Consider the following 1,066,824-nt stretch of genomic DNA (forward strand, 5'->3'; position numbering starts at 1 on the left):
ACGAAAGAATAAAATTGTAGATGCGCGCCTATAATATTCTTATCCAGAGTTAAATATCGATTTAATCACGTAATTTTCAACTTCACCGATCTTTCTATAATTAAGTAGACTGCAATGCATCCATGTTTGTACTGATCTAATGGCAATTAATTAATTGGGATTATATATTCACAGTAGCTTATCTGATGCATTACGTTGTCACACGTACCGACACTTGCAAGACAGTTATGTAATCTCATTGTTGCATTAACAATTCGATACAAGGAACTGTATTGAGATGTACATGTCGCAATTGAGATACAACTATGTAGTACATGGCATATACAGTTATGTACAGTTATATCTATATATTACCATCCATATTAATACATTTATGAATCATGCGCGCGGATCAGATTTTTTTGAATCTAATGACGCTAAGTACGTATTTATGTTCATTGAATAGGAGACAATAAAGCATTGTTTTATTCGATTTTAAGAAGCGGAAAGTACCGTGTAATCTTTCTGCCATGCCCGGCCGCTCGTTACGCAGCTGGCGATAGACATTAAGGGCACTAATGTACAATCTGAAAGAAAATCTTCTCTTTATATTGGATATTAAAACCTTACGGTCATTTAGAAATTTATATGTATATAGATTTTGCTAAAAATTATTTTGGAATTTTATGCTTGCAAATATGAACGATTGTTGTAAATATCCTTCGAACTATGCGAACATAGAATTCATAATACTAATGCGTTTATGAATCATTCATTTGATATTCGGAGTCATACAACTTCGGAATACTAACGGAAGTAAATCACGTATTAACTGAACGGTAATTGCATATGCGATTACTTGTGAATGTTGCGGCTGCGTAGAGATCATTAAACTCGATAATCCGGCTTTCACGCGCCGCCCTGAGTGCGAATAATCGCTGTGATTCAATCAGTGAGGTTTATTAGATATTAGCGCTCATTTACGTGGCTCAACAACGAATAATTTGCGTAAAATCATTATCGTTACATTGTTCATTATATCGGTATAACACCACGATGATTATGAGATTTTTCATCGTAAGGTTATCCTTTTATCCATTTTTATAGTTTTTTTCGTGTAAATCAAATCCTTTTCTTTATTCCTGTATTATATCTAGTCAAATTCAAAAAAGCTCGAAATTGCAGCCGCAACGTTTTTATAATTTCTTTGGTTCTTGTAGCCTTTTTACCTTTGATAGACTATTTTTTTTTTTTTTTTTTTAATTAAAATATGCGTTTTTCCGATTTGCCCGTTAACAAGCGTGTACGAGTTTCTTCTAACAAGTGAGCTTGAGAGAACTTACTACAATTTCCTATTAGCCCATATGGATTACTTTATTAGTTATCAAACTCCGTAGTTCCATATCTCGGCACATTTTCCGTGAATGTGCTTGAAACTTTCCTCGTGATAGCGAAGCTTAATCGACAGCTTACTTCGAGACCTCCGGTTATACCCGACAACCTGATTACCACAACAATACGGAACTTTGTACGCCGAGAGTACAACGGCGAAAATTAAGTGCAGCATCCCTTAGATCTTCTCGTCGATCGATCGCTTGAAGAACACTCGAACGGTTTTGCGTCATCGAACGAACAGGTGTAACAGAATTAGAAATCATAGCAATATATAAACGTCACCGAGATTTAATCGCCGGAACCCTTTCCGAAATGAAACTCTAGAACTCTTTGGGAAGGAGAGCCAGAATGCTATCAATTCTCAAAAGTGCGGTGTTAACATCGCAGAAGTGCAAAATCACTTTTTCCGTGAGATAAAACTCTTGAAAAATGGACACCGCAATCGCGCACCGCAAATAAGGCGAATCTTATTACCGTGTCGAAATGGAATCCGGATGAGTTACGGCTCGCTGTGATTCGCGCGCGCGAAATTCAGCGGATCGATTTGCAAAATACAGTTCGCCGCGCTTACGAATGCCATCGATGCGCACGCATATTTCAAGCGTTGACCGATTTCGCTTTCGACGATGACACAAATCAAGTACGTACGTCCGATTTATGAGTCGGGTTATGCAGAGAGGTTGTGCAGATCAGAGAGAGAAGGAAACGTGCTTCCTTTGCCGTTGTGCTGCAACGAAAATTAATTGCAACACGGAACGTAATTATTTCAACTTGGCGCTCTTTCGCTCCACAAAGGTTTAATTAACTACTAAGTTTTATTGTTTACAAGAATATTTTATATGAAACTCTGAAACTACAAATGTCATACATATGTTATATAAAATTTTTAAGAAATGTGTTCTTAACGTCATGGATTTAGCAATACGGTGTCTTTGAGCATTCGCCAACGAAAGTTAATCCGAGGCACATTTATCTGAATATCGATTTTCAATTCTCATGCTTCATCCTTGCTGGAAAAAGCGAGATTTTCGCGAACGTTCTGTGGTTTGTAAGAATCCAGCGGATCTCTTCCCAAATTGCTGGTGACATCTTTGCAAATAACATCGGGTTTGGGTCTGGTAGGGACGCTGATGACTTCAGTCAGCTGTATCGCCGTGGCGAGCCTCAGCGCCTAAAATCAACGATCGATTAGATATATATCATGGTTGTAAAGGACCGCAAAACGCTCATGTTGACGTGCACGCGAAGTGCATAGCCCGTAAATTCGTACGAACGGCGAGCGAGCGTCAACGTCGAGACGGACGTCCGGCATAATTGGATCAATCTGTGTGACGCAGCTTTGGTTCCAAGCCAATTTAATTGCCTGCGCTGTCACACACAGTCCGATCTCGCGCACGCTATTCCCGCGAAAATTGAAAATATCGCTCAAAGGTGCAATTTTGCCGCGCGTCGCCCGGTGGTCCTTTCAATCTTACACAAAGAGGATAGTTATCCCATTTACCTTCCGGCAGGTACGCGTCGCCCTATTAGCATGCAGAACAGACCATCTGCATTATCCTTGTTACTTCACTGTTAATATTTGAGTTTTGTACTCTTTAGAAAATGCATTCATATGTCTATACGGCGCGAATTTTGATTGTGAGCTCAAGAAAAAGTTTATTTTAATTTATCAGTTATTGTATCAAAATATTAAAATTTCGTATTTTAATCTTCTACACGGAGAAAATTTTATATCAAAAATTACCATGTACGGTAGTAGCCGCGGACCATGAAGGAATTATAAAAATTTTTACTATGTTGTTCACATGTGAAACATAGTGAAAATTTTCGGTCCGCAACTTCATGGTCCGCGGTTAATGCCGTACATAGTAATTTTTTATATAAAATTTTCTCCGTGTATTCATTAGTTGCTAAAAATTAATTTTTTCGAAAATGGGGTGCCAAATGTTTACAGAGGTGTTAAATGTTAATATTGTAAAGTTCTTTATTTTTTTCTTGATAATTACTTATATTTATATATCGTTAATTGAATTGAAGAAATTTTATTTGCATTAACTTAAATATTTAATTGTCAAAACAATTTTATTTATCATGGCCGATTTATAAAATTAATTTCTGATTGCTGTGGGGGAATCAGTTCGAGATATATGCTATGGGGCAATCAACAAATTAATGATAAACAAGATTATGTAAATAGACGGAAACGCATGATGTAATTGCATCCATTCCTTTGATTTCGTCCTAATTCTCTCTGTTTAACTGTCATGTTCGTATGCAGACAACTGCGTGTAACAATCAACGCGCAAATTCATCGCATGTCAATTAAATAATTGACGTTTCACGTGAAAACGCGGCTGAAATTAAAATGAACTGGAATGAAACGCTCAATACTGCGTGTTTTGAAACAGCAATAATATATTATTAAGATTCAATCTACGTTTAACTAAAATCACATTAGCTTGTTCCAATCTGTTTCGCAGCTAAAGCGAGCCTTTATTTTATCACAAACTATGAGAATTAAACATGCTGCATGGAAAGTTGCCATGTAGTTCTGTAGCTGACATCGGAAACTCACCGTTCAACGTTATTTAGGAAGTAACGGTTGGTACGAAACGTGCGTTTATACCGCATTCGCTTGTCACGAGCATCATGCCGTATTGTAATGTTACGTGTATATCGAAATAGACACAATGCAACATTTGCTACACATGATTGGCAAAGCCTGCATACTGCATCGGCCAAGCTCAAGCGCGTGCTGATTGTGCACATTGCATTTATATGCGCTATCGCGCTGCGATACAAGGACTGAATAAGATATGTACCAACCAATATGCTATTTTGAAGGACGTAACTTTAATTTACAAAGCTTTAAAATGCAATGGATGCATAAACAAGTTTCATTTGTTAACTTAATTGTCAGATCACATTATTTAAAATTCTAATATCATTCAATACTTGTCAACACCACTGTTTTTTTATCTGTGATTTTCATACAGATTGATTTTGCAATTCAAAGTTAATTTCATCGATGAGTAGTTTCGTCTGTTTTCCAGCATAGAGACAAAATCATTACTTTATCGGCATAGCGATATATTTCTGGTCTAGCGTTATCTCAGTTGCGTTGCATCCGTTTGCGGAAATTGTGAACAGCATCGACAGGAAGCGATCGAATACAGTCCGCTGTAATTCGATCTCGAGACAGCTCAATGCCGAAATGGTTCGACGCCAATTTAATTGGTCACGTCATTATGCGCCATCATCGCGACACCAAGCATGATACATCAAACGCGATTAAAAGAGCGTGAGAGAAAAGTTGTTTGAATCACAAATAGATCGCGTCGACAAAGGAATGAACATTCTATTTCTATCAGATTTGCGTATTATCTGCGATTTTGTTTGATTGACGTTATAATAGGATTGACGATTCTGTTTGCGTCACTTGTTTTGCTTTTCCAACAAATTGACCTTCTCATAGTGGATGTGAATATGGGTATTAATTAATTTCGATGTTTAATGGCAATATAACACGTGTTTAGAACTGTTCTGACCTATTGGAATGTATATCCGATTATCGTGGAAAGAGAAATACTACATATTTTGGCTCTTTATTCATACTGCGTATTGAATTATGAATTATGAATTATCTACGCGCGGAATTAATTAATGGTGCTTTTTAAATTTTCAACGATTTTATAATAAATGGAAATCTTAATTTTATTCTTCATTTTCCACGAGTCCATAATAAAGTGGAAATCATAATTTTATCTTTTATTTTTGTTCGCTTACAATATTTTTTAATTATAAGATCTATAGAATTTTAAATAATTTACTGATTGTTAATTAAAACAAATAGAAAGTGTTATAAATCAATATTATCTTTGTATGAATCTTATGCATATATTGTATTAGTTATCGTTTCAATACGTTTTTTTTTTTTTTACAAATGTTAGCATTTTAACTGTAAAAAATATATATAATGGTTATATATTGCACGCAATTTAGGTAAATTTTTATGTAAAAGGAGACTTACAATGGCCGCAGATTGCGTAAAAATGTCTATTGTTATGGCATACGTATCGCGCTTATCTTGCAAATGGTGACTAGTGCTGTGTGCCATTTTGTATTCATTAACTTAATTACATTTCATAAAAGAATGTGGAAGAGAGAGAATAGAGTTTAAACGGGAAATATTTCAAATTGGCGCAACCGGCATGCAAAAAGCATACACATATTGCAATATATGTATAAAGCAATTTCAATGGAAGATTAAAAGGTGGTGAAGTGATGCGTTATATTCCAAACGAATAGTATACAATATTTCTTTTTTATTGTTGAACAGTTTGAAAGTCTGAATGCTTTATTCTATTGCACAGGCGAGCCATTTTGAACCTTTCAATCTTACAATGCGCGAAATAATAAAAAAAGACAGGCAAACTTCTTTCATTCGTAACAGCTATCTGCTTTAAGTTTCATTCAGATATAATCAGAATTTTACGAAATTGCGGACGCTCAATCGTTAAGAATCTCATTATTTTTCAAGGCCGACCTTGCGGCCGACATCCTTTCGTGAATTCTGAAAATCACCTTTCCCCATGCATTGACGTTTCCTAATTTCCCCTGGGAATTCTACTAGGGGAAAACGTTTAAAGGTGAAAGGTGATAATGAGCTAACGAAAATTCAGGAAATGTCAGCCGCCATTCGCAGCGGATTACATGCCGCTGAACGTGCTACGTCGATTTTGCAATAGGAATTGCGTTTTACATGCCATTTGATTATTTCTATGCTACGCTGGAATCGCGGAAACGCGTTTCGTAGCTACGGTCTTTTGTTGACCTCGTAATACCGCATACCTACGTGCACGCTCGCCGCGGACTGGTATAGCAAAGAGCAGGAAAAACAACACGACAGTTCAAATCCCGTTACCTTTCGCCTGTCCCTGCGGGCGGAGTACAGCACCCAGATAATGTACGAGGCCATTATGACGGCGGGTATGCACACCCCAGCTATGGACCCCGTGGATGCACCCCGTAGAAGCAGATGGTGCAGCGCGAGCAGCATAACCGCGAGAGCAGTCCCGCCTGCGACGTATCTCCCAGTACGACTCCGTTCCTCCTACGACAACAAAAATATCGCATGCGCATCTTTAATGAACGCCTCGCCGTGGACGGACATTATCGCGCATTCGGTTTTTCTGTCGCAAAATGTAGCACAAGCTGCACAGATCGTTTTTATTCGTCGTGACGTATTTCGTTGTGGAAATAAAACTCCGGTGCAAAAATTGTACTGTCACTTTTAAACACAACTTGACCGAGGTAAATATTACACGCGAAATACGAATGCGAAAACGGTCAGTAGGCGATTATGAAAATGATTTCGCAGGAGATTGAACGCTGTTTCAAGCGTCACTTCATCCCTCTCTCTCTCTCATATTCGTCTAATACGGTTTCGTGCGATTTCTTTCCACTCTTCCGATTGGCAAATATCATACGAGCAATGCTGTAGAAGTTGAAAGGTTTCAATCAACCGCTCGGTGTTCGTATTTCAATTGAAAAATACCGTGAGTATTTTCGTGAGAAGGAACGGAAGATCGCCTGGAATAAACGCGTAGGTAGAAATCTATATCTCAAAAGAAAAAGAATATAACATTAATTTAGACGAATAAATTACACTTGAATTTATATAATATTTTATCAGCGAGGTTAATCATTAGACGCGCGTATCATATTGAGCGCTTGATTATTTGCCGGTAAACAATTAACGATGACTACCAAACGTGATAAGATCCGCGTTTCGATTTTAGCGCAGCTGTGCGAAACAAATTACGTGCGCCGCTTTGGACATGTTTAGCCCAGAATTCATTTATTTAACGTCGCCGGTTTTACGCGGGCAGCATCTGCGAGCGACAAGTGTGCGAAGGACAATCCGAAATAAGCGAGGCGCGAACATTAAATTCTGGCGTGCGATCACGTCGAAAGTGACAGATTCATTTCCATTACGCTCTCCTCGATGCGCAATTTCTCCTGTTTGCTCGCTTCACTTCCCACGCCCCTTCATGCGCGATGCGCTCTCGTGAACTAATTATGCAGCAATTTATATTTTGCCCGAATCTATCCTAGAGGTGTACAAACATTTTCGTGTCGTTATCATATTCAAATTCACCTTCCGCCGGACGCAGATATGTGTCGGATAATGGGCGGGATAATGTAAGCATTTTGCTTTCAAAGCGTGTAAGCAGAAACGATGTTATCGATGTACAGTAGCTATAGTGGAGGGACTGTATATGTGGCTGGAAATCTAAACGGTTCGCTTTCATGCGAAATCTGCTGCGCTTAATCATAGAATATCACGTTATCTCACAGATATTCCAATTATAGAGCTCCAATTGTAGGAGTCGCTACTGAAAATATTTTTTTGCAAAAGAAAAACATACTAACCGGTTGTGCGAGAGCATTAAGGATGTCCCTCGACGAAGTCTCTGTTCTAAGCGGCATGGCACTGACAGTGACATAAAGCTTCCTCTGTTAGCGATTTGAAGAGCACTTTGTCACAAGAATAATTCAGTTTGGTGGTACGTGGCACAATCTGCCAGCCATTCATAAGATGGTCTTTGGATGCTCTTCGCTGTCCCAACCGAACTTTTCTGCTCGATTAAATACCTCTAGTTACTATACATTAAGCGAAATGAAAAAGTGAGTTTTCAGAATTGTCCCGTTACTGTGAATTGGACTTTTAACTATAGTTTCAACTTAGTTTCAGGAATGCGAGACATGTTCTAGAAAGTTTCTTCTTTTCTTGAAAAGCACCAAATAAACGAATGTTTGAGATTCCACTGTAAAATTTATCGACATCGTTGTATTACAATGAACATTGCGCCAGCAATGCCAACAACGTTTAATTTAATATTACGTGAAAGAACACACAAAATATATCTAATTAAAAGAACAGCAATTTGCAACTCGTGGCAATGATATTATCGTAACTTTTCTCAATTAATTAATTATTTAATAATGAACTAATCAACAAAACAATATTAATTACGTTTATGGTAAAATAATATGTTAGTTATATTATATTACTTTTTCAATTTTATGCTAATTTTTTAATCGAATCGTTTGTTAAATATCGCGAGAAAATTAGCATGAAATTTTAACCGCATTAAATTTTGCGTATATATTTATTTACCAAATATTGATCGAGCTGCAGCGATTAATGTTTAATCGCTTTTTCTTTTTTTCCGTAATGTGATTACGTCGTTAAACAATTGTTACAGCCGAAGTTAACTCTCGGTACTTTTACGCTAATTGTGAGAGCCGCGGATACCAGAATTTTATTCGTGGATTTATGAACGTTGTTAGGAGAAAATTAAAGCGGCCGCGTTCGCGCAACGCGGCGAGTTTAAAGTCGCGATTAATTAAACGAAAAAGGAGCCACCGAAGAGTGGTCGCTTTTCGTCCGGAAAATATTCCGTGAGGTGCGCGTAACGTTCCTACAAATTCCGTAATTTGCAATTAACCTGAATAACGCGTAATAAAATTATTGCACGTTTTTACGGAAATTTCAAGCGTTCCGCGCTTGTCGATAAAGAGTTTGTCTTGCACTCGTACGATCAATGCATGTCGACGCGAAAGTTTTCACTTTTACACAAAATAAATTGGAAATAAATTGGAAAGCGAGCCGCGAGATAACTCGGTCGTTGTCACACAATCCGTGGTTTCCGATCGACTTTGCGGAAAGGCGTAGAAATAGAAAGCGCTTGCCCGCGCAGGATGGGTTTGTGTATCGTCGATCGCGGTTTCAAGAGCGGCGCAGCCCGCGCATTTACACCACCGGCACAATATAAGCCAGGCAAGCACGCTGGCATAATAAACAAAAAACACGATGAACCAATACACCTACACGAACGCGGGACCACGACGATCAAAGATAGCGTGCGCGCCGAGCAATTGAAAGGCATGCGGCTTTTGCCAAAATTAGATTATCCTTTCCTCAATGCTTCGTAAAATTTTCACTGATCTAAAAAACTACATTGTTTGCCAAATTGGCGATAAAAATACCGATTACGAATGCCTTTGAATTAAGGTGTATTAAAAATACGTGCTAAGTAAAATTAAACTTATAACTGAATTTTTAGCATAAATTCAAGAGAATTTTTAAACCTTTTATATGAAAAGCAACCAAAAAAGATTATTCAAATTTTGATAAGTAGCTGGACTATCTGCCGAAGCTTATTCAACGTAGACATTCGGAGGCACGATTCTTAAATTTCGATACAGCGATTTATTTGATCTTTGTAGAATTATTTTATCATATTGAAAATATTAGGAATTTATGTTAGGAATCCACATGTCAAGATTTTTGCAAACCTAATTTTTCGGATAGGTTTTCAGATGCTATAAAAACATTTTCCAAGAGAAAGGGATTCTTCCAGTTCGAATCGTTAATATTGAAGACGTGCGATGCCTCACACAGTCGATTGGTTCTTACCGTCTAAACCCTCTCTAAGGCTCACACAATCCTTCTGATTATGTGACTTTGTTTTCCCGTAGTTGCTTCCATTTCTTCCCCTTTGATCAAGAGCACAGCGGGTGAACGTCTTTAGGAGCGCTACGCCTATCTTTAGCCGCGCACGTAAAAGCGCGGGTCACGCCGGGCATACCGATGGTACCGTAATAGGAATAATTGAGGCGTAATCGATTCCGTTCACGTACATTCCGGTTTTCAATCAGACGGGGTCATTTGCCGAGGGAAAATAGTTCTCCCGGCACGTTACGTTATGTTATGTTTACGTACACACATAGGAAAACACGCGCACCGTCCCTGACCCTAATAGTTTTTACCTTTTTTTTTCAGTAAGTCACACACATACTAACATCTTGGAGTCGATATTTCTGATTCTGAAAATATGAAACTTTAACGTGCACGGCAAATATTGGTTTTATTAATAGAAACGAGAATTGTATTGATACATAAAATATATATAGGAGAGAGAGATAACCGTTTATATACAAACTTTTCTCATTATTTCTAAGTGCCTTGGAACTGAAGTCCATACCTACATTTTCTGAAATATTCCATACATGAAGCTAATTAACTCAGCGCTATATTAATTAGATAGTAAGAAGATATATTTGCATCGAAAACAAGTGTGTTTTTTTAAAAAAGCTAAAGTTTATATGTGACGTATATAATTTTGCGATAAAAACTGAAAGCATACATTTTCAATTCCGTCGTCAACTCTGAAAGTACACACAATAATTCTTAATACATATATATTTGACAAACAACCGGAATTATTGGAATTCGGATTAATGTAGATTTGGACAGTTAGCGCTGTACTCAATTAAAGGGTAAATTTTAATTAAAACTCGATTCTGCGCCAATTGTCCTCGGCAAAATCAAGATAAACGGAATATTCGCGCCGGAAACTGCAGGATATATGCAAATCTATATAAGAGACGTGATTCATACTTCCGACGTGACTCACAGTGAATATGAAGTTCGTATCTGTAATAAGATTGTACCGCAAGTTTCTCACATCTACATGATTGATTGCAAAGTTTCGCGTTAAAAATAGAGATTATCTTGCATTCCCGTCGAAATGCTTCACGAAAGGAAACAAAGGTGACTGATTAAACGCTAAAACGACATTACTATTAACGTCACGATCAAGCAACTTGGCAAATTTCGAATTCATAACTTAAGCAGCTCTGGTAATTGCCAGCGATTGCCACCGAGTTGACGTCCCCAGCTCGAACTTTACTATAATTTTCACACATACCGCGCGATTTCCGTGACATTTGTAGCTATGAAATTTCGAATTTTGTAACCATAATTTTCACACACATTTACCGCGTGATTTTCCACATTGATCATCTATTTATGTGCAAGATACGAAGAATCACGGACTAGTCTCATACTATTTGCCATTTGTTTATAAATTTTTGTAACAAATCTTGCAGATGATTTTTTTTTATATTGACATAAAAATAGTTTATAAATTATGAACGATCAAAAAGTAAAAGTAATGGAATTTTATTAAGTAAATTTCAGGTAGATATTTTTCTTTCAATTTCTCTTTCAAACGCGAGTCTTTCTGTTTAATAAGATTTTAATTTTTTAACTCCTTTTTAATTAGGAAAATATTTAAAATTGAAAAAGTTATAACACTATTATAAAATTAAAATTACACAGAAAGTAACAAATTAACAGATCTCGTTATTGCACGAACGTTGAACTATTGGCGTTGTACTTTTATGAGGTTTACAGATAAGTGAGACGATCGCATGTCGAAAACTTTTAATTACGCGGCTTACGTTCTCTTTGAGACAAGCACTTACTACGAGGACGGTGGATTAAAAACGTAATATCGACGATGCAATCTGGTTTTATATGAATCGTCTATTTTTGCGAAAGAAGCTATTAAAAGAAGGAAACTGGCAGAAATTGGTTCGCCAGGATTGTCTTCGCCCACGGAAGTACGCGCGCAGCACTCGAGTTATCTTCTCACGGATCTGCCGGACCGTAAACTGTGGGGGCGCGAGATAATCTTTTCTAGTCTGATAAGCATCAGAAGGTAAACGAAGCGTTTATTCATTTGCCAAAAATAAGCACGTACCCCGACCCACTTAGAACATTAAATCAAAGCTGCACCATTGTAAACGGCAAAACGTAAATTGCAGGAGAATGCTCGCTATAATATTGAAACAGCTTATCTCGGCATTGTTTCAAAGCGCACGGAATAAAGAGAAGCGGAAGATAAATTTGCGTGGCAAACTAATTAAATGCAAATTATATTATCAAAATGACTGAATCGATCATTTTAGACACGCAAATCAAGCTTCAATCGATTTTAATCGGTTTTGTTATCTTTTTTTCACAGCCTTATTTTGTTATCTGACGTATAACGAGAAATGTGTTCTTTGTGACGAAATAGCGATTGTCAAATGAAGTTAATAGAATTTTCCAATTGTCAATAGGTAATTTGAACAGCGTAATATATGTCAGAAATGGTAAAGCTGGCAAGATTTAATGATCCTTTCTACAATATCGAGACTGCTCGTCGGTTAATCAGATCGTGAATAATAGCTATGAAATTTCGTTTATCTCACGGTGGGCAATATACTCGCGAAATTGCAAGGCACATGCTTTTTGTCAGTTAACGGATCGTAAACCTGACATCGTTCCATGGCCATGGCGAAATTACTCTGCAAGCAGGATGTTGCTAAAGACGAAGTGCTAGATATATTCTGAAAATTCACCTACATACGTGATCAATGAGTGCAATCGTGAATGGACCAATTCTATGTTATGTCTCGTCCCATTTACATTGTTAGTATTTTTTTAATTAAAAAAATATAGTTTTTTTATTAAAAATTAGTATTACAAAATAGATAAATCTGTTTTTACCGCGTTTTAATAAAAAATAAATTTATAGTTGCAGAACATAATTTAGCTATAAATGCCAATTTTTTTTTTTTTTTTTTTTTACGAATTTTTGCTTTGAGAAACATTTACATTTTTCAATTTTTTGTTTTAATTTATAATAGATCTCATTCAAATGTGTGAGGTTTGAAAATCCGAATATGGTTTAAATATTTAACTTTTTATTCTTTTTAGAAATTTGAGATATATTAGCATTTTTTAATAGAGCATTTTTTAATGTTTTGATATGTGTAAAATATTCTATATAGAATAAATAACTTATTACACAGATAACCGTAAATATCGTACCTACTAATAATCGGTAACATCACACTCTACAAACGTGAAAGCTTACTGTAAGATAGCGGTATCTTTCAGAGCTACATCGTAGCTGCATTGTATATATCATCAGTCGATACCCGTCGGACTTAGTTTTCATTGCTTTATAAAATTCTAGTTTTGCGATAATCGGAATTAAACCACTCTCTATTATTCGTCAAATGTAATTACATATATATATATATATATATATAATATACATCAAATATTAGAACAAGACGTTTATTTGTGATTATTTGCAGTACGTCAACTGTATAATTTTAACATATTTACAAATTAAATGCTATTTGCATATATAAAAACAAAATTACACACCAAATATTGCTCTACTTAAATTGCGAATACAATAATGTTTGAAAATTAGTTATTACTGGAAATTTCTCAAATCATTACAAACGTTTCCGTTCCATCCGCACTCGTTAAATATCGTTCGATCAGCCAAGCCACTTTTTCCCACACGCGAACCACATCGAGAAATTCCAGGCCTTACTACAATTACCATATTCCGCGAACGATTATTCCCACGTGAAAAAAATGGATGCGTGAGTTGTACACACCCTGTAGTGAGATCATACTTGTATAAACCGTCAATTACCGTCTGGGAAATCATGCGACGCTATGAAAACTCGATATCCTTGAAAGAGACGCGACAGAAGCGACGTATGTCATTATTTTGACCGTTATAACGACGATAATTACTCTGTGTCTCGGTCGTCTCCTTTTCCTTATAACCTGATGAGAACGTCTACGATGACGAGGACGATGTGAAACCAATACGCGGCATGGATCAAAGACGACAGGATCAAAGCAGTGCCGACGTCATCGTTCGTTGATCGCATTCCCTTTCCGAGGGAGCTACTGAAAGGGAAAAACTTTAAGAGTAAATTTTCTTGCAAGGAAGTTCAACGTTATACTATGAATTCTGCATTTGGATATTTAAATATTGATTTGTGGAAAGCACGAAGATAAAGCCAAGATTTATTAATAAAATTCAAATAAACAACAACACGGAGAAAATTTTATATCAAAAATTATTATGCACGGCAGTAGCCGCGCATTATGAAGGAATTATAAAAATTTTTATTATGTTTCTCACATAATGATAGTATTTAAACTTATAATTCCTTTATGATCCGCGGCGGTAATTTTTGATACACAATTTTCTTCGTGAACCATTATCATGGTTCAGCGATTAATTATCTTTAAATATTACAACGACGTCAAAACTACACAGAATTTATAATTAATTATTTTTTTTATTCAAAGATCTAAATCCAATAATCTCTCAAAATTGCATAATTGCAATTATTATTTCTTCTTATTGCGTAGTTTTCCAAATATAGTGTGTTTATTTTCCTCTGTTTTAACATATAACTTTAATATTTACAAGAATTTCAAACTAGCTTGTAAGTATTACAATTCTCCGGCGAACTTGTTCATATCGCGTAAGCATTTTGGGAAAATTGATGTGCGGATATTATGCTGAAAAGATTACCGTGTAATTTTCATACTTCGCCGATTTGCAATCTGACCCCGAATACATCCAAGTAATCGCTCCGCTTGCAGCCGACCTTGCATGTTTGCGATTTATCAACACGAGGCACGAAATATTTCTCTCCACGCCAAGCTTTATACACTTGACTTTCTTTTTCTTCTTTTAAACTCTCACGAAGTGAAAAGAGTCGACGATGCGAGCTGTCGCCTCCTCTTTTCATGGCAAATATATACGTATGTTCGTACTGAAAACCGTCAACGAGCATCCATTCGGTGACTGCTTTTTCATTCTCGTAATAAAGAGATTAACGCGTCACTTCATCGCGAAAAAGCAACGAAGCGCGAGTATGTTGCGCGATTATACGTATGGTATTTTTCTTCAATATTTTTTGAATATTAAAAAATTACATATATGGAATAAAAATTATTAATAAATCTTTTATGTATAATGTTACGATTTTATAATGCCAGTTTGATAATCGCAAAAAGCAAATTCGGTGCAGCTATCGTGAAACTCAATAAATCATATTTTTAATCAATACGTAGCAATATTGCCAAGAGTATCGTTTCAGATACCATCGCTGCAAAAAAAAAAGTAATAGAGAACAATCTATAGAAGCTATTTCCCACAGCGAAAATATCACGCTGGAACGCGGGTACACAAAAAAGCATCCGTTTTGAAAAAGATTCATCCTCCCGTCATCGTTTGCGAAGGCGGTAAATCGAGCGCCGTCGCTTTACGTCATGCGGCGACGCCAGCCACGCGTGGCCCGCGATGTACTCCAATTTGTGGTGCATGAATGCCAGTTTATACCGACTCGTGGGACGTGAATTTACGGATGGCCTGATACGAGCGCGATGCTCTGCCTGAGTCTATTAGTCTTCCCACCCAAATTTTCGATATAAATCAGACGCATTCCAAAAGACGTCGGTGACAATGGAACAAGGACGCATATAGTGAGATATCCCTCCTTCCTCCCTCGTTATTGTTTTGCTGCCGCTGTGACGCGATGAATAGGACAGCCACGAATGAAGTTAATCCACATTCATAATCGGAGCGCACGCGCACACACACACACACACACGCATTCAGAACTACGCTGTGCGATATATGTATACGCGCGACCTTAAGGGATCGTACCCGTGAGCGATGCCATTCACGCGTTAATTCTCTCTTTCTTGTGCGCACTCCTCCCTTCTCTCGATATTTGAATACTACCGGAAGCTCTTTTGCACGTCCCGATTTTCTCATCTCAATGAAAGGAAGACCCTCGGTGAACTGCGCTCATCAGCCTCGATACATAAATGAAAAGAAACGAAAATTTTTCATAATTATCGCATATTTAATAAGTATATCATAACAAAATGTCAATAATTTAAATATGTTGTGTAGACGCGAAGCGGTTGGATGCATAAGATCGATAAAGTATGAGCCAATATATGTATGTATTGTATATAGAGATGTATATTATTGCTAACAAGGTGTTCCGGACTGGTAGCGAGCTCGATTTTCGATCTCTTTTATTTCTGCTTTTCCGAAGGGCTCGATGTGTCTTTTCGGGAGAGAGCGAGAGAGAGCGAGAGAGTCTCGTTTCTTCATATTTTATACAGCTCCGAGCATTATCACATCCCTACCCCCGAAACCAGAGCCAATTAGATACTATTATTCTTCAAAATCTGATTTGTTATGGCCCCGACGGCGGGGATCATCATTTTGCCGCTCGGTTACAACATAACAAATACATCGTTTCGAATCATCGCGATAGCGACAATTTCAACAAATATTATACCTCCGCTCAGAATATAATTGCGAATATAAAATACGGTAATTGAAATTATTGTTAACTAAATAATTATGATGTTCGTAAATTGAACTAAATAATTATGATGTTCGTAAAATAATATTAAAAAAAGCACTTTATTATGGCACCTGTTGGTTTTGTAGCTGATGCTGCACTATTAATTCAACATATGTTGAAAATACACGAAATTACATTTATTTCGACGAATAGATTGATAACAAAGACATCGCAATATAATGTTCTGCATACTCGACTAGCAACTCGGTTTACATTTTAAGAATGTTCTCTCAGGATGAACTCGGGCTTCTCGGATCGCTGCACTCAGCAGCCACATAAACATTTGCCTGCAGCTGCGGCTTATAATCCTTTCTTCGTAACAGTATCACGTATCGTATATGTTACTCTCTACTCGAATCTTCTCACCAGAAAATAATTTTCCGTTAGCAAACATGAACATTCTTTCAAAAAAAATTATAATTATAATAATGAGGAAGAAAAGTTCTTTTTCGAATATAATTCTTTTCCTCTCTGTGTAATTTAATAATATTCAGCAACATTATTTATATAAAATTTATAAATAGTTCTGTATGTTTAATATTAAATTATATTTTTCTGGCTGCGTCAATTAAAATGTTAAAAATTGAAATGTAAAATAAACATATGGCTTCTTGCACATGCCAACCTTTTCAATTATCGTACATACTTCCGTATGTACACAGGAAATAATTTCTCATCGGCCAGCGTAACAATCGCGCACGTTGTTCCAAAGATACGCCACTTTGCACAACCGTCGGCCGTCCGCTTTTAATTAACAGGTATCACACGCGAGACCGATTCCAATCTGCAGCGACTCGTGGCAGATATTCGAAACGGCCTTGTGCCACGGAGGGACAAACGCCGTCGTGTTCGTGTATCTGTGAACCGATTATGCTGTAGTCTGAATGGACGCGATAGCTATTCGCGTCTTGAACCGCTCTCTAAACTCGCTCAACTCTAATTGATCGAATTAGCAGGACGCTCGTTGAAATTGTATAATAAAAGAACTGTTCGCCGCTCATATTTCCATAAGCTTCGGGCTTCCTACAAAACGTTTTTATACAAGCTCATACGCATCATTATTTTCGTAAACGTTTTATCTCGATTGATCGATCGGAAAAAGGAAAAGTACACAGAATACAATCTAATGTAATCCATTATTTCGTGTATTTGATAGATGATACTCTGATAATTTTTCATAGATAATCTTTCTTTGTAATGCTTCTGTCTATTAGCTATTTCATTGCTTAACACATCACCGTTTCAATGACCAGAGAAAGAATAATGGTACATACGTTTGTTGTGTCATAGATACTGCATGTAATCTCAGTTTTATCGCTTGACGTGTAAGTGATATCGAATGCGGTGATAGATTGGAATAAACAAAACGAGAAATATTCTAAGGAAGATAGATCGAGCGGACCGATGACAGCTAGAATACTGTTTATTTTCTATCTACTGTTGATAGAGAGAGAAAAGTTTATATGGGGTCACGAAATAACGTATACATCCATACATGGGCGTGAGAGAGACAAAACGGAGAGACAGGAGAATATTGCGTAACTTGTAGTAAAGTGTCGGAGTCACGAAGCTTGATGGGACGCTAGAACCAAAAACGGCAGGACCTATCTCCGCTCATGACATTTAAACAATTTTCTCCCACGCGTACATCTGCATACTTATATAAGTGCAGGTTTTCGTAATATTTCTGTGGAACATCTTAGAAAACTTCGTAGGCGATAAATTACTGCCTCTCTCGAAAGACCAAGATAATATAGAAATTTATTTGATACTGTTCGTATCTGTGTTTTAAGTAAATACGCTTTCGAAGACTAAATTCTAGATTAAAAACTAGAAAGCTAAAGAAAAAATTCAATTTTGTAATCTTCTACAATTATTTACAATACTTTATAATCTATACTTCTATGATTTACAACTTAACATTGCGCTAAATACACATAGATTTATCTTACTTTAAAAAATATTACAAAATTTAAATAATCTTTAATTTTATTGTAATGTCACACGTTACATAATAAATAATTGTCATACTATTTGGATAGTGTGAGTGGCTAGAAACAATTAGAAGCCCCGTAATTCCTGAAAACGTCACTTCATTAATTCAGCTCTGTTATAAATATAGGATAGACAAATATTATTTTCGCAGCGTTTCGGTACATTGCTTCTAGAGTCCAATAAAATTGCGCCACTGCGCGGATTACTCATCGACAAATAACAGTGGGACGTAAAACTTCTAAGTACTAAAAGTTGCAATAAAAGTCATGCACACCCCGCGAGTTATTCTCCCTTCGACAATAGTGCACCCTTATACGAATCATATTTCCCGTAGTTCGTTTTATCGATCGTGAGAAAGTTCCGAACACTTTTTTACGCATGATAATATTTTGTTCGTAAAGTTAATAGAAAACGATATAATAATCTCAGAATACGGCGAAAAATTAGGCAATATTTTTATTAAGTTTTCATACACAATCTTACGGAAACATCGTCGTTGATTGGCGAAAAAATACATTACCAATTTCTCGTAATCATGAAGGCGCATCTGCTTGCCGTAGCGTCGTCGATCAACCGGAATCTAGCCGAGGGGTAAACCGCCCCACGAGGTTTTCGTATAGGCCCCATGACGCTCGAAGCGCGCATATTCGGAACATTATGCGAGGATATGTATCCCCGAAACTCCGTGAATTGGCGACGTAGCTCGTCCCACGAAATTGCATCAGTAATCCCCGAACGCCGCCAGCGGCATTTACATAAAAATAATTAAACCGTTTCTCTATAACGTACGACGTCGATACCCTCACTATTGTAAGATGAAAAATGATGGTGAAATCCATCGATCCTCTATAAATCATTGGAATTATTTACAAAGTCACAATTAGATTACTAAACGTGACATTCAAGAGTTAAAGTGAGGAGATTTTATTTAGATTAATTCAAGAATATTGTCGACAATAAGGCCAAACTTTAATTTAAACTTATTAATATTTACGGATTGCTTTTCACTAATTCGAAACGTAAATTAGAGCGATCAATCACTCTACAATCAACGAATATGCAAGATCATGACGTTACATCGTAGCCAAGGAAACTATCGATCATTACACGCTTACAATTGCGCCTACTCGAGTATCCAGCTACGCCGCATCGGCACAATTTATAATGTACACCGGGTATTTTTACGATGACAACTGATGAGTATCCACAATTGATTTTCAAAGCATTCAGATAAAGAAGCGCCGTATGACGTTTTATTTGGGCTCCCTCGGTCGTCATTAGGCCTAAAGTCCTATTACGGCTCGATTGAATACCCTCTCGGCTATATCATTGAGATGAAAGGCAGGAACAACAGTATAAAGGAAGCGTCCCTGACTAAGATTGGCTTCCCTTCAGTACGTGAGCCTCAAAAATGAAGAAGAGACTGCAGAAAAAGGCTAGATACATACATATTTTATACATCGCACTCTTAAACAAATATCATATAACATATAATCTTTGATAAAGAGTGTTTTCATTTTTTTGTAAAGCAAAATCTGTAAAAACAGATAGCACAAGAAGATATTTTAACATTATAAAATCAATAATGTGACTGAATTAACGAATTTCAGAACATAAATACGCAATAAAACTATTTTGTACTTAATACGCAAGCAAATTTTACGTCAGCAAAAATTTATTTTGAATAATCAAGTTTGAACAGAACTCTTGTTGAAGATTGATAAAATGTGGCACTATTTCTATCAAACTTTGCCATGGAAGAATTGGCTTTAGATACATCGAAGAAGGCGCATAACTGAAAGGAATGATGAGTTTGATACGATATCTAAGTTTTTTGTTTCGAAGGGTTTCCGAAGGAACTTTAAAACTGATTGTAAAAGAGATTGGAGAAATGGCGCGAGACAAGGAGGGAAAATGAAGATACCTTGGGGGAGAAATAACACGCTTGCGTAACTCCCTGGAAATCGGCGGGTTCGAGCACAGGCGGAATTGTTCACGCCGAAGTCCGTTCATTTCGGAAAAGACACCGGGGCTCTTGGGGTTTGGAATAGTGTAAGAGATTCGGGGCGCACCCCCTGTACACGCGTTTAACGTGCACGGTGGGGCACGCGAGAACATCCATCAAGACCAGCATGGTGCATCGCGAGCACGATACGCAGCTGCTGATCTCCGCTCTTCCGTGTCGGGCTCCGACACGCTCTCCGGGCAGGCTGGTTAGATTCGACGGGTGCAAGAGGGTAGATGTTTGCACGGGGATAAGGGTAACCTCGAAGACAAGAGACAAAGGAGCCTAGAAAGCTTAAACGATGCCCATTCGACTAAATCACATCATATTACGCAACTCAGCCGAAATTACGCGAGTAGTTTTACATTTAATATAAAATTTGTACACACAAAGTTTTTTAACAAGTTTTACAAAATTTTTTTTCTAAGTTTTTAATTTTTAACGTCCTTAATTTATCGCTTTTTTCGAATACACAAAATCGAAAATAAGTAATTGGAATATAATAAGTAAAACTTTTATCATTTTATCGTAAAATATTTTTTAATCTCAAAGATTATTTACAATACTTTTATATGTAGATAAAATATAATATTGAGTTGATTGGAAATTTTCTTCGGAATTTTTTATAAAAAGGAAAGGTAAACATTTGAAGAAACTTTCTGATCAGCCCATTATATTTGTTATTCTTATCTTCTGATCATTAAGCTTGCATAAGCTTTCGTTAATCAATTGTACGAATCTAGATTTTATAACGCTCACTGAGTAGATTTTGAAACAACTCAGTTGCAGGTGAACAATCTGATCAAAAACGAATCACAGATGCTTTTCTGTCACACAAATCAATATACATTTATGCACAGATTTCACAATACTTTTGCATTCTGCGGCGTATATAGCACCTTTCTTTTTATGCGCGTCTGCGGTTCAACGTGTTTCTCGCGGATATTTCAGCGCCAGTTTCGCAGCAACCGCGATCTTTGTCGGATACTTAAACTTTGATATTTCCATGAATTTTTTAGTACGCCATGAATAAGCGCAGAGCTCGTATCTATGTGAATATTTGTGCGCCGCGATTGCATATTCCAGCACCTCCCAACTATCGACATACGTAAACTAACTTTGCCGCAAGCTGTCGCGACGCGTTGTAACGCTGACGGTGACAATCGTACAATTAAATATGAAATCTGTAATATCGCGAAGCCTCATGTTTAGTCTTTGTTAATAATTTTTGAAAAATTAATGACTCACGATGACAATAATACAGTGTGATTATATGCACAAATAATCGGAAAATATGCGACCACATCAACTTATTACAAGCGGCTTTTCTCGATTACATCGCAACTTTCACGTTAAATACAGGAAGAGATATTTCGTACGCTTATATTATTATTTTTTACGATGAAAGATATTTCTTCACCATTTTAATCTATAGCGCAAAATAATAATTAGAGTGTAAGCCGTCGGTACGATAAAAGTGTGGCATTGCTTTCATCAGCGCGCGATAATTAGATGCAGAGAGCTTGAACGACACGCAGTCACGCGAAAACGCGTACATATGCACGTTGCTTCGTGTGCCTTACGCACAGCGTCTAATAATAATCTCATATCTGTTCATCATCTAAAGACTGAGGGTACACTGTGCACGTGTGTACACGTGTCTCTATAGATTGGTTCGATGCCGCCGCGATCGCAGATAAAGGCGGGAAGAATCGCGAAAGATTGTCATTCAACCCCATTTATTATTCTCCAACGTAGGATGTTCACAATGGTACTTTTCTCTTTTTTCTGTCCTTGTTTCGAATGTTTAGTAATTTTGATGCGATAATATTAGAATAGCAAATGATTCAGATATCACTATGACAGCATCGCGTAGCCTGTTTTTTTATTAACTATTTTTTCATATTTTTACAAAATCATGTTCTAAGCAATATTTTTGCCCTATTATCGGTTCAAATTAACTACGAGAAGACGATTTGTCATCGGATCGATGGCAAAGAGCGTATTCGGCCGCTCGCTATGATTCAAGCATCTCACAAAAACAACAATCTTTCCGAAACGAGAACTCTAGTAAAATAAATACGAAGACAGGAAAGTATTTTTGCAAAGCTATTTCTTCAAATAAGAATACACATAAATTGCTATAAAAATATTGAACTCTTAAAATTTATTCTATCACATAACTATTGCGATCATTTTGCTTCGCTGGAAAAAATATTAAGGCTAGCCTCATCGATTTTTTCATCGTAAGAAAAAAAGGGGGTAGGGCGCGAGAGAGAGAGAAGGAAATCGTATCGGCGTCATTTAATCGCGATAACGCGGAAATGAGGCAAGGCGCCAGTTTTACGCGCGCAATAATACATTGAATGACGGGGCAGTCTCGCAGGACAATCGTTCGTAGAGCTGTAGAGTGTCGAAATGCAATTCATCATGTTGCAGCCAGAACTCGGGAGCGAAAGAGTGGAGTAGGAAATGGCCGGGGTCGGGGGACGACGAGGGGCGAGGGGGGATGGGGAAACGGCTTTGGGGGTGTGACGGGCCCCGGGAGCCTCTCGGTGCCCTCGCACGCACTCGACGCATCAATCTTCTTCGCCAACAATGTTCGCGTAAATTACCCTCATCGATATCAAAGTGACGAGGGTGGCAGGCAGCGACGGCCGGCGGTGAAGCTTGCGGAAGAGACCGACCCTTATCTCGCGCGCGCGCTAGAAAATTGAGTTTACAGAGGGACCCTCGCGAAAACCCGTCCGCGAAAGAAAAAGGCTGTTTCCTCTTTCCCGTCGGCTGTCACTCGCACATGATGAACATTTCGTCACCTGTTCCGCGACGGCATTCGCCAGGGTTTTAGGGGCAGTAGAGATTCAAACCCTTTCGAACAACAGCGGGAAGTGTGAATGAGAAGTTACACACGTGTAATATGATTCGTAACTCGATAACAATTCATCAATTTGTTTTCTTTTCTTCCGAAATTTGTAGTTGCACAGCTCCGCGATAATTAGATTAGTCGCGTCTTGGATTAATTTCCATTTATGTACACGTGCACGCTTATTTATCGCATCAAACATGACACGTAATACCTGAGGCGTAAGGAAGTAGATAAGAATGTACAAAATAATGACGTGGAACGCGTTTGTGTCGAGTCTCGGTTTTGAAGTCGGGTTGTAAATTTAAATATTCGCCTCTGGTTAGTGACACTGATAGTGCTGTAAATTATTAGCATAGTAGCACGCTGCGAGCACGCCCGCGATGTGTACACGACGGAGTTTGTAATGCGGCTTTAAATTTTCTTCTGGCGTTTTCGGTAACTCGGAGGGAGAAAGGCTGCAATGTAGACGAGGGATTAGGCTGTAAAAGTTTCGACCGCATCAGCAGCGGCGTTAGCGCGCCAACGATAGCGAGTTTAATGTACCGTTATGATCTTTATGGCTGCCGTTTATAGGCCATTACGATTGAGTTTTCACGCTGAAACAGACTCACGCCGCTACGGAAAATCTATAGTATCCTCATCGTAACCGTCTTCATTCCGAACGATTGGGACGAGAATCGGCGCTGCCGAGGAAATTATTTTTTAAGTATCAAGTTCGCGCGTGACACTCGTCTTCACTCACGATGATCGCATTAAAGATTTTCTTCGACAACTTTGTTTTATGAAGAGAAAGAATAACTATTATGGAAATAAAAAAATTGCTTTTAAAATATTCGAGGTCGAAAGTCACTTTATAAATCATTTTCATTATTAATTTCTCATACTTTTTTCTTATATTAATTGAAATGGAATAGCTGAGAAACTTAATAAAAATCTACTATTTAAGTTATTGATATTTACATATAAATTAATGAACACCAGTCTTATATAAATAAGACAGCGTGCTTATTGAATTAACTGCAAAATTACATTATCGTGATATGTAATAAAAATAAAGAAGAACTTCAATTTTTACAGTTTTTTCGTGTAGCTGTGCCACCTTCCTTTCTCTGATATGCACCTATTTTAATCGAAAGAATGGCACCGCAGACTCGTCGAGATATTATCATTAATTGCGTGGCGTTTTAGTACATTACTGTGACTTTATCGGCGCGATCTGTCGCGATTAATACGATAGGGCAAATTGCGATTAGAAAAACGCGTTTGTCGTGTCGTAACGATCGGACGGCATGTCCGATATTGCGTTTAAATGCACGCGACAAAATGCACAATGCAGATAGAGCCCGTTGATAAAGCGACGAGTGCAAGTGCAGCTCGTACGGTTTCCGAGATCGCGGTGAGATTATCTTCAAACGGTGACGACGAATTGTTCTTTCATTAAAAAGAAGGGTGTTAATTCTTTTCTTAAGGAAAACGATTTTTCCGGCATTGTGACAAAACCGAAGATTCTTATTGTTTATGTCGTAAGAGCAACATTTTCTTTTTGATTTATAAGCATTGTACCAGTTCAAATATTTTATTCATACCACTTCTTTGAAGTCATTCTGTAGAAAACCAATATAATATCGGTAAAAGTTGAAGCAAAGTCATGCGGAGTCCTTTGTGATAATGTACAATGTTACCATTTCTGGCATAAAGAAAAGTATCAAACTAAGAAATGTAGGAAGGAAATGAGCCCATGCTGGTTGTTATTACAAATGTATTTGACTTGCATGATAATATCAACAAACGTTTCAACCTACATCTAAAATCTACAATTCGGACACGTTAATACATAATGTACTTGATTAGGAAAAAATCGCACGCAATTTTTATGACAAAGGCACACAGCGCAAAATAATTGAGGTTTACATGTTTAGTGATAAGCGTTGTTATAATAGTAGTTAGATTCTTTACAATCATAACACTATTATAACAATGCTTATCACTAAACATGTAAATCTCAATTATTTTGCGCTATCTCTTTGTCATAAAAATTGCGTGTATTAATATTTGACTTGTAAAATTGAAAACGTGTCTGAATTTTAGATTTTGTATTGCTCAACACTGAGGGAAAGCCTGATACAGGCTGAAACGTTTGTTGATATTATCTTGTAAGTCAAATACATTTATAATAATAACCAGCAGAGGTTCATTTATTCTCTACATTCTTAGTTTGATATACGATATATCAGAAGCCTTAATTAATAACTTTATATAAAGAAAAGTTTCTTACATATTTTTCGTGAAATAATAAAAAGATATAAAAATATTGGATCATCAACGATATGTATGTTTCATGCAAGTTAACAAATACAGAACGATATTTGTAATAACGATATTCTATAAAATTTATATATCACATGTTATGTCATGTATAACTATGTAACTGATACACATTGCATTTGATTACATTTTAAAATTCGAAACAAAAGCATCGCAAGGGAAACAATGTCAATAACATTAATATTCAATTTTCCACGAAGAGATTCAAGTGAAATTATTTTTATGCAATGTTATCGTGTTGCGTTTACAACTCGCACTGCAGTATTTTACATCTCAATTTTGCAGCCTTTCATTGAGCCAAATTACTCAAATTTGATTATCCTCCGCAATGCAATAGCTTGTCACATTATCATCGATCATGTGTGATTTTATAGATAGGTACATTTTATCTAGTTCCTTTTAACAATTGGTGATTATTCGGCAATTTTACAAGTTCGGCTTCCGGAAATGCAACCAAGCAACTTGGATCAAACTGTCTGGCTGTTCGTTCCCTCCGCGTTGGTTGACCGGTCTGTGTAGACAAGAGGATAGATAAAATCGGTATTACGTTTAGGGACACGCACGTGCAAACCTATTAACGAACGCATGCTCACGCATCCGAGCCGCTGGGCGCGTATATTACTCACACATAACACAACACACTCAGAAACACCGACGATCGCTGTGATTTACGTGCCGCCACGCTACTGCTACCTCGTTCCCATTCCCACATTTCGTACCATCCTATTAACTTTTGCAGCCGTACGTTACTATAAAATTTTGGAAAATGGTTTGCTTTCTGTTATATCTTCCGCGAACAGCGGAAATATTCAGGTTTTATCGAGGGAAAGAAATAATTTTTAGCGTGATTCAATAATATATCAGTTTTTTAGAATCGTATAATAATTATTATTAATAGAATTTTATAATAATAACATAAACATTGTAGCAATAGTACATTATTGTTTATTTTATTATTATAATTATCAAATAGTAACTTGTACATTTTTAAATAAAAATATTAGTTTCAGTTATATAACACTTCAGTATAACACTTTTAAGTGCCATGCCGTTCCAATTGCTTCTAAATATTTAATATTCTCGAAGCTTTAGGTTTATCTTGATTGTGATGAAAAAATTGAAGCTATACTCACTCCATTCTTAAATTTCGCAGCAATCTCAAGGTAGAGCAAGAAAGAGTTCACCTAGGTAGTTATCTTACGCGAACGCTTTTTTTAACGAGCATCTCGGTTAGATTGCACGGACGTTAACGATATTTTAATTGATAAAATTTTGCAGACGCCAGTAGATTCTAGTGGGGACACAAATTTCCAATTTTCGCTGTCGCGAGATGGCGAAAAAGTTTAATTGCCGGCGTCCCACCGACGCTGTTCGCGCGGAACTTTTTAAAGCATTTCCGGTCGACTTGGACGGCCGCTTTGCTGGTTCTTGCGAGGAAAGTTAAACGAAAAACTGTAGCATTCAGCGTAAGAAATGACGAAATTATTTTCGAAAATTATTTAGTAACAGTGCTAAATTTTTTTTTAGAGATTGATCAGAGATCGATGTCTATTCGGTGTTATGATTATTCGCGCTAATTTAAAAAAAAAATTAATCCATTCTTAAGAATCTCTAAAATATTTAATTCTAATTACGATTCATTCTATGAACAACAGAGATCATTTCTCACTCATTCAATACAAGTATATTGCATTTAATGAGCTTCCTATGAGATGTTACATCAAGCGTACTCGACTGTGCGTGTTTTACAGAGTAAATCATAATTATTGTTACCTTGAGTCTCAGCCACGTTATCGTCGTCGACCTTCGCGCGACTAAGAAGTTATCCGTTCTCTTCTCCGAAGAAGCAGGTCGTATCTGGTAAACCAGTCCAGGAAGTTTCATTTCAAATGTACAGCTCGGATGAGAGATTGATGTCATATCTTGATACTGTATCATCCGTTACGTGGAATGACGTTTGCTCTATCGATACCGATTGTCCACACAAACAAGAATATAGTTGTATATTTTCTCACAGATTCTCTCCACGCAGATACTTCTGAAAAATATCTTGCAGAATCTACGCTTAGTCATGCCGCAGTGCATATTTCAACTCACATTGATTTGCTCTCCGCGTGTTGTATATTTTCCACAGATATTTGCTCAATGCTCGTCACGAAAAACTTTCATACGATCATAAAAACTTTTTCTGCTTTTCTAAGTGTATGAAGAGAAATATTTGTATCTATTGATAATCAAAATATCTCATACTCGACGCACTAAAATAAATAAATAATTAGAAATATCTATGTTGCGAAGGATGGGCGTATTTGACTTTATCAGCTAATCACTCTTGATCAAAATTGATAAATGTTCGATAAGTGGACTTTTCTCTGTAAGAATTTTGAACATTGAGATAATGGAAACGTTGTCAAGTCCTCGATTCACACAACATTTGGCCACAGTACAACTCGCCGCCGCAAATGCGATAATATCACGCACGTTACCGTTGCACTTCCGATTATAGTGCGATAGTGGGGTAAAGGCACGTGGTCGCAACCCTCTTGGCGCGGAACGGCACCCGTCGACGAAGGTCGTCGCCGTTGTCGAAGAAAGAAGGAAATGCATGCGGTGGTTGAATAAGGCAGAGTAAGGGCGATAGCATTGCGCGCGGTTGCGCGCGCATACTCGAGTCACGCTGCCGGCGGTGGGTCGTAGTCGAGCCGCGTGGTCGGACTGCTTCAGTAACTCCGAAGCGTTGTAACGAGAAGGTTGTGTTCGACGAGCGTCTGATACACGCGACTTCTTTTTTTCGGCATCCGGTGAATCCTTCGGGATATTTCTATTCTATCTCGACTTCTGTCGCTTCTATTCACATCGCGAGATGACATCGTGATCAATCTATTTATCATACGTTTATTGTTGAGCGCGAGTTCGCAAACGTGTTAATGTAAACTTTGAATTATCGTTTCGTAATAATCCAACGTAGACTGTCTTTAAAAAAAAAGTGCGACGGGTGAAAATAAAGTCGCTGTGCACGGCAAATTCCGGAATCATGAGAGCGTTTCTTCGTTGCTTCGCGTTCGTCACGGCGACCGCGGTGCTCGTCGTGTCGGAACCGAATAACTTAACAAACTCACAGGTGACGATTCTCAAGTGCTGTAGATACGGTGAGGCGTTGCAACAATCAGACGACAATTCGGATGAGATACCGCATTGCCAACCAACCAAGACCGTTTGGAAGCCATTAATTTATTCGCGGAAATCGCAAGGTTTTGTCTTTATACTTGCCGAGTGGCGTATTCTTGACGGTCGAAGACCGGAATGTGACGATCAATCGGAGTTGATTTTTCTACCTTCTCGAGTAAGTGCTCCGGTCTTCCTAATGGAGGAGGACGGAGCCGCGATGCCGGACCCAAACAATCCCGACAAAATTTCCGCCAATCATTACTGTACTGATTCGAATGGGCTGCTTACATGTGAAAAAAAATCCATGGGCAATCATGCCGCCGCGACCATGAGACCGCGAGTACGACGATGCTGCGGCGAGAATGCCACTTTCAACCAACAGAGGTAAACTTCTCGCACAACTTTGTTAACACTTGTTCACGCGGTCCGAAACAACGCAAATCTTGAAAAATTAGGTTAGGTTAAAGTGGAGATAACTTTATAAGAATCAATTCTATCAAGATCGCTTATAAAATTAATTGTAGTTAATTTTAAAATGTTTTTAATAACATATTTAGAAGAAAGAATTCTTTATTCACCTTACAATTACTAATATTATTAATAGTAAGATTAAAAACATTTCGTATTTGGGTGTTACAAAATAAATACCCAACATTTTAGACAACGATTTGTTTCTTTGATGAAACAAAGCAAAGTTTTCTTCATATTTTGAAATCGAATCGCTGCTTAGCAGCAACTAGTTTATTTATTGGGCGTCTTTTGAGTGAAATGTATGTGACCTTGACGTTCACAGGCTCATAGCTTTCTGACTTCGTTCGAGTGTTGATATTGCATGAATCGATTATCTAGTAAATTCTAACGTTACTATTCAATAAAATTGCTCACTTGAATTAAATATAGATAAATATTTAATTCAAGTGTATAAATTAAGTATAAATTAAATTTAATGTAATATTTAAAAAAGCTTTCTAATCACGTTTTTATATCGTATATCGTGTAACCATAGAATGCAAAAGAAGAGTTTACTGTTTATTGATTTCACATTCTCACGTTAACGATAGGAAATTTATATTAACGCATGGAAAAAATCTTTTTTGTTACAGAAATGCATGCGAGCATTTGACGAAAGAGATCGTTGATGCTCCGCCGCTATTGCCAAACGCGTCATCTGTCGTCGAGATCATAACGGGTTTTCCTACTTGCCCGAAATCAGACAACTTCACGATTCTTGGGGATACGAAGGATGCTGTGTTGCAACCCGATGGCGGTCTGGAGATAAACGGGATTGCTTTACCTACCAGCCAGTTTTGCGTTGAGAGGATTAAAGAACTCAACCAGATCGCCAAGGTGTTTGCCTGTCCAGAGCACGCACCACAAAGGTTAGTACATTAAAGTTAAGATCTTGCATTGCGCTATTGTCGTTCTTGTTGCACTTCCTCCTGCGCGCAACGTGATCCGTAAACAAAGATAAAGAATTCTCGTGTGTATTAAGATAACATTAAGATATCTGGTATTCGACACAAAGTGTACTTACTATATAAAACGATAAGGGAAAAGAATGTTCAGACAACTAAGAAATTTTTTAGATAATTGAATCTCGCCTTTCCTAATTCTTTCTGTTGTTTCTTGTTGATATCTCGGATTTCTGTAACATATGTTCGAAATCCGAGATATTTTTTATGTGATAAGCGATTTTAATTCTAGTATATTTTCGCTACGTGTTTACTGTAATATTGTTTGTATTGTTTACGCATATGGTTATTGATTTGCCATACTATGTTACATATTATAATTATAAGGTTAATCTAACCTAACCTAACCTAACAATATTTGAAAGCAATATTCGAAATAAATATTTTATTGTTTAAATTGGAAAGAAAAGTACTATATTAAATATTTAGTTTGCTTTTACTAAAATATTTTAATATTTTCATATATTATTTTATCACATTTTTTTCTTAATTAGTAATAACAGTTTTTTATGTGATATTAATATATTTCAAAAGTGTGCCGTTTTAATCTAAAACTTTGACAGCAGTTGCATGTGTAAATTGCAGAAAATTGAATATTGATTCGTCAATGCAAAGTCGATTCTCTTGTTCTTGTTCGGTCTATCTTCATTTATTTGCCCAATGAAGAACAAAATTGAGCTTGGCCAGTTCCGGCGACCAAGTCGTTCGACCCACTTTAAAGCTCCGAGCACGATCCGACTTTTTGCCCCGTTAAATATTGCCTGCTCCGATCTGAATTTATCACACGGCTTAATTGCACGTTTGACAGTAGATAGCTGCGCAAACGATAAACGGCACCGTTTCTACGTCATCATTCTTGAGCACGCCACGGCGAGAAAAAGTCGGATCCTTGTCACTTTCACTCCTCTTTGCGAAGTATTTCTAGGTCACGTGTGTTCAATCCCACGTCATCCAAGATTCCTTTGAAACGTTTTCACAACTCGATGATGCGTTTCCGCACAGCAGAGCGATGAGTGATGAAAATGTTTTTTTTCCATATGTATTATGTAAGAAAAACGATATTGCGGAAATTAGCAATTTATTCTCAAAGTGCCGATATAATCGATAAAGTTCTGGTTTTTTCTTTTTCAAAGAAGTTTTTCTTCTAAAATAACGTTTGAAAAAGATTTCTTTTGCGATTAAATATAAAATAATAATTCGAAGATAATGGAATGTAAACATCACATAAAAGATGTTGATAATAATTTTTTTTATTTTATATTATGACAAATGTGATAATAGCATATTTTCAATAGTTAAAAACTCTATCCAAAATTCCTCTAAAAAAATGAAACCATCATGCATATTTAATATAAATATCGTCAGAAACTAATGATACACACAGATTTTTATATTGCATAGCATAATTCGACAAAATATTGCTAAAATGATTTGTGCGTTTATCGTGTACGTCTGTATACGTCGCGTAACATAAGATAGGGTTAGAATATCTCATTTGCTGAGACATGTGCATCGTGCTAAGGCTAAGGATGGATTGACGGGTAGACACGTAGGACATCGCTGATAGTAAGATCCGAGAGTTTCCATTCAGACGCAGTGTCATGTAATGTCGCGTGGTACATACAGAGCCAATTCCTATCTATATAGAATATATCATTACCGTAAGGTATGCAAATGAACACTACGTGTTTATTTCCCGGATTCGAAGTCGCGGTACGCGTCGACACGACGTTTGCGAAATTACAGGGAGAATTTATGGCAGTTTGCAAAAGTTTAATCACCGGTAGGTGTACAAAGTAATATCGGAAATGCGATTAACGCGCACATTTGCGCCATGTGCAGGATCAATTTTGTAGAAAGTCGCGTACGTACACGCGTGTGTTTCGTTCGTATTCTATTTGCGCTTTGTATGTACATACGGGCTGGTTGATCGTTGACATTCTGTTTCTCGTGAAAAATTTACTTGCGAACAGATTCGGCGAACGCCAATCAATGAAACAAAACACAGCCGAATACTACAGTCGCATACTGGGTTTTTGCATCACGAATGCGTTACGAAGACAGTTAGTGAATTATTGCGATTTTTCTCTCAGAACGGAATTACATCAATCTGAAACCAATTAAATATATGAAAGATATGTTGTTTATACGCCTGAAACGTCACGTAATTGAGCAAATTCTGCAATAAATTGTAACTTTTACAATTTCTTGAGCTTTATCTTTGCAATACGTAATTTTTAAAATGTTTTTGAATTAATACATGCGCAAGAAGTGTACTTATAATGTATTAAAATAAAAACATAAGAAAATGGGTAATTATATTTCTAAAAAAATAGGCATTTTTTTGCATTGAAAGCTGTAATCGGAATACAACCGCAATGATACTGATTTGTTAAAGAAAAGAAATAGCAATCCGAGATACAGATGTGTAAATTCTGGAGTTAAAATTTAATACAATATTATCGTAAATTTATTACAATTTAATGTTTTGCAGTTTGAAGATAAAAAATATTTTATTCAAAATTTATTAGAATAATATTTATTACGCGTAAACTTCTGTTTCACGAAGATTTCTACAGCTATAACGAAGTTAAAAATACTAGGCAGTCGTGGAAATATTTTCTGCCACTTTCACCCACACATACTATGCGTATGAGTAATACCTCGATGCAAATTGAAACTGTCACAAATGATTTTGACATCTATCCATTCTAAACGCGGTAGATTGAAAAGTCGTTAGTCGCAATAAAAAATTGTTTTACGCGGATCTTTCAGGAACCTTAATTAAAAGTGGACGTAACGATCGCCGATAACGCGGTATTATTTCCGTTATAAAGCGTCGATCGAATATCTGGCTCAGTGCCCACCGCTGGCAGTGAGCCAATCGGTCAATTGCCGATGTGACGCCGATAAAACTGCCCGAATTTAATTAATCCACCAGCGTGAGAAATAACTAATAGGGCCATAATTTGTCTTCCTCTTCTGCGGTTTCTTTTTACGGAAAATGTCGACGGTATCAGCGGAATTTACATATTAAATGGATAATCTTTCTTTTCATCGTTAAGTAAAGAAAAAACGATTTATAAACTAGGAAGTATAGTTTGTAGGAACTTATATGAAAGAAAACTTTATCACAGAAGTATAATAGAAAACTATCATTATATTTTTGTTAAATGTTATCGTTATCGCATGAGGTTGAGGTTGTAATAAATTAGGATCTGTGAAGTTAGCACGACATTTTATTAATATAAAAAAAAAAAACAATTACAGTTCCAGTAGCACTTTTCATAATTCTACAGTTATACAGTACTACAGTCTTTATAAAAATTACGGAACTTTTTATTATTTTTATAAGGAACTGTAGAACTATGAAAAGTGCTACTGGAACTGTAATTGTTTTTTTTTTATATTAATAGAATGTCGTGCTAATTTCACAAATCCAATAAATTATATGTGTGTTGTTTGGGTTTGGAGTTCGTCGTTAATTGTTACGTGAGCCTGAATTACGCGTTCATTTGGGTCTTCCATTAATATGTGAACGCATAATAAAGCATAATATCATAGCTACTCAAATTAAATAATCCTTCGTTATTTAATACCTGTATTGAATTATTTGCATTATATGTGTACAATAGTATATATGCTTTGTATTCGGTGGAACTTTATGAATAAATGTCTAAAATTAAAATTAAAAGATAGAATTTAAAAATTATAAGATAGGAAAATTATATCTTATTGATTACATATAAAATTTTGTAAAAATGATAAACAATACAATATTTAATAGGTATCAGAAAAACATTTAAAGAATATTTTGGATTGCTAGACTTTTATATAAACGTCAGATAAATTTAGGTAATGCTAACGTCAGTTCGTAAAGTACATTAAAAATAGCGTTTTAATCTAAATTTTCAGACCCGCGGTGCAAGCGACGGACATCAGATTTACCTTATACCCCTTGGGCTTCATCATTAGTGCCATCTTCCTGGCCGCCACCCTGGCGGCCGGTTGTCTGCTACCAGCCTCTCATCACGTTCTGCACTGGCGCTGCCAGACTCATCATGTCGCCTGCCTGATGATGGGCGATATACTCATGGCCATCATTCAACTTGCTGGGGATTCCCTTCATGGTGTAAGCTGCAAAGCACTCGGTGAGTCTCTCTGCTTATTATTACCTTGTTAATTTTTTCATCACCGTTTCTTGCGTCTCGAAAGCGTCCTCTGAAGGTTCTGAAAGCGATATAATTACGATAATTTCAAGTTTGAATGCTGGGTATGGAAAAATGAGAAATACAAAAGCAAACCTCTCACATTCACTACTTCTTTTGATATTAAATCATATATTAACCATGCAATTTATTGCACAACTTTTTGTGGATTTTATTCGAGAAGAAGCGTGTTGCAAAAGCAATATTTAGAATTGTGGTATAATTTTGAACATGAACTTTGCTCCTGTATTCGTGCATTGCGATTTTAAAAATTACACGTTACAAAAAATAATTAAATTGGAGATTACGTATCTTCTATGCAAAAATTTGAATTTATCGGAATTATTAAATTGCTGAAAAAAATTGCTGTTTTCAAGTTCTATCTTCATATGCCACATTTCAATTTTATCCGGCTGCTATAAAGCAATCCGCGATCTTTCAGAAGATAAGCGAGGGGCTGGGATGTTTGTTGTTGGAATTTTCCACGACAAACTACATTTAATAGCCGCGTAAACGGAAAAAACGGACGTTTTACTGTTTATCGATGCGTGACGATCAGCCAATTCGGTTCTTTTATTAACGCTCATCGGTATGAATTGGAAGCGATGCGACTCGGATTAAACGAAATTGAAAAACCAACATGATTTTCGCGATGAATGAGAGTCATATTAAAAAGTAACAAAGAGAGAAATGATTTCGGTGATCTCGTCAAATTCGAGGACTATGTAGATCGAGTAATTTATTTTTTTCCAATGATTTTATTTTCTATCATTTGTATATGAATATATTGATCTTTCTATAGATATATTAGAGCTTTACAAGGGATTGCCGATTATACGCACAATGTCAGCCAGTGCAATTGAATGCACAGATGGAATACGAATTCGGCCCACGATCGAGGCCGGCTTTATTTGCTGGCTCGTCTCCGAAACTCCGGGGGTAATTATTCGGATAATCGTCGTAATCCCTCGTAAAGCTCCGCTCCTCTCGGCTCGTTCCGATCGCGAGGATCGATTAGTGCGTACATCCGTGCAAGCCCAGCTTCTCCGCGTTGTAATGGCGCGCAGAGGCTCTCATTTGCATGAAGAATCGATTACACAGATTCCATCGGGCCCCAAAATGTTTTTCCTATCGTGATCTGCGTTTAACCATTTGTTTTTACAAATTGACGTGACTGACCGAGTAGCTCTTGTCTGAAGTCTCTTATTATCTCACACGTGTCTTCTTATCTTCTTAAGCGTACTAAAAAGGAAAATATAAATTTTTTAAAAGCATTTAAAAAAAATAAGTTTATAAGAATCGCATAGATTAAAAGTAAAATATTATCTGATATAAATATAAAAAATCAATAGTTTTAAGACTGGTGAATTATGAGAGAATAAGAGTTAAATGCACTTTAGAAAATAATGCTGATATAAAAATCGCAGTAAACTTGCGACAGTTACATATTTTCATCGTCGATCACTCACAAAAATTGCAGTCATCGTTAGGCCATTGTATGATATGTTATTTTTGGAATAAGTAGTCCACTGTGATCGCATAAAACAAAAATGGAAGTTTTTACAACTTCCGCTGAAGTAATTCCCAACTAAAACTAGTTGTGAGGCCATGGACCTTCTCGTTCCATGAAAACCGAAGAAAGGAGAAAGTGGAACGTAGCGGCGTGTTGACCTACAATCTCTTTCTATCTTTCGACATTTTCGGTTTTTCTCTTCTTGATTCAAAGAAGGAACGTAAATTCCTTCTGAAATATTTTAATTGCATATTAACTTTTTAATTTTCAATATGTTATATATTCTCAAACTTTCTGAATATGACATTTTATAGCAATTAATAATATAAAAACGTTCATTTATAACTCATTATCACAAAGAGTTAATTATACCGCAATTATTTCTAGCGTATAAAATTCTGTGATATAACGCAAGATTAAATTTATCGAATTATCGACATTCTGCTGATTCAATGATTCGCCAATCAGCTTTTTTGCTATCGGAATGAAACAACTATTTCCGGTTGGAATCGATTAAACTTACATGATCGCGTTTCTGTTATTGCGTTGTATTATATGAGAAATCATGCCCTCCTCCACAATTCTTGCGTACTCTAGCACATTTAATTCGCACACACACGCATTACGTGTCTCATTACGACGACGTGAATATAACAGTATTACGATGCGAAGTCACATTGCGTTGAAGATAGGAATTCCAACGTGCCATCCCGCGACGACGATAACGGTAACAGAAATTCATTTTATTGCGGAACAACGTTCCTTTGCGTTTATTGTTTCGCGGAAAGAGCGCGAGAAACCGCTCGCCGATGCGTTCACTCGCGTATCCAACAGCCTTCGACCGACAGAGGAATATCGAACGGAACACGGAATGCATCACGATGCAATTTTTGAAGCATGCTGAATTTTGTGGCACGATGAACCGGAGAGTTCATATTCGTGGCGTTCACCGCGATACGAATATGCGATAAATGCAAAATTTTTCGCGCGTTCAGTGGCATATTTCCTTCCATTTTTTTTTATTCATATAGTATCGAAGTAATCCGATCTGTGTAGTATTTAAATAATCCAAGATATTGAATTTTTGCGAGAGGGATATGCAAGAATTTTGTGTATTTCTCGTATAAATTATGTTGGGTAATACGGATAATAATATTGTGTCCGTAGAGGCCGGTGCGTTCAATATAATATAATAACGAATTAAATTGCAGATATCATATTTGAATTATTGAGTAGAGTGGAAAATTTTATGATACCATAAAATGGTGTCGATCGATCTTGGCGTTACCGCAGGAATAATGAAATATTTTATATTCTGCTTATAATACAACACGGTTTACAATTTTTGCTATTCTATTATCATTGAATAATTGAAATACAGTATACATATTTTAAACTTATATTTGACAAAATAATATACAACAGAACTAGTTATCTCTTTCTCTTATTAAATTTCAGATTTATATTAAACTCGATAATATTTATTGTTGCTATGTGGAAATTAAATGATCAGATTGCAGTTCACATAATATATTCTGCAGTAATTAATATTGAAAATAATCCAATAATCCACATATAACATTAAGCACTTTGCAAACTTGTTTCTCGATTGAGGTATCGAATAGTAGTGATCTTGTAAAACATGTTCAATTAATCGCATCGCAAACACGTTGCAACTCGCGTGGCCTTCGACAATGAACGCGATTACACGAACACGCTGTCGCAATTCTTTTCTAATTGAATCCATCTGCGATCGTATCTGTCGTATCTTGCCCAACGACCAACGCGATCGTGTACTACGCGATCGTGTATTACGCGTATCATCAATTTTGCTCTCTTCGACGATCCGCAAAGCGAGTAGGTAGCAGAATATAAGAGCCAAGTCTTGGCGCGCCTCTTTCGAATCCCCCCTTTTCCCCTGACCTTTCTCGCGGTGCAGTCTCCTCGGAAAACATCAAGGATGGAGACCCTCACCGTGACTTTGGCTTTGACCGAGAACTCTAATGTCGCTCAGACATTGGGCGTCCATTTAAGGAGAAAACGCGCTGCCGTAACGTCGTCTCGAATGGGGGAACGAGAGAGTAAATCAAAGCCTCGTTGCCTTTTCGAGACGTTGTGTACCATGTTATACGCCGATCTGAGAGACGGGACGTGAAAGCGGATTTTACTTGATTGGCAGGAAATTCCTGCTTTTGGGAAATCTACTATTCACGCAAGACCGTTCAGACGAAATAATATTACCGCACAGTAACTTACGGCAAATCTTATTTCACATTTTCTTTATCAAATCTTATAAAATAAGAGTGTTCTGCATAAATCATATATTATTAGTAATACATTTTTGAATTTTCTTATTTATTTTTTACAAAGCTTGGAAACTTTCTGCGAATCGATCAATTTTCTTATTTGTTTTTGTATTTTATTTAAATCTTATAATCTGTTGACATTATCATATTTTTTTCTTTTGTCGAATAATTTGAAACGACTTGCCGCGTTTTTATTCGCTGCATAAGGAAGCGATATCTATAATCTTCAACGAGCGACGACACCAAGGAAAGAAACTGTCGACGCGATATCGTCAGAATTAATGTCGGCAAAAAGCAACGCGCGCTTCCATGTCACGAAAAGTCACGAACTTTTGTCGTCTGGAACGGGATTTGTCGCGGTTAGAGACTTTCTTCGACTTTTCATCGAAGAAAAGATGTTTATGTCTGCCAGATACCGTTAGACAAATACGGAAACTTTTGTACGTTCTAGGAATTATAAAAAATCTTAAACTACACATTAAGCAGGAATTTATTTACAGGATCTCATAATCCTTGATGTACAAAATTCAGATATTTTTCACTGATTTTAACAAGTTTAAAATTTAGTTAGAAAGAGTTTTTTTTTTACATTTGAAAGACAGTTAAATCCTAATGATAGTCATAGCTTTCGATAAGCTCTCACCATCGTAGGCTCTGTATAGTGTAACGTTCTGCACCAGGCCACCCATTAACAATGAACCCTTTATGACTATTAACTGTTACGCTTTACGAAAAATGCTGACGCACAGAACAAACGCAAATAAACAAATTACTGTTTCGCGTTTTTTCAAGCATGACTGATAAACACACAAATGCTTCCAACTTGAAACGTTTAAAAAAATTTATACCTAAGATTCAGATATTATTATTAAAAAGCCGAAAATTTATTTCTAACTTAATAATAATTCGGAAAATAAATATGAAGAGGAAAATTATTCGTATCAATCGACGAGTGAGACTGATGTTTATTCATGCATGCGGTGGTTCTACTAAATTTTCCATTATCTCCGAAAACTTCGCACGTCGTGAGAGAAGCGCCAGGAATACCTAGAGACACCGTAATCTTTGCCCCACTTTATCTCACTGTGAGCCAGGGAGATATCTTTTACCTAATTCGAGAAAGTGCTGAAGGAATTTAGACCAACCGGAATTAGTGTCGACTATTAAGTTATTTTAACAGAATTAAAAATAAAATGATTTCTAGTTGTGCTTATCATACCAATGAATAAGTAAACGCTTCAACGAACGCGTAAAGTAAATTTGTTTCTATAAAAAATAATTGTGTACTTTGGTCGATTGTTTTAAGCTTTATCGTCAATCTGCAATATTGTGTATTTTATTTTGCATAAATCGTGTCGCGGAAGTTCTATAAATGACGAATGGCATAAAGAGCCGGTGTATTTTCTTGCCGAATGTGTTCGCTTATAAATAAGGGAAGAATCGCTCGTAAAAAGTCAATGAGCGTCATTCTTTGTCTCGTGTGCGAGCGTGCACTCTCCACTTATGCGAGTATTTATGCATACGTACACGCACGAGCGTGCACTCACGCGCCGCTTCAATACGGCAAGTCGTGCTTTGGTTGCCGATATCCATATGCGGCTAATGGCAACAGGCACAGCCAGAATCTCTTTTTGCGCGGCGGTCTGTATCGATAGCACAGTGCATTCACCTCTTTACTACGTTGGCTGTGTTTCAGTCGGAGATTTTTTCATTACTTACTCCTTACGGATCCCGCGAAACGCCAAGTTATTTGGTACACGATGTTTGCCTGTTGCACATGAAATGTCTCATTTCGAATATTTGAATTTTGCAAAAGGCTTTTTGTCCGCGATGTCGAGGGCATATTTGGCATATTTGATCTTAAATGTTTAATTTTGCTCATAAGGAAAATTTTCTGCAGAATCTCTTTGGAGAAAAATCAAAAATAGTAATTAAAATCAAAATTAAATGTATTTTAATATTTCTTGATATTAAAAACGTGAAATTAAAAAATATATTTTGCGTGCACAGTAATATATTCTGTGAAATTTTAATTCGTTACCATCTCATTTTCAAAATTGATATATTTACCTTACATTTTATATATTTAATTTTTAATAAAACATTATTAAATATTGTTTTTTTTTAACATTTTATTGTGAGATGCGCGTGCGTGTGCGTGATCATTATAGGAGCACATAAAGAGAAAATAATCTTAAAACATTTTAGCGCGTTTAATGGCGAAATTACACGGAATCAAGCTTGATGCTAGTTATCTTCGTATAAAAGGCCATTATAGTTATCGTTGCAATTCGAGACGTCGTTCTTGCATGCATCTTTATGAATGCCCTTTTCGGGGCGCCTCGTAAAGCTTCCCGTTTTTGCGCCGTCGTTCGCAAACTCGCGCGACGCTGCGACCGTTTTGTCTGGGTCTGCGCAACAAATCGCGGCACGCCGTTTTTATTTGCGGAGGACGCGCGCGGTGATTAAAGAGCGGCACGATAGTGGCAGGAAATAACCCCTTTGCAAAAAAAAGGACAAGTCCACCGTACGTGGTCCGTACGTGGGCGCAAAGTAATTACGTGAGAGACGCAATCTGGAATGCGTATGAGAATACACGCGCTTTTTATCGCGTTCCATGCAAGTTTTAGGCCGTGAAGCGATTAGTCCGATTAAATCAAGAGAGAGAATCGATGAAACTGGTTCAAAATGAAGAAAAGAGAGTACGGTAAAGAAATTGACTCGCTCGAATTGATTTAGAATGTTAACGAGTTAACAAAATCTCTAACCGCACTATTTGAACTCTTATTGTCGAAATATATAAAAATATTTTAATCCTAACGGAAACTACTTCGCAAAATATAAAACTCTCAAAGATAATACGAGAAGTATTTTATTCAGTTTTATTTCTTACTTTAATTTGACATATTGCTACTTTTATTGCATAAATGCATTTTGATTGAGATTGCAATTTGATCCGCCGTCGCGTAATTGGTCGCAAATTCGCGCATCACTTATCTCGAGATGAACGAATTGTGGCGTATCGAGCACATTTGCAGAACGACAAAGCGGTAATCAGATTGTCGATGGGGCACTACTTTCGCGACGAGACTTCATCGAGGAGCTGAGAGCTAGAAGAAAGAAGGGGGAGTCAAGGGTCCCCATGGCGCCATGGGACTCTATCGGAGTTTCCTCTCTTTCTTCTCCTTCTCTCTCATCATTGCGCCTCATTTCTTTCGGTTGTGACGAGATATGTCCCAGTCACGTAACCCTAAATTGCTCAATTATTTCCCAATCGTTGTCGCAATGGATCACGTTTGCAGCAGTCCCGAAAGCATTTGTATTGGCTTTCAAGTCTACTCCAGAGTCTCCAGACATTATCAGTCTGGCGCGCTCCCGGATCGAGCCGACCGGAAAATGCACGCGATTGCCTTTCTTGAAAAATCCCGCTCGAGAGGTATTGCGATATGAGCTTTGTTCCGCGGACTATTTCGTCTATCTCTTATTTGTGTTTATTAGTTCTTGTCAAAAGTTCGGAAAGAATGTATTGTTGTGCGAGATGGGTGTAGAACTTTGTACCAACTCTCTGCAATTTTTTATCTATCTTTTCTCTTGTTATTCGAGATTGCTGCGCTTCTAAATATATCTTAGATCTTTAATTAATACTAAACTAAATAATTCTACACTTTCAGATTGTCGTATATATGTATTGATATTTATATATTTCGCACAATTCGTCTAAAATAAGTAGTTTTGTGTAAGTAGTATCGAATCCGTGCAGTAAATCGCGAACACTTGGCGGAGAATTTTCCGGAGCGCGTGATTTAGAAACGAGCGTCAAGGAAGACATTATGCAGCGTGGCGTAACTTCATAGGACTGGTTTTCACGGTACGTTAGACCGAAATAGAAATAAATAACACAAGCAAGGGCGGCAGCGACAGCGACGATTACCGCCGCAAGCCCGTGCAATCAGTTTTTCCGGGTTTTCCGGCCGCTAGAACATAGCTGTCGTGGCGGAAAGGCAAAGTATACACAGTGCGCGGAGTAGACGGAAGAAGCACCTCCGGTCGTCGGAGGGAAGAATTATTTCTCTTCGTTCCATCGCTTCCTAACCTCGTTACAGAATGAAAAGAAAGCTCTCGTCGTCGCGCTGAAGTTCGACCGGCGACCGGAATCACACCGACGGACAAACACGCGATCGTTCCAGTCTCTCTTTTTTTTTCCGCCGTCCGCCGCGCGCGCCGTCCTCGTCCCGTAAAATGGGTTCGGAGGATGTGGCTCGGGAAAAACGCGGTTACACACCCTATTCTATGCGGCCCGTAACTTCTCTCTCCCGCGTATTTCCGATTCATCCCACCGTATGGCGAGATCGTCTAACGAAGCGTTTTCTCGCGTCGCCGTGGTGCGCCAACTAGATCGTATAAATCTATCGCGCCGCAGTATAGAAAAATTGATGGTCGCGCAGAAGTTTGCAGATTTATATGACTTATCGCTTCCGATAGTTATCGCTCCTCTCGTAAGCCATCTCGAAAATTATATTTACAGTACTTTTTTTTGCGCGTGTCGAAAATTCCATGTCTCTTCTTTCCGCGTCGAAAATATCAGATTTTGATTTTGCATTAAAACTTGATTTTCAAGTACATTTATAAAGCAAAGTTTTGATAATAACGTGTAAGCTTAATGCAAACGCGCTCTCCGTTCAATGATGAACGTCGTTAGGGCTTTGGGAGCGCCGTCCCGCTGAGAATCCAATATTCGAAAATTCAATATTGTACGGTTAAACCTATCTGCAGATTCTACGGAGTACGTAACGCGCGTGTTCCCGGATATTACCCGATATTAGAAAAAGCAGACTACGCCGAGGACTACGGGAACGACGCGGATCCGCGAACGTCGATTCCGCCCTTGCCTTGCGCCGCGACGCAAGAGTCGAAAACAGACGGCGTCTTGCCGTCTCTTCTGTCTCCGTCGTGCGCACGCACATCCTCTTTCGCATCTCCCCAATAACTTCGGAGGGATGATGAAGCGCCGGGAATCTGAGCGGAAAAACCGGCAGCCCGCTCGTCCTTTTTGCTGGATTTCCGGCGCACAAATATAGGCGCATACGCCGAACGTCTGTGAAAAAGAAATGATGAAAGCATGAAGCCACGTCCATGTACAGGGTGTTTGATAATTGTCGGCAGGATTAGGAAAGAGAAGTAATTTGTTATTGCGTAATAAATCTATTCACGGAATAAACTCTCTCCAGAGAAAAAACTCTCCCGTTAATGACTGCTTTTGTGGTTACAGCTCAATGCGCGCGCGTTTGGTTATGACTTTCAAACGGACATGCTATTCGTTTTGATCAATAAATAACGAAAATAAAACGAAATGTAAGCGCTATGCTTCGCGGAAGTAAAATCGCGGCCGCTTAGGTTTCCATTTTACCGTTAAAAGTAACAGGTAACAATATGACTCCTGCCTTAGTTCTCCATCTGTAGTTGACTAGTAAATAAGGGGACCGTTATTTTTATTTGCATTTCTAGATCATAGCACTTATTGCAATCCACAGTCTGCTGTGCTCTACATTATAGACTTTATATATTTTACTGTCATTAAAGAAACCGGTTATATATGATGCGCGCACATTAAACTTTGACCGCAGGAAATTTAGCTAAAAGCTTCTTTCAAAATAAAAAAAAAGAAAGAATATTATTGTAAACCAATTTGTTCTGTTAGAAAAATTTATAGCATTTCTCTGTTTGTACTTTTATTCAAACAAATCTCCAGATGAATGCAAAACTTTTTTCAATGCGAAAAACGTTTTAGTGGAAAATAAATTAGTGTAGCATTTGCATTGTTCTCCCGGAAACTCTTTCAATTATCAAACCACCCCATACATACGACGCTGGCCATTTGGAATGCGTCCATTTTTCCGGGACGAATCCCGGGTAGTTTCGCGGCGGAGTTTCCAGAAACTCGCGCTAAAACAACGAGAAGAAGCGTCGCGACGCCGTCTGGTATATCGCGGCGCGCGCTCGGACACGGACTAGACAATCGGTAACATCCATTCCCGGCCGCGTCGCTCTCTTGTTTCCCTCGTCTCGCGTACCATGAGCTCGCTCTTATTTCTAGTTGTTTGCGCGTGTTTATGTCGAGTTTTTTTCCCCCCGTTGTCCGTTCTTCGTATTTATCCTTGTTTGCCTGCTCCGCGGTACGCTGGACGTTGAGACATGGTAGCAAGAAGACGGAGACACTCGCTTCGAGGTTCTTCCTGCCGCGAACAAAAATCTACGAAAATAAGGTGGTCAAATTTTTGTGTTACGAAAGAGAACAGTAATGTATTTTGGATCTTTATTGTCCGAAATAACTTTTAATTTTCAAAAGAGGACATACAGTCGTACGTATAAAATGCAACAGCGCTTTACACAATATTTACCAGAATATCGTTAGACTTGGCGAGTTTTTCTTTTTACAAAAGCAGTTGTTCCAAATATTAATTGTGTCGTGTAGTTATGCGGAAGAGCCTAAGATTCGTGATAAATCTGCTTTTTATGATATGACATCTATCTTCGTTTTATTCCACTTTTTCGCAACGTCTACTCGAGTTACTTACCATCGTTACCTTAGCACTTTTCTTGCTGGCTAGAAACTGGAATCCCTCCTTGATGGACGTAAAATCGCGATGAAACGTAGGAAGGTGAAGAGAGCGCAAAGCTTATTCCTTCATGCGATTCCAAACGTTCTATCAATCATTTCGGAATCCCTGTCGGTCTTCAAGTTTCAAGCTTGCAGTATACTTTTTTAACGATCTACTTTCCGCAAGATCCAATCTTTAATCGACAGCTCTTACGTTCTCATATCTTGTTTCACTCTAATCGCCTTAATTTCCTCTCCTTTGAATGTTCGCACGCGATAATGGCTCCGAAGCTTACGATATCGAAATTTGCAAGAAGATTCTTATTACATAGATACTCATCAACAGCATTCGGTTATATTTGCAAGATATTAGTATTATGCTAGAAGAGTCATTATATAATTTTACAGTCTTCTTAATCGCGAGGAATACACAATAATTTACTATGTATTCTTATAACGACAGTCGTAAATTGTCGTTGCAGCAACGCAAAACATATACACGATTACGGTGATAATAAATTGGTAGACGACGACTTGAAGGAGTCGCTATAGTTTATTATTATTGCCGTGCTTATAGTAGTATTTCTTTGGTGGCCATTCATTGCGTGTAATTTACCTTAGTCACCCAGTAAGTTGATATCTTACAAAATGATATTTTGGGATCTGATTGATAGACCCGACCGCTCTCTCAGTTCGTTTATTTTCTTCCCTCAGTTGTGCTCTTAATTTTTCGAAGAAATGAGAGAATTTTCACGATTTAAATAGGTCACTTGTATACAGTGTCGTATATACTGATAAAATCTATTTCTAGCTTAAAATGACACATTCCCTCAATTTATATTTAAAAAGTTGTGAGAAGAGGAAGAGCCGCGCAGAGAGATACAGCGTTTTTTTATTTCGCGAAAGTGTTAAATGAAATAACACGGGCACATTTATGAGTTTAGTTTAAACTAAATTTAATGCAAGCGGAGAAAATTAGACAACTATATATACGGAAGAAATATAACCGGGCGAGCGAGCTATCTCGTCGCACACACGCGACTACTTAACTATTAAAGCACACGCGGATGAAATAACATGACGTTTACTTCCATTTCGAATGATTTGCAAACTTAATGAAATCCATCCGCCGAGCGTTGAAATACGGGATATACTAATATTAATAACATCTCATGACGTGCGCGCACGAGTTACAGCTGCACCCCCGGAAATGGAGCTCGCAGCGGCGGCACCATGGCTCGCGCGGACGCGAAACATTTTTCGCGGCAATATGTCCGATTAAACTCACATGGCAGCGTCGCGCAATAATTCACGTGGCCGCGTTCTCTCTCCTCCCACTGTCATTCCCGCTGTTTTTCCGCTCCTTTTTTCCCCGGCAGCGTTTTTAAGGCTCGCGGCGCGGCTAATAGGAAAAGATTGTGTCTCACTAGGGTGGCCCCCAACGCAGTTCTCGCGCTCGATTTGTCATGGTGACGTTACGCGAAGTCTCGCTATGAAGGGGAGCGCTTCTTCTCCTCGCATCGCTTCCCTTCGTCTGATCCCTTCCACGTAAGCCCATCTCATCCCGTGAAATTAAGGCGCGTTGCGGAGTTTTGTATTTCACGACCCACATTGCGATTAAGTACCGCCGCTGTGTGCTCGATAAATCCTCCCGTTCGGCGACGGCGACGACGACGACGACGACGACGACGACGACGACGACGACGACGACGACGACTTGCTCTGCCGCAGCGGCGACTCCACGTCGGAAAGCTCGGATCGCGAACGTATTTTCTCTCCGACTCGTCATAAATATTTATCGCGAATAAAAGGTAGAACATTCGCTGCAGGGAAAAAGAGCAAGGCATAACGTTACGTTTTACGAATGCAACGAAATTCTGCATCGACAGTGCTTATTGAGAAACTGAGATCGCATGGATTTTGTCGTATAAATAAATTAAAGAATTAATTATTTCTATTGCTTGTAATTTTTAAAATTAATAACAATAATGAAGCTAACATTTTAGCTAACGATACAAAATTAAATTGTTGCGTTTATTGTTAAAATACTTAATAATTATTATTTTCTTAATTAAAACATTATTGATTAATTAATCTTTAAGGCGTAATAAATAAATGAATCAAAGATTAGTTAACATTAAACATAAATTTTTTATTATACACATATGCTAATTGGAATCACGATCGTAGTTGAATCTTTCGAAAAAGTTTATGTCAGAATTTAATGTTTATTAAGTCATAAAATATTCTACAAACACGGTATCTTCTGTAATATAGTTCATACCTTGGAATTAATTTACAGAAACTAATTATCTTCATTCTTTTACGACTTCGGAAATAGGCAGCGACGTACGAGATTGCGAATTTAGAAAACAGGTTTTATAAATCCTGTTTCGCCGGCGCGAGACTCACCGAAATGAACGAACTGGTTCTTTACACGCGCGTAACTTTCGAAAGGAAGAGACATCTATCCCTCCCTTTTGAAGGGCCGAGCTCTTCAATTATCCGTCGCGCGACGGAGTGCAACAGCACAGTCGAGTCACAGAATGAAATTCCAATTCGTTGGGGTTCAACGCCGCGCTGCGTTCTCGAGCACCAGTCCGCACCTGTCTCTCTTTCTCCTCGTTACTCTCGTTACTCTCCGAGCGAAACCGGGAAATTCGAAATAAAAAAGGGACAGAAACCGCGCGGTGGACCCTTGGTAGAAATTTATTCACCGCGCCGGAACCGAAGTTAGCGACCTGCTAGACTACGGCGCGGCGCCCGTGCAGAGTATTACGCTATGAGAAATAGTATCGTCTCTGATCCGCCAGTAGTATCCCGTTTAATGCATATTCAGCGGCTGCGCGCGCGGGTAACCACCAGCGGAAAATCTAGGAGTGTGGAGTAAGCTCGGTAATTTCGTACTTTCACTTTGGCGCATACTTATCTATAATCTCTCTCTCTCTATCTCTCGGTGCCGCGGTCGGCAAACTGCCAGACTTATTGCGCGATAAGTCGCTTAAAACTGGACTCCGGTTACTCCATTAAAGTTAACCTGGTATAAACGTAAGATAATCTTTTACAGAAATTTTATAATTTCGCGTGACGGATTGTCGTGCAGCGGCTATCAATTTATCTAGTTTCATGATCGCTTGTTTACAAGCGGAGAAATATGATATCTCGAACACACATTGTAAAAAGCTTTCACAGACGATTTCGACAACTTTTATCTTGATTTAACCTTTTTGTTTTTCTACTTCTAAGAAGTTCTAAAAAGAGATAAAGAATCAATTAAAGTGAAGTGAAAGTTAGACGTTCGTAAGGATTGCAATCGAGGATGTTGAATCCTGTCGAAATTTGCGATTTTCAATTTGCAACATTAAACCTTAAATGATTATTTGTAATAATTAGATTAGAACGTTAGTAGTAGAATGATAGTAATGACGGATCATAAACGCAATTAATTAATATTCATTATTACTGATTGATTAATAATCACCATAATTAATATCAATATACATACGATATCTGGATTTGTGAAATACTCATTTCAGGGAGACAATTAATTATATCATAATTAATGTTTAATCGGTGAACATCAATTTGGCGGACTTTTTAATATTTATAAAATATTGTAATAACACGTGCTGAAACGATCGCAGAAATATGTATCTAAAAGCAGTAAAAGCACTTGAAGTCTAACTTTCAGCAGAATTTTAGCAATTCGAGAGTTCTCTCGCAACTCACATATCGCAGAAGTATTAACGAACAGTACAGAATACATCGCGCACAAACGCGCTTTGGCGGCGACGAACGAAAAGGCATGTGCGCGGTAGCGATCGATATTTAATATTTGTCCTCGCCGCGCGGCCAGCGCGGTTTTTCTCCCTTTTCGACGCGCAGTTCAAATTTACTTTGGAATTTCGCATAGCGATTTTATTACGAGGAAAGTTTACCCATGAGAGACACGGTGAGAAAGAGAGACAGAAAAACCCATTCTTTTCTTTCACGATTCCGCTTTCTTCCGCGAGCGAACCGTTGATGCTCGTAAGAAAATAGCGCCTTTATGCGGCGCGTAAAAGTGCGTGCGCACGCGCACATACAAGCCGAGAACGATCCAGGGCGGGCGGTTTTTATCGTTGAAAAGCGCGTCGGAACTCTTTCCTTGGCACGGGATCCAACCCGCGCACGATGAGGTTTTTCCTTTTTGCGGTCCGCGCTCGGATAACTCCTGGACTTTCCCTTTCTCTTCTTTATCTCTTCCCGCACTCTCGTCCTTCTTTTTCCTCTGCCCTCCTTGTTCTCTTCTTGCCGCTCTTCACGGTTTTCTCCACCTCGTTCTCTCTATCTCATCTCGCCCGATGCACTTCTCTGCGGCTTTATTTACGTGTTTTCGGCCGAGTACGAGTGTCCTCAAGTTGCCGCGAGAGCACTCGCCCGCGCACTTATCCTCCCGGCTCGTAAAGAAAGCCCCCGTTGAGAATCATTGCGCTTCTTGCTGGTTCGATGGGTGTATCCATCAGCGTAATGTTGAAAGTAATAGAATTACGCTGGATTTCCCTCTTCCTGTCACAGACGCATTTATGAAGATACTTTTGCGTTTACGAGGGACAGTTTAATCCCGTGGTTTTGAGAGAAATAAATTGGTAGCCAGGCATACCTCCGATTGGATTGATCCTTGCGGGTTTCTTGCCGAGTAAACCGGCCCGATTTTGATTACGATAAAAAGAATCCGGGGAAAACATCTGTTTTATTAATTAAAAGAGAAAAGACCAAATAATTTGGCATCAGTGGAAAAATGTACAAACTAATAGCGAAATGAAATTGTTGAGGTAAATTGTTGAACGAGAGAACGAGCGAAATAATTGCAGGATTCAAGTTGAATTATAAATGTATCATGCTGATATATAAAATTGCATTAATTACACACTGATACAAATGTATCACGATGATTAGCTCGATGCGCATTGTTTTGCCAGTTAATCGATACACGTATTACGCGTGATAATTTAAACGCACGCTCGTTTTGTAAATATTAAGCGCTCACAATAATCGCGGTGAAATATCGCTATTGTTTCGTAAATTCAATATAGTGTTCGCCCGAAGCTATATTCGCTCGCATAACCGGAAATATTTAATGGCTAGCAGTCGGGGAATTGGGCACTGTGCAGCGCGACCCAGGCGACCTGAAGCTTGAACGTCAAAGGCGGGAATCGCGTGTCAACGGCGAGGAAATTGAAATCCATAAAGTATAAACGACGGCCGGAGGTACGAGAATTTAACCGGGCATTTACCATTTCCCATCGCCACCTCATTATTTCCTTTTCGCGCGATTTCGTGCGTTCGCGAAAGTAGTTACGTGCCTGGAATGCGCCGCGGATGCTGTGCAATACCCGCAATCGTCTCGAAGACGAAAAAGAGATACGCCAGGTGTTGCCGTGTGCCGAAGCCTCGCGGCTATGGTAATACGCCATATGGTCTCCCCATTGACAGTGGCGTATCACGTTTCATTGTAACCACCGTCTATACGTTCTTTGTATCATTCTTCTCTGTGTCCCTTTACAACGCATTGACTGCTGAGCGAAATTTGTAACATGCTTTATTACGGCGTTCCCACTATAACGCAATATCTTTCTTCTCACGGATCCTTTGAATTGGATTCAGAATTGATCAAAAAGTAAATAAATGATGAAAGCATGTAGTTTATAAATACGCAATATTTTATATATATATATATATATTTTATTCGCGAATGGTGAATATTTATTATTTATTTCAAGCGCTATGCCAAATTGAATCGGAATTGAGCGTCACGAATCTATCGCATTTCCGCGAGATAGGAAAATGAAATTTGAAAAAAGATAAAGTTCGATAAATTTGTAACAACGCTCTTGCGATATGCGATATATATTTTGGAGTTTATTTCCACTATAGAATTTGCCGTTATGATGAGAACCATGTTTTTCGTTTTATATGTCGATCAAATCATAAGTATTGAAGCAAACGTATCGTACGCGCACTCCGAAGATGGTTTTACAAATGGTAAATGCAATCGCGCGAGTGTAGGCGTAAGCTTTTTCACGTCGATTGCTCTCTCATGGGAAGGCGTGGCTAACAGCATAGCAAACGCTCTTCTTTGCACAAAAAGAAAAATTCACAGGAAAGCTGGACATCTTTTGTACGGAAATGTGAAAAGTGCTATACGCTCGAAAGTGATTTTTTAACCACACAACTCTGTTAAGTATTCCAAAAACGTTTCTTTGATAAGAATATTTTATAAAACGCATCTTCGCGAAATACAATATCGCAACGATCTAGTTATTTAATATACTTTTTTATATTGTAATTTCCTCTGTTAAATATATCGTGTCTTCGGTTGAAACTTTGAGCCTCAGAATCCGTCTTGGACTGGTTCTGTGCCAGTGCAAAACTCATGCTCCGATGAATACGCGCCTCGAATATAATCGCTCCTCGGTTGTTGGAGTCCGCACGTCACATGGCGTCGTAAATATCACACGTACTGCCCCGCGTCGGATCGGTCGCATAAACGCTCGCATAACTGCCTCTAGGATTGTTATAACCGCGGTCGGCGCGGCGGCCTGAAAGTGCATGCGGTTGCTTGCTTGATCGATCGATCGAGAAAACAATAGCACTCGGCAAACGGCTTTAAATAGGCCCGCGGTCGCGATTCTGCTCCGCGATCCATGCCAGATTTGAGAAGATTGGATACACACAGATGAGATAAAATCACTTGACTTACCTTATTTGAGTATTTTAATGGAAAGTCTGCTGTTCATTCCTGATTGGCGAAGAACGATGCAATCCGATTAATCGAAAAACATGGAACATCTCGATTATCATCTTGATATCGCAAAGCACACAAATTTGCAGAAATGAATAGATGAAAAAAGTGATACACAGAATAAATGAAGAAAAGTTAGTCGAACATGTTGGTTATAGATTTTATATAAAAAACATAGATTTACGATACGAATAAATTTTTATGAATATTATGGAACAAAAATAGGAATTAACGTAGTAAATTTCATATATTTTGACGTATTAGGAAAAGATTAATGATATTAAAATAAATATTAATTATATACATACGAAAAATGAATCATTCGCAATTATATTATCCGCATACAAATCGTCTATAAATGAAAAGGTTTAATTATTTATCATTATTTGTGGATTGCTGCGTTTGTCACGATCAAAATTTCATGCTTTGTATGCGCGATAATCCTAATTAACGCAAGTTGACTTCGCGTGCAGCAACGTACATTTAATCCGAGTTATTGAATCGGATAGGGTTCGAGAGAACGTTTTAACGGTATCGTTACCAGACTTTTCCCGCGGACGCGGTTAACCGATCATGCCGAAAGCGCTTAACGCAGAATACAGAATTTTCCGGGATAGTGGTAGGCAGAAAAAAACGCGACCAAAAAAGCGCCCATGCCGCGGGTTACAAGCGGTCGATAAGCCAGAGTGCCGCTTTTCGAACGTTCCGAAACGGCACTAAGCGTGCTTCATTATAGTGCAGTACGAGCAAAATTGCGAGCTATCTTCGTTCCTTGATAATGCAGGAATGCGGTCGCTTCGAGGGTTTCAATGCGCTTTATCAAAAGAGTCTTCTCCAGAAAAAGACGTCAGTCATCGTGGTCCTGTGCCACTTTCGCAATCGAAGTATGCCAGATGACGGACGGATGAAATTACGCAGAACGTTTTAGGAGTCATGCAGTTTCTCTTGACGGTCACGGACTTTCTTTGATAAATCTAACGTCGACTCGACGCAAAATTATAGAATACAAATCGAATTTAAGGATATACTTCAAGTCGTGCTTTTTTTAATCACTTGGCGCATTTATCTCCCTCCGGTGAAAAGCTTAAACGTCTTCGGGGACATCACGTTATAACAGCAATTGCGCGGTGCTCGTGAAATTACGGTGTCGCGGAGAATGCGAGATAGGCATTGTTGCGGTCTGACATTGCACCGTGGTAGGCGACGTAAACTCCGAGTGCGGTGCGAAGATTAGCGTAAGTTTTCGCGGTGAGGTTTCGCGGCCGTTGTTCAGCTACACCGAAGCGATCTCAGGTTACGCGAACCGACCGCGTAAACTGGAACGCGCAACAAAGACCCGCGTGGCGGGAGAAGGCAGTGGAGAACTCCGGTTCTCGATAAGTAGAGCATGAAGCGAATGAGCGAAGCAGTCGAAGCAAGCAGGGAAAATCCAAACGTTGTGAATGCTGCATAAGAATATACGCTCGCGAGGCGGAATCGTATGCATAGCGAACGTATCGTGCTCGATCGCTTTGAGGGTCCGTTCTTGTTTACTTAGCCAAGCACTTCCGGCGAAATGATACTGCGCTGACTTTTTATTGCTTTCCAGAGTGGCAGACGAGCTAAGCATATACTATTTTCGCCAGCTTCTCACTGTTTGCGCTTCGCGTTTAACCATTTTGCATATTTAGCGTTAACTTTCACCACAATATCGGATATAGCTATTATTGTCTGAAAATAATTAATGTCGAATTTTTAGAAAGGCATTTTATTTTTATAATTTTATACTTTACATAAAAATTATTTTTTTTCTTATATTTCGAATGTAAGTTTTTGTGGACAAGTAATTCTTTATTTTTTACAAACATTTTACACTGCTCTTAATATTTATAAAGATTTAAAAGTAATCACTGATAATCAAGATTTACAAGATACTTGCAAATTGCGTTTGCAGTTTCACTCTATTAACTTATCACGCGTGACGTATTTATCAATGATGGAAAACAATCTCGTACGTTTAAACTAACATTTCTCGAGTTTAAATATTTATCTTCGTCGCGCACTGTAATGACGCTTCGCTTAATGATACTCACGCTCGACGGCTTAACGTTACGGTATAATCTGCGCTTCATATTAGCGACGCGTCATTCTTGTACGATGGTTCACGATGAGTAAGCTCGCGGCAAGCGGTTTTACATCCGTGTCGCGTGCTCGCGACGATCGCTCATACGGCGCGTACATTACACGAGCGATCACCCTTTCGCGTTGGCTATGTAAAAAAAAAGAACTCGAACACACTCGATACCCGCTTTGACAATCTCTCTTCACGATCTCATGCGCTTAGTTTGTTCGGTTCGCTAACCACACTCGCAATTAGCCGGATTGACCCGATTGTCCAAGAATCGATACGCGCAAGATTCACCGTACAATTAATGAAGACCTGCTTCTCGCGCCGGCCCGGAGACGATCAGTAATTTTGACGACAGACATTTACGGAGCAGTTTCACGCTTCTTGACGTGACGAATGGAAAACGCATCCATATTCATTATGTTAAATGCAAGTTTAACCGAATTACTGTATTCGTACGAGCCCGCACGGTGAAACTATTAATCAATTAAGCAATGGAAATATTTTAGTTAAAGTCTGTGATTTTCTCAATAGTTTAAATTGTAGTATAAATGTCTCGTCTATAACATAGAAGGATATAAAAACACATAACGGAAGATAAAAGAAACCATTTTACAAATATTCTACAATTTTTTTTGCTACTATTACTCTCGATACGATCACATTCTCTATATATCAACTGTATCAAAAGAATCGCTGCGCAGCAAATTCTATCAGTATTTTCTCTCTCACTGTTACACAAACCGTTTTTTCTCGTCTCGCGTTTTAAAATAAAAAAAAAAAAAAAAAACGGAAACTTTAGTAGAGCGTGATACTCGCTTTGACAATATTTTACAATCTGATGGTTGTAGCTTGCTAACATTGCAGTTGGTCGGCCGCGAACAGTATCGAATATCAACAAGAAGAGTTTAATCCACTGCATAAATTATATTTCTATACATTTTTTTTCTAATTGATTAACACAATTTTTTTTCCTTGTATAAATTTTTTATATGTCCATCATTATAAAATATGTTGTACGGCGGAAGCTCTTTTACCTACGTTTTTAATGATTTATTCAGGCGTGGTGAATTTTCAATTTCAAAGCACTGCCCCTCGTCGCGCGAGATATACGATCGTCCGTATAAAAAAAGAGGGAAAATTGAGGATCATGACTCGTGGTGCTCTTTTCTAATAAGAGTCCATTAGTCTCCAACGTCGCCTGACCACTTTGGAAAATTAATATCAGCCCGGTCCTGAGAGTTCCCCGATTAATGCGCGCACGCCTCTGGAAGACCCGTGCACTTAAAAAATATGCGAACGATATCCCCAATATCTTCCGGCTCTTTGAGTCCTTCAGGACTTGAAATTAACGGTTAATATATTCTCATCGCTAGATTTTCTCTTTTTCCCACCCCGATTTCTTTGACGCGTCATAATTCCCGTGAACACGAGAGAACACGCAAAAAAGGAAACCGTCGCTTATGCATCTCTCTTTTTTCCGCGAAAGCCGATAGTGCATTAAAATATTAGCAATACAAATTGCTTAATGAGAATGCATTTAAGTGTTAAGTAATTAATCTATATTGAAACAATTACCGTGAGGCATTTCGGGGGTGAGAATAGTTGAAGGGAGCGGCGGTTTAAAGTGTCCCCACTTAAGAAGCTTCGCCGGGCGCGACAGGATGGTAGAATTCTACGAGCAAGAATTCATCGTCGACATAATTTTTTTTCTCGGACCCTAACAAGCCCCGGATGGCGCTTTTCGTAAAGCTCCTTCGTTCTCGCGCACGTTCCGATGAAGTAGCATAATCCATCGCCGGAGAAAAATCTTTCTCGCTTCTTGTCGCAACGACGTTATCCGTCGAGGATTTACTTTCTTTTTTTTTTCATACGACGAGGTTTTTCCCGGGAAAAGCTCGGTCATGCATTTGCTAGTCTCGTATGTTTTCCGCTTAAAATGTTCGCTCTGAGGAAAAGCATATGGCACCGTTAGTAATATTCATGTTTGCGAGCGAATGCATCAGCGACCAGAGAGGTGGAAATGCCATTTCTGTATGGCGAAGTGTGCGATTTAAGTAAACATAAGATGGACGTAATTCACTCAAAACGAATTGTTTTTGATAATGTGCAGCGCGTGTCGTACACATGCTAGGCAGATGCAGTCCAGACTTTTGAGCCAAACCTGGAGAACGTGCGTTCTGAATTCGACGGGATATCGGCACTGATTTGGCAGCTGTCGAGCACGTTCGGCACTCGTCCAGCTGCCACGGTTAATTTCTCACTGCCTCCCCCTTCAGTTAGGTCTGCAATTACTCTTGGTTTGGCCCAGGTTGGTCTAATCGGTATACAATCTGCGATGCAAATTTACTGCAATCTCAACACAGCACGACTTCAAGTCCGGAAGTCAACTTCGAGCGTTGTGGTTATTGATTTTTATAATTGATGCCATTAAGGTGAAGAAATTCTGCAAGGTTACGATTGTTTTTGGCTCTTCTTAACATCTAAAATTCGAAAAAGAAGTTATATATGAACAAAGATTTTTTATTTTTTTCAAGAAGAAAATTAAATTTATCTGAGATTTGAGTGCTAAATTTTCTCTATAAGTTTTGGTTATATTTTAATTATATAAACTTATTTGATGCCAATGGCAAACGTAGCTTTGTCTAAAAATTTACACTTAGTTATTAAAGTACTAAATTTTATCTTCGAATCGCGAGTGAAATGTCAGCTATTATATTTTTTTACGTGTACTTAAATAATATAAAAGTATACGGTACACATCTCAGAGAAATAAGTCATTTGATCCGCATATGACAGTGGGCATGTTGTCAACTTGACAATCACCATAATCATACACGGGGAGTCCTTCCGTGGGGTCCCGTGAGAATGCGTTTATCGTCGTGCAAGGATTTCACGCCGGTGACCAAGAGGATTACTCGATATTCCGCGCGCGGCGAAAGATGTCCTCCCTCGCTTCCTCTCAAATCGACTGACTGCTGGGTCCCTTTCTCTTCGATCTCCCCCCCCTCCCCCTGTCCCTCAGGTCTGGCCTGTCGTCCGCGAAATCTCCGGAAGCCTGACTCGAATTTTTTATTAAATCCTCGCCTTTCCCGATAATGGCGGGCTCTCATCGTGTGTATCGAGATGAAATACGATTTTCGCCACTCGTGCATGCCGTGGACGAACCCTTCGCGCTCACTGGGGTTTATTTACTTTCAATCCTCCCGCCCCTCCCCCCATTTCGTGCCCCTTTGCATGCGTTCCAATTGGATGCTCATAGCTCGCGCCGTTGGCAGCCCTTCGTTGCGCTCTGTGCAAATCAGAAATGAAATTCTTTTGCCGTTCGGCCGCCACGTGCACAGGTGTACCGTTTTATTCTGCTATTTGAGCGCGATCGCATATATCGTATACGTTCGCGAGCGTTTGCGTACGATACAGCGGATGCATAGCCGGGATGACAAAGAGCGTATAATAACCCTTTATATTTCGAAACATTATGAACGTGCCCGAAATTATCTCTTAATAAAGCGCGTATAGCGCTGTGATAAATTTCATAGATATACACATTGTTCTATAACGACTTCATATTTGATTGTTCCTTTCAAGTGCGAATAGTTATGCTCATTTATTAACAAAAGTTCAAGATCGGAAGTTACACAAGAGACTGATAATAGACGCGAATGAAATTTTCGCCAACGGATAGTCAACTTCAAAGTGATGCAAAATTCACGTTCTCAATGCGTTCTGTAGGTAACTGTACTAACTCGGCGTAACTCAGCTTCTCTCATAGTAGACGGAATTTGATTTGACTCCTTTGATTCGATCCTCTGATCGCTGCACGAAGGGGTCAAGTTCGCTCCATAGGTTCGTCATTCGAGTATCCACTCTGGAAACGCTCGGGATTTTTATCGGAAACATTTCTCCGCGATACTCAGAATAACAGAGATAATCGAGTATCTCCCCCAGCGACTGATCTCCCCAATGCACACCCAACGCGCTCACGGCAGATCGAGCGTGGTTCTCTGTTTCACTCCATCTCTCTTTCCCTCTCTCGCGCGCGCGTACATCGTGCCTCTCTCACCTTGATTACTCACCTGGGGTTCACGGTGCAGGTATGCGTACCCGCATGTTTGCTCGAATAATTGGGCGGCTATACGCTATGCGCCGGAATAGTCTCCCGAGAGTAAAGTCCGCGTGGTGTGAGAGCTGCTTGAAATTCAATCTACCTACCTCCGCCGCGCGCGCAACCGATCACGCTTGATAAGGATCGACGCCGGCACGATTCGAGAATCAGCGGTCAAAATTGCTAGCGACCGAGTCGCGACGGGATTCATACGAGTTCGGCGCGATAAGCTCGACCCTTCAAGATCGATAACGCACGACGGTATCGCGCGACAGCTATACAGTATTAACCCTTCTAACTATTAATCCTTTATAGGGAATTGGTACTGCCACTTTAGCACTTTAGCGTGGCTGACGCGCGAGCAATAATGGAAGGAGCGTTAAGAGCGTTAAGTAAACTGGAAAATAATATATTTGATGATTTCATAAAGATATTGAAAGAATGATAAAATTTAATTTTTTTATTCTTTATAAAAAAAATGATATTTCTCCAATAATTTACGTTAATTGCATTTTTTACATTTTACTTTCTGCAATATTTAATTGCGATTTTATATAAAAAGATTTCAATCAAATCACGGTATTAAAGATAATGGTCTTTTCTTCTTCTTTCTCATTCTTTTTTCATTTTCACATGCCTTAATTACGTACTTTAATCACGTACCTTAATCAACGACCTGACTCGCACTCTTGCCTCAAGCACTCTTCGCTTTAAATTATAATAGCTAGGTGGCTGTACACCCCAACGCGTATACTGAGCGATCAATAGTTACCAAACGTTCCAATTAACTTTGATCTCGAGTGCGTGACGGGATCATATTGGTGTAAAAATCAGCAACAAAGAGCAATGGAACTTCTCGCAAGGATTCGTCTCCTTTCGCGAAACTCGTAAAAGAGTTTTAAACTCTGGCCGTTAAAGCGAACGAGCGGATTGGTTTTCGCAGTAAAGCCCCGAAGTGCTTCGCGATTCGCGTTCTTAGACGCAAGACCGGAGACTCTCGCCGGCGTCTTTCCACAGTATTACGACCGCTTATTTTCTCCCGTCAGCACGCGCTTTCCTCGTAGAAAATTTTCCCGTCCCGTTGCATTTCTGGGCGAAATACACCCTGAAAGGTTTGTTAACTTGGCGAAAAGTACGCCGCGCTGCCGAGAAGCGCCCGCGAACCGCCCTCAGAAGGTGCGGACGCAATTTTATTTGCTTTTCGAATCAAAGAAAACATCGAGATCCGCATTAAGATACAGCTTTGAATCTTTCATGCTGAGTTTAATCTTTATGAAGTAGCACTTTAGCGATTTTTTCTCGATGAGCGTTAATTACTGTGAAAGCGACAAAAATATTTTCTACGTTCGCTTTAGTGTTCGCCCACATCCGCCGTTCGATTGTAAATAAGTAAATATTACGGAGAAGCATTAATAGGCGCAACGTAGCCATCCAGCACGCACCGCGAACTACTCGGAAAGTTAACTGGAGAGGAGTGCACTTGCGCCTCGCTGCGTTCCGCTCCGACAATATTGCGCGTAACATTATTATTGTACGTCCTTGTAATTCGATTATAGCCGGACATAACCGATAATTTAGTCCCGATAATGGGGCACAGCGGATCCTATCGGCGCGACCGGCCCGCCCGTCCGCCGAAATGCTTTTCACGCGTACCTGTGTAAATATACTCGCTGCCGTGCCCGCCGCTGCCGCCATTTCGGTCCCCGTTTCTATATGTCCGCGCGTATTGTGCGCGCGGCGGCGGAAGCGGCTTTTCGGCCACCGCCGGGACAAAACAATGCGAAAGAAACGGCGGATGGCGCGTGCACCGCCCATACCGCACCGCCGCCGACAAAAAGTGTACGAAGTGGTTTTCAGCGCGCCGTGTATGCACGCGCGAGAGAGCGCGTATGTATACATGGCCCGGTCCCGCGCTGACGTCTGGCGTGTACGCCAGTAGTCTACGAAACCGTGTAAAATCGAAGCGGCCGTATACTGAAGCCGCGAGATACAAAAAAAAAAAAAAAAAAAAAAACGAGATGCGAAATCGATCGCGCGCGCGAAGAGAAATATTCGCGCGCGTTTCGCGCTACGCCGCGATGGACGCGGCGCGGCTATTTGCACTTTGTCGGGAAAAAATGTGGACCATTTGGGCGCACCGACTTTTTCTAAGCCGTCGACCGGCTAGCTAGTCATCTCCCATAAGTAAAATTTAATGCTGGTATTTTTAAATCTCTAAAAATATTTTATCTCCTATTTTTCTGGTGGAAAAAAGTTTGTTTAATCAAATGCTACTCACCACTTAAGCTCAGCAGGGAAGTAAATTAATTAATTATTTTATAGATAAATCGTTTCTGATTTACAGTTTCGCGAAAAGGTTCAACATTAATACTTTGTCACGACGCAGATTTGTTTTCTAAAACATCGTATTGCGCATCCATTTACTTCATATTACTGTTTATTTTATCTTTATCGGTTTACACGCACATCGACAAAGCGTTATGAAAAAATATAGCATATTCATTCTTGCGGCAACATCGCAAATTAAGATTTATAGGTGGCTACCGTTTTGGGCAAAGTAATATATTTCCCTGCAAACGTGTGTTTATTTTGGCGCGAATAGCTGACATATCAATATTTTAACTTCAATGCACCGTGTACAAAAGAAAATCAATGTACAAAAGAGAGTAAATAATAACCGTTTCTTTTGTATTAAATGTTTAATTGAAATACTTGCTACAAACAAATGTGTGTTTTAAGCATTTTTTTGCAAACTTAAGCAGCAAGGTATCATTATTTCGTAAATTTAATCATCTATTTTTTACAAAAAATACTACTAATTTGAATTTGTAATTTTTAAAATAACATTTGACAATAAACATTTCAAAATTTTGAAGTAAATATATATTTATAAAGCTGAAAGTAAATACAAAATAAATATCATCGGCATTTTACACGATGAGATAATTTGAAACCGTAATTTGAACGGTACCTTGCAAACCTTTTTATAATTTTATCAAGCTCCAACTACCACACCGGTCACAATTAGCGCGACAAGTGGCATCACGGATCACGCGGTAATGCCGAATGGAATAAATCAAGCGGGATTGTGGGACACGAACGGTCGGTGCGTCGGTGGCACGCAATCCGACGGCGACCCTGTTAATTATTGTGCCCAATTAGCCGCGGTTTCGGACGCTCGCTCTCACGTGTCCGTCAGAACGTGGAATGAACAAGCGATTCGGTTCTCCCGGTCGTGCCGCCAAAAACGAGCTCTCGCTCATCGAAAACGGTGTGTGCCAAGGTGCATCAGCACACTTCGCAAATGCACAGCAGCGGCATGTTACACCTGCAACAACAGTGAGCATGACAGCCCGCGGCGACGTATAATCGATAGCCGGGTCGCTGATGATTTCGATTACTGGATTGGCTAATGACTTTCAGGCTTGAACGAATTAACTGCGCTTCGCGAGAGCGACATGGACATGTCGTCGTGCAGCACGTCTGTTCCGAACGTTCGCACGATATTGCGAACATGCAGAACAAACTGCCTTCGCCTGTCGAATAGGAGTAAAAAATTACCGTCAACGAATTGCCATAATTCTCTCAAGGTGGAATGCTGCACGCGCTATATTACGTCACGAACATTTTTCCACTGGAAATAAAGATGTCATTATTAATTATTCGGGACGTGCGTAATCATCTGCGATAACATATGCGCTGAATCACTCAAAATGAAATTAAAGGATTTTTATTATTACATATCATATAATTGTATACTAGATTATTTATATTGGCAATTGAATAGAAGCAAATATTATTAAACATTTTTGAAACAAGTAATAACACATTGATTGAACATCATCACCAATTAGGACTAATATATTGTTAAAATTAGTTAAAAGTAATATTTTGAAATGCATTTAAATTGTCGGTAAATATCAAATGGCGTGCAATCAATTTTTTTATTGCAGACATCAATAAGGCTTTTAGCCGGTTCGCTATTGCGATAGAGTTTGACTATAGAAAGTGCACAACTTCTATTGACCTATTGAGTTTTCCTATTGAGTTTCACATGCATCCCTAATGAAGCCTTTTCACCGCTGGATAAAATTAGCTTTGATAGAATGTCAATTCGATGGAAAACGAGTAAATATTTAGAAAGTTAAATCTCTCGATGAAACGCTATAAAACTACGATATTAGAGGAATTTACTTAACTCGTCTGTGACGTTTATCAATTTTTCACGCTCTTTTCTGATTCACGTTTAAATTCGCATTTCATGCATATTTTTAATCGTTTATTTTTTAAATGCAATATCGAGAAAGCTGTATAAACTATAAGATGACGTCTAAGAGAGAGAAACTAGCTTTCCAACTCTTTAAATTTGAAGAATCAGCAAACCGTCACAACTACGGCGCGAGTTGCACGACGCAATTTGTGAAGTAATACCGTTTCACAAAATATTTCATCGAAATATATCATCGAAACGCCATTTCTCGTCTGCTGCTCCTCGCCACTTCGCGCGAAGTCGCGACATTTCTTTCGATATCGATCGCGCAGCGCGAAATAATATGCGTCCGTGGAACGCGGGCGCGGAGCATCTGGTAGGAAATCGAACGATCTCCAAAATTGAATGAAACCAAAGCGGAAATTGCGTGATCGCGCGAGCTTTCCCCGCGGGAGAGAGACAGGTCTGCCGGGACGTTTTTGCGGGCGCGCACGCACCGGGTGCCAACGAAGAGCTCCCTTGGGAATTCCCCGCACCCCTGGCGTCCGTCCTCCTCGTCCCGCCGGCCGATCGGCTATCCACCCGGATGAAACCATAGGGCCGGGGTTTCGGTTTGTATTCGGAGCATGTCCGCTGACCAAACGCGTCTCGCATTCTATCCGAAATAACGCACTCTCGGTCGAAGCGTTGTTCCGGAACGACTCCTGCTGCCCGCGCGGATGTGCGTACTTCGACCGCGGCGAACGATTATTACTTTTCCACTGGCCGAGTTTCCAGTCTCCCTCGCGGTGTAGTTTCACGCGGATTCGCGTTCCTCTGCACGCTTGCCCGGTTCGGACAGTTCAAAGAAGTTACTTTCCTTTTTATTTTGTATCGTGTTTCGTAGAATCTTACTCGCTTGTTGAAAGATAAATTTACATATCACGTAGAGATTATTTATTTGTACAATCTAATCTGCGATATTAATAGAGATCTGCAATAAAGATACATCGATCGATTTTCTCGATGACGCCTTTCTATCTTGCCGAATATATATAAAGAAAAATTATTAAAATATTTTAAACACATTTGAAATCAAGTACACACCAATTTGTTAGATGCCAGATTAGTTTAGTTTCGTTAGTTGTTTTAATTTTTTTCGAGTTTTCCAAACAGTTCTACATTTTATTGGTATGAATCGTTATAAAGTGAGGACCGAAGAGTGTTCAGTCATCCTCTAAAGTGCCTTTCTGTCTAATTTATCCGTCGAGGGATCTTAATCCCTCGCTCAAGGCATTCTTCCGGAAGAACTCCGGAACGTTGATATACGTAGCTGCCCTGGTCATTAAATTAAGAGATTTCCTACCTAAAGTGCCACCGTTTAGATGCTTTACAAGAGTTTCCAATGTTAGTTAATTGACTAAAAAAAAAGTGCACAACGGCTCTACGATAATATTGTCTGTATGATATTATCTACAGCTTGACAAATAGTCTTTTTGGACGTTAATTTACACTTGCGTGATTGTAAAGAACAAACTTTACGTCTCTCTGTTTACAAATATTTTGAATAACGACTTCTGTAATTTGCAATTTCACGAAAGCGTTAACACAGATATCTCGCGGCTATGTTGTCCATTAGACTGAGGAGACTTTCCATCTCGGTATTAATGTGAAACAGCTGCACGTCGGTACGTTGCGCTCAGCCTGCATAAAATTGACAAACGTTACGATTCCGCGCTTGCGAAACTACCAAGCGCCACTCGAACGATCGAGATTCACTGTCGGCGATTTCCTGATCGTTTTATTGCACGGCGTGCATGATTTACAGACGTTACACGCCTCTGCGAACAATCAACTATTATGCAGCGGCCGGGCTCGCTCCGGAGTGTACGATAATCTTCGAAATCCGGCCGACGCGACGCCGTTTTCCCGTTTTCTCGCTCGGAATTTCCGAGCGGGATTTTTCACGAAATGTAGAGACGAGAGAGCCGCTCGCCGATTAATAGCCTCGGTATATGCGTGTACAAGCGAGCAACATTGGAAAGCGGCTTAACCCTTGAGGACCCTCGACTTGGAGCGATCGACCGCCAACTCGATGTGTGTGTATGCACCCGCGCACTGGCGACGGGCGATGACGAGTATTCATACACGCGTATGAAAAGGAGGGAGAGGTCTGATGGTGCCACTCGTACATATCTCTGGAAAGCCGCTGGAATTCGTATTCCAGACTGGCGAAGCGTTATTATATCTCGCGCTCGATGCCACGAAAATTCCAACTTTTTGGGCCGCCTTTTGGCGGCGCGCCAAAACAATGGCTCTGGGACCCGCGCGGTTACGCTACGGCATTGTGAAATAGCGCGAGTGTCTCAATACATATTCTTTTCGCCCCGTTTTGCTCGTTCGCCACTCGTCTTCTTGTTCCGCCACCGCAGAATCTCTGCGCTACCCTCCGCCCGACACGGTATTTCCTAGTTCTATCGGTTGTTTTCGGAGTTGGCGATGTTCCTTGAAACTAACTTATCGTCCTGTTATAGAACTTCTATGGCTATTCTTAGCCAGACGGGTATATAAAAACGCGTGGTGTTTTCTCTCCCACGTCAACTGATACCCCGATGAAACCATCGATCACTCGTCACGCATCACTATATTTATCGCGTCAGGCGCTACACAAATGCACACAACATTTTTTTTATTATTATAAAACCAAAAATATTTAGAAATTTATAACATTGTAACAAAATATTTTTTAAAATTTCTTATCAGAATGATATTATAAAAGCGCTTGTCTTTGAAAAGTCTTAAATATAACGTAATTCATGTTATAAATTATAATTATAATGTAATCTCTCTCTCTCTCAATTTATAATTATAATTTATGACATAATTTGCAATTATAATTATATTACAATTTATATTGAAAATATTATAATTTGTATGTATCAGCAGTGCTGGAGAGAATTACATTACGAAATATCTACCCCACCAACATATTTAATCCTACCGCGGTAGTCGGGGATTAAGACACACTTGCCCGCAACGAATGTGTGCGCGGCAAAAAATTACACGGTATCCGCCAAAACCGCGACTGCTCCGCTGTCCCTTAATTTTCCCACCACGCCCCGTGAAAGCCGTGGGAAATGCCTCGCCAAGTTTCGTCCCCAAGCGCGGCAAGTTTCCGATATGAATTTTTTAGGACACTCGCTAATTGACGTCTCGGGAGTCGCTGTCGTTTGTTCGCCCTTCTTTTTCCGCAACAACGGGCCGCGTCGACGGGAACGTCCCGTTAATTCCCCGTAGGTCGCTGGAAGGGCCAGTCTACAACGGCGGCCGTCCGTTCGTCGCAATCTCCGCGCGCGGGGAAAAAGGAGAAGTATCGAAATTCTCGCTGTCCTGAAAATTAATTACGGAATGTCGGCCCGCTAGTCGGTGGGATGGGTGATTATTTCCCAGGTAATTCGTCACGCGGCCGTTTAGCGAGGGGGGGAATTGAGGCGGCCGGCGCGAGTCCGGGCTACTACTCCGAGTCGCCAGCCAACTCCGCCGACATCATTCGCCAGCAATTTCAGCAACACTCGAGACACATTGCGAGCCCTCGTAGTAGCGCACGATGCTCCGACGAGACGCCATATAAGTGGGGGTGCCTCGAGTGGCAACCAGAAATCTCTCTATTGTTTAGTCGATTTGTACTCGCATCCGTTCTCTCTATTTCTCTCTTTCTCTCCCTCCCTCTTCTCCATGCCGTCTCACTTTCTATGCTCTGATTAGCCTTCGTTCGTCATGTCCAAATATAACAATTTCGCCCGTTCGATTGCACTTGCGTGCACACGAACAACGCGAAAAGTCGAAAGCGACGACAGATGTTTTGACGAAGTAACAAACGACGGCGAACTGTAACGAAGTTGAAGATTTCACTCCGTTGATATATTAATTACTTCTACTTTATTAATTAATTTCGCTTTTTCATAGCAATATAAATTGCGAAATTACGTATCACGTATTACGTACTTTTTCTGTTGGCAGAAGTTAAACCTGATGTAATTATTATAAGTCATATAATATTATTATCATTATATGCGCTATGTATAAATTGTTGATCAAATTAAGAATCTCCGTTACTTGGCCCATATTCAGAACATTCTTAGCTCTCTGTGACGGTTCATATAAAGCAGACGTAGCTTGTGTGGCGCTAATGAAACCTCCGTGGTGAATCAGCTTTCGTGGTGCGTTTATATATATCCTGACTGTCCCTTCGTGTCGTTTTCGTGGAACACGAAAGCGCTTGTAAAGACCGCCCAGTACGAATTCGCGACACAATGCTCGACTCGACAGATCGGTCAGCGCAGTCGCCGACAATAAACTGGGTATTTTTATTTCCGCTCGGATGCCCGAAAAGCTGATCTTCACCCTGCACAATTCCGCGGGGAAGACTCTTACGATACGTGACGTAATCAAAACAGTAGGGAGCTGAAACGTACGATACGTTACCTAGAATTAGTTCGTGAAAAACGATACTTTACTTTTGCATTGTGAGAGGTAGTTTGTTTATTTAAAATTATTCAGAAACTTTTTAACTGTAAATTAATCCTTTACTTGTATTTAAAAATACTTTGTGTGTGTGTTTTTTTTTCAAATTTAAAGTTGTAGAAATAAATTTTGACCACTTATCGATTTTAATACTTTTCCACAGGTTACATAACAAAAATTTATCATAATAAAAAGTGTTATTTTTTCTTTACATTTAAGAGGCTGTCACATTTTAAATGAGCTGCTTTATAGATTAGCAGATTAGGCTTGCTGGCAAAAATAGGAAGTTTATTTTCCTTTCCCTTGTTTCGGAATGCCGTTTATCTCCGGAGATACTCTTTATTTTTATCTTTTTCGCGATTACCCTCGCAGAGGCAACCTCTCTGTAACTGTATCTCCGCCCGTAATCTTACGCTCGTTCCACGAAATTCTTCAGCGTTACGGTTCGTCGTCGTTTGTTATTTTCAAATAAAAAAGTTAGTTTTCACACAAGTCGATACTACTGTTATAGACATTTTTATTCGAGTTCAAAGAGACTGAACACTGACAGGAACCAAAATCACCTGACATTTGCATATCTCCATCTTGCGAACGACGATTGACTAACAATGCGGGATAGCTCACAAACGCTTCGAGCGGAAAAGCACGGCCCATCGCCACCTTTATTGTCCTGTTATCTTCGCGGCATTGTCGTAACGCGGGCGTTGCCTACGAGGGAAAACAAATGCCGTTCTCCTTGTAAATTAGGGCGAATCGAGGTGTGCAAATGCAGTAACGTCTCTGTGCAGAACTACTGTTTGTTTTCTCTACTGTTGCGCACCGTTCTGTATGTAAGCCAAAGCGCATTCCTTCGGGCGGTGCAACAGCGCGCGTTGCGTTTCACTGGCTGTAAAAATAACAACTACTTTGTTACCCGTTGGTTCTTGGCATAGAAAAAATAGGACAGACCAATTAAATCTTGCAAAATACATCACACGCAGTCGTATATATAACTTCTTGTACGAGTCCTTATTTGAGTGCTTATATATGATCGCTTATCGCAGTTTCGCAAAGTTTTTTACGATCTTTCTATTGGAAAGACGTAATATATTCACATGTACCAACGAGAAATTTTCAACAATTTTCGTGTTACGGCATTTGCGTCACACGATGTTTCTTAATGTGAATGAACGTTCCGATATTAGCATAAAGCTAATAGTGAAATGAAAATATTTTGCTTAGGGATTTCAGTTAGATTGTAACATTAAGTGTGAGTGTATAAGTAATATCTTATCACTTGAAATATAAAATAATTTTAGATATTGAAATATACGAAGTCTTATTTTTACGAATTAATTAATTATTAGATTAATTAATGTATTTATATACAGTCGACTGCTTGAGTAAAATTTCTTCTTGTTGATATATTATCATTATTTTTGTAAGTTGCGTGAAAATATGCTATTTTTCTGCGTGCTACTTATGTGCCATCGCGCGAATACATTATGTTCTGGACCGTAAAATTATAACTGTAATTATGCACGTTATTTTTCCGGCGTGTATACGCTTTCACGGTCGGCGAATAGTCACGTTTGCACTCGCCGCGTCGGATTTATGCCAGCCATGCATTTCCGAATCCAACGCACGCGATACGTCAGTTTTATTGCGTGCTTGATTAAATCGGTTTACGTATGGATGCTGTATTTAGCAACGATCCACGATCGCGCGATATTTCGAAACGGTAGTCATTCCGCCGGTCGCATTTTATACGCGACGTATCATGCAGCAGGTGGGGCAGCGATTGCGACCGGATCGATGATAATTATTAATGTTGTAACGAATCGCCCGCGCCGATATCGCGCGTCATAGATCATACGCACTGTATATTCTAAATTCGCCCCTCGTCTCATCCCTTTTTCGCTCGTTCACTCGCGTCTCGTTTCCCAAACCCCCGTTTTCGATGACTATTTATCAGCCTCTCATCTGTCGCCGCTGGTTTCTGACTCGGCAATTTGCTACAAAATTCCTCTTCGTTCTGGCGTAATAATTGCGTATCATAAATTAGAGAGGATCTCTTCTGAGTGCCAAAAACACAAAAAAAAAAACGGTGCAGTTTTCCAAAATTGAAGCAGAAAATCTTTAATCTATATTTGATGCAACTTTCAACACTTTTGTTTATTCATCGAATATGTATAATGCTTCGTATAGAGATATTATTTTCTAACTCTTTTTGTATTTTCAAGATTTAATACATAGATTTAGAAATTTAATAAGCAGGTTTGTTAAATTTATAGTATTTGTTGATTATTGTTGCAACATATTGCACAGATATATCATGGCTCACAAACCTCTGTATGTTTTTAAATTCATCGTTCTTCTCTTATTTTTTTCTCGTCCCGCGCGCATTTCCATCTCTGTACTCCATAAACTATTTATTAGTCTCTCATCTGTCGTCGCCGTCGCTTTCTGACCCGACAGTCCGACGTATAATTCCTCTTCGTTTTGATGGTTTTTGGCGCGACCGACACTACCGTTCGTTCGTACCGGCGTTACTCGTATGGAATTATCAGTGTTACACTGCGCTCTGGCGCAAAACTCACCGGCGGCGCCGCGTAAATCACGAGACGCCGCGTTCTCTCATCCACAAAAAGGTAGAGATATCCATCTTGCAGATAGCCATTTTAATCGATAAACAGTTTTCATTAATTTAGCAGAAATAATTGTGCTTTGTATGATTACGTATTTTTTTACAATTTTATAAACCGTGAAAATGTTAAATTAACCTTCGAACGATGGAGGTCTGAGATTTTAAACGAGATTTTATTTTGACGCGAAAAATTCTCACGGAAAATCGATCGGAGAAGAAAATTTTTTGATATTATATTTTTTTGCGGTGCACTTTTCGGGTGGATTTATGTTCAATTATCGTTGCAACAGTGTACTTTTACTGCGAGACATTTTCGCGGATTAATTGAATTCCATGAACTCTTGTCGCGCGGTTTTGTTTTCTCGTTGACCGATCGCTCGTCCCTCGAGAGACTGTCGCCAACTTTCGTAATTCATTAAGCGTGTAATGTTGCGCGCGGTCCTAGCGCAGGGCCGAAAGGGGCTACAACACACATCGAGTCTAATTCTAACCCCGTGTTAAATCAAGACGGTGTAATAAAGCCACTGTGATCCAATTACGACGAGCGACGGCGCCGTTTCGTGGTGTTTAACTTAAATGAGCGAAGCTAAGGCCGCGTGATACTGGCGGCGCATTAGTGTCACTTTTTCTCTTTTGTGCGTTAATATGAAGGGGAGGAGGAAACTTTTGTACAGGCTTTTTTATTGCGTTAGGATTTCTGAGGAGAATCACTCGATTGTACGGTGGTCTTTACTTTATTTCCAACAGCTGTGCTTATATTTATTATTGAAACACATGTGATAAAGGTTGATATAAATGTATGCTATATTTGAAATATTAATAATAATAATAATATTAAACTAATTTATACAATTTATCATTCTTGCATACTTTTAATAATTTTTCGGATAAAGTAAACACATTTTATTTTTCCAATTTTTATAAAATTCAAAATTTTAATTAATTTAAAATTGAATTTTTAATTGATAAATAAAAATTTAATTTTTTTTTAATTGGTAAATGAAATATTGTGAGGCAGATTCAATATCTTTGTCATCGAAGTCATTAAAAAAAAAATAACGCGAATGGCTGGGGCTTTGTATTGTACCGACATTTAATTATAAATGGACTTGCAAATGGAAATAAATATGTTTATTTTATATCACGTTACAAAGAACGCGCTGCAATAACGTTAGCACGCACGTGTTCGTGAGGGTGTCATCCCTCAGGGCAATTAGATGTACTCTGGGAAAGAAAAAGATAAACGATGGGTCAACCCGCGCAATCTAATTCCGACCCCATGCAAATCGAGGCACCCTTAACTGGCTGACGTTCCAACCCTTGACACTCACCCTTGGTGGCGTCATAGGGTCGTACATGTAACGCCACAGTACTACTTCCTTCGACTCTGTACAACGTGACTTAAATTAACCCCAGCTGTTTCGCGCCATCTCCACCTCTTCTCTCCTCGAATTTCTCCGTCTCACTCGCAATCTAAAAGCCAATTTTAACGAAAGGTCTTTCATCGTAAAACTCACGAGCTGGGGAATGAGCTTGGCCTGCAGGAAAAATTCAATTATGGTATAAACATTTGTTTAACTCAGAATTTTTAGAGACTGTTAAAAAAATAAATATATACTTAGCATTATAATTAAAGAAATTTTAGCATTTTGTTGAATAAATTTGAAGATTAGAATGATTATCAAATAATCAATAGCTGTTTAATGAAATATGAAAATTCATTTATTTAATAATAAAATTAATAATTATTTTATATAATTAATATTAACATTATTGTATATTAATTATTTTGTTATTGTGGATTTTTATTAACTTTGTATATTTTTCTATTCGCGCGACAGATTTTTTATTATAGAGTAAGCAACGGATATATTTTTTTCAAACTTTTTTCGACTTTTGTCCTGCACGCGTTACACTTCTCTATGAATAATACACTCTCGACACGAGACATAAAGAAGATTCTTCCGCAAGCGAATATCTTTTCATTCCGTCTCGACGTTTCCTCGGTTGAGAATTGCTAACATAAGATCGTCTTTTTATCAAGCTATGTCCTTCTTTCTGCATCGCTGTTCACGACTCATATAAATCATGATGAATGAGAAAACAAGCAGTGCGTCGTACTTCAAAACATCCGCTGGGCGATATTCCTGTTTCTCTCTCTCGTTCTCTCTCTCTCTCTCTCTCTCTCTCTCTCTCTCTCTCTCTCTCTTTCCCTCGACTCACGGTACTAATTCCAACAAAAGGACCTCTTCCGCATACGACGGGTTCTACCGGGCGTGGAAAATGGAAAACACACCGCGCAAACACGATCCACCCCCGCCGTCCGAAACACGTTGCTGGGTGGATTTTGCCGATGAAGGGTGGTGGCGGTGGTGGTGGTGGTCGTCGTGGGGTGAGACACCGGAACGATTCGCTCCTGCGAGCACTCTACCCGAGCCGGGTCGACGAGGGTGGATGATAGTGTGGCGATTCACGGATGAATGTCGCCCGAGTTATAATTGCAACGAGCCGTAATTAGTTTTGGAAATTTAATTATTTCCGGGCTACGCGATAAATGCCGCCGGCTGCCGTCCCGTACCGTAAAAGCCTCCTGGCGAAGAATTATTTGACGATTTCACCGCGTAACGTACGCGTTAATCTCACTTCGGGTGACTTCGCGCGCCGGAATGGGAGATCCTGTAATTGCAAATCGTTACTCTACGTTTCGTCGAATGGACACTGCGTTCTACTTAGCGACCGTTGGCGAAAGTAATTTCTCCGGGATTTAGTCAAATATAAATTTATTGTTTTTGCATGCGTGGGTAGACGCTCCAAGGCACGTGTTCTATTAAATAATTTCTCGGTACAACAAAATGGTTATTTTTTTAACATTTAAAAATATTACAATGCAAATTTACTGAACCATTGAATATATATTTATAATCTGTAGTCTATTTATAAAAATGTAATTGTAACCGTTGACAATCAAATCGATTCTCGTATGTATTTTAACTTTATCAATTATTTCCGTTGAATGCGTGAGTTTTTCGTTCGCATAAAATACTCAAGTCGTAAGTTTCGCTGCCTCGGGGCCGTAAATTACGCAACACATCTATTGGCCGATCTTTAAAATCGCGATTCTGCACCCATCGCCCGAAGGCGACTATCCTCTCCATTAGCGATATGAAGTTTTTCATTGCACATATGGCGCCGCGTCGATTACAAAGTAAAAGTTAATTGAACCTACGGCATGCATTCAGACATGTTTACACTGCGATTTATCTCTCTATCAGCAGCGTTTTTGCCATTCCGTTAGGATAATTGCGGCTGAATAGAGAGTTGATTAAGCGATAGATACGCGCGATGAGTCACTCGCAGCCACTATTCATATTTTTATACGCGTGAAGTTCTAATTGCACATTTATTCAAAGGTAATTCACCAGGCATAACGAAACGAATGCAAGAGACTTGGTTACAACGGTTTCTCATGCGTCATGGCATCATCGATCCTTGAGCCACGCATCGTAATTCACGCGCATTGCGAAATCAAAGATATCACCGTTGCCGATTGATGTCGTATATATCACAAAGAATTAAATAGCACCATTTCCTGTGAATTGCTTATAATGTGTACATTTATATATACAACTGGACAGCTGTGATTATATTGAAATTATAACGAAATTGTTAGATAAAATTCGCGTATTCTGGATATCCGTGAAAAGTGCGTTGATGTGTAATTAATGATGGGCGTTTATTTTTACCAAGCAAGTTTCAAAATTTTATCCCGCACAAAGTTAATAGAATTAAAATGTACGCTGCATTTTATTATAACCAATTTTATCGTGAATATTTTGAGTTTCGTGAAATGCGCTGAATGTGTAATTAAACTCTGAAAGATTAAACGTTTCGATTACTAAAGAGTAATGTAACGATCAATGATTGCCGTTGCGTTTGTTTTAATTACAACGTAAATTCCACGTTTTACGCACTCCACTGATGCTGATGACATACATTCAATTGCATATACGCCTGTGCTTATTGAAAATCAAGTACCTATTCGCAAAAGAATACTTGACAAAGTCTGAGCGGGAGCTTTCACGCACATTTGTTATTGTCACCATTATGCATTGCTGCCGATTACGGCATATTTTTAGAAATTAATGTCCTACGTTCATCGACGGTTTGCATTTTATTTTTATTTTATGCATGTTATTCCACGTTCTAAACGTGCGCGACGATGTTAAAAATTTATTAATACGCGAACCACGCAAATATTGAAATGATTTTTTATTTCTCTCGCCGTCGGTTCTCACTATCGCCATTTTTTTGTAATTTGGTGCATTTCTGCATTTTTATGTGACACAACATATACGACGTATTTTATAAACATGTATGATATATCATCAAAAACTGCACTATATATATATGATAAAAATAAAAATGAAATTTTTATTATTTATTAGGAAGAATAATTATAAAAAATAACAAGCTAATAATTTTTTTATTATAGCGAATAATTTTGATTTTTATCTAATTTATTATCTGCGCTTATCTAAATTGATTTTAATATAATTTGAGTTAGAAAAGTTACGCATTCAAATTTATAGGATATTATTAGTTATAATTATTGCTATCTATATTTTAGATTTTTTAAATTAAAAATTGGACAGGCGTCTCTTTGTGAAGTGTTTTCAGTTTACGCAGTAAAAATTAACGTCTATAACTTTCGTTCTTCATTTAGAAGCACAGATTTCTAAAGATGAATGCGGGCGACACTCTTACTGAAAAATTTATAGACACCACCACCCGCCGCACCCTCTTGGCGACTTTTCAAACAGATCTTCACAAAAGCTGTCTCTCTCCCCGGAGTTTTGTCTGGCCCTTTGCTTACGTGTCGCACCCTCGAAATTCACCCCCGTACCGTGGTTTATGAATCTTTTAAGAACGCATCGAGGTACAGAAAACCCGCGACGCGGTCTTTGTTCGGCGAGCTCGTTTACCCGTTACAAAGCGAATCCGTTTAGAGAGTCGGGCTAAATGATTAAAGAGAAATCGATAATTTTCTGCAGGATTTGCGGGCGTTGAAACGATATGAAATTTTGCAATAATTACAAACATTAATGCGGATAAAGTATTTTAATGCAAGAAAATTTCTCACAACAACAAATTAATACTTTTATCTCTGATTTTTGTATTTTTTTATGAATATTTGTTTAATGATTTGATAATTAGACTTAATTAAAAATATGATTAGACAAAAGTAAAAATTTAAGCGTCATGGAAAATTTATATTTTGATGGACATAACACATACACGATAATTAAAAATATCTGTATTGATCTATCAAACTTTATCAACATTTGTAATTACGAAGTAAAAAATTTCTTGACATTGTACAATACAATATTTTTACGGAAGAAAGTAAAGTTCTTAAAGCATTTACACAGCCATCTCTAACGAAACTTATCTCGTTATGTTTCAGCGATCATGGCGCACTTCTTCTTCCTGGCTGCTTTCTTCTGGCTGAACACGATGTGCTTCAACATCTGGTGGACATTCAGGTAAGTCGTAATTTATTTTCCGCCTCAGTTCCGTTTTTCTAGAAGATAAATGTGCTTTCAAATACAAATGAAACTGTGCGTTTATATACCGTGCATTTCATATGTATTTCTTGCATGTCGTTATCCGGCAAAAATACTCGTTACAAAGTCTGAGTTTTAAAAGATTGTTAAACAAGATGCGAAAAGAGATTCTCGACTTCGTATCGAATACCTTAAATTTCGAAACTGAGTGGCGTTTGGTTCCTGAAAGGATCATAAAATTGCGTCACTGCCCATCAAAGGTCCGTGGAATTTGTGGAATGCTGTTATATTTTGCTTATCGACGTTATCGATGAAATCTTGATAAAAAAAAATATCTCGAACCTGTACACGCGCATTCCAGTCGCCGATTTTGTTGCATAATAAAATACCGGTGTCGGTCGCTGCCGCGAAAGTAGATAGATTTATCACCGAGTAATAATCAAGCGTGGAAGTTACGCGTTGTATATGTAGTAACTTAAGTATCTAGTATATCTTATTCCTCAAAATAGCCTCGGGGAATGTTGAGTTATCGAGGAATCGAAACAAGTTTATTGAATCGCGATTGGAAGAATGGAAGATGCGAGGGAACGATTTATTACGCGTTTAATAAACGCTTAACGTATGGGTTTATTGATTCAGACCGGTCAAGCTAGTGTGGCTTAACTCCTAGGATAATAAAATATCTAATTATGCCAACGAATATCGATGCGCGCGAGATAATGGTGGAATAAACCCTAATTAACGCGTCGCCTCATTATGGCCCGAAATAATTATACAATGCGGATAAATCGTCCGTACGCAAGCAAACGATTATAATAATTGAGCTAAATTTCAGGCGAACTGTGCTCATTTCTTGCCCGCGGCCCATTGTCGCTAATTAAAGTCCACTCACCCATATGTAATTATAAAAAGTACTGGGTCGCGCGAGAGAACGTACAAATCACAAACGCATTTGCACCCTTGTTCATGATCACGTCGCACTCTTGCGTAATCGCTCGGATTGAAACATTATACGGATCACAGAATCGTTTTTGTAATTCAGTAAGACTCTTTGGCCAAAATATATTTTCCGAAACTTAATAAATAAATTCATTTTATTTAATAAACATTATTAGAAGTTTTTACTTCGATAATTACGTAATTTAAAAGTTGGTAAAGAGAATATTAGATATAAAAGTAGAGCGAAACTCGGTATACTTTTAGCAGAAATAATAATGATTTAAGAATTTTAAATATTTAAATCAACTTGAAACGAACTTTAAGTAAGAAAGTCTTCAGTAAGCAACGTTCCATCTCGTACGTTGTGACTCATGGCTGAAAGGTACACAAGAATCGTGGTCATTAAGAGGTAAACTGCCGTCATGGTGGACGCATTTCGCTCGTTGAGGAAAGCAAAGCATCAAGGTGAAAGATTGGATCAGGATCACTCGGTCGACTGGTTAATGCGATGCAACACGGTCACCATAACGGGTTTCTTCTTCACGTTCCCCTCGGTGCTCGCCTCGCATTCGCGGCTCCATTCTCTTCTCTTTTCTGTTTTCTTTCTCGTGACCCACCAGCTCACGCTTCCCGCTATATTTCTTCACGCGTTATTTTCATTGAATCCTCGATCGAGACCTATCCGCCGTCTGCATCTCGTCACGCGCAATTATCCACGCGCGCAGCTGGACATGTCGATTTATGACATCCCGATTCGTAATACACATATCGATTTCAGTTGCGCAAAGCCATAAATGCTACGTGCGGCGAAAGAAATATCTCATATGACTGACCCCTTATATTGATTTATGTTTCTCGTTACATATCCAAATTTAAGCTGATTAAAATTACACAAAATTTTATTTCCTACATTTTCACAAATTTACCGTAATTTCAGAAACCAATATATTATCTCCCCAAAACTAAAATATATAAAAAGATTTAATTACTTTAAGGGAATATTTGATCTTAAAAAAAAACTTTACAAAAGCATTCTATATATTAAAAACTAAATCTATTGAAATCCGACGTTTAGAGAATACATTCTCTCTCTACCTTCTATTTCCATCTTATTATTCAACAACGCAATAGGAAGATACAGCGTGTATGTTGAATAAAAGCATATCATTAGCAATTATTTAACAGATTTTCTCTGTGTATTTGAACCATGTGAACCTTGCCTCATAGATAAGATGTGCCACAAAGCACATGAAATACACTCTATTCTTGCATTTAATTATACTATGTAGTGGTTTCCACGTATTATAGCTTATATTTTTGAGTCTAAAAATAGCAAAACGTGTAAATGATCAAGAAACGCGTATTAATATAATACATTTTGTTCTTTAAGTTGTTCTCGTAATATCACGTTTCGAATTATCACGTCACGATGTATCTCGCTGCCTGCCTAACAAAGGTATGCGCGCAACAACGATACCAATAACGCTAACAAACCACGTAACCAATAGGATTGGCGACTTTTCGCGGCCCGACGGCGTTTTAGGTGGCTAAAAATATTTAAACGCGTGCGGTAAGCTGCGGTATAAACATTTTGCATCGACGGCCCTGACTTTTCATGACCAGCGCAGTTCGATGAACTTGCACTCTCGCGCCGTTCGCGGCACTTTTATCTCCGTTTTCGCGTCTCTGTTTTCGCACACACACGCCAAAACTGTCGGCGACACGTGCGCCCGCGTGTTGTATCCACTTGTTGAAGTGTCAGCGGCACGTTGCGCGTTCACGGTGCCTGCCTCGGTGTGCTTCGTGATTTTCGAGCTGGAAAATTATCCTGATGTCATTTGCGGCTGTGCGCGCGCCCGCGTACGCGCACGGTCGTTGCACTGACCACCACCGTTGCATTACCAATGATCTCTTTTTTTTACGGCCTGTCGACTTGCTCCTGTCGGCGATGTTCATCTATCGCTTCAACTCAGATTGCATTACGTCATGCGAGATATCGTTGTCCAACAAACCCACACTGCTAATTTGAATTCACAAATTCTGAATAAAAAAAACTCATGAATAAGTAAACGGATTTCGGCACAAATAACAATAGCTTTGTTTGCGTCAAGCCATTCTTTAAATTTAAATGAATCAAATAATAATCTATACAAAAATAAAAATATTTATTTCCAAGAGAGAATTGACGATTGATGAAAAATTAATTGCGCTACAATACGGCGCATGATAAAATTTTTAAAATATCTGTAAAAATTTCTCTGAAAAAACATTTTTTGAAATTTTATTTATATAACTGTAATAATTATTTAAAGTTTGTTAGAGTTGTTGTATGAACAAATACATTTTTTTCATTTAATTATAGTTAAGTAAAATAAAAATTTCAAGAACAAGAAGAAAGACATATTATATATCTGAATAATATTACTCTAATTTCCATATAAATCCATCTTTAATGAACACGTCCCATATTCGCTTAAACATCCGACGTTATCCGTCTATAAGTACGCTGTTGCATGGGATGTCGAACACGGTATATTGAATCCAGCCAACTGATTCCTACGTGTGTAATTTTCTTGCGCTGAGCTTCCGCGACGGAAGCAACCGGGCGTTCGACGCTTCCACCCGTCGTACCAATTAGTAGTACTTGCGACATTACGCCACCAATGAGAACCCAATGCCATCACCGTTACGTTTAATTACACGCGAAGACTGCTGCCGCGTTTTCCCGTATGTGGTTCTCTTACGAGCTCATACGCCTTCTCCTTCCTCTCTTTCTCTCTCTCTCTTTCTCTCTCACTCGCTTTGTCGATACGCGCTCTCGCGCCTCTATTTTCTGAGAAATTGTTCAATTATCTAACATCCAAGCAGCTTCCCACGGCCACTACAACCATTGGTGAGCACACGCTGCGCCGCGCCATGACCTCGGCGTGCATTTAGCGTTTCTTCTCTAAATGAATTTGCATTCCGGTAGCTGCTGGCATCTGCCTTCCGACCCGGATTTTTCACGACGATAGCCACTCTCTCGGGACAGGCTTTTGTCGTTTGTTCCCTGGTGAATATGTTCTACCGACACGCTTGTGTAACGCGAATGAATGCAGTACCCGCAGTAAACGCGCGGTACATTCTCCGCAATAGTATCAATCGCAAAAACATATGATTGGAGTAAAAAATTCTCACGGTTGGAAAGAATGAAGAAAGATTTATGAGCTACCGTTTATACGGGAAGAAATGGAAAAAAGAAACCATCTACAGTGACACCGGTCGAGGACCGACGTACAAACCATTCGGGTAAAATTGTCGTCTTGGAACTTTAGGCGATTGACGGAAACGACGCAGGAATTCGCCTTTAGCTGAATAATACAATCAATCATTGTCAGCAGCGAAGAAACTAATCTCAATGGCTCCCTTGCAAAACAATGGCCGATCCAGTCGGCGAAAAGCAAAACAAAGCCGGCGTGTATCGTCCTGCGAGAGGCGGTCAAGTGTTTTGCCGTGCGTGTGTATATACGTACTGTTCGTTAAGGTCTCTTCTGTTCTCCCGAGGACTACCTCATTAACTTCGTTTATCTCGTTCTCGATAGTCGGCCGCCTCGATTTCTCCAGCCGCGCGCAGCTAAGCATGTGCGTGACGCGAGTGGTTAAAATCTTGTGACGATGTAGCGTATATTTCCTGATAAACACTTTATACCGATAAAACCACTTTACACTGATAAAAAAAAATTATTATTTATATTATTTATATATTTATGTGTGTACATATAATTTGTACTTTAGAAATCTGCAATAACTCTGTTACATCAATCTCGTTACGATTACTTTTTGCAAGAAGTTATAGTGTATTTTTCATATAATAAGATATATCCGCTGATGCCTCATTTATCACCTTATTAACCGCAAAACGCTGGAATTAAGAAGATGCTTAATTTACTGAGAAAAGACTGTGATGAGATTATGATTAAGTGTACCAGTTTCAGTCTTATCACGTGGCGACTGCGTCTTAATGATGGCCGATTAAGCTTTTCTGCGCGCTCTTGAGAGCAATTCATTATCTATCTTTCCTTCATTCTCCAGCGTCGCCAGATTTTTTCGTCGAATCTTCTACTAATTTTGTTTTAAATTCCATATTGATGCTCTGCGACGAATTTCCTTTTCGTCAGATATCCTTCGAATTTTCGAAGCATGATTTACCTCTTCGCTGTCTTTTATTTTCCTTGGTCTTTTTATGATTCTCAGAAGAACCTGTCGGTTTCGTGGTCGATTAGTTATAAATAGATCAATTCTCGTCCATTGACGAGTCTGTTCGTACGTCGAAGTCGGCGCCAAGAGAACGTGACCCAAATCTTCAAAACTGGGCCTCCGTGAGTGAATGCTCGAATTTCGCAAAGCACAATGGTCTTCTTGTAACTGCAATATATCTGGTCCACCGGGAAACGGCCCTCCCTCACAGTCGATCACGTTCGCACGAGCTTATATTCCATGTAATTCGATCTTGTCGTGGATCTTTCTTTTTCTTATTGCACAAATAATTTCCCGCGAGAGCCACTTACAAAAATAAAATGCGAAAAATTTTGATTTGAAATAAGTATATATTTTAGCCAATTGTTCTTGTATACATATGCTCTCGTATACATATATGTATTGAGAAACTATTTTTAACAAATGCATATTTTCTGAACTGTAACATTTTCCATATTTGACTGAATTGTACATTATTGATTTATTGATTTTTAAGTGATTAGTAATTTAATAAAATAAAATAATAAGAATAATTTTTACGATAAATGAAAAGAAAAAAAGTGAAAAAAAGCTTCAAATATAAATACACGATATAATTGCATCGTGATTATGTAAATTGTATAATGTTAATAGAATAGAAATCATTTTATTATTCTACAAGCAAGCAAGTAGTTTTATTCACGGGCGCTTTTTACTCGCTATTACCGAGCATGCCAAATGTCACAATGCATTTTTCACGAGCGATCGCCGTCTTCGACAAGCGCTGTTGTTAAGCTCGGTATTTGAACTCCCTGGAGTCAGATACGAAAATCAACAAACCCAAGAGCGGACTCGCTTGTCTAGAATACACCTAACTTGGTCCGAGTATGGCGGGATGCTCGCGCGAGGTCCGTGGCCGGCGCAGTTGCAGGCAAATGCAGGAAGCATGGCAAACCGACGGCTACGACCGCAAACGCGACGGTCAGCGAGATATCTTGTTGCGAAGGCGGTGGTGGCCGCAGTCTCGAGGACCTCGACGAAGAAGTTCCTGCCAGGCCGGGTTTCGAAGTACGAAGTCGAGCGGTTAAGCTAATTTAGAGGGTCACGAAACGAGAGAAACCTCCCGCCCTGTCTCGAGTGCTATCGAACCCGGCGAGATCGGGCAATAAAGCGAAATCGCGCGTACAGGTATTCGATTCCGAACAACCGGGAATTATTCTACCGGATGTAACAAGGTCCAGACACGTATAAACGACGGCCTTTGCCCAATGGCGGCTTTTGTCCAGCCACCAATTTTCGAACGTTCGTAAGAGAAAATTAATGCAAAAAATAGACACAGCAATCATTTATTCCTCTAAATCGAAATTTTCTATACGAAATATTCAAATTTTTGCCGAGATTCATTGTTATCTCAGATTGAAAAATGTCAGAAAACTTTTGGAAAATAAATACACACACGATTACGTGAAATATCGGGTCAAGTGTAGACTGACAGGCGAGGATTAATTTTCCGTAGACCATGTTTTCAAGATGCGCGTTAAGAGTTTCTAGATTACTCATTACCGCACGTCCCACGCAACGGAAGTTTCGCGTTGCGCAAGGAGAGAGACTGCGCATCGTCTTTCTAGATCATAGCGGGTTAATGACTTCGATGTTCCTCTTCTTTTTTTTTTTCCTTCGCGGCGCCGCTCGTTACGCATTAGATAATGCATGCAAATTGCGTTAACGTAACGTGACTGCCAGTTCTAAAAGCCAGGGGGGACCTCGGCCACTTTGCTAGTCAACGACCCGCTCGTGTAAAGATAGACGAATCGCCGTTGCGCTCTGCTCCGATGCAGCTTCCATCCCGCAGCCTATTATGCGACTGTCGGGCTACGGTGGTGTCATGAATGTGGACCCACGAGACCGCTAGCAGCACAGCGAGTGAATCACGAGCGAGCTCTCGAATTCAGAACACGTGTCGCTGGTCTGCATACGTTTTTCTAAATTTTCAGAAATCCGGATATTTGAGTTCCCGCGCATTGTGATCTTCGGATTCAGATTCGATAAAGCCCCTCGACCGTTTCGACTAACCATATTCCAGAATTGGCGGAAAATGCATGCGCAGCGTTCTTGCGAAATTTAGAGTCCAGATTTTCTTAGTGAAAACGCCGAGAAGAATTATTATCTTTTATAAATTTTTTAATTTCAACGTTTCGATAAATCGCACTTGAACATTGCGAATTTACTTTTATCTCTCCAGCTTATTCGCAATATCACTGCTATTACTTTACTGAGAGATCCTCGATAATTTTAATAACTCTAATAATATACTGTAAAGTCAAATGATATTAATACGAAATAAAAATGCGAATTCTTCAAGACATAAATAATTAGTAGATAATTGAAACGTTTACTGCCAGCATTTCGCATTAAATCTTTACGTGTAGCTAAGTATTGAGATACTAGACCTACGCGGCTTCCAGCTTGCCTCGTTAGCTACCGTGCTGCACTCTTTCTCTCTCTTTATCTTGCGTGTATACATGATGAGTACCGACCCGCTCGGCCAGAACAGCTCGAATGAATCACGCGAAGCCTTTAAAACTCGCGCGCCATCGGGGTTCTCCTCGCGAGCATGATATCTCATCGTATCTTCGCTCCGCTTATTTTCGTCCTCCTTGCTACGTGCCGCATGAAAGATATTTTCCGCAAAATGAAGCAGACCCTATTTACCATGATCGACATCTCCCAGTGCGGATGATGAAATTCTCTGTACTGTAGTAATCGCGAACGTGTAGGGAGAACTGATGAAATGAATCCGCGGCCGCGTCCAGACACCGATTTCCTTCGAACCGGATCGGCTACATCTCGGGAGCGTAGCGGCTCCTTGTTCGAATCCGTGTTGCGACTACATAATGCGCCATTTGCATAACACAATTGCACGATAGTCATGCGGGGCGACGCCACCCCGCGCATCCATTCGACCTCGCGTGTTGTAATAATGCCCAAATAACAATGTATTATAATAATCACATTAAATTGCGGCAATGGCTCCGCTATTTCGAGATGCCCAGCAGGCAGAACCGCGTGTTTCGCATGGCGAGCTACTTCATGACATTTCTTTCCTTTTTCAAAGTTTACCGCTCATTTTCAGCATGTAAGTTATTTCCTTGAAATTTTAATAAAATAGCGCAATAATCGATTTAAAGAATCAAATCGCGAAATGTTGTTAAATAATTCGGAACAGTTCGCATTTATGTATACACTTTCCGCCTATTTTGTCTTAATGATTATTAATGCTCGCCGCGATCTAGCTACACGTTTATTTACATCGTGCCGGGTCTTTTGTTGAAAATGCATCCAGTTTCATAAATTATCGGCGCCCGTCACGGGCGGACTGCGAGAAATGTCTTCACGGACATTCGCGAGAACAAAAGTTACCTTGGCACGGATGTACCCTCAGACACCACTATATCAAGAACGCTTCTCGTGTACCGTGAACAGACCGAGTAAATCATGAACGGTCGTTAGAATTCAGAGCCTGATTCTCTTGAGACCGGAGCAGAGGGAATATCTTGGCGAGCGGTGCCAAAGATTCTCGCTGTAGTTCGTGTACTTCTTGTCGATACTTTCGCGATTTTTCTCTTTCTTTTGGTCGGCTTTTTTACCTTTATCTATATCTTTTTCCTTCCGTTTCGTGCTGTAACGAACTCTCTTCTTACAGTTTCACTGTCGCAATTTGGAAACGATAAATATTCTCACAACTATGAAATCTCTTTTAAATTATAAGAAATTTTTTTAAAGTATATTATTTATTTATTTAAGAAATTAATTTATCATTTTTTGATTTTAATGTATTTTTCTAATATCTGATAACGTAATTATCGATTAATGAAATATTCGTTGAAATAGAGACATGTCCATCAGTTTCATCGCATTATTACGATTTCGCAAGCTTTCGTTGCGCAATTCACAGGGCTTTCTCTTTTATATTCTTCTTGCGCCCTCCGATTATTATTCATTCGTTTATTTTTAAGAATACCCCGGCTTGTTAAACCGTCGCATAATCTCACGTTCCATCGTACTTTTCCGCGCTCTCGTAATCACGTTAAAATTCCCGCCGTGATCTCGACCCTTCGGATCCCCGTTTGCTTCGTTAGCATACGTTAAATTGCTGTTAATTAATATGGTAGCAATTATTTGGCGTTTCTCTCCGCCTTGTACATAGTCCGCGCAGATCAACAGAGCTAAATTTCTCTCGTCATTATCTCTCGCGCATTCTCCTCGTTATGTTACCACTATGTACCGAACGAACGCCACGCATGTGCGAACATGCGTTTGCTGCGAGGCTGGTGCCAAGTTACACGACAATCTTTCGTCGCGCATGGTTGTTTTCCATTTTGCCGCTTCGCGGTATTCCTATGACAATATTATGCAACGGAGACATATAAATTAGAACCACATGCGCGGACGCGTGGGTTACTCGTCCCGCGCAATGCGATAATAAATTGCAAACGCTTTTATGACTGGCATTTACCGCACGTGAGGCAATCAACAGCTACTAAAAGGAGCGATCGTTTCGACCCAAAAATACCCATGTAGATTTAGGTTTGCTATTCAACTTTGACGCGAGACTGCGCGAGTTCTAAAGTTCTAACTTTCGTGTATTTCTTTGCCCACTGACTCGCAGAAGGCCGCTTCTAAGAACATTAATTAAAGGTAACTGAGTTTTAACTGATTCTTTGTCTCTTTCGAGAAACAAAACAGGAGAGCAGCGGAGAATCCGTCAAATTTCAGTCGAGTTTAACTGACGTTTATGCTAACGGATCGTAACGGTAAGCGCGTAGTTATAAATAAACAAAATGAAACAAAGTCAATCTTGTTTCGCATCAAAGCCATGGAAAATTGTTTTATTAAAAAAGTTTTCGCGTCAAAGGTTATATCATAAACTGTAGATTCGCTTGTGTAATAATATTCACTTATCATTCGAAACGGAAGTTTGGCTTGCGCGGTGAAATGAAATTCGGGGAATATAAAATGTATGATCGAAGTTTAAGGGGAAATACGATAGGACAGCTTGAAGTTGTTTTCGCGGCGGTTTGTAAAGGGTGGATTTTGAATTCGCGTATTTATGAAGACGATCGCAGAACGAAATAAAACGTCAAGGTATTGCGCCGATGCACGAAACGACGGTAATGACCAACTCGACCGGCGGTTCTCTGACAGTGAACCCTCGGAAGCGTGACATTGTCAGGGATCGTATTGCATGATACGCTCATCTTCCGTGACCGCGGCTCGCAGTGATTGCACGCTTAGTCAGTCAGGCTTGGCTGAATTTAAATCGACACGGTGCAACGGCAGATACAGCAGACTACCTCAAACCATCGATTAAGCAATTTTTCAATCCGAAGCGTAATGAGATAATTTTTGCGAGTCTCTCGTCTTCTGCTCCGTTTACTGTAAAATGTATTTAAGTGATTAGCAAATTTATGTGCTGTTTCGTATTTTACAGTTTTACTTCGCAAGCAATATATATATATTTTTTTTTTATATTTTTGCTATCTTTTATTAAATGTTAAACTAAGAGTCTATATTTTAAACTAAAGATACGAATAAAATTGCACGTTTACTTATTTTATTATAGTTTATTATAGTTAAAAATCAAAGGAAATATATTACAAATTTGTCAACTAATATATCGCGAGATAAAAAAATATATTTTCAAAAACATCATTGAAGTATTGTGTGAATTATATATTTTGAGAAGCTTTTGAATTTATAAGAAACGTATTCATGCGCGTTTCGAATATCCGAAATTTTAGCTCACCTTTCCGTAAAACGAGATTGTTTTTGCGAGTCGGTCGAGCCACGCGCGATGCAGCGGACTCGCGGAATGACGCTAGTAACGAAGAAGGAAGCGAAAGGCAAGACAGAGACGGACGCGCGACGCAGAGTGTCGGGTAGAGTCGACGACCTCCATGGCCGCAGGTTGCACCTGCATCACCTGCAGCCGGTCGGACCCTACCTTCGCGCCTTCGCGGTGAGATCGGACCTTGGCGGAACCGTACAGCGATCCTCGGGCTTGATCCTCGTCGAGAAAAAGCCACCGCGGCAGAATCCGGTATGGAACATCGAGGATGCGTACCTATGAATGCGCCGCCGCGGCGTGAATGTACCGAGCGACGGCGTTGCGGCGTGAAATTCTCGAATTTGCAACTCGCGATTCTTTTGGTCTCTTTGGAATACACAAGAGGCAAGCGGTGCAGCCGTGCAAAGCAAAGAGTTCCTCGGGTATGCTCTTCGGGTTGTACGTTTTCCGGGCGAACGCGCGATAGGAGAATGCAACTCGAATTCCGGCATAGATAAGCGCCGTAGAATTTTCGTGATTTATGTAGGATGCACTAGTGCCGTTCCTTTCGTCAACAAACTGTTCAAGCAATTTGAAAACGAACATTTTCATTAATAAAAATTTGATACTATTTTCTAATATCATACTTTTATTTGAAAATCTTGAATGAAATTTTCGTCTATTTAATATTAATCGAAAGCTCAGATTTTGCTTTGTACGAATATTTCTGTTATTTATTCGAGTTTGATGAAGCTGGATTAATAGCTTTATATTTTTAATTTTTTATGAAATGAAAATTATTGTTGTCTCGATGTTCTCATTGAGAAAGAATCAGCTCCAATTTAGACAAAGAATACACGTGTAAAAGAAATTACCCAACTAATGCTCGTTTTGGAAGATTTTTTCGTATCTTAATAGGATAAAGTTCTGATATTGCAACATGTGCACTTTTGTATTTGCATGCTGCACGAAGAGAAAATGCAATGCAGCGCAAAACGCGTTATACATAAATTCGCAGCGCCTATTCGAAGAGTTCTTTCCTACTGTTCCGTATTTGAATGCGCAAGGAAAGGCTGTTCGTAGCCGAGCATCTGTAACATATAAGGCATAAAAACGTGCGACATAAAATTCTAAACTGAATTCACGTCAGCCATATACACAGGAAAGTATGTAGAAAATATTTGCAAAATATCTCTACCACAGAGTCGTACTATTGTAAGACATGCTTGCCTATTTTTGCGGAGAATACAATTTCTTGATTCTCAAACATAGCAAAATAGGCTAAATATATTGAATTTATTATAAAACAAATACCAATATTTAACCAGAATAACATCGTAATTTGAGATTTAAAAAGCGATACTGCAAATATAAATTGCTTATTTTTCTCTTTAATCGTGAAATCAAATGGAATACAATTTAAATGTAATAGAATTTTATTAACATATCAATGCAAACGTTGTGAAATAATTATATTTTAAATATTCCTCGCAAATGCCCTGTGATATGTTGGAATTATAACAACATCCATTGGATGTATTTTAAACTGCGGGAGGTAATATTTGCGCAGCGAAAACGTCATGTTACTTATGGCGGTTTCAAATGCGCGAAGGGGGAACGTCGTATGAAATTTTCGCGCAATGTGCATTTCTCTTCTCTGAATGTGAACGTGTGAAAAGAGGTCGTGTAACAGTACGACGCGAAAATCTCACACCTTTCGACTCGTCTTTCTTTTCCTTTGAAAAGCGCGGAAATACAAATCTGCGCGAATTTTGAAGACCGGTTTACCGCCTGCGAGAACGCCCTCAGACATTCAACATTTTGCCGCAGTTTACATCGCCAATGGTATTTTCGTACTTGAATTATTTCGTAATACTTTTATAAGGGCGTACGGCGCTAAATGTAGTTCGGAGTTATGTCAGTTTCTTATTGCCGTTGGCTCCGCGCCATCCAAATGGCTCCCGCGCTTCTCTCTGTTACGCTTATTAGAGTATATTGTCGAAAATACTTGTGGAGAAACCCGTCAGCGTATTTTTATTCACATTTCCACCGGGATTTATATCGTTTACATGGCCGCTGTAATGAAGCCGACGTCAAAAATATTGAAATAATTTTAATATTTGCGAGACGAACGATAATATATTAAATTTGTTATGAAAGAAATATTTCACAAAAATCACTTCGTAATTGCAGCTGAAAGTTTAAAAATTGCGACTGTAGAATACTGTGCAGATAATGATATATACGTTTAAGTTCGTTGTATTGTCTACGGTATTTCAACTCATTCGTGTCGATTACGTCGCGATAGGCGTCTGATTCGCCAGCGATACGACTAGCGTGAAACCAAAGCCGGTTATCGCTGTTGCTATAAAATAATTGCCCCTTCCGCGAAGCTAACGGTAATACGATTCTCATTCTCGAGAGTTCCACCGACATCGACCGCGATAGATTCTGTCGACCGAAAGACCAGTTCGGTAAGTACGCACTTACGATCGTAGCGGTTTTCATTGTACGCTCGAATAAACGCTGTTGTTGTCAGATTAATTAGCCTGTCCAGAGATGCGACGTCACGGAGATGATAACGGTGCGCCCGATTTTCTGCGCGAGACTAAACGGTAAATCTGTGTCTTTATATCTCAAAGACACGCTTTTCGGTCTTTGACTCTTCCCGCTTCCTGCATTTAATTGCATAGGGATGGTGAAAATAGCTTCTCATTCTCGAGAAACATGAAAAACGATGCAATAAAAGTTTTTTCCTTACAAATATTTACATCTTCCGAAAAAGTCGAGCGACACAACGAAGTTACGCGTGAAAATCGTTCGTCCGATCGTCGAAGCTGAAAATTCCAGCGTGCCTGGCACTTTCTTTCTCGCGAAGGCTGGTTAGCTGCGCGAGGTATTACACGCTTCGAGCAACGCACCGCCTAATTGTCCATCCATTGGAGCGAGGTCATCGCGATCTCACGTTAGTCGCTCTCCCATTTCCGCGGAGGAAATGAGAAAGGGCGCTGCGCACTTTCCAGGAGGCTTGAAACGGCGCGACCAGCCCCGGCCGATCGGGAAGATCGGCGGCGGCCGAGTTCACTACGTTAATTAACCTCGATAATTGGGTACGTGCCAGCCGAGGCACGAGCTATCTGTTAGGGAACTTTTTCACCTGCCTCTAATTTAAACTATAACATATCTCTATCCCATAAAGTCAGAACTAAACGTCATTTATCGTAAACGCTCGACTCTTTCGTTGCAATTTTAATTCTTGATCAAAGTTGAAGTGAGTTTCGCGATTGTAATGACGATGGGCGCAAACGGCGATAGAAATTTAGTCCATTTAAACATTCTTATTGTTAGTATGTTTAACGAATACACGAATGGTCACTTGAGAGCATGATACTTCTTACGATTCCCCTCGCGTAGAATTCTGAATATTCTCGATGTAATAACGAAGGTATGCTCGTCTCTTCTCGCTGCGCCGCGGAAAATTGTTGAAGGTCTCGTTCGAAGGGTTCAAAGCAACGGAATTTTCGCGAAGCACTTTCACGGAGGACGTACATTCCGTACACGTAGATGCACTTCGTATGCAAGTTTCGTCGCGGGTCGGACCGCCGCGGCGCGCCGTTAGTCTCTTTATTTCGAAAATTCCGCGTTCCTCGCCTCAGAATAATGGCTCGGTCGTTGCGACGATTCATCCGGACAATCTCCCTCGTTGCGGCGTACGAACTCGAGAAAAGTGCGTCCGTCCGCATCGCGCCGGTTGACGGCGAGAGAACGTCGGAATATTACATTCCTCATTAACGCATAACGAAACAGACTTTTAATTAAAGAAGACTCGCCGCGCAAAACTTCTTCCTTTAAAACTCTTTTCCTTAACACTTTATACAACTTTTTGTCCGTTAAAATCTTCCTCTGAACTGCAATTCATGCAGACTCGTAATCGAACAATTGTCATCGCGCTCGCTTCAGCTTCTGAAATTCATTAATTTTCTATAATAAGCAAATGTAATCGAATCGAGATAAAGCCATGCAATTAAAATCAGCCCGCAAAACATTTTAATAACGGCGCATTGAACTGTTTACAAGCAATTTCATATATTTGATTTCGCGTATACGACCGATTGAATCTTCGGATATAATTACAACAAAATTATTTATATTAGTTACAATATTAATGTATCAGGGCATATTATACGTAGTTATTGAAATCGATTCACAAGGAAATATCGTCGGGAAGATGTTCTTCAAAAGACACTACACGGGAATTGATTGAAGAATGAGATTGGGTGCTTTAATTGGCCGTTCCAGACGTCGCTGAAGCACGTCGTCGTTATCGTTTTCCGTCGTCGTCGTTGTCGTCGTCGATTGGTGTAATCGTTGACCCATTATCGTTCTCTATTAGATTAAAGGGTGTACAGCACACGCGATACTAATCAGAGGTGCTCAAAGCGGGAGATGACTACGCACAAGTAGCGGCCCTCGGAAAATCTCGCTTCGCAAGTGCTGTCACGATGGAAACGCGAGAGCCATTGTTTCGCAGAAAGCGGCATCGCCCTGTTTACCGCTGAGCGACGTTTGCTGCCGCCCCCGTTCCGAAATAATTGAATAATTCAGACTGCCTCGGGTCACATCGGTTCAGCAGTGCGTCAAGTAGCCATTCTAGAGGTTCTCTTTGAATGTTACACATGAATGTAAGAGAGAGGGAGAGAGAAAGGGAAATGTAAAGGTTTTAATTATTGTTTTTTATTCGCGTATAATATCTAAAATTTACATACAGATACAGTTTTTTTTACACAAAGTATCGATATTTTTATTATTTGTGCAAACAATACCGTAGTAATGCATTTCCATAATTTGTATTTGCTCGATTGCACGTTGTCGAGCGTTAAAAGCGCTGTCACGATCGTGTCAGATTCGGCATTTTCGGCGATCACTCTCGAGAGTAATAAGCCTTGAGTAAGCTGGCCACGATTGTCTCATCCCATAGCGATCTGTCAGCGGTTCTCGCTCCCGAAAGCGAATGCGTTTCACCTTTTGTGCGGAGAACGGCGGTCCTCGCCAGTCCGCGAGCGCTCAAATCAAATTTTCGCCGCTTAATGCGCCGTCAGATCTCGCCGCGCCAGCGCGTCGCGCGCTTCGGGAATCACGTCGACGTCCGTCAGGTCGGTTTATTGCATTTCCCGGCAAGGTTTCGTCTCGTTTTCACGGTTTGTTTCGTCTCCCCTTTGCGTTTCCACGTTGCGCGCGGCCCCCGCGATTTTCACGGCGCGTCGGCGACGTTTCTTCTTCGGCCGCTCTCGTCTGCCCCGTCCCGTCGTCGGCACGAGACGAGATATTCTCGCAACTTCTGACACTTCTCTCGACGGGGCTCGGCTCTCACAATATCCTCCTGTCCTTTGCCGCCGTCCCACTCTTTCCTTCCTACCCTTATTTCTTCTTTCCTTCCTTCCCTTCTTCCTCCTTTCGCTGCTCCTTTCTGTCGTGTCAACTTTGCTACAAAGAGTGTCTCTTCGCGATCTCTCTCTCGTCGAGCCGACTTTTTCCACCGCGCGCGTCGCGCTAAATCGAATCAATTTACCTGCACGCTTCACAAAAATTCACAGTCATAACTCCGTCATGAGAAGTCGCCCGTGGTTGATTTCTTACTTAAGACTTATAGGATTCAACATTAAAGATGCATGTGTTTATGTATACACTCTATATATTTTCATTTTATATACAAAATTATTTATTTCTTGCGCAATAATAAAAAATTAAATCTTTTGGATATAACTTTTTTCGGTCGTGATTAATTAAATAAATTACAAAACTTCAATTTTTTTCACCACAATAGATATTTTTACAGATTTAAAAATATATTTCCGTCTCTTAATTTAATATACAATATTGAAAAATTGATGACAAAAGCTGCGGTTTGTGAAGAATGAAACATTTATGTTAAAAAAAAAATAAATTTCAATTTCGTCAAAAAGTTTATTATTAACAATCGACATGATAGAAACTAGATATCCAGTACAGTTTACTGTAGAAATTTAATAAAACGTGAAATGTTATAGAGCGGCGTAGTTTTCAATGGCGTCAAATTAGATTTGCGATACACTTTTTGCTTCTTCATTCCTTTTTCCGCCATGTCGAATCCGACGTGGCATCACCCCTCGTGAACTTGAGCAGCCACCCTTCCTCGTTTCCCACCCACCGCCTCGAATCGAATCAACCCGCGCGGCTGACATCCGACGCCTCGATTTGAGTCTTTCCTCATACAGGAAATCTTCCAGCCACGAATGCGAGGTGTCCTCCACATCTCGCTGAGATGCGACTGGATCTCCTTACGTCGGTATAAGTATGTCGTATATATTCGGAAAGGAAAGATTTCTTCTGCCGATCAACATTGAAATACTGTAATGCCGTTTAGGCTTCAAGAGAGATCTTTTTAAATTCTGGAACTTCTTCATTCCGTATTAATGCATCACTTATCTTTATTTCCTTTTTTTTTTTAAATCGATTAGTAAATTGTAATAAAATATAATATTTTGATTAAAATCAAAATTTATCAGTTGTAAAGGTATGCAAGTTGATAAGTGTTTTTACATAATGTAATATGGAAAGACGCAAGACCTGCAAAATGTCTAATGTCTTGCGAAATTTATTCGGTGATTTTGCTCGGGATTGCGTCGAATTTTAGTAGAAACTGTGGGAAGGTCCTTCAATAAGCTCACCACGCCTTAAAAGCAAGTTAGCTCGCTTTGAGGCGACTTGATCGACGACGAAACGGTCTCTCGTTTATTTGAAATTAGGAGTTGTTCTTGCAAGGACCTTCTTTGTGGATATGAATGAAACTCAAAGGCGTTGCTCGAGCTCTTCGCGCGAGGGTTCGTGCCCTGATGAGCAAACATGCGGGATTATTAAACCGTCTATGCGCCGTGGCGATGTTTCATCTTTGATTGGTTTAACATAACGGAAACTTCCCTTCGGATATTACTCGCAATATTCCACACTCGTTCTTTATACGTGCACGTCGTACGTTGCGTGAGTGTAATAATTATCGAGCTTCGTTGCTGTAGTTGTATTCGATCGCACGAAAATGGCAACTTGGCTACGGAACGAATTTTAATGATATCGAAGAACTTTCTATGAAATAAATGATAGGAACATTTGAGAAAAGAAATACAATAAAATAATAAAATTAATCATAAATAACTAATAAATATAACACAAGTAAATTACAGTGTATAGAAAAGTGAAGAAAATTAAAAAATTAAATTTTTTAACAAATTGATTTAAATAATAAAAAATTACAAAACTTAGATCGTCATATTTTGATCTTCAAAAGTCATACGTGTGCGATTTTCGGTTGTCGCGGGATTATTCGGAAACCGATATGCCCATTTCGTTTCATTCCACATCGATGTCGCCGATGTCTGTTGCTCCTTTTGGAGCTTTCTGCTGGCGCGGTGCTACCAGAGCGAAGGATAATCTTCGTCGTATGTAGAAAGAGAGAGTTACAACGAGCGAGGAGGAATGTTATTCGCCGCGGGGGTCGCGCGACCGTTTTGCCGGGGCAGATTTATGTAGCAAATATTTGCAAGGCGAGCCGCCGCGCCGCCGGTTCCGCCCTTAATGGATTGGACGACTCGTGCGTCGTTGACTTCGTTTCTCATTTTTCGACGGCGCCATGTATCGCCGCGCGAACAGTCGTTCCAATTCTCCTGAAAGCCTCAGTTCCATCTCCGGATCGTGTCTTCGTCGATATCGTTCAGACAATAATTTAAAGCCCGGCTTTCGCGAAATCACGAAGTAGCAGCCGCCTGATGATATCGGATAGTCTGTCGTCGTGTAATTCGTCGTCGATCGAGAAACGATTTTCGTCGGTGATTCCTGGAAAAATTGTCCACGTTGCTATTTTAAACACATTCCGGAAGAATGCTCCGTTAGGTTTGGCTCGGTTTTTTGGATACGCGATAATTGGCAATCAGCGACGACCGACCGTTTTCAATTCGTCACCGGGCTCAGCGTACGCGCGTCCTCGGGCGGAAATTAATTCGGGCGCCGCATCGTCGCGATCAGGGCGAAAAGAACGAGGAGGAAATCAGTAAAACGGATGGACGACGACGCGCGTAATTACATTCGAAACAAATTCATCTCCGTCTCTCGAAAAATCACTCGTCTCCGGCTACCGCGCTCTCTCCGCGGGCCGCGCCGGCAATTACCCGCCGTTTCGCAGTTGTTACGGACATCGAACCGGCGCAACGCGGCACGGCACGGCATATATCGCACAACACCGAGAGACTTGTTAACCGGAAATTGAAGGTCGAGCCAGAGACAGCGACCGTTTGTGCCTGGCGGTGCGTCGAAAAAGAAGGGTCGGGATAAACGAGTTAAGTCGGGGCGACGCGGTAAGGGGCCAACCTCTGCCAGGCGCCGTGTCTGTCCAGATTGCGCGCCGAAGAAACGGAAGAAACGGAAGAAGGAAACGCGAATCACGCCACGATAATGCGTTTGGCGCGCCGACTCCTATTTAATTGCGCGTCGACTTGCATGGGCAACCCTTGTCAACTCGATCGTTCGGAATAAATTCGGAAGTTTTTGCATATTTCAAAACGTTGCGTTTGGCCCGTTTTATGGAAATCTTTCACGGAAATATTTCACGTCGGAGAAATTGTTATATTTTTATGAATTAAGCTCTTGCGATGTAAATGAATAGTGAGATTGCGCTCGGCGGACTTGAATAGGAATAAATTCAGAAAGAATAACGATTTGATTAAAACAATTAGCGCCGATTATGATTTAATTGACTCATGCTGCTCCTGCTAGCCATTTTGTTGATTGAAACAAATTTCTCGCAATCTTTTATCTTTTTTTAATTTAATGTATAATTCGCTCTCTGATAGCGTTTTTCGAAGTGCTCGCAAGAGTAAATTTTTGTTCTCCCTAAGCTGAGAATAATAAACGCGTATTACTGCTCTTTCTTGTCGCTGTTAATCCAATTTCAAGCGTGAAAGCTTTTTACCGAGACATGTTGCGCGGACGGACGCGAAAGTAAAAACGCTTCTCGAGCATTTGCTTCCTCGGCGATAATAATAAGCGTCACGTCGCAAGAAATAAATTCGCTTGAAACGCGTTGTATCATTACGACAAGACGAACGGTATTAGCCGGTCCTCTTCTCGGATAAACTAGCGTCTGTTCTGCCGGCGCGTAACGTGATTTTCGCAAGCTCAAACGTTTGTCTCCCCCGTCCGACAATCGTCAGTAATATCACTCGCGAAATGGAATCGCTTTTATGCGCGCCCACGCGGCTGCTAAATCCCTTCCACTCCCTCTCCCCCCCCTCTCTCTCTCTCTCTCTCTCTCTCTCTCTCTCTCTCTCGTTCTCTTAAAAAGAACTGTATAGTAATACGTGTACATGTAGTATCGTAAAAAACTAATTTGCACACGATGCATATTCCATTAAGCGACTCGAGAAGAAACCGGGGCTCTTTTTGTGCCGGCGCTTCTCTCACCGCGACGACATCGTCACGACAGTCCCGCTTCCCGTAATCTGATTTTGGACGAGAAGAAAAAAGACATCGTCGTCTCCACACATAACCACTTAGGGATGACGCGCGTGGCATTTCCCTAGGCTTCCCCCGCCGGGATACCTCGCGTGCCTCCCAATACGCATTCTTCATCGCCGTCCCGCACCGCCGCCGCGCATTCCGCTTAGTCGACCGATTAATTACGTGCCGCCGTGTCCCCCTTGCAGATTGCACGATTCGCTGACGCGGCGCGTAAATGCGAAAACTTCGGCCCGCCTCTTCGTCATTTCGCTCGATTCACTCGGTGCTTTAACGTTAGAGTTTATCGTGACAGGTTTGTAATAAACAGTTTAAATTGATAGCGAATTGTCGCGAAGAAGCAGACAGACAATATTATCAAATTAAACCGAATCTGCGAATTGCAATGCGAAATATTATTATAAAAGTTATCAGATCGGTAATTACGCTCGATATATCAGCATAGCGTTAACTGTAAAAGAACGGATCTCTTTCTGATATATATATTCCGGTAGTTTCGCGTGAAAGCATATATTAGTAGTAGTTACAGTGTAACCACACCACACACGGTTGAAAAAGTGAACGAGCAGGAACAACGACGCGCCTATGGCGCGTCCTCACGCGATACTTCGGCTCACCGCGGAATCTTGAGCAGGTGTTCTCTACGATCGCACGATATTGCTTATAAAAAAAAAAAAAAAAAAAAAAAGGTATGGATAGCGAATAGCGGGATCGAGCGTGTAAAAATGTTTTGCATTCGAAACATTGGCGAAATAAAAATCTTCATAATGCAAAAAACTCGACATATGCTGTTAACGTAGACAGTAGAAAATACATGTTGGATAAGTTGCAAAGCGTTGCCTTTACATCTGATGTATATGTTTTTCCTAAAAAAGATTAAACTGTCATCTGATAATAATCGATCATGAAAGATCGATGATATTTTGTCTTCTGACATCCAAGATGCATTGATGTGCACGGCGGGAAGATAATTCTCCGCCTTTCTCAATCACTTGCCGTCTTACTTTTTTCTTTCGCCATCTTCATAAATATATTAATAAGTTATTTTACAATAACACACTTACAGTAACATCGTAAAGTATTCATCGCAATCGATTCTGAGAAAGATAGTTCATCGAAATTATATATTCCGCATCCGCATGCAATTTACCACATCGGAGGCATCCGGGCGTCAAAAAAATTCGCATGGAATAAGGATTGCCTCGGTCCTTCTTCACGGCACTTTTCCAATATATCAAAACAATAGACTCTCCATAAAACAAACAGATTGGCGACCACCGGCGCGCTACGCCGGCTATCTCGCATTGGCGTTGAATTACAGGGTGTTCCAAGTAGGAACTATCTCACGTGCGACAAGTCGTAAGAAAACATACGGCGTGTTTGTACTTCGCGGAAGCAGAGATAGGCCTCAGAACCTTTGTTGACGAGGTATTCGTCCATCCGAGAATGCATGCCCGCGCGGTATAGTCGGTGTCGTCGCCGCCAGCGATTTTCCACGGCGATCGGAATAAACCGCAATAGCCGCGGCGGATTAATTACGTATCTTCCGTTATTAGATTAATGCTTGTGTACACCGGGAGTTGAGTTCGCTGTTTGTGTTCAATATTTACGTCGTTGTGCAATCGATCGATCCGCAATATAGCGATCTCGCGTTATATTGCGCCAGGATTACATCAATATTTACGCAAAACGTGAGACATCAGCGACGTTTTCAAAGAGGGAGAGAGATACGCGCCGTCCCGATATATTTCGTTTTATATCGCGACTCCACTGGCTTCCGCGTCGCCGTGCGCTCGTGTCGCATCTGGGGAACATCGGACATCACCGAAAACATTTAATTCGGAGATCTGCAATTGATTGCGCTTGCTGCCCGAGAGTGGTCCCTAACATTGCGCGCGAGAGTACTGTATCAATATTTACGCTACAGCCGCACGCCGCTTTCGTCATATTTTTCGCCGATGAATTACAATCGTTTCTCCACGTTTTTTTCACGAGCTTTCTTTATTCGTAATGTCGTCCAAAAGACATGTGATCGTGCGCACACAGTGAAAAAAATATTAAGAATAAGTAAATAGAAATTAGGAATAAAAATTATGAAATATTAAATATAATAGTAATGTGATGTGATAAAAGAAAGAAACTTTTTCGTTATTGTGATCACAAAGTATATAAAAAGGATGTAGATGCGTAATGGGATTGATTATTTATTTGCAAAATGCGTTTTTCTCAATGATGATTGTTTTAAAAAACATTGCCGTAACATATGTACATTTTGAACGGCGTTATATCATTCGTCACTGTGTTAAACAAAATTTAGAAAGTGCAGAAATAGTCCAGAAAGTGAGTCAAGTTTGTATAAGTATATCAAGAAAACGTGTTCAAGTGGCATAAACACATAACGCTATTCGGTCTATGCCATGAGACATTATTTTTAAAGCGATAGTCACTGGCATACCATGAAAAGCAGCGCCGGGAAAACGTACATACATTTACTCAGTGGCTTAAATAAACATACATGCGGCTAACTCGGTAGAATTTAGCTCTCAGCTATTTTTTAAGCAAAAAATATTGCAATACTAGGAACGTTTTAGAGTACAAAAATAACTAAGCACTTTAAAAAATTGCATAAAGTTTGCTACATGTTCTATTTTTAATTATTTAAAATTTTTATGAAAAACTATCCTTTGTCTTCCTCTTGATTTTGGTTTAGAAAGAAAGATATATTCCAAACTATTTCAAAGAATCTGATAAAGAAAAGGAAACTCACAATACACTTGTATATATATTTGTACGCTTCGATAGAGCCGCTAGAGAGGCTATCTCACGCGATATCGTTCTCTCCCGGAGCACATTTAATTCGAGAGATTCTAATCTCCATCGTGCAGCCGCGTGGATCATGCCATTTCGCGAGGATTACGTCAATATTTACACGGCGAGCGAGATTTCACCGGATTTTCCAACCGTCCCGATCCGATTCGGTTCCATGTAGATCTTTTCTCGTGACGGATCGCGGATTCTATCGTAACGGAAAGCTGTTAACTTCGAAAGAGATCGATCGCGTTTGTTACGGAATCGCATACCCGGTGCTCTCGCGAAACGGGGGGAAACGACGTCGTCTTTGCGCGACAGATCGTCGATATTATCGGGAAGAAGTATTGGAGCTATGAAAAGACGCGCGAGTTGCAGTTTTAACGACGAAACACGTCGGAAGTTTTAAGATTTGAATGATTTTCACTCTTGTTCCAAATTAGCTTATGAGTCAACTCCAGCTCTTTCGGAAGCCGTAAATCAAACGTGTTGTATCAGAGAGCCAGCAATTAGGTCCGCTGTCACTATCTGACTGTCCCATCGCTGCCTTATCTTTTCCAGTCTAATCTTTGTAGACCCTCTGGATTTTGGATTTTGCTCTTAAGCGTCAAATTAAGTATTAAAATAGAAATCTCTGGAAATAAGATCTTTATCGTACGATCTTCGATCGTGCAAGGTAATTCCTACTAAATACAAATTTTATTCTATCACGAACATGCAAATTTAAAAAAGCAACTTTTTACGATGTTTAAGAGAATCAATTTAAGAGAACCGTTATATATTTTTTGCTCCAGTTTGTTTTAAAATCTTTTGCTTTTTGTGCTTTTATTTTATTTTATTTTTTTTTTTATTCTTTTATATAAACCAAGATTTATCTTATCCAACTTCATAAATTTGCGTCAGTTTGGCAAGAAGATGAAAATTAAAATCTTGAAAAATACAATTAACAACGAACGTTTCCTTCTTGCGATGAACGAGGTCGGCTTACGCCGAGGTGCGTCGTTACGTCTGACATGAGCATACGAGACCGCGCACGTTATATCTACGATTACTAGTGATTCACCGGCCGAAGGCGGTGATTAACTGACGGTCCTTTTGATGTGGGATAAACAAACACTGGCTGGTTTGATCCGCCGCGACATATTGGCCCGGTTCGTAGCCGACTGCTAATAAACATACGCAGCGACTCCTTCCTTCCTTTTCCGCCAAAGGCCGGAATATCTACGCGTATGCGTTAATTAAACGTCATACGATCATGTGGAAATCGCTCGAGCGAGAATCGATCGATACCGCTGCGGCATTAATCGAATTCCGACGGTCTACCGTGCGTGACGTACGCGAGCTCGGTCTTCTGGCGTGCAGCAACATTGGCGCAAACTTAGGTGGGCTTCTATCTTGTTTCACGAACAGTAATTTATCACTCCTTTACAGATCGCGTTGACGAGACATTTGATTAGCACCATCTTAATCGTACATGCCCTTATCGTGTTTCCTTCCTCTTTTTAATTGTCACATTATAAAAAAGCTAACGGAATTATACGTCACACTATTGCTACATTACAGTAAAATAATAAATGTAATACCGTTATTGCACTTCATTGGAGAACATAAAAAATTGCATGATCTTTTTACAAATGCTAAACTTAATCAATACATTCAGGCGTTTTCTTATTAGTTCTTTTCTGAGATGGCGTAAAACGGCGCGAATTAACGTGATTCAATATTCGCTATATTTCGCACCGAGACAATTAACCTTCGGGGGGTAATTAACTTGCAGAAATTTCCAAACGTCTCTCTTCGAAAGAGAGATAAGGCGAGACGTGTCCGTGGTGACGGAATTAGACTGATGATTTATGGCAGCTTTCCTCTCGATCAGCGCGCACCTACGAATTAACGATCGCTCGTCGACGAACAGCCACCTCGGCCGTGCCTCTTATCCAATTATTCGACGGCCATTCATCGGACGTTGACGCTTTATCGAGCGAGAAAAATTTACAGGGCGTCGCGCGTTTTCACGGTACATTGGGGCACGGGGTTGAAAGCCTGAGTAGTAAAACATTCCCAGGTCGGGAAAGGTAGGACGGGGGTGGAAGGACGAAAGCGAATAATTACCCGACCGAAGACGGCGGCAACAGCGGGAAATTGCTCGGTCGTCGGGAAGAAAGCCGCCGCGACTTTAACTCATTTCATGAATGAACAAAAGCGGGCCCCGGGATCGGTCCCCTCCTTCCTCCCCCTCCTCCCCCTCCTCCACCCGCCCAACAGTAACTAGCAACCATCGTGTGTACATCCACAACGCGCCACGGGGTGGCTTTCCGACTCGACATTTAATTAATTCACCATATTTCCTTCATCGATCGAGCGCGCGACGGCAGTTAATTGCAATCTGGAATAGTTTATAATTAATGAGGGCATTAACTGTAGGCGAGAGAGACGCTCGCAGACAACCGGCGGGATACCCCCGGCGATTCTTTTGCGCTTAACATTTTGTCGTGCGCTTGATTAATGTTCGGCGATCAAGATGCGCCGAGGGGAGTTCTGTTTTTGACGGTGGACGCGATATTTGCTCGACGCCGCGTCGCGCTGTTAATTAATTATCGATACAGCGTTCCTCGCTTCTAACGGTACATTCTAAAATTGCATACTATATCTTACTCTAACGACACATGTTAATACAAAATTGCATAAGAAAATAATATTATCAATTTATTGTTGGCAATTGATTGTAATTTTGTTTCGGAAAAAAAAAGTGAAGAAATCTTTTACATTGAAATTTATTTATCGATTTTCATACAAATTAAAACGTAATGTAAATTATTTTAATTAATTTTAAGATTTTTTTTTTTTTTAATTTAAATTATCTATTAAATATTTAATTATACAGTATAAATTAAAGAATACATAAAGAATACCGCCTCTTGATGAAAATGCTTAGAAAAAAAACGCGTGAGCTGACCGCCGTTTACAAGTAAAGGTCAAAAAGCAACTTTGTCGCGGTGTTTAAAAGCCCTGTCACTCGACTGGCAATTACTCGCCTTAATTAGCGGCAAAGGCAGGGCGGGTAACCGCGTCGCGTGTCTTTCTCGTGAATATTCGTCTGGGGACGACCGCTTCTACAATTTGACGCCAGCTGCCAACCGGAAGCGGTCGCGAAGAGAGATAGAGAGAGTGAGTTTCTATAGTAAACAGTTACGCAGAACCCGTTAACAGGAAACGCGCCTGTCTATCGTGAAATTTGGGAACAATGTCCTGCGTTATGCTTCTCGTCACATCAACGCATGAAACTCTGAATCGGTTATGAGAGAGAATCAATTGAATCGCGATCGATAAACACTTTAGCACAAAAGACACCTGGCTGCAAATTATACAAAATTATGTAGAATAATCCAAAATTGTCGACTATTTAATCAATATACAAATAAAGGGATGAAATCAGATGTCAACGTGTGATACAAAAACCAAATTGACAATATTTGTTTAAAAACTTTCTAAAAATAGATAAAAAATAAATAGAAAAATAGGAGAAAAATTTTATATATCACAGAGCAAAGAATGAATTAAAAACGTAAAATATGAATATAAAAAATATCTTTCCAGAGCAACAGTCGAATATTTAATATTGTTAGATCTAAAATATTCTTATTTATCCGACCTAGCATTTAAAGAATAATTCTGTTAGTAGCCAAATGTTATTTATAAGCTTGTCATTGGTGAGAGATAAATTACGCGATTAAACGCGCGTATTTCCCGTTGTGCAACAAAATAAGTTTGAGTGAGCAAATTTGCCGTGACGCGCGCATTTCCGGGTGTCGCAGAGAGAAATGGAAACCGCGGCCAATTGCTTAATTGCGCCCGTGACGTTCCGTGTAATCAGGATGCCGTCGTTTGGACACATTTACGACGCACCTACGCTAATTCGCTCGACGACTCGTCACTACTCTCGTTGCTGCATTCCTTTTGATTCCTTTGCCTCGCGCGGGCACGAGTGAAAGATTACCCTGACGTTTTTCTACGAACAGCCAATTTGAAAAAATATCAACGACGCGACAAACGACCCGCACTGTCTGTAATTTACGGGGACGTCTTCACAAACGAGTCTGATGAAAGAAACAAGTCGGTTCTTCTCTTTCGTCTGTGTAGCAATATCTGCTACATACGCATATAGTTACGTTAACACAAAAGTTTATAATTTGTCGCTCTGTTTACGTAAATGTTCGCACGGTTATATTTTTATCCAAACAAATTTAAACGCCGTTTAATCCCGCTGAAACGATGTACATACTCCGATTAATTAACTCCGGCGAGTAATGAATCACACGCAAACATTTTAATCAGTTTTTACCGATAAAACTTCATTTTTATTAGCGAATTTGAAAATACATCTCCCTCTGTGTAACAGAGCAGCAAGAGGAGTTGTTCAAATAGCCACGGAACGATTGAACCACTGAGACGAAAATATTGCTCGTTGTTGATTTACATCGTCAACAGCAGTAAATAATATCTCTGACGAAGTTCGCATGCAACAGCAACCGTGCGTTAAAAGTCAAATATCCACGCCGGACTTTCGGTCCCGCGAAAATACAACGTTACGACTGACGGACATTTTTCATCCGTGGTATTCGCCGGCGCGGTCTGATTTTACGATAGCACGGCCGACTAGAATAGTATCCTCTTAGATTCTCCCGCGCGACGCGCGCGGGTATAAAATGACGACAATGTAAAGAATTCTTCGGAACGAAAGCGGCAGGACGAAGACACGGGCGAAGCGCGGGATATTTCACAAAGTGTGAATTTATTTCGGGAGACGCGGCGCGTCTCGCGAATCGCATTCTACGTGTATTTTTGGTTCGTCCATAAATGGAACATTGAGTGCTTCTGAAGAAAAGACAAGAGTGGCTTCATTCTTTAACTGTTCGCGCGGTGCTTTTGACAGAGATCATGTTCGATCGATGCACTCTTCATTCTTTATGCCTTTATTCTTGTTTCCAAATTGCGCAAACATGCAATTTGCTACTTGACCCATGCATTTTTATATTGTCGTTGATCGCGATTTTAAATTATACCGTCTAAGCTGTAAAAAATTATCTTGATAGCTACGTGATCATTTGTGAAATTGAGGTTTAAGTAATGGCCTCGTAAAAGCGCCACGTTAATTTGTTTCACGCGAGCAGTTTAAGATTAAATACTTTTGACACGCAAAACTTAGCAACTGTGTAGAAAGAAAGTTACATTTATCTTGCGTAATTAATCTCGCTTAATTTTTGTTTGAAAGTTCTGTATAATTCGAAAATAATTGTGTTTGGAAAAAAGACATTTTACACCAAAGAAACTCTGTAGGTATGAAAAATGGAAATCAGAGAAAAACTTTTTTACGATTTGGTTTTTTCGAGACAGTACAGAAACAAGTAGTTTTCACTTTCGTTTACTCATGCAATTTAGTTTTTTCAATAAAAAATAAAGAACACAATACTGACAATTTTATTTTAGATATCCGGTTGTCAAACGAGATCACTCGTTTGCCTGTTTGTCGATCCGTCAAATTTCTGAATGTCTATTTTTATTTCTTTTTACGCTCGACCGTAAAAATTTCCCCGGCTGCGCTTTGCACTTGATGTGCTTTTTTCTGCGAATCTCGATATTTTCACCGTTTCCATAACTGTTTTTTGTGTCGCGCACAAAGGGGTAACTCGTGCGGAAAAATATCTTGGAGACAAAGATAAGGCTTAAATGAGAACAAAGGGATTCCATTACCGGGCGCATCGAAGTATCCCATGACGCCGGCGCGGACGTCTCGTACTTGGATTAATAAATCTCAGTGGGCTAATCGATCGTCTGTGTGTCGCAATATCCTGCAGGATTCCTGCAGGCCAGCGTCAGTACCAATTTGCCAAAATCGGAACGACGTGTCGCGCAATCGGCAGGCCAATCGCTCGTTCGCTAATGGATTTATGATTTCAGTCATTGGCGAAAATGTCCGTTCTCGCTCGCTTCACCATGCGCCCATACACGTGGGTTATCGCGCACCTATCTACGCTTGTAACGCGCTAAATATGTCGGAAAATTTATTTCCGGAATGAAATGTAAATACATATCGTCACTAATGTATACTCTACGCTCGAGAACGATCGATATCACTCTACGTTTAAATGATTTATCAAGTCAAAACGAAACTAAAAGCTTTGATATTTCAATTATATAATCCTTTTTGAATCCGTGATGCGAATTACAATTTCAATCATTATATTATATATATATATATATGCTAATTTGTCTATGTTTCAAAAATATTTTTACCATTGAGTTGCAATCGATACGTATCTATTGCTTCATCATTTTCTCAACAATTAACCGTATGAGGGATTTTCGATCAATTAGAAGATGGGATATCTCTGCAGTTTTCGAGAAAGAAAAATCTGCTGAACGATTTTCCACTCGCAGATTAACAAAAGAAACCGGAAATGATAGATAACATGATTCTGTTGGCACCAGCCGTGACTTTTTGTCGAAACCAAGCTCGAGAAAACGAGCCAATATCTTGCGTCGACAGCTCGGACAGAATCGAGGCTGGGCCAATTGCCTCGACATCGGAAGTCGAAGGCTTTTTTACGCGAATCGCGGCTCTTCAAGTTTTGATAACGTGTCGCGGCTATACAAAAGGAATGACGGCGGTCAGCAGCACGTTTTCCGCGGAGTGAGATGGTCGCTGAAAAATCTGTTCGCGATTGACAGCATGAAAAGAAATATCGCAAGAAGAGAATTGAAAGTTATTGCTTCACTTTCATTTTCTCAAGCTATATTCTTTACATATTTATTTTCTATTATTCCGGAAGGAGAGACTTGACAAATTTCGGGCGAATTTGTATATCGCCGAGAATCTCGCAGATGTACTTCGCGGGAAGTGGCGAGACACGTCTGTTTATGCTTTATTTATAGTGAACTACGCGCGACCTTACGGCAAACCGGAGGTTGCGGGGGAAAGTTATGCAAACGATACCGCGGCTTGGTATGGCGTATACAACGCTTCCGCGCCCACACGCTCACGTATAATTCGCATCGCTCGGCCGATTCATGCGGAATTATGCAATTTGCACACGAGACGTATGGAAATACGCGTTTTCCGTGCGCAGGCACGAAATTGCAAACTCGTGTATTTCATTCTTCATCGTTCTTCGATGATTCAGCTGTCACGATCGGCCAGACGTTTGTTTCAATTGAATATATCCACCTACACCGAATTACAATAAAATGTAAATACAAAATGTAATTTCGCAGATAGACGCGAACCAGTGAAACATGACTCCGCTTTCACGTTTGTCATCCTTCGGGATAAACGCGCGTGACGCGCGCTTTCACTGTAAATAAATACGCTTATTTTTCACGATTAGCTCTAGTTACGCTCTTCAATCTTTGATATCGGGGCTTCCCTCCGCCGTTGCCGATAATTACATTTTTCTTCTCGAGAGCGAAACGCTTATTTCGCTGCAACGAGAGCACACTCGGCGCGGCTTTCCCGCAAACCGGTTGTATGACGTAAATCGATGAGATAAATAGATTGTGCGATTGTGCAAAGCCGCGATCGGGCAAAAAACTTGGATTGCCTATTGCTATGTGCGACTGCTTAAGAACTAGTGGAGTGTCTTCTCGAAGGTCGGTTATTGCTTTTCTAATAGCCACCTCGCGCGATACCGTGGACCGTAACTCGATACCTTCACGAAACCCCGCGCTGTAACGTCCGGCTTCTACGTCCGCCGTGCGTGGCTCAAACGAACGCCTGTGCGTATACGCGGGACGACACCGTCGGCGTCCCCCGTAATTCCTGTTGCGCGGCTTTCTATGAAACGGTAATTACGACCGCTGAAAGGCGTATCGATTTCGTCTCGCAGGAAGCCGGCAAAGTGCTACGGAATTGTGCGCGATATCTCAGCTCTCTGTTTTCAGCGGAAATGCTAGCGAGCGAAATTATAACCATCGTGCGGGGGGGGGGGGGGGCGCGATGATGAACAACCCGCGAATTACATTTAGCTCGAAAACGAGACGCAATGATGTTCAATTATCTGTACATCTATTACCCCGATGTCCAATTATCCGAACGTTCTATTACCTAAGCCGGAATAGGTATGATTACGAGTAATTTGTATTCAATTTTCTGCGCGATATAAAACCTTTCTGTGTCTCGTATTAAAACGACTGAATGGAGTTAAATCGTCAAACGCAATGAATCATAATTTGATAATCGCAAAAATACAAGCGGTAAGTCTGTTAAAATTTAAACGCACTTTTAATTATGCATACATGTGTCGTGTGTTTTATTAAAATCTAGTGCATATTTTACCAAATTTCGCTATTTATTTAATTAAACGCTGAAATAATATATCATAACGTTTTCGCGACTGAACTCGATGAACTGAAGTACCGCGAAACATAGCGAGATTGCTCGCCATGTATTCCGCGAAAAGTGATTTCGACGATAATACATTTCTCAACCGCCAAGAGAGTTGACCTTAGTCTCGAATACTCGGCAAAACCAAAAAGAATTTGCCATGACGTCAGGCGGCAGTAACGGCGGCAGGAATGCGATAGCCATTGCTGCTATTGGTAGGATGCCTACCTACCTGAAGAGACCGCAGTGCGGAGGATATGGGAATCCTTATGGCAAAGGCAGCTTGTATCTAGACGAAGCCGGTAGTTGATGGGGAATGCGACTTTTTATCGTACTCGAATCGACCTTTAAGGGGCAGTGTAATTTACAGCGTGCGCAACCGCACGCCAATGGGGCCCGCGGTAAGGAGTCACTCGGATTATTAATGCGCGCAATTATGCCTGAAAACGAGCATGTCATAGATTACAGACGATCGCGCCGCGCATAACGTATGCATGAACGTTCCTTTCATAATAGATAAAAAAACGCCGTCGTACGTGTCGTGTTAATAAAGCCGTGCATAATGTCGTAAAGGCGCGAGCGGCGAAGAAATAAACGTATAACTTGTCCGACTAATTGATTCAATACGGCCTTCGGCCGGCGTTCGGCCGGCGTTCGGCTTCGTTGTCGTTGGAAAAGCTCGCCGCAAGAAATCGCGATGGCTGCGCGTTTCTTGCGAGTGGCGTGGCTTCGTATAAACGGAGGTCGTCGACACGTAGCGCAGAACGAAAGAGAGAGAGAGAGAGAGCGAGTGAGAAGAACTTCGCGGCACCGGTTGCAGTCACAATTGGCGAGCTAAGAACCCCGTAGGATGACCGTTCGTTGATTATGGCCTTCGCGTGGGTCGTGTTTCTTTTCGCGTGGTGCATCGTACCGGCAAACTCCCCCGCCCGCCAGAGTAATGACGGCGCGGATGACGGCGATGCTCACGATTATTATTATTCTCCGCAGCATTGATGAAGTGCCCGCGTAGGGACCTAAATCGATTTCTATGCCCATATACCACCCCGATGCTTCCCATCAGTCGTTCCATTTTGCGTCAATATCGAGGAACGGATACTTCATTACGACAGACATTGACATTTTCTCACACGAAGAATAATTATAACTGTGGCTCCTCAAATAGAAGAGTTTTTAATGTATTCATATACGTGACTCTTAATATTATACGGCCATAATTATATGATTTATGATTTAATAACGCGCGCAACATTTGAAATGCAATTAGTAATGATATTCAATCGAATCGTGCATGCGACTAGACATCCGCCCACGCAGACAGGGTCAGCTTCGCTTCCTTCTCTCAATATCCGTTCTCGCAAAATATTCCAATTTCGATGAATAACTCGATTCGCCCAATCGGGTCCAAGCGACGGGGGGAGAGAGAGAGGGGGGGGGGAGGCGGAACGAGAGATCGCTCGGGCCGATTTCTGCGTGGCAAAAGGGGGCTTTTCCGGTGCGACGCACTCATGGGGTGGGATACGTCCGACAATATTTCGATTTTCATTTAGACATGACGCGCGACGACACTTCGGGCGAAACAGGCGTTTTAATTAAAGCCACCGTCCCCTCGCGGACCACCTCCCGATATTCAAATCAGTAATCCGCGTCGCGCATCTCGCGCCGCAACCTCCGACCGGTGGCGGCAGATGGCCGGACTTCGTCGTACCTCCGAGAAAAAGGTGTCTACCGGCTCGGCGTTCCAGATGCCCGCAAAATGCAGCTCTGTACGGGCCGACACCACACAACCGCAGAAAGTTGCGCGGCGTTAATCGCTAGAGGATTGCCGAGACGACGTGTAAGAAGTCGGACGGGGAGTCATCTTGTAGCAACGAGCACCCGGCAAAGTTCGATTCAACTTTCTTAATTCAGTTTGAGCCCTCTCTATTACGAAATAAACAAGATGCGCTTATTGCAACATTACGCGATAATAATAACATGTCAAATTTTTAATTTTACGAATATTAAAAGTTGTCAACAGTCGTTTTCGCAATGATTATACGTGACGACTCTTGAATAATATCCTATTTTTTTTTTAATTTAATAGTAATACGAACTTTAAAAATCGTTATCGCATAAAAGGTGTTCAAATATCCTTCCTATTTGGTTAACTGGATTTGGAACTCGGTAAAATATTTATTATTAAATAATTGCGCGAGAGCGAAGTCTGGAACATTCTATATGTATAAGCTATTCCGCTTAATCTACAAGAAACTTCGTCGTTCCTGAGGAAATAACGAGACACCGTAGGGAGGAATGGCGAAAATTGGATAATCCGTTGAAACATCATTTTCGCGTGTCAGACAAGAATGATTAAATCACATTTTGAATGGCGAAAAATATTTGACGGCTGTATCGTCGTAATTAAATGGCTCAGATCCCTCAGCGGGAGATAGCTCATAAATCACTCGACTAACGTCTGCGATTGACAGCATTTGTGTTGGACAGGTGGAGCGCGGACTTATGGCAATTGAATGGATAGTGTTGTGAAGGATTATGAATGATAGGATGTATGATATTTCATACAAATATCTTTCACCGATTATAATGGCCGGGAATTGACACATCGCGCCGGCGTTTAAAACGCCGAAATAAGAATGTCGGTCGAAATTGTTACATCATTCGTCAGATTATTTTCGTAACATCGCATATTATCCGACGTCTCTTCCCATTTAATATGCAATTCCCGAATTAGAGTTCACGCTGCGCGAAACAAAATGTTAACTGATAAAAGTTACACAGTTGCAAAAGTTAACTTGAGCGTTGCCCAAGAACGTGTTAAATTGCAAACTGCAAACTGCACAAGCGCGCTCCTCCTTAAAGCCAGGAACAGTACTTGGAAACAATCACGTTTTCAATCGTACAAGTCGGTCTAACTTCTGCGCGCAAACTTCATCCCTCGATGTAAGTAACTTCATCCGGACCGCCGGTGCCGCCTTGTAGGAGTAAATGAGCGAAAGAAGCGGGGCGGCTGGGGAGAACAATGGAAAAATCGCGAGTGCGCGCCGGAAAGGACCAACCGGCGCGCGGTGTGCGCGAGGCGAATGCCAAACGGCCGGGTAAGAATTTATCGGTGGAAGTTAATCGCGCGCACGGGACACGACGAAGGCGGGCCTTCTCGGAGGACTCGGAGGACATCGCCTCCACCACCTTCCCCGTATATTGGTATTGACCGTGGGTGAGAGTTATCCGCGTCTTCTTTGCTTGCCGCTCACATGTCGCCCACATGTTCAACTTCTTCCTGTGTCCGCCGGTCGGCCTTTTCCTACCTTCCTGCCGAGCGGCACGAACTTAATTTCGCTCGAGCGATCTTTCGGTGATCTTTATCGAGCCGGGCGATTTAGCTGACATTTTCGTCGAAGCCCGACTATCGTCTTGTGGGAAATCCTCTTAAAACGTCTGCTACGGCAATCCGGTTATATCTTTTTGCGCGCCGAAGAAACGAACTCCATTAGTCCGCGGAAGGAAGAGATGATTTATTGCGGGCGTTAAAAGCGAATTGCACGAAATATTTACAAGTAGAAATCTCGAAATAAATTATTGTATAAATATATAACGGATGTGTGTGAGAAAAAGGAATATTTTTATTAAATTTTCTCTAATGATAGTCTTTTAAAATTATCTCTTCAAATTGCTTTTTAAATAGCCATTTAACAGCCTTTTGCAATTTGCTATATTTGTTAATGAAACGATATTATAATTGACGTTTAATTTTGATTATTTTAATTCAAGAGGAAATAAATTCGATAAATGATCATGACGGCTGATCATTTACGGCATATCCAATTGTTTCGTACGCATGGCCGCCGTCGACCGACGACGTCACTTTCCATAATTAAATGACACGTCCGTTCGATTACTCGCTAATTCCATTACTCGCGACTAATTCGTTATTGCCTTTCGATTTCCGCTCACGCATCACCCACGTGCTCGATTTCTCGTATCTTCTCTTCCTTTCGCCTCCTCCGAGTACGTCGCTCGAGCTCCGTCGCGCAACTCCGACAACGATAGATTGCCTGCCAGGACGTTCGCTCTCAATAAATTTAATAATCCTGGCTTTCATCGGCAATTTTTATCCGCGCTGAAGAATCGATCTGTTTTGTCTTCTTACAAAAGAGCAGTCTTTGATAAATGGCCGCTGTAATATATTGCCGACGTTTTCAGTTATCCGTAGAATACGACTTTATTTAACAAACGACTAAATGTTGCAAACTAATATATCATTTCTTTTATTGTTTCATTGCGAAATTTGTTTATTCTAAATCTTCCAAGATCCCAATGTTTCTTTTGTTGCATCGTTGGATTTAAAGAATAGTACTTCTCTGAGAAAATAATAATAAAACCAGTTTGTTAGTGACTTTACGTATATTTTTATTAAATAATGTAAATTCGCTAATATTAAAAATAAAAGTTACTAGTACAATTCTAACATATTCGATAAAATTAGCCAACTAAATGCAATAATATGAAATTTTAATCAATTGCGTCAAACATTTAGATACGTATGTTTAAGAATAGGCATGTAAATATTTTTTCCGAAAAATGAGAACATTTAGAATATGAAGATTTTCAAGAGTTTTGTTCAAGAAAATAGCCTAGAAATTTTGCCATTGTCGAATTATAATAAGAACATTACGAACGTAGAAAAGGGAAATACATCATCCACTGCTTAAGTGCACCGCTTCCTTTTGCGCGTGCTTTTATTTTGTCTAGAAAAATAAGGAGAATAGAAATAACGTCTCGAAATAGTAAGCCGAGCGAGACGCGAAAGCGAGACGAAATGAGTTGCAAAAGCACCACGACGCCGAAATCCCCGACAAGTGCGCAATCGTATCAGGATTCTTTTTTTTCCGTCGCGTCGTCGATCGACTGATCAGTTACGTCTACCGCCTTTTCGGCGGTTTTTGGTTATTTTTAGGGACTTCGAGACGAGGAATGAGAGGAAGGGACAGTCTCGACTGATTTCCGCCTCGACTAGATAACGAATATAAGAGATCTTCTCAGAAGGACGCTTACTCGGAATCATCGTTTGACTGACGGTTTAAATGCGTCGTAACCATCGGCAAGAAAGTCGAAGTGCTCGCTGGAACTAATTGACTGGCGAAACGCGTAACGGGGTCGACCTAGCGAGCTTGCCACTAGTATTCATCGGTACTTCCTGCTGTTCCTCTTTGCAGCGGCTTTTTTCTCGAGTGTGTCTCGAGATTTCTTACTCCACGAGAAGTATTATTCTGGGAATACGATAATAAAGCCTGTTTACCAGTGAGTTTCTTGTAGTGCACACATTCTCGCGCGAAACTCTTGAAACTTATTTGTTTTCGTATCGCTATTTTTATATAGCGATTATAGAGAATCTGAGGAAAAGAATTCATTCTATCGTTGCGTCATCAAAAACTTCAAGTTGTAAACATTATTTATATATTTAGTTCCCCGAATTTCTCGCGTTTTTTGAGCAATGCAAGATTAATTTTATAAAATTTTTACGTGAATGTTTAAATAATATATTTTTTTAATATTGCAATTTCTCTTGAGAAATTTTCGAGAAAGTCAAGTCGATATTCCACTCTTCTCGCGGAATAAAAACAAATTAATTAAATAGCGTCAAATATTCAGATGCATATATGCGAGAATATAAAAATACATTCTATTCAAATAATAAGATTATTCAGAATACAGAAGTTTTTGAGAGTTTCGGGAAAATATCGTAGAAACTTACCGAAACCGACGTAGGATTATAACGAGAACGTCATGAATGCGTAACAAGGAGCTTTGGCAGTGGGTCTCGCGGCTTTATATATGGAGAATATAATTCCTTCGATAAATAATTCCTAACAGTCGCGATGCTTCGAAGAAACTCCTCTACAACAGCTGCGAGCAACCCGACCACCCCCAATCGGAGCAGAACGCCTTGGTCGGAGAAGTCGCTTCCTAAGCCGGATTCAGGCCTAATGGTTCGCGCAATTATTCCACTCTCCGAAGGGAGGCCGTTGCCGATCAGACACGACCGTCCCGACGCGGCGTGGCGCAGCGCGGCGCCGGTTTCTCATCCGGTCCGACGTTTCGCTAATGGCGAGCAAACTGCACTGCCAAAGTTGCGCATCCGCTAAATGTGGGGGCGGAGGAGCGCGCTCGTAATCTCTTTCCTCATGACGGACGCCGCTCGTAAAAGGCGAACCGCGAAACAGATCTGGATCGGAACGCTCTTCTTTCTTCGTTCGCGATACCACCGAGGTGGGTGATATGCATGTGGATCTCTAGATGATCCACAATGATTCGTGAATTTATCCAAGTAATTATATTTTTCTCTAAACGATAAATCTCTGTCATCGTTTTAATGTTTCCGAAAATTGCAATGTCTTGTGTCATTTTTTGATACTGAAAATATAAAATATTTGTTCACAAATATTTTTCATATGTTGATATTGATTTGTAATTTGCAAATAGCTCATCTGACTATATTTGATATTTGTATTTTAATCGTTTTAATGTTTTCAAATATTGCAATGCCTTGCATCGTATTTTGATACGTTACTGAAAATATAAAATATTTGTTCATAAATATTTTTCATATATTGATATTGATTTGTAATTTGCAAACAGCTCATCTGACTTTATTTGATATTTGCATTTTAAATTCTTAGCGGTTTGTTGACTTTCAAACTTTTTCGCGGCGAGCGTATGGCGCGCAGCAGGAATGCATCTCTCGGCCGAGAGATGCAAAGCGATAGGACAAGAAAATCGATATGCAGTGCCATCACAGCGTCGTTTATTGAAAGTCACTCGGGCTAATGTGTTTCTTCCATATATTTCTTATGGAGCGATTTGAATGCGCTTCGAATCGAATATGTTGAACGGTGCGTGTAGCCTGCAGCACGTTGCACTAAATTACTAAATTACTCTCTCGCTCGATTCTCTTTGATGGCATTGCAATCTCGAAGAGAGAGCGATTACTAAATACTTTTGAAACACTTTTCCATCTCCATCTCACGGCTCCGTTTAACTGAGCAATTTTTTTGCATGACTAAAATTATCCGTTTAACTTAAAATAGACTCTTCTCTCAAGAATGTTTGATCGATATTTATGAAATCCTTCAAACGGAAGACGTTTCCTCGTCACACTCAAACGAATCTCCCTGTAATTTCGCAATGCATTTTCGGGATCACAAACGGGTGTACCGACACGGCGCCATTTCGACTTCCGCCTCTCATCGTTTCGCGGTAGATGATTTGCAGCACGACGAAAGCGCTCGGCAAAAAGTGCGAGAAAAACAGCGGGAAGTCACCGACTAGATTCTGTTCTTTGCTTTATCGCTCGTAAAACTCGGTTCGCGCGGCGGCAGCGGCGTCGGCGGTCACAGATCGCATAAACCCCCGCTCCGACACTTTCCTCGACGGCGCTCGTAACTCTTCCCGATCTTCCTTAGACGCCCACGTGTTCCACCATCGGCGATGCAGCGCGGAAGCTCAACGGAGCGGAAGTCGAAACGGGCAAGTGCTCGTTAATATGCGGCTCTGATAAAGCAGCACACCCTTACATTAACTATCCTTACATCAAGTAAGTGAACAGCTTAAGGATGGTCTAAAGCAAAAGCGGGTATAATAGCTCGCTGGGAGACTACTCACGCGAGTGATTATACGGCTAGATTATTTTTTATGCTCCCGCTGTTTGACTGTGAAGAAATGGGGAACGCGGACGCTTTGTGTGCTGAATGGGAAAATTCATCATTTATATTCATAATTATAAGAGAGACTATCTTCACTCGAAGTAGCTCGTACATCTTAATTACAAGAACAAAAGATTAGTTCTATAAACTTGAACTGTAATTTTCATATTTTCGAAGAATTAACAAATGAATATATGCGAGGAACGTAAGATATTCCGTAGACGTTCTTCAGTAATTTGCTCCTGTCAGTTATCAGTCTAATTCAGGAGAAATGTTCCTATATAGACGCTGACCGCAGATCCGCAAGAGAGACGTGGCTCGATCGACTGGGTGTCGCAGGAGGGGCCCTTTGATGGGGTACCGTGCGCACCCGATGGGGCCATTCAACTCGGAAACCCACCCTTCGACCCGCCATTTACACCGACGGATAGTGTCGATGTAAATGACCATTAGACTGCCGCACTAACCCACAAAACCGACGTGCGCGCGCGCCTCTGATTGGTCGGAAACCGATTTTCCTCGACAATCATCGTCCGCGACGTCGTCGCCGTCGTGTCCGGAATGTCGCGCTAACGCGAAATCTATGACGCTTAGTCATGCTAATCGATCACACGCGTGGGCACAGCGTCGCGGCAGGTAATTCAATGTCGTGCGGCGATTTCCTGGAAAATCGGACGGAGAGCCCTTCTGAAACAATAGATAAAGAGCTGCTCTCATCCGTTGCAGTATTGCGGAAATTTATTAGGATTTACACGAGTCTTCGGGAATAACATCAAATTTATTGGGCCATTGTTCACCGGTATCTGCGCAATTCTCCAAGCTCGCCGCGCAGTTCTGAAAACTTTCTCCGTTCAAAACAGTCTCCAATCTTTTTATTAGCCTCTCTATTCTCTTTTCGCTTCAAACGAAAAGATAGTTGGTAGCTGTGAGAGAGATTTATAACTTTTATTGCGTTATAATACAACAAGGAAGGGTCAATTTTGTTCAAATTATTATATATAGAATCTCTCTACTTTTTTCCTTTTCCTTTAAAATATTTTGTTTTTTGTATCTTACGTCTAATATAATATTCTTTAAAATATTTTGTTTTTTGTATCTTACGTCTAATATCAGCACTCCATTAAAAATTAATTTGATAAATATATCGAGAATCGAATGTCGAGACAGCATTCCAATGGATTCTGTTAATGAAATCCATACCGCAATCCATGGTATCTGTAACACAGAACCTAAACAAGACTGAAATAATTATCCCTCTGGTCGGAAGCAGAGGATCCAGGTGAAACTATCGCGCGGTTAGAAACTCTGGACATTATATTCTCGTGATACGAGCGGGGAAACTCGGGATAAACTTGCAAAAAAAGGAGAGAGAAACAAGAGAATCCGCTACTCGCCCACTCCATTGGATTCTTATCCGGGAAACTTGCATCGCTTCTGAGAGTGAACAGACGCTAGACAGGCAATTCCGCGGAAAGAAAGCCGTTTTGGGACAATAATTCCGCGGTTGTGATCGAATTATACGCGAACAAACTACAACCGCCGACCACCGCCGGTTTCTGTCGTGCCACCCTTCTCGGCCTGCCCGAGTCTCTCTCTCTCTCTCTCTCTCTCTCTCTCTCTCTCTCTCTCTCTTCTTCTTCTCTTCTCCTCAACCCTCTGCCCATCCTCTTTCATCCGCTATAAACTCCGACGCGTCCGCAACTCCTCCCGGCCGCTCCCGCATTCTCCACTGTTCCGTATTTGCGGCCCTTCATTTGCAGATAACCACTCGTGGAACCACCGAACAATCAGCCGTGCCCCAGAGTACAACCTTTCGCTCGTTTCCTTCCTTCCTTCGTCCGTGCTGTCTTTTCTCACGCTTCCTTTCACCTTTTCGTCTTTCCGCTCTGCTTGTATCAACTGACACGCGGAACAAGATTCAAAAGAAACCCGGGAAAAGGCTAATTAGTAATATTGTCCAGTGGACATCGGGCTCCGTGAAAGAGAGCTTTTATGTAAAACACACATTTAAAATACACATTTCAAACCACACAAAAAATTAATTGTAAACTTGATAAAACTTGTCGAAGAGCTAAAAAATTATATATGATTATTAAAAATATATGGAAAGAAAAATATTACAAATCTGTATAGAAAGGGAGAGATATATATATATATCTTGCGGAACACATGGCCGGGTTCAGGATTAAACAGAACCTGTCTGTGTTGCGTGTCATTACCAGACACGCAGGAATAACGAGGGGTGTTACCATAGGATTAGATTCTGCTTCGCGTCCGCTTCCCACACTTTTTTAATGTAACACGGCTAATTACCTAGCATTTTTTGTTAGCCCTCTTGAATAGTAGATGAAAATAAAACGAGAAACTCGTATGAGAAATCCCGTGTAATTAGTAATATTTAAAGAAAATTAAATTTAATATCCTTTTTAAAAGTGCACTCTACATGTGTTAGTTTTCAAATAAAGTTAAAAATTAGATGGCTGTAACTAAATTTTTCAAAGTAATAAATATTTTACGTATGCTCCTTTTTAGAATGTAAAACGCATATGTTATTATTTTTAATTGCCACATGTGCAAATTGAAAAAAATGTCAAGCTCACGATTACTTGAAAAATTTCGTTACTTCACGAATTCATAAATCTCACAATTGCACTAGACGTTATCTATCACGCGAGAAAGACGCGAAATCGATGCGAATGATGCACTCAACGACTATGAATCTGAGATCGTAAAAAGCACGGTCATAAATCCGCGATTCCGCGTCCCTGCATTACGTGTATAGATCTATGCCAGTTGTCCGAACGATTTTGCATCTCTGATAAGAGAGCGGGAAGCCGTTGTTCTCGAAGATCGATGTTCCGACACGCGCCCCGAGACGAGAGAATGACACCGCATAAATTCTCACCCTCGTCCCGGATAACGCGGGATGACGTTTTAGATTCCCCCTCGAAAACCAGCTGTACTGGAATCGAGATCTCTCGATGAGCTATGTCTTTCATTTCCTTTCCCTCGAATTCGGAATTTGCAAAGGCGTCTCTCTATCCACCTGCTAAATAGACAAGAAAGGATCGCTCTGAGAAGTCTATCTACAATATTTTAGATTGCAACAAACGGTGACAGATTAATGACAGTCAATAGTCGACAGAAATAGCAATTTTAAATAATTTTTCATGATATAAAACAACCTAGCCGGTACGTTTATACTTTTATATATAAACAATTGTACGCAAAACTTTTCTTTTAACTGAATAACACTACTATTGTATTTTATCTCACGTCAAGACAGATTCAATTATAATTCGTGCTACTATATTGCGATAATATTTTCGAAGAGCATTGCAATGTTGACATCTCACATGGAACTGACAAAGCGTTTTGCACGTGACAGTACAAAGGATGATGTTCTCTGTTCTTCGGGTGTTAACGTTCCAGTAACAGGACCACCGTCGATCGAAGGAGGGGAGGTTCTCGCTCCGCTAACTCCCGGCGTTTGTTTTCCTTCTGGTCCCTCCTGTTTTTCCTCCATTAGCGACTTTACCGTCCCGCTGTATGCCTTCCGCACGGCCCTCCCTTGCACTTCGTCGTTTTCCTCGGTTACCCCACGTCAACAAACACCTGACAACTTCCCGTGACTATCATCGGAACGACTTCTCAAGTTGCCTCGTAGACATCGTGGCACCCCCTGTGGCTGCCTCCTCGATTTGCTCGCGTATAAAATCCGCATATCGAGTGCGGAATTGCCTCGTACGCCTTTCATAATACCGCGGCATATCAAGTAGTCTCTTTATTCCGATGGCTATCTACGTTTCCAAAGACGAGAAAGTAGCATGTGTTTTGCAATAGCTTCCCGGCAAGCTCCGATGCAAAACACTATCATATACACTTCAAAAGCGCCAGCCCGTCTAAACTCATCTTTTTTTTATAAAATGGCCTTTTTATATCAATATGTATTCTGATAGGGAATTTAATTTTCACTTTATTCTCGGCGTTTAAACCCAATCGATTTTTTTAAGCTTCGGAATAAATTATAAATTCTTTATTTATACACTTCGTATATTTATTTACTTCCATATATTATAAATTAAATTATTTTGCATTTTATATACTTCAAAGAAATGAAAAACGTGCTGGCAAACTTTAGAGAACACTGTATATATATATATATTAGAATTTTATACGTAGCTTTTTTATACAATCTAAAGTTAAATCGGAATTTCAAATTGCGTAGTAAGTCGGGCTATTATTGTAAACGATATTCTCAGAATTTTGGAATCCATGATTTTACGTGGGCGATAAAAATGTATACGTTCGGTCGGTGACATATGTTCCACAAATTCCACGGAATTTTTATTTTTAAAGCGTCCCACGCATTATCCGCTACGTCGCGATGATCGTGCGTATCGTCTTTTCTGTATTCGCAAAACACGTCGAGATTATAGAGCGACATGCCAGACTTCCTGTTTCATCTTCTGCAGCATTTCTGATTATGCAATGACATACCTCGAACCAGTTATGCCAAGGACGCATACCGCTCGAGTACGCCTCAGGTAACCCCCGCGATCATTAGATCGTATCTAAAGAAATGACGCCAATCCTTGTAAGTGAAAGGAGCGATCATCCTGGAATACCGGTTAAATCTTTATTTCGATTAGCGATGAATGTGTTGAGTGAATTTTTCCACACTGAGCTAGTTACTGCGACACTAAACATAAAGTTATATTGTTAGATACATATATATATATCGATAAATCTATTTCTGTTGATATGTTAAATTTATGCTATTTGTGGAGTTTGTCGCCGCGTGAGATTAACAAATAATGTACGAAATTTTAACAAGTATTTAACAAATATTTTTTGCAACTTTTTTGTGTGAACATTGTAAAAGAATATTTACATCTTATCTATGTGCTTCGTCCCTCTTCTATAATTAATTTTATGTGGGAGTTAAGTAATTCTTGCGATAATAATAATCAAGAAGAGAATTTGTCGATTACGCCAGAGATATATTCTTTGAAACGCGTACAACTCCAGGATTTGTTGCAACAGGCATGATTCGAAATCTCGATTATGTGCGTCCGTTTCGGATTGCGTTTCCGATATTTTTTGAATCTCCACCCACTCCACGTAACGGATTGTACGTGATTGTGATTCTTCGTGTTTCACGGAAGCTGCCATGATCGCGAAATAGACCCGGGCACGCCCTCTTCTTGTATCCTCGACTGTTGCCGAGACCCGTCGATTGATTCGAGGCGGTGCGAGCGAGAGAGAATGAGAAAGGGAACGGAAAAGGTGCCTAAAGCCACTTCTTGCCAAGCAAGAAAGTTCGCTGTTCGTGCCGCACGCGATAAGTGGTAACGACACGTGAGCCTCCACTGATAATCACCGTCATTCCGTGATGCTGCGATACAAGCTGCAACTTCGATTCGATCTCATCGCTCTGGACATTAAATAAGTTTTTTGAAGCTTTTCTTACAACATATCCGTTATGGGATAATTATAGATTGCATAATTCTTTTTAATAATCACGTACGAAAGATTTCTACATTAGATAGCCGACAATGTCGGCGAATTGAGATTGATATTACTGTAGTTATTTCTTATCGTTATTTATGAAGGATAAATTAATGCCTTTACAGTTTTTTTCTAATATGTGTACTTAATATGTGACCATGAAAATTATATCTCTCCCGGGAGTTATGCAATCTATTCTGCGTTCTATCCCCGCACTTATGAAGCACGTACCGCGTGGAATTCACCTACCAGACGTTATATATTTAAGAATATAAGGAATTCCACGCTTAGCGCTCAGCTCGCAGGTCTTTTCCTTCGACGTGGAAATTCTTAATACCTTCTTCCTGCTTCTCGAATTACTATCGCGGCTTGCCCGCAGTAGCGGCATTCAAGAGCGATCACATGGATGAGTGAATAGTAGAAGCTTCTGGAGGGGGGAGGGGGGAGGGGGGGAGAGGGGGGGTAAGGACAAGGAGAGGAGACGGCCGGGTATTCTGCAGCGACAATGGTAAACCCTCTATCATTATCATCCTTCCCGTCGCAGTAATCGACGTCTAATTCCGGAAGTGCGATATTGATTATCCGGAAACTGAGCGGCGCGCGATATATATCGAACAACAAGCGTGCGTACCTTCGCGGATGCATTTTCGCGGAGGACGGTTTCGGCCCGATGAATGCCGAGCACGAGAAGCATTCCATAATTGTCACGTTTACTGGTTATTGCTAATTAAGGCCGGTTTCCTAGATCTTTGTTCTCTTCATTGTGATCGATTTAATACGTTAATACTTCGTAGTATTTCATGCATTTGGCAATTACAGAAATGACTTTAAATCAACAAAGCAACAAGAGTATTCTTAATCTTTAAATTGTTCGCACCAGCTAAATGAACCTTAAATGCTCGTGCAGTATTTTCAAGATCCTACGATTAAAATCGTAATTACGCAAGTGAAAACACATCCATTACGACTATTTTTGTTAGTGTAATGTAATTTAGATTTAGGAAATTAATTGTTGCGAGGAAACGAGCTACAAATGTATATGGCACTAATAATTCACAATGAAAAATGATACACAAAATGAAATGAAAATGAAAAATGTGTTATTTCTGTGAATTATATTAAATAATTTTGCAAATTTGTTATTATATAATCAGGTTAGAATATCGTGAATTTATTATTATGTTATTTAATTTCTGCGAATTATATTATTTATTGCGAATTTAAAAGTAATGAGATTTAATAACGACGGCAAAATATTACGATCGAGAAATTAACTCAATTATTCTATAACGTTATTTTTAATTAACTCTTGCATTGAAGTGCATGAAATATGCAAAATTTACCTCACTACTTTGATCAATACTGTCATAACGTGACCTGGATCAAGAGATTGGATATGTTTACAAGGAATTTGCATAAATTTGCATGAATTACTCATGTGTATTAGGTAATTACTGCAAGTCGGCGTAATTTATAGTCCATTTGCCGGTACTGTTTCTCGATCTATGCTAGAATAAGACATACCGCCGGTATCACGGGGGCGTTGATAAATAGGTAGTTGATAAACGTATACAAGAATAGATCGATTGATGTTCGGATTAGGAGGACGCATAAACAGATCGGGGGGTGGGGGGGGATGATGGGGGAACAAAGGATAGACGGACGCTCGATCGACAGTGGATGAAGGGTGAAGGATCTGGCGAGTTGAACATTTTCGCGTCTCGACGAGAAGTTTCCGCGCGCTTAAGAGCTCTCGAAACTTTTCAATAAAGTGTAACTTACTTTCCATACGTCTCGAATGACAAAGTTCGTTCCGCCACTATCGTTTTTCCAAGGAATTTAGGGATGCTCGACGAGACACTCTCGAGTGTTGTCGATAATCATTTTTGATGTACCTTAAGCAAAGTTTCCAGCATATTCTGCTCTGTTTGTAATAAGATTCGGCCGCCAACACAGACGGCCCAACTGTGGATGCGAGTAAAATGCAAATTATTTGAATATGTTTATATTGTAGATAAAAACCAAAGAACGTCAAATCTTTCACATCTATTTAATCGAAGATCTAAAAATGAGTAAAATATTCGGTCAATAGAAAGTTTAAATATTGAATTGTTTTTTTAATAAAGTAGTTAATTTTATAATAGTTATTTCATTTTGCGATGTTTAAAATGAAAATATTCCGCTTTCAATCATAATCAGGATTTTTATTCATTATAATTATCTATCCATTTTACCTTCTCATAGTCACTTTCAGCACGCACTGATAAAGCGACGTGCTTAGCGATTATTTTCTGCGCTAACGTATTATGTCAACGTAATAAATAATATCTTTGTGTCCATCTTGTTTCCACGTAACGAGCTCTCCCGTTATACGTTCTCCACGTAGACACCGTCGGAGTTTGGCGCGTACCTCTAACGGTTGACACCGCCGCTAATTGCCGTCCGTATAATTACCATATCGGGGAGATAAATATAGAGCTCTTAGCTTCTACGGTCGCGAGACAGTACGCCGGCATTACGTCTGCGCCGTTTAGAGTCCCGGCGCTTGAAAAGATAGCGGGCGTGAGAGGAGGGAGGGGGATAAAATACGAGCTTCGAACACGAGAGCCGCGCGAGCGAAAATTCTAACGAACTAATCTACTTGTCAGCGATCTGCCTTGTTTGCGTATTCATAAATGTTTCGCTCCCTCGCGCTTCATCCTTGCGGCGATCTGTCTATCTAAAAGTGAGCTGCTCGAGAAGTGAAGAAGATTAAAGCACTTTCCAGTTGTGCACGTCAATCTGTGTAATATGCAAGGAACAGAAAAAATTTGCAAGTATTATTCACTGAATTTATAATAAAATTACACGATTATAACATCATTTTCATGTGACTTTACCACTTTAATCATCTTCTATTGTGTTGAGCTGACATATCGTGAAACCTCGCAATTACTGATGAGTTTAAAATAAATGAGACCTACGGCTGCGGCGAAGTATTCGCACTACAATAAACCGCACGACAGTGTTATTACGTCTTGGCTGTCGTCTGCTTCCGTATTACGAAGAGGAAGCAATACACGAGAGGGGGAAAAAAAAAGACCGTAATAAGACCCTCATATGGACTCCCCGCAATAGCTGTTACGGAGGATCAAAAGATTAACAATGGCTACCTGACGTCTATTTAATAACCGAGGACTTCGTTATCTCGGCTTTACGACCTCCATGCGTGCGCCCCAGGACTCTTTCGCCGACCAGGCACGAGATACAATTGCACAACGCCGGGCTCTCTGAAAGTACATCGTTTTCCGTCTAAATGAGGATGCATCTCTCCCAGGATTCATTATGTCGCAAGAGTAGAGCTTGTACCTCCGCCGCGCGCGCTCAACGATCTTCATGCGTATCGGGAGCAGGAAAGAAAGTTGGACGGGTAAATCCCCCTCGTCGCGGGACATGCATAATTACCTCTTCGCATCGGAGACCCCATTCTCGGTTAAACCGCCAACTCGCTCGCTCGCTCACGCACAAGCAACGCCCGGTTCGCAACGACGAACGCGCATCCACGCGTGCGTGCGGCCACCGCCGCCGCGCTCCCGCGACGAACCTAACAGTTCGCTAATTTCCTCGACCGCGACGATATTTAACGTCGTCCTCCCCTTCTTCCGCGAATCCTGTACCGGACTGGAATGCCTCCGGCTCCGTTTCCACCGGGAAAACCCGGGGGCCAGGGTGGAAAATTATCGTGGCGCCGCCGTGCCGACGTCGAAGCGAGACGTCGCGGTCTCCCGCGCGCGCGTTTCGCCGTTTCTCTTCCTCTACGCAGCTCTCTTTCGCACTTACAGAGATCAGCGACCGAAACTAAGCAGAAGAGCGAATAGGATGAGAAAGAGAGAGAGAGACAGAGGGAAGGACGACGCATACCGGCAGTGGACGCTTAATTAGCGACGCCGGAAATGAGGCGTAGGCACTACGAAATTAGTATCTTGAGATAACCACCCACCCATCCACCCGCCCATCCACCCGCCATTCCTCTCCTTCCCGGCGGAATGCACTCACGTAGATTTTCCGTACGTTAGATGTCTTCATTGCACCGAAACACGGCTGAGAAGGGAACAGCAACTTCCGCGAGTGCTCTGTGAAACTTAATCAAATAAGCTACCCGTGAACTATCATCACTTCCTTTCATCCCCGGTTGCTTTCATCAATCCGGATGCAATTTTTTCTTAACGGAAACTTAAATGAAAACTACCATCTTCCGCTGTTTATCTTTCAACATCTTCGTAATTGCATTTTAAATTAAGTTTCCACTCAAGTAATCGCTTATACTTTGAAACTATTAATGCGGGGTTGTTTTTTGTTGAGAAAAATCAACTGCAAAATATTCCTAGATAAAAGAAGCGGCATATCCGCGATACATGTAAATTTTTCATTTAAAATGCATTTCATAGAGAAATGCGCGTCACATAATAATACATTGTAATTATGAATTGTTATATGCGAGTTTGAATTAATATTCACAACGATACGTGAGACTATCATGATATCTTTCGGCATAATTACAAATCCTATTATTTATAATATTATATGATAACAACATCGCGCGGTTAACAAACGTAAATAAATACGATGCGTAATAATATCTAACGTTAATTATATTATTATAACGTTGCGCACAGATTTTTTTGTTACCTCTGAGCTGCAAAATTATCTGACGCGCAAAACCAAGACCGAATCCCCAAAAATTGTTCAAGTTTTTACTTTTCAACAGTACACTCGTTGCGACACGCACCTGCGTCCGGATTAACTTCAGCAAAAATTTATATAACGGGTTGATTCAGACTGGGTGTACAAAGAGAATATTTAAATGAAAATTTCTGTCTGCGCCAGCTCATATCGTCTAGTTACAAAGCTTTCGCTAATGTAACTGCATTTTTATCCTCTACGTGAATTGCGAATTATATAAAATTAAACCTACATTAAAAGAATTACGCTAACAAGAGGGCACATTATAAAATTTGTTTACTGTAGAGAAAAAAAGTGTGCTGTCCCTACAGAAAAAGAAAATAAATTGCAAAGCGCATATTCCTTAAATCTGAAGTACATTTTTAAGATATGTGCTATATTGTGTTTATTTATTTTTTAATGTATATTTTCAGCAAAACATGAATTACAGTTTTAAGAGAAAGTTGTGACGAGCGATTTAATTGTGAGCGTATTTTGTATTATACTTGATAACATTGCAGCACGATTTCAGTTTCAGATCGGTGCGATATTTAGTAAAAATTTATCTGCCTTTGAATTCATATTCTTTATCTATAATATGTATTTCAAGCTACTTTTCTTTTTCGTGTCTACTTTTTACGATACGCTATGTCGAGATAGGGTAGTTGAGATTTGCTACATTATACCGTTCATGGTAACGTTGCTATACCGATAGGATACGATTTACGAGTACACCCCTCAAAGTGCTAAGCCCCCACGTTCATCTCCCTGCCGAGTGTCGTTATAGCGACGTTAAACTAGCCAGACAATGACAAAGCTTTACGATTTAGTCGGTTAGGAGCGAACGCGTCCTATTATCACATTTATTTTAATAACAACGAAGATCGATCGATGGCGATGCGATAATACCAATATTATTTCCTACATTTACTGCTTCTTCGCAAAATAATTGTTATAGTCTATTATTATCTGTGTACCACTTTCTATTTTTTGTTCATCAAAAACGATCTCTCGAATGGCTCTCAGCCCTTCGTTCTTTACAAAAAAAAGGACGAAGAAAGAAAACATTTCACGGCCGTCCCGATATTTTATTTCTTATTGCTGTGCATTCTCCATGGAATTGTTGCACTAATCGAACCCTTGGCTTTTTTTTTGCTTTCAGGGATTTGAGACCGGTGAGCCTGGAGAAAGGTCAGGAGACTCTCAGACTGAGAGTTTACGCTTGTTACGCCTGGGGTGGGCCCCTCCTGGTTGCCGGGCTGGCGGCCCTCCTGGACCATCTCCCGCCTCAGCCGCAGTACACGTTCTTGAGGCCCCGCTTCGGCGAAAAGCAGTGCTGGTTCTACGGTAAGTTCCCGCTCCGGCTCCTCATCATTTCTGCACGAACTATCTCGCGGACATGTAAATTCACCCCCCGTCCGTCAGTGCTTCTTAGCTCTCGCCAAACTATTATGATCTCATCAAATTTGCATCTCTCGAGATGCTAAAAGATGACGGACACCGCGATATTTTGAAAACTCAACGAGAAAAAATAACATCGAGATCAAGAACGATAAAATTAGCGGTTTGGTTTTAGAAGAAACACGCGCAACACGATACCAAAATAAGCTCTCGACCTCTTTGCAACTGTACTCTTTAAAAAAAAGAACGAAATTGATTTATTTTATTTTTTTATTCATCAGATTTATTAGGTTAAAGGTTGTAGTTGTGTAAAAATACCAACTTCAATCAAATAAGATCAGTCTGAAATGTGTCACTTTTGCAAAGAACATTAGCTTACTCTGTAATTGATTAAAGAGCGTTGATGTGATTTCTATCACGATTTAGTAATGCGATGTGAAATGGCGTCGATGTATCCGTCTCTAAAACTAGTACGCGTCTCAATTAAATAGAGCAATATGTTTGTTATGTCCAGCGTAATGATGCAATTGGAACGAATTGCTTGTCGGACGAGCTAGATCATTGCTTTAATTAAACTTGGCAGCGGTGCGGCTGTAATCCGCAGACGACTCGCTCTCGTCAATACCGTCTATGATAATGTATTATAATACCGAAGCGCGCCATTCTTGCAATTCAAAACGATCGACCGGCCCAATGGGAATTATTTACAACCACGTCCGCGTAATTAATAACTGTAGTACAGTCGTTTCCCTTCAGACTGGATCTGCGCGACGGGGGAAGCCTTTATCGTTCTCGTTACCAATAAATGATGCAAGCACTTGCGAACCGAATAATCAATTATTTGCGCAACGATTATTATCAACGGCGAAATGCGCCCTGTCCTTGTAAATGAATTTATTTTCTTGCTGTACTATAATTAAAGTCGATAGTCAATATAGAAAGGCACGTAAGATTGCTTATCGAGCGATTTATTAAGATCATCTATCTTTAATCGTGATTAATATTAGCGTTCGTTTCGTTAGATGACTGCTGATCAAGTTAATTGCTGAATCTATCTCATCGAAAAGTATGCGCGGATCGAATCAAATATTAACGAAGCCAATTTCTTTTCAGCAAGAATTTTTCACTTTATAATTTTTTTACTTAAATATCTCAGCGCGCGTGTGCGCGCTTTGTTTTAAATTAAAGATTATTATTCAGCAGTAGTAAGATATCGATTTGACAGACAATAATACGTTGCGAGCAGACCGTTATCCGGCAATCTCTTGTGATCCGATTATTCCGCCAATTAATAGAACTGGTCATCCGCGCTCTCGGAGTGCCGATTAAATTGGTTTTGTTAATCGATCGGTCGTGTCGAATTAATTGCTAATGAAGTACCGTCGACCAATGCTGGCGCGACCGGCGTCAGAAAATAAAATGACGTCGTAGATGTAGCCGTTATTACGAACGCGTATTCACGGACGAACGGCTTGCCCTTAAAACGACTTAATTTATTTTTTTCTCTCACACTTTATTTTCGCTCTGATTACTACGCGAACAAATCGCACGGATGTTAATTGAATTGTACGAATGACGTTAACTCGACGGAGGATATTTAAAATGTTAGAAGTTACAAAAGAAGTCTTTACATTTCCAATAAAAAAAAGTCTTGCTGTGATTAAACCGGCTCTAAATTGCTAAATCAATTCGTAGGACGAAAAATTTGCTTAGGTATTCACACGTTTTCATGTACGCGTGTAAAGAATGCACGAAATATGGTCGTATTATACGGATGCAAGAACAGTACTTATTGATGCCTCATTAGTACAGTCGAGTGACAGTCACTCGACTCGCGCGAGAGGATTACACGCTCACTGACAATGAGATGTTCTGTACAAACCGTGCGTCGTCTCCCTACAATTCCCTTCCCCCTTCGAAAGCGGATACATAATTATCCGCGCGTACAAATAATCGTTTACAATAAGGGACAAAACAGCGGCCGCTGCATCGGCTTCCGCATGGCGGGGATACTTTCGTAAGAGGATTACGCGCCAGCCGAAATATTGTATTTAAGTATGACGTGGGGAGAGCGGCTGAATAAGAAGATCGATACACCCCGCGCCAAAGCGCCTTTAATATCTCGGATCCCCAATAACAACCAGCGCGGGCTGCGCCCGGGCGAATCTCTCGCACAGGCGTTCATCGCGAGCAGAGATAATAAGGTTCGACCGTCGTAAATGGCGGATCTTTATTCGGTATCTCGAGTCTCTCGGGCCGGCTACGGTTTGCGGGGCTATTTAACGACCCGCCCGCCGTAATCCACATCGTATAATCCGACGCGTACACTCCCGCGTCCTGAAACCCGTGTAGACGCGCGCCACAAGCCGCGCGCTTTGCCGGTGTATTAATTCCGCTTGCCCGCCACGTCAATTCATCCCGCGCGACCGCGCGCCGCTGATTAATACTTACCTTTTACATGCCGGATCCACCGCGGAATCCCACCCCTGTCGCAACCAGAGATTGCAATTACAAACAAACCGTGCGGCACGGTGTCTCCCCGCCACCGTCGTCCGTCAACTACAACCGCACGCGCGTGCGACGTGGCGCCAATGTTTTTCCCCGTCGGGGGGAAAAAAAGGAGGAAAACATCAAAGAGTTGACAGGGATAATAATTATCGGCGCCTTGCTTATACACACAACATGCATTGATAGTGTTTTGCAAAAGCCACCGCGAGATACGAACGGCCGCAAAGCGGTAATGATAAAACAAAATAATTTTCTCTGTAACATTTGAAAACATCGAAATGTATGATTATCCGCGGAAATGTATTAATGCTTGCAGGCACGCGGATTCAAATTAATTTGTACCATTCGTTATTTTGCTGTATTTTTAGAATTTTTTTTAATATTCAACTTTTTGATCTTCACAGAAATCTCGAAAACTATCAAATTTCACATTTTCACTGTTTTATATTTATTATTGAATTCAGATATTTTATTGTTCGAAATTTATAAAAATTTGACACTTGGCTGCGCAAGATTTCTCCAATTTCTTCCGCCGTGCAGTCCTTTCTACAAATATTACGTGGAAGATCAGTGACCCGGCCTGGCGCACACCTGGCAGATAGACCTGTTTAGGATAAATCGGGATAATAGCGCCTCATGGGAAGTTGTTCTCCTTGACACAATGCTTCTGCAGAGGAGACGAGGGGCGCCGTCCGCGCGACAAGCAGGCAACAAACCTTCCCCTTCACCGTCTCCCCGTATGGCACCCACACTACATACCCCATAACGGTGTAGGCCGAGACGATAGGGTAGGAAGATAAACCTGGCGCCAGGCAGTCCAACCCCATCGTGCGAAACGGCCAAAACCCTCGTTCCCCACCCAACTAATAGTACGGCCCGCACTAATAGGTATGCGTGTATACGCACTTTAATGTGTCTCAAGACTATCCGCCGTTTCATCGTTGCACTTATATTGCCTTTAAGACTTATATTTAGCGTCGTCGATATAATATGGTAATTTGCTACGGAATCGATAACGGAAGAGATAAGCGGAATATCCCGTCATTATTGCGCTGACGTTTAATATCAGATCTCTTTGAGTAATTTTAATTTATGTTTGTGACAAAAATATCTAGAGATATTTTGTGAGCAATTAACAATTACTCGATTGAAAAGAAAAGTATCGTTTTCCAGATGCTTTTTGCTATCAATATTATTTATGCAGTTCAACAATAAATGAAAAAAAAAATGTGTTGACGAGCTAAACATATTTAAATGTTTAAGTTATGCGCAATATCTCACGCAGGCTCTTCATGGGTGGCAATTTAAGTGGATTAGTAGAGAGCTAGGCGCGAGCGTAAAATATTATGAGAGGGTCGCATGCTGTTCAAGCGTTACGCACATCACTGATTTATGACAATGAAATCACTCCCACGAAATTAGAATAAATAGTAGAATATCCGGCGGAATATATTACGGCTATTCTTACTACTATTATCAATTTGATATACAACTATGTTGTCCGAGAATTCAGAATGACCCTGATAACCCGATGTCAGCCAGACAAAGTACGCCATGTAAAACCCGTGAAACTATCTCTTCGCGCTTCCTACACACACCTGAATGTTTATGAGGAAAGATACACGGACCGGCCTTTAAGACGCTTCTGTAGAGAACAATTTAACTTCGCGGTATAATAAATATTATTTGTTGCAAGAAATATAATTTTGAGGAAGAAGAATTTGCACGCTGCGATAGATCAGATTCTATCGCGAATGATTACGCGAAATAAAAAACGAATTGAAATAAGCGGAATGAATTCAAGGTATGCTGCACCATATAAATTAGATTATTCCACTGTTGTTCATGGAACGAATCAATCGACCGCACGTTATGTTAGTGCGATTATTGAGAGGGAGTTGGAGGAACGGGAATGCGGAAGAGGTATAATCGTACATAGCGGCGATTAGAATAATCGGAATGGTAATGAAATGCAGAGGGAATTATCGAATACTAAAGTGCCGCGAAAGCACCTTGTACAACCCTCGTCCCCAAATCGTTCTGAATCCCACTTTATTTATCACGCAATTTCGTTACTCAATTCAAAGTGGATGCGATGAATTGGTAATTCGAGTAACGCGCAAAGAACGTTCTTTACTGTACGCTGTGAATTGTTACATGCATATTTGTTCCCTGAGAAAAATCCATGCACATCTGTGCTGACGTAACTTCTTTCATTCGCTAAACGGAAGAAAAACGACGGTCTGCCGATTGTATTGGGCGACCCGGAAAACCGGGCGCGATTAAAAGCGCATCGTACACACGGTAAATCAAAGTTATGCGCAAAAGACGCGAAACAGCAAATAGGAAAAAAACCCAGGCGTGATGGAAGAAAAAAAAATGAGAGCGGCGACGTGGAGCTATGCGGCGCCGTTTCACGATTGATCTCGCGCGCCGTGCGTTTTCGACGACAGGCTAATCGGATTCGAGCGTGACGGAGCCGTAAAGTATCGAACGGCACGCGTGAACATAATTCATTTATGTTTGTTACGGGTTGCTATGGGAGTGAGATATAACTCGCGCGAAACAGCTATTGTTGGCGACCTGCCAAACCCAGCAAATATAGACGGCGATCTCTCGCCCGCAAGATTCGAAGCCGGTCCCGCCCGCGGTTTTATCTCCTTTTTTGCTCTCGTAACGCCCTTTATCTCCTCTTTTATGGTGCACCGTCGCGTATTCTTATGCTGCGCGACAGTCTTGAGCGAAATGCACAAGCTGGAAATATACATATATCCCGACTGCTTTTACGCGTAGATCGCCGAATCAAGGCGAGCGAATGTGACGTGGCCCGACGCTAAAATAAATCTTTCATTGGTTGTTAAAATTCCGACGGAGAGAAGATAAGTTCCTTCGTACGTGAACACGCGCAATATTCCAAATACTTTTGTTATCCGTATCTCTCTCATCTCTTCGGGAGACATGTGGAAAATAAATACACGAAAAATATCTAATAAATTATATCTTTTCCGGGAATACCTACAGAAGAAAACAGATTTTTCTATATATCTCATACTTGATTTTTCAACACAATTATTTTTTTATAAATAAATAATATTTGAAATCGTAAGTTTATAATTTCGCCACTGATATATCGAACTTTTATAAATATGCGCTGTGCGTATTGTGTGTTCATTTACGGGGTTTTATAAGGTATCTAAACTTTTATATCCGTTCTTATATTATTCTTTCCGGTATCGTTCGCGTAAGGTACGGCATGCCTGATGGAAAAACTTTGTCGGTGTCAGACAGCGTGTCCCGATCCCATTGCGGGACTGCCTTCGAAAAAGTTAGCGAATTTCGGCGTAGCGCCGCGACTGCGTACGGACATTGCATTTTGAGACGCGCTTGATGAGCAGCTACGAAAGAAGCCAAAAGAGGCTGGGAAGGAACCCCGGAATACAAGTTCGCTCCTCTGCATTCGTTTAATATTCCGCGCCTTCCCGACGGACATCGGGATGCAAGTTAGTTCGGTTATCCGAACAGGACCAACTACACGATGTTTCGAAAGTTTCGTGACGAGCCGCCAAAGTTTGACGTTGGACTCTCGCGGAAAGCGCTAGTTTCCCGTCCAGCGGGAGGTAAAAAGCGCGATTATTCCAGCCGGAAACAGACCTTTCCGACGTGCGCGAAGCACGAGAATAGCGTTGCGTAATAATTAAAGGTGAATTAATTATCCGTAACAACTGAAGCAAATTTTGATCAGATTAGAGAATTTAAGTCTTTCGCGAAGACGCGCTCACTTGATATCTTTGATGACATCTTGTGCAAAAAATTTTCTTAAATCCAATTACATTAATATTCACGCTTATGGAAAACATCTCTAATATATATATATATATATATATATATATTTCGATAGAATAATAAATAAAATAAAAGCGAATCGAGGACAAAAAGAGTGTACATTACGAATATTGATGGAACGTCAGAAAAATTCAGACATGCGATTAACTGCTTTGCGAGATAGACATAGCGGCTCCTGCAACGACCAGTGATGGCCGATAAAAAGTTACGAAGCTTGAGTAACGACTGTTCTGAACAACGCAAATCTGTATTTGGCCGTTCGGTTTGTCTGCAATTCGCTTCCAGCCTGTATCCGCACAATTTTCGCGTCTGTTTTTTCCTACGTTCGATGTAGGAATGCTCTGCTATTGTGTTTACATGATCGTGCATTGTTTGCGCATTTATTAGTTAGTCACGTGACACTGTGCGCGTTTTTTGTATTTACCTCATCTAAAAACGCTTCGATAAATACCCTACCGAAAATATTGGGTTTTTTTTTTATTATTGCATATTTCTCATTTGATTGGATAGTTAAACAGTTAAGCTGACGATGTGTTTGCCGGGCAATCCCTGTATGTATCATCGGATTCACATACCTCGCATTGTGCGTATTTTTAAAAATATGCGTCACATTGTTTTACGTGTACCATCTATTCATAGTTCGATATGAATTCTCGACAAAGCAATTTTGCCACACGATTTTATTTTCACTCTATAACAACGGATTGTCGAGATCTCTTCGCCTGATCAAATTAAAATCAATCGAGAACTATTCTAAAAAATGCATTCCGTATGTTTTCAAAATAGAAATTCAAAAAATTAATTTAATTTAATTTGGTCCTGGAAATTATTAGTTTCTCGCTATTAGATAGTAAATTATTATCTCTCCTGATCAATATTAATTGAGAGAAAAGAGACGTTTGTACGTATGACGCGCATGGACCAGAAGATTTATTTTTACAGACCGACATCACTTTGAAGTATTCTCTTAAATATCGAGCGCGAAATAACGAGGAGTTTCCAAACGCCGCTTAAATCACGAATATTACGAAACCGATTTAATCTCACGGGCGTGCCGAGACCCGTGACAAATACTCGCGCTCGAATTTCCGAGCGGTCCGCCTGAAAAATGTGAGGATATTACGAAAATATTGATGATCTCGCCATCTTTATATACCGTACAGCTTTCGAGGCAGGAATTTTCTCAGGCCGTTGCTCCGGCATTTTATTTCTGCCGCGGATCTATCGCATTGAAATCCGCTTCGAAAAATCGAGTCTTTCGGCCGTGACCGATCAATGGAACGCGCGCGGCGTGCGACTACGTCAAATTTCCTCGCAATCTCCGCCACTTTCGAGATACTCTCGAAAAATCTCAACTAGGTCAGTCACAATTTAATATCTGCGCGGAGGGTAAGTGGTGCATTACCGCATACGAAGCTTGCGCCGTAAGGCTTTTATTTATGGGTTTGTTTGCGGACGCACGGGTGCCCTGAAGCCGATAAGTGGCTACGGAGTCCTCGTGGAAGCCTGTTTCTGGCAGATTGCATCCGTAGTTATGGGGTCGTAGGAGTCGGAACCGGTTGGGGTTGCGAGGGGGTGAATCGCTCCGATAAAAGCGACTCGAGCGTAGAGAGTTTCTATCAAATTACTGCGAAGCCGATCGAAACAACGCCCTTCGCGTATGAATTCTATTGTAACTGTGGCTTAAAACTTTATGTAATTGTGTAAAAAATATTTCATATTTTTCAACTATACTAATAACTGTTATTAATTTAATAAAACATAAATAATATAATAAGAGATACATATTTCATTTTTCTATATACGTAATTGGAGAGAATGTGTGCATTGAAGCTGCTTCATACAAGAAATAAGTATAAATGTGATATTTTTAATGAATTCATTCGTATAAATAATGGTGATGGATTAATATAATAATTGAATTGCTAAATTTAAAAATAATTTATTTTCCGATATTACGTGTGCACCAAATATTGCGCATGAACGAAACATTACTATACCTTGTGTTTCATGGTATCTATATACATAAAATCACAATTTTATAAATTTATTTTTAAATGAAATTAATATCGAGTTAATATTGTACTTATTTTTTATATTCTCTCTTGTATATATATTGTAGTTGAAATTGAGACTTTCGCTGTAATTTGCACGAGAGAAAATAGCGTAAACGATGTTGCCGCGTACAACGGAAATGAATTTTGCGATCGTACGCATATATCTCAAATATCCGTGTTTAACGAACGATGAATGCCGGATATCTGTCTTGAACTTGAAACCGAGCGTGCACGCGTACACCAGCGCGTTGCATATACCAGGAATTCAGAGAGCCGCGCAACCTTGCACCAACGCGGAACCGGGAAACCGATCCGCGATTGGATAAGTACACGCCCCGCGTGATTTACCATAATTTCTGCTAAACACATACCGCCCTTTCCCGGGCGAATGCAATTTCGACGGAATCACGGCAGTCGCGTGATCGCTGGAATACCCTCCTTGCAGCCTACCGTGCGAAGTCTACCGTGCCCGATCGTATGCGTCATTCTTCTTCGTCTTCGAGTCGATAGAATCCTTATTTTCACTCCTAGAATATCGTGCACGAATTTATCATGTGAAATGAAATACGAATCCTGATAGTATCTTTATTATTTTGCGGGAAACATTTTTCTTCAAAGTAGCAAGATTTGCAATTGAATAAAAGAATGAGTTATTACGAAAGACAAAAGCGGCAATAAAAGACAAAGGATACGGTCGTTAGTATTATTACACTTCCGAAACTCGTTTTAAAATGTGCATGTGCATTATATGCATACTTTGAACAAAAAAATTCACACGAAAGTAAATATTCGCGAAAACTACCCCGAAACACTTTCATTTATGTTGCAAAGGATTGCATTCAAACACTCGCAAAAAAATTGCGTTATTATAATATCTCTATATTTGTTTTTAAGCATTTTCCGATTAAAAACATGGGCAAAAAAAGTTTGACCTCGCGGCTTTTGGGGTGAAGAATAATTACATCCCTATTGTAAACGGTGCGTTTGCTGCGAAAACGAAGAGAGCGAAAAATTTAATCGTTTTAGAGCGGGGTGGTACGTAAACAACACGCTATCCGCGCGAGACAAATGTGCAGTAGCGCTGCTGCAAAGTTATCGGCGCGCTATCGGATATTATTGGATAACAAAGTACGCCTCGCCCCATTGGTTATTATCGCTCGCGATCGCGATACGCGTTTTCGCGCGGCATCATAAATAATTAAGAATAAATGAGGGTAGCAACGCGTCGCATTCGGACGTCGTTTAAAAGCCGGGCTTCCGGACGACGTGACGCATTTCGCAGCTCGTATTTTCTTTTTCGCCTTTAATGCGCCGCGCGCCAATATGAACAAGAAAATAAACCGTCCGTGTCCGTCGGCAAGTCGACATCGAGCGATTTATTTGTCCGTCATAAATCGTCCATCTATTTCTGTTTGCGTGCATTACGAAAACTTGTCGTGTTTCCAAACGTGACTTTCCTTTCACAATCGCTAACAGATTTATCGCTAGATTAGTTTCAAATTTTGTAACAGCTCTGTAAAAACTACACAATTTTTTTTATTTTATTATAGCATACAAAATTTGATTTAAGTTTTTTGTGTCAAAAATAAAAAATGCACGATATATTAATATTTATATGTTCGGGAAAATAATAACAGTAGAAGACTTAAGATTAATAATGACGATCTCGACATCGGTATGTAAGATGTCTATCAACGCTGTATATCGAGGTCACTTCCGGTGCGTATCGCGAAGATTGCAAGCGTCTGCGTTTTCTGGCGGCAAGCGGCGTCCGTTTTGCAGACACCATGAATCGCACGTTCTCACCGCGATTGAATTAAGCATCATAAAATTAAACCTGCTAACTCAACTCAACTGATCGCATCGTTTATTATTGAACCCGTTTAAATAGCCGTCCGGATATCTGCCACGCTTTAAATTTGGAGTATCGACCTGGTCGTTCCGTTAAGGTCGTTCCGCGGACACTGTATGATTAATCCAGGTGCAAGGACCGTTTCCGTGCCGATGGATCGTTAGCGAGTCTAAAATAGATATCGGCGTTTGTTTCCTATGCGTGAGCATGGATTCTAAAACGTTGCATGTTCCGATCGCATAAACGCATAAACAAGCGTCTGCGTTTTCAATATTCGCAAAACTTCAGACTCAATTCCAATCGTTTCCAATTCAAAGGCTCGTGCGAAAATAATATACAGTACGTTATTATTATCACAAGTGATATTTTAAGAATATCTTGTTACAATATAAATACAAATTAGCAGTTATTTATTATAATCTACACAATGTTTAAATACAATTCTTGCTTTGTTAAAAACAGATTACGTTTGATTATTTGCGAGTTTTTAAATGTTTTCCGTTTTGTTTTGCAGGTGACATGGAAATCTTGGCTTACTTCTTCGGGCCAGTAGGAGTGCTTTTAGCTATAAATCTTTTATTCTTTGCCGTAACTGCCCGCGAATTGACATGTGGTCTCTGGAAAGGCGAATTCGTAAAAAGCACCACCGAGAGGTAAGTAAACATTCTCCCGGCGAGTTAAAAGAAAAAAGAACCAACAGGTATATATTTTCCTCGATCGTTTAGAGATAAACTTTAACGTTTCCATGGAAATAATTCGTAATGTTATAACTGTTTTAAACGAACATGATATTCATTTGCGTGTTCTATTCGCAAATAACGGATTTCATTAAAAACTGCGGAATAACAATGTTTTGTTTGCACGGATATTCACATTTGCTCTTTACATCAGGAAAAGCTTTTATACTGTAATAAATAGCTTTTTCTGCAACCAAGTTCATTTTATTTCTACATACATTGTGCGGTGGTAACAATGTTTTTGGTGCACTACGTTTTCCAGTCTGCACTTTCTTTCTCGTATTAAAGTATACATCGATATTATTAGCTACTACTATTAATTAGACTTATATTTTTATTAATAAGTTATAATAACGAAATGATGATTATTGCTCCAAACGTGTTGACAATAAAATAAGAAGATAATTTTGTCAAACTTTCGAATATACGAGTTAAAACAGAAACTGCAGCGAAAGCAGTGAGTTAACAGTGATAAGAAGTTTGCTAAATTTGGAAAGGAAATTTTGCATGTCTAATATTGTACAGAAACAGATTAATTTTATCACAGACATTTGTATGTTACATCTGAAAAGGGCAATTATATTAAATACATAAAGAGCTAACAATATAAATTTCTATTTGCAATCATATAAAACAATTTACTCGGTCAAGTGAGACGTATAATAACATTAATCAAAGTAATAACAGCGAACGGGAAACGCGTGTGCGTACAAGATGTCGAGATCAAAGAGATTTAATTATGTTCCGCGAGCAGTGTATCTTCGAATATCTGCCAAACACAACGCGAATATTCGATACTAGTCGGTGCACATCGATGGATTAACAAAGGATTGCTTTGCAGTCCGGTTAGTTTAGTCGAGGCGGCACTAACAGAACCAAACAGCTGATGATTCGCCCAAACTCTGCACAATGCCTCGATCGTTTGCCAATCTTGCAATGCGGCGGATATGGCTTTTCCCTCCGCGAAAAAAATAACGTTTATTTCTCCCTCGACAGCTTCCCGGTAGAAACAGATGGAGAGATTCGTAAATAGATGTCTCGCACTCGTCTCTCGGGATATCGGCCGCCCGATCTTTGTCTCGCGTAAATATTTACTGATTAAGATTTAGCGGATATTTTCTTCTCACGTTCTGCAGTTTCCGAGAAACGGCTTGTGAAAAGGATTGAGAAACCGCGATTCCCGTTCGTGAACTTGCTCGTGAGCTTGCGGGTCTGCTCATTTTCACGCTCGGCTGACTTGCTCGCTCTGCGAGCGCAAGTTAATCGATTCAATTGAAGAATCACATGTGTGGTCTATTGAAATCGAGGTGTCAACTTTGAACGCATTATTTGTGTATAAAGTAAAGTTTTGACATATTAGCTTCTTTTTAAATGGATATCTTTTTGCCTATAATATTTTTTCTGTAAAAAACTTTTCACGTAGAATCATGAAAACCTCTCGCATTGTTAAAATTTAAATGAGCAAAAGAGAATGCGGAAAATATTTAAAGAATGCGTACGCAGTCGAAACACGTTGTACGCTCGTTATATCGGTAACGTTAAACGTTGCTCGTTAGGACGCAAATGAGAAGAGAACATTTCGCAACTATCGCGAACGGGTCATTACGCGATCGTGCGTCGTTTTGATTATTTGCTTTTCGCAAAAAGATGTCGATAACGCGCACACTCGTGAATTGATGCCCTCCTCCCCCGCAATATTTCTGGGAATATTCCGGAATTGTGCCAACAGCCGCGTTTACAAGCCCATTTCCGACGCGCTTTGAAGCAACGATAATAAACGCGGCATTGCACGGCCACCACGAAACAGGAACGCCTGATCGTTTCGTGCGAAACGACACTTTCAGCCGGGAAACGAGCAGATTTTATTGGCTTTACCAAGACGCTCGATTCGTATTTTTTCGCGGGAATACGGGACTTTATTTTGGACACCGAAGGACGACGGCTGGGTTCGTTGAATATCAAGGATAACTGGTAGTGCGAAAACGATCGCGAAAGGATATGTAAAGTCATGCGAGCCGAGGAAAGTCTTTGGAATATCAGTGTTTATTTCAGCGTATTTTTATGTACTTTGATACGAACAACCGTTTATTGTAATATTATAAATTTTATTTTTTAACTTCGAGTAAACTTTAATATATTCTGAATTCTTAATTTAATTAAAGTTAACACTAAAAATTATAAACATTTTGGCGTTGAAATTGCAACAAAGCACGGTTTCGATTCTTTTCACGAGTATTTTTATCAAATTTAAATAAAAATCGCAATACATTGTACGCGAATCAGATAGTATGATACAGTTTTTCTCATTTAAAAATTGAACGTGTAAATGGATGACAACATAATAATTTTGCACAAAAATTCCGGCGCGTTAGGCAATCAAAATATTTTCCACTTTTTTCCACGACGAAAGGTGTTTAACACCCCGTAGTTTCCGATCATCTGTACGGCGGGCGAATTCTTTTTATAGAGTGCAGACTTCACGCAGGAGAAGGTTTATTTTATTACCTTCCAGCCGACTGATATCAGGCAATCGTTATTTTCCATTCGTTCGACGATCCGCTTACATCCTTCCGCTCTATTCGAGATTGATATTGACGATCCCAGTTCGCGATTTCGACGATGCTATTCGCCCGTCGTAATGTATGTACGCGAACACAATACGTGGCCATTGTGCTGGTAAAGAAAACGTAATCCCATATGTATAGATTTCACTTCGTTCTGAGTTTACTTTATACCTCCGATGCGGGTTTTGTTCATTATGTTCGTTCACGTGATTTCCGGAACATTTGGACGAGAATAAATTGCCTTACGAAACCTTTCAAACATCTGCCAATATTATATTTAAGATAACAATATTATTCTGATAAAAAGTAAATCTTTTGTTTTTCATCGATAAGATGCAATAAGTATATTATCAAAGTTGATTTAGTTTAACTAATATATACATCAAACTTAAATAATTAATTTACTGAAATATAAAAAAATGTTAATATTTTTCAAGAAATTTTCCACTTTATACATTTATTAGACGTAACAAGTAGATTAATAAAAATTCTCGCGGCAAAAGTTCTTTTTGTTATACGTGTCGAGAGCGCAATTATGGCGATATATTAGTTGAGTGAAAAGCTTTCGCGAAAAATCCTCTGACGTTTTAAAACGGCCCACGGCTATTCCCACGCGACCGGCCAAAGTTTCCCGCGGCGCAAATAACGTACGGACGTCACGTCCGATTTGACGGAGAAAGGAATAGCCGACTTGAATTATTCTCGGACCTGACAAAAGGTGACGATGGTGGCCGCAGGGGCATAAACGCGGTGAAACACTCGCAATAACCGTCGGGAGTGCAAGAGTGTCATCCGACGTGCGGATCCAGTTCGCAGCCTAATGTACTGTCGTACCTCACGCCACCTTTTTTCCCCAGTCGCGGTCGCGTAAAGTGGAGATCTGTGTTTCCTCGGTTTCGACTCGCAGCCGAGATAGCAGCGGATAGCGGATTCACCGCGCTAAAAAATATTTCATGCTGACGCTCGACCGCCCGCACGGAGAAAACGTGCGACAGTATTTCTGTGCGACGCGACCGCGCGAGAAAGGGAGAGAAAGAGTCGTATAAATATACTTATACAGCGCGCTCTTTTTATTTTTCTTTTTATTTTAGAGAGATACCTGCCCGCGTGCGTCCGCCGTGCCCGTAAGTTGCCACTTCTTGGCGTTTAAATTGTGAAAAGAAGGATTTTCACGTTATATCGTACCTTTATGTCTCCCCGTGATATGTGTTTCTTGGAAGAAAGTACCGAGAGTCGTTCAACTGCTCGCAGCCGAGATTTATAAGCGCGAATACATCTGTTAGCAAGACGCAACACACTTTTATATCGCGATTGCGGTTGATATACATCCCCCCATAACTTGTTCATATTTATTTGCCCATATTTATCTTCTTGCATTCATACTTGTATAATATTTCCATATATTTAATCCTTGTAAATTGCAAATTAAGCTGTTTGACAGCTCGAACATCGAATTACACCCGATATTTTATTAAACTATAAATATAATATATTATTAAATCCTATATATAGAAATACTATACAATATCTGACTTATAATATTGTAATAAACTTCAAATTTTTTCTTTATTTCTTGAAAATTTTATCATTGTAGAGAGTTAAAATTTTATCGAGTTACCGGAACGAAATATTGAATTTGTTGCAGCGTGCGAAAAATTAAAGCCCCTAATTGCAGCTGTGCTGCAACGGTTTCGGAAACCGTAAATATTTCCTCAATCCTTCAACATCCTCTTCATTAGCTTCTATTCTCCGACAGTAGGCACTGTGTATAGCGAATTATTATATATGTATTGGCTATAAAGCCAAGCGTTTACCGCGTGTTCAAAAATAGCATAAATATGTACTGCATGCCTTATAAATGATTAACTACGTACACGTCAAGAAACTTCTAAAGCCGCCTGACAACGAGTAAACAAGTACTTTCGCGATGTTTAAAATTTTATTCCGAGTCGTCGACCCCTTCTAGCCGGCATCAAGCCGTATTTGATATTTCCCAGTCATCCTCGCGGCCGCGCAAATTTCTCTCCGCCGTCTACTCGTGTCAATTAACTCCGTCGTCGAGTTCGCAGACCTTCCGCCATCCTCGCCACCCGCGAAGATTGACATTTATTTGCAACCACGAATAAACGCGCGTAAACGCTCACGACTGTCTATTTCAGATCGTTTTTCGTCGCGGTGTCTCTGCATCCGTCGCTTTCATCTTCCGAGTTTAGCACGGCCCTCTTGGTGCGACTCGTCCGATATCAATCATTTGTACCGTCGATTCGACACGATAATAAATGAGATCTACTCCTGTTCTTTTTCATTGAAGACTTAAATAAAGAAACATGGAATTACAAATAGAGATGTGTTTCATTGACGCGTAGCGTAGAATTTTACATCAATTATTCTCTTAACGGTTGATCGCATTCTTTGCATATTTGGAAAAATCGCACGAATTAAAATGAAAATCTACGTTTTAAATTACAGATTAATATTTCGTAAAATCGAAATACCACGGACTTAGAATTATTTTATCGGAACACGTCAATTTTTCCTTTTAAATAGTACAGTTGAACAAATATTTGTCGTCCGATATACGATAATACGATAAAGAACATAACTGCATTTAGAAAATAGATTTTATCGTATATATAGATATCGATGTGTAACGACTTCGCTATTCGGTTTTATTTGCTCGACGACAGAAATTGCGCTATAAAACAAAAAAAAAAAAAACGAAGAACGTATACTTCGTGATTGCTCGTGCGTTTCTCTTTCCTGTTTTCTCGATCCTTGATAATGGACATCTTCCTCCGCGTCCTTTGTGCCAAGGCCGTTGCCTCCTGAAATTCTCGCGTTTCTTTTCCGCGCTCTCTCGCACATTCCACTCTTCCCTTTCCTCGCATTGTCTCGCGTTACACACTCAGCCGGTCGCACTGAGTGGTGCAGCGAGATTCAATATTTACGGAGCTCCCGTGCGTGGACCATTCCGTCTCTCATTTGCTCGCACTTCACCTTCCTCCCGCAGGAATCATCTGGTCATTGTTGTTCGTCCTGCTCATAATATTGACCTCGCGATACCGTACTTTTCTGCTTCCACATATTCCAGCCTATACATCCCGCTTCCGGTCGTGCTTTGTCCAATGCGCGACAGCTGTCACGGTTGATTGTATCGCATTCATTCAGTAGCGCTTCGAAACCTTTTTCGTTTATTCATCGTCTGCTCGCGATTTTGCAAAATTTTCGTTCGGATGTATGACAGAGGTAATATTTCACGTAACACTTCCACGGATGAAAGCTTTGACAACAGGCGCGATATTACTTTGTTTGTAAAATAGAATTTCTCAACAGTTTCATATTATATCGCGAAGCGATTAGACGAATGTGTTTCGCAATTTTTTTATCATTATTCTGTGCTTGAATACGTGAAAAGATTTCTCAAGCAGCTATTTAAGCTAGTCAGAATGTATATATCCGAACAATACGTCCGTACACTTGGAAGCTACGTAATAACGGCAAAAAGATCAGATTAAGAAACAATTAAATCTTTTCATTGCTTATTTATGATTTAGATGAGAGTAATAAAACTGTAGCGCGTCGTAATTGAAACGACACACTACGCAAGTTTTATTATTTCTACTGGAATTTTTGTTTGCTAACACTTCTGTTTGCTTTTATGAAACCGACTTTGCTTATCACTGTTTTCAAATATCTTGATTTCTCTTTTTAAAATTTTTTTTTAATTCATATAAAACTGATTTTTTTCTCATCAAAAGGATTACTGCATAAATATTGTTTCACGGATTGTGTTTTGATAGTGCAGTTAGATTACAAAAATAACGTTAGAGTCATTAAATTATTTTCAACCTGACCATCGTCCTCATCTCTTTCCTCGCCACATCCTTCTTCCACTGTCGGCGTTATTTTCAGCCTATCGCGGCACTCGCGCATTTCCCCTTTGGAGTTCCTCTTCTGGTTTTGCACTCACGCGACCGAGTGAGACTGCACGCGGACCGTTCATAATAATTAGCAATGCCAACGAAAATAGAATTCTCGGTGCCGCGACCGACGGTGCGCGTCAGGATAATACCGGTCGGACGCCGGTTTACGTAGAGCGACATTATGATGCCCATAATTCTGCGATATGTTCCTATATTCGCCGCGCTGTTACGGGCTGCGAATATTCTGACGGCGCGCATTAATAATGCTTTGACTTCGAAGCCCCGCGATGGGACACGCATATATTATATGCGATGCAGAGCGCATCGAATCGATGCTACGCGAATGCATTCACTCGCGAGACTCGCCGACGCGCTCGCTCGACTGTCGGCTTAATAACGCTTAATAACGATCTAAGTGCGATTATCTGCATTTATTCCACGACGTTTCCGGCCGTGAAGAATTGCGGGGCTTCGTTAAAGGCCGAATACCTTTTATGCTTTTTTTATGAATATCAGATTAAGAGTATTTATTCGAATGCTAAAAATTAATGACCATGAATCATTATCAATTACAATTCTTGCAATCAATGTGCCATTGCGAATTTAATTTAATTTTTTTTAACATATTCTTTCCACGATTTTTATTTGTAAAATTGAAGGAAAATTGTGACTTTTATTAATATAACGTATGATTCTTCAAGGACAAACAAAGAAAGGTAATAAGAATCAGAGATACGCGGATGCTGAGAAGCGCAATAGATATTATAAATTAACGCACAAAGATGACAAACACGTTTCGGCCATAATTTTATGCCATATTGCTCTCTTTAGTTAAATAGAATATAAAGAAGGAAGGAAAAAGTTCAAGTTACACAGAATACTTGTAATTTTTACAATAATATGAATATAAAGTTAAGAATTTGTTGTCACATAATCGTATTTCGCGAACGGAACAGAAATTTCCAAAAGCCAATAACTTACATGCGAGGAGCATGATAGTTGTCTATTATTCGTAGTGAGACGAAGCGTGTCTCGCATATCAAATGAGCAATGTCAATTAATCGTGTAGCATTTACAACCATTACACACGTCACGTAAAGCACACGATTGTTTTATTGACCGTCGGGGAGTGTCCCGCGTGTTGCAGCGCGATAAATAATTTCTTGCAATATCGCATTTAATGCCACCAACACAACGATCGTGGCGTAAACAATAGCGAAATGTCATCCGCGCTATTACAATCAATTGCACTCATGATCTTTCGTGCTTGCGGCCTCTTCGGTTCACATATACGAGCTAATTGATAGCTTGGCTAAAATTACAGACGTGCCCTCTCCGCATGACACTCTATCATCATCATCATTTCATTTTCTATTATCATTATGTGAACGATCGCCATGAACGATGCACGATATTGCCTTCAAGGTTTTCGAAGATATAGCATCTCGCCGTTTTATTGATAGAATCGCTCTTTACGAATTGATGACTGTGTCAGAATTATTGGACCGAAGTATTGGACGGCGGCAATTTATCAATCGCGATTCTTTGCATTTCTCGCTTGAAAACAGCTCGGAAGTATTTCTCGCATTTGAGTTTTTCGTCTCTGTTTTTTGCTTTCAGGGCGACGCTCGGCCGCATATGCATGAAGCTGGTAATCGTGATGGGCATCACCTGGGTGGCTGACGTGCTTTCCTGGGCGGTCGGTGGGCCGCAATACATCTGGTACGTCACCGACTTGATAAACGCCTTTCAAGGAGTGCTGATCTTCGTGGCAGTCGGCTTTCAGCCGCAAGTCCGCGCGGCCGTGAAGAGATTCTTCAGCAGAAATCCGCAGATCAACGCCGGTCGTCAGGGTAACGGCCACAGCACCACCAGCCACGGCATGCCCAGCATGGGCGACAGCGTCACGCAGAATCCAAGCACCAAGACCGCGCCGTTGGAGACCATCTGTTAGGACGGTCCGTCGCGGTAAGAGTCACGTCGATCTTCGCACGACGAGTTTCGGCTGGTACAATCGTCACTCGCGAACGCGAAGCACGGCGAGCACGATGAAAGCCGCGTTCACCGACAAATAAGCGTGATAAGTGATTCGATCGCGACTCGAGCTCCTCAACTTAACGAGTCGTTAGAGCCGGCCCCGCCGAGAAGTCGGAAGCTCACGGCTGCAATTTGAGATTCGCGATCGAAGAAGATTCCTGCCGAGATTACACGGCGACGCGCGCCCGAAAGGGCCGTAACGAGTCCGCGGTAGTGGTTTCCACTCACTCCGGAGATCGCTCTCCGCGAGAATAGTGATTGCACTTCGCGTCGACGAGTTTTCCCGCCGTCGTAGTAAACCGTGCCGTGCGCGAGCATCTCCGCCGCGTTTACGCGACGGCGGACAGTTTTTTTACTCTTTCGCCAGCGAGATAACTCGCTCGTCGAGTCACACTTTATGCACGGTGTAGCTTCTGTCAACCGCCGATGCATCGAGGAATCATCGTAACGTGCAATTGACCGGAGAAAACGTTCACCGCGGAATCGATCCGACGAGAGAGGACATCTCCTCACAGGTCTGTTGACCTGTGAAGTTCGTGAGATCTCGCTGAAAACGCTTTCGTATTGACACTTGCCAGACAGTAAGCAAGTTCGCACAAGTTCCGCGAGACATCTGAAAAGCACACGAAAGTAATTAATATTTCTTTCCAACATATTGTAAACACATTTTAGATCTTCTTGCCATTGGAGTTCTCTCGTGAAAACCTAATCTTCCTTATTGCGATTATCGAATAGGAAAATAAAATCTCACGCATCCTGTAAACGTCGCGTTATTTTCTTAAAAAAATTGTTTTTGTATCCGCGCAACAAAATTAGATAAAACGGCACATTCGTAATTTCTTCCGCTTACTTTTGTGATTATATATTGCGCAAAATTACGCTTTTTTTTTTTTTTGAAAGATTCAAATAGCAAGAAAATCTAAAATGTGATTACGATGTGACTTTGAAAAACGTCTTGATTACTTTCGGTGTTTATCGAGTAATCGCGAACGGTGATTAACACTTCACTCGCGATCGTATCTCCGGTGAAATGCAACTAGAAAAACAGCGATCTATAATCTGAAACCTCGGTAAAGTTGGCAGTCTTGTTTAATCGAAGTGCACCATCTACAAACCATCAGATTGTACGAGCCGAGCGGCAACGCGTTTTGTCTTTGATTCTGAAAACTGGATGCACTCGCATTGACAAAGATAGATCGCGAAATTTCACCGACGAAAGAACACTGATTGTCTATTCCTGTTTTGGTACTACCGGAACACCACGCGATCCATCTTCTCTGACATAAGCAATTACTCACTGTACGCAATTAGCGGCGACTCTTTTGCTACGCGATATCTCGCGTTCATCTCGCGATAGAGCGTTTTTTGCAGAAACGGAAAAACGCGATATTGAAAATTAATTAAAAGGCGCAACCGGGAGGGCTTCGGATTATACTTTCGAATTATGCCGGATTTCGTATTATAATATATATATATATATATTTTTTCAGTTCATAAGCTCAACAATTTTACACTCGAGATGTGTCTAACAGACAAGACACTGTACAGATGTCTGTATACATCCGTGACGTATTTATCACAAGCACGACGCGAGAAGAAGTGCAGAACGTTTTGAACGACGGGTGTTAGACATCCAGACAAGACAAATGTCTGAACGACACTGCGAAGGCATCTAGAAGATGTTCCACTTTTTCGACGTCTTTTAATTGTCTTTTGGATTTGTTATTTATTTAGATTTTTCTTGTTATATTCCGGTAATACTTCTTTCAGAACTTCTAGTTCTAGAACTTCTTTGGTAATGTCTGCTTTTAGTAACAGTCAGTCTTTCATTTAAAACGTATTTGATTTTTTCGATTATCGCATCTTCATCAAACTGCACTTCGTGTTTTGTTGGATTACATTAACATCAATATTTTTGTTATCGTTAAGGATTATTGAACATTTTTGTGGACGGATAATCGCTCAGACGACACATAGTAAGTTTAATTGCAAACATTTTAATTTCTTTTCTTTTTTAATTTTATTAATTTCTAAACATCTGTGTTTTAGCTATTCGTAGGGTGATGTAACGTCCAATTAGGAGGACAAATATATCTTTCATTTATTTTCCCGAACGAGATATTGCTAATAATTTTCAATTTGTGTGATCACTTTGTCACAAATTAATATAATATGCAAACATGTTAGAAGAAATATATTCCGTATATCTTCCAAAAAAGGTTCATCCATGGTGTCGTATATCTTTCGATATATCTTTACACTAATCAATAATCCTTAACGGTCCAATAATATTTCAATAACGAATAATAAATGATGTTGCACATTTTATTGCCGCCAAGTACAATCTGAACTTAACTTTTCTTCCGAAATTCTCCATTTATCTGAAGAAAAATCGAGCGTTCAAAATTTACGTTCAGAATTGTGATTAGTGAATTCGTTCAGCGATTGCGAAAATGCGCTAAGCACATCCTCACGCGACTCCGAGTAAAATCGATCGATACAATCATAAATCAGAATTTAATAGTTGATATGTGGCTAACAGACAATGACGCGCACTCTTCGGACCTTGGTAACCGACAGAAACAATGCGTGATTTATGATCGAGGCGAGTTAATATTTTTCCTTCGGCGGACAACGATATTCATTGATATTAATAATATCGGCCCACGATGAGCGCAAGTATCTCCGCAAGATCAATCATTTCCAACAATAAAGACAATGGAGTGTCACTGCCGCGCTCGGAAATGAAAATTAGACGCTTCAAAATTACACGGTTTTGTATGATCGCATAATTGCGCAATTTCGCGGTTTCGTGAAACGATTTCACAAGAGCCACTTTGTGATAATGTAATCTAATCCTTTATATCGACAATTCGTCACGATTGCTGCGTAAATTATAATAGAAGATTTCGAAAATACAATTTTACAACCGCAACGGACATTGCGTTACATTTATTATGACGTAAGAGCGTAACAGCATTGACAGAATGTTTGACGAGAGCCCGGCACGCACTTTCTGTAAACTTAATGATAATTGGTCTCGAAAAATCGAGACCAAAAAAAAGCAAAAAGAGCTGCGTATCAAAGGATGATCGAGGTTCATCTTGAGTTTCCTCCCGAGTCCTCCCTCCTTCCTTATTCGTCGGATGTTATCGAATCTAGGAGCAATTGTTTTTCCGTTTCCTTTAACATAAATTTGCATTGACGTCGTTAGACGGTCCGGCAGGACGGCGCTATGCGGCCGGCATTAACATGTAACATTGTAACTTTGGAACAAAATTTATCACTGATCAGTCGGACCGTCCTGTTCGGCACCGAGCATGTAAAAAAGCTCTATTGCATTGCGCGCTGCGTGAACGGCATGTAAAAACGTTCCGCACGTTCGCGGTACATGCAATTTACCGGCATGTGCGTCGCTCCACGCGCACACCAATAATGCGTTTATGCAATTGTTGAAAAGTAAATAGTCCTTTTACACAATGTCGTTCCGTCCTGTGGTTTTTACATGAAAGGAATTAAGCGCGGCAATTTCATTTCGAGTTGAATTTCGGAAATATATTCTCACTGACTGTATGGTTTATTAGATTCTTGACGAAATGTAGTGTCGATTTTTTTTTTAGATCTCTCAAGGATTAAATAATTTTTATGGCACGTTATTGTATTTTTTTTATCTGAAAAAAATTTTATTTCAAAAAAATGTATTTCTAATAAAAGGCGCATATGTTTTAATATAAAAACGGTTTACTTTTTTTTTTTTTTTTTTTTTTTTTTTTGTAAATCTCTTGTTTAATTTACGACGAAGACATAAAATGTGGTCAGAAAGGACTCCTAGAAGAAAATTCCAAAGGAACTCTCGTTTACAAAATTATACTGCCAAAGATACTATATCAAGTATATAAGAGTAATCAGAATATATATCAACCGCAAAATAACTGCCACTTCGGAAACTTTTTTGAAATTTTACGAAAGTATTTCGATAGTCGCTCGATAGTACAACGAATCACGGATCGTCAACGTTTGCCGCACGAACGAACAAGTTCAACGCGACGAAACGTGTCCCGTTCGCAGAGGACAGTAAACATTCATTATTTACAAACGCGCTTGAAAAGAGCCAGACTCGGTTTGCGCGACTCTGAGACGTCGGTTTCGCACCGGACGAGGCTTTTGCTGCGAATCGCGCGTACACTAAATCATGCGTAGGTAGGTCAAGGCATATAATCGATGTCAACTCGTGACAATACACACTAGGAATTTAATGCCTTCTGAAATGCCTTCCAAATGTGGTATTCGACATACCGAATTGTATACAAAGAGGACCCGGACGACGAAGTCGACGATCTCGCCGGTTCCTTGCGCCGCGCCGGCGTGACTTCTCGCTTTTTTCCGCGCGAATTTAATCCTTTAACTGCGACACATAAGATCGCTTTCTCAAAATTTCTGATGAAATATTAGGTCCTTGAATAAGTTCTCGCTGTTTCTTAAAAGATGGCGTAGCGGCACTCTGTGCATGGAATTTCGTACGGAAACGCATCAGCTAAGTAGTACTATATGTAACCTCAAATTCTAGTAGATACAGTTTACCACAGTGTCAACCACGTGTTTAATTACCTATTGCGAAAATGTCTACTTTTGTGCCAAATAAAGTGTTTTTGCGGGGAATTTTATTGCACTGCTTTATTCAAAAGAAATCTGCAGCTGAAGCACACAGAATTCTTGTTGAAACATATGGTGACAATGCTCTGTCGAATACGACATGCAGAGACTGGTTTAGGCGCTTTAAAAATAATGACTTTGACCTTGAAGATAAAGAACGTTCTGGAGCACCGACAAAGTTTGAAGACGAAGAATTGGAGGCATTGCTTGATCTAGATCCATGTCAGACGCTAGTAGAGCTCGGGAAAACATTGCAAGTAGATGCGTCAACAGTTTCAAAACGTTTAAAAGCGTTAGGAATGATCCAAAAGCAAGGACATTGGGTGCCGTATGAGTTGAAGCCGAGAGACGTTGAACGACGTTTTCTCATGTGTGAATTGCTGCTTCAACGGCATAAAAGAAAAGGTTTTCTGCACCGTATCATCACTGGAGATGAAAAGTGGATACACTACGATAATCCTAAGCGTAGAAAATCGTGGGGTAAGCCCGGCCATGCATCAACATCGTCGGCAAAGCCGAATATCCATGGTTCGAAACTTCTGCTCTGCATTTGGTGGGATCAGCAGGGCGTAATTTATTATGAGCTGCTTAAACCTAATGAAACTATCACGGGAGCTCGCTATCGACTTCAGATGATGCGTTTGAGTCGAGCTCTAAAAGAAAAGCGGCCACTATACGGGCAGAGACACGACAAAGTCATTTTGTTACATGACAATGCTCGGCCACATGTGGCAAAACCAGTCAAAACTTACCTGGAAACGCTTCAATGGGAAGTTCTACCTCACCCGCTGTATTCACCGGACATAGCCCCCTCGGATTACCACTTGTTTCGGTCGATGGCGCATGGTTTGAGCGAGCAGCGCTTCCATTCTTTCGAAGAAACCGAAAAATGGGTCGATTCATGGATTGCGTCAAAAGATAAATCGTTTTTTCGACGGGGGATTCAATTACTGCCAGAAAGATGGGAGAAAGTGGTCTCTAATGATGGACAATACTTTGAGTAAAGTTATTGTAAGCCTTATATTTTAAATTAATGTTTTTTTTAACAAAAAAAACAGCGAGAACTTATTCAAGGTCCTAATAGAATTGCGATACTTTAATTGCGATACACCACCCAAATTTATTATTTCTACATTGATAAATATAAAAAAAAAACGATGTGAATTAATTGTCGAGAAATCTCCGTTCACTTCAGTCTTGCTCTTATTGCAAAATTATGAACAGAGGCGTATGTATATATAATACATATATAAATACAATATATGGTATTCGCGCAACTAAAGGTTTAGTAACTTTCCGTGACGATTTCCTCGCCGTTCCATTCGTCGCCCGAAATTATCGCCTGCATTTAACAGCGAGCTGTGCGGCGAGCTACTTGCAACGCGATGGATTCCATTTATGGGCGGAAAGAAATCGCAAATACCATTTGCAATGATTGTTTCGTTTGTGTCCGGACGAGATGTATCGCAGCACAAATATAATGAATAATATTCGTGGGAGCGTTTTGCATTGTTGTTACAACGGAGAGCATTTTCTTTCGCAAAAATACGATGCATGTAACGAAAAACAATGACGCTTCCCAATCGTACTGAATTGTGATTACCGTCGGAAACAAATATACGTAGGATTAGTTGTAATCAAATGTAGAACTATATGAAGAACCTCGCCCGAGTTTTCGAGCCTTCGTACGAGAAATTGGCGTTCAGTTCGTTCTCAACGCGTTTAGAAATTAGAGATTAGGGAGTCGTCGTTTATTTTTTCAAGTGCATCTAGAAAGAGACTGATAACGCGCACCCACATTATCCACGATCCGGATTAGTCGGGATTGCCTGATCTGAGTGAGAATATCTCGTTTTGAGAATATGGTCAATTTACGATACAAGTTCTTATGGAAAAATCATATTCATAACTTCTGAGTTGTAAGCTTCAACTTATTTAATTAAGCCATTAAATTATTAATAAAAATATTAAATTATAAGAGTGCTTAACATTGCAACAAGTTTTATTTTTTGTTTAATTTCAAGTTCAAACCTTCAATCTTTGATAAAATTTTTATTTTCGGCAAGCAACCGATGTGATTAATGTTGAATATAAAAAAATTGCGATAAATAATTTTTTTTTTCAATATTTTTTGATAAGAATCTAGGTAGACAAAACTTTCTCTTGTCTATTTAGAATATTATACCAGCGATAATATGCTTATGAAAAGGCGAGTTATTCGGTGAATCAGAATCAGGTCGTCCCGAAAACAACGTTAGTTCCTTTTTTTTAGTATATACGACTGCAAAATAACGTCGCTCCTCGGCTGACTTTTTCCTCGTGCATTTATCAAAGAATCTGCGCAAGTAATTAATCGCGTTCTCGCGGTAATACATTATAACAAATTGATTTCCCGCAATTGCGTTTCGGGAAAACTGGTTTGGGGAAATCGAGCAGCTGGGCCGGCGACGTTATTAAACTGTGTTAAAGTGTATGCGTGTGCATGTATGCCATCGCGGGAGGCGATTAATTAATCGCGTGACAGTGCGTGCGTGTGTAAATCCGCGTGTGTAATTAGCGTATTAACGAGCAGCAACGTTGTTAGAAGCGACGTAATCGCACCGAATAATCCATAACGAAAGAGTGACAGTTTTAACACATTTTGTCGCGCACAACGATCCGTCAGTTATAATATTGAACATCCGTTCTTCAGTTATGTCGCATTAACGCAATAGAATTTAAGGGACTGTTATTTATCGACATAGAAATATGTATTAATAATAAGACTGTCACTGTACATAACGGCATTCACAATAATTCACCTATCATTGCACTCTTGTAGATAACATTTTTAATTATTATTATTATTATTGTCACGCTGTACCATTGTTATTATTACTATTAACACTTACCTTTTTCTTATTATTATCACAATTAATATTATTATCGTTATCCGCGATTGTGACGCTTGTTTTAACCAAATTAAGCACCAAATTAACCAAATTAAGCGTGTCAAGGCTTAGTATAGCAGTAAATTACTGTAATATTATAGATTAGTTTTGTGCGAGAATATCGAGAAGTAAATATCGGAATCTGGTCAAAAAACAATGTTTCTATTGAAATTTTGAAAAAAGAGAAGCAACTATCTTCGTCTGTAACGGATATAATTTTTGCATATACGAGAATAATCGCAAAACTCTGAAGAACTTCTTCAATTCTTCAAAAATATAATTGGAGAATTAAACATGCCATTAAAAGGAAAAGAGCAACTTTATTAGTTTTGACTTAATATGTTAATTTTTTTGCACAAAATACAAAGGAAGCAACAAATGTTATTTATGTTTAATTGCGAAATGTGATCTTTAATTAGATTTTAAGTCTTAATTAGATCGGTCCATCGCATGGCGAATTTCATGCTTGTATATTAAATCCGTTCAAAGGGATACGACGATAGTTTCTCAAGTACTAAATTATGATAGTCGACGACGAGCTAAGGAAGTAGCCTTAAAGTAATTTATTCGAATAGATTATTGACGTAAAAATGTAACGATACCGATTAGATATAACATACACTGTAGCTTGCCAGTACGAATAGTGTTAAGGGATATCTTTCGAACTTTTTGCGAATCGATCTTTTGTATAAAAGAGGCTCCAAACGACAAATATGTATTGTCATTCGATACGAAGTATACAAAAGCCAATCGACAAAAAGAGAATATCGAAGGCTACGTATGCGCGTACAATACGACATGCAAGTTTATGCGTATTTGGCTGTAATTAATTTCGCTAAAGCGATGTTTGAGAATTCGTAAAGAGTGAAAGTTATCAGAAAGTTAAATAAATGTAACGAATGCATATTATATCGGTGACAATATAACTCTATTATTCGCAGACTAGATGTACCAAATTGTTTAATACATTTCGATGGTTTTATAATATTGCAAATGTATAAATAATTGCATATGTGCAAGTTTTTAGATTTATTTAACTTGTAAATCGGACGTTACATTTAATATAGACACATTTTCGTCGTTTTTTAAATCGGACGAAAACAAATTTCTACTCTGTACTTTGATACTCTTTTTTACATTTCACCACTTCGAAAGTGTTTCACTGCCAGAAAACAATATCAGACTTGAACACATCGCGAGCGCGATTTTTGCACTCGAGCGAAAATTTTGTTAAGTAAAATTGTACGCGACAAAAACTTTATGAGAAAACGGAGGCTATATACGTAGACAATAGTGTGTCAACCTCTCATATAACTTACTGTTAGCAGTAACTTCATTAATCACATACAGTATAAGTAGCTATTGTAATAGCGAGCGAAGAAACATTTACAAACGATCATACGCTGTCGCCGATCGTACACCATTCCTATATAATGTATCGTAACAGTATTTGCTATTGCACTAATGGTAGTAAAAAAGCTGTTAGTATAAAAATTGTGGTTTTATTAATCAACCGTCAACCTTTATTTTCCCTAATTAAATTCAGAATGGATAAATTTGGCACAAAGAACTGATTGCGATTTTCTTACCCTTGTTAATCTTTTTATTTTTTTGTTTCCTGTCTAAATAATTATATAACAGAGATATTATAATATTAATGGTAAAATATAAGGTTTCAGAAATCAGTATATTATATTTAAACACCTTTATTTAGTTGCATTTTATTAAAGCACAAATTCTTCCATATACGTACACATTTGTCTACAATTAAAGATTTAGCAGCAGTAAAGAATAATTTATAATAATTTATAGTAATTCTTATTCCTCATAACGTAATTTTTTACCCTGAAAAGTTTTATCATATTAGAACTATCACATTCAATCAACTTTTATTTAACATGAGACACGAAAATCCTTTCGATATAAAAGTCTTGAAAATGACTATATTGATTGAACGAGAGAACAAAAAAGAAAATTCCGATGATAATAACAATGTCGTAAGCTACATAAAGAGAACTTCCAGTATCTTCAAGCGAGGCGTCGCAGGATATCGTTAATATACGTAGAAGGATTTCTTACATCTTCTAACAAGCCTGGAAGAAAATATTCACTTTTAACATTTAGACAATTAAAAAATTTCATACAAAAATAAAAGTCAATAATTTGTAAGAAATTCAATTTAAGTAGAATTTGAAATATAACATTTAAATCTTTCAATATTTCTTGTGCGTTTACAAACTTACCAACAATATCGCAAAACTCTTCAAATGATGCGCACGGCAATAATTCATCGCGATATGACGAGAGCACGCGTTCCGAGGCTTTTAACATGGCTTCATCATTATGCCTGATATATTCAGCGAGAACCGAAGGCCACTGGTCGTCGGACAAAACATTTACTTTCTGTAAGTATAAAAAAAATATTTAAATAAATAATTATAGCCTTTCGATAAACATAGTTAAAAATGACTTGAATTTGCTTTTACCTTGAAGAAGTTTCCGTAAATACAATCCACTAGACCGAAGAAGATTAGAATGTTTTTGTAAACGGTATATTCCTTGGTGGTTGGTTCCATGATGGTCTTCGTAGTGGCTGAGGGAGACACGTAACGTTGATGTGCGAGAACGAGTAATCGATTGAGATGTGTAAGCCTATGCGACTTCCAACGAGCGGGCGTAAGCAAGAGCAGCGAAAGCGTGCACTGATACAATGGGCCCTCCGCTTCGTAACAACTGTCGAGCCACGCTGAGCCTGGAGGAACTTCTACATAGGTCATCAAAGCTTTGTCTTCTCTAGCTGCAGATCGTGTTCTGCAAGCAAACATTAATTGTGTCATTGTGTGTACGTTTTAATCTCCTACTTTCTTGTTTTGAATTTTGCAATTATCGATAATTCTCAGTACGTTATTAAAATGTACTTACGTATTAACGACATACAAAGCCATGTGTATTAAATACGGTATTATATGCATATTGGATTGGGGACCTCCACCGCCAGTGTCCTCGTGGAAACTCTTTTCTTGAGCGAATCGTAGAAGGAGCAGCTTCAAGTCGTGAATAGTCGACGAATAAGATATATCACGGTGACTAGTGCATTCTTGCAGATAGGTATTATGCCTGGCTAGACAGCTGGCGAAAGCGGATTCTGGAACCTGCGGACCCCATAACGGCAGCAATCCATTGCATTTCGTGTTTGCGTTTTGCAGCGCCGCGCTTTCCCATTCATCTCTAGCGCGAGCCAAACGCACGGCCGACATATGGCAATCTACGTGGACTACGTTGAAATGCGTGACGGTCGTGTAGCCTACGGTTTTTCGTTGTTTCGTCTCGAATTCTTCTACATTACAACGCTTCGTGAATGTGTAAACGCCTAGCACCTGTAGCAGATCGATGATAACGAATGAAATGGGTAAATAAGATAAATAAAATATGTAGAGACTTATTAAACCATCAATATTTTTGCCAACAAAAATCGATTTCAAATTTCTCGAAGAAAAATATTATTTATGTGCTACTAATTCAGAGACATTTTATATAAATAAAAATATATCTTCTTTTTTTTATTTTTTATAAGTAATAAAACAGATGAAGAATATTACCATGTTCGGTTTGAACTTATATCCCTCGCGACAGATAACGCAGATCAGTCCAGTCTCGTCGCCCAAGTCTTCCATCTGCTGAAGAATCGTTCCACTAGCAGTGACCTGGCCCTTATCGTTCGTCTGCATGCCAAGCGCGCCCAGCTGCCTCTCTCGCATCGCCATAGCTAAGCGTTTCTTCTCGCTGCGCGTGTGCTGGCGCGCTTCGTCAATAAGTTCAGCCACCCGCTTGTTGGTGCACAACGCTTCCAACAAGTTCTCCGCCAACGAGCCAACGTGCTCGTTCGAAGACACTTGCTCCAGTCTATGGATTATGCTAATAGTTACTTGCGAAACTGTCAACTGCAAAGGAATAAGAGAATGACACGTTACATTAATTAAAGAATCATATCATTATTAATAAAAAAGGATTGTGAAATAGAATTTACTGTCTGCATTACCTGAGTCGGCTCGTGATCGGTGGCCAACCCTGTGAGGAACCGTAGAATATACTTCAGAGCTGGTTTCGATATGAATTCCTTTAGTTCGTCGCTATCTGTGCGTAACAGCGTTGGCTTAACACACGGCGCGTGCACCTGCAACGACGCAAAAGCACGAGAAAAAGTTTAGCTAATTCTACGTAACACACTTTTACACTTATGAGTGTGCTTTACTTACAGTGATATACTCGAAGGCATCTTTCACTATACCCATACTAATGATATAATCCTTCAGCGTATTACCAATCGCATTGCGTTCGATGCCTTGAGTGAGCGTGCAGAAGAGCTCGAGCTTCTGCTCGTCTTCGGGCGTGTGCTCGAAATCGAACTTGTAAAAGTTCAATACAGGCTTGAAGTAATCGCACAAGAGGGCCATTTTCTCTTTGTTGCCGTAAGTCAGCGCTGCCAGAACCCTCGCGAGGTGGGCGAGCACGCTAGTACTTTGCCTGACTGCTGTGGACTGCGTGCACGATAGGAGTGCCTTAATGTGTTCCGGGCCACCCAGAGTGCGCGAAAACGCTTCGAAGGCGTTGAATGGCTGTGACGCTGCATTTGCCAATATTGTTTCCATAATCTGAAACCAATAAGAAGGGTTTAACGTTTGATATCGCAATATCGAGCAAAAGCAATTGCTTTGCAATAATACTTACATCCAATAATTGTTCAGTGACTTTTGCTTGAGAATTTTCAGATTCTGTAGCAAGACAACGTTGAAGAACATCCAGAAATACGGTGACTGCTCCCAATTCGGGTTTGCTCAGAACTTCTTGATTCTTCTTGACCTTCACGCACAATCTGAACAATTTCAATAGCACTTGAAGAAGGGGCCTTGCTCGATTCACGTCGATTATCGCCGCTAATCTGTCCAACATAACTTGAAGACCGCCGCAATCTGCTAGCACGTTTGCCATTTTGTAAACTTCTTCGTTGTTCACCTCCTGTTCGCTGCTAGCGTTCAATGTTTCCACAAATTCTTCGGTTGCGTCTCCAAGAAGGCCGCGCATACGATATATCACGCGCATGGCGTCGCATTCGCCGCCCTCTAGCACCCAAATCTTTTTATAAACCTAAAAAAAAAAAAAAAAATAGTTTAAGTAACTTAACGAAAATAATGCACGTTTTTAAAATTAATTAATGACCAAATAACTAATAAAATTAATTAGTTTTCTAAAAAATAGGCACATATATCCGTTTTATATTCATATAAATATCTTAATATAATGTTTATATGAAAAATTGTAGCGATTTTACCTCTTTAACTGGAAGATCCAGACTAATGATTTTGTTGTTAACGAGAAGCTCCATTCCATTATCGTCTTCTAGAAGTGCAACCAACTCACAATCCTGGCAAATCTTGTTTTTAACGTCTCTCATAAGTGGACCGAGTCCAGGTTCTAAACTGCTATAAGGATTTCCTAACATCCTCCCCTACAAAAATGTAAACCATAAAAATGAATAAAATGTAAAATACTGCGATGCATTGAAATTTTATATTTTAAACAAAAAAATAATTCGGAACGTTAATCAGCTAGTATATCTCTTAGGAAAATTTACTTTAGACTGGCCTAAAGTTTATTAAAATTTTGTTTAGTAACTTTAAAAATTTGAAAAGTTCTTTTAAGTAACTATAAAATTTTTCAAGTTTTGTTTAAGTTATTTCAGAGTTTTAAAAATATCCTTGAATTTTTGCTTCTTTAGTTACTGAAAACATAAAGTTCATGAAAAGTATCTAAAAGTTTATGTGAAGTAATTTAATGGTGGTGTTTAGTAACTTAAAGTTGGCGTAAAAGTAAGTAAAAGTTTGTGTAAAGTAACTTCAAGTAACTTCAAAGTTAAGTTTTGGTCCTTGCATTAACCTGCAGATTAATTGCAAATTCTTTTTCCTTGTTTATTACTTCTATATTACACATTTGTATTCACTAATATTAATACTGGGAAAATTTACTATATAAAACTTTTAAAAAATAATTTAAGAACACTTTTTCATTTGTTAAAGAAATTTTTAAAAGTTTTTGAAGAGTAAATCCTATGTTAAAGTGTTCAAATTTACTCTTCAAAACTTTTAAAAAGTTCTATAGTAAATAAAAAAGTTTTCTCAAGTTATTTTCTTTAAGTTTTAAAAAGTAAATTTTCCTAAGGGATGTCATGTTCTAGACTTGTGTAAAAATAACAGATGGAAGAAATGCTCACCTGCAAGAAATCTTCCTGCTGTGGATCCTTCTCGAGCGTCAAGAAAAATTCCCCAATGTCATTTTCCTCTGGATAGATAATCGAACATAATCTCTCAAATATGAATACCGGGGTACGAACGTCTTGAGGATTTTGCTTTTGTATCGTTTCCACGCAAATCGCCATGAATGCCTTCGTTTCCTCTTCAGTGCCTAATATGGCAAGATAGATATATTACAATCTAAATTGATTTAAAAAATGCTATAAAATATAAAAAGCTGTAAGATTACCAGAAGTCATTTCTTCTAAGAGTTCCAACAGCTTCTCTTGCGTATCATCGATCAGTCTGGTGCGTTGAACAACGAGTCTCCTGAGTGACAGGTAACCGTTTAGGACAGCGCCGACTAGTCGGCCCTTGTACTGCTGCTTGATATTTTCCTGTTCCAAGAAGGTCGCCAGAAGTTCCGTGAGCATTTTCAACGAGTATCCCTGAGCGAGGTCGCTAGTTAACGTGGTTTCTTCCAACCGATGTAATTCCTCTATTTCACGAGTTAAGAGATCCGCCAATAAAGTCATTACGCCGCGTACTGCCAGGAATTGTTTCCAAGGTGACTGCCTGATTAAGCTTTGATACAAAGTAAGGAACTCGGTGCTACTCTCGCCGGCGGAGCGCAGCTCCTCCAAATAGCACGTCAGCAAAACCAAAACCTCCTTCTTCCTCTCCGTGCCTTGGCACAGGCTCTCGATCATATTGCAAGCGACTTGCCGCGCCAGTCGGGAACTGGGATTGAAAAGGACTTCTTTCAACCAGGCACCGTCGGACAGCTTCAGCGGTTGAGCGCCTTGCTGCCTCATGCAACGTTGATGCCATCTGTGTCCGTATTTTTCCATTAGGTACAACATTCGAGCTTCGTCCTGAAATAAAAATAAATTATAAAACGTTAAGCGTCTTAATTTTCTAGGATACATATTTCGTAATCTTGTAATTAATAATTTATTTTAATTTGCTTGTTTATATTTCACGCTAACCTTTTTAAGAGACTTAGTCGAGGATGAGTCTGTCTTCTTAGCCGGCACGCGACGTAGCCATTCGGAATAGGAATGCTTGGGATCGCCGCTGATCCACTTGCTCACATCAATGCTGATGCCTTCCGGTGGTTGCACCGTCGCCAAAGACTCGATAGTTTTATCCTGAAATAGAAATCACATCGTGAAATTATATACATTACGAACGGGAAGAGTTACGATCGATTAAACACCCACTTTATTTTTCTTGGAAACTGGCTGATCCGGTTTAATAAGACCTTGCAAAATTTTCAGACACGGTAGGATGATGCTTTCCATTACAACGGGACTCTTTGACTCCTTGCAAGCCGTCAAAAACAGCTGCATGACGCATCGCAGTTTCTGTTCCCAGCACGAGTCCTCCTTTTGCACGAGCGCCGCGAGGAGCGCCATTTCGTGTCGCACAGCGACCGAGAGATCAGGGGTGGCGACACGTCCGCGAAGCGTCAGCGTGATTCGATTAGTCAGAAGCGAGCATATCTCTTTGGTCGACTGCGCGTTGTCCCTCGTGACCAGGCACAGCAGCTGTCGCACCTCCTCCTGCATCTGCACCGTGCCCTTTCGCAGATTGTGCTCCACGAGCTCTTGAATCAGTCCTTGTTTGCAGAGAACGTCTCTGGCTACGCTGTTCGTGGCCAGCGCGCGCAGCAACGTCAGACAGTGCTCCGTGGCGGCGGACGCGCAACCATAGCAGCGTCCGACCGGTGAGACTATCGCTTCGTCCTTCGTGACGTCGGTCGCGCTGGATGTGCTGTACGACAACTGCGAGCTGCTCTGACCCCGCTGGTTCCTGTCGTAGGCGACAAGCTCCCGGCGGCAGGCTAGAACGCGTTGAATAATCTTGCTGAGCTCCTCGAAGGACGTCTTGCACTCGCCGCAGTACCTCTGCGCGAGCAGCTGTATCGCTCTGTTCACCTGAGTGCTGCCGGACACCTGTATGCCGTCCTCCAATCCTCGGTCCAAGCGATGCTCGGATATCTTGATGAGAAGCATCTCCAGCGTCGGCTTGTTGGATATCAAGGTCTTGTACACCCTGTCCGCCTTCTCTAGAAGCGTATTGATGGTCGCCACGGTCTTCTTCCGATCGTCGTCGTTCTCGATGGGATCGACGGCGCAGCACGGTCGGCCGGTCAGAGTATAATCGAACTTGGCGTACTTGCAGAATCCGCAAGCGTGGCACAAGAACGGGTCCTTCTCGTCGTAGTTGATCGCCCGGCACTTGTGGCACTGGAACACGTTCTCGCCGCAATTCGCGCAAATGCCGGGATTCGCCGGCACGCTGGCGGAGCACCGCGGGCACTGCAGCGTCTCGGACGACGCCTGAATGTTCTCGTAAAAATCGGCGTACTCGATCATGAGGTTGCAGGCTACTATCGGCAGGGGGAATTCCATTTTCACCTCCGTCTGGCCCTGGGCGAGCGTGATCTTCTTCGCCTTGTGCCACATCGCCGGCTTGTTCTTCAATTCCACGACTGCCTGCACCGATCGATTGTTGTAATAGACGTTGATGGTGCGAACCATTTTCGTTCTCTTCAGATCGCCGATGCGTAGAGTGATGCGGCTGATGGTATGACTGCCGACCAGCTTCACGATCTGCGTAGTCGTCGTAAATTTGGAATCGACTTTGATCGACGACAGCTTGATCGTCGCCATTGGCACTTCTGGATTATTGCATACAAGACAGGGTTCGCTCTCCAAGTAATAGCCGTCCAATTCGACGAATTGCGCCAGATTTACGTAAAGATTCGCGTTAGGATGCCGCGCGAGCAATTGATTCTGAGCGTGCAGAACGGCGACTGCCTGCTCCATGTAAGTGTGCATCTTCTTTCCGGCATGCGGCGTTTTCAAACAGAAATAGCCAAGCAAATCGACAAACTGCGCTGCTTTCCTGCCATAAGCTGGCAGCAGAGGCCACAAACGCCATAGAAGATCCAGCAAGACTTCCTGATCGGTCGGTCCACAATTTCTGAAAGTTGAAATATACATTTTATATTTTATATCATATTTCATATTTTATATTCACATTTATTAATATTATTCTTACTTTGATTATTACGAATACTTTATTTTTACTTTATTTAATTAGCCCTTTCGATACAGAACAGTGCAATGAAGAAACACTCTGTGTGGCCGGAATAAAAATAGCAGTAACAAGCGCTGTGAGCGCATATATGCGCCAACAGGCCAAAATAATTTCTTTTCCTGAGCGCACATATGTGCCGACAGTACTCGAAAGATTAATTAATCTATTTAAAGAATAGAACGATTAATAACTCACTTGTAAATTGCAAGGATAAGAGAATGCGCTTGCCAACGAACGTTTGTATTATTCGTCTCAAGAAGGAAAGTCTGTATAAACTTCATCAACAACGTTGGATGCACTTGCTTCTGAATTTGCTCGACTAGAGTCAAACATTGGGCTTCTTCAAATTTGGCTTCCGTATCAGAATCCTCCGATTTTTCGCGTTCACGCCTTTCTTTCGTGCCAGTTGTTGATTTAGATTCCTGATTTAAAATTATATGAACATTAATATACATACAAATATATATATTTGTTAATATTAGAATTTTGCAATTCAATACATTGTTATATGTACCTTCGATTTAGTATCTTTAGTTTCTTTAGCTTTGTTGTTCGAGCAAATGGCACACTGCAGCAACTGCAACACCGTCGGGCTTACGCCTTCGTCTAAGAGCGTCGATATGGCAAAGAGATACGATAAGACGGTGTTCTGCTTTAAGCAAAACCGCTGCCAGTTTCCTGTACGACTGGTAGCAATTTCCACGCAGCACTTGAGATGCTCGATCAGTTCCACCAACGAATCATAAGGTAGATTGATGGAATGTGGACGTGCGTGCAGCGGATCGTATCCGCCGGTGGTACAACATTGCTGCACGGACTGGCAACAAGAGTTCAATAACTTAGCGAATTTAATTTACAGTATTATAAAACACAAACAGTAATATATTTTGTATAACTCACCTGAACGTGAGATATGAGGGCATGGAGATCCCGTAGTTGCCTGTACTTTTCCTTGTTGCCGCAAATGAAGAGTAGCAATTTGCGTACTTGTCGCCTGACGAACGGTGTTTGATACGACATCATGTACTCGCAAAGGTAGAAGTACCACGGCTGCAAAGATGAAGTAGAAACAATTTGTCATTCATTCTTCCAAATAAAAAAAAAAGCAACACGCTGCGAGAAAGCTAGTTACCTGTTCGAACGCAGGTTGGACCACGGTGCTTTCCGCGTATTTGTGCACCTGATACGGCAATCGTAGCACCATTTCCGTCAGCAATTGAGGATAGGGCTCGAATACATCGCCGGCATGGCCTTTGACGTATTGACGCAGGAAGAACGGTGACATATCCGGAGGCGATGTGGTGAGATGTTCCTTGAGTAATTGGCCGCCGATCATCGTGCCAGGCTCCTCTGTGCTGGTGCTAGTGAATAAAATATCTTATTTTAATATAATGAATTATAATGTGAAGTCAAGTTCACTTCGACACGCTGCAAACTTACGTTTTCCAATAGTCGAGTAAAGCCTGTAGCAGTGTCAGGCAATAATCGATGATGCCAGCTTTGCTCAAGATCGCAGCGGTGGTTTGCGACACAAAGTTTGGATTGTCCGAGGAAGTCTTCGTAGCATATTTCGAGCGAGACATAAGAACGCCTAGGAAAATAATAATGAATTAATGATAACACGTTTTGACACGTAATCGGAATAATAAAGATAATTATTCACTTACTTAGTAAACGCATAATAACCAGATGAACTTCCCTCTTATTGCTACGCTCGCATATGTTGTTCGTATCAGGCTTATCCATCTCCAGCTCTTTCACGAGCATTTGCAGCAAACGTTCCACGCAAGCTTTATCCCGTTCATCTTGCCCGTCAAGGTCAGCGGTTAACATTAACACAACCTAAAAGAAAATGGAAGCTTTAATATTTCCTCTGCTTATTTTTTCTAGCGTGGATTTGCATAAATAAGTACCTGCATAAATGGAATGGCAAGCACTCCACGAACGTTTATCAAATTGGGCACGAATTGTGTAAATCTGTCCAACAGTAAGAGCCGTATGGCATGTAATTTAACAGTAATTTCGCCAGTCGTGTCATTTTCCTGTTCAACGCCTTGTTCTTGTTCGGCGCCTTCTTCTTGCTCGGTGGTCTAATCATGGTGACAAACAATTTATAAATATAAAATGCACTTCTATCTTCTACTAATCGATATCACTGTTTCTAGTTTCCGAACTATACTTCTGAAATTCTGTTATCAGCTTTTTAGAAAAGAATCGATATGCATGCGTTAATAACATGTTTGAAATATATATGAAAATTTGCAGAGAAAGATATTATTAACGCATGCAATATGATTATTCAGTTATTGCCTTCTCGAAATAAAATCATGAATGATATCAGAGCAACAAACGAAATTGGCTCAATTTCGAGGCCTCAATGGAGTACAGTTTATGTCTAGCCAATTTATTTCAGCTTCTGTCATCTTCCTCAAAGTTCTATGCACATTTTCATTTAATCAAAATATTTCAGATATTTTATACACTTAAAGCCGGTATGAGTAAATTACGATCTGTACTCTATTCAAACTCCGACAATTAAAGGGATTCAACGAAGTCTTATAGCACGTTTGATAAAAATGTTTAATGAAATATCTGTTCAATTCTATGATATTTGATTTTTCGCAAATGTTCTTGTGGCAGTGTGGATTAAAGGCAACTTTTGAGAACGGAGGTCCAAGTCTCTAATGATTAATAATAAAATAAAAAATAAGAAAAAAAATTTGTAAAATTAATTTTTCATAAAATGTCATATTGAAGATGTATTTCATGAATCTTTTGAATATGGCACTTTTCTATGGCGATGAAATTATGCTAGTAAGAAGTAAACTCTATTTTCCAATTTTTTATAAAAAAAAAATATGCATGTTTTGCATGTACTATGATAGACGCATACAGCATGCGCAATTTCGATATATTTAATTTTGATCATTTCTCTGCAAGATTACCATTATTCTGCGATGATTTATGATGATGTGATCTCCAAATAAGAATTCAAACATATAAAGTTTTCAATAATACATATACATACATATAGATAATTTTCAAATCACTACTACATGTTATTCTTCCTACAGGAAATTTAAAATCTTTGTATGCATTACACATGCGAAAGGAGCTCATTAAATTTAAGCTCTCGGATTGGAGTTAGTTTCTAAAAAAAGAATGGACTATGAGAATCTTATAAACAATCAAGATTTTACGAAAAACTAAAGGAAATTGTGATAAATCAATTTCAAGATAACAATAACGAATAATACCGAATAAAGAAGAAGGAAAAAAATATTACATTACGAAAGGAAACAAGAACGACACACTGATAAATTGGAACGCGAGTATCGTATCCAGTCGCCGCCGCTGCTTCTCCTGCTTTTCATAATATACGTAAATCTGCTATGTAAACCTGTACTACAGAGTACACGGAACTTACAGTGAAAGTCGTGGGAACATCTAGAGTATTAGTTTCAGAGCGTGGCGCTTGATTGACTCCAATTCCAATCGGAGGCATAGCATTGTCAGGAGCATTGTCTCCGTATGCGGAGCTCCTGCCAGAAACATTATGCTCCCCTGTCATGCTGTCAACGGCGCTGCCTCCGCTATCGCTTCCACCGCTCTCGCTACCCTTGCTACCACCACTACCACCCTAACATAAAATGTGTCCCAAGCGTTACTACGATATGTGCAAGTACTAAGACTCTGTTGATCCACGTCCACATACTTTCGGTGAATAGTAGTGCCAAGGCAGACTATGCCAAGGTATACAACTCACTTGCTCGGCGGGTGATGTGCGAAGAGTGCTACCGTCAGTAGCGGCGGTTGAGCCCTCGTCGTCGGAACCGCCCGCGGAAGCAGTCGTGTCGGAATAATGTCCGCCTTCTTGGCCCTGGTTTACGAAAAAACATCAAAGCGTTGAAAAAAAAATCACAATCAAAAATATAAAATCTGAACGGTACATTTGTAAAGACGATAGACGCGAAAGAACATTACCTGAGCGGCGTTCGGGACTTGAACCAAGCCTTGCGTCGCTAAACTTTGCAAGCTTTGCAGCGCAGACCCGCTCAGATTTTGCAGACTCTGTATACCCTGCAGATTGGGGAAGCCTTGCTGGAATCCCTGTCGCAGCGCCTGCAGATCGGCGCCTCCCTCGTGATCCTGCAAGCTGAGAGCTATCGCGAGTTCCACCATCGCCTCGTCGTCGGCGTCGGGCGGGACGTCGAGCAGCTGCGGGAAATTGCCCGCGCCGAGCATAGCCGCCAACGGTTCCAGCGGATGATTCACCACTCTCGCGGCGGCTGAATTCTGATTGCCTTCGGCGCCGAGTATAGCCGCTACTCTGTCCACCGCTTCGACGGCTTCGATGTCGAACTGCTGCTCCACGTCGCGCTCCACCGTGTCTTGCGACGCCTGCGATGGAACCGACGCGGACTTTTCTTCGGTTTCGGCGACAACGCCTACTTACAAAAGTATCAATGTGATGATAACGAAAAACAACGATCGAGTATACAAATTCGATTCTGTTTCTTGTACCTGGAGTGCTGCAGTTCGGTGGACTCGGTATGTACACTCTTCTGCGTCTGTATCTTGGTCTAAGCACTCTGATCACCGCGTGCTTCGCGCTAAAACTAATGGTGGTGTCCGACGACAGCAACAATTGCAGATACAATTTAGCAGCTATCGGGGTGTTATTTTCCACGTCGCATATTGTGAAAGCGTGAATGATTTCCACGATGGCGTGAACCGTTCCCTCGGTGTGCGTCAGTCCTGGCACCACCACTGGAGCGAGCGCCATATTTTTTGGATAAGCCATGTGCAAGGACCACAGTATCTCCATCAGTTGGATGACCAAATGTTGATTTCCGTCCGTCTTCGCGCGCGAATGAGCCTCTAAGCGATCCTTCTCGAAAACGGGTACTAAAAATAAATTAAATTAGCGCTTTCACGCGTTTTTTTTTTTTTTTTTAATTCTTACGTTTAAAAATAATGCGACACATACCGGTGCCTTCGTCGATCGAATTGTTCGCATATTGTTCAGCAAACTTCGCAAGATTGTGCGGACGAGAAACAGCGATAGCACGAACGATAAGTACAAGTCTGTAAAAGTTTTCCGCGTCTATATCCGCAGGATCATTAGCCTCCCGCATCGCCTTCAGGGACTCAAGCACATGCGATAACAATGAATGATCCTGAAAAGCGCGCAGAAAAAAATGTAATAAATGTAATCATTGAAAATATAAACGTATAATTGATCGTTGTATACCTTGTGAAAATGATAAGCTTGCTTAGTAATGTGAAGAGCAGCCAGCAAAGCTGTCGTATGCATCTGCACTGACGGTGGCGTAGGTAATATTAACAATCGCGACGCGACGTCGATAGCCGTAGTCTTCAGCGAGGGTTTGTCATCGTTCGATGATAAGATGAACGAAGACTCCAGAACTTCAAGAATGCTGGATATCATTCTGTAAATTTAGAAAATTATTATTGTAATAAATACGTGTTAAATTCACTGATTAATTCATATTCATTAATACATATTAATTCACATTCATCACATATTAATTTTATGTAATTTAAATTGGTACAATTAGTGATGCAATGGTTTGTTAAAAAAAAAATAACTTCAATTCTTAATTAAATTATCATTAGAATTTGTTTCGCATACTGTCAATCAAGGATAAATCTTTTTCTTTTCCCGTAAAATTTGCATGATTTAATAAAATTACTGTAACACCAATTGTCAGATCTATCCTTTTACTTCATTTTTATGATAATAAAAATTACAATAAGTCCTTACCTTTCTATATTAATCGAACTATCCTTTGTCGTTCTGATACATAGATTAAAACATACTTTCTTTATAAAATAATTAACTTGCTATAATATTTCACATAAAAAAATTTTTTTTACATACTTATCAATTGAAGACAAGGGCGCGGGAGAAACAATAGTATTATCAGCTTCATTATTGATCGTCGTCACCGGCGCAGATGTTGGTTGACAAGATTGGATTTCTTCTATTTCTTCAGGCCATCCAAACGCGTCCTTAGTCTTACCATATCTTTGTAAAACAAACAAAATTTAACATGAATCTCTAAAAGATTATATAATACACAGTAGCATTACAATTATACTAACATTTTTATAGAATCAACCATAATAACGCCCTCTGGATCTTGAGACGGTCCGAAAGTGATCGTTAATTTTTTGTCAGCTTGAAGACTTTCCTCTCTCGTTAAAGGAATATCGAACCAACGACTTCTAGTCAACGTAGTCCGAATGCTCCTTCCAAATACCTGACACAGGGACAATAATTATTAACACAAATTGTGGAATTCAAGAACTTCATATATCGTATATAAATATTTCAACTCACTTCGACGTACAGAGGCGCCCTCTGAATATCCTGGTTGCCGAAGAGCACTCTTATTCCCGTCATCACCAAAATCGCGTCGTTGTTCGTGACTTCGACATTGAAGCCCATCGCTTTCGTGGAGACCACGTACATTCCGGTGGTGTTCAGGCGATGCTTGATCTGCGAGACATTGTAGATCTGCAGTAGATCGTTGCCGCCGAATTCCACGTCGTTCATCACCTGACAGTGCTCGAAGAAGTCAATGGGGAACGTGATGGAGCCCGACGGCTTTCCCATCTTGTTCGTCTTCTTCTTCCGCGTCGGCTTGATGCCGGCGGTGGTGCTGATCGGCTGCACGGTGGACGACATCCAGAATCCGGTTTGCTCCATGCCGGCCATGTAGATTCTCAGACTGCCGTCCTCGCACAACAATATCAGAGTCGTGCGGTGCTCGGCGTTCGAACTGGGATGCCGGATCGCGACCATGTCCATGATCTTCGCCTTCGCGGGCACAATCTTGATCTCCTGTATCATAATCGTGTCGGGTTTGATCATCAGTATCACGGGATTGTTGCTGGTCTGCAGGATCGAGCACACCAATCCGGGATGATTCGCCACCTCGCTCCATTGGCACAAAGGCTGCGGCTGGTTATTGTTGGATTTGTTCCCGTTCGTCTTGTTACTGGCGAGATTGATTTGGAACACCACAGTAATGTCGGAGTCCATGTGCTTCAGCGGCGCAATGAAGCTCTTGCCGCAGGCGTAACTGAAGAACAACAGCTGCAGAGCGTGGGAGTAGTAAATGGAGACTCCGCCACCGCCCACCTGACCGTTGTCCTTTATCTCCGGATGATAAACGTCCAAGGTGTTCGTAACGTAGAAAGCACCGTGCTTGGCTTGGCTCTCCTCGTCCATCACTTGGCTGTAAATATATCCGGCGGAGGACATGAGCAGCATGTGGAACGTGCCATCCTCCGCGTGCATGAAGGTGCAGTCTCTTATCTTTCCCGTCGGCACGAGGAAGTAGTACTGCGGGCTCAGCGCGTCCTTTCCCAGGTCGTAGATTTTCACGAAATCGGCGGTGACCAGCGCCAGCTGAGTCTGCGCGCCGGGAAGCCACAGCGCCTTGATGATGAAGTTTCCACTTTCGAGCTGGGGATGCAGGACCAGGTGATCCGACACTGTTCCCGAGCTGTTGAACGTAAGCACATGGCAATCCTTGAAACCGCAGACGGCCAGGAAGTCCTCGTTCCACTGATTTCCGGTGACGGAAAGAACGGTGAAGGGTACCGGAGCCGAGGCGAGTCTCGTCAGAGTCAACTTTCTCTTGGAGGAGTCTGCTTGCTTCAAGAGCGCGCTAAGCTGCAGCACCGTTATCTTTCCCTTTTCGTGTGAGACAGCCAGGTGCTGCCGTTTGCCGTGCGGAGACGACAGACAGCACATAGCGACACGTCGTATCATATGAGCGGACAGCAGCTGTCTGATCGTTTGACCCTGATCTCCCGAGTAATTCATCCTGACGTTTTCAAACGCGCCTTCTTGAGAGCCCAAGGTTGGCAGCATAAGCTGGTCCGTATGCTCAAACTTCTTGTCGAGTGTGTGCAAATGCTTGAGCGCCAACTGAGCTCGCGCGTGACAGCCGACTGGCGAGTAGCGCTGACAAGACGCGTTCACCGCAGGCACTAACGCACGCGTCAGATCCACCAGCGAAGACACCAATCCGCTCTTCCACAGCTCCGAGTATATCCAGTCCTTGGACGACTCGAGCTGCTTGACCAGATACGCTTGGCGCTGTGTGTCGCGTCCGCTCCTCTCGTGCTTGTCGTACAGATGCACGGGGCTGGATGCCCTTCGGCGCAGGCTGCTCGTAAGAAGCAGATTGCTTTCCGCGGGAGCGCCGACATTGTTGTACGGTATGTTACCGCCCACTTGATGCTCCGAGCTCTGCGGGCTACGCTTCGTCAACGCTTGACACGATCCGTCGTCTTTGGCGCCGCAATCGCAAAAGAAGTTGCCGTATTTAGCGTACGTGACGTCGTGGCCGCGATGACAGACTCGGGCGCACACTGTGCACACGCCGACGCCGTCGACCATGTTGCAGGTGTGACAGTGGTACCAGTGTTGATTCATAAACTCCTTCTGCGTGATCGTGAAGGTGCACAGCTTGTTGCAGAGGCTGTCCTCGTCCGAATCCTCGGCCGCGCTGTCGTCGTCCTCGTGCGGAATCTCGTCCACCCAGTCGCTGTCGTTCACATCGTTGCTCGGTAGAGCGCCCTCCCACGGCGGGCTGGTGGCCCGATCCTGCGACTGCGCCTGCTGCGGACAAATTGCGCCCACGATGTCGGCTATGTAGTTGAGCATGCAGCAACCCGCCTCGATGTACGGCGACGGCTTGTCGAAGGTCTGCGGATCCTTGTTCATAATCTGCTCCTTGCAAAGTTCCACCCACTCGATGGCGGCTCTGAACAGCAACGTGTGTCCTTTCTCCGATCCAGCGTCGGCCAGCGTGGACATTATGTGCATCAATTCCGAGAACCGATTCCCTTCGATGGTGGGAGAGAGAATGTGATACGCCAACGGTATGAGAGCCTGAAGTATGGTTATTGAGACGCTCGTACTGACGTTGCTTTTATCCTTCACTATGTAATTGGTGAGCGCGCGCAAGAAACGACTGTTCTCGTGGCTCGAATGCTGCTCGTCGTTATTAGTCGCGGGCTGATTGCTAGAACTATCGGAAATCGTCCACTGCGCCTGCTCGTTGTTGGACGCGTTATTTCTCTCATCTGGCTTCTGACTCTCTTCCGACGCGCCGGAGACAGTTACCAATGCGTTCGTAGTGCCGACTGTGTGCGTCGGTGCATTCGTTGCAGGAACATTCACCGGTACACTCGTTGCTCCTAATATAACGTGTCTCAGCCACGTTTGCAGCTTCTCGCTTTCGACATTGGCGAAGCTGGCCACCGAATTGCAAAGGCGATCCAGCGATCCGTCGCTCGATTTCTCGGCTGTTCTGAATAGTACGTTGAAAAAGTGCAAAATGTACGTGCTGAACTGCGGCGAAGCTTGAAGCGACGTTATGGACAGCAAAACGGACACGAGGCTGTGATTTGTGTCCGGTGCGAAGAACAAATCCAAAGCTTTGCATCCGAGAGGCTTCTCCAGCAGTCGCTCCCAATATTTTATGCACTGCTTCAAGATCTCCTCGTCGATAACAATGTTGATGGTTCCGTCCGCGTTGTCGGTGTACTCGATTATCAGATTGTAGGTGTGATTTAGCACAAACAGGTGCTCTCGCAAATGCCGCGCCTCATTGTCATTATCCTGGCCTAATAATTTGGCCAGAGTGTTCGTGGCCATCTCACGAAGATAATCAGTGCGTGCGTCCATCGACAACGCGATGAGAATGTCCACGGCCTGAGAATGCGTGTCGGATTGTTGTTCCGGGGCTGTCGCGGGCGTGATGTACTCCATCATAAACGAGACCAAGCAATACAGCAGGTTCTTCAGTGACGGATTGATAGAGAACGTCGGATGTTCCGACAAGGAACTGACATGGTAATTGACCGTGTTAAAAATGTAGCTCTCCGCCGGTATTATATCGTTCGCGTACGTGTTCCAAGGCACGGGAGCAAACACGATGCTCTTCCACTTATCCAGCGCGGACTTGATACAGCTTGGCAGGGACGAAACCAGCGACGATTCCGTGCCCCAATTTGCGCCCGCCATCGACAGGATGTTATCCAGAATCAGATAGTCCCGTATGCCGTATTTTCCATCTTCTTCGGTAGACTCAAACGTGTGATACAATATGTTGGATCGGCACGACAACAGAATCGCATCTGTCAGTGACAAGATGTGTGGCAGAATTTCGATTATCATTTTAGTCCTGTTATTCGAAGGCGCGGGATCTGTGTTCTGCGTGCTCTTGGAAGTTTCGATGTTCTCGGTGGGATTCTTCGATATGCTCTCATCCATGAGGACTTGTAATTTTCCCACAACTGCGGCTAGTATACATAAAGAACCAAGCTTTGGCAACGACGTTTTTAGCATTATCTCGTCGGTAACGTTGTACTCGGGTTTGAGCGAAACAATACAATTCTTTGCAAGAGTGACGTCGTATTTTAGAGAGTTCACGGTAGACGATACTGTCTTCAACAAATTTTCGGCGTATTGCGTGTACATTCCCTGCTTCACTAAACAATCCTTCATCCAGCCGGTGAAAGTTTTATACGCAGCTCTCGGTCCCCATATCAACGAATGCAGCAGCATAGGTCCAGCCGGTATCTCCTCGCCAAGAGCGAGCTTATTCATATACGGAGTCGAGGGGGGTAACATCAGCAACAACTCCCAACATATAGAGAAACAGTACTGAATTGCGCACAGTCCAGTGAAGGTAATCTTTTCCTTATTGTCAGCACCATTTTTTCTGTGCATATCAGTTTGATTGAGCACGTTTAGGATGTCAATCAGTGCGTCAACCAAGAGAGGATATTTCATTTTATCTGGCGTGCCCAAAATAAAGTTGCAGGCCTGTAGAACGTAACAAGTATGTTTTGTATTACGTGCTCTTCAAAAGATTGTTGTAGATAAAAAATAAACTCTTCAAGAAAAAGTTTTTCTATCTGTATAATATTAGATTTTTTATCATTAACAGTGCAATTTTCACTATATTTTCATTATATTTTCTGCGTAATTATGGATTTGTGTACGATACGTACCAATCCATCCAATTTCGGGGCGTCCTGATTATTAAAGTCTGTTCTCGATAAACTATAAAAACGTGGTTTCATTGAAAATTCATCCTGTGAACCATATTTACGATAATTATCTTCTATCTCTACCCATGGAGTAAAAGCCCTAGCAGTCTGTTTATTTCCGTCTTTTGTATCACATATTAAGCTTGTAGCGGAGAACAGATTCCACTCTACCTGTATAAATAGAGAGAACATGTATGTATAAACGTAATTACTACTGTTTTAATAATTGAAATAATGTAATACAATATTTTTAATATTGTAATAAATGTACAAGACGTTTACTACCACTCAGTTGACACTTTCATACTGGTGGCCCTGGTATCTTGCTATCTCAGTCATGCTGCTGAGAATTAATTTTACTTTAGCATTTAATAGATTGATGTCGATAAAAAATATTGCAGATAATAAATTAATAAAGTAAATGAGTTAAAATATTATATAATAATATTTTAACCTTCTACTATTTATTAATTTACATCGCAATACAAAATTACGACAATTAAAGATCTATAAAATGCATCTTAAAATTCATATTATATATAAATATACTGCGATATAAAAATACATAGCAAATGTGAATGTCTTACATGTTCAAGCAGTAACCGATGTGCGTCATATAGATGTTTCATCATATATTCGAGTAATAGTAACAATCGGGATAAATGCAACAGTTGAGAATCTTTCATGGGCGTTTTAACCGCTTCGCTGCAGCGCACTGCACCACTTCCTGTTACGAGTAATACAGACTTCTTCTGCATTAAATTTAAAGAATGAAATAAGAAAAGCACCAACTGCGCATGTTCTACGTTTAAATCTGCAAATGTAATTAGTAATTGATTATAATTAATTCATGTTCAAATAATATACATATTACATATATTTCAGAATTTAAGTGTATTAACAATTGTATATATCGATAAGTAAACAAATACAAAACAATAAACAAAAAAAAATTGCATATGTCGATAATTAACTGATAAGTTTGCTGTACTCTACCTTCATTCTCCGCTTCATACGTTGTTTGAGGATTGCATACATTCTCAACCATAGTTGTTACCAAACGATGCCATATGCTTATACACGCAGCTTCTCTTTCTGGCTGAGGTTTCAGTTGCAACACCTAATTACAAAAAAAATGTAATATATATTAATTATCTTGAAGATTGAAGATAAACTATCTTATAAAATTAATTTTTACACAATTACAATGCTATTAAAAAACCATAACGTACCTGTGCCAATACCCTGAGAGTTCGTGGATAAACTTGAAGAGGCCAAGTAGTTGAGCTGTTGCTTTCTGTGGACCAAGGACTCACTCCCAAATGTTGAAGTAAGGTATTTTGAAGAGATTCGCTTAGCGTATTCCACGCAAGCAAGTTGTGAGTATAACGACTTAAAGCTTGAGAAAATTCCGAATACATAGTACCCAGCGTAGCGCCGTAAAATGCGGAAATTGTGCCTAGAAGTGCAATTTTTCATAATATATTTTAATGCCAGCAAGACAAAATGTAATAAGCAAGAGAGGCATAAATTTTACATAAAATGCACAGTAATTACTTGAACTTACCTGTTTCTGTTCTAGCTGTTTCATGATCTAGATCTCTTATAATCGCTGCTAATATAATCATTTGTTGCTCGACCAAACCATTAACCACATATTCTCGAACATACGTACTCCTACTGCCAATTAAGTGCTTATTCATAAATTGGAATATTTTTGTTGCAAGCGAAATGTACTGTAAAGGAAAAAATCAATAATTAGCTTCTTCAAAATAATTTACGAGTTATGAATAAAGAAATAATTATATTTAAAAATATACTCCGTGAGGCTCCCGATTGTCTGGAACAATAGTGGTCGTGGCTGTACGTTCCGCACTTGCTTCATTATTCGTTTCTTTATTGGTATTTGTGGAAGTCTCATCTGATGGAGCAAGAGTTTCTTCAAACCATAATCCCAAAATGGGTTCGCTGTCCTCCTCTATCGACATAACAGTTTGTTCTATATATACAACGAATATACAGCGGTAAGTTAATATAGTTATCAGTATGTAAAAATCATTATGCAAGCACATTGAAGCTGCATCCAACTGTGCGCATGTAGCATATCACTATATATTTATATAAAATGCTTCAAAATTAATTCTCACGTGTCACGTATGGCAATGCACTACGATATTATATTACTTACTCCATTTTTTAAGCATTTTATAAAACTTTGAATGATGAAATAGCACCTATACATTTTTGCATTCTCACTACTAGCAGCATAATTTAACAAATTTTTAGCAGAAAAAAATCCATTTGCAACATTCCAACTACATTTTTCATAGCCAACTTGTTGAGTACTACAAATGCATATAGAGACAATATATTGAAAGAATACGCAATATTACCCTCATCAGTGGAATTCTCCGAACAACTCAAAAGATCTTCATAATATGTAGTAGAATCCGATTGACTTAACGCATCTCCTTCTAAAGGATGCTTTTGTACTCTTTTCAGTGTACAAGCCTGTTAACAAATAAAATGTATATGATTAATAAAATATGATTATCTATATCTTAAAACTAATATCGTAGTGCATGTAAAATAATGCAGTACCTTTCTGTAACTAATAGTAGCTAGATAAAACAACAAATGATTTAAGGGCACTGCTTGTAGGAACGTTACTGCTCTTTGCAGCGCTGTAGCAGTGGACAAGATGTCCAATGGCGCTGGTTCAGGAACTGCCACAACTAAATCGGTATTGGCTTCGATAGATACATCTTCGAGAAGCGCGCTCATCAAATTCAGTGCATGTGAAGCCAATGCCACTGACAATACACCAAATCCTTGTTGCCTAATTATATAAAAATATTTTTAATTTTTAAGTTAAATGTAAGATATTTTTAAATAAAATATAATTTTCTTAGGCAGTGAAAAGCCTAACAATAATAAAAGAAAATATAAGATAATATTAGAGAAAATTTCTGTAATCAAATCTTCAATTTAAAATAAAATATGAATACTGTATATAAAATATTTAATAATTACACTTTCATAAGATTCACACGTCCACTTCCATCACGAGCTTTGCTTGGTGACTTTCCTTTTTCTTCTTTTCCTTTATCTGCAGCACTGAAACTGCTCACAGTTAATTGCGCTTGCAATCCAGCGACTAGAAGCCATACTCCAATAAGTAAATGATTTTGCAGAATCTGAAATCAAGAAAACAGAGAATGTAATTATATAAAGATATAAGAACAAGATTTAAAAAATATTATAAACTAAAATAATATCATAAAGCTGATAAAATTGTGCAATATAAAGAAAGAATAAACAAGTTACTTACATGTCCTCCTGCGCGTGTGCTATTTTTGATAACATTCGATACTTGTCCGAATATTTCTAAACTCTTTTCCACAACTGCAATTGCTAAAGTATCATATTCTTCGTCGGTGGTTTTTGCATTCTGATTCGTTTGACTACTTGTTGTAGTATTTGTACTACATTTTGGTGAAACAGCATTTGTTATGCCAACTATACTTGATGCTGCTGCATTTGCAATTGAACAGTACAGACAAGACATAGTCAGCAGTGACAATTTTTCCAATTTCTCTGGTGTCAAAGGTTCAAGTATCGGAAGAGATATCACATTATGTACAATATTAATGTCACTAACAACAGAATGTAAACTGTGTCTTATTGTATGCGCTTCCGATGCATTTGCTGGCATGCTAAATCCTTTTTTGGATAAAAATACTTGGTATTTTCGCGTATAGCGTGACAAATGTGGAAGATTCAAACACATATCCAGTAAAATGTCACCTGCTCCCATATTCTGCAATGTGCTTATATTGTTTGCAACAAACATCATCTGCAATATAATAGATTTTTCAGTTTTGCTGATTTATTTGGCTTGAAGAGAGATACTTTAATTTGATTAATAATATTATAATTATATATGTAATAAAAAGATAATTTATAACAGAAAATATAATAGCAAGACACTTTACTTTGTTGGACACAAAAAATAAATATTTTATACACACAAACCTTAGAATCAGAATGTGTCTCGCCTGTAGAAGCATTTGTATTTTTGCTTCCCCCATCAATTGAACTTTCATTCGCAAGAATTGAGGATGATGAAAAGTCTTGCAATGGCATTGTCAATTGTTCAAGAATACTGGTGGATAAATCACAACGAGACCGCATAGATTCTTTTGCGGTCGGTTGAGAAGAAGGTTCCTTTTCTTTTCCACCCGATAAAACGGTTACATAAGGTGGTACTTTGGAATTATTTATTGTGGAAAGAAGAGCAACTTCCTCTGCAGATGTGAGCAAAGATTGTCCTGTGCATAATGCACGTATTGAGAGTAGTAATTGTTTTGTAGTCAAGACTGTTGACACAGTATCTCCAGGTTGTGTTTGATGTTGTGGTAGTTTGTCCACAAGATAAGCAAGCAGTACCTTGCATGCTTGACAAACAATAGGTATTTGACTTTTGACAACTGAAAAAAATGTTTTGTAAGACTTGGTGCAAAGTTGGCATATGTAAATAAGTTTATAGATAGAAAAATTCAAAGCACCTCAAAGTATTACATTATTTAAAAATTACAAGAATCATGTAAAGTAAAAAGAAAGAAAAAAATGGAGAAAGGCAACATTTATTCATGAACTTGAAGATAAAAGGTCCATCTTGTATATATATATATATATATACTATTTAAAGAATGTTTTGTATAGTCATCTACATACGAATGCGCGAGACTACTTACATGTATTCGCGCATCCACTAATGCAATCCGCTGACAAGGCAGCGACCGCCGTATAAAAGGTATCATATTGATCTTCGTGAGAGACGAATTTGTTTTCTCTGCAAGACAAGAAAAAAGAGGTGTATAATCAAATGTAATAAAATCAGAGAAATTCGATTCGTGATGAGAGGCATCCATTTCTATTCTGTCATCGGCAGCAACGTATTTTACATCATCAAGGAAAAGGTGATTTAACGAAAGTGTCCTATCGCGACAAGTCGCACTTACCTTTTAACAATGCTCTTAACGAGATCAATAACGTCATTTTTATTAAACGAGCGTGGCGATGTTGCTAATATTGGTTTCATAACTGAAGGCCACTCATCGTGACCACCACTCTTCGCCGCCATTTTCGATACTGAAGCAGAAACGCCAGATTTGAGACGCGAGCAGCATGAGGGAAGAAATACTGCACACATGCGCAAATCATGACATGTAAGCTCTGCGCTTCGGTCACTAGAAAAGAGACGTATTACTTCATCTCTTTTCTTACCGAATCGACGAAGGCAACATTATCACATCGCTCGCTTGGATGTATATACATTATTCATATATTATATATATAATAGATATAAGGACATCTAAAAACGATCTAAAAAAGACATCTTAAGAACGTCCTAAAAACGTCCTAAAAAGACATTTTTTAATTTTTCTAACGATTGGCATTCTAAATTTTGCAACAAAAAACTTTCTAAAAATTTTAAAAGAGACGTTTTAATTATTTAAGTATTTTACGAGCATCAGAACACTGATAAAAAGTAGCCCAGAAACATGTAGAAAAATTAATAGCGTTTTCGATTATACAGGATTTGAACGACCCAGGGTTGGTTAATGACGTCATTGCAACCTCTCCACCAATGAAAGACTTGCATTTATAGTAAAATAGTGATTGATCAACCCTGGGTCGTTCAAATCCTGTATAATCGAAAACGCTATAAGATTACCTGCTGGAACCGCCATTTTATCTGGGATTTTAATAGAATGTTAATAGGAGCACATGATAATATAAGAGCTCACTCATAATTAGTGCAGTACACTTACCATCTTGTATAGTTGTATGTTGTTTCAGCTGACCAAAAGATGGCACTGTTTCGAGTGAGCGCCTATGCCATCATGTGTTCCTGTTACAAATGCTCAAAATCCCGGCTAGAATGGTTCTTTCTGGTTCAGCTGTACTTTCTGTACTTTTTTTTTTATCTTTTTTCCTCCAACACAAAATCGTATGCCCATTTCATTTCAAGTGCAAGAGTTGTAATACGATGCGAGATAGAAACATACCGAATGACACCCTCCATCTCTATCTTTCGATAAGAGCTTGCAACAGCTGATATCGGTCGTCACCGATTTATACTTACTCACTGGATGTTAGTATAATGTAAAGCTTGTTTGTTCAATCATGTCATCGTGTAAATTTACTGCTATATTTTTAAAGAAGTGTTTACTGCAGAAAACGTTATTGCAGATAACATGACAAAAGAATGATAGTCGCGCCGCTAAAGAAAATTTTGTAGAAGAGTTCTCGTAGGTTATGTAAACGCCTTCATTTGCTGAGCCTCGTACACTAAAATGGATAAACACATGCATCTATGGAGAGGCGCCGACAAATTGTCTTTCACATTCGGTGACAAGCCGAACGGCATTATCTCCAAACTGGTCACCATCAAAGATCGCATTTTTGTAGCGACCACATCCAACAATTTGTACCATGGAGAAGTGTCATTGCAGGAGAACACCTGTCCTAAGCTCGTTCTCAAAAGGGCTCAATTCGATGTTATCGATGTAGCCGCTAATTCTGAACACTTGTTTATTGTAAATACTAAGGGACATGTTTTGAAAGTAAATCCTCAGGACATGGGTGTTATAGATACAATCGTTCTTAAAGAGGAAGTAAAATATTGCAGTCATGGGTAAATATATTAAAACATGTCTTGCATTCAAAAATTAGACAGACTTTCTCTTACATGTTGTATATAGTTTTTATTTTATGATCTAATTTGCTCTTCTCACATATTACAAGCATTTTTGTTAACAGATGAATAAATATATAGAATTTATCAAGTCAGTTTCATCATATGTCTTCAATTATTACTACTAAAGACAAATTATAATTTTTTTGCAGATATAAGGAAGAAAATGAAGTAGTGAAGATCAAATCCATAGCAGTTAGCGATCATTCAGCACTATTTGTTACGGAAAATGGACAGCTATGGGCTAGCGGTAATCAACCACAAATAGATATAAGTAGTACAGAACCAAAGAAAGTTAGATTTTTTGATGGACGGACAGTATCTGAGGTTGCCTGTGGTTTCAATTTTAATGTAGTTACTGTGAGGAAAGCCGCCAAATCCATAAAAGATGATACAGATAGTGAAAATGAGTTAGAGGAAGAAGTCTTTATTAATTCTTGTCCACAATGTTTGAACAATGTTATGTTGAGTCCTGGAAGTGTAACATCATCAGATACATGTCTTACTGGTCTTCATGCACAGCAGTTTAGTGATCGTTCTACAAATTCTATCAGTGCTTTGTCTACTGCCAGTAAAGAGCATATTCTTTTGCCAGAAATGGACAAGAAAGAACATCCTTCTGATATTGTTGAAAACGGTGGGGAATGTGTGAACAATTTAACAGATTCCGAAAAAGATGAGAAAAAGAATGTTATATTTATAAACACGGAAACCGCTCGACAATTTCTAACCAGACAACTGTCTTGGGTTTCATCTTACGGAAGTGCCAAAGAAGACATACCTATGGAGAGTGTTGATCGGTCAACAAGATTGATAAAGCAAAATGTATCAAATATGGCTAATTTAGTGTACGAAGGCGTTAAGAATGTAGGAGGCAAAGTTGTAACTCTGTCTAGACATATGAGTGGAAGTTCAGATATTAATGAATCTAAAGCTGATAGCAATGAAAACTTAGAAGAACAAGGAGACAGTTATACAAAAGGAACTGCGACTAGTTTGGCATTAAGTTTACGCTGTGAAGAGTTCCCTTGGTCTTCGAGTACCGGTTCCTCTGAACATGAATTATCCCAACAAGGTTTGAATGAAAGAATTAATACGTTATCTCGCACTGGAAGCAACATATTAGCGACAGAACTTTGGACATGGGGTGATGTACAGTATGGACAACTGGGAACGGGAGATATCATCAAACGACCAAGGCCAGTGTTAGTAGCAAAGCTTAGCCATACTGGGATCAGAAAGATATCTTGCGGTGTCTTCCATGTGCTTGCTTTAACACTGGACGGTAGAGTGTTTGCGTGGGGTCGTAATAATTTTAAACAGGTCACTTTGCACAGTACAATAGATCAAAGCGCTCCTCAGCTATTCACCACAAAATTATCTTCCAATGAAAGAGCTATCGATATGGCAGCTGGTAATTTCCACAGCTTAGTAATGATGCATCATGGTTTATATTTTATGGGACAATCGAGGTAAATAATTCAAGTAAAAATCTCTTTTCTTGAAAAGAATAATTTTATTTCTGTTTACTGATGAATGCATTATAATTTTAGTAAAGTTGGCGATATGTTTCAACTTGATATACAAACCAAGGAATCGAGTAGTCCGAGAGAGATTTTCAGTTCTGGGCAATACAGTTGTTGTTCTGTGATAAATGAGCCAGCAATAAATATGTCGGAGGATTTAATAAACGATCAAATCTTCCTTGAAGAAATGTTGATTGTTTATCAAAATCTAATCAAGCCGTTTCAGAAGAAAAGTGGTGCAACCCAAGAAGCTAATGCGTATGAAACACTGTGTCGCTGCTACGCGGAGCTGATGCACTTTAGTGTCTTAAATGTCATAAGTTTGTGGGATTATTTTAATCATATTGGAGAAGCATATGAAGTTGCAATTGTTGCCAATATAGAAGAATTTACTACTGTGTATAAATACTATTTAAATGCTATTTGCGATGTTATATCTCTCGGTGGTTTTATGCATATTGCAAAACTCATTGAAGTGCCACAAATAGTATCGAACTTATTTATGGATAGTTTAAAAGGTAGCGATGTAAAAAAGAATAACAATGAAATAGTTGTAACAACTGCATTACAGCATCCTTTATGTAAGCTAAACAGGTAATTTGCCGCACGTAGCATACATTTCAACAAAGATTTATTTTATTTATTTATAATCTTTTAAATAATATATACGTGTTATTGCAGATATAAAAATATGATTCATAGTTTAATAAAAAGCAATGGAACAAGAATGGGTGTTGAACGATTACAAGAAGCTCTTATAAAATGGGAGCAAGTACACGATGAGCAAGAAAAACGTCAAAAAGAGGCGGAAGCTACAAAATTGTTTTGGGAAAGTTCCGGCAAACTAGGAGACATATTGAGATCTCCTGATAGAAGGCTTATTAGAGAATCAAGAACGTACCCACTATCGATACTCAATTCTGGTAGATTTTCATCTCATTGGTTTATTTTATTGACGGATATTTTCATACATGTTACTGGCGCCACACATACAGTTCATCCACTTCGAACATTATGGGTAGAACCTCTGCCAGACTCGGAAAATGTACAGGTACAAAATTATATTTATATCTTCATCTATTTCATTGTATTTTATTTCTAACGAGAATTGATATATAGTAGCTAATAGAATTAAAAATAGATTTATTTAACTTTTAGAATGCTATATCAATTGTTGCACCAGAAGACAATTTTGTTTTGTACACACCTACACCTAGTGAACGAAATGAGTGGTTACATGCTCTGCAAAATACTATCAAGAATAGTTTGCAAAGAGTGATAGGAAATGTACCTCCATTAGCACGCTCAAGCTCGTTCTCATTCACGAAACATGCTGTTTTTAAGGATGCAAAGTACACTGGTTGGTAAAATGATAGTAAAATATATTTCACATTAAGAAGCGTTATGTATAGAAAAAATATTTACAATAAATCGTAAATTTGCAGGACGATGGCTAAATGGTAAACCACATGGTTCTGGAAAATTAGAGTGGTCAGACGGTCGTACATATGTAGGCCAATTTCATAAGGGTGTTATTCACGGCACTGGAAAAATGGAAATTCCAATGCAGGGTGTGTATGAAGGCCAGTGGAAGGACGGTCAGCAAAATGGATGTGGAACGATGAAGTGAGATTCAATTTTTGAACATGTCCTAAAGATTAAGTGTTTTATAAAACGAAACTTTTATATTTTTGCCGTATTTTTAATACTTATAAATACACAAAAATATTTTAGATACGTCAATGGAGATTTTTACGAAGGATACTTTAAGGATGGATTGCCTCATGGGCATGGCGTCAAGAAAGAAGGTCACTTTATGGCATCAGTTGCATCTGTTTATATTGGAGAATGGGCTGCCGGTGTTAAACAAGGTTACGGAATAATGGATGATATCATGACAGGTATAAATAATTAGCTTAAAAGCAAATTACCGCATGATAATTTGATATAAACTTTTCGATAGAATGATCACAATAAAACAAAGTTACATTTTTATAATTTAATATCACAGGTGAAAAATATCTCGGATCGTGGAGTAATGGTATGAAGCATGGAAATGGTTTGATTGTCACACTTGACGGTATTTATTATGAAGGTGCCTTTACACAAGACATCCTAACGGTAACTATACGTTTTAATATATTTTCTTAATATAAGAGATATTTTAAAAGAAATATAAATCATCGAAATAGTAATTGTTTTACGTTAATTTGTGTAATACATATAGTCTGCCTTATTTATTCAAGTATGAAAGAATAGAAACAATATTTTATCATTTGTCCATTAAAGGGTCACGGAGTAATGGTATTTGAGGACGGCACGCATTACGAAGGTGAATTCAAATCTGCAGGAATATTTTGTGGAAAAGGTACATTAACATTTCGAAGTGGCGACAGGCTAGAAGGCAATATGAACGGTGCATGGAACGAAGGCGTCAAAGTTATTGCCACATTGCATATGAATAAAGCCAGTGGAACTGTACAATCTATTTCAAAACCAGCGTAAATATTTCTTCACATTATTACAATATTAAATATTACTAATATTAAATAGTAAATTAATTATTAAGAGTTTATTATTATAGCCTTTTGTATCATTTGAACTAACGATTTTTATTAGATCTTTCGGAAAACTCTGTGTACCTCCCGATCAAAAATGGAAAGCCATATTCAAACAATGTTATCAACAACTTGGTGTGTCCGAATCGGTTACTAAAAGTTCCAGTGAAAAATCTACAGAAACACAAAGAGTGTGGCAAAATGTTGCTAGTATAATAACAAAATCCCATCAGAAGACATTGCAACGAAAAAAGCTTTCTACTAAGGCCTCAAATGCAAAAGAGAAAAATAATGAAACAATCGATCAGTTGGACAAGATTCCATGCTTTGGACGAGATAAACTCACCAGTCAAACTTATAACGAAATTCATAAGTATCTAGTGAAAGCTTTTGAAAGTCCACATCATCCATTAGGCACTCTTTTGACAGAAGTAGCTGCAGTATACACAGCTACGTACGGTGGAGTGAGAGTACATCCCCTATTACTTAGCCATGCAGTATCAGAGCTTCACAGTATTACTACAAGGATATATGAGATTGTTCTTCTTTTATTCCCGGCTCTACCACGTTGCGGCAAAGAATGTGTCCTTGAAACTGATGATAAAGAAGAAGAGTACGTATTGCAAAAGTTATAAAGACATCAAAACTGATATAATTAGCAATATTGCGCATCCAATTCTTTCTATCGATTTCTTCATAATAATTTCAGTGATAATAATAATAATAATAATAATAAACGATCCTATTATATTGCGTAATACATTACAAAGCAATCGTAGATTCTATTTATATAATTTTCGATATTAGTAAATTGCTAATGGCGCTTCAATTGGCTTCAATTGGCTGAAATCACGATAAAATTAGTTAATGAGTATATACTAATTTATTTTATTATAAATCACGTAAAAATATTTATTTTTAGACAAGTCATAAGTGCTGCCGCAATTCTTCATCCGATATTACTGCCACGTGTACATTCCGCACTTTTTGTATTATATGCCTTACATAATAAAAAAGAAGATGATGCATATTGGGAAAGATTAATGAAATGGAATAAGCAGCCTGACATAACTTTGATGGCCTTCCTTGAAATTGATCAGTAAGTAATAGATTTGTAATTAGTAGAATACATAAGTTATCATTTGGAGATTTGATTATAATGTTACAATAATTTGTATTTAATGCATTTGCACTCTTAACAAATTGTAGGAAATTCTGGAAAACTACAAACATAATAAATATCACAGATAACTCATTATCGTATCAACATGAACCTTACTTTAGCAATGCTATAGAAACTTTGCAGCAACTTAAAACAACTTTTTCACCTTTAGAAAAATTGTTGGTGGTTAGAAACACATTTGATCAAATGACACAAGTAAGGATATGTTAGCAACATTATTGATATTTCTATCTATAATAAATATATTGAAACAGATCATTTATATTTTCTCATTTTTGCACATGTTTATCAACAGGTAGTACAAAAACAACTAGGCTCTACATATTTATGGACGATGGACGAATTGTTTCCAGTGTTTAGTTTTGTTGTAGTGCGTGCTAGTGTGTTACAATTAGGGAGTGAAATACATTTTATTGAAGATTTCATGGAGTCGTATTTGCAAAATGGAGAGCTTGGTATTATGTTTACTACTCTTAAGGTCAGATATGATTATAAAAAATAAAACTTATAAAATTAAAACACAGAAAACAAAAACTAAGTAATAAACAAAATTAATTTTATTACAGGCATGTTACTACCAGATATTACAAGAAAAAACAAACATGGGCGATTGAAATCACAGATATATCTCAACAAATATATAGTACAATGAAATGATAAATATATATGGATAAATATATATATATATATATATATACGTTTAAATAACATCAAACTCATAAAAGACATCAGGATAAAAATAAATGCATGACAAAAAGGTATTATGTATTACAATAGACGAAAGTGATAAATTGCATTTATGATACATAACGTAGTCCTTAGCATCTTGATTATACAAAGCTGAAATATGAAATGAAATAAAAAATGGTATAACATAGTTCATTAAAAGTTTGTCAATGTAAAGAATATAAGTTTCTTCTTGAACGATATTTATCATTAGCAAATTTAATGTTTTGAAACTAAACATTTGCGCGTATGACACATGTAAAATATGAATTTCGATTATCTGTTGTCCAAGAATACTGCACATTTAAAAACCATATAAAGTGCATAGCTCAATATTGTGATAAAAAAGTTAAACGTTACCTTTTTCACATACCTGAATTAGAGATTAGCCATTAAAAAAGCAATTATTAATATTATTATTGTTATTAATCTTTTTATAATATTATGCGCTTTTATTATGTTAAATCTTATAGAAAAAATTATACAATATAATTTATTTTTTTAGTACTGATGGTAAAAGTTATAAATTTAAATAAATTTTGATGGTAGATCATGTCACACATTAACAAAATTACATTGGCAATCTATTCTGTTAAAAAGTAAAATACAAATAAAAAGCAAATTGTAAATTGAATTGTATTAGAATGTCGAATCATAAAAATGTTTGAAAAGCTTTTTAAGATTTAAACATGATTGTTATGCATAATTTATTTATAATTTTTATATATATATATTATTTTTAATTCCTTTTCATATAAGTTTTTAAGATTTATTTATTAATCATAATTTCAAACATATGTGTTATGATTAAATATAGAAATATGTTATATTTATTGTAAATGAGCACAATAAGAAAGAAAATTTGCTCCTTATTAAATAAGTGAACAAATTTTGTTTTTATTGTTGTTCATATAAAGAATATATGCATCTCGAAATATCAGAAATATATGCCAGATATTTGTTTGCTGACAAGTATCAACATGTGCATTTCATTGAAATATATGTATCTATAATACGTATTATAAGAGATAAGATAATATATACACATATGAATCAATTGATGTTAAAAAGTTAAATTGTAAGTTACGTAAAATTTACAGTAATACTAAATTTGTTTTATGTTATCTTAAATTGTTTCAAAACACATAAGTATTATTGCATAATTGTATGATAAAAAATTGAAATTTGGGTTTTGGTATTACTACTTAATATTATTGAAGAATACGCTATATATTTCTCCTTGTATATCTGCACTTTCATCATAGTTTTAATCCAGTTATATACATGTGATATTATTTCAAACGATATTTCTAACAACTAGCATGTACCTGAAACATATTCTTTATATTAATTCGGAAGGGTTCGCTCGTAATATTCACATATTCATATTAAGCTCGCATAATTTATCTATTTTTTCAAAGAATCAAGATTCCATTCTTTTATTTTATTTTATAAGTAATTATAAAATGTTTTATTAAGATTTTAATATATATATATAAAAACTCTTATCTATTTCTACAATTATGAACCCTACTGAATTAATATATTATGAATGTACAATAATTGTGTACCATATGCTACACAAATTTTATGGTATATTTAGTATCGCAAGCAAAACTGAGAAATCAAATTATTAGCATCAAATAATAGATCATCCAAATATTGCATCTTATATGTCTGCAGAACAATTAAAATATTTTGGATTGAAGTTGACTGTATTAGTTATAATTTTCAGAAAAGATTTATTTTTCTTGTATGACATATTAAAAATTCTATATATCCAGAAGTTGTACTACATGAAGTAGTTATTTATGTACTAGGAAAGATGTGTATGTAATGAAATTAATATGCCATATTAAAATTACGTGTAGCAAGTAAGATTAATGATCGAATATTGCAGATATGCTTATACTTTCTATTGTAAGGGAAGAAGGATAAAAAGAGTGACTAGTTCCAATTGTAAAATTTGCAATACAAATGCACAATATTATTAAAAATCCATTAAGAGAAAGCTTGTAACAGAATGATATGAAATTGTTTTCATAAAACACGTCGTAATTTTTAAGTGGCGTATTATGTACGAAGTTAAAATTACTTAGTTATTGCACTATTTATATAAAGAATAAAATCATGCGGATATAAAATAACAAAAACCTATATGTATTATTAATACATGTGCGTATATAAATCTATATAATTATATGACACAGTTAAAATTAAATTTACTTTTCATAGGTTTTTTGTAATACAAATTCTTTAACTGATAGTGTTTTATATATTATAGAATTTTAAATAATTAAAATAATATTTTATTATTTATAATGTAAACAAGAATTGTTATAATTCTTGATATATAATTGACAAATTGTATTAATATTACCAATTGTTTATTTATAATTATTATGAACAAATAAAAAAGATAAAGATAAATGGGAGCAGTACAATAAAAATAATTTACATATTTGCAAACATAAATGTAAAAAACAATGTAAAAATATATTCTGCTGTCATTAAAATGACTATATCTGGAATTCTAATTTTAAACGTGATATTCTTAATTATTTTCTTTTTTATCGATAATTTTTTCCAACTTCGACAATTTCTATTCTCCTAATTTGTTCAATAATTTTTCAATAATTACCACAAAAGTATTTAATCAACAATTCCACATTTTCCTACACCTTCTTGTTATGCACTTGAAAATGATGGACGGTCCGCTATATATTTCCGTCATTTTCAAGTGCATAAAGTGCACAAGGGTGTCCACGAAGAAAATGAGTGCTCTTACAAAAAGTTATGCAATTTTGTGATTTATAATCAAAATAAATATCGAACACAGATTTTAATTGTAAATAACAACATTTATACACCTAACAAGTTTTTTGGCACTTGAAATTTTGGAGCAGATAGAATAGTTTCACTCTGAGAATCATATTGCACAGAATATAACCTATACGTACTGTGTCAGGAATTCTATATATTAAACCATTTGTTATAATAAGGTAAGAAACTGTCTTTCGAAACGTAAATAATATTAAATAATTGTGCGTGCTTGAATTATTAAAGTAAATCTCACATATAACACTTCCAATAACATAATTTCTTTTACACAGAGATTTGTTTAATAAAAAGTCTACTTATATGCAAAAACCATGTCAAAACGTAAATTTGATGATATGGAAGGCACATCTCTTCAACAACAACCACTTAAAAATTCACTGGATTCGGATGAGGAGGACGATGAGATAAACGAAGATGCCTATAATGTGATGAATGAAGATGAATTTGAAGGTAGCTAAATTAATATATCATATTATTTAGATAAACTGATGTATTACATTCATTATTGTTATTGCATAGTTCTTATTTTACATAATATAATGATTTATTTATATCTGTCAAACAGGTACAGAAGATGGACCCTCAGCACCAGAAACAAATGTAGGATTTACAGCGTTTAATATGAAAGAAGAATTGGAAGAAGGTCACTTTGACAAAGATGGTCATTATCTTTGGAAAAAAGAGAAGCAAATAAGAGATAATTGGTTGGATAACATTGATTGGGTACAAGTTAGTAAGATAAACATAAATACAAATATAAAATTTTATCTTAAGGGAAAATAAATTAATTATATGAAGTATGTAAACCATTTATATAAAAATATGTTTCCATCTTTATAGAATTTTGTATTTTACAAAATTATGAAAATTATGTTATATTTCTAAACAATATTATTTGCCAATATATAAATCATTACCATATATACCTTTTACAGGTCAAACCTGGTTCTACAAGTAAAGAGAATGCCAAATCAAGTGAAGGCCATGGATTAGGAGATAGTGATAGTGACGATGAAGGAGATATTATGTTTGATCCCATTCCATTGTATAAACAGATTTTCGAATATCTTAAACCTGGTGAAAGTGTTTCTAAAGCACTATGCAGACTTGGTATATAAATCACTAATATAATAATTACTAATATATGCATATGCAAGCTATAAGACAAATAAATATGAATTATCCCATTCCAGGTAAAGGAAAAAAGAAATTAACCACAGCAGAAAGATGGAAAAGAAAAAAAGAAGAACCAAAAAAAGAAGAACCTAAAGAAGAAGATCCAAATTCTGCTAACATAATAAAATTAACAGAGCTAGCAAATGAATTACTAACACGTACTGGTAATATGGACATATATCAAGAAACCTATGAACACATAAAAAAGAAGGTAATAACGAATATGAAATTATATATAGGAAGTGGAGTTATAAAAAATTATATTTTGCAGATTGGACAAGGCGATAAACATGCACATCCTTCGAAACAAGAAGCAGAATTGGATATGTATGCTGATGATTTTGATGAAAAGGAAAAGGCGAAACTGGATGATACCGATAGTGGTGTGTAAATAGGATATTAATGACATATATCTTCACATTATGTCTATTTTGCATTTTTACATTATACATTATGAATTACATATACATACTCTATAGGTAAGGCAGCTGAAACAACCAGCGAAGACAAAACTGCGAGTTTAGAAGAAAGCGTAACATGGGATCTGAAATGGTCACAGAATGAAAATGCAGAAGTACACGGACCTTACAGTACTCAGCAAATGCAAGCGTGGGCAAAAGAAGGATATTTTAAAGTGGGCGCCTGGGTCAGAAGAACTGGACAACAGAATCAGTTTTATAATAGTGCTAGAGTAGATTTTGAACTCTATCTGTGACATCTCTATAGGACGCAAGGCGTGTGAATAAATAAATATGTATAAATATTGTCAGAATATTTTGTCAAACATCAAAACTTTATAGAAATAGCTTTCATTTCTTGTGTAAAATTTTTGCAAAGTGATATAAATAACGGAACACTTATATTTTATTGCACAATTATATATATAGATGTAGATGCACAAATGCATCTAATAGGTGGCTCAAGTTGTAAGTATTTTACGAATCTTTTAAGGAAACTCTATACCTCAGTTGTAAACAAAACATTTTTCTAATAAAATTTTGTCAAAACTTATGATATTAATTTTATTTTACATCTGGAAACGGGAACACAAAAAGAATAAAAAATATTCTCAATAAATTTGTATTATTAAAATAAAATTTAATTTCCATTTTATCGAATTTGCTAGATCAGTAAAATTATTATAAGATTAATAATATATAAATTTGATAGAATAAAAAATCTCATGTACAATTGTAAATAAATTGTGAAATGACAATTTTTTTTGTAAAATCCGGAAGGTTTAATTTTTGAAGTACGATATATGACAACAAAAAAAGTTTACTTACAATATTTATATAAAAATTCATTTCTCTACAACACGAGGTCTAAAATTTAATATTAGAAAATCATCATTTTGCTCACAAAGAACATACGAGATGTCATACAAATTTTTTCAGTACATTATAAAAGCATCTGGTGTGATACTTAAATCAAGAGAGCACTAAACTCATACTTCAGAGACTTCTCGCGCATTCCTATGGGAATGGGGACGTTAAGATTTATGGTCCGCGGAGCGTGGTATTTTTAAATGGGATTTTATCCCTAAAATAAATCTATTTGTATCGTACGATACAACCATGCAGACTAACTTTTATTTATCTAGAAGGGCGAGAGAATTCTTCCGCTTGATTCTTATATTTATTCTACGTATCACAAATAGGAAATGCTTTTTTTGAGCAAAAAACAAAATATATCGCTGGAAATAAAAAAATATAAGAAAAAACCTCTGAAAATATTCACATTTATTTATTATAAAATAAACTCACCCTTTTGCTTATCTTGTCCATTACGCAGATCTGTACGTAGATGCAGTAGTTTCTGACATTGTAAGAAATTGTACATTCTTATAATTAAAATGAAGGAGGGAATTACATATATTTCGGTTAACACATAGATAACGGGGATTGTGCGAGAGAATTGTAAAAAGGGAGTGATTGAGAGTATACGTCTAGATGGAAGACACGCACAATATTGTATCAATATATAGTGAGTTACAAATTGAAATTATAAATTTTTGTTGTGTAAGTGTCAGTAGATAATTGGCACATTTTTACTGAATATAATTTTATTAAACGTCTTGAACATTTTTATTAGCAATGTATGAAATTTTTATATGATTACTTAAAATATTACTTTAAGTATTTCGTGTACACGCAAAAATTGTTCAGACATGAACATTTGGGAGTATATGTGTGCATGCATATATATAGATTTGTATAAATTGCATATACAAGGTGTCTTGAACTTTGCATCCACGCTCCACTCAACTCTTTGATTGATCTCAAGTCAATTTTTTTGATTAAAATTATACTAGCTATCATTCTCGTTCCTTCATTATTCGATATCAAATAACTTTAAAGTTCTTAAAACTTAAAAAAACCTAATTTAATTTTTGATTAAAATTCTACTTTAGTAACATTCGTAAAAAGGTTCTAAACTTTTTAATTTTTAATTGTCCATAACTCAGAAGCCGTTGGAGCTTGAATATTTTCGTTAAAGAAGAATCGATTTCAAGATAATCACGGAATCTCATTACGTGGAGAATGGGCGCGGATTTAGAGGCACCCTATATATACACGTACATTTTCATAAGTATAAATTCGTAGCTCATCTTGAAAGGTCAGAAATGTTTCAAGCGGAGTGTTAAACGTAGAAGCCCAAAGTATCTCTCTCTATACTAGATTATAGTAAGAAGTATGAATCGACACTTTTTCTAGCTACATGAGTCGATCATAATTGAAAGTCTAAATATGACTACATTACTAAAAGTGCGGTGAGACACATGCAATGTACACCCATTGCTTCAAACTCAATATGTGCGTTTAATATATTTATTAACAATTACATGCTTTTTGATTTATAATTAAATTGTAGAAATTGTAGAAAATATATTCCTCTTCAAATTCACGATGCGCTTAAAGAGAATCTTTCTTGAGCAAAACACTTTTTGCGAAAAATGAATAATTCATCGTTATGTATTATCAAATAATAATTAAAAAGCCAGAAACATTGAAATAAAATGAAATAGAATTTATAACTGAAATGGTAGAAAAGATATTCCTCTTCAAATTCACGATGCTTAACAAGAACCTTTCTTGAGCAAAATACTTTTTACGCAAAATAAACTATTCATCATTATGTATTATCGGATAATAATAAAAAAAAGTCAAAAGCATTGAAGTGCAATGGAATGAATAAAACAATCGCTATTATTCTAAATAAAATAATGCAAGTACACATTGGAGCTTGAATAAATTCATACTGTATGATCTATAAAAAGAAGTGGAATATCGATGAATTTGAAAGCTCGTTTTTATACGAAAGAGATGAACAAATGCAAAAGAAGAAACCAATAAAATAAAATTGACTTTGATGGAGAAAAATTTCGCGTTTACTAAAATTAATGTAAATTGTACTATTTGTAAACATTAGACGCCGTGCTGAATTGTTTTTCCCTTCATTTTTACATATTTGCAAAAAGAAAACAATTTTTGAATTTCTCTATTAATCGAGAATGCGCGTTATGTCGTTTTAATTAAAAACGCGAGTTTGGACTGACATCATGAACAAGTTAATCAACGTTCTGTCGAAAACACAAATTGCTATCGTCGAAATCCGCAACAAAAAATATGAAAGTACACGAAGCAAAGTGGTGAAGGTACATTGCATTACATTCACGCGTATTCGACGAAACAAGTACTTTGGTCTTTTCCAAGCTGAAAGGACGCAGCAGCCGGAGAACACAGGGGACTTTCGGACGAGGGCGAAAATAGGGTAAGAACGACACATACGAGCGGACAAATTACATGCCGGTTTCATAAACGCACGCAAGGAAAAAGGCAAGAGCTACTCCGTTCGGCTTATCTCCATCGTAGCGTTTAGCGTGTGCAGCGCGCCTTATGTGGTATTGCCTTAGTCTAATCTTGAACGATCTGTTCGATTGCATGCGAGTTCGAGTCGCGCCAAGTGAATATTTCGGGTGCAATTGTATATTGTTATGAAACCGGCGCCGTAGGACTACACACACACACGCACACACACGGGGAAAACAAGTAAAACGGGCACTCACATATGGACGTTTACGCATGTGTGGGAACGTGATTTATCGGCGTCGGAATGGTTCAGATACTCCTTTTATTACTTTGTAGAGGCAACTCTCCTGCAGATTTATTTCTATATAAATCAAAAGCCACATATAATAATAAAGTTATTACAACGTTAAATGCACTACGCGTGTAGTAATTTATATTCGCCAAAATACAGAAATATTGTATTAACATTTTAATAACTCCGTTACCGCCGTCCTCGATTTATGCGCGAATAAATCCGCGGAGATGCTCCCTGCGAACCAAGAGAAGTGTCCCGACCATTCTGACGATGACTATACATTCGACATTACACGGGCTGTATGTACATACAAAAATAGCCGCCGAGCAGCAGCGGCACGCCTCAAACGCATCGAAGTCCCCGAAGTGAAGTTCGTAAAAGGGACACGGGGCTGAGAGAGACGAGGAAGAGGAAGGAAAGCGAGGAAGGACGTTTGCGAGGCGGCCTCCATCCCTCTTAGGGGACGCCGGCAACCCCTCTTACAATGAAGCCTCACTCCGCCTCACTCGTCTTCCTCTCCGCTCGTTCTCCGCGAGACGACGAGATGCACATAGCATGACTAACTACCATGACTAACGAGTCGGGCCAAGTGCCACCGAGAAATCTTGGCTAACCGAGCGAGCGAGCGAGGGTAGACGCGGCGAAATATTTTCAGATCTAATATTTCGCGCGGCGCAACGGGGGTGGTCCTCTCCCACTCTTCAATCCCTCAATTCATTATCTCTGTATGCCGACTGGATGGATGCACCGTGCGCGAAAGCGCCCAGATGTAATTAAAATCGTAAATAGTGCGAGTACAATGCGGGAAGTTGTTGTTAAAGATAGCAGTTGGTCGAAGTCGCGGTTGTTGCACCAAAGTCAACGTGTTTATGTAATTATGCGTCCTTTAGATTCCTCAAATCTCACATTTCCGACGGTGTGTGTATCTTCGCCGCTACGCGCCCGGAAAGTCTAAACTTTCGTCTGAGAAAGTTGAGATTTTATCCGCGACGATTACTCAGAGGTCGTGGTTTATAATCGTGACCTATACAAGTCTCGGAAATTCTCTACGGAATTAATGTAAATGGATGGCGACGGCGAGGATCTTAGTTGTAGCCTGAACGACGTAGATGTATCTTAGGTATTTGCTTACGATTTAAGTTTAATCACGCGATTTGAATGGCAGAGAGATATGGGGGTTGAGACAGAGCGGGAGAAATGGGCGGAGATGAACGCTTAATGTCGGTGATCAAAGTTGTAAATTGGATAGGATTTAATTCCCTCCTGTACCTATGCTCCAACAAAATGACAAGCAAACAAAGAGACACCATGTATATGCTTAATTAGAATTCTAACTTTCCCGAGCATCTCTTTGAATAATTATTTGAAAGAATATCTCGTAAAAGTTACATTCTTAATTGTTAAATATACGTGCAAATTTTCACTGTTTGCGAATTCTAAAGTTTTCAAATTTAAATAAAGCTTAAAAAGGGCGTGAGAGGACGCGGATGTCTATAGATCGCACATATATCTCGACAAATACAACGCTTGAAACCGATTGTGCGCCTTACAACTCGAATAAAACAGAAAGTCGAGAATTTATCGACTTCCTTTCTCTTTCTCTCGTTCCATTCGTGTTTCTCAATGGAGCCGTTGTGAAACTCCTCGCATAATCAAAGAAGAAAAGATAGCTGCCGACTTTCAAGTTAAACTGTGACGATCGATTGCGCATTCCGCGCTGAAACTTCCAAACTTAGCGAACCGGAGATGGACGACCCGTTTCAGCGGCTGCTGAAAGCAAGAAGACTCGTGACGCAGCTTGTAGGTCAGTGGACCGTACACGGGGAGCACGTTAATAGGGGATTTTCATTCAGCGTTCCCACCGGGCTTCTCGCTTCGGGGAAAATGAATTTTTCAGGACGCCAAGCAAACTGAAGGAGGCGTATCACTTACGGAGGGCTACGTAAGAGAACGCCAGTCCGGAATGTTTCGTCTAATCGCATTAAAGCTAAACCCCTTCACCGCTCTCGTAAATATAGCCTCGTTGATTTTCCTTTCTCTCTCTCTCTCTCTCTTTTTTTTTCATTTTTTTTACCTAGCTGAGTACTATCATTTTTTAAACGGCCATCCGGCCGTTCGGCGCGAATGAACGTTGATGCGAATTGATGGGAATTGCCGACTATCTGGGGAACTGTGAACGTTTCGCTGGGACGGCGGTTTCCATACATTTTTTATGAAATTATCCGCATATCGAACGACGACGCGAAACGAGAATTCTACATCTCGTTAGATGAACGTAATTGCGGTTCTTAAAGAAATTAACTCTCTAATTTTACACGTGTAAAACTTTCATCGCACATAATGAATATGTTCTCTTAATATTACAGCTGATAATATAATGTTACATCGATCTCCGTATTATCTCAACAGAATTGAAATCAACTTCGATCTCATTAATGTTTCATTATTAGATTGGCACGTGTATAAGCGAATTTCTTCGTTATGAATAATAATCGCTGACTTGCTATTAAAAAATTGACTGAAATAACATATATCTGACGTGGAAAATTCGAAAGAATACGAAATAGCTTTTTCTACTAGACACAGTTCGAAGTTGATCATTCTACGCTTCAAGCTCTCGTTTACTCAAGCAAACGCTGGCAAATTAAAAAAAAAAAAAAGAACGCCCTTAATCTCTCCCCCGATTTAAATTCTATCGTTTTGAAGTTCGAGCTGCGACCTGTAGTAGGAAAATGCGATTCAGTAACGAGACTTAATCTCCGGGTGTTGCAAACTACGACCCGAGAAGTTGCCTTACAAGCGGATCCAATTAGGAAGTTTTGCATATTCTGTTAGGTTTTCGTGGACGCGATGCGTTTCGAGGCGTGCGCTAAAAAACATACAAATAGGTTCTCAGGATCGTAATCGCGGATTCGCGTAACGACTTCCCGTCGTCGTGACTGCGGAGGATGCATGCATCGGTGCACGAATTTTTGCCGGTGTGCGAGAATCATTACGGCGAATCGCGAATACGAATCTGTTCGGTGATTCCCATAACGGAAACGTACGCACTTTATTCATACTGCATTAAGTATATTTTCGTATTCAAAACGTAACATCTTTCCAAACTTAACATCATTAAATTAATAAATAAATATATATTTATATTTTTGTATGTATTCGCTTATGCTTTGTATAAATGTGTCCTTTGTAGTCTCTAAATATATTCGGTGTAATGTGCTTACAGAGTAAAGGTCGTAACTATTATTGCTTCAATTTACAACACTTCGTACGTACGAGGGATCCTCCCTCGGTCGGTCGCAAAAGAGGGAAAAAATCGGATTCGCGACCTATAACGTAATTTGCTCCCTTAAGCGTGTTTTGTGTGGAGGAACGTGTTAACGCAATTTTCAACAAACAACTCATGGCTCTTTTATTAATAGAGCTCTTATTGCAAATTTTCAATATTCGAGTATTCGGTTATTCTTTCGTTTTAGATCGGGATAATAAAAAGTCAGATTATTTGGCATTTATCTTTCCTGAATTATTACAAATATGAATCACTGTTCGGAGCAGCTTTCGCGATCCAACAAATCATATATTTATATAGTTTGTTATTTATAATGTAAATTATCATTAATTTGTGTAAAAATATTCACATATTTAGACTAGAAAATTAGGATCTAAATTTCGAAAAATACTCACGGATGGATTTCGAAATAAAGTTCGAATTTCAATGAACAGCTATGCTCTCGAATACTCGGATATAGTAAGAGCCCCATTGATTAATCCTACAGCGGTTGACGTAGCCGACAATAGTTTAGTTGCAAACCTCGCGCCGGAGGCTCCTCAGCCTGGAACGGACTTTACGAAGAGTATTAATCTCTAGGTAGCTAGTAATCTCTAGAAGGACCTTTAATCGACTAACGCGACGCAGCTTTGATTTGATTTGTCACTACGTTTTCAAACGAATCCGACAAAATGAACGCTCGTCTGGCAAAACCGGGCCACTGCATTCGCACTGAGCCGGCGGATTTCAACTTGCAATCCTCGAAAATAAATACGGGTCCCAGTTTCTCTCACTCTCTTCACGACCCGGCCAGTGGTATAACGTACTCTTACGCTCCCGCACAATTTACATTCCGAGTCAGATTGTGTTCCCTCAGTGAGAATGCATCCTGGCTCTTTCTCTCTCTCTCTTTCTCTCTCTCTCTTTCTCTCACTTCCCTTTCTCTCCCTCTCTTTCTCACTCTCTAGCAGCGACGCAACTATCTCGGAAGACATTTCATTTTCACTCGTCCACGGTTGCTTCTGTTTGTCCTGGGGGGATAATTTCAGCGTGTCGCGTCACGAGGCGCGCTGTAACCTGCCGGTTTCTTACGAGCAAAACACTGCGCATTCGTTTTCGCTCGAGCAACAGAATTTCGGATAATCCGCTTTCCCGACGACGATGTTATCGACCATTTTCCCGCGCCAAATAGAAAGTTACGTCTACCCACATCGACGCGGCTCTTACGTCTTACGTCTTACATCTTACCGTGGTGCGCAAAACCGTACCGTTCGAAACGCGATGAACATCGCTCTTCTCCTCTCCTTCCCGTTCCTTCCCGTATCCATCGGATAAACATTACTATTGCTCAAACGTTTAGCACTTTAGTCGCGCGTGCACCCGTAGTCCTCCGTTGGTCCTCGTATGCGATGAGACGTAGCGCGCCCGATGATAGCGGCGGTGCCGGAACGACAATTCCGAGGGCAATTTCGTACAATTGCGTAAATTTCAACGGTCGAGAGCGGCAATTGAAGCTCTCTCGGTGCGGTGTAAATTTTTCCCTCTCGTCTCCGGCCATAATGCGCACCCTGGTCGATCCCCTTATCATATATACGTAGCGCAACGAGTATCTCGAGTATCAAGACACCGAGCGTCGAGGCAATAATCCCGAGACCTTTCGGACAATTAAGAGCCCGTGATACGGAGCGTTAGCGGCGTATTCGGTTTGCCTAACGACTAGACTGTCCCCGGATTCGCCTTGGACTCCCGCTGATCACCGCTACAGCTGGACCCACGACGCGTTACGATCCCCCTCACACAAAGACGACGTGCGGTTTCTCGGAGAGCGGCGGCGGGGGCGGCGGCGGCGGTGCCGGTTCGTAATCGTAATCGTACTCGTAATCGTAACCGTAGTCCAACCGCCGCAGGGCGTTCGACCGTGGGGTCGCGGCGGAAGGGCTGCGCGCGCGATAAAGCGATAGCACTTCCGGCGGTTCGTCGCGCAGATCAGTCACATCCGCCACCGCGTACATCCCTTCCTCCACCGGTGGCGATTGTTGCTTACCGCCGTACAACGGCGGTTCGTCGCAGCGTCCGGGCCGGGCGTATCGCGGCGTCTCGTAGATGTTCGTGTCCTGCGACTGTGGGCTTCGCTCGGACGCCGTCTTGCCGCGCGGCGTGTCGTACGAGATGTCCTCGTTGTTCCTGCCCAGCAGCCGGCGGCTGTACGACTCGGCGTTCTTATCGAGCCCGTTGTCGCCGCGACCGACGTAGACGAGGAACTCGGGACGATTCGGCGCGGCGTACGGAAGCGACTGTCTCTTCTTCTTCGCGCGGGTGAAATGCGCGAATAGGATGAGCACGATCACCGCCACCGCCAGGATGCTGATGGTGAACAACGCCAGGTGCAGCGGGCTCACGCGACACCGCAGCGAGCCCTCGGACAGCGTGATCAGCGCCTTGCCGGCAAACTCCTCGTCGCTGCAGATGATGTCGTGCGTGTCCAGCTCGAGGCGCGTCTCGTTTCGCCGCTCCTCCGCGCGGATCACGTTCCACAGCCAGTGCACCGAGCAGTTGCACACCAGAGGGTTGCCGCCGACTCGCAGGTAGGACAGCCCGTCGACGGGGAACTGCGTCGGCTGCAGAGTCGCTAGATTGCACCGACGCAGCGAGACCCACCTGAGGTACCGAGCACCGTAGAGAACCCGCGCCGGCAGCTCCCGCAATTCCCGATTGCCGTCCATCGAGATGCGCTCGAGGTTCACGTTGTCGGCGAACGCCCTCGCGTGGACGCTCGCGATCGTGCAGTCGTTCAGCTCCAAGTTCCTCAACTCGAAGAGATTGCGAAACGCCACGGCCTCCAGAGATCCGAGAGGATTCGTGCTTAGAATGAGACTCGTGAGAACGCTCAGCTTAGCCAGAGCGGCCGTAGGCACGGACGTCAGATTGTTCCCCGACAAATCCAGACGCAGGAGGTCCGGCAGGCGATCGAAGGCGACACCGGCGATACTCCTCACGACGTTGTTCGAGAGATTCAGGGAAATCAGCGACGGTAAGGATGGCAGGGAATCTCGAGCGAGCTCCAGCACCAGATTGTCCGACAAGTCGATGCGCTCCAGACTCGGCGCCAAAGCCAGATTGCTCGTCGGTATTTCCAGCAACGAGTTCTTGCTTAGGATCAGAGTCCGTATCTTGTGGAGGTTCCTCAGCAAACCGTCGGGCAGACTCGTGATCGAGTTGTCGCTCAGATTCAACACCTCCAATTCGCTGGTGTACTTGAACGCCTGCTCGTCCATCTGCGAGATGTTGTTGCCGGCCAGATTCAATTCCTTCAGGGACGTTAATCCGCGCAGCGCGTTCTTCGCCAGCGTGCGAATCGTGTTGTTGCTCACGTTCAGCGCGATCAGATTCTGTTGCAGACCGAAATTCTCGAGACCCAGCGTGTGGATGAGATTCGAGCTCAGATCGAGGCTCTCAAGATTCCCGTAGAAACTGAACGTGAGATGCACGCTGGCCACGCGATTGTTCGACAGATCCAAGTGGCGGATCTCCGGATTGAGTTGGATCGGCACGACATCGAGGCCGGCGTAGGCGCACGTGGCGCGTAGACTCTCGTCGTCGCATCGACATCGCGGCGGGCAAAGGCCACTAGCCACGACTGTCATCACGGCGGCCATCGCTATCGCGATCGGCAGCGTCGACGGCGACGGCCCACGTGATGCCATTCCATATGAACTCCTTCCGGACTGGAACTGCCCTTCAATAAAAGCAAATAGCAGAACGTTATCGTCGTATCGATCATCAAAGAAGGCAATCAATCGTGTGAAGGAAGTGCGAGGAAAATGTTCCGCTCGAATGACAACTGAAAGGCTTTAGGAGAGGAAGTGCGACTGGATGCGAGTGGAGACACGCAAATAAGTGCTGGAATTGAAATATCGTGAAAACCAAATAAAAATCTATTCCTGCAAACGTAAAATATTTTTCTGTTTAAACGTTTATATTATTTGTGCAAAAAATTTTTTAAATTGATGAAAAAAAACGCGCCTTGAATATTTCAAAAATTCTAAATATTTCAAAGATGTGTTGAATATAATTTATATAAATAAATCTTTCATTTATTTTTCAAACATAACACAGAACTTTAAAACTTCTCTAAATGTTTCACAGATGTTTGTAATTTTTGAATTATTAAGTAATATAAAAAATACCGGCTTACGATAACGTTTGTGATAAGTGAAAATTAATTTAATTAATTTAAAATTAGTCAATTTATGAGTCAAAAGAATATCATAACGAGATATTCGTTATATCGTACACTGCAACACAAATTTGTCGGAATATCGTGAACATTTACTATATATTTATAGAGTTACGTCTCTCTCTCAAAGCGCGACAGAAATTACTTCATCACACAGTTCCAATTATCTCTTTAATGACCGACAGTTTAATGATATTAACTGCATGTTAATTCTGCATTTCAAAATATGCTATCAGAATTCCTCTTCAACGGAGTGATGTAGCACTATCATTACAATTAATGAGGTCATGATAATGTGACATATTATTTGCACAAACTCTTCAAAGAAGGCAGATAAAAAAAAAGAGTACACTAAAGCGCACCACGATTTCAGTTATCTTCCGACAATTATTGATTACATTTATCCCATTGTGCTTCTTCATATGCGTAAACATTCTTTGCGCTTTATTCGACATACCGTGCACGATTATACGAACGATATCCCTGCGCCATGAAGCTCCGGTAAATGTTTCGAATAAAACCCGCCGTTAGCTGAAAGACCTTTGTGAGCCGGGTAACTCGCGAAAGCGTAACTACCTTTTACGTTCACCGGTTTGCTGCACAAGCTCGATGCAAGTTTATTTACGGACACCTGCACGCTCATTCGTGTTCAGATTTCGCGCTGCCTGCATCGCCGCTCCTCCCGGGATATGTCCGACATGGCGCAGTTTGTATGTCAACGTTTTTATGCCCACGAAGGGTAAATAACGTCACCCACTCGTGACAAAAAGGAACATGACAAACTGGCTTCGAAAGAGAAGTGGATATTAAATTTGCGTCTATGCCCGAATAAATTTACTGCGCGCGGTTAATTAAATTGCGACAAATTTCATCGTGCTCTCCGTTTCATCTGGCGATTTTGTGACATCTTTTTTTAGCATTTTCTGATGCGTGATATAATCGTTTGTCGCTAAAACAATTAGGTTGATTAGCACAGGTTGCGTGAAGCGTGCTCGCATATAAAATAAGAATTTTTTTTACACAAGTCTCTGATGATACTAATTAAAGAAAAACTGTCGCGCAGATTTAAGGTCAAGTGGGAACACATGATAACACATGGTGACATTCTTCATAACATTTTGCAATAATAAAATAGTAATTCATAAACAAATTATAAAATCGTTAAAATAATAATTACTTGCTTGATAAATACTGTGAGTTGTTTATAAAGTGATATCATAATATCATATCGTGATATCACGAGAAATTTTCACGATATCACATTTGCCTGAGTATTACATTATTTAAATTTATAAGCTTATATTTAAATTATATATTTCTTTTTCATACTTTTACTATCACCAACATTTCTTCTCATTACTTTACATCAACACGTATTTCTCTCATATTATCCTTAGGCGAAGAAATATAGCGAAACTACCTATAAAGCCTTCAAAGAAAGTTCGGGGTAACAAGAAAACGATACGTTTGCCAACGGCGCGTTTATTTCTTAGAGCACGGTGCATCCTTCCTTGTTAAATTTATCCGCAAAACAAGCAATTCGACAAGTTGCTGTTCGTATTTCACGTGAAAGCACCAGTGTACTCGGTCTATTGCGATAGAATTAAGACCTGAGAAATTTATTAGAGAAAGAGAGAGAAAGAGGAAGAGAGAGGGAGAGAGAGAGAGAAAGGCGACATGATAAACAATACTTGAGCCATTAATATTTCGTTCAAGCTGTAATAAAGATACTACGCTGTAAGAATTAGCGAATATTCACATTCTCTGCAACAATTTAGAAAATGTTACAATGAGAAATGGAGAAAATGCGGTAAATTCAGGAATAATACGTCTTTCATTTCGAAACATAACCGGTGAAAATTGAGCGAAATAATTTTTAAATAAATTCGCACGAAAATGAGCGCGCTTTCCATACAATACCTCTATACTTTATATCATCGCGATATTTCCCGAAAAATAGGGAATAAAGCGTGTTTGTAATCGACTTTGAAATTCCGATCTAATGCACGCATAACTCGGCCGTCGATTGAAAATCAATATTAGATTACCTCGTCAAATTAACCGCGAGTGCCTCATACAATGTATCAGCTCTGTAATCGGACACAAAAGCACCTTGTACGCGGAAAACACGGCTCATGGCGAGATACGTTGGAAACGTATTACACGATGCGAATGGACGAGCGAACAGTGCTGCAATCGTTACGTTAACCCGTGCCAGAACGCATAATCGAGAGACGCATGCACGGAGCACCGGGATATTACGCATTGCGCCAACGATAATTTCAATCCCGTGGCGAGATTTTTGCCAAGTTCTCTCCTCCGTGTCCAGAAATTCCCCAATATCCTCGTTTCAGTAAGTGCTTGCCGCGCCAGTAATTTTTCACGTCTCTTTTTCTGCACACTGCCGGGGAATAACAAATGGCGCTGATCTCACTGTCATGTATAATGCACAGATTTACAGCATCCCGCTATCTAACACAGCTATATGTCCAAAGCCCTGCCCTCCATCGCCAGAGCCGCGCCGTCGTGTTGGCAAAAAAATGCAACGGACGTTAACATCCGCGGCAAGTAATATCCCGTATGGCGGCGCGCGTCATTTTCTCCGGGAAATCGGGCGCCCGTTTTTTTTTCCTCTTCTTCTCTCCCTCTCTCTCTCTCTCTCTCTCTCTCCCTCTTTCTACCTCGTAACGGACGCGCCCCGGGATAGGGGTGTTTTTCGGCTGCCGGAATATCGCCGAGAGGAAGAAAGTTGTGAAGAGGGTGAAACGAGATCGGCACAAGATGGAGGGGAACGAGAGGAGGATGGAGAAAGTTGATTGCGCGGGGAAATTCGAGGATATCTTACCCCGCGGTAAAGCTGACATCGCTCTGATAAACAACGCTTGTCTACGACCGGATGATAAGAGTAAAGCCCGGGAATTAGCTCAAGTATCGCAACTTGGTATCTGGGTCAGCGGGAAGTTTTTATTTCGTTCTCTAGCAACTCGTTAAGGATTTACATTTACGAGACTAACTATAATCTAGTTTCGTACGTCGCGGGCTTTGCGTAAGCTTTAACGGACGATTAAGTATCCGAACGAAGCCATCATTTAACGATGGTGTATTTTCAGCGATAGCATATTTAATGCAATATGAAAGATCCGTAATTATTTTCGAAGTTACCGTAAACACCCATCAGTGACAGTAATCTTATTATGAAAAATAAAATAATCTTCGTAACATTAAAGTATTCTTTGTTATTAACAAAATCGATTATTAATCGAAGATCTGATTATATCTAGTTTATGCAAAACTAAAAATTTATATAATCTACTTTTAAGATTAAAGATTATAAATAACTATAGACAATTAAGATATTTGCAAGAGATCTTTTAGATAAATCACTATTTGTTATAGTTTCTTCGAAATGAAAAAATTCAATTATTTTAAATTATTGTAGTTTAATGATGTGCAGAGTTCATAACAGTTTATTTGAGCAAAGTTTTGCAATACGTATCATTACCATTGATATTTTATTACGCTGTAATTTATGCGCTACGTGATATTTTCGCGTAAAGAATTCATAAATAATATCGCAGCATAATTTACACAACGATTATGTGTTTATATCGAGCTTGCATTACACAATTATTACAGTTAAATTAAAAAATTCACATTATGATATATATTACACGATATTTTTCATCCGATAAAATTATGCGGAGAATAATCTCGGCTGAAAAATTAATATCACAGACAAGTTTAATCCTCGTTGAGCGCCGGTATTCTTAAGATAGCCAAGTTAGATTGCCCGTTTATTGGTTAAAGGGAACGTAAATAATAAATAAGACGATGCTTCCCCTCGTCGCGACAGACGATGAAATTTGCCCGGACATGCATAATACATGTGGAAATGGCATCGGGGCGTAGTAGCTAGGCCACGGTGACTTCTTCTTGTCTATAATAGAATCTGCGCCGTTCGCCCGATTCTACAGAACATAAAGCAAAGAAGTCGCAGATAACGTATAGCAGGCCGAGTCATTCAATTTGCAGAATTTCCCTTTCTTCTCTCTGGAACTCGTCTCCTCGCGATCTCCGAAACTGAACTAAAGATGAGCCAAAGTCATATCAAACTTGGCTAACCACCACGAACAGCCGAAGTGCAATCTCTCCAGCGAGGAACACGAACCACGCGCGAACTATAATTTTACGATTTACCGTATCGCTCTAATATGCTGCGCCGCGAAGGTAATTCCACGATAATGCGATTAATAATTTACGTAACTAAGATAATTTCTCATTGAACGCAGTTATCAGTTATCGTAAGTATTTCTCTTCGGGGGATTACTTTTTTTTAATCATACACAAAAAAGCAAAATAATTGTTATCTATTTGTTAAATTTATGATAAATTAAATTTAATAAGATATACGATATTATTAAAAAATATATTCTTAAATTACATTTTGACTTTTGTTTCATTATAAATACAACTATTTTTTTTTTTAACAAAACAAACAGCTATCCGTTCGTGAAAATGATTAACGAAGCTGGAAAGGATAAGTTCGAGAATATTAAAATGAAAAAAGCGAGCAAATATTTAATTAATAAAAACCGTAAAGAGCATATAAGCAGGATAATTAAATTTACATATATAACACGTCGATTGGGAGTATTTAAACAAATTAAGTCGCGCTTATTGTAATAAGATCCCTGAGGAATTTTTTCAATGCGGCAATTCAACATACCGTTATGTTCAGATTAAAAGCGGCGACATTGCCGGAGCCGCGTATAATTAATTTCATTGCAGCGGACAGGACGACATTGTGCACATGTCCGCCGCAACGAAGACACCACGATAAGAATTACCTGCCGTTATAAATATTCGGTGGAGCAGTAATTAAAACCGTACCCGCGGGTGCAGTAGCAGATCAAACGTTAATATCACCCCGACGTTCTACGCGCGAGGTATCTCGGAATTAAACCAAGCTACGCATTCTCTAAACGAATTGCATGAATCGCTGCATTGAAATGCTAATTCAATTAGTTCTTCGGGGTTAAAAACTTGACGATACCACATGTGCGCGGGCGCGGGCCGCTCCGTCGAAACGACTAATTGGATTAGCATATTAATGCGCGAAATCGGAAAATTCGTTAAGCCAAAAGTTTTGCTCGAGCCTCTCTCTCTCTCTCTCTCTCTCTCTCTCTTTCCCCGCCTTAATGAATAGCTCTCCTCCTTCCTCGGAACACAATACAGTTGCCGAGCATAAATTACACGGCGAATGGTGGGGGCTGGACCCGTATACACGCCTCCTGTTTAATTTATGCATTTCTTGACCCGTATCAGAACGGACCCGGTTTCCTACCTGTTGGTCCGCGTCTGGCCTGCCACCTGTTCGAAAGGGACTTTTTACTCGGAGAGGAACAAAAAGAAATGCCTATAGGCATTTACATTATTCTACAGCTGGTCATCGGCCGAGAAATCCTCGGCCCACTCGTTATATTCCCCCTTGGAGAAATGATGCTTTCGTATTTAACGCCGCTTAACAAGCCGGAAAGCCATCAATTTTCGAATTCGTGCGTATGCCCACCTTATCTCAATATAGCGTCCATCCGGGACAGCTGTTCGATCCGATCCGGTTTGTCGAAAAGATCGTGAAGATCGGCCGTCGACGATAACGGCCACTCAAGACAGCTGGCAATCAACGTCGAACCGAATGTCCCGAGCAGAGGAAGAAGTTTGTATCGATAGCCGAGATACCTGTCGATCAGCAGCGAGTATCACAAAACTTTCGTAAAACGATCAACAGGCGGGGCAGCCGTCCGTGAAATGTAACTCAGGCTCATCGAAAAGTCCCCCTCGCCTTCGAAACCGCCGCTCTTTCTTTTCCCTGCAGAAAATTTATGCAAATTGGAGAAAAGATTCGTTTTTCGCGTGCTTGAGCGAGGAGTCTTCAGCTAGAAAGAGCTAGAAACGAACGATCGGCGGACAAGTTATTTCCAGGGTACGTGGAGGATTAATGCGGTAGCCGCTAGTGTCCGGTTCGTATTTCCACTGAGGGGAATGGCACTCGATCGGTCATCGAGCACGTCGAAACGATTTTAACCCTCCCGGTCTTCCCGAGAACGCACTGAAGTCTGCGTATCCGCTCGAGTAAAATATTGCTTCACGCGGACGTCGTGGCGACATAGAAAGAAGAGAGAGAGAGAAAGAGAGAGGAAAACGAGGGCTCGAAGGGGAGTTGAGGGAGAGAAAGAGGCAGACTGAGAGGACTCACTCGGTCGGGTACAACCAAGGCACGAGGGAAACGAGTGGGAAAAAGCCCTCTGCAATTGCAATCCGGACAAATATCCGGAGCCGAGACGAACGACGAACGAACAAAGAGAAGAGAGGGACGGAGATAGGGGGAGAGAAAGAGAAGAAGCGCGCGTGAGGGAGAAAGAGAGAGGAAGAAGGGTAGGAGATGGTAAAAGGGTGGCGTAAGAGACGGGGGAAAGAGGAAGAAGGGAGAGAGAGAAAGAGAGAGTGAGAGAGAGAGAGACTCTAGTAGCGGAGAAATTGTTCGGGCTACTGCGAAACGAAACGAAACGAAACGCTTCTGCCGCTGCTCCTATATATATGCGGCAGTCGATAAACCGCGCCTGCGTAGCTCAAACACACAGAGGCTACCCCTTCGTAGTACGACGGAGGCTTAGGGGGCTGCCCGCACGCATACCTCCGCTCGACGCTCTCCGCGGGCGCGAGCGCAGGGGTGTGGATTAAAGATATTAAAGATACCCCAGACCGTTCCGCGTCCGTCCGTCCGTCTACGTGCTTCCGTCTCGGTTGTATGTAAACGAACGCTTCCGTCTCGGATCGTTCCTTTTTTTTTTTTTTTTTTTTTTTTTCCTTTCTCTCTTCCCTTCGTCATCCAGCAGGACGCGTTTTCGGCCGCGTCTCCTTTCATTCCCTCGTCTTCGCTTTCCTTTTTTTGTCATCCACCCGCGACATTTCCGTCGCACGAAAAAAGATTCGGATTTCTAAAGTTAAATCGTACGTATCGCCCGTTGCCACTGTGACCTCCGCTTTCGCGGAGTCGGGCTTAAAATACGCATCGGAGCTCTTAGAAACAGTGTCATTAGGGCTGAATGGCGCGGCGCGCATTGTTTCTACCGATGTTACATCTACGTTACACCCACGCCATCGAGATCGTTAGAGCTTCGACGTTACTCACTTTATCTCGCGCCGCTTTTACCGTGCTCGGTTCATCAGTTACACCTTCCTATTTCCTCCCCTCCGCCCTTTGCTTCTTTTTCTCAATGAATACTACGTGCTGCGCGGAATGCTCGGTTCGTTGCTATCGAAAAAAGTAGACAACGATCACGGGTGAAATTGCTCGGCGAGTTAAATGGCGCTTCTTGGCTGGACATGCGTTTGATCCGAATTTACAGAGACCAACTTACAAGTAGCATCGCGGGGAATGCGCAGGCAATATATAGCACGGCGCCGCTTCTCATTCCGCCTGATTCCGCCATCAAAGATATTGAAATGCCCTCGGACTCCGGGATCTCGTACGTACACACGTTGCTCTTTTCAATCGTGTCCGCGGACGAATACGTAGTCGCCGGCCATCGTCGTCGTCTTATTTCAGCATTCCTCGCTTTCAGCGACCGCGTTTCTCATAAAATCCCCCCAGGCTTCATAAAAATCGTCTACCGATAAATCACGAATGAAATTCTACGGACGCGTACCTATAGTGCACACGTGCACGCGGACCTGGCACTGATCCGCGAGCGATTCGTTCGGCGCGCACAGCTTTGAGCGTATTATGGTGGGCAGAGGGAATTAATCGCTTAAGTCTCTCACGGCACTGTCAACGCGGGGAGCCTCTGTGAATTTCATATCCACTGCGATGCTTTTGCATGCGACGGAGATATGAAAATAACTAGACCACACTTTCATTCGCACACACGCTTTCCGTCGTGTGCTACGTGTTTTTTTTCATTCACAAACCGGTGAAGGTTACGGATTACTTATGATATTTTAGTATTAATTTGTGAAAATTTACAGAAAATTAAACCCGCGACGAAAAAGTTGAATAATTTAATCTAATTAATCTTTCGTACAAATATGTTTTTACGTTCCGTTACACGCTTTGTTTGACATGCAAAAAAACAAACTGAAAACAGCTTATTTTCTGTTAAAAATTTTGTTTACTTACTGTAAGTATTCACAAATTAATCGGTCAGTGCGGCATAATCCAATTTATATATGTGTGTATGTGTGTGTGTGTTGCGGCCAACATGGAATTAACCTCAGACAAATCCAATACAATTCTCCACATGTTTATTACATATATATATATATATATATATATATATATATATATATATGTATGTATGTATGTATGTATATATAGTTATATATAGTTATATACATAGTTTACGGAATGTTACGCACCTTCTGACTAATTACAGATTCCTTGACAATATAAAGAAATGAAGTTTTCTTCATGGAAAATTCGATTAACGGGCAACCTTAATTTTTACTCTATTGACAGCATTAAAATCTCTTGATAATTAAATATCAAGTATAAATTTTGTTAAAAAAATATTTTTTAAATTAGCCAAACAATCGAGTCGTGTTCTTTACTTCCATCTCTCAATATTTAAAAATGTTTAATCTACTAGCACTAACTAGAATATACTTCTGTTAAAAAAGCAGCAAATTACAAGAAGTCACAAGATAATTTATAACTAAAAAAAAGAAAATATATGATTTCTGATGTATCTTTCAAAAGATACATAAATGTTGAACTATTGAAAAGATATCGAGAGCAAGTTGGTCGCTGTTGCTCGAATATATAGAGGAAAGTTCAATGTATAACGATAGTACTAATTTACGATACGTGAAATATCAACGTACTTCACATGTCAACGCCCGGGCTATGTATCCTCGCAATTCGCATCGATACCGCGCAGAAATGTCGGTCAGACATATTAAAATATCCCATCTGCTCGTTGCTGTTTCTCTCTTCTGTTCTGTACTGATAACTATCGGTTATTTCCTCCCGCTGTCTCTCATCCCGAGTTACCATTTATTTCAACTGCAAAAATAGTTAAATTCACTATTTCCATGTATTTTCTCGAATAATTTCGAAGAATTATTCCCTGATTGATTTTTATAACGTTAAAGATTTATTATAATTTGCAGTGTAGAGGAATAATTTTCAAACCGTCGTTTTTTTTTCTCTCTTTTTTTCTCACCTTTCGGAGCAAAATGTGCCGAGTATATACGTTCACGTCGTATATGCATGTTAATTTATTCACGTTTCTGGCGCGGCCATATTTAACAGCCAAGATAATGACGACGTCCAGCTTCGAACGAAAAGCACAGTGACGTAGTCGGGCTAACAATATTAAGCCTGTTTAGTCGTTCGTTCCAGTGCGACGACCAGCCACTTCCCTTCCTGTCCTTTCTCTGCCTCCGTTTCCGGTTTTCCAGAGAGTAACGACCTACTCCCGTGCTTCCAGCTTTTCCACGCAGGATTATGACATTACCTGACAAGGAGACGTCCCAGATCCAATTACGGCTGTATCGAGGCGAATAGACTCGCCAAAATAATAATCTCGGCGCTGTGTTCGAGCCTCGCCGGCGGCTTGTCATAAATATTGCACACGCACTCGTTCCAGCAAAACGCACATGTTAACATCCCCCAATTACATAATCCGGCTGCATAACAGCGATCGATCAAATCCAGATAATTAGCCCATTTCTTTTCCTCTTCCTGCAGGCTTTTCCTGTTTGTCGAAAACGCGGTTTTTCCATTCAGCGCGAGCTTCCTCCTTCTTACAATGGACGACACGTGAAAGGGAAGATTCGATGGCTCGAATGACAGCGCACCTTGAGCCAGCAGCTTGCGGTCACGGTAATCCGCAACGATTATTTCTCGCACCTCAGGCCGCAGTTCTCACGGTCTCCCCAACGATCCCCTAATGATCTTTTCATTTCCTTACACTCTCGCGTTTGAGCGTTGTGTACGTGTAACCGCGTGCGACTTAATTAACGACAATACCGTTGATTATATCGAGAAAGTTGCCGCGCGCGATTCGATCATTTCTGCCTTCAATTACGCCGGTGATGTTTGCCATTGTGCAGTAAGTAATCATATTGTTCCGGCGAAATATGTGCCGTAAACTCATTTGTTGTGGCTTCACTCAATTATTGCGACGGACGGCCGAGACAAAAGAAATCCTCTTCTCAAGTGAGTTTTCTGAACCGTGACCTGCCACCTAAGAGAGCGCGGGGAGGCAGCCCGTAAACAAAAGCGGCCGGCAAACAATGCCAGCTACAAGAGCAAACACGATATCCGCCCTTCACAGAGCGCCGTGCATAAAATTGAAGTGCAAGGTACAAGTTCAGCGGTAAAAGAGACCCTTCCCTCTTTCTCTCTCTCTCTCTCTCTTTCCCTCGACTCCGCAAAATTTAAGCCGCGAGGGGGATGTGTAGCTGTGGGAAGTAGCGCTGCGCGAGCCACCCCGGCGTTTAGCGTATGTGTACGTTTTATCCGGCAAGTTTCGCTATAAATCACCTCGTTTCGTCGGCTAAGTGTGAGCACGAGCGTCCGCGGGCCGAACTTCGTAACCAGATAAGTGGCTACTGAAGAATCTGTCGTGCTCTATAAACGGCATGTGTCTCGCCGGTCTCATTACAATAACATTGATAATTTAAAATCGTCGCGAGCAAGTTTTCTGGTTACAGAATAGACGAAATATTTCACGAGTGACGTTTAACAGAAAATGTCGCCGCGCTTGCACGAAAAAAAAAAATTCATACAAGTTTCAACCGGCTGGCTTATTTTAGCGGTAGCGCGAAATAAAGTCTGCTTTTCTCGTTGATACGCGAAATAGAAATAACAAATCGCAGATTAAATCTAATTTTCAATCTGTAGAAACTATTATTATTATTACCGACATTATTACTATCTCCGACACTCCCCGCAAGGGACCCGAATGCTCTTTGGGTGACACCTAAGTGACGCCGTCCTTTGTGCCATCCGACTAAATGAGTTAGTCCACCCAAAGGACACCCTTAATCTTCGTCTCAAATCTCATCTTATCATCACTGGAATAATAATTACTCGCGAGAATAATGGTGGTATAAGACGAATCGAATATTTGACAAATAACATTCGACATGAAATAACATTGTACAAAACACACACTAGCTTTAATAACCTCAACAGACTGGCAAGCTCATTTCAGCAATAGCACGACGCAAAATCTACTTTTTGCGCTACAAGAAACGCAAACGACAGAAGCCCAACCCTCCGTACTCATCGACCGACGCGTTAAGATATTACCCTCTTGCGTTATCAAAACACTTCTGCGCGAGTGCGAATGGCGCGCATGAAAAGTTATACAAATTCGATAAGACGCGATAGGCACTTTACGAGCGAAATGGAAAGCGCACTCCCGATATCGGGCCGATCTTCCCTCGCAATTCCGCGCGCTCTCGGCGCTTTACATTTCTAATGTTTTTTCAGAGAGCGAGAATCGGGGCGCAGAGCGGGCGCATCGGGGACGCGCGTTGGGAAGGACGGACTTTAAAGTAAGCGACGAAACAGCTGCAGCCACCTCGAAGGAACGATTCGATGGATAAAGCGGTTAGCCGGCTACTTCCCTCCGCTCCTTCCCGCCGCAAAACGGTGGGAGATGGGTATCTCTGAAAATAGGATTGGTGCGGCACGCATTGTGCCGAGGAGACAGTGCCTCTCCACTTTCGTCTTTCGCCTACCCTACTACTCCCCTCCCGTTGTATTTATAGCCTTCGCCTTTTCCTTCGCGCTCTTAATTCGACCGCTCGGTAGAATACGCTATTCTCCAAGCTGCGAGGAAAGTAATCCAGCGGGTATGCACGGGCGAGTGCGTCGGACCTGGCGTGCAGAGGAGGCGCCAGGTGTGTTCTGATTTATCACGACCGCTAGAAGTTGACTGGGGTGGAGCCGAGGATCGGGAAGGGAGCGGGGACTTGCTGCCGCTGCAAGTTTGGTGCCGCCTGCCGTGGATCTCTATCCGATCGCTCCGGTGGCTTATTAAAATTTCTGACGGTGCATCTCTCGACGCCCAACGGCGATGTCGATTTTGTATGCATGCATATAGTATCCGCAGTCGAGTTTTTTACGGCTTCGTTTATTACCGATGGACTTTCTCCCTCCCCCCCCCCCCCTCTCTCTCTCTCTCTCTCGCTCTTCTTTCCGGAGACACTCGCGTTGTAGGCGTCGAATGGATTGACAAACGCGTTGTACAAGCGAACTTGACTGGCAACACGCTGAGCTATAGCACTTTTGTACGGTGGGTCGATATACATACCATTTGTAATTCCCGTGTCATTCACGCTCCGGTAAGCTTTATGGGCCATTTTATTATTTGGAGAGTGGCTTTTGCCACTCTTTCTGTCTCTTCACCTCTCGCGCGGTTATTGTACGGCGGAAAAGCTCGAAACGGGAGAACATTCGACGTGGGGGGAGGAGAACCGCGTGCATAAGGGTTTAATATCTTTCCTGAATATCAGAATTTACGATTGGATTTGACATAAGCCCCGCGTAGCGAGTAAGCAAGATTTACAGTTTACTTAATGACTCGCACTCGCCGCGCGCACACGATCCAGATCGGCATGCTCGCCGTTTTTGTGAGGCTGCGAGTCTAACACGGTTCAGATGTTCCCACGCTAGGCAAGCAGGTGTTGTGGTGAAACCGACGATTAATTATCCGCATCCCATTTAATAGTACGGACGGGTCGATTAATCACGGTACGGCGACTGTTATAACCGATAAAAAGTTTCGTATCCCCGGCAATGCGATCCGAAACCTTTAAATTGATTTTTGATCGATTATTACTAGATACGCGCGAGTATTGCTGATAATGTAATGAGGAGAAAAAAAAATTTTAATTGGTGATAAAATTGGCTCGTGTCAAAGTATATATGTATATCGTTTTTACATTCTATTTATATAATATATATCCTAATTTTATTTGAAAAAAAATTATTCTTAATAAGTAATTTATTCTAATAACTAATAAAACACAGAAAAGAATAATTAAACTTTTTGAACTATTTAACAGTTACTATTCATATTGTCGATATGTATATATATTATCCATAATGTTTCATAAACAGCATTTCTATAATAATAAAACTTTAAAAGATTATATGTTACATTATTGTATAATGTATTTATAACATGTATATGCAATTTATATAGCTTAAAATCTTTTGTTTATTTGAATGTTACGTATTTTGAACGAAAACACAAATTACGCAGCAGCAGTATTTTTGCGACCACGACAATTGTTCGTTACTAAACTGAATAAGTTTCAATTATAAAAGTTTCAAATACATAAAAGCTCTTGAATGACGCACGCATCATTAAATGGAGAAACATTTTAGCGAAGTGAAATCCTACGAATCGGACGAAGCCGACTATTTTATGTGTAAGCAATTATGATATTAACCGCCGTATTTCTTTGTTTGCAAACTCTGAATCATTAAACAGCCCCTTGGAAAAGAAAAGAAAGCAACCCGAAGAAATTGCGTCAAAATTTAATACCGTCGAGAGACGTACGTGCTAACGCGTGCTTAATACTTGTTCCACGATATAAGCCGGCATTATTAAGTTTCGAGAATATTTCGGAGCGCTTTCCATCAGCTAGAAAAATAACCAGCATCCGTCGGAATGAGAAGGGTGCATTTCATTACGCGCTCATCCGACGACGTCGGCTCGAACTCTCATTGGGATTAGGAATATCCGCGGTGTACGGGAATTAATTATGAAGCCAAAGCCACCAACGAAGAAAGTACCGTAATTTATTTACTGCCGAAGACGTGGGAGATTTAATTTGTTTAACAACTCTCGGAATCACAAATCTCAATTATGCGCTCGTTATCGACTTTTACGGATGAGCCAGCCAACCCTATATCTAGCTTCGCAAAACTTTTCCTTCTCTACTCTTTTTTCAGCGGTAAGCTATGATATTCATAACATGCGTACATGTGCACGTTACTTTCTTCGTAATAAAACTGATAAGAATGTATATGAGTTAATATTATTAAGCATCAGAATTATTGAGCGATAAAATATTCCATTCAAATTTAGAAGAATAAGTGCTGGGAAAGAAAGGAGTATCTTGAAAAGCGGCTACCAACGATATACGAGATAATTCACAAAAGCTAGCAACGATATGCGAGATAATTTTATAAGTCTCTGTTTTCTAATTCGTTTCCGTCATTTTACATTGGAATAAAGGACAAGAATAGGGAAGTCTCGGGAATATTTAATAAAACCGACTCCCCTAAGAAAAAGCTAAATAGCTCTTCAAGAATAAGAGCACATAATAGCTTTAAAAGCTTACTTACAACTCCCACCGTTCCTACCATGCTGAACATTTAATGAAAGATTTATTTCATTGTACGTTTCGCAACCTCGCAAGTACATAAGTTTACCTCCGTAAATCAACGCAACGCGGAGTCTATAAAAGCATCGTGTAAACACGGGGGCGATTTAACGCGAGTCGATAAAGCCCTATTTTAAGGGCAACGCGCGCCAAAGAGAATGCATATTTAATCAGTCTACCGGACGCGATATCGTAAAACGGTGGCATAGCCGGTAAACAGCTGACCCGTGAGATTCCGTGAACCAGCAGCGTTGCCTCGTCGCAAGCCTCGAACTTCCAGCTGACTTATCGCACGGGTGCGCGTGTGACTCATGGTCGGCGTAATCATATATCGTATCGCGTCGTATTTAGGGGTGTTCGGGGAGGGTGAAGAGGGGGGGGGGGGTTAAGCGGATGGTCGGATACTTACACCGAGCGACGCGAGGTATCAGTGCGTTCCCTCGGATCTCTGCACATCGACTCGATCCGCCGTGAATTTTTCCACACACTCGCCGGTCACCCCGTCGTGATCCTCCGTGATCTGCGGGCACCGATGTTCTCGTTCAGTGATGGATATCCGCCGACGATCGGACGGCACACGCACGTTCCATAGCGCAGCCGGCTCAAACCGAATTAACGAGACTCTCCCGAATCACCGAATCGCCGATCCACGTGACTCGCCATGAATTGCACACTTGGAATTGCCGGGACGTGTCCAGCGTGTTTCGCTCGTATCCATCAATCGTGTGCGGTCACCTGGCTCCCGTGCAGCCCCCGGACTCGTACGTCGCGCGTGATAGTCGCGTGCGAAATGCGGAGTGGTGATGGACAAACCGCGGATGAAAAAGTTAAGGAGGCGCCTTCGTAAGCATAGGAAGACGTATGAGAGTAGGGTGGAGAAGACAGATGATAGGCGAGAAGAAAAGACAGACAGAGAGAGAGAGAGAGAGAGAGAGAAAGAGAAAGAGGAGGAGGAGAGAGGAGAAAAGAGAGACAAAACGGGAGAAGAGTTCGGTGAGAGGGTGAGAAAGAGAGAAAGAGAGAAAAGGAGAGAAAGAGAGGAAAAAACGAAAGAACGCGGTCGCTCCCAGAGATTTCGAACTGCACTGCAAACGGGGACCACAGTCCTTACTGAGCCGGAGTTTGACTACGTACTCGCGGCTGCGAGACTTTGGGGTCTGCGCAGTTGGTCACTCACCACCACCATCGCTACCATTTCCACCACCATACCGCCGCAGCCGCCGCCGCCGCCGGTGCCGCCGTCGTCGCCGCCGCCGCCGTCGTCATCGCCGCCACCACCACCGCTTTAACCCCAAACCTCCACCACGGCTCTACCCGATGCCAATCCTAACCTGCCTGTCTGCTCCACCCGGCAGCGCCCTAACTTCGCCCTAACGGAGAAAGCCTCGAGTCACGCGTGAGTCGTGATTCTTATTCATATTCGCGCGAAATTGCGTCTGACCGGGCGGGTCTACGAGGATTATTTCGCGGATTATACGGGCTATCGCGGATAGCGAGAGGGCTCGCGGGAGAGAGACTGAATAGGGTCGAGCGTTACCGGTATCGGCTTTACCGTAATAGCAATCGTAATTACCTCTCTCTTACGACGAGTATTCGCCCGGAAATGTTTGCCACTACCGACGGCATAATATTCCGGGGCGTAATGCCGCAGTGTCGTCGTAAGCGAGGTGCGCGTAAGGGGCGTTAGTAAAAAGCTTGTAATCGTACTCCGTCGTAAATTAATTAAAAATGGTCGGTTGTCCGCCCACTCGCATCCTATAATTACGTTGTTTAATTAATTAAGCGTGCGTACGAGTGCAAACGTCGGCAGTTGCGGCTTAGGCGCGATTGTCGCGGAAATAATAATTAAAAATTACGGCGCATAGATTCGGTTTAAAAATTCGTTTTACTTTTCACGTGCGACTGTAATTTTTAATTATTAAGCCTGACGCTAAGCTCTTTTTCGCGGCATCGCATCGTACGCGCAGCTTTTTAATCTAACCAGCGCGATGCGATAATGATCGCTTTAATTACAATGGGATAAACATCGATAAACATTTACGTTCGCATTAAATCTCTTAAAAATATATAATACGAAAAATTAAAATAAATCGAATTACACGTACAAACAGCACCATTACATATAGTATTACATATATTTAGAAACTTTCGTTAAACGATATGATGCAATACTTCTCCCTTCCATCTGCTTATATCTATTTTTATATTTTCCTTCCTCCATCGCCTGTTGTGACATAAATGTAATAACAGTTTTTGTCTCGCACAACGTGTGATATTTATATTACTTTCCTCGCGATTAAATAACACTTGAAACAAAGATTGCATTTATTGCGAAATTCTAATCAAATCTTTTCAATTTAGTTCGAATCTGATTTTTAAATTATTTTCACTATTCATTGCACCGGACTTCCGTCCGCATCAACGTATAAATTCCATAATTATTGCATCGCAGAGTAAACGACATGTACGAAACTTTTGTATTGCTGCTAAAGAAAATGTCTATATCAAGTCCACGACTAAAAAGTTTCCATCGGAACAAAAAGAATCTTGTCCGAAGTCACGCTGGCTAAAGTTCGTTGCTCCGTACATGTTGTCCCCGCACATTCTACGGATATTGGAGCCTTGCCAAAGTCATTCTCACATTATTCCGCGAGAATATAAGTCTCGAAAAATAGATGAGACTTGTATAGACAATATATCCGTAGTTTAAGAAATCATTGCGAATACTATGAAAATATTTCAAATATTTGTTTTAAATATCGTTAATAATATTTAATTTTTTATTTTCGCTGTACATTAGTGTAACTTTAGCAACGTTAATTTAAAAAATAGCAATTACGTAAATAAGTAAAAGATTTTGTAACTTATTGCTACTGTGAGCATTTTTCACATATTTTAAATATATAATAATACTTTATTATTTAATCCTTAATGTAAAGGATATATTTTTAATTCATTGATATCTTATTTCACAAATAATCTTTTAAATTCTTCATAAATAATGATCTCATCGCCATCTATTGCACACCTTTCTAACTAATATTTCCACTATCAATCGATAAAATAAGACGTTAAAAAATTGTATGAGACATTACTATAATTATAATTTTAAAAATGCTCTAAAATTTATTTTAATTTCCAAAATTTGTTTTTATATTTTATGACATTGATACATTAAAAGTGAAGTATATTAAGCCATGTTATGCAGGATACATGCTAAAATGTAACATATACGCGAATCTGTATGCTTATGTTTCAATAAACCAAGTGCATAGCAAAGATTTATTTCATACGAGCAAATACTGTAAAGAACTGATAAAAAAAACTTACATACAAAGTATTTATTGTGTTTAACGCGATATAAATCTTCTAATTGTATAATAAATTAATATTAAATTTTGATCTTGACGATGTACACGAGGATTACATTGAATATTCGTAGATGCATAAGTAGAGATTATCTGCGAGACGGTTCTAAGTCTTGACACGTACAGCGCATCGTGAATAAACATGATAAAATGAAAGCAAAACGATATACACGTGAAAAATGCGTCCGTACAATATTGCCGGATATAAAGTAGCATTAAGGCTATATGGTCGTATGTTTATAAAGATGTACACGTCTCGTCGAAATATTTAAATATGTTTTCCGATGCATGAACAAATCTCGCCAAATTTTTATCCCAATTTTATAAATATGTCAAATAACCGTAGATATAAATCATCGAATTATTATAAAAAATTATTATTCAAATCATTATTTGTTATTATTCGTAGCTATGTGCGCATTGCAAATATCAAAAATACACATTGTTTTATTCCGCACAAACGTATTATGTTTCATTAATGAAAAATTTTTCAAATCGATGGATAGGCATTTAAATCAGACAAGTGTATTAACGTTGAGAGACGAGAGAAAAACAGCAAAAATAAATAGTCAAGACTTTTAATCCGTTTTCTACTTATATGAAAGGTAATTTCTGTTCTGTCGAATGTATTTACGCGACTTACAGGTGGAAAATTAAATCTCATTAATCTCCGAAGCGTACATTCTCGACCGGTTGACTCCGGCGTCAGAATGCCCGACGTTACGTTCCATTAAATTTGAACCCTGCCGTTACTACCTTGATTCCCTCGGTATACGGCATTCGAAAAAAGATAAAAAGGACAAATCCGCGGCACGCTCCCAGCGAACGAGAGAGGGAAATTAATCCCGGGACGATAATTCAACGATGCGCTATCAGGAAAGCTAATGTCAATCGCAAAGTTAATCGATGCTCTTCTCATTCGTTGCGCCCGCTGATACGAATGGGGTTGGCAGGTCGTTGGTCCCAGTCAAGATCATGAGAGATCCCTATTCTACGGGTTTCGCAATACATACATTCGCGCTATGCGACACGCCTGACCTCCGCGATTGCCGATTCTGGTGAATGCAACAATTCTTCGAAACTGAACAGGACGTGTTGTACTCGCGCCGTTCAATCACGCACTGACTGCATGAACAAACATCGGGTAGACGTATACGAGAGAGTGACACATACCATATCCGACCCATATCGATTTCCCATTGTCCTCTTCAAATCTGAATACATACGTGGCAGAAACGACCCGGCACGAGCGCAAATGCGAGTACGAGTGCTTGTCAGCACAAACTGCAATTGTAGCTTAAAAAAGCATTGCGATAGTTTTATGATATGCAATGTGTTTGTCAGCAATCAAGGAATGAAGCTATTAGAGATATGATCTTGTAGACAGCTTATTCACTTAAAAATCTATGTGATAAATCTGTAAAAATTTGTTATATGTGAATGACGATGTGTTATAAAGTGCAAATAATGCAAGTCTTCTCTGATAAATTTTGTCTTAACTAAGCAAATTATTATATCAAGTACATTAAGGATTGCTCAACAGTTGCATCTTGTTGTATATGCAATGCATCTTTTATAACGCAACGCTTAGTCATAACAATCAACTGTCTGAAATAGCGACTTATTTGCTGATGAAGCATAATGCACTACTAAGCTTATCGTATACGCTTAGTATATCCCGATTAACATGCGCGCTTCTTATTTGATAAATGAAGAGTGAACGTCTTTGCAAACGCACATGAAAAATGATTTAGACGTAGTAGAAAAGATTCCCCAATGAAAATGCAAGTGTATAATATATACTCTACTCAGGAAATCAATCTCTAAAATATTCCACTGGATTATCCGTTTTCGCTCGAATGCACCTTACATACGCAAGCGTCAGTTAGCATAGCAAATTCATGTGATTTCTGCGTCAGTAAAAGAAAAACGTTCCACGAATACGGACGTATGCGAATGTGATGTGACGCTCTAACTCGTGAAACGCGTTTAATAAGAAGAGTAGTTTTACAGATTTACAAGTGATGCGTGAATCGTGAGTAGATATAAAGCCGTAATTCTTTTGCGCACTAATCTAGATATCAATCAATATTTCTGTTAAGTTAAAATTATATTTAAATAACAAATTTTTTACTGTATGTGAATATCTGAATTATCAATAATGACAATAATATCTGAATTATTAATAATGACGATAATACCTGAGCTATTAATAATGACAATAATAACGCGCAGTGTTCCATGCCATTCATAAAAAGTATATTAATGAAACATCGAGAATTAATCGCGTAATTAAATAACTTCTCAGAAAACAAGACAGAATAAAATTCTAGACATGACGAATCGTCATTATACATGTGACTGCGAGCACGATCAAAGATAAATCACAGGCATAAATGTTGTGATGTATGTGACGGCACGTTAGTTTTTCGATCGTTTATCGCGATTGTTTAATTCCTCGTTATTAAGAGATACGTCTTAATTTGAAACCTTGCCTTTAGCGTCATCTGTAAGCAACGTGTGCGTCGCAAAAGAAGAGTAACGCATGCGCGTATTTCTCTCTCTCTTCCTTTCGCCGTTTCGCTCATGTGTGTAGCCGGTATTAATCAATCACCTGTTTCATCGTGAACGTATTTTTTGCGAGCGGTCGACTAGTGCACGCGACATTTGATCTCACTTGGTTTTGATCTACTGTCAAAAGTGAGCAGAAAAACGTGAGTACGGTCCATATAATAATATATTTTGTTATTACTTGTTGGTATTAATGAGATGCAATGAGTGTGAATTACAAATGTAATTAATTCCAAATGATTTCGCAAATGCTTGCCTAAGCACAAAGTGATTCCTCTTCCACAACATTTACGTAATTAAAGATTGGAAATTTTTTATATAAATATCATTAAAAAATCGTAAAACATAGCATAGCATTATAAAATATAAAATGGTAATTTAGAATCACGGTCTATGAAATTAATTATATCTATTTATTATGTTAAGCGAATTACGTGTAACACTAAATCCAAGGCATGTATAAAGTCTGTTATTATCACGACACAGTCAGCGTTAACTGGTTTGTTAACACTGGTTTTGTAAACACTGTCATCTTTATGATAGTAGAAATGCAAACAAAATGTTTCATGCGAAAGGTGCACGCTTATCCGACAGCAGCGAACATCATTTATAATGTCCGCGTTGCGTGATTTTTCTTCAGTCGCCGAATCGCATGCACCGTGGCATAATTCAAGTGCAAAAGTCAAACTTGAAGATTTTTCCGTCTATATTCCAATTCACAAGATATATTTGAAGAGAATTAATGTCGCGTCGCGCAAGCGCACGTTTGGCAGTGTCTCTGTCCGTCTTGCGAGCTTTCCGAGCTTTCCGAGCTTCCTATCACGTCGAATTGTGCTCGTTTAGTAAGGGTATATTATCGAGCCGACGCATGCAGACAGCGGTAACAGTCGGCCAAGTGTAAAACTTCTCGCTCGGAAACATCGCATTTGCATCTCCACGGTAAGATAAATCTCTTTCCGTGATTATGTTTCTGATTGTCTCGTCGAGCAATCAGGAGGTTAGGGAGAACAATATCGCATGGGTTGCATCTAATACGCGATAGCCGGCGTTTAAAGGTAGCGAAATGTCTATATCAACGTGGCATTTAGTACGGCATTAGAGTTTTACTGTTGTGTTTTGTGAAATAACGATATTTTAATCTGCAAAGCTCTGCTTACGTGAGATATTTTTACATACGTGATCGCGAAACTCGTATCTCCGCGACTGAACATTCCTTCTCGAACATTCCTTCTCCAACCAATCATGCTCTGGAATGTCTCTCAAGATTTTTTTTTCAAAAATTAAATTAACAAAAATTATACAAAATATATGTAAATATGTATGACAGACAATTAATATAATTTCGGTAAACTCAATTTTTCATATTCTACTAATTGCATGTAGTTGTGCAACGAGAGGCCAGTTACTGTTTTTGGAATTTTTTATATTATGCTATAAGAGCATTTAAATTATATACTTTTATATTTTATATATTTTTTTAAATATACCAAAAAAATTTAACCACACGCATAAAAACTATATCTTTGAATTAGTTTTATATTATATAACTATGTCCAATTGTTGAATTGTCATTGTCACAAATCAAGGTTGAAATTACTTTTGTACGCTTCAACAGGGAGGTGCAGCTTCGTCGAATTTATACTAGTTGAAAAAAATAACGCATGCTCGTTTCATCGTTACTTTCATTATCTATTCTTTAGTCTAAATTTTTTAAAATTTTAATTTCAATTTCACTAAAAATATGTCACGAGACGAAAGTATGCTACCAAAAAGTTATGTCTTTAGATGTGTCAAAGCACATATAATATTTTTTGAAAGATTTATCAATGCAAAAATATATTTATATTAATATTTCTTTTCGCGACAACGCTATGTTAATATGAGTTAAAGCAAAATAAATGCACATAATTGCGATTTGAAAAAGGAGAATGGAATGAAACAACGTGAGTAAAGCCAACAGACCGCAAAAACGGTAGCCAAAAACCGTCGCATGCATACTACGTGGATGGAACTACCGAGGCACAGCGAGAGCGCGTCTCGATAGATTTTAACCCTGAGTTCACTCGGATATGATTTAATTTAACCGCGGCTCTGGGCAATCCGGTCGCTCAATTTATCTCCGTCCACCGACGTGCGCGCGCGAGTCGTCGCGACATCACTTCGTATCGTCCTCGTCGGTACCGTCGGTCTGCTAGATCTACCCCGGTCTCTTTGGTATGTAAAATTCTATGCTTTCAAAAGCATTTCGCTTGGTACCGCGGTTGCAAGTGTACGCCGATCCGATAAGAAAACCAGTGAATCAGCAAGTTATTTGCTTACGGTTTTAAATAAAAAATAATTATAAAACGCAGTGAATAAAAGGCAACGCACAGAAAAATATTTTTAATTTAGTTTTTTATCATATTTATCCGCATTGTTACTGCAAAATACGTGAGAAAAAGCTACGAATCAAAGTAACAGTCGATTAGAATCAATTGCTACTACAGCGTCCATTTAGAGCCCAGACAAAAGAATCGAATATATTGCATGTTTGAATTGTTCGAACAGTTTGAAGCAAAAGCATTTGAATTTCAAGCTTGGACGATTCGAACTGTTCAAAGCAATGATCGATTTGCAATGTCGATTCATAATATCTGAAAATTCCAATAGTTCGGACGTTCAGGAAAATTAAAGATTGAAAAATATTATGCATTGCAAATAGAAAATGTACAGCTTTTTATTCCTGCCTAACTGTGCAAATGTCAATATTACGGTGCCAATATTGTTATTTTTTTCATACTGAATATTTGTAAAATTTATTGGAAAATATTTAAAGCAAAAGTTTCGTATGAAATAATTTTAATAGATTCCGCTTATGGAAACAAAATAAAACATAACGTGTGTGCAAGAAAGTATTTAAAACGCATTCAACTACAACGACATTGAATAGATGCCTACAAACGATGTATAATATGATTTCGCAACGAGCATAAATGAGATAAGTATGTATTAGATGTAATATGCTGAAGGTAATTCAGCAAACAGTTCATTCAAACTGTCTCGAAAGATCCGAACTGCTCGACTACTCGAAATTTCCAAACACTAACTTAGAGCCATTGAAATATAAAAAAGTTCTAGCAATGATATATGTGCTGAAACAGATGTAAGAAAATGAAAAAAAAAAAAAAAAAAAAGAATTAAAATGAAAGAAAATAAAATAAAAATATAGTATCTTAAATATATATTCAAAATTATTGCTATACTGTTACAACAGAGAAATTTAAATTTTGCCTAACTTTTTAGACATTCTAATTTTTCAGATAATTTTTATCTCTTAAATATTGGTGTACTTTGGAATGGTCTCGTGCAAATAACTTGCTATTCGTTTCGCTGGCATACTGACTTGTTTTCGCGCGAGGGACAGATTACAGCCCACTAATATAATCCACTCGTACTCGTCGCCTTCACCGTCGCACATCGCTGCGCGTCGCGAGAGCGGCGAGATCCGGAGACCTCGGTGCTCTTTAATGAAATAGCCATTCTGTGTGTGGAGTGCGACGGAGTGCGCGAGCAATGAATGAGCTGTGCGTCACGAGCGTAATACGCGTATCATCGGCGTCGAAAGTTCAAAACACTTTTTATATCATAGATAAGCTTTGCGGATTTATTCCTATATCTAAAATTACAGAGATGTAAAGTTAATTATCAAAATTATTACAGATTAGTCATTTTTTAAATAAATAAGAACATTTAATATATATTTGAAACATTTTAATGACAATTATTTCCTTTGTAATTTATATAAAAATAAATCCAGAGTTTACCCGTGAAACAAACAGTATTTCAACAGCTATTTTGACGCAGACTATACGTAAGACGTCACGTTTGATGCACGGAGAATGAAATATGTGAGGAATACCTCGTGCAACCTTGTAGCCACCGTGTAGCAAAGTCATTTTTCACGGTCGTTACAAGAGAAATATAGGTGATGTGTCGGTCTCAGATGAAATGCATCTTCATCTATACGTCGATATCGTAAAGCGAGAATCTTTACGTAAGACAAGCGTTTTCGGTATTAATGTAGCTGCGTGATTAGCCATAGAAATGGTTTTATCATAATTTATTTTTCTCGTAATGTATAATTGGTACTTTTTCTGAAAATTTCTTTGCGAATTTTTCGCGGTTTATAATCTCTTTTCTCGACATTCAGTCATTGTTTTAAAAAGTTTAATGATAAGAAAAAATCCTAGATTTGGTGTTAATCTTTCAAATTCTCGAATGCACAGCTTAATTTTTCTTATGTTGTTTTAAATAAATGCTTAATGTGCATACAGCATATTAATCAAGGCGATTGAAAAATATTTTATTAAGTAATTTATATGTGCAAATTTCATATTTTTTTAAATTAATAAAAAAAAATGTTTTAAATGAAATTATTATAGTAAAGCAATACTACTAAAATGATCAAAACTCTGCAATATACGATAAAAGCATTTGTCAGAATGTAATCAACTAATTTAAAATTTTCCAGTACAGTTGAAAAAGTAAATACTGTACATTCGACAATGCTTTAATTAAATTCAATACTTTTACAGATAGGACCAGTCAACAATCGGAGGCAAAAGCCTCATGCATTTAATTAGAGTCACTTTTTTAAATTTATGAGATGTACGATATAAAAAAATTTTTGAACTTTTGAATTAACAATATTGTTCTTACCAATGTTATAAAACATTTTTGTAAACAACATACATTGTTATATAATATTAATTATAAACTTATATCAAAATGCGGAAAAATAAATGTATTTTTACTTTTTAATAAAAATTCGTATTTTAATTATATCTCATAAATTGCGTTATAACATGTATAACGCCAAACAATATGTAAAACTTCACATTTGCTAGATCTTAACGTTTAGTTCTTAAATGAAATCTTGCGCTATTTATATGCGCGGAAGTTTCTAAGAGTCAGAAATAATTAATACCTCCTACTTTTCCACTTCTATCGAAGAATATATATTATATATGCACAATGAAGTTTCGGCACAACGCAATTCGACATTCGCTAGTAAAGTGCATGAATTATCCATTTGCGCAAGTATCGCCTTTATAGAACATCCGCCAATTCGTATAATGATATTACGAAGCGTTCTTATGCAATGGCTAGTACAACTCGCAGAATAGAGACTTTGGCGCGCGAAATTGAATAAGCTCGACTCTCGAAACGACGATAAGACGATATAAGACCATTTCACTTCTCTCGGATCAATAAAAACAGCATTATATAAAATTGTATTCCCTGCCACTAAAAAGAATCCAGATATCTTTTATATATAATACACCTCAACAAAAGTTAAAAATGTATTTTTTATTTACGATTTATTTTAAAGTATATAGTGAATCATACATTTATATAATTTGATCGTCTTGATTATTTCTATATAATTTATTTTCTCGTTCAATTTACTTCTATTTAATTTACTTCCATTTTAATTATAATTTACTTCTATTTTAATTATAATTAAAATCGCCAAAGACCTTTTTTAACCGTGAAAATTGTACTAATGTAATTCTTTTATAATAAAAAAAACTGTCTGAGTTTCCAAAAAGAAAATAAATAATTAAATACATATAAAGAGACGTGATTCTTATTTTAACGCGAGACATTAAAATAAAACACCTAGAAACTTAAATATTATTTCTATTATATGAAAATAATATTTCGCAAAAATATTGCTGAGATAAAAACATTAAATCAAAATTACGAAATAAAATTGTGGCATAAAGCAATATTGTCGGACCATTGATTTAATTATGATCGAAATTATATTACGCAAAAATCGTACAATGCAGAATTTAATTTTAACCAGGGCATGCTCGAATAATAATCTTATTACTGAAATTATTCTCTTAAATGCATTTACCGGCAGAAATAACTAATAACAAAATAAATAATGCAATAAGTCAAAACAGTGACATCTACTTTGCTCATTTAAATGTAAATGATATTGATTTGACAAGCTTGTTCTGAGCGAAAACAACAGATTCTGTACATTAAATATCTAATGACGTATCCATGTCTCGTTATTATCTGAACAGAAAAATAAATGCGGAATCATCAAACGCATATGACGTGAGAAAGAAAGAAAGAGAGACAGCGAGATAATCGCGGTGAGAACGGAAAAGATATTCAACTCGTTCAATTCCATTGATTTAACAAATGCGTCCATCATCGCGTAAATTCCGCTTGGGGGACCTCCGAGGATTCGCCGCTTGAAACCCTGGTCAAAACGCTGTCGCATAAAGAAAGGCGACACTCTCTCGCGCAAAAAGCACCTAGCGGGTCTCGCCCGGAGTTTGAATGCAAATGACTTTATCCTCGATACGGCACTTTCTCGCACGGGTAGGAAAAGAGTTCAGGGGAAAAGACATTCGAAAACTAAAGAATCGTGGCGCCAAAGGCGAGGGCGATGCCGAGAAATATAGCGCGGGGTGGTTTGGCAGTTTCGAAGAGGCAAATGTACATCAGCGGTAATGGTGCTCGCGGGCGAAGGCAAGCTCCGTGACAAGGGGGTGGCTCTCCTCGCCGGTGCAACCGAGCGTGCAACGCGTACCATTCTGGCGGAAAGCCCTGTGCCGACTTCGACCGCGGTAGTTGTCTACCGGCCAAAGGCGTCGACGCGTTTCTTTGTAATGCACTCCGCCAGCATAAAAAGTTAGTCGAACGTGATTCGTCATCGCGATGAATAGAATCGTGCTTGTAATTTAACGGGTTTCAGTATGACTCTCGGCTTGAATTATTTGCAGTAATTTGGCGTAATAGAAGTAGGAAATATTTCCAGTTATACTGTCTAGTGAATTAAAATGGATTCTAACAAATGTGTATACATTTTTCTTTAACTGGAAAAACTTGTCATAAAACTTTGTCATTTACTTGCAGCTTTAAAACTTTATCAATCAAAATACATCGATCGGCAATTGTTTGTAATTTCGTACCTCTTTAAATCTTCGACACATTAACAAATGTTTTTTTATATCGTAATAAAAATCTCTGTATAAAAATGCAGAATAATCTCAATATTTAGTACAACATGCCACTGTGTACGGAAATTTGACTGTGATTGTTTTGTTTTATGGTTAATATAGATTACAATGTCCAAGATGACGACATTGCATTTGCTTGCGGTATTCTTCGCTACTACGGCGTTCGCTCTGAACGAGGAACTGCTGGAGCAGGAATGTCCCGTAGATTGCCACTGTCACTACTTTCGCATCAACTGGGTGACGGACTGCTCGGATAGCAACCTGACGACCATCCCATACAGCGAGCTCAGCCACGATGTCTATGTTTTAGACATGAATGATAATAATATCGCAAACTTCGACCCGTTTCCAAGCTCGATCAAGCTAAGGCGCCTCCAAATGGCGCACAACCAACTAACCGAGCTGACGTACGAGTCGTTCGCCGGATTAACGTACCTTTTGGATGCAGATTTCTCGTATAATGCCATTACACGGGTGGATCCTGAAGCGTTTCGGTAAGGCACTTCGATACCAATTATATTTGCCACAGTCATTAGTCTACTTTCAGACAAGGTGTGATATGGGTTTTGTCAATGATACGATTAATTCAACAGGGACAGTCCGGGTCTAATTACATTGGAACTCCAGCATAATCCTTTGAACGAGGTCGAGGAACATTTCCTGAATTGCCGCACGCTGCTCTACCTCGATCTGAATTCATGTGGCATCCGCCATCTCAACACACGCTTCTTTTACAACACGACGCATCTGAATAAGCTCGACCTGTCGTACAATCCTCTGCAAAGGATAGAACCGGGTCCCTTCGATCATCTGACAAACTTGGAATACCTCAAGCTGAACGGATGCAATTTAACCTATATATCTCCCGAGGCGTTTTCCCACCTAGAAAATCTGCGACAATTAGAGATAGCAGACAATGAATTGAAGACGTTAGATTGGAGGAGCGTTCTCACGCCGTTGGTGCGTCTGGAACATTTAGATATCCGCAACACCGACATCACCAATCTACCGGGTGACGCGTTCGCCAAGAACTTGTATCTCCGACAATTGGTCCTCGCGGACAACGAATTGTGGCATCTGGACGTCGAGGATACGCTTGGTCACAACTTGCATAGCCTACAATCACTGGACCTGTCGAATTGCAATTTGCATGACCGCCTATCCGAGGAAGCTTTCAGAAACGCGAGTAAGCTACGCGTACTCAATCTGAGCGGCAATCCGATGTTCGCCAGCGATCTAACTGCCGTTCTTCGCCATTTGCCGAAGCTTCACAAACTCTCGCTCAGCAATTGCAGCCTCCGAAGATTGCCAAATGCGTTCGATATATTCGAACACCTTGAAGAACTCGATATCTCCCATAATCCACTATCCGACGCGTTCGTCAGTCTTCTCAATCCGTTAAGATCTTTGGAGTATTTGGATATGTCTTATTGCGGCCTCGGTTATGTCGGAAATAACACCTTCGCGCAAATGACCTTTCTGAAGCAACTGATTCTTTCGGGCAACGAATTGCATACTCTCGAAGAAGGATTATTCGCGAATCTGACGCGTTTGGAAAGCTTAGAATTGAACAATTGCGACCTCAAGATGCCCGTCGATCCGAAGGTCTTCGGAGATCGTCAATCGACCGATATAATAGAACTGAAACTCAGTGGCAATCCGTTGATCGTGCCCGATGAAGGCTCGCTGCTTCCATTGCAATTATCCAATCTGGAGATTCTGGATCTCAGCAACTGCGGCGTCTCGCATTTGAACGAAAACTTATTTACCATGACGAACAATCTCACTCAATTGAATCTTTCCGGAAATTCCATTTCTGGCGTGGAGAATTTGAGCTCTTTGAAGAAACTGCGCGCGTTAGAGCATATAGATCTCAGTAACAACAATTTGCGCACGATCAATCCTAAGATATTCAAGTCGAATCCGCGTTTACTCTCGGTTAATCTCATGGGGAATCCATTTATCTGCAATTGCTCTATCACGGAGACTTGGGACTGGGCCGTACATGAGAAAGGTGATCTCAATGTACTCGTTGGCAGTCAACCGGCCAACTTTGAAGCCGGCTCCGCCAAGCGAAAGAAAAATCTCTCCTGCGCTTACGACGAGGAAACTTATCGAAGCATGATAGACGAGAATCAGGCAACCGCAAATCGCAAGCACTATCCCAGTCAATTCACACCCTCTCGCACTTGGGCCAAGTACGTTCGCGAGTCCAATTGTAATCGACGTTCATGATATGCGGTGACCAATTATCAACATCGGATGTTGAATGTTTACTACCATAAGGTACGTAGACAAGGGGATGAACTTTGAACAGGTTCCTCACTACCTATTATTATATCGTCATATCACACGAGCCATAAATAATAGCGATATCGCGAAATTTATATATCTGTGGCATTATTTTTGTAGTCATAGAATTAAGGCAAATCTAAAGTAGTTTATGTATCGTAAAAAGCATGTCTGCATCTCAAAATGTTACTATGTCAAATACTCGATTTTGTATATAAATATTCTTCTTTTTTGTATATAGTATTATAATAATCCGTATTTGTCGATCGCAAACTACGTCTTCGTATAACTAGATAAAAGTGTGCTTAGACCAGTGTTAGAATCATCTGCTGCCAATGATCGACATTAAATGGAAACAGTTAGAAAAAAATTCCAAAAATTAGAACAATCGTAATTAAAATAATTCATTACAGCTAAAGTTTTTTATGTATCTACACAAATGTCGCATATATTCATCGCTGAAACAGTCTTTCATGAAGAGTAAATCATCAAATAATTAAGTTAATTATTTCATATTTAAATCGTACAACTTGAAAAAATCTTGTGTTTTCATATCAGTAAAAACACGTAGTTAAATTGATTTTTCGTAAGAATTTTGTAGTACATTAATATTGTTTGTGCATTTAGTGGCTGGTCACATTGTAAGCATTACAAACTGATTGCAATTTCATGGATTATGACTGAATAAACAATAGAGATATGTTTAGTTAATAATTATTCAACAGATAAAGTTTGTAGTATGCGCATGTACCGACATAATCACGCAAACGTCCTGCAATTATGATCTATTTCAGATTATACAATTACACTGACTTGATTTAATGTAATTTCAATCAATTGTTTGAATTATTTAAATTTCTTGCTATTTTAGTTATGTTATATTGATGATATAATTATTAAAATATTTCCATTTTTCATAAACAATAAAATATATAAATAACATAAAATTTATGATATAGAAAGATATATCGGCGTGTAAAAATTCTAATTCAAGTAAAAAATATAATAAAATGTTATCATATTATTATATTGTGAACAAAATTAAACGATATTATTGCATGTTCATTATATGAAATTTTAAACAGTTGTATGTTTGATCGATTAAATAATTCTAAGCAATTCAATGATAAATTAAAACCACTAAAGAAGTCAGTTTTAAAAGGTACATGTTAGCTAGTTTTTATGAGTAACAATTACGCGCAGTTGCATGTTCACATGTACATACGAGTATATACATGAATACAATTACGCTATCGCATCTAATAGCGTGTGAGTACGTGGCCATGAACACTAAATGATCTCCCCTATTTGAACTTCACAATAGCTACGGAAAATGCTTGATTATCGTCGAAAACCGATGTAGTCGTACCTACCTACATTTGAGAAATACACGGAGAAAACTTTGTATCAAATTATTATGATCGGGCAGCAGCCGCGAATCATAAGAGGAATTATAAATTTAAGTACTATGGCTATTATGTGAAAAACATAGTAAAAATTTTCATAATTCCTTCATAGTCCGCGACTACTGCCGTACATAGTAATTTTTGATATAAAATTTTTCTCCTGTATATATACGAGAAAATACGATAGCTGCGTCTTTAATTTGCTGTTCAAACTACACATATCCCATGCCTTACTTATGTTAAATTAAACTCAGCTCGCATTATATAATTGTTCGTACGATTTCCAACTACGAGATATTATCGCAAGCAAACACTATAAAACTGATATAAAATAGATTTAATCATAAAATTACCTCGTGCATTTATAAAACTTGTGGACGGCTTTATATGTGCATTATTTGCATTATGATTTTGGAAAAGTATATTTCACTACAATGGTATAATTATGAAAGTTGTTTAAGACTCTATGAGGTGGGATCAATTGTGCTGTTAATATTTTGATAAAATTTAATAGATTACTTTTTATAGATACTGAATGAACTGATGAGTCTAGTGAAAAAGATTAATACTGCTTTAGTCTAATACATTTACATCTTTCTCAAAAAATTATGACAAGTATGTAAATTTATGATAAAACTTATCGAACTGTCAAGTTTGATTATTGCTAATATATATTTAGAAATATGACGTTACTGTGTAAACAGGAAAACCTCGTATTTGTAATGAAATCTATTATTCTTATTAGTTGATTTTAAAAATGCTTTTGATTGTTTATTCGAACTATAATAGTGTAGTATTTAAGTTGAACTATTCTGAAAGTATATAAAATTTCGAATTTTCTTAGCTTTACAATTTATCGAACTTTTTTGCAAAAGTTAACAATTTTATCTTATCACTATAAGTTCTTTCAACATGGCATTATATCCATTACAAAATAATAATTATGCATTTTTTATGGCAGTAATTATATAATTTTGCATTCAATGTCAAACAAAATTAGTTATCCGTATTATGCTAATCGAATGCCAAAATTGACGTTAACTTTGTGATATACAAGTTAAAATGTTGTATTCTTTTGCACATTATTTCTTTAATATAAACAATTTAATTTTAGTTAATCAATTCAACGCTTTTAGCAAATTAGACATTAAAATTCTACTTTAAATAGTTAGGATTAAAACCAAAGGAAGAAGAAAAAAGAGAAATATAGAACGTAAAGTAGGAAAAAACGCATCTCTCTCGCTTTCATATCCGATCGAGGTCATTCAACTTTTGTGTCGATGAAATAAAGATGTGATGAGGTTAAAGATTGTTCTCGTACTCGGATTATAACGCAGACGACAGCGTGCTAGTTCATTTTATTATAATTACAAAATGTAAAAGACTGTGTTTAATAAAGCTGTCGTTCTTCTTGGTATATGTGTCATCTTTCTCACTTTCACCGTCCACTTGCAATAAAACAGTTGATCTTTTTATACATAGGTCAATCAACTAGTACAGATAATTTAAATTGCGTCGATATAACTGCGATGCAGTTTTGAGATACTCATGCTAACAAAATATAATCTTTGTCGTCTTTATGGATATTTTTGATAAATATTATTAGTAAACAGATAATTTGATGTAGTATTGTGCAAGGATCCTTTCAAGATGCGATGTCTCTGAGCGCGCGAAATTCCGATAAGCTGATTGATAAACTTTAAACCTTTGCAATTCAAATATTATAGTAGCCTTGACATTTTTGTATTAAGATTTTCGTCTCCAAATGACCTCAGGAATCTGCCACTAACGGGTGATACGGTAAGTCTAGGACACTCTGTATATATAAATTTTAAACAATGTAAAGTATGAACACTGCATATAAATTATGCATAATTATTTCCAAGTGCCTGACATTTTGTGATCAAAAAGCTGCATCATAAAAAAGTTCTCTTAACAATTTCTTTTTAAACAATAATTATTTTCAATAATTATTTTTTAGAACAATTTAAAAACAAAAACAAAGTTTATGTCAAAGTAATCCCAATTTATGATAGCAAAAGCATTTTCCGATTCTAATAAAAAAAGCTACATTATAGCTTTAATCGACTTTAATTTTCAGTAATTCAATTTTAATGCCATCTACATAAGCCTTCCTATTTCTCCTAAAAAATACCCGTATTATTCACGTCACTGAGGTATCTTAACTAGCAGGTGGTGCTACCGCGCGCGCAATTGCAGCTACGGAAACTGCAGATATAAGAGTGATAGCGTAACATAGATCGTACGCATGACGATTTCAGTAATGTCGCGCGAATAACCACGCGATGCAGTAGTAAGTAGGCAGCGAGACGCCGTGATTATTCGTCATCGATCGCACATAGAATCGTCCTGACCTCGAGGGACGACCGCGACACGGGCGCAGTCGAGGAAAGCATGTATTGTCCTTAGTGAAACTACCAGTGCAAATATTACAGCGTGTGTGCATGTTTCACTCGTCTCGATCCGGCGTGCAAAGTTCACATTGTCATCAGAACCGTATTTATTTTTGTGAAATCATAAGTGCTTATAAATATTTTATAATTGCATAAATTTAAATGGAAATAAAAACTACAACAAGAAGATGCAAACAATAAGCATTTCTCAAATAATATACGTGTGTTTGATAAAATATTTATTGAGTTACAATATTATTTTCAATACAATATTGAACCAATAAATAATTCTGTGTTTTATAATTATTAACATCCATAAATCTATATATAAAACACAATTTTTAAATATTTCTCTCTTGCTTTTTTCTTCATTTCAAGAATTGTTAATTATCAATGTCAATTACATTAAAAAAAACAATTTTTTCTTCTTTTACTGTATTGATGTACGGATATATTGATATGGATTTACAATAGTATATGCTTGATTAAAATAAATAAAATGATAAAGTTTTATATAATTTTCTGTAATAATTTACTTGATTTTGCAATAATACAATTTATTGAATAATGCAAGAAAAGTTCTAGCTAGCACCGAGTGCATCTATAAGTAAATACAGCTCTGATGCGCTTAGTTACGTAATAGTCCGTAGCGTACTGTCATGCATGCGTAACGGCTATGCCGTACACGTGTGCTTTTAACGTGTACTTTCGTGATTTTGTGTGAGATGATCTGATTTGATTTTTTTTTGTCATGAATCATCATAAATTAAAATACATGAATATTATGTATATAAATAAACTTTTATAAAAACGATTATTCGCGTACTTGGTGTTTGAATAACTAATTGTAAGTAACAAACTACCGGAAATATGTCGCTAGTTATCGAATTGTTAAATTTTGTAATTATTATAATTATTGCTATTATTTAACTAATCCTTCTATCACTTTTCATTCTTCTCGCTTAATATGCTCATCTTATTCTGAATTTTATTATAAAAGCATGAAGTTGTTTATAAACAAAAATATAATAAATGTACCGCGATAAAACTTTCGCGCATTTCTTCGTTATTGTTCATTTATATTTAAAATATATAAAATACAAATATATGTTAGCTAGAATATGCGTTTTCCATATCTATATCATACCGAAACTCTCGATTTGTGTTTATTATTATTTATTATCTTATGTAAGTAGTAAATTTACTACTTTGCAGTGTCACAAAATAGCATTAAATTGTTTATCATTATAACCCATACACACGTGTCCTAGATAACAGTCAGAAAATCTACTATATGACTAACATTTTAAAACTGCATTAAAAGTTACGCAATGATACGTGTTCGAGAAGTTATACGTGCTTGAAAAAATTACAAACTAAAGAGGTAAGCTTGAATAATATAAATAATATAAATAGTGATTAGTGAATGTGCATAAAAATGCTGTAATAAAAAATTTTTTTTATCGAAGCATAAATTACATTACAATTTCTTTTACGCACGTATTGAGTACAATGCAGTTCTTTTTTTTGGAAAAGATTATAATTTTCAATCTCATGACAAAAAAGACTTTATATTTGATATCCTATAAAAAAAAATAAATTTGTGTAAATGTAACAAAAATCACCTCGTCATAAGAGAAAGTTATGCGTTATTGTCCCATGTATATCTAGAAATATTGCAGATAAGCAGTGTTATCAGAATAAGGAAATATTCTGCAAGAATTAAAAATAGTGCTAGCAAACGAGGATCAGAGGCTAAAACTGGTTGTTTGTTGCTTGTTTTTCTGCTTTATTTATTTCATGAACAAACGTTTCGGTCAATACATCTGATCATCTTCAGTGTGAATGATATTTACAATATGTATGATTACTTATGCTCCAACTTGTGGAAACATGATTTTAGATGTTATATTATGTCTTTTATAGTCAATCTTTGAGAATGTGGAACGAGATCGCACCTGGATGTTTTCCACGTGTTTTAATCGAATTGTTGCGACTGTCACTGCACGTGGAAAACATCAAGATGGGATCTCGTTCCACATTCTCAAAGATCGACTATAAAAGACGTAATTAATATAATATCTAAAATCATGCTTACACAAGTTGAAGCATAAGTAATCATACATATTGTAAATATCATTCACACTGAAGATGATCAGATGTATTGACCGAAACGTTTGTTCATGGAATAAAACAAAAAAAAACAAGCAATCAACAGCTAGCTTTAGCCTTTGATCCTTGTTTGTTAACTAAATTATTTTTTTATAAACGTTTTTTTAAATGCATCTTATTTTCTGCATTCAAAGAGATGACTATATTTTCTATTTAAACGAGAATAGAAAAAGTCAAGTAAAACAACAAAATTTAAATAAAAAATATTTAATATAAATTTATTATAAAAGAGATTAGTGTAAAATGCATTGTAATAAAATAAAATGCTTACTGAAACAAATTTTTTAATACCAGCATTTATCTTAAAAATTTCCCACCGAATACCGCTGCTGATAACACTTGATAACACTGCGCATGTGCGTTAGAGCGGACTTGTTCGCGCGTAGGTAATCACAAACCTAGGATGCCTTGTGCTATCTCGGCTCTGCTCTATTGGCACTGTTCGGCCGATTAGTCAGCCGGCCGGCCGTCCAATTATTCGTACGGCATGCGCGCGGCAGTGAGGCTTCTTTTGCCGGCTTTCGTTTACGACCATCGCTCATTAACTGCCGGTTATCTGCGAGCAAGGTCCACCAGCGCCTCGGTCTGAGCCGTCGTCAGTATAACTTGCCTACGCCAATTCTATCGAAGACCTCTATCTGATAATCACGCACGCAACAATGCTGCATCTCTTCGAAAATATTCTGTACATCCCAAAGCTGTATTATGGTGCACTGCTGGGCATTGGCTTCTGTATCTATTATCTCTGCGAGGTCGTTAAGGTGAGTAAAGATAGCAAAATGTACGTTAAAATCACTTGAACTTTTCGCGCCACTAATTACTAATCCTGTTCGGCAAAAGTTGTTACGTCACGAGATAAATTTCGAAAATAATCAGAACTTCCGGCTAATCGCGATAAGGAAATCGCGTCTATCAAGGAAGTTTGGATAATTTAGCGTATTTTAATGTTGTATGACACATAACTTTGCAATATAACGTTTATCAAAAAATTAACTATGCACATATCGCGCAAATTACGTATATCCGTTTTCCGGTGAACAAAAACTTCACCTTTAATTTAAATACAATTACCGTAATAAATTAAACATGAATGAGCAGCAAAGATACATAAATACATCGACTTTTATACCATCTTTGAGCGACAGTTAAATAATCAAAAATAATGCTGCATGTACATAGTGGTTTGATGAAATAATTATATGAGTGCATTGCTTCATTATCATAAAACATGGCAAAGTGACGTTCACTGTTTATGCGTCTTTGCATGGTATCGTAATTGCACACGGAAAAAAAAATTTTTACTATTGTAAATCATCGTCGTATATTGGATGTGACAGCAACAAATTTTCGCTATCATAACTAATTTTTCAGATTATTCAATATATTGGCAAAATTTGTTTTATTGGTAGAATAGACAAATTTTACTCATATTTATTCCAGCAATTTCTTTTCCGTGCAGGCACGTGTACATTTACGTCAAACATATTAACATTTTAAATTAAAATTTGAATAATCGCGAATCAAACTGATCGTATTTAAATGGCATTCATATATTTATTCAAAGTTATTCAAAATTTCTTATTCTTATTTTTCATATTCAAAAGTGTATTGGACAATGTATTGTCCGTGAACAAAGTGTTCACGGTTTCTTAATAAATAAGAATGCTAAACTTAGTATTTAAATTGTTGAAAAATGAAACAAGAAGTTGAAAGCACAATAAATTATACAATATTAAATTAATACATAAAAAACAGTTTTGTATTTTTTATTCAATAATCATGATACACAAATAGCTAAATACGATATGTTTGATCCGGAAGAATCACCAAAAATATAAGCAACATTAAATGTACGTACATAAAACTATTTTCCAAAGCGTGAGAATAATTACGTTTTGATAGAGTAAGATCCCTTGACATCGACACCAAACAACAGAAAGTTGTTTCGCACTTAATAATGCGTGAAGAATCGATGAATCTATCTACACGCAATAAATTCTAAAATGGGGTGACTTATCGTTATCCCTCATAAACGCGCGCGACGCATTCATTGACTAACGAGCTGGAGCAATACAGTTAAGTAGTGTCAGCTAACAGCAGCTTTTATATGCATCAACATTTATTTGCCCTGAATAGAGAACTAATCTTTACGCGAAATTAAATAATTTGCCTGTCCGTAAACTTGACGACTCGATTGTACGACATTACGTGGTCTGACAACGAAATTCGTGGACAAAACTTATTGAAATTGAAACAAAATTTATTTATTCAAATTAATATTACCGCAACACACACAACACACATAATAAAGAGATTTGATTCCACTTTTACTCTTACTTTTACTTAATATCATCTTCTTCAAAGAAAGATTTTTCATCTTACTCCAAGAAGTTCTTGAAATTCTCTTTGATTAAAGTACAGTCAATCACGATATCAGTTAAAAGCTTTTTAACATAACAAACATTTATATCGTTTGAAAACAACAGCGTCATTGTTTCTGTTATTGTATACTTTATTGCATCTCCAGTGTCTTCAAGTACAAAAAAGTTTGTCTGCGAATTTAATCGGTACGGACGAAAATAGACACTATCCGAATATGTTACAATGCTATTAGTTTTAGATAAAATTCAAAAAAAGTTCGGCGGGATTTCCGCGATATACGTTTGAACTGTCGCATGACTCTCCACAGGCGACATTAGTCACGAGGAGATATGCATTTATTAATCTGACCTTAAAACTCCGAGGCATTTCCCTGCACATAAAATACGTCAGCGAATGCGCGCATGCAGGTGAAGTAACAAGCGTGAAGCAGTTATTTAATTACATTAAAAAATAATGTAATTAAATTATAGACCGTGTAATTCTAATGAAAAGGTTGTGTTCTATGTATAACAAAATAAGTTTTATAAATATATTGAAACAGTGTAACTCGTGAATAGCAGAACATTTAATATGATCGTGATATTACTAACTGATGTAATTATAGTGCAGAATTAATATCAAAATTTTGTTTATATTAAATGCATACGTACGTATTGTATAAATTTGCTGTGAATGCTTCTTAATTTGTCATAAAAAATATTAAACAAAAACAAAATGACATCATGATATGCTTTGTATCAAATGCAAATATTTAAATACCAAGTTACTAAAATTCTGCGAATTTAATCGGTACGGACGAAAATAGACACTATCCGATTTTTATTAATTCGCGGATAAAAGTAAAGTCAACGGTCTTAGTACGAGATAAAAGCAAAGCACTTGTTTAAAGACATGAATGAAAAGCATTTTCTATATTCATGAATAATTTTTTGCCTTCTGTACGAAACAGTCATCTTGTACTTTGAAATATGATCGACTTCGTAATAACAAATAATCCGTTATCAAATAACTAGTAGAAATCATTACTTTTTTCTTCTATATTTAGAAATATTTCAATTTTAAACATAAATAAATATTTCAAGTATCTTCATTAATATTTCGCTAATAAATATTTCCTTCGATAAGTAAGAATAGAAGACTTTGGTTTACAAATATGACCCATTGAAACTCTCATTAATTACACCCTTTATATTAATGAAATCAATAACAAGTGATGCATTAATGAGAATTAATTGTATAATCATGACATTATAATTACATTGTAATGACACGTATACATCTATAATTAATATAATTCATCTGGCAGTTCATCACAAATAGCTTCAATAAATCATATGACGATCGCATATATCGATTAATAATTAATATTCATCAAAGTTAACTATTTATTAAATAGGATAATTCAGCCCTAATTAAGCAACTATATGCTGTTACTCATGGTACATCTCTCTTATGTGCTATTATGATTCCAGACACCTTTATTAGTTTGTGCCGATGGACCATTCCGCTTATTTTTGGAAGTAAATGTCCCGCTTGTACGAAATAAATTCTGGCCGACATTATGGTGCTTCGAATCGCGAGCACAAACTATTATGGCCAGCATCTTAAGATCTCGAATATGGCCACTTGTCGAATATCGCAGGTTAGTACTGAGATTAGAGAAAATAATAAATAAGGCAGCATTACTCATAGAAATTATGTAAGAGCTACTCTAAATTTGCAGTATCAAGTAACACTGTCTCTATATATTGTTATAATAATATCTCTATATTATTATTAAGGGAAATTTTAACTTTGTCCGACGGAGGCGAAGTGGCTTTAGATTGGGCCGAAAAAGATTGTTCCATTACTTCGCCGATCGTTATCATTTTACCTGGTCTTACGGGCGGTAGTCAAGCGGAATATATTAAGTGCCTAGTGTCAGCCGCGAAAAAATGTGGGATACGATGTATGATTTTCAACAATAGAGGTTTAGGCGGAATGACACTCAAGGTAGAGTTAAAAGCGCGGTTGTGTTAACTCACAAAAATATTCTAACAATTAAATTTACTTCAATTAAATTCACAGATTTATTTTGTTTTTATTATAGAATAATCTTTTTCACGGACAAAAAGTGGATATACAGTTATTTCTTAGTATGTCAAAGTTCAATAAATTAAGCTTCGAAGCTACAAACAATAACATTTTATTCTTTATTCAATTTTAAACTTTATTTTAATAAAATTTAATAATAAATGATTAGTAAAAATATTTGAATGTTATACGTCAAAAAGTTATTAAAAAAATAATGTTTAATCAAATTTTTGCTAAAAATCGATCAAAAATCAGTATATATCTACTATATATTTACTTTTTGTCAATTCGAAATTGTTTTCTGTATGACGAAAAATCTATTTATTTTGTAACTTTCAGACCCCGCGAACATATTGCGCTGCAAACTACGATGATTTAACTGAAGTTATAGAACACGTGAGAAAACTTTATCCTCATGTACTCCTGGGGGCAACTGGAATCTCTATGGGAGGGTAACGATCATATTTTCTAATGATAATTAAATTAAATCTCGTAGTAATACAAGAGTAAATCTCTATAATGCTTAGAAATGAATACTAATGTATGATATTTTCGCGCATTGTACATATTTTTCTTCTGCCACATGCAGGTTGATCCTAGGTAATTATTTAGCGCAAGAAGGCTTAGCAGCAAGAAATAAATTGAAAGCATGTCTTATTATTTCGGTGCCATGGAACGTGTTCGCTGCAACGAAGAACACCGAAGAAAATTACTTTAATCTAATGCTGAATAAGTATCTAGCCGGTAATCTATGTCGCACACTACAAAAATATAAAACCTCTGGCGTTAATTTCTTCAATGTGGATATCGACACAACTCTTAAGGTATATTTTTGTTAAATACAGATATATATGATTACTCAAAAAAAAAAAAAAAAAAAATTGCTGGCACAGCAAATTTACGTTGTGTAGTAGAATATGTATTATTATATGTACATCAAAAAATTTGTTACAGTCACTAAATTGATTGGCTGAAAATAATTTTGCTAAACTTGCAAATTATACTGCTATTATAACAAAGATTTTATCTTGCCATCAAAATTTATATTAGCAACAACACTTTCGGCAATAACAAATTTAAAAAATTTTTACAATATCATGCAAACATCGTACGTTTCTATCTTTCGTAAACGTATTATCGTTTTTATCAAAGTAAAATATTTTCGAAATCTAAAATTTTTTATGAAGACAAAAGTTAACTCTTGTGTTTCTCGATTTAGTTCTTATTTTTGCTGCTTTACGTAAAAAAAAAATTTTTTTGCTATCACAGCAAAATCGTTGAAAATCACATTGATTTGCAACCACAACAAAAAATGTATTTTTAACAAATGTTAGTGTAGTAAAATTATAGCTGCTAATAAAAAACATTTTGTTATAATTATGACACTATAATTTGCATGTTTAGCAAAATTACTTTTAACCAATAAAATTAATATTTGTAAGAAATTTTACTGTCCGTGTAATAAATAACATATTTTGCTACGACAACATAAAATTGCTGTGCTAGCAAATTTTTTTCCATGTACAGAATGTTACAAAAAAATATATTATACATTGATAAATTTCTTGACAAATAGACTTTAGAGTATCAAAATAATCAGTAATTAAAACAGATATTAATTAAATTAAAGATTATAATTAGTGATATATTTGTGACATGTAATTTAATATCATTTTCCTTGTAACTTTTTGATAGATAAATTTAAAATTTTTAATTAAATAAAATTAAATTAGATATCAGTTAAATTAAAGATTAATGATCGATATCTGATGATATTTGCGACATGATTTGATATCGTCTGATTATTGTCTAACCAATTGATAAGTAAATTTTACTCATGCTTGAATTACTATGTCTTACAGAGCCAAACAGTAAGAGAATTCGATTCTAATTTTACGACAAAACAATTTGGATACAATAACGTCGAAGAGTATTATCGAGATGCTTCGTTGAACGACAAATTGCATCTGATCGAAGTTCCAACATTGTGTCTTAGCGCCGCAGATGATCCATTCCAGCCAATACAAGGTGTGTATAATGTATAATGCGATAAAATTACCTATGATGGCATATTAATTTTAATATAATTTTTCAGCAATACCTCTGAAGGAAATAAGTAAAAGTAAAAACGTGGCTGTAGTGGTAACATCACGTGGCGGTCATATTGGTTTCCTAGAAGGCGTTTGGCCGATCAAAGACGAGCAATATATGGGCAAATTCTTCTCGCAATTTTTCGCGGGGATGTTCACTAGCGATTTCGACTAGCACAATGTTTAACGTAAACGTGAGAATCGAGAAACGGTATCGTAAACGTCAACGTTGACTGACTTACTATCATCTGGTATCAAGAGATACATGCTACGATATCGTTTAATTTTCTTCAAGTAGATTATCAAAGTCAGGCGAGAGAAATAATGCGGCGTGCCGCTTAACTGTTTGCGTTGAGCGCGACTGAACAATGACGAGAAATAATCAAAAAACAAGAAAAAAAGGAAACACGGAAAGAGAGAGAAAAATAATAGCAATTGTAATATTTACTCTAGTATAACAATTTCTTATCATTTTTATATGATACTGTAATGTAATACTTGGGATTAAATAGTTGGACATTAGATTCGAATGTCTACTTTGTACAAAACAATTATATAGAAAATGGATTATTGTTCACTCACATCTTAATAACACAATTGTATACTATTTATTTATACCTTAAAGACAATATCGAAACTTCAATATTTTTTTTTCTTCTCATTTTTCTTTTTCTCTCACTTCCCTCCTTACCCTGTTTTCTCATTACTTTACATTTGCCTAATCACCTCAGTTGAGAGACAACGACGAGTTAATCTTTGCATGTGTTTACGTTTCACAAAAGAGAAAAACTTAAGTGCATATTAAAATCCCTACCACATTTTTCTCTCTTCTAATAATCTTTGTAATAGCAACAAGACAGCAGATAATATTTTACATAATTACGCAAGTATAATATAATGGATAAATTCACTCACCGGTCGTTGTACTCTAGCTAAATACGCTTTTTCAGCTATACCTGAAAAAAATTAAACTATATTTTAATTTTTGTAAATTAACAAATATTTTGTGTATATTGATTATTACATATTATTTATTTCTATTTTTCTTAATAGTGCATGCACACAATAATTATTTAAAAATTTTAATAAATATTTAATGTTTTAATAAACATTTTAATAAAAATCTTTAAATATTTAACAAATTGTAATTCTATATGTTTGAATTGCTATAATTATGTATATATTTAAATTAAGAATAATTGCACTTACCAACTAGAGTATTGCAGTGTGCTCTATCCTTTGCAGATTCCTTCTTAGACTGCTTCGCATAATCTCCAATCGATGAATATTGGAAATCAGCATTATTGTCAAATGACAGTCGGTCACATTTTACTTTCACAGATTCACATCGCGAACTTTCACATACGAAACGCGAACACGAAATGAAATAAGCTTAAAACGCGTCCATGCATTTTATAATCTATTCAACGTTACTTATTTCAAAAGAACGAGACAAACAATAATTGTTTTCTTGGCGGCCATACGAAGGTCATGTTACATGATATATTAACTATTTGACAAAGTGAATAATTTTACTCAACAAACAAAATTTTTGAAATATTATATCTCATTAAAAAATATGAAAAAAGTCAAAAAATAAAGATTCCTTTATTTTTCGACTTTTTCTAGTATATCACAAATTGTTATGACATCAAAATTTTTGTACTCACGGGATTGTGAAGAATTCAATTTAAGGTACAGATTGACTTTCGCGTTCCCGCCATTAATCGCGAACACCCGCGGCAAGTAACACAACTTCCGTAATCGTCTGTTATTTTAATCGGCACTCCCGATACAAACTCGTTTTTTACTTTTCAATAAAATACTTGCTTTATTGAAGATCCACGCTCTGCGTTCCGAATCGAATATGATGAAGACACGCACAATTGATTCTTTACAGCTCCTTGTAGAGTTCACGTTGCACTTTCTGCACTCACAAAGAAATAAATATAAATAAACGTTATAGAGAAAAAGAAAAAAAGATATACAAAATTATATAAAAACCTTGCAGATAAGAACATCCGCATTTAAGTGTTATTGCTACATACATTTTATTTGAATAATCACATAGCAAATATGAGAGTGGAATATTCTAATACATATAGAACACACACAGCATAATACACATATAAATAAGATATAAAATATAATACCTGTTGAAAAGTTTTCTTGTGAAAGCACATATGTATAAAACACACGATATTATAATAATGATACATCAGTCACGATAAATTTCGGCTCCAGAACCACAACACTTCCCCCTCTTTCTTGTCTCGCGAAACAAGATAGAAAAGGAGACACACGTTGAGGCGCGATAGATTCTATAATCTATGCACACAGCAATTGATGAGAGACGATCAGTGTCTGTCTCCTTCTACTCCTTTTCCTCTTACTTCACAAGACAAGAAAGGGAAGCGCGTTGCGGCTCCGGAGCTGAAATTGACGATGCCTGATATACATATATACGCAATATTCAACGAGCTACATTCAAACGTCTGAAATTTCACAAAACACTCGCGACAATTTCTCGCGGCCGGACTCACGGCACAAAACAACGATGTTAACCGTGAACAGACGCGGCAAATAATACATTCCGGCGCTCTCCCGTAACTTTAATCGATACTTCCAACAAAAATTCACATTTGCAATGCACTTTTAGCAGATAAAATACGCGTGATCCACTTATAAATATCAATCGCAACGAAACGTTCTATTTGCAGAACGATGGCAATGCAGTGAAGTATGTTTTATTCACGCAATTACCACCATTCGAAATCTGCTTCGAGAATCGCAATATCAAAGGTTGGTATTACGAGTTCGAGATATTGAAGTGATCGAGATATCGAAGTCAAGATGTTTAAAAAGATTGTTCAAATAAAAAAAATTTCGTAACATGATAAAATCAAAATCTAATCTGGAAAGATTCCATATAATATATAATAATATAAAAACAATTTACTATAAATGCCTAAATACTGGATTTTGCTATTACGCAAATTATACTGCATGTTACAATTTAAGATTTAGAAGAAATTTTTTACGAAAAGAAATCTCGACGTATTAAATTAATTTAAAATATATCGAAAAATGTTTGTAATATTTCCATTACAGCAATAGTTAACGCAATTATCTCCGTTATATCGATAATTAATGAAATTAATTATAGTTTTTCATAAAAAGCTGCACTACTAATTGGTTTAATAATCTCTCCCTATCATTAACACAATATATAAATATATATATCCTTAATTATTACTGAATTAAAAAATAAAAAGATTTTTATTATTGAACTCTTGAGTTACTATGCAAAACTTACGTAAAACTTTATCCAATATTCTCAATGCTTTGCCTTTTTCGTATAATAAATAAAAAATTTGGTGATATTTCTGCACCGATATCGTTACATTGTACCACGTTTTGGTACAATTTAAATCTTTAATCTTCATAGAGTAAACAACAGGATAGATAAATCTGGGACTGGCTACTACGTGTTTTAAACACTATGTGTCTATGTTGCACCTTAAACAAACAAAAACTCAGTCGTAAATATTAGCATAAAAATATAAATTTCATCGTTTTTTTATTTGACAATAAAGACACATTATTATAAAAAAATTTGCAGTTTAAGCATATCAGATGAATTTGCAACAATACATTTCAATACATATAATAATCGCATATATATTTTTAGCGATATATTACCTTACAATTTCTTGATTTTTAAAAGATTTATGCAAAATATTGGATTTAAATTTTTCTTCAAGCATTAATTACAATTTAAATTCCAAACCCAAAGATTGTACAATAAACGATAAGATGTCGGTACTTTCTTCAATCTAAAATAAAATATTCTTCATTATGCATGGCATTTCTTAAGTTATATGTATGTAATGTTTTTAATATGGGTGTTGCTTTATGGATTGCAAGAGTACTTACCACTTTCATAGTGGGCTTTCCACCTCCATGACCTGCTTTAGTATCTATTCTTACAAATAAAGGATTTGTTTGCTTTGATACGTTTCCAAGTGTATGCTGAAGAGTTGCTATTAATTTAAGAGTGTGCAATGGTACAACTCGATCATCATGATCAGCAGTCAGAAGCAGCGTTGCAGGATATTGTACATCATCTGGTGGTACTCTTACATTATGCAAGGGTGAGTATTTCAACAGATTCTGAAAATGCTTGAGATCATCAGAGCTTCCGTAATCCGAAACCCAAGCAGAACCGATAGTAAATTTATGAAAACGTAACATATCCATAACGCTGCAATTACCAGAAACATTTTAATAACTTGTATACATATGTAAATAGTTATTATAATACAAATATATCAACTAACCCCACTTGAGCTATGGCTGCGCCAAATAAATCAGGTCTCTGATTTATGCATACAGCAACAGCCAGACCACCATTACTGCCACCTTGAATTGTCAACTTTGATGAAGTAGTATATCCGTTCTCCACAAGATATTTTGCTGCATACTGAAAATCATCGTATACATTTTGCCTATTGAAGAAGCGTCCTGCATTATGCCATTTTTCTCCATATTCACTATAAAAGAGTGTGCCTCGTTTTTCATACAAGTAAATACAAATAATACTTTATAATAACTTTCCCAGCATTGTGCTCTTACATACCCTCCTCCACGAACATTAGCAACAGCAAGTACTCCATTTAAATGTTGTATAAAAACAAGTCTTGTAACACTGAACGTAGGCTGAATGCTCGCGTTAAACCCACCATATCCGTAAAGTAAAGCTGGCATAGTTCCATCCAATATGGCATCCTAAATTAAAAACTTTTCTTGGTAACTTTTTACTTTTGATATTCATAAAATAAAAAAAAACAGAATAATTGCTAAATATCTCAAAATATTTTTTATTTCTAAATATTAAAGATTGCAATTGGCATTAATAATGAAATATATTTTATCAGAAATGTTTTAAAATAATATACGTACACTCTTTGTTACTATAAACATGGGGATTTTTGTACCATCCTTGCTTGTATAAAATATTTGACTAGTCTTATATAAACTTGCATCAAAACCCTTTACTTTAATTTCTCGTAATACCTGAAAACAACAATATTAATTACTCAATCTATAATAATTTTAAAAATATGCTATTGTAGATAAATATTGTAAAATAAATATTAACTCGTGGTTTCTCTTCTTTTTTCAAATCGATTGTATATATGATGCCAGGAGTTAGGAACGATGTAAATTGGTAGAATATTTCAGAATATTTTTTCTCTCCTGAGAATCCAACAACAGTGCCAAGATCAAGAGGGAATGTTTTAAGAATTTCACCAGATTTTAAACTATGAAGTTGTAAAATATTCTAAAAAAAATGTTATCATTAATATTCACAATTATAATCTTTATATTCTAAAAACATTATATATATATAAATTACCTTAACATCTTGTATATAACAAGCAACAAATTTATCTCCATCAACAGCAGTAGCCCAATCTAGTACATTCTCAGGATGTTCTGGCAATAGATCAACCCATTTGTCTTGTCCATAATCTAACAAATCTATAGCTATCAATTTGTAGTTAGATGCATTTTTATTTGTGCGGAACACAGCTTTGGTACCAACATTAGTCACATACTGAAAATACATGAAATTGTAATAATGTGGAAATATAGTAAATTTAAGAAAAAGAAATATTGACTACTAACTTCATAATCAGCTTCAAGTTTATCGACAACCTGCGTTAATGGCAAGTTGCTGCTTATACTCATTCCAGGTTTTAATGGCGTAAAATATACTAAATTATCTCTGCAGTCCTTCAGAGGAGTAACAATAAGCCAGTTGCCACAATCAGATACTTGTGCACCTCTGATAAAGCAAAAGTATGCTTATCAAATATACATATAAAAAATTTATTTTATATATATATATATAATTGTCTAAATAACATTTTATGATTAGTATTATAAAGAAATTTAAAGAATAAAATTGTAAAACTCACATCCTCCACAATGGTTCTTCGGGAAATTCAACAGCAACAACATCACCTGATTGTGGTGTACCAACAATGTGATAGCATAACTTTTGATTTTGATTACCTAATGTTTCTGAACCATCAGTTTTTCCTTGTTGATCTCGATATTGTCCGTAAAAAATTCCACGATTATCATGAGTCCATGCAATTGGTGAAAACTTTACTTTTTCCAAAATTTCCGAATATTTTTTACCTTCACAAATAAATAATTATAGTGATATTATATACTTAATAAGTATATGAATACTATATAAAAACACACATCTTAATAATTTTTGCATTATCACATACCAGTTTCTGCATTCAAAAAGTGGATAGTACTCCAATCGGAACCACTTTTAGATAATCCATATGCAAAAATGCTACCATCTTCGCTAAAACTACTACTAGTAATTGCAACAGTTCCATCTTCAGAAAGAGTATTAGGATCAAGAAATACTCTTGGTTCACTTTCAAGAGTATCTTGGACATAAAGAACACTGTAAATAAAGATTCATTAATTAAGAATTTACTTTTTAGATTATATACATATATTAGACATTGTACCTTTGGTTTTGTAAACCTGTATTTTTATAAAAGTAATATTTTCCACCATGTTTAGTAGGACAGGAGTATTTTGGAAAATCCCATAATTGCTTCAATCTTTCATGAATATTGTCGCGTGCTTTACATGCAGCTAAATAAGGCTTAGTAATGGCATTTTGCGCATCAACAAAGGCTTTTGTTTCTACTGAATCTGGGTCTTCCAACCATCTATAAGGATCTGCTATCTGTAAAAGAAAGTTTACCTTTTACATAATAATTATAAAATACACTTTTTTGTCAAATAACTTAAAAAAACTATAGCAGTAAAACTTTAATGTTTAATAACTTCAATTTTAATTTATATAGTAATACTTATAAGATAATATTTCTTTTTAAATATTTATATAATTCTTTGCACAAAAATATCAATATATTATTATATAAGCACAGTTAAATTTTTACTTTCTTAATTTAAATTTCTTTTACTATTTATGAAACATTTTTATCGTATTCTAACCTCTACGCCATGATAATTATCAACGACGCTTTCATCCCTGCGCGCCTCGGGATATTGTGTCTTCGTCATAATTTTCGATTGACTTGCACTCTTCTCTTGTACAGAATAATCGGCGGCCTAAATGCACAATAAAACTTTGTCTAATGATATTTACACACACGCAAAGTTCCGTTCTACATACGCCAATTGTCACCACAGACCAAACGCTGAATCACGTGACTCGAGTTGTCGCACCAATGTCAAATCAATTGTTAAAACAAAGTTTTAACAAATTCAAACAATCGTCGAAACAATACAGTGAAATGCAAAGAAACGACTGATTTCGTCAATCGGTTTCAGAGCAAGTTTATACAACTCGCTTTTACGAAGGTGTAGCATGTAGCACAGAAAGACGCCAGTCAGGATCACGTGACCGTCACGCACTCATGAAGGTAACTGCGGTGACAGGATTAGGATATATCCAGACGAACTTGGCGCATAAGGAAATAGGTTAGTTCGTAAAAAGATGCATAAGGAAATGGACAATTCAATTAGTTCAATTGATTTTTCGCTTGCTTTAATTAGTTTATATAATTCTTATGAACCAATTCATTTCCTTATGCATATGCATATGCACCTATGCAAATTTATCTGGATGTACCCTTATACGCGATTAAGAAATAACCTCTGACAACATATATGATAGGGCTTATCGTAAGTTCTCACAGGTGTGATTGTGGACGTGATGTAACGTGTCAGTTGTAAATCTTTGTGATTGTGAATCTTATCTATCTTCGCTTCACCGACGAGATTCTTGAATATTCCACGCCGCCAAAATCTCTTCAACGGACGTATCGTCATGTGCATCCTCTCGTCGTTCTTCGCCAAACACGGAAATGCTCCGAATACTTCCTGGGACAACGCGGCATAATTCAAGCGCTGTTATAACGCTAAATCTTTTCTTTCTTTTTTAAAGTCTGTAAGTACAACTATTTCATTTTAAATGTAAGAATATATATAATAATAATTGAAAGAAACGGATCTTCTTCGCACGAATGCTGTGTGTGTAATTCAGAAAAGTCCGCGATCAGATAAAGTTCTCTTTTTTTATCAATGTGCATATGTAAGTTTAATGTTATTACGCCCCGTGGGGGCGGAGGGGTGCGGGATATATCTCCTTATCAGTAGGCCTCAATTGCCCCCTCTTATAATAGACGATAATAATTGTCACGTGAACGAGACTTCACAGCGTTTCATGTTGCAAATACACGCAGTGTCGAGATATCAGTAGTACGTACAATATTATAAATAAATGAGAGAGAACGGAAATAAAAAGCGTCGAAAGGAGCATTCGTCCACTTGAACCTTGAAGTAACGCGATGATGATGATAACATTTTATGCTACTCGCTTGCGACATTATCATTATTGATTAAGTGGCATTTATGAGGAAATACTAATCTATATTTTATTTTATTTTATGCAGAACACGAGTTCCAACGCGAATGAGAATTAGAAACAATAAGCACAAGTCAGTATATAGTAACGTTTAACAATATAAGTTGTTATAAGTTAAATTAATTTAGTATTATTAATATTTAAGATACAAAGATGATCCAAATAGTGTAACAAGAGTTAAGAATCTAAATCAGATTATATTAAATGGTTGGGTCAGAATTTTAATTCTCTGTTGTGGACATTAACGGACGTTAGCTCTCTACTTGTCTATTGTGAGAAAATTATAGAATAATTTTTTTCAACATTCTAAAAATATTATGTCTTATTTTTCTATGAGAAATGATTTCTTCGTAATATCGTAATCAACAAATTCTTCGGTCCTCAACGACAGTTCACAGTGGTCAAGTCTGATTAACAGATTTGTTTATTTGACTGGATTTTCTAGTTATCTTTCTTCATTATTTAATTTTAAACATTTATTTTTTTTTTAAACATAGTAGCGTAAAAAATTTTACTCAATAATCTCTCGATTCGTATTAGCTCTGTCTCCCGAGTCTAACAAGTCAAGCAGAATTATTGCCAAAGTATGATCAAATTAAACAAACATCATTAAAAAGAAGGGGGCTTACTTATCTTCTTAATGTAGATAGGTAGAGAAAGATAAGAAGAAAAGAAGCAAAAAAAAAAACGAAATAAAGTACAACATAGAAACTGTTATCCATGATATTTCAGCCTTTTAAATATAAATGTTTAGACACTTAAATTTTTTAAATAAAATACAAGAATTTGCATCAGCCATAACGTTAACATGTAATATATAAAATAATACTAACTCTTCATTTATAGTGGAAAAGTCTCTTCTAACTGATAATGTAGAATGGGACAAAGTTGTTATTATTATTATTAATAAATAATTAATATTTAATTCCATAGTTAAAGATATATATTTTGAGAGAATGCTAGAATAAATAAGTGGAATATTTCAAAACAAATAGTCATAAAAGAGAATTAATATTTTAATTCAAATTAATTAGAGAACTGGGTTAATTGGACGAAGCAAAATCGTGTCAACGTTAAATATCAAAGTCCTATCAGACATCACCTGATCAATTAAGAGTCACACACTTTATCTGTTATTCGCTGACACATAAGGGAATACATAAAAAATAACGAAACGTTAAAAAAATAGCCTATCGTGTTTACTGCTCGTGCATGTTTATACATTTATAGATGTGCATATTAATAAAATCGACAGACATATGGCAAAGACGTTTGATGATGATTTAAAGTCGTTTCTTCGGCAACGGGGGGGCTCTTATCGCGATATTTACGTGCCTGAATCAAAATTCGGTCGTGCGGGGAAGAGTGGAGTAGAAGAGAGTGATTATATCACGCGCCGGTCAGCTGTACTTTGCGCCTCGAACTTAGATAACCTCTACAAGTATTAAATGAGATCCCCTCCTTGCTTATTCGCAAATGGACGGACATTAATGCGTCTTGTTCATATAAAATATAAGTCCGAAGACTCGGTTCATTTCATATTCGCGAGTAGTACGACTTACATCGATAATTCGCGTTCACGACGACGGCGGGAGAACTATTTGTGCGTCGTAATCAGCAGCACCACCGGCAAGCAGGGACGCAGCCAACAGAATCGTAAAGAGACCAATCGTTTATCTCGGAGACTACCTCGCGGCGGGTGAATTTAATTTTCGGTTCAAACTGTCAGCACACGGAGGAATGCAAAAGGACTGTCGAGATTGTTTGGGTATCCGGTACCGCATTAACTCCCTGGACCAAACGTGGAAGTGGTTGCACCAAACTATCGCTCTGCACGACTACCTTATTTCCATCACCGCGAGCGAGACCAACGTTTTCATGCGTTTTTTTCATTAAAGGCTATTCTTTAAAAGACTGAGTTAATCATCAAGGTCGATCTCGCAAGCGGCACAAAATAAAGGACCTTGTTCATTATAGATAAAAGACTGATATATATACACAAGAGTCCACGTCACGTTGACATTACACCAGGTAGTCGGCAGTTGATCAACCGCGTGACACCCAGGGAATTCTGCTCTTTCACACGCCACGCAATGCCTTTGTCCGCCAGACTGATCGCCGCTGTCAGGCGTTGTTCTCATAGCACTCAGCAAACTGCCAGGTACGCATCTACATATACTGACACGATCCAGAAGTCGGTATTTATATCGCAATCCACGGATGTGTTTGTCAATCTGGCACTGGAGCACTGGCTGTACCTGAACTTTGACTTTTCCAAACACCATGTATTACTTCTTTGGAGAAACAATCCCTGCGTAGTGTTCGGTCGTCATCAGAATCCCTGGCTGGAGTGCAATGTTCAAGCGGCTGAAAAAAGAGGCATTGTTCTGGCGCGTCGAAACAGTGGCGGCGGTACCGTTTATCACGACAATGGTAATCTAAATTTGACGTTCTTCACTCCAAAAGAGAGATATGATCGCAAGTACAATCTAAACATCATCACCAACGCTCTTTTCCGACAATGGAGCTTGAAGAGCGTGATCAACAAACGCGACGACATTCTAGTCAATGGAGATTGCAAAGTATCCTTTATATAACATAGAAAATCTATTCACAAAAATTTTTTTTCTAATTTATATGATAATTATCAAATATTTAATATAATCAATATGATCAATGTTATATAATATTCATTGAAACGTTTGAGTAGGAATAATGTAACAAGCATAAAACAAAAAATAGATTCTATCGCTATCTGTTGTGAAACCATATCTTGCCAGTTCTAAATTTGTTTTAGAATTAAAAATAGACTTCAAATATTGTGTGTCACACTTATATTATCATGTCTATGATATTGTACTAAAATCTTTTTATGTAATTTTCGAAAACCCATAAAAATCCATAAAACACATAAAAATATGTTTATCTTTATTTCTTTAACAATAATATGATATAGATATCTGGAACAGCTGCAAAGTTGGGACGACCAAATGCTTATCATCACTGTACGCTTTTGGTTAATGTGAATAAGGCCGATCTGAGTTCAGTTCTTGAAAAAAAAGAGGTAAAGTTTTCCTCGATATGCACACGCGTGTATATTTTTAAAAATAAATTATACGCACGTCATAAAATGATTGCATAACAGTACATCGTAACAGTATATCAATACAGTTAATTCTAAAAATGATGATTTCATAATTTATGTATAAATGTAGCATAAAAATAATAGATAAATGCATTTTCAGAATGATATAGTCACGAATGCAACGGCTTCTATACGTTCTTCAATAACGAATTTGTGTGACATGAACCGAGATATCCAAATAGATAAACTTTTATCGGCTATTGGCTGGGAATATCTACGTACAAAAGCTCTCACTCTTGAAGATGGTAGATACAATCAAGTTGAAAAACAGAAAGGGTTCAAGTTTATCAATCCTACTGAAGATTGGTTTCCTGGTATGTATTAAAAAACGCTTTTATTTGAAACATCAATTGAAAATAGAAATATGATTTATTTCAAAGCAATTTCAAGCCTTTTTATTTTCAAACTATCAATTTTATTTAATTATTGTTATAAAAATGAAATAATTGGAATTAGTAAAATAACAGATAATTAATATGTGTGAAATGATCTGATAATTGGTCTATAATATTTTTATAAATTAAAATTGCAGGAATTGATAAATTCACTAACGAGTTCCGTTCTTGGGATTGGAATTTTGGGAAAACGCCGAAATTTACAGTTTCTCGTACGCTGGATGTCCCTGCTCACGATGGTAAAACATATCGTTTGAATTTAACTTTGGAAATACAGAGTGGTATTGTACAAGAAATCAAAATGAGCTTGCCAGCTGGATTAGTATCGACCAACTTCGAGCAAGATGCGAGTGTGATTAGTAATCTTCGCGGCACGAGATACGACCATGAAGTAACAGAAAATATAATCGCTGCAATTGGTGGTAAAACCGTCGTATTGAACACGACTCAAAGCGTAGATGAAAGCAATATAAGGAGGCTTGATGAAGCTACGCTACAATGACCGAATATCTCCGGCCATCACAAATCTGCCGAAAGCTTTATTGTGTTTCAAATAATTATTATTATTACAACTAAATACGTTATTTGTATATATATTATATATACTATATATACATATGTATGTTGTATTACATGTATATAGTATTTTATACGTATGCGTGATATGATGTGTGAGAAAAATGTTAAAAAATATTTGTTACTCAATGGTTTACTATCGATCACTGTCGATGCACTGCTCTATTCATTTCATAAAAATATTAATAGAAAGCATGACTACAAGCTATTTATGTGCTTTCACATCATGTTACGTACTAACATACAGAAAATTTTAGACTATTAATATCTGTTTTTATACAATATTATATTTATAAATTAGATCTTTACACTAAACAAAATATAATAAAATACATTTTAACATTTACATATGTTAAAAAATGACATCGATATCATGCTACATATCGATTTCAAAGTAGCAGAATTGATTTGTAAAATAATTATTGGTTCTGTTATAATAAACATTTTATTTTTTATTCAAATTTAAAATTTCTTTCAGCATTGCATGTTACATAATTCCAATTGTGTGTGTGTGTGTGTATACTTTCTAAATAATAAGTTTAATTTTTTAATAAAATAACTTTCCAAATATTATATATATATATATATATATATATAGTTCCACCTACATGCACTATTTTATGTTAATAGCCAATATAATAATGTTATTTTAAATAAAGTATGTTATTTACTACACAGTAGAAGTATATAATATTTAAATTCTATTACAATTTAAAAAATAATTTGTATATTATGCAGTAACTTTAAATATTACTGTTCGACGGTTGTTAGGATTTCCATCTTATCAGCTGTCGAGTATAAATTACTCTGCCAGCCATAGAGTGCGCCATTGTACCAATAGAACAGTTAGTTTTTCATGGCGCGTCGATTCGGAAAGTAAAGCGTAAGCATTTTGTGATGGATTATTCGCGTATTTTGTCCATATTAAAGGTGCATAAGACATGAATGTTTGTCGGTGGTGCTGATTAAATTGATGAGCAATTTCCGGCACGTATTACTTGCCGCTACTGTTTACGATTAACGGCGTTTCGTCGATTGTCTGATGGCTGCGGACTGGGGAACAGGTTATAATTCTAATGAATACAGATTATGATCCTATACCGAAATGTAAAATAATCTCAACATTTACTCAAAGCATTTGTAATTTGAGAATATTGTTTAAAATATTGTTAATTAACAAAGCTTTTTATAAAACGTATAGAAAACATATCATTTTCGTTTAAAGTGGCAGTTAATAATTGAAGTATGAAGATGGCATTACTTCAATATCTCGATATTTAGGTTGCAAATTTCACAGCATAGGTTTGTCAGTCACAAAATGGATTCCTTCGCATTGATATCACTCCGCAAATATTCTTCGCGATTAATGCTGTTTAAAAGTGAATCACGCATATTTCATCCACCAGAAATGCATTGTGAGTGTGAATTGTCAAGAATGCCGATTAAAGAGCGACGGGCGATTGCCGCGGAAGACATGATCTGTCGCAGATTTTCATTATGTTTCGTCGATCAGTATCGCGAAATGACCGTTACAACCCGAATGAGTAAGCATATTTCATAGATGTGAGCGTGCATTGTCCTTTTGATTTGAAGTAGTATCTTGAAAGTTCTTTTGATTTGAAGTAGTATTTCGAAAGTTTATTTCGTTAAATATAAAATCATCTAGTTTTTCCTGGATAAAACATAGTTATTCTTGCGTTGTACCCGCGTCTGACGACCTTCACATAACCACCAAAACAATCGTCGTTCGTCTCGCTCATTCTGAGCGATGCTTCGCTGTGTTTATGTTTATAGTGTCGTGTGAACCGCGAATTGTTTATGGTTTCCGCATAAATGGGATAAAGTGAATTTTATCTCGATTTCGTGTATTTTGTATACGCGATGTGATAAATTCGTGTAATTTTCGCGTAAGTAAAGTGTGTGTGTGTTAATAAATATGAGTCTTCATGGATTTTTCGATGGAATCGATGCAGAGCAATTCAAGGCGGAACTTAACGAACTTCAATATCCTAGCTGGTGAGTATAATTATTTCAATGTTTTATATGCACACTTGTATATGTTTTATATGCATATTTAAATATATGCATAATTGTGACAACACATGCATATACAAAATTACAATTATTAATTGAAGTGATTAAAAATTTTTTCTCAATACATTTATTTATCAAAATTTTTAAATAATTATGCGCACAATTTACTGCATATAGTTATATTTTAATCAAAATAAACAAAATTAAATAGTACGTAGTAACCACTATGTACAAAGTAAGCTATTTTATAGTAATTAAAATATGTATTAATTTTTCCAGGTTCAGCTGAAAGCGTACTTAGCTAGGATACAACGACTGGTGAGTGAATTCATTTATTATACTTACATAGTGACACAAAAACTAATATAATCACTGCTCTTCTATTCCAATATTTATTGTGTAATTGCTAAAAGATCACGGTTTGACAATTTTTGTCTACGCGCACATAGTTTGCGTTCTGATAAATAAATTATAAAATATAAAGTTAGTTTAGCCTTTAGAAAAAGAAGACTTAATTTTTTATCTCATAGCATGAAGTCATGCTTTACATATCGCTCTCTCGTGAAGAGTTTACTCGTGAAGTATTTACAATATAGTACATGCGAGATACTGTCAATATCACACTTATCCGTGCATTAAATTCAAAATGATTGTAATTGATAATATCACAATGATAAATTGGACTAAAAACTTAAGTATATTGCGTACTAGTTGTAGCAATATTATTGTTTAAATTTGTCATATCCGATGGATTACGATAAAGTCCCGGTCGCTGCATAACCTCGCGATACGGCGGCGGTGGAGTATCAGGGCAAGATGTGATTTCATTGAAATCAACATCTTCAAATTGCCACAGATTCTGTAGTAACGAAACTCTTTGAATATCGTTTCGCTCGCGATATCTGCGACGACAAAGTATCTTTCTTGAAAGCCAAATATAACATATAAATATGCTGCACGCACTACCGAGTAAAAATCCAGTCGCGAAGAGGTAGTACGGCGATATAGCATTTAATATTTTGAAGCTTGTCTCGTTTCTCGTTGCATTAACGCAAGTACTTGTATTGTTGTATGCCGGTGAAGATACAAGAGTCTTTTTTGGCGTGTTTTTCTTTATGTTGGAAATTGAAGGCCGATGCTTCTCGTATTTTATACGTGGATTGTAGATAATCATTTTTTCAAATTTTTTCGGTTCTGCATTTTTCGGTTCTACGGAATTTGTTGTACATACTGCATCATATTGTATACTTTTTTGAGTTAGATACATTTGCAAGTCATGCATAAGTTTATCGCACAACCAGGGATTTCTGGAAAAAAAAAAAATTATAACAAATGTTTGCGCTTGTCAAATTATTCTTAAATTAATTTTGCATATATATAATAAAAATATTAAGTATTAAAATTCTTGAAAATATATAGTGTCCTAAAAACGTTTTAAATAGAACTTTAGAAATTTTTCTGGACTTCTTAAAAATGGATTAACTAAGACATTTTTGCAAACGTCTTAAAAACATGCGATATACAAAGATGAAATTTACGATATACAAAGATAAATTGAATATTATATTTATCATTTGTCTCACCCCTGTATTGATAATGTTCTTAATAATTTTGTTGATTCCAAGACAAAGCTTTCCAATTGAATCATTAAATTATTTGAAAGATCAAGGTTACGAAGATTTGGGAGTCCAATGAATGTATCCACCGGGACGTGGCCAATTTTACATGAGTCCAAAGTTAAATCCTAAATAAAATATTATTTTTATTAAATAAAAATATACGTTCCTACAAAAAAATAAATTATTTACTACTCATTAATCAAAGTAATAATGTTGACCAAAAAAAAAAAAATTTACAAGGGGCATAAAAATATGGCTTTTTCTATACAATTTTATTATAAATAAAATTTGATTAAGAATGCATATTATTAATATTAACGTTGAAATAATCGTTTTGTGATATTTTCTCAAAACATAATGCTTTATATAATATAAATATGCGATTATTTGGTACATTCAAGGTTTTTAATGGATATTTTTGTTATTACCGTGAGCCAAGGGCACTTCAATTTCGGCACGTGCGAATTGAAATTGTTTTTCGACAATCGGAGAATTCGCAAACTCTTTGCTGGCATAAAAATATCTGACAAGAGATAATAAAGATGATTTTGTGATAAATCCAAAACCTTCAATTCCGATAATCCGTTAAACGCATTTAGACCAATTTCGCTAATTGAATTCACAGAAAGATTGAGATATTTAAGATTCGACAACTCTGCGTCCTAAAATAAATAATAAATATTCTATTATGTCAAACAATTTTAAATAAGAAAATTATTTAATTTTTCAATTCACTCGATTTTATCTCATAAAAATAATTTACATTTGGATTCACTCGTTGCATTATTTTCAGTAAAATAAAAATAAAAATGAAAATGTTGAGAGCAAGTATCTCTCACTATATTATTACTCTCTATCAGATTTTAAATAGATTTTTCAACGGCAGTTTTGCTTAATAGTTTAAGATCCAAGTTTTTTAAATTAAATATTCAGATGTATCTTATTATTCAAGGTATTGAAGATAAAGGTTCATGCAAATTAAACTTTCAGAGTGTAAATAATAATAGCAATGACAGAGGACTTGAAAAGATTCGCTCGTGGCATTCACAATTAACCTATTGTTTCTGAGGTGTACAAACAAAGAGAAAAATATTATTTTATCTATCTGTACCCTTGAGGCATGATAGATCTGAAATCTAACGTAGGCGGATCCTTATTTAATTACATGTTGCGTGCATATACTCACCGCTAGCTCGTAATTATTTAAAACGGATATTGAGTTATTTGACAGATCTAGAGCTTGCGTAATGCTCGGCACACCTGTGTGAATGCTATAAAGATGGTGTCCGGTGCAGGAGGCGTGCTGCAATCCGTACCAAATATCACACACGCACAACGATCGGCAAACGTCGGAATGCACCGAAATGTCGGTTACAACTACATCGAGAACGAGAGCGATGAGCAAAGTTCTAACTACTTCGCGCGTCATGACGAACCGTTGTAAATGTAGAGAGTTAAATTCAACTATTTTCACCGATTGATGGATTACTGTCTAGTAATTTTGTGTCTGATACGCATTGTGCTTCATCTTCACAAGACACGAAACTGTCGTGTACTGGCGTAATCTTATCTCACCAACATAGCAACGTGTATGACGAAGCGTTGTATAGTATATTGAAGCGCATCATACCGCTAGCGTTATCCTGTTTGCACCTTTTCTGCTTAGGAATTATAGTTGTTGACCGTACCGTGACGAGAATAAAGAGGAAGGAGGGAGGATTATTGTTAATTATCCTATCGGGAAAGAGACGGCACTAATTAGAAATCACGGAAAGATAGAATATGTTCGGTTGAAAAGCAGAAAATATTTTTGTCACCGTAACGAGATTAAGATAATTACAAATTATGACAATTAAAGCTGTCTGCTTGCGCTTACTCTTTAGGAGATTTTCCGAATTTCCCACGCGTGTGATTATAGTATCGCAGCGTTCTCTATGTAATTTTATAAAATTGGCAGAACACGCTTGACGAACACGAACAATTACAAAGTGCTTCTCACAATCAGAAAAAGTACTTTACTGTAAATCAAAAGAAATAATCGCGATAAACTTGTACGGTTGCTAAAAAATATTCGTTCGATTCTACTAAAACATTAAAATAAGCAGACGAATCTACATTTTCAAGTCTATTATTTTTGCGAGGTTTTTCTAAAAAAATTGGATTATAAATAATTATATATCTGTATTTATTTATTGTAATATATATATTTTTTATTTTCTTTATTTTTAAAATTCAGGTTAAATTATTTTATAGTGTTTTTTGATTTCTTATTATAATTAATACTTATTACTCAAAAGAAGGCTAGTACATACACAGTTTTATGATGTAGAAGTTAGTTTAGTTTTATGATGTATATAAATGTATGAATCACTCATTTAACTGCAAATATTGCAAGGCTAACAAATCTGACATTAACCACAGTGATGCGTAGTCGTGTTGTTTGCCTAGAATTAGTGAATATATTTAGATAATGAATCGCGACGAATTAATGAAAGGGGTAAGAGTCATCAGGGGTTTGAGCAAACGACGCTCATTACTCTTTGGCGCTTCTTCCGTACTTGTAATGAGGGCCAGCGATTACCGAGCTGACCAGCGAGGCGCGTACATTGCGCAACGTCCACAGAAATAAATCTAGGATAGGCTGCTGAGAATGCGTGGACCGTTGCCTTCTATTTCGCCGGTTCGCTTCCTCTTATTCCCCCCCCTCCTCTTCCGCGTACCCCGCAACATCTTCCGGCCATTTTCAACGCGCGTCCTCCGCACCGCCATAACGATCATGTCACGGGAAAGCCGTAGCTTGGCGAGCAGCGTCGAGCGGCCGGATCGATCGACCAACGCGACAAAGGTCTCGAATTAACCCGGCATTAATAATCCGCGTCCTCGAGACGCCATGCCGCGTTCGACAGGCGAACATCTACCAGGCGTCCATCGCCGGGCGTCAAACGAGGAAAAGCCGCGTTACTACGCATCAGCCGCATGCGGCACATTAGCTCTCGCAGACTGTCCACTCCTTGGCGTTTCGTCACTGGCGCCCTCAGCTGACGCGCATCTTGGCGGCTTCACGTTGACGATCTACGCTGTACAATTCGAGCATTCTGCGTGTCTGCCCGGTCTACGTCGGCATCGATGAGGAATGACGCTAAACGCGACGCACGCTAGATTTCTGCGTCGCGACGAAACGATGGAATGTACGCGCGCCAATTTGCGCTTTGTACTTATTACGCGAAACAGGCTTTTGCAAATGTCTACCGTTGGTAGCACGCTTCGACGATCCCACGCGCAGACACTCCACTCGCCGTGCGTCATCACCGGGCGACTCAGCTGACGGAAAATGGCCGACCTGCACTGACAGCTGAAGCGGAAACCCGGATTCTCTCTGCAGAAACGCGATACGGAATGTAGCCGACATCGTTTCAACGCCCGATGCACGTATCGCCGATCTCTCGTAACAACGCTCTGCCGAAATACGGCGTATTTCACGAAAAATTCGATACAGTATGGTATGGGGGTATCGGTGGGAATGTCTAGCGAAGCGAGAAGCTTTGTCGAGCGGCCGGTCACTCGCGTCGTTTCGTCATCGGCGTTCTCAGCTGACGGCAAAACAACTGCCCGAGCGTATTTATCGTCAACAGCTGATTGCCGTCGCGACGAATCCGCTGAAAAACCACACGCACTCTCGTCTAACCATCGAGACTTATCGAGAAAAGCGATCATGAAGCATCTCGCGTCGAGTATTCGAGCAAGAGGTACGGCACGTAAAGTCGGCGTCGCCTCGCCGAAACGCCGGGAACGCCATGTACGCAAGCTCGTCGATGCGGGAGGGGGGATGCGGGGAAAAGGTCTTCTTGGCGAAAGAGGGGCGGAAACAGAGTGGAGCATCTCGCCGAGCAAGCGCTCTTTGCCCAGGCTTCTAGCCTGCGATTTTTTCCCGTTCCTCTCGTTGTCCGGGCGGTGGGCCAATCGGAGTAAGTAGGTCAGCGCGAGCAGCCAATCGGCGCTCGAGGCCGGGTCACGTGGGTTTGTTGTTATCTATCAGCTGTTTTTCCCGGACGGGCGGGCGGCCGGCCGGCGCAGTGAAAGCCGCTTTGGCAGTCTGTCCTCAGTCCCTCCCGGTCGCTCAGCTGTGCGTCACATGTCGGGTATCGCGAGTCCTTCTCCCGTACGGATTACTGCGAAACGTACGACTCTAACCCGGCCAGGCCGCCGTTCAGCCCCGGATTTCCGTCTATCATCGACGCACGTCATCAGTCCTGTATTATTATGCTGTCAGCCGTGTGCAAGCCAACGTATCACCACGAATCGATCACGAAGTGCCTCGAATATGCGGACGGCGTGACGAACGCGGGCGACGGTGCACGCCGCTTTGTTGATACGCTGAGTTCTGTGTTCAGGCCGCGGAGGCCGCCGCGTCTCTCCAGCGTCTAAAAAAAAAGATCGACGGAGTTACACCGCAAAAATTTAAACTGCCACCGCCGGCGGCTGGTATACGCCGGTGTGGTGATAGGTGCGTACGAAAAGCCGGTCGGGTACGATGACCCGAAGCGAGATGAAAGAGGGATAGAGCGGATTGAACGAGCGAGAGAGCGATAGAGCGACCCTTGGAATTTAATGCGGTGGAATGACGCCGTTTATCTGCATTCATCGATGTCCTTTCGGGGGTGAGTGTCTCAACGAATCGCCGAGTGTTATCGAGCACGCTACTTGAGCGCGCGTGTTTATTCTCGCACTTTGAATTACGAACTTTTGCGTCGCGTGCGCGCTGCTGCGTCTCCGGCGTGATTTAAACGTGACTGTGCATCCGTTTGCGTCGTGAATCCGCGCGTCTAACAGACTACGACCGCCAAATTGAACATTATCGGAACAGTGCGTCCGCGTGTATCGCGAGTGGACGAGAAGACGTGGAAAGGACCAAAGTGTATCGCGTGAATGTTTCGCATCTCGTGCCGCGCGTCCACCGAGTGCCGCGCGCAACGAGACTCCGGTGCGAGAAAAGACGACCGGCTAGGACGAGCGAGTGATCTTCCGCGCTGAACGCGGAGACAGGGATCTCTATCGATCTGCGCAACCACGCACGTACACACACACCCACACACGCACACACACACACATACACACATACAGCGAGCACACCGACCGTGCGATATCGCGTCATCGGCAGAAGCTGCGAATAATGTCGACGGGCAAGAGGCTGGCGAAGCGCAGCATAATCGGCACCAGGGTCTGCGCTCCCGGTGAGGACGGCAAGTATTACAGCGGCGCCATTTGCGCCGTCAAGACGCCGCAGACCGCCTCCGCCGAGTCGCCTGGTCAGAAGGGCATCACGGCAAAGACTCTCTACTCCGTACGCTTCGACCCCGTGCAGGGCTCGCCGAGTTCCAGCAACGAGTACGCCGATCACGATTTGATCGGTCCCGGCTTCCACTCCGTCACCAGCGCCCGACTGGTCCCCGGTCAGAAGGTGTATCTAACGTACAACGGTAGGGAGATTCACGCGGAGGTCACGGAACATCGCCAACATCTCGACGAGGTGGACGTGGTCATTGCCCCGAACGGACAGGAGGTGAGTCTGTGTTACATTGTGTTGTGAATGTGTATGTTTTGCGAACTCGCGATCGCCATGCGATCTCCATGCGGCGACACGTGTGAGTAGTGGGCAAAATTTATCGTTGATATTATTCGCGCAGTATTGTTACGCGTGGTAAATTTTAGGTGTAAAGAGAAATAATAGCGAAATTGTTTAAACATATGTGTAAGAATACAGTAATATTGATATGTTGTTTTCGAAATATTATCTTGCTTTTGAATTATTAAATCAACGATAAATATTGTTTATGAAACAGTTCAAGTAAATCCTCAATAGATGAATTTTATTAATTTCTAATGCCGGATTCCAAATCTAACATCGTTCGAGATATCCGGATCTTATCAATTTATTATCATATTATCACTTCTCGCTATAATTTATCTCTTTTTGAGATACTGTGTGATTTATGTAGTCATGTAAACAAGATTTATAAAAGAAAGCTGTCGATCGTAATATTCAATGTTTAAATTTTTATTTTTTTATTTTACATTAATTTTTTTATACTATGCACTTTAAAAAAACTTTATAGTATCCTGAGAATTTAATTATTTAAAGCAATATTGAAAAGCAAATTTATTTGCGCAATTTATTCGATAGAAAGTACTTGCAGTACTTTCCGAACTTTCCTAGCTTCAGGCGACGTGTATTCTTAAAACAGAAAGCATTTTTTCTCTGCGAATTATCTTCAATCAACGAAGAAAGTTTCGCTGATAGGAACATAAGTGATGAGATGATAGTATAAAAAACAAATTTTTAAATATTAGTCTTCATCATTCCGCTTTGAACTCACGGGTCATTTCCGCTTGCTCGATCAGATATATCCAAGTCAAATCGATTAATAAAACGTATCTCGAACTTCGAAAAGCGTAAAAAAACCGGTTTTTGATCTTTCTTATTTTATTTTAAAAAATGATAAGATTGGGAATTTATTGTGAATTTAAATGTTGGATGACTCATCTTGTATTTTTATTTATTCATGAAACGCTGTCGAAAGTAAAAGCTCGCAGCGCATGATGCGCAGCACTTTGGAGCCGGTTATAGACTATCAATGCGATTGGGGTATTCTTAGCGTCCAACGATTTAACGATCCTTAAAAAGATTAACGAATCGAAGGCGTAATATCGCGCGGGCAAACTATGCGGCGCATACGTGATATGGCGTCATTCCGGGTACGCTTGCCGGGTCTCGTCGTCGCATCGATGCAGGTTAACGCGCGTCAAAGCGAGCGAAGTACGCTTGCGCTCACGCTACCATTCGTACGCCGATGATTGTGCGAATGCTCGCTCTTCCAGAGCGGAGCAATACGCTCGTCCGATAACATCATCGACGATTCAAGTCACAGGATTCTGAGCGTGATCTGATTTCGTCAGATTCACGCTACGATTCCCCCTAATTTGACGATAAATTCGACGTTTCTATCGCGATACGCGCTGATGCTAGACGCGTCGGCCTTTCCGAGCAATCGTAGATAATTTGTTACTATGAGCTTATAAAACTACATATTCGAGTGAACGGGCTCGGCACCGGGCAACAAAATAAAGATACGCGAGCTGTTAAAAAGAAAGAGTCGTGAAACGTTCGGTCGGACCGACGAGGACGCCGATGTGCGCGTGTGTCGTTAATCAGAAAATTTAATTTTCGTGACCTCGTTCCTAAAGTGGACGATCGAGTGGCTGGCCCATTTACACGGTGCGCATGAGCGCGATGCTCTCCCCCTTGCGTTGACGGGATAGATGATAGTAGGAGGGAGGAAAGCTTCACCTCGCACGCGTTGCATCCCAATTCGAACGCGTTGGTACATGCCGAGCTTCGACACAGGAAAATTTAACCGCGCCTGCCTTAAATTGCCTTCTTTTTTTTTGCCACTTTTGATCGGCGAAAGACACTTGGCTTATCACGATTAGAAAATGACTAACGAGATGATAACTGGAGAAACCAATTTTTGAATAACTGAATCTTCATTAATTATTTCCGAATTCTCGGATTATCTAATTCTAATTTTTGAAAAATGTCAAAAGCTGATTTCAGGTTTTTTTCTCTTTAAATAGATTTTTTCCGATTTAAATTTTGATCAGATTTCTCGAAAATATAACACAAGTGTATTATCTTTTTTCGTAGTTGTTACTGATATTGATGAGTTTTTAATGTTAACTGAATCTTCGAAATACAAAGTTAATTTAGAATGCGTTACTGTCGCAGTTATTAAATCGATATTGAAGACGATAATACTAAATTAATAATCTCTCAGCATTGGATAGAGTAATATAAAGTGATTCAACTGTCGAGATTGTTTTTTAAAACAGTATTATATGCCAGCGCCCTATCAATATCGGTACGCCAAATACAGTAAATTTACGAAGCCGGGCCAAGGAACGTCTCGCTGCGGACCCGAGACGGTAAAATTGAAAGTCGATAAGCGGACGGGTTAACGAGTGGGTTAACAGAGGGAAACGCTCCTCGTGTCGTTGACGTCACACGATCCGTACATGATGCGCGATCCATCAATTTTCTCTCGGAGCCGGCTCGAATTACGGGCTATCCTGTCATATGCAATTTTTTTACACTCGCGGAAACGCAGTGCATGTAGTATGTCGCGATAAATATTATATAATACAAGAGATAAGTTGCCAATTAAAAAATGTATTCATTTCAAATGTCGGTACATTATTTTACACTACGTACTTACACAATATTTTTCAACAAGGAGTAACAATTTATTAAATGAATACATAGCAACATTAGTCCTGAATTTAATTTTGTAAGTTAATCCGCGGCAATCGTTTCTTAGGAAAATCGAGGAAATTATCCATTAACTGAACGAAATCCTCTTCTTAAGTGGGAAAAATCACCGATCTGAAACTTATATCCACATCGCTTACATCCACCTGACAGCGGGGTTTTATCCCTCAGGTAGTATGTATACTATCACGCTCGGTGAAGCGTGCCGGAGGAATACACGTAGCCGCGATACCGCTACGTGGGCGCGGTAAGATTCGTTATGAGAGGCACTGGCCGGCGGCGATTCCACACGCAACGTAAGCGTGAGCGAGGCGAGCGCGCGAGCAAGCAGCGCGGCTTTATGCGTGCGCGAAGCGGATACGGTAGTACTCGCCGGTGCACCGGCTACCGGGGCTGACCCCACGTGGAACGCATTAACGCAATATCTCTCTACCTCCGTTAGACAGCTCAGGCGTGACCGGCGCGCGGCTCCATTTCGCAGAAACTGCGGCGTGCCGTGGAAAAACGAACCGGATCTGTACTGTAGTTCGCCCCGCGCGTCCGGTTTTTCGCGACTTTATTGTGTAGACTCCCCCTTCATCCCCCTTCCGACTGTACGTAGCTCTTTTATACGCCGTGTCGCCGGCACGGTGCTGCTTCGGGAATCGCTCGACCAACTGCGGAGCGTCTATGATTTACGATCGAATTCCTACGATAAATGCGTAATATTTTGTAGCGTCAAGCAGAGCTGTTATTATCCGGTATCCGACCATGATTTTTGTCTCGGACGCGAGGGTAACGTTACATGAATCTCTTCGCAAAACCTTATAATTTTTCAAGATTATCGTGTTTCCGTATTCACGGATGATTTACATTACAATTTATATCGATTCCCTAGAAAACCGTAAGAGGTTTCATATCCTGGTTGTTGACCAACTCTTCGAGGTACCACTGATTGCGAGGCGCCGCAATTAATGACTCGATAGATTTTCGAAGCGTAGTAATGATCCTCCAAACGAATATCGAAACGCGTAAATGAATGCCATTTGTTTACGCATATAATATACATAGATAAGCAGAACACGTTTACGCGTGCGCACACATACGTGCGTGTGGTTGATTTTTAACGACGTCGAAGGTCGCTCAACCGTGAATCAGTAAATAGTGGAGGCTGTTTACTCGTTAATGCAAATAGGTGTAGGTGGTAATTTTCGAAGCTTCCGTAGGTTTCTATAAGTACTTTATTGCGAATTCCCGTAATAATTTTATGCGAGGCGCGGACATTTTCATACGCCTCTTTACGATGAAATGTTAATTAACCACCATTAACCTTTAACTGCTCGGCGGGAATCAAAGTGCATTAGTGTCCGCGTAATACTTTCCAAGTGTCGCGACTTAGGATTATTCGTAATTTCATAAATTACTACTTTTATGGTCAATTTTTGATATAATTAATTATCTATAAAATACAAGTTTTCGAAATTTATTAAAATGTAAAAATTACATGATTCTGTTATTAACATTATACTGATATAAAAGAAAAAATGAAAACCAGGAATAAAATATTCCTAGAGCGAGTGTACAAATTGTCGGGTTAATAATGCAAAATTGCAGGTTAATAATACAAATGACTGAGATAATAAGCAACGATATGTATATATGTATACGATGTTCATTCAAGCGTGAAACCGTGAAAAAATATAAATTTGCTACGGTGTTAAAATTTATATATAAGTAGAAAGGCATAAAAATTCAATAACATATTTTAATTATTAATTTTACATTAAACGTGATACAGAGATGTGAATAGAGATATGAATAGCGTACATTATATTATCACATAACTTCCACATCTCAGGAATGACAACAGTGTATCCGTGCCAAAAGATCTTGATGACAGCATCTTTAGTCGTTCGATCAATCATCACATTTCTACGCGAGACAGGTGCAAATCTCTTGGTATTCGTTAACTTATCAATCGCAAGCCGCTACTTGTTGACTTATCAATCACAACCTTGCAAGGTTGAGTCATTCAGATTGAGCACCGCTGAATCCTGCATTTCACTGTGATGAGAGAACTGCGCACGTAGATCGCAGTGGAAGTGCGTTTCACAGAGGCAGAAATACACACAATTTTTTCTAATTTTTGTGCTAAATTTACATCTCAAATAATTCTGAAGATATTAATTAAATTTATAATTAAGAGTTTAGCGAGAGAGAGAGAGATGAAAAACTTTCTACCGACAAAACTTTGTTTTGATTTTTAATTCAATCAACTGAATAAACCAAGTAACAGTAACATTAATTATGAGTCTTTTTGCCTGAAAAATAATTTAATAAGAATATAGATTTTTCCGATTTAAATAATCTGTTAAAAATCGAAGCACTAAGTTTTTGCGTTTTAAAACCATTTGTGAAATTTGCACTAATGAAGACATAATTCAAGTTATATCTGACACTGATTTCTTTGTCGATCTGATGTATTAATTACTTATTTATTTATTTTCTGCTTTCTAATTTTTCTTCGCATAAAAAATTAAATTGAACATTTTCACAAATCTACAGAATATAATATGAATTCAGAATCATGTATCAATGCAATTTCGCTGTCAAAAGAGTTTCCAAATCGATATCTGACGTTATTCCATTTGCAATATCAATATGTCCGTGTCAAATGCAACGGAATTTGCGATGCAGTGCCAATAAGCGTCTCGCGATTTTATCACCTCCCGAGGACGGCGATAAAAGCGGACACAGCGGTTGAGCATCGCTGCCACCGAGTGCATTTCACTGCGACGACGGGAAGATGGCGGAACTTCGCGAAACGCTACGCGATGGAAGTGCGTTTCGCGGAAAGTCGAGAGCGCGTTGTACAGCCGACCGACCGACCGACCGACCGACCGGCCGGCCTGCCTGCCGGCCGGCCGGCCGGCCGGCGCTATCTACGGCCGTACGCCACGGAAATATCCGACCTGTGGCCACGCATTCGAAATAATGGCCGCGTTTAACGGTGTCACTGGTCACCGGCACGATGTGATGCGACGGGCGTGAGCCGATTGAGTAAGAGATCCCGCGCGCGCACTTCTTGTGCGTGGATCCAAAGATAGACATCCCGGCACCGGCTGCCGCGCCGGCCGCGACCGAACCTGACTGGCCCCAATTATAATACACCCGCGTGTGTGTATAGCGGTGCGAGACGTAAACAATGCTGGAGCGCGTGCGGATCTTGCGACTGCCGGCTAAGTGTACACCACGTTGATGCATAAAGTCGAAGTACTGGAGTCAAAAAATTTGAATGGTTTTAGAACGCAAAAAAATTTTTTTTATTTTTAAATTTTGTTAATTGAATAGTACTTAATGATCTTCGCAGTTTCGTCGATTTATAATTTTTAACAACGATGTAAATTGATAGCTTTGAGAGTTTTTTTTTTATCAACGATTTATCTTTTGTAAAAAAAAAAGAGTATCTGCGAATAATATAGTGTCGTATATTAACGTAAATTATTAATCAACGCGATTACTATTAAATTGATCAATTTAATTAACTGTTCAAGTGTTCGCCTCACGCATCTGCCTCCGCGACATATGTGACGCCGCGCGGATGTTTCTCTGTATTTTTCTAATATAATCGCGTAATCAGGCCGCATTATTTGCGCCGCGGGCTAACGCTTCCGGCAAAATATGTCATCTTATCTTTCTGCCGGCGTGCCCCCCCCCTCCCCCCGTCCCGGTTTTAATATCTCCTTACTTTTCGCGCTGTGGCCTCGCTTATCCGCGGAAGCCGGCCTGTTAGATTCGCGCGTCGTTCGTGAGAGCCGGCCGACGTTCTGTTCATCCATCCAACAGCTGCCGACAGCCACAAGATGATATCCAGCGTATAATTCATCGCTCCAGTTGCTCTCGCCACGACGGCAGGTGGCCAATCCCTCTCGTTTTGCCAAGGTTATCACGAAGTTGGAAACTGAAAATCCATCACGTAGAGTTTCGCCCGTCGACGACCCGTCGTTTCGCACGGATCGAAAGTTTTCACGCGAAGCCCGTATCCGGTTTAGATCACGGCCGCTGTTTAGACTCGCGAGAAAGAAATATACTCATTGTCGATCGGAGAAAGTTTACTTCCAATCATATCTCTGATAAATCATTGAGATTTCTAGAACGTGCTTTGCGTTAGCCATAGAGGTGCCTGTATCTTCATAAAATGTGCGTAGATTTTTCTAGTTTATCGAGAGAGTTGAGTTGCCCAATGTTTAAAATGGCATCCGCGATGATTCGAGAGATTTCTCAGCTCTGAATTATGTCATACGTGCTCGCATCACTTGCTTGGTAAATAGGTTACGCAAGATGGCTCATGGATATCTACTCCGCACGCTATTAACTAGGCCGGCGTATGTGTACACGCGTTGTTCGCAAGTAACAGCGAGTCTAAGCGCGTGATAAACAGCGTGGGAGAAGTACATTAGAGTACAACTTGTAAGTCACGTTGTGCGCTCTAGGCGTCATACAACATGAACTAGATCGGCACTTTTCAAACATACTAAGATCATTTTAAATATAAAATTTAATTCTCGAGAAAAGTGTAAAGCTATTTTTCTTATTGTTATCAATTTGGTCAATTTGTCAGACGTGATTTCATTTTATGTTTGAGATTTGACACACGTCGAACGCTTAGCTGTCAATTTTATCGCTCGGCATTCTTTAATCTTAAAATAAATTTCCGCATATGACGCACTCCTCCGAAAAAAAGTACCTTGTAGAAAGTACAACGAACGAGTGTTAATAGCATCTAAACAGAATGTTGCTCTCTTTGGTTCGCATTTTCTTATCCACGTCGGCCATGCGTGCAGCCGCGGCGCGCGACTTTCTTTTTATTAATATAATCAGACACGCCTGTTGCTACGAGCTGAGTAAGCTGAGAAGTCGACGAACCCGACTTAGACGCCTTTAGGACTCTGTCGCACGAATTCGATTTCTAAATCTTTCTCTTTTAATTTCTTTGCCCGTCACGGTACGAATCAAGGATTTTCTTGCGACATCGCGAGCTTTCTCGCGATTATTTCGCGATACGCGAATTTTTTCGAGATTAATTCACGAGCGATCTATATAATGATTATACAAATCTTTTTATAAACAACTTTGCTATCTCTCTACTTGAATCTACTAAGAATTAATCTGCTGAAATATATTTGATGCACTTGAGAGCATAAATGTTAATTGAAGTGCTCGCCAATATAGATTACAATTTATTTTATTTTATTTTTATGGATTATGTTAGTGCACAGTTCTAAGTTATGTTTGTTGTTTCAATCTTATAGTCAAGTTTTTTCACTGCGACCACTTGCGAATTAACGATCGTATCAAAAAATATGTCTTGAGAATGCGAATGGCTGCACGAGTCTTAAATGCCATTCAGTCACTGTTAAAAAAGTCCTGATACAGCCAACGTACGTTTATGACGTAAGCATTGCGGAAGTTCATCCACTCGAGCTCGAACGAGCGTCACCGATATTCCCGATGCGGTTCAAACGAGCCGCCATAACTTGCCTGCGATATGATTCCGTATTACATCGAGCCGCGTATCGAAACCTGTTTATCCTCGATGAAGCGATTTTTCTTTCCTTTTTTCAAAACTCGAATAAGATAAGGCGAGTGACATAACGGCCGTCAAAGCCGCTGCAAGCGGTAGTTCACCTTTCTCTCGGCGAGCCAATTTGCGAGCTCGAATTCGAGTTTGAAAACAGCATTGGCAGTCGAGCGACCGGCCGGCCGGCCGGCCGGCCGATTGCTCGTAAATCCGATCGTAAGAACTCCGGTAATGCAACACTGCCTTCTCCTCGGGTCGCTGCCGGCCGGCCCCGAGAGTCGTTCCCTCCCTCCTTCCCTTGCCGCGATTCCGCTATCGCCATTGTTGGTGTCCGTGTCGCAATCATTAGCATGCCCGGGCACAATCACCTTGGATAGTGGAACGGCTTTTGTGACGGCGCGATGCATATGCAGCACGCGCGATCGCGCTCGCAAGGTCCGTCGCGAAACGCATTCGACGACGGTGCCAGCTGGGGCCGACGTGGCGGGGCCCCCCCTCAATAAGTTGCACTCCGTCGCTGTCGCAAAGTCGGGGATATTGCGAAATGGAACGCGCGCGTGTCGGTATGTTCTCCACCCGGGCATCGTCGTCGTCGTCGTCGTCCGTCGTCGTCGTCGTCGCCGTTCTGGAATTTCATCGTACGAAATAATCGTCGTTGACTCACCCACGCTCGCCACGCATGGCGGAATAAACGCGCGTCGAAACTCGTGTTATGATTCCACGTGAACGAAAACCTCATCGGCCGGGCGTCCGCCGGCAGTCTTTTTAGCTTGCCTAATCACGATCACGACATTCCGGAAGAATGCGCCGCGTTATTTATGCGAATTACGCATAATATTCAAATGTAAGACAATTGGATTCCACTGTATTTCCGGATTGAGTTTCGAATGCGGATGATAAGAACACGCTGCGTCGTCTAAAATACGATCGTAAACGTTTCGTAGCTATGAAGGCTTGTGATATGGTTTAGATATCGGCTGTAGGAAGTGGAATTTCGTGCTATAGTTCAGCGTATCTAAACTATTTTATTAGCTTCAACACTTATATGCACTTGATTGAAAACGAAACGGATACTTTTATGACAATCTATAAAACTAAATTTGCTCAACACATTTCATTTTCGTCAATCTCTCTCTCTCTCTCTCTCTCTCTCTTACGCAACAATTGCGAAAAGTCCTATACGTTTGCATGTAAAAAAAATGTTACATCATTGATTTATAAGAAGAAGTGAATCGTAATGTGAAACAGAATTAGTAAGATAAATTAATATTAAAAATTTGTGCAAAGAAAACTTGGAGGATTATAAAAGTTTACTTTAAAATACAGAAATTAAAATATAGTGCGTTTGTAACATCACTAATTTACTTTTCGTATTTTATAATTTAGTAATTATGTTTGTACAATGCACATATTTGAGGATTTGATGTAATTAGCGATGAGGAAGAACGTATTTCTACATGGAATAATACAATGCTTTCGGATTAAAATTTGCTTTGTAAAATCAGCTGATTCCTTGCGAAGCACGTACGTTTGCGCGCGCTTCCACCTGACGATAACTCGCTCGTAAACGAACGTCCCAGTGACGTAACGATGCAGTACGCGTCGTAAATTATGATCGATAATGTAACCTTGTGCGTGCAGAGGTAACACAGAGATGGAAAAGGGGAAGTGGAGGGAGCGCGGCATGCATCGTGTGGCTTCCGCGAGACTCCCCGTCAATCTCTCGCGGTCATTATTATTCCTTCCACTTAGCCGGCAAGGAAATCATCTTGCTGCGCAGCGATAATACGTGTCGCTTTAACCACGCGCACTTTTTTATTTTTTTTTACACCGAGCCGATCACGATTAGCAAGAAGCGGAGTCGAGATGCGCGCGGTGAGGCGAGTACCGTAGAGCGCGAAATTGATCGTCGGTTGAATTCTCTCTCGTTTTTGCGGCGCACAATAAGCCGCATTTGAGCATGCAGAAACGGTTATATCGCTGGTGCATGGCAATCGCAAATGAAGAAAATGAGTCAAATGCGCGATGAGTACCTAGCCGTCCGCAAATTACACGATTGATCGCTCAAGGGTGACACTTATCGATTTTCCAAGTATGAAATTTCATCTCTCGAACGACCAGCGACAAGCACCATTTTGCTTGTACTTTTTAATTCCTCGGACTGGTAGTCATGTGAATATTGAGCGCTCGGTGTAGGATTTGATGCGCAACGTATGATGGATTTCACGAAGAGAAATTTTCATCTGGAAATTCGTCTCGCGCGCGAAGGAACGGTAACTCGAGATGCTTCGCGGAAAAATCATTTTACGCGATGCCGATTCGTGTCAAAACAATATTGCATAAAACTCCATTGACTTTGCTCGACGCACGTCGGAGAGAAGCACACGCGTTACGCCGCATAGAACACGAGGACGCGAGGAAAAGTGGCGCGTATTCGCTACATCGAGGAGAGAAAAGCGAGGTCGGGCCTTTCTCAGAAAAGTGGGTCGAGAAGGTATCCGATTGTACACACGAACGCGCACGCCGCGCGTTCCACCCGGGGGACACTCGCGGGAGAGGCGTCGCCGGCAACGATGCCGGCCGGCCGCCACCGCGGCATCCTTGTCTAAAGCGCTTTCACACGTCATGGTTTTTCGTCGTGCCCGTAATCGGCTGATAAATCGCACGAGCAATTTAACCTTTTCGATATGTCAGTGTCGAAACGTCACGTATTCGCAATTGGCCGAGGCCTCAATTCGCTAATGTGTCAAGAACGGCTGACAACGTAGTAAAACGTCAGGTTTCGCACTATCATTGAATGCTACGCAGGATATCCTAGACCTAGTGAGTCACCTTTCACATAGATTCTTCGCGTAATGTAGAGTAAACAACTTTTTAAGATGCCGGCTGAGATCATAGCGAGTTTTCAATATTCAAATGTCTTTACAGTTGATTGTAAAATTACAAATTTGTTGAAGTGAATTAAAATACGTGAAATTAGGTAAAGAATAAAATTTTATCTTTCAATAGATCAGAAAATAAAGCTCCTTTTATGCCAAATAAATAATACTTGGAATAAAATTTCGGAAATGGCGTCTATAAATTCTACCGAAAAGATCATCAAGGAAAGAAGCTCGCGGTCAAGAATCGCGGATATCCACGATAGAAAACAATAAAAGATAGTAGTCGTACCAGGCGGTGAAAAATCATGACGCGTGAAAAAGTCTTTACTCCGCGCTGCGAGCGTGCTGTCGACGATCGACGAGGGAAAACAGCAGGCGAGATTTCACTGCCGCTTCGCACGAATCTCGGCCCCTTGTCCGTTGCCGTTCCTATCGATGTTCCGTCGTCGTTCCGAACTCATGCCGGATTATAGTCGCGAGCCGTCCACATCTCGGCGATGTGGGACAGACGACGATCGACCGTTTGGCCTTCCGCTTCATCGACCGAGCGATTTTACGCGGATGCGCGCGAAGAAATTGTAGGCCGGGAAAATAAGACGGAGACCGAGATTCGCTCACGCGGAGGAAGGATTGTGTTTGCGTGACGTTTTATTGGATGCTTATTGCGATCGGCCGATTTGACCGAGTTAAATGCGAGTGTGTCGAGAGTCCGCTTCGCGGAAAGAGGCGTGGTTCTTCGGCTATACGCGTGCTGAAGCGTGAATAACTGGCGCTTGTTGTTGTTCGGGCTAAACGGTGCGACGCCTCACCGGTGTACCGGCATTTGTTGTGACTGTTCGCGCGAGCGGTGTTAAAAAAAAAAAGATTTGTTTTTACGCCGATATATACGGATTTGCCGGCGACTGTTTATGCGTTTTGTCAGTGCGCGCACTGGTGTTAACGGCTGTAACGAACGAGGTGAAAACTATCATTTTCACGGTGTTATATCACGCACGCGAGCTGCATATCGACGCCGGTCACGAAACACGTCTTGGTTCCGCTCATCGTGCAGTAAAAGAAAAGAATATTTCGCTCGCGCGTTTTAAAGCCGGCCGCTCTGATGCATGTAATAATCCTCACGAAATCTTACGGATACCTATGATAATAACGCAAGAAGTAGGAAGTTTTTGTAATTACATGGCACTTACTGTTTTCTCGTAATATATACCGCACAATTCACCGCCGGTATCGATATCATTATCGTTTTCGCTTTTTACGCTACACTTCGTTAACTTTCGAATGCAAATGTGCATGTACATATGCATGAAATCGCGAGCTTCCCCGCTCGTTACAACAAGTATTACGTATTACGTGTGGAAATCTTTATCTTAACGCACTCTTTAGTTACCTCGTCGAGCTGTGGAATTAATGCGTTTTCAGCCTATCTTTATGTGAGGATTCACGCGTCCTTCTATTCACGGTTTTATATGTCCATCGATAGAACAGGACAGCTCCCCCTCTCTTTTTTTCCTCTTTCTATTCCCGGATATGCGTTGTGAGCTCGCACGGTAGACATTTAAACGTATTCATTTATCGCATTCCTATCCTAATCGCTCTTATGCAGAATGTCTTTATATCTTCATTTTTCGACAATTATTTGTATAATTTCGAAAAAGCAATTTTGCAAAATTATTTTTCTTACAAAAATGTATCAATGAGTTTATCTTAAAAAATAATGTGCGGATAAATACTTGAATTCTCTAGCTTCGAAAAATATAAACATCGTATTTTGATAGCGGTTTCAAACCGGTATCGCTTTCGTTCCGTTTCTCCGACTGTTCGATAAATCGAATCGAGTCACAGATGAGACGCGCGCAGCGATTAAAAAAGAATTCCGGTAAGGAGGGCGACGATAGAGTTTGGAAGAGGAGGGGCAGGGGAGGGGGAACGAGGTTCGGCGGGGAGGAAAGAACGAAAACAAACTTTCGCTGCGTACGACGAGGAGCTCCGGGCGCGGTTTATCCGCGAGTAAAGGCGCGTGTATAAAGAGACTCGAGTATCGCGTCGTCGCGTGATGGAGAGCGGCGCGAGACGACAGGGGGGGAGATCACGAGAGGGATTTAAAAGCGGGCCAGGAGAGGAGCGAAAGGCGGCCACGGTACGTCGTACTCTGTAACAGAAGAGGAGCGTGCGCCAGCCGTAGCGCGTGGTATTTTACGCAACGTCGGCTGTGATATAACGGCGAAGTATAGCTTTCGTCCTCTCTCTCTCTCCTCCTCCGCCTCCTCCCTCGCCGTCTCTCGCGCTCGCCTTCTCCGCTACGCCATACGCACTAGGGCGACGCAACGCGTACGTCAAAACGCGCGTTGAAGGTGCGCTAAAAACGGCCCCGCGTATGGCCCGACATAACGAGGACACGGAGCCATTCGCACATCCGAATCATCGACGATAAATATTGACCGACACGCACCCTCGTTCTTGTTACGTCGAAACTGACTCCTCCGATTGTTTGCCGCCATTGATTGTAATCCGCGAACTGGTTCACGCCGCGATAAAATGACGCGCCGTGTCGCTATCGATAGAGCGGGATCGATGAATACGATACGAGCAGGCGAATCCTGCGACACAGGAAGTACCCAAGCCGCGCAACGTACATCGCGCTCACTTTTCACGACACGTGTTGCTATGGATAAAATTCCAAGTGTATGACAATACAGCGATATCTTTCAATACCTCGCCGTAACGACAATTCGAGCGAGCGGCTCTTTAACGCCGACACGCCAAGGATTGCGGTATCGTGGGGAAAAAATATCGATATTTTCGACATATAAATACTTTCTTCTCGTCCTTAATACCGAGACATTATTCAAAGAGTGATGCGATAGTTTTCGCTCGATAGTCACGCCGCGAGTAGCCTGCATTTGCATTTTGCGGCCGCTGCATACCATTTCGCCTCGACAATGAGCCGCTGTAATAGCAGTTACGTCGGTGTTGCGAGCATAGCGATCTATCCGCGCATGGCGGCGGTTCTATAGAGTACGGGCGCGCGCGCGTTGAGACTCATGGCAATGGGTGAGTCGCGTTTACCCGGTTTCGCTGGACCCGGCCGAACCCAATGACCTAAATGATACGGCGAAGCGGGTCGCAGCCTAGATTCCGCCGCGGGGCCGGCCTTTTGCCGTCGCCGTCGCGCGCCGCGCGCCGCCCCGACAATGAGCAAACGTAGCGTATCTCGCGGCAGCGCCGCCGCAGCCCAGATTTTCACTTTCGCGCGGGAGTTGACACTCTCGTCTCGCGATAACGAAGTGTATCGAGAGCCGCGGATAGCCGTGGCACCCGTAGATCGCTAGCGCGTTAAGAAACTGGTTCTGCCGGGTTCTGACGAGGCAGCCGGTATATATCAACCGCTCGAAGCTTATTATTGCCACATTGCTATGTTGGAAAATGCATTTTAATAATTTACATAGAAAATCTCTCGTATGTTTATTCGATTGAATAATGTAAGCGGTCATTTCAATAAAATAGACATGATATTAAGTAGGAATAGATTTTTTATTCATCGAACGGTGCAGGATTCAAAAGAAAGTAGTATCATATGTATTGGTTGAGAGTTTGCGGATCAAGAAAATAATACAAGATTTTTACATTTCTTAGAGGTTTTTTTGTTTCGTTTTTTATTAATCCACAATCGCTAGATTCGACTAATCTTATTAAATTAGAATATATATTTTTTTTTAATTTTACGAGAAAGTGTCCTTGTTGTTCTACGTCATGTTACGTCTATTAAATTATTGTGATTACAAATTACCGGGAATAAGTGACGTAATGGGAAACGTGAGTATTTTAATGCGTACGTACCTGGTTGCAACAGAGCGAGGGCGACTCACAGACGTATCCGGTGCATCCGGTAGTAAAGAGCAGAGGATGAAACGCGCCCGTATAATCGGTATAACGATTACAAACACCGTCGGCTCGGTGACCGCTCGTTGCGTCATTACAAGACCAATAAAAGCGGCGATATGTAACGAGCGATCGCTACGATCTGGGCTACGGGGCGCGGCGTGGCGCGGCGCCTCGGCAGCCCAGATTTTCACTTTCGCGCGGGTGAACGTTGACACCCTCGGCGTCCTTCGATAGATATAGAACCGCATCGAGCTGCATTCTCCCAGAAACTCGCCCACACGCCGCGACGGGGGAGAAACATAATAATTACGTCGGCGATTGAACGTTTTTCCGTTGGTTAACATTGCGAACAAACGCGCGCCTGTACACGCTTTCGCCCTATGATTAAAAGCACCGCCGATAATTGCTCGACTATTACGTTATTATACGGGGTGATAAATTGCCACCGATAATTGTACGATCTGCTATAATATTCTTTCTTTACAATCGAACGGATTAAGGACGGGGACTGCGTTGCCCATTGCGGCCTTTGATAGCAACTGCCCCGTCGTCAATTTCATAATCATCGCGGCCGATGACGTCAACGGAGAGAAATTGTTCCGCGACGAAATTTCTTTGTGTCTTACGGTGAGACTATTACATGCTGTATTTTCCGCTTTTAGAGAGAGAATATTTATTCTACACAATATAGCATTTTGCATATTTTTAAAATAAAAATAAAAGAAATATTCTCGTTAAAAACATACAGCGAAGAGTCATAATAGAGTCGCAATAACGCTCGTCCAATATTTTATCTGTTTTAAAAACTTTAAAATAAAAATAACGCAGATGTATGATCGTTATTATTTATCTATTTTAAGGTACTTAAAAATACTTTGGTTGGCTTTAACAAAATAGGGAAAATTTGGTCGGGGAAAAATAGGGAAAATTTTAAGGTCGATTAGATTTACAATAATTTTGTTCTGAGATGAGATGTATTTTTATTATTGGAATCACTGCATCATGTTTTGAAACTATCACGATCACGGGTCACGTCCTATCGCGACCACGCTCTTACGGAAACGCACGCGTATTTTACTACTCGCGAAACGAGATTGAGGCAACGAGTCCGTGGAACGGCGCGTTCAGTTGCGTGTAGACTTTCCAGAAGATTACTAACTCCGTAATGACCTGTAATGATGCGTGGGAAAGCCCGTTACGTTCAGGATCGCCATTGTAACGTCGTGTTCCGCGAGCAACTACGAATAGTTGCTGTATAGCGTACACAGAAGGGGGAGGGGTGTGGATAGAAAGAGGGAGAGCCTCTCTTTCTCTGCCGCACGTGGACGCCATCCGTTGCACCATCGCTATATGGACTACCGTTATCGCCGCGATGTGACCTGCTTTTTGGACGCTTACATCCTCCCCATCTTCTTCCTCGTTGCCGTTCAACGAGTGAACGGCAACGCCCGGACAAGTTAGACGGAAATGAAGAACTCGCGGGAAAACGCGGCCAATTATTGAAATCGGCGGAAACGAATCTGCGCCCCAGAAAATCACTCACTCGCGGCGGGCCGGAATGCGGAAGTTGCTTATCGCGAAGAAGACGCACGAATAATTTTTATCCGAAACGCGAAGTGTCGCGAATTCCGCCGCTGAAGTGCCGCCGCTGCTTATCGCATTATGATCGGTAGATTTGAAATCATTCTGAGCGGTCCGAAACAGCGACGACGGAACGGAAAATTATGGATGTGCGTCGTCATGACGCACACTTGAGAATACAGCGTATTTGATTATCGGCTAACCCACGAAGGTCGCCACGTTACGTAATAACATCGTGCGTATGTGATATATAAATTAAATTATTCCACAAATAATTATGCATACGTATTGTGCCTCCCCGATGGCTTTCTGATAAGAGCGCTCAAGCGACGATCGTGACGGTTTCTGCGCGATGACGCGCATTCGCGTATTAAAAGACCGGTAGTGCAGAAAAACCGATGACGACAAATACACTAAGGTCACGGAATGAGGAATTATCAGTCGCGCGTCTGATTGACCAACTATCGTTCCGACTCACCTTGAACGAGACTGTGAAACGAACGTCGTGACATAGAAAAATCTCTTTTCACAATGTGCTGATAGCGAGCGTGAAATTCATTGATATCTTTAACGATATTTGCATCGGAATATTTCTGTTATTATTTTATGAAGGCTGCATTAGCTCGTTTACATTAGCTTACTTTTTTAGTCAGTAATATTCTAAAAATTTTTTATCAAAACTTTTAATTTTAATCTTACATTTGTTTAACACGTGTATGCGCTTTGCATTTATATTAATTTCTGCTACTCATTTTCCGCGGCGTAACAGTTAAGTTCACGTTCGCTGACAAAAGAAGCGAAAAAAATCTTGTGAAAATTTGGTTTCAATTTATTTGAAATTGAAAAGAGATTATCGTATTATCGCCAGTTGTTGGTTTCATGTAAATTGCCAGCATTTTTAATCGTGTATTTTTATCGGTAAAAACGTCACCGGTGCTTCTTTTTGTTAGCCGGTTTCTGCTTGTGCATGCATACATTATCGCTTAGACCAGCTGGCAATCGCTCGTGCCTTATTCAGCTATGGCGTTGTTCGCGGATGGAAAAGGGGGGATTCGCGGATTGAGAAGCGACATGACGTCATCGGTAGTAGTGCGACACAGTGACACCGATCGCCGGCTCTGCCGGGAAGAACGAAGCCGGCCGGTGTCGTCAGAACGGTTACCACTACTACCGTTTTCGTCGTTGTAATTGTCATTGGCAAAGAATAATGATGTAAATATACGAAGAGCCTCAGACTTTCACTTCTCCGAGTATCCGCTCTCCGCGGATCTTTTACTAGAGTCAGTCGCTCTCGCAATACATCGAGATACGTCGCGAAGATACGGACCTACCGGTGTGTTTATGAAATCACTCGTAGTCAACAGAACGTAGTTGGAAAGCAGCCGGTAGAAGCAGCAAAACACTGTAGACTGATTGAAACATTATGTTGCATTAATCCTTAATAAACACGGTTCCACAAAAGTGATAATAAAAGAGCAGGAAAATATCTGGAAATCGATATCGAGATTATTGCAAGATTAATTAGTTCGATAAGGAAGTACAATACGTTGCCTAATATATTTACCGCGGAACGCCAAATAACGATAAAAAACTGATTACTTGATGATTAAGTATCTTTAATTAATTTGTTGCAAATTTTTAATCTTACTCTCATTATCTCCATTTACCTTCGTTATCCTCATCGACACAGTACCTTAATCTTTTTCCATTTATAAATTACACCGTTTTTATATTAAACGTTATCGCGTGTAATGTTGCATTGGCATTTACATTCAAAATATTATTGGCTACAAAATGAGGAAAAATTTCAATAATGTTTGTCGCGATTGATATTCGCGCAAAACAAAGCGTCTGACATTTCTTTGTTCGTTATTCCGAGAACGTATTAGCAGGTTGATTTGCCATGAGCGATCTATACTCGACGAAGCATCGATCAAACGCATGCCTTATCTTCGCAAGATAAGACATTGTCGCGAATACGACGTCACAAGTTTCGCTGTACACGATATGACAATGACAAATATTTGAAAATGCAGAGAAATTGCATTTTTATATTTGACGCTGAGGTGCTTTTTCTCATTTAACACCCTCACGAATTTGCGCACACTTGTTGCAAAAAGTAATTTAAATTTGCATGGAAATTAATTTAAAAATTAGATTATTTCGTAACTTACATGATATTAATTAAAAAAAACTGGATAATATTAAAAAAAATTTAATGTGTCATAAATATTTACAAATTTTTGTAAAATTGAATTTTTAATTTACTATATATATTCTTTAATGTTGATAATTGGCCAACAATTATCCAGGTGCATATTTTTAATCGGAAACGTGAATAATTGTTTTTATTCTCGGCGAATGATTCTGCACGTTCAGCTCCCCTTTGTTTTAGATCTTATCTCGCGCAGGACGATCGATCTCTTGCGAGACATTGCACCATGGCATTGACATGTTATCGGACATGAATGTAACGATATACAGGTTTAGATGGCGGCGGGACGTAAGATAACGCATCTGATATCGTCATCCTTGGATGTGAATAAGAATGCGTCGAATTTTTCTTCGCGTCACTTCTCGTCACCAAGGACGAAAAACGGAAATCGAGAAATTGCTGACTCGGTCGTCGTCGATATGCGACGGGTTTAAAAATAAACTCGGTCAGGTAATTGCCCCGCGAGCACTGGTAACGAGAGATGCGAGTCTTCAATGTCAGACCGTTACGCCACACCGGGTTGTATAGATAAGAGTTCTATTCTCGCGGCAGGAAACGTACGATGCAAAAGGAAAAAACGGAGCGGGAACATTTGTTTATGCTTACGCGTATCGAGCGAGTATCACACTTTATCGATTTGTTAGATACAAATCGCGCAGCGTGCAGCCGGTAAACAGGAATGACGTTAATTCCGAGTATCTTATTGCCGCTCGCGGTTTCTTATTTTGCTTATGTCAAGTGCGTATCGGCGTTTCTAATGCCGCTCGGAGAGCGCGGATACGCATGTGGTATTTATTTAATCAACTGCATCCACGCGGATTGACTGCTTTATCCGCTACGGTTATAATATATCGATGAAATAAGTTTTTCATACATTATGAGACGTTTCTTTTTAACGCGAGTTGTCATTAATAAAAGGAGATAGGCGTATGTATTATTAAATATTTAATAATCGAAATAAAAAAATAAAGGCATAGTTATACATGATTATTTTCTTTTTTGCATAATTATTTTTTAATGAAAAAAATTTACGACATAGTAATCTGGTCTTTTTATATAAGAAAAGTGCTACAATAATGTAGTTGAACATAAAACATTTCCACGTGACATTTTGATTTCTCGGAGTGAAGAAAATGTGTATATAGCTTATATATTCATTTTCCATTTAACATTTTATAAATGCCGAAGTTATAAATTCTTTTGATAAACACTTATGTCATACAAACATTATCTCAAATGTTTCGTACGCATTTGTTTTCAGAGATTGTGCGTTCTTTTCCAAATTACATACGTCGTCAGATTTTTTTTATAACGGACAATATTCGCTGAAATGCGAATGTAAACTTGAGATAGTTTGAATAGTCATCCAGTCAAAGTCCCGTTTACTATCACTCTTGAGTAATGGACGCGTCGTTTATCGGGTAAATATTATTCCGCGTGTGTGATCTAAATCGGATAGAATGTGTATTTATTTGCTTTAAGATAAATGACTCCCCTTCCATCGCGCAAAAGGACCATATACTTTTTTGCGCACAATATGCTATACATGATAAATCGTAATTAGTGGCACGAGATCGCTGTATTAACATGTAAAAGTGTATCACCGGCGTTTACACATGCATATATACAAAATTTACTCGTTTATTAATGTTTTATTCATAAAAATATCTAATTTGACAAAATTTTGGAACATCAAAATTCCTAACTCTATGAACATTATAAATATCGATAAAAAAATAGGAGAAAAGTGTTCTGTGACTACTTTATTACGATCATGAATATAAAAACATCTCATGGTAAAAACTGAATTTTTGACGGTACATATTAATTTTTAATCGTTGTAGTGTCCAAACGAAAAATGTTATTGTTAAATTCGTCGCAACTGACGTCACTGAGTCACTTTCCAGGAATAATAGAGAGCATATGCTGAAGTCTGCGAAAGATAGACTTTGTTGAAAAGCAGTTAATCATCATGTTGTTGCAGTCTAGCAAAGTTATGAATACTTTATCATAATTCTGCATTCTTGTCTATTTTTTCTCGCTATAACAATGCGATGATTAATATTTTTTGCGGCATAGTTTCTTTGGAGATCTCTGTTTCATTTCTATTATCAATATACATCGTTCTCAATAGTCTCAATTTTTTCCCGTGTATTTAAGTCTTTCAAGGGGGAACAAAACTCATTCGAAAGTGATTAAAAAGTCCGCGACGAAATAATTCGCGGAAGAGAATTATGATGCAGCATATTGAGAGCAGCTTCTTTTTCTCTCTATCATCATTTGTGTTTGCCTCGCGTGGTGCCGCAAGAAAGAATGACGGCAAGATCTTGCCGCCTCTCGAGAAGAATCCTTGACGCAACCTCGTAACAAAGCTCCGCGGCTCGCCGGCTTTGTCCTTTCCCGCGATTGGCGGAATCCGCCGCCGGTCGCTCGTTTCTAGATTCTCGCATAGCCGCTTTCCGTAGCAGACACTCGTTACTCACGTTCAGGTGCAGCTGGCACGTGGAAACCCGATTACGCAGTTGCGCCAAGAGCGGGAATAAGCCGACGCAACGCGAGGTGAAGCGGCGTGGCGCGACGCGATGATGAGGATCGAGCCGATTCGACGGAACAAAGAAATCCTTGAGACTCGCGCGCAACGGAGATAGCAGATACAATTCGCGTTGTTCGTGCCCCCTTTAGATAAGCTGCCGGCGGCCTCTCGCAATCCGCGTGCGTTCGCCGGCAATTAGATGCAATTAGCTTTCTCGTTCGATCGTAGCGAGTTCGATTATTTTTCCGGAAAGCTTGTCGCGTGCGGTTGCGTCGTGCAATTTCACGAGCTCTCCGCTCTCGCTCGTGGAGAGCTATTGGCGCGGCAATTATCGCGGCGGTTTCAATTTCGTATTTACTGGGCGATATGAGTCGATGTGCGACCACTGTATTATTACAGATAAGTCGCCACGCGCGATAGTTATGGTTCCGACAATTTTAGAGCGTACGGAAATTCACGGGGAATGTTCAACGCGCACGTGATGGGGGAATTTCAAAAGCAGCCACGGCAAAAGCGACTCCTTAACCCACGTACTCTGTGAACTATGACGTAAAGTACGTTTCATCCTTGGATCTTGAAATACGTCGTCAGAAATTCTTGAAAGTCACTCGAGCACGTTAGCTGCAATTAACTGCTTTTGTATGTATCCTACTGTTTGCTGGAAAATATCTGAGGTAGATAAAAGTTGAGAAACCAAAATTCCATAAATCGACAATGTATATACCGGATATAACCTGAGATTATTTTCCTGGAAAAGGTTCTGGACGACTGAGATAAATCAGGGAAACATTCCAAACCTAATCTAAGTCTTTCACGTATTGAAATTTTTAACGTTATCTGTCTAAGATAACGAAATTTATGTAATATATATATTTCTTTTAAGAAAATAGGATAAATCGGGAGTTATGAATATTTCAAAACTGTAGCGCACAATTGATTTCAACAGTTAGCTAATCTTATCTTCCCGTCTACATTATAATCAGTGCTATGAGAGCAAAAAGACCGTTATCTCCCGGATAACTTTATCCAGCAATTGAACAATCATTAGAAATTCTTTGCTCCTGTGCGGTTTTCATTCTCGGCATAATACGGAAGCAAGACAAGTACATTGAGAAATACAAGACAATTACGTCGCGAGACGAGTACATTGAGAGTCACATTTTCGTTAATATTGTTGCGTTTCGTTCGAACGTTTCGTAACAAACGATAATTTAACGGCTAAGAGGTTGGCCGGTCAATCTAAAGCATTGTCGAAGAACAAAGGAAAACGTGACTTATCTGAAAAGATACCGTCACTAACGACAAGGTACACGTGCATCGACAGAACAACTGAATCATCGGCACTGGTCCGCTGCGACAGTGACATGGGTCCTTGGAACAGTAGTCCCTATTTGGACAATAGATAAACTGGTCTTTTAAACCAAGATTTTTCCGTGTTATGTCGAAAATAGAAAAATGGAATTTTATGTTGAAGCTAATCCTATTCATATTTTTGGCTCACAGACACAATTGCAAAAAAGTTGGCAAGTATGAATGACAATACGACAATAAAGATCGTATATCTTTATATATGACTGCATAACCGCGTCTTCCCTCGGTGATATAATAGTTGTTTTGCGAATGACTATTAGTTAAATGGATATGCACCTATTATCATTACAATGAAGGTAGTTAATGATGGAAAGTTCGATTTACGTAGTCATAAATTATGCGGTGATATATGTAGTGTCTGAATTTTATGAAATTTATCGCTAGTATCGCTCGAATAATGCAAGAAAGTCACTTTGAATTAGAAGTAGATAAAGAAACAGCACACCCAGTTGCATAATTACGAATTACATAATCGCAACGTATTATTCATATGAGAATTGTATGAGGTTCTTCGTAGCGAAAGTGGCTCGAAAGAAAATTTAAATGGATTGTTATTTTTAGCTGTCTTAATATAACAACAATGGACGAGAGAGAGAGAGAGAGAGAGATAGAGTTCAAGGTAAAACAAAAATAAAGTACAAAGCAAGACTGCTGTACAACCTTGAAGATGTTATGCAAGAAATGAAGCGTAAAACAGTATGAATGACGCCAGTTGCGCGAGCTTCGGTTGTACAGAAGAAAAGTTTTCATTGCTCCCGAGATCTGCAGCTCGTGGGCGATCGAAGCCGTGACGTCAGAGACGCTGTAATCCTTTCCTAACACGTCGTCACGATTCTCTCGCGGTGACCTACGGCTCTCTCCCCTTGCGCCCTGACGTCACTGCTCACGTCCGCCAACAAGGGAGATGAAATAAGTTTATAATAAAAGTAGAAGCTCTTTAATAAGTCGCGTAACAACCGCGCGGCGAATAAAGCGCGTATCCGCAAGTACGATACGCAGAGAATATCGCGCGCAGATTATATCTAAGAACAACGCTTCCCCAGAGGGAAGCGGCTTTTCTTAATAGACAAGGATCTGCGGTGTTTGTGAAATTCATCCTTTGTAAGCTTCCGAAGACGTGACGTCACGCGCAATTAGCTTTTCCCAATGCGTCGTCATAATTTTCTCACGATAACAGCAAGCGTAATTTGACATCGTGTGCGTGATGCCGACGAATGAGTTCTATTTATATTTCATAGAAGTATAAATGCTGGACTGCGTTTTACAAACTTAATATACGCAAGAAAACGTATTGATGAGGTATTAATGTGTAATATTAGGTCCTTGAATAAGTTCTCGCTGTTTCTTAAATGATGGCGTAGCGGCACTCTGTGCATGGAATTTCGTACGGAAACGCATCAGCTAAGTAGTACTATATGTAACCTCAAATTCTAGTAGATACAGTTTACCACAGTGTCAACCACGTGTTTAATTACCTATTGCGAAAATGTCTACTTTTGTGCCAAATAAAGTGTTTTTGCGGGGAATTTTATTGCACTGCTTTATTTAAAAGAAATCTGCAGCTGAAGCACACAGAATTCTTGTTGAAACATATGGTGACAATGCTCTGTCGAATACGACATGCAGAGACTGGTTTAGGCGCTTTAAAAATAATGACTTTGACCTTGAAGATAAAGAACGTTCTGGAGCACCGACAAAGTTTGAAGACGAAGAATTGGAGGCATTGCTTGATCTAGATCCATGTCAGACGCTAGTAGAGCTCGGGAAAACATTGCAAGTAGATGCGTCAACAGTTTCAAAACGTTTAAAAGCGTTAGGAATGATCCAAAAGCAAGGACATTGGGTGCCGTATGAGTTGAAGCCGAGAGACGTTGAACGACGTTTTCTCATGTGTGAATTGCTGCTTCAACGGCATAAAAGAAAAGGTTTTCTGCACCGTATCATCACTGGAGATGAAAAGTGGATACACTACGATAATCCTAAGCGTAGAAAATCGTGGGGTAAGCCCGGCCATGCATCAACATCGTCGGCAAAGCCGAATATCCATGGTTCGAAACTTCTGCTCTGCATTTGGTGGGATCAGCAGGGCGTAATTTATTATGAGCTGCTTAAACCTAATGAAACTATCACGGGAGCTCGCTATCGACTTCAGATGATGCGTTTGAGTCGAGCTCTAAAAGAAAAGCGGCCACTATACGAACAGAGACACGACAAAGTCATTTTGTTACATGACAATGCTCGGCCACATGTGGCAAAACCAGTCAAAACTTACCTGGAAACGCTTCAATGGGAAGTTCTACCTCACCCGCCGTATTCACCGGACATAGCCCCCTCGGATTACCACTTGTTTCGGTCGATGGCGCATGGTTTGAGCGAGCAGCGCTTCCATTCTTTCGAAGAAACCGAAAAATGGGTCGATTCATGGATTGCGTCAAAAGATGAATCGTTTTTTCGACGGGGGATTCAATTACTGCCAGAAATATGGGAGAAAGTGGTCTCTAATGATGGACAATACTTTGAGTAAAGTTATTGTAAGCCTTATATTTTAAATTAATGTTTTTTTTTAACAAAAAAAACAGCGAGAACTTATTCAAGGTCCTAATATTAAAAAGTAATTTCGAAATTATTTACATTGGCGTAGGAAAAACATCAATAATGCTGATTTTATTATAAAACAAAATAGCGGTATCGAATCAAAATACTGTTTATGGGTAACGAACTCTGTCACTATAAATATTTCTCGACACAATTTCGGTTGTCCTATAAATATATTTTTTACGGCAGCGAATTAATCTAACATAGCCCCAGAGACTGGCAAAAAGCGTATAATGTTTTTTGCAGACGTCTGAACGACCGTGACGAAGACATCACGCTGATAAAACATGAATGCTACGGTAATTTAAATAAAGTATGAGCGATTTTATAAAATATTTATATTTAAAATATTTTTAAAGCGCGTGCCTAATTATGTACGTAAGTAGTTGCACGCGTTTATGATGCATTTATATAAAATTCATGTTGCATTTTTTTCGTAATCTGTTATTATAAATAATGCTAAAACCCATTAAGGTGAATCACGAATTGGAGAATTGAAATTCTCGACTAGAGATTCGCATATTCAATTTATGGACCGTATCTGAGATATGAGAATTAGTAGAAATACCCGTTACATCTATTCTTCGTGTGCAATCAAAGGTTACGACGTTGAATGCCGTGAGGCTTTCCCAACGTTTCGGTATAATTTCTATGCATATATTAGATACCGTTCAAGCGTAGATATAAATCGTTCATTCAGAATAATCATAGTTCAGAAACATATTGAAAACACTTTGCTTAACGAGCGAAATCTAATTTACTATTTAATGAATATCAAATAAAAATAATAGAAATTTAAAAAAACGTTAATAACTCAAATTACTACTTGAAGTTCTCAAAGAAGTTTTCTATTACGCTCGATTAGTAAAAAATGTTAATTAATTTCTTTGCGAATCCAAATGATGATAGAATTATAAAATCACTTTGATGTAAATGAGCTTGCGTTTCTTTGTAACGAGTAAACCACTTTGAAAGAGAGAGAAAGAGAGAGTGACGTATTATATCGCATTTGCAAAACTGTCGATTTACGAGCGATCGCTTTCCCGTATCGCGATTGCGATTGCCTCTCAGACAATGCCATGACGTCAGAAACGCGGCGCGTCGGGAGGGATAAAGGCACGTGAAAAAAACGCATTACAAAGGAAATGTCACAACGCTCCTTATTCGCTGTAAATCGCGCACGGGCCGCCTAAGTGCGGTGTTCTGGCTCAACGAGATTCTCGAGTTGCGCGCAGCGAATTTTACCATGTCCCGTTACGCCGACCGAATCTCAGCGCATTCTTCGATTCGGGTCACGGCACCGTATACGTGGCCAATTTCTTGCTGACATTCTTAGATCACACTCGTTACGGAATGGCCAAATACCTCCTCGCGCGTAGCGTTCGAGCGTTTAAATGCACTCCGAACGACGAGCGGCCTTTGTCGGTTCTATGGCATCGAGCGAAGCATTTCGAGTGTTGCGAATAAACATCCGGAGCGTCGTTGTATATTTTCAGTTTGCCTGAAACCTATCTATGCTCAAAAAAAAGATAACTGTCATAACTGTGACTTTTTGTCATCACTTGTGCGTTACTAATCGCATCCTGTTAATACGAATGTTAAAGCATTGAGTTTCCGGTCGCTTTGCATTTAATTACGAGTAGCGTGAGGACGTACGTTTGAAAAATTAATACTTTCGCAAGCGCTCTTATTTGAATATTAATTACCATACGGCGAAAATGGGGTACCATGCGGAAACAAACGGCGAAGTAAATAGTCGAGTGTTCGTTTCTAATGTTCAATAACGCGTTGTTATAATAATTTTTCATAGAAATATGTTTTCTCGCGGCACAAAAGTCGTGCTCGATCTTTTCCACGATTTACTGCAGATATAGTTTTATCCCGTTGGGCTCGAATTTACAGTTATCATTGTTTTGATGGAATGCGGTATTTCTTTCCTGTTTCGCGTCCGTCGCAGGATCGTGACACGGCCAAACCCGGAAAGTCCTCGGCTGGTTTGCATAATGATTCGGTATCATGGTTTCTTGTGCGTGCAAATTCTTCCGCGATTAACTTTGCACGGTTTAATGCCATACGAGATGGAAAGGCGCATATGGTTACATTGCGACCACGCGTGCGTTGTCTGGTTTCGCAGGTGTTTCGATGAAACTCTTGTTAGATAAACACGATCAAACGTTCTCTCGAAAATGGTACGCCAAAAGAGAGAGAATACAGTGTCAAAGAATATGTACACATGTCGGATTTTGGAAGAAAACACGGTTTGAGAACGGAAATACGGTATCTGATTTATTCGATGTGGGATTCAAAATGTTTTTGAACTATTTATTCAATATTTTTCTAATATTTTGCATTAATTTTAATAATTATTTCAAAATATCATTTATAAGAATTTATTTGCAAAGTTCAAAATATAGATGAGTATTTCGAAATCTGCGTGCGAACAAATGGTGATAAAGTATAATTATTTATGACCATAGTCGGATATATGATGATGCAACGGGAATACTAGATTAATAATGACGAAAGGTAATAATGCCAAATATCCAGTCAGACAGGATGGATTATTTCGCTCAATCATCCGCCGTTTATTCGCGATGATCACAAACGCTATAATACTTCATAAATTCACGGATAAATTCAATAATTTAATTTCACGGCGTATATCTATCGAAAATCCTATTAATGCAAAGCTAAATGAATCGAGAAACCAAATATATCAATATATCAAACAACTATATCAGTTTTTCTTTTATATATTTTTTACATAACTGCTGTTTATAGCTTAACGCTGTATACAACAGAATGTTCAGTATTAAATGTATCGAATATTCTGCTGATATGAAATGTCATTATCATATTAGCTAAATAAAATTAAGACAATCATTTTAGAGTTGAATGGAATTTTAGAGTTAATTCAATTTAACCTGTTGAATGCTAATTAATTTCACTAGATCGTAATAAAAAATACATATATTTGAGTTGTGCAAAGCGGAACGAAAAATATGCTTTTAAAAATGGATTTATTATATTTTATTCTTGGAATTTTTTTAATGAGTTTTTAATTCTCACACTTTAAACGCGACAGTCGGATACAATATTAGTTGTCAATCGTCGAAGGCATATTCGGTACAATAGTATTCGCGACACGTTTTACTCGGCAGCCTCGCTGAATTTAATCTCGACGTATTTTGTTACTTAAGTAAATCCCGTTGCTCAAGCGAGGCGATTTTGTCGTTGCAACACGCTCGGTGCAGCGAAACTCTTCACCGTCGGGCAATCCGCTGTGCTTTAGGCGTACTTGTGAAATGAAGCAAATGCACTTTCACCCGGCATTGCGTTTCGCAACCTCCCACCCGGCCGGCGCGGCATCTCCAACCGCGCTGTCTCTCGGTCGTCGCCGAACGAAAGTAATTCCGTCGCGGGGAATGCCACAGCGGTAGCGTCCTAATTGTCGCACGACGGTGTTGGAATGGAATATATCGCCGACTTGTTACGCTTCTATCAGAGCGACGCTCAACACTTTCGACTTCATCGCTGCGCTACGCACGGACCGAGTCGCGTTATGCATCTCGGCTCTATGCTATGCACGGCTGCACTTTCATTGCGCATATGTTTATTCTAGTTTATATAGAAATTGTTTGCAGAAATCATTAAAATCCTTATGTAAACTAGAAATTTGAAACACAGATATTGAAATTAGCATTGTTTGGATTTTAATTTTTCGACATTCGTTAATGATTTCTATATATTTATTCGTGATAGTGAAAATGTAAATTGTATTTCGCCAAACAACTCGCCGAGCTCTTCGGAATCTCTGATTCTAGAAGTTAACATGTAGCGCCGCAGAGCTAACTGTTTTTCGCGGTTAAAAGTTCTCGCGGTTGAACGGCGAGTGACGTCATCGGGCTTCGCACCGTTATCTAACGCATGTGTTTCAGACATTTAACCGCGGGCCGTACAAACAACGCTACATGGACGGAAGTGTAGGAAGGAGGAAGCGCCGGCGGATGCATGAGTTTAGACGAGGAGCAAAGGTAAGGTCGTCGACTCGCGATTGGTCTTTCGCGGAGAAGATATAGACGTTATTGCCGCACGCGATATCAGGGAAACGAGCGAGCGGGTGGGCGGACGGACGTAGGAAAGAAATTCGAAAGTGGTCGGTGAAAGTGCTCGCACAGGCGCGTGGCTCGCGCAGTGTCAGTGAGCGTGGCAGCTCACACGAGTGGACTTCCTTCGCCTCCTCACCGTCATTCTTCATCTACCTGTCTCCGCTGCCTACTCGTCGTCTCGGATCAATTCACGCCGGACGACCTTTGTACTTTCCCTTTATCCCCCGACCTTTGAATCCGACCGTACAGGTGAGAGGGTTCAACCGGAAAAACGGCTCGGCAGCTTCAATGGCGAGCTCGCTCGTGGCGGTGGAAGGGGCGGGGGGTTACTATTTCAATCGCGTTAATTTCCCATTTTCTTTCCTCGCGATGGAAACCTCCGAAGGTGTTAGCCACGCTTTCGCACGATACGGCTCTGTAGCGCGGTTTTATTAGATGTGCCGGTAAGTCGCCGAGAATAATGCATTATCGTTAATAACGCAGAAGCGACGAGGAGAGATAAGAAGGGAAGAGTAGATCGTGAGTTATAAATCGGCGAGTAGCGGCGAAAACGCCAGTAAATGAATATCCAGCGAGAAGGGTACGATTACAAAAAGAGTCCCTTTCGTTTTACTTTATTTGCGCCGCCATTCCCGATCTTGCTCTTGATCAAACAGTATCAAATTCAGCTTCCGAGGTTTGAAACGCGAAAGTTGGACAAAGAACCGCTCCCGCCTCCTACGATTTCACATAGCGCGAACGTTGCGAACGCAGATAAGCCGAATATCGAATAACGTTTGTGACAGCTGCATATATTTTAACAGCTGATGACTGAGGAACGCATCGCAGCGCCGATAATACTACACATTAGTGGAGCACGTTGGCTCCGAAACGAAAAGCGAAACTTTCGCCTTTACCGCGCTTCGTCCAACTATCAATCGCTTTATTATTGCTACATTGTAATTGAAGCCTTTCGTCGCGAGTCAACCGCGGTGGCTCGCACACGAACGACAGCAGTCCGCCGGTCGCCCGGTTGTCGCGCGCGCGCGAGGGGAACATGCGTGACGTTTTGTTAGTACCGTATATTCGCATGCCGAATTCATTCACGCATGATTCCTAACTCGTTCCACCGGAGTTCAGGTACGCGCTATGACACCCACCGGCTACCGAGGTTAATTGAATATTCCCTCCCTCTCGCACCGTAAAACCTTCGATACGGTTACATGTCGGGAGGAACACACGGCGTAACGCTGCCGGTAATCCCGTGCCGCTAAACACGGGGAATTTCGCTATCGGAACGCCCGATTTCGTTTGTTGCAGCTGTATCGCTAATTAAATTCGATAACTCACGTGCGGCCGCACTCGTGACGCCACTTATCCGTGCTTCTAATGGTACACGAGAAAGTGAACGGGAACCTTACGGTCGATAATTAATTGCCAGGCAAATCTTTATCGCGCCAAATTAGTATACTGTCGTCACAGATGCCGCGTGATGGATATTTCAACGCAGAAATTAAAGCCGTCAGGGAATCCCATGTCGCATAACTCGCCGGTTCGTGGAAGCAATTAAGTAATGGAGTTACAGCGAGAGTATATAGCAAATATACATTTGCCACATAAATTACATGTCATAAATACATACTTCAAACACGAATCAAATAATTGTAATTAAAATTATTATTTATACTAAAGGTGTATTTCGATATCGGATATTATATCAAAAAATAAAAATACATAACGGTGTACAATCGTAAAGATTGCAAAGTGATGACACGCGTGATAAAGATCACAGAAAAGTGATTTATAATTTTCTATTTTACAAATTACAATTGTGTTTATCTTTAGATTTATGTAAGATTTTTTGATTAGATTTACGCGAGATAACTTTTACGTTGAATCTTTACTTGGGTTTTGAAATGCCTAAAAGATAATAAATCGAGAAATAAATATACGTAATTTCATTTAATTATTTTTCGTGTTTTGTGTAAATTTATTTCCGTAAAAGCAACGTGTTTTTTTTTCTCAATTGTGTGCAAAGATACCTGAGTATCGTCATCCTGTTAGTATCAGCGAAATCTGCAAAGAAGTACGCCGCTGAACAAATGGACGTATCGTGTATATGTGTGCGCTGAAGACATTCCTGCAATATATACTCTCGCGCCTCGTGCTCTTATAGAGATCGGAGCAGAAAAGCCAGGCGAGATTATTGCTCGGAGCCATCGGGAGCAGCCGTCCGTTTTCATTGGAATCTCGAGTTGGAATTTTCCGCAAAAACGTCGAGCACCGGCGAGTAGTATTCGATCCGAATCTAACCCGCAAGCATTAATGACACCCCGGTGGTGGTGTATCTGATTTGTCTAATGATTAGATCGCCGAGATACTACGGTGAATCGCGGGAGCCCCGTCGCTGGCCCCGGCTTGTCAGCAATCTGCGAGTGATCGCGGATAAAACCGCGGATCACACGGGCGCGAGTGTCGTCTACGCACACGGATGGAGACACGATATGTAATGTGAATATAATGACGACGTTGCCACGGGTTAACAGCCTGCCTCGTTGGCTTCGTTTCGTGATCGCCCGTGCGTATGTAGGCGCGTTTGTATAGGCGCATGACACGTACGACACGCATACACGTCGTGTGTCGAAATTCAATACTCGCGATACGGAACTGTCTCGAGCGTTTTTTGTCGAGCGCGAGATACTCCCCGAAAGATCGGCTCGCGCCAGCATGAAACGTGACTTTTACGGCTCCGACTGTGACACGCGCGTGATTCCTTTATACGTTACGCGAGATATTGTTTGTAATTTTTCACTTAACATTGGTACGATTGCAAGATCGCAGAACAAGAGTGGAATAAGTTCATAATTTATACAAGGTTTGATTTAACATATACGAGGTATATGTAAAGTAAACTGTCTGATGGAATTTACATTTGTTTTAAATAAGATTTATGATGTGTAAATTTCAATTTAATTATTTTTTATTTACAAGTGATTTTACACTTACAAATATATTGTATTATATAAAATACGACAACGTTTTACGCTGATCTAGCAGAGACAAGCGTGAAGAAAAACTTGTTTTCTAACGTAATAAAATAGTTTTAATGAATATTCTACTGACTTAACAATCGAGGTTGACATCTCGTCGACATTGGAAATACATTTCATTGCTCGATTTTACGACTTTGACTGAATCATATCCATATTATAAAAAATCACTGTTTGCGAAGCCGTCATCAACATTTTTTACAAACGGCCGATTTTCTCCGACTTACAAAAAAAATTCCATCAAGCATATTGAGCGATTGCAAAGTCGGTAAACACAAACTGTTAGCAATTTGCGTTACAAACAAGGCAATATCGAGTTGCAAAACATACCAGCGTATTAATGCATCGAAAAGAACGGGTTCTTAATCGAGAATAAAATTGCTCGTATTATTTAATATCGATAACGATCCATTTAACTGAACTTGTGCTTATTCAGCACTAATTTGCGTCGTTTATAAGTATCATTGTTTATAGTTTACAAGAATTATTTTTAACAAACGGACGTGCTCCGATTTTGCAATGAGAATTTATCGTAAAGCAACAAATCCAACGGGAAAGTTCTGTTGCAGCGTTTCATCCGGTGTGTGCTCCAGTTTGCGAGCACCCCGTATATCTTACACATGTAAGATCTGTGAAGGAGGTAACAAGCAACGGACCGTTTTCCTCGTAAACACTTGAGACCGGAACTCGCAATAACAAACCGCATAGTATGCATACACAGGAAAAATACCGCGCGTACCGCGTTCAAGGAAATTATCAAAAATTGTTATTCTGTTTTTTATTTCGCCGTGAGCGCAATTGTCCACGTACAAACGCTTATACGTGACATTTCAGTGTTGCATGACATATCTGCATTCCGTGGATATCGCGTATCAGATTGGCATCACACCGAAATAACCAACAATTTCGGAACATTTTTTTTTTTACAACAACGTTACGTCGACAAAAAGAGTGATGTCGGATACGTGGACGTAACCGCGAAATGGAACAATTGCTCTGTAATTCCGATAATGTCTAGCTCTCGCATTCGCGGTTTGAGTAATTATCCGGATGTAATTCGTTCGGCGATTAACTTTGCCGATCGCGAGGGAAAGTCCCGCGAGGGGCCGAGGAATATGTTCAAAATTTTGCACTTTCTCCGATGCTGCGCCGAATACCTCGGCGTGATTACGCGAGTACGTAAGGAATGCCTTTGGAAATTCAATTCCGAACTTTCGATGTACGGCTGAAATGTTACATGGGCGGATCGCGGTTATGAACAACGTTAGATGAAACATTCCACGCGAGGCTGTAGAAGGATGTTATATGCATTCATTGGCTCCGCGGGTGATGCATAAGCTTTGTATGGCGTTCATACGGTTTCTCACGTTGCAAGAAGGATTTATTCTGTTGTTTTATTTATCTCCCCATTTGTACAACTGACTCTACATTCAAAGCTGTGTGCTATTTTATATTAAAAATAATTTGCCAACTAGGTTAATTTAATAAATAAGTGTGTGTGGATGTATGTGATAGATAGTGTTTGTGCGCTTACAATTAGTATTATAACGTTCATATTTATTTTTCTGTATACTTTATATTCAAATAGTTTTTTTATTATCATTTTTTTTTTAATTCTAAAAAACTCTATTTACAAATATACATTAGAGGAAAATATGTATGAATTATAAATCATTGAAAAGGAATAAAAAGTCCTGTAATCTAAATTGGTTTCTCTGGTTTTTGTTACAGGGTACGATGAGCCTAACCAAACGCATCGACGAGATCAGGTTGCTCGAATCACGCAAGAGTGCCCGGCTGGCCGATCAGGATACGGATTTCGCCAGACTCGCCGATATGGCTGGCGATCGTAAACGGGCGTCCTCCCACTCTATCGACGTGCCACATGTGATGGCGTAAGTTCCTTTCCTTTTCCTATTACTGTCTCTTATCTAGGATGCTTTTATGCTGGGGCAGCAGATAAGGTCATGCGTAACTGCCACCGATCGACAATAAACTTGTACCCTCGCGAAGCGCAATCGCTTTTTTAAACGTCATTTGGAAGCAAAATGTAGTTTGCAAAGTGATATGGTCTCACTTTGACGATTATGCAAATTTTATATAACTTCTCGCATTCTAATCCGAAAATCTATTCCAACCTTTCATGCTGTACGTTCGAATTTTGCCCTCTGCACTATCTGTTGCATCTTGCTTACATCATACACATGTATGACGTCGCTGTTTGACAAACAAGAGAAATTTCGCCCCGAAATCATAAAAGTATTCTGAAAAGTATAAAAAAATAATGATATATGTTTGATCTAATTATTAACTGCACATATCCTTCATTATAATTCTAACACCTAATCCAATAATGTTATTGGACACAAATCTCTTAGATCGAAGTGCTGCCCTTGTATCCCAGTCCTTCCCGGTTTCCCAAGTATCGCAACATCGATCCAATATGTGAAAACATTCTCATGATATTGCATCACGATAGTGCATCCTTTAAAACCCCTTTTACCGATGTCGAAGACTCGAAACGATGTGAGTACGAGTTTCATTCAGCATATATCATTATTAGTTTCACCATATCATCGTTGTTTTTATGCAAAACCGATAAATGGCAGATAAAATAGTAAACAAATATATGAAACTCGGAGGTACTAACCGCGTATCAAAGGTCATTGCCATATGTAACATGCTGACAAGATGGTTTTTTTTTATGTTAGGCTGTTTTCTTTCATAGTATAATCGTTGGCAGATAGTGATCGATAAATATGGGTTTTGCTCACATATCCCTCACGTAAAATATACATATAGCCGTTCCAAAGATCGGCTGTATTCGATGCTAAAGATAAAAAGCTGTGAGCATCCGCATGCTCAGTATGAAACGAGAATGTAAGTGCGTCCGTTTGCGGGTTGTTAGACCGTGAACGCACCCTCGCCGGGCACCTGTCTCTCACCTTTATATCGCACGCAACTTCCCAGAATGTTTTGCGCCTCCCTTGTCCCGGTTGAATGTCAGCGAGTATTCGCTATATCAAAATATCGCGGCTACAAAAATAATCGATGCCCCGGCGTGTAGTTCGGTGAAAATTTCTAACGCGTCGTATAGCGTCCACATACATTTATGATTGCAGTTTCTTAAAAATTACAATCGCACGCTTTATATTATGCTACATTAATTTAAAAGAAATATTTTATGACACGAACGCAAAGTAATCTATCGGTGAATTCTGGCATGAAAAAAATAAACCGGATCGGCATTGCAATTTAATACTGTAACACGTCGCGGCATTTATGAATAAATGGACAAAACATAACTATTTCCACTGATATAATATTGTATACGCGTATACGTATCGCTGCTCGAATCGTTTTCACGTTTAAATAGAATCCATTCAAGCCGCCGTCAAAATCAGCATTGCAGAATTCGCATAAAAATTGCTAAATTGAAAAACAGCAAATTTCTCATTGCCGCCTACGCTTATGTGGCGAGAGGTTTCTCAACCCCGCGAGCTGTCTCGTGTCCGCGATCTCGCGATCCCCATCATTTGAGACGAAACTTTCTTATTATCTCTCTTTCCCTTTCTGGCTCTTTCTCTCTCTTTATTGCCGTTTCTTTGAAAAGGATAGAACGGTCGTAGTGCCGACTGGGCGACGAACTGGGAGGTTGACGACCTCCTCCACTTTTCGCTCAGTGTGAGTGAAGTTGTCTGAGCTCTGAAGATCCTTTCACACAAAGGACACACGCGGACATTCGTATAATATTCGCAGTCGGGACGCAATTACATACAGGTAAAAACGTCGACGTTTTTGGTGGAACGTATGTACACCTGGCCCTGGCACGACCTGCCCCACGTGAAAGGAAAGGTCACTGAAGAGAAATCGAATGCCTTTTGAAGTCCGATGGTATCGGCGATGAGACTGTATGCACACTCGAGCTACTGTTTAGCAAGACCTTGTATCTTGTCCAAGGTTTTAACGCCGAATCGATTTGTATAAGATGGATCGATTTTTGGATGTGACGCCTCGATAAAAAGTACAAAGCTGTTATAACTTAATTTAAATTTTAATTTAGATTTAATTATAACTATAATTGCAACTATAATTTTACAACTATAATTGAGATTTAATTTTAATTTAATTACTATTTTACAATATAAAATATAAGGCACTCTTGTAAAATATTCCTTCGATAAGCGCCCTCGATAAAATATTCCAATATTTTTGCAAATAGCGCATTATAACCACTTGTCTGATTTGTTCAAGTATGCACGGGCAATACGTCATCACCGGTATAAATTTACCCGAGTCTATTCGGGCAGTATTACTAGTTACAAAAAAACCTTACATTTTTTGAACTCTTGACAAAATAATCTGACAGGGAAGTGGTTAAAAAAACAACGGGCATTTTTAAGATATTTATTACACATGTATTGTGCCATTTTACTTAAAAGTGGCTTTTTATTGAGGCTGCTCGATTATAAACGCCAATAACAAACTAGTCCAGAGAGTCGGAATACCCGGTTCGCGTAAGACCTTTAAGTGACTTGCGCCAAGGTATTTCGCTGTTACGTAGAGGCTCCGCTTATTCTTTCTGCCTTTCACACGCAATCGTGCACGCCACATGGTGCAACGTGAGTACCTGCGCGTGCGGGTTTGCGATAATTGATGCCGGCAAATTGAGCAACGTAGCACTTTTTCCCCTCGTGACGTAATTTTCGTGCGCTCTCCGCGAAACGATAATCGACGCGACTCGCGATTTTTGTGCTTTTTTTTTTCGCCCGCGGACCGCGTTGTTTCTAACCGCCAACCCATAGGGAGAACAATCAACTTTGACGATAAACCGAGGGAAAATAGAGTTGCCAGCTTCGTGAAACGGCGGGATGTTCGTGTGGGCGCCGCGCGCGGCCCGATTTTACATCTACATTTTTCCTCGCGGAATACACTTTTAGCCTGGCTGCACACGTTACTCGCTCCCGTGCATTGATAAAAAGTAAAACGCGAACACGGGGACGCGAGATGGAGACCGCGATTGGCGAGTGCGTGCACGGATATACGGGAGCGAGCGAACGAACGAGCGAGCGAGCGGGCGGGCAGGCGGGAGCGCGCGGGGGGGAAGCACATCGGTGAGACGCGAGAGGAGAACGATAGCAGCCGCGAGCGCGAACGACGTGAATAGATGTGGGAGAGATGTGGATAATCCAAAATATAACTTCGCCGGCTGTGAATCCCCCGTGCCACGTCAACCGGTGCAGTGAGTCAGTAGGTTAGCTTACGTAATTTCGGACGGCGGTCTCCGCAACGGTGAGGAGGCGGCGGCCGACTTGGTTCGGAATTAGGTCGATCAATACCGCGGCTGGCTATATAGGTCAGGTGCACTACCACGCTCCACGTATGCGAGAGCGCTGTCCCTCCCTTCTTCCACCACCCTCCTGTTCACCCGCCGCCCCTCCCGACACCTAGCAACCCCCACGTGCCACCCATCCCGGCACACGAGCCACCCACCCGGTGCCGGGACAAAACCCACCACTCCCGCTTTCAACTCAAAACTCGGCCATTCCCTACTTTCGTTCTCTCGTACATCCCGCACCGCTTTACTCGCCCGCGGCACGTTAACGCGTTAATTGGCTCCAATCAACGATGAAGCTTGATTCCAGCTGGTACTCGCGAGAGATCGAATTGGGCGGTCGTTATCTCTGTCCCTAATGCCGCGGTATTCCCCTGGAATGCGTGTAGCTGTTTGTCTCTGCCGCGATACTGATCGAAGGAATGCGGAAGAGAAGGAATTGAATAAACCAGGGAATTCGTCTCGGAAATCGATCGGATAATCGCCATTATTTGCAACACACGCCTGCTATAAATAAATAGATTTCTCTAAACACTTTCAATTTTTTAAAAACGTCTCGGGCTAAATAATATTATTCTTAAATTACTCGAATAAGTCTCGGATTGATAGTAAAATTTACATTAATTAAAGTAAACTCGAATATTCGCGTAACGATAATAATTTCATGGAATATTTTGAGCTGTTCATCCTACACGCTAAAAGCGACTCTAAGAGGGAGCGAGAAATGCATGAGTCATATATGTGGCTTCGTGTGATGTATACTCGGTGCTAAGTCGTGTTAAACCATTTGCTCCGTGACCCACAGTAATCATCGAGGTATCGAGAAGCGGATGAAGGAAGCGTTTGCGAAACCTTTCGCTCCTGTTTCGCTCGCTTCTTATCTCGGCGCACGTTTGAACGATGAATTCGCAAACCGATCGCTCTAAATCCTCACGCTCGCCATATCAGGGACCTGACCTAGACCAACGGTGTTCTTCTCGAGCGTTGCATAGAGGTGCCACGAGGCCGTAGCTGGAAACATTAGAGGATCGCCCGTAACGGTCTCACAACCTAGACACACACTCGCCAAGGTCCCGCGCTACAAAATATGCCGGTGTGCGCGATCTTGACCTACACAGCGCGCGCGCAGACATGCAGATGTCATTTTAGTCATGCAGCGACCCCGTAAATCATGGTTTCCGATCGCGAGGCGACGGTAAAAATGCAGATTGTACGAGCGAATTATGCAAACTGCCGCGATTCGCATTTATTGTCAGGCAACGAGAAACGGCTCATAAATCCCGAAAGTTGGGACAATTAGCTTGACGCGCGACGGAAACTGGTACGCAGCGCGCCGCGGAGATTATTCAAAGGTGCATAAAGCGGTAAGGTGCGTAGTGCCGGTCTTATCGGCACTACACACGTTTCCACGCCGCTCTCCCCATTCATATTTCACCGTTTCGCTGTCGCGATGACGTCACCCATCGACCGGAGACAGGTGGACGCGCGACACCGGTTTCCGGTTTGCGGTACGCGTGCCGGCTTCCTTCACGCATCTAGGGATTTTATGAATAAAAGGTGGAATCGCGCGCGACGTCGCCGACGACGCCGCCGCCGCCGCCGCCGCCGTCGACGCCTTGCGGTGGCGGGATGTTCCGGGGTGTCGAGGCGGGGTGGTGATATGCGGTGGGCGGTTAAGGTGGCCAAACAAACTGTAGGTCGTGCCAGACTGGGGCCGCGGATCTAGGTCGATCGATACAGCTACGTACCTACCGGCGCGGAGTCGCACCGGATAAATGGGTCAGGTACACGAAGAGGAGAGGACGCGCGCTTCGTTTTCATCCCGTTCGTTCTCGTTACCTCCTACTTCGTCACACGGCCGTATACATGCCGTCTTGCATTTGCGCGGTCACGACATCGAACGGCTACTTGTTGAGGAAGTGGAAATACACGATGACGAAAGTTGATGAGGGAGAACGGGACAAAGAAGGAAAGCTCGGGGGGAGAAGAGAAAGAGGAAGAAAGAAATTTGCTTGAAACATTCGCGGTCCTCCTCTCCCGCATAGCGCTCGGTCAAGGGGTGGATCGCTGTCTAGTCGATGGCGAATCTGGGACAATGAAACGAGACCACTACACGTGTACTAATACAAATTGCAGCGTGGCATGCACATGTGCATCGTGCGCGCGTGGTAGTATGCAAGATGCGAAGACCTTGTCCGGGGAAAACTTTTCTTACGAGAGACCATCAGCGGATAAAGCAATCTCTTGTTTGCCGTTAAGTGAATCTGCTTAGGTACGAGGGAGTGCTTTCTAAGATGTTTACAATAATAGTATCTCTTGCTAGCTCTTGTTAGCGTATGTTTTCTTGATGACAAGCTTTTCGAGATAGACCTTGCTTAAATTAATATCAATGACGAAGGGTATCGGTGATCTTTTATTAGCTTTGAAAAAATAGTATTAGTGAAAGTTGTCGTTCGAATAAAATGGAGCGAATTATACGAATACCGATAAAATATGCTTTGGTTAATTTTACACATATATTCATTTGTTATCCAATATTTCTCTCTCTTTGATTATATTCAATCGAACTCCACATCGATAGCTGTAATCATTCCGCGTATTTTTAAATTGCCGCTTGACATTGAGCTGGTTATTATTAAATTATCAATACTTGATTCTGAAAAATTAATTAATAATTAATTAATAATAGAAATAATTTCCGAGGTCAATAATAATTATTATAATTTAATGTGAGCGATACTTTATGCGCATAGATATAAAAAAAAAAGAAAAAGAAATATAAAATGGAGAAAACTGTAAAAAAGAAGATTTTATGCACACGCATTTAATCGTTTATTGGTATTCTGTTTGTGCAAAAAAAGTAATATAGAAATGCGTTATCATTTCACGATAGAAATTCGCGTCCCGAATTTACTTCCGCGCGAGAGCGTCGCTAAATACACAGCGATCCCTGTGCGCCCTACGGCGAAAATGGGATTCTAGCACAAGGACGTCGGCAACGGGGCCGAGTCCTTCGAGCGTTCCCGTAACGTAAGCAGGGAATTGGGTCGCGGAGTGAGGTCGGCGAAGTTGAAATCAGGTTGTCCGGGTTGTCCTGCCGCGAAATCAGGCCGCTCGATACAGGCCAGCCGGTTGCCGCGTTCCCGTATCCAATGAGACTGACCCCCGCTGTACGGCTTCGTAACCCGGATACCGCCGGAAACTGGTTCACACCCCCATATACTCGTCGCTCGCCTCGATCCCAGGAAAATACCCCCGTCGCGCTCGTCCCCGCGCCGTGCTTTTCACTTCGGGAAGGTGTCCTTCTTGCGCACGCGAAGGATAAGGAGGGCGCGGATCTCTCGGGTCGCGTGCCCGCACGGTATTCGCACGGTCCCGCTGTATGCGCCCGCGGAGAAGAGACACACGTACACGCTGTGCTCGCTGGCTAGTAGAGGTAATGCGAGGTATCGTTCACGTGGATCTTATTGCTCGTGCCGACGTATCGCAATCTCGTGAAGCGATATCGTAATGTAGTTGTGTTTTTTACGCACACTGCTCGCACAAAGAACGATTCCGTTAGACGTCAGTTTAATTTTTCTCTCACTGTCGTTCTTCATAAAAGAACAATCGCTGATACTGTATATTATTAAAGAGAGATGGATGGATAATAACTCTGCATAATAAACTCTGCATGAATATGTGCGAGAAATTATAGAGGGAATATTTTAATTCATATTATTCGTTCAACTTTATTCCTCTTTTTACCAATACTATTTTTACTTATTTAAAGATAAAGGACAATTTATAGAATCTCCGTTAAATAAAGACACATTTTCAAGCCACATGGCGCTGGAGCGTGTTTTGATTTATTGCTTATCACGCAATTATACACATTTAAAGATTGATCTTTGCAATCCTTTGTGTCGTGATAAAACGGCCGTTTAATCGAGCGGACAAATGAAGTCACTATAAGCACTTCGTGCCGCAAGCATCGTATTGAAACAACATTAATCCTTATGTGAACGATACTTAATAGCACGAATGAGAGCCCGGCGCGTACATACGTATGCACGTACATGCATACATGCACGAGCTCCATCGGACCGTTGGATGGTAACCTAGTTTTGCGTGCGCTGAAACATTCAGCGACCCAGTTACCCCGCGGCGGGGATATCGCGCCGCGAATACGGATCAACAAGCTTCCCGACCTATATAACGTCCCGGATCCACGAGCTGCATTTCCGCGTGACGCGCGCTCGGCAGGTCGATCGTTCGCGCGTCACATCGAAAGTCGACAGCGCGCCGTCGCCGTCGTCGTCCCGGCGGAGCACGCACAGGAAACTTCGCCGTTGATTTTCCACACGAGAAATGACTGCGCGGTCGCTTCTCGAATTACTAGTTTTATCCAACTGCGTGAAATACAACTGGTTAAATACGAGAAAAGTTCCGCGCGTCTCTTTACGCCCACGAGCGTAACTTGGATGCGAGATTCGTGCTCGAACAGCCATTAAAAAGCTTTTTGCGTTATGTTACCGGTTATAGTTAGAAATAAATCGCACTCTGCGGCTAACGCAGCTTGCGCTCGTCCAGCGAAACAATCGCTCGAAGGAAAAAAAAAAAAAATATTGCCATCGGCGGATGTGCTCTTAACGATCCATACGACCGACCAACCGACCGGCCGGTCGCTCTATCGCGCCGCACACACACACGCGCTCGTCCTCCAACTGATCGCGTTGCGTAACGTTATGTCACGATGATAATGGTACCGTGTAACGTCAGCTTTGCAGGCGTGTGTACCACTTTACGATTTCCACCAACGAGCTCGATTGACTTGTCAGAAGGTGCGATACGTATCGGCGGCGGCGGCGGCGGTGCACGCGTGGCTGCATAGCGGATACGCTATACCATGAAGTCGTTCCCGCTAATGGCTTTATAGTTACCTCGGTTTCCAATCTCTACCTGTGCGTCAATATTTACGTGTCTGTCAGTGTTACGGTGATGCACATCACAGACGGCGATATCATTCAACAAAGGGATAGCTAGGGATAGATAGCGTGCTTTTGGATTTTCTAACAATAAGATTATCCAGCACGCCCAAGCTTTCTAGTAACCCAATCTCGGCACACGATAGAAAATTAGAAAAATAAATTTAAAAACCGTAATCATATACATTCGGAAACTATTTAATGGAGAAGGAAAGTAAATGAATCATAAATTAAATAAATTAGGAATTAACTTTTGACGAGGGAAATTATGTAACATATCCCATGAATTTGTGAATATCGGCTATTTCCGAACAAAAGGTTTCGATTGTCTAAATTGAAGAAAATATTATTTTTTTTATTATCGATTATCGGTGCAACGCAGAATCTATTCGCGTCTCAACGGTTCTCGTCGATTGCCGCGTTTATTATCGTACACCCAGTATACAACGGAACGCAAAGAACAGTTGCTCGCCAGTTGCCTAGTTGTGGGCACTCGTCAAGCGGTATTGTGTTTACTGCTCGACAATACAACCGGAGGAAAGGAAAGGAAAGGAAAGATTTCGGCCGAAACCGCCATTCTCACGGCCCAATTTTTTTCTGCCGCTTTCGTCGCCCGTAATTTGCACGCGATGCTCGAGGAGAGACATCGGAAGATTGCTGTCCACCTTGAGCACTTCGGCCGATTCGTTAATCCGATCCGTAAATGTACAAAACGGGCTTAATGACGAGTGAGAGGAGCCATAACGAGGCGCACACGCACACACGCGCAATTTACTTTCCTTCTCATTATTGTAAAATTCCACGAAATGCGGTCGCGGTCGAAAAGCTTCCGGTATACCGCGGCTATAAATCAGGACATATCTTGATCGAATTTGCATCAATTCTTTTCGGATAGTATTTAATTACTTGCATTTTGCATTAATGTAGATACGACATGCGAATGATATTAAGACATGATGTAATTAACGTTTTTTTGCTGCGTATTAGAATTGTTATTGCTTAATAATTGATATAACGTGGTAATGTGAACAATCAGTATTATGTAATACGGTGACGGTGTATATTCATGAAGAATCAGTGGGCGTGCATGCTGTTTTACATGCTAATTTTCAATGTCAGTTTGCATATCCAATGCTATATATCCATCGTATGTCTTTTTTTTATGATTTCGAGAAGGTTAGTCCTGCGATTTTATTGGAGTTTATTTAATCTCCTTTTCGTTTCTTTAATTCGCCTTTCAATTTTCAGATACGATAAATATTGCTCTCGGTATTTTCAGACTTCTGAAATGTGAAAAAAATGCATCAGTTATGATCAAAGCTGCATTGAAATACAGACATTTATTCGAACTCGAACGTATTGAATGCGTGTAGGATGCAAACAGAGAAGAGTAGGATTAAAGAGATAGATAAATCCGATCGGTAAGCAGCAATGGATGGGGAATGCTTGAATGAACGATAAACGACGCTTTATTTCTTGCTTCCAACGGATACTTGGAGACGAGGAGACGAATTACACGCCGCGCAAGAAGCATGTCCGGGTTTTTTTCCTTTTTTTTTCTTAATTATTGCCGTGCCGATTATCTCCGAGCTCAATCCCTCAATCCGTACCGGTATAATTCACGTACCGCGTAACGGTACAGCTTCGCCTCAAAAGTAAACGGTTTCGAGTCGTTTCCCTTCGCATCGAGCGGCCAATCTACGCAGTTGTTCTAATTAATGTCTTGAAATTGCTGCTTCCGCGGTAATCATAAGTCGATCGTAATCTCGCAATTAGCAACCAACGGGCGTACATATATCAAGTTTGCGGCGAGTTTAGAAAACCGTGAAAAGTAAAAAAAAAAATAAAAATACTGCTAGGACAGAATGTAAGAATCTTCTGGAGTTTCCAAAATTCAGAAAAATCCTGAATTTCTCTTTTTTATATGAATTGTATACGGGATGCCTCTGATTGATCGAACTTTCTTTTAAATACCGATTTCTTCGATTAGTTTCAAGTTGATTTTTTCTTAGCAATAACGTCAAAGAAGCTGTTAATTTTAAATATTATACGCGTGTATAACTAATTCTTATGTATTATAATTTTATAAAAAATAAGATTAAATTAAAATAAAATTGTAGTTATTTGCCTTCTTAAAGCACAGCTTCTGAAAAGTTTCTCATCTTCAGAATCGCCTTGTACTTATAAAATAATTGATCTGTTGATGTTTTTGTTAAGGAAAAACCGATTTCCAATTGCTGTTAGGAAAAATTGGCTTGATAGATCCGAGACACTCTATATATCGGCTCGAGTTGAGTTGAAGGAGTAACCTTCGCCTGCCTTCTCGTTCTAAGTGGCACGACACATGTAACGGTTGATACACGAGAAACGGGACAGCCGCGAAGTGTGTGCTTGGGTGTTGCTTTCGAAATGCCGGCTGATACGTGCGTCATTATGCCGGCCGACGCTCTGTGTTTCACTTTCGACTCTCGGTGCACCGCTCCGGAGCGTGGAACGGCTGGCTTAGCGGCGGCCTTGACTACGTCGTTTCACGCCCCCTCTTTTGTACTTTTTGTCCTTCGTATGATATATATTCGAGAGGGCCTACAACCTTCTCCTGGAGAGTTACTCCTAGTTACGCTCGATATTATCTCGAAAGCTGCACCACAGCGGCAACGTAAGACACACTTCTCCGTCTTTATGCGCTGCCTTTGTTTGAGAAAGGAACGATATTCTTGTCAGAATTAGCGAACATTCTGTTATATAAAACTTTCGATTATGTCAACAGCTTGGGTTAAATTTTCATAGAATTTGATAAAAATATTAAGATATTTCTTTCATTTGTTCTACGCTTTTACGCGTATGATTTTCTACGATGCAAATATTATTGAAGTGAGGAAACGGCTTGCACTTCTTTTCCGGTGAATTTATCTATTTTTGAAACATACTGTAATGCATTGTACGTCTGGCTTACTTTGTGTTTCCCGTGGATTTACGTTGACTATACATTTAGCTTGGTCACTTTATCTGGTCGGAGAGAGCACCTCATGATTGTAGAAGAAACGACAATGTCGTATAAGCACCTACAGACGTACGTACTCTACGTGCAGTATTAACGTGGAAATCTATAGACTTTCCTGGAAAAGCTACGATCAGCTATAGGTTTCCCGCGCCATCGAGTATTACTGTGAGACCAGCGCGGTCTCCGAGTGAAATGACACGACGTATCATTTCATGTGACTTCAAGAAAACTTTATTCGAGAAATGCGCATAACTTTGACATCGATTTTTTATGTTGTTCCGAATTCGACGAAGATTGATTGGTGGTAAAAGCATCGCTTCTCTTCGTAGAACAAGAGTTCCTAAAAATTATTCACGTTCATGTTGAAAGGTCAATTATCGAGAACCACCGGCTGTTTCTCAGAACATGCATTTCGCGAAAGAATTGGAAATATTCTTCTGAATTAATCGAGGTGAAATTGAAAATTGTAGCTGCTGCTGAGAAAGAGTTGCGCGAGTAAAAGCAATATTTGCATTACAATAAATTGCATTTGAACTAGAATAATGCTAAGTTTAATTTGATGTACATGTACATGATGTAGCGGTACTATAGTATGTCGTAATGTATATTTCAGATCCAGGAAACGACGGCCAAGCTCGAACAATGATTCCGAACGGATGTACAGCGGTTGGGGCGAGAGGGTACTCTGCGGACGTGAGGGTTGTCGCACCAACGAACGCGGTGATTGCATGGACGAATGCGCTGCCGCCCTGGTCCTTATGTCGCTCTCGTGCTCACCTCACAGTCCTCACAACCCCCCGCCACTTCACTGCCAATACAATTATGCTGGTATTATGCTCTGATATTTATACAAGTCGGAAGCCGGAAAAAATTACAATTTTTGCAGCTTTCTATCATTATCTATCAATCATCAAAGCATAATTTTTTTTATTAAAATATTTTATTATATTTTTACAATTTACTCGTAAAAACGATGCTGCGTAAATCGTCGAAGAATGAACTAAACTCACGCAGTGGTTTAAGCGGGCGGAAATAAATTGGAAAACATTCAATCTGCGACAGGTTCCTGGGGGAGTCGTGGAGGCGTAAGCGGCGGCATGGTCGCCGGTTCACCAGGAATCGGCGGCATGTCGAACAGCAGCAGCAGCAGCGGGGGTGCTTCCTGGGGGCGAAGCGCTACTCCCAGTCCTCCTCTTAGCGAAGAGGGTGTACCGACAGGGAGTCCCCCGTGTCCAGCGACGTCGCACCCCTCGCACAATCAACCGCACTACCCCTATAACGCGTCCGGCTCGTCGTCGAGCAGCACTCCGGGCTCGACCACGTTAGACGAGGGAATAGTACCCGACTACATTGAGGAGCAGCACCCACGTAAAAAGGTGAGTAACCTTTTCCGGTGTTCGTTCACCTCCTGCGAGTAAGGCGAGCGCGACGACGTCGAGCCGCGCGCTTTGGTCAATATTTCGCGTGTCGTACGACACGAGTTTATTGAACGTGCTAACAGACTGAGAATAATTTCTGGAATTCTCGGAAATTCATTGGAGGACCCCCTACAAGTGTTCCGTATACGACAGTCGATTTTAACACGTTGAATTTTTCGTATTTACTCGGCGACATCGTGAAGCATCCAGCGACTTCCGCCGCCACCTCTTTATCAACCGTGACCTTTGAAACTAGTTTCCAGAGTCGCGTGTTCGCGCTACTTCTAGCAGCTCTCGTCCTCGCCCGCCGTCTTTAAAAGTCTTCATTGACCTTAATCTCCGTGAATAATATACACTCTCGCGTATCAGCGCACGCCCAATTCAGCTTGCCAAGCCTCGGCGACGAAGACAAATGATTTTTATAAAAGTCGGCTTAACTAACATCAGCGACGCCGCGATCGTCGCTATATCTCGAGCGTGCATCATAGAGTTGTCGCTGCGCATTCCAAAAGCTATCGGCACTGTATCTATTCAAGTGTCGTAATTTTATGAATTTAACATTGAATGCTGATCTGCTCATCGGCTTTCTATATATGCAAACGACAAAGCAGTGAATCTTGACGTGCATTGATAAAAGCGTTTTTGTGCCTTCTCATTAGCGACATAAAGTATGACGTACCCTTGAAGCCTATGTATATTGAAATAACACGTCCTTCGCGATGAGAATACAAGTTCGCCGTGATAAAAATCGAATGGCCTTCGAGATGCCGCGTGTTTGTGTCTCCGTGATTAATTCTTTCCGCGTCCGCGTAGTAGTGTGTAGTAGCTTAATTAACGTCAACGAATACGATAAGTCTATTGCGTAAGATATCGGTGTGGCACACTAGGGTGAACCTTGCACGTTACACACGTGTGCATCGCTCGATCTGGATTAGATTGAATTCGCTTCCTGAGGATCGTTCGTATCTCTTATATACAGAACTGAGAAAACTCATGACTGCAATTTCAGTTTGAATTTACATTTTTATCTATAAACGCTAAAAAAAAATATATTTTGCGGCAATTGCATATAAATAAAAATTCCATTTTTGCGCGTGTATTCAATTGCATCAAAATTTAAGGTTCTCGAAAATTGCATAAATGTGTCGTTACATAATTTTCAAAAGCAGACTAGCGTAAAAAAAAAAGAAACGCTTTATATAAAAATCGCAAGCTTTTCGAGCGGTCAAAGCGATCGGATATATTGCACATTCTTAACTGACATTGACGCGTAACGCGTGCTGTTTTCGAGATGACGGTGAACTAGTTTTCTCTTTTCGAGTGGACGAGTCAGTGAAAACGAAGTCGCTTTCGATCGTTTCGTAATGTAACACGGCCGATTTCCATGCGATGTAGTGTAAGCAGTCAGGAAGAGAACGGAACGACGTGCGTAACATACCATTTTTGAAATTATAGCGCTTAGGCAATTGTTTTACAAAGTAAAATGTTAAGATATGCAACACATTAACGTTTATGTGATAATATTTCTATCAGAAAATTAATACAACTGATAAATTCTAGCAAAGGCGACTCTTATTTTAATTACTATTACATCATGCAAATGGTTTCGGAATAACAAGATTATTTCTTCATATCATAGAAAATAACTAATTTTTGTACTTTATTCTTAATATTTTTAATATATTGTAAATACGCATATTTTCTTAAAATCTCTGAGATTAACTAGATTATTCGAAAGAAGCAATCTGAAGACAGAAGGGAAAATGTCTCGGAATATTTTTATGCAACATATGGGTAGGATATTTTTGTCGTCATGAATCGGACAGATTTCGCACTATGCGCTGGCACAGGAGAGAAATATCGCAGATATACCGCGCTAGTTGTTGCGTGCTGGCAGTGACGGTGGTGCACGATGGCCCTGACCGGTCAGAGATGCAGGCGCGAAGATGCTCGCCGAGGCGGTCGGATTCGTCTTCGTTGTCGCGCGAGCCAAGCCCGCGCGCATGATGATGACATAAGCGCTCCGGCCGAGCCAAGGATGTAAACACGCGCGGCGATTTTTTGGTATTTCGTAAGACGGCTAACAAGCCGGACCTTGAGGTATTATCGCCCCGCGCTAATCTTAGGTACACGGCCCAAGCGCTCGCTGCTTTCGGCTTGCACGGAAAATCGTGGCGGCCGATGGTGTCGCGCTCCGGAAATAGCCGCTAAAAAGAGCGTGGCGGAAGGCCTAACCGACCAGATTTGCGCTAACCGCTTGTTTTCTGTCTTTCCAGATTCGAGCGAAAGTCAGCCAGGACCCGATCGAGACAGAACCAGGCGCTTGCGCGACTTTCGAAAGCGAACAGGTAAGCCCGATTTCCTTCACGCGTAATTGGAGAGAGACTCGCTTGCTGGAAATCTCGCAGATACCAAATTGCCGGTCCCTCCCTCTTAACCCCATCAGTATCAGGTTATTTTCTGCAGAAAAGTATGAACGAGAGTACTGGCTGGGTACTTTATATCTGCGATATCAAGTGTGTTATTTTTCAGTATTACAGTTTTCCAACTATAATGCGAAAAATTATTTCACAATAGAGAAACTATTGATTAGAGAGATTGGATGAAACATATTATTTATTTTTGAATTTTTATTTACATAATGATCAAATTTTTTGTATCAGTAACAGAAAGGCAAAGTATTTTTCACTTTTGTACTTTGAAACTATTTTCGATATTTTTAAAAAATCTGTAAGATTTGTTTCTATGTTACACTTGTTACCTGAATTGTAAAACTGCATAGAGATTTCAATGCGATAGTAAAGTTCCTTTTTCCTCCGAATTATTTTGCAAAAAGTAGCAATTATCGGTGCTTACGAAGCGGTGAAAAGGAAACGGGAAAATTTCGGTTGAAAAGAAGCGAAAAGCACTCGCAATCGGTATCATTCATACGGGTGAATACGAACACGTTCGTTATCGAAATCTCCCGTTGACAGAGTAAGCAATCTCTGCGTGTAAATGCGACCCGACTTTACTACTATCGCTACCACTACTATTACTACTACTACTACTACTCCTACTCTCTCTCTCTTTCTCACTTGGATCAATATTATTCGTAACCTAGTTTATCGAAGGTTCCTACTTTCACCGGTGCAAGCAACTAGCATTTAAAGTCATTCATCTCAAAGTCAATAATGTCATCAAACAATTGCGCGTCTTGACATTCACGATTCTTTCAACGGAAATCGTTGCGCATTAATCAGATCTGGCGTATAATTTACGAAGTCTAATGCACAACACGAATACATGCATACCTAAAATGACCAGATTGCCGAGGACATGTCCCCTTTTTGACGAGCGTCCTCCGAAGTTCTCGCGCATTTGTTCGCATTTTTGTCCTACTTAGTTTTATTTTCGTATTTACGGTGCACGATTGAAAAGTCAAATGTATATTCATAGTTTTGTTTTATTTAAACTCTAAATTGAATGCGAACTATTAACAATCCTCATTTCATCGTTAATGCGCGAGTAAAGGCATAAATAAAAGAAACTGTATAAGCATCGTAAACTTTGAATAACGAGCCTCACAATACACCTGGCGAGCAATTAGTGATAAAATAATTTCGCGGAACAATCTTGACAAGAGAAATTTAAAAAACTGTAAATGTCCTAGTTTTGTCTTCTCTTTAAAAATCGGGAGTGTCCCAGTTTTCTCCCATATTGTCGCGAGAGAAAGATGGCCAATTCCACCTGTGCTCGCGCGTATCGGCGCACCTGACCCAATTGACCGACTCGAGGATATCTCTGGGCAACAAGGCGACCAAGGTCGTCGGCGTCGTTCCCTAGATTCTCACAACGCCTAGCGCGCTCGTCATCGCGAAAGGTCACCCGATCGAGATAGGAAAGAGAGACGGTGCACCGTTCCCATATCGCGGCATCCATGAACGGCGAGCCCGATAGGCAGGGGAGGGACGGAGCGCGTGAGAGAGATGGAAGGGTAGCCAGGAAGTTCCAGCTGAGTAGTGTGTTACATCGTCGAACGACTGCGATAGAATGCTACACTTCCTTCCCCCCCTTCCTGCTTTTCCTCCCTCAGGCAGTTTCCCCACCCGTGTGTCCGACGCACGCGTGCATATATGCGCAGTGCTGTAGCAGCGCAAATAGATCGACAGGAGTATCGAGTGCATTTCGAGCGGGAGGAGATTTCCTTTGTCTCTGTCGTGTGCGATTATCACGTCGCATAAATAGCTGGTTCGAGAATTGATCGTCTCGATCGAATATGTCAATGGAATTATAAAACAAAATAATGCAAGCATATTTTTTTTAGACACAAAGATTTGCATATTTATGAAGTACACGATTAAAAGCATGTTCTGATAAAATTCGCGGACTCTTTCGAAGGACTCGGTTTTAACGATAAATTAGAATTCTCTTGCCGGTCATCAGTCGAGCACATCTTTATTAGATCTCGAATAAATCTCTCGGAAACGAAGATTGAAGTCGACGCAAATTAAATTCTATTAAAAGATCGTGCTGAAATATCTTCGTCGCGCATGGACCTAGATCTCTGAGCCACTTGGAAACCGGTGTTTTTCGATTGAATGTTACATGATAATTTCCGCAAAAACAACCTTAGTTTAAAATTATAATTTACATCTAAAAGGATGTTATATTATATCAATCCAACTAGACGATGCATAACAATTGTTCAAGTGTAGTAGTAGTAGTATCGACAGTATTGTCTTCTTTCATCAATATTTCTTCCAAATCTCAGCTAAACGATCAGAAAACGATAAGCGTATCGATTGCCAGCAAATCCATCGTTGATTTCCTAGATATTATGACATCAATGTTGGATCGAAGCGAATAGTTTCTAAATTGCACGGAGATCTACATGCCGTGACAAATTGCTGAAATTACCTTTTCTTATCCGTACCGCGTAACGAATCTAGGCTGAATCCTTAAAAAGTGAGGCTCGCAGCCGACGTGAGCCAAATTCCATTAAAACGCCGCGCACGCGCCGGAATATCCTCGCTCGTTGTACTGTATACCTGCACATGGACCTAGATCTCGGAGCGGCGCGCGCGAGGACCGGCGCCGTTGGTGCATCGCGTCGCAGTGCACACCAACGTGACGTCATCACGAACGGCACGTGCCCCTTCCCCTGCCCGCGCCCCCCGTTGCCCTCGAATGCGGCATTACTCGGCGGCGGAGGGAAGCGGGCCGGGGCAGAACGGGGGGCAACAACGACGGGGGCGGCGGCGCGGAGGTGCGGAGGTAGTTAAGGTCACCGTGGCCCTGACTGCACGCGCGCGAAATAATATCGGTGTGCAACCGTCGCTGGCGTGTGCGGGCGTGCATTTGCCCTGTATATGTGTGTATCTACATGTGTGCGTGTGTGTGTGTGTGTGAGAGAGAGAGAGAGAGAGAGTTGTATGCAACGCGCGCGGAGAACGCACGGAAGATTTATTTCTAGTTCCGCGTGCTGCCGCGTTTTCTAACCCAAGGCTTCGTCGGCTAGATACACGAGTCGCACGAGTGTCCCAATGGCGGACCTTGACCGTCTACTTCGATGTTCGGACGGTCGTCATACCGTCTGGTGATCGGTGCAGATCTGCGATACTGCGACGAAGTTACACGATTTTATATGCTCGTGATTCGGAGCGACAGCTTCTTCCCGACCGTTATGACACGCAATGTACCGTTCCGTGACGGTATTTCGTGCCAGATTATTTCAGTTCGGAATGAGCCCTTGCTGCTTTTACTAGAATTTAAAGAAGGAAACACATTCACTACGCCTGCAGGTTTAAATCGATTGTGAGAAACCATGTGCAAAACCGCTTGGTGGGTCTGCTTTTGAAAGGGAAAGTCTAAAAAGAGATGTTTGGAAATTTTGTTGAAACTATTAGCCTAAAAGTTTCCTAAAGGTGTGATTAATAGCAACACGATGACTATTCATTTGTCACCATTTGAACAGTTGTCCAGGGATGAGCGTGTCGAATGTGTCTCTTCCGGCTGAATCTTTCTTTACACATGTTTTCTTCCTTTAGAAATGTTTTCTCTTAATTTTCTTTAGCATTTCTATTCTTTCGTTACTTTTTAAGAAAATATTTCTATAGAGGATTTCCTACATAGCAATCTTTTTTAGAAAGGTTTCTTCCATAGAAATTTTCTCTAAATTAGTTCTTTTATTTATTTTATACATTATCTAGAAAGTTAAAAAAACTTTACCCTTGACGATTATTTGTCAAATATTTGTTTTCGTAGGATTACAAAGCGCGTTACAAAGCGCATTCAAATGGGACTTACCTGGCTTCCTTTGTGCTACAAATTTGGAAAATTTCACATCTTTGATCTTTCCGCATTCTATTGTCACTCGCATCATTTCAATATTTCAATTCTTGCCTAGCCTTACTGTATTTTTTCGCACTGCTTATATCTAAATTTACTTAAGTGTGAATTTTTATGTCACGTAACGCACAGTATCTGTCGATTGATCATGTAAATTGCGTATTCGCGAGGCGAGAAAGAAGAGTATGACGCATACAATTTGAACTTGAAAAGAGCGTCAGCGCGCAGTTTATCGGATGCATCGATTCAATGCCGATCGTGCCGGCATTTGCGTGCGCGCCCCGTGAGTTCTGGGCCGCCGGGTCGTATTCTGACATGTTCGTCCACCTTACGTAATACACGTTGCGTAAACTTGACGTTAGGCGTAACGCTCGCCATACATATTTCCGCGCGCCCGGCAACAACCACAGCTCGTGAAGGATCTGGCCTTACTGAGCGACGTAACCCTTCCGTATTATTTCTATGCTCTTTAAACGTTCGCCGGAACTGATAAACGCAAGGTTTCCGCACGTTTTCCGTGATTTTTGTCGCCTTTTGATAATTAAATATCAATTTTACAAATAATTGTATTTCTTTCAAAATAATTATTTCATTTGGCATAATTTAGAATTACAAGTCAACACATTTAATTAAATCGAACACATTAAATATGAAATCGAACGAAACACGACACAGTTATAAGAATTTATTTTGCACCGTCAACAAAAATAACAATAATGAAATAATCATCGATCGAACACACTTGCGAGCTGTTAAAATTTAAAAATGAGCAGATATATTTTTAAGTAATATGTTCCGATGCTCACTTATTTTTCAAAACAATCCTCGCTCTTTTGCGACATCACGCTTATACACAAACAAAATTTGCTGTTAATTGCAATTTAAAAAATGAATTGTAAAGTTGATTGAGAAATTTCATATACATTTTCAATAAATATCAAGAGTTTCTCAACGGACGCAAAATCGCGCATTAATAAAGATAGTTTGACAATCGACTCGGAAGTGTTAATAACAGCGAATTGTAATGGGAAACGCGATGATTACAGATATTCGTGCGCTGAGTTAGAAACAAATCTTTCGTGCATACTACTCGTGCGTGTATGTGTGTTGCACAGATTGCAGATATTATCTGCTGCGCGTGTTGCAGAGTCAGGGCCATCGTCTAGTAATTTTATTTCTGATGTAACGTATCACCATAGGATACCGACTAAACTAAGAAAACTTCGTTTACATATATATACACACGTAGCTTCTAAGTTTTATTTAAAAAAAATTGTTATTCTCGCATTTCACATTTCTCATTGTTAAAAAACAACATCATAATTCTTTCAATTCCCGACGAAGAACTCCCTCAAGAAAAATTTATCGCTTCACTCGAATTTACTACCATTTCCTCGCTATCAGCTGTACACATTTTTACGGCAAAATGTCAAATAGAATGATTCCAATGAGTTCGTATGATGTGCGTAAGCATCGCATGACATAAGTCAGAGACCATGACACTGACGTTATGTACATAGGAAATACGCGCCGTTGTCTTTCTTCTCTTCGTCCGCGTGTCGCCATTAATTCTCATCTATCTAAGCGCGTAATTGACTATTTTTTTTTTCTGAAAAAGATTACTTCGATTTTCCTTTAAATGTAATTGCTTGTATGAAAATTCTACGATACATTTAGCTTCATTCATTTGCAACGTGCGTTTAATGTATTATAGAAAATATTTTCAATTTTTTTAGCGTTTTAATGTGCTAAATTCGATTTGTCAGAAAATAGGAATAAATTTATCGTTAAAGTGTCAAGTTTCTGCTGGCATTGAATTTGGCACGTCTTGCAATTCCGGCTAGAAATACATTCCGCTGAAGATCAAGGTTGGAAATAAGAAGAAAAAAAATATGTGCATTAAGAAATCAACGTTGCGTATCGTATATTGTTCTTCGGAAGGCTATATCGCGTTGTTTTAAGAGTAGCCTCAGCGACTACCACTTCGGCGACCTTGTAAGGTTTGACGTGGCAGCTGTTGAATAACTGGAGAACGGCACCCTTCCCTCCATTCGAACTACGAGAACCTATCAGCACAAGAAACAGCTCGCCTGAGAAAGGACAGCCACTTTTCAATACGAACGAGTTTTCACTTAATCAATTCGGCAGACTCTATTAACCAATTCGTCAAGTCGTATATTATAATGAATATTAATATCGCATTCGTTACGCTTCCTTAACTCTCCATGGCTTAAACAGCTTCTAACAGCATATATTAGTTACGATAGTAGTTTCTTCTTGTACATTGATTTCAAAATATGCATGCATAAAACTTTAATCATTACTGAAGACGTAAAAATGAAATGAAATAAGATTTATCTTCCTTTATTTTCCTTGAGTTTTTCTCGATTATTAGTTTCAATTAATTTTTCCAATTTCCATGAGTGAAGTCGACATTCTTTCGTCAGAGGAAGTACAGTTGACACGGAAAGTTTAATCTCACGAAGATGAAGGGAAGCCGTCTACAAATTAGAACCATTCTTATTGTACCTGACAGTTCGCACGGGAGAAACTGTAATTGTGGCGTCATACATCGGAAGTTCTCGCCGATGAGATAATCCCGGGCGACCGTATGTCATGTGGCTCGCGTGCGCGAAACTTAGGAATTCCGCGCGCGACTTGGATTCCTACGGCGGAATGCCACGCTCGTGGTAGTAACGCAGGCGAAAATACAATCGACGGTTCGTCCGGGAAGCCGTTACTAGTCGTGCCGGTTAACATTTGTATCGAGCGCAAACACGTATAAATAGTTCACGGAGGTCATTAAGAGGGACGCACATTACTAGATAGGACGAAATTGTCATTCCGCCGGCGAACGCTTCGAACTCGCTGACGACGGAGGTATGTATATATAACTCGTCATATGCGTCATACCGAAGAGTTTCGCAAACGGGATTGACGGGCATCCGAACGATAATAAACTACTCGGCACGCGGTTGCTATGACGTTATAAGTGGATTGAAATCACTGGCAGCTTCTTTTCGTCAATACATAATGACGTGTTTCTGTTATTTTTGCCTCCTATGTGTGATGTCACAATTGAAGTACCGGAGTCTTAATATAGATAGGCAGAAAGAGATTATGTAATCTTCTAAATACTTTTTATCAAATTGCATTATAAGAGATATGCATACAATACGATATGATAACAATTGTTTGTGGCTTTCTACAACATTAGTATGCATAACGATCACAATGATAATATGTAATAATAAAATTCAACTATGAAAGTCAAATACAATTTAATTATCTTTTAACACTCAAATAATATTAGGACAAATCTGTGAAATATTAAATCAATCGCAAATAATATTGTAAAAAGAATTTTATGGTGTTAATCGCGTCGCAAATATCAGGCAAAAATAAAAATCTCTTTCCGTCGTTCGGCTTGTCAGCGGTAGCAGTAACATTGACACTAGAACATTCAATTATTTTAGCTTACGACGATGTGACGTCATGTCTGGAGCATTGAGCTCTTTATTACAGCCAATGTTGGACTCACTCGTTCTCCCTCTCCCTCCCCTCCCCCCTCCCCTCTCTCCTCTCCGTCTCTCTTTCTCTGTCGCGTTGTTAAAACTTTTCGGCTGGAAGGAGAGTCAAGGACGCGCGTTCGCGAATTTCAGCTGGTAACCAGGCACACCGTCCGGTGGGGATGAGATACCGTGCCGTGCCACACGGTATGTGCCGCTCATTGTCCTAGGTCCTGACTGCCTTTTTTTACGCACGTCGAATCGACGCGTCGTCGCGCCGCGCGGCAACACGAAGAGGACCGTCTTCCCTTATCGTGCGTGATCACGTAATATCGCGAGTCCCATATGCTTCGCAACGCACTCCGCTCGGGATTTGTTTCTGCTTCAACGAGAAATTGCATCGGGATCAATTTAATGAGCCGTCACGGTGTCAAGACCGCACAACTGTAAATAAGAAAATTGTTTTCGGAGGTTTTCGTTTGTGCCGTTTAATTGAAATGTAAAGTTATGCACCTTTGACGTGCAAATATCTTGACTCGCATGACATGCAAATCGTAAAAATCTATACAGTGAGCCTTTTTTTTTTTTTTTTTAACTTTTGCCTTTTCCATGCACAGCTGGATGTGGGCAGTCGACGGTGTTTCGTAACGCGCCCGATGACTCCCGTCATTTTAGCGCGGCATCCTGCTCCAATAATAGATGCTCGTGACAGCTAGCTCTATCGCAGTGCGACACTTATTTTAAATTCAAGGTGACGCGAATTTTATTGCGAGCACGGTGACACATCGATTATTTGGAAGTCTCATCACTCCCGATAATTATTCCCGACGAGACAGACGCGCGGTATCTTCACAATATCTCGCGGCTGGTGACTAAAATTAAACAGATTGCGCGTATCATGCGACGGCAAACGGCACGAAAGAAGAAAGAGCTTTTGTGTCGTTCGACCTGGAAAAAAAAAATAGCGTTTCGATACTCGACCGCGTATCGAGACGTGTTCTGCGCCCGCGCGAGTAACGTATCGACCGTCCCCCGCATGCTCCACCTTGACCTCCAGCTATGAAAGTATCTCGGGCAATTAAAGTGTTTAAGGGCTTTAGTAGAACCGGTCATCGAATAATCGATGCCGTCATAAAACGTCGGCGTGAGATTCTTGATGGCCAGACGACACATTTTGTGCGCGACGAGACAAACACCTATTGACCGTTTAATACCCCCGATAAATGGATAGCAACGTTATCGCGCGCCGATTATCGTATTTTCCTTCTTGTGGCGAATAAAATGTGCGCGACAACACATTTCGCTGTAGAAAGTGGATGTTCGAGTTTTTCTCTCTCCCGAATCAAGATACGAATCGCGCGACTAATCTCTGGGTAGACTCGTCAGCTGGCTGTAGGTTTTACATAAGCGTCGTTTCGACATCGGCGTAGACTGCAACTTTCTCTCGAATCGATCACGGGTCGGAAAGTCATCTATCTCCGCGCGATTCTCTAGTCCGCCAGTGAAACCGGCAACCCGTCATGATCGATGAAAGTACAATTGATAATGTGCAGCGTTACTTGATTTTCGAAGAATCGTATGAACGCCGCTCCAAACGCCTGCGGTGAATCTCGAAATTGATTATCTTGTTCGATCGAGTGCAGATTTTTATCGAATCTCTCGATTTTAAAGATCGCAATAAATCAGACAATTAAGAAGATATTCAGTTGACGTTACAGGTTATGTAAAAAGTCTGAGAAAGTTTCTGAAATTTTTTGGACCAATATTTTCTCTGATGGAATGAAAAAATTCTGATGTCCTGACGTTGTCGCATATTTTGTCCGTTGCTTTAATGCCGACGATAAAATATTCGTGGGAACCGATTTTCTGCATTTGCGTGGCTTTTTACGCTCTCAACGCCTTCAAACGTGTCGCGATCGAGACCGATAATAAGGGAATTGCGAATTGTTGTTCCTACGCGTGCGAAGTACGTAACTGTAAACTGGTCCTAACACACAGGCCGCGCCCACTTTGTTGCTCAACTTGAGTAAGTCGAGGAGAACCGGTGTATGCACGGCGCGGCAAGGCCGGCGTTGACAAAGCCGGCGAATCAATCGTTGTCATGCTCAAGCGGGTGCGCTCGCTCGCTCGCACTCCGCTCGTGCGTGCCCAGCTGATCCGCCGTGTCGCGCGAGAGCAGCAGCCGTTCACCGATCGAAGGTGAGAGGTAAAGGAAGAGAGAAATTAGAGAGAGAGGGGAAGGAGAAAAGTTTAATCCTGTGAAAGTCTTGCTGACAATCACGCAATGATTCGCACAAATAATTCTGCAAACTCTTATATATAATACAAGATCTGCATTGAGAGCCCACAAAAGTGAGTAGCAGAATTGTCAGAATTATGAAAAAATTATCGTTTTACTTTAAGCGAGAAAAAATTCGAGGAGAACGCGCCGTGAACAAGCAGAAATATGAAAAGAATCCTCGAAAACATGATTAAAATTATTATAAAGAAATGAACGTGAAATTGTGCGATAGATAAAATGAGGAAAATTATTTGAATCGATTGCATAATTCGCATCAGGATAAAAAACAAATCGCGTATATATATTAAACGAGATATTTGTTTCAATTCACTTCTTTTACGAGATAAGACCTTTTTCAAAGATTTGAACGCTCAAATCTGTGTAGATAACGAGTTTCAGTGATATGTTTACAATAAAAGATTTATGATAATAAATTGCGGTGCATAATAAGAGAAAAGGAGGCAGAGTAGGGGGTAGAGAAGGGAAAGTCCGATAATTCGCGATCAGCAAGGCATATAGTCCTGCCCTAGGGTAAGCTTATCCTTGGTAGCACCTCTCTCGTTTTGTACTGCCGACTGATACAACCGATTGGCCAATTGGGACTTGTATCCACCCACTCTTCCCCGGGTGAAGATTCGCGAAAGTAACGACCTTGACTTTGCCGTCACGGCACCGTACCGCCGATCTGACGAATCTAACGGTCGTCGGACACGTGAGCCCAATTCTATATTCCCGATTTCAATAGCGAGTACGCCGAGCGTAGCATCTCACAGTTAGCTGACACATGAATCGTGAGTGCAACAACGTTGAAGATAAACGACGAGAATAAATGGATATCGCGGACGAAATCACGTGAAGAGGGAATGGCGAAACAATTTGTTTTTGTTGCATTAATTAGCATGAATTTTGATAACGTCAAAAAAGTGCATATCATATAAATCTCTTCGCAATCGATTCAAGTTCGCGCCTCCGTGAAGAAGATTGTATAAGTGATAACGCTTGAAACGGTGTTTCTAATTGTAATTGCGACACGTTCCGTGGGAGTGTTGTTACTGTGTTTACCATGATAGCTAGAGAGATTAGTATGTCACAGAATAAATGAAGATTCCTCAGCGGATATTTTTGTAATAAAATTCGGAAGAGAGAGAGAGAGAGTTTCGTCTGTCACATTTAACGCGCTATCGCGATAAGATTGCGTCTAAATGCGAAATAAAATGCAAGTTTGTTTGAAATAAACATGTCTTTAAAATATTTGTCTGTTTTATTGTGACGTAAATACGCGTGTATGATGTGACGTAAATACGCATGTGAAGTATCACTGCATGTAGACATAAACACGTTAACACTCGCTATTAAGTAAATAACCGCACGAATTGACGTGTATAAAATCAACTGCTTTTATTTTCTCAAGTGCTGGAACTTCCTTCTGCCGTGTGAAGCCGAATTCAATTTCTCCTTGTGCAAAAATTTCAATGGCATGCAATAATTATAAAATTTTAGCCAGTCTTAAACATCGGTTTCTTGACGTCAGTTGCATTAATAGTTTGGCTCGCGATTACATCTGATTTCGGTATTCTTTTTATACGAATATCATAAGATCACAGACTTCGTAATGTGACAAAATGTTACTTTAATTATAGTGAAATATAAAAAATAAAATCTTGCGTATAAAAATCATGGACTTTTTAAAATAAATTTTTTTTATGTAGATTTCACTGTACTGAAAATTTAACAAAGTTTATGATATCGGTTGAAATTCAATACGTACGATATAGAAAGGAAAAGAAAATTTATTTGTGCGAAATTAGCGCGTGCGTGTCATGCAATACTATAATACCGGACCTATACTAATTTTTTACCGTGCAAGAATGAATGATAACCGGACGAGCCGAGAGTTCGCCGGCTATCGAGCACCGGTTCTTTTTTCGCAACAAAATTAGTCGCGTGACCTTGAGTCGGTTATTGAACCCTCCTTGCCCGATACGAGCGACGCGTCGAATCGGAACGCCCGTCGAGTTTGGAAATAACATAACGCGCGTTCGTCGTCTCGCCGATAAGTCGAGGACTCGAAATATTCCGTTTTCCTCACACAAACGTGTACACGATCGCTCTTGAAAAAATGTGACCTTATCCAACCGTATGCCGGCCGGTGTGACGAAAATCATTGAACGATAACTGCTTCGATCTATCATTCGGCGCGCGTTGAAAGCGCAACACGTGCCGCATCGCGATTCAGTATGATTACGAGTCAACTGTATAACTGTTAATTCTTAAGTATCGACATGTATTTTTCATAACATTAGTGCTGACACAGAGCACTCGCCTTCGCATTTTCAACTTCTTTCTTCTCGCTCGCACGCGTCAATAGCAAAATTATTTTTAATATCAAGGTATATGTAAGAAAGTATTTTGCTTATTTTATGCTTCTCATATTATAATAATCGATGTATTAATATTAAAATATTTAATTAATATTCAATGTAGCAAGAGAAACTGTTTGATATCTGTCCGTACTGGAAATGATGACAGTAATGGCTAATATATATCGTCGAGTCATTTCATCACGCGCAATTAAAATTTCATTGCCGCAACTCTCGCCGATACTTAAATCGCATTTTCAGCCCAAACGGTACTTGCTACCGGTTTTCGGCAGTAACTTCTCTCTCGCGTCGGGCGGAGAGACGAGGGAGGAAGAGGGCAGGATTCTGGTTTATTGTTTAACGAGGCCTGACCGCGCCGGTATTGAATACAGTATGCATAAACAGCGGTGTATCAGTTTTAAAAAAAGATATAATAAAAATGAACACACGTGAATTTTAAGTGTTCCGTGAAAATCTCCGCTTGTCATGGGATTTCCTTTTTTGGTGATCTCTCTCAACTAAATTAAATCGCGCGTTTGCGAATAAATGCGATAGAGATAATGCGATTTGGGTGCTTGCGTTCGCTGGTAGCCGTTTAATGCATATCGGCCGTAATACGAGCAGAGCCATTTTAATTGCCATTTACCCACGCATTGTGCAAAATACAATTAACGATACGTTCTGGGGAAACTCGTAACGCGCGTGAATATTATTCGGTGCGAACGCAAACGGTACCGAGTCACGCTTCTCATTTTTACAATTGTCACATGCAACGCATCTTTCTCTCGCGACTTTCTACCTTTCACCGCGTTTTCCCTGGTTTCAGAGTTTTCTGATATCCTCGCAAGATTCACAACTGCCGGGGACATTTAACAGAACACATACAAAGATTTTTGTTTAATATATTAAAGATAATTTAGTATCATATTCGTAGCATATGTGAAACTGTTAAAAGATACAAAAAAAAAAGGTGTGCGATTACACGGTAGCTTTTTGAGCAATCAATATGTGTAGTCTAGAAAAAAAAGTCAAGGTGCCTCGGTTCGCAAAGTGCATCGTCCTCGTTCGGCATCACTTCTCATTTTCTCCTATCGACTCTACGTATATATATCGGCCGTGAGCTCACTGAACGAGCGTCCTCCACCATTTCAACAAGACGCCAGCGGGGCCGGCGGCGTCCACGCTGCAAGCCGGCGACGTAAACAACAATCTGCGCAAGCGCTACGTTCCTCCCGCACCACCACTTTCTCAACAGTCGTTCGCACTGTCCTTTTCTCTCTTTCCCACTTTCAACTTCTTTCTTCTCGCTCGCACGCGTTTGTAGTTCGATTCTCTTGCTCGTGAGCATCGAGCAACCATCGCTTAGCAGCCTTCGCAGCGACGGCGCTGACCTTCATAAAATCCAACAGACAATGGCTGGTCGCGAGATCTAACGTACAAAACTTGCGCACGTTTGGAAATGTTCCTCGTACCGTGAGACAATCGCCGGAGAAAGTTATGCGGTTAATTAGGGTCCGCATCTATTCTTTCGCGAGCGAATATTTGCGCGCGTGAATTCGGGTTTATATGGAGATTACTCCTTTGTGGCTGCACGCAGCAACAATGTTGGCATTCACCGCTCGGTAGTTGCAACATCGCGATGGCTATGTCGCTGCTCACGCCGAAAGCCATTGAACGCTATTGTGCCTCGGGAAAGAGAAAGATAAAGAAGCACTCGAGCACGCACCGACGGATTGTAAATATCGATAAAAGCCGGAAACAGCGGACGATGCTATTTAATCGTACGTTTTTTCAATAAATGAAAAATACAAATATTGATTTCTCCAGCTACTGGCGAAAAAAAAAATCTTTGTCTTGGGGCGTAGGAAAAATTTGAGAAAAGTTGTTTGAACTTGAATCGGTTGTTTGAAGAATTTCTTAAATGTAGTAAATGATTTAAGTTCATATAATTGTAGAAGTATGAATTATTCAACATTATTACTAGAGTTTTATTTTTTTACACTTATGTCTCGAATATTTTATCAAAATCATAAAAGGCTATCAAGGCTATCAAAAATAAATATTTGAATCTATTAGAAAGGTAAGATAAGTGTGACATTTCTTATATCTGATTAATAGGAACAAATGTAAATAGTACACGTTAACGATAGATGCTGTCTAGATTGATAAGTAAAGTTTGCTATATTTCTCAATCTGAAAAGGATGAAAAGCAGCAAACTAGATGCGTCGAACATCCTGGAGAGTCTCATCGTGACTCACGGGTGCCTCTCCTCGTCCCTCTATGTGTTTGAAACGATTCTCCGTCTCTCTCTTCTGTGTCGACGACCTCGGTCCTTGTAAATTGCACCGAATCGCGTGCCGCGACGTGTCCCAGCTGAGTATGCTTTTTCCAGCTCGCAACTTTACGGCCGCATAGTTTGTCAGGAAAAAAAATTAGACTCGTTCGTTCTTACCGGCGTTCTTATAATTCACGTGACTCGCGCTCGCGACTACCGAAAACTTAAACAATTTCGCCGTTGTCCCGTGCCTGCGCACGCCGATTCTCGGAAAGTTCCCGCTGCGACATTCCCGAATATAATTGTATTCTGAAAACAAAGCATCCCGCGCTCGGAGATGAGTCTACTCGTGCGTTGGCAGCAGCGTGACGTATCGTTACGTCGTGATAAACTATCCCACACCACGTTCTCCCCGAAAGCCCTTGCACCGGTGTGCTCCACGACGACTATGTAGTCGCGCGACCGGTCTTTGTCGTACCTGCTGCATCACACGTGGCTGTTCTCCGCTCTCGCAGCGGTCAATCCCCTCTCCCTTCTTTTCTCTTTCTCGGCCAGATTCCTACCCTATCGTCCTCGCCTACGCGCGGCTATATTCTAAAATGTTCTGTCCCTTATTACCGCATTGTATCCCCGCTCGCCACCATCGCCGTCGCCGTCATCGTCGTCGTCGTCGTCGTCGTCGTCGTCGTCGTCGTCGTCGTCGTCATCGTCGCCGCCGCCACCGCCACCGCCGCTACGACGCGAAGGTCCCACAACAAACCCGTAGATTTTTCTCCCACCACCCCGTATAACCCCGTATACTCTCCGTGCGTGAGGCATGTTCGACGAAGCCGGTGTGTTCGAAGGGTCAACGCCCGACCCTCACCACACGCCACGGATCGACGCGCATCGTACGCGCCAACACATAGAAGTCTGGTTTGTTTTGGTTTCCCGGGCGTTACCCGGGCTCCCCACTTCTCTCTCTCCGGTGACTCCGGACTTCTCTCTCTCTCTCTCTCTCTCTTTCTCTCCCTCTTTCCTTCTTTCTCTCCCTTATTCCGTACGTTCGCGTTTTCTCCCTCTTCCTCACTTGCTGCGCAATATATCCCTATGTCCGTGAAACCCATCGCCGCGTGGAACGACGGCGTGGTCCCGAAATGGGGATTGACGGAGAGTCAGCGGTCCCAGTGACGTCAGGATGTATACACGGAACGGTACATGGAGAATGTCGTCATTTACAGACATAACAACTTTCAAAACTTGAATACAAATTTAGTTTCGCACAAATAACGATAAAAGATTTGCAAACTGGTGTCGTGATATTTACATCTCACACGAAGAATTTGCATCAGGCAAGAATTTTGCGCAACAAACAAATACATAATTCAAATTAATAATATAATTAGGTTTTTTTTATCGCATACAGCTCTCTGGAGTTGAAATAAAATTTCATATGTTTTATATATTTTCTTTTTTTTTTTGTTATCATAATGTGACATCACGTCTTCATTTCACATTCACTTCATTTCGTATTACATATATTAATACAAATTATACTATAGAGGAATGCAAATTTATTTTCGCTCAAATAGTATTTTATATTTAAATAAAAAACTCTGAATTAAAATTGGAAGAGCCGAGATATCCGTTCGCCGCGATACAAGCGGAGAAACGTTTGCATGTGAAAATCTCAGTAGCCGTGGGAAAGGTAGTGTGACGCAGAAAAATATAGTTCTGCCGCGTGTGCCTTTGTGCAACAGCCGGCAGCTCGATGCGAGCCGGCTAGTGCGGAGAAAGCGAGAGAGTGAAAAGCAGACTGTTGTAGCGTATAGTTTGGAATTGATTTTTGCGCCCACGCTCGGTCGTACGCGCGTAACATTCACCGGCGTGAATTCGCGATTCGCGAAACACGCCACGGCAGATCTGCACCGCGTGCAGGAACGGCCTTGGTAATTGACACTTCGCATGCTGCTGTAGGTGCGCGAATTGTGATTAGTCATCGATATAGCTGAACGATGGAAATAGAATCGCTGGCGAAATTCTTTCGTACGAATTCGCACGCGCGAACGACCTGAAATCCATTCATTCTAATAAGCTCCGGGGGCATTAACTTCCCGCGTATTCCCGCGAGAGAGAGAGAGAGAGAGAGAGAGAGAGATGAATCGCGAGATTCATCATTGGTCTCTTCGGTACAAAACGGTTTTAACAACGTATTCACGCGTCGCTTATCAAAGACCGTGGAACGACGTCCACGGGGACGTCTGATCGGGTACACGTGTGTAATTTTTGTTACGACGCTCGGACCTTCACGCATGGACACGTGGGTTACACGGTATACACACACACACACACGTGCACACGGAGAGAGAGAAAGAGAGAGAAAGAGAGAGAGAGACGGGTTCACGCGCGCGCGTGCCGTTGCGCAGCGCATAAAAGTAGTGGGTCGAGCGGGGGAAAGACGCGCGGTACTTCGCGTGAACAAGCGCTGGTAGGGTGGATGCCCGGTACGCGCGCTCCAACCGGCCAGGCCATGCGTGTGCATCCGCAACGGGCCGCGGCTATCTCTTCACCGCCGGCAACATCGTATCGCACGCGATGCGCCCACGAAACGCCGCTGCTCTACGTCGCTCCATGTCTCTCATCGCGCGCGTCGCGGCAACCCTGTGTGCGTCGGCTTACTCATCCCCGCGGCTTCGCAGAAGCGCCAATGACATCCGCGCGCACGCGAACTCGCGGGAGATGGTTCCGCCAGATTTACATCGCGCTCCTCCTACGTCTCGGGGAGGAAAAAAAATGATAGGGAACCGATTTCCTTTGTTACACGACACCCCTCGACGCGTCAAGGCACTTCCCAATCGAATTTTACAGTCGCGTGCTGTCTCCCGCGCGTGTCATATACGATGCATGTATAACGCGATGCGTCATGCAGGACGTTCCGCGCGCGCGACGATAATCCTTGCTTGAAGCTGAAATAATTTCTCCGCCAAATTGCATTTCGCAAGTTTGTGGGAAAATTAAATATCCCCATAACAATTCCTCCTCTTCGTCAAATGAAAATTAAAATCCAAGAAAACTTTATCGAGGAGCAAAATAGCTGGGAGGAAAGATTATGATTTCTCTTCAACAATCGTACGAAACGGACTTTATACAAAATTCACGTATAATTTAAGAAAAGAAACATTTTGCATCTTTTATAAGAAAATTCGCGCTCAATGTCCGCGGCGTCTGTAGCGTCTGCGAAGATGCTCACCAGGATGCATGGTGCCCTCTGGACTAATGCTGTCGGAATTACCGCGTCGTATCCTAAAGGTCGCGGGAGGGGGAGAGGATGGTAGGGGGAAGGATTGCTGCGAAGTTCTCCGGAGCACGCCAAAGCAACGCCGAGGCATGGCAAGGCAAAGGGAGAGCATTGCCTGCCGACCGGCATAGAAGGTCTGTGACCTCGGCAATGGCTGCGCCACGCCGTACGCCGGCACATACCCGGCGTGTACCGTTTCGGAAGTGATGTCACTGGATTACCTTAAACGAAATCCTTAAAATCGTCGAAGCGCTTCTTTCCTAAACGGTACATTATTCTCACGCGTGTCTTTTTTACACGCGCGTATCGACGGACGCGCGGATACTCATCTGCCCTTGCAGCATGCGCTCTCGATCGCTAATCTTTTGTCGCGTCACCCGGTATATCGCACGGTACAACACCGGTGTATCTCGCGGTGTACCGTTTCAGAGAGCTGATGTCACTACACTTAGCGAGGGCCCTTAAGCCCGCTGAAATGCCTCTTTCGAAATGACGATACTTGTACTTATCGCGCACTTATCGTCGTCCTTTTTGAACCTGCGTCAATACGCCCACGGATGGCTTATCAATCCACGCTATCGCGCGCGTTCTGGATCCGCTACGCCTGCCGTCGCCGGCGCCACCCGTTATGCCGCGTGAGAATCGAAAGAGGCGAGCGTAATAGCGCTTAAGCCGAGCCGCGCAAATTTCAGGGAAGCGATCGGTGCTACGCGGCTCGCGATTTCCGAGATCGCGCCTTAAGTGCAGTCGTTAAAGTCACTCGTAAATATTCATGCGCTCATTAGCTAGACCGAACGGCCGGCGACGTGCTATCGCGCGAATACATACTTAAAGAAATTATTTTCGCCGTAGACCGACGGGACTCATTAATCCGGAGTGCTTTGAAGGAACGTCCTCCGCTGCGGCGGCATTAACGAGAGACTATGATTGTCTTCTCAGATGAGACCGCGTTCTAAGATACTCTCGTGTTGCGTGCGCTCGCCGAGATGATCCGTAAGAACCTTTAACAAGTGATTAGCCATATCGGCTTACTTGTGTATCAAGTTACATCGATACTCCCGAGTTCATAAATTCAAGCGCAGATAGCAACCAATCTAATATTGGCGGACTCAATCTCTCCGTCACTTCATCGCTATAAATAAATATAGAAAACACTTTGTGTGTTTAAAATATTGAAATGCGGAGTCGACGAAATTGCATTGCTGCGAAACAGTGTGTTTCAATGAACCGTCTATACTTATTGTCAACAAATAATTTGCATTAAAGCTGATTTAATCGTGAATGCAGTCCGAATATGCAATTATGATACCTTAAACGGACAAAGCGGGTACAATCATCATTCTATCCGCGCCCGAGAACGCGAAGGATCCGGGTATCGTCTGTAATCGTCACGCGGGAGAACGTGATTATACAGGTGAGGACGCGAGTGGAACCTTTCTCGCGCGAAAATGCCAATCCTGCGCCGTCGTCGTCCTTCAGGCACACGATCATCGAGACCGCGTGGTCCGCGTGAGGGCTTGTATTCCTCGCTCTCCTGGATCAATATCACGTGACCGTATCATCGTGACCGGCGCGGCGCTTCCACCGCCGGCCGATGTAAACAAAGAAACGTGCGCGCGGCGAGGCCGCCGGCTGCCGCGCGCATCGATTTCCTCCTCGGCGGCTTGGCTTGGCGTGACTCCGACACAGGGCCGTCTTAAGATACCAAGGGTACTTGCAGAGTCTTAACATGACATCCACATTGTGAAGAGAAGGTTCTTTACCTTAAAAAAAAATTAAGACATAAAAGATACAGAAATATAACAACAAAAAAACCGTGACATTATGTGTGTTATAATACAATAGATATAAGATATATAATAACGCTAAAAAGGCTAGATCCTTCTAATTACGCAACAATAATATTAAAATAAAATATATGATAAGAATATAAACAATGTAGACTTTACTAATGAATAATGTTGAAATTTACAATTTCGATAAAATAAAGAACTTTATTTCGATAAAACAAATCGCGAGAAAAGGTCATGGATGGCGTTTTAAAGGACGAGCGACCGATGACTCTTGTCTTGTCCATTTAATCCGGGGCTAAGGCAGTCCTGCGTCAACGTGCGCCGTGCGCCCACGCGTGGATTGCATTACAGCGCGCCAATTGGTACAAGATGACGTAGAACAGGATGCCGCTAAAAATATAGCTCTCCGTCACCCTTTCCCTTTCGCCTTTTCACAGAATTACTATGCGAACCTGTTAGATCCGTCTATTTCATTCTTGTTGAGTCTCTCATTACATGCATGCATTTCTATCGATGGTCATCAACAAGTGTCATTTTTCTACTTGCAGGCAAATGCAGCAGTGGTCTTTAAGTGCAATTGGCCAGGCTGCTTGGAAATTAAAGCGACCGTTGCACTTATTGAGGAACATGTACGCCAGTTACATCTGGGGTAAGCTAATACTCTAGATATCAATACGGCTTGCGCACAAGACTCGTTGCACTATCGAGTTATGCTGTGAAGTCGTGATCGAACAGTCAGGTCAAACTGGTCTCAGCTGACGGGGAACGCAAAATATTTTTGTGCGCTGAAACATTGAAGTGGCGTTGTAACAGATTAATGATACAATATATATCTTCAAGTGTGTAATTCTTTACAGACTTGAAAATTAGTCTGATTTCAAAATTGTAACGCACTATTTTGACCTGCTGATGATGAATAGTAATAAAATATCCATACATATGTGTAAGTTTATTTTAATATAATATTTGCATGAATTAAGATACGTTAAAAAAAAAAGTTATTACAAGTACAGTCTTCTCGACGGTTTGATCTTTTCCGATCAACGAACTTTCCTGTACATAGTGAAATGTGAACCAAGATCGTATTTGTTTTATAGTCCAAAGAAGTCCAAGGAATGCGACAGCGAGGAGGACGATATGTCCGTTCACGAGGAGGAATTCTATTACCAAGAAGTTGCTGTGGATCACATGAGCTCGCCTCCCACAATGTCTCACCGGGATATGGCGAGACCGCCGCACGAGGATCCCGAGTATCAAAAGCAGCTTCGCCTCGAAGCGACTCCTGCCACGAGTAACTACATCGAGAATGTAATGGTCGGTGTCAGAGAACCGAGCACGTTTACGATCTCACAGTCGCCGGTAAGTAGCGTTGCACCGTAAACCGTATCAAAGATGAGATTCAATTAAATTCACTTCCTCTGTATTTCAGGGTACGCCCAACAAGCACATCAAACTATCCCCACGGCCATTGCAGGCGTGCCACCAACAGAACATGACGTCGTCCACGGGTAAACCGTCCTCTCCGCGGCGAACTCGCAGCGACGTTAAAAAGTGTCGCAAGATCTACGGTATGGATGCACGCGATCTCTGGTGCACTCAGTGCAGGTGGAAGAAGGCCTGCACCCGTTTCTGCAGCGAATAGGCCAAGCGTCCGCCCCGTTCGTACGTCCGTGGGCGGAAACCCTTGTCAAGTCGACCCCAGAGTTTGCCAATGCTACGTTGAACATTTAACACCAACTGCCAAATGCCAATTATCGACGAAACGGCTCCCACGTTCGGAGCGCGAGAGCGCGAAACCGCGAGAATAAAACTTGTCGCCGGTTGTAGCGAATGGGTTGCTGTATGGATTATTCCCGTCATGTATAACCTCTCATGAAAAAAAGCAACAAACAGAAAGCAAAATCTCATGAAAGCAGCGCATTACTTCCTCTTCTTTCCTGTCGTCATGCAAAACGATTATTCATACGCAGACGACAGACACGAGTTTCGAAAGGAAACGTTTTGTCCAATGACGATTGACTGGTGGTTCTAATATTTATGCATAATGCAACACTCTCCCCGGTCTGGTACTCACAGAGGAAGCTTATGATGGAAGAATGATTTCCGCTCGTGTTTTGCGCTTGGCAAACTCCGACCGGGTCCCTTGGCCGTAAACAAGGAACACTTCGATTAGTAGGTAGCGAATAATTGGGCGCGCGGAGCGAGGTGATCTTAGACTGTTGCATTCATCGTATTCACGGGTGAAAACGTGAAACACAGCCTCGCTCCCAATTCGCCTGACAAACAGAACCTTTTGGTTCGGCACGTACGCGATACGCATCTGCACTCGGAGCGAGCATGCATGCTCTTCGAGGTGCTGGTTCCCGAACCGTCTCTTAGGTCATTGCAATAGATCTTCCTTCTTCCGCCAGCGGAGCGCGAACGTGACGCGTTTTCGGTCAACGACGGAACGTTAAGGAGCGTTTACGTCCAACCCAGGGAACGCCGTCTGTCCGATCCCGGGGAACGAATGACCGAATCTAACCGGCGGAAGAAAGACCGGCCGATTGATGTTCAATGCTAAACGAACGTAGGCAAGTAAGTTGGAAAGTCTCGCGTGGAACAGAGCTGCTAAATGTGATATTGTATCTAAAATTTATCGGATCTATCGCGGATCGAGCGGGAGAGCGCAAAGGTAGACGAGGGCGCGAAGGAATAAGGAAACAAAAAAAAAGAGAGAGAAACCAAAATTTTATACACCAATTATACTGCCAGATAAATAATTCAAAAATTGTTGTTCAAGCCTCTCTCGCGCGTTAGAGAGGCATTATATGTTGCACGGCATGCGTCGCCGTATACCGGGCTTAGTCTTGTTAGCCTTCTGACGACCTAAGACCGTATTCGCCAACACGCGTGAATGGGGTAGGCTACGCAGTTGAATCGATCGATTTATTAGGATTTAGCGAAGGTCTCGCTCTAGATGACACACACGAATACACATACAACATATATATATGTATACATATATATATATATATATATATATATATATATATACACATTTCGTGCGCGAAAAGAACGATGACATCACATTTATATAGTCTACATCATTTCTTATACTCCTTTCTCGCTTTGGGCCATTCGCGAGACGATTTGAACCGATTATTACGAAATACCGATTATTTTGATCTCGATAATATTTCTAATGTAGTGATAATGAACGAACATTTGCAAATTTTATATGTTGACCGATTTCACGAAACAATCTTCACAGATAAGCGACGTGTTCAATGTCGCTTGAGAGTTCCTCGTTTCTCACTGCAGCTATATTGAATTATGACGTCAAAATAAAAAATATATATATGAATGAAAAAATTATATATATATATATATATTATTAAATTAATATATTTTTATATGAATTCATATATATGAATGAAAATTACATAATTCTTTTATATTATTCATAAAAATAAATCATGCACATAAATGTCGCAAATTCATATTGAACAAAATAGATATACGAAATATATTTGAAACTTTCTTTTTAGCCATCCTTTATTAGTAAATGAAGATATATTTTAATCTATATGTCTTATAATCCTTTATTGTTTTATGACAATTGATGGTTTATAGCTATCTTTTAACTCATAAATGTAAAAGAGAGCTAATCTACATTCATCAGGCATGAATGCTATGTGAAAAAATTTATTTATTTATTTTTATTTATGTTTATTTACATACGAGATAAAAAAATCAATACAAGTTTTTACTTCTGGCATCATAATCCAATATCACAGTAAGGGGCCAGGAGCCTTGAAATTTTAATGCAATAAATGACAGAAATGTTTTATATTTAATGGAAGAAAGTTGGTGAGACGTCGCAATGCATACAATATTTGATGTGGTCAAGAATATATTAAGAAGCGACACTCGCCAAAATATAATTACTTCCAATTTCCCAATCAATGTTCGTACTTTAGTATAATTGTATATTTAGTATAATTATCTTGTATATTAAGTCTCTTGTATATTACGTGTATTATCTTGTATAGTACGTCCCTCGTTTTATATAATTATTGAACTTAATGTACTAAGAATTAGTAATGTTGTTTATTGATAATAACGTCACGGGGTTTAGATTTTATTAGCATAATGAAACGTTAATTATTATCGACATAATGCGCTAATCAAGCTGATGATTCGAGAGTGACTTTAACTCAGAAAGAAATCAACAATTCCGTAAAGATATCAACTTACCATTCTAAGTTGTGTTCAAAACGAGAAATATCGCGTTGCCAGTATTTTCCGATTTTTTATCAATATAATTGTATCCATATCCTTTAAAAAGAAAAGCGCGATTGTCTTAAAAATTATCAATCGCTGCTTGACGTAATGTTGTCGTCGCACAGAACAGATTTGTTTCTTCCCTCATAAATTCGATGCTATACATCACAAGCTGTTACGGCTTATTGAATCGCGTAACTGAAACAGCAAAGTTTTAGAGTTTGTAAAGCAGCAGTACTCAAATGATAATTATAGTCATCCCATACCAATGAGTGCTGATCACATTCAATTTTATAGTATGATGTTCATAATAATACAGAGAGTCATTATCACGCATTTGCAAAATGAAACATACAAGTACAGATAGCATAGAAAGTAATTGCCGTCCATGTAGGTTCCTTCCTGCGATCAAAATTGTTACGCTCGTTTATGCCGACACAGTTTATCAAGGACAATATCTAAAACTACTAAAAAGTGATGCTGTCACTTAATACTTAGTTATTAACATGACATGATTCTTCTGTCGTGATTTCATTCTGTGCGGTCTGTACAATACACGTAACATTGAAAATTAAAAAAAGTGCGGCGGTAACATTGAAACATAATGCTGAAGAGAAATTATTACTAAAGTTTAACGTACAAGTCTTTCATTCAACACACTCTTTAAGATATCATTTTAATGACATTTTTTAAATTCTACATAGAAATTTTCTTGTAGAATAGTTTTCGAAATATCGATCTAATCTCTTAAACCTCGGCATTTTCGTATTTATTTTCATTCATGTCTTCGACATGTGCACTTGACGTCATATACGCCTTCACGTTTGATACTAGGTACTTTTGGGTTGAAATCATCATATCTAATGCATCACGACTCCAAATTGTATCTGACAATCTGGCAGCTGTGAGCATTTAAGAGTTAAATGTAGGATTAAAAAGTAGATAACAGATTATATAATAAATCAACCGATAAAAAAATAGTTTGGGATATTTTAAACAATAATCATGATGCACAAATATTTAGATACGATATGTTCAATCCAAAGATGCCTTGTCAGATATGAAAATATGTATAATGCCGAGTGTGCTGCATCGGGCGGATAAGAAAGTGTTGAAAACGAGAATCAGTCGCCAATTGGAAATTATTCACGAAATGACAAAGAACGCATTATATCGCCTCATACATTGCGGTAATAATACAGCCTTTTAGCTGATTGTTTAAACTTCCGACTCCATTAATGCGCGATGCGAAATCGTATCTGTCGTCATACACGTTGCAATAAATTTCCGATGGTCTTACAGAAATTCGTATGATTTATTGTTGATCCCACTGTGCATTGGCATGAGCCGACAGATCCCGTCTCACGACTCGAGTGTCGCGTTGAAGAGAATTTTGGCGATTAACATAACGTGGGATGGCACGTTCGCGAATGTAAACAAGTACAAGTTTAAATAACTGTGCCATTACGTATGCCAAATATTCTCTAATACCCTCATCGTAATTTAAAGAAAGAAAAAAAAAAAAAAAAAATCAGCGAGAAAGGAAGAATCTCCGCAAAAAAAAAGAAGGGAATTTTCCAAACGATGTGAGGGGGGGGAAAGAGCAAAGTTTAAACATTCGTAACGAAAGCTTTACAGACTTAAAGATACCTCAGGTTTATTTCACATACGAACATACCGCATACATCGTTGTCCTGTTCGAAGCGATCCGCCGATCGAGATGCAGTTTTTTTTGTATTGTTCCAACGCTCGATTGGCAAACGGCGGATGATTGTTGTCTATCCATCGCTTCGGTCGGGACGACCGACTGATGAAACACAGAAACAAAGTAATATGTATTCTCTTTGCGATGTTAATGTCAATATTACTTAGTCAAATCCGTTGCGACGAGTCGTTGCGACGGTTCGGGACGCTGTATAATAATAGAGAGTATATCGCATTTAATCGGCAGCCTGATTTTCGAGATCGCGCGTCGTGGTCGGAACTACCATGCAGCCTAAACTAGATATTCTCTCCGTTAGCGATCGGCAACCGCCGTCCGAGACTGGCATCGATCGTAGCTCTCGTACGGCGACGGCGTTGCTCACAAGATGTATCGCTGATTATCGCCGGCCCCGCACACGAACGGAAACCCTTTACGTTTACGCATCAGGAATACCGAAACCGTTTGAGTTCTGAACCCTCGCCTCTTTTCAAACCAGAGCCACTGCATACCGCGTATTCTCATTGCCGTACGCGCCGCATTGCTGTGTGTCCGCAATCACGTGGACTCCGCGATTCAGATCAATCATCGAATTTTCGATCGATTCGACCGGCGGGCCAGTCATTGCGAGCGATCACGGGTTCTTATCCCGTCAATTGGGGGGGGGGGGAGGGGTGGGGGGAAAGGAAATCCCTATCGAAATACGACGATCGTCCCACGGAGTTAATTTCGATACGGAGCTCTGTCCAGCACGTTCGCCGAGATACCGAAAGAAGGATTATGTTGCGGGTTTAAAGCTATAATGGCCGGGATTATTATACCAAAACGATCTCATATCGATTTAATGAAGTGTAATTTTCACCAGTATGTACGGCCGAGCCGTGCCACCTCCCGTTGTACCGAGCGGCAGCCGTCGCTGGTACCTCAGATTGTATCGTGAAGAAAATTGTTAATGACGCGAACGATAGAATCTGCGGTACGCGCGATAACGTGGTGTTTATAAAAAAAAAAAATAAGAAAGAAAAAGTGACTTTTTAAGATCCTAGCTCATTCGCTTAGACCACTACGCGCTCGGCCGACCGTACAACGCAAAGACATATTATTATTAATATTATATTATATATTATATATTATATATTATATTATATATGATTATATTATTATTATTATTATTATTAATTTTTATTAATTATTAATTATTATTGCATCCATCGTCGTCGTCATCTTCATCTTAACTCTTAACACAATTATTAGCGTCACTTGCAGTACGTTAAGTAATTGTTAAAGCGCGAAATCTTTATTAATATTATGTTAGGTGGACCGTTAATATTATCTCCCGCGTTAAAAAAGAGGTGTTTCAAGGTGGATCGCACGTTCGAAGTGATTCAAAAAAGAAAGAAACATCGAGCAGACCATGAGAGATCCGAACAATCTCGCTAGACGTGCAACCAGCGACTCTTATCATTCTTATATATCGCTACAAAAAAGAAGCTTCTATTTATCGATAATGCATATGGTTATAACGCTGTGGTTATGTCGCATTATTTGACACTCGATTATTCTAACGTATATGACTGAGAAAGAAAATTACGATGCAACGTTAATTACATTTGAGTGTAAATTTTATCGTTAAGACATCGTAATAAAGGTATCTAAGAAAACAGTATATCAAGTTATTGATTCATCTCACCGTATATTATATCTTTTTTTGTTTTTTTCTGTAAGACACACAGAATCATGTTCTCTCAAACGTGTAAGCGCATAAACTTTCTATGAAAATTGTGATATAAACGTATAATTTATAAATATATATGTACGTTACAAATTTAATGCTATTTTCATCTTTAAGAATACGTTCTATTTATTTGCACGCATTGTGTATTTGTTTTATTATTCCGCGAATAATGAAATTGAGATGTAAGCATTTGTAAATATATTTAGGCAAGAAAAACCGAAGAGCACAACGCTTGAGGGTCTTGCATACTAAATTGCGTATATATATATATCTATCTCTTCTAACGCTTTTATTTTTATAGATTGTAAAAAAATGACAAAATTATATCTTGGATTCATTGAATTTCTCGTAGATATACTACGACACTATCTCATAGACATAAAAATCTTCAATAACGTAAACATTCTAGAAATTATATGGTATTATAAGTCGCGTTTAATAATAAGTACTTCATGTTTTTTCGAATATGCGCTGTGAGCTCTCACAGTACTCTCTTGCTCAATGCATATACACGGCAGACTCGCATCTGCACGCAGATATCACCAAAAAGTAGTTCATATTCGTCGCCGGTCGGTACCTCGGTACTTATTATGCGATAATGAGACATAATCGCAGCTTCATTCTCGCCACATTAACTTTCACATTAAGTATCTGTACATAAACGTAGCGTCCGAATACTTGTTTACGCAAAGAGAGATATATTTCAGACACACGGACTGTAGTTGATTAAATCCGAGTGATTTCGATAGATTTGGTCCTGTACACGATATATTATTCCTGTACACGAAGTCTAATTGACGATATACGTTGAATCGGATTTACAGATATCGTACTTTCGTAAATGTTTCTATACGATTTATAAGAGGAAGCACAACAGGCGTAGAGAACGTTCGCTAATAAATGCATATCTTGCGGAATGTAGTCTCGCTATCGAATCAAATGTGCGTCTCAAGGTATACACACTTCGAACAACAGCAGCATAAACAACACACCGCGACCGTAGTTTTATAACAGAGATGCCTGTTGGATCACTATACTGCCGAATACTCTTTGTATTTTATCCGTTCGTCGAAGTTCTTCTTTGTTGAACTTTGTATTTGTAAAATCGCGCGGATTTACGTAGCGCGGCAACGAAATAACTCGCAGTAACAAAAAAAATGCCGACGATAGTAATAATATATACAAAAAATATATATATATACAATGCGCGGTAAACTCAGAACGAAGGATAAAATCGTGTTCGTGTATAGTGTCGAAAACGGATTCGTGTCGTGAATGCCGCGCGACACGGATTCGTGCGAAGGAATTTTAGAGAAGTTCTAAAATGACTGTCCTTATAGTTAGCCTGTTGTGACGAATAATAATCGTCGCTGCATATAAAAAAACATAGTAGCATCTTAACATGTTAACCGAATACATAGCGAATAGTAGGAAGAGTGTGCGCGCGCGAGCGTTTGCGCGATAAAAGATTGTATGCTGTAAATTGCCTTCTGCGGAAAAAAACTGGCATTTTGGTGCATAAAATTAAGCCGATAATGTAGCTATCACCGTAGCCGGTTGTAGAAGGCCGGGAAATCGCATAATTGCACCGCTATTACTGAATAGAAGACGTACAGCTAAATCCATGTATATAATGCAACGTAGTATTACGATTCACGATGTAAAAAGGTTGCGCAAGCTCCTTGAAAACCCCAAATTTGATATTTTTTCGCTGTACACGTATCGAGAGTACATGCATTGTGCAACAACGCGTGCAAATCATAGTTAGGATTGATCATGAGAAATTTGCAAAGTGCATACTATAAAATAGAATTCCTAATCATTTCAACAAAATTTTTAACTTTGATTTTTCTTTCTCGCTTTTCTTATGAAAGGTAAAATTATTTTCATCTTTTCTGTGTATTGCATTTTATAGCTTATTTTACAATAAGAAAAAATTAGAAAGATTATTGATTTGATTTATGTCACATATGAAATAAAACACATTTGATAAGTAGACAAAAATTTTTCTCATGTTACATAAATTGGGAATTGTATTTTGCAGTATAAATTTTCGTTAATTTCTTTTAATGCAGTTATTTTTTTGCGGAACATTTATGTCGCTGGTAGCACTTACGATCGTCCCTACTATGTATACTCGTATGTGACAATAGAATATTTGCCGCCGATGAACATTAAATTTTTTAATTGTCAACGAACGGTTTTACGATTAATTTTGCTGAGTTTCGAGATATTTTCGACGATAAGTATTTAAGATCTTTATGAACAAAACAAAAAGCTATTGCTTACGTTTCAGAGGTGGGTGAATATTCTGGGCTGGATAATGATTATACTTTTGTTTAAACAATAAAAGAATAATTTGTATTTTCCGGAGAATGTCCCTCTATCTATGCTAAGAATCATTATCGCCAAGCAACTTTTCGTAATAAAATCTATGCGAAGGTCAGTATGAGTATTTGAATTGGCTATTTCCTACATTAATGGTAATTTAAATTTGCGACGAGAAAGCGAAAACGATTCTCTTATGCGCATTGTTGCTAGTATCACTTTATGGAAATCCCCAATTATTTATTATGATTCTTGTACAAACATCATTAAAATGCGAAAATAAAATTGTTTATATAAAGAGTTTTTAAAACATCGTGAATCGTTGAACTTTCTCATGCACAAATAATTATTTTTAACAGAAGAAAAAAAATATAACAAGTATTTACTCTATTCTTTTAACACTTGAAATACAATAAGTATATTTTTTTTAATTTTGTGAAATTGTCAAAAAGATTATGAAAAAAAGAATAATCTCCCTATTTGAAGTCAATATACAACAATATAACTGAAAGATCCTTTTTGAAAAATAAACACGAGCTAATTTTGTACTCGTACATGCCGAATGTTCTATTCATATAGAATAGACACGCTTATCGTATAGAATAGCGCACAAAAATAATCGGGAAAGTAAGTTATAAAATATATTTTCCATAGCTCTAACTCGAAGTTTCGAAATAAAGACTAATAAACGGGAGACTTTCTCTGCTTCCAGTTTTATAGTTATTTTTAAGACTTTAGAAATCTCAAATAGGGGTTCTATTCAGAAGAGAGAAATTTACAGGTATTATTTTTAATTACCACATGAAATGTATTTGTCAACTCGTATTTGAGCCAAATGCATAAGAGAGTAAACAACGTGAGTGATCACGATGTTATTTAACACGTATTGAAAATCTACGTTTCCTTAAAAACGTTCTATCGCCGACCGATTATAAATTGATCACTTCACTTTGAATAAAATATTATTTACTTTAAACTTACGTGTAAGTATAGCGCATTATAATCATATTGTGAAAAATTTCGTCTTCTATGTTATTAAATTAATTACATTTATCAAGAACAAAATTTAGCTTCATAATCTTTTCTCTAAATTTGTTGAGTTCACGCTTCCTTATGCAAATATCGTTTTACACATCTGTACATGTGTCAATAATATAAATGTTCAAATAATACAAGATCTAAAAGCATAAATTTATATATGTAAATTTTTATTAAAGAATTATTATAGTGATGTTTTTCGTAAGATTTGCATTAAATTTCAACAATGCATTTAATTTCTAAACCATTATGTAAGCGGTACGATAGAGAAATCATGTTAAACAATGATAGTTTTATTTTTTATTAATTATATGACTGATAAAAATATCTTAACTTCGAAAATTTCATGAATATTGAAATGTAAAGCAATGATTAAAACAACCTATTGTAAGAATTCACTCTAAACTATCAAAGCGCTAATTGAATTATTATATAAGCCTTTTGAAATTATTGTTATATATAAATATATACATATATATATATATATATTTAAAATAAATCATGCTGTAGTAAACAATAGTAATTAATCGTTGGCGACGACGATGATGACAACGACGACAACGATAACAATGATGACAAAAATAATAACAAACGTATGATTAATATTATTAAACCTTATATTTTATTAATTATTATTATATGTACAAAATATACGCATGTAAAACTATATATCGTACGGTTATGTATAATGCTACATACGTATAGAATATATGTTATTACACTTTCTTCCTTATACTTATAACTTATTAATTTTATTTCCTATTTTGGATAATTTTAGATATTTTAATTGTATTTATTATTAAAAATGTATAATTTTATTTATATTTATAATTTTTATATTTACTGATATCTTGAACGTATTAAAAAATTATTAATAAAGGAGAAATAACATTTAACAATGTTACATATAATCATTAAATCATATTAGTATTTATTGGTAAGTTAAAAATTTTGACAAATTACTTTGATAAATTAATAACTTTTAATCTACAAACAAGATATATATATTTAAAATATATTTTCTACCGTTTTATCAAAATTTAAATTGAATTATATATCAATATATCGTGTAAAAATAATAGATTATGCTTTGAATTGGTATAATTGTACGAAAAAAGATGCACTATATTTATATAAGTTTGTATCGGCCTAAATTTAATTTTGATGAAATGGTGTATAAAATTTATATATCTATATTAGGCTAACCTCCGATCTCAGCGATCACATTCATTCTTTATTTGATTTAAATCCAACAGCATCATTCGCTCATAGCAAATATTTACGGAGTTTCCGCTCACAGCAACATGCATAAATATATTACATTGAAAAAATTGTGTTAAACTGAATGAACTGTTATATAAATAATTCCATAAAATTAAACTTCAATTAAAAATGACAGATGGTGATAGGTGTGCGGCCATTTTGGAGTCGACTCAGTGCTGGCAATTTAAAATAATAAAACTTTCCAAGTATATAAAGGCGCATTTTCAATGGCCGATTATAGGAATTCTTGTCATTTTTGGATTGCCTACAATGGGCCGACTCCAGAATGGCCGTTCCTGTCATTTTAAATTTGAGTTCAACTATATATAATTGTATTTACAAAAGCTTATGTAGATTTAACACGGTTTTTTTCAATGAATTATGTCTATACACGTTACTGTGAGCGGAAACCCTGTAAATATACGCCGTGGGAGAATGGTACTGTCGGATTTAGATCAAATCAAGAAGAATGAACGTGATCGTCGACGGAGGTTACGTCTAGAACAGGTTTACATATATTATACATTTTTATCTGCAAAACTGTAAATAAAGTTTAAGTCTGCAGTGCGTATCAAACTTCTTAGAGTCTATGTCAACGAATTAAATTATTGGTTTTGTTTGCAATAATTGGAATTAGTTATCTCACTTATACTTGATAATGTAAACATTAATCAAGTGATTTAAATTTGCTAAGTGACATGTGTTACAGGTTCGACAGCAGTCAAAGGAAATATCAAACCGATTGTTAGAACGTGCTAAAAAGATAGCAAAGGAAGAGCTTAGCAAATTAGAAAAAGATGGGAAGTCAGAACTTAAGCAGATGCACGATAGAAAGATTATGGAAATACAACAGAAATATCAAGAAGATTTAGAAGATATTGGTCAAGCTCATACCTCTGCTGCTTTGCAACCGGATGTTGATGCGATAATAGAAGAAGAGAGAAGGAAAGACAGAGCTGTGGCCTTAAAAAGAGGAAAGGATGCCGCAGAATGTTTAAAAGAAGCAAAACAGAAAGATAGTGCAGAAACCACCCATCAAGAAAGATTGCGTAAAGTACGAGAAGTGGAAAATATGAGAGCTGCGTTGATAGCTAAACTTCCTAAACCAACATCGCCTCAGAGAAGCAACACAACAGAAATAAATTCTTCTCAAGAAGATTCCAATGAAGAAATTGTTCATAAAACATTAACTCCAGAAAAAAAAAATAAAAATGTTTCAAAAAAGTCACCCAGAAGAACGAAGAAATCAAATGTAAAAGAGTACCAAAAAACACTATCACCTAAACCAGGCCCTTCAGGATTACAAAAGCAAGTTGCTGCGCAACTTAATAAAACTCCAAAAAAGAAAGACAAAGTTGATCGTATTGAACATATCATTGATAATACAGCTGATGAACAATTGCCACGAAGAACAATACCAATTAAAACACCGATTAAGGCTGACAAAGTAGGGAGATATAATCCAGAAGATTATACACAGGATACATCAGATAATATAAGCAGTATTAGTAGTAGTAGTTCTAGTTCAATTAGCGATGACTCGTCGTACTTTTCTGATGCTGCAGAGCAAATTACATTTAAAAGAACTCCAACAACAGCTTTGCCAAAGAGCAAAGTACGATTATACGACCACAATCTGCGTCAAAGAAACGTTTACGACGCGCCTCTTGGTATAGTTGAAAGAATTGACATTGGAAATGAGCCAAATGCGATAGAAGTAGCACAGACAGTGAAAAACGCAGAGAATATAAAGACACATATGTGCAAGGGTCGTAAATTAGCTGCACAGCGTCGTGGTGAAGATGCTCTTTTGCGGGAAAAAGTACGGAGAGATTATCAGACACTTATGCGAAATCTAAATCATCTTGCGCAGGAAGAACGTAAACTGAAAGCTAGTCAAATTCCATCCAATGCAGACGAAGATACGCAGATGCGATTATGCCAGAGAAAGAAATGCCAAGAAGAACATCAAAAGAGATTGAATCGTGCAGCTAAAAAAGTTTTGGATACAGAACGTATACCAAGCCAATACTCTCATCTGACGGAAAGAGTGATTACTTTACCAACGCAGAGGAAAGATAGGACATGCAATGTACCTCATTCCACATGGGAAGACCCCCATCTTCAAGAGGAAACAGATATTTGTCATACACAAGAGGATAAAGATAGCGAAATGTCGCGTGAAGAGCAAATATTGGATATGCTGAAAAAAGTCGAGAGACAAAAGAGATTGCTGCTGCAAGAGTTTGGTGCAAGCTTGCCAGATGATATATTTAATGCCAGTGTAAAGTCACTGTTTGAGGACAGAAGACCAGCTGAAACACCACAAGCTGCAGATACTGCCAAGCCTTTATCACCTGAGATTAAAGTCATAAATATGTCCGGTAGTGACGAGTCTGTGAAAAAGGATCGCAAAACGAAGAAACGAGATAAATCGCCCGTGAAAAAGATTGAGATTGCTGTACAGGCAGCACTGGACAAAACTAGTCCAGCGGAGAATAAGAGTGTACAAGTAGAATTACCTCAAGGAAATACAGATATGCCACATTCCACTACAGACACAACTTCACAGATACCTCATCCAATTGAACCAAAAATTACTATCATTACGCCAGAGACAGATAACAGTAGTAATGATTCATCGAGTTCTGAGATGAGTGGGATGATTATTGAAATCGACAAGAAAGAAGTGATTGTAACGCCTAAAAGAAAGACAAGTAGCGTAAGAGTGTCGAAACGACCATCGCCACGGATTTACCAAAAGATCCGTTCAAAGTCAGTTAGTTCTAAAGCGACGTCACCTATGAAGAGGTTCTCGAGATCTCAGCCAGGCTCTCGCTTAAGTAGTCCTCAGAAGAAGACAAAATGTCCGGATGCGCCGGATACAGCCGGAGAGAGAAGAAGAGTCGATATACACGTAAGCCAATCTGCATTCAACGATGAAACAGATCCATCCCAAGAAACGAGAGTATCGATAGATGCCAGTGCGGAAAGCTCGCAGACATATTCAGGCGTGAACGATCAAGATCAATCTGCAAGCAAACCATATCGGGTACGGACGCAAATGAAGAGATGGATTCGAATAAAGGACACGTCAGACACGTCGACATCATTCGCAAGCCCGCCACCGATGAAACCTAAATCAATGTTCGATGCTTTGACTAATGTTACACCGATCTTGGAGATGTTGGATGCCTCTAGGCCTGAGGAATTGAGAAGATTACGACAAGACATCAGTCCGGTTTCCACACCGGAGACTCCTTCGCCACGTACAATGATGATGCCATCGAACATTCCACACCGTGATAGGATTAGCAGAGTACTTAAATATAATTCGAATGATTGTCAAACCAATGACAGTGCTATGTTTTCGTCGACACGACAAGATCAATCTACATTAACGGAACCATCGGATATTTACCAGCAAGAATCTGCGACGTCGGAATATCTACCTATTTCACAACGGCCATCAGTATCGTCTAAAGTCTGCATATGCAAAAATCCCAAATGCAAATTGTTGCATACGAAACTCGATGATATTCATGATTATGCCGCAAAGAATTGTCCTGAAATATTGCAAAAGTACGAGGATTTACAGAATTTATGCACGGAAAGAATAGCATCTCTAACTGATCTCATCGAAAAAGTACGAACTGAACAGAAAGGTAAAGTATTATCAAAGAATTATTTAATATGTATAATTCTGATTTGGTTATCTACATTATAAAATTTTTGTATGCTTTGTATGTGAAGTTTAATTAATTATTCTAAATTCTCTTAAAATAACATTGATGATATGTACATGTATGTGTTAAAACATCATTTTTATGTGGCATAGAACAACATTACATATTTATTGCAGGTATGGATTTTTCTCTAATTGCTCCAAGCGACGAAACCAGCTTAATGCAATTATCTTCACGATTAATGCGTGACGACGAACAAGCAGTGCGCAGACTGATTGAGAGTATAGAAGCAATCCATGCCCAGCTTGCAAAAACTCTCCTTGAATCCCAAAGGTTTGTAGGGAGCGAAGCAGTCCCACAGGATGGATCTTCACGTGACGCGGAAGTCCAAGCGACCACTTCTACTCCCAGAAGTAAATTAGTAGATACAGTTACAGCACATGTACAGAAATCCGAAATAGTAAAAGGCAAAGCTAAGCCAAAGATTGTAAGTGATGAAAGAGTTAATATACAGCTTAATCGATTTAAAATGCAGCAAAAGCCTCAAGCAATGCCTGCAACAAGAACGTCAGAACGTAATTCTTGGCCGCCGTATACACTTCCTCTTCGCGAAGAGGAGATAATAGAAAAATTGTCGAAAGAGATTTTGGAACAAAGCAAAAGCCTGGACAAAGCAAGCAGCGCCTTTGTATCTTTAAAAGGAACTGATGAAATCTCTGCACAGCATAAAATGTCTCCTAAAGATATTAGTCTAAAAAAAAGCATCTCATTAGAACGCGAAACGGACAATAAAGCTACAAAAGAAATCGCTCCTATTCAAGAGGTAAATTGTACATTTTCAGTTATTGGATAAAAATATAAAAAAATATAGGAAAAGACATAATATTTCTACAAATTCGTTTATGTATATTATATTGAGACACAATTGTTATATATTATTTTTTATACGTATTTTCAGGTAACAAAAGAAAACGATTTCATTCCTATGTTAACTGGCATTCCCAAAACGCGCAACACTGTAACATCGATAGGTGCAAGGCCTAAACCTCCTATTACATTGCTAAATGGAATATACAGGTAAAATCAATGAAATAATTTTTTTATACAAGTGTTCGAATTACATTTTTATTTAAAATTTTTTTATATTTCACAAACTATGCTGATCATTGTATTTTATTTGAAATATAGGCCAGAATTAGAATCAGGGCATGAGTTATCAACGATAGTGGAATTTGATACAACGGATACAGTTAGTAAAAGCGTCAAGAGTCCGACAAAATCTAAGCCGTCCGTGCATGTGGCTCCATTACCCGTGCAACAGAATCAAAATTCTTTGCCGAAATTAATAGATCCGACATCTAACATAAAACGTTTTGACGAAAAGTATTTTTCTACGCAAAGTTCACAGGAAACCACAACTATCTGCAGTTCTCCTGAAAAGATAAAAAATACGGCCGATTGCCTCTCGGCAACAAAAACTGAAGCTGAGCGAGAGAGTACACTTGAAAAACACAACAAGCAATTACAATGTACACCGACACATGCTACAACTACAGAAGAACCTATTTCTCAAGCGAAAGATAAACTCGATTCTTCTATAAGTACCGATCTTAACAATCTGCATAAAGATGGTAAATACAAAACGACATCTACCAGTTTGTATAGTTTTTCCGGATTGTCTGGCATTTCCGAAATAGCGAGTTCTCCATCGTCAGATGTTCTGAAGAATGTTTCATCTCCGGAAGAAATGGAAACTGCTCTAAAAAAATTAGGTCTGGGCTGGGCCGTCACGACATTAAAGAAAACTCGAGAAGCAAGTGCTCTTAGTTCATCTTCAAATTCCGATGTTACACCGGTAAATACAGGTAGAAGAATGATTTCTCCCGGTAAGAAACATGATCCAAGCGCACTTCCTGAAATCAGTGACGTATCGTCGATATCGATTAAAGAAGCTAGCAAGAGTACTGAGCAAGCTGTGCTCTTAAAAGGAAGGACTTCTACGCCTAAATTTCATAATTCTAATTCTAACAGTGACGGATCCAGTACTATACATACATCTGGGAGCATTCAAGATGCAAGTGATAGTTTAACTGTACCTAATGTGTCACTTACAAAAACAAAATCTGATAATAAGCTATTACAAAATCCCTGACATAAAGTGTTTTTTATATATAATTTTATTATTTACTTATTACAGGTATATCATATGATATTTCTTATATTTGGGGTTTTACAGGGAATTAGTTATGAGATACGATATTTTCAATATGGGACCATTTTTGAATGTTAATATATAAATGACTTTTATCTTGTACAATAACGATTACAACGAAGAGTGTACTTATACTTTTGCTACAAGTATAAATTATATAAATAAGCGTAAGATAAGGAGGACTACATTCCTAAATAACATAAAAGTCTATAAGATGTGGAATAATTTGGATATCTTTAAATTTGTTATCTGGCTTGCACTAAACGAACAAGATAATGTATTGCAATCGATATTCTTAATATCTTATGACTGGACATAAGAAAATTTGGAAAAATTTCTTTTTTATTTTGTATTATTTTACTTGATATGAAATTGTTTGAAATCATAAAACTAAAATACTTACTAGTTCTATATTATGATTGCAAATGGATGAAATTGAAAAATGTTGAATTATGACTATCATGTTCAGATTAGCAAGATGTACTCTAATAATTTGAAACATGAGATTATCGATTTATTGTGTTAAGAGTATGAAATAAAGACTGAGAGCAATATTAAATGCATATGGCTTGTAAGAAATGTATTATTTGTAAAATAAGAAAGCTAGAGATAGACATTTAAAAAAACAGAAGATCTATATGAAGTATGTGCCTACAAATCTGCATTCTGATTTTATATATATATACTTTGTATTTTTTTTAAATATATATATATATATATGAATATTTATCTGGTTTTTTTTTCTATGAATTTAATAAAAAGATAAAAAACCGATATAATATTATATACATTTGATTAGATTTTAAAATGTATTAATTTGCATAAAATGAAAGATTTACAATAAATATAACAAATGATTTCTGTCATGTTTGGTATTTGACTAATAAAAAAGTAAAAAATATGCTTTATATGAAATATTTAATTAATATATAAAATAAATATATAAAAAATTGAGCATTTTATTTAAAAAACAAAGTATTTTAATCTAATCCACATGAGACATGGATTAGATTAAACCACTATAGTGGCGGTGTTTAACAAAGTACTAGAACATTAGAGACGTGATGGTGTATATTTGTTAAATATTATATTTTAAATATTTTAATTGCTTGAAATATTTATACTTATCTATAGTAAACTTTCATTTCTCAGATATCAATCATTTTTCTTCCCTCTTTGAATGTGGCGGTTAGTCTCGTCACATTTGCTCTCGACCAATCAGCAAAATGTCGGAAAATGTCCGGACCTTTACTTGATCTCTATCGCAAGAGTGAGTTATATATACAGAAGGCAAAGAGGCAATACTCACAGTGGCGACGATATACACGTTCATGATGTAAAGAGATATGCTTAAAATGTTGTACATCAGCGGTATACACTTTTATCCACGATTGCTTCGCGTTTTTCAATACATGGGCTTCACTCAGCACGCTTAACGTTTGTCGATTGAGAATCACCGAGCTAACATTAGACGACTAACATCAATTCGGATGTTGCAGAGTTTCATTCAGTGCCAAAGGTGAGGAATTTAATTCAGCGGGATACAAGCCAGGCTACAGGAGAGAAATCCATATTGACGGAAGAGAGCTGTATCCAATGTGCAACGCATCACGATCGTGCTTCGTCGGAACGCCAAACCTGATAATAATTAGCAGACTCGCCGAATCGTCTCACACGTAGCCGTCCGAGCACTCCGTTTAAGTGGATTTCTTATCCCGTATTTCATAGATATGTCGGCAAATTGAAAATTTACGGAACGGCATTTATCTGGAAGCGGATATTAAGCATCCTAAACAATGAATTTTGTTCTGGATTTACTGCATGTAGTTTTAGAATCATACGGTGAGTAAGCTATGGTTGCTGTTATTATTGTTTATTCAAGGCTCAGACGCACACAACCCTATAAAAATTATACTTGTCTTCCTAAGAATGGCTATCAATGACAGGATATCTGTTTTATAATATGCTATTGATTTGAATGGTTTATAATTTTTCAAGAATTTTTATAATTTATTTATATATTATTGCTTATAAATCAAACAGCAATCTTAAGATAGTTGTAATAGATAAGAAAAGATAGAGATAGAGAGCAATACATTATGAAATATATAGCTTTTGAAAAATTTGCTTTGAATTAAAAGCTATATATTTCTATAGCAAAAAATTGCTTCGAATTAAGACATGATATTTTTAGAAGCTTCTCAATTTAAATATTTGTCAATTCTTTTATTTTTTATTTACAATTTTGTTTATGTAATCATGATGTTTAAAGCGTCTTTATATAATTAAAGAATTTTTTTTAGAAAATTGTATTACTAGTAGATTTTCTTAATATTTTATTTTATATGCAGTAATTCTTTTTCTGTTTTTAATTATACAAGGAAAAGTAAAAGAAATATTTTTAATTGATTTGAGAATCAAAAAACTTCTTTTACTTTTTGATATTGCTTAGTAGTAGATATGATAGAGCAGTATTTTCTAGAATACATGAGTTCTTTAGAGCTTCTGTTCAACACATTGTTATTCAAAATTTCTGATATTGCAAGATTGATCTATCACATAAGCAGCTTAATAATAATGGAACACTGCTAGACATACGTATATTTGTATAATATTCTAATCCAGTTGATTCAATCCAATGAAAATCCATATTTCTTTTAACAAGTTGTGTGTTAAATTTAATTATTTCAGACTGAGAGTATATATGGAATCAAAATGGCACGCAGACGTAAAACCGAAGTAAAAGCATCTGAAAAAACATCCCATAAACATGTACCTGTACGCAAATCTAGTAGACAAATAGCTAAAAAGCAGTTGGAAGAGAAGAAAATAAATGGAGTCATTATACCAACAGTTTCTGAAGACTTAAAGCCCTTTGAAGACTCTACATCCACCAGTGAAGATAATATCCAAGTTGTTTCAAAGAAGAATCAAAAGTCTCAGAGGAAGAATAGCAAGCATAAAGGTACCTCTAGTAACAATGTAGTTGTAAATAGCGAGAATGCTGCATATAATGCTTCTCAATGTAAACGAGACGCCAGCGAAAGTGACAGTCAAGATACTGTAGATAATACAATTGACAAATCAGGAAAACTCAGCCCAGAGAATGTACAGCAGGCTGTTGTCCTTAATCCAAGCAATGAGTCTTTACCTGCATCCGCACCGATGTCATCCGAGGTAGAAATGTGGTCGGAGGATGTCGTAGAGGAAACAATAATCTGTGAAGAAATGGAAGTGGAGGAGAGTGTTGCAGACAATAGTTATTCCTTGGCGCAAGATAATGCTATGAATGAACAAATATCGCATGAATCTAATTTAGATGACAAGAATTTTACGGAAGTTACTGTGATACAAAATAAAAATGATACCGAATCCATGATAGTAGAATCTGAATCAGAGAACATTGCGAATAATAAATGTCGTGCTATTCCACAAAATGCTAATAGTGTACATAAACTGGAAAATTCCATATCAATTACACATACAGATAAATCAGTAACTTCTAGCAGTGGCAATTATAATACTACAGATTCTAATGCAGGTAAACCTTATATTAATAAAAAGAAAATAGTATTAGAAGATCGAAGTGGTAAAAAACAAAAGAATAACAAAACAATTTATGATAAAATAAAAAAGGAAATTTCAGAGTCAATATCTGATAAGATTTCCATGTGTTCTATCAAAGATCATTCTGGTTTTTCTAACAAGGAAGATAATTACAAGGAAGAAAATAAAGTTTTAGAAACAAAAACTGCGCGTGTAGATTCTGCAAAAGAAGACATTTTAAACAAAATAGATAATAAGTTGGCAGATATGCAGATAAGTGAATGTTCAAAGGAGATACAAAAGTTGGTGAATGATCTCTCTAGTATGGAAAGTATTGGCTCTCCGGTGCAACCTCCTTTAAATACAGAAAAACTGTCGCCAGTAGATATCGATGATGAAAGCAGTTCGTCGATATTAGATAAAATGGAGCAATTGCATCGTCCAAATCATTCTGTTGGTTCTCACGTTACAGAGATATTTTCAAAAATTGTAGAACCGAATAACATTATTAAAAATCAAGAACAAGATATTTCAAAATCCGATTCTTGTAACGATAAAATACAATATACCGATCGAGTTTCGTTAAAATCGAAAATCATACAGGACAAGAAATACACAAGTCAGCAAAAGAACATTGAACATTTAACAACTATTGACGAATATCAGGATAGTGAAAAAGATAATAAAGTCGACAATGAAGATCTTAAGTTATGTAGTAGCAGTGAAAATAGTAACGACACATTATTATCATTTACTAATTGTAAAGGACCAGAGTTTGATATAAAAGGTGTAACCAGTAACTCAAGTGATATTGATAAAAAAGGTGAATTCAGACCTCGTAGTGGAAGCACTGATACAACAGGTTCTGAAAGCGGTTCAAACAGTTCAGGCGTGAGACGAAGTAGCAGAATTCGATCTATAGGACTGATGAAACAGAGGTATAAAATCAAGTACTTTAATCTTGAAATGTAAAAAAATATATATTATAATAGATGGGATCGTGTTTTTAAGAATTTAAACAAATAATTTAGTTTAGAAAGAAATTATTTTCTAAAATAAGATAAAGCTCGTAACATGAAAAAAAAAATCTATTTATTTCTAGGTCTCGTGGACGTGTGGTTACCAAGCCTAACATAGATGTCTCAAAAGTAACTCTTCAGCAAGAGAAAGAAAAAGTAGTTAATAATATAAATTCTTTAGTTGTTCAAGAAGTAAAAGTAGAAAATGCTGAGACGCAAAGCGATAAAGAAAGTAATTCTAGTAAGATATCAACATTGCTTGATACATTAGCACCTTTAAGCGCTAATTATAATACTACAGGATATGATTCTGATTCTTCAAAACCGGTTAAAGTAAAATCCCGTTGGCGAAGATCCAGTGAGCTTGAAATGGGTGGTTCAAGTGCAGGATTCGGATCTGTCATTGCTCCCATTTCACTTGGATTATCTGTTACACCGACATCTGAATTAGGACGCAGTGCGACAGTGAATACGGGAGAATCTACATCATCAGAATCGAAATGTAACATTACTAGCACAAACGTAAAAACGGAAACAGAGCCGATTAAAGATGCAACAGTAGCATCTAATAACGTATCGACTGTTTCAAACGCAGTGCCGCTAATTCCGAAAACCATAGGAGCAAAGATTTCCTTGCCGATGCTTCTTGAAGCAGAGAATCGAGAAATGGAAGAAAGATTAAGTCAATTTGAGCATTTACGTGAAAATTTATATCTTACTGAAAGGTAATTAGGAATCAAGACATTAATATAATTTTATTTGCTGTACATGAATACTGCTTCTCGCAGTTGCATACATAATTATAATATTAAATATTTATAACATTTGTTGTGTGCCAGATATACGAATAAGGAAACTAAGAGAATGGTGTGTGACTGTTTTTTAACTGAAGATGATATTGAGAGAGGAGAACTTGGTTGTGGGGAAGATTGCCTTAATAGACTTCTCATGATAGAATGGTAAATAACTATTTTTAATAGAAATGTAATTTTTTTTTATAATTGGTATCTATATGTACTGCATGAAGAGATAAACGATAAAGCGATAATATTTCCATATTTATTACAGCGGACCTAGATGTGTAGTAGGTGGCAGATGTACAAATAAGAGATTTCAGAATTGTGAATATGCCAAATGTGAAGTGTTTCGTACGGAGAAGAAGGGTTTTGGATTACGCGCGGTTGTCGATATATTGCCGTGAGTGAAAGATTCCAAGTAAATAAAATATTGAAACTAAATGAAAAAAGATTTCTCACTTTCACGTCGTACTTACAGAGGCGAATTTATAATGGAGTATGTAGGTGAGGTCGTGGATCCGAAAGATTTTAGACGCCGTGCAAAAGAATATTCCAAAGATAAAAACAGACATTACTATTTTATGGCACTGAAATCTGATCAGATTATAGACGCAACTATGAAAGGGAATATATCGCGATTCATCAATCATAGCTGTGATCCAAATGCGGAAACGCAAAAAGTAAGTTTGTAAGAAATTAATAAAAATTATTTCTTGATTAAATTTTTACGATAACACGTATTTTATTAATGAATAAATTCTTTACAGTGGACTGTAAACGGAGAATTGCGAATAGGATTTTTTAACAAAAAGTTCATAGCTGCTGGAGACGAAATTACATTTGACTATCACTTTCAACGTTACGGGTATGTTTCTCAGTAATATATTTTTAATTTTTTTACATATTGTGTACATTGTATATATGTGTATCTCTGTTTTTACTTATGTGTATGCGATTTATTTATTAGCAAAGAAGCACAGAAATGTTACTGTGAAGCACCGAACTGTCGAGGTTGGATAGGTGAAACGCCTGAAGAAGAAAAAGAGAAGATTGAGAAGAAAGAGAAGCAAGAAAGCGAGAAAGATGTCAAGAAGAAGAAAGAAGAAAAGAAACCTGCTGATTATATGGAAGATGAGGATGTAAGTATCGTACAAGTTACAAGAATAATAAGGCTGTTAGGCAATAACTTTTTCATTACTTTGTCTTTTTATGTCTTTATTTTAGTTGGAGGAAGAAATAGACAAGTTGTGCTCAGCTGGTTTGAAAAATCGTGTGCACACGTTAACATTAAGTAGATTAATGGTTCGCAGCAGAGAATTAGAACACAGAACGCGCCTGTTACGTCTCATACAAAGTGGCGAACAGCCCTGCCGAAGATTGTTCTTGGATTATCATGGATTGCGCTTGGTTTGGAGTTATGTCATGGACATTTCTACAAATGAGTCCGAAGAAGCTCAACAGTTTCGTTTAGAAGTGTTAAAAACCCTAAGTACACTGCCAATACCGAACAAGACAATGTTGATGGATAGCAAAATATATGGTGTAATCGAAAGATGGGCGAAAAGATTATATCTTTCGCCGAATACCGATTCTCCGGAGGACGACCAGATTAAATCAAAGACGATTTGTGAAGAATCGAACAGTAACTTCGATAGCAATGATAAGAAAAGTCCTGATGAACGTCTGAATGACATTCCAGATAAGCGTAATAACAATATCGAAAGTTGCTTGGCAGTTAACGAAGTTAAATCAGAAAGCACGGAACAAAGTCTTATTCCCGATTTAGCTTCTAGTCTTCTTGTTGAATGGTCCAATCTGAAAGAAGTTTTCAGAATACCGAAGAAAGAAAGGATCGAGCAAATGAAGGAACATGAAAGAGAAGCAGGTTGGTTTCGTTTAACATAAAAGTATTAAAAAATAAAATTTCGTTTTATTTAATTTTTTTTTTTTTTAATTTTTGCCGCAGATCGAGGATATAGAGAAGAATTAGAAAAGGAAGAAAAGAGAAGCACATCGTATGATAGGTACGTAATGTATCATGTATTAGTAATGTGCAATGATAAATAAATTAAGTTAAATATTTCGATTTATCATTAATTGATTTCGTAAATTCTTAGACATAGATCTGATAGATACAGCCGAAGTGAGGTAGACAAACGTGGTGACAGGAGACGAGGACGAGAATCTCCAGAGGCTGAGCACAGCAGGACGAAGGATAAAAGAGTAGAAGAACGAAGCAGTCTAGTTCCCATACCACGAATGACAAAATACGAACGTAGACAATTATTCGCACTGAAAGTCGCGAAAGAAGAGGAAGAAAGGCAACGCCGTCAGCAACAAGAATCATGGCAAGAGCATGAGAATAGATGTTTGGCGTTGGGTATAGATCCTCACGCCACTGCCATGGTTGATCCCCAAACTGGCTATCCTATTTTTTACAATTCAACACTAGGCCAATGGCAACATTATTCCACTCAAGGTCCTATTTATTAATATTTCTGCAGAAGTGTTTGATTCTTAAAATAATTTCTACATATATTTATATCTTTTCACAGACGGGGGAGAAGTAACGCAACAATGCACCTCTGTATATGTAGGAGGCTCCCAATCTACCGCTATAGTAGGCCAGAGCTCTCACGTGCTGTCATCAACGATGACATCCGATATATCATCCGGAATTACAACTGGCATCCCTTCTGGTGTGCCATCAGTAGTTTATTCATTAAATCAAACGCCTGTGTTCAATCAGACATCTTCCTATTCCTTGGTATCACATCCGCAACCATATTCCGATGGGCAACTGTCTCTTCCAAATAGTTCAGTATCTGTTTTAGCGACATCCCTTTTGTATCAATTCAACAAACGCCTTACAATGATATAATTTGATCAAAAAATTTGCAGATCAACAATTTCCCAATCTCACGTCTGCGGAAAATGCTACGACGAATCGGCCACCGCAACCTGAAATTCCGCCAATAGATTTGCCACCGAAATGGAAGAGTGCAACGGATAGCAGAGGTAGAATATACTACTATCATGTAAAGGATAGAATATCGCAATGGCTACCTCCACCGCCCGACCATATCGGAGTGCAGCCAGATTCATCATCTAGCGAAGAATCTAGCGAAGAATCTAGTTCATCGAACGAGGATGACGAGGACATTGATGATGATCATAATGAAGATCAAAAGAATGATGATGTCGAGGCAAGTAGCGTTGTAACAGAAAGTCCTTCGAGCACATCTAAACCAAATATACCTAAAAAATTAAGTACTCCTTTGACTGGAAATACACTGCCAGTTCCTGAGTCTAAGAAGAGAAGAGTTGGACTGGTTCAAGAAAGAATTATTAGTGTAAGTATTATTTATTTATTTTATATCAACATTAATAAACAATTTCTAAAAGATAAATAATGAAAATGGCGATAAGAGCCGTTGCAGGATGTTCGTGCTAAATTTTTAATTTTTCTTAAAGAAATTAGTAAATTAGTCTACAAGAGACAGTTAAAATGTACACCGATCTCAATTCGAGATACTTAAAGTGTACGAAAATTTTAAAGTACATAGTTCTCATATATCGAGAAACTTTAATGTACGTATAGGAATTATTGTAAAGAAAGGAAGAGAGAAAAAATATCAGGGCGCGAGTGGCTAAGCCGGGAATTGAACCCGGGTCTTTCGCTTGCCGGGCGAATGTTCCGGCAAGCGAAAGACCCGGGTTCAATTCCCGGCTTAGCCACTCGCGCCCTGATATTTTTTCTCTCTTCCTTTCTTTACAATAATTCCTATACGTACATTAAAGTTTCTCGATATATGAGAACTATGTACTTTAAAATTTTCGTACACTTTAAGTATCTCGAATTGAGATCGGTGTACATTTTAACTGTCTCTTGTAGACTAATTTACTAATTTCTTTAAGAAAAATTAAAAATTTAGCACGAACATCCTGCAACGGCTCTTATCGCCATTTTCATTATTTATCGTTTGTTAAAACATTTGGAGCCTTCCATTATATGTGGTTTAAAGTTTTAATTTCTAAAAGGTTACAATAAAAAAATCTTGGAATTTTTCACAATATTATTTAATTTGTTAATGCAGATTATATGGATTTAATATAGATTGTTAATACAGTTAATTTAGAGTTAAAATTTGCATAACTTGTGCAAATCTGACAGTTTTTATCTATATTTGATACAATCTGTATATAATTGTTTATATTACAGCCACGTAGGGAAGAGGATCGTGTTGATCATAAGGTATATAAAGAAATAAAAGAGAAATTACGTCGACAGAAGGAAAGAGTAAAACTGAAAGACCATGCTGAGAAGCTAAGGAAGCACAGACGAAGTAATAAATCGAAGTCTCATTCGCGACATGGATTGAACAAGCTGCAACCAATATCAGCCGACATGTCTCCTACATCTGAAAGGAAGATTAAGGATACGTTTAGAATAAACATGGCTAATGTAATGGTTCATTTCTTAAATCCATATAGAAAAAATGACTGCAAGCAAGGCAGAATAACTAATACCGAAGATTTTAAGCATCTAGCTAGAAAGGTATGTTGAGTTTTTACCTTAACATAAATTATTGTAACTTATAATAGTGCTTTTCATGATTGCATATTCTTTTACAGTTGACACATTTTGTACTTGCGAAGGAGTTAAAGCATTGTAAAAGCGTAGATGAGTTACAATGTAATGAAAATGTTAAGTATAAAGCAAAAGACTTTGTACGTAAGTACATGAGCAAGTTTGGCGCAGTGTATCAGAAGGGTACAGACGAGGATTAGCTGTGTAATTTATAAAATAAAATTGTTATTTATTGCGCGAGTTCTTTACTTCAATTATTGTGAGATATATTTAGATAATGCTCGTATGTAGATACATTTCTAATTGTATTACTGTAAAATAGACAAGTTTGTATATGACGTTTACTGGGTTGCTGTTGTATGTGTGCGCGCTCTCTCTCTCTCTCTCTCTCTCTCCCCCCTGACATGAATAACATTTATAAAAATAAAATAAATTTTGCATTTATAAATTTTATTTTGTATTATCAGTATTTTATTTACATGATACAAAAATTAATTCTCTGATGTGTGACTTTCAAAATGGAAAAAAGCAATGTAAAGTTTTAAATAAAAAAATTCCATGTTTATAATATTAATTATTTATCAATTGCAGTCGTCAGTTTTTTAATTAGCATTGTCCAAACACTCAAAAAGTAATTCATTTTAATAATTTTTCTACAAGGAAATAAATATTTTGAAATTTGTGATTTGTATGTATTAACACTCAAAAATATTTTAATGAAAGATTTATAAATCTTTTAAGCATAGTTTAATTTACGCTCATTGTTGATTCATTTATTAATACATACATTATTCGGTTATACAATAATATTGTTAAATCTAATCTGTTTGGATAGATCATTACTATCATTATCATCAATATATTTTTCTTCTGAAAAAGGCTGCGAGACGCCAGATTTGAGACGCAAGAAGAAAGCAGCGTGAGAAAGGAAATACCGTACATGCGCAAGCCACATGCATGTGTGCGCAGCGCTTCGGCTAGTTTCAAACACTAGAAAAGAGCAGCATACTATTTCCACCTCCTTTCTTACGTCCATTTTAGCCGGGATTCTTCGCAATTGTAAAGGCTGATGGCAGAGAAAAACGTAAGTCGTGAAAGGCTATTGTGCGAATACGTTTCTCGATTTACGCTTTTCTCTGCCTTACCATGTGTCCATGACTACGACAGACATAAGTGCTTACGTCTCGTTCTCTGCCATCAGCCTAACAGGAACACATGATGATATAGGAGCCATAGGAGCTCACTCGGAGTAGTGCTGTCATCTTTTGGTTAGCTACAACAATTACTAACAACTGTACATGATGGTAAGTGTACCGACTGATCTAATCAAGAGTAAGCTCCTATATCATCATGTGCTCCTGTTAACTCCTTTTAATTTCTTGACCGACTGATCTAGTCAAGAGCAAACTCCTATATCATCATGTGTTCCTATTAACTCCTGTTAATTTCTTGAAATTCCGGCTAAAATGGACACGTGACGTCAGCGGGTCTTGGTTGTGTGCGTATGGAGTTCTTCGAGGCAAACTGGCAGTTCTAGTCGGAAACGTCTAAAGCATGGGTAGTTTATGATACACCAAGAAAAGAGTATATATCGTTTATTTGTGTCCAACAAAGATATTAATGTTAAATGCTTTAAGGTAAGCTCATTAAAATAATAGTATTTGTAAGTAATAATGTAACAATCATTTATTACTCATATAATATGTTATTTCATATGAGTTAAATGTGCACTCTACTTAGCTAACCTAAAAAAGATTCTAAACTTTACATATCCAAAGTTAATAAAGAAAATAAAACGTATTTTATTTTATTTAATGATTAATCTGCAATATGATTATATTACGTCAATTAAATGATTTATTCTACATTGTTCATTATTCTGTAATAAAAAATTGTAATCATGTTTTAATTATATATCTGTATAATGCTGATTTAATACTTAAATTGATCGACACTATATATACACGTTACATAAATGATATATATACATAATATACGTAGAGCATTTTATAAAATAATCTTTACAAACAGCAAAAATTGCAAATCTAATTAAAATAATTTAGAAAATAGGTACACAAATAAATAATTTTTTTATTATTTTAGAGGATTAGTTAAATGTATTTATCGTAAGGAACATTAATAATATAAATATTTCAGAAATATTTCTATAAAATATATTCCATTTTATATGCGCATAATGGATGTGTTAGAGCCAGAATTAATTTGGGTTGATGGACGATGCTATAGATTTTATGAAAGTAGTGTTTGGAAAAATACTCATACATCAGCCCCATATATGGAAGACAGAGAATCTGTTTGTTCAGAAGAAGAATCTGAAACTGATATAGAAATAACATTTAATGATACACGGTTACAACATAGCTTTTACGTACCCAAGTGAGAACTTTTTTTAAATACATTATTTTAACATAAGCATAGCTTATATTATATTATTCTTTATTGCAATATTTAGAATCTTCCACTCATATATAATTGGTGCAAAAGGTTTAGTACTTAAGAAATTGGAAAATGAGACAAACACAACTATAGAAGTACCAAGGAAGGGAAAAGATGGAAACATTGGTAAAAATAATATATTACATTATTAATAAAACATGGGAATAATATTATTAATAAAACATGGGAATAATATTATTTTAATTTTTAATGTTATTTGTAATTTCTGAATGTATATCTGTTGACAGTTATTACTGCACGGGATCGTAAAGCTATAATATCAGCAAGACATAGAATTAACTTGCTAGTAGAGACTTCGAGGAAAAAGATACGTTACACACATTTCTTATCGATTCCATTAAATAAAAAGGAAATAATTGATAAATTCAATTCTTTCAAAGATGATGTGTTGGAGAAATATGGCAAAACTGCATATAATATTGATGAATCACTTTTCCAAGATCCATCTAAATTGCATCTCACTATTGGAATGCTCAAATTGCTTGATATTAATGAGAAAACTCAAGCAATTGATGCTCTCAAGATTTGTAAAGAAGAAATTATAAAGTAAGATAATATTGACTTATATGAATAATAACAATATATAGTATATAATAAATTACAAAATTAAATTATATAATATATATTTTATAATTCACTACAAATATAATAATTGATGATTTATTTCTAATAATTTATATAGGATATTTTACTTATAAATCAGTCATTTTTAAAGAATTCTTAAATAATTACATAATCTATTGCAGTCCTATTCTTAAAGAAACTGACTCAATAAATATACAATTACAAGGAGTTGCATGTATGAATGATGATCCCACTGAGGTTAAAATTTTGTATGCACAAATCGCTCACAATGAAAAATTACAAGAGCTTGTTGATAAAGTTGCAAATTATTTTCTTCACATAGGTAAATGACATAATCATCAGTATTACTTCGGAGCTATTCTGAAAATATACAACAGCCATAGAACGTTAATATTGGGCACAGTATGACATATTTACTTCAGTTTTTTAGCAAAGGTTTTCTTTGGATAGTACTTCAAAAATAGATTGACTGTTTTGATAATATAATTTTTTCTTCTATGTAAAGTAAGATATTAAATGGAAAGAAATTTTTAAACATTTATAAGAAATTTTTTATTATGTCAAATGATTGAATAGCTCTGATGTATTTTATATTATATAGATTGAAATGTCTTTTTAGCACATATAATATTGTGCATTATCAAAATAACATCTATAATAATTTCTTAGTTATTATGTAGTTTTGTAAAATACACATTTTTATATATAAATATAAGTTATTTTAATGTCTCATACACTAATACATATTTTTTAATTTTAGGTTTAAAAGAAAATGAATATGAAAAAGTAAAATTGCATGCCACTCTAATGAATACATCATTCAAAAATGATTACCAAGCAAGATTTAAAGATAAATATAATGCAAGTGAAATTCTAAAAGTAATAAAACATTTTTATACATATAGTTTCAAAACCAGTAATATAACTAAATAATAGTAATAGAACTAAATAATTATTTTACATTTTAGGTTCACAAGGACACATTCTTTGGGGAAACAATATTAAATCAAATTGATATATCTGAACTTAACACTGCTACCAAAGGTAGTTACTATAAATCAATATGTAGCATTACTTTTTAAATGCAAAAAAACATAATAGTAACAATAATTTATTTTATTTATTGATGTATTTTTATCGCAAAAAAAGTTAGTTAAATGTATAATTTAACTATAGCAATCTTCTTATGTTACTATTTTATTCATATTTTTTATTTTTAATTAGATACAATAATGGGTATCTTGTGATTAAAGATATATAACTTGTAATATTAAATAGATTTAATAAACAAATTAAAAATGCATATTTTTATTATTTTTTATATTTATATTTTATTTTAACTCTGGTATCTAATCATGTTGATTTAGATTTATCCATTGGACACTTTTATTCACAAAAATAATCCAGAATTAATTTCAAATTGTAAATTTGTAACAATTGATAATAGAATTATCAAAATTTATAGTTGAGAATTAAATATAATTTATAAATTTTAGAAATTTGAGAGAAAATTTTAAAAATTGAAGTCCAGAAATTATTGTAAAAATTTATATGTAGAATGATGCTTATAAAAGATGATTGTCAAAATGTTATATAGAATTTTTTAATGTATTTTTAAATAAAAATTAAAAAAATTAGTTTTTTATATTAGAGGAAAAATAAAAAGTTACAAAATTAAATTGATATATTAATGAAGATTCCTGCATGAAAATATAATTAGATCTGTGTAAAGGAAAGAGTAAAAAAATTAATATTATATTTTTAATGAAAATTTTATAAGAAGAAAAAAAGATAAACTATATTAAAATTCCAATTTGTAATTTAATTATGGAGACATATAATGTAGAGATATTTTAATGTGGAAGATTATAAAATTGATAAATGATTTCTCCCGACCTGTTTTTCGTTGAGGAATATGAATTTTTAATTGACCGGAAAATCTTTCCTGAATATACTGCAATAATAGTAGGGCATCTTTTTAATTAATATTTGAATTGTTTACTAATTATGGATGTTTTGAGAACGCATGCGCATTAATAATAAGATAGTGTCACTATGTCAATAAAGTAGACGAATCAGAAGACACGATACTGGCCGAATTCTAATCCTACATTTTCTTTATCAAACGACTAACAAGCCTGTTTTCACCAGTTTTCATTTGTTTTTCCGAAACACTTAACCTCATTTCTGTTAATTTTGATTAAATATAATTAATATTTAGTTAAAACGTATCAAAGAGGTATAACATTTTTACATTTTATAAATAATGAATCGGTGGAAACGTATTATTTCTTATAGAAAGAGTAACAGATAATAAATAAACAAAGATATATTTTTAATTTGTAATTCTAAGAATAGAAGCCATGTGACCAATCTGAGATGTTTTATATCGTTTCATGTATGCTTAAATTATGAATATTGATGTTTATAAATGTGGAAAAAGTCAAGTTAGCACAATTTCTTTTTTAAATAAATAAAAGACATAACCTCTAAAACAAACGGTTTACATATTCATAAAGTAAATTCAACAAATTGAAGTATGGAAAGGTGATTTAAAAAAAATAAATTTATGCTTTAAGCTTAATATAGCATGCTCCGTTTAATATAATAATTTTTTAGTGCATATTATGTGTATTTTATACATATATTTATTTTAACATATATATATGTGTATAGCTAGCATTATAATATAACATTATATATTTCTAATTAAGTAGAATCATTTTTGCTTATTTATTATATTTTATTTAGCATTAATATTAATATTATTTTATTTAATATTAGCATAGCAAAAATGCATGGTGTCAGAAGAATATTAGTTTTCTGCACATTGATAACCATCTTGCCAACCATGCTTATAGCAATTCCTCTGTATCTACGGCATATTTTTTATGCAGATGTTGCATATGCTGTAACTGAATCTGATGTCATGGAGATCAACGATGGAATTTCAACAATATTTTGTTCAGTAAGAAAAAATATAATTTGATATTAAAGTTACTTAAAAATTTGATGTTACTTCCATGATTGCATACATATAAATATAATTCACACACCACAAATAATATAAAATTTTATATATTTATTAAACATGATAAGAATGCATGAATTAATATTGTTTATAACATTAAATAAAAGTGAATTGATGTAATATATTGTTCCCAATAATAATAATAATGTTTTATGTGAGCAGATTGTATGTGATAAAAAATTTATTTTACAGGAACATACTTTACAGATGAATAATACTTTTAATGCTTTTCAAACATCTCGGAAACCAGAAAGAACAACAAAACAGAAGCATATAAATTTAAAAAAGAGCATGAGTATAGCAGATGATTCATTAGAGTATTGGGGATTTTACTTACTTAAAGGTGCATCTGTATCACTCTCTGTATGTTCAAGGTAAGAAAATTAAAAAAACTAAAAAGTATTATTTGCAATAACAGAAAGATATAAAAGATGTATGTGTAATTTTATTTATTTAAGATTATAATATATTTATATACAAACTATTTATTTAGATTTGATGGAGCTTCTATCTTAGTGGTGAAAGGGGAAAGAAATTTACGTACTTGTGGTTTGTTGGAACATAATTTGAAAAAGGAACAAGTGCATGAAAATATGTTTTTACCAGGTGCAGACAAACAAGTTGAAGTAATATATGAATCAAATGCACAAGAAATAGATTCTAAGGAATCAAACACTAATGATCTTACGATCATAAACAATGCTAGTGATGTACATAAACCAATTATAAATGTAAGCCCCAGAAATTCTTCCAAAAGAAGTTTTGAAGTTCCTACAAATATAGATAACAGTACATGGGAATATACTACAGAGATTGAAAGAAAATTTAGAAAAGATTTAGAGGATCTGTATGAAACTGCAGCATCTTATGTTCACAAACATATAGGTGAACAAAGCGTGAAAAATTCTAGAAAATTGAGACATATTAAACGCAAGCTCAAAAATAGAACAATACGTAAATTAATAAAGTTAAAACGACAATTGAAATCATCTAGATCGATGGAGACTGAAGAAGATACTCAACAAAAAACAAAAGTCAAAGATAATGTACGTGTCAAAAGATCCATTAGAAACCGAGAACTCATAAAACCATCTTCCTTATTAGATCAGGGCATCAAACATGGTGGAAATACTGATAAAAACTTTACATCTATTTCTAATGAAGAATCATCCCTTTCCAGCTTTGAAACTGGTTTATTTAATTGCTATGATGGAACAATACTGTTAGCTCATGAATTTGAACCTTCTGATCAATGTACTAATACTTCCTATTTGCTCACCAAGAAGCACGTACAAGCAAACCACCATGTAGAAGAAGATGGTTACTATTATTATATTTTCTATAGCGACAACGACTTTGTGACCAACGATATTTATGCGATTTTTGATATACATAAGCCGACTTTCCAATATGTAAATGTGACTAAGGCATGTATTAATGAAACTAAATGCTCATTTTCTTTAAATATGTTATCAGCGGATAAAGTAATCGTCGAAATACCAACGAAGGATGGTATAGAGCATGATGAAAAAGATGACTTTAGCACTCTAATTTCTATTTGCCAGCCACGAATGGGCGCATACATGATTTTTCCAATTGCCATGCTATTCTTTATTCTTAGTTGCGCTTTCATGTGAATATAGAAAAGCCTATGGTTTTACTTATAGGTACCTGCGAAAATAAGTATATGCGAATTTTTAAAAGTACTGTTTAATTCTAAGTATATTTTAGCAAGTAACAAACTCAAAGTACAATTTAAGTACACATTTTAGTAAGTAATTAAGTACATATTGATTAAAGATTTGTATGAAAAACAAAGGAAGAAAGTTACATTAAGTTTTTGACTGGATAATTTGTTAACTTAAGGGATAGGACCTAAAATTATCATCTTTTTATTTACAAATTGGCCTATGGAATCAATTGTTTTGTCAATTAAAATATCGAGGCATTTGTATCAATTAACGATTGAAAATAGTTTATTATCAGAAAAGGGCATGGGTAATAAAATAAAATTGTTTATTTCAAGTTAATTTCAATTTTAATAGTTTTTATAACTAAGATTTGAAGATTAGTTATAAAAAATATGTATTAAAAATTGAAAAACCACAACAAATGCTTCTATAATTTTTTTTTGACGTCTTTTTTAGAAAATTTCCCAAATTGATTTAAGAAAAACTGACCGAAGAAAACATTCCATAATTCTGAACATACAATCTTATGAGATTGAAATGTATACTCAAACATTAGGTAAATTTAAAGTAAAATTGTAAAATTTTTTTTTAGAACGCTGCATATAGATGTAATTTTTATAAATATGCAAAGTGAAATACATTACTTTTTATAACATCAAGACGTAAATTTATGTTTGTATGTTTTTGTATTACCTATGAAGCAATAAATATATTTTTTAATGCTATATTGAATATATAATTGTAACGGAACAATTCTTGATATTATTTTATCATAATTTTTTTGAATGTACATTTAAAGTTTACATGCTAATTATTTGAATTTGCCACGATAAACCCCACTATAAAATCGCAAAGCGTTATGGGAAAACGTCATTTCCGTCATGCGCAGTAGCAGATGATGGAGAAAATACCTAAAAAGTCGTTATAACAGCAAAAAAAATCGTCATATGGTCACTAGCAGTCATTGCGCATCAAATAGCATTAGGGCAATGCAAGATTCTCAAAATACGCTATTGTACGCAGTTTCTACACGAAGGTCTTTAAAATTTCAACACACCGTTCGCAGCGCCACAGTGCGGCAATTGCAAGAATACTCCTCGTGACGCCATAGGCACTCTTCCTTTCCGCTCAACCTCGCGTGTTGAACATGTCGCATACAGCAGAACGAAGGTAAGTTCAACGGTTTTTTTCGGCTTAACCGTGTGCCGCGTTCGCGTTTTAGCGTACTATTGAATTTCCGTGATGTTGGCGCCGTTGCCGATCTTGCGTATCGCAAAAATCGTGGGCACGAGGATTAATATACGTCCGCGAAAAGTAGTGTGCCGCAAGCGGACGAATGCACGGAGACACGAGACTGACAACATGGCGTGCATTCGTTTTTGTCACATTGCTCTCACGAGATTAACGAGCAATTCGTGCTGCTTCGTCGGCTAACCGCTTAACCTCTCAACGATCCCGCGACACAGGTCATGCCGATTTATCGAAGTGAGCGTGCACGGTAATTCGACGCCGTGCAGCCCGACGCCGTTAGCGCTGGGTGAAGTTCTCTCTCTTTCTCTCTCTCTCTTTCTTGTCCGTGTGCCACTCGGCAGGCGAACACGTTTTTCTATCCGGCTTTAAAATTACGTAATAAAATATCGGTTTTTCGCGCGGTTTTCCTGCCGAAAAATCAATCACGTTGACCTATGACCCGACGCCTTCGCACATTGCGAATGCATCGCTCTTGGGCTCGCACAGCAACATGTCTTACATTCTCTCGGGCACGCTTCCGCGTGAGTCACTGTCAAAGTAGGTACCACGCGAATTCTCATGCCGTTTCGGAGCAAAATCGATTTTATTTCACGCAGATATAAATTTGTTATATATGATACTTACAAGTATAAAAATGGCCATTGCATTATAGCTAATGAAATTTTGATGTATACTTGATGAGATCGATTAAAAAAAAAAAAAAAATTCGGATTTCAAGGTCACCTGAATTTAAAGTGATTTGTCATCGTTTGATCGTCGATATCGATATTATCAGTTCTCTATTGGTGTAGAATACTTTACATACCATACATTTTTATCAAAATGCGTTGATAAATTTATTGTACGAGTTTCGATCGTTTTGAAATAAAGAAATGTAGTATATAATTTTTCTCTGCAGAATTCTATATTTGGGTTATTTAGCACTCTTCTCTTTTTTTCTTTTTATATTAACAGCGAACTATAGGATGTAATAAGAATCCTACGTGTGGTTATATTAAATGCTTTACAATTTATTTGAAAATTTGTAAGCCTAATATAATCAATAATTTTATTAGTCTTTAGGGTCATTAATATTTTGTCTATGTGTTTAAGAAATGATGATCAATGGCCAGGAGATTCAAAAAATGGTCCTAGTGAAAGTGAGCAACCCACATACGATGGACCTCCAGGAATGGACCCCGATGGCATCATTGAGTCCAACTGGGACCTTGTAAGTAAACAAATTGTTGTTTCTTAATTATAATGTATTTTAATGAAAAAGTTTATATTGTTAATTTTTTACGCTTAACAAAAGTAATATTTTATCTGTTATTCAAGGTTCAATAATTTAAATTAGTATTGTAAAGTACCCTATATTTGAATATTTAGATATTTAAAAATATTGTATATGCATAATATGTACATAAATCTATATATTTGTTACTTGTTTTCTAATTATTAAGTCGAAATAAACTGAATATCTGGATAATATTTGAAATTGCAAGCCATTTTAAATTGCAAGCCATTTTAAATTGAGAATATTTTAGTCTTTTTTTGAATGATCTAGTGAATAATATAAATTAATCAAATTATAAAAAATTTCATAAATTTAAAAAAATTATTTTTTGTGATTTGCTGTATACATATTATCTAGTGTTTCTTACTATATTGAAACTAAGTAGGTTCTCTACTTTTCCAATCTTTGTTCTTATTTTAATGGCATGTGTAAAGTACACAAGGTACATCCTGTTTTTTATTCCTTTTTTCATTCTAATATGATCTAGTCAGGTAAAAGTAACCTTACAGAAAAAGAGCGTTAAAGAATATAAAGATAAAAGAATAAAGGGATTCGATTGTAAATTTTACTTGAAAGATGGCGAATTATATTAGGACTCTATTGTATTCTCTATTGTATATGAAACTTTCTTTAAATTCTTATCTCAACAATCTTCATTTTTTGAATTACACAGTTTACAGGAATTGGTATAATATTTTTTATATTCTTTACAATATATCTCTTTGAGACATGTATTACATATTTTATAAAATTATTTTATGTAATTATCACACTGTTGTGGTAATATATTTTAGGAGCATTAAATTATATCAATATTATAATTTATTAAAATAGGTGGTGGAGAACTTCGATGAAATGAATTTAAAAGAAGAGTTATTGCGTGGTATATATGCTTACGGTTTCGAAAAACCTTCTGCGATTCAACAACGTGCCATCCTGCCTTGTATAAGGGGGCTCGATGTTATTGCTCAGGCCCAGTCAGGTAAGAAGTTTTAATGCAAATTTACAATTAATAATACAAATTTGTAAATACTTTATATAATATATTAATCATATTTTGTGTATTTTTGTCAATTTATAGGTACTGGTAAGACAGCAACATTTTCAATATCGATTCTGCAACAAATTGACACTAGTATTAAAGAGTGCCAGGCCTTGATCCTCGCACCAACTCGAGAGTTAGCTCAACAAGTAAGTGATGTTTGGTAGTGGCTTATTAGAAATATTTACTTCAATAAATGTTACATTTTATATTGAGGGAATGTTAAATTTTAATATGCTATTCTTATTTCTATTCAGATCCAGAAAGTGGTTATCGCTCTAGGGGATTTTATGCATGCGGAATGCCACGCGTGCATTGGTGGCACCAATGTACGTGAAGATATGCGAAAACTGGATCAGGGTGTTCACGTGGTTGTCGGCACACCTGGTAGAGTGTACGATATGATCAGTCGACGTGCTCTTCGTGCAAGTAGCATCAAACTGTTTGTGCTGGATGAAGCCGATGAAATGCTTTCTCGAGGATTTAAGGATCAAATCCATGATGTATTCAAACTCTTACCAAACGAAGTGCAGGTAAATACGAGAGATGTTTTTGAGCATTGTAGATTTCTGATTATAATTGCCGTCTAATAGATACTTTTATTTTAATTATCAGAAAGTATCTTTTATGGACAAGTCCACAAATCATACAAGATGAAAAAGTTGCAGTATACCTTATATAATATTCAAGTTAACAAATGTATTATAATATACAGGTGCGTCGTAATAGTGTCATTTTTTGACAGATGTATGTTATATGTTTGACATACGTTGTTTCCATCAAATGTATTCATTAAATTATGAATTATATGTTTTATCAAATTGTCTTTTGCCTGAAAGTAATAGTGATTAAAATGCAGTTAAAATAATAGCGATTAAAAGGCAATTATTATGACATAGCACTAATAATAAGCTAATGTTTTAAAAATTGATTAGTCACTTTTAATATTTCTGTGATAGCAATAATTACAATATCTGTTACAGCATGATGCCATTATGTTGCACACATGTATAGTTATTTATGGAAAACATCTCAGTAAACGCAATTTATTTCTTCCATCAATATTCATATAACGCTGATCATCACATTATCGTTAATAATTTGTTGCAAGAAACTTTAGTTACTTCATACTTCTAATGCTATTTCAAAATTATTTCTTTCAGGTTATATTACTATCTGCGACAATGCCCTCCGATGTATTGGACGTATCCAAATGCTTCATGCGGAATCCTATTCGCATTTTAGTAAAAAAAGAAGAGTTGACACTAGAGGGTATCAAGCAATTTTTTGTTTACGTTGAACGTGAAGATTGGAAACTGGAAACTCTTTGCGATTTATACGATACGTTGAGTATCACTCAGGCTGTTATTTTCTGCAATACGCGGCGTAAAGTCGACTGGTTAACAGAGAGCATGCATAAACGTGACTTCACTGTTTCGGCTATGCATGGAGATATGGAACAGAAAGAACGTGATCTTATCATGAGGCAATTCCGAACTGGATCTTCTAGAGTCTTGATTACTACTGATCTTCTGGCGCGTGGTATTGATGTACAGCAGGTCTCACTCGTCATTAATTATGATTTACCTTCAAATCGAGAAAATTATATCCACAGGTAAGATGTGTTTTATTTAATAGCCCGCTCTTAATCATAATATTGAAACTGTACAACTTGTAATTTATTTGGACCTTACAAATTTTTAACTTTTATGTTTTTATAACTTTTGTCAATTTAAAATAATCAGCTATAATTTAAATTAAATATTCTAACACAACGTTTATTTATCCCTTTAAATTTATACCACTGTTAACTTTTACGATGTACTGAAAAAATATTCATAACAATCTTTATGTAGTATGTAAAGAGACTGCTTTTAAATTTTTTATCCAGTAAAATTCTAAACTTTTATGAAATATATATGTAATTTACACATATGTACTTGTATACATTAAAAAATATGGATATTTAATACATGTTTTTTGTGTTACAGAATTGGTCGTGGTGGTCGTTTTGGTCGTAAGGGTGTTGCTATTAACTTCGTGACAGAGGAAGATAAACGAACCTTGAAAGATATCGAGCAATTCTATAACACTCACATCGATGAAATGCCAATGAATGTCGCTGATTTGATCTAAGTCCGACTGTTGGCTATAATCCATTATAATAAAAGAAATAATAAAAAGTAAGTGAAAGAAGCTCTCAGCTGATCGATCTCTCATGGTGTGTGAGTATAATATATATTGAGTGAGTTGGTGAACTATATCGCTTATGTAAACGCGATCTAAACCAAAATATTCCAACGTTTTTATATTCGTTTCGATTTATAATAGTAGGTTACGGAGATAGTTATCTGTTGCGCTGCAGGAGTTAATAGTACGACTATTATTAATATTAGTGTAATTATCACTACTGTTGCCGCTACCGATATTGCTGCTGCTGCTGCTGCTGCTGCTATTATTACTATTATTCCTATCGTTACGACTATTCATATTACTATAAATATTATACTATCATTGGTATTACTGGTACTAATTGGTATCAAGATTATTTTTTATTTTAACTTTTAACAATAGTGATATATTGTCACGATTAAAATATCACACTCCAGGGTGGTAAATATATAGAATTAAAGTACGAGAAACGCAGCTCGGCGCAGTTTGATTATAATTTACTCTTATTGGAATAGGTTAAAGGATTTATATTGCCAGAATGCGTCCATACTGTTATCCTGTCGCAAGTCCAATAATTGTCATAAAAATTTTGAAGTCTGTCTTAAGACTTCTTATTCCGCCTATTTTCCCTCAAGATATTTCTAACTGGATGATTAAGTCGATTGTGTTTAATAACTTATACTTCATGCTTCTATCACCGCGGTTACAATTTGTTTGTCTAGGCAGAGGTTTAGTTGGGTATTGGAAGGGATATTTTAATCACAAGCGTTGCCGAAGGAGATGTATATTCAGGCTTAGAACGATATGAATTTTTGTATATCCTAAATCCCAGGCGCACACACCTTCATACTAAATAAAGTGTTTGATCTTTTAAGAGAGTGTGGTCTTTGTTATTGTAATCTTTATTGTCTTTTTTATCAAATTTTATCCAATTTCACAATGAAAACCCTGTATGGACAAACTGTACGAGTGAAATTCTCGGACTGTGAAAGGCTCCGCGTTGGGAATAAGTTTTACGGTTTACATGCCGAAAAAGTTCTCACAGTTTTCTTTTATTTGTATTTGCAGGCAGTTTTGGACGGTCCAGATGGGCGGACATATTTTTGGAAATAAAGACCAGATTTCCTGATTCAAAATCGAAGTTTTGTAAATCGATTACCTTTCTAAACTCCTGCCTTTTATAGGCTTTAACGATATGTGTATTTTTTCTTTTTTTTATACTTTTACATTATTGGTAATAGACGATCAGCTTTTAGAAGATTTTTTTTCACCTGTAAATGAAAAATTTATTGCAAATATTCTTTGCCGCATATTCATAAGTTTTTGTGCACTTATCAATACTGGACATTGAATCGAAACATCTACATTGTGAGAACTTTTGTATCGTCTTTACAAAATAATTAAAAATATTGCGATATATCATACTCTATTGTCGTCATTAATCGTAAATTTGCAAAAATATTAGTAATAGTTTTCGAAAATTTGAACAAGTAGAATAAACTATGTGAGTGCTTCGAACATATTTTATAACTACCGATTTCCAAATGTACTGAAACACAAACTTCTTATTCGCGCATTTGAGATTTGGCTTATGCAAAATCCTATCGAATTTCCGAAAACTAGTTATTAAAAATTCTGTAAATATTATAAATGGATCTTGATGGACTGGACCATTGCGTGTCTACTGTATTTATATATTAGTATATAAATAATATTTATGACTGAAATGAAACATAAACATATACAATAAATGTGAATGTCCTTTATATTTGTAGTATCAATACCTTCAAATAATTTATTATTATTTAAATAAACTTGATTATAAAATATGAAAACTAATATTTAACATTACAAAGATGTGAATAGGAGTTCTGTAACTGAGAGTTTGTCATTTATTAAAATATAAGAAGAAAAATTGGTACAAATGTTGCTTAAAAATGGTAAAATATATGAACGCAGATGCATGAAATTATTTTTTTTAGTATTTTATATAATTATATAAAATTTTATATATATATATAAATTTATAGTGTCTAAATTTATAATATAATGGATTTTCAAATTATATGCACATGTACTTTAATTATATATAAAATTTATTATTTATTATCAATTATTTCTTTAAAGTTTTTTTAATGCTTCACGTTTTCAACGATTCAAAGGTTAGGCTAGTTTAGATTCTGTTTTTGTAAGGTTATGTTATTCACAACACGTGGGCACATAGATTTATTAGAGTTCTTTTAAAATATCACAAAAAAATAGTATTCATTTAGAAAGAAAACGACAGAAGTCGGAAAAGAGAACAGTTGCATAAAAGAAAATAAACGGTATTAGAGAATAAATAGATTATCAAACATTATGTCTAAACGTCCAGAACGTTTGGCACCACCTGAGGTGGTAAGTTTTAAACCTTTTTTAATTTGTTCTTCAAAGACTATAATTTCGAGGAATTTATAAATTATATTAATAAATCAATATCTAATTTTATGTTTTCTTTCTATTATAGTATTATAATGAAACGGAAGCTAAGAAATACACACAAAGGTATGTATTTACAAATTAAATGACATACGTACAGTTTTTAATAAAATTTATATATCTGCAGTTCTCGTATGATAGACATTCAAGTACAGATGTGTGAACGTGCTATCGAACTTCTTGTATTACCAGAGGATCAGAGTTGTCTACTTTTGGATATCGGTTGTGGATCAGGTCTCAGTGGCAGCGTATTGGAAGAACAGGGACATGTATGGATAGGTGTTGACATTTCTTCAGCCATGCTGGGTAAATATTTTAATATTTATAATAATTATGATGTACACAATATATTTACTGAATTATGTTTTGAGAATCTTTCTTTGTAACTCTATATACAAGTATATGTATAAAGTTATAGTTAATACATTATTTTTCAGAGGTGGCTGCAGAAAGAGAAACAGATGGTGACTTAATCTTAGGGGATATGGGTCAAGGATTACCATTTAGAGCTGGTGCATTTGATGGTGCTGTTAGTGTCTCTGCTCTGCAATGGTTGTGCTATGCAGATAAAGCTTCACACAATCCTACAAAACGTTTATATCGTTTCTTCTCATCATTGTTTGCATGCTTATCAAGAAGCGCCAGAGCAGTGTTACAATTTTATCCGGAAAACAGCGAACAAGTTGAATTAATTACTGCTCAAGCTATAAAAGCCGGCTTTTTTGGTGGTGTAGTAGTGGATTTCCCAAATAGTACAAAAGCGAAGAAAATGTTCTTAGTTTTAATGACTGGTGGAGCTGTTCCACTTCCAAAGGCATTAGGTACAGAGAGTGAAGATAGACAAACCGTGGCTAATTCAAGAAGGTTTGATTATTATATTTTTATGATGTATTTGTCTTTTAATTTGCATTTTGTATTTCTAATTTTGTCTTTAATTGTATTTTTATCTTACAAAAATAATTTTACGAATTTTCTATTACAGAGAATATATGAAAAAAGCCAGGGGTAAAACATTGAAGAAAAGCAGAGACTGGATTATAGAAAAGAAAGAAAGGCGACGGCGACAAGGAAAAGAAGTTAGAGATAATTCTAAATATACTGGACGAAAGAGATCTGGGCGATTTTGAGATATATTTATAAAATGTTATTTTCAAAATAATTTTGATTTAGTTATTATTTTAATTTTACAAATAAAATTTGTGAAGTAGAAAATTTAGTAATATTTAAAAATAAAACTTTTTCTTTCTAATAAAACATTTTGTAACTTTTTTAAAGAGAATATTAATAAAATATTAAAATTTGTAAATAATTATATTTAAATGCTTATGTAAAGCAAATTATTAACATTAATCTGTGCTTTGAATTCAAGATATTTGTAACATTTTAATTTTATTTTTGTAACATTATAGTAGAAACAATAGTCACAATAAATGAATATTTTATATTATTTAAGTAAATAACATAAATTGTGAAATATTCTTTTGCATTTCACTAGGTAATACTTTTTCTAACTCTTTGTGATCTAGCCATTGATATTTTAAATCACTAGTAATGTCTCCATCTACATATTTTGCCAAGAAATAAAATATCTTAGCACCGTAACTTCCTTGCTCATTAAGCTTCTTTGGATATTTATACTTATAGAATCCAATAGGTGCATTGCCATAAAATTTTACTGTTATTTTTGCACCACATGCATCTTGCAATACTCTCTCTGCTGTCTGTAAAAGTAAAAGATGATAACTTTTGTATCAATTTTTATTTTTGCATATGTACATACATATGTATAAAATTAATTATAGAAAAAACATACTTGTCTCATGGTTTCTCCTTCCTTTCGAATACCTTGGGGAGGTATCCAATAATTTGTATTACCTATTTTCTGTTGTATTAGTAAAAGTAAATTTTTGTCCAGTTTACGTTTTAAAGATGATGTTATATTTTCTTTATCAAATTCTAAAAATAATGCATACAAATAAATGATTTGTTGTGCTTTCAAACATTCTATAAGATTTTATCTTGAATTCAATTATTATATAAATTATTATATAAATATTATAATACTTGTACATACTTGTAATTGTTGGAGCAAATTTAAAACTGTCTAATTCTTCTTGACAACTATCTTCAAAGTCTTGCGCAGTTTGTATTAAAACGACATCTTCATCATCTACACTAATTGGCTTTTTTTTCTTCTCCTTTTCTACTCTCAATTCATGATCACACTTTAAACTATTTTCAAATTCAATTTTCTTTAAAATATTATGAAATTTTAATTCTATATCTTGCATTGGCTGTATTATAATTGGATGGCGTTCTAAACACACAGCACTGTATAAATCCCATTTTTTTACAGCTGTGACAGTACTAAATGTTTGAGTATTTTGGAGTTGAATCACATTAGGACATATTGCAATAATTTTTCTTTTTGTACCTGCAAAAATATACATTATTATAGCTTAAATTTTAGGTTAATAATCTAAATAGTAAATTACCAGTTTTTTTGAGATAACATTGCACAATATCTAAATATGATAAAAGAAAAATAATTACTTTTACCAATCAGTCTTAAATTATATGACTTTGACAGTGTCAAAACTTGTTTAAACATTTTGGATCAGTTATATCATAACCTATTAAAGAATTTTGTGATTCTTCGATATCTCGATCGTTTCAATATCTCGATTTATTTATTTCGATTTATGTCCAATATCTTATGGCATATCCGCAAGAAGATGCATAAGGAAATGGACCAATCCAATTTCTTATACAAGCTATGCAAGTTAGTCTGGATATACTCTTAGTATCAATCTTCAAGATTGCAATTTTTATAACACAAATTTCAAATAGTGCCGTTACTTCCGCGGCGTCCGCGCCTTTTTTACGCCGCCATGTTGTTATTATTATTCTTGCGGTAAGTTCTGGACACAAAACGCGAATGATAATCATATTTTATCCGTTAAAAATGCGTAGCAAGTACAAATTTTGCCGATCAAAGTGATGGGCGTTTGCTAAAATGTATTATTTAGTATAATCATTTACGATTAACAGCGGAGATTCTGTTATTTCCGAAGGTGAGGGTTCATGGATAACTTTTATTTGTTACTACTACATGAAACTAACAATAAGTAATGAATTTCAGATAATCATCAATTTTTCGATCGATGTAGATCAATCTAAGGTAGAATGGAATCTGTTTGCAGTGGAGAGAAATGCAATACTCTAGTTGGTCAGTATAATTGTTTATTATTTAAATATGTATAAATTGTGTAATAATACATACATACACAATTACAATTTGCATTTAATAAATATTTATTATGATGCTTGAAAGATATTTTCATTAAATATTTATTAAAACATTTATGAAATATGCAATGCAACATACTTTTAATAATTTTTAAATAATTTTTTATATGTAATTAATTTCACATATTATTCACACATATATCAACGCATATTAATTTCTTCAGATACAGCAGGAATATTTAGGTAGTTGGAGTACAATTGGTGAGTAAATTTATTTATTGTACTTGTATCACATGTACTAATGCATAATTAGACAAAATGCTAATGTCATCCATTGTCTTATTTGTCAATATTAACTGCATAATATGTTATTGGGAAGGTAATTAGAAATAAGACACATATGAAAAAAAGAAAGAGATTAAATGAAAGCAAAGAATAATTATTGCTTTAGAATGTTTAAGAATGTACTTCAATTTTTATCATTTGTTTGACTTGAGTATAATTAGATTTCTTATTTGTTATTTTTTTTCTTTTTTGTGCTATTTTATTATTATTTCACACTTGTTATAGCCAACAAGCGGCTAAGAAATAAAAATTATCATGTAATGCTCTTAATCAATTTATCATCAGAAATCGTGCATTTTTCATTTTTCTATTATACCGACGATTAATATTGATACACCGCGCCATCTTTTGGTTGTCATAAAACTTTGTATGTCGCGGTTGGGAACGTGAAGCGCGAATTCCGCTCCGTGATTAATCGCGTATTTCACTCGTTAAAAGTGCGAAACGAGTGCGAATTTGGAGGTGGTAATTAAAGTGATAGGCGATTACTGGAACATATTATTTTTACTCGGGATGTTCGCGATTAATGGTATTTCATCGATCACAGTCTGCGTACACTGGCGCGCGCGCGTACAACCAGTGTGAAATCAGTAAGTATGGATTCCGACATTTTTCTAGAATATCAAACGTTATACTTTTAGAGTAACATATTGAAAATTCGGGCAAAATGTATTGATATTGTACGTCCATTTCTACTTTTGCATGGCCGCCAAACAATTATTATTTGTCTCGTTGCTCCGAATGTGCATACATCAGTATCGAATAGATCATGAAATGTAAGATGATACGGTTAAAATTAAGTGCGCGAATGTGTTGTAGCACAAAGTGCATTTTATGTATTGAGGCAAAGTAATATGGCGACGTAAATTGTGATTGTCAAAAGTGAAATACATAGATCGACTTATATTAGTATCTTTTCTGCGCATAAATCATTTCACTATAGCTTAAATTGGAGGCTATTAATCTAAGAATGTAACTATTATTTTTTTAGGTTAATGTTGCTTAATTATAACTAGAAGAGGAAGAAATATTTCTTTTGTCGGATAAAATCTGAAAATCTTAAATTTTTAAATATAATTTACAACAAAATAAAAAAGATGTTATGCTATTTCATAAATATTAGAACATTTTATTTGTATTCGTCTTATGATTCAAATAAAATGTATTTATTAAGTTTTATATATACATATATATAAAATTATATGCAAGTTTTTTATCTTCTGCATTTTTATACACATTTTTAAATATTTTTTTTTTCTTTTTGATCAGTGTTTTACTAATTTTTTCACTGTTTTAATGAATTCTTAATTTTATTTTTAATACAGGAAATAGAGAGAATACAATGGAGCTGTATGAAACATACTTGTGTCAGAAACAGAATTGGTTTACACTGGAGAGTGTGCAAAATTAAGTGCGAATTTTCGACATTTACCAATTTTTGGCAATGATAGCACTAGGAATTTAAGAATCTGGAGCTGTTGGAGCAAACTACAATACTCTAGTTGGTAAGTGTAATTATTCATTCATTATTTAAATATATACATACACTATTCATATATCTGAATATATATTAAAATTTTTTAATAATTTCTAACACAATTTATTGTATTTAATTATATTTTAATTAATATGGAAACTAATATGGAAATTAAATAATACATAACAATTAAGATATATAAAAGAGTATGATAATTTCAATAAAATATATATTAATTTCAGGTACAGCTGATAGCGTGCTTGGCTAGAGTACAACAATCGGTGAGTGAATTATTTCTACAAAATTATACAAAATACTGATATTATTTGCTATTTTTTTACGCATCAATATTTGCTGTATAATTGCTAAAAATCGCGCCTTGGCAATATATTCTAATCTGGAATTTTTATTTTTAATCAATTTCAATTTCAAAATAATAAAATTTCTTTTTGCTTATCTTCACAAAAAATTTTAATTTTTAAATTAGTTATGCAATTTATTATTTTTGAATTATAAAAATATAAAATATGAAAAATATAAGTTATATGAATATATAATTATATTAAAAGCTATAAATTCAATCTGTACGAATCTATTTTTTATTTAATTTTTAAAATAAGTTTATGCAAAGTTTTATTTGCAAAAAAATTGCCAAAGTAAATTTTTTAGATATGAATTCATTGATGCAGCAAAAGAATTGTGTCTATTGATATAATTGTTCATACAAAATGATATAATTGATTCTATGATACATGTTTTATCGAACAGTTTGAAATAGATTGCAAATAGATTGAAATACTTAGAAAATATAAACTATCCATGATTATAATTTTTTTAAGAATAATTCGTATCACTCAATGTGATGTATTAAATTTGTATTTTGTATTACATGATCAAATTTGAGCAATATATTCTTGTCTGCAATTTTTTAAATTAATTTTGATTTCAAATCAATAATGAAATATAAAATCACTTTCTGCTTATTTTTATGATAAAAAAATTTTACTTTTTAAACCAATTAATATATTAATAATATAAATTATATGAATACATCAATAATTGAAATCAATTTTAAATACATGTATATTGAAAAGAAAAATTTATTAATACATAAAACAATGTATATGGAAACTGAAAATCTAAAGATATATAAATTTTAAACATATAATTGTCATCTATATATATATAATTTTTTGATATGTTAATGCCAAATTTTTGTGTAAAGAAATTGCCAAAGTTTATTTTCAGATAAGCAAGTTATTAAACAGTGTAATAAAACAGAATGTTTCTGTCGGGAGTGCCGTTTAAAGTAACGGGCGAGTGTCGCGGATGTTGTCGATTAATAGTGCTTTATAAGTAATTTTTTAAAATGAAAATTGTGAGTTGGTTTACATTCGGGAGTGTCGATTGAAGTAACGGGCGAGTGTCGCGGATTAAGTGCAAGTTTTCGATATTCATTAATTTTTGACAATAATGGCACTGATGCGGAGCAGTCTATGTATCTGCAGCTGTTGGAACAAACTGTAATACTCTAGTTGGTAAGTGTAATTATTTGTGCATTATTTAAATATACACTATTTATTATATTGTATATATATTAAAAATTTTTAAATAATTGTTAACATATTATTGCATTATATTTTAATCAAAGTGGAAATAATTAAATAATACATAATAATTAATATATGTAAAAAGTATATGATAATTGAATTAACGTATATGTATATTAATTTCAGGTACAGCTGACAGCGTGCTTGGCTAGGATATAACGACTGGTGAGTGAATTCATTATTTTTGCATAATTATACAAAGTACTGATGTCATTTGCTGTTCTTTTCTGCACCAATATTTATTGTATAATTGCTAAAAATTGCGCTTTGGCAATATATTCTTGCAATTTTTATTTTTAATCAATTTCTTTTTTAAATTAATAATAAAATATAAAATTACTTTCTGCTTATATCTTCACGATAAAAATTTTAATTTTTAAACAAGTTATGCAATTTATTCTTAAATCTTTACAAAATTATAAAATTTTAGAGATATATAAATTATATGAATATATGTACATCAATCATAGTAAAACCTATAAATTTAATCTGTATGAATCTATTTTTTATTCGATTTTTAAATAACTTTATACAAAGTTTTTTGCAAAAATATTGGCAAAGTATAGTTTTTTAGATATGCAATTCATTGGTGCAGCGAAAAAATCAAGTCTATTGATACAATTGCTTATACAGAAAAGATATTATTCGTTTCTATGATACACGTTTCATCGAATATTTATTTAAATAGAAAATAGATTGCAATATTTAGAAAGCATAAGCCATCCATGATTATGGGTTTTTTGTTTTATATGATCAAACCTGAGCAATATTAAAATAATTGCTCTGGATTTTATCGCTAATCTAAGATCTTTTAAAGATGATTGATAAAATGCATGTTATTGTTGAACAAATATCTTGAAATGAACTTAAGATTGTTTTATTAAACATACGCATATTTCAACAAAAGTTGAAATCAATTTTAATGTGATATTTATCAATTATTAATCTGGTTAACGATAAATAAGTCAAAGTTTGCATTTGCAAATAATTTCAAATTTAGTTAGATGAAGACGTTTAGGTAATATCTGGTTTTTCTAAGCAGTCTTCGGTTTATCAGAATTTCAGCGGTTATTTAGTGGAGAAGGTATTGTATTACATAAAAATTAGGTCGATTGAATTAGTTAGGATGACAATACATTCGGTCCTTTGAACTTTGATCATTTTTCTAACGCAACGAAGTGTAACGTAGAGCGACGCGAGCTCCGAGCAGGTGAATGAGTATGGGAGGGCACGAATGATGAACGTCGGGGGTACAGGAGACCGATAGAGTAGGATACGGGCGTCGGATGGTGTTGGATCTCTTGACGGGTGCATCGATGTCCACTGGCTCCCAAGGGAAATCCACTTCATGATGGGAATCCCATTATTTCCCGAGCGATATAAAAGTAGGTAGTCCAGTCGTCCACGTGCTGTCCAGTTGAGGCTATTCCGACGGCCGTCCTCCATCCTCCCGCCACATTGAGGCTCTCTTTTTCTCCGTTTCTCTCCTCCTTCTCTATTTTGTTGTCTGCCGCTACTTCCTCTCTCTTTCTCTCTCTCTCTCTCTCTCTCTCTCTCTCTCTCTCTCTCTCCTCTTCTCTCTTTTCATCCCGTTTCCTCTTACTTCCTCTTACACCGCTACCATTGTCTCCTCTCGTTCGCTTCTAGATCTCACTGTTCTCTGTCCATTCGCAATCCATTTGATTTCGAGCCTGTCTCTCGAAGGCGACGCCACTACCGAAGGACCATTTTTAGTTTAGATTAATACCATCTATTGCCTTTGAGATTCGGCTCCAGATACGCATAAACGAGTTTCCATCGATTTCGAGCCTTTCATAAAATGCTCGATGCGTGTATCGTGACGTTTGGGTCTGTAAATAAAATTAAAAACATTCTTCAAATCTGCATTTTATGTATTTGATTGTTTTTCCAAAGACTGTATAATTTTTTTTATCAATTCAACGATAAATATTTTACATCGGGCGGATTGTAGCGTAAATCATGGTCGAATCGTGGTATCAGAATACCGGTGTATAGACTCCGTGAAAATGATTCTTCAATATCGCCTCGATTCAATCGAGAGCGCGTTCGGCCGAGGCAATAGACGGAGGTTCCACGTTTCGGAGAACGGCTTGATAAAGAATTCCATCCCGGGACCCTGGAATGGTCGTGCAAGGTGCGGGCAGTATAAAATAAATATGTGAGACGCAGGGGGTGGCACTCCAGGAAAGATGGACGCCTGGAGAGGGCGTGTGAGTGCTTGGTAGTGGGGAAGAGTGGAGAATGGGCTAGGGTTGGGTGGACCGTGTGGAGATCGGGTGCAGGACTCGCGTGTGTGTTGCTGGGTAATTGATTTCTTTGATACCATCCGCGCCAAAGGAACATTGTAGATGCTTGCCTGCGTACGTATGTAGAGCCTCCGTAGGAAGGGGCGAACGCCTCACTCTCTTTCTCTCTCTCTCTCTCTCTCTCTCTCTCTCTCTCTCTCTCCCTCTTCTCTCCCTTTCTCTGCCATTCCTTCTCTCTTCGTTTCACCCTCGTAGGAGGCAACGGTGGGCGAAGAGAGGAGAATCCTCCCTTTAGGATATAGAACGTAAGAAGGGGGTAGAATTGAGGACGGCGGCGGATCTACCGTCCTTCGGATCGATGGATATCTCTGCGCCGGACAAGGCCCTCTACCCTCTACCCACCCTTCCATCTTCTCCGAGGATGACCAATAACAAACACCGTCGCTTCTCTCTCTCTAATGGAGTTTTTACCGATAAAAAATTCACTCCCTTTTCTCCTTTTTCTCGCGGACGGTTCCTACCCGTTTTCTCCGCTACTTCACTACCACTAGCGAACACCTACGCCCATTCGTCCGGCCGACGGACCACCATCACATTCTAACACCTTCCAAACGCTGCCTATGGAACGATGCTTTCTTCGCGACGTCTCCGAGTTACGACGTGGCCGTCGCATTTGACTGAGGATACTAAATGGAGTGAAACATCCGTTGCGGAAGAGATACTCCCGATATTCATGTTCCATACGCAGACGTATACGTTAAAGTAATGTTTAGTAAAAGCAATACATATATAGGCATTGACGAAAATATTCAATATTTTTCAACAAAATAAATCATGTGATCAATAGAATTAAATTTTTTAATCATAGACGATCGCATCTATCGCCATGAGTGTGGCATTAGACGCAATCATTTATAATTAAATAAATTTGATTCTATTGATCACATGATTTATTTTATTGAATTTATTATTACACGAATGAATCACGTGCTAAAAGGAATCTAAGCGCACAAGTGGTCCACGTTAGAAATAGAAACTAAGATATTTCCAGAAGCCCTACGATACATAGAAAACAGATGGCTGAAATGGTTTTGAGATTGCGGTTGTCGCCTTGTAAGATATGCAAAGTGACACACGGATGTTGAGAACTAGACAGTTTGTGGTCGTTGAACGGCGTCAGTGCGCGGGTTCGGTTGGCTTAGTTCGACCAACAGGGGCCGGGAATTCGAGCTCTATCGTGCTGACGGTATGTATCGATTGTTCTGCGATATAATGCTAGCCACGCACATATGAGACCATGCGGGTGCTTCGTGTCGAGTTTGTGCATCCGAATCTCCTTTACTGCTGTTGTATGTAGGTATTCTCGTAGGTATTTTATATAGCGAGAGGAAGGGGCGAATGAGATCTACTTAAACTGTGTAAAAACTTTTATGATATGATCTGTGCGAATTAAGGCACGCATAACTAATAAGAGATCAATTACAACTGTTGGGTTGTACATTCTTTTTATAATTAATATTTAATATGAGAGGAGAGGGGCTAGCAAATTAGAAATAGAACGTAGATCTAAGTAGGTAAACATTAGCTTTATAATTATAGTTTAAATGAAAATTTTCAAATTAAAATTGAAGTTCGACGAACTTGACTTTGATCATTTATCTTTTGAAATTTATTTCGTCACAATCTTCTTATTTTCAATGTTTAATTACTGGAAAGTAGATGCCTCGATATTTTCACGGAGGAAAGACAGACTTTAAATTGGTTTTAAAAGAAATATGCTATTGAAATATAATCTTGTAGAAATGAGATACTAGGTATTTAAATATTAATAATAGCACATGTTTTAATGTTAAAACGTAATATATAAAACATTAAAATTTATTTATTTATTTTTTATATTTAATATTTTTGAAATAATGTACATTTATTATTTATTAAATGATGAGAAATTGTAAATTAACTTTTTTTCGACACGATTATGCATTTATCATTAAAAAGAGATTATGGACAATATTTTTGGAAATTGTTTTATGGATTTCTATATAAATATATGGGTGTGTTTACGTAAATGCACGCATTTAAATAGTTTGCGAGTTAATTGCTAAAGCAATTGAAATAATCTATTCGTTAAAATATCAGGTATCGGAGATCAGGCGTAAATAATTAATCGTTGATACCACTTTTGTTCAAAAATAGCAAATGTTATTCAATTTAAGATATGCATCATTAATTTAAATATATATTTTACAGTTAAAGAATTTTATTACATCTTCTTAACACCTTTTGATTGATAAATTGAACAGTTTTCTCAGAATTTTATCAAAATCAAATAGTTTAATGATTAAAAAATGATTTAAAAAAAGAATGTACAACTTAGCGGCATTAAAAAAAAATAAAGATTATAGTGTTGCACAGTAAACGAAAGCATACGGCCGTTGTGTATGCATGTATGCATGTAAAAAAGATACGATCTGCTGGAATAAAACAATGGTCGATGGTACGCTAGGAAGCTCGTGAAGGCAATGCCGTCACTCGTATGAATAAAAGATCGACAAATGTGGTTGAAGAATTTTACCAAAGATTTTTTAATATATTTTTAACAAACTTATCTCATAATTTTTTTCAACGTTTCGTTAATTACAATATTCTAAAAGAAAAAAAAAATATAAGATGTAATATCATAAAAAATTAATACTGGTACGATTACATTGCACCCTAGATAAAGGCATATAACCGTCCACATATATAGGTATGCATGCAAAAAAGGTAGAACGCTAAAAACAAGAATAATACACGCGAGAGATAGTGAAACCGCTGTCATTCGTACGAATGCTCACCGAGATAAAAATGTTCCGTACTCAAAGAAAGTTGTGAAAAGTGATAAAAAATTTGATAAAATATCTTATTTCGACAAACTTATCTTATAACAATTAAAAGAAGGAAGAAATCCAAAATGCCATAAAATGTAGAAATTTATGCAATTATTGCATGCTAATGCATACGGTTGTCATTTGTGCATGCACATGTAAAAGGATAAAATCCTAAAATAAAACGGCGGTCGATGGTGCACGCGATGTAACTGGCGACCGCGATGCCGTCATTCGTACGGATGTCCAGCGAGACGAAGAAGGTCCACGCTCGAAGAAGGTCGACAAACGAGTAGCGTCGGCGCTGCCCTTGCAAGCTTCCTCGTGTATTGATCCTCATAATTCGGGCGGGGGTGGAGGGTGACCGGGGCGGCGGGGAGATGGCGGCAGAGCGGTTGGGGCTAGAAGGGGAAGCGGCAGTTGGCAGCGGAGAGGTGGCGGATAGGGGTGCTTCGAGCCCCACCTCACCAACCGAGAAACGTATGCGTCGAGGCACAGAACGCGGCTCGGGGGTGGCTGGAAGAACGGAAGAAAGGAAGGAGCGAAGGAGGCAGAGTAGGGCACACCCGCGACCAATAATAAACCGGCCGCGTTATGATAATGTTATATCATAGCGCTACGCGATATCAGTAGCGTTATGATTGGAGCCGCGGATCTCCCAATGGAATCGCGCGAGTGCGTCTTATTTATATTCATACGGGCTTCTCCTATCTTCGCGTTCCGTTTGCAATATCTCGATGTATCTACAGATGCAACTAGATTGACGAATAGAATATTTTGGAAAAAACAAATTAGATATTATATATTATTGATATATTTAATACAGACAAGAAACATATGGTAGTTTAAATATCGATTATAAACAATTCCATCGGTAAAGTTATGCATTTTCATAATTTCATATTTTTTTTAGTAAAGTCTGTATTATATTAGTTTTTTAGAAATGGCTGTCGCTTTTAAGTCCAACGTATCGTATTTCTTAAACTACTGATATAAAGTTTTCATCGAGAGCTATGTCAGTAGATATAAATAATTGAAGGCACAATCTTTCATTTATTATATACATCTATTAAGTGTTATTTAATATTGTTTATATAAATTTTGCTTACGGACAGATGTCTACGTTTTGCCTTGCACTGTTTTAATCAGAAGCAAGTACTGTTTCGCATTCTACGTTTTTCCATTTTGAGATCATGCGAAATGCGAAACGTTTTCACCGACACATTTGCCGTAATGCACAACCGGCATAGCGACTGTTTGTATATATATGTACATACCGTACCGTCCTGAGTTACTCTCCTTTACATCGATATTTCTTTCCCCGCGATAAAATTCAACCTTTCAGCCGACCAGTGTTTTACGGCCAATAGGAGGCCAGGAAGAGAATCGCCCGAATAGCGCAATACACGTAGGTATGGCGTTTTATTGGCGGTGGAAATGGGTTCGTATATAGCTTTCGGAGTATGGTATCGGAGGATATTGATCCTCGCGTCCGTCAAGCAGTCTGATGGTCTTCGAGTCTTCCCCGCTCCTGCGCTTCCCTCTCATCGTCGGTTTCTTTCGTTCCTGCGGCTCCTTGGGGACAAGAGAACTAGCCCTCTGGGAACCGGAACACCCCTGTTTGCGTAACACGATCATGTAGGAATTATGAATATCCTCGTCAAAATTATGTCTCGCTCATTTTCGTTTCATTTTTTTTTGCATTCTTATTTTTGATCGATTTTCTTGAAACGAGGTCAGCTTGTCGATAAATTAGATTTATCTCTATTGTACTGATGCAAACTAATCTAAGCATGTTGGATTTCGTTGAACGTTCCTTTTTGATATTCCATAACATGCCCGAAAAGTACCGCGAAAGGTACTTCTGTGTCATAGTATTGGTTGCATTACCGGGCAAATTTCCGATCCCTCCGGGAGAAACGTCCCGCCGGAACGTAGGGCGCGCGATGAGGAAAGAAGCGTTGGGTGGCGAAGAGTGGACAGTGGTCTGCAGACTGGCTCGGAAGATTTGCGCGCGCATTTCCTGCGCCCCACTATCTGTGGATGCCTTTTCGAGCCCACCTACACACGAGAGTCGTACCACTCCTCCGCGAGCACCACCGCGAGTAAGTTCTTGGCGCACCTCGAAGGGTGCTTCTCTGGCCTTTTTCGTCCCGTCGCTCTCTTCCACGGCGGAAAAATTCAATATTAATAACAAGGCGGAGTGAAGAAAAGTCCGCAATGCGCCAAAGGCGCGGCGGGCTCGGATCGCGCATCGCCATAAAGCCCTCGCGATCTCGTAAAGTGCGAGATCATAATGCCGACCAATGAGTAGACGAGGGCGTACGGTCCATGGGGTGAGGTCGATATGATGGATTTATGGATCTAATAAAAAGAGCTCGCGGGATTGGCCCTCGCGGAATATGACGGGCGGGGCTGGCAACAGAGACGGTACACCCCGTTGAATTCAGCCACAACCACCAGCGTCACCCACCCTCCCGTCGTCCTTTACCTCCTCATCCACCTACAATCTCCCTCGCGTTCCCCTGCAGCGACCACGAGAAGGGGAGAACGTCCTCTCTCGTCCTCCGCGATGTTGAGTGGGGATGCAATCTTGATGTATTTCACCTTCTCCTCGTCTCTCTCTCTTTCTCTCTCTCTCTCTCTCTCTCTCTCTCTCTCTCTCTCTCTCTCTCTCTGCTCCTTTAACTTTCTCTCGCTTTATGCTTCTCTCTTTCTCTTTCTTTCTCTCTCATTTTCGTCATTTCCTCATTTTCTTACTATCCTCTTCTCTCTCTTCCTCCGATTTCCCCTGAGTTGGATCTCGAAATCAGACGACGAAACAGGTGAGCCTGAGTATGCGGTAGAGTTATATTTACCCACCCGTAGAGAGTCCTTAGCACTTTGGGTCAGTTCTGTCTAATTTCAAGCGTCTCTTTACAAGGTTCACGAGCGGTTCACGAATGATGGCGGATGTTGTTCAATTTCGAAAGCTGTTGCAGACAATATATCGAATAAAGAAAGATAATATGTATTATCAAATTGTCTCTCTCATGATGATATTAAATGCTTGATTATTTTAGGAATTGCAATTCTTAATTGCAAAGTTAACGCTTGAAATATCAAAAATTTGACAATACATAAATTTTATGTTGAAATTATATTCAAAAGCTATTAATTTGTAACAAGTAACTATGTATGTTGTTTCTTTTTTATTTAAAAAATCTGAATTGCGGTATACTTGAGTAATTCTTCACAATTTTTTTTATATTCTAACAGGTGGATTTTGATAATACATTAAAACCGATAAATACATATTTCAGTTAAAGTATTAAAAAGTTTTACATAAATTTCAAGTAAAAGAATATTCCAGTAATTAATGTAATAACAATTAATTTGTAATTTGCATCTATGACTATTTAGAAAAAATAATTGGATATATCTCTAGTTTTTTGTTTCTTAAAATTGTTTACATTTAGTATATACTAAAATTGTGAAATATTAGACTTCTTAAATGGCACAAATGCGCCATTGATCCATGTTGTGCTATTGTGATGAATCCAATGACAAATAACATGATTTGGGTCTGATTAAAGTTCCGTCTTTCTGTGTTGAAAGTTGCGACTAGAGGTAACGGTGTCTCGCTGCGCTTATAGAAGCGCGTGTTCTCCTTTTTCACCCTTGTCTTCTCTTTCTATTTTGCTACGCCCGGAAGTTCCATCGCCGCGCTGAGAACGAGAGCCGAGAGTGTTGTATTGCAAACTTTCTCCTTCTTTATCAAATTTTATTGTTACCGGAAGCCGATAGCCACTCTGCATCGATGCTTTCTTTCTGTATTCCTCGATTCTTTAGCTCTTTTTTTAAGCATTCATACTATTTTTGCTGATTCCATAAATCATATTCTATTTGACGAAGAGGTGAAAAAATTTTCACTGCTAAAATAGAATTGATTGTATTTTAATCATTTTAAATTTGGTGAAATCAAATATGAAATTATTCTGTGAGGGGTACACGAATTGTGAGAAAATATGCTTTCTTTATTAGAACATAAAAGCAAAAGTCGATTTCATTTTGCTCTGATTTCATATCGATTGAAAGACAATATTTGAGTGAAGTTATAATATCTAATAATAGATCAAAATTATTTTCTTTTGTCGGATGTCAGAGACGTTTAATATACTTTGCTTTTTAGGAATAGAAAGAGGGATTTGGAGAGATAAATAATATCTCCTTTTGAGATACAAGAGCGGTAATTAATCTGTATAATATGCCGTAGTTGAGTCGCTCATCTGTTCAAGGAAGAGCTTTATCCCACTTGTGACGCAGACGAAGGAGAATCTATTATCGGTTTCGAGTATTAATAGTCGATGTTACTAAACGCGTATTTAATGTAGTAGACATAAGAAGCATTATCAAAGATTGGACATTTCAAAGAAGTAAAAACAAGATATTATGATACACTTCTTTGATATTTCAATGTTTTAATTTTAAAATATTAATACGTTATCAACAATATTTTAAATAACAATAGAAATTAAACATTTTGAAAAATTAGATATTTTGAGTACATTTCTGATAAATATTTCATGGCATTAAAACTGATCAATTGATTTGTTCGAATATGTATGGAAATTGTTAAAACTATTCTGCTTAGAAATGTCAAATCAATGATAACACGATGACATGATTCGTTTGTTAATTATTTTTGAAATAGAGACAAAGTATCGTGAAAGAAAATATCGCCAATATACAGATACTTTCGTCACATAGATGAAAAGAAAACAAGAATTTCAGCTTATTCACAAATTCTTACGCGTGTAATTCTTACGCAAATGAAAATAGTCGTAACGATATTTATCGCTAATAATTTTTGTTCAACGACTGAAGTGAAATCTCTAATAAAACCACCAGCTCTTGAAACTTTTCTGAAAGAGCGTTTCCAAAGCCAAAGCTTTGTGGCTCGGTGCAATGGCGCGGCCCCTCGTGTCGGTGTATTGCGCCAAGATAAATCTTTAAAAACGGTCGACGCTTACCAGGGGCGTCGGCGAGCATAAGTCAGCTCCTATCTGAAAATATATAGCAAACTCGCCGATTTAGAAGTAAACTGTTTACAGCGTGTTACTCCGCGCCGCGGGATATCCGGGGCATACTCATCCCGCACCTCCTCTTCCCTCTCGCCCCCACTGTGTGAACGTCGAGAAAAGGGTGAATTCCACGTGGCGCACAGAGGTGGAAATGAAGGTGGGAAAGGGGCAAAGAGGGTGGAGTAGGCGGAGGAGTGTGCCGTGAGGCATTTCAGTACGTTATCTAAACGCGTTGAGTTTTCGACTCGGGGTGAGCCGGGGAAGGTTCAGGTGGAAAGGAGCGGAATGGTAGGCGAGGGAGGAGGACGGGCAGGCGAGGGCGATCGCGGGCTCACTGGCATTGCTTAGCCGTTTATTCTTCATAGCAATGGTTTCGAGGGTTTCTCTCTGAGGGTGGTTGCGCGAAAAGGAGGAGGCAGCGGCGGGAGGGTGACGGAGTGGGGATGAGATCAAGATATAACCACGGAGAGAATTACTTTCAGGCTCCCGGCCGCATTATATCCACGCCGCTTCGGCGGCTGGGAAGGGAGGGTGGAAACTGGAGGAGGAGGCGGGGGTGGAGGAGGGTGGACCGGTTGGTTCACGGCGATAGAAGAGGCAGAAGCGGACGAGGGTTGTGGGGGGAGGTATAGCCGAGGAGCGGCTCTTTAATGGCCGGATCTCGGAAATTGTGCGCACATATATCTGCTGGCAGATTTATGAAAGTGCTTTTCTTCTGAAGTGGGGAAAGCTGCTGCTGCTGCTGCTGCTGCTGCTACTGCCGCCACCGCCGCTGCCACCGCCGCCACCGCCGCCGCCACCGCTGTTGCTACTGCGTTCTGTTGCCTCCACCGCCGCCGTCGCCAGCGCTGCTGCTGCTGCTGCTGTCGCTGTTATTGCTACTACTACTGGATTTGGGATAGGGCTGATGGTGATGGTGACGGCAATGTTGGTAGAGGAGAAGGCGGCGGCAGCCGGGGGATGGCAAAAGGAGAGGGGAAGTATACGCTTTACCCCAACCAGGGATCTTCGAGCCTCGCCTCGCCCTCTACTCTCCGAGCCACCTCACCTTTACCGATCGAGGGGAGTCTCGCGTTTTCTATCCTTCCCCCTTCGCTCGTCTCTCGCTCACTCACCTTCGATGCAAACTTTCCTTCTCATCCTTTCTTTCGCGATCTCTCCGTCTATCTCGCATTGGTGTAATTTTCCAGTGGGAGATTTATACGACGTTAAGATATGTGTTGTATACCTTACTACTACGCCGCGCCGCTTTTCGCCGCGGCCGCGCTGATTTATCGAAATATTTGCCGAACGATATCGCACCCGACCAGATTATTCTCGCGCCAATGCGAAGGTAGCTCTCTTTTCTAAAGGGAACCTTTATTTCAAGCTTTTCTCACACGCTGTTAATATTTTATGAATAATTTTCGTTATCACGCTATTGGTTCTTAAATCGGTCTTTATAAATTGTATATATTAAAGTTGACAAAATTTTGAACGATATAGCAATTTCATATCTTTATAGTTTTGTCATATTTTAATATACAATAACTTAATCTATAGAACTCTTTATCTTAAAGAAGCACTATACAAAATGAATGAATTATCATTCCGATAAATGTGAACGAGATATGAAAAAGAGAAAATTTCTATGCGATTATTTCACTTCCGGTATTTTACATTTTCTTTATCTCCATCGACTTGAAGTTTCCATATAACATGCAAAATATTGCCGTCGTGTAAATTTAACACAATTGAAAATACGACTCTGTTTCATTGAAGAGACAGCCGTTCTTGTCACTTTCCCTTTCATCGTCCTTTTATCGCCCTTTTTTTTCTCTCGAGCGCGTTTGACGCTCGATACGGATTAAAATCGCCGCCGAGCTTGTAAAGGGACGAAATTCGCGCGTGCCAGATCGCGAAACTAAAAATGGCAATCGCCATTTGATATCTATCCACACCCTACTACTTTCGGTTTGCTTTCTCTACCATCGTCTTTTGCCATTCCCTACCGACAGACTCACATTTTCCGTTCTTCTCGTTCACGCGACAGAGACGCAATCGTGCTCCTTGTCGGAATATATCACGGAGCTCAAGCTCGTATAAGTATAAAACAAAGCTCCCACTCCTCTCAGTTTCATCTCTATCGGCGCATAAACGGGGCCGCTTACGGAGAACGTGGCGCGGCGCAGCGCGCGCGCTTGGGGTGGCTTCCTTCGCTTGATTTCTCAACGCTGCGTATAAATTGATGCGCCGTATATATGGGAGGAGGGAAAAGCTCTCTTGCGGCGTTTCCCTTTTTAAACGGGCGATATTCCACGCGGGATGCGGCTGAACGCTCTCGTGGGCGACGTGGGGCCGATATTCAAGGTTGAAACAGATCGCACCGCAATTTCCGCATTTTACCTGCTTCTCTTCTCTCGTGTCGTGTTTTTGCTCTCAGTGGAAGATTCAATGCGCTCCATTAAGATTTTATATTTAATGGTGTTTACGCACACGTAGAATTTCTCTCAATTATAGATATATTATTTTCTATATTCCATACAAAATATTACAAAGGAATTAATTTATAATATTTTGCATAGATAGTAAAAGATATTTTTTATAAAAGGAAAGACAAGAAAAGAGAAACAAATGTTGAGAATTTTAATAGATTAGGATAATCGTCTGTTTGTTAATGTCAGAGTTAAAGTTTGTGATGTGCAACGAATCTATCGTCATAATTGTAGGCATTTACTTTCATGATCTTACAAAAATAAGTTGTAAAATTGTTGTTTTATTTAATTATTTATATATTTATACTATAAATTTATTTATTTTTAAAATAATAATAATTTGAAATTATTTTCGTGTACGCATCGTTATGTTACTTTATATCTTCGACGTGTCCTTTACTGAGTATTATGAAAAGTGTCATTTGTATAATGACTCTGCGACGAAGAGAAAGAAAAAAAGGATAAAGTGTTCGTTGAAGCATCAGAGAAACCGATCGTAGGCAGACGAACGGGCGGAACATCATCCGATGTTCTAGCGAGCGCAGAATTTAGCAGAGCAGAAGTAACGGCTGGCGTGGTTGTGACAGCAACCCTCTATCTCTTGGTTTAACCCCCTCGTCGCCCCTCTTTCTTCACCCCCTTCTCGAATACCCTCTTTGCTTCGACCTAACGTTTTCACCGCAATTCACCCCCTCATTGCTGCTCAAACGTCTTAAGCGTCCCGCTGTACTTGACGTTTGCAATCTTCTTGAACTCTCAGAAAATTATAATACGGAGAATTCTACACCGATTGCGATTAGACGTCTTCTCGTTCTTTTCTCTTTACAAGACGAAAAATAAGCGAAGTTAATGATAAGATTGTCACTTTTGTTACAAATCTCTATTTAAGCTATTCAAATAATTTTTCTGTTTAAGAGAATTATAGACATCTTTAGTGTACAATTTTTTTTTACAAAAGAAAACAATATCTTGCACATTTATATAACAAAACTAAGATTAAAAATGAAAAATTTTAAATTAATTAAAATTGATTGAAGAATTTCAATCTAAATTTATACATATTATTTGTATGAATATAAAAAGTAAATAAGTATATCAACGTTTGCAAGTTTAATATATAAAACGCAGTCTTGTAAGAGAATTTTCCTCACCGCGTATAGGTGGTACTATTTTTATGATACCGTTTATGAATGGGATAACCGGTGGAGTATTATTGGTCCCTCGATTCGAACCATTCTATAGGTTGGGGTTATCATATCTTTGGGATGATACGCCCTCGCTTCGTATGCTCCACCCCAAACAACAATAATTTAAGAGCACGAGGGGTAGCTACCATTGCGCTCAAGAAAAAAACTGAAAGATAAAAGCATGCGACTCTAACCGAGAAAGATTACTTTGTGGTATTATTTATAAATGCATTTAAAAAAAATATTTTTCACGATTTAGTTGTTACTCATTAATATCGTTAAAATAATAGAATAAACATAATTTTAATATGATTTAATTGAAGTTGATAATGCTTTATTTATTGCCGCGTTGATTATTATGTTATAAATTATTTATAATTGAGAAAAAAATTAGATTCAGAGTTAGCATACTCGTCGAGATTGAACGAAGACTTGCGGAGGATCAGAATCTTGACGTCACCAGAGAGAAATCTTTGGAAGTCTTGGAGGCCGCTAGGAATGCCAACCCTCCAGCCTCATTAACATCTTGCGTTTCCATCTCCCTCAACCTTGTCCTCCTAAGACCATCTTCATTGTAACAACTGACTTTAATATTTCTATATTCTATATATAGCTTTGTTCTATTCTATTTGTTCATCCATGATATAACTGGTTACGATATTGCGCGACAGTCTACGTTAGCAAAAGTTGAAAAAATGGATTCGTACAAACATACTCAACTCAAATTAGAAGAATTTTATCTTTACTCGTGTCATTTACGATAATTGATCTTTTTATTTTTTGATCTGTCAAAAATCTAATTCGATCTTTTTTATAATTAATATAATTTAATGATTTTTTGTGAAAATGTGTTTAAAATGTTGATTGCAAACGCAATTGAATCGAAAATTAAATGTAATGTGTGTGCCTACGGATGTGTACATGTCATGTATTATATAAATAGCAAGTTTAATTTATTGGGTATACGAGTTTTCGATAAAAAGTTTCCATTACGTTAGTTAAAAGATTGTAATAAGTGAATACGATTTTAGTATTGGAAGATTCATTCTTCATTATAAACGAAAAGAATTAAATATCCGCATTGTCTAAAAACAAATATTGAAGCAACGGAGACATGAATTTGAGATGCGGCAATAAAATTGTAGCTTATCACATTAGAGTTTCTGATGAGATTACAGTTGCTCTTATTTATTTTTAAAATTTCTGCAAATAAAACGGTTATTGTTGTGATTAAATCACTAAAATATGTATATATTTTATAAATACAGTAATGTATGAAATAATTATTAGCAAATGACAAAGAATCTCATTTTCCAGAGATGACTCTGGATCTAATTTTTTTCTCAATTATAAATAATTTATAATATAATATAATAATCAACGCGGCAATAAGTAAAGCATTATCAATTTTAAATAAATCATATTAAAATTATCTTTATTCTATTATTTTAACGATATTAATGAGTAACTAAATGTGCGGTTTTTCGTGAAGTTTATTATTAGCAACATGAATTTATTAGTTACCTGATATAATTTTGTTTGAAAAATCAACGGATAATAATATCTAATGTGTTAAAATATTATTTACAATATTATAAATATATACAAAAATTGAAAATATCTCAAAGCCAAATTTTACGAATTAATTAAATTGTGTTTGAACAGTTACGCATTAATTAATGCATTTATAAAAATTTAGACTACAGTTAGACAGATTTACTAGAAGTTTCTACCTTTTCTACACTATAACTTAAGTATTAAAATATAATACTATAAAAAATATTCCAACATAACGTTCCCAGAAAATAGAAAAAGACAAAGAACAAAATAGTTTTTTAAAATTTTTATGCACATTTAATAACATATCGAGGATTGAGACAAAAATTTATTTGATTTTATTTGATTTTAACGGATATTTTATCGCTAATCATTAATTATTGTTAACAATCTGTAAAAATGCATTTTTTACGCATTTGTCGATGGGCGCGCAAAGCGAAAGGCTATTCCGTGGGATCGAAGGAGTGCGGATGGTAGGCTGAATCGAGTGGAATGGAGCGAAGTGAGTGGAGTGGCGTGTTGGAACCAGAGCCGGGATGTTTACGTTGGGGAAATCTCACTAAAGAACGGTGGTGCGGGGCGGAAAACAGCTGGGCAAGAAACCAGCGTCTCATAACGAGGGACTTCTTCGTCTTCTTCTATTTTCCGGGGTGCGTTATCGAGGAAACACGGGGACGGGAGGACAGTAGCAGCGAAAGAAGGTGGCTGAGAGGAGTTCGAGGGACGGGGTAGCCCGACTGGCAATTATGCTACCGCTGTCCCCGGATAATATAAAGTGTCCCCTCGACCCATGCTGCCTTCTTTGTAATCTTGCATAATTTATTTCCCGCTATTGTTCCCGCCATCGAATTTTTGCTTCGCCTTGTCGAGGGAGAAGAGAGCAGCGTAACACGGCGGCGGCGGCGGTGGCGGCGCCGACTCGCGGTCCGCGTGACTCTACTTCGTCGAAGAAAATTCCGCAGTCGGAATTTTGTAGTCTCCTTGTTCTCGGCAATCCTCAAATTTATCGTGCGACGCTCTACAGAATTTCATTGCTACTTGTTATTCTCTTTTCCAACCTCTCGTTTTCTAAAAACGTACCTACGGTAGATTGCTTTCGTTTTATATGGCAGAAGTACATTTCGTGAATGATTATATATATATTGCAAGAATATATCGTTTTAACGTTGAGAATATATATTTGTGCAAAACGAGATTGAAAATGTCCTATCTATTTTTATTTCGTAAATCGTTCTTTTCTAATATCGTACGCGTGCAGCGTTATAGCGATAATAAATTATATCGCAATGCACGCAAGTTACGTTTCTACAATTATTTATTTTAGTATTAGGTGATAATTTTTCAAGGAAAAATTTTCTATTAATAAAAAGGAGTGTGTTAGATTTCTAATATCGCTGCGTTATCAATTACATTCGTACAATTGATTTATTTTTCTAGTGACGTCTTTGCGCGAAGGCGCAAAGGTTGCACGGTATCGAGGGCGGCTTGATCGGCGACGGTTAACCCGACTCGATCAGCCGGGCGAAAAATATCGAAAAGCGGTCGGTTTATACAGAGCAGTGGAGTAGACAATGCACACGAGGCGAGCGACCGGTCGCTATCCGCCTATTTGATGTTAGTACAACAGCGGCGCCGTGTTTGCGTTGAGGCCCATATTGATTGCCACCCCTGTCGCCACCCTCTCGGTGGTACAGCCACACCATATCGTGCGATACCACCCCCGAAGCGTACACCATAGGAGAGCGGCGGGCGGCTGCATACTCCACACGTATGTACGCTCCCAGACTGTGTCGACGCGGTACAGTTTGGCCAGCAGGTATACCGGCAACTAGTTACTACTACGTCACCGAGCGATATTAACAGCGACAGCATCGTTGTCAGCCGCAGCGCCGCTAGCCGAGATTAACATAAAGCTAACGTTGGTCCCTGCCTCTTACACTGCGGCAGGATAAACCGATTCTCATCAACGATCCAATGACCGCCCTCTTATCATCCGTTTATTTAACGCGCGTGACACGATTCGTTTGTCGCTCGTTTTTTTCTTACGGTTGATTTTTCAATCGAACGCAACAATATAATTTTGATTTCGAGTAATATAATCGAAATTTATTAAGATGAAAATATTTTATACTTGTAAATGTCAAAATTTTGCATATAATTTTGACATTATTTTTTGAAAAACATAAAAATACTTGTGCTATTTTAGAAATAAATTCAATTTTCTTTTCACACTACTTATTATATAAATATGAGCAAAGACTACATTTGATATATTTGATAAAAATAAAACTGTAAAAGAGTGCTAATCAGTTTTGTCCAAGTATGAAGCGGGAAAAATGACACGGCATATTAAGTAAGATATATAACAGCTGACAATTGAAGGGAGTTGAGACTCGGTGGTAATGGTAGTAATGTTCGCGGCAGCGGGGGTGGAAACGCGCGGCCTTCTCTCGTATCTTTTAATTATTTAGCTAAGCGGGATACGAGTTACGTTAGTTATAAATGCGCTTTCCTCTGCATGCTCGGGCAAGGTTTATGACCCTAAACCAGCTAAGTTGGGAACACCAGCGTTCGTCGTATAAACTGTAAAGGGATTTAACTTTCCTTTCAGTGCGCGAGCCCCGTTACCGGACTGGCATTTTCCCTCTTCCAGCCTGCAAAATTCTAGACCCTCCTCTATCGCACTAATCCTCCGTGTTAAATTACCTGTTATTTCCTCTATGCTAATATCCCATTAATAATTTTGCTCCTCGCATTTTGCGCAACCGGCTTTGTTTCTGAAAAATGTCGCGATTAAAGCCGAACGGCAAATTGATTTATCTATGCGTAGATAAAGAACATTTTAACGAACGAAGAGTTGTGAGAGACAATTCGGACTATCCGCCTGTTCCATTACAAAATGCGTTCTATTTTTTATAAATATTCTATTGAATTCACTATTCGCATTAGCGAGCTGTGAATACGAGCTGGTCTTTTATTTTAAAATTTATCAGACATATAATATTTACAAATCCAAAATGGATTTTCAGCGACTTGTTGTGAGAGTTAGAAACGAAATAATATATAATCATGATTATTATATCGAATTGCGCAAATAGCAGTAATATGTTGTGTAAATTCGTATCGAGGGGGGAGAATTAAGCATCTTACCGTTAATGGAAGTGCTATAATGCTCGAACGCTCTCTACAGCGAGCTTCTAGAAATCCACCCTCCTTCGAAGAAAATGATGCGTGGGTGACAAATCAGTCGATTGAGCCGCGATACCCTCAGCCGGACCGGGCAGCGGCGGTTGTAGCGTTGTCGAGCTGGCGTATGGTGGAGAGGAACCAAGGGGACAAAGAGGGAAGGGGGCAGGGGAGGGGGCGGAATGGCTGGATGGGTAGCATCGGATTCTATCTTCACGTATTGATCAACGCCTCGCCACCCTCCTACGGCCGAGGGGGGAAAGCCCCGATCGCCACCCCCGCAGCTGCCGGCCGCAGCTACGGCCACTGGACCGACTACTGGACTTGCTTGCGCGTGTGCGTGCCCATATAAATGTGCCTCATCTCCAGCGTTTCGGACTATAACCGTCAGCACACGCATGTTCATCCATTCGTCTGAATACTGAATGAACACTGTACGGCACTCGGGCACCTGTTATTTCGAGGCGTACATTGTGGGGAATTGATTGTTCTTCACGTATGACCGTTCACAATGAGTCTTGCCTAGTAATAGCAGTTTGACTTTTAAAAACTATGCCTACTATTCTTTTGTCGACAATAATAGTGTACCTTGGAATATTCAGGGATATATTGACTTCACACAATATTGCCGTATTGTTATCTGCAACATTCAGTTTTTCAATTGCTTTTTGGTCTCTTAATCATTTGTCGTTTAGATTAAATACATGAGTTATGAATTTATTCTTAAATAATATTGAGAAATATAACATTATATGGACATGCAATGGAAAGTTTATTTCGTATTTCGTATGTCGATTTTTGTTTATTTCGTATTTGTGAATAGATTGACATGAGAAAAGTTAGAAAAAATCTTGTTATTCGATTCAGTGGTACGATTTCTTTTCTACTACGATTTCCCTGATATTTCCGAGCAACGCTATGTAATCTAAATTTGATTAATTATTGCAGAATGCAATTTTACATTTTCTATTTAAGATTTTATTGGCTATATTTTTAAGATATAAATTACAAATTGATAATTACATTTTGAAAAATGTACATATTGAAATATTAATGGCAATGAGAGCTTTTGTGATAAATAACGTAAATATTCATGGAAACAAAATACATTTGTAATATCATCGCAGACGTTCGAATGTTTGTTCTCTTTTTTCGGAAGAATGACATATGCGACGATTACAAAGCAAGTCGGCGGTATAATATCGCGCTTTAGATAAAGGAAAAAGCACCGTCCACAAATGCTTGGTATTTCACAGCTCGCATTCATCACGTGTCGAAATATTGTGAAGGAGAATAGGAATGCGAGAAACAGAGAGACCAGACGCACCCTCTTACGTTTCTTAATTCCTCCGTGTCCTCAATAACTTGGCTGGTTATGGCGGCGTCGAAGGTGGGAGAGTCCGAGGAGGCCAGTGGCCGGTGCGGGTTATTGGATGGCCGCCTCGCACTTGTCACGAGCGTGTGGCCGTCAGAGGAGATGGGGTCGGGACCGGAGAGAAACAGAGACAGAGAGGGAGACTCGGGGAATCGGGGTGCTGGAGAGTGCTTGGAAGTTGGTGGATGCACGGGGGTGTGCGGCAGGGACGGGCGGGAAGTCGGAGGAGGATTTGGAGGGGCTGCGAGAAAGCATCATAGGCATTCCGTAAGACATACAGCCTTCTCCATGGACGCCCGAACGGAATAGAGGGGTGCTGGTCAGTGAGGGTTCTCTAGTTCTGCTAGTGACCACCGCGTCAATACATGGGGTCGCCGGAAAAAGGGGTTGCGCTTGCGCGAAGCCATACACATTCTGGCATACTTGCTGACCGGACAGTTTCACAAATCATCGGCGTGTTACTGACTACACATCTCTTTGTCGAACTTACCATAAGAGGAGACACGCCGATCGATCTATCGGGTAGAAGCGCGACAGATGTCGGGAAAGGTTTTAATGAATGCACGAGGAAAAGATAGGTCCGCCGAATGGCCGTAGCAATTCGGCGATAATGTCACAACGAGGAGTGTTGTATGATATAATACTTCTCAGATTTCTTGATTTTAGAATTTTTTTCATACAAAGAGATAGTTGTTATTTTTTTTATTTTTGTCAAATATGAACATTGCAAGAATATTTATTCACAGAAATATTTTCTATAAAGAATCTATCAGAGAAAGTAATTGAATAGCATTTTATTTCACTCAGTTATTAAATTCTTTGACATTTAATTTATTTTGTTGTATATTGGAAAGACTCTTGACAAAATTATTGTAAATAATTTCTCTCACTGTGAAAAATGTACAGTTGGTTTTAAAAGATTTTTAATATGTTAAATCTTTAACGCCAGTACGCACGTTAACCCATTTATTTGAATCGATCGATTCTTTTTATCTCCTCATCCATAAATGCAAGACAATGTAGTGGATAAGGACGCTATATTGCCGAGGTAATGTTTCTTCATTAGCGCCAAGCAATTTTCTTTATGGCAACAAATCTTGCGCCTTCGGCGACGGTATCTTTTTTTATATCTTGTCCACGACAGCCATCTTGTCCTTGGAATGAGTGATTCGTCTACTGCTTACGTCCTTTCAGTCTTTTTTCTTGTGTTTAGGATAGTATGTGATACGAACGAGCTTGTGTTTCCCTTCGCGCAAACATCTCCATTTTTCATCAATACCCTCACCATTTCTTACAGACTGCTTTGGGTCATTATCGCCCATGAAATTCTACTGTTGTTAACGAAAGTAGTGTATTACTTGTTGAATGATTTTGTTTCGTTTGTTATCCTTCTTTAGGACAATGTTAACATATTCATTCGAAAGATTTATTTAAATTGTCTTTGATTAATGAAGTGACCGAAAGCTTAGAAATATGTATATTGTAACATTATTGCATCACAAATATTAGAATTTATGAATATTGAAAATAATTTGTTTCATATTTATATTATTTTTATTTTTATATCAGCTGAAGTATTTATCTCAGCTGAATCAATGTTATGCAAATTCAAACGGGCACATGTGTTAATCGATTACACTCTTTTTGTACGTAACCAACGCATATAATTCAATTAAGCTTATTAGATTATATAAAGAAAACATTTCGAAGTTTTCTTGAATGACAATGGAAGGTCATGATGTACAAGAATAGACACAACTTAAAATTTATAACATAATTGTATCTGATTTTTTTCTGGCCGTTTTAGGTTCTTTTATTTATCTTCTTTATTTTGGCAGAGGAAATCGTTACGCTTAATGCTAATGCTGAGCAACCAAGTGGGTAAGGTAACATAATGAAGGTTCATGGAGCTTCTTCCTGCAGTCTTTTCGTGTCCGCCACCTTTCTTACCTTCGTCTAAGGTTGAGGTCTAATCGAATTATAGGTAGCAGTAGTACCTAGCCCTGCCTCGAGTCACCTTTAACCATTGAGCTGCGGCGTTCCGATACGAACGATCGTGCCGATAGCAATAATTGCTATAAATTTTCTTCCCGAAAAATATTCTCATTCATTACAAGTTTCAACATAAATTCTAATTTTATTTGTATAATTAACCGGGGAAGTTGTTACGGTCGGAGAGTTCGAGGCGCAGATGTTGACTAGTTCGTTTTCAGAGTGTGGCTGGCTCACATAGTTAAGAGGGTAGCACCCTGACTGATATTCCGTTCCCTTATGTCCAATATTAACTATATTTATACGCCTTGTTTTGGATTATTCCGGTACTCTATTCATTTTGATCGCATCCTCCGTTATTGCTCTATCGAGGACTCAGTCTTCACGCTGTATGTCTACTATCGTAATAAAACCGAAACGTCTAAGCATACAAATCTATTAATTACTTAATGATATTTAAGTACATACTTAAAAGTTTAATATATGCTTTTTAAGCACAAAGAGCTTATCGTGAAAAAAAATTTACAATAGATTATTATTAATTGAATAAGGCTTTTCTCTGCGACTATTCGACAGCGAATATGAACAATTTTACATAAGTGCAGTTTATTTTTGAAAAAAAATCACGGATCGTAAGTTGGCAAATTTCTTTACGTGACGTGACGGCCCCGCATTCTGCTGTTCTGACGTATATCGACCATGGTATTCGTGCCGAGGAGACAGAAGCGAGAAGCGCCTTCCTGTCGAGCTAATGTATTCAAATCGTATGCCTCCCGCCACTGCGCACCGTCGATATATTAAATGGAAAGATTGCAAATTTCCCGACATAAAGTGCCCGGCGTAAGACTAATGGTGCGGAGGGCCGAGGGTGCCGCGGAAGAGGGAAGGGTGCCATCGCCGGCGCTATCCGCGCGGCGCGCGGCGGGTGTTGGTTGCGCAGCATAAAAGAGCGTGCCGAGGGTAACGGAGGAGCGGGGCGGGATGAACCGGGTAAAAAGGACCGTCTCGTCGTGAGTGATTAGAGCCCCGCATGGCGCGCGCATAGAAAGCGAGAGTGTAACGGGGATGGCCCGTGGGGTCAATCTGAGGCTAATCAAATCATGCAGGTTCCGACCGAGTCGTAGCCGTCGTAGCTCGTCGTCGCCACGGGGGAGTCTACCGCGTTGATTCCGGGATCCCCGGCTCCCCACTTTCCTATATTGCCGCCGCCAACGTGCCGCTGGTATCCCCCGGCTGTCTGGCCTGGTGTGTACGAGCAGATTGCCCGGCCGCGCTTTATTAATTCCATCGACGGCGGGGTGTCAAATCGTGCCCGATCGCCGACCAAGTGACTAATAGGACGCGTCTGCCGTCTGCCGGCTAAGCGCGCGCCAGTAATCACGGCTGGTGCCGCTAATAGCCTTTTCGCAGCTTTAACTCTTTAAGTTCGTTCCGCGCGATCCATAACACGCAGCGGATTTTTATTGTTATTAAGCTTCTTATATTTCTAACACACAAGTCTGAGAAAAAATTTTATATACAGAAGTACAATTGTTTTACGAGTCAAACGGTCTCTCTATCGATTTTATTTTATTTATGAATAATGTTTATTTTTAATATACAGGCATGTGTTTAGAAAATGGTAAAGTAATATATTCTGAAATCTCTCGCAGTGTGAATATTTCAAAGTGCTTCCATTAGCGACGTATGTCGAATATCAGGACGCTTCGAGGATGCTATTAACTATTCATTAACTATCTGTAATGGTATTATCTTAGGTACTGCATCAAAAGATTAAATAATCGATGAAACTTAATGAAGCATCCAATCATGTGTTCGCAATAACGGTCTCGACATTTTATTTAAAGCATTGTATCTCGAGCGTTTTATTATTGAACATTCAACGAATTGGATTTAATACAACTTATCATGCCGCGCATATCCTCTTGCTCTGTATTCTTTTTAATGACATTAAAAATGTCCACTCCAAGCTCGCTGTGTAAACATTAAAAAAAACAAAAACTGAACCATCAAACACGAGGTTGTTCTTGATCGGTCTTGTTAAACTTTCAGAAAATTAACGAATCTGAGAGTTGCATATTTCAGAGACGCGCTTGTCCGCCGTGCACCGAATTTGCTTCATCGCCGTCCTCGCTAATGGACTTGTCACTGTATTTAACCAACCAGTCAATCTCACCTATCAGTCTGCAACGCTAATATTGAGACGGAGAGAGATGGTTGTAATCGGTTCTGATCAGCTCATCGTCGCATCGATCCGTTCGCGGATCGTTAGTGCCGCGAGACGCCGCATGAATCGGAAAAGATATTCGCACGGATCGGTCGGCGAATATATTCGCACGAAGCTGCGCGGGTTAGGGAACTGCGGAAGATAAGCAAAGCGCGGTGCGGTGTCGCATATTGATTGACGCGCCTGCTGCCGGATCAGGAGGCGAGCGAGGGCGGAGAAGAAGAAGAGGACGAGACGGAGAACCGGAGGCGGCGGCAGGAGAAGCGGCGGAAACGCGGGGGGAAGGTGTAATGAAGCACCGCGCAGACACACCGCCATGAATATTCATAATCTAATACCTGAACTGAACTGAACTGAGGCGGGACGAAGTCTCATCATCTAGGCCTTCTGCTATATTAGACATTATTGGCGGGGCGATTGTCGGAGTGAGGTAGACAGAACGATGCGCGCCTATGAAGTATCCTTACACCGACTTCGATTACTGCATTTAATCCTTTGTCGAACCTTGCCGCGCTTTGACGATATCTTAATATCGCGTTGGAGTTTTTTAATTAAGATCTAAGAATTTTAATTCGCAAGAAAGTCTAAGGATTCAGATATAGACAGTTTCAAAGCCCTCACAATGTTAATTTAAAATAAAATTTTTGATTATGGATTTGTTTTCCAGAAGAATGTTAAAATTATATTAATTATTAAATATTGAAAAGTTATTACAAATAATAGTTCCATTCAAAATCTTTTTTTCGTATGGATATAAATTGACTTTATCTAAAAACACATCATTAATATTATAATATGAAATATTATGCATTTATTACGCATTAATTTTTTTTACCATTTGATCATTTATTTCGTAATATAGTTGTATATTATATAATAATATATGTAATTAAAAATTATTTATGATCTTTATATATAAAGTTGATAAAATTATGCATAATATTTTATATAATAATTTTAAGATGTCTCATATTATGCTTTTCGAACTGTCTATATAATTTCAAGTAATTATGATCGCGCAATATTTGCAACAAGTATGCTAACAGACGAATTTAATTTTCATTGTTGTTAATGAAGCAAATTAAAACACGTATAACTTGGTATACATATCTCGAAAGTCGACATGATCTCCAAAGTTTCGAATTCTCTCGCTCAGGCTATTTGCATATGAAAAAGTTGTAAGCCGCGTTCCAGATTACTTCTTAAGCTTCGACAGTAGCTGACGGCGTAGCGGCGCGCTTCTCTGTCGAGTCAATATCCGCGCGATATTGCCATTTTATGATAATGTTATCAGCGCCCGGCTCCCGATGAGCTAGCGCGATACCAACACCGGCTTACGTGCGTGCGTGTACGCGTAACCGTCGCGCAGTGACATACGTGTATGTATGCTCCCGGCCCGGAGTTTCATCAAACCCGGGATTTAGTAATCTATCGAGATTTATGAACGGCGGTTCATCCCTCCACGTTTGCCCGCCACCCGCCACCCCCTCCCGCCGTTCCTACTGATTGTACCCATTTCCCCTTTCCACGCTCCGCGCGTCTCTTGCTCTTCCCTATGAAATGAACCTGCAGCTTTCTATCCTTTTGGATTTTTATCGTCCGCACACAGGGATTGAACCGCATCTTACCGAGGAGGTCGATTGAACTGGCTCTAAGTCGATCTGATTAGGATCTTTCGCTGATCGACACATGTTTTCTATTCGTCGATGATAGAATTTTCTCATTTTGCAAATTTTATTGCTGGCTTTATTATCGTTGAATATTATTAACATGGAACTCATAGTGTGGATTAAAATTATTGCATATTTTTTTAACGTTTATTTAACGCATAGACTGAAAAATTTTCGCGAATTAATTCTCAAAGAGATAAATAAATTATATTATTTTATTTAACTCATTTCAGTAAGATTTTAGCTTAATAGCGATTAAATCTGAGGCTTATCACTACAAAACTACGATAATTGATGTTTATCTTTAAATTTTCATTGAAAATTAACATTAAAAGTTTGTCATCAAATTTACAGCTAAAATTATTCTTAGAAAAAAATACTCAAGGAATAATTTTTATAATTGTACAACGAAACATCGTATAATCACAATGTCCACACTTTTTACTTATTATTTACTTTATGTCAACGCCATAATCCGTTTAGCATAGAACTGATTTAAAAAAGCAAGGAATCCTGCAGAAAAGGTCGCGTTTTTTTCCGCCGCGAGTAAACATAAATAGAGAATAAAGTTTGGACGGCATCGGGCTGCGTCTTCTGGCTTATAAAGTATTCGTAAAGGAGCGAATCGGGCGAGTCGCGGAACGATGGGGTTGAGCGGGGACCGATCGGGGCGGTTTTCGTAGGAGTACGAGAGACGCCGAGGGTTACTGAAGCAACGAGACGCGACAGGTCCTCGAAAAGGATGCCACGCTACGGCGGCAGAAGGCGCGACGAAGTGGTACGCTCGATGGGGATTTTAGTTTGTTCAAGTAAATTATATTCAGGATGGTAGACGTATATACATCCGTCTGCGTCCCTTCCGCGTCCCCCGCAACTTTCCTCACTGTCTCGCTTTTGCGCATTAGTCGTGACGCAAATTACAAGCTTCCGCGACGGCCGCCTCGCTGCTGAACCCCTCCCTCCCCCCCTCCAACCAGACATCCCTCTATCCGATCCGCTCGCTCGCTCACCATCCGCCTGGCAAATTCTCCTTGCCTATCATGAATTATTAATTAATTGTTTCAATTAACGGCGCAATTTATTATTCAACTCGCGACGACATCCGCATCGCGGTCGGCGCGTTGATTCCGAGCGCGCGCCATCGTGGACGAACAATCGCGCGCGCGGGTCGAGTGCAAATGCAAATTGGGGATACGTTTATTTGTTTGTCGGAATATAACGCGTATCTCTGTAGCAGCCCTACAGTTTAACATATTATGCGCGAGATAATTTTGTACCTCATAGATCACACACACATTTGTCTCTTTTTATTCATTCTTTTTGCACAAGAAAATGCACAAATTATATAATATTACCTTAGAAATTATTATTTTAAATGCACTTTATATTAGTCTTAAATACACTTGTATATTACATTTTATAACAAAGCAAATATTTTATGATTTTTTAATATCAATATATATATATAAATAGATGTTTAAAAATAAAGATAGTTTCGACTATATTAAAATAATAATATTTTGATATATGTGAAAATGAAAGAACGATGATTGATTCTAAAAGCAATTTGTATATCAAGAATGGAAACTGGAGAGTGATAATATTCTTGCAAAAAAAATGCGTTACCTGGTTGGTGGCGTCAGTTCAATCGTGAAATGAATATTTACCTTCGGCACCCTAATCCAACGAGTCAGCTATCTCTTGCTCGCTTATTAATGGGGATATCCCACCCCATCCACCCATACCTTCCTCCCTTTTCGCCTATTTACCGCTCAGCTCGGCAGACACGCAAACCGCAAACTTTGATAACCAAGCGGCCAATTTCCGGTTGCGGTTCGGCGATCGGTGGAGTACTCGACTCAACGGTGTGTTAAGCCTGATCCAGATTGACGTACGCTAATTCGTATGGTGGAAGACGCGTTCCTCGTCATCGTGAATACTGATTGATTGAATGCACACACTGATAGATATAATTGCAATTGTTTCGTTATGCAATTGTCATCGTATTTTGTACAATAATTAATGATATTTTATATTCAATTACTGATACAAAATAAGTTTGTTTCTGCTGCATATTACGTCATATTTAAAAATTTGTTTTATATATTAAACATATTTTTTATGTATGTCATAATATCTTTTATCATTTTTAACTTCTTTTTTATTAGAGTTATAACAAGAATGACTTTTATGTTTCTCTAAAACATTATTTTTTTATATATAAATAATGTATTTTTAAGATATAACTTATTTTGTAAACTTTGACAAAATTGAAAATATAGATATTTGTGTGTCTTCGTGTTTAAACTTTTATGGCTTTAATGTAAGGCCTCCTGCATATTAGGACAGTTGAGGCACAAGGTTCGCGTGACGGCTACCATCGGGTCGCTGATTGTTTGAACTAAGCAGTATGATGAGCGCCAACCTCGGTGTTACTGCTTGACGTGACGCCAACCATTACGTCGGAACTACTTAATTATAATATCGCCCAGAATTAAACTCTATCCGGCGCGAGCACGTACTTGTACCGCAATTATTGCCCACCTCTTGTTATTACACGCAAAAGCGAACGGGATTGGCTTTTCCAATCGCTTTGTTCTTACAATTAGTCATATCTATAGATAGCATAATACATGATTTGGTTCAGCCCAATATCCTTTTCAATAAACAGAATAAAAAATATAAAATAAAATATTTTATAAATATCTTACGTACAAAATATTTATTTTATATTAACCGAAAAAAATTAATTTATTAATATAAATATGTATATTATTTCAATATAAGTCATACAACAAGTCACACTACAAGTAATTTAAACTAAATTTTATTCTGTAAATGTCACATTCTGATTCTCGAAATGAATGACTCTTATCTACAAATCTGTGTGAAGAAAAAAAATTAACTCTGTTTATCAATTTAGTAAATTTCGAATATTTTGCGTACATTTTACACAAACATGATTTTACTTCATTTATACTTTTACTAAATAAATTTTTTTGTTTGTACAGGTTGAGTCATTGCTGCAATCGGGAAAACAATGGTTCTACACGAAAAAGTAAGTAAAAAATCTACAATGCAACTTTTTTATATTCTACTTATCCTCTGTAAGAATCTCGTCTTCAACAAATCAATTTTAAACAAAATAATTAACATACCTACTGCCATTCTTAAATTTGAAGAATTTTCAGTTATATTACGACATAAGTTATCCAACGCATTACAATAACGGATTTTGGCAACGACGATTTTAAATCCGCGTAACGCCACGTCGATGCTTATCTATCTCATTTTTATTTTGGTGGGAACAACTAATCCCACATTTTTTATGGTATGTTGTGGCTCGGGTGGAAGTTGGATCATCCATAGATAACAGGGTGACAGAGAGCATGAGAAAAATTAGCGATGTATGCGCGCTTGTAATCCCATTGAATAGCAGTAGGACGCAGCAAATGGTTGATCCACGTGACGGGAAACGTGTCGAGAATTATGGTACATCCCCGGTGTGCATTTCGACAATAGATCATTAAGTTGTATTAAGGATATATTATGACAAGACGACCGTTACAGAGGATAAGTAGATATCTCGCGTTTGCATGGTGGACTGCTCGTTTTTCCGCACCGTTACACCACTGCAGTGGTGTTAGAGCTTAGCCGTGATAAAGATTGACATATAATTAATCCACTATGGGCGATCTTTGCGGCGTGCGTCTTTACATTTTATACGATAAATCTCTATCGTTCAATGATGTTGTACATTTCCAAATTTAGGCAAAAGTTTCAACCTTCGAGAAAACTTCATGAATAAACGATTTACGTATTCCGCATATTCTTCGCGACAAAAATGTTCTCCGCGGGAGAACTAATTTTTTATCTCTTTGCGATGAATCGTCATGTTCGATTGACCATTTGAGCGCTCTAGGGGTGCATAGTCACCGGGGGATAACCGGCCACGCGTAAGGAAAAGGCGTATTATGTATATTAGGGGTGTCGACGATCAGATAGCCAGGGCATTTAATAATACTGTTCCTGTCAAAACATACAGTGAAACCAACTGAGGGTATAATGTAGATAAATTGCTCCATAGAGAGTGAATGAGGGAGAGGGACAAAGGGTGGAAAAGAGCGCGAAACGAAGAGAGAGGGGAGATATCGGGTGTGAGCATAGCCCCCTCTCTTCGACCCTCGCCTCGGCTATTACTTGTTACCATCCCGATTGCACAAGGGTTGTTTTAATATGAAGTCTATACTGAAGCTTTACACGTTATATATAAACAGCGCGCGATTCATTCCGATGATATCGCATTGTTATATTATATACAATGTTGGGTCATGCAAAAATCTTGAGAATATTGTAGTTTTGTGAATAAATTCTCAACAAACTTTTGAAGATAATAATATAATGTATTATTACATATTTATTATGCAATAAATAATATTGCAGTGCATTTTATGAGATTCTTGTTTGAACTATAACAGTTTGTGAATTTTCGGATCTTAAGTTATAATTCAAACAGTTTAGACTGTTCGAACATACCTTCAGCTCGAAAGGTCCAAACTATTTGATGTTCGATCTCAAGATCCGAACTTTCGAACTGCTCGACCATCTGAAATTTCAGAGCACTAGTTATATTTTGTTATAACATTAAATTTAATAAGTTTAATTTTTTTTATATTTTATTTTCTTTAAAATTTTTCCTTTTATTTTAATATTATAATTTTTCAATCTCTAAATAAAATTATAAGTATTATATCGAAATCATAAGAAATAAATCAATATAAAGAGTTTAAAATGTTTCAATATTTTTTAATAAAATTTAATCGATTACACTTATTGTAAAAAATTGAAGTCAGGATTGCTTGCATAACTCCAAATGGTTTAAAGTGGTCAGGCGATCACTAATAATGATGATTATTTAAATTGTATATATTATTTTTTTTACATTGATGATTTATGATACAAGATGGAATAGAAAAGTGTTAGCAATTACACAACGTTGTTATTGTTGTCACGTGACGAACCAATTCTTTCCAAGTTTTTCGAAATAGCACTGAAACATTGCATCGAGCTAGCGGCGTGACGTTAGTTTTGACCAAATATTTGTCGATGGAAATGGAACCTGCTCGGATAGCCGGTGCTATTGATTGATTTTTTATTTCGCACTAAAATCTAATCGCGCTCAATATTTTTTTTTAACATTCTCGTCTTTTTTAGTCTTCTTTCTTGTAATGGCTGGATGGTATGATAATCAATTGTTTTCGAAATACGTGGACCATGCATAAATTAGATAACTTATATTTAGTGTTCGTTAAAAAATGTATTTTTGTCTTCTCGATTTTTTATCCTATTTTCTTAAATAGCTTTTTAAAATGTAAGGATTATTTTGTACAAACTTGGCGCATATATATCCAACTTGTAAGGAATTCTGAAGGTTTATACGCGTTTCGTAACTCCGTAAGTCCGGAGTAGCCGAGCCGAATGTGTAATCAGGCCGCATAGCGTTAGTACAACTAATTAGTCGGGTACAATGCTTGGATAATATTATATTACTGCGGACTGGCGAAGAATGGATGTAGCTGTCGCGCCGGTTGAAGGCCGAACGGGGTCTCGTCGCCGCTGGAGATGAGCAGAATTGAGCTACTAAGTTATTCACGTCGCACTCTAGTCATGCTCGACGCGCCCGAGCAGACTGTTCTCCGCGAGAAAGCTTGCGCTAAGGCCAGATTGGCGGATAAGGGCGAATTGTCAACTCGTTAAAGCCAGTTTTCTTGCGGAAACACATTCTTCGTTTCTCGGTTTCCATTCGCGGTTACGAATCGCTTCATTAAATCTGTTCTATTGTTCCACGCGCTACTCCTGATTTCGAATTTATTTCTTAATCGGCGTATTTCTTAATTGACGATTATTCGTCAACTATTCTTACGTGTCTAAGATAGATCACTGACATTTTCTATTTGACGTTACGCTTCATCTTGCTGTTTGGTTATATAAAATTTCTTTAATGGTTAAACAAAATGATCAAATATAATTAGCGCATAATTGATCGAAGTAGAAGTCTATGCTTTATTAATGTTTTGAGAAAAAAAGATATAAATTGCATTGAATAATATATAAAGGAGTAGAGTGTCTCATCTCGTAATTATCGAGTCGTGATTTATCTCAATGTAGAGCGAAAAAAATACTTATTTTTATATATCTGTTAATACATTTTCCAAGATTATACATATATCGTTGAATCGAGCGTATTTCTCCGTCTTTTCCAATTTCGTTCTTAGAAATGGAGTTTCGATGGAGTTGATGAGGTTTCCTCTAGAAAATACACACTCGACGTGGGTATGCTGGGCGGCGGGGTTGCAAGGGTAGGAAGGGGGGACCGGTCTCAAAGTTTCTTTTTTTTTTTCTTCGCGGGGGAATGTATCTCGGGGGCAAGAGTGGTACGAGTCAAGGGGTTTGGTCAGCAGCAGAGATGGACCACGCGATTCTATTGGTCAGATGTGATGCGCATGAGCCGTGGGGGGTGAATGAGAAACGACGGCAACCTGCAATATAACCTGAAGAAAGACTCGATCGGAGTCAGGTCACGTAATGTTCCTCCACCTCTTCGGGCTCTACTTTATAACTTCTATTAATCCTTTCGCATCAGGGCTTAGGTTGTCCTAATGAAAAATCCCTTTCTCACGACTAAATACGACTATTGTTTCGCTTCTTTGTACGTATATCTTTGTATGTAGGGGTGAGAATGAAGATCTCCGTAGTTGTTTTACAAAGATTTATGTCCAATAAATCGCGACGCGTGACGATTTTTTTTTTAATTACTTTATATCGAACGGAGAAATGGTTACTGGTATTTCAATCGTCCGAAGAACTAATTAGTTTCGCTGATTAACAGTAATAATACCGCGGGATTACATTTCTTCAAAGAGTTGTCTTGAGACAACGCTGAGAGGTGGCGGATTAATTGGGTCAACGATTGCTTAATGCTAGGAATTGAAAATCCGGAGCGGGTAGAGGAAGGTGGGACCGACGTCCCCTTTCCGATCCATTCTCGTGGAAAATGAACAGAGAACTTGTAGCATGAACCATCGCCGCGACATCTGCGCTAATTTCACACCAAGTTGACTGCGTCCAGCGAGCTACCCATCTACCCGAACAGTCCGCAATTCTGATTGACTGCTTGCTTCGCCACGGTAGTCGCGCTAATAATCAGGCAAGAGTTGCCGCACGCAATGTCCATCCGGATTGGAAATCTCTGTTTCGAGCTATCGGCTTCACCGCAAAGCATTATTGCAATTCTGTTAAAATGATCAATCGTGAAGAGACGTGCAGGATTAATTATGTGGTAAGCACATATATTTTTATATTAACAGAGATAGTTTTGTTACTTGTGTTATAAATAATCATTGTATATATGAATTTTTTAATAATTTTTTCAATATTTCAATATTTTTGTGGCTGCTGCACAAATTGGTATAAATATTTGAGCTTTTGCCTTATTTGCTGCTTCAATAAATTTTAATAAGTAACACAAATAGTAAGGAAATTTGTCGATAACAATTGTCTGTTAAATTAGCTAACATCATGACTTCGTAATGCTTTCAAGTTAACAATTGTGATATTAATGTTTTAAAGTTATACTATTTTCTTTAAAATCAGATAACAATAAATACATTTTTGAAAAATATTCTATTTTACAAGATTTTGTTTCCGACAAAATTTCTGCAAATATTACATTTTAGTATTGTAACGTTATAATTTTATATTAAATTCAAAAGTGAAAGAGTTGATAATAAGAAAATATGCGATAAGAAATGTTATGTCGCGCCGAGATTAAATTTCGTTGTTCCGTCGCCTGTTATTTCCTGCAACATCAATTTTTGTGTCTGATCGCGGCAAGTCGTTTTTTGTCGTGAACGAATTCGAGGTGGAGGATACGTTTCTTTCGTTATTGAAGAAAACACCGACAGCGCTATAAGTTACCGGCGAATATAAGAAAGGGACGGATGGGGGGGTAAGGTGGCGGCGGAGTGGTACGTGCATCAAGGAGTTTGGGTCCTGACATATAATACAGAATCGACAGTCGATGGGTTCGTGAGTCTGACAGGGGGAGCAGGAGCGCGGGCGGCGGGACGACGAGGGGGGGCGGGGGAGGGGGGTAACAGGAGGATACGACGAGATGGCGCGGCGTAGAATCCGACGGGGGGTGGACGGGACGGGGGAAAGGGGGACGGCGGGGGGGGCTCTGGCCGGAGGAGGAGAGGGTGGTGGAACAGGAAGCCACCCCCTCGAGGTTCGCTCGTGCCGCGCAGCACAATATCGCGGCAACATAACTCTTCTCCCCTCGTTCATTCCCCGCAACCCAGCGGAACGGCAGAAACATCAACCCTCATCCTCCTCGCCGGGTTGCTTCTCCCCCGCCGTCCCTCCCCACGACCTACCCGCTCCTGCTCACCTCCCTCGCCGCCGCTCGCTCGCTATCCCCCGTGTCCTCACCCCGCCCTCGCCCTCACCCTCGGCCGGAGAGAGCGCCCGACCGCCTCTCTTGTCCTCTTCCTGCCCCAACTTCATCCCTCGGTCCCCTCCTCACACGTGCGCGCCAGGCTTCATCCAGCTACACCTCCGTCCCGCCCGCTTTGTTTCAATAATACTGTTTATATTGGAACGCGAAGCATTGATCTGTTTGCGCGGCGACCGCCTCGTGTCCATCGCGCTCGAAGATGGACATATCGTAACGTATGGGGTACGGCGCAGTTTCGTACTTCTCCGATGTTTTCGGTATGGGCCGTCTGAGTGGGCACTACAAGAAACAGATGCGTTTATGTTATCGGTAAATTTAATAGACGAAATATTAAATCGAATAAAAGTAATAATTTAATGATATATGTATATAAATTTTTCATGATATCATTATCTTTGGGAGACTTGCGTTTATTTCGCATTTTGACGCAAGCACAAGCTTGTATTTGAGATCGACAATATATAGTTGTAAACGAACAATCAAACGATGGGTAACAGTATAGGTAACGGGACTGTTTTCACATACAGTAGTTGAAGTTAAATATTGTGAACTCTCTGAAGTCGCAAATAACAATGAACGGCATTTATTGGAGTATTGTATTTACGCTTCAAGATGATAAAGTAATTTATTCATTCAACGAGTGCGCGTTATACTAAATTATTGAAAAGGTTACAGCACTAATATCTAGTATTTTTATTTTATTTATAGAAGATTTTGGAAAATGAATAAATGTTTTTTCTACGTAATATTAAAGTAATTTTTATCACACCAGTCATTTGATGAAATAAATCTTGATTATACCATGAAGTGCTACGTGCTAGGGTGTTTCTGACTCATCACGGAATTTCCTTTTAATGGAGATTAGAAATCAAATTAAGAAGAATAGTGATTACTTGAATGTTGTGGCAGTAACGATCTTTAAATAATTGTTAAATTAAAAGATTTTAATAATTAAGTCAGAAACTCTTTAACATATAAACAAGCATTTAATAAATTTTATTTTCTAGAGAATTGCAAGTTGAATTTATTTTAATGAAAAATCTGCTTTAACGGAAATGTTATTTTGGATAATGTTTTGGCTATACAAAATGGAAATATCGAATAATAAAGAAATAAAAATAAATAGTATTTTTATCGAAATAAATGACAAAATACAAAATTGTTATAAAATTCTAATAAAGTAATTCTTCTTCAGTAATTTTTTTTGAATTGTAGTTGTATTTTCTTAGAACAATGGCAGTTCGGCAAAGGAGCTGCGTCCGCCATTGCGCAAAAAGTCATCTGCTTTTGAGTCGGCGATATCATTTTTCTTGATCATGTCTGTTAGGGTACGTTGCTGAAGAATGAGTCGGAAGGATACTGAGGGTCGGACCCTCGATGCTGAGTCTTACATCTTCCCGACTCCGCCTTGGCTCCCACTTTGATCAACCTACAATCCCAAACACCCACTATTATGGACGATCAATTCAAAAAATGGACTCAATAATTCATTCTAGAAAACGATTACTATGGCATGATTATTGAACTTCTTCTCTCGAATATTTGAACGTTATTATCTCTTCTGAGATAAATCAATTTATTCCCTTGCGCAAGTTTCTTGATGAATAGGAAGGTATAATTAGCGAATGAATTCTTTCGATCAATAATCTAGAAATTTATATTATAAATTGTTTCAATTTTTATCAGATATCAACTTTAGCATTAGCTATTTAATTGTGAATTTTATTTCTCTAATATCAAGACAGCATTGAATGTCGACGTGACAGAAGCAAAAATTTAATAATGTTGGAGTATCTGCTAATGACAATAACGTCTGCTGGTGCTATTTCCATCTTGCTGCTGTCGACGTAAGACATTAAACGCTCGGAAATTTCGTAAGCTATTCACATTTCCTCAGGCAACTTTCATTGCCGAGGCGTAGCGGACTGTAACATGACGGTTTAAAGAGGGACTGTAACGAGGATGACCGCATTATTCAGGACGCGTTTGGAACAACATGGCAGCGGAAACCAAGGGGATGCTGTGGGAGGGGTAAGAAGGGGAGAGCAGCAATCTTCTTGGCGCGTCTCTCCCGTGCAGCCAACAATCCGCGTCGATAAATAAAGGATTGGCTGCTCCTCGGTCAATATTGATTTTTAAATTGACCGCCGAGCGAATCCGCGCCTTCCCGCTCTCTTTCTCTCTCGTGACACGGAAAGGGAGAGAGGGAGAGAGAAAGAGAGAGGAGGGGTGGGAAAATCCACCCTCAAACTCGCGCTCGTCTATGTGTTCGTCTACGTGTCCGCTTGCTCGTGTACGTGTGTGTAGATGTGTGTACGTGTGTCGTCGTGCCCGCGCTCGCGCTTACCTCCTCGCGGACGAGTGTGTACACATTCGGATAGAAATTCAGACCGCCACCGCACCGGTTGCCGGTATACATGGAATTTGATTATAAATAAATGCGAGCGGGGGTGAAGCCCGGAGCTAGAGCCCAACCAACCATCTCGCGCGGTGCATACGGGGATGGAAAGAGGGTAGAGAGGACCGGAAAGTGAAGGCGAGCGCGGAACGCGAGGGGGCGCGGGAGGTAGGGGGAGATCGGAGGGTGCAGCTAGGGTGGTGGTCCACTCCGTTGCATCCATAATGCAGAGACATGGTGTGTTTGCGTTCCCCTAAACATCCCTTGTGTGTTTTCGGATACTCTTGATGCCCGGTTTGTCTGCCAGAGTTTCTACTACGAAATTCCGTTATGTATATCCGCGCCGTCCACGGAGATTTGCTTTTGAATTTTCGAGGGCAGCTCTTTCGGCATGCACTATCGCATCCATGGTCGATGTGGTCGTGCCGCGAATGTCACGCCTCGAAAACTCTACAAAAGCGAAACAGGTTGAGTCAAATATGCAGATTTAGAGTAGCATCAAAAATGATGAATTGTGGGTCAAAGGGTGTTATGCGAATATTATTAAAAATGTAAGACAAGATAGTGTATCATCGATAATCACAGAAACAATTACGTGTTATGTTAATTAACAAATGCGTGACCACATATATTTCCGAATATTAATAAATATTGTATTTAGATTTTTAATCTAATCAATGCAAAAGAAAATATTAAAAAAACAATCATGACAGTCTTTTATAATTTCAAAACGTGATTGAAAGTTTGAGCAATGTCGCAAGAATGTACAATCTTATTATACATTATATTTAATATATTATATTACATTTATATATTTTTTACAAATTACAATTTTTAGTTGCATCAACTATTTATGTACATTTATTCAATTTTATTTATATATTTTAAAGAGAATCGGTAAGAAACTGTATAGTTCAAAAGACGACAGTTTTGAAATAACTTATATAAATTAGAAAGATATATAGTATATTTTAAAATTGAAAATAAAATTGCAACTGCTGCTGCTATTGCATGAGAATGTTTGGTTTAACGTGTCTATTGTAGTATTAATGAAATATATAGTGGCATGTATATATAGCCTAAAGGAGGGCAACCAGCTTATCGAGAATATTCACCGAGAGGCGTCGCAAAGGGGGATCGCACGCAGAGCGATTAAAGATTCTTTGATGTTCTCCTAAAATGTTCTCGCTGAAAGGCTAACGTGTCCCGAGCAATTTCTGCAGGTGAGGAGGTTCTAGATTCTCGCACGCAGGGGGTCGTACGCTTCATTTAATTGTGGGAATTCGAACTTTACGGGGAAACTTCTGAACCCGCTTAATAACTTGGGGAATCCTTATGTATGCCCTAATGTTGAGCTAGAATGGATAAATTGAAATCGCGGCACCGCATCGCCAAGCGAAATCAAATTATTGCGAAAATTCTTAATTGAAACTTGTACAACTTTTTTTATTTCTTTGAAAAAGTTTATCCACTCCAAGTTTTATTCAATTATAGTAGTTTAATAAAGAATGTTGAGCTATAAGGCCATGTATTGATACAATTTTTACAATAATTAAAAATTATTTTTATTTTATCTAACAGTATTTACGTTTTGTATTTATTATGTTATGTATTTAAGGATAAATATTGTTATTAATTGGCTAATTTTTTAATATATAACGACACTAAGATAGTGTACAAGTGTATAATTCAAAAACTTAATAATTTTTTGAATCAAATAGAAATACAATTATTAAATATCGAAAAATTGATTAATTATTAAATATTCCAATATAGGCTTTAAACATTTTGACATTTATTACGATAAAATTTGCGTTTAATTGTCCTAATGTATTCCGAATATGTATTTTGAAAGAAACGTATTTCGTCAAATTAAGCAAACGATGATCTTCATCTGAATGCTCAAGACTCGAAAACGTCTCGCGACGCTCAGACGAATCCCAAAGATGGATAACGCTGCATTGTTACTGGTTTTGCTGTGCCCCAGCTATGGGAAGACAAAGGCAGAGGTGGAAATGGTAGATGTAAGAGCAGATAGAATAGGAGGAATCCCCCTTGCGTGCGAGAGGAAAGGAGAGGACGATCGCGCGTGTGTGCATCACAGGGAGGAGGAATGGCAGAGTAGAGAGTAAAACGGGGAGCGAGAATGGCACGGGGTATACACGCTCGCACACACACGCGCGCACACACAGAGAAATTCATCCCTGAGAATCGAGGCTGTGTGTCCACTAGTATGGCGGCTGGCCGCTCAATGCACTCTCCACCCCCCGAGCTGACCGACGCCGGGCGTCGCGGCGGCCAGCCCCTACACGCCCGTTGCCATAGAAACGCGCTGTCATTAAAGCATCGCCTTATCATAACCGACGCGCGTCCTTTCTCTCTCTCTCCCTCCTCGGCCGCCATCTTTACACCCCCCTTGGGCTATCCCGTTGGGGAACCAGAGGCTGCTACAACCCACTCTCCGTTTCTCACCGCGTTTTCCTCCCTTCCTCGTTCGCTCTCGCTCTCTCCCTTCCTCTTCCCTCGCGCTCACTTCGCTTTCCCGGCAGCGGGCACGCTGTCCACGTTTCTCGTTCTGTCTTACTTGCTTGCGGGTAGCGGTCGCGTGCGTGATGACGGAGATGGTGGGGAAGGCGGAGAGCGGAAGTTGGACGGCGCGGCGGGTCCTTTCGCCCTTCGGGCGACGTTCTCGCGCTCGAACTATCGCCAGACCGCGAACTGCACGACTAGTTAGGTATATTCTAAATTGCGCTGGAGCAGGACACCTTAGCGGAGAAACGATCTTTCCGTTTTTATAGAAATTAACCCGCGTCACGATTCGCATGTATGAATTCAAATTATTCTAACGGGCTACAGACTTCCGTGGGAACTGAAATAAGAATATAGAAAATAGATGCATAATCAATAATTATTACCGAGATGAATATATACTTTATATTAGATGTGGCTTTTTCTTATTTCAGATATTTTTTACAAACGGTACATATATTTCACTTATAAAAATTTTTACTTATAGAAATTGATTTAAGAAAGAAAAAATCTGATAACAATATTAGTAGCTAACGAATACATGAAGGCAAACATGCCAATTATTTTATTGTTTCAGATAATCACGACGTACTTAATTTTGCTAGAACATTGTAAATTTATTTTGAGTATCATTAAAGAAATGAAATATTATCTCCTTGCTAAACACAATTACTATTTTTGTTATTTTGCATTGTTTCTTTTTTATGTAATATTTAAAATTATAAATCAAAAAAGATTTCAAACTGATAAAATCAATGATTAATGATCACTATCACTTTAATTCATAACGATATGATAGTTGAAAACTATTAATATGCTATATTCTTATTATTTTTAAAGTCTATAATTATTTGATTTTATACGTACATGTCATACATATAGAAAAAGATAAATATAGATTAGTATTCATGGAATATTTATTATATGAAATTGATAAATTCTTAAACTCACACATTTATTACCTGTATTTATCTTTTCGTATGCTTGGCAAATATTTCGGAAGGTATATTTATTTTATTCTGTTTCAATCATGATCGTGTACATGCCGAAGGTGTCTAAGTCAATCCTGGAGCATTGAACGATATGTACTAGGTCCGGGTCCAAGGGAGATCATTCTGTCGGAACTGCGAGGTCGCGTGTGCGGCGTTGAGCCGGAACTGGAGTGTATTTCTGTGTATCTCATTAATTTTATTCCATATAATACGGCATCTAGTACGGCGCCCTTGACACGGCGGCGCCGCTGATTAATGAAGTCAGCTTGCCATTTCAAAAGTGTATCCCTCCCGCGGAATTCGGGTTTGACGTGCAGCTTTTCTCAGAGAATCTTTGATTTATCGTTCCAATAACACGCGAATAATCGAAACTGGCGCGAGGCGCCGCGAACTTTGTGGAGGCATTAGGAATAATTAATTGTCGCTGAAGCCCTTAACGCGACGGTGCGGTGAGTCGAAACACGAAAGCGAGCGAAAGCAGGAAGCTTTTTAATGCTACCGAAGTATAATTCATTTCAGAAGATTTAATATTTAATATAATGGATATAGATGTAGACTTTTTTCATATTTCGAAGGTATCACACGTACGCAAATGCAAATTATGCCCGAATATGCACTCTTTCTTCTTTTCGCAAATCTTTATTAAATCAAATGTTTCATATTTTCTATGATTATTTTAATTTCAAACAATATTAAAAATGCCAACATCTGCATATAAAATAATAAGATTAATGATACTATATCAATATTATATTTTTGCTGATTAAATATTTATTATTTTAATTCTATAATTATTAACAGATATAGATTGGTTTGATTATTATTGAGATCTTTAAATCCCTTCGAACCATAGTGATTTCGATGATGTTACAGTGGGCTTAAACCGATAATCTGATTTGGCGGTAAAATTCTAAAGTGATTATTCTGCGAGACATGGTCGGCGTGTACGGTTTACGCGCGCGCGTGTGTCGGCGACGTGTCGGGACATATTTGTCCACGTGGCGATCTTACCCTTTATTCCCTACCCTCATCCTTCGCCGGTGTGACCCTACCGCTGGGTGACCCATCCCTCTTAACTCTCCTCTCTCCTCTACGACAGAGACTGGAGCCGGAGTGGGTCGCGAGTCACGGCCCTCTACGGAATAACGAGTCTCATTAATCCAATTAACCAGTAAATAATGGGATAGCATTTTCGTATTTACGAGAGAATACTTGGCCGGCCCTAATGGAGTTTTGAGCTGACTATCAATATATTCCTGCCGGCGCAGCGCGAGGGAGAACAAAGTACGGGTCACTCTCTCACTTAGTTAACCGAGCTTCGGAGCCGGGGAGGTTAGCGTCCCCGGACTGGGCTGGAGGACATCGATCTTGTTTCCTTCTTAGCTGAGGGAATCTGATTTTCAGAAGCATGTCTGATTATATTCTTGTGTCGCCACGTCGCCACAGATTTTTGTTAACAGAAAGAAAGAATCGATTCAATAGTTTAGTGAAGTATCTTCGTATCATTTAAATTGATATTTTCATATAAATATGAATTTTACTCTTATTGTTCTTTTACTTTTAAATTCTATTTTAAAGAAATGCGGAATGATGTTGAAACTTATTGCAATTTACGTGAAAGGTAAAATAAGTTCTACTTAAACTAGGTTTGAGAACTATGAATATTTGTTTCGCTACTCCGTTCGCAGACATTTAGAACGGCTACGTATAGCGACGTTCTATGTGTTGAGATACGCTTTCTACAACTTTTGCAATCGATCTCGCCATCCGCAAGAGTCGATACATAAATACTAGACTACCCGCTGTAGACACGGAACTTCTCGCGGAGCGGTTTGGGAATTCTCCGAATTGGTTGGACGATTTAAAAGCAGCTCTGATTATTACTTGTAATATATTTGCATACGAATTTTTCTACACGCACTAGTCTAATTTTTCTCGACTTATATCTTATATTTAAAGTGAAATCTATTTTAGATTATTTATATCTTGCGATAGAATTCAAGATAGAATTTTTTTTATAATTTCATGTGCATATAACGCAGGAAACATTTTTGATGAAACAGAAAATTCACTTGAAGCGGCACACAGACAGCGCGGAGTGTAAATTTTTAACTTTGCAGCGCGCAGTCGATTTAGTCTAAAGTTTACTGATAAAGTCGAACAGCGCGTTGCGAACAGTGGATACGCGATGCCGGCTTAATGAAAATTGTTTACACCCTTAATGGTAATCTTTGAGCAGAATTGCTTTCGCTCTTTCCCCGCCGCGTCCGCGGAAATTCTGGTACGTAGCTGATAGCGAGGGGTGTGAGAGGGGCGGCTGGATCGCGCGGAGCACATTCGGCGCACGTTTCTCCTTTAGATCTGGGGAGCGTTAAGGATATCTATTTGTGTCGCCCGCTAGGTGGAGGCAATAGAAATTACAGCGGACCACGTTCTGGGTTGGCTCATGATTTGCATATTCGTTTGAAACAATATCCTCGGGTGAGCGCGGTGGTAGGTCGTTTTAACGCGGCAGGAGCGCCAGCGGAGGGAGAATTTGTCGCCTTCCACAGGGACAGAAGAAGGGCGGGAGGTAAGGGAAACGGAGAAAGAGACATGGTAGTGGAATGAGGCAAGGTGGTGGCGGTATTCGACTGTTTCAATTAAAATAAGCATACGCCGCTAGCGAGCCAATACCGACCATCGCGTCTCTCTCACTCTCACTCTCTTTCTCTTTTTCTCTGAATTACCCATCAACACTTTCTTCCTCCCTCTTCAGAAGATCGAAAAAAGTTATCCCTCGTCCGGGTATATTACTCAGTGTCGTCGGGATCTGAATGCGAAAGCAGCCGTTGAAACTTGATGACATTAATACACGTTTCTTTGCGATCGATAACGCGATTTATTGGAAGACACGGGCGAGCGCCGCTTTTTTTTTCTCTCTTCTTTGCAGATCAAGGAAATAGATTAAGACAGAGTCGATATCGATTTTGAATAATTTGTTATCAACATGCTCGTGCAATTTTTCTATAATTTGAAATATATTTCAAGTAGTTGTTGGAATAAATAGTTTGATGGAATAAATGGATAAAAGGAAGATGAAAATAACGATAGCTCGGCTAATATTTTTAGACATCCGCATCTCTTCCATCTATTCTTGACGCTTACTTTTGCGCATCCTTTCCCGGGAGAACGTGTACATATAAGATACTTTAAATGGGAAATCGAAACGCTTCGCAGATAACTCTCCTCGGGTGAGAATGTATTCAAAATGGCTGCCGGGAGGGCGGGCGGGAGCGTTATGGATAGGAAGGAGATGGCGGTAAATCCCCTATGATGATACGAAACATATTCTACCTTTAAGAACCCGAAGGCCGCTCCCCTTGTCGGCTATAAAATAAACTTCATCGTTTTCATCCCTCCCTGGTCCTCCGAAACTTAACCGAAAATGGTGGATGCGGATGCGTGCGTCAACAGAACACTTCTATTTTGGTTGCAAGTCTGATTAAATTTTTATTTATTTACACTTGTCAATTATCAAGTTATATTAAAATTCGGAAAATTTATACAAATAAGTTGCGCAAACATGATAAAAATGAGGATATCTGATTAAAAATAAGTAAAAATTGAAGATATGTATTAAATAAAAATATGTGCAGTATAATTTGTGGTAAACATAAGTGTAATAATTTTGATGGTTTCTTTGTTACAGATAATATTACTGAAAGGACCTTATGACTTCTATCTTAGTCGTGTATTCAAATTTACATTATTTTGCTGTCAAGCTCCGCCGGTGCTATTATATGCGACAATAAAAAGCGATGAGACAACACAAAGGTAAGTAATAATATGTTCAGCTGTGAAGTATTTGAAAATGGTTATTGACAATGAGTGACATTCCTTTTTCTCCTTTTGTACTACTTTAACATTCTAGACCCGTTCGGATTTATCACATTTGTTAAACGTGTCTAATATCGTGCAACATTTCAACTCATAAAAGATGGTCTTTCCTTTGCTATAAATCAAGTCGGAATGTTAAATTATAATCTGTTTTTCCCGTTACTCCTTTTTTCTTTCTTATTTGTTCTTACTTCAAGATGCAAGATAGCTTATAATAATTATGATTAAAAAAAATGTATTTATTAAATCGTAGACGTATATGCAAATAAAATTAACCAATTTTACTTACTCTGGAGAATTTTTTGGTATTATCGAACAGTCTATAACAAAAAAATTTTTGAAATCTATTAATTAGTTAAATATTTATTAATAAATAATTCTACAATAATTAAGAAAGCAACAGATTTATGAGAAGATAGATGATGCACATATGCAGATTGCATCTACTTTTCACAGTCGTGTCCAGCACGATCAGAAAATACCTTTTCTCCTCACGGTATTACTCTCGTTCGCTTTTAGCGCTTCGTAGCAACGGTATCGTTGAGCCGCGTAAAGGATAATCCTCGATAACGATGTCGTACATTCCGAAAACGACGTCAAGGGGTGGATCGATATGTGTTTTACGTAAGGGTGACCATTCGTTTCATATTTGCTTTTGTTAGGAACGTCGCATTAGCGCGTCGACGGATATAACGTGCGAACTAATGCCGTCGTCGCGCACGTGCTAAGCGGGCATCGATGCGGGGCCGGAGATGTATCTGCCTATCCAGAAAATAATCCAGAGATAGGTATCTTCCCGTTGTCGCGTCTATAAATGACGAGGTAGTGTCATTTTAGGGTTGACAGGAGCGCGGAGTGCTCGGAGATTAAAGATTATTTACGAGATGACGATAACGTTTTTAACGATAACATCTAGCGATCGGTCCTGAAAGGGGAGAGACCCACCAACCGTTTTCACGACAGACCAAGCGAGAAATGCCGCTCGTCACGACGCATTCATTTGTCTATTGGCTGGTGCCTCTGACAGCCGTTCGGCTTCGATGTTAACGAAACGTTACAGCCGTCGACGGTGATAGTTTGTCATAACCGCAGCGCTTGCTGTAAGAAACACATTCCCCATATCTGGTTTCGCCAACATCCGTTAACTTCAACCGTAATTTGTTTTTAATTTTTTTTGGTTTTAGATTTGCGAAAAAAAATATTAACGAAAATTAAAATAAAAATTTACGTTAAAGAACAAGCATTTGGCAAACATTAATTTCATCGAAACCAAAATTTTTCATAGTTCTGAGAGTATTCTATATGGTTAATCTGTAAGATTGACATAAAGAATGCTCGCGCGCAATGTAATATCATCCCGTTGAGATTCCTTCACGCCACGGAGCATTGCTGACTCGGTCGAGGATGGGTAAGGGATTGGTGCGTTATGAAGCAGGGGAGGGCGCGAAAAGGGATGATGCATAGAGAGATGGTCGTAGGTCTCTCCTCTACGACGAGGGATGTTATTTACGGTATTTAGATAACCGGCTTACGCAGGGCCCTCACACTCCCCCGTTGGCCGTGATCCCGCGCCCGAGATAGCGCCGGCACGAGTGTCACCGGCAGCGCGCTGGCTGGCAACCTGCGAGAGCGAGGATCCGCGCGCATTCGACTTGTAGATTATTATAACGAGCATCGCGTTGCATTAGCATACGTATCTGTTCTGCCGGGAAACCCACGGCGGGCGGCTGCTGCTGTTGCTGCTGACGCAGTATTATACCGAGGAATTACTCCTCTCTTACTCACCCTAACTACGTCTTCGACCGCGGTGCCGCAGTCTTTGGTCTGTTTGTGCCGCGCCACTTACGTCTACAATCAGTTGTTCACCTGAGCATATATCGTGTTTCGGATTTTCCAGATTTGTTACGAAATAGTTGCGACTACTTTAATGGCAAATGTATATGGTATAATTTACAAGGTGATTTTATCGCTCGACAAATCAGATAGGAAGTTCAAAAATGTTTGCTTTTGTTTTTTACCAATAAGATAAAAAGATAAAGCTAATTTTGCAGGTGCAGCGTTTCAGCTTTTGTTTTGCTTAAATGTGTGCTGTGCGATCGAGAAGAATACTAAGCTTAGATACGATAATAAGTAGCGGAAGTCAATGTGAGAGTCTGATTTCGGGAAACGGCAAATTTTAGTCGATATTATCTAATTGATCACAGGGGAAGGATACGTCGTTCTGCTCTAACTTCACGGTCGGTCGCGCGTATCTTCCGGGAAGAGTAAATCCGACCGTATCTTTCTCGCGTGTTTGAAATAGATTTTGGAAAGTAGTATGAGAATTTTGATATTAATAAATTTTACTGAAAAAAAAATCGAAGATATTATCAAACCACAGAATTTTCATCATTATTATCACCATAAAGAATAAATATGTAAAAGTTAAATAACTACAATATTATCCTTTACCAGATTCAAGTATTTAAAATATCAAATCTGCGGGCGATAATAACATTCTGAACGACCAAAAAGTATAGCTTTTTAAAAATTAAACAATAAAAGAAAACAAGTAATCATTGTAACATGGCTTTCTCGAGAAAGAAAAAGGATAATAAACCTCAATAAAGCGTACCATCAATCGACATATGCCAGAATGCGTAAATCCGCCCTTGAGTGCACAAGCGGATACGTCGGGAGGAAAACATCGTAGACACGTACATACCGTTCTTTGTTTCCCCCTCGCGTGTTACTCTTTTGTTCATCCATTAGCCCCGATAGCGATGTCGAACGAAGCGAACGATCGCTCGAGCGCTCTCCGGCATGGTTGGCGGCGGCGCGACTCGGTGTGATCCGATAAACGGATAGATATCCGTCCGTCCGTCTAACCGGTACCACTATAATTAACGCTGACCTCTCGACGACCCACCGGCAATTTTAGTAAGCGAGCGATACGAAACGCAGACGATCATAATAATCGCGGGCAAATCTTTCGACTTGTCAATCAGCCGACTGACACACGATGGTGGGTTGTTGCCCACCGTGGGCTCCGGCCCCGGGTTTGCGTGTCTCGAAACGCGGCGTTGCATGCTAACTCTGCGAATGCTCAGCCATTAGCCGTGCTTTTCTTACTTCCTCGTTCGAGCCCGTCCGCGTGTACCCTCCTATCGTTGCATCCTTTTGGCGTGTAGTCCGTGGTCTCGATATTTACGGTAACACCGCGGAGTACACCACTTCGACGTTGTCCGAGCGCAGTCCAACGATAGCAGGTGGTTACGCGGCTAGTTTGATTTGTACACAATTGAGTGTAAGTCTGGGAAGTAAAATTTATGGGAAACATAAATTCAAAAAAAATATTTCTCGTTTTCAGAATTATTTGTAGATAAAAATTAGATTAATCGAATTAAATTTTTGTATAAAGACATATAACTTCAAATTTTGCTCTTTGTACAGATTAATATATTACTTATCGCTATGATAAGTTTCTCTCTCTTATTATTCTCTTTTGATTTCTATTTCTTTCTGATATGAAATATTTAAGTAATCAGACGACAGAAAGCGTTCGGCGCATGATTCAGCCAAATATTGCTTTGGTTCCGTTACGGTCCTTTGGAAAATTGGTGATTCGTCGAAATGGTTCGTGGGTGAAATCACAATTATCGGATCGTGGCACGACACGGATTCACATACGGCTACAATAGGATACTCGAGTGGGATACAATGTGTATGAGCTTTATTGTCCCCTTGAAAGCATCGGTCAGTTCGGTCCATCTGCTGACCCAGCGATAGTTGCTACACGTACTATTGTAGTCATCAATTGCATCGATTGCAACAAATTCCTAGTACATCCGATACGCTATTCGTCCAAAAACTTAAACGTAAACTCTGTAAATCTATTTTCTATCTACGTTTGTCTTTGCAATAAAAATCATCATGTCAAATATGAAAAATGTTATATTCTTAATAATCATGATTTCATAGCTTCACAATCTTGACTTTACGTTATGATGAAATATTGAAAAAAATTCTAATATAATTATAATTTATCGTGATAGTAGTATATTTACACGAGCTGTAGTGAAATAAAATCTGAATTCGAGCAATCGAGACGCTTAGGCGCGTGAAATCAGTCTCCATGATTAGAGAAGTCAATCAGCCTCCAGGGAGGATCATTAAATTGCAAATGCAAATGGTGAATGGTGTAGCGCAAGGAGGGTGCACCAAGTGGGCGCTAATATGCGCCAGATCCATTAATCATAACCCGGGGGATTCTGTGAGCAAGGATGTGCGTTCGCGCGTGTGTACGAGAATAGATGCGCTACGTCTGTGCAAGTATATGCAGTCTAAAACTGAAACAGGTTAACGTTAGACACTCCCAGTCGCACGTTGGGGGACATTCAGCATTGTTCGTGGCGCCGGGCTACCCTAAATATTAACAATGAGCGAACAGGGGTCAGTACAACCCTCGAAAACTTTCTCTAATTCCTCACCCCCGAACCCCATCTCCTTCTTGCCCTCTGACCCCGCACCCCGCCTCGCCACTCGTTTACAGCCTGAACTTTTCGCTGTAGCCGATACGAATCACGGAGCTGGAGTAGAATATCCATTCATGGGCCAATAGATTATAAAACAATGCTCGCACTCTTTAGTTATTTTTTCTGAAAGTATTGAAAATATAATTTTGAAATATTAAAAATATTGTAACAAAATATTACGTTTTTAATTAATAAATTGATATATAAATTTTATATAATTATATTAATGTTCACAAAATTAACTAATACTTGATTAATACATCCGGTGACAGTAATAATCTATGAACCGTTATTGTGCAATTTATTCTGATGCTCAGTTTCTCCGGTATGTTGGCATGTAAACGATCATAATAAAATTAATTATGTGCACAAACACTATACTGCTATAATAATTTATGTAAATGGCGAGGTAAATATATTGCCAAATATTTAGACACTGATAATGACGATTTTATTAAATTATAAAACAGACTTTGAATGATTAGAAAATGATTGTATATAATCTCTGCAAGAGATGTGCAATTCTTGCAGCATTGCATGCAATTCTTGCACATTTCTTGGTAGAGTAATGCAAATCACGCGGATAAAGTGAGCAACCGAGCAAGTCATCGTTAGGTGAGTGCTTAAACCGTAGCGATATGAAAGGCGACATCCCTAAATGGACCAGTTGTGAGAAGGCAATATGTACCGTTCACGTGGCACGCGATTGCGCTCACAATACGTTCCCATATACGGTGGTATACATGTGTTCTGGCCAGTGGTTCTTCTCCTTCCGTTCCGCACTACCTTTTCCGGCTGTCGTGGATACTGCATTCCTTATCCGATATACCTCTGTTCACGTAGACGAGTCTTACCTGTCCAAGAAAGAGAAATGTACATTGGCGATAAGCCGTCAGCTTATCCTTTGCGCGTACTTATATCGCAGGAATAACAGATTGATAACAGTGGCGATACTTATGCAACAATTATTTCGAGCTGTATGGATCATCTAAATGATTTCGAATGAACATTACTAATTATTTCACAAGATATATTGTTAGATTATTGAATTAATGCGTTGACAGTGTTTAAGTGATAATCTATCAAATGTAATATAGTAATGGCTACGGAGCCGTCGCAGTTGTTTGCGAAGAACCTTCTTATAGAATTTAATTTGTTTAATAATAGTGTTTAATAATTTAATAGTAATTGAAATGCCACATGGTTTTTGTTATTTGCATGAGCAAGTATGCATTTATTCATCGTCAATAGATACGTAAATATATATATATGAAATTTACATAAAGCTCATATACATTGGAAATTGAGATTGCGAATTGGAGATTAGAATTCGACCAATCTTAATCTTAGTCCACTTTGTCTTGATAAGTCGAATTCCAATCTCCAATTCGCAATCTTCAATCTCCAATGCATAGTGTGATACGGTTTAACGTTTATTGCTGCTCAACAATATTCCAATCGTACATTAGTCAAACATAAGAGACCGGATAATTCTTTAGTTGATAATATTAACAAAATATAAATTTCTTTTTTATCTCTTTGTTATGCATAAAATATTCTACAAATTTCGAAGTCTGATAAATATTTTTCATCCCGCGTAAGTTATCAAATTACTCTTAATATTGCTCTCTATACAGGCTATAATAATAAAGATAGAAAGATAAATCGATGCACACGAGCGCGAGCTTAATGAAAAGGAATCATATCTCCTCGAGGCGCAATTACACGACCGCTTGGCATCGCTCTTTATTGCGCGATAAAACGGCAAAGACGGTCATCGAGTGAAGTATCTGCGGCAGCTGTCGGCGCGACGAAATAATCGTAATAGAATTGTCAAAATGTAGTCGCGCGTTATTTTATGAGTGTGAATCGATGTGAATCGCGCCGGATGGGGGAGGACTTCTTTAGCGAGAGGCGCAACGGATCCGTGGAGAATCGTTTCCCCGGAGAATTACCGGGGTATTATATCGAACTGGCAGGACGGCGAGATAGGGGTCTGGTGCAAATGGAGTAGTCCGGCGGAATATGCTAGTGTCACGAGGATGCTTACTAATACCTCGGATTATACAGATATCTCTACGGTATATCTTATTCGCGCGATCGCTACGGCTCCTCGCACGTACATACGTAGGCTGCGTCTTTGGGAAATTACCATATCGCGATAAAAGTCAGCGCGAGGGTTATCGGCATTATTTCTGGCGTAGGAAAAATGTGGGTTCACGTTACAGCAGCAAGAAAAATATGGTTCATGTTACACCAGTTACAAGCGCGAGACTAAGATTTATTCTTTTTGTATCGTCCTCTGCTTTGGATACCGGCGTGTGTAAAGAGTCAGAAACACTATTTAAAAGATTGCAAATTATATACACGATTCCTCAGAACTGTCGTTGTTCTTTCCATCTTGCGAACTTTTTACAGATACTTCATTAAAATTTTTTAAATAAAAATTTAATTAGACATAAAAAATAACATGTACATATATTAGATATTCCTTGTGGTTACTGTATATATAAATTTGTCCTTGGACAAATCTACAATCTATTCGTTATTTATCTAAAACATTAATATAAAATTGGGGTACGAAATATGATTTATATGATCAAAGAGATAGACTGTCTTTTCACGTTTTTTGCGGTAGAGAGTTTTAAGGTGGAAGAGGGTCCACTGAATGCACACGCTTTATTATGTAGACCGATTTGAGAGGTATCGCACCGCTTTCTCGATTCGATTGGATCGGCCGATTCGCTCGGACGACGAATGTATATCGTGCCGTGTAGTACGATGCTGGGGGCAGAGAGAGGTCGGATTGTAGACGGTGGATGGGGTTACAGGGTTGCCAGATCGCGTAATGAAATATGCGTGACGAGAGGTCCCACGAGCCCCGGACTCGCTCCACTGTTACTCAGTTCAGCTCAGCCCGGCGCGGTTCAGTTCTGTTCAGGAAGGGTGGCACGTTATATTATTCAATTATGTCATTCGAGTTATACGCACGGGCCCGCGAAGGTGCGACGGGGACGGAGAGCAAATAGATCGAACGAACGAGGAGAGAGATAGAAAGACACCGCGTCCCCTTTCCTTCCGCCTACGAGCTGGCAACGCCGTATCCGTGAGTAAGTGCGGCGGTGCCTCCTGCTTTAAGGGCGCAGCCATTATGAAATTGTAGTTACTCGATTAATTTCACCCCGGGCGCGAATTATCATAAGATAATAGGCTCTCCCCCGGTTCGTTCGCTCGCGCGCGGAGCCAAGTTAGCGGTTCAATGAAATGTTTTATTGCCAATTACGGTGCGCCATTGGCGTCCTCTGTTGAAAGCACTTTGCTAATTATTCCGCATGGATAGGCCTTCCTTTAACTTATGTAAAAGATTTTAATTGCAATTAAAAAGAGTGTCGCGACGAGTCTTGATAACGTGTAACACGTTGATTTAGAAGCGTCGCGAGTATCCGTTTTGTTTCGCTATTGCTATAATGTGCGTTTTGAAGAGAACATTACCTCGTTGTGATTTATATCAATGATGACAAACGTTGCGTGTGTCTCAGGCGTTGATATCATTCGGCCGCGTGAGAGAAATTTCATTAGAATCACGCGAATATTCCGCAACGAGGTGCGATCGGCCGAGAGAAGACGGGGTAGCCAAAGGCAAAGATAATAAATCAGCGCGCAAGATTTCCCGTGCCGATGACAAACACAATAAGTCCCAATTTCGGTCATTTATATACGCTACGCCCGGGATAATATGACGGAGGATCCTTTGTGCACACACAAGGGGGGACACCACGCCGGGAGTACGGCGGACGCACATGAGTGACGTCACTTACAAGGACATAAATCAAAGCGACGGACGAAAGTCCCGGATACGACGGCAATGATGTTCCCCGGGGAACCGGCTAGCTCAAGTCCTCTTTTTGACTCACTCAAGGCGAATACGCGCGCGCTTCCATCCGACGTGCGCCAATTTCAAGCGTGCGAGTTTAAATCGCACGGTGCTGACAAAGTTTCAGATTGTCGTTTATTTCGCGATAAGTTTCTCTCGTAGGCGCTCGCAAATTTGTGCAAGAGCGATGGCAGAGAAAACTTTATGTTACCGTTGTAGAAACTATTTCGTGCAATGGCTGTAGATTATTATTATATATCGCGAGAAATAAACTTTTTTATTAAGAATGGGATAAGTGAGGCTAACTAAATGTTTATAAATAAATAAAATAGATACGCAAGCTGTAGAGCGATCGTTCGTTCCGATTAGTTGGCACGGATCACAACTACATTCGTTTCCCCACTGCAATGACCACGCGTTACTACGTTTCCGCTGGAGACGGGGATATTATGATGCTGAGCCCTGCTGCCTGTTTCCGGATAACGTTAACTTCTGGATCATTGATTTTATCGATCAATAATTTATTTTCTGGTAGAATAGCTTGACGTCCCGGTCATTATTTATGTGATTTTTCAGTTAATCGCTTTTAAAAATAGTTTTTACATAGCAAAATGTATTTTAATATGTCTTCTAATTAAATCAATGTTATTTCATTCAAACTTTTATATAAAAAAATACTTTTCGCATTTTTTTTTAACCAAACGCGTGGATTATTTTGTACAATTCACTGTTGCAATTGTTTCGCCGTTTTTGTCGAGCTATGTGAGAAACTAGAACGAATTGTTAGAAGACGCGGTTATCATCACGACGATCGCCCGACGAGGTGGGGATTAGCCCTTAAGTGAATCGTCAAATCGTTTCTGCCGCCCTTGGATTCGGTGCATGAACACATGTATCGCATGCTGTGCAAACAGATCGCGGGTGCACACCCTCTCTTCTCTCAGCCGTAAGCTGCATCTCCTTCTTTTCCTGTGGGACCCCTTTTTATTTTCGGTCTCTTTCACTCTCCCGCGTGCTTTTTGTCGTCTCGACTCTCTTTCCGATTCATCGTTTCACCTTCGTCACTTGTCCGGGGGAAGGGGAATAGAACCGTCGCGCTCTGTTTATCCAGCTGCCGTATTTAAATGTCCTTTTAACGCGCCGTAAAATTATATGCAAAAATCCTCATAAAATATGTAAGTCCCCTCTAATGCACCGGGAAATTGTCGCGTTATATCGCCGCGTCTATAGGATTATTATATCGCTCGACGTTTTCATCTTTCACCATCGATCGCTGGTAGCGAAAAAGGGTGTACGCTTTGGGTCCCGCGTGAAATTTAACGCATCCTCTTTATGCAACTTAATCTCGAATGACTTTTTCATTCTTCGTCACACTTTTCTTTTTTTATTATAGATATTATTCGCTTTTTTTAGTATAACAAGCAAAAAAAAGAAAGTAAAAGAGAAAAAAAGTATAAATAAAAATATAATATTTTAATTTGATTATAATTCGTTCAATAACGTAAAGCCATGATTTTCTCACACACATCTTTCTTCTTGTAATTCTCTCCGCATACAATAACGCTCACAAATATTTGATAAACTTTATTTTAACGAATAATCACGTAAGCAGAAATTAAGATAAGCAATAAGAAAATCATAAGTATTCTTTATTCGAGCTAAGAAGGTGCATAATCGTCGTATATTTGCATGGTAGCTACTAAGCTGACAGAGGCTAGGATGCAAAGCAATTTGTTGGTAGCAGCTAACAGGTTGTCAGGTATCGATGGGGGGGCCTAATGTCAGCGGGGGTTCCGCTGCCTAGCGGTAGCTGGTAAGACCAGCGGCGCTTACTCGTCGGCTCCCTGCGACTCCATATGTCATCCCTCTTTTTACCTTTTCATTTTCGCTTGTTTCATTGCACCATTTGAATGAAAAACACATTGGTATCGGCTTTTACCTCTTCTTCCACTTTGCATAAAATACTCAAGTTTATTTTATCATAACTCCACAAGTTTATAAGTATCGTTGCGCTCTTCAAGGTTAAATAATACGTAACTTTTAATCGAATACATAATTAATAAATTGCAAAGGAGACACATTGCTATTCGTCTGATTTTATCATACGAGACGCGCAAATCTGATCGGTATAATATAAATGTTTATTATAATGTAAATATGTAAATATACCAAAGAGAATAATAATATACGGCGCATTCAAAAAATAATATATGCGGGCGAGAGGAATGATTGGATTGAACGAATCCATGTCGCCGATGACGTCCGGTTTTTTTTAATTCCATTGTAATTCCAATATAAGAACGATGCCGCATGATATATTTATCACCAAACACCGGATACAGATCAATATTCATAAGGCAGTTCAGTACGAGTCGCGTCACGCTCATTGACTATGGCGGCCCGGCATTATTATTTTAATCAGTTCGTATAATGTCTCTGCAAATTACATAGTGGATACATTTAATGACCGGAAGAACTAACGCGGTGTGTCAGCAACGGATGAGAAATCACTATGAAACTGAAAAGAGGTCTTCTCATACTTTTATACGCGTATTACATAGTTCACTGTGTAAATGTTTTTTTAATCTATCACGTTTCAGTGGATCTACCTGATTCACTCTCCACATTACTCTGCGATTATATGTGTCGTTACATTTTGTTCAAAAATTACTGACTGGACATTTCTATATAATATGTTGAGCACCTACGAAAGCAAGCGTAATTGTCACATTTAATACTTAAAGCCGGCGGGGACTTTTCCAAGTAATCGATGTAATATTGTCAATAAGACGCCGCTATTTTTCACCATTTAAGTTAAAGTAAGCCCGCGCGCATCCACGACGATTTACGCTTTTATCAACGTTCACACACAAGAGCAGCGTTTAATTATCGACATATCACTGTCTGACCTAAGGCGGCGTTGTTAGGAATACCAACACCAAGCCGGGCACCCCTCCCTCTTGTTATTGATTGTTTCCTTGTTTATTGTATATATTAGATTTAATCGAAGTTCCGGTAGATCAGGTCAGAGGGGAGGCTGGGATGTAGTGGTGTGCGTCGGCGAGGCTGCAATAACTGTCAAACGGTTCCTCGTTTTTAAATCCCTCTTGTAAAGTAAAATGAGACAAGCCCAGCGGCTTCTGTCTCTCTCTTCCGCCCCGCTCTCTCATCCTCCCCTTTTCCCTTTCTCTCCTTCTTTCTCTCTCTCTCCTTTTGTCTTTTTCCATTTCTCTCTTTGTCCCTCCGTTTTTCCGTCCTTCATTCTGCTGAGGTCGGTAAAGCCAATCCCGTGCTGAGGGTTGCACAGCGTAGAATCATGGTGTACGAGGGTAAGCGAGCGGGGAGCAGGGGGAATCATCCACCCCGATTCTCTCTCGGCGTTCTCTATCTCTGATAACTCACGTCAATACAACGCTACAACCTTCCAAGAGCTGGAGGTGCTCCTGAAGATTTACCGTTTGACAGTTTTATTGGCCGATGTCGATTGGATTTCGAAATCATGTCGTACCTCGCGATCTCTGCGAGGTACGGATTATTGCGCCGGAATTAATATCGAATCGATATTTGAAATTTTTTCCCCATATTTACGGTTATGCAAATAATGTGATAAGAAAAACAAAAAAAGAATATCAAATATTATAAGTTTGAGATATGATAGAATTAAGACGCCGCGAATATTTTACATGAAAAACATCTTAAAGTGCGATAAATATTTATTTTCAATAATATTAATACAAGTTTAAGATATAAATAGCTCAATTATGTATTTTGTATGTATAGGTTCTTAAAAATCTCTATATGTCACGATGTTGCGATACATCGTGTATCATATTGTATTCCACGTACTTCCATGAACATCTGCTAAAGTCGTCTAATAATTTTTGAATGTTTCCTCAATTAACAACATAATGCGAATGCAAAGAAAAGCATATATGTAGAGAAGAAAAAAAATATTGCTTTTTGTTCGCGCTTTTTCAAGATTATTTTTATCTCTTTAATGACCATCCGGCTTCAAATGATTATCGGCTTACCTCGATCTCGAAGAACAGTCGTTACTGCAATTATTCGATTCGCGGTTACGAATACATTGAATGCTAAATAACCGATGCGCACACATGGCATGGCTCGCAGATACAGTGCGACGGGGACGCACGTGTGCGAAACACATAGGCTCATTTTTATTTAATAATTTATATTATGCGCGTGCACATAAATCGATGGATCAGTAAAGAAAGCCATGATATATGAGCTAATTTGACGTATCGCGGAGCTACCGATCGTACCGTCCATGTACGGCCGAATGACCGACTGTAAATTACTGGCACGTCGGCGTAAAAACATCGAGAGCCCTGACTCCCTTGACGGACGTGAACGTTCATCGTCGTCGAAGCCTCATCGACGCTCGAATCCCCATTAGCTGCCGTCCAATATAAACGTTGAATCGACTTTTCATGCGGCACATACTTCGGCGGCGCTTCGTAAGTCGAGAGACATCTTGGCTTGTGCCTCTCCGCAATTTTATGTGTCGCTTCGATAAGTCACGGATACTTAAATGTTCCCCGCATAAAAATCTACTATATGTGAGTGAAAAACCGCTATATTGGGATTATAAGTAAAGAATGTAATATAATTTTTGATTATGAATCGGTAGATTCCATTATTATTTTCACGCACGCATGTTTCATTTTACTTTTGTTCACATTAATTAGCATTTGTTCGATAGAAAAGACGGAAATTGACATTGTACATCATCAAGAAAATGTATTGATTTATATATTTTCAAAGATCTACAATGAGCCACACATTCTACCATAATAGTGTTTTTGCTGCTCCACCGGGTAGACCACCGCGGAGATGAAATCGTCTTTCCTTGTTCAACCTAGCGTCTTTCGTGTGCTTCTACTCTCTCGACAGCAGCGATTTGTTTAGTCTTTTTCGTGCAATTCTAACGCGGGCTTTCAGTAGAATTCAGGCCACCGTAGAAAGAAATTGTGTGACGAGGAGGCTTTCGTCAAAAAGCCAAATCTGACGTCGTCTGAATGATAGGAATCGCAATAAAATCAATACGATAGCCAAATAAAAGATACTAAAACGAGAAATTTTACCAGAATAGCCGTGTAACTGCAAGAAATTTATCATATTAACTTTTATTGGAACATCAATCTTTACATATAAAAATTTAGTCACGGTTTTTGTTATTTAAGTTATTTAAATTACTATTTAAGCTGTTATTTCAATATTGAATTCTATTGCAAACTTGCTACTCTAACAAATTATGTAAAATATTGCTATATACTTAAAAATAGATGTTTTATATAAAAGAGTTAAGAATTTTGTCTATATATCTTAGAAATCTGAAAGTTAATTAGATGACGCAGCAGCTGGATAATTATACTAATTTTCTATTCAATTAAGTAAATAAAAGATCGCGAATTCTTCATGTTGAATATTAAAATACGTGATATATAGATTTTCAGTCAAAAATAATATACAAAAAACTTGTATTCTTGTCATTTCATGCCGACTGATTCATACTTAAACTACGTATATTTTAGCAGTAAAATTTATGCCGCATTCTACAATATGGTGGCGTAATAAAAACTGTGGAACCCCGTAGATTACGTCTTTCAACAATGAACGTTTGTATAGGCTTCCAGCTGTTCGAATGTCCGAGCAGGAAAACAATGTGATTTCCACTTTGCCGGCTTAAACGCGCGCTCGAACGAGAACAGCACGACGACGCGAGCTGGAAGAACCACCCACGGAGCGACGGTGGAACGGGTGAAGATTTCTGTTGATCATCTCGATCGCGCCGGCTCGCCTTTATGTGCATATTATGTATTTATTATGGCTGCCTACCAGGAATCGCGCGACAAAACCATAGGAGCCTGGAGAATTTTTCCTTTTGCTCCTCCGCGGGACTCTTTGGAGACCGTTCCACATAACGTCCGAGAATCCTGCGGTCTCGGGCAGGGGGCTCATTAATTGACACCGTGATACTTGCCCCACCGGTCTTGGTGGTCCACTTGCCTTTAACGATACGCGCCAATTCCATCGATCGTTGTCGTCGATGATCGCGATTGGTTCATCTATCAAAAGAAAAAAAAAAGTTCCACGATTTATCAGTCTGATAAAATGGCTACAATTTCGCAGCTCAATTATACATTACGTTAAATTTTGTGCTTGGTAATAAGCATTTTGTGGTGACAAGATTATAACAAGTTGAATAATAATTAACGATGATAAAACGTTTTATGCGTTTTAGGATACAAAAATAAAAGTGTTGAAAACAAAACACATAGACATACAAATTTTTATACTTTATTTTGAAAGATTTGAAATCATTCTGATGTCTTAAATTTTTATTTTACTTCATACTTTTAGATTTTTTCTTCATTATTTTATTTTAATGCTGCTCCATTATTGGTTTAATTGTAACACAAAAGTAAATATTGAATTTTTTATGAATAATTATTATTTTCTAAAAGCTTCGAATCAGATTTATATGATTTTTTTGTTGAAAACCAAGTGTGTTATAATATATTCTTAAAATTTCACAGATTCTTCGCAGAACATTCTGCATATTAACATACGATTCACGTACTTGCTGTATCTCCAGTTTTGTGAACACAAGTAACCAGTTGGCACATTTAAGAATCGATTTTTTGAATTTTTATTGTCACGTACGGGCCTTTCTCCGCAAAATTCGACTCGACTGCGTATCACGTACAACCTATAGCTCGCATCATGCGCTTTCTGAGACTACTGTTCATTTATAGGGCAATCTGTAAGCTACGGGCGGATACGTTGACGGATGCTTCGTGACACCGTAGAACTGGGCCGGCGCTCATAACGCATTTACATTCCTTTCAATGTCGCGCCACGTTCAGCGGAGGCCACTTCTCGAATTGATATTCCTAACTTGAGTTCTTCGATTTATTGACCGTTTCCCTATAACGACCATCTATAATAATCTCATATATAAAATTTTAGACCAGATGCCATATGTAATTAAATATTTCGATTGACGATACGCGCAATCATGAAAAATATCTAAATATTATTAAAATTTTTAGAAACATATTCAAAACTTGTAAATAACATAATTGTAGGTAGCTCTTATTTTAAATGATAAAAATTTACGTCAATACCATCTTTCAAATACTCATTTATAGATTATAACAATTTATTATAAGAAAAAAATTTGTAATTATAAATTTTTTAAATACTAACGTGTCCAATTGTCATCAGCAAATATTGTCATTGTCAGCAAAATTTCAATATTTTAACTTGCACAGTCGTAACTATATCTCGCACAAGTAATGTAGTATACTATTTTAAAAAAAGCTATTTTTTTTTATTTCAAAGAAAAGTGTTTAATATTATGTAATGCACGCGTTACGAAGGAACGCGGACATCGAAGTACAGTAAATTTTCGTTGACAGTCTCGGAAAGAAAGTTTCCATAATTTTGTCGAGAAATAAAAAAGGTTGACTGATGACTGACGACGCGGATGACAAGTGAAACGCGTAAGTATTCAAAGATCGATCGAGACTCGACCTGGTTCCAGGAAGAGTGAAGCATGTACCAGCGGAATTGTCATTCTGCACGTATTCATAGTAATAATAAATTATAATTCTTTTTTTAAATAGGTGGACGGCATGTGGATACACCTAACGGAGCATCTTCCACGGAGTATCACGTGTGGGTAAGTGCCGGCCTCATATTTACGATTATAATGTCCGCATAGCATTATTTCGATCTGGGAAACGCGAACATGACGGAATGCCGACGAGCTATCATGCCGTCGCATAATAATACTTACATGCTCGTGATATTTCTACGATCTGATCGTGTAGATTGCTATTCGGATCAGATATGAATATGATTATAAAGCTTTCGCAGTGCGAACGGCAGAACGCACCGAGAAATTTTCGCGATGAAGATATAAAATAACATTAGACGCTGGCTCGCTTCTCTTTGGAATTCTTGTCTCTTAACACCGAATGCCGGAGATAAAATCGGCTCTTTACGGTGATTACGTTTCAAATATTTGTGCTCATACGTTAGTGTGATAAGTGTTCTCTGCAGAATTAAGGAAGGAACTTAGATTTTATAGCGGGATGAACGTTAAGTGCTGACAATATAATGTTTCATAAATCATTGGTTTCATGAAATATTAAATTAAAATAATTATTTATTGTGATTATAATATGATTCATTTTGCTTCGAAGAACAAAACTAAGCCTCTTTAGCAGTCGTAAGGTATCGTTATAAGTAGCCTTGTTCGCTGTCTAATTGTTATTTCTGAAGAAACGTACGATGCATTAGAACATGATCACGTACGTGATACGTCACTTTAGTGCGTGGTGTTCCGCATCGTGCGTGGGAACTGTCCAGGTCACACGTCTACGCACTGTGTGCGGAATTATTAAGTAACCTGAGGAAACATTAGTTTGCTTCGAACGATAGCACCCATGCAAGATTGCATGATTTATGATTTTCAATGTGAATTATCGTATGCAATATAATTTGCAAATTAGAAAGTTACGAAAAGAGAAAACTACATAAATTTGAAGAAAAAAATAGTCGAGTACTCGAAAAATATAACAGAAAAACTCAGTTGGGCGTGAAATATGTTTTAAAAAGTTGCAATAATTCATAGTTGAAAAAAAACATTAGAAAGTCGTGTTTTTTGTAGGAAAAATTTTCCAACTTTCTTCATGTTGCATAACTTCATGATTAAGTTATTACGTGGCTTCGAGGTAATGCTGGAATGCGTAAAATCTTGTTGGCTTATTCGCAAACGCTTCTTAAACAAGCTCATTTCTCCATCACTCTATAATTTTCTCTACACAATTTGTTGTCTTAGGCCGTATTGATAATAGATTTAGATATAAATGTTAAGAATTTTAACAATCTTGTTGATAATTTCGTTCTTTAGATTATCATTTTTATTTAATCCTTTTGCTACAGCGAAGGCAGCGCGCGTAGGGATTATTTTCCGTATTGTGGTTTAATGATACATTTGTTATAAGGATAATCTTCTTAACAATTCAAATTAGATAGTGTATGTTTATGTAAATAAATGTTTTAAGCAGTTTCGATTGCGCCGCTTCAAATTATGATCGTCGCCCTACAATCATGCAGATCTCCCAATCGTTAAGAGTAAGTTTATTCTCGAGTCCTGAGGGATCGTTTCCTGCATCACCGTCAACTCGGACGAAGAGGGCGGTGCGCGGGAGTTTTACACATAAATCTGGTCTACGTACGGGAGCGACTCCTCATGGGAGTTAGACCAGGATAGGATGGGAAAGGACTCGTGGAACTCTTCTCTTTAAAAGACCGTTGAGAATGTGAGAACCGAATGTCGTTCTTTTTAGTTTGCAAGAAAGCTTTGCCTTCTCCTTTTTTGCGCTTCGCCTCTTCTTTGAATTGAAATGATAGAGAATAAATCGCATGGACGTTGGTTAAGTTATCATATCAGTATTATATGATTTTGATAAATACATTTGGGATTGATTGACTAATTCATGTGATGCATCGAAATATAATTTAATTAATCAGTAAATTTAATTCAAATCAAAATTAACGTAATTAATTTATATTTTAATTTAATATACTTTTATATTAAAATATGATCAATATCGATCTGTATTTCATATCGATATGGGATCTGACTATTTAAGCGTTTATTATCAAAGCAAATAAAAGTTAATTTTATATATTTCTTTATGAATATACATAATTTGAAATAATAGCGAATGAGAAAAGAAAAATTTATATTGCATTTTCATAAAAAAATTAAGTCAATTCTACAGATAAATTTTTGGTTTTTTATATTATATTAGTATTTTTAATAATAGATTTAAATTAGAAATGAAAAGCTTTTGTTTGAATCACGAAATGCTAAGCTCACAAACTTTAGGATGGATAATTCTTAAACAGTGAAAACAGCCCTTTTATCGCGTCCCGCCGATCATAGATCGCATCTGATTGACGATTTAGGGAAAAACTTCTGCATTTCCCAGACGCCTTTTTTTGCACGAAACACGTAAAACCGTCAAAGAAGTCCTTGAACTCTCCGAGAGATGGCAGAGCATAGACATTGCTCGCAGCTTCGCAAAAGCCTACAAGTCTACTGTATTTTGCAACTATATTTTTTTCAATTCAACAATCCGCTTTAATCATGTAATTACTGACGAATACAGGATGCATCGCCCGATGCAATGATTACGCGTAATCTTGTAAATTCCTGTATAATCAGCTTGTCGTATATATCATGATGCAGTTCGAAATTTAAATCGTTTTGCAATACAATTAAATGTGATTAATCTATTGATTCATCTATTGTCCTTTTCACGTCAAGTTTATTTATTATTTTTTATAGTTTACGATGAATTTTTAATCAGTGTTTTTTATAGATAGCATTATTCTTGTGTGTAGAAAAGTATCATTTATTGTGCAATAGTGTAATTATCACTTGTGTTGTACTTCCTTGATATTATCCGCCGGAAGAACAGTGCTCTTTTACGATTACATGAAATAAAGCAGTGAACAAGAGTAGTGCTAATTTATGCACACACGATAAATGGCGTAGAAACGAAACTAACGTAGTGTTTGAAAATACGTGCTTCACTTGTTTTATCTATGTAAGAAGTTCCTTGTATCTTTATTTCTCTTTCTCTCTTGCTTCACGTACGTGCATTGACTCACACATTTTTTGCGCCTTTCTATTTATTTTCTTCGTCACTCGTGTGCCAGAATTAACCGGATTAATTGTAGCATTGAGAATAGCGATAGTAACGCAATGTAGAGTTACAAAGCTCATTTTGACGAATTAATTATTAGTTTTAATTGAAATGCCTAAGACGCGTTAACTAGACGCGCTAAAAGCACATTATGGCACAAAGGAATTTCATCGTGACTTGTATGAGACTAGTTCGTAATCGCATGGCGACGATAAATGTGTCTTCTATGGTACACGAATGCAGAAATATTCCCGAGCTATGTCGCGTAGTAGAGGAGGGAGGGAGTACGCCCTTATAAAGGCTCGTAGTGGTTACACAGATGATGCGCTCTAATAATTATAGCTTTGTTGCACGAGCGACTATCCGACGATGCAAGTTGAACGGCGGGACGAGACAGCCTAACGATTATCGATAATCACGCTGACATGCGGCTCGCGAAATGGGGAAACACGTCGAAATAATAGCGTATCTATAGTTTTCCCAGACGCGCGCACGGCACGGATGAGAAAGAAAAAGAGAGAAAAATGAGATGTTTCTCTTCTGCGAGCGAAGGCTGTGAATGACCAGATAAAAATAATACAGATCCGCAAACGCTGTGCCAGAAGGAAATAGATGGAACGTAAGAAGGTATTTGGCACGATCAGCGTGCATAAGAGTTGGCAGGCTATAGAATGAAATACGCGAATGAGAAAGTAGAAATTCGATCGGTCCACCATGCTCTTCTCATACTTTCTTACACTGCATTCGATGACATATAATATGATTCTCTTATCAGCGCGCAATTGACAGATTTACGGTTTTCTTTTTAAAGATGTCTCCAACACATTATTCTTTCTAGCGAAATACCATTACATCTAATATTAAAAGAAGAGAGATATAGGAGCTAATTAAATACATTTCTGAAATATATATTTTGTTTCTGATGCATTTTATAAAAGGACGATTGAAAGCTTTATGATCAAATTAGATATTTTAGTATAAACTGATAAGTATATTAATTGAAAGAAAAAAGTTAGGTGAGATTAAATTGAGAAACGAGGGAAAGATATTTTTGTGGACACAAATGATTGATTGACAATTCCTACCAACTTCGGTAAAGTATTTATGAACAAACGTAATTTATGAAATGTGGAATGTTTTTGATCAATGCGTGAACTTATTAATTTATCCGATTAATGATGAAATGTGGTGAGCGTACAATTTAAAAAATAAAATTATGTGTATAGCCCTTTTATAATTTTTAGCGTTATATAAAATATTATTAAAAATATAGATATTTCTCCAAAGGTTTGGTTGAAAAAGGAATGTATAGAAAAGAAGGATAATGCTTGTCGGGCGAGGGTCGACGGTCAGAGCGACGGCTAAAAAAACTACTGGTATGCACGCATGTAAAACGCACAACTCCGTCTCGCAAATTCTGTCCATGTTTGGTTTGGCGCGAAAGCCGCGAAAAACGGGGTAGGCGCGACGATTCGCGGCACATATCGCGGGCTCCGATTGGCTAATTGGGAAACCCAATAGTTCTAAATTAATCGGTATCATTAATAGCACGCGCAGTAACAGAACCGAAAAGAGAGAGGGTGCCAGCTAGAAAGAGTAAGGGATCGAAGCCCGAGAGAAGAAACATTTAAAAAGTCGACCCGGCATACCGACAGTCGCGCGCTGCGGCTCTCACTCTCTTTCGCCCTGTCTTTTTCTCTGTCTTTCTCTCTCTTTCCCGCTCGTCCTCTCACGTTTTCTCTTTCTTTCTCTTTCTCTTCGTCCGCCAGCTAAATTTATCCTAAACGATGGATGAACAATGGTTACATAAATAGAACAATATGCGTAGCAGCATGCGAGGAGAGAGAGACAGAGTGGAACTCGTTCAAAAGTCACAATCGCGTCCCTCGCTCCACTCCACCTTATTTCACGATGCTCCGAAAGCACCGTCTCACTTTCTTGTCTTTCGACGCCTCTTCTCGTCGCCGTTGCGCGTCGAAAAGGGGAACCCTAAGACCGCAGCTTTGCTGCTTTCGGAAGAGAGACGCGTGTTCCGATAGAGATTGCAATTCTATGTTTATCTGTTCCGTCCAGATTTTACCCACGTTTTAGTGTACAGGACATTCATTTTTTACATCTTTTCTTCGACTGCACATAATTGGTGTCACGATGATCAGGTTTAACCGATATCATCCATAATGCAGACGCGGTGTTGTAGATCGATGCGATTAAAGAGTTTCGCAGATTAGTGTAGATTAGCGAAAATAAATCTTTAAAACGGAATTTCAGTGGAAACTAGAAGAGCGAGACATGCAGCGAGTGTGCACGATGGTCATTTCCTATGCTTTAATCGATTAAGAAACGAAGTTGGGCAGCACTTATAATAATGATAAAGTGCCAATCGAGAAGAGGAAGATCCAATTTATTGCGCGCTTGCATTTTAAGTTTTAACGTAACACTCATTTCCATTAAGTGTAATGAAGTACAGAGCTCAAAGCGCCCATTAAATCCATTTTGGTGTTTGACGTTTTGCTCTGCCCTTGAACACGGTTTGTTTTAGCTGAGATCTACGCTCGCTTGTGTGGGATAAATAGTTTCGGTTTAAAGTGCTGAATACTAAGAAATTTCTTAAAAGATTCCGGACAAAAAATGAAAGCAATATCAACAAAAAAAAAAAAAAAAAAAAAAAAAAAATGGGAAGAAAACACATAATATTAATGCAACAAGAAGAATATTTCAGACATTAATTTATAAAAATTAAATGACTAAATTAAATGGATTTTCTCTCTTATATCAATTATGTTATCAATTACAATTAATAATGACTAAGTCAATTATGTATCACATTTGGGATCCACGGTCTCCTTCCTTATTACAGTGTAAAATATTAAAATATAATCAAATTTATTATCTATTTTTTATTAAAATTTCAATTTGAGTTTATAGCTTCTGTGTCACCAGAGCGTTCTTCTCGTACATTTTAATACCAGGGTAGGAAATATCCCGCGTCTTAAACTGTGAGACTAAAAATATGTGTCCCAGGTTAGGAGTTAAGATAAATCAGCGCGCGGAAGGGAATCGCAAGATCAATATCTAGTTTCGCTTATTGTCACGATTCCGACGGCGACAGGGAGTCCTTTCTAGCGGCAGAGAGGAAAAAAAATTGCACTGTCTGTCTCTCGATGCGTGTATGTATATCGAGAGACAGACGGGCGGACAGGCAGGCAGCGAGAGATGGCGCGCCGATGATCACATAAATCCGCGGCACGACGATAGACCCCGTGTGGGACGCGAGAGAAAGATAAAAGATGTATAAATACGTACCAGGGCGTGTTGTGATATTAATACAATCACGGATCATTCCCGAGTTAGCCGGCAGCCGTGCGCAGACACTAGATTGTCTGAATCGGGGTGAACGACTTTATATAGCATAGCCGAGAGATAGAGACGGAGGGAAAGAGCGTCGTACGTTCTTACTTGCCGCCTTGTTGTTCGGGTTTGCTTGTTCAGCTAGTGAATCAAAAGATCTCTAGGGGCATGCGTTCGCGGTTGTGCGTGTGCGAATGTGCGTACGCGACAGGATTCCGAGCAGAGCGAGGGATCGATGATGTGCGAGGAGCGGAAGCGCTGTTGCAACCATTCGCTTTTTATCCGTAATATTTTTGCACAGAGTATTCCAACATTATCGGATATTTTTCGAATAAAGTACGGCAAATCGCAATTAACATTGAGCGAGTGGAAAATCTGTTGGAAATATATTTAAAATCACTCGGAGGATAATGGCGATTAATTCAGAGATAAAGGCAAATGGTGCATTCAACAATTGCAGATGTAACTGCGCAAAAATTTTAATCACAAGATTGCGAGCATCACTAACGAGCCGCAAGCTGTTATCAATTTTTGTCGGGGGCTTTGCGTGAGATGCGTGTCCGTGAGACTATTAACGAAGAAAGCGGAGGGCCAAGCGTACTGCACGGCGTTCTAGTGCGCTTCGCGGAGCGGAAGTGATCTTCACTGTCTCTTTCCTACCACTTCAGCGTGTCCCTTTTCTCCCGCGTACCGGTTCCTGCCGTGCAATCGTGACTCTCTCCTCCTCTTGCCCCGCCGATGCTCCCACCCCCTCGGTAATCGGCAATCCGATCAACCGGAACCTCTCCAATCCACCGACCCAGACCACAAGTATCTCGCTCGAGACCGCTCCTTCGACTACCAATCATGCATTTACTCAAACGGCCCTAATCCCTCGAGGACTCTTCTTCAAGATTGTCACGTCATTTTCCTATTCGGAAAACTGATTGACCGCGTATATTCGTCGAGTATATTCAGCCGCCGGCAAATTTTCCCTTTCGTCCGATAGAATAAATTCGTGGAAAAAGTAGTTGTAAGATGCGAAATAATACATGGTCGAAAAGATTTGAAGCTTAGCCAATTTTCACTCGGGACATCTTTGAATGTCACATTATTTTTTTGTATGAAATAATATTCGAATGTCTCGTGATAAAAAGATTTTATGTGTAAAAGCAGATTTAAAAATATGATATTAATGTCGAGTCTCTTTTTCTTTCAAATGCCGATGATAAAGCATGGATAATTTCCATCTAGATAAATGACGGGGACCGAATTTTATCATTTCGAAATGTGTATTAAACGTGAACAAGGTTCCTAGTCCTGCGATATTTAACCGGCCACAAAAAGCGTATCAAAAACCTTTTGCACCGTGCAAATTCGACCTCTGAATAGTCAACTCGGTACATAAAACCCGCGATATTAAAACAGTTTTTCTCGTATCCGTTGTAACCGAAGCTTTACAGTGTGCATGAAGAGTAATAAAACGTAAAAAACGAAAGAACGCCGGCAGCAGTTCACACATCAACGCTCCAGATTTATATATCGACTCTGTCGTTCTCTCTCCCTCTCTCTGAACGCGCGAAGTGTTATGCGCGCGAGAACAATGGGATACAATACAGATGCCATCTGGCATATACGATGCAGCCAGTCGACGCAGTGGTGATGCGTATCGTTTTCCAAATTAGCATCATAATAGCGACGGTTGGTGTCGGCAGCAGGTAGCCGTCATTATTAAAATATTATGAACTTCTGATGCGTTGCGAGGACGAAGCGAGGACTTACGTCATACCGGAGCGATTTGGGTGACCAGCGGGCGGAGCGGGAGGGACCGGAAGTGAATAGCGTGGGTATTATAGCGCGAGGCGACAGGCTCCGTCGCACTTGTTCAATGCTGCACGATTCAATAACGCCGCTGCCTAATACACTTGTATATCCGTGGCAGTAACTTTATCTCTCCGCCTCGATATTACATGCCGGTATCGCAGGATTCCATTCACCGCCGACTTTGATTTCGGTATTGGCTTCGATAATCGAGGGCGACGCATCTCAGCCTAAATTGCTATTTGAAAAAACGAATCTGCGCTATCGATGCTGAGACGCACTTTAATTCATATATTTTTTTTCTCGTAGCTTCATATCTATATTTTGAAAGAAGTCGAGGTAGCATTTAAATCTTAAATTGCACGCCCTCGTTCCAAGTTCTACTTTCCGGTTAATATAACTGAACGGACGTTCACTGGACCATCAATGGCCGGCCGTGTGTGTCTAATCGGTTTTGGAACCGTCTTAACGGCTTGGCGCGAACAGCGCAGAACCGGATTGCAATGCGGTGAGGGAAACGGAGTAGTGGAAGAAAGGGAAGAAGAAGATGAAGAAGAAACGCGACGGAGGGAGAATCAACGCTCGATGAGGAATCGATGATGACTATGCGCATATCCGTTGTTCGGCGTCCTTGAAAAGGACCATTCCCACCTCCAGGTGTCGGTCACGGGTAATCCAACCTACTGGCTCGACGTAACGAGCGGATCGAAATCGCAAAAGAAGCCCATATTCGTGTCAAAACAGCCACCGGAATACGAACCCGACTCGTTTCTCCTCATCTTCCAGCAGCCTCCTCGCTCAGCCTCGTTCAGCAGTTACCAATGGCGCAATGAAGTAGTCATAGCGCAAAAAGGCAAAAGCGGCGATCTTGATGCGTAACAAAATTGCAGCACGCTGTTATTTATATTTGTCAGTCATTGAAGGCTGACCAAACGCGCGGTAGATTTTTCGCGATATTTTTTGCCCATTTTCGTCGAAACAAAAAAGCGATTTATGTACGTATTAATAATGATACACTGCGTCGACACTGCTTGCTTGAATTCACACGTCATTTATATACGTCGATTCGCTCGAATTGAGAGCCACTGCAGTTACAAGTAGCTCATAAGTGTTTCTACCAAATTAAATCCTATCCCGATGATGGAAAGAGTCCTGCGGATATGTTGGTGCACAACGACGCTGAATGGGACTGGCCAGCGCGTCAGGGACGCGCTGGAGAGCGCGGCGAGGTGTTGAGATTCCGGGAGCAAGAAATACAAGAATAACTGCGGAGAATGCTAAACGTACCGTGACTTATTGGAGGAGTGGAAAATGAGATTTGGACATTGAGAGTGTGAACGATGATCTCATTTCTGAGAATACAATGCACGTCCATCTCGCCGGGACTTTGAAGAGAGGTGGTCGCTCATCCCTCTCGCGTGAGCGTACTACACGCGACGTAAATTCTTACCTTTAAAAATTCTCAATGACACACACACACACACATACTATTAGCAATCATTTAATTATTCACTTATTATTTTAAAAGATTATCTGTACATATCGACGAGAAGAGATACATAATTTAATCGATGCTAATCACAAAAGAATTTTTTCTTATTAAAAAAAGGAAAAGAATTAAAATTCTGATTATGTAAAATACACGACTTTTAAGTATATTATGAAATTTTAAATTGTGGAAAGCCTTTTATTCTTTTTAGAAACGTTTTTATCGAAACGCTGACATTTAAGTTTTTTAAATATCATATACGGTTTTTGGCCGTTATATTATATTTAAAATTAAATAACGCAACATTATTCCTCGCATAAAATGAAATATAACAAACTTTTTTATACAAATAATACCAGTCATTGTTGGCTGTTATCCGTTGCACAACTTTTATGTAATATCGTCAGAAGTAGACGGGACGCGTCGCACAGGGAAGATGCAAAGCGAAGGTAGATCGAGGCAACATAGAGACCCGAGTGAAGTAAAGAGCCTAAACAAACATACTCGGCCTTTATTGCTACACCTCTTTGCCGCCTAACGTCCTGCTGCGTTTCACACACGGCATAATTTTATCTTACGTGCCAGCGCGTCGAGTGCTGTGTGTGCGCGCACAAAGAAGTCGTTCAATTCGATATTTTGAGCAGACGATTGAAAATTTAATGTTACTTGCCAAAGACTAGAGTTACTTTTATCGCACATATAAATAATAAATCGCTGCATTCGAAAAAGATTTCAAGTCAACAATGGAAAGTGTAAAACAAGATAAAGCAGAATTAGCAAACTTTAGGATTCGCTTAGTAAAACTAAATCAAAGAAGAGACCGCAGTACTATTGATTCTCATGCAAATCGCTGGGCGGTTTTGAGAACAGACGTGCGCGAACGATTATTTCGAGGACTGATCATCCCGTTAAATCCTGATTCGCTGTTGCCCAGAAGCACCGGGAAGTAATCAGAGCGATAGGGCAGTTAAATAGCATCGTAACCGCGACCGAATTGTTAACACGTGGAACACGCAACGTACATGTTGCTACGGGGCACAAAATCCGTTTGGTCGAATCTCCAAATCTGTATTACGCGCGTTTTCGAGATCGGTAGTGTTAGCGGCGCGCGGATATAATGCAAATGTCGGAAAATACCCGTTTTAACCTTAGAAAATCAACAGACTACGTTTATTAAACAATATCTGTGAATAAATCATAAATTATCATGATTAATCGTGATCAATATATTACGTAACAAAGTATTAAATAAATTCTGTTGCGCGTTCAAGTGTGATACTTGTATTATAAATAGTATAATACACGTGACGTTCATTTATTTAAAAAAAATATACTTTTGTTATATTAAAATGCAGTGTTTTATATAATTATAGGATGTTTTTATATAATGTACGAAGATACAATTACAAAGTGTCTTTTGTCCAGAGCAAAGCGAATGAGTAATAGGAAGGTGTGTAGTCGCTGCTCGTTTTGGACGACTTCACGGATGCAAACATAATTAGTTTGATTATTGCTGTTTGGATGTCGTGAAATGCAGAAAGCTATGTACGCTTCTTGTTTGTACTTGGCTAAATGTATTCCACTGCATCTGTAACGGTTCAACACAGAGAAATAGAGACGCAGAGACGCGGTTAAAGGGGACGAACGAGAGAGAGAGAGAAAGGGAGAGAGAGAGAGAGAGAGAGAGAAAGGGAGAGAGATAGCGTGCGCAATGCGCGAGCACGCGCTTGCAAGCTTTGTAAACGGTAGCGAGGTGCGCGAACGATCAATCGGCACCAGCGAATTGTAATAGTCGATTCTGATTAGATCTCTCATTGTTGACGTTATTCGATACTGCAGACTTGCCTCGTTGCGTCTAATTATTCTCGTATGTAGCGGCATTCCGGTTAACCAATCATTTTTGGTGTATAATTAAACTGTACTCTGGTTGTGGTACTTTGCAATGAATGTGCGTCCCTTCGAGTCAACTTCAAAGGGATAACTAATTTTTAACAAAATCGCACACAATGTAAGAACTGCACATATTTGTTTACAGCTATTATTCTTATTTATTATTTCTTGTTATTACTTTTATTCTTACATAATAGTTCACAATTTATATATAGTTTATTCTATGAAGCTTTTGCACCATAAATTATCGCATTACTTTTGCCTGAAAATTTTTAATTTAATTTAGAAAAAAATATGTTTGTATATATTTTCGACTCTCTTTCGCTTTCTCGTTTTTTCGTTTTCTTTCTCTCCTCTCTCTTTCCGCGCGCACAAATTCGAGTATCCCATGCATATCCTGTGAGCGTACAGTTTTCGCAAGGAATTCCCCTCCGGAAATCGCTAATCAATTACATTCTTTCTGGAAAAGTGGGTAGCGTCAATCAGTGAGTGTACTACGAAGGAGTGTACTATTCCATTCGGATGCCTAATAGTGCTTTATTGTAACAAAATGCCAAGATGACTGACAGGAACGATTAGTGATCCGCCAAGGGTACAATGATCGATCTTCGAGTATACTGAATCTGTCTAGAGTAAACCATTGACAGAGCTTCAATCAAGATATTGCCTTTATGCCGATTTTTTTATTCTCAATTGGCGGCAGATTTCGCAATTTTCTAAAAAAAAATTAAAATGATTTATTCATATAATATATTTTTACAAATGGCTAGTAACCAAATACTGCCGCTCACGTTTAATTGGAAATTTAAATTTTAATTGTGTTTATTGTGTTTATTACGGCTTACTTTATGGTTTATTTAAATCTTATTTTCGGCATCACTGTCTAGACAAATTACTTTGGCAGACTAATCTCTTAAAATTTTTAGGTATTTTTTTTTTTACTCAATAAATGAGGTTTGCTTATCTATTAACATGGAGTTATTTACAAAAGTCGCAACAATAAAAAAAAATAATTTAAATTTAATCTTGTGCATTAACTCTCAAACACTTTTGTTTATAAATTTCTTATATTTCTTTCTTAGTTTTTAAGTAAGAATCTTGTGTCCAACGTTGAAAAAACTTATCTCTCTTCTTCTAGTTTTGCTTACAGAGCTTTACTGCCGCGTTCGTGACATTTGCTATTTATTAAAATAATGAATCTTTAAACAATCTTTCATAATTTTAATTTATGAAAATAGTAGATAATCTTACGCGCGAATCTATGGAAACGGATGTTAAAATGGAGCATTGCAATAATCGTTTACGATCATTTTAAGTACCGCGGCAGCCCTTTTCCCGGTATCGTGTCTTTTTCAGCTTTTATAGAAACGCAAAGGCACGACCATGCACCAGCCGGAGCGAGAAAGGTGTAAAGCAAGCGAAGGTAGACAGATCTCGGCACTTATCGGTCTGCGAGATAGCCATTAACGAAACTAAAAGCCTCCCCATATATCTCACTCCAGCAACCCTCTCTCTCCTCTCACCACCAAACGTTCCAACCCCTCGCCTACGCCGACTCTCTCCCCCCCACACCCTCATTTCCCTTGCCTCCTCCATCCTTGAGGTAGACACATCACCGTTCGTTGTTTGTCCGAGGCTTTTGTTTTACTTGCTGATATATATTAGCCCTCTTCCCGACCGCCGCGGCGGAAAAAGAGTGAAGGAGGCAGAACCGTCCCCTCTTTTTCAGATCTCCCTTTTCACTTCGGGACGGTGCAGGTCACGCCGAACTTTTCTCATCACTCGTTGCGATTATGAATTACTTTTTCTCTTTTTAAACGTTTTTTTATGTCATGTAATTAGTTTTTTTTGCGTCACAAATAATAACGTTAATTATTAACGCCTGCGATGGCGCTTTACGTTACGTTTCGTACAAGTTAAAAAATTCTTACAGTTATTTATATATTGATTAATGTATTCTGCGCACATTCTCGTCTTTGACGTTCCCGGGTGTGTGAGAAAAGGTTCTACTGATTTCCATTCTTCGAAAAATAGTGTACATTCTGTCGAAATGTTTGGGGGAGGGCTTCGATGAGCTCCATGAAAGGAAAACAAATATCGAAAACCAATAAACGATAAGCTGCTAATTGGTAGTCGAGACGGCGTCGGGCGTACCGATGTGACCGCACCCGGCGGCCCATCGATTCGACGCTCGCCATAAACCTCATGTAATAATTTAACAATCTGTGAAGAATTGACGCCCTTTCTTCGGTCGGTGATGTAAGCAGGTAGACGACCGGGTTATTTCTGTTCTCTGACACCTATCTCCGGCACACCGTGCGTTTATTTATTCGACACTTCTATTCTATTCTATCTATATTGACTCTTAGCACGTATTTTTCACGTCCTGTATTTCATGTGTTGCTCGATATATTTCAAGTGAAATACGAAACACTTTTCTAAAAGAATATCAGTTGTAACAACTATATCCACATCTTTAATTTCGATATTTTTCGCATAATGTTTAGAAAAAATTCAGTATTGTGCAGTTTTTAATTTTACGGTTTCTAGAAAAGATTCTAAAAAGTCAGAATATCTTTGCCGATTGGAAATATTATTAAATTATGTTGCTACATTATTATTCTGACTGAATATATTTCATATTTACGAACATTATATTATAACTGTCATATTAAGTATAAATATTGAGTTTTGTTATATGTATTGTTATAAAATTTATTTTGAATGTTAGAAACTATAGAAAATTTTTCGTAAACTCAATTTAAAACTATTTTTTAGATTCTTATACATATAATTCCAATTTTTAATTACAACTATTCATCGCTATTAGCATCATTAAAAAGTATTTTTATTAATGACGAGTAAAAAAATGTCTATAAACAACATCGATGCGCTTGCTAAATTACGATGGCGCGATATCGCAGCGAATTCTTGGATCAACAGTGGTAGATGCACAGTGCAAGAACGCAAACTCGTAACAGCGGTACACGGCCGGACAGCGGGAGCGTGTGGCGTAACCCCGCTGATAACATCTCTAATCACACCGAGGCCGAACCAATCAGCGCTAATCCTGGCCTCGGTACTCATCCAGGAAGGTTCTATAGCTCGTAGCTCCGGGATAACCGCCCTCGCATCCCTTCACTCCTCCCCGATCCCTAGGAATCTCGTGAGCCTTGCGTATACAACATCACGTACAATTCACCATCGCACGCTATAGAGTTCGGTGCCTGCAGCTGTAGCATCATACACTGCGCCACCGATACCGACTATCGAAATTACATGTGTTTATGTACATTGCTTACGGACTGTTACACGATTTACGCGTTTCTCTTCCGTTTATGTTTCATGAAAGCCTTGTGGAAACCGCTCCGCCGATCGGAATTCATCTCGAATCAGAATTTATCGATGAGATGTTTCGTCGATTTCGGGAACAATAAAAGAATATTAGCAGATATATGTGCTTCTCATTATCACCTCCACTGTAAAGCTCAATTTTATCGTGCAAATACTTTGATCGCAGGGAAAGGAATCTATTTTGGAATGAGAATTTTTTTTCACTGAACCTTTTGCTCGATCATGCGTGTATCACTTCTGTGCCGCTGTTATCTGCGAGATTTATCAAACGTATAAAGTTAAATCATGTGTTGCACAAAGACATCATATTATACCCGATGATAAATGGAGTGGCAGAAACTTTTATTGATAAGAATCGTTGCCTGGCCCTCGTTCATAGCGACACGCACGGTTGCGACGATAGATCGAGTACCATTTCAATCATCCTCTTTGAAAACGATTTTCAAGTACCTCTTCACGGACATAGATAAAATTTCACGGAGGCACATGCTTTGCAGACTACTCGTTACATCAAATCGGCGCGGCATCGGCAGCGTATATAAAAGACACGGAACTTAATGAAATCTAGCTCGGACAGAGGCTGATTGTATCAGCACTCTCTTTTACGAAGTGAGCATAATCACGAATTGTAGAATTTTAATTTCGAACCACTCAATAATAATAGTGAGATCAAGGTTGCAATTAGCGAAATTAATTTTATCCTGCGAGCTTAAAATTTTGTGCGATAATTGAGATTCGTATTGTCTGATCTTAGATTCTTCAATCTAGCGTTTCCTAACACTTCGAACGGTCGCTAAAGTGTCATTGGCGACTGTGCAAATTCCCTCATCTACGCAACTGCGCCGTATTTACAACGTTATGTCCGAATTGATTTGTCAGAGGGACGGATGGGACCGAAGAGTGGCACCTAGGCAGGAGAGTGTATCGAAGGGTCGTCTCGGTTAAATCTTCTATACGATAGAAGTTCCAAAGGGAGTTGGCGGTAACGCACGGTCTGCGATTCCGGAGAGGACTTCAAAATCGAGCAACTTCCCCGGGGAATTCGGTCCTCAGTCGCCCCCCCCCCCTCCGCACTCTTCTTCCGCGACGCTCGCTGCTGCCGCAGGAGTTTGGCGGGCGAGCGTGTGGCCGAACATGTGGACGACTCATCATCATCAACGCGTGTTGCGATATTCCGAAATGTTACTGACCATCATACCGTGCGGGAAGACCCCACACAGCCGCGGCGTCCTTCCTTTTTGCTCTCATTAGACTCTCGCTCTTCGGTAGCTCCGCCAATCATTTCGTTTCGAGCCCGGCTGTGTCTACTAACTGAGCGTAGCCTAATTACGATGTCCGGAGGGTTCGATTCATCTTTGATGGAGCGGAGGCGGCCGCCGTTCTTACCCTTTCCTTGTACCACTATTATGTTGCGATAAATACTTACAGTTGGATAGGACTGCACGTTTCCGAACGCGTTCTGAGTCATCGCTCGGAGTACTATTCGACAACATTGTATATTTATTCGATATAATCTGATCGGTTAAATTAATTTATTTTATATATATTTGGTTATTAGATATTTTTACGATGATAAATATACACATTTTTCATAACATTATTAATTTATTAACAATAAACGGAAAATATAGAGACATATTTGGCGAAGAGCAAGCGATATCATTGATAAAAATAGCTTTATAACTACAATAAAAACGAGATAAAGTATTTCTGCACAAATAAAGTATTCGATTGGCCTAACGAGATGTTTAATGACCTTTCGTCTAAGAAATCGAAACAGAGGCGAGGCATACCAGGAGATCGTTTTATTCCCTCAACATATCGCTGTCGTTTGGCAGCGAAAGGCCATCTGGCGATTCTCTAACACCCACGAGCGTCTCATCGAAACCCTCGCGTGGTCTAATGATGTATAACGCCGCATTCGTTCGCGCTGACCATACTTACATTTACTCCGCTATATTCGTAAGCTGGGGTCAAGCGTACGGTATCGTTGACCCCGCGTACACTAGACCAGATCTCATTCGAACCCCGAAAATCGCCGACCCTCGCCCTTGATAATGCAATTATCGTTAGCGCTGGAGTTTAGAGCGTCACATATGTGCACTTAATGACATTTCATCGTATTCGTCGCATTTTCCCAGCGGCAAAAGTGCCCATTTTTCAGAAAAATCTCACATAGGGCAAGAAAGTCTCTCGATAATGATCGATTTATAATCTTTACACAATAATTTTAAATGAAATAGATTTAAAGTACAATCATACTTCGCATTGTACGCCGTATTTGACAAAATTTAGATGAATTTCTATATGTGACACAAAATATCGAAACTCTTGAGTTTATACTTTGCAATTTTGAAGCTCTAGGTAGCCCTAGTGGCCAAGCAAAAATAAATAATCATGATTTTTTTATGTGAAAGCACTCAGAATCGATTTCTGTGATATACACTTTTGGAAACATCCGCATACAAACCGCATCAATTTATCGTTTCCGAGTTTATATTTTTTTCTTAGCGAAGAAAGAATGCTTCACAGTAGACACAGTGAGTATTTATAAAACATTCCATCCGCATATATGTAAAATGATATTCGCATAGTAAAGTTGCGACTTGGCTTCTGCCTAGCGGTTGGTTTACTTTGAAAATCGCTCGGCCGCTCGGTTTTCAAGCTTCAACGACTTAAGTCATGTGGAATTAATGTCATTAAAAGCAACGATAGTACTCTCAGATTGGATTCATGGGAGTTGGCAATATGGAGTCGCGACAGAGATTCGTGGAATAAAACGGCGAGATGAGAGAGAAGCTTCAGCCACGACCACGTGTTTTTAATAATTGATAATCTACGTAGACGTGTGTGAGAACTTGATGTAGGTCCTGGAACTGTGGCATAATCGTGCCATTCTCTTTCATGGCCACGTCAAACATTACGCGCTGGATCGGTGCTACTGTACCAATGATGATCGGGATAATGCATTTCAAATTAATGAGAAAAATACGTTTGTCTTTCAATCGTGTCTTTGTAGTAGCTTTAATTAACTGCCAAATAAAATTCTAAAATATCACAATTTTATTAATTTTTAAACGTAAGTGAGTGAATAGTTATTTATTGCATTCTCTTAATTATATGAATAATTTCAGATTTGTAAGTAAAGTATGATTATATGCGTTTTTTATGATATGATATGTATTATTTTGCTTGCAATTAAAAATGTACGTAATTCCGATCATATTTTCAAAAATTTGAAGTCGAATAATTCTGCTCAGAGAGATTTTTAGAACTCAAAAATAATTATTTCTCTCAAAGTGTCATCCTAAAGAGATCCAAAGAAATTGAATCGTGGCCAGCGACAGAATAATCGAAAAAGGCTCATATAGTTTGAAAAGAATCCATCCACATATTTTGACAGCGATGAATGAACAATCTTATTTTTTTGTGAACAGAAATAGATGTTTTCGGAATAGTCTTACTTTTGAATTTCTCAGCAACGAGATGGTCGGGTAAAAGTTGCTAGATAGTACAATCGTGGTGAACGTAAACTCTTTTCAGAACTGCTTGTCGCTAGCGATCGTTTTAATAGAGAGAGATGGTCCATTGAGAGAGTTAAAATTGAGTCTCCACGGGAAATGGTCGCCGTTAATCTCTTTTTCGGAGCTTCTGTCATGGAATTAGATTTGTGTCGTACGAATAAGGTACGGGCGTGAAGTGGCGTACCAGCCTGATATGAACAGTTCCCGTACACGCGTACACGCACGCCGAATCACGCGTACCGACGAACGTGGACCGACCGGCACACGCGCATTCACGACGGGAGATGTCGGTGTACGGTTTATGTGTGCCCATGCGAGTTGACGGCGGAGAGGTAGATTTAGGGTGGTAGACGGAACTTCTCCGCAGCCATTAGCCGCGCGCTCGCAAAGCCTCTATAACACGATTCATACATTTTCCTAGAGAATGAAAAACAGTATAGGTTCGAAACACTAAATCCAATCCTGAAACAATGACGGCTGCGGCTGTCTGTTAAGTCGCCGATCCTCTTACGTGTCTACCGGTAGACACTTTTTTTTATATGCACTATTTTTTATTCTTTCTAGATTGATACCGTTCGTTATAACTTTTTTAATTAGATGAATTTCAAATCATTTGTCTGATATCGAGATAGTCGATAATTTGTTTGTGCCAGAAATATTAAGAATCATTTTTGAATGAAAGAAAAATAGAAGAAAGTCGTATGAGTTTTTCAGCGCAAAACTGAGATTCGATTAAAAGAATTATCTAATTGAATTAAGAACATAATCATAAATACAAGACTCTCCTAATCGAAATCCGGTTTCGTATCGTATTGTTTATCAGCATAATTCTAAAAGATACACGTGTATCTTATAAATATGTATTTTTCAACTCTTTTTGTTTCTTGGATATAATAAAAATTTTTATAAAATTCTTAAATATCAAAAATTATTCATACTTCATACTTTTTACAGAATAATTTATTTGTACAATAAAGTTGTAGACTTTAGAAATACTGATCGTTCAAAATTAATTCATTTTCAAAATTATCTGTACATGAAGATAGCATATTAAAAATGTTTCTTCCACCCAACATCGTCGCCGTGCGAGCAACACGTTCGCGACAATACTCGCATATTTGAGTGTACATACGCGGCAGTACGGGGAATTAATTCCGAACGTTTATATATCTGTCTGCCGCAGTTCCAAACATCCGAATCGAGCGTGCGCCGTGCAGCAGCCCTTTGTAGGGATAGATTGTAGTAGCAACGGGCAAGCTGTAACTGCACAACGGCTATAGCTCAACGAGGTGCACACGAAGATTTCAGGCCACTTTGCGTTCTTTCGCACACAGCTTCCGTCCTTTTCCGACGACGGGTACATAGGAGGAGACCTCGGGTAACGGCCGTTGCAGAGCAACGGAGAAAGCGCGAGTGTGAGAAATCGATGAATGCGATCGAGAGGTAGCCGCGAGAGGTAAAACAAAATCGCAGACAATTCCTTGGCCGCCTGTATTCCGCTTCGCTCGCTCGCTCGCTCGTTCTCTCTTTTTCTCCCTTTCTCTCTCTCTCTCTCTCTCTCTCTCTCGCGCGCGCTGTTTCTTCCTTTCGTTCTTTCTTTCCTTCTTCCACTCGCTAGCTCCATCGAGTAATGGAGGTGGATAAGCTGTAGGAGAAAACGACAGGGATTCTCTCGCTTTCTTTGTCTCTCTCTTTCTCCCGTTCTCACGTACACACGCTTGTATATAGATATATAGGTGGCTATACGTAGATATATTCCTATCCTTGCGCATCGCGAATCCCTCCATCTCCGCGCCTTCCCACTCACCCTCTCTCACGGATCCCTCTTCTCCCCCTAGCGTCTCTCTTTACGGATCCTGCCTTCGTTGGCTCCTAATTAAACATCCAGCTCGCTCGAATCCCAAGTCGACTGGGCCGTCGATGTTCCGATATTAGTGCCCCGCTCCGCCGTCGTTCGCCCTTCTCTCTCATCGTCATGCATCTACCCGCGCTTATTTTTATCTCGCACCTTTCTCCACCTCGCCGTAACCTCGTCCCTTGTTCCCAACCCCCTCCTGCCCCCGCATAATCTTTATTCGCGTAAGCCACACTGTACACCTTTTAAACAGATTTCGAGGGAGAGAAAAAAAAGGAATAAACCGAGAATTGAAAGCCACTAATCTAACTCATATCGTACGAGGGAATTCCAGCTTCTGAGTCGTGAAAGCAAAATGATAAAAGAACTATATCATTTATATTATCATTGATGAAAATTGTATTTTAAATTTTGCAATTAATCGCGAATTAAATAACTTGGAAGGATTATATTTATAACAAATCGTATGACAACTTGTATTTTTCATATTTTTTATAGCAATTACGTAAGACGAGCAAACAAAATCAAGCGCCAAATTACTTCTTATGTCAATTTTTCGATGTCGAGCGAAACTTGTCAAAGGATCAATATTATTCCCATGTTCTCTAAAATTCTATTTACTTTCCGTGTTATCTCGCGCTGCAACCCTCATCGGCGAAACGAAGCCTCCAATCTCCTCCAGTGGAGCCAAATGTGTCCGTAGTTACTACAATGCATACGTAAGATTCCTCGCCGTTCCTCCATCCGTTGCTGACTGCGTGCTACGCAGGCGAAATATTCGGTGCATTATCAACGGTGCGTTGACGGGAATATACGCGCGACAATGCAACGGCGCGTACTTCGTCTGTGGTATTCGAACGGCATACACGATGGGCAAAGGTAAAACCTCTGAGCTACCCTCGCTCGCGGAACTGTCCGTAGTCCGAATCGACGCTGACCGGGGTCACCAGCAACAGCCGTGCATTGCGCCAGCGATGGTAGTAGCAACGGCAGCAGCAGCAGCGGCGGTGGCGGCGGCGGCGGCGGCAGCAGCACACCGAGCATCTCAAACACGATCTTGTATTCCAAGCTGGCCGCGCTGCTGGCAGCGCCTACGAGCGAGAGAATAGTCATTAACTAAATAACGGCCTGATCCCTAGCATCCACGTTCTCTCTGTCCTCCTCTCCCCACGCCCCCTTCCACCCGTTCCTGCCCTCGGCCTTATCCACATGCCCGCTCCACGCCATCCCTCTGATCTCGCGAAGGAGAAAGGAACGAAGGCCGAAAGGAAAGGAGAAACACGATCCACCTAGTCAGCCAACCAGACAGGAAACCACCCACCATCGCCGAGCGGTCGCCCGCTCGCGAACGGCGGCTGGATGTTATCACCCGCCAAAACGTTTTACAGCCAATACGGCGCTTTTGCAGTTCTCGAATGACTTTTTTATTGAGCTCAAATCGATATACCCGCCATTCTTCGTTCCCGTCGCGCCACTGGCCGCAGCCGTTGTAGCGACAATTTCGCGATTGCGATCATTACAGTGCGTTAGTCGTGCTTAATGTTTCTTCGTGGTATTCAAAGAGTCTCGGTTATCTCGATGCAGTTTCGTGGATAATCAAATGCGAATTGAGAAAGATTGTATAATGTGGAATTATTTAAAGCGCTTAATTTGATGTAACGTTATTTTAATGGCAAGAGATATGAAACTTTCAGGCTAAATAATAAAAAAAAAAGATGATAAATTTTAAGCGGAATATTTTTCAAGTTTAAATATGTAATTAAATATTGTATTATTTTACAATAATACATTTATTTGCTTTTTCTTAGATCGTGTTTATAACAGCTTAAATTGCATATCTAGTCTCCAAAGCTTTGTTTCGCATTGAATATATTTTTAAACGTTAGCATTAGTTTAATCTACAAGCAAAATCATTTCATTTTGCTGTTCTTCTTTTCTGTCAAAATCCATTATATGGAGATACTTGTTCGTAAAACCAACCGGATGCCCATCGTAATGTCTCAAGAAAATGACAGTGCATGGTAAGCACGCATCTAATGCAGCGTCACATATGGCAATAGCTGGCTGAGTACTGCTCAGCGTTATACCTCTACGTGTCGTATGTCTACGAGCGCTAAGTCCTCCGGAGTAACGTGAGAAGTAACGTCGGACGTTGTCGGATGAGGACACGAGCGGGGTGGAGGAGCAGGGAAAAGGTGGCAGAAGATATGGCCGGGGAAGAAAATACTAACCGGCCGGCATAGCACAATGGCGAAGTCGCGCACGTTGACAATAAACACGTGCCAGTCATGTTTTTCTTCCATTTGCCTCCTCATAAATCCGACATAAAAGCCGGTAGATAAACAGTCAAAGTCTAGGCGCGCGGCGATTCCTCTTGCTTGAGGCTGAAAAAGACGAATTTCGCGTGCACATTCGATACGTACGATAAGGGGCTTTTTTTTTTACAATTAGAACAGCCTATTTATTTGCAATTGATTTTTGATAGGATATAGCAAATTTTCCGTCTCGAACAATTTGTTTCTTACTGAGACTGCATTTCGCGTCTATTACAAAGATCACGTCACGCGATTAATTTTCCTTTATAATTGCGTGCACATCGGAGGAGTCCGATTCTATCCACAGAGCGGCGAAACAAACAGCTCGCTGTTGAAAATCGGAGGTAAATCAGACAATTTCACGGCAGATAATCCAGGATGGATTCGCTCGTTTCGAATACATATACTCTGTGTACAAATGCGCACAGACACAAGTGTAGCGGGACGAGTCATTTGGGTGATGCAGACAGATCGAACGTTCTTCGACTAGTCAGACTTCGGAAGAGCATGAGAAAGAGGGGGAGGACGGGCGAAAGAGAGCGGAGGGAGAGAAAGTGCGAGCGGAATCGGTCCGCGTGGGGTAGACAAGAGCCGGGGGAATCGCGGGGTATTCCCGCAGTACGGATTCACGGAGCGTTATGATTTGTGCTCGCTTAGACTTCCGTCAATAATTTTACGGCAAATTTAACTCTAAACTTTCCGCCGGCGTGTTCCACCCCTCCTACCTGCCGCCTCCACCCCCTTCGGTAATTCTCGGAGGACGGTTCTCAACGCCCGCGCTGCACGCAAAAACTTCCGCTTCATCTGCCTCCTCGAAACGCTCCCCCGCATGTTCGTTCGCTTGGATAGCTAAGGTTTGATTGCTCTTAAGAATCTTGACTATTGTGCCAACTTTATATCCGATTAATTACTATTTTATTGTTGATCCAAACACAATTGGAAAATATATATATATATATATATAGCAATATCTCTCTCGTGGAATTAAGTAGGATTATTTATGTTACAATTAAAAGTTTGTAAATATATTTTGGAAGTGGTATGAAAATGTGTTTTTTGCTCATAAATGTTTTAAAAGTTGAAGTCAAGTTGTACATCATAGAAAGTAGATCGTGCACACTGTAATTTATAAAGATCGCGCTGTACATTGTATTAAATATTCTCGCGAGAATCGAAATGTCAAGAAGTATTATTAACGCTCAACATTATCGGAGTGTAAAATTAAATATTAATGAACGAGTGGTTGAAAACAAAATTGATTTGCAAAGTGAAGAATTAATTCTGCAGATCTTAGAACTAATTCATTCAAACTTGTCAAAAATTCTCAATGTATTTGTAGTCATATAGAAATAACTCATAATTAATAATAAAAATAATTGAAAAAACGTGAGTAACACATTTACATAATTCAAGAAAATAGAATCTTTGATCAATCAATAATGGATTGAAATGGAGCACGATTTAAAAAAATACATATTTTAAAGAAAAAAGATTTCTCTTCTTCATTAAAGTCAAAAGCAGTCAAAATATTGATTAATATCTTTTAGATGAGAATTGTTCTCTCACATACCGTGCCGTAGAAATGCACATATCATGCGAATAATTCGCAAATGAAGATGAGTCTTACGTCAGAAGCTGGTGTGTTTATATACATTCGAATCATACTTGAAATTTGGCAAATACTGTTCCGAGTACTACAGTCTGTGACAGGCACTACAAATTTAGCAATTTGATGAGAAAAGGAGGCAAAAGGGGAAAAAAAACAAGCGGAAGATCGACGGGCTAACTGAGAGAAGGACAGAACCGGCAATATAGCGAAGAAGAGATGGATCGACGAAGGGGAAGGGGGCTCCCCTCACCGCGAACCGCGCTCACGCCGATCGTGCTTCGTTGCTATAGATAGACGCACGCTACGCTGGTATGCGTCACGTACGAGGGCGATGAAGAACGACGATCCCGGCGCGGTTGTCTTCGGCAGCGCGACGCGCGATAGACGATGGCCGAAACAATTTCCACCAAGTGCGCCGATCCCGAATTGCCGGCTCGGCGGCTCGCCGCGCGAACGACGTCGATCATAAGAAAAGGAAAACAGACGGGAAAGAAAAAAAGAAGGACGGAAGGGAGGGAGTGAAGAAAGTGGCGTGGCACGAGCGAAATCGGGAGCAAGTCGCCGCCGTTGAACACGGGAGAGCGGCACGACGAAGGGACGCGGCAGGGCGGAGGGAGGAAGCGCGGTGACACTTAACTCTGTCTGAATCCGGCCACGTGCATTGTTCGCCGCTAATTTTAGTGCTCGCTGTCGCTTTGTCCAACGCTTCTATAGGCGGATCGAGGAGATTCGAATTGCTCTCTATATCTCGCTCTCCGTCTTCCTCCGCTCGACGCGTCTCTTTCCGCTTTCATCGAGACGCAATGGGAAAAAATGTCTGTCGACGAGATCGAAAGGATCTCGCGGTGGAAGTCTCGCGGTGGAAGTCTCGTCGAAGAAGTACGCCGTGATTTACACGCGCGGTGAAAGTTGCGGTGACGCGTGGCATTTATGGTAGTATTCTTTTTTTTTTTTTTCTTTAGCGCTGTAAAAGCAAGCACGTGCTAAAAGATCGCCTGCATTTGCAGATTCTAATTTAGAAATATTTCTTTGATGTGTTATTAATCTTACATTAATTACGCGATGTCTACAAGCTTAATATAACAGCCCCACCGGCGAGTTTCAACTGGCATTTGTCACTGAGAACTTGGTATTTTCATCACCCATTTATCCCTAAATGTGCCTGTCATCTCATGTTGACTTTGGACGCAATCTTTACGTTAAGCAAACAAAACTCATAATCAGACGTCTATATTTAGTTGTAAGCGTGCGGCGAGGAACAGACAAATGCTTGACAAATGGAGAATATTAATCACTGTCCACCAAAAGAAATTAAATAGATTATTAACATAGAACGATAATATTACATGGGAAAATATAAAATTTGGTAAATTATTACCGATGTCTCTCGAACTGTATCGAATTGCATTGTACTTGAGATTCGTTGAATCCAATATATCTTATACATCTCGCACATTAAGCACAAAGAGAATCCGTTCGGAATTACATCAAACGGTCAAGGAAGATAGAGAAGAATCACCCTTATACCCATCGATCTTTCCCCTCTGGCCTCTTTACACTTCTGTTGCACATTGTTTTTCATCGACTCGATAGGCAATCACATAAATAAGTCAGCGGCGAATGGGGCACCGGTGAGGCGACCGGGGCAATTTCGTATTCACGGTCTGCAGGGAAAACGGAGAACGGAGAGAAGCGCACAGAGAGCGCCGATCGCGGTGGCCCTATCAAACCATATTCAAACCCTCCCGGACAACGGAAATCTCCGCTGTCCGAGAATTCGACCGATAAAAAAAAATTCCCCTTCCCCCTCCCCCCGCGGTGAACTCGAGAGGGTGTCCGGGCGATGGAATAACCAGAAACGTGAATTATCGGCCTTCGTTACATATTCCTTTTTATGTGTCCTTTGCCATAAACGGGGAAAAAGGTGACGGTGGACCGGGGCGGTAGCAGCCGTGGGGTTACCTAGAAGCGGGAGACGGGGGGGGGGGAAACCGGCCGCGACGTTTTTGCATGGGCCGGGAGGCTCCCCCGAGGGTCATCACTCGCACTTCAGGGGCAGTCAGTGTCCAGTTGTCCCGGCAGCCCCGTGTCCACCCCATCGCCTCCGCCATTCGATCCGTTCGAGTCAGCCTGACAACTGATATTGCGTGATCTATGGCCTCGAGCATTGCACGCTTGGGACAAAACTGACCTGTTCTCGCGCTTCCTCCCTCTCGTACGTCGGCTTATCCGGCTGTACTTCTCACTCTCTCCCTCTCTCTCTTTCTCTTTCTCTCTCTCTTTTCACTCGAATCATTCGTTCTCTATCCCGCGCGAATTTTCTCCCCGTCGTTCTTACTCTCTGTCCTCCTTTCTTCCAAGTTTCCACCCTACGCGACGAAGGGTCGCAGTAGACCGTGTATATGCGCCGGCCCCCGGATGTGTGGGCGCGCTCGTGTATTTGAGGTGTGCAGCGACGAAAAAAGCAAGTAACAAAGTAATAGATGTCCCCCGGACCCTTTGCGAGACCGCAGTGTCCACTTCGTCAATAAAAAATCACGGTATAATAGAAAAAGAACTCGCGCAAACACCCCCTCCCGTCGTTTTAGGCCCCCTGAGATACGTCGTCCCCCGGAATCTGCGTGCGCCCGTGAAATATTTATAAGAGTATTTTGATGCAGCGAGATCGGCGTACGTGGCTTAGAAGCTTTGATTGAGGGATAGAATGGTTTCAGTAATGTCTTTCCATTCTTAATCTCGCAGAAATTTGATTGACTCGTAAAGCTTTGATTGCTCGGTAAAGCATTTTTAACGGCGTATCTGTACCGTCACAAACATACGATTTGTCCAAAAATTTTTCCGAAATTTTAAATGATAATTCATAATTAAAGAACATCCAGTGTTTGGAAAAAAATTCTATGTGAATAAAGAACTTAAATGTTAATATTTTAAATATGTAACAAACAGTCAGATAATTGTTTTTGATTTATCCATTATTAAAGATGAAACGGGCATTTTTGCAAATATAAAATTTTATTACGCAAACAACGCATTTGTTACACTTTTATAAATTTACTTGTTATAATTTTCTTTCTATTCTTTTTTGTTCTTTAAATTGAGTTGTTTATTCATATATTTTCATTACTCAATTTTTGATGGAAAAATTGTATGTCTCAAAATTTAATGAACTATTGATACAATTTCTGGAAAAAAAGGAGAAGACTCGTTTTTGTTTAAGAGTAGAAATGCGATAGTCGAGTTTGGCTTACAGTCGAAGAGTCGGGAGGCTATGTGAGCGGGCAGCGTACCGTAGGGAGCCACAGACTACGATATATCTTATTATATTACATACGATAGGTCAGCAATGAAAACTAAGTGCATATGAGAATCCATGGGGTTATAAGATTGTGAAAGACGGCGGAAAAAAACTAATTTCGTGTTTCGAAATCGAAAACATAAAATAGTTATTTTATATGATCGAAAGATCGTTTACTTCAGTTTTACTATTAATAAAAATATTTTAGTGCTTGAATTTAATACTTGTATCGTACAAATTTGATGATATTTATGGAATTTGTCTAGAAGTTTTTTTAGGCGGCACCCCAGTCTATAAATAAATTAATGAGTCATTAGGCAGGTTGTAGGACCAGTTCCGCAGGGCGGATGAAACGTTGAATTTTTCATGCGCGATAAGATCTCGGAGATGCGCTCTCATAAATGTCTTCACGAATTTAATGTAGTGGTAAGAGAGTGCCTGACGCATATATGTTTTCGCGTCAACGAAGTGTCGTCACCTTATGCGCGCTATGTGGCGGTGAATGTACCAAAATGCATTCTTGTCTTTATGAAAATTTTATGTGGCACCACAAAAGTCGTGAAGCGTACGCATAAATGGATAAAAATATACGAATAAACAAAGCACACGTAGACGCATATTAAAATACAAAATATATTTGCATTTCACAATTCTTCATTCTTCTTGAACGTAAACTTTGACCGGAAGTTTAATCTCATTCTCATAAACGATTTTATAAATAGAATCATCTACAAACTGTGAAACTTCGAAATCATTTCTGTTTCAAATATAAATATACATTACATCTGTATATAAATGCGCATAAATAAATGTAAATAATGAAATTCTAGTCAAAAGGATAAGCATATTAGTGATGAAATATTTTTCTAAAATGTTTAAATTTCGATAAATTAATGATAAAATAATATTTTTTAAATCAATTTTTAAAGATAGGTTTCGTATTCTGGATTGTCATTAGATACGTTAAATAACGTTATCACGCAAATCGCAATTTTCCTGCGGCATATTTATGTTCGATTAATCCAAAAGCAATATTGTTTCGTGGCGTCGCGATTTCCGGCTACAGCATTAGGGATCGTGGCGATAGCGGATGAGCGGAAGGGGGGGGGGGTGGCTAGGTTAATTGAAGTATTCCTTATCTAAAAACTGGTGATCCCATACAGCCGCGAGCTGGAAGACCTTTGATCCGTTAAGGTCTGCCCGGGCGTGATTGCAGGGCTCTTGTCTTCTCTTATAATTGATATTGGCTCAGCGGCGGTGGTGTAGTGGCGGTTGGCCCCGTCCAAGAGCCACCCTGGACTATAGGATTCAGAAGTAAGGGACCGAGGATGGGATAGGCGGGGTGGAAGGCCGGGGGGGGTGATTTCGATGGTCATGGAAAGGCGTACTTGGCGGAAGGGACGACGGGACCAGCCACCAGCAGCTCTAATCCCCGATGGCCCCGTCTTCGAGAATAGTTGGTAATCCTACGGGATAGTTGGAGATCACCGAGTTACACTGGACACACTTGAGCGCCGGGGGAGTCTGCTAGACCCTTTATTGGCAGACGCCGCTAAGGTGGATATCTAAAGAGAATTCGAACTTGAGGAACTCGATAGTTACACATCGGAGGAGTCGAACGCGAATTTCGAGCAAAGATGGATAAGAGCGCGGAGTGTAAGTCTGAGGAGGATGCCAGTTCGACGAAGGTGGAAACCGCTTAATGTTCCAAGTTCAAGCCGAATCTGACCCGAGACTTACAATCGTACAGTTAATGTGGAGAGCCTAAGGAATTAGGGGAAGTGATGGCATTGCGAAAGTGTGGCTTAATACAGATTACTGTAACACAATGCCGCATTGATTTTCATTAACAACAAATTGTCTAAATTATCATTATTGCGTCAGCTTATAAAAGTACAGATGCTCCGCAATTTTCTTTCATTAGAAATCTTTCGAAAAACATAATATTTTTTGCTTTTAAACCTGCAAAAATTAAAATTTTGCTACGTCAAAAATGCAAATAAATAATATCATTATTTTTAAAATCTTTGTATTAATTCTTTGTATTAAAATAATCACAATTACATGTTTCAAATAATAAAAGTCGGACTTTAAATTTATCAAAGAATGCATTGAAGGAAACGCGAATATCTCAAATATATGAAAATAATTATTACTGCTTACACTGCGTGTAAATGTGTATAACGCAATAATGATATTTGCAATCGTGCATCTTTCTGTTTGCGTTTATAAAATAAATTTTAACGTAAATTAAGCATTAAGCATTCAACCTTTGTCAGAATTTACTAGCTTTGTTTCCTTGGTTGTACGCCAAACCACAAATCAGATGCTATCAGGCTATTTAAAAGTCACAGTAAATAACTTGGCATTCTAAGTACAATGGAACGCTTAAGTATTGGTCTTAGAGCAATAGAACAGAGAACTTTTCATGATACTTCATGCCAGGAAACGGAATACTAAGTGCCCCGTCCGTGTCAGATATTGAACGCGGACAAGAATTCCCTTTTTTCATTTTACATCAACATATCCGGTGAGCAGCTTGAAAACACTCGGCGAATTGTCCAAAGGTAATTCATTTGCTTATCTATGAAGAAAAAAGAAAGGAGGTGGAAAAAGCAGTTTATTCTCTAGAACGCTCCTAACGTACAAAAAGTGGAGAATACGTATATGTACATTAATAAATAATAAATGCAGATTATAACAGAATTGTCAACGCTAATATCAATGCTATATATTTGATATTTAATATATTTAACTAAAAAGTTGACAAAATTGATGCATTTGAGAAGAAAGGATGAGAGAAAGAAGAAAGAGAGAGAGAAAGAAAGAGAAGAAGATAGAGAGAGAGAGAGAGAGAGAGAGAGAGAGAGAGAGAGAGAAACAAATTGATCAAGGGACTCCCGTGTCGAAGGTGGAAACTTGGTTAATGCGCCGTATATTACGGTAATAGTGACTCTAAGTAGGGATTACATATGCAACGCACTCGTCGCGTACCTTCACGTCACTGTAAACGGCATATTGCAGGCCGCAGACTCGGCTAAGCTCATCGTTTCTACGTGCCTCGCTCCCAGATAGTATAACAAATAGAGCACTGTCACCGATAATTGAGGAATTTGGAATTCAATATCCACCGATCGGCTGTGCCGTGGCGGTGACGCGTGTCCTGGGTAGTCAATTCACAGGCCTGCCATTTGCATTGTGATTCGTTAAGCCTTCACTATCGGCTATTGAGTGACCATCGACGCCGTGAGAGTATGACGAGTACCCGGTCTCGTATTGCAACCTCTCGTTTATTCTCACTGCAGACGAATCAATGTGACCAAAGGCGTCAACTACGGGCTCGTTCGAAAGCCCTGATAACCAATGAAATTTCTCTGCGGTGGGCCCAGCTCTTGCTCGAATTTCAAGTACTATTGATCTATTAATAACATTTCTACACGCTCGAAAAATTTGTTTTACCGCCGCACACGTATGTACGTGATCTACCGCGTAATGATTATAGAACATCGTTTGACTTCGTACGTTTAGACTCAATTTTAACTAAAAATTAATACAATAACCGAGTTAAATGCATTCATATTTTATATGTTTGAAAATTTCTATTTCAATATCGATATGATAAATAATAAGCACTTCTTTATTTGCGTCATACTTTCTCAAAATAATAGATTTTATTTTAAAAGCGTTGTGGCATATTTACTTATCATTATTATTCTATAACAGTAAATGAAATTAATATGTATACATTTTATAACTCCGATATAGCTGATGCGCAAGTATTTAATGTTTCATAAGAATAAACTTTGCATATATATACTTGCGATTTTCTTAACAAATAAATATATTTTAAAAGCTAAGTCAGAAATTGTAAAATTAATTTGAAAAAATAACGTGTCGATTTCGTCAATTGATAAAATTTTCGAACGGTTAGTTTTTAACGACCTTCCAGCATCCGACCATTTTTAAAAAGAACACTTCCTTATTCATCTGAACATTGAAATATTCATCTAATTCGCAATGATTACTCTCGAGTGCGCTGAAACGGCGTCATTTCCGGCTCCACGGTTCGTAAAGTTATGCCCGATGGAGAAGGGGGCTTTTCAATCGACATCCATAGCGCGCCAATCGACATGAATTTTGAAGCGTATCTGATAGCAGCACGCTGCTGCGTAAATATTTAATGAAACATCCTGGCCGCAATATGGGTCCCCGCACTCCACCAGAGGCACCATGAATCCCCGAATCCGACGGCGGTGGCTATACCGATGGACCGCCATTACGTTGATACATAACCCCGTATCTCTCTCTTCATATATTGATAGCGCGCGTGCATTATTGATGAGTCCGTTATATTTATGGCTCGTTTTAAAACTCGCCAATCATTTCTCGCGGCGGACGTTTCGCGTGGCGATCGATCGAGCATTGAACTGGCGTGTATAAAATTTTGAGTGTCAGCGCAAGATTTTAAAACGAGCGCGTCTGAATCCGATCATAGCGATTGCAGATATTATTTATGCAAGAGTGTGCTTCACATGACAACATGTAAAATTCGCGATTTTGTCTGCACAGAAATTTTACAAGTTGCTAAAGACTGTTGCATTGTAAAAGAACGACACTTTTTATAATTTCTATATACTCTCAAAAGCGTTTATGAAAAATAGTTTACCAAGAAGATCGCTTCGAGAATATTAGATGTATAAAGCAACGATATTCAGTGGCGCTTACGAGTTCGCACGCACAATCCCCTCCGGCATGTCCGGACAAAGCTGATTTTTATGTTCGAATCCTCTAGTCGAGACGTATATATGGGATACGTGGAGATTGAAGGGACACGCGTGAAAAGGGTGCGGAAGTAGGAACGATGTAAACGATACATGGCCCGCGGAAATATTCTCAGGAGGCCCGAAAATCGTAGCGCGGAATGTCTGCGATACGTTGTAAATGTTTATCAATGATAATGCCGTAAATTCATAATTTCACACCCTAGCGCCTAAATGCCGAAGTTATTTCGTTTGTTAATCAATATTATTATTTGAATCCTTATAAATTAATCGATTGCGGAACTTGCGTTACATAAAACACATACCAATTAGATGAATAAAGCGTATACTAACGATGTACGAAAAAAACCTTGATAGTGACGCTTCGTTTCTAATACGCTCGCATCGATTCTGAGAGGGAAACCTTGTATTCAGCACTACTACAAGCCAGTGACATCATATTGTGATCCCCCATACAGAGTTATACCATAACTGTCTGATATGCCTCTTTCTACTCTCTTTACGCACTTCGCCCCCATAAAGTTATGGACGAGTATCGACGTTGTCGTCATCGATCGATCAAATTTCAAGCGCTAACAGGTGTCATGAAGACTGCCTCGTGACAAGAACAAGTTTTTCTACTTTACCGTTTTTTTTCGACTTCTTTGCAATCGAGCATCTTATCGATCATCCCTAATACAAAACTTGCGAAACTGTTGCACCGTATTGGACTTGATATATCTCGCGCATAAATTTTTTTGAGTCTCTATCGTCGTGTTGATAATCCATATAAGTTCTTAAATTCTAAATTTTTTAATAAAAAATTAACAACAATAAAAAGGAGACACATCTTAATGGAAAATTGTCTTTGTGAAATATGATTAATAAACGTTTGTACGATTTAGATTTATTTTTGAAGAAATATTTAAATATAATGTTGTATTGTAATCTTTATACCCTCTCGTATTTGTCATACTTGTTTCGCTGAATGTCGTTTCATATATGTCGAGATACCATAATAATTTTTACAATACACGCCATTCAATGTCAACGTTGCAACGGGACAAAACACCCTTGTGGCATGGTATTATTTTCCCTCAAATCTCAGCTGACAGCGACAAAGGAGACTCTCGCGTTCTTATGCGTCCAACGTTACCCAAAAGCTACGCCACCCTTGCGTGCATACCGATCCTTTCAAATATAAGAAAAACATCTCGTGACAGAGCGACGGAGCGAAATATATCAAAAGTTTGCATATTTTTCTCTATATTTTATCGCGAAAATAAATAGCTAGCAAAATAAAATTAATTATTAATGTAATTTCTTTCTTTTTCGACCATTTCTTCTCATTTTCCTTTTTAGTCTGTATTCAGTTCAATAGATTTTGAATTAAAAATGATGTTTAAAATAATTTTATATTGATAGAAAAGGATTTTTCATTCAATAATCGTAAAATTCTATAAACGGTAGCTGAATTAAACTTGTAATTTGTAAAAGGTGGCATTTTATAGATATAAAATGATATTTCTTATACGTTCAATTTCTTATTGAGCTATATATTACGTTATATCTAGCTGCAAAATTTCATACATGAAATTGCATCGCAAGTTCACATAGAATCCTCTCGTGTTGTGTATACTTGGAAACAAGCATGATGGCATGTGAGCATATGTAACAATTGCATCGTGCATCGACTGGATTAGAATCTAAATTCGCCGTAATTCCTTGATTCTTCGATTGGAGAGGAATCGCAATGACTTTAGGCGTACTTTTCACCTCCAACCACAAACGGTATACTCATGCATTATGCATCTTACGATTCGGATTCGTGGTTTAAAGTGCAATTAAAGACAGTAGATTCTTTCACGGTGAAAAGCGTCTAATTGCAACGCACAACGAACGTACTATTCTTCTTACGAAATATACATGCCTTTCTTTCGCAAACGCTTTTACACCGTAAGATTTATATTTTTGACAAGAGCGCTGACTCATTGCATTTATAATTTAACGGGGTTGACGTTGGAGAAAAACGTTCACCTCGAACACAAAATATTTCACCATCGCGTTGTGGCGCAAGTATGGCTGACTTTAATGACCGCGCTTAAGGGATGAGATGTACGAACGGGTCATTTCGCGAGGACATTTATAAATGACAAACCGGGAGCAACACTATAACCGGTCGACTATACCCTGACTTGGCCGCCGCGCTGTTCCGGCTAAAGAGGATGTAGGGAGCTTCAAAGGGGGTGCTACAAGAACGGGAGGGTTGCCGTAGGTTGGATCTCGATCGGGAGGGAAACTCTGAGGATAGTGGTTTCAGACACACGCACACACACGTACACATCCGCGCGTACTCGTACACAGTTGCAATACACGGAGGGTCATGCACATTCGGAGGTTGCTTGGTAATGGCTTCGGTTTATTAATGACCGGTCAGCTGAGTTAGCAGCCAACGTGTATTCCACGCGAGGCGCTGCTCTAACTACACAAATACCGCGATACGTAGGTATACTCCACGTACACACAGCAGCGACCGCACAAAAGGTATACCCAGGAGCAACATCTACTTCTTGATATGCTTCGCTCGCGACGAAAAACTGCTTAAATCTCGAGTGTGAAAATACGCAGCTGTCTTTCTCGCTAATGACCTTCTTGAGTAAAACGTCAGGCATCATTAATTACTTATGCTAAGAATGCTACTAATGCACTGTTATAACTTGGTTCTGAATCGTTCTTATTTTATGAAATTTTATCCAGAAGAAGATGATACGAAAATATAGCGGATAAAGATTCCCATATAAAATTAGAACTAAATTTTTCAGTTGAAATTAATAACATCTACTGATTTCTTGAATTTCTTGAATACTCTTATAACTTGTGGCATAATATTGAATTAAAAGCACGTTTTTAATTTCGATGAATACATTACTTTTAGATGGAAAATGTATCGCTTTCATTTCCATGGAAAGAAAACAGAATTTTTACAACATAGAGATAATTGTTCTCGATAGATTAATAACTGTAAAAAGAGCATTCATGTTTTTTTTTATCAACTTATGTTATTTTCATCGAATTCTACTTATACATGTTCCAGTATAATAATATTATTTATATACTTATTCTGCTTTATGTTGCTAAAATTCGCAGCGGTACATACAATATATTCCGAAATTGTACCGTATCCTGCAATAATTGTATTCTACAAACGTATTCTGCAGACAGACCACCGTTATGACTTGGATAATAATATGCGTAACATACAATTTCAAAAAGCAGAGTAAAGCTGCAAGAGAAAGCAGCTCTACTTATTTTTTAGCTAGTCGTTCTTCTTCATCTGAAATATATCAATTTTTTTAAATTTGCTATTCACGATAGCGTGCATTTAAACGAATAAAATATTTCAGATTATTACAAATATATTTTAATTTTATTTATAACTCCATTAAATTTTTATAAAATATAATAAAATTATATAAATGCAAGTATTTTTGAGACTGTATGTATATCACATACGCACACAAACATGTAATATTTTACATCGATTGCCCGTGACAAATTACTTAAGCGTCGTAAGTAGTACTTAAAGAGATTAACGCATCAGGATGCGCGTAATGCTGGTGAAAGGTTTTACAAAGAAAATTGTCTGCGCGGATAACGACGACGAGATATGGCAACTTGATCAGCTCATGTATCGCGCATATTCATGGGACACGTCTTTCTAATGAAGCTGAAAACACTCTCTTGAAAGAGGGGAGATTTCTATCGAACGATAGGATTGATGTCGCCGTAAGAATTTAAGATGAATAACCTTGCATTGTGGCGGCACAATGACACCAGCGATCGTTCGCGAACGGAGCCTTACCGTTACGCTGCTCCTGCGCGTCCTGCATAGCAATTTCCATCTTCGTGTACGAGCGCGCTCTCATCAACGATTTGTGCGAACCGTCTTGGTCGCATATACTATTTCGCAATTTAAATTACTAACTGCTTTACATAACGCTATTGTGTACCGCTCACACGCAAGTCGGCCCGTGTTTCTCCCGTCATCTTTTTCGCCAGGAATATTTGGAAACAGATAGCTTCCTGCGAAAACAATTAACGCGACTGATGTAATTACTGATTAGCGACTGCAACTTATATATATAATTTCAATAATTCTGCATTATGTTTTTAAATATGTAATGAAAAATTTAGATATTTGTCGGTATAAATCGCGCTGATTTATGCTTTCAAATTGATGCAAGTCTAATTATTTATAGTAAGCAATTAATTACGATACATCGTACATTAATTTAAACATTTAATTACGATTATGTAGTAGTCAAATTTAGCAGATATCATGTTAAATCGGTGTGTCGTCAAAGAGGAAAACGCATAAAGCATATCTCATTTCAGTGGCAGTAATATTTCGCGACTCGGGCGACGGGATTAATTTTCGAGTTATTAAGCGTGACCGCAAAGTGGCATGCGTGAATGTCGTGCGCGATGCACGTTCGTCAGCTAGGATTCGCGTTTTAATTTGAATACGGTCGCAGACAGAGAGAAGCGCATGGGCTGGAATGAAAAGCGGAAGGAGCGTCGGACTGGGTATGCCGGAGACGCGCTGCCGCTTCTATTCGTCTATCTGCTAAATCACGTAGATATCTCCTCTTTCTCGGTATCCATCGTAAATATAGAAGTGGCGCCAGATACAGTAAATTTCGCAGCGCCGCGTCAGCATTGTTGAGGCTTAAAATGGAACGCGGGTGCGCGCTGAAAAAGATACGTCTGCAACCTGACAAAGCGACAGCAACGGTCTAAATGCTTGTTAACACGCGACGTTTATCTGCCAGGCACTCGCGAACCCCATAAACGCTACGTATTTGACAAAACGAAATTCGAAAATCATGCAACGTCACTATTTGCTCTGCGCGTTTTACGGTGAATGTGAAAGCGCGAAAACAAATCTACTAAATTAAAGTACGTGTTCATTAAAGCTCTCATTATGCAGACTGCAATATAATAGTTTATTTGAATTTACGCGCATTTGTAGCAACACACTCCCGCGTATTATTAGATTAAATATTTATTTTACTAGACGTTATATAGAAAATTGATATGGAATAATGCTCACGATAAATGAATTCTATTTTCGAAGAAATGCAGATTTTGAAGGATTAATTGCTCGAAATACCGATTAGATGCATTCGAGACGAATTAACATAAACATATGCGTTTTTGCGAGATTAATTCCAGAACTGGTTGGAGCGAACGCGAAGAACGTCAGACGAGACATAAATAAAGCGAAATTTAAGGGCTACAGAGGCAGGCAGGGAAGACAGGTACAATGCGGGAACGGGGCTGGATGGAGTGTATAATTACCGTTGTGCAAGTTAGCGTAGTTCTGTTCAGTTTGGTTCCAGTCTGCGAGCTTGAATTATAAGTTGCGAAGGAAGACACGAATTAGGCTCGAGACCTGTGCGTCGTCGTAGACACCCGGCGCGTCGCGTCGGGCGAATATAAACGTTCCTGGATAATCTCCGGATTAATTTCACCTGTCCTGTTAGAGTTCATGACTCTGACCGTGAGTTATCATCCAATTATCTCATCCAGATAAATTTTTCCGCCCGCCACAATGAGATAACTCGAACCTTGCCTGTTATTAACGATGTAAAAAGTACAAACAAAAGTCCGCGAGCAGAATGTAAAGTCAATACACAAGATACATTTCTTTGACCAACTTTTCTTTGGCAAAAATATCGAAGCATCAATAATTTACAAATTATAAATAATTGATAAAGAGTTTTTACAAAACTTCAGCATCTTTAATGGATAAGAAAATTAATATTACAGCTGATTTCAAGTGATCTTTAATGGAATTTTAATTTGAAGATTATTTACAAAAATAATATTAAAAGTTTTAAAGTTGCGACAAATGATGACCTCCTTCGACATTTTTGTCAAAGAAAAATTAAATTATTCAAATTATTCAATGAATCTGTTATTAAAAAGAGCATTTGATTTTTTAGACTCTATCTATCAGATGTAGACATTTTTTCTTTTTGCGATAAAAAAAAAGGAAATTTTCTACGATATATTTAAATAGTTTATAAAAGTTTAGATTTTTCATAAATATTGATTTGTGCTACTCTATCGAGTATATCTGAGAACTCTGTGAAAGAGCTGAAGAGATCCAAACCCTAAGTGACTAATTAATCGGCGATAGCCTTTCACCGTGGTGTTATTAATGCCTCTGAAACTAATACACGCGCGTTGGTAGACCATTAAAACGCCACAGGTGAATTTACAAGTCGCGACGCGCGATGTTTACGACGTTGTGCCCATGACGATACGCTAGGCTGGTGGTTCGAGACGTCCGGCCAGTCGGTCTGGGGCGTTGGCAACGATCCTGGTTACTTGTCGCACGTTCGTATGGTTGACACATTCGACCTGGGCCTGGAAGACAAGGCCGCAGTGCCAGCTTCCCTTTCCACACGCTTTTTCTTGCTGCGTACGCGAATTCAGTCGCGTTGACCCGTTTCTCGATTGATCGGTTCTGCCGTTGACGTTAATGCATAAATCGTGCGTTCATTAGAATTATTGGAAATTTGAAAACAATTTCGAAAATCTATTCATTACACGATTGTACATAATATTAAAATAAATTGAGAAGATAATAGTAGAAAAATATTTTGTCAGGTCGTTTGCCGTAAAATGATTATCAAATAATTACGTGTATGAGTTGTTTATTTTTAAAGCAACGACTGTTACACTTGCTATGTCGATTTTAATTATATATGGAAAATTAAATGTATACCATACTGAACATAAATGCTTTACAAATCAGTGCAAAATATTGCAGTAAGATGTGTAATATCGATAGAAATAATTTCTATCTACGTTGAATGAGCAAAGAATTTCATGGAATACAATTTTAAAGCGATTCTGCGATCCTAAAAAGTAAGAGCCTGTACAAATTAAACATTTAGTTTAATGAATCGTGAGGTGGCTTCAGCCTACTGCATTGTTCGGCTGGAAATCTTATCTCATTACGTTAAAGGAAGTCCGATCCGGTCGTGGGTCGCGCACAAGCACGGGGAATTGCCTGGCCGGTAACAGAGAGCGACATGTTAAACACATCGTGGCCAACTGGACATAAGCCATGTAAGTATGCACGCTACGTGGCTAAGAGCTGGAATGCTCGCACGCTCTGAGGAAAAGATAGAAACCTCAAGACGGGAACAAAGAGAGAAAAAGAGTGGAAGAAAGAGAGACGGTGGGGTGGGAGAGGAGACGGAGATCGAAATGCCGGGTAAAAAACTAGTGAAAGAGAAGCGCAAGTCTCTCTTTGCAAGGCAACAAAACTTAATGGAGAGAAAAAGTCAGTGAAAAACAAGACAAAACCGCGAAGCCTTGTTCGCTTGCGATCCGATTGAGCGCATTCTGGTGTGTGCTACGGATACTGCGAATAATTAATATCTATTAATAATATTAATTATAATAAGAATTTCGAGTATTTCATAGACATTTATTAACAGGAAAATATTAACCAATGTCGTTTTCTTCGATAACTGATAAATATAGTGATAGAAAAAATATATATTAATATAACATGATTCGTACGAATCTTTATATAAATATTAAAATTTCTAATTATCCTTATTATTGATTAAATGTCGCATGCGTTTAAAGAACTCGATTCTCAGAACATGGAAATAGCGCGGTGAGCCGAGCATCAATCATTCGATTGTCCACGTGAAAGAGTACGAATGACAAGTACGCAAGAAACGAATGCACGGAAAAAGACGGCACTCACTACACACACCTCCTACGATAGCCGTAGAGCCGCAGCGGGGACTTTCTGCCGGTCCGTGATGCATGATAGGTCTGCCGAGAATTTATGCCTGCGTCGTGCGCGCGGCGACGATCCATTTATTCGATATCAGAATATGGAAATATTACGCCGCTGATGTCTCGGGTTACTCCGTGAGACCTCTACTCACCTTGAATCCGTAATACTCCCATGGGTAAAGCCCGCATATCCACTCGCCGTCTCCCTCCTTGCATCCTTCATCTTCCTTCCTCGCGTTCCCTATCTTTCCCTTCCCCTTCCGCCGCTCCGCCCCGCGGCCGGGATATGCGCGTACCTCGTAATATTCGCTCTATCAACCGCGAACAAGTTTACGTTTGCAAACGGGAAGTGTCACTTTATAGTCCGTCGTGGAAACAACCTCTCAAAGTTCTCCCCAAAAGACATCAATAAGACGCCGGCAGCTCAGCTGGCATTCTCAGGGCGGGCTAACTCGCCCACCTATGCCTGCCGGATTTAGGAGGGATAGCCGAATACGATACGAAACTGATTTTCGGCAAGGCTCAAGAGGGGTGCTCAATCGACGGTGGTTTGCGGCAACCGAGAAATATCGAAAGTGTGCACTTCGCAGAATGCGGAATGAGGCCGGTCGGGATCGGGCATTACAAACGATTTGACCTAATCGGGCCGAGTGGAAATGCACGTGGTGGAGCTTTGCTGCTCGCGCGATATTTCCCTGTCGCGTCGCGGATATGCCGCTCTACGTGCACGTTAGCGGCGAGAGCGTCGACTTCGATCGGCCAGCTTCGATTTAACGAGGAGTCGACTCGATTTAAGCCGAGCCCAGCGCGAAACTCCTTAAAAGTCGACGTAACAAATCTTTCCTTATCACTTTTTTCTATCATTTAAATTCTAGAATTATGTAATATTATAATACCACGAGTGCTTGCTCTTGTTGCAATTAAAACGCACGTTATATAAGTAAGTTCTATTTCTTTCATTATATCAATTATTTTCGGAAAAGTTGAACCATAGAAATAATTATTTTGCATCAATTGCATTTACATTTCAAAACAATTTGTAGTTTAGAATTTTGGCGCTACGCGTGAGATTTCTTCTACTAATTTGGATTACACATACGTATAACAATACTCAGCCATATGCGTTTTAGATTATTACACCCTTCCGGAGATATGACAAATCGTGGTAAGATTTGTATACGCTTGCGAGTGACAAATAAGAAATCGCATGCGGTACGTGAGCGCCTCTGGCGTAACATCCCATCGTGGATATAGCTTCCAAACTCGCACGTTCTATCCGGCACGGATCACGGCGCGGAGAAAGAACGCGATGCACATTCGATGTGTCGGTGTGCACCTCGCCAGTGTGCCACGCACGTATGGAATCGGTGTTAGTGATAGTAGGTTGGGAAAATATGGCACGTGAAATATCGGATTCTGGGTTTATGCGCGCCAGTTCTCGAGGCGAGCGAAGAATATCAATTTTGACGTTTCTCCGTTCATGCGCGAGAGGGAAAGCGGGGAAGGGGGGTACTTCATGCGACGACGACGGAATTCCTATAAAAGTCGATATGTTCCTATTTCAGTCAATACGAGGCTGAATGCACGATAAAATCACATGGAACGGCGATCGATATCGCGCCAATACCAACCTGGTATTTGGGCCGTTTGATTTACATCATCTTTCGTCAATCCCTCGATCGATCATGATCGAACTTCTTCGATTGTCCACTTGAATTTCGAGCAATCTTCACATATTGGCAAAGTTGAAGCATGTAATTGTTTTTATTGCGCGAGAAGATATTAATAATCAAATAGATGTTTATTCTGTCAACTCGTAATTGTAATATGCAAAGTTCTCGTATTTATACTCAAGATATATATAGAAGAAAAATGGATGTTGTGTGTCAAAATTAATTTTTAACAATACATTAATTAATTTTTAAATTATTTTCTATAATACGCGGCACATAAAATTATTTTGAATTTGTCACGAATTATAAATCATTTAAAAAGTAAGCTTTATTAGAATATTTTAAATAATTATATTAATAAGATATTATTAGCTGTTATCAATAATTGATGTATAATCTCAAAATGTCATTATCATATTGATTGCTTGAAAAGCAAAGGACCAATAATAACATCTATGACAATTATTCATTATCTAATTATTCCAGATATTTTAGCTTTTGTTTGGGATATATAAGCACCGAGAGATATTGATAGACGAGCAAATCACCGCAAAATATATGATTGCGTTCCAAAATCCCCGTAAAAATATAGAAGGCGGAATCCCCTTTTGACGTTCGGGCCATAAATGAAATAAAATGATATTTCTTCGATAAGAAGCGCGCACGGGGAAGAAGAAAGCCGCTTTATTCAGGGGCGAGCAAGCACGGTGGACGGTGGTCAAGCCATCGGACGGGTTCTGGAACGTAGAATCTAAGCGAATCTCCCCAAGTACTCTATCAAATCTAGGGTGATATTGGCGTAAAGCCCATCATATGTCAATTCTCTGCGTCTCTAGCTTATACCGTATGAAAGATGAATTCGTGAGAGAGACAACATATTTCAAAATTACGCAACAGTCGCGCGTCTTATTAGCATCGGTAATTATTGCAATTATTTGTTTTGCATGCGTGAGATAAAAAATAATAATCTTTTATAAAATAACCAAGTTGGACTGATTCATAAATTTGTTAAAAAATATTCCTATTGTAAGACATTATAAATATTGCTTATTTTCGTTTTATCATATCACGTATACATTTTCAAATAATCTGCGGCTTCAGTTTGCATTGTTTTTCTTCATCTCATTATCATATAGGTACGTAACATGTATCATCAAATTTCTAGCAGCGCATCCAATTTGAAATTCGCATCTGCTCTTCCTTACGGTGATACAAGCTACAGATAATTCCAGTATGCACACCACGTCCAATTAATTATGCGGCAAAAGAAATGAGTGTAAACTAATCTTCTGGTGACATCTCCATGTTATATGTTTCTAAATAGGAATTATATGTAACCCTCTCTTGGTTCGAGAATATTCTGTGACTCATTTCTAGATACCCCTTTTAATTACTTGCACGGCAATGCTGATTCTTTATATCAATATGTCCTCATTAAAAATAATTATCACTATTTCTAATGCAACTGCTATTTAGAACGGCAGATGTTTTTCTATCAATCTTAATGGATATATTATTTATGATATTTGTATAATTAAAATAATTATTAAGCATTAGCATATTATTTTAGAAATAACAGAGATGCACTAAATGCATTAAAAAATCTAATATTATTACCAAATCGCTCGATAAACGTTATAACAATAGTAATTTTAGATAAATTTATGAAATGTAAAATTTACATTTTACAAAACATAATTGTAAATATACTATCACTGCGAATTGAATTAAAATTTAATAGCAAATAATTGTATTCTTGTTGACAAACGATTCGGCGATATTTTATTACGAAGATCGACGCGATACTGCCAGCGTTCATCCAGCGACGATAAAAATCTTTATTGCATTGGTCGATCCTTCAATTTCGAAAACTTGCTAAGGCCGTACATTCTCGCGGCTCGGACGGTCCACTGGATTATTATTATCGTCATCCCCGCAAACTCCTCGCGAAAGTGCCGGATATCATATTATCCACGCGGCGTGACCTATCCCCATCCATTATTCTTTATCTCGCAGAGATATAAAAGAAATGCATTACTTATATCAAGATTGCTGGCCATTCCTTCTGCGCGATTCTTTTTACTGTTCTCCTTTTCGTGTGACCAATATCGGATGATACGTACGAAGCACTTTGTCAATTCCGGCCTTCCATTCAGCATATGCGCTTCATGCTTCCGCTCCGTATACAGGAAAACTGTCTTATTTATGGTTTTAATATCACGGTAACATTACACGTCATGATCGATAACGCGCGTGAACCAAAAAACAAACGATCGTCATTTCTTTCCATCGCCGAAAAATTTAAGAACGAGATTACTTATCGACATTAATGCAATCTTATTAAATATATACTTTTTTTATTTTTAGGCTAAAATTTGAATATTTTTGGATAATATAAATTGTGTTCATGAATTATAAGTATAGTTTTAATCATTTTCTAATTTTTCTTTAATATCATGAAGCTTTACTTTCAAGTTTTATTATATATTTTAAGAAATAATTAGAAATTACATTGTAATGTTAAAGGTATTAATATAATTTATCATAATATTACTGCCATCGATATAGCGTTAGCACGATAAAAATATTTCGTTATTGATTGCTCAAGTTTACGTCTTTCATAACTTGTTGTTTATCAGACAATGACACGGAATTTTTCTTCAAAGGAAACGGAATCGTTTCCGGTAGTCCGTCTTATTGTCGTTAATGAAGAACATGTGGATCTAATGCATAAACCGTGTCGCAGTCATTGTACTTCTACCACTTGCCTTCTTTAATGCGATGTTTCCTATTGTCTTGTCTATACTGTTTCATAGAACCGTACATCCGCGACACGCCGAATCTTCCGGCCAAATCGAGCGCTTTGAAAATTTTTTGTCATTAACGTCGCAATCGGATTTCATATTATACGTACGTCTTCTTTGTTATAACTTGCTCTTTAGTGATCCCTAACAAGTATAATTAGTTTAAAATAATTATAAAAAATATTTCAAAAGCAATACAATTTTATTTTAAATATAAATAATACTTAGAAAATTAATTTCTTCTATGAACTAAAATAACTCTGATTTTTCATTTCCATGAAAAGGAATTTTCGTTTCCATGAAAATCACGCATTGATAGTATGCAAATAATCTCATTCGCAAGGGTCCAAGAAGTCACTTCCTGTTTAGCGTGTACGACTTCACCTGTTCTGCGTAGAGTACGCTACGACTGCTGCGAAATTTTTAAGTAGCTAAATTGTCGGCATACCTGTCGAGAGAATGTACAGGAAGGTGTAAAAAAAAAGAAACAGGGATAGGCTGAATAAGTGGATATCGGTGTTCTGGGTATTTCGCATGATTATTAATTAGCCGGACATTTTTAACGTATTTTGAAAGTCAACAGCGTGAAATGTGACATATCCGGAAATGGGAGTAGGCAGGTCGTTGCGTGCATCCGTATGTGAAGTGAGTCTCTAAAATGCGCATACGATTTATGCTCGGCCTATTAACTCGCTACGGTTCCACACTGGAGAGGGGTTTTTTTTTCTGTAATCGTATAAACACAAAATAAAGCTAATCTACAGCATCATAATTGGAGAGCGGTGTTACGCAACACGCAGCTGACATATCAGATAAATGCAAGTGAATTAAAACCGTCCAATTATGCGCGTTAAAATAAGACTCAGTCACTTTTAACCGGTAATTATTTAAAAAGAGATAGCGTAGCATTGTATACGCTCTGCATTTCACCTCAAGCAATGTCGACAATTTATTCCAAGCAAACCGTCTGCCGAGTGCGATACGCGTTTATTTCCGCGAAACGGTTTTTGCCGATTTTGCATAATAATCATGTGTTACGTGGTATAATTATGAATTTAATTAGAATTTGATATTAATTTTTTCTGTTACTGCATCTTGTATAAAATTCTACGTTTTAACGCAATAGAAACGTGACATCTATGATCTGTCGATTATCATAATTTCTTGGAGGAAAAGTTATAATGCGCAGCAGGTAATTTGAACACGTAGACGGAGACACATGTCTACGATTAGGACATCGTCCAAAAATAAGCCGAAACCACCTGTATAGCTCGGTCGAATGACACCGGTATTAATAATATTCAAGGTGAAATTAGCGGCTCACCTATAAAATCGAGACGGAGGGCACGTGCCCCCGAAAAGAAAGAAAGCACGTTACGGGCGCGAGCGGGGCAGGTGATGACCGCGTCGGCGGAGAGACCGCTTGCCCGCGGGGGTGTTAAATGAGATCCGCAGAAGAATAAGAGGTCAGTCAGGTGCAGGAATATGAATTAGAGAGAGGATCGTGGCTCGATTTGTGCGAGCACGTGCAGTCTCGAATTTTATCGCGGTTCAACGTAACTCGCTGCCCTCTGCGCCCCAGAGGCAGCCCAGCTGCTCATTCCACTTTGGGCAACGTCTTTTATGCCTCTCTTCGCGAGCCTTACTTAGAGAGCCTCCGATGAATTTCTTATTTCGCTTTAGCGAATACCATTGCCACCGACCGCGAAAAATAATACGCTGTTTTGCCGACTTGCGTTGAAATTAGCGCAAATAATAATCTTTTATTGATTAAATTTAGATAAGATATTTTGCAGTGTATTTTTTTCGTTTTTATTTGCCAGAAAGTTCGGAAAAACAATTTCGCTTAGCGTAATCGAAAAATTAATTATTCAACGTATGCAAATCGATTTGAAAATTGAACTGTCAGGTGCATGTACATCGACTAGATGCGCGAAGGTGCAGCAGGTTCATAAACGACGGCCCCACCTTATCCGCTGACCTGTCGTCTCTCCAAAGATTCAGCGGAAGCGAGCGATTTGACCGCTTTTACAGAATGCTTGCTTTGACCTCGCTACGCTTTATAATACGTTCATGTGAGCGTATCGAGCAAGAGCATTATTCACAATTATAAGAACTTATAACGCTGTGTCCATGCGAACGCATTAGAACCAAAAGCATTATTCATATGAGTTTGTAGCGTGGGAATGCATGAGAAATAAAAAATAATTTTAGTTACAATAATAAATAATTAATGAGAAACATTATCAGTGATATATAAATTTATGGTTTATGTTTTACTCTTAGTAATATAAGCAAAAAAGATTAAATATTTTTCACTTCAAACTTTACAAAATAATGCATGTAGAAAATGACTCTTAAAAAAGTGCAACTTTAAGGATTTTACATTCTTAATAAATGTCTCTGTTTTTCTCCCTTTCTTTTAAATAATTTTATAAGACGAATAATAGAATATTTATTACGCAATATTATTGACAATCGTATAGAAATATATGAATGCGTTGCTATTATGCTTTTCAACGGAGGTAGATGCGCGTCAGCGTCAGTAAGCGGCGGGTTTAATAAAATCGCGACACGTATCGTGCGTGCCTGCAAAAACATATTTTTCATCGCGTTCCAGGAAGTTCGCTTATTAAGGACTCGGTTCTCTCGGAGAGGCGCGATCGCCGGACGCCTCTCGAGCGTAACCGTCAAGTAAAACGTGCGACGAATGGCCGGCTCGATAAATGAGGCAATAAATTCTCTTGAATATAACCGAAAGTTACTGAGACTCTCATCTCCTTGTCTGTATCTCTCAACACAATTGGTCGTGCGGAAATTTTACGAGGACGCTTGACTATTATGCATGTATTGTATAAATATCTTGCCATCCTGTACTATCTGTAATATCTGTGATACGCGCATGCTGAATTATCTTTATTAAGATATGAATTGCAAATAATCATAAGGAAAAATTTCTATCTGTCCATAAGAACAAGATTTCAGAGCTATTCCCGCTTAATTGCAAAATAATATTATTTATAGTGTCGATAAGCAAACAATTTTTTAGCTTTGTCTTACAATGAGAGTGACGGCGTTATTCGCAAGGCGCTTAGCGCAGAGCTCAGCTCAGTTTCCGCTATTTGCGCCTGATATTTGTATTGATGATCGACCATTATCTCGTGATCAATATCAACATTGTTTCGAAATCCGTGCTCGACCATGGGATTAATTAAGCCATATCTCAATAATGTTGCAATAAAAACAAATTGGACTCACCGATACGATGCGCTGCAGCGGAGTTGTTCTGCTGATCTGCAAAGTTGATCTGTAAAATACGAAAGTAAATCCAAAGATTAGAGCTGTTTAAAATAATTATTTGACAAATAATTGCGCATACTTAACTTTTTACTCATTACATTTATACAAAATATTTAATAAAAGAAGTATATATTTATAAAAAAAATGTATAATGTTTAAAATGATAAATATGTTGAAAGATCTATAATAATTTTATAAATCTTTTACTGAATATTTTTAATTTTAGTAAATAAGTGCGTTACATTGCGTAAAATTCTATGTGCAACATTTTGCAAATAATAGGTAATAGATAAACGATAATTACCTTAAAGTTGCTCCGCCGATGCTCGATGCTCGTCCTGAGCCTCCTCCTCCTCTCAGCATAGGACGATTCACTCGCGAAAATCCGATTATTATTATCGCGCGTTATTTTATACGACACACCCGACGCGTACTTTGTCATTAGGACAAAGATAAATCTCGAATATGATTACACGGATACGTTCGACACCAACAGAAACGACGAAAGAAAAGGAAAAGAATCGAAAGGATTAGTAAGTAATTACTTTTTACGCGCTAGTATCATTACAACTATAATAGGTTTCAGCACAATACTTTTTCTATATTCTCTTTACTAGATGAATATTATGCGCAATTGCGCTTTACGACATTTAAAATATTTGAATATTGTATTGTGCAAATATGTGAATATATATCTAAAGTTAAAATACAGAATACATAGTCGAAAAAATATTCGAATCATTAAACGCGAAAGTTAATTAATAGGACAGTTTTTAATTGATTGTTGCGTATAGAATAATGTTATCTTATCGCGATAATAATCTTAAAAAATAATTATCACGAAGAAAGAAGTTAAAGATGTGGTACGGAATTAGTAATTGAGATAGTAAAAATTGTATAAGGTTAATACGCCGAGTCGAAGCGAGAGCGAACTACGTCTACCACGTACGAGTGTCGCCGTGCGAATCATAAGAGGGCAGTAAATATATCAAGGGTAAAGTCGAACCGTTTCCGATTTGAAGGAATGTGAAAAGTGAGAAACAACTAACACTAAGAGAGAAAGGGGATATAGATCACGCGTAGGCTACGACGAGCGATGTAAACAACCCCCACCAAACGCCGCAACTCGAGCTCGAAATTCTTAATATTAGAGCTCTCACTCTCTCTTGCGGTATGTATCGGCGCACGCACGTGGTTGTTCTTCGCTTCCCGCATTCCTTCAAATAGACTTTGTCCTTGATATATTTACTGCCCCCTTGTGATTCGCACGGCGACACTCGTACGTGGTAGACGTGGTTCGCTCTCGGCATGTTGTCTTTGTACAATTTTTACTATCTCCACTAATTTTGTATCATACCTTTAACTTCTCTCTTTGTGATAATTATTTTTTAAGATTATTATCGCGATAAGATATTATTTTCTATACGCAACAATCAATTGAAAAATTGTCTTATTAAATATCTTTCGCGTTTAATGATTCGAATATTTTATTCTGCGATTATTTATTCTGTATTTTAACTTTACATATATATTCACATATTTGCACAATACAATACTAAAATATTTTAAATGTCGTAAAGCGCAATTGCGCATAATATTTATCGAATAAAGAGAATATAGAAAACGTATTGCGTTGAAACCCATCATAGTTGTAATGATACCAGCGCGCAAAAAGTAATTACTAATCCTTTCGATCCCTTTCCTTTTCTTTCGTCGTTTCTGTTGGTGTCGAACGTATCCGTGTAATCATATTCGAGATTTATCTTTGTCCTAATGATAAAGTACGCGTCGGGTGTGCCGTATAAAATAACGCGCGATAATAATAATCGGATTTTCGCGAGTGAATTGTTCCATGCTGAGAGGAGGAGGAGGCTCAGGAGGACGAGCATCGGGCATCGGCGGAGCAACTTTAAGGTAATCATCGTTTATTTATTACCTATTATTTGCACATAGAATTTTACGCAATGTAACGCACTTATTTACTAAAATTTGAAATGTTCAGTAAAAGATTTATAATGATTATTAGATCTTTTAACATATATATCATTTTAAACATTGTACATTTTTTTCGATAAATATATACTTCTTTTATTAAATATTTTGTGTAAATGTAATGAGTAAAAAGTTAAGTATGCGCAATTATTTGTCAAATAATTATTTTAAACAGCTCTAATCTTTGGATTTACTTTCGTATTTTATAGATCAACTTTGCAGATCAACAAAAGAACTCCGCTGCTGCGCATCGTACCGGTGAGTAAGTTCAATTTGTTTTTATTTCAATATTATTAAAATAATGGATTGGCAAATAATGTAAAATATATATCTTTATTACAATACAATACTCACACACAAATCATATAATATAATATAATATTAATTTAATATTAATTAATATAATATTAATTTAATATTCTTATTTCCATGCATTTTCGAAGTATTTGAAATTGTGCAGGCATTAATTTCTAAGGAAGAAAAAACTATTCATTATTTTTTAATAAATTTATTCTTTACTGCACGTGTTATATATTTTGGTTTGTAAACACGAATATTATAAATAAATATAAAAATTACATTATTTTCTAGATCTGTTATTTTAAAATGAGTAGGTTAGAATTGATTCGATAAGGAGATATAGTAGCAAGAAATAAATGTTCGGTCGACGTTCTTTATTTCGTACTAGCTTCTATCTTCTTTCCCATTCTTAACCAGATGTAATGTTCGCTTAAACGTATTAGCATAACGTTCTTAAATAATATATCACTGAGGTGCCAGCATCGGGTGAAGGCGAGATAAGTAACTTCCTGCGCGCATACACGCGTCTTTAACCGCAACGCAACCGCGGCGTTAATAGCGTATGTGAGCTACGTAACCGTGCCGATCGCATCAGGAACAGAATAAGACTGGACATAAGGCGGTACTTGTTCTGCCTCGAAAGCTCCACCTCCCATTGAAGAGTTTATTTCCAAACCGCCTTAAATTCATATTTTTTAAAGTCGGAAATTATGTATTACAATACTGCAGGAAGTTTCGTAACACAAAATCTTTATTTTTGTTTTTTATTATCTTTATCTTAATATGCGAATTTTTAAGATAATGTAATCCTAAATTTTTTAAAATTATTATTAACTGCAATGATTGTAAAGGAAAATTGGATAAACTTAATATCATACATATATAAACGCTTTTTTTTGCGTTAAAATAATACGGAGACTAAAGATTGAAACGCTATCGACTTTGTTTTAAAAAATTTATTTAAATTGTTTTTAATTATTTTATATTTTGCACTGTAATTTGCGTAAAACACAACTGTATTGTACTGGTTCGACTGGTAACCAGATCTGACCAATCAGCTTGAGGATGCCATAGATGACACGATATGAACGCGAGATCCATGTTTCCGAGTGTCTCGGTATTATGATAGCTGCGGTGGACCCCTTTCCTGTCACGTTCTACCTCGGCATTCCCATCAGAATATCCGGCTTTATGAGAACGGGAAGAAGAATATCATGTGTCCCGCCTCGTGTGAGCCGATCTCAACCGATACCGCATTATTTTCATTACAGTTCCGCGTTAATTTTATGAGAAAATCGAAGCGCGCGCGCGAACCAATAGTCCAGATCTCTTTAATAATGTAATTTAGATAAAACAAAGAAATGTATTTCTTCTTCACAGTAAATTTAATTCAGTGTTTTATACACAAATAATGCGTTATTTAATACTTGTTCAACGTGTGCAAAAACTTTCGTCTTTTCACTCGACAAATTTATGTAATATTTTACTCGTTCTCGAATTTGATTTACGCAACACGATTATCGCCACCGGTCCTACTTATGATAAAGCAACTGAAACGCTCATTCATTTGCATTACCATTCGCGAGCCAGCGCTTCCGTATGGCTTTCACCTTTTGCAACAGGCAGAGTGTGCGTGTATATAAGCAGGTTGCCGTAATGGCACCTGGAACAACAATGCCTTGGTTTAGCGCCATAGAGTTGTTCTGGTCGCATGCGGGGATCTGCATGCGTTAGGTACAGTGAGAACTACCTCACTCAAGAGGTGGATGAGAGGATCGGTTTCGATGCTATCGGTCTGCGCCACCCGTGGCTTCTTTTCCGCTCTAGCCACGATCAGGCTTAAACCGACTCCTTTCCACCTACTCCTGGCGCAATATGTTCCATTGCTGCCGGCTAAATTGGCGCTGCTCGATGTCAATTGTTAAACAATTAAAAGAAATCCGATAGACGCAATAACAGTATCTGCATAATTCTTTCACTTCTTTATCTTACGCTGTTGATTAAATTAATTATTTACTTAAAATTAAAAACAAATTATATTTTATTTGCATTTATAATTCTATCAATTTTTGCGCTTTGTACATGTCATAAAAATTATTTGAACATATTTCCCACAATTATATACGAGCTGTAATTTAATAATTACACTTGGTAAATTAATTAGACTAATAAATTATTTATTGCTGTTACTACCGGTTTATCCGCCACCATTAAAGTATCATTACTTATCATTAATAATGTTTATTGCCCGACAATGCGTCACTTGATAAAGTAGTCACGCTTCGTTACGCACTCACCCAATTACTCACAACCGCTACAGATAAGTCGCTCATGTATCGCTATTAAACCGCGGAACAAGAATTGACACATGTCGTGTATACGCAGCGAGCCTCAAGGATTCTCCTGCGAGATTTCTCGAGATGCGCTCTGTATAATACTGACATTTATAACAGTGCATATCTACCCCTTAGCGGTGTAACTACCGTAAGCTCTTATCGTATCACGAATGTATAATAAGCTGGCAAGACGGCGTCAAGCCACACACAAGGTGTGCGTTTACGTGTTTGATCTATGATCTTCCGGTGATTTTATCGGGCGGTGGACGTAAAGGATAGAGAACGAAAATGCAAGACGAATATCTCAGAACCTTCTCCCATTCGGTAAATCGGATTCTTATCTAAATGTTGCGCGATTAGATGGAACAAAAATAACTAATATGTTAATTAGTTTTCTGTAGGCGCGTCCACTGTGTCTACACTTTTGCAACACTGCGTATAATTTAACCTGCGTGCATAGGACGCCTCAGAAAGCATTATGTAATATTTTGAAGGTAGATCCTCTGATAAGTTTGATGTGTCGCTTTTTCCTCGTGTATCTATATCAAGAATCGTTCTGTAATACATGGGAGGCGTGTAGTTGTCTTATTCACTTTGATCGCAACAATGATGTAATCAGCATTGTACGAATGTGCGCGCGCGCGCGCCTCGCGCCTTGTTTTCTTTCAAACGCGTAACACGTAAAGATTATCTCCATGCAGATTTAAAGCTAATTATAAATTGGGCTCCGACACTACTCTGGTTTCCTTCATATGTTATTTTTCAGGCATTGTAATTTACTGCTCCGCGTAAGCTACTTCATGATGGATAACTGGATAAATATAGCCCCGACTCTATATTTAACTAATCAAGGACGAAATGAAGTCGAAAACTCGGCTAGGGTTTATTGCTTCTAGCAAATTTATTAAGTTAATAACGACCGTTTACTTAAGATGCGCCGCCGTATGGCCGCGATTAATCAGATTTTACATCGTTTATAGAATGTCATAACACGGTATTCCTGACAGATTAATGATCGCGCACTGCCCGTTCTTTCGCGCGGACCACACACTGCTACATTCGCTATAACAGGGACACGAATCTGTTGAGTGTCATCGTTCACTATAAATTTGTTATGGGTTTTCATCGAATTTAAACTTCTTCAAAAATTCAAGTTTCATTTAAGTTTCATTCATTTAAGTTCATCGTCCGGGATTTGTGCTCCACTGAGTGACAAAGAATTTTATTCAAATTATAATAGAAGTTTACGTTGAAATTTTCAGCTACGTTTTACTTTATCAAAATGAACATTTATTTATGGAAAAATTAATTATAACATTTAAATTTCTAATTAAATCGACAGTTGCAATATATAATACATTTTTCATATATAATAAGATTATAATATATTTGAAGATTAAGGTGGTCTCGATTTCACATGTTACATGAGAGAAACTTCCGTATGAGAATGCATGATGATTATAACATTCGCCGTTTTCGTCTGTCGCTCGTTGCATCAAACAAGATTTGGTCTGACTGATATAAACATGGGTTATGAATCACCAGATTGCCGACTATCGGCCAAAATCGATCAAACGTTCCCATTTTCATTTCATTTTAATATTGTAATTGCAACCTGTCCACTCGATTGATCCGCAATTCATATAATGTTCTCGTCACTATACCACGACTTTAATTCCACGCTGTTGCACAGTCATCGAGAGATGAAATCGCTTCTCTATTAATCGCAGGCAATTATGACGAAAATTATTGCTTTTATTATTATGCACATCTTTGCGTGTTTGAACACTCTTATATGCTGGAATTTTTGTCGAATACGCCCAAAAAATAATAAAATCAAATTTTTCTCCCAGCGTGATCACAGCGTATTCATTTTATTAAAATTTTTCAATAATTAAATCAGTTATTTTTTCTTATTTTTATTTTGGAATTGCATTTATGCTTCATGATCCTACAGTTTGAAAAAAATTGATAGATGATAATTCATAAGAAACAAAGAGAGATTTTTTTGCAAAACTTAACAGTCCACACTTCAAATACGAAACATTTCGACTTTGCGCATTGTTTGTGAACAATGTTCACGTTTTTCCTAAAATACTTCGCATGTGCTCACGTATTTCTCTCCGGGTGTGTAGACGTCAGGCCGGAAGAAACCATACATGAGGATCGGTCAGCCGTAGGGTCAAAAGTGCACGAGGGTGACCAGTGGCTGGCCGTCCGAGTGAAAAGCGACGGCGGCTCGTGGCGGAGCCGGAGAGCTGGAAGAGTCGCGAAGGAGACGGCGGGAAAGGTTGCCGCGGGGGAGGCGAAGGAGAGGGAAGAGGAGGGCATCTGCCTTCTTACAATTAAACGAAGCCTCAGAAGCCCTCGAAAGCGAGCGAGCGACCGTCGAGCAGTCAACAGCTGCGCATCTGAATACTAATTTGAAATGTTTACACACCCGCGTGCACTTACCGTGCTCTCCACCCGGCACTCACGCTCTCCGGCTCTACTAGAACTCTCCAGCGGTGACGGCAAAAAATCGCTGCGGAGACTTTTACGCTTTCGCCGTTCCGCGCTATGTGAGAAATACTTCGATGGACGCCACTGGCAGATAGATAGAAACGATGAGCTTATTACAAGAAATTATATTAATTTGCTCGTAGATAAATGATTTTTTTTTTTGAAATATATTATAGTTAAAATTAAACATAAAATCGTACACTTATAAATGGGAGAAAATAAAGTATACGAACAAAAGAAAATAATTTTATTGACTAGAAATATTAAGAAGAGAAAAAAGAGGTAGATAATTGATCATGTCAGATTAATTCACAGATGATTCATTCAGCGGTAATTTACGGTTTAGATTTAGTGACAGATTACCTGTGATTTAATAATAAAAGCCTCGAGAAACTAGAATTTATATGATTTTCTATTTAATTGGCCATATAATAACTAAAAATTGACAATATATTAATTTTATTTAAATAAAAATACATAATTATATTTTTCATTCTATTTATAAATTTCTCTTTTTTTCTTTATGTTATAGGTAAGTTTTTGATCCATGAAATATTGCATCTATTTTGGTGAGTCAAGAATTACATAACAATATTTTTATTTTACCATTTTTTCAACATGAGTCTTATCGATGTATTCGAAGAGTTTATAATATGCAAACATTATACCTATTGCTTTTTAAATTTGAAAATCTTAGTGTTATTCTCAACTTTAAAATTTATATTAATTGCTTTGTTAACTAATAATTATATTAATTAAAAAATGAAAATCTATATTAATTATATTTCTTATATACGCGTATTTTAAAATATATATGGCTCTTGCCATACACGTTTTTTATGTTAACTTTATCAATATTAATAAATAACTGTTTTTATTATCTATTATATTAATTTATGTTGAAAGAATGGCTTAGGAATGTTAATCTAAAAATAAAGCGTGTTTTTCTTTCTTTTTCGGAACGATCGACTAGCGAAACCTTAAAGTAGATCGTCCAATATATATCACACTCAGAATTTGATTATTAAGAAAAATAGTCGACGGATTTTTATTAGTTGCACGAGTAATACGAACAATGAGAACTTCTGAGCTTTGACGAATGAATACGAAGTGAAACGAATTATCGATTAAACCCGATTGACGTTTTAAAATTTTAATTCGCACGGAGCATATTCGAAATCTCATGAATCCCCTTGTCGCACGCTCATTTCCATACTGATCTGCCGACAGTCGCTCAGACCTCCAATAAAACGGACGGTCAAATATTTATGAAGATGTAACCATTATTTTGATAAGAGGTTTCGAAGTGATACCGGTACCCTTTTCGAAACCCGTTTTAGAGTAGGGTGCTCGAGAGAGAGTGCGAATATAAACGCGTCCACGCTTGTCCCCCGGGGCCCGAGCTAAGATCCGACTCCTGTTTCAATATTGGGGTGAGTATGGAGGGGCCGAGAGTGAGCGGATGGATGAAATATGTTTGGGGGCGTCTCGCTTACAGCCGCGATAAGGTATTCCAAATAAACTTATCGCATAATGCTCATTTTTCACGAGCGCTTTGTCCACATGATTTTGCGCCGATGTCAATCCCTTCGTTCTGCATTTATAACGTTATGTGTCATGCGACAGTGACTACATTTTTACACATATTATCAGTATTATTAAAAACTCTTATTAGATGATTATCAAATATGAAACACAACTTACTTGCATGTAGCGTATATAATATTTCAGATACAAGTACGATTATTAATATGCGATGTAAAATATAAATTTTGCATATCAACTATAATGTTTCAAAAATATTAAGAAATGTATTGCTCATCGCTCATCAAATTTTTTAATACGATTACAATTCTCGCACGAATGAATGCCGAGGTATGCCGATTTCTCGTGACGAATTAAACGTTTAATTTAGTAGATTCTTCATGGAACATTCATAAAGCGAGATTTAAGCGACGAGCGAGGCGGGAAAGGGGTGTTTCGGAGGCCGACTTGGAAAAATTACGTGCATTTTCATAAATTTCCAACAGCTTAATACTTTATGCATGCAGGATCGCGGATTTGTCTCGGTAAGCTGAGAATGTCCACGTGCGGAGGTCTGTTATATGTATAGAGTAGTTCTCTGCATAGGATCGCGCGCGAGGGCACCCTTTTCGAACCGCCCCTTTTGCTAAAGCTGCCCCCGCTCTGCCACACAGCCACCGTACCCGTCAGTGAAATAGAAATGGCACGCGTGGGGTGGCGGGCACGTGTGCGCCGAGGGTAAGGCCACCCTTGCGTTCGAGCTCGTATGCAAGGTGCCTTTACGGTTATTGTGTGCGACATTCGCCACGGCATTTTATTAAAACTCATCGAAGTTCGAAACGTGCGTCTTCGCGATTTAGCTAGGATTCCGGTATTCTACACGCGATATGTTGCTAAATTTTGCGTCTGTTACGTGAGCGGAGTTTTAATTACAAGGACGCATAATATTCGGTGGACTAAAATAGTTACGATAATTTCTATTAATAATTAGATAAAGAGTAATGGATATTTTAACACGTTTACATAAATTAATAAATTCTACGTAAAATCGATTATTATCCTATCAAATAACGATATATTTGTTGTGCAATTTACGTGAAAATTTAAAATAGAGAGCTTATTAAGAACACTAAAATATACTGTAATTAGATTGAAACGAAAATTACGTTATAAAGCCTTCTGTGTGTGTTTGGAAACATCTATAGCATAAACCATAACACTCACTGCGCCGCGTTCGACCAATCCACTTAACTCAATCTTTCTTTCATGTTATCCATATGAGCTCTCGACGGCTCAGTGAAGCGCGGCATCTTTTTATCGTGAGCGTTATCGGTGATTGAAACGATAAGGTCTATCGATGCTTTTTGCGAGACGCGCTTTGACGTGCCTTCACACAGCGTGTACTTCATGAATTCTGTGCAGATATTGATACACACAAACAGCGCAAAAGCATAGCTCGTTTCCGTTAAAAAATCTGCCGGTTGAATTCTCATTGATCGAACGGTGCGTTTTATCGTAAACCGACAAGCTGAATGCAGATCTGGAGTTACCACCGAGAAATGAACATCCGTTACGTATTTTTAACAAAACGTTCAGATTTATGGTCACTTGTAGCATTTTTATCTCCCTTTGTGACAGAATTCGAAACAGGTATCTATTTATAATTTCACATAATAGAGAATATATTTAAATAATTAGAATATATATAAAATACACACAGTATATATTTTACAGATGTGTATATTTTAAATGTTTTCTCTACAATACGACACACAAATTTCTGAATAGATTTCTACCGCGAATAGATCGTCTAAAGTGGACTTTAATAATCAAATCTCGGCGACGATGTTAAAAGAAATATTTAAACAAATGAAATCAACATTTGAATAAAACAACAAAGTTATCAAAAGTTCACAAACAGCTCTGTTTTATGATAAATATATTCCGTTGCGTATTAATTTGTATATATTACGCAACATATTATAACTACAATGGCAATCCGCCGATTCCTCCATTTCGCATTGTTCATGTAAACAGTTAATTTATATCCCGAGCAAGCATCCGATGTAATGTTATGCGGCGCGCAAGTCTCATTATACTTGTAAACCGTCCGAGCTTCGACACGACTTATATAGGGTGTGTATGTGGCGTATATATGATTGCGTTAGGCGGTACGCGCACGGCTGTGTGCGTGTACACGGAACGGAGTAAGAGGTTCATTCGACATCACGCAAGTAGGCACATGAGAATGTGTCGGTATAGGTAACTTATCGGTATAGGTACTAATTGTGGAAAATACATATCCCGCTTGAGGTACGAGGGAACGCTGTGCTATTTTCACCATTTCCGTGGCGCGAGTGTCCAGGATATCAATCAGGGTGGCAAGTGCTCGGATTTGGCAAGCGCGCGAGCGCTCCTAGCTTCTTCGTGTTCGCGCCAACATATATGCATTTATATTTTTTTACCGCACGTTTACATTTCCACGCCGTTTTCTCCTTCCGCCCACCTTCCCAACGCTCTGCGCCCGAGAACAATGCCTGAGATCTGACGCCGATAAATTGATTTTTACGCGACATATATAACTCTCTTACTGTCTGTCCTTTTCCGCGATCCTTTATCACCCACTTCATATGCGCGCGGCCGCCTCTTTCTCGCCATGGCGCTGAGGCGCGAAACCATGGATGAAGTTATGTTACATTTACATCGAAATTAGCAAAGCTAATTCGACGATTCTTTAACGGTAAGCGTGCGTATATACGGTGGATAGAAGTGTGCGCGCTCGAGGAAAACTGACGGCACCAGGGAAAGATATACACGACATATAACAATCAAGTTTATCTTATAAAAGTATAAATAGTATATCGAGAAGGTATATCAAACAAGACAGATTTAAAAACTTGATATCCAAAGTGTATTTTAAAAAAGATAATGCAAAACATATATAGCAACACAATTTAAATCAATTATTCGAGTAGAAGTTGAAAGCTTCTAGATTAAAATTAAATTAATTTAACGGACTAAAATTAATATAAATTAAAGTTAATAAAATATATTTAGTGCAAAGAATAATCGCTGTGATCTCAGTAATATGAATGTCAAAATTAAAATGCATGAAGCGATTGTTCATAGATCTATACGATGATTGGCCGAGTCATTGAAGGTCAAAAAACAATGGCAATTTTTAAATTTCTGTGAGGTCACAATTAGGTTATTAAAAATCACCTTTTATGCTAACCGAAATCGGCTACGTTCGGTTGACGCTCATGATCAGATCATCTATATTTATAAGATCTATATCGCGCAGGATATCAGGGCCTAACATTGAATTACTCTTTGACCTATGAGAATATATAACGCATTCGTTCAAAATTTATACGTTCTACTTTTATCATAGATATCATTATTTACAAAACATCAAGCAATAATTCAAGGTACTATATGTATAGCAAAATAATACGAAATAAACGATAAACAATATATATTTTATATTCAGTAACATCATTGTGTGCAATATAAATGTTATATGTTTTAATGCTAAATATTTTTTAACCAATAATCAATAACAATTACAATTCACAATATTTTGACATTTATAGTCTCATTTGGTACGCGAATGTTCGCAATTTGATTTATATTGGTTCGATTAGCAAATATAATTTAGTAATAAAGAGCGAGAGATACGATGTGATTCTACTTTTCTCTGTTTCGTGCATGAGTAAATCTTGTAGCTATCGCTGAAAAAGAAAAAAGGATGAGAGCTGTTGACGTAGGCTTTCAATCTCTTTTTTTTTACATCGACGAAGACCATCTTGTCGACATTCACATATTGCGATATTATGGATTCAACGCAATGCATATGGTTGTCACTCGCCCGCATCTTCTCATGGGGATGTATAATATCTACTCCTGAATACATACATATACGAATAGGCAGATACACATGCATTTGAATGCGTTAATATACAAACAACGTCAACGCACACGTGCGCATATATGTTTATGGGTGCGTGAGCACTTATAGGGGTCAGTATATTCTTTTCCTTTTTTACGTTTCCATCGGCATGTGTGGGAGACGCGCTCGGCATTTTAATTCGCTGCGTAAACTCGTTTTATTGATTGCGGAATAATCGCGAGACCAAAATTACTTCGTTTTGCAGCAGCGACATAAATGAAAGTAAATAATTCATTCATACTTGGTGCAAAGCAAATCTTTGCACCAAATGAAACTTTATGTACGTTATGTTGATGAAGAGACGAAGAAATGATAACAATATTATAAAAATCAATTATTTAAAAAAATGTATAACTTAAATATTGCAAATTAATATTTGATAAAGTCAAACCTAGAATAATTTGTAATATATCTTATATATTTTGTATATGTTATCCGTGTTTTTAAATTCCTGACATATATAAATTGTGCTACATAACGCCATAAATTTTATACGACTTTTTCTAATCGCACCGCATTTTTTACGATGTCCGCCGATTATCTCAAAATTATTCATTTTTCGTGTGCTTGCCGCTCTCTGCTACGATAGAAGGAACGTGCGAAATGCATAAAAGAATGTTGACTAACTTCTAATGCTTTTCTAATACCTCGTCGTCTTTAGTAAACCAGATGTGAATTGTAAGTCAACGTCGCCCTTCGCGCGCGCGTAACAGCTGTCGGTGTACCGCCGTTTCCACATAGGACACTCGATATATTTCATGGACGACACGAATTAGGAAACGGCGCACTAACGTGACCATCAATTACTATTAACATTACGTATTTTTGGAAGGTCACATATGGTCGGCAGAGGGTGACATCATCTTTTTTTATTCCTAACTTGGCCCCAACATCGTATTCTAATACACTTTTGCGCGTGGCGGATATGCTATGCACAGCGCAAACCACCGTTGCATTATTAGTCACGAGGCCCGTATCGTGTTGCGATAACTGGTGGATGTACACATGCATCGAACACCAGTAGCATAATAATTAGTATATATACTTATTTTTATAATTACACGGTATCACAATATACGAGAAGCTACAAATTTACACACAAATTAGTCACACTTACTTTTACATATCTATATACAATTGTTAAATTGATTATTTTATTCTCCATATCAATCACTAATTTATTATTCTCAAGAAAATAGAAATGGAATATTTCAAAATTTGTAAGACACAAACTTATATTTTGACATTTATTTCTGATTTTTAATTTTATTTTTGACTATTGCGTTGAAATTTTATTTTCACAAAATTTTGTTCACGTGTTGAACCATCGGTCTTAGAGTAAGTTCCTTACGTCTTTGAATATGAGACAGCAGGACGATAGGACGGGGATTTAAGGGGAGAGAGAAGGATTTAAATGTAGCCCCATGGCCAAGTTCAAGACAATTATCGTCCCTTGCTCACGTGTCCCCGCGATAAATCTCTTCGGAAGTTGGCACTTCCGTGCCGATGGCGGAAACGTTGTGTCGACGTGCTGTCAAAATACAGGAGGCAGTCCCGCCACGTGCAACCCCCGACCTTCGCGCCCTTTCCTGCATTCATAACTGCACTCCACAAGCAGACCCTATTGCGCTTTTGTATACACGCGCCAGATACACGCGTGCCACAGTCATGCGCGTATATTGCACGAAGAACAGTAATAGAAATACTGGACCATTTTCAATAGTAAGATATATCGTTTCTATTGCGCGTGTTACTAATGTACGACGCGATTTGAAGCTTATCGAAACGTCACCAATGCTTTATTACCAATAATTAAATTAATTACATGGCCAATAATGGAATTAATCAAGTAACGATATGTCAGTGATGCAAGTCAACGCGTTATCGAGACGGTTTTTGTCTATAAATTTAAAGATTTCTTTCGATTAAAATTTAATTTTAAGGTTTTTTTTAGAAAACTTGTTGATGAATAATATATCCGTTACCTTTTTCCGAAAATCTGTGAAACTTACCCAGCCATCTCGCTTCCTCGATATTCCCTTCAACGGCGGCGCGTGCCCGTTGCAGCTCAATAAGTTCCATTCTCATTGTCGACTCGTTTGACACGAGTTCCTCTCTCAGGAAGCATTAGAGAGACATCCGCTATCCTTGCACAGTTCTTAATGCAACGTAAATCACCAGATCGCTGACATCGTGGAGCGAAATCGAAAATCTCCATCTTAATTATCTCTTCGATCCGCGCGCGGTCAGTCGAGCGCGTCGGTTCAATCTGAAAAATGTCCGACGTCGCATTTCACATTTTAATGGAGATAAAAAATGGTTGTGCGGTGTAAAAAAGAAAAGGGGAAGGATGGGGGCGGGAGGGGGAAAAAAATACCGCGCGCACGTTCGGCCGCCGGGCCGGCGTAAATTCAATCCCGGAAAATTTCACGCTGCTAACTACGACAAAATGATCCAACAGTGACATCTGTGTCAATAAGGCGAGTCCTCTCGGGGATTGTGCAAGGCCGGAGAATTCGAGGGTCCGCGAACGCGATTATCCTCATTCAATCATCGATTTTATTTGGTTAATAAAACGATTATCCCGCTTCCCGCGCTCGGCGAGTCTATCCGGCTCCGCACTCGCTGAAACTGTTGTACGCCGTACCCTCCGGGAGCGTTCGACCAAAAATGTAATTTACATCCCTTTATGTCGCGAGATTGAAATATTTGCGAATTAATCCGCGCGACAGGATTATCGCCGGCCATTATACGCGACCCCGCTCTTTGTCTCTCCAGTTGACGCTCTCCACATCTACATCGCTATCTCCCCCCTCCCCTCCTCTCTCTCTCTCTCTTGCGCGCGCTCTTATCCTCTCCCCCCTTCCCCCCCTGCTATTCCTTTCTGCTCCGCCGTCGTTCTTTTTTCTCTTTCTCTTCCACCGCGAATCTTCCAGTTGCCGTCCACCTTTCTCTTCCTCTTAACCTGCCGCCCGAGGCACTTTTCATCCTAATGATTCCCCTTTATTCAATTCAAAAATATCAGTGCTACCCCATTTTACGGAAGATTGGATTCAATTATGACTGTCAGCTCGGGTAGACCCTTTTGCCGTCGCGCCAGCTCCTTCTTGGTCGCTTACATCAGCGACGAAATGTGCTAATGGGACATGTGGAATGGTTTTCGTCAGTGTGCCTGGACGATGATTACTCCGGAATTTCGCGGTGTGCATATTTTGCAGGTTAATCGCCGCACACAAATTCGAAGCACAACAAATATCCGATGAATAAAGATATTTTTACTTCTTTATCTTAATCCGTTTCACTTTCCATGTAAATTACACATTTAGAAAAAACACACGAGCTTCATTCGACTCATTAGTTTATATTAGATTACATTGCTGTTTACAGTCGCGCCGACGTTATCCGAAAGGATATGACAGATACATCTAGTCGCACAGCGTCAGTCCGTCCACACGTCAGTTTAATCCAGTGATTAGAATTAAATCCACGATGCGGCGAGATAGTTAAACGATCGCGGACCGGAACCGCCTCGGAGGGGGAGGGTGGCGATCCGAAAGAGGGATGACGATGACGATATAACCCCGACCAAGGGTTGCTCAAGAAGAGCCCGGGACATAATGTCGAGCCCCGGGCTGTTAAACCGGCATACAATAATCTGCGCAGCGCCAATCCCGACGGCAGCATTCAATTAATTCTCCGGCAAAATTTGTCGCTCGTATTAAATCTCGCTGGATTAAAGGCAATCTCGCTTCCGCCTTCTCCGCCTCGTCCTTTACTCCCCCCGGTTTCGCCTTCATGCGAAATCTCTCCATCTCTCGCCAGTCGATTCCGTCTCTTATACAGTCTCTCCTTCGCTCATACTTCTACCCATCAGCCAGTTCCGTCCTATTTCGTAGAGTTTACGATATCTTTAAGGTCTTGCGTAGCCAGAGCGGATTGTAGTTTCAATTAAGAAACTGACGTCATTGGCTTTGTCTCATTTGGAGCATCGGCAAATGTAACTACGAGTATTATGAGTAATGAAAATCATTGCATGACTCGGATATTGTGCGACACAAAGATCGAATAAACTCTGACTGCTTTTTCTATCCCTTATCTGCATTTTATGAAACGCATTAAAAATTCAAAAAATGATAAGTGATAGATATTACAAAGTTTTATTTCATATAACCAAGGCTTGAAACCTAAAAAATAATTTTTATTTTATACTAAAATATATAATTAAACGTAAAATAAATATAATATATTTAAATAATTATATTGTTGGAAAATATATTTATAAGTTTTGTGTCAAATGCGTTTTACGACCTTGTCCTAGTGGACGGAAAATTTCAAAAGAGACGAACTGACATATTCACTTATGGCGCAAGGTACGTTTAGTCAGCGATACGGGTGAGTGTAAATAAGGTAACCCGTGGCCAAGGGTTCATCACCCTGCGCCGAACACGTCAGGGTCGCGACCCTGAATTACTATTAAGGACACTAACTGTGGTGGTATAGCACGAGGCGTAAATGTGATAGTGAGAGATCGTTATCCAACGATATTGGCGGAACAATAGCGATCAATAGCACACACAATATGTCTACCGACATTGAAATTTATGAGCATAATATTTTAATAATTTCTTTTCTCTGTGAATTTTTAACGGAAATCTCTTGCCGATTTATTTGAATATTTATGATCATCTCGATAAAACGTAATGTATTGGAATTTGTGCCAACGAAAATTTATTAGTTTTAATAAAATCAAACGAGGGGGCAGAGGGGGGGGGGGGCGAGTCATGCGAATATTCCTAAAGATGGACGAAGGAAGAATTCAAGGGGGAGGGGGGGGAACGCACAGTCCATTAGCGAGATTGCTTGTACCGTATCCTCGTAGATGGTGCACGAATAATATCTTATGCCGGAGATTCCTGAAGAATGGATTTCATTTGGGGAAGGAATTAAATTTTAATTTATACGATAGAACACGAGGGTGTCTCCCGTTATTATCACTTTTCGCCATTCAATGTTTATGCGTGAAGAGTACTCAATGTAATTAATCAGACTATGATGTAATTAATTTTCTAATATAAATTATATTTTAACGTAGCTGTATATTTTTTTATATATACAATATTTTTTTAGTGTACCGCAAAACATGTTAATTTTAGACAAGAACATATTTAAGATTTATATTCATATTTATAATACTTATATTTAACAGTGATTATTTTTTTCACGTTATCTTTTAAATTATATTTTTTCTTATTCTTAATTTTCTTAATAAAAAATCGTGATAATAATATACTTCTTATTCTGAAAGATAAAGACCATCATGCATTACGTAACACAACAACGTAGGGCTTCATGATGGAAGGTAATAATTAGACGAAGTAATAGGATGCTTTAATAATCGTTAAGAGAGTAATTTTATATCTCCAAAAACTAATAATAGGCCGCTTTATCATGGTTACGGCTGTAAATCAATAACGAACGCGTCGAAGTTTGCAAAATAATAGTTTTTATTTTGTTTAACGGGTTTTGTTATATTTCGCAGGTAAGCTATATCTAAGATGCGCACATAACATTGTCTAAAATCGGCATACCGTCTGGGAGAAATAATTATACAAAAATAATATGCATATATTTTTAAAATAACTACGTTTGATTTTGTTTCCGAATTAATTAAAACCCTTGTTTAATTGTGCAAAAATATTTGTTGTCAACAAACTAAACAAAATTCTCATTAAGAAAATAGTTTATTTCGTTTGGTCATAAATTAACAAATTGAGGGGTGAAGGACTTATCAAACCGCATCGCGCGCATATATCTATATATACGTACGTCTGCAGATGTGCGTAATGTACGGCATCCACTTCCGTACTCACTTCGGAGTGGTTTCAAGATTGCATCGGGGGGTTCGCATCTTATTACTCCCGTCATTTCCAATGTACACACACAGGTTATTGCCGGAGTATCGGATGAATGGAATTGCGATATCCTTTGCGCGCGGATTCGAGAGAGCCTAGGCACGAATCTAATTGGCAGGAGGATTACCGATCGATGTCGGTATCTCTCCTGAAATTGTATTCGGATCACCTGCATGTTTCAATGCTGCGCGCAGGGAAGATTGAGGGAGGTATTCGAAAAGGGAATTCTATGTATCGTGATAGAAAAAAAAAAGACGCCGCTTTCGATATCGCTTTTCTCCGATCAGTAATTAACGATTGTTACACCTATTTTTTGATAAACGATTTTTCGCAAACTATAAAATATGATGAAACAAATTTTAAGAATTGAGGATCTTGTATTATTTTGTTAGGAAATAATTGGATGGAAACATCTTTGCATCATTCCGATATTAAAAATAATTACATAACAAAATTGTGTAATGAAACGAAAGGCGTGTAGAAAATAATACACTTGCTTGATTATAGCTGTTGAACCATTTCTACGTAACTACTTTCTATTAACACTTGGCTAAGTTTTATCTCAGTAGTGCTCGCGATATCAGCGTACGGTTACGTTCCAATTACGATGCTATAATTTAAATTCGCCTGACCGTGACATCGCGTGTTCCATGTGAATCGCGTAAATATTAATTTCACGAGCGAGCATAAATAACTGTAAATCGTTTTTGTGCGTAGAAGTTGTCGTAATAAACGTCGCCGGACGGGCGCACAATGTGTAAAGTGTTGGGTGTAAAGTTAGCCTTGGCCGTGTCCATCGTGAGGCATGCTGCAAGTCCGGGGAAAGGATATAACGGCGCCATAACCGTATACATTCGGCGACAATAATCGTTTTATGGTGGTCGGCAATATCGGCGGGTCGCACTGTGCCGCGGAAATTGATATCCTCCACCTACAACTGACGCTAAAGTTATAGCGAGCTGTGTCCGAGCTTGGCGCGACGCGACGCGACGCGGCGGATCTCGGTGTGTGTCCGATTGAAAAAATTCAATTTGCCGCGATACTCGGGACTAGACGGGATTTCGACAGATTCCTTTGATGTATGTAACTAATCCTAGATTCGAAAAAAATAAAGAATACAATAATTTCATCAAAGCTGCGTTATAGTATTTGTTTTGTAATACAATGACACATCATTACGTCTAAAATTTGTATGATTTCTTTATATATTTTATTACATCCTATTTTTATCTTTTTGAAATTTTTTTAAAATTTAATTTTTATTAATCTATTGTTAAATTAATAACAAAAGTAAAAATTGTAAGCATTTGTTTGTTAAATTAGTCTGGATTTTATTTATGTTTTCGTTCAAAATAATTGCGGAAGAGCTTAAAAAACATCGCATTGATAACGGCAAAGAACGAATCGCGATAATGAAACGCGGGGGCGCGGAAAAAAACCTGATGGAAATCGCATGAACGGGAAAGAAAGCAATGCAGCCGAGCCGCGCTTCTCGTCGGAAAATTGGCCGTTCCTCTCCTATTAATTCTTAAACAATGCGTCATCGGCGCGGTCGAGATAGTCGCGATTGTTCCAGACCGGCTCGACTCGGCGCGGCCGCTCAGCACCGGCTTCCCTCTTCCCGCCGCCCGCCGAACATCCGCCCACGCCGAACCGCTGCCACCCTCGTCATTGCCCATTCAGTCCCACCCGGCAAGCAGCCACAACCCGCACTGGAAGGTCGAAATTGGAAATAAAACGGCAGCAGCAATAGGGCGGCGGCGGCGGCGACCGCGTGGACGAATGCCCAATTCTATCTAGCGGAGCCTCTCTCTGTACCTCGTCACACAGGAACGCATATAGACCCGATGGACGATGTGTACGATTTTCCATCACGATCTGTGCCGGTGGCCTGCGAAACTGAAGGTGAAGCGAGAGGAGGAAGGGTGCCGGGAGGGTGGCAGAGAGTGCGTTCGGCTGGCAGGCGAGAAACGAGCAAGTCACGAGGTCCGCGCGTTCGAGTCCGACCGGGTTTGGCGGACCGGACTGGTTACGCATAGCTACCTAACCGTGGGGGGGGGGAGGGGGGACGCGAACGCGAACGCGAGCGCGGGGGCGCGCGAGAGCGCGGCCGAGGGGGCCCACCCCGGTTGTGTCGATGGACGCCGAAAAAGAGTGCAGTGAGAGAGAGGGGGAGGGGGTGGTTTTTTTCCAATCAAGCAACCTGCTGAATTTGTTTTTTCCCCGAAACGTCGCTGCCGTTTCAAAGTTATTGATTGCCATCGGGAAGGTGGAACCGATGGGACGGGAGGGGAGCGCCGAATTGAGCGCGGGGGGAGGACGGCGGGGGGAGGGAGAGGGTGGTTTGAAAGGGGACAGTCGGGTACGAAGCGCAGCGGTGTGGCGGGACGCGCGGGCGGGACGTTTTGGTGTATAGATAGAGAAGATAGGTACGAGCAGCACTGTCGCTCGTTTCGTTCCGTTTCGTTTCGTTTCGCCTCGTCCCCGTTTCGGTACGTTACGTTACGTTTGCTCGGCCGTGCATCTCCTCGCGCAATATAGGGGCGGAATAATAATTACGAGAGGGGAAGGAGAGAGAAGGAGAGAGAAAGAGAGAGGATGGTGGGTCCGTGTCAATGATTGCCGATGGTTCCGACTGGCGAAAGAATAAAACGTCGTCGGTGTAGATGAAAGGGTGTGCCAGAATTGCAGCGGCAAATCAAACGTGACGAGCAGGAGTCGATCAAACTGAAAATAATTAACGCGTGTAGTTGAAAATTTCTACTGGTTCGTATATTTATACGCGGCTGATTTTTTATAAAGCACCGTTCCACGCATTTTACTTCGTTCATATATTTTGCGAAGCAAAATTCACATTTTATCTTTTTCACTTTTTAATTGCTTTCACGACGTCAGTAGCAAAACTCTAGTTATTTATTTGAAACATTTTGCGCACGATAATTATCTTACGCGTGGACGATTCGTCGGGAAGCCGATAACAAATCGACGTCAATCGCGTTTCACCTTCGCCGTTCCGAAGGCGAAACAGTTTTTGCGAGTCCCGCGCGAGGAAACAATTGAAAATTACCGACAGTCTCTTTACATCCATAACGAGAACTGCCTCCTCATAAGGAGACCGCCGCTAAACGATCGTCGCCGTATGAGGTTCGCGAAGCTACCGGCTCTATAAATTTATCGCTTCTCTACCATTTTTGTCATTCTCATTTATCGTCTCTTGACGAGATTCGACTTTTCCACTTATTCCCTCAACTTTTTAGTTATTTAACTCAGAACCCGGTCATGCTCATGCATAACAATAGTTTCGTAACAAAACGAGATACTCATGTCCATTCGAGTTCGCACGAAGGACAATTATACTTCTCTGTGCCGAGTAAAGCAATTCCAAAATGTCGGATTAATACCACGAAAGCTTATGACCCCTTTCCGAAATGAGCCAATTTGTACAAACCGCTAGCTCGTTTCCCATGATCAAACGCTGAACTCGAGATGGAGCAAATCATTAAGAGCGCTTTGGATAATTAACTCTATACGTAGCGTATGTATATACGTTTAAATGTATATGTGTCTGATATAAACCCTCCCCGATTTACTTCTACGTAATCGATTTTTAAAATAAATTTTATCGAATATACGGAAACGGAAAAAAGTTTTACATTCAATCATCAAATTATCTCTCTCTTCTTATTAATTTTTTGTTCCCGCAGAATAATAGCCACCGTGCAAGTTGTATACTAGTGATTTTTTCCGCGGTTTTTGCCCGCCACGTAAAAGCTAACAATACCGGCGGACTTTGGAGAAACGCGTACGTGCTGTCGGAGCGCGCGTAGTTTCAAGTCGTTAACGTCGAAACAAGAGGAGTTAGTTCGGCGATTCTCCAAGGTCGGTGCACGAATCCGCACCAGAAGCCAATGACAAGGAGGACACACGACATTCCAGCGTATTACACCGCGACGTAATATACAGTCAGTCGGCTTTCTCCGGCGACAAAGGCTCACCGGGAGCTGACAAAGGTATATATAAGTCGGTCAGCATATTAGGACGGTATGCAGAGCTCTCCCATCCTTCTCGTATATAATAATGTAACGCAGCAGGAAAGGCGAATCTCTTCAGCCGGGGTCTCTTTAGTCCTTACGTCACTGGGTGTCATCACAGGGAACCGCGCTGATTTACATCGTACGGTCCCCGCGTAGGAATCCGCACAAGCGGCAGCCCCGCCGCCACGACTTTATACATAAAATATACGGCCGTCATATCGTTATGCCTTCGCCTCAACGGCATAACTATGGCTATTTGTGGAGCACGTGAAACACTCGACAAAGGAAGCCGCGGGACTTTGCCTTTCTACCGAGCGCCGAGTTGGCTGTCTTTTCAGCATCGCGAATATAAAAACTATGTTGAGAGGCACTTTGAGATTATAATCGCGGATGTAGCGGCGGCTCGTCAAATTATGCATATTTCTTATTATTTTTATACTTACTTTCGTATCCACGAAAAATTCTACAATTATAATTTTGCAGAATTCAAATATATATTTTTGAGATATACGATAAAAAATACCGTTGTAATTTATGAAATAGAGATAATTGCAGAAGAGGGCAATTGGAACGCAATTATGATAGCTCAATACTTGCTAATGATAAATATATAATTGGTAATAATTAATATTTTTTAATGGTTTCATCATATTTGTCAAATAAGCATTTACACACATAGGTATTTTTTGTTAAGTTTATTGTTAAGAAACATTTTCAATGTCACACAATTATCCTGATTAAGCCAATATTATTTAAGAAAATGTATACATCGGCTTTTACGACTTTCGATCGGAAGTCTTGCTGCGAAGGCAGTCTTGATTGACGTTCCACTCGATGGACGGAATTCCGTCGGTAATCGGTTTTTATTGAACCGAATTAATTTATTACGGTCTAATCGGCCAAGGTTACGGGTACAACGAACGCGGCGAGTTTCCAGCAATCGAGATAAACAATTGATTTATCGGTGGAAAAAAGACAGGCGCTGTGCCTGCGCCACGTAATACCTCGGAACACAATTTTGTTTTCCGTCGGCGCAAATAAAACTGTCATGGCGCGAGTGCTATGGGATAAAGACACCTTCGTAATACTGAAAACCACTAATATCCTTTGTCGCGCTCGGCAGCCGCGTTATTTCACAGAGCGTTTCGATTTAACGCACAAATGGCTCTCTGTACGGCCACAGTGTGCCTACAGAGCCAGTCGGATCCGGTATCCCGGTCCTTTGATATCCATCGATGAAACGATTTATCTCTGTCCGCGCGTACTTTCAATCCGAGCGGGACACCTCTCCATCGGGACATCCAGGATGCGGGGGTACACCTAACCATGAAGGGGAACCACTACCATGGGGCACTCGACATTTCTGCATCTAACCGAGCGTCGCGACTCGTTTTACGAATTGCTCGTTTCCGTTCGTAGTAGAATCGTTTTTGCCGATCTTGCAGCGTCGGTTTTACCAATAATCCTTCGAATTTCGAAGTGAAGCGACTTTCAATTTTGCGCACGCACTTGTAAAGGATTGGAGACTGAAATGTTACAAACTAAATATTGATGCTTTAAATTACATATAGTATATCTTACTATCAGTATTTAATAAAATATAATAAATATTAATTCATTCATTTCCGTCATAATGCATTAATAATATGTAATTAATGCAATTAATATTTAAATCTAATTTTAATAATTAATTAATTAATTATATAAACGCTATTAAGTACTCTAATTCAATATGATAGAAAAAAATTAATAACAGAATTTATTTGCAAGTTATACTGTTTCATATTTTGCAATGTTCATTTATCAACGATTGCGTCGATTTAAGGACGATCTCTCGCGTAACAATCGCTCTGTGTAAATCCGTGTAAGTCCACAAACGAGCGCGCAGTGTTCGCCATTTAATTACGACACGGCGTTTCCTTCAAACGCAAACGGGAGGATATCAAAACTTGCACGTCAAAAGTTCTATTCTCGGTATACGGTTAGCGCGTCAGCGCTTGTTATGGCATTATATGCGCGGCTCACAAGAGAACCGGAGTGCCGGGATTGGCACGAGAGGCAACATGCCATATCGGAGACACCTGTTAGTGCCACAGCGAGCCAGCCTACTCTCAGCTATAAATGTAACGTAACCGTATGAAAAGAGAGGGGCAGGGGAGTCGCATGCTGAGAATTAAAAGCGCGTTGTCATATTATAATCGTATTATGGCGAGTTCGAACCGGCCGTCCTGGCGACAGCAAAAACGAATGTGCCGCCATGCCGGACTATCCTCGATGTAATTCCGCGAGAATCGCTGCCTGATGCAGCAGAGCGAAACGCAAATGTAAACGAACAGCTGCAATCTGATACTCGTGCTAATATGCGGGAGAACGAAGCTATTGATTTCCGAAGATTTCAATTTTATTCGGTTCAACTGGAAATTGTATATATAGCTTTCGTGTCTGTCTCGTAAATTTGTAAATGCTACACGCTCGCGTATCACTATTTTCAGTGTTTAATGAATGCCACTTATAGTTTCATAATTTAATACGACTTATTAATTTAATGTTTTCTGTTATCTAAACTGAAAAATTGTAAGAACTTAAAAATTCATCTAATTTATTATTTTGGCAAACGACATTGTTCAGAAGTAACGGTTCTTCCTTGTTCAATTATTAAAAACATTCAATTATTAAATTGTTCAATTGTTAAAAACATTCTTCCTTGTTCAATTATTTAGTGCACCTCAAAGAATTAAGGCCGTTTAGTTCATTGTTAGCATTCGGAGGTGTATTCGGTTTACCGCTTGAACAACATACGTGTAATGAAATATCTGGATTCGAGTATAAATGCTGGGTAACAAAGTGGAAAGAGAATCCTTGCGGAATACCGATAACAACGAGGCTTAAGCAGGCTCGGGGAAAGAAAGAGAGGAAGACACATATCGATAGGACGAATGACGACAGTCCGAGAGTTTCTCGTAGATAATGAGGCTGACAAGGAAGAGGGTATAGGGGCGAATGAGATGGCACGGAGGAGAGAGCGAAGGAGAGACACGAGATCGCGAAGACGGATCCTCGGCCTGCGACAGAAGGAGGTACCAACGGCATCACAAGCCGGGATAGACGTCGTCGCGAAGTGCAAAGTGTAACAAATCCAGCTTCCACCCGAGGCAGACAGGGAGACAATTTATGTGGCGCGTGTTTCGTTTTGTTCTGAGGCCGATCTCCGGATGCTACTACAACGAGGAGTCCCTTTCTGCATGTCTGCCTGCCCGTGCCTATTCCTTGCCTTGCTTATTTCCGTGGAAGTGAAATCCCTCCCGGTGGCAGGCATGATGAGTAGTATTCATTCCTGTTCCCGGCGTTTGCACGGCCTTCGCGATGTACGTCACGGGCAGAAAAGCCGAAATCATCCGTGTCGATTCGGTGATATGTAGAGGAGGACGATAACTCCCGGGAAAAGCATTTATACAGACGCTTATACATTACTATTAAACGCGGAAAGAAAAGTAAACCTTCGACACTTCTATACTAATTCTGTAATTTTGACTACGCGACTGACTTCAATTGGTTTATTTTAAAATGGGAAGAATTTAAAAAATTTTGCAAGCGGACTATTCACCAGAAAATTAATTATTTGTCTGAGAATTACTGTACACATTAGTTATATAAAATACTTAGTCAAAACGGTAATAAGGCTGCAAATGACAGCGCCGTTCGTCAAAAAAAAAGACGGCCGCCGGCGTGGCAGCGCGAACAGGTTTTCACGACACGATAATAACGTCCTTGCCCCATTAATTGGTATTTATTATAATCAGTGCTCATATACTTGTCCGTGTATGAGATAAGGCGGCACGGATAGACAACGCTGAAGCCATCGACTTTTGAGACAGAGACCCCGATGATAATACCATAACGAGTTAGGGGGATCTCCCATTAACATAGTAAATGCCCGGTCCTCGAAAGCGATGTCCAGTCATGTCGTGGGAACTCTTAAAGAAGTCCGGGAAAGAGATCTCAGGACGATTCTTCACGCCCAGGTAGACGCCAACCCTCCGCAGATGCTTGGGGGGGAGGTAGTTGCCTTGGGATCTGAACTATGGCGGGGAAGGGCGTGATTTGACATTTCAGTCGAGGGTGCCATAACTCACCGTGTTATCCCGCTTGAAAAACCGACTGGATGCGGTTAAAACGTCGGCGATCTTTGAATTGAAATCTAATGATCGACTAAATTAGCTAAATAAGTAACCCGGCTATTTTTCAATGAAGGATATTGTACATTAAGGATAATTGCTAATTTATTATTTCGTTACACTAATTTGTCAGCCATTCGCGAGATGGTAACGTTATAAAATCCTCGTAGTAAATTCTATTGAAATATGAGTAACGTAAAAAGTATCGTTTTCTCTAGTCGACACTTTATTTGTTTCACAATCAAAAATCGCTTCATTAAATTTTGATTTTCTTTAAATGTCTAAAGCAAACTGCTGTGCATAAAATACCTTTGACATACAATTTATGTTCTTGAATTGAGCGAAATGCAGCATGTCGAATAAAATTTTCGAATATGAATTGAATGCTAAAGATGAAACCTTAAGTTTGGGATGAAAGATGACTTACAGAAGAAAAGAGGGAAACAGGAAATGAACTGAAATGCTGAATGGACCCATTTAAACAGTTATTTTTGAATTGAACACTTCTGTGTTGCGTGATAATAAATAACTTCTGGAAGCTTGGGGCGTGAAAAGTGTCAAACTCAAAGAAAGTTATTCTATTTTAAAACTTTATTATATTTAGAATCCTATTTTAAAATTCTATTTATATTTTATTCAGATAACTTCCATGTTTTTGCGAAACATTTCTCCTTAGATTATTATAAAAAAATCAAATCGCATAAATTAATAAATTACGATAAATAAACTTCTAATATTTTAAGATTTTTGCACAAATCTTGAATCTTTTACTCTACACATTTCTGTACAAATTAATCGTTCTTTTAAATATCCAACTATTCGTAATATTGGATCTATAGATTTGACATTTATTATAATGAAGGTGAATAATTAAATTATTAGAATTCCAAAATACTTAAACCTAGCCTAGTTTTGGCATTAGAAGCGCAACTTCTTCTAACTTGTTAAACAAAATATTATATCACCATAAAAACATTTTTGCAAATTGTAAGACGTATGTGAGACATATAGAATGAATTCCCAGAATCCGAAAAGGATTAATATTTTTATTTTTCAAACATATAATACACACGTAAAAGTTAGCAAAGGCAGGCAAACATAAATTCAAAAGTCCAGACATCCGCCGTAGTATTTGCAAGAGAACTACTGTAGTAGCATGCTTTATTCAGAAGTACTCTCGGAGAAGAGCGAAGCGCGCGAACTCGCAGACGCTCGCCCATTCCACTCTCGGGTGCGCGCTCGGTCTTTTTCAATGAATACCGAAACTTTGCCTGAATATTCACCGCCGCTGCCGCCGCCACCGTGCGATATTAGTTATACATACTTAATTCAAGCTACCGTGCCAATGCGAGAATCTCGCGGCGGGGAAGAGTGGGTCGGGCGGTAAATCAACGGGGTTATATCTCTTCAAAAGATCGGAGATCCGGTGGCCGGCTTCAAACGACTGGCGCGCGGATCCCTACCGCACCGCTCGCGCAGCTTTTATTTCAGATCCATCGCGCGCGCAACTTATATTTTCATTAGGCTTTCAGGTCGGATGAGCCCTATAAAACGTTTCAGCTGTGCCTCGAGGCTCTCTCTCTCTTTTTTTTCCTTCTCTTTCCCCCTCGCTGTCTTCGCCTATGCGCGCGCGCTTTCTGTTCGACACCCACGCACGTTGCAGCTGCTCTTTGCCGGACCGCGTAGCGCTTGGCGCAGGTTCGCGAACGAACCGGCGAGCATGTGCCTACGAAATTCTTTTATTTCGATTTGCACCTTTCTAAAGTACGCGCGCGTGTATAACCGCGAGCGCTTCCGCGCGCGATTAAGTGAATACGCGCGCGAAAGCGGGAGAGAGAGAGAGAGGAAAGAAAGAGAAACGACCCGATTTTTGTCGGCCGGATGGACTCGGTGGTTCATGACGCGTAAATCTAATTTGTAAGTGCACGCTTTGTGATCGCCAGGCATCCCCCTTTGAACCCGCCTCTTTCGATCTCACGGGTAGATATAGAGCAGCGCGGTTTGACGCAATATAACGCGGCCCGCTATCGTCTACCTGCGATATGAACGTCTTGTAGACTTGACAGAGTGTTACGTAGATTACTGAGCGCAGATAAACAGGTGGACATCCGTGACTTGTTTATACGCGCAAAAGATTGGAATTAATAATATTTAATATACTAATTATAATTCTTCTCTTACTTCATTAGAGTATAATAGAATTTTCGAAATTTAATGTAGGTAATTTTTAAGAAATGCAAACAGGCGTTTGTGTGTGTGATATTGAAATTATTTCCACGCATATCTTTTGAGAAAACATTTAAAAGGCAAACTAAATAAATGAAATATCTCTCTCTGATATCTAGAAAATCAATCTCATAATCTTAACTGTAACATTGTGAAGAAATTGAATGCGATATGAGATTCGCGTCAAGATAAATAAATGATAGCGCATTGTTAAAACGGAAATGCAACGCATGCATACGTATAAGTATGCTGTATAGAGCATGCATCTACCCGTTTGCGCCGCTTGTGTGTTATAAACTAACACCGAAGTTAAATGAATTCGAAATGATCGATAAACTTTATCATTGATCAATTAAACTTTGCACCGTGTGAGTGACGGGCCTTGAGATAGACGCAAGAGGGTGGCAGATAGAAGGGGTGGTTTATTTAATGAACGCTAAATGCGGTGTCCCTGCCAGTCGACGTCGTTCGTTCCATAAGATGGCGACGATGAGGACGGCAAGAAGGTGTTAGCGGGTCTCGCCAGCGTTTTTCTCCTGTCTCTCATCGGAAAAGTTTGAATTGCCGCGCGATTTGTATTTTGTGCGCATATATTTTTTATTTTCCGTGTGTGTGAATTTAACGAAAGTCTTGTTGGAGAAATATAGTTATCGAAATAAAAATCGTACTCCTGAATCACAGTAACAGCATTAATTAATTAATAACAGCTAATAACAACATTAATATATTCGTTTTCTTCAATTTGCAAGCTTGTTCCAAAATTTTGATAATTCTATTTTATTAGAAAACTCGTAATTATAAGAATGTGATGTATTAAGAGAGTAATAATAGAGACATATAAAATACGGAGTTCCAGAACGCCTTGTATATTATACAATGTGATATTTAATATCAAATTCTGCAACAAGGAATAATTAAACGTATAATCAAGTTGTCGACAGTTGTCCAGGTAACGAAACCAGGTATTCAATGGTATATTCGCATGACAAGTCCCTCATTTACATCAACTAGCGACAGAATACAATCGAAGCGTTTCACAAACCTATAATAACATTCAGTTGAAATACGATTAACGAGCGAGAATTTGCCTAATGGTTTTAATAGACCTGTAAGTTATATGAGTGCATACAACTTGAAACAGCCAACAATAGTGCTACGAATTTAAATTGCTTTCGCATAAATGCGTGCTAAAATATATATGTCTTTGCTATGCTTAATTATGACCCAATTAATTAACTAAAACCCAATTAATATTATTTATTGTCACTTTTCCAAATATTAGGAAAGTAGTTAGAGTTATAAAGTAAAGTACATACACATGCAGTATTGATATTAGAATTAAAAGATAAGAAACATTATCAACGTCATCAAGAAGAAAATTAAATATTGCAAAATACTGCAAAAGACTGTATTGCTATCAAATTATAATATTCGGATTATACTATTTTTTAAATAATTATCGCTAGTCATTATTGAAACACGTTTGCTAAATATATTGCTAACACGTCGGATACATATTAATCTTGTCTACATTCTACAATACGTGGTCGCAATGCGAAAACGCACCGTCGGGAGCATTGCACAAGCTGGAACTACGCTGCATATGCGATACACCTGCATAAATATACGCCAAACACGCGTGGATAGGTTAGGCAAATTCGCCACTTGTTTACTCGAACTACCGTGGTAGGTCTTGGTAGGCCTCGATAGAGATGTAAACTCGAATTAGGCCTGACTCCCGGCGTGCGAGCTTTTCCCTCGCGTGCACTCAAGCAATATTCCATGCCCTATCCAAACTTGCGGCGAAACCGCACTTAACACGCGCATATATTGTGCATACCCATCTCCTCCTACCTGCCGCTATCCTCTTGCTTACATCAAACGTACGTAATAACAGGAATGATAAATCTACAAAGAAGTATTTCTGAAAAATTGCTTTAAAACAAGAAATTGAAAATATTGCAACAAAATCGTGCGTCAAATTATACAATTCGATATTCTACTTTTTATAATTTCTTAGAGCAGAAATCTAGACATTTATTTCAGCAAAACTTCATCAACTTATATCTTCTCTAAAAAAACTTTTGCTTCAGCTAAAATTTATTTGTTAAGTAGTCCACGTTGGGTGGTCGAAACATTCATCGTAAAGATTTATGTAAATGCTTAAGAAAAGAAACTATATATACTAAAATGTGTAAATATTTTCATGGATTTGTATAGTCGGAAAGTAGAATTAATTTGAATGGTCAAAAAGTATGATGTAGCAAACATTGTTTCGTTCAAACTGTGAACTACATACTGTACTATAAATACAATAATTTATAATTCTATTTAACTATTTAAGGGTTTTACTTCAACAGAATCCTAATTTCATTGCGATAGAGTTTTAGTATTAATTAATTTTATTTTTATCCTGCAGCGCGGTGCGAGCACAAGGCAATAAGTTTCTCATACATAGAGGCTCTTAACACGTTAAAATTATGAAATTCGCCTCGCGAGTAGTCGAGATGTAAATTTAGATGATGTACCAGCATCGCCAGTGCGGTGTATGCGCGACGATCGCGACGTGCGATTTCTGCGAAACGTTCATAAAGATACGTATTTATGATTAACTCTCTTAAGGTTTTCATCGGTTTATCGCGGCAACCTCCTCATTAATTTACGCGCTTCATTTATGTATGCAGATATTGGTCGCGAACGACGACGGCCAGCTCTCGGCTTACTACCAATTTACGCCGCGGAAAATAAACGAAAGCACGTGTCATGTGCGAAAAATGCGATGTCAGAAAAAAGGAGATTTCTAATTGTTACACGAGCACCGAGACTTGAACCGCGCTGCGCTGCGCCGTGCTGCGCCGCGCCGCGTCGCGTCGCGCCGCGCCCTTCGTATCCCTAAAATAAATATGTTTGGCCGGATCGTATCTCCGCAGCCGTACGATATTATTCCTGGCGTTTGAACGCACCCGTGCAATTATATGCATTTTATTAGAGGCGCTGGGGAGCACTTCGATGCGCGTAATCGCTCGATCTGCCTCGCCACTCCGGGCTCGTTCGCGCACCATGACCGCTCTGCGCTCCCGTTGGAGGGAGAAAGAAAGAGAAACGGGAGGGATCGCGGACGAAAGAGCGCGACGGGTGAATGAAACGGCACGACTGGAAAAATAGCGAACAAGGTGTAAATTCTGTAGGAAAAAAATGGAATAAAATGCCGGCAATCTAACGATCTGACGACGGACTGCATGTAACAGTAGATCATGTCGATAATAAAATCCCTTTCGCGCACTATAATTGTCATTAATTAAGGACGCACCTCGTTTTTCGAGGTGAACGTTTAAGCGCTTCAATTAACGGCGATGAAATTGATTATTATCGCAACATTCTGTAATATACCTTTACATGCAGTAATTGTAGCAATGATTGACAATAAGAAGCGATATCTTTTCGTCTTTTAGTTTTTATTTGCATATCATACATCTCACTTTTCATGCGCGTCAAACTTATTTGATTAAAACTTGGAAAATTACCCGTCCGGGCGAAGTGCTAGCACAATTTTGCGATTTTAAAGGGTGCTGGGCGTAGACGGTCGTGGCACCTGTACAGGTGTGCGAGGTCACGTTTTCTCGGCCGTCTGTGTGCTCGTAACGATCGCCACGCGTGTCTGTGTACGAACGGGGGCCTCGTATAATATCCGAGGTGTTAGGGCGGCCGGTCGACCGACCGGCCGGCCGGTACCGGTGTCGGTATGTCGTCCGGGCGTGGGCGTGCGTTTTATATTCATCGCGAAGGTATCATTTTCACGAGAAGTTTGAAAAAAAATCGCGCGAGCGCGCGCGCCAGTGCGCACAGCCGAATAAATAATGTCGCGGCGTTAAGCTCTTATCCGAGGTCGCCGGCCGGCGCGCATAAATAAGACTTGCGTGTAGGTACACTGTCTTTTCCTCCTTTCCTCCTTCTCCTCTCGCCGGATTGACCTCTCCGTCGCTCCCCTTGCGCTCACCTTCGTCTCGCGTATCGCATAGACTCGTGTAAAGACAGCTATTTCTCACAAAGTTATTTCGAAGCTATGAGAAAGCATTATTTCGCAGCTTCCAAGCTGCGATAACGCGGCGGAAATAATTATGGATTTGGATATACATATTTCACGATCTGAACATTACTATATTTATAAAAAGAAACACTTTGAAAAGTTTTGGCGACTCAAAAATATATTATAAAAAGATGCTAGTACTTGGAAATTTTAATTAAAATTCTTCCGCTTCTGCAAAAATAAATTATCGTTGAAATTGCATTGCTTGCAATTCAATGGAGCATAATTAAAAGAAAATTCCGTCACTATCGTCTTTTGTTACATATTTCACGAAACTGAAATTCCGCACGCGCCGCAGCGATCTATATCTATGTGTATCTATATCAATCTATGTCTAATCACAACTTCCGAAAATTTTCAGAAAGATAATCTGTGAAATTGTCCATCCGACCCATAAATATGCCAAAGCCTCTTACGGATCATTCGTTATCGAATATCCAATTCCTTATGGCCAAAACCACGGGAATGTGTCCCTGTTTTTAGAGTGCAAGCCAGGTTTTCACTAGGGATTGCCAGATTTATGACGGCCCGCTCCTCTACCTCGCCTTATTTTTAACCTTTCGCTCACTAACGAACCTTATCTCCCGGCTGCATTTCTCTGAGCAGCCGCGATAGACAAAAGGAAAAACGTCTTGTTCGTAGGTCCCCATAACTTAAAGATCCGCCTGATCCTCGCATTCGGCTGGCCATTATGTCTCCGAAATTTTTACATTTCGTGTTACCTTTGCGCGATACTGACAAGTAATAAAGAACGCCACGATAAGACTGGCGTATGTTTTATGTTAAATAATTGGCATCGCTGAGCTCATATAATTGGTTTCGGTCTGCGAGAAAAAAAATAATATAATTAATAGCGCGCCATAAATTCGTTGTCGGAGCGTATAATATGCAACAAAATCAATGCGTTATGTAACATCAATTCTATAATAATTCTATAATAAAACTGTTGTATGTTAAATAATTGGCGTCGCTGAACTAAATAGAACCAGTTAAAGCGATTATTACGCAAGAATAAAAATCCTTACTTTTTTTACTCGATCGAATTCGGTGTATTCAGAATAGAGCGACTTGCATTTATATAGTTTTAGATTTTTGAATTGATAATTATGATGCACAGGTATCCCGATATTATATGCGTCTGAAAACCGCAAATGTAAGCATTAATGATGCTTGTTATAAATTAAAAAACAGGAGGAAACAAACGCGCTGCTTACGACGGACTGCGGTAATTGATCGGTGACGAAGGTGTCGAGTAGCAGCGGATAATTTTATTGAAAAGCGTATTGCACAATATGTTAGATCGATATGTCATTATGTGTCAATGCCGGACTGTGTCGGTTTGTATCGAATAATGTGAATCAACCTTAAGATGTTGCGATGGAAGGGAAGCACTTCGGGATGTTGACATGTATAATGCAATTAGGAGACCGCGGTCTTGAACACAGCCCTAAAGCCAAGGGAAGACGTTGTTTGAGTTAGGATAAGGAGAAATCGATCGTGCCCTCATTAGCCAATAATCGTAATTAGTAATCTACGCCGTTATACGCTTCGGGCAGTTGGTTTCCCCTCGCCCGCATCATGAAGGCGATCATACGATGTCCCTAAAGACTCAAATAGAAATATTCTTTCGATACACAATTCGCAGCACGTAACAGCGTAATATAATCAACGGAAAGGCATAGCAGTTTGTTCATTAAAAAGTAACAATGCACACACAAATATACGCAGAGATCATTCTTTATCACTAACTGCGGCAACTGTTTATGAGAAACTGCAATATTTATTTTTAACGATTAATAAAAAAAAATAACAAGATATAAAATAAATAATATTTTGTAGTTAAACATAAAATTACTGTGATTATGCAGCGATGCGGTAAGAATTTTTCGAGCAAAAGAAGAAACTTTCATTTTATGAAAGAGAAATAAGATAATAACATTGGCGTTAATATTAAACAAAAAGATAGTTTACGGCTATCCGTTTTTAATCTGTTATAATGTAGCAAAGAACTTTGTCCTCGATTTTTTATCCAGTTTTACCTAAGAATCATAGCCGAAGCGTGATGGAATTACCGCTACGTATAAAAGATCGACTCATCGGAGCGGAACGATTTTGAGACAGTTATGCGTCCCCGAAACTAGTGTACCGTCACGAAAATTAATTATAAATTTATGGCAATAATGAAAGTTCTTCCCGCATGATACGCTCCGTCACAATACCCATCTTTCATCGCTGATACTAAAAGAGGTACATTGTGTGAAACGTGTTTTTTTTTTCTCATTATTTTTTCCAACTGTGTTTTACGAAAATATTTTACAAAAATATATAAAATAATAATGGCGCAGAAATGATCTGGTGCTGTTAATTAAGCATCGGCTACGGCTATAGTTTAAGGACGACGTACTCGGACAAAGACGTCGCCTTCCCACGTTCCCGCCGTACCAATCTTCAGCCCCAACTTGCAAGGAAAACGCACCATTCTCCACTCATCCACGGAAACAAATGTTTAAATTCAAGAGAAGTTAATTAAAACTAAGCGTAATTATAGCGGCGCCGCTATGTAAGCTGACGAGGTGGACGGGGAAGAATGACGACGAAGAGGGACGACGGGAGGAAACGACGGGAGGAAACGACGATTGCCCTCCGCCCGGGCGGAGATGAGAAGCTATTTTGCTGTGCTCTTGGATATTGTGTCCTTGTGAAAGACTCTATTGTAATAATGAGCGAGGAAAAAAGGATTAGAGAAAAAAAAAACTTCCCCGAAGGAGACTCACATTCGTTCCTTAAAAATTGATTGTCATCGAATCACTATTAGAAATTTCGAAACATTCACGCGAAGCTTCGGGATTTCTGTCTTCCGCCATAGTTTCGTAATTCCCTTGTCAAATCGTATGTTTTTGTCGACTTCATCAAATATCGATCTTAATCCTCCTTCTATAAAGAAAGGAAATGATATCATCACAAAGTAATTTTTCTCATTATGCTTCAATCGCAAGTGAACACTATTCATTGGCATCTTTTATACTAAACGTATACATACAATTAATTATAATTACGAAAATGCAATGAAATAAATGAGAAAGCAGTCAATTATTTGTTTAAGATTAAAATACAATAGGAAAACCTCGCTCTACCGCTTTTGATAACCGAAAGACAAATCTTGGCATTCGTTCTCGCACCAAATCGGTCATCCATACATTATGAGCATGCAAACAAAGGAGATATGCAACGTGTAGTATAAAGCTCGTGGCCAGAAATAATCGCGATGAGTCAAGAACGTGGCAGTCCGAGAATACAATTCGCGCGGGAAAAGAATCGTTGAACCAGTTATTATTGGTGTACCCCTGGTATCCGGATTTCGCCGTTAATTCCCATCAAGCGACAACTTCTCTACCATTTAATCCGGGAGTTAACTCCGTCTAATTGCGAGCGTGTTATTAATATTCTTGGCACGTGCGTTCCGCGTGTCCGCAACGTCGCCTAATTATTCCCCGAAATTATCGTTCGGCTCTCGCGCGCGCGCGCGCGCGCACGCGCTCGCGTTTGCTCCTATGTCCAGTCATGACAAATTCGTGACCGTCTCCATACCGTAAGTCCAACGGTGTGCCATTATTTCGAAACCAACTAACTCGTCTGGCGTGGACTTAAATGGGCTCGGACAATCGGCGCACCATTAGGTTAGAGCCCGCGCCATTAAAATCAGACACCCTCGGACGGTAGTCGGCCGTCCAGACCGAGCCAGACGTAATGCTAAACTCGTTACCAAAATTTTGGGAGCTAACGCGTTCACCCACCCATGAGGAAGAAGTGCTCTCACGGCTGCGAGGGGATGTGTGCAGTGTGCGACCGAACGTGTCACATTATGGAAAATCCGGCTGCCGTCATCATCTCACAGAGTGCTATTTTTCAGCTGCAATTATATTAGAGAAATTCAAACTAATATTGAACAGTTTTAATTTTAAAGCCGATAATCAGTTGATTAAATTATCAATATCGCATCAAAAATGTATAAAAAGCTCCAAAATTTCTCCGCAAATGTAAACGCGATGTTGTATAAACTTTTTGAAAACTACTTTTCTTTCTTTATACCGATAAATTTAAGCTACTACCGTTAGATATTCTCGATAAGGTTATCATGGTTTTCGAACTATATTTGCGCCGACCACGTCAGACTATCTGAAAATACAGCGTTTTGCGTAAACGCTCGTGTAAGAGTAACGCCGTATCGTGGCAATGGGAGAAAGAGGGAGACGCGAAAATATCGACGGGGCAAGGCTGGAGAGGAATAGCACGAGAGAGGGAGAGTGTGTAGTGGGTATAGGAGCATTACGGACATTAGATTGGGACACGAGCGCAATAAACCTATCTGTATAATCTGCCCTGCAGGAATTAACAGCCCTCTGAAGGTAGCCACTAACGAAGTAATTCACTGGATGAACGTGGGGGTCGAAGGGGAGAAAGAGAGAGAGAGAGAGAGAGAGAGAGAGAGAGTGTGTGTGTGCGTGAGTGAGTGAGTGAGAGTGCGGGGGAGACGAGGAGAAAGAAAGGGAGAGAAAGCCGCTTGGGAGGGAGGGAGGGAGATGGACGCTGTTAGCGCGGAGGTGTAAGGACCGACCCCACGTATATAGGATGCTCCAAAATTGAGATTTAGATCGAATCACGGCAAGGCAGCCACCTTTGCGCCGCTGGAACTGACAATGGACGGTAAATAATTGCCGTGGAAGAGAAAGAAGGTACTTACGGCACAAACCTACGACACAGCCGCACAAACGTTTTTACGACCACGCGTACGCATTGTCACGTCATTTTATCGCAAACCCTTATCGCGCAGAATTATCGTCGTATTGCAGAACACATTGGACTTTTCAATTAAATCGTACAAACGTGCGATTAAAGGAATAATAAGTTATTCCGATGCAGTCGCACGTTTTTCTTCGCATACACGTGACGCGTAATAATTTGTAATAACTCGAACTCATGCTGCACTTTGCTAATTATTGTAACGCGTGATGCGGCTCTCGTATAATTCTCAACACAATGGTATTTGAAACACAGTGTATCACACGTCCACGTTGTGGCAGAAGGGCGTAGAAATAATAGCGATAGGATGGGTCGAAATGTGGATAATTGCTGACTTAAGGCCTGCCATTTCCCTCATAGACTTACAACCAAATCGATGCCTTGCCAGGCCCCCGGCGAGCCACAATTTATTTATGTCGATAGTTTCTTGATTTGTCGACTCCTGCCGCTCATTTATATCCTCGGAGGGCACTCGTAGATATTTCTCTACGCGGAACATGCGCTACTAACGCGCGCGCAATAGACGGAATCTCGAACTTTCTTAGAGAAGTTGGGACAGGAAAGATAATGTGTCTTTTCCCCTCGCTTCTATCCTTGTCTCGGAAACATAATTTATGCAGAAGGTAAACCGAGACTATTAATTTATACTTGGCTATTTTATTTTCATTAATTTCGTATAATTTTTATTAATTTCGTATAATTTTACATTCTTGAATAAGTTGGAATATAAGTGTTTTTTATTTTTCATTCTGAAACATGCAAGCGTTTAAATAATCAAAATTGATATTTCAAAATCAATCTCGACACGAGCGCTTCTCAAGCGGTGAATAAATATCTGTAGAGAGATATCATTCCGTCAAGTTGTCCTTTAAAAAAGTATTTACGCTACAAGTTATCTTCTCTCGAGCATCCATCATCTCTCGCGCCGGCGTGAGCCGAGAACAGAAATAAACACGAGCGTGACAACGACAACTATTATAGTCAGCGAAAAGGTTATGGCGTGTTAAGAGCTATCAGTTACACTACAAACTAGACGCGTCAACACGATATCTTAATTGATTATTATGACAGAACAAATCCGAGGGTTCGAGGCTAGCCTCGAGTCAATTAGTCATCTTACCAGGAGACAATCCAGTCTCGCGCGAAATCGAAATCTTCGAAATCCTCGACCGAGATTCTATACTGTTTTACCGCTCCTCTCGTCGTATTTATTCAATAATTGTACGCGAAATATATAATTACATAATTCTATTATAAAAAATTAAGCCAGAGAAAAAAGAACCGTGTTTAATCGCTTCAAAATCTTGAGAGAAAACTTGCACGTTCGGAATGATTACTAATTATGTTAAGTTTATCTTATTGTGTATCAATCTTATCGTGATAACAAAGACCTTGATGTAAGATAAACAATGCGAGAAAACAAGCATTTATTTCGAACAATAAAATAAGGTGAACATGATGCGATTTCGATCTTAGCGATAAAAGATACAGCTGTGCGCTTCCAATTTAAATTTCATTGAGTTTATGGCCCGTTTCGCTTAGTTTTATTTACTATAATTAATTTTTCAATCGGGAAACGAAGCGGCCTTTTACGACGCCGTGGATTAGCGCCTCATCCGCGTTACGTCAGCGTCGTGCAGCCAATAGAAAGAGGCTCAATGTCCGGGGCTACGTTAAGGTTCGCATGAGTTTACGACCGACGCGACTTTGCTCTTATTGGCAGACCCTTCTCTGTACGCTCCTCGTAACACTTCAACTTTACAAATCGCGATAAAGGCGGACGTTACGCCTCGGTAATGTAAAGATCGGGTTTACGGACTTTGGCGATGCTTTACGGCTTCGCGGAATTGCGTGAGAAAAAAAAAGACACGACGATGGTGATATGAAGATATTTATGAGTGATGTCGGGTATCGTGAAGTATCGCGAAGTCAGTGAAAGTGAAGATTTATGCGGCATGCTGGTATTCCATTACGAAGGCCGAATACGAACAAATATGGGCGATTAAAAACAGGATCTTCGAAGCGCCGAATATTAACTTTGTGTTTCTTAATATTTCTGGTTTTAACATTCTTGAATTAAAAAATAGCGGGACGATGTCAGAAACGTTTTCCAATTATTTTGAATAATATTATATGACATTAATGCGTAATATTTATCTAGAACTTGGAGACACATATGCATCTATACAATCAATGCATGATTAAATTATTAAAGTTTAATAAAAAATATGTATAAACATTGTAATGATCAACAAACTCTTGAGGAACTTTTTTCGTGATTATTTGCCAGTATTTTTACAACTTCGATAATGCTTTATACGTAGAATAGAAATCGTGAGGTTATTTCTAATTGTCTTATAGAGTAGTGGCACGCAAGGACGTATATAATATATCGATCTATCGCATTAGAAACGATCATTACTATTTTCGTATATTGAAGGGCGCAGCTTCAAAGGTCGCGTCTGAAAAGACGTAGTGTTTCAGCGTCAGAAGTTTCAGAAGGTATTACATTGTACACGCACGCACACTGTCGTACGTCATAATTTATAAGAATGCTATTCTCTGGCGATCGGTGGTGGTGTCGTCAAGGTGGTAGACCGTGACATCCGGTTTTTACGATCTAGAATTGGACGCGGTTTACGATGTCCGCATGCTTGTTTTTTACATAACGCGCTCCCTCCGAGCGTATTTTCTTTTAAAGAGAAAGAGAGAGAGAGAGAAGCAGAGACTATCGCACTTTGTCCTATGTTGAAGATATGGAAGTCTTAAATCTGACCTCCGTCATTTGATGTTCGCAAGGCCAATAGTTTTCTTTTTTTCTCAGATTTTTTTACACTGACATACTTTCCCCGAAAACCGGAAAGAATCGCCGAGAACTACCGTGACCAGATGCAATCTAGATAAAACCACCACGTTCACTTTCGAATCTCTAACACTTCTTACGGCTAGTCTACGTCATTAATCTGCGTGAGTTTCGGTTGCAAATAAGAAATCGCGTTAACTTTCAAATTATATTTTACGACAAACCAGTATAAACCAGAATCGAATTGATTCACGGCTTTATAGACGCGCACTTTAAACGCGGTGGAGGAAGAATTAAAATTTGACGATTCGTTCAACTCATTAGCCAATAGGACAGCTTATTGAAAATTCAAAACGTCCCACACATAATGGATAGAATATTCCAACCATTGCATCAAGTTTGAATGGCGAGCATTTGAATTTCAAGAGTATACATCCCAATCCCTCCTGAACGGATTATTTTATAATATTTGCAATCGGAATTCGTGTTTCATAATATATATTGCAATCCATGACCTACCTTTCGAATCATTTTAAGAGAGAAACTCTATTTTAAATAAGAAACTATCATTTCTCCGTTCGTTTTAGCATTCGCAGAAAAAGAACATCATAAAATGCACTATCAATTCTTTTGCAATAACATTTATATATTTCACAATGAGCTAAAATGAGCGATGCCAGAAATGACGATACCATCGATCACCCGTCGCAGCTGAAGGACTTGGCTGCAAGACTTTGCGCGACAGTCTCTCAGCAACCGGTCGCGTTTAATTAGAGAGAATATATATTTATTTACATAAAAAGAGTATATGCATCGGAGTTGTCCCCGCCTGTCCCTACGAAGGGAATAGCCAAAGTGGAGGTGCAGTGGACAGCTATAATATAGGAACGGTTCGGCGCAGAGGGAGACAGACGGAAAGATGCGGCACGGGGATACCGGGCGAACGCGGGAGCGAGGAGGAAGAGGAAGAAAGATGGAGACAGATTCATCTTGAAATTGTATCGGCGTCTGTATGGCCATTAGCATACTGGAACTGACGTATCTCCAAATGTTCTCATTAGCCGAAATTCATGGGCGGCTTCATCGGCCGGAGGCCGAGAAAGGTCTTTCCACATACTCACCGACCTATAGGCTTGTTCAAGACTGACCCGAGCAGTTTTGTAAGGTTAACCTGGTAACTAACCTGGCTTAACTCGCCGGGACAGGAATGTTAATAGCATTCGACTTATTGACGAACCTACCTACGCTGACCAATACCATCACCGCGTCGCTCATCGCAATTACGTAAAAGCGCGCGCTCGCGAACTCACGTAACATTGAAACATCTTGATCGTTGAACACGACGCAATAATCATCAACGATTTATGAATGATTTTGCAATTTACATTTGGAATATTAAATTCAATTTTTATAATAAAGTAAAATGTCAGAGTGATGTATTCTGTACGACATTCGTTTATTGCTTATGTGACAGCTGTTTTATATGCGACTCGAATTGCGCACAACGCAAAATCCAGTTATAAATATGTTGAATACATTGAATATATTAAAATAAAAATAAATATATTATTCTACTCAATCGAATTTTAACATCGTGATTTTTATAGAAATATGTAAGAAATGTAGAAATTAAAAAAGAAATATGTCGAGTAGCCATTAACAAAAAAGATAAATATATAATAAGTGTAGTAAATATTTTACATTTCTGGTTTTAAATTTTGGCCTTGAATTTTTAATCAGTTTTTTAATTAACAAATTATTTGGATGATTTTATATTTTTTATCCACGAATATCTAGATATACGATGTATTCGATAATGTCTGATTGAAAGTGTAAGGCATTAATTATAATGCTGACTGTATCATCAACATTGGCAAATCATAATCATTAGATTGTTGGCAAGTTCTGTCAACAAGGACCTATACAGTTACGCGATTACAAGCGTGAGAGTTCGCAAAGCAAAGGAATGCCTTTATATGCAAATAAGCGAAGTGGGGAAGGCTGCTGAAGACTGAATATATTCGCGGTGGCTAGCGAGTTTAGCGAGTTTAGGATTCGATTTCTAGATATGAATACTGTCGGTTGTTATCCACTGCTACCGGCAGTCCCGCTGCTATTATTACTGCAGCTACTGAAGATGATGACAGATGAATTATTAATGATCAGCAGGAAACTCGGAGGGAAATCCATCAATGACAAACGCCGATAAACGGACACGCACTTTAAGCGACGACGACGTAATGTAAAATGCTATGTCGCTATTAAGATATCTTAAGCTTGAATCGAGCTACGAAAATTACACAATTGTAAGATTTAAACAACTTTCAATTTTCGAAAGGCTTACTTTATATATTCTTTATTAATTCTTCTTGCTACATAAAAACCCTTTTTATGCCTTTTTAAGATTGCGAATATAAAATAAAAATCGAGATTTATGAGTAATTAAAGTGCCACGTTGACAGCATATTTTTTAACATTATTGAATTATATTTATGTATAATTAAATTATAAGATACGACTTTCATAGAAAAAATTGGGAGGATACGTAGCATATGGCAGATTTATATTAACATATCAACTTCTCTATTAAGATTATTTTTATAACGGACCGGACAATATAAATTACTTTTATTATTCAGTATATTTTTCGGGCCCACTTAGTAACGGATATCAATAAGCTTAACACTAAACCTACACATTAGCTCGCTCATCTAAATAATAACGTCCCAGTTTTAAATTAACTTTAACGGCCGTACGTGACAAGAAAACGATTCCATTTGAGTACGAGCAGGAAGAGCGGGCATGCGAAAGAAGTAGAGAAAAAAGCGTTGGAAGCCTTCGGGGCCTTAGGCATAAATGCAGAGAACGAGCTCGCGCGTGATCTCACGCACGTATAAGTGCCGTAGGAGACTCGGAGTCACTCTGACTTAAAGCAGATCGGTGAGATGACTGCAAAACGACAACGAACCCGGAGTCTCGCTAGTATGAGCGCAAAACAGCACTCGTGCTCTGTGCGCTATGAGACGAGGTATGCATTTAGGCGCGTCCGTCTCGTCGCGTTCGTCGCAAAACTATGTAAACAAGCCCGTTTCTCTCGATTGTTCTCAACGGAAATCAATTAAATCACAAACTTACTTTAATAAGAAAATTATATAAATTATATTTAAACATACCCATTTCTATTTAATAGTTATTTAATAAATTTTAGTAGAAATAAAAACTAAACTTTAGTTCCGGAGAATTGAACAACGTATTTTATTATTATAATAGTTTTATATAATTATAGATATGAAATGTTTATGCAAAAAGAAATTACGTCTTGCTTTTTCCATCGTTGAATTTGTCGAGAAAAAGTCGCGCGCTCTCTCTCTCTCTCTCTCTAGTCGTCGCATGTCACGCATCATCAAGGATTCACTCCGCGCGATTTGATACGCATTAATGACGAGGCGCGGAGAAAGGAAGACCAGGCGGAGGCAAGGAAATCGAAGTCGAAGCGAGAGTGGCGGAGGCGAGGCTGCCGAACGGAAGGGCAGTCTGTCGACGGTCTACATCGCTCCCTAATATTTCGCGTCTTTTGTAGGGTCTCATTGTTGTCCCTATGGCAATCCAACCTGACCCTTGCCGCCTAATCCGCGCGGCCAATCCGAATGGCAATCGCCGAGAAGAGATTGACAGTTTAAAATATGTATAATGGATCGACGTATGGAAACCTCCCGTACTCTGCCGCGGTCGTGGGGTCGCCGGACGAATGGTAGGGGAAAGACGAGGGGGGACCCGCGATAACTACGATGCTTTTCCATCGGTCTTCCTCGCCGCTGATCGAATCCTCGTCGGGAGAACGGATTAAATTGGACGCCGTGAATTAATCGGCTTCTGTTTGAGTGAAATTGGGCGAGTGTTGTTAGGAAACGTGAGCACCCGTGCGCCTCATTGTCCGTGCGATTTCGACCCACGGATCTCTTGAAATCATATATGTATGTGCGTGACTGCGCCGAGAAAGACCCCTGCATACACGAGTATTCATAGGCGCATTCATCGGTAATCGGCCGCACACGGTATTGAGATAAAGACGCAAATCGAAAGAGCGTGTAATTACAGATTCAACAATACTGACAATATCATTTGTCAAGTCAATCGAACCAAATTTTTTATCTAGAAAATATTTTGATTTATTAACTCAACGAAAATTTTTAATTCGGAGATTTTTAATTATAATGTATATTTTTTCGAAAGCACTTCTTATTAGAACGTATGTATTCAATTCCGAGAATTTTAATCATGTATTGATCTTGAAAAAATTATCTAAAGCTAAATCGACTACGTGTTTCTCAGCGCAGTTGAAGTGTTCGCGTGCACGGCTATAGTCGACGGCCGATTATGTCCATAATCCCGCGTCCGCCGTTCACATTATATTCCCTTCACGTTCCCGTTGTTTCTCGCGGACGTGGTAACGGTCAAACGGTGAAGCATCCATTGGGTTTTTTCGATTTCAGGAACGTGGGTGTCGTGCTACTATCTTACGGTCGCTGGAGATCGAAGATACATTCCTAATGTTTATGCAATGCCGTTGGCAGGAGCATAGCATACGCGTAGCAGGCGGATTTTTTCGTCAGGAATAGGTATGCGATATCCAATCGCATTCGCAGACGGGACGGAGAACACGTAGGGGGAACGGCGGGCAATAACGCATAACTCTGACAGATCAGATACGAATTCGCGAATGTCCGCAAGTACGAGAAAATTCCATAACAGTGGCTGCCTCGCGCGATAAAGCACACCATAAAACTAATGTAGATAGTAAAAACAGCCCTGTCACGCGTCGTCGTACGGATAACCTTGGTTCTTCAGTTTAGATATTTTTATGAGACACAGGACGTTAAAAAACAAGTTAAATTTCTCATTTTAAATAGAAAATATGTTATTAAAATGTAATAAAGATAAGGCTCGTGATAAGCTCGGCAGAGCAATATCATGCTTACAGAAAAAGAAACGTAAACGGAACTTCCATATAATGCCATTTCAAGATTTTATCCCGCCATAAAAAGTAATATCCAATATCCGATATCCAATATCTTTTTAAATATCCGCGTATTAATCTCTTCAGTATATTTGATGGTTACTTACACATATGTATGAGCTACAACGGAACGGTATTATATAAGAATTTGGTCGATAACGTTATGAGTTCGGATGTACACACGCACGCATACACCTCCGCTCTTGCGGACAGCGTATATATAAATTATACGGCGTCGTATAACCGAAAATTGAATTTATACACACTTTAAAGATAGGAAAAGTTAATACTTAACGCGCTGAAAATGCCGAGCCGCGACGAAAATCCCGTGTAAAATGTAAATGTGAATTCACGATTAAGAATACGGCGCACCTTAAATTCGACCAGCGGACGGACGCGTGCGTGGGTGGCAGCCTTATGTAAACTGCTGACAACATATCTAGTTTGCAGAACATTTTATAACCCCGACGATCCCTTACATATCTACATACGCGCGCGCGTGTGGTGCCCGCCCGCGTGTACGTGTCGCAGTCAAATTCGACCGTGGTATCCCTCGTACAGGAGGGTGGAAATTTTATGATTGCTGCTCATCCAATAACCTAGCGCTCTCTCCAGCCTCTCCTCCCCTTCTCACCCTCTCTCTTCCTCTCTTTTTTCCGACTTATTCGACATTCCATTTTCCATCTGTCTCTCTCTCTTTCTCTTTCTCTCTCTTTCTTTCTCGTTCTCTCTCTTCCGCCCGGCGAAACTGCATACGTTGTACCGTTTTTACGTCTCCTCTGGGTTTTCTGTTCCCGTACGGTGTCATTACACACCTCATAAAGCAGAACACTATCGACCGGCAATATTTTCACCAGAAACTCGATATCATTGACCACGCAAATCAATACCATCCGAACCCAGCATCTCGCACCCTCAGAGCTATCGGAACCCGAATATTACTTTACAGTATTCTATGAAAATGAAAGGATAAATTATTTATACAATAACATATACTTTTCTAAGTGTTCCAAGTCTAAAGAATAGGACAGAATTTTGGGAACTTTGTAATTGTATGTGCGATGTAGAAAAATATAGATACGTGGTTTGCGATAAAAAGTAAAAATCTCATATAAAACAAAATGCAATTTTTATAATAATAATAATGCGATATGTTAGAGAAATATCTCTTTTGAGAATTGTGTATTTAGCAAGACTGCGGATATCTTCATCACCGAGAGTCACGCGCAAAGGGCAGGTGATTATAAGGTCTTCATTGCTAATATTACGTCGGACGCGCACAACGCATTCTCCAGCAGTGGTTCTCCCCTTGTAGACTTGTTACTTTATCAATTGCATATTGTAAAGTAATATAAAAAATATTTACGGAAAAACGATAACTGCAATAAGATGATTTCTGCAATTCTCTAAAGATGCAGAAACTGCAAAACATAGTTGTCATTTTAAATAATTACACATGAAAAAAAATTTTTATGATTTATGGTATACATTTTTAATACATTTCACTCTTCACGTCTTTTCGCAGACGTGTATTTGATGAAGCTGAATCTACATTGCACAAACTTTCAGATAAAGGAAAATATAAAGGTCTAAATATCACAAATAAATATTGTACATACATTCACCACTTTTGTTAACCGGTTAAACAGTTAAAATCACTTTCAACATAAGTGGGCACATTCGTCTCGGCAGACCCCGAAGTCAGACTTAATCGTACGGAAATCGGAGATCATTTAAGGAGCTCGTAAGCGCACGCAGTGAGAACCAATGGCGGAGAACCGTAACGACGTATGCACGTGTAGCGCGGATAGTTCTGCTCGTTAGAGGTCAGGTGGGGGTGAGTTAGCGGATTAATAACGCCTGGCACGAGCCTAATCAGCTGGTGTAGAGTTCACAGCACGGACGGTTGGTGCTAGGTACCTGATGTTTCCTTTGCTCTCTCGCTCTCGCCGGCCTGTCGTCTCTCTCCTGCCTCCGCGCACCCGTAGCAGTCGCGCGGACCCCCATAGACCCGGCAGACCCCATAACAATATCATATTCGCCGGTTGCACACCGGGGCGGCCAACCTCCCCTGAGTTATTAACCTCTAAGGTTACCGCAGCCACCCTCACAGTGCCGACATAAGCCGCACTTAATTACCAGAAAAGCTTAACCACCGCTTCTTAAGCCGCTTTCACACTGAAAGCGAGAGAGGTCGGTGAGGCCGATTGTGTCGTATCTCGCGAAATTTCTCTCTAATCGATAACAAAAATTTCTTTTTACATACACAAAACTTAAACATTTACGTTATAGCGATAATTGAGCGAATATATAGCAGAGATTATAATCAACACATTCTTTTTTACGTAAGATAAAAGCGAGCGACAACTTTCTGTTTCTTAACAATCGGTAAAGACTTCGCGGCGTCTTCTTTCTAGCTAATAGCGTAAAAGTTAATTAATACCGGTGGTGGCCGAAAGGTCACCGCAAGTTTACCTATACAGTAATGACGTTCGATAAAGCTTTGTGAGAAAGGGTCGGAAAGAAAAATGGTGATAGGACGAGTGTTTACACAAACACGAATTCTATGTACGGGTTTAGCGGGTATAGTGGTAGTATCCTGAGTGCGGCGTGGAGGTTTTCGCAACGTTGTTGAGTGCAATAAAGATACCCGTTTGGTCTGCAGCAGCGTGAAAGTCAGGGCCGGCGGAAACTTTAAATTGGAAAAGTTTCGGCTCGGGCGTCTCCGTCCGATGTTTGACTCGAATAAAGGTGCAGAATGTTAAAAAATAACCGTGCCCAACCTGGCTGGAGAAATATCCGGGAAACACGGATGAAGATTTACGAATTTTTATATTTTCATTAAATAACACAGCGGTCTCATTAACGCTTCTCTAATCACGCAAAGATAAAGTATCGAGCGAGAACAATCGGTCGAAATTTGAGAAACAGTTTTTCCTGAAAATCCTTGTAATTTGAATCACAATTTTATTATTTATTACTAAAAAATTAATTCCATTAAAAAAATACTAGCAAATTTCTAGCTATCTATAGTGATAATATGTAAATATATGAAAAATGTAGCGTCAGCAAAGTGTAAGTGTTTTCGCATGGCACACAAAACTAAATAAAAAAACATAATAAATGATTTAAAAAAAATTAGTTATTTTTTAGACAATTAAAATTAATAACAAACCATTAGCAATAATAGCAATAATAGAACGCGATAGTTAAATTAATATATGCGATCACAAACGTTCCACAAGTTATTGCATTTTCTTTGTACTCTTTTAACATGTACTGGCAACGATTTATTGCATAAAGAGATAAAAATCCTTTGAAGAAGTTTGCTATGCGCGTTTCTGAATGATATCTTATACGAAGATCTTGCTTTGAAGTTGTTCTTACATTAAATCATGATAACCAGGATCTATCTTAGATTATTTTCTTTTTATACTTGTTAGAGGCTCGGGTCTTTCTCAAACTAACTATCAAATAATAAATAATCCTAGATAAAGCTCGGCTAGATAAAATAATGCATTACAGCGTGTAATATATTTGACAATGAATATAATTATATGACAGATTTCTTAAATCTTTTTTTCATCCATAGATTCCGCGATTAATTCCGTGTCGAATTTTATCTGTCGAAAGAGTGGGAATGATTTTTCGCAACTGCATGACACTCAACTTTAAACACATGTATCTTTAACGGTGCATTAAAATGAAATCAGATTGTTTTATTTATCAACAACCTGGAAACTTAATTTCTCAAATTTTCAATTCATTCGCCACTTGTTAATTATTAGTATCTTAACACTTCTGCTGAAAAAAAGTCAAGTTTGAACGTGTCCAAGAGTTCATTAGCAGAATTTATGTTATGTTATTACAACGTGATGTGTAATAAACAATTTAAGATCAAACTTTATCTGTCGATACGAATCGCGTTTCGTAACAGTTTCAGCACAACCAGCGACATATACAGTCCTGGACTATCGGTTTATATCGGGTAGGTGAAAGTAATACGCGTATACACATATAAATCATACGTTCAGCGATCATAAATAATCGATATTAACGTTGATACGTAGAAATTAGCATAACCGTTCGCATGCTACCAGTTAACGTCTGACCGGGAGCCGCGATATCCGCTTGCCACGGCAAGGGAGATCGTTTATATCATTTTCTTGCATCGATCGCGCGGCGTATGTGCGTGTATATATGACTTCATGATTCTATAGGGGTTCGCAAATCAATCGTGTCGTCGATACAAGTCGCGGGCTTTAAAGTCGGATTCACACTGCGCAAATCTTATCGTGTTGTTTCGTCTAATCGACGATCACAAATATTTAATAATCGCTTTTCATTTATTATTAAACATAAAAATTATTACATATTTATGAAATTTAAAAGGAGATTAATTTTAATTACTTCTGACATTTATCTATCGTTTTGCAAACATTTTAGCGTCACTGTAGCTTTATAAATAACCAACATCCGCTATGCACGGATTATTTTTTTCAAAAACCAATAAAACCATTGCTATTCTTAAAACGACTTTATTTTAAATATAAATGTTTTCGAGATATATCGCTTTATACATAAAAATTTAAAATATGTAGAAATGACATAATGAATATTAATTACAAAAACAAAAACTCTGTTTTTGAGGCGTGCGAGTTTAATATTGATACTAAAAATATTGCAAATTTATAAGTTCTCGTCTTGATTGGGAACTTTAACTACGTCGACAACGCTAAATACGGCTTAATGAAACCGGCTTGATCTCGCGATTAAAGAAGTCTACGCGAGTATATAACGTTACCTTCCCGATGCAGCATTATGAAATCAACGATACGATGATAAATGTGTTTTGCGTCAGTGGGATCGATGTTTATGAAGGTGATAAACGTCTACTACTAATGGTGCATGAATTGCAAATAGACAAAGCCGTTAACAAACGTCGTTTGTATAAATCACTCCTGTAAAACTGGTTGAATAAGCGAGTTTATTAAAAACTTGCCGGTTTTCCAGAAACACTGCAAAATTCAATGAAGAAGATTGATATAAAATATCTATCGGCGATTAGTTTCATCGTCACATAATGATGAAAAATGAACGGCTTAATAAAGATTTATTTATTTATGAATTAATTATTAAAGAATTATTAATGAGTCAATTACAGTTACATATTTTTTTATTGCAAATTAACTCGCTCTAGTAATATTGCACGTGGTTTATTACCTTGACAAATAAATAACTTTATTACGTGAATGCTTGCTCGAGGGACATGCAATCTTCAATGATCAGCGCGAGCATCTATATTCATCGTAATCGTGAACATCGAAATCCATAAATCGCAGGGACATTGGATTTTCACATAAATTATGGAAATACCATTAACGACGTCGTAAATCAAAGTATGCGGTCGCATTAAAAATCACAATGCGGAGAGATCGTGAATGTACGTGTAAATCAAAGTAACATCACGCGGAGCTCCTTCGCACGCCATTTATATAATTGATTCTTCTGGTGAGAGATCGAATGGTTTCTAAGGTCGTTCTGGAAAAGTTTCATTTCCGTACCGGACGATTTATATTTATATAGGTCAGAGATACATTTAATCGCTATAAAAATAATGAAATAATCTTGCAACCAATAATGACAAAATTTATATATAATTATAAGTTTAAATCGCGATCACGTAACGACGTTGAATTTTCCAATATTTTTATATATTTTATCCATATATTTTACATGTGTTTTTTAACATGCTCGCACATGTATACTGATAGCTCTATTATTGAAATGAATAAAAATACATTTGAGATCAAATGCAACGTGCCGTGCAGTCTGGATGAGGGTATCGCAAGAGGGAAGTTAGTCCTTAATTTATTCGGCTACTCTCGTCGGCAATGAACCGATGCAACGGCAATGCAATTATTATTAGCTTATTATTATATAATTGAACAGACTGCAGTTAATGAGGCCTCTTGAGACAGCTAGCCACAGCGGCAGCTGCATTGAAGAATCATCCATTTATTTGTCGAAGGTATAATTGGCTGGAATTAGCCGAGATTGAAGATTCAGGATGCGATTTATACGCATCTATTTATAAAACACGTAATTATAAGCACGGTTAAAAATATATTAGCGTATACAGAAGGGAAATACAAGAATCTTATTTAATTCTAATTTATTTCTAAACTGCGATTCTCATTATTGCTTCGAACACGTATCACACTTATTCATGCATTGATAAAACAGAAACGTCTATCGTAATTTCAACGTATCTTAAACACTTTAGAGTGTTCTCTGTTATTTGAAATAAAATAATTTCCACAAAAACTTAGCATATACGTGAAAATCGCGTCATATTGTTGTTCATAGGAAAATTATGAGAAAAAGCACAATGTTTCCTCGAGCAGCGCACATTGCGAAGAATGCACATTAGTTGCTAACAAAAGAGCCGCCTGCAGGAAGGTTTTTGCTGGCGCGATAAAAACAACCAGAAATTCCGTTTCTAAGGCCCAATTACTCGTGTCATTACACTTCTGGATTCCAGCGACAAGTGCGAGGTAAGAGTTGGTACGACCGACGTTTTTCACGGAGGCGAGGCCTCTGCTTATGTAGAAGCGGTTTCAAATCTGGTTAGGCCTCGTGGCGATTTTGTAATCCATAAACGTCTCTCATATGGCGCGCGTGCTCCAGTTCCATTTATGGCAATGAACTGCAACTGTCCTTGCAGGTGATGTGTACGCGAACGTGTTGCGACAGTGCACAAACGTTTCTCTCATATCCATTATAAAAGATATATAGCCGGTTAGACACATTGCCGAGAAAGAGAGAGAGAGAGAAAGAGAGAATTCTAATCGGCTCTTTTGTCGGCAGATATTACCGCGAGTTCTTGCTATCATAAAGAGATTTTCCTACGAGCGACAACTTTTTCAAATATAATATTTTAAACTCAATAGTATAAAAGAGAGAAAGGCACTTTAATTTATATTTATTTTATATGAATTTATGTGTTTATATATATATATCAGGCAACGAAATGCATTTTTAAATAATTTATATTTAGTGGAAAGTTGTAAATCGGGGTATGTAAATGCAGGATGAGAATACTCTCACGGTCTCTTAGTGTATGATCGTATAATCATAATTCAATAGGAGACGTGAAACGTAATCCAGGAAAATTCCGGCACGCTTAAGGCAAACGAAGCCTACCTCGGGAGGCGAAAGTATTTAGTTTGCGGGTAGAAAGGGTTAATGAGCATGAAGGTAGCGAAGATACACGTACGGGTCGTTGGCAGATCCTTCCTCTCGTGTTCCTCTCTCCCGTGAGAGAGCGAGAGTCAACGACGGGTCGGAAAGGGGAAGAGGTTGGCTATATTGCTGAATTGAGGAAGGCGGTCTTACAAAGCGCCCCGTAAATCCGCGCCAGGTTCGACATCCGACATTCTCTCCATTTTATTTCTCCCTCCAGCTCTCCTTTCCCACCTTCCTCCGCAACAATTCGCGGTATACGTTGAAGCATGAAAAATAATAGGAGGCACACGGGGATCGGGCGATTTCGGCTCCCGCGTACGGCGTGGAAGATTTGGCCCGGCCGGCTGGAGGCTGGGAGAATCGCGGGATTCCACGGAATCCTTCATGTTACGATGTCCTATAGTGAGCTATTATTTTGGAATCAAACAATATCCGCTGGCGTCGAGCGGCTTCGGATAAAGAAGAAAGAGAATTTGGCCGACGCGTCCGTGTCCGAAGCAACCTGCTAAAATGCGCTCGCGTATATATTCGACGACCATTTATAAAACCAGAATACGATTTACATTTAAATGAACAATAACTTATATTCTTTCTACGTCCTTCAATATCAGTTATAACGATGCATAAATTTAATATCTATTTATTATTTGTAATTAAAACTGTTAGCCAACTGTTTTGCGAATTAAGTCAGTCGGTCATATATTATATAAATTCTTCAAAACTGTCACTCGTTTTTGGCGGAACAATTTCTCCTTTTGTCATTGCTAACCATTATGGATAGGCCCGGATTGCTGCCGTTATAAACATGTACAAATTCGTCAAGTCGATGTTGCAAACAATGGGCCATTTAAGGCATGAGGTATACATATATCATAGTACTTCGTCGACTGACGATGAAGCAGAAAAAGAAGGATGCGCGTTGTGTATATATATATATATACATCGGCAAGAGAGAATAATATATCTATATAACTGCTCGAATATGCTGAAATTTACGATCGTCACTGACTACTAACGGCGCGCGCACAGTAAATGTCGTGCTCGCGACGTGCAGGCATACGGTATATTATTTTTGCCGTTGCTCTCGTGCTGGTAGAACGGATTAACCTTCGCGCAACTAATCCATTTATTTATACGGTCGTTGTAAGCCTTGTTCTTGCGTACCTTCCATCTCGCAGTGCAGCGGTTCATTCTAGCGGTTTGACATCACGATACATCGCGTTATAGAAATTAATATTGTCAAGTACAAAATTACTACATTTACTACATTTTGGCTTTTAATTTCATTTGATATTTTATATTCAATTATATATATATTTCAAAACAATTATCATTTCAGTATTATAAATAATTTATTAGCTGGACTCTTTATTTCTTATTTGGTGATTTTGGGAAACTTGACCATCAATCAGCTTCTTCAAACTTATCATCGCGATCTCAAAGCGCACCGAATCGTTTCGTTCCGATCCTCGCCGCGCACGAGGATTAACAGCGCACGCTGTGAAGATCTCCGCGGTGGCTAGGAGCCAACAGCTAATATGTCATCTCTCCGGCTGGCCCCCGCTGGTCGACGTCGGAAAGAACAATCCGACGTCCGCTTTAGCGGCATTGCATTGCGGACCGCGATAGCGGACGGCGGTGAGACGGAAAGCGCGCGCAGGGTGGGAAAAGGAGAGAAGGTCGAAGCGCGCGTTGGAAGAAAGGTAAGAGCGACGGAGAGGAAGGCGGCGAGGAGGAGAGGAGCGCGATAGAGCGAGAACCGGGTAAACTGGGCTGTCGTTGGATTGGCCGGGCGGCGAATCGGGGATACAAATGGGCAAAACACCGCTCTGTACGGATGCCGCGGAGCCGGTTGCAGGTGGCACGACCGCCGATAAATATGTCAGCCGGCAACACCACGGCGTGGCACACCGCGCCGAGCTGTGCCCGGAGTCCTCGCTGGAGCCGGGGGTACCGCGGCATAGCCACGCCGAGAGCCCCCATGGCATACCACGTCGTGTACCCGCACCGCACCTCCCAATTCCTCTTCGCCACTTCATGCGTCCTCTCCTGTCCTCTCTCCCCTCCCCCCCCCCTGCACGCGCACCCTCGCGTTCTCTCACTTCTAGCCCTCTCTACTCATTTCTTCCTTTCCTTTCGCGCTCTTTGTCGCCTTTGCTTTTTTTCCCCTCTTCTTTCCCTTTCGCACCGTCTCTCTTTCTCCCTCCGTCCGCCTCCGTCCCTCTCGTATCGATGAATCTTCTTTCCTACGCGAACGCTGCCTCCGTCTCCTTCATCCTCCTGCGGCGGCGGCGGCTTCAGGATCGGTCCCGCGCTTTTATACATTTGAATATTATGGAAATGTCGACGCGCTCGTGGACGCGGAATTGTATCGGCGTGCCTCCGACCGGTAGTCCCGCGAGAGAAGCTGCGGCGAGGAAGAGAGCTGGGAAGGTCCGCCGAGCGGTGCTCGGACCGTGGAAGGGAAGGACGACGGCGAGACCCCTCCCGAGCGCATCTCTCCTCTCTCGCCGACGAATATATATTGTAGGAGGCATGCGGTCGCTATCTGCCGCCGCATCTATCATATCCCCTAATGAGGACGCGCCGCGGCATCCGAGAGCGTATCCAGAAGCGCGTTATTATATGCCACTCAGTCGGAGCCCGTGCCATTTTCGGCCGACGAGACCGCCGCCGCCGCCGCCGCCGCCACCGCCGCGTCGACGGGCTACTTTCTAAGGATCGCTACCTGGCCTATTCGTGCAACAGGTGAAACACATCTCAGTCTTCTTAGCCGGCAAACTGCACCGGAAAGGCGTTGCGACGGCATCTAGATGAATTCGAAAGATTTATCTGGCGCGTCGGAATATTTTTCCAAGAATTTATATGTTTCGCTCTGCTTGGCTCGCTTCCAAAGCCTGAATTATTTTTGTAAGAAAAATTTTAGCTACAATTTTTTCCGACGACGTAATATCGAAAATCATTTTTATCTCTAATAATTGTAGTATGTTTTTATAATTAAAAAAAAAATATCAGTCATAAGTTAAATCTCGCAGTTCTCACATAAATCAATATATCAAACAGCGTTATATTTTTTTCACACGAGATAATTCTTTTCGAAAATACATACATCGGATGATTGAGTGATAACGCGTTTTTCTCCACACGATAAGAAAGGTTGAACGAGCGCTCACCGGAAATATCTCGCGTTACCTTCAATGAAATTATATTTCGGCGAGGTAATCGATACGTAGCTATTTGAGACACGGCAGCGTTCTATCGACTGTCGGATTCCGAATGGTGTTTATAGCCCGCTCGAGCAAGACAGCGACGATCCAGCCGAAACCAGCATCGCGCGAATCCACCGCGCGAGATCGGTCCATCGCCCACGGGCGAACGCGAAATAACACAGGCTGCTCGAAAAACCGCGGCGAGTCGAATAATACGGGGGAGAGAAACGAGTCAAAGAGCGTACGAAGTGAGAAGCACTCAGATCGGTGTTGAATTCACGTAGCAGCCCCGGCCAGCACTGCGCCGAGGTACGGCAGGGAGGACGGTTACATGATCGTTCGGTCTGTTGGTATGGCCTTTGGTTCCCGGTCGGCCGTTGTTTTCACTCTGTTATGCAGCAACTGAAGCACCCGTTGCACCAGAGTATGTAGTCGGTTTATACACTAGACATCCCCGCTGCTCTCTCTCTCCTCTTTCGTCCCCTCTCGTTTCCTCTCTCTCTCTCCCTCGCTCTGTGTTATATGCCCACACGCCAATCGAGGATAGGTCCATGATAGGCAGCGTGGACTGCGCCCCGGCCGGTCCAACCTGGCCGGGCCAGCGCGATTCGACGTGGAGATGATTGTAGTTGCAAATGGGCAGTTTGCATCAAGAAGCGGTCTTCCCCCTAGTCGACAGAACATGCACGGCCAATGCAAACAAAGTTGACCCGAACGTCCCGCCACCGACCCGGCCCGTACTCCACCCCATCCTCCTCCCCTGGGTCTATAGAACTCGACTCACTAGCCACGGCAAGTACACACGGGCTAAAGTATACAAATACCCATCTTTGACGTACCGGAATCAGCGGCGCCCCTCGCCCGTACGGCGTTGCCCGTAGTAATTGTCGCCCGACTATGGACCGGCCGCTCCGGTGGGGAGAGGGAGGGTTTAACAAAAATTCGATTAAACGCGCTCTCGAATTAGCCGCGCGGCTTATCATGACACCGGTTCTATTTATTTCACGCGGGAGAATTTGCTTCAACATTTTTCTATTGCAAATCAACGGTAATCCGCACTATAAATATTAAACTAGAAGGGAAAATAATGAACGTAATAAAATATTTTCTTTTGATTCTGCAGTAAAATCGCGAATATTCAACTAATTATATATATCGATTGTATCCATTCCACACACAGAAAAATACATACTGTATTTAAGTAAATATTACTTGTTTTAAGTATTTTATAAGTTCATATATCCGCAAATCTATCGTAAGTTCATCATAAGCATCAAATTTATTCAAAATATATTTTGATCCCAGTAAGTTTAATACTTCAATCAAGAATATTAAATTAAAAAAAGAATTCTATTTGCTTATTAAATTAACCAAATCTGACTTTTCTTCGATACAATTTTATAATATTCTTCACCAAAAAATAATTACTTCTTTTGAGTATATGATAATGAGTTTATCAAAAATTTGTGATGAGTATATTTTAAGACTATTATCAAGAAAATATTCTTTATTAAAGATAATTGTTACTTAAAAAAAGAAAAGTAAGCCGAGTAATTATTTTTCTTAGCAATAGAATGATATTTTTCTGTGTGCATCAATTACATTGATCGTACAAATGATATATGTCGAATTTGTGTCGGTTTATCTAACAGATAAATGATAGCGAGAAAGGTAGAAATAAAGAGCAAGAAGGAAAAAGAGAGAGAGAGAGGGAGAACTCAGCATTCTGCCTCCGATAGTTTCAGCAAGTTTGATATTTGCTCGGTAGATCACCGATAACTACTTTGGTTGCCCAATGCAGCTGATCGCCATAGCGATCGTCGCCGAATTGAAGTACGACGTATAAATAAAGCCGGTCTCGATATACGAAATGCACTCGCCTTCGACGGACGATATCCCCCCCCCCCCTTCGCCCCTGTTTGTCCCACGGCATCCTTGGCAGCGAGTGCACGCTCCGTACTGTTGAAAGGAGGGAACAAGGCCGGCGATACACAGAGCTCTGGTCAGTTAAACATGCGCATATTGCATGAAACTGGTAGTAGGCGACTCCAGAGAGATCGACCTCTGTATTAACACCTCCGCCGCGCGGCGCGGTGCCGAGCCATCCCGCTCCCCTTGTTCTCCGCGCGTCGCCGTTCCACCCCTTTACTTTCCCTCTCGCGGTGCCTCTGTCCTATCGAATAGTTAAACCATTATTTTCAGTCTGGACAGCCGGACAAAAGGAACCGAGCGGTTTGCGGTTGCTCGAGTGTATCGTGCCCGGACGGCTCTCATGACTATGTTATCCAACTCGTCCGCGGCTACAATTACTTCCGATGTTTTCTCGAAATATCCGACAAAAAAATTTATTTATTAAACAAATTTCTTTTTTTAACCGTTGCCGCTAGAATCTTATCGCCTCACGCTATGAGACTCGTAATGTCGAGGAATTAGTGCAATAATTATCGCGAAAATCTACTTTAATTCTATAAATTTCTATCTCGAGCTAGTTGCGGATATATGATTTTGCAGTGAAGTGTATAAAATTACTTTATATCGTACAGATATGTATAAAATCATTGCCTGGTCAAAAAAAAAAAAATATCAACGAGCAAATATGTATCCGTAATTCTTTTCTCTTCAGTTCGCAACATAGGTATGTTTAAGCGCGGATACTCGGCGAATGTACGCGTTATTTAGCCAATGTATTCATGCATACTCACAAACACGGCGTTAGCTCATACCAATTGCTGGGACATGCCGCATCATTACGTCCCGCTAATTAATTGTGATTTATCGACTTTAAAATGCCCGATCAGAGGTACATCTGAATAATACAATGTCGAAGCGACGCGGACAACGCGTTTTATACTAATTTCACATTTCTTAAAATAAAATAATAAACAATTAAGAATTTCGCGTCTTATCGTTTTATTAAAAAAGAAATAGACAATATAGTTGATGAAACTATTCGTGTCTTTACTTATACTCATTGCATTATTCGCTCAGCTCGCAAATTTCTTATAAAAAAACAGTATCTGACTATTTTTCGTTACATAAATTTCAATGCCAGATGCTTTCGTTATTATAAACTCATTTAAAAATGTAGAAATCCGAGTTTCTTCGAGTTCAGAAAGATAAATGTATCGCAGGTAGTGCCGCAGCTACTCAAGCTAATTTGTAAGAGTGTCCCCTTTCAATAATGGGGCATGATTCAGCGAAGATGATCTCGGAGGTCCCGCAGCCCAAAGCGACTGGATTTAGTTGCGTTCTTTCAAGTGCAAGATTTGACAAACGCGACAAATATTATGAGCGGTTCGCCGATCCGTGAATAAACGGTTTAAAGAACTCCGGGTTTATAGTGCCCGGCGGCGGTTCCTTATGCCCCACGGTCTCTACCTCGCCGGTCTGCACGTTATATCCTGGCGTGCTAAAGTGCAGGCTTTGTGATACGTCGTCGGGAGCGGGGCCAACTTGTTGCACGACAAAAATTCATGCCTGACGAAATTCGGCGAATGACGAGCACGAAGATGTCCCGTGTAATTGTCGTGGCCGCTGTCGCAACGGATCATCCGCAGCTGCCACGGATAATAAGAACGCTTCTGTGATATTCCGTAAAATAATCCCCTGCACGAGAGATAGGCTCCGTGTGGCCCTTCGACGTTCGTCGTTTCACGCTTCGGGGTTCGCCTTCAAAGATGAATCGGAAGATTTTTGCCGTTCTAAATACACAATTTTCTCCATTTTCGTTAATGTCGTCCCTTATGAATAAATGCCGTATGCGGGCTTAGCCCTATTTTTCATCGTTCGTTAAACGTTCACGATCCGTTTAAAGTCGTTGAGAGAAGCTTTATTTTGTTAAAAATTACTTATCAAATTCGTAAAGAATACTTTCGAGAATTCTGTTTGAGTTCTATTCTCATTCTATTTTCAAAGTCAATATAATTTTAACATTAAGATTCCATCTTTATAGCTTTGAATTTGTTAAATCACTAGAGCTTTACTAAATTTTATCATGTGATTCTTTTATACTTTAATACATTTCTGTATTCTGCCCTAAAACTTTCGTGCAATAATCCGAACGTATACTTTTCTCTATCTTGTTACAATTATCAGAGCTACAGTCAATCCCTATTTTCTGGCAAATCGATATCCTCGAGACGGCGCGCCCTATATCTTAACGGAATGATTGCTATTGGTATTAATGGTTTGATTCAAGGTTTAATGCGGACACAACTGCGATACGACGGTATCTCTTCGAGATAGTAATTTTTATTAAAGATAAAGACAATGCTGGCGGAGGTTTTTTATATGCGCTCATAAATAATTTGCAAAATTTCGATCGAAATTTTGGCTATAATTTTTGCAAAGGACGATCCTACATCAAATTCTCTATAGCACATTCGTCTTAACAAATTGCAAATTGATCATTGAACAATTCACTCCTGACACATCGTAAGAATTCAGATACATCTTTCTTGTCCGCGACAAGCGTACGCCGATGAGACACGATAAATCTGCTTCCGAAGAGTGCGACGACAAGACGCCTAAACCCAGGATACGCGGAATACCCGTCGCGCTGTATAATCCGGGGATACGCGCGCGTACATATGTTCGACCGCGCCGGTCGCATATGTGTCTGAGCGGAACCGACGTACTCGGCTATCGAGTGGACTTGGCCGACCGCCAAGATTCCCTAAACGGCGTTTGGATTTCTTCTGAAAAATCCTCGCGAAGACCGCGAACTCGCGTACGGTCGTTGAATGGAGAGCTCCGGCGAACGAGCGAGATGGAGTGACGCGGAGCGAAGGAGAGAAGGAACGAGCGAGAGGGGGAGAAAAGGGGAGAGAGGGACGGGAGATAGTAGCGACGCTTCGCTTTTTGCGCCACCTCACCTTGTTCATCGGCATATATAATGTTATGGCAGAAGGATGAGATACGGGAGAAGGATAAAAGACGCCGAGAAAGAAATACGAGGCTGAAAGAGAAAGAGAGAGAGAGAGAATAGTTCAAAAGAGGGCGAGAACGCGCGTCGCCGTGAACTAAGCCGATCCGGACCCCATAGGAGAGCATTCTGCCAGTTTCTTTCCTTCTGTTTCCATCGACCAGATTTTTCTGTACTCTGTCTAGGGAAGAAACGGATATTCCCGATCGGCGACACGTGCGCGCGGTCGACGTTCGCGGAAGAATACACTGCACCCGCGAGAGATTCTTTATAGTTCAATAATGTACGGCTGCTGCTTACGTGAACTTGTTTTATTTTTTGCCACTGTATCACTGTCACATAAGAAATTGCATGTCGCATTTAATTATCGTTTACAGCGTATAAATATAGAAATCATTAATCCGGAAAAAAATTGCAAGCTTTGAAGCGATCGATCCTAATTAAGAAACGGAAATGTCCTCATCAAACCTGATTGATGATTTCTATATTTGTGCGATGTACCTAAACGATAATTGAATGCGATATTTCTTATCTGACGTAATAGCAAAAACTGAAACAAGTTTATATAAATAAGTTGTATATACAATAAAAATATAATTGTAATTACAATTAATTGACGCGATGCGAAATAATTTGCGAAGAGATATCCTTGACACGCGAGAAACATCGTAGACGATTAGGTACCGCGCGAACGCAGCGGGAAATTTTTTCGCACGCGTCTATAGAAAATCAATCTCGCGAGATCGCCAGCGGCGTCCGCCGAAATCGACCAGCGACGACGCCCCACGTCGAAGCCAGATTTGCGCGCGTTCGTACAATAGACGATTGTACGGCGAGGAAGCGACCCGTTCAGCCGGGGCCTGCCAGCATTCTCTCCGACAATTCCAAATATTATGACGTGCAAAACGCGCCAGACGCAAGACGGCGGGCAGACACCATCGTGCCACGGTACGTAATATGCCTCCGATGTGTCTTGTCTTATAACCGCCGGTCACTGCTTGCACGCCACGACGAAAACGAGCATCTTCCGGACACGTATACTTGTCGATCGTTTGTCTGTTTGAACAACGGCTATATACACACCAATCCTTTTTACGTGTTATCTTTCAGGGAAGCAAGACGAGTTACGACGGTACGTTCGGCGACGTTAATTCTCCCTCCGTGCGAGCGAAGGAACGATAATCCGCAATTCCGCAGTCTTCTTCCCTTTCCGATAACATCGTTTATCATATGTCTCCGGAGCATTGCGGCGAATTGATTCCGCTCGTTGTTTTTCATTGATTAACCGGTCGTGCGATCGATAGCAGATATTGAAAATTAATGCACAGATAAGAAGCATTAAAGGAATTGATGCAGACGATAAATTCGAAAGTTCTGTGCAGTCGAATAATGAGTCAGAAATTCGGTGAAAGATGCGGCGCGAATGTGGTTTATTTATTTCGACAATAAATGCGTTGGATATCAAATCGCATTTTCCAGATATGCGCGAACAGATCGCACCCGTGTTTAAACAGTCACGCGCGAGAATCGCTGGATGCACTCGCGCGAATGCTTTCTGTTTATTATCTTTCGCTGGAAGGAATCTCCCAGTGATGACAGAGAATGGTATACTGCCGAACTTAATGAATAATCTGCGGTTTCACGATCTTGCCTCATGGTAACAGCCATCTTTTAGTATCTGAATGTTATCTCGGGAAGTTTATAATACGGCTTACATTATCGTGATGGTCTAAAACAATAAAATAACTTTACTTCAATCCTTTTTATAATCTCAATTGCCGATTGTGCGTATATGTGCATAATTATCGCGATATTTATATTGCGGAGAAGATTGCGAAGAGATACGTCGCGAAATATACCTTCACACCTCAGGATTTTCTAGCCGAATAATTGCCTATCTGCTCGCGCAACGCACACAGATGACACGAGCCGAATAAGAATTTTGTCATTTGAACGTAAAAATTAGTGTCGAAAAGTGTATCATCGTCGTGCTTGGAATTTTTTCCCTTTTCACACTTATAAACTGATTCACTATTGTGTGACGATTATAAAAGCCCATGAAGCAACATAACAGGACCGGGATTCGTGACGTCCTTTATGCTCTCGAACCTTTATCTTTATCGTTATGCGTCGTTGTTTCAACCTCTTTATACCTGACACGGGGTTCCCATTAACGTTTGATTTACAACTTTCTACAAATCTATAAAGGTGCCTTCACCTCGAGCCGAGGTATAGATTTCCGTCGAGCAGATACGACGCGGCGCGCCTGGTATTGGGTCCGTGATGTCGGATGCCACACATACGCATGCAACGTACGCGCATCCGTGTCTTTGCGTTCGTTTGTACAACCCGATCGTGTAAGTTTGGATGCGTTCTGCTACGCACACGCACCGCGGATCAACGAAGTCGTCTCTCGCATCCCCCTGTGCCCATCGCCGCCACCACCGCCCTACCGCCTCCTTATAAGAGAGAGAGAGACTCCGCCGCGACAATATTTGGCTCGGCGACGCGCGGTCAGATCGGCAGGCACGATAAAATTATACACTAGGCCCATAAACGGCCCCGAAACTCGGCTGTTAAAATTAAAATCTGCCGCGACACGCTGTCCGCCGATGAATTACTGTCGGGGGGGACACGCCGGTGCACCTTACGCGACGATCCCACCGCGGCTCTGCGGACCACCTCTGGTTTTCTTACCTCGTCACTTTATGCGCGGTTTAATATTAGCCCGTTTCGTGCTGCCCGCGCCGATGATTTTCCCATCGTTCGCGATTACAATGTAAGAATGCGAACTCGCCGAACCCGGCTATCTGCGCTCTCGTTAAAAACGAATCGTCACACGCACGAATACATTTTTCGTATATATTCTGTTGCTAAGATATATTTTATCCTAAAGAGAATGAGCTTATACATTCCGAATAGATACATAATTTCCATAATTTATTTACAGCTTACTCTCCGCTCTAAGTCGTATATTACTTCGTTATGAGACTCCTCTGACTCTAATTTATGCGTAGATATCTGATGAAGCAACTATTCATAAGAAATAGAAATCGGAAATGTAGTAATAGAAATCGTAAAGTCGGTTTAAGTACTTTGCGCGTGATTATTTATTATAGTTACTTTGTAAAGCGACAAATGAAAATATGTAGTTTCTGTATATTCATATTCCAAAAATTAAACCGTGATTTTTTAATCAAGAATCGTAGTGTCATCACATTTTATAATTTTACTACTACATACATATTTACGAAAATTTATAATAAAGTGATTCTTCTCGGCATAATAAAGACGCAAGCTTAAATATATGAAGCTTTATATTGGTCGAGTTTATTTGAACGGAAATATGATGTCAGTATTTTATGCAACGCTACGAGACGAGCAGTCCGCTATATTCCACTAGATAAGCGCGCGAAACGATCGGTAACCACGCAGTTTCTAACCGATAGCCGCGCTTCTTTGAGAGATCGGTGATATCTGTGTACATACGTAGCATCGCTATTTATTAGAGCAATAAATAATTCGTTCCCCTTACAATGTTGCACTACAAAGTAGTGGCGAATGTGACAGCCCGCTTTATCATGAAATACCGCCGAGGAAAGCGCCGCATACTGTAAATGATAAACTTGACTCTATCTTATTTTTAAGTCGCTATATTCTTTATCGGCCTATAAAGCGGTAGAAAATGTCGGGCAGAGACGACGTCACGAATAAAGGCTTCATGTCTCAGGCCCATAAAATCAGCGCCGATGTATTGTGGCCGTTGCTTGCATATAATATGGCAGCATGTAATAAACTCCCTGCGGCGTGTCCGCAAGACGATTGGGCATTACTTTTCATTTTATTATCACTTTATTATTACCGCGGGTTGCCTTTACGGCCGTATTATGACGGCGGCGAATGCGTGCGCACGTACAGAGTGGACTTGCCTGTCTTCCACGGTCCCTCTCCTCTTTTCGCCATTTTACCACTCTATCAATTATAAGTCGGGGGTGAACCTACGCGTTTTTTTTTTTTTTAACTACACCGGGCGTATACCGGGCAATAGAATTTTCGTGCGCGTTATAAAGTCGGTTTGTTGCGGCGCAACAAGTGCTAATAAAGACTCGCTACGCCTGACAAAAATTTTACGATATTAAACTAATCTAGCCTGGAATAGTTAGTCGCGCTGAACTTAATACGGTGTCTTCGGAGCTGTGTTATGTGCGTGCTAGCCTGACGGCGTTTATAGCACACACAAGCTGTTTAATACCGACATAACTTCTTAGTTATGAACACCGTATAGCTATAAAGCTGTGTACACGCCAATAGAATTATCTCTGATGGATGAAAATACTCGTTAAAAATTTATAAACATCGTTGGAAATTATCTATCCTCTTTTCTCTTAACTGTTTAATATTACTGGCTTGAGCAACTGTGTGTCTGAGCAACGCGCTTCTATAATTTATATACTTAAAATACAAGTATCTAATAGTAAATAAATAAATAAACATTTTTAAAGATTTTGAAATATTTATGAAATTATATGCAAAATTGTAATGTGCAAAACTACGATAATATTATAATGAAAGTGAACGAAAGACATTACAACAACGACGATGGGACAAACAGAAGAAGAACGAAGGACTGGCAGACTGGCGGAGGGCAGGCGAAAGAAAAGAAAAGGTAGAACAAGAGGACTGAAGGGTCAAAGGTGAAACCCAGCCTCTCGCCCTTGCTGGGCGGAGAGATCCAATCGGAATCCTTGCTATACTCGAACTCCTTCATCCACCAACTCGGCTCACATCATGCTCTCATTATACTCCTATCGTGAGTTGCGATTAGAGGTGCAAATTTGTTGGAATCGTTGCTGCGCTCCGAGAGTGCAGTAATGCAAATCTTGTGTCTTTTTATTTCACAATGGATCACGATAGATTCTCGAACCAACAAAATCATAAACGCAGACCAAGTTGCGGCAAACCAAATTTAAATTCGATAATTTTGATAAAATTAATGAGAGAGGTGAGATTCTAATTAAAATTATCTATGTTTAATCGCAAGAATGATGGTAAACCGGATGACATAAAATATATTTCTCTTCATTTATAGCATTGAAGAAGAATTTACCGAAGTAATAATAATTCCAGTCGTGGGATTGGAGTATAAACGAGCAGTCCAGCCATAAACCCGAGATGAAATTTGATACGATCGTGTATTATTGTATTTAATACGTGAAAATATTTCGGAAAAGCATAAGTATACGACGAAAATGCAACGGCCCGAAAATATCTCACCGACATTCTTTCCGAAAACTTCCCGAGTTATAAAACTACCTAAGAGTAGTTGCTTATCGTCGTCAAAACTTTTGGGGTTTCAGAAAAAATAACCGATCGGATAACGATCTTTATGTGAAATGGAGAACTGAAATATTACACCCGTTAGAATCCAAATTGGGTTCTTTTAAAGCGCCCTGCATGCCGCAGGTATTTATAATTTCAGTCTGGTTTTGATGTACTGAATTTACATACCGTGTTCCTGTCGCGCGAACCGCACTTATAAATATGCTATTTTATATTCCACAACAGATACGATTTTACGGAGACGACAGATTCTTACAGATTCTAAGACGCGATAATTCGACTACACATCGACTACTCAACGCATCTTATTATACACTATATTCGATCCTAATATGCAACCTTAATATTTAACGTCACAATATATTCAATCGGAGATTTTGAGATCGTCGTAACATTATCGTACAAAATAATCTCTACAAGAAAGGGTCTCGACTCTGTACTTTAACATGGCGAATTCTGCTCTGATTTGTTGCAATCTGCTTTAAGATATTCTGATATACGTATTATATAAACGAAACGCAAATTAAAAACATTTTAAATAATTAACATATAAAATAAGAACAAATAAAATATGTTGCATATTTTGAGTAGCAATCTGACAAAGTATATTTTTCCGAAAAATAGCAGAAAGATTAATATTATAAATACGCATAAAATCAACTTGTTAACAAAATAAAAAAACTATTGATTTTTAATAGCTGTAAATGCTAATCTGAATATTATATCCACCTTCTCGAGAATCTGCTCATTTTTTTAGATTCCATATTGCACACTTCAAAATAATTTTTTGCCATATTCAAAAGCATTATCCCGAGCCTTATTGTTCAGTCGACAGTGACGATCGATACTCATCGAAGTACAATCGAAAGTTCCTAGGCCGGAGCGACCGCGAGCAATGCACAGGACCACCAGCATCGACGGCGTCCACGAGCCAGTTGCATACGTTAAAGGGACAAGAGGACGGCTGTTGTTGTTTTTAATTATGTTTATAATCAACGCGTGGCATGTCTATGGTAATCGGTACCCGCCTATTCGGTTGGCCAGGCGAGATTTACAGCCCAGTTAGTCTCGCTTGCAATGACTCTCAAATCACAGCCAACGAGTCGACGTTAACGCGCGAACGATATTAAGTTTTTGAGGTACTTCGCCGATAAGATTGCAAAAACACTGGCTAACATGTTCATTTCGATTATGCGCACAATATATTGCGAAATTGTGACAAATAATATACATTATTTATGGAAAAAAAATACGACACCATAGCTGTTGTAAATGTAAATTAAAACAAGACACGTTGCAAAAAAGTTATTTAATATTTTTTAATAGAATCTACTTGTTATTTTAACAGTGTGCACAATGAAAGATTGTGCAAGAAAAGTACGCGAACGTATAATGAGCAACGAATAAAATAACACAGCTGAAAGAACTAATAGATCATTAGGCATCATTTTATCGTAAAATCATTGATTTCCTCGCCGATTTTACTCGAGTTGTTGCCTTCGCTCTCACAAGCTATCATTAGTGTTAACAAGAACAAAGAGTAGATATAAATTGGACGTCAGTCACACGCAACACGAGGGAGCCTTCGAAAAAATGAATTGTGCCCCGAGGTGACCCGGCACCTCAAGTGAGATTTGCTAAAGAGTCCCGGTCATGCGAGGTTACATACACATTTGTACATACCGCATACAACACAGCTGCGCCCGCTAATGACGCGGAGAGATACCGCCGATATCTCTAATTAATTCCTTCTATCTTCTCGATATACAAATGCCCATTGGCCCACTGTAACACCGGCTGTCGTATAGCGAGCGGCATTCTTTCGGCGCCATTGAAAAAGATTTACTGAGCGTTCCGCACGACAGCGGAGAGCAGTTAGTAAAACCGTAAGAAAGGAAGTACACTATTGTCCGTAAAAGATCAATTACATCGCTAAAACGATAGCATGCCAGGGACACGGCTCCGCCGATACAAATAAAGCTTATTGCAGCGTTAATTTATCCGATGCTAAGGGAAATATATCCGGCGCTTGATTTACGCGGCGAATTGTTTTCGGCCAGACTCGCGACGCGCAAAAAAAAAAAAAAAATTGAAAGGATCGATGTGCTGCTTCAATGATAAAATCGACGTACTGTAAATTCGCAGATATCGATGCACTCGGGTCACATAATTGTCAGTAACACAAATACGACAAATGATTTAAAAAAAAAAAATATTTCACGAAAATCGTCAAGAGGAAACGGGCAAAGCCGCAAATTTGCATAAAGCACTAGACCAAATACGACATTATGCAATATAAAACGGGAGTGTTATAGCCCATTCGCGCGCAACATCAAGCTAGCGTATTGGTTTGATTGGCCGGAGGCATACCGAATGATATCCGCGTGTTCCAGCCGAGAGCTCGTCCGGACGCGCAAGCGACAACGTGTGCGGACATTAAAGCATAAAGTATCGCGGGACGGCCGTGTAAACGAGACATCGCTTTGATGCCCGTGACGAGGGAGACAGAGAGACAGTGCGAGAGAGAGAGAGAGAGAGAGAGAGAGAGAGAGAGAGAGAGGGGGGGGGGAGAGAGAGAGAAGGACACGAGGGAGAGAGAGAGAGAGAAAGAGGAGAAAGAGACGGAGAGGACGATGACGGGAGGAGGAAGGACGTACGACAACCTACGAGAGCAGCGATCCTCAACCGGTGGCTACAGCCGCGCGGGATCGGTCACGCTTTCGCCGGCACCGGCGGACAATTTAATCACGACGTTATTGAGGGTGGGCGTGAACCGTTTGTTTGGCCGTCTATTAGGCAATAATAACCGGGGTGCGCCTGCTCGAGGAGAGCCCACGAGATAATTTATTCCCAACGGAGGCGCCCTGCGGCCTTGCCACGCCCAGATACGCCACCAGCGCGCTCGCCACCGTTTTCGACGTGTATATACTCGGGGCTCGTGCCGTCGCTCCGCCGCCGTCGCCGTCGCCGCCACCGCCACCGCCACCGCCAGCGTCACCGCCACGCAGCTTCTTTATAATGTAACATCTGCAAACAAGCACGTCATAAACACGCCTCTAATACGACCGTTTATTTTCCGCGACCCGTGTTTATTGGTACCCGCTATGACCAGTTCCGATAGCCACCGGCAACGAGCACGGGTCGTTCATTAAATGATTTTTCCCGTGACAAGTTGACTCGTTACAGCAATTGTAGCAATAGGGATGGTCCCGTCATGGTGGATGTATAATCGATTTCAATTATCGATAATATTCGTAAAGAGATAATAAATCATTGATAAGATTTCATAGAACGTCCTTTGTAGAGTAAGATTATTTTGAATTGCAAACGAAATGCTTTATGATGAAATAAATTAAAATTTAATAACGAACAAGAAGATAGAAAATGTTGAATAAAATTGATCTAATTAGTGTTTAGAAAACGTGTCTAACATTCGTCGCATATGTTTCGCGTCTCGGTATTAATATTACAAAAAGATGTCACGCCGGATAACGGATTGCGAAAGTTTCGCGACGAGAGCAAGCGGAGTCCGGCTCGCATCCGGCGCGGCGGGAATCTCCCGAGGGTAGGTTTAAAACAAGGAGACTCAGAGAAGACGGGTGCCTCGTGAGGACTGACTCGGGCGCTTTGATTCGGCTTCGCCTGCAATGCATCCAAGGCCGCCTCGAATCTGAACGCATAAACATGTCAGGGATCGTGGGACGTCACTCCCCATAATAACAATAAGAGTCCGTCGGCTCGCCTCCGTGCCGCTGTGCGTCACATCATGTCCTCTCGCTCCCTCGGGAGAGACAGCGCCGGGAGATCCCACGTGATTACAGCCGCGGGAGCGTCTTCACAAATCACTCGCTGCGGACTCCACCGAGAAGAGTGCGCGGGCTCCTTCCGCTCTCCTCCCCCTCGGCAACGTCCATCGACCTTCTTCCCTTTCCCCCTTGCCTCCTCGCCGTCTGCCCCAACTCCCGCCGATATTCCCCCCCCGCGCGTTCTCCCTCCTCCCCCGTCCCACTCCCCCGCATTCGCCGCGTACCCCAACGTGCCCCCTTCCCAGGGGCGCACGTACACGCCAGGACTCGCCAGGTATTCCGCTTGCGGTAGGCTTCGATAGGCCTTCCCGCATGTGTTCAACTTGCTAATAAGTTACATCCGGTAGTCTCCTTTCGCGTGTACCGAAACGAGCGCGCGCGCGCACCGGGACATGTCGAAAAGCGTGGGACCCCTGTCTAACAGTTCTCGCGAATAGGCACGACTGACGGTTTCGTGTGCGGCTCGTTGCCTAGAGTCGAGTATTTTACCGGCTATGTTACGCGCGCCGTTACATGCTTGATTTTTAATTGCAGGTTACCCCGCATCCTGAAACTCTTGACGACTCTTCGGACAAGTGTGCGCGGCTGTTGTAACTGCCAAAAATGTGAGTTTTATCTACAAATTTTTTACAATATTTATATTTTATATTCTTACAATAAGTATCGAATATTTTCAGTCATTTTTTGTATTTGTTATAATTAAGTCACTTGCTCTGAAATTAATATCCGAGAAAATCAGCAAAATGAACACAACGCATGTAGAATTATTTTACTTCAATAGCAGTCCGAATATAATTGTTTTAAAATATGCATATTCCGACTTTATATAGTAATTGAATTTTGTATAGCAACTACCTATATTTGGCAAGCTTAACGATTTATATGAAATTTGAAATAATTTTAAAAGAATTGATTTTTTTCGAATACATGTTGGATGACTCATGCATTTGAACGAACATACCGTCTGTTAACACAAGTCCGACAAGGAAGATTATTGAAATCGTATAATCGCCGGATATATATTATGTTAAATTGCACAGTTGCCTCTCAATTATATTGTCGGCAGCATCGAGACGCGTTTTCAGTGTAAGCCGTAATCGTTGAAATCCGTTAAATCCGCCCCTGCCCCTTCTCGCAGCTCCCTCCCTTTAACCGTCTTCGATCTTCAGCTCCATCAGACTCTTACACTCTCGTTCAGCGGTGAGGTAGCCCGACGCTCGGCTATCCGTGATATAAATCTATATCATACGCTATAGTCTCTACATTCACCGCACGCGTAGCATATAACTCGATAAGCACACTGAGTGTACGTGTGTATATACACGAGCGGATACTAACACGTACGCAAGTAGTGACGTGTACTGACCATAAAGTAGCGATGGAAGCCTTATCGTAATAGACGTAAAGAACGCGTCGGGAGTCCTGTTCAATGTTTTCCACATTGAGAAGTCGCGAAGCTACGGAGATGCATCAAAATGTAGGAAGGAGATAAAAGAGTAGGATTCACGTGTATAATAAGACGAGAGAGAGAGAGAGAGAGAGAGAGAGAGAGAGAGAGAGAGAGACAAAGGGAAAGGGGAAAGTGCAGAGAATGTGGGCGTGCACTCGCGTCCTCTCATCCGCAGGCGTCTATGACGCGTTATCCGAGGTGTCGAGGCGTTCTCTTCGCCGGCGGTTTTGACCGGCAAAGTGGGGGCCGAAAGGGGATCCAGCCGGGAACAACCGAGATATATCGTCCCGCTGGCTGTTAATAAGACGAGACAATGCCCGAAGACCGTCTGCGGCCGTGTGTCGCCGCCGGAAAGCTCCGCTCGCGCGCGCGAACACGGCTTGCTGTGTGCGCGGTCGGGATCTCACGGCCGTGTGTGCTCTCGGGAGAAGGCACGGGCGTTCATATGTTTATTAGCCGGACCCGGCATAAATAACGCAGCTATAAGGTATAAGAACGAGAAGAAAGGGTGGAAGGGACCGGCGGGGTATGGGGAGGGTCCGGACTGGGCCGATCGAGGGGGGCCAGCGGGACACAGCGCTCCGGAGGGGCGACGCGGGGAAGGGCTCGGCAGCGCGCGAGGACAGGGCGGACGAGGTATCTCGAAGCCCGAAGATCGCCCGAGTAAATTGTCACACGCTCTCTCTGTTCTGAGGAAACCGAGAATTGGGGGGTGGTGGTGGTGTGTCGCCACCGGAGAGGTGGACCGGCGGGGGGGAGAGGGTGGGAGAGAGGGGCTGAAGACGACGATCGGTCCTCGGTGAGGAAGAGGTGACGGAGGAGGATCGCGGGTGGAAACAGATTCTAAGGTGGACTGTATGGAGGGAACCGAGAGGGAAACACGGGAGTGCACGAGGGAGAAAGAGAGAAGGAAAGAGAAAAAGGCGGAGAGCGCGAACGGTACGCTCTCGCTCCTTTTTTCATCCGCGAAGTCGAGACGGAGATCGGGAGAGCGGGAGGCGGGGGCGGCGGCGCGGGGTAGCGTCCGGGCAGTAAGGTGGACGGAGGGAAAGATGGACCGAGAGCTGGACCTACCTAATTTACCTCCCAGATAATGCGGCATAATTAAAGCAAAATGTAACGTCGCTGGCAATTAAAACAAATTTATGCGGCCGAGATCCGCGATCGGCCGACCCAAGTCCCTTTCTGCCAACCTTGAACGCGTTCTTACCTTCTCCCTTCCACATTACGACGAGATGCATTATTATTGTTATTACGGCTGCCGAACGTCTTCTCGGCTCGATATTATCGAAGACTACTGCAGGCCTGAGGAGGCCTTAAATCTCGGAATCGAATTATTATTTTAGAAAACCGCGATATTATCTCTGAAAGAGAGCTATCGGTAAAATTACTGTAAAAATATAGGTGTGAAACACGCCGGTCAAAACACAAGGTATTATATTATAAATTAATCAAGTAATATAAAAATATATACAGAAACAGTATTTCTTTAGCGTGTTCTGTTTTTCAAACATTATCAATTTATATCATTCGCGATCACTTTCTGCAAAATTATTCAATATAAAAAAAACCAGTGTGAAATATTAAATTAGAAAGAATTTGACAAGAATTTAGACCATTAATTGTTGTAATTATAAAAAGAGAAAAATTACTTTACTTATTATTCGCTGACACTGCTTTATGCATCATGCCGTTCGATTTTAAAACCTATGTGCCACTTTGAGAATTAATAGTTATGAACGACGCATTAATGAGGAAAAAAAAATAGAGAACATGATCGGAGAGAAAAAATTAATGAAGAATTATTTGACCGAATTATATCAACGGTACTTGCGCAGCTGAATGATACAACTCCGAACATGAATCCTCGTTAGCCGACGCAGATGTTCCTTCGCCACACTGCATAAGATCGTCTAACAAAAGATACTCTTTCTCTTTCCTCCTTGTTTTCTTGCATAGTGCGAATGTAAGGAAACCAAAAGAATGTTTAAGCATATATACAATCTCTGAATTAAATTGTATAACAATAAATTACGTTGCGGTCAGCATAAAGCACGATATCGTAACATAACAAATTTTTTCACAAATACATTTCAATTCTAAATAAATCTTTTTAATATCAAGGCATACGACATTTCCTAGATAAGAAGCACATGAATTGTCAAAACGCTAAAGAGTGTTTATCGTGCGTTTATCGAATAACTAAATAAATAGTAAAAGAAGGCACGAATAAATAAATGACGGAAAAAAACTGTCACCACTTCGCTCGTTACGCCGTTATGATATCGGAATTTTTTTTTCTCTTCTTTTATTCACGAAGTGATTCGCTTATAATCATCTTGTCAGTTTAATGTTTTGCTGCATATGACGATCTCGATCGACCTGATTGCGCCAGTCTCTCCATATACGTTAGACGATAACCTCCATACACACGAATATAGGTATAAAGCTATACTCGTTATATGCGCCATAAAGCCAGCACATTTCTAATCGGCTCGTAGCAATAACGCGTATTTTCGCGAGATCGAAGTTTATAATAAATACGGTTTGCCATTGTCGCGAATTAAAGTAATTCGAAATTGCGTCTGCATTTCTTAGACAATTTCACCATTCTTTGTATTTTTTATAGAATATTTCCAAAGTTATTTGAATACAACAAAAAATATCTAATATTAGTATTTCGCTCTTTATTTTGATATTTGTGGAACCATTCGATTGAAGAATTTACTATAAAATGAGCATATAAAAAACAGAAATTTATAGTGAAGTTTAAAAATGTTTTGCGTGTTTAAAAAAAAAGGCAAATATAAAGTCCGCATTTTCCATTTATGGAGTCGTAATAAAACCCCATTCTGTTTCTTGTATTTCTTAAAAATATCGCATCGCACGCACCTCGGTTTCATTATCAATCGCTCTCATCTTGCTCGGCCACGTAATTTAAATGAATACGGCTTTTCCACCGAGAGAAACGTGCAAGGTATTCCCTTTTTGTTCTTCATCGATCGGTTCGCGATACCGATGGCTGATCGAGAGAAAAGAAGCCGCTCGATATAAATCCGGTCTTCAATATTATTTCCAACAGAGACCCTAGCAATATCTGTTACTCCCACCGATCGTCTTATTAGCCAGGACGGTGGAAGAGAAAAAGGTGATCGGTGGTTTATAAGCGAAATTCATGCGCGCAACGTGCTTTCAGCGCGGACGGATGGAAAAAGGAGAAAGAAGGGCCGCCCCGGCGGTGCCGCCGCGTTGACTGGATCCGTAGATAAATTGACGTCAAATCGGATTTTATTGCGAGGGGGAGGACGGCGGGGGGAAAACGCGGGGACAACCGGGGAATATCCTGGACACGGAGACGAAGAAAGGTGATAGGAAACAGGTCCGGTCTCGCCTCGAGCGAGGCACAACTATTTCGTGTTTTTCTTCGAGGATCCGACGCGCCGCTATCGCTCCACCATCTGCCTGACAAACCCGCGCCATCCTCATGAATACGTCATATCTATTCTTTTGCCACCGGAGCCATAAACCTGGACCATCCGGTGCTCCTCCGTTCCTCCATCTTCCGTTTACTTTCTACCGGCGGACTCCGCTAGGATCCCGAATATTTCGAGTGAGCGCGCGTGAATTCGTGTAAAACTTTCGTGGGACTTACATCGTCGGTCAATTTGGATTTATTGTGGGAAACTCCCAATATTCTCTACATATAGATTTCTCCAATTGACTCTGAAATGATCACCAATTTGTCCTCTTTTTATATATTTCTAATTATATTTTTAGATAAGTAACATTAAAAATATATATATTTTGCTAGTACATTATTTTTTATCAGAGATTAGATTTTTTATAAAAACATCTATTAAACTCATGAAAGTATACACGTAATTTTAGATGTTGCGAGAAATAATTTCGCGAAAATAATATTTTTCTTTCGACTTTTTGAAGTTTTTATTCAATCATAATCCATTTGCACAACAATGACGAAAACTAATTCATAGATGAATCTATAAGTTTTACTGCCATATTAATAATTCTGCAAAAAAAATTGATAGATACATTTATATTAATAAATATACATACTTGAGGAATTACTCATTTCGCTGATGAATCTCTGGATGCAAAGAAACTAAGGAATAATACATATCCAAATGGTTAGGCGGAAACGTTAATGCAGTAGGGCAAAAGGATCGTGGTACACTGTACGGATTGAAACGATCCGGCGATTTTTTGGTCGCCGCGAGATCGACGGAATCGCTTCATTTCCATCGAAATTAAGAGACGGAAACCTCGCGGCGCGCGCTTCTTTGGAACCGCCAACCGGGCGGCACGTCGGAGAATGAACAAATCTAAATGAACATGCCGAATGATAAAAGGACATTCGCGAGTATACGCGCGTTTTTATCCGGCGCTGCGCCTCCGCAACCTAATTGAATGCAGCACAATCTAAACGGCGTCAATTTGCTGACTCCCCTTCCGCCCTGAATGGCTTTAATGTCCCCACGTACAGAGAGAGAGATAAAGAGAGAAAGAGAGAACCGCCACCTGCTGCGGCGGATTTTCTGCGGTCTTTTAATGCCGCGATCATCGGGATTCGGTTCGGTCGGGTGTGCTGGGCGCACATCTATCGTGTAAAACGAGGTGCAGGTGTCGGGAAGCGTACTTACGACAGGTACAGAGTTGTTGGCGGGATATAAAGTCACACATGATCGCGATAGTATGAAAAAATACATCTCTTTTGTACACAGCATCCTTACAGAATAGACTATTCATTCGAGTGTTCGCAATAAACATTAAAAATGCTTCCGATATAAGCTAGATAAAAAAAATTTGGAGGAAATAAAGCTTTATTTTTCCGATTAATAAAATAATTTTTAAAAAATATCGATCAATATCATACACATTTTTTTTTTTTTAGTTCAAGAGAATTGTATTCCCAGAAATTCGTATTCGAAATTCATAATTAAACTCGTATGCATATTACTTACGGCCCGTGGCTGAAGCTATTCAGAAGTTTATATAGCTGCGATGAAGAAAGCATTTAGTATTATTTAGCATAATTAACAATCCTTTATTACTATCTATTGTACAAAGTGTCGAGCGGAGGTATAGACGCGTCGATGAAAAACGCACGAGTATGGGTGTCCCGTATTTGTGTTTGTGACGAGAGGTGAGAGGCAGGTATCTACTAATCCTAGAAGGAAAAAATGCACCACTGCAGGTGTCAGTCCCGGCGCCGGCGCTTGTCGACGACCGACCACCCTTTTCTCAGACCTACCCGCACATTATAGCCCTCGAGATCTTTACGCAAAAATTATGAGTCAAGGAGGACAATAAACCTGCTCGAAGCAGGAAAAGAAACGCGCATTTTTGTTTTAATAGCTCTCGAGGGAAGCTACGATTGCACGACTGCAACACTGAAACGTTCGAATAATTTACGAATCAACGAAAAATTAAGAAAATACAAAAGACTTTGATATTTTAATTTAGAATTTTTATATTTTTTTTCTTAATTACTTTCACTAAATTAATCCATGTTATTTGTTTAAAATCCTTTATAATGTAATTATTTTTGGTTAATTTTGTGCGACATTTTTCGATGTATAAATATGTACCACAAAAATTAGGAAATCAACTTTCGCCTGATTAAGTATGGCGCAACGACGAAAGAACGAATAAATAGAAATAGAAAACACTTGAATCACAAATGAAATTCCGACTGCTCATAGAGTTGACCGGCGTCGCTGTCCGGTTGAGAAACGCGTCAAGTTGCAGCAGACGGAATTGGCTCTAGCATACTTTTTATCATTAAAAGGAGATAAACGGATTACGTGGAATAAGGGAAACGTGAAATGGACCGACCATTCTATAAATACAGAAACAACGAGTAAAAACTATTAAATCGACGATATCTTGAACTTCACTAATTAGCGCCGTTATTATTTGCTTTACAAGAAGAAATTATCGCTTTCATCGTGAGTTTTTAATCCCTACGCGAGAGATTGCCATTGATCGAAAATCTCCGCTTATCCGCTTGTAATTAGTACAAAAATTATTACAAAAAAAAAAAAAAAAAAAAAAAAAAAAACTTTAAACAACGCGTGTGTTCACATTTAATTAATCATTTTTTTATTTACTTTAGACTCGCACATAAAGCACGATGATTAACGTGCAACACGCAATGCAAAAATTCGGGTTCCGTTAACTGAATAAAATTAGCAATAATTAAAGCACTCCAGAAAAATCCCACGCTGCTAGCTCGTGGCTGTGTTCGGGCACAATGGAGGAACCTCGGTGGCGGAGTCCGCAGAAACACCTGAACTATAGTCGGCGTTTTATTCATACGCAAGACCGAGATACCAACCATTGCGGCACACCCCGTCTACGGTCTTTGGGTCTTCTCGCCTTACCCCAATCTGCGTCCCAACGACCCCTCCCTCCTCTTTTCTACTCGCCGCTTTACCGCAGCCTTTACCGTAGTTCTTCCCTTTCGTCTCCCGTCTGAATCGTCCACGACCGACCTGTCTCTCGCGTTTTTATGTCACGTAATATGACAAGATGCGACTGAGCATACCGAAAATCCCGGTGAACGTGAAAAACGACGCGTTTCGCGCGACTACGCAATTTGAAGTGGCAATTATCGTCAACAATTCTCAAATAGAGCGAATCAAAGGAATTTAAATGAAATTGTTGGCAGTAATAGACACGTAAAAGCAAATTTTATTCATGTAAAATAGATAAAAAAAACATGGCACGAATTGTAATCAGATTATAAATAACACGTCACTGATTAAATAATCAACTTTTTGCAGAAAACTTGGCGCGCCCACTAAACAAGCTGCGCGAGCGTAACTAATCTCTCAGTGCATTTCGCTCGTGCAAATTGAATAACCCGAGCACTTTAAATCTGTAATCAGCCCCTTCGTCTAGTACACTTAATTAGTAATTACATCAGCTGGTTACGAGTGTCCGTTTACGGGTCTATAGAAAATCTCGATTGACGAGCGATTCGCGGAGGACTGCAGAAATGTCAACGCACTCATTGCGAGGACGAGCTTTCCTACGTTTCGTCTCGCATACAATCGCCAGAACGGTCGGATCGAGCGCAACGGTGGAACGAGAAAATAATTGGGCAGCATAAAACACGATACGGCAAGCGACACGGTGCGCGGTGCGGTGCGGTGCGGTGCGGTGCGGTACGATGCGATGCGATGCGGCGCGGCGGCGGTGGTGGCGGGAACGCGTCGTGGAAGCGCGCTAGAATATTCACCCTGAAACGCGGCATATAAAATCATAGAGACACGAGTGACTCGCTATAATAATGCATAAGGAGGCGGGCACTCCTCCGGGAGAGGCCACGCCTCGCTCTCCCGCGTCACACAGTGGGGATACCGAGCATCCACCGGAAGGGGAATAAGACAGAGAGAAAGACGGATCGGCGCAGGCAGGTAGGAGGACGAGAAACGAAGCGAGGGGAAGGTCCCGGCGCGGAGGGAGCGGACGACACGCGAGGAGCGAAGAGTTCGCGAAAAGGATTCCTCTCGCGCCCCTTTCTCGGGGGCGCTCATTCGATCACGCTCGGAGGAGCAGAAGCCGCGGCGCGCGAGACGGCCTTTAAACTCGAATCGCGGTCGTGGTCGCGAATCGAGAGCGAGATGAAGCGGCGTTTTGGAAGGGCGTGACAGAAAAGACCCATCTTACCTTCTCTTCTACTCATTAGGTACAATGCCGTCCGCAAAACCGAGAGAGCTAGCTCACCCGTCGCCGCGGAAGCTCGTGAGAGTAGCGCGAGGTCCAGCTTTCGAAAAAATTCGGACGATCGCGCGAAACCGTGCATGCGTGCCAGCGGTTGCCCGATGTGCGACGAAACGCGTGGAGATCGACTTGTGCTCCGTGCACAAGGGTGGATCTCTGTATCCGGCGGCATCGGTGGCGGCGGCGGCGGCGGCGGCGGCGGCGGCGGCGGCAGCGTGACGGCGCACGGGAGAAGGGCGCATCGCCGAAGGAGGTTGTGCGCGCCCGATGCCACCGAAGTGGGGCGGCAATGGGCATGGTGGGGGTGAACGTCGATCGCGTGGAGGGGCAGCAACAGTCGGCAGATCGTCGGGCGAGTGGGATGCGAAAGCGCGCGCAGGGAATATCTCTCCTCTGCCCCTACCAGCGCGGACGCGTCTCGCGACGGCGGAGAGGGGCGTCTGGACGTCAGGCCCAGAGCTGGTCCGTCCGTCGTCCGGCCGACTCGAAGGCATCAGAGCAGCGGATTTCGCGCGAGATATAGACCCATAAACACGCACGCGTACACGCACGCACCCGTACACGGTGTGTGTGTAGGTGCGACACAGGGGAGTAACACGCGTACGCGTCATCCGCCACACAGCCCGGCCGGTCGCCGCACACGTGTATTGCAACACGGACGAATACAGTGCATAGGACACCACCGCGCGCGCACGCCGGCCACTCGCGTATCATCCGTATATTCTCTTTTCTGTGGATTCTCGCGCGCGTTACGGCCGCACGCACGCACGCACGCACGCACACGGACGCCTCTGCCTACCTACGCGCCGGGTAGCCGCCGCGAGTACCGGCGTATCTCCCTCGCCGCCATACGGTCGCGATTCGTCGGACGAACTGACATCGTCGAGCGGCAATCGAAGTAGCGTGAGATACCCGGAGGTGTGATGTGGTGAACGTTCGCGATCTCCGAGACCCGTACGCGAGAAGCTGCGCGCCCAGCGTGTCGAGCCGACAGAAGTGACAATTCATTTCGGAACAACGAAGGACTTTTCCGAGCAGCGAAGCTTCGAAGCAAGGAGTAAGAAAGAGAGAAAGAAAATACGCGCGGACCACGTGTGAGTCACACGGTGAGGGCAGGCAGTCACGACTCGCAGTGAGTTTGAAGTATTGCAGTGCGCGAGACGTATCGTACCTTCGACGATTTTACTGGCAAGCGAATCGCATCGTCGCGCGTAAGGTGATGGGTTAAAAAAATCGGACTGTGCGCCTCTATGGATTACTGGCCGAGTTGACGTGTTCACCGGCCGGCGGGCGAGAGAAAGAGAGAGAGAGAGAGAGAGAGAGAGATAGAGAGAGTAAACTCTTTTTTGGCGACGGTCCGCGTATGGAACGCTTCGGGAAGTGCACCGCTTCGCTAAGCGGGGAGGTGCGGCTCCCCTGATCAGTGCCGATGGTGATGCGGAACGCGGCTAGCGATCGTTGCGTTTTCCCGGTTGTCGTCGTGCGACACTAAAAGAGACATGCGGTACGCACCCTCGACACTGCAGCGTGGCGGCCGTCAGCCGCGGTTGTCCCGTCGACAACGCTCAGACTGACCACGCATTTCGCTCGCTTTGTCGCCGGGATCTCTCCCGGCGAGAAGATCCGCGCGGACGAGAGCAGGATTGATCCGACCGACTCGGACCGAATCGTCGGTGGACGACGACTGCTCCTTCGTCCGGGAGTGCGAGGAGGTACGAGAAGAGCGAACTGATCCCAACTGAGTCGGAGGGATGTCACGGAGAAAGCAGGCCCGACCGAGCCGTGCGCACCTTGAGGAGGATCTTGTCCAGGGGCCTCTGCTGATCAATCCTATTGGAACTGTCGCGAGCAGAATCCGTAAGTGATTCTTTCCCGATGGATTAGCATGGATAAGGCGAGATTATCCGCGCTCGGGATACTTGGCCGGTGGCCGTTGTCGCGTTCGAAATCCTCGTAAAAGAAACGGTGAAACCGGTAGGCGCGACTGTCACAAAAAGTAATCGACCGAACTTGTGTGCTCTGCCTAAAATATTTCTTCTTTCTACGATGTGAAAGGATACAAAAAGTCTCGTGTCTTGTTAGATCCGCTGTATTTCCGTACACAAGCAAGATAGGGAGCTAAAATTTAATTAACTTTAAGCTAAATATCCTTAATTTTCACGCTTCGAAATAGATGCGGCAATTTCACGCTTTTCCGCAAACTCAAAGAGAATGCAATATAATGCGATTAGACGACAATTTTTCTTCCTAACAAATTTCCAGCTGAAAAACAATGTATAGAAAGCATAATGTGCGACATAAGGCGCTTCTTAGCAGCGTAGAGACGCTACTCAGTCGGATTACTAAACATAATGTTGTCACGAAGTTGCATCGACTATGCTCGGAGCAGGTATACGCGAGTCTAGAGTAAAATGTATCGAGTCGAAGTTACACGATTTACTCGGTAGTTCGGGGCGTGATAACGCGATAAGAAAGCGCATCCCGGAGGTGCAATACGAGTTTACGATATAGGCGGCGGAAGCGAGGATGCTGGAGCTGGTCCGAGTACACGAGAAAAACGGAGCGACGATTACCGCGGCCGCCGATCCATCGCGTTTATCGACTTGGCGGCGTTCCTTGGCGGAATCGCGCGATTACCAGCACGCGGCGCGATGACAACGATATACGAGGAGTACGCGAGACGCGTAGACGCGGCGAAAGTAGATTAAACGCCGTCGAAACGCGGTGCGAAACGCGAATTGTCTCGAGATTAAAACCCGATCCGCTCCGAAATACAGTCGGCTCGCTGAACGCACCTGGAGCTCGGCTCAACGAGCGCGCTTTCCGTCGGACTGAAACGCGGCCTGCCTTCTCACGGATCCACCTCGATAAACCTGTCTCGGCGCAACATCAAAGCGTACCTAAGAAACGGCCGATAAAACGCTTCCATCTCGGTTGCTCGATGCCGACCGCGAGCTTCCCGCCGGTATTTCGGTATGCGATTAAATCGTATGAAAATTGCACCTTGCGCGAAATTCGTGCGGCAGGAATGCGCGTTGTTTCGCATTTCGCGTTCGGCTCCGTGGTTTTTCTTTTTCACACCATAAAACGTTACAAGTTGCATTTCATCGCTTCATCACGGTTCATCTTTTTCACTCGACTCATCTTTTTTATTCGAACTGATATTGATTTATAATATTGAATGTATCGTGCCGTGACATTCACAACTCTATTTTTGTTTTCATTTCGAAGTAGGAGTCGAGTCAGAGTCAAATAGCTCTTCGCAATCCTTTCAATGAACAAATGCGAAATTAAATCACATCACAATTGCGTTTTGACCTTCCAAATTTACATTAATTTTTTTTATTTTGTAATTACTCTTTATATGATAATGTTTTCCGGCACAGTGCGAGCTTTTAAATAGTGAAGTCGACGCGTACACGTCAACGTATTATCAAGATTTTCTAATGGTATGTAATTTTGTCATGTGATAGTTATTGCAACAATTGATTTATATCGTGCGTTACAAATTTCATTTCTACACAATATATACTTAAAAAGAAAGCAACAATGATTATGCGTTCTCGCAAATATATCTTCAGCATCCTATACATTGTCTGTCGAATGCGGACAATTTAAAGCGCGACGATTTCCATCTAGGAGCATAAACTTTATCGGGGAAACATTTACATTCCCTTCATTAAGCATAACCAGAACTTGTCCGACCGCGAGGATAAGAACTCGTTACTATAAACTACTCGGTTTTACTGAATCCACGTACTTGACATCCGCGTGTATCTATTTGGTACGTGCACCATTCGCAGAGATCACGTCTAAACAGGAAACGTTTAATGCTAGACACGCTTAGCCTTGCCGATAAAAACGGATATTTCGTGGCGGAGCCCGTGGAAAATATTTTTCAGGACGGCACGGCCATTTCGTGAATACGCAAAAAAAAAAAAGGAAGTGTGTATCGATATTCGCGTGACGAATGAAATTTCAATAACGCCTCCATATCGAGAAGCGCCGAACGGATGGTCTTAATTTGCCCAACTTTTTCAATCGCAAGTTTCTGCAGTTCCCTCCGCTGTGCTCTCCGAATAGTTGGAACATCTCGAAAACAACATAAAGCGCGTCTCATTCCTGGCGCGTGTACGTGACAGGCCGGCTTCTTGCTGAGTCAGAAGCAAAATCGAAAATGTCTGCGGATACCGCGGTAATGATAAGTCTAACCGTGGGCCGAAGTTTATTTAAATAATCCGATAATTGTTAGTTGCCATGTTTTTCATTTTTTTCATTTGACATGGCATGATTTGTTGACTACGCTTATCAAGTGTCCTGAATTTTTTTTATATCGTGCGTTAATATTTCACATATATTCACATTGGTGACATTCAACTATTATCAAGTGTTATTGATAATTTTGAATAATATGAATATATGTGATATCGCCTATCTATTATTATAAATTGAACTATTAGCACGGTATTATGAAGAAAAGTATTAAGAATCTATGAAATTATTCGTTGCCCGTCATTAACTTCACTAGCCGCAAATTTTTCCACTTTATATGAAAAAATTAAATTTTCCTTATCACAGATGAATAGAATATTTGATGATCTATTTCACTATTCACGTAAGAAACGTCCGCGATACATTCTTTCTCTCCTCAACTTTAATAAAACAATATATTTGCAAACTTAAAAAAAATTGAAATATAAGTACTTATTTCTTGCTCCACAATAAAAGTCATATTATTTATACTTCGTATTATATCGTATAAATAATCTTTCAATTATTCTTCAAATATTCATACAAGTGTTCCTTGTTTAATCTCGCTTTTATCGCGTCAAATGCGACCATAAATGCGGTTGATTATTTAATATTTGTGAAATAATAATCAATCAATGTTTGCCAGTTGAAAGCGTGATGTTGCATAATTAAAAGTGTGATGTGACTATTGAAATTTCATAATTGAGCATAGAAAATCTTTTGATTAAAGCTCGGGCATTACCGTTTCTTACGGCTGGTCTCCCCACTCGAGGAAACATAAAGAACATCCATGAATATGAGCTGATAAATCATAAGTATGAAACGCAGTATTCACAAATCAATTTACATTTCTTTCGCTGTTATCTTAATGTTGTACATACTACGAAAATATGAGCGACGAGTCACTGTATCAAGGGGCCGTTGTATTGGCGAGATAAAGCGATTAATATATCAAAATATAAAAGTTATTAATCTCTATAATAACAGTAAATAAAAGTGATTATAATAGTGCAATGCATTTTTCATAATTATTATGCTTAATCAATTTTCTCTATTCTCGCAGTTTGTCCGAGTCATCTTTGGCGCTACAGATAAAAATAATAGCACATATTTATATAGATGAATGAATTCAAGATAAAAATAGTTTACACTTTTTTGTTCTCACGTGTATAACTTTTGATAATTTAAAATTTTTTTTGTCGACTAACACAACAGTTTGCAAAAGTCAGAAAATATCTGTCTGGAGAGATCTTTTACATTATTAACATTTCCCAAAATATCGCAACAAGAATGAAACTAAGAAGGGAGAGGGGGAATAGTTCTACCAACCTGCTGATAAAAAATTATTCCGCAAAACTTCGTGGATTTTTAAAAATTAAATCACACCAACAATTGCGTTTTTTTTTCCGCCAACTTGCATTGCTCCTTTTTGCCGTGCAGACTTACATTGAATAGATTATTATTATTTATTGAGAGGGAAAAATGCAACATGTAGACCGTTTTATGAAAACGCACGTCGTATATTTATGAGCGATACGCGTAATTTATAATTCGTGTTTTTAACTTTGTGATTTTATTTTGAAATTTTTTTTCGTCGGATATATTTGTAAATTTCAGTAAACACGTTATAATTCATTCATTCATGTAAGTTATCAGTTTGTGTACAAGTTAATAAAAGCAGTGAGCGATTAATAATAAGCAAAACTGTTAAGGCATGATAACCGTGTCTCCTTGTACTGATACATTGTGTAACATTGTAAATATTCGCGTCTAAATATTCATATGTGACAAACGGTCAAGCGATAACGCACCAAACATTTTTTTTTCTTCCCGATTTTATATGCCCTATATTCTTTTTGATATTTTTCGTATCATTCATGTATTTATAATTTATCTCAATCGCCGTTATCTCTCGGTGCTCCGGTTGTTTTCTTTTTATTTTGCATCTTTTTCAAAAGAAGCTTATCTTTTTATAATACTCAGTTTGTAATAATCAGCTAGCTAATATCAATATATAACAACAGCCACAAGCACACGCATTACGGAATAGAATTCCATATCACTGGAAATGTAAAAAATGTTTTCGACGAAGCGCATTTTTAAATATTTTTTACATATCTATATCTATTTGTCATACAATCATGATAATGCATACAAATATGTCCTCATTAAAAAGCATGCCGTTATCTATATATACCAAACGTCAAAGATATGCATACACGTTAAGTGGTGCGTTGGCAATAAATAGTCATAAATGCTATTTCAGTGAACCGAGTTTTTTTCTTTTTATGTCAAAACACCGTCCATTCTTACGCGAAGAATAGCAACCGATAAAGCATTCCCGCAACATTTGAGATAATTAACCGAGAGCGAGAGACGAGACGAACCCGGACGCCGCTCTCGGATGCAATTTGTCAAATCTATACGCGGATCCTTAGGTCACGAATATGAGACGAAGACGCGGCACTTCATCGCGCCGACATATTTTCATTTTGCGCCCGTGACAGACTGCAAGTGGCTGCTGTCCCAGAGGCGATAAATCCACGCGCTGATGCGACCGTGGGGAGAGAAAACGGCGAACCGTTCCATTAGTATTTCATTGATGTTTCGGGGAAGTGCCTATGCGTATCAAATCGTCGTCGTCGTCTTCGTCGTCGTCGTCGTCGCGATCGCGTCGTCGCTTTAATTCCAAGTTTCGCAGCGCCGTGCGGCCTTTATAGTTTCGGGGGGGACGAACGGCTGACATAATGATGCCGAGCTTAAGAACGACGCGCGACTGCGCATATTAGGATCTATTAATATGCAGTCGGCACAAGTCAGACAGTTAGACGGTTCTTAGTTACTTGTCACACATTAGCCGCCGGCCGGCAGACAACCGCCCGTGCGCCGTCCTCACGACGGACACACACGACGAGACTTCTCTATTCGTCTGTCAACGATCCCCTACACGTCAGCGTATTCTATACTGCTCACTGACAACTTAAAGGAAAACCTTAGGATTTTCAAAACTCTGCGCGCCCGACGATTCTTGAAATGCTGTTCGCGACATGCTGCTCGCGTATCGAAACATGCTCTTCGGCTTGTCGAAGAAATCATACTTGTCTACGCGAACACGCGATGTAATCTACATTTTTATACACCTGCGAACGATATATAATCCCATCTGTCCGATGTCTGTGCGAAGAAAGCTTTGGCGTTACTCCAATATCCTTAAACTTTGTCCAATTCTCTCACCGATCGTAACTTTCGGCCGAGTGTCGTCGTCTCTTCCGATATTAGTTTGTAATAAATATTACTTTCCAAAAATGTCACTTTTTTTACTTAGGTAATCAAATGTTTTTTTTCGTAATTAACAAAAGATTTGAATAAATTTATAATATGTATTCATGGCGTCATGTCGCATTATTTTTTTATGATCTGTGCCTGCGGCCATGTCACTTTTATGATCTATGTCCTGCAGCTATATTATTTTTACGATAGAAACTACAAAATGCGTTGCATGTTTCATTACCGTTATACACATAAATTTTTTTTCATTAGAGCCGCTATGCTGATTCCATCGTGATATTAGCACCTTTAGTTTTAGGGAAAAGATTTCGTGTCAGAGTCGAAATGTTTGGTATTTTTTATAACTCTTTTAAGTGTGAGTAAATTAAGAACGAAGTCGCGTCAACAACTCAGTTTTTAGCTCATTTTAAATTCTTAGATTTATATTATATTTTTTCTAATTATCAAGTTTCGAAATAGTTTACAGAAATGATCTATTATTGATTATTATTATGTGCATAAAGATAAATCAAAAATTCGAGAAAGATCGAGCATAAAAAGCAATATAATAACTTACTGTGCTTCTCTTCTCTATTTCCTCTATGAATATTTTCGGTCGGCATTCCGTGCATGCACGGAATTGCACGAGCGTCTGACACATCTATTTAAACGCACGATTTAAAAACAATGTTAATGATGTAAAGCGTATGATAGCGCAGAAATGCATGAATCTTTGTCGCGCCTACCGAATTCCAATACGTTAATGATTTTAGCCGCTACATTCGTAGCTTCTGATTACTCTCAAAATGTCAAAAAATGTTGAAAATTTTATTACGATGAACGGAAAGGAATATTTTTATTAAATATAACAACAAAATAAAAGATATATAAATGTGTAACAAAAATGTAATTTTATAGTATTTACTTCACAAATATGTTTTGCGTCTTTTTATTTTCTATTTTATTTATTTATTCTATATTTATATGTTAGCGCTTCCATGCGTTATTAAATTCGATATTCCTTCAGAATATAACACAGTAATTGGAACATTAAAAAAGGAGAGGAACATGTGACAAAACAACATGACTACAGATGTCCTATTCTAACAAAATTACTCTCATTAAATCACTGTCATTTTCTTCTTCAGTGCTACTTTGTGTATATTAGTATGATTAAGTAGTCTTGGCACAACTAAATAAGTAACTCACAGTATACTTGGGCTAAAAGACGCAAATTATGAACTAAAATTAAAATCTCGAAAATACTGCAATGACTTTCCACTTACGAAGTAAAGAAAAAAATTGAAAGACCAAAGATTGAAGCCTATAAAAAAGCTAGATTTTATTGCTCATTTTATTTTCGTTTCATTTAATATTAAATTCTATGTAACCTTACATAAATCTGTGGAAAAAAGTTACGAAAGAATTAAATTGATATTTATAATGGTAATGATACACCATGCCTATATTTTATAATTTTTATCGTAAAAGATGACAAAAAATTGGACATAAACTCTGTTTTTAAAAGCTATCCTATTCATCATATTATGTCATAATATATTAGCATTTTTATTTTAATATATTAGCATTTTTCTTTCGCTGAAAAAGACCTGAGTCAGGATTGCAATGATTTTTTTGTAACCATTCTAAATGAATAATGCAAAGGTTAAATCGCGCCGACAGCGATTTCAGTACGATCAATTTTCTCTTGCTATTTTCCGAGTACGGCAAATTTTCATACGTTCGATCGCGAGTAACTAACCGATGCACACACATCGATAAATTCTGGAGCGAGTCAGAGTCGTAAAAGGTTTTAAGAATTTTGCCGTGGCATGCGAGAGACAGAGAGGGAAGAATCTGGAAAAAAGTATAGTCGCTGACTTACCGGTTTCTTGCCCTTTGTCGTGCGTGAATATTTTTGGTCGACATCGCGTGGATGCGGGGAAACGCGTGGGTGTCTGCGACTGTCCCGTCTGCCAACCCCAATCTATTAGACATCTTAGTATATGTGAGCGTGTTTCTCACGCACACGTTATCCTGCATGCACGCGTGCATTCGGGCCGGGGCTCCTCTTTTTGCTCTCTTCGCCTTCTTCTGCCGCCGACGATCGGTAGAAAAAAAAAAGAGGAGCGCCCCGCAAGAGACAATGCCGATGCTCGTTCTCTCCGCAGAATCTCGAGAAGCGAATGACCGGGGTGTACCTGAAAAATTGATCACGAGTTAGCCCGACACCGGACATTCGAAATGTCGTCTTCTCATTTGCGAACGAAGCGAGAAAGCGACGACAAGCGAGAAACGTAAGAATTAAGAAAGGACAAAATCACTGAGTGACAGCTGTTAGGATTTGAAAAGTATATTGTCCATAATCTAAAATATAGATGTTTCAGTTATTATTATTATTATTATTAATATAACTTTTGTGTACTTTTCATTCTGATATTGCCCAAATTTGTTGAGTATTACTTTCGACGCATAAAATATAAAATATAAGATTTCATACTGCAACATTATTATAATAAAATATTTTTTGCCACGTTTAAAGAAGTGTTTATAAATATTATGCAGATAAAAATTTTAATGTTAACATCAAAATGAATAATTCTGCGTCAGCTTTCTTCTACTTACATACGTATATATATGTGCATCTTTTTTTTCTTTCTTTTTTGCGTGTACCAGTTCGTCATTTTACGCAATTGTCGCAGAATTAATTTCACGACTTGCCGGCGTACAGCGACCGGTGTTGCAACGCACGGCGGAACATACTCTGCTACGCAGTGGAAGGTAAAACGCACCGGCGGTGAAGCCGCAATGCGAATTCCTCGCGGCAGTAATGCGGCACCTTGCATGTTACCGACGGGCCCTCGTCTCGCGCTGAACAATTACCCGCGATATTATTTATATTGATGCCCCGCATCGTTTCGTCATTCCGTTTCTTCCGTCGCGCCGCGTCACGGCTGCAGCGCACCGGCCGTCCTCGTTGCCGGGCGCGCGGTCTCGCCGCGACCCGATCCGCGCGCAGCGCAATCGAGCTGTGTAGCGGCGCGGAGGGCGCTTCTTCTGCGCGTCCTTTGCGCAAAACCTGGTGAGCATTCCTTCGCGGAAGAGGCGAAGGTCGCCAATTATCGAGTAGCGAGTCGCGAAGGCGGCTTAATACGATCCCCTATGACGGGTCATATTCGGTCTCCTTTTTGCTGCCGGCCGGTGAACGATGCCGGGCGACGATTCCACGTTGGCGTCAAAGAGCACCGACCGCTACGTAAATCCTGCCGCCGACTTCGTCTCCGTCTTCCGCCTCTTTATTTCTTCCTGCTGCGTCCGTCTCCGTCCCCAATCGTCTCTCCTTCTCTCCTCTTCTGCTGGATCCACCGGCTCGGCCCCTTTCTTCTTCCCACCGGGATATCATCCGTTCTTCTCTCACGGTTCGTGCAGTACCGAACCTCGTGAGATTCGAAGAGAGATCGGGATCCAGGTGACCGGTGTGTCGTAACCGTAATTCCTCAAAAAGATTCCGATGCTCGCCTTCCTTCCTCGACGCGGTCACTCTCTGTCCCCAAGCATCTTCCTTTTTCCGTCTCTTTTTCCCTCGCTGTTTCTCTCTCTCTCTCTCTCTCTCTCTCTTTCTTTTGCATCCTCCTCGCGTTGATGCGAACTGTCAGCTTGTGTCCGAGGGCTTCAGATAGACGGGTAGATTTTCACGAACAAATTGATCGGGATGAGACTGGGACGGTATCTGCCGTTGTCATTAGGCGAGCGTCTACGATGAGGACGCCGCGGACTCTTGAGAAATCTTCACTTTCTTGGACTTTCTCGCACGTAACGATCGAGATCGAATTAGCGATCTCGTAACAGTGCAAGACCAGCAAAAACCTTGCACAATGTTAAACAAACTTGTTTCACGAAGACGACGAATATCTGTCATACGTTTTAAATTGCTGTTAAATTTATGGCAATATTATTACTGTTCTTGGCCTTTTTATATCCCAACATATATTAAAAAAATGTACACTACTATGAGTTTTTATTAAAGGTCTTATAAGAAGAGAGCCACATTTATACTTGTGCGAGACACTTGTTTATCGTTAAATCTAAATATGTATAGTTACAACATACCTAGTATCTAAATTTATAGTTGACTCAAACTACTCGGTTGAATCGGAAATGTATACGCTATGGGCTACAAAATATAATTATTTCGTCATTCTTGAACTGTAACCGTGTGACTGACCCTGAGTCGATAGACCGATACATATACCGATCGCAATGATCCTACGCCAAAGTTTTCAAGGACAACGGTCAGTGGCTGGTTATTAAGAATTACGGCTGGGTGACGTGAATTATTCATAAAATACGACAAGTCAGACGGGTATGGGCGAAATTTTAAACGACGCAGGTGACACGTTGCCTTGAACTTACGGATAGAACGAATAATGTCTACGTGACGTTTATATAATAATTCGCGCAAATCGAATTAAATCCGTAATCAGCCGTATAAGAATTGTACATATTTGTGTGCATAAATCGCGCTCGCCGACGGAGTAATACGAAGCGGCGTGTAATTTATGATAACGAAGCGTGAATTATTGAACTATTCAATTACAAAACTGATTATCGTTGTAAAAAACGCCTGATCTCTGATCAGGCGTTTCCGTTCAACTAAATTTTAAAAATTTTAATACTCCTCAGATTATTCGCGGTTTCAAATTAAATGATAGAATTTTACGTGAAAAAATGGAATCATCGAGAAATTACTTGAAAAAAAGAAATTTAATTGAAAAATATTCAGGGACAATTAATTGTTGGAAAGTTTCAATGTGATTTTTCCTGATTATTTATTATTGGATACCATAAATATTGTTTTTATATATCCATTGTGAATTATTATGATTATAAGTGCACATCTTTCTACAAGTTGACATTAACTCTAAAGTCCAGCTAATTTAATTAATTTTCCGCTTTTATATTTTTTGCAATTATCGATATGTTTATAAGAAGTATTGTCATATAAAAACAAATTGAATTCGATTATATGAATTTTTTTGTTTTTAAAAGGTGAAAAATTTTAACGCACAAGTTATAAGTAGTCCCAAGATATTTACCTTCTCCCACTAACAAAACATTCAAACGCATTAATTCACGAGTAAAAGGTGAAAAAATGTTGTCCGATGCGTCGCCGGAAACGTTCATTCTCGATTGCATGCGGGTCGGTTCTCGCAGCGAGCAAAAAGAAACTCATCTGCCTTCAGAAGGTGGAATATCGAGATACGACGACGAACACGGGAGTGCGGCCAAGAATCCGACCAATATTTCAGACGAACACTCATATATGCCGGCAATCGTGTTTATACGTTCCCGACGCTCCACGTCCCCGTGCTTTCGCGTGCGTTTAGGCGCGATTTTCATCACCTTTCCCGTAAATATCGTCGGCAGATCAACCTGACTCGTGAACTCACCGACAAGTTACATCGGTTTCACCTTTACCTGACTCGTTTCGCCAAATTAGTCTCGAATGGAAAAGTTCGATCGCTTGCTAGAGTTACAAGAGCCACTTGCCGAGCTCGACATTTTCCGATTTTTCCGAAGTCGTTCGGCTGACTGTGTTGCGGTATATTTATTAAAATGTATTTTCTTTCCAAGAGAAAAGAATGACACAGTTTACATTTGCGTATAATATAAATAAAGCGTCCTGTTCCAAGAAAGATTGTAATACTTTGCTATTTATTTAAATAGTAGACTTTTTTTTTTATATTTAGAATGATTCTTATAATATGCTATAAATTTTTTTGCATTACTATATTAACATTATGCAGTCAATTTGTTATTATGATGTTATTAGCATATTTTTGATGATAATAATCGTATACTAAAATATTACAGAAATGTTTATAATAATATGCTTACGGAGAGATGTCTTAAAGATTAATGTATGAATAAACATGTGGAATATGCATGACATTGTCATAAATTATAGAACCTGCTGCTGCTTCGTAGCCTTAACATTACCTAACCTACCTCAAGACATAGTATCTTCGGATCTAGTCGCATCACGTTACAAAGAAAATTACGTCATGCAAAATATTCCTGTATTTAATCGCTGTGTATCACGTAACATCCTATCAGTTCGATGCTGCCGTAATAAAATATATCTTATAAATAGGACAAGCATTATCGCGCACAATGTTGCAAATTCCAAAACTCCGCGCTCGTACATAACGAGAAATAGCATTCTCGGATCGAAGCTTGAGTCGTCCGTGGAACTATTCTCGTAAATACCATAAGTTAAGCCAACGGCTATAATTTAGTGATACTTTTTATCCTTTTTTTAGCAACAGAATTGTTCGAAAATAGTCTAAATAATCTTAGCAATTTAATTCCACACTGTGTATCTCATTTTATTGAGATACAAAGTATAAAATGATGAACTTTTTATATACCTCTATCACATTTAACATACCTTGTCACTAATTTATGTCACAAATAAAATTTACATGAAATGCTAAACGCTATTATTTCAACGCTTTCATTTATTCATTAATTAATTTGGAATAAAACTTTCTGTGTGACAAAAAAGTCAAGGTATTGACATTTTCTTGTGTTTCTAAATGGTTGGAAATCTGGCATTGTGAGTTAAACTTCAGAAACTCATATACAATTGCATAACAAACAGAAATTTTTAGAAACTATAATTTATTTATATAAATTAGAGCGACAGAACACACTGCGTTATATCATTTTATCTCATTTTTTTCAGCAGCGATGATAACAAAACCGTAATAGCAAAATGCGTGTATTAAAAAATTTTTATGAATTTGATTTTCATATGTACGCTTATAAAAAATACTAACAGTATTTTGACTAAATCTATCCACTATAGCATTATTATAAAATATTGTCACATGTAAATTGATACGCCTGAGACCTTTTGTTTTTTTTTAGCCTGCAAACTATGAATCGCAGTTCTAATTGAATCGCTCCATCATTCTTTCTCATTAAACGCAATCACCCTCCATCTAATGAAATTTGTCGTCATAACTTTCATTCAGGAACCGTTCGCAGTTAGTTGAGAAAATCCGACATTTGTATTCGGAGTTACTCGCAAGAATCTCAAGGAATTTATAAAATATTCATAGAAAGGATATGTCTTCATAGGAGTTATAAATATTAATTTAACTGATGTAGCACCTAATATTTAATAATTATAATTAAAATCAATTTACAAGAGAGTATTTTTAAACTTTATCTTTTCTGCTGCTAGCATACAAATTTTATTCTGGTAATTTTAGCAAAGTCGAATGAATCAGTTGTATTGAAAAAAATTATGTTTCTATTCACGAGATTTTTGTATTTTCGCGATTTTTGTGCAATGTAAAAATTTTTTTACAAGTATACAATAAATTAAAATCTAACGTTTTTTGTGAGATTTGTAATAATCTGTGACTAATTGTGATTTTTATTCCTACGTTAATTTCATTACCTTGCACGTAACATTTCAAGCGTTAAACTGTTCAAACCAGCAGGAAAGCCAATTTTGTACACTGTTCACTGGCATAAGTGAAGGGCAAGACGCCCAATTGGACCGCTGCCAAATTAAGATCTGATTGTACAAAGAATAGAACTTCGAATCTTTGCACAAAAAGAACTTGAGACATATAATTTGTATACTATATATTTATAAAAGATATTTTTTAAAATTGAACTTTGTTATGCCGTATTAACTTTTATCATTTTTTTTTAAATTTCTACTTAGGCCTTAAACTTAAAAGACCGATAATGAATTATCATGTACAAAACAATTAAAAACCAATGCGCAATAAATACAGCGCAAAAATCGCGTGTTGATTGTCTTGTTTAATTTTTTATTATAGAAGAACCATTATTTGAAAATTAGCATAACGTAAAAAATTGCATATTGTAAAGATGATTTATTAATTCTTTAAATATATATGTATACGCATTAATTATAATTATATAATATAGATTATTGTTTTTTAGTATCTTCAGAACGCGATAAAATCTAGTCGAAAGAGTATCTTTTCTAAAGTATCGATGTGTAATTTTGGGACGAAAAAGTGACCAAGGATCGGCAGGATTTTATCGGAGTAGCCGCGAGAGACATGAAAAGGGCGCGGCGTGAAAAGGAGGGATGATGATTATGACGTCCGCCAGTTGGATTAATTTGGGTCCGGGAAACGTTGAGCACCTCCGGGGGTAGGAACAAGAGGGTGGCGTAGGAAACATTCACGCACTCCGGAACGCCGGATGGTGTGAGGACCACCGAAATTGGTCGCGTAGACTGCTGTCATTCGGTAAAATGTGCGTCGGAGCGACGACACATCAAACGCCGTCGTTTAAGAGGGTCATATTATTTGGCGCGAGCGAAAGGGTTATCAGCCGTCATCACCATCGTCAGCGGCGACGCCGGGAACCCGACGCGGGGAATACCCTATTTACTTAACAACCAGCGCCCGAACCGAAACCCAAGCGGCCCCGCGGGCTTATTGCCAACCGACGCCTCCTCTCGTCACCTTCTTCCATGTACACACTATGTGCCCATTATGTACAACCGCTATATGTATCTCCTTGGGTGCTCGTGAGAACTTAATCGCCAGACGGTGGCACGCGCCGCGCCGTGTCGCGACGTCGACGTCGACCGAAACCCTCCGGCCGGCTCGATCTCGCCCGATATCGAGCGTTCGTTCGAAATATCATTTCCCTTCCAAAACTCGCCGGCATAATATTTTTCTTTCCGCGGGAACAACGAAAGGGATGAAGTATCGCTGGATTCTCTCACAAAATCATCGCGAATTTATCATCGTTATTTTGTTTTTATCCAGGCACGCGCGATTGCTTTGATACTGCGATTTAACGATTCCACAAAATTATGTAACGTTGAAGGTTTTTTTTTTTTTTTTTCCTAGAGAGTTACATTTTATGCAGCAATCGCTGCTCCGGGGGGAACAATAAAAATGTTTCGCTTTCCGCTCGAGGTCCATAATCATCCGTCACCACCGGAAGGCGCGGTACGGACTGTGGGAATGATTCTATCGATCGTAATGTTGCCCAGCCCGTAATACGCACATTAAAAAAGAGACGCGCGAAACGAGAAGGCGAGGAAGCGAGAGGCAACGAGAGAGCGAGAAAGGAGAGGAGAGCAGACGTATATTGACACAATGCTCGTATTCCAATATGTCCAAATGTTTCCGCTCGGTCGCACAGCGAGCGCTACGCGGGGAGGTCGGAAAGCGGATATCGCGAAATAATGACAATCGGCGTCGCGCACACAATGGCGTAGAGAGACGCGGCGTGTTATAGCCGCCGCCGCAACAGCGACAACGCCTGGAGGCTGATGAGCGGCTAATAGGGGACTTCCCCTCACCGATGCGCACGGTGTGTTTTTGTCATCGCTACGCCGTTACGTTTATGATCGGCTCGGCCGGATCACCGGCCGGGCGCACGGATACGCGCGTTGAACGCGCAGTATAGACGCGCGTACCTAGGAGCAGGGGGGTTGGAAAGCAAGAGGGAAGAAGACCGGGCACTCCTTGTACGAAGAGATCAGGGCGGGTGTCCCGTTTTCCGGGTGACTTGGCTAAACGGGATCGCATTAGCACATAGTTGCCCCCTTCGACGCGATGGGAGATTAGCATTTCAATTTTTTTCTCTTTCTTTCCCGTAGCTCCGCCTCTCTACGCGCGTCCTTCTCGGTCATGTCGCATCTCTCTGCGTGTAAAATACTCGCGCAACACGGTCTCTTTTTTTCCCGCTCGTAGCGGCGCAAACGGAGTGCAGAGCTTCGTCGCGTAACAGTGCTCGCTCGAATGTGCGATGAGGGAAAACCGGGTGGTGATCCTTTCGTCCTGACAGCTCGTGGATTCGCGGTTACAAATGCCAGCGTGCTTCGCGGATAATTTGTTTTACATTTCGCTCGATATATTGCACGATTTTTTTCAAGAGAGTATTGTTAATGTACTTTTAAAGCATTATATGGTTCAATGAGGGCAAATGTAAGCTGATATGTTATCTTTGCGATATTTTCGAAACTAAATTTCATGTTTGCAAAACAAATGGCTTTTATTTTTTTCGTTGAAAAAAGTATATCGTTTTTTTTCGTATATTTCTTTATAATTATATTTAAAAATAAAGTTTTCTAAAACGATATCGCGTATCTGCCGTGTGTAGATGTTATATATAAAGCACCTCAAAATCGTAATAACGTTAAAGGTTAAAGAGCAGTGCTTTACATGTTTTTTGATGACTTTGATGAAATTTGCTTTAAATGTTTAATAAAAATAACGCAATCCCAATGCAGACTTTTAGATCCAAAAGATGAAATCCAGGAATTTCCACAATCAAATTTCAGGAATGTGAGTAAATAATGAAATGCTATCTATCTGAGTGACCTTTGTGTTGATAAAATTTTACAATAGGAACTACCACAAATAATAATCTGCCGAAATATTTGCACAGCATTACTCTACGATTTTAGAGCATTTGATATATCGTATGAGTTCTATCACTGAATTATACATTAGGGGCTTACATAAACCGTGTACAGAGCCCTTTCCGATCCGCATTGTAAAAAAAACTGGAAAATTTGTCAGATGTTTCACACCGGGCTTTTACGCAAAGCGAACGGAGGGCGCCGCTTTGTGCTAGCACGTTTTCCTCTGAATTTTCGGACACCGGCAGCGTACGTCAGTTTTCGTTGGCGTTTTATCGCTGATTCGCGCTGTACAACTCCCGTCTCTATCGTTGATCTTCTTTAACGAATCAAAAGTTTTTGTCAGAGCATTAAGTCGGCGGGCCAATTATCGGTACGGTCGAGTACCGGCGCGCGCTCTGCCCTACTAATTGAAACCCGTCGAAACTATTTCACGGGAATCCATAAAAACGCCGACTTCATCTCGAAAATTAAGTTTCTAATGTAATCGTTAGATACTCCCGTGCGCGCAGAGCGTTGCTCTTTAAATGCTTTTTACTAAGTAAAGGGCAACGTTCCAGAGGCTTGTCCGTTCAACTCTGACTTCGCCAGTCAGCAATTGTACTCAGAGTTCGTCGAAAGTTGTAGAAACGAGCGAGACATATTTAAGAGATGATGCAAAATGTAAAGCTCAGGCTATACAAAAAAAAAGTATAATGGCTTGTTTACAAATTATATTTACAATCCTATTTATGATAAACAAAAATAATTATTATAAGAATTCTACTTAGCATTTTACAGTACAAAACGAGTTAAGCGGTTCTTTATAAAAATTCGAGACAAGCGCAATTAATCAACCACACAATAAATATTAAAAAAAGTTGTGATTAAATTAAATTAAATATCTTAGAAATGAATCGAGTATTGCTGACGGCGTATAGCATAACGCGATCCTTGAATGTGAGAGGTACGTCGATGGACAATGAGAGGCGTACTATGAGAGACCATAGAAATAGAGCATCGAATACCGAAACCCAACACTTTTGAGAACATCCCCATGTCATTGGACGGCGCGCATGGAGCCGGCGCGGAAGAAATCATTCGCGATAGGGCTTCCGCGGCATTAATGCATCAAGGGATTGGATTTTCGGATACCTATGCGCGCCAGTGCGAGCGGCCCTCCCCGTGCGACAAGGAGCCAGCCAGTAACGCAAGGGGATCTCGTCCCTCGATGCGCGCACTGCTGATGTGCTCGTTAGCATATCATACGTGCGGCATACTCACGCCCGGTGGTGGGGCGGGAAGGCAGAGGGTTAAATCCTCGACCAATAACAATCCATCCCGGGCCTGTCGCCCGGGTCGCGCCCTCACCGCGCGAACCCTCTCTCGGCACCGCCACGAAGGATCCAAGCATTATAATAATTCGTACCTTCTCTCTCTCCAACGTGGAACGCTTAGGCCGTTTATTTGTCTATCCAGCGATCGGACAGCTCAAAGCGGTCGGTCCTACCGACGCCATTTTTTCTCTCCTACCGCCATATTTCGGCCCGTCGCGTCTCCGATTACGGAAATCCACCCGTCGATCCGCGACGCTGGGATCGCGTGCGTTGTCGCCGCCACGATAATTTCCCGTCGAAATCGCGCAGATTTTCCTTCGCCGAATGATTCACTAAGTGTGTTGCGTTTCCAGTCTCTCTTTCTCTCTTCTATTACGGTAGACGGATATCGATTTTCCTCAGGCGTGAATCGAGATTGAATAATCCGTCTTGCGAGCGCGCGCCGTTTGTAACGAAAATTCACACTAATCTTTACATCCCAAATTATGGTCGGAAATTTATCATCCAGCAATCGTTATTATTCGTGCATTTTTAATTCTCTTTTACAGACACGGATAGATGATGAATTCGCTTGAAATAAATTACGTTCGTGTTTGCACGCACTGTAAGATTGCAATTACATCAAAACTGCACGAATGATAATTTGTCATATGCGATTTATCATACGCAGTTTCAGACAGACTCGCCGCAGTTGACGTCGCCGTAGATTTTAACGAAACGCCGGTACCTCTAAATTAGGGACAAGGAGCTGGCACGTATCCAAGGTCGGGCGAATACAGATATTTCCAGCGTTTCGCATTATTGTTAATCGCGCCTGTAAATCATGTTAAGCGATTAGCGTCCGTTTCGTCGGCTCCACCCTCCGATAGGACGTCATAATCATCGGATGCCGTTCAAGTTGATCGCGCGCGCGCCCGCCGAACGCATAAAATGTTTATTGGTGTCCGCGGGACCATCCTCAAATTTAATGCCCGAAGATTCTCGGCGATTTGGCGGCTTCACGAGCGTAACTTTATACCGGTAACTTATCCGACGCCGTTTGCGCAGATATCGTGGGTGTATTTCGAACCGAAATCGACTTGTCTTTTTGCGCTTTTTCAGCACGCGCCTAAAGCGGGACTCCAAGCTGGATAGTCGTTATACCCGATTAACCCGCGCATATTGCCGTGTTAGTGGAACTTATGGTTTTCGGAATGTACACCGACAATTCGGATTAACCCCCTACTGCTCTATCTATAACCTTTTATTGCAATATCCATTCGGGATAAAAGATATCATACATATAGTTTTATTTCCGTAAAAATGTCACGCTCGTTTTCTTTATCGCGAAGAGAATACTCGAAACGTCAGATTTTATTAGCGAAGTGACATGGTGCACTATTTATTTAATTTGACGCACACACGCAATTTGTTCGAAATTACATGTAGCAAAGACTTTTTTCCAACACATTAAAATGTTAATTAAACCATTATTTAATCTTAATGCATTCAAAGCGCTGCATATCGTACTTTTCCATAATTATTCGACTATTTCCGTGTTGCTCTTTGCAACCGAAGACTTATCAGTCGCGCCATAAATAATCCGTGTACAATAAGATACGAATGACATTTTTCCCAACATAGCAGCCAACCACCTCGACCCACTTACCCGGCCATCGCGCCGGCACTTCGGCGAGCGAGCGCGCCCGCAGCGCGAAGCGGCGCGGTGCCGCCGCTATTAAACGATACTTCAAAATCCGATCCGCATTCTCGATGATCCGCGAGACCTCCAGATATCGATCGAACCGATCGACCTCGAATCGCATCGGTTGAGAGTGCCGCGCATCGCCGAATCTTACGGACGTAACGACGGACGGCAAGAGGGACGTTAACTATCGCGATCAGATAACGTCGTCGATCTCCGGGACTGACAACTGGGGGCTGACTCGAGATTGACAGTATGTCAAGCGGCGGCTGCTGCCGGCGCGCCGTGTACCTTCGCTATACGAGGACAACGGCGGGAGCGGCAGCTCCTCCATGTTTACACGGCGATTTTCGGTAGAGCGCATCGAGTGTTCCCGTGTACATACACGGTTTCATCCCGGGCTCTCGATATTGGTCGCCGACAGTATAACGTGTATATATACCCCATATTATCCCATAGACCAGCCCCATTATTAGGCCCGGTCTCTCCTTTTTGTCATTTTAAAATGTAATACGTTTTTGCCCCGGGGCCAGGCCGCCCGCCACGACCGCCGTTTTCCATTCGAGACTTCTGTGGCGGAAAATTTGTCCCGATGTCACCGCGTTGTTCCGTGTCGTGCCCCGTCGGAAGAGGAGGGAGGGGGGAGTCCTTCTGCGAGGACGAGGGTAGAAGATGACACGGAGATCGGCAGGACCAGGTCGGCGAGAGAGAGAGAGGAGAGCGTTCGGTCTCGTTCCGCAGCGCTGTAGGTTTGCGTCCCGTTTGTCTCTTTCTCCCTCCTTTCCTCTCTTTCTCTCTTTTCTGTACTCCGGTACAGGATTACCTTGGCAAACAACGAACAGGACAATGAAGTCCCGCGTTCTCAATGGATCTGATGTATAGAGGCGGCACGGGAGGGGCGGGAGGTTTGGTTAAGGTACCCGAACGAGAAAATTGTCATCCGCAGGATTTGTCGTTTCTCTCTGCCATACCGCGGGGTATCGAATTTTATACATCCTGTCGCGCGGTTCTCATTGGCGAGCGGAAACCGGCTTCGGCATCGTCGTCCGTCCGACCGGCACGTCGATAAATGCGAATGCTGATGCGGATCTTCGTGCATACGAAATTACATATCGCCATATTCGCGGGGCTATGGAGAAGGCTAAGGAGTTAACAAGAGCGATGCTAGGACATCGTATAGCTAATGTGATCGTGATTGTACGTGATTGTATGAGATTAACGGTCAATATATCACTGTGCACCGCCGTGAATAAAGATTTTCGCTGAGGTTTATACTTGATTCGCTGGGAACAAAGTATTTTTTTATTTTCTTTTTTTTTGCATCTTTGTACTTTTAAATATTTTTCTATTATTTGTCTGTGTTGGGTATTATTATTTAGATAAAAGATATAAATTGATATATTACGGAATATTTATCCTATCAATTTTTCCGACTTTTGTATTATACATTTTGCTAGATATTTACTTATCGTAAAGTTGTAAATATGTACATATTCAAAAGAAAAAAAAAAACACAGTATAACTCGAGACGGCGAACGAATCTAAACTTATGCTGCTCGCTGATTAATTTTCTCGGTGCTAAATAACTTTCCAAAGTTGCACGATTTTCTTTGCTGTGGCGCAAAATCGCTCCTCCCATCGTAACGCAATGTAACCCTTCAAGTTACGGTGTATTTCATCACCGAGCTGTTCTTCTTTCCGCTCTCTTTATCAAATGCAAAAATAGAGAACGCCTTATTCTCATTAGGATACGCTTTCGTGTGAATTCGAATTAAATATGCGTAGCAATCGTAACGTTACGCGTGTAAATCCAGCTGTTATTTGCAATACAACATCACAATATTTGCTCGTTTCAACAATTTACCTACTCATAGCATAATACCGCTCTGAATTTCGACATATCCGATTGGTAACGGCTTTCGCGTAACTGCTTATGCAAATCAATTCGGTATATTGCGATTTGCAAGCGGAAGTATCTGTAGCGTGAAGTTTTACGTACGCTACGCTTAACCGAAATGCAAAACGAAAGTTTGCACGAATGAATCGTCGCCATGAGTCAGGACGTAGATTTCACTCTACGAACACTGTTTGTTGTTAGCTCAGCTTTATTATACGCGTGTATCGGCAAGCGAGAAATGATGTGAGCTGTGAATAAAGTAAAATAAAGCAAGTAGCTCGTTTGTTAAACAAAGCTATAGTTTGCGCGATACATGGATTCATAATATAATTAAAGTCAAGTCTCGCCTATCGCAAACTCTATCGCGCATATATTTAAATTTTGCTCAACAATGCAACTCACTCATTTGTTCGCCAATTCGCAGCTCAGCATTTAGCGCTTGCCAATATTGCATGCGACCTTTATGTCAGCCGCGTGTTTTCGTCTTCCAAATAGCGTTTACCATATCGCATAATGCCGTTTGATTCAGCGAGATACCTTTTTTCAGGTGACTTCGGATCCGATATCCAATAATAGATTTTGTTTTCTCGCTGTCCTCAAAAATAAATTCTTTTATTGAATATCGGATGCATTTTCCGGAGAGCCATTGAGAAAAAAGTATCAGAATCATTGTGACATCAGTTTTAAAGTCTGTGAGTCTCGCATATATTTGAATCTTGCTTTATAATGTAACTCGCTCATCTGTTTGGCAGTTCGCAATTCAATATTTAGCGCTCGTACAGTGGCCTTACGCCGATCGTGTATTTTCGTCTTTTAAGCAGCATTCACCGTATCGCATTTAATTCATTAGGAACGTTCATATATCGCACAACCGGAAAAATCTCTCGGTGCCTCGCACTTAAAGCGGCTCGCCGCTCACCACCGCGCGTTCATTAATGCGGGCATCACGTATACCCCATTCCTTTTGAATTTATAATCTTTTGCGAAGCGCAATGTACGAAACCGCGCACAAAAACGATTATTTATCTTCGTACGTCATTTCGCTTAATTGAGTTGGCGTGCATTGGATCAGTGAGAAACCGTTTCCGTGCCGATCACTGTAATTTACGTGTCTCACATCGATTGACGCACGCCAAGCTCCATAATATATAATTGACCACAAACGATTGATCGATGCCCGTTTGATATTTACCGGATTTCAATATAGACGGCTGCTGTTACCTACATCGGCTACAACACTGCACGATTTGCCGCAGAAATAAATATATTATAAAATTAAAAATTATATTCTGAATATTGCCAACTATCTATTTTCTTCTGATATCTAATAATATATGTAATTAATAATATTTGATTTATCGAACGTCGTTAAACTATATAATTTATCATTTTTTCCGTTTAAGATAGTTTTTACTGCATAATGAACAGTTCTAATTGTACGATTGATATAGTAAACCGATGTTTTATTCATAGAATCTTAATATTATTAAATCTGATGTCTGTGTCTGCGAGAACCTCACTTTTCGATACTCGTCATCTAATCCATTCAGCCTCGCTTAAGTGAGATACGCGGGGATTGAATGTCCCTAAGGGAGCCTCCAATATCGTACACAGTAGTTGCAGCCGCAGATAAGATTCGAACTCAAACGTAGAAACTAGTTTCGGTATGTTGAACAATACAATAAAAATATACTCCACATAGAACAAATATTTTTGCAAAAATAATTGTATGAATTATTTGATCAAAAAGTTAACTGCACTCAATTTTTCCTTCGCACAGCGGCGAAAGAATCATCCTCGCATTACGCGTATAATGCAGCATGTCATTCCACCATGCGGCGAGATTCGTCCTACTGTTATTGGTGTCAAGGGAATTAGATTTACACACGCGTAAAGATCGGGCTAACATACTTTCCCGCGCGCACGTGTTTATTGCACGCGGGTACGACAGATGCGCTCGCTTGCGTGCCGTCACTGCGATACGACTGAAAGTGCGTGTGCCCGATAAAAAGAGACACAGAAAAAAAAATACCGGGTGGTTTTGAATACTTACGAAAATGCAGTAGCAGAGTTTTGATCTCGTACGGAGATTAATTGTAACTTAACGAGCGTGCATGCGGCCGCGGCGATTGATATCGTCCGGCATTACAAATTGTTTTCGGTTATCGCGAGTTCAGTACTTTTACATTCTTCAAGATATCTCCGCCGCGGTATCTCACATCCGAATTTATAACACAAGTGTCTGTGTGACGTACCAGCGCGATGCAACTCAATACAAATATATACACGCGATGTGCCGTGCCTCTTATTCTTTTTATAGGCAATCTCTTATTTTATTAGATAGCCGTAAAGTGAAAAAAATGTTCTCGTACTTTCACGCGATACCGAGTGGTGGGTTCCGCCACGGGAAGAGATATCCGCTGTAAAGCTCTCTAGCGATCGCACGCGAGAGTATTGGTGCAATTCTCGCGATGAGTGCCGCCGCGGCATCGCGCGCCGCTTCGGTGCGGTGTCAGCGAAATTAACTTCGCGTCCGCAAGATTTACAGTTGTTAACTATTCACTGTCATCCTACCTCTAGGAACCATAAATCGGCCGCTTGTTATCTGAGCGCGATACCGCGTTGTGTCATCTAAAAAAATCGATTGCACCCGTTACTGATAAAACGGCGAATTATTACATGACGCATCAAGGTTGATACGATTATCGACCAATTCACTTCATTGTTGAATTTATCGAAGCATTAAATGCCCGAAAAAGGATACCGAGAACATCTTAAAGATATCAAAGAAAATATTGAATAAAATTATCTCGTTTTTTTCACGTTATCCATTCTTCTCAATCGCCAGTGATATTTTTAATAAAAAATACTTGGATGGAAAATCCTTTTACCGGGGGGTTAAAGGTTGAACGTAACGTAAATGACAAACAGATTCTTTGGCGCGCGCGCTGATGAAAATACGCGGACGACGGCGTGTGCCCGTGTGGTCTGCTCGCACGCATACGCGCGGCCTTCCGTCTAGCGGCAGCGGAGCGGTGGGTTCGCACGAGTTCGCGGAGCGAAAGAGATACATCAGGGCGCGCGAGGGAAGAGAGAGGCCACGTCCGGGACCGCAGGCGAAAGCGAAACGGAGCTTTTTGTTACGCGTGGCAATTAGCCACGGCTCGTCGTCTCGTGCTTTGGGCTTAGCTGCAACTGTCACGTCGGCGTGATCGACGGTCCTCTCGGCAGCGTCGCTTATATGCTTGGCAAACGTGTCATCGGAACGAAGAGAAAAAGGACAACGACCGCGCGCGCTCTCGAAGCTCACGCGATATGATCCTGTCGATATAATTGCACCAACGCGTCAGAATCCAGATTCTTAACCTTGGAACTTCGTGCGGTATACTTGAAAATAAATGGAAATCCGACATTGAAGAAACGAAGGTGATCAGCTTAACGACACTCGTGAAAGAATATTTCTGCATTTTTAGCAGACAAAGAAATGTCGCTTGAGTGTCTACACATTATGTGCTACAAAGTGTGCGACTAAATATTTTTACAATTAGTTCGTTTTATCGTAATCGATATTGGATATATAAATAAATTACTGTTCTTTTTTTTTCTTTTGCTTGAGATAACAGTTTGTTAATCATTCATGATAATGATTAGTAATCATCCGGAAATATATTAATCATCGCGTACGTTGTCAAAATAATTGTCGTATTATTATAAGAATTAAATATTGTTCGTTGTCAGCGTTTTTCTTTCTCGGAGCGATACCATTCGCGTAGAATATTCAAGAGTTTTTAAGCAGACCACAAATATTTGTCATACTTGTCCCACTTGTGACAGTGGAACAGTGCGTACTTTCCAAATGCAAACGCATACATCGCGAACATTATGTATTCATAAGCGTTGATAAGCGCGCGACAATTCGCAATTTTACGATAATAAATGCGAAAATATTTAATCTTATCGTTGTATTGACTAACATTACTTATGAGGTAATATACTCGGCATTATCTTTTATTCCATTTTCCACCGATAAACGGTGAATTTATCTATTGAATGTCATTTACCGCATCTAGAAATTACGATGTCGCATATTTGATTACACAACTCTTACAAATCCGAATTTCTATCTGTAGAAAAATATAAATTGTTCCCGAGTTGCTTCTAACATTTCTACTCGAGAGCTTTAGCAAAAGTCTTTGTGTTTTATGCAAAAAAGAAATGCGAAAGGAGATTTATCCCGATAATAATCTCATTTTATTGCATTCGCCGTCATTGCAGTTGTCAACGGTCTCCGCGCGTTGCAGTTGAAACGAGGACATTTAGTAACTTTTACAATCGACGCCTTAAAGATTGTACCTGCGTTTATCCGTCACTACGTCGATTCCGCCTACGCTTTAGTATCTCCCGATGCGACATTCTCCCGGCATTCTCTCGATACGACAGCCAACTGGCGGCGACGCGTTATAGAGGACTGGCGCTTCCAGTCATTCCCCATGGGAAGTATAGAATGCCATGAGAGAGGTTCCTAGCCGAATGAACCTCGTCTGCACTAGAGCACGCGCCAGCGAAAGTAAGAAAAATAGACGAGCCAAAGAGAAAGAGAGAGAGAGAGAGAGAGAGAGAGAGAGAGAGAGAGAGAGAAGGGGCGACGGATAGAGAGTATCTTTTATTTACATCCAAAATGTCGATGGACTCTTAAGAGTCCCCATATGTTTCAGGCATTCTTCGATATATCTTGAAAACTATCGCGTTACGTTTTCATCAATTTTTTCGTCCGACGTGTTACAGCCATGCAAATGATTTTTCAAGTAGCGAGTATTTTTCGAGATGTTTATTATTATCATTTCGCACATTAAATTTATCGACATTTTCTTTTGATTGAAATATTTATATGGGTTTTTTTGCGTTTGTTATCACGTAGATTTTTTCGGCTATTTTTAAAGGTAAAAAATGAGCAAGAGTGAATATGAGTGTATCTCTTTTTTAAACGCAATTAGAACTGCATTCTAATTCGCGAATATTGAGCTGTATTGATTAATATGAAAATAGTCAATTCGGACAGTATGTCATAATAAATAATGCATTTCCATTTCATCAGCTAAAAATTTTGTGAAAAAGATATTTTTTCGTGTAGCACACACCAGAAAATACTCAATAAGTAAAGATAATCGCTACGTTTCGGTCTCGAACGTGGCTCTCTTCAGCATATAATAATATAATACTTTGGTTTGAAATTTTTACGTTAGCCATTAACTTTGTTGTTCTTTCAAATATTCTGTAACGCAACGAACTAATTTATAAGGCTTATTTGTAGATACGTACCGCCTTAATGTGTCGTAGACTTGTAGATTTGTGATGTGTTGTATTATCACAATTGTCATTTATGAGTTTAAACCCAAAAGTATTGCATTATTATATACACTGGAAAAAATTCCAAAACGTATGTCAAATGTAATAAATATATAAACACAAGCTCGAACATCTAGCGTCAGCCTGACAGCCCACTATATCACTAGTAGTTTGATTTTGCAATAAATAGAAACGCGAAGAAATTACAGGGCAAAAAAATTTATTGTTGAAAACGAAAAACCCGAGGGCTTCTTAACGCGCGCGATCAGCGTCGCGGAACGAGATAATTCTCAGCTGCTCCACTCGTCGGAGGATGCGGCGCCGAAGGTCAGGCGCCAATTAGCGCGAAGCCTGCGGTCGTTGCATCGTTTAGAAGAACGCCCGGAAAGACAGTACCGTAGGATTTATTAAAAGTACGAGATGTAAGCGCGAAGCTCGGATGACGAAGTGGTCACGAAGGTGACGCCGGAAAAAAAAAAGAAGACAAGTCGCGCGGTGCGCGAACGGAACGATAGAATTCTGACTTCATCTACGTAAGTGAAACATACGCTGTGTCGCGAACCACTTATCATTTGACGGCCGAACTCTTAAAAAAATTTGGATCCGACGTTAGCTCAGTGACGAAAACTTATCACTAACTTTGATGATGGATATTAAACAGATGCATCTTTAAATCGCACATTAATTTCTGTCGTAATGCAAATTTAGTACGAATGTATTTTAACAGCAAGATATTTTCGTTCGATTGCTTAAACTGCTGAAGCTTTCATTGGCAAGAAGATTTGCGATCTTTAAAATAAGCATCTCTCCAAGTATGCGGGCAATCGAATTTTCGCGAGGAGGAGGGAGAAAGTGTCGTGTAACAGAGAGCTTGGCATTAAAAGAAAAGACGATGACTTAGGCTCACCCTGTATATCCGCGCGTGAGTTTCACGAGCAACTCACGGGGCCTCATCTCGTGCTATTTTCGTTTCGGCGGTTTTCGAGACGCGAAATGAAAATAAAAGAGGCGAGTACGTCCCCGTGATCTACGCTCGTGGAGCACTGCAGCTCTCTGATTTATCTGCTACCCTCTGCGCACCCCTCCGCCAGCCGCGTCACATAACGACGCGCCACACCACGCTATCGCCACCGGAATGGACTACGCTTTCGTGTCTGCGGAGCCTCTATGCTGATCACTATTGTATGCTCGACTATTCGTCTGAAATGCACTTTTATAAATAGAATCCACCGCGGATATCTTTCTGGCTGCCGAACTATCTCGTCCTGAAAACGTCTCGACCTTCCATGTGAAAAGCGCAGTGACGCGTGCTATGTGTCGATCCGGATTCCACGATTCACGCTGACAATCTTAGTTTGAAAAAAGGGGAAAGAAATCATTATTAAGCAAAACGAATTCTTAAAGAAGGGTCAACGCAATATCTTGCGTCGATTAATTGTACTAAATTACTAATTATATCGATTAGCAATTTATGTAAATCGTAAAACATTTATTGAAAGCAATCGGATATTTCATCTAGTAGTTTTACTCTAAATATATAACGCTGAATATTGTATAGGTATAATATTCATTCGTAAACGACTGTGCAACATGGCAGTAAAAATTTATCTAAATTTCTCTTTCGCGATACGCGTTGCAAAATAAATTTGTATCGAACGTGTCGCATGTCTTTTCACCGCGACTGCCAGCGACATCGATCGTGTTACTATCGCGCGCGCGCGATCTCCGAATTGCATTTTTATAAATGGAATTCGTTACAATTGCTTTCCCGTGCCATGACTCACTCATCCAGCTTATTCTTCTTATTTAACGCGCTTAATTGCCATCGTTTGACTCCTCATATTTCAGATGACAAATGCTGTGTGTTTATATCTACATTACGACGTTGATTACGTCACATACACTCGTTTAGAAATCTAATAAAGCAGTATTTACTATTATTTCAACACGACACTGTATTTCGATTACGTGCGCGCACGAATGAAGATGATATTACTTTCGACGCCGGTCGTGTAATATCTTTTAGCCCGAAGGTGAAAAACATAGTGAAGGAGGAAGATTGAAAGGGAAAGGGAGTCGAATGTTTGCGGAGTAACGCGAAGCCTCAACGACGCCTATCTGTTTGCCGCAGCACCCCTGATTTTTCAAACCACCCTTATTGATATAATGTAATATTAATGCTTGCAACGCCAGTCCCGGCACGCTTACGGTTGGTAAATATTGAAAGATATCACGCGCAGCCCGAGAATACCGGGCGACTTTCCAGAGTGCTGCAGGATCTCAATATACTCAAAAATTGTACGCAAAACGCGCGTGAGACGAAAATTTTGCGTAAAATTTCTTCTTTCTAAAATCAATATCAGCAATCATTACTCAATTCTTGCCTGTAAAACACGTCTAATTCAATATTTGTATACATTCAATACGCCAGTTTGTCGAAAATAATTCGTTTTTGCGCGAAGAAAAATGCAGTCGTTTAAATGATGTTTCGGCAGCTTCGTGATCCTGCGAACATGCTGCAGTGTTGGATTTCACAGAGGAAGGGCGGAGGCAGAAGCGCGACTCACCCCAGTCTTGCTGGAAAGATTGTTTAGTTCCTTATGCAAAAGCAGATCGTGTTCACCCCCTCCGACTTAATGGCCTGGAAAATTATTATGATGAAATCTGCCGCCCCAACCCTCTCGTGTAACCGAACCTAACTTAACTTCCGACCCTACTTCGGCATCGCGGGGTCGCTTCGTAGTCTAGACTCGGTTTCATTCTTACGCAAATTCTTCCAATAATTTATAAGTGCGTGCAATTACGCAAATAGACTTTCGCGTGCGCGGAATACACTGGAAGGCGACGGAGTATAGGCGATGAAAATAGCCACTGCGCTATTTTCGTTTGATACGTAAGAGTGAGAGAGAAAAAAATATTTTATAAATAGAAATATTTTATCAGTTTTCGGAAGGCCGTCTTATCGTGATAATTGAATGAAATTCCTTACTTCGCGATATCTCGCGATATCTCGCGATTCTTCCGGATTCGCGATAAGAAAAGAAGCATCGATTGACTTTTTCAATTTTTATCGCGAGCACCGATCGAAGGTCTCTTTCTGCAAAACTCACATGAACTCTTGGTCGTCGTCGATATACGCCGAGTTATACGTACATTTATATATATAGATATAGGGTGAGCTGGGTTGCGCGATGAATTACGACCGCTGGGCCGACCGACCTAGCTACAGCACTAAAATCCGGACTGATATATTATTACGTATTATTGCTCCTGTTCGGTTATTTATACCCATATAACATAATGCCTCGCGAGATTCCGAGAAGTCGGCGATACGTTACCGTGCTGCTCCCCCGGGATCGAGACCTTATTTTCCGTATCGGTCATAACTTAGGACGGTCTTGCTGCGTCGAATATTATCTATCGTCTCAACTCTTTCACGGCTCACCGAAAATCTCATGCGTCTCATGTCATATCGGTAAGAGTAAATAATCGCTTCGTATTATGTACACAATGTACTCCTCATGATCTTAATTTTTTTGCCGATAAATTTACAACTAATCTTTCCTCAACGAAAATATGGAAGCATCAATATTTTTCAAGTTATAAGATATCCAAGTTAATTATATTTGACTTCATTCGATCTGTAACTTGTTTCTTAGTTTTAGTTTTTTTTTTTCTTTTTTTTTAATTTAACGCTATCTTCGGTGTCTGAAAAGATTCTTTCTAAACAGATATTACATTCTGCGATATTTACTAGATATTTTTTTAATACACGATATCTAAATAATAAAGTAAATGACGGACGTGATGTCAGAGGCCGCCTGTTTTGAGCGACAAGAGAGTGAGAGAACAATACGTCACAAAGTACATCCGACTTTCTTGCAGCGAGAATAGACACGCTCGCAATTTGGCGGAGACCGAGGAACGCACACGTTGATCCAACTTCCCGCGGTTTTTATGAGGAGAGGATCTCCGGCGTTACGAGTCAAGATCTTCAAATATTTACTCGTAATGCGGACGTCCTTCCGTCGTCGAGTAGCGCGCCGATAAACGAGGAGGCCTGCTGCCTCCAGACGGTCCTGCACGACTTCTGGGTTTGTTTTGTGACTTCGTTTTAACCGCACGTGCTACGCACGAGAGAATTTCGTCATCTGGCGTCGGGGTGTTAAAGTTCGCCACGACGAAGGAATTAACTGGACCAAATAAATTCTGCATATCGCCGTTATGTACTAAAATGATATTTTATCAGTATTTTTCAGTACTATTATCAGTAATTATTATCAATATTTTTAATTAGTAAAGATGAAGTAAAATCAAATTTATATTTAGAAATGAAATCTGATAGATATCATATTGAATCGCAAAATTCCAAATATCTGGACAATATCTTATTTTATTTTTTATTTCATTCATGATTTATTCTGGACATTGAAGTCATTAATTATGTTGTAATATCGAACATGAAGTTATTGCGACATAGCTATATGATTATCGCGAGATATACATCAATCTTAAACTTCTCTGTAACAAACTTACGCTGCAATCATAAAGTTTTATGTACAAACATGTCAGTCATGAGTGTAGTATGATAAGGAAATATAGACGCGCGCGCGCGCGCGGCGCGACAAGCCAGAGGTCATTTTGCCGGTTATCTATTTCGATTTATCATGGTTATGATATTTCATAAAATAAGCCAGAATTAGAAACTCTATTTATCTTCAAAAAACTTCCAAGAAATCAAATTTACTTTTTTAGTTAGAAGAGATGAGTCAAGAAATTATACGATCAGATATTGTTATTCGATATAAATTAGAATTTTCTTGATAATTTAATTAATTGTATAATATAATTTTATATATTGTGCGCAGCTTCAAAAGATGAGGACAGGCTTCCTTTTTATATTTCAAGCTAATTTATTTTATTGATTATAATATATTAAAAGTTTATATTTTGCTCGGTAAAATGAAATATATAGATATTTTATTTTGAGATTTAAAATAAAGTTTTATATTAATTTATGTGTCTCGTCACTTTGTCGCTGCTTCACAAAAAGAGCTCATCTACTCTGTAACACATTTCGTCGCCTGGCATCAGGATGTTAACATAATCTTCGTAGTCAACTTAACCGTCAGACAGACAATTAAAACAAGCCGCGATGAAAGCTCTTCTAAGTAAAATCAACCGATTGGCGTATTTGCTTTCCATAAACATTTGCAATGTATAACCACACTTTTAGAACAGAGCGAACAATACAAGTAACCCATAAATACGACTGCATCGTATAATATTTTTATATTGTAGAAGATCGGCTGTTTCGCTTATCTACATCATACCGTTTCACCAAAACCCCGATCCATGATTTTGTATTCTTCTCTCATACCGGAGAATATTCGTCCGGACGAAACGTGGAGAACGCACGATCGTAAAATATCCCGACGTGCGTCGTAACAATAACGAAAGCAACGAGGCGTCAATCACAAATCGCGCGTTAAACCTATTTTTCGATATTCCTGCAGCGCGCAGTAAAGTCATTGCCGCGTGAACTTATTTTTCTACGAAAACACAAAAATGAGTCAACATCCATAAGATGGCAAAGAGGGATTCTCTTCGCTCTCCAATAAATACATGCCACATCGGATGAGAGAGAAAGAGAAAGAATACCAATGATCGGGCTTTTACGCAAGCGTCGAAAAAAGAATCGCAGCGACGTCGCAGCTTGCGATCTTTATCGTTACCTTCCATCAAAAGTATTGGCGTGTAATTTCGCAGCTCCGTCTCGAGCACACTCCGCTCGTCGCGTTTTCGCGATCGTAAACTCACGGCGATTGTCACAACAACGCGTGAGACGGGCAGCGCGGCTGGTCGCGCTAATCGCAAATCGCGCGATAATAAGCTCTTGTCCGATGCCGAGCTTCGGCCTGTCCGCCCGTCGTCGTGCATCTGGCACGATCGTCCGTGACACGGCGGGCACTTTTTCGAAAACGTCGCGACGCGTAATGGAGGGACGAGCTCTTTTCGTTCGGCTAAACGCATTTTCCTCGACGCGCGGCAACACTCGACACACCCTCCTATAACATACGGGTGGATATTTACATCGGTATATTTAGTCTGACGCCCACGTTCATAACGGTTTACGTTCGCTATCGTTGCGCTTTTGTCACCGCGAGCTGGCGCGGTGCGAATGAGAGCGCAGGGGGATAAGAGGGCTAAAAAATGCGAGCATATGTGTAATCGTGGGCGAGGGGGGGAGAGAGGAAAGGAGAACGCGGCAGGTTCACGCTTCGGCGCTTCGCCGATAAGATGAATTTCTATTCCTACGTGTGGGACTTCAATACGCATACACACGTGGGGAGGAGCTGGTTAAGCGCGTTATTTTGTTACACTTAGCGCGACATAAAACATGCACCACGAAAGAAGCGCTTTTAAAGCAGACGACCGTGCGTTAGGAAACTCTAATTGGAAATTATAACATAAATATCACGAAAAAGGCTAACAATTTTCTATTCAAGGATTAAAATGCGTGTAAAAATCTGTACTATGTTCTGTAAATTGTAAACTATTTTTTTATAAAGGAGATACATAAAATCTCATCTTCGAAATAAAAGTATAGTTTTCGAGTTTAAAATTCTCGCGGTAACCGCACTTGTAAAATCATTTTATTGTTGGTTCGCACGCTATTAGACGGTTGCAATTATTAGCATTGCTTCTCAGCATTTTATTTCGCGAGAAATCCACGTGTATATCCGCTTAGAAAGTTCTCGAATATCGTCATATAATAAAATTGAAAGTATCATCTGACGCGACAATAAAATTATTTCGACGTCAACAACGGAGAGCTGCGAAACTTGCAGTTAAATTTTAACGCTGCACATGATTTATAAACTGTAAAACGAGAATTTTTGAGCACAACAAATAACATCGCCTATAACATATCACTACAATGTTTACCTTCGATTATTCTTTTCGTATTGTAGTCATTAAATGTTTTATCCATGCAATATATCAAAATCGTAATAAGTTTTCATGAGATATAATAAATCCCGCAGTATTTATAATAGCAAGCCATGAATAAAAAACACAATAGTTTTATTACTATAATTATTATCGAAAATAATTATTAGCGTAGATATAATTTAGGATGGTAAATTTTTGGCAAATTCTAATTTATAACAATCCCTGACCGTTCAGAATCTATTTGCGGCTTGAAGTGCGATCGCCGATACATCAATGGACGAAATAAGTATATGCAAATATAACAGCTGTCCAAGTATAAATGTTCTATATTCGCCGCCAGTATATTTAGACTTCAGATATTTACCGGCCGAGTTTGCATCTCTTTCGCAAGTCCCGTGGAATTTACAATGGCGCATCAATGAGATTAGTGACTTCCGTGAGAACATTTTTATCGGGCACCGACAACACAATTACATCGCGCTGGCAGCACTATATGCGCCATTTTTCCGGCGGCGAGTCCAAATAGATCTTTTACACCATCTGTCCATTGAATGGAAATCGGCTTGCTCTCGAGAGCCCGGCGCACACACGTGCGACTAGATAGGCAGAATTAAATGCACGGTGTGTCAGGGATTTATCTGGAAAATCGTTCGACGTACGCTCTCAATGTGTACACACGCGCGCGAAGATTAAGTTACTCTCGCGAATCTCCTCTTTCCTTTTTACGCGCCGCCTTTCTTCGCGCGCTAACCAACCACGCGCGCGTTTATGAAATGCATTACCACGTTTATGGTAATACGCGCGAAACTAACTCGCCGTGCAATTTAGATAAATAACATGGATAACGCTGGTCTTTACACACTACGAAATTTCCGGACTTTAATGGCTCATTCATACTTGTCGCCATATAACTTAAGCGTCACGAGTAAATCAAAGACCGGCTTTCACGAGCGCGGCAAAGGGCGGGCTTCTGGGCGATATTGTAACACTTTGTAATCGCGGACTGGTTACTACCTGAGACGCACAAATCAGACGTGTCTTTGTATAAAATATCAAACGCAGGTCTCGTAAAAATCACACGATGGATATTTAATGACGGATTATATTTATTTCCGATTTATATGACAAATCTCTCTCTTTTTCTTTCCCGCGTAGTTTTCCTGCTTTAGTTAATTATTTTTGTTTAGACGTGCTTGATATGATATGACATGGCTTTTGATCTTCATTTGGTTCATGTACATAACGTGTTTGAAATGTATGTATTTTAAAAATCAGAATATGCGCGACCGGAAATGTGCACTTTATACTTTAAACTATATGTTATAACAATTTCTTCTTTAAAATAAAATTGAATTTTATTTCTCCGTGTATTTTGTCCTGCGTGCGCATGTTAATCTTTAAAAAAATTATTAAGTGAAGCAGTAACTAATTTCAAGACTCGGCAAAAGATTTGTTTTTAATCCCGAAACACTCTTTATGTTTTCCTTCGTCTAGATGTGGTCTCGGCTAACCAGAGCGCTTCGGTATTTAGAGGTTTTGTCAAACCGGAAAGAGATTCCACAGATCTGGAGAGGCTTCATAACGCAGCAACTTTCCGCGTTTGCTATTGATAGAACCCCAAAGACAAGAGAGGCATGTCTCTGGGAAAGCCGCTTTTTCCTGAAATATGTAAAGTTCCACGCACTACCGGCGTGTCCTAAAAATACGAAACGATCGGCACGAAACCGTGCATATCGCGTACGTGTGTGGCGCGTGGGTCTCTTTCTCTCCACAGACGCATATGCTCACATTAATATCCGTGTCGGTAAGAGCGTCTGGAGGGCAGCGAGGAATGGAACTGAAAACGGAAACCCTATTTATTTATGGGTGTTACGCCCCTGAAACTGAAGTAGGGTGTCGGGCACGCGCCAGCTATCTTCCTCTCGCTCTCTTTCTTCCACCCTCGGGCCCGTGCCCGCGTCTCCTTCGCTCTGCCTATTCTACTTTTACACGACTTTACGGGGATACTGTTATACCGATTGCGGACATCGCACTTAAGCAAAGAGAACCGTCTATACGGACTGCACGCCTCACGTCTGATCTGCTTTTGCCCACGTATAATCCACCTTTCATGCGGGTCCCTTCCAGAATGTGCTAATCCTACCTGCATTTCAATCGCGAGCACGCCTCACGTGAGAATTTTCATCGTTCTGTCCAAACATGCTTCACTGTCCAAAATAAAATTTTTTTTTTCTTAAATTTTATTTTGTTCGCGTAAAAAGAGGATATACACAAGTTTTTATTTTTTTCGTGATAATTATCTAATTGCTTTTCCGATGGCATAAGGATTCTTTTAAAAATATTCTTTCTTGTAATTAAATCAATATTATGCGCAGTGTTAAACACTTTAATCATCTCACGTCTAACCGTAGCATGAACGTCATAGTTAACGCGATCGAAGCGATTTCTCGGCCTATTTGTCTTCTCGCCACAATACATCGCCCCTTTTTTGACGACTAACCCTTTCCCGTGAGTGAGATTGATTCTTCGAACTCACGGACTTCCATGCACTTCTCGAAAGACTGCCAGACTTGCAGACAAACTGCTTGATGCTTGCGATTGAGACGTATACTTTAAACTTGCGACTGAAGCAACGATGTAAACACGTTTATATTTGTACAAAGTTTTTGTCTCTTTAGCGAGAGAGCTTTCGGATAGTTTTGGATTGATTAATTTTTAAGAATTTTGACTTTTTGCATTCAAATAATTATGAATAACATGAATTACATTGCGCTAAATTGCAAAACTACGATCGCAATTTGAGTAATATTAATCAATATTTTAATCGGAATTAATTAAATCGAAGAATTAATCCTATCGACGATCATTGTCTATCGTGACGTCAGACTATCCCGCTTTATTGGAACGAATATTGGAAAGGAGTTCCGAAGCGACTCTCTCCGCGGCGTCACTCCCCAAATACAGAGAGCCAGATGATCGCGTTCAATCAGCGATGATTGGCAATGATGCGCGAGGCGTGTTATAGCGGCTAATAGATGGCTCGAAGTCAGTAGCTCCTTGTCTCGAAGATTCCCGGACGATACGCTCGTCCTCGAGTGATTGATCTCGGCAGAAGAGCGCAGAGGGAGAGGAGATAAGCAGCTGCTCTCCCTTGGCACGTGGGCGACATAATCTACCGGTGCTCCCTATTCCCTTTCCCGAATTCACGCACGCGTCGCACCCCCCCTTGTCACGGGCGCCGGAGACTTCGCTGTGACTTCTTTACGCGCGCATCACCCGCCGCCTCGGTTAAAATCCCTCCAGACGTGCAAACGTTTTGTTTTCCATCGCTAAGGGTAGATTCAGCCTCGTCACCGCCACGATTCAGACGTTTCTCGTGTTTCGACCGCGCGAAACGCCACACCCGCATCCGATTGCTATTTATACTACAAAGTAAGCTCTTATGCATTTCCAATCTGTTGTCTTTTCTGCGATTTCGGCAAGCTAGCAACGTAAAATCTAGTAAAATCGTGTAAAGTGTCGTACGAAATTATTTTGATTAATTCTTCTGTGATACGATTTTTTACTTGTTGGCTCATTAACTTGTAAATAAAACGCATAAAAATTATGATTTATAAAAAAAAATTGCATATAGCATCGAGAAAAAGAAAGAGGAAGGGAGAAGTCTGTCACCCTAATGAAGACATTGAACAAGATGTTTTCTTTATCCCGATATCCTCGGCGGATGTGTCATAAAAGCCGGATAAGGCAACGAAATTGAATTTCGCTTATACCAAATGCGAGAACCATGGTCGCGGAATGGCCGGGCGAGTGTCGCGCGAACGACGCGTTGAACGGTCAGATAACCAATGCTCCAGTATTGTGTCGACCACAGGAGCGTGGGCGGGGGTCTGCTGGTCAGTTGGCCAAGAAGAGAGAAAGGGACGGCCAAGAAGGGAGAAAGAGGAAGAGGAACGGACGGGGAGTCATCGAAAGAGAGCGAGAAGGGGAGAACGACGTAAGTGAGAGGACGCTATATGCAGCTGCGGGGGTGTCTGCACTTCTCAGGCAGCTGCATGTGCGCGAGAGGCTCACGCTTGCTGACCATCGACTGAGAGAGAACGGAGAGTTAAGGGCAAAGTGATAGAGAAAGACCGAGGGAGAGAGAGAGACAGACAGAGAGAGAGAAACGAAACCAGCGCTGACCATCGGCTCTCTCGGCGCATTGTCCCGGAGTATCGTCGAGGGCGTCCGTGGCCATTAGAAGGACGCACGGCCGCCAATTCCCATTGATAAAGTCCTTCGGGCTTTTCACCATTATTCTCCATTATTCCTGCGCCCGTCCACCCTTGCGACGAAAATCGTGCCGTGCGTTCTCCGGTACCTGCGGTGGCACGAGGTCCACGCGTAGAATATTTTATAACCCTCAGGAAAATGGGATATAACACCCCCTCCGGTTCTCGTGTTCTTTTCGTCCCAACCCCCCCTCTTTTCCCGCGTAATAATCAACGCCCACGCGCTCGTACTTCTATTATACGCATACCGGATAGAGCATTGTAACCGGCCGGCCGATCGTACGCGCGCTGCCACGATCTCTTTCGGGGAGCTGCTTCTATATATATGTGCACGTATATGTATGTACGGTCATCAGAGAGATTTATTCTCGGTCCCGGCCAAGTTTTAGGTGCTCGTTTGGCGACGCACAATGAGCGACGATTAACGCTTCGGCCGGCTATACGTCAGTTAAGTTGGTTTTTCAGCCGCTCTGCGCGCGCCACTCTTCCGCGTGGGACGTTTAATTCTTCCGTTACGCCGATTGTCAGTCCCTTATGGGAACTAAATTATTTCCGACATGTATGTCCAGCGCTTGAGAAACACATATGGTCAATTTAACGACGCGTTCAGCGTGGTTGTGTTTAAAAAAAACACAACAATGTCACATTTTTCACGTAATTATTTTAGCAGCTGTATTTTTTTTTAAGTACTTTGTTACGAAAATTAGTGAATCTAAGTGAGATTTAAAAACAGTAAATATATGAAATATAAATGATTATCTTAATTTAATTGAATTAATTAATCAATTTTAAACTAGCGTATAATATGCAGTAACATTTACTCTTATTTACGCATTAAATATCTTCATCTTTTATAAGCACAATGAAAATGCAATTTATCCCACACGCGAAAACACGTTCGAGAAGTGTAAATATTCGCTTGTGAAATTGAAGAGGATATTAGATAACATGCGCACAAGTCTCTGAAAGTTCAATAGATGTGTTGTCATCATAGAGATTTATTTCCAGCTCTAGCTTTAAATAGTTCATTTGGCTACGCGCACAATGCGAAACATTTAACGTGGCAGCCAACTACACGTTCTTATTATAATTATTCATTTGCGTACGACGCGGAAATGTACACTAATAAATTCTAAACATATTTGTTTTGGCTGGAAGTATTTTGATTTATTTCGAAACTGATAAAAATAACTATATATATAAAAATCTAATATATTTGAAATTATTTTAATTACGCACATTTTTATTTTCCTCCCTTATTTCTTTATATTTTACCGTGTTTTGTACGCTATATATTATTTATAAATTCATAAAAAATAGCATTTAAAATATCTTTATATTGAATTATTGATTTTTTAAGTAGCGCAGCATTTTACTTCAAATAGGCATTATTATATAAAATTATAGTAAAAGTCAGTTAAATACAAGTTGCAAATTTCTATTCTTAAAGATGTAACCGCATCTTCTCGAGCTGCGTGATTAATACTCGAGAGAGAAATATTGTCGTTTTGGAAGGAATGCATGAATAGCTACATAGAATAATTAAATAGATTTATTTCTTCTCTTCAGTCAAGAATTTCAAATGTTTTATTGGCAATGTCTAAAAGCGACGTCATGTTCTTGTAATGCTTGATCCAACTAATAATTATCTGTACGATTGACTGGACACATCTTTTCAAGATTTTCAGTCGTTTATAAATTGAAGATTTTTATTTAAAAATTAAGATATTTTTATTTAAAAAAATATATATTTCGAAATAATCGTAAAATCAATAGATAAGCAAAAGCGCGATGCATTTGGGACAATCTGTATTCTTGTAATAAATTAAAGTATTGCATTTCAATCATAAAGATTCCTATTTAACTCGATTATCAATACCTTCGGAAGCGAATTATTTATGTCTCTGAAGGTGAACAATCTCTGAAGATAATTGACAAATTTTTAACTCATTATCTTAGCCGCGGAAAGGATTTAATTGCTCCTTTGCAAACGATATCTGAAAGGATGTAATTGACCATCACAAATGATATCTGAAGCCGTTAGATGAGCACAGTTACATACGTATACAATATATACACATCGCGCACACCGCGCAAAATAATGGTTTTCGTCAAAACGGGTCGCGTCAATAACAATAAATCTGCCGTGATCTCGGCGATTAGACACGCTCGTCGAGTTTATCCGATTGATTTTTACGTCTGGCAATGAAATCGCAATCGGCATTAATTCAGGCCCTCGATGTTATGCCAGTTCAAGCGCGAGCAATAAAATTATCAAACCAGCCCTCGGTATCGCGAATAGATCGCGACTCTTAATTACCATATATTGCAATAAAATTGCGAGTTTGATCATTTCGAGGAACTGGAATGAAAGAACGAAAGAACGAAAGAACAGGCGAAAGAAGGAGAAAGAGAGAGAGAGAGAGAGAGAGAGAGAGAGAGAGAGAGGGGGGGAGAGTCATTCGTATGCATACACGCCTCGCAATCTTATCTATACACCTCGTAAATACCGGACAATACCGATGGTCGATTTTCTCGATGCTCTTACTTAGGTAGTCTATTATATAGGCATGAGGTTGGTAGTGCATTAGTGCCGCTAGATTGACCCGGCCAGTCAGACGCCATTTAAATTGCGTCCAGAACAATGTTCACGTGCGCTGCCACGCAATGGCAGGTTACTCCTTGCGGGCTTCTCCCAGGATCTCGCCAGACCAAGATTAGGTTAACTAAATGGTTCGGCCGTATACCTGTAACCGGCGTGACCAATCGCTACGTCACGTCGCCAATACACTTAACTCGTCTGGAGTTCATCCCTCACTCTTAAGTCGCGGTTCGGACGCGGCGCGTTTCGTTCCAATAACAAAAAGCAAAAAAAAAAAAAAATGATAAAACGCGTGTCCGCAACATTATTGCGCCGCGAAGAAGGAAACTTCATTATTAACGGACCGGACGTCGTTGACGTCATTTAGCCCCGTTTGACGAATTCGAGATAATACCTAAATAGTGAGCTGTGGAGATGTATTGACAGGAGAAAATATACACGGTTTATGCTTATCGTAAATTTGGTCGGATATCTTTAACTAGATTTTTGCATGATATATTTAGTGTGATGGATTCCTATAATAAACTGATAATTTCGGAGTGTAATAATGATGGATTCGTGTCGATAAGATTTTAACAAAGATAAAGAAAGCAATATACAGAGATAGATATACGATATTTATACGCGGAGAAAACTATATACAACATTTACAGAATACAAGAATATATTAAATACTACAAGTATAGTCATGTATTTTGCAAATCAATATGTCTAAAAATTCAACACAAATCCAATTAATTACAATGTCCGTAAAGCTTTTCAAAAATATCCATCACAGGTAAGGTAATTTAAATTCCGATTAATAAGTAATTCGAGGTTTAAAAAATCAATGTTAATAAATAGCATTTTATGATAGTCGATTTAATTTGTCTGTTTATTTTTCGCTACTTCTAATGAATAAAGAAATAAGACAAATCTGGTACGAGGCCAGACACAAATAAAATTTTCTGCAGCATATCGACAATTCCGCTCTACTACACTGAATGACTGAAAATGATGCATACAATATATATACATATATATCAAGTCTATTGGATCATTAAGAAATCCTCATGTCAATCGCGATTTCTACGCATTCAAGGCGCTCTTAAATTTACAGCCTTACCGGAAGAAGATGAAGAGCGGATGGAACAGGCAAGCGCGTTACGAGACGCGCCCCGGAGCATTTAAATAATAATTCGCCGTAAAAAGTAGGCCCCGACGTGGCTATAATGCCCGCACGCACGCCTGCACGCAAGCACATCGGCCGATGCAGTTAACACGCACGCCTTCGGCCTGCCCTCTCTTTCTTTCGTTCTCTCGATCTTCCTCGTTCTCCCTCCCCCCCTCTCTCTCTCTCTCTCTTTCTCTCTTCCTCTTCCATGCTTATTCCTCATCTCCTCCCCCGCTCTATCTCAAGTATCCTCGCGCTTCCTCATATCCTACTCCCTTTTCCCTCCTCCTGACTTCCCCTCGTTATTGCCGCGATGATTATTACGATTATTACGGCACGGTTCGCGGTTGTCGTCGTAAAAGCCGTGTCATAAAAAAGGATCGTGCCCGCAAGGGGCCCCTCTTAATAAGCGGCGCTGCTACGCCGCCACGAACGTTCCGCTTCACGACAGCGTCAGGCACGCACACGCGAGTCTCCGGACACATCGGGCAATAATAGAAATGCTATTTAGATTTAACTTTATCTAATTTGATCTCGAGGTCGATGACAGCTTTATTAGTAATTTGATTTGCCGCAAAGTGCGGACGTCGTCCCACTTTGCGTGAAAAAATTAATTTCCGGTTTAAAGAGAATATTTATGAATCTCAAAAAAATATCATAAAAAATTATCGAGTTTACGGCTGTTTTTATAAAAATATATCGCGCGTGTAACGTTTGCTACAAGTTTTATCGACTGTTTAACCGGCGTGACGAAGAGTATTAAGGATAGCCTGAGAACACGGCGATTAAAAAATCTGGCGAATTGATAAATATAGGACAAAGCGGCGCGAGAGAGTGCGTACCGCGGAGTGTTAAGAAGCTCGAATGTCCGACCGGGGCCGGGATTACAAATAACGATAAATTTCCGGCGGGCGTCGATGCTCGGGCCAGGTAACATTAAAACCCTCTCACACGCAGCGTTGTATCCGTGAATTCGTGTGTAGGGGTGTATCGCGCCGCGGCCAGCTTCGCCGCGCGAGGAACGATCATGATTCCCGTCCGGAGCGGAGATAAGGCTCTCGCGTATGACATGCCCACGGCTCTCCCATCCCCGACCTCTCTCTCTCTCTCTCTCTCTTTCTCCCCGTGCCGTTCTGCCTCTTTTGTCCGTCGGGGATCTACTCGCGAGTGTGCACCGCGCGAAAGCGGGACGCAAAAATACTTCTAGATTGGAATCCATACTGAGCTTGTTACACCCGAGGATCAGCCCGCGAGCATCGATCGCTCTTCTTTATTCATTCGCGAAGGGATAAATAAGTGCTGCGGCGGGGACGGTGTACGGTGCCCGGTCAGACGATAAGATAGGGTCCTATAGGGTGTAAATCTGCAGGTTACTTAACAGGTCGCCGAACGATCTTCGAGTATCTTCTCCCATCCCCCTTCCCTTCCATCCCCTCTTTCACGTTCCGCCGTTCGTTCTCCGGCTATCCTTTGCGCGTCGCTCGTTCCTTTGCACCGGCAAGTTCTTTATTACTTCACATGCTCGCCGAACAATCTTTCTTCTTTTCTTTTTTTTTTTCTTTTATTTATTTTTCAAGAGACGGCCGGTTCGGCCACACCGGGCCCCGACTTTCCGTTCAAGATAACAAAGCTCGGACACGGTTAACGCGTTACCGATCACCTAACAAATACGCGGTAACCTTGCCATAATTCCAAGCACGCTGCAGATCGAAGCTGCGGCGATCTTGCGATTGGCCGTGATTTAAATTCAATAGATTCCTGCGGGCTAACACGTATGCATAATTAAATGCCGTAAACGGTGAAGTTTAAAAAATTGAGCTGTGAAACATTCCAAGTCTGAATAACGCACAAGTCCAATGGCAACGTGTGAAAGATTCAGATATCAGAATTTAATAAATAATTTTGTGACGGCTTAATGTGGGAAGAGAAAAGCGACTTTTCTCCCGTGCGTGCGAATCAGGACCAAATGATTCATCGATTCGCGTGATGAGAGAGGGCAATTTGGACCGACGTCGGAGACTAGGGCGCACGATGTGCCGCTAGTTACAAATATGGCAATCGCAATGGAAGGAGACTTCCATCTTGCGCCTTAGTGTCTACCCGGAGATAGATTAACCGTGTGTAACCGCGGCTATGCCTGCCTACCACCCTTTCTCTGCGCCCACCTCCCTCGCACAGTCTGTACAAAAGTATAATATATACTATCGTCCGTCCTTTCCTCACCTGGGAGAATCTTCCGCCGCAATTCGCCCCCACTTAGTTCCGGCTCCCTACTTTAGCAACAACTCGGCGAACTTCTTGGATGGTGGTGGAAGTGGGAGGAAAGCGGCGGTGGCGGCGGTGGCGATACCGATGGTGGTGCGGTGCCGACGGTGATAGTGGTGGTGGTTCATTACACGGCTCCGTGGCACGAACACCTTGCCGCACAATGCTCGTGCACCTGTGAGAAGGTGTGCGGCGTTGCATACACGCGTCCGATACGACGCGTACTGTATGCAACGAGCAAGAAAGCGTATTAGGTACGTAGGCATGCCGCGCGCGCGATCGGGGTTGAAGGAGGGCGGTCCGAGGAGACAGGTGCGAGCCAATCGCGAGGCGCCATGTGCAATTTCCCTCAGTTCGGTCCTCTCTCTTTCTCTCTCTTTCTCTCTCTCTCTCTTTCTCTCGCTCGCGTCCGCTCTCCCATTCTCGCTCCCTTTTCACTTTCTCCCTCTTCCTCTCGCGGTGCCTTCTTGTCCTCTCCTCTGTCTCCGTTTATCGCTTCTTCTCTCTCTCTCCCTTTCTCTCCCGCCGGTTCGCGTATCTCACCCTCTTCTTCGCCGTCTCTCTCTTTCTCCGCCGATCCGCCTCGTCTTCGCTCGCCACTGTTAACTTATTTAAACGAGACTCGATCCCGTCACTACGAATACAGGGATCCTTCTCGCATTCGGCAGCGATGCGCCGTGACTCGCTGTAGTGACTCGCCACTCGCGCGACTCGAAACCGAGAAAGGAGCAACGACCCTCGCTGATTCTTCAGTCATTGCTCTTATCGACCGACCTCTTTCGCGCCCGACAGCCCCGACCTTGCACTCCGAGAGAGAAAGAGAGAGAGAGAGAGAGAGAGAGAGAAAGAGAAAAAGAAATGCGCAGATAGAAATTCTTTTAATCCGAGCGACACATAATCCGCTTCTTCCATCGCGTATCCGGATCCAAAATAAATCATAAAAGAGAGCAAAGTATCATGCTTATCCTTTTAAAAATATCTGCTTATAAGTAATCCATTTATTACTGTCAAATATTTATGTTAGTGCAAAATTTGTTTCCTTAAATTTTTGGCGTGAATTAAATTTCTGCATGCATAACAACGGAAGGAAAATATTAAAATATCGCCATATAAATGAGATTAATAAGTAACCTAAATACAAATGTTATTAACAATTAGGAAATGATCGTTAGTTATGGCGATTAAATATGGCGGTCACACATATTTCTGTTCCATTTTTCAATGGAAAATCGGATGTCCAAATTTTGACATTTTCCTCGTTAACAAGGTGCTTCTATTTGGTAGCAATCATTTACAAATAGAATCCATTTTTCAATGGATAATCGGATGTCCAAATTTTGTCATTTTTCTCGTTAACAAGGCTTCTATTTTGACAGCAATCACTTAAAATAGGATTATTATAATTGACTTTTGAAGAAACGATACCCAAGATAGTTTCCTTTAAATAGTTCTGCTTAACGATTCATTATTATTTTAAAGAATTTTTCATTTTTACTATGCTATCTGTCATTACTCTAACAATTTATTTTTTTTTTTCTTTTCTACGACAGAAAACTATCAATTTATTCGGAGCGGTTAGAAACAAAATGACTTATGGTTTCCGTTCGATATTTGTCGTTATGACATTTTTTTTTGACAGTTTTTCAATTTTTATCTTTTCTATACGTGGACAACGCTCTGATCGGCACAAATTATAACCTATGATTCATTTTTGTATATTGAATAACTTTTCTGGAACCGTACAACGATTCTTTCACAATGCACACCTTTTCTCGCGCTGTCGGGGTCGCAGTATGCTTTTTTTAGTTGTGCATGCTATATTCACAGATTTCTAATAAAAAGACCATAATGTCCGTGAAAAATGTTCTCATTGAAAAATTCTTTATGCCTATGAACAATACAATCTTTTTTTTATTTTTATGAACAATTCGTAAAAAACTATGCATTGTTCAAATGAATGATCTGGTTTTTAATATTGTCGCTACACTATACGATTCTAGAAACGCATTACTCAACTGTGTATTTATTTAACTACAAAATCTTTTTTCGACATTATCTAGATATTCGTCTTTGACTTTCGAAAACTTTCAGCCACAGCTCCTTTTATCGTTTTTACACTGCATTTATTGGAGATTACGATAAATAAAATAAAATAAAATAAAATAAAGCGCCATTGAAAGAGATCCAATTTTTTTTCAAGCACCAATGCTCGCAAATAATTAACTATATTCTTTTATTTATTGAACAATGTGCTTATAAGAAAGAAAAGAAAATATATCTTGAATTTCTTTTGATATTCTTTTCTTCAATTAAATAAATAATCATAACATTTGGTATCATAATCCGATAATCTTGCCTGATATAATCGAATGAAACCTATTTTATACGTAACATGGATAATCCAATAATGCCTTAGCTGCGTGTCTAGAAACTAAAACGACCACACCCAGAGACACGTCTTTGTTCCGACAGAATATATGAGAGTCTTATTTCAAACAAACTGCGCTGGTTAAGCCCACACACATACAAAGTGGAATATAAAAAAATATACCTAAGAGTAATAAAACAAAAATAATAAACAAACTGAGAATCATTTTAAAAATTACAAAGACCATCTCGAGAATGCTGAATTGTGAACTCTAAAACGATTCACTGACAATTGACTACCCAAACACAATTGGGAAAGTTTTTTTCTGTGAAGTTTAACTTAGTACGAACATAATATATTTCTCGTTTTTTATTTTTGAAAAAGCAGTTTTAAAATGATGCCAAAATACGAATCTCTATTAAACGTCCCTTCGTGACATGGAAGCTAAAAAAATTTCGATAAACGCGTGTTTGCGATCAACAGCGATGGCGTGACTGCGTAATTGCTCCACGCAACGAAGGTCATGCGAAATCAGCGACATCGATTGTCACGTAATACCGTCGCGCGGCCACGTTATCATTCGAAATTACGATAACGCAACGGCCAATACTCGCGGGTGCGATTTATCGTTGGAATCGCGCGTATTCGCAATCTATCGCGCGCGAAATGGCTGGAATCTATTGTGCGCGCGGCGCAACGGCAAGCGAATTCGAGCGCAAATCGGCGCCGCGATTCCGACCTCCCGCTGGTGAAACATCTGGGGGACAGGAGGGTTAAATGTGGAGGCGTAGGTGGTGGTGCGACGAGGCGAGCTCGACGGCGGCAGGGTATCGCGCGCCCGGTGCTGGATAATAATTAATAACTCAACGGTGAGTGGCTCGCGCAAGCACCGCCTCTTCTCCCCCTGATTTATGAACCGCACCGCCTTCCACGTCATAACCGAAGCGCAGGGTGACGGTGGTGGTGGAAGCGCGGTGGATACCCGAGAGTGGTGGGACACGGAGAAAATTGCTGCCTCCGCCGCCGCAATCGCCGCTGCTGGGGAGGGGAGACCCGGCGTAGATAGTGATGCGCGTCCAGACAGACTCTTTACTAAACGATCAGTTACATTTTGTTCTTAGATAGTTTAGTGCAAAATAATTAGAGTTTAATATGCGTCAAGATAACAAATAAAGAAGAATTAAAATCATTAAATCAAACGTATTAAAAAAAAAAAAAAAAAAAACTATGCAAGAATATTAGTTCTTGAAGAGTCACGTGGCCATTTTTTAAACATAGTGAATTTTTGTGGCATATCTTTGAGTGAAAGTTTAGTGCTAAAAAAAGAGGACATTTACCCTGAGAACTGGCAACAGTTGTAGAATCTTATTTTTAATAACTTTGCAATTTTGCTTCAAAGCACGAGTATGGTTAGTTACTTACACAAGGTCTATCCGAATAACGCTCTTAAACGTGGACATTGATGATAATAAAATCGTTGGATAATGAAATCAAGCATTAGAAATCGATTTGAGTTAAGCCGGAGCTGGACTAGGCGGTACAATAGACATTTATTAAGTATATTCCAGTCGGCAAATTTTTACAAAAAATTCTCAGGTAAAAATTCATAAAATTATAAGAAATTATAGAAAACTCTCTATTGAATTTAAAAATTCAATAACATGAGAAACTGCCCAAGAGCTAAGACTAGATGTTATATATCAATATTTCTTCTATTTATACGATTGTCTTTGAGAAAATAACATCTAGTCTTGAAGACTTTAGTCTTAGTTACTCTTAGTTGAACTATTTTCTCGTGTTATTGAATTTATGAAATTATTTTTACTTTCTACGTAAGATAAGAAATATTTGTCTTAAACAGTTAATAATGTAACTGATAAAAAGAGAAATTTAGCTGTACTCTTAAAAGACCGCGGAAAAAATATTCCATCGTACTTTTGGTTGTTCAAAAGAAATATTTTTCGTTAAATATTTTATTGCATATATTTAAAACGAAATGTTAAAAATTTTTGTTTCACTAAAATATATATTATTATAGTAGTCATTGAACGTTTTCAAATTATTCACATAAACATATAATGTTTAAACAGCATCCATTCAAATACAAAGTTCCGAATCTCTATAATTGAACCGTATTTGATGTTTTTAATGCAGCAAAATTATTGATGCCTTAAAACAGAACTGAGAGAAACTTACTTCAAATTTTCCGTTGATTTTTTAGAGAAAGGTGTATGTCCTATTCATTTTCCTTACAACACTTCCTTATTACACTTGAGAATGAGTCACGTCAGGTATACTATATATTATATGTAAGTACAATGGATTCGAGGAAAATTCGATATGGGATGGTACTTTCTTAATGTTACCAAGGTCCTAGTTAAAAATTTCTCTTTTTTCTTTTTAGATGAATTCTAATTTATTAATTTGTCTTTCTTAAAGACTAAATATCTTTCGAAGATATGCTCCGTTTCAATTCTTTATTGTGTACAGAGATATCTTGTATAAAAATGATGTAGAAATATGCAACACAATTTACATTAAGAATCCTAGTTTCAATTATTAATAAACGAAAATTTGAAAAGAAAAAGATTCGAGAATTTTCGAGAGTCTTCGCAGCATTCCTACGAATATATTACAATTATACTTTGACCATTTCGATACAAAACGTCACGCTGACTTATCGTTAATAACAAGGAGAAAGCAATAGAGGTCTAACTCGAAAATATCTAAAAGTTCCGACTGAAAATCCTAGCTCTGTTTAGATTTTAATATTAAATATTTCATATTTTATATGATGAATAATTTAGCAATCGCACATTGCTCTTATATACGTTATTTCACGAAGGTATGCCACAAAGTTTGAAATATTGCGATGTAAGGTTTATTTTTAGACTTTATGAATGTTTTAACTAAAACCATATTGATCGCGTATAAATCGTATTTAAAAACCGCATAAAATTTAAATCAATTTTTAAATTATTATTGAAAAAAATGCAAAGCATTTTTCCTAGAGTTTAACCCAAATATTTTATGCATTTGATAGATGTTTAAATGTTACACTTCGCGAAACTACTGTCAACTAAAATATAATCAAGCGCGGTGAAACGGTGTTCGACCGATTCTAAACTATGGAAAGTCTATGCCAAGAATAACAATCGCGCAATTTCCATTTTTTCCATGCTCGCACGGACTCGGGTATATGGCTCACTGAATGCTAGTTTCAAGTAGCGTGAAATTGATCGCAAGTATCACATGTTATGCGAAGCATACTAATCATTGTACTTAATATATATTTTTATCGTCTACAGACAAATCGGAGACCTCGCCTGTGGGCATTAAAATTTAACGCGACACACTTCCTCGCGTTTCCTGACGCAATAATCGTCTAACGACGCGCGTAGATAAAAAAAATTATACATTACATTTATGAAGCAAAAACGTCGACGTGAGGAATCTTGAATGAGCAAAAACGTCGGCGCAACGAGCTATCGGTAACACATGACTGCCAGGCGCTCTTAAATTAACTGATCTTGGAAAAATGCAGAATTCTAATATAAAGAACCGGAAACTCGCCACTTATATCACCATCATTAAGAATTCCGCTTTCGTCGCACATCCTGAGTGTAATATGCATATGGGATGTCAAGTTATCTTTCACGTTAACCTTGACGCTCATGTTAATCGCCGAGCGAGACTTTAAAAGCACAGGTGCTGATGTATCTGCCCTCGTTTTAATGTTGCGCGTACAGCTATCGGCGTGCACGTATTCGCGAGTAATATGAAATATATGTCAAGCTTGCTGCGAGGTATAATTTATCGCGCCTCGTTTGTAAAAGTAAAACATTGTCGCCGACAATCTCTACGAATCGATATGAGTGTATCAGTGTAGAAAAAGAACTGTCTAACGTAGAAATTGACTCTCGTCAATTATTAATGTTTTGTGTTTTTGTTGCAGGACGAGAAAATGACTTCACTTCAGACGGCGAGGAGTGCGGCGGTGGAGGAGGGGTTGGCGAGGAAGCTGTGGATCTCACTGCGACGAGGTCGCATCAGAGCGACGCGGACGATAAGGACGCCGACGATCCTCTGGAAGAGGACGAAGAAGAAGGTGTCGACGAGCAAGACGAACAGGACGACGACGAGGAAGGCTCGCGCAAGCAGATCCGTCACCAACAAGACGCGGAGAACAACAATGACTTTCCGCCCCCCGCCATATTTCCGCCCGCGGGAACTAGTCATGTCACTTTGGAAGCACTTCAGAATACAAAGGTAGCGGTTGCCCAATTCGCTGCTACAGCGCTGGCCGGCGGGGCCGATAGCGAAGCAGCCTTGCAAGATCTGGCTCTTTTGCAAAGCACGCTGTGCACTCTGCAGAATCAACAAGTGTTCCAATTGCAGTTGATCAATCACCTTCAGCAGCAATTGTCTATCACTCACGGCCAACCGGTGGCTCAGGCATCGGCGACGGAGTCGGTGGACAGCAAGGAAGCCTCATCATCTCCCATCATTCATCCGAAACCTCTATCGACTCTCACATCACCTCCTACTTCCCGACCGCCGAGTAACCATCAACAAACATCACCGGCGCCGCTCACGCCGAATCTACTTCAGGAACGGCCAACCTCGACGAGCAGCGCCTCTCCGTTGAATCTACCCCTGTCATCGTCCGTCGCCACATCGACGACAGCAACGACCACCAGCAATCAGATCCAGCTGTCGCATCAAATGCCACCGCTGTGCTCGATAAGCTCCTCCTTCGCCTCGTCGATCATAAACCCAGAGCCGCCACCGCTGCATGAGCCAAATACTCTGGAGATGCTGCAAAAGCGCGCTCAGGAGGTGCTGGACAACGCGAGTCAAGGTCTACTGGCTAACAATTTGGCCGACGAGCTCGCGTTCAGAGGCAGCAAGGGCTCGCGACTCTCTCCTTACGATTCGAAATCGAGCGGCGGCCGCGGGGAACCGTTCTTCAAGCATCGCTGCCGTTTCTGCGGAAAGGTCTTTGGCAGTGACTCGGCGCTACAGATCCACATACGATCCCACACAGGTGAGCGACCCTTTAAGTGCAACGTCTGCGGCAGCCGATTCACCACCAAGGGCAACCTGAAGGTCCACTTCCAGAGGCATACAGCCAAGTTTCCGCACGTAAAGATGAATCCGAATCCCGTTCCAGAACATCTTGACAAATACCACCCACCCCTCTTGCAGCAAATCGCTTCCGGGCAAAGGCCAATGCCGTCCCCGCCGCCGCCGCCGCCGCCTTCTCATCACCCCTCGTTTCATCCGGCGGCAACGCACAGTTTCCTATCGCCTCAGCCGCCCTTGCCACTGAGCCTCACCCTGCCCGGTATGCCGCCCCTTTACCGAGCCCCGATTATTAATCACCGAGACGATCAGGACGTGCCGGAAAACCTTAGTAAACCCGTAACCGTCACCCCGTCGACGTCACCCCACTCCCCCGCCGCCATGTCGAACTCTCGTCATTCCTTTCACGACAATCAACAACAGCAACCGAAGCAACAGCAGAAGCAGCAGCTTGAGCAGAAGGAGGAGATCAAACTCGAACAGAGATCGCCCGGTCAGGAGCAGTATCAGCCGCGATTGCCAAGCCAGGAGGACGCTGAGAGTATAACGCCGAAGAGAGAACCCGAAGAGACGGAAGAGCCTGTCGAAGAGGACGGAGAGGACTTCGAGGATACGACCAGACGATATCTCAACTCGCCGCAGTTGTCGGTGAATCCGCCGTCTCATCCGCAAACGTACGAGGATTGTAGCATGGACAGCAAGATCAGCGGACGTTTGGAGGGCGACGGAGAGATGGAAGTCGACGAAGAAACGGAGGAACAGCCGGAGAATCTCTCTGGCAGAGGCACGATCGGTCGCTTGCCGCAACAGATCGTCGCGTATCCGGGTGCGTCTCCGGCTAGTAGTAGCGCGAGTAGCGGCAGCCTTCAGACGTCCTTCGCGGGAATTCTGTTTGCCGGCGGGCCGACGCATCATCAAATACCTCATCTTCCCGTTTCGACCGCCGGACCGACACTTCCGACCATTTCCACGAGCGAAATGATCGATCCGGCGAAGGATCCGGCCATTTACTCGAGCCTCCTCCCGCGACCGGGCAGCAACGACAATTCCTGGGAGAGTCTGATCGAGATAACGAAAACCTCCGAGACGTCGAAGCTGCAGCAACTAGTCGATAATATCGAACACAAGCTGAGCGATCCGAATCAATGTATTGTTTGTCACAGAGTGCTCTCTTGTAAGAGCGCGCTGCTCATGCATTATCGCACGCACACGGGAGAGCGGCCGTTCAAGTGTAAGATATGCGGTCGCGCTTTCACCACGAAGGGCAATCTGAAGACTCACATGGGCGTCCATAGGGCGAAACCGCCGCTGAGGGTGCTGCACCAATGCCCCGTGTGTCACAAGAAGTTCACGAACGCCCTTGTGCTCCAGCAACACATACGCCTGCACACCGGAGAACCCACCGATCTCAGTCCGGAGCAGATTCAAGCGGCGGAAGTGAACGAGTTCCCGGGCAGTTACCCCCCGCATCCACTGGCGTCTTTCCTCCCGCAAGGATTCGCGCCGATGCATGCGGCAAGTGCGGGCTTCCCCTTATTCCCCCCCTCCAGGCAGCCGACTATCGAGCAACAATCGCAGGAGAACGACGAGATGAAGGAGGAGCCTCAGCAGCAGAGACAGAGATTTATGGAAGAGCATAGCGAAGAGCTGGACGATCAGGAGGACGAGGAGCAAGATCGCAGGGACGATGACGAGAGATGCGAGATGAATCGCGACAGGCGTAGCGCCGAGGTCGACGATGACCAGGATCACGAGAGCGAGGAGCTCCTCGAGCACAAGGATGCGACGACGCTGCCGGCGATGTTCTCGACATCGCTGGCGGCCCTCGAGAATCAAGTGAGAACCATCACAACCACGGCTGCGACCACGGTCGCCAACGCGGCCAGGTCGCCGTCGTTTCACCGGTACAATGGTAGCGAGAAGAGCAACAGTCCGCCGACCTCCGGCGCGCCGCTCGACCTGACACCCCGCGCGTCGTCCACGCCGGCGTCGGTGGCGTCGGCGTCGCCGACTCCGCCGCCGCAGACGACCGCGCCGCACCATCCGCCGCACGTTCCATTCGGCATGTTCGCCGGGCTGCTGCAAGCGGTCTCGTCCGCGCCTACCACCAGTACGATAGGTTCGTCGAGTATAAACTGCATCACCTCGATGAGCGCCGTCACTCCGGGAAGCGGGCCTGCCAGCGGCCCACTAGCCTCGTTAACCACCTCGGCTGTACTAGCGGCTTCATCGACCTACAATCCGCTCGGCCTAGCTGTCGGAGGGCCAGCAGGTAGGCGCTGCCAGCATCAGGGCGAGCTGCGGTTCCTGCTACACCTTTCCTTTGCTATACCACCTTTACCGCCAATCGCTGAGCCCTTCCTCAAACTTGCCAGATATACCTGCCACTCTTTTTCTCTCTCCGTATGATTTATTCGCCTTACTCACATCGACGTCCCGTTTGTGGTGTAGCCGGACCTAGCGCTCCCATTCTCCCATTATTCTTTCTTTTATTTGTCTTGTCGATTCTATTTTAATAATCATCTCTCGATATCTCTCTCTCTCACTCTCTCTCTCTCTTTATCTGTTTATCTCTCTTTTATATTTTGTGTCATTTTGTCACCTGCATTATTTGCCTGTACCCACTCTGCCTTTTTCTCTACTTTCAATAGTTTTGTAATAGTTTCTTCTTCTGTATTCTATTTTTATTTACGCTATCTCTTTTGAGGATGCGCACACACTTGTACTCATACACTTATACGTAGAATATTTTTAAGATACTTGAAAGATTTATCATAATGTATTAGTGCGGTATAATTTCATTTCTTTTTTTTTTTTTTTTTATATTTAGACAAACCTAGCACAATCGAAGACTCGTGTAATCTTGTGTAACAGATGGAAATCGATCGATCTACGTTAATACAGTAATTCGGCGAAAGGCAAATTATAACTGGAGAATGGCTCTATTACTGTCCATCCGAAACAAAAAAAAAACTTGTGAAAAATTCCTGGAAAATTGACCACGACGACTGACACAAAAGACGAAGCTTTCATTCAGCACGGAATCCATTTGTTACCTGAAAGATGCGAATTGATAGTGGCCAATAAGTCGATATGTGGCGACTGAAATGAGTCGTATTAGTTATTAGAGGTTCGTAGTTCGTAGTTCATATTAGTAGTTAGTAGAATCTTAATATTAGTGAACAGATATTGATATCAAAAAGACAATATATCATTCCGTTGTGACGCGATGTTTTGTCCCGTTCGTCTCAAACGTCGTGTAATCACACAAGGATGAAAATTTGGGTTCTCTGTCCCTCGGAAGGGAGTGAACCCTTCACCCTTACATTTTACGTGTACGAAACATTTATCGAATATATACTGCGATGATCGAGCGTTTGAAAAGCTGTATACGGCTGGATAATGAAGACCGCGGAGGAAGCGGAATATTCAGGTGATATCGATTTTTTTTACTTTTGTTTATAAACTTCGGAAATAACTACTTATGTATGTATATTAATTTTTAGAATGCCGCCAGCCTTCTACGGAACGTGAGAAACGAAGAAATTGAGAGTCAAGGGAGAAGCAATATGACGTTTGTTATCAGCTATTAAAATATTACTTCTCGATAAAGCAATCTTTTCCCGATGAAAATTAAGAAATTTGAGATTGTGTGTACTTTCTACGTAATTTGCCTTCCGTCTCTACTTGGCAATTCAGGAATAAGGATTAATAATAGTATAATTTCAATATATTTAGCAGAAAGATTTTAACGTTGATTATCGCATTTTTTTGTCGCAAATAACGCATTAATTTTATGTTTATCACAATAGAATTTACGAACTCAGTGCAATAATATTGATTTAAGGTTTTACTTAAAAGAACGCAGGACGATCTAATAAGCATTATCAATGCCTTCTCGCGAGATTCGTTTAATAAGACGAATTTTTTAAACTCGTCACGTTCGCTATTGTTTGGTCGAACGGGCTACTCTCGAGCGATTATTTGTCGTGTTTCACCTTTTATTTGATACTTGATTTCGTAAATTTTATGTTTACGCGGATTTCATGCCGATACAAGACTCTAGCGATTCTTTTGATCTCTCGGAATAAATTTGTGTCTGCCTTGTTTAACGGAATAGCCAACAGTGCGCGCATATCTATTTCGTGTTTCAAAAAAAAATTTATTTATTCTTATGTTGCATATATAACTTTTATATTAAACTTACTTTATATAATCTATAATTCGCAAATTTAAGATAGAATTTTATATATTAACCCCGCTAAAATTATATTGCTGGAATCGAGCAATCTCACTTAAAATAAGAAAAATAATTTTTCTTTCGTCCCTATTTTTATTTTAAAATTCATTTTGAACGATTCATAATTTCTGGCAAAATTGAAGATAAAATTCTATCTATAAATGTCAAAATACACGCTCTCCAAATAATTATACAAACTACAGTAAGCACAGAGAAAGTTGTGTTTTGACATGGTTGAAAAAGAGGCAGTTCGCAGAAGGGACAACAATCAAATTCGCTTTATCTTTATGTCTTTTTTTTTTTTTAAATAAAGTAACAAAAAATGTTAGAACAGAAGCTCATAGTGTCGTAAGTTTTCATAAGAGAAAATTGTTAATGAATCTATTGTAAATTCAAGAGAAAACAGTACAGCGTGTACGTACATTACTTCGTTTATCAAAGGAGAGGAGCTTATAAAATTTTGTTTGTTTTTCCTATCTGTAGTAAGTATAATGTAGTATTTTTCTTCTGAAAATATAATGTATAAACTTTCTAAAAATTTATATCTCTTATTAAAACATTACATGAACTAATAAGAAATGCAATTATAAGGAACATGCCACTTTTAAAACTATGAATTTTAACTTAGCAATTTATTAATCATTGTATATATCATATATACATGTATTGTGACATGTAATTAATGTCATATATGTTATGTCAAATTACGTATGTAAAGAAATAAATATTTGTGATACAATTTACCCTTTTACTCACGATTTACCTCTATCCTTTTTTGTATTCCCTTTCCTATTCCTTTTCATTTTATTTTAATTAAGTTTTTGTAAATTATTTTTAAGCTACAAATGAACACATGTACTATGTATTTAAAATTGTGAAAAAATTACACGGCATAGAACTTATATAGATGCAAATGCAATAGATTAAAAATGTCGGAATATACTACAGATAGAAAAATTGAATAGAATTTATAAAGAGATACGATCTGTTGCAGTACGTGGAAACACCACATGTAAATTCTGCTACAAGACGTTTGCGTGCCAATCCGCGTTGGAGATTCATTACCGGAGTCACACGAAGGAGCGACCTTTCAAATGCACCATATGCGACCGAGGTTTTTCCACAAAGGTAATTCAATCTACTTTATTTCGGAAATAAATATTGCGCACTGATACTCTCTTTTTTTACTACCTTTCCCTCTTTCTCTCACTTATATATTGCCTTTTCTCGCAACAATTTATACTTTGTGTAAAAAATAAATCGCTCTATGTCACATCATAATCATTTTACTTCTTTCGGCCGCACAAAGATTATTTTTTGAGTAACTTCCTAGCAGATTATCTCAGAACTAACCGACATTAAGCTTCAAACTTTAAAACTATCAGAAGGCCTCGCAAAATAATGTTAAAATATTTGCATCTTTTTATTATTACTTAATAATTCTTCCGCTAGGAACTCGAATATTATTCTCCAATATTTCTTCTTCTGCTACGAAAAATAAATTCTCAATGGAATTTTTACGTACGATAGAATTTCGATCATACTTTCAGATGCTAATTTATGTGTTTTTTGACAAAATGATTGAGACCAAGAAAAATATTTGGTCAGCTGATATAGGTATAAAAACAAATCAGCCTAATATATAAAAACAAACTCGTTTAAACAAAATCATTTAACTACCAGAGTGAAATGTTCGTCACGTCCTACGTAAAATGTTCAAAAAAATTAGATAATAATATTACAAAACTTGTTACGAAATGTATTAAACATTAAAAGAGAGACATTATGCAGATATCAATACTATCTTCGGCACTAACAATCGCTTCGCGATATCGACGTTACGAAAATACAAACGAATGCTAAAAAAATCAATTGACAATGAAATGTTCAAAATATCGCATCCTTCGCACGGAGCTTCTTCTAAGCCTGACACGATACCTACTCACATCACTTCTATACTCTTCTCGTTGATCTGCTATACTTTCAGAGTGACGATACCAGTCAACAAGTATGCTCCTGTGCGGACCAATCCTTCGCCGCGAAGGATCCGATCCCCCCACAACCCAATTCCCAATATCGCTCGTACCCGGCGAGACCGGCCGCCGGAAATAGTGAAAAACCAAAACGCAGGCGGCGGCGGCCTGAGGAACGGAAGAACCGGGGGCGGACAGGAACAGGAGGGGGGCGAAGGCTGACGTCTGTTTATCCTGCCGTCCGCCTGCCCCCGCTGATGCCACCCGCCCTCGGACTTCTACCCTCGGACCACGTCTTCCTGGTAAGAGCCTCCTAAACAGCAAACGTACACGCGTTTGTCTCGCGATCTCTTGCAGACGTTAACATCTTGCCAAAGTTGCAACTACCTTTTTTTTTGCATAATAATAAGTCGAGACTTTCCTTCTTACAAATCCAACGACCTAAATAGCTCATTAATTCGATAAATAATTATTACAACAAGATAAATTACTTATGCAAATATAAATATGTGATAACTTTGTCAGGATCCCCATTTTGCAAAATTGTACAACTTACGGTTTCTCGAAATATTCATGCAGCAAAATAATTTTTTGTCAAAACATTCGTACAGCAAATTAAATAAAAATATATGATACTTTTTAATAAAATTGTTATGCCAATGGATTACTTATATTGACGGAAAAATTTTAATCGGATTAAATGTTTCCACGATAATGCAAACAAAACAGATGAATATAATGAGAATTATTTCAATAAAAAGAAAACACCATCTTATTTAACACGACCTAAAATCATTATAAAACAAATTTGATAACGATATGTAACATCGCGAGTCTTCGACGATATAAAATAAAAATACCAAGCTTAAACCCTGCCATAGCGGTCAATCTAACGGCAATAATATTTTCGCAAATTCCCAATACTTTATGTACAGATGCTACTCACAAATAACCATGCTTTCAATATTAAAATTGTTCTTTTCTAGGAACCGCCGTTACTTACTCGATTAAGTACAAAAGAACGTTTTGATGCGCAGGGCAATATGAAGCAGCATATGCTGACTCACAAGATTCGCGATATGCCGCCACATCTGTTCAGCGATGCCAAGCATCAGCCGCAGACCCAGCAGCAGCCGCAACAGCAGCCGCAGCAGCAGCAACAAGGACCTCAGGATCACGAAACTTCGAGGAGCCCGATGTGCACCGACGACTCGAGCCTACCGCCCCCACCGCCCCCTCCCCCGCCGCCCCCGCCGATGCCACCGACGTCTATCGAGTCCGCGATACCGGTCAAGAGGTCACCGCCGGAAGGAGATCTGCCGGCGCCGAAGAGACCACCCAGTAAGTATATCGTTCACTCGCTTTCGACTAAAGAAAAAAAAGAAAACCTTAATCTGCTTCTTCATCGAGCGTCACACGTATTTACCAGCTTCGCTCCGCAGTTCCGATCTTGTTGCTAATCGAGTTGTTGATCGCAATTAGTTCCCCTTCCGCTGACTAAAACCGTAGTTTTGGAGCATCCGATTGCTGCTGCTTTCGCGCACGCTTCTTAGCCTTGCCTGTATTTCCTGTCTATCGTTACTTCCGTCAATATTTCGATGCTGTACATACGCTCAATCATATTGGTGGCGGCGCACGTTTCTTTCGCTGTTTCATTCACAAGACGAGCTGAGTTTCTCGTACACTGTGGTGGCGTCAAACTTCCGACGCTGCGCGCAACTGTATTATTTTATTAGCGAATCGAGGCTTTAAAGGCGCTACTGGGTCTATTTATCGCAGCATTTGCATAACTTTCATGATCCGTCGCCTCAGACCGAGGCGTTTACGCGCGCAAATAATGATACTTCGACCATGATTCTCGTATACTTTCACGACGAAGTCAGGAGCAGTTTAGCGAAACCGTTATGTGTATTTGCAGGCGTGCCGAGCAAACATTTGTGCCAGATTTGCAATAAGAATTTCTCCTCGTCCTCGGCGCTGCAGATCCATATGAGAACCCACACTGGCGACAAACCGTTCCGATGCACCGTCTGCCAGAAGGCGTTCACCACCAAAGGCAATCTCAAGGTATAACACATTTTTCCTCTTGTCAGACGTCTTTTCTATAACATTTCCGAAAGTCTTCACTAACACCAGCTAGCCGCTATCGCTTCTACTAACGCAAAAAAAAAAAAAAAAAAAATGCGTAAACGTCCAAATCGCTGGAGCTCGATGAAAGATTAACGCCCACCCTAGATTGAAACCTAACGCCGCTTCTAATCGTTTCTCTCGTTTTCTCTTTTCATCGCAGGTGCACATGGGCACTCATATGTTCACCAACGGCACATCGCGCCGCGGCCGACGGATGTCATTGGATCTACCTCCCCTGCCAATCACCCCCAAGGACTCGGAGTTTCTGCAACGACGACCGGACCTCTTTTACCCGTATCTTCCCGCGCCATTCCTTAACGGCGTCCAGCAGAAGGTGATTACCTACATCGCTCGAAGCGAGAAAGACTATTCCGCCAGTATAATTCAAAGACGATTGGCGTGGAGCCCGTATCAGATTGTGCGTTCGAGACTGACATTGCGAATTGGGGATTAAAATTCGATCGATCAAGTGATTTCAATGTTCGCAATTTTAATCTCCAACGCGGACTAATAACAATTTCACAAGCGTCAATATATATTCCGCTTGAATCAATACAAGCTTTATATTGCAACAAATTGCAGAAGTTTTTACTCGCACTTTGCATACAAATAATTGTATCTAATTAAAAAAAATGAAAGACATAATTAAACGAAGTATCGTCGAAAGCGCGGTGTCGCACACGAAATTAACAATCGTTGTCTATTTTTGTAGGTAATAATTGCCCCCCCGAATAAACCTAACCAGACGGCGTGCGTTAACTTACAGCTGAACGAGATTTCGGTGATTCAAAGTAACAATGGATTGCCGCCTCATTCCCTGGGCGCGGGCAAGTACGCGGCGAGCCTGTTCGGCTCGGTGTACGGGGCCGGCGGCGGGGGTTTCCCCCTGGACAAACAACCTATGGCGCCGACTAGCAACGGACCTCTGGTGGACGGCAAGTCCGCGATACCGTCGGGATCTATGCTCTTCCAGCCGCCGTCGCCCTCGCACTCACCCGGCACGCCGTCGTCGAACAGCGGCAACCAAAACTCCGCCAGCGTGCCCACCTGGACCAGCGAGGCGCTGCAGCATCACTTCGACCGGGAAACACCGAGCAGAACCGAGAACGACGCCACGCCGCCGACCGCGCGGCTACCCCCTCCGCCGGCGAGGGGAGAGGGATTAGCCGCGTGAAGCTTGAATACATATCTCACCACCTAGCTGCGAAGGGCACGATTGTTCGCTGACGACGGCTGGACCTCCGCCGAGCAAGAGGCTGATCATTGATACGCGACTCGCAAGGGAGTTCTTCAGACTGAATAATTTAGCGTCACAAGGAAGAAACGCGGCCGGTGAAATAGTATACATGGCTATGCAGCGCACCATGTGCGGTTTCCACCCAGTATCTCCGTCCAGATTGACGAGGATTTCCCGTCGATTCCGTAGCAATCCGAGCGATTCGCGGGAAATACTCTTGTTAAAAAGTGAGAACAGGAGTTTTCTCGTTCGTGCGACGCGCGACGACAAACCGCGTTTGGAGGAGATGTTAACGCCGCGATTTCTTTTCTGTGCTGCTTCCGCGCATTTCAAGGGAAAGGACAATCTTCGGGCTGAACGGTTACCAGCGACGATCGCCTAATCTCTCGTATCGGGAGTGCGCGATCGGAGCGATCGTCGTGATGATCGAACGATTAGCATTAGCTCGTTAGCGATCGAGTTACTTGGCATTTCTCCACGTACGCGTGACATATCCCTATTTCTCTATCCTTCTTCCCGCCCCCGCCCCCCCTCCCTTTTCCCGTGCCTTCATCCCTTTCCCGATCGTCTCACAGTGGTCTCAATGCCTGCAAACGAAGATACCATGTTCCTATTATCGCGCTAGTCTTAATGCGTAAACGGGGATCGGTGGACGAGTTCGATCGATCCGTCGACGGCTTCCGAGTAGGCTAGAACACCGAGAAAATTTCGACCTCGATTCGGAAACTCCCGATACGCGGGGCTCGATCGCGCCGCCCTTATTGTTTATTCAAGCCGAGACTTCGTTGCTGTCCGAAGTCTGATGCGGGCCAACGAAGAGACGCTCCGATCAAACATTGGTCTCGCGCGTGATGTACGCGCGCGATCGAGCCTCGCAATAAATGTATGTATGTATACACGTAACGTATGTGTGTTTGCAATGTCGAATCTTTCACATCGGGATTCCGCGGGGGATTTCTGTGCTAGGCGCGGCGCCTAGACTGAGCTCGGCTTGCGTGCGGAAGGCGAGCGTAGCGCATTGAAGCCACAAAACGCGTGGCGTCGCGTCCTAAACGGGGTGTCTCCGAGACATTTCGACCGTCCATTCGTGACAGTGGTGGTCACCTCTCCAGGTCTAAGGCGCCACGTTAAATGTACATATAATAACATATAAATATATCTATATATATAAATATACATACAAAAAGTATATATATATATTATAAATATATAAATAAACGGGATTTAAATATATGTATGTATATGTATATATATGTATATATGTGTATATATATGATCAAATATATATATGTATATACATATATATATATATGTATGTATATATCTACGTAAGATATTGATGTGCAGGGCGTGAATTGTGCGAGTTATATACACGTGTGATATGTGTCGCTTGTTCGTGAGTCAACGGCGGAGAAATTGGAAGCAAATGAGAAATGCAAGAACGATAAAGGCATAGGTGTAATTTAAGAAGCGGGCCCGGCAGCGCCCCTCGCTGTGATATGAGAGGAGCAGCCTGCAATCACTAAACCAATGTACTTATATCTTGTATCATAGTACTATATGATAATGATAATAAATCTATTATCGTTTACACGCATGGATGGACGTATGCAGGAGGTATAACATGCGATGTGTTGCGAATGTCTGCGAGCGCTTCAAACCCGTGACTAATTAACAACACTCAGTACTCTCTATTACTAATTAGACGTCCATTCTTCATGTACGTCATCGGCGATGTTTGCGTTGTCGTTGTAAATAATTGTACCGTACATCGCCCGTAATTTACATCGATTAATATAACGTTAATCATTTTTCTTTGTGAGGAACGAAAGAAATCGCAATTGGTCGCGGCGTTAGACGCTTTCTAAAATTTACAAAAACTTTTAAAAAGTCAATTGTTTTTAATTTTATCCTTCAATTTTGCCAATAATTTGAGAGAAAGATTTATTAATTTATATAAATATGAGAGAGACTATCATTGGCTATGTTTTAATATATTTTTTTAAATGTGAACATAATTATATTATAACGTTAATTATGTTTTAGTTATAATTTATAGAAAAATATAATTATTAAACTTTTATCTGTGATTTTTTAGTAGATACGTCATGTCTATGTAAGTAAATAATCATACAATTACTACGACATTCGACATATTAAAAGATATGATGTATACGTGACGAACTGTTTTTTACATTATTATATAATTGCGCATATTTAACTCTTTCATCAAACGTCGACTTCAAATAGCCAGTAGTAACTTGATATAAGCATGAATTATTATTCACCATCCTCATTGATTATACATTATCAATCGATTATCGAACAATCGAAGCATCGCCAATGAAACGTATATCATACATTTACAATATGTACTAATTTATGATTTATTTATTATTCATCATTTTCCGCAAAGTTCCGATTCAGAGTACCTACTGTCTGTATAGATCTGTATAGATCTACCATTGTATCCGACATGACCATAAAGAATGTAACTGTTTACATAAGTAACGTTTAATAAATTGCATGTAAACGGACAAATATTTTTTTCCACGTGAAACAGTATATTATCAAATATTCAAAATTGTGAAAGAGTTATGTGGCTCGTTAAACAAATACACGGAATTAAAAAAAGAAACTCTGCATTTGCAGAAACAATCGAAACTCTTGCATACAAATTTTACTTGTTACAAATTTTAGAAACAACATACTTTGAAGACTTGATGTTTAATGATAAAGCATTATATTATGTAAAAATGAATGACTGAATTTATATACGCGCGGAAGAATGTTTATATAGTGTAATCTCCTCTCTATTCGTTAAAAAAGATTATTTATTATCATAATTGTTTTATTTCCAAATAACTTTCTCCGTAAACATAGCCGCAACAGTACGTCTTAACATTTTATACTCATCTCTAAAATTCATGAAAGGTTTGCGTGTATGTCAAATGATATCGTAGCCAGTATGGCTGATACGAGATGGAGTTTTACGTGTAATCAATCCTACATGTATGTATATACTCAAATTAATACTCGTATAACGGCTTCTATGTATGTTCTTCTTTCTAAGACGAAAGCCGTGTACATACGTGTAACTCTCGGATCAAATGTTACACGGCGACACGCGCGCGTTAAATTAACTAAAACATACGCATCTTTCCAGTAAGCACTTTGTCGGTAGAAATAATTTTATCTGATTTTTCGTTAGTGACAGAGAATTAGAGAAGATCCCGGAAGAAATCGCCGATGATCTCTACACCGATTCGGTATCTCACTCGTTGCGTGACATCATAAAAAAAAGAAAGGAAAAAAAAAATACAAAAATAAAGAGAGGAAAAACGCCGCTGGAGACGAAAATCTACAATCTGCCGCTTCTTCTAGGTATATCGCGTCCGCCAAAAATCAAAATCGCTAATAGCTGCTTACAATTAGCGCGCAGTGTGTTCATTTATTCGCGAGAGATATATCGGACAATTCCGTAGTCGTCGAGGTAGCTTGACTCGACCAAAAAACAAAGAGAACGATTGAACTTAATGCATCGAAGCATATCGACGTTTTGTACTTATCAAATCAGATTATATTTTTACGTTCGAAAAAAAAAACATACTAGAGAAAAAAAATGAGAAATATATCATATTCATAATATGATAATATTCATCTTCGATGTGTAAGAGTGATTTTAATAGTGAGGACTTCAAATCATTCATATTGAAGAAAAATTCAAGTTCGTGTGTGAGCTGTCAAGCATTTCAACAATTGTCTAAATGGATCTAATCTTCATCTAGCTAATTACCAATCGAATTGCCACTCGACAATTGTTTTACAGTGTCATGTAGATGACTTTATGAATTTGTATATTTTACAAAAATAAATAGGAAGAATTATTCGACGCTATGGTCTGCAATCCGAGGATGAAAGAATCTTTCGAGGGAAAGCATTTGTCGCTTTATAAATTTCACGATGATTGTCGATATATAAGGAGAAATATTTCTATAAAAAAATGTAATATTTCTTTTTCCTTTTTCGAGAAAGTGTCAAAGAACGGCGATCTTTCACGAGCATCGCGGGTAAAGTTGTATTGTAAATAGTGAATGTGTGGCGAATAAATGGTCGATAAGTATAGCAAAGTGAATAGCGTACCGAACAGTCGATGTACATCCTAAGTGTATTACCAAAATTTTCGTAATGTAATGATCGACATGCGTTTAAGAGTTGCGCACGTCTCGTATGTATGCCGTATAAATACTTTACACGTGCGAATGAAATATTACGTGACACAGACAGGAATATTCAGATAGCTATCGGCCTGGCATGACGCCCTGTGAAATTGTCCAAAAAAGTATTGCTATACGATCTTAAGTTATTGTAAATATTGTATAATCCATGTATAAACACGATTGTATTAGATAAAAGACCTATCATTGTAGTTAAATACGTTACGAATCATTATAACTATATCACTTCAACAATAAACCATTATTATGATGACAAAACAGTGCAATTTAAACTATTTATCGCACTCATTTCTTTTTTATACATGTACATGCGTAGTTATGTGTGTAGAACGTTTAACTATTAAAAATTATTATGTCTTTATACAGCTTTTTCAATTTTTTAAAAACTGTAGCAGCAATAACGGAGCAATAAGATAATGCGCAAAAATTGTTTCCCCGATTTTCTTTTTTTTCTCATTCAGTTTTTGCCCTTTCCGTACTTATCTCGCTTTTAATTACGATAGTAAATGTATAATTAATATTGACGAGTGAAAAGACAGCAGATTATTTTTGCATTAGTTCAATTATACATTGGCATATAAATGCAATAAAATATAATAAAATTAATTCACTCACCGGTCGTTGTACCCTAGCCAAGTACGCTGTCAGCTGTATCTGAAGAAATTAAAACATATATTTTAGTATAAATTATACGTTTTATATATGCCGATACAGTGCGTTTTATTTCATTATTTCTATTTTGATAAAAAAATATAACAACAAATTGCTTAGAAAATTATTTAAAAATTTTAACACATATAATAAATGTTTTAATAAATAATTTCAAATAATTATTTTGAATAATATTAATTATTAATAAATATTTAATACATAAAAATTGTAATTGTATACGTATGTTTTTATGAAATAATATATACATATTTAAATACATATTAATAATAAGCAAGAAATTGTACTCACTAACTAGGGTATTGCAGTTTGCTCCGCCACAGAATCTGCCTTAGATTGTTTTGTATCAATGTCACTGATGCTAAAAATTAAGGAATGCTTGCACTTTGTTTCGCGTACTACTATACAAAATTTAAATCTGTAAACTTTATTTTAAAAAATTACAAAAATTACGCAAGCACTCGCCCGTTACTTTAATCGGCACTCCCGGCACAACAAATTCACACTCGTTATGAACTTTTTAGGAATAAAATGCATAATTAATTACAAAACATTCGCACTTTGCAAACCGATGCATTATAGAAATAATGATGATAGAGCAGAAGGCGAAAAAGACTTACGCTGCAGATCTGTTTCTTGTAGCTTTGCTGTGTAATATTATATATTTCCTAAAAATATAAAATAAGTATTATATAGAAAATCTTGAAAACAAAAATAAGAAAGAAATATATAAGAATGAGCCGTAAATACGCATTTTATGATTGTATTATTCGAAGTTTATACTCTGAGTAATCTTGAATGTCGAGGTATTACGATTATCAAAATGTTAAAGTGATTGAGGTATTGAAGTAATCGCAACAATTCATTAATTTTGTAATAATTTATCCGAAATGTTTGAGCAAATTAAGATTGTCGTAATTATGTAATTCGAGATTTCAGATTTTATATCATATTCATAAGAAATATTACTTTTCTCTCTCTCTTCTAGTTAGATATCATATATCAGTCTTAAGAAATGATAATTCCACACTTGCAATTAAATTTTTAACCTCCAATATAACCTCTCTATAGTTTTATTTCTCAACTATGTCTCTCAACACAGAGCAACAAGTGTAACCTTTATATAATTTATATGCAAGAAAAATGTAAGAATCAATTGGCATGCAAGATTAATTTAAATTTTTACTCTTAAAAATCATTGATTTACGTCGCAAAATTATTACGCTACGATATACGAAACACAAAATAAAATACATTCTCTACCCTTAAATTATTTTCCCGCGTCGGAATCTATACTTACTGATTTTGCACCGAATTCACACGGAATGTACATCGGTGTAGTGCAAATTGAAATCGACGAAACACAATTAATCCCGCACAACCGCGGTAAAAATAATACGTCCGAGCAATCGCGCATTACTTTAATCAATACTCACAACAAGAATTTGTACTTAATTTACACTTTTAAAGGGTAAAATACATAATAAGCATAAACGCAGAGCGTTCGCGTTGTACGTTGCAAGCCGCCTCGTAGCACAAAGTGTCATGGCGACTGAAAAATAGATGCAAGCAGCGCTGCATCGATCATCGATACATTCAACAAGTATCAAAACAAAAGATCACGATGGTAATAGATTTTGATGGTAATAAATCAATAATATAGTATTTTTTAATCGTTTTTTTACTTGAATATAAACAAATATAAAGTAATGAAAAAATAGCGCAAGAGAGAAAATAAAAAGAAAAAGATAAAAGTATAAAAATCTACAATAACCATGTTCCATTACACTTTTCATTTGTTGATAACACAGCTTGTAAGTTTATCAACTATTGATAACTACACTTATTTCTCACTGCCGGTAAACGACATTACCATTTGGTACATGTCTGTACTACTATAAATTATAAATCGAGAATAAGCTCTATGTGGAGATTTAATTGTATCATATAGCTTCGATTCTTAATACAAATTAAATACAGATATTTTGTTATCAACAAATATAAAAAAGATAAAGCTCAGAATGTACAACTCTCACTTTTTTGTATGTATACCGTGATTATATATGTGATATCTTTTAGGAAAATTTACTTTAGACTGGCCTAAAATTTATTAAAGTTTTGTTTAGTAACTTTAAAAATTTGAAAAATTCTTTTAAGTAACTATAAAAATTTTTAAGTTTTGTTTAAGTTATTTCAGAGTTTTTAAAATATCTATGTATTAATTATTTTCGAATATTTTTAAAAAATTAGTAAAAAGCTGTTCCATTTTTTCAATATAATTTATAAAAGTTAATATATATATATAAGCAATAAATTTTGTGTTATTTTAATAATATATATACTACTCACTGTTAATATTAAACTTATCAATGTTTCGCTGTCCTTGATTCGCTTAATTCGCTCAGATTTTATAACTGTAGATAATGAAATGATAACCTTGATAAATAAATCATTGTAACGCATAATGCATATCAAGTTTGTTGATATTGATAATACAATTAAATAAATTGGATTATTGTCTAAAATAATTTACTTTCCCAAAGTAATATAATGACAAAAACATCAAAATAAAATTATATTATGAGATTCAAACAAATTCTAAAGAAGGAACAGACATACTTTTCTAAAAAAAATATATCCCAAAAGAGTTTCCAATATTTTCTAAATAATAGATTAAAATTCAATCCTAAGCTACTCGAACATAGAGCTGTGTTTTGTATAAGCGCTGATTAAACGGCACTGATATATCGGTTAACGATCATCGATAAACGACAAAAAAAATTGACATTAAGAGAAGTGAGACAGGTGAACAGTGATTGTGCGCTCGACTGCAAGTAGTGCTCGAAATTCTCCAGTGATTAAACAATTCAAACAGTTGGAATGTTATGTTCGTCAAAATTTCCAAACTTGTAATGTATATCTGAATACGCTTAATCAATGTATTAAGCGAAGATTTTGCTTAAACTTTCTGCGATGTTTAAACTATTCAAATAAGCAAATCTTCGCAATTCGATCATTAGTTTCTCTCAAGCCATAAAAATAATTTAAACGTTTCTATTTTAAATTATTCATACAGTTCAATCGTGTAATTTATTTTAATATGTGACTTTCATCGCACAGTGATTCCTAAACAGATAAAATTCTTCCCAAAAAATATATATTGTCTTATGGTATTGATTTATACAAAATTAGCATAAAGGAAAATGACGAGTTCAACGTAAAAGCGGTATGAATATGTAGGAAAATAACATAATGACAAAATAAGTGTGTGTAGTTTGGGTAATATAATCTAATCTCTTAGATACTGTTATAATACACGATATCTGTACCCCGTGCGCCCATACGTCTTTTCTAACGCATTAATATCATCACTGAAAATTATTTTCCTCGCCTTCCTCCGTCTTTGCACTTTCTCTAAGACAGTTTTTTTGTCCTGTTTTGATTTTATTCTAATTGTGCACTGTGCGCTGACCTGTCAGGCCGTCGCTCCCTCGGCGCTCGTTGCCGTGCGCGCCGAAGAAGCGCGCGCGCTCCGATATCGACCAGAGACCCTGGTCCTCCTCCGCGTCTCATCTCCTCTCGCCCAGTCTCGGCCGACTAGGGCGTCCGCACGCATTATCGGTCGAACCCCAAGCCCGCCGGGACGCGGCAACGCCTGCCTGAAGCATCTCCGAGAGAATCGGCCGTTGAAACGTGTGCGGTTTCTCCCGCGTGCTGATGACAGACCGAACGTCGGCGCAAAGATGACGGGGAAGATGCCGATCGGTCGGTAGTCGAATACCGATCTGCATACATTCCTCCAGCAGACGAGGAGCTTGCATCCTCCCGATGTTCGCGTCTGTACGTATCGCTCTCCGGCGAGAGTGCGGATTCTGTATGGAGCAAATGCGATCGATGGGCTGACGGTGTATTAATTAAAGAAGCAACAGCTATTGTATTGACAGACGGAGCGACGAGATTGTTTTGCAGATTAAAATTGCATTATGAGAAGAATTGTAGACTTGGATATTGAAAAACGCTGGAAAACGCTAAAGCGCACCGATGAACATGTATTACGCTCAGTTGTACCTGCGAAGCTACAGTGAATGAGATACAGTGGAAATTACAGAAAAATAGTTGTCTGAGAACTTCATTTCTTCAAACTCACATGCACGAAGATACAAGGCTCGGCTGAATGTATGTATACCTTGCTCTCTCTATTAATCACGCAAAGTAGTAATAAATTAACTCGGTTATCCTGAAAATCGCGTTACGCGTACAAGTTGATTTTCTTTGATAAAATAAAAACAGAAACAGAATTATTAAATATGGATCAGACTGATGTTAACTTAGGCATAAACAAATGTAAAAATATTATCTAATAATGAACAATTTTTACAAGAAAAGATTAATCTAAAACTTCATAGAAACATTTATTTTTCTCATATTTTATCTTGTTTTAAATTATTTTTTATCGAAGTATTATAGATTTTGTGGTTTGACAGAAACTTCATAAATAAGTATTATAAAATTAAATAAAATCGTAATAAAATTATTTGAGTAAAAATCTCGCAGACAAAACACTTGCAGTATTTACTGTATATTCTGTATTCATATCACGAAAAATATCAATGACCGTCTATCACAAAAGGAAAAAATATGTCTAAGACATAATTAATTGTGCTGGTTGTTTCAGAAATACAATCGATGGATACATGTTCTCTGAAGATGTGCACGCCATTAACGCGCAATCAAGTAGATGCTAGAAAAAAAAAGAGTGAAACTTTAAATGGGACGAAGAAGAAGCAGGAAAGAACAGATTCTGTTGCTCTGTGCATAGATACATTGTATCTATGCGCTGCAGTCAGTTAGTTGTACGTCATTGCTACGAGCACGGTGGTGGAAATAATTGATAAATAATTGATGGAGCGATCTTCCGCCTTGAACGGGAATATTCATATGCTGCCAGTTTAATCTCAAAAGGAGCAGTACAATAGTGCGAGTGATTGATAGTAATTGATAGAAGTGACAGATAGAAGTCTCTCAACTAAATTAGACCTAATGTAGATTACCCATTAACGACCGGTTTAGTTTTATACGGGCGAAAAAAAAACGTTCAATGTACATGTTCAACAACAAAAGTACAGGGATCTGACTGTCGAGGAGCAAGTGTGAATGAAACAGATATAAAGAAATTCGAACAACATTTCGCACAATCATAAATCAAATAATGAGAAAATCATAAATCAAATAATGAGAATCGATATGCGTTTCGCAGAAGCAGAGCCAACGCGTACGTTATTGCACTAGCAAACATGTCGAATTGAGAAATCGAAACAAATTGTAGCGATTAAACTGAAACGCCCCTTGAAACGAATGACACTGCGACACTTCTTGATTAATGTATTGTTATATATGCTATCTGAACGACCGCGGTGTCCAGTCAACGATCTACTAGTCTTCCAGGTCCATGGCGACGGCCGCGAACATCAACAAGAGGCTGGATTGCATTTGTGAAACGTGCTAATTAATCTCGCAATCTCGTAATCATCGTTACAAAATTCATGGACCATACGAACATATCACGTAGAAGAAATGTGAGTTTAATGATCGTAAAGAGAATAAAAAAAGAGAACAACGGGAAGGAGAGAAAGAAAGAGAGAAAGGAAACGTTCGCCAATTTGCAGCTCATTCAAATAGACAATCATTAAGCAAACGATACCTGCTTCGATATCAATAGATACGTTTGCCCATTTTGTATTTTGCACGCGCGTATTACACGACGGGTTAACTCGTGTAAATACTGCTATGTTCGATGCATTTGTTCATTGCGCTTCCCGTTGCGAATTATAAAATTGACGATCAATAATTAAAAACGAGCTTCATAATCAATAATTAAAAACGATATAAGGACGATACATATATCAACAAGGACTGATAGAAGAAAAATTTGATTTTTGCAAAGAGAGTGCTGGAAAATATAAGGACCAAGACTGCTCAATTAAATTTTATGTCATAAGCTGCTGTTCTTTGTGCGAGAATTTTAATACGATGGAAAACATTTCATTATTAACATATCCCTTTTGTATTAGCCGCTGATGAAATGTGCAGCGGAAAGATTCATAAGTCTGTGCGTCGTAAATTCGTGTATGATTTCAAATATTTAACGAAACAGATGTTTGAATCGATTACGATATCAATGTTCCCTGTTATCGCTATCGACAGTGGTTAGTTACTGGAACGTGATTCATAATCACTTATTTGATAATCTTTTATCAAATAAGTGGACATAATGTATATATTAATAGTGGAGTTGCGTCTCACATGTACGAAAGTGTTTGATGCGCGCACCAACCGCTTTGTTATGCGTGAACATCATTGTCCCGAGGAGGTAAAGTACATTTCCTTTTGTTCCGAAACTTCTCTAGCATGCTGCACGTAATAATTAATTTGTTTTCATTTGTTAAGCGCGTATCAGATTTTAGACAATATTTTCCAATGTTTTATTGATAAGATAAATTTAGATTTTCGGTAAATTAATAGGCTAAAGTCAAAAAAATATCTTTAGAAAATAATATCTTACAACTGACTTAAAAATTAATGTTGTTCTAAAAATATATTTTAGCAAGCAATTACAATTAGCAAGCGTATAAAAACAGATTAAAGTTGCAACTAAGATGATGCTTTTTTACAGAGATATGCATATTTGAAAGTATTAATCACGTTAATTGATTCTTTCAATTTTGACTTTAGTCTCCAAAATATCCAAAATACATTGAAATGCGAACAGACTTTTAAGCTTGTTTCAAAATTCGATTATTCTTTGATAAAATTATAAACGAGAAGCATTAGTTAACAATATTTCAACTAAGATTTCTAATGTTTGTAAAACTTTAATTGTATCTATTTAATTTGCAATTTTTATAGAATGATAATTTCTTATCGTAAAACGTGTCAATCTCTTTTTTTCTTTGACAGGCACTGTTCCGCAGCGGCAAAAAAGCTGTTGACGATGAGAGTGCCACGGCATTAATCAAGACCAGAATACAAAAAGGAGGTCTACGACTACGAAGATGGCTGATCGCAATACTGATTTTTCTACTAATATCACTTTTCATTATCAACAATTACAACATCGGTCAATTTCGGATTATTCGATTCGGTGCAATGGCCAAATCGGACCCTCAAACTGTAGCAACGCGTGAGTATTAAATTAACAATTCACTTTATTCTCTTTTCTTATTGTTAGAAAAATGGTTTAAAAAATTCGAAAAAATTTATAACTATTTGTAGATTTTTTAATCAATTTAAGAAAACCGATTCTTTTTAAACAAAAATATCAAAATATAATAATTCCTGAATTGTAAATAGATGAAAATAATCTCGCTTATATCATTTTCGTGCCTACTTTAATTATTAATTTGCAAACTTTTCAGAGGAATATGAATCAGCGTCAACCACGTATACGTCGATAGGTAGTGGCGGATTTCTAGTTCATAACAAAGGATGCCGGCTGCCTGCTATGGATCCTTTCGATCCCGCAGTTCAACGTTTTATACCTCAGGAAACACCTTTCGAATGCGAATATGGAAATTCTCCACCACTAATTGAAGCGAATAATACCGCGCTGTTTATTAACCCGCTGGCATGGAACGAATTCTACAACAGCTCGGAGAGCATAAATTGCTGCTGGCGACCGTTTTGGCGGCCAAAGGACAACGATAATTCTGTTGTGTTAGTATTATAAATAATTCATTTATATATAAGATTTTGTAACTCGTGATTTTAATTTTAATAACAAATTTTTCTTAACAAAAATTCGACTATCGATGCATCGACGATTTCTAAATTATTATTGTGAAAGATAAGTGCTTTTTATGAATTAAGCTTAGACAAATAAATAGGAGAACTACGTTCTTTAATTAATTTTAAACAAATTTCAATAGAATTTTACTTTCTAGCTTAGCTATAAAGATATATAATGTGGAAAATTTAAAAGTTTCGGAAAAATCGACTCCAAATTGATCAGAAAATCTATCTTTCAATGGATTACAGTAAATAAAAAATTAATTATACGTATAACTTCATAAATTTATACCTGTGTAAGAAGCAATCACTTATTATTATGCAAGCAAATTAATAAAGTTGCATCAGGTGCTTCTTATCAAAATAACGTTTATCTAAATAACACCTTTTTGTGATCTCTATAAATATATAGTCTAAAATCAAGAAATATTATGTAATAATTAAATAATATTTCGATTCGTTATCTAATATAAAAAATTTTACTTTTATTTGTGATAACACGTATTCTTCAGCATGTTAATTTTGCAAGTCCCTAAATCACAATAACGATTTTAAAATATATTAATAGCTGCCAGCACAATTTTCGGAGTCAAGACTATTTTAACGAGTTACTTTTTCCAGATTATAATTCTTTCTATAGACAGAAAAAAAAAGATCAATGTAGCTCGACTTGTCTTTAAATGACGATTTAATGCTCGGTCTAAATATATTATAGAATCATACTAATATTTCATCACGTTTTCAGATATGACGCACAGTGCTATCCTTTTCAAGGCTCCTTCACCGTAAACACCGAGTTCGTAAAGGTCGAGTGTTATCGAAAAAACGAAATGATATACAGGGATTATTACGCTTTCTTACCTCGCAAGCCTTCGGTGGAGGAAAGATGCAAGCAGGCGCTGAGCGCGGATTCGGCCGCCGGCGATCGTCTCAGTGTCCTCGTTATCGGACTCGATTCGGTTTCCAGGATGAACTTCCACCGTATGATGCCGAAGACCTTGAAAATCCTGCAGTCCCTCGGCGCGGTGGAGATGCTGGGCTACACCAAGGTCGCTGACAACACGTATCCGAATCTCGTGCCGGTGCTGAGCGGTCTGAGTCAGGAGGAGCTGCAGAGTATATGCTGGCAGACGACTGACAAAACCTTCGACGACTGCCCGCTTCTGTGGAAGAAGTTCAGCGCCGCCGGTTACCGCACGATGTTCGGCGAGGACGCCTCCTGGATGACCACGTTCAATTACCTGAAAAAGGGATTCAGCGAGCCGCCGACGGATTATTACCAGCGGCCCTTCTTCGTCGGCGCCGAGAACGACATCGGCAACACCCACAAGTCGAACGCTCACCTCTGCCTCGGCACGAGGAAGACGTTCGACTGCCTGCTGGATTACGGCCGCAAAATAGCGCTCGAGTTCTCCACGGAGCTCTACTTCGCCTTCATCTGGCAGGCCAGTCTCACCCACGACTACTTCACGTACGCCAGGCAGGGCGACGACTCGTATCACGATTTCGTCGAGTACGTGTCGCGCGAGGGTTTGCTCAGTCGCACCGCCCTGATCGTGATGAGCGACCACGGGATGCGGTGGGGTCAATTTCGGCAGACGTATCAAGGACGAATCGAGGACAGTCTGCCGTTCGTGTTCATCGTGCTGCCGCAATGGTGGAGAGAGAAGTACCCGCTGGCTTGGGGCAACTTGCGCAGGAACGGCCACAGTCTCACGACGCCCTTCGACCTTCACGAAACGTTGAAGGACCTGCTGAATCCGCAAGCGCTGCGTGAGCCGTTCCTGAAGAGGCGCATCAGGGTGCAAGCGGCGTCGCCGGTTTCGCGCGGCATCAGCTGGTTCATGCCGGTGCCGGACACTCGCACCTGCGACATGGCGCATATAGCGAATCACTGGTGCATGTGCCACACCAGCAACACCGTCTCGCAGAACGACACCAATCTTCAAGACAGCGTGTCGTTCCTCATGAATGAATTGAACACCATGCTGAGCAGGTATCCGCTCTGCGCGACGCTGCGCCTGAAGCTGATCAAGGACGCGAACGTGTGGCTGGACATGACGGACGGCGCGACGCTGATGGATTATACAGTGACTATACAGACTGTGCCGGGTGATGCGGTCTTCGAAGGTACGATACGCTACAAAGCGGATGACAATACTCGCAAGTTAGTCGGATCGGTCAGCAGACTGAACGCTTACGGCACGCAGAGTGCCTGCGTTGACGAATTCAACATGCGTCTGTACTGCTACTGCCTTTAGGCGCGACATATCTGATGATGGTTGGCGCGTCAACTTTTTGTATCTCATAATTTAAATCGGGGCTTGAAGTTGAAGACAACTGAGGTTCACTTAGATAGCTTAGAACACCATTATATTGTTTCGACAAGTTTCATTCAAGTTTTTAAAATAGATATTAGAATATTCACTTTTTATAGGATAATTTAAATCGGAGCGAAGAGGAGAATTGAAGTTTGAGTAAATTTGGAGAACAATTGCAGCTTAAAACTGTTCCGATGAACTTCGTACAATTTTGTAAACGATTATTAAAGTGTGTGTTAACGTTTTGTAATTGATAATTTAAACTGAAGCTTGATATTAGAGATAATTCGATTAGACAGTTAAGAGAACCATTACATATAAAGCTATTTTGACAAACTCCACTCAATTTCGCAAGTGACTATTAGAATATTCATATTTTATATCTGATAATTGAAATCGGAACTTGAAGAGAACTGGAGTAGATAGTTTGGAGAACAATTACAGTGTAAAATTGTTCTGGCAAACTCCAACTGATGAAAACTGACAATGTTTTTGTATGTACAACCGCCAAGCAGCTTGATAATAACATAAAGAAATCACCCACAAAATCCATATTCTATATATCTTGATACGATATTTATGAACCTTTATTGTATCGCGAACATTCCGCACAACTCAGTATTCATTTACACATATATTCTTCCACACATTTCATTGTGATTAAGTGAATTATGCAATAATAGATATCTACAAATGTTTATGTAGAATTGTCTGATTAGATGCTCGCGCCCACCTCGCTCTCTGCATCTTTCTCTCACTCAATCACTTGCTTGCCATTGCTTGCTCATTCGCACGAACGTCATAGTCAGACAGATCTACACTAATTCGATGAAGAAATGTATTTCCTTCGCTATAATTCGTATCAAAATGGCTATCGTACGGACTGTCCCGCACCTTTTCTATCAGTTCTTAAGATTATCAATAAGCTTTTAACATCTGTAAACTAATGTAACAACATATTACGGCGATCAATCTGAGCGACCAATCCGCCGACGCTATACAAATAAAAAAGGATATTTTACTATTCTCTATGGGTATATATTTTTCATCGAAACTATTCTTTCACAATTGCGAGGATAAATTAGTTAACTGTTATTGAAAATTATTCTACATATTTAAATGAAATTATAATCTCCAATAAGAATTTTTTATAATCCCTAAGAACTTTGCACCAACATATAAATGAAATGTTCTACAACTTCCAATAACATACTTCATATCAAATGTTTTGGTATATTTATTTTTTACAGTTGAAGTCTAAGTAAAGGAAGAATAATACTAAGTCCTTTGTTATACTGTAAGTGGAATGTATTTCCGACTGAATTATATATAAGTTACTGTCACGTAAAATATTCAGATATTCGAATTAAAGAAGTCGGCTATAAATATTGCATGTTTATTAATTTAATTACGATACTATATAATCATTATCGATTTACTGAGAAATGTTTGAAATATCTTTTGAAATCACTACCCAAGAACTTTCTTCGTATATTCATGTTGGTGTACATTTGCTACATTTGTATTACATTTTTTTATTTTCCTTATTTTTGCCCATTTCCCTCTTGCTGTTATCGCGCTACTTAATTTGCTTATTCGTTCGAGCACATCACGAAAGATACCATGGCATAGCAATCGTTTTTTTATTCTACGGTCAATCAAATGTGAAGTAATGAGGAAACATAAGAGGAAAAGTGGGAAAAGATAACGAAAATCACGGAAAAAATAATTAGAATTATAAGAGCAACTCGCTCTTAATGCAAAATACAAAAATCTGACAGTATAATTTTTATTTATTTTTTTTTCTCTTTAATTTGTAATATTAAATGCAAAAATTGTTCGCATGTATATCAATCTTTCATACGTCACTCATGTGATTCAACCAAACAGAATATAACTTAAGTTATTAAATAAATTACTTTATGTTGACTCAACATTACTCAGTATTGACTCAACTTGTTGGCGATAAGAACCAGTTTAACCAGTCTTTTGCCTCTATATGAAATGTTTGCATATACTGGTGATAAAATTTATATGGAATCACATGTGTATTCAGTTTATCCAGCCTCATCAATTAAATCATCAAACTCACTGGCATTTCTTAACAAGGAAGCAAGTCGCTCTTAATACAAACATACAATATCAAACATACATACATTCGAGGCATCCACTTTGCATCCACTTTGTACATATAGATATCTAATTGCCACGTATACCATTGTATACTCGGTTCACAGAACTTTGCTGCAGCAACTTCTTTATTTCTAAAATATACAATAAAACAATTTATAACACGCAATAATAAAATAGAGAAAATTTCGTGCACTAATGTAGCGCACTTTGCCTTACCTTCTTTTTGTTCATTTGTAAAATCGGTATCGGGGAATGCGACATCAACAGTAATATGTAAAGTACCATGGAGATTGTTATTATTATAATTAGGCATCCCTTCACCCTTTTTCCGAATACGGGCACCAGGTTTGGTAACTTTGTCCCTTTGAACAGTCACTTTGTGACCATCCAAATGCGTTATTTCCATCGTGAAGCCTATTAGAGCGTCTTGCATGGATATAGTAATGTTTGTGTACAAATCATCGCCTCTTCTTTCAAAAACGGGATGAGGTATAGTTCGTATCCTACAATAAACAGTTGGTTTGTAATTATATATATAGCTATATTAAATCTCTATTTGACAAATTATAGATATAGAAAGATATATGCACTTACTTTAATATCAAATCGCCTGGTTCTCCGTCAAGATGCGGCTCTCCTTCAGCTGTAAATTTGGTTTCTTGACCATCTACCATTCCCGGTTCAACTTCTACCTCTAATACACGTTCCTCATTCACCAATTTCACATTTGGACATTCTGAGCAGACTTGTTGTTGCGTCATTTGGAATCTCCCATTTCCTAAATTGCGAGTAACTAATTCTTGCCTACAATTACATTTTCTTGTTCCTTTTGCCGCCTTCATAACCGGCTTATTTCTTGTAATCTGAAATATAGCAACAAAATGAGGTTGAAAAGAAAAAAGTTATATTATGTTATATTAATTATAATAAAAAAATTTACCTCAATAAAATTGCCACTGTACAATTCTTCTAAAGTAACAAATAAATCTATCACGACATTTGCACCTCTAGGCGTTTCATGGTGTTGATGAGATTCTCCACCAAAATGGAAACTAAAATCACCGAAGAAACTTGCGAAAGGATCCATATTATTGTTCATCATGCCATCCTTTTTTAAACACTCTTCTCCACATCTATCATACATTGCTCTTTTTTCAGGATCTGACAATACCTCATAAGCTGCCCCCAAGTCTTGAAACTTTTGGGAGGCATCTGGATCATCTTTATTCTTATCAGGATGCAATTCTTTTGCTAATTGTCTATAAGCCTTTTTTACTGCATGCGTACTTGCACTACGTGATAAACCTAATATATTATAAAAATCTCTTCTGCAAAAAGAAAATAATAATATATTATAATAAGCTCTCTATTATTTTTGCACATCTTCATATAATGAAAAAAATCAAGAAAAAATTGCATCAGAGTGATGATGTGGACAATATTATACAAGATATACTAATCTTCACAATTAATAAAATTGAAAAGATAATTTAAACTCTTGTATATTTTCTGTCTTTATCTTTGACTTTAAAAAAGTTATTAAATAACTCTCTATGATATACGTAAAAATTTACAAGAGTACAAGAGTAAGTTGAATAAAAGGTTATGCGGTTTAGTACTTATAAATTGTTTTCAAAGGATTATCATATAAAATATTATAAAAAGACATTTTTCTTTCTTACCCAGCTATTGTTAATACAACACATATCGTTAAATTTACAAATAACACCCAATTTAATTTTAATCCTGCCATCCTAGCAGACGTTACACACAACATCAAAGTACACCATCCAAGTCTTTAAAGCTTGAATCGTGGTAGCTTCTTATTGGTTCTGCGAGAAAGCGTAATTTAATTTCTATATCGACGATGTGCTTATGGCGCTCCCACAATAAATAACATTTTTATTATTAATATTGATATGGCAAAGGCTATTTAGAGAATATATATAATTCCATAATGTATAATGTGCACAGAAAATTGATTAGTTACAATTACCGAATGTAAAAAATGTCATATTCTTTATTTTGGATGCATGATTAATTCTTCTGTGAACACGCATTATGCATTTATGCAAGTCTGTCTGGATTGACCTTAAAGTGAGGTGGTCGGCTTTTCTAATATAATAAATACATGGTTCTCTTCTTTTAGGTTAAATATCTATATGTACAAAATTTAGCACGAAAACTGTAAGATTAGTTTATTAAGAATGACATCGCTTTTAAAAAATATTAATGGACTTCAACTTTTTCACAAATGCTTGAAACAAAGGTATGCTACAGTCTATCATCTTATAAAAAAATTATTTAAAAATTTACACTATATCTGTGAATTATTTACGTTTGGTATTTTATTTAACAGTATAATTTTATATACTTATAAAATGATATATGGCCGCAATACTTGATAAAAAAGATTAAATAAATAAAATTACAAAATAGATCAAAGAGAATCGTGAAGCTAATTGTTGAGTTCTATTTTGTAGATCTCAGCAATTAACTTCACAATTCTTTGATTTCTCAAATTTATCACAATTGTTATGAAAACTTACAAAATAATATTATGAAACAATAAATACAGAGTTGATTAAAATGTTCAACTAACTATGCTAGATGTTCAGAAAAAGATTTTAGTGTTTTGCACTTAATAAAAAGATGTAGAATGTAACTATAACAAAAATTTATATAAATCTTTAAAAACTGATTCATGTTTTTGTAAATTTTTAGTATCAATGTGACTTCTATTCCAAAGCGAGAAAAGTATATACCTAGTCTTAAAACTAGGTATCGTCTCCCACAGTGGCTTCCAAAACCACTACATGTTGTATGTATCTGGTATATATTTAAATATGAATGGTATACCAGTAGTTTATAAAAAATATGTATTAAATAATTAAATTTTTTTTATAGCGGCATGACGAACGTTTAACAGAAGATAATAAACAGTTTCTTGAAGAAGTAGTTCAAGATAAATATGGTCCACCTAATATTGGATTTGGAATGAGTCTTTCCCCTTTGAAAATAGATCCAATTGAACCAATAACAGAATGGAAACCAAATATGAAACGTACTGGTTTAATTGCTAAAAAAATAGGAATTTATCCATTATGGTTGAAAAATGGAAAAAAGGTTACCTCAACATTACTTCAGGTAAAAAAAATCAATTCTAAACTTTTATCTCCAATAAGGAATGTTCACTACTGTTTTCAGTTTAATATTTTTATATAATTCTGTGTTTCATTTTATTTTATTCAGATCGTTGATAATGAAGTAGTAAAATATATACCACCAGAGAAGTTTAATCCAGTAATAAGCTCCAAACCTGCAATACAAATTAAAAACAGATTGGGATGTCTTGTAGTAGGTGCAGAAAATATAAATCCACAATTGGTATGTAATTTAAAGTTTATGTATACATATATATTAATTCCTTGCGTTGAATTATGGCTTTTAAATATAGTACTGAGCTAAAAACGATAGGTTTCATATATGCAACTAATATCTCAAAATGTTTCTTGCACGAAATACTATTCTAAAAAATTTTGAGAACTAAAAAATAGAAGTATAACGTGTACTCTTTGAATGCCAAATTAAATAGTTTCATGCAATTGCTAGTTAAATATTAACGCAAGGAGTTAAACGCATTTTTCATGTAAATAAATTAGCAATCGTCTTATTATAGGTCACTAAAGAATATTATGGTATCTTTAACGACACTGGAGTTATGCCAAAACGTATACTAAGAAGATTTATGATATCTCCGGAAGCGGCATTACAACCAGGAACTCCATTGTTTGCTGCACATTTTAAAATAGGAGACGTCGTCGATATCCGTGCAAAGACGTAAATATACTTTACACTTGCTATTTTATATTGTGCTACTATACTTTTATATAAAAGAAGAAATAGAATAATGATATTAATTGCACGTAATCTGCGTCAAAACTAAAATACGTGAATTCTATTAGGATAGACCGTGGCTTTCAAGGTGTTATGAAACGATGGGGCTTTAAAGGCATGCCTGCCAGTCATGGTGTAACCAAAACTCACAGAAGACCCGGAAATATCGGGTCAGGTGGCACAAAAGCCCGAGTCATGCCTGGCACCAAAATGCCAGGACACATGGGTAATAGGTGGCGTATTCTTAGAGGCGTTCGGGTAAGATTATCTCAAAAAGATAAAAACCTTTCCTATAGAAGTATATTCACGAAAATATGTAAAAGACCAAAAATTAATGCCCACATCATCCCTGAAATTTAATCTGTGATTTATAAATTTTGTTGTCCTTTTTTTAACTTTATAAATTTAGAATGACCGAACATTGAATAATTACTATATTATTTCGCAGATTCTACGAATAAATACGAAGTATAACATAATTTGGGTCCTGGGACAAAATATACCTGGCGAAACCAACACTTACTGTTACATGTTTGATACAATACTTCCTCTGAGGCGACATAAGGAAGCGCCGAATTTCCCTACTTATTTACCAAGCATTACCGAAGAATCGCTTCCTGAGGAAATGTATGCAGATGATGTACATCGATTTATTGATCCCACGATAGAATTTAAAGAAGAGTCTTAATTATGTGTGTATATATATATATATTCGTATATTACATTAAAAAAATGTATAATTCCAGATAATTTATTATTTATACAGTTTACGTAATTGAAATTATAATTTATAAATATAGGTTATAGAAGGTAGGTTATAGAAATTAAAGGATCGGCATAGGCACACATTCGCCTTCTACGTCTTGATTAATGAGTCGAGATAAAATTATCGACTGATAGTTAAAGTGTGCCGAATTAACATTGGAATTTTATTAGTTTAATCTGCTCCTTCTTACAGAGATATTCACACTTATCAATTATGCTAGCAAAGAGTAGTCAATGATTCATTTATTTAGTAATCAATATCATTATAAATTTAACATGCCTAAAATATACACGAATTATTTTATAAAAGTAATATCGCTAACCAAGACTCGTCCTGAGTTAGATTAGAGAACAGCATGATCAAGCAATAGAAATCCTTTTTATTTCCTGTGCATCCCAACGTGCAGCTAATTAGATTTTACTAGAATAATTTACTCGTATATGTTTCATTAGCTCCGAAGCTAATGACTTCGCTAATACGTTTATCATGTATTATAAAAGAAAAGAGGTAACGTATACATTTATCAGAGTAAGGAAAGAAAAAAATCAAAGTACATAGACACTCGGTTTGATAATTACCAGCTCCTTCATTCCACAATCAATTATCTTACTTGCGTTCTGGCTTTCCAGTACGGATAAATTGATAAATCACACATTAGATCAGCAAACGCGATAATTCTCAATTCATTAGCAGTAAATTCATATTGCTATGCTTTCATCGGAGCAGGAAGATGTAGAAATAGGAAAGAGAAAGCAAGATGGCTCCACGTTGGAGTTTGTCGGGGGACGGCACAATTGGATAAAAAGTGGAGGCCCTCTCAGAATTTATAACCTTCACTCGGAATACTCGTCGTCTGATCAAATTCAAAAGCTTCCTGTGACGTCAAAGGTGCATCATCCGCCTGAAATCAATGATTATATATAGGTAAAACTTGAAAGTATATAAAGTCTGATTTCAAAATACTAAAACCTCCCTTTTTAATGATTAAAAATTCATATTATGAATAAATTATAAATATGAAAAAAAATATTTTACCTCTTCTGAGAAATATTGCTCGATGATATCGTATGCTAATTTGTAAATATCTACATTTTCATGGTTTTGCAACAATTCAATTTTATCCAAACCTGTAAATAAAAAAATATATATAAATACATTTTATTGTGGACTTTGCAATATGTAAAATATACAAATACGTAAAAGTATAAAAGTAGATAAAGAAGAGATAAAGATTATAGATAAAATAATAAAATATACTAACCGGAACATTCTTCGATCATGTTTGCCAAATGTTCAACGTGTGGACCCGCGAGTTTAAGCATGTTGTGGATGCCATCTAATACCACCTGTACAACTTGAGTATCTTTACACGACAAGAGATCGCAAAATGGACCAATAACACCTTCTTGTATAAGTCGCGCAACTTGTTCTCTGTTACCGCTTATAGTGAGATTGCTAATTGCCCATGCAGCTTCTTTCTGAGTTTGAAACTCTCCCTGTTGAAAAGAATAAATGTAATAATGTGCAAAGTAATATTAAAGTACACATTTTGTTTGCACAAAACTGTAAGCCTTACCTTTGCTAAATTACGAATAATAAGTGGTAATAATCCCGCATCGATAACCGCTTGGACTTGGGATTGATTGCCAGCGGTAATATTCGAAAGAAACCAAACTGCTTCTTTACAAATCTTTTCCTTGGGATGAGTCAATAAATTGGGAAAATGCGAAAGAGCATCACAATTTAAAACAGTTTGCGTTTGCTCATCTGTACCAGTCACAATATTTCCGACTGCTCGAAGAGCAGCAGTTTGGACTTTAACTTCTTTGTGCGAAAGAAGCGGTATTAGACGTGGCACAACACCGCTGTCTATAACCATTTGAATTTGCTCGTTTCCACCATCAGTCAAATAGCTCAAGGCCCACACGGTATCAACAAGAATCTATTGAAAAAATAATTATAAAATTATTTAATAATTCGTCCATTATCTTAAGAAATAAATGTGATGAAAAAATTGGACACTATGGAATTGGTAAAAGCCATCTTTTTTGCAATTTTATTTTTTTAGATTTTTCTTTTGTTAAATTAAAAAAACATTCATATGGATGTTAATACTTACATTAATGTCGCTATGATGAATAAGCACATTTAGAGCAGGCAAAATATCCTTTATGGTTTGAACTGGAGGCGGTGGATCTTTATTCCTACATAAGTTTACAATGACCCATGTTACATTACGTAAAAACGTAATAGGTATATCTGGTTTAATAAATGTTAGCAATGGCTGTACAACACCAAGATTAATAACGTAATCTCTAGGTTGGGGACCATCTCCAATAATGTTACCTGCAAGAAATAAGTAATAATATCACAACTTATACATATCTAAAATTTTTCAACATATTTTGAATAAAAAGAGACATTATATATGGTTTAAACATAGAAATTTATATAATCAAATAGCATACCTAAGGCCCACACAGCTTGTTCACACACATTCTGCTGACTTGAAAGTAACAAGTGCAAAAAGAGTGGAACTGCACCAGCAGCTACCACAGCTTGCGTTTGAGCCGATGTTCCACTTGCAATATTTGTTAAAGCCCAGGCTGCTTCAAATTGCAACGATGGACTAGAGAATAATAATGACAAAAGTTACATAAATATCTCACATAGATAAATATATAACATAATATACATTATCTTCAAAATTACATAAAATTACAAAATTTTAACAAAAAGTTGTATAAAGATATAGCAAAGACACATATCTACAAGTATAAAAAAATTGTAATAATACATTTTTCTTACTTGTTATGCTGTTCGAGACAACGAACTAAAATTGGTAAAATGCCACTCTCTATCAATGGATCAATAGGCGGATTACGATCTGAAGATAATAATTTCCTTGCTGATTGCACAGCTTGTAATTGTACTGCTGGGTCTGAACTGCCTGCTTTTGCTACCAGTTCTTCCAAACTCATCTTCGAAAGATTTTTATCAATGTCATCCTCATCTGTTTGAAAGAAAATAGAAAGAAAATAGAACAGGTTAGTACTGCAATATGTGTACATATGATATATATTTGAAATGTTTTCAGATTATATAAAAAAATTAGAAAGATATTTTCTCACTATTTAATATAATTTAATTGATATTTGGTTACTTCTATTAGTTATATAAATATATGGTGTTAATTTAATTTTGTTGTAAGTGCAAAATATTTTTCAGATGGTACTGATTCTTTTTTCAATTTCCTTTAGTAATTTGTGTAGTTTAAATAAAGTATAAAGCTTATTGTATTCGTATTTGTAAAAGTCAAAGTTAGAAAAATAAAAATGTGATTTTAATAATATCACAAATAAAAATTAAGTATTTTGTTTTTTGCCTTTAAAAGAGTTAATTTAAAATATTATCAATTTAGCTTACTCTATATAAATTTAAAAAAGTACATATTATTAAGTATTACATACTTAAATATTTATTGCATCTAATATTAGAAATATTAATAAAAAATTGCTACATGTAAAAATAAATTACAATAAAAATAATTTTTCAATATTACCTGTTGAATCTGTAATAGGTACATTTCGTCTTTTTTGTAATGTCTCCTCCCGCTTATTTTTACGTAATTCTACTGTCACTTCATTGCGTCTTCTTCTCATCTCCTAAAAATATTAATTATAATGTTCACTTTTTGTAATGTTGCTTCTAAATTATAATGTATCATTTGTCATAATAATTCTTTTCCAAATCATTATCTCTAGTACATAACACAATTCCAAAATATAAGACCATTGTACAAAACCAAACAATAAAGTCTTAACAATGGAAAGGTTGTCTAGATATATTATGTGCTCATGACTTGGAGTCCCATGGCTCCTTTTTTATGGCTTATTTTCTATGATTAGTTTTCTATGGCTAATCTTGTCCTTCTCTATCTATACTTATAGAGGTCAATGTCCACGATGAAGTAGACGATAGATAGATAGTCCATGATAGAAATCGGTCCGAGAAATGTATAACCAATCAACTTGCATTTTTTATAGAAAAACAGCAATTTTATTGGCTATATGTTTATCGGACCGATTTCTAGCATCGTGGACATTGGCCTTTAAGAATAAAACACGAACCTATTATTACTGGTCACTATACAATATCAGTCGATTTCTAAATATTTTTTAAATCACTTTATACATCATAATTTTGACTACAAAATTATAAAAATATAAAAATAAATTGTGTTCAATTAATAGAACTATAATGAAATTGCTGATCGTGTTTTATATAAATGAAGTATATAGTAGAAATATTTAAAGGAAGGAGATTTTTCTATACGATTCATGATATAAATACATGAACACAAGTAATTTGTCTAATCTCGAGAAAAGGAAACTACATAATATATATCAATAAAATCTTAATGAAAATGATACCATAAAGTCATTATATATCTTGAAATGCATTATCATATATATGATTTCAAGATAATTATGGAAATAATAAAACAAATTTCAATACAAATTATAAAAGAATAAAATAGAAAAAAAAATTAAATATAAAAAAGCAAAAGAATAAAAAAGATAGAGATAAAATGATAAAAAAAAAGCTTTCCATTAATGTGAAAAATGGAAAGATGAGAAAAAATAGATGAAAAACAAAGGAAAAGGAGAAATATGAAAGAAAAATGAAAGGAAAGAAAGGAAGTTCGATGTATCTACGCCTGCATAAATTCATGAAAAATGATATCATGCATTGCGACAGACGTGCAAGACTTCCGACCTTAATAAATAATTTTTATCACGCTAAAAGCTCAACTATCGCCCGTGGAAAGGCAATAACGATTTACTCACCTCCTGATCCTTGCCTTTGTTCTTAAACACCATCATTCGGTTCTTATTTTGCACTGGAATGTCGGCCGCCATTTTTTCAATAACCAATTTCCGTGCTCGCGGTAGATCAATGTGCGCCGGCACGCGGTTCCTCGTACGTTATTGCGAAATCTCACGTTCACGTAAAACTTGTACCGTTCGCTATCTTGCGCCGTTACGATATCCGTTTCAATACGATCGGATCTACAATGAGACCGACTGCATACCGTTTCAGGATTTACTATGCGGTCGCACGTCAATATGCAATATCATGCATAACGCTCGATCACGTAACAATTGCTGCCGTCCGGTCGGTATTTCGACGCTGTCCAGTATATGTCTGGCTATCGTTTTCCCGTCGCTCACACTGGCCCACCTATTTCTTTTTTCGCACACGATATTAGTTGCGAATAGTGAACAGGTCGAACAGGAACAGACCACGGACACGAACGTTTCCAGTGCGTTCCTAAAAGAACGCAAAAAAGCTGTTGACTATGCAAACTGGGTTGCTACTTCAGTGCTGATCGTTGCACGGAGATAGTCTTCCGGTTTTCCGAAAAAGAGGGAAACGATGAGAAGACAGGAGAGAGAAAGATATTATGCTTGAAATATTTTTTTTTTAAATATAAGTATATTTATTCGTATAAAATAGTCGCTATGTTGATTAAATATTTTATTGCGCGCGTTTACTTAAGCAGTATGTAGCAAATAAATTTTACCGAGTACTATTTTTCTAGAAAATTGAAGAAAAACTAACTATGTTTCGCATAAAATTCGAGAATTCTTTATTTATTTCTAAGAAGAATTCAAGATTTCTTAGCTTCGGAAATTACGAATGAAAGTCGGAGAAGCGACAGCCCTGGTCGGAAATCGTGCGTCCCGAAACGTTTCACTTATTGCTCACATCTGCTCTTTGTGGCTACGCTGAGTAAAGCCAGCGATACACGGTGTGTTTTTGCTTGCTGGATTGGTTGCGAGCTAGTAAAATACTCGAAATATCAATATATATCAAATAGTTTCGACTCGACAATCAATAACGATCAACAAAAAGCAGAGCAACATTCTGTTTTGTTTTGTTCATTTCCAACGCCCTATGTCCGCATGGTCGCTGTATCGACCAATCGTGTGGCAGTCTGTGTAGTGTAATTGCAGCAAATGATTGGTCGATTGTACATGAAGTTTGTCCGATCAAACTCTAAAGTTGCTACACTGTGTATGCGATATAATTACGATACAACCAGTCGTATATAATTAAATATGGCCGTATAGATAAGGCGGTTTGCTCATCCGGTGACAGAAGTGAAGAAGAAAGAGAAGAGTGTGAAATAGTGGGAGATCGACGCAAAGAGAGAAGCTGAGACGAAAAAAGTAAAGATCACACCGTATCAGCTGATTGGAAACAAAGGACAATCGTGAGAAGGATGAAGGCCAGAGAAATTCGATTGTAAGTAGTTGCACAACATTTTAATACAAGATTTAAATTAAGATTTTATTGTTTCACAAATTTATTAAATTTAACCATTTGCGATTTAATTTGCATCCGGAATTAATTCCGTGCGTGTGCGAGTAAACGAATATTTACGAATAAATATTTCGTTCTTATATTGCTATCAGGGGTTAAGATAAATGTAACAATCAATTATTGTTATTAAAGAATTAAATGTAATGTTAGTAGTGTTAGTAAGTTGACAGCATTTGCTAACATTTTGCTTACTGAGTAGTTTGTTAATCGTGCATTGTTTCAATTATTTAGAAAATTATGTATAAGATTGTCGTAAAGCACTATGTCGATTTCATTTTAAAACTTCGCTAAAGAAATCTGGCGTATTCAATTTCAGTCAAAATAGTTGCAATACATAACATCGGTTTTATGCTCTACGCATCTTGACAATGTTGCATTTCTTGCGAGACGCTTCCATTACCGCGCCGCAGTGTGTACTTTCAAAATAAAATAATACACCAACTCGTAATGACATCGCCGCTGCTGTCTCGTTAAGTAACGACTCGCGGCGTGCTGTAGGTGATCTGCACGTGTATGTCGCAATTAGATAGCACGACTTGTAAATGATTGAAAAAATAGAATTTGTCTTTGTATGTCCTTTCGACGGGTTCAAAAATCTCACCCCATTGCCAATTATATAGTTTTTTTGAACAATTTGCTTTCGATCTACATTTTATGCAAAAAAATGAGTACATATAAATTGCAAAGGAAAATTTTCGGGTGCTAATAATAAAATTATTTCAAATATTCATTTATTTGGCCAAATTTCTATTAAATATATTCATCGAACAGGTGTCCGTGCTAAATATTCCTATGAGCAATCAATAATTAACAAGTAAAAATACACACCTCATCCAAGTGGGAATAATTCATTTGCGACCAATCACGACAAAGGAATATTTGTGGAAAGTGAATTTCAATATTCTCGATAAACGTGTCCAATTCATTTACAGTGGCTCCTTTTAAAATTTATTTCTCATTGTTATTATAATCCATAATGTTACGCTTATTGAAGCCATTGTCAAAACGAACCACATTATCCTACATTAATTATTAGTTCTTAATTATTAAACTGTCATTTTGATCAAAATTAAAATACAGAGTATATAAAACGATTTATTTACACATAAATACCTTTCCCATTTTGGTCGCGTTGAATCCACAACGTAGAATATGCCATGCAAATTGTTTTCTCGCAAATATTCCTTGCTTCTATATTTCAGGCTTGTACACAGTTATGATATTCACAGTTTATATACGTACTTCATTATAATTTTCAAAATTAGCAAATGCAAAAGCAGACTCTAACGGCTAATGCCTAACGTTAAAATACGTTTACTGCATTTGTATTTAACTTGTTAGATTATATATAAATGACAAATGTATGTACGACATATACTGCATCGCGTGTATTCGTGGACACACGATTTTTATCGTTATGGCCATCGGAATTATATATTGTTTTGATTAATTAATATGGAGAGAAACAGTGTGTGTGTGTGTGATTTATTAATTATTCAATGAACAGATTCGAACAAACGATCATGCAATATGAAATTATACCGACATTATGCCGAGAAAAAAATTATAAACTTGATAAACAGGTTGAACAAAAATCACATAATATATGATAAACAAATAAAAAAAAAAAATCAGATCAAATCGATATAATATATTTTTTTAATTAATATTAATTAACATATTGATTATAATTTAAAACGCTTCACGCGTAACGAAAAATATTAATAATTATTTTATTTCATATAATACTTCTAATAAAAACTAATCCGTATGAAAATTTGTAATTATGAAGAACCTTTTATCTTCCAAATGTGTTTCTACGCTTATCAATGTAAAACCAATTCCCGATGTCGGCGTATCGAATATTCTCACCCATTGGGATCCCTTTTTTATCCTTATCTTTCGCAGATAATCGTTGATAAAAAAAACACTTCCCGTCGTTTCCGATTTCACGGAATATTGTTTCGAGATATAAGTTATCCCAGTTGTTTCTTGTCATTTACGAATCACCCATCTCGCGTAGAAACACAAACATCTCTGGTTCTTCATGCCCGCCGCTTTATTTTTTTAGACCACCCTCTTACAGCCGACATATGCATGCATGCCGACTTTATGTTGCTTCTTAGCTGCCGAACGCAAATGACAGTTCGCAAATGACGTTCGACGGGTGTAAATCACCCTGCGCGCATCCTTCCCTCTGCCCGATAAGGTTTCAGGCGACGTCCCCCTCGCAATACGGCAATAGACATTTATTATTTAATTTCAGGCTTGTCTCGCAAAATTATAAAAAATACAAATTGTACGTGAATGAAAAAGATTAATTGCAACAGATGAAAATGATAAAAGGAATAAAGTGGACACAATTGGATATAATTGAATAAATTATGGGAAAAGAACGATACAAATTATGTTCGTTATCTTTTAGAAAATTGGAAAAAGAATCACTGACGGAGACAAACTTATTATCCTACGAATAATTTCTAATCATTGCAAGATCATTGATGAAAATGTGATATCGCTGTTCTCCCGCTGCTTGAAATCTGTCTATTAAAGTCACACAACTGCACCGAAATAACTGCATTAATGCAGGCAGGACAAAAATGTGGGCCGATCGCTTTTGTCAAACACGTCTGACGTATGGCCCAAGAAAATACTTCGGGGAAAGAAGAAGAAGAAGAACCGGCGCTATTCTTGCGACCAGGTGTGAGCTTGTAACGCCAATGTAAATATACAACACTTACGCCATTCCGACGGAGGCTCTTCGGAAACTATTAACGTATCCCGCCTTGTCTCGCATCCCCCGCCTCACTTTTGTGTTTCGACTCATTTCTCGGCTACTTGTACGTGTTTTGATCTTCAGAAACTATAAACCGCCCGCTTTATTAACGACGCGCTACGACGGATGAATCCCCGGCGTCGAAACCCCGGCATTATCCCCGACGGGATCGGGAACGACATCAATCGCGCGTTAATACTAAATGGCAATCCTTCAAAATTATTTCGGTACCCATCCCGCCGCGCTACTCACAGAAAACGATATTTCATCATTCACTACAAGAGAGGAGAAATAGACTATCGTTTATATATTGTGAAAAGTAGACAAATTAAATGATCCAAAGAGCGTGTGTTTTGCAGAATACTTTTGAATTTTTAATCTTTCAAAATAATTTTGGAAAAATTCGAGAATTATTCTCTCTTATCTCGTCATATTTGAAACATACACATTAGCATAATATAATTAAATATTAATTGCAAAATAGAAGAAAAAGATTGCTTTAAAGTGTAACTTGTCGCGATGCTTGATGATAATTCATCGAGTATATAGATTTTTTGTCTCTTCGCTATGACAAGATCGAGCGACAAGCGATTTCTGACAAATTTTGGCGCGGCACGCAATATATGCATGCTGTAGATACGCATTCATCGAGACACACACACACACATTCGAAAGCGTGTACGTGACTTCTGTACATTCACATTCTCGTGAATCGAGCCCGACTTGTTTATCATGATCGGAAGCTGAAAAGTCGAGTTGTTCGCTAAGAGCGAAAAGGAGAGCGGGGGCTGGCACTTCATTAGGCAATAATGTATCACGCTGATCGCGATAGGGAATGTTGAATTTTTTATTCGCTCGCGTTACAAGATAAATAGTATACAAACTAATAGGAAAGAACACTCACTTTGATTATGTAGTACATCTTCTTAATTAGACTGTTTGACGGCAAAAAATCATCGTCGAGATAGAAGTTGAGAACGCAACGGTTGAAACGGAGATAAATAAAAGCTTAAAATGATTGCGTATTTCTCTATCGATATGTTACTTAATCATCTTACTTGCTGACGCAAGCAATTGTTCGATCATTAGAGTGAACCGTTAAATCCTTGAATCACAGAATATTGTTTGCGGCAATTATGATCCCGCTGATTGCAAGATAATTAGTCGGCTTGTTTCATTCAGCTGACGTGCGAACGCGAATAGCGCTGAAATTTAGAGAAAAAGCCGATGGAATATTTGTACGTTTCTTTAGTTTCAGAATAAATAACGATAAGCAGCTGTGATAGCGTCAGCATATTACATAGAACGCATATTAATGCGCGCATCAATGCGTACATTCATTTTTACAACAACGATTTAATTATTATCTCTAGATTAGTATAAAAAATTTCTGCCTTAAAGCAATTTACTAAAGTTTTTTTAACGTAAATAGCTCAGAAGTCATTTATATCTGAAGATTAAAGAGCAATTTTGTTGTTGCCATTTTTTTCGAGTATCATCTCTCATATTTCTGATTAAAGAAATTTCCGAACAATCTGTTTGATGAATATATTCGTACAAAACTTATATAACTGGCAATAAAAAGTGGAGCTGTTAAAGTCCTAGAAAATAAATTGAAAGAATGAAAGAAATTTTTATAACATTTCCCAATTGTTGATGTCTGATTGTAACGCTTTCTTCGTTCGTTACATAAATCATTTTTTACTCAGACCTTTTTAAAGCCATTCGTTATGTATGCAGGAATATTCGTCCGAATGCGTAGGTGAGCGGGGATCATCAGGTGCGAGCGGAGACGCACCCCTTTTTAAGTATTTCGGTGGCTTACAGTGATGTCGTTTTTCGGCGATAGCGTAGGTCGAATCGACGAGACGAACCGATGATGAACCGAGTTAAAATCTCGCGTAAATCCCTGTCGTACGCGTGTCTGCATACGCACACGCGCGCATACGCCGCGGCACGATTGTGCTGGTGTTTCGTGCGCGTAGCAAAGCGAGGGAGTCTCGAAGGCGGTCTTTAGTTTCGGTTAAGCATTCGTCGAAGAGAGAATACATCTCACTCTCGTCTCCACCTACGTCGCTTTTCTCCGCCGAGTCACGCCGGGCGCGCGAGATTTCGGCTTCTTCCGGCTTAAAGTTTTAGCATCCACCCACACCATCGTTCACCGGGAGGGAGAGCGTCGCTCAAAGGACTTCCGTTCACCAAACAATATGAGCCGTCGTCATTTCGAGATCGAACTGGGTCAGAATTGCGAAAGAGTTTGGCGATGGAAATCCGGGAAATCTAAGAACGGTGCACAAGGATCTAGATTGGAGTAAACAGGAAAATGTGAAAATCGCGACTCGTTTTCCCTTTACGTGTTACGCGATATTGCGCGTGATGTGAACGTTGAAGTGATTTATCATCGTCCACGGCCAGTTTCTCGTGTTTTTTATGAGACCTCATCAATGGATAGGTCTTATCAAGATCCATGGTGCATTCGCAGGGACGGTAATACTCGAGGATTCCTCTAGTCAGAGCAATGCCGATACAATTAGCGCGTTGATGATAATTGCCACCTCGTAACAGAGGAGAGAGAGTGCAAAGTGCAGCGAACGAGCGTAAGCGAATTATTTCCTCCGACTCGAGGGTGGTTTTGCATTCGTTTGTTTACTTGCACGCGCGCGCGATGAACGGACGAAAGAAAAAAGAGACGAGGAAAAGGGGTCTTACCATTCCGGAGACGCTAACAAGTAAGATATGTTTTGATCTTGCACGTAGAATAAAAAAATAAGTTTTTTATGTTTTACAAATTCGATGTAGACTCTTTCTCGAGAAAAGTATTACATCGCTGATGAATATTAATATCAAAAATAATAATTACGGTGCGAATTTATGAAAAAGGAAGGAGCAAGGTGTTTCTTGAAGGAAAATATACAATCTAATATTGTATCTTATTGTAATTAAATTAACGCTTATAAAGATTTGGAAGTTTGTTTTGATATACACGTTTGCTTGCGCTAGAAATCTTCAAAGCTTCTTTTGAGAAGTCTGAGTACACACGGCAGCTTGTTCCCCGTCTCATTGGGTTAATAGATTCGTGGAATGATCAAGAGTTGTCCAATTTGTATTCAAATTCAATTAGGTCTGTTGCATATAATTACCAAGAATCTACTAAATAACTGGTGATAACGATATAATTATTACTTCACAAATTATATTTGACTGTAAGAAATCATTGATTGCTAGAAATCGTTAAAGTGATAAGTGTTCTAGCGATGTTTCATAAAATAATACTATTTGAGATAAGTTTCAATGAGAATATTTCTATATATTGCATTTCTCTCTTTACTTTATTGCAAATTTTAAATAGGGATTATATTAACATTAAATAACATACAGATTACGTAATTATTTTAAAAATGAATAAAATATTCAATTGTTCCTATGGATTTTTACCTTTCATTTTTTATGAAAAACTTGGAGAAACTTTTTGATCAATTCAATAATTTATTGAGAGAATTATATGTATATCAAATATTATTGAAAGAACAAATTTGTATATATAAAAAAAACTAGTTGACAAGATAAGCAAGATCTATTAAACTTATCTATATCAAATAAGTTAGATATTCTTCTGAAAAGAAATTAGAAACGAATCCCGGTTTTCTCCTCTCTAGTCTTATCTCTAATATCGAGTACACTTTCGACCTTTCGATAAGTCTAGTTCAAGAAGATAACAGCATACGTACAGTTTGTAAGTTTAAAAAGAATGCCAAAACTAATTGACATTTTGTAATATCAGTTCTAATTATAACTTTGCTTTTGTAATTAATAATGAAATTTATTTTTAAAAACTTTTCTTCGATAATACGATTTCATTATTAACAGTAAATTCCTAATAAATTATTTTACTTATTAAATTTATCAGAATCTTTTAGAAAGTTTCATTGCTCGCAAATTATTCTGTTTATATTTATTTGTATTTGTATATTGTTTGACGAGCACCCCGCGATCCACCAAACTCATTTGACTCTTTCATGAATCGTACATTTAGGCGGGATGGGGCGTCCGCACATATAATGCCTCTATTGTAGTCTATAGGCCTGAATTTGCAAATAAACGCGTCTCAGTACACGTGGTTGCATTGAAATTTCCAAATTTATCGTCAACTACCACCATACAACCGAAAGACAATATGTCTGATTCAATTTGGATCGAATGTCACTATTGTCTGTTGTCTTTTTGTTCAATCAAAAGCTACCGCCAGCTTGCCAAATGGCTATTGTTAAGAAAATATACTACCCAGCTAAATATTTGAATTAGATATCTGTATCTAGAATTTTCATATCAATTTTGATGAAATTATTTTTCAAAAAAAAAATTGGCGATAATAGTTTTACGAATGAGATGTAAAATGGAGAGCATTTTGCAGATCAAAATGCGCGCTTTCTTCCAGTTATTTGAGTTCCGAAAAATTAGCGTGTTGCATGATTTTGCATTATATCATAATTATATACCGAAGGCATGTGTATCTCGCTGCGAAGCATAAACTAAAACAATTCTCCGCTAACTTTACTACGCCGATACTCACGCGTGCTATCGAGGGTCAGTCGGCGGAGCCAATAGTGGTCTCTAAGTCGCGCGTATAATGGCAAAGAGCAGAGGTCAGTAATAATGTAGTATAAATACGAAAATCACAATAATTGGAGCGGCATAATTGATTGCGGGCGACAGTTTTTAGAACGAAATTGTAAAAACGATACGCCGGAATTTTCCGGCGATCGCTCTTCTTTCGAAATGCGGTTTGCTGACGTCAAACGTCGGTGCATTGCCTTCGTTGAGGGAGGGATGAAGGGGAGACCATCTCCGCAGATGCATTTCTGTTATAACGCAATGCCTACGAATCGCTTTGCGTTGGCGTGCGCTTTATTTCAACGCCGCTCGCCGCGGCGAGCGGCTGACCATGCCGAATGCGCGACACCGATCTCGCTCGAGAAACGGACGATTTCATAAATACGGGAAATCGCTCTCTCAAGTAGCGGCGATACTTCGGCAGGCAAGGAATACGGGGCGATAATAGGTACACATAGCGAGACTCGTTGTCGGAGAGCGCTGACCGCAGAGATAACGCTCTGACCCGTTACAAGCTCCACGAGTACCAAATGAATGCCTTCACTGTCTCTATCTTCCTGTGCCCAATCCAAATATGCAGCCCTTTTTCTTCCCTAAGCTGCCCTTTACAGTCCGTTTGCGATGGTCCTGCGAATCCGACAGCGATCTCTTTGCTTCTCGGCGCTGACCGACGCCGCGGCGGCAAAACTCCGTCTGCCACTGAATTTGCATTAACGCAGAACACTGAAAATCTGCGCTGCATTTTTAATTCTTCATTTTTATATGATGTTTTATTTTAAGAATCATTCGAAAATAAAAAATGTCACAAGTGTCACCAAAAAATGTCGCAACTTTTTATCTTAAAACAGAAAAGATCTGTTTCTTTTTGCAACGTTACGTTTGTTTCTTTAGGGAACTTCAAGTAAATAAGAAATAATTTATTACCTTTTTTTTAGTTTGTCGATTCTGAAAGACACACATTGCAAAATTGAATTGTTATTATTGATTTTGATCAATAAATTTATTTCAATTTACAAATCACGATAAATGATATACTTTGCATAAACACAGCCGTAAATTATAAAAGACTTGTATTAATTTTATTATATTAAATCAAATATTTTGTAGAAAGCACTTAGGAATATTATTTAGTCACCGGAAAATGTAAATCCGCCACCGAAGAACATAAAGGATAATGTAACTAATCTTATTACACATTTTTCAGCAACCAACCATCCAGTCGGAGTGTCGACAGAATTACCGCTGATCGACAGCATCGAAATCACAGAATGCAAAAATCAACCGCACATTTGCGGAAATGAAGCAGCGTGTCGCAGCTTACCGGACAACAAATCGAAATGTGTGTGTCCGCACGATTTGACATTACCGACATCGGACTTAAAATGCCCACATCGTTCGATTGGTAAATATTCAATTATTGTATCGCAAATTATTTACGATGTAATAAAGACAAAATCGATATTGTGTATGCAATTAATGTGCAACATAATTTTCAATTCATAATGTGCAATAAAATTCATAATTTTTCAGTTCCTCCGTCGCCCCGACCTATACATAATATAATTCCACCGAAGTACAATAATGTTACAAATAGTACGAGTGAGCTACCGGAAGCTGAGCAGGTAATCTTTATTGCTTACAAAAATTCAAATATTGCACAATTAATGTCTGTTTAATCTGAGAATAAATTTGAAATCAATTTAAATTGATAAATATTTTTTTTATCGATGCAACAGGTGGAAGGGTCGTTATACAAAGTACCTGAAATAATAGGAATAGCTGTAACTTTCGTCATGGTAATAGTATTTTTATTCGGCATAGTGTACGCTGTGAAAAGACGAAGTCATGTCAAATCGCAGAGAAATTCTCTCGATGTAAGTCATCGTACTTTTGCATGAAAATAATATTAATCTTAAGACGATGTTATCATTTTTATGATATTATATTTTATCAAATCTTTTTATTAGGGAACTCCAATAAATCTGAAGAAGGGATTATTAGGGCATAAATACACGCTTAATCCCCAATACTTCACCTGCACGTCTCCGGAAGTTTTAATCATACAACGTGAAAGCCTTGTATTTCTGCATGACATCGGCGAGGGGTGTTTCGGAAAGGTTTACAAAGGTACGAAATCATATAAACTAATCAACAACTTATTTCAATACATTTTTGTGAAAAAATGAATAAATTATTAAGAATAAACTGAAAAGAATAGATTTTTGTGAGATTAGATGTCTAAAAATTGATTAAAAAATGTTTAATTAAATCTATCTTGATTTTCAATATACCAATGTTATTGTTAGAAAAGTAATCAAATACTTAATTTATTATAATTTCAGAAAATAAATTTTTGTCAACATTTTAATTTATAAAGTTTTTAATTTTATTTAATAATATTCAAAAATTCTTATAATAAAAACTTTTATAGGTGAATGGCACAATGGAGACACAAAAGAAATTGTCGCCATAAAAGTTTTAAAGGACACTGCAACACGCGAAACAGAAGAGGACTTTATGCGAGAAGTTGACATTATGTCCACGTTCGGTCATACGAACATTTTATCTTTGAAGGGCATGGTACTTCGAGATTCGAGAACGAATAATCCATGGATGGTGTTTGAATACATGCCATACGGCGATCTTGCCGAGGTATTGCGGGCAAGTACGCCGCAATTGAAATCGTTAAAACCTGGACTACAACCATTAACGAAGGTACTGTCGTATTACAAGGAGTAGTCATGATGTTTTTTTTTCAATACTTTGAATACGACGAACAGAGATTCCATATTGTGAAATTCTAATGTTTCTATCTTTACAGACAATACAAATGCCGTCGGTGCAATTTTATCGATAACTCAATAATGAAATATTTTTTATAGGATTCGCTGCATTGGATTTCGGTTCAGATTGCAGCCGGCATGACTTATTTGTCGGCGCAACGATTCGTGCATCGTGACCTGGCGTGTCGGAATTGTCTGGTGGGTTCAGGCTTAGTGGTGAAAATCGCTGATTTCGGCATGTCACGTGATATCTACACCTGCGACTATTACAAGATTGGAGGCTCGCGCCTGCTACCAGTCCGATGGATGTCACCGGAAAGCGTGATTTACGGGCGTTTCACGTTAGAAACTGACATCTGGAGTTTCGGCGTTGTTCTTTGGGAAGTTTTCTCATATGGCAAGCAGCCTTATTACGGCCACACAAACGAAGAAGTGAGAAATAAAGAATTTACGAATTACATATAAATTAAGTTTCTATTCAAACACATTTTCCAACATTTGTTTCAGGTTGTTAAACTCATACTTCAAGGAATTATGCTTATGCCGCCGGAGGAGTGTCCGCCTGTCATTTGCCAGATAATGCGCGACTGCTGGAAGACCGATCCGCGGGAACGAATTAAATTTCCCGACATCCTGGACAGATTGGAAAAAGCGGGCAAGTTGACCCAGCAAGAGACACTACCTAGACCACCACAAGGCCCGGTGACGATACGTACTCCAGACGTTTTGGATCCGGATGGTTACTTGCTTCCAGCGCCCACGACTCCTCGCGAATACCTGCAAGCTCTTCCAACTCTGACCATTTAATGACATATTTATATGGCAGCAATCTCGGAACTTCATCTCTCGAAGTGCGCATGAGTGAAGAGCGCGATATCGAAGAAATGTGTATATTATATTAAGAATGTACAGAAAGCTTAGAATACTAAAGCGTTCAAATGTCCACGAGATAGTATTAATGTCGTTTTTATGTCTTAGACTTATTTTTATGTATTAATATTTTGACAGTGTATCATATAATTTCGATAATTTAGATCTGCAGAGTAAATTTACAAATAAGATGCAAACAGAAACCAACAAAACATATGTTGCAAACAATTATGTATGTAAAATGATTCTTTCAAGCTTCAAAGAAGCGTGGATAGAAAGTATTTTTGATAATTTGTGCGTACTGTTAAGTTACTATTGAGCGTCATTATGTCTTATAATTAATAATTGTAATGATAATAGTATTGTAACTGGTTTTCATTATAAACTTTTAAGAAACATCGTTTTAATAATTAACATTTTTCTTTTTATTTCCTTTGACAAGCTTTTAGCAAGGGCAAGGATATCTTGTGTGATGAAACATCCTGTATATTACGCATTAAATTCCTTCAATATCGACAGAAATTCGAATATCTAAAAAGTGTCAAATTTTGACTATTCAAGCAACTAATTTTTCCAAAAACCAATTTTTTTTAATTTTTTACATGTGTCTTTAATAATTGTGGCTATTAATATGAATTTAATCACATGACTTGTATGCTGATTTCTCGCGATTCAATGGAAAAAAATGGTGCCGTCAGTAGATTTCACTTCCGCGGACAAAAAATATCAAATAAAACGAGCAAGAAACTATATAAAGAAAGAGATACGAAACAATTTAGCACCGAAATCTAAAAGATGATGAATTTTGATATAAAACAGATCCGTTTGACAGGTAATGCCTATTTTTTCATAGATTATTGTCGCTGTGATACTGCAGTCTTTTGTTTTGCAGATATCTTGTTTGTTTTGAGAAGAACGAAACGAGACGAGAGGCACAACAACGTTCGAAACATTCTCGATTCGCCGTTCGCACACAACCGCCTAACAATGACGACGAAGATATTCGAGGACTGCGTATTGCAGTCGATGCGATTTCCGCAGAAACTTTGGCAAATAGTGAACGCGTGCAAGACAGGGGCGATTCAATGGGGCGTGAACGGCAACACCATACTGCTCGATTACAAGAGATTCCAAGCGGAATACTTAGACGCCCGTCTGCCCATCTTTAAGACGAACAACATTACGAGTTTTATCAGACAACTGAACCTCTACGGTTTCCGCAAGGTAACGTTCCACGATCGCGAATCCTACCATCCGGACGTGCATGAGTTCGTACATGACAACTTTCGCGCGGATCGGATAGATCTGTTGTCCAAGGTGTGCCGGAAGACTTGTACAAAGGGCAAATATTTACATGATGTTGTGAAAAGTACGGAAGACAGTCCACGAAAAGAGGTGAACTCCGCATCGCGTTTAAAATTGTGTCAGGTACATCCATTAAATGTGAATTAGGCATTGAAAAAACAATCGATTTGTTCCTATGTAAAAAAAATTTATATGATTTTTGTTTGCGAAGCTGCAGTAAAAACAGCTACAAATCTTAATATAATTAATCATCAATTAATCAATCGATTACTTATTTTTTCAGATACTTTTTAAATAATTTATTCTGTTAATAAGAAACATTATTTTGTATTTAATTGTAATAATAAAATTTTACATTTTAAGCTGGCTTTGACAAAAACTTTGGAACAAATTACTGAGGAATATCGACGAAAAATTGATGAAAAAAGACCATTATTAACCCAGGATGCTACTCTAAAAAGAATAAAAACCTCTCAAGACACAGGTACAAATACTGAAACTGGTTTATTTAATAATTTACTACAATGTGTTAGATTGATAAAAAAACTTGTTCATTATTATATTAATCAATTATTCAAGTTAAGAAAAGAAAAGAAATGAATGTTTTTATCTAGTTAATATTACTAAAAGATTTTTGTATTATTTTCAATACTAATACATAATTATTACATCTGTAAAAATCACTAAAATATACCAACTTTTAATGAGGAAGAGAAAAAAGAAATCTTTTCGAACATAGGAATCAGTTGAAACTAATGATCTATTTCTGTAGTACATACTTATGGAAATTCGATCTTAGAAGAAAGAATGACTCATTCTACTCCATTCCATCAAATATCATAAGAACCCATCATAGTTTAAATTCTTAACATACTGTTTCAAAATCTTTATGTATTTAACAAATATTAATTATTATTGGTAAAAATAAATTTTGTTAGAAATTATTTTGATAATAATATACATAGAATATATATTTAAATATTAAATATAATATATTTTAAATGTAAAATATTAACAATTACATATTTTTCAGTTCCTGTCTTGTACAAGATTGAATTCAACAGTGTTCTAAACAGAAAACCTGCCATAAAGCGTGTTGCAAAATATTCAGCGTTTCTTCCCTCCAAATCTATTGATACATTTGATAAGAAAGAAATCCCATCCTCTTGGTATATCCATGCAATGGATAAAAATAGCATATGTTTCAAAATTTAAAACATTCATTAAAATCAAACTTCATTAAGTTCTTTCAAACATTATTTACAGTATAAAAGTATATTACAATCTTAATGTGATATTTTATCTATCAAACTATAAATTACGTTACATTAATATAATAATAATGACTATAAAATTGTCAATATAATTTAAAAAAATAATTGCTAAGATTATTATAACTTGTAAGACATATAGAACAGTAAGGCTTAATTTATTAATGTAGTGTAAAAGTTTATTTTAATAAAGCCTAAACAAAAGATTTTATTTTATAATAAAAAAATCAAAGCGAGCAGCTTTTTAATAAAGATATACAAACTGAACGTTTTAATTATTTTTTCGAATAATAAACCTTCCCACATATAAATTAAAAATAATGAACAGCATAAGAAGCGAAAAAGATAAGTAATGTGTGAAAATAAAGAACTCAGGATCGTGAAAATACAGAAACTCTGTTGTAATGTTTTTGTTAAGAATTTTATAAAATTACATAGAACATATTAGTTATCAATTTTTACTTGTACTAGGTTCAGATTGTTGATTATTTTTTCGTTTAATTTGTTCCATTTTATGTCTTTCTAAAAAACTTTTAAATAACTCCTCTTCTTTATCTTCTACTTTTTCATCTTCCTTGAAATCGTTTTCTGTTCCATCTTCGTCTTCACTCGATTCATTACATGCATGTTTTAGGTAGATTTCCGAGATCTCACGACCATTGTTAACTGCTGATACAAAAGGTACAGCTTCTCCCATTGCTTTCTTACTAGCCTTCTCTAATTGTTCCTTCTCTGTCTTTTTTCGCTCAGCTTCCCTCGCTGTTTTAATTTTTTCCCAATTCTTTTTGTAATCTCTTTAAGAACAAAGCAATTATTGGAAAAATTAGTATAATTTTTTAATCAACGTGCCCTTATATTTTTAAAGTATATAGTGTTACTTACGTTTCATATTCTTTCACAGCAGTGTCAACTAATTCCAGAAATTCGTCAATTCCAGCACCTGTTACTGCAGAAACGCCGCAGCACTGCAAGTGATTGTAAAATTCTTCAAGGGCTAATGCCATACTACGCGTTAAATTGCTAATGTAACCGCTTTCCATATCAAGTGCTTCTTGGAAGGCTTCAAAATCATGCATCCAGTCAATTGCATAAGTATGCTCAACAACATCAATCTAAAATAAATTAATTGTGCATTAAAATTTGATCTAAATTATTCAAAAACAATATACACATAAATATGACTATATAAATCTACTTACTTTATTCATGACTATGACAAAAGGTAATTTAGTTTTATAAAGTATAGAACAAGCATATAGCATGTTAGACATAAATGTGACGGGATTAACACTTCTCACAATATCAATTACATATATAATAACGGTTGGAAATTGAGATGCTAATGCTTCCGTTATAATTGAGCCACTGGCCGACCACGCAAAGACTTCAATTTGTCCTGGTGTATCCAAAATCACATAATTGTGTTCATTGCTAGCTTTATCAATAAGTTCAATGACTTGATGAAACTTTGTAGTAAAAAGATTTAAACTTGTAACTATGCCACCATTTGGACCCAAATTGTATTGCTTCATTACTTCTTTGTAATTCACTGTGTCTCTTATATCTGAAAGAAAGTATAGATTTTGTAAAGTACTGTTGTTGACTTGAAAATATAAAATTCATGCTAAGCTAGAAACATAATAATGAAAACAAAACAAAATGTGATGTGAAATATTGTTAAATCACTACCACATAAATCATATCACAATAATTACCTATATTAGCAGGATATGGAACCTCTCTACAAGCTGGATCTAAATTAATGACATATGGCTTTCCTATATTGTACAATCTAGAAACAAGTTTGGACACGAATGATGTTTTTCCAGCACCAGCCATTCCAAGTACAATAATACATGGTATTTTTCTTTCATTTGTACATTGCTTTTCTGTTGCAGATGTAGTACTCGAAGCAGCATTTGTTGCTTCTGCAATGTCGGAATTATCTTTGATTTCCGACATTGATAAATCTGTAAATTTAAAGATTTGTATAATATTTTCACCATTAACTAAGAATTTATTATGAATTAAAGATGTCAAGCAAAATGTCTTTTAATGTAATAATTAAAAATATATGAAGCATACAGAAAGCATTTAATTAAAAAGATAATCATATATAATTTATTATAGTACATATTTATTTTTCTCTTTTTATATAGCTTTAAAAAGCTAACCTAACATGTTAAATGTATATTTTTTTAAGTATTTTTAAATAACTTACGATTTATTCAAGTACCTGTTTAAAAATAGATTATTATTTTGCTATATGCAATGTTTTCACAGTCAAAATAATTTGAATTGAGTATCCTTTGTGTATATTTTCACTTATAATGTGCAGTCACACCAGGTCACACGACTGACATATTCAGATATTCAATACTAAGTTAGTAGGGTATCGTACACATGCGCAAGCTACGTATATACATGTGAGCTCCGCGCTTCGGCTAGCTTCAAACACTGGAAAAGAGCAGACATACTATTTCTGTCTCCTTTCTTACCGACCAGAAATGCTCCATTTTAGCGGGGATTTTATGAAATTGTTAACAGGAGCACATGATGATATAGGAGCTTGCTCTTGACTAGATCAGTCGGTACACTTGCCATCATGTACAGTTGTTATATTGTTGTTTTAGCTAACCAAAAGATGGCACTTTTGAGTGAGCTCCTAATATTCATGTGCTCCTGTTAACAGGAGCACATGCGCTGTAGGAGGTTACTCGGAACAGCGCCATCTTTTGGTTAGCTAAAACAACAATATAACAACTGTACATGATGGTAAGTGTACCGACTGATCTAGTCAAAAGCAAGCTCCTATATCATCATGTGCTCCTGTTAACATTTTAATAAAATCTCAGATAAAATGGCGGTTCCAGCAGGTAATCTTAATTTTTCTACATGCTTATAGCTACTTAATTGTTCACTTCTGGGCTACTTTTGACAGTGTTAGGATGCCCGTAAAATACTTAAATAATTAAAATGTTTCTTTTAAAATTTTTGGAAAGATTTTTGTTGCAAAATTCAAAATGCCAATTGTTAAAAGAATTGAATGTTTTTTAGGACGTTTTTAGGACGTCCTAAAGATCTTATTTAGGACGTTTTGAAGACGTTTTTAGGTTTCCTTATATTTATTATATATATGATTATGTTAGTATTATGCTTTTTCCGAAGCTAGCTGAAGCGTAGAACTCATATATATGTGGCTTGTGTATATTCGATATTTTATTTACTCATGCTGCTTGCTGCTTGTGTCTCAAATCTAGCATCACCGCGTCACTACTGTTCTAGTGAATTAGAGCTGTTAGTTTTCCCAAAGAGCTCCATTAATATATATCTAGTGTGAATTGAATGTGAATGGCGAATTCTTTCTGATTCGTAATTTCTATGTATTTGCAGATAAAGTTTTCGTTGCTTTGATGAAATTATTTTTTAACATATGACGTATTGCCACCAGCTTCTGATAAACGAATGTAAAGTTTAATATAAATCTATGTGTAATACGAATTCTTATTTTGTTTGCTAAAGCTTAATGATTATTTTCTATATTTATAGGTTAAGATGATGTTATGGTTTCTGTATATATAATATATACATAAAGTTTATGAAGTTTGTAAAGACTGAAAGGATGATTTAAAGTGATAACTAACATTCGATATGCATATATTATAATTTGTTTATTGCATATCTGTATTTACAGTACAATTCTATTCATGAGGTTGATATTTTAACAAAGAGAAGGCAATGGTATTTCTTCGTTAATTTAAAAAGAAATAAACTGGCGGACAATTTAGAATATACATGCTAAAGGTATATATACATATAACTATTCTTTATTCTTTATTATGTTTAATGTTATAAGATATATAAATATTTCTTATTCTTATACTCTTCTTGTTATGTTCTTGTACAAGTATGAAGAGTAACAGATTGTAGATTGATAGAAATTTTAATGACAACAGTCAAAGAATAAAAACCTGTCTTATAGTTTTATTATATTACACTTTCTATATTAAAAATAAATATATAATTAAGCATTGCAGAGAGAAAGAAAGTATAGAAGGTACATTTACAAAAAGCAGTTTTAAGTATATTTAATCCAGATTAGTAATTTATTGATTACAAGAAGAAAGCCTCTAATATAGTAAAATGACATCCATTATAAAACTTCACGCTATCTCTGGAGCGATGGATGAATCTCCACCTTGCTACATATTACAAGTTGATGAATTAAGAATATTATTGGATTGTGGATGGGATGAAAATTTTGATCAAGACTTTATAAGAGAATTGAAAAGGTAATATTTGTGATATGACTATATTTATTACAATAGAATATATTTTATTAATTTTTATATATTTTTATTTACTTTTAATTATTTTTTTCAGACATGTTAACCAGATAGATGCAGTACTACTTTCATATCCAGATCCATTACATTTAGGCGCATTACCATATTTGGTAGGTAAATGTGGCCTAAATTGTCCCATATATGCCACCATACCTGTCTACAAAATGGGTCAAATGTTTATGTATGACATGTATCAGGTATATCTCTTTGACATGTATAAATATAAAAAACTTATCAATTTTAAATTGATATTAATATTTAAAATATTGTGTATTGATTTCAGTCTCGTCATAATATGGAAGATTTTGATCTATTTACTTTAGATGATGTTGATGCTGCATTTGACAAAATAGTACAATTAAAATACAATCAAAGCATATCAATGAAAGGTAAAGGCTATGGTGTTACGTTGACACCTTTGCCAGCAGGACACATGATTGGTGGGACAATTTGGAAAATTGTGAAAGTAGGAGAAGAGGATATAATTTATGCTGTGGATTTTAATCACAAAAAAGAACGTCACCTGAACGGTTGCGAGTTAGAGAGATTGCAAAGGCCATCATTGTTGATAACAGATGCATTTAATGCTACATATCAACAAGCCAGGCGAAGAACAAGGGATGAGAAGTTGATGAGTAAATTTCATATTTATTTTGATTTAAATTAAACTGTTCAGAAACAAAAAAAAATATACTTTTAACAGTTTATTTGTATTTTTTTGCATTTTAGCTAATATTTTGCAAACATTGCGAGGTGGTGGCAATGTATTAGTTAGTGTAGACACTGCTGGCCGCGTATTAGAATTGGCACATATGCTGGACCAATTGTGGCGCAACAAAGAATCTGGGTTGCTTGCTTACTCATTAGCCCTTCTTAATAATGTGAGTTATAATGTTGTGGAATTTGCAAAATCTCAAATTGAATGGATGAGCGACAAATTAATGAGGAGCTTTGAAGGTGCACGCAATAATCCGTTTCAATTTAAGCATCTGCAACTCTGTCACAGTATGGCTGAACTGAATCAAGTCCCAAGCCCAAAGGTAAACTAAAACTTTCATGTTTATAATTTCTAAATAATTCACTTCAAAAGATTAATTTTTAATGTTATATTCAGGTGGTGCTTGCAAGCACTCCGGATATGGAGTGTGGATTTTCTCGAGAATTGTTTCTTCAATGGTGCACAAATCCACAAAATAGTATTATATTGACGAGTAGAACATCTCCAGGTACACTTGCTAGAGATTTAGTAGAAAGAGGAGGAAATCGAAACATTACATTGGAAGTGAGAAGACGAGTGAAACTTGAAGGTATTGAACTAGAGGAATATCAAAAAAGAGAAAAGCTGAAACAAGAGCAAATGAAACAGGAACAAATGTATGTATGCAAATATATATATATATATATCGACCGTTTAATTATATTTGCTACTTATTATTTATGTATGTAATATATTTAATTAGGGAAACTGCAGATGTGAGTTCTGAATCAGAAGACGAGATAGAAGTTGGTGGTGTGAGAGGGAAACACGATTTATTGGTGAAGCAAGAAAGTAAACCTGGCTTTTTTAAACAAAGTAAAAAGCAACATCCCATGTTTCCGTTTGTGGAGGAAAAAATTAAAATAGATGAATATGGAGAAATCATAAAGTAAGGATTTTTCTAGATATAAAATAATTTTATAAAGCATATTTTTTATATTATTCCCTCAGCAACATATTTAATAATTGTAATAAATTCTTTGTCTCAAAATTCTATCCCTATACAAAATATTAAAGAAATTTTAGAACATTAGTATTTAAATTATTTGCATATATGTATTTTAGCAATAAATATATTATTATATATTTCATAATTAATAAACACAATTTGCTTATCCATTAATATAATTTTTATGATTATTTAGTGATTGCTTATATAAATCTTTATTTTACTATTTGTTTTATTACAGACCGGAAGATTATAAAATAGCAGAAACTGTATCCGAAATAGAGGATAATAAGGAAAACATAGAAATGAAGCAAGAAGAAGCCAATCATCACCCAGAAATAGCTGCCGATATTCCGACAAAATGTGTACAAGTTTCGCGTACAATGACCGTTAATGCATCAGTAACGTACATAGATTTTGAAGGCAGGTCTGACGGGGAGTCCCTGCAGAAAATTTTGGCGCAGCTAAGACCGAGGAGAGTAGTCTTAGTCAGGGGTTTATCTAAAGACACAGAGATACTGGCACAACAAGCACAAAGTGCTGGCGCAAGAGTATTTATTCCAGGCAGAGGGGAGACGTTGGATGCTACGACAGAAACGCATATTTATCAAGTAACGTTTAACGTTTTTCTATACTTTCTAGACTTTAAATTGTGCGATTATATAATTGTCTTTTTACATTTTAATAATTCTCAAATTTTCTTTTTACCTCAATTAGAAAAATAAACTGAAGATATATTATTTTGAAGACACCGTCCTAGTTAAAAAAATTAGTCATCACACAGAATATATATATTTTTTGTTGCAGGTACGTTTGACCGACGCTCTCGTTAGCGGATTGAATTTTTCGAAGGGTAAGGGCGATTCTGAAGTAGCGTGGGTGGACGCGATGATAACAGCACGCGATCAAGTTTGCCGAGATGCTGTTGCCGATACCGAATCCAAGGACGCAATCGATGAAAGCGACAAAATATTAACTTTAGAACCTTTGCCATTAAATGAGGTGAGATGTATATAAATTGCAAACGAATAATATAACTGTTAATTAGTACATAATATAACACATACTTCTTTTTCTACAGGTTCCAGGCCATCAAACGACATTCATAAATGAATTGAAACTATCTGATTTCAAACAAGTTTTAAATAAAAGTAATATCCCATCAGAATTTAGCGGAGGAGTATTATGGTGTTGTAATAACACTATCGCTGTTAGAAGGGTTTGTTTTATTAATGATATTAATATTAATTGATTTCTGTATTTTTCATATAATTCAAGAAAGTAATATTTGATATATTATATGAATAAATTTTATATGTATATATTTTTTTAGCATGAAGCTGGAAAAGTAATATTGGAAGGCTGCATTTCCGAAGACTACTATAAAGTACGAGAACTGTTATATGAACAATATGCAATTGTATAACTATTAAGTATGTGTGTATAAAAGAAACCTATGTGATTGATAATAATTACAAGATTTTTGTACTTTATCAATTCTTTTTCTGCATTTCTTCAACCAATCCTTTTATTTTACCATATGCATTTTATAAAGCTTTGTATCGTTTTATAAAAATAACTATGATATATAAATATTACACTATAGTTTTTGTAAAAGTATGGTGGAAAGTATATGTGAAAGAGTCGCATTTTCAAAGTATCGCGCCGATAATATCATTTTATGTTCGATTCGTGCGCTAGCGTGCGCTGGTTATATATGCATGTATATATTAATTCGCCTAATAAAAGCATATTATAAACATTTTGATCAATAACATGTTCAACACATACTTATTTTAATAGTGTAAAAGCTTTCATTGTAAACTGGTTCAACCAGTTTTGTGTGTGAATTAAGTGCGCATATGCGTCATTAGTGCATTTGATTGCCGTCAAGTGTAGTTCGTTGCACGTTGTTGCATGTTACAGTTTAGTTGCAGTGTGGTGCGTGTATTTGTATTTTTTTTTTGTACTGCAATTGACGGAATTGAAGCAATAGGAATTATCCTCCATCCGTGAGTTTTCGTAGAATATTGTAGTAATTTTAATTTATATTTATCTCAAAAATTACGAAACTCAACTTCAAATAAAATGAATGATTGGTTATGAAATCATTGTTTGTGAAAAACGACACGTGTACCTAGCTGCATGTATAAAAAGAAATAGAATCCACATAAAGGATGACGAGACATTTATAACTAATGCATTTAGCAACGGACATAAATATTATCAAGTTAATTAATGTTCTTATATTTTTTTTCAGAATGTACTCTGGATATGTTTTCATAAGAAATATGCGGTGCAGCATTGTCTCTAAGAAATATTGTTTGGTTTTTAGAGATTTGCACAACATTATATGAGATTAAAATAAACATTGGCAACATGAGAAAATATTACCAAGCTGCTCTAGCTGTGACTGCAGTATTAAGTCTCATATCTCTGCTCATCTATAGACATGAATATAATAGATTGAGATATGTTTTAGAAGTTTTTAATTATTTTGGTAAGCCTGGACCAAGACTGGATACAAATTGCACAAATTTTAATCTGACATTTACCACATTCAACCCAAAATTTGACGAACCAATTCCTTCTTGGCAACGCTTGGAGGATGATCTATATGTATATTCTGCATATAGTATTAATCACAAGGAGATACGGGCAGTTGGACTTGGAACTATAAATAGTATTTTAAATGTACAATGTCTTGTCTTCTTCGAGAGTGAGAGTAAACCTATATTAGGAATATTTAAATTTATTCCAATAGGTAATTCAATTAACACAAATGAAGAAGACAATTTAAGAGGATATCATTTTGTTTGCACGCACACAAGTAATGAAACTCCTACTGGGATAACATTTGTTACGAAGTCTAACAAATATCTCAATTACGCACCCATCTTTCCCATAAAAATGCAGCCGCAGAACTCGATTCACAGTCGAATAGGAGTATGCGTGATGCAGTCATCGATGAAGCCAACGCGATCGATAGATATGATAAGCTTCATCAGCTTTCACGCGTTGATTGGAATGGATAATTTCATCATATATGATTCTGGAATTTCAAACGAATTCAATACTAAACTAAAGGAAATGGCTAATGATCCAACATCATTTTGGAAGTTTACATACACCGTCATACCATGGAATTTCCCTTTCACGGAGATTGATCAGAATTTCATCAGAGAAATCGTCGAGATAGATTGCTTATATCGCACATATAACAATGTCGCTTACGCCATTACTCTCTCATGGAACGAATATGTAGTTTTGAAATTTCATCACGCAACAATCGATTTAGTTACGGATTTCAAACGATTCCAGATGTCAGCTGATCGCTACAAACTGAAAACTGCAACTTTCTGCACACAACAAGCTGATGACAAACAATACGTCGATTCTCCATTGATGGTGTTGAAAAAGACGAAGTCTAATATGGACAGTTTGAACGATCATTTTATTTATATGCACAAACCGCATGTAGTATTACAAAACTCCCACATAAACACCAAGGAGATACTAAAAGATTCAGTTGCTTTAGTGAATCAGTATAAATATTGTGATAACTACAAAAATACTTCCCAAATAGATGATTTTACAATTTTAAGATTTGCTTCAGCTATACAAAACTCATCGATTCTTAGGAAATATCTTGAACTGTACAATGTGCCTGATACAAAGTGATATTTCAGTATAATTAATAGTGAATTAGCTATTAATTATCATGGAGAGAGAGAGAGAGAGAGAGAGAGATTTTGCTATTTTGAAAATAATACTCCTGTTTAATCTTCATATATGTCAATACTTCGTGATTATTTGTGTAGTCTTTCATAGGTGCCTTAATCATCACGTTGCAGTTATGACATAATCAACTATTTTGTATATTTCAAACTACAAATAAAACGTTGCTGTTTGTTATTCATAATAGTCTTATATTTCAGTATTTTTTATTTATACTCATTATAATGCTGCAAAATTACATAATATTCACGAAAATAATTTTATTACAGATATTACAAAAAATTATATCATATACTTATAGTCGAATTAGATTGAAAACTTTGCATATTTAGCCTCAAGATTTACATAATTCAAATATTATTCAACTTATAATTAATTTAAATAATTGCAGGAAATAGGCATAAGTATACAATAAAAAAGAAAAAAATCATAGTGAAAGAGGTAATATATATTCTCAATAAAAATACATAGAAATTTTATCTTTATGAGATTTAAAATGTATTTGTTATATATCTGTTACATTTTTCAAACTAGAAATTTAGAAAAAGTTTATTTACTTCAGTCGTTGCATTATAGCCGAATTTTGTAAACCAGCCTCTTCGATTGTCTTATCTTCTGCAAGTTCCTTCGTTGGATAAATGGTTAATAAACTGAAATCCCTTAGAGCATACTGAGGTCTCATACTAATATTATGTGTTAAGAAAAATCTTTTTCAATTGAATTCACTATTTTGAACAGATAATTTAAACAAGATAAAAAAAGGAAAGATTCTAAAAAGATCAAGAGTTTCTAAGAATATTAAAGGATACGTTATTATATATCGTCTAAGATCAGCGACTGTATGCGATAAGTTAAATTGAGCCTTCACGGTACTGCCGTCCGCAAGGCGAATTTGTAACGTCGTGGTTGGTTTTGACGTATCTACATCCAGTTCTTTCTTTGCTTGCGCTTCATTAGCAGCTTGATCAGCGGGATCTGTTGGTACTGTCATCCCTACAGTAGCCGGTGATGGACTGAAATATTTATAGCGTTATAAAAACAAAATCTAAGAAATGTATAAATCACATCTGGAATCAAATATAAAAAATAGATCATTTATCAAGATTAATCATCTACAATGTACCTTCCTAGCATGTGTCCCTTTCCAGAGAAGGCTTTCACTTTGGATTTGGATGGAACGTAAATCTCATGACGATGATCCTCCATGTCAAGTCGTACCTCTGCGCCTTGTACTTGCTGACGAATCTCTGCTGGGATTTCACCTCGCTTGATGGCAGCCAGAAACTCTCGATTTTCAGGCTCATCATATGATCGAATCTCACTATCATTTATAGTGAATCCGTCTTTCCACAATTTCAACGTGATGAGACCGCTTGAGGATTGTTGATCTGAATGTGCTCCAATTACAACTGTTATTACACAATAGAATATAAAACACATCATTTCTGAAGTACATAAGCTTTATGCAAATAATGTAAGATTCAAGATACCTTCAGTGTCAGAACTAGTTTGACCTAATTTATATCCTGTACCACTAAATGTGTTTGGTCTCTGTTGGCCACCCATTTTTGGAGGCTCCGCAGAAATCGATTGCTCCTGACATGATTTGAACATATCACTGATAATGTCTTTTTTCTTCTTTCCTGGTCCTAGAACCTGCTGGCCGCTGTGTTCTGAGCCTCCTGCATAAAATGCCTGTCCCTCCTCTTCCTCAGAACTGCTGTCTCTGTTCTGAAGATCGTTTAATGTTCCAAACCTAGGTTTTGGTTTAGCACCCTTTGACTCCGTGGAATCAGACTTTGTATGCTTTGACATTGTGTCTGTTGTCGCTGGTAGTTCCTCCACTGGTGGTGTATCCTCAACAGCTTCGGTCACCAATCCGGACGGCTCATCGTTCTCATAGAAACTGGCGAGGGCAACCTGCAAAAATACTACGTGCCAACGCGTGTGACAGAATTGTTAAAGAAAATTGAAACCTTACAGCATATGTTGCGTCAAGCTTCGCTAATTGTAATCTTAATCCTGTCGATAAAGATTGCAATCATTATGATAAGTTGTCAAATCTATATGGAAATAAAAACATATGCACATTTTATGCATAAACGAAACGTCAGATAAGAAGTAGATCACTGAGAAAATGGAGGGTATTAACAGGTGCGAATAGTAAGGTTATAAAAACTGGTGCCGAGATTAACTCCGAAACACTGGAGCTTCGCGACTCGCACGAGAAAAAGAGAACCTCGATATCTGGAGTTTTATAAATGTGCTGTCTCACCTCGAGCTGCCAAGCAGATGACTCAAGGTAAAATAGCGCTCTCTCGGCTTCAACACCAGTTACGTCGGCGAATTGCGAGACCAACTCGTCACGACTCGCCATTCTTCGTGAATGTTAGAAAACTCACGAAATGTTATCCACCGTTTTTCCCTCGCGAGTTCGATTTGTGTAAAATTCCACGGAATGTTCCCACCTCGCGAGGCTAGTTCGTCGAAACTAATGACCCTTTGTGTCGGTTTTCACGATCTGTCTGTCATTCCCCTCGTTCGCGCGCAGTCGAACCGGATGTGCACAGTCGAGGATGTCCGTTTGAATGCGCCGTGCAAGAAACGCTTTTGCATTGTCGATTTATTGCACTTAGAATTAGATTTTTGTGAGTTTTATGAAAATATAGAAAGTCTAACGATTCTCTTCATGTTATTTAATAAACAATTCGAACGACGAAGTATGAGAAAGGTAAATATTATCCAAATTATACGTTCAATGACGATAAAATTGATCGATGTTACCAAACAGAGGTTAGATTTTGATTATCCTAAATTATAAAAATATTATGATCATACGCTCGTTTACGTCGCTAAGCGGATTTTTCGCTTCTCAAATTATTTGTCGACTTGGCAAAATAATGCTGTGCCACGTTTTATCCAATGTTCATGCGATTTGTCAGTTTCCAAAGATACGCTCGTAATAAAATTCCTCTTATTTCTATTCGTATCAGTATGTACTTCGTGGTATCGCATCGACGAGATATATACGGGGCATTCATAAATGTTATCGACAGCCTTTTCTTCCGTACTAAACGTAAGACATATCGGCGGCATGTCGTGCCAGAATACATTCGTCAAACTTTCAATTAACACATGCCTCTGCGTATCCCATCGAGCGCCGGATAAATATAAACCGTGAATATAATATGTATCTACGCTTTCCTCGCTAGACGTGGAATCACATTTCTTTACTTTGAGGTTTAATGTAATCTGTTCAACAGGTACATTGCGACATCGTGAGAACATAAGGAGAGCCGCGAGCAAAAATCTCTTGCAACAAGACAGCGCGTCGAAGCGGACAATACGAGGTAAGCCGCTATCGTGCCAGCTTTGCACATAATTTACACGTTTCAAGAACAAACTGATATAATTTGGCAAATATTCAGTCACAATGCCGACGTCGATCGTCTTCCAAACGCGTGGAATTTTATTCTTGTATATTTCTTTAGCAAAATCTTCTAAAGAATCGGTCAAAACAATTTCGCCGTTCAATGCCGACTTTAAATTATTCAACGATTCTGTAATTATAATTAAAATTCTGTTAATCAGTTCAGCTTCATAAATGAGAATCGCGTTTAACGGATCGCGCGAGGTAAGAGGATGTTTCTCCTGTATCTCGTTAATATTAAATAAAGCGGGCAATTTGTCGGTAATTTTATCAATAGCTTGCAATATTTTATCCTGGGCGACGTCGTCGCTCGGCGATCCGATTTGATCAAGACGAGATATCGATTTTAGAAATTCTTCGGCGACAGCGGTGTCTTTCCTGACGAGGGCATTTTCGTCGGTGGCGAAAGCTTCCGGCGACGCGTCCAACTGCATGTCGTTGATATGTATGATAATGTCGCGGTATTCGCATCTTTGAGGCACCGCGTGCTCCGCGCAATCGGAAAATGAATAATTGCCGCTGTCGATTACACGAGCGTTGCAAAAGCAGCGTAATAGGTATCGCAGGCACTTCCGATCAATGTTATCTATGATCTTCCCGCCGTAATTACACTCGCCGACAAGGTAGAGCAGCGTGTCGAATGACAGGTTTTCGGCGTTGATCAAATTCTGCAGCTGCCTGATGGACATCTCGAAGTCCATGTGGTCGAAATCATACGGCATGTTCCATCCTTGCGGCCCGAAGTGTCTCCTCTGCCTGACGATTCCGTGGAAGAAGCAGAGCCCGTACAGCAGCTTGGAGAATTCTTTGTCCCTTCCGGGACACCCTTCGAAAAACTCTTTACTCCTTATCGGCTCCGATCGATACGCTCGCAGCAAGCCCTGCTTCAGCCGCAGCGGATAGTCGTACGCGATCTTCACGCTGTTCTGCAGAATGCTGATCGGAAAGTCCGGGACGGAGCAGCTGGAGAGCCACAGTCGGAAGTCCAAGGACGTGTCGGATAGATTCAGGTTCTCGTAAATCCCTTCGAGCCGCGGAATCCACGAAGCGGCGTGATGGCAGTTGAGCAAAAGTATCCATCCACCCTCTTTGCGCGCCCGCTCGACGAGAACTTCAGCATTGTTCGCCTGTCCGTCGCCCATCGACAGGGAAATGAACTTCGAGGTGTAGCCTCGGGCGCTCGCGTACGCCGAGACGAGCGACAAGGGCGAGGCGTAGCTCGGCAGGATAAATATAATTGGCGTGAGGCAGCTGGACTCGGCGTACGATTCGGCTATCTGGAGGCGGGGATAAGAGTTGAATACATCCTCCATGGTGTCTTCTATTAATCGCATTATCTCCACGATGATCTTGTCGCGCCTCACGATTTTGATGAGCATCAGCTGTTGAAAGCGAGTCAGTCTGTCGGCCCACGGTTTCGGTATCGGACGACTCGCGAAGGGCTCCGCGTTGCAGTATTTTTTCCAAACTGCGCCGTTGATACGAAAGTCATCCGCGAGCTCGCGAAAGTCGGCCAGCGCGCTGCTCAGTTTGCAGATTTCTTTCCATTTAATCGTCGGCAACCATTCCGGCGCCGATTCTAGAACCACGTCGGAATCCCCCGCGTTCGTGGAGATGAAATGCTCAACTTCCTCTTGCGTGGTTTCTCGAGTGTCTATCATAATTCTTACACACAGCAAGAAGGAATACAGGAGCTTGTGCCTTTCGAAGAGCGATCTGCAGACGCTGGAGTGAAGGTTTCTCGTGAACGAAGATTTGAGAAACTGCAGTCGTTTCTCGAGAACGACGCTCCGGTTCGACGTCTCGATTGACGTGACGTACAGCTGAATGAACCACGAGAATGAGAAGCGGTACATGTGATTCAAATTCGACAGAGTGTTCAGCGTGCAGAACAATCGCGCGCAATGATCGGCGAACTGCAGATACGCGTCTCTAAATCTGTTGATATCCCCAATCATCGCTCGGGCCGCTTCTTGTTTTCTCACGATGTCTACAGTGAGGTTCTTCGACGAATCCAGGGTCTGTATCGCGCCTTCGTCCTCCAGGATATTCGTGGTGGTCGACGAGAGGGTGCTTAGAATGTTGTCCTCTTGCTGCTGAAGAACCTTCTTGTTGATGGCGTCCTGAATGCGAAGCGCTTCGAACTTCTCCTGAAGCTCCGGTCTCTCTTTCGAGACGACGATGTCCAGCAGCTTGTCTTGCAGAGTTCCGTCTGGCATCGAGAAATCGATTATCGTGAGCTTGCTGAAAATATCCGCCGTGTAATTCGGATCTGACAGTCGCGTGGTGATGTAGAGTCGAAAGTTTTGCGAGTACTTAATAGATTTCGTCGCGATATCGATGTACCAAGTTTCATCATCGCGATAAATGCTCTTCAGCAGAATTGGCTCCAGCGCAATCTCGAGCGTCTCCCCGACGTTCTCCAGTAAAATCGGGTCGCCGTTCTCGATGTTTCGCTCGATGATCGACATATAATCAGGATCTGTCAGCTTAACGACTGTTAAATTGTTTTTCTTTTCGATCTTCTTGATCCACTGATTTATCTGACTCTGCGAGTCGACGAAGAGGCACCACTGCTCCGAATTCTTCAGGATGATAGCGTTTTCCACCGCGAAGCGATTTTTCGAGAGGCCGCACAGCTGCCAGTGATTGATCTCGATTTCCACGCCGAGGACGTTTATGAAATCATAGGTTTTGGTGTACGGTATCTCAGAAGCCTCCATAAATTCCTTCCACTTGGTCAGCGTCTCGTCGCGGAACGACGTGCTGTAGGACGCCATGTAAGCCATTATTCCGCACGAGAGCAGCATGTCGCCCGCGAGACTGTCGTAATTCATCTGAAGATTATGCGCGTACTGCATCCAGCGGCTCTTCTCGCCGCCCAGACTGGCGATCAGTTTCTCCGCCTTGACGAGCTTCGCGGTGCACGTCGCCACTTCCATCTCCAGGTTCAGCTTCTTCTGCAACGTCTGCCGCAGACTGTCGTTGAGCGCCGCCAGTTTCGCGTTCAACGCCGCCAGGGTCTGCTGCTTCTCGTTCAGGAACGCCTCGGCCTCGTCGCACTCCATCTGCGCCTCGGCCAGCTTCTTCTTCTTCGGCGCGACGACCTTCGCCACCTCGTCGTAGGACACCATCGCGCGCACCCATTTGCAAAGTCCCTCGGCGGCGCTGGACGCCTTCGCGACGATATGCGGCATGAAGCTGTTGTCTGTCATGTACGTCTTCTTGATGACCTGCATTATCGCAGGCGCGATGTCGTCCTTGTCGTAGTCCTTCAGGTTCTGCAGGAAGTTCATGTCGCCTAGGATGCGCTTGCTCGGGCCCCAGTAATCCGTGAACTTCTTGCCGGTCGCCGGATCGATCGTGCGATCCGGCGGGACGCTCAGCATCACGCAGACGGCCGCCATCACCAGCTTGATGGTGTCGGGCGGATTCTTCATCGCTTTCACGAGCGTGATATCGGTGGGCTTCAGGGTGTTGAGCGCGAGCACGGCGTCCTCCAGAATCGGTATTGCGACGGCGAGATCGGCCTCGCATTCGGTCTTCAGGGTGCCGGCGATCTCCGCCTTCCGATTCGCGATCTCTTCTTCCTGCTTCACGAGAATCGTCGCTCGCTCGACGGTCAGATTCTCGTTCTCCACTTCCTTCATTGTGATCACAGTCTGCTGAGCGGACAGCTCCAGCTGCGGCTTCAGGATCGTCAGAGTGGCCTTCATCTGCTCGACCTGCTCGGCCGCCAGTTCCAGCTTCTCCAATCCGGCCAAGTATCGATTCCGCGTCGCAACGATCTCCTTCTGCTTCTCCGACGTTAGTCGCGTGTATAATTTGAGCATGTGCAGGAAGGCCGACGACGTCACGTGAATCGTTCTGTCGAATACTTCGCCGTATCTCAAGCTCATCTCCTTCGCGTCGCTGTGGAATCGCACGCAAACTCTCGCCGCGCGCGCTTTGAGCTCCTCCCGCACGTTGACGAGTTTTATATGTTTCACGGCGATCTCCAGCAGCGCCTGATCGGGCCAGACTTGATAACAGTTCACCGTGCAGTGTTTCGCCAGATTCGGATGCGAGCAGAGATACGCTCTGAACGCGGCGCTGACCGGGCTGAAGCACAGCACGAAGTGCAATCTGTTCCTGCACTGCTCCACGAAGTACGTCATCACCGAGCGCGCGCTCATCTCGGCGTTCCGATCGCCGCCCTGGGCGTGCAGTCGCGTCATTTCGATTATACTCTGCCGGTCCTCGGCGGAAAATAGGTCGGGCAGCTCGCCGGTGCTCAGCAAGCAGCCGATGTCGCTCAGGAACGCGTCCTTCATCTGTCTTTCGCTCATAAAATACGCGACGTCTCTCCGCGCGGCTCCGCACTCCCGCAGGATTTTCCTCAAGTCGCTTCTCCACGCGCTCATATCGTAATAGGACTCCGCGGTGGTCTCGAAGAAACTCTGCTGCTGCACGAAGGCGGCGAGGGCGGTCGTCGTTCTCCTGCCGGAACCCACGGTTGACATCATCAGCAGATTCCCGCCCGGCATGCTGAGGACTCGGCAAATCTTGATCAAGCACTCCAGCATGTAGCGGCACACGACGACGTCGATCTTCCTCTTGAAATTAGCGTTGTACTCGTCCAAATACGCGAGGATCTTGTTTCTCAGAGCCTCCATCGAGCCGATCTCCTCGTACCGCCTGCACCTGCCGCTCTTCTCCGCGTCCATGAAATTGCCGAACATCAGATCGCCGAAGCTGTCCTTGGTGATCTGATTGCTGCCGAATTTCGGCAGGTAATCGAACGCGACCTCGAACGAGTCTTTGAAGTTGCTCTTCACGGCGTCGCGAATTCTTAAGAACAGCCACTCCTTGTCGCCGTCGTTCGACATGCGATCGCCGAACACACGCAGTACTTCGTGCGCCCATAGTCGAATAAACGTGACTTTCGTCTCCACCGATTCCTTCTGGATCAAGCCGCAACCGCTAATCACCCGCGACATGTCTCTCATATCGAAACAGTAATACAGTTTGCTCGGCACAGGCCGCAGCTCTTTAACTATCGATTTATAGACCTCGATCGTCGCATTTACTATACTCGTCACGCTTCCCGTCACGTCCGCCGCGAATAGATTTCTCTTTAAGTTGGCGGACAACACATTGAAGTATATTTTGAATATATTATCCGCCGCAGGAGCGGCAATCGTATAAGTATTGAAGTGCCTCAAAAATCTAGACGGCATCTCGCCACCGATTTTTCCCGTTGTAACCGCAATCGTGAACGTAACGTCCTGTATAAACACCTTGTTTAATTCATTCGTGTCGTAGCAGTAGCCGTAACTGAGAAATTGACGCAGCAGCTCGAACACGGATTGCGCTTCCGGTCTTTGGAGAACGGCTGCGCTTACGTCGTCCACAAAGTTCACGCAGAACTGATTTCTGCCTGGCCTGTACTCGGTGCGCCGCACTTTGTTCAGCTTCGACAGCAATAATGTCTGCGCTCTGGTCGCGCCGATCATAGAAGCGAAGCTGAAAAAATTGGACAGACAATTTTCCGGCAGCTTGTTGCTCAGAAGATCGTGCATGAGACAAGTCTTGCCGACGGCGACGTCGCCGTACAGGAGGAAAGGCTTCCGGCGTTTCACGTGTTTCAGGAACACGTGATTGTATTTCAGACTGTTAACGCTCGGGATGTAAATCGGATTGAAGTTGCACACCTCGGGCATCTTTTCGTTCTTCAGCAGATCGCCCCAGTACTTCCAATTGCCGACACCCTTGAAGATGTAGAAATTATCTTGAATCAAACCCTCGCTGGGCAACGTTACGTCACAGTGTTTGATCGCGTCGGGCTTCGGATATTTCGCGTCCGCGCCACTCAAGAGCGTCGCGCAGAAAGCGTTGAATCGTGTCTGCGGGTCGTTGATTAAATTTCCGCCCAATCCCCAGACGATCGCCAGGATCAAGGCAGCCTGCGCCCAGACGACGAAGTAATTGTCCTTGCTCTTGTCGTCCGCGGCGTCCTCGCAAGCGTCCCGCAACAGAATCTCGAATAAATTCAATGTCGACGTAACGAGATGTAATTCCTGGCCGTCTGCTACGTCGCCGTTTGCCTTTAGAAAACTGAGACACGGATCTATCGTCCAGTCGAATAAAGCGCTCAATATCTTGTCGTGTCCGCTGTAAATGTCGTGCCTCGCGATGTGAGACAGCACGCGCGGTTTCCAGCCAATGGAATGCGAATCGATATAGATTATTCCGCATCGCGATATCATGCCGGGTGAGATTTCCGCCGTGCTCGACGTTTCGAAGACGACGGACATCGACTCCGCCGCGGGAAGTCGTTCGCCAGACGTCAGGTACAGCATTTTGTTCTCGTCGAGCGTCGTGTATAAATTTTCTATCCACGTGCCGCTTAAATCGCCGTCGAAGACCAACCACTTGCGATCCGCTGAGCTGCTCTCCGCAAAGCGGCGAAATACGGCGGTGCAGAAGCCGTCCCTCCACGTTTCAGATTTGTCGCAGAAATATCCGAAGAGCGCGTTACCGTCCACCACCGACGGCACAATTGTTTCAAGTTCCACCGCGGCGCCGATTTTGTTTTCTCGATCGCGCAATAATGACAACGTCTCGGCGAGTGTGCGCAAAATCTCCGTCTTTCCGCTCAAAGGGTCGCCGATGAGCACGAGACCGCGACGGATGTGCATTAATTCGACGATCTGAATGGCTTTCAGTTTGAACGTCGCGTGCGGCGCGAGAAATCTCTTCGCGCATACGTTCTCGAGGGCGTTGAAAAGCGCCGAGCAGTCGAAAACGAGCGCATCGGACTCCGGAAAAACGTCCTCCATAATACTCTGGAAAACAGGTATGTCGGTGTCGCGCAGCTGCGATATATTGACGTCGATCATCGAGCGCAGCAGCAACGCGTGCTCGTTCTCGTCGAGAAAATTTTGCTTCATGCCGATCGCGGTCGCAACGACGGTCTTCAACGACGACGCGCCGAAATTGTAATGGCGCCTCTCCTCCAGATATTCGCACAATAATTTATAACTGACAGCCAGTTTCGCCGCCAGGTCTTTCGCATGGAGAAATCCGCCAGCGAAGAGCTCGATTTCCACGATTCTCTCGACGTCCGGTTTCGTCATCGACGCGAAACGAAAGAGGATCTTCAAATTGTCCGGCAGATCGGTATATCCGGATTGTTCCGTGTTGATGTTCACGCATATATTTCCGGTGGCGTTCAAGTCGAGATCACAGCCCTCGAAATTCACGGACTTCAAGTCCGACGACACCGCTTGCTTTATCTGCGTGAGATTCTGAGCGATCGCCGACAGTAATTCCACTCTTAATCCGTGGAAGCTCTCGAAACAAATCCACGCTCCGCAGGAGATCATCCCTTTGAATATCTGTATTACGCAATTGTAAGAAATGTCATTGTTGCAGTTGACGGCGTAAAACGGCTTCGCGAGAGCCCTCGTCAAACTTTTGATCGTCTCCGTTTTCCCGCTGCCTGTCGGGCCCGCGACGCCGCTGTACAAATGATAGCGATAAGCTTGCAATATGGTGCGAAAGCATCTGTCGGTTAACGGCGTGTTAACGATATTCTGTTGGTAATAATTGTATTCGTATCCGTATTCAATCGTTGCGTCGAACACCGATATTTCGACAGTCTCGGCGCTGCAGTAATATTTCAGCTGTGCGATCCACTCGAAATCTGTTCGTTCAGTAATATTTCTTTCCAGCAGCAGCTTTATGACTTCTTTATGAGCGGACATAATAATGATGAGTGACATCAGCAGATTTCGGCGTCTTCGCGCTAATTTCTCTTTCAATTCATCGATTATCGATGTTGTCCAATCGGCGTATGTCGCGAGTAAAGAGTTTAACATTTCGGTGTTCGGCGGCGCGAGACATTTTTCCACCGAAGAGGTCCAATGAAGCTGTAAACCGCAAAAGATCGCCATGCTTGGAAAATTATCGACGGGAAAACACGTCGAATTTTCGGTAATAAGAGGATGATATCGCAGAATATTCTCGCAAACCGCATCTCTCATTTCTCTTTCGAGTTGAATCAACCATTGCTCTTCGCACTTATTGCTAGAATCGATAAGTATGTCGTTATTTAGACGCAAGATTTCTCCATAATGTCCAATGACGCCTCCGATGTAGTTCGATTTGTTAAATTTCAATCGTTCCACACCAGCGAAACATTTCTTCACGATCGCGCACAGTTTTGTCGTATTGGTCGATTCGAACAGTATTTGCTGAATTTCCGAATCCAGAAGGAAGAAGAATCTCGTGAAGGATGATCTTTTAGCATCTAAATAATTCCTCACATCTCTGCTCGCTCTCTCCAGCTTCTCGTTAACTTCATTTAAGACCTGCAACAGGTTCGACGATCTCTTGATTTCCTCGAAGCTCGGATTTTCCTCGAATCTCTCGCTAATATCTCGCAGAGTTCTCGTCGCTTCCAGATACAGCGAGGTTTCCTGCTTCAGACGCGTTTCTATCCCCGGATAAGAGAATATTGACTGCAGACGGTGTTTGCGCGACTGTACGCGTGCCCATTGATCGAGGATCTGCTGAATTCTCGTGAGCACAGCGAAGAGCTCGATCACGTCCGACAGTATCGGCTTCACGAAGTGCGACGCTCTCATCTCCTCGATTTTAATCACGTGCTCCCTGAGAAGTTCCTCGATGTCGTTTACGTGTTTGAAGGCCACCACGCCGGTTTCAGCGTCGCTCGACATCTCGAACGACATCGGTTCCCACTCTCGCACCATCTCAGCCAGTTCTCGCTGAAGATAGAGCTCTTTGTTCGCGCCCAAGCTTATCGCCTTGTACTTGTCGATGTTGTCCATCAGATTCATGTCGATCATCTTCCTCAGAGTGGTTCCCGCGTTCGGCGTGAGATCGAAGTCGCAGATCGCGGACATCTCGTTCCAGTGGCGCGCCTCCAGCGCCGGGTTGCACATGCAAACCGCGAGCGGCAGGTAAGCTTTAAATTCGTTAATGTCATTCAGCGCCTGCCAGCACAGCTTCAGCGGCGCGGGCTGCTGCATCGGATCGGGATCGTCGGCGATGCCGGAGAACTTGTAGGACTTGTTCGCCGTCGCGTCCATTTTGATCCGCGACTTCATCGTTCTGCTCACCTCCGTGATCTCGTTCAAGTAATTCACGGTCTTCTTCTCGATCACAGCGGCGTCCAGCCACTCGAACGGGCCGTTCAGCCACACGGAGTTGTCCTTCCGCCACTGATGAACGGTCCGTATGAGCGCGTAGAACGGCACGATCGTCTCCCTCAGCTCGATTATTTTTGGAAACTCCGTTTCCGGAAACCTGAACAGCCTCTCCTCCGAATTGATAACTTCCATCTCGTCGTCCATACATTTGTATCTTTTTATCAGATCCTTGTAATGCTCCGTGTACTCTCCGATCCTGCTTATATCGTCCATGTCGTCCAGGATGATCAGCTGCGGGAACATCGCGTCGACTTCCGAGTTCAGCGCATTTATGCGCCGCTGAAGATCTTCCTCCAGCTCGCTCTTCATCGCCTCGCACAGCGTGTTGTTCTGCGCGAACACCGGCTGAATGTCGTGCAGCCAATTCATAGTGGCTCTGTTTAAGTCGACATGCTCGTCCGTGAACACGGTGATCTCCAACAATTTGCTCAGCATGTAGACCGACTGCCGTATCCTCTCCTCCTCCTCCTTCATCAACACTTTCGAGGCTTGCGACATGTATTCGGCTAACTGTATCAAGGACTTCGCGTCCCTCGGGATGTCCAGCGCCGTGGATTTCAGATCTTCGAAGTCCGAGCAGATCGAGCGATTGTAGTCCCGATGATACATCACGAGCTTCGCCGTCAGGGTGTCTATAACGTCGCAGCAGATCTGCCTCAGAGACTCCTTGGCGCCGTTCTGCTCCAATTTTCCCACGCTGTAATACAGATTGGAAAGCATGGAGTTCGCTTTGCCGAGGTACTCGCTGTACCTGCGTATGTGCGCGAGATACGCGTCGAAATCCGGTCGTTTCGACGCCAGAGACGATATCTGGCGCCTGCTGCTCGATTTGCAGACGCCGCTGAATTCCGCGGAGACGAACGCCACGTGATCGTTGACGGGTCGAAACAGAGCGTCCAGTATCTCCTGCAAATCGCGGTGAGACTTTTCGAGGAACCAGTCGGGAGGCGCGATTTTTATGTACCTCTCCGTCGCTCTGACATCCAGCCACTCCTCCAACGGCATCAAGTCCCGCGCGATGTTCTCGATGTTTTCGATAATGTTGTGATACGTCGAAAATACCTTCTCTACGTCCGGTTCGGTCACGAGCCGATCACCTTCGCATATCAGCTGAAACTCGATCTGCGGACAGAAACGGCCGTCTCTCATGATATCTATCACATGATCGATCGATCTCATCATCACGTTGAGAATCTGCTGAACGAACACGTTCGTGAGGCATCGCATGAGCTGTGACAGGCGTTTCGCGGAGAGGCTGTGCAGCATCTTCGAGCTCTGCACGGCTTTGCACGTCTCCGTGTAAAACTGATTGGTTATCACTAAAGCGCTTGTTTTGATATCCTTTAGGATGGTGTCTTGAAAGCCGTGCAATGTTAACATTCCGAGCTTATGATAACGCCTGAAATCACAGATCACCGCGGGAAGAATACGATGTGCTGTGTTCATAACGTGTCGGATTATCGGATAGGAAAGGAAATATCTTTTGGCGAATGAATCGCGGCGTTTCGTGAATATCGCACTGTCATACGTTATTTTTTCGAAAATGTGCTCCGAGCCAGCTGACACTTCGCATTCTTCGCAAGCAACATGTTCTCTCTTATATATTTTGCAGGATAATATGGATTTCAGTATAAAGTCCTTCATATTTTCAATGTACATATTTTTCACCTCGGTCATCACTGAGTTTATGAAAGAGGAATGCTTTTGCCTGTCTCTGCGAGGTATTAAATTCAATATGTTTCTTTCCCACTCCGTCGAAAATTCCGAGACACAAATATCTTTTATGTAATCTTTCATTTTGATTTGCTTTAATGCACTGGAATGTGAATAATCTGATAGCGCAACGGTTGATTCCATAATATTACAATCTACAAACATGTTTTTGTTATGTGCACTTCTACTGTTATCACTGTTTGTCATTCTGTAAATTCGTTTTTAATCGATTATTTTATAATATTTTTATAGAATATTGTTGCGCAAGTTTGCCTGCAATTGTAGATTAATAATAAAGACATAAAACATGCACAATTATAAATTATTAATTCACTTTCTTCTGTTTCTAAGGACGAGCTCACGGAACTAAGTTCCCTAGAAACCACGTGTGTTTTATCAATACAACGTACTAGTATCAATTGTGCGCGTGAGTCTTAACATGATTTTTTGTTAAAATTGAGAAATTTACATTTTTAAAATAATGCAGAGAATTGAAATTGTGTATTTAATTATTATGAGCTGCACAGTTTTTTCGATTTTATGGAAAAATATGCTCTAAAAAGTAGAATACATTTTATATATGTAATGTATTACTAATCAATTATGGTAAAATAATTAATATTGAGTAATATTAATATCATTAATATTAATAATTATATTGTGTATTTTTACAAAACAGTTTAAAAAAGAAAGGTATGGAGGGAGATTAACTTGTTGCGTGCATTATAATTTTTTAAACGAGATGTTTGTGTTACATTATATATTTGTACGACACATACTACATATTAATACATACTACATATTAATATTTAAATTTAATTACTCATAATAAAATAGACAAAAATTAAAACTAATTAAAATTAATAATATTTTTAAATACTTATATTTCTATTGATTAAAGAAGACGGACAACATTTATCAGTGGATATTACATTGTCAATATTTTTAAATCGTGAGAGATATATTTATTATACAATATGTGTATGTATATCTTGCTATATTTCCGCATAACTAATTAAGTCGTGCAATTAAATAAAGTTAATATATAGGATTATTCATTTTTGATGTCGATCTAAAATATCTTGAAAAAAAATTGCATTATTTAAAAGATATTTTATAGAAAAGTTTAATTTTAGAGAAGCGATAAAATAGTAATCTTGATCTGATGTTAGGTGGTTTCGCCGAACTGAGTTGTCATAATTCCTTTATCTTTGGTACATTAGATAAATTCTTTATTCTCGATTATATAATTGTGCTTAGTTAATTGTTCTGGTGTACGGATGATGTCACCGTTTAATTTATGTAATTTCTGTAAGATTCTGCAAGTTTCTCGATTTTTCCTCTGACTTCTTATCGCACATGAATATTTTAATGAAATCGGCTGGCGGTGTAGTGCTTGCAGGTGTCTCAGGAAACGCAATCGAATCAATATCTTTTTTATTTTTGATTGGTTGAATGTAGAATTGATGAGTCTCAAAAATCTTTCTTTCGACGTTACTGGTTTTCGGCAGTCTGCGCTGATGCGGTAACGCGTATCTTAATTTATCCCAAAACCAAGGATCTCCCCATTTAATGTACGTGTTCATATTTATGTACGCTTTCAACTCTGGATCCAAATTATCGATAGGTCCAACATCTTGATACAAAATCAGTATGACTCTTGCTCGACTATCTTTCAACGCTTGACGATGCGCGATCCGAAATTCCATTATTCCCCAGATGCTCTTCAAAAATTTTGGCGACAGCACCACTATTGTTCGTCTAGAGTTCACCACGGATCTAACAATATTATCCGGTATCCATATGCCTGCTATCCAATCTCGATAATGATGACACAATTTGAACGGCGTCGGACCACTTTCTAGCTTCGGTACCAATTCCTCCATTACAAAAATCTCATCCTCATGTGAAAAACTTACGAATGCGTCATACAATTTGTTTTTATCCAATTCGTCTTCTGTTACAAACCATAAACACCACCCATGCGCGAATAACCATATTTTAATCTGTTCTTCGTATTTGTAATAAAGCAGTCCAAAAATACCGATAATTAATCCGAGAAGAGCGATTGCTACACTGACACAGATCATCGCCGTTATATCAAACGTTGTTGGACAAAAATCGTTATATTCTAATCTAGATGCATTCTTTTCATGACATATTACTTTAGACGTTTCGATTGTTCCGAGGTTTGAATGTATAAAATCATAAAAACGTTTAGCATTACAATCGCATTTCCATGGATTTTCATGTAATGTCAAGTGAGTTAAGCTTGAGTTATCCCAAAAGTCCAGCACTTCAGAATCTATTTTGAATAAATTGTTATTGTGTAGTTCCAAAACCTGAAACATATAATTCGATTTCAGATTTTAATTGTAAAGTTTAACATTTTTTATAATAGATTAATTTTTAAGATTAACCATTTTTTCCAATTTTATATCTATCATACATATGTATATATTTTATATATTATTATACATTGATTTTGCAAGTAGTATAAATTTTGGAGAAAACCGATAGTATTTTAAACTGAAATACAACCTTTTAATATCTCGACATAAGGAACACTGAACTTAAACCACTTTCAAAATAAACGGACTATTTAAAAAAAATTCAAAATCAATCAGTAAATTTTGTTAACTAAACATCTTGTACTTGTTTTTAAATTATACTAGTGATGAGTGATATTTTCATGCTTATTATACTTTTATTATTTTGTAACTGTTATCGAAAGCTCACTGTTATAACTGGTTATCATTTTCTCTAATACCAGTTATTTTATAACTTTGTACGTATTTTATTCGTCTTTTCGGAATGTAATCTAAAAAACTTTTTCTAGGAATTCCCTATCCGATATCTAATCGACACATTTAACAAATTTATGACAGATAAAAGGTTTGTTTGTGTCACATGCCCCACCATGTTCTAATATGCTTTAATCTATAGTTTATATATGCATTATAAAGAAACCAGCTAATTATACTTTTAACATATAGAACGTAATAATGTGACGTCTTTTATATTAAATATAGTAAGTTAGTTTTTCTATACATTATATTATTCTGCAAATTTATTTTAATAATAATCGTATCAAATAATTGTTATAAAATAACTGTTTGAATGATCAGTTATTTGTGGGTAACGACAACCGTCGTAACCGTTATAGAAAAATAACTATTTAGCTCCTCGCTAAATTATACGTTCTGACAGTTTCTTTCAACTTTTTTTTATATAAATTATTCTGCGAATAAGATATAGTAAAATTACTCACCTCTATTGTTGTCGATAATCCATTTAGGGTAATTTGAGATAGGTTGTTGTGAGATAAAATGAGTTTCTTTACTGATCTGAGTTCCATTGTTTTCAAATCCGGCATTTGCGTTAACTGATTATTCGAGAAATCCAGCTGGAGTTGCAAATCTGTGTTGATAGATTTTGTAAATCTTTGAATCGTGGAAATGTTAGGCTCCTTTATATCATTCGGAACCTTCGTTAAGTTTCTATGAGAACAGTTAAATGTGAAAGTTTTATCAGAGGGCTTCAAAATGCAATTGCACTCTTCGGGGCACACAGTAATTGAATCTGTGTTTTTTATCGTACAGGTTAAATTTTTAGAATATTTCTGCGGTAATAAGTCATTGATGCTTTTGTTCTTCAACTCTTCTGGACTCTGACAAGTCAAATGTCCTACTTCTATCTTGAAATAAGTTTGGACGTTAGGCGTTTCGTATTCCAAGTAACGTAGAAAATCATAGATATCGCAATCGCAACTTAATGGATTATTGTCCACTTTTATTATTATTACGTTATGATTATGTTCCTGGTTTATCGCGATATCTTTGACGTCGTGTAAGAAAATATGCTTTATATTATTATGAGTCAAGTCCACTATAATGTCCGACGCAAACGTCAAATTTCTTGCCTGAAATTAAAAAAAAGAATCATCAGATATTTATCATTCTTAAATATGATTCTTTATTTATAGATTCTAATATCTATAAATATATTCTTTAATAAGAGTGAAATATATCACTTTAAGTGATGCTTTCTCAAATACTTACTTTTATAGAAGTTATGTTGTTATAGCTGAGATCTATTTTCTCAAGTTTAAATTTCATAAACCAATCGCCAAATATTTGTGAAATGCTATTGTTTGCTAAATATAATTCTTTCAGCGAACGACAATTGTAGAAAGGCGACAACCATCCGATTTCTTGAACGCGCATATTAGGTTGTAATGTAAGATGGTTGTTAGACAAATTAACAATCTCCACATTGTTTAATGAACCGAAACTGTTATCGGAAATAGTTCTTAGGTGATTTTGTTCCATATATAATTCTTTCAAGCTCTGTAATCCATTAAATAGTTGTCTGAAATATAAAATAGATTTCTATATCAATAAAATTTTAAAACATATAAGCAATTATTATACATCATATAATAACAGCGATTTAAACATACCTAGAAATAGAAGTAATGTTATTATCTGACAAATTTAGTATTTCTAATTGATTAGTACTTTGGAAAATATTATCAGACAAATTTTGTAGATTATTAGAATTTAATTCCAATTCTGTTAAATTGGTTAAATCCTGGAATATATTCTCGGGCAAAGAATGGAGGTAATTATTATTCAGTTTAATCGTCTTCAGCGAATATGAATTCCGAAAGAGATCTTCCGGTAGTGTAATCAGTCCATTCTTCTCTAGCATCAACTCTTTAAGTTCTTTTAAATTGCTAAAAAATCCTTCCGGTAAGATCAAATTTTGTCTACTTTTGGACAATCTGACTTTGTTTAGTTTTGTATTGGTCTGTAACAAGTTTCTTGGCAACGTGGTAAAATTATTTTTACATAAAGCAACTTCTTCAAGATTTTCTAGTTTTGCGAATATGCCATCCGTTAAGTTGACTAAATGATTCGAGTTAAGATCGAGTGCTTTCAGAGTGACGAGTTGATCAAAAATTCCCGGTTGAAGCTCGGTTAAATAATTGCTGCATAGATTAAGGTATTTCAAATTTTTCAATCGATCAAAAATTTCTGGTTGAAGCTCGGTTAAATGATTGTTACATAGACTAAGATATATTAAATTTTCCAGTTGATCGAATGTGCCTGGTTCTATCACTTTCAAATTGTTGTTGTTTAAATAGAGCTTCTTTAATTGAGAGTTATGATTGAAACATTCGGTGACTAGATGTAACTTATTGTATGACAAATTGAGTTCAGTCAAGTTTTTCAAATCGGCTAACAGATCTTTGTCCATATAATCCATGTTGGTATGCAATAGAACTAGATATTTCACATTTTTAAAATTGTCGAGATGATGCTTTGTGAAGGTAAAATTCAAATTCTCTGTGGATAAAAAAACGAATTTCTCCACGCCTGTAACTCCTAGTATACGTGCAATTTCACTCAAACTAGTATTGCTGGGTAAATCGCACTTGTTAAATTGTATCTTTTCATATTTTATTGAAGATGCATTTTTCGGAAGGAAATCTGACCATTCCGCTGCGTTGTTACAATTAATCTGTGAAAGAAAAGATTCGTTGATATAAACTTGATTTAATTAAGAAGTTAACAGAAAAAAAACTAACATTTTTGATTTTAAAACTTTTTCAATGGATTTAATGCAAATTTATGGCTTGAAATAAAACTTGAAATAAATAATTACAAGTACAACGTTGAAAAAGTTTCAACGTTTCACTTATGCGTTTGCTTTTTAAGCAATGATGGAATAGAAAATATTCTTAGAAAATATTTTGCGCTTTGTGAAATATTATTGAATACCAAACAATGTTGTAATAATGAAAAATTTGATGTCTCTGTTTTATAACATTGATTTATCAGAACAATCGATTTGTTCTCTAATTAAATTTATTAATTTTTTTAACTCTATGGTTTGCAATCTAATTTTTCATGTTGTAATATTAAATATATACAAGTATTTAAATTTGCAAAATTATATATGTGTCTATGTAGATAAATGTGAAACGCGCTTATGATTTAATAATAAGTACTTACTATTATGGATTCATTTGCTTTCATTGTGATTTTAATACAATTATTTTTCGTTGAACATTTTACTTCATTGTATTCCCTTTCATATGTATATTTTTGCCAATAGCATGTTTCGCTTGTCGGATATAAAGCGGAAATACTTGCTATGGTAAAGGACAGTATCACAATAGATATCTCACAATATCTGCTGGTCATTTTCCAAGATATTATAATTCTTTTCGTTTGATTATCACTTTAACAAACAGAAAAAACGTATTTTTATCGCTTTATTACATTGCATACATGTACTTATTTTTAAGACGCATTTCTTTTTAAGTTGCGTCAAAAACACTACCGCAAAAGTCGGAAGTATAGTGGATTAGATAAAACATAATATCCTTCTTTAATAGTAATCTTGTTACATGTCTAAGGTGCTACATATTGTATATCACATAAAATATAAGCTATATTCATTATTAATGAGACTCGAATTTATAATATGTGGACTGACGATCCTTGACGATCCTGTGGGAACAAATATTTACGTCATATACCATATATGTATAGCAGGATCTAATTTAGCTACATTATAAACTGTGCTATAAACAAGGTAGGAAAATCGTTACACGCTGTTTACTGCATAAAAAAATACATGATATAATATTACATACACGAATAACGATTTTTATTCTCTTTTTTGTATTTTTAAATATTAGGGTAAAAAAACTGTGTTGAGAAGAACAAGAATCGAGTAATTGATTTCCTGGATTAAATCGATATATCGAAAAATAAATATAAAGCCACAAACAATAGTTACTTCACGATTGTAGAACCCACGTGCTTTTTTTAAACGAAAATGCTAATAAAAGCAGACGCGAGTGTTTTATTAAATTCTTCATAAAAGACTAACTGTCTCAATGAGAGATAGTATCTATTCCAATTCATGACAATGACTTTCAATGGCGTTTACTTACCAGTTGAATGATAGATGTATGTTGCGATTATTTCTAAGTCTCGTTTCTCGCTCTTATCTGAATTTTATCCGCTTTCGGAAGATAACGACTTTATTTGTTTAAAATAATAATATCAATTTTAGCGACTCGTATAACAACGTATACACAGTATTAACATTTCACAATATTTCAGGATTTTTATTGCTTTGTGTCATTTAAAAAAGCTTGGACTAAACATATAGCCATATAATTCAACGTGCTCGTCTAATTTGTAAAACTATAGCGTAAAACTATCACTCGCATTTCGAAAGAATATCAACCGTCAACCGCAGTTATCCGCTACTGACTGAAGCTTGGGTTTTTTGTCCCTGATGAAACTACTACAATGGCATGGCGACCATCATATAGACTATGCCTAACCGCAAACTTTATCTTTCTTCCTTTCTTGCCTTTTCCCTTTTTCGCTCGTTTTTTATTTATATTTCTCTCATTCATTTTTTTCAAATATTTTATAAATATTATATATATAAAATATATATATAATTATATATATATTATATATATATATATATAATTATTATATATATATAATATATAATATATAATATTATATATATAATTAATAATAATAACTTTATATTTATTTTATAATAACTTTATATTTATTAATTTTAATGTATTTTGATTTTGAAGAAATATTTACTTGATTCTAATAAATATTAACTTGATTCTAATAAATATTTCTTGAATTAAAAAAAATCATTTACTTGAATCCACTCTTAAAAAGGCATGAAAAATCGATACTCGAATGTATCGAAAGTATTGTTGACGCTTTTTCGCGATGCTGATTGGTTATCTTGATTATTCTGGCAGTTTGATAGTTTGAAAGCAAAGGTTATTTTGGCGGTTATTTAAAATTAAAAAAATTTTTTTTAAATATTTAGATTTTATAATTATAAAATTATCATGATAAGTGCGCGCGCGTAGCGCGCGCTTGTATTGTTCTAGTATATATAAAAAATTTATTTTTGATGACACAATGTTTTTGAGATGCTTACAAACAATTTTTGACGTAACATATAATAATCTTGGGAATTTCCATCTTAGAAATGACAAAATTAGTACGAGGAAAATAATAAGAGGAAAGCAAGAAGTGCATGAAGAGAGAAACGAAACATATCAATGTTCTTGCGTGATAATTCATCGATAATAGGATAGGATATTGATAATAGAACATATATTTTACATTTACTACATTATTATCTATTTTAGATATATTACACATTAAATTTAAAAATTAATTTTATGTAATAAAATGTACATTTTTTAAACAATTGAATGTACAACAATTTGGTTCTTACAGCCTTTCTTCTGCTAATTTTTTTATTGTTACAAAATCGTACGTCATCCTATTCTGAAAACTGTTATTACACAAAACTATCAAGGAATATCTTGAGTCATCATCAAGTTCTCGAGAAAAATGATTTTCGAAAAAAGCGCACGTGCATTGTTGGAAATCCTGCCATCTGTTGGATTTATATAGCTGCAACTATCAAACAGCTGATCGATTGCTGTCAGCTGCAACCACGCTCAACGTATCCAGTGTTTAGTGTGAGAGGTTATAAACATGAGTAATATTTATATACAAGAACCGCCCACAACGGGCAAAGTAAGTCTAAATTACTCTACATATAAATAAAAATGCATAAGTCATAATATAATCTATTAAATTTATAATAAATTCAACTAATAACAAAGACACATCAGTCAATGTGAGCATGTGGTATAATTCTTTCTTTCATGCATAAAATTTGTTGTAGATTATTATTATGTTAAATAACAGAGCAATTAAAGCTACTATATCTTTTTTTATTTAATTTATGTTTCTATCTTAAATAGGTGGTAATGAAGACAACAGTTGGTGATATAGATCTGGAATTATGGACGAAGGAAGCTCCCAAGGCTTGCAGAAATTTTATACAGCTTTGCATGGAGAGCTATTATAATAATACAATATTTCACAGAGTTGTGAAAGGTTTTATAGTGCAAGGTGGAGATCCAACAGGAACAGGAGAAGGCGGCGAAAGCATATATGGACATCCTTTTAAAGTATGATAACTTTAAAGTATGATAACTGTGCTTGTTGCTGTAATTTTGATTTAATAATTGTGTTTCATTTTATTTACAGGATGAATTTCATACAAGATTACGTTTTTGTCGAAGAGGTCTGCTTGCTATGGCCAATGCTGGCAAAGACGATAATGGTTCCCAATTTTTCTTTACTCTTGGTTCGACACCTGAGTTACAAAATAAGCACACTATCTTTGGCAAAGTTACTGGTGAAACAATTTACAATATGCTTAAATTGGAAGATGCGCTTGTAGACCACGTAAGTATTTTACATTTGTGTATATTATATTTTTATGTAAAACTTTAAAAACTTTAAAACTAAAAACTAAAAGGAAGATGTATGAATTTCTATGTAATTCTTCGTTTCAGGATGATAGGCCTCAATATCCGCAGAAAATTTTAAAAACGGAAGTCTTAAATAATCCATTTCAAGATATTGTTCCAAGAATAGTGTCTGAAAAGAAAGATAAAGAAAGCAAGAAGGAGAAGAAGACTGGTGTAAAGTAAGATGTAAACTTAAATATACTTATTTTAAAGAATAATATTTAAAATTTTAATATTTGCAAATGTATTAGGAATTTCAAATTGCTATCGTTTGGAGAAGAAGCTGAAGAAGATGAAGAAGAGTCTTCAGTTTTAAACAAACAGTACAGTGGTAAAGGAAAGTCAGCACACGATTGCTTGTCCGACCCAAAATTAAGCTCACAATCTGTAGTCGAACCAACTGAACCACCAAGTAAAAAAAAGAAAGAGGATCAAAACAGCGATTGGGAAAATGATGATGAAACACGCACTCCGGAAGAGTTGGCTGCTTTGGCGAAAGAAAAAGAGTAAGTCACTTGCAGAAAATAAATATATTATTATGTAATGAAAAATAGTTATAAAATATTGTGTATCAACAGAGCTGTAAAAGAAAGAATCAAGAATAAATTGAAAGATTCTAAAAAGGCTTCCCAATCAAAGCCGAAAATCGAGAAGGATGAAACGAAGGATGAATCGATAAGCGAAGAAATAAACGATGATGCGGAAGTCGAGGAATATTATTTGGGAAAAGATCGAGACGACGAGCGGAAGAAAAAGGCGTATGTATAACATTATATTATATAGTTTTTAATTATTTATAAACTTGTATCTTTTTAATATTTCGTATTGTTTCCATTTCAATACGCAGTGAGGCAATTAGGAAAGAAATACGCGACTTGAAGCGCGACGTGCAGAACGAGAAGAAAGCGAAAGAAATTGAACAGAAGCAACAAGCTCAAAAGAAAGAAAATAAATCTGAAATAATGAAAGAATATAGAGAGACTCAAGAAAAATATAAGGAGGCAAAGGCGAAATTGCCTAAGAAAGGTAAAACGCGCGAGGATTATACCATGGAATTGTTAAACAAATTCAAGAACAAACTTCAAAACGCCAAAGAGCACGTGAAGAGTGATACACCTGATACAAAGGAGACATCAAAGGATACTGAGGATGACGATCCTCTGGACGAATCCTGGATGACACACGCTCTGCACTGCGAAGATAAGACGCCAGTGCTCGCCAAGGATGCCAGTACGAAAGACGACGATTGGTTTGAGATCTATGATCCCCGAAATCCGTTGAATAGACGACGGAGAGGAGAGAAGTTCGATAAGTCTAAAGAGGACAAAAGCAGCAAAAATTATTCCCGCCATTAGTGACCGTTATCATTATTGTAATATTAGAATTAGTCACGTGGATATTATAGTAATTAACTCTCGATTAATTGAGTAGTTGCAAAAAATAGTAAGTATAAAAATCTTGTGTCAATTCTTTATGTAAATAGAATGCCTCCCTACGAATTGCAAAATATATTCTTTTTCTACAACATTCTCTTGTATCGATTTTGCGAGAATGTATTAGGAGTATGTTGAGATAATTTTTTCACAAAATATTACATATTTGCGTTTTTTTAGCTAGCCGCTAATTAAATAATCACATTTTATCATTCAAGTAAATTTGCTTTCAGCCGTTTTTATCGCGCACTGTATTTTACGTTCAGCGAGATTGTTCGCGGTTGCTGAAGCGAGAGAAGCAGAAAGGCGGAAACCGACGGCTAAGCTTTTGGGATTTATTTTGAAAAACGGGCACGTTGCTTCGGTAACTACGCGTCTCAAGTGATGATGATAACCAGTGATGATGATATAAGAAACACGTGGTACGTAAATAGGTTGCCGATCGAGATTTTTTCATCCGTGTGCATTAAAGTTGCGATAAGACGTTGATACAAAGCATAGCATGTTCGTTCGCAGATTCAGTCGATCTGTTGACAGCGAGCGATACGCATCACACGTTTCACTTAACTTCGCAATACCGGATCGAACTGGTGAATCGCGGCGCGGCGAAAGCGTTTTTTAGATAAACGCGTCTTTTTAGATAAACGTGAAAGGCGATATTTATAAAATATTTTCCGTTTTATCAAATTAACGCGTCAGAGAAAAAAAAAAAATTTTTATGTAATCTCACGGAGTTGAAATACTTGTTATATATTAATTGAGCGTTAAACGTCCGATTTGATACCAGAAGTGTGAGTGGAGTGGTAATTAAAATTGTCGTTCGCGAATGATGTGATATTATATAATCGACAGTGAAATATAAAGCATCGGCATGCGTGCTTTTTAGAAAAGATTTATTTTTTTATTGGAAAAAGGGAAAAACAAGACTACACAGCTTTCTGTATATTGCGAGTTCCGAGTGAGCACGTCTATGCCGCGAACAGGAGATGTCAACGACACCGTTGAAAATAGATATACTTGGTAAAAATCTCCGTTAATCACTCGCTTTGCACATCGATGCTTTAATATATTTGCATATCTCGACGCGGTCGAATGATAATACGTCGTAGAAACGATGCGAAGAGCATCGATAATTGCCACTGTGTATAAACGCAACGCAGCACTTCATTCATCTTTCGATGCACTTTGAACAACGATAATAGTTTTTTTGCAAGTAAATAGAAGCAAAAACGACTTGCAGATATACATTATAATAATTTATAACAATGATAACTTTTTTGCAAAAACTTCAATTTTTTAAATTTAATTAATATGGTTGCATTTTATATTTAATAAAAAAAAATTATAAATGTGAATGAAATATTAGATATTCTTTATTTGTGATTGCAATATCGAACAAGGAAAAAATACACGTATATTTTGCAGTACTTTTTTTCAATTATATTGATATGAATTTTTTGCAATAAGTGTTGCGCTTAGCAATCATTAGCGGCACTGTGTAGTAATAAGAGGAAAGTCGCCTTCAAAAAGGCGGCACATTCATTCTATAATTCGCGCATTCTTCTTTAATGTTGTTCATTTAATCGTAATGGTACCGATGCATATGCCTACGTGTGAGAAAGATTGGTTTTATTTTTAAGTTTCTTTCTTCTTTCTCTTCCAGCTTGGCTGTTACTGCGATTTCAAGCACGTGTTCGTTTCTACGCGCAAATTTTTCCGCAAATAAAGCACAATATACGACACGTACAACAATGACTACATTTTCTCTTGTAACTTTATTTTGAGACTAAGCGAAGACGACTTAGATATATTCGAGAAAGATATTTCGCGCAACCTTTTTCGACACATTTATAAAAATTCTAGAAAAGTTCAAAGAGTGATTATTTATTTAAATTTTATTTTTTTACGCAATACAATTTTCATAACCGGAATGAAATGGTTCACGGTTTATGATTTGTTATGCGAAGTTGAAAAAAGGTTACTTGTTTATATTAATTATTAAAATATTTCTTTTTATTCGTGATGAAATCTTCATCATTAAAACGGAACGTTGATGTGATTAGTGATTAAAAAAATATAAAATATGATTGCGCACGTTTCGATCGATTGAATTAAACATGAGCATTTGTGCTGTAAATCATCGAATAATCCCCGATAATAGAATGATAGAAATTTTTCCATCGCAGACTTATTTTCGCTTTATTTGTACACGCGTCATCTGAGCAAATAATGATCTTCCTATCCAGCAGCGTGATGAAAAAAAAGTTTATCAATGCACGATAAGTTATCTTAGAGTGCATCAATTCACATCATAGAATGGGTCATCGTCTCGTGAAAGCACAAAGGTGAAACTTGTGATCTCGTAATCATCAAATCTGACGAATATTGCGCGGAAAGTTCGCGCAATGTTTCATCTTCCACGAATTCACGAAGTTCACTGCGCGTAATTTGCGTTGTTCCTACTTATACGTGTCTTCCTTTAAATATAATCCATTACAGAGGTTCTCAAGCAAATTTGCAGTGGAACGTACGCAAACAACTTGCGCAATGTTTTAACAATGGAAGATAATTGCTCATCGATAGTTATTATCGCTTGTTTTGAACGACCTATAATTTGTGACAGAATTTAAGATAAAATTTTGTTTATAGTATTTTATATATGATACAGAAAGCATTTAAAAGGCTATTATACATATCAGTGATTTATATTTTGCATGTATATGTTCTGAGTCTTCAAAATTTATTTGTTTTTAAAGCATAGAGTTTGTGAATTTTTGTTCGAAAGAAAAAAATTGGCCTGAATTGTTTTTTATTAGATAAGCAGATTGAAAGATTTGCGCGTAATAAATGCAACTATTAATAGGCAGGTTTTATAACAGGATTAATGTCATGCGATAAGTTAAAGATCTTCGTATTCGAAAATCCTTCAAGTTAATGCAAGAATTCCATAAAATGAAATCCATGCGCTTTAACAAAGCTGTAGAATATTCAAGTAACTTTCCATTGTTTTTCTGCCTATACGCGTAAAAACATACTCATATAAGTAAAGGCATATCTTACAGACTGTAATTGGAGATAATAAATTGATAAAGAACCTATATGAGATAAATATCTTTTACGCATGTACTACATTTTACATTATACGAATCGATTGGGTATCTATTTTTAATTATAAGTAATAATTACAATCTTCAATAATTGCTACTTTAGTAAAGATACAGAAAAAGAACTGTATTTATTTTATATATAATGTCTATAATTTTTTACAATACTATCAATTTTAGAGATAATTGTTGTAAGTCGGAAGATTTTGATTAATTAAAATATATAGACATTAAATCAAGCAATAAATCAAAGAAAAAAAAATACAATTACAAAAATTGAAAAGATTTCTGACAAGTATAACAATGTGAAACGAAATTATATATTTATCGGAAATAATAGAATTCGGATGAATTTTATTTGGGATATTCAAAGATTTGAGATATTTATACGCTTTACGTTAACAATTTTCACAGAGGACGGTATTCGTCCACGAGATTGGCAACCTCGAAGATCAAATTACAAAATTCCCTTGAGAGTACTGCGATTATGTTTGCTGGGAATGCTTCTACCATCCATGCTCGTTGCTGGACCGCTGTATCTGCGGTACCGCGTGTACTCTGAACAGCTGTATCCTTTAACAATGTCGGATCAGAGACTGATCGATGCCAAAATATCCACAACTTGGTGCCAGGTAAGGCATTTTGCTATTAACATTTTATTTGTGACAATCTCCTCTCCCTAATTTTTTTTAACTTTTAAATTATTTCTCAGAAAATATTATTTACGTTATTTTGGATTTTTCGGATTATGCTCTATTGCGTGTTTTAATTATACATATTTTATTGTTAAAAATTAAATATGATTATTAATATCGGCAAATTTTTATTAACTGAAAATACGTAAAATAATTAATTTAATTCTATGCTTTTTACAATTACATTGTCAAGATTCTGTCATTTGATAGTTTTTATCGTATCCAAATAATATTTTTCGAAATTGTGTTTGCTCCTTAAAAAGTGAATGTAAAACTGATAACAAATCAAATCGTTAGTAAATCAATTGTTGTTTGTAGAGTCAATTAGTCAAAGTTAACACCACGTTCAATGCATACCTGATGAGCAATGAGCCAGTGGTCAAAAAGGAAACGATGCCGGTTTCGATGACGAGACATCTCGTCATGGAAGACGATATGAAGGAGTATTGGGGATTTTATCTTCTAAGTGGCAGCAGCGTTACTGTTTCAACTTGTGTAAGGTAGAATTATAAAAATGGGGGCTTGCTATTATGCAATTTTGAAATTTGATTAATGGACAACGTATTTTTCAATTTAGCTAAATATTTCTTATTGCATGATAGTAAAAATAATTTATCTGAATTTCTATTTACGATATTATATCACAAATATATAATCAAATGTAATATCTATTTGGGAATGGCCATTACTTGTAGATGGCCAGGTGCCTCTTTGACAATAATCCGTGGACACAAAAATTTGCATGAATGCGCTTTCATCGGAGACGATAGTAGCGAGGAACTCGAGGAGCTTCTTGAAGTCGCCAAGGAACAAGGACTCCTCGATGCAAAAGGCACTACGGAGGTGTGCCTCTTTTTCTTTCAAAAAATAATATTTTCTTCAATTTTATGAAAAATATACAAGACATATTTTTTCAATGAAAGTTTCTTTAATTGTCACAGGCAGCGCGTCTTAGTAATGTGCCTGCAAGAATGGGACGAGTAGACCAGGATGTGCATTTTCTTCACGAAGGCAGCGTTTTTCGCTTAAACGTTTCCAAATCATCCGGACATCAGCCGGGTAGCCATGAGCTGGATGCTCAGGCGATGCGGAATATTCTCACTCAGCTCTTTGCCAAGACTCTCGACACGAAGAAGAAACAAAAAGAAAATCAGCATCACCATTACGAAGCCGTCTTCAGGGAGGCTACTAATATTGATAAGCCACCAATCACAAATTACCCTGAAGATCTGCAGGATCAGTTTCTCCATAAGAATCCGATCAACAGATTTAATGATGCAGAGATATCGGAAAGCAGCACAAGGTGCGTTCTTTTCCTTAATTACTAACATTTTAATATTGCTACATCCTGATATCTGTTTTTATGAAAAAAATATTTTTTAATCTATCAAAAAATTTTTCTATTATTGTATAGTATTATCTTATTAAGAAAAATATATATTTTATTAAATAAAAGAATTTATTAGCTTAACAATAACTGATTGGTTTTGAAGAAATTTATCGTACTTCTAATTTTTTCTTACGTAATTAAGAATTGTATATTCGAACTGTTTTAGAGCCGCGCCTTTGAATACATCCTCTTCTTTCAAAGAAAAGCAGTTTAATAAAGAAGATGTTGAGAATTCCACGCATTCTCTTAATATTCGTCCAACTTCTACAAAATTCAGCATGCAAACGGAGACCAAGACGAAACATAAAATTACAAAAGAGCAAGAAGAATTGAAAGCCGAACAAGTAAGCTCTGCGGAAGTGTTTCAAGATGTATTGCGTAAAATTAATTCCTTGGGCGATCGTGGTAAAGCGATGTTGCATAAATTGATGAACGAGATTGATGCGCAAAACAATACTGAAGGCGCCGCATTAAAACAATTAGTGAGCGAAACGATGAACGATAAGACATTGTCAAGCGAGGCCAAGCGCAGAAGGAAAAAGGACCTCCTCCTTTCGTCGCCGCTTCATCAAGAACTAACGCAAGAGGATGAGGATGGTGATGCACCGCTAGAAGAGGTACTGTACTCTATTTTATCATTTATGTATTTTATTTATTATAAGTAAAGTAAAGCAAACTATTTTTTATAGTTAGATATTTATGATAATTTGTATTAAGAGTGGTTTTAAATCTTTTATCTACTTGAAAAAATCCAGAAAAAATATGTGCGTGTGTAATTCAATTTTTATTTTAAAAATTCATTGTCTATGAACTTTTTTAATTTAGAATGTGTAAGTTTTCTTTTCCACTTGTCCCAAAAAAATCTGTTCATAAATAATGCACGAGAATGTTAACTCGGCACACGAAGAGATTTATGGCATTATCTTCATGACTGATAATGCGTTGTCCTTCATTGGAACGATAGCAGGTTTTAATTTGTCGTGTACTTATCACATTGATTTGGCAGATATCTCTCAGAATATATTCGAACAATTAGAGATTTACAAATCGCATAATTGCTTCTACTTAAATCTGGATCGTTCCTTTACATAATTACAAGATTTCCTTTATCGTCAGATAAGATCTGAGCCGTACAACGATATTTGATCAATCTTATTCATGACTATCTCTATAGATATTGAAGAATTACATTTGTTTGCAAAGTGCGACCATGATTTCTGTTTATCTATTACTTAGAATTTCAAATAAGGATAAAATTAAAGACTGAAGAATTTTGAATGAACTACTTTATTTGGCTGACGCGCAGCGTGCAAAAGAAATGTAAAGATGTGATTTATCTTTTTCAGGGAATGTTACATCCAGACGGTATTGCGGAAGATCGTGGTACCGTAAACGAAACAACTTTGAATGACAGAAGTAATTCCGAGTTCTGGAGCTCGTTTAGCAGCTCTGAGGAGCGGCTGTTGGAATGCAAGGGTTTGATACTCAATTTACCTCTAACACCTCATCGTTATTGCACACCCAAGCATGAAAATCAACATTCTGCGGCGTCCTTTGCCAACACTGTGACATATAGGTAAGTGATTGCATTAATTCTCAGAGAACAGCACGGTTTCACGTTCGACTGTTTATTGAATTAATAAGTACTTAATTATTTCTTATATATCGTTGTTCTAAATTTTATTTTATCTACTATGAAAAGTCAAAAAGTAAAGGAACATTCACGGAATAAAATCCTTTATAAAAGAGCTTTTGTGATTTTTCCTAGAGAAAGAACAAAACTAATTTGTGTTATATCCAATTTTACTTTAAAAATTTTGTTAGCATCTATAGGTTTAGAATATACATATCTTTTTTTATATAACAAAAAATTTTTTGCAAATATAAATATAGCTGTTTTATGTTAAACTTTGAATTTTATATATCATGTATTTTTATTCTTCTACATTTTATGATATAATTTTATTGTAGAGTACCTATGAATGGATATTACTTCTTTGTATTTAACTCGGAGAATGAGATCCAACCGAATTACGTGAGAGTGAAATTCGATCTTTTGAAGACTGTTTACAATACTTCGAATTCCGTGCATGCTTGCAAAAACAGCACGAAGGAATGCTTATTGCCATTTACGATTTTTAGCAATGAAAGAACGATATTAGAATTGCCATTAAGTGGCAATGACTCACAATGGAATGAGGAATACGTTGTGGTATCTACGTGCGAGCCACGAACGACAGTTTATATTATTTGCGTCATTATGGTGCCTTTGTTGATCCTTTGTTTCGCCTTTCATTAAATGATTAGGTAATGAACAGTATTTTCCGATATTTCCATCGACGCGATTAAAATCGTTATTATATTATTACATAACAAAGCTATATTTTTGGAAATAAAAGGATCATCATCGGTATTTATTACAAATAATTGAATTCTTACTATTTACTGTTGAAGAAAAATTTCAAAATTAATATAAAAGAAATTAAAAAATAATTATATTGATAATTAAAGTCACATTCAAGATAAGAATAAGTGTTTTTGGATGAAAAAGTGAGGTAGAAAAGATCGTTAAATATTGATTTTTATTTCTCGATTTTTTAGACACCAAAACTTTGAGAATTCGAATGTATATATATTTTATTTACCAATTTGCCTTTTACAATAATGTTCAATGCTCAATTCTATTTTTTTATAATTTTAAATTTAGATCAATAATATACAATTAGTCTGTCAATTAATTTCTTATTTATAACTTGTAAATTGAATTTTATCTAGTTCTGCAGTTCTATTATTCTTTTTTGGTGAATGTGATCCTGCTGCCCGAGAAAAAATGGTATAATTGGTCAGATATAAATATATATAATTAGTTATGAAAAGATCTCATAACATATGTAATTTTATATGATTATATAAAATATTACATGTTATTAGATCTTTTCATAACTAATTATATATATTTACATCTGACCATATTATACCACTTTTTCTCGGGTGTTTTACACAATTATTATATACACATTTTGCTTAATTTCTATTGTACAGTATTTATTGTACTTATACTATAAACATTTTTAAGGATGTGCGAGAGTTTCTGATATTTTTAGATGCTTGATATTTGATTTAAATTAGCTTAAATCGAATTATTTCGATTTTTAAGTCGAAATAATCTGATTCGAATAATTAAATTTGTTTGAAACCCGACTAGAAAACTAGGATACGTTTTAATTCGCATTTTGCGAAGACACGCACATTTTTAAAAAGTTTTATAATATTTTGTACAATCATAAAATTATTGAAATTTGCTTTAAATATTTGTACAAAGTTATTTCCAAATTGGTTAAAAAAGTTATAATCAAAAAGACATTAGGTGATTTTTTTAACTTTTTGTATTGTGTTAAATAACGTAGTTGAATTAACATAGGTGAATTATTATAGAAATTATGGTGATATTAAGATTAGAAGCTGAAGCACTATCTAATTATAAAGTATATTTAAAAATTTGTACCTTTATTAGATCTATATATTCTGGTCGATATAAAATAAGACTGGCATCGAGATTATATTTCACATAATTGTTACTAACTGTTGTAAATACTTTAGATTAATCGTGATTGATAAGTGTGTTCCGATAGTGATAGTCAAGTGAGATATTGTTTTCGACGCAGTTTCGATCCTGAAAATAATCGTTAAGGACGATACAATTAATTGTTTGTGCGTAATAATACGTCTGTTAAATAATACAATTAATTGTTGAATTGTTAAATTGTTGCGTCAGAAAATAAAACGATCCATTAAACGATTGCATTCAAGTGTCGAATTTATCCGAACAGTACAATTTCTAATCTTAATTGCTATTTATGACCAATTTTCCTGAAATCTTTTAGCAAAACAAAAATATTTTTATTTTATTCTCATTACATTTTAACTTATTCTAAAATACTTGTGTTCTATTTGATCCTGTAAAGAGATAACTAACGATTAGGTAACGTTGCATAACTCATAACACATAGAGTTAATGTTTGGTTTAAATGCCTCGCATGCATACGTATGCGCGTTTCGGTGATCGATATGTCACTGGGTGCGAGTGCCACACGTGGAAAACAAACACTAATAATGGGATTAGCGTGAGGCGGCTGGTTGACGGCGATAACGAAAATTGATTTCATCCTTCGCGTCCTCCAGCCACCCTGAGCCACGGGGATGCTCCATCCGAGCGCGTTGACGTTCATGGGACGCTGCGCAAAACCAGCGACACGCCTTTCTCCCATCAACACACCCCAGTGAGACCCCAATACCCACACGTGCCCAGTTGAACATTGATTTAACTCATTCAAAAGGCGATTTAATTCCGTTAACGGAAATCAATTGAACTCTCGTATTCCGCTAAAAGCAACCTAAAAATATCGAATCGTTGCAAAAACGCAGTAATATATTTAGTAAAATAATTAATTATTAAATATAAATGAATAAGAAGGCATACATTTTTGTATAAGATATGTAATATTGTGTAATGTATTTATTAAAATTATTTATTATTTTAATAAACATTTAATGGATATATGTCGATGCAAAGGAAATCGAATAGTAATTTGTTAGATTTATCTAATAGAAATGTTATCAAACGATGAGACAAAGGATGTAGAATTTACAAAATAGTAATTGTTTCTGTGTGTAAAATTATTTTGTAGTAAAATTATTTAACAACTTAATTAAAGCCTTCATTATCTAATTTCCATTATTGTCATTATTAACGCGAGGTTCGTTTAAAGAAGAATAAATTGTGTTTTTTAATTAACAGCAATTTAGTATGTATATGTTTCACTATTACAGGGAAACAATATTCTAAGATAACTATCTAATGGCGACAAGTGAAAGTGCCACTGAGATTTCGAGTAGAACGAGGAGACGGAGGCTGCGCGAGTGTTCGCCGCTGATAAGGGATGCTCCGCCCTCCGGTATTCTCGCGACAGTTACCCTCCCGCGTCCTCGCGATCGTAGAATCGCAGGGTCAAGTTGTTGGAGAGCCCGGTAACGGCATGAGGTATTAATCTCGGAGATTAAACGAACAAATCGACGGAAGATTAATTTTTAAGGTGCCGTAAAGTGGAAAGGATTGTCACCTTAATTAACAGTTACGCTACATCGCTCTGTAATTGAGTTTTGCATTCTTTTCACGGGTCCTGCTGATATCTTGCGGAAATAAATACGCCCAATTTACGGTATAAATATCGAAATATTTTACAATTGTTGCAGTTTTAAAATTGATACATTTAGCTGCATTTGGAACAAATTTATTACGGAATAATATCTCGACCCGATCATCGACTTTAATAATTCTCCGGATTTTTATCTGAAAACCAATAGGGACCCGATAACCGCGATAACTATCACGTGAGTCCATTTCGTGCGGCGGTGGTGATATTAATACCTTATTCTTATTCATTGACACGCGCAAATTGGGCCGCGAATCGCCAGGCCTGTGGGAAACCGCTACAAAATATCCCCTATTAAATTCGTCGGAGCACTTCGGGGGTGCCTTTTTATCGATTTCCCCAATAGGGCTCGCTAGACTGGCTACTTTTAAAATTTTCTCAGTGTCTGCAATTTTTATATAAAAAATTAATATTACATGAAATAATATTCCAACTCAATATGTGTGTGCAATAAGAAAAAATTAACAATTAATAACTTTATCTCAAGTAAATAATTTTACAAACAAATATGAAATTGAAAACTTATAATATTGCGTTTGTTAAAGTAATGTTAAAATAATTTTAGAAAGACACATTCATAGCAATGTTAATACAATATTTTTGAAAAAATCATAACACAATCAATTATTCATGATATAAAATTGATATCTAAAAGAGACAAATTATATTATGGCTCATACGCGTAAGATAAAATAGATGATGCATTCACGAAGACCTTTTCCCAAACAATCAACTTTCGATTAGCCGGATCCCTGCGATTCGAGGAGCATAAAAAAACGGAAGCCCTGCTTAGTATACATTAAGGGTGAGAGAGAGTGGACCCCCTGTCGTCAAGTGGCCACCGGCTACGGGTTGTTTTATTGTGACACCTCGGAAGAGGGGTGCTACAGATTTTCCAGCAGGATGCGTCGGGGTGTCATCGTCGGAGCGCGATTAGGTGATCGTATCATTTTTGATGCTCATTCGAGCGCTATTACGAACCAATCTGCGTGGGACTTGGTTTGGCTTCGGGTAAGTGCCTCATACGATGATTATCTAAAACAAAGAAGAAATCAATAATAGACAAGTAATGCTTAGAAATTTCAACTTGTAACTGCATGCTTTTTTTTAACGACACATTTTGATATTCTAAATATTTAACAGCAAAGCGCGAAAAGTCAGAAATGTGTATGCGTGTGATGGTAATTACAATAAAATAGATTATAAAGTATTTATAAAAGTTGTATAAGTAGGAATTTAATTATATCAGCGTCTTATAAATTCTAAGTGTCTCGAATAACTTAAAAAAACATTAGAAAAGAAGCTATGAATCAAAAGCTCGGATGTCGAAACGCCAAAAAGTAGTACAAATAGTACAAATAAAAACAGTAAAATAATATTTTGTGAAAAAGTGATTAGGGGAAAAAAGATAAAGAGAATGGTTTAATTAGAGATGAACAGAATGGATTTCTAAATAACCAAACGTTTAATGCCAAAAATTTCACTGCTCATGATATTATTTGGAAGTTAAAATTCTTAAAGTTTATCTGGAAGTTAAATTAATAATTTTTAAGAATTAAACTAAAAGTTAATATATATATTATATATAAGCATTTTTAAGAATTAAGTATCTCAATGGGCGGTATTAAGAACAAATGCTAAAAATTGAACAATTAGCAACAATATGGTAATTAATATTAGCATATGATTATTCTAATAAATATTTAATAAGATATGTTATCGCTTCTCTTAAATGTCGTTAGATTTGTAAAATGAAAAGTCATTTAGCTCGTGACAATAGTTGGACTTCACGAGAAACGATAAGATAGATATACCCACGGGACTTGACATGCATTATACTTTAGTAATGCGGGAAAGATCTTTGAAACACATGGCAATGAGTGAAGCGGAGGGGGGATGAGATAAACTTCATAAACACACACGTGTTATATGCTCAAGATAAGAAGAAAAATATGTCGTAGCTATCTCTACATTTCAACCTATATTATGTATGTTAAAACATAAATTCGTGAACGAAACAGATGTAACAATAAACATGAGAATAATTATATACTTATAATTTTAATATTAACACTGTTAGGAATATGTTACAAGAAATTGTTTTTTGGCAACCTTGCTGGGCGTATTATTATAAAATGTTTCAATGTATAATAGAAATCAATTGCGTCTTGTTATGCAACATATATTATTCAATATTTAGAGAAAGTATTGTGCGCTGTAAATGCTTTCAAATATAAATTATTTAATATCACTAAGATATCAGGCTCTTTCAAACATATCGGCACTTTTTATCTCGCAATAAAAGACGCATAAAGATCACGTGCATTATCCCCGATTACCAACACGTGTCCCATCGCATGTACGGTGGGTAGTTTTTTTTTATTATCGATACATTACGAATACAAAAATTGCCTGCAATTTAAGAAAAGCACAAATGTGTTAGGGATTTAATATTCTTTGTTCCTCGACTTTTTAGATTGATAATTTTTTTAAATGCCGACGGTTTACATTCAATAATATCAAATCATATTTTGTTGCACTGATGTTTTATTATTATTATGACTAATAAAACACTGTTTTTAATTATATATATTTTTTTTAATTTGTAAAATCGTAGATTCACACTATTTTGCAAAGATTCAAAAAATAAAAATGTATCTATTTGTATATATTTAAGGAGGTATTCTCATTTGGAGAGGTTAAAAATTTTTTATTGTATATTGTAAAAGTAGTATATTTAAAAAATATGTTTTTAAAATGGTATGCTTGGGTCAAGCAAAGAGTAACAAAGCTAGAATGAGTTTGCCATTTAGTCGAATACAGGTCGCGTTAATAATTGTCGAAAAGATTCCGAAAAGATAAGGACATTTTTCATGGTAATATTTTTCCCCTTCCTATAAGATCAATGTGTAGTTTAAAGTCCAAGAATAGATGCAATAATAGACCGGAGAATGTTATCTTTCTTCTACATTTACTACCGTGTATGGTGGGGATTTTAAAAAATAAAAAAAGTATATAAGACGTTTCCGTCCAATATAATTTTCTCCTTCCCTCACTCTTTTAAGGTTCATTCCAATATGTTATACTTGTCTCTCAATATCTCAACTGCTTCCTACGGTGAAGGGTCGTTAAATAACAGACACATTCAAATCTGTTTAAATTTTGCAAGTATTTTGTACCTGTATATAAAGTATATGCATATAAAGTATACGTATATAAAGTACTTTGGAATGTAGAACCGTTTGAAGAAGAAACACAACGTAAAAGATATTCAGTTTGTTTCCAAACTCTAGAAGTGCCGGATGTAATTCTGTAGAATAGAATAGAAAGGAAAAATTTAATCTAACGCAGGAAGACAAAGAAAAGGAAAACTAAAAATAAGGCAAAGATATTCGCAAATTTTCGAAATGCAGAACGCAAGTCTAAACATCGAACATCCAAAGCATCGAAAGTGGCCTAAAGATTACTTAGATCAGCAAAATCAGTTTTACAAGTACTCTATGTGGCAGAGAAAGGTTCCTTTTATGCTGCAAGAAAGCAGATTAAGGGTGAGATTTGTAAAAAAATTTTTATTCATATTTAAATTGTACTCAAAATTTTAAACGCGTTTTTCTCAAAATCGTGCTTTTTAAACTGGTTTCCGTGATATCTCAAGACTGAGTTATCTAATCAATTTTACAAACATAGAAAATAAATATCGAGGTGGTACTAAAATAAAGTTGATATTTTTAGTATTTCGATTTTTTAAGAGCTCGACAAGGTTGACCAAAAATAGAATTTTTTCTAAGTCATGCCATTTTGCAATAAATAAATTTTGTACTCTTAATTTTGGTAGATTCGATAATCACAAGTATACAGATTAATAATTTTTTGTTGTTTTTTTGGTTTAGAAATTTACAACAATCGCAATCGTGGAAGTCATGAGCACAATATTTTTAAGCGCTGCACAAAATTATTTCATTACTATTGCAAATAAAATAAAAAAATTCTTGTGTTATTGAATCATCGATAAATGTGCGAAACTTTAAAGTTCTAAGTTCTAGAGTTTAAAAAAGATTATCAAAAATCATATACAATACGACGCTTCAAATGAGAATATTCTCTTAATATATTTGTATTCCGAAATCCTTGCGGCAAGATTATTTAAACAAAAGTTGAATGAAATATAGATATAGCTTGTCTTTTCGCAAAATATATATATAATATAAAGACGTGATCCGCGAGAAGAGTCGATACAGGGATGTTGAATGCAGCACGGACGGGGTGGACTGGATACGAGCTCCACCCATAAGCCTGCGCTCCGCCCTCGCGAATTTCATTTACCCGGGAGTGTTACCCTGGTTTCACTACTAGTCATATCGGCTCTTTCGACATTGGTGTTACTCTTTATCACGCTCGCGATGTGAGCCAGATCGTTCTTCGAGACATTAGTTTGTTATTAAATTTCACAGTGCGGTCGGTTTTTTTAATGTGTGCAACATGGTGAGTTCCGACTTCTTTGTGTGAACGATTGCATTTAAATGTCTTTTTAATCCTTTTAATTTTGCAATATAATTGTACGTAAATTTTGTGTGCGTGTGTGTAAATTGTGCATCTGGAGCAATGTTATGTTGTTCACAAACTTGTCACTGATTCAGTTTTAGTTGAGTCACAAAATTTCTATTTTCTTGAAGTTTTCTAGCATTAGTAAACAGATATGGAAATATGCGACGAAATTCCTTCCTTCTTTCTCATTATATTCTGTTAAACAGAAGAGGACCCGAAGTTATAGTCAAAACGTATTTGTAAGTTTTGTTTATTAATTTATAATATTTTTCGCGTGTAGTATCCGTGCTTCTGGTTCTCATTGCCTTTTTTTATTATTTTTATTATTGTTAAGAGCTATACATTAGATTTTTATAACAATTATTAGAGATACTGCACTATTATTAATTATTAGTTTATTAGAAAAATAAATAGATTTTTTTATGTATAAAAAATAAAAAATAACTTATTCTCTTTTTAGGACATCAGCTATAATGTAAAATTATTTAATATAGAAAAGAAGCATATAGTGCTTAGTTTGTATATCATGCGTCATGTGTATAAATAACATTATGACACACAGCATTTTTTAAATTGCCGAGCGACTTATTATTGTGCAATAGATTCGTATGTCATCAGTGTTATCAGAAAGTAATTAATATAAATATCTCAAAACTAAATTAATATCAGAACAAATAATATAAAATGAAGACGTTGTATTACACTATCATAATTATTCATTTAGTCACCGAACAATTTTACTTTCTATAATAATTAAATTAAAATTTTAAAAACTACTTTATACAAATTTGTCTTGTAATGCAGTTGCAAAATTACAGCGCGTGTATACTGCAAGTGTATATTATATAGTTTTGTAAATTCTGCGTAGAAATGTTTGGTTTTATTTCGATATTAATAAAATGTGTTGGAAAAACATTAGATTTTCAATTGCAAGATGAAATTCTTGAAAGTGCGCGATACAATTTTTCTGAAAAAATATTTGCTATTCATCTGTTTAATATCATAGAATTTGTAGTAACAAAGCTAAAAGAATATCGCGTACGGAGAATCATTGATACTGAATAAATTGAAGAATACTAATGTGTAAAATTATTACTAAGAGAAAACATAAATGAATGAATGGAAATGTTTCTTTTTATATCAATGAAACCAAGATGTATGAAGCGATACTATATTGTATACTTGATTGAATGACTAATAAAGATAAAGTGAATGCCACAACATATCTGTCGAATGTCATGGACAATTGAAGAGAGCGCAGTATCAACTTCCTGCCGGTGTTACGGAGGCTAATTATGCTTAAGCTTGTCGACAAGAGTCACTTAATAATAATAATTAATTATATTTACAAATCAGTTTAATTTAGAGTCTGAATAAATTAAAAGATTGTGATCAGAATTATAACAATTTCAATTTTTCTTCTGGAAGATGTTTCTACGCTTAAAAGTGATTATATCATGTGTCATTAGATTATTGCTTACGCGTAATATCTGAAAATATATTAATTTATTATTTTACAAATATTAATCTAAAACATATAATAATACGCAGAGTTTCTTGAACTTTGATCGAGTTTGTTTATTATATTTCATCGTTACAGCCGATGCTAACATACAGTGGCTGCGGTATAGGAGCTGCAGAGGCTGAAAGTGGTTCCCCAGCAGGATCGTTATTATCTGGCGAAGGAGAACTTCCAGAAGAAGCCGGCGATTCTCCGGGGACATCACGAGACACCGAAGAGGAAGCTACGCTTTCCGACGAGTTTTATTCCCACGACACCGACGAGGAGGACGATCAGAGCAAGAAAAGGCGGGACCGTTCTACCTCCGTAAGTAAAATTTGACATCTTTTCCTTTAAATTATATTTCATGAAAATTGTAATCAACATTACGATGAATATAATATAATAAGATAGTAGAAGGTTTAGTTAGTCGATTGCTAGATAACTAACAAACTGAATTAAAATCGAATCTAAATTGTTTGCCGAATTACTTGTAGCTTAATAAAATTTACGATGACTCCGTAGCTAGACGGTATTTCGTCTTCTGGCAGTGGTCATTTGGGATCGCCTACGCCTCGCGCAGGTCTAGGAGTTAGAAAATTATTCACAAACAGCCGCGAACGATGGAGGCAGCAAAATGTGAGCGGTGCTTTCGCCGAGCTTCGCAAATTGGTGCCGACGCATCCGCCGGACAAGAAATTGTCGAAAAACGAGATACTAAGAATGGCGATAAGGTAATCCGTTAATTATAGAAATATTAGCTTAACAGTTACACATTGTGACACTACTTTGAGTTACATATGTACATATTGCAACGTTTATTTATCCAGTACATTGATAACGATTATAACGTTTAATATCCGATATAATAATTTATTTTCAGAAAAATATATGATATTTAATTACGCAATATTAATAGAAATAAAATAAAATTAATTATGCGATTCCTAACTTACTGAATTAAAATAATAGCGATAAATTTTGTTTTGAAGATACATAAGGTTGTTAAGCAATGTTCTGGAGTGGCAGAAGGGTCAAGATCGTAACGGGATGCAACATGACGTGCGCATCAAATGCGAGTCGCATTTGAATAATCAAAACTCCGTTACGTATCATGCGAAGCCGACTGTAACCTTCTTGAAACAGGAGAAGTCGAGTGTATCTGAAAATTCTCATGTTTTTCGCGTAAATTATACCGCGCAGAGGCACAACTCTCACGCGGCGTGTGACAAAAACAGTAGCAATTTGCTGATGATCGCACCAACCGGACTCAACGCAGCAATTACCACCGGAAAACGCTGCGTCACACCTTCCGTCGTTGTCACACAAGGCAACTTTCACAAGTGAGTTACAGCAAAATCATTAATTTGTCTCTGCAAAAAAAAGAAAAATTAAGAAAAATTGATATTTATTCAGTTTGTAAAAAAATCGTGCGTTCTCAATCTCTTTGCACTGATAAGTTGTTCCTTTTTTTAAATTTATATCTATTTATAATACTTTATTAACAAAAATTAATGTTATATTACAGTTTTTTATGTAACATTTGGCATTTAGATTATATCGCGAAGTAATGTAAATATGTTAAAAGTAAAAAGAAATATTTGAAATGTTGGAACTAATTTTAAAAAATATCACAAACTAAATAAAGTCAATTTTAGTAATTATGATATGTAATGATCATAATTACTTATTTAAATAAAAAATATTAAAAATTGTAACAGAGTAGTACAGCACATTTAATAATTTTAAACATTTTATTAGTCTTGCTGCTACTTTTATGCAATTATTAATAACGTTAATGCTGTCAACATTTTTAGCAGCAGCAACAATGGAAATCTTATACGTTCTTCATCGAACGGACGTTCTTCGGGCTTTCCAAAATCACCGCAAGTTTCATCGAACACCGGCATGATATCTAATGGATCCTCTTCATCCTTGACATGCAACGCACCACTTACAAATGGAGTAGGATCAAGCGGACCAAGTTGTGCTCAGAAAAGATTCAAAATCGAGAGGGAGGAAGAGGATCAAATTCCGAGAGACTGCAGAGTCCCGCCACCATCCGTTCATAGTGTACCGGTCAGAAAAAGAGGAAAAGTAACTTTTGTGAAGGACTCGGGCTCAGTGTTTCGTAGCGATTTATGCAACATAGATCGCAAATGAAATGTGAGCCGAGAAATAACTCTGTAGAACGATCGTTACAATTTTCTTTCAACAGTATATGCATGTCCTGTAAATATTTTCTTTATGCTGTATTTGACAATAATTGGTGTTGTACAATATAAACAATTTCTCTCGATAAATCTGCTGAGATAATGTATATTTAAAATTTTCTTTACAGTTATTCAGATTACAAAACTTTTAATTTGCGTTAAACGTTGTATACATATATTTAACGCGTATAAGGTAGAATTTCGTCTTGTTATAAGAAACGTCATTTATCTAAAAATATCGATATCCTGCAAACCGCAAAAAACATTTGCGACACTTTATTATATTATTGATCATAAAATGTTCATGCTTTTTGAACAATTTAATTATTGAGAACTTAATATAAACCTAAATTAATAATTCAGTAAACTTTTTTTTGTTTTTGTAATTAAAATTTTACTGCAAATTGTAAATTGCAACTTGCAAATATAAATTTATAAATTTAAATAGTATAAAATTTATTATTTATACTATAAATTTAAATAGTATATAACTTATTGTTTATACTATAAATTTGAATAGTATAAAATGTACTGTTTATACTATAAATTTAAATAGTATAAAATTTATTGTTTACACTATACATTTATGTATTAATATGCTATCAAATTTATTGTTTTCTGAATTTTTTCTTAATTTGCATTATTGTATAATCAAGTGCGAAGCAACGGATAAGACAAATATTTTTTTCTATAGCGCTTTTACTAACAACAAATTCAATGTCGTATTCTATCGTCGCATTCTCGCCTCGTTTATATAGAAAATGAATCTTCATTTCGTTATTTAGTTGGAAAGCAATGTTTCACTAGAACCTTGATTAGGATAATCAAGGAATGCAGGTTCACTGCGATTTGCTTTGTCCTTAACATCATGTTTCAATAATTGTCCCAATTTCTTCCAGAACCAAGGATCTCCCCATTTAATGTAAATGTTTGCATTTATGAAATTTCTCAATTCTGAATCTAAGTGCTTGTCAGTGGGTTCTATTTCACCGTACAGGATTAATATCACATCCGCTTGATACTTTTCCCAAGCTTGACAAAGCGCGACCCTAAGTTCCATCTTTCCCCAGACGTTCTCTAAAAAACTTGGCGACAGCACCATCATCATTTGTCCGGACAATTTCGCAGATTTTATTATGTTTGCCGTTGTCCACTCGCTTACTGACCAGTCTCTATAAGGAAGATACAACTTCAATGGCTTCAAGCCGTTCTCCAATACATGCACAAAGTTGTTCATTACGAAAACATGATCATCCTGCGAGTAGCTTACAAACACATCGTAACACACTTCCTCATCTATATTAGTCTCTTCTTCCTTTCCATCCTCTTCATCATTTTCAGCGAATTCTATTATTGATCGATGCTCATATAATTTTCTCTTAAATTGCTTTCGATACATATAATAGAGAAGACCGATGATGCTGATGAATAATCCCACAATAACAAATATAATCAAAGAAATGTTCCTTCCAGACCATCCAGTCGTGTTATTATCCATATAATTCGGACAAAAATCAGTTATTGTCATTTTTGAAATAAATTTATTCTTCTCCTGACATGTAATTCTATGTAGATCGGCTATTATGTGTGATTTAAATGTGTGAATGAAAGTAAAGAAATCTGTAGTACTGCAATTGCATATAAACGGATTTCCATGTAAAGTTACTAAATATAAATTTGTGCAGCAGGTCAGAAAATTTAACACGTTGGAAGACATTTTTGATATTTTGTTATTATGAAGCTCCAAAACCTGCAATAAAATTTGATTTAAAATTTTTGCCATAAAATATAGCTTAATATTTTTTATTATCATATCACTCTATAAAGGATAAATTAGAAAATAAAACATTATTAATTTCTTCTAAGATTTTTAAATTCTTTTTTTTTAGAGATTGTCTTCCAGATAAAATAAATTTAAGTACCTCTAATGATTCCGGCAATTTATTTAAGGAAATCTCGGAAATATTATTGTTAGATAATATAAGTGTTCTCACTGGTCCATATCCCAATTCTTTCAAATTTGGCATTTCAGTTAATTGATTATTGGAGAGATTCAATTTGATTTGCCAAAATTTGTGCGGAATATTCTTGACGCTTGGCACAACAGTAAAATTTCTACCAAAGCAATCAATTATAAATGCTTCATCCTCCAGGTTTCTAAAGCAGCTACATTTGTCGGGACATATTGAGTCAATATATATATCTGCATTCATTGTACATGTAAATAACTTAGACTGTAAATCTATAATGCGCATGTGTCGCAATTTTAATGGGACAAAGCAAGTTAGATTTTTTGGATCTATATTAATATATTTTTCCATGATAGGATTCATTCCGCCTTCGAGATAGCGCAGATAGTCATACAATTCACAATCGCAATGCAAAGGATTATGTTCAATCAATATCACTGCGTGATTTGACCAATCGTTCTTGAAGATGTCTTTGGCGTTGTTCAAAGAGATGGATCGTATTTTATTATAAGTCAAATCCACTTCGATATTTTCCGATGCAAACTGTAAATCTTCGGCCTAAAATAGACAAAAAAGATTGCCAAATATTATTGACATTATCAATAAGCATTTCAAATAATGAGATATTTGTTATTTTTAGTGTTTTTAAAAATACTTACAGATAAATGGGATATATAGTTATTTCTAAGATCCAATTTTTGAAGGTGCTCCATATCAATGACCCAATCGCTAAACATTTCCGATATGCGATTGTGACTTAAATATAATTTCTTTAAAAGGTAGCAAGAAGCAAAAGGTGACTCTGTTATGTCATCATCATTATGGTCATTTGAAGTTACAATATTTAACGTAAGATTGTTGTGTGAAAAGTTGGCAATTTGTAAACTGTGTAAAAAAATGAAGCTTCTCTCGGAAATCAGTATCAAGGAATTTTCTGCCATATTTAATTCTTCCAAATATTCTAATTCCTTGAAAACCTCACTAAAAAATTAAAAAGATTTATATTAATAAAAATATAAAATATATATATATATATATAAATATTTATCTCTAGAATATACTATTAAAGTATTGGGCGGTAGTTGTGAGACATCCTGTATAAATTATAGTAATAGAAACGTACTTGTCAATGAATGAAATATAATTTTTTGATAAATCTAATTTTTTTAATTGCTTGAGATCTTGAAATATATTGGGTAGTTTTCTAAATGCATTAGAATCTAATTTCAATTCTCTCAGCTCTTTCAAATCCCGGAATATAAGTTTGGGTAAAAAGCCCAGATCATTTCTACTTAGTGTAAGACTTGTCAGCGAAAAACATCCCCACAAAAGGTCTTCCGGCAAAAGAGTAAGTCCATCTTTTTCCACTTTCAACATTTCCAATTTTGTTAAATTACGAAAAAATCCATCTGGTAAGGTGTTCAATTTTTTTTTGTTGAAGGATAAGTCAATAATTCGTAGATTTGTATTGTTTTGTAGCAGGTATCTTGGCAAAAGTGTAAAATTATTTTCAGCTAAACTAAGTGTTTCGAGATTTTTTAGCTTCCCGAATATGTTTTCCGGCAAGCTGACCAAGTTGTTCGAGAAAAGATTGATAAGTAAAACATTGACAAGTTTGTCAAAGATTCTTGATTTAAACTTAGTTAAGTTATTTTTTTCTAAAGAAAGCCATGTTAGATTATAAAATTTGTCGAATATGTCTGGTTTTATCCATTCCAATCTATTCTCTCCTAAGTCAAGTTCCTGCAATTTGGAATCATGATCAGAAAGTGGAGTAACTGTTATTAAATTGCTTTTGCGCAAGTTTAATCTTATTAGATTAGGTAAATCGGCTAGCAGATCTGTATCTATGCTGGATATAATGTTATTCGATAAATCCAACAAACGTAAATTTACGAAGCCGTTCAGATGCAGTCTCTTAAAAGAACTTAAATTTTTATATGAATGGAAAACTAATTTTTCCACATTAGTGGCTCCTAGCATGTCCGTAATCGTTTTTAAACTGCTGTCCTTCGGTAAATCGCAGTTATAAAAATACATATTCTTTACTGAACGTTTTGTTAAGTTGTACAGCTGAAAATCTGACCAGTTCGCATTAGAACATGTAACCTGCGTGAGAAAACATTAACTCATGTAATCTGGATTAAATAATTTTAGAACTAATAGTTTTAGCTCGAAAAGATCTAAAACAATCATTCTAAGAAATTGCATAAACAAAGCTTATTACAAGCAAAATTATAACTTTACGACTGATTGTGGAGAAATTCTCAGACAGAGATAAAATATTCTTACAATGCTTTTTATTTTGATTGCAGCTAGATATATATTTGTGTCTTTTCTCCAAAATTTTAAATTTATGTTTTTATAGAAAAAATAATCCAAAGTGAAAGAAAAAAATTTTATTAAATATCAAATGAGATATAATCTCCATTCTGTGATATTTGAGTAAGACTTTGTTTATTCCAATTTGTCATTCGAACTCATCATTTTTTAAGTTTTATGTAAATTCGAATTTTGGAAATAGTACTGACTGTATGTGTAAGCGCATAGATTTCTGCAATTATATATAGATAAAAATGCAGAACGGTTGTGATTTAAAAGTACACACATACATACCTTTATAGACTCGATTGATTCAAATTCAATATCAATAGACGAATTGTTAATTTTACATATTATCTCGATAGTGTCCCGTATACTCCATTCGCAACTACATATCTTATTTTCTGGACACAGAGAAGCGGATACACTACACACAACAACGAGTAAAATCGCGAAGCATATTTTGCGACGAGTGCACATTTTAAAACGTTATTTAGAATGCGTGTCTTAAACAAACAAAAAAAAAAATATTTATTGCATCGTTATATAAACGTTATTTACTTTTAATCTTTATTTTTTCTCAAGTCATAAATGTAAATTAGAAACAATATGATCAAAATTGAAGAGTATTGTGGATTAAATTAACGTGATTGTTTATAACTTTGCAAAATCTGTAATATAAAAATTGGTTATGCAAAGCTAATTTCTGCGACACCAAAAATAAGTTTGACAAACGCGACAATCGCAACGAGAAGCTTAAAGCATATACATACATCGAATTAGTTTAAATATATGATAATAATTTCAAATAGATTCGGATCTTATTTGAATTGAAAAGTTATTAAGTATCACAAAGATCTTGAAGTTTCTATCATATCTAATGCATCATATTTACTGTATGTAATTATATCTATTGTAAATGTGAATATTTACCTGAATTTATTTGCAATTAATCATGAAAAAGGTACAAATTTCTTTCCTGTGCACTGTTTCTGTCGTATCGTTCACTCTGGTACTGAAATGTTATCGAAATTAAAGAAGACATATATGTATATTACGATATGTCCCGACCTCTGTTTCATAATACGGAATAATACTATACAAGGTGGCTCATAAACAAACTTCTAGTCTTCAATATTTATAACACAAATCTACAGACCAAAAAATAAAAAATATTACAACATAAAATTAATAATATGCACAACGTATATGTATGAAATATTGTCTTGTACTTATAGAAATACACATAAAAATGCATACATAATAGAAATATTACGTACATATATTAAAATCGGTTTTCTATTAAAAAAGAGATTTAAAATTATTTGTGTGAAGAACTCGAGTACAGTATGTTGTAACGATTTATACGGCATAGATCGCAAATAAAATGTGAATCGAGAATAGTTCTTTATAAAACAATCGTTGCAATTTTGCTTTAATATATTGTTTTTACATATTGTAGATGTATGGTTGAAATATTTTCTTTAAATTATTATTTTATTTATATTCATATTACATTGTTATTTTTATCCTTTTTGCAATTGGCAATAATTGATATTGTAATTTAAATTATAATATAAATTTTTAATCTCAATGAATCTACTCAGTTCATATATATGAAAAAAATTTTATTTGTAATTATTTAGATTTGAAAACTTACAAATTGCGTTAAACATGACATATACATATTTTAAGCATATTACAAAAATTCGTCTTCTTATAAAACACGTTACGTCTTTAAAAATATTAATATCTTACAAAGTATAACATTTCCTTTACTTTGCTAAGATTTAATTTATATTATCAAATTGTTCTTGTTACTTAAGCATTGTAACTATTAAGAACTTAATAAAAACACAAATTAATACTTCAATTTGTTTTTTGTGTCTGCAGGTAGTATTGCAAATATAAATTTATAACATGTGTAAATTCATTGTATTATCAATTTTAACTCATTTTGCATTATTGTATAATTAATTGTAAGACAATGCAATAAAGTACTTTTTTCTCGCGCACATCGCTTCTATTAACAAAAAATCCAATTTTTCTACCGCTGTATTTTGCCGTTGATATAAAAAATAGATCAATATCTCCAATTTTATCTCGTTATTTAACTAGAAAATTTTTTATTTGAAATCTGATTATAATATTAAAATTTAAATTTACTGCGATTTGTGCTCAGCTGAAAATCATGCTTCAATGATTTTTCAACTCATTCCAGAACCAAGCATCTCCCCATCTGATGTAAGTGTTCGAATATATGTACGTCTTCAGTTCTGAATCTAAGCTCTCGTCAGTGGGTTCTATATTACCGTACGGGATTAATATCATGTCTGATTGCTTCTTGTCAAATCAATCTTGTCTGATTGCTTCTTGTCTTGTTGCGCTTGACTAAGCGCAACACAATATTCTATCTTTCCCCAAATGTTCTCCAAGAAGCTTGGCGACAGCACCATTATCATCCGTTGGGACAATTTTAGAGATTTTACAATGTTTACCATTGTCCATTCGCTTGTTAACCAGTCTCTATAAGGAAGGCACAGCTTGAATGACGTCGAGCCGTTCTCCAGTGCGCGCTAACACATTTATCACGATAATCCTGCGAGTAGCTTATAAACGCGTCGTATAATTTCTCGTTGTCTGATTCATTTTCTTCATCTGCGTCTATTATGAACTTATGAGTAAATAGCCTTTTTTTAAGATGCAGTTAATACATATAACAGAAGGTGCCAATGATTAATCCCGCAAAAGTAGAAATAAACCAGTAAATGTGCTCTGTATACAATTGTTCTCCATTATTCTTCACATAATGAACAATCGGACAAAAGTCAGTCAAGTTCATTGTCATCATGTTTGATATAAGTTTATTCTTGCCATTACACGTCACATTATGCAGATCAGCTATAATATTAAATTTTAAGATAATAAATTCTACGAAATCTTTAGTATTGCAGTCGCATATCAATGGATTTCCACGTAACGTCAATAAAGTTAAATTTGTGGCGTTTCTCAAGAAATTTAACACATCGGAAGATATTGTTGATATATTATTATTATGTATCTCCAAGGCCTGAAACAAAAGTTTGATTTTAAAATTTTATCGTAAAATGCTCATTATTTTTTTATTACGCTATTACCCTACAAGATAAAATAGATAAAAAATCAAATTTAATTTGTTTTTACGTTTTATAAAATATTTTTTTCAAAATTGTGTTTTTTACATAAAATACAATAAGTTTAAGTACCTTTAATGTTTTCGACAGTCCATCCAAGGAAATCTCGGAAATGTTATTGTGAGATAAGATAAGTTTGCTCACTACTCCATAACTCAAGTTTGTCAAATTTGGCATTTGTGTTAATTGGTTATTGGAGAGATTGAGTTCGACTTGCCAGGAATCGGGCGGCTTTATCATGAAGCTTGGCACAATAGTCAAATTTTTGCGAAAGCAATCAATCATGAAAGTTTTTTCCTCCTGCTTGACAAAGCAGTTGCACTTATCGGGGCACATCACAATATCTGTATTATTTGCTATACATGACTCAGATTGCAAATTTATAACACGCACGTCTTTCAATCGAAATGGAGTGTGACAAGTTAAATTTTCTAAATTTATACGAATATATCTTTTGATGTTAGGATGCATTTTGCCTTCAATATAGCGCAGAAAATCATACAATTTGCAATCGCAATGCAAAGGATTATGTCCAATCAATATCACTATGCTGTTTAACCAACCATTATTGATCACGTCTTCGACATTTTCTAAACTGATGTATTGTATTTTATTATAAGTTAAATCCACTTCGATTCTTTCTGGTGCAAACTGTAAATCGTCGATCTAAAATGAACAAAAAAGATCATTAAATATTATCGACATCATGAATAAGCATTTTGAATAATGACACATTTGTTATTGTTATCGACACTTTTAGATATACTTACATAAAAACTGGATATATAGTTATTATTGAGATCCAGTTTCCTAAGGCGTGAATGAATAAAAATCCAGTCGTTGAATATTTGCGAAATATTATTGTGGTTTAAATATAATTCTTCTAATAAAAGACAATCAATAAAAGGCGAATGTATATAAATACTTGTAGTGGGTTGTAACGTAAGAAAGTTGCTTGAAAAATTAGCAATCCTTAATTTGCTTAAAGAATTGAAACTTTTATCAGAAATAACTGATAAGGAATTATCTGCCATGTTCAATTCTTCCAACTTGATTAAATTTTGGAAAAGCTGACTGAAAGATTAAAACAATTTTTCTATTAACAAAAATATAAGAAATATAAACATTGATGATGTTGATATATTAATTAAAGTAATAGAAACGTACTCGTTAATGGAACGAATATGATTTTTTGATAAATCTAATTTTATTAATTGTCTGAGATTTGAAAATATATAATCATGTAGGTCTTTAAATGCATTGGAGTCTAATTTTAATTCTGACAATTTTGTCAAATCCCGGAATATAAGTTCTGATAAAAAACCAAGATGATTTCCACTTAGACTGAGAGTAATCAGTGAGAAACATCCCCACAAAAGATCTTCCGGCAAAATAGTAAATCCATTTTTTTCCAGCTTCAATATCTCCAATTTTGTTAAATTTTGAAAATATTTATTTGGTAAGTCGATCAATTTCTTCTTATTGAAGGATAAGTCAAAACTTTGCAGATTTGTATTGTTTTGTAGTAGGTACCTTGGCAAAAATGTAAAACTGTTTTTAGTTAAACTAAGTGTTTCGAGATTTTTTAGCTTCGCAAATATGTCTTCCGGCAAGCTGACCAAGTTATTCGAGGTAAGGTACAAAGACTTAAGATTGATGAGTTTGTCGAAAATTCCCGATTTAAGCTCAGTTAAGTTATTTTTTTCTAAAGAAAGAAATGTTAAATTACGACATTTGTCGAATGAGCCTGGTGTTATCGATATTAATTTATTCTCTCCTAAGTCTATCTCATGCAATTGGGGAGGATAATGAAAAGGAAAGGTTGTTTGTAAATTACTGTCGCGCATAATTAGTTTCTTTAGATTAGTTAGATCCTCCAGCAGATATTTGTCCATCATAACTATATAGTTATACGATAAATCCAATAAATATAAATTCTCGAAGCTCTTCAAATGCAGTTTTTTGAAGGACAAAGATTTTTTCGAATGAAAATGTAAATATTTCACATCAGTAGTTCCTAACATATCTGTAATTGTTTTTAAACTGTTGTTTTCTGGTAAATCACACGTAAAAAAATACACTTGATTTGTTTCGTATTTTGTAAAATTGTACGTATGTAGGTCTGACCACTTGAAGTTAGAGCAGTAAACCTGTATGAGAAAAAATTAATTTGATTTAATTAAGTTTTGGATACAATTTATTTAATAATTATTCTAATTTTAATAATTATTTAATCTTTATCATGATTTAATTAATCTTAGATTACAAATTTTTTAATCGCAAAAACTTAACAAAATAATTTTAAAAGATTTTATTTTCTTTAACAAATTTATTAACTTAACAAGCTTCACGAAATAAATGTAAAAAAATTCTCAAACAGAAATGAAGTATTCTTACAACACTTTTTTTATTAGTAAAAAAAATAGAAAATAGTTACTTGTTTTTATTGCTGCTGTATATATTTTAAGTTTACGCTTTTATGAAAATAAAAATTTAATGTAAATAAGAAATTTTATTAAATTTAAAACAAAAATAAAAAAAAGCGTAAAGAGCCACTATTTAAGTTCTTTGTGCGAAAGTTACTGTATTCACGTTTGAAATTGTTTACAAATGTTTTGCCTGACATCAAGTTTTTCACAGTGTAGAATATTGACGAAGGAATTGCACGCAGTAATTATAAAAATACAAAGAAGTGAATGATATATTTCAAATCCATTTCGCAGAAGTATTGTTCGGATAATTAAAATGTATTGTTAAAATTGTGATACAGACATGTTACAAACAAAACCGTTTATCCAGAATAAACGAGATGGAAGAGTGAATAACTATTGAAACTTATCAGTCAAAAGTTAAAATGTTAATTTAATTCTATTAACATTTTGTCAATGTTTTATTAACATTGTAACTTTTGACTGATAAGTTTCAATAGTTATTCACTCTTCCATCTTGTTTATTCTGGATAAACGGTTTTGTTTGTAACATGTCTATATCACAATTTTAACAATACATTTTAATTATCCGAACAATATGCTGTTTGAAAATAATTTCAAATGAGAATACAATAACCTTTGCACGAAGAATTTGCATTATATTTCTTAACGATCTTTTTGATTTTTAGTTGATTTTGTTAATTACCTGAGCCTTTCACATTATTTATTTTAAAACAAATGTAACAAAATATTTAAAATTGCCATTCTTTGATATTTGAGTAGTAATATGTTTTTTGATTTAACAAATTTGTTTATCTTATATTTAAATTTATTATTTATTAAATTTTATGTAAATTTAGATTTTAGGAATAGTATTGACTGTATGTATTAAGAAGCGCACAAATTTTGCAAGTATATACATGTAAAAATACAGAACACCTGTGACTTAAAAAGACATATATACATACTTTCATAAATTGTCCTGGTCTAATTTGAATTTTAATAGAAGAATCGTTCATTTTACAATTTATTTCGACCAGTTCATTTGATGTGCATTTGCATGTCTCATTGTTTGGACAATTAGCAGCGAATATACTACCCACGACAACAAATAAAATCGTGTAATATATTTCGTAACGAGTGAACATTTTACAAGATCTTTAAAATGCACGTCTTAAACAAAAAAAAAAACAAATGTTTATCACATTATTATATTAATTTAATTTGTTTTTAACTTTTTTTTAAATCATAAATGTAAGTTAAAAATAATACGATAAAAATCAGAGTATTGTGGATTAAATTAATGTAACTCTTTATCTCTGCAAAATAACTAATATAAAATTGGTTGTGCAAAATTAAAGTCTATTGATATCAAAATTGAATTTGGCAATCACGACAATCGTAACGATAAGCTCGAGACATACATATATATGTATATCGAACCAGTTTAAAGATATGACAATAATTTCAAATTGTTCTGGATATTATTCAAACTCGAAGATTCTTAAGTGTCATAAAGATTTTGAAGAGATTATATATATTATCTTACAATTAGATTATATGTGTTATAAATGTAAATTTTTACCTGATTTATTTGTGATTGATATTTGTGAAAGAAATTTCCTAATTTCTTTCCTGTACGCTGTTTTTGTTGTACCGTTCACTCTGATACTGAGATGTTATGGAAGTAAAAGGTGATTTGGTATGTTTGAATATAAACGAAAGTGTAGAGGAAACTTACAGAGTAGGGGAAGGTGGGGTAAGACGGACCGCGGGGTAAAATGGTCCATTTGCTAGATCTTATTAGTAAGTACCTCTATCTGCTGGATAAACATAAAATTAATTTCCTTTTTGATGCTTTTTAACTGTTTAAAAATTACGTCATTATATCATAAGACTATCGTAAGTTATTTATAAAAAAACGTCAAATTCTTGCAAATAGATCTCGTGATCTAATTTCTTAGTATTACATTTTAAGTGACTAAGATTGCAAAACTTAATATTTTAAAATTTTTCTACAAGTTCCATATTTCTGGTTATTGAGAAGTAATATTTCATCAGTTACATTTAAAAAATAATTTTGATACAGGTAAATAAAAATAAGATAATATTAATGTTGTCATGTGGGGTAAAATGGACCAATTTAAATGGGGTAAAACGGACCAATTTATATATTTGTTCTACTTATATTTTCTACTTATACTTTCTACTTATAGTTTTCTGCTTATATATTTGCTCTGATTTGAGAAATATTTTACATCTCATTTTTTTTTACTGAAAAAAGCTATGAAAAATAAAAAACGCACTGTTAAAAGTAGAAGAAACTTGAAATTTATTGAAAATAATGTCTCCAAATAAAAACAGATTTTATAATAATTATTTATTTTATTTACATGCTTTATTTTAAAATGTTATATTTAATGTTATATTTAATATAAACGTTAAAAATTATAAAGATTATAATTATTTTAAAGATTTGTGTGTATAATAAAATAATTAATGTTAAATTAATTTCTATTCTTATTCAAAAATATTTAATAAATACTATATAGTTTTGATTTTGAGTTGATCAGTTAAATTATTTCTTGATCCATATTATCTCGGCTTGGTCCATTTTACCCCATGGGATGGTTCATTTTACCCCACCTATGGGGTAAAACAGACCAAAATTAAGTTTTTAAAAATCTTAATAATAATTCAAACTTTTGCAAATTTTGAAAATTTAACATTATAATCTTATAATAAACATTCTACAGTTTTTTCATGCTAAATTTCAGTTACTTTTTGTCATTAATATAAAAAATATAGCCATTTTTGCTTAGGGGGTCCGTCTTACCCCACCTTCCCCTACATGGGTATAATATATAAACATACATACATACACACACTCATATATATACATATACATATATATTACGGTACGTCTCGTGACCTTTTTTTCCTAATTTCCGAAAATTAACACTATACAAGGTGGTTCATAAACAAATTTTTGCTGTTGTATATTTTTGGCATTTACGATAACGGTACCCGGTTAATCGACATCTGTAAATATAACTACCTAACGATAAAAAATAAATTCTTTAAACATAAACAAATCCACAAGTATTCGTGGGTACAACCAAGTCGAAATCTAAAATCAATAATCGATTATATTATTACCAGACAAAGCAGTAACATCAAGATAAATGATGTAAGAGTGCTCAGAGGAACAAGAAACCATTCGGACCACTACTTAGATCTAAAATCTTCCTGCCCTACAGACACAAAACCCAAAGTGCTAAAGAAAGATATGAACAAAATACAGAGAAAATTAAGAAGGTAAAATACAACCTTGAAAGCTTAATACACGACAGTGTAAAATATTTATATCAGAAGAGACTGAACGAGAAATTAATGGAGGAACTGGAGGAATTTGAGGACATATATAAGAACATATTGGAGAGCATTCATAGAGCAACAGAGGAAGCATTGGGAAGCCAAGAAAAAAGAAAGAGCAGCAAAATGTGGTGGACTGATGAAATTGATCAACTGGTAAAAGAAAAAAGGACATTATACCTTAAAGAGTTAAACTCAAAATCAGAAGAAGACAAGCAATTCTATATAGGGAAAAAAAACGAAGTCAGGAGAACCATAAATGCCGAAAAAAACAAGCTGTGGGATAAAAAGTGCACAGAGATAAATACATATATTGGAGGAAGAAGAAGCACAGAAGTGTAAAAATTCATTAAAAATACAACAATGGAAAAACGCGAAACAGTGCCAACCCCGATAATATCACATAAAGAATGGATAAACCACTACAAGAGCCTTGCTGACGGAGAAAAGACCTAAATATAAAATAAATGCACAAACACACATTCAAATAAAAGGAGAAGAAGTCAACATTGAAACAAAAGACGTTAGAAAAGCAGTAATATCTCTCAAGAACGGAAGAGCATGTGGATCGGAAGAGGTATATGCAGAACTCCTGAAATGTGGTACTGAAAAGCTATATCAAATGTTAAACAACATCTTTAATCAGTGTCTAAACGGTCATCCAGTGCCGGATAAGTGGAAAATTGCATACATCTCATCCATACACAAAAAATAATTCAAGAGGGACCCTAACAACTATCAAGGGATCTCAGTAACAAGCACAATGAGTCGGTAGTACGGAAGAATTCTGAGGGACCTGATTGAGAGGGAGTATAGCAATCTTGAGGAGGAAGAACAGAACGGGTTCAGAGCTGGAAGATCATGTACAGACAATATATTCTGCCTAAAACAAGTAAATGAGAAAAGATGGCAAGGAATCAAGAGGTACATATAACATTTATAGATCTCCAAAAAGCATATGATACTGTACCAACAACAAAGTTATGGGAAGCCCTTCAAGAATCAAATATTAACTATACCCTAGTAAAAGCCTTAAAAAACCTATACGAGAACTCAAGATCGAGAATAAAACAGAACAACAGCTTATCAGTGGAATTCCCAGTATCAAAAGGACTACGCCAGAGCTGCTGTATATCACCAACGCTCTTTAAGATCTATATATTCAAGGCCTTACACCAATAAAAACGGAAATGTCATAGAATGAAGATAGAACTAGATGACCAATGCCTATACACGCTCCAATTTGCGGACGATCAAGCGGTAATATCAAACGATAGAGACGATATGGAATACATGGTAAAAAAATTGATGGAGGAGTATGAAAAGTGGGGACTAACGGTAAATACTCAAAAAACAAAGTTCCTTTGCATGGGATCGGATGCAGAGAATCTTGTAATAGATGGGAACAAAGAAATCAGCACTTGCAAGGAGTATAAATACTTGGGAACAACATTTAACCGAGAAGGAACGGATGATCAAGAAATAGGCAGTAGAATAACACAATCGAGAAGGATTATTGCATGTATGAATGGGATCTTGTGGAATAAAAACATAACGAAAAAGAGGAAATTTAACATCTATGAAACAATGGTAAAAAGTGTATTGCTGTATGGATGCGAAACATGGAGACTAACGAAGGGAAACAAGAGAAGGTTGGAAGCAACAGAAATAGATGCCATACGACGATCTTTGAGGATTTCACGAAAAAATAAAATCAGAAATGAGGAAATTAAACAACGAATGAGAATAGAAGGCTCAATAATGGATGATATTGAGAGAAAACAATTGGTCTGGTACGGACATGTACAAAGAATGGATAAAAATAAACTCCCTAAGCAAGTAATAGAATGGATACCTCCAGGAAAACGGAAGAGAGGAAGGCCAAAAACAACATGGAAGGCAGGGATACGGAAGTCTATAAGCGAAAAGAATTTAAAAGAGGAACAATGGAACAGCAGACGAGAATGGCAATTAGGAACCGGACACGGCGAAAAACGTTCTAACCCGAAAAAATATATATATATATATATTTTTGATACAAATTAATATACTAAAAAAATTAAAAAATTAATTACAAATGTTATAATATGCTCTCAGTGTATACTTATTAAATATTTTTTCGAACTATTAAGAATTCACAAACGTGAAAATATATATTTAATAGATATACTGTATATATCAAAGTTGATTTTTTATTAAAAAAGGATTCAAAATTACTTTTGTGAAGTACTCGAAAACATTATTTTGTAGCAATTTATACGGCATAGATCGCAAATAAAACTTGAATCGAGAATAGTTTTTTATAAAACAATCGTTGCAATTTTGATTAAACATATTGTTTTTACATATTGTAGATGTGTGGTTGAAATATTTTCTTTATAATATTATTTTATTTATATTCATATTACATTGTCATTTTTATCTTTTCTGCAATTGGCAATAATCGATATTGTAATTTAAATTATAATATAAATTCTTAATCTCAATGAATCTACTCAGTTCATATATATGAAAAAAATTTTATTTGTAATTATTTAGATTTGAAAACTTACAAATTGCGTTAAACATGACATATACATATTTTAAGATTATTACAAAAATTCGTCTTCTTATAAAACACGTTACGTCTTTAAAAATATTAATATCTTACAAAGTATAACATTTCCATTACTTTGCTAAGATTTAATTTATATTATCAAATTGTTTTTGTTTCTTAAGCATTGTAACTATTAAGAACTTAATATAAACACAAATTAATACTTCAATTTGTTTTTCGTGTCTGCAGGTAGTATTGCAAATATAAATTTATAACATGTTTGTATTCATTGAATTATCAATTTTAACTCATTTTGCATTATTGTATAATTAATTGTAAAACAATGCAATAATGTACTTTTTTCTCGCGCACATCGCTTCTATTAACAAAAAATCCAATTTTTCTACCGCTGTATTTTGTCGTTGATATAAAAAATAGATCAATATCTCCAATTTTATCTCGTTATTTAACTTGAAAATTTTTTATTTGAAATCTGATTATAATATTAAAATTTAAATTTACTGCGATTTGTGCTCAGCTGAAAATCATGCTTCAATGATTTTTCAACTCATTCCAGAACCAAGCATCTCTCTATCTGATGTAAGTGTTCGAATATATGTACGTCTTCAGTTCTGAATCTAAGCTCTCGTCAGTGGGTTCTATATTACCGTACGGGATTAATATCATGTCTGATTGCTTCTTATCAAACGCTTGACTAAACGCAACACAAAATTCTGTCTTTCTCCAGATGTTCTCCAAAAAGCTTGGCGACAGCACCATTATCATTCGTTGGGACAATTGTAGAGATTTTACAATGTTTACCATTGTCCATTCGCTTGTTAACCAGTCTCTATAAGGAAGGCACAGCTTGAATGACGTCGAGCCGTTCTCCAGTGCGCGTACTAACACATTCATCACGAAATCATGATAATCCTGCGAGTAGCTTATAAACGCATCGTATAATTTCTCGTTGTCTGATTCATTTTCTTCATCAGCGTCTATTAATGGACCCATGTGTAAATAGCCATTTTTTAAGATGCAGTTAATACATATAATAGAACATGTCAGCGATAAATCTCTTAAAAGTAGAAATAAACGAGTAAATGTACTCTGTATACGATTGTTCTTCATTATTCTTCACACAATGAACAATCGGACAAAAATCGGTCGATTTCATTTTCATCATGTTTGATACAAGTTTATTCTTGCCATAACACGTCACATTATGCAGATCAGCTATAATTTTGGATTTTGTGATAATGAAATCTAAGAAATCTGTAATATTGCAGTCGCATATCAATGGATTTCCACCTAACGTCAATAAAGTTAAATTCGTAGCGTTTCTCAAGAAATTTAACACATCGGAAGATATTCTTGTTATATTATTATTATGTATCTCCAATGCCTGAAACAAAGTTTGATTTTAAAATTTTGTCATAAAATGCAGCTTATTATTTTTTTATTACGCTATTACCCTACGCGATAAAATAGATAAAAAATCAGATTTAATTTGTTTTTACGTTTTACAAAATATTTTTTTCAAAATTGTGTCTTCTACATAAAATACAATAAATTTAAGTACCTTTAATGTTTTCGACAATCCATCCAAGGAAATCTCGGAAATGTTATTGTGAGATAAGACAAGTTTGCTCACTATTCTATAACTCAAGTTTGTCAAATTTGGCATTTGTGTTATATGGTTATTGGAGAGATTGAGTTCGACTTGCCAGGAATCGGGCGGCTTTATCATGAAGCTTGGCACAAAAGTCAAATTTTTGCGAAAGCAATCAATCATGAACGTTTTTTCCTCCTGCTTCACAAAGCAGTTGCACTTATCGGGGCACATCATAATATCTGTATTGTTTGCTACACATGACTCAGATTGCAAATTTATAACACGCACGTCTTTCAATTGGAATGGAGTAGAACAAATTAAATTTTCTGAATATATATTAATATTTCTTGTGACGTTAGGAAGCATTTTGTTTTCAATATAGCGCAGAAAGTCATACAATCCACAATCGCAATGCAAAGGATTATGTTCAATCCATATCACTATTCTTCCATATAACCAATTGTTATTGACGAAGTCTTCGACATTTTTTAAATTGATGTATCGTATTTTATTATAAGTCAAATCCACGTCAATACTTTTCGATGCAAACTGTAAATCGTGGGTCTAAAATAAACAAAAAGGATTAAATATTATCGACATCATGAATAAGCATTTCGAATAATGACACATTTGTTATTTTTATCAATGTTTTTAAATATACTTACAGATAAATTGGATATATAGTTATTTTTGAGATCCAGTATTTGAAGGAAAGGATTCAAAATCCAGTCGTCAAATATTTCCGAAATATTATTATGGCTTAAAATTAATATTCTTAATAAGTGACAATAAGTAAAAGGTGAACGTATTCCTTGTTCATCAATATGAATACTTGTAGTGGGGTGTAACGTTAGAGAGTTGTTTGAAAAATTAGCAATCCTTAATCTGCTTAAAAAATTGAAACTTTTATCAGAAATAACTGATAAGGAATTATCTGCCATGTTCAATTTTTCCAACTTGATTAAATTTTGGAAAAGCTGACTGAAAAATTAAAACAATTTTTCTATTAACAAAAATGTAAGAAATTTAAACATTAATGATGTTGATATATTAATTAAAGTAATAGAAACGTACTTGTTAATGGAACGAAGACGATTTTTTGATAAATCTAATTTTCTTAATTTTCTGAGATCCGAAAATATATAATTATGTAGTTCTTCAAGTGCATTGGAGTCTAATTTCAATTTTCTCAGCCTTTTTAAATCCCGGAATATGAGTTTGGGTAAAAAACCAAGATCATTTCCACTTAGACTGAGAGTAGTCAGTGAGAAACATCCCCACAAAAGATCTTCCGGCAAACGAGTAAATCCATTTTTTTCCAGGTTCAATATCTTCAATTTTGTTAAAGTTTGAAAATATTTATTTGGTAAGTCGATCAATTTTTTCTCATTGAAAGATAAGTCAAAAATTTGCAGATTTGTATTGTTTTGTAGCAGGTATCTTGGCAAAAATGTAAAACTGTTTTTAGTTAAACTAAGTGTTTCGAGATTTTTTAGCTTCGCAAATATGTCTTCCGGCAAGCTGACCAAGTTATTCGAGGTAAGGTACAAAGACTCAAGATTGATGAGTTTGTCAAAGATTCCCGATTCAAGCTCAGTTAAGTTATTTTTTTCTAAAGAAAGGAATGTTAAATTACGACATTTGTCGAATGAGCCTGGTGTTATCGATATTAATTTATTCTCTCCTAAGTCTATCTCACGCAATTGGGGAGGATAATAAAAAGGAAAGGTTGTTTGTAAATTACTGTCGCGCATAATTAGTGTCTTTAGATTAGTTAGATCCTCCAGCAGATATTTGTCCATCATAACTATGTAGTTATACGATAAATCCAATAAATATAAATTTTCGAAGCCCTTCAAATGCAGTTTTTTGAAGGACAAAGATTTTTTGGAATGAAAATGTAAATATTCCACATCAGTAGTTCCTAACATATCTGTAATCGTTTTTAAACTGTTGTTTTTTGGTAAATTGCACGTAAAAAAATACACCCAGTTTGTTTCGTATTTTGTAAAATTGTACGTATGTAGGTCTGACCACTTGAAGTTAGAGCAGTAAACCTGTATGAGATAAAATTAACTTGATTTAATTAATCTTCAATTACAATTTATTAAATCCTAATCTTAATATATTTAATTTTTATCAAGATTTAAATAATCTTAGATTACAAATTTTTTAGTCGCAAAAAATTAACAAAATAATTTTAAAAGATTTTATTTTCTTTAACAAATTTATTAACTTAACGAGCTTCACGAAGTGAGTGTAAAAAAATTCTCAAACAGAAATGGAATATTCTAACAACACTTTTTTTTATTGCTGCTGTATATATTTTAAGTTTACGCTTTTATAAAAATAAAAATTTGAAGTAAATAATAAATTTTATTAAATATAAAACGAAAATTAAAAGAAGCGTAAAGAGCCACTATTTAAGTTCTTCGTGCAAAGGTGACTGTATTCACATTTGAAATTGTTTACAAACGTTCTACCTAACATCAGGTCTTTCACAGTGTAAAATATTGACGAAAGAATCGCACGCAGTAATTATAAAAATACAAAAAAGTAAATGATATATTTCGAATTTATTTCGCAGAAATATTGTTTGAATGATTAAAATGTACTGTTAAAATTGTGAGATACAGACATATTACAAGCAAAACCGTCTATTCAGAAGAAACAAAGTAAAAGAGTGAATAACTATTAAAACTTATCAGTCAAAAGTTAAAATGTTAATAAAACATTAACAAAATATAAATAAAATTAAATTAACATTTTAACTTTTGACTGATAAGTTTCAATAGTTATTTACTCTTTCATCTTGTTTATTCTAAATAGACGATTTTGTTTGTAACATGTCTGTATCACAATTTTAACAATACATTTTAATCATCCGAACAATATTTCTGCAAAATGGATTCAAAATATATAATCCACTTCTTTGTATTTTTATAATTATTGCGTGCGATTCTTTCGTCAATGTTGTACACTGAAAAAGGCCTGATGTCAGGCAGAAACGTTTGAAAATAATTTAAAATCAGAATATAATAACCATCGCACGAAGAATATGCAATATGGTTCTTTACGATCCTTTTGATTTTTAGTTTTTGTTAATTATCTGAGCCTTTCACATTATTTATTTTAAAACAAATGTAACAAAATATTTAAAATCACCATTCTTTGATATTTGAATAGTAATATGTTTTTTGATTTAACAAATTTGTTTATCTTATATTTAAATTTATCATTTATTAAATTTTATGTAAATTTAGATTTTAGAAATAGTATTGACTGTATGTATTAAGAAGCGCACAAATTTTGCAAGTATATACATGTAAAAATACAGAACACCTGTGACTTAAAAAGACATATATACATACTTTCATAAATTGGCCTGGTTTAATTTGAATTTTAATAGAAGAATTGTTTATTTTACAATTTATTTCGACCAGTTCATTTGATGTACATTTGCATGTCTCATTATTTGGACAATTAGCAGCGAATATACTACCCACGACAAATAAAATCGTGTAATATATTTCGTAACGAGTGAACATTTTGCAAGATGTTTTTTAAAATGCACGTCTTAAACAAAAAAAAAACAAATGTTTATCACATTATTATATTAATTTAATTTGCTTTTTTTTAAATCATAAATGTAAGTTAAAAATAATACGATAAAAATCAGAGTATTGTGGATTAAATTAATGTAACTTTTTATCTCTGCAAAATAACTAATATAAAATTGGTTGTGCAAAATTAAAGTCTGTCGATATCAAAATTGAATTTGGCAATCACGACAATCGTAACGATAAGCTCGAGACATACATATATATGTATATCGAACCAGTTTAAAGATATGACAATAATTTCAAATTGTTCTGGATATTATTCAAACTCGAAGATTCTTAAGTGTCATAAAGATTTTGAAGAGATTATATATACTTTCTTAGATTATACCTGTTATAAATGTAAATTTTTACCTGATTTATTTGTGATTAATATTTGTGAAAGAGATTTGCTAATCTCTTTCATGTGCGCTGTTTCCGTTGTAACGTTCACTCTGATACTGAGATGTTATCGAAGTAAAAGGTGATTTGGTATGTTTGAATATAATCGAAAGTGTAGAGGAGGCTTATAGAGTACATGTGTATAATATATAAACATACATACATACACACACTCATATATATACATATACATCAAGAGACACGTCGTGGCTCGCGCCAAGTTCACGCGTCACGCGAAACGCGCAAGAGGCCGACCGTGTATATTTATATATATTACGGTACATCTCGCGACCTCTATTTCTTAATTTCCGAAAGTTAACACTATACAAGGTGGTTCATAAATAAATTTTTGCTGTTGTATATTTTTGATACAAATTTATATACTAAAAAAATAAAAAAATTGATTATAAATGTTTTAATATGCACAGTGTATACTTATTAAATATTTTTTCGAACTTTTAAAAATACACAAACGTGAAAACATATATATAATAGATATACTGTGTATTTCAAAGTTGATTTTCTATTAAAAAAGGATTCCAAATTACTTTTGTGAAGAACTCGAAAACATTATTTTGTAGCAATTTATACGGCATAGATCGCAAATAAAACTTAAATCGAGAATAGTTTTTTGTAAAACAATCGTTGCAATTTTGTTTAAACATATTGTTTTTACATTGTAGATGTGTGGTTGAAATATTTTCTTTATATTATTATTTTCTTTAATATATTAGTACATTGTTATTTTTATCCTTTCTGTAATTGGCAATCATTGATATTGTAAAGTATAAATTATTTCTCACAATGAATCTACTCAGTTCATAGATATGTAAAAAATTTTATTTGTAATTATTTAGATTTAAAAATTTACAATTTGCGCTAAACGTGACAGATACATACATATATACATACATAGATACATACATACATATATTAAGCATATCATAAAAATTCGTCTTCTTGCAAATCACGTTACTTTTTTAAAAATTTTAATCTTACAAAGTATAACATTTATATCTTGCAAAGAATAACATTTCTTTTACTTTGCCAAATTTTAATTTATATTATCAAATTGTTCTTGTTTTTTGAGCATTGCAACTATTAAGAACTTAATATAAACACAAATTATTATCTCAATTTGTTTTTCGTGTTTGCAGGTAGTACTGCAAATATAAATTTATAACATGTGTAAATTCATTGTGTTATCAATTTTAACTCATTTTGCATTATTGTATAATTAATTGTAAGACGATGCAATAAAGTACTTCTTTCCTGCGCACATCGTTTCTACCAACAAAAAATCCAATTTTTCAATCGCTGTATTTCGCCGTTGATATAGAAAATAATTTAACATCTCAAATTTTATCTCGTTATTTAACAAGAAAATATTTTATTTAAAATTTGATTATAATATTAAAATTTAAATTTACTGCGATTTGTGCTCAGCACTGAAAATCATGCTTCAATGATTTTTCAACTCATTCCAGAACCAAGCATCTCTCCATCTGATGGATGTGTTCGAATTTATGTACGTCTTCAGTTTTGAATCTAAGCGCTAGTCAGTGGGTTCTATATTACCGTACGGGATTAATATCATGTCTGATTGCTTCTTGTCAAACGCTTGACTAAGCGCAACACAAAATTCTGTCTTTCCCCAAATGTTCTCCAAGAAGCTTGGCGACAGCACCATTATCATCCGTTGGGACAATTCTAGAGATTTTACAATGTTTACCATTGTCCATTCGCTTGTTAACCAGTCTCTATAAGGAAGGCACAGCTTGAATGACGTCGAGCCGTTCTCCAGTGCGCGCACTAACACATTTATCACGATAATCCTGCGAGTAGCTTATAACGCGTCGTATAATTTCTCGTTGTCTGATTCATTTTCTTCATCTGCGTCTATTATGAACCTATGAGTAAATAGCCTTTTTTTAAGATGCAGTTAATACATATAACAGAATGTGCCAATGATTAATCCCGTAAAAGTAGAAATAAACCAGTAAATGTGCTCTGTATACAATTGTTCTCCATTATTCTTCATATAATGAACAATCGGACAAGAGTCGGTCAAGTTCATTGTCATCATGTTTGATATAAGTTTATTCTTGCCATTACACGTCACATTATGCAGATCAGCTATAATTTTGGATTTTAAGATAATAAAATCTATGAAATCTTTAGTATTGCAATCGCATATCAATGGATTTCCACGTAACGTCAATAAAGTTAAATTTGTGGCGTTTCTCAAGAAATTTAACACATCGGAAGATATTGTTGATATATTATTATTATGTATCTCCAAAGCCTGAAACACAAAGTTTGATTTTAAAATTTTATCGTAAAATGCTCATTATTTTTTTATTACGTTATTACCCTACAAGATAAAATAGATAAAAAATCAAATTTAATTTGTTTTTACGTTTTATAAAATATTTTTTTCAAAATTGTGTTTTTTACATAAAATACAATAAGTTTAAGTACCTTTAATGTTATCGACAGTCCATCCAAGGAAATCTCGGAAATGTTATTGTGAGATAAGATAAGTTTGCTCACTACTCCATAACTCAAGTTTGTCAAATTTGGCATTTGTGTTAATTGGTTATTGGAGAGATTGAATTCGACTTGCCAGGAATCGAACGACTTTATCATGAAGCTTGGCACAATAGTCAAATTTTTACGAAAGCAATCAATCATGAACATTTTTTCTTCTTGCTTGACAAAGCAGTTGCACTTATCGGGGCACATCACAATATCTGTATTATTTGCTATACATGACTCAGATTGCAAATTTATAACACGCACGTCTTTCAATCGAAATGGAGTGTGACAAGTTAAATTTTCTGAATCTATACGAATATATCTTTTGATGTTAGGATGCATTTTGCCTTCGATATAGCGCAGAAAATCATACAATTTGCAATCGCAATGCAAAGGATTATGTCCAATCAATATCACTATGCTGTTTAACCAACCATTATTGATCACGTCTTCGACATCCTCTAAACTGATGTATTGTATTTCATTATAAGTTAAATCCACTTCGATTCTTTTTGATGCAAACTGTAAATCGTCGATCTAAAATGAACAAAAGGGATCATTAAATATTATCGACATCATGAATAAGCATATTGAATAATGACACATTTGTTATTGTTATCGACACTTTTAAATATACTTACATAAAAACTGGATATATAGTTATTATTGAGATCCAGTTTTCTAAGGCGTGAATGAATAATAATCCAGTCGTTGAATATTTGCAAAATATTATTGTGGCTTAAATATAATTCTTCTAATAAACGACAATCAATAAAAGGTGAATGTACATGAATTCTCGTAGTGGGTTGTAACGTAAGAAAGTTGTTTGAAAAATTAGCAATCCTTAATCTGCTTAAAGAATTGAAACTTTTATCAGAAATAATTGATAAGGAATTATCTGCCATGTTCAATTCTTCCAACTTGATTAAATTTTGGAAAAGTTGACTGAAAGATTAAAACAATTTTTCTATTAACAAAAATATAAGAAATATAAACATTGATGATGTTGATATATTAATTAAAGTAATAGAAACGTACTCGTTAATGGAACGAATATGATTTTTTGATAAATCTAATTTTATTAATTGTCTGAGATTTAAAAATATATAATCATGTAGGTCTTTAAATGCATTGGAGTCTAATTTTAATTCTGACAATTTTGTCAAATCCCGGAATATAAGTTCTGATAAAAAACCAAGATTATTTCCACTTAGACTGAGAGTGGTCAGTGAGTAACATCCCCACAAAAGATCTTCCGGCAAAAAGATTAATCCATTGTTTTCCAGCTTCAATATCTCCAATTTTGTTAAATTTTTAAAATATTCATTTGGTAAGTCGATCAATTTCTTCTTATTGAAGGATAAGTCAAAACTTTGCAGATTTGTATTGTTTTGTAGCAGGTATCTTGGCAAAATTGTAAAACTGTTTTTAGATAAACTAAGTGTTTCGAGATTTTTTAGCTTCGCAAATATGTCTTCCGGCAAGCTGACCAAGTTATTCGAGGTAAGGTACAAAGACTTAAGATTTATAAGTTTGTCGAAAATTCCCGATTCAAGCTCAGTTAAGTTATTTTTTTCTAAAGAAAGGAATGTTAAATTATGACATTTGTCGAATGAGCCTGGTGTTATCGATATTAATTCATTCTCTCCTAAGTCTATCTCATGCAATTGGGGAGGATAACGAAAAGGAAAGGTTGTTTGTAAATTACTGTCGCGCATAATTAGTTTCTTTAGATTAGTTAGATCCTCCAGCAGATATTTGTCCATCATAACTATATAGTTATACGATAAATCCAATAAATATAAATTCTCGAAGTCCTTTAAATGCAGTTTTTTGAAGGACAAAGATTTTTTCGAATGAAAATGTAAATATTTCACATCAGTAGTTCCTAACATATCTGTAATTGTTTTTAAACTGTTGTTTTCTGGTAAATCACACGTAAAAAAATACACTTGATTTGTTTCGTATTTTGTAAAATTGTACGTATGTAGGTCTGACCACTTGAAGTTAGAGCAGTAAACCTGTATGAGAAAAAATTAACTTGATTTAATTAATCTTTGATTACAATTTATTTAATAATTATCCTAATTTTAATAATTATTTAATCTTTATCATGTTTTAATTAATCTTAGATTACAATTTTTTTAGTCGCAAAAAATTAACAAAATAATTTTAAAAGATTTTATTTTTTTTAACAAATTTATTAACTTAACAAGTTTCACGAAATAAGTGTAAAAAAATTTTCAAACAGAAATAAAGTATTCTAACAACACTTTTTTTATTAGTAAAAAAAATAGAAAATAGTTACTTTTTTTTATTGCTGCTGTATATATTTTAAGTTTACGTTTTTATGAAAATAAAAATTTAATGTAAATAAGAAATTTTATTAAATATAAAACAAAAATCAAAAATAGCGTAAAAAGCCACTATTTAAGTTCTTTGTGCGAAAGTTACTGTATTCACGTTTGAAATTGTTTACAAATGTTCTGCCTGACATCAAGTCTTTCACAGTGTAGAATATTGACGAAGGAATCGCATGCAGTAATTATAAAAATGCAAAGAAGTGAATGATATATTTCGAATCCATTTCGCAGAAATATTGTTCGGAAAATTAAAATGTATTGTTAAAATTGTGATACACACATGTTACAAACAAAACCGTCTATCCAGAATAAACAAGATGGAAGAGTGAATAACTATTGAAACTTATCAGTCAAAAGTTAAAATGTTAATTTAATTTTATTAACATTTTGTCAATGTTTTATTAACATTGTAACTTTTGACTGATAAGTTTCAATAGTTATTCACTCTTCCATCTTGTTTATTCTGGGTAAACGGTTTTGTTTGTAACATGTCTGTATCACAATTTTAACAATACATTTTAATTATCCGAACAATATGCTGTTTGAAAATAATTTCAAATGAGAATACAATAACCTTTGCACGAAGAATTTGCATTATGGTTCTTTACGATCCTTTTGATTTTTAGTTAATTTTGTAAATTACCTGAGCTTTTTACATTATTTATTTTAAAACAAATTAAACAAAATATTTAAAATCACCATTTTTTGATATTTGAGTAGTAATATGTTTCTTGATTTTACAAATTTGTTTATCTTATATTTGAATTTATCATTTATTAAATTTTATGTAAATTTAAATTTTAGGAATAGTATTGACTGTATGTATTAAGAAGCGCACAAATTTTGCAAGTATATACATGTAAAAATACAGAACACTTGTGACTTAAAGAGACTCATATACATACCCTCATAAATTGGCCTGGTCTAATTTGAATTTTAATAGAAGAATCGTTCATTTTACAATTTATTTCGACCAGTTCATTTGATGTGCATTTGCATGTCTCATTATTTGGACAATTAGCAGCGAATATACTACCCACGACAATAAATAAAATCGTGTAATATATTTCGTGATGAGTGAACATTTTACAAGATGTTCTTTAAAATGCGTCTTAAACGTCTTAAATAAAAAAAAAACTAATGTTTATCACATTATTATATTAATTTAATTTGCTTTTATTTTTTTTTTTTTAAATCATGAATGTAAGTTAAAAATAATACGATGAAAATCAGAGTATTGTGGATTAAATTAATGTAACTCTTTATCTCTGCAAAATAACTAATATAAAATTGGTTGTGCAAAATTAAAGTCTATTAATATCAAAATTGAATTTGGCAATCACGACAATTGTAACGATAAGCTCGAGACATACATATATATGTATATCGAACCAGTTTAAAGATATGACAATAATTTCAAATTGTTCTGGATATTATTCAAACTCGAAGATTCTTAAGTGTCATAAAGATTTTGAAGAGATTATATATACTATATTACAATTAGATTATATGTGTTATAAATGTAAATTTTTACCTGATTTATTTGTGATTGATATTTGTGAAAGAGATTTCCTAATTTCTTTCCTGTACGTTGTTTCTGTTGTACCGTTCACTCTAATACTGAGATGTTATGGAAGTAAAAGGTGATTTGGTATGTTTGAATATAAACGAAAGTGTAGAGAAGGCTTATAGAGTACATGGGTATAATATATAAACATACATACATACACACACTCATATATATACATATACATATATATTACGGTACGTCTCGCGACCTCTTTTTTCTAATTTCCGAAAATTAACACTATACAAGGTGGTTCATAAATAAATTTTTGCTGTTGTATATTTTTGGTATTTACGATAACGGTACCCGGTTAATCGACATATGTAAATATAACTATCTAACGATAAAAAATGCATTTTTTAAACATAAACAAATTCACAAGTATTCGTGGGTACAACCAAGTCGAAATCTAAAATCAATAATCGATTATATTATTACCAGACAAAGCAGTAACATCAAGATAAATGATGTAAGAGTGCTCAAAGGAACGGGAAGCCATTCGGACCACTACCTACTTAGATCTGAAATCTTCCTGCCCTACAGACACAAAACCCATAGTGCTAAAGAAAGAGAAAAACATAATACAGAGAAAATTAAGAAGGTAAAGTACAACCTTGAAAGCTTAATACACGACAGTGTAAAATATTTATATCAGAAGAGACTAAACGAGAAATTAATGGAGGAACTGGAAGAATTTGAGGACATATATAAGAACATATTGGAGAGCATTCATAGAGCAACAGAGGAAGCATTGGGAAGCCAAGAAAAAAGAAAGAGCAGCAAAATGTGGTGGACTGATGAAATTGATCAACTGGTAAAGGAAAAAAGGACATTATATCTTAAAGGGTTAAACTCAAAATCAGAAGAAGACAAGCAATTCTATATTGGGAAAAAAAACGAAGTCAGGAGAACCGTAAATGCCGAAAAAAACAAGCTGTGGGATAAAAAGTGCACAGAGATAAATACATATATTGGAGGAAGAAGAAGCACAGAAGTGTAAAAATTCATTAAAAACACAACAATGGAAAAACGCGAAACAGTTCCAACTCCGATAATATCACATAAAGAATGGATAAACCACTACAAGAGCCTGCTGACGGAGGAAAGACCTGAATATAAAATAAATGCACAAACACACATTCAGATAAAAGGAGAAGAAGTCAACATTGAAACAAAAGACGTTAGAAAAGCAGTAATATCTCTCAAGAACGGAAGAGCATGTAGACCGGAAGAGGTATATGCAGAACTCCTGAAATGTGATACTGAAAAGCTATACCGAATGTTAAACAACATCTTTAATCAGTGTCTGAACGGTCATCCAGTGCCGGATCAGTGGAAAATTGCATACATCTCATCCATACACAAAAAATAATCCAAGAGGGACCCTAACAACTATCGAGGAATCTCAGTAACAAGCACAATGTGTCGGCAGTACGGAAGAATCCTGAGGGACCTGATTGAGAGGGAGTATAGCAATCTTGAGGAGGAAGAACAGAACGGGTTCAGAGCTGGAAGATCATGTACAGACAATATATTCTGCCTAAAACAAGTAAATGAGAAAAGATGGCAAGGAATCAAGAGGTACATATAGCATTTATAGATCTCCAAAAAGCATATGATACTGTACCAACAACAAAGTTATGGGAAGCCCTTCAAGAATCAAATATTAACTATACCCTAGTAAAAGCCTTAAAAAACCTATACGAGAACTCAAGATCGAGAATAAAACAGAACAACAGCTTATCAGTGGAATTCCCAGTATCAAAAGGACTACGCCAGAGCTGCTGTATATCACCAACGCTCTTTAAGATCTATATTCAAGGCCTTACACCAATAAAAACGGAAATGTCATGGAATGAAGATAGAACTAGATGACCAATGCCTATACACGCTCCAATTTGCGGACGATCAAGCGGTAATATCAAACGATAGAGACGATATGGAATACATGGTAAGAAAATTGATGGAGAAGTATGAAAAGTGGAAACTAACGGTAAATACTCAAAAAACAAAGTACCTTTGCTAGGGATCAGATGCAGAGAATCTTGTAATAGATGGAAACAAAGAAATCAGCACTTGCAAAGAGTATAAATACTTGGGAACAACATTTAACCGAGAAGGAACGGATGACCAAGAAATAGGCAGTAGAATAACACAATCGAGAAGGATTATTGCATGTATGAATGGGATCTTGTAGAATAAAAATATAACGAAAAAGAGAAAATTTAACATCTATGCAACAATGGTAAAAAGTGTATTGCTGTATGAATGCGAAACATGGAGACTAACGAAGGGAAACAAGAGAAGGTTGGAAGCAACAGAAATAGATGCCATACGACGATCTTTGAGGATTTCACGAAAAGATATGATCAGAAATGAGGAAATTAAACAACGAATGGAAATAGAAAGCTCAATAATGGACGACATAGAGAGAAAACAATTGGTCTGGTACGGACATGTACAAAGAATGAGTAAAAATAGACGCCCTAAGCAAGTAATAGAATGGATACCTCCAGGAAAACGGAAGAGAGGAAGGCCAAAAACAACATGAAAGGCAGGGATACGGAAGTCTATAAGCGAAAGGAATTTAAAAGAGAAACAATGGAACAGCAGACGAGAATGGCAATTAGAAATCGGACAACGGCGAAAGACGTTTTAATCCGAAAATATATATATACATTTTTGATACAAATTTATATACTAAAAAAATAAAAAAATTTTTTGAATGTTTTAATATGCTCAGTGTATACTTATTAAATATTTTCTCGAATTTTTAAAAATACACAAACGTGGAAACATATATATAATAGATATACTGTGTATATCAAAGCTGATTTTTTATTAAAAAAGGATTCAAAATTACTTTCGTAAAGAACTCGAAAACATTATTTTGTAGCAATTTATACGGCATAGATCGCAAATAAAACTTGAATCGAGAATAGTTTTTTATAAGACGATCGTTGCAATTTTGCTTAAACATATTGTTTTTACATATTGTAAATGTGTGGTTGAAATATTTTCTTTATATTATTTTTTTCTTCATTATATTATTACATTGTTATTTTTATCCTTTCTGTAATTGGCAATCATTAATATTGTAAAGTATAAATTATTTTTCACAATGAATCTACTCAGCTCATAAATATGTAAAAAATTTTATTTGTAATTATTTAGATTTAAATACTTACAATTTGCGCTAAACGTGACAGATACATACATATATTAAGCATATAATAAAAATTCGTCTTCTTGTAAATCACGTTATTTCTTTAAAAATTTTAATATCTTGCAAAGTATAACATTTCTTTTACTTTGCCAAATCTTAATTTATATTATCAAATTGTTCTTATTTTTTGAGCATTGCAACTATTAATATAAACACAAATTATTATCTGAATTTGTTTTTTGTGTCTGCAGGTAGTACTGCAAATATAAATTTATAACACGTTTAAATTCATTGTATTATCAATTTTAACTCATTTTGCATTATTGTATAATTAATTGTAAGACGATGCAATAAAGTACTTTTTTCCTGCACACATCGTTTCTACCAACAAAAAATCCAATTTTTCAACCGCTGTATTCGCCGTTGATATAAAAAATAACTCAACATCTCAAATTTTATCTTGTTATTTAACAAGATAATATTTTATTTAAAATCTGATTATAATATTAAAATTTAAATTTACTGCGATTTGTGCTCAGCTGAAAATCATGCTTCAATGATTTTTCAACTCATTCCAGAACCAAGCATCTTCCCATCTGATGTAAGTGTTCGAATATATGTACGTCTTCAGCTCTGAATCTAAGCTTTTGTCAGTGGGTTCTATATTACCGTACGGGATTAATATCATGTCTGATTACTTCTTGTCAAACGTTTGACTAAACGCAACACGAAATTCTGTCTTTCTCCAGATGTTCTTCAAGAAGCTTGGCGACAGCACCATTTTCATTTGTCGGGACAATTCTAGAGATTTTACAATGTTTACCAATTGTCCATTCGCTTGTTAACCAATCTCTATAAGGAAAGAAACAGCTTGAATGACGTCGAGCCATTCTCCAGTGCGCGCACTAACACATTCATCACGAAATCATGATAATCCTGCGAGTAGCTTATAAACGCGTCGTATAATTTCTCGTTGTCTGATTCATCTTCTACATCTGCGTCTATTAAAAATCCATGAGTAAATAGCCTTTTTTTAAAATGCAGTTAATACATATAACAGAATGTGCCAAAGATTAATTCCGAAAAAGTAGAAATAAACTAGTAAATGTGCTCTGTATACAATTATTCTCCATTATTCTTCACATAATGAACAATCGGACAAAAATCGGTCAATTTCTTTGTCATCATGTTTAATATAAGTTTATTCTTGCCATAACACGTCACATTATGCAGATCAGCTATAATTTTGGATTTCGTGATAAGGAAATCTAAGAAATCTGTAGTATTGCAGTCGCATATCAATGGATTTCCACGTAACGTCAATAAAGTTAAATTCGTGGCGTTTCTCAAGAAATTTAACACATCGGAAGATATTGTTGATATATTATTATTATGTATCTCCAAGGCCTGAAACAAAGTTTGTTTTAAAATTTTATCGTAAAATGCAGCTCATTATTTTTTTATTACATTATTACCCTACAAGATAAAATAGATAAAAAATCAAATTTAATTTGTTTTTACGTTTTATAAAATATTTTTTTCAAAATTGTGTTTTTTACATAAAATACAATAAGTTTAAATACCTTTAATGTTTTCGACAATCCATCCAAGGAAATCTCGGAAATGTTATTGTGAGATAAGATAAGTTTGCTCACTACTCCATAACTCAAGTTTGTCAAATTTGGCATTTGTGTTAATTGGTTATTGGAGAGATTGAGTTCGACTTGCCAGGAATCGGGCGGCTTTATCATGAAGCTTGGCACAATAGTCAAATTTTTGCGAAAGCAATCAATCATAAACGTTTCTTCCTCCTGCTTCACAAAGCAGTTACACTTATCGGGACACATCACAATATCTATATGATCTCCTAAACATGACTTGTCAAGTTGCAAATTTATAACACGCACGTCTTTCAATTGGAATGGAGTGTAACAATTTAAATTTTCTGAATCTATACGAATATGTCTTTTGACGCTAGGATGCATTTTGCCTTCGATATAGCGCAGAAAGTCATACAAGTCGCAATCGCAATGCAAAGGATTATGTCCAATCAATATCGCTATGTTGTTGAACCGACCATTATTGATCAAGTCTTCGACATCGTCTAAACTGATGTATAGTATTTTATTATAAGTTAAATCCACTTCGATTCTTTTTGATGCAAACTGTAAATCGCGGATCTAAAATGAACAAAAAAAATCATAAAATATTATCGACATCATGAATAAGCATTTTGAATAATGACACATTTGTTATTGTTATCGATACTTTTAAATATACTTACAGAAAAACCGGATATATAGTTATTATTGAGATCCAGTTTCTTAAGGTGTAAATGAATAGAAATCCAGTCGTCGCATATTGTTGAAATATTATTGTGACTTAAATATAATTCTTCTAATAAACGACAATGAACAAAAAATGAATGTACTTTTTGTTCATCCATATGAATACTTGTAGTGGGCTGTAACGTTAGAGAGTTGTTTGAAAAATTAGCAATCCTTAATCTGCTTAAAGAATTGAAACTTGTATCAGAAATAACTGATAAGGAATTATCTGCCATGTTCAATTTTTCCAACTTGATTAAATTTTGGAAAAGCTGACTGAAAGATTAAAACAATTTTTCTATTAACAAAAATGTAAGAAATATAAACATTGATGATGTTGATATATTAATTAAAGTAATAGAAACGTACTTGTTAATGGAACGAATACAATTTTTTGATAAATTTAATTTTCTTAAGTTTCTGAGATCCGAAAATATATAATTATGTAGTTCTTTAAGTGCATTGGAGTCTAAATTCAATTCTTTCAGCTTTTTTAAATCCCGGAATATGAGTTTGGGTAAAAAACCAAGATCATTTCCACTTAGACTGAGAGTAGTCAGTGAGGAACATCCCCACAAAAGATCTTCCGGCAAAAAACTTAATCCATTTTTTTCCAGGTTCAATATCTTCAATTTTGTTAAATTTTGAAAATATTCATTTGGTAAGTCGATCAATTTCTTCTTATTGAAGGATAAGTCAAAACTTTGCAGATTTGTATTGTTTTGTAGCAGGTATCTTGGCAAAATTGTAAAACTGTTTTTAGATAAACTAAGTGTTTCGAGATTTTTTAGCTTCGCAAATGTGTCTTCCGGCAAGCTGACCAAGTTATTCGAGGTAAGGTACAAAGACTTAAGATTGATAAGTTTGTCGAAAATTCCCGATTCAAGCTCAGTTAAGTTATTTTTTTCTAAAGAAAGGAATGTTAAATTACGACATTTGTCGAATGAGCCTGGTGTTATCGATATTAATTCATTATCTCTTAAGTCTATCTCATGCAATTGGGGAGGATAATGAAAAGGAAAGGTTGTTTGTAAATTACTGTCGCGCATAATTAGTTTCTTTAGATTAGTTAGATCCTCCAGCAGATATTTGTCCATCATAACTATATAGTTATACGATAAATCCAATAAATATAAATTCTCGAAGTCCTTCAAATGCAGTTTTTTGAAGGACAAAGATTTTTTCGAATGAAAATGTAAATATTTCACATCAGTAGTTCCTAACATATCTGTAATTGTTTTTAAACTGTTGTTTTCTGGTAAATCACACGTAAAAAAATACACTTGATTTGTTTCGTATTTTGTAAAATTGTACGTATGTAGGTCTGACCACTTGAAGTTAGAGCAGTAAACCTGTATGAGAAAAAATTAATTTGATTTAATTAAGTTTTGGATACAATTTATTTAATAATTATTCTAATTTTAATAATTATTTAATCTTTATCATATTTTAATTAATCTTAGATTACAAATTTTTTAATCGCAAAAACTTAACAAAATAATTTTAAAAGATTTTATTTTTTTTAACAAATTTATTAACTTAACAAGCTTCACGAAGTAAGTGTAAAAAAATTCTCAAACAGAAATAAAGTATTCTTACAACACTTTTTTCATTAGTAAAAAAAATAGAAAATAGTTACTTTTTTTTATTGCTGCTGTATATATTTTAAGTTTACGCTTTTATAAAAATAAAAATTTAATGTAAATAAGAAATTTTATTAAATATAAAACCAAAATCAAAAAAAGCGTAAAGGGCCACTATTTAAGTTCTTCCTGCAAAAGTTACTGTATTCACGTTTGAAATTGTTTACAAATGTTCTGCCAAAACCGTCTATCTAGAATAAACAAGATGGAAGAGTGAATAACTATTCAAACTTATCAGTCAAAAGTTAAAATGTTAATTTAATTTTATTAATATTTTGTTAATGTTTTATTAACATTGTAACTTTTGACTGATAAGTTTTAATTGTTATTCACTCTTTCATCTTGTTCCTTCTGGATAAACGGTTTTGTTTGTAACATGTCTGTATCACAATTTTAACAATACATTTTAATCATCCGAACAATATTTCTGCAAAATGGATTAAAATATATAATCCACTTCTTTGTATTTTTATAATTATTGCGTGCGATTCTTTCGTCAATATTGTACACTGAAAAAGGCCTGATGTCAGGCAAAAACGTTTGAAAATAATTTCAAATGAGAATACAATAACTTTCGCACGAAGAATTTGCATTATGGTTCTTTGCGATTCTTATGATTTTTAGTTGATTTTGTTAATTACCTGAGCCTTTTACATTATTTACTTTAAAACAAATGTAATAAAATATTTAAAATCACCATTCTTTGATATTTGAGTAGTAATATGTTTCTTGATTTTACAAATTTGTTTATCTTATATTTAAATTTATCATTTATTAAATTTTATGTAAATTTAGATTTTAGGTATAGTATTGACTGTATGTATTAAGAAGCGCACAAATTTTGCAAGTATATACATGTAAAAATACAGAACACTTGTGACTTAAAAAGACCCATATACATACCCTCATAAATTGGCCTGGACTAATTTGAATTTTAATAGAAGAATCGTTCATTTTACAATTTATTTCGACCAGTTTATTTGATGTGCATTTGCATGTCTCATTGTTTGGGCAATTAGCAGCAAATATACTACCCACGACAATAAATAAAATCGTGTAATATATTTCGTGACGAGTGTACATTTTACAAGATGTTCTTTAAAATGCGTCTTAAACGTCTTAAATAAAAAAAACTAATGTTTATTACATTATAATATTAACTTATTTTGCTTTTAACTTTTTTTTTAAATCATAAATGTAAGTTAAACATAATACGATAAAAATCAGAGTATTGTAGATTAAATTAATGTAACTTTTTATCTCTGCAAAATAACTAATATAGAATTGGTTTTGCAAAATTAAAGTTTATTGATATCAAAATTGAATTTGGCAATCACTACAATCGTAGCGATAAGCTCGAGACATACATATATATGTATATCGAACCAGTTTAAAGATATGAATAATTTCAAATTGTTCTGAATATTATTCAAACTCAAAGATTCTTAAGTGTCATAAAGATTTTGAAAAGATTATATATATTATCTTACAATTAGATTATATGTGTTATAAATGTAAATTTTTACCTGATTTATTTGTGATTAATATTTGTGAAAGAGATTTGCTAATTTCTTTCGTGTGCGCTGTTTCCGTTGTAACGTTTACTCTGATACTGAGATGTTATCGAAGTAAAAGGTGATTTGGTATGTTTGAATATAAACGAAAGTGTAGAGGAAGCTTATAGGGTACATGGGTATAATATATAAACATACATACATACATACACACACTCATATATAAACATATACATATATTTTACGGTACATCTCGCGACCTCTATTTCCTAATTTCCGAAAATTAAGACTATACAAGGTGGTTCATAAATAAATTTTTGCTGTTGTATATTTTTGATACAAATTTATATACTAAAAAAATTAAAAAATTGATTATAAACGTTTAAATATGCACAGTGTATACTTATTAAATATTTTTTCAAACTTTTAAAAATACACAAACGTGAAAACATATATATAATAGATATACTGTGTATTTCAAAGTTAATTTTCTATTAAAAAAGGATTCCAAATTACTTTCGTGAAGAACTCGAAAACATTATTTTGTTACAATTTATACGGCATAGATCGCAAATAAAACTTAAATCGAGAATAGTTTTTTATAAATCAATCGTTGCAATTTTGCTTAAACATATTGTTTTTACACTGTAGATGTGAAATAGAAATATTTTCTTTATATTATTATTTTCTTTATTATATTATTACATTATTATTTTTATGCTTTTTGTAATTGGCAATCATTGATATTGTAAAATATAAATTATTTCTCACAATGAATCTACTCACACAGTTCATAGATATGTAAAAAATTTTATTTGTAATTATTTAGATTTAAAAACTTACAATTTGCGCTAAACGTGACATATACATACATATATTAAGCATGTCATAAAAATTCGTCTTCTTGTAAATTACGTTACTTTTTTAAAAATTTTAATATTTTGCAAAGTATAACATTTCTTTTACTTTGCTAAATCTTAATTTATATTATTAAATTGTTCTTATTTTTTGAGCATTGCAACTATTAATATAAACACAAATTATTATCTCAATTTGTTTTTCGTGTTTGCAGGTAATACTGCAAATATAAATTTATAACATGTTTAAATTCATTGTGTTATCAATTTTAACTCATTTTGCATTATTGTATAATTAAATGTAAGACGATGCAATAAAGTACTTCTTTCCTGCGCACATCGTTTCTACTAACAAAAAATCCAATTTTTCAATCGCTGTATTTCGCCGTTGATATAATAGAAAATAACTCAACATCTCAAACTTTATCTCGTTATTTAACAAGATAATATTTTATTTGAAATCTGATTATAATATAAAAATTTAAATTTACGGTGATTTGTGCCCAACTGAAAATCATGCTTCAATGATTTTTTCAACTCATTCCAGAACCAAGCATCTCCCCATCTGATGTATGTGTTCGAATTTATGTACGTCTTCAGTTCTGAATCTAAGCGCTAGTCAGTGGGTTCTATATCACCGTACAGGATTAATATAATGTCTGATTGCTTCTTGTCAAACGCTTGACTAAGCGCAACACAAAATTCTGTTTTTCACCAGATGTTCTCCAAGAAGCTTGGCGACAGCACCATTATCATCCGTTGGGACAATTTTAGAAATTTTACAATGTTTACCATTGTCCATTCGCTTGTTAACCAGTCTGTATAAGGAAGGCACAGCTTGAATGACGTCGAGCCGTTCTCCAGTGCGCGCACTAACTCGTTCATCACGAAATCATGATCACCCTGTGAGTAGCTTATAAACGCGTCGTATCATTCTTCGTTGTCTGATTCATCTTCTTCAACTGCGTCTATTATGGACTCATGTTTAAATAACCATTTTTTAAGCTGCAGTCGATACATGTAATAAAATAGTCCAGATGTGCCGATGATTAATCCCGTAAAAATAAATATAAACCAGTAAATGTGTTTTCTGTACGATTGTTCTTCATTATGCTCAACTTCAAGCACTTCATTCTTCTTCCCAAAATCAAGAATCGGACAAAGATCGGTCAATGTCAAGTTTGATATAAGTTTATTCTTGCCGGAACACGTCACATTTTGCAAATCAGCTATAATTTTGGATCTTAAGAGAATAAAATCTAAAAAATCCTTAGTATTGCAGTCGCATATCCATGGATTTCCACTTAACGTCAATAGAGTTAAATTCGTGGCGCTGAACAAGAAATTTAATACATCGAAAGATATAGTCGATATATTATTGTTATGCAGCTCCAAGGTCTGAAATAAAGTTTGATTTTAAAATTTTGTCGTAAAATGCAGCTCAATATTTTTTTTATTACGCTATTACTCTACAAGATAAGTTTGAAAAAAATCAGATTTAATTTGTTTTTACGTTCCATGAGATATTTTTTTCAAAATTGTGTCTTCTACATAAAATACAATAAATTTAAGTACCTCTAATGTTTTCGACAATCCATCCAAGGAAATCTTGGAAATGTTATTGTGAGATAAGATAAGTTTGCTCACTACTCCATAATTCAAGTTTGTCAATTTTGGCATTTGTGTTAATTTGTTATTGGAGAGATTGAGTTCGACTTGCCAGGAATCGGGCGGCTTTATCATGAATCTTGGCACAAAAATCAAATTTTTGCGAAAGCAATCAATCATGAACGTTTTTTCTTCCTGCTTCACAAAGCAGTTGCACCTAGTAGGGCACATCACTATATCTGTATTGTTTGCTATACAGAACTCAGATTGCAAATTTATAACACGCACGTCTTTCAATCGAAATGGAGTGTGACAAGTTAAATTTTCTGAATCTATACGAATATATCTTTTGACGTTAGGATGCATTTTGCCTTCGATATAGCGCAGAAAATCATACAATTCGCAATCGCAATGCAAAGGATTATGTCCAATCAATATCACTATGCTGTTTAACCAACCATTATTGATCACGTCTTCAACATTTTCTAAACTGATGTATCGTATTTTATTATAAGTCAAATCTACTTCGATTCTTTTTGATGCAAACTGTAAATCGTAGATCTAAAATGAACAAAAAGGGTAATTAAATATTATCGATATCATAAATAAGCATTTTGAATAATGACACATTTGTTAGTTTTATCAATGCTTTTAAATATACTTACAGATAAACTGGATATATAGTTATTATTGAGATCCAGTTTCCTAAGGCGTGAATGAATAGAAATCCAGTCGTCGAATATTTGCGAAATATCATTGTGGCTTAAATATAATTCTTCTAATAAACGACAATAAACAAAAGGTGAATGTATTACGTGTTCATCCATATGAATACTTGTAGTGGGGTGTAACGTTAGAGAGTTGTTTGAAAAATTAGCAATTTTTAATCTGCTTAAAGAATTGTAACTTTTATCAGAAATAACTGTTAAGGAATTATCTGCCATGTTCAATTCTTCCAACTTGATTAAATTTTGGAAAAGCTGACTAAAAGATTAAAAAAATTTTTCTATTAACAGAAATATAAGAAATATAAACATTGATGATGTTGATATATTAATTAAAGTAATAGAAACGTACTCGGTAATAGAACGAATATGATTTTTTGATAAATCTAATTTTATTAATTGTTTGAGATTCGAAAATATATAATCATGTAGGTCTTCAAATGCATTAGAGTCTAATTTTAATTCTGACAATTCTGTCAAATCCCGGAATATAAGTTTTGATAAAAAACCAAGATTATTTCCACTTAGACTGAGAGTAGTCAGTGAGTAACATCCCCACAAAAGATCTTCCGGCAAAAAGATTAATCCATTTTTTTCCAGCTTCAATATCTCCAATTTTGTTAAATTTTGAAAATATTCATTTGGTAAGTCGAACAATTTTCTCTTATTGAAGGATAAGTCAAAACTTTGCAGATTTGTATTGTTTTGTAGCAGATATCTTGGCAAAAATGTAAAACTGTTTTTAGATAAACTAAGTGTTTCGAGATTTTTTAGCTTCGCAAATATGTCTTCCGGCAAGCTGACCAAGTTATTCGAGGTAAGGTACAAAGACTTAAGATTGATGAGTTTGTCGAAGATTCCCGATTCAAGTTCAGTTAAGTTATTATTTGCTAAAGAAAGGAATGTTAAATTATGACATTTGTCGAATGAGCCTGGTGTTATTGATATTAATTTATTCTCTCCAAAGTCTATCTCACGCAATTGGGGAGGATAATGAAAAGGAAAGGTTGTTTGTAAATTACTGTCGCGCATAATTAGTTTCTTTAGATTAGTTAGATCCTCCAGCAGATATTTGTCCATTATAACTATATAGTTATACGATAAATCCAATAAATATAAATTCTCGAAGCCCTTCAAATGCAGTTTCTTAAAGAATAAATATTTATACGTATAAAAATGTAAAAGCTTCACATCAGTAGCTCCTAGCATGTCTGTAATCGTTTTTAAACTGTCGTTTTCTGGTAAATTACACGAAAAAAAATACACCTGGTTTGTTACGTATTTTGTAAAATTGTATGTATGTAAGTCTGACCACTTTAAGTTAGAGCAATAAACCTGTATGAGAAAACATGAACTTGATATAATTAATCGTCGATTACAATTCATTTAAACTTAATTTTAATAATTATTTAATTTTTGTCTTGATTTAATTATTCTTAGAATACAAATATTTTAGCCGCAAAGAATTAATCATACTATTTAAAAAAATTTTGTTTTTTTTAACAAAACTAATTGTTAACGAGCTTTACGGATAAGTGTGAAAAAATTCTCAAACAGAGATGGAATATTGTTATAACACTTTTTAGATTGCTGTATATATATTAAATTTACGTTTTTATGAAAATAATAATCTAAATTAAATAATAAAAAATTCTATTAAATATAAGAAAAATGTAACAAAACATTTAAAATCACCATTCTTTGATATTTAGTAGGAATTTGTTTCGTGATTTTACAAAAATTTGTTTATTTTATATTTAAATTTATCATTTATTAAATTTTATGTAAATTTAAGTTTTGGTAATAGTATTGACTGTGTGTATAAACGCTTAAATTTTTGCAAGTATATATATATAAAAATACAGAAGACCTGTGACACATATATATACTCTCTTAAAAAGACACATATACATACCCTCATAAATTGGCGTGGTATAATTTGAATGTTAATAGAAGAATCGTTTAATTTACATTGTACATCAAGCAAATAATCCCTAACTGATGTGCATTTGCATGTTTCATTGTTAGGACAATAATCAGCGGATACACTTCCCACGACAAGAAAGAAAATTGCGTAAATTTCGGGTCGAGTGAACATTTTACAAGATGTTCTTTAAAATGCACGTCTTAAACAAATAAACAAAAAATTATTATAGCATTATTATATTATTCTGCTTTTAACTTTTCTTCTTTTCAAATCATAAATATAAATTAAAAATAATACGATGAAAATCTGAGCATTCTGGATTAAATTAATGTGACAGTTTGTGTCTCTGCAAAATATTCGTATCTAATATAAAAATTGGTTGTGCAAAATTAAATTTTATTATACCAAAAATGAGTTTGGCAATCGTGACAATCGTAACAATAAGCTCGAGACATATATATATATATATATATATATGTATATTGAACCAGTTTAAAAATATGACAATAATTTCAAATTGTTCTCGATATTATTCAAACTCGAAAATTCTTAAACGTTATAAAGATTTTGGAGTATCTAAGATCATATCTATTATAAATGTAAATTTTTACCTGAATTTATTTGTGATTAATATTTTTGAAAGAGATGCAAATCTCTTTTGAGTACGCTGTTTCCGTTGTAACGTTCACTCTGATACTGAAATGTTATCGAAGTAAAAGGTGATCTGATATGTTTATATATAAACAAAATTGTAGAGAACGCTTATAGCGTACATGTGTATAATATATATACATACATACATATACACACACATATTAGTATGCATACATATATTACGGTACGTCTCGCTACCACTGTTTCCTAATTTACGAAATTTATTAACACTATACAAGGTGGTTCCTAAATAAATTTCTGCTGTTCTTTATTTTTGATACAAATTTATATATCAAAAAAATAAAAAAATTTATTATAGAGGCTCTAACATGTGTTCAGTGAATACTTATTAAATATTTTTCATACTTTTAAAAATACACAAACGTGAAAACATATATATACATAATAGATATATTGTGTATATCAAAGTTGATTTTCTATTCAAAAAGATTCAAAATTACTTTTATTAAGAACTGGAGAACAGTACTTTGTAGCAATTTATCCGGCATTGATCGTAAATAAAACGTGAAAAATAACTCTCTTTGAAACGATTGTTGCAAGTTTGTTTTAGCAGTATATACACGTAGAGTACATATTTCTTACGCCTTTGACAATAATTGGTATTGTACAATATAAATTATTGTTTTCAATAAATCTACTGAGTTCATATACAATATATAAATATGTATAAAATTTTATTTCCAATTATTTAGATTTTTAAATACTGTTTGCACTAAATGTTGCATACATATCTAACGCATATCAGAAAAATTTTTCTTTTTACTTCTATAAAACATGTTACGTGCCTAAAAATATTTATATATTGCAAAGTATAACCTCAGCGAGAAATTGATCTTCGAATTGATGTCGAATCGACATCGATGCAATATCGATGATTTCGACCTCAATTAGACATCCAATTGACGTCGATTAATAGGTCATTCTCGCTGGGACATTTCCTTACTCAAATTTAAGTTTGTTTTATAAAATTGTTCTTGTTTTATCAATATTGTAATTATTAAGAACTTGATAAAAACTTAATAAAAATTAGTACCTGAATTTCTTTTTTGTGTTTGCATGTAGTGCTACAAATATAAATTTGTAACATATTTGAATTTATTATATTTTTAATTTTAACTTAATGTGCATTATTGCATAATTAATTGTAAAACAATAAAATAAGACACATTTTTTTCTGTACAGCGCTTTTACTTCTATAAAAAATCCAGTTTATTTGTCACATTCGCAGTTGACGTAAAAATAATTTAATATCTCATCCTTATCTCGTTATTTAACCAAAGAAAATTTCATGAAAAATTTGATGAGCTTTATAATATACCGATACAGGTTTGCTGTGGTTTAAGCTGATTGTGAGTTTAAAATTATGCTGCAACGATTGTCTCAATTTATTCCAAAATCAAAAATCTCCATCGATGATAAAAATTTTTGAATTTATGTACGTTTTCAATTCTGAATCTAAGTGCTCGTCAGAGGGATCTATATAACCATATAGAATTAATGTCACGTTCAATTAATCCTGGTCCAACGCTTGATAAAGCGCAGCTCGAAATTCTGTTACTCCCCAAATGTTCTCCAAGAAGCTTGGCGACAGCACCATTACTGTTTATCTATTTGAGATAAATCACAGACTTAGCAATGTTCGTCGTTGTCGACTCGCCTTCTAACCAGTCTCTATAAGGAAAGCAATGTTTTAAAGGTGTCGAGCCGTTTTCTAGCTCGCGCACGAGCTCGTTCATCACGAAATCGTGATCATCCTATAAGTAACTTATAAACGCGTTATATAATTTCTTCTTGTCTGATTCATCTTTTCCATCTGCATCTATTATGGACCCATGTGTAAATAATTATTTTTAAGTTGATATTCATACTTGTAATAGAATAGTACAGATATGCTGATGCTTAATCCCGTAAAAATAAATATAAACCAGTAAATGTGCGCCGTATTCGATCGTTCTTTATTATTCTCCACATAATCCGCACAAAGATCGGTCTCCGTCATGTTTAATATGAGTTTATTTTTGCTATAACACGTCACATCATGCAGATCGGCTATAATTTTGGATCTCGTGATAATGAAATCTAAGAAATCTGTAGTATTGCATATCCATGGATTTCCACGTAACGTCAATAGGGTTAAATTCGTAGCGTTTCTCAAGAAATTTAACACATCGAAAGATATTGTTGATATATTATTGTTATGCAGCTCCAAGGTCTGAAATAAAGTTTAATTTTAAAATTTTGTCGTAAAATGCAGCTTAATATTTTTTTTATTACGCTATTACTCTACAAGATAAATTAAAAAAAAATCAAATTTAATTTGTTTTTACGTTCCATGAGATATTTTCTTCAAAATTGTGTCTTCTACATAAAATACAATAAATTTAAGTACCTCTAATGTTTTCGACAATCCATCCAAGGAAATCTCGGAAATGTTATTGTGAGATAAGATAAGTTTGCTCACTACTCCATAACTCAAGTTTGTCAAATTTGGCATTTGTGTTAATTGGTTATTGGAGAGATTGAGTTCGACTTGCCAGGAATCGGACGACTTTTTCATGAAGCTTGGCACAATAGTCAAATTTTTGCGAAAGCAATCAACCATGAACGTTTTTTCTTCCTGCTTCAGAAAGCAGTTGCACTCATCGGGACACATCACAATCTTTGTATTTATTGTTTTACATGACTCATGTAGCAAATTTATAACACGCACGTCTTCTAATGCGAATGGAGTGGAACAATTTAAATTTTCTGGATCTATATTAATATATCTTTTGACGTTAGGATGCATTTTGTCTTCGATATAGCGCAGATAGTCATACAAGTTGCGATCGCAATGCGAAGGATTATGTCCAATCAATATCACTATATTATTGAACCAATCATTATTGACAAAATTTTCGACATTTTTTGATGTGATGTATCGTATTTTATTATAAGTCAAATCCACTTTGACATTTTCCGATGCAAACTGTAAATTGTTGATCTAAAATAAACAAAAGGGATCATTAAATATTATCGCCATCATGAATAAGCATTTCGAATAATAACACATTTGTTATTCTTATCGATGTTTTTAGATATACTTACAGATAGATTAGATATAGAATTATTTTTCCGATCCAGTTTTTGAAGGAAAAGATTCAAAGTCCAATTGTCAAGTATTTGAAAAATAGAATTATGCCTTAATATCTCTAATATGTAACAAAAAGCAAAAGGTGAATGTATTCCGAATCTATTATAATAAGTGTATGTAATGGGGAGTAACGTAAGAGAGTTGTTTGAAAAATTAGCAATCTTTAAATTGTATAAAAAACTAAAACTTTTATCGGAAATAACTGTTAAGAAATTATCTGCCATATTCAATTCTTCCAACTCGATTAAACTTTGGAAAAGCTGACTGAAAAATTGAAAAGATTTTTTTAATAACAAAAATATAAAAAATATAAACATTGATGATGTTTATATATATATTAATTAAAGTAATAGAAACGTACTTGGTAATGGAACGAATACGATTTTTTGATAAATCTAATTTTCTTAATTTTCTGAGATCCGAAAATATATAATTATGTAGTTCTTCAAGTGCATTGGAGTGTAATTTCAATTCTCTCAGCTGTTTCAAATCCCGGAATATGAGTTTAGGTAAAAAACCAAGGTCATTTCCATTTAGTGTAAGAAACTTCAGCGAAAAACATCCCCACAAAAGATCTTCCGGCAAAAAGATAAGTCCATCTTTTTCCAGATCCAATACCGCCAATTGTGTTAAGTTACGAAAAAATCCATCTGGTAAAGTGTCCAATTTTTTTTTGTTGAAGGATAAGTAAAAAGTCATTAGATTTGTGTTGTTTTGTAGCAGGTATCTTGGTAAAGATGTAAAATTGTTTTCATCTAAACTAAGTACTGTGAGATATTTTAGCTCCCCAAATATGTCTTCTGGCAAGCTGACCAAGTTATTCGAGGTAAGATACAAAGACTTAAGATTGATGACTTTGTCCAAGATTCCCGATTCAAGCTCAGTTAAGTTATTTTTGTCTAAAATTAGCGATGTTAGATCACGAAATTTGTCGAATGCGCCTGGTTTTATCGATATTAACTTATTCTCTTCTAAGTTAATCTCTTGCAATTGAGGGGAAGAATGAAAAAGTAGAGAGGTTGTTTGCAAATTACTGTTGCACAAAACTAGTTTTACTAGATTAGATAGATCTTCCAGCAGATAATTGTCCATCATAACTATATAGTTATTTGACAAATCCAATAAATGTAAATTCTTGAAGTCCTTCAAATGCAGTTTCTTAAAGGACAAATATTTTTGCGAATGGAAATATAAATGCTCCACATCAGTAGCTCCTAGCATGTCTGTAATTGTTTTTATACTGTTGTTTTCTGGTAAATCACATGTGAAAAAATACATCTGGTTTGTTACGTATTTTGTGAAATTGTACATATGTAAGTCTGACCACTTTAAGTTAGAGCAATAAACCTGTATGAAGAAACATTAACTTTATTTAATTAATCATAGATTACAATTTATTTAATCCTAATCTTAATAATTATTTAATCTTTATCATAATTTAATTATTCTTAGAATATAAATTTTTTAACCGCAAAAAATTAGCAAAATTATTTTAAAAGATTTTACTTTCTTTAACAAAACTAATTGTTAACGAGCTTTACAAATGAGTGTGAAAAAATTCTCAAACAGAGATGGAATATTCTTATAACATTTTTTAGATTGCAGCTGTATATATTTTAAATTTACGCTTTCATGAAAATAATAATCTAAAGTAAATAATAAGAAATTTTATTAAATATAAGAAAAATATAACAAAACATTTAAAATCACCATTCTTTGATATTTGAGTAGAAATTTGTTTCTTGATTTCATAAATTTGTTTATTTTATATTTAAATTTCTTATTTATTAAATTTTATGTGGATTCAAGTTTTAGGAATAGTATTAATTGTATGTATAAGCGCATAAATTTTTGCAAGTATATACATATAAAATACAAAACTCCTGTGACTTAAAAAGACACATATACATACCCTCATAAATTGACCTGGACTAATTTGAATTTTAATAGAAGAATCGTTCATTTTACAATTTATTTCGACCAGTTCATTTGATGTGCATTTGCATGTCTCATTGTTTGGACAATTAGCAGCGAGTATACTACCCACGACAACAAATAAAATGGCGTAATATATTTCGTGACAAGTGAACATTTTGCAAAATGTTTTTTAAAATGCACGTCTTAAACAAACAAAAAAAATGTTTATTGCATTATTATAATTACTGAATCTGCTTTTAACTTTTCTTTTTTTTAAATCATAAATGTAAATTAAAAATAATACGATAAAAATCAGAATATTGTGGATTAAATCAATGTGATTCTTTATCTCTGCAAAATATATAATATAAAAATTGGTATTGCAAAATTAATTTCTATGATACCAAAAATAAGTTTGACAATCGCAACAATCGTTACGATAAGCTCAAGGCATACATATTTATGTATATCGAACCAATTTATAGATATGACAATAATTTCAAATTGTTCTGGATATTACTCAAACTCGAAAATTATTAAATATCATAAAGATTTTGAAGTATCTAAGATCATATCTATTATAAATGTGAATTTTTACCTGAATTTATTTGTGATTAATATTTGTGAAAGAGATGCAAATCTCTTTCGTGTGCGCTGTTTCCGTTGTATCGTTCACTGTGATACTGAGATGTTATCGAAGTAAAAGGTGATCTGATATGTTTGAATATAAACAAAAGTGTAGAGGAGACTTATAGAGTACATGTGTATGCATATAAACATACATACATACACACACTCATATATATACATATACATATATATAGATATTATGGTGCGTCGCGCGACCTCTGTTTTCTAATTTCCGAAATTTATTAACACTATACAAGATGGTTCATGAATTAATATCTGCTGTTCAATATTTTTTATATAAATTTATATACTAAAAAAATAAAAAATTTATTATAAAGGTTCTAATATGCTTAGTGTATACTTATTAGATATTTTTTTAAATTTTTAAAAATACACAAACGTAAAAACATATATATATATATATAATAAATATATTGTGTATATCAAAGCTGATTTTCTGTTCAAAAAAGATTCAAAATTACTTTTATGAAAAACTCGAGAACCGTATTTTGTAGCAATTTATCTGGCAAATTGTAAATAAAACGTGAAAAATAACTCTCTATGAAACGATTGTTGCAATTTTGTTTTAGTAGTATATACACGCGTAGTCCATATTTTACGCCTTTGGCAATAATTGGTATTGTACAACATAAATTATTTCTCTGAATAAATCTACTGAGTTCATATTTATAAATATGTATAAAATTTTATTTCCAATTATTTAGATTTTATAATACTGTTTGCACTAAACGTTGCATACATAATATATCGCATATCACAAACATTTTTATTTTTACTTGTATAAAACATGTTACGTGCCTAAAAATATTAATATCTTGCAAAGTATAACATTTCCTTACTTTGTAAAATTTTAGTTTGTTTTATAAAATTGTTTTTGTTTTTTCAACATTGTAATTATTAAGAACTTATTATAATATTATAATATAACTGAATAACTCAATTTCTGTTTTGTGTCTGCAGGTGGTGTTACAAATATAAATTTGTAACATGTTTGAATTTATTATATTTTTAATTTTAACTTAATTTGCATTATTGCATAATTAATTGTAAAATAATAGAGTAAGACACATTTTTTTCCGTACAGCGCTTCTACTTCTACAAAATCCAAAATCCATTATTTATCACATTCACAGTTGATGTAAAAAATAATTTAACATCTCATTTTTATCTCGTTACTTAGCTGAAGAAAATTTCACGAAGTTTGATGAGCTTCATAATATAGCGATACAGGTTTGCTATGGTTTGCGCTGAGCTTAAAATTATGCTGCAACGATTGTCTCAATTTATTCCAGAACCAAGGATCTCCCCATTTGATGTAAATTTTTGAATTTATGTACGTTTTCAATTCTGAATCTAAGTGCTCGTCAGTGAGATCTATATCACCATACAGAATTAATGTCACGTTCGATTCATCCTGGTCCAACGCTTGACAAAGCGCAGCCCAATATTCTGTCACTGCCCAAATGTTCTCCAAGAAGCTTGGCGACAGCACCATCACTGTTTGTCTATTTGAGAGTTTCACAGACTTAGCAATGTTCGTCGTTGTCGACTCGCCTTCTAACCAGTCTCTATAAGGAAGGCAAAGTTTCAAAGGTGTCGAGCCGTTTTCTAGCTCGCGCACGAGCTTGTTCATCACGAAATCGTGATCATTCTGTGAGTAGCTTATAAACGCGTCGTACAATGTCTCCTGGTCTGATTCACATTCTTCTTCTGTCATGGACCAATATGAAAACAGTTTTCTTTTAAGTTGCGATTGATACATGTAACAGAATAGTCCAAAAATAATGATAATAAATCCCACAGAAACGAAAATGAATGAGGAACTGTACTTTGCATCGTTTTCCATTATTGTCAATTGTTTGTCAATCGTTTTATTGTTTTCGTTATTTTTCATATAATCCGGACAATAATCCTTCACGTTTGATATAAGTTTATTCTTGCCATAACACGTCACATTATGCAGATCGGCTATAATTTTGGATTTCTTAAGAACGAAATCGAAGAAATCTGTAGTATTGCAGTTGCATGTCCATGGATTTTTACGTAACGTCAATGAAATTAAATTCGTGGCGTTGCTCAAGAAATTTAAGACATCGGAAGATATTGTTGATATATTGTTATTATGCAGTTCCAAGATCTAAAGTGAAATTTGATTTAAAATTTTTATTGTAAAATCAACTTAATATTTGTTCTTTATCGCTATATAAAGTAAATTAAAAAAAAAGATCAGAATTAGTTTTATTTTTTTAATATTTGTTTGTAAATTATTTTTTACATAAGATACTATAAATTCAATTACCTCTATTGTTTTCGACAATCCACCCAAGGTGATCTCGGAAATTTTATTACGAGATAAGATAAGTTTACTCACTGGTCCCAATTCTGTAAGATTCGGCATTTGTATTATGTTATTATTGTCAAAGTCTAATTCGATTTTCTGAAATTTGAGCGGTTTGTGTCTGATGTTTGGGATGCGTTCAAAATGACTGTTACTGCAGTTCATTATAAAAACATTGTGGTGCTTTTTCTCAAAGCATTTGCAGGTTTCGGGACACGTTTGGGTAGTGATTGAGTTCTTTGTTCCACATATGATTGATTCAGATCGTAATTCTGTAACGCGCCTAACATTTGAGGTTTTACAAGTTAAATTTCCTGGTATTATACTGAAATGGCTTGTGATGCTGGGATCCATTTTGCCTTCGAGATAACGCAAAAAGTCATATATATTGCAACCGCAATCTATAGGATTATTGTCAATGAGTATGACTGCGCGATGAGACTTTTCGTCTTTCAACAACTCTTTGACGTTGTTTAAGTGGACATGTTGTATTCTATTATATGTCAAATCTATTTCGATATTTTTCGATGCAAACTGCAAATCGTCGATCTAAAATAAACAAATAAGATCGTCAAATTATCGACATCAATAAGCATTTCGAATAATGACACATTTGTTATTTTTTATCGATGGTTTTAAAAATACGTACAGATAATTTGGATATATAGTTATATTTGAGGTTTAGTATTTGAAGATTAGGAAGAGACTTCCAGTCGCTGAATATTTGCGAAATACGATTATTGGCTAAATATAATTCCTGTAATAAAACGCACTCAACAAAAAGCGATGTTATTCCATTCTCATCTATAAAGATATTTGCTTTTTGATATAATGTAAGAAAATTATGTGAAAAATTAGCGATCTTTAATTTGTATAATATATTGAAACTGTAATCGGGAATATTCCTTAAAAAGTTTTCTGCCATATTTAATACTTCCAATTTTGGCACGGAGTAAAAAGCATTAGGACTGAAAAATGAAAAAGACTTTTTTACTTAGGAAAATATAAAAAATATAAATAATCATTAATATTTATATTATTATAATAAAAACATACTCGATAATGGAAGAAATACGATTTTTTGATGCATCCAATTTTTGTAGATTCTTGAGATACAGGGTGATATTAAGAGAGAATTTTTCAAGTTTGTTAGAATCTATGTTTAATTCTGCCAGGTTTTTCAGGTCTCGAAATAAATTCGCGGACACAGTATTGATATTATTTTTGCTTAGTACGAGAATAGTTAGTGAAAAACATCCCCACAAAAGGTCTTTTGGCAAAAAAATGAGTCCATTGTTTCCCAAATTTAATATCCTTAATTTCGTTAAATTACTAAAAAATCCACTTGGTAACGTGTACAATTTTTTTCTGTTGGAAGATAAGTTAATGGTTCGTAGATTTGTATTGTTTCTTAGCAGGTAACTTGGCAAAAATATAAAACTGTTATTATTTAAAGTAAGCACTGCGAGATTTCTTAGCTGGCTGAATGTGTTGTTCGACAAGGTGAGAAAGTTATTCGAGCTAAGATAGAGATGGCTCAGCTTGACCAGTTTGTCAAAGATTCCCGATGGAAGCTCAGTTAAGTTATTATCATTTAAAGAAAGTATTACCAGATTTTGCAAACTATCGAATGTGCTTGGTTTTATTGATTGCAAGATATTGTTGTCTAATTTAAGTGTCTGCAACATGGGGACATATTTGAAAAGTAAATTGACTTCGCGTAAATTGTTCTCCCTCAAGTTTAAATAGTTTAGTTTAGGCAGATCGGCTAGCAGGTCTTCGTCCGTAGAGAGTATATTGTTGTATGATAAATCCAAATAAACTAAATTTGTGAAGCCTTTCAGATGCATTGTCTTTAAAGAGATCACATTTTCATTCTCACTGTTAAAAAATAATTTCCTTATGTCAGTGACTCCTAACATTGTTGTAATTGTTTTCAAACTGTTGTTTTTCGGTAAATCGCATTCGGAAAAATATATTTTCCTTACTTCGCCTTTTATTAAATTATACAGATTGAAATCTGACCACTTCGAATTAACACATGTAATCTGCAGGAGAAAACATTAACTTATGTCAACTTGATTTAGTTAATCTTAAAATTAATACAAAGTTTTAGCTCAAAAAATTTTTAATTTCTATATTTATGTAAGAAATAATAAAGAGTAAAAGGTAAAAACTTTTCTTAAATATTAAAAAAGATATAAAAGAACATTTAAAATCTCTATTCTGTGAAATTTTAATAGAAATTTGTTTGTTCGATATATAAATTCATTAATTTTTAAGTTTTATGTAAATTTGAATTTTGAGAATAGTGATGATTCTGTAAGCGCATTAATCTCTGCAAGTATACATATATAAAAATGCAGACTTAAAAATATACACATACATGCACAAGTTTAATTGGTCTATTTGGTGCACCTGGTACAACATCAATGTCAATAGCAGATTCGCCGACTTCACAGAATATTTTGAAATTTCCCAACTCATTTAATTTACAACTGCAAATTGTCTTATTTTTTGGGCAATTAACAGCCCAATGAGCGGATACATTGCCCACAACAACGATTAAAATCGCGAAACATATTTCGAGACGATTGAACATTTTCCAAGATGTTCTTTAAAATGCGTCTGGAACAAACAAGAAAAATGTTTATTACATTATCATATTAATTTAATCTGCTTTTAACTTCTGCTCAAGTCATAAATGTAAATTAGAAACATGATAAAAATCGAAGAATATCGTGGATTAAATTAACGTGATTGTTTATTACTTTGTAAAATATCTCATATAAAAATTGGCTGTGCAAAATTAATTTCTATGACACTAAAAATGTGTTTAGCAATCGCGACAGTCGTAACGAGAAGTTCAAAACATGTTTAAATCTGTTTAACTATATAACAATAATTTCAAATAGTTCCGGATATTATTCAAACTCAAAAGTTTTTAAATGTTACAAAGATTTAGAAGTTTCCAAAATCATATTTATTATAAATGTAAATTGTTACCTGAATTTATTTGTCATCAATTATAGGAAAAACGTAATTTTCTGTCGTGCACGCTCTTTCCACTCGTTCTATTGCTCACTTTGACTGTGGACCGTTATTGAAATGTAAGATAAATCTTATATGTTCACACATCAAAGAGAGTTTTGAAGACACTTGTTGGAATATATATTACATGTCCTTAGCTTTCCCGATCCGTTATTTACTAATACTATACAGGGTGGCCCATAAATAGACTTCTGCTTTTCAATATTTTTGACACAAATTTGGACACTAAAAAGAAAAAAAATATAATATAAAAACTGTGATATTGTACACAATGTACATTTGTTAAATATTTTTTCATTCTTATAAAATTATACATGCAAAAATGTATATTTAATACATAGTGCATATCAAAACCGGTTTTCTTTTCTAAGCGTTTATAATGCTACATATATCTTACAATTCAATGTATTCCAGTTACATACAAATGAGCTTTTGCAGATTTATTATATCTAATACCATATATTTTTACATTTAATTATTTATAATATTAAAGTAATTTAATTAATGCCATTTTTATATTATTTAATATTAAAATAAAATAACGTAATTATTAACATAATTATTCGTGTTAAAAATTTTTTCTAATTATTAAAAAACATCTGGACATTTTACGCACACGAAAAGACTCTAGCAAAAACGGCGCGTTCTTCCAAGAATATTTTATTATATACTTTGCGTTACATCATTCGTACAATATTAATTATATCGCAGTTACGCTTTGAACAGTGACATGAAAAACACGAATAGGAAACTTTTTATGTACGTAACTCATTATAAACCAGTTACAAACACTTTTATGTTTCGGATTATCGCGCTCGATCGGCTGTCATTATCGTAAATCCCGTAATCGGAAATATTTGTTGTACATCCATCCGTTTAGAACATCGCATTATTCTACAATGAACACAGCAAACACCTGAATGTTTAACAGTTATCCATAAACAACAACTCCCTTTTACTCCTTTTACGTGTGAGTTGTCTACATCTTATAACTTATTCGCCATTTATTCAACAAGAATGACGGACACTGTCCAACACACAGAATTGACATTGGTTATCGCTGTACAAATGAATTTTTCGTGACACACGTATTTACAATTACGACCCTGTGATATTATGCCTCCGCCCACATATCTATTCCACACACACATCTTTCCCTCTCATATTTCCAAATCATATTTCCAAATTTGTACTTCTATCTCGTCGACGTATAAATCGCCTAGTCGAACATCTCATATCGGTAATCGAGAAAGTGGCGTCCGCTTCGCGAACTGCCCTCTCTCGAAGGCGTTCCCTACGTAAGGTACACTTTGTACCTAGTACTGTCCCTCTTTGGTGACTCGGGGAGCTTTTTGGGGACGTATCGTTCGTCGTTGAACTCGATCGGCGGTACCGGAGTAGCCGGCCGCTCGTCGCTCTGGCTGAACGCCCTCCTCGGCGGCGCATCGAGGATCTTCTGCGTGCTCCTGCACTCGACGCTACCTCTCTTGCAGAGGGTCACACTGGCGTAGCTCGCGTCGCTCGGACGCGAGTCCCTCTTCTGGAAATCGATCTCCGCGTAGCTGACGCGGGAGTCGCGCGATCTCATGCTCACGTCCGAGTTCCGCTTGTTCTCCTTGTCCGCCAGCCGTTTGATCGCCAGCGGCGCTTCCGGCCGATCCCGCTTGATCGGCGGCGGTTCCGAGTGCCGGGTCAAGCGGGATTCCCGTCGGACCTTCTCGTCATAATCGTCCGAGTAGGTGCGCCGCTCGCGACCGCGCGCCCGTACCTTGCCGCGGTCCTCGCAGTATCGCACCCGGTCGTTGAACCTTCGCAGACGCTCGTCTTCCGTGTCGTCGAATACCTCGCTGGCGTCGTGAGTGCTGCGCTGCGGCCTTCGTCTGTCCTCCTCGTGCTGTGCCTTCAGCTAAAAAGAAACAAAAAAAAAAAAAAAAAATCAGTGTCGGGCTTTTTAACGTGTGAATTGCTCGAAAATCTCATCACCGATCGTACTTTGAACCCATCGAATCTATCGTTGAATTCCAGATCTTGACTGTTCCTGCGAACCGGCTGATAATTATTCCTCTCCTCCTCGCTGCTGCTTTTACTGATCCACGAGTTCTCGCGCGGGGAGGATCCCGCCCGTTTCGGCCACTCGTTCTCCGTCTTGAAATCGTACAAATCTCGCATACGTTGGCTAAGTTTGTTCGCTCGTTCGTTCGCATCGGCGATACTCGAGGAGCGGTCTCTGATATCTATTTCATCTGCGAACAAATTATCATAATTTATTCAATTACATTTGATTATCGCAATATCTCGCGCGCGATAATAGAAAAAAGAAATGTAAAAGTTGTTGCGTCGCATACCTTGCCTCTGTAAATGTCCTTTCTCGCTTTTCGCCGGTGAAAACTTTCTCGAAGGCTGCCACTTGGAGGAGTCCGAGTCCTTGTGCTCTTCCTCGTCCTTTCTGTCGTACTCCTTGGAACTTCGCCTTTCGGAATTCACTCTTGGTATGGGACTGGGCGACGGATTTTTGACGAACGTCATCCACCGGGTAGTCGCGCTCTTCGTGATCTCACAGCCGATTCTAGCCAAGGGAGATATCTCTCGGTAAAACTTCGTTTCGTTATTTTGTCCTATCCACCTGGAAGATCAAATATTCGAGATCGAGTTTTCGCTTTAACTGCGTATTTTTTTAATTTAAATTGCATATATACGCAAAGACACATAAAGCAGAAATCTCGATTCTCTGGTAAAAGCATGCTACGTATACACGATTAGCAGCCGCTATTCTCAGCCGCATTAATTTTTGTGACTTCAGCAAATTATTTCAATATACATATAACTTTAGCAGAAATTAATAAGCTCACTCTGTACTTTTAATGATAAAAAATCTATCCGTTCTTCATCATGAAATATAGAGCAATTGCATTAATTCCTGTTGAGTAGATTGATTTCGTAATCTCTAATTGCCTTGTGTAATATTAATTAATTAGCGAACCAAAGTTTTCCAGAAAAGAAATCGCAGAATTATGAAACCAACTATCCATGCGTACTTTCTCACAAAATTGTCTTCAAATATCGTGCGGAAACAATGATCCCACGCAAACAGAAAGAATAGGAATAACATTGAAACATCAAGACATATTTGAATCGTTTGAATATTCTATGCAATAGAAAGTTAGACACATAAAGCAAAAATTTCGATTCTCTGCCATCATTTTGTGTAAATTACTTTTTTTTTTTTAATTAAATCAGCGGATCGCAAACATACGATAAGCGTCACAACGTGAAAAGATACTAGCGACTAGTTCCGGTCGGTGGAGCAAACCAGGCACCACTATGTTTTCACGTTGTACCGTTCGGCATGCTCCTCAGACTTGAATTTCTCATCAACAACATCCCCAACATCGCGAACATCCACTTGCAGCGTACAGAAGGAAAAGGCGAACGAAAGAAGCAGAAATCTGACCGAAACTAGACGCCATTACCCGTTGGAGGCTCCGTAACGACTATCGTGATCAATCGCGCCTACGAATCTCAACTACAATCCCGATCACGGCATTTCTCGCTTTCGGACGTGGAAAATGTGCGCGGTCAACCTCGTGGCGATAGTGCGCGGATCGCTGCAGTCCGTGTGCCGGCGCTGCTCGGTGATGCTGCGCTTCTCCACGCTCTTTAGGGCGGTCACATCGGTGCTGTGGCTTCTGCCGGCGAGTTGAGGTCGATCCGCAGCCTCGAGCTCGTTTCTGGGGAATCGATTCTCGCACGGCGGGGATCGTTTCTCGCCGACCGCCGTCGTCTCGTCGACGCTCTCCTGCCGCTCGTCACGCGACGGCCTCTTGGCACCCGACTGATGACCCCTCGGCACATTCCTCGGTAGCGGCATCCACCTCGTGGTGTCGAGCTTGTTGGTGTCGCCGATCTCCGTGTGTCGACGCTCCTCCACGCGACGCTCCGTGTACTTCTTCAGGCAGTCTACGTCCGCGCTGCGGCTTCGTTGACTGCGCGGTGATCGAGATGGTCTACGTTGCCCGCTGTTACCCGCCGGGCTGGCCCTTTCCTAAAGTTAGAAAAAAAAAAAAAACCGTCGCGTTTAGGACGACGCGCCTTGGAGTGACGAGTACACGAGGCAGAACAATGTAACAACATATTTTGAATAACAATGTTTTTCCTCTTGGTAAATGAGAGTTATAAATGAAAAGATAATATATTATGCTAATTTAATTATCAACGTTAATAGGAAACTATCAAGAAAAGTTAATAAAATATTTCAATTTTTTCGTAAGATTTCTTAAAGAAAATTTTTTATCAAATGTACTTTTACACATTATATTCATTATCTCATTATTTTGAATGCCAAATTAAAGTTGGGAATCTCTCATTAATACAAAAATTTTTTACCTGCCTTGTGACAACAAATTTTGTCAATTTTTGCATTAATAATTTCTTCTGGCACTTTTATTATAGTAAAAACATTGGTTTACATTACTTAGAAGGATAAAGAATGGAGAATGAGAAGGGTAAATCGTTTAATAAATTCTGGACAATACCTTTTCATGGAAGAGCTCAATTTTTTCGATATAAAACATTTTCTAGCACGTTACATGCAATATATCATGTATAATTCTACTGCTTCTGTGGAAAAATTTCAAAGGTAAAAAAAAAAAGAAGCTTCTCCGCAATTTCTCGATTAAAGGTATATTCCACGCTGATGTATGGTTTCTTATACGATTATTACAAAATCGAACTTCGTACAGTAAAAAAGACCGGCGTCGATAAGAAGGTGCTTATTGGATGTTACCTAAGTAAGGTGAAGCTTCGCGTAATCGGATATGTGCAGAATTCCATGCTCCGCGGATGCGACATGCAGGCTGGAGCCGCACGCGCGTGGATTGATTCGAGAATTATGCAGCTCGGTTATTTGGCTGCTGCAAGCGGCCGCTGGATCGCCGCTGGATTCCAAATAACCATTCCAGAATTCGTTGCCTGTAAATAAAAAGCACAACTAACGTGGAAATGTTGAGAAAAATATATATTAGCAATTTTATAAACACACCGCATAAAATCTTTCTTCGTTAGTAAAGCAAGAATTATTGAAGGAAACATTCAACTTTGTGTAAGTTTTCATAATAAATAAATAATTCGAGATAGATTAAAATAATATTTCAACCTGGCAATGAGTTTCCGTCCCAGGCATAAGTTACAACGAGGAGTTTGTTCGCATCGGTAGCTCGGAACAGTCTGCTGTGCGGCTCTCTCACAGCGAAATGAATTTTTATATCTGAAAACAATATCGTCCATATTACGTTAGTTTACAGAATATTTGCATTTATTCATTTGTTATTAACTAACCGCCAAGATAATCGCCATTTCCTGCGCCGCCGCACTTCTGTTGCTGGAAATAAGCGAACATGATGTCGGAAACGTACTTGAGCTTCTTGTTCATCTTCCTAATGGCGATCTCGAACGTTTTCAAGAAATAGATCTCTTGATCCTGAGTTATTCTCCAGACACCTGTAAATCGTCATTTAATTAATAATCGAAGAAACGTACGAGAGTGCCTTAATAAAAGATTTAATTAGAATTATTAATTAAAAATCAGATTTAATTGTCAAAAGCATCGCACTAACCGAGGCCAAAACCGACCACGTGCAAGAAAGCAGTCGTGTTTTGCTTCTCCGCGCGAGTGTTCGCTTCGAGAAGTATTATTTCTACGGAGAGCAAAGTCCTCTTCATGTAATTTTCGATGTCAAAAACTGACATCGAAACTGTTTGGCTAGCCAGCGATAAGTAACGTCTGTTGTCTTTAGATTTAATCCGCTTCAGGACTTCCTCGTAGAGCGGATGATAATCCTCGCCGTAAAATTTCGCCCACAAATCGCGCAACCCGCGTTTTTCTTCGGATATACCATCCATCGCGGGCCCGTACCTGTCTCGCATAGATTGATTCTTTCAAGAGATTTTGTTTGCATGTTATTAAAAGGATTTGAGAGTATTTGGATGTAATTACAAGGGTAAAATTATAATGCGAAAACCTCGAATGTTACCCATAATACTTCAATTTGTGCGATTAATTCCCGCTCCTTAATATATAAGAAAAGCTTGTTCTCTCTTTTTCTTTAATAAAAGAAGACTCATAAAATCCTTTTCAATAAGAACATCCTTTTATTGATATACATATAAATACACACACACATAAAAAATAACATTAAATACACGAAGGAGAATAATTAATGATTCAAGGCGAGGATTGATGGCGTATTAAAGATTAAATGAAGTACATTATATTAAAGTATCCAACATTAGTCAGCGATGCGATGAAATTTCTTTTCGCATAAACGCTACTTAACAATTTAACGCTCTAACGTAACATAACAATAATAACAATGACTTACCCGTTATCGATAGTGTTTTGCATTGGCGTGATGAGAATGTCTTGATACTCCATGACTCGGGGCTTTGCGAATCTGCATGATATCAAGCAACATACATCATAATTTATTAATAAAACATAATTCCGAAAATTTTGAGATAAATGACCACCCCTTTGACGAATCTCGAAATCAAGAAGTAAAATAAAAAATATTTGATTTAAATTGCTATTAATTTATTCCACATTCATCGTGGCGTATCGAATGGTAATATCGAAGATTTTTGCAGACATAAATGATCGCACGCGAGAGGGATAAAAATAGAAGAGGCATCTGTAGACACGACAGGAACGTCACCGGTGCTCGCACGTATAAAAATATTCCTGGAGAAGGCGGGGTTAAATAAATGCATAAAACCTTGTGCCTACGACACCCATAATAACCCCTCGAGGTTGGACGGCGTCTGGGTCACTGCTCACAATGCCTCTGTTTCTTCGCGCGCCGTCGTTTATGAACTCCGTGTGAGACGAGACCGCCATCATCGCTGATAATTTGATCTCGTCGTAGCTCAAGCATTTCGTTAGGACCTATTTGTCAAATTACATCAGGACGTTCATTAACATGTCGCAAATTGTTGCGACAGCCAAAGTTTGGCGGAAGGGCAAACTTTATATTTCTCATTTTTATTATTATTTCTTATATATTAATAGGCAATTTAATTATTATAATGTAATTATTTTATAAATAGTTGATTAAAAAGGCTTCGCAAACTTACCAATGGCTCCTTCTCGTGATCGGTACCGACGCTTTCCCATCCGTCAACGCCAGTCTTGTTGTCAATTAATTTCCATCGATCGTTCTGACCGTAAAAGTAGACCGCCCTTTTCTCCAGCAGGCGCTGGATAAATTGGATGAGGCTCATATCCTTGTACATGGCTTTTTCAACAAGGCTACCGTGTAATCGCTTGTGTTTCAGCCATCGGCCAATCAAGGGCAGCATCGCCTCGTGTATTAACGGATATGTCGAATTTGCGTTTAACTAAAAAATAATATGAGAAAAAAATAGAATATTAAACTTTTGCCAAGCCAATCGAAACTATTGCGTATCATAGAAACTTAAGAAATATCTCAGACTTGCTTAAGACACTGTAATCTTTAAGCTTTGAACTTTAAGCGAAATAATCTCTCTAAAAAATCTGACTAAGCCAGCGATTTTGAAAATTATTTTTCTTTAGTAAACATATGAAATCGTACGGAAGCGATTTCACCATTTTCCTCTAACTCACACGTCATCGGCTGATTAAATAATTCAGCTTGATTTATGCAAACCTCAATGGTCTCTGCGCTGATTCCTCTGCTTCTCAGCGAGGAACATCTCATAGTGTTAATGGGGAACGTCACGGGGAACGCATCGCTCCGCTTGATTAGCTCGGATAGGCTGGTCGGCGGCGGCACGGAGACGTCGAGACACTTTTTTAGCAGCTCCTTCGTGTCGTCGTCGAAGGGCACGCCGCTAGGCGAGCCAAATGAGTTTTCCCATGATATTTCCGGCGGCTCCTTCATTTGCGGCACTTCTTCCGCTCGTCGATTACTCTGCAAGTCGATAATAATGCGAATTGATTCCTCAACTGCAAACGCACTGTCGGCATAAGTTCAAGTTTCGATCAAATTTGCGAATTCCGATAACCAGCAGAAGATAATTAATCTGTAAATATACAAGGTGTCTGGTAATTCACGGACCAACGCTCGCGAGCCGATGAAGCACATTAAACAGAAAAGTTCTTTACCATTTTGCAACTCTCGCAATAATTATTTAAGTATTAATTAAAAAAGACTGCCGAATAAGCGCGCGGCTAGACCGTAGGATGTAACTGTAGGCTTCTGCCCGCATGCTACTATTCGCGCGTACTGCGACTCGCCGCTGACACACAGCACTTTCTCTTTAAGGAGAAGGAGAATCGAAGGCCAAAGCAGGATCTCAATTGCTAAATTGGGATCCACAGTTGTCTTTCAGAATTTGAATTGATTAGTGCTAAAACTGATTTTACAAAACGATTCGTAACACAGCCTCCTAATGTCATATTTGACGAATTTGTTACAACCGGCAATTAATTTTCACTAAATGAAAGCTGGTACAACGTATTAGACTCTGTATACTGAAGATGGTCGAAAAATCGACCGAAACGTCTACTATTATCATTATTGAATAAAGAAGAAATTTTGGCAATTGAGATCCTGCTTTGGCCCTCGATCCTCCTTTCTCCACAACGATTAAATTTACGCTGAGCCTAGATCAAATCATTTATCTATTTTTTAATTAATACTTAAATAATTATTGCGAGAACTGCAAAATGGTAAAGAACTTTTCTCTTCTGTTTAACGTGCTCTATCCGCTCACGAGCGTTGATCCGTGAGATACCGGATACCCTGTATATTTAAAAATACATTTTTGAAGAGTTATAAAAACTTTCGTTATTTCTCAGAAAAACTTCGATATATTTATTACAAAAATAAATGGAAAAAAAACAATATCACTTGAAGACTTTTTGCGTAAAACAATAAGCGTTCGTAAGAACGTTCGCCACTTTTGAGGATCGCGCTGCATGGGACTTGACATCACAGGGAATGGAGCCAAATGCTACGGGATCGATTTTAAGAAAAATTTGCAAAACAGTAAATCGCCGTTCTATTAATACAACCCCCGCTGATTACAGCAAGGACGCCGGTCCCTTTGATACTTGAGCATGAAATCCGTTAAGTAGCGTGAAATGTATCTGTTCACTCTAGCGAGCGGCTTGACGTTCACTCTCTTCATGGGCGCGCGCACGCACACACATACGTACATACGAATATATACACGAAAACACACACGTACACAGGCATGCATGTATATTATTGCCCTACAGTTTACTTTATTTTCCTATTTACCGATTCTGCCACCTGAGCAATAGGGGTGAGTGAAGGGAATTCAAGCACTGTGGAACAATTGTCGATGTTGTTTATCATTTTGCTAGCAGTGACCGTTGTAATTTTTATAAAGAAAAACACGATAATGCACTGATCGGTCATTAAAAATTTTTCACATACACACAATTTATGTACTCTGCCGTTTACTTTATTCCATAATTTTGCAAATATATGAATAATAGATATTTAGAAAAATATACGAAATTTTAATAATTGATAACTAAAATCACTTAAAAAAAATATATAAAATTAATCTCTTGCGCTGGTAATTAATTTCATTATAATTTGTACTTATTTGGTTGCAACGCAATGTATATAAAACTGATAAAAGTTTACAATAAGCGCGCTTGTCTGTATGTGGTATCGCTTGCTAACTGTGTATTTGCTTCATCTTGCAGAACAAGTGACGTGTTGCACATCATTCTGACATTTAGAATAAATAACAACTGACGTGTTAATCACGCTATTCTAATGTAAAAATTTAAATCATAATAATATTATTCCGTTCAAGTATAATTTTATCATTGGTGTGTGTAGGGCCGCGTTTGTAAAATTTGCACCCAGAGGCTTGTCATCTTCGAGCGCCTCAATCTAGCCTCCCTCCCACAATGAGTAAACAGTAAATAATTAAGATTTTGAATATTAATTAAATTCTACCGAAACACACTTAAGAACAAGGAGATAATTACAAATGGGACATTTTTTTATGAATATATAGAAGCTGCGGCGCCCCTGACGCTTCGGCGTCCAGGGGCTTAAGTCCCAAAGCCCATAAGTAAACGCGCTAGGTGTGTGTCTTAACTGTAAATATAATCTAATAAAATGCATTTAAAAAATTAATTGGCAAACTACAGTCCTTATAAAAAGTTAGAAACAAATTTTTTTACCTTTATCATTGTTATCTTTATAGCATTGTATTTTATAAATATGTAATATAAAATATTAATTTACAGAAAAGTTTATAAAATAAAAATTTTGCAGGCAATCAACGAATAAAATAAGAATATATAATGAAAGAAAGCTAGAGTGAAAAAGAAACTTTAATAATTTTAATAAAAGCGCAGCTCACTGATTATTCCGCATTCCGGTCAACAGAATGCTAATTTGACACGAGAAACAGTAAAAATAAGTTTTATGAATAAAAAAATTTCTTTATCTCTACAATTCTATATGTTAATATTAATTAATGTTATTATAATTAGCAAAAACAACAAATGGTAACAAAACAATGTACTCGTTACACGCGCGCTCCTACCATGTGTTTATATAGAAATTACACAATTGTCTCATTCGTGTTGAACTTTAACTAAAGCTTGCATCAGCAACTACGTGTAATTGCTATATTTCTACAACTGCATCGCCGACGGAGAGCAACTCACCCGACGAACGCAACAGGCGAACAGCGACATGCTCGAATAATCGTCGTGTACAACTTTCGCACGATTGCACAACTGATCGCAATTTGTTAAAGTTGTAGAGATCACGTTAAATTCAAGACTTCTCACACTAAACTTTTGCGGCGATCGATATATTAATCTTTCCGCTATGCGTAATATTCTCGCGTTAAACGACCGTATCACGTCTAAGAGAGACGTGGTCAGCAGTCGCTGGACTACCGGTCTCTTCGAACGCACATGCGCGACTGTAATGCGGCGCAGACGTAGATTCTCTTTATAAACATCGCATAAATTTCGCTATACAGGGTGTCCCAAAAATTTTGGACACCCATCAAGATCGTTAGGCGCGCGAGGAGTTGCTACAAGCTGCAAAACCCGTTCTGAGATATGATTGTCTCCCGTTTTTTTATCGTATCTCGCGCGCTTGCATTCGGCGGTAGGCTGGGCGCTTATTCGGCGATCTTTAGTAATTAATAACTGTTGCGGAAATTGCAAAATGGTACAAGACTTTTCGACTCGCAATCAGTTTAATCCGCTCTACCTGCACACGAGCGCTTTGTCAATATTTTTCAGACACCCTGTATAATGAAAAAAGTTGTCAAGAAATATTTCAATATTGTTCATCGCATTGAATTATTTGAACTCGGTTTTCTTTCACCAACTTTGAATTGGCAAACCCGCTTGATTTTGATCGCTAATCTATTCATTTTTGATGCTATCCTGCGAATAAAAACTTAATTGTAGTTCTATAGTTGACTTCCTTTAGCAATGTCCTCAAATTTGCTATGCTGAACTACTAACATCAATTATTTTACATGATAATTTTACACAATATATTTTTTTGTATCTTTAAAACAAATTTCTTCGCATTTATTATAAGTATAGCGGGATGTATAAACTGAACGCATTTTCTTGTCACAAACTTTATGCAATATGAGAGAACTTTCATAAAGCTCCATAAAGCGGCAAATAATAAAGCGATAGATTTGTGATGCAATGTAAGACGTAATATAAAATGTAAAATAATTCAAAAGCACGCGCATATGTGCAAGCGTATTTGTACAATTACCAGATAAAAGGAAAAAATTTACAGAATTATTCTTCCTTCCACGAAACGAATTAACGTTGGTATTTAACTGATGACTAGATAACTGGAAAGGAAGGAGGAAACAGGTTTGACTACAATATACAGGATTGGATTTAAACTATGACATTCGAGATTAGCACTTCTTTTTAAAATTTTAAACACTCAGAACGATATATTGTTAAGTAGATATCTGGGTACACTATTTGCAAATGTATTGCAAATTTATTAAAAAATGTAAACTTGATTTGCACTGGTGCTTAGTTCTACAGATGGTATACGGCTTAGCTCTACACACGAAAGTCGGCTTCTGTTATCACTCTTTCGAAGCTGCTTCGGTTAGAGCTCCTACGTTACTAATGATAAGACGATTGTTTATCTTCCGGTGAGTCATGTACAGTGGTAAATTTGCTGATAAGTTAAAGACATTTACAAGTTTCAGAATTCCGCGCAGTCTTCCGTACGTATCTTAAACACATATTGATTTTTGAATTGTTTTACATTTATAGTTGCATTCTGTAATTATAAAATATTAATTTTATAAATCAATCTATTAGCTTTGAATATTTGAAAAAATAGATTTGCCATTAATTTACTAGAAAATAATTTATATATTCTAAACTCGGGCAATTTTTATAATTTAATGACCGAAATTAAAGATACGACAGTACAAATGTGAATTTTACGGAAGCAATAAAATTATAATTTGATGCAAAGTGTTTGTACATATTATTTTAATATTTGATATAAAATTTATTATTTGCTGCAAGTAATCAGAGAAATCATCAACAAAAATATAACATGCATTAAAGAGTAATTAAAAAATTAAATATTTACTTTGCATAATATTTTTATATTAATAAATTTTATATTAATAAATTTTGTAACGAGTAAAGCAAAGTGATAAAAGCGTAAAACATCACGCAGCTTTGAATTGCGTGAACAGTCGACCTCTGTGAAATACCGCAGAAAGTATGAAGCCGATGAACGAACGGTAATTTCATTCTCTTGTTCAAAAATGTGAAAATTATTAATAATAATTAAATAAAATAACAAATCTATTATTTGTATAATTGAAGAACTGATTTCCAAATTATCTAAAAGCTATATTTAAAAAATGTAAATTAGGCTATAAAACATTTTAATAATATAAATTTAAGATAATTTCGAAAAATAAATTCTTCAGTTTAACAAATTAATTACACTCTACAAAATTAGTTCATTATAAAATCGATGAGCACAATAGAGATTTATAATAAACACGATACAGATTGTCACGTGTTAAAGCAAACGCGGAGCAATTAGTACATTTTGAAAATTTTATATTGTGAGTGCTTTGATTAACTAAATTCAATATCTAAAAGATGAGATAAAAGAGTAGGCTTCCTATTTCAATGACAAAGGCTAAACAAAATAATTCTATGAGGGACGAGGATTGTGATATGCGTTACGCGTTGATGCGCAACGCTATCCCGAACCGGTTTTATCAATTCACACCGTACGGTAAAAGTAAACCGCATACCTGTACAAGATAGAATATATTTTCTAATCGTCTCGTTAAACGCATTAACATTTTCTTTTCGCGAAATCTCAATCGCGTTATAGAATTTCATTAAGTTGCGTGATCTTTATCGAGCACGTTTAACCATTTAATTTTTAAATTAACACACATTAAGACACGACTTCAAGTAAATTGATAACATGTTAAGTTTCACAAATTTATACAATTAAGTTTTATTTTATCTAGTAGAAAAGATTAATTAAATTATTAAATGTTAATTAAAAAGTTTAATATTTTTTAAATTTACATGTAATGTAATACTTTAATGTTAGCAAGAGATTTTGTTATTATAAATGTAAATATGTAATGTAAAATCTACAGATTATTTCATTAAAAGTTTCTTAAAGCTTATTATAAAATTTATATATAAATAACTATATAATAAAAACAAAAATTAAATTAAATTTCTTGAACATTATTAAAAAAACTCGAGAAGAAAGCTAGTTTGTACAACTGATGTTCAAGCTCAATTTCCAGAAGTCAATGTACATGTATTCATTTGATATCGTTTACATTTTTTATGTTTACAATCGACAATGAGATGTTGACGGTAAAAGAAAGAGAATACGAGGAAGAGAATGACAAAAATACGTCAATAAAACTCAGGTAAACGACGAATGGTGAACGTACGGTACGTCGCGTCGTACCGTTTTGGCATAGTTGTTAGTCCCTCTCTCTTACTGCGACTCGCAGTGCCGGCATAAAACGAGTGTTCTAAATAAGACACCGTTGATATAAACAAATAAAAATTTATGTATCTTGAAATACATGAGATATTCTCTGCTCCTATTATTTTTTGACGATAGATTTTTTGACAGTTTGAGATCGATTTTTATAATTTTATTATTTATTTCTATTTTCAAAAATGATTTTGTTATGTATTTGCATTATTATTAATTTGCAAAAAATATTTTGTTCTAATAATTAATTGTTTAAAGAATATTGACTTAAAGACTTATTGGACTCCGTCAAATATTGATTAGCGCGCGGTAAAACATTCTATAAGAAATTTAAACTGTACTTAAAACTTGTTCTTTTTAATTGTATTACAGTACATTTTCTGCATTTTAAATAAAATAAGTACATATCCAGACAATGGAAGAAAAAGGTTCAAAGAACAAAGTTGCAAGAAAGTATAGAGAAAACAATTAGCAAGAGGAAACTTTATGATTTATCGGCCGTTTAACGATCAAAAGATTATTACAAATACAATTCAAAGAAAACAGAAATTAAAACATTAAAAAAAATTTAGTCAAATATTTTCGAAAAAGATTCTTTTCTGTAAAGCGTATGCTATAATATATCTCTCGCGAAATTGTGATTCGTGTTTATTATACTTGTTATTGCTGATACACTAAACGGGTTTTGAAATTGCAGTTAAAATTTTGTGAAGATTAGACAAGATTATTGGCGAACAACTTGTTGCAACTTACGGCGATAGAAGAGAGAGCCGAGGCCATGATCGTCTGCGCGAAAAGTAGTAGTATCGAATAGCGTGATCGATCGCCTACTACCAGCGGATAGCTACGGGCTTGAACTGGTCTCACGGCCGAGGGCCTTTCAACTCGGCCCCGTATTCCTCGCACAGTCTTTCGCAAGGTGTGGTTCTCGGCGCTCTCGACGGAAGTATGCCGCCGCGGGATCAACAAGTGTCGCGCGAGATCTACGTCCGGCAAACGATCGAGCACACGCGTCGCTAGTCTTCGTCGATCCTTCGCCGAGGAGCCGCGTGATTAGAGGCCGATTACGGATTTCGGAGTGCGATTATCGAGATCTCGATCGCGAAAGACGCGGGCGAGCGGACAGACGCGTCGGACGGACCGCGTCGGAAAGGCGATCGACCGGGAGATCCTTAAGAACTGGCTGCGGCGCGATCGATGTGCGACGCCGTTCCGTCGATCTCTTCGCAAAGGAATTAGTGCGCGTGTGCTATCAGACACCGGCGACGCACGTGTGATCCTTACGAATTTGTTTGGCGCGCGCGTGTTACGCCGCGGTGAACGCCGTCCCGTGAAAAATCTGCATCCGCGATAGAGATGAAGACCGGTGAGTGTTTGCGCGATAATCGCAAAATGCATGCAGATTTAATTCTCAATAAATAAATTTATAAACTTGTCAATGCCGTTGCTTTGTTGCAACAAAAATAATTAAATTGATAAGATTGACGAGAGAATAATTTTGATGCAAATAATTCATAAATTTTATAATTTTAATAATTTCTTTCTATAAAAATTATTTTATTCTTGGAAAGTGGCATCAATCCATGAAACCACTATCCCGTTGGATAAGTTAGTGTGGGTGGACAAGCAAGATGTAAATGCGCTTATTGTTAAAGTATTCACTGGCCAGTCGTGATCGAAGAAAGAGCAGAGTGACCTGGTTGTTTAACAATTTATCTCCTTGGGATACTATCTTTTCTAAAAGCATCCCGATACGTAAAACCGTGTATTGACAATCGCCCTTTTACGATCAGCTTGCCCATTTCAAAAGATTGATAAACAAATCGTACTTGCTCTTTCTTCGAGCCAGATGGGACCATCTGTTAAAGATTTCAGCTTTTTTTACATTACTCGACAGTGACCTCACAAACTGACGTTATTGTCTAAGAATTAATAAATAATATCTCTATTGAAAGATATTATTTGCTCTTCAATTTTTTATTATTTTTATTTATTGTATTTTTCTGGAAAAAAATGTTTAGTTTTGCAATCAAAACTTTTGATTGCTTTTGCATGAATAGACTAGAAATAGATTAGTTAGTGATTCACTGGAGACTGATGTTATTCTATAAATGAAACATGTCACGTTACAAAGATTAAAGGCCGGCGTTGTGATAACATGAAATTGTGACATCATCCGTTTCTCAAGCTTTTAGAATTTTTATATTATTATAGGTTTAATTTTTATATTTTTATAGGTTTTCTTTTCTATGTTTAAAAAGATCTGAAATATAATTAATGCTATGCATCGAGAAATCAACCATTTGATTGGTATATATAAGCTTCATTTTTTCCATACGCGGATGGTTATACGTCGTACGAAAACATGAATGTGTATTAACGGCACCAGTGAAAACTACCATTATAACTGTACTTTTGGTGGAGAGTGTTTTGCAACACAGTCTGCTGCTCAATTATAAAGTCGCTCGAATCGCGATGTAAATTGGAAGTGAAAATATCACCTCAGCACAAAAATACGGATAAACATTTTAAAATTCATGAAATAGCGTTATGAAGAGTTCGTAGGAAATATTCATAAGAAATTCAGCTACTACTTCCTGCTCGTTTCAGAATTCCGAGTATAAACGTGACGATAATCTAAAGTCTTCTGTCCGTTTTAGAGATTAATCTTGTAGACGGGACTTGTAAATTCGTTTAATTTTTTTTTACATTTAATTATTAATTAAAGTATATCGCTTTAAGTATTCGTTCTTCATAAAAATACGTAAATTAGTCTACTCGAAAAAGATTAAAATCTTATTTGCAGAAATTTTATTTTAAAATGTGACAGAAGACTTTACGAATTACATACTTCAGTGAAAATGACATGAAAATATACACATTGGCTATTTTTCATCTATAAGATAAGATAAAATAAATGAAGGATTGACGAGCTAGCTTTTCATTAATCCAGGTTTTTATATGTCGTGGCCGGTGAGAACGCGATTCTCCGCAACGATAGCGAAGGATCGAGTGACTGGATCCAGGATCCATTCGAACGCTCTAAAGTTGATTTCTCCGACGTCGATTAACTTTAATCATGAGGCAATTGTCTCTCTATCTTCTGTTATATACAGAGACGGAAATTCGGAAAAGATAGAGAGAAAGGAAGAAAGAGACGATTGAATTATAGTTAAAGTTAATCGACTTTGAAGAAATTGGCTTTTAGAATCTTCTTGGATGCTTGAAAATTGAGTAATGAGTCGCTGAAGTAATCATTGAAATGGATATTTATCACATTGATACGCTATTTTCAATCCTGAAACCAGGATTATAAATAATACATGCGATTATTCACAGCTGGGTTTTACCGTTTGTATGTCAGGATAAGTCACAATCATTAATTAATCGAATTAATTATTTCCGAAAGATATAACATGATATTATTGGCTTTTCTAATTACAATTATAATTTGTTCTATATTCATTAAACGCGTATATTGATGTTAACTCGATGTTAACTCGATATTTACTCATCTTTGTCAAATAATTCGTCTTTGCCTTGTATAAAAAATGAAAATTATAAATTTCTCTGGCTTTTTTTAAAAATAATGTCTAAAATAGTGTGGAGAAATAAGCCCTTCAATCAGCTCTTTAAAGCAGAATTATTGTGAGATACAAATTACGCTGGAGAACCTTGTGGATTGGATGCGAAAGTAATGTCCGTCAAGTTTGCGTCCAGCCTTGGACGCAGGTTGCTCTAATTAGTTAGTTCAACCTGTAGACAAGACGAAGTGAAACAATCGGAACGAGATCGACGCGTTGCGGTGAGCGCTGTGCTCGTTAAGGAAAAGGCCGTTAAGAATAATTGCGGCAGCGATGAATGGCGTTTCTCTGAATTCTTGCCCGGCTGTTTCTGGTCTTATGTAACCGATAAAATAATTTGCGGTTCGACATACTGACGCGAGAGTAATGTTCGACGTGGAAATTCTAGGACAACAGGGCAACGTAACCATGGCGATGCGTTCACCAAACATGAAAGGGACGAGACGCGATACTTTGTTTGCCGCCTAATGACATTCAGAGCGGTAGAACTTGCGCGTTGTGCGAATACAATTGCTCATTCGAAAGACACACGTTCTGAATACCTTTATTAGGTATTCCACGATGGTGTGCATATTTACCTCGTAGAAGTGCTCAAAATTGTATTAGGAGTTTTTGTTTCTGCAGTTTCAATTTGCTAATTGTGTTAAAAATTTGTGGTGGAAGCCTGAATTGCAATCTGCGAGCATCTATTGTACATTCGACCACATGAGAGATTAATAATTTATCGAAAAAAAATGAGACACAAATCTAATGTTTGGAACAATCCATTTCGATTCATTGCAGTATTTTCAATGTAAATACATGCATAAATATGCAAAAGTACAAAGTTAAAAACGTGAAATTTTTTTTAAATATATTTCTCAGTTTTCTATTACGCTAATTTGATGCTTCTAGCGCAGTCCATTTTTTTTTAAAAGCGTGTCTCACTTTATTAAATTGAAATACTACAATTAGAATGCAATCCCTAATGCACGCACACCACCTATAACAGTCATCAGTTAAATGTCTCATTATCGTTCATCATAGTCCATCATATAACTTTTAATTGCCATGTTGTCATTACTGATATTACTCTTGCGTAATATTATATCTGAAGCGACAGTTGGTTCGCTTCAAGGGATATAGCGTAGACATAACATCAGCGCCTAGTCCATATTGAACTGACAGATTAGTAATATCTTGCTAAGCAAGCGAAGCGCACAGCTAAGCGTACGCGAAAGTGCATCGTGTGACGATCATGTTGCATAATAAGGCAGAGAGATGCGCCGCTATAACAAAGTCCCACCGGATACATCGCTCGAGTATCGAACAATCTTGCTGCGGCAACGCACGCACGCACACACACGGATGCGGCAATAATTACAGGAAGAAAAATTGAAGAAACAAAAAATACCGAAAACGTCCTGACAGAATTACAGAATCACCATTTCGTAACTTCGGTAATTACGATACTTCGCTTAAACGCGCTGTCATCACAGCCGATTTTTATTCTGTTACGAAGCTGGCTTTCTACTTCGAATGCAAGAACTCGCGAATATTTGCGTGGAACGACAGTTTCGATGGTAAAATGATAGATGAAACTTTACGAGAGTAAAGGTTCTGAGCGTGGCGAATGTTTATGCTGCATATACGGTAAATGATAATGTACATCTGACATGTGTGAAAATTTCTGACACCTTACAGCGTGAGTTTATGCCGAAAATGAGACTTTAGCGTTTACCACGCTCAAAGTAACGGCGCGACAAAAACTTCCCAGCACGCTAAAGACGATGTGTTAGCTTTTACGCTAAGGAAATAATTAACGTCACACCAACACATTTGCCTCTTTGCCAGCTGTACTGCAGTTTTTGTCATATTTTATAAAATGAGATATACGCGGTAGATAACACATTTCGAAAGCCGGCCTCACAAATCACTCTCCGGAATCCGTCAAATCTGACGATTTCAATCGCTTGTCAGCTATTTTTAATTTTTTTGTTTGTTTGAAGAGATTTGTGCGCAATACAGTTTAAAAAAAATAGTACAATAAAAAATCATTATTTAATTATATTTAAGCAGATATTTTTTTCATAAAGAGCGTTGTAAGAATTTTAATGTATTTTTTTTAAACTTTGTATTTTTTTAAACTTAATTTTTTATTTTTGATCATAGTTGACTGGTGGTGCTCTGAGGTGAACATATATTTCACTCTATTGTTCGTGTAAGGAAAAATAACGTGTAATTATAAAGAAAGCAATGTAAGAAATATTTACAATTCATTCTCTTTTCACCGAGCTCGCGCAACAAATAATCATCGATTTAAGCCGTGTGTACATCGCGATGGGAATTTCCTGTGAGCTGACAAAGAACCGCGCAGGAGGAAGGTGTTGTCCACCTACCAAGCTCCAGTGAATCCACATACGTGTGCATCATTGAATCGCGCGAGTTTGTGTCTGTGAGCGCGACACCATGGGTGAGTCACACACGCGTTGTAACCGCAAAACGAAACCTTGTGCTCGTTCTCTCTGTCGCACAATGGTATAATGATATACGATAATATTATGCATACACGCGATTATCGCGGTCTTAATTTTTCTCCGATCTGTCGCACACGACTCGAACGCTATTCCGACGAGGTTTTTATCTGCGGTATCGTCACGGCTTTTACGGATAGAAAAAAAAAAAAAAAAACATACAGCCGTCCTGGTTTCTCGACGCGCGTACGTGTAACCGGTGCATCTAGGTGTGTGTCACCAACCGACGGATTCGCACGTGCGCGTATGTGACAACCGCAGCGGTTTGCAAATTGCGGGCTCAGTCCGAGAGAAATTTCGAGTGCATCTGCTATATTGATCTTGGACGGCGTCGACGGACTCGCCTCAACTCGCCCATGATTGCTGTATTGTCGAGATAATTGTATTCTTTGCGACTGTGTTTCCCAATTATCGGTTATTATATCTACATGTCATTTATGTCGCGAATATGGAATATAAATATGGAAATGCGGAGACCAAATACGGCAGCCGATATTACGTATTTGTCGCCGGGAAAGATTTATTATTTGTCGCAGAAACTAAGAAATTTATTATCGCTATTTATTATTCGCACTTAATTGCTGTAAGAAAAATAAAATACTTTTTAATTAAATGTTATTATATATATATATTAATACTGTGATAAATATTAATATAATTTTAATTGGAAACAAATGTAAGGAAGAATCACGCGCGTGGGTCGACTGTGAACACGCACTGTGCGTATTATTATACATTTGAAATAAAAATAGCCGTGTGTGTTACTGCGTGCGTTATTACGATAACTACTTTGTTATTATATAACTATTCATGTACGGTCTGTGTGTGTGATTAATCACAATTCTGCAATCTTAGCGGAGAATCTTCATTCTAATTTCTCAGTTATTATGTCTCGGTTTAAATTGTCATTGAATTAATGGGCGTATAATTCTGCCAACAATGAACTATCCTACATAATTCATAATACGAGAAGACAATTATTCATAACTTTTTGCAATAAATTTGTATAATATTATTGTACCTCACAATCACGAGTCAACTTTAATCCACAAATTCATTTGTTGCTTGCATCTAAGTATCTATACATAAAAATATAGAAATAGTGAACAATCAGCGGTTACGAATTTATCTCGAGTATGCGCATTAATTTTGCAATGATAACAATTTGTAAAAGTCATGCGAAATACCGTGTCGCTGACTAAGCGGCTTACTTCATTTCCTAAACAGATGATTTTGCAATTTATATACCAAAGTATTCGTGTCAGTGACGTCTTCCGATACTTAAAATAAGATTGAAATTGGTCACTCGATTAACTGAATAAATTTTATTTAAATATAAAAATATCCTTGTAAAAAATCTTTCTCTGTCATATAGAGATCAAAGCGTTGCATCAAGACACGCAGTTGGGAATAATAATTTGAGTCTTGAAGAAAGCTTGCGATACAAAATCATGATTTTAAAACGCTTTCGACTTTGACGATCAAATATTTCACAGAGAAAAATGTTGCAGTTTATGTGGCTACGTAGCATTTCAATGGCGAGGGTCAGTCGGTATTGCATAATATCAGGCGATGGGGGATATTTCAGTAGCAGTGAGGCGTTTCGGAATGCGCGAGTCAAGAAACTCAGCAAGGAGTTAAACTCTCAATAGGTGAAAGTCAGCTTCTTTCAGGCGTGGGCAGCCGCACGAGCGAGCGCGCTCGTTCCACGGAGTCATTCACTTCTCTCACACATCACCCTTGCCTGCCTCATTAATGTCTCGACTGTGACTCTTATTACGCCTGTTCCATCTAATGCTCTACATGATCGAGCAATTAAGCTCGCGTTGTAACGTATTACGAAGGAATTATCAACAATTGATCACTAATAGATATTTTCTGATCTACTTGATCTTTGATATCATTATAATATCGTATATCAGAGTTGCTTGATACTTTTGAACACATATCTCGATAGGATGAAATGTATCTTTTCTGCGTGATTAAGCAATAAATATAAAGGATATCTATGATTTTGAATAAAAATTCGTATAAAAATAGAATAATAAAGATATAATAATATCGATTGATAACGCGGAAAGAGATATCAATCTACTGTCAGATAATGTCTAAGAAATGTGGAAATTCTTTAAAATTGAAATTCTGTTCTTCGATAAATTAATTGCTGAATAAAATTATATGACTTATACACATGAATAACAACCGGAATCAGCATTTTCACAAATTCTGCGCGATCGTTCATCAATTGCTAATACAAATTCATGACTGTTAAAATTGAAATTTATGTAGCACAACATTGTGATGCTGCATGAGCACACTCAAGTATTGAGAATAAGATTGTACATTATAGATAAGCGACAGAGAATTGCTGTCAGACGTACATTTCTGTTTACGTCATATCGGATAAATTCAACATCGACGTGAACAGCCGATTAAATAGTCGTGCTGTCTGCATTATTGTTTAGACAAGTGTGCTGTGCCGTTTATCAATATTTTCCAGACAATCCAGGCAGTCGTAGTATTGTAATTCATTCTAACGCGCTGTGATTGTGCAAAAGTTAATTGCAAATCGGATGCTAAGAGTAAACTCAACATAGTTAAATTTACAGTGCAATATGAGTTAGTTTTATTCATATTAAGTGGCGTATTATTGTGCGGCATATAAATATTACACGCTAATCTAAATCTTATAAATTTCAAAAGGATCAAATGTCCTTTTCACGTTGAATTATTTGACTACCTTGGTATCGATCATAATCGTTCATAAGTAAGAACTAACGTTCATAAGTGATAACGTCGTAGAATAGTATATCAAGAATGTACATATTTATATTTGTCGTTTAATCATACTTTACGACTATTCTGTTATAGAAATGTCGAGGACGTTGCTTCTTATAGCCATCGGTTTGCTCGCAAAGGTATTGGGTTTACCTCATGGCGCACCACCGGAAACGTGCTTGGACCTAACGCCGCGTCATCCCGACACCTTCCTCCAATCATCAAATCCACCTTATCAGGTGCTACCCGCAGCCGGACAAGGCAGGGTTCGATTGATCCTGGGAAGTCCCCAGGGTCTCTCATACCAGGGCTTCCTGATCCTCGCCCGGGATATCGATACCGGCGAATACGTGGGTGAATTCACGAATCTGCCTGATAACGCGAAAATCGTAGAGTGCACCGAGGGTGTGAAGGTACTTTCCGATAACATTTCAATTTCATTGTTTGGAAATATTTTCAATCATTCCGAAATAAAAGTTATGAATGTATTTATGAGCGACTGAAGAGCTCGATGCCAAAATTCTTAAAAATGGCACTTGAGATAATTCAATTTAAGTTTCAGTTCAAGCAATTTTGTCAAATTCTTATCGAATTATTATTCGATTTTATTATTATTATTTATCATTATTATTCAATTTTAATGTTTAAATTTTACATTGGTAACACATTGATATCTCAAATAAAGTTTCATATAAGTAATCGTTTCGCTTTTTAACTGAATAGATTGACTCAATTGATTTCCAATCAAAATGTAACTATTGTTATCTGCATCTCAAGATATAAAACCATTATTTTGACAGTACAGATATAAAATAAATACATTCCGATGTACACGTGATAAATGTATGATGCACTCAAGTGCTCCAGTTTAGTGCAAGAATGTTTTTCTATTGTTAATTGTTTTCAAGGTTGAATTACTTATCAAGAATTTTTTTACGGGCGCCAATGACGTACATTTATCTAAAAATTCTTTTCCTGTTTCTTGTGTCTAGAATGGTGTGACTCATACGAGTAAGGAGAGGAAGCAGAATCTTGAATTCGATTGGGAGGTTCCAGTCGACTACGAGGGTATTATTATCTTCAAGTAAGTATGATGTTGTGTAATGATGTTGACTTTTTATGAGAATCACGCGATCTATCTGGAATTTCGCATTGAACTAAGCGAAATCTTCAATCAATCCTGCTGACAGGATTCCTTTATTTCAACGTCATCCGTATAAAAGCAAATTTATCGATGATCATGATAAAAAAGAATTCATACATTTAAATTTCTAATACTGCGCGTACTGCTTAATTAATATTTTGTAAAAACATTCATCTTAGTTTTATTTCACTCTTTCTTGATTAATGAATATATATATAAAAGATTCGTTATATCATGCTCGAATATTTCTCGCGGATATTTACTGCATCCAAGAAGACTGCGCGAGTCTGCTTGTTATTCTCAAGAGTTTACGAGATCGCGAAGTTTGGAAACACCTGTAAAATTCAGAGCAAGAAACGTCAGCGTCTGGAAACGGCTTAATTGTTGAGTCACGATTCCCGCGACTGATCTCAGCCTCTGCACGCACACACACGCACACACACACAGAAGCACGATGTGTCACACTTATGAATCACAATTACTATACGCGCGGTTGCAGTTCGTGTTTGGAATTCAACACGCTTGTACAGGCATAACGGTGCGCGAAACGCGCGAAACATTCCTTACGAACTTTTCTTCCGTGATAATCGATACGGAGTTACTAATGCATGTTTAATAAGGCGCGCAGTTGCGCCCCTGTTGAAACTTTTTAACTTATTTATAAGAAGCACAAAAATTTCATTTTGATTTTACAGCTCCATTTGGGAATTTCTCCCTTCTTTTGTAGTCTGATCTTTATATCTTGCCATAACTGGTACCAACGAAAAAAACGATAAAAAAGATTTACGAGAAAATATGAAATATAAATTAGCTATTTATTAGATAATATAATCGTTTAATATCATGCTTAATATAGAGTTTTACGCACTAAAAGCACTTTTATACAAACACGGACTTTACTGATAATAAATGTTAGAGAAGAGCCTTAAAATTTTATTATTTAATTTTAACAAATAAATATTTAAATATATAAAAATAAGTGAGTTGAAATCAAACTGGTAGAAATTTATGTTGTAACGTTATGTACTTCTAATCCAAAGTTTGTTTCTATTGATCTTGTACAATGGTTTATTTCTCTCCATCTATTTTAATTCTCCCAAGAGATAATCGGAAGTTAACAAAAATGAATCTCTTTCTAAGGTACAATGAGACTTTTATCAAGATGTATTACAGAAACCCTTATTTCACATACATTGAGCATTTAGTGCTTCGTTATATGTCAGATGTGTCAGAAATAAAAAGAGACAAAAAAGAACAAGAAAGAATGTAAGATTTAAACACAAATTTTTTTAAATCAAATGTTTATAATAGTTTCACACAAATAAACTTTCTCATCACTTTAAATCATATATAATTTTTTAGATACTCGTACTTATTTTCAATTAACCATGCAAAAATATAACACTTTCTGTATTATTTCTGAACAATTTTCTTTTTATAAACATAACATTATTGAAATTTCGATTAAAGCTACGTTCTATTAAATTTTTGAGAGATCCAAAAACATTTTAATTCAACATATATCGTTTCTTTCGCGTAAATTTTTTAGTTTGACATTATTTCGGTGTTAAGTGACCCACAAGTCTTGACAATAAAAAAATTGTAAATTAATATTCGACATAAAAAAGTACCCGTGTTAGTGGAAAATATTATCTGCAGTAAAATATTCTATATATTGCTCTATTTTATGTTTCATATTAGATTAACAAAATAATTTTGTATCTTCTCCTAGTTTTATTTCGCCGTATACTGTGCATTATGGCTGATTATTAGTATTCAATTGTTTTTTTTGCAGCTCAACCTTCGCTCAGGATTATAGCACATACTGGGTTGGCGTGGAGTCGCCCAGAGTCATCGTTAACAAGCGGTCCGGCATCAACGTATCGGCCTCACCCTTACCCGTCACTAACTTTAGAACCACCACACCACCCTACTACACCCGCACTGACAATTATGCGGTAAGTATTATATTTCCCATCGTCATCGCTGTTATGAGGTAAACGCGCGTGCTAGTATTACGGCGTGCTAAACGTTGTAAGCGGCCTTTAAGTCTCGACAGATGCGGCTTTGCGAATATCGCTCGTGGGATGCAAATTGACCCACACACGAGCACAGCGGACACTCGTTAATCACATTCAAAGGATTTACACAATTGACATTCGTATTACACAGAAAATGTCCCGAAGTCATTGAATATCGCACTCCTTACATTTGTTTTTCGTTGATTGAATTGAAATGAATTTTTCTCGATAAAAATGTCGAAACATTTATAATATTTTTATTAACAATTTAAAATAAGGAGTTTTTAGTAAACTATACTTTACGGAAAAAAATAAATAACAAAATCTTTATTTAATACTAACAATAAGTTAATCCTCAAGCAAAACCTACATTTTAATTCAATTTTATTTTTATTTTAATTTAAAGTTTAGTTATAATATCTAATATTGTAAAATTATGACAACTAATTATCTTCCTCAGCATTTACGTTGACAAAGTATCGATTTCAAACTCTTTAAAGAGTTTGTTGAAATTTGATCCGATCATTTTATAGCATCTTGTATATGTATATGCAAGAGTATCTAAGAAATACTCTTAAGAGAATATTGGATATCGGATCTTTTAACAAACATGAAACTTCTTATCAGATCAAATTACGCAAGAAATCTGTTAGTTTCGATACGATGTAATTTTTTTTTTTTTTTTAAATAGAAATTAAGTAAAAAAAGCAAAAAAAAATTTAGAAAATGACAACTTGAACTTTCAATAAATTGTTCCACTGTATTTCGTTCGGGATTAAAGGGGATATTGGGTCAAAATTTAAATTTCTGTTTGCATAAATTTGTTGTAATGATACTCTAATTAGCGAAACTTGTCAGCCTCAAGTATGTTATTTATGAGATAAATGATAATTATATCTATTGTCATTATTGCAAGTTAAAATAGTATACTCACATGAATTCCCATTTTGCAATTTCACAAAATTTAAATTTAATTAAAAGTCGCTCATATTTCTATTAAGCATCTATATCCAATAAATCATTTATGAAATGAATAATTAATTGAAGTATTGTTTGCGCTTTAAAAAGCTACTAGAAGTTGAACGAAAAGTACAACATCCACTTTAAATCTGCATCTTTTGTCTTTTTGATAATTGCAAAAGTTCCTTCGCATTTCTGTCTTCATCAATCGTGGAAATAGAAATTTCGAAAGTTTGCCCAATGCGAAAAAAATATTTTGAGTTCTTCATGCCGCGTAACGCGATAGTCCACGCTATCGTAGAAAGTAAAAAATTCGCTGTGCGCATAGAGAGGCGAATATAGCGGCGCGTGACGTACGGGATGTATGAATTATGCATCTCTCTATGTTATGTACATGCAGGGGCCCTTAACCGTATACAAACGCACAGCACGCGACCGCAACCAACGTTCTGGAATTTATGCTTTATGTACTTTCACCGTTCACTTCCGCGGCCGTTCGCGATTTCATGTCGCCGATTTTTCATGGCCCGCATCTTTCCCCCTCGCGGATTTCATCTTTGTCGCCCGTTCATTTCGAGAGCCGGCGAGTGGAATAGCCGAAGAATTATCGGACGCAGCCGATAAAACGAAGAAGGGGAGTGTTCCGGTGATGGATTAGAATGGTAGACGTGAAGGGCATCTTGTTCAACGCTTAGCGCAATCTTCTCCAACTCTTTTCAGAGCGAAAATGCTATCAATCCTGCATCGTTTACGTAGGGCTTATAAATATTATTCTCTTTTCTCGTTGTTTCTAAAAATTCTAAATTCTAAAAATTAGCGGAATTATAAGCGGTTAATAAAGCAGAGAAAAGATTGCCTTGTAAATTCGATGCGAGCGAAATAGCGTCTATAGAAAATATTTCGAAGTGTAAGATTAACCCTTAACTTATAAAATGAAAAATTTTATGAAAAATCTGAGAGAAATCTGAGAGAAATCGTGGGAGAAATCTTACTAGGATCTATATATATTACTGCTGTAGGAACAAAGAAACTGTTTTGTAAAAATTTTTCAAATTTTAAAATCTACATCCATTATTAATTCCTTTCATATTTATGCTTCAAATTTTCTATTTTATGTAAATTTGTTAAGTTAAAGATTGCACACATAATACATGCAATTCAAACTTTCCGTATTTAATTAATAAATCGCAACGTATAAATTATATTTGCATTTTTTAGACTTTTGTAAACAAGTTGATCAAGCCGAAAATCTATCGACTGTTTTTGCAATATTTATAAATTGTCAGACCTTTCGACAAGAGATTTCATGATTCGGAATTTTGATTGCTGCTGTGAAAGAGAAAAAAAAATTTTGCCGATGAGAATGAATTGTTTTTCGATTTAGTTAAACAATACGCGCGACGGGTTCATTGAATAATTACATCCTGCCGTGCGGGCGAGTGACCTTTCCTTGAAAACGGCGCTCGATCGCTCGATAAAAAGCGTAAAAGTACACCAAAGAGCAGTAATGGCGAACGAGACCGGCGGAGCGTGAACGCGCGATTTCGCGAAGCGTATCTAAGTTGAAGGCTGGTCGTCAAACTTCTCTTTCTCCTTGCCACAGATTTCCTTTTCATTCGATTACGAGCTACGTTCTCGCGAAATGTCGCGCACGATTTACTCTGCAAGGTCCCCCTTATTCGAATTTCTGTGCTGACTCACATGTAAGCTATTGAAGACAACTATCTTAAATATTTATATAATTTATGTTATTTATATCTATAGGTGTTAGACATGATTACTATCCAAACAAGACGCATATTTTTTAGATGTCTTTAAGACATGCGTGTTATCTAGGAATTTAGACATGATTACATATCATCTAAGACGATAATTGTTACCACAATTTCGCAAGAATTTGTGTACTTAGTATTTTTGATAATACATCAAACACGTAAAAAATTTTTTTAGTACACTTGCGTTCACTTATTTGCGTCATAAAAGTGAGCACAGATAAGTGTTAAAAGAATGATAATTATTTTAATTTTCTGCCACACAATGTGATAACATTTTGTTTCCACCTGACAATGTGTTCCGCAATATTTGCCTCTTTTTTGTCGAAAACTATCTAAAATTCCACATCTATGTATTATACCACAGAATATTTTTAATTTTTTAAAACGCAGAGAGTGGTTTCGTTATAACATTTTTTATGCATCAATTATGTAAATTTTACAAAAACTACTTATTTTTTGCAATTTTTAATTATTCAGATTCAACTTTTAATTATTTAAGAATAATAAAAATAACTTCCATTTTTCTTATATATTTTTCAGCTCTGGAAAGTAATAAAAAATCTGGACACTTGTCGTTTGTTCTTGATCTTCTTGTTTATTCTTACAAGCCTGACGAGTAACTGTGTTCAAGTTACATTTCAAGTTACATTTTAAATGAACTTTCTTTTACGGCTTATTTAAAAGTGAGAGAAAGCATCTTTCTCTCAGATATCGAAATCGAACAATCACTTTCCGACAAAACGTAAGCAATTCACGGGAATCCCGGTGATCGACAAGTATCTAAAACACCTTTATCCACACTTCATTCTCATTCTCATCTGTCACGCTGTCACTTGATTTCGATTCAAACAACGGTAGCACGTTGCGCAATCTCCGCAATCGTTCCGCGCGAGAGATGGTATCTCGCGGATGGCACCTGTGAATTCTCGCGTCATCACCAGGTGTGTGTTCTCGTTGCAGACGAAGGATGTGGAGGACCCGTTCTACACGGGCTGCCACACCACGAAGAACTGCTTCGGCTCGCCCGCAGGCTGCATAAAAACCAAGGATTGCACCGCCGTGGTGGCCGTGACCGTGCAGGGCGACCAATATTATTTCGAGTTGCAGACACGCGGGGAGGCCAAATACGTCGCTGTCGGATTGTCGGACGACAAGAATATGGTAATTGCGAGGATGCTGCGTTGAAGCTGTCTCGCGTGACTTTTTGCCGGACTCCCGTGCAGTTTAAATAGAAACTTGCGTAATATTCACGGAAGTATTTTGCCGAGCGGGCGTGAAACTACTTCTCACTGCACATTTATAATCTCTTTACATTAATTCGTATTATTTTGTCTTGATTTTTAGAATTATACTGCGTCTTTCTTTATCTTTCTTTGAGATTATCTTGAACGTTTTTTTTTTCTTAATTTTGCAGATTTTTTGAGAACAATTATGTTTCGCTATTCTTTGAGATGTTAAGCGTTTCCTCAGCACGCACAATGTCTTGAATTTTAATGTAAAACATGTTTCAATCTTTAATTGGCTGATGCCAAAAGTCGTTACATAAATACTTTATGTCGCTTATTTATGTAATGCTGTAAATTATGTAACATCTGTTTGACAATTAATGACACCGTCGTTGCCAAAGTTGCGACGTTGCGTTATGCAATTAATTACATGCGTAATTTATAGGATTAACGATTAAGTAGTAATGGTTAAGTTTATAATATGTGAAATGCGCAGGGTGACGACAGCGTAGTCGAGTGCACGAACGAGAATGGCGAAATTGCGTTACACATGTCTTGGAACACCGGAAAGCGTAATACACGCCATGCGACGGTGAGTATCGTTTGCTATGCCGCACCGCCTTCTGACTAGATGCACCTTTGTGCTAATTAATTCATCCCCGTGCTCTGTTGGACAACGAGTCTAGCCCATTAAATACCAATTATTATGCTCTTCGTAGCTGGCGGTGTCGCTCCCGCTACGATAATGCCGTAAATCTTCAAGCTCCGCAAATAATTACAAAATTCATAAAAGATCTTTCTACTACATATGCTAGAGTTTATGTAAAAAGAAGCTATTTTAATACAATTTTAATTTACTTTTATTACTTTAATGTTGAAATGTTTAATAAAATTTTCGTTGAAAAAAATTGACTGCAATTTGATTAGGGAATTCGCCGACAGTGTAGGGCGATTGTTTTAGATCCGCGATTATTGTGTAGATCACGAGTCATTGTGATTCGATTTGCGAGGATCGTGCCTGACAAACGTTGACCTTACTTGTGCGATTTGTTCACAGTCGGAAGGCGCGGTCAATCTGGAGACCGGCACGATCAAAGATGACGTGATTTATTGCAAGTTCCGACGGGACAAGCTTACTGTTGTTCAGGGACGAACGTACGACCTCGTCAAAACTCCGTACCATCTCCTCGTGGTCGCCGGCAAAGATTTGAAAAGTACGTACAGGCTGTATTTGCAATTCCAGTTGTTAGTGTACTTAACTCGGCGATTAATAGATCTCGACAATGTATTTTACGATTTAACGTTCTAGTGGTAATGCCGGATTTACGGCGCGACGTCACATTCCTTTAAATAAAGACAGAAGAAACCTCGGTAACTTCGCGCAGGTAGCGCGAAGTTTGCTTCTCGTATGCCTCCGCTGAGAGCGAAGCGTGTAAAAACTTTAAAACTTTTTTTTTCGCCGCAGGTTGCGATAACTGCAGATTTAATAGCTTTCTTATGTTTCTGCTCGAATGTTGATATCGACGTAAATGAGATGTGATTCAGATTGATGGTTTCTAAAATTTTCATCGGTGCAATAATTAATTGGATCGATTCATTATGCATCAACATTATGCTTTTGTAACGAGAAAATTTACTTTCTTCTTTTATGCGAATGGCTCTTGAATATCGGCGATGGTTTTTTTGCGGTTTTTTAGGAAATGGCGTTGACTTTCACGATGTCGCCTATCTTGGAACCAGCACCTCAAAGCGATTGTCTGATGTCGGAGAATGGACTGCAGCCAGCGACTTGCTGATTCGCCTTCACGGCGCGCTTATGCTAGCTTCGTGGATCGGCACGGCGTCCATCGGGATGCTGCTTGCGAGATATTACAGACAAACGTGGGTCAACTCGCAGCTATGCGGAAAGGATCACTGGTTCGCCGTAAGTACACGGTTTTCCAAGTAATCGCGCAAATATTCTCTTATTTGAGGAACATATTCTCTCACGAAATTATATACTTATTTTCTTGCTCGTTGAATATAGCAGTCGCACAGGCAACGTATATAAAATAACCGCGACTATTATTAATTCATTCTCTTTAACTTCTGCTTTTGGTCGGAAGAAACTGGCGCATCCATTAATTTTCCGATAATTCAATTTGCGAGTGGAGTTTATTTTTGTTGCAAGAAAATGTCTTGATAAGTATTCAAGTAAATATTTTCTACAATTTTATTTTTCCTTAAAATACTTCGCGTTCTTTTCATTTGTGTTTACTATTTAATAATATTATAATTAAATATTTCTAACATTTTCACGTTACTGAATCATTTTATCAATAAACTAAATATTTGTTAAATTAATCTCTTAAATTTTTTTATCCCATTTCATATTATTCCAGGTTTTTACTAAATTATTTAGTTGTTTGCTATTTTAGTTGAATCTCAAACATATCGGCAGTATGAAATTAAAAAGTAAAAAATGCTATTCTCTTTTTTTTAATTCATCCCCTGCTTTTAATCGTGCAAAATTTAATTTATTTATTAATTTTGTGATAATTCAATAATGAGCAGAGCAAAGTGATAAATTAAATTACAAAGTTTATATTAAAATAAATTGGTTAAAATAAATTGCTATTATATAATTTATGAATTATAAAAGTTAACGTTGACTTTTCCACATATATGCTACACATATATTTTATATGTATATGCAAATACTAGTGATGTATCATAACTCATGCCAATTTTGTTTTTTGACATTTAAAATATCCATCATTAACGCGCAAATCGCGTAAAAGAAAAGGCATCTGCTATCGTTATACTCTTCTCGCATTTTTTTCACTAATAAAATTCTATTGATTTTTATCATAGTGGCACAGATTCTTTATGTTGCTTACCTGGTCGATGACAATCGCAGCCTTCGTGATAATATTCGTGGAATTAGGCACATGGAGCTCCGAGACGATACACGCTTCCGTCGGCTTGGCTACCACTATTCTCTGCTTCATCCAGCCGTTTATGGCGGCTATGAGACCGCATCCTGGTGCACCACGAAGAACCCTTTTCAATTGGGCTCATTGGTTCGTTGGTAACGTGGCAAAAATCTGTGCCTGTAAGTATATTAAAGAATATTATAAATATGACAAAGCTTTTCACTATATATTTTGATTTACCATATTTTTTCCCTTAATTTATTTGAACATTTATATTTTTTGCGCTTATATTTTCTTCGTAATAAAAAATTATTACAATATTTTAAAAACTGTTTTATTGCAATTTAATTTAATAATACGAGATTATATTTTTATTCTTTTTAAATGCAGGAATTAAATTTATTGATTTTAGTTATTTGCGTGAGATATATATATATATATAAATCTTTATTTTATTCGATATGATTTAAAGTGTGCGTCATAAATTATATAATTTTAAATAAATATATTGATTGGTATATTCTAAGATTAATTTTTATCAGTATGCATATGCATAATAATTAGCATATAAGTAGTAAATATTTTTATCTATAAAATTCTTTCCAGTAATCGCGCTTTTCTTCGCGGTGCGGTTGAATAAGGCCAAACTTCCGGATTGGGTCGACTGGATTCTTACTGCATACGTGGTATTCCACGTTCTGACTCATCTCATTCTTACGGTAAGACTTTTTTATTTAAATTTAAATGTATGCATAACATTCTGGAAATGTCAAAAACTTAGAGAAAACTGCAAGAAAATCTGACCAAGAAATTTATTGATAAAAAAGTGCACGACAATTATATTATTAACATCAAATTTAAATCGATCACATTTCATTAAATTTTTACGTTCTTTCTAAATCAGTTTTCTCATTAAAAATGAAGATCTTGAATTTTATACAATATCGGAAAAGAATAAATAACCTGATATTTTATGGAATTTTTCTCGAACAACAATTGCGCCACTCGAGATTTAATCTACCTTTCCAATTGCAGTCATATTTGTGACATTTTCATTGGTTTGTGTTATAGTTCCTTGGATGCGCTTCTGACAGGCAAGCCAGTCAGAGAGTGAATTCATTCCCGATGAAAGACATGCATTCTCGCGGATCAATGGTGCATCCAGATGCGAGACGAGACGCTCCGGTAAGATTTTCTAAAATAAAAATGACGCGATCGCGAGCAATCTTCCAACGTCCAACGGACGTCTGACTTGAAAGTTAAAAAGATTTATACGTACAAAAATAAGAAATAGTATCATTAATAATAGTCATTCTATTTCTCATTATATTTTTCTTATTAAATTTAAAAATAACACAAGTCTAAACTTTTCTAATAATTTGATAAATATAGTAGCAAATAAAATTCTATACGCGATAAAGATCGATTAATATTATATATATTAATATTATATTCTATATAATATATATTCTATATGAGATAAATATATTTTTACAACTAAAATAAATAAAATAACTTTTAAAAATAGTGTATTTATATTTTAAAGAAAGCGTCACGAAAATGTCAAGAAAATTTCGAAAAAATTTACTCCGGATAAATATCTTTTCTGCACATGTAATAAATTGTGTAAATATTATATCGGTGCTGAGAACCGGTATCGCGCTGAAAAATAATCTAGCGCACAAACAAATATCAGTCCGCAAACAAAGTCTCATTGAATATTTTCTCGGCAGCACTCTAGTATGCGGAAGTTCATTTTCGGTGTGTACTTTGTGGTTATCGTCGTGTTCGCCGCAGTCCTCATAGTGATCACCGTGTTGGCACCTATCGAGGAAACGTGGACCACCTTCACCAACACTATCTCAAATTACTGAGGCCGCTAATCAACGCCGTGGAAATATATTCGTCACCGCCACGATACACGCGCGGAAGATTCTGACCGGATGGCGGAGGTCGCATAGCCGTCGCAGCGACGATATATATTCCCAGTGCAACTTTCTGTATGCAAATTAACTTGAAGAATGTGTAAATCCTCATTCGTGTAAAGATGCAAATCCACCGACGCGGTGCGCGAAGACGAAAGAGATTGTTGCGGCGCTGACAATTGTTTCTATCTGTTCCATGTTTTTGGAAAGCCCGTATTATCGCACACATTTTATCTTAATTATATTTCGTGTTAAAATTAAGTTTTTGTATATAATATTCTTATCTTTTTTTGAAGATATTAAACCTAAAGTTTATATATTTTATTACATATTACTAAACACAACCCACAGATGCAATTATACGGAGTGCTTTCTTATCGATATAAGAATAAATTTGAGAATTTTGTAATAAAAAATTATTATTTGTTCAAATTAAGCATGATTATAAGACTAAAATAAAAATTCGAAATAACTGCCTTTAGAATGTTATTATACAGGGTGTATAATATTGTTATTAATAGGTGATATGATTAGTCTGATACATCTCGTATATTTTACATTATTTTTTAATAAATTCTCTTAATGATATTAAAATAAAGTAAATTGGATTGACTTACCGGCATGATGCGGAGCAGCGGAGTTGTTTGCAAATAACATACAAAATGTATCCAAGTATCTGTAACATATAAAATATATTCAAGTTATAAGAGCATTAAAAATAATTATATTTGACAAATAATTATTACGTATATTGAACTCTTACTCATCTTTTATACAAATAATTAATAAAAGAATTATATAGAAAAGATTTAAAAATAATGTAAAATATAAACTGATCTATAACACCCTGTATATAAAATATAAACAAATAAAAAATTATCTCTTTGAAAGTGATTAGATTATATTGATATTTATATACCAATTGTTTGATATTTAATATTCTCTTTTGATATATCATATTTTATATATGATAATATTAATAAAATATATACTAATTCTCTTCAGCGATGAATATAATTACCATTAACATATGTATTATTATATGTAATTCATTTCGTAATTGCGTAATTCATATCATATTCTTAGGATTGACGACAACTCTTAAATAGTTATGCAATAACTATTAAAATGTATTGAACTATTAAAATGTATGAATTAATAATTTCTATATGTGCGCAAAGGTGTGAACCATTTGCTACGCTTTTTTACTGATTTTTGCATTTAACATAAACATAACTTGTTTGTCAGTAAGACACAAAGTTCAGTTACAATAATGATCGATGTAACAAAGAGAGGATTTGGTAAAATAACTCATCGTAAACAAACTATACTTATACTAACAAAGAATTACCAATGTATACTAAGAACAGAAATTGTTTCTGAAAGTTTAAAAGACGTATACTGATATTACAGTATTTTATTTTTATAATTAAATTGTATTTAAGTTAATATTAATTCCTGAAAGATAATTATATAATCGATTTCATTGATCTTTCTCTATACATATTATTAAATTCTTGCAGATTCTTTTTGCTTTCTTCTATCATGCATTAGCGCTGTATTCCAGAATTATTTTTATTTTATTTTAATTCTTAGTGCGAATTTAATCTTTATGGTTCTTCAAAATTTGTGAAAGATTGATGAAATTGTACGAATTTTAAACATAAGATTGAAGTAGTCGCAGCTATAAATACCATAAAGTTTCGGCGATTTCTTGCGCGAACCATGCTTTTCTACTTATTTACTACTTATTTATAATAAGATTTGCAGTATTATCTTTTTCGAGTACTTTTGCTACTTTACAAACTTTTATATTTTACATCGTGTCGCCTCACGTGACCGATTGCAAATCGATATTGCCATTAATGGCGGATAATGTAACGTTGTTAGCTTTATAGATTGTTAATAAATATATACACACATATACACAGACTTAGGATCCTGTCAATAGCCATAAGATGGATTAGGCGGATTGGGGAAGTTCACTATGTGCCAGAAATTGATAGTATAGCAACATACGAGATGTTCAGCGCGTTCAGTGAAAAACGCGTGACAAAGTTCTAATCTAGTTTTTAATGTGTCTCGTCAAATTTGCTTGTCACTCTGTAACTATCAAAACAGATTTTTGTGAAAAAAATTGTGACAAATTTAACTTCTTTTTAAAAATTAACACGATGAAGACATTTAATAATATAAATTTATATTTACTAATCAAAAAATAAATAAAATTTTTTATTTCCTATTTTTATGAAAATGGAAAATTATTTTTTGCAATAAAATCTAAAAATTGATGTTTTATGTATTATTTTAAAGCTCAAAATAATTTATTTCATATTATCAATTATGTTGAATTAATATTCAATGATTTTATGTTACACAACTGAACTGCCAATATCATAATAATTTCTTAATATACATATATGTATGCGTTTATATTGCACGCACATATATTATATAATATATAACATATATAATACGTATATATTAAGAACATATATAACATAATTATATTGAATTATATATAATATTGTTACGACTTCAGGCAACTAATATCACATATATGCTACTGTAATACTTATTCGTGTTTGCAAGATAAATTTATGTTAAAAAAATAAATATTTGATAACAAAATTATTAACGCGCAGCAATTGATTAAAATTTGCAATATATTTGAGCAATTGATCATAACATCGTCTGTACAATTCGTAGAAATCTGTGAAATTTGTAGAATCGTAAGCGACTTTCTCTTTCTCCATTGTTTATTTCTTGCCTCAGGGACAATTCAAAGAAACTATCGACTTTTCTATTATACATTTTTGTTATAACGATATACTACGGCACAGTGGACCTTTTCAGTTGCATTTCAACAATGTTGCAATGTAGTAAACTGCAGTGCAATGTTGCAATATGGAATTGTGACATTACAACAAAATTGCAGTGAAATTGCAGTAACATTTCAAAAAGTGATATTGCAATTGTACAATTAAATATTTCTGCAACGTTTTCACGATTCTCCATATAGAATAAAATAAAAAAACATATTGATAATTCATAGTTGTTGAAGAAAATCATTACTGTCGAACGAACATCATTGCAAGATTTTCGTGAAGATTATCTCTTTTTTTTTATTACGTCCGAGATCATCCGTTTACCGTGAAAACTGCAGAATAGATCACTAGTTGAACACGATTAACTATGAGGTGCCGTTGTTAACCAGATTATGTGGAACTTGAGTTTTCTAAAGTAATAAAGAAGAGCACTAAGGTAAACTGATGAAATTCATCGCGTTATATACTGAGTGACCCAAATAAACTAGATGATTGGAAGACATAACAATCGAGATTAATTAACGTCTAGGAAAAGTAAACAACTGTAAGAATGTACGTAGTAAATTACTACTAATCTTTAAAAATTTTTTTCTTTTCAGTGATATTATCCAGAATATGTCATTAATAAGAATTTTATTTATAATGATTTCTATTTTTTGTTTGTTGTATTTTGATTAATTTCTTTAATTTTGAGGTTATTAATATATAACGTAAGAAAATTTAATATAATAATTTAAAAATCAAAACTCAAACAAATTTTAATAATTGAGAAATTCAACAACATAAAAAATTATAATGTGACAGTGTGTATTATTGGATTTTTTAAATTAAATTTTTATTTAAAATATTGACATGCAACTTGTTTCAGAGAAAAAAAGCACCTTGTATCCAGCAGTATATTTTTCCGTTAATTGAGTTCTTCTTTTATTTTGCGATTTAATTTAGACAGTAACTTGAATTTCTCTCACATTTTTTGTACTGTTAAACAAGAAAAATAATTGAATATATTTCTACAATGTTTATCCATGCATAAACATTTACGCTAAATTAATTATTTAATTTATAATAAAATATTATTAATTATACAGTGGTTTTGATATAATTAATCTCAAGGAACTGTATCTTAACTTAAGCTGCAGACTGAAAGAACTTATTATCCTCAAGCATTCTTTCTCACGAAAGATCTAATGTATCGTCGTAATACACTCACGAAAGTGGAAACCGGAACCGGCAAAGTAATTGAATTTTAGCTAAATTCATAAATATACAATGAAAAAAATACTGTTTATTAAAGTTTCAGTTTTAATATAGACAAAATTGTAAGTTTTGATTTAACTATTATAATCTATAACACATATATATATACACACACACACATATATGTATCACTAAATACTCGTAGAACGTTGCTATGAAAATTTTACATATATAAAATTGGTTTTTATATATTTGGATTCTCAAATCGTTTTAATTCTTTGTAAAGCAAACTATTCCGTTAAAAAAGCGATTAACCTAATATGCTTTTACTGTGTGTTTTGAATCTTTTGTTCTACATCGCACTGCAGAGCCACTATTGAATTTTCAACCGTTCTCTATTCAGGCAATTGAGTATTCTTGTTGAATGTTTTGCATGCAATGGTTAATTTAACCCTCAACTAGAAGATGGCTCTCATAATGAGAACTCATGCATTTGCATTTATTATCTACTTTTATATTAAAAATTAAATTGTTTATTAAAAAATGTATTGCAAATGTATTAAAAAGTGCATTGCAAAAAATCCAAGAGAAAAGTTAAATTTATCGGTTCTAAACAAGAAGCCGAGTAAAAATTTCTAATAACCTTTTCTTAGATATAATTGAATGCAAGCAATCTCATTACGAAGAATATTCTTTTTTATTTAAAGAGTCAATAATAATATCATAAGATTTTTGGGTCTTTTGGATCCAGATTATTCCAGTCAAGTACTAATTATATTACGATTATGTGCAGTTTGAAATGCAGTTTAAAGATTAAATGCGTATCAGATTTCGTATTAAAGGTCATGGTTAAAATGCATGACAATTAAAGATTGTTGAATTAGCGATTAAAAACTGATAGGTTAAATGGGGTGATGTTAGATTATGAATATAATCCATGAAAAACAGACGAGCAATTTGTAATGCTGACTATTCATCAGACAAATACGAATTTGTAACGTATAATTTCAATCTTCAACATGAAGTTTAATACAGAATACAGTTTCTATGTTGAACAAACAGTTCGTAATCTTTTCCTTTCTCAATTCGCGCACGAAGATGTTCGTGGCGCGCGGCAAACGCGACATACCTCTGCGTACAATTCCGCATCCCCGGCGCTACATCCCTCAGTTCGTCCTCTTGCGCATCCTCGATCGGAAGGCACGCATTTCCAGGCGGAATGTTTTCAGGGGGTTAGTAACGCGGTGGTACGGGTACACAAAAAAAAATGGCGGCGGCCGATCGAAGGCGGTGGCGGTGACGTTATGACGCATGCCGCGCGGCGGCGACAGCGGTAGCGGCGTCCCTCGGCGGCGCCACCGTCGTGTTACCCCCGCAGTTCGATTGGAGACACCGGCCGGCACCGACGGCCGTCGCGACGCTCCGCGGCGCGTGTGTGCGTTCGTTCGGGTATATTCCTCGTTTCGCGTAGACGTGGACGTAAAACAGGATATAAAAGGAAAAGGAGCCGCCTGTGACAGGAGAGAGAGAGAGAGAGAGAGAGAGAGAGAGAGAGAGAGAGGAGAGAGAGCGAGAGAGACGCGTTGTGTGACAGGTACGAGAAAAAGCTGCGAGCTTTACCGGCGCGACAACGATCGGGAGTTGATGGTGCGTCGGCAGGAGAATTGCGTTGCAAAATCTACGGGAAACCGGGAGTTTCGTGGCATCGCGATGCTCTCGCGCGGTCACGTACGCACGACGAATCATACGATTCGATCGTCGCGAGTACGGCGCGTTCGTGCTGTGCTTTTCCGAAGGTTACCGTCGAGCGACGCTTTTTCTGCTATTGATTCAGCCCTTCGGTTCGCGGCCCGTGGCGCGATCGCTCGATAAGTTGCGTGTTCGCACATACGCACCGCCGACGCGTATATTTTTGGCGATAAGTCGCGCGCGAGAGTTAACTCACACTCTCCCCCCCCCCTCCCTCCTCCCCTTTCCCCTCCTCTATCGATCAAAATTACTCTTCGTGTACGATTTCTGACAGCTTAATCGGTTCCCGGCGACGGCGTCAGATTGTCTCGCTTTCGCGAACTCGTTTGCTTGTTGCTCGCACGCCATGGACTAGTGAGTCGGAGGGTCGATCTTTTCTGAGAAACAAATTTCACGCTTAGCCATGTAGATTATTCGATAATCGTTGGAAATGTAGGACGTTAATACAGCATTGGTACGCTGAATGGACGAAAAAAGTAATTTTTCAGATAAATATACTCTGTTTTGATATTTCGTACATCATTACAGAATTTTGTCCGATGCGAATCAATATTTGTTTTTGCGAAAAACACACACACACACACACACACACACACACACACATTTAATGCGCTTTGAGGTTAGTTTAATACTATATTTTCTTGCAACATAACATAACCTAGCAAAAAAAAATATTAATATCAATTATCATCTTTATCGAGTTTGTTCCTATCATTTTCAACGCGATTTTTTAGTTATTCCGTTCTGTGTGTCTAATCGATCTAATTTTTATTAAAAATTGCTTCTTCAAATATCCAACTAACGGAAACAATTTTTACTATCGAACGTAACTTGAATATTCAGTAATACAAATAGTAGAAAATTTAGAGTTTTTGCGAAGGCTGATATTTGCTCAAATCGAATAGTAACATCAGAACGGCTTTAAGCTACGTATCGAATGACGCTGAACATCAGTTCGTTAAGGGTTAAAATCTGTTTGTTATTGAGTCGGATAATGACACAATAGTGCAATTTGATTCTCCCTTTGTCACATTTCGTTCCGCAGCAGCTCGAATCGTATTGCACGGAAAAAGCTGTTCCCGAAATTCTCAACGGACTGTTGAGCAAATACTAAATTATTACGAGTTACGAAAAATGCAAGTTGTTTTCGTGTATCGCGTGCAATTATCGCACTTGTCCATTAAACGATTGTAAATAGTAATTCGTAAAATATTTGGATCTGAATATAGCATCTAAATTTAATATAATATAAAACGAAATATTTTTAAAATATACACAAAGAAAATCTTTAAAATACGTTATCATTAAATGTCGTATTTAATTATCATGATGAATTTGTCATATATTTGATGTTTATATTTACAATATTCGATATTTAATTATCATATTATTAAATACAACATTAGCTTCAGGCAGAAAATTGCTGATTTAATTTTATTCTGTATTTTATATAAAATCTATATGTATATAAACGACGTATCACACATTAAATTATACATAATATTTAATTTATGATTGCTAATTTAGCTTGCCACGATTTGTCTTACACAAATAGAGGTATACACTAGTAATATAACGGAATAAGCTATTAATACATTTTCATCGATCAATATACAAAATGTAATAACAGAAACTCTCGAGAGAGGTAATCTATCCCGTAGCACATAATTTGTTTGACGTATAAATAGGAAATATGTATAATAATTATTTCATTAAAAACAAATCGAAAGTAATTTGTCAAACATATCAGAAACGTGGCAGATATGAGCGTATAGTGAAAAAAATTTTTAAATAATTAAAATTGTTATAAAAGAGCAAAATAAATGTCGCAGTGGTCATTTTCGAATTACAATTAAACTCACGTTTTTACAAAAAAAGAAAAAGATCATTCTCTTGTAGATAGGTTTTTTAATGAAATTATTTTTATAGTAGACAATTTTTTAAATTAATTTCTTAATTGTAAAAGGCCAATTTAATAATCGAAGTACATTTCTTGTTTTAAATTAAATTAATTCTAGTGTATTCAATATGTTTCTGTAAATTTGTAATTACTTCCGCGTTTGTACATTATTTATTTTTATTAAATTTTCTAACTTAAATTACCTTTTTAGAGTACTTGATTTAATTGAATCGATAAGAATAATTGATTAGTCACATAAATCAAAATTTTCTGTACTCAATTCTGTGAGTAGCAAAACTCTTGCCATAGCCAAGTTTGTAAAAGATTTGACTTCTGCGGTTTCACCGTCTCTTGCGGCTTTAACTGTCAATGATAATTCTGAGTTGAGAAAAGATATGAGCCACAAGTCGTATCCGATATACCTAAGACATTGCAACACGATGGATGCAAACGACGCGTTTTACCTACGACTGCAGCTTACATCGCACAACCCGGGAATGGAAATTTCGGCCACCAGACTCTGCTAGGGTAATCTTATCTGCCACAACTTCGTGACACCAACCGGTGACTTAAGCCGAAACGTCAACTATCGGCTACGACAGTCGATATCGAGCTTCGCGTCTGCCGCGATCTTCGTCGAAATCTAAAAGCGGCGTCCCTGCGCGATGTAGCTTTCGCCTGATATGATTGACAAACCGATTACTTAACTTTTCCTCGTATTTTATGAGCCACAAAGGAAAGCTTGCAATAGATTTTGCTTTCTTTTCTTTTCAAACTCGTTACAAAACTAATATGCTGTTATTACAAAATATGTAAGAGACTTGCTTTTTTAAACAATTATAATTTTACAGAATTATAATATACAATTATAATATACAGAAATTTATTCCTCTCGTCAATATTTAATATATTTATATTTAATTATAAATATTGAATATTTTTTATAAAAATAGCATTTTTCCTTTTCTATTTTATAAGAAACGCGGTATATAATTTATTCACAATCTGTAACAATCTGGTCTGACCTCGTACATAATTTCTATAAATAATTTAAATATTTAGAAAATTAATATAATAAAAAAGAATAATGTAACGATATAAAATATGTTACATTTTAATGCATTGATTAAATTATATTCAAATTAATTATATATAATAATATACCTTTATGGTATATTAATTAAATGGAATTAATAATATTGATTCATTAAATCAGTTTTACATTTTATTTGATAGACGAAACAAGCATATATTTGAAGAAAAATAAAATTGTAAAAAAGGCATAAAAAAGAATTAACACAATGCACGAACTACGATAAAGTTAATTATAAGATAAGTTTATATCGATTACTTTTTAATCTCGACGTCAACCAAAAGAGATTTGCGATATTAATACACACTTATTTGCTATTGTAATTTTAAATAACGAAGTCACGTGCTTCAATATTCCGAAAATTTAATTTGAACCACAGAATGCGGTTGATTTTTTTTCTTACAATTGCAAATGCGCACGTGGTGCCTTGCATATTTGAATAGCACTTGCGTCTGCCAATGTTGATACTGCAAACAGAAAAGCGTTGCAAGTAAGCTCAGCAATAAGCGAAAAACCTAATTCGAAACGCGTTAATATTCGCGATTCCACGCAACGGAATGTCGGAGCGTTAGCGACCGGCGATTGTAACAATTCGCCTTGCATTTTCCGCAATGCAAACATCCTGTTTGACGTTTGCATGAGTGTTGCGTCTCGGGAGTTCTCGCGGCAGGATGCACGATTATATCCCGTCCCTTTGCTCCGCAATTTTGAAAAAAAAGAGAGAGAGAGACGGAAAGGTAGAAAGCGAGGCGAAAACAACCTCTTTGTGCGAGCCCGCGGGAAATATGCATGCCTGCATTGATATGCATACGGTGTCAAGTAAATTTGCATCGGGTATCGCGCGAAAATAGAGACCTATCATTTGCCATGATATAACGAGAATAGTAAATGCCACGAATACTTTGTTATGCTCAGGCCATTTGCACCTGAACCGGTTTGACCTGTGTCAATTGATCTTTGCAGAAGCATAAGTGATATTCGCGGTTATCATTTTCTAATCTACTGAATTATTTATATTTTGAAGTACGCTGCAGGACATTATTACAAATTTTTATAATTCTTTAAAGATATTTAATTTTCAATATATTGGCTCTCTAATATTGAATTATGTCGAGCATTTATTCAGCAGAAGATTTCTGAAAATTCTTAAGAAACTATTTCTATAATAAATTTTAATTTTTTAAGAATTTTTTCGATAATATTTACGATGTAATATGATTATTATACAACTATTTCAGAATTTTAATTTCTAAAAATTACTTTTACACGAAAAATATATTTTCTTATTGGAATCTAGATTTTATACTGCTAGATATTTTAATTATTAATTTTGTCTTTAATTTGATTCACAGATTTCGTCATCGGAGCTCGATTGTCGCAGCATCGGCTCGGTCGCATTGTGAAGAGTGTCTCGCGCCGGTGCATCTCGAGTCGTCTGATGCTTGTAATCGCGAGTAATTAGTGATTCGACGGATTGAGAGAGTGTCGCGTGTGTCGCGTGGTGATTGACAGAATTCGCCGGAGCATGCGACAGTAAGGACTTATCGACCCCAGCAACGTGCATGTTTATCGCCGGACGATGGCTGGACTACGCTACGCTTGCCGGCTCTTCGTCATCCTGGAATACCTGTCGGTCGTTCTGGTGTTCGCCCAGAACCCCGTGGAGGAGAAGACCACCTTCGAGGCTGCTTTCCAAGGTGAGTCGTTTTTATTTGCTCGCCGGATTTATGAACTCCTAGTAACTGCCGTTACGTAGGTGGTGTGATGTATCGGTCTGACTTCTGTTACTGTCGGTATTAGTGCAAAAAAGAAAGCTACGGATCATCCCGCGTGCGCGAGATTGACGTGCAACATTGTGCTTTAAACTCTTGTTTTTTAATCCAAAAAAAAAGTTCTAATAAAATGCTGTTGTTATTTAACAATGTATTTGATATTAACGAAAACAGTGCGTGAAATCAACAAGAAGAATAGCCCGCTATTATGATACATATCTCGATGTTTATCTTTTATAGTAAAAGTTATTTATTTCGCAATATAACGTGAAGTTGTTCTAGCGATCTTTATTTGCATCGTGGCAAAAGGATTGCAACATCGTTCCATGTTCATTAAAATTGTTCATAAATTTTATTCCGCTCTAAAATGATTGCTGCGTATTTGCAATTAACGTTGCAGCTTCCTACAAGGTGCTTCGAGGAAAATTCTATTCTAGTAGCAAAATTTTATTCTAGAAATTATTTGAATTATATGTCTCTCTTCAATACGTTCTGTAGATTTGTATTAATTTAAAATATTGCACAATAGAAAGTAATTCAACTCATTGAAAAGCACATATTGTACAAACGAATATAGTCAAACCAATATAGTCAAACAATGTAAAATTGGAAATGTATGGATAATCAAAGACTCATACGTACTCATCGTTAACTAATAATGAGCTTGGAAATGGTCGTTCTCGTATTTATGTAATGGAAATTATTCATTTTACAACGTGATTTAGTTACGTCAGCAGATTGCGTTAACGTCACAGGAAGAAAATATTACAAGACCATTTAATATTCATAAAAATAATTCAGAAACTTGTACTTTACACTATAATTTCAGTCTATAAAATTCTCATTTCCGATAATGTTTTCTAAGATACCAGATGCATCCGATTTTTTGTTTTAAAATGCAATCTTTATCTTAATATGATCACACACACATTATGTGAGCTATTTTCTTTTAATCTACTACTTTCTTCGATCATTTTGAAGCAGATTGCTCTTTAACAAAAGCAATGACATTAATAATTTTTGAATTATAAAATAAACTATCAAAAATTAAACATTGCAAACTAATTAAATCCCAATAAAAAAATAGATAATAAAATATTAGAATAAAAGGCTACTGTTGTACATGAAAAATATTACATTGTGTTAACTAAAAATTATTATTATACAAATATTATTTTATGTACAACAATTCAAAAGATAATGGTTTGTTATAAAAATTAAACTTTATTAAAATATAATATTAATAAAAAATTTAGAAATTTATATTTTATACGTTAATTAAAAGTATTATATATGTTGTAGTTTTTTTTATTAAAAAATTTATAACGAGGTGTAGCAAATTATTTTTATATGTTTTAGTAAATATTTTCGTGGATCTTGAAATAATTTCTAATGAATTTTTTGTGACCTAGAAAATTTGCAGAAACTTGATAAAAATCCATTATTATCTAATTTTTTGCTATTTCTTTTTATTCTTGCATTTATTATTAACAAAATAAACGTATTTTACTGTATTTAAACAATTATATTGTAAGATAGAAAAAGATTTTTGCCATAATTTAACTTTGATTTTTTTTTATTAGCTTATATTACCAACTTTGAAAGCGTCACTTTAAAGAGGTAACTAAATTCGTTTTTAAAATTCGTCTTGTATCGAAAATCCATATTCAATCGGCGAAAAGTTAACGATAACATCTTTCGAGAACTCTTTCGTGAAAAGTCTGTACGCGGAATATAGAGATTTGCGTACAGTTCTTTCGTGAGATCGGAAAAAAATTTCCGTTAGTTTATATTTCTATTCGTAGCGTTCGTTGTTCTCAATAAAACGGGCGAATAATTTTTAAAAAATTACCTCTCGACGGCTAAAGTCCACGGAACTGAATTTCGTGCGGGCGAGCGAGCGAGCGGCATGAAAAAACCGGATCGAGTCAGCGAAATATTTTGCCCGAGTCAGTGAAATATCTGTCGGCGGCCTGTGCGCGACTATATCCAGTTAATTGTACCCTTCGTATCGATCCTCTCGAGAGTGCGAGAGTGCCGTGGAATCGAGCCGTACGATAATGTTCACAATTTCCAAACTGTCGTGTGCAAACACTTTCGACCGCTCGCCACCGCCGCTCGACGACGACCGTCCTTTGCTTTCACAGCATCCGTACATTTGAATATTCAGAATACTTCGAGGATTTAGTAATGCCGTTTGACGTACGTGTGTCAATATGTATATGTGTCTACTTGCGAGCCGGTCAAAATCGCAATAAAACGCGGGCGATCAACGGCGAACATTTAATATGCTTACGTTTTTAATTAACGCGACTTTATCCGTCCGCTTAATGCGCGCCCACTTTGTTGCACGTTAAATATTGACGCTCGTTTCGCTATATATTGCAATAAATGAGAAATAAGTAAGCCAATAAACGTAACGGTCTGTTGAGCGCAATAAATTGTGATTTGCCATTATTGTATTATATTTAAGATAAGGTAAATTGCGCGTTCGTAAATTCTGACATAGTTACTCATATAGTTATTAATATAAATCACCCACTCGTACACGGAGTCTTTAAAAAATTTTGACGTGATGCGTGATTAATAGATTAACGATCTAATAAACGGGATAGGCGATTGTTGAAGCGAGACTACTGAATGTAAACATAAAGCATATCGTGTAATGTATTCTGCAATATCAGTGCGTCGCGAAGCGCACAATTGACCCAACCGTAAAAATAATGGTATTGGACTTTGTGCGTTAAATTGAATTATATGTGAACCGTGAAAATGAATTGAATTCCAGCAAGGGCCGACATTGTTCCGCGCTGTAAACTACTCGATGTGGATTCGTTGCGACCGCGCAAGTATTTATGCAACATTTACGATCGATTAATGCGCAAGCCGCGCGCGAGAATCGATACACCCCGCCAAAAGCCATTAGAGCTTTATATTTCCGCCATTTTCTCCGATCGACATTGGCCGGTATGCCGTATTGTCGCGAGCTCGCTCTCCATCTCAGCTGCCAATAATCCAATGGCAATAACGCGAATAATGTCGACCGATTTTTCACTGTGAATGAATGCGGATACGTCAACTCCGTTGCGTGAAACAGAATGACTTTCATCTATGCAATCAGCAATCGTTTTTCATATTAGATGAAATTGATAATTCTACGTTCAAGCGAGCACGTACAATGCAGCTGACATCTCTCGATATTTTAAATATGATAATTTCGAATATCAGTGCATAATTAGTGAGTAAAATTTAATCTTTCTCTCAACCTGTTCAATTCTTAGTTTAATGTTCGTACAATTTTGTATATCTATCACATATTTTTAACATTTAATTTTAAAAAATTGAGTTATAGATTGACACATTTTCCAAATTTATAAAGTTTTGATGATTAAGTAATATAATTTTTTTAATTTTTTATCTATTATTATCGTATTTATTTAATTACTAAAAGTTTTTCTGATCAAATAAATGATTTATACGTAATTATTGTGTAATCATGGAATCTCTGTTAAATTTAAAAACTCCATGTTGGTTGAATGCAAAATTAAAAAATTACCTACGCACTCATAAAATTTGCAGTAAAACCATTAACGAATTTTTGAGAGGAATATTACGTGTTTATCGTGAAAGTATATTATAAAAATAGACGAGGAGATTGCTAAACTTTCTAAATTTACGCAGCAAACAAATAATACATTGCAACTTCAATAACTCACATAATACACGATATATAACATGTAATAATAACATCGCGAAACATTACTACCGTGCTCTCATTCGCGGAATAGAATCTGTATGCATTTTACAGCGAGCAATAGCACATAATTTCCCTCGTGTAGCCGCTACTCTCAGAAAGTTCGCCTCGCTATTTGGTCGCACCTAAAGGGCATCAAACGTCTACGATATTAATCGCTCGCTATCCATTAGCAAATGGGCCCTGTGCGTGTGGCCTCTCGCTCAGAGGGAGTGCACATGCGAGCGTTCACCATTAACATTAACGCACCCTTTCTGCGCCGTTACGCAGTGAGGCAATTCACGCGTGAAATCGTTCGCGTGCGCCGTTGTTTAACGCATTCCGAGCCGCTAAAAGTCGCGTCGGGAGATTTCAGGTCGCGATAAAAGCCGTCGCTTCACGATCGATTAAAAGCGCGCGACGAAAAGCGATAGATACTGCGGATAATGAGTGGACCAATTTGCTCATAACTTGAAGATTGGCCGATTAGAAAGTACGAGCGATCCCGAAGAGCTCGCGACCGACCGACGGCGATTAAAGCTTTAAAGGGAATAATCGAACTTTATGTCAGACGGAAAATTGCACGAGCGCGAATAGGAAGCTTGTTAAAAATTACGTAGCTGCAGTGCGGGACGCAAGTAAAATTTCCAACGAAAACATGGTCAATTAAAATTTTCATGTCAATTGCAAAATATACAAGAAAATTGCTTTTTTCGTAATATCTTAATAATATTTCGTGTGCAAACACCGTGTATTAATATATAATGAGTTTTTGTATTGATTTACTGCCGAATTTATTTCTTTTTTCATCGATAATACTTGGAAATGTATAAATTTCTTTCGTAATTATTAATTATTATGAAAATTTTTATCTGTTAACCGGATAATGTGTGTCGCGCGGATTTATTCGCTTACCAAGCATTCAATATTTCTGTCGCGGAAGAGATTGCATTAAAACCCTTTGTCAACTTTCTGCATTGATTGATAATGTCGTTCATTCGCGTTGTGATAAATTATGGAATATACCGCAGCTTGTCCACAGCGAGTTCACCTTATCTGTTTATGTTTTGAAATTAGTTCATCCGATTAAGGATTAATAGAGCACATTCTATTGCCATTTGAATAATCCACACCACAATATTCGATAATTTTCAACTCAACTACATTCCCTTTTACACCGGCAATTTAATTGCGTTTAAATAAACACGCGTTCATACATTTCACAATTTTCTTTTACACATTTTTTAGTTTGATTGAACGCATGTACAACATAGGAATAATATTTTTCTGCAATCAATATATTATAAAAAAGGAAAGTAGATGTGTGTTTATTATATGAATAATTTGACAAAGATTTAAATAACACATTTTAGAAGAGATTTATATGATCATCTGTATTTTGTGGTATTAATGACGTCGCATCGTTTGTTTTTCTGGTTTTTATACATTTTATAATTCTCAGTCACGCATGTTGCCAGATCAATACACGATGTGTAATTTACATAATATAATATTTGATGAGAAAAAAATCGGACAACTAACCGATAAAAAGTAAATGAATAAAATACTGATACTAACCAATAAAAAGGAAGTATGATGAAAATATTTACAAAATGCATTGAACGGATAGCTCAATAAATATCGGAACATTCTAGGCGGCCAAGTCTGGAGAGGCATTTATGGCGCCTAGTATACTTGGCGCACGCCACGATTATACCTACCTACCTACCTACCTACCTACGACTGTTAGCAGCAATATATATGGGCCGATTATATGTTGCGGCATTGTAGGCAATACAGCCGCGTGGCGTCGTGTCGCCTCGAATCAAACCCGGACCTACATTGTACTTAAAGCAATACAACGCAGCTTGTATGGCATGCAGTCGAATCACAGCTTGCATATATCAGAGCCTGAGTGCACATGTGCCATAGAATTGGTCTATTCGCTCGCGCCTTCCCACGAGATAGTTCACGAAAGACGTAAATGTTAATGCTCGGAAATTTTAGACAGTCGAGTAGTTGGAACAGTTCGGATTATCGAAATGTAATACGAGATTTTATAAACAAGTAAAATTTTTAGAATTTTTTTACTATTTTTGAGAGTATTTTAAATTAAAAATGTGAAATGTTTTATATAATAATAACATGTAAAATATTTCTTTTCTTATTATGTGGACATTTGTCTGTATTATTATTATTATCCTTATTTTTTATGTTACTCAAACTGTGAGACTCTGCAATCTTCGCGCGATGACAATCTTCGCGATGATATAAAGTAAACGAGAGCGCACAGCGCCAAAATTATTCAACATTACTGCGATTTGATTTCACATGCCTTTTCGAAAATAGATCAGGTTGCAGGATCTGCAAATTTGCTACACGGTTTTCATCTGTTTCCTTCATGCACCCAACATCTATCTACATTTTACCTATGTATCGCATATACCTCGCATTTCGTGTTTTATGTGAAAATGTATCCGGGCAATGAGAACCCGAGTATTTCCTGAGAGTAATTAACCGGATATATAATGCATCCGGTTAATCAGATATCAATATCTTTCCGGTCTAAATTCGGTGCTTCATTAAAAATGCAAATATCTCGAGCACTCGACGAATCTTTCCTTCAAGAGGATAATGTTTAATTGAAATTTATTAAAATTAAAGTTAAAAATGTTTTATCAAATTTTTTTTAATAAAAAATAAAAAGATATTTAAGTACGGAGAGCGATACATATATAAAGATCATGCAATTACATTTCGATTGGTTGATAAAATGAAAAGAAAAAAAAAATGAATAAACCGCGGGATGCAATGTTCAGAGTAACCGATAAAGAGACGACTTCGGACTTTTTAACTAATAGCCACGATGCACGGATATCTAAACAATCAGCGAAATAAAATCGCACAGTATATTACGGGACATCGTGCGCCATCGGTTTTATTACGTGCCCGAGTCAAGCACAACGCGATATGTATTTCCCGACAGCGTTTCCGTCATGAAAATAATGCCGGTTTTTCCCACGCGGCCAGTTTTTCGTAAAGAGTACACACGACCGAGCCGGATATTGGAATTTTCAATGGTTGTCCTGCGCCAGGGGTGGGCGACTATGGAAGGACGAGCTGCATCGAGGTGCAACCAGCCGCGTGATTCATCGCGAAACGCACCACGATGCAAGTTCGGCATGCATGCGTCATTGCACAATTCAACAACGGATTCCGCTTCTTTCCGTGTTATTCTTGCTCGCGTTATGTTTTATTAATCCTGTTGTTACGTAAAGCATCTAATTTTGCACCCGCAAATCTCTCTCGTCCTCTCTTTCTTTCTTTTTACATCTTTTTTTCGTTGTAGAACGTAAAACGAATTGATATGCTATATTTGATTTCGAAACGTCATTGAGATTTGTTGCGTTATGTAATTTCTCCATTATGTAAATGAGTTTCTGTACATAAACTAGTGCAGCAGCAGTAGTATATAAACGTACGATAAACACACTTGTTGGCTGTTCAATTACGGCTCCTATTTCAGCATGGTAAACATATAAGACGATATTCGAAAAATTCAGAGCTTTTTACAGCTTTGAATATTAAATCGATACAAAATATTTACTCTGTTTGTTCGACGGCGCTCTCTAAAACATATGAAAAATTTACACAGTATACTTTTTTATAAGAAGGGAAAACATTTCATATAGGAAAAATAAATCAAAAAATCTGTCTGTAAAAAACGATTGTTATTAATATTATTCGATATTTGTCTCATTAAATATCGCACTGATGTTTTTAGAAACCGGAAAATAATTCTAAAGAATCTGAATCTTTTAGAACAAGTAACAGAAAATTTTTTCCTGTTTTCAGAATATCATTTTGGCATATGTTAATTTTTAATAAAAAATTGGAAATGATTATACGACAAAGCTAATAATTGCACTTTTACTTATAGAAACAAAAATTTATAGAGCACGCGATTCTTATCTGTTTTTGAAATAACAAACAAGTTAATTATGACAAACTGCAAATATTCATTAAAATTGACATTCGTGAATAAAATTCTGTTTATTAAAACGTTTTCATAAACGTTATAGCGGTAACAGAAATATTTTTAATTGCGCATATCGTTGGTCGGGTTTATGAAGTTCACTTAGCAAGCACTTCCGTTAAACTAAAATTAAGTGCGAAATACAGGCATTAAGTATGCATATGTGCAAATTGAAAAGTCCGCACACAAATTGAATGCGCTTTATTTTCATTCGCGATGTTCGTCCGAAAGATGAGCTCGCTTGAAATAAAAGCGCCATGAAATTTTACTGCGTTCAATGTAATGCACTTTTTATTGAATCTTTTATTTGCTTTCTTCCTGTCCCCCATCGCATCGCGTTATGAAACATTCTGCAATATGTCGTTATTTTCACTATTTCATAAAAATCGCCGGGAAACATGTCACTATTATTAGTGCTAATATTACTAAAGAGAGAGACAGATTGAATTATTGTTACACATTTCATATACTTTTTTTCTTACAACGCAAATACACGTCATAATTTATAATACTTTTAATTAAACATTTATGATATTGTTATCGTTACTACACCATATGATTTCTTCAGGAATTAAATTATTATTTTTAAGTACTATAGTAAATTATTATAATTATTTTGTTATTGTCACTTTATTACTTTTTTATTTATTATATACCTAATAATATATATACCTATAATAATATAATTTTTTTATATTAACGAATAAGTTAATTTAGAAAAGATAATGTGTGTATTTTTCAGTGTTTGCATATTTCTAACGAAAGTATAATGTATTATGTGCAATGATTCGCTATATTCATAAAAAGAACTCTTGTGTGTTTTGCAACAGCGAAATTAAATAATTTATTGCTACTCGTAAAGCGTTTTTGTATGTAAATTTCAATGTTGCAACGACGGTCACACGATGTAACATATCAACACTGAGTTTTTTATCGTATAGATCACTGAATCGTTAATTATTCGAAAATAAAAAAATAATTGTTAATTATTAATTGTTGAATTATTTTTACGTGGCATTTGATAGACGAATATAATTAAAATTGCGAAGTTGTATATTTATAAGTCCAATAAACATAGATACAATTAGATTGCAATTATTTACAAGAGTTAAATGGCAATTATATGCAGAAATGGATATCGATAGGGTGCATAGTAACAACGCAATTAAAAATAAAGTATCGAGATATAAATTATATAAATAAATCGAGCAATAATAATATGATTAGTGGTTGCACAAAAATACCACTGCACTTCGCGAATTATTTAAATCTGTATTATTCTCAGCATTTTAAATATCTAGCACAAGCCACAATTTTGCCTATGCTGATTATTTTGAAAGAGTTGACGTGTCACATGCAAGACGTCTTTTTAATCTACGGTGTTATTTAGCATAATGAAAAATTAATTATCGTGCTGTCATTCCGAGCATTACACATAGCATGTGCGTCGCAATTTAATTCTTCGCCATATTTTTTTCACAAATGCGATACTGCGACGCTAAATTAAATATCAAAATGAAATCGCGATAGAGGAAAATTCTCACGCTGTGGCTCGCTCGATGTCATTTAGTCGCTCGTGTGCAATGCATAGTTTGCTTTGCCAATAATTTCGTATCGACTCCTCTTTACGCTTCATTGTTAATACAGTGCGTTAATAAGAAAAATTTCCAGTTAATTAAATGTCACGCATATTGCGCGAGCACAAAGACTTAAATTCTGTGAAATGTCACGTGAAACTAAATCACAAAATTATGTCTATATGTATAACCAGAAAGTTAATATTAAAAAGCAAGCAAAAAATATTTAATATTCATTACTTTCAGTAAATATGTAATATTTTATTATTCATAATACATAGAGATCAAAGATATTTGAGAGAGATTTATGTAACAAAAATCTCTCATTTTCAGATATTTGGCAAATTTGCTCTATTTGAAATAAATGATAAAACTAAACAAAGATAATTTAAAAGTAAAATCGGAAATGCGGCTGGATGCAAAATTGCATTCTAGATGCGATCGTTCAAGAATAGTGTAATGTAAATACGCTATTAGGGGTGAGAACGGAGAATGCGCGAACAGTTGCGTTTGCAACTCGCCGCCACCTCGTCTGTCCCAATGTTCTCCCTTTGTCCGCGCCACTTCGCGCCACTCCGAACTCCCTCGACACGCATAACTTGCTCACGTCCCTGTTTCCCTTATGTGTTTCAGGAAGATGCGGGCATGGATCGCCGTGCGAGCAGCTCTGCTACGAACTCCACGACGGCATGTACGAGTGCGACTGCAGAGACGGCTACATACTTCATAAAAATGGATACAGCTGCGCCGGTGAGTGTGAGTCGATTCGCTCCTTATCCCGCTTTGCAATTCGCATTCATGGCGGGCGACATCTTTGATTTCCCTAATAAAATTTCGCACCGCGCCGGGCTAGGCGAAACTTTTTGATGCGGCGCCCGTATTGTTTCCGACACGCCGCGCTTCCGACCGACGGATTCTTCGTTTGATTTCCGGCGAGTTATCAAGAACGAATTTTATTCCGGAAGTATCCTCGGGCGCGCCGGTTGTTTTATCCCTTAAAATTGCTGGTAACATTTTTTTTATAACACCGTCGTTGTTCCACCGTGTTAGGAATGCATTAAACAAGAGTTTTTACAGATTTGTAATTCACGATTATCAGCGCCTTCGATCAAAATCAGAATAGGAAATAATTCTCTTCAAGAAATTTTCGAATAGTTCTCGAGTTACTTGTTTTGCAGTATCTGAATTGAATCTATTAGGAGCATTTTCTTCATTTTATATTTGCACTTTATTATTATAAATTCGATGTGTTTTGAATTTTAGCAATATGCGACTTTAAAGTCGAGTCGATTGTGCAACTTTCAGTTGTAAAAAAAATTAAAAAAAATGAAATAGCTACTGCTAATGTGCACCGTGCGATATTTACAATTATTTTGTAAGATCTGCAGGGGTAATAACGTAATTTGTATTGCGCGTGAAATTTATTTATCGTCGAAAAATTACGAGGTAAAATGCTCGCTCACCGTTCACAAATTTATCTCGACAATCTCAAGTTCAGGCTGTTTACAGTACCATACCTGTATTAAAGGTAATATCTCATTTCGCGTGGAATTGTGCATAATACATTTCGCGTCGGGCTTATGAAATACGAAGAGAGAAAGAGAAAGGGGTGAGAGAGGCAGGGAGGGAAAGGGAGAAGTGAACTGTAAAAGAAAGATACTGTAAAATTACCCATAAATCATATAGAATTTTTAAGGATAACGATGATTTATTGTTGGTCTTATCTCATATAAGAGTCTTTGAATCGTAGCGAAGATGTTTTTGGATCGAGCGTTGTCATAAATGCACAGTCGGTGTATTTCATCCTGGCGAACGCTACCGACAAAATAGGTTCGAGTTATGGACGTTTTATTTGAACTTTAACAAATAGATACGAGGTTCGTGCGCTCAGATTTTAATAAATTTTTCCCAAAATATAGGAAACATAACTCACGTTTGTCGTTGCTATCTTTTATATTATATTTTGATGCATTTTTCACTTTAAATGGACAAATTTATTTTATATAAAATAATCCAAAATTATCTACTTGACGTTAAATGAATAATCCGAAAAATTATATATGATTTAATGTGAAATATTGAGAGATGTTACATTTTAGTTGCGCATGTATGCCGCATTATCGAACTGCATCACAGAGTTCATCCCATTTGATGTTGCAACTGTTGCAACAAAATTACGCGGTTCCATTTACCCAATAGATGTTTTTCTCACGGACGCGACAGGAAATTTGGTGGGAAGTTCGTCGACGATCGTCGCCGTTAATTGCTTTCCGATTGATTGTTCGCGGAATTCTATTGTTACGGTTTCTCCTCAATCGAAATGCTTATCTCGCGACCAGAGTTTTCCGCTATTACAATTTCGCATCAACAACCTAGTTTTCTTTGAGAACTTGAGAAAAAGAAATTCAGCCTTCGTTGTATTACATCTTTACTCATCTATTAAAATCAGAACTGACTCTTTTAGAATTTCAATAACAGAAACGTTCGTTAAATTGATGATGATAATCAGCTAAAATATTATTCTTTTGATGTTATAATTATTTGTACAAATCAATATTATTTGCGATGCATTTTATATATATATATATATATATATATATATATATATATATATATATATATATTATTAATTTATATAAATTTTTTTTTAATTTTTGCTAGTTACAATAATAAGTTACAACAAGCAAATAAAGAAATTTTTATTATTATATTATATTACAATTTTTTAAAATATAATTTAAAAACTTTAAAATAATTGATGAAAAGACAAAGAAGAAGCGCGCTCTGTAAGACAGCGTTAATGATTATTATCAATTCATGAAATTAAAATACGAAAGGAGGTCACAAAGAAGAAATATTATTAACACTGTGTTTATTTTTAACTTGTCATGTCATGTTAATTACAATCTACAGCTAATTAATGTAACCATGATTTTGGTTGACATTTCAATGGAACATACAGATTTATTCAGAGAACTCAGCGTTAGTGAAGGATCTCTGTATGTATTTCTTGTTTTGACGACAACTACTAGAATATTGACGGTTGAAATAGTATTTTGAGTCCGCTGTCATACAGGAGTCAGGAGTAAATTTATAATCTGTACATTTGCAAGTACTCTGAATCTAATTGTTCTCATGAATTTGTTCTCACAACTTTACATGCTCTGACGCTGTCCGTTTTAATACATCTCGGCGGATAACAAGATAAATCGATTTACGTTGAATTTTTACTGCGCAACCTCCTCTGCCTGATGCTAATCCAATCGTGCCACCAACACGGATGCTGCTTCCTCTCCTGTCACGTCTTCGGTCCTCCACTCTGATATCGCATCCTGGGTTTAATCCCGCGGTTGGTAAAACTTCAGCACTCCTTCTGTTTTTAGTTCGTTCAGCTCCCCTGCGCTGAATCCGATGATCCGTCGACGCGAATGCGGCCATCTCTTCTACTGTCGCCGTCCGCCGCGAATCCAAATAGATTCTCTGTCTTGCGCTAATTGCGCTACCTTTGCGGTCCGCGAATCTAATTCTTATATTGATTTTTCCCCTAAATCCGATTCTCAATCCAGCGTGCTGCGCCCGCGGTAAATCTGATAAATTAGAGTCTTCCTGCTTCTGGTGCCAGATCTCTTTTCCGGATTCCATTAATAACGATGGCGACATCTCAACGTCTCCCATTTCCACGGGCTCTACAATTTTGATCACATCGAGTCGATTGTCAACTTTAATGTCTAATTTGGCAAGCGCTTCCTGCGGCAGTTCATCGAGCTCTTTTTCGCTGAACGCGATTGCACCGCCATCGTGAATGCGCTTCTACTCCTGTTACCACCTTCGGCACGTATCCAAATTGATCCTCCGTATTCCGCTAATTCTGCCTCACCTTCCTCCAATATTTGGAAACTTGCAGACTTGATCGTTCCAGCGATTTCATTGCTAATTCTAATTCTTAACTCGGCGAGCCACGCCGGAAATAATTCAGCTAGGTCGATTCCTTTATCACCCTCTTCGGCGCTTCCACGGACGCGAATTTCGGCGATCTTGCTATTAACTTTCGCCCGATCAGCACCCTGACGATTTGCCTCATCGACGGTTTCGCGAGAATATAACTGTCCCACTGATTTCAGGCTGAAATTAATTGATCAACTTCTTGCAAGTTGCTTAATTTCATTAATTTTACGATTTATTATATTTATTTTAATATTTTATGTTCTGTTATTTTCCAACGATCAATTCTTTCAACAATTTTAAGCCGATTTTTTTTATTAACGATATTATATGTCACACTTATAACATATTGCGACTTTGCACAAGTTCGCCACTACCGGAATGGCGACGGCCAGAAATATCAGAGAGAGACTTTACCTTGTCGTCAGCAAACAATCTATCATATTTCTTACGTGTCGTACGTACAATAAATGACCGCAAAAAAATAGTAATAGACTGTTATACTTGACGAATTACGCTTTTATAACATAATTTTTTTTAATATTATTATTGATTTATTTATTCTAATTAATATTATAAATATAAGTCAATAAAATGTCGTGCGGGTGATATTATATTAATAATACTAATACACATACATATATTATAGAAAATTTATTAATTAGTATTTAATAATTATTGATTGATAATTGGTTTCTAGTTTTTAATTATATGAAGCTATACTGCAGCAAAATTCGTGCTATTTTAGATTTTGAACTTGAATATTGAACACTAATTGTATTGCAAGTAATGAAATTAGAATTGATGAGTGATCGCTAATTGCTTATCCGTATTACTCACTGAAAGCGTTGAAAGGTGAATGCCTGTTAATTGATTGACTGCTAGCTTATATACAATGAGTTAACGAGAGCTTCTGTGAATGAGAAATCACAACACAAGTGATATAAAAGCAATAATTGCCTTCTTCATATTTTCAGCATATATTGCTCAATCGTGTAAAATTCGGAAATGTCAGAACTTCTATCAATTTTTATCTAATATTTTTCGCTCTTGCCATATTTATACGTCTATTTAGAATCAAGAATTCTGTAGTCGAAGTAAAATTTTAAATAATTAATAAAGTTAATTAATAAAGTTACTCATTTTTTGCGACATTGTTATCTTATATTTATTATACAGAAATTTAAAATTTTGATGAAATATTATGGTAATAGTATGGCATTTTTATTTTATTTGTTAGAGAAATATTGAGAAAGTGGTTTTACATGCTTTCGTAATAATTCCAATTTTTTACAAATACAATTTTTTACTCAACTTATTACATTGTTTATTACGAAAGTACATTTATTATAAAATAAATTTATTTTAATATTTTATATTTTGTTATATATATATTTTCCAACGATCAATTCTTTCAACAATTTTAAGTCGATTTTAATCTTAATGATAAATTAAGCCAATATCACAATGATAGTCTCGATAATTTTATCAACTGTAAAAGCATAATTAATCAACATTTCTTATCGAATTGAAAGTAAATCGACGTTTACTTTCATTTTCAGATACTGAATATCGTTTTTCTCAATGCATTGACTTTATCGCTCAACAGATAATTACTTTGGCGCGAGAAATATTTAAGATTATTTCGTTTTAATTAATCGATCAATCATCTCATTATAGCATTATAACTTATCGTTATTTCAATAATCCTTTTTTTTTTTTGATATTTTTTATTTGTGTTCGAATTTTGTAGTTTTTTCTTATGTCTATGTTTTATTAAAGAAACTCTTCAAAATTATTATATAGAATGCAGTCATCTACTAAGTGTAATTCTTAAGAAAGTTAACCTTTATTAGTTATATCTTTATGAATTTTGTTTTGACTGAAAATACCTTGTTATCGGCCAAGATATCACGCGGCAGCTAAAAGAGATAAATAATGGATTTTATCAATGAGAAAGTAGAAAGAAGTAAAATGTATCATATCTCATAAAATTGGCTTTCTGAAAGTTTTCTTAATCAGAGCATAAAGCTATCGCTAAAGTTCAAGTATTAATAAAGTTTCTGTGGAAGCTTAGACTGTGAAAATCCACATATGACAGATTGCTAGGAATATTGTTGAAATTGGTATGATTTTCAGATATTTTCTTAAGAAATAAAAGAATTATTGGCGAAATGAACAGTAACGTATTACATTACTACAATTTCATTAATTAGAAACGTTCGCGATTAATTGACAGCAGTGAAATATGAATTTCAGCAATTATTATAGAATCTAAGTGCTCGCGAATTAAATATTCAAGAAATCAGAACATTGTACTTAAGGCGACATCGAATTGGATTGAAATTTTAACAGATTTAATCACGACGCTTTTATAAAATACGATTAGATGGAGATTAAATCTTACTTAGTCTGTGACCTATTTTTCAAATTAAATTAGAGTTTCCGAAATTGGATTAAGTCGTAATCGAATTAATCTTATCTGTGTTTTAATTATGCATGAAACTTACATCTCTGTAAATGAAGCAGTCTTTGGTTTACTTTAACGTACATAAATTGGAATCAGCACTGGCTACCTGATATTGATATTAATACTAAGCCTTAATCTTATTCTACGAGAGTTGCAACAAAGGATTAACGAACTATGTTTTGTGGTATTTGCGTTACCTGTATCGTCCGTATTGATTTATCTATCCATCTATGAAGTATGATGAACTGCACGATTGAATTAATACTCATTGTTGCCTATTCAAACACGCACTAATATTAGCTTTTCATCGTGCGCGGTATGTATGCAATTCATTAGTGATATTATTGTATAACAAATGTGGTATTATTCAAGCAAGTGCTAAATATTTGCGAACACTAGAACTATCAATATATAATTCCAATTTGCCGTTTTATCGAAGACCACGTCGTTTATTGATCGCAACGGTCTTATTTATATCAAGCAATAAAATTGATCTAATCTAGCTCTGCGTTTACCTTTGCTTTGCGATAAACGAATAAATTTTATCGAGTTAATGAGAAATTTTGAATAATGTTAAAATTAATTATTTGCAAAAAAACTAACAAGAACATACAAATTAAAAATCAATTAAATATTTTGTATAGATTTTGCTTGAAATCTTGTATGTACATCGTCACAATTTTCGATCATTGTGAAACTCACGATGGAGTACAATGCCCTGAACGTAACATAACAGTCATCGACATTACAATTGATCGCTAATCGTTTATTCGTTCGTTCGTTCGTTCGTTCGTTCGTAATATCAAACTCAATTGCTCCGATCGCTATTCCTTTAATAACGCTTTTACGGCTTTGGAACGCGCTGCGCTATGAGCATCTTTTCTAAATCGACTCTGCAATCGCGTTCCGATCGGAATCGTGGGAGTTTTGCGAATACTATCAACGACTGCTACGCTAGGTCGAACTCTCGAGGCTTTTTAAATATGGCGAATATCAGCTCAAGCGCACCAATTTTGCTTTTGGCCCTCTTCCGCGCTGCTGCAAGTCCGTAATGTTACAAATATATTTCCAACTTTAATCTGAATTCCAGAATCGTTACAAGACTTAATTTGGAAAGACATTTCCCCGACAATTTTTCTACCATAGTTTCTGGTTTGACTGACGTATTTTTGTGATAATAAAATTTTATTATTATTCCACTGATTTTTTTTATAACAGGTAATATCACATGTCATAATTTTTATTTCAAGTTTTATTTAAATCTTATTTTATAATAATATTGATTTTAATGGAATTTCTGAATATCTAGAAAATTTAATAATTTTTAACAGAATAACATATTTACATAAAGATTTATAAGCATATTAATTACTTGTATTGAAGGCTTAAAGTTTATTAAATACTTGTATTAAAGGCATTATGCTGAATTTTAAGACACGGCGCATTTTATGAATCTATAAAATTAGATTATAGCATCAATTATGCTCTATCAGATATCATTTGAATAAAAATGGTCAGCGTCAAAGGCCTTTGAATTCGAACAAGTTCAAGGGGCATTCACGGTGGAATGAGATCCCTCGTATACGACAGGCCTATTAAATTTTAAATACCCAGGTTAAATGCTGGAGCGCGTCCGCCACTTGATCCGCTGGCAAATATCGCGGTAGAAGCCTCGGCTCACTCAAGAAAGCTTCGTTGAAAAGAAACGGTCGAGTGTCTCTCCTGGAAAGTCGGTAGCTTTCGAACGGCAAAACAGCCACTATCGAACGTAATTGCTACAATTGTTTACTAACGCCATTGCCGCGTTCGCACACAAGTGGTAATTTGTAAAGTAAGCCACTTATCAGAAATTTATTGTAGAATTCTATATTGTGAACAAATAGGTGTTGTTACTATTTTTAAGTTTAAAATTAATGGTCGTTTAAATCTGCCTCTTTCAGTCCTTAATAAAATTTAAAATATTACATATAATATTAAAAATATCTACACATATTTGAAATTATTGGGAAAACAGCCGGAGAGAGCCTCGCTAAATTTTTCTATGCGTCGCATTCGGTAACGGTGATTATTGTAAAAATTTCACGAAGGTCTACGTTTCCGCATGAATGTTGGAGGGTCGCAACCCTCTGACCGGTTCGCGAACCGGCAAAGACGGCGGCGAACTAGTCGGTTTTATTCATGGAGAGTATTACGTTACATATTCAGAAGTTACTGACCGACTGTTTCAAGTTTCGGCGGAACCACCGGCGCTTTTTGCTCCGAAAACACAACGTCCGCGTGGAACAGTACGCCCACGATCGGTGCAAATAAATTCTCCCGGAAACGAAACTCAATACGGAGTAGTCCGAAACCCGTATTCTGCGTTACCTATCCAGGTCGTATCGATACCCAGATGCCCTATGCATCTCCCGTTCCGACGTTGACTTTCGGCGTTGCTGGTCGGCGCACGCTTCCTCTCTCTCTCTCCCTCCCCCCCCTCCTCTCTCTCTCTCTCTCTGGTCGGCGTTATTATTCCGCAAGCCCGGTAATAACCAAATTAACGCTATACACGAATTTCCGATGCGGCGCACGTAGTCGTGCCGCGGCTTACACCGATGAGGCGGACCTGTAAGCGTATAGCAACTCGAAGTTCGGTATCGCGAGCTCGCCTCAAGCGGTCGCCGGGCTTTAGAACTCTTCGCCATCTTCCCCTTCTCTCTCTCTCTCTCTCTATCTCTCTCTCTATCTCTCCCTTTCCGCGCCCCGTTCACAACAACATGAACGGGGTAAGTGAGTTTGGGTCAGCGCTCAAGGAACTCGAGGAGCACTACCCTACCGGCACACCATCTACTCATGTGTGTCGCATATGGATACGAAGTTTGTGTGCGGTCAACGGATAAGTTCCTAACGACCTTTCACTTCGGTACCGTCGCCGATTGCATGTGCGACGAACTGATCATTCGTCGCGTGCAACAGTTCGCGAATTCTTAGAGTTAAATGCGCGAATGCGTCGCTCGTATAATACGAGATTGGAAGAGTTGGTTTAAATGACTGATTCGAGAATTAAAATATCGATACGGATAAAATTTTACAGTCATTTTTTTGTCACGCGTGTTAAGCTTGCCTTTGTATGATACATTGTACTTTTGGGTAAATTTTGAAAAACACGATATTGTGGAAAACTTCATTTTGTTCTTAATATTTTGCGGTTTTTCGATGTATCGACAAATTGTATGTGTAACGACATAATAATCCGCTTTCCACATTATTAGCAGATTTTATAACATCTCTACAACTCGTGAGTTGAATTTCTGACGCAGTTAGTAAAAATGAGTACGATGTAGAAAGAAAGATCTAATTTCATTGTTGCGTGTCGCTTGTCCGTAAATAAATACAAGGATCGTTATCGTATGCAAATGACATCTAAATCTGAATTCAGTGAATTTATACCGGTTTCAATTCGTGGTTCGATAATTTACTTGACAATTGCCGCATTGAATTAGTAGTTGCGAATGCAAATGCGACCGCCCAGTTTCATTAGCGTCTCATTTTCTTTTTTAATCAGGGAAATAATTTGTTATTAGATTGAGTGGAAAAACTACACGCTTCCACCATGCTGTTACAAACAATTGGTTGCGTTCGGTTGGATAAGTCAAATGAAACAGTTTGAAAATGAAATTCGAGATGGTCAAAATTTTACAATAACCTTTTGTTAACGGTTTAACACTTTTGCAAATGTTTTGCAACACAATATTTTGTTATCAATGATTAGTTTGAATAACATATTTTTGAACAAATTTCGAGAAACCCAGCAGGCGAATAGTTTATTTATAATTTTTTAACATTCAAGAAAATTGTACTTACAAAAATATATTACGTTACATAATAGAAGTCAGCTTTTGACGTGCAACCGTTAAGAAAAAACCGTAATTCTCGCGACAACAATAGCCATGGACAGCGACAACCTAACGAGAATTAATTGGGCTAGCAGAAAAGTGACAACAATAAAAAAAAATCTCCGAAATCGATAAATTGTCGGCGGAACGTTGTACAAGCAATTCCGGCAGCCACGTTATATCTCGTGGTTGATTCGACATTCCGGGCTGGTCCGCGACAGTTTTTCTAATAGAACGACGGCTATTCGGTTACAGAGCTCAACTCGACATCCCCGTCCACGAGCGAGCTCGGCGAATTCGCCGACGAGGCCGAGAGCGACGAAGCGAATGCGGACAACGTGGATGACGAAGACGCGGTCGAAGACATCCTTTATATGCGCGGTGCCACCTTCACGATACATCTGGACGCCCCGGCCGAGAATTCCACGGCGAACGCGACGAAGATAAACGAGGAGAGCGGCGGGGATCGGATCGAGCTGCGCGCCACGTCTCAGGTAACCATTGCTCGCCATATCTCCCGGGTTAGCTTGTCGTATTGCTACGTAAGTGTTTGCACGTTGCGCCACGACCATTTGTTAACCACGACTCCACAGTGGTATTCGCAGTGAAAAGTCCACGGTCTTTGACCTGTAATAAAAATGTAGCAACGAGCCAAATGTGATACGAGACAAAATGTCGGATTATTCTGCCGTGAAAAATATTATTTCTTCGAATTTTTATGCCGATAATTGCTGATGATACTGTCAAAAAATGTATCTTTAAATGAAATCAAAAGTAAAATACAAATCGAATTGTCGAGGACAGCGAGAATGTGCGCTTTAAGATTGATTGACTGACACGCAAATGCGAGTTTAAACTCAATTAGGTTGATTCGGAGCAAACGCTCGATATCATACACGTAGGAATAATCAAGAACTTGCACTAATTCTGGAGACTTAATTGATTGATGTCCACGTGCCGCGTCGTATTCGTACTAAATGGGGAGAATCGATCGAACGTCGTGTCTTTGGCTTAAACGCCAGAATAGAATATTCTGCAAAGGGATGTAAATGGACACGCGTGTCTATGTGCGAGTTGTAGAAATAGCGATTACGCGAAATCGAGAACAAGTCGGAATATTCTCAACCAAGAAATCCTCTTCTGAACTAGAATTAATATTCACAGTGTAATAGAGAGGATGGGAAGCCTTGTTAGACAAGATTAAGGATTCGATTGATTTTTGATGAACAAGAGTCTGACATAAAACCTGTACCTTTCTATTTTTAAATATTAGATGTAACGTGTGTTGCATAAATAGCATTCGCGAAATTAAATCAAAAATAGAATAGAAGCAGTAGCGAGACGGACATTATTGTAAGAGTCAATATTACAATTTTAATAAAATACAACATACATATCAATTCATGGAAATGAAACGAAATCAAATGAATATTAACATCATAATTGATTAAACAGAATACGGTTAAAGCTTTAATAAAATTAAATTAATAATTAAATTAAAAATGTTATTGATATATAAATTTTGATGACATAGGATTATTGCGTTATTCTGCAAAACGGATGGAATGTGAACTCGTGCTTTCCCAATGAGAGACTTTCCTTTGTAAATAAACTTTAATATCTTGCCTGATGTTGAGTGCGGCACCGCATTTTGCAGGTTCTAGAGTCCAATTTTTATTCAAAAGCTCCTTCAAATAAAAAACGCGAGTCATGCAACAGGTACTTCACATCCGTTGCAGCTTTCTTAACATACAGCAGGCCATTATTTCTGAAAATTTCTTGCCCTCGAATCGACAACAGCAAGCAGAATGATCAATAAATGATGAGGTACATGTCAGGAAGCGGGTCGATCCATAAATAATATACATACGTCTCTTTTTGACTGCTTACCATATTCACATATTTTTCTCACATTGTCATGTTCATAACTCGGTAAAAAGTATTGTAAAAGCTTCTACTGAATTCTCTCTAATTCGTTGATTTAATTCAAAAACAATCTTACTTAAAATTATATTTATTTAAAATAAATCAAGAATGACATGTATACTTTACAAATGCGCTAGCTAATGCAGAATCAGATTAAATAATAAAATAAATCACGTTATGTTAAATGGTAGCACATTTTGCAATGATATATTTGAGACATGTCGTTCAACGATTTCATAACATTTAATTGAACAGTATTTAATACTTTTATCAATCATGTAATTACCGGGTTTTTAATTGAAGAATATTTTAGTGTCTGTAATTACTGTGATTAATTGTAATAGCGCAAAATGTACGATTTTAATTCTCAATTTTGTTTTTTACGTGAAAATCAATACGAAGCGATCCAATATGAAACTGGTGATGATACTTCTTGTTCCGTGGATATTCAGGGTCCAAATCTGGAGCAAAAACTGCCATCTACGATGGAGAGCATTGTGAGCACCGAGCCAGCGTGTTCCTTGGACTGCGGACCGGCTGGAAATTGCTATATCGAACAATCTCGCGGAGATGAGGTTGATGTCGTGATCGAGGACGACGACGACGACGACGACGCCGTGGACCTCGAGGGCAATACCGTGAACTTTAGACGAAAGCAAGAAACGTACAGACAGAGATGCCAGTGTCCTCTCGGAAGGGGTGGGGATCGTTGTCAGCTTGGTAAGTGATTTTTTTATCTTAACGCAATTTTCTTATCTATTCCACGGATGCAATCCGTCGACTGCTTTCTTCCGACCATTTTCTGCGAATTATATGCATACGTGTAACATATCCGTACGATTATTAATTTAATTAATTTGATTCAATTTAATTTGATTAAATAGCATACGTGAATTACAAGTACAAAGTGATACACAAATAGCATACGAAATATTAAGAGCACACTTCTTATTTTTACTCGAAATTCGTAAAAAAAAAATAATGGTTATTAAAATAGAAGTAATTCACGTTAATTTGATAATTAAGTTTTCAAAGCGCAAGACAGGTAAAGGTAAAATTTGATTTCTCGTTTAATTTTTAATCCATAAAATCAATTTAAGAGATTTGCATATTTGTCCTTTTTCTACAAAATCTCAATTTATAATCACAGCAGAGAGAAATTAGTAAATGCATATTTTACAATTAAATGAAGACTCTATCGTTGAATAAACACTGGAAATGAAGCACAGTGTTTCTCGTACTCGTCTTATTCCGGAATATATAAAATCTTATAGAAACGACAACTTAATTTTAAGTAAATTAAAAACGTGGAAGAGGAAAGATAACACAGAAAGTTTCGTAATTCTGCTTCGAATCCCTTTTATCTCGTCAAAGAGCGATATTTCCACAAAAGAGCGGAAAGTAACGCTATCAGACATCGCGCGTAATCCTTCATCCGTTATTTCCTCGAACAGCGTTACAATGTGGGGAACACAGTCAGAGACGCGAAGTTAAACTCGATAAACACGCGAGACGTCGATGCGAGTGATTTTCTATGCGAGAGTAAACTCCAGATCCGATCCTGTCGAGCAGAGAGCGACGCGACTGAGATCGAAGAATTGAAAACTTCCTCATCATCGGTCGCTCCGCTTTGTTCCGCCGCGAGCGAAACTTACGGCATCCAAGTCGAAAGAGTGCTTCTTTCGCCTCGAGACCGCCCCGCCGGCAGCGCCGCGCATTCGCCGCGATCAGATCCGTTTGCACCTGGCTGCTTTACGGAAACTCCCAGGAAACTCGATGCGCGAGTCGCGCTTTTGGTAATCTTTGAACTTTTAACCCTTTGAGATGCCCGCCGCCGCGCTCCTGTCCGGCAAATAACGTTAAACGCTGCCGCCTAAGATCCTCGCGGAATCGTCATCAGGACGTCGAGAATGTAAATCGCCAGCGGCGTTTACGAGCGAGTCAGCGTAAAGTTCCCCGTTCAACTGTATGTTAATCATCTTGAATTATAACGTGGCGGATTACGTAAATGTTTCTCGCAATTTCAGTCCTCGTATAAGCGACTCTCCGCAAGGATTATTGGAGTTGACAAAATGTAGCGCGAACTCGGCCGCTATCATGTTCACCCCGTCGTGCGGAAAATTAGAATAATTAAATGCCAAAAGCGGCCCTCGGCCGCTTCACGAGAAATAAAAATTATTTCCGCAACTGAATACGCGCGGATGAAAACGTATCTTTTTTTTCCTTTTCGATGACCATGTATCGATCTTTGTTTCCATCGACTATGAGCGTTCGAAATGCACGGATTAAGCTACTCGATATTCGGTTTAATCTTGCAGAGTGGTTTATATCGCATCATGGGATTGCGTGGGATTAAACGGCAGAAAAATTGCGAAAGAAGATCGATGGTTTACAGTTTGAAGTATGTTTTACGCTTCAATTCGAGCGTGTTTTATCGCTTGCAGTTTCCGTATATGACGAGCATCGATGCAAAACTTATGACATGGCGAACGTTCACCTAGTTCTCACGATAAACTGTCATGGAGTCGGCCGCTTAAAATGATCAGGCGAAAAGCGTATTTTTTAGCCGTTTCATTCTTTAGTCAATCGCCCGTGAGCAAGTGCGTTAAGTTGCATTTAGCGAAGATCGCGATAATAAAAACAAGACACGATGTGAAACATATTCGCATTTTTCGCGAATTACGGCGCGAGGTACTTTGAAAAGCTGCTTTGTGCGCGCAAAATTGCAAATATTATGCAACGCATAATTAAAGAAGCTCGCAATAGGTCATAAAGCGAATAAGTGCTTGCATAAGCAAAAGCTAATGCATTTATTTATTGAAATAAACGCTCTAAATAGAATGTGTAAAGATGTTACATTATTCGTTTACTTTCAAACATTTATTTACCGCTCCGAAATGAGAGATTATAGAAAATTCTGTGAACATTATTACAGATTATAATGAAAATTATTGCTGAAACGTAATTTACAATCTTTTGTGATGAAATGATCGCATTTATTTTTTGACAACAACAACAACAACAACACACACACACACACACACACACACACACACAAAAAAATCAAACAGCAGTTTTTCACGCGACAGGCGTATTGATTGCTAGTTTAAACTGTGCTTTGAATGCGTGTTGTGTTACAAAACAAGGCGTATTTTATATTGACCCGATATAGGATTATTCGCCACCTTGTTATTCAACGTGGCCAAATTAAGCCTCGCTGAGCGGCTCGGAGTAAAACCGCAAGGTGGGCGTTGCCTACCAGTTAATTCCGCTTGTGAAGGTTTAAAGCAAACGCGACCTGCAAACCGAGTCGTCGCCGTTGATTCCCTGAGCAAGATCCAACGAGCTTAATTTATTTTACCAACGGTGCGCACCGCGCAACGTGCTTTATTTTTGCTTATACATATAAATATTTATTCTTCCGATTGCCAGTACTTCCGTTTAACAACAAATCCAAGCCGCAATTATTTGCCTGTTTAAGGAAAAAATATTGACTGTCGGTCTTGAGTGAAAAAAATGAGCAGGCGCGATACAAACAGTGCAACAGACATAAATGAAATTTACGATGTCTAACTATGAATATTTTCGTGATGTCAGTGTGTCTCTATCATCGTTTCTCCAACATAAGTTTATCAGATTAGTCTATTGTTCATTTCATTTTATATAAATTTTATTGAGTATTGGATCATTTTATGGAATTAAATTTAACGTTTACCCAATAAATATTGAATCTATTCTATTCCATTTCAGCAAATTGTTTATCGCAATAATTTTTTTTATTTAAGCGTCAGACAAAATACAATATTTCTATATTTTTCATCTGTTTTTGTCTCTTATTTTTAAAGAGTAAAAGTAAAATTTTATTATGAGTCCAAATAAATTGTTCGCTGTGCAGTTCGCGGTAAACAAAATAAGAACAGGTACAAAAATATTTTACTGCAAAGGATATTTTTATAAGGAAACGTATTTTGTGATATTTTAAGATTTTTGTATACAGCGGAGATTATAGCTGACTCAAATTATATACCGTTCTTCTTATAATTTTTAACGCCGGAAGAAAATCATATGCGAAGGGAACGTCAAGCTTAAGCAAAAATAATTACATTTGTTAATAAATAGCGTTTACGTCGCGCATCCACGCAGAGATAAATACGATGGAATAAATCATGCATTGCGGGATTAAGATCGGCGAAACAATGGTCTCGCTTAGAACAAATGCTTAATAGAGATAAATTTCATGCGCTATTTGCAAATTAATGCGAAAACGTAAAGAGATAAAGCGTAAAGAGGTAAACTATGTACAATTCCTCCCACTATTTAAAACGTGAAAATAGCACCACCGAAGGCTTAGCTCGGGAAATAAAAATTTACTAGCGGCCGCTGTCGAGGCGTAACTTCAGGCTGCTACATTTTAATAGTGATACATTATCCGGACTTTTAATATTACAAAGTGCAGCTCGGTAATTCCGCATCATCCGTCCGCCATCGCGAGGTGCGAGAGACGGCGCGGCTTTGCCGTGATTTATGTCACGGTTGAAGCTGCGTCCACGGCACGATGAGCGGAAGAATTATTTTTTCCCAGCTGCCGCCCTTCCCTCTTTCTCGTTGCAACCGGACGTAAATCAGGAAAACTTCCCTGTGCCGTTTCAACTAAAAAATAAATCCGCTCCCCGAACAATAGCTCGTCGTTACTTATTTTTGCAATATCTCGGGCAGCAATCGAGCGAGCAGGAGGGCAATCGTGTTAATTATTTCACATCAGTCTCGGCAAGTGATTCTCTAATAGTTTCGTTAACTGCCCTTAAATTGCGGCGCGATGAGGAAGCAAACATACCGCGGTTCCAAGAGATGCCATTATTTCTCCGAAAAGATTTACGAACATAATTGCAGGGCTGGCAATTGCGAAAGAATAGAGCATAGAGAAATCTGAGAGTTATCAGCCGAAAATCAAACTTTTACGAGCGCGCTTTCAGAAATATTCGCGCGGAGCTATCGAGGAGAGTGCCGATCCCGAGAACCGGCACAATCATCGGCCTCTTTTACTCTTTTATAGAAGCAATCGTCGGACGATTGCCGACCATTTCGCATAACGCGGTTCCATTATACTACGGTTACAATGATCTTCGGCCACTGGAGAACCCGCCCGGACCATCCGGCCGAAGCCGGGCGAGATTGGCTCGCCGCCAAAATGGCGTTCCACACGCTAGATTAAGCAGATTAACCGCGCGCGTCTCCAGTGGGCATTGTAACGCCGAACAGGAGGGAGCCCAAATGTCGTTAAATTCTTACTGTTTGCGGATAAATCGCGCCTTCCTAATTGGCTGATCTCTATTCCATTAAGCCGGAGGGAAAACACGATCGAACACAGCCGCGATAGGATAATTGTAGAGTCCATCTGTCGAAGCAAGACGATTGGGTTGCGCAACAAGAATCGATCTTCTACTGAGAAGCGTGATCGGATATACTTGTGTCGTGCTGGGTTTTTTTTATTTTGAAACGGTTCTTTTTTTATTTTTTATTAATTTTGCTAACTAAAATCACAATCTCGTAATTTATCGTCGGTTTTCAAAACCACGCGCGTTACAATAAAAAGGGTCAGCTTTAACAAGTTACGACATAAATTGGTACAATTTTTCGATGTCACACAAAATATGACAACTGGCGTACTGTCGTTTACAAGATAAAAATGGTTTACGGATTTGCAATTTTTTTTTTTTTACATGAAACAGATGCACCGAACAATTTGAAACTTCATACGTTTGCGATTTCGTGTGTCAGTAAGCTGCATAAAAAATTTGCAGCGTGAAATCTGGGGAAAAAAATCCGTAAAAAGTTGGATGTGGCACTGGCTCGTCGAAAGTGAATGTTGGACGAGCAGCCTGTTGCATTTTTAATATATCTATATAATGTTTCGAGGCGCTAAACTCCCCTCCTTCCTTCCTTAAAAAGGACGACATCTTCAATCTGCAGCGTTTTATTGAATAGCCTGTTGCGATCTGGCCGAGAACAGCTGAATAATCAAATAACGCAGTTGAATCGAGATTTCAATAACTTTAATGAAATTTAAAATGTTTGCACCAGCTCACATTATTATTAGCTTTTTATTAAAAAATTGAATGTAATTAATATAAACAGCAATGTATCATTTTTTATTAATTATGAAAAGACTCTCGCTAAAGGAAAAGTCTTTCAACAAATATCTATTATATATTTATTTACATATTTATTCAGATCTCAGAATGTATCTTTACATTCATCATATCTCAAGATTAAAACTTTCTTCCTCTTCCCTTTTCATTTGCTCTTTGTCTGTTTTGCATATTAAAACTCTAATGAATTAAACTTATAAATATAAATATTTCTTGCTGTGACGTTGATTTAGAAAAACTATATTTTGAAGAGCAAATCTAATTGCATACATTTAGTGCTTTCAGTATCGATCGGTTGTTCTGTATATCTTGACTACACTACACATCTCGTTAATTGAATTCATGAATAATTTTCGGCTACTCAAAGTCATGAATTCGGTGTAATCAATTCAAATAAAAGGACGTATAATTGATTGAAAATATAATAGATAGAGGGATGTAATATCGGTAAATAAATAAAGACGATGAAACAAAATCGATTTGATTGGCATCTTTCATTTAGCGAGATTCGTACATATTTGACGTGTTATCGCACTCTATGATACACAGGATTATTTTTAACGTCGATTCATTTATAACTTTATACTTTTACACTCAATAATCAAAACGTTTCGAAAAATTGATTCATTTTAAATCGTATATGAAATTACTCAATCTAATAATTCTTGTCAGTTTTCCGAATATGAGAGCAAATATATATATATATATTTCCGCAATTAGGCACACAAATGTCACAATTGAAACATTCATTGAAAGTTTGATTTATATTATTCATCGTTGACTTGAATTCACGTGGGGATTTTTATTAAATCACACACACAAGGCTGGTTGATTTAAATATAAAACGCGACGGCGCGATAGCATTAGAGCGTGTTTCCGCGAGCTGGCTGCATTCGCGAATACGGAGTTTATGCATACGTATGTAACGACCGCGAATACGGAGTTGCGACGCGTCGCTATCACGCGCATTACCGAAGTGCATCTACCTACTCCAAGATGCGCAACCGAGCTTGCAGCGGCTCTGCAAGATATTATTCGGTTACTGCATTATCGGCTCATAAAGCGACCATTATCGTCACTCGCGCGGCACGATTTTCCCAGCTGAAAGGATCCATTGATAATTTGATATATTTCGAACGGCGAGAGCCGTCTGTCGAGTCGTCTCGAATCGATGGAAATCTCACGGCGTTTCGATCATCCGCGTGGATGAATTATGAAACGGGCCGGCACAGAATTCACGTCCGGTAATCCATTTCGCTAACGAGGTGGTGCGATATGCGCTCTTACTGAGTTGTAAAATTCAAGCGGATATCTCCCGCAAAGATCTCGAATTGCTAAAGCTTTCTAACGTGGAAAGATATCTTTTTTTTTTATTTTTTTTTATTTTTTTGACCTGGCATTCATTATAACAAATGTATGTCACATTTTATTCTTATAGAAACATAAAATACTTTAAACCAAACTCGAGATTTTGACAATTAATACAATATTATCTATCGATTTATAATATTTTTTCTTACAATTATCAAAAATATGGGTACAATATATTTATCTCTTACACGCTGTTAACAATATTTGAAATCAATATGTCTGGTATTATATGCCACAGAAATATAAAACATGAAAATAAAATTAAATCAAACGTGGTGGATCTTTTATGGAAAGTATTTGAAGTTTGGAGAAAGGCTGTTTGAGATATGTTTTCATAAAAATAACAGATTTACTGTTCCTTTATGAAAGGAATAAATAAATGCCCGTATCTTTCCTGAACTAGAAGGTGTCATGAATTATCTTAACATTCCGACGCTTTCCGTCAAGTTTTACAATTTTTATTCCGGCCATTTTCTTTCCCTCGCACATCTTCCAAGAGTTACTATTCTTAAGATACTTCGCGCGGTACCCACGAGATTACGAAGTGCGAATACTTTAAGCTGAATCTAGAATGTGCCAAGGAATAAATAACGCAAACGGGTCATGACGTGAGTAGAAATGACGGAATTTTTAACATCAAAATTCAAGAATATCTTTACGTCGGGTATTATTAAGGAATTTTCGCCTTTATGATTTCGAGCTTTCTGTCATCATATCAGAAAATGCATCAAACCAAAAAAATATATCACATTAAGAAATATGGAATATTGATTTCGGTAAAAGGTTTAACATAATTTGAAAATAAATTTGTCATATATTATATACGTATACTATTAATATTTTTATTAATATAAATTTATTTACAAATAATATTAGGTTATTGCTCTTCCTTAATTAAATTAAAAATCGTGTTAATATACAGCAAATAGAGCAAGAGCTGGGTCGAGTTGCTCAATAATTCATTTTTATTACAAAATAATACAAACGTTTCGGCCAAAGGATGTGGCCATCTTCAGTGTAAATTTTTTTTGTCTTGTAAAAATTTACACTGAAGATGGCCACATCCTTTGGTCGAAACGTTTGTATTATTTTGTAATAAAAATGAATTATTGAGCAACTCGACCCAGCTCTTGCTCTATTTGCTGTATATTAACATAAATTAATTTTTTAATCAATATGTCGTTCGTAGATTATAAATTTATATATGTATACTAAAAAAATTATATTTTATAAAAATGATTCAGCATAACGTCTGATATGATATTTTTGCGATTCGTCTGACATGTCGTATACTCGTATCACTGAAAGCGGTATGTAATTGTTCGAGGAGGATCACCAGACTAGCAGCGATTTCAGCGACAAAGGAACGCCTGGTGGTCTGAAGTAGGTCGTTGATCTCTCTGGCCTCTCGCCTGTTTCTCAGTATCTCGAAAGCGTCTCCATTAACTCCTTTCTTTCAAGGCGCGAGACGAAAAATTGCCAGGCGAGAGAAAGGAAGCAACAATTGCTTGCCGCGAGATTCACGCGCGGTAGACGGCTTAGTTTTGTGGCACATTTTAGATTTTGCCGGAAATTATTTCTTTGCTTAGTTTCTTGTTTTTCTGTTTGTTTAAACGAAACACTAAACAAACTAACAATTTGTCTCACGACATAACAAATATAATAATTTGATCATTTTTTATGCACTTTGATGCGCGAAAAATTATACTTCTTGTAAAAAATAATAGGAATTTTCTATGAAACAATACTTTTAAGTATCAGTTACGTTAGAGAGACAGCAAAATACAGTACAATACAGTATAAATATAGTCAAATATCGTCAGTTATGACGTCAGAAGCGATAAAAATGCAAGAAAGCACACACAGATACTGTGATTCTATTTTTGCGTAAACGATTTTGTTTGCTTGTGTTTCTGAAGAAAAAAAAAGAATAATCTAATGAAACATGTGGTACAAGATTTCACGTCAGTTCAACAAATCACATAAGAAGATAAATTGAGTAAATGTCACACTCGCTGTCGCACGCGAGTAAGGACTAGAGACAACCTAAATACGGTGTGCTCAGAATTATTTCACATTTCAACATAGTATCTCCACTGATATATCCGTGCTATGTATTGACTGATATCCCTGTCCCATATTTTAGAACTCCGCTTTATCGAACTAAAGCGGATTCGTTGATAGAAAGTCGCTTACGGACGTAAGAATCGTTCGTGAGTGTCATCTTGCAATTTCTTCGCTTCTGACGTCATAATCCGAGATGATTGACAGAATTGCTTGTAAAAACATATTTTTTAAATGCAAAAAAGCATATTTTTGCTTAAAATATTTTAAATTTATCATTTATATTATTATCTATGCAAAATTATGTCATATAATATTCGTGTCGTATAATTTGTGTAATTACAGTTACACAATAATTACGATCTTTACAATTTATGTCATTAAATGCCGATTATTATGCATATATATACTATGTGCATAATTATTATTTTTTTGTCATTTTTATAATTTATAATACAAGCGAATCGTATAAGAATTGTTTATCAAGACACATTGTCCGACTAGACTCGCATCTAAACTATTGGCTCTTTATTTTTCTCGTTTTACGATACATCACAAAACTCTGACAAATCTCTGAGTTGCATTCGCAGAATGTACACTCATAAAGCACGTCGGAGCAGCAAATGAAAAAAGAAATAGACACCGGGGTGTGAGGTGAAGAGAGGTGAGTTGTTAAGAACGACTATTTTTTCATTGCGGCGTACGCAGCGTTGCTTACATTGTCAGAAGTTCTTCATAAAGAGCTTTCTCGCGATAACGACGACGAATATCTCAAAGACGAGAAAATAAGACGAGAGTCGAGCGAACAATCTTGTATCTCCGCGTCTCGCTCCTCAATGAAATCTATCTCGAAAGTTTGCCGAAATGGCTTGTAATGCCAAATTGGTAAAGTAATATTAATTAAATAATATAAAATTATATCATATCATATGTTTAGCCTAGGCTTTTTAATTAAATTCCACGATATGTTTTGTACACATACGATTCTGTTTCCATACGCTTTAATTAAAAATTAGTGAATGACATGTTACTTGTGTCGTTCATATATCGATTTAAAGGAGAAATCTAAGCGGATTAATTACGCCAATCCTAAATATCCCCGTGAATTAATTAATGGAAAAACGAGACCGCCGTGTGTTCGTTAATTAATGAATCGATTGCCGCGACATAATTATCTGCAAAATTAATTGGCGCTAAACAAATGGAACACGAGGCGTAATTTAATTAAGAAGACTAATAATTAAAATTTACAAAGAACGTATTTACACGTTAATTTTACGACAAGGAAGATATATGTATATTCTTTTTCATAATTAACAAGTTTGTAACCAAATTTATAAATTTTATAAATTTATTTTTCGAATGTCAGAACTTTTCTTTTGACAAAGCTTATTCAAAGGCTACACAATGTCCGATTTTTCTTGAATTTTCACAATTTCCGTATTGTTAAACAATTTATATATCTATCTGGCTTGCAATATTGTTTGTAAAATTGTTCGATTCGTTCGCAACTCATTCATAATGAAAGTCTATGCGCTGAAGTTAATGCACACAGATTTAATCCGCCAGCGATAATACCTCGCGAGATTGCTTTTACCTCAGTCAACCTAGTCTAGCCGCGTCACTGAGAAATGCCTTCCGACGATTTTTACATCCGGTTGCATCGGGAAATGGCACAGGCACCGTTTGTTGAGAGAGTAAACATTCTGCAGATATCGTTTCGGTATCGAGTCTCCAAGTGATAGCGATAGACGCGCGGTGCGAGGTAGCCTGCGTCTTCCGCAGTAGTGCGGGCCGCATATACCGCCTACAACCGCGTACATAACACACATGCTCGCGGCCGCGGCATGCACGTGTGTGTACGTCCATGTACGTCGTATATACGTCTCTGGATGGAGAGAGACAGAGAGAAAGAGAACCTACATACGTATCCAGGGCCGCGTATGCCGCGAGCAAACATTTACGCGGTCGCGATAAATCAATTTGGTTGTCTTTGACAAAATAATTTGTACATCTGGACCACGTTATTGCACGGAGAATCGTCCCGCATTAACTCGTTCAGCCAATATTTAAACCTTGCTTTGCGTGTGTAAGAAAGCGTGCGGTGCAATTTTAAAGCCCGGCCTTACAACGACATCGCACGCGAGGAAAATTAAATATGCATATGATAAGAATACGGTAGTACATATTGCAGATTTCGGTATTGATTTATTCGTTTTTAGCTTGCTGAAGTGTTTTTAATATTGAAAACATTTTGCTTTCTCAAAAGTTAATTAATTCTTATATCAATATTACCAGAAGAGCATGTTTTTTTATTCATACGCAACTTTTCTTTCAATAAAAATTTTATTTATTTATTTTACATAACTGTTTTCTTTTAATTCAGCTTATATTTAGAAAATATCTTTACTCGATGATAGAATGTGCAATTTTTGGTTTCAATAGTCTATGCAATTTTATTTTATTTTCTTTACTTTATTCTGAATTAGTTTAACTGCATTATAAATGTATTACATGTTCTTCCGCTTATCTTTTATACGACTTTGAAAAAAGATCCGTAATCGCTGCTTTAAATTTAAGTTTAATGGATTGCCGGTCATGTTAGCCGGCGGAAGCACTAGAATATCGATACTTTTTGTAACCCACAGCGAATTCAACGCGGCCCTGCATAGGTGCGCTGCATGCGATAGGAATGGGTTTCAACGTTCTTCTGATCGTTGCAGCAAACCCGTATTGTTTTCTCTAGAGAAGGGCTTCGGCGCGGCCATTGTTAGACCCCCGTCGCGTTCTTCGTGGCGTGGAGCACTTGATCTTTCGCTTTGTCTTTTCTTTCAGCACATAGGACAGGGGTTGAAAAGCCGACCCTGATATATACGAGCTTCTTATTACGCAACCTTAGTTCGACGACTCTATTGCGCTTTATCAGAGTTCTATGGACTTCCATCGAATCCCGCAAAAAGAATCTCGAAGCAACCGACTTTATACGATAATGTAACGGGCGTAAAGCGCGGAAAATGTTTCTCCGCCGTATACCTTCGGCATTATTTTGTTCTTTTGCTAAAGTATTATTTCGGATTCGTTCCTTATGTCGTGTGCCGGTAGACTTATCTAAATTTCTATTTGTCGAAAAGGAGATCTCGAATTTTCATAAGTTTCTGTCGTAAGGACAATTCTTCCGGAAGTTTTTCCTTTTTCTTTCACGACATACCTGGCCTTTCCGTAATGATCAATTTAAATACTACAAGTCCGGTAAATTTTTCACCCAAAATGCCGAATTTAGTATGCGAAACACGCGGAACGCTGAAACGGAAAAGTCGTGCATTCCTGTCGGTCGCGTAACGGCGCGATTCTTAGTTTCCGCCTTCCAGTGTCTTTCGCGTTTCTCGCTCACGGGGAAGCTCTCGATCTTAACGACTCCGTAAATTTTCGGCGTGTGTGCGAGGGGAGCTTCGGGAAAGCTCCGTGCGTCGCTCGTACAAAGGCGCCATTCCCAAGCTGGATGGAATTACGTGCATAGAATTACGACGACGGAAAAGCAGACCGGCGCGTCGCGGCGTTTCGATCGAAGGGTCACGGGATGCCGTGACTGAAGGGAATCCACTAGCTCGCGTGTTCACTAGGAATGTCTGACTCGCTAGCTTATTACCATTTATATCAAGCTCCGCGATAGAGCACGCGAGCCGTCCGGCAAAGCCTTATCAGCATTTTCGTTTTTTTTTGCGGATAATCGCAAAAAAATTACATTACGTTGTACCGGGGAATGGACTTTACTCATATTATCTCTGCGAACCGTGACGTTATATTAAGGTTTTAGTTATTTCAAGTATTGCTATATTCTACGTTCTAATATATATAAAGTGTTAAGAATTATATAAATTTAATCTAAAGCTATAATAAGATTGAGTTAATCGGATTTCTGTAAAGTTAGCAATCTATTCGCAGAATTTCGCTGTAACTAATAGGATTCCGGCTCTTCCCCAAACTAGAATTGCCGATATGTAAATCGCTCAAATTCTGACTGAAGTAAGAAGTTATTTCTGTTAATTTTCTTACGACAAAATTTGATGATGGCATCGCAACTGGCATCGCATATCTTTCAATTGCTATCTTTTATTATTCGCTAAAACTTTTCTTGTAACGTGTCAAAAATTCCAACATTTTTTGAAATCGAAATTCTTGAGTCAAAATTCACAATCATATCGAGATTTTGAATTGAGATGCTAGCTTGACAAAAATATTTTCGAGAACTCTCCTTACAACTGAAAAACTATATTTGAAATCCATGTAAATATTTTTTCAATAACTTAATTCAAGAGAAGCATTTGTAATATAATGCTAATTATTAATACTCCTTTTTTTCTTTTTCTTCAATATTTCAGTTTTCACCGAAACTATCAAAAATTATCGGAGGTTACTATTCCAAGATCAATTATCGGAGAATGATATTTCACACCATCGAGTTTATAAATTTTCAATCGCATATTGCGCGATGAACGTTGAGATTTAACGAAGTCTCAACAATTTCTGCAAAGGCGGTAAAAAAAAAAAAAAAAAAAAAAGACGACAGGTTCCTTAACACATGGAAAGTCGCTTGTCATGTTAATCCGGTGGACGAGCACGGCGTGATGTCGGGTGTTAAAACGCGTGTGTTACGCCCTATTAAAGGTATTCGAGGTAACATCCGTTCGCGTGCGGCCAGCCACCCGACGTTCTCAGCTTCCCGACGACCTTTTCCCTCCTAGTGTAACGACGTAACTTCGCGGTAAGGCCCCCCCGCGCACGTGCTTAACGAGCGTTGAACTTTCGTGCCGCTCGTTTCGGATGTTACTGCGGGGATAATTTAACGGATAAGTTGGCGCGCAGAGCCGTGCATGGCCCTCCGACGTAATTGCGCCGTAACGTTTTTCCGCGTATATCAGCCACATTCTTTCTCGTCTCTCCCGACGACTCTCGGAACGACGGATTGTTAAAACAGCGGTTGATTAAGCGAATTATCCCGTCCTACGGTTATCCGCTTCGTCGATTTAATTCGTGGATTTTCTCCTGGACTGAATGGGCGCGCCGGCGAATAATTTGTAAATCGATACTTTATCCCGATAATATCTCGCAGCACTACAGGCATTATTAGATGTGACTATTGTTCTAGAAAATACACTCGTATAATTGCATATGCAACATTAAAAGATTGTTTATAATTATGAATCATATACGTATATAATATTGTATATTTAAGTACATAATTATATATTTTATTTGAATATAATTATAAATTCAAATTCATAAACTTATATAATTATTATAATTTTCTTGTAAATAATTGTTTGTTGGAAAATTTCAGAGATATCATGAAACCGTAGAAATAAATTTTTTTTTATTTAGGTAAAAAAATCCGAACTTTATTCAAGAAAGAAGTAAAAAAACTGAATCATTGAAATATCATTGAAATACTCTTCATTATTGTTGATAATTTTATGCCATTTTTCAAGCAGCTTGCGAGTGCCAGGTTCTACTTTAACAAAATTTTAATTAAAAAAAATTTTTTTTAAATTTAAAGCTTAGTGTGTTAAATATGGTACCATAAAATGCAGCTGCAAATAAATGCAATGTGCAAATGTGCTGCAGATGTGTGACCTACATTTTAAAATCCGTCTTTTTCAAATGTACCTTCAAATAGCTCGACTCAATTATTGTCCCGGAATAAAAGCATATCTTTTCTATTCTGTGAGGCGGCCCCGCCGCTCGCCTCTTCCCCGGCGCAGCCGTAAAGCGCTTCGAACGCAAATGAATAGCTCATAGATTCAGAGACAAATATTGTTCGGAAAGAAAGCGGGTGCGTTTTAGACAGGGCGAGTTGTATTACAGTCCGACGCGTAATGGAGTGCGTGCTTCGTTAAAAGTTACTCCGTTCCTTCCACAGCTCGAAGCTATACCCTGTGTACTTCGTTAAGCTCATTCAATAAGAATGGCGAGCTCATTCTGTGTCCGTCTACTCTTCTTCGAGAAAATAATGAACTACCGACAACTTGCAAATATCCCTCGCTTGTTCCGCGAATGGAAAAAATAAGAGAGGAAGCTTTTAGCCGGCAGCGTGACGCTGTTTTTATTATCAATAAAATCGCGATACTTTTACGCTGTAAATATTTAATACTCGCCGATACTTGGACGCAGCGGGAAGAATGGTCGAAATTACTTTGCGCGAGGCTATTAGCAAAATATATCATGTCGCATTAAAGCTATTTTCGTAGAGTTATCGTTTTCAACTTTTCCGGGGCTATAATACCTCTTACAATTTAATAACATGTTGCAGACCGGGACGAGCTTGGATTAAGCTTTTAAACGACTTTTATGCGACGCCGTTAAGAAACGGGACTTTACTTCATAATGCTACTTGTTATTGTGTCATTAAATATTTCTGCATTATGGACTTTAATGCAATATAGACATGCAATTGCTTTTTTTTTTTGTTGCGGAACGCTTTTTAAACAGCGGGAGTTAATAATCCTCCCTAACAACCCGCGCATTTAATCGCAAACTTATCTTGAACGATACGTCTCAAATATATTCCAAACTTCCGCGAGATCTCCTCGTCCTCCTTAAACTGACGCGCAACAATCTTGTGCTTAATCCCTAATAATCGTAAATCTCACTGTAATTATGTCAGAAAGTTCGCGATATCACAAACGTTTATTTTGTACATACGCTTACCGTTAAACGCTTGTTAAACGCTTGTTTAATCTCGTTCTACAATATTAGGTATAAAAATATTCTCTTCCGCGTTTAAATTTAAAGAGAAGAAGCGAGAGCGTTTCTATTAACTGATTATTATATTTTATTATGTAGAAGCTGTGCAATGAACTGTGTTAAAAAAAGTTTTAAGATTCACGGAGCTTTGAAGCGTAAAAAATTAATTTTTTTTTTATATTTCTGTTACATAATATACTTCACTGTAAACAAAATTCGAGAATCGAAAGCAGGAGAGATATCTGCGAAACTAAATCCGAAGATAAAATTATGCATATTCAAACTAAAATGCATCTAAAATGGGAAAGCCAGGATTAGTTCTCGGATCTGAGGTTACCGGCAATAAATATCTTAAAATGTCACCAGTGATGCGCTTCTGTTATTTCATGGGCGAGAACTGGGAATCCTGAAAGCACAATTTGGAAACCGCTGACGTAAGCGAATACGTCAGTCGGACGAAATGGCACTTTCCGAAATTACGGCAAGTCGTTGAAAAATGTAGTCTAGTTCGGGTGTTGACGAGGTCAATTACGCTGTACTCCACTTCACCGAAATCCATACCAGTTTCATTTTGTATACATCTGCTACTAAATACGCGTTATCTCGTAGTGCAATACAATGCTTGATTACGAATCTCATATATGATGAATTATTTCAATGAATTATTATCGAATTAACGCGCAAAAAACATAAAACTATATTAGATTAAATAATTTGACCGAAGAGAATGTTAAGCAATTTCTAAAAACGTACGCGCGAAAATCTACGCTTAACGACAAACACACGTCCGTCATTTGCGGACGCATATCTTTTTCCGTGATTTTTATCTCGCAGCATTCGATGCTAATTTAGATTCAGGATTGCATTTACGGCGTATGATGTGGATTGATAACGCTCGTGGCGGAAGCTTAATAAAAAATAGAAACTATATGGGGATCGGATCGATCGCTCCTTTGTTTTTAATACCACGCTTACGATACTGCGCAACGAGCTACGTTCGGTCAATATTTACGAAAGGACAAAAGCTGCAGCTCGCTACACTTACCGAAGTTAGAGCCGGAGCTATCGATCCCCACCGCTCCGTGGCATACTTTGCCCCTTCGCGATACATTGTTGGTAATACTTGCAGGATATTATGAGTGTGTTGGCACGTCTATTTGGCTTAGTCGAATTCGGGTTGTTTCGGAAATTTGGTATATTCCAAGCTAATTAGGCAGAATCGAAGAATATTATTTCTCACAAAAAGAAGTTTACCGATATAGCTTGTAAAACTAACGATAACTGCTTATCGTGAGGTGATTTCTAAATTGAAAAATAGGTTGTTCTGCAAAAAAAAGCCTCTCCACTATGCTCTGCTTTAAATAAAGTTAGGAGGAGTTCGGAGCTTTTTTTTAAAAGGAAGATTGGAAAACTTCTTTCTCCGTGGAAAAGGCGCATTGAGGTCAACGGGAGAAATTATTTCAATCAAAAATTACTTCCGACAGATTGTGCGATTTCGTTTGACGTTTCGCGCCTAAAGCTAAATAAGCTGAATCGCGTAGAAAAAGAAATCCGTTTGACATATTCAGCGATTCAGCGCTTACGTGCAACGTGTGAAGGAAGCGACAATTCAGCGACGGATGTGGAAGACGGCGGAATGAAGCGAATATGAAAGCGGGGTGAGATTACTGCCACGCGGGACAATTTCGCTTGGACGACTCGACGTAGCGTTGTGTACACCAGTTTCGCGAAGGCGTCTACCTACAGGGAGTGGTAAAGCGCGGCAATCCATTCTGCAATTATTGCCAACAGCTGCCCGGAGTCTAACAACCGTGTAAGAAAACGTACACACAAACGCAAACACGTATAATACACACGCGCGGCTGTAATCGTTCCGTCGATACTGTCGACTACTCGAAAGACTATTCTGGTCACGCGAATTCACGGAATTCCCGCTTACTCATTGTAGGGGCGAAGAATTTCGAATTTCTTCCTAGCCCTTCGCGTCTTGCACGGTCTCTAATAACGCGAAATAACTCCGCACGCTAAAATATTGAAGCATTTTCGTAGGTATTCATTTATTATGATGAAAAAAGTAGCAAACAGCAAGATTTGTAGATGTAAAGAAGGAATTTTCAGATATCTTTACAATTTTTGATAAATTACAATTACAATTTATCAAGAATTGTATCATTCATCAGGAATCTAAAATCATCTTGATCTAGAAATTTTACTGTTTGCAATTCTTTTCATTACGATTTTCTGTTTAGCAGCTTGAGATTGTGTGGAAGTATTTCGCGGTCTTCTGGGTAAATTTGCAAAAATTGAGCCTTTGTTCGTCCGGCCCCTCCTCCGCGCCATCACTTGTAATCCCGATCGTTCGATCGTACTTGGAACACAAAGGAACACTCGAAATTATTGTTCGCCGTAAGTGCGCCCGTAAAGCACGGTTCCTCTCATTAAAATAACTTTCCCCGGCAAATTTACGTTAGGCGGATGCTTCCGCAACATTTACGTCGTAATTCAAACTTGCAAAGAAAGATTACTCAGGCGCTGCGATTATTCGGTTAGAAAACTCGTTTTAACTTTGAAAATAAGATATTTCCCGGAGACACAGAAAAGACGCGTCTTGTGAAAGCTCTAAGTGCCATTATAGATACATGTACAATGCAAACTTTGCTTCCACTTCTTTGCGTAATGAATTTTAATAATAAGTTCTTTGACCAGCAAGCCGATTCTTGTTTGATGTTTATTAGGATCACACGTTTTTTTTTCTTTTTAAAAAGTTTAATTATTTGGCTTTGATGGCGAGTTAACCTGTCATGCCTTTTACAGAGGCGTCGTTCTCCAAAGGCGATTTAACTCGTTTGTCCCGTTAATCAATTGCCTTTTACTCTGTGTCGTCGCTCCGCATTACAGGACGCAATGGTCCACATTCTTACGGTAAATTTAACACTGAATTCAATAGAATTGCTCTCTTGCGCTAACGTTGTGAATGTTAAATCGTTAGAATCCAACGAAATGTAAAATCGTTAAATATTCGCATAGCGACAAGATACGCGTGAAAGTTGAAAAGTTATTTGCAAAAGATTACATTTGTTTATTGTGACATTTGATCTCGGGGACAATTTTGAGATTCCAACATTTCTCCCGCAGAGTTAATCGATTCCGCTACGTTACTCAACGTGTTCAACGGCGACGATTGTTGTCCCAGTAATGACGGCGCAAAATATCACTCGAACGGCGGCTTTTCTCGCGCAAGAAAATAAAACTTCATTCACGCTCATCGATGCGTTCATCGATGCGCATGTGAAAAAAAAAAAAGAAAAAGGCGACCCGGTCACACGGCAACCTTCACTCGATTGCCGGCGAAAGGGTTACGGCGATGAAAGCAAAAAGGCGTCCGGGGGGCACGTGGGCGGCCATTGTGCCGACCATAATGGGAGAGGGACAAACGCAATTTGTCGCGTCACAGCGGATAGTCAATCGATTAGGCGCGGGTTACTGCTACAACAGGTGCATGTGCGAGCACGGACTGCCGGATTACGCGTGTAGGGATTCCCATAATTCCGCGCGAGTGCGACGAGTAGCCGCTCCAATTATGCAGATCGTACCGGGACGCGTCGTGCACAACGATACAATTAATTTTAGAAATTTATTTGCGCGTTCACGCAACGGGTCTTCGTTATCGGGCGACCGCGCGGCGGTGGTTCATCTCTGATGGGCGTCGCAGTTTGAGTGAATGCGGAGGAATAATGTTACGGTTTGTGCGGTCCGTGTAATCTGCCGACTTCACGAACTCCAATTCGCGCAATGCGCGATCGTACCGATCGTAATGATCGAATATAACGATTATGGCACATATTTCTAGACAGCGTTTCTGCTACCCTCGCGCTTGAAGAACTTTTCAACTTTTTTCGGAAGTTAGTGTCCTTTCTTAAAGTATGAAACGTCTAGTTTTATCTGTGATCAATTTTAATTGAGATTTAGACTTACCTAAAATTTGAATTGCACGTACGCTATTATTCTTAGACGCAAATTGATGAACAAGCCGGTGTTCCTCACTATTTATTACCGGTGTTCTCGGGTAAAAAGCCGGATAATTTATGTCTACACCGCGAAGCATTCGAAGATCGATTGGGATAAAAATTGGCGTGGTGTCAGGGACGACTTCGCTCGTGGCAAAACGGGAGCACGCGGTTCAGTGCCTCCACCTTGATTATAAAATCGATAGCGCACGACGACATACGCGAGTCGCGCTTTGCATACTGCTCTTCGTTGACTTATGACACAACATTCGGCACGCGCCGGCGTACGTACTTTTGATTGCCCTTTGATACTGACATCGCGAGAGTTAACCTTTTTCCAATTAAATTGAACTCTCCGCGGATTGAACCCTCGACGCGGCGAGGTGATATTTGTTCAGCACTGTCGACCAAATTGAAGTGTACGCTTGTATAAATAGGGGATGAAGCGAAAATTGATGAAACAGACGCGAACAACAAAGATGGAAAAGGTAATGGAAAATCACGCGTCTGTTGCTTCGAAACTTGTTTTTTTTGTTTTATTTTTGCCAATAACGTCGCGATAAATTATTCAAATTCGACAGCATGTTATCTTGCCGCTTAAAAACTTGAAAAACTTGATAAGAAGAGTTATAAGTTGCAGATTTTGCAGAAAATTATTTTTCGTTGAAAAGAAGTAAAACTTCTTTTATTGTCAATCTTTCAAAAATATTCTTTACATTATTCAAAATAAATATAATTTTTTTATATCTTTCCTAAATAAATATTGTCAAGGAAAATACTATCTTTCTTGAAAAAAGTGTCTTTTACAGTCTTTCTCATGTCAAATATTTAATTATGGAAATTTCAACCAACTTCCGCAATTTTTTACCTCGGATTATGCCGGATTCATGATCGTATTTGACTTTTAAGTACCATTATCCGTTGGCTGCTCAGTCTTTAGAATCCAAATGTCGGGAAAATTATAGACTCACGCTACTTGAAACGGTTTAAACGGCTTTTTTGTCCTAGCAGATAAAAAGTTTTATCCTTGGACATGTGGGTTTTGTTAAATTTTTAGCTTAAACGTTGTTTTACATTTTTAGTTTAATGCATGTTTCGAATGTATAACGCAAATATAAAACATACAGTTTCACTGAAAACATCCGCCGTGCGTTATTCACGCGTAAAATATTAAAACATTACAATTTTAATGCAACAATTGGCGTAAACGGCCATCTACGACTATGTAAATTTACAACCTCGGATATCTATTACAATGGCGACATTGCGTACACATCATGCACATCGTTATAATTGCATTGTGTCATAATTTCCTGCATAATCGCGAAAGCTCGATACACGACAATTCTCTTTGTCCCATATCGATAACAACGCGAGCATCGGGAATGGGCCGCGGACATTAACGATGATACGACTCGGATTTTGGCCGCTAATATTCCGGAGAAAATGGCCGGCCAAAACACGGCTGGCACGGCTGGCACATGTAATGTAGCATCGATTTGGCATGCGATTGTTAAGGGATATCTACGTCATGGGACGTCGAATCTGTTAATTGCCGGGACCATGTGGAACTAATTATGAAACATTCGCGGATACGAAATGTCCGAAACTTATAACATCGAAATGTAATAATTGCTGTAAATGATATGGTCATTACAGCAGCGTGTCACATAATCGATACATTTATTTCTGCGCGATTTTACTGTGCGAACGGCAAAATGTAGCGGGATACAATTTCCATTATATGTTTTACAGAACTTTCGGTAGAGATTATGAAAACTGGGACAAAAATTTTAATTCTTGCAATAATTCACAATCAGGAAAGTTTCGAAGGACATTAAATATTATTTATCATAATTAATAGAGCTTAGTCGGCGGGATTCCGCGTTGGTAGCCATCAAAGTGGTATTACCTCCGTGCGATAAAATTTTACGACGAGAAAAGAAAGCGGGAAAATTATAAAAGAGAAGGCATAATGTTTATAAAAAGGCAATAATGTTTTATAAGGGTTCGCATAACGGTTTCAAGTACATATAATCCGCATACAATGCTCAAAGATGTGCTTTGAAGTTATGCTAATGCTACTAATAACTGCAGCCTTTATTTTTAATATTCCTTTTATCTCTTATTCCTCTCTTTCTTTAATAGATACTTTAATGGATACTTTAAGTTCTAAAAGAAAAAAAACTGAACATATAATATTACATTGCAAATTACATTACACGCGTGAAGAATTGCGGCGTTTAACAGCGACACACGCTTGCCGATAGAACGAATATTTGACGACGATTTCCACGTCTCACTAAAATTTTTCATTAACATTCGCGTTACGGCGTTACGGCGCGTCAGGAAGACTAACGTCGGTTACACGTCTACTTTGCGAGATTCAGGTGGAAACTACGAGAGTCTTTTGATCCGCTTAATTTACATAAAGGCACGCCTCAAATGGCGAAACGATCAATCAAGTCGCCGCGGGAAACTAGTTACTATCGCCGCTCTTTTCGTGCGGCCGGCTGTTCGATCGGTTCGATAGTTTATAGACCGCAAGCGGCGGGAGAGCGTTGTTTCTCCCATTCCGGAAATTTGTTTCGTGCGTTAAGTTGCGCTCGATGCGAACATCAGACGATAACTTCGAGATGTTCGACTTTAATCAATAAGAGGGAAGGTGGGGGGAAGTTGCCTTTACCCTTTGCAGCCTTCGATAGTAAAGCAACTTATTTACTTGCTATGCATTCTAAACGTTCCTAAATGCGTACATAGCGCAAGAACAGAATAATAGAAGACGGTGGTGTAGAATATAGCGATAATGCGAAAAGCTAATGCAGCTCGCTATTATACTATAATTTATTTAGAAATATATTCAGCTCACATTTTCGAAATATTGATTTTATTATTAAAAATTGTTTCTCTTTTCACTGAAAAAGGTTATGTGCATTTATTTCACGGGTGTAATCGCGAGTGTAACGATATTGAGTTGTTTTTCTTCCTGATTTGCAACAAGGATATTGTGAAATTCCTTTGTTAAAAATAAAATAACACATTTATATGCAATTTTATACCTGCAATGTAATTAATACTAAGCGGTGTTAAAATACTATGAGTGTGTAATCGAAGAGCGAATTGCATTGGCTTGGATATAATGCACTTGTTCTACTGGCGGGAAGAAATATATGGCCCGACTATAATTTACTTATTCCACTGTGAGAGTTGAATCCACTGTCCGCGCGCCCGCGACGTACTTGTTCTACTGCGAGGAGAGAATATATGGTCCGAGTACAACTTAGTTATTCAACTGTAGATATAGCAACTTATACAATATTAGTATTTCCGTTGTGCTGACACTTTCCTACATTTTGCACTAACACATAACTCGGTATGCATATAATGTTATGATGACGAAGCGTGTTGTAGGCATTTTTGTTTTATAAGTTTTCTATCATCGAATATAAAGACGGATAAAAAATATAAAAATATATATATATATATATATAAAAATGTAATTATAAAAGTATTATAATATTCTATACATCATTTTTAAAGAACAGATAATTAAAAAGTAAATTTTTCACATCTGACGCTAAATAAGTGACTAATCTTTTCAATTTTTTAATTTGTAATATATTATATTTTTTAATCATAATTTTACATCACTTATTTTACATTAATATTTAATGCGGCTGTTTTTATGAATAATAATTATATATTTTAAGTTAAATTAAATTTAATTTAAATGAAATTAAATTGGATGCAATTTTACATTAATTACAGTTGACTGATAAAACTTTAGACGTGATATTAATTGAAAAAATAATAGTTACATAAATTTCAATATATTTATCTGTTTTGCAATAACAAATATTGCAGGAAGAGCGCATTTTGCGTCGCGGCTACAACCGATATCTCGATTAAAATCGCTCGAATTTACGGCGTAATAAACAAACCAGTTCAAAATATTTCCTCTCGCCAGTAACACGTCAGTGTCCGATAAATCCTCCCCGTCCTTCCCGATATCACCCGTTGTAATTGCGCGTACGATTCTGCCGGCCGAGTGACGCTTTGTTACACGATAGTGTCGAGGATTCCTGGCGCTATCAAGAACTGGAATTCCATTTCCAGGCCCCACGGGCGCAACTTTTTCTATTCTTCTGGTTCGGCCTGATTTATCGTCACCTTTACGCTCACGTGCCTGGGGTCTTCCTCCGGGTACACCCTGCGGTACACTCGCGTGATTGATACGGGGCTGTAGATCGTGGGGGTAAAGGGACGTTCCATAAGCCTCGCGTGCGGCCGGAATTCCCGATTTTCCGCTCCTTTCCTTCCAGTCGATGTATCCTTCGAAAATGGCCGACGGTACCAGCATGTTAATCACTCGCACGTCTCTCCGCTGCAAATTGCAGCTGATACGTATCTCTCAAGATTACTTCGTAATGCTTTTTGAAAAATGAATTCATTAAAGCGTTTTTCCAGCGATGAATAAAACGTCGCGAAAACTTTGTGAAAAGAATATCACTCGAACTTTTATATAAAGTATAATTTTTATGCAAACGCACTCCTTTTTTGATGACAAATCACATATTTGTATTGAAAGCCATCGATAAAAATAAAATGCAGTTTTAATGAAATGTATAATATACAAGAGAGTTGATTTGCAAAGTTATAATACATGTTTGAGCTACGATAAAATTCTGAAGAACTTTTCAATATTTTTTTACGATCTACGAAAGTACGTAACTCAGCATTATTCTTCTGCATATATCGTTCCTTTTATTCTTTCGTTCTTTTATTCGATTATCAGGGAAATCAACTCATAAATTTTTGCAATATCCTTTTACGAATCACTTTGCATTGTAAAACAGATACATATGTTGCTGATAACTTGATTCAGAAACAAATCAGTGATGTCAAATACATGAATAAAACGAATTACGTTGATTCGATAAAAAGACGTTACGTACTGTTGCATTCCAGAGGCTGAAGTGAGATCACCACGTTTCACTGGATCAGGCTGGCTGGCTTTTCCCGCCTTAAGAGCCGCTTACAAACACGTCCAATTAGAATTGGAATTTCGGCCCGAAGCGTGGGACGGAGTGCTCCTCCTGGCCGGAGAACGGGACGATCTTCAGGGAGACTTTATGGCTCTGATACTGCATCACGGGTTTATCGAATTCAGGTACATACGCTACTTAAACTAATTTATTGCCATTAATTTAATGACGGCCATCATAATTTGCATATCACTAAATCGTTCAATTATTTATCTCTATATTGGCGAAGTCAAATATGTATATGAGAACGTATTTAACTGAATAGCTGTACACAAGAAATATTCAGCCAAAATTTGTGACAAAATGTAATAACGAAATCAATATAATATAATGTGGTACTGCTTTTAACGCGTCTAACAAAATTATTATGTGGAACAAATAGACTACAAGGCTAAATTTTAGTAAACACTCTTCTGCTATTTGCTTTGTTTATTCGTCGATACAAGATCGCTGTTGTGCCTTTCTTTAATGTGTCTAAAATATTATTTGTGAAATTTGAATTACAATTACACATTAATTGTCGAATTACATTTAATATTTTGACTGTCTGTTGATCGACATTATAACACTTAGTTTTATCACCATCTGTTTTCTTTCATAGAGCTTGCTTATTATTTTGACGTTGAATATGTATTCGGTGATAGTCCATTTGTACTACTTAAGTCTACTTAAAACGTAAAATTAATATATCAACAGAAACACGAATAGCAAACTTTCTAAAAGGATTAATTTAATAGATGACAAGTGAGATCAGGATATTAATTAAAAGATTAAGAATGGATCGTCGTGAACGTCGCTGAAGTGTAATGAAGATCGCAAACTTCTAAATAGCATCAAGGTCCATCGATTTTTTTTTCTTTTTTTCCGCGCGAGCCGTATTGAATATAAAGTTATACGGGACGCTTTACAGGACACTTCAGCGTCATAATTTCGGTGGCTCCGCCGTGAGTTTGACGTGGTCATTAATTAAGCATTCCGCGCCGGGGCTAATTTTTCGTTTACAGCTTCATAAGCCGTGACTTAATGGCGTCCGCGTACGATTTATGAGCGCCGCGCAAAAAGTGGAAGTTTACCTCTTGCAATATACTCCGATTCGTTCCTTTTACGGCGTTTTGCGCCCCGTCGAGCATCGACAGCAAACTTTCGCGCCGTGAAAACGACGTTGTAGGATTTATTTTACAGCGTCGCACGCCGCGTAAAAAAGTTCCGCCTGCAAGTACGTACGTGGCCAAGTGTTATGCCGCCACATGACACCTGTAATATCACACCGGTACTCGCGCGCGAATCTCGCGACACACGCGACAGCGCACTCGAAATAACGAAATGTCTCTGGACGGACGCGCGGCTCCCGTTTCTCCGGGACTTAGAGTTGCGGGGGGGACAAAGGGAATTGAAATCACAGATTGAGCGTCAAATTCATAGACGCATACATCAGAGGCGCTGTGTATAATTTATTCATCGACATCCGTCGATATGGTCGCCTATTGTTGCCTGGATACCGCGGATTTGTTTCCGCAATTCATTAATCGAACGCTAAATGATTAGCCGTGTGGATTTGTCGTTCTATTAGCCGGGCGGGGAGTTATTACGGCGCGCTTACATATTAGCGGATTACTTTCGCGATGATCGCGAATAGATTATCAGCGCCGGCGATGATTTCCATATTGATCGCACGCCGACAACAAACGCTGCCAGCGATGCTGCGTTATCGAGGCGGCCGCAGACGTTATTGAATGCGGCTGTGGTCTTTTTTTGTCATTAACGCGCGAGCGCACCATCCATTACGTTATTAAAGGAGTTATTCATCACCGCATTTGGCGAATAGGCTGGGGCAGACACATCCAATACTGATTTTTCTACATCTATAGCCTTTCTATATACCTTTCTATACACGAGTTATTTTTACGGAAGAAAAAGAAGAGAGAATATCACACACAAAAGAGTACTTGCTTTCTGAATTTTTGGAATAAAGTTTTTTTTTCCCCTAGAATTATTAGATACGAATACAAATGTTTCGAAATTAATTGTAAAACTTTAATTGTAAAAAACTTCTGATCTATCCTCGTAGTTTAATTGAACAAAGAAAACTTTTACTGCAATGACATAACGAAAGAGTATTATTGCGAACTCCACTTCGGTCGACAGTGCCTGACATTTTGCGACGTGCCTGACATTCCCGATCGATTAACATTAGCATCGCACTTTCTGCGGTAAGGTTCGACTGCGGCAGTGGCGTGGGCACTGTGAGGAGCACGGAAACGGTGAAGCTGAACGAGTGGAATACCCTGAGTGTCTACAGACATCGATGGGACGCCTGGATCCAGTTGAATCAGGAGAAGAGGGTGGAGGGACGATCGAAGGTGAGGACACTTCATTTTATTTCCATCAAGGCCAGGCGCCGGATATTATTTACCCGTATATACCCCGCGTATTCAATGAGGAAATCGATAGTTCGCGGCGAGGCGGGACGTATTATCGGGATTACCAGTGAGTTTATTCGAATTCCCGAGATTCTTACGGTCGACGTCCACGCGGCTCGCCTGCCCGCCACCCTTGGGGACTTTCCGCTCGTGTTTTATGTAACGGCGCAATAAGAAATTGAAATCAATTGATCGCGATAATGGTAATTCGGTTGTCGCTCCTTGCGGTAAATAAGCATTTCATTTTGTTTAAGGCTTTGTTTAAAACATCGAGATGTGCTAAAGTAATTTTCTTTAATAAATATTTTCTTCAAAAAATGATAGAATATATATAAATTAATGATAACAAAATATAGCGATTAAATAATTATCGTGCGCAGAGAAAATATTTTAACACATTATTTTGAAGAGCGAAAGATATTTGAAAAATTATTCTTATCGTGCGGCTGAATTTTCAATAACTCAAATAGCGTATGCAAAAGAACAGTCGGAAATTTTGCTCGAATACATTGATGTTCACACGATCAGCCGTTGTAGAACAAAAATTGCTCCTATTCGATGAAATTCACTCGCGAAAAGTTTAATGGCGCCAGCATTAAACGCTGTTGTATCTTGTGGAAACTTCCTCGAAACTTTAATGAAAGAATGTAGTCCGGAAATTGAAGAAACGTTCTTACGTTTTGAAACTTCTTTCCCGAGTATTCCACGTGGGCTGCGCAGAGAATTTTTGACCTTCTTTTTTATTTCGTGCGCAAAGCTGAAACTTTGTTGGGATTTATATCGATATGTGCTAAAACGCATTATACGTTGCTGTCGCAAACGAAACTTCAGCTCTCTTGAAAATTCTTCTTTTGCTGCGGTCGCATTAAAAGCCCGCAAAAGCTCCGCATGAGGAGCTTCTTGCCCTATTTTTGGTGTCCCACATATCACAAGAAATAAGACACGAATAGTGTACTTTGGAAAGATTGCGATTTATTACTGTCGCAATATAATATCATTCTTGACCTCCAATTTTAGCGTCGTAACGTTAATCGTCTTAATGGTGTTTTATACAAAAAAAATACACATTATTTTTTCCAAAAACTTTATATACCTATACATTTTATACAAATATTTTTTTTTGACGGTAAAATTTTAACTTTGCGATGTAATAAAGAAGCTCTAGATAGTTTTGTTGAGAGAAATTTGCAAAGGAATTTGCCATTAATAAATTTTCCAAGGAATTCGCCATTAAACGCACTGACAGCCGCGCATTCCGTGCAAAAATAGCCGTGACAAAATGGGGCACGCGCAAAATTTTTGGAGAATGCAGTAGCGGTGATATAAGATGGCAAAAAGGTACGAGCGGTCGGAATATAGATCGAGACAAATGGCGGAGGGTTAAAAGCGGCGAACCACACCCTAAAGCGGAGCCACACCTTCCTGATCAATCTAATCAGGAAAAAGTGCCATTATCCATAAAACTTGTCTGAATACGGTACTTCCGGCCGGCGCGTAATAGTCGATCGATCTCGCTCTTTCGCATATTAATCCGTCCCAATTGATTATCCTCATGCTCGCTCGGTGTTCATCAAAATAGCATAACTCGAAAACCGCATAATAAAGGGATCCTCTATTTGCCGGAGTGCGTTCAAATAGCTATTACAGAAATGTATTGCTGTTTAGCCGCCGTGTGTTAGTTCGTTCGGATGTAACAGTTGGCTGAACGCGGAAATCTTTATTCAAAAGCTTAAAAAGAGAGGTGTGTTGAAAAATGCGCTAATGTCTCTTGTATCTAAATACAAGGTCTAGCGAGGGAAATCATACATTTTTATTTTTATTTTATTTTCCCTTTTTATATCGCCGACAATTGGCTGTATCGACTGTCTTCATCTTCAAAGTAGTCCCTTTTTATGATGCGATACACGAAGACCAGTTTCTTCACGCTCGATAGCATTTCTGGAACTCTTCTTGCGGGATCGCTTTTATGACTACTACCGTCTTCGATCTCGTCAAAGTATCTTTCTCCTACTGATCCCCATAAACCTTTACGTATCATTTCATAGATCTCGATTCAGTTGTCCCTTTGCTAAGAATTTTACACTGCTCTTCGCCGCTCTGACATCGCATCCGCCATCGCTTTCCGTCGAAACACAAGAACGCCCTACAGTAATCGCTCCCCCAAATTGACCAAAGTCAGTTCTACTGGTGATTGCTCTTAAGGGCTCGTGTCAAACATACAAATTTCCTCCACGGAGTCACTGTGCACCGAGAAAAAAAAGGAGGTCGGAAACTTGTTTGTCAAACTTTGTACATCAAGAACTCCAGTCAGGAAAAATTATTTTGCATATTGTAAAATTGTGCATTTTTCAATGTGCAAAACTTTATTTCCTTCTTCTCTTTCCAATCAAAAATTATAATACATGTGTTGTGATTTGCGAACACGTGAATGCAGGAAATACTTAATGTTGAAGTTATATTAATAACAATTTAAATTTACACACGAGAGAGAGAGTAAAAATAGTCACATTGTATTTTCTTGAAATTGCACAATTTGCGCGATTGCACGAGTTATATAATGGCAACGGTTTTATAGAAAATAATACCACTGTCCATTAAACAGGAATAATTATTTATAAATACGTGAACGTGAAAGACAAAGAGAGAAATATCAATTAATATTACAATTACTATTGACTCAATAATCTCACAGCCTTTTAAAATTACACATCAAAAATTTATATTCGCAATTTAGCATGCGACATAGCGCGGTAATTAATTTTTGTTTACAATATTTACGTCAAAAGTAATTAATCACTGTCAATTAATACCTACGTTATCGCGAAAAGCATTCTCGCGAGCGCGTTGTAATAATACAACTTTTTTCGATCATCGAAACAGATCCAGATCGGTCGCAGTCCAGTCACAAACCAGCGCGATCCTCAAAGCTTGACAAAATCGCTCTTAATTAAGAGTCGACGATTCAATTTACAAGGTATCAGCGCATGCCGCCGAGCAACGTTACTTCCTTTCTGATGCAAACGCCGAACAACGTTCTTTGACGCATGAGGTTTTCGTAGTTGTCTTGCAAACGAATACACGAATCTTATTGTTAACCGGCCCGCTCTTCGTTTTAATCGTATTCCGGCGCTTGTTGCGCGCCGCTTCTCGTGCTCTTTTTTTCTTAATTTAGTTTGCATCGCTTCTTCGTGACACTGTAACCGCCCGTTCGCCTTGTTACGTTGCAAATGAGATGCAGCGCCCGGACGAAGGATCAGAAGTGCAAGTGAGACTTATGGAGCCTTTTTGCGCCAGTGATAACGGATAATCTTTCAGAGGTGCTTGTTGAGAGGACTAGGAGACCAATTTGCCAAATTGGCGAGGTTAATGATATTTTTTTCACATAATACGTTTTAATACATTGTTATGCACACGTTGCGCAAACTTCGATACATTTGGCAAAATTGAAATTTGTTCGGAATATTGCGGCGTAAAAATATATAGATACACAAATATGACAAAAATGCAATTCTAGGCAATTGAGTGCAATTGATTGCAATGCAACTGAGTTCGACGATCAACAATGAAGATATTAAATATCAAGAGATCAAGCACCGTCGATAAATGTCTCATCCACTTTTTTCCGCCAATCCTTCTTCAACGAGTCTCTCGGTCGTCCAGAATAGCGGTATGATAACGAGGAATTATCGGCTGGTTCTCGACCTGTTTTTCTCAGGCTAGGTTTAATTACCTTTAAAATCGGGCAGCATCGCCGGCAAATGGCTTCGCGTTTCAAGCCCACTTTATCCTAGAGTGCCATTAAGCACTCGGTGTCCTAACGACAGCGTCGTAATTAGAGAAGCCACCCCTGACCTCTCCGCTGTCTTCCACTGTTCTCGCCGGTTCTTTCCCTTTCTCCTTCCTTTCTCTCTTTTTTTTCTCGCCGCATCTTCTTCGCTTTGGAAAAGAGATCAAAAGAACTGGAGCGTAACTGGTTGCCAAAGCCTTCCGCGGTCATGCGTGCGATCTTCTTGTTCGATTGAAGAATTTTCAAGAGTGGAATTCTGGAAGTGTCGATAGCTTATGATCGCGCGCGAGACGCGATTGAATACAAAATGCGCGATAAAACGACGTTGTGTATTGGCTGACAATGGGCATGGTTTGTCGTCCGATACGAGGCGGGGAATGCGAGAAATGCGCGACGTGAAATAACGCGGATTTCAGAAGAGATACGGAGGAATTTCCTATTTCACATCGTTTGTCACATCGCCGTACTCCTTTCGCAATAACTCCCTCGCATTGCAGCTGCCAATTTAGAATTTTAATTTATTTGCTTCATAAATAATTTTTCGATTCGCAGTGTATTTGTCTGATTAAAGATCTTTTCAACGAACCTTCAGATCTTTATGTCCCCATTATTGTATTAATTAATTAGAACGCAGCATTATTTTGTCGTTTTAAAAAATTCAACGTTCTCTTTTGTAGAAAAAATCAACTTTATGTTGCACATTTGATAGTTTATTATTGATGATCTAATTAAGAAGAGAGTGACTTTTATAGATAAAAATTCCAATATTTTTAATTTATTATTTCTTAAAAATTATTTTTTTGTAAAAAATATATATTTGACTTTTATATAAAATCTATCTTTCCAGTTTTATATCGGTATGCCACGACGTGCCGTAGTCAAATATATGCCAATAACGAATTCCTGTATGTGATCGTAAAAAGATTACACATCGCAGAAATATTTCCTTACATATTGTAGCCATGTGTAACATTTGTATATTGTTACCGTTGTTCTAGAAATATACAAAGGAATAGAAACTAGTCAGCGTTGGGCTTGTGTGCCGAATGGAATAATTTCATGCATTAATCAAGCGGCCGCAATTGCGCCGCGCGTTACACTGCACCTGCATACGTGTAACTAGAGAATTCCGGCTTCAATTGCAGGGTTTGTTCTCGAGAATTACGTTCCGCGAGCCACTCTTCGTCGGCGGGCCAGGAAATACGACCGGTTTGGAGCGACTTCCGGTGAGGACCGGATTTAAGGGTTGCATCCGGCATTTGGAGGCGAACGAGCACCACTATCGCTTTCCATTGGCACCACAGGGCGACGCCGCGAACGGATTCGACGTCGGTGAGTACAGTATCATGCAACTTCCGGTCTCAGCGCTTTTCGTTGAATCGAAGTTCTTCTCGCCTAATCGCGAAATCCTCTCGTAATCGATTTTTTGAGCGAGAATTGAGCACCGAAATAATTTCAGCGATTTTATATCGGTACTTTATCACAAAAATAGAATATTAAAAAGTTTTAATTAATAATATCAGTATTGAATAATTTAAATATTCAATATAAGATGCTTAATATATAAAATTAATACCGATTTTAAATCGATATATTATTGAAATTCTTATAATATTGAATATTAAAATATAATGCTATTAAATGATTATTATTATTTCCGGCTTATGCAAGAATAAAATCGTTATCTATAAAAAACGTTCCAATTTTTCTGCACGCCGAAATGTAAAATTAATACATTTCTAATACAAAAGTTTTAAATAAAAATATTTTATGAAAAATTAGTTAATTATAGATATAAACTAAATAATTTCTTTTAGTTTAACACATACAATTTAATCGACACATTCGGTTAAGCGATTCAGTTAATTATCTTCTCCAACAAGTTAAGTGTCTAGATGCGCGTTCGAGACTTCGAGTTACTTGGAGAATCCGTTTCTCACCGCGAAAAAAAAAAAGAAATATATTTGGAGTTAAATCGAGCGAGCGTCGGAGGATTTGCCAACTAAATTCATGTGACACCTGTTGTCCGTTTGCCGATATAGCTGTTAATTCGGTCACCCGGTAACGCCTAGTCGCATCCCGACCGACTAGGCTATGTCTGTAAGGCAGCCAAGTTAAAGTTTATAGTTATTAATTGTTTCAGATATTTGAGCGCCGGTTTTATTCTAGGCTCTGACTTTACAGCCGTCGCACGCGAACACGGAATACATAAATAATAATAATTCTGTCACACGCGCGAGTCGCTTTATTATTTCGTTGTTTGCACGCTGATAAACGTCGTGCTAGTTTCGTGCTACATTTTAGTTCGCTCTCTTTCACACGGTGAGTGATTTATTCTGAAAAAATCTGCATTGCGTTATTGTGCAAGTTACAATACTTACATAAATCATTTAACAAAAATGAAAATAATCCACTGCATTAAAAAAGATGAATTCAGTGTGTAGTTGTTGAATAGCAAATGCTTGTCGTATCAGTGCTGAAATATTATTGACAGCATTTTATTAAATCTTTATCGTATAAATAACACATTGCACAAATGGATATTTGTATACAATTTATAGATTCAAAAATAAAAATGAAATTCTACCACGGCGATAAAGTAACGTGCAACAAGAAGACAGTGAAAAATTAAAAAACAAAAAGAAATTAGAAAAATCAATTGGGAAAAGTGGAACAATAAAGTTCGATAAATTAAAATGAAAAGAAATATAATACCTACTTCGCACAAAGAGTGAAGAATACTTCAACACAAACCTGTAACACATTATTCTTTGCTACAGCTAATGATTGATTTTGAAGAAAAGCAATAACGAAACACAGTTTTATAATATTTCTTTAATTACTTTGAAATGAAAATATAAAAAAAGTTAAATGAAAATTTTTATTATTTTATTTTCAAGAATTTATTTTTTTAAGTTTATTAAAAATTCTTGTTTGTGTTTTTTTTTATGGATATTACACATTGTTTTATGGATTATATAAAATATTGTGATAATTTTTATTTCACTTTTTCCAACATAATAACAATTTTTTAATTTTAAACGTAATAGAATAAATCCTCCCAATTGTTTTGTATAAATGTTATACAATTCAGAGGATTTACTTTCTCTCTAATACCCATTTTTTTATCCGCAACAAACAATAGAAATTGAACTACTCTACACGTGTGTAGTTTCAAATTTTTCGGGGTGTATAGTTTGCGGAACTTTGTTAAAAAAAAATCTGAAACTCTGCGATATGTGGAAGCAATATACATGCTCTGCTTAATTACGCCGGAAATGATACGAATGCGCGGAACGGTTGTAATCGACGAAGAGCGAAGAGGAGAATACGTATATCGGACAAGATTATGATTATCGCGAGTAATTATCATCGTTATCGTTGTCGGAGTGTCGGTAATTAATTGTCAACATTTGGGGGGAAGTCGTTTAGGTCCGGCTGTGCATCAGCTGTGCTCCGTATGTCGCATTAATTACCTCTGAGTAATGGACGTCCGTCAGGTATTTATATCACGATACAACCGAATGCTATCTCTGTTTTGTAACATCGGGCGCACCATTGTCCACAATGTAATGCGGATCATAATTTAGATATTTGCAGTCAATTATGTCTGAAATAACTGCGCGATAAAGATGAAGATGCAATGTGAACTTTTAGTTTTTTTACAATATAAATAATTTTTAGACAATATATGTTCAAAATAATGTTCTGAAAAAAAGCAGACACCAATCTAAAGCTGAAAAATCGGTTTTTTTATTTATAAAAATAAATATTAATAAATATTTACGAATAATAATGGCTTACAATTAGTATGAAAAACATGAAAGTGGAATAAACATGAGTTTTGTTTTTAATACCTATACTATATAATACGTTTGTAATATGTTAAATAAATTTAATGATAGCGATACTAAAGTATCATTTGCCTGATAAAGTGTTTGCAAAAATGTTTTATAAACTCTTTGGTGTATTTTGTTCAATAATTTATCTAATAAAATCTAATTTAAGCTTTTTTCACGAAATATCAAAAATTGAATTTAGAGTTTGTTTTTCGTTCATTCATGGGCAAATAATCCCGTACAAAAGTAATGCATTCAAAATCAGTTGAAGTGCATTGCCAAACGTAACCGGTTAATCGATCATACATTGCACGCATGAAGTACGCTCTTTATCAACGGGCAGCATTAATTATCATAGATCAATCGTTACTATCGAGGCATCATTATGCAAATTTGCAGAGTACGAGTTGAAGTAAAGTTCGTTTTTACTCGCAACGCAAATATCAACGTGTATAAACATTGTGCGTAATTAATACATTTAATTTAGAGCTTATACCTGTAATTAATTGTTTTTATGATTACCACTGTTTTTGAAAACATGCAATGATATCAGAAATTGAAAAAAGTGAAAAGCAACATTAATATCGAAGTTTATTGATTCGACAACAACACTTTCGGCCGAAAGGATTGAATTATGAGTTAACTACTACAGAATGACGCATGATCTCGTTAATATTTAAAACATCAATTAACGATTAATAATTCATTGTATTTTAAATTAATTATTCTGTTAGCTATTATTACAGTTTGTTATTCTCGGCTTGCGACTATCGATCTGTTACAATGACGCATGAGATAGATAAGACGAGCCGGGTCGAAAGTTACTTTTCGATTCGGCGAACGTTTGCCGTACAGAGAGACCCTTGAAAAGATAACACCCGTTAGATTGGAAAACTTCGGAAAGAGTTCGAGAACCCCAGCACTTTGCGAAAACGAATAACCGACCGGCAGTAAAAATCGTCCGAGTCATTCATTATTGCGAGATCACTATCGGCGCGATCTTTAAGGTTTCGTCTCAGGTGCGCGGAAATGTTCCGATATAGAAACTTAAATCCTCTTTGTTGCACTTCTGCAGTCACCAAATAATTAGCGCGGCTGCAACGACCAGGATATTTCTTAAATTTTTATCTGCAAGAAATTGAAAAAATCAAAATTGATTCAACGAATAAATCTCGTTTCCTTTTTTCTTTCAGAAGCTATTGTCATATTTTATCATACGTAATATCTGCAATATACGAAAACTTGAAAGAGAAGCTTGTTAACATGTGATAATTTGTTTCGCAACGCGATAACGCGAGTATAAAATACGAGTGAAAGCTAGTGACGCGAGAAACATACACTGTTAAATATTATATTTCACAACAGGGAAGTCGCGTACTTCCGGCCGGTCGTGCCGGCACGTCGTAAAGCTCAAGCGTTGAACGTTACATCGCGGGATCGCCGACGTCGCGCGGACGTCGCGCGCGCGAAAAAAAAAAAAAAAAAATCCCCGCCGTCAATGCTCGCGCGCGCCAAATGATATCGTCGAAAATACGATGAGGCGGAAGAGATTGATACTTCTACGCTCCGATAAATCGGTCGGGACGGCCTGTTGAGGCGCTCGAGCGGTTTTATTGGTTTTATCTCGCGCGCAGTCGAATCGTGTCGAGAGAGAGTCGCAGTCGAGTCGATCCTGTGCGATTCGGCGACTCCCGGCGTCCCGTGTAACTCTCGATTTCGCGCCCCGCCGGAACTTTTATTAAATCGCCTGATTTATTGTCGTTCCAGAGGAGTGTACGGCCGACAGGTGCAGCAAGGTGCCATGTTCCCACGGTGGAAAATGCCTGACGACCGGAGGCGACACGGCTGTCTGTCTCTGCCCGCTCGGCTACACGGGCGATCTCTGCGAGACTCGGGTGGACCTGCAGGTAATCGAATCAATTTTGAAGGAACTATAAGCGCGAACGTTCACCAAGATTATACAGGAGAGAGGCCGTATTACCCGTATTACCGGAACTACGGCGCGATCTCTCTTCCGCTTTGTGCTGCAATTTAGCGCCAGTTAACGAGACCGATCGCCTGCCAAAAGAACGACGGTCAGCTTATTATGAACGGTTCATACACTTTATTGCTTTAATTCGTTTCGGCAATTTTAGAATCTCTTTAGATGAGTATATCGAAGTATAAATATATCGAATATTATTTAAAACTTGGTGTCAACATATGCGCGAAGTTCAAGTTGGACGAATTTGATCGAAATAACAATTCTCTTATACATTCTCTGCGTGTAAGATATAATTGCTCTTCGTAAAGCATTTATATTTTAACGAGGGAAGAAAAATAGAAGGAAGATTTAATTGGAGGAAGAAAATGCGGTTTATAAAAATGAGATCAGCCTAATTACTTCGCCGATAAAAAACGACGAACAAATGCTTCACTCTTGCTTAATCGGTTGCCATCTGGTGTATGTATAGATATTTGTGAGCTTAAGTCTAATTTTAAGCAGCAATTTGCTGGTACCAAGTGAATATTGAGCAACACGCCGTTTTCCCGTTTAGCAATAACATTTGCAATGTTGTTTTTAGTCGACGCTTTAGAAATCTCTCTTCATACAAATTTCATCATTTTATGTTTACAACATTTTAATATTTTTTATACACCAGCTTCACAAAATATTTTGCTTTCTCGAACTTAAAGTGATTTTTACGATAGAGTCGTGTAAAAATAATGGAAGATTAGGGATAAGGAAAATAATGCTTCAAAATTGCAAGATTGAGATAAATAGCATTTTGATGTTTCTAAGAAGATGTTTCTAAATAATCTTGAAGCTTCACTGAACAAGCAGCGAGCCACGGTTCGCGAATCCGAACACGACTTACAACGTGGAAATGCTGCAATAACACGCTGGCATTCGTGCCGGCGCATTTGTGTCACGTTGTGCTGCGTTACGATATTCGGTCTTCGCACATACGGCATTACACAATGACGATTCGTCGATTCGCACAATGCTACTCATGAAGCCGTGCATCGAAAACGTGTTCCCAAAACTAAATCCGTCGACAAAATTTATTTGACTTTTAATTGCCGAATTGTTTGCCGTTGTTTTCAAACTTAAAAATCAATTTCTTGAAATTTTTCGCTCGCTCGCGACTAATTTTAAAAACAATTTTACGATCTCAATTTCGAGAACATTGACATTTGCAACGGGGCACATGCAATATAGGTCATCCTCTCTACGTGCAAATGATATTGCATCCACGCTTGCGGATGCGCAGACAGCGAGCCTGTTAACATCGCATCAGACGCGACGTTGTTACGTTATGCCGGCACGTTACGAGGCTTCGTTGATCGTACACGCGGCTTACGTTACCTAAGACCCGATTGCACCGACAACGCGAATTGAATAAAGTTGACTTAGGCTTTCCAGATTAGGCTCGCATCCATCAACGAAGAAACGTTTGTCAAATCTTCCGTGTTAAATCTTTCTTGATAGATTGCGTCCCTTCTCGATAGTTTCACCTGCGTCACGGCATTAATATATTCCTGTAGAAAAAAATAAATACAGCACTAAAACTTTCTCGTATTTTGCGCCATTTTACGGCACAGTTTATATTATTGTAATTTATTCAGTTTGTCGCATTATTTTCGCATAAAATGCCGTTGCAACCCGCTACACTGTAGCATTAGTATTAAAAAAAAGCCCATGAATATTCATTGTCCCGTTGCGTCAATCCTGTGAATGCATTGTCTCAAAATGCGACACTGCGTGCGGGAATCGATCGTGTCCCTTCGTAAATGACGCGTTTATCCGCGCAATAAGCGCGGGTCGACCGCAAATAATTAACACTTGCCTCGTTAACGAGGCGGCTTAAACGAGTGGAAAGACATGATTCGCGCGTTGGCATGCAACGTACGTGTCTAACGCACATCGTACATGCAAACATTCCAAATCGAGCGTTGCCTGTCGAGATTCTCGCAATTTATACCAAGTGACTTAATGGAGCGAACGCGGCCGCATTTGCCGGAAGTCACCGTATGCGGCTCGTCCGGGTGTGCGCTCACAGTTACTCGCGGATTATGCATGGTTATATGCGATATCGATTATGGCAATGGCGGAAGACGGAGAGAGATATATATTCGGCTCGGCGCGATGAAATTGGTATCGGCATTCGACCGATATTACTTCCGGCGCGACGTGAAATGACACTGAATACCAAGCTATAAAGATACATTCACATGCATCAATAACGACTCAGCGTTGCGTCGATAATTCGGAGTTGCTGGCGACATTAAGTCGATTTACAAAGACTGTTTGAATCATTGTATTTACTAATATCTAGACGACATCATTTATAAATTGAGAATTACACTCTTTGACACTTGTATAAAGAGTACCGTTTATTATTCCAACTCAAAATTGGACTTTTCAAGATAAATAAATATAGCTAAATATATTAAAATTTATTAATTGATATTAAATATGTTAAATAATTTATATTCACTGTTCGTAAAACTTAACAGTTGTGTGAAAGTTCAGATTTGCCAAAAATGTAGATTTTGCTTTGATTCAAAATTCTTACATTTTATATAGAGATAGTTTTCGTGCTTAATTCTTATTCATAAACTTTAAAGTAATTTTTATTAATAATTATAATACACACGTATATCTATTTTCTCTACAGAAATTCCCTTTTCTCAAAAAAGCTCGAAATTTCTTAGAAATTATGATAACATAATAATAAATCAAAAGTAGCATATTGAAGTTGCAGGTACCATCATTTTTTATGTACATTGCGTTTTGTGCGCAAGAAAAAACTTTGGTGAAGAGATGTATCTTTCGCAGATGGATCGTCGCGTTTCCGATCTCGAAATCAGAACATAAACTAGCTCGAGAAACGACCATAAAGGGCTCCAGTTAACGAGTATCACTTCAAACTCGAAACTCGTTCTCGAACTTTGGTCTCTCGCCCAACCGTTCCCGGAGTTTAATTCCATTAACGTACAAGCGGAAGAGGTATAGCCATAATAACCAAATGTCGCCGGAATATTGTTGTAATTTACAATGACGACTATTTTTACGACATCCGCCGGAAAACGCCACCGGACGTCGGACTAAAATACTAGTGTCGAAGAAAAACTAAACGACTCAGACGACTACATGCTTTTATTGCAATACGTGTGGCACATTTTATTGGCTCGTTCGCGCAAGACGTGAAGGATAATGTTCTTCGTATGAAATAAATATTTGATACATTTTTTTCTCGGAATGTATAAAATAAAAATAAATGTTTAGTCTACTTGCGGATAAACGCATTGCGATGTAGAAAATGATACTTTCGATTTATCGTCAATCAAAATTGAGATGAATATAAAAAGCACAATAATATACAATATAAAGTTTTTAAAGCTTGTTCATTGCATCTTATAGATCAGTGATTCTAAAAAAATTAGCATAATGCCGTAGCATAACAGAACCTTTTATTATACAATTTATTTTACTTAAACGTTACCAAACATGCGGGGAAAAAATCCGGTAATGTATTTTGTACTACAAATGTTTAAAAACAATTTTTGAATTTATGATTGCAATTTTCTGAAAATTATAATCTTCTTTCCCTATTCATATGCTACTTGGACAAAGTGGTTTCGGTGCTAAAGCGAAGGAACGCGCACGAGGCTCTTCCGGAAATTACATATCCAACTGAAGGATGTATTGCATTACTCTTAGACATGAAATTATATGAATAAAAAGTGAAAAATGGGAAATGCGTAATATAATAAAAAATATACCACAAAGAAATCGGGAAACGTTGAATTTTTTAAAGGTTGTTATTAAAATTATTATTTTTATATTGAAGTCACTCCGTAATGAAGTAAAATGACAAAATAAAATATATGTTAAAAATAATATTAATTAATTATTTTAATATTGACATGTATAAAATAAAATGGTTATCGTAATTATCGTTAATCGCGTTATTAGGCAATCTTTAGTTTGCAACTGTATATTAAAATTTTTATAATCCAATATTATTCAGAATCGATTTATCTATTATTAACATCAAGTAATATTCGAATTACGTGAAAAATAAATGCAGCACACATCATATATTATTTATCGTTAAAATACCGGATATAATTAAAATTTCAGTGCTCTGAACGTAAGCGTGGAAGGGAAAAACATTTCCCTCAAAAACAACAACATAGAATCAGCGAAGCATTCAAAGGTCAAACAGTCTTGGAAAAAAAAAAATGATGCTCGGTGATGAAACAACATATTTTAATAATGTTTGTAATAACCGACAAAGGTCGATGATGTTTTACTCGATAAAGCAGGGCGACATTTCGGAGTACGAAACGGTCTCGTAAAAAATTTGTGAACCTATCAACGGTCTTTGCGCGCCGGAGAGTGCCCGTGAACATCAGGACGACATAAGCCGGACAGAAGGACGATGTCGTGAGCGGGGCGAGAAAGGGTGTTCCCCCAGGGATCTTACGAGTTGCTGGTCTTTCGCATAATACAAGGTTACTCCTCTACTGGCTCTCCCGCGGGAGCTTCTTATCACCGGGACATAGCTTTCACGTAGCGGGGAAAAAGGAAAGGAGGCCAACGGGCGCGTAGGCGTCGCGCGGTATATAACTGGAAATTTCTTAAAGGAGCATATCCGACGCGCGTTCGACTTAACGACGCACCGTCAGGATCCCTTCCGCTCTGTCGTAATTAATTTACGGCCGCTCCTCTCGCGCCGGACCCGTGCGAAAGAGATCCGTTCGCGCTTTCGTCCCTTTGATTTTTGCGAATTTCGTCCTCGCGTCACTCGACGAAAACTATACCGAAGAGCGGCACTTTGAGCGTTCGGATGAAGAAATTGAATGAGTCTGAGGCGAAATGTAAAGGATATTCGTAATATAATGTTCTCCCTTATGCATTATAAATAGCGTGCTCGTAAATTATAATATTTCTGTAAAAATATTGCAACATGAATAATTTTCAAGCTAAGTAATTAAACTGCAAAGGCATTTTGATCTAAAAAAATGCAGGCGGAAAACAAAACTTTATTTTAAAATTATTTTCAAACAGAATCCTTTATTTTCAAATCATTTTGAAGTAGAAATTAAACAGATTTTTTACTTAAAAAAATTAAATGCAGTTTGCCTTCCGTAAATAATTAAACGTATTTTCCCAGTCACGAGTGAAAGCTTTCATTTATTCGAAAAGGAAATCTTTGAAATATTTATGCAGAGAGAAGATTTCTTTCATGAATCATAGTTAGAAACATGTTTATAATTAAGTGAGCGCCGGGCAGCAAACGTGTTAACATTTTCTACTTGCCGCATTCTAGTTTAAAATTTTAGACTGTGAGAAAGAATAATTGTGTTTCCTTCTTTCACGTATATGGTTAGTACATTTTTAATGTATATTAGATTTGCGCTTGTTCTTACCGGTGAAATAAAAAGTATGACAAAATTTTTATACGGAAATCAAATTAAGGTGAAAATTCGCGAGGCTTTGATGGCAAAAAAAAATATATATTATCCGTCTCACTCTTATCTACATTCGTAAGTAAATGCACGTCGCACGTTGATATTTTCTAGAGTCTCACGAAACGGGCACCATATAATTCGCCGAAGGTTCCCGCGCGCGAGCGCTTACGTTTTGCGCTTTATCTTGAGAGGTAACTGACGTACAAACAATTACCAGGCAGTCTCATTAAGGCGGAAGGCGGCCCGCTTCGACCTCTTACTGCTCTTAAGGCACTTGAATGCAGCTATATCAAGGATTATCCGAGACAGTGACATACAGCGTATTTGCATTTCGATTTACGAAAAGCACAAAATCCCGCGCCGACCGTAAATTAAATAACAACAGCTGTTCTGAGAGTTTCTCTACTTTATGCTTGACGATGGGAAGAATTATTACAGTTCCGCGAGGGAAACGTGCATGCGAGAGACCAAACGTGCGCGCTTGTAATAACAAGAAATATATTGCCTAAATATATCACAGCTTTAAAATTGTTATGAGTGAAGCGGCAACTATCCATCTATCTCCAGTACTCGCGTACAAACGATTCCAGATAAGAAGCGCTTTTTTGAAATAAAAGGGATTTTTTTCCACGCGAAATTTATTTCTGATTATAATTACAAATGTAGAGTGTGAAAATTGCTTGGATAGAACACATCAAAATAATTGAATACATTGATGAATTGAGATATTCAATTGAATAGATTATTTCTTTTAATATAATAGATAGACTGACTCAATTTCGGCGAGTTAAACATGAATATTATTTAAAAATGTATGAATTTTCTTTAATTATCAGATGAGACTCTTCTATAATTTATAATCTACCATTTTATACTTTACATAAATATATACACATTTACATATCATGATAAGAGCATACGTAGTGTGCATAATCGTGTAGAGGACGCGAAACGCAGAAAAACCGTTTTTACCGCATGTCTCTACGTCAATTTTTTGCCAAGTTATAGCGTTTTGAAGATCCGACGCGCGAGTGTGCTATTTATACGCGGTGGAATGCGGAAATACGGAAGTTCGACGCGTCTGCCGCATTTTTTAGCGCGTGGGTGGTGCGAATCTAGATCAGCTATTAATAGCACGTAACAGTAGGTCAATGACCAGATGGTGGTGGTGGTAATAAGAGGCTCACGTGATTGCATCGTCGCCTTGCATAGTCCACTTCGTCCCTCTGTCGGGATTATGGAAAAACATGATTGAAAATCGATAAAACTGTCAATATCATCGCGCCAAAAAGTTGTAGTGGATAGCGTTGGACAAGTTTCGCTTGAAAACTACGATTCCAACACTTCTGGTAGGACTAGAATCATTTATCCCGCATCATAAATGTGAATAGGTTCATTAATTCATTACGAAAATCAAATTAACCCTTTTGGATGCACAGCATAACGAAGCGCAAAGTTGCTATCGGCCGACGCGCCAAATTTATAGGTTAGATTAGTAGATATGCATACACATTTTGCAGTCGCAATGTCCTGTGCCCTGTGTCCTACGACCACATGAGCATATTTCGGATGGCTTAAATATACACATGCCTTTTGTACCGAAAGGATTAAAGAAAGACTATTATATTCTTTGTTAAAGAAAATCTCACATCTTTCTCAAAGACGCAGTATGACATTCTCAATTCTATTATAATAATTTTGTTTGGAAAATTATCTGTAATTGTGTATCTTGAATATACAATCGGTTAAATTATTTGATATTTGTTCGAACAGAAATAATTATCATTCATCATCTCGACGACGTTTATTCGTCCAAATATTTTTGCAGTGCACGATTCGTAATAAGATTTAGCAATAGTAAAATTGCTGAGAAATTTCTAAAATTCTTTCTTTATTCTCCACAATCTACATTTAGTTCAGTGAAGAGTTTTACTGTTACAATTTAATTACGTCTTCTTACGGAATATCGTACTTACGAATGTGATAAACGTTAAAGTTCCTCATGTTCTTCAACGAAGTAGCTATAAATTATCGCGACAATTTCCTTCCTGAATTTACATTATCATTCACGGTACACGCGAGTCGTCGTGATATTAACGTTTATTACGAGGAATCCTATTAACATAGAAATATTTCCGAATTTAGTTAGGGAAATACACGAAAATAATAGACATCTGTAAAATGCGCGAGCCATTTATGTTTCTTTTATATTTTTCTTTTGTGCGCTACTTTTTAAATTACGTTGGAAACTTTTGCCTGAATAGAAAGGTAGATTTGAATTCAATCGACATCGGTCATTTCTATTTGTAAGAGATAAATTCCTCATTCTCTGATTCCAATTCAGAGCATTTTGGACTCTACTATCTACAGAATTCTTAACCAATATGGAATCGACTTTTCTGAACAAAAGCATCGAGAAAAACAATAGTTTTGAACAAGAAGTAAAAGATGGTTTGGAAATTACGAATATTCATAAGTATGAGCAATTAGTGAAACATTATTCTCTTTATTCAATTCTATGCAAACTTTAGTAACTGAATAATTAACGAATCGGTAACAAGAATATATTTGATGTAAAATGTCGAAAAACCGCGAATAAATAACTATCTCTTGCCACATGTAAAAAAATCGACTGTAAACCGATCGAAGGGAACTAACTCGCGCTAACTGTGAAACATTGCTGTTTTTTTTCCTCCATTCTACCGGAGTTTAAAAAAAAACACACACATACACACACGTAGACGAGAAGTAACAAATACGATGTATTTGCCGGTCTCCAATGGCAGGCGATTAAGGATGAGGTCGGGCAAAAAGCAGGGGATGCATTTGCGCCCGGTAACGACATTTCCATGCAATCTCAGACCGCACGATGTTTTATTCCCGCAGGTTCCATCCTTCAACGGATCCTCTTACCTACGTTATCCGGGATTGGCGGACACGTCGCTGTCGTGGCTGGAATTGTCCGTCACGTTGAAACCGACCGCGTCGGATGGCGTGATACTCTACAACGGCCATCACAGCGACGCCACCGGTGACTTTATTGCGCTCTATCTGTCCTCGGGGCACGTGCAGTTCACCTTCGACCTCGGAACAGGACCTGCCACTTTGAGGTAAGCCGATGGTCCCTGCCGACGAAGTTCCGCGGGCGATTCCACGTCGCGACGGAAACAGGCGAGAATCCACCCCCGAGCCGTACCGGAGAGCTACGCGATAGACGTATTCGTTACTCGCGGCACGCCGCGCGCCGCTCGCGGCGCTGCATCAACGGGGCGATAATTGCATCGTTTGCGTATGCAGGCCGTCAGACAATCCGCGTTAATTAAACCGACACCCGTATCGATATCGCGCGCGTCCGCGTGACGCAGAGGCTTTTTGCGCCGTTGTTTTTGCGAAGGGAACGGAACGTTAATGCGCGCTAATGCTGATTGTTCGGATCGACTTAATCTGTTTGCAGTGATTAATGGCGAATGAGATTATTGTTGAACGAAATTGATCAAAAGCTGCGATTGCTTCCTTGGATAAACGATGAAAATGTTTAGCTAATGGTTGCCGTTGTGTTTTTTAAACGTCAATTACCATTATATAGATTTTGGAAGATAAAAAATGCAAACTTGGACGCTCTAGATTCATGTTTAACGCGGAATGAAGCTTTTATAGATGTTTTGCAGAACATAATGAGCGCTGATGTTAATTTGAATCTATTTAATTTGTTGTAATAATTAACATAAATTACTATTAAGTAAAATCGGTCAGCTTTTTTTGGATAATTATTCAAGTATCGCGTTCAAATGTTTTCAATTATTAAATAACAAATAGCAAAATAGTATTTTTTAACATTGTCGTTGTTTTAGATAAAGTCTTAAATTATGAATACATGAATCATAATTATTTTAACACAAGATATACGGTTGCATTATTTAAATAGCACTATATAAGAGAGATTCGGAAAGATGTTATGAATTTATGAAATGCTTCGTATTCACATTCAGACGACTTGAATATCTGACTGCTTTTCTATTCCGTCGAATAAAATCTGAATATTGGAGTATCCGTTTACTTCACAATCGAATGAAAATTTCAAGTAAACCCATAATCCGAAGAAACATCACGTTAATTTCGCCGCAGCGCATCTTGTTTGCACTAGCAAGCAAACACTGTACATTCAATCATACGTCATCTCTCGTGTAAACGCATTATTATATTTATTCATATACATACAATGCGTTTCCATTATCAGATACAACTGTTCGTTAGATTTTCCGTCGCCCGGCAACGTTTATACGCTATTTACAATTTCGTTCGCCGGGCAATGAATCGCACGTGAAAATACAACATCGTCTTTTCTCATCGAATAAAAAGCGACCGCCACGAAACTCGGACGTAAAAAAGAAAAAAAAAAAACGCGCGCGTTATTACGCGCACCATTAAACAGGGATATTTAACTCCGCGTCGGACAGAAAAAAGGCAGTTAACAAGCGGACCCCGGGACTCGCGAGCGCGCCGTATCTTTTATCTTTCGTAATAGCGCCAGGCGAAAAATCCAATATGAAAATTTCCGACTCCGTCTCTGGGCTCCTTTATTAATTAGCAATTTACTTCCCGCTTACGATCCCACGGATCTCTCTCTTACACTTGTCCCCTCTCCTTCCTCCTCCACCCTTTCGGTCCTCCTCCTCGCGATTCGACATTAATTAGACGAGAATTTCTTCCGTCGGAGTCCTCTTCGTGCCAGCTGCGCAGTCTGCGAAGGAGAAACCATTGTCTACGAAACCAGCGCCGACTTTTCTCGCGAAAATTCAAATTGAATGATCCGACGACTCCGCGCGACGTGAAGTTTCCCCAGATACGTGAGCACGCGAATTTTCCCCGCACGATCGTAGGAAAATTCCAGACGGACGCGACCGTCTGGCTGGCGCTGTCTCCCGGGCATCGTTGCGAAATCAAATCGATGGAGCGTCCGTCAATATCGAGTTAACGTCGATTATAATTGTAGACGCGGTGAATAGAGCGCACGTCGCGTTAATTGCTTCTCGCGCGCACGCGACGAAAGGTGCCGCTTCAATTTCGCCGGAGCGCGAACCTCATTTCGCCATTTTTTGGCGCTAACGCGTTTTTCGCGGATGTGCTTCGTTTCGACGAAAGTAGCTCCGGGCGGAGCGCTTTTTGCCAATGTTAGATTTCCAGGAAAAGGTAACTATGTAAAAATACAATATATATACATATCCTGCAAAATTGAAGTACAAACCCGCCGAAAAAGTGATTTCTCGTGAAAAAATAAGTAGAAAATATGGAATGAATTTTTCTCATGCGAGACTTCATTCTCGAAAAAAATTGGATTGTACAGGGGGAAAAAAAATCGGGAAAAAAGCAATATCTTCTCTCTTCTTCAAGCTTGGATGTTCTTCAAGAACCATGCATCATACCGGCATCGTCAAGGCAGAAGGAGTCGTATCATCTCTTACGCTTTACTTCCTTGCTCAAAATTTTTGCAACGTGTATGAAGAAGATAAAGGAAGATTAGAGTAAAATATGTTCGCGGACAAAGTAATACAGACGCATACGGACGCATACAAAAAAGAAATATGTACACAGAAGTGTATATAAATTATGTTCCCAAGCTTAAAAAAATAATTATCGCAAAAATAGTTCAACTAATTTGTTCGCGAAACAATAAGCTTTTATTCAGAAACCGATAAAAAAGACTAGAATATAACTTTCTGAAAAATGTAGAAAAATATATTTGAAAAAGTATTCTTTATGTAATTGTGATTTAGAATGAAAAATGACGTTTTCGCTCTTCGTTTTGCTGCGATTTTATGCAGCCATACGGTTACCTCAACTTCTTTCTGAAATGAATTAGAGTGACCTGAAAAACAGGTCAGCGCTGACCAGGAGACCGCGCTTTATCACGACTCGTAACTTACACGCACGGATTCGTACCTACTAATTAGAAAACTTTTTCTCCCTCACTCCGTAACAAAATTTTCAGAATCCGCAAAACACCCCGCAGTCCTTCCGTGTGGTGGATGATATTGCATTTTGAGTGTGCCGTCTGCATTATCGTTTCAGAAGCGAAAATCCAATTCGTCTCGGCAAATGGGTCGAAGTTCGGGTATCCAGGACAGGTCGTTTGGCATCCTTAGAAGTTGAAGATGATCCGGCCCAGGAAATCTTGGCGCCCGGAGCGTTCACGCAATTATCCTTACCGTTGAACCTTTACTTGGGCGGCGCGCCGTCGTCCGACATGTACTCGCCAAAGATGAAAACTACGGCCAGCTTCGTCGGCTGCATTCAGACGATCGTGCTGAATAATCGCGAGGTAAGAACGTCGGGGATTATACAGGCTGCGCCGAAGTTATGCCGTAGATAATGCCGCCGGTCGGAGTTTGAGCCTTGCTGGTCTGCCAGATAAGACGTTGAAACTCTCGGTTAAATTATCTCAATTTCAATCCCAATCATTACTCCTGGAATTTTATAAGCGAGAAGATACAGATATGCGACTTGCATCTGTAACTACAACAGACGAGAAGAAAGTCAGTAAATGATCGATATTTGACAAGATTTATAAACGGTGAGATTAAAATATCTCTGTAGAATAAAAAATTAGTTCAAATCAGTAACAAGGCTTCGATTTATTAAAAGCTTTCTAATTTTGCCACAAAAAAATATTGAATTTTCTTTCTCTACATTTCTGATACAAAAAAAAAGTGATAATAAATTGATCGATATCTGATTTTTTAATTTTTTTTTTTTAACAACGTGAATAAATAAAATGCAACTATGGCTGCTTTTTTAATCGGATATTGACCTTCTTTTTTTTAAATGAAATATTTCAATCAGTGTAAAGGGATATGTTTTCGGCCTTACATTCTCTTGTTCAAATTTCCTGCAATTACTGCAATTTACATTGCTACAAAGTGTAATTATTATCATTGCTGCTGCATGATTATGATTTCGTGTTGCAGGTGGGCATTCTAGCTGAAGCACTGGGCGGAGTGAACGTGGGCAATTGCGGGCACGCGTGCGAAGCCAGACCCTGCGGCGATGCGGAGTGCCGGCCTCTTCGCGAGCGATTTACTTGCCGCTGCCGCCCGGGCGTACCGCATCCCTGTCCGGCGCCAGACGATTATACACCGCTGGTTCCGCCACCGGTGAGAACTAACAGCGCCGTGACATCAGTGAGATACGAGAGGGCTGTACCCAGTTTCACCGGCAGTGAGAGCTATCTACATTATAACGACGCCGACACAATGAAAAGGTGCTTGATACGAAAATAAGCGATAGCACACGCAGATTAGCAGCCGACTTTCGCAATTCTGTATTAAACATTTCAAACGCAGTAACGATTATTATTATAACGTTAAGAGTTAAATCACAATTATTTTTATTTTTTTTAAATCACATAATTTTTTTTTAATTTTAAATTTAAACTAAGAGGTAATTCTAGATAATAGGTAGCTTTTTCGAGCTCGTACGTGAAGAATTACTTTCATTTTTTGCAACATACGCGTAAAATTATTACACAAAATTATAATGTAAAACGCTTTGTGTACGAACTATGTATATGCATAAACTGGCGCATTTCCTGTGTGCCAGTGATCCGTTTTTTTTTTTCTTTTTTTTTTTTGCAACTTAAAAATACTGTTGGCTCGTCCTTTGACACTTTATTAATACACATGCGAAATAATCGGCAGCACGTAAAAGTTTGGTAAATGTCAAAGCGGCATGTCGGCGGCGCGGACTTTGAGAAGCGAGCGGGGCGGTAAACAGCGTTACACGTTGCGCTACACAATCGCTCCTTGACCCGTTTAATCGAGCGCGTTGGCTTATCGAGCGTCATCCCGCATCCGTCACACACTGACAAGTGAGCGATATCTGACAGGGAATAATACATATTTTATTAAGTAAATTTTTCATTTACATTTAATTGCATCACTGATACGCGGTGGACTTTTATTTCTCGTTGAAGTATGAAAAAAAAAAAAAAAAAAAAGTTCACGCAGATGCGTCAAATACAAAACTAAAAAGGTATCTTTTATCATTTATTTATTTGCTTTGATTATTCTAACATAATTCTTAATCTCCTCTGGCGCGAATAAGAAAAAATACGGTTAAAATAAATTCTCTCCCGTTGGATCGATCTATTCTCATTGTGCGTCATCGCGCTTATAATAATAATCTTGACGCTTACAGGATAATCAGCTATAGGGTGGACATCAACATGAGATTCCGCGCGAGCAGCAGCAGCGGCTTGCTACTGTGGAGCGGCCGCCAGTCGGATCCTCAGGAACAAAGGGACGAGAATGACGATTTTCTCGCCCTCGGCCTGGATCACGGCTACCTCACTCTCGCGTATAATTTGGGTTCCGGTGAGGCCGTGCTGCGGTACAATCTCACGCGATTGGATGACGATCTGTGGCATCGCATCAGGGCCGTTAGGTGAGAACAAACACTTCACGCGCCTCGTTACACGACTCACCCTTCCGCGTGTGTGCTTATTTTCGTCATATTTATTTATTTAACATATCGATCGGCGCACACGAAGGGAGGAGACATTAAAGGACGCGACGCTAAATATATAAAGGAATATAATTATCACTTGTATTGCCACACATTTTATATCGATAAAATGCAAAATAATATTCACGCGTGAGCTTTTTTTTTTTTAATTAAAAAAAAACAACACTCACACAGATGCGTCAAATGCAAGACTAAAAAAGGAATCTTTATTACCCATATATTGCTTTAGTTATTTTAACGTAATTTAAAAAGCCATAGCACTCTGTAATACAATTTTAATTAAGTAAAACCGAATTAAAATCTGTCAAAGAATTTGCGGTCAAAGGAAACGTATGATGATAAGCGTGATGTATTGCGTGCAAACGCCGTCCTATCTCCGATCTTCCAAATAGCAATGGCTCGAGGGTATTTGAAATAGTGGCGCTTCCGAATATGAGGAGGCACAATATTTTTGTGAACATTCACGTATTATATCTTAACGTATATTTAGTAGTAAATATACGTAAATATACGAGAGTAAATAAAAATGAAATACCAGCGTCCACCTTTTTATCGAGTAAATTACTTTTCATTAAAAACGACGACGAGGATAATGTTTATTCTACTCCACATTCGAAATGGATCATTACGTTGAATAACACGAACTTCTTTTCTAGAAACGAGCAATGGGCGTCTCTCGTGGTGGATAGCGGTACCGGTGTCTCAGCCTCCTCCCCGGGGCAGCTGAGACAATTGAACACTGATACTGGTCTTTATGTTGGTGAGTGCGGTATATTATAGTATTAGTATTTATATCTTGCCAATCTAAATTAATCTTGCAATCTTAAAGCATCAACTCCCTTTCAATATTCCATGCGAAGCTCCACAAATTTATTTTACACTTTTGCAGAAAAGATATTAATCAAACTTTTGTACAAATAAAAATTGCAATTATCTTTATTGACGCTTCGTGGCTTTTTTAAAGGAATTTTTATTCGTAAATTTTACTTTGACAAATGCATCGTCTACGCGATACAAAGTGGAAAGATTATTCGTCCGCTTTCGCATTACGGAAAATTGCGCCATACATTTTCGGAATAAACGGAGAAGTCGCGCGACACATACCTTCGCGCGGGAGGATGATTCTTTTCACGGAGACTCGGTTTGTTCTGTCTTGAAGGCGGTGCACCGGACATCGTGAGGACGACGGGCGGCCGGTACACGAAGGGTATCGTGGGTTGCATCAGCGACCTCGTGCTGGACTCGGACTTCTCCGTCGCCCTGTCGTCGCCCGCGCAGGCGACCAACACGCACTCGTGCATCCCCTGAAAGAAAGATATCCGTGCCGTCCGACGTGAGGTGGTGTTGTCGGGTCCATCCCGAAGCTAGGATATGAAAAATTTAAGGATAACGAATCACACACACACACATACACACACAGGACACCGCGGCGTTGTGTAGCCGCGGTATAGAGTGCTCCACACGAAAGTGCATCTGTGTCTCTCGTGCGACCGTGTGTAAATCTGCGCGCGCGCGCGGTTCATCATTTTTGTACAGACTCATCCTTCCACAGGTGGAACTCTCGAGATGAAAAGGGATCGAGCGGTTCGACAAACCGACCATCGTCGTGCGCGGCCATCGAGTGGTAGACGGCTTCACTGTAAATATTACTAGGGCGATCCGAGATACCTATCGCGGAGATGTCTATCGCTTGCCTCGCGGCATTGATCCTTGGCGCTGCGACTTCCTGGCGATCCTGATGGGTCGATCGTAGAATAAGGTTCACTCAAGTTCTATCGGACAAATGAGACGACGAAATGATTTTTCAACGACGACATAATACGTAGTAGTATCGTATAAATCATAAATAGAAAGGTAAGTATTTGATCGGGAATCGTCGTCACAATTGTAACTCACAATTTATTTCATTGTCTGATTTATTCAAGAGTCACGGTTGCTCCGCTTAAGTATGCTTTTCGAGACTTTTCAAGAATTCATAAGATTTTTTTATACAAAAATATAATTAGGAATTAAATATATAATTGGTAAATATTCAATGCAGTGCAAAAAAATAGCATCTATTTCTGATGAAAATTTTTGCGAATTTACACGACAAAGTAACGCTTCAATATACTAAAATATACTAAAATCGATTAAAATAAATAGACGTGACACGTTTTTCTTTTTCGTTTTAGCGTGCTTAAATAATTATTACTAAGTAATTATTCTTTAAAGTTAACGAGATAAAAATGTTCGCGTCAGTCTGCAATCGCCGGTAGCTTTGAACTTATTCTTTTCTCGCTTTATTAAGTCTCGCTATTGGAAATGTTATTAAGAGTCGAACGGAAGTACGAAGTAAACGTAAATCGCACGAAGAAATAGAGAAAGTCGTTCATTATATGCAGCTTTCAACATAATTCATTAATTAAGTAAAATTAATTGATTAATGTCGTGCTATTCTGCGCGAAAATTGCGAGAAGGACTTCTTTAATTTATAGCACTGTCCGTTTTTACAGAATTGCAGTCAAACTGATGCTAACTGTGCTACTTTTTAATCGAGTTTCGCAAATTCAAGACTGCTGAAATTAAATATTAAAAATTGTCGCAATTTTTTTCATTGTTTCGCGAGAAAATAATATCGTGGTAAATTATACACTCTTTGCAATCGTGTCTGTTTCTAAATTGTGCCGAGAGATAAGCTAAAACGCATCGGTTAGTATTAAAATTGGCGGCAATTACGTTCATTTTCGTCCCGTGCCCGGAAAAGTGAAACGCGTCGAAATCAAACTGAAAGTTTCGCCCAGCGTCCATAATTAAACCGCCGCACTATTAATAATTTTAACTTTGCCCATATATATCTGTGTATTAATAGTCGCCTCGCGCGGAAATTGTTTTGTAATTAAATTCGCGCAGATTAGATTTTTGTTCGCAATATAATATACAGTAATAACAATGTCTATTACGGCGATAGTGGAGCCGATAAAGCGACAAGAGTGCGTTATAGTCTGACAATTCTGCAAAATAGGATTTCATCTGAAAACTAATTCTGCAACAAAGCTTAAATTACACGGGGCGCGCGATAATAAGAGAATTCCCGCGGGAATGTGTGTGGCGCATTCGAGGGAAATGGAAGTCGTCGCACCAGGACAATGTTCGGCCGGATATAAAATTCGACGGAGCGCGTCTCGAAGACGGCTTTCGGCCTAATAAGATAAAAAGTATGTAGAGAAAATGCAACCCCTCCGCGTCAATTTTGATTATTCCCTCCGACCGGATGTTACCTTCGACACGAGGTGTCGTTATTTTCGATCCTCACGAGTTTAAAGCGTCCGAGATTATTGAGGAATCCGGAGCGGCGCTGGATGAAATCTCGATTAGAGTGGCGAAATTGAAGAGGAAAGCGTGACAGAGAAATGAATGTTTCTTGAAAATGAGAATTTTACAATATATGGAATTAATTGATCTAGTAATAATAAACTTAATACAATTGTTATCACATGCATATAAAATAACTTACGTTGTTTTAATATTTTTCATACAATTTTTTATATACTTTTTCCAAGTATTTTTTTAATAATGCTTTAAAATTGATTTGCTGTTAAGAGAAACAGAAGCGGCGTTGCAAAATGCTACGTAAATATATTATTAAAAAAAATAGTATCACTAACGTAACGCTAGATATCATTCAGCGTCGATCCGGACGGCGTGTGCTCGTTACTCCTACGAATCACTGCGTACCGCAACTTTTCTAATGCTCTTAGGACTTATCACGCTCTTTTTCTAGCAGCTAAGTCACAAGCGCAGCCACGAGCACGAGTTTTAGTTCTACGACGATATCGAAGTTAACATTGTGATCGATACGAGTAACTACTAAGAAAAATAGGAGAGAGCTATGCCATGGACCAAACACTAACAACCTTTATCGTGTCTATTCTAACGGGAATACATGATACGCAAAATGCAAACCGCGTGCAAAGTGCATATCCTGATGATAATACGGGACTTGCGTCCCTTCGTGAGCGATTTCGTTCAGCGTTGGACGAATTTTGCGAATGATTTGTGAGTCTTCACCGTTTCGTTCCTATAATTGCAATATCTCGAAGATTTGAAGATTATAATTGCAGCAATAAGTATCTTTATGCGAGAACTTGTCGTTTTATGTTAGCAGAATAATTTTATCTCTAGTCACTAAAAATAAGACAGCAATTCAAGTTATTGTTAGCGTGTTCGCGCCGAGAGAAATACACGGTTCATTGAATTTCTTATATTATTTTAGTGGCGAAAAGCCACGGCTTGTTTAGCAATTATTATAATTGTATAATAAAAGTAATTCTGTCAGACTTTGCGTTGTTAGAGATAAGTTGCCGTTTCAACGGAAATATCGTTTGTAATAACTGTCGTGACGTCAATTTTCCGTTCCGCGATAATTAATTTTACGTACGACGTTCAGTGACTTGTTCGACGAAGAGGGCCGCGGGAAGGAGAGGATAACGATGACACTTTTACATATACGTATAAAAAGAAAAAAAGAGGAAGACAAATGATATCTTTGTTATGCAGATGTTCGTCGCATATTTTTTTATCTTCATAGAGCGTTTCACTCCATGAACACAATTTAGCATTACCGGTCGGAAAATCCCAGGTGTCAATACCTATACACGTGTCCTATCTCCACGGGAGAGAAAGCGGAGAAGGCGAAAAAAAAAGAAGTGAAACGGAAAATGAGATAAAGTAAACGTAAGGTATAACAGTGATCGATGAACTTCGCTTTTGTCATCGCACGAAAAAAAAAAAAAAAAATGATTTTAAAAATGACCTACTCGAACACACACATCATAAAAGCAATCGGCTATAGTCAATTTTGTACGGATGTTATTTTCGGGACTAAATATAATAATATATCAAAGGTGAGTGGTAGTCGCGTAGAAAGTGTAATAATATTACAATTTAAATGATTGTACGTTGAGAATTAGGAGGCGGATAATTATCGTCCTCATTAACCCTCTCACGCTCGAGCTTTTGCAAAAAGTAAAGAAATCAAAGCACTCGCGATTCAGCGAACGATTCCTTATAAAGGAACATTATTTCATGAAATAATTTTATGCAATATTGTGCCGCGCTTGATTGAAACAGGAAGAAAAAAAAACATTCAAAGTGTCTCAGCTTTTTCAGATTAATTGTTATTATTTAACGTTCAATATCTTTGTCTCTAGAGCGAGCATCTTCGCGCGTGGTGAAGGGCGTCGCGTGGGAGGATTAAGGGCACTTTTTCTAGCGTAATTCAATGTACAATATCTCGCGTAAGTATGCATTGAGTGACTCGAGGCTTCTGTGCTCGTACGTTGAAATCGTTTTGTATAGCAGGCATGAACCCTGTCCCCGTCGCACTCGCAAGTGTACGCGAGTGTGGTATTCATAACGCGAGGAATTCCTCGAGAAGTCCAAGTATGTTCCGTTCATTTTGTAATTGCTAACACATTCAACACGGAAATATGGTTCCTGGACGCATTCCACCAAGTGCCGTCGGGATTGCTCGAAGTGTGCAACGTATTCGAATATTCGATAATAATGTTCCAGCTGGTAATTATTCCGAAATGGGATTTCTCGAGTATATTCCGCATGCTTGATTTGCGAATATTCGGATCGATAATTATTCTATTAATCCAGCGACGAACTCTTACGGCGATTAACATTTAATTGCACGGTGTACGTGTTTTGTAACAAAGCGATTATTAAATTACGATTTAACCGCGGATTCCATTGAATTAAATATCGGAATTACTCTTCTCAGGTCGGGGGATTAAAGATTCCGCAGTATTATGCAAGAATTGAAGTTTTTTTTTTCGAGTATTCGAGTACCGAGTCGCTCAAAAATACCACGGCAAATCTAATTCTAACACCAACGTATGTTAGTAGACCGAAGCTTTAATTAATTAGAGCTTGGCCTTCGCGCTTGTTGTTTCGAATTTTCATACACACACACAATCGTGCATTTTCTATTCGAAGATCAAAAAAGAAAGTTTCATATCCTTTATAAATATAAATATAAGAACGAGCGATCCTTCGATAAAGGCCTTTGAACGATGGCGAAAAATCTAACGTGATCGGGACTCTCCGTTTCAGAATTCAAATGCGCTTTATCGAGCTAGAGCTAGGAACTGTCACTTTAAACTGCAACAATTTTATTTGCAAATTAGAACAATTTTTGCGGAGATGAAACCAATCGATAAATCAAACATCAATTATTTGCTTCATAAATCAAATTCATTATTTCCTCGCAGAATGTGATCCGGATTTACGTGCAATACATCATAAAATGAGTTAATGAAACTTTCTAAAATTAACAAAAATATTTGCATAATTGCAAGCAATGTGTGCAATACTTATAAACAAATAGTATGTGTTATCTTTGATAAGACGTACTTAATTGCTTATGAGCATTACCTAAAAAAATAATATATTAATTATACGTTATCCAAATAATTATATGTAATTACATATTATTTATTTATTTTATAAATTAGGGTTGAATTGATACAATCGAATTGATTAAAGTAAAGTATATAAAAAATTAGTTGATAATATTCGGCTAATCGCTAATAATTATATGATGTGTTTTTCTACTGAGTGTTAAATCATAAAAAATCAAAGTCGATTGGAAGAGCTTAGATTAGAAAAAACGGCGTCGCTTTTCTCGAATCGGCGTTCTGTCTATCATAGAGAAAAAGAGAAACGCGATAGAAAATCGATTTCGAACAGGCGAGAAAAATCATTCGCTCAAGGCGATGATTGTTCACGTCGATTCGATTTTAGAAAAAAAAAATGCTGTTAGATGTGCGCCTTTAATTTCGAGCACCGTACAAGCACTTAAACATCGAAGTTGTTTGTTATTATTTCATATGTACAGAGTAAGCTATTTAAACGAGGACGTCTCTCGTCGTTAACGTGAAATAAAAATATTGCAAATAAAATGGAAATTTGCGAGAAACTTTGGAAAACCACAAACAGGAATTGACATTCGAAATTAATGGTCTCGTACAAATAACTTGCTCTGCCCTCCCTCGATGTAATCCTACGTAAAAATAGTTTACCTGTGAAATTCTACGAATTTCAACCCTTTCGCCACTTTTTTGATTGAACTTTCGTTCAAGCATTGAACGACGAATGAATTTTTATGCTCTGAAATTTTATGTTATTCGTGTAGGATCACAATTAGTATTATTCATACTTAAAATATGTGTAATTATACGAAAACATCAAGGCGATTTCTAAAATCGCCTAGGATGATAAAGGTGAACCGATGCGAATTTTCGCGAATTATTTATAAGTCTGTGAATTTCGTCTGTTGTTTGCGTAAGTCTGTGCGAAGCACTTAAATTTAATCAACAAATTCCACCACACCTTCGTTTTATATATCGATAATGCTTTACGATAATTTCGGACACGCGCGAAATCACTTTCATCAGCTGACGCATCGCGAAAGGGTTGAGCGTGATCACAAACATTTTAGGGAGAGATTCTTTTTCTTTTCTTTTAGCGGCTCGGAATGATATTCGACAATTAAGCACGCGTAATAAGGCTGATGCGTATGTATTTACATCATATCCACTTAAGTCTAATGCAAATCGCTGGATATCACACCTCAAGACAACAAAAAAAAAAGGGGAGAAGAAATAAGCGGGAAGAAGCACTATATTGAAAAAGAAAAAAAATATCAATACATATTAATATATAATAGATATTATATTATTACTAAATATTATATTAATATATGATGCTATATATATATTAACTATTTCTATTATGTCCGTCTGCAAAGTCTATTAGAAGAGTCTATCCTGTCGACCTATTCTTACGACCCATGTGGATCTCCTCGGATATATGTATATGTACATACATGTGTGTGTGCGCGTGTATCGACGGGTGTGCAATATCGCGAGGCGAATCGGAGGACGATTCCTTTTTAGCGTGTCTCGGAGATCCGCCACGGCGCAAATTTTATCGGACGCGCACGATTTTTACGATACACGTGTACGTGGCATGTAACGAGACTCGGCGAGCGACCAGGCCGGTCCTCGAGAGCCTCCCGTCCTCGTTTCAGACGATCAATGTGTAAGATCTTCGTCATTAAATGTTCGTGACACGCTCGTGGCAATAAGGAAAAAAAAAAAAAAAAAATAGGACGCTACGCTCGCGATCGTTTGCGACTATCTCGCTTCAATCCTTTCCGGCGTAACCGTCGGCGCGTCGGCGCTACGCGCGAATCACGGAAGCGTTTGTGAATTAATCGTGGACAGGTATATAATTAATTAAGGACAGTGCCGCGTCAATTCTAATATTCTAATGCTCAATCAAAAAGAAATTGATTCACAGAAAATACTATTATTTTATTTTGGCAACTAATTAATAATTAGAATTGAAATTGGAATTAATTATTAATTATTCGCAGAAATAAAATAAACAGCGCCTTCGGCAACCTTACAATTTTTTTCGGCTAAATTAATATCATATCAAGAATAATACGTCCATCGAGGTAAAAAAAGTTTACTGTAATTACTCTGTAAATTTCCTGTAAAAACACAACTAAATAATGTGATAAAGCGAAAACGAAATGGCAGGCTTTTGAATAGAACGAAGATAATCGAATAGCTGTCGCATAATGCGAGATTAAATTAAAAAAATAAAAAAAAAAAAAATAAAAAAAAACCAATACGTATATATGTGTGACTTTATAAAACGACTGCCTTCTATTCTGGACAGACTAAGTCTGCCTGATCTGTAATTCTGCGCTATAAACTGTACAAGCAAATAATTCGAGCTTAAAGCTAATTAATTAGCATTATTTTACACAATATATTTTTAGCATACGTTTACACAATGTAAGTGGCTCGCGCGAAAACTGTCGTGAGATACTCGAAAATGTGTTCGTACCTTCATATCACTTTTCTGCGCAATAGCTCTATTATGTATTAAAAATTACTAAATAAGCTCGCGGACGTTCTTGTCGAGCGCGCAAGAGCGGCGTCGTGATCTCCGCGAGTCTCTCACCTGTCCAGGATTAATAGAACAATTCTTCCTCATGCCATAGCGATTTGTGTGTCTCATGCGATATATCCGATATATTGTACAGGGCTGAATCGATTAACTTCGTCGATCTGCGTATGCTGAATCGTGCGTTTGTCGCGCGTGAATTTCTCGACGCGGCCTGTATATCGCGTGATACGACTCTGTATGATTTTTCCGTTTCCGAGGGTGTTCGGTTAGCATATATCCTGACTGCGATTCGATGGGAAATTGCGGGCCGCGTGCCGTTTACGAGCGATCGATTCGCATCGAACATTTTATACGTGTGTGATTTACATAAGCCCGAAATTAAGTTGACACGGTGGCGCACATCGGTCGGCGACCGCGCAGCGGCGCGGCTGCGATTATTTAATGAATTGTGTACGTATACGTTTGAACACGCAGTGGTTAAATTCATATGAACTATGAGCAAATGTGTGTGTCTCAGCCCATGTTGTCAAAGCATCAATAAAAAAAGAGATTTTATAAAACGCGCGGTGTCTTTCTTGTCGCAAGTTTCTTTTAACTCCTCCCATATCTTAATTTTAATTGGCTCTGTTTAACATAAGAAAATATTTGATTGTAATATCATAAATCACAAAAACAGAAAAACTTTTTTAAGTTCTACTTCTTAAATTTCTATGTATATTATTGTTACCTATAGATGTTTATAGAAAATTAAAAAATATATTTTTATATATTTTTAAGTAATCGGTATGTACATCATATCCAATTTTGGCGTGTCTGCTGGCGCACATCGACTTTGGACTCATAAATGCTATAAAGCAAAGTTACCATTGAGAATTTTTCTTTTAGTATGCTTCAGCGCATGTGCACAGGTAATTTTAATTTCTCAATCAATTTTGTCAATAATTTGAACAACTTTGCTTGTTTTATATATATAATGTGTAATTTGAAAGTATAGATAGGACTTTACAACCTTACTTGCAAACTTTTTTGAATTTTTTTACAGAATACTATATGCAAATGGGTAAAAAACCATCGTATGCATCACAAATATTGCGACACTAATGCGGACCCTCACAATATCAAGCGCGGCTTTTTTTATTCACATATAGGTTGGGTGATGATGGAGGAACATCCGGAATTTACTGAGAAAAGCAAGAAGCTTGATCTGTCAGATATTATGTCTGATCCTGTTGTAACTTTTGGAGAAAAGTACATGTCGTTTTATTATCTTACTAATAAAAGTTATTAAAAATTTCGAAAAATTTAGTAATTTGTTTTACGATAATACGTATAATGCTAAAGAATACACTTAAATGAACTCTAAATGCTGTTGTGATTGTGTGATAGATATTTCTTGCCGCTTCAACTTTTTTTCGGTTTTATCCTACCTACGGCAATGCCTGTATACCTTTGGAATGAGACCTGGACAAGAGCCATTATGTCGCAAGTTTTTATACGATATATAATCACTTTGAACTCCGTATGGACTATCAACAGTATCGCTCATGTATGGGGTACCAGGCCGTATGATAAGTATGTAATTCACACGTATATATGATATTTACAATTTGCGCACAAAACTGTAATTGCATCTATATATAGCAAACAGAAAATTAAATAGTTCACAATTTTAATATGTTTACTTGATAATATATAAATGTCAAACAAATAATCCTTCAAATAATTAATAAAGTATTATATCTCTTATCAAGGCATTTATCAGAAAAAAATTGTTAGTATAGCCTTCATGATTATCTTTATAAAATTAATTATTTATCGATTTTTTTTTAATAATTTTCTCGTTCTTAGAACTATAGAACCAACGGAAAACGAATTAGTCAATTTCTTAACAATGGGAGAAGGACACCACAATTATCACCATGTGTTCCCGTGGGACTACAGGTCAGCAGAAAAAGGCTACAACAAAATGAATTATACCACTTTCTTTATCGATATTTTTGCGAAACTAAGATTAGCCTATGATCTCAAATATCCACCTATAAATTTAATAAAAAAAATTGTACTGACCAGAGGTGATGGTACACATCACACATTGTCGGAAGTACCAAGACCCGAATAAATCAACAAAAAAAAAAATAAAAAAATAAAAAAAAAATAAAAAAAAAACGTACTGGAGCTTTTGATGATGTATCTCGCTGGCTTTTAAACTGTGTTTGTGAATTACATATAATGTAAAATATTTTAAAACTGTGTTTTATAATATGATGATTTAATCAAATATATGAACAATTAAAGCATAATACAGTTATTATAATTTATTACAGTGCTCGGAATTAGTCTGAACATTTCAGCCGATTTCCGTGGTATACGCCTCTTTTCCTCTCCTTACCGCGCGCGCCGCAGCCGCTAGGGCCAGCGCCGCCGAGCGTTAGGAGCGACACTATCTGATTGTGAGTGGGTTCTTCTCCCTATTTATTAAAATTAAAAAAAATGTATTAAAATTTATTAAAAATAAATTTTTTATTTTTAAATTTATTAAGTGTAAATATTTCAATAGATTTTGACGTCACCCATGAGATACTAATGCTGACGCGTTTTTTTTTAAGTGGTTTCCCCCGTAGACCTATTCCACTAAAGATAAAAATAAATTCTTAATTTAAAAAAAAATATATATAAAAGAGATTTTCTTAATTAGATTTTCTTGGCCTTTTATGAGAATGAACAATTGATGCAATAATGTAGATAAAAACCACTTTTTGAAAAACGTGTCAGTATTAGTACCTCATGGGTGACATAGAAATCTATTGAAATATTTCCACTTAATAAATTTAAAAATAAAAAATTTATTTTTAATAAATTTTAATACATTTTTTTAAATTTTAATAAATAGGGAGAAGAACCCACTCATAATCAGATAGTGTCGCTCCTAACGCTCGGCGGCGCTGGCCCTAGCGGCTGCGGCGCGCGCGGTAAGAAGAGGAAAGGAGGCGTATACCACGGAAATCGGCTGAAATGTTCAGACTAATTCCGAGCACTGATTTATTATATATAAACTATCGTACTATGTAATATATTGTAATATGTAATATACTGTAGAATATATTTAACAGAATTTCCAAGAAAAAAAAAACTATCGCTAAAAATACTTCTGCAAATTGTGTTGGAAACCTGATCAATCATCAAGTTTATCAAATTGTGAGCAAAAATAAATATATCACTAAAACTAAATACGGGAATTTAAAAATATTTTGTTTACGTAAAAAAAAACAAATACCCTTAAAAAAAATGTTTCTCTAAATATAAGAGATATAACTGTTGTAATTTTAATTTAAAATACGTTATAAAAATTTGAATTACAGTAAATATCTTATGCTAAATACTAAAGTTACATACGTAGGTTGCTTTAAAAGTTTTGTGGTTCGGCTATTTCTCGCAACATGGCGCTGTCGGCAATATTTTTTTCAGATTCTCTGAGATTTTTTAGTGCGAACAGCTGTTATAGATTGTTAGCATATGTTGTTGTCATTGTTTAATAATTTTTCAAATAAAGTAAGTTTTGTGAAAAATGGAATTAACTCGCAAACATTTTTGAGTCATTTTCTACGATTTTAAAGACTGTCTGACTAGACAACAGTGCTCGAAAAAAAATCAAGCGATTGTTTGGTGATAAAGCCCCATCCTTGGCAACTGTTGAACTGTTAAACGGTCATGCAGCGCGACGCATATAATATGATACTGATGACTTATTTTTGAAAGATGCGATTTTGGAACATAATAAAATCATATATGGTTGAATTTAGCGTAAAAAATGCTACAACTTTTGTCATTACAAAAATTTTGAAATTCGAAAAAATAATACCAAGGGGTAAGAGTAAATTAAAAAAAATTACATTTTTGAAAATCCAACTACACAGTTATAAAGCCCATTACAAGCCATACAACTTCTACTTGAAACATTTTTTTTATATCTCCTACGGTTTTGGCGATAGTTACACACAAAGAAAAAACTCGTTTTTTTCAAAAGGGTGTTTCACCCTTTAAATTTGAGTTAGGGCCGCTATAAAAAAATACGTGTCTTCTCAAATTGTATGTTTTACAACATATTTCAAGGAGAATCAAATCGGGAGGGGACACTTGTGAACGTTCCCTTTAAGAGTGTTGTCAGCATGTGTGTTGCTACACTTCTGCACTTCAAGACGAGAAAAATTTTTTTTATAAAGAATACTATTATTTTGATATACACTATCTCTATTCGTCTCCACAACACGTTACATATACATTTTACGACCGATATTAATTATATCAATGTGATTAGTGTCATCAAAGCTGCGAGCTGACAGGTCTGAGCGCCGCCATGTTGAAAAAGGACAGACATCTTTTAGAAAAAGAAAGGAAAGAAAAAAGACGCTCTTATGCGGGAATTGACATTTCACGGGATGTAGAAAAGGACAACCATGTCGCATTTTGATGCTTCTAGTTGACAAAGGAAAAACTTATATATTAGAGAAGGATGACGAACAGACGACACGACCAAGACTTACATAGATTTCGGCATATTTCGACTTTGGCAAACTTTGGCAAACTTTGGCAATTAATATAGTTTTTTAGAAAGCATGTACAAAAAAAGTAAAGATACTTTTATTATGTAAATCGCATGTGCTCTATCGATTGAGCCTATTATAAATTCGATCGGTCCACGCATTATTGAGATATGAAAATCTCGACTCCTATCAGCTCATGTGCTCGCGTAAAGATACACGGTCGGTCTTGCGCTGCGCGTGAACTTGGCGCGAGACACTACCGTGTCTCTTGATAAATAAATGCAAATGCCAACGTAAGCGCGCGCCGCGCGGCTTCTCAGCGCCATCAGCGCACCTAACGTCAGAAATCGGAACATGGACATTTTAGCTGGACATTTTTATCGTACTATTTTAGACATTTCGACTTTGGACTATTATAACTTTTTTTCTACAGCACCTACAGTAAAAACAAGCATACTTTTCTTATGTAATTTGGGTATGCGCTATCGATTGAGCCTAACAACAACTCAATCGGCCCAGCCGTTATTGAGATCCGATAATCTCGGCTCGTCTCAACTTTCGGGCTCGCGTAAAGATACACGGTCGGTCTTGCGCTGCGCGTGAACTTGGCGCGAGACACTACCGTGTCTCTTGATAACTTAAAGTATGTCTTACAGATGATGATCAAAAATGCTAGTATTGATGTATTCATGTCAAAGCATACAAACCTAGGTAAAAAGATACTTTGTACTTTCTTGTAGACATCTATTAATAATGCGCGTTAAGCAATTTCTATTTTTACGATATTACTATTCAATGCAAAGAGAGAAATATTCTTTCGTAAAATGTAATATTAAATCAGATGTTTTTTTACAGGAACTAGAAATATATGTGTTATTTAATAGAAATTACACATTTATTGTAGCTATATTCTAGCACTTGCAAATTTTCATATTCTGACTTTTTATTGACGACTTATTTATAATATAACAAAGAATTGCAATACGTAGGTTGCTTTAAAAGTTTTGCGGATGACAAAGAAAACATCAATTATTTTAACCAAATCTTTTTTATCGTTTTTCGAAATATTCGCCTTCATGATTTATACACTTCTGTATTCGGTGGAACCAGTCCTGAAAACACTGAGCCCATTGTTCTGCAGTCACCTCAAAAACGAGGTTTTCGTAGGCTTCCACCGCCGCTTCCGGGCTATTAAATGTGAATCCACGCATTTTGCCTTTGATGTATGGGAATAAAAAGAAGTCGCAGGGTGCCAAGTCGGGACTATAAAGCAGATGAATTTTCATCAATTTCACTTCTGAAGCGGCCAAAAACTCTAATGTTTGAGATGCGTTGTGTGATGGTGCACGCGCTTTCTTTTGAGCTTGCGTCAAATTGTGTGGTATCCACCGAGCGCAAAGCTTCCTGACAGCAAGATGATCATGCAGGATGGTTCTGATTTGGGTTATACCTATACCCAAGGATACCTGAATGGCCCTGTATGTGCAGCGATTATCTGTCTTTATCATGGTGCGCACGACGTCAATTTTTTCTGGAGTAACTGCAGTGGCAGGCCGTCCTTCACGATGCTCGTTCTTGAGCGAAACACGTCCACGCTGGAACTCGTACCATCGTTCAACAGTTGCCAAGGATGGGGCTTTATCACCAAACAATCGCTTGATTTTTTTTCGAGCACTGTTGTCTAGTCAGACAGTCTTTAAAATCGTAGAAAATGACTCAAAAATGTTTGCGAGTTAATTCCATTTTTCACAAAACTTACTTTATTTGAAAAATTATTAAACAATGACAACAACATATGCTAACAATCTATAACAGCTGTTCGCACTAAAAAATCTCAGAGAATCTGAAAAAAATATTGCCGACAGCGCCATGTTGCGAGAAATAGCCGAACCACAAAACTTTTAAAGCAACCTACGTATGTAACTTTAGTATTTAGCATAAGATATTTACTGTAATTCAAATTTTTATAACGTATTTTAAATTAAAATTACAACAGTTATATCTCTTATATTTAGAGAAACATTTTTTTTAAGGGTATTTGTTTTTTTTTACGTAAACAAAATATTTTTAAATTCCCGTATTTAGTTTTAGTGATATATTTATTTTTGCTCACAATTTGATAAACTTGATGATTGATCAGGTTTCCAACACAATTTGCAGAAGTATTTTTAGCGATAGTTTTTTTTTTCTTGGAAATTCTGTTAAATATATTCTACAGTATATTACATATTACAATATATTACATAGTACGATAGTTTATATATAATAAATTATAATAACTGTATTATGCTTTAATTGTTCATATATTTGATTAAATCATCATATTATAAAACACAGTTTTAAAATATTTTACATTATATGTAATTCACAAACACAGTTTAAAAGCCAGCGAGATACATCATCAAGAGCTCCAGTACGTTTTTTTTTTATTTTTTTTTTTATTTTTTTATTTTTTTTTTTGTTGATTTATTCGGGTCTTGGTACTTCCGACAATGTGTGATGTGTACCATCACCTCTGGTCAGTACAATTTTTTTTATTAAATTTATAGGTGGATATTTGAGATCATAGGCTAATCTTAGTTTCGCAAAAATATCGATAAAGAAAGTGGTATAATTCATTTTGTTGTAGCCTTTTTCTGCTGACCTGTAGTCCCACGGGAACACATGGTGATAATTGTGGTGTCCTTCTCCCATTGTTAAGAAATTGACTAATTCGTTTTCCGTTGGTTCTATAGTTCTAAGAACGAGAAAATTATTAAAAAAAAATCGATAAATAATTAATTTTATAAAGATAATCATGAAGGCTATACTAACAATTTTTTTCTGATAAATGCCTTGATAAGAGATATAATACTTTATTAATTATTTGAAGGATTATTTGTTTGACATTTATATATTATCAAGTAAACATATTAAAATTGTGAACTATTTAATTTTCTGTTTGCTATATATAGATGCAATTACAGTTTTGTGCGCAAATTGTAAATATCATATATACGTGTGAATTACATACTTATCATACGGCCTGGTACCCCATACATGAGCGATACTGTTGATAGTCCATACGGAGTTCAAAGTGATTATATATCGTATAAAAACTTGCGACATAATGGCTCTTGTCCAGGTCTCATTCCAAAGGTATACAGGCATTGCCGTAGGTAGGATAAAACCGAAAAAAAGTTGAAGCGGCAAGAAATATCTATCACACAATCACAACAGCATTTAGAGTTCATTTAAGTGTATTCTTTAGCATTATACGTATTATCGTAAAACAAATTACTAAATTTTTCGAAATTTTTAATAACTTTTATTAGTAAGATAATAAAACGACATGTACTTTTCTCCAAAAGTTACAACAGGATCAGACATAATATCTGACAGATCAAGCTTCTTGCTTTTCTCAGTAAATTCCGGATGTTCCTCCATCATCACCCAACCTATATGTGAATAAAAAAAGCCGCGCTTGATATTGTGAGGGTCCGCATTAGTGTCGCAATATTTGTGATGCATACGATGGTTTTTTACCCATTTGCATATAGTATTCTGTAAAAAAATTCAAAAAAGTTTGCAAGTAAGGTTGTAAAGTCCTATCTATACTTTCAAATTACACATTATATATATAAAACAAGCAAAGTTGTTCAAATTATTGACAAAATTGATTGAGAAATTAAAATTACCTGTGCACATGCGCTGAAGCATACTAAAAGAAAAATTCTCAATGGTAACTTTGCTTTATAGCATTTATGAGTCCAAAGTCGATGTGCGCCAGCAGACACGCCAAAATTGGATATGATGTACATACCGATTACTTAAAAATATATAAAAATATATTTTTTAATTTTCTATAAACATCTATAGGTAACAATAATATACATAGAAATTTAAGAAGTAGAACTTAAAAAAGTTTTAACATTTTTAGCAGATTTTGAATATTTTGCAACAATAATTATTTTTGGTAAGAAATTATTTTTTAATTATTATGTAACTTTTGTACGCGTTAAACATACGTAAATTTGTTTAAAATATTTTATATTTTGTTGTTGATATTTATTGGTGGCTTATTTTTTAATAAAATAAAAAATATGCAAGTTAAGTAATTATTTATCGTACAACTAATTAATTAGTGAAGAAAATATTACAGTTTTTTATCATAAAAAATAAAACAAAATTAATTTGTTACAATAGTTAGTATCAACAATATTTTATGTAATTTAAATATCGGTAAATATCGCTAACATTGTATGACATACTTACAATAAATTGTAAATCAATTTAACAATTATAAAAATTTATAAAAAAGTTTTCGCGATTTATAAAATCCGTTTTAAATAGTTTTATAATTTGCGACAAAATTTAAGATAATATTTTATTTATAATTTTGTATTCCATGTGTATAATACAGAAAAAACTAAAAACATCGGAATAGATATACAAGCTATTAATGATATTTGAATTGTGTTTTTGACTAAATGTATATTCTGATTTTTCAAACATTTTTTATTATTGTACATAATAGATTTCTATCTCAAACTCTGTTTTGAATTATAGATCGCCTCAAACGAGTTTAATAATATCTTGTCGACACTATCATTGATATTTTTCATTACGCGAGAAGAAACTACTGTACTGGTAAAGCGCCCAATCCCAATTACTTTAATTTTACGCTAAAAATAATATTTAAAAAAAGTCATATTAGAATTACGCAGTAAGTGTCCTAAAAATCTTGAAGTTTTCTTCAATTTCTATGTACATGTTGAAATTTCTGAGACGGGTATACTTACTCCACAATGTTGTCATAGGATTTGTCATGTAGTTGAAAGTTAGTAAAGCATAAATACCAATAGTGTGCAACACAACAACTTGCAGAACAATGTACCATATTAAATTTGTTTCAAAATCGAAAAGAGCTAATTTTATCTTTTCGAGTTTCTTGTCAATAGCGTCATTATCAGTGTCGACGATTTTTACTGGATTTATATTGTTATTTAGTGCTTTTTCAGTATTTATCTTCGTGTTGGTATTGCATGAGGAAACTGACGTATTAACATCCATTTCACGGATAAATGTAAGGAAATTATTCTGAAAAAGAAATCAAAATAGAAATTAAAATGCAACACGATAACACACAAATCAATCTCATATTGTTTTTAAATAGAAAGAAAGAAAGGCGCTGTGTATTCTATTTAAAAAAAGGTAAAAAAAAGGCGCCAAGTACACGCAAACCTTCCAAAAAAAAGTTGTTGTATACACGCAAACCTTCCAAAAAAAGTTGTTGTATATATAAACACGCAAACCTTACAAAAAAGTTGTATATTTTATTACTGAAAAAAAGAAATGATATCCATTAATCAACAAATTACCTTTTTAAAAAAAGGTAAAAAAAAGGCGCCAAGTACACGCAAACCTTCCAAAAAAAAGTTGTTGTATACACGCAAACCTTCCAAAAAAAGTTGTTGTATATATAAACACGCAAACCTTACAAAAAAGTTGTATATTTTATATCAACAAATTACCTTTTTAAAAAAAGGTAAAGAAAAAGCGCCAAGTGCACGCAAATCTTCCAAAAAAAAGTTGTTGTATACACGCAAACCTTCCAAAAAAAGTTGTTGTATATATAAACACGCAAACCTTACAAAAAAGTTGTATATTTTATTACTGAAAAAAAGAAATGATATCCATTAATCAACAAATTACCTTTTTAAAAAAAAGTAAAAAAAAGGCGCCAAGTACACGCAAACCTTCCAAAAAAAAGTTGTTGTATACACGCAAACCTTCCAAAAAAAGTTGTTGTATATATAAACACGCAAACCTTACAAAAAAGTTGTATATTTTATATCAACAAATTACCTTTTTAAAAAAAGGTAAAGAAAAGGCGCCAAGTGCACGCAAATCTTCCAAAAAAAAGTTGTTGTATACACGCAAACCTTCCAAAAAAAGTTGTTGTATATATAAACCTTACAAAAAAGTTTCAACAAATTACCTTTTTAAAAAAAGGTAAAGAAAAGGCGCCAAATGCACGCAAATCTTCCAAAAAAAAGTTGTTGTATACACGCAAATCTTCCAAAAAAAGTTATTGTATACCAAAAAAAAGTTGTTTGTATACACGCAAACCTCCCAAAAAAAGTTGTTGTATATATAAACCTTCCAAAAAATTTATCTTCCACAAAAAAATGTATATATATTAACAAATAACAAACCTTTCAAAAAAAGTTGTATATATAACCAAATCAAAAAAAGTTGTTGTATATATAACCAAATAAAAATTTGCTATATATTCTGCCTATAAAAGAGGTGATATCAGAAAATGACGCCAAGTTTAAATAAAAAACCTTTCAAAAAAACTTGTATGTATATATTTTAAAAAAAGTTGTATATACCAAATAAAAATTCGCTATATATTCTGCCTATAAAAGAGGTGATATCAGAAAATGACGCCAAGTTTAAATAAAAAACCTTTCAAAAAAACTTGTATGTATATATTTAAAAAAAAGTTGTATATACCAAATAAAAATTCGCTATATATTCTGCCTATAAAAGAGGTGATATCAGAAAATGACGACAAGTTTAAATAAAAAACCTTTCAAAAAAACTTGTATGTATATATTTAAAAAAAAGTTGTATATACCAAATAAAAATTCGCTATATATTCTGCCTATAAAAGAGGTGATATCAGAAAATGACGCCAAGTTTAAATAAAAAATCTTTCAAAAAAACTTGTATGTATATATCTTTAAAAAAGTTGTATATACCAAATAAAAATTCGCTATATATTCTGCCTATAAAAGAGGTGATATCATCAGAAAATGACGCCAAGTTTAAATAAAAAAACCTTTCAGAAAAACTTGTATGTATATATATATATTACGAAAAAGGATTATATTTATTGCGCTTATTGCGCTTACAGCTTTTTAACCAATAAGCATCGATAAGATTGTATTTAGTTATTTTTGCATCTTTATCTAGTTATTTATTTAAAAATTATATTCATATCTACAATTAGTTAATTTTTTTTTAAGTATACATTTTAAAATAATTGCATCTGTATCTAGTTACTTTTGCTTCTATATCTAATTATTTAAATTTAAAAATGATATTTGTGTTTATATCTATCTAGTTAATTTTTCTTAAGTCTGTATCTAGTTAAATAAAATTTTTATATCTGTATCTAGTTAAAAAAAAAATATTTTAAATAAAAGTATTTAATTCGAAAATAAAAAAATTTTTCAAATTTAATCAAAATAAAAAAATATTACAAAATTTCGCAAAAAACTTGGCGCTGCTGTACTGAACTATTAACTTACATAATAGCGTTTTCGATTATACAGGATTTGAACGACTCAGGGTTGGTTAATGACGTCATTGCAACCTCTCCACCAATGAAAGACTTGCATTTATAGTAAAATAGTGATTGATCAACCCTGGGTCGTTCAAATCCTGTATAATCGAAAACGCTATAAGATTCTCATCGCAATACTTTAACATGCTCCTAATCATTCCAACATACTTTAATCTATAGTATATGTGACGTAATACTATAGTTTAGTTTGGAGTATTAGAGCGAGTAGGAGCATGTTAGAGCAAGCGATGCAAACAAATTTCGGCTCAAACAGACTAGAGCGACGAAGCGGCAAGTGGCGATGCTATAGCCAATCAACTTACAATTTTACCGTAAGAACAAGAGTTTAATTGGCTATCGCGTCGAACGATGCGGAACGGATGGAAAAACTTGATTTCTTCACGTCGACAATTATTTTTCGTAGTCGTAACAGACGGATAGATCGACTCACAGTTGGATCACAACTACTAACGACGACGAAGAGACTGAGATCGGTACCACGCGACGAGAGTTAAATATTATTCAAGGAGAGATTGTAGGCGCTACCGATGGCAGCACCGCGCGATAGCTTGACGAATCGGCAGAGCCGACGAGGCTCATATGACTCATCTGCTCATGTGCAACTTCCTGCCGAAGTCGTGCAATGATACTCGTGGACTCATTTTTCTTAATATTGATAATTACTATTTATCACGATTCTTAAATAAAAATTATCATTTAAATATGTATTATTATTATACATTATTGCCATCTATTTAAAAATGGATTAACTATTATTTATCGAAACCATAATTTAATAAGCAATACGTGATTTAATTAACTAATTATCTAGTTAATATTAAAGAAATATTTCCTATTATTTATGGAAGACGCTGTCTTCCAATTTTTTATTTGATTAATTAGTTTTGTTTGTAACTTTCTTGAGACACGTCCGTTTGACTTAAAGCGCACCGCATTTTATTATATAACATAATGTTTAACTATTCATTACTCGTTTTGATTCTGCGATGAACTATTTTTCTTGCCAGGACGACGACGACAAATGCAGAGTAAAAAAACAAAAAAAAAACACCGGTCTTCCTATTGATTATTTTATTAGCACATTGATCCTCAAAAAATCCTGCTTACTTATTTTAGACAAAAGAATGACTATAATAATTTGCTTGAGCAAATTGATTATTGACGATTTTATTAGTAGTGGCGATTTTTGGTAATTTTTGAAAATAAAATTGAAATACTAATTCGCGGAAGTGCGCAGACGGTAAAAAATTATAAACAAGTCTTCGCATTTTGACGACATTGGACATCTCTTATCGTAAACTCGCGTGATAAGGATAAGGATATTACATAATATCCTGATAAGGATATTACATAATTTTTACATTATAATTTATATCAGATTGTTGCTTTGAAACGAAAAAGTTACGAAACGAAAAATTAACTAGATAGATATAAACACAAATATCATTTTTAAATTTAAATAATTAGATATAGAAGCAAAAGTAACTAGATACAGATGCAATTATTTTAAAATGTATACTTAAAAAAAAATTAACTAATTGTAGATATGAATATAATTTTTAAATAAATAACTAGATAAAGATGCAAAAATAACTAAATACAATCTTATCGATGCTTATTGGTTAAAAAGCTGTAAGCGCAATAAGCGCAATAAATATAATCCTTTTTCGTAATATATATATATATACATACAAGTTTTTCTGAAAGGTTTTTTTATTTAAACTTGGCGTCATTTTCTGATGATATCACCTCTTTTATAGGCAGAATATATAGCGAATTTTTATTTGGTATATACAACTTTTTTAAAGATATATACATACAAGTTTTTTTGAAAGATTTTTATTTATAGCTTCTACACAAATTTTTAATGCCAAATTATTATTTTTTAAATGACAAGTAATTGTAATTTTTAGTACATCAATTTTAAAAAGGAAGATTTATCAGAAATCCTTAAGATTTAAATGATGCACGGATTAAATTATTCAAAATTATTTATTGTTATTTTTATTATACAAATTTTTATAATTATTACACATGCAAAACAAAATTAAAAACAGAAATTACAAATTTAAAATAAATACAAAAAAATTTAAGAATTATTTTTTTTTGTTGTTTCATCTATGTTAGTATAATTCTTACGTTAAAAGATGATATTTGCTTTTTGGCTGAAATGCGAAGATTGTAAGTTTATAAAATCTTGGATAAAAGTCCTTTTGGTTAAATTGTTTAGAAGACACTAATAACTGTTAACTATAGCTAATAACTGTTGCGAGAAACTGGGAATTAAACTGGGAATTTACAGAGAAACCAACAGAAACTAAACGTTTAGATACCTCTTCCGAAAGTATACTAAAATCTTTCATATCGCGCTTCTCTATATATCCTCTTATCCCTACTCAATAGCAAATTATAAAATATTTATAGGTAAGCCTTGAATTAGTTGCAGGCATTTTATGAGATACCCATACAGGCATTTTATGGGTATACTCATACAGCACAAAATATCCTACATATTCTTAGGACATCTTGGGGAGATCTCGATGTTTTTAGAACATCCTTGGGACACCGAAATATCCTCGATGTCCTGAGAATGTCTTGAGGATGTTTTGTGCTGTGTGATGGGTGTGTATTTAAAGCTGTTACAAATGCCTAAAAAAAAGAAGATAAAAGAAAGATTATACTTTTCTGGCCATTACGCAATTAAACGGAATTTTACAAGTAGATAGCATTGAGTCAGATAGAGGTAGGTCAGGGTCGCAGATCAATCGATAAGTTTTTGCATTTAAACATTTTTAAAATTTTTAAATAACAGCACACTACGCTGGAGCGTATATTGCGTAATTGCCTAGTAACGCCTCTGTATATATCTTATAAATAGTTTGATACATTTTAATTCGTTTCTATTGCATACGCAAAATATATTTGTCTCGTATTTCATTAAAATTGCAAATAATTTTAAAACTTTATATATGAAATAAATTTTTTTAGATAAAATTTACTGTATTACTCTATTAGAAGTTAAAAAATTAAAAAAAAAAAAAATGAATATACACTTCTATTTAAAAAGTGGAATTGAATCTAAACAAGATTCAAGAAAAAATAGGAAATCTGCATAAAATCTTTTAGCGAATGTTTATTTCTATAATTTTTTATGTAAATATTGATTTTGAATAGATGTAATTACAACGCAAAATTTCTAGACACAAATAAAATAATGTATTTTTAATACCTAATTAATTGTTACAAATAATTTTTTGTTATTTTTATTATTCAAAGAACCCTGCGCGATATCTAATATTTAAAAAATTATTACAAGGTACCTGACAATTATTACAATTATTACAAGGATTTACGGCCCAAAAGGTTGCAATCTCAATAGATGGTCAATAGCCATTGGCCATTATTTAATGTTTTTATATGATTGAACAATTCTGTGTGTGAACTTAATAGCGTTTTCGATTATACAGGATTTGAACGACCCAGGGTTGGTTAATGACGTCATTGCAACCTCTCCACCAATGAAAGACTTGCATTTATAGTAAAATAGTGATTGATCAACCCTGGGTCGTTCAAATCCTGTATAATCGAAAACGCTATAAGTGTGCCAGTCGATTAAATAACGCACACAGTTCAAGGTATATACTAGTTTATAAATATTTACGATCTAGAATAAAAATAACTTGGGCTGTTGTTTCATTAATTTACATACTTGTTGTGTATACTGGTTTTGTGTAATCTACAGGACAATTAAATCTTGACTTTGGTCAAGACTATATTGAAAAATAACTAAAACATATCACTTGCATCACTCTTTCTGATAAAATTCTTATCTTTATTCTTATTTTTATTTTAAACAAAATATTTAAATAATAATTTTTACGTTAAAACAAATTTTACTTCAGATTTCATTATTCAAAGCATTAAAGATAATTGCAATTTACGTTTTACGTACAAGTAAGAAATATGCTACAAAAGTTTTTGTTTCCACCAATAATAATGAAAGAAAATCAACAAAATTCTTATTATTTTATATGTAATACACATTTCGCACGTAATGCTGATGCAGAAACGCTAAAAACATTTTTTTTTTTTAATAAATTATATGTAAATTATATGTAAAATCAAAAGCAAAATAGTTATTGCCATGTTATTTTATAGAGAATATAATTTATATTGTTTAGTAAAAATATATAGAAGCACAAGTTTGTTTAAATGTAACATTCTTTTTTTTTGTCAAAAGATTAACAGATTTAACTTTATTACTGATTTATCTCAAAATTTAAGTTTAACTAAATTTAATTAATGTTTATTTGTGTCTGCGTGATAAATTGTATCTACTACAACGACAATATCAAATTTATTGAACTGCATAATTAAACTAAAAATTTTAGGTATATTTATAAACCTTACAAAAAAGTTGTATATTTTATTACTGAAAAAAAGAAATGATATCCATTAATCAACAAATTACCTTTTTAAAAAAAAATAAAAAAAAGGCGCCAAGTACACGCAAACCTTCCAAAAAAAAGTTGTTGTATACACGCAAACCTTCCAAAAAAAGTTGTTGTATATATAAACACGCAAACCTTACAAAAAAGTTGTATATTTTATTACTGAAAAAAAGAAATGATATCCATTAATCAACAAATTACCTTTTTAAAAAAAGGTAAAAAAAAGGCGCCAAGTACACGCAAACCTTCCAAAAAAAAGTTGTTGTATACACGCAAACCTTCCAAAAAAAGTTGTTGTATATATAAACACGCAAACCTTACAAAAAAGTTGTATATTTTATATCAACAAATTACCTTTTTAAAAAAAGGTAAAGAAAAGGCGCCAAGTGCACGCAAATCTTCCAAAAAAAAGTTGTTGTATACACGCAAACCTTCCAAAAAAAGTTGTTGTATATATAAACCTTACAAAAAAGTTTCAACAAATTACCTTTTTAAAAAAAGGTAAAGAAAAGGCGCCAAGTGCACGCAAATCTTCCAAAAAAAAGTTGTTGTATACACGCAAACCTTCCAAAAAAAGTTATTGTATACCAAAAAAAAGTTGTTTGTATACACGCAAACCTCCCAAAAAAAGTTGTTGTATATATAAACCTTCCAAAAAATTTATCTTCCACAAAAAAATGTATATATATTAACAAATAACAAACCTTTCAAAAAAAGTTGTATATATAACCAAATCAAAAAAAGTTGTTGTATATATAACCAAATAAAAATTTGCTATATATTCTGCCTATAAAAGAGGTGATATCAGAAAATGACGTTAAGTTTAAATAAAAAACCTTTCAAAAAAACTTGTATGTATATATTTTAAAAAAAGTTGTATATACCAAATAAAAATTCGCTATATATTCTGCCTATAAAAGAGGTGATATCAGAAAATGACGCCAAGTTTAAATAAAAAACCTTTCAAAAAAACTTGTATGTATATATTTAAAAAAAGTTGTATATACCAAATAAAAATTCGCTATATATTCTGCCTATAAAAGAGGTGATATCAGAAAATGACGACAAGTTTAAATAAAAAACCTTTCAAAAAAACTTGTATGTATATATTTAAAAAAAAGTTGTATATACCAAATAAAAATTCGCTATATATTCTGCCTATAAAAGAGGTGATATCAGAAAATGACGCCAAATTTAAATAAAAAATCTTTCAAAAAAACTTGTATGTATATATCTTTAAAAAAGTTGTATATACCAAATAAAAATTCGCTATATATTCTGCCTATAAAAGAGGTGATATCATCAGAAAATGACGCCAAGTTTAAATAAAAAAACCTTTCAGAAAAACTTGTATGTATATATATATATATTACGAAAAAGGATTATATTTATTGCGCTTATTGCGCTTACAGCTTTTTAACCAATAAGCATCGATAAGATTGTATTTAGTTATTTTTGCATCTTTATCTAGTTATTTATTTAAAAATTATATTCATATCTACAATTAGTTAATTTTTTTTTAAGTATACATTTTAAAATAATTGCATCTGTATCTAGTTACTTTTGCTTCTATATCTAATTATTTAAATTTAAAAATGATATTTGTGTTTATATCTATCTAGTTAATTTTTCTTAAGTCTGTATCTAGTTAAATAAAATTTTTATATCTGTATCTAGTTAAATAAAAAATTTTTTAAATAAAAGTATTTAATTCGAAAATAAAAAAATTTTTCAAATTTAATCAAAATAAAAAAATATTACAAAATTTCGCAAAAAACTTGGCGCTGCTGTACTGAACTATTAACTTACATAATAGCGTTTTCGATTATACAGGATTTGAACGACTCAGGGTTGGTTAATGACGTCATTGCAACCTCTCCACCAATGAAAGACTTGCATTTATAGTAAAATAGTGATTGATCAACCCTGGGTCGTTCAAATCCTGTATAATCGAAAACGCTATAAGATTCTCATCGCAATACTTTAACATGCTCCTAATCATTCCAACATACTTTAATCTATAGTATATGTGACGTAATACTATAGTTTAGTTTGGAGTATTAGAGCGAGTAGGAGCATGTTAGAGCAAGCGATGCAAACAAATTTCGGCTCAAACAGACTAGAGCGACGAAGCGGCAAGTGGCGATGCTATAGCCAATCAACTTACAATTTTACCGTAAGAACAAGAGTTTAATTGGCTATCGCGTCGAACGATGCGGAACGGATGGAAAAACTTGATTTCTTCACGTCGACAATTATTTTTCGTAGTCGTAACAGACGGATAGATCGACTCACAGTTGGATCACAACTACTGACGACGACGAAGAGACTGAGATCGGTACCACGCGACGAGAGTTAAATATTATTCAAGGAGAGATTGTAGGCGCTACCGATGGCAGCACCGCGCGATAGCTTGACGAATCGGCAGAGCCGACGAGGCTCATATGACTCATCTGCTCATGTGCAACCTCCTGCCGAAGTCGTGCAATGATACTCGTGGACTCATTTTTCTTAATATTGATAATTACTATTTATCACGATTCTTAAATAAAAATTATCATTTAAATATGTATTATTATTATACATTATTGCCATCTATTTAAAAATGGATTAACTATTAATTATCGAAACCATAATTTAATAAGCGATACGTGATTTAATTAACTAATTATCTAGTTAATATTAAAGAAATATTTCCTATTATTTATGGAAGACGCTGTCTTCCAATTTTTTATTTGATTAATTAGTTTTGTTTGTAACTTTCTTGAGACACGTCCGTTTGACTTAAAGCGCACCGCATTTTATTATATAACATAATGTTTAACTATTCATTACTCGTTTTGATTCTGCGATGAACTATTTTTCTTGCCAGGACGACGACGACAAATGCAGAGTAAAAAAACAAAAAAAAAACACCGGTCTTCCTATTGATTATTTTATTAGCACATTGATCCTCAAAAAATCCTGCTTACTTATTTTAGACAAAAGAATGACTATAATAATTTGCTTGAGCAAATTGATTATTGACGATTTTATTAGTAGTGGCGATTTTTGGTAATTTTTGAAAATAAAATTGAAATACTAATTCGCGGAAGTGCGCAGACGGTAAAAAATTATAAACAAGTCTTTGCATTTTGACGACATTGGACATCTCTTATCGTAAACTCGCGTGATAAGGATAAGGATATTACATAATATCCTGATAAGGATATTACATAATTTTTACATTATAATTTATATCAGATTGTTGCTTTGAAACGAAAAAGTTACGAAACGAAAAATTAACTAGATAGATATAAACACAAATATCATTTTTAAATTTAAATAATTAGATATAGAAGCAAAAGTAACTAGATACAGATGCAATTATTTTAAAATGTATACTTAAAAAAAAATTAACTAATTGTAGATATGAATATAATTTTTAAATAAATAACTAGATAAAGATGCAAAAATAACTAAATACAATCTTATCGATGCTTATTGGTTAAAAAGCTGTAAGCGCAATAAGCGCAATAAATATAATCCTTTTTCGTAATATATATATATACATACAAGTTTTTCTGAAAGGTTTTTTTATTTAAACTTGGCGTCATTTTCTGATGATATCACCTCTTTTATAGGCAGAATATATAGCGAATTTTTATTTGGTATATACAACTTTTTTAAAGATATATACATACAAGTTTTTTTGAAAGATTTTTTATTTATAGCTTCTACAAATTTTTAAATGACGATTTTATTAGTAGTGGCGATTTTTGGTAATTTTTGAAAATAAAATTGAAATACTAATTCGCGGAAGTGCGCAGACGGTAAAAAATTATAAACAAGTCTTTGCATTTTGACGACATTGGACATCTCTTATCGTAAACTCGCGTGATAAGGATAAGGATATTACATAATATCCTGATAAGGATATTACATAATTTTTACATTATAATTTATATCTGCCAAATTATTATTTTTTAAATGACAAGTAATTGTAATTTTTAGTACATCAATTTTAAAAAGGAAGATTTATCAGAAATCCTTAAGATTTAAATGATGCACGGATTAAATTATTCAAAATTATTTATTGTTATTTTTATTATACAAATTTTTATAATTATTACACATGCAAAACAAAATTAAAAACAGAAATTACAAATTTAAAATAAATACAAAAAAATTTAAGAATTATTTTTTTTTGTTGTTTCATCTATGTTAGTATAATTCTTACGTTAAAAGATGATATTTGCTTTTTGGCTGAAATGCGAAGATTGTAAGTTTATAAAATCTTGGATAAAAGTCCTTTTGGTTAAATTGTTTAGAAGACACTAATAACTGTTAACTATAGCTAATAACTGTTGCGAGAAACTGGGAATTAAACTGGGAATTTACAGAGAAACAAACAGAAACTAAACGTTTAGATACCTCTTCCGAAAGTATACTAAAATCTTTCATATCGCGCTTCTCTATATATCCTCTTATCCCTACTCAATAGCAAATTATAAAATATTTATAGGTAAGCCTTGAATTAGTTGCAGGCATTTTATGAGATACCCATACAGGCATTTTATGGGTATACTCATACAGCACAAAATATCCTACATATTCTTAGGACATCTTGGGGAGATCTCGATGTTTTTAGAACATCCTTGGGACACCGAAATATCCTCGATGTCCTGAGAATGTCTTGAGGATGTTTTGTGCTGTGTGATGGGTGTGTATTTAAAGCTGTTACAAATGCCTAAAAAAAAGAAGATAAAAGAAAGATTATACTTTTCTGGCCATTACGCAATTAAACGGAATTTTACAAGTAGATAGCATTGAGTCAGATAGAGGTAGGTCAGGGTCGCAGATCAATCGATAAGTTTTTGCATTTAAACATTTTTAAAATTTTTAAATAACAGCACACTACGCTGGAGCGTATATTGCGTAATTGCCTAGTAACGCCTCTGTATATATCTTATAAATAGTTTGATACATTTTAATTCGTTTCTATTGCATACGCAAAATATATTTGTCTCGTATTTCATTAAAATTGCAAATAATTTTAAAACTTTATATATGAAATAAATTTTTTTAGATAAAATTTACTGTATTACTCTATTAGAAGTTAAAAAATTAAAAAAAAAAAAAAATGAATATACACTTCTATTTAAAAAGTGGAATTGAATCTAAACAAGATTCAAGAAAAAATAGGAAATCTGCATAAAATCTTTTAGCGAATGTTTATTTCTATAATTTTTTATGTGAATATTGATTTTGAATAGATGTAATTACAACGCAAAATTTCTAGACACAAATAAAATAATGTATTTTTAATACCTAATTAATTGTTACAAATAATTTTTTGTTATTTTTATTATTCAAAGAACCCTGCGCGATATCTAATATTTAAAAAATTATTACAAGGTACCTGACAATTATTACAATTATTACAAGGATTTACGGCCCAAAAGGTTGCAATCTCAATAGATGGTCAATAGCCATTGGCCATTATTTAATGTTTTTATATGATTGAACAATTCTGTGTGTGAACTTAATAGCGTTTTCGATTATACAGGATTTGAACGACCCAGGGTTGGTTAATGACGTCATTGCAACCTCTCCACCAATGAAAGACTTGCATTTATAGTAAAATAGTGATTGATCAACCCTGGGTCGTTCAAATCCTGTATAATCGAAAACGCTATAAGTGTGCCAGTCGATTAAATAACGCACACAGTTCAAGGTATATACTAGTTTATAAATATTTACGATCTAGAATAAAAATAACTTGGGCTGTTGTTTCATTAATTTACATACTTGTTGTGTATACTGGTTTTGTGTAATCTACAGGACAATTAAATCTTGACTTTGGTCAAGACTATATTGAAAAATAACTAAAACATATCACTTGCATCACTCTTTCTGATAAAATTCTTATCTTTATTCTTATTTTTATTTTAAACAAAATATTTAAATAATAATTTTTACGTTAAAACAAATTTTACTTCAGATTTCATTATTCAAAGCATTAAAGATAATTGCAATTTACGTTTTACGTACAAGTAAGAAATATGCTACAAAAGTTTTTGTTTCCACCAATAATAATGAAAGAAAATCAACAAAATTCTTATTATTTTATATGTAATACACATTTCGCACGTAATGCTGATGCAGAAACGCTAAAAACATTTTTTTTTTTTAATAAATTATATGTAAATTATATGTAAAATCAAAAGCAAAATAGTTATTGCCATGTTATTTTATAGAGAATATAATTTATATTGTTTAGTAAAAATATATAGAAGCACAAGTTTGTTTAAATGTAACATTCTTTTTTTTTGTCAAAAGATTAACAGATTTAACTTTATTACTGATTTATCTCAAAATTTAAGTTTAACTAAATTTAATTAATGTTTATTTGTGTCTGCGTGATAAATTGTATCTACTACAACGACAATATCAAATTTATTGAACTGCATAATTATACTAAAAATTTTAGGTATCAAGAGACACGGTAGTGTCTCGCGCCAAGTTCACGCGCAGCGCAAGACCGACCGTGTATCTTTACGCGAGCCCGAAAGTTGAGACGAGCCGAGATTATCGGATCTCAATAACGGCTGGGCCGATTGAGTTGTTGTTAGGCTCAATCGATAGCGCATACCCAAATTACATAAGAAAAGTATGCTTGTTTTTACTGTAGGTGCTGTAGAAAAAAAGTTATAATAGTCCAAAGTCGAAATGTCTAAAATAGTACGATAAAAATGTCCAGCTAAAATGTCCATGTTCCGATTTCTGACGTTATGTGCGCTGATGGCGCTGAGAAGCCGCGCGGCGCGCGCTTACGTTGGCATTTGCATTTATTTATCAAGAGACACGGTAGTGTCTCGCGCCAAGTTCACGCGCAGCGCAAGACCGACCGTGTATCTTTACGCGAGCACATGAGCTGATAGGAGTCGAGATTTTCATATCTCAATAATGCGTGGACCGATCGAATTTATAATAGGCTCAATCGATAGAGCACATGCGATTTACATAATAAAAGTATCTTTACTTTTTTTGTACATGCTTTCTAAAAAACTATATTAATTGCCAAAGTTTGCCAAAGTTTGCCAAAGTTTGCCAAAGTCGAAATATGCCGAAATCTATGTAAGCTTGGTCGTCGTCGTCTGTTCGTCATCCTTCTCTAATATATAAGTTTTTCCTTTGTCAACTAGAAGCATCAAAATGCGACATGGTTGTCCTTTTCTACATCCCGTGAAATGTCAATTCCCGCATAAGAGCGTCTTTTTTCTTTCCTTTCTTTTATTAAAAGATGTCTGTCCTTTTTCAACATGGCGGCGCTCAGACCTGTCAGCTCGCAGCTTTGATGACACTAATCACATTGATATAATTAATATCGGTCGTAAAATGTATATGTAACGTGTTGTGGAGACGAATAGAGATAGTGTATATCAAAATAATAGTATTCTTTATAAAAAAATTTTTCTCGTCTTGAAGTGCAGAAGTGTAGCAACACACATGCTGACAACACTCTTAAAGGGAACGTTCACAAGTGTCCCCTCCCGATTTGATTCTCCTTGAAATATGTTGTAAAACATACAATTTGAGAAGACACGTATTTTTTTATAGCGGCCCTAACTCAAATTTAAAGGGTGAAACACCCTTTTGAAAAAAACGAGTTTTTTCTTTGTGTGTAACTATCGCCAAAACCGTAGGAGATATAAAAAAATGTTTCAAGTAGAAGTTGTATGGCTTGTAATGGGCTTTATAACTGTGTAGTTGGATTTTCAAAAATGTAATTTTTTTTAATTTACTCTTACCCCTTGGTATTATTTTTTCGAATTTCAAAATTTTTGTAATGACAAAAGTTGTAGCATTTTTTACGCTAAATTCAACCATATATGATTTTATTATGTTCCGAAATCGCATCTTTCAAAAATAAGTCATCAGTATCATATTATATGCGTCGCGCTGCATGACGCATTGTTTATACCGCACTTGTGTTGCGCAATAGTCGTTAAATAAATATAAAAATGACATGTTATCATATATTTAAGGAAGAAAAGTTAACTAAAATTGTTGCTAAAGCATCCCTTCCACATTACACTCTTATAGATAATCGCTGCATTTCGTATGCAGCGCGTTGTCATATACAAGTTAGCTATCAGCGCATATTACACTTTGAAGTTTTGCTTGCAGTGACCACGGGAAAATAATTTATGAAACGAAAACAGTGAATGAATCAATCTATTCAACATATATCCACCCTGACTCTACTCTCTTGGCCCGACTTGACTGACAATGAATAAAATTCTGTACATACTCTTTTTCAATAATTTTAATATACTGCGATATATTCTACATACTATTACATTCTATTAAATTATTACGATTTTTTTAAACTATGGTATATAAAATCTTGAAATATAAAATGTATATTATAAGAGTATAATTATAATATATTGATACAATAAATAAGCTTTTATATATATATAAGCTTATTTATATATATTATAATTATACTTATAATATACATTTTATATACCATAGTTTAAAAAAATCGTAGTAATTTAGTGGAATGTAATAGCATGTAGAATCACAGTATATTAAAATTATTGAAAAAGAGTAAACTGTACAGAATTTTATATTTTATTTCATTCTCAGTCAAGTCGGGCCAAGAAGGTAGAGTCAGGGTAGATATATGTTGAATAGATTGATTCATTCACTGTTTTCGTTTCATAAATTATTTTCCCGTGGTCACTGCAAGCAAAACTTCAAAGTGTAATATGCGCTGATAGCTAACTTGCATATAACAACGCGCTGCGCACGAAATGCAGCGATTATCTATAAGAGTGTAATGTGAAAGAGATGCTTTAGCAACAATTTTAGTTAACTTTTCTTTCTCAAATATATAATAACATGTCATTTTTATATTTGTTTTGCGACTATGCACAACACAAGTGCGGTATAAACGGTCATGCAGCGCGACGCATATAATGTGATACTGATGACTCATTTTTGAAAGATGTGATTTCGAAACATAATAAAATCATATATGGTTGAATTCAGCGTAAAAAATGCTACAACTTTTGTCATTACAAAAATTTTGAAATTTGAAAAAATAATAACAAGGGGTGGGAGTAAATTAAAAAAAATTTCATTTTTTGAAAATTTAACTACACAGTTATAAAGTCCATTACAAGCCATACAACTTCTATTTGAAATATTTTTTTATCTCCTACGGTTTTGGCGATAGTTACACACAAAGAAAAAAATCGTTTTTTTTTCAAAGGAGTGTTTGATCCCTTAAATTTGAGTTAGGGCCGCTATAAAAAAATACGTGTCTCCTCAAATTGTATGTTTTACAACATATTTCAAGGAAAATCAAATCGGGGAGGGGACACTTGTGAACGTTCCCTTGTTAGTATTCTGTAGTTAGTGGACAGAAAGTGTACTTTGTGCACATTGGTGGAATCGGCAGGTATGTAATGTTTATAGAGAAGAAATGTCTAACACTTGGATTGAAGCTGACGATACGCTAATTAAAAAAAGACAATGGCCTAGAGGTGCTAAAGATGTTTTTGTCATTCTTACAGAAATTTGATCAAAAGTAATCTGTTTTTATATATGAAAAAACGCAATAACTTAGAAATACAAATGGTTTTTTATACCCTTTTTATGATCACTAATAATTTTCTTATAAAACATGTTGTAAAATATAAAAAAAAATTATTAGGTTTGTATAAATTAAGATTTCTATAATCAAAAAGAGGATTGTCGTATTGAAAATATGACGGGAGTGATGGTGGGATATTATTACCATTATTTTTACTAAAAAAAAAGAATCATATTTATTAAAATTATTTTTACTAAAAAAAAGAAATGATATCTCACAAATAAACCTTTTTTTTAAAAAAGGTAAAAAAAGGGCGCCAAGTACACGCCTTGTTATATTAAAAAAAAGTTTTCCTCATAAAAAAAACCTTTCCAAAAAATTGTTTTTTTTTTTAAAAGTTTTCCTCATAAAAAACCTTTTCAAAGAACTGTACTTTCAAAAATATATTATATTAAAAAAAAGTTTTTCTCACAAAAAACCTTTCCAAAAAAAGTTGTATATATCATAAAAAACTTTTCAAAAAGATTGTATTTCCAAAAATATATTATAAAAAAATCTTTTTAAAAAAATTATATATATTTATTATAAAAAACCTTTCCAAAAAAATTGTACTTTTAAAAAAAGTTGTATATATTAAATAAAAATTTGCTACATATTCTGTCTATAAAAGAGGTGATATCAGAAAATGACGCCAAGTTTAAATAAAGAACCTTTCAAAAAAAGTTGCATGTATATCTAATTATTTATTTAAAAATGATATTTATGTTTATATCTAGTTAATTCTTTTTAAGTATACTTTTTAAAATAATTGCATTTGTATCTAGTTATTTTTTTTATATCTGTATCTAGTTAAATAAAAAAATTTTTCAAATTTAATCAAAATAAAAAAATATTACAAAATTTCGCAAAAAACTTGGCGCTGCTATAAAATAGCCTTCATTGCTCTATAATATTTTAAGATGTATAATAATATTTTAAGGCTATTTTATAGCAGCGCCAAGTTTTTTGCAAAATTTTGTAATATTTTTTTATTTTGATTAAATTTGAAAAATTTTTTTATTTAACTAGATACAAATATAAAAAAAATAACTAGATACAAATGCAATTATTTTAAAAAGTATACTTAAAAAGAATTAACTAGATATAAACATAAATATCATTTTTAAATAAATAATTAGATATACATGCAACTTTTTTTGAAAGGTTCTTTATTTAAACTTGGCGTCATTTTCTGATATCACCTCTTTTATAGACAGAATATGTAGCAAATTTTTATTTAATATATACAACTTTTTTTAAAAGTACAATTTTTTTGGAAAGGTTTTTTATAATAAATATATATAATTTTTTTAATAAGGATTACATAAAAAGTAACACGCAAAAGTTATTGGTTAATTTGCATAGTATAATGAACTAAAGAAGAAAACATACGTGACAAAGCAAAACTATAATTCGTTATTATAAAATCTCTCGAGTCGTAAAATATTCGATAATATAATGAATTTTCTTGAATCATGAAATAATATTCTCCGGATAATGAATCTAAATTTATGCTCTTTTGATAACGTCACATCTTCGTGGTCTGGGCTAGCTTTTATAACTTTACACCTAGTTAGATGAGAAACGCTCACGTACTTCACCCAAGGATATACGCGGCACCGCGTTTATAACACGGATGGCCACCTATTCTCAGGGGATATACTTAACAACAAAGAAATTGTTCAGCCACAATATTAAGATTGATAACGCGTGAGCGGGAAAAGTGTAATTTTTTTGCATCAGAAACTATGAAAGTCCTTTGGTAGGTGCGTCATGTGATAAAAGTGACTAATGTATCTTTTGTGGCTCCGTACGTATTGTTATTATATTATACTATATTTTTCTTTTTTTTCTATCATTTGGAAATAATACTTATATATTGGCTTCGATAAAAGTAATATTTTTTATATTTTTTCTTTCGATATCTTTTTAACAACTTTTAATGTTATTTTTTTTAGAAAACCACTTTTCAAAGAGAAAATGAATGTTTGAACTATTCTTGCCGAAATAAACGTGGGTCTTAGGTATAATTTTTTTTTTCGATAAATGATTTTATATCCGGAATTTTTTAACGGTGCAATAAAATATTAATAAAAATGAGTCAGGAAACTTCTTAAGAAAAATTTTTCTTACTTGTGTAATTTTAATCCACTCAAAAATCACCGTAAATCGATATTAAATTCATACAGACATTTACTAAACGGAAATAACTTGTATAAAATCTATGTTAAAATAAGTATTAATAAAAAATCTCATAACTACCGCAGAGAAATGTTTTCTGTTGGTCGAGATTTAAGTGGAGTAATCACTGTTAATGTAAACTGTAACTAATGAATATCATGATGCTTCATGAGTAATGTGATGACTTTTAATAATTTACTTCATTTCCTTTTTCAAAATTTAAGACTAACTGTCTAATGCACATCTACTCTACATATATTTAGCAACAGGGCAAATATATTTTTAAGCAATAAATTTAAATGATATATTTATATGAACGCCGCGACGTAAGAATCAAGCTCATGGAAATCGGAGTAAATAGGAATAAATTATTCGTGTGTACACATAATGTTTCATTGATGTGTGAATATTTTTAAGAGACGTGAAAAATCTTTAAGCCTGAAGAATTAGTCCAATTTTGTTGAACAGCAACATTCTTGGTATCCTTGCGGACTCCAATAGCTATTTTGAAAATATAACTTAATATAACAACATTTTCTATGAAAATTCGGACTATATGCGGAGAATTTGTCGCGACACATCGTGAGAGACAAAAGCGCGATTGCTGTCATACAAAGGGGTTGAAAAGTGGCCGCAGCCAGCAGTATGATAGCAAAACAATAGCCTTGTAAGCCCCAATCGTATCGACTTACCTGTCGTCTGCAAGTTTTGATTTGGAAGCTTGCAACGGATTACTTTCCTCATCGGAACGATGCGGAACGGATGGAAAAACTTGATTTCTTCACGTCGACAATTATTTTTCGTAGTCGTAACAGACGGATAGATCGACTCACAGTTGGATCACAACTACTGACGACGACGAAGAGACTGAGATCGGTACCACGCGACGAGAGTTAAATATTATTCAAGGAGAGATTGTAGGCGCTACCGATGGCAGCACCGCGCGATAGCTTGACGAATCGGCAGAGCCGACGAGGCTCATGTGACTCATCTGCTCATGTGCAACCTCCTGCCGAAGTCGTGCAATGATACTCGTGGACTCATTTTTCTTAATATTGATAATTACTATTTATCACGATTCTTAAATAAAAATTATCATTTAAATATGTATTATTATTATACATTATTGCCATCTATTTAAAAATGGATTAACTATTAATTATCGAAACCATAATTTAATAAGCGATACGTGATTTAATTACTAGGTGCGCAATTAAGTTTCCGGGTTTTTTTTTATCAATGCAAAATGGAAAATTTCAAGAGAAATACAAAAAACGGTTTATTCAAAGTATCGTCCCTCGCTAGCTACACATTTTTGCCATCTCTCTGGCAATACATGAATACCGCGACGATAAAACGACGCGTCTTTGCATCGAAACCATTTATCCAATCAGTTTTGCACTTCTTCGAAATTGGCCAAGTGTAGCCCAGCTAAGCCATGTGCCATCGACCGGAACAAGTGATAATTGGAAGGGGCCAGGTCTGGTGAATACAGCGGGTGCGGTAGCAGATCCCATTTCAGCGTTTTGATGGTGTCCTGGACGATGGAAGTGCGATGGCACGGAACGTTGTCGTGCTGCAATATCACTCGTTCGTGTCTCGTGTCCCATTCTGGCCGTTTTTCGAGCAATGCATGGTTCAAATTTATCAGTTGTTGTTGTCTTGTGTTTGCGTATCATTTTCATCCAATAACGCTTGCAGATCGGCGTCCTCAAATGTTTTTGGTCTTCCGGAGCGCTCCTTGTCCTCAGTGTCGAAATCGCCATTTCTAAAGCGTTTAAACCAATCTTCACAAGTAGTTTTCGATTGTGCATGTTCGCCGTAGGCTTTCTCAAGCAAACGGCGTGCTTCAGCTGCATTTTCTTTCAAGTTGAAGCAGAAAAGCAAAGCTTCCCGCAAATGCTGTTTATTTGGCACAAAACTCGACATCTTTATTGTTAGAAAAAATATTTTTGCGTTGCAATATGTGTTGGTATTATGACTGGTTATTGTTGACAGATGTCCAAGTTAATAAAAAAACACAACTTTAGACATGTATATCGACTACATGTATCGTTAGCGCCATTCATGTGTGAAACCCGGAAACTTAGTTGCGCACCTAGTAACTAATTATCTAGTTAATATTAAAGAAATATTTCCTATTATTTATGGAAGACACTGTCTTCCAATTTTTTATTTGATTAATTAGTTTTGTTTGTAACTTTCTTGAGACACGTCCGTTTGACTTAAAGCGCACCGCATTTTATTATATAACATAATGTTTAACTATTCATTACTCGTTTTGATTCTGCGATGAACTATTTTTCTTGCCAGGACGACGACGACAAATGCAGAGTAAAAAAACAAAAAAAAAACACCGGTCTTCCTATTGATTATTTTATTAGCACATTGATCCTCAAAAAATCCTGCTTACTTATTTTAGACAAAAGAATGACTATAATAATTTGCTTGAGCAAATTGATTATTGACGATTTTATTAGTAGTGGCGATTTTTGGTAATTTTTGAAAATAAAATTGAAATACTAATAGCGTTTTCGATTATACAGGATTTGAACAACCCAGGGTTGGTTAATGACGTCATTGCAACCTCTCCACCAATGAAAGACTTGCATTTATAGTAAAATAGTGATTGATCAACCCTGGGTCGTTCAAATCCTGTATAATCGAAAACGCTATAATTCGCGGAAGTGCGCAGACGGTAAAAAATTATAAACAGGTCTTTGCATTTTGACGACATTGGACATCTCTTATCGTAAACTCGCGTGATAAGGATATTACATAATTTCTACATTAATATTTATATCAGATTGTTGCTTTGAAACGAAAAAGTTACGAAACGAAAAATTAACTAGATAGATATAAACACAAATATCATTTTTAAATTTAAATAATTAGATATAGAAGCAAAAGTAACTAGATACAGATGCAATTATTTTAAAATGTATACTTAAAAAAAAATTAACTAATTGTAGATATGAATATAATTTTTAAATAAATAACTAGATAAAGATGCAAAAATAACTAAATACAATCTTATCGATGCTTATTGGTTAAAAAGCTGTAAGCGCAATAAGCGCAATAAATATAATCCTTTTTCGTAATATATATATATATACATACAAGTTTTTCTGAAAGGTTTTTTTATTTAAACTTGGCGTCATTTTCTGATGATATCACCTCTTTTATAGGCAGAATATATAGCGAATTTTTATTTGGTATATACAACTTTTTTAAAGATATATACATACAAGTTTTTTTGAAAGATTTTTTATTTATAGCTTCTACACAAATTTTTAATGCCAAATTATTATTTTTTAAATGACAAGTAATTGTAATTTTTAGTACATCAATTTTAAAAAGGAAGATTTATCAGAAATCCTTAAGATTTAAATGATGCACGGATTAAATTATTCAAAATTATTTATTGTTATTTTTATTATACAAATTTTTATAATTATTACACATGCAAAACAAAATTAAAAACAGAAATTACAAATTTAAAATAAATACAAAAAAATTTAAGAATTATTTTTTTTTGTTGTTTCATCTATGTTAGTATAATTCTTACGTTAAAAGATGATATTTGCTTTTTGGCTGAAATGCGAAGATTGTAAGTTTATAAAATCTTGGATAAAAGTCCTTTTGGTTAAATTGTTTAGAAGACACTAATAACTGTTAACTATAGCTAATAACTGTTGCGAGAAACTGGGAATTAAACTGGGAATTTACAGAGAAACCAACAGAAACTAAACGTTTAGATACCTCTTCCGAAAGTATACTAAAATCTTTCATATCGCGCTTCTCTATATATCCTCTTATCCCTACTCAATAGCAAATTATAAAATATTTATAGGTAAGCCTTGAATTAGTTGCAGGCATTTTATGAGATACCCATACAGGCATTTTATGGGTATACTCATACAGCACAAAATATCCTACATATTCTTAGGACATCTTGGGGAGATCTCGATGTTTTTAGAACATCCTTGGGACACCGAAATATATCGATGTCCTGAAAATGTCTTGAGATGTTTTGTGCTGTAATAATTGTGATCATTTAAAGCTGTTACAAATTCCTGATACTAAAGAAGATTAAAGAAAGATTCTACTTTTCTGTACATTACACAATTAAACGGAATTTTACAAGTAGATAGCATTGAGTCAGATAGAGGTAGGTCAGGGTCTGCAGATCAATCGATAAGTTTTTGCATTTAAACATTTTTAAAAGGTACATAACTAGCAAGCACTACACTGGAGCGTATATTGTCGTAATTGCCTAGTAACGCCTCTGTATATATCTTATAAATAGTTTGATACATTTTAATTCGTTTCTATTGCATACGCAAAATATATTTGTCTCGTATTTCATTAAAATTGCAAATAATTTTAAAACTTTATATATGAAATAAATTTTTTTAGATAAAATTTACTGTATTACTCTATTAGAAGTTAAAAAATTAAAAAAAAAAAAAAATGAATATACACTTCTATTTAAAAAGTGGAATTGAATCTAAACAAGATTCAAGAAAAAATAGGAAATCTGCATAAAATCTTTTAGCGAATGTTTATTTCTATAATTTTTTATGTAAATATTGATTTTGAATAGATGTAATTACAACGCAAAATTTCTAGACACAAATAAAATAATGTATTTTTAATACCTAATTAATTGTTACAAATAATTTTTTGTTATTTTTATTATTCAAAGAACCCTGCGCGATATCTAATATTTAAAAAATTATTACAAGGTACCTGACAATTATTACAATTATTACAAGGATTTACGGCCCAAAAGGTTGCAATCTCAATAGATGGTCAATAGCCATTGGCCATTATTTAATGTTTTTATATGATTGAACAATTCTGTGTGTGAACTTAATAGCGTTTTCGATTATACAGGATTTGAACGACCCAGGGTTGGTTAATGACGTCATTGCAACCTCTCCACCAATGAAAGACTTGCATTTATAGTAAAATAGTGATTGATCAACCCTGGGTCGTTCAAATCCTGTATAATCGAAAACGCTATAAGTGTGCCAGTCGATTAAATAACGCACACAGTTCAAGGTATATACTAGTTTATAAATATTTACGATCTAGAATAAAAATAACTTGGGCTGTTGTTTCATTAATTTACATACTTGTTGTGTATACTGGTTTTGTGTAATCTACAGGACAATTAAATCTTGACTTTGGTCAAGACTATATTGAAAAATAACTAAAACATATCACTTGCATCACTCTTTCTGATAAAATTCTTATCTTTATTCTTATTTTTATTTTAAACAAAATATTTAAATAATAATTTTTACGTTAAAACAAATTTTACTTCAGATTTCATTATTCAAAGCATTAAAGATAATTGCAATTTACGTTTTACGTACAAGTAAGAAATATGCTACAAAAGTTTTTGTTTCCACCAATAATAATGAAAGAAAATCAACAAAATTCTTATTATTTTATATGTAATACACATTTCGCACGTAATGCTGATGCAGAAACGCTAAAAACATTTTTTTTTTTTTAATAAATTATATGTAAATTATATGTAAAATCAAAAGCAAAATAGTTATTGCCATGTTATTTTATAGAGAATATAATTTATATTGTTTAGTAAAAATATATAGAAGCACAAGTTTGTTTAAATGTAACATTCTTTTTTTTTGTCAAAAGATTAACAGATTTAACTTTATTACTGATTTATCTCAAAATTTAAGTTTAACTAAATTTAATTAATGTTTATTTGTGTCTGCGTGATAAATTGTATCTACTACAACGACAATATCAAATTTATTGAACTGCATAATTATACTAAAAATTTTAGGTATATTTATAAACCTTACAAAAAAGTTGTATATTTTATTACTGAAAAAAAGAAATGATATCCATTAATCAACAAATTACCTTTTTAAAAAAAAATAAAAAAAAGGCGCCAAGTACACGCAAACCTTCCAAAAAAAAGTTGTTGTATACACGCAAACCTTCCAAAAAAAGTTGTTGTATATATAAACACGCAAACCTTACAAAAAAGTTGTATATTTTATTACTGAAAAAAAGAAATGATATCCATTAATCAACAAATTACCTTTTTAAAAAAAGGTAAAAAAAAGGCGCCAAGTACACGCAAACCTTCCAAAAAAAAGTTGTTGTATACACGCAAACCTTCCAAAAAAAGTTGTTGTATATATAAACACGCAAACCTTACAAAAAAGTTGTATATTTTATATCAACAAATTACCTTTTTAAAAAAAGGTAAAGAAAAGGCGCCAAGTGCACGCAAATCTTCCAAAAAAAAGTTGTTGTATACACGCAAACCTTCCAAAAAAAGTTGTTGTATATATAAACCTTACAAAAAAGTTTCAACTAATTACCTTTTTAAAAAAAGGTAAAGAAAAGGCGCCAAGTGCACGCAAATCTTCCAAAAAAAAGTTGTTGTATACACGCAAACCTTCCAAAAAAAGTTATTGTATACCAAAAAAAAGTTGTTTGTATACACGCAAACCTCCCAAAAAAAGTTGTTGTATATATAAACCTTCCAAAAAATTTATCTTCCACAAAAAAATGTATATATATTAACAAATAACAAACCTTTCAAAAAAAGTTGTATATATAACCAAATCAAAAAAAGTTGTTGTATATATAACCAAATAAAAATTTGCTATATATTCTGCCTATAAAAGAGGTGATATCAGAAAATGACGTTAAGTTTAAATAAAAAACCTTTCAAAAAAACTTGTATGTATATATTTTAAAAAAAGTTGTATATACCAAATAAAAATTCGCTATATATTCTGCCTATAAAAGAGGTGATATCAGAAAATGACGCCAAGTTTAAATAAAAAACCTTTCAAAAAAACTTGTATGTATATATTTAAAAAAAAGTTGTATATACCAAATAAAAATTCGCTATATATTCTGCCTATAAAAGAGGTGATATCAGAAAATGACGACAAGTTTAAATAAAAAACCTTTCAAAAAAACTTGTATGTATATATCTTTAAAAAAGTTGTATATACCAAATAAAAATTCGCTATATATTCTGCCTATAAAAGAGGTGATATCATCAGAAAATGACGCCAAGTTTAAATAAAAAAACCTTTCAGAAAAACTTGTATGTATATATATATATATTACGAAAAAGGATTATATTTATTGCGCTTATTGCGCTTACAGCTTTTTAACCAATAAGCATCGATAAGATTGTATTTAGTTATTTTTGCATCTTTATCTAGTTATTTATTTAAAAATTATATTCATATCTACAATTAGTTAATTTTTTTTTAAGTATACATTTTAAAATAATTGCATCTGTATCTAGTTACTTTTGCTTCTATATCTAATTATTTAAATTTAAAAATGATATTTGTGTTTATATCTATCTAGTTAATTTTTCTTAAGTCTGTATCTAGTTAAATAAAATTTTTATATCTGTATCTAGTTAAATAAAAAATTTTTTAAATAAAAGTATTTAATTCGAAAATAAAAAAATTTTTCAAATTTAATCAAAATAAAAAAATATTACAAAATTTCGCAAAAAACTTGGCGCTGCTGTACTGAACTATTAACTTACATAAGATTCGCATCGCAATACTTTAACATGCTCCTAATCATTCCAACATACTTTAATCTATAGTATATGTGACGTAATACTATAGTTTAGTTTGGAGTATTAGAGCGAGTAGGAGCATGTTAGAGCAAGCGATGCAAACAAATTTCGGCTCAAACAGACTAGAGCGACGAAGCGGCAAGTGGCGATGCTATAGCCAATCAACTTACAATTTTACCGTAAGAACAAGAGTTTAATTGGCTATCGCGTCGCCGTTTGCCGCTTTGGTCAGTTTGAGTCATTATAACACTTAATCATGTAAATTGTAAAATTATTGCTCATTTTCATTCTCTATAATATTTTAAGATGTATTTAACATGTAGTTCAGTACAGCAGCGCCAAGTTTTTTGCGAAATTTTGTAATATTTTTTTATTTTGATTAAATTTGAAAAAATTTTTATTTTCGAATTAAATACTTTTATTTAAAAAATTTTTTATTTAATTAGATACAGATATAAAAATTTTATTTAACTAGATACAGACTTAAGAAAAATTAACTAGATAGATATAAACACAAATATTATTTTTAAATTTAAATAATTAGATATAGAAGCAAAAGTAACTAGATACAGATGCAATTATTTTAAAATGTATACTTAAAAAAAAATTAACTAATTGTAGATATGAATATAATTTTTAAATAAATAACTAGATAAAGATGCAAAAATAACTAAATACAATCTTATCGATGCTTATTGGTTAAAAAGCTGTAAGCGCAATAAGCGCAATAAATATAATCCTTTTTCGTAATATATATATATACATACAAGTTTTTCTGAAAGGTTTTTTTATTTAAACTTGGCGTCATTTTCTGATGATATCACCTCTTTTATAGGCAGAATATATAGCGAATTTTTATTTGGTATATACAACTTTTTTAAAGATATATACATACAAGTTTTTTTGAAAGATTTTTTATTTAAACTTGGCGTCATTTTCTGATATCACCTCTTTTATAGGCAGAATATATAGCAAATTTTTATTTGGTTATATATACAACAACTTTTTTTGATTTGGTTATATATACAACTTTTAACATATACAACAATGCTGCATACAGATGCAATAATGTGATATACATACATATATATGTAATACAATATACAATTATATAATATAATATATAATATACAATATAATATACAATATATTAATACAATATTTTGTACAAATAAGAAAAAGATTTTTACAAGTTTACAATATTTAAGAGAAATGTTCCAGTGGCAATATATTTAAGAATTAATTATTATGAAAGATGTGATGTTTTCTATGAAAATAATATTTTTAATATTATATAATAAAGATTAAAATTTACTTCGCGGAAATTTAAAACCAAAATTTGCATTTATTAAACGACGATATTAAATATTTGCAAAAATAATTGGATATGTAAATTTACCACAGTTTCCGGACATTATATTTATGAATATTAAAAAATTATTATTTTGTTCATATATTTTCGGAGATTAAGACATATCTAGCCCTTGAGACATTTAGCTTATTACAATTTTTCTTAATATATTATCCTGTATTCCATCGAAATAATATACAAGATAATACAAAATGAAAATAATATGTCAATAAAATCATTTAAACGTTCAAAAGTTTAATGTATAATGCAAAATACTTTAGTTAAAAAGAGCTGAACAATACAATTTTTAATTTATAATCGAAAGTATCTTTTATAATTCAAAACGTAGTAATATTTTATTAGTGAAATTTATTAATCTAAACATTTAAACGTTCAAACTTTTTCATAATTTACGCAAGAAACATCTTTCGTTTTTTGAAAGAGAATCTTGCTGTTTGCCCACCCAAAGTTTTATCATTATTTTTGTCATCAATAAACTACAAACTAACTGCCAAAGCAGAAGTTCCAAAGTTTATCGACAGCAAAGAATTAAAAAAAAAATACAATATAGAAGTGATAAAAAGTTTTAAAATCCTACCTACCTACCCAAAAACTTTATCTAGTAGAAAATCCTACCTAATTAGAAATTTTATACCTAAGAGTTCGTACAAAAAATCTTAAATGGATAAGATTTAATGAGATTGAATCGCGGAACCGTTTGGAAGTTTTTCGCGGAATCGTTTGGGAATTTTTTTCGCGATATGCTTAGCGCAGAGCTCAGCTCAGTTACTGCCATTTACATCTAAAATTCGGAAGGGAATTTTTTGCAGGATGCTTTAGCGCAGAGCTCGGCTCAGTTACCGCCATTTGCATCTGAAATTCGGGAGGGAGTTTTTCGCAGGATGCTTTAGCGCAGAGCTCAGCTCAGTTACCGCCATTTGCATCTGAAATTCGGGAGGAAGTTTTTCGCAGGATGCTTTAGCGCAGAGCTCGGCTCAGTTACCGCTATTTGCATCTGAATTTTGGGAAGGAGTTTTCCGCAGGATGCTTTAGCGCAGAGCTTGGCTCAGTTACCGCTATTTGCATCCAAAATCTGAGAGCTACTACCTTGGTGTTTCTCACAAGACGCTAGCGCAGAGCTCAGCTCAGTTTCCGCTAGTTGCGTCCGAAATTTTTGTTGATAGTCGATCATTATTCAATGATCGATCGTATCAACGTTGTTTCGAGATCTGTGCTCGACCATCATCGACAGGACCACAAATTTCGAATTTCCGCGCTCAACCATGGGATCAACACTAGAACTACCGACGATTAACATATACCAATTTTTATTTCTTTTTTCTTTCTTTTTAAAAGGTGATAAAGAGAAAAAGTACATTAATCAATTTAATTATTTAACACAATGCAACACAAGTCACAGAAAAAAATCTTACAAAAAATACATTATAAATTTAAATAATTATTCTAAAATGAATAAACTGATCATTTTGACCGCTTTGATAATTCTAGTGTTCTAGTGTTAAGCCATAGGACCACGGATGCATGAGTAAACTAGGAAAGATTGCGAAGAAATTGACGTATAGCAAGAATAAATATATATTTCAAAATTGTAAATAAATTGTTAATAAAAAATGCACTCTTTTTTTATTAGATAAATTATTTCAAATATACCATAATTCATTAATATATTTACGTTTGTGTAAAAGAGTTTTCTTTTTCATTTTTAATTTAAATTTGTGATACATTTGTGGTACATATGTATTTAAAAATTTTCTTACTTTTGCTTTTCAACGCCAATTTATAATATTTAATCCTGGAAAGATATAAAAAGATAAATCACTTACCGTAGGAAAGGAAGAAATGAAAGTACACATTTACACACAGAAAAGGAATTTTGCTATCGCAATAAAATGTTGCTATTGCATGTTAAATATGTTAACAATAAAATTTTGCTACTGTAACTACTTTTACAGATTATTCGATATGCAACAAATCTGTTTTGTTCAAAAAATCGACAAATTTTTGAGATGAGAAAACAAGTTAAAATGCTGTTACAACAAAATAATTTATTTTTAATAAATTTATTTTACTATTGCAATGAAATTGTCGCCATTAATACAAATTTTGAAAGTAAGATAAAAATAAATTTCTTATTATATATTAGCAATATAATTTGCAGATTTAACAAAACTAATTTCGGTAAATAAAATTATTATCTATAACAAATCTCTTTGCTGTTCAAATAATAATTAACTGTAAGAAATTTTGCTACGATAGCTTATATAAAATTTACTGCGGCAGCAAATACTTTTTTTCCATGTATTAACCAGTTTTATCTTTTATTTTATGTATAATCTCTTTTTTTAAATATTTTTTTTCTTCTATTTTTTCTCATATAAAAAAATATAAATAAATATATAAACATATATAAATATATAAACATAAATACATTATTCAGAATAAAAATATATTAGGTTATTTAAAAAATTTGTAATAATTTTTATAATAAAATTGAAAACAATTTTTATATGTTTAGAGTCATCTTTGTTCAGTAATATATGCACCATTGTTTTTGACAACTTTTGGCCATCTTTAACAATTTGTGCATACATTATTAAATAAAGATATATAAACATATAAAAATTGTTTTTCATTCTGTCATAAAAAAATTCTACAAATTCTCTGAATAATTCAATATATTTTGTTCTGATCTGTCAATCATGAAATACATTTAGGAAATATTCCAGGATTAAATATTCATCAACGCATCTAAGTCCTAGCCTATCCATTTTAAGATAATGAATCGAAGAAATAGTGTACCTTTTATAATTTTATTCAAAGTATTCTGGTGTATGATTATATTTTTAATATTATATGATTAATATTTAATATATATGGATTCAAAGGGCTATTAGGCTGATGAAAGTTGTTTCAACTTCGGGCTCAATCAAAATCAAAATTAGAAACACTTTGCTTTTTTTTAATGTACAACGCATTTTGCAGGTTACATATTTTTTAACAATTTTTATAATTATAATCTAGTATAATATGTATCTTTTCTAGATATATATAATAATATTGGTAACACATAATTAAATTTAATATAAATTAACTAAAAAAATAAGTACTTCGTTCTTTTAAAAACAAATGCACGTACAACTCAAAATACTTTTAAAAAATACGAGAGAATAAAATTTTGATATAACTACTATAAGGCAATAAAAATTATACGACCTGCAAAGTGTCTCGCGTTTATATATTTTTACACCATTATTGGATCCATTATCTTAATAATAAAAGACAAATTAAACTAACTCACCGATCGATGCGCAGCAGCGGAGTTGTCGTTCTGTTGATCTGCATAGTTGATCTGTAAAACACGAAATAAATCAAAATTATAGCAGCGTTCACAATATGAAATATTTGTGAAATCATAAAAAATATTGAGTACATTGAACTTTTAATTCGTTTTCTAAGCAAATATGTAATAAAAGAATTATTAAAAAAGTTTAATTATTTAAATAAAAAGTAAAAAATATGCCAATAAATTTTAATAATGATAAATATTAACTAATGTAAATATTTTGTCTTTCAAATATTTTAATGTACAATATTTTCAACAAATAAATGAATTATTGCTTACCGTAAAGTTGCTCCGCCGGCGCCCGATGCTCCTCCTGAGCCTCCTCCTCCTCCTCTCAGTGGTCCTTCGAAGCACTCACATTGAATCACACGCGTTCGCGGCGCATGCATTGCTCGCATGCGTACCTGAATACGAAAATCGCGCGATACTTAGAACGGCACTCCCGACATCACAGGCGAATCGAACCGAATTGTCCAAGCTGTGACGTTACGCGCGAATTCCGTCCGCGTTTCAGACGACCACATTTACCAATTGAGGCACGATTCTCTCAAAACAGAAGGCAAAGATAAGCTCGAAGAAGATGAGGTGATTAATCATCCAATCAACCGACTAGATACAAGACATCTGAAAAGCAATCGGTAGCGTTTGACTAACTCCGGTAGCCGTCCTCGACTACCTTCGACAGTCCGGCTATCTGTACAACTAGCGCGCTGCACGTAGAACCGAAGATTGCCCTGCCGTAGTGGAGATTTTATGATTGAAACCGACCTTTCCCTCCACCGAGCCAAGCCTAAAGTCAAAAAAAATCGTGTCCCAATATTTGTCATACAGCAAAAATGCGTTCATCTATAGATTCGCTATAACTCTCGGCATTAACGACACTCCCGACGCGCATTTTGTTATACTATACGACGGAACGAATATATTTTGTAGCACCGATTACGCGCACAAAGTTGATCTGTAAAATAAAAAAGTAAATCCAGATTAGAGTACTGTTCAAAATAATTAATATTTGTGAAATAATTATTGCGCACATTGAATTTTATATTTGTTTATCTATGCATACAGAATTAAAATTTTTAAGAATTAAAATTTTCAAAAATATATTTTTTGAATAAAAAAAAAGTTTAATTAGTTGAAATAATAATATGTAAAAAATTTCTAAAAATAGTGAATATTCATTTACTATTATAAATATTTTACTAAATATTTAAAGTATTTTAAATATTTTATATCCGCTACATTATATAATATTTTATATGCAATATTTTGCGAATAACAAATAAATGAATTATTGCTTACGGTAAAGTTGCTCTGCCGGCGCCCGATGCTCCTCCTGAGCCTCCTCCTCCTCTCAGTGGTCCTTCGAAACACTCACATTGAATCACACGCGTTCGCGGCGCATGCATTGCTCGCATGCGTACCTGAATACGAAAATCGCGCGATACTTAAAACGGCACTCCCGACATCACAGGCGAATCGAACCGAATTGTCCAAGCTGTGACGTTACGCGCGAATTCCATCCGCGTTTCAGACGACCACATTTACCAATTGGGGCACGATTCTCTCAAAACAGAAGGCAAAGATAAGCTCGAAGAAGATGAGGTGATTAGTCATCCAATCAACCGACTAGATACAAGACATCTGAAAAGCAATCGGTAGCGTTTGACTAACTCCGGTAGCCGTCCTCGACTACCTTCGACAGTCCGGCTATCTGTACAACTAGCGCGCTGCACGTAGAACCGAAGATTGCCCTGCCGTAGTGGAGATTTTATGATTGAAACCGACCTTTCCCTCCCCCGAGCCAAGCCTAAAGTCAAAAAAAATCGTGTCCCAATATTTGTCATACAGCAAAAATGCGTTCATCTATAGATTCGCTATAACTCTCGGCATTAACGACACTCCCGACGCGCATTTATTACGACGATCACACGGTATTTTACACACTCCCGACGCGATTTTGTCGTATAAGGACAAAGGTATAACTCGGATATCGCTTGTCGCACGGAATACGCGTTCGACACTCCGCGCCGAACAATATGTACGCAACAGGTAATGATGGAAAAGGGGGAAGAGGGTGGAAAACTGTGGAAAGTAGTAAGAGTGGTAGGGGGAGGGATGATGTGGACCAACCAACCCGTACGAGTGCTGCCGTGCGACTGGTAAGGGGCAAAATACCACAGGATACCCCAAGGACTTTGCGTAGGCCTAGAAGATAACACACGCAGAAGTAAGACGTAGGGAATTCGAAGCAGGATAATGTATGATAGAAAAGAAAGAGATAGCGAAAGTATGGAATGCGTAAACAGCACGTACGCCGCGACCAAAACAACCCCCAAACGCTATGTGTAAGTCTGGTTTTCTCTGCAATTAACACAATACAAAATATTTTTTATGTATTAAAAAAAAATATATTTTAATGTGTGTGTGTGTGTGTGTGTGTGTAAAAGATAAAGTGTACGCAACAGGTAACGATTGGGAGGGAAAGGAAGGTGGAAAATTGTAAGGAGTAATAAGAATTGAAGTAGGGGGAATAACGCGCCGATACGCGAAACGGTCTGTCTCGTTCAAGTGCCGCCGTGCGAATAGTAAAATCCAGCTCAAGCTCAAGGATAAGGTCAAATTGGCATAAGTACTATTTGGAAGAAGTAGGGAAAGGAATGTATACATGCCGATCAGTGTGTGCAAGAGAGAAAGTGTGAGAGTGAGGAAGAGAGAATATAAAATACGTAGGTCACAGAGCGAACGTAAACAACCCCCCCCCCCCCATGCCGTGAATCAGCGTCGAAATTCCTAATATGATATTGTAAGACATTTCTACGGTCGACCGACAGACGGCGCTAATAAGGCACCGTAGTTCCATGCAGGCTATAAAATGGATGTACGCGCCGCTAGTGTACAGCCTAGAAAAAGCGTCTTACGAAAAACGGCAGCGTGGCCCCTCTCAGGTTTCTCTCTGCTATAATATATGCATGATCCTTATTTGGATTTTTTATCAAATTATGCACATGTACTCCTGTTAACAGGAGCAGTGCCATCTATTGTTTAACTAAAAGAACAACATAATGACTGTACATGATGGTAAATGTACCGACTGCGCTAGTTGAGCTAGCTCCTATATCATCATGTGCTCCTAATAACATTTTATTAAAATTGCAGATAAAATGGCGGTCCAGCGACATTATCGACTTTTAATGATCGATAACGATTGTCACAATCGACTATCGATTCGCTGCATATAAAGCTGCATCGTCAGTGTTTGTAATTATAATAGGTTATTTTGATTATTTTAAGTTGGCTTTTTTGCGTAGTGCTTTGTGATATATTGCCACCGTGTTGGTGGCGATTAGTTTAAGAACAGTTGAAATAATTTTAATAATTCACGAGACAAAATGAACGCACCACCAACCTTTGAATCCTTCTTATTATACGATGGAGAAAAAAAGTATACTGATATTTGTTTGCTCCTAACCTCATTTCTGTTGTAAGAAATTCTTCACGCTCGTGTTTTTTTTAGAATAATAAAAGAACAGGACACCAAGGTACCAAATGCTACTATCTTTACAGTTAACAAAGAGGATCACACTCTGGGAAACATGATCCGCAAGTAAGCATATAAATACTTTATCTTATTTGTATAGCTTTCTATTTCTATCTAGTTATTGCTTTCTATTCTACAGCCAATTACTGAAGGATCCTCAAGTATTATTTGCTGGTTACAAAGTCCCTCATCCACTGGAACATAAGTTTGTTATTAGGATACAGACAACGTCAGATTATACTCCTCAGGAAGCTTTTATGCATGCTATTACTGATTTGATTGCAGAGCTGTCATTGTTTGAAGAACGTTTTAAGGTTAAGGTTATGCTTATAATACAGAATATGAAAGCAATATTGTATGCACATTATTATAACATCAATCTATTTTTAGGAGGCGATTAAAGAGAAAAAGGAAGGTTTAGATTAAATTGCCAAACTTAATATATCTGTACATTCTATAGTTTGCAAAATTCTTTACATCTTTGATTTAATTTATATATAGTATATATTTATATTGAGACATTACAAATGCAGTTAGGAAAAGGTAATTATGTATGTTCGAAAAAGTGAATCAGCTCAGAATAATTTGCAAAATAGCTTTGTAAATCAATTTATACATGTTTGACTATTGTAATGACAATTGAATCTTGAGCAGATTTCACTTTTGTAAATATTTCAAATATAAGTGTTTTATGTGTTGAAAAATGTGTTATTTATGTGTCATTATTTATTTTTTACCTATTATTAATCAGTTAAGTATAAATCAACTTCCTCAACACTTAGCTATAAAGAGAAAATTATCTATCGACAAGTTATATACAAGATTGACTTAACATTTTCAATTCCGTGCATTTATGAAAATGGTTTCAAAAGTTTTAAAAATAAAGCAAAAAACAGTTATAAAATTAAATCTTATTTTAAAGTATTTTACCTGCATTTTTTATTTTTTAAATATACAGACATGCATGCAAAAACGTTTTGAAAAGAACATCTTTAGGATGTCCCAAAAAAGATATTTTTTAATTTCTTTTAATTTTAATTGGCATTGGAATTCTGCAACAAAAAATTTTTCAACAATTTTAAAAAATACGTTTTAATTATTTAAGTATTTTACGAGCATCCTAACACTGTCAAAAGTAGCCCAGAAGCGCAAACAAGCATGTAGAAAAATTCAAATTACCCGCTGAATTTACGGCTACAAACGCTCTATTTTAGCCGGAATTGAAAAATTGTTAACAGGAGCACATAAACTGTAGGAGGTTACTCGGAACAGCGCCACCTTTTGCTTAGCTAAAACAACAATATAACGACTGTACATGATAATAAGTGTACCGACCGCACTAGTTATGATAAGTGAGCTCCTATATCATCATGTGCTCCTGTTAACATTTTATTAAATCCCAAAATAAAATGGCGATTCCAGCGAGTAATCTTAATTCTTCTACGTGCTTATGGCTACTTAATTTTTCGCTTCTGAGCTACTTTTGACAGTGTTAGGATGCCCGTAAAATACTTAAATAATTAAAACGTCTCTTTTAAAATTCTTGGAACGGTTTTTGTTACAAAATTTAAAATACTAATTGTTAAAAAATTAAAAAACGATGTCTTTTTTAGGACGTTTTTAGGACATGAATATCGATGATATCGCCGTTCATTGCCGTTTCGGTAAGAAGAGAGACAGAAATAGTATGTCTGCTCTTTTTTAGTGTTCGAAGCTAGCTGAAGCGCGAAGCTCACATGTACGTGGCTTGCGTATGTGTGCGGTATTCCCTTTCTCATGCTGCTTGGCTGCTTACGCTCAAATCTGGCGTCATTGTTCCAAGCTGCTTGTGCTGCTTGCTGTTGCAATTGGCAGTGATGCGTACGAGAGGCAGTTCCGCCCCTACCGTCGCGTATTTTTACGGTTTCTTTGTGACGACAAGACAAATCTGTGTTTAATGCCGTCATGCGACGACGACGCGTCAATTTCGTCGTGTCTCTAGAGTGATGGGCGACTCTCTTCCGCGTATTCCAGCATAATATCCGCGGCCACCGTATCGTGGATCACTGATGAACGCGATCTTCGATTGTGAAAGCGAATCGAGGCAGTGATCCTCACTGCGTCGTTTAAATGGTAAGCTTGCTAATTCCTTTGTTTCTCTACGCGTTGTGTGTCACGACGTTCAATGGCAGCGATACGACAGCTGATGACATGTAAATGCGAGACGACGCGGTCGTAACCCAGATTCACGATTCACGATAACGTGCACCGCGAGCATCCGGGAGAAATTCGAAGAGATTTGTAATTATATGTAATAGCTTGCTCCGCGATGCATCGAAGCACGAAGTATCAGTGTTCTGTAAACTTTTTACGCAGACTTTGTTAGTTTTCTGACATGTTTTTCGTAAGTTGAATCGCATGCAAAAATCGAATACATATTGCGAGAAATATATTTGCGAGTTCTCCGTAGATCAAATAATTTTTAATGAATGCAATGACGACAACGTATTTCTTTGTATCGAAATTGCATGTTTTTTTCCAATTTTTGAATTACTGTTTTTAATGAGCTTTGATAATTGCATTTATGATGAGTGCCCAGAATCTCTATAAACAATATTACTTCAGTCCTTTTATGTAATCAACAAATTTCTTGAAACTGTATATTTTTTTTCTTGTGTATAATTGAATCTCTGTGCAATTTGGATTTATGTGTGTATATTTATGACTACATTGATGCATTTGATTTTAGAAAAGTAGAATTTATAAATGTAAGAACTGAGATGCACAATAAAAAGAATACATTCTTTTTATATTATTTTGTAGTCAATTTCATTCTAATAATTGAGAAATGCAATTAAGTTGGAAAATATGTTTAAATGTAAAATAGATCTGATAAGTATCTGTTTAAAAATATGATTGTGCTATTGAAAATGTCATGTTGAATTTTAGCAGAAAATTTCAGGAAGAATTTTAATGAATCTATGATAAATATTAATTGTTTCTCTTTAACAAATGTCTGATATGAAATACATATATAATATGCATCATTACTTATGTAGAAATTATGCATTTCTTAATCAGAGTCACTACATAAGTCTTATATAATTGTAATAATGTCTGTAATAAAGTTTTTTTCCTACGTTCAATCAGGAGATGTGAGAGCTTAAGAAGCATCAGAATTCTTTCTGGAACTATAAATCTTGACTTGTTTCTTAAGATGTTGTTTATCCTAGGCTTTGCGTATTATGTCAGCGATAGTACCGAATACGCAGAACATAGTAGATCATGCAGCTGAAAAGGAAAAGCTACTGGAAAATCTGTTGGTCGCTGCGAAAGAATGCCATATCAGGTTTGGTGGACGCGCAGAATTAGCCACAGAATCAGAAGCATGTGTAGCGCAGCTCTGCCACATATTTGAATTAATTTTTAGTCACGGATTAAAAACCAATTACATAGAAAAAATCAACTCAGCATTTAGGTAATGTTTGGCAACGTCGTAATATGATTAAGCTTTATTCTTTTGTAACGTAATTAAGCTTATTTATCTCCTTTGTATGATTTCCTGCTTGAGCGCACAAGGTCGTGAAACAGATCGCTTTTATCCATAATCTGTGATTCATAGGCGGGATGATAAATGTCATAGATGACATTTTTGCCATTGATAAATTTTAATCACGATTCGACAGAAGTGTGGAATATTAAATGTTCTTCGACATTTGTTTCACAGACATGTATCAGACTTGGTCTCTGGCGGTAACGCGAGACCCGGTGTTATAATAGACGTAGCTTTCTGGCCATGCATAAAGGAACAACTCACTTGGCACGAACAAGAACGTTTTGGTACGTTGAGAAAGGTACATACAGATTATGGTCGAGGCAGAGCGTGGCTGAGGGCTGTCTTGAATGAAAGATCGCTGGAACGGCACTTACATGCTGTCATAAATCCTGACGCACTGTCTCTCTTTTATGAGGAATGGGCCTTTTTGCTTGATCAGGAAAAGAGTTCTGTATTACCTAATGTAGCTGCAGGTACTTTTGTTATCAGATGTTTTCTTTATTCGATTCTTATCAAACGGCATAAATTAACTTCATGATTTATAGGCCTCGGTACAATTTTATTTGCGATAAGAACAGACAATGAAGAACTTGATGACCTAAAAGGAAAAGGAATAGACAGAAACAGGAGTGAGCAGTCAGAACCGGTTATTACTACAGTAATTCCAGGTAATTTCAATGATAAGTATTATTCTTAATGCGAAAGATTTGTTGAACAAAATTGAAAATAAGATTATTCACAATGCTCTGAAGTCATGTTTATTAATTAAAATAGTCGCCACGGACATTGATATTTTTCTTTTAGAAAAAAATTTGAATTTTCTTTTAACAAATTCAATTTTATAACACTTGATAAAGTAGAATTTATTAACAAACTCTCAGTTTTTTATAACAATGTAGTACAAACTTTGAGTCTGTTTGAATAATTAATAAAATACTTATGATTTATCAAACAGAGCCTTCCGCGTCTGAGCAGGACAAACGGAAAAAGAAAGTACCGACTCGTATAATTTCCTTTGACGACGAGAATGAGGAAGATGAGCGAAGAGAGGCTGCTACTTCTATAAGCGCACCACCGACATGCCCTAGTTCTCCAATGACAATGTCCACTAAAGATTCTACTTCTCCATGCTTATCGGACACTCAACCTCAAGTTGATTCGAACGATAGTACTGTAGTCACAAAACTTCCGAACTGGGAACAACGGTTAGCTATATCTTTTAAAATGATTAGATATAAAAGATACAAAACTGATAGAAAGGCGGTTCTTTCACAAAATTTGTTTCCAATGTTAGCAGTGAGTCATTCGAAGAAGAGAAAGTATTAACCCCAATAATGGATATTGGAAATATGGGTGGCCTTGTACCTGTGTCGTCGCTCGAGCAAACATTAGACGATATGTTAGTCACTCTGCCAAATTACTTAGATGTGAGTTTAAATTTTTATTAATTTTTTTTCTCTTAAAAAATGCATGTAGCTCTGTGCATACTGATTTTCATTGCTTAGTATTGAAATCTTATATTTTGAACGAAGAAATAGTCTCTAAAATGTTAAAATTTGTTAAAGATTTTTATCTCTTTGCAAAAAAAAGATTCAAATACAAAACGCGCGCGCGCAAAATTATAAATAAACTTATTTAAAATTTTATTTTTGTTTAGGACTCATCAGAGGTAACAGAACCCGCAGTGGAGGCAACAGAACCATTAGTTGGTTTAGATTTCCACGTAGATCCGGAGAATTTGGACGTAGACACATTACGCGTAAGACTCTTAGCAATGACAGAAGTGCTTGAACAAGCTAGGGAAGATGCTATATCGAGCAGATTGCAGTTAGCTCGTTTTCAAAGACAACATCAACATTATTTAGAAAGGCACGAATTACAGTTGCAAACATTGAACAGGTAATTAATTGATTAATTTATAAACAATTGTTTTACAGATCTTCTACGCATACAGAATGAATCACATAACTTCATTATTTCGATCGAAATAAAGATAATTTTTGATAGATTAAAAAAAGCGATTAATAAAAAATTACTATAAATTTGTAAATTAATCTAAATTAAATTACTTTACGAAAATAATCAGAATTATCAAGTCATGTGATACATTCTATATATATTTGTATATTTGTTGATACATCAAATGACATAATAATTTGTAAATTATTCCATCTTTTAATTATGCAGAGAGAATGAACTTTTACGACAACAGTTGCGTAAGTATGTCACCGCTGTTCAGATGTTGAGAAGAGATTCAAATTCCACGACGATATCCGAGGAAGATCCGACATTGGATTATCACAGCGAGGCGCGACAATACGAAGAGAAATTGATACAGGTCGCGGATATGCATGCTGAATTGATGGAATTTAATGCCAGATTGACAATGCAGTTGACAAACAGGTTTGTGTTGTTGGTAAATCACGCGAATAACTTTGCAATGACATTTCTTCGAATCTTCGCAGAGACAGATTAGTGAAAATGCTGCAAACGGAATTGGAATGTCTCCGCGGACCGTTAAATGAGGACGATCTACCTTCGGAACCGCCGTGTCTTATTCACATATGGATTCCATCGGCGTTTCTCACGGGGCAACCATCTGACATTCATCATGTTTATCAAGTACGATTTGCCTTTGTATCTTTGAAAAGCAAAATTTTCTATCGAGACGAATCTAATTTGCGCATTTGTTATGTTAAACATAGATTTATGTACGCATAAGAGACACAGAATGGAACATTTACAGACGGTATGCTCAATTCTATGCTCTTTATAGAGAGCTAAAGAAACATGACACTATTGTTACGACTTTCGAATTTCCACCGAAAAAAACAATCGGAAATAAGGTAAGCTATTTAAAAAGCCTCACATAAAATAGACTTACTAAGTGTTTTCACGCGTTAAATAATTGTTGCTGATCTTCAGGATGCAAAGTTCGTGGAAGACCGACGTCAAAAGCTGCAGCAATGGTTACGGCGAGTCGTCGGCCGAGTAGCACAATGTTCTCCCGCATTTGCGTGTAGGCCGAGCAGGCAGACGCTCGTGTCTTTGATGCCTTTCTTTGGGTAATTTATTTAGTTTATAAGAATTGCTATCTATAAATCAGCGTTGTACAGCAGTAATTTGAATAACCTGACTGTTGGACAACACTGCTACAAATCTACAAAATTCGGCTTTTTATAATCATTAGATATCTAGAATTTAGCGCTAAGCGTAACTATTTTAATACTTGTATGCGACTTTCATTTATTTAATAAGTAACGTTACATTAGAATTGGTCACTTTTAGCGCTAAACATATGGTGTGTGGTCTTTGCCTTCATTATATTCTATCATCTCTGCCAAAATATAATCATCAGTTTTTATTTTCAGTGATAATCCTAATGCTGAGGAATCGAGAAAAAATAATTCCACGAGAAGTACTTTTTCCTCTTCCCCTCAATATATGGGTTTATAATCATGACAATTTTTATAGACAATTTGTACATATATGAGAAAGTAATTTTAATTTAATTGCGTGGGATGAGTATTTTGTTTTACGTAATATTGTTGACAATTAAGAAAATGAGCGTATGATATTGCATGTATTTATGTAAATAAGAACATATCTGCGACTACACATGTGACTTGTATGGTGCCAGCATGTGTATGAAATGTAGCAAAAATTATTAAAAGCTGGTCTTTTCTATGAAAATAATAGTTCATGCTTTTAATATTTTGTTATCGAAAAAGTTATCATCCTAGTATGGAATTTTATTTATTATTTTAATTAATTGAGAAAAGTTTAGTTATAATCAATTTAATTATTTTTATTAGCTACAGAAAATATAATAATTAGGCAATTATTATATAAGCACTTATTGAGTAGAAAACTATTATCACCAATAAAATATTTTAAATAATTTTTGCTGAATTATCAAATGATAATATTTTAAAAAGAACTGTTATATTTTATAATGCAAAATATTTAAACGAATTGCATTGAATTTACATTGATAAATTGTAATTATTAATGTAAAAACCGCATTTCGAAATCTTAATAATTGCCAAAAAAGAATTGATTAAATTTATTAATTAAAATTTCTATCAATTTTATTAAATAATAATTATATTAATTAGATAAAACTTGTATTAATTATACGTATTTATCTTTAAAATATAATTTTTAACAAATATTTTGAATGTACTAAAACGAAGCGTGTACAATGCGTATTAAAAATTGCAGGATATCAATCTTGTTTTCTAAAAAGTTTATTTACGTAAGGCGCCTTAATAGTAATATAAAAAGGTACATTTTTTCCATTTATCCTTTATGACAAAAATAAAGGTGCATATTGTTATTGTGGAATAAGTACATACAATATTATGCGGTTAAATCAGAATACAACTAACTGCGCGTGTAAAACCACAAGTTTTAACAATTTACACAGGATATTCTCACTATGGAGAGGTAAGATAATGAGAAAACTCATAAGATCAAGGACGTCGATAAGTATATCTCGAAATAAATCCGTGCAAAACGCAAGTAGCACTTTCGGCTCATTTAAACAACAATTCATTTTTTTTTACAATATATTTGTACTAGGCAACACTTTGGCTGTGCTCACCTTTCCATATTGAGAGAAGTTCTTTTTTTTCCTTAGCATGGTATATGCTCCGAGTTACAAATATACTTATTATTATTAACATTGTTTTTTTTCCTTATGATCGACGAATAAAGATCAATAATAATTATATCATGTTCTTATAAAGCCATCACGCAACAATCGATGATTCTCAATCGATTTATCTCAATGGCCGAACGAAACACCATGAGCTTAAATTACATTACATCATAATCGTAATATCATAATCATCATACTCATCGTAAATATCGTTATTAAACCATCCACGTCGTTTGATCAAACATTAAATATAACTAAAATAAACAAGTTTTTTTGTTAAGATCAGTCATAATATGACAATGTATTATGGTTCAATACAGATATTAAAAAACAAAATTTTGTTTGATATATTTTCATATCATGTAAAAGAATTAATCGAAAATCTATTGTAATTATATTATAAACCTGGGAAGAAAAGTGTATTATATTAAGTAAAATTAGTATCGTATCATTTAAATTTATTCGTAAAATTATAAGTTAGTAAACCGAATAATAACGAACAAAAATCTAATTGTTTCAGATTTAAGGAAAATAATCACATATTGTTATCGAAAATTGAAATTAATTTTAAATGTCAAGCAAGATCATTATTTCGTATTAATTAAATCTCAAATTAGATTGAACGACGTTAATGCTTTATAATTTATTTTCGTTTTTAAAGCTTAATTTACGAAAAACCTCTGAAACTCTTGTCGAGGCTTCTAGCTTGGAAACTAATTTCAAATTTTACAAGTAGCACTATCCACTCTCCGCTAATACTTGAATTTTTTCCAATAAAAATAACAAAAATTGATAAACAATAAACTAATTTCAAAAATACAATACGAAATTATTCTTGCATACATATTAGTTTTTCATTCAAATAGATGTCGGGTTTATGGACAGTACATGTTTTCACGCACTTGTAATTCCTTTTATACACGTTATAAAAATCTGCATTGACCGATGTGCTTCCGTTACTTCGTCAATAAACTTTCATTTAATTTTGCGAAGGTATGCGTATCTTTTACTCGTTATATTCTGTACCAGAAGTTTGTGTCGATACAAAAAGCGTTAATTTATTATTTACATGCTCTATTTCTCTTCTTTGACTAATTTTGATTTAGCCCTAGGACCGACTAGAAACTGAAAAAGTTTCAAACATTCGATTTACAAGAAAAAAAGCAATAATAATAAAATAAGTACTGTAAGACACTCTTCGTAGAGTACTGAAGATTAATTAATCCTAACAATTAATTATAAGCGAAATGATCAATAACCATTTACGGATATTTTATATTCACAAACTATATCGTTGTGAGATAAATGTGTGTTTGAGAAATAAAGTGCTTGTTCACGTAAGCTTTGCTACTTTGCATTAATTCAAAATATAAAACGTTGGCGGTTTCAATTAAACATATGCAGCTTTCGTACAATACAAATATATATCATTCGGTACATTAAAATATTATATACAACTATATTTATGAGCGCGAACTCTGAATTCTAGAAAGTAGGTCGACAGAGCAGTCTTCGTTAAAAAAAAGAAAAAAAAACCAATGTTTCATATATTTATTATAAAACAGTGAATAAGTTGCAATTTCAGCAAGTATATAAAATCTTGTTTTAAGGTATCCTATACAAATACATGTTTTTTTTTATGTATTGAAAAATTTGTATAATTCTGAGCATCTTACAAATTACAATACATACGTTTTCCAACAATCGTTTTCGTTTTGTGCAAGATACTGCAACAATATGTTGTTCTAGACTGTCCTAGGGTTAAATAAATTTTTAATTGACATAATCATTTTGCCGTTCTGAAGCGTGCTCAGATTTAGATATGTAGAGAGAATGTACCGAACAGTAGTCACGTAAGGAGATTATTTAGTAACAAATATTACAGGGAAGTATATCCGTTCGTAGATAATCGGTGTGACTTGAACCCTAATTTGTTCAACGTTATGTCGTTCTTTTTTAATTTTTTTTTAGGTATATCCAAATAACAGGTAATATTCAGTTCCAGCAGTCTTCATACGTGTTACTCTGTTTACGGAATTGACAACAAAAGCTAACGATAATGATAACACATTATGCAAGTACACGAAGGTTAAAGAGTGGAGCCTGTGACAGAGTGCGGTGAAAATAACAAGCCTAGCGTTCGCTTAAATTACGGAAAAGTGAAGGCAAATAAGAGCCCAACGTGATGAAAAATGCACAAAGCAATAGCATATAAATATCAGTTTAGTATTATTAATTAATTTAGAGTACACAAATGGTTTCAATCAGGGATGCGACGATCGCAGAGAAAGATTGATGCCTTCGCTGAAGTAATAATATCGACTATCCATTTAACGAAGTTTACAATATATCTGTTTATAAACGAGAATCATTGCTAGGCTTTATTTGACCTTTACTCCTCCACGATTGAAATATTTAAAAGCCAATCAAGATATCCAAGATTCACTCAAAATTACGTTACTTTTTTTCTCGTCTACTGCTCGTTATTAAGTACGAAAAATCTAGTCTTTCATTAACATCAATTGCACATCATCGTGTTACGTCAGAATCATTCTCTGTTAAAAGTGCGGAGCACGAACAGAGCTGAAGTATATGGCTCGATACGCCTTTTGCTTTTCCCTCTTCTTGTCAGAATTGCGTTCACACTCAAATATCGATACGACAAAATGGTGGTACGAGGTGTTGTTTAGATCTGTAGCAAAATAAATTAAAACGAAGTTCTCTTAAACTAGTAAAGACTACAGTATCTTTGTATATATTTTAATTAGCCAGTGCATTTTGTGTGTTTCCCCTGACTCTCTGATTAACCTTCCTGTCTATGTAGCACACCTTACCACGCATTCTAAGGCATTAAACTTCCTAGTGAGCTGGATAAGAGAGAGCATAGACCAGTGTGCCAGGTACTTATGTGTTAACATTCTTCTTTTTTTTCGTTTTTTTTTTCTTCACTGTTGTAGCTAGATATACATTACATTATTATAGAAAGTATATTACTATCATATTTTAAAAAACCGTCTCTTCCGTCTCTCGACTTTACACTCTAGCAAGATTCTTATTTCCACTGACTGTAACTATAAAAACCGTTTGCAAAATCGTTCAGTATTAGAAAGCAAAAAATAAATTGAACTTCTTGAGTGACTATGCCTGCGTATACTAAATAATAATTTAACCCATCGCACGAATAACCTTCGTGTTCCTTTCAAGATATCCTCCGTTCATTGATATCGTGATGTTCTCGATCAAAATTAAAGCGACACACTCTTCCTTCATCTCTCTCTCTCTCTCTCTCTCTCTTTTTTTTTTTCTGAATTGCTAATTGTCTAATGTAACAGAACTTCGCCTTTACAAGATAATCAGCCTACGTTTGAGCAAACATTTTCTTCATTGAAATTGATTCTGCGGTCGCGCTTTAACAGCCGGTTTCCTACCCAAAGTTATTCGTGGATGGCTTAATCGGGATTCTGATATTACAACACATGCATACTGTCGCTTGTATAAGACGCAGATTATACACACGTTTTTCTGAATAATTATCCGCGTTTATACAAAGAACATACACGCGCGCGCGCACACCTGTGTTCCATGCCGGATTAGGGAGCCGTTTTTTTTTTTATGCACATCTGATACCGCACTGGCGAAAGCACATGCCACTTCAATCAATATTTAATATTATCACTCGTCATTTCTGTACTCAATGCGTGATCCATCTTATGCCGTTGGACTCATCCTATCATACACTCGTCAACCTGTCACTGCATGTTGTGTTGGTTGTACATATTCAGATTGTAATCTAACGTAAATAGAACGTAAATCAAAAAACATTGTAGCCCTATGGTATTGTCGCGAAACAGAATGGAAGAACGACGAGACGTTCGTTAACACCGGATAAACCCTTGAGATCTCTCCAAACGTTGAACACAATTTCGATTCGTGTTCTAAATTTTCTCATTTATTTAAACTATCAAAGAAAAAATTCATTAACTCATGTATACTTCTATACACGCGGTCCCTAGTTCATTTTCATGACGAAACGCGAACGCGCGTATGTAAAATAATGTTTTGTGTGAACAAAGACACATAGGGATACATTATTTTCTTGCTCCTTGCACAATAATAATTTGAGAATATTTTTAGCATACAAAGTAATAATACAAAACGATACAAAATTCTAACAAGTAATCCATCTCTCTGTCATTAATGTAATCGAGTTTACTTCAAACAATAAAGATATAATAAAAACTCCATAGAGACGAGCAGCATTGTATATATATACACGTGCCCTCTTCTTCGTATCCGTATAATTTTGTTCATTCCAACAATGAAATTTAATATTCTTTCTCTTTTCTTTTTGTTATCTTGAATATTTATCGGTGTATACAAAACTAAAGTCGTTTAGCACATTTTAGCACTAAATTTAGAATACACAATTTCATTAGTCTTTTTTCCCTGTAGAACACAATTGTTCATTCCTAAACGTTGTCGTTTCTTTTTCTTTTTGTTTATTTTTTTTTTTTTCTTTAGTTATCACAAATTATTGTTCCTCGTATTTATTTTTGTTTTCGAACATTATAACGGAGCTCGGATGCTATCCAATACTTTTCTTTTTGTATCGATGCAATTGCAACTTTTTTCAATTACACAATCCACGATGCCCGCACGTATAGGGCGCACTGGGAGCAGGCTGTTCGTTCTTTCTTTTTTTTTTGTTCGGTAACTTTTCTTTGTCGGTATACCTTTATGTCGAAGTAAATCACTTTCTACCCACAAGGTCGTTAAAAAAAAATATATATATATGTATATGTACTAATAGAGCTTACAAGTGTAACACTGCAGGGTAAAGAGTGGGACTATGGATTTGGAGGAGGTGTAGTCGGTGTTGTATGCGCGGAGGGTGATGCACTGGCGACCATCGTCGGACTGGCCGGCTGTTGCAATGGCAGGAACGCTGATCCCAAGCTGGGTTTCAACTGGAATGCTGGAACGCACGGCTTTGGGCAATAGTCTAATTTGCTCAAATCTATCATGGGCCGCCTGTGATGTGTAAAACGCAAAAAAAAAGACGTTACTCGTTTATCTAAGAGACGTTGTACATCGTGAGAAGTCATGCGGGAGCGTGATCTCTACGTTACCTCGCATCCTCCACAAATTTGAGGTTGACTTTCTCACAGCCATCGGGTGGTTCCCTCGCGAGGAACTTGTTAATGTGAGGAGAAGTACCGAGACGTCCTTCTCTGTCTTGTTCAGGTGTTGAACCACGGCTTCCACCTACAAATCAAAGAAGATTGTTGAAGCCACGTGACAAATATGACTTATGGAACATGTATTCCTCTTTATATCAATGATAAAAAAAATATATAATAAAAATTCATGCCATTCAACTATTTGAATATGCTTGCATATGTGTATAGACAACGAATTTATGTAAAATGGAGTGTTGCAACACACTTATCTCGTATCAAAGTACATGTCTTTGTAAACAAATTATCTTCATGCTACATTTAAGAATATTAAAAATATAAGTACAGAGAGAAAGAATATATACATATATGATATTGGATAAGATTCTTCTTCTTATAGCGCTGAAAAAAATAAAATAAATATCGAAACCTATCGGAACAGATATATTATTTTAAAAGATATGTTGAATTAATATCATGCATTAGTAATTGTTGTTCGAGTTTTTATGTACGTATGTATGTAGTACAAGGTGATTTATGGACAGTGACGCTTGTAGCGAAAAAAAGAATAGCTCACTAATTATAAAGAGTGAATAAGTGAAACATTCATAGGCAATAGCAAAAAAAGTCATGCAACTAATTCAAGTATATGTACGCAATTTTGTTTAAGAAGATCTGATTTACCTATTATTTATTATTATAGGCTGTATAATCAGTCTAATGATATGCGTGTTATTGACGATAAAAAATTGATAAGATCTTAAATGAATTCGATTACGATTGAAATGTGATTGTAAAAATCGTAACCACAAATTTCTTTGTCTATGAACAAAATATGATAATATTGCTCTTTTACAACATTGAGTTTTACATATATCTTGCTGGCAATCGTGCCAGACATCAATAATATCATGCATAAACGAGACGTGAATATCCTAACGCGGATTTCAGCAAAGATACTCAAACTTTACTCATTTATGTATATTTATACGTTTACGTCATTCAATGTGTGGTATCAACACAACAGCAAACCGAGGGATTAAAGACAAACAAATTTGTTGAAATAAGATCCATGAAAACAAAAAAAAAATCAAATCTTTCCGCAAATGTGCTCCAACCTTGTAAGAGATCACTAGGCGGACGGGACGCATCCATAACACCAGGAATCAGCGGAGACTCAGAATTCCTAGATGGAGGGCCTGTCTCAACAGGCACACACCTTTAGTTAGTGTGTTATTTATACTGTCGCGTGTTAGCCGGAAATAATCAGGCAAGAGTATATGTATTATAGACCCTATTAGTGGTACAATCGCAAACAAGCGCAAAAAAAAATAGATAAAACATGTAGAATAAAATGTTTTTATATATAATAATACGACTTTTTAAAAACAATTCTTTGTATAAAAACATTTTATGCTACATTTTCGAGTTATTCTGTTCGCGTAGAATTATCTTTTTACTAGTTGCACCGCTAATAATATAGATTCATTCCGTATAAAATAGATATAATCTTAAAATAGTGTGATTTAACATTTTTAACTGTTGTCCAGTTTTCAAACAGTTTATCACACATTTTTTATATATTTGTAAGAATCATCGTAGGTATATCAATGCTGTATATACCTGAAAACAAATTGTGTAAAAACACTGTCGCATGACTTACCTGAAGAATAAGAACTGGAGGGAAGGTCGGTAGCCGGCGTTTGTGTGTTGACACTTCGGGTGGCCCGTAATAGGTCTGCTAGAGGAGCGCGATGTCCTTCGGGTGTAATTTGCTCGCGATATCGTGCATACTAAAAAAAGCAGAAATGTTATGTACATATTAATGACATCTAAATTATCATATGCGTAAGGCGATAGCTGTAAAACGCATAATAAAAATTCTATTTGAGAAAAATATATTTGAAAAGCTTTTGCTTCGTCTGACAGAATATTTGATAAGAACCAAAATACATAATTTGGACGTATTTAAATGCAATAGTACTTAAAAAATGAAAGCCCATTGTCATTGTCAAAAGTTCAAATATTCTTTTCTCAAAACAGTTTCTACTCTTTTTCCAAACAATTCACACGTAAACTCTCGTTTCATCTTATTGAGAGAGAAAAATGTTGAACGTTATAAATCCAATAATTGTGAGAGTCTTATACACTACCTTGTCTTCTATTGGATGGTCTGCATCACTATTATTGGCTGTATTTTTGAGCACAAGTCCTTCTATTTCCTGATTGAGTCCTTCGATAGACGAACGCATTGGAGGCCTCATTGGTTTCACCGGGATATTCATGGGACTTGCTTTTGTACTCAAGCTAAATTGATTGTCTGCAAAAATAATAACATTAAATGATGTGTGCAAAATATTTTAAATTTTATAAGGCCTTAATGTTTTAATGACAATAATTCACAAAATAGATTATTAAACCAACGCAAGTTCTCAGTGCTGTAATACTTATATTCAACAATGTTGATTTACAAACGTTTCGGTCGTTTTATTCGATCACATTCAGTGTATAAAACTTTTCGTTTAGTACTTATAAAAGCGCGAATCAACATTGTTAAATATATAAGTATAATTACGGCATTAAGAACTTGCGTTGGCCTAATAGCATGTTCTATCAATTATCAAATGATGTTTAATCAATCTCATAAATAAAATAACAAGCTGGCAGAGAGTCACTCACGCAAGGATGTCTGTGAAGCAATACTGGGCAGAATTACTGAATGATCTCCTGGAAGCGCGGGTGGTGGACCACCCGGCATTATTAGTCCAAATGCCGCTGTCCTCTCTCTACTGCTAGTACCTTCTTTATTTGTACGTTGTAATCTGCGACAACAATGCACGTGAATGGCGTAGAGATTTTTCAATAAACGTTAAGGGACAAAAGAAAATGCGGTCAATAATGAATGAACATGTACCGATGCCTGAAATAATTCTTCTCCAATTTCTCATCAGTGACAGTTTGTTCCGTGGGATGACGAGTATGCATTTTTCTTGGTTCATTGGGACATTCCTCCGTCTGCGATGAAAGAGATATTGAGTAAACAGCCAAGTAAACTTCTTCACACAAACATCTTATTTTCCATTTTTCAATGAACGTTTTCAGGAAGAAGCAAGATGTTCACCTGTGTAGATTTGTCCACCAAGAGACTGGAATGCATATAATAGGATTCACGCGGCCATTGTCCTTTCAGATAGATAGTGTCCAGTGACGCTGTTCGTCGGATGCTCTGGTTTCCACTTAAGCTATCGCTACAGCGGCCGCTCAATGTTTTTGATTTGGCTGTAAAGCACAATAACATTAATTAAGTAACAAGGCAGTGAAATAAGTGTAGACAAACTTATATTGCAAAGTGTATACCAGACCGAACCATGAGATTGTTTTCTCGGTTGCTGGATTGAGTATTTGTGATATAAATTCGGTAGGAAAACAAATATAAATAATAAACGTACAGTAAAACCGAACTAAAAAATGTCTTTTCGGTTACTGTAACTAGTGTTAGTGTTTAGAAATATATTCAAAAACAACCTTTTATTTCTCAAAACAATATTATGTAATATGTGCATTAATAAATAAAATTAACTAGAGTGAAATGTGATATATAAAATATACTTATGAGCAAAAATACAATAGACATTAACAAAAATAAAAATTAAACGTTTACCAAAGAATTATAAGCAAGTAAATTTCAAGCAAATAGTTTTTACTTGTTTTGATAAAGAGACAAACAAATCAAAACGTCTAGTGTTGAATCAAGTGTGATAAACACAACTTATCAGTCTTATTCTTTTATTTCACATTTTAGACAATGAAGTGCCGTGAATGAAATAAATAATTCTAATTAAAAAAAAAAACATATACCTACCATCATCCGGAACGATTAGAGCAAATGCTCAGTTTACGTATCTTCAACAAGTAGCAATGTAAAACACCTATATTCCCATGGAAAATAAATTTCTTTAAAATATTAACTTTGCATGGAATAATCCACGATTTACGTGTTTCCTGATAGGGCAGAATGCAAAGAACGAAGTAAAAAGCACTGCTCAGTTTACATATCTTGAAGAAGTAACAAAGACATACTATGTCCATAAAAAAAAAATGGCTTGTTTTAACAATTATAATTAACTCTGCACAGAATATTCCATTTATACATCTTCTGGATAAGACAGCGCGCCGACAGCCTCCAGGACAAACGGCATTACCTACCGGCCTACTCGTCACGCTCCAAAATCATCACTGGGACTGACATCAAGTCCACGATGACGACTCCGATGCCCAAGGGATCACGCGCCCCGAGTACGTTTCTTTCCGAGCAAAACTCCACGGTTACAAAGATTACCTGCGTTGGCGTACGACGTACCTTTGTAGGACAGGGACCCGGGGCTCCGCTGTCCCGAGGAAGACGACGTGTCCGGCGAGATGCGCGCTCGCCAGGCAGCCGCGTTCGTGGGCGAGACGGTGGGACTGTTGTTGTTGCTCTTGCGGAGGCTGTTGCTGCTTTGCCGGCCCTGTCTCATCAGCGAGCTCACGGGCAGGGTGGCGCGCATCGGACCCTGCTTCGAGCATGGCGAGGACTTTCGCATACGCTGCGAGCTCGACATCTTCCTCACGCTCTCGCGGAGCGGCGACGACGGCGGTGATTTGCACTTCCGCGCGCGCGGAAGCGGATCGGACGCGCACCTGGCGGCTTCCTTCTGGCCAGCGGCCGCTCTTTCTCTCAGGGCGCGGGAGCTCCGACGTGAGTAGCGCGCGCGCAACCGATTGCAACTACGGCTGCCTTGGGACGCCTGGCGTCCCTGCGTGTGGAGGCACCTCGCGCTGAGGGCGCCCACCACCAGAGGAGATTTTTCACACGACGGCCGAAAGAATTTTCGGCGACAGGTCGGCGACGACGGCGGCGACGACGACGACGACGACGGCGGCGGCGGCAGCGGCGGCGCGACGACAATGCCCTACGCGTCTTGTCATTTGCAATGTTCTGCTGGCTGGATCGGCACGAGCGTCACGTGACCGCCCGTACTCGCTGACCATTGGTGGCGCGCGGCGCCCGCGGAGCGTCGTACTACGCGAAGACGTGCGGCACACCGCGTTCCATTCACTACCACCGTAGCATCCAGCACCGTGGCGAGTGTGGTAGCTAGCGTCCTATCGGCGTCTCGCTTCCTCACGTGCGAACGGGTCTTCTCTCTCGTGCATTCAGGGACGTAAATTCCTACGCACTACACGGGTGCCTTGCGAGATTGCGTCTCAGGCCGTTTTAAGACGCCGCAGTACGATAAGTGCGACAATTATGAGTATCTAAAAGACGTACCGTGAGAGAGATAGAGAGAGAAATCTGACGTTTAACATGCAACGACTCAATATTATTACTAACAAAATAATTTTTTTTTTTTTATATAAAATTGTGCAATTTTACATGATTTCTATTTAATTAAATCACACATGTTAATTAAAAGAAATTATATTAAAAATTAAAACAATTAATAAGCTAGAAACTCAAAAGTTATGGAACTGAATTTCATCAGTCTTCGATATGGAAGTAGCGTCTTCAAGCGATTCGTTTTTTAATAAAAAATATCAAAGGATCAAGCTTATATATTTATTTACAATGTATTTTATGTTACAGCGTGATAGGAGTCATGATACATAAGTGTTACAGTTATAAATGACGTATGACTAGATTAAACAATGTCAAGAAATACAAACAGGAAATATATATCAGTCTGAACTTGCGCGATATCAATAGGTGACTGAAAAAAAAAAAACTCCTACGTAAAGGAAAAGAGCAAGAAAACATATTAAATCAATTAGTATACTATTTAACGTAGCGCTCGGTACTTAGGCAATATTATAATAGTGACAAATCAAGAGCTTAACTTAAACGATCAGACTTTCAAACAAGTAACACACTTTCACGTTGGAGTTGAGCCTGTAAAGCGTTATTCTTTGATGACTAATTACATGTTGAATAATGCAATACAAAATTTTGAAATATAATATATGTTTGCGCAATTAACGCAGACTATTGCGACATAAATTGTGATTTGATTCTCGATCCGCTGCAGCTCGTACGGGCTTTTACTTTAATACTTTGATAAATTACGTCACATGTAAATGAACACCTGTGTTTTGTTTGGAACTTTCATAATTTTGCTTCCTCGTTGGTCTCGCGTTTATATTTGTCGATCATGTATGACTGGAAGGCATGATCGTTAATTATAATCGAATGCCATGGTTTCCCAGGAAAATGCAGGCGAGAAATGTTTCACGATCAAAGTATCAAGCACATACGAGTCGGCTTGAAGCAAAGAAATGTATTAATGAATCGTCATATGGTGAACCGTATTGGTAATATCTTCTCAATAAAGGCACTGTTACGCTTTTCGCTAAGAAGTAACGTGATAATGCGTTTTATAGTGACTCGTCATATCGATACAAGCAATATGCAACGATTATGTTACAGGTAGTCTATTGTAGATCACTCTGCAAAGCAGTTCATAAGGAATGTCGTATCCGCGATACAGTCCAAAAAGAGTTACTGAACGCTTCGCATCCTCTACGAAGATATAAATTGCGAAACTCATAGTCATCGATTTGCATCAAACTGAAGCCGCTCGCTTCAATCTGATTCGCATGTCCTAAGAATGATTTCTTTCTTTTTTTTTTTTGCGATACGGCAAGGATCTCTCTCGTCTACACTGACATGGCGAAATAATTCTAGAAAATGCAGCTGTATAAGTCTTGTAAAAAAATAAGATGGCATATAAACATTAAGCCTGTTAATTATTCTAAAAATTGATTGTTATGCGAATATAAGTATTGTGTGAAAAAAACTTGTTTCGTGGAGTTAAAAAAATAGAGATTGCAAGCTATACTTGTGTAAGTTTATCACTCTCGTTCAAGAAGTAAGTATCAAAGAATAAGTAGATATGCATTTATGATGATATAACTAACACTTCATGATTACAACCATAGTTTTCAGTTTTTGGGCGTTAAATCTTTCCAGATGTATCTTTAAAAAAAATATGTAATAAATCCTGTTGTTGAAATGTTTGTGCCAGTCTTTTGTGGCTTATTCAGTAACTTAATTTTAATAATGTACACACTATAAAATATACATGTCTCAACAATGAAGTCACTTTCACTTGGAATAATCAGGATGTAGCGTCTTTTTAACGGCAAATAATTCAATCGTGACAAATAATTTTTAGGCCTTCTGAGAAGTGCATTGCCATTGTCGAGAGAATGTTTTATACAAAATTTAGAAGATATCTCTAGATAAACAAACCATGTCAATTCTATCAAATGTATGATAATACTGAAAAAATATATGTACAATATGTTAACATATTTCTAGTTATTTCTGCCTAGTTATCTTACACTAATTATAATTTATGCTTTACTTAGTTAATTAAAACATCACGTAGTGCCGAAGTGAATATAACTTAAATTTCTCGTTAAAAAACAAGAAACTGTTACGAATTTATTCTGCTAATAAATGCTTCACATTAAAAAAAAATAGGATAAAACAGAAATAAAAACTAGTTTTTCTTAAATCGCGTAATATAAATGAACAAATGTAAGAAACGCGATGTCGAATGAATATAACTAATAAATGCAGAGTAGTATCGGAAACATAAATTGAATTCAAATTTGATTCAAAGTTTCATGATGATTAATGAAATGTTTAGAATTTAATTAAAATTTGTATGATTTCAACAGTATGATATTTAGGCAATCTATTGTGTGCTTTATTTTATGTAATATAAAGTTCTGCGCTCTATCATGACAGAGATGTAAAAGAATATGAACCGGCAGTGTACAACTTCTATATATTAATACTATACACCCATGAACAATGATTCGCTCCTTGAGAAAACAAATCAAGCGTTAAATTAAACAGTCAGGCATTGAAATACGATGAATATATTAATTAAAAATAATGGTAAGGTAAAACAGAATTTACTTTTCCAATTGTTGTCATATATAGACGCGTGTTTACCGCAGAATCAGAGAAAAGCACCTTTCGAATTTAATTTAACAAAACTGGAATAGAACGAAATCGCCGCTCGTGGGTGTATCTAGGTTAGTCAGTAACAATAGAGTTGTTTTACGCGTTCAAACGATTAAATATTAATCGGGGGCGACTTAAACAGTCATAAAATACAAAAGGTATACATACAATAAGTACTGAGCATTTCAAATGACTTTGTCTTATTCACGGCGAAAAACTTTATATCCCCGCGTGTATTGCGCGAGAGACAAAAGAAATATTGAACACACACAAAAAAAAAAAACAAGAAAATTAAACACACTTTATGGAAAATGGCAAAGCATAAATTGTAATACGTTATTCACTGCTTCATATCGCGAACTCAAGTTCCTTTCCGATATTATTTCAATCCACGTAAAGTTTTATCATAACTTTTTAAACTATATATAAAAATTTATAAAAACATAGGTATTACACGCGTAATATATAATACGTAACGTTACAACTACACATCCCACAAAAGTTTGAATAAATAATTTTAAATTAGATTCAGTTTTGGTATTTTCGCAATAGAGTTTCTCTTCCCGCTCCGCAACCGAAATTTTGATGCTCAAATAAAACTGGTTTCTTACCAGTATCTATACTTTTTTATACAATCATTACCTAAGTCCACCACCACCAGATGATTGTCCGGCAGCACAGCTATGCCCGACGGACGTCGCAGCTTCGAGCTGTGAGAGTCAATTTCGGTTAAAATATTACCTCCGCCTAGCTTCAACACTTGTATTATGCTACGACCCTTGTCCGTGCGAGTACCGATTATTTTGCCATCCACGTCCACCGCTATTCCTCCGTACGTGCCTTTTCCTGCCGCACACAAATTTCAGCATATATATAGTCTATCTTTGTCATGTCGTAAAAAAATCTCGAGAAATTTTTAAAAATTAAATTAACGGATTATACAAATGTCAAAATATTAGAGATATGCAAAAGAGACTTCTTTCATCACGGTATCCATCTTTTGCTTAAAAAGTGACAGATAAAATATTTTGACTAAAAATACTGTATCATTAATAAGATATTCATAAAGAAAATGATCTTAAAATGATGGAAACTTTTGCATATTCCTAGTATCTTGTGCTTTGATATAATATGCGCATTTCAGAGAAAAATGAGTAATTATATGGAGATACTAAAATTCACCTTTGCCCTCGGAATAGATTTCCTCGGAGAAATCTCCCTTCGCGGAAAACACTTGAATCCTACTGTCAGCAACTAAAATCTCACCGGCCGGACCGACAGTCACAGAACTGATTAGCTTGAACGTGCCTCTCTTGCCAACCTGTTAATGTTTCGTGATGACTACACAAAGACCATACGAAGTAACTTGCAATAAAACTTCATATAAATATATATAAAAATAAACCTGGAATAATATCTTGCCGTCTGAGTCAAACACGAATACACAGCTTTGGCCATTGTCAGCGACAAGTATATGCCCATAACTTTTGTCCACTGCAATATCTATGGGTTCCTGAAAGGTAAGGTTAGTTAAGCATTACGTCTATTATCAATTTTCTGCAATAAGAGGCACTGAAAATTACTCACTTGAAATGCATTATGCGAAAAGGATCGGATTGTATCGCCTATCAAAGTCATTTCTGTAATCTTTCGCGTTCGCCAATTCACGACTACGAGACCCTGTTGAGAGATACCAATTCCCGTACAACTGCGGCCTTCCAAGCCTTCATTGCTTATGTGCCTTTGAAACTCTAAATCACAATTCAGTACCTGAAAAGCAACACGCAAAAGTTGAAATTTGGATATTTTCTATAATATATAAAATATTGTATTCTCCCAAACGAACCTTAATGCGAGAATTTCCAGTATCTAAAATATAAATCATTCCTTCGTCGTCCACCGCGACCGAAACTGGCTGGTGGAACTCGTCTTTTCCATTACCGCGTCTTCCGTAGATCTTAATGGGTTCATTGTGCTCCGTCGTGTCGAAAAATAGCGGATAATCCTTTATAGGTCGTTCGAACACGGATATCTTCAAAATATACCGGTTTGCAGTCGGTGGCCGGAAGTAAATTTCATAAGTTCCGTTCTCGAGATCTTTCACTTCCGCCTCGATGGAAGCGCTTTGATTATCCGCATGTATATTATCCGCCAGTGTCAACTCAGCGCCGATGAGATCGCCGCCGACGTTTCGGGGATGGCCGTGGTAATCTACCGTTTCGACGATAACGATTGTTTGCAATTTCACGATCGCTAAATCTTTCAGTCTGGCTCGGCACAAACCTGACGGTAAAATGCATAAATAAAGCATTATAAAAATCTTCAAATATCCATATTAAATAAATAGCAAAGATTACAAAGTGGAAAGTCATGAACGACTTGCAACATACATTGAAATTAATTTTTTTGTACAATATCGCTCTTGTGTAAAATAGACTCGTGCCAATTTTTTTCTATTTTTTATCAATTAATAAATTATTAAATAGCTATCATTTTTTTATTCTAGAAATCCCACACATATAGATTAAAATTTGTCCAGTAAAAAAATCAAAATTGAGTTTTTAGTTACAAAATTTGCATATTATGTTATATCAAATATAAAAATATTAATATGCAAGAAAATTCATCGATTTAATCTGTAATATATAACAATATTATTTTATAACTTCCTGTTTTGACGTAATTGAATACAATTGTAATGACAAATTCGAAATTTAATCTCAATACACATTATTTCATTTAGCGTAAAACAGCGAACGAATAAAGCGAGTACTTTGTTGTATTATCAATCCTTAAAATACCTGGTAACGTTGTACTGGAACGTACTCGTCCTAAATTACTCAGTGCCTGCTCCAAATGGGAGACAGCGTCGTTATGATTAAACTCGAACGTGATAAAAGCATTTTCTTTGGGTTCACTGAGAGCGGTCGCCGCGTCGAGCTGATCCGATAGACTGTTTATACGTTGGGTGATATTCCGCACCTCGACCTTCAAAATTGAATCATACTGCGTAAGGCGACACGCGCAAGATGTAAAGCTACATCTTTACTCTTTGTTTATTTTCTACCTGATATTGCAATCCTTCGCACTCTCTCTCCACCTTGGTCTTCTCCGCCTCGATAAGAGAATGTTGCTCCTCCAGCACGTGCTTCTTGTCGCGAGCGGCGGAAGTTACGGCAGCTTGCAATTCCGCCCGACGTCTCTCCATCTTCGAGATGATGTCCGCGAACTCTGTGTCTACTGCATTCAAGCATCTCTCCGTGGAAGCCTCCAAACGCTGCAGCTCCGTGCTTACAGAATCTTGCGCCTGTGTTAACTGAAAAACGTAACTCTTAACTCAATGGCGGGTAAAGCCGCATTTCGCATCTCCATCGCTTCGTTAATTTGAAAGCGCTTTCACAGAATATAACGATACGTGAAAATGAAATCATAGTGTATAAATTATTGAGATACGTGTTTTAAGATTGTGAAAGTTTTAAAACAGATAAGATACTCTATGATAAGATATATAAATAGCCTTCTTTCATATCAGAGATGATAATTTGGAATATTAAATATAAAGCTTATAAAAATATACGAAGTGTGATGCTTGTAATAAAAGAAAGAACTAGTTTTCACCTTGGATATACACTCGTTAGCTTTGTAAAGCAGTATCTCGGACATCCTTTTTATCGCAATACTAAAAGGGATAATAGTGTGTTCTGTGCATCCAGGCGATGTTCCCGCGTGTGTGCCGCTAGTGCACACTGTACAGAACACTGTATCACATGTTTCACAAAATAATAATTCCTGATTTATGTGGACTGAACACTTTGGGATGACCTGCAATAGATATAGGCATGTAGACATTACAATACTGATCGATTTTACCTAAGAAAGAATCAACTTAGTTGAATAACAATTATACCTCTCGTCTTTGCCGGGACATAAGATCCAACAGCTGGTTTACGAGAAAGCTCGGAGGCAATGCTGGTACTCCCCCACGAGGAATTGTTATTAATTCTCTACAAATGGGACATCTAAACGCTCCTGTCTCTCGTGTTTGGGATGCAGCAATCCTTGTTAAGCAATGTAAACATACCTGTAACAAGCAGATGTAAAATTATTAAAATATACATGCAATATATATGCACGTAGAGATTTTATTTGCACATGAATCATACCGTGTGTGAGCATGGTAATAATTTAGGCGTATGCTCACTGCCATCGTAAACGCAGAGACAGGTGCCGCAAGTTAAAAAACTTTCATTAAAATCCTCATAATTTATGCTGACTGTCTCCACAAGCATGGAGCTCATGCTGACCATCCTCTCCCCGAGCCGCGTCCTGAAAGACACAAGAAAAAAATTTATACATTAAAATTAATAATCTAAACATTGTAGCAAAGTATAAAAAATAGTATTAAATAAATATAGTATATAAAAAAAGAAAAATAATAGTCATCAAGATAAATAATTCTGTTTCCTTGCAATCAAAACTTTTGAAATATTTTGTACAGAAATGAGTCCAAAGATTTCTCCTAATTTACATATTTTACAAATAAAATCATAATATTTATTTGCAATAATTTTGAGCTTTATATGAATATAATAAGCACAAAAATGGATCTGTAAAAGAGACATTTATTGCAATTAAAAGATGACTAATTCGTAATTATTGAGATTAATGTGTTTAACAGTTCATTGTTCTCTAAAATTCTGAGACATTTTTATTAGAGATAAACCAAGCAAGAGTTTACTTAAATAATTTTCCACAGAAATATCTGCAAATACAATACAATTAATACAAACAAACACAAATCAAAATTTCTCGATTTCTTTTTACGATTATGTTAATGTAACAAAGCGTGACAGGAATAGATTATCACGGGGTGCATCTGCCGAAAAGAGACACTCACTGTATAGCTAAACGCAATGCTTCCATAATGGCTATATTCCGATATATCACCGCTCTATTCAACACACACTTCACCACTCGCGTTAGTGCATGCAGCCCTATCACTCACTACGAATTCTGCTTAGAAACTCTGAAGAATCCAAACACCAAAGCGCATTCTGCTCCGCTTTTCCGTGAAACCCTCGCGAACGCGTCACCCTCGTTAGAGAAGTCGAGGGACAATTCGCGAAAGTAAACGCGACGGAAGCCGTCGGATGGACAAACCCTACGCGGTGCACTGGTTTAACTTCGATTTCGCGGACGAGAAGCCCTCGTTGGAAGCGTGTAGATTCATTTGATCAGACGACGCATCTCTTACGCCAGCGGTCGTACGTCTCGGGTGCATATAAATAAATGCAGCCGCGCCGGGACGCTTGGTAACACAGCCATTCGCAGCGGCCGCGAGAAGCGACTTGAGTCCGGCGACCCTTTGTCTACCTTCGCCCCTTACGATCCATTGTGCGGCGAGTTCGCTGTACGTTTACGGAGAGAGCGATGTCAGACGTCGCGTCCGATTCCGTGCGCCGCATCACCGATCAGCCTCGACGGTTTTCTCGCGACGGAGATTCCTCGCCGAATTTTCCGAAAGCTTCGTGCGGGAGGAATATCGCGCGATACATGCACAGGCGCGACGTCGATCATGGAATTAACACGGATCACCGATTGCAACGGGGCAACGTCGAATTTCGATACGGCGCATTTTTCTATAAACAAAACACACGGCGCAGCAACACGGCGGCGAACGGACGACGAGCCGCATCAGCTGCGGAGCGCAGCCAGCAGCGACTCACATTCAACATACAGCTGCGCACGTTCGTCGCCTGCGGCTGGCCGTCGCAGCCGGCACCGACGGCAGCGCTGTAGCAAGCGCGGGTGATTCCGACGCCGTGATTTTATTCCGGGATCGTTTCGCGGGGACGAGGCAGCGCAGAGAGTCTCCGATGACCATAATTTGTTTCCCCCTCAGCCTATGAATACTGTCATTATGTTATAAAATGGATGGTTTCGCAAAAGTGGATACTGCAACTAAAACAAAGGAATATTTCAGTTGAAACCATGCTAGAACGTGTACTGTATGAACATAATTAATACATAGACGTCTATTTTTAATTAGACATATATGCCAACAGGTATGAATAGAGAACAGCCAAGGAAAACTTGGCGGCGCATAATATATCGTAACTTTGAATCGTGACTTTCAGACTATATACTGTCATTATGTTAAATCACTATGTTAAAATAATGAAGAGTTTAGTAAAGTCCGGGAAAGAAGACACGAAACTGCAACTAAAACAAAAGTAACATTTGATTTAAAATCATGTTAAAACTTTGAATATATCAACATATAGACGTCTATTTTAATCAAAACATATTAAACGCATATGCAAACAAGATACGAATGGAGAAGAATTATTGAAAATTTAGCAATGTACAATTTCCTTTCTTCAAGGAGACGGAAACAAGTCCTTGAACAGCTTGTACGCTCCTGAAGATTAGCGATGCCGCGGCGCCGACGATGCGAGAAAGAGGGCTGCTGCCGAGAGGGACGAGTGCGAGGGAGACTCGCGGCGAGGTTGAATCGCGTAGGAGAGCGTGGGAGAGATAGACAACACTGTGGAACGCGACGGCATAAAGAAACACGCGTGCAGCACGGCCGTGCAAACCTGTGAATTCTTTACTGCGCAGTCGTCTGAAAGGTGCAGCGACCAGCACGTTATGCTGTAGCGGTGTAATCTTGTGTGAGTGAATATGCATGTAAACCGAGAATAGCAATACCTGTCACGATTCGGTATATCTTTTCCTTATTAAAGATAAAAGAAAAGCGAAAATATATAACTAAAAATGTATGAGAAGATATTACACAATATTTTACATACTACAACCCCACATAGCGCACATATCCAAAGATGTCCAGAAGATATCCTGAGGATATCTTTGGAATGTCTTCCGAACGTCCGCCGAATATACATGCTGTGTGAGATATCTTTTTAAAAATAACATAGAAAATATTAGGCAGAATGATAATATTATATATATGTAAAATACAATTACCATAAATACTGTGTAATTTATAATAATTATATTTGCAAAGATATTGCACACGAAGAAAAAGTAAAATGATACTTACATGAAGGGGCAGCAGCTCATGAAGCTCTCTTTGATAATAGCAAATTTTTGATTATCTCAGCGCGATGCGAGTTGTTGTTTTCAGCCAAGTATTTCTTTACATAGTCATGATGTTTTCATCCAGCTCCTTATTTAAATGAAGTAGCGACCTTTCGCTATTTTGATGTCTATAGCGGCCACCTGTCTGCTGCAAAAGATAAAATTCATGTAATATTTGTCTTGCGAAAAGCAAGCAATTATATCAATTACATACACAGCTATATTACATTATTATGTAATGAGTCGTTTGAGTGCCTCGATAAATAATTTAAAAAAAAATTTTTAATGTGCTTTTGTCACTTTATTGAGCCGTAAAACGATTAATAAAATTAATAGGCGTATATACATATTTCGAAAATGGAAATTTTATGCAAATCTAAATATATATTCATTAAAAAACATGTAGAGATTCGATATGCAAAGTAGCGCTCACGTGTGAAAGAAACGTAAACAGTCGCGAGTAAACATCACGAAACGAGTGGAAGCGCTGTCATGTCGCAGACTGAGAAACCGTATCAACGCGATATCAGTGCTTTATGCGAGAGACTATCTCGCTGGTAACACATTTGTTGGTGCATTAACCCTGAGCCTGTCATAGATAAAGCAATGAATAGTTAGAATGCGCGAAAATTTCGGACACCTGACACACTCTCGCATTTTATCTACGCGCTCGACGAAAACAACGCAAAGAATAACATTTAAATCCTTCTAATTTTTTGAGACACAAAAATTTGTCCTTGGTCAAAATAAAAAGCGGTTACTTGCAAGGCTTTGAAGCAAGAAAAGTTGTAGAAAAATATATGATTATAATGTGAAATTGTAAGATTGTAATTAGAATAATGTGGTTTTCCTTCACGTAAATAAATGACGAGTTTCCTTTATAATTAGATTATTAGAAAGTGACTTTTTAAAAAGCGTATGCAATACGCATTATCCAGAGCACTTCTTTGACCATTTTAAACCCTTTTATTTTTGACAAAATAAAAAAAATGGTGGGGACAAAGTTTTTGCGTTTTCACTCAATGGTTTCTTCGTTAAATTTCTTCACTCTCGAAAATATTTCATAACTTCGCGCGCGCACGTCACACACAAATTACATCGAACTCTCCATCGGAAGAAACCGAAACATCTTTCGCGCGATTGCGAGCCAGAGTCGCAACAGACGGAACGTGAAACCGTCGAAGCGCGCGGTCGCAAAACACGTAACACTCACAAAATTCGGCAAGTTTGCCGAAAACAGGCTGACGGACACCGGTCACGTCGAATACTCACTGAATATCTATAATAAATGGATGTTTCCTCCGCAGCGCTACATCACACGCGATCCACGGAAGGATCGACGAAGTCACAGGAAGCGCCGTTCCGTCGAGGGCATGTTCGCGCCCGTGGGTCTCCTTCCTTCGCTTTAAGACGGCGCAAGGACGAGCGGATATCGATCTTTCGAATTACAGCAGGTGTCACAGCACCAGTTGTTCGCGGTTCGCACTATAAGACAGCCACGATGACGACGACGGAGATGATGACGAGAGACTTCTTTGCGGACGGGGGAAGCGAAGCGGGGATGAAAACACACCCTCGGGAGCGCGGGTCGCGCGCACGCGCTTGTGTCACGCTATTTGGGTCACGCGGCGCGCGGGCGCGACGCGCGATTTATTCGACTCGGCGGAGACGACATGGTGCGCCCGTCGTCGACGATTCGGGTCGGTCGCAGCGTGCGAATTAGCACTTCCGTATCCTAGTCGGCCTGCGAGTCGGTTTCGTCATGTTTCGCGTTCATTTCACACTGCAAGGAAAGAAACGTTTCAGCAAGAATTGGAAAGAGAATAGCGAGCAAATGAATTGTTTATTATTCACAAAGATCAGATAAATTATAAGGTTTCGACTTTAAATGCTTTACTTTGAAAATGCATAATAACGATGTAAGTCTTCTATATTGCAGCATCTGTAGACATGCAATTGTGTGATATCTAGTTGATAAACTATGAATCGTTATTCACAAATGATAAGCAATTACAATTTTTATGAAGGCATTTATGATTTAAAGAGACTTGCCTGAGATTCCTTCCATTTTCTGAGAATGATTTCGCAGTGATCCTCTTTTGAACATTGAGGGTGAACGGTTTAAGCCGATTATTGCAGTGCCAGAAGAACATTGATGACCAACAACGACACAAGGCTTCATGGTTGATAGAAGGGTTACAACAATCCGCATTGTTAGTCTCGATCTTCAAAAGCTCTTCCTCGAAGAGACGTCGCGAGGATATGATCGTTCATCATTCTTCTTTACTTCGCGATCGTACTCTGTCGCGAACACGCGCTCTTCTTTTTTTCTCCTTACTTTTATTCCGCGCGCGAAAGCTACCACCTGCTGGCACAACTACGTGCTGCGACGTTTTCACCCTTGAAGCAACGTCGGATGCACTCAAACGGTCGAGCATGCGCCGCTGAAACTGGGTCATTAGGAGCTTGACCGAAATCTTCGGCCAGGATTTCGCGCTAGTTCTTTAAATTCGCCGATCGTTAATCGGTGGGAAACGGCGCATGACTTAATGCGGCGGAAGGCAATTTCTTCACAAATTTCTTCATTAACTGAAAAGACATTAAAGAATCATTGTTACGCTTGCTTTAGGATGCGACAAGGATTAGGAGAAATCATAGTTACTTCCAAATAAATCTCATTTAATACATGCAGTTTTGTTAAAATAATATGAGTGAAATAGAAAAAAAAAATTTTTTTTTAAGTTTCTGGTGTAAAACAAGACATAGGTGATATATAATTTTCGTTACATTAGCGCAAACGATTTATCTTTACAGTGCTCGTAGCTGGGTTTAATTCTACTCGGCGCGACTAAATGTCTGCTATTGTTGAAATTATGCTAATGCCAATTATGTGCAATTGCAAAATATCCAACTAATGTAGATCGTGTTACTGACCTATTGTTTGAACCAGAATAGAATATACGAGTGAATTCATGCCCTGCTCTTATGCGTTCGTCATTTAATATTTTTGTTAATATAGTTATATAATTAAGAGTTTATATGTATAAAAAAGCTTATATATGATAATTTTTAATATAAGAACAAATAATTTAGCATTAGTTTACGGCAATTGCAGCGTTTTCGTTACAGCTTGTATATTTTTAAATTTGAAAATATTAATTTAACATTGCTAACGTTACGTAATTTGTATTAAATAATTAATTTTGTTTAGTATGTTTAAATAATATCTAAATAAATTGTCGGAGAAAGCATGCATAATGTGTGTTATATTCTCCTTTTCTCAGTTTCTTAGTTCTGTCGCTTATTGCATATTGTTCCAGCCGCTGAGAAATTATTACGGTTTCAAGTTAAAAAAAAATTGTGCAAATAAGAATGATTTTGCGAAACATGTCTGGCCGGCGTAGCACGTTTGTTTAGTCTCTCTCTTAGCAAGCAACTGCAGAGTTTAACGAGAGTGTCCTTCATCTGGACATTGCTCTAACCGAGAGAGTTGATAATTATTTGAATATTTTTATTTTAGTTTTTGATTTGAATAAAATTCTATTAATTATTTGCATTATTGATATTGTGCGCTCTCTTTCGCTCCTATAAAATACACATTAAATGGAATTTAAATGGTATAAAATATGCATAATTTATTTATTTATTTATATATGCATAATATATTTATCATATGAATAGAAATGCGCAAATTACTTTGGAAAGATCGAAAGTATTGCGTTAGAAATAAATCTTAGATCAATTTTATTATTTAATAATTAACGTTCTATCTATTCTAGCGAAACAGTAAAATCTTAGGATAAAATGCATTTATTATTGTCGGGAAAATTGGATGATTTCTTATCAACTTACAAGAAGTATTTACTTATAATCACTTATAAGGAATTGTCCTCTTTGATACGTTTGATCCAATTTAAGTAAGAGTAGACTCGTGTGAATACGTCTGGGTGTCCTTTAGCGCATGGTACTCCCCAAGACACCACGCCGATCTGCGTACCATCGGCTACCAAAGGCCCACCGGAATCGCCCTATATAAACAATATATTTAAGTTAATTCAATGTCTTGAACATTAGATTAATCCGCTTTTATCGAACATTTGTGTACTAAATTCAAATGATTGGAATATATTGCAATTAAATTTTCATGTTCAGTAAACTTTACGTATCTTTTAAAATAAAGCAATTATCTTTCCTTGATTTTTTTAAGTATGAATTTAAGATAATCTAGAAATAAGTTATGTAATTAATTATTAAAGATTTTTTTGGTGAGATTTTCATATCTCGCCAACGTTTGTGAGATCAATATGAAATGTTTGTCTCTTCATAGCAGAGAAGCCGCTTCCTGAATACTCAACTAGACTAGAATACACTTACGTGACAAGCACCCTCGCCGTGTTTGTTGAATGTGCATATATTGCTGTTGGTGTTTCGATAGCTGGCGCTTAGGCACTGCTTTTGATCGATGACCGTGAGCTCAATGTGCTGCAATTCATTTGGCGCGTTCCCCGGATACTGCAATGGCCCACACAATACGATCATTATCAAAATGAGCGCAATTAATCCACATTAACAAGTACCGCATACAGGACGTTTCAAATCCGTAGAAAATGAATGGAAATATTCCTTGATATATAATGTTAACAAAAATGTCATAAATATTCAATGCACATAGCAATGATCTCCATATCAATGCATAATTCAATAGTTTTCTTTCTACTCACACTGGTCGTGCCCCAACCAGACAACGTCGCTGGATAATCAGATTTTTCGAAGTTTTTCTTAGGCAGAGCAATTGGTTTCACTTTGTCTCCAAAAACAATGTCTTTGTCTAATTTGATTAATCCGATGTCATTCCTGATGAAAGCGGGACTATAGTAGGGATGTATCCACCTTTTCACTGAAGCGTATCTGTCACCACCTTTATTCAGAGTGTTCGAGCCCAGTACAACGGAGATAGCCGTATTATTAAATCTATTAGATGAAGATTATAAAATAATTTCTTACATACAGCCATATGAAAGAGACAGTTTACCTCAAACTTTTGCCACATAGAAAACAAATACAATACTTATAGCAAATGAAAAGCTTTTTTATGTTTTTTAACAATGTGTACTTTTAATTATATTTGTAACAGCAAAAACATTTCTGTTAAATAATTATAAAATAAGCATAAATTAATTATTGATTGAAATAGTTTCAAGAAGATAATATTTGTAAAATTCGTTATAAATTGTTTCTAATTTGAATAAATTAAAAACATAATTCATAAACCTTTGTAGAGATAGTTTATAAATTATTATTAAAATAAAAAAATATAAAATAATTTTTAACAATTACGGTAGTACATACCCGGTTAAACAATGAGAAGCTGTAAGAATCCATCGCTTATCTATGATAGAACCACCACAGAAATGACGATTATTCAAACGAAGGGACGCTTGATAAGGGTATTGTCCATCAGTAGCAGAGGAACCGCCCACGATTTTCGGGCCATGATTGGATGACTCATCAGCTGTATCATTACAGAAGCTTACTTTATGTCAAGACGATTATTTAACAACGAATCTTTCGTTATTAATATTTTTTTCTGAAGTTTAATATATCTTTGCAAATAATAAATGATTACTGTTTGCTAATTTTTCAGAGAATAATGTTATATAGTCACTTTCTGTTATAAGCTCTTGTGTATCTATTTATTCTGTATAATTTAAATAGATCATTGTTTGAATTCAAATACTATTAAAAAAATAGTGTTATGTGTTTTAGAAATAAGTATTTAGTATAAATTGTGTCACATAATAAATTAATAAACTTAATTTCAAATTCAACATTGTATTACAAATGGTTTATAAAATAATAGAATAAAATATATAATATTTAACATTTTTACCTGAAATTCCATGTATTGCAACAATACTTAAGATATAAAATATCCACAACATTTTTAGTTAAACAACAGTATTGATCCACAGCGAAACGTTTCTCGAGTTTGTTTTCCACAAAGTTTTGAAGTTTACCACCAATTTAGCATTCGTCTACCTGCGATCCTTATATACGTTGTACTAAACAATTAAGGAAATATCAGCCATTTAAATTTAGGTCAGATACTGGCTTAACAAAAATGCATGATTCCCGATGTATCTCACATGCGATGTGATAGGTAGAGTGATATGTCAGTAGTTACAAAAGTTTATGACCGGATATATTGCTATCATTGTTTTAGCAAATAATATACTGCTAAAATGTGTTATCACAATTTACGATAGAAGTTTTCAATCTGTAACAAACTTTTGTGAAGTTTAAATACATTAAATTATTGAAATTATTCTCCAGCCGCTATAACTGCATTTTGTTTTCAATAGAAAACAATTTTTTAAAATAACAAGTAAAAATATATGCATATATGTATATATTTTTAATATTTACTTATTGTGATTATTATTTATGTGTATTACTGCACATCAAAATTATTAGTATTAACAATTATGACATCATTTTATTTAATGTTTTTTATAAGATATGCATTTTCCCACTGTAAAACTAAAAAACTAAATTTTATAGAAAAAAAATTTAAATTTAAAACAATTATTTAATCACAAAATTGTGACAGGCACCAATCTGCACTAAGATGACATCATGGAACGTAAATGATATGTAAAAAAACAAAATTAATTGCTATAAAAAACATGTTAACAATACGAAATAAATTTATTAAAGAAGTACAAAAATATAATATATATATATATATCTAATCTATTGATGTAATTAATTTTACTTATTAGATACAGAATAACCAAAAATATATAATAGAAATGGATATAATTCTAATGAAGTGCATTAATTATATTTTTGAAAAATAAATTCACATTTACTTAAAAAAAAAACTTCAGATAATATTTCTTAATATTACTGATTGGTACAAATAAGATGCGCTTAATCTCACGATAAATTTTATTTTGCATAATCACATGGCTTGTGTTTAATTTCACAATGAACGATATGCAACACGTCGGATATTTGCAAAAATTTACTTTAACTTTACACTTGCTCATATCGCTCGACTGATACATTTGCAAACAAGAGTCCAGGGACATGACAATACGCTTGCTTTTTTGCATATTTATGCACTTCCTTAGAAATCTTAGCAAATCATTCACAGAATTAAACGACAAAGAAATTGATTGAAAATGTTGAGACATCTTATCTGTACAAATGTGTTGTTATTTGAGTGATTTCATGTTTTATGTAAACTTTTATTCATGCTTGCGATTGAAATTATAATTAAATATAACAAACTTATCATCAATATATAATCCCTTTTATATGTTGCAAATGTTAACGTGATTTAACATAATCATACTTAAAAAAAAAAAAAAATTTTTTTTGCATCGTAAGTATTTATAATCCTTACAACCCTTACAACTAACTGTAAATGTATGTGTGTGTGAACTTTCTTTTAATAATATATATTTTTAATTTAAAAAATTACTTGAATATTTTTTAATCGTGCTCATAATACATTTTCCCAACAAAAATAATTATTTCAAATCACTTTATATAAGAATTCTTAATTTCTACAGGTTTATATTTGGTATTAAAGAAATCTTTAGATATATGAGAACTCAACTCCAAATTGATCAAAAAATCACTCATTAACAAAACATTTTAATTGTTTGAAATTTATATGATATGCACACGCAACCAAAAACAAAACTTCTGTCTTTTAAATCTAATGAATTCTAAGAGTAAATTATAACGAAGTTTTAAAGAAATTATATGTTTTTCATACCTTTGTATTTTGAAGAGTTAGAATTAGTATGTTAAGACTATCCGGTTTTTTTTATGATAAGGAAATTCGGAGACAGGCTGTAGGATTAATAGCCGCAGCAATGTTCAACTCGAAGTTTTTTTTTATTGAAATAAATCGGAAGTACTGCGAGGTCGCAGTGTTGCGCTGTCGCTTGAAAAGGTCCTCATCATATATAGTTGAAATATCAGTATCCATTGTGATTCCAAGCGTGAAGTCCTGCGTTCGATCTCGACCTCGACGTTGACAAAGCGAACGGTATTTCGCAACGCTGCATCCCTGCCTAAACAATGTCTGTATAAAATATGCATATATACTCACAACCAGAAGTTTAAAATAAAGACTATACCGATTCATGTCGTAAATAAATAAAAGTAGAAAAGTTCGGTGGCCTCTATTGTGGACACACTTTTCTATATCGCTTCACTCTTCGCTCTTATTTTCACTCACACCCACACACACACACTCTCTCTCTCTCTCTCTCTTTTTCCTTCCTATTTTCGTCTCTCCCTGCCTTCCTCTCCCCCTTCTCTTAATCGGTATTAATTATGAATATTCTGTTTAGCAAATACAAAAGCTACACTGTCTCGGTTTATCACCTACGAACCCGTTCGCCCGTATGTAACAAAAAACTATTCTTTAAGTATCTGTAAAAGGTAAAAACGCAACTCTCACCGTGAATGTCCCGTGAACGCACCGGTAGCGCGGTAGCAGTATTCGCAATATATATATTTATATATGTTTAATTGTCGTGTGTGTGTCTGTGTGTATGTTGTATGTACGATTGTGTATACATGTGATAATCACCGTGTACCATACTGAAGCGGCATTAAAACTTTATGATTGTCTAGTACATCTTTCGAATAATCACCGAAAACGTTTATATGATATATTTAAAAAAATGAAGCTCCACGCTTGGAGTGGTGATTCTGGCAGGAATAACCGAGTATTTTTCTTTTCTTTTTAAGCGACTTTGTCGCTCGTGGATATTCAGTGCATATATTACAAGCGGGGATGGAAAGCGATATTTCACTGACTGCGAATTCAGATTTCGATGCTACGATGTAGACACGCGAAAATGTCGTGATAGTAGAAACGTAATTAATGATATAAAATTCTCTTTTGCGTAGCACCGAAAATTAAATTCACCGAGAATGCGTCGGTTTCGATCTTTGATTATAAGATAACGTTTAACAGTACTAAAAATAGAATTTTTTTCTTAAGATGTTAAATTATATATAATTTTTTGTTCATCGCGAGTCACAACATCAAATGTCAGCACCAATTTCACTTACACACAGCACGTCTTTTGGTATTTTTAACTCGTTTAACACGCTTTTTTAGAGTTTTGTAGCCAAACTTCTTGTCATATGAAAAAAGTGAATACATTTCTCTTGCAATAGTCTCGCTCAAAAGCAAATCTTAATGTTTAATGTATTGTGCCCATATGAAAATCATATATATAATAATAAATGAATATTACTTAGAGCGAAAGTATAACAGCATCAATGAAAAATATTCTAATAGCAAAACTTTCAGAGAAATTATTTATGAATTGTTTTTCAGAAATTTGTAATTTAAATAAAATATGAGAAAGAGAGTATCGAGCAAATACAACACAAAGTTATGAAAAGTTTTTGAAGCATATTGCTGGTAAAATAACGTTTAAAAAATAATTAAATTAAGAATAATAAAAAATGCAATTACAATATTTTTCATTGATACTGTCAAATATAAAATGTAAAAATAACATGAACTATACTGCTATGAAACAATGATTTTCCTATACGATATTATTGCTAGCTGCAAATCGTTTCTTGTGAATATAGATATATGAGAACATTAAATGCTGAATGTAATTAAACATGTATATGTTTTCTGTCGCGTAAAATTTGCAAATGCACTTTAGCCAGAAAATTCAAATGCACACGACATAGATACAAACACAGAGAAGTAAATCTATACAGATAATGATTCTTAATTGAGAAGTAGATAATTTATAGCAGAGCATAAATTTAAAGCATACAGTAAGAAAAAAATTTGACACAAATGTTGAATGCTGAAATCTTATTTTCTCTCCTTCAAGTCATAAGTTAAATTTTTAAAAAATATTCAAGTTAATTTTCCACTGTAGGACACAGCATATCCTAATTGGAATTGGTTTATGAAAATACTATTCCTTTTCCCCTTTTTCTATACTACTAAAATAAACCAAACCTTAGGTTCTTTATGAATATAAAGTACTGTAATAAGTAATACAAAACATTTTCTCAATATTATACAACTTATTACTTAACATAATGTAATTATGTACAGTTAAAAAGAGAAAAACTTGAATAACTTATGACATTTTTCCTTTTTATACTTCAAAATTTAGTATTTAAAGTATTAAAAATTAAGAATCACATACTGTATAGCATCGTATGCGGTGCTGGCATTTAATGATGTCAATTCAAGCGCATATATAAAAGCAACGACATTTAATACTAGGTCACAGAGTTCTGTCACTTGGCTATGAAGTATTTAAGTATATTGTTTGGTTTCGGTTTGCTAGTTGTGGGCCAAGAACGAGTGACTTCCCTCCTCTCGATTGGCAGAGATTTGAAAACCGTGGCGTCCACCGTGGGTGACAATTGCATGGGAGACGAGGGACTCAGTCTCAGTCCAGCCATTTCGTTGCTTGGTGATCCTCGTCGACCACTGAGCCACACTTCCAATTTGGTCTTTTTCGGTACTGGTTCCACTTCGTTCTGCAGGTCGTCTTCTGCAATCTGATTTGCCATACTTGACAACTTTGAGATTGGCGAACACGGGAGACTCGATGTGGAAGTGCTCATAAAGCTCGTCGCTGACTGATCCGAGCTGTCGTTGCTGTCTTGATTGATACTCATCGGCGATCCTAGATTCATCTCGGAGATGCCCTCCTCAGAACTGATGTCCAGAACCGAATGAACAGCGACCTGCTTGCGTAAAAAGGATGTAATGCTGCTCCTACCATAAGATCTTTCTTCAAACTTTGTAAACGCAACGCCCAGAAGTGTCAAGTGGAAGGGTTTGGAGACATCGATTACTCGATGAAACAGCTTCATGGCAAGCGTCAGCATCTTACTGTGATCATACACGCCGGTTTTCGTGGACGGCAAAAGATGTTTCGGCAATGCGCATTGCCTGGTCTCTCGCTTACCAGAAGTAGGCTTGTTCAAGTCGTGCTTTCTCACTGTTATTCTTATGGCAGTGGGAATTCTACCATCTTCCATTGCTAGCTCTGTTAATCTCCTCAATAGCGCACCTAATCGCGATTCCACTTCAGCTACCAGTGATACACTCTTAAATCCATCCTCCAAACCTATAGATTGCTTTTTCCCAGATGGTTTCACCGCAGTTTCGTCGATTCCTTCCGCATTGTCCTTCAATCTCCTTGCTAAATCAACGCCAATTTTAAGCTCTAAATTTTCCAGAGGTATTCTGCGAAGATCGTCCACTGTTTTTATGTTGTTTGATAACAATAATTCAGTGGTCTTTTGTCCAACACCAGGTATTTTGGATACAGAGCCCACTGCGGTGAGCAACATTGGTCCACTGCATGGAAAAACTAATGTTTGTTGATTTGGTTTGTTTATAGATCCTGCTAATTTGGCTAAAAGTTTATTATGTGCTATTCCGGCACTGCAAGTAAGATGGAGTTCTTCATAAATACGATTCCTTATTTCAGCAGCTATCTTGGAACCGATCATTAAGCGTGTATGACAGTCACATGGGCATTCCTCTTCTGATAGACCAAATATTTTATCTATCTCTTTTATATCTTCGTTCATATTCGAACTACTCATCTCACGTGAGTCTAAGTCATTTTGAGATTTAAATTGTTTCTCCACTATTGATGTCACATCAAGAAAGTTATCGTCAAAACCCAGTCTTTCCACTAATGGTGTAAATTGGTTCAAAATTTCAAATATTTTGGTCGAATAATGGCGATAGTTTGTTAAATCCTCTCCATTTACCAAAGCCAAATTTGGGCATAAGTTTAAAGCCTCATGCAATGGCATACATTTCTTTACTCCATACTTTCTTGCCAGATAATTGCTGGTGACAACTATATTTTTTTGCTGTACACCTAACGGCTTTCCCTCCAATTCGGGATGCCTGAGCATTTCCACCTGGGCATAGAAACAGTCAACATCCAAGTGAATAATGGTTCTTGGATGACGGATAATATCAAAATCTGCAGTATCCATGGATATTTATTAGAGAGCAGTGATTTCGTACAAGATAATACTCGTTTGCAACTTCTTCACATTCTATTACTCCAAATTTCTCAATAGCATCTGTAATATAAATAGCAGATAAATAGCGATTAAGAAGCGATTTCGATCTTAGTTATGAAACTAGCAATGCTATTACAGAAGAACTTTCGTATAAATTTTCGATGTACCTCGATTACACAGCAGTACCAAAATTCTGCCAGTTAATGGACGAAGGTAACGAAATAACAGTAGTTGGTGAGAAACATAGAATCTGTGCTATTGCGAGTTCGCGTGTTTCACTCCCGGAGTTGTTTAGTCTTTCTCGATGCAGCTCCAGAGTGCTAGGAATGTTCCTGTCGGCGACTTATATGTCGGCAACACAAAACGAAACTGTTGCGACAAACTAAATATAAACTTGTTTACAATATGAACCGATTCATCTTTCACATGGTAGCCATGTTTTTAAATTGTCACACAGATACGTATGATATATAAATTCCGCGAACTGTTCGGATCTAGCGAGAAAGTTGAGATAAAAGATGGTCGCACTCAAAAACGGGCAGGAGAGACTACAGAGACCTCTTGTAAAGAAACTATAAACTACGGGTTTGTATTTTTTGTTTTACGTGTAAAATACAGAGAGAGAGCGCGCCACAGTAGAATTATGATATTCGCGCAAAAAACAATATTACATGTAATATATTATAAAAATGATTTAAAAAAGGATTAACACTCTAATAATATCATGGATCATAACTCGAAAGAGACAGTTATAAATTATTACTAATAACTTTGGTTTAGAACAATTCAATAAAATTTTGTATATTTATATTTTAAAAAATATATGTATGTATGTATGTATATATATATATATATATATATAATCTTATAAAAAATAGATGTCAATAATTTTAGTAATACATGATAATTAATTATGTGAACTCTTAATCATATTTATATCACTGAATTAATTTAATTTAATTCGAATTACTTTATAATATTAAAAACATAATTTTAGAAGAGAAAAACATTATTAAAGACAACATGTAGTGAAATGACTAATAAATGTGAGAAAGTATCATGTTTTCCTAAAAATTAAACACAATAAAAAATATTATATTTAAAATATAATATAAATTTAATATAATATTGCATTTAAAAATATTTCTTGTCGTTATAAAGTGCTTGCTACATTAAAAATAAATTTTCAAGATAACGAAAATTTCAAGATCATTTAAAAGATATATTTCTATTAAATTAAATAATTCTTGGAATTTTTTCAATATCTTGATTTAATTATTGTGATCTTGTAGTAGATGACATGATTCATCATATACATGGTGATTCATATTAAAGAAGTTTAATTTCATATAATTGTCATAAAATCGTTTCAAAATCATACTACAACAATTTAATGAATAAATTTAATTCAAATATCTCAGTATATTAAATAACTTTTTTGCATATATTATTTATGTATTAAATAGTTGCTATGTCTAGATATACTCGGTGATATGAGATATAAAATTAATAAAGAATATTTTTAAAATATTTAAATTTTTGAAATAATATTAATCCCCAATTTCTCAAATCATTTTTTTCAAAAACATTTCACATAAAAAAATTTGTATTATTAGTTACACCTTATATATACACGATTTCGTAATACGTATGACCTAATGTCTTATACTTGACGCGAAAACATGTCTTTTGATAAGATACTCAAGGGAAATTGAACTTTGCACTAATCAATCGATAACAAGATATAAAAGATATGCATATCAATCAACAGTAATTGAATGACAAATGGAAGAAGAGCTCTTACTTATTATTCTATGCTTAATTGTAAGCTTATATTATGAGATACAAAAGATAATTATTAAACAACTTGCATAAAAAATGTAAAAACCCTTATAAATATTGTATCTCGGTCAAGTGGATACAATCTGAGACATGCAACTTGAGTAGAAAATTTTCTTTTAAGAAAAAAAGATATAGGCTTTCACACGCACATTTTTCGTATATGTATACATGTATACAAGTAGTTTTCATATTTATAAGTAATTAATGATTTGTCATAGAATTTATTGTGACTTACCAAAACGGAGTTTTTAATACCTTTAGCATAATTACGTGGATATAATGATCTACAATGACCTGCGATATCATAGGATGCCAAAGCCCATTCATGCCTTCATAAAGTAACTATCCAGTTGTACGAGCTAGATCAGATTTCGGGACTGCTAGCATTCCAGAGGAAGAATCCATCTTAAGATAATATGTCGGGAACTACAGAGCGGAGATTTGATGCTGAAAAATAAAAAAATATAGTAAACAAATAATAATAGTAATTGTATTAACATTAATTAAATTAAACTACAATTTTTTTTTATTTTATAAATTATTTTTATTGTGTATTACATTAGATTATATGTTTTAACAATATAATCCCAGATAGCACAAAACATTCTGGGGACATCCTGGATATCCTTAGGATATCCTGAGGTAATTCTCAGAACAATGGGATATTGGGATGTTTCCAGGATGTTTTGTGCCATTGTAAGATTGATACAATCAAGATATGAGATATATACTCAAAATTTTAAAACCTTGACTGATACTTAAAGATTACACAAATTCAAGAATCTACTTAACACTCCACTTACTGATAGATAAACTGATTTTCGATAAATAATATCATGCTTTTAATTATTTGTAGTAGTAATAATTTCATTTGTAGTTCACACCATGAAATATACACATATACACAATATTTAAAAAAATAATTTCAAAATAAAAAAAATTGACAATATATCGCAATTCAGTATCTCTCTCTCCTCTCCTTCTCCCTCCTTCTCACTCTCTCATAGTTGTTTATGGTAAATTTATTTTTATTTCTAATCATAATCTCTGAATTGAGATATTTCAAATATTGGTAACATTACGTTTGCACAAAGATTGTTCATTGATCTTGACCCAAATCTAAGGCATGCAACAATTTTTCGATGAATGTAACTGACAGTTTTTTCTTCGTGATAAGAGAAAAATGTATTTTTCAAAATGTACTTTGAAAAATTTTAAGAATTATTCTAGTTTTTTAATTTTGTAATTATAAACGAACACTGTAGCTGTTTTTCTACTCAAGAACCGTACAGGAATAAAAAAATAGACAGTTTAAAGTTAAAAGCTACTTAAGAATCAGTTTAAAAACTTTTAACATTTTTAATATAAATAATAATTATAGTCAATATTCACACACCGAATGTACGTACGTACCATTGTGATGGAATTACGATAAATAATCGATATTTTACTATTTTTTAATATTGTCTCTTAGCCGTAGCGGGGACAACGATTAACTACTGAAAACTATTTTAAATAGTATAAAACATTTACTGCACGCGCTATCTAATTAAAAGTCATAATCAAGAGTCACCTTGATTCTTAATCAATTTATTATATTCTTTATATCTATAATAAATATAAGTCACATACTCTTGATCAAAATAAAGTTTAAGAGAGAGAGAAAGAGAGAGAGAGAGAGAGATTTCACGATAAAAATAAGATAATATAAAATCTAAATATAATTCTAATTTTTTATATTCCATAATTCATGATAGTTATTTACTCACATTTGATTACACAAAGATTCCAATGATCATGGCCTAAATCTGACGTACTCAACAATTTTTCGATGAATGTGACTGATAATCGTCTCTTCCGTAAAAGAATGAAAAGTATGTTTTTTTACTCAAGACCGTACATACTTATAAACGCACAAGATGTTAGTTGAAAGCCTCGTAAATTCAAAGGTTTCCGACAAACTGCATTATTAGAAAAAGTTATGACAGCAATTTTGTTAATTTGATAATATATGTGATAAATATCTATACAATAAAACGATAATATATTCTTATACTTTTGAACATTTCCGTTCAAATATTTCTATCAACAAAATAATTTATAATATAAAGTTAGAAAAATACAAAAAATAAATATTATGTACTTTATGTAAATTATAAATTCCTTATATCTCTTATAATAAATTATAAATTTTTATAAAATATTAATAATTAAAAAAATTTATTATTTGTGTAATATTTATTCATTATAATATTGTAATTCAATAATAACTATTGCATTAATCAAATTTATGAAAAATGCTCGTTTTCTTTGTATCCATTAAAATTTCTGTGCTGTGAGAGTACTAAAAATCATGCGTGTAAAGCTTAAAAAAAATATACGGCCCTGTTTTTAATAGATATGATAATCTGTCCTTGTATTTTGCGATAACAATGCATATTTAAAAGATGGCACGCCCTATTTCAGTCACTTTTGTATTTAAACAGATCAGTGAGGTGGTAATAGAACAAACGTTACGTTTTCTTCTCTTCAAATACGAATAAATTAAGTGACAGGCGATGAAGGGTGAGTACTGAAAGATATAACAATTTCATTAATAAGACTGTAAAATTAAAAAAACAACCATGATATTTATATTATATAAAGTATCGAAACTTTTCTATAAAATCGAATTTACATGTAAATAATTGATATTTTTTGCAATTGCAACAACAGTAGAATAATGATTGTGATCATTTCTGTATAGGAATATACCTAATCGCCATCGCCTTTTTGGCATCTTGCACCGTGATTACCGCGGAGTTTATATCTGTATTAGAAGAAGAAGACGAATGTCCTGTGGTGGATACTTGCCCACCGAAGTTACTATTCCACGAAACGGATTGCAGTAAATATTATGAGTGCAAAAACGGTCGGAAGATTTTGCAAGAATGTGCGCGCGGTCTACACTTTAGTAAAATATGGGGAGGCTGCTTGGAACCCGACAAATCAGAATGCGGCAAAGGCGCCACCGATTGCACGAAGAACGGCGACTTATTAGCGCACGAATGTAACTGCTTTAAATTCTATGAGTGCAAAAATAATCTCAAAATCTTGCATGAGTGTCCCAGCGGAGAGCACTTTAGCAAGAGCCTTCGATATTGCATTAAGGGGACTACATGCGATGATGATGAACCTGCAAACCCGGAATGCATAGAAGGCGTAAATCTTCCTCACGAATGTAGATGCGAGAAATATTACGTGTGTAAAAACAACAGAAAAGTCTTGCAAGAGTGTGAGGAGGGATCGAACTTCAACAAAAGAACCTCTACTTGCGTGGTAGGACCTTGCAACAGGGACCCGGAGTGCGAGGAAAACACACGAAAGCCTCACGAATGTAACTGTACCATGTATTACACCTGCCAATCGGAAGAATGGGTTTTTTCTAAGTGCTCGTCCGGTCTTCATTTTAATCCTGTCGAGCAAAGATGCATGCATCCAGTAGATGCTGGTTGCGAAAAAAATCCTGGCGACTGTAAAAATTCTATTGATGAGACATGGTCTCACGAGTGTGATTGCAGATTGTATTACAGATGTGTAAATAAGAGGAAGGAAATATTAAGCTGTCCTTGGGGAAGGTATTTTGATGAGAACAGACTGGTATGCGACTACGCGGAAAATGTGAAAGATAATTGTAAAAACAGCTGGGACGACTGGTGGTTGACTGGTAAATGATTATCATTCTCGAAGAACATAAAAAAAGCTGAAAGTTAACGATGAAAAAATACAAAGTATTGTATGTTTGATAAAATTATGTTATTTGTAGATGTAGATTATTTTGCTGAAGTATTTTAATAAATCTGATAATATAAAATTGCCTTTTTACACTTTCCCGTCAATACAACTCTCTGCACATCACTTTATTAATATATGATTTTTTTGTAACTTAGATTTGACAATATAGATAAAATTATATTCGTAGGAATGAGAAAGTTTTACTTGATGATTTGCAGCTAAGTAAGTAAAGATGCGTAAATACAATCATTAGCAAATATATATTAAAAAGAATTATTTTATCAATAAAGACTAATTGTAAATAGTTATAAATTTCTAAAAACAAATTAAAATTGTCACTCAAAATTCCGTCTCCTTATTTCACTACCAAATTATTATCATTTGTTTCTAAATATATTTTTAGATATTTTATGTAAAATATATTATTAAATATTTACATACCGTAAAAGACAAAGGTAGGCTGTTAAAAAGAAAAGCGCCAAGAATATTCCACTTTCAATGACAATGATGCAGTCTAAAAATCCTGCTATTTAGTAGCTGTTCCTTCGGTAGTCATTTTTGACAAATAAAGCGATAAGAGTATCCTGATTCCAGATTAAGAATATCCAAATAATAGATCGGAAGCATCTGGAGTCTTCCATTGTGCCATATTTTATTTGCCCTGTAATTCATAACACAGTTAGTGCTTTGGTTGCTATAAAATTGAAGATAATCATAAAAGGTTATATTTTATTTTTTGCAAAATCGTAAAATTAAACAATTTGGTAGAAAAATCGACTTGTTAGAACAATATTCATTATTATGTATGAATAATCACACCAAGTGGAGAAAAGAGAATATAATTATTTTGATAAAAATATATCAATTTCATCTGTTTATCTTATAATTGTGTAAAATTTTCAATAATAAAAAGCAAGTCAATTGATCAAAGAGATCGGATTGAATCGTTCCAATATATTTATTGATAAGCACATGATAAATTTTGTTTTAACATTTGCCTAAGTAGGCGTATCCAAGCAGATTAAAAATAGAATTAAAAACTAAAAAAATGTTAAAATTTTTAAATCAGATCGATCTTGCAATAATCTTGCAATATTATTATAAAATCTGTTTCAGATTTTCTAAAATTTGAATAAAATTGTTTACATTAGAGTTTTGTGTGTGTGGAAAGAACTGTTATATGTTGAGATAAAAAAACATTAGCTATAGATTCAGAGAATCTTTATGCAAATTTCAGTACAAAATTGTACTGAAATTTAGGCCGTATATTAAATTATGCAGTGATTATGATTATGACACTCTGTTGAAAAAACTAAATTACTAATATTAAAATAAAACGTTTCATTGTGTAGAGCAACATCGTCATTTCGACAAAGTCACTTTGACGAAATCATTTCAATGAAGGAATTTTGTCAAAGCGGAAGATAAGATCAAAGATAGCGTAAGAGAAGATTGAGATACGGGAAGATAGAGATTACAAAAACCGAATACAGCAAAAATCCATTAAGGAGAAATAAATTAATTCAGATGACCTGACAAATGAAATAAAAGACGTGAAAGAAAGAGACAGAGAAGGTGGAGTGATAGAAAATCAACAATTGTCGGAAAACGTCAAAAGTTGAAGAATACTGTGAAAGACAAACTGGAAATTAAATATGTATATTGAAATAGTATTAATCGTACCTCTATCAAAAGAATTATATATTACATGCGCATAAAAAGTACCTTCAACAAATCCTGGAATTAAAGCGGAAAAATACAAAGCGGCAAAAGAGCTGTTAGCCAAAATGGTGGACGATAGTTTCAACGACATCTATCTTAAAACCCAGATGTGAGTGAACTAAAATCGGTCATGTGACGGAAGTGGGGAGTGGCGGTAAACACAAATCTATGCCAGTGTCAATATTCTATTCATTTCTATTCTATGCTATAATTGTTAATAATTAACGTTGTTTTCATTAAGTCTCCCTTTTCACATTCTTTTTTAATCATAATATTCATTTCTTTTTAAATATATATAAGTATATATAAGTAATATAGTTAAAATAGAATTGATAACATTCACGAGTTGCTTACGAGTATAAATTTACCTAATTATCGGCTTGTCTATTTTATAATTGGTAAAATAATCCAAAACAGGCTCTTAACATACGATAAATTTGTATAGTTAGCTATGGAAAAGTTGTACATTCTTACGTTTGATGAATTCTACAATAGACCTTGCATAGACCTTCGGCATGAATCACCAAGCAAAAAAGTGTTACAATATTTTTTTCATTCGTCCAATCCGTATTTTTAAGCAATTGACTGTTTATAAAGTAAAATTCTTCTCTTTTGCCGTTTTCCCACAATCAGCTGTCACCGGCTGGCTGCACGGCAGCGCGAGCATGCGTAGAGTGCAAAATATTGTTATATGCACGACGAAAATTTTTGCATATTTTTATCATGCGCATGTGCTACCAGTGAAAGAGTGGAAACTAAGGAGAAACTTCAGAATACAGAGATTATTTGATTCACTACTTCAGTATACTGCAGTACACGGACGTCCGTTAGTGAAGAGAGAGAAAGAGAGAGAGAGAGAAAGGGAGAGAGAGAGAGAGAGAGAGAGAGAGAGAGAGAGAGAGAGAGAGAGAGAAAGAGAGGGAGAGAAAGAAAGAGAGAGAGAGTGAGGAGGACGAGAGGAAAAGGGGTAAAGACAGAGAGGGAGAAACGAATGTGCGAGTGCGGCGGGCGTAACGGCACAGCGGCGATCGTGTGTATATTTTTCTAGTCACAAGTTTCGAAATAACGTCAGCAAAACGGCTGCGGGAAAAAAGTCAGCCAAGAAGATGGCGGATACTGAGGAATTGGAGGTGAGTACGATGCGTGTTAGAAATAACAAATCAAGTAGAGTACGGCGGATGTGAGGGGCATCGTGGCGTTTCCCGGTTAGCGGATAAAGCGCCGGATAAGCGACCTGCTATTCCGGTCGCCCAGCGTTGCCTTCAGTTCCGGCTCGATCCCCGGAATTCCCAATGGATGATTGTCTCTCTGTTTGTGGAGTGTACGGCGTCTCGTTGTGACTCGGTGCCACGCACGCCCTCGATGTGTGCCGGTCTAACATTATTTCGCGGGCGCGCTTTCTTCGTGTATCAGCTGATACGTTTACGGTTACGTAGTACATAGCAGTGATCGTCACGGTGTCTCCTATTGAATCACATTGGAGCGGATTGATTGATAGATTGCAGTGTTGGATACTCCCGAGAATGGAAGCGATCCATGACTTCCGTGGTACGATTTCGTGAAAACCTGTGGGTAACCTCTCAGTATATTGCTCTCACATTTCGTTGCTCTTATCCACGGCACGAACTTGTGGGATTTTATTCGTCCAGCATGGTTATTAAAATGCGCATATTGCCACGTTATTGCTTTTGGCCATTGTAAATCTGGAAAACCAAACATGTATTACAATAGAATTGTCTATAATAAATCGTTTTAGGTATGAAAAAAAAAATTAGTAATATATCATACTGAAAACATTTTTAAGACGCATTGTGCTTTAAAAACTTTGATAAATAATATTCGAGAATCTTTTTATATGTGTAATATACAAAGTATATAATATACTTTGTTATAATTCTTCAAAAAAGATTACATTGATAGGGAATGGAATGTTTTGATTGCAGAGTATGGTATTAAGTTTTCGAGTATCTGAGCTTCAGATGCTTCTCGGTTTTGCTGGTAGAAATAAATCTGGCAGAAAGAACGAGTTACAAGCGCGTGCATTGGAGCTATTACGTTTGAGATCACATCCAGCTGTCCGCATGAAAATACGTGAATTATATAAGACAATACAGTAAGTTGAAAAGTGAAAGTTTGAAAGCCTCTATAGAGAAATGAAGCCTCTGTAGAAAGTATACAAATAATCTTGCACTTATCATCTATAAATAAATTACTTTCAAGCATTTACTCCAAAATTCATAATAAGTTTGGGAGACCAAGCTTTTGTAAGATAGTAAGTCGTACAGTCAGAGAACAAGCTTTTGTTATGATATTTTTTTTGTTATCTCGAATAAGATCTGGAATGAAAATATATTTTCAGAGCAGATCAGATGGCAGCTCATCAAATGTATGGTCAAACTGGTGGTTCGACTGAACCACAAATTGACCAAAATATGCATAACAGAAATTATTACTCCACAAGGTATTTGCTACCTCTGATTAATGCAACCCTTAATACCTTTGGTTCATTATATTGCATTACTTTAGCGCTTAAAAAGCAAGAATGATTATATAGGATGATTTAGGAAGAAAGGTTAATACTTTTGGAAGTGAGAGGTTAGTATTGGTCAACATAAGCAAAAATGTTAATATAAATTATTTGCTTGTGTTGACTGATACTAACACTCCAAAGTATTGATTTTTCCTCCGGAATTACTTTATAAAATTATATAACTATTTTCTTATATATATATATATATATATATATATATGTAAAAGAAAATAGTTTTATAATTTTACACAAAAAAAGAAAATTTGCACTGCATTATACTTTATTACAATTACATTAGTAAAACTAACAATGTATGTCTACTAAAAATGTTTTAATACTTTTTTGTTTCATACAAAATTACTCTACAAAATTACGCTTAAAAAGATATAGTAAAAAAATAGTTACTTATTTACTATATCTTTTATTTACTATATCTTTTTCATAAATATTTACTTATTTATTGTATATTTGCATAGACAGGCTATGAGTCAGCAACAGCAACAGCAGGCATCTGCTGGGAAGGATTTACCTCCTGCACATCAAGCATCCCTACCTCAAGCACCTAGAACCAATCCATATCCACAAACCGGTTATACTACTGTAGTACCACAGGTATGCAAATAATGTTATTCTTATATCTGTGAAAAATTAAAAATAAATATTGCCAATAAATGAGAGTAGCTTAGTTTCAAATACAAGTCTAAATATAATAAATAATATAGTAAATAATATAGTAAATATAATAAATTTTTTAAAATTTCTTTTCAGCGTACACCAAGTGCAGGATATAATCCGTATCAATATCCACCCAAAGTTTTATCAGCGCCATTACAAATACAACCCACCAGCCAATATCCTGTTCATCCAGATGTTAGGCTGAAGAAACTTCCGTTTTTCGATTTATTAGCAGAATTATTGAAACCGTCTAGTTTAATGCCACAGGGATCGATGAGAATGCAAGAAAACACATTCGTATTTCATTTAACACCTCAACAGGCAACTGATATTGCTGCTTCGCGTGATTGCCGAGCTGGCGGTAAAATGGATTATATTGTACAGGTATGTTGAGAAGTCGCATGTAAAATATCAATTCTAAATCATTGTTCACAAAAACATGTAAGAAACAATGAAAGTATATTTCGTAATATTGACACTTATGATTTTTATATGTAATTTAACTAGGTGCAAATGCGATTCTGTTTGCAAGAGACCTCGTGCGAACAAGAAGATTATTTTCCTCCAAATATTGCGGTAAAAGTTAATGGGAAATTGTGTCCTTTACCTGTAAGTAGTTCAATAAGTTCAAATTAAATCTACAATTTTTTTTTCGAATTTGTACATGCAAATTCTTGAATTGGAATAATCAGATAGCTCTTCATTCATCTAAATATAACAAAAATTTTTATATATTTGTTAAATGGAAAATTTAAAATTTTAGTTTATATTTGAATGATCAAAGGATTGTAAATTGGTTGTATCATGTGTGTACTTTTTTTCAGAATCCAATACCTACTAATAAACCAAGCGTAGAACCAAAGAGACCACCACGACCTATTAATATCAGTCCTTTGGTGAAGTTGTCACCCACTGTCGCAAATGAAATACGCGTCTCATGGTCGGCTGATTATGGTAGGCGATACGCGATTGCGGTGTATCTCGTTAGAAAATTATCTAGTGCGGAATTACTCACTAGATTAAAAAATAGAGGTGTGAGGCATTCTGATTATACAAGGGGATTAAGTAAGTTAATTTTCGATTACAGGCATTATTAGAATTGCAATAAAAGAGAGAATCACAATTACAAAAATATATCTTGATTTGCAGTTAAGGAGAAATTAAACGAGGATGCGGATAGTGAAATAGCCACCACGTCATTGAGAGTATCTTTGGCTTGTCCTTTGGGAAAAATGAGAATGAGCACGCCATGTCGCGCATCAACATGTTTCCATTTGCAGTGTTTCGATGCTTCCTTGTTTTTGCAAATGAATGAACGAAAACCTACTTGGAACTGCCCAGTTTGTGACAAAGCAGCACTATATGATAATCTTGTGATCGACGGATACTTCCAGGAAGTTCTTAATTCAAATAAATTATTACCAGACGTAAATGAGATTCAATTGTTACAAGATGGTTCATGGGAGAACTTAGTTATTAAAAAAGAGAAAGACAAAGATAAAGAGAAGGAAAAAAGTGAAGCAAAGGCTGTTGCTGATTCGCGAGATAATAAAATTGATGTGGACACAGTTGATTTAGGTGAGAGAAAAAACATCTTACAAGATATTGCAATAGTATAGTACGGAAAATACAAAATGTGCAATTTTTATTTGTTTAGATGAAAGTAATTCTACTACTCCGACACCGAAAGAGAAGAAACGTACTGTGGTTATCGATTTAATATCAGATAGCGAGGATGACGATGAAGACAATACACCTACACCAAGTACAAAGAAATCAAACAGTGGCATTTCATCGCCAAAGAAATCACAAACCAGCTCTATTAGTAGTACAAGTGAATCGCCCGAGTTAATGATAATTGATTTAGAATAAAGAATTCTGTGATATTAATATACCACAGAGTTTTCATAACAATTCCTTTACAGAACACAATCTGTTAATATTAAAGTATAATTATTATAAAAATACAATTACAATGATAAACGTGACGTTTCATACGACATGTATGTAATTGGTCTTTATAATTATAGTCGAAGTTTAAACTTTTGAATTTCAAGAAGGCAATTTTATATACATTATTTTCGTTCAAATATTGTATATTAAAATTTTCTTAGCCAAATGTCTCTCATATACTTGTATTCAATTGAACGTGAAATTATATTAGTTCCTCTTTTTTTTTTTTTTAAGTCGCTTACAGATTTAACTGATAGATCAAGATTAAAGTAAAAAGACTACACATATTAACTATATATACTTATATACATTGTTTTTATACACCCGTTTCAAGGGTAAAATGAAGAAGACTTCGTTTCTTGTAACTTTATATAATATAACACTGCATTCCCAAATACAAATTTAACTTAAATATTTTATCCGCTCTGAGTTGGCAAACTCACTTGCTAAAGTCGAGTATGATTGCAATAGGGGAGTATTTTAATACGGTTTTCACTATTTTTAAAGTGACTGATTATGCAACATGTAAATGAAGATCTTGTAATAATGTAAGTGAAAATAAACCTTTTGTTTTTTGTAGTATAAGCCTGTTATTAATCTTGACACAAAATCTGACTATGTGGAAGCTATCAAATTCGCTCTTTAGCCATCTTATTTCCGCTAACGTTGTGTTATTTAAGTTTAGCATGTGGAAAATGTGTTTGATAATGCTTATTTTAACCAGGATTCACAGACTTGATCTTTCACTGCAGTTATACCGAATCAGAATATCAGAAGTAAAAAATTTCGTCAATTTTTTTTCTTGCTGAAATAAAACAATTTTTTCTGTATACTGCTATTTAAGATAAAAGATATGTTGAAAATTTCATTATTAGTTCTCCTGCTTGGAGTTTGTAATAATAAATGTATAATTATATCTACAGTTATATATTTTCAGCAAAAATGGTCTTCTGACGATTAGGAGCACGACTTATAATTATTTATTTACGAATCGAAGGAACAATGTTTGATATATGTCATAAATCTAATCTAGAGTAAAAAAGAATAATTTACCTTAATGTACAGTGCAAGGAAGACACGGGATATCTTGTATCATAATTGAATATGACTGCAGTAAAGGACCCTTGATTAATCGCTTAAACTATTCCACAGTAAATTCCTAATTCAGTAGAATGTATTCTTGAGCATCATGCCATGTGCACAGCGATTTTCATTCAATGTATGCTTATGGAATCATGTATGTGGTAAATGTAAATTAGTAGGAGAGTAGTGGCAGTAAGAGAGAACTGCGCGAAAACGAGGAAAACGAGACTGCACAGAGGTACTATTATATTATGTTGAATTATATAATCGGAGATTTTAAAAAAGAATATATGTGATTACTGTGTGGTTACTCCAGAAAATTTCTACAGTATTATGGAACTTTTTACGCTAATCGAATAAATATCCTGATGATAAATTGTAATAACTATATTTATTAAATAAAAAAAAAGTATTTTTAGTAGGATAATAATTCAATACTTACTTTTCGAGAATAATTCTTGTTAAAAAATAGGATGAACTTTTCCGGAGGATAGATGCGGGATGAGAAGATGTCAAACGTATTTTAACAGGATGTATAAGATGTAACATGCTGTTGCTTTTTACAAGCAAATCGCTTTACATGTGCTTCACTAATTAATCTATATCGTCAAATAGACCGGTCCCGTTCGGCGGATATATGTAATTACGCAATGATGAAAGTTGTTGGTCCACAGGGCTCCGCGTGTCGTACAGACTAGGTGCTTGGCATATTATGCCCACCGTGCCACCGAAACACGCAATCGTGAATATCCAAAGAAAGAATCTGTCCAAAACCATAGCTACGAATTTCCAATCTTCTATGACCTGCGAAAACGAGTGAACGCTTTAGATAAGTGATAAGATTTTATATTTCTGTAAGATTAATCCTGTCGATGTATAGCGTTACTGTGACAAATTGTTATTGTATCGTATAAAAATGCTGAGCTCAAACGAGCATGAGAATTATAATAATGTAAAAATATATGAGGACCTTAAAAGATAATAAATTGCTTACCTCTTTAGTTTTATCCTCGTCTTTCATGTGTTGAGCAATGAAACGCACACCTTTGAGAGCCAACATGACCTCTGGGGATAGATGTTTCGGCATCGTGTTTTCGCTATCAGTAACTGAAGTGATATTTTGAATCACTATACATTTTGATTTTTGTTTTTTTTTTTACAAAACTTAATGAATTTATCATTGTTGTATTTTTATTAGTACTGATTATTATTCAGGTGCGTTATTTGACAAAAATATTACCTGATGCGTGTGGTACGTGTCGTGCATCATCATCTCTGATACTTTTGTATGCAGAAGTGACGCTTTCGAATGCGTCTGGACTTCCCTTTAGTTCCAATGGATAGTCGCTTACACTATCACAAGAGAATTGAAAAAATAGAGCAAATATTGACACATGTGATGTCGCTTAAAACCAATTATCACACGAAGCAATTCACCTTCATTCATATTAATCTAGCGCATATTATAAAATGGCAATATTCTTTTTCAATATTAATAAAAATTTATAAAATTAGATACAAATTAAATCGTTTCAATAAAAAATAATACATAGAAAAAATTTGTTTCTAAATTCAGTATACTAACATCTTCAAGCTTATATAAAGCAAAATAAACAATTGAAATTAATTACCTAAAATCTATTTCGTTGGTATATCCACTATCCATATAAGTATCATCGTATTCTGGTGTAGAATACGGTGTGCGACGCATCATTAGTATTCTCGGCATCCAATTTAGAAACACTTGTTTTACCCACGGCGACATATTATGTGTCGATGGAGATCTACAACACGAAACAGTTTAATATCATTTAATTCATTAAGAACCGTAAATATAACATAATAAATTTAAAAATTTACAATCGTTCATTTTTTATCTTTCAATATTTAGAAATTTTGATTAAAAAGTTTAAAAAGAAAATTATTCATTACTTGCTTTATATTCATATTAATAGAATTTTTATTTTTTAAATAGGGCGTTGGCCTTTAATGACTAATAATCACATTTTATTTATTTATTTATTTATTATTCATATTTAATAATAATTTTTTCCATTAAAAATACTTAAAAATGTTTATCAAACAATGTAATAGAAAGGCATTGAGAGCCGTCGCGGGATGTTAGTGCGAAATTATTTAATTTTTTTTAAAGAATTTAATTTATTAGTCTACGTGAGACAGTTAATTTGTACACCGATCTCTGGTTCGAGATACTTAGAGTGTACGAAAAGTTTAGTACATTGTTCTCACATATGGAGAATCATTATGTACTGACAGGAATTATTAGAAAGAAAGGAAGAGAAAAAAGAAATATCAGGGTGCGAGTGGCTAAACCGGGAATTGAACCCGGGTTTTCCGCTTGCCGGGCGAATGTTCTGACCATTAAACTACTCAGACCCCATAGCCATTCGCGCCCTGATATTTTTTCTCTCTCTTCCTATCTTTCCAATAATTCCTATCAGTACATAATGATTCTCCATATGTGAGAACAATGTACTAAACTTTTCGTACACTCTAATTGTAAGTATCTCGAACCAGAGATCGGTGTACAAATTAACTGTCTCACGTAGACTAATAAATTAAATTCTTTAAGAAAAATTAAATAATTTCGCACTAACATCCCGCGACGGCTCTCAATGCCTTTCTATTATATTATTTGATAGTTATCATATATGAGCCTTTCCTATTATATGTGTTATTTGTGTTTAAAAATGTTTGTTTTTTATTTGAAATGCAAAGTATAATATTAGTCAATTCTTTTTGAAACATTTTATAGCTTACCTGAAGTGCACGTTTAAGACGCAGACGGTGATCCAAATGGATAGAGTAACTAAAATCATGGTGAACAATAGATATTTTCCGAGCAAAGGTATGGCCAATGATGTTGGAGGAATAATCTCAGCCAAGAGCAAGAAAAACACCGTCAATGAGAGAAGAATGGAAGAGCACAATGATACCTGCGCAAGAAATGGAAAGCAATAATAAATATATCTGCGATGAGTAAAATACAATTAATTCTTTCTATACATAATATTATGTACAATTTCTTTTTACAATTATACAATTAAACAAATTTATAATATATATAGACTATATACAGAAAACTTTGAAGAAATTTTCAAAGATGTTTAAAGTTTAAACTCGAGAAATTGAAATATTTGTATCTCAGTATCTATGTTGTTTGGATCGAAATGCATTATCAAAGATTAAATAGATAAACATAAGAAAATTGCATATAACAAAATGCAATATGTAAACGTAAATTTTAACAATTTCTCGAACTATGTACCTTTTCGCCGGAATCGCTGGGCAGGTAAAAAACTAGCACCGTTAAAAATGTGATGCCAACGCAAGGGATAATAAGATTAACCGTATAAAATAGAGTTTTTCTTCTCATCGTAATATTGAATGTGATATCTGTAATTAAATAATAATTAAATGTTAATAATTATCTTATATTAATTATTGCATAGTAACGCTTGTTTGTAATTGACATATAAAGTAAAAATATTGAAACATTTTTAAAATTTTACAGTCGTTTTTTGAAATTATACTGAAATATTTTCAGAGTAAATTACATAACGTAATCAGTATGATTATGTCCATTTAAGGGTGACGTTTAAAAAGAAAGTTACAAAAATATAATACGTGCAATTATCTTATATCCCGCCCACACGCACCACCAGGTAAAAATGTTCAAGAAAATAGATTTACTCATAAATGCTCCTCTAACAGCGGAAACAATTAAAATAATTTTTTAATTATATATTTGCGTATTTACCCGAGTAAGGTTCTTCGCAGCATGGATAATATTCTTCGTTGCGTGCTGCTGGTACTTCCAGTATATCCCATTCCACTGATAGATAAAAATCGCTGAGATCTATGCCGATCAAAACAAGATTGCTACCAGGCTCTTGCTTCATATGCTTCAGATCTACCTGCATTAATTTAAAAGCGGTATAAAGCAATTCACATTCATTATGATGAAAAATAAATTAATAACGCAGAAATATATATTTGTTATAAATGAAAAACAATAATCATGCATTTATAATAGAAATAAATTAAAATGTTTGATTAAAAAATACACTAAGCTACAATAAATTTATGACGCAGTGTCTCCTAAAACTATAAGATGTTTTTTTAACAAAGTTTACATCTTATTATTTTAAAGTTTAATTTTTGATTTCGTTTTTAACATTCGCGTAATGCGCCGACCTTTTTATTCGGAATAAATTAATCCCCAATTAATAAAAAAATTTATGGTTAAAAGAACGTTTTGATGATTTTAGAACACACTGTATTACTTGTATGAATATACACTGTTATAACCTGAGCGCCGTTGTAAGTCCATGAACCGAATTTCATAATGCACGATTGCTCATCGAATGGGAAATACTCGACATTAATCTCACAAGATGACTTATATATGGCCGGTGGTTTCCAGAACACTTCACCGGTATATTTCAAAGTAGCTTTTGTCATCAGCGTTACCTCGTAATTTCCATCCGCGCTGTGCGACAAAACGACAGAAAATTAGTTTATATATATAAACATTACTTTCTGCATTTTTTAAATTTATTAAATAAATTTTTATTTCCTCGATCTTCCGCGAAACTTCAATAGCTGCGAATAATTTTTTTTCTAAAGAATATTTGTAACATGACATTAAATTGTATTTCATAACAAATCATTTGCTATTTACTTGTTGTACAGCACAATGTCCGGAAGCCAGATGTTCTCGGAAGGCACATATAACATTTCTATACCACCATACTCCTCTGGATCCCATCGTAATTTATAGTCATACCATTTCTGCAAAAAATAAACAGAAATCAATTTGTTAATCGTTAAGTCTGCTTACAACAATGAGATACTACTGAAAAAATGAAACAAATTGATGTAAAATTGACGACAGATATTACCTGCTCTACCCAAACATTCGTTGTCATCACTTGATTCTTCAAGTTCTGTAAAGCCAGACATTAATAATTAATGTTTAAAGAATCTTAAATATATAATTTAAATAAAAATAGTAAGTTAATATTGTAACAAAAATATGGAGTTTGAAAATACTAATTTAATAGAATAAAGTCTGTACCATTTCTATTAACTGTGATAACTTTAGTCCCAGCCAAACTGTTAAAGTTTCCGTATTATTAATAACAGGACGTATTAATCTATTATAATTGGACAGTATATCATCATATAGTCTCTTCGTGTCAGGATTCGCTTCTAAAACTTTGCTCCCTGAAAGAATATTTGTTAAAACACATTCTAACAAATCATTTAACACCGACTTCTTTCAATTTATTGTAATTACATGAAAAAGAAAATTTCGTGTTAATTGCAGCAAAATTTCACATAAAAGGAATGAAATGAATACGAAATTAATAGAATACATTGACACAATTAAATTCCATCAAATGTTTCTTGCATTTCCGTGAAAAATCTTAACTTTACAAAATGATCGATTCAATTGGAAATCGCATTCAAAATAATTAGAAGAATACACAAAATATTTTTTATTTTTACTATGTTAATTTTTTCTTCAGTAGTGAAATATTGTACAATATTGTGTACAATAATGTAAAGATACATGATTGACACAAATTCTGCATTTGTGCCACTTTTACAGTAAGTATTTTTGCAAGTAATGAGAATATAACTGAATATTATCGACACACACACGATGTTTTCCCGATCATTTTCTTTTATTATCTGATAACAGCCGAATGAAAACTTACCATAAGCGATGCTGAAGATATTGAGCAAAATTGTGATCGCCGATAACTGCATTTTCGGCACTGTTTACAAACTCGTGTGAGAATAGGACACTCGCGGACACTCCCTGTGAAAAACTCTCACCCTCTGGCACATGTACTTTGGCAGTAGTCTTATAAGTGACGTACAAAAACGAGAAACGATAACAAAATACTTAGCGCGCTGAACGGTGGCGTACGGTCGGCGAAACGTCGGGTGACCAGCATCCCACTGGTCCACGATCGATATCCGAACTTACCGCCATGACACTCACACTGTCTGTTCAGGGCGCGACTTGTTCTACTACGTGCAGGGACGGTCTGCGCCTGCCTGCATCTGCGCGCTACGTACGAAAACGACGACGCGGAAATTGAGAAGCGCAATCCCAAAATGCATTCAGGTCATTGCGATGAGAGAGCTTTTATACTAAGGATTGAAACCCGCATAATTTCGGTGAATTCAATTTTAGATGCTATGGATACGCGGAAAAGAATTTTATGCCAATTGCCACTTTTCTATTGTCACAAATAAACTTTATTTTCGTGTTCTCAACTTATCTCCGACAAATGTATCTATAGTTTATATAACCCTCATTTTTGAAAATCAATTACGCGGAAACTAAAATTTAAAGATGTGAGCAAATATTACTATTTTATTCCTTATTGAATTAAATTTTAAGCAAAAACTTTATAGAAATAGGTTTGTAATATTTGAAAATTACTTATAAAAGGTATTTAATGTTTTCGTAAATTTAAGAAAAAAAATCAACTTTAAATTGAAATCTGTAGATGAAAAGTAGTTTATTAGGTATAGAACGAATTGAATATAACTGTTAGCAAGAGCAAGTTCACATATGTCTTTAAATAAAATAAATGAATAAATGGCTTTAACGATGAAATACCGACGCGCAGACGGGTAAGTGATGTCCCGCGGTTATATGTACTCTTTGTACTCTTGTTCGCCCGCCATCCCGGCGCTCCCGCACTAAATTCTAATATGGAAATATGTCACGGAGCGGTTCGCAGGTTGGACGATTAGTGCCAATAAATCGATTTTTGGCAACGAGTAACGCTGCCGAAAGTCACAGGCCAAGTGAGTCGGTGACATGGGAATTCCATTTGGATTTATCAAGATCTGCGCCGTTTAATGTGCGGCTGAATAAATTTCTTAAAAGCTCTATCTGTCGGGAGCGTTCCAGTTCGAAGGAGCCGCTGAGGGAAATCATCTCCGAAAAGGACGATCCTTCGGACTGAAATGCGACTTTCGTTTAACATTCCGGAGAGACGACGCAGATTTGTGTTCATAATATCGTCGAATAACGCGCCGTATTTCCACCAAAGGGCGGTGCAATTATGGTGCGGCATCTATCTCGAGCGGTGTGTAACGCCAGCGGTCTAGATTCTCGGATGCGGTCTAAAAGCCACTTCTATGTATCCAAAACTGACCGATCAACCAATTCACTTAACGCCACGAGACACAAGAGACAGGAGGAGGTACATATTTGATCCCGACATTCATATACGTATTTAATATTCATTAATTCAAGTACGGTCACAGTTCTTAATAAATTTATACGCATATGCTTTTGAAGAGGGGGAAGAGGGGAGGGGAAGAGAAGAGATTTACGTTAAGATAGAGCGAATGTACTTAAGCCTTGAGTGTCTCAGGTACTACACCTATTTACGCTATCGCTAAAACGGTCGAGGAAGGCCCTTTCTCACAACTTTCACAAACACAAAGTGCATTGTGTGCACACATGTGTCCACAGCACATCCAATTCGTTTTTACTCAGGCGCTTTAAATATAATTTATTACAAACAACGTCGCCCAACAAGCTGACGTTCAACCAATATTGGTTTTTGTGATATCATTTCTTTTATAAAAATGCTTTTTCAACTAAAAAATATTTAGATCCCTCCTTTTTTTATATAATTATAATTTTATAGAATAAAACATGAAAATTTTACAGAAATGACGTTTTACAAACAGGAAGAAAAAATATTACTACAAAGAGTGTTTCTATTAGAATAAATCACATCCCTTTTTCGTATTAGCATATTAAATGCAATACTTTGCAGCGCAAAAGACATTTTGCTTTTTCATGCAAAAATATCCCCAAAAAGATGGAGTGCATAAATACTGCTCTTAACTACGGTCCAAACGAGACTTTTTTCCACGATGTAACGCGTAAATTACGATTAAGATCGCGAGTTGCAGAACATTGTGTACAGAAAGGTGGGTATTTACTCAGTCGTTAGGAAAATTTGCGATGACTTTATGAGACGGCGCGTAACGACAAAAGGACGTTCGTCGAAGTCGCGGCAAGACCTGACCTGAGATGCGGCGCGATACTGCAACGTGCGATCGATGGGCGCGATTATCGATCAAGAGTACGTAAACACACACGTAGACCAGGGGTCGGGTGGGCACTTAGCGTATGTTTGTTTAGTGCCTTTTACGACTGTATCGGTGAGACGCGTCGCGTGTGTTAGGCAGGGGCCAGTATCTGGCACGTAGCTGAGAGTCCTGCGGCGCCGCGCTTCGAGAGGGTCATTTATAACTGTTATCGTGAAACTTACTAGCCCACTTATACTACCCTTCGCTGTCCGTTCCTCTCGCGCGCGGGAGCAGCAGCCGCTCCATCACAGTTTCTTTTATCTACCGATCGTGTATCGCGGGACTCGGGATCGGCGGACACTAGCTCCTGAGTAATGACACTTCTGGACGCGATCGATGAGTCGCGCCGTTCTTGTCTACCATCATAATTTTTGCATTTTGTCGAACGATCGGCGAGCCAGAACGCTAACGTTAACACGCTGTCGACAGAGACTAATTCGTCGGTGCTGCTGCTGATACCAGCATCGTTACGTCAATCGTTTGTTTCGTGTAACAAATTGCGCGTTACGCAAAGACAAACATATATGTGTAGCCTTTCAAATAATTAAATATTTCAAAAATGCAAGCGTTAATCGAGTGTTGATAGCTAATGCGGCCTGTATCAATAATAAAGTCTATTGGAATATATATTAATCAGAATAATTAATGATCCGATTTCATTGTAATGGACGACATTAATCGGACTAATCTATCGTGAGCACCGTCAATGGATAATAGTCCGTCGATCGAAAATAAGAGCTTGCTTGTTTAAAATTTCCATAATTTTGCGCGGTTTGTTTCTAAAGAGCCAATAACTATCGATAGCCAAAGTATATGTGTGCTTTAATTACAAGAGATAATTGCATCATCATAAAGGCTGTTGAGGAACAGAGGTTTACTGTGATAATAGAGTATCGAATATCTTGCTGAGTTATGCAGCGTGAACGATACTGCTGCGATATCGCGTAGAATGTTGTATCTGAGATTATTAGCTGAAATACCTTTTTAATATACCAAAAATGTACAAAACGGAAATAAAGTTTACATTTGACGAAGATATATAACAGAAAAGATTTACTGCGTCCGCGGAAATGCAGAATCAAGTAATTCTATATAATATGTATTAATCTATAAGAAATACGAGTCCACACGCGCAGCTATTTAATTCACTGCATCCGTTTGGTCGATGTTATTCTCTCTCGCTTGTAGCTTTTATTTCATCTGTTGGCCAAGCTTTCAATTAAACATTTTGCCGCGAATAATTGATCTGCTCGGACAATCATGCCGAGAATGCGCGTTATTTCGCTCACATACATTTGCGATTTTCACAGTCAGTGAGAACATCGTCCGATTAACGAATGCTGTGGCTCTCCTACGTAGCCCCGTGGGTTTCGAGGACACCAACTCACAACACCTCGCACGCACGTGTAAGCGCACACAAAGCCCAAGCGGAATAATTTATTTAGCTCGAGCAATGCAATAATGGCGAACTCGCGCCGAGCGCAAACTGTAGAACGCGTTCATTACCGCGATCTGGTTGAAAGTGCACGGCAAGTGGACAAGGGCAGAGAAGGCTCGCCCGTTGTTACGCAGGAGCGCGACGAACGATCCTTTGAAAGGAACAATTTATAATCCTTAACAGCAACGCAAGCACACAAGTGCGAACGACGTAAGCAGGTTTTTTTTTTTTTGCGCCGAGCGCTTGTCATTAATTATCTTCTCCCTAATCGAGCCGATTTTACTTCGCAGCTGAGAACATCACCGGTCGATTCTGAGGGTTCAATGGAACGCGGGACACGTAAGTGTACGTTTAATACTGCTGCGCACCGACCAGTCACAATGTGGGGTTCTAGACGGTGGTATTACCAGCGTTAGGTGCACCGGCATCCCCTGACAGCGCACCGTAATATTCGATTCTTGTTACCGACTGCTTTTCTTTTGTCAACGCATTCTATGGATGCATCAAGGCGTTGCGAAGCTCGCGTATTTCGGAGAACAAAAATATTCTGTTTACTTATGTGTAGATATTCTGCATTTTTTGCTTTAAAATTATTAATTCAAAATGTATAGATTAATGTAAAATGTGTGTTGAGAAAAAAAAAATTTACGTGGAACATGTGTGTGTTAAACAGGAAATATAAAAATGAGATATTTCTTTTAAATAAATGTCGAGACACTAATAGTTTTTCAGTTATAATCTATTGAAAATATAGCGGTTTTAACGAATTAAGTTTCAGAATAACAGAACTTTATTCTTCATTTAACTTCAAGCGAACTTTAACAGGATTGTAATTTAAGGGTTAATTACAAAGCTGTATAAAGTTGAACATTAAAAAGTTATAATTTTCGCTTGAGAAAATAAAAAGAATTGAATCCAGTTACATAAAAAATCATTAGATGAAAGCAAACGCAGTGACCTATAGCGCATTATTAAGAAAATGTTAACTTTTGTTCAAAGAAATACTGCTCGATCATAATATACACATTTTATTATAATTAAATTGCGTTTATAGAGAATTTTATTCCTACAATTTCGCGTCGTAAACCAGCATCAATTGTTTCAATCATTGTTATTGTATTGCAATGTTTTTGCAGCGTTTTTTGTTGGAGATACGTTTTATGATATTTTCAAAAGCGCGTACTTTGATTCACGAATTTTCGGAATCAACGGAGCGCAAAGATCGTTTAAATCACATTCGATTGTATTTTTGAATATTACGTACGTGAATAACAACGCGCGTGTAGGTATTCCAAATGCAAAAGGTTTTATCCGCCGCATTCAATTTCCCATTCCGCGTTCTCATTTCTTACCCTTTTATGCCACAGGAAACCAGTCACATTCAATAATTGTTATTAGCGAAATCCTGCGTTTTTAACTAACAACTTTATACGTGATGTATCAACTAATGGAAAGATAAATAATTGTTATATTTCCATGCATCGACAATAAATCTACAATAGCTTGTATAATGAGAAATTAGCGATCGTTTTTAAAATATCTGTCAACGTATTAATATTACACATTACACAATCTAAATAACGCAAAACACCCATAATAAAAATACACAGAAATAACTGAATGTCAATAAAGTTATATATTTCTAGTACAAATATTGAAACAAAACGTGACACTATTTTTTGCGAGGTGTCGCAATTACACATTTCATGTGTGTTTTCTAAATATATTTCAAATACAAAATTCGCACAAAAATACGAAAACTCGATGAAAACAACATTTTTTTTAAGCAATATTCTTCTAGTCTTTTAATCGCTCTTTTCCAAACGTTTTCATATTAAATTTTAACACACTAGATGTCAGTTTTATAACAAATAGAATAATTATAAAATTAAACACATTTAATTAAAATAATTTAAATATTATTAAATTACTATTTAATTTTAATAATAATTTAAATTATATAGTATAAGTATATTAAATTACATTCTTTACGTACTTTACGTTAAAGAACCTACTAAAACATTTGAATTAAATCTGGAAATTTGAACAGCGACGAAAAATAATTGAAAATTAAATGCCTGCCGGCATATTTTAAATGTTAAACGTTAGAAAGTGAGCTTTTACATTACATTTACATTAACTGACAAATTTATATTCGAATTTCGAGCTGTTTCTACAGCTTTACGTTCAACTTTCGTATCACCAACTTTCAGATGTAAAGTGCATATGACGATAATGCAGCGAAAATTCTGCTTATATATCTACGTTCCTCCATCAATCTTCGATCAAACTTTTTAGGAAAAAAACGAATATCTACTTTGCGCCATCATCGTGCCATCGTTGCCGATTGTGGCTTGTTTTGCGAAAGAATCACGATCGCGAATTTGTCGCGCGATTACTTCGACAGAGTTGAAACAATTGAGCAACAGCGGACGCGCGAGTATGTACAGCCGTACGAGAACTTCTTAGCCATAAATCCGCCCGCTCGTTCCTTTGTACCTACCGCGTCGCACTCTCACGTACGGGGAAACGCAATAAAACTTTCGGCAAAAACAATTATTTATCCGGATCCCGCTGTTCCGCGCAATGAGGGAAAATGAGTCGAAGTTATAAATACCACGCTGCGGGAAAGCCGCGCGCGTTTCGGGGCCGCGCATGCTACACGCTGGATAAAAGGGGAAGATCTATGGCGGGCGGGGAGACCGCTGGAAGAAAAATAAATCTGTTTCGCCTTTTTTTGCGCCCCAACCTCGCGACCCTTTTGTCTCGCTCGCGCGGCAAAGAATCGTCCCGGGGGCCAAAGTTGCGGGTTACGATTAGAGCGAGCGTGACACCACCTTTATTTCTTTTTATCTTTCTTTGTTTCATTGCCAATAATTCGTTTATCGTTTCTATTGTGTACGTTTATATTGTTACATATAATAATAATTTACCAATAAAAAAACGTGATAATTAAAATCCACAAATTGATTGGCGTCGACAGTTATTGTTAGCAAAACTGTTTAAACTGTTTGATACATAGAAATATTGAATAAAATAACAGTTTAAAAGTTATTATAAAAATATTTATACATGCTAATCAGCTGAAGCTAATTTTTAATTAAAAAATGCATTTATCTCAAATCTTCAGTTCTTTAGTTTATCATTGTTGTTATTAAAATATATAATTACATAACAATAATTATACAACAGTGGCCATGGTTAACCCTCGAACGGCGAAGCTAGGGTGTCTGAGACATCTCACCCGGTTCTTTTTTTCGATTTCTCGGTTATTATCAATTGTCTGGCACACTCCTCCTTCGCCGCCCGTGTAAAATCTCAGACCTTCGAGAGTTAAACACCATTAATATTAATAGTTATGAAAAATTGTTATTAAATTTGACACCAAAATTGGTAAATCTAAAATTGTCTTCGTAATCTTGAAACGCGCGATAATTGAAAATTAACAAAGGCATGACACTTAATAATTTATAACGATATTGATGAGTATAATAAGAAAGTAATATAACGTAAAATTTCGAGATAAATTAATTCGCTTATATATAGAGGAGAATTTATTATATGAAAGAAAACTAATTACGATCGTGTATAAAGGCGAGTAATGAACCAGAGGAGAATGGCGATTAGGCTGCGATATAAGAGCGACTATGATCGCGATATAAACCCGGATCCTCACTGGCTGGCTTACGTGATCAGAATTAATCACGGTTATTTAGTGGTTTGAATAAATTTCGCGCCAATATCACGTCGATCTCCACGTCGGTGCGAGTCCACGGTGACGCATCTGCGCCACTGAAAACCAAATGAACCATTCTACAAGCCTGTATTTACATAACTGCAGAATTGCCGTGTAATTTCTTCTAATTAAATGATCAAGGAAGTTTGTTTCGGCCGAATGATGTTTACGAGTTGAAAATGAATACCAGTACGAGTCATCAGTTTCTAGCAATGGAGTCACATTTGTTTCACAGCCTGGGAGTCGTTATACTATCCCGTTACGAATAAAAATATTTTACTATTTGAAACGACGGTAACGATAAAGCGGCGGGCCGCTGTAACGATAAGCCGAGAAATCGATTGGAAGTTTGGATAATGGATAGTTGGGAAGGAGAAATCTGAGTCAGAAATGTGGCCGTCGGAAACTCTAAAATCTGTGCAAACTTTAGCGTTCGGATTGTATGTTACGTATTTCAGGAAGTCCCATGAAATGTAACTTCGCTTTCGCGCTGTTCAGCACATGTTGTCTGTCACTTAAGATCAAGATTAAATAACATTACTCTATTCGTTAATCTATGACCGATCTTTTAATTTTGAAAGATTTATTTTCTCCTTAAAATTCCTTAAAATTGAAAATGTAAATTCTATAAAATGATAAAGGTTCTTTTGTCCCGCGTTAGGCCGTATCTTTAGGTTGTTCCACTTCCGCTATAGTGTCAGACATCGTTTCTCCTGTCTAACATAAATCCTACTTATGCCAGCGGATTTGCTGGATTTCGCCTTGAGAAGATTTAAACTTTATATACTTGAAAGCTTAGAGATTCTTTATAACTGCTTCTATCATTGGTTCTAGTATTAGTATAGTCAGCACAGCTCCGCTGACACTGTCTGCTGGATTAAATCTCCCGCGGTGGTCGTGCAAAAGTATAAATTCGCTCGTTTACATTTATTTGTAAAGTACAATTACATTTATTGAATTAATTAAAAAAATTTTTTAAATTAATCAACAATTATAATTCAAATCCGTGATATTGCACTGTTGTCTCATCATAAAATTTTTATATGCACAAATCAAACAATAATAAAATCGTTAGTAAAATGATTAATCCGTGGATCATTCAGATTCAAGTGAAAAACTCAAGATTTTAAAAATAAATACATAAAATACATACAATTTTTGTAATTTTTCAACGATTAATTAAGCAAATATAAAATAAGTCATGTTTATAAATGTCCCTATTCCACATACAACAATGAATAAAAAAATGCAAAAATGTTTTTTTTTTAAATTCTGCAAAATCTAATTAGTGTAAATTTAGGCAATCTATTTTCGTTGCACTATGCTAACTGTGTTTCAGTGCCACCTATTTTATCTGTACAAAAGGTGACTAAGTCAATATGGAAACATCAATAAAGAGTAATCGTTGAACGCTTCGACTGGACCATTTGCTTAATCGCTAGCGAAAGCCGTCAATGATGAACCTAGTCAAACATCCTACATTGAGGTTTAGCGTGAGGCCTTTGTGTTAACCATCAAAAGCGAACTTTGTTCAGTGCCGACCGCGATCGTTATGTTACTTCTTCATCCGCCTCAGTAGCTCTCAATTTTCCAGTACAAATGAAATATCATCTATTATTTACTTAAAGGTTAAAAGAGCAACTCAACAAAGCGATAAGACTTCTGCAATAATATTGTTTTGTTGAAAAATAAAGATGGTATATATCGTGATATCAAAGGTTTTATCAAATATTACTTGCGCGAAATATTAACGGTGACACATATAATATTAAGTTAGTAAGATATTAATAATAATTTACATAAGATCGATGCTAATATAAGTATTTTTCAAAGGTTGTGTGTATATATTCTCCAATTTTATTTACTACAATTTGTTTCTCTTGTGAGCGAACTGAGAACCACTGATTTAATTATTTAGTACAGTTTAAGGTATTTGATTTACTAGCCGATAGCGTCATGGATACATGTTGATAAGAGAAAATAGAAATGATATCACGTGACACTTGTGTGATATTGGGCATGTGATATTGGATGTTGGTGACACTGATAAACGCGAGGTTATTCATCTAAATTAATAAACTTACAATTTGATGAAAGATAAATTAATAATAACTTTTGACAGGTGCGTAAAATATAAACTGTTGTTTCATTAATCCTCAATCTTTAGTGCTTTTTAATCATCTAAAATAATACCGCTACGTTAATTAATTCAATTGTTATTATTTATTGAACGAACGATCAAAATTTTCAATCTTAAATTTTCTGAAAGCATATAATCAGTAAAAATAAAATAATATTAAAAACAAAAAATATTTTTCAATATAAAAATTACTTATCATAAAAACAAGAAAAATCATTTTAAAGTTTTTACAATCACTAAACGACTTTACAGATCGACATTACGGAATAAAAAATCAATTACTTAAATAATCGCTACATATTCCTTACTCGAATATTGTCAACATCCAGTTTCATTTTAAACATTGTACATAATTAACAAACGCGTGTGCGTTTCTTTCGGCATTTGTTTTCAATTAATATTGTAAAAAGTACAAGGAAATCACTAAAAAAAAAAAAAAGAAAAAAGGAAAAAAAAGAAGAAAAAAAACGAACCTTTACAACAACTAACCAGATGAGTCGTTCTGGAAACGTTATGTCGTTCGTCTGTCAGAAGTATTCAGTAACAATAAGTTTGCACGCAAAACAAACGTCCAACTGCGGTACTGTCGCCTGTCTGACTCGGTTCACTTCGCTTTCTGATATTAATGATGCTGTATGTGCGATATAACAATGATTGATTGTTAAGAACAACAAAAATGTTTTATAAATACGTCGGATAATATTATATATACGATGCGCAATATAAACTATATCATTAAATAAATCAAAATTTTTAATCTTGACATGACTGTTTTCTATTTGATTAAAACCGATTGTGGAGTAAAAATTTGATAAAAGTTTTTTTCCAAAATTTTTCCAAAATTTCCTAATTTCTCAATAAACATTAATGTTTATAAGTTAATTCAGAAAATTAAACGAATTATATTTTTTACTTCTATTTAAGAGAATAAAAAAAAGTTTATTTATTGCATACATAAATAAAATTTATACGAAGTAGATATATTCCGATATTTTATACAGTGAGATACTTCAATTAATTTCTTGAAAAGGTAGTTTAAAAATTTTATTGTAAGCTATATTTTTGATAACTTGTAAATTTAATATTTTATTAACTTAGTTTCATAAAATAATAGTCTTTAAATAAAATATTTATTAAAAAACAAAACTTTGTTGTATTTTAGCAGTCTAAAATTGAATTTATAGAAATACTATTCAATCACTTATAAAATTGTTTGTCAAATTCCAAGTCCCGATAGTCATAGAATCTCATTACAACTGATGTGTATAATTGTACATTTTGTGTAATTTATGGGTTAAATATTGCACGTTTATTAAAATAATTTAATGCTGTTTATTGAGATATTATAACAAATTATACGGAATGTATAAACAACATTTTCACGAATTTGACAATGTGCATATGATGCAGCATATTCATAAAACATCACATTTGTTATATTGATTACCATAGATGGCTGTGCTATGCAAACGGAAAGCAGAGGAGTGTGCAATGTAACGGTCGGATCATCCGAATTTAATTTATTCACGCAGTAGTCGATAAATCTTTCGTATTAGCATACTGGATCGATGGCAGGTTAAATTATTAATCATACTATCAGTTTCATCACGGACGCTTTCATCACTCTTCGCACGAATTACAGGCAGCTCGCGTATTATGCGTATCATGAAATAAAGCTGATACCTTGTTTACTCACTCGTAAAACAATTTTCGGCCGTAAAAAGACATTTCGCTTTATCTGCATTATAATGATTGTAAGATAATAATCGACAATATAAAAAAAACGTTTAAAATTTTATATTTTAATCAAAAAATAAATTATAGCAAGTAATTTATTTATAATCTTCACTGCTATTTACTTTTATAAAATGTAAAAAAGTTTTATATACTTTTTTCTCCATCTTTCTCTCTCTCTATTTTTTGATATTTTTCAAAAGAATAAAAATATTCATATTTTATATGTTAGTTTCATATGTTAGTTTACTTATGACCATTTGTTCGCTTGAAGTATGTTCGTGTGTCTAGCATGCTATTACGTTCTGTTTATACAAATATAGTTTATTTTAGTTTGCAGTAATAGAAATCCTCCCATACTCAGTCTCATGAGCATTTAAGTAGTTGGAGTATTCCTGTGATCAGAGAACACAAGTAATCAAGTGGCGAATCAGTCTTTCGTGTAGTTGTGGTGCGTATCCGGTCAGACAAAGGTAAATGTCCGAGTAGTAAATACACTCGTGTGGTCAGGCTTCCAGACATCTAAACACTACGTTTACTTCATTTGAAGTAAATAACCGCAGTTCTATTGCAATGGTAGTCGATATGAAATGTCCTCAAAAAAATTAAATTAAAATTTTCTCGCTATGGCGCTATTCTCTATCAAATTCATCATTTTAACGCAATTTTTCTTGAGAATTTTATGAAATACCATATTTTCTCACAATTTTCAAATTCTTCAGCTTTAAATATGTTAAGTAAAAAAAAGTCTATACGACATATAAATTAAAATTCTATTACTTTGAACTCCATTAAGTAAAATATATTTATATGTATATTTGTTTGTGCTACCAAAATTAAAATTCTTATTATTAATTTAATAATTAGATTGTATTTTTAGTCTTGTGTGGCAAAGTATTAAAATAAATTCTAAAATTCTACAGAATTTAATATCTATGCAATTATCTAATTTAATAACTGTAAAATTTTAATTTTTTATCGAAAGGAATCTTATATTCGCGCAACTCTTTCATGTTACGCAAGCAGTGTAACGATGGTGAGAGGCGTGCTTCAACAGAGGAGACGAATCGCTATATAAACGAGGAATATCGTAAATTACACAGTACGAGTGTCGGGGAATTTCGGGCTTGTAACGTCTTCGCAGTTGTGTAACGAGGAGCATTTGCAACGCGTCGAAGCCGTTCCTCGTTGTAGCCGGCGCGGCGTAGCGGCGACTTGGAGTGCTGCTTGCTCGCCGGTTTTCAATGGAGAGAACCGCACCGGCAATAAATTTCTACCTCGCGACGTGGCCGCGGCGGTGGTGTCGGTTTCGCAGCCGCTGACGCGCTCGTTAATTGCGATCTTTTTATTCTGCCTCTCCGCCCGCGCTCCGACGTATCCGACGTTGATACTTTTTGTCGTGGACGAACAGCGGCGGTATTAGAGCCAAAGTCCTTTCGCGGCAAGTGGAGACGCGAAGAGTGACACTTATAAGAAAAACGCTACAGCTCGTCAGTGATTCCGTACTTATATAGACCAGGCCTGCACAATTGGTGGCTCGCGGGCAACTGTGGACATCAATTGTGCCGCGGAGAGCAGATTCTGTACTTTTTTTCTGGCGAAAGTCAACATGGCGAATAGATGGGAGTCTTTATTTGTCGTTTTAGATTATATTTAAGACGTGACGCGCACATCAAATACTAGCTATCTCAGTATCGCAGCTCTGCATTGCATATTTTTTTGACGCCTACAGTGTGCGATGAGTCGATATGAAATTCTATCAGACTTTATTCTCATCTCGTATGTCAATCTTGATAAAAAAGCGTCACAAAGCTGCGCTAAAAATTTTCGATACGAGAATATCTGCCGTATCGCCGAGGTATATAAATTCTTTATAATATGAAAGCTATAAGATGATCAAATTGTAATACGGAATATTTCGAGTGTTTCGCTTAACTTAGGACGATAAATAAAATTCGCAATAAATTGTGGAAATTCAAATGTTAATAATTTTGCCTAGGCGGTACATTCATAATTAATATTTCTCCAATAAGTACAAATATTTAAGAGTCGATATTCCGATATTTCAGAACGCGAATCCTGGACAAAGTAATATAAAATTAACGAGTTTTATGACTACCGTCATAATAATTTAATCCTTAGTTTCCCAACATACGCTAATAACTCGAAGCGGAGCGCATAATCCTGCACTGTTGATGACAGTTATTTGCTTCATTTATAATATATTTGTCACTAACAATAAATAAAATTTATAGTAATATGTTTCAAGCAGCTGATAAATTTCTTAGCAAGTATAAAATACGCACTTAATTTTTTAGAATGATAAAAATTCCAAAGTTTTAGTATTAAATAATTTTTATAACTTTAAATTTTCTAATAAAATGTCAGTTCTTCGTGATAAATTAAAATACTGCGATTGAGAACGAATAAAACACTATTATTTATCGGGAAATTTAGAGGAGAAATTGGATTTGTCGCGTATTGATCGAAGATGTAGATTCCCATGTCAATCATCACGTAAATGGCATCACACAAAATAGGCGTAATTGGGAGAAATTATTAAAGCATACTGTATACATCCGATCGATGGGGATCGATGAATCATCGGCCAAACAGGAATCGGAATCGACAGGCGGATCATTCCTTCGAGGTGGTGCAGGCAGGTATGTACATAATCGCCGCATGGTGCAGTACATAGGCAATATCCCGTGCTGTATATCTTGGAGCTATGCGTTTGTCGGCGAAAGAGAGAGAGATGCGAAAAGGGTGAGAGAGAGAGAGAGAGAGAGAGAGAACGAGAGAGGGGAAAAAGAGAGAAAGGGAGAGAGAAAGACGAAACGAGAGAGCGGCGAAAAAACGAGTTCATCGGCGCTGACGAGCGATAGCTTTTAATCTCGAGTCGCGCTGCACACGCGCCCGTTTTTCTGCCAGTTCGATGTAATATCCGTTGTAAATGCACTCCCGGGGAAATGTTACTCAATGCGCGCACCGGAACGTACACACGACTCTTGTGTACGGTGTAATTTACTATCCCGCGGTATGAAGCCTCGTAGTAGTAGTCTCTGACTACGGCGCGGCGGGCTGCAGGCAAGCCCCAACGGTGCAGTCCGGCGCTGGCACTGGAACTTTTTGGATGCAATTCCGGAGCCAAATTTCCGCACCCCGAACGCTTTGTCGCGACGCTCATTAACTGGGAAAACGAGCCGAACGTACCGCCAGTAAACATCCGTCGATATATTCCCCTTGGATTTCTTAACGTATATTTCTTGACTTGCCAATTTTATTTCACGAATTGATACATACAACATTTCCGTACTTTGATAGTAAAATTTGATCGTATTCTCAGATACCGAGTTATATTCATCAACGGATCGTTGAACAGAATAATGAGGTCGAAAAAAGATTTTAATATAAATCTGTATTATTTTTATATATAATTATGTTAGCTTGAAATAAATTTAAAAATATTATTATAATTCTATATTTTTCTCTCTTTGAACTACAACAAAAATAATGCAACACAGTTACGTTTCATATTAGAGGCATTTGCAATTTTATTTACTTTTCAAAATAAAGAAGATATTTATACAATTGCCTTGCCTAACAATTTATATACAAATACTTTTGCTGCATTTTAATATAAAATGATCAAAGTATCGTAAAAATAAAAAATATTTTCCATGTGATTTATTTATCTTTATTTTTACATTTCAAAGCTGCAAAACATCTCACTGATTTAAACATAAGATTTTTATAAATAATTTGCTGCTACATTATGCAATCAAAAAAGGAAATGCTGTACGCTGTAAAATTATGCCTGCTGTTATATATCTTTGAAAAACTTGTTTGCATTTAATGTATTATTTTTGTTTTTCATTTTAACTAAATTTGCATTTTAAACTTAAAATAAATCGTTCACACATGCATATTTACAGAAACTCTAAAATAATATTCTCGTAGAAGGACGTCATTAAATGGTCTCGAGTTACAACCGCATACTTTAACGGAACCTTAATTATTGTACCACGGAGATCGTTTTAGAACTCGGTCCATGCAATACGTTCCTGGATGCCCGTGCAAAGGGACCGAGGGGATAGTCGAGGTGCATACAGTGCAGCATCGATTGGTGGATGCAGTATAGCCATTGGGTAACCGAGTCGGTAGTAGGGCGCAGAGCGTAGGAGGCTACTGTTCAGGGTTTGATCAACTGGTCTGCAGACCCTATTTCCTCCTACTATCAGGAGGAAATTGCCACTTCATCAGCTGGGAAGGACGGAGAGATTAATGCCCATCGCTCTCTTGTCATTTACGCGTTTTGCAACTCGCGAAGAAACGCGGGCGTAACGAGTTACGTTTCAATCGCGCGTCACAGTACTACATCGCTTTCACACCGCATAACGAAATCGTCGCCGCATACATATACGCTCAAAGCGACGCATGCAAATAGGAGCTTCGATTAGTCGTAAATTTTTTCGATCCACTGTTTTGACAGTAAATTGTGAGTTAATCGATCGACCGATAATTACTTCTCCGCCAATTAAAACTGATTTAATGTATCTCTGTAATTAAACTGTTTGCAGGTCAGTGCTATTTTATCACATGTGCCGACACATAAAGCATTAATAGTTCAACGAATGTTCTTATATTTCTCCATTTATAAAAATTTAAAGGAAAAATTGAACTGTCCCAAAAAACAACGTTTTCTATTTAAATGTCTAATGCAGTTTTGCACACAATATTTCAAGAAATATCTTGATAATTAAATTGAATTAAATAATCATTCGAATGCAAATAGAAGATTATTCAAAAGATTATTCAATTTAATTACTAAGAAATTTGCTGAAATATAGATAAATATTGCAGATGACGTACAATGTAATTATTAATAATATTACTAATCATTGTTAATAAAGACAAGTCCATCTTCTCTCGAAATTTCGATAAATCTTGTTCGTTTTATCTCTGTTTGTGAGCTTTTTGGAAATGTAGCGTCACAGCACGTTTTTCTACCAGCGTCATTATGCAAAGTTCCACCGCAATCGATGTCGCCTTGTCATCGCAATTTACTCTCGCCACAGCATAGAAATACCTCTTTCCCGGCATATCGCACACGGAAGCTCGCGCTGTTTCGCGGTACGTTGCAGCAGTTCGCTGCAGGCGCAAATAGAAATCGCACCTCGGCCCTGGGATGGCTTTTTACAGCTCTTCGAAGGCCACAAAAGCGCGCGCAGACAGGCCGGAGGAATTTCATCGTCTCGCGAGACCGGCTGTAAAACCTTGTTGCTAGCTTGGCCCGCAGCAGCGAAACACGCGTTGCCCAGGCAAATGGTTATTACGCCGTGAAACGAGAAACACCGTGGACTTATCATGCCGAAGGGAAACGCGGGATACGATCAAAGTGGGACGCTGAAGTGTTTGGCGCGTAGAAACAAGATTTCTCAATCTGCTTTCCGCGTCTTTTTTCTATTCGCTTTAATTGCAGATTGCCCGCGAGATTTATCCATTTTATATTATATATATATAAACAATTCCATTAAAATATATTTTTTTAAATCGTTCATCTACTCTCATCTACGCTACGAAGTAAATATATTACGAGATGACAACCGTAACGAATCGTTATTTATATTCGTTGCATCAAATCACAAAAACCGACCAGCTGTAAATCTCTCGGACCGCAGTGATCATATTTATAGTTTGCAGCATTAAATCCAACGACATATATACAGAGATCAAGACACATAGATCATTCCACCCTCGGGGAGAAGACTTGGTCAGTGCCTTTCTCATTTTACACATCTTGTAATGTGGCTGTGACACAGAGTCAGAGGTTTCATCTCGCGGACAGAATGCTCGGTTCATGTATATACATACGTTGTTGGCTACAATCCATTAAGCCTCTTACATAGATTTATATCCCGAGTCCCTAAATCCTACTGCAATGACCAATTCAAGTTTATCATTGAATGTCAGCAGTCTTGTAATCTATTTGATTAATTGTAAGGTATTTGTATAGTAAAGAATCTAAGAAGCAAAAGCATGAATACACTGCGTTATAATTTTACGTGACATTATGTAAAAATGTTGCAAAGCAAAATATCGATAGCGCTTTGTTTTCGGTTTACGGAGTATTAAATTTATTTATGACGCGCGCGATATGACGCGTACAACTATGTTATGAGTGTCGACAGGTTGGATTGATGATTCATTTTGTATTGCGCTTTCGGCGTCGAGAGAAAAATTTGAAAGATTACGCCATCACGTACGAGAAAAATATGAAAAGTCATAAGCGACGCGCTAGCGTCGAACAAATCTGCAATATCCGCAAACGTTGAGTTCCGCTGCATCGATCGCGTCCCTAATTTTCACTTCAAGCAAAAACAATTATCACTTTCCGACGGAAATCACATCGGACACGGCTGATTATTGGCTGATCAGTCGCATTCGCCTTCGATTTTTCTCGTTCTGCGCTTTGCAAAATTCCCTTTGTCAGCTGGAGCGGTTCAAAGAAAAGTTCCCAAACGGCAAGCTGCCGAGGAATGCGATCGTGCAGACACTAGCAACAAAAGCAGCACTCTAGAACCTTGTTAAGGTACAACATCAAAGTACGGTAAACTTAATTTGGGCTGCAGAGGACAACGAGGATGGGTACAGACACGGAATGTATATGGATGGCGCTATCCCATTGACGGAATAGCGGTAGTAGTCGAGTATTGTTCTCTGCAGCGACGCTATATCATTTTTCATTGCAAAATTGCTAAAACTGGTAAGAAGGTCAAACTTTCGCCATCGAGAAAAGTGAGGATCCCGCGGTATTAAAGTAGACCCTCGCGCAGTACATCAATCTCGCGAGCGAAAACACGCCTCATTTAGTAGCTATAAATTTAAAGGATAATTAAGGAGCATTTAAATTGCTATTTAAATGCGGTTTATGATGAAATTATTACTCGATTTAACTTCATTTTAGTAAAAACTGTCTGTAACTTGTTTGAGTTACGTTGTTAATGTTCACACTTTCAATAAACTATTAATTCACCGACAACATTGAGGCTATCTAAAATTGCATTTTAGTAATCTATTGAACAATCTATTCTGTTAATCTATTCTTTTCTATCAAACGCCTAAATATTTCTTTGTCAGTTATTAATTATAGTTATGGTAGAATACGTTAATTATCTTGAATTAAATCGCTAAACTTTGCAAATATATTTTTTAATCAACTCATAGCTAATTTCTTTTTTTTATTAAAAACGACGTAAACAGTTTGCTAGCCGTAAAAATAATGCAGTTAAAGCGGCCGCATCCTTTCATTTCGTACTTTCTTACTTCCACTCTGATAGTTTCGTCGAAATTAATTTACAATCGGAAGACTTCTCCGGGGATCTTTAAATTTCAGATCGGTTCCGGGATTCAGGAGCGGATTCAGCTGGATCCACTCCCGTTTCGAAAACTCGAAAATCTCAGCGGGCCTCATCGTGTCATCGACGCAAGGAATCCACGAATTTCATTATTCAGATGAGCATCGTTCCGTGACTGATCGATCGCGAGGCAAAGTGAGTGCAGAATTACATGAATAATCTATGTCGCCCTGAGTGCCGGATCCTCCTCTTTTGAGGCTTTCAGGCCATATCGCCTTTGAGCCAATTCATCCACTTCCGGCGGAGCTCGACGCTTCCTTACATATCATTCCCTTCGATTTTCTCGCGCTACTTTTCGGCTCTTCGTTGGGCGCAGCGCTCGAAGTATAGGGTGTTCTGTTTAATGCGAATCTTCTACTCGCCATTATCTTGCGATCGTATTTTCGCAATCGTAAAAATATTATAATGTTTTGAACGATTTATTAGCATAAGTTAACACTATAATAAAATTATAATGTTATACTTTACGACTCTTCAATAAAACATTGAAAATATTATACATATGATTTTATACAGTATTGTATTTTTAATAATTATCTAGATTCATATTGTGTAACAAATTTTCAATTATCAGAATTTAATTAAAAATTTTAAATAGATCATCGAGATAAAAGTCTCTCGTATTATTTTTGTTTCATCATTATAAATTGTCTACTCATTATATGAATCCATGTTAGTTTAAAAATTGTTATATATACGTATTTTTAATTAATTATTCTTTAAATTATTATATATCTCATTATGTGTGAATCATATAATCATACTGATATCGATACAATTTATTATTTCATTTATTTGCAGCATACAGATTTCTCTGCTTGCAGATAATCGTACTTTGGTAATTGAAGATATTGAATTATATTGAATTTTATTGCAAAATTATATTGAATTAAATTGTGCTAGCCACAAACGTTAAGTGTGCGATACACCCCGTACATGTGCCGTGCATGCCAAAAATTCTAGCCGCAGGATTGCCGAAGTTTTCGTTCGCGATTGTTCGCGTTCGCTCCATAATCCAGGATCACCACGATCGTTGAGTAGAAATTCCGTGTGAACGATCGAAAAGATTTGGCGCAGAGACTCCATTGTATGTTCCTTGCATGCGGGCATAATCTATCGATGCTGCATGTACGCTGGATAACTTTTCTCGGGAAAATAAATTTTGCGTTCGAAATTTCCAGAGAAGTCACGCGGCAATTTCTGGACGTTACGCGATGTACAACGGAAAGTACAGGTGGTATTTGTGCTATACTGGAAGCGTTTTTTTATGCTATCAGGAAATTAAATTTTTTATTATAATTTTTATTTTTGACTAAAAATATATAGATTAATGCTCGAGTTAATATAAAATAAATTTTATTATTTGAGAGAGAAAGATTATATGTAGCACGTTTAAATTATATAAACAAGATAATTCATATTATGATAATATTGTACACAACGTGTCGTTAATTTATATTTTAATAGTCGGAATTTTAAAAATAAATCTTTAATAAATCTTTTTGTAATGCGTATGCGTTTCTGAAAAAAATTCTGTATATGATATCGACATATCATACTTGTACCGCAGCGCTGACTTGGATAACATCACTTTTGCAAAGTCACAAAATAGTACTTCTCCCGAAAGATGGTCGGACGTCGCTGAATGGCAATGGAAACGCATTAATTTCATTCAACCGGGTGAATACAGTCTGTACTTGAGAAATGCGCCTTTTTTCCCTTACGTGTCGTTTACATTCCACTTGGCATGAATGACTTTATAGTAACCAGTGTTACATTCGCTCTGTAGCGAAACTACGAGCAAAAAGTATTCCCGGTTGAATGCGAACGGTAATTAATGTATCTAGATTCGACGTGGGTAATAAAGCTGTTGCAGTCATAGTTCAGACTTTTACTATAATGGAGATAATTTTACGCTTGTTGAAATAAAAAATTTTTCTATGGAAAATTTTTCCACATAATTTCCACATATTTTTCCAGATAGATAGATCAATTTTCACATTATTTAAAAAAATTACTTTTTCATATTATGTTCCATCTACTCGACTTCAGAATATTTAATGATGATTGTTCTGGAGAATGTATTTTTTGAATGTGTCTTTTTCGCTTTTCCATTTAGTGCGCACGAATTTCCGGAGAAATATATATTATAAACACTTTGTTTCATAATTTAATGACAACTTTCTATGCTGTGTCTTTCACATTGAAATGCATTACATTGCATTGAAAATATATTCAATTACATGACCGTATAAATGTCAGCATTCTGAATAAATGTTCGTATCTCACAATCATTGTTACACAGGTATTCATAGAAAGCGCTGCATATGATCTGTCAATTTTAAATATGCGTACGCGCGCTTCACGTGTACGGCTGCGAATGCTTCCGGCAGTGAAACAATCAATAAAAGTTAGCTGAGTGTAATAAATAAATCGTTTTATCAATTAACAAATGGTAACAAAAAATTATCTGGCGGTACATACGTCATGTAAAATAAATTGACGTTTATTATTATGGAGCGAATCGTATTTGACAATTAAACGAACAACGCTAACAATAAGGACTGTAAGATAGATATGGCCGTATTAGCGGCCATCAATCGTTCGATATAAATTAACTCTGTGGATAACGGCAGGCGCATTTCCTCCCCCGAGGTAGTGTAACCAGTACGCGAAATATCGAAAAACAATTGCAATTCGCGAACAATCCGGCAATGAGAAGCAGTAGCGATGACGGGTCCAGCCACGTGTGCACGGTTCGGCGCGCCGCGACGCTGATTTACTTATCCGCGTTAACACGAGTTTTCGCCAAGCGCGAATATTTATTGCCGCGAGGCGGGAAACCGTAGAGATTGAATTATAATGCGGCACGACCTTAGCCGTATTTTCCATTTGCCGTGGCGCCCTCGAGAAAAAGGCGGAGGGCTTGGCCGATCCGGATTAATCCTCCCGCAAAGCAACGTCGACATGTCGGCAATTAAATTAGGAAGACAACACGCAGAAAAAATAACATAATTAAAATTTATGATGGCAAATTTAAATTACTTAAATGAATGGATTTAAAAACATTTTTAATTAAAGAAAATATTGTTTGTTAATAATATACGCTTCCATTTTTGTAATTTTTCTCCATGAAATATGAAAATATTGAAGGATCGATAAAAATGTAAAATATCGGTACTCATATTAAATACATAGAACATTTTATCTCTTTTGTTTACTTTAGATTGTAGACATGAAAAAAAAAATAAAAAGTTAACGTTTTTAGAGCGATAGAGAGAGAGAGAGAGCAATAGCAATAATACAGTAATAATAAAAAGGACGAATACTCGCATTCATATTATTTCTAAAATGAATTTCCAAATGCGGAAAATATTATTATCTATTGCCGCTATTAATCTCGACTCATGTATATTTGATTAGATACAAGAATATAGAATTGGGTTGAGGGATGATATTCAGCGTCTCCCAACTTATCATGACATACTTTATGCAGAGAGAAGCCTGAGAGCGGCCGTTTCTGCGTTTTTCATGGGACGCTTGCCGATTCCTGTTCAGTACCGCTATCTACTTCCATTTTAGAGCTAAAGCTACATAAATTTTTGAGCTTGTTCATCGTTCGCTTAGATAAATAGTTTTATGAACAAGATCGGAAGAAAATGTTTATATACATTTTTATATAGAAAGTAAAAATAAATTAATGTCTATAAAACGTTGTAAAAGAAGATTGTCAAATTATTAAATGCGTTCTTTTTCAAAATAATTTTAAATAATTTAAATATTTGGCTTCTATATCTTTCAAAAATTGAAATATAAATAACAAATATTTCATACAACATACTCTAACGAGTTTAGAAAAGTGTGTTTGCGGTTAATGATCGTATTTATTCTTGAAATGCGTATATTTTATTCTAATTTTCTTTGATGTATCCTTATTTATCGATAAAAATATATCTGCATATATAAGTGTGCACATATTTTAGAGTGCATATTTTAAAGTTGAGATTACACAGCGAGATGTTCTGTATTCTATAATGAAATCCGCGGGTCATATTTCTGATGCGCAATTTCGTGATCGGAGTTGAGATAAAAAAATGTATGTACACGTATAGTTTCAACTCTAAAATGGACGCAGAGAGTGGTACTAAACCGAGATCGGCAAGCTTTTCTCACGAAAAACGCCGGAATGGTCGCTCCCGGGGCTTCTCTCTGCTTTACGATACATCTATGCGCGCAGCCATTTGTCTCCCACGCAATTCCTCGCGGCATTAAAGGAAAAAGTAAGAATAAACCTGGCGCGACTTTCCAATAAAATCTTGTTTACAGCGTGGGACAACAAAGAAGCGGGGTGCGTGACACGCACAATAGCAATCTTGATCCATCTTCATCATTTACCATCTTGCCAGCTTCTTAACATAAAGCGTAAAGGAGATGATTTATTGGTCGCGGATAAATGGCTTAAAAACTTATTCTAATAGTTCATTTTCCCTCGCACGCGATATTATTTATTACATTTTAATAAAAAAGAAACTATGCTGCGCCTACATGCGTCATAGTGGCGACACCCTCAATGTCTCGTGGGCCTCTTAAAAACAATGAGGAATCCTACAGCGAGCTATCTCCGCCACTCTTGCTAGTAGTTTCATTTCCTGTGCAACTTGTGTACGCGTCTTTATTAGTCTAAGAGCGCAAAGAAACGAGCACAGAGGCGCGTCGGGTTCTTCCTGTCTGATATAAGCTCTCAAAGGTCACAAGCATAACATTGGTGTCGGAGACAGTAGCGACGAAAGAAGTGGCTGTTTCTAGAACAAGAAAGACTCGTTTTTCTCGGCTTATTTCCTCACTTCAGAGTTCAACGCGTTTTGAGATTCGTCGCAATCATAAATTAAAAAATCTCTTATATCCGATCAAATACTGAGAAAATAATCGAACGATTATTAAATATTTTATTGTACTATCATTAGTGATATATTAAATGATCATATTAAGACATAATGATGTTAAGTATATTTTATAATTTTAGAGGCTGTTAAGCTTTCAATAATTAAATTTAGACATAAATATTAATTTTTTACAAATATTCTGTGCTAATTAGCAACTAAAATAATTTTAAAACTTTGATTTAAAAAAATCTGTTTTCTCAAAAAGAATGAAGACTTTTCGAGAAAATTAACATTTGCAGTAAATATTTTTACAACTAATTGTAACAAGACAACGTGAAAATATAAAATACTTTTCTTAAAAGTATATTTTCTTAGGTGTGAAAAGTAACACAATTTTTCTAAGAAAATAAAGTTACTCATTTTAAATGTTTAAATATTTTTATGTGAAGCACGAGACTGAAAATGGACCATTATATGATATTATTAGATTTCTATGTAATGAATTTATAATACTTTGCAGTAAAAAAACTAATCATATATCTTAAACATGAGAATATAATTTGTTTTAATATATAAAAAAATAATAATAAAACAGCGGAGCATTTTGATAGTACATAAAATTGTCGAATCAAATATAACACTCTAAAATTTGAAACAATGACCTTCTAAAAAATTAATATGGTGATTGAAGAGCTAAGAGAATAAAGGTGGTACAAAAATGTGATAAAAAAATGTAAAAAAGACATGTGATATTTACGTATTAAATTTGTAATTTTGTAAACGCGTATAAAATTTCCTTTTTTAAGTCATCCATCAAAAATATGTTTTTTGACAAATATAGGTAACTTTTTCTTAATTGTTAGATGTTTAAGAGAAAGTCAAGATATTATCCACTCTTAAAAAAGGCATAATAGATACTCGAATGTATCGAAAGTCTCGAAGTTTATTGTTGACACTTTTCCGCGTCGCTGATTGGTTATCTCGACGCGAAGATTGACAGTTCGATTAGTATCTCGATGCAAAGGTTATATATAATACAAGTAAGATTATTAAAGAGGTAATCTATCTCTCTGAATCATCCGTGCACGTGAATATGTTTTTGCGTGAACTGAAGTAACAAACACAATAAAATCTCAAATTTGCCTTTGACGGTAAATTTTAGTCGTTGCAGTAATAATATTATTACCATACTTAGCAGAAATAATTTTAAGAAAAAACCCAGGCAACAGGGGAGAGAGAGAGAGAGAGAGAGAGAGAGAGAGAGAGAAAAGAAAGAGGAAGAAGGAGAGTTCAATAGAGAAGGTAAATAATAAGATCTATATATATACAGAGTGAGGCATCTAAAACAAGCCATCTGAATAACTCTTTTATTTTTAATAATAAAAAAAAAGTATTTCAGACAAGATTTGCATGATTTCGAAGGAGTCATTACATAGTATAAATGTAGTACATAGTACATATGTATTTTTTTTATAAGTGGAAGGCGTGTCGGAGATTTGAAGGTCAACTTTGATTTTTTTATTAATTTTTGTCATCCTACTCTTATAACTTTTTGCGCCGAATATTGCGAAGAATCAATTTATATTAAAAAAATCAGAATGTTCCATTAAAAAAATCAAAGTTGACCTTTAAATCTCCGAAACGCTTCCAGTTATAAAAAATATGCATATATTATGTAATGATCCCCTTAAAATCATGCAACTTTTGTCTGAAACACTTTTTTCTATTATTAAAAATAAAAGAGTTATTCGTGAAGCCTGTTTTGGATGCCTCACCCTGTATATATGTTACCAAATATTTGGTAATAGTTACTAAATCATTTGGAAATTGTTACCAAATATTAGGTAATAGTTACCAAATGATTTGGTAATAGATATCAAATATTTGGTAACACAAATTGATTTGGTAATAGTTACTAAATCATTTGGTAATAGTTACCAAATGATTTGACAAGAGTTACCAAATATTTGGTAATAGTTAGGCAATAGTTATCAAATATTTGGTAATAGTTACCAAATAATTTGGTAATAGTTACCAAATATTTGGTAATAGTTACTAAATGATTTGGTAAGTTACTAAATATTTGGTAATAGTTACCAAATGATATGGTAATAGTCACTAAATATTAGGTAATAATTACTAAATATTTGGTAATAGTTACCAAATATTTGATAATAATTACAAAATAATTTGGTAATAATTACCAAATATTTGGTAATTTTTAATAAATATTTACTTAAATAAAAAAATCATTTACTTGATTCTAATAAATATTTACTTGATTCTAATAAATATTTATTTGAATAAAAAAAATCATTTACTTGAATCCACTCTTAAAAAAGGCATGAAAAATCGATACTCGAATGTATCGAAAGTATTATTGACGGTTTTCCGCGACGCTGATTGTTATCTTGATTATTCTGGCAGTTTGATAGTTTGAGAGCAAAAATTATTTTAGCGGTTATTTAAAATTAAAAAAATATTTTTTAAATATTTAGATTTTATAATATTATTAAATTATAACAATAAGTGCGCGCGCGTAGCGCGCGCTTGTATTGTTCTAGTTTAATATAAATTCTACATTATTAAGAAATGAAATCTTTACGGAACAATGAAAAACCTAATTTCTGTTAACAAATTTTTACAAATTAAATTTAATAAAATTTTAGTTGAATTTTTATTAAATATTTTATAAAGTTTATATATGTAAAAACTCTCAATCAAAAATCGTGTAATTTTTAAAATAAATATTTAAACAATAAAAGATATTAACAACAAATAAAAACAAACAAAGCGCGCAGTAATTATTTTTGAAATATTTTAAGCACTGCTATAAATATTTAACATTTAAAAATATTAAAAACGTACAAAATACAACATACTTTTAGCTTGAAAGATGTCAACTATTTGACATTCAATTTCAAAAACTGAATTGTCCTAACTACTCGACCATCTAAAATTTCTGAATATTAATATAAAGGAATACAGATGATTCTTAATGGCGCCAAGTCATTTCTTCGGTTTTAATGGATTTAAAAATAAATCTGATAAAAATATCGTGTATTGTTTGGTTAGCATCACCGTTATCCTTTGTACTCATTAAAGTCAGACTGGGCGGGTTTTCGCGACGCGGTGGCTCAGATAAAGCTTAACCGAAATGCATTTACTCCACTACCGTACTTTGCATGCGAAATTTTCACTCTCATAAAACTACTATGAAATTTACGAATTTCCGCCAGTGCGGCGAGTCGCGCGCGTTGTCCGACCAAAGTTTTTCGCGTAACGCTGAGCGTAGGCTTTTTTTGCACAACGAATACGTGGATTTTCTCCGCGAAATATCATCAGAATATAACGAGATTTGAGGTGCACAAGGAAGATCCACGCAGACCGGTCATCGTCTCTTCAAAGTGGACGAAACACTTGGGAATAATATCGACATAAATTGCGAAAGTTGGCACCGCGGCGGATTGGCTCTGGTTACATCGTGAACGATATTCAATGTAAAATAAAACTTATAAAACTCCGTCGTGCAATTTCCGAAAAGTGCTGGAAAACACGTCGTCGAATCTTTCTCAGCCCGGTTTGAAATATCCCGGCTACCTTCGCGGAATTTAAGGCGTACTGCAATCGCTGGGATTCCACGGGCGAGTCGCTGTAAATTTTCGCGGTTGCGTTCGGATTTCCGCGTGAGAAAGACGCGACGCTGAGCATTTAAGCGCGCGATCCCCTCGTAAGTATATAGGTTCTGATTGCAGGGGCACCCTACAGCAAAATTATGTAAAATAGAGAAGATTGAGAATAAATCCATTAAAAAATGACTTAGAAATGAGATTTACATGATTATTCTCGAGATTGACGTCTTATTATAAAATTAATATATAAATTTTATATAATAACTTTTTATAAAATCTTCTAAATATTTTTCTATTTTAAAACTATATACTGTATTAAAGTGTAAAATAATAATAATTTAAAAATAATATTTGAATTTTCATAAAATATATAACTAAATAGTCTTTGATGTTTAATGTAACAATATTCTATGTCAATATTAATGTTACAAAAGTACACGTGCACGTGCTGTATTGAATAATTAAAGAAAAGAAGTTATAAAAATAAAATACTTGTTTCTATGTCTGTTTATTATTATCATGATAAAAATTATTTTTGTTTCCATAAAACTTCCAGCCATTTCTTCCATTTCTTTTGAGTAAGAAAAAACCGTGAAAACAAACATTCAAGAAATATCTCAGAAAAAGCTTTTTAAATCAGAACTTTAGTTGAATATTAATTATTAGACTAACATAAGTTTGTTGTTTCTTCAATGTGATATTTATCTTAAAAGATTTTGCACCTAAAATGTGTCATACTAACTCAATACGTTTTATAACGCGTATGTAAAGAGATGTAGATATTGCAGCTGCTATTGATGAAAATCGTGGGATAGATTCTCTAATAAGTTTTGCCAAAGTTTAGAATTTTGCTACGCCACTGCTCGACTGCGAGATTGCAGGAAATGCAGATAGCCGGAAGCTATCTGGTTTCGATGCTTCTTGCGACGTAATAACCTCCTTTATGTTATATTAGGACCACTGAATCCATATCGCGAAACAGTAACGATCTTCTGCATATATTCGTATTAACTGATGAGAAGAATAAGTTCGCAATCTAAATTATGTAACATAAAGTAATAATACTTATCAAATCAAGTTCTTTTTAATGTATTTATATGCAGAGTGATCTACGCAATTCAAAACTCGCACTAATTGCATAAATATTATATTAAAATTTTTTTTAAATAAAAATTGCACAACCAGTCAAGAATCATATGCAGAAATAAATTTTTTTATCTTTCTAGATTTTTAAAATATATTTGTAATTATCTTGTGCTTCAGATTTTTATTATAAAAATTATATATAAAAATCTGTAATTTGAAATGGTTTACATCGAATGTTAAATTTTCGAAACTTTATGAATAAAATGACGTGCAATTAAATTTTGGTAGAGAAAAACTTGTTTCAATTTTTTACGGAAAATGCCATTCTACAGCTATTATAGTACGCGCGCAAAGTGAATCAACCTCTATATGCCATTTTCTAGTTTCTGCTCTCTTAATCTCACTTGCTCTTCTTTTTTGCTCTGCAAAATCGCGATACGGCATATTTCGTGCAAAATTAATTGAAAGAGTGAAAGAAAAAAAATCTAAGTTGCCCAGAAAATTGCATCGCTATATTCTACAGTATTTTATTGTAATTTTGGGATTTTAATGGCTATTTGTGTTTCAGTGTGAAGAGAAAATTCCTCTCAGGTGAAAGAACAAAATTCTTTACGCCAATATTTCTTTTTTTCTTCGGAGATTATCTCCCGTTTTTTGACAACATACGCGAAAACATGCGTAGGAAGATCCGTATTATTTCGCATTAACCCAGTTTTCGCCCCTTTTTTTCCACTGCAACGTAGCCGAACGCCGAGATTTCAGAGAGATGGGATGCGCAGATGATATATCGATGGTATACATTAAGACCGTGTTTGTGTTTTCTATTAGGCTAATCAGGACCGTGACTGGGAATACGTCGGGCGGATGTGTGCTCGGCGCTTCGTAAGGAAGCCGGGTGTACAGCGTATATACATGCGTGCACGTATGGGTGTGCGAAGCTAAGCGAATCAGTATTGTCTGGATTCCAGATTATGGAGATTGTGCGCGAAAGTTGGGCAAGCTGCACTCGAGACGTTTCTTAAAAATTTTTCATTCATATACCAGAGAACAATTGAACTTGCGGATTAAACATTTATTTGTATTGCTGTACAAAAACCGGTTGAGAAAAAGTCAATATATTAACTCTCTGTACGTTAATTAATCTATTAAATTGTTGCAACCGTTTTGTTTTATTATACATTATACCATTATTTTAATAATAATGTTTGACCTATATAATTTAAACAAGAAAATGAGGATTGTGATTGAAATGCATAGATTTAAGAACTCGTGTTATTAGAAAATTATTTAAAGAATTGATTGATTACTTCAATTGATTGCATTTCTCTTCGGATATAAAAATGTTTAACCGTTTCATTCATCTAACATTAAAGAATTAATTGTGATTAATTTTTCCGTCAAACCAAAATGATCAATTACCGTGGAACAATCCAATTCATCGCAATGAGAAAAAGTGTAGTTTAATCGCTCGTAGGGAGCACCGAGGTGAAATAATTACTCACAAATGGCACGCGTGCGAGAAAAAGAGGAAGAGAGAAAGAGAGAGGGAGAGAGATATGTAGTTTTCATAATCAAATTCAGGTTAAAATTGGTCGCATACAACAAAGTTCGCTGCGATATGCAAATATTTCCGCAACAATGTAATCCGCATTTATATATCTATTATGACAGCAGCTTCTCGGAAGTAGTGTTTACGTGCCTGCCCGATAGCCGAACACGATTATCGTTAATACAATCTTTAAACTCTCCGTCCTGGACATTAATTTGTGGCCGGCGCCACGGAGAGAGGTAAATTGTTACAAAGCTGCATTATTCTAACCGCCCGGATTATTACATTCCAACGGGTTCCGGCTTCTTTCGCGCCTTTTTCTTTCACGCCTATTCTTTGTTATCGGTCCCCGCCATTGTTTCACCACAATGCGAGATATATTCGCGAATGCTTAATGAACTTTCCTCCGTTGACGTCGCGCGGAGAGGGAATATTTAAGACATGGAAGCGCTTTTAATATCGTCCTCACGCGCATCCGTTCTCTGAGCTAATTAATCATGCATTGCAAACGTGATCTTCACTTTTTCACGAATCGGCTTGTCGTCGCCGTCAAAAGACACAGACATTCGACAAGAATGCTAACAGAGATAATAATTTTACATTTTTTATGTTAATTTTCGATCGCCTAAGAAAATTTCGTACCGCGTATACTTGAATATAATCGATGTTTTCAAAAGAATTTAAAAATATCTTGTATCAAGTCGGCACCGCAATCAAAGAACGAAGTGATAACGAAGGTACAAGTAACTAAAGTTTGCGATATGATTGAGGAGCAACGAGTTGCTTGATTTATTTGTGTAGCGCCGGCTTCGCGCACAAAGAGAAACGGTAGCATAATAATCATACCGTGATGACTGGATGCAACTGTTAGAGAGAAGTCAGAACTTGGAAAAAAAAAACAAACGACAGTGAGAAATAAAGCATGGCGACCTGCATAAACACCGCAGCGGAATAATAATCCGGATGGATACAGCCGTCGCGATATCAGAAAAAAGGAGTGCACCCTTCCATAAAATGGACAAAAAATTGGATGTCGCGAGTAAAAATGTTTTTGTTTCTGAAAGTAGTTATTTTCAGTAGAATTTTACATATTTTGCGCATTGTATTTTTCATATTTTAATCTATTTATAATATTCCATTTGTCATGTGTAACAGTTGAATATACATATATTTTCTTAATATTTCACATATCTTTAACAATAAAAATGTGTAAAATAATGCGCATATATATTTTATCAGTAAAAAAATTATTTATATAAATCTTATCTGATATCTCTGTTTACAGATTGAAAAGGAGAAGTAATTACAGCTAGTTCCTAAATAATTAGAAATTTTAACCACTTTCTCCAATTCTCGGTGAAATACGTAAACGTTATCCATTTAGAAGCACTTACACTTCGCGCTCTGCAGGCCCGGAATTTATTTCCCGACGGAGTGTCCAAAATTTAGTAAGAGGCCATCTAATTGTAAAGGATGCGGTGAGACAATAGGAATGAACACGCGCGCATCGAGAGTGCTCGGCGGGAATGAAACTTCGTCATGAGGTAAATTAGTGGAGCCTGGCAAAGAGCTAAATGTACCCCATCGGCGTAATTTTATATTCATGGCCCGTTGCCAATAAAAACCAGGCGGTTGAGCGAGACAAAGAGTGAGAGAGGAAGCGAGAGAAGGAGAGGAAGAGTTGGTGGCAGCCTGATGAAATAGCGCGAGCCACTAAAAAAATCTTGTCATTCTCTTTTTTTGTACGGCACGCAAGCGTGCGCTCGCTCGTGTTTTCCGAGTGGCATGAAACGTTTGCGTACGCCAGGAGAAAAACACGCGAGTCTTGTCCCGAATGCGAAACCTGCCTGCCCGCGCCTCCCGATGTTATCGGCATTTTAAATAATTCACGAGCCTTGCGTCCCGATCCCGGATAATTCGGCAAACACGCGCCGGAGATTGCGGGAGTGTCAGGATTAATTTTCTTGCTGGATACACAAATAATCGTCAAAGGTAATATGCTGTGTCTTAGCTGGAGATAAAAAACGAATTTGTATGATTATCACGTTTTCCGGAAAGAGAGCAGAGAATTCATAACAGAATTCATAATAGAAACGTAGAGAGTGATATGAACTTATGTTAGCCTAAAAAGAAAAGTAAATTTTCCGATATAATAAATGCTATCTGTTAAAGATATTTCGGACAACAGATTTCAGGACTTGATCTAATAACTATTGCAATTTTTCTTTCGTAAGTAGAATAAATAGAAAATTTTGTGAGTTTCTTATTAAAAATCATTAAGCTCCGAATAATGCATTGAATTATATTGCAGTACGCATTAAAATTAATATTAGAAACGATTATCCGCGCGTACGTAATGCGGCGAAATATATATTAATTAATTTTATGAAATAACTAAAACGTTGCTAGTGCGCTTTGCTTAACTAACGAATTGTGAAACTGTAAATTATTCAACTATTTAAATATTGTTTTGCTTTTATAAATAACTCATAGGTAATATCTGAATTGTATATGACACAGCCTTAATCCGTGCTTTTGTGTAAAATATTTATAGGCATGGACTAATTTGTAAAAGAAAAATAATAATAAATTATAATTCAAAAAATATTCAATTTCGGCACGCATTCGTGTTAATTAAATATTCGAGTTTAATGCGTGCAAATTTTTGTGAGAGATGAATACTTGAATAAAAAAAAACGAAATAAAAATTACATAGCTGGCACATTGAAATATCATGTCGTTCCGTGAAAATAGAACACAGACTTCAACGTCACCATGTGTCCTGAAATTGCATTTAACTGAGAATACAGCGCATTGCCGTTTCGAAATATCATCCGACATCAAGCCTTTAATCCTTTTAGTCCTTGAACTCCTAATCTTCTTAGACCTTTAGTTCGAAGCGTGTTAATGTATGCAAGTCTTCCGATTATGAGGATTCTCTGTCGTCGAATTGGTAGTTATTGTTTAACAAATATTGCACTTTCTTACTAATAGCATTACATTGAGAAAAAAAAACAATTTTCAAGATGTACACAAGAAAGTCTAAGAAAAAATATATTACCGTAAAGTCAATAGTGTCCAATAATAAGAGTATCCACAAAAACTATTTGTTTAAATATCGAGAAGATATATTTATGATGTCTGACAGATATTATATTACATTTATTGGTGCCATAAGCTAGAATAACATTTAATAAATATTTTAATGACGACAATAAATATCATTATCGTTAATAAACTCACAACTAATTCGGTATAATTATACATTATTGTAATATTACTGTTACAATTATCGTCATTATTATTACGAGATTTAAATTTAATGCCTTTTAATTTTTTTAATGGAAAACTCTTTAAGCCGATTTGAAAGCGAATTTTTGTTAGCAACCATTTGATGAATGGCTTGTTAAGCACATTATTGAACATTGAAAATGAAATGGTTTAATAGCTGGAGCTTCGAAAAGCGTAAATATACGACAAAAATTCGTTTACGTGTTAATTGCCAAGAAATTTAATTTGAAGTTTAATTGCGAAGATATTTAACATGGAAAATTAAAAAGTTAAGATTAATGATTGCCTTCCATCAACCACTTTTTTACCAAGGAAAAGTACTACAAATTTATCAAAGAAGCTGCCGTTGAAAAGAGAGATGAAAGAGAGATGAAAATTGAGATGCTCTATACGCAGTTGCACAATGATATACCGGACGATCACATTTTATATACGAGCGATGTGTTCTTAAAGATCTCTCATATAGTTCAAAACTTACATAACTTAAAACCAGCTTGCCTGAGAGCTATTTATCATGTTATTTCAAACAAAGCATATTTACTCCGAAAAATAATAATTACTATCCGCTTTGACTTCCCGAAATACAGAGAGTATTAATAGATAAATTTAAAATTATTCATTACAGTATTCACAGTATGTATGCATGCTTGATTTAATAGCGGAAATATGCGAGATATTAGATATACATAATTAAAAATTAATCCACATCATATTTCTCACGTTCGATCAAAACAATTATTTGAGATAATACATTCACTATATTTGCTTATTTATTTTTCGAATTTTTGATTAAATAAGTGGATGCAGAGTTTAAAATATAATAAATAATATTTTTATTAAATGTAAAATGTGATTATGATAATATCTCTCATTATATGTAATATTTTAGCATATTTATCGGTACGAAACATTCGTGCACTTCCCATGTACATGTTACATCTTTAATTCAACACAGATCTACATTGGGCTTTCATAATGTGTCTCGCGTTGAGAGATCAATATAAAATTTTTATCGGTTGATTTAACTCGGAGGAATTAATAAATTGTAAAATAAATATTTGTTTTCACTAATTTAATTAATTTAGACACATGTTTAAATATTAAAAAATAATAAAAAAATAATAAAAGTTTATTTCATAACTTATTTAGTTTTTCGATGATCAATTAAATCGCGAAACAAAGATGTTACAATAATTTCCGATGGTGACATTATAAAAGCTCGACTCGTAGACGCGCGCTGAATAGAGGGAATGTGACACACACACATGCCGGAAGTGTAATACGTTCCGTTCCGATGAATCTCGCGAAAAATCCAAAAGAATGGAAGGATCGGAACGCGCGCGAGCCAGTCATTTTCCGCGGCGGCGCGCAAAATAAATCGTCCCGGTGATGAACGCTTCATCTTCTCAGTGTTTGCCTTTGCGGAACAAAGCAGCCGAGGCATGCGCGACGACCATCTCGATGCCTCTACGTATTCCGCGCGAGTACTTCCGATAAATTCGTCGTCGTCGCCCGAGTTCTCGCTCTTGTGTTAGACGCGCGAACGGCGGCGACGACGAGGACACAGATAACAAGGAGGCGGAGAGAGACGCGCAGGAACGTGCCCGGGGATACCGGCCATTAATTCGAGTGGTCCCACCGGGATGTGATTATTTTCATGACATTTCGATTCAAATCAAACGCATTGTTAAACCGTACCTCATTGTGTGCCAGTTCCAATTTGCAGCGATATTTTACAGAGCGTCCTGCGATCGGGCGCGCGCGCGCACGTGATTTCCAACAATTCCATGACATCCGGCTAATATCTATGTCCTGTTCCTTTCCTCTTGTTCCCACCCTGCTATCCTCTCTCTTGCTCGACGCTTTTTATCAAGGATCGATAGGCAAAATTATGGCCTTTCGGCGAGATGCCGTGGAATATGCTCACGGTGCACATGCTGTTTTTGATTTTATTTTCCGCTGAATTCGCGGTGATTCTGTTGACTGCATTTCGCTGGTTGTCGACTGGTTATACAATCGGTATGGTAATGCCTCATTTAAGCGAAATAATCTCAAACATCTGCCGTGTATATAGGTCGCTGTACATTGATTGGAAATAAAGTTTTCTCATCGCGTTTTAAAAATTTTCTAGACGAAGAAAAGTTTTAAATGGCAATACATATATAAAGGTAAGCTCTCATTTAAATTGTGGAAGTTAAGCTTTTCAAAGGAAAGTATTTTGCCGCATAATAATGAACACAGTCCGTACTTATATCTCACATTCAGTACCGTAGCGTTAATACCGAACGAAATGAGCGTAAACTGTGCGCGCTAACCTCGAAGCAGCGTAAACGCGTGTGTTAATTCAAAAGAACCTAAGAATAAAAGAAATGGAGGAGTAGTGTGGATAACAAGAGCGGGCAATCGCGAGATTGCGAATTAAATGAGAAGAAAAATTATACAATTCGATCGTGCGTTAAAAATGTATAATGCGATTAGCGGCCTGCCGTTGCATTCGGTCGGAGCGCCAGAAACACTACGTAATTCCAATGAAGACAAATTAAGGCGCGAATTAAATCACAAATTAAATTATAAATTCGAATTGCGCATTAAAGCTGTACGCTACGCGCGCGGCTCGCCGCGGCCAATTACATGTTGAAGTAATGCGAATAATCCAGCGAACTTGAATTACAAACGAAGAACGCCTCGACCGATTAAGGACGACGCACGATACGCTTTTCAAAAGGTGGGTAGCTAATTAATGCTCGATGGATTATCACCCTCGATATCCCGCCGTTGACGAAAGCGCGAAGACAGTAAAATTTCTCGCTCGAGTTATTCAGGACTCGGAGTCGCGCCGTAATGAGTCCCTCGAGACGGATACCTCAAGGAACCAACCTAGCAAGGAGTAATCGAGTTTGCTTCGGGCACGAAGTCGTTTGTCGTCGCGCAGAGAGAATGGAAGACGAAATGAGGGGAAGAAAGAGACGAAGCAGGATCCTGTGATCATCTCGATCGGTGATCCTTAAAAAAGTCTCTACCAACTGGGACAAATAATTTGATTTGGCTGTGACGAGTGGCTTTGTAGACTTGTATAATGATCGAGGAATATGAGTTTGCGACAAAAAATGGCAAAATGTGTCCAGTGCATCATGAACAATTCTACCGTACGACGTTTTTATACCGCGTTTTTATTATTGTTTTTACGAAGTTATAATTATTACGCACGATGTGTTTGGTAATTGACGCATCTGGTAAACGAAGCGAAAATTCTCGTCAAACAGAACAATATTTTTGGCCATCAAGACTTAACGAAACGTTGTACAGATTTAATTGAGCACAATATTTCGTAAGATTTAGGTAATTAAATGCCGGATTTCGTAAACCTACAAAGCTTTGTTGTTGAATATCTCGAAAAAAATAAATAATAAACATGATTTTCGACACGAAATATCAGTTATTGTATCAAATATTGAAACATTTTGTGCAATAAGATAATGGTTATTCTAATAACACTTTTATAGCAATGACTTAATAAAATTATTTCAAATGTTATTATTATAAAAGCTGTATTTGCGTTTGAAAGTTCAACGGTCAATAAAGTAACGTCTTTTCATATTCATATTTACGTTGTCAATATATTAATAAGATAATTAAAAAAGATAATTATCCGATACAAAAGGTAATATTCTAGACATCACAGACATTATCCGCCGAGTAGCTGATTTTTCACAGGCGTAACGAAAATCCTATGGATCAGCGGAGGCCTGACCCGGCTCTTTAAGGTCGTATCTCAAAAGGAGGAAGCACGAATAATCGGATTTAACCATGACGGGACTTTAAGTCGAGTGGGATCAGTAATAGTCTTTTGTAAGTCGCTTGAACTTTTATTCCTATTCCGCCCTTTATCGCTTTATCTCCGTGCCTCGCGCATTGCGCAAACAATTTATCGATTTACCGTTTCTTTACGAGCAATCCTCTTTCCTTATATTACGGTCCGCGTGACAAATCCCCGCAAGAGACATAAAAACATTGTTTCAATTGCAAATGAGCACTGAATTAAGAGGCGTCTCTCTACTTAAAAGTGTATCAATGATTGCATTGTCAGAATAATATTGTAAAATAATAAATAAAGTGGCGTTGAATTTTTTTTCCATGTATAAATTCTCACATAAATTCGATAAAATAGAGAAGATAAATCAAACAATGTTTAAAAATGTTGGTTTTATCTGTAAACTTTATTGCTCTCTCTTTATCGAAAACCAACTATTATATATATATATATATATTATCCGTTAAAATACTTCATAACACACCAAGAAATTATAAACTTGTAACGTTGAATTATTGTGCAGAAACACGATTCTCCGTGGAGTAAACACGGTTTAAAGCTTGGAGTGTGTACAGCCGACCAAGCGACCCGGCTATCGTGTACACTGTACGTTGTATCTTCCGCAATACCCGATATATTTTCAACACTCCCGGATTTAAAATATTATATAATCGGAAGGGAGTTCAATATCATATTAAATTAAAATCCCTACAAAAGATGAGAAGATCGCTTTATCCCACAGAAATTCATCAATATTTTTCTTTAAATGAGCTCGAATTATACGGCGCTCTGGATTATCGTATCTCGAACTATAAACAGCACACACTGTATCTGTATTAATCTGTTTATTTTGGACTATAACTCTTGAAGGATAATTGGATAGACGTGTTGAGTACTCACATCCAACAAGTCTAATCCTTCCACGACATCCTTCAGAGACGCTCGCGCCTTCCCTCGTGCATAATCTCCGAAGATTGCTTTTCCTTCGCCGGCGACAAAAAACTGGCCACGAAATAAAAGAAGGAAGCGGGAAATAATAGCATTTAGCCCGCGACGTACCGGCGTGTCGTGGCGTATAGCGTTATAATAATCCAAAAAAAGGAGAATAGAGAGCCCGTCTTGATTTCAGGTCGTTAGCGTGAGAGTGGAACCGCGCGAGAAGCAGGGGTGAAGAACGAGAGGAAGGCGGGAGCGGCCAGGAGCAAATCAGTCGCACCGTCTCTCCGTCTCTCTCCCTCGCTGAATACGCTGCACCAGCTTTTTTCTGTATCGCTCTTCGTTCTTTTATTCGACGTCGATGCGAGATACGCGGTAAACCTCACCTCGCGCTTCGAATTAGTCGATTTTTCTCGGAGCCCGTAGTCGATGGCGACGTCGTGGAAATCGTTCCATTACCATCTCATCTCGGCTCCATCGCACTCTGCGGTTTCGAATACCCATCCTCCCTCCCACCCCCTCTATCCCGCGCGGCAGACGCGTTATGCGAGACGCCCCGATGTCGAGTGCATGCCCGGCGATACTCGAATTATACTGGCCGCGCATTTTTATTTTGTTCCCGTTGAATTTACAGCGCCGCGCTTGTACCGGATCGTCGGCCGGCTAAGTGCGTGATTTATATCGAAAGTCGTGTGTTTCAGGGAAAAATCACGTTTATCGCTCCAAATAACTTCTCAACTCGTTTATACTCCCGCTTTGAGAACACGCCGTTCTCTTCTGATTTTCTAAGTAGCGTGAAGTTCGTAATGTTTCGCAGCGAGAATTATACGGAATTTATGAACAAGTTCTCTCAAAATTATGTCAATTCTTCGTAGATTGATATTCTTTTACAATTTATTGAATTGTTTTATGAGAAGAGCAGTAAAATGCTGTTCATTATTATAGTCGAATATCGTCGGCTAAGAAATATTTCAATACCGCGGCGCTTATTTCAGCAAGATTACATCGTTAATCTCAAAGGACGTCCGAAAAGATAACCGCGGGGAATAGAATTTCGCAAGCTGCCATGCGCGTAATGTGTGATGGAGGGCGCGGTGAGAGGCGCCCAAAAGGATTTGTTCATTAGTGTTGCAGCAGCGTAATTCGTGGCCGAGGGCTATATAAAAAAGAACCGGAAGGTCGGGAGAGAGCAAAAAAAAAAAGGGCGGATCAGTTATTCCATTACGCGTGGCTCATTAGGCCACCGAACATAACTCATCGGTCGGCCGAAAATTACGGGCCCTCCCGCAGGATGAAAAGTCGTCTTCGATATTTATCGGCGCCGAATGAATATTTCATGGACAAAATTAACGGATTTTGCTTCTTGAATTCCGACCGTGCTATGAGGGATGTGATGTAATTAAGCACTTTGTGTTTAATGCCATGTCGGAATCGAATTATAATAAAGTGCAGGAAGAACGAGTTACGAAATTGTACTTGATCTATAACTTCAACGGTAAAAACGTCGCAAACAGTCGCAAATAGATTCTGTAATGTTCACTGTTATAATTATTATTAACGCAATATGAACGTGGCAATTTGTCATTTTATACAGAAATTGTTAATATTAATTATTGTCGTTATTACACTTTAATTTACAAAATAATTAATTTTAACAGAATTAAATTAAGTTAACAAAATTAAGTTAATAAAATTTATACCGAAATTGAACATAATAATTGCAAACTGATTTGTGCAATCATCATTAAGTACATATTTTTAGGTAAAAAGAATATCTGATATTTAATATCACAAAACGCAGCATTGCATTTAAAAAATTTAATATTAAATAAAATTATAGAATCTATTTTACTGTTTTACGTCTTCATTTGCTCCTTTTTTAACAGTTATACTCATTTATCAATGAGAATTTATCGTATACTGTTGATTACTTTTCGAAGAAATCGAAGACAAGATCAAATCTTTGGCTTATCGCTCGAATCTCGTTTCGTTTAATTTATACGAACGAACTTGTGACAACGATTTGCCCTAACACCTTCTAAATACTCATTATACGCAACCGCCACGATGTCGCGATGCGCGTGCTCTATAGTTTTAATTACTTAATTAGTATTTACAAATGGAAATAAGTCTATTAGGAAATCGATTATCATCTTGGTAGATCAGTATTAAAATGGAGATAAAGTCTATAGAGTTTGAATGAATCTGAATGATCTTTAACAGTTTTTATCGTAAATTTAAACTTAATGTAAAATGCGCTACTTGTGTTTTGTCTTACATTAATATTAGCAAATTATTACAACATCTAGCAAATGCTAGATACGTTTCTCTACAGAAATTTGCGACAAATTGTCATATTCTGGTTTGTGCATACGATTTTGAAGATAAGTCACCTAAATTGTATCACGCGAGCAATTGTGTTCGCTGGCAGTGTTCGATAGAAGCGTAGACCGTGAAAGGACAAAGAAATGATTGAGTATATAACAGTAACATACGAACAAACAAAGGATCCAATGGATGTCTGTGCATCGAGTGCGATCCTTTATTTGAGCAAGTTACCATAGAAATTGCGATAACGAGTGTTATCGCTGTTCGTGCGTCACACATACACGAGTCTAATGCGTCCATAGCGTTCGAAAATTCCATCTTGCAACTCGTTAAAAACGTGTAATATTTTAAATTGGATTAATGATTTTATACGGTCAATTTGTTTTACTAAAATAATAAATTCCGATATTATACATATTACGTGTAAATGTATTTAACTTATGCAAAAAAAAAAAGTATTTAAAAATGCAGATTTTTATTTGTCATAAAATAATAAATCTTCTTGTATAAATATACTGAATTTCATGAAGTCATTTATTTACACACTCGGATTTCAGTTAAACAGTAGCAATATTGTACCACGCCATCGAATATTTATATTATCTGCAAAAGATTTGCAATACTCTGTATAGAGAAAATTACAGTTGCACGATAAAATTAAATAATAAATGTTTAATGCTTAATTACTCTCTCAATTGCTATCAACTTTTTAAATTTTATGTATAAATATTATGAATTGAATTGATGTCGTCTTTAAAATGACTTTTAATAGATTAAGATTTTACTTAAATTAAATTAAGATTGAACGTACAGCACATAATGCACAACTCTATCTTTCCGCGCGCGATATCCCTGTGCATATAAGCGCTACAATTAAATCTTTGCGATAATAATCTGTGTTAGAAATCCGGTTCGAGCCATTGCGCACGAGCCATTATCAGTGAATTGTTTAACCATGTTGCTGCTCGCTCATGCTATTCATAAGCTAGTAATTCGCTGTCGGCCATTTCATGCAGTAGCGAATGAAGATGCACAGAAATTATGTAATTTAAAAGCTCTTTTTGCAAGAACGCTGTGAAACATTTTAAATCAAGATAAATCTTCAAAAAAGATAATATTATTTTAAAGAACTGATAAGATCTCAAAAATAAAAAATATCTAATCATTTCTATATAAATATCAAGATTTTTATCAAGGAAGTTATACGCTTATACGTTTAAAGAGCAATTTAATTGATTTTACGTAGTAAAATTATACATTCATATGTAAAAAAATGAGGATTATGTCTTTATAAAATTATTATAAATTTTGAACTTCCAGAAACGCAATTAGAAGAATAAGAAACTCCGTTTCATTACGTTTATCTCGCTTTCTATAGTGTTTAAACCAATTAAAACTGGCTTACCATCAACCCCTATTACTAGTTTACGTCATTACCGTTATTGTTCATCAATGTGCACAAAGCCTTACTGTTCCATCTTCGTCAGCCGCGTTCGTCAACCGCAGAGGCGCGACGTGCATTTACACACTACGCCGCAATACGTTTAATCCCAACATGCTAGCCTCATTATAATCCGGCGATTGACCAATAATGACGCTACGTTAAATGACCAACGGCGATGTGCATCGAGAAATAGTCGGACGTTGCCGCCGCCGTCGCGACGCGACACAGCGCAACGGGACGCTGCGCTCAATCGGGGCTCGGGCGTTGCGCATCGATTCGGGATTACACCTCCGAGTAAGTGTTGTGTGCACGCGATACTCCACGCGAGAGCCCGGAATTATCTTCGTTAAGCCCTTAAGTGCTGCGGACCGCGTTCGTTGCGCCGCGATGAATCGCGCGTTCATCCCCACGAATCGCGTATCCCCCCGCTGCATCTCGAATCCAATTCGATTCAGTGACACCCTCTCGAACCCCCCAGCGCGCTCGCGGTTCTCAATATTCCCTTTTACCTTTTGGCGTTGCCCTTTTTCGAGTACGCGTGGAATAAAGTGCGACATTTTCCAAGCTCTTTTTGACTATGGAACGAACGTTTTGACTTGGAATGTATGTATATAATATATGGACATACGGATGAAACGTGTATAATATTCAAAGCGAGATGAAATGCTCGCTCTTTGCAGATGTTCTAGTATTGATTCTTTTTTTCTTTACAAAATACATGCATGTATAAGTAACTTGCTGTGGCAAAATAAAAATATTAACGCAAACTATTATTGATTTTACAATTTCTGATTTAATTGCTTGGTGCATATTGATGATATTGAGTATAAATGAAATAAAACAAGAACTTTCTAATAATAAAATAAAGAGTCGTAATCTAATTAATAGCAATCATAATTACTCAATAGCTGTCATGCCTGTTTCTGATTGCTTGTTTCTTGTTTATTTTTATTGTTAATTTTCTATCGACTGTTGAATGAACGAATAGTCAGCATTTTTCGATAATGTTATAAAAATTACTGCTTTCATAATTAAGAAATTAAATGTTCTTATTCTCAATCGCTTTATGATTTTTATTTCTTTTTTTAAATTAATCTACAGAAAATTTAAAATTTAAAATCTTGGGAAATATTATATTGTAGATGAAATAAAAAAAAAATAATTTGATTTGAGAAAAATCTGCAAGAAATTGCAAGAAATCTTGGACATAAGCTCAAGAAGAAGATACGACAATTTCGATGATTTGATGGTTGGATGCGTTTGAAGATTGAGCTCACATGGTGACATCAGAGGAATATGCATATAAACTATTCGTATCTTTATCGCGATAAAATCATGCTAGTGAAAGAACTCATTTTCTCGATAAAGTGAACGCCACTCAAGTAAGACATTTCCTTCATTTAATACGCTCGTAAATAACAAGACAACCGATCCACTTATGATATCAGTCGCTACTGCATGAGGTCCAATCTTAATTTGATCTATACATCGATCGATAAACCAACAAGCTCTTGTCGCAATATACGTGAGAATTTAAATTGCTATGTTAGAGTAAACTTAGCTAATTGCTTTCTTTCATTGACAATTATTTAATTAGAAATATCATTATAATTAAATTGTTATGACAATCGATGTTAATACAATCCTCACAACATTATTATTATAATTGATATGTATAAATAGATTAATTTGTATTAATAATTTAGTAGAATTGTTTAATTATACCGACGGAAGTGCCATCGATTGCTACAGATTTTTTAATGCAGAATATAAATAAAAGTACGCGTATTTTAATGCACTTTTGAATATTATTATTACTGTAGATGAAAAATATTATTATTATTTGCCTCAAAATGAATGTTGAACAGTTTTAATAGTTTCTCTGTTTTTATGACAATTAAACTTTCATTAGTGCACTGCGTAATGAAATTACGCAGTAAATGCCGTTGCGTAAATTATTTAATTTTGTTAATTGAAATCATCATTTATGGTTAATTATGCAAATTAAATCCATGGAAAACTCTCAAACACAAATATTATCTTTCATCTCATATCTGAGATATATTACCACTATTTTATGAACCAGCTGCAATGGCACCCGACAATGAATATAAACAAGTCCATAACAGCAGGTTATCGGGTTACAAGTAAAATTAGTTGGACTTTTATTTATTACTAATAAATCACCCGTAAATAGGCTTTAATGCGTCGCCATATGGCGCAATATGACGACACATACGTTTTAAATAGAGTTCAAAGCTAAGATAATTATTTATTGTCCGTGCAAAATAGATTGACGTGTATTTCAAATCCGTTCACAATGTTGCGAATAAAAGAAAAAATAAATTTGTAAAAAATATTGTAGGTAGTGCAAATTGAAATAAATTAAAACCAAGTAAACCCAGTAAAGCCGCACTAATCTGTTAATTAATTTTTAGCAAAACAATACTACGTAATAGTTCTTTTATATAAATTTTGTCATTACTTCTCGCCACTAAATTTTGTACACAAGTTCTTTTAAAACACAAACACAGTAATATCAGCAATCTAAACATAAAGTAATGTTATTTTATGTATAATAATAAATATGTCGTTTTGCATTTCATAACATCAATTACATTATAAAGAAGCACAACAAGAATAAAGAACATTTGTTGAAAACAGGTCAGGAAATAACGCTGCGTTATTATGGAGCAGCAAGATTGATTACGGGTGATGGTTCGTATATGCCGGATGTGATTAAGAATGAGATGTCAGAAATCTACGGTTGCTAGATTAATTGAAACAAAATGAAATGGCTCTACATTAGCGGATAAGATTACAATTCTCGGATAGCACATTGGTATTTGAGTCAGGTCGAATGTTTTGTTGTATACTCGACAATACATAATATAGCTCGAATCAATATTAGTCCGAAGGCTTCCGCGAATGTTTAAAACGCTTTTCCAAATAAATTTTGCAACGCTCTCGGTGTTAACAGCGCCGTTTAATCGGAGATTAACATTGCGACGCGTATAAACGGTTACTGTGACCCGTGACATTTTCAATCATTCAAATTGCATTAGAGCCGGAATCCGGTAAAATTGAGAGCATTTTATGAAACACCATTACTCACAAAAAAACATAAATAAATAAAATTTTCATTTTTATTCCAATATCTTTTTGGATTATATAATGTTTAGAGACTTGTTCGATATGACAGATCGTTACAAAAATGATATATATATTTTGTTTTAAATTTTATTTTAAAAGTCAAAAAATGAAAAATATATTCAAATGTAAAAGTCATTCGCTATTCTATTTGTCATTTGAGCTTTAAAATTCTGTAGGATAAATAAATTATCTCAAAAGAGTGAATTCACCAAAAGCATCATACAATTTTTATTTGTAAGGTAAAAGCCAAATATTTCATTATTTTTGTCAAAAAATTTATCCATTCGCTTAGTAAGTTAAATAAAAAAATCAATTCCTTATTAAATATACACCTAGCGTCTATTATAAAACGTTGTTATAAAGTGTTAGAATACTCTACAACATTTATTGTATTAATATATATATAGATAGCACGTGTATTCGAATATTTCTAAGATAAAAAAGATATAAGATAGAGAAATTGCAGAAAAATAAATATAACGAAAGTCGGAGCCTATTAAGAGAGAATGGCAAGGCCAATTCTTTAATCTCTCGCCTCATTTATTCCAACAGTTTGACAATTTCCATTTAAATCACGTTTAAATGCGCGTGTTCTAATTACCAGGCTTTTCCAGCAAAATTAGGTACATGCTTGCACGTTACAAGCGCACCCGTGTGGCATGCAAGCGCGTGGGCGAATATACGGTAGATTGTTCTCAAAAATCTGCATATACTAGTGTAGCAGAGTTTAATTTTCGAGATTTCAAATTGACTTCTTCATTGTCACATATTTTATTCTAGATAATTGTCATCTCATAAGTTTTTAACGGATAGTTACATAAACCTTCAAATAAAATTTTCATTATCTTTACGAGAAATTTATTAATCAAAAATTTATTTAAAAAAAACAATGGAAAAATTATCCAATCAAAAATTAATCAAAATTAATCAAAGAACCAATCAATTATTGACTGATTGGTTCTTAAGTTTACTTTGTTTAAATATTTTTACTTTCAATATTAAATAATTTAATTCAGTAATCTAACTGTGATTTTTAATTATTAAATAATATATGATAGAGAAAATTACATAAAACAATCATATACGAATTTTTTACTACTCGATATAATTTGGCAGTCAAAAAGTCTGTGGACTCCATTGCCGCCGTCGACTGATGCAAAAAAAAAAAAGATAAAAGGGATGCAAAAGTAAAAAGAAGTGGGTCAGCTGCATACAACTTGCGTTTATATAACGTACGCGTCCATAAATCCAACAAGCATCGCGTTATGTCTTTTTTATTAAAATAATGTAATATTTAAAATGTAGCCGAAACTTTTTAGAATGTTGTTGTAACTACTGTTATTTTTTCGAAACAAAATTCATAACTAAAGTAATAATTTATTATATATTGCATCGTATACGAGACTATGCTAAAACAAAAGTCTGAAAAATTATTATGGCATTACGTATCTGTCACTATAGCAGTATAATTTGTACATTTTGTCTTGTTAAATTTATGATTTCCATGTAACAAATTAAAAATAAATTCTCCTCCCTGGCTATTAGCTATAAATGCTAAATTAGCGTTCATTATTCAACAATCAATAAAATGTGTCATTCATATTTGTTCTAAATTTTCATAAATAGTACGTAAAGACATTTTCTGTTCGTATATTGCGATTAACATAACAACGCATTTTCTAATGCGTATGCCGTTTATTTCGCGCGTGTTTGTTTATTGCAATGTTTTCTTTGACTGTCGCGGAGGTCTTAACCCTTCGAGATACAACATGAACATGTAATTTACAAGAAACGCGAGAGTTTTTATCCCGACCGACGTACCACTGTTACCTCGGTCAAACCTTTTCCTGACAGTGAGGGATTTTTCCGTCGTGTACAGCTACAACCATTGTCTGCCATTGACGAGCGGATTTTTGCTCGCTTCTTGGCTTTCTGGGACGCCTTTACCATTTCAAATAGAGAACGGGTGCCCCAGAAAATATGACGTCTGCGCGCCGCAAAACTTCGGTGCAATGTAAACGAGCGCTTTTCATTCTCCAGCGGGATTTAGCCGCCCCGCCTTCACCATTTAAAATAGGGAATGAGCGAAATACCTCATGTAGTTACACCACCGTATAACTAATTTTACGTCTTGATGGTTTGCTAGACATTACCGTCGTACAATACATGCAATTAGAATAAATGGCAATAATATTATAGCACGTTATATTTCCACGGTACACTATTTTTCTTATTTCAATTCAAATTCAGTTTTTCAGCTAATTGCAAATTTCTTTTTCAAATAAAATATTACAAATTACCGTTAAAAAAATAGATAAAGTAAAATAAATTTAAGCAAAATTTATGCTAATATAAATTTGCAAAGAATTAGTTACAGTATTTTTGTAATGGAATTTCCTCGATTACAAAATTTGATTGCATATTCTATCTATGTATCTAATCTGCGAAACCTAATATAAAGCTATAGATAAGAAAGCGATCATGTATATAATCGTGTATGTAAAATGATCAAAATGTCAAATTAATACTAAAGCAACATGATGTGTAATTATTAATGCAGGAAATAAGCCATCGAAGCAAATAAGTTAATAATCAAAAATAGCCTCTAGCGTTGCTCAAACAAGCGCTCGTTTCACGCCTTATCGATGCAACGCCGTCCGCCATTTATTTCTCCAAACAAGATTTCATTCCGCGAACGATCTTGTCTCGATCAAGACATAATACGTTGGAATTTATCGGGTGCCAAGAAGAGAAAAATGCCCGTAGATCGATAGCCCGAAGACTCGATCTTGCGTCCGGGACCGTTGGTGACCCGAGGGTATTTTAATTAAGTAATTATCTACGAAATCACATGTGAGCACGTTATCTCGATCGAAGGTCTACACCGGCTCGTATGTTTCCCTGTCCTCTAAGTAATAAAACTCTGGACACACCATATGGTGCACACGATCAACGTATTAACCCTTTGATGGAGGCCACTAGCCGAAAGATATTAAAATGGTATTACACCGTAATAAAATTTGTTATTAGAAAATACATTTCATCGTTTAGTTTGTTATAACATCGTTATTCAGGCGTATAATGTGGACATATTTTTTCTTGTAACACGCAGAAAAATGTTATGTTTGTTAATTATTAATAATACTCTTCTCGATTCGCAATTATATTCTTAATTAAGTCAATATCAAAAATTTTTTAATAAGATTCAGAAATGCGGAAAGCGAGTCACGAAAGTCCTGCTATTTACAATTCATAATTTAGCTATTGACTTATAAATTACGAATATATGTAGAATCTCGAGTTAATAAAAGAAGTTAATAAAATAATTCGTATCTCTTTTTTTTAATAAGTAAAAAAAACTCAAGATTAAAAATCAATATTATTCAATCCTAAAATCCCGATTTGCTTAACAATCAGAGAAATTATGCAGCCATCACCATAAGTAAATGCCGAGTTGTATTCACGTTATATTGCGAAATTCGTTTTCATTTTAATAAAGAGAATAGCTAACTTGCGATATAAATCCCGGCTTATATAATTCTGCCTCGGGCACGGAAGCGTGCAGAGAAGGTTCGCTATGGAGAACAAGCGAATAGCCTAATTATTAATCGCTCACCCCCGCTCACTCGTATGCAATATTCGAGAGTTTACTCAAATCTGCTTTTAAAGCTACCAACGGCAGCAAATTAAATATGCTATACAGATAACTCACTAATAATTTTAAAGAATGTATCAAGCAATTTGATTCAATTGTTGACTTTAATTCCTGTTTAATAATACGTAACAATAACATATGCTGATTCGACAATAATGACTATTTTGATTTGTAATTCTGTTGCCCATGAAAAATTATACAATTTTGCTGTTTGTGGCTGTTGTTAATCGCAATTTAAGATACAATAGTGTTATAAATTACTTATTATTTTAATGGAATTTATAAAATGCTTGTTATTAAAATTAAAGTAAATAATTTAAATAATAAATATAATTTAGCAATTATTTCAATTTATGAAAAAAATTTGCAAACGTTAATATTTAATATTTAATTTCAAACAGAAAGCAAACGGAAATTTGATAAAAAAGTGAAGAAAATATTAGGAATGTATATGCACAAATGTATTAAGTAAAAAATGCTATTTTAAATTTAATTTAAAATTTAAAATAATATAGGAAGAATGAGAAAAGTTATAATGTACACTATTTTTTCTTTTTTTTTTGGTGCTATGAGAGATACTTTTTACAAAGTCATATTTGAAAGACACTCAAATTTTACGTTATTCAATGAAAGAAAAGAATTGTTTGATGAAATACGCGCCATAAAAGCGAGTCGATTATATGAATTGCTGTATAAACAATTGTCAATCAATAACCCCGGCTTTTTCGTCACACTAACGAACTGCGTACCTAAAACCGTACTTTGACAATTCGCTTCGTTGCCAAAAACATTGGCCAATTTAATTTATTGAGAAGATTAAGTTAAAGATATATTTATACGCATTTTAAAATAATATTGAATATATTTTTTTTTATAAAATTTATGTCTTCAGAATTTTTAAATTAAATCTTTTATATAATTAATGTTCCTAGAAAATTTTATTTTATATACCTATTTCATTATATATACCTATAATATTTATCCTAATTTCTATCATTTTACGGTTTAAGAATAAAAAATAAATAAATTGCATACATTTGCGCAAATTCTGAAATTGCTGACTTATAAGATGAGTAGAAACTAAAATTATTTCATTATTTATTTGTAAAAATGCAAATCCTAAATAAAAATGTAATTGTCAAAGTATAGTTTTCAGGAATTATATGTATAATAAATATTGATAAATAAAAGAACAGTCAATTTTATAATTATACAAGTATAATGAATAAATTCACTCACCGATTGTTGTACTCTAGCTAAGTACGCTCTCTCAGCTGTACCTGAAAAAATATCAATATATTTTAGTTCTTATAAGTATCATACATTTTATATATGTTAATTATTATGCATTATTATTTATATATTTCCATTTATATTTTATTCAAGCATAACTATATGCAATAAACTGTGTAAATAATTACTTATACATTTTATAATAAATATTCGATAAATGTTTAATATTTTAAATATTTTTTCTTAATACACATTTAACAAGTACAAATTGTATATATGTACATTATCATAATTATGCAATTATCAAATTTAAATAGTAAATAAATAATTATATTCACCAGCTAGAGTATTGCAGTGTGTTTTATAGCTGCAGATTCCATTTCAAACCGTTTTACGTCAGCTTCATTAAAGAATTGATGAATATTGAGAGCTCAAACTACTAAAACAGACAATATTCAATAAGTATTTTAATAAATATCTTAACAAATATAATGTGTGTATATTTTTACTTGTGTACACATGTATTATCACAATATATTGTCTACATATTTAAGAATGGTATTTATTAGATTAGATTACCTTATTGTCGTTTGCTGTACGTACTGGACTTTTGCTTTACAATTAGATTACTCGAAATTGATGAATATCGAAAAGCCACACTTATATACGCGTATTATCGAACACACGAAATTCAATCGATGCACTTCACTTACTCGAAAATCATACACGGATTCACGTGAGGAATTTGTTACACTGCGATACACGATAAATGCAAATACGAGATAAAATACATTTTGTGCTGTAATGCACTTAAAACGAACAAAACGACGACTGTTTTGGTGGTCGCTCCATAGATTGTCCGGTACGACAAACATAGTACAGCTACATTTTACTGATTTTATTCCGAACCGAATTTTTAGTATGTACATTCAATGAAGTAGTAC

At 37.1% G+C, this 1,066,824-nt stretch overlaps 55 protein-coding genes, 3 long non-coding RNA genes and 1 pseudogene across 127 annotated transcripts; 31 read left to right on the forward strand and 28 right to left on the reverse strand.

Moving 5' to 3' along the window:
* Window positions 1-1,388: 1,388 nt before the first annotated feature.
* LOC105678799 (uncharacterized) lies at window positions 1,389-28,247 on the reverse strand. 3 transcript variants are annotated; one of them, XM_067349944.1, is made up of 4 exons: window positions 27,453-28,247; window positions 7,810-8,015; window positions 6,299-6,487; window positions 1,389-2,545 (listed from the first exon to the last, which is right to left on the reverse strand). In XM_067349944.1, exons 2-4 carry the CDS (start codon window positions 7,864-7,866, stop codon window positions 2,369-2,371), a joined length of 423 nt encoding a protein of 140 aa, XP_067206045.1. In that variant the 5' UTR covers window positions 7,867-8,015; window positions 27,453-28,247; the 3' UTR covers window positions 1,389-2,368. The 3 variants fall into 3 exon arrangements, with proteins under 3 accessions (XP_067206045.1, XP_012233873.1, XP_012233871.1); XM_012378450.2 differs by lacking the exon at window positions 27,453-28,247 and adding an exon at window positions 8,558-9,145; XM_012378448.2 differs by lacking the exon at window positions 27,453-28,247 and adding an exon at window positions 8,558-9,145 and having other exon boundaries at window positions 7,810-8,204.
* A 149-nt stretch (window positions 28,248-28,396) lies between these two features.
* mthl1 (methuselah-like 1) lies at window positions 28,397-149,186 on the forward strand. Of its 2 annotated transcripts, XM_012378440.2 has the most exons (8): window positions 28,397-29,231; window positions 29,951-30,226; window positions 34,235-34,470; window positions 74,744-74,822; window positions 125,633-125,817; window positions 136,646-136,784; window positions 144,976-145,323; window positions 146,883-149,186. In XM_012378440.2, the coding sequence occupies exons 1-7, from the start codon at window positions 28,714-28,716 to the stop codon at window positions 145,307-145,309; spliced, it is 1,767 nt and encodes a 588-aa protein (XP_012233863.1). In that variant the 5' UTR covers window positions 28,397-28,713; the 3' UTR covers window positions 145,310-145,323; window positions 146,883-149,186. The 2 variants fall into 2 exon arrangements, with proteins under 2 accessions (XP_012233863.1, XP_012233862.1); XM_012378439.2 differs by having other exon boundaries at window positions 144,976-149,186.
* A 5,479-nt stretch (window positions 149,187-154,665) lies between these two features.
* poe (E3 ubiquitin-protein ligase-like protein poe) lies at window positions 154,666-178,659 on the reverse strand. Of its 6 annotated transcripts, none has more exons than XM_012378433.2 (43): window positions 178,498-178,659; window positions 178,231-178,328; window positions 177,509-177,963; window positions 176,805-177,329; window positions 176,507-176,670; window positions 176,075-176,312; window positions 175,867-175,984; window positions 175,294-175,451; window positions 175,041-175,209; window positions 174,706-174,932; window positions 174,470-174,593; window positions 174,061-174,287; window positions 173,435-173,644; window positions 168,738-173,246; window positions 168,500-168,657; window positions 168,276-168,422; window positions 168,159-168,191; window positions 167,625-167,823; window positions 167,361-167,550; window positions 166,895-167,278; window positions 166,355-166,818; window positions 166,137-166,250; window positions 165,798-166,010; window positions 164,284-164,460; window positions 164,038-164,212; window positions 163,811-163,961; window positions 163,503-163,731; window positions 163,271-163,420; window positions 162,885-163,187; window positions 162,566-162,792; window positions 160,486-162,253; window positions 160,252-160,413; window positions 159,513-160,137; window positions 159,244-159,434; window positions 158,305-158,481; window positions 157,704-158,120; window positions 157,232-157,627; window positions 157,015-157,149; window positions 156,575-156,916; window positions 155,898-156,352; window positions 155,462-155,786; window positions 155,219-155,378; window positions 154,666-155,068 (listed from the first exon to the last, which is right to left on the reverse strand). In XM_012378433.2, exons 1-43 carry the CDS (start codon window positions 178,617-178,619, stop codon window positions 155,004-155,006), a joined length of 15,876 nt encoding a protein of 5,291 aa, XP_012233856.2. In that variant the 5' UTR covers window positions 178,620-178,659; the 3' UTR covers window positions 154,666-155,003. The 6 variants fall into 6 exon arrangements, with proteins under 6 accessions (XP_012233856.2, XP_067206042.1, XP_067206041.1 ...); XM_067349941.1 differs by having other exon boundaries at window positions 166,355-166,821; XM_067349940.1 differs by having other exon boundaries at window positions 175,294-175,472.
* Window positions 178,660-179,437: 778 nt separating this feature from the next.
* Als2 (Amyotrophic lateral sclerosis 2) lies at window positions 179,438-187,204 on the forward strand. 2 transcript variants are annotated; one of them, XM_067348849.1, is made up of 15 exons: window positions 179,438-179,633; window positions 179,732-180,176; window positions 180,389-181,708; window positions 181,790-182,356; window positions 182,444-182,813; window positions 182,921-183,122; window positions 183,208-183,388; window positions 183,497-183,663; window positions 183,774-183,883; window positions 184,052-184,263; window positions 184,382-184,933; window positions 185,243-185,419; window positions 185,530-185,698; window positions 185,799-185,981; window positions 186,070-187,204. In XM_067348849.1, the coding sequence occupies exons 2-15, from the start codon at window positions 179,836-179,838 to the stop codon at window positions 186,115-186,117; spliced, it is 4,599 nt and encodes a 1,532-aa protein (XP_067204950.1). In that variant the 5' UTR covers window positions 179,438-179,633; window positions 179,732-179,835; the 3' UTR covers window positions 186,118-187,204. The 2 variants fall into 2 exon arrangements, with proteins under 2 accessions (XP_067204950.1, XP_012234022.2); XM_012378599.2 differs by having other exon boundaries at window positions 179,438-180,176.
* A 1,736-nt stretch (window positions 187,205-188,940) lies between these two features.
* holn1 (CD2 antigen cytoplasmic tail-binding protein 2 homolog holn1) lies at window positions 188,941-191,257 on the forward strand. The gene is made up of 7 exons (XM_012378154.2): window positions 188,941-189,231; window positions 189,343-189,520; window positions 189,636-189,799; window positions 190,006-190,180; window positions 190,264-190,457; window positions 190,518-190,629; window positions 190,726-191,257. Exons 2-7 carry the CDS (start codon window positions 189,382-189,384, stop codon window positions 190,959-190,961), a joined length of 1,020 nt encoding a protein of 339 aa, XP_012233577.1. The 5' UTR covers window positions 188,941-189,231; window positions 189,343-189,381; the 3' UTR covers window positions 190,962-191,257.
* A 719-nt stretch (window positions 191,258-191,976) lies between these two features.
* LOC105678766 (carboxypeptidase N subunit 2-like) lies at window positions 191,977-246,495 on the reverse strand. 4 transcript variants are annotated; one of them, XM_067348852.1, is made up of 3 exons: window positions 245,273-246,495; window positions 244,979-245,019; window positions 191,977-201,357 (listed from the first exon to the last, which is right to left on the reverse strand). In XM_067348852.1, the coding sequence occupies exon 3, from the start codon at window positions 201,323-201,325 to the stop codon at window positions 199,415-199,417; it is 1,911 nt and encodes a 636-aa protein (XP_067204953.1). In that variant the 5' UTR covers window positions 201,326-201,357; window positions 244,979-245,019; window positions 245,273-246,495; the 3' UTR covers window positions 191,977-199,414. The 4 variants fall into 4 exon arrangements, with proteins under 4 accessions (XP_067204953.1, XP_067204954.1, XP_012233799.1 ...); XM_067348853.1 differs by having other exon boundaries at window positions 191,977-201,352; window positions 245,273-245,449; XM_012378376.2 differs by lacking the exons at window positions 244,979-245,019; window positions 245,273-246,495 and adding an exon at window positions 216,680-217,986 and having other exon boundaries at window positions 191,977-201,352.
* On the forward strand, window positions 221,542-234,349 carry LOC105678764 (leucine-rich repeat-containing protein 15-like). 6 transcript variants are annotated; one of them, XM_012378369.2, is made up of 4 exons: window positions 221,555-221,673; window positions 222,140-222,352; window positions 229,337-229,728; window positions 229,828-234,349. In XM_012378369.2, exons 3-4 carry the CDS (start codon window positions 229,343-229,345, stop codon window positions 231,467-231,469), a joined length of 2,028 nt encoding a protein of 675 aa, XP_012233792.1. In that variant the 5' UTR covers window positions 221,555-221,673; window positions 222,140-222,352; window positions 229,337-229,342; the 3' UTR covers window positions 231,470-234,349. The 6 variants fall into 6 exon arrangements, with proteins under 6 accessions (XP_012233794.1, XP_012233792.1, XP_012233791.1 ...); XM_012378371.2 differs by lacking the exon at window positions 222,140-222,352 and having other exon boundaries at window positions 221,542-221,673; XM_012378368.2 differs by lacking the exon at window positions 221,555-221,673 and having other exon boundaries at window positions 221,739-222,352.
* On the forward strand, window positions 234,489-244,706 carry Hydr1 (phospholipase Hydr1). Its single transcript, XM_012378380.2, has 8 exons — window positions 234,489-236,730; window positions 237,884-238,279; window positions 241,373-241,542; window positions 241,682-241,892; window positions 242,313-242,425; window positions 242,563-242,797; window positions 243,836-244,001; window positions 244,069-244,706. Exons 2-8 carry the CDS (start codon window positions 238,178-238,180, stop codon window positions 244,236-244,238), a joined length of 1,167 nt encoding a protein of 388 aa, XP_012233803.1. The 5' UTR covers window positions 234,489-236,730; window positions 237,884-238,177; the 3' UTR covers window positions 244,239-244,706.
* An 828-nt stretch (window positions 246,496-247,323) lies between the features above and the next one.
* Window positions 247,324-251,968, reverse strand: LOC105678767 (prolyl endopeptidase). 2 transcript variants are annotated; one of them, XR_010888357.1, is made up of 14 exons: window positions 251,828-251,968; window positions 251,123-251,239; window positions 250,627-250,850; window positions 250,372-250,559; window positions 250,048-250,273; window positions 249,755-249,914; window positions 249,483-249,683; window positions 249,225-249,407; window positions 249,026-249,139; window positions 248,703-248,851; window positions 248,404-248,616; window positions 248,000-248,327; window positions 247,766-247,899; window positions 247,324-247,582 (listed from the first exon to the last, which is right to left on the reverse strand). XR_010888357.1 is itself a non-coding variant. In XM_067348850.1 (13 exons), the coding sequence occupies exons 1-13, from the start codon at window positions 251,966-251,968 to the stop codon at window positions 247,834-247,836; spliced, it is 2,310 nt and encodes a 769-aa protein (XP_067204951.1). In that variant the 3' UTR covers window positions 247,627-247,833. The 2 variants fall into 2 exon arrangements, 1 of the variants encoding a protein (XP_067204951.1); XM_067348850.1 differs by lacking the exon at window positions 247,324-247,582 and having other exon boundaries at window positions 247,627-247,899.
* On the forward strand, window positions 251,938-257,141 carry Lipt1 (Lipoyltransferase 1). Of its 2 annotated transcripts, XM_012378379.2 has the most exons (6): window positions 251,938-252,080; window positions 252,586-252,630; window positions 254,535-255,139; window positions 255,514-255,621; window positions 255,803-256,016; window positions 256,235-257,141. In XM_012378379.2, exons 3-6 carry the CDS (start codon window positions 254,651-254,653, stop codon window positions 256,597-256,599), a joined length of 1,176 nt encoding a protein of 391 aa, XP_012233802.1. In that variant the 5' UTR covers window positions 251,938-252,080; window positions 252,586-252,630; window positions 254,535-254,650; the 3' UTR covers window positions 256,600-257,141. The 2 variants fall into 2 exon arrangements, with proteins under 2 accessions (XP_012233802.1, XP_067204956.1); XM_067348855.1 differs by lacking the exon at window positions 252,586-252,630.
* A 1,729-nt stretch (window positions 257,142-258,870) lies between these two features.
* LOC105678793 (amphoterin-induced protein 2-like) lies at window positions 258,871-261,893 on the reverse strand. Its single transcript, XM_012378437.2, has 4 exons — window positions 261,513-261,893; window positions 260,755-260,988; window positions 260,291-260,451; window positions 258,871-260,014 (listed from the first exon to the last, which is right to left on the reverse strand). The coding sequence occupies exons 1-4, from the start codon at window positions 261,753-261,755 to the stop codon at window positions 259,399-259,401; spliced, it is 1,254 nt and encodes a 417-aa protein (XP_012233860.1). The 5' UTR covers window positions 261,756-261,893; the 3' UTR covers window positions 258,871-259,398.
* A 2,102-nt stretch (window positions 261,894-263,995) lies between these two features.
* On the forward strand, window positions 263,996-345,102 carry Glut4EF (Glucose transporter 4 enhancer factor). Of its 2 annotated transcripts, XM_012378435.2 has the most exons (9): window positions 263,996-265,886; window positions 295,207-295,302; window positions 300,138-300,301; window positions 312,323-312,537; window positions 312,772-313,085; window positions 315,404-315,475; window positions 335,502-335,602; window positions 336,051-336,312; window positions 336,383-345,102. In XM_012378435.2, exons 1-9 carry the CDS (start codon window positions 265,497-265,499, stop codon window positions 336,593-336,595), a joined length of 1,827 nt encoding a protein of 608 aa, XP_012233858.1. In that variant the 5' UTR covers window positions 263,996-265,496; the 3' UTR covers window positions 336,596-345,102. The 2 variants fall into 2 exon arrangements, with proteins under 2 accessions (XP_012233858.1, XP_012233859.1); XM_012378436.2 differs by lacking the exon at window positions 295,207-295,302.
* A 2,167-nt stretch (window positions 345,103-347,269) lies between these two features.
* LOC105678885 (uncharacterized) lies at window positions 347,270-353,908 on the forward strand. The gene is made up of 5 exons (XM_012378591.2): window positions 347,270-347,792; window positions 347,995-350,950; window positions 351,148-351,794; window positions 351,930-352,048; window positions 352,160-353,908. Exons 1-5 carry the CDS (start codon window positions 347,667-347,669, stop codon window positions 353,121-353,123), a joined length of 4,812 nt encoding a protein of 1,603 aa, XP_012234014.2. The 5' UTR covers window positions 347,270-347,666; the 3' UTR covers window positions 353,124-353,908.
* A 487-nt stretch (window positions 353,909-354,395) lies between these two features.
* On the forward strand, window positions 354,396-363,474 carry Set2 (SET domain containing 2). 2 transcript variants are annotated; one of them, XM_012378553.2, is made up of 15 exons: window positions 354,396-355,025; window positions 355,875-357,667; window positions 357,832-358,473; window positions 358,588-358,707; window positions 358,817-358,945; window positions 359,024-359,225; window positions 359,313-359,410; window positions 359,513-359,684; window positions 359,770-360,430; window positions 360,512-360,569; window positions 360,663-361,024; window positions 361,101-361,361; window positions 361,447-361,898; window positions 362,768-363,103; window positions 363,181-363,474. In XM_012378553.2, exons 2-15 carry the CDS (start codon window positions 355,899-355,901, stop codon window positions 363,334-363,336), a joined length of 5,418 nt encoding a protein of 1,805 aa, XP_012233976.2. In that variant the 5' UTR covers window positions 354,396-355,025; window positions 355,875-355,898; the 3' UTR covers window positions 363,337-363,474. The 2 variants fall into 2 exon arrangements, with proteins under 2 accessions (XP_012233976.2, XP_012233977.2); XM_012378554.2 differs by having other exon boundaries at window positions 354,397-355,025; window positions 361,101-361,244.
* A 1,036-nt stretch (window positions 363,475-364,510) lies between these two features.
* LOC105678895 (uncharacterized) lies at window positions 364,511-371,646 on the forward strand. Its single transcript, XM_012378603.2, has 10 exons — window positions 364,511-364,773; window positions 365,294-365,533; window positions 365,610-365,719; window positions 365,842-366,160; window positions 366,361-366,521; window positions 366,960-367,078; window positions 367,168-367,243; window positions 369,097-369,167; window positions 369,423-369,604; window positions 369,724-371,646. The coding sequence occupies exons 1-10, from the start codon at window positions 364,757-364,759 to the stop codon at window positions 370,865-370,867; spliced, it is 2,439 nt and encodes an 812-aa protein (XP_012234026.2). The 5' UTR covers window positions 364,511-364,756; the 3' UTR covers window positions 370,868-371,646.
* Window positions 371,647-371,933: 287 nt separating this feature from the next.
* eIF4A (eukaryotic translation initiation factor 4A) lies at window positions 371,934-378,428 on the forward strand. Its single transcript, XM_012378577.2, has 8 exons — window positions 371,934-372,091; window positions 373,265-373,382; window positions 374,283-374,430; window positions 374,530-374,639; window positions 374,748-375,023; window positions 375,654-376,105; window positions 376,482-376,673; window positions 377,731-378,428. Exons 1-7 carry the CDS (start codon window positions 372,069-372,071, stop codon window positions 376,624-376,626), a joined length of 1,272 nt encoding a protein of 423 aa, XP_012234000.1. The 5' UTR covers window positions 371,934-372,068; the 3' UTR covers window positions 376,627-376,673; window positions 377,731-378,428.
* A 383-nt stretch (window positions 378,429-378,811) lies between these two features.
* LOC105678661 (18S rRNA (guanine-N(7))-methyltransferase) lies at window positions 378,812-380,449 on the forward strand. Its single transcript, XM_012378165.2, has 5 exons — window positions 378,812-379,059; window positions 379,169-379,206; window positions 379,268-379,446; window positions 379,578-380,004; window positions 380,123-380,449. The coding sequence occupies exons 1-5, from the start codon at window positions 379,021-379,023 to the stop codon at window positions 380,265-380,267; spliced, it is 828 nt and encodes a 275-aa protein (XP_012233588.1). The 5' UTR covers window positions 378,812-379,020; the 3' UTR covers window positions 380,268-380,449.
* Window positions 380,450-380,503: 54 nt separating this feature from the next.
* On the reverse strand, window positions 380,504-381,824 carry mRpL46 (mitochondrial ribosomal protein L46). 2 transcript variants are annotated; one of them, XM_012378190.2, is made up of 4 exons: window positions 381,694-381,824; window positions 381,215-381,574; window positions 380,954-381,096; window positions 380,504-380,861 (listed from the first exon to the last, which is right to left on the reverse strand). In XM_012378190.2, the coding sequence occupies exons 1-4, from the start codon at window positions 381,749-381,751 to the stop codon at window positions 380,589-380,591; spliced, it is 834 nt and encodes a 277-aa protein (XP_012233613.1). In that variant the 5' UTR covers window positions 381,752-381,824; the 3' UTR covers window positions 380,504-380,588. The 2 variants fall into 2 exon arrangements, with proteins under 2 accessions (XP_012233613.1, XP_012233614.1); XM_012378191.2 differs by having other exon boundaries at window positions 381,700-381,817.
* A 105-nt stretch (window positions 381,825-381,929) lies between these two features.
* On the forward strand, window positions 381,930-448,235 carry LOC136997739 (uncharacterized). Its single transcript, XR_010888358.1, has 8 exons — window positions 381,930-382,214; window positions 382,283-382,369; window positions 382,614-382,650; window positions 384,060-385,749; window positions 385,948-385,986; window positions 414,698-414,744; window positions 429,812-429,936; window positions 446,040-448,235. It is a non-coding gene; the product is annotated as an uncharacterized lncRNA (long non-coding RNA).
* Window positions 439,917-494,992, reverse strand: LOC105678867 (uncharacterized). The gene is made up of 3 exons (XR_010888359.1): window positions 494,289-494,992; window positions 493,943-493,991; window positions 439,917-444,476 (listed from the first exon to the last, which is right to left on the reverse strand). It is a non-coding gene; the product is annotated as an uncharacterized lncRNA (long non-coding RNA).
* A 191-nt stretch (window positions 494,993-495,183) lies between these two features.
* On the forward strand, window positions 495,184-640,449 carry LOC105678865 (homeotic protein spalt-major-like). Of its 5 annotated transcripts, none has more exons than XM_012378564.2 (9): window positions 495,184-495,898; window positions 496,186-496,234; window positions 625,141-628,542; window positions 631,505-631,638; window positions 632,498-632,785; window positions 633,470-633,824; window positions 634,402-634,550; window positions 634,774-634,947; window positions 635,380-640,449. In XM_012378564.2, the coding sequence occupies exons 1-9, from the start codon at window positions 495,758-495,760 to the stop codon at window positions 635,785-635,787; spliced, it is 5,100 nt and encodes a 1,699-aa protein (XP_012233987.2). In that variant the 5' UTR covers window positions 495,184-495,757; the 3' UTR covers window positions 635,788-640,449. The 5 variants fall into 5 exon arrangements, with proteins under 5 accessions (XP_012233987.2, XP_067204945.1, XP_067204948.1 ...); XM_067348844.1 differs by having other exon boundaries at window positions 495,187-495,898; window positions 633,521-633,824; XM_067348847.1 differs by lacking the exon at window positions 632,498-632,785 and having other exon boundaries at window positions 495,189-495,898; window positions 633,521-633,824.
* A 3,238-nt stretch (window positions 640,450-643,687) lies between these two features.
* Window positions 643,688-651,889, forward strand: LOC105678863 (uncharacterized). Its single transcript, XM_012378562.2, has 5 exons — window positions 643,688-644,933; window positions 645,433-647,127; window positions 647,715-647,937; window positions 648,173-648,470; window positions 649,288-651,889. Exons 2-5 carry the CDS (start codon window positions 647,029-647,031, stop codon window positions 650,801-650,803), a joined length of 2,136 nt encoding a protein of 711 aa, XP_012233985.1. The 5' UTR covers window positions 643,688-644,933; window positions 645,433-647,028; the 3' UTR covers window positions 650,804-651,889.
* A 747-nt stretch (window positions 651,890-652,636) lies between these two features.
* Window positions 652,637-654,834, reverse strand: shv (DnaJ homolog shv). Its single transcript, XM_012378563.2, has 5 exons — window positions 654,679-654,834; window positions 653,937-654,324; window positions 653,591-653,859; window positions 653,213-653,499; window positions 652,637-653,127 (listed from the first exon to the last, which is right to left on the reverse strand). The coding sequence occupies exons 1-5, from the start codon at window positions 654,771-654,773 to the stop codon at window positions 653,063-653,065; spliced, it is 1,104 nt and encodes a 367-aa protein (XP_012233986.1). The 5' UTR covers window positions 654,774-654,834; the 3' UTR covers window positions 652,637-653,062.
* Window positions 654,835-655,080: 246 nt separating this feature from the next.
* Window positions 655,081-657,643, forward strand: mRpL3 (mitochondrial ribosomal protein L3). The gene is made up of 7 exons (XM_012378584.2): window positions 655,081-655,265; window positions 655,721-655,817; window positions 655,904-656,143; window positions 656,249-656,383; window positions 656,676-656,836; window positions 656,962-657,151; window positions 657,342-657,643. Exons 1-7 carry the CDS (start codon window positions 655,204-655,206, stop codon window positions 657,579-657,581), a joined length of 1,125 nt encoding a protein of 374 aa, XP_012234007.1. The 5' UTR covers window positions 655,081-655,203; the 3' UTR covers window positions 657,582-657,643.
* Window positions 657,644-657,793: 150 nt separating this feature from the next.
* Window positions 657,794-663,006, reverse strand: Kap-alpha3 (karyopherin alpha3). The gene is made up of 9 exons (XM_012378583.2): window positions 662,510-663,006; window positions 661,222-661,324; window positions 660,468-660,672; window positions 660,128-660,288; window positions 659,779-660,005; window positions 659,236-659,601; window positions 658,921-659,155; window positions 658,695-658,786; window positions 657,794-658,560 (listed from the first exon to the last, which is right to left on the reverse strand). The coding sequence occupies exons 1-9, from the start codon at window positions 662,579-662,581 to the stop codon at window positions 658,477-658,479; spliced, it is 1,545 nt and encodes a 514-aa protein (XP_012234006.1). The 5' UTR covers window positions 662,582-663,006; the 3' UTR covers window positions 657,794-658,476.
* A 3,665-nt stretch (window positions 663,007-666,671) lies between these two features.
* Window positions 666,672-675,499, forward strand: LOC105678901 (high affinity nerve growth factor receptor-like). Of its 2 annotated transcripts, none has more exons than XM_067348854.1 (8): window positions 666,672-666,750; window positions 672,641-672,838; window positions 672,967-673,058; window positions 673,173-673,310; window positions 673,404-673,563; window positions 673,868-674,151; window positions 674,319-674,651; window positions 674,727-675,499. In XM_067348854.1, exons 1-8 carry the CDS (start codon window positions 666,687-666,689, stop codon window positions 675,024-675,026), a joined length of 1,569 nt encoding a protein of 522 aa, XP_067204955.1. In that variant the 5' UTR covers window positions 666,672-666,686; the 3' UTR covers window positions 675,027-675,499. The 2 variants fall into 2 exon arrangements, with proteins under 2 accessions (XP_067204955.1, XP_012234031.2); XM_012378608.2 differs by lacking the exon at window positions 666,672-666,750 and adding an exon at window positions 668,825-669,554.
* A 117-nt stretch (window positions 675,500-675,616) lies between these two features.
* Window positions 675,617-678,723, forward strand: LOC105678902 (heat shock factor protein 2-like). Of its 3 annotated transcripts, XM_012378612.2 has the most exons (4): window positions 675,617-675,921; window positions 675,982-676,517; window positions 676,758-676,878; window positions 677,428-678,723. In XM_012378612.2, the coding sequence occupies exons 1-4, from the start codon at window positions 675,885-675,887 to the stop codon at window positions 677,607-677,609; spliced, it is 876 nt and encodes a 291-aa protein (XP_012234035.1). In that variant the 5' UTR covers window positions 675,617-675,884; the 3' UTR covers window positions 677,610-678,723. The 3 variants fall into 3 exon arrangements, with proteins under 3 accessions (XP_012234035.1, XP_012234033.1, XP_012234034.1); XM_012378610.2 differs by having other exon boundaries at window positions 675,617-676,517; XM_012378611.2 differs by having other exon boundaries at window positions 675,617-676,484.
* On the reverse strand, window positions 678,043-680,097 carry LOC105678659 (GPN-loop GTPase 1). Of its 2 annotated transcripts, none has more exons than XM_012378161.2 (5): window positions 679,902-680,097; window positions 679,381-679,635; window positions 678,865-679,229; window positions 678,548-678,777; window positions 678,043-678,459 (listed from the first exon to the last, which is right to left on the reverse strand). In XM_012378161.2, the coding sequence occupies exons 2-5, from the start codon at window positions 679,625-679,627 to the stop codon at window positions 678,117-678,119; spliced, it is 1,185 nt and encodes a 394-aa protein (XP_012233584.1). In that variant the 5' UTR covers window positions 679,628-679,635; window positions 679,902-680,097; the 3' UTR covers window positions 678,043-678,116. The 2 variants fall into 2 exon arrangements, with proteins under 2 accessions (XP_012233584.1, XP_012233583.1); XM_012378160.2 differs by having other exon boundaries at window positions 679,887-680,094.
* Window positions 680,098-680,857: 760 nt separating this feature from the next.
* Window positions 680,858-685,210, forward strand: Cpsf100 (cleavage and polyadenylation specificity factor subunit 2). The gene is made up of 13 exons (XM_012378424.2): window positions 680,858-680,962; window positions 681,059-681,132; window positions 681,215-681,469; window positions 681,695-681,957; window positions 682,049-682,208; window positions 682,295-682,646; window positions 682,741-683,051; window positions 683,126-683,385; window positions 683,472-683,657; window positions 683,959-684,328; window positions 684,525-684,719; window positions 684,799-684,936; window positions 685,051-685,210. Exons 4-13 carry the CDS (start codon window positions 681,809-681,811, stop codon window positions 685,141-685,143), a joined length of 2,214 nt encoding a protein of 737 aa, XP_012233847.1. The 5' UTR covers window positions 680,858-680,962; window positions 681,059-681,132; window positions 681,215-681,469; window positions 681,695-681,808; the 3' UTR covers window positions 685,144-685,210.
* Window positions 685,211-685,454: 244 nt separating this feature from the next.
* Window positions 685,455-687,647, forward strand: LOC105678786 (uncharacterized). The gene is made up of 2 exons (XM_012378425.2): window positions 685,455-685,729; window positions 685,978-687,647. Exon 2 carries the CDS (start codon window positions 686,097-686,099, stop codon window positions 687,396-687,398), a length of 1,302 nt encoding a protein of 433 aa, XP_012233848.1. The 5' UTR covers window positions 685,455-685,729; window positions 685,978-686,096; the 3' UTR covers window positions 687,399-687,647.
* A 235-nt stretch (window positions 687,648-687,882) lies between these two features.
* On the reverse strand, window positions 687,883-689,974 carry p47 (NSFL1 cofactor p47). Of its 4 annotated transcripts, none has more exons than XM_012378428.2 (5): window positions 689,731-689,974; window positions 688,946-689,375; window positions 688,579-688,843; window positions 688,265-688,468; window positions 687,883-688,138 (listed from the first exon to the last, which is right to left on the reverse strand). In XM_012378428.2, the coding sequence occupies exons 1-5, from the start codon at window positions 689,830-689,832 to the stop codon at window positions 688,009-688,011; spliced, it is 1,131 nt and encodes a 376-aa protein (XP_012233851.1). In that variant the 5' UTR covers window positions 689,833-689,974; the 3' UTR covers window positions 687,883-688,008. The 4 variants fall into 4 exon arrangements, with proteins under 4 accessions (XP_012233851.1, XP_012233850.1, XP_012233849.1 ...); XM_012378427.2 differs by having other exon boundaries at window positions 688,579-688,852; XM_012378426.2 differs by having other exon boundaries at window positions 688,579-688,864.
* On the reverse strand, window positions 689,769-701,909 carry LOC105678783 (dynein axonemal heavy chain 7-like). Its single transcript, XM_012378420.2, has one exon. The coding sequence runs from the start codon at window positions 701,895-701,897 to the stop codon at window positions 690,333-690,335; it is 11,565 nt and encodes a 3,854-aa protein (XP_012233843.2). The 5' UTR covers window positions 701,898-701,909; the 3' UTR covers window positions 689,769-690,332.
* On the forward strand, window positions 690,133-715,747 carry LOC105678790 (spliceosome-associated protein CWC27 homolog). 2 transcript variants are annotated; one of them, XR_010888476.1, is made up of 10 exons: window positions 690,133-690,186; window positions 690,719-690,805; window positions 710,126-710,431; window positions 710,662-710,871; window positions 710,951-711,151; window positions 711,262-711,395; window positions 711,468-711,722; window positions 711,795-711,974; window positions 712,064-712,659; window positions 712,883-715,747. XR_010888476.1 is itself a non-coding variant. In XM_012378432.2 (9 exons), exons 3-9 carry the CDS (start codon window positions 710,390-710,392, stop codon window positions 712,569-712,571), a joined length of 1,530 nt encoding a protein of 509 aa, XP_012233855.2. In that variant the 5' UTR covers window positions 690,133-690,186; window positions 690,719-690,805; window positions 710,126-710,389; the 3' UTR covers window positions 712,572-712,743. The 2 variants fall into 2 exon arrangements, 1 of the variants encoding a protein (XP_012233855.2); XM_012378432.2 differs by lacking the exon at window positions 712,883-715,747 and having other exon boundaries at window positions 712,064-712,743.
* LOC105678784 (protein toll-like) lies at window positions 702,559-709,231 on the reverse strand (annotated as a pseudogene).
* Window positions 713,528-721,642, forward strand: LOC136997932 (uncharacterized). Of its 2 annotated transcripts, none has more exons than XM_067349364.1 (8): window positions 713,528-713,669; window positions 716,168-716,385; window positions 716,767-716,948; window positions 717,144-717,291; window positions 717,390-717,751; window positions 718,005-718,455; window positions 719,185-719,414; window positions 719,810-721,642. In XM_067349364.1, the coding sequence occupies exons 1-8, from the start codon at window positions 713,636-713,638 to the stop codon at window positions 720,135-720,137; spliced, it is 1,953 nt and encodes a 650-aa protein (XP_067205465.1). In that variant the 5' UTR covers window positions 713,528-713,635; the 3' UTR covers window positions 720,138-721,642. The 2 variants fall into 2 exon arrangements, with proteins under 2 accessions (XP_067205465.1, XP_067205466.1); XM_067349365.1 differs by lacking the exon at window positions 713,528-713,669 and adding an exon at window positions 714,873-714,994.
* Window positions 721,643-723,710: 2,068 nt separating this feature from the next.
* On the forward strand, window positions 723,711-731,400 carry HLH3B (Helix loop helix protein 3B). 9 transcript variants are annotated; one of them, XM_067349369.1, is made up of 6 exons: window positions 726,153-726,599; window positions 727,725-727,835; window positions 729,197-729,424; window positions 729,623-729,831; window positions 730,090-730,440; window positions 730,918-731,400. In XM_067349369.1, exons 1-6 carry the CDS (start codon window positions 726,459-726,461, stop codon window positions 731,258-731,260), a joined length of 1,383 nt encoding a protein of 460 aa, XP_067205470.1. In that variant the 5' UTR covers window positions 726,153-726,458; the 3' UTR covers window positions 731,261-731,400. The 9 variants fall into 9 exon arrangements, with proteins under 9 accessions (XP_067205472.1, XP_067205470.1, XP_067205469.1 ...); XM_067349368.1 differs by having other exon boundaries at window positions 726,156-726,599; window positions 730,915-731,400; XM_012378630.2 differs by lacking the exon at window positions 726,153-726,599 and adding an exon at window positions 727,168-727,533 and having other exon boundaries at window positions 730,915-731,400.
* On the reverse strand, window positions 731,401-736,758 carry LOC105678920 (protein toll-like). The gene is made up of 6 exons (XM_012378644.2): window positions 736,536-736,758; window positions 735,897-736,108; window positions 734,404-735,389; window positions 733,940-734,261; window positions 733,233-733,838; window positions 731,401-733,060 (listed from the first exon to the last, which is right to left on the reverse strand). The coding sequence occupies exons 2-6, from the start codon at window positions 736,080-736,082 to the stop codon at window positions 732,092-732,094; spliced, it is 3,069 nt and encodes a 1,022-aa protein (XP_012234067.1). The 5' UTR covers window positions 736,083-736,108; window positions 736,536-736,758; the 3' UTR covers window positions 731,401-732,091.
* Window positions 736,759-737,215: 457 nt separating this feature from the next.
* LOC136997931 (protein toll-like) lies at window positions 737,216-742,922 on the reverse strand. Its single transcript, XM_067349363.1, has 6 exons — window positions 742,790-742,922; window positions 742,173-742,377; window positions 739,943-740,925; window positions 739,546-739,849; window positions 738,848-739,441; window positions 737,216-738,672 (listed from the first exon to the last, which is right to left on the reverse strand). Exons 2-6 carry the CDS (start codon window positions 742,350-742,352, stop codon window positions 738,310-738,312), a joined length of 2,424 nt encoding a protein of 807 aa, XP_067205464.1. The 5' UTR covers window positions 742,353-742,377; window positions 742,790-742,922; the 3' UTR covers window positions 737,216-738,309.
* Window positions 742,923-747,084: 4,162 nt separating this feature from the next.
* LOC105678648 (protein toll) lies at window positions 747,085-760,331 on the reverse strand. Of its 2 annotated transcripts, XM_067349362.1 has the most exons (9): window positions 759,167-760,331; window positions 758,538-758,752; window positions 756,308-757,290; window positions 755,911-756,214; window positions 755,213-755,806; window positions 754,729-755,036; window positions 752,705-754,641; window positions 752,102-752,306; window positions 750,656-750,787 (listed from the first exon to the last, which is right to left on the reverse strand). In XM_067349362.1, exons 2-7 carry the CDS (start codon window positions 758,715-758,717, stop codon window positions 754,578-754,580), a joined length of 2,433 nt encoding a protein of 810 aa, XP_067205463.1. In that variant the 5' UTR covers window positions 758,718-758,752; window positions 759,167-760,331; the 3' UTR covers window positions 750,656-750,787; window positions 752,102-752,306; window positions 752,705-754,577. The 2 variants fall into 2 exon arrangements, with proteins under 2 accessions (XP_067205462.1, XP_067205463.1); XM_067349361.1 differs by lacking the exons at window positions 754,729-755,036; window positions 755,213-755,806; window positions 755,911-756,214; ... (1 more) ...; window positions 758,538-758,752; window positions 759,167-760,331 and adding exons at window positions 747,085-748,520; window positions 748,698-749,294; window positions 749,396-749,711 and having other exon boundaries at window positions 749,805-750,787; window positions 752,705-752,861.
* Window positions 747,707-748,129, reverse strand: LOC105678818 (protein toll-like). Its single transcript, XM_012378490.2, has one exon. It carries the CDS (start codon window positions 748,127-748,129, stop codon window positions 747,707-747,709), a length of 423 nt encoding a protein of 140 aa, XP_012233913.2.
* LOC136998259 (uncharacterized) lies at window positions 759,263-760,199 on the forward strand. The gene is made up of 2 exons (XM_067350820.1): window positions 759,263-759,333; window positions 759,641-760,199. Exons 1-2 carry the CDS (start codon window positions 759,263-759,265, stop codon window positions 760,197-760,199), a joined length of 630 nt encoding a protein of 209 aa, XP_067206921.1.
* A 2,482-nt stretch (window positions 760,332-762,813) lies between the features above and the next one.
* Window positions 762,814-779,419, reverse strand: LOC105678817 (uncharacterized). The gene is made up of 18 exons (XM_067350821.1): window positions 779,290-779,419; window positions 778,687-778,894; window positions 777,136-778,121; window positions 776,729-777,038; window positions 776,031-776,624; window positions 775,467-775,853; window positions 775,267-775,395; window positions 772,955-773,152; window positions 771,392-772,374; window positions 770,980-771,298; window positions 770,282-770,875; window positions 769,640-770,104; window positions 769,145-769,321; window positions 767,239-767,433; window positions 765,062-766,044; window positions 764,650-764,968; window positions 763,949-764,545; window positions 762,814-763,772 (listed from the first exon to the last, which is right to left on the reverse strand). Exons 2-18 carry the CDS (start codon window positions 778,864-778,866, stop codon window positions 763,488-763,490), a joined length of 7,701 nt encoding a protein of 2,566 aa, XP_067206922.1. The 5' UTR covers window positions 778,867-778,894; window positions 779,290-779,419; the 3' UTR covers window positions 762,814-763,487.
* Window positions 779,420-780,038: 619 nt separating this feature from the next.
* On the reverse strand, window positions 780,039-785,232 carry LOC105678915 (protein toll-like). The gene is made up of 6 exons (XM_012378627.2): window positions 784,687-785,232; window positions 784,067-784,308; window positions 782,737-783,728; window positions 782,330-782,648; window positions 781,642-782,229; window positions 780,039-781,479 (listed from the first exon to the last, which is right to left on the reverse strand). The coding sequence occupies exons 2-6, from the start codon at window positions 784,280-784,282 to the stop codon at window positions 780,535-780,537; spliced, it is 3,060 nt and encodes a 1,019-aa protein (XP_012234050.1). The 5' UTR covers window positions 784,283-784,308; window positions 784,687-785,232; the 3' UTR covers window positions 780,039-780,534.
* Window positions 785,233-785,375: 143 nt separating this feature from the next.
* LOC105678649 (trichohyalin-like) lies at window positions 785,376-789,302 on the reverse strand. The gene is made up of 5 exons (XM_012378150.2): window positions 789,264-789,302; window positions 788,313-788,773; window positions 787,077-787,354; window positions 786,724-786,974; window positions 785,376-786,637 (listed from the first exon to the last, which is right to left on the reverse strand). The coding sequence occupies exons 1-5, from the start codon at window positions 789,300-789,302 to the stop codon at window positions 786,026-786,028; spliced, it is 1,641 nt and encodes a 546-aa protein (XP_012233573.1). The 3' UTR covers window positions 785,376-786,025.
* On the reverse strand, window positions 788,636-799,663 carry LOC105678810 (uncharacterized). 4 transcript variants are annotated; one of them, XM_012378479.2, is made up of 10 exons: window positions 795,431-795,727; window positions 792,414-792,677; window positions 791,860-792,123; window positions 791,502-791,671; window positions 791,109-791,180; window positions 790,344-790,642; window positions 790,066-790,227; window positions 789,884-789,994; window positions 789,515-789,699; window positions 788,636-788,773 (listed from the first exon to the last, which is right to left on the reverse strand). In XM_012378479.2, the coding sequence occupies exons 1-9, from the start codon at window positions 795,458-795,460 to the stop codon at window positions 789,515-789,517; spliced, it is 1,557 nt and encodes a 518-aa protein (XP_012233902.1). In that variant the 5' UTR covers window positions 795,461-795,727; the 3' UTR covers window positions 788,636-788,773. The 4 variants fall into 4 exon arrangements, with proteins under 4 accessions (XP_012233902.1, XP_012233903.1, XP_012233904.1 ...); XM_012378480.2 differs by lacking the exons at window positions 788,636-788,773; window positions 795,431-795,727 and adding an exon at window positions 799,527-799,663 and having other exon boundaries at window positions 789,265-789,699; XM_012378481.2 differs by lacking the exons at window positions 788,636-788,773; window positions 795,431-795,727 and adding an exon at window positions 796,518-796,818 and having other exon boundaries at window positions 789,265-789,699.
* Window positions 799,664-799,997: 334 nt separating this feature from the next.
* Window positions 799,998-821,538, forward strand: LOC105678809 (putative ferric-chelate reductase 1 homolog). 3 transcript variants are annotated; one of them, XM_012378475.2, is made up of 13 exons: window positions 800,005-800,139; window positions 806,382-806,522; window positions 807,742-808,061; window positions 808,641-808,732; window positions 810,588-810,750; window positions 814,509-814,709; window positions 815,271-815,366; window positions 815,832-815,988; window positions 816,472-816,698; window positions 817,628-817,868; window positions 818,296-818,408; window positions 818,761-818,874; window positions 819,423-821,538. In XM_012378475.2, the coding sequence occupies exons 3-13, from the start codon at window positions 807,744-807,746 to the stop codon at window positions 819,561-819,563; spliced, it is 1,863 nt and encodes a 620-aa protein (XP_012233898.2). In that variant the 5' UTR covers window positions 800,005-800,139; window positions 806,382-806,522; window positions 807,742-807,743; the 3' UTR covers window positions 819,564-821,538. The 3 variants fall into 3 exon arrangements, with proteins under 3 accessions (XP_012233897.2, XP_012233898.2, XP_067205467.1); XM_012378474.2 differs by lacking the exon at window positions 806,382-806,522 and having other exon boundaries at window positions 799,998-800,139; XM_067349366.1 differs by lacking the exons at window positions 800,005-800,139; window positions 806,382-806,522 and adding an exon at window positions 807,471-807,489.
* A 3,445-nt stretch (window positions 821,539-824,983) lies between these two features.
* Window positions 824,984-912,652, forward strand: SP2353 (EGF like, fibronectin type III and laminin G domains protein pikachurin). Of its 2 annotated transcripts, XR_010888475.1 has the most exons (16): window positions 824,984-825,233; window positions 829,734-830,078; window positions 840,133-840,249; window positions 850,042-850,280; window positions 852,165-852,432; window positions 877,013-877,214; window positions 879,305-879,449; window positions 884,442-884,628; window positions 888,903-889,042; window positions 897,486-897,709; window positions 900,669-900,918; window positions 901,565-901,857; window positions 902,793-903,038; window positions 903,776-903,879; window positions 904,279-904,973; window positions 905,615-912,652. XR_010888475.1 is itself a non-coding variant. In XM_067349360.1 (15 exons), exons 2-15 carry the CDS (start codon window positions 829,961-829,963, stop codon window positions 904,425-904,427), a joined length of 2,682 nt encoding a protein of 893 aa, XP_067205461.1. In that variant the 5' UTR covers window positions 824,984-825,233; window positions 829,734-829,960; the 3' UTR covers window positions 904,428-912,652. The 2 variants fall into 2 exon arrangements, 1 of the variants encoding a protein (XP_067205461.1); XM_067349360.1 differs by having other exon boundaries at window positions 904,279-912,652.
* Window positions 902,163-904,364, reverse strand: LOC136997934 (uncharacterized). The gene is made up of 2 exons (XR_010888477.1): window positions 904,224-904,364; window positions 902,163-902,474 (listed from the first exon to the last, which is right to left on the reverse strand). It is a non-coding gene; the product is annotated as an uncharacterized lncRNA (long non-coding RNA).
* Window positions 912,653-912,807: 155 nt separating the features above from the next.
* On the forward strand, window positions 912,808-914,955 carry LOC105678842 (acyl-CoA Delta-9 desaturase-like). Its single transcript, XM_067349378.1, has 4 exons — window positions 912,808-913,000; window positions 913,135-913,340; window positions 913,479-913,664; window positions 913,941-914,955. The coding sequence occupies exons 1-4, from the start codon at window positions 912,878-912,880 to the stop codon at window positions 914,209-914,211; spliced, it is 786 nt and encodes a 261-aa protein (XP_067205479.1). The 5' UTR covers window positions 912,808-912,877; the 3' UTR covers window positions 914,212-914,955.
* A 3,962-nt stretch (window positions 914,956-918,917) lies between these two features.
* Window positions 918,918-941,142, reverse strand: LOC136997933 (acyl-CoA Delta(11) desaturase-like). 3 transcript variants are annotated; one of them, XM_067349374.1, is made up of 6 exons: window positions 940,943-941,142; window positions 921,415-921,712; window positions 920,311-920,441; window positions 919,971-920,176; window positions 919,647-919,832; window positions 918,918-919,370 (listed from the first exon to the last, which is right to left on the reverse strand). In XM_067349374.1, the coding sequence occupies exons 2-6, from the start codon at window positions 921,683-921,685 to the stop codon at window positions 919,100-919,102; spliced, it is 1,065 nt and encodes a 354-aa protein (XP_067205475.1). In that variant the 5' UTR covers window positions 921,686-921,712; window positions 940,943-941,142; the 3' UTR covers window positions 918,918-919,099. The 3 variants fall into 3 exon arrangements, with proteins under 3 accessions (XP_067205475.1, XP_067205477.1, XP_067205478.1); XM_067349376.1 differs by lacking the exon at window positions 940,943-941,142 and adding an exon at window positions 924,293-924,452; XM_067349377.1 differs by lacking the exon at window positions 940,943-941,142 and adding an exon at window positions 922,147-922,257.
* Window positions 941,143-955,772: 14,630 nt separating this feature from the next.
* LOC105679956 (DNA-directed RNA polymerase II subunit RPB11-like) lies at window positions 955,773-956,816 on the forward strand. Of its 2 annotated transcripts, none has more exons than XM_012380301.2 (4): window positions 955,773-956,016; window positions 956,089-956,178; window positions 956,231-956,426; window positions 956,503-956,816. In XM_012380301.2, exons 1-4 carry the CDS (start codon window positions 955,964-955,966, stop codon window positions 956,536-956,538), a joined length of 375 nt encoding a protein of 124 aa, XP_012235724.1. In that variant the 5' UTR covers window positions 955,773-955,963; the 3' UTR covers window positions 956,539-956,816. The 2 variants fall into 2 exon arrangements, with proteins under 2 accessions (XP_012235724.1, XP_012235725.1); XM_012380302.2 differs by having other exon boundaries at window positions 955,793-956,016; window positions 956,252-956,426.
* Window positions 956,817-957,848: 1,032 nt separating this feature from the next.
* LOC105680019 (sorting nexin-29) lies at window positions 957,849-965,651 on the forward strand. 3 transcript variants are annotated; one of them, XM_012380425.2, is made up of 12 exons: window positions 957,849-958,224; window positions 959,325-959,569; window positions 959,819-960,120; window positions 960,193-960,315; window positions 960,603-960,852; window positions 960,942-961,074; window positions 961,305-961,546; window positions 961,835-962,050; window positions 962,113-962,269; window positions 962,353-962,493; window positions 962,573-962,712; window positions 963,019-965,651. In XM_012380425.2, the coding sequence occupies exons 1-12, from the start codon at window positions 958,222-958,224 to the stop codon at window positions 963,101-963,103; spliced, it is 2,037 nt and encodes a 678-aa protein (XP_012235848.1). In that variant the 5' UTR covers window positions 957,849-958,221; the 3' UTR covers window positions 963,104-965,651. The 3 variants fall into 3 exon arrangements, with proteins under 3 accessions (XP_012235848.1, XP_067205146.1, XP_067205145.1); XM_067349045.1 differs by lacking the exon at window positions 957,849-958,224 and adding an exon at window positions 958,261-958,495 and having other exon boundaries at window positions 960,945-961,074; XM_067349044.1 differs by lacking the exon at window positions 957,849-958,224 and adding an exon at window positions 958,262-958,495.
* Window positions 965,652-967,056: 1,405 nt separating this feature from the next.
* On the reverse strand, window positions 967,057-974,580 carry LOC105680015 (glucocorticoid-induced transcript 1 protein). Of its 2 annotated transcripts, XM_012380412.2 has the most exons (9): window positions 973,848-974,580; window positions 972,609-972,766; window positions 972,402-972,502; window positions 972,167-972,309; window positions 971,641-971,807; window positions 971,151-971,280; window positions 970,606-970,686; window positions 969,440-969,575; window positions 967,057-969,341 (listed from the first exon to the last, which is right to left on the reverse strand). In XM_012380412.2, the coding sequence occupies exons 1-9, from the start codon at window positions 974,086-974,088 to the stop codon at window positions 969,158-969,160; spliced, it is 1,341 nt and encodes a 446-aa protein (XP_012235835.1). In that variant the 5' UTR covers window positions 974,089-974,580; the 3' UTR covers window positions 967,057-969,157. The 2 variants fall into 2 exon arrangements, with proteins under 2 accessions (XP_012235835.1, XP_012235836.1); XM_012380413.2 differs by lacking the exon at window positions 970,606-970,686 and having other exon boundaries at window positions 973,848-974,574.
* A 492-nt stretch (window positions 974,581-975,072) lies between these two features.
* On the reverse strand, window positions 975,073-986,017 carry LOC105679975 (tripartite motif-containing protein 2-like). 5 transcript variants are annotated; one of them, XM_012380330.2, is made up of 12 exons: window positions 985,875-986,017; window positions 984,565-984,750; window positions 981,665-981,827; window positions 981,409-981,582; window positions 981,120-981,323; window positions 980,569-980,817; window positions 980,303-980,489; window positions 979,348-979,784; window positions 979,089-979,271; window positions 978,907-979,014; window positions 978,684-978,822; window positions 975,073-978,347 (listed from the first exon to the last, which is right to left on the reverse strand). In XM_012380330.2, exons 2-12 carry the CDS (start codon window positions 984,582-984,584, stop codon window positions 978,109-978,111), a joined length of 2,103 nt encoding a protein of 700 aa, XP_012235753.1. In that variant the 5' UTR covers window positions 984,585-984,750; window positions 985,875-986,017; the 3' UTR covers window positions 975,073-978,108. The 5 variants fall into 5 exon arrangements, with proteins under 5 accessions (XP_012235753.1, XP_012235755.1, XP_012235757.1 ...); XM_012380332.2 differs by having other exon boundaries at window positions 984,565-984,747; window positions 985,875-986,016; XM_012380334.2 differs by lacking the exons at window positions 984,565-984,750; window positions 985,875-986,017 and adding an exon at window positions 982,507-983,144.
* A 1,033-nt stretch (window positions 986,018-987,050) lies between these two features.
* LOC105679980 (chymotrypsin-2-like) lies at window positions 987,051-990,635 on the reverse strand. Of its 2 annotated transcripts, XM_012380346.2 has the most exons (6): window positions 990,493-990,635; window positions 989,952-990,114; window positions 989,324-989,573; window positions 988,977-989,114; window positions 988,455-988,630; window positions 987,051-987,191 (listed from the first exon to the last, which is right to left on the reverse strand). In XM_012380346.2, the coding sequence occupies exons 1-5, from the start codon at window positions 990,542-990,544 to the stop codon at window positions 988,478-988,480; spliced, it is 756 nt and encodes a 251-aa protein (XP_012235769.1). In that variant the 5' UTR covers window positions 990,545-990,635; the 3' UTR covers window positions 987,051-987,191; window positions 988,455-988,477. The 2 variants fall into 2 exon arrangements, with proteins under 2 accessions (XP_012235769.1, XP_067205151.1); XM_067349050.1 differs by lacking the exon at window positions 987,051-987,191 and having other exon boundaries at window positions 988,330-988,630.
* A 1,859-nt stretch (window positions 990,636-992,494) lies between these two features.
* PolI (DNA polymerase iota) lies at window positions 992,495-997,465 on the reverse strand. The gene is made up of 2 exons (XM_012380335.2): window positions 996,842-997,465; window positions 992,495-996,734 (listed from the first exon to the last, which is right to left on the reverse strand). Exon 2 carries the CDS (start codon window positions 996,642-996,644, stop codon window positions 994,914-994,916), a length of 1,731 nt encoding a protein of 576 aa, XP_012235758.1. The 5' UTR covers window positions 996,645-996,734; window positions 996,842-997,465; the 3' UTR covers window positions 992,495-994,913.
* Window positions 997,466-1,000,997: 3,532 nt separating this feature from the next.
* LOC105679979 (protein obstructor-E) lies at window positions 1,000,998-1,002,532 on the forward strand. The gene is made up of 2 exons (XM_012380345.2): window positions 1,000,998-1,001,081; window positions 1,001,263-1,002,532. Exons 1-2 carry the CDS (start codon window positions 1,001,075-1,001,077, stop codon window positions 1,002,228-1,002,230), a joined length of 975 nt encoding a protein of 324 aa, XP_012235768.1. The 5' UTR covers window positions 1,000,998-1,001,074; the 3' UTR covers window positions 1,002,231-1,002,532.
* Window positions 1,002,533-1,004,750: 2,218 nt separating this feature from the next.
* Su(var)2-10 (E3 SUMO-protein ligase Su(var)2-10) lies at window positions 1,004,751-1,009,755 on the forward strand. 9 transcript variants are annotated; one of them, XM_012380336.2, is made up of 9 exons: window positions 1,004,751-1,005,142; window positions 1,005,956-1,006,125; window positions 1,006,372-1,006,473; window positions 1,007,019-1,007,154; window positions 1,007,311-1,007,601; window positions 1,007,725-1,007,826; window positions 1,008,042-1,008,282; window positions 1,008,367-1,008,795; window positions 1,008,875-1,009,755. In XM_012380336.2, the coding sequence occupies exons 1-9, from the start codon at window positions 1,005,119-1,005,121 to the stop codon at window positions 1,009,087-1,009,089; spliced, it is 1,710 nt and encodes a 569-aa protein (XP_012235759.1). In that variant the 5' UTR covers window positions 1,004,751-1,005,118; the 3' UTR covers window positions 1,009,090-1,009,755. The 9 variants fall into 9 exon arrangements, with proteins under 9 accessions (XP_012235759.1, XP_012235763.1, XP_067205148.1 ...); XM_012380337.2 differs by lacking the exon at window positions 1,004,751-1,005,142 and adding an exon at window positions 1,005,165-1,005,560; XM_012380338.2 differs by lacking the exon at window positions 1,004,751-1,005,142 and adding an exon at window positions 1,005,166-1,005,768.
* On the reverse strand, window positions 1,009,526-1,016,326 carry nAChRbeta2 (nicotinic acetylcholine receptor beta2). Its single transcript, XM_067349049.1, has 12 exons — window positions 1,016,001-1,016,326; window positions 1,015,355-1,015,503; window positions 1,015,179-1,015,223; window positions 1,014,959-1,015,068; window positions 1,014,586-1,014,766; window positions 1,014,035-1,014,191; window positions 1,013,543-1,013,670; window positions 1,013,035-1,013,210; window positions 1,011,885-1,012,037; window positions 1,011,494-1,011,606; window positions 1,011,248-1,011,360; window positions 1,009,526-1,011,057 (listed from the first exon to the last, which is right to left on the reverse strand). Exons 1-12 carry the CDS (start codon window positions 1,016,050-1,016,052, stop codon window positions 1,010,848-1,010,850), a joined length of 1,587 nt encoding a protein of 528 aa, XP_067205150.1. The 5' UTR covers window positions 1,016,053-1,016,326; the 3' UTR covers window positions 1,009,526-1,010,847.
* Window positions 1,016,327-1,066,824: the final 50,498 nt, after the last annotated feature.

The sequence above is a fragment of the Linepithema humile genome, chromosome 2 (genome assembly GCF_040581485.1).
Source record: "Linepithema humile isolate Giens D197 chromosome 2, Lhum_UNIL_v1.0, whole genome shotgun sequence".
Taxonomy (NCBI): domain Eukaryota; kingdom Metazoa; phylum Arthropoda; class Insecta; order Hymenoptera; family Formicidae; genus Linepithema; species Linepithema humile.

Coding starts and splice junctions, on each gene's coding strand:
- LOC105678799 (XM_067349944.1), bottom strand. CDS start 7,866: ATGCCGCTTAGAACAGAGACTTCGTCGAGGGACATCCTTAATGCTCTC. Junction 6,488..7,809: donor TTAATGCTCTCGCACAACCG/GTTAGTATGTTT, acceptor TTGTTGTCGTAG/GAGGAACGGAGTCGTACTGG. Junction 2,546..6,298: donor CCCGCAGGGACAGGCGAAAG/GTAACGGGATTT, acceptor CGTTGATTTTAG/GCGCTGAGGCTCGCCACGGC.
- LOC105678915 (XM_012378627.2), bottom strand. CDS start 784,282: ATGTTCAATCGTCTCGAAATATGTTTCGCGATTTTAATCGTTGTTGTG. Junction 782,649..782,736: donor CGTATTTCTTCCATTATCGA/GTATGTTTTTAT, acceptor TTCATTTTTCAG/TCCTAATGCTTTTTACTCCG. Junction 781,480..781,641: donor GATTGTCGAAAACAATAGAG/GTAATTGAATTT, acceptor ATTTCACTTTAG/ATCTTGGAACTGCATAATAA.
- LOC105678895 (XM_012378603.2), top strand. Junction 365,534..365,609: donor CATAGCTTTTACGTACCCAA/GTGAGAACTTTT, acceptor TGCAATATTTAG/AATCTTCCACTCATATATAA. Junction 367,079..367,167: donor ATGCAAGTGAAATTCTAAAA/GTAATAAAACAT, acceptor TTTACATTTTAG/GTTCACAAGGACACATTCTT.
- LOC105678661 (XM_012378165.2), top strand. CDS start 379,021: ATGTCTAAACGTCCAGAACGTTTGGCACCACCTGAGGTG. Junction 379,060..379,168: donor GTTTGGCACCACCTGAGGTG/GTAAGTTTTAAA, acceptor TTTCTATTATAG/TATTATAATGAAACGGAAGC. Junction 379,447..379,577: donor CATTTCTTCAGCCATGCTGG/GTAAATATTTTA, acceptor ATTATTTTTCAG/AGGTGGCTGCAGAAAGAGAA.
- LOC105678659 (XM_012378161.2), bottom strand. CDS start 679,627: ATGTCGGAAATCAAAGATAATTCCGACATTGCAGAAGCAACAAATGCT. Junction 679,230..679,380: donor TCCATATCCTGCTAATATAG/GTAATTATTGTG, acceptor ACTTTCTTTCAG/ATATAAGAGACACAGTGAAT. Junction 678,778..678,864: donor TTGTCATAGTCATGAATAAA/GTAAGTAGATTT, acceptor AATTTATTTTAG/ATTGATGTTGTTGAGCATAC.
- LOC105678818 (XM_012378490.2), bottom strand. CDS start 748,129: ATGGGTCCATTAATAGACGCTGATGAAGAAAATGAATCAGACAACGAG.
- Kap-alpha3 (XM_012378583.2), bottom strand. CDS start 662,581: ATGGCGGCCGACATTCCAGTGCAAAATAAGAACCGAATGATGGTGTTT. Junction 660,289..660,467: donor TGTCTCGAACAGCATAACAA/GTAAGAAAAATG, acceptor ATTATTCTCTAG/TCCATCGTTGCAATTTGAAG. Junction 659,156..659,235: donor TTATTCGTAATTTAGCAAAG/GTAAGGCTTACA, acceptor TCTTTTCAACAG/GGAGAGTTTCAAACTCAGAA.
- HLH3B (XM_067349368.1), top strand. CDS start 726,459: ATGCAGAACGCAAGTCTAAACATCGAACATCCAAAGCATCGAAAGTGG. Junction 727,836..729,196: donor GTTATAGTCAAAACGTATTT/GTAAGTTTTGTT, acceptor TCATCGTTACAG/CCGATGCTAACATACAGTGG. Junction 730,441..730,914: donor ACACAAGGCAACTTTCACAA/GTGAGTTACAGC, acceptor CAACATTTTTAG/CAGCAGCAACAATGGAAATC.
- LOC105680015 (XM_012380412.2), bottom strand. CDS start 974,088: ATGTCGAGCTCGCAGCGTATGCGAAAGTCCTCGCCATGCTCGAAGCAG. Junction 972,503..972,608: donor TGGTGGACAAATCTACACAG/GTGAACATCTTG, acceptor CTTTCATCGCAG/ACGGAGGAATGTCCCAATGA. Junction 971,281..971,640: donor ACCATCCAATAGAAGACAAG/GTAGTGTATAAG, acceptor TGCTTTTTTTAG/TATGCACGATATCGCGAGCA.
- LOC105678793 (XM_012378437.2), bottom strand. CDS start 261,755: ATGACGCGCGAAGTAGTTAGAACTTTGCTCATCGCTCTCGTTCTCGAT. Junction 260,989..261,512: donor TAAATAATTACGAGCTAGCG/GTGAGTATATGC, acceptor TATTTATTTTAG/GACGCAGAGTTGTCGAATCT. Junction 260,452..260,754: donor TGAAGTGCCCTTGGCTCACG/GTAATAACAAAA, acceptor TATTTTATTTAG/GATTTAACTTTGGACTCATG.
- LOC105678766 (XM_067348852.1), bottom strand. CDS start 201,325: ATGGCATCACGTGGGCCGTCGCCGTCGACGCTGCCGATCGCGATAGCG.
- LOC105679980 (XM_012380346.2), bottom strand. CDS start 990,544: ATGTTGTGGATATTTTATATCTTAAGTATTGTTGCAATACATGGAATT. Junction 990,115..990,492: donor TGCAATACATGGAATTTCAG/GTAAAAATGTTA, acceptor GTAATGATACAG/CTGATGAGTCATCCAATCAT. Junction 988,631..988,976: donor ACGGCGAGGGTGCTTGTCAC/GTAAGTGTATTC, acceptor TTGTTTATATAG/GGCGATTCCGGTGGGCCTTT.
- LOC105678902 (XM_012378610.2), top strand. CDS start 675,885: ATGATGAATTTTGATATAAAACAGATCCGTTTGACAGGTAATGCCTAT. Junction 676,518..676,757: donor CGCGTTTAAAATTGTGTCAG/GTACATCCATTA, acceptor TTACATTTTAAG/CTGGCTTTGACAAAAACTTT. Junction 676,879..677,427: donor AAAAACCTCTCAAGACACAG/GTACAAATACTG, acceptor CATATTTTTCAG/TTCCTGTCTTGTACAAGATT.
- shv (XM_012378563.2), bottom strand. CDS start 654,773: ATGTTGTGTGTAACGTCTGCTAGGATGGCAGGATTAAAATTAAATTGG. Junction 653,860..653,936: donor ACAGTGGCAATTTTATTGAG/GTAAATTTTTTT, acceptor GCTATATTTCAG/ATTACAAGAAATAAGCCGGT. Junction 653,500..653,590: donor CCAGGCGATTTGATATTAAA/GTAAGTGCATAT, acceptor TGTTTATTGTAG/GATACGAACTATACCTCATC.
- p47 (XM_012378426.2), bottom strand. CDS start 689,832: ATGGCGAGTCGTGACGAGTTGGTCTCGCAATTCGCCGACGTAACTGGT. Junction 689,376..689,730: donor CATCTGCTTGGCAGCTCGAG/GTGAGACAGCAC, acceptor GTATTTTTGCAG/GTTGCCCTCGCCAGTTTCTA. Junction 688,865..688,945: donor AACTAGTTCTGACACTGAAG/GTATCTTGAATC, acceptor GTGTAATAACAG/TTGTAATTGGAGCACATTCA.
- LOC105678764 (XM_012378371.2), top strand. CDS start 229,343: ATGTCCAAGATGACGACATTGCATTTGCTTGCGGTATTCTTCGCTACT. Junction 229,729..229,827: donor GTGGATCCTGAAGCGTTTCG/GTAAGGCACTTC, acceptor TTAATTCAACAG/GGACAGTCCGGGTCTAATTA.
- LOC105678783 (XM_012378420.2), bottom strand. CDS start 701,897: ATGAAAGATTACATAAAAGATATTTGTGTCTCGGAATTTTCGACGGAG.
- Hydr1 (XM_012378380.2), top strand. CDS start 238,178: ATGCTGCATCTCTTCGAAAATATTCTGTACATCCCAAAGCTGTATTAT. Junction 242,798..243,835: donor ATATCGACACAACTCTTAAG/GTATATTTTTGT, acceptor TATGTCTTACAG/AGCCAAACAGTAAGAGAATT. Junction 244,002..244,068: donor TCCATTCCAGCCAATACAAG/GTGTGTATAATG, acceptor ATAATTTTTCAG/CAATACCTCTGAAGGAAATA.
- LOC105678842 (XM_067349378.1), top strand. CDS start 912,878: ATGTACATCATATCCAATTTTGGCGTGTCTGCTGGCGCACATCGACTT. Junction 913,001..913,134: donor GCTTCAGCGCATGTGCACAG/GTAATTTTAATT, acceptor ATTTTTTTACAG/AATACTATATGCAAATGGGT. Junction 913,665..913,940: donor GGTACCAGGCCGTATGATAA/GTATGTAATTCA, acceptor TCTCGTTCTTAG/AACTATAGAACCAACGGAAA.
- Cpsf100 (XM_012378424.2), top strand. CDS start 681,809: ATGACATCCATTATAAAACTTCACGCTATCTCTGGAGCGATGGATGAA. Junction 683,658..683,958: donor GAATATGGAGAAATCATAAA/GTAAGGATTTTT, acceptor GTTTTATTACAG/ACCGGAAGATTATAAAATAG. Junction 684,720..684,798: donor AACCTTTGCCATTAAATGAG/GTGAGATGTATA, acceptor CTTTTTCTACAG/GTTCCAGGCCATCAAACGAC.
- LOC105678790 (XM_012378432.2), top strand. CDS start 710,390: ATGAGTAATATTTATATACAAGAACCGCCCACAACGGGCAAA. Junction 710,872..710,950: donor TATATGGACATCCTTTTAAA/GTATGATAACTT, acceptor TTTTATTTACAG/GATGAATTTCATACAAGATT. Junction 711,152..711,261: donor AAGATGCGCTTGTAGACCAC/GTAAGTATTTTA, acceptor TCTTCGTTTCAG/GATGATAGGCCTCAATATCC.
- nAChRbeta2 (XM_067349049.1), bottom strand. CDS start 1,016,052: ATGCAGTTATCGGCGATCACAATTTTGCTCAATATCTTCAGCATCGCT. Junction 1,014,192..1,014,585: donor GGACTTACAACGGCGCTCAG/GTTATAACAGTG, acceptor AAATTAATGCAG/GTAGATCTGAAGCATATGAA. Junction 1,011,058..1,011,247: donor ACGAGGATAAAACTAAAGAG/GTAAGCAATTTA, acceptor TCGTTTTCGCAG/GTCATAGAAGATTGGAAATT.
- LOC105678648 (XM_067349361.1), bottom strand. CDS start 752,278: ATGTTCACTCGTTACGAAATATATTACACGATTTTATTTGTCGTGGGT. Junction 749,712..749,804: donor CGTCTTCGTTCCATTAACAA/GTACGTTTCTAT, acceptor TTAATTTTTCAG/TCAGCTTTTCCAAAATTTAA. Junction 748,521..748,697: donor GATTGTCGAAAACATTAAAG/GTACTTAAATTT, acceptor ACTTTGTTTCAG/GCATTGGAGATACATAATAA.
- Als2 (XM_012378599.2), top strand. CDS start 179,836: ATGGATAAACACATGCATCTATGGAGAGGCGCCGACAAATTGTCTTTC. Junction 181,709..181,789: donor TATTTTATGGGACAATCGAG/GTAAATAATTCA, acceptor TTATAATTTTAG/TAAAGTTGGCGATATGTTTC. Junction 182,357..182,443: donor CCTTTATGTAAGCTAAACAG/GTAATTTGCCGC, acceptor GTGTTATTGCAG/ATATAAAAATATGATTCATA.
- holn1 (XM_012378154.2), top strand. CDS start 189,382: ATGTCAAAACGTAAATTTGATGATATGGAAGGCACATCTCTTCAACAA. Junction 189,521..189,635: donor GAATGAAGATGAATTTGAAG/GTAGCTAAATTA, acceptor TCTGTCAAACAG/GTACAGAAGATGGACCCTCA. Junction 190,630..190,725: donor ACTGGATGATACCGATAGTG/GTGTGTAAATAG, acceptor CATACTCTATAG/GTAAGGCAGCTGAAACAACC.
- poe (XM_067349939.1), bottom strand. CDS start 178,619: ATGGCGGCGAAGAGTGGTGGTCACGATGAGTGGCCTTCAGTTATGAAA. Junction 159,435..159,512: donor CTTAGAAGAAATGACTTCTG/GTAATCTTACAG, acceptor TTGCCATATTAG/GCACTGAAGAGGAAACGAAG. Junction 156,917..157,014: donor CCGATCACGAGCCGACTCAG/GTAATGCAGACA, acceptor ATTCCTTTGCAG/TTGACAGTTTCGCAAGTAAC.
- LOC105679956 (XM_012380301.2), top strand. CDS start 955,964: ATGAACGCACCACCAACCTTTGAATCCTTCTTATTATACGATGGAGAA. Junction 956,017..956,088: donor TTATACGATGGAGAAAAAAA/GTATACTGATAT, acceptor TGTTTTTTTTAG/AATAATAAAAGAACAGGACA. Junction 956,179..956,230: donor CTGGGAAACATGATCCGCAA/GTAAGCATATAA, acceptor ATTTCTATCTAG/TTATTGCTTTCTATTCTACA.
- mRpL46 (XM_012378190.2), bottom strand. CDS start 381,751: ATGTTTAAACAAGTTTTGACACTGTCAAAGTCATATAATTTAAGACTG. Junction 381,097..381,214: donor ATTTGCTCCAACAATTACAA/GTATGTACAAGT, acceptor CATTATTTTTAG/AATTTGATAAAGAAAATATA. Junction 380,862..380,953: donor AAGGAGAAACCATGAGACAA/GTATGTTTTTTC, acceptor TTACTTTTACAG/ACAGCAGAGAGAGTATTGCA.
- LOC105680019 (XM_067349044.1), top strand. Junction 962,270..962,352: donor ACATTCATCATGTTTATCAA/GTACGATTTGCC, acceptor TGTTAAACATAG/ATTTATGTACGCATAAGAGA. Junction 962,494..962,572: donor AAAAAACAATCGGAAATAAG/GTAAGCTATTTA, acceptor GCTGATCTTCAG/GATGCAAAGTTCGTGGAAGA.
- LOC136997933 (XM_067349374.1), bottom strand. CDS start 921,685: ATGGATGTTAATACGTCAGTTTCCTCATGCAATACCAACACGAAGATA. Junction 920,177..920,310: donor GCTTCAGCGCATGTGCACAG/GTAATTTTAATT, acceptor ATTTTTTTACAG/AATACTATATGCAAATGGGT. Junction 919,371..919,646: donor GGTACCAGGCCGTATGATAA/GTATGTAATTCA, acceptor TCTCGTTCTTAG/AACTATAGAACCAACGGAAA.
- LOC105678786 (XM_012378425.2), top strand. CDS start 686,097: ATGAGAAAATATTACCAAGCTGCTCTAGCTGTGACTGCAGTATTAAGT.
- LOC105678863 (XM_012378562.2), top strand. CDS start 647,029: ATGTATATATTAATAGTGGAGTTGCGTCTCACATGTACGAAAGTGTTT. Junction 647,938..648,172: donor CCCTCAAACTGTAGCAACGC/GTGAGTATTAAA, acceptor CAAACTTTTCAG/AGGAATATGAATCAGCGTCA. Junction 648,471..649,287: donor GACAACGATAATTCTGTTGT/GTTAGTATTATA, acceptor TCACGTTTTCAG/ATATGACGCACAGTGCTATC.
- mRpL3 (XM_012378584.2), top strand. CDS start 655,204: ATGACATCGCTTTTAAAAAATATTAATGGACTTCAACTTTTTCACAAA. Junction 656,837..656,961: donor GTCGATATCCGTGCAAAGAC/GTAAATATACTT, acceptor GAATTCTATTAG/GATAGACCGTGGCTTTCAAG. Junction 657,152..657,341: donor GTATTCTTAGAGGCGTTCGG/GTAAGATTATCT, acceptor ATTATTTCGCAG/ATTCTACGAATAAATACGAA.
- LOC105678817 (XM_067350821.1), bottom strand. CDS start 778,866: ATGTTCACTTGTCACGAAATATATTACGCCATTTTATTTGTTGTCGTG. Junction 776,625..776,728: donor ATTCTATATCTAATCTATCT/GTAAGTATATCT, acceptor TGTTTATTTTAG/ATCAACAATTTACAGTTTGC. Junction 766,045..767,238: donor GTCCAGGCCAATTTATGAGG/GTATGTATATGG, acceptor TTTCTCATACAG/GTTTACTGCTCTAACTTCAA.
- PolI (XM_012380335.2), bottom strand. CDS start 996,644: ATGGATACTGCAGATTTTGATATTATCCGTCATCCAAGAACCATTATT.
- LOC105678865 (XM_012378564.2), top strand. CDS start 495,758: ATGATAAAGTACGCGTCGGGTGTGCCGTATAAAATAACGCGCGATAAT. Junction 496,235..625,140: donor CGCTGCTGCGCATCGTACCG/GTGAGTAAGTTC, acceptor TTTTTGTTGCAG/GACGAGAAAATGACTTCACT. Junction 631,639..632,497: donor ACCGAGGTTTTTCCACAAAG/GTAATTCAATCT, acceptor CTATACTTTCAG/AGTGACGATACCAGTCAACA.
- LOC105678885 (XM_012378591.2), top strand. CDS start 347,667: ATGTCTATACACGTTACTGTGAGCGGAAACCCTGTAAATATACGCCGT. Junction 347,793..347,994: donor GGAGGTTACGTCTAGAACAG/GTTTACATATAT, acceptor CATGTGTTACAG/GTTCGACAGCAGTCAAAGGA. Junction 350,951..351,147: donor AGTACGAACTGAACAGAAAG/GTAAAGTATTAT, acceptor TATTTATTGCAG/GTATGGATTTTTCTCTAATT.
- LOC105678809 (XM_012378474.2), top strand. Junction 810,751..814,508: donor CCCGCACTGACAATTATGCG/GTAAGTATTATA, acceptor TTCTCGTTGCAG/ACGAAGGATGTGGAGGACCC. Junction 818,409..818,760: donor TGACTCATCTCATTCTTACG/GTAAGACTTTTT, acceptor TTTGTGTTATAG/TTCCTTGGATGCGCTTCTGA.
- LOC105678920 (XM_012378644.2), bottom strand. CDS start 736,082: ATGTGCACTCGTCGCAAAATATGCTTCGCGATTTTACTCGTTGTTGTG. Junction 735,390..735,896: donor AATCAATCGAGTCTATAAAG/GTATGTATGTGT, acceptor TTTCTCACGCAG/GTTACATGTTCTAATGCGAA. Junction 733,839..733,939: donor ACTATATATCCCATTTATCT/GTAAGTATTTTT, acceptor TGTCTATTTTAG/GCCGAAGATTTACAGTTTGC.
- SP2353 (XM_067349360.1), top strand. CDS start 829,961: ATGGCTGGACTACGCTACGCTTGCCGGCTCTTCGTCATCCTGGAATAC. Junction 830,079..840,132: donor CTTCGAGGCTGCTTTCCAAG/GTGAGTCGTTTT, acceptor TATGTGTTTCAG/GAAGATGCGGGCATGGATCG. Junction 877,215..879,304: donor CACGGGTTTATCGAATTCAG/GTACATACGCTA, acceptor TTCTGCGGTAAG/GTTCGACTGCGGCAGTGGCG.
- LOC136998259 (XM_067350820.1), top strand. CDS start 759,263: ATGGAAGTAAAAGGTGATTTGGTATGTTTGAATATAAACGAAAGTGTA. Junction 759,334..759,640: donor AAGGCTTATAGAGTACATGG/GTATAATATATA, acceptor TATTATTACCAG/ACAAAGCAGTAACATCAAGA.
- LOC136997932 (XM_067349364.1), top strand. CDS start 713,636: ATGTCAACGACACCGTTGAAAATAGATATACTTG. Junction 717,292..717,389: donor ATGCAAAAGGCACTACGGAG/GTGTGCCTCTTT, acceptor TAATTGTCACAG/GCAGCGCGTCTTAGTAATGT. Junction 718,456..719,184: donor GTGATGCACCGCTAGAAGAG/GTACTGTACTCT, acceptor TATCTTTTTCAG/GGAATGTTACATCCAGACGG.
- mthl1 (XM_012378439.2), top strand. CDS start 28,714: ATGAGAGCGTTTCTTCGTTGCTTCGCGTTCGTCACGGCGACCGCGGTG. Junction 29,232..29,950: donor GCCACTTTCAACCAACAGAG/GTAAACTTCTCG, acceptor TTTTTGTTACAG/AAATGCATGCGAGCATTTGA. Junction 125,818..136,645: donor AAAGCAGTGCTGGTTCTACG/GTAAGTTCCCGC, acceptor TTTGTTTTGCAG/GTGACATGGAAATCTTGGCT.
- Lipt1 (XM_012378379.2), top strand. CDS start 254,651: ATGCCTTTGTCCGCCAGACTGATCGCCGCTGTCAGGCGTTGTTCTCAT. Junction 255,622..255,802: donor CAGTTCTTGAAAAAAAAGAG/GTAAAGTTTTCC, acceptor ATGCATTTTCAG/AATGATATAGTCACGAATGC. Junction 256,017..256,234: donor TACTGAAGATTGGTTTCCTG/GTATGTATTAAA, acceptor TTAAAATTGCAG/GAATTGATAAATTCACTAAC.
- LOC105678649 (XM_012378150.2), bottom strand. CDS start 789,302: ATGTTTTATATCGAAAAAATTGAGCTCTTCCATGAAAAG. Junction 788,774..789,263: donor TTGAGCTCTTCCATGAAAAG/GTATTGTCCAGA, acceptor TTCTAACTTTAG/GAAAGGGCCAGCCCGGCGGG. Junction 786,975..787,076: donor AGGACATTTACAGAGGCAAG/GTATGCGACGCA, acceptor ATTTGTTCGCAG/ATGAAATAGATATCAGAGAC.
- eIF4A (XM_012378577.2), top strand. CDS start 372,069: ATGTCGCATACAGCAGAACGAAG. Junction 373,383..374,282: donor TTGAGTCCAACTGGGACCTT/GTAAGTAAACAA, acceptor TTATTAAAATAG/GTGGTGGAGAACTTCGATGA. Junction 374,431..374,529: donor TATTGCTCAGGCCCAGTCAG/GTAAGAAGTTTT, acceptor GTCAATTTATAG/GTACTGGTAAGACAGCAACA.
- Set2 (XM_012378553.2), top strand. CDS start 355,899: ATGGCACGCAGACGTAAAACCGAAGTAAAAGCATCTGAAAAAACATCC. Junction 360,570..360,662: donor AGAAGCACATCGTATGATAG/GTACGTAATGTA, acceptor GTAAATTCTTAG/ACATAGATCTGATAGATACA. Junction 361,362..361,446: donor GCAACTGTCTCTTCCAAATA/GTTCAGTATCTG, acceptor AAAAATTTGCAG/ATCAACAATTTCCCAATCTC.
- LOC105678810 (XM_012378479.2), bottom strand. CDS start 795,460: ATGTCGCTGTTCGCCTGTTGCGTTCGTCGG. Junction 791,672..791,859: donor ATCACGAGAAGGAGCCATTG/GTAAGTTTGCGA, acceptor TTTGACAAATAG/GTCCTAACGAAATGCTTGAG. Junction 789,995..790,065: donor AAATGGCGATTATCTTGGCG/GTTAGTTAATAA, acceptor TATTGTTTTCAG/ATATAAAAATTCATTTCGCT.
- LOC105678767 (XM_067348850.1), bottom strand. CDS start 251,968: ATGCACATGACGATACGTCCGTTGAAGAGATTTTGGCGGCGTGGAATA. Junction 251,240..251,827: donor TCACGTCCACAATCACACCT/GTGAGAACTTAC, acceptor TTGTGCATTTAG/GCCGCCGATTATTCTGTACA. Junction 249,684..249,754: donor AACTTGAAGCTGATTATGAA/GTTAGTAGTCAA, acceptor ATGTATTTTCAG/TATGTGACTAATGTTGGTAC.
- LOC105679975 (XM_012380329.2), bottom strand. CDS start 982,424: ATGGAAGCATTGCGTTTAGCTATACA. Junction 979,785..980,302: donor TTCCAGTACAACGTTACCAG/GTATTTTAAGGA, acceptor TTTTACCGTCAG/GTTTGTGCCGAGCCAGACTG. Junction 978,348..978,683: donor AATCTATTCCGAGGGCAAAG/GTGAATTTTAGT, acceptor TGTGTGCGGCAG/GAAAAGGCACGTACGGAGGA.
- Glut4EF (XM_012378435.2), top strand. CDS start 265,497: ATGTCGACGGGCAAGAGGCTGGCGAAGCGCAGCATAATCGGCACCAGG. Junction 300,302..312,322: donor GACGTGCCACATGTGATGGC/GTAAGTTCCTTT, acceptor TGTATATTTCAG/ATCCAGGAAACGACGGCCAA. Junction 336,313..336,382: donor TTACGATCTCACAGTCGCCG/GTAAGTAGCGTT, acceptor TCTGTATTTCAG/GGTACGCCCAACAAGCACAT.
- LOC105678901 (XM_067348854.1), top strand. CDS start 666,687: ATGGCCCAAGAAAATACTTCGGGGAAAGAAGAAGAAGAAGAACCGGCG. Junction 666,751..672,640: donor GGCGCTATTCTTGCGACCAG/GTGTGAGCTTGT, acceptor CACATTTTTCAG/CAACCAACCATCCAGTCGGA. Junction 673,564..673,867: donor TTTCGGAAAGGTTTACAAAG/GTACGAAATCAT, acceptor AAACTTTTATAG/GTGAATGGCACAATGGAGAC.
- LOC136997931 (XM_067349363.1), bottom strand. CDS start 742,352: ATGTTCACTCGTTACGAAATATATTACACGATTTTATTTGTTGTCGTG. Junction 740,926..742,172: donor GACCAGGACAATTTATGAAA/GTATGTATATAT, acceptor TTTCTCATACAG/GTTTACTGCTCTAACTTCAA. Junction 739,850..739,942: donor CATATTCGTTCCATTAACGA/GTACGTTTCTAT, acceptor TTAATCTTTCAG/TCAGCTTTTCCAAAATTTAA.